At 40.4% G+C, this 930153-nt stretch overlaps 56 protein-coding genes, 2 long non-coding RNA genes and 1 other non-coding gene across 139 annotated transcripts in view; 29 read left to right on the top strand and 30 right to left on the bottom strand.

The window, feature by feature from the left end:
- Positions 1-6838, bottom strand: part of LOC101482586 (proteasomal ubiquitin receptor ADRM1) — a 13315-nt gene extending 6477 nt beyond the window's left edge. The window contains exons 1-8 of one of the 2 annotated variants that reach the window (XM_076878050.1): positions 6650-6838; positions 5213-6065; positions 3694-3951; positions 3496-3612; positions 2430-2553; positions 2242-2328; positions 2042-2144; positions 281-522 (exon numbers count right to left, since the gene is read on the bottom strand). In XM_076878050.1, the coding sequence (XP_076734165.1) occupies positions 281-522; positions 2042-2144; positions 2242-2328; positions 2430-2553; positions 3496-3612; positions 3694-3951; positions 5213-5416 (1135 nt within the window). In that variant the 5' untranslated portion in view covers positions 5417-6065; positions 6650-6838. Of the gene's footprint in view, positions 1-280; positions 523-2041; positions 2145-2241; positions 2329-2429; positions 2554-3495; positions 3613-3693; positions 3952-5212; positions 6066-6649 lie in introns of those variants that run through there. The other variant, XM_004546416.5, reaches the window with a different exon arrangement.
- A 543-nt stretch (positions 6839-7381) lies between these two features.
- LOC101481998 (oxysterol-binding protein-related protein 2) lies at positions 7382-26362 on the bottom strand. Its single transcript, XM_004546414.3, has 14 exons — positions 26259-26362; positions 25847-25992; positions 25668-25740; positions 20569-20644; positions 19195-19329; positions 18820-18917; positions 18551-18733; positions 16928-17035; positions 16768-16857; positions 16560-16686; positions 16007-16126; positions 14338-14461; positions 12909-12999; positions 7382-11782 (listed from the first exon to the last, which is right to left on the bottom strand). Exons 2-14 carry the CDS (start codon positions 25881-25883, stop codon positions 11680-11682), a joined length of 1365 nt encoding a protein of 454 aa, XP_004546471.1. The 5' UTR covers positions 25884-25992; positions 26259-26362; the 3' UTR covers positions 7382-11679.
- Positions 26363-29331: 2969 nt separating this feature from the next.
- On the top strand, positions 29332-43201 carry si:ch211-197l9.2 (uncharacterized). The gene is made up of 9 exons (XM_004546415.3): positions 29332-30061; positions 32209-32433; positions 33097-33255; positions 38287-38358; positions 38448-39557; positions 39666-39785; positions 41260-41309; positions 41422-42586; positions 42784-43201. The coding sequence occupies exons 1-9, from the start codon at positions 29450-29452 to the stop codon at positions 42937-42939; spliced, it is 3669 nt and encodes a 1222-aa protein (XP_004546472.3). The 5' UTR covers positions 29332-29449; the 3' UTR covers positions 42940-43201.
- A 1281-nt stretch (positions 43202-44482) lies between these two features.
- Positions 44483-46823, top strand: LOC105940823 (uncharacterized). Its single transcript, XM_014412793.4, has 2 exons — positions 44483-44693; positions 46079-46823. The coding sequence occupies exons 1-2, from the start codon at positions 44566-44568 to the stop codon at positions 46386-46388; spliced, it is 438 nt and encodes a 145-aa protein (XP_014268279.3). The 5' UTR covers positions 44483-44565; the 3' UTR covers positions 46389-46823.
- A 683-nt stretch (positions 46824-47506) lies between these two features.
- On the bottom strand, positions 47507-75527 carry dnmt3ba (DNA (cytosine-5-)-methyltransferase 3 beta, duplicate a). Of its 3 annotated transcripts, none has more exons than XM_004546412.3 (26): positions 74124-75527; positions 69807-69932; positions 68996-69141; positions 68336-68501; positions 66511-68216; positions 64764-64884; positions 64134-64190; positions 63951-64006; positions 63469-63618; positions 61248-61313; positions 60955-61104; positions 60745-60852; positions 58855-58984; positions 58595-58711; positions 58431-58475; positions 58245-58324; positions 58020-58132; positions 54932-55115; positions 53852-53936; positions 53441-53586; positions 53226-53316; positions 52981-53129; positions 52797-52882; positions 52500-52569; positions 52216-52334; positions 47507-51055 (listed from the first exon to the last, which is right to left on the bottom strand). In XM_004546412.3, the coding sequence occupies exons 2-26, from the start codon at positions 69919-69921 to the stop codon at positions 50914-50916; spliced, it is 4398 nt and encodes a 1465-aa protein (XP_004546469.3). In that variant the 5' UTR covers positions 69922-69932; positions 74124-75527; the 3' UTR covers positions 47507-50913. The 3 variants fall into 3 exon arrangements, with proteins under 3 accessions (XP_004546469.3, XP_076734162.1, XP_076734163.1); XM_076878047.1 differs by lacking the exon at positions 74124-75527 and adding an exon at positions 71125-71325; XM_076878048.1 differs by lacking the exons at positions 63469-63618; positions 74124-75527 and adding an exon at positions 71125-71325.
- A 23380-nt stretch (positions 75528-98907) lies between these two features.
- nol4la (nucleolar protein 4-like a) lies at positions 98908-132801 on the top strand. Of its 2 annotated transcripts, none has more exons than XM_004546411.5 (11): positions 98908-99634; positions 112082-112237; positions 115298-115409; positions 117690-117799; positions 120782-120923; positions 121609-121901; positions 122000-122185; positions 124115-124303; positions 124393-124512; positions 124657-124846; positions 127195-132801. In XM_004546411.5, the coding sequence occupies exons 1-11, from the start codon at positions 99293-99295 to the stop codon at positions 127410-127412; spliced, it is 2058 nt and encodes a 685-aa protein (XP_004546468.1). In that variant the 5' UTR covers positions 98908-99292; the 3' UTR covers positions 127413-132801. The 2 variants fall into 2 exon arrangements, with proteins under 2 accessions (XP_004546468.1, XP_076734774.1); XM_076878659.1 differs by lacking the exon at positions 98908-99634 and adding an exon at positions 107624-107729.
- A 7480-nt stretch (positions 132802-140281) lies between these two features.
- On the bottom strand, positions 140282-142692 carry ppdpfa (pancreatic progenitor cell differentiation and proliferation factor a). Its single transcript, XM_004546410.4, has 5 exons — positions 142530-142692; positions 141163-141265; positions 140973-141050; positions 140785-140878; positions 140282-140690 (listed from the first exon to the last, which is right to left on the bottom strand). The coding sequence occupies exons 2-5, from the start codon at positions 141215-141217 to the stop codon at positions 140534-140536; spliced, it is 384 nt and encodes a 127-aa protein (XP_004546467.1). The 5' UTR covers positions 141218-141265; positions 142530-142692; the 3' UTR covers positions 140282-140533.
- Positions 142693-143250: 558 nt separating this feature from the next.
- On the top strand, positions 143251-143322 carry trnae-cuc (transfer RNA glutamic acid (anticodon CUC)). Its single transcript has one exon. It is a non-coding gene; the product is annotated as a tRNA-Glu (tRNA).
- Positions 143323-145501: 2179 nt separating this feature from the next.
- LOC101480270 (tumor protein D54) lies at positions 145502-152540 on the bottom strand. Of its 4 annotated transcripts, none has more exons than XM_076878657.1 (9): positions 152385-152540; positions 151344-151453; positions 151092-151262; positions 150813-150860; positions 150278-150379; positions 147697-147723; positions 146112-146147; positions 145962-146010; positions 145502-145888 (listed from the first exon to the last, which is right to left on the bottom strand). In XM_076878657.1, the coding sequence occupies exons 2-9, from the start codon at positions 151367-151369 to the stop codon at positions 145811-145813; spliced, it is 537 nt and encodes a 178-aa protein (XP_076734772.1). In that variant the 5' UTR covers positions 151370-151453; positions 152385-152540; the 3' UTR covers positions 145502-145810. The 4 variants fall into 4 exon arrangements, with proteins under 4 accessions (XP_076734772.1, XP_004546465.2, XP_076734773.1 ...); XM_004546408.4 differs by having other exon boundaries at positions 151092-151240; positions 152385-152539; XM_076878658.1 differs by lacking the exon at positions 152385-152540 and adding an exon at positions 152255-152293.
- A 2208-nt stretch (positions 152541-154748) lies between these two features.
- Positions 154749-160457, bottom strand: dnajc5aa (DnaJ (Hsp40) homolog, subfamily C, member 5aa). The gene is made up of 5 exons (XM_004546406.4): positions 160285-160457; positions 159328-159456; positions 159033-159246; positions 158774-158945; positions 154749-157872 (listed from the first exon to the last, which is right to left on the bottom strand). Exons 2-5 carry the CDS (start codon positions 159435-159437, stop codon positions 157769-157771), a joined length of 600 nt encoding a protein of 199 aa, XP_004546463.1. The 5' UTR covers positions 159438-159456; positions 160285-160457; the 3' UTR covers positions 154749-157768.
- Positions 160458-164007: 3550 nt separating this feature from the next.
- LOC101479688 (tripartite motif-containing protein 16-like) lies at positions 164008-166707 on the bottom strand. Its single transcript, XM_004546405.3, has one exon. The coding sequence runs from the start codon at positions 166669-166671 to the stop codon at positions 164980-164982; it is 1692 nt and encodes a 563-aa protein (XP_004546462.3). The 5' UTR covers positions 166672-166707; the 3' UTR covers positions 164008-164979.
- A 2165-nt stretch (positions 166708-168872) lies between these two features.
- Positions 168873-173954, top strand: LOC101478563 (glucose-induced degradation protein 8-B homolog). Its single transcript, XM_004546400.4, has 5 exons — positions 168873-169085; positions 169440-169566; positions 169660-169856; positions 170101-170298; positions 173564-173954. Exons 2-5 carry the CDS (start codon positions 169446-169448, stop codon positions 173735-173737), a joined length of 690 nt encoding a protein of 229 aa, XP_004546457.1. The 5' UTR covers positions 168873-169085; positions 169440-169445; the 3' UTR covers positions 173738-173954.
- Positions 173955-175109: 1155 nt separating this feature from the next.
- Positions 175110-185556, top strand: LOC101479030 (voltage-gated purine nucleotide uniporter SLC17A9). 2 transcript variants are annotated; one of them, XM_076878244.1, is made up of 13 exons: positions 175110-175521; positions 176430-176627; positions 176756-176895; positions 179710-179809; positions 179898-180022; positions 181439-181535; positions 181659-181755; positions 181849-181936; positions 182038-182072; positions 182502-182617; positions 183935-183990; positions 184077-184106; positions 184201-185556. In XM_076878244.1, exons 1-13 carry the CDS (start codon positions 175397-175399, stop codon positions 184368-184370), a joined length of 1377 nt encoding a protein of 458 aa, XP_076734359.1. In that variant the 5' UTR covers positions 175110-175396; the 3' UTR covers positions 184371-185556. The 2 variants fall into 2 exon arrangements, with proteins under 2 accessions (XP_076734359.1, XP_004546461.1); XM_004546404.3 differs by lacking the exon at positions 182038-182072 and having other exon boundaries at positions 184201-184371.
- Positions 185557-189818: 4262 nt separating this feature from the next.
- ythdf1 (YTH N6-methyladenosine RNA binding protein F1) lies at positions 189819-199272 on the bottom strand. 3 transcript variants are annotated; one of them, XM_004546398.3, is made up of 6 exons: positions 198771-199272; positions 198373-198400; positions 197777-197871; positions 194893-196506; positions 191480-191524; positions 189819-191358 (listed from the first exon to the last, which is right to left on the bottom strand). In XM_004546398.3, exons 1-6 carry the CDS (start codon positions 198798-198800, stop codon positions 191344-191346), a joined length of 1827 nt encoding a protein of 608 aa, XP_004546455.1. In that variant the 5' UTR covers positions 198801-199272; the 3' UTR covers positions 189819-191343. The 3 variants fall into 3 exon arrangements, with proteins under 3 accessions (XP_004546455.1, XP_076734705.1, XP_076734706.1); XM_076878590.1 differs by lacking the exon at positions 198771-199272 and adding an exon at positions 198600-198758; XM_076878591.1 differs by lacking the exons at positions 197777-197871; positions 198373-198400; positions 198771-199272 and adding an exon at positions 196635-197370.
- A 448-nt stretch (positions 199273-199720) lies between these two features.
- Positions 199721-208198, bottom strand: nkain5 (sodium/potassium transporting ATPase interacting 5). The gene is made up of 7 exons (XM_004546397.5): positions 208071-208198; positions 206978-207115; positions 204873-204953; positions 203102-203299; positions 200893-200953; positions 200687-200757; positions 199721-200595 (listed from the first exon to the last, which is right to left on the bottom strand). Exons 1-6 carry the CDS (start codon positions 208122-208124, stop codon positions 200702-200704), a joined length of 588 nt encoding a protein of 195 aa, XP_004546454.1. The 5' UTR covers positions 208125-208198; the 3' UTR covers positions 199721-200595; positions 200687-200701.
- Positions 208199-210916: 2718 nt separating this feature from the next.
- Positions 210917-233178, top strand: si:dkey-70p6.1 (uncharacterized). The gene is made up of 7 exons (XM_004546396.6): positions 210917-211299; positions 219910-220136; positions 221077-221134; positions 221304-221382; positions 223069-223532; positions 228621-228758; positions 230772-233178. Exons 2-7 carry the CDS (start codon positions 220003-220005, stop codon positions 231309-231311), a joined length of 1413 nt encoding a protein of 470 aa, XP_004546453.1. The 5' UTR covers positions 210917-211299; positions 219910-220002; the 3' UTR covers positions 231312-233178.
- Positions 233179-236760: 3582 nt separating this feature from the next.
- Positions 236761-253941, bottom strand: uckl1a (uridine-cytidine kinase 1-like 1a). 3 transcript variants are annotated; one of them, XM_004546394.3, is made up of 15 exons: positions 253793-253941; positions 249266-249453; positions 248954-249060; positions 244848-245018; positions 244539-244610; positions 244212-244401; positions 244049-244110; positions 242950-242966; positions 242645-242743; positions 242471-242564; positions 240276-240338; positions 240053-240175; positions 239720-239827; positions 239313-239469; positions 236761-237057 (listed from the first exon to the last, which is right to left on the bottom strand). In XM_004546394.3, exons 1-15 carry the CDS (start codon positions 253810-253812, stop codon positions 236975-236977), a joined length of 1554 nt encoding a protein of 517 aa, XP_004546451.3. In that variant the 5' UTR covers positions 253813-253941; the 3' UTR covers positions 236761-236974. The 3 variants fall into 3 exon arrangements, with proteins under 3 accessions (XP_004546451.3, XP_004546449.3, XP_076734703.1); XM_004546392.3 differs by lacking the exon at positions 253793-253941 and adding an exon at positions 252316-252692; XM_076878588.1 differs by lacking the exons at positions 248954-249060; positions 249266-249453; positions 253793-253941 and adding an exon at positions 248621-248739.
- Positions 253942-254001: 60 nt separating this feature from the next.
- samd10a (sterile alpha motif domain containing 10a) lies at positions 254002-268654 on the bottom strand. 2 transcript variants are annotated; one of them, XM_004546391.4, is made up of 6 exons: positions 268212-268616; positions 266458-266639; positions 257858-258026; positions 257630-257770; positions 254791-254913; positions 254002-254376 (listed from the first exon to the last, which is right to left on the bottom strand). In XM_004546391.4, exons 1-5 carry the CDS (start codon positions 268222-268224, stop codon positions 254816-254818), a joined length of 603 nt encoding a protein of 200 aa, XP_004546448.1. In that variant the 5' UTR covers positions 268225-268616; the 3' UTR covers positions 254002-254376; positions 254791-254815. The 2 variants fall into 2 exon arrangements, with proteins under 2 accessions (XP_004546448.1, XP_076734704.1); XM_076878589.1 differs by lacking the exons at positions 254002-254376; positions 254791-254913 and adding an exon at positions 256596-257466 and having other exon boundaries at positions 268212-268654.
- Positions 268655-281379: 12725 nt separating this feature from the next.
- emilin3a (elastin microfibril interfacer 3a) lies at positions 281380-285218 on the top strand. Its single transcript, XM_076878353.1, has 4 exons — positions 281380-281744; positions 281876-281995; positions 282096-282613; positions 282831-285218. The coding sequence occupies exons 1-4, from the start codon at positions 281584-281586 to the stop codon at positions 284789-284791; spliced, it is 2760 nt and encodes a 919-aa protein (XP_076734468.1). The 5' UTR covers positions 281380-281583; the 3' UTR covers positions 284792-285218.
- Positions 285219-295423: 10205 nt separating this feature from the next.
- On the top strand, positions 295424-312698 carry opn7d (opsin 7, group member d). Of its 3 annotated transcripts, XR_013094709.1 has the most exons (7): positions 295424-295786; positions 303126-303216; positions 303288-303450; positions 305612-305739; positions 305860-306194; positions 306511-307404; positions 310282-312698. XR_013094709.1 is itself a non-coding variant. In XM_076878062.1 (6 exons), exons 2-6 carry the CDS (start codon positions 303126-303128, stop codon positions 306988-306990), a joined length of 1179 nt encoding a protein of 392 aa, XP_076734177.1. In that variant the 5' UTR covers positions 295424-295786; the 3' UTR covers positions 306991-311548. The 3 variants fall into 3 exon arrangements, 2 of the variants coding, with proteins under 2 accessions (XP_076734177.1, XP_004546447.1); XM_076878062.1 differs by having other exon boundaries at positions 303306-303450; positions 306511-311548; XM_004546390.3 differs by having other exon boundaries at positions 306511-311548.
- LOC143414201 (uncharacterized) lies at positions 311659-315271 on the bottom strand. Of its 3 annotated transcripts, XM_076878063.1 has the most exons (5): positions 314580-315271; positions 314249-314400; positions 313857-313909; positions 312976-313010; positions 312698-312885 (listed from the first exon to the last, which is right to left on the bottom strand). In XM_076878063.1, exons 1-5 carry the CDS (start codon positions 314701-314703, stop codon positions 312809-312811), a joined length of 441 nt encoding a protein of 146 aa, XP_076734178.1. In that variant the 5' UTR covers positions 314704-315271; the 3' UTR covers positions 312698-312808. The 3 variants fall into 3 exon arrangements, 1 of the variants encoding a protein (XP_076734178.1); XR_013094710.1 differs by lacking the exons at positions 312698-312885; positions 313857-313909 and adding exons at positions 311659-311790; positions 312409-312462 and having other exon boundaries at positions 312948-313010; positions 314249-315271; XR_013094711.1 differs by lacking the exon at positions 313857-313909 and having other exon boundaries at positions 314249-315271.
- A 2735-nt stretch (positions 315272-318006) lies between these two features.
- On the top strand, positions 318007-324734 carry LOC143414202 (uncharacterized). The gene is made up of 2 exons (XR_013094712.1): positions 318007-318909; positions 322119-324734. It is a non-coding gene; the product is annotated as an uncharacterized LOC143414202 (long non-coding RNA).
- A 1613-nt stretch (positions 324735-326347) lies between these two features.
- Positions 326348-335344, top strand: rad21l1 (RAD21 cohesin complex component like 1). Of its 3 annotated transcripts, XM_076878677.1 has the most exons (14): positions 326348-326470; positions 326772-326938; positions 327623-327752; positions 328750-328849; positions 329125-329228; positions 329350-329457; positions 330744-330845; positions 331003-331125; positions 331229-331458; positions 332281-332362; positions 332728-332870; positions 332980-333090; positions 333344-333418; positions 334574-335344. In XM_076878677.1, exons 2-14 carry the CDS (start codon positions 326792-326794, stop codon positions 334760-334762), a joined length of 1644 nt encoding a protein of 547 aa, XP_076734792.1. In that variant the 5' UTR covers positions 326348-326470; positions 326772-326791; the 3' UTR covers positions 334763-335344. The 3 variants fall into 3 exon arrangements, with proteins under 3 accessions (XP_076734792.1, XP_076734793.1, XP_012773238.2); XM_076878678.1 differs by lacking the exon at positions 333344-333418; XM_012917784.3 differs by lacking the exon at positions 326348-326470 and having other exon boundaries at positions 326488-326938.
- A 169-nt stretch (positions 335345-335513) lies between these two features.
- snpha (syntaphilin a) lies at positions 335514-343007 on the top strand. 6 transcript variants are annotated; one of them, XM_004546386.5, is made up of 5 exons: positions 335516-335736; positions 338583-338699; positions 339139-339270; positions 339751-339900; positions 340068-343007. In XM_004546386.5, the coding sequence occupies exons 2-5, from the start codon at positions 338656-338658 to the stop codon at positions 341335-341337; spliced, it is 1596 nt and encodes a 531-aa protein (XP_004546443.1). In that variant the 5' UTR covers positions 335516-335736; positions 338583-338655; the 3' UTR covers positions 341338-343007. The 6 variants fall into 6 exon arrangements, with proteins under 6 accessions (XP_076734573.1, XP_004546442.1, XP_004546443.1 ...); XM_012917748.5 differs by having other exon boundaries at positions 335516-335754; XM_004546387.5 differs by having other exon boundaries at positions 335516-336266.
- Positions 343008-344535: 1528 nt separating this feature from the next.
- On the bottom strand, positions 344536-359372 carry fkbp1aa (FKBP prolyl isomerase 1Aa). The gene is made up of 5 exons (XM_004546384.3): positions 359222-359372; positions 359073-359120; positions 358456-358568; positions 345222-345393; positions 344536-344981 (listed from the first exon to the last, which is right to left on the bottom strand). The coding sequence occupies exons 1-4, from the start codon at positions 359256-359258 to the stop codon at positions 345262-345264; spliced, it is 330 nt and encodes a 109-aa protein (XP_004546441.1). The 5' UTR covers positions 359259-359372; the 3' UTR covers positions 344536-344981; positions 345222-345261.
- LOC143414268 (paraneoplastic antigen Ma1 homolog) lies at positions 350396-352014 on the top strand. Its single transcript, XM_076878364.1, has one exon. The coding sequence runs from the start codon at positions 350396-350398 to the stop codon at positions 351410-351412; it is 1017 nt and encodes a 338-aa protein (XP_076734479.1). The 3' UTR covers positions 351413-352014.
- Positions 359373-360552: 1180 nt separating the features above from the next.
- On the bottom strand, positions 360553-373042 carry mfsd2al2 (major facilitator superfamily domain containing 2a-like 2). The gene is made up of 14 exons (XM_076878423.1): positions 372941-373042; positions 372193-372312; positions 371996-372120; positions 371778-371904; positions 371004-371082; positions 370762-370913; positions 368576-368666; positions 368013-368134; positions 367810-367893; positions 367604-367687; positions 367421-367533; positions 367039-367182; positions 366780-366947; positions 360553-363451 (listed from the first exon to the last, which is right to left on the bottom strand). Exons 1-14 carry the CDS (start codon positions 373040-373042, stop codon positions 363079-363081), a joined length of 1884 nt encoding a protein of 627 aa, XP_076734538.1. The 3' UTR covers positions 360553-363078.
- A 536-nt stretch (positions 373043-373578) lies between these two features.
- Positions 373579-377803, bottom strand: fam110a (family with sequence similarity 110 member A). Its single transcript, XM_004546380.4, has 2 exons — positions 377415-377803; positions 373579-376362 (listed from the first exon to the last, which is right to left on the bottom strand). Exon 2 carries the CDS (start codon positions 376174-376176, stop codon positions 374896-374898), a length of 1281 nt encoding a protein of 426 aa, XP_004546437.2. The 5' UTR covers positions 376177-376362; positions 377415-377803; the 3' UTR covers positions 373579-374895.
- Positions 377804-377883: 80 nt separating this feature from the next.
- On the bottom strand, positions 377884-401254 carry prickle3 (prickle homolog 3). 4 transcript variants are annotated; one of them, XM_076877990.1, is made up of 12 exons: positions 401031-401048; positions 392852-392934; positions 388967-389071; positions 385582-385765; positions 385292-385405; positions 384591-384728; positions 384130-384333; positions 381948-382134; positions 380863-381204; positions 380466-380771; positions 379971-380363; positions 377884-379879 (listed from the first exon to the last, which is right to left on the bottom strand). In XM_076877990.1, exons 4-12 carry the CDS (start codon positions 385690-385692, stop codon positions 379419-379421), a joined length of 2256 nt encoding a protein of 751 aa, XP_076734105.1. In that variant the 5' UTR covers positions 385693-385765; positions 388967-389071; positions 392852-392934; positions 401031-401048; the 3' UTR covers positions 377884-379418. The 4 variants fall into 4 exon arrangements, with proteins under 4 accessions (XP_076734105.1, XP_004546438.2, XP_004546439.2 ...); XM_004546381.5 differs by lacking the exon at positions 388967-389071 and having other exon boundaries at positions 401031-401254; XM_004546382.5 differs by lacking the exon at positions 388967-389071 and having other exon boundaries at positions 392852-392931; positions 401031-401254.
- A 2352-nt stretch (positions 401255-403606) lies between these two features.
- plp2b (proteolipid protein 2b) lies at positions 403607-410822 on the bottom strand. The gene is made up of 5 exons (XM_024806516.2): positions 410459-410822; positions 406270-406425; positions 406080-406178; positions 405046-405142; positions 403607-404944 (listed from the first exon to the last, which is right to left on the bottom strand). Exons 1-5 carry the CDS (start codon positions 410552-410554, stop codon positions 404931-404933), a joined length of 462 nt encoding a protein of 153 aa, XP_024662284.1. The 5' UTR covers positions 410555-410822; the 3' UTR covers positions 403607-404930.
- Positions 410823-413067: 2245 nt separating this feature from the next.
- LOC101473390 (proteolipid protein 2) lies at positions 413068-433239 on the bottom strand. Of its 2 annotated transcripts, none has more exons than XM_024806515.2 (5): positions 432727-433231; positions 416103-416258; positions 415911-416009; positions 414839-414935; positions 413068-414150 (listed from the first exon to the last, which is right to left on the bottom strand). In XM_024806515.2, exons 1-5 carry the CDS (start codon positions 432820-432822, stop codon positions 414137-414139), a joined length of 462 nt encoding a protein of 153 aa, XP_024662283.2. In that variant the 5' UTR covers positions 432823-433231; the 3' UTR covers positions 413068-414136. The 2 variants fall into 2 exon arrangements, with proteins under 2 accessions (XP_024662283.2, XP_024662282.2); XM_024806514.2 differs by lacking the exon at positions 413068-414150 and adding an exon at positions 414179-414763 and having other exon boundaries at positions 432727-433239.
- A 4562-nt stretch (positions 433240-437801) lies between these two features.
- Positions 437802-454624, bottom strand: sypb (synaptophysin b). The gene is made up of 7 exons (XM_004546378.3): positions 454516-454624; positions 453153-453218; positions 445617-445741; positions 444891-445089; positions 444593-444784; positions 444186-444498; positions 437802-439923 (listed from the first exon to the last, which is right to left on the bottom strand). The coding sequence occupies exons 1-6, from the start codon at positions 454531-454533 to the stop codon at positions 444217-444219; spliced, it is 882 nt and encodes a 293-aa protein (XP_004546435.2). The 5' UTR covers positions 454534-454624; the 3' UTR covers positions 437802-439923; positions 444186-444216.
- Positions 454625-460049: 5425 nt separating this feature from the next.
- Positions 460050-486574, bottom strand: cacna1fa (calcium channel, voltage-dependent, L type, alpha 1F subunit a). Of its 3 annotated transcripts, XM_076878189.1 has the most exons (47): positions 486140-486572; positions 485154-485341; positions 484871-484978; positions 481536-481675; positions 481293-481438; positions 480827-480979; positions 480547-480743; positions 480334-480437; positions 480042-480184; positions 479886-479954; positions 479735-479801; positions 479607-479633; positions 478733-478893; positions 478393-478618; positions 478087-478294; positions 477835-477955; positions 477647-477719; positions 475137-475200; positions 474994-475051; positions 474815-474911; positions 474587-474716; positions 474419-474478; positions 474187-474293; positions 473939-474026; positions 472551-472658; positions 472387-472439; positions 472151-472297; positions 470656-470857; positions 470409-470567; positions 470208-470318; positions 470023-470106; positions 469162-469182; positions 468324-468458; positions 468159-468224; positions 467885-467976; positions 466875-467034; positions 464705-464832; positions 464500-464596; positions 464309-464411; positions 464087-464188; positions 463779-463903; positions 462949-463280; positions 462704-462844; positions 462094-462485; positions 461674-461786; positions 461197-461529; positions 460050-460785 (listed from the first exon to the last, which is right to left on the bottom strand). In XM_076878189.1, the coding sequence occupies exons 1-47, from the start codon at positions 486156-486158 to the stop codon at positions 460579-460581; spliced, it is 6165 nt and encodes a 2054-aa protein (XP_076734304.1). In that variant the 5' UTR covers positions 486159-486572; the 3' UTR covers positions 460050-460578. The 3 variants fall into 3 exon arrangements, with proteins under 3 accessions (XP_076734304.1, XP_076734302.1, XP_076734303.1); XM_076878187.1 differs by having other exon boundaries at positions 484871-485341; positions 486140-486574; XM_076878188.1 differs by having other exon boundaries at positions 479735-479798; positions 484871-485341; positions 486140-486574.
- Positions 486575-486837: 263 nt separating this feature from the next.
- timm17b (translocase of inner mitochondrial membrane 17 homolog B (yeast)) lies at positions 486838-491223 on the bottom strand. Its single transcript, XM_004546375.4, has 6 exons — positions 491141-491223; positions 489794-489893; positions 489646-489709; positions 489386-489514; positions 489095-489205; positions 486838-487787 (listed from the first exon to the last, which is right to left on the bottom strand). Exons 1-6 carry the CDS (start codon positions 491164-491166, stop codon positions 487702-487704), a joined length of 516 nt encoding a protein of 171 aa, XP_004546432.1. The 5' UTR covers positions 491167-491223; the 3' UTR covers positions 486838-487701.
- pqbp1 (polyglutamine binding protein 1) lies at positions 491161-494951 on the top strand. Of its 2 annotated transcripts, none has more exons than XM_004546376.6 (7): positions 491161-491295; positions 492425-492492; positions 492605-492716; positions 492973-493073; positions 493257-493454; positions 493540-493597; positions 494518-494951. In XM_004546376.6, exons 2-7 carry the CDS (start codon positions 492426-492428, stop codon positions 494666-494668), a joined length of 687 nt encoding a protein of 228 aa, XP_004546433.2. In that variant the 5' UTR covers positions 491161-491295; position 492425; the 3' UTR covers positions 494669-494951. The 2 variants fall into 2 exon arrangements, with proteins under 2 accessions (XP_004546433.2, XP_004546434.2); XM_004546377.5 differs by having other exon boundaries at positions 493254-493454.
- A 50-nt stretch (positions 494952-495001) lies between these two features.
- Positions 495002-507668, bottom strand: gpkow (G patch domain and KOW motifs). Its single transcript, XM_004546374.5, has 11 exons — positions 507435-507668; positions 507062-507231; positions 506839-506981; positions 503178-503284; positions 502662-502866; positions 501371-501503; positions 500782-500971; positions 500529-500649; positions 498202-498271; positions 495375-495460; positions 495002-495278 (listed from the first exon to the last, which is right to left on the bottom strand). The coding sequence occupies exons 1-11, from the start codon at positions 507632-507634 to the stop codon at positions 495147-495149; spliced, it is 1557 nt and encodes a 518-aa protein (XP_004546431.3). The 5' UTR covers positions 507635-507668; the 3' UTR covers positions 495002-495146.
- Positions 507669-508423: 755 nt separating this feature from the next.
- On the top strand, positions 508424-558608 carry magixb (MAGI family member, X-linked b). 6 transcript variants are annotated; one of them, XM_076878645.1, is made up of 18 exons: positions 509066-509350; positions 521856-522145; positions 523931-524047; positions 529824-529943; positions 534568-534732; positions 536887-537085; positions 538597-538667; positions 539687-539848; positions 541384-541897; positions 542932-543478; positions 543682-543745; positions 544805-545191; positions 550643-550843; positions 550940-551016; positions 551138-551284; positions 553896-554034; positions 554399-554502; positions 554946-555150. In XM_076878645.1, exons 1-18 carry the CDS (start codon positions 509268-509270, stop codon positions 555012-555014), a joined length of 3456 nt encoding a protein of 1151 aa, XP_076734760.1. In that variant the 5' UTR covers positions 509066-509267; the 3' UTR covers positions 555015-555150. The 6 variants fall into 6 exon arrangements, with proteins under 6 accessions (XP_004546429.3, XP_076734761.1, XP_076734760.1 ...); XM_004546373.2 differs by having other exon boundaries at positions 554399-554486; positions 554946-555082; XM_004546372.3 differs by lacking the exons at positions 509066-509350; positions 554399-554502 and adding an exon at positions 508424-508800 and having other exon boundaries at positions 554946-558608.
- Positions 558609-560913: 2305 nt separating this feature from the next.
- On the top strand, positions 560914-592706 carry iqsec2b (IQ motif and Sec7 domain ArfGEF 2b). Its single transcript, XM_004546367.3, has 14 exons — positions 560914-562709; positions 584265-584559; positions 584710-585027; positions 585289-586343; positions 586455-586616; positions 586894-587016; positions 587127-587293; positions 587430-587569; positions 587660-587785; positions 587894-587993; positions 588093-588254; positions 588414-588608; positions 588828-588877; positions 589175-592706. Exons 1-14 carry the CDS (start codon positions 562249-562251, stop codon positions 590348-590350), a joined length of 4530 nt encoding a protein of 1509 aa, XP_004546424.1. The 5' UTR covers positions 560914-562248; the 3' UTR covers positions 590351-592706.
- Positions 592707-595380: 2674 nt separating this feature from the next.
- Positions 595381-619405, top strand: kdm5c (lysine demethylase 5C). 3 transcript variants are annotated; one of them, XM_012917817.4, is made up of 29 exons: positions 595381-595911; positions 597565-597712; positions 598340-598417; positions 598529-598651; positions 598799-598969; positions 599100-599234; positions 601758-601814; positions 605186-605309; positions 605570-605844; positions 606089-606247; positions 606360-606479; positions 606582-606740; positions 607486-607667; positions 607801-607963; positions 609571-609690; positions 609780-609974; positions 610101-610282; positions 610435-610559; positions 610658-610805; positions 610880-610970; positions 611595-611977; positions 612093-612231; positions 612338-612517; positions 612760-612888; positions 613040-613789; positions 613892-613934; positions 614014-614213; positions 618031-618207; positions 618294-619405. In XM_012917817.4, exons 2-29 carry the CDS (start codon positions 597569-597571, stop codon positions 618300-618302), a joined length of 4761 nt encoding a protein of 1586 aa, XP_012773271.2. In that variant the 5' UTR covers positions 595381-595911; positions 597565-597568; the 3' UTR covers positions 618303-619405. The 3 variants fall into 3 exon arrangements, with proteins under 3 accessions (XP_012773271.2, XP_012773272.2, XP_012773273.2); XM_012917818.4 differs by having other exon boundaries at positions 595381-596343; XM_012917819.4 differs by lacking the exon at positions 601758-601814.
- A 2043-nt stretch (positions 619406-621448) lies between these two features.
- Positions 621449-650255, bottom strand: LOC101469448 (PDZ domain-containing protein 4). Of its 2 annotated transcripts, XM_004546364.4 has the most exons (8): positions 647375-650255; positions 629111-629164; positions 628313-628623; positions 628073-628160; positions 627881-627979; positions 627728-627790; positions 627315-627416; positions 621449-624772 (listed from the first exon to the last, which is right to left on the bottom strand). In XM_004546364.4, the coding sequence occupies exons 1-8, from the start codon at positions 647432-647434 to the stop codon at positions 622742-622744; spliced, it is 2808 nt and encodes a 935-aa protein (XP_004546421.1). In that variant the 5' UTR covers positions 647435-650255; the 3' UTR covers positions 621449-622741. The 2 variants fall into 2 exon arrangements, with proteins under 2 accessions (XP_004546421.1, XP_004546422.1); XM_004546365.4 differs by lacking the exon at positions 629111-629164.
- Positions 650256-661578: 11323 nt separating this feature from the next.
- On the top strand, positions 661579-667587 carry LOC101469161 (uncharacterized). Its single transcript, XM_004546363.3, has 4 exons — positions 661579-662044; positions 662174-662267; positions 664083-664254; positions 664458-667587. Exons 1-4 carry the CDS (start codon positions 661861-661863, stop codon positions 665514-665516), a joined length of 1509 nt encoding a protein of 502 aa, XP_004546420.1. The 5' UTR covers positions 661579-661860; the 3' UTR covers positions 665517-667587.
- Positions 667588-669436: 1849 nt separating this feature from the next.
- On the top strand, positions 669437-679556 carry LOC101468644 (porcupine O-acyltransferase). 3 transcript variants are annotated; one of them, XM_012917747.3, is made up of 15 exons: positions 669437-669597; positions 670235-670372; positions 670471-670663; positions 671509-671552; positions 671672-671853; positions 671943-672073; positions 672186-672206; positions 672488-672502; positions 672610-672735; positions 672829-672929; positions 673053-673129; positions 673229-673292; positions 673500-673585; positions 676258-676368; positions 676943-679556. In XM_012917747.3, the coding sequence occupies exons 2-15, from the start codon at positions 670237-670239 to the stop codon at positions 677042-677044; spliced, it is 1389 nt and encodes a 462-aa protein (XP_012773201.1). In that variant the 5' UTR covers positions 669437-669597; positions 670235-670236; the 3' UTR covers positions 677045-679556. The 3 variants fall into 3 exon arrangements, with proteins under 3 accessions (XP_012773201.1, XP_012773200.1, XP_076734158.1); XM_012917746.3 differs by having other exon boundaries at positions 670230-670372; XM_076878043.1 differs by lacking the exons at positions 676258-676368; positions 676943-679556 and adding an exon at positions 674484-674583 and having other exon boundaries at positions 670230-670372.
- An 88-nt stretch (positions 679557-679644) lies between these two features.
- On the bottom strand, positions 679645-681956 carry LOC101468941 (uncharacterized). The gene is made up of 5 exons (XR_191063.4): positions 681942-681956; positions 680666-680944; positions 680474-680505; positions 680319-680388; positions 679645-680127 (listed from the first exon to the last, which is right to left on the bottom strand). It is a non-coding gene; the product is annotated as an uncharacterized LOC101468941 (long non-coding RNA).
- wdr13 (WD repeat domain 13) lies at positions 681436-689399 on the top strand. Its single transcript, XM_004546361.2, has 10 exons — positions 681436-681586; positions 682102-682189; positions 682317-682548; positions 682958-683067; positions 683323-683453; positions 683547-683854; positions 686091-686271; positions 686420-686561; positions 686714-686832; positions 688490-689399. Exons 2-10 carry the CDS (start codon positions 682149-682151, stop codon positions 688672-688674), a joined length of 1449 nt encoding a protein of 482 aa, XP_004546418.1. The 5' UTR covers positions 681436-681586; positions 682102-682148; the 3' UTR covers positions 688675-689399.
- Positions 689400-695532: 6133 nt separating this feature from the next.
- LOC101466594 (putative G-protein coupled receptor 173) lies at positions 695533-700859 on the bottom strand. Of its 2 annotated transcripts, none has more exons than XM_004546353.3 (2): positions 699860-700859; positions 695533-698736 (listed from the first exon to the last, which is right to left on the bottom strand). In XM_004546353.3, exon 2 carries the CDS (start codon positions 698567-698569, stop codon positions 697370-697372), a length of 1200 nt encoding a protein of 399 aa, XP_004546410.1. In that variant the 5' UTR covers positions 698570-698736; positions 699860-700859; the 3' UTR covers positions 695533-697369. The 2 variants fall into 2 exon arrangements, with proteins under 2 accessions (XP_004546410.1, XP_076734281.1); XM_076878166.1 differs by lacking the exon at positions 699860-700859 and adding an exon at positions 698839-699380.
- A 3963-nt stretch (positions 700860-704822) lies between these two features.
- On the bottom strand, positions 704823-715729 carry ppp1r3f (protein phosphatase 1, regulatory subunit 3F). 6 transcript variants are annotated; one of them, XM_004546357.4, is made up of 5 exons: positions 714606-715728; positions 712530-712570; positions 711489-711577; positions 711131-711157; positions 706453-706581 (listed from the first exon to the last, which is right to left on the bottom strand). In XM_004546357.4, the coding sequence occupies exons 1-4, from the start codon at positions 715469-715471 to the stop codon at positions 711131-711133; spliced, it is 1023 nt and encodes a 340-aa protein (XP_004546414.2). In that variant the 5' UTR covers positions 715472-715728; the 3' UTR covers positions 706453-706581. The 6 variants fall into 6 exon arrangements, with proteins under 6 accessions (XP_004546412.3, XP_004546411.3, XP_004546414.2 ...); XM_004546356.4 differs by having other exon boundaries at positions 706456-706578; positions 714606-715727; XM_076878164.1 differs by having other exon boundaries at positions 706459-706578; positions 711108-711157; positions 714606-715729.
- Positions 715730-717163: 1434 nt separating this feature from the next.
- tspy (testis specific protein Y-linked) lies at positions 717164-727852 on the top strand. 2 transcript variants are annotated; one of them, XM_004546351.6, is made up of 8 exons: positions 717164-718579; positions 718685-718762; positions 718845-718956; positions 721515-721669; positions 724335-724411; positions 724574-724752; positions 724949-724996; positions 726276-727852. In XM_004546351.6, exons 1-8 carry the CDS (start codon positions 717611-717613, stop codon positions 726320-726322), a joined length of 1665 nt encoding a protein of 554 aa, XP_004546408.1. In that variant the 5' UTR covers positions 717164-717610; the 3' UTR covers positions 726323-727852. The 2 variants fall into 2 exon arrangements, with proteins under 2 accessions (XP_004546408.1, XP_004546409.1); XM_004546352.5 differs by lacking the exon at positions 724949-724996.
- Positions 727853-735338: 7486 nt separating this feature from the next.
- Positions 735339-745786, top strand: LOC101465831 (semaphorin-3F). 3 transcript variants are annotated; one of them, XM_012917823.5, is made up of 19 exons: positions 735339-735821; positions 737406-737499; positions 737607-737743; positions 740623-740783; positions 740906-740968; positions 741070-741189; positions 741372-741465; positions 741573-741692; positions 741811-741956; positions 742048-742162; positions 742255-742324; positions 742490-742634; positions 742761-742983; positions 743088-743176; positions 743277-743318; positions 743429-743586; positions 743681-743748; positions 743841-743968; positions 744364-745786. In XM_012917823.5, the coding sequence occupies exons 3-19, from the start codon at positions 737644-737646 to the stop codon at positions 744739-744741; spliced, it is 2220 nt and encodes a 739-aa protein (XP_012773277.1). In that variant the 5' UTR covers positions 735339-735821; positions 737406-737499; positions 737607-737643; the 3' UTR covers positions 744742-745786. The 3 variants fall into 3 exon arrangements, with proteins under 3 accessions (XP_012773277.1, XP_004546407.1, XP_076734044.1); XM_004546350.6 differs by having other exon boundaries at positions 737401-737499; XM_076877929.1 differs by having other exon boundaries at positions 737383-737499.
- LOC101473005 (WASP actin nucleation promoting factor) lies at positions 745787-750545 on the bottom strand. 2 transcript variants are annotated; one of them, XM_076877930.1, is made up of 11 exons: positions 750270-750545; positions 749388-749528; positions 749210-749296; positions 748976-749072; positions 748590-748619; positions 748465-748500; positions 748158-748356; positions 747863-748041; positions 747139-747737; positions 746891-747002; positions 745787-746076 (listed from the first exon to the last, which is right to left on the bottom strand). In XM_076877930.1, exons 1-11 carry the CDS (start codon positions 750369-750371, stop codon positions 746018-746020), a joined length of 1641 nt encoding a protein of 546 aa, XP_076734045.1. In that variant the 5' UTR covers positions 750372-750545; the 3' UTR covers positions 745787-746017. The 2 variants fall into 2 exon arrangements, with proteins under 2 accessions (XP_076734045.1, XP_024662252.2); XM_024806484.2 differs by having other exon boundaries at positions 750277-750365.
- A 143-nt stretch (positions 750546-750688) lies between these two features.
- Positions 750689-768216, bottom strand: LOC101465340 (sodium-coupled neutral amino acid transporter 3). Of its 3 annotated transcripts, none has more exons than XM_076877931.1 (16): positions 768189-768216; positions 759653-759719; positions 759408-759492; positions 759193-759308; positions 758084-758157; positions 757903-757995; positions 757712-757793; positions 757520-757602; positions 757240-757298; positions 757018-757152; positions 756732-756811; positions 756541-756641; positions 756267-756391; positions 753927-754071; positions 752505-752608; positions 750689-752387 (listed from the first exon to the last, which is right to left on the bottom strand). In XM_076877931.1, exons 2-16 carry the CDS (start codon positions 759691-759693, stop codon positions 752283-752285), a joined length of 1428 nt encoding a protein of 475 aa, XP_076734046.1. In that variant the 5' UTR covers positions 759694-759719; positions 768189-768216; the 3' UTR covers positions 750689-752282. The 3 variants fall into 3 exon arrangements, with proteins under 3 accessions (XP_076734046.1, XP_012773278.2, XP_004546405.2); XM_012917824.5 differs by lacking the exon at positions 768189-768216 and adding an exon at positions 764110-764388; XM_004546348.6 differs by lacking the exon at positions 768189-768216 and adding an exon at positions 762049-762261.
- Positions 765489-769941, bottom strand: apex2 (APEX nuclease (apurinic/apyrimidinic endonuclease) 2). The gene is made up of 6 exons (XM_004546347.4): positions 769666-769941; positions 769465-769548; positions 769072-769252; positions 768727-768870; positions 768189-768258; positions 765489-766705 (listed from the first exon to the last, which is right to left on the bottom strand). Exons 1-6 carry the CDS (start codon positions 769778-769780, stop codon positions 765614-765616), a joined length of 1686 nt encoding a protein of 561 aa, XP_004546404.3. The 5' UTR covers positions 769781-769941; the 3' UTR covers positions 765489-765613.
- A 180-nt stretch (positions 769942-770121) lies between these two features.
- zgc:162200 (protein bicaudal D homolog 2) lies at positions 770122-791863 on the top strand. Of its 2 annotated transcripts, none has more exons than XM_004546346.5 (10): positions 770122-770295; positions 772212-772547; positions 774834-775046; positions 775224-775376; positions 778031-778543; positions 779481-780347; positions 780943-781122; positions 784658-784809; positions 787078-787417; positions 789352-791863. In XM_004546346.5, the coding sequence occupies exons 2-10, from the start codon at positions 772296-772298 to the stop codon at positions 789355-789357; spliced, it is 2676 nt and encodes an 891-aa protein (XP_004546403.1). In that variant the 5' UTR covers positions 770122-770295; positions 772212-772295; the 3' UTR covers positions 789358-791863. The 2 variants fall into 2 exon arrangements, with proteins under 2 accessions (XP_004546403.1, XP_004546402.2); XM_004546345.5 differs by lacking the exon at positions 770122-770295 and adding an exon at positions 770403-770841.
- A 4027-nt stretch (positions 791864-795890) lies between these two features.
- nt5dc2 (5'-nucleotidase domain containing 2) lies at positions 795891-805399 on the top strand. Its single transcript, XM_004546343.4, has 14 exons — positions 795891-796357; positions 798271-798455; positions 798549-798623; positions 798727-798782; positions 798866-798959; positions 801484-801612; positions 802033-802093; positions 802187-802289; positions 802401-802502; positions 802623-802704; positions 802852-802938; positions 803862-804002; positions 804381-804445; positions 804795-805399. The coding sequence occupies exons 1-14, from the start codon at positions 795982-795984 to the stop codon at positions 805054-805056; spliced, it is 1818 nt and encodes a 605-aa protein (XP_004546400.1). The 5' UTR covers positions 795891-795981; the 3' UTR covers positions 805057-805399.
- A 1955-nt stretch (positions 805400-807354) lies between these two features.
- Positions 807355-860272, top strand: LOC101487050 (rap1 GTPase-activating protein 1). Of its 17 annotated transcripts, none has more exons than XM_076878013.1 (26): positions 807355-807397; positions 828112-828147; positions 840844-840937; positions 845396-845431; positions 846468-846515; positions 846962-847000; positions 847318-847509; positions 848318-848421; positions 848888-848966; positions 849064-849117; positions 849496-849579; positions 850525-850625; positions 850789-850918; positions 851819-851974; positions 852051-852122; positions 852206-852292; positions 852473-852613; positions 853850-853981; positions 855612-855689; positions 856651-856760; positions 856868-856990; positions 857167-857302; positions 857437-857548; positions 857995-858062; positions 858285-858332; positions 858638-860272. In XM_076878013.1, the coding sequence occupies exons 4-25, from the start codon at positions 845414-845416 to the stop codon at positions 858291-858293; spliced, it is 2073 nt and encodes a 690-aa protein (XP_076734128.1). In that variant the 5' UTR covers positions 807355-807397; positions 828112-828147; positions 840844-840937; positions 845396-845413; the 3' UTR covers positions 858294-858332; positions 858638-860272. The 17 variants fall into 17 exon arrangements, with proteins under 17 accessions (XP_076734128.1, XP_076734129.1, XP_012773299.2 ...); XM_012917845.4 differs by lacking the exon at positions 807355-807397 and adding an exon at positions 818536-818663; XM_076878003.1 differs by lacking the exon at positions 807355-807397 and adding an exon at positions 818537-818663 and having other exon boundaries at positions 856874-856990.
- A 3055-nt stretch (positions 860273-863327) lies between these two features.
- On the top strand, positions 863328-866544 carry aurkaip1 (aurora kinase A interacting protein 1). The gene is made up of 4 exons (XM_004546334.3): positions 863328-863439; positions 865390-865495; positions 865596-866059; positions 866252-866544. The coding sequence occupies exons 2-4, from the start codon at positions 865444-865446 to the stop codon at positions 866366-866368; spliced, it is 633 nt and encodes a 210-aa protein (XP_004546391.2). The 5' UTR covers positions 863328-863439; positions 865390-865443; the 3' UTR covers positions 866369-866544.
- Positions 866545-867073: 529 nt separating this feature from the next.
- Positions 867074-878812, top strand: LOC101485880 (matrix remodeling-associated protein 8). Its single transcript, XM_004546332.4, has 10 exons — positions 867074-867223; positions 870314-870340; positions 870447-870755; positions 873851-873952; positions 874078-874539; positions 876902-877057; positions 877204-877234; positions 877308-877387; positions 877477-877530; positions 877630-878812. The coding sequence occupies exons 1-10, from the start codon at positions 867208-867210 to the stop codon at positions 877653-877655; spliced, it is 1263 nt and encodes a 420-aa protein (XP_004546389.1). The 5' UTR covers positions 867074-867207; the 3' UTR covers positions 877656-878812.
- A 789-nt stretch (positions 878813-879601) lies between these two features.
- dvl1a (dishevelled segment polarity protein 1a) lies at positions 879602-902237 on the top strand. Of its 6 annotated transcripts, XR_001167464.3 has the most exons (17): positions 879602-880044; positions 884759-884828; positions 888452-888573; positions 891117-891235; positions 894637-894775; positions 895144-895237; positions 895385-895454; positions 895571-895710; positions 896161-896237; positions 896673-896740; positions 896865-896942; positions 897052-897186; positions 897738-897905; positions 898030-898245; positions 898479-898528; positions 899159-899197; positions 900223-900329. XR_001167464.3 is itself a non-coding variant. In XM_012917789.3 (16 exons), exons 1-16 carry the CDS (start codon positions 879875-879877, stop codon positions 900831-900833), a joined length of 2169 nt encoding a protein of 722 aa, XP_012773243.3. In that variant the 5' UTR covers positions 879602-879874; the 3' UTR covers positions 900834-902237. The 6 variants fall into 6 exon arrangements, 5 of the variants coding, with proteins under 5 accessions (XP_012773243.3, XP_012773245.2, XP_076734362.1 ...); XM_012917789.3 differs by lacking the exons at positions 898479-898528; positions 899159-899197 and adding an exon at positions 900826-902237 and having other exon boundaries at positions 900223-900717; XM_012917791.3 differs by lacking the exon at positions 898479-898528.
- A 254-nt stretch (positions 902238-902491) lies between these two features.
- Positions 902492-908766, top strand: tnfrsf9a (tumor necrosis factor receptor superfamily, member 9a). The gene is made up of 7 exons (XM_012917792.4): positions 902492-905083; positions 905670-905789; positions 905913-906050; positions 906146-906218; positions 906326-906438; positions 906521-906679; positions 906778-908766. The coding sequence occupies exons 1-7, from the start codon at positions 904957-904959 to the stop codon at positions 906897-906899; spliced, it is 852 nt and encodes a 283-aa protein (XP_012773246.3). The 5' UTR covers positions 902492-904956; the 3' UTR covers positions 906900-908766.
- On the bottom strand, positions 908725-928278 carry ccdc187 (coiled-coil domain containing 187). Of its 6 annotated transcripts, none has more exons than XM_076878245.1 (14): positions 928161-928278; positions 927301-927396; positions 921381-921443; positions 920489-920627; positions 920213-920303; positions 919647-919679; positions 914353-914431; positions 912526-913845; positions 911906-912027; positions 911728-911799; positions 911510-911644; positions 911271-911365; positions 911092-911186; positions 908725-911011 (listed from the first exon to the last, which is right to left on the bottom strand). In XM_076878245.1, exons 2-14 carry the CDS (start codon positions 927347-927349, stop codon positions 910863-910865), a joined length of 2442 nt encoding a protein of 813 aa, XP_076734360.1. In that variant the 5' UTR covers positions 927350-927396; positions 928161-928278; the 3' UTR covers positions 908725-910862. The 6 variants fall into 6 exon arrangements, with proteins under 6 accessions (XP_076734360.1, XP_004546381.3, XP_023010693.3 ...); XM_004546324.5 differs by lacking the exon at positions 928161-928278 and adding an exon at positions 927693-928035; XM_023154925.3 differs by lacking the exons at positions 927301-927396; positions 928161-928278 and adding exons at positions 923521-923585; positions 924117-924333.
- Between the last annotated feature and the right edge of the window lie 1875 nt (positions 928279-930153).

Below are 930153 nucleotides of genomic sequence, written 5' to 3'. Positions count from 1 at the left end.
CAGCACAATGAAATTTAATCAAAACAGCGACAGCCTGCAGAATTTTCAGGGGATTCGTGCTCCTGCAGCAAACTGAATTATAATGCAAAAATTACGCAGAATTAGCGACACTGTTGTGATCACAGTCTTAATTATTTGGCGCTTAATTAGTGAAGATTTCACTAATTAGGTCTAATTATTCATTTACTTTCAGATTTAAAACCAAAAAAAACCCAAAAACAAATCTCAGTTTTTAGGAGAACAAAGTTCAATTTTCCTGAAGCTTCCATCAAATCCTCACCTCCCTGGCTGCTGGCAGGTACGTTCATGGTGGCCAGGATGCTCTGCAGGTCTCTCAGCTGGATGGGCTGCGTGGGGTTGGCTGCTGCTGCCGCCACGGAGGACACAGCAGGGGTGGAGGGGGTGGTGGCTGTTGGGGAGGCCGCTGAGGTGGCAGAGGGAGTGATGGGAGTGGTGGGAACCTGGGAGGAGCCGAGCCGACTAGCAGCGGAGGTAGAGGTTGGGGTGACGGCTGTGGACGGACTGTGGATGGAAATGTTTAGCAAAACATTATGTAAAATCACAACCCCTAACCCTTCACCAGAGGTTGTTTGGTTTCCCTGATTTATAAATCATGGCAATCCTCCTGGCCCTTAACAGCGTACACTACATTACTCTGTTTGTGTCGGGGGACCCGATCTTTGGGGTGGACCAATTTTTGGCGCAGCGTGTTTTGGGGTTTGAAAGCCACAGAGATGCTATGTTTAGAGAAAATGTGTCTCAAATGTTCCGATACTCCTGACACATAAGAGATCACTAAGGGTTTTCGCTTCGGTAGCAGTCCTTATTTCCTGGATCGGCTGGAGCTTTCTTTATGCGCCTTCTCAGCTTTGACAAACGTCCAGCTGGGATAACCACATGTACTCAGGGCCTTCTTGATGTGACGTTCTTCTGCTTCCCTGGCCGCTCTGTCTGCGGGGATGGTGTTCGCTCTATGTTGAAGCATCCTGATGACACCCAGTTTGTGCTCCAGTGGCTGATGAGAGTCAAACCTTAAATACTGATCCATCTGTGTTGGTTTACGGTACACATCAACTTTTAAATGTCCCCGATTACTGATGGAAATCTCAGTATAAGAAGGCTAACCTGCCATTTTTTATATCCTCCCTGGTGAACTTGATGTGTTGGTCCACTGAGCTAATGTGATCCGTGAATTGTGGTACGTCCTTGGATTTGATTTTGATCAATGGTCTTTTATTGTAAAGCACTTTGTGATTTTTATTTTTGAAAAGTGCTATATAAATACATTTTACTTACTTATTTTCTTACTTATCAGTGGTTGTTGATCAATGGTCATGACAATTTGCATATTAATGATCAAGGAACTGACCTCACAGCCTGTTGTTCGCCAGTGGTGCTAGTTTCAGTCATTATGCAAAGGTACTGTTTTATAAGGCTGGGAAAACCTGCAGTCAGCAGAGACTGAAGAAGTCAACTGGATGAGTGATGAAACATTTCTCCCATTGAAAAAGCTACATCCAGATGAACAGAATCAACTTTTTGGGATTTTGGAAATAATCATATCAGTTGGAGCTCAGAGCTTCTCTGGAAGAAAACTCATGACTCATTACAAACTGAACTCAAAGAAGGATTTAGCTTTCAGGTTGCAAAGCAAAAGTAAACATGCATTCTTTTTCATGACCAGCAGGTGGCGACTTAGCGTTGAAGTATATAAAAAAAAAGACTCCTCACTTTACCTCTGACCTTAGTGATTTTAATCTCAGTGTCAGAAAAGTCAAAATTGCTCATCTTAAGGATTCAAAAGGGGAACTTGCTAATCATTGGGTGACAGCTCCATATCTATGTCCATCTTTTATATACAGTTCATGGCTAAACTGTTATTTTTAAGGTTATAGTTAACATTTGAGCTCTGCTGTACTGATGCTAAAACCTTCTCTTTCATAGCTTCCCTTTTATTGGAACTTCTCATTTTATCTTGTTTTCCACCTCAAAAATATTCTGGAATCCTTCAATATATTTAACAGAAATGTAAATAAGACACCTTGTGGAGGAGTTGCTGGCTGCAGGAACGCTGCTGCTGCTGCTGCTGCTGCTACTTCCAAGAAGGTTGGCCAAGCCTGGACCAGCCAGTGTCCCGAGACCACCTGTCAATCACACAAACAGAGCTCAACATCTCACCGATATTGTTAATGAGATGTTTTCACGCTGTTAGCTTGTGGACTCAGTCATGAAGGTACTCACCAATCCCTCCCAGTCCAGTTGGTCCAATAAGCTGCATCAGCTGGTTGTGGCTCATGTTACCCAGAAGGCTCTGCAGGCCACCCTCACCTTTACATGCAAGCAGAGAAGACAGGTGACACCCATGAAGGTGAGACAGTTCAGCTTCTTACCCACGACAGGTTTAAACTACGACACAGCGTGTTTGTTACCTCCGAGCGCAGACAGATCGTGTCCTCCGCTGCCGCCGCTGCCGAGAGCACCGGGCATGGGTGGGTTGTTAAGATACTCGTTCACTTTGCGGCAGTACTCGTCATCCTTGTCAGTCTTTGGCTCCTGAGATCAGAAAAACAAAATGCCAGGGTTACTGAACATTAACATTTTGAGGTGTAAAGCAGAACAAGCCTTATTATTGCAATACACAAAAACAAAAGATCATGAATGTTGTTTTTTTGCTTCGTTTTTATCCTTTGTATCCTCTCATTTCCTCTAAACGTCTGCCAAAGGCATCCGGGTCTGTTTAAGCAGTCAACAGAAAGCTACCTGTCCTATGACTTCAGCTTGAATGGGAATATTGCTCACGCTGGAAACTGAAAATCCCTTCCAAGGGAAACTTGGCCTACTACCAAAGAGTGCTGGATCTGAACCAGAAGCAGGAAGATTTGTTATCGGCTTACGTGAAAGGAAGGTGACAGAAACGAGGTGGATTCTTATGTGTAAAAATCAGTCAAATCTGATTTTCAAATCTTTCTTTTTCACTCACTGTGTGTTTTACACCTCTCTGCATTTAATCGTTAGTTATCATTAATCTCTGCCTCTCTTCCACAGCCTGTCTTTGTCCTGCCTTCCTCCCCTCACCCTCAAACGCTCATGGCAGAAGGCTGATTGTTGGGGTTTTCTCTGTATTATTGTAGGATCCAGACAATATAAAGGGTGTTGAGGCAACTGTTGCTGATTGTTGGTTGTTGTTGTGATTTGGCCCTAAATAAATAAAACAGAATTTTAAAAATTGACAATTGAACTGATTTTCCATGTAATGACCCAGGGGCCAGTTATATGGACAGCACAACAGATGAACCAGTTTTTGTCTGCTTGGTTTGAAGTGAACTGGGATGTCATGAGATGATTCTCCTGAATCTTCTTCAATTTAGTGAAAGATTCAGGAGAAAAGTCAGTAACCTTTCGGTAAGAAATAATTATATTTAGCTTGAATAAAAAGAGAAAACATGCTGGGAAACAAAGGATTAGTAAACAGACGAGTCTGGAGCAGCTGCATACCTGCATCCAGAAGAAGAGTCTTTTGGAGCCAGCTTTGAATTTCAGCACATAGACTCGTCCGGTAGTGCACTGATTCACCCGTTTGAACTCGCAGTCATCAGGAAAGATGATCAGGTCCTAAATTGGCAAATGGAAATGACTGCTGTGATATTAAGAAATTCAAACACCAGTTAACCTCATCTGGATGGCGTTACCTACATCGTCCACGTTCCCGGTGGTCCGATCCTTCCAGCAGAAATGGATGAGGGAGTCGTCCGTCTGTTGGATGTAGACCTGACCTTTACGCTTGTCAGGCGTCACCGTGCTGCCCTTCATGGTCATCTTACCGGCACGAAACTCCACCAGGTACTTACTGGAGGAGCCGCGGGACCCAGACACCATGCTGGGGAACAACGCTCCAGAGGCCATGATGATGACGGTGATAAGCACTGACTGGTTTACAGCTGCTTTAGTGACCTAAATATTAGAATAAAATAACATGTAATTATGTTATGGTCCACAATCTTATTCTCTGTGCTTATAATGAGTCAAATAATAATCTTCTCAGATTTTATGACTCTATGATCCTTTCTTTGTAACATCTGTTTGTCTGCAGCAGATAAGATGATCACAGCAGTACAGATTACATAATATATTTGTTTTTTCTCATTTGGTTTTTTTATATTTCATCCTTTTGATTAGCTATTTTGTGACTTTGCATTCAAACTAAACTCAACCTTCTCTGTTTATCATGAACATTGAGGCGATGCATCACGTTGCACAGCACACCCAGCCTCTCTGTATCGACGAGGTCTGGTCACCGACCATCTAACTCCATCTTCTTACCCACGCTACAACAAGAAGTCTCTATAAACTTTGTTTGTACTTTAAGTGAAGCTTCACATTCAAGCACAGCAGAAGGGAAAGCAGCTTCAATCTCTGTTTTCTAGCATCGCACTAAAAATATTAGTTCTGATCTGTCCATCATAAAATGAAAATGACACCAAACTTCACACTCGTTCCTTTTATGAGAGGCTTTTATATGCACGGAGCAGCTCTATTTACTTTGAACCCTCTAAGCACTCTTCTCCCTGTTCACAAATGACAGCACCTCAGAAGGGCTGTCTGCAGATTGTGATGTTTGCATGTTATCAGCATAAATTCTCACATTTTAGAGCAGGTAAATGTTTGATAGTTCTGACTGAGACAATACCTGAAAGCTAAATCCATTTGTGGGATTTGTTCTGAAGTATAATCATTGCAGCTTTATAACACACACCCTGCTCATGCATTGGATGAAACGCTGTGTAACCACGATGAAGACTAGTATTACCCAGCATTTACAATCATCGCAGACCTTCATTCTGGTCTGCATTTGGATTTTTGAAGCCTAACAGCCAATTTAATGTAAACGTGTCATTGTGTTAGAAGCATTAAGGATTAACACAGCTCTGCTACATCATCGTGATCACAGTAAATCTAACTAAGACTGTGGTTTAGATGCATATTTGATAATGTAGCTGGAGTTAAACCACTGCTTCCATAATAACAACAGGGACAGGAGCAGCCTCCAGCCCCTCACAGATGACTCTGCATCCCACAGCCCGTCCTAAGCTACGTGAGGTCGAGCCCGGGCTGTGGCTCTAAATTCACACACAGTGAAAATAAACCTGTTCCCGTAGTCCACGTTACCAAATTCAAACATTTACATGTAAAGAAATAAGATGTTTTTACTCACGCTTCTCTCTGAAATATCGTTCGGCCGCAGAAAGGTCGGGCTCGGCGTCGGCAACTTTGATTGGCTGAGCGGTGCCGGTGCTTCGCTGTGATTGGTGGAATCATGTGTCAATAAGGTGGACTTTAAATCCGCTGCACATGTTTGGTAGAGATAACACGAGCCACTCGTTTTACGTATCAAACCTGCAGGTTTGGAGATTTTCATACGTTTACTGAGCTCAGCAAAACATTTTCCAGTTACAGTCTGATGAATCGACAAAGATCTTGTGGAATAAAGTCACTCTGAAAGCAGGAAAAATGTATTAAAGGAAAATATGTCTGTGAAGGTTCTCAGTCATCCAGGCCATCGTAGTGGGACACTCCCACTAGGTTTATATCTGGGACTCTCCACCATTTGACCTTAGAACTGAAGAAGCTTCTCGGATGAGAGGTGAAACGTCTTCAAGTAACTTAAAGAAGTCCAGACGCTTTTCTTTGCAAGCTCCTTTGACTATTAAAGGAAAGTATTTTGAGTGATTAGGGCTCCATGCCATAACTTCCACTTCTGCCTATAGTGAACCCAAGGTGCGCAGATCCCATTAAACTAGAGCTGGGAGGTCAGAAACTCTGATATATCCAGCTTTAAAATAAAATGCAGGCTTCAGGTTTGGCATTTAGCAAGTGGATGACAATAATATTATTGGATGCAACTTTGCCAACTGCCTCTGAGTAAATCTTGAGAGGATGAAAGGAAGCTGAAGGCTGTAATTATGGTCTTACGTGATAGTCTTCTTGCACATCTGTAATTATGGTTAATATGAAGGCAACAAGTTCAGCTGCAGCTCGGTTTTGACACACACCATCTTTGCCTTTGCCTGAAATAGAAAAATAAATAGCTTTCTATTCATTTTAGGCATAGGATTAAGAAGCAAGTGAACTCACACTTTACTTGAACCTTCGCCCACTTTCTTCACATTAATGGGCTAAAAGCAAGAAGCCAGAAAAGTAAATATGGGCCAGGATAAAACGGAAATTAGCTGCAAAGTTTTGAACCACTTAAGAATAATCACCTTTGCATTTCATTGCTTTAATATTACACGCAGCACATAGGAGCCTGTATCACTGGGCTCCTATGTGCCCAGCGATACAGGTGAGCAGCCCCACCGTGTGCGTTATTGTTTAATAAAGCTGGTGTGCTACACATTTTAGTTTTCATGATGCAATAAATGTGTAAAACTGTTTTGTTTTGTCTCTACATACTTAAAGATTCACATTTTTGGGCGCTGCACAGCACTACAATAAATGGTGGGTTTAACAAATGTATTGACTCATCTGTCTAGGAATTTGAAATTTTTAAACACAGCCCAGAGGTCTCAGAGGCTCGGAATTAAATGTTTTCTTCTTCTTTCAGCTGCTCCCTTTACGGGTTGCCAGAGCGGATCATCTGCCTCCATCTCACCTTATTTGTAGCGTCCTCCCATGTTGCATCAACCCTCTGAAATCCTCCTTCACTACATCCATTAATCTTCTCTGAGGTCTTCCTGTCTACCAGCTCCATATTCAGCATTCTTTCTTTAGTATACCCACCATCCCTCCTCTGCACATGTCCAAACCATCTCTAACTTTGTCTCCAAACTGCTCGACCTGAACTGTCTCTCTGATGTTCTCATTTCTAATCCTGTCCACTCTCTCAGTGCAAATCCTAATCTCTTCAGGTCTGCCTCCTGTCTTTCATCACTACCATCTTGTAAACCTTCCCTTTCACGCTATCCTTCTGTCACAAACCATGTGCTCCACCCTCCCTGCACTAATTTCTTCACCGTTCATGTACTGTGTTACTTTGGATGGTTAAGCTAGGCACTTAAACTCATCTACCTTCCCAGCCTCTGCTCCTTGCATTATTCCGTTTTGCCTCTGCTGATATTTATTCCTTTTCTCTATAAAGCATCCATAGCTCTCCAGGGTCTCTCCCACCTGCTTGCTACTCTTACTACAGATCACAGCATCATCTACAAACATCAATACCAAAATCAATACCAGTACACTTCTTTTCCACTATTATATAAAACTAAAAATGGCCTTGAATCTTTTTAAAATTGTTAATTAAAAGACAAAAATGAGAAGTAGTGTCGTGTGGTGGTTATGAGAGAAAAACATCTGGAGAGAATAACCAGATTTTCCAACACAAGGATTTTGTAGTGCATAATTTATTTCTTAAATATGCTTTGTATGCATACGGCTGTGTGGATACCAGTATGAAGAGGAAAGGAAACAACAGATCGACAAACATACAATGTAAACATTTTCAAAAAGAGGCTCGACAAAGAGACAGCGGGGATAAAACAAGATCGGATCAGATTGATCCTGCAGCTCTGAGCGGCTGCAGGAGTCACAAAGTGCTTTGAATTCAGAGTAAAGACACAAACAGCAGCAGAGGGGAAGACATGATGTGGGATATTTCACCGTACATATGTACACAGGACAGTGAGCATTTGAAATGTGCAGTTTAATGCAACACTAGTGCTTAGAAACAAAAAGAAACTACTGTGAGCATTTTACTACCAGCACACAATATTCATTACCTGCTGCCTCTGTAGTGTCTCCAGCACACAGGCTGCTAGCTAAAGAGTGTTTTATTTCACATTTCAGGAGGGTAGACTGGAAGGATCAGTTTGCATAGGTTCATGATGCCTACAGCATCCCGTCTTATTTGCTTTTAACTGTGTCTGAAAGCACGGCTCCGATTGGTGGAAAAAAAATAAAAAATTGCTTTCAAAGTGTTACTCATCCACGTGTGAAAAAGGCGCCAAAATGATGCAGCTTTGTCATTAAGGGGACAGATTATGCTCATTCCCAGCTTCATGTTTTCTTTTTTGGACTGTACTGGATTAGCTCTGCATAACTCACAGTTCAAAATAACCCCATCTTACACATGGCTCATTCAGTTCACTCTGTGTCTAAATCACAAAAAACATAAAAGACATACACAGCAACAGGGACGTCACCCAGTGTTGAATGAAGTCCTGCTATGAAGCCTCGAGTTGAACATTTTAATTACTTTGGTGTTTTGAAATCAGGTGTGAGGAGCGAGACGCAGCTCTGACTCACTATCAATCACATGACCACAAGTTACCAAAGTGCTCTATTGAACATGATCTGAATCTAGTACATGACTCTATAAACACACCAGCAAACTGTTTACTGAGTAAGCAAGGATTCAGGTCGCCCTCTGGTGGCCATTAAAAAGACTACAGGGTTAAAATACAAAGCTACAGCTATCTTTTATACTTTCTACCTCTGAACAAAGTGTTTATCTCAGAACTACTGTTCTTCTGATTGGCTGCTCCTTGCAGGTGGGTGGGGTCTTAGTGCCTAAGGCCATAGCTGTTGACCAAATTAGGGATATCCACTCTCACTACCATCACATGGAGTGAAGAGTAGGAAAAAAAAAAGTCTGAAAATGAGTGTTTATAGCAGTCTGAACTTTTGGCTCACAGGGATCATTGTACAAACAAACGGCACAACACAGTCACTTTGAAGCCGAGGTGTTCAAACTATGGAGTGCACCTTCAATGGAGGAGCAGTGAGACAGATGCCTCTACTCTTTCTCAGGCCAATGTGAACAGATGTCTGTAATCTTTTTACATTTTTAGTGTTAGTTTAACTTATATTTCCAGAGGATATCATTATGTAAATATCCAACAATCCACTCAGAACAAAGGATGCCCTCTATCACTGCAGAACTTGCCTGAGAATTTTTACATTATCTACAGTATTAAAGTATCCCTGTCGCAGTGGCCTGTACGTCCACGGGTACAACCCTCCAAAAAACCTCAGAATAACTAATTTGGCGTAGTTTTTAATGGCAGGCATTTGCTAAAAATGTAAACAAATTAAAAAAAGAAAAAAAGAAAAGAAAACGGGACTCAAGCTGTAGTTGAAAGCTTATTAACCATTTTCATGGAAACATTATCATACGTGTTTACGATCCTATAAGCTCCAAAGTGAAGTTAGAGCAGAAAATCAGTGTGTTCATTATTATAAGTATTACCTATGATGTTTAATATTGTTTGGCAGCACCGAAGCTCAGAGCATTATTAAAAATATGTATTTAATGCAGTGTTTACACTTGGTTTTAAAAAACCACTCTGGAAATTGGATCACAAGTGAACAGTCAAGACTCATCACAGTGTTGCCTCCAAGGATCGGACCACATGTGCTCAGACTTCCTTACAATCTGTGTGTCAAAGTGCCCCAAGTATTCACCTGTCTGTCATCAGTCAAGAGTCTGGAGAGTCCAGATGTAGAGACTGGCAGGCAAAGTTTTAAAAACGGTGCACAAAATAGCAAAAAGAAAAACCACCACGTCCTGGCTTGATGGTTTGTAAGAGATAAAGTAGCCTCTCTGACATCATGCAGCTGTTATAGAAACCTCAACATCAGCGTTTTAGCCACCACGATATCTGGATGAGAGGGTGGAGCAATGAGTGATCAGTTAAGGCTAGCAAGCTTTGTCAGAAAGTTGCATACATTAAGTGCAAGAGACATATCTGCAAACTAGAGCTGAATGACACACAAATAAAAATAAAGAAAATAAGGAACACAGACTGCATAATTTGTCAGATAGTCTACTAAAAATGCTCCAACAGCACAAACAGAGTGGATAAGTCCAGTTCAGGGCTTTGCAGCTGCCTGTAGTGACACAGCATTGATAGGGTTGAGTTTAAAAGTTAAAAATAAAATATGAGGGAATCAAAGGAAGAAGGAGCTGTAAACACGCTTATTAATGATGTAAAGTTGGGCATTTTATCATGGGAGCCTGTGGGAACTGAGTTGTTTTTGGAGCCAGTCTCAAGTTGTTATTAGAGGGGCTGCAGTTTTTGGCACTTTGCGCTCTGGGACTGAAAATGAGGCCAACGCAGAGATGCCAAAAAAACCTCTTAATTCCTCAAGTAGAACTAAAGCTTCAGATATGGAGACAACTTGTTTACAGCTCGTTATAGAAAAAGTGCTGTCAGTACATGTGGACAGTTTGTGCTTCATAACAACAACTGGATGCAGGTGAGACTAAAGGCTGGGGAGTGACAGGTGTGTAGACATAGGCAGCAGCAGCCTCACCTCACCCAAGTCACTGAGCTGGACCTTATCACTGTGTTTCTGCTATTTTGGAACATTTTGATAGAATTATCAGACAAAAGTAGGGTAGCAGCAAAGGCAGAGAAAACCCTCATTAACTTCTAATGCACATCCAGAAGTTAGTGAGATATACAGGCCTGAAATATGACAGAACCACTTCGATCACAGAAGAGTGACAAGGGTTATTCCTAGGAGGGTTTCAAGGGATAAAGAGTCATAACGACCAGCAGAGCAACACGCTAATGTTGAGGCTTTAATGTGCACCCAGAAAAAGTCCAGAAACCAGTGGGTGGTGTCACAGTAGCTAGCTCCAACTCTATTGTTCACAGTGCCTACCAGACCACACAGAGATGGGCCATAAGCCATATCACTGGCTTGTATACTCGTATTTAATGCGGTGTATTTGGACCTGACACATTTTAAAACCAAGTGTAAACGGCGTCTGACACTCTGTCCGTTCACCCACAGATATTTACTGTGCATTGTGAACATTTTCACAGTGTGTGAGCGGTGAAGGAGCCAGGGAGGCGGCCAGTGTCAGACTTTTTAAAAACGTCTCGTTTCTGCATCCCTTTGCCTTAAAGGTTTATATGGAGGCTTTTATTCTCAGTGCAGAAAAAGTTTTTTGTATGGCTTTAACTTGTGGAAATTATGATGTTGGTGAGCATGCATGGTTATTATACACATTACCTATGTTACAGCAAAGAACAATATAATGTACCAACATATCTGTTTACTGAGGCAGTAAACGTGGTTATAAGCAGCTTTCATTTCTACTGTAAGTCTCTATTCACAGAAACACTTTGTGACATTTTCTTTGATGTTAAGTGCTAACTAAAACAGACATCTAATTTCCAAATAGGTTATATAAAAGTAGCAGATGCGATTAAATATCCCCTGATATTTGAATGCAGCTTGACAGAAGAGCGTGGAACATCTACAGGTGAGATTATGGTACCTGAGTACCCGAACTAAAACTGAAAATATTTCCTTTGCATCCTCCACCAGGTAGCTCACCACGCCACAGATCACATTGGTGGCTGCTTTTAAACCCTTGGATGAGTGAATGGTGAGTAACATACATGTTTAGGGCATATAAAGAAGATGTTTGATGCTTACAGTAAGTAAACTCTACAGTTCTCTTTAGTGTTACACATCTCCTGCAGACAAATGTCACAGTCAGCTGGAGATGATCTGATAACCTGTTTGAAATCAACTTTCATCGATCCTAACAAAGACACAGTACCAGCGAGCGTCTGGCTGTCACGACTCACAGAGAAACAAAATGAAACCTAGCAAAGAGAAGATTTTTTTTTGTTTGTTTTTTGTTTTAAACACCAAACACCTCCTGTGTCAATAAATGTTGGGACAGTCAGTGAAGTTCCTGTCAAAGTATCCACCTGTGTACAGCCAGTCCTCGGCTCCTGTGTGAGGGTTTGTTCCCATCTGGAACCACCTGAGGAGGCAGTCAACAAGCCATATCTGTTTTTAATAACATGGTTATGAAAAATGCTGCACAGCATGAGCAATTAGTGTGTTGGGGACACATTAAAGGAAGTTTCCACACATTACAAATTAGATTTTGAATGCAATTTTTTGTCAATCTTCATTTGCTTATTATTGTTTTATTTTTCTTCAGTCTTTATTTAACCAGTAAATGTCAACAAAGCAGATCATTGCAGGTCTAAAACTAATTATAGCATAAACAGACTTTGGTGTTTACAACACCAAATGTGAATCTGAAATAAATGTTAAGACACGAAGAAAAACAAGCTGCGGAGCAAACAATACGAACACAATCAACTGCTAAAATATGGAGAGATAATACTTCAATCACCATGATGTTGGCTAAATTCACTCTTGAGCATTTTGGGCAAATATTTCAAACTTAAGTAAAGAGAAGGGAGGCGCATTTCTGGAGTGATTGACTGTTTGGCCAGGACAGTCATTCACTGAGTCATCTGCACACTGTTAGCTTATTTTAATTAGATTTGTCAATCTATCTGTCAGACTGACAGAATTTTTCAGTATTTAAAAGTTTATTTTGTAGTGATTTATAATTTTATTGAACTTTATATGCAATCCCAGCATTAACTGGAACAATAAACTGAAGATACTGCAAATGTTAGCTATGTGCTTCAGTCTGGTAAATGGATGTCACCCATTTTATTAATTCCTGCATTATAAAGTCCTGACTCCAATAAATAAAAGCTCTATGGTTCAAATGGGTTCCAATTCAAACTAACGTCTATTTTAAAACATCTAGCTAGTTATTTCCATCTGTAAAATGCATCACTCAAGCATTGCTTGTAGAAAATGAAATTTTGGGAGGTAGACGAATTTACACATTCTGAGTTTGGACATTATAAAATAACAGAGTGATTATACAAGCGGCCTCTCTCTTCATGTTGAACCTCTGCTCACTGTGTTTCATGCTAGAGGTAAAGTAAATCTGATTTGGTCTGATAATACTGACATATTGAGTACAAACATGAGATTGTCATGCTACAAGTGTATGAAATCATAAAATCGGTCTATAAAAAAACCTCCCCAAATCTCTTTAAATCCTCAGAACCTCTCACCTGGTTGACCACTCCTCCTCGTCCTTGGATCGTTCCCTGCGTGCAGCTCTCTGTTTCTCCTCTAAACGCTCTTTCTCAGAACTCGCCAAATCTATAAACACACAAATACAAAAGAAACTTTTAGAGAAGGTCAGACCGAAACGATAACTCGACTTCACCTTTGGCCACTGTGTTTGTATAAACTAGGAGGCTGATAATTTTGTAATCTTTCCCTACATGGTCTTTTTAACCTATTAGGCCTGGGTGGTATGACCAAAGATTCTAGCGGTTTTATAGTATACCATCATATTATTATTAGTTTACTTTTGTGTAAATGGGCCTTTATATTGACTCATTCTTTTGTCAGGCATCTTTAGGATAAAACATATTTTTGAAGTCACCATAAAGAAGAAATAAACCCTAAATAAAAAAAAGCTCTTTTAGAGAACAAATACAGTAACTACTTGGAGAAAGAAGTCAGTCCTTAACAGGTTGCTTCTTCTGCTTTTTGGTTAGATGTCATGCCACTTATTTGTTTAAAAATAAGCTCTACTGTTTTCACAGAGGAGCTGTGAACCTGAAACAAACTCCATTCTGTTTCAGAGTCTCATGGCAGAGCTGATCATGAAAGCAAAGCTGTAAAATTTTCTAGTTGATCCATGTTCATTTATTGCCATGAAGTGACCAAAATAATGAGATGGTGGATAAAAGCACTAGAAAAGAGCTTCCTCTGTAGAATGTCTGGGCTCTCCCTTAGAAATTGGGCCAAGAGCTCAGAGTCAAGCTGCTCCACATCTAAAGGAGTCAGTTGATGTGGTTTGGCCATCTGATTAGGATGCCTCCTTGTTAAGGTGTTTAAGGCATGTCCAACTGAGAGGAGGTCCTGCAGCAGACCCAGGACATGATGGAGAGTTCTGCTCTCTCTGTTGGGTTGGGGATGCTTCAGTGTCCCTCCTTCAAAAGGCTGGATGAGGTGGCTGACACATCACGAAAAGTTTACTGCTCAACACTATTTTTTAATAGAAATACCTGTATAAATACACCTGTAGTGTTGATGGAGGTTACCAGACTTATCCATTACGCTCATCTCAGAGAATTTTACTCAGATCACAAAACATATGTTTAGGACCAACAAATTTTAAGGTATGTTATGGCTAAGGGGTAACCAGGATAAAGTCACACAGGACATGGCAGTCATAACAAACACTGGGTGAGGGTGACTTGGGTGAAGTGAATCTGATTCTCAGAATTTGCTAACTCATTCCTGCTTGTCATTTTATCACCTGTTAAGCTCAATGTAGACCAAAATGACCCTCAGGGCACCAGGAATTATCCCAGTGCTCCTGACGGGACCCTGTTCCACAGTTTTAGAGGCTCATAGTGTCCTGGTCACCAAAAAGTACACATGTACAGTTTCAGCTGTTCTCTTTTCAGGTGAGGTTGACGTTACCTATGTCTCCATTCTCCATCGCTCTGATGTCAGGCCTCAGCCGGCAGTCTGTTGGCAACAGTAGTCTCTCCATGCCGGGCTCCAGCTCGTTTAGTGTTATGGCAAAGCTGGTGAAGTTATACATCTATAAAAAGGGAGAAAGGGCTTTGTTCAAACAGTGCTGCATGGTGCATTGTTATGTGGTCCTATTGCCACAATGTGTATCAAAAGTTATACAAAAATGGAAACTAAAATGTGAAATAACATTTGGTGTAAACTCCATGAGGTAAAGCTAGCATGTCACACGTCTTCCACAGTTATACATATGTGAGAGCAGATTGTGTGGTCATTCCATAGGAAAGATGTCACCAATGTCTCCCACCTGACACCCAAGACCCTCAGAATGAGCTGTGCATCTGTACAACACCTTCAGCATAACTTCGATGTTACAGGTACATCGTAACGGCAAACTCTTATGAAACCAAACATTGTAACTTGCACAGTAACCTGACATGTGCTTCCCTACAGGTCACCAGTGTAGGAGGTAGAGTGGTGGATCGATCCCAGACACCTCTCACATGCTGAAGTGTCCTTGGGCTAGGTGTGTGAATTTTAAAAAGCAATTACGCTTAGATAAAAGGGTAGAATCAATTTAAGTGGGTGAATGAGACCTGTAGAAACCACTTTGAGTGCTCAACTGAGTAGAAAGGCTGTTTATCTGAACCAGTCCATTTACTGTGACAGGCTGCCTGTTTCCTCGCACCCATTTACATCTACTACCACTTACAACCACCTCGACCATTTTCTCTCTAGACCAGTGGTTCTTAACCTTGTTGGAGATACCGAACCCCACCAGTTTCATATGCGCATTCACTGAACCCCTCTTTAGTGAAAAATAAAATGTGATTTTTTTTCAAATTCAAGACATAGATATGTTTTTTACTGGTGCACAAAATGAGCCATGCATGTCACGGTGGAGGCTCTGCTGAACTCCTAAAATCCGACTCACCGAACCCCTAGGGTTCGATCGAACCCAGGTTAAGAACCACTGCTCTAGACCAAAAATGGTTGAGGAATCATGGTAATGTGAAGCGCACATCGTAGGGCACATATAAGCAGAACTGATTTTTCTGTCTGTTCAGACAGCAGTACTTTTCCTGAATGCTTTTTGCTACTGTGATACACCAAATACCCCCATAAAGCTCGTCTTCTCTTCTTTTCAAAACCATTTGAATTTTTGTCTCTAGCACAAACAGTAAGGGAGTTATCGCCATTCAAAGAGCGCTTGTAAAATGAGCCCTCCGGTCAGTTCGATGGTGAAAAAGACTCAAGTCATCTAATTTTTTCCAGGATTTGTAAACCATTAAAAGAGGCATGAAATCTTCAGGACTGAAAAGCAGATTTAAGCTCTGTTGCAAATGATCATGAGATCAATTAAGTGCTTCCCTTTAAAGCTTAGTAAAGTTAAACTTTAGGCACTCTTTGTGCAAAAAGATGAGCAGCAAATTTCAAAGAAAGCACCATGTGATCGTATAATTTTGCATGGCCTCATTAAATATACTAAAGCAAGCTCATTATGAGGGTGTGAAGCCAGGATTTTTATTATATTTGGCTGATTTTATACAGTCAAATACTTTCCAGTGATAACTGAACAATATTTCTGCAGGAAATGCCAAACCTCATCACCGACCTGTGCTGAGTGAGCGGGCCGAGATGTTATCCTCCACAGTAAGGCACTTCCTGGTATCACAGTCACAGTCTCTTGAACTTCTGGCATCTCATCTGCCTCCTCTGCTTCACAGCTACGCTCCTACACACACAGAAACAGACACACAGCTAGTTAAACAACTCCGTCTAACGAGTTTGGGTTTACATTACAAACAGTTCATGTGCAAACGGGTGATTAACAGAACTACGGTCGCCACAAATTCAACACGTCTCTCAAGCAACGATGCATGTCATTGCAAGACATCATGGATTAGTGCTGGCAATGATCTACTCAACACTACACTCTCAACATAACTAGACAACAGCAGCAGCACACTACAGATATCAATACACTTTCACCTTACCTTCTACTAAAGCCACTGCATGTTATTGTGAAAGGAAAAGATGCAGTTTAAGAGAAGAATTTCAGAGTTGTGAGAAAAAAAATCACACATCAAACATGTTAAAGAGAAACGTGAGAGCAAACTCAGAGGGATTTCATCTCAGCTTTCAGTAAAAGCAGAAACGATCTTCACCTGTCTCAGCTTCTTTGACTCGCCCCCGCTCTTCTTCTCAGACTTCTTGTACGCGTCGTAAACCTTGGGGTCCACGCTGTACATGCACTCTGTCCATTTCCCATACATAACTCGCCGCTTCTTCTTACTGTTTCAACAACAAACTCCATTTAGAGAAAACTAACACAACTAAAATTCACAGACAGTGATGACGTGCTTAGGTTCTTACCTTTTATCTTGGATATGACCTTCTACTTTGTGCAGTTCCTTTCCAAACATCCCACAGGGTTTGAAGTTTAGGACACACTTATCACCCGTCCTGACGAATTAAAGGCAAAATTATTGTTTAATAAATATCAGTGATTCAAAAAGCTGTAAGTTTTCATTACCTGTGGTTGACTATCTCTACAGTTCCATACTGTTCAATCCAGAGTTTTCCCAGGATGATGTTATGCACACAGCACATTGGATTCGTCCACGTGTAAGCTTCTTTATGTCTGTCACAAAATCACAACATCTTAAAGGACCAGTTCGACATTTTCTAAATAATAATAAAAACTTCAGCACTCACAATTACATATATAATGTATTTAATAAGATGTAAATCAGCCCGAGGCTTTCCCCTGCTGTGCTATATTAAATACATGAAATACAAAATACAAGTTCGAGAGTTAAGCATGCTGTGGGTTTTTTTCTAAAATGATATATACAACTGAGAAGATTTTCACACAATTTGTGAAGTTAGCGTTTTACTCAACAACCCAAAAGAAGTGGAAAATAACCAATAACGCTTATTTTTCAGCAGGGAATATATTAATAAAGCCCTCATTTTATCTGTCAAACACTCAACTTATTACATTTCATTGAGCTAATAACTCTGCTGAATACATGCTTAAGGAAGACAGATTTTTATATCAATGGTTCATCATTTCACATCTAAATATAATTTAAAAGTCTCAAAATACAACTGTACGTAATTAAATACACTTACTGCTCATCCATAACAATAACTCTGAAGATTTTGTTAACCCATTAGATGCCAAATGAATCTTAATCAACTGAAACCTCAGTTTCATACGATCGCCACCTTTGTAAATCCCCTTTTCGTCAGTGTACAAAAGTTCAACTACATATTTTATCCCTGAGATAAGTCAACATAAAAAAAGAAACGCAAGTTTAACAATATGTCTCAGTTTCTGTACATGAAAAAAGAAATCCCGATGCAATAAATTAAAGAAAAATTACATGAAAAGTTCTGGCCTGCCATTACCCAGACTGTCCTGCAATTCTAGTTTTTATTAATTCCCTGTGGACCCACTCTAAAAAAAGTGGGAAATTTCTATATTAGTTCATTTTAAGGACAGGAACTTTTCTGTTATTTAATGGTTTATCTATTACTTAATTATGCTGTTGTAGTACAAATAACCACAAGGAAGGTCCTTGTCAGTAGGAAAAGGTGTAAAACGCAAAATATAAAGAAACTATGATCTGAAAACCTCACAGAGAAAGCATCTTCAACATCACAAACATCCAATAATTAACTGGATGCTTTTATTTTTTATTGGACTGAAGTTAGGGGAAAATTGCTCAGTGTGTCAAACGTCAACAGAGTCAGTTTACAGCACTCATGTTCAATGTGATAATACTGTGTGTAGATAAATTCCATGTATCAGCACATCTAAAACGCTCTAGTTAACATAATTTCTTGCTTGTTCAGTCCATAAGTGAAATCCGGATCATTTGAGGTTTTATTTATAGTTTTAAAGAATTAATTAGGACCAAGTCATGAGGAATTTTGAGAGCTTTGAGCAGACCCAGATTAGTCGTTTAACCCTTTCCCATGACTACGCTAATCTAACCAGCTGCTGCTTGCGGCTTCTTCAACATGAATGAACATGAGGTCATCCAAAGTTCAACATGTTATGAAAGTTTAATAATGCAGCTAAAAGCCTAGCACCAGCAGAAAAGTGGGTGTGCAGAACACTAGATCAATAACTGCAGGGAAATCTCACTTTAGTAACTCCAGCGTCATGGTGCCTTTAGGTTCAGCTTCCACACTTTTGCCCCAGAACTTGAGCTTTGGGTAGATAGAGCCATGAAACTCAAATTCTTTCTTCAGCGACTCGGCGTGGAAGGCACTGATGGGAGGGTGGTGGCTCACCTGCTCTGAGATCAATCTGTAGCCTTCGTCCTCCCTTAAAAAAGATGATTTGAAATAACTGGATGACCTGAAGTATCATCATAAAGGCATAATGAAGCTTCAACCCATCCTCTCCAATACCTTGTGAGTTCATAGGTCTCCCCCAGCAAAGGATTGAAAGGCTTTCCAGTCCTCTCCCATTGAGATGCTACAGCCGAAACAGCAAATGCAGCAACAACCTGTCACAGAGATGTAACGTGAATCAGAGCCGGGCTGCAGCCACTGACAGCAAGTGAAAAGTCATTTTTAGAAAACAATCCCTCATTCCTGCTTTTCTAGTGTTTATTTTGGGTTTATTTTTGGTTCATACACTTAAAAAAAAGAAAGAAAAAGAGCTTTAAACAGTTCATTATTTTCCTTAGCAATGTTCAGAGGAAATGTATTTCTGGGAGAAATTTAAATGCACTGACAGTATTTTTAAAACATCACAACATCACGTGTGTGTGCTGCCTGTACCTGCATGCGGTCTATGGAGTCTGATAAACTGCAGGCTTTGTGGATGAGGTGAGTGTGCTCCATGTACTCTGAGATTCTCTGGAGAAAGCTGAGCGGCTCGTTAAACACGACCGGCATTGCTATTTTGGACAGCTCCTGTGGCAGCACAACAAAAACAATCAATCACTCTCATTCAGAAAAATAACTCAAAGGCTGACAGAAATTACCTCACTTCAAACAACTTATGCAACACATTACTTAACTTACAACAAACATTCACCGGTTTTAAAAAGCAGGAGTAACAATAGCACAACATTCACATTTACAGTTCAGATGTTCATTTAATTATTTTGGTTATTTTGAAATGACTTCCAGAAGCAAATGTAAAGACGAGTTCAGTCAAGACTGATTTTGTAACAGAGAGATTAAGTAAGCAAAAGCACTCAGTTATTCAAAGTTGACCTGTTATGCTTTCACCTTGCTGTCAGCAAATATGGAAATTTCCCTAATATGGTCATCGCAGCTCGAGTGTGACCACAGAAGCTCTGCCCACATGGTTACAAGGAGCAGCCAATCAGAAGACAGTTGGATTAGAGGGCTGGGATAAGACAAATATGGATTATTTCTAACCTAACTGTGCAAAGCAGCTCTACTAGACTGCAAGAATAAAAATGTGAAAGTGGAAATAAGCAGAACAGGAAAATATAATCACTCCAATCTTAAATCTGATCAACCCTATCTCTAATAATCAGCTATGTACCGCAGGCCCTCAAGCTGGCAGAGGTTAAACCTTTACTTAAAAAGCCATCTCTAGACCCAGCTCCCTTAGCTAATAATAGGCCAATTTCTAACCTTCCTTTCATATCAAAAATTCTTGAAAGGGTAGTTGTCAAACAGCTAACAGATTATTTGCAGAGGACTGGCTATGTACAATTTTTAGACTGTAGCTTTCTTTTCTCACAGTTTCATTTGGAGATTGTGAAAACCAGAGATGACATAATAGGGACACAGCTAGAAACTAGTAGAAACCTATAGGCTAAATCAGATATCTCACCCCTGCCCCTAATGACAGCTGAACCAGGATTTATATGAGCACATTGTGTTGCTGCACCGATGCATGCACACAGCTTAAGTTCACAATAGTGATGGGACATATTTCCACTTGATAGTGCAGTAAAGCCGTTGGTCGAGTACTTTTTCTTTTCTTTCTGTAGTCATTAGTAATTATAACTACAGGTACTGACACTCTGGACAGACCATTAATGAAGCTATAATATGACGCAACTTTGTGTATAAGTATTTCATGTCACAGTGACCACAGAAATGAAAATCATAGATTCAAAATCAGCACCCAGCAATATTACTGGAGACAGACATGAGTTTGGTAGGACTCACCATACCGATGCATTTCTTCAGAATATTCCAAACACTGAAGTTATTTCTGGAGATCATTTCAGCTGGCAGCTTTTTCCTGGATCGAATAAGAAAAACGATATTAAGCAACAAAAACTGTTTTAATAGATATCAAGGCCATTATCAATTCTGCTTAGAGCTCATATTTCTCATTAGCTCTCTTTTGCTTAGATCTTTGATAAAAAGTTGTGCTAGCATGCTGACATTACCTCTTATTCCAAAATATATGCAGGGTGGACAGCTCAGTTCAATTTTATTTATATAGCGCCAAATCACAACAACAGTCGCCTCAAGGCGCTTTACTTAACTTTGGCTCTTGGCGAAGGCGGTCGCACTTTTCTCCTCTCCCTTCCCTTATCTTCCCTGCTTAGCGTCTTGTGTCCTTGGCTAGTCTCATCTATTTTCTTACTCTTTCCCTGGAACACTTTCTCACAGTCTGTTCTCTAAAACCTAAAAGAGGAATTATGGATTTGATCAACTGGTCCCTGAACACAACTGACATCCTCTTCTCAACGAGAAGCCTGGGCTCGGCTGAGCCTGAGTGTCCTGGAGTGTCCCTGCCGGATACACGATGGACGGGTGGCATAAGTGGAGGATGGCAAGACTGTCGATCGAAGACATCGAAGACATCTACCTGTTCGGAACTATGATAACAGGGTTCTTGCTGATTGCTGATCGGAGCTGGCTTGGCCCTAGCTTATCGAAGATTAAAGAAAGCGGAATTGGCTGTTCAAAACCCCACAAGGCTGCCCGCTGTGTTGAAACGATTGGACGAGTCGTGAGTTCTCAAAATGGGCTCATTGAACGCAGCACGGATAAGATCTTGGAGAAGTTTGAGGCTGCCGTGAACACTCAGAATAAGACCGCTGAGCGAAAATTGGATAACATATTGGAGAAGGTCATGGCAGTCTTGAGTTCTCAGAATCTGCTCTTTGAGCGCAAGACTGATAACATCATGGAGCGCAAGATGGATAACATTGTAGAGAAGCTCACGGCTCTACAACGGGAGATTGAGAGACCAGTGTTGGACTGCTAGAACAGCTTTGAAATTCACATGAGTTGTTCGCACTAAAGTAAAAACCACCATCATTTCATGCAGCTACCACTTCGGCGCCAGCTGTGGTCTCAAGGCTGGAGCTGAACAAAAACACCCAGATAGTTGACTGTGCATAGATTGTTTCTTCCTATCCTACATAAGGCCACCTGGGTTGGCTGGAAGACTTTACTTAGCCTGGCAGGGCGAAGGACAGTGTCTCAGCTGAAGTCTGGACACACACACACACACACACACACACACACACACACACACACACACACACACACACACACACACACACACACACACACACACACACACACACACACACACACACTTTGAATGAAACGGATGAACCAGAATTGGTTTGTAAAAATGCTGCAACTTCAGTGATGTGGCACTGGTTTAGCTTTCGTCCGTCAGATACACAACAAAGCACTATTTTTGGTAGCGCATGCTAGCGGGCCGTCGTTATTACCGTGTTCTTTGGAAAATACGGCACACATAAAATCAATCCTTTGATTTTTCTGAAAATCAACAGTGCCCCTTATAATCCCGTGTGCCTTATGTATGAATTCTGGTTGTGTTTACTGACCTCGAAACGATTTTATGTGGTACACGGTGCTGGAAAATGTTTTAGTACGACTTTGCCAAGCTACGAACCCGCACAGCTTGATGGGCATTACGGCTATCGTAGGGAGGAGCCTCGTGGAGTGATACGCACTGTGCTTCAACATAATATTACCGTATTGTGTGTGTGTATAACCTCTTTCTAAATTTCGTGGATATTATACATGGTTACGCTGAGGATATGTCGGCCAATTTCCACTGGAAATGCCTTTTGGTTAAACTGTCAGCAAGGAATTTGCATTTGCACTGTAAAATTTTTATATAACTTTAATGCAAAAAACAGCTGCTTGTTTAAGTGAAAATACGTTGATTTTTTTTTGGCACTAATAAAGTTGTGGAGTTGTAAAGTATTTTGTCTAGTGTCAATTATATCGTCAGTTATATTGTTATCGCAAATTTTCAAATGTATATCGTGATAAATATTTTTGGTCATATCGCCCTGCTCTACATGCAGGTATACACTCATCCCCCCCCCCCCTTCCAAACGCCTTCAATGCTTATTCCCTCCCGATGCAGACGGTGGATCAAAGGGGACCAGTGCATATGCTGCAGGCCCAGATGCGCTGTCTACACGGGCTGTCTCTCACCTTTTACCCATCCCTGTTGCTTGTCATATGTTTCTATGGTGTATTGACAGTCATGTGCTTTTTGTGCCGGGGTGTTTTTTTTCTGCTCTCAAACTGTTCTCCCATTAGGAGCTCAGTCGGAGTTTTTTTCTCCTCCTCTCACCTCGTGTTATGTATTTTCGTTGTTTTTTCCTATCAGCCTACCTCTCTGACATGTCTCCCAATGTGATGTCTGTGTAAAGATTAGTCAGAGGGTTCCTTTGTAAGTGCGCATGCACCATTAGCCTGCTGTAACCTATAATTTCCTTCGGGATTAATTCTATTCTGATTCTGATTTATATTGTACATTATATCCTATAATAATAGATACAGAGAAAAACCCAACAATCATATGACCCCCTATGAGCAAGCACTTTGGCGACAGTGGGAAGGAAAAACTCCCTTTTAACAGGAAGAAAGCTCCAGCAGAACCAGGCTCAGGGAGGGGCGGGGCCATCTGCTGCGACCGGTTGGGGTGAGAGAAGGAAGACAGGATAAAGACATGTGGAAGAGAGATTGTCAGAAAGACAATCATACCAACAGATAATTTCTAATCACTAATTACCAAAACCTAACATTCATGTCTTTGGGAGGAAGCTTTAATATAAGATGGGAGCATGCTAACTCCACATGACCATCCACCTCTGGAACATCTACTGCAAAGGTGTCCAGAGACCTTCTGGCAGAGGACAGTGATGGCAGAGTTGGTAGAGCAGACAAAACCAATTGCAGCCACTGGGGTTGATGTGATCTTCTCTAAACTATTTTAATCTAATCTGTCAGACTCAAATAAAGCACCTCTGGCAACATTATTCACACTCGGTCAGCTGATACAGAGGATGCCCAATCTTCTGCATGATGCAAAATGCCACAAATTTCAGTTAATTTAAAATATGCTTAATTTTTTGAAGAATGTAATTCACAGTTTTAAATTACTCTTAAATACAGACATAATTTCTTTTATCGTCTGAGGTTATAACTGTCCTCCAAATTCTTTTCTCCAGTTTGAATATCTATTAGTAAAATTAGTTGTCAGTACAATGCTTTTTATGTTAATATAACATTAGTGGACATTGGTACTGACATGCATTACATGGAATATGTAATACACAACTGGCAGGTCATATATGAGTATTGGTTTAATTTAGAGATGCAACACTATTCTTTCAAATAATATCCCCTCGTTTTCTGATTTAATGAGTGTTTTAATACAAAGTAGCTCCCAAATCGTGCACCCAAACATTAATATTGTAAATACACAAAAAAAATAGTGAATGACATTTAAATTTACTATATTAGTACATATCAACAGCCCTAACTAATAGTGAGGGGAAGAGAATTTCGGAAGAAGTGAAACTGATCACTTTTACCACCTAAAGAAAAAGAAAACAGGCAAATTAAACCACCGATGTCGTGGCTTCAGCTGGACTCAGGATGTCAACAGCCTTCAGCTCGAGTGTGTCATTAATAGAGAACAACTAATGCTAACATGGTGGCAAGCAATTTAAAGAGGCAAGAGGAAACCAAGCATCCATTCAGCGAGAGACTTTGCCTACTGTGAAAGAGCACAGTATCTGAACAGGCAGCAATAACATTTATTTGACTGTGTAAAAAGTGTCTGATAAGGAGATGGATGCACGTTATAGTTCACCTTGTTATAGTCTGTGAATACACGCAAACCTTGGAATCTTGGTTTTCTCTTTTTTCCTTTTGAAAATTACTAAATGTGTATATATATTCAAGGATTCCAAGGTGTTCAATGTCATTCTAACACATGTATTCACATGAGGTGAAACAAAATTGTGCACCTAGGTTCCGTGTAAAAGCCAAGAGAACACAAAAGAGCAATACAGGAAAAAGGGAAAAGAAAAAGTATATACAGTGTCAGTACAAATAAGACCATTTTCTAAAAATAATCAAATTGTGTGCAGTGGAAAGACAAGTGGCTTCACATGTCTGTTTCCTCTGGCTGGGAGCAGCAGAGACTACAGAGCACCACCAGAGTTCAACCGTCTTGCAGCCTGAAGAAGAAGCTGTTCCTCAGTCTGGTGGTTCTGCAATTGATGCTCCGCAACATCCAGCCTGAGGGGAGAGGGGAGTGGGACAAACAGTCTGTTTCCTGGGTAAGTAGGGTCTTTCAAGACAGAGAGGCCCTTTTGCTGCTAGTGTAGATGTTTGTGGTGACGGTGGTCTGGGGGATGCTGCCAACAATGCTCTGTGGAGCTTTCACCACCCTCTGCAGAGCCTTCCTCTCTACCACAAAGCATGACATCCCACAGTGATGCAGGAGCACAGGACACTCTTCACCACACATCTCTAAGTTCAGAACTCATGATAGATCATCTGTCTCCATCTTACTCTATCTCTAGCACCCTCCTCTCACACACCAACCCTTTCACTCTTGCTGCTATCCTTCTGTCATAAATCACCCCAACACTTGTCTCCTCTCCTAACTACCTACAAACTCCTTTTCACCTCTCTTATGCACTGCCCATTGCTTTAAATGGTTGACCCCAGGTACTTGTGCACCTTCACTCTGTTTGCTCCTTGCAGCCTCACTAAATTTCACTACTCTTTTCTCTAAAGCATACCTCCACCTCTCCAGGTTCTTTTCCACCTGCTTCCACCCTCACTACAGATCACAATATCATCTGCAAACATCATAGCATCAGGGAGACTCCTTTATCAATCTCTCCATCACTCCTGCTTTAACCTTTCAGAGGATCGAGGTGATCACTCAGAACAGCTCTGCGTCAATGAAGTGATTATGTTTTTCCGTAATTATTCCCCGCGTGTGCACGGCCCCTCACCTGCGCTCCCACACTCCATTCTCCTGTGTGGCATCTTTAAAGCTGACCTCGCAGGAATCATCTGACTCCAACCCTGGGGATGATGAGCAAGAGCGGGAGTAGGAGGAGGAAACAAAATAAGTATACAGGAAATAACTATATATAATTAACTAATTTGGGCCTTCGTCGACATGTCTCACCTGTCTCAGCGTCGAAAAACTCCTCCTCGCTGTTCATACTGAGCAGACAAAGTAGCTGCAGGTTACTCAGAAGTCATGTTTCCACCGTTGGCCTGTCCCTGGAGTCCAGCCTCCCTCCGAGCATCACAGACAGCAGCACCCACCACCTACAACGACACCGGCAGCGTCAACACCAAGCGCATGAGTAATGTAATCAAAACAAAAACAGCTTCCTCTCTGGCTGTCAGTCGCCGTGCTCCTCTAAAAAAGCCATTAGTTAGCTTTAAGACTAGCTAACGAGCCCTTAGCATCGCTGCTGCAGATGGTGTAAATGTCCGCTGGGCAAAAAACGATGTAACAACATCAACACAGTCAACAACAAACCACAGCCGACACTGGCACGGACATTTAAACACAGCTCAGTCACATATACCTGTGAGTTCAGGTAAAATTAATGCTCCGGTAAAATAAACAACCGAGCACTGTGGTGCCTCTGGAAGTAGGCGGAAGTGGGCAGCAAGGACACCACGATTGGCAGGTTCGTCAGCCAATCAGAGCGCAGGATGCAGAGGTCCAGAAAATAAAGGGCAAAGAGCAAACGTGGGGTCCAAAGGCTATTTTTGCACATAACCAATAATGTGACATTAAAAAAGGCAACACTGGGCTCAGGCTGGATGGACCAGACTCTTTAAATATTAATATTAATATGTGTTAAGTGATTATTATAAGTTTATTATTTTATTTTATTTATACCAGTAACACAGGCGCACATAGAAGCTAAAGGGTTTGTAATCGCGAGTTTAAAATGACCAAGACTTACTAAATATTTAAATAAATCTGCAGTTGTTTATATGCATGCAAATTATTAGGCTGCATTATTAAACTGTACCTTAATTTGTACATTTTGTACGATCTTTAGCTTTTAATACAGGTGCAAATTCACCCCTGACATGGAGATAAATAATGGATTGATGAGTTTGTGGTAACATCCTGAGGCAATCTTAGTTCATGTACATTTTGTGTGGTTGGAATGATGGATGGGTGGTTTATTATAGTGTAACATTGAAGAGCAGGTTAAAAAAATATATCGAAAGATGAAATATCAACGGGTTGTTTAAAAATTCTAGAGGTTTCTTTTGTTTTTATTTGTTTTTAACATTGTGGAATTTTCTTTTAGGTTTTCTTTTAATTTTCTTTTAAGCTTCCTTGCCTGAATTTTTTTAGCAGGAAAAAGGAAAATCAGTGTTATTTTGTGCTACAAACTAAGTGCTAGTTTTCATTTTTCAATTGCTGAAATATTACATTTTATCCAATAATTAGACTATAAATCTATATGATTTGGTTGAATTAATATATTAATTCAACCAAATTCAACCAAATCATTAAGGAATATGGTTTAATTGTGTCAGCCCTGTGATATAAAGCCTACATTTCCACATGCCATTGAATTTCTTATAAAGCACCCACTAAGATATTTAATTGATTCATGTTGAGATGATAAAATGCAGTGAGGCAGTACAGAAGCCCATCAATAAATGGCAAAGAGTTCATTCTCTTTAATAAGCCTTTAAGTGCACATAAATGTTAAGTCATTATTACAATAAATTGTTGTAAATGCATTGTGGTGCAGATGCACTGTAGCGTTTGTGCAGAAGGTAAGATCAGTTTGTCTGTGTAGCTTCTCAGCCATCCAGTTCATTGTAGTCTAAGGAGCTTGGACTGAATTCTTGAGGAAATTTCACCTCTCATCCAAGAGGGTTCTCCATGTTAAGTCATTATTATAAAAATTGTTGTAAATGGATTGCAGTGCACCAAGAAGCCTCTTGAATGCTTGGATAAGAAGTGAAACATCTAAAAGTAATTTAAAGAAGTCCAGTTGCTTTCTTCACAAGCTCCTTAGAAGATCAGCTCTTTCTCAACACTGAAGATTAAAAAAGAAAAATGTTATTTTTCACAACCTGACAACCCAGATGTTCTTATAATGGTTCATAAAGCACTAGTAAATGATTCATAACCCATTAACGCTATCACTGAAAAATGTGGCAGAAAAAGAGCCGCTTATGTAGTCAGCTGAAAAGCAGGTGGTTTTGACACTTGACTCAATGGAAGCATTATCAACATTATCTTAAGAGCCATTTCTTTTTTGTGCCTGTTCCGTGACGGGTGTCTTCATGGACATCACCCTGTGCATCTCCACTCATCCACTCCTGTATCCAGAGAGCAAAGGTGTGACTGAGGTGTGGAAGGACGATGGGGGAGGAACCCGACTGTTTGGTTATTATAACAGCTGTTTAATAGCATAATAGCTGCCCGATGAAGATTTAGGTTGTTGTTAGCTGGAAGAGGAAACATCTCATGTCCGTTACAAACCACAAAGACCTGCCTGTGGTCCTTTCAAACACAGCTCCATTATCCACAAGGTGGCAGCTTTACACAAACATCCCTCTTGCTTTATTCATTCTGCTAATTTTTTATTTTATTTTTGCAGACACTGGTCAATATTTCAAAAATAAATTTCAGTTTAAAACTAAATACGTATTAAATTAGAGCAACACTACACAGAGGGGAATTGTGCAAACACCCTTTTAAAGGGGAGGCCTGTAATGTTTGAACTTATTTTCTGTAATATATACAATGGAAGATGAAATGCTAAGCAAGGTTTAAAATAATGAGGTACAAGCAATCCTTGTGAGCCACAAAACTCAGGCTTCATCTGAGCTAAATGCTCTATTTCAGGCATTTTTTTCTACTCCTTGCTCTGTTTTCTTTTTCTTTTCTTTTTTTTTTTATTACAGCAGCACCACCTACTGTTCTAACCCTGTGTATGGCATGCAAGGTGCAGCCAATCAGAAGAAAGCTGGCTGAAAAGCAAATGAGCTGAACTGAATTGATGCGAATAGAGCATCAGTGAGGAGCTGCAAAAAGATCTGGTATATATAAAAAGATTATTATGAGCTAAAACATGCAAATGTAGTTTGTTAGAGGCGGATAAAAAATGTAACTGGGAATTAAGATAATTTATTCATAGTAGTAGTCGGTTAGTTGGGTTAATTGCTTGTCAGATTTCCAGAAGGAGAAAGTGGAAAAAACTGCTTAAGAATCAAAGAGAGACCGGAAAACCGTCAAAATAAAAGCCTCCAAACTGCCTCTCTACATCAGGCGTATGGGATGATAACAGTATGATAGCAATATGAAAACACGAGGTAACAAACACTTAAAATTGTATCTTTTGTATGGAAATTTACAAAATAAACTTAATCATTTATAATCCTAGGCCTACACAACATTTTTAATATCGGATTTGTTTTCAAATTCATGCTGGTTTGTAGCCACAGTTGAATGTTCTGGGAGAGTGTGTGTAGAATAAACATAATATGTACTCTGACCAAGATAAATGGAGAAAAAAAGAAAAAGCAGAGAAAACGACCGGAAGTCCGTTCTAAGCTGCGGTAACGTGACACTGTGACTTCTTCTGTGAGTGCGCTTTGGCAAAGTTTCAGTGCTGAGGATGCAGAGCAGCTAGTCGGGTGTTCAGAGTCTGTGAGCTGTGAATTTTGATATTTTAACACTAGTTTAAAACTGTAATGATCATCTTAGATTTTCTGTTTAAAAGCTAAAGAGAAAATGACGAACAAAGACGGCGATAAGAGCCTGAAGACTGCACTCCGCAGCCAGAAACAAGCCAGGGCGCACCAAGAGAAGAAGGATCCATCCTCCAATGATGGCTCCTATTCAAAGGAGGCACAATTCACGGGTCAGTGCGACCCTGTGAAGGAGGTAAAAACTGCGGGACCGCAGGAAAAGAGAGCAGGGAAAGTGTCATCAGGTGTCAGCTCCGAGTGCCAGAGGAGCCCCGGCGCACAGAGGAAACTCTCCGACGCCAGCAACGCTTCGGAGGATTTGAGCAAAGACTCCGGCTGCCTGTCGGGGAAACTGTCCTCCTCGGACAGCAGCTCGGAAATCTCTGACTGCCCGTCGGACGGTAACAAGCACGACTCTGACTTAAGCTGGATAGACGGCAAAGCTTACGTGACCCCGGATAGCGAGGGCGCAGGCGACGGCAAACCGTGCGCAAAAGCGGCGAGAGATATCTGCGTTCTCCAGGCGGAGGCTGCCGCAGGGGGCTTTAGTTTGTTCAACTCCTCGGGGGCGTTTATGAATCTTATGATGGGGGAAACAACCGAAGACCTCGTCAGGGAATTGGAAGATCTGAGATCAGAGAACGAGTATTTGAAAGTAAGTTTGATCTAATTTGATTAATTAAATTAGCTTAATGCAATTAGCGAATTCAATTTGGTTTTCACGAAATGCAGCATCTACCTTTCTGTATAAACTCCGTGCATGTAGGTTTTGCTTGTTTATGAGAGCCTGTGAGTTTCTGTGGGAGGACCCTCAGCTCAACACCAGAGCCGATTTTCTGCAAATGTTTAGATCAGGCCAGTCTTCTTTAGTGAGCGCAGAGCAAGTGGCTCTAATACAAGAGTCAAAAGTCACTACTGACCTAAATAAATTATGGAACAAACCCACACTTACTCAGATTTTTACAGTAGCTGAGTAACTGCTGACTGAGCTGGTGATTAGATGAGTAACTCCTGACTGCAAGGGCATTTTATTGGTCCAACTGAGGAAATTACTCTGTAACTTGATGCAGCAGATCACCAGTTTGCAGGAATATATCTGGAAACTGGGGTTTGATTATAAATTGGTGGTTGCAGAGTTTTGTTAGTGGAGTACTGCTGAGCAAGTCCATCTACAAGCCCAATGGCAATGTCCGTTTTCCACTTTCACCTTTAAAGGGATGATCCACTTATTCAGAGCTGTACCTTGATAAAAAAAAAAAAAAAAAAGGTCATAATCGAAGCTGCTGATGTCCAGATATTCAGACTTTCTGAGTGTGAGTCAAGCTTTCTGAGAAAACGTTTCATGACTTAGAATATGCTGGAAACAACATGTACAAAAAATAGCCCCAAATCCCTCTTTCTGCCCTAGATGCTCACTTCTGTGACATAACTTCACCTTGTAAGTGCAGATTCAAACTGTGGTCATTAAAGTGATCAGACACTTTGAAGGGTACGTACAAAGCACAAAATGGCCATTTAGGCATCAAACTGGAAAATATAACAATTAGAGCTTAAGTCATAAATCAGTTAGTTAGGCTAATATTAGCCAATATGTTTTTTAATGAATATGTGTACAAAAATATTTTTTAAGTAATTTATACATGGCATTAACCCGTAGTTTGTCCAGTAGATAGGATCTTATTGTTTATAACACTCGAAGCATTGCTTGCAGCACATGTAGCAGAGTAGCATCCCAGCTGAGTAAAGAGTGAATCCATGTTTCACTTAGTTGTTTTCAGTCTCTAATGCCACCATAACACCTGGATTTAAGTTAACGGGGAAAATGGGAAAATATAACTTTCTGATATTCACAGTGTTGTGCAAAAGTCTGGAGCCTCATTTATTTATATTTTGCCTCTAAGTAGCCAGACATTCATGTAACGTTTTTCTTTGGACATTGGCTGCTTTTCTCTCTCAATTGTAGTCCAGTTCTTGTACCTGAGCATTTTCAGAGGATTTTTTTTAATTAATTAATTAATTTTTGTATGTTAACCCACAGAACACAAACCTATGAATCGATCTAGCAAGAAAAACATGCCTAACTCAAGAGATGAAACAGTATTGTGTCTACAGACCACATAGCAAAGAACCTGTTTTAAACTGTATATTTAGGCACTTTGTTACTAGCACCCTGTCACTCAAGCACATCATTTGTTCCGCATAATTTAGCTGATTCTATGAAAAATCTGTGCTAAAGATGAAACAGTTTGGCAGACATAAAATAGTATTTTTCCACTAACGAGGTGATTTCCAAACAACTAAAACTTGGCTTATCTCAGCATGGTGTACTGTAGGAGGGATGGGATGAGGGAAGGGTTAAGGAAGGAAGGAATACTCAAGGGAGAAAGATGAAGCAAGAGAAGAGGGAGGAAGGAAAAAGTAAGAAAGGAAGGAAGAAAAGAGTGGAAAGGAGGGAAGGAAGGAACAAGTGATGGAAGAGGGAAGGATGGAATAGATAAGAAAGGAAAAATCAACAAAGGAAGAAAGGAGGGAAGGAATGATAGAAGGAAGAAGGACAGGAAGGAAAAAAAAAAAAAGGGCACCACAAACAGGACAAGGAAAGAAAAAAGGGTAAGGAAAGAAAGCAGAATCAAAAGACAAGGAACAAAGGGAGTTAGGAAGGATGGAGGGAAGAGAAGAATTTGGAGGAAGGGGCCAAGGAAGAAGGAAAGGACTGGATGAAATAAGAAGGGAAAAGGGGAAGAAAGAAAGGAGAAAATGCCTTGACTCATGGTTTAATTATTTCTGTGTCGTCTGTCCCAGGACGAGGTGGAGGAGCTGCGCTGTGAGATGCTGGAAATGCGCGACATGTTCCAGGAGGAGGAGATTTACCAGCTGCAGGAGCTGCGGCTGCAGCTGGAGCAGGCCAACAAGACGTGTCGCATCCTGCAGTACCGCCTCCGCAAGGCCGAGCGCCGCAGCATCCGAGTGGCTCAGACCGGACAGGTGGACGGGGAGCTGGTCCGGAGCCTGGAGCACGACATCAAGGTCAGAAAGTCGGGTGGTCTTTTTGCACAAACTCTCACTACCAACAGACTGTAATTAAGCTCCTTCTCTGAAAACTGACTCACCTAAAACATCAAAGTGAACTTTTACTGCAGAACCACAAACCTACTTTCATCACGGCGCGCTAAACGCTGATCGTGTTGTTCATACAGGCTTTAACCCTGAGTCATGGCTGTAAAGTACTCCCTGCTGTTCATCTGCACCACAAGAATGTCATTAGACTGAAAAGTTTTCATCATGCATCCTGTTTATATTTCTGTAGCATAATTACTGCGTGTGGTCGGCTGTTCTGCGTGAGGACTGAACGATAAAAGCAGAGTGATCGTAAGCAGAATCACCGTCGTTGAACTGAGGCAACCAGATTCTGTTTCTGTCAACCAGGCCAATGTGTGTGTGTGCGCACTATTGGATTCCTTACAGCCTCACCCTCCTTCGCCCCCTCCATCGACTCATGGCTCAGTTCCCGTCACAAGAATTTTCTTGTAAAAGTTTCTCGGCTTTAACCAAATCAACTGCTCTAAAGACTCACTCACTCAGAAAATAACACTCACGAGAAAACAAATAAACAGACAATCAAAAAAAAAAAAAAAAAACTTCATTCGCAGCACTTTTACTGTCTTAACCTACTTTGTGCTTCACCTGCAGGTTGCAAAGAGCGTGTCACTCCGCCTGTACAACGAGCTAGAGGCGGTGCAGAAGAAGAACTCCCACTTGGAGTGGGAAAACAAGGTGCTGCGTGAAAAGACTCAGGAACTGGAAGTGGCCAAGCAGGTCTTACAGACTGAGCTGGATAAAACCAGAGAGGTGAGCATTTTACATCAAAGACCCTTTGGTAAAAAAAATATTAAATTTAATAAAGAATGTTTGAAGGAGACCTCAAAAGACAAAGGTCCTGCAGTTTTTTTAGAGACTGTCACCTTGGAAAAGTCCTGACCTGGACAATGTCTGTGTAAGTGTTCGAAACAGCTAGCACCACTTTTTACTCACCCTTTGAGATCTTCTTTTAACAGTCATATGATGCCAAATATTTGGAAAGCATTCATAAGTGTTCCTGGTCCCCTAAACCTTCAGGCCACAGAGGTTTTAGACCAGTCACTCTTACATGGTCATGAAATGACATCTGGTGAAGAGCCATGTAGCATTACAGCGTCTTACAGACCCCCCTGCACTTTGTCTACCAACTCTCTAGGGGGTTAGAAGACATACTTATTACATACTCTTCTAGGAAAACCAAAGACTGAAGCAGAATTTTTATTTATTTATTGACTTTTCGTCTGTGTTTGACAGCAGAAAAACTGCTGGAAGCAGAATTTTCCCTTCTGTCTTGTTTGGGTTTTTTGGATTGTTGATTTTCTTGGCAGCAGAACACTGCAGGTCAGAGTAGGAACTTTACTTTCAGAGAAAATGAGCAGACCACGAGCTTCCCTCAGGGTTGGGGGGGGGGGAGAGACTCCTTTACACAATTTGTTGGTTTAAAAATATTTCCAAGAGACAAAAGCTCTGGTAGAAAGGCTGTAACAACAACCAATAAACTGCTGGGAACTGAAATGCTGAGTCTGCCTTATTGTACATGACGAGAGCCTTCCACTTACCTCCTCTTTTAAACTATTGATATCTGCAGGGTGATATTGCCCTCCTCTGTTCACAGGAAATAGCTCTAAAGGGTTTTATTCCTGAATGCATTACATTTCTAAATATTGGCAACACATTGGATGCCCTTTTTGACTGACAAAAACATCCTAAGGTGCAGTGAAAGTGTCTGTGTGCATGAAAATGTCACGTGATTTCCGCTACAATCCAGTTTCCCTACGTGGACAAATAAATATATCAATCTAGAGGGAGGAGCTTAGCCATTCAGGCCTCAGAGTAGATCTGCACCAAAAGGAGCCAGCTGAGGTGGTTTGGACCTCCAACCAGGGCTCACTGGTGAGGTGGTACTGAAAGAAGGCCTCAGGGTAGACGAAGGATCAGGCTGCAGACATTACATCTCTCGGCTGGGTTGGGAACACCTTGGTGTCCCCCAGGAAGCCGTAGAGGAGGTGGATGGGAGAAGGAGATCATCTTAGACTGCTGCAACTGCAACCGGATGTTTGAGGTTCACGGTGCAGAATTTGATGATAGAAGGCACGCTGATTAAGTTTAACATGATGATTATCTTATTCTGGGCCTCTCAGTTCTTACTCTGTCTCTATCTGCTCCTCCCCTTATAAAACAACTTTCTTCTGATTGGCTAACCTTCTGTTTTTGAGGGGCAGCCAATCAGAAGAAAGTTGTTTTGTGGGGCTGGGACCATATTAAGGATATCCATTCTGAGTGACATCATACAGAGCTAAAAATAAAAAGAGACCTCTTGAAACCAAATGCTTGGTTTCATACTGTTACACTGTAACAGCATGTATGACAGAAAAAAGAAAGGAAAACTAGATCCTCTTTAAAAGCTTTGAATTTTCACACTAGATCCTTAATTCATGGATGGTGTGGAGGGAATTTTAAGCCTTAGGTGGCGTACATAGTAACAAACAGCTCTTGTTTATGGTCTCATTACTGACCTTGGGACAGACTTGACTGTTAACTAAATTATTATGACCTGGAGCTGAAAATGAGATTGAAACGAGTGCACAGATCTGTCAATCAGACATGACAAATCTAATCGAATTGATTAAATTAAAAAAGAAACTTCTTTAAAATCTCTCAAGAGCTGCTGATAATTGCAAAAGGGGGTTCTTCATACACCTCAATGCGTGTCTTTAAGGGATGTGTGTATTTAGGTCAACCTTGAGAGAAACATAAACTTTCATCGCTCGGGTCAGGCATCCTCCTTTCCATTACCCTGCACAGCTGCACCCATCCAGACAGCTGTCCCCCTCATCCCTCTGTCACCCTGATGTCAGGTGACACACGATCCCAGTGCAGATCACTTATATGAGCGGAGGGCTCGGCCGGCAGCTGCCTGGTGCCGGGGATGGGCGAAGCAGCCTGGTATGCTGAACTCCAGGCACAGCTGACATCGTCGGCTGACAGGGCAGAAAAAAAAGTAGAGAGATTACAAAAATAGACTCACTTTCTTTTTCTTACTGCTCTTATTAAGCTTGGATAAATCTGGATGAGTGTGTATTAGGGCATCAAGAAAGGAGGGTGTTGGTTGGTGCACAGACATACTGACCTACAGCCATCACTCAGCACGCTTTGATCAAACTTCAGCCTCCACACCCCATCCACCTTTTCTTCTGCCTCCTTTGAGCACCAGTGTGCACTCCAGTGACACGTGTGCGGTTTAATCCAGGATTCGGTGCTTTGGCACGAGCTCAGTCTGCTCCACTCATCTGAGACAGCTGCTAGTCCCTTTGATCCCAACAGGGAAATCCACTTAGATTACCTAATCTAACCAGCAAAAAAACACAGCATGGATATATTGTGAAGGAGGGTGAGTATGCCAGAAATTCACTCTGCTGCCCGATGTTTTTGAGGCTGTTTGAGTTAAACGTAAATGTGTAGCTGCACAAGCTGAGCATAGACTTGTAGTAAGAGGACAAAAGCTGAAACAAAGACAATAATTTTACAGTTAAAGAAATATTACCATTTAATTCCATCTTTACTTATTAGGAACGACAAATTTCCGGTCACAGTAACCCAAATCTATTGAGCCTCCATGCCCACCGGCCTTGAATTCAAAAAGTGTAACTCCCTCTCTGTGTTTGCTCCTTCTAGCCTGACTATTATTAACACAGTGAAATCCTGTCGAGTGTTTAAGAGGAAGACAATGCTGCCTGACAGAAGTTTACATTCCTGACATACTCAGACCTACAAACTGACTCAAGTAGAGACGGGAAGAACTCGGAGGAGAGAAAATGTCACATTTAGCGCCTTTTAGGCATCTCTGAGAAGTAGTGCAAGAGCATGATGAATACTTACTTAAAGGATTAGCTAAACATTTTGGGAAATATGCTTATTTGCTTTCTTGCCGAGAAGATTAGCACGACTTTCATGCCTGCAGAGGTTTGTAAATCCTTCTACAAGCATTTTTAAAGCTTATTAATTAGCATTTTATAACTAATTTGTTTAATTTACACAGAAAATAACAGAAGAATGAACTTGTTGTGGTTAGCAAGTCTCCAGGAAGTCGTGGTGTCCAGCTCATAAACTGATGTTACACAAACATCATGTAAATTTAGAATCTATAAACATGCTATACCCTCTCACTGAACAAATTTTAGTGTGTTATTAATTTTCTTATGTAATCATCAGAAACAAATGTTGAACTATTCCTTTACCTGCCTTTATATTTTTAAATTAAACTTCAGATTTGTCTTTTCCTTGTTTTCAGTGATGTAAAGAGCAAGAAACTAAGTACAGCCTTACTGGTTCTATAGGAATTAAGAGGGACAGTAGGAGCCAGGTGCTATTAATCAAATGTAAGTGATTGATTGATGATCAGCACGCTATAAAAGCAGAGGTTTTGATAGTTTGCTGTTCTGGACCTTACAGGTATGTTAACAAAATGCCAAAGTATTGTAGGCAAATTTCTGCCAATTTGCCGTGCAGTTGGAGGGAATTTGTTGGGACAACCAAGGTCAGACTGAGCAACGCTCATGAAACTACAAAAAACCTAGAAGCTACAGACTCTACGGGCCTCAGTTGGTATGTCAAGTTCAAGTTTGTAACAGTAAAATCAGAAAAAGGCTGAACAAGTACCGAGAGTTGCTGGGAAAAATCACCTTCTTTGTAAAAATGACACAGCAGCATGGCTTAAACTTCTGGAACAATGTGCTTTGGACAAATGAGACCAGTTTGGAGATGTTTGGTCATAATTCACAGCCAAACACAGCAGATCAGCACAAACACCTCATACCAGCTGTCAGCACAGTGGTGAGGAGCGATGACGTGAACTTGTTCTGCAGTCACTAGATCTGTGCACCGTCGACCACGAACTCCTCAAACATGAGGCCACCTGTCCGACAGCTAAAACACAGAAGCACATCTACAACACACTGACTGAAGAAAAGAATCAAGGTTACGATGGCCGAGTCAGAGTCCAGACCTCAACATGACTGAAATGCTGTTGAATGTTAACGGAGCAAAAGTGAATCCCCGCAAACCTCAAAGAACTGAAGCGACTTTGTAAAGAAGAGGGGGCCAAAAATCATGTGAGAGACATGTGAAACACCGTTACACTGTTACTTCAAGTTACTGAATGAAGTTATTGCAACCCCCACTGACCTGCTGTTCAAATCAGTCAATGAGAGGAAAGTTGGCCTGCGTTCTTTCTCATGTCCAGCAGGAGGTGACTCCCCTGGTTTTAATAAAAATAATAATAATTTTGTGTAGAAATATCTAAAAAAAATTAAAAAAGATTCTTTGGATAACTTTCTTGATGAGTTTATGGTTTTAGTCTGTAGTTCTGTAGCCAAGTTCTTATTTAATACAGTTAGATGAATTATAAATCAGGCAAAGCTACTGTTGGAGTCAAAGGACAAAAATATGGAGCTGGAAATGTTCATCATCAATGTAATGTAGAAAAAGTTTTTTTCTTTAATATGTTTATTAAATTTCACACAGTTGTGGTTAAAACCAAAAACCAAAAGAAAGAAAGAAACATAAACACAAAGACGTCTCGATGCATTCTTAATCATCAAGGTAAGGACATTTAGTTTTGCAGACTGAAGAAGTCACTTGGATGAAGGACGAAACATTTCTCCCACTAAACAGCTACGTCCAGATGAACAGAATCGACTTTTTGGGATAAATACAAAGAAGTTCGCTCCAGAAAATCTTAACCTAGTAAACTATCACTGTTTGTCTTGTGTGTGTGATCAAACTCTTATTTTTATTTCTTAGAGCTCTTTGAAGAAGAAAAGCATCAGATCGACGGCCAGCAGGGCAGAGAAGAGGCTCTCTCAGCAGATTGAGGTTTGTATATTTGTTTCTAAACATGGCTGCATCCGTGAGTTATTTCATGTCATCATGACTGTCGTCACTGCTGTTTGATTTGCCAAAAGGATGACAGCGCCGATCTCAAGTGCCAACTCCACTTTGCCAAAGAGGAATTAGCTCTCATGTGCAAGAAGCTCACCAAATTGGTATCAGAGAGTGAGGTGATGCGCGAGGAGCTGGCCAAATACCGCTCAGCCTACGGTGACGTGGACGCCGCCCAATCACCTGAAGGCAAGCAAAGCTACGCCCACGCCAGGGAGGCGGAGGTCAAAGTTCATCTTAAACTGGTGGAAGAGGAGGCCACACTTCTGAGCCGGCGCATCGTTGAATTGGAGGTGGAGAACCGTGGTCTGCGAGCAGAAATGAGCGACCTCAGGGAGAAAATTGGAGGTGGAGGAGGAGGAGGAGGAGGGGAAGAGCCAGATGAAGAGAATCGGGATGTTTCGGAGGGAAATATGACAGCGAGTGTTGCGATGAAGGACACAGATGGAAAGGAGAAAAGCATAAAAATGGGACCCGTGATGTACGAGCTGGGTCAGGATGAAGGGTCAGAGAAAAGAAAAGGCGATGAGGAGACTGAAAGGATGATCACTCGAGAGGGTCCTGTGGGAGGCGAGTGGGATCCCTCAGACAGTCAAGAGAGTGATGACAACAAAAAACTCCAAGAGATGACTTTGAAGGACTACGAAGCTCTGCTTGCTCTCAGAGACCATGCCTGCATTTTGAGTTCAGCCATACAGCTCCTGATTACATCACCCAAAAATGGCCACAGCTCGTCTCCCTCGCGCACGTTCGCCTCGCCAATAGACTGTAACGGAAAGGCACAGAAGATTTCTCTGAATGAGGCTTTGGAACTTTTAGAGGCGATGCTGTTGGCTTTCATCGGGCGGGTGGAGATGCTTCTAACAGCCAAAGATACACAGTTAAACTCAGTTAAGAAGGTCTGGGACTCCTACAGTTTCCCTTTCCTCTGTGGAAATCCTGACGTGGAGTCAGAGAGTAAGCAGGAGTGTGGAGAGCCGAAGAAGACAGAAAAACAAACGAGGAAAGCACCTTCTGTTCAATGGGGCCTCGGTGAGAAGTGCAGGGATCCAAGAACGCAGCTTTCATTGCAGATTCTTTGGATCCTCCATCAGTGGTGTCAAGTCAAAGGACCTGACATAGAAGGAAAACAGGTACAGTGAAAGATGGCATAAATAAACTCTGCTCATGCTCATTATGACACTTAAAAAAAACACGCAAAGCTGTCGAATATTCAAATATATTTGGGCTTTTTTATTCAGGATAGAGAGAAAGCAATGTCAGTGCTGAAAGGATTGTTGCAAGACCTCGCTGCAGAGCTTCAGGATGAGCGGATTGAATGTGACAGTAAGGCCAAGGCCACGCCGGGCAAGCCAGCTGAGGTAAGGATGGTGTTTACGCCTCAGGCATGTGTGCCCCGCTGTGTGTGAGGCTGTGTGTGAGGTTGCGTGATACAGCGGGAAGTCCTGCCGATGATCTGTCTCCCTGGCCTTGTGTCCGCCTGACAGTCGGTTCAGCGGGCATCATGAAAACACTCATGCCAGAGTATTTAGGCTAATCTTTTGAAGGGGGCTGCAGCCAAACAGGACAGGCATTTTCAAACATGCAGCATGAAAACGCTCAAACGATTCTCTGCAGTCCTTCAAGTTCTCCTGAATGATCATTTCCATCTCCTTTGTTATTCAATAAAGAAAAGCAGTTTCGATGCACAGCATGATTTAGGATCAGATTTATTATTTCAACAGTTTTTTTCCTTCTTAACCCACTGACTGGACTGTAATCCCTATTTTACTCTTAACTCTTTTACTTAACATTTAGTTTGAAGTGATGAAAAAAATAAAGACTCTACAGGCTCTCCAGCAGCTTTATTAGGCTTTATTGAAGACTTATTGGAGCCTATATGTCTCTGGGGTTATCTCTGTTATGAGTTTACAATGCTTTGTCCAGATAACGAACAGCAAATTCAAATGTTTCTGAAGGTTTGGTTAGTTAATAACACAGACGTGCCAAAATACCAAACAACTATAGATGCGTGATATTAATTATTAAACCCTAACGTAATTGTTAGTGTTAAATTATCAAGAGCAAATAAGGGGAAGCGACGGAAACATTATTGATTTTGCAGACAACGGGCTTTAAAACGACAGTTCACCCAAAAGAGACAGCTTAGATTTTTTTGTGTCAGCTGCCCAGTTTTGGAGCACTGACGCTCACATCGCGGCAAAACAAAGCATCAACACTTCTTTGCAGAAATCATGGCCTGGTTTCTCATAAATATCCAGGACCCTTGTGAGCAGTGGTTTTTAGATGTTATATAATTTTATATTATTTCCCCCTAAAATAAGGTTTAAAAAGCTTTTTTTTTCTTGCAAGTTTCACTCTTACACCACATTCAATTAGATGACAATATAGCTTTAATAATGAGAGTGGCCACATGATCAACACCAACCACAAAAGTAAAGTTAAGTTCACCTTACATCCGGTTAGCCATGCAAGCATCAATAGAACAGTAGAATCTGACTGACAGCACAAGGTTAAAACTGTGTAAACCTCAACTGTGCAAGCATCTGTGAAACAACATGATTGGTTCTTTTGTCTCCCAGTGGTGATTGGCTATTTTGTAGAAGGATCAGGACCACTGCAACTTTCACCATTTCACATTTCTGTCTCTTTTAATCATCGTGTCAGATGCTCTGTTTGTTCTGTACAGTGACGCAGTGGCGGATGAACACACTAAAGAGAAATAGTCCCTACATAAAATTGCTTACAACAAGTTTGTGCATTTTTTTCTTGGGTTTTAGTTTCTGAAGTATCTGACGTAATGTTTGGTGACATTTTCTTTCTCTCTTGGCTCAGCGTCGTGTTGGGGGTGTTTTTCAATGTGGTCGACACCGTGAAGCTGACAGGTCTGTGTTGTTCCACAAACTGTCATATGTTTTTCATAAGTTCACTGAAGTTGTAACTCATACATCACCTGGTGTCTTTGTGGTTTTTTTACAAAAAAATCTGAACCTGCAGCTCGACAGGAAAAAGACTCAGACGGCAGTTTCCTCCGTGCAGCTCTCAGAGGAAGAACTGGTGCTATCTGAGCCAAGAGGCTGCCCAGCTTGACCGAGAGGACCCAGTTAAGACGTGGGACCATCTAATCATGCCGCTTAGCTTCCCTGATCTTGACTTTGAGCAGATGTCCTTGGACAGAAGCCATACTGCTCCAGAGAAGTCTACCGTCCGCATCTACTACAGCCCCCCGTCAGCCCGCAGAGTCCAGCTGGCTCAGCTGAAGCAAAGCCCAGACAGAGGATCCGTGGACACGCCCTCTCCCTGGTGCACGCCGCCAACCTCCTTCTCACAGCTCTGTCTGGGCTCATCTGCCAATCTGAGCGATGACATGAAGGAAATGACAGCCGGCTGGAGGCAGAAGCGTCAAGACAGCTCACAGGAAAAGAGAGAAAGATTAGCAGGCCGGGGATGGGTGGATGTGTCCTGCTCCGGTACTCAGACCCATATGAAACCACAGATGGTGAGTGTTGGTCAGCAGACAGATGCGACTCAAGGGTTGAGCACCACGAGAAGCAGTCCTTCTCGGGCCCTGAACTCCCCTCTGGTCTCTGCCCGCTCTCACCACATCTCTGCCTCACTGGAGGGCATAACAGGCCGAGGGGAGAGGTCCAGACACTCCACCTCCTCACCTAAACTGTACCGAAGACAGTCTCTCCCCTCTCCCTCCAATCTGAGCTCCCCCTCCTCTGCATCTACCTCTAGAGATGGATCTCTGTGGAACCTGGCACATCAAAATCAGTCCGGCCTCGCGTGGACTCGACAAACCAGCTCCCGAGCAGGTGCTGGGCAGAGCCACGGCTCCCTGAGCAACGCCAAGCTGCCCGCCAAGTCCACCGGAGCCAACCGGTACGGCTTGGTGACAGAGTTCCTGCGTAGGGTGAGCGGGCGGGCAGACAAACCAGTGCCGGGGTCAGGGCAGAAAGCTAAAAGTAGCACGAGGAACCTGGAACGCGTTCCAACGAGGCCTCCCGCCGCCCCGCTCAACAGGAACGACAGCGTGACCAGGATCGTTAACCAGAGGTTCATGAAGCAGAGAGAGGAGGCCACCAAAGTCCAGAAGGAGGAGAAGGGAAGCAGCCTGAACCAGGGTGTCAAAAATGGCCTGAGCACCGTCACAGCAGAGGTGAGTGGAAATTATACAAATTATATTATATAAATACAGACAGGGCTCCCACCAGTTCCTCATACATTCATCTCATTATACAAAACACAGACCATGCTTGATATTAGCATCCTCTGCCCCATCATAACAACATATTAATGACAGAATATAAGACCAGCAGGTCCAAGTCAATACGTTTCTTCTCTCCGTTTGACCAGGAGAGGAGCTACGAGTGTAGCTCCAGCAGCACGCTCACCTTCTGCTTCGCCCGTCCGTCTCGCTCCACGCAGAAACAAACATCAAACCCGACCAAACTCCAAAGGCACAGGTACTCGCCTCCGGTCAGAGCAGCTGCAGACTCCACCTGCAGCTGAACATGATGGGAAACGGCAGCTTTCACACTGACACCACAGACAAATTTAGTTTGTAGGCTCGAAAATGTAAATTCAGCTTTTCGTGGGATGTTTAGGAGAGCTTTGAGAAAACTCATAGAGCTTTTGGTGCAATTAAAGTCACTCATCTTCTTTCACAGATGGGCTTAACCCTTAATTCACTTGCTTATAATTAATTTTGTAATATCTTTACTGTATTTTGTAGATAATAACTTTATGTTATATTCAATAAATAACAAGTTGATTGTGATCTTGTGCATGTGTTGATTTCACCCTGGTTTCATTTGAGCTTCAGAAACTGGTTGCCTCTGCAGTAACTGGCTCCTTCAGGGCAGGGCTGCTGGTTGTTACGTCACATGCTCAAAAAAGAAAACCGCTAAGATGATAATAAGATTTCCTCGCTTGTCGGGACCATGACCCAACCTCGGTTCCTCTCTCTTTAATTGACACATTAAAAAAAACTGAACTGAGCTCATCAAAGATAACTTAAAAATAAAAATGTGTGTTAGCGGCAGCAGGTCTGGCTTTCCTGGAGCAGATCAGCTGCAACACTTCCTCCTTCAGCTGGCAGCCGGCCAATGATGGTGGTGGTCAAGGACAGGGCAGAGGAGGAGGTGCGCAATCACACGGGGGTCACATTTCTGCTAACAACATGTGTTCATCCTCTGTTACCCACAGTACATACACAGCAGTGTCGGCTACGTCCCAAAAGAGTTCAGACGTAATCCACCAGACACAAAATACTCAAAAACACACATGAAAGATTTAAAAAATGCAAAAAACAAAATGGTAGAATAACTGCATTTGAGTTTTTAAATGCATTTCTTGCTGTGCAAAAAACAACCCTGCTAAACTCCAATCGATTTGTCTAAGAAATTCTTCATATCCTGTCAATTTGTTTTACCTAATTTGATTACTTGCCTATTTCCTCTGGGAATTCACATTGCTTCACTACACATTATGTTCCTGCAGCAGTTTTTAGTGCTTTCTAGCTAACATTCTGGCTCCAGTGAATGCATCTGGAGCAATTTGAGGGTAAGTGTATTGCCCAAGGTTACTTTGGCATGCAGAGTAAGTAGTAGATGACTTGCTTTACCTTTGAGCCACAGCCAGCCCAACATCCAATCTCATTTACATTTTACATACACTTTACATTTTTATCATAGTCTACATATATTATACTACAGATTATTCTTAGTTACCTAGATTAAATGTGAAAGATATGTATTAAGGTTTTTTTTCTTCCTATTTGGTTCACATATTCCTAATTTAACAACCTAACAGCAAATAAAGTGGTAAAAATTTGCATGTTGAGTTAAAATGCTTTAATCTCACAGCACTTCTGTATGTGCACTGTGTAACTGCTACCATTTGTACCTGAATAAATGATGGGAACGCCTCTTCCAGCTTTCCTTCGCCCTCATTTTGACTTTGTGGTGCAGTACTGAGACTCACCTGCAGGGGCGCTGCAGCTCATAGCCCTGTTGTTTTGGCCGGGATGTGTTCCCTCTTTGCTGACGCTTGTTGTTACCGGAGGCGGACAGGTCTGCAGCTGCAGGTGTTACTTTAGATCAGCTGAGGATGAAGAGTCGGTTATGCTGAGTGAATATGGAGCTTGTTTTTACACGGTTTGACTCGTTTGACTTTGAGGCGGATCAGCGGTTTGTGGACGGTCTGAAGTCCGTAAACAGAACCGAAACCGACCTGCTGGACCTGAAACTGTTCTTCTACAACAGGTAGGAAACACCTGGATCACCCGGTTAATCATTTATGTGTTTATCTACACCCCAGTGTGCACTGATTAGATTGATTAAAAACGAGAAAGTAAAAGCGTTTGAGATTCACGTTAAAAATGTTGTTTTCTGGTTTACTACATTACAGAATGAAAAGTGTTTTGCGCTCCATCCCAGTTTCATGGTTACTGTTAGGATTTTACATCAATGGCAGAATAAACCAGCTGCGCACATACAGCACTTTACCTTTATCTCTGTACGCCTCACATTGGATTACAAGTCAGTCAAGATGTGACTCAACTGCAGACTTTCAGCTTTAATTCAAAGTTTGTTTTTTGTAGTTTTAGCTGTTATTGAATTATGCAAAGTCCCCATTTTCCAAGGCTCAATTTGTAATTGGGCAACTGACTAAGAAGCAGTCTGTCGCCCTGATGAGGCCTGTTGTCTTATTTCATGACAAATGAAGCGAACAAAATAAATGATATTGATTCAACGTGTTTAATTAGTATTTTTATAGCTGCATTTTTAAATAAGAGTCCCAAAGAGATGTCAGTTTCCAAGTGAGAGACTCCATCATTAGGCTGGAAGACGAGATAAACCTATCAGAGAGAGCTAAAACTGTAGAAGTGGTCAAACCGAATAATCTGGGCCATTCTTTAAAAAGGAATGAAGGAATGCGTTGTCCAGCTCGGCATCACCAGAATTATTTCCATGGTTAAGATAAATAATAATATTCAAAGCAGTTCTGATGTCAGGATTATTAGAAATTAAAGAAAAGCAGGACATCCTCGCACTGGAGAAGCTGGAACTGAGAAGAGTTTGCATCTGTGCTTGAGAAACTGCAGACTAATTAATTTGGTGTTACCCAGCATGTTTAGTTTTGTTAATGCAACTCTCCAATGATTTAGTGGAGAAGTGTCTTTGAGGACCTCATGTTTCTACTTGACCCTCTAAAGCCAGAGTCATGAAACATTTGCTAGAATTTTAACCTGAGTGTTTATTGAACCCTTTGATGGATTTAGAAGAAATTTAAAAAAAAAAAAATCTATTTGCACAAATGAGTTTGTATTTTTTTACTACAATTTTCCAAAGCACTTTTTTTTTAAAAATACAAAGAGATTAGTGTGATTTTTTTGTAACCCTAATGACGTAGGTCTCAAAAACTTATATCAGATACGATACACTTCCAAGGTTAAAGATGGTAATCGAGTGAATACAAGGCTCTGCTTTTCCATTGTACCTTGTTAAGATCAATAATCAGCAGTGAATGCGTTAAAGCATTTTGTGATATTTACCTTAATGCCCAAACTTTTTTTTTTTTTTAATGCCACCCTTCCAAAGAAACAAAATATCAAACACAAACCTCTATTCCCGTTGTCCCCTCACAGGTTTGTCGAGCCCATCGACCGAGCCGGCTACAAACAGTGGAGCTCTTCTTCCGGTATGAGAGACTGCCCTGTTGAGAAGCTGGACCAGACGGCGTCGTCACATTCAGACTCTGAACTCACAGCAGAAACTTCTGAACCCACAGAGACAAAGCAGCTCTCCTTTGCAGAGGTGATGCAACTGGTTCAGGAGGGAAAGGAGGTTCCCGGAGTGACAAAAGTGGACATAGAGCCGAGCAACCAGAATCCCACTCCCTCTACAATGGAGCGGATGTTAAAACCCTGGGAAACCGCATCATCATCCCCGGAGTGACCTCTGACTCTTTACAGCACTGTGTAGATAAAACTCATAATAAAAAGTATGAAAGGTTGCATTGCAAACAGCCTGCTGTTGTTACAACTGCAGAGCAACAGTCATGTCCCCACAGCAGTCCAACATAAACATACGTACAGCTTGTCATACAAAACAGATCTACATGTCCTACACCGTCACCACTAGAACAGATGGAGTAAATGACATCTGTGTCTGTTGGTGTTTTCTTTGGAGAAGCTAAACTTTCATTTAATGGAAGTAACTAGAAATCTGTGGTCTGAGGTGTCAGAATGATGGTCTGTGGCTCTGAGAGGAGCCAAATTTCATATACAGTTGTTGTTAAAAGTTTCATTTGGAGCTTTTAATGATTTATTCGAACTGTCCTTTTTCCAGAGTTGAATGATTTTACAGCAAACATCTTTAATTACTTCAAAACAAGATTGGGCGCACGCGTAACTGCAGCAGCTGTGGGTAAAATACTCTTACAGCACAACTTGACAATTTTCTAGTTTGCTCCTATTTTTAAAAACACAAAAATAATAAAAGTGGATTGGTTGGGTGGTTTTGGGTTTGAATGAACCAGCTGATCTGCCTGTGCAGGTTCTCACTCATAGTCCAAGAACCTGCTTATTGGGTTAACTGGTGACTCTAATGTGACCATGACTGGTTGTCTCTGTGATGGATTGGTGACCTTTCTAGTGTGTACCCCACCTCTCGTCTCATGACCTGTTCAGCAGTGCTTAATTGGATAAGTGGAGAAGATGGATTTAAAGATTGCTGCAATTCAGTTTGCATTAGTTGGTGTACTGCAAGCATTTCAGATTATCATGGATTTGACTATTTGAGAAAAAATATGAATGGAATAATTCATCTTTTGGTATTAAAGTTATATTTTAATTGGGTGGTGTTATTGTTTAATTGGGCATGAAACAACACAAAAATGTGTGAGGCAAAGTTTTCAAGACGTGGCTTTGGAAGTCCATCTTGAGGACATAATGGTTTCAGACCCACATTGACAGCATCTGTTATTATTAAAGAGCCCATTGTAAATGTTATGAATTCTCTTTTGCAGCTTTCCTTTACTTCACTGTGTGAAGAAAAAAGACTGGAGCAGGATATCCTGGTTTTGTTGGTCTTTATTTTGTTATCAGTAATACAGATTTTGGCTCAAGGAAAGGCATTTTTGGCTAAATTAGTTCAGACAAATGAAAATAAAAGAAACTTTTTCCTTTAACAGCACCTTTTTTTTGTAATGCCTGAGTAAAATCCCATGAACACTTTTTCATTATGCCCCAACGTTTTTTCCCCCTTCACAAAGATGATTAACTATCATGCTAATATTTTTCTACATCTGTTTCTCATTTGATTAAAACAAAGACACTTGAACATCCGAGCACACTGCAAAACAAAAACCTACACAGTTCACGTTCAACTAATGTCAGCATAAGATGAGGAAAAAAAAAAAAAAGTGTAACAAACATGCAAAGTTAGCACCGTTGCAGTAGCACCATTAGAAATCCCAAAAGAAATGAGGTAAAAATCAACATCTGTTGTGTGAATACGTTGACAGTACGAAATAATTATGTGATCAAACAGTGACTCAGAATGAAGGGTGCCACCATTATCGAAATCTTCAGTAAAACTAACATAACATTACAAACTTAAACCTGACACCTGAACAGTATTTCAAAAACAGCACCAAATGTTCAGGTCTGCATCAGTGGTTTGTGTGAAGCATCAGCACTGATGTTACCTGATGTCGCTTTGAAACAGTGCATTTCTATTATTAGTCTCTCCATCATTTACCTGATTAATCAACAAGCAGTTTGGAGAACTGAAAAACGTGATTACAGTACGATTTTCTGCAGCACGACATGACGAGTGTGTTGTCCCCTCCTCGTCCTCAGTCAGCAACATCATCATAATCCCAAAAAAATTAGTGCTGGAAGTAACAATTAATCATTCTACTGATTACACTTTCAAAACAATGAACTGTAGCTTTTGAATTACAGAAAAATGTTACAGAGCATGAATACCACAGACCAGTAATTTTCCCACAAAAGCTATTCAGTTTATATTTGGTTAAAAAAGGGGAGAAAAGAGCAATTTTAGGACCTTGAAACTGAGAACGCGCTTAAAAAAAAAAAACATAACTAAAATAAAATAAAAATAATTCTAAACTGTCATTATTTGATTGTTAATTATTATGAATTTATTGTCACCTCAGGGATAGAAAAGCACATTTGAGAAACTGAAACAATCACTGATGATTTCTTTTTTTTTTTTTTTTTGCTTGACACATAACCTGAACAATAGAATTAAAAAAGATTATCATGTAATTTTTCTAGCAAATGGCTGCAGCTGTTAGGCCATGTAATTAGATCAGCAGATTAGCAGACGTTTCAGGTCCTTGTTTGAGGCTGCAGTTTTGATTAAACTTGTAAAACTTATGTCCTGGTGCAGTTTCATGTTTACTGCTTGATAAAAATCAGAAAATATGGATGCTGGACTACAAAATACATACATAAACACTATGAAATTTAAAAAATTGCCACATAATATTGAATCTAACTATGAAACAGTTAAAAGTTACATGAAAAGTTGCACTACTGTACCCCATTTTTTTCTACAATGACAGTCTTATTTTACAGTCTTACACATGAACGCGGCAGATGAATTAACAGTTTATTTTATTTTTCAAATTAAAAATTAATAATTATGCAATTTGTTAACAATGTTTGGCAGCCAGATGCCTCAAAGTACTTTTAGAACTTCCCCTCTGTGAATTTAAACTTTCACCATGAGGGGGCAGCATTTATCAGTGGGTGTGTTGAAATGTTTCTGGATGTGTACTTTGTACACACCCAGAAACATTACCAGGCCAGGACTGTAAATATTAGCAAACTTTGAATGGCCTACGTTGTTAAATAAGGGTTACACTGACCCAGTTTACCATGCTGTGGTACAATGTGGTATTACATTAAAGTCCAGTCCAGCCCCACTTCAACTCCAGTGGATATCCCTTTAACAAAATACAGATTTTGAACATAAAGTCAAAGGTTGTTCCTTCAAATGATGTTAAGGGCTTTAGTTGGTTTCAGAACCTATTAAACTATTCTTTAAAACACAGGAAATTAACTTTTTTTACTGGCCAGAAAAGAAACCACTGGAAATAAAAAGCCGTATTTCCAACTTTAGTAGACACTGCATGTTCTGACAAAGTCTGACTCGTGTGGCTTATTAAAATACTCAACTTGTCGTCAGTAAGTAGATTCAAAATATTTTTGATCTTGTGTAAGTAAAACTCCTTAAAAAAGACAGAATTGTAGCACAAATGCCCACCTGTGGGGTAAAAATCACCACTATTAGAAGCACCATGGTGGGATTCTTCAGACTGAGTTAAAAAAGTGTTTAAAGATTAAAAAATGTAAGTAAAACACAATAAAATTCATCACAGTAAGAATTAGGTCAGACTTAAAATCCCTGCCTGGAGGATTAAACAATAAAAACATGATAAAATACGGATCACGTAGAAACAAAGCAATAATGGTTTGTGTTCACCTGTAGCTGCAGATTTGAAACCATTGCTGAGGTAGTGAGGAGGCCTGCACCATGAAGGGAGTTCAGCGGCTCTCTGGGACCTTGGACCGGGCTGAGGGTCTACATATTTGTGTCTCATTTTTAAGCAAAACAGGCGAAAGAACAAATTAATCCTATAGTGACTGATTTTAGGCCAGGTAAGGCCAGAGTCAGAAAAGCTGAAGCAAAAGATGTCTTTGAAGTCTCAAAAACATGATTCAGCACTTACATAGCACCATTAGTGTTAATGAAGAGTTTATTCTATAATATAGAAAACTATAGAATGATATTGTGCAGGATTTAGTGTGTTTTGGCTCTGCTGTGGGTCCAGAGGGAAATATAATTGGCTCTTGTATACTTCACTGTAGACATGAAGTTACCACTAACCGTGCATGTTATCAGTTTGAAATCGCTGACACTGAACCATAACAGGAACACTTCCCATGCATCTTTTCACATCATACAGAGTAAAAAAACCCAAAAACCCTGACTGTAGCCTGTCAGACAAAAACATTGCAGTCATATTTAATTAAAAACCTAATTAAAATCAATATGTGGATTTGATAAGCGGCTATGATCTTTCCATTCATGATTAAGGTAAGCAAGGAGACTCCACTGATCCATAAAAGCCCAAAGATGGCTCGCAAACCACTTCAGCTCACTTCATGATGCAGGCCTGTGTTCTGAGCAACATAATTGTTTGATTACAGCAACCTTAAAAAAAACCCAAAAAGTGTCTGTGCCTGCTGGTGGTGGAGGATCACTGATGACTGACAGGATAAAACAAAAAAGAAATGAATTCATGAACAAACTATTTCTAAAAGTCAAAGCTACATTCGGTCCTCTAAAGAGAGACCAGAGAGTTTAAACTAACTAGCAAGGCGGGGCAGGATAAGGCATCAGGTTTACCGCTCCAGCTCTGATGCGAGGATTTGCTTCACAGTTGCTATTCACATTCAAAATAATCCTTCAGGGGGGCAAACAGGTGACGAATCACAGGCACACTCCAGGAGCGACCCAGGACTTTCTGCCTTTGCATCCGGCCCATGTTGTTCACGTCAGTGTAGTGTTTGGGGAAACCAAAAATCCTAAAAAAGGGAAACCACATGGATAGGCCTGTATTTTCTTAAATGTCATAACGCTGTTAATGAAAAGCCTTAATGTTAAAAATCCTCAGATTGGTGCAAATTTTTTCTGATTTGGTTTTTATCACACTGCTGTTAGAGACTGTAAAAGCAAATACAGACTAACAGAGAAGAAAACACTCCCTGCGCATTCTGCACAATAACAAGATACCCTAGTTTGATTCTCGTCATATGCAAACAACTGCACACACGATGACAGGTTGGCCTATGCAAACACAGCTGAATCCATTTCCAGTTAATGTGGGCCGACCTGTGCACACTTCCTGTTAACAGTAAAAAGGTGCAGAGTGAAACAGGGCTGTAATTTCCAGGTTTCTCTCATCCAATCAAATTCTCCCTGGTCTTACAATCGCTGATGTCACATCAACAAACTCCCAGAATTAATTTATCTTTGAACGGACTAAAGAAACACGGACTTTAAAAAAAGCATAATTTGACAACTTTGCAGCTCAGGGTCAGAATCAAAGATGCTGCCTTCTTTGAAGTTTACATCATTGCTCACCTGTCTTGTCTCAGGACCAACTACTAAGCCCAAGTTTCATGTTTAATGCTTTAGGATTTTAATATGAGTATATTAGAATTGGCATATCATATCTGGTCTAAAGTTAGGTACAAACTAGAAGTGATTTACAGTGATGTGGTGACCTGACCATAGAAAGTATCAGCAAAAAAAAACAAAACTTCATTACAAAAAAACCCAAAACCCCAAACCCTGAAAACTTAGTCGGTGCTCATTTCACTTCCCGTTGGTTATTTCGCAACTACAGTCGTCTGCAAGTGACCAGCTGTCAGCTGTAAAGCGATGTGTACATGCAACTCAACTGCAGTGCATGTAGCTTAATAAACATTATATGTAACTAGCGTGTACTAGTAGCAGCAGCTACACCCATGTGACGCTGAATGGGAAGAGCTGTGTAAACTAGTGCAGCACATCAACGCTTTGTGGTGGTTTATATTGTTTTGCTTTTAGAAACCATTCAGGCATGTACTCAGTCAGATACTATCAGATGACACACATTAAACACACAAGAATGAAGTCATTATACACTGACATCGATAATGTCCCACTGGGAACAAATCGGTAAATAATTTATTATGCTTACTGTTCCATTTCAGTGCACCACAGGTAGTCTTCCTTGCCATTCATGTCGACGGGCAGCGGTCCCATCTTCCCCTGCCTTATTGAGTTAGACTTTGTTGTGATAGTACGGACTTTGTCAAACTGCAGGGAGAAATGTCAAATTAACAGTGTTGAACACAAAATAATAGTCTCACGATTACACAAAAACTAATATTTTAAATTGTTGCCACACTATTAACCTAAAACTAAATCCAAACTAAACATGACCAATAAAAATAAATAAATAAATAAATAAATGATGTTGACCTTTGCCTGGCGTCCGGATTCCAAACAATCCTGCAGAGTCACCTTGTCGTCTAGAGATGTAGCGAGAGGTCTATAAGAAATCCGAGACAAGAGTGTAAACTTGAGGCCAGTTAGCTTCAGGACTTTTTAGTACCACTCAAAACCAAACAATCAAAACCGAAGAAAAATAAATAAATTAAAAAGACATACAAATTATTTGATTATTGTGGGTCTGTTGAGGTTCTAGTTGCACATTAAAATCCTTGCTATGATCTGCAGTGAGTCAACACAAATATTTTAGCCTGTATTGGTACATACCTGTTCATGCCAGGCAGGTTTCCCCAAAAGTAGCGTGCTCTGTGCGCAGGACTGACTTTTATTGCATCGATAAGAATTGGATTACACTGCAATAGAAGGCAGAAAGCATACATTAGGCATTAAAACTTAATGCAGTCTGACCCTCCACCAGGCTGGTAGCTACCTTTACTTAAAGAAACATTACCTCCAGAAATCTGCAGATATCCGATTTGTCATTGGCACTCATGAAAACCACGTTTTCAAACAACCAGAAAAACGGACGGTTGTCGTCCTCTTTCGGCCTCAACAAGGTCAGTATGCGGTAGAACTCGAAAAAGAGTCTTCCAGTACCCTCTGCAGGATCAACAGGGAAACAATTTTATTTAAAAAGATGACAAATAAACCTTTACTGAGTCTTTATTTATTTATAGAAGTTTAGAAGTTGCATACCAAATAATCCTTTTCGAAGAGGGTTCACCATGGACAGGTCGTTACATGGACTGCCTCCAATCAGAAGATCGAAAGGACCCCATTCGGCCAGCTTTAACACACACAAAGAGACAAACTCACTGAGATAAATTAAGCCATCATATACACAGAACTTAAAAAACAGGAAGGAGTTAAAATACATTTTGAGCATTCACATGTGTCTTGCTTGTACTCACATGTTTCCTTGTAATGGTGCGAACGTCATTGACGTATTCAATCTTTCCCTCGTGCTTGACCATCCCTACAGCAATTGAATCGTCACAAATCTCTGAGGCAATGTAGCGCTCGATCTTAAGGCCCAGGTCTTTGAGCACCAGATATCCTGAAATGATGTTAAAGTAAATGAAATCAAGGGAACAATTAGAAATGCACACATTTTGCCAGTTCAACACTTTTCTAGCTCATTCAGGTCAAACCACTGACCTGATTGGTGGACAACCTACTATATTTTTAATTCATGTTAAATAAACCATCTCCTATTACATTAATACAGATGCCAACTGAACCTTCCAAGGCTCTTCATTAGTATGCACAGACAGAGTGTAATGGGTATTGGCTGAGTTTTCCACACAATGTCATAAACTCACCTGTTGCAATGCCATCAAAAAGCGAGAGCACCTTCATTGGCCTGCGCTGATCAGCAGAAATTGAAGGGTAAACTCTGTGAGGCTCCTGTGGTTAAAAAAATGAATTCGAGTAGCATTTAGAAAAAACGAAATGGCATAAACACACAGATTTAACTTAAATCTTCTTTGATTGGCAGAGCTTAAGAAAAACTAATTTCTCACCCTCAGAGAAAAACAAAATCTGAATATTATCTGACACTGAGGATCTGGAGCTGATCATTAAAAACCCTCAAAGAACAGACTGCTCATTCCAGTAATTAAAGGTGAAAGCAGGTCCATTATTAATAAAACTAAGATGCTTTTAATAAATAATTTCATTAAATATTTGATAAACTATGCTTACACACAGCCAAAGGCAACTGTCTAACATCAAATAATTGCCCCTCTTCCAGCCCCACTTCATGCATACAGTAATGTCCAAATACTCAGAAGTAAGAAACTCCCCAGGTGAAGATGATTAGGACTTCTGGGTCATGTGTAACATTAATTTTAACCTTCAGCAAAATCCTCAAAGGTGTCGACACATCTGACCTTTAACTACCATCTTAAAAAAAACAAACCTGCAGTCACTCAGCCTGCAATGCCTGGTTCATAATCAGTCACATAAACCAGGATTAAAAGGTTTTAACCTGAGTTTAACCAAAATACACTTTAACAATTTGCATTTCGTTGAATGCGACGGGATGTTAAAATTAAAAATAATAATAATAATAATAAAAAAAAACAACCCCCACTCCCCCCAAATATCATCATATCGTGAAGGCACACACACACCACGAGGTCATTTTCATTCAAATGAGTCATCCTCTAATCTAGAACAAAATCTCAGTGCTGTTAAATTAACTGTAATTATAGCACATGTTACCATGCTATAATTACAGTTAATATAAAAATATATATTTAAAAACGCTACATTGACTAATTTAACATCACCTGACTCTCAAATGAAGAAAAAGATCTCTGTATGTTGGGATAAGATCAGACCGTTTGCTTATGAAAACAAAAACTGCATTTCTAATTAAAGATAAGAGCAGCACGTACAAACTCCATTGCGCTGTTGTTGACAAAGAAGTCTTGGACCTTCACACTCCAGTCTGCCCTGAGTTTGAGGTTTCCTTCACACTGTGATGGCTTGCATATGTAGCAGCTCCACGGATCGACATCTTTCAGCTTATCAAAGGTTTCTGGGCCCACCAGGATGTTCAGACAGTCCTTACAGTAACATCTGGGAGACAAAAATAAGAACATCAATCTCAGAAAGTTGATTCTAGTTATTTGGATTTAACGTTTTCAGTGTGAGAAACTTTTTGCCACTCATCCAAGTGATGAAGACAGAAGAGAGACTGAAGACTTTTTTAGAGGCTGACGAATCATAAAATGAAACTCAGGGGTTTGTAAACTGATACAAAGACCTTAAGAGAGGTGAGGGGGTAGGACATGAGATAAAGGGAGAGGTTAGTGAATGACACTTTGACGTACATCTTCTCTCATTTGGTGGACTCACAGGTTTTACTCAATAGTATATACATCCACCATATTAAAAGGCAGTGGACACAACAGACCAGCTGTTGTAAGTTGTTTTTAAAGGCCCCTGTTTTTATTTAAAGTCAGCATAGGCATATTCAGCAGACAAGAGTAGAGGAAGAACATTATATAAAATATATATATAGTATATACACTGGGTGAATGTGCAGTAGTAGCAGCAAGCAGGTGAATTCTGTACATTAATATGAATAGTCTGACTATTTTACAGGATAGACAATATAAACATATTTAAAATTAAAGGAATTGAAATGTACATTGTGCCTTGGTTTAGAGTGTCTGGAAGAGTCCTGTCTCAGTCAATTATAGATGATGTGAGAGGGCGGGTGTGTGTGTTTAGGGCCCGGATGGCTTGGGGATAGAAGCTCCACCAAAGACATGTCCAATATCCTCAGTTTCCATGAAAACTAGTTTGTCATACAAAAACATTACTTTTGTAATCCATCCTGATGTCATTGTGCATCACAAAAGAAAAATAAAACAACCTGACATGATGATACTCCTGGATATAGTGACTTGGCATAAAATGAATGACATCAAACTTCTTATGACCACAGAAGTTAAACTTTAAAATTGATACTTTTATTTCTTTCCCACTATTAAATAATCTAGTGATATCTGTCTCTCATAAATGGATATAATAAACAGAAACTGAAAGCAGGACCTAAAGTGAACTATTCATGATGGCGTTTTAGCTGAATAACTGGGTAAAGTATCATGTGGTCAATTAAAATATAAATGACTGAAATAAGCAGTCAACACCGTAGTTGATCACTTCAGCCCTGGAAGTATAGTGCACCAATGACAGACTCAAAAATCTGGATTCGCCCAGTTTCAAGTGTAAATAACCTGAAGAAGCAACCACATCAACTTAGGTGTGGATAACAGAGCCATCATTCAGGAGAAATAAAAGTGTTTATAACAATATCCATCCATCAAGCCTCCAATGAAGCTAGACTGAAGTAGCAGCAGACTAAGCAGGATATGCTATATGTCCTTCAGTCCAGCAACACTCCTAGGAGATCCTGGAGGATTCTCAGGCCAAATGTCCAATTATGGAGATACATTACCTCTCCAGTAGGGGTGGGCGGTATAAACGGTATACGGTAGAAACGATATGGATTTGGCCAATGGTAGAGATTTTGACTATACCATCTTACTGCGATAGCGCGTGTTGATGATGTCATCAAGCTGCGCCTATTTTGGTCGAAAGCATGGCAGCGGCTGCAAGCATGGAGCTTACAGGTCTGTCGACGTCGGTCATAAGCAGCCGGATGTTGAGCAGAAAAATATCATCTGCAAATTATGCCGTGTGACAGTAATAGCAAAGAGAGGATATACAAGTAATTTGTTTTATCACCTTAAAACGAAGCACGCTTTGGAATATGAGGAAAGCCAAAAACTGTGCCTTCCACAAACGCCCAGTCAGTCAAGTGGAAAGAAAAAAAGTGGCCCTACACCTAGACCTACACACCAGCAGACATTGATATTTTCCAAGCCTTTACCAAATGCACTCCATATGAGAAAACAAATCAGTGGTGGATATCACACATGCCATTACCGTGTACTTGTGGTGCCTTTTCTTACAGTGGAGAAAAGCGGCTTTATGATTAAGACACTTGATCCATGTTATGAGGTACCTGGTAAAAAACATTTATATATATATATCTATATCTATATACCCACCCAGTCTAACCAGATGCCCAAATCACCTCAGCTGGATCCATTTGACCAGCAAGAGGAGCAGTTCTGCTCCAAGCTCCCATCAAATAGCTGAGCTGCTCACCCTGATGCTGACCATTGCCACCATATACTCTTTCAGTCATTTGGATCTTGTGACCATAGATGAAGGTTTTAATAGACATGGATTCACATCAAAAGCTTTGCCTTTTGGCTCAGCTCTCTTTTTACGATGACAGCACAATACAATGTGTGCAATGTTTGTAGTAGGTAAACAGATGTACACTGAGTGGACCACAGGAAACATTAGTGAAGCCAATGTTACAGGTGAGGTGAACTTAGTGACTTTACTGCAAATATTATAAAAGCTTCCCAATGTCTAAATACCTCTCTTCTGATTATAGTTTTCTGATTCAGAAGAAGCAACAAGGGTTTATCCAGTGTGCTTCGGCCTCTGTGAAATTCTTTTTCATCTCCCCTGCCCTGCAGGAACAATGCCTTTTGTGTATTCTGAGACCACAAAACACATCGGCAGTGTCTCTGTAGCAGGATCAAACAACAAGAACAACATAATTTTGATGAGCAAATGTGAAGTTTTAGTGGTTTAATGATGCCAGGAGGAAGACTTTAAACTACTTGCATGTTTCAAAAGATTATGGAAACTTTAGCCTGATCCAGTCATCTCAAAGTTGTCTCATGGAACAGGCCAATAAAAGTCAGTTTGTCATGAGCAAGTTCATGAATCCATCATCAAGAGGTTCTCTCAGATATTTCTGTAACAGTCTGATATTAACAGCTGAACTTTGTTTTGCTTATTGAAATGTTTTTACCTAAGCGAAAGTCACATCGAGAAACCATAAATATCAATATGTTTGCATGTGAAAAAGAAAACCTGTGGAATTTTTACCTGCAGCAGCTGGGATTGCCACACAGAATGACCTCTAAGCCTGCACAGCACACAGTGCAGTACGACTGGTAGCCGTCGTCATCGTAGCGATACAACGTTTCTGTGAAGTTTGCCTGTAAAAATAAGGTTGTTTTCAGATTTTAATAGAGGACATCCTTCAGATAATGGCTAAATTTAGACACAGCAGGCTGTGGGAGAAACAGAATCTTTGTGTTATTACATTACCTTGCATCTTAGACAAAGACCACCTTTAAATAATGGGTGCTGGACGTCAATATCAGTTGATCCACAAGACAAACAAAAATCTAAAAAAAATAAAAAATAAAAATAAAAAAAAAAGAGAGAGAAGAAAGTTATGTTTATATCAGTGGTTTGAAATCAAGTGTCTTCCATATTAGCTAAAGAACTTACCTTCAATTGTTTTTCCCTTTTCTTTGACGCCTTCTATTATTGATTCTGTAATGAAATATTCACATGAAATAAAAATAATGATGGCAACAAAATCAGTTGCTTCATTTAGTAGTTTCCTTACAAATATCTCTTTACAAGTACAAAATAAAAAAAATAACATTCACCTTTGTTATAGATGATGGCGGGGACATTTCCCTTATTTTTTAAAACATATTTTCTTTTCGCCGGAGGCGGGACGTCAGACAGAGTCGAGTCAGAGGATTGACCGTGTGGAGAAGAGTCTTTAAGAGGCAGAAAACAAAGAACATTAAATAACTTGGATGTTTTTAAGAAACATATTTGGCACCAAGAAGAGGGAAGAAGGAAAATAAAATATGGTGCTTTATAAAGAAAGTAAGAAAGAATTAAAAATAAACAGACACACCAACAGGTATAAATCCATCAGGTCCTGTTGGCAGAAATCCTTCAAAAGCCCAGTCCAACATCAGTTTCAGCTCTTTTTCTTCATTGCCTTGAGCCTCAGGAAAAGACTTTCCACACCTCTCACCTGCCAACTGCAGATTATACATGTCATCAAAATCTGGAGTATGGTACAAGTACATTAAACAAGGTTCAGCAGCTTGATGCTACGATACATGAAACGGTCACTCTGTTATTTAATTTCCATTGTAATATGCCCTCCTGCTTTTAACCTCATAACATTCACTGACCTGAACATACAGTAAGTAGAGTGAAAACAGACATCATCTGAAAGTGCATCATCGAATGATTCAAACACTTAACATGAGCTCACAGCAGCGATAATTCCCCACTTTGTACCAAGATTGATTACACAGCACAACTGTTTTTAGCGACATCTACAAGGACACATATCTGAGTCCAACAAACACAAGCCTTTAGTGTTTTTGTAATAAAAGGTTGCTCAGTCAGTTTGTTCCTTTTAGCAAATGTTTTGAAATCAAGCCACGGTTTTAACAGACCTACTGAACGAGTAACTTCAATAGATAACCATTTATACCTATACTTGACTTGATGTAGTCTTTTCCTAAGAGTCCAGTCACACCAGTTTGGCGACCCAGTGGTCACTTCGTAAAAATCTGCACTCCATGAGCTGTTGGCAAGCGGCTTCAAAGGGGTGCATGCTGTTGTCAGTACAAAGTGCTGCACCAAACACCAACTTTGATTGGTTTGGTCATTAGCAGGTTGATGCAGTGATTCATAATTATGTGTGGAAGATTTCGACTTGTCTGCAAACACACTCTAACTACTCCCTAAGTGGAAGCAGAACTGTGACGAGTACAAGACAAGCCACAAATAGTGACATTTCGCTTTCAAAGTAAAAGCTGCGTCTTTTGAAACGTGTTGGTTTCAGGAGGCACAACTTTCACCTTTCCAAGCTTAGTGGTTAATTAACGAGTGCTTAAAGAGAAGTTGGCGTCTTCCATGCAACTACAGGTGACTGGTGACTATGGCCATCTTCTAGTGACCAAAGCAAACACAGTTGTTTTTGGTGTAGCACCCTCTTCCACTTTCAAAAGGTGACAACTGGCAATCACTCACCAAATGGTTAGGGAATAAATAATGTTGAACCCATGGCAACAGGAGGTTGCCAGGTTGCTCTTTCATGGAGCTCATGAGCATCTGATGAACTAAACCTGAAATGTTATATCAGCCTGAGATGGATAATGAAATTAAGATTTGTGATTTCTTGAGGTTTTAAACTTTTTACCATAAGTTATTCCCCATTAGAACCACATTAGTTTGGTTTAGCAACACAAACTAATATGTCTGAAGGTTCTCAGTCATCCGGGTCATCGTAGTCTAAGGAGCTTGGAAAGAAAAGGGTCTTTGAACAGAGGCGTTGGCTTGTGACACCAAGTCTCTGCCATCTATAATCCAGTTTTGAGATCCCTTCCTAGACGCCTTAATGCCCACCCACATCCTGGGCCAGTTGACCTCAGGAAATCACATCATAGGGTGGGGCAAAGTTTCACAATGAGCTCACCCGATAGCGACCTACACCCGTCTTCACACCTTGGCTCGTGTGATAAGGTAGAGGATCATTAGGGGGTCCATTGTCCCTCTTGGGTGGACACTCCCACAGGGTGTAAATCTGGGACTCTCCACCATTTGACCCTAGAACTGAAGAAGCTTCTCGGATGAGAGGTGAAACGTCTTCAAGCAACTTAAAGAAGTAGTTCAGATGCTTTTCTTTCCAAGCTCCTTAGACAAACTAATATGAATATAATATGAAGATAAATGGAAAATGAAAGACAACACAAAACATAAAGTAGTATAAAACATTTAAGACTACCTCAAGGATTTGGTAGATTGCTTTCTTGTATATGGGCAAGCTGGCAAAGGAGTTTTTGCAGAAGCACCTAGTGAAGGCAGCAAATGGCGTAAGACCCTCAGTGTATACCTGCAACAGAAAGAAAAAATCAGATGTAAACAAAATCTGAGAATTGTTTCTGCATCATGAGCAAATAATGCTCAGCTTACAGTTGTGCATTGTAATTCTAACCTCTGAGAACATCCCATCTCCAAACCACTCCACCCTCCGCATACCCACAGGAGCACACTTGGTTTTCCATGGCACCACCATCCCAGGCCACCAGTTAAACCCCTTAACCTTACCCCACACCAGCACTCCTGTAAGAAACCCTTTACCATCCTGCAGCAAAAATACAAAAACAAAAGCAGATTCACATTTTCTTATAAACAGACACTTTATATGATTCAACTGTCAATGCCTCTGTATGCATCTGTTGTTGGGGTTTTGTGTGTTTCTTTGAAATAAAGCAGCAGTAACATTACCTGGTAGGCCGGTTTACGTCGTGCTCTGGTTGGTGTGTGTTTATTGGGCGTTGAAGAATCTTCCGACTGGAAATCAACCACATTTAGGTAAAAAAAGAAGTCAAAGAAGTAAAAGGTAATGTATATTTTTAGAGGATGAACAGCGTCTTTCTTTAAAAGAAAAACAAAGGTTGTGACTGTAATCATACTAGAATTGCATTTGTGGTACAATGTGTTAAAATGAAGGTACGGAGCAAGTGTTAAGATTCATTCATTCGTTTTGTTTCATGCATCATAATATACTCTGATATGATTACGGTAATTAAATTGTGATTGAGAGTCTTTTACTGTAATTTGAATTTCAATATTATGGAAGGTTTAATAACTGGACAACCTCATTCCCCCTTTAACCTTTTCTCTAATCTGACCTCAGGTGAACAAAGCGAATGATGAAACTGAATGAAATGAAGTTAGATGTGGGACTAGATTCTAATCAGTTTTTCCTCTCAACAATTTCTCTCCCTCAACTTTGTTAGTGCTGTGTTTTTGTTTTTAGTACTCCAAATCACAGATTTGTTTTCCTTTTTCAAATTAAGAGTCCTCTCCAAAATTAGCTGCTACTGACTGACTGACATCTAGTTTCACTGTCAGGTATCAGGAACTGCTGGTGTTCCTTTGTGCTGAAGTTAGTCATAATTGACTTCTGTGCTTTAAAACGTTTCTTTGTCTTCCTCTTCTGCTCTGACGCTGCTAAATATCTCAGTCTATGTGAACTTTACTTTACCAAAGTAAAAGTAAGACTTTTAAAAACCTTTGTAATTTAGGATTTCAAAGAATTTCATCAAATGTATGAGATATGAGTGACAAAATCAAACTTATCAAAAATGTTATAAAATGATACAGTTTTACATTTAACTGAAAATATGCAACTGTTGGGCAAAGAAAAAGAAGCAGAAGAGGCTAAAAGCATGTTTAGTGGAGAGATCATGTTAGTGAGGGCAGCTGAAATGGTTTGGACACATGCAGAGGAGGGATAGTGGATATGCTGGACAAAGGATGTTGAAGCTGGAGCTGCCAGGCAGGAGGAAAAGAGCAAGATGACAGACGAAGCTAGGGATAAAGTGAGATGGAAGCAGATGATCTGTGGTGACTCCTAAAAGGAGCAGCTGAAAAAAGAAGAAAATTATATCTTCATGCTGAACGTGGGAAATGAATTTCCAAGTGCCCCACCGTAATCTCACAATCAGCCGTGTCCGCACAGAAGTAATAAAAGCTGCATTTACACAGCTCTACTTCTGCCCCCACTATGCACCAGAACAGTTTAAGCAGCCAGGCCTAACAACTTTTCTGGCCAAAATCCCCTAACAATAACATGCATACTGAATTCCTATCTATGTCTTTGAATTAAGCAATTTGAACAAAGTCAGGAACATGAGACCAATCATGGGCGTGTATCAGTATAAGCAAGGTAAGGAGGTCCATAACAAGACATCTAGTTAGCTGGCACTAATAAGAAAAGGGATCCATTTTCTAGAATATCGGGAGTGGTTTTCCCATAAAGGATCTCATACTCTCTGTTTACATTCATCCTGTAATTTATTGCCATCTTTTGGCTATTGTCTCTGGATGGAAACTACCATGAATTTGTTGTTCCTGTAATTTTCGTGGTCATGTCCCGTTTCCTGTTGTCAAAGGCCCATTCTCAGAAAGCTGAAAGTGGAAAGGAGCATTTTTTGCAAGTTCTGACATGCAGAGCGTAGGTAAACTTTTACGGCGGACCAATGGGAGACAAATGTGCTAGTCATACTGCCACCGGCTTAGCTTCCCTGCTCTGTCAATAGTAACACCGCATGTATCTAACGCACAGATCTCTGAGGTAATTAAGCATCTACAAGACACCAGCAGAAATCGAACAAGCAAAATTAACTTAAGGATGCAGTTTGAAGCAGATTTGTATCATTCCTTCAGCACATTAAAAAGGAAGACGCTCACATTTCAGATTAGAAGACGATCAACTCCTTGTTCAAGCGGGAACATTTTTTATTCAATATTCTCAATATTCAGATAATTTCGCTCTTACTCAAGTAGATATTTTTGTCAACTAATGTCTGATGTTTTATTACTTTTGAAATTTTAAAATCAGGAAGCTCAAAGTTTGTTTGTTTTTGTTTTTTTGTTCACTTTTAAATTCTAGCATTTTATGGCCCAGTGGTATTTTGGTAGTATACTCGAGTACACCTACCACATCATCTTGGGACCCCAGTTCATTTTTGCTGTCCTTATCAAGACCTACGGGTTTGGACCAGGTGTTATCACCAGCCTGAAACACTGTACGGGTCTTTGGCTTCTGGCGCAAGCTGCTCTCCCAGCCAAAATTCCCCCTAATGGTCCCCTGAGAGACAGCATACTCATTACACACAAAAAACATGCACATGCAAATGTTAACCAAAACACACGCACATACACGCCCTCATATAGGCAAACTCCACTTCATCTTCCTCATTTTGGAAACTATGAAGGGCAACAGGGTGTTAGTACATGACAGGGACTTAAGAGAGAAATGCAAAAATAAAACGTTCAGCTATTATGTCACATTTTAAACTTCACATAATTTACCATTCAAAGGCTGAATAGCCACATCATCTGCCCATAAGTCTAAAATGTTTTAGAGCAGTAGATCAGAAAGCAGAGGATTAACAGAGAGAAAAAAAAAAAATCTTTTACCTCTTTCCATAAGGCACCATTCACTCCAAGTTTATTTTCATATCCATCACCTGGCTCTTTGGAAACAGTATTATATTATTGATTTTTTTTAGTGCACTGCTTTCAATCTACAAAATAAACAACATGATATTTTAAAATGTTGTACATCAGGCAGCTAGAACTGTAAAGTTTTTTTCCCTTTACCTATTTTTGTAAGGCGGACTTCACATGGTTTCACTTTCAAAGGAAGGCCATTCTGACCTAGAACATGAATGCGCAGAGTTAAATATGCAATCACTCCCACTCAACTTCTTTTACATTTAAATCAGATCATCTCAAAGCTGCAGTTGGAAAAGAATTACATCAAAACTTTAGTGTTGTTGATGTTGTTTGATTGTTTCAACTATTAGTGAGGCACCGTGTCTGGACACCAGCTGTATTTGTAAATGCTAGAAAGGTCCAGTCTGCTTTGATACCAGATCAGAAGAGTTCAAAATAAGGGGGAATGCTCATTTGTTTTTTCCTTGTTTTTTCCTTTCCTTTACATCTCCACCCAGCTCCCTGGAGACCATATCAGAAATATGTTGTAAAACCGGTTTGTGGGTTACTCTTGTTTGTTCTTTGTATGTCCACCAGTCTACCAGAGAGAACAGGGAAGTTAAACATACGAAGAACTGAAGTGAAACCAAGTGTGGGGGAAAAGTATCCACTGCAGGCACTCTCCATACTTTCCACACTGTATGTTTTGATGTATTTTAAGACCTCTTTCATTCCTGCTAAACTCCACAAATTAAGCAAATGATTATGATCATCTCGTGCATTTAACACTCTTACCTCGTGTGCGAACTTGATAGTTCTTGCTGCTGTCAGAGAAAGTGTCAGACGTAACATCCAACTCACTTTCTGTTAAGGCTTCACTGTCAGAGACTCCACAAACATGATCATTCTCCAAGGCCTTAAAAACAACATAAAGACAGCACCAAGTGGAAAAAATTAAAAGGAAACGAGTAAATTTTGCACCTTTATTATTCCAGTATGACATTGTTATGCTGGCATAATAAAGGTTTTGTTTATAGGCCCTTTTAACCCAGATATTTCCCTCCTAATTCTTAACTTTTATTTATTTTAATGCTGTCAGCGTTAATCTAGTTAAAATAATGTTATCAGCTGTCAATGCATCGTACTAACACGTTGATGCCGCCCAGCCCCACCCACGAGGCGATCCGCAGCAACTCGTTAACAGAGATTTGCTGTGTTATTGCAGTTATGGCGTTAATGTCATTTTAACAAGATTAACGCTTACAGCACTAATTTATTTCTCTTCAATTTATCAATTTATCTTTTCCACCGCTATGTTTTTCAGTTCCTTCTGGGCTATCCAGAAGCATTCCTGAGCCACACAAGCTATAATCTCTCCTCAGAATTCTGGCTCTACCCTGGGATCTCCTCCCAGTTTGTCTGGAAACCTCCAAATGGAGGCTTCCTCCTGATCAGATGCATGGCTGAGTCCTTTTGTTTCAAAGGAGCAGTGATTCTACTCCTCTGAATCAAACCTTAGTTTGATTTGATACCGTTTTAATTCTTGGGGATTTTACCATTTCAACAGTTTTTTTTTTGTCAAAGGCCCCACTCGTGAATGGGGCCACACATTGGACTGATGTTTTATCGTTTCATTTGCATCTCTGTGATATTCAAATTTGTGCTCTAAACTCTTCTCACCATATGCCTTTCAAAATTGAAACTTCTGCACCCAGAGAACCTGTCAAACCTCTTTGCCTGCATGTAGATCCCGCATGATTATTTCTGCTACGGCTGGACATTTTTATTGCGTATCAGAACACTAATCTTGCCCTGTCTTTGGACAGGTATCTCCCTCAGTTGCCTTCTGTTCATCTGTTTACTTTCCTACTCTACTTGAGTAAATATCCTGTCACTCAGGCTACTGGAAGGATTTGTAGCAGAGCTGATAGGAAATTAAGATTTCCTTTGATATGTTAAAGGAAGCTCTAACAAAAAGATCAAACTTGATTAAATATCATCTCTAACAACTGCCATACACCCCATGTTTGATTTAACACCAGTAATACCATTATCAATCCCACACCAACTAATTCCAGAGAGTCCAGCTATATGTGATATTTTTACTCTGATCTCTGGTCAGTGTTTGCTGTTTTTAAATATACCTATAAATAGTTTGAGGTGAAACTCATTTCAGCCATTTCTATTTGCTACTTTATTCTGTCACAACCCAGAGCTTATAATCACAGGCCAGCTCTACCTTCACCACAACAACAGGTACAACACCCGCATTACTGCAGTGGTGCACAGGTAAAGTGGGTGCAGCACCAGTGTGCCATTCAGTTGCTTTCACATCACTGTAAACAGGACCTTGAGATATTCAAAATCATCCCTTGAGACACCAACTCTTACCCTAAACCCACAGGAAGCAATCCACCATTTTTTCTTAATCACATATACTTTTTCAACTGATTCATGTTTACTTGTTGTGCAGAACTTCGTTAACATTTGTTGTGTGTAAATGTCTATATGAACAAACTTAACTGACTAAACATTCACATACCTGAGTAAAAACCTGCTGCGCATCCAGCGGAGGACATGGGAAAGACAAAAGGATCAAAAGAAGCTTCCTGAAGATTGAGGCTGGCTTGGTGTCATTCAGTATGTTTTCCAGTGAAACCACAGCTGCGCTGCCCTTCCCTCCATCCTCGGCCTCTCCCTCCTGAGCCTTCTGATACTCAAGGAATTCATTCGTGAGCTGTTTGACTTCCTCAGGGAAGTTGCAGATTCCCAGCTTGGTGCCCAGCTCCCCGACTGTTTCCTCTGTCACTTTCAGCCTGCTCTGTGAGTTCAGCAGCTGAGCGATGTCCTTCAGCACTGAGTCATTTAAAGGCAGCTCCTCTGCGATACAACCAGTGAGTGCAATATAAAATGATAATACATCCTCCTGTAATAGTGGCAGTGCCTCAGCAGCTTCAGATGTTTTCAGAAAGTCTTCCACAGTTTTTTTACCCAGACAGAGTTCAGAGCTTGGCAGGTGGAAATTCTTGTTCTTAAGAATTTGGACATCACGTTCAATGAGGAAACGATCAGCAGCCTGTGGACTGAGGAAGTAGGAGGTGTAAATGGAAATCAGACTATTGGCTTCTTCTAGAATAAGCTCAATATTAGTACCAAAAGCTTCCTGTGTTTTCCTCTGAAAACTGTGCAGAGGCTCTAAGGCCTGCTGCAGGAACATAAACATTGCCTTAACTTTGGGATCATTAAGCTGAGAACAGATGGACTTAGTCTTCTCATCTTCATTGCAAGAACTAAAGTACAGTGTGAGATCGGTCCACATTTCCAATATTTTTGTGACCAACAGACAAACTCTAAAGCAGCTGGTGTTGGTGTGAAGCGATGCGCTGTCATTGCTGACATCTGAGTCAAAAAGATCTTTGAGGTTTTCATTCTTTGTAGAGCAGGCAGAGTAGTGTTCATGGAGGTCTACCATCAGTTCTTGAACCTGATTGGAGAGCTCCTTGATGGCAGCACGACAAGCAGCATCAGCGATGGTGTACAGGCCTCCTAAGGTTACGATGTTTGCGTTGAGTTCCCTGAGTTTAGAACAGATTTCCTCTGTGGCTGAACCATTGCCAGTTAGATAAACAGCAGCGAGATTATCAGTGGATAGCCCAAATTTCTTCAAGCTATCCACAACTGCTGCTGCAGACTGATCTCCTGCACCGTCCCCTGCCTGAAGAGCATCCAGAAATCTGATGCAGCGACTAGAGGCTTCAACATCAAAAAACCCAACAAGCAACACAGAGACTGCTTCATCTTTTCCTACAGGTACCCCTCCATAAATGTATAAACAGTAAGGAGTGTTTTCGCAGGCAGATATGATATCTTTGGGGTACTGTGATCCCAGCTTACAACGCGCAAAATGTCTATATCCCTGCTGACCTTTAGCAGATCCAGTGTAACAGTGATTGTAAATAAACTGGACAGCTTCATCACTGCAAGGCAGCGACTCAGTGACCTGTGTTCTTGCACCACATCTTTTCTTCGCAGCCCTTTTCCTGTGTTTGGTTGTTTCCACATGGCGCTTAAGTTCAAAAAAGCCTTTGTTAATAGTGCTAAGGTCAGTACCACAGGAGGAACAGTAGGTATAGTTGTCTCCGCGAGAACTGCGCTCAGCCCAAGCAAAAACATCATTCCACTTCTCGCTGTAAGGAAACCTTTTAGTCGTTTTGCTGTTTTCCTCCGTGTCAGACTCTTTAGATCTCTCTGGTAAAACAGAGAAAACAAAAACATCACAGCAGATGTCCTATAACTGTGGTCCTCAAAACACATTACAGAGACTTATTCCTTTACCAAAGTGAAAGAAAATCTTGCATGACAATTACCTGACTTAGGAGACACCAAAATAGGGCTGATATCACAGCTGTCACGAGCTTTCACAGCGTCATAATCATTACTTTTCACATTTTCTGCGTAGAAGCCCTTGAACCACTTGAGGAACTTAATGTTGCTGTTAAAATCCCCTTTTATGAGCTTCTCAACTGGAATTTTCTGTATCAGGACAAAGAAGACAAAATAACATTTATAAACACTATATTGTAAAACTCATTACTGAATAAAGTTTTCTTCAAAAGACATATATCCACTGTTATACTTACAAGGAATTGCACATTTCTTTCATAGCTAGTAATTATTATTATTATTATTAAAACTATTGATGTTTGTGGCACAAGCATGAATAAATTAACAGTTTTAAAAAATATTTTATGTTACAGATATAATATGCTAAGAATTTAGTAAATGTGTATCTTGACATTTTTGGAAAGCTAGACCTTCAATATTTCTGCATATATAAATTTTAAATTTGTAAGCAGAGTGCAAAGAAATTTAGGTAAGAAAGTAGTGATGACTTGCTGATTTGTAGACACAGTGTAAAGACATTAATAGGTAATGACAATGAGAAATTAATAACAAAATGTATTAAAACAAATGCATGAGCTAAGACACTTTAATGCTATTCTAGTAGAGAACTAATGCATACCTACCTTTGTGATACCATTTGTGCTGAAGGCCTCATGGAGTAGTCTGAAATTGTGCTTACAGTCGTCCTCACTTTGTGCATCAAACTTCACCTTGCTCATGTCAATAGATCCAGGAAAAACACAGTCCATCATCTGACAGTGGCACGCACCTATCAGATCACACACATAGACAAGTTATGTTAACAGAGGGAGAATCGTTGTTTGTTTTTTTTAAAAACTACATGGTCCACAGCAGTTATTCTAGCAGAAACAGGCTATTTTTATTTAATGAACAACACTTTATCATCAGCATCTCAGTAACCAATACATGTACACTGTGTTCTCTGGAGTTGCTTCAAAATATGACATAAGCAGTTTAACTTAAGGCCAGTAAAAGCTTGGCGGGGTTACAGAGCTGTTCAGTCTCTCATTTGCACTTAGACTTAATCTAAAGTCTAAGATTAATGTTGCAACCCAGTACCGCGGCAAAATGTGTAAAAGTCACGCCAGTCCATTATTAACACACTTACACATAAATACATATAAGCTGCAGAGCTTATTTGTTTCCAGTAATTGGAATGTACTTAACACATTTTTTGTTCATTACCGACTTCGAGGCTTTTCTCTCCACCTACTGGTAACGCAATTTCTGCATGCAGTAATGGAACTTCTGCATGCATGTCTATTTCACGTTTTTTGGAAAGGCAAAGTGTGGAATGGACACGGTGAAACGGCACATCTATTACATTTTGCTGTGATATCGTGTTGAAGGTTATTAAAGTGGGCTAAGCCAGATGCATAGAAATATATTGGACTATTCATACTGATGAATCACCTGAACCCATCTCCTCCACATTTTTGAAGTTTGTCTTCAGGAGACTGTTGATCCATTTCAAATAAAAATATTTATCAGTTGAGGAGTCTGAGGTCCTGACCACTGTGCTCTCCATCTTGCAGCTCTCTAGAAAAACAAAACAAAAAACACAAAATACATTTGGATAAAGCCAGAGAGAATATTAACACACAAAGTTTAGCGCGCCAAAACTAAAACTGTTATAGTATTTCATGGCTATAATCCTTATATTCTTTCTATATACACATTTACCATATACCATAAGTAAAACCAGAGACGTAATAAGACAGAGACATGGAACTCAAAGAATCACGAGCTTAAAGCTACAGGAGAGTTTAGCAGAAGTATTCCTTCCAGAGAATAAGATTTCTTAAAAACAACAACAACAAAAACATATTAATAGGCACAATGTGATACATATGTGTCCTTTTAATCTTCTGACTTTACTGTTGATTCTAAAAGTACAATATTTATTTTAAATTTCCATTGTTTTATGAGATATTTTGCTTCATTATATCATAACTATATTACTTTATAATTATTTAAATATATTCTTTCACTTCGTGTTTACTTTAACTTCAATTTTTAAAATACATGTGTTGTCAGACTGCACTTTATCCTACTTAAGCTATTTTGTTAGAGGCTGTTTGCCTCAATTCCGGGGAGCTGTAACAGGATCTTTTGGATTACAATACATTTTAAAAAGATGATCATGTGACTGCAGAAAACTTTCTACAGTTGTTTCTTCTCTGCTCAGATACTTGTTGCCATTTTTGTTTGTTTACTTGATCTTTGGTTGTTTCAAGCAGTTTTATTACCTCTATAGACCAGTCGTTAAAAAAAAGTAGAAGTTACTTTTTCCTACACCTCTTTAGGGCTACCGGATAACTTAGCCGCTAGCTAAATTAGCAAGTTAGCCGTTAGTGGGGGTAGCCGCAGCGACAGAAGGCGCACAAATGTTTCGTGAATGCTTTGCTTCTCGCCATGTTTTTGTCGGTAGGACGTCTCGATTGTAGAGACGTGTCTGTTGGAGCACACTGTTAAGTCAATTTTAAGCCTATCCGAAGATGCAGTCATTTCATTTAATCTGACTGCAGCTGAACATGTCGGCTTCGTGTTTGAATGAGCTCACTTTCCCCTCAAAGTCCGACCCTCCACTTTCAACAAGGCGAAAGTCTGAATGACCCGGTCATAACAAGAGACACGGCGCACAATATTTAATATTCATGTAAAACAGACTTTGCTTTGACAGCAGTAGGTATGCACAGTAACATTTTATACAACTGACTCGTTTTCTTACCTACAATACAATCAACACACAACACGGGGCCAGCGTGCAACAACGTCATCTACACACAAGGGTGAGAGGGTGACCGTGCCACGTGGCTTTCAATCATTGCTAAAAAGTGATAACCTACTCCCACTGTGACGGACCGCTGACGCTAATGAGCTTAAGACTTTTGGGAAAAACAAAAACTAGGGCCACTTAACACATCATGAGAACAGACGTGTTATGAACGAAACCTAACCTCAACTAAAATTAACGAACAACGCATATGTATTGAGCCCAAGATAGTGGTTTTACAACTTGAGCACACAGGACGATGATCTTGTGATTATCCTTCAATCTACTACTGGAAATCGGAAATCGCAATGCATTCTGGGATGTCGCCCGCCGCCATGTTGTTCACGCAAAACCAAAACAAAGGTAGATGCTAACAGATTATGAAGACTTTGGTTTTTCAGTTATGTAAATCAGTTTAAATTTTTATTTCATAATTTCATAACATAACACTGCATACACATCTATAAAGCGTAAAGTTGTACACAGTACTTAATATTTACTTAATATACGTGCATGCTCTACCAGGTAGTTCTACTTAATTACACAGTGAATCTTAAAAAATAAAAGCGATTCAGACATTAAGTAGTTTTAATGCCATATTGTTTTACTATGACACTTCATTGTCTGGTGCATAAGTAGTTTCTTTGTTGAATAATGGACTGCATTGGTGACATCATGAGCCCAAGATCATGCTAGGTTCTAGTTAAATTGGAAGCCCGATGTCGGAACACTGGAGCGGAAGCACTCTGCTAGATGTCAATAGATTGCAAAATGCAGTCAACATTTCTCTTTTCTTACCCTTCCAAATTAAAGTGCATAATCCTAGCTACAGTGGCTGTTGTAGAACAAGAGATTTTTTAAAAAATGATTTTAGACTGTATCTATGCCCATCTTGTTTCTACTAAAGTATGGAAAATGTTGGGTGAAAGGTCTCCACTCTTATTTACTCAATAGGAGGCTATAAAACTTGGTGAAAGGAATCTGACACAGGTCAGTGAGTCAGAAGCTCACTAGTGACCAATGACAGTGATACTGACATGAGATGTTGAAGATTTGCTGAAATGATGGTAAACGCTGCTTTTTTGCTGTCATTAGCTGCTGTTAGTCAGTGTTAGTTAAACTATTTTTGAAGTGGATCTAACATTACGGGACTCTAACACTAATTAAAAAATAAACTTCATGCGATATGAGCATGTAATGAAACATTAACTACCATAATGTTAGCTTATAACCATCTGTTTGTTTTTTTTAGCAGGATTTGTCAGCTATCCAAAGACGGTACGGACACATTCTGATTACCTGCTAAAAAGTAGTTGTGACAATATCGATAATAAATGAGCATGTTTTTGTGTTGAGCAGTGACTTCAGTTAAGAAGGTGAGGTTTAAGGTGAGGAGGAAGACAATGAGACTTTCTAAGGATATCCCATCTCCAATGAAAAACATAGGTATGATCTTTCCATTACCTTGAGTCTGATGGTGCAACAAAAATGTTAATAACCCTCCATGACATAGGAACAGCTACGACTTCCCTTTGCCTTTGATATACTAAATATGTGGCCAGTCTCTAGCCACATATGTAAAACACCATGCCTTTTTAACAGATTAATTAAGTTTTGACTGCATGTTGGAAGATATATTTACACACTATGTATATTTATAAGTACAGAATCCCTTTTTCAAATTAATAACCGTGAGAAATTACTGCTTGCCCCTTTAAATCCATCGCTGATGTTAACTCACAAGCTGCAGCTTAGTTTTACCTGAAACTATCTTACCATAATAAAAATTCCTGGAAAGTTATACACACCCCTTGTTTAATATCTAAACAGGTGCAGAACCTAGTAAGATCTTTGTTGTTTTAATTCACTGCTTTTTAATGCATTTATAAAAAATGCAACAAAGCACTACAGAGAGAACAACAGCCTATTTTCTTTATCATTGATTCTTTGTAGTATATACTTTGTAATATATTATTTGTAACACTGTTTTTGTTTGTATTTGTACATCATGTATCATTTCAGCTAAATTATTTATATACTACTAACATATGGTCTGTGCGGTGATCTCAGGTTTGTTCTTCTTAAAAAAGAAAACTTTCATCATGTCATGTTAGTGCCATAGCTGGTGTTTAACCCTTGATGACAGACAGGGAAGGAGGGGGCAGTGAGTGAGACCAAGCTACTTGATTAGCTGCCTAATCTTCCTATTGTCTGTCTGTGGAAGATAGAATCTGAGGCTTTCCTCACGTTTACATTTAATTGTTTTCATCTTGTCGTGTGTACATTCAAACGGTAAACGATGTACAAGCTGAGTGCTGCTGGACATTTGAGCCATGTTGCTGCTGATGCTCCCCCCACCCCTCCTTTTCTTCAATGTATAGAAGTCTCGCGTTGTTGTCCATTTTTTTTCCCCGCGAACGACCCAATGCAGAAAACTTTCAGTCTGAGAAACTTGAGCTTTAACGTGCAATCCTCTTACTTTCGCTTTATGCACTCGGAAAGCAAATATAGTCGTGTTGTGACTAACAGGCTGACCGGCTTTCGGTTCAGTAGTCTGGATTTGTTTTCTAACATTTTGACTAAGCATGCATCGTACTGCACCAAAGGCTGGCTCATTGTTTTGTTTTATTGTAGCAAATGGTTAGGAAATAAGTTACAATCACACACAGGTGTAAGGAAAATGCAATTACAACCGAGTGTGACTACATTAACCGGAATTAAGAAAATCTAATCGGAGGAAATTTGAGCTCTGATAGGAAGTCAAAAATCTCCAAGCTGGTGTTTCCTTGGGATGGTTCAAGCCGGTCTTTGTGTTATGAGGAGCCAGAGTGCTGGATTTCCAAAAACCGAGACAATAAAGACACTAAGAGCCCTAACGTCTTTGTTCGGTAAGGTCCGAAAAGAACGGAAACGGCGTGTTTTTGTATAAATAAAACAAATTACGGGTAACTTACCTCCACCGTTCCCAGTAAGCACAGACTCACAGCGCTTTCTTCAGCATATTCTTCACATGTAGACCTGCCCTGTTGGTCGTCCATTGGCCAGCCACGGGGAGGCAGTCCCGGCTAGACCCTATCAACGGGTCTGGATAGTCTTTTCCGACTTTAACGTCAACACTAGCGCCTAGCACAGGCCGAGCAAAGCGCGGAGGATTATAATTGTTCGGACGCCATAGCAGTACCTAGCGAACACCGCCCTGTGCGCTAAAATAACTATCCCCACCTAAAGTTAAACTTAAATAAAAATTAAACTTAGACCTAGCCTTCCCCACAGGAAAATAAAGTACGATTAAAAAAAACAAACAAGAATGCTGGTCTCGGCTCTTCGATCTCCTTTGTTGCTTCGTCAAATTAAGGCTCGCTAGCTATACCCGATGGCCAGTGTAACCAAACAATTCAGGCCAACATCACTGAACCCTACCTACTTAAAAGTAGCACAATTTTCCTACAACTCTAGGTCAATTTAGGAATAACCGTCCTCAAGGTCAAAATCCAACGAGCTGTCCGAAAAAACCGATGTGACCGACAAAATGAGTATGCTAGCAAACATCAACGATTAGGTTTTCATTATGTTTATTTATAACTGCAGTGACAGTGGAAATGTTGTGAACTGTTACACATACCTATTTGACGTGTTCTCTTTAAAAATAAATAACTAACAACTGTAACAGAGGTTTAAAAAAAATATCTGAAACATAACACTAAATTTGGGATAAAGGTGCTTTCTTCTACATGGCCGGTAGAGCTAGCTCGACAGCGAGTTGGTTCAATCTAATATGACTTAAACATAAAGCAATGGCGGATGTTTAATCGCGGTTTCCCTATCCTGTCTCTTTTCACTGTGTTGAATGACGGCGTAATGGCGGCCCAGCAGGTGGAAGAGCATAAGCGCTGCGACATGTGGTTAAGCCATTTTTTTAAATCAAGTACCAAATATATATTTTTAACCTGAACAACCCGGGGGGAGCCGAAGGCGCATTTTAACCGCCCGACATACTAATAAACCCACCATAATGGCACAGGCGCTTCATTTCTGCACTCACAAAGGAAGGAACATTAAATATGGCTCTGCTTGGCTCACCTCACCTCCACAGCGAGAATGTGACAATCAGCCATAAGACACGCTGTACGTGAGTTCTGCAAGTATCTACCTGTACAAAGCAGTCTAACATCACCAGGCGTATCTGTGTTTGACAGCTATAGAAGACTTAAAATGCCTTCCACTAACAACATGTGTGGCCATTTTGTTTCTTCCCGGTGGCAGATGTGAAGTCATTACACCATCTCTGCTAGTCCTAATTACCAGTTTGATGGCATATACGCCAAAAACAAAAATGGTAGTGGCCGTTTTGTTTCATCCTCATCAAGTCATATTTGCGTTAATGGGACAGAGCTAAAAAACATCATTAATGAAAAATAAATATACTTATTTACACAGTATGACTATTGTGCATGCTCTCTACATCAGTGGATCCCAAACCCTTCATGTGGGTTTCAAACACCACACAAAAAAGTTTAGGGAATAGCTCAGTTTAGTTTTTGATCTTTCTAACACTCTTTAAATCCATATGTCCATAGTATCCAGAGATTGGGCCATTTTCTACATGGTTGTAGCTGAACTAGTGATGTAGTCCCTATTCTGGGTCTGACATGGCAGCCCAAACAAAGACTGCAAACTCTGGTCTTAGCCAGTGAGGCTGGAAGTCAAGACAGACAGTACTGTGCAGAAGTTTTGAGCCACCATCGATAAATGTCAAATGTTATGAAATTCCAGGCAAAAGGGACCCAAATGCATGCAAGACAACAAAATTAACAAACCTTTATTCAGGCTGATTAGACAGTCCAGAAATTAAAAATGCAACTAACTACAACATATCATAAACAATCAGGGAACAACAGCACGTAAAACTGCTTATAATTCAAACACATTGAGGTCTAATGAGAGGAGTGGAAACACCTGGGTAACAAGACACAGGTGGAAACCGTCGAGACAATCAGGACTATCAAAGTAAAACAAGAAATGAACACAACAGAAACACCTAACACAGAGATCACCACTGGACAATGTGAAAAAAAATACAAGGGGACACTAGGAAGATAGGAGTCAACTGAAACAGAGAGAATAGAATATAAATTACAAGAAGCACTCAGAGAGGGCAGTCTTCTGCTAAAGGAGCCCACTCTAGGCAATATTTACTTGAATGTGCATGACCATACAACTAGACAACTAATTTTCACTATAGACGGTACCAGAGTTCACTTAATCTGATTGTTTTACATTTTAATTGATATCCAATGCCGCTAAATTGTTGTGTCCTAAATCCTATGCAGCCAACCGCCACCAGATCGACCATCTATCTTGAGAAACACCATAAATCTGTTAATCTATATATAATGTTAACACTATTATAATTAGTTCTTTTAAAGATCGTGGATACAAGTGGCAAAAATTAACTTTCTCTGAGGGGTGGATGGGCTTTCCCATTGGGTGAAAAGTTGAGTCATTTGAAAGGGGAGGAGTAGGAAGAGTTGAGCCGCTGCTCTTCCACATCGAAAGGAGCCAGCTGATGTGGCTGGGGATGGTGTTCCGGCCGGGCACATCCTACTGGGAGGAGGACCCAGGATAGACCAAGACAAGATGGAAAGATGCTATCTCTCAACTGACCTGGGTACACCTTGATGTATCCCAGGATATGCTGGAAGGAATGTGCTGAGAGGGAAGTCTGGGCTGTTGCCCCTGTGACCCAACGTCAGATAAACAGAAGAAAAGGCTAGATGATGCGTAATTTTTTAACTGAACTTTTATTGAAGTGGTTCGAACAGTGTGCAGCATTCATAATGCATGGCACAATGTGCCACTCGTCAGTTGTAGTTTTAGTTTAGTTTTTCTAATTTGTCATATTTAATAATATGTGAACATCTTTTCTAGTAGCATATTTTCATATCATATATAACTTTGGTTTATTTTAATTGTTTTCCTTCTTTATTGTCTGTTTGGATTATAACATGCAACATTAACAATGCATGGTGCGAGGTATTATAGGCAACATGATCAGTTTTTGACATCAATATGGTTCTTAAGTAAAACTTGATATCTGAGTGTTTCATAGTTTTAGACTAGTCGGTAAGTCTAATTTTTTTTTCCTCGTTTAGTCGACTAAGAAATTACTGGCCTGGAACATCTCTACCTACTATTAATGGAAGTGTTTATTACAGTGTTTTCTTTTTAAATGTATATTAAAACGTTTATAGTGCAGTAAAAGCTTTGGTTCTTTGCTCTGTTGAAACCCATTTTATTATACTTGACATAATTTTAAGTACAACTATTTTCCATTATTTTTTTTAAATGTGGATATAGTCCATGTGTAGCATTCATTCCATTATTTAGTAAAATGTGCTTAAATGTTTACTGGAAAATATTAATTAGAAAAAGTTGTTGATCCTAAATTTAAAAAAAAAATATTCCATTCAATTCAATTTTATTTATATAGCACCAAATTACAACAACAGTTGCCTCAAGGCGCTTTATATTGTAAGGTATACCCTACAATAATACATACAGAGAAAAACCCAACAATCATATGACCCCCTTTGAGCAGGCACTTTGGCAACAGTGGGAAGGAAAAACTCCCTTTTAACAGGAAGAAAGCTCCGGAACCAGGCTCAGGGTGGGGTGGCCATGTGCCGCGACCGGTTGGGGTGAGAGAAAGAAGACAGAATAAAAGACATGCTGTGGAAGAGAGACAGAGATTAATAACAAATGTGATTCAATGCAGAGGTCTGTTAACACATAATGAGTGAGAAACGTGACTGAAAAGGAAATACTCAACTCATAATGGGAATCAAGCAGCCTACGTCTATTGCAGCATAACTAAGGGAGGATTCAGGGTCACCTGGTCCAGCCCTAACTATATGCTTTAGAAAAAAGGAAAGTTTTAAGCCTAATCTTAAAAGTAGAGATAGTGTCTGTCTCCCGAATCCAAACTGGAAGCTGGTTCCACAGAAGAGGGACCTGAAAACTGAAGGCTCTCCCTCCCATTCTACTTTTAAATACTCTAGGAACAACAAGTAAGCCTGCAGTGCGAGAGCAAATTGCTCTAATGGGGTGATATGGTACTACTATTAAGATAAGATGGGGCCTGATTAAATAAGACCTTGTATGTGAGGAGCAGGATTTTGAATTCAATTCTGGATTTAACAGGAAGCCAATGAAGAGAAGCCAATATAGGAGAAATATGCTCTCTGTTTCTAGTCCCTGTCAGTACTCTTGCTGCAGCATTTTGAATTAACTGAAGGCTTTTCAGGGAGTTTTTAGGACATCCTAATAATAATGAATTACACTAGTCCAGCCTAGAAGTAATAAATGCATTAACTAGTTTTTCAGCATCACTGTGAGACAGGATATTTCTAATTAATATAGTTTTTAATTGGCCTTTATAGCATTATTGCCACTTTAGCCTTCAGATGAATCTATTGACCTTGAAGGAGAGGTCAGAGGTCAAGTATAAAAACTGTAGTTTAAATATTTTTTGGTACCTACTATTTGTTGACAATGCACACCACACTTGTAATAATCATAGTTTCTAAGGAATAAGGCTTTTTTCAACTTTCAACCAGTTGACCATGAAGACACTGGTGGACGTTTTGATGGATTGCTAACATGACCCCACTCTACAGTTTGTTCAAAATTCACTAGAATTCTTTTAAAACTATCCTGTCTACAGTCAGAATGACAAGCACACATGCAAATTCTACCAAAGGCAATGATGCTACACAGAAATTAGGATTCCAAAATATCAAGAACTAACTCTAGCTGCAATAAAAAAAAGAAAAAATCTCAAATATGAAAAAATGAGGACTAAAAACAACAACATTCACAGACCATGACATCACACAAGTTGCAGTTTGATTGATAAATAAAATTAATTAATTAAATCTGCATGTCTCAATAATTTGTGACTATAAACTAGACCAGCAAGTTTCATAGCTGATTAAAGGATGTCTGTCTTTTATTCCTTTAAAAAATAAAGTGTTTCACATGAATCAGATTCAGTGTGTCATTTCATGATTTCCCTGGTAAAAAAATAAATAAATAATGTGGCTGAACTGTTTCACACATCTTATAAACCTTCTGTAGAGCAGAGGCATATAGTCCTAACAGCACCATCTGACTGCCCAGCTTTCAGTGAGTAACCCTCTGATAGTACTAGCTGACCAGTCAACAGTAACAGCTGACTCCAACTGGCTGGCTAACAGGCACAGGCTGAGCGGCTAGCAAGGGTGACTGCAGCTCCTAGGATCTGAGAAAGGGGAAGACTGTGGGATTACAATTAAAAGCCTTTGTGCTATTTTTTTTTTTTGTATAAAGAAAAAAGCCTTTGTGCCTGAAGGTGGTCCTAAAGCCTGCCTGTAATTTTGTCCAACTTCGAATAAAATAATACTAGTTAACATATTTGGGAATTAATTGTGTCAGAAGCTAACATTAGCGCGCCAGATAATTGTTAATCCAAGTTTATTCCCATCATAGCTGCAAATGCTAAACTCTAAAGCTAAGCATGCCAAATGCAAAATAAATTCAAATATAGCCAGCTAAAGCTACAGATGGCAGTATTAAATGATACATATTGATATTTAGTCATATTTTGTTCAGTCAAACATAACGGTTGATACTAACAAGAATCTCTCCTGTGTCCTTACTGGCAAAAGTGGCAAAAGCATCAAAAAGTAAAAAATAATTAATTAATTAAAAACAAAAGCAATGCTTGATGTACATGTTGAGAAGTAAAAAAAATTAAAATGATACAAAAGCAGTGTCTGTCATTTGTCATCTGTGACCTCAGATAAGAAAATGAAACACTGACCTCTGCTGCATTAAGATCACATTTGGGCTTTTGTTCTGTTCCACATTAGTTTCTCTCCCTCTTTTTTTATTTGTTTTTTAAATCAAGTTGCACAGTTCTTTACTTCTCACAGCCCAAATGTCCTGGTACTTGTAATTTTTGTGTAATACCACAGTGTAGTCTGCCACAACTAGACTAAAAGCTAACAGACTTTCCAAAATAACAATATGTGTTTTGCTGTATTTATAGACAGGTGAGCAAAAGGACCCATCATGAGTAGAGCAAAGAAATATAGACTGCTCAGGGTGATCCTTGTCATTTTAAAATGACTATAAGAGACTTTAGAGAGCCTGGTTGGAGCTTTTCTGTTTTTATCCCATGTCCCACCACTGGGGCACACAAACCATGGAAACATATAGATTCAACATAACTATGTTAAGATGAAATGTAATTGACATTTAAAACACAGCATGAAGAAAATATGTCCACCTAACAAAGCAAGGGTTCTAAATCCAGGATAAACACATGCAACCACTGTATTCTGCTGTTATCACCAGGATAGTTTGCATATTGGTGAAGCAGAAAATGTTAATACACTTTACTCCCAGCAATTAGCAAAAAAGGACATGAGTACAATCAAACTAGTTGATGTAACAACCCTGTTTCCCTGCTTTGTAACAGAGCTTAAATGAAAAACTTAAGATTAAAATAGAGTTTTTCCTCTGTTATAACTGATGCACTGTTATTGAATATTGTACTATAAAAGGCATTAATATGACACAATAATGAGTGAAAGAGTTCTTTTATTCTTACATTATTCTTATATTCACAGTTTAAAACTTTAAATATTACAAATGCACTTTGTAAAATTGAAATGAAAGTCCCAATTTTAATAGACTCACACTATTATGCACTGTTTGGATACAATATTGTGGTGATTAATGAGTGTTTTCATATTTTATAGATTTCAAACAATTTTAAAACAATGCTCAGGAGGAAATATCTCAGAGTTACCCCAGTGCGTGTGCTTCATGTGGTCCATGGTGAGTTAAACAGGAATTATTGGCGCCACCGGAGAAATCGGTTGGCCTCACTTCCTCTTTTGCTGCTGTGTCACATGACCTCTTAGTTTCTTGTTCCTTCATGTTGTTTCCTTGCACCATTAGTTTTATTTTGGTTTTGGTTTTGGTCATGTATTTACAACAATGTGAACTAGAAAGCACACTCTCCGGACACAATAAAATATTATCTGGAACTCAGCAGGTTCTAAAATTAGGTAAATAAAACCTCAGACAAAGGTTTTATGACACATGACATATTACAAGGTGGCATTATTCATTTAACAAAAACATGTAGGCAAAGTTCAAAAGGAGTGTGAAAAACTAAGTACATCCGTACTTATACCAAATGACGGTAAGCATCAGCCAGACAATGTTGCACTTGATAAACTGATCAACAGGAGGAAGACGTTTTGTCAGTTTGCTGGTCTGAAGCAGTCAGGTGAGTCTTAACACCTTGACAAGGATGAAAGACAAGAAAATGTTGCTGCTCATGAATCTGAGAAGGTATAAGTAATTTCCAAACAACTGCAAGTCCACAGTTTCCAGTCTTCCCAGGAGTGGATGACCCAACAACTCCACCCCAAGGTTAGACCGCAATGCTCAGAGAAACTGAGGCAGATGAGTAAATCTACAACAGAATGGCTGAAAAACAAAAGAACCAAAGTGTTGCAATGCCCCGGTCAAAGTCCATAAATGCTATGGTGGGACCTCAAGAGAGCAGTGCATAAACGAACGTCAGCAAACCTCAATAAACTGAAGCAATGCTGCCAGGCTTCCTCCACAACAATGTGAGAGACCAATCATTTTAGAACTTGCTAAGGACCAGCTGATTTTTTTTTTTTACCTTATCCTGATAAAACAGGGGGGAAAAACCCTTAAAACCCTTTTTCTTTTTCACATAACTGTAAGTTGCTTTTGCTTTTGTATTAACTGATTATTGATAAAATACAGGAAAAACAATTTGTCTTGCCCTTTTGTTATAGCCTTATGAGCCACAGTGTGACAGAAGGTAATAAACAAAATAGGGATTAGGATTAAAAACTGCATTTAATGAGAATTTTTACTGCTTAAAGACTGAAAAAAGGCTGTCAGTAAAATAGTCAGGTGACACCACTTGGTGTCTGGTAGAGTAGGACGTTCACATCATTACCATGATGCATTGTTTTTCCAAAATGTCCATTATAGCTCAGTCAATGAAAAGTTGATCTGGTGCTACCATGATCATAGTTTATTCGGTATTGCCTTTTTAGACTTTTAGACTGTAACTGATTGAGTTTTTGGAGGTTGTTTAAGGTGGAAGTTTTGTCCAGAGGTTAATTTCTGTGTCTGATTTTTTGTTGCAATAAATATAAATCAAGTAAAAGGCATAAAGCTAAGGCAGTGTGCCCATGCCGTGTTTTCCGTGGAGCAACAAAATGCTCCTAGTAGCATGTCTTGCCACTTGAGAGGCAACTTAATACTTACTTGTGTTGTTATTTTGAGACTTTTTTCTATATTAATTTTTATTTCATTGGTCACAGGGACATAAAAAGTCCATGTCTAGGATCACCTGTCAAATTTGATTTAAAGAAGGCATAAAAAGGTCTGCTAAAAAGCACATTTTTTCCACCTTAAAATACTCCCAGCACCACCTTTGCAGTTACATATTTCTCCCACAGATTTAAATTCATGATTCTTTGTGTGCCATACTATAAAATCTATGTAAAACGCTCTTAAAATGCGAAATATTGTTTTAGTAAGTGAAAACAAGAAATTACCCCTGAAGGGCTTTTTATGAAGGTCTTTGTTGCACCATCTGTGGTGAGCTGTATCCCACAGTGGGGTCACGGGGTCAGGGTAGGCTTTGTTTGTCTTACAACCTCACGGCTAGCCCATCCTCCCAAAGTCGGGGGTTATCGCAGTGGAGAGAAGGAAATCACGGCATTTTCACTTTTCTTTATGTGGTTAATGTCTTAGCAATGTGTTAAATGAGAAGAATGATAAAATGTGAGTTAAAGATGAGCTCATTTGGAGATTTCTTTGTGTATTCACTGTTTGCTGGGTCAAAACAAAGGAAGAGTGTTGATTATAACCGTTCCCACAAAAGGAGCAAAAAGTACCACAAACCCAACAAAAACTACTCAAATTTCATGGGATGCATGATCAGAGGCGATAGATTTGCTAATCTGATCTAAGAGAAGCATGCTAACAGCAGCTCTTACCTAAATAACATTCCAGCATTTCTGTTTCTTCACACTGTTCCAGCTAATTTATTTTGGCCCTCAAAAGGAAAAAATGTCCCTGCTGCAACTGTTTCGTGACAAGAGTAATTGTAAAAAAGCAAAACAGCACATGTGGAAAAAAGAAGTGGTGTAGGAACAGAAGAAGAGAGGGATTGGTTATCGCTTTCAGCATAGGTTTTAATTTTTGAAAAGTATCTTTTACCCCATGAAAGCGCTCAGAGGTCAGAGACATGTTCCCTGACTTATTCTATTTTTTGTCCGAATAAAAAAAGGAAACTTCAGAATCCTGATTTGTTCGCTTTTCTACATTGCAGCCATCACATACTCCCTTAAAGGCTTATAGACACAACCTCACTCATTCATGTGTACACTTACACATGCAGACACACACACATGCACAAAAACATGAACACACACCAAATGTACCGCCTTCGATTAGATTGCATATACATCTTATTTTAATTTACACTGAACTTTGACTGTACTTGAGATTGTTCATATATTTTTGCATTTAAGAAAATGTTTTCTTTAAAAAATAACATTTTAATATGACATGTAAATGCAATCACAAAGTTTAGTTGTTTTTTATTTTAGTGTTGCTGTATGAAGAAAAACTTTAAAACACTTCGATTTCTAACATTTCTAAAATTCACATTTAATTTTCACTGGAAAACACAGCCAATGTTTATCTTCAGTCTATACATTGTAACCATATTCACACATATACGGAACATCATATCATATTAATGTCATTAATCATGTATATAGATTATTTTAGGGTGTTAAATAATTATCTTATATTTATTTTATTGCTTTAAAACACCTTTTACATTTACAAACATCATTATGTCCATAATCCTGTCATAGTAATGTTCAAATCTGTGACAAACTAGTTAAACTGCTGGACTGAATGATTTGAAGCCTTTGAACCCTGAAAAAAAAAAATCTAAATTCAGTCAGTAATAGCTGTGGGTCAAAGTGAATTTATCTCTTGGTTTATCCTACAGTAAAACATTTCTGCCCAATCAGTGCCAACGATTACTGGAGCTGTTATGGCATATGGCAGCCCAGCACCTTACTAAAGCTTATTCACTGTAGCTATGAGTTTCAGACATTACCATTGCATTAAAGGGTCTTTAACCTGACTAATACAAAATCTGTAATGTAAGATTTGTCCCATGTGAGAAGAGTGCAGGTCATTTTAACCCAGGCTGTACCCTAGCAGACTATTTAATGTAGTGAAAAAACATCTGAAGTAGATTATGTGTTGCTGCATGCTACATGTGAGGAAGGGCAGGACCTACTTGGAGTTAATGCCAAAACGAGCTAAGATTAAAATCAATAAGAATAACTTTAATCATCCCAGAAGGAAATTCATAAAGTTTTAGCTCCTCCCTTAAGCCAGCATTGCTCTGACTGTCTGGGATGAGCATATTAGGGATCTCGCTGACATCATGCAAAGTTAGAAGTAAAAAAAAAAAAACTTTTTTAGAGGAGTCTGAAGTGTGAGCTTTTGGCTCATACCGATTATTTATATTCATAAGAGAAAAAATTATCACTTGTTAAATGATCCGGTTTTACAAAACAAAACAAAAAGAAAAAAAAGTGGAAATTGGACCGTTAATATACAGCACCATATTTGGTAAAACAACACAAAGCAACAACAAATAAAACACGGAGCAAATCATATGAGTACAAACACCTCGCACAAACTGTGAAGCACAGTGATTTGGGCTTGTTTTGGGCACCTTGCAGCCACTGAGTTGCCCGTGAACACCTCTGTGGACCGAAGTATTGTGGAATCAGATATAAGGTTGTCTGCCTGACACCTGAAGCTTGGCTCAAACTGGGCTCGGGGGTAAATCTGTAACACAATGGCTGAAAAGGAAAATAGTCAAGGTGTCAAAGTCCAAACCCTAACCCGACTGAAATGCAGTGGTGGGACCTTAAGATCAATACCTGCAAACCTCAGTGAACTGAAACAGCTGTAACAAAGTGGGAGACTGATAAAGTCATACAGAAAACAATTAGCTCAAGCATTTTTTTTTTTTTGCCTTAGTTATTGTTAGAAAAATAACGGCATGGTGTAATGTATCTTATGTAGGTTAAACAATTTGAAGACTTCCAGATGACCAGATATTTTTTTAAATTTTGTCCTGATATGAAGAAACCCAGAATTAAAAAACGGTACACTTTCTTTTTCACATGACTCTACTATGCCACCTACATGATTTCAGATTTTGTCCATGAGCAGCCACCATCATAATCATATGCAGAAAAAAACAAGCAAGCTTATTGGTTGACTTTAAGCTAATTTATATTGGTTTTTTTTAACTGCAGTTTGTTAGCATCTGTAGTTAAATAGTTGAATTTCAATGTGAAAAACACAGTAGGTGAAGGAACTTCAGACACCATATTGTGATGATTTGCTCCGCAGAAATGGACTCCTGCTGTTTCGTGAATAAAATAGCAATACCGACAGAGCGCATGAACTATTACATGCAATCAACAGTCATTACAATAATAATCACTTAATATCAACATGTTTCAGGGGGGATGCTCAAAAGATCTCTCAGAAGAATGTGGGCAGAGAAGAGGGAGTAACAAGTGGTCTGAGAACGAGGAGGAAAAATCTGAAAAGGGGAAGAAAACAGAGACAAAGGTCAGCGGGAGCATTTAGGGGATAAGGCTTAAAAGGACAGAGCCTGACAGGTGCAATCAGATGTGCCACACAGCCGTTGTAAAGTGGATGTCAGTGGAGCTACAGGGGGCCGCCGTAAGCATGTCACAGCCAATCAAGAGGGCTGAATAAGAGCTGTGGAGTGTCTGGGCAACAGGGAGTGTTTGTGCCTCTCCACACTGAGCCTATTACAGCTGAGAAGTATCAGCGTGATCAAGGAACCAAATCCAGGTGGTGCTGATGGATCCCACACATGTTAGAGGGCAGTGGTTGAGTGCCTCGGCCACATGAAAATCGAGGTTTTTGACTGTTCAGATCACGCTTCGGGGGCTTTGCTGTGATGACTGTTGGCTTTTTGACACCCTGTGCTTGTTTATGGCTCGACTTGCAGACTTTGAAGCCACTTTGTTCGTGCCTGTCAATTTAGTAAGCAGATGTTGTGTCACAGATAAAGCTTTAGTTTATGAGCAGTGGTTAGGTCATGCACACAATGTGGCTTTGTGAGGTGATAACAGGCTTCCTCTGGGGCCCCTCGCAGCAGACAGGGAAGTCGCCTGAAAGGGAGGGACAGCGGGTACATAGCTTAAAGACTGTTGTGTAAAAGGGAGCAAGTCATAAATACACAGTTAACTTTTACTTCCTATTAACTGCCACATTTAAACCTGCAGTGAGAAGTTTTTGGGTGGGGCCACTTGGGGGCAGCAGAAACAAGAAAAGATTAATAACTCCAGAACAAACTCTTCTTTTAATCTGTTTTTGGTCTCAACCACCCCTTGATGAAATATCTGGCTCTTTAGCTGCTATGGGTGGTAGCATGTTGTAATGTGGTGGCCTGTGTGTAAAAATGGATGTTCTTCCTAAACATTATTTATGCAGTGGCTTTGTTTACCCTCATTTAATGCTAACAGCCTGCATTCAGTCCCATCCTGACTGATCTACTGACAAAATTACAAAGAAACATTAAAAGCCCACTGTAATTGTCCAAAAACGTATGGGTCTATCTGGAAAAGACAATAAGTTTTGGTGCAGAACAAGAGTTTTCAATTCTCTGTTAGCCTGTTATTGATTATAGCTGTTTAAACACGAACACACACACACACACACACACACACACACACACACACACACACACACACACACACACACAGAGAGAGAGAGAGAGAAAAGGAAGTTTAATGGCTGCTACTCGCCTCATTTCTCCTCTCCTCGTGCAGTGTGCTCATCCACACCCCCTCATGGATTTGAACAGAAAATGACAGTGAGGAAAGTGTGGACACCCCCCACCCCGCTCCCCTCCAGCTCTCTAATTCCGTGTCAACCCGGCGCACGTGGGGAGGGAGCGAGCTCGCACTTCAGAGCAGAGAGGTCTGCAGAGAGCCAGGGCCCGTCATTGTCCCTCCCTCCTCCCCTCATGATTAGCCACAATCATCCACCCTGCATGGCCCATCGTTTCCTGTTACTTAGTTACCAGTTGCCATGATTTGCCGGGGCCGCTTGTGTTTCCATGGTGCCCGTTCTGCCGTCTCCTGGCTACCTCGCGGCTGCGCTGTCCCGATGGCCTGCCGCCACCCCGGACCCCGGACCCACTGCTCCCTGCCTCACCGCCTCATGGTCCCATAAGGACTGTCAGTGTGACCGTCACCACGCCAGGCTGGTAATGCAACTTCTGGCTTCTGTTCCATGTGGCGGCACACTGAGCAGACAAAGAGGGAATTGATATAATAGAGAGTACATGCAGACAGCCGGCTCCCTCTCTCCTTTACACAGCTTAATCTCATCCCATCTCAGCAGCGTATGAGAAGAATTAGAGACAAAACACTCAAAAAGTATAATGACTGAAGGAATAAATAAATCTTAGTCTTATCCGCTTTCAATAAAATCCCTTTTGAGATCCCTAATTTTTTGGTTTGAATAATACTTTTTATAGTAGCACTACTTGTCCCAGGAATCCATCTCAATGTAAAATATTGTGAGAAATTTGGATTAGGCTTTTTTGTTTGGTTATGTGATTTTTGTCATGCAGGTGTGTTTCCTGGATTCCCCCATCCCTCAAATAAATACACCCAAATAAATATTTTCTGGGTGTATTTATTTTTGATCATTCTTTTAGTCTAGGCTTTTTTTTCTCTTTTCTTTTCTTTTTTTGAAAAACGCAACCAATAGAAAGCATCAGAAATATCCAATCAGCTAATCACATGGAAGCAGCTCAGTCTATTTATGCCTGTCAAGATAACATTCTGATATTCAAACCGAGCATCAGGATGGGAAAGAAAGGTAATTTATGTGACTTTAAACATGAGATGGTTGTTAGTGATGCACAGGCTGGTCTGAGTATTTCAGTAAATACTGCCACTCACTGGAAAAAGCCCATGAGCATGTCTGAAAAAGCCAGAGGAGAATTGCCAGACTGCTTCAGGCTCATACTAAGGCAACAGTAACTCAAATAACCATTCATTAGACACAAGGTATGCATAAGAGCATCTCTGCACAACACTGAAAAAGATGCGGTACATCAGCAGAAGACCACACCAGGTACACGCCAAAATCACCAGTCTTGCCCAGGACATCTTTCTAGCACAGGGATTTTTTAATATTACCCTTTTACCTCAGTTGTGGTGAGAAGAATAAAAATGACAGTAGAGTTTCAACCCTACTTTTTACTTTTAAATCTACTCCATAAACAGTTTGCACCACAGGTTTATGATGCTAACACTGCAGGGGGGTAGAGCGCTGATGGCTGTGACATTTCAAACAATTACATTCAGCATGCAACACACAATGAGACTGAAGTTAAAATAGGTAAAGTAAAAAACTTTCTGTTTATTTAGGAAGCGACTGGTACGATCTGTGTATGTGGTGTCATGATCGGCTTATTTTGAGTTTTCCTTTATTCATTATTCTCTATGGTTTTGTACTGCCTGGTGTTTATTTGAGTTTCACCCTCCCATGTCAAGTCGTTAGATGTTTCCCTGTTTAGTTACTTTGTGTTTTATTTTATTATATTTTATCATTTGCTTCTTGAATCTTGTGTTTAGTTTAACTTCGTTTTGTCATTGCATTGATTAATTTCAGCTGCATCTCGTTTCCCTGGTGTTTCCCTGATTGCCTCTTACGTGCATTTATAGCCTTACTTTCCCTTCAGTCTTTGTCAGAGTGTCTGTTATCCCTCCTTGTGTGTGTTACCAGCCAGTTTCTGGATTCTGTTTGTCTGCCCTTGTGTTTCCCAGTTTATGTCTTCGATTCAGTGGACTGTAGTTGCTTTCTTTGTGGATTTTTTTCCTCATCTTACAGATTTTGGTTTCCAGTTTAAATTAAAGATCAGTTATATGTTTACCTGTTCTGCCTGATAATCCTGCATCTGTGTCCTGTTTCTCACTGAACCATGACATGTAGAGAGGATATTACGTGGCTGTGTGGTCACAAGCATTGCGTAATCAAATAAGGTGTCAATTAAATGCATTAAAAATATGTGAGCAATTCACTTCTTGATTGTGATAATATTTCTTACTTTGTAAAGAGGGCCTGACCTGATCTCCGTGGTATGTGGAAAAAATGATGAACTGTGAAACAACATTGATGATTTAACCATGTTAACTAACATTAAAATTATTTTACAGTAAAAGTACACATATTGAGTATCATATTGAGTCGTCTTAAGAGAAAGTCCACCATTTTCCATTTCTAAGGTTTTACATTTAAGGGTATAATAAATTATATCATTAGTTATTTAACAAAAATTATAACTCAGAAGCAGTGTGTGAAAATCTTCATACACTTTTACTGCTACCATAGGAATTAAGCAGGTATATAGCAGCAAAGCGCTGCTAATAATTGATTAACTAATCATCAGCCAGCATGAGCACCTCTATAAAAGTAAAGTCTGGTAGTCGGGTCTGGAGCATTCAGGTGTGTGTTAACACAGCGCTGTGGAGTAAAGACATCAACAGCATCTTAAAGCAGCTGCTGCTGTCCATCAGTCTGGGAAGGGTTATAAGGTCACTTCCAAACAATTTGAAGTTCATCTTTCTAAAGGGAGAAATTATTCACAAGTGGAAAACACTCAAGACAGTTGCCAATCTTCCCAGAAGTGGACGTCCCAGCAAATTCACTCCAAGGTCAGACTGTGCAGTGGTCAGTGAAACTGCAAAAACCCCAGAGAGCAGCTGTTTATTTTAATGCAGATCAAAGTTATTGATTCATTAATGCATTGCTTTAATGTTGCTTTTGGAGATTATTTTGATTCTTTTATCGATTTATTTATAATAATAAAGTGTGCATAATAGTTAAAAAGATTTATATTTTAATAACGATGAAATTATAAGTAAGGATTCCCCTACGGTGTTTAATGCAGAAGTATAAATCCCCAAGTACATCATGTAAGTGGGCCTACTTACTTTAGAAGAAGTGTACAGACCACGATCCAAAAGCTTATGGAACCATTTTCAGCAGTAATAAATCTGAAGTCATTGTTTTCTGTATGATTTTTATCGCTCTCTCACATAATTTTGGCAGAGTTTTGGCCCACTCTTCTTTACAATGTTGCTTCAGTTCATTGGGGTTTGTAGGCGTTTGTTTATGTACAGCTCTCTTCAGGTCCCACCACAGCAATAACAGTCAGGTTGAGGTCTAGACTTTGACTTGATCACTGCGAGACTTAATTATTTTCTTTATGAGACATTCTGCTGTAGATGTGCTGCCGTGCTTAGGATCGTTGTCCTGTTTTACAAGCTCAGTTTATGCCAGGCTTTAGCTGGATTATCAGAAATCAATCTTTTGTTAGAGTAAAGGAAACTTTAATTAAGAAAGACAGTGATTTTCTTTTGGCTCAGGCTAAAAAAATCTTTGGTGGAGCTTTAAAAATATATCCATGCATGATATTCATAATACATTTAACAGAAAATATTTTTTTCAATAACATACAATTACAAAACGATTATAGTGCAAATGTTTAAATCCAGAGGAATAAATGATCCAAACATTTGATTATCACATTTGTGCAGTTAGAGTCTTATAATTGTAAAGTTCATGGTATATGTTGTATTGTGGATCTCAAACAATTTAGGAAATATTCAATTTGATTTGATCATTCACACAATAATTTGGGACATTCTCACTTGCTGCTAATGTAAAAAGTGCAGTTTAATTGTTCCACCTCATTACAATAGACATGAGTTTTATCCTATTTTATTAGTTTTATTATTAAAGCTTCATCGTTGTGATTCCTCGTGTGCGTTTATCTCACTGTTCTTCTCATGCTGGCTTAATCTTAGTTTTTAATGCACTTTGAATCAGAGTTATTTTCTATTTTTCATCAAATTTCTTTCTATTTTGTTTTACAGTTAAGTTTCCTTTCTGGTTTAGTTTCTTTTTTTTTTCTAGGGTGGGGTTTGTAATCACTTTAGCTCCAAACCAATCACCAATCTTGCTTTATATTACACTAACCTGTCTGCAAGGTGTGGTTAAAAACTCATTACAACCAGATGAGTTTCTGTGAGTGTGCAAACAGCCTACAGCAGCAGAAGACCGCACCGAGTGCCATCAGCTGAAAACAGGAAAGTGAGGCTACAATTCACAGGAGCTCATCAAAACTGGACAACAGAAGACTGAAAAAACTGATGACTTTGCGACATTCAGATGAATAACACCATATCACAAAGCTCAGTTAATCTCAAACTGGTATCCCGGACATGAAAATGAGTCCACTGGACTCAAATGGCCTTCACGGTCATCGGATCTGAGTCCAACAGAGCACCTTTGGGATATGGTGGAGCGGGAGATTCACATCATGGATGTGCAGCTGACAAATCTCCAGCAACTGTGTGAAGCAATCATGTCAATATGATCAAAATCTTAGAAGAATGTTGAATCTGCGCCATGAAAACTAAAGCGAGCTCTGAAGGATCAAGGGGTCCAACCCAGTACTAGCAAGGTTTGCCTAATAAGTAGGTGGTATAAACTAGTCCTGGTAAAACTGACTAAGCTATTTTCAGTACTTAAACCACCGAAAATAACGAAAACGAAATAACATTAATTATTTCCTTCAGTTTATTGTGCATGAGTGGAAACGCTAACCATTTATTCTGAAAGGGAACATAAAACATAAGAGTGATTCAATACAAAACAAAAACAATATATGATGATCAAGACACACAAATGAAGCAGTTGATCATTTGCGTGCATTTTTTTCTTTAACGTTTACATCTTAAGTAGGACAGGTCCGCTTCAGAATGGGCGACACAAAGAAGGTGCAGTTTTCAGCTCCTCCATCAGGAGGCACTAGCCATCAAATTGTCACTCAGACTTAATCACGCACGCAGATCAACACCGGCGGAGCAGGGTAAACTTGTCATCCTAACTGAGGCTGATTCACCATCACTCCCCCTCAGTGCGCCTGCCTCTCATCCTCTTATTCAGTCTCACACTCTCAGCTCTGTGCCGCTGTCTGTCTCCCCGTCTCTGTTTACTGTGAGGCCGCCCCCTGTATGTCCTCCCTTAAGCTCTGCTCAGGTTCATCCAAGACAGATTTTGTTTGTTTACGCTACAACTACACAAGAAATCTTGTTAGCAGTGCAAATACCCCCGAGGAGAAAACCTTGAATGTAGCATTCAGAGATACCATCAGTGCTTGCGATACCTCTGCTTACATGTTGTAGTGAATTAGAGTTTCCGTGTTCTCAACTTGAATATTTATATGAGTGGTGTAGCGTGAAAATCCGGGCTCCCTGAGTGGGCTCCCTTCTTTTTTAAGTACATCTAGTGGCACATATGAAGAAGCTGTAACACCTCAACAGTCACATACCCCGTTTTTACTCAAGAAAAACCCAGATGAAGCATTTTGTTTTATGAAAACAACAGAAAAGATAAGAAATCCCTGGATACAGTAAACACACTTTTATTAAAAATAAGGATCTGTTTGTTGAAAGTCTAAAAGTGCTTACACCTGAAGCATGTCTGCTCTTTGAAAATCAATGGTCTCCTTTAAGACTGACATACCAGAAATAGCTTAACTAAGACTTTTTTTTTTAACCTTTTTATTTAAAATCTTCTTCTGCACAGACAAATTAAGGGAACACTCAATCCTCACAGTATAACACAAAGTCAGTAAAACTTTAGGTTTTATCTATCTGAGGAAGCAGAATTAGCTTCACGTGTTTTAGTGCAAATGAAAGTGACACCAGGTGCACTGGAGAGGCAACAAGGTGGTGGCTAAGGACAACTGCTCTCTCCTTATCCCGCTTGAGCAATTTGCCTTTAGTTTTACTTTTTGCTAGTGTACTTATCTCAGGTAGCCCAGCTCCTCCATGATGGCACATCCACATGTGTCTTGCTGTGTCTTCCAGCACAGTCTCGAGAGTATGGAGGAGATATCACGAGAGAGGCCATTACACGAGGAGAGCTGGAAAGGTCATGAACCCAGCAGCAGGACCGGGATCTGCTCCTTTGTGTGAGAAGGAAGAGGAGGAGCATACTAAATGACCTCCAGCAGGCTATTCGTGCATGTTTCTAGTCAAACTGTCAGGAACAGACTCCATGAGGGTGGAATAAGGGCCTGACGTACTTTAGTGGGACCTGTGCTCACAGACCAGTGCCATGCAGCTCTGTTTATGACATGATAAGATTACAATATAGACTGGATCTGTAGTGTTATGTTTTCTTATGAAAAACAAATGACTAGAACAATGACCCTCCAATAAATTCTGACAATCGTCTTCTAGGATGAGTTCTTACCACTTACAGCCATCTTGGTCACACAGCTGGATACATAAAAGCTGGATTTACGGAATCACCAGTCACATCAGATAAAAACTGCTTTAAATAGTTTGCTGACCTTGCTCCAGAATAAGGTTTTAAAAAGCTTTTCCCCTTGAAAATTAGAGGACCCCATCAAAAAAAGGTGTGTAAAAAACATGGATGCAATGGATTTCAAATGTCATAAACCTATATTTTATTCACAACAGAGGATAAAAGACATGCCAAATGTTTAAATCAAGACATTTTACTATTTAATGAAAAATGTTAGCTCATTATGAATTTCATGCCAGCAAAATCTTTTAAGAAAGTTAAGATAGGAGGCAAGAAAAGGCTGGAAAAGTAAGTGGTACTAAAGAGAAACCGCGGGAGAAGTTGGTAATATTGCTGGGTATAAAAACAGAATCTTAGAGAAGCACACTTTCTCAGAAGTAAAGTTGGGCAGAGGTTCACCAATCTGGAACAAAATGCACCTGCAAAGTGTGGAACAATTTTGGAATGCAAAGACTGAATATTTCATCACCTACAGTTCATGATATGATCAAAAGATTCAGACAATCTGGAGAAATCTCTGTGTGTGAGGGACAAGTGTGAAATTTAATACTGGATGCCTGTGATCTTCGGGCCCTAAGGTGGTCCTGCATGATAAACCATAATTTAATCACTGCATGGGCTCAGGAACACGTCCAGAAAGTGTCTGTGAACATGATTCATCCACAAATACAGATTAAAGCTCTGTGATGCAAAGAAAAATCAATATGTGAATATGATCCAGGCCAAAGCAAAGTGGAAAACTGTTCTGAGGTTCGATGACTCAAAATCGGACATTCTTTTGGAAAACATGGATGCTGCATCCAAATAAAGAGGACAGCAACCATTCAGATTGTTATCAGCGCTCAGTTCAAAAGCCTGCATCTTTGATGCTATGGAGGTGCATTAGTGCCCAAAAAAATCTTTAGCTTGCACATCTGGACTTGCACCAGAAAAGCAAGGTGCCAAAACGTATAAACAGGTTTCAGAGCGACATATGCTCCCATCCAGACAATGTCTTTTTCAGGGAAGGTGTCCCATGTTTGAGCAGAACAACGCTAAACTACATACTGCTGCTGTTACTACAGCATGGCTTCATATTAGAAGACTGCTGCTGAACTGGCCTGCCTGCAGTTAGTCCTTTTACCAACATTTGGAAACCAAAAACAGGACAAAGAAGACCCAGGACTGTTGAGAGGCTGGAAGTATCTATCAGACAATAATGGGACTACATTCCTCTCCCAAATGTCCAGCAGCTGGTCTCCTCAGTTCCCAGATGTCTGTGGACTGTTGTTAAAAGAAGAGGGAATTTTACTTGGTGTTGCTGCCACCAAATGTTTGGACTTGAATTCCACCACCGCCTTAGCAGTTACATACCTCTCACATAGATTTCAATTCATGGTCCTTTGAGTACCATTTCTTTCTATTATAATGTCTCTGATTGTGAATCCTGCCTCCACCAGCGGATAGCACGCTGACAACATCGCGAGGGGCATTAGCAGGAAAGACTAATTTAATAGAGACAGCGCTGCGTGTGGACAGTGAGGTCGATAAAAGAGTCGAGTTGAAGCAGCAGTTATTGAGGTTCAAGCAAGGGTGTGAAAATGCTGTCATCCTGCCTGTGTGTCGAAAACTTGGGTTTTATTTTTGAACGTGAGGTATCTCAGCGCGAGACAGCCCTTGCTGTGGCCCCCCAGGACAGCAGCAGTCCACCTCATGGTGAACAGAAAGCGCTCAGTGGGAGATTGTGAGCATAATTACAGCAGTTTTGCCTCATTAGGAGTGAGGAGGCGTGACCCTGCCCAGAGGTCCAACAGCTGACGCGCACGGATGGTGGCGCTGAGAGATGTTCTTGGCTCACAGGAAGCTACGAGGGCAATCTGAGTCCTGAATCCTTTAATATGTGCGAATTCTGCAGTCCTTTTTGTCACGCTGTAAAATTACAAGCTGTGCATTCATTATGTTACATATGAGTACAGATCTACCAACAGTTTTACCAAAAGAGCTCGAAATATAAACAGCAAGTACTCATTTGGACTTCCTGTGAGATAAAGCTACGTGTTTACCACTGTTTGCTCTTTCACCCTTTCAGTTTCCAAGAATCTTTAAAGTATGTTACATACTAGATGATTTCAGCTCTCCAGGGCTCAAAACATCCTTCAGATAAGAAAAATCCAATATGGTAAAATCACAGGGTAATAACATGCCCTGTGTGGCTTAGCACAACACCGATGTGATTTATGGGTTAACAACCGGTCAGCTGTTTCTACAATAGAAGCTCGAGTTTAACCTCAAAACAATAAAAATGATGGTAAAGTTCTGCAAATATGTGCAGATGTGGAACTAAAACCTGTGAATGACACATAAGACAACATTCAGAGATAAAGCAGAGAATAACACACAGGCAAAGCAACCACATGTCCCTGTTTTTTATCCACAGGTGAACCAGCCTTGTTGCCTGAGCCCCTTTCGACCCAGGTTAATCTAATGCATGATAATATGAAAGGTTGGAACCAGTTATATTACTGGGATCAAGATGACCCAGATTCTTACTAATGTATGTACTAATGTACTAAAGCATCACATTTGATAGCATAAACAGAGACAAACACATGGCCTGCAGGGACAAATTGTGCCTCTGATGGTTTTGTAAAGTGTGATGAAAGGAAAGTGGGGAGAATTTTTTGTCTTTCGCTCTATTTTGCAGTTAAGGACGGTTTGTCTTCCAGTTTGTTCTTTTCATAAAAGCCAGAGATCTGAATTATTGTCAGTTTTACAGACATTACCTAAAGCCAGACATGTGAGACAGAAATAAAAGTTTTCTTTGTGATGACAGCACAGTGTGAGAATTTGTCTTTGCTTGTTGACATTAAATGAAGGGAAACATTTTGAAAGTGTTTTATCTCAACACCTCAGGTGAAATATAAAACATTACCATATTCAAAGTGGTGCAAAAAACATTAAGTTTAAATGAATCAAAAGAAAATAAATGCAGATATTTTGATAACTCAGTAATTGTTTTAGTAATTTTTAAGCAGATAAATAAAAAAATACCTGTGCTCATTTGTCTCACATGATAGGAAAAAATATTTCCTTTGTGACCTCTGATTCACCAGAATAAATATATTTGAAGATGTTCACCTAAACGGTGAAAATCTAGAAGTCTCACTGTTCTATAAAATATTTCTATTATTTTATTCTATAAAAAACTATTTTATAGACAGAATGATTAATTTAAAAAGAAAATCAGATTGTGGTAGATTAAAGTGACTGTTGCAGTCTCATGAAACAGCATAAAAATGGGGTGTAAGATAGTTTTCCACATTAAACTCACCTGTACAATACCAGCTGTTCATTGGTAACTGAAAAAAGCATACCTCTGCTATGCTTCTTTTCTTTTGTGTCTGTTTCGAGCGGGTTTAATAACATCACAGCCTGCTGATAAGATCATTTATAAAGATTTTACTCTCTCAGTTCTGATTAGGATGAAGTAAAAATTACACTTTTTGCTGGAGTTTCTCAAAACGCACTCCTTGTGATGGGGACAGAGTGGCTTCACTCCTTTGTCCACTCTCACAACACCCTTTAATGTTGATGGATCTTTCCTTTGCAACATAAAGCACAATCAAGCCACTGTTGCTATGAATCTGTGCTATATATATACATATATATAAAAAACTGTGCTGAAGAAGTGCTGCAGAATTTCTCAGAAAGTTGCACATAAGAACCTCCACTCCCGGAGAACACCAATTTACTCCCTGAGTGCAAGTTTTAAGTAATAACAAACTGAATGTTTCTGTCCTAAACTCGGCATTTCAAAATAAAAGCCTGTGTTGAGACGTGGCGTCTCCCCTGAGGGATGGATGGGCAGCTCCCAGAGCGTATCCTGCATGCAGGCCAGTCCTGATAGAAGACACAGCACGAGACCACATGATGAAACGAAATGAAAGCTGGCGAAAGCCTCGGTCACTCAACACGCATGCATTCACTCACACACACACACACACACACACACACACACACACACACACACACACACACACACACACACACACACACACACACACACACACACACACACACAACATGTGAGTGAGCTCGTTTTTCTTTCTTTCCCTGTATCTGACAATCTGAGCTTCTCGTCATTCAGTCGTGGTGTGGCTTCTCGGCCCATGCAGCACACCGTTGTCTGAGTCAGGATGGAAAGATGAGGACGGGGCATCCCACTCACCCTCCGCACGGCCGGAGACACTGCTGCGCTGCTGTCATGGCAACAGCAGCAGTCACCACCGCCAGCATGGGCCTGTAATGCACAGGCCAGGAGGAGTCACACACAAGCGCGCGCGCGCGCGCGCACACACACACACACACACACACACACACACACAAAGAGAGCACGACACACGGTAGAAAACTGCACCGAGGAGGAAACCACTGATCCTAAATGAACCTGTTTTTCCTCTAACATCTGTAGACACGCGCAAGCTGGGTTGTTCAAACACTGTCACTAAACATAAAAGTCACAAATAATCTCATTATTCTTTGTTCGGAACACATTTTTCTTTCTTTTTATTGTTTTTGAAGATTTCATCGTGAATATAAATAATGTTCTTAAGCTGACTTCCAAAACATACATTGATATTTTATTCAGATTTAACGCCCATTTAAAAAAAAAAAAGAACAAAAAAAAGCACTTTATACATTATTGGAATCTCACTCTGCGTAAAGTATTTCCTATTTAAAATCCTTCATCGGTGTTTTTTTAAAGAATGATTTCTGCCTCCACCCTCTTCCATCCTCCGTGTCTCCAAATCGGACATTTTCTCTGCGGCTGGGCAACATAAAGCTACTTGTAAACCGCAGGCTTTGCAGCAAATTACCAGTGTAATGCAGATTTGAGTGTGTGTTGTTTTTTCCCCCTTTACGTGGTAGAAAAAGCCCACAATGCAAAAGCTAATCCCATTCAAACAGGTGTTAGGAGCAGAAACAGTCCCAGGTGGCGCATGTTGATCGGATGCATGGCCATACAGGGGTACACTCTGAGCATCTTTGCGCTTTTTTCGAGGGGTTGAGCAACCCGCATCCGAAAATAGTGTTGTCTGTTAGAAAGTAGGTCGATAGGAACTGAGAGAGACGTTTGTTTCCACGCTTTTGTCTGTGTTCTTTGTTGTTTAGCGAGGACTGTGGGCTTTTTTTTTCATAGCCTACCCTTGTGTGGAGCGTTTTACGCACAGGTGGGAGATACCCGCTCAGCATAGGACAGCCCCCCTTTCTGCTCCTCAGCGGATGATGTGAGGAAGTGACATTTTTCACCGCTGCGGTTCGGGACAGCACTGCTCCTCTGCAAACAGGTGTGCTGCTGTCCGGGTCAGTTTGACTGAGAAGCCACAGAGAGGTAGCGTCCCCAAACCTGAACCGAGCCTCCTGGACGCGGGACAGCGGGGACCAGAGGAGAAAGACATCCACCCGTTCAAGTCTGTTCTTTATTAGCCTGGGCTGTTTGAACGGTTTCAGACAGAGAGAGAGAGGGAGAGGGGGAGCAATGGCAACGAAAAAGGCGTGCGTGGAGGCACCCAAAAGGAGCCGGAGTCCGGTCGTTTTAGAGGCGGAGATGTTCAGTGAATTTCAGGACTGGTGTCTCCGGACTTATGGAGACTCCGGTAAAACAAAGACCGTCACCCGGCGAAAATACAACAAAATCATGCAGACACTGTTGCAGAACGACGAGTCGGATGGCGTTTATGTCGACAACAGCCACATCAACGCCAAATTCAAATTCTGGGTGAAGTCTAAAGGATTTCAGGTCGGGACCAACGTTTTGGGAGAGCACAACAAGAAAGGAGCTCCAGGGAAGCCCGTTTTATACGTCCCGGTCAAGTCAACGGTAAAGTGTGTGTGTGTGTGTGTGTGTGTGTGTGTGTGTGTGTGTGTGTGCGTGCGTGTGCATGCTTGTGCATATGTGTGTGTGGCACAGAGAGGGAACGTGCGTGTACATGAGCATGAGGTGTCCCGTCGCCGCCTATAAGTTATCATTATATCAGGGTGCACACATGCACCTGTCACACGGATAAAACGCCAACTTGAAATGTTTTGTCGTCCCGTCTCGCCCTCATCCCTGCCGATGAAGCTTCACTTTGTCCACATCCCAACCAGAACAGCCCTACTGTCATCCCTTGCTGCCATAGCAACGCCGGTGCCTCCTGGCAATCGCATTTGAAAAAAAAAAAACAAAAAAAAAAAAACAGGGAGTCGAGGCTATCAAGCAAAAGCATCTCACCAGCGAGGTTTAAGTCCTGTCAGCGCTGCCGGGTGCAAAGCACGAGATAATTTACTTACTGACAGCATTTTGCGTGAACCTTGCAGTTCGGGTCTCGTGTAGCCCGGTATGGTGATGCTGTGCGCGCGCACGTGGATGCAGCGGCATGTTGGTGGGTCTGTGTCAGGTTGCTCTGGTGTTACCAGCTGAGAAGCTGCAGAAGCTTCTTCTTCTTTCTTTTTTTTAAATCCAAACTTAAGATGATCACGTTCAGCGTTTTTCATGCCGAGAAGCTCAGCAGGTTTCATTGTCAGCTATTCATCAAAGGACACACGCACTCACTGTCCCATCTAAACCAAGAAGCACGCGCTGTGTCCGTGCGTCGACCTGGCTGATTTTTCTTTCTTCGGGAGGGCAAAGATAGGCTTCTAAAGTACTGAAAGAGGGGGCATTGTAACGAAATGGCACGGCGTGGCAAACAGCCCGAGTGTTTAGTCCCCACTTTTCATTGTCCTGGGCAGGATGCGGATCGGCTAACAGGCATTCGTTGCTCTGGCAACACCTGTGCAGCCCAGGACAGCCCGCCTCTGCCGCATTTTATTCTGTAGTCTACGATCTGACGTTAAGCTCTGTAAGCTCGTCTAAGATTATCTTCAAGAGAAACTCACTGCAGGTAATTTCCACATTTTAGCGGAGAGTATAAGCGGTGCGTAATTGGTGACCACGTGAGGGGCTGTGGCGGAAACAAAAGCGTCTGCTCTGGGCTGATAGCGACATACGCCCACAGTTAGTACTCAGACTTCACTTCTCCGTTCTCCTGGATGATGTGTGGCGATGTTTCGCTTGTAAAATGGAAGTCAGGTCAGTGAAGCTGCAGGTGCTTCAAGGGTTAAGTTTTATTAGGCCTATTTGTCGGACTGGCCAGATAAACATGTGCATGATGAACTGTCAGCCAGTGCCCCAGCAGCTTTTCCTGCACGCGGAAAACAAACACGCTGGCTGTGCTCACGCGCGCGCGCCCATGTCTATGTATGGTGTTTGGGCCTGCTGTGCCAGCACGGAGACAACCACCATTTTAAATAAGCGCCTTCAGGAATAATCTCCCCCACCCGGCCTGCTGGGACAGAGTCTCTCCGGACCTCAAAGAGCAGAAACACATTTCCTGCGAACAAACCGGAGAAGATTCTGGCTCCAGTCAGAGACAGAGTCCTTTGACTTTTAGCTGAATAGCACTGATCCCTCTACAGGTGTTTTACCTGTGTGAATGGACGATTTAGACTACAAAACTCCCCTAATCTCGGCTCAATATTGTGTTTCCCCCCTGAGCAGGAGGGCAGGTGTGATCTGACTCCGCAGGTGCAGATGGTGCCTGAAATGTGATGTTGATGAGCTTTTGTCTGTTTTTTTTTTTGGCCATTTCTAGTTGATACCAGTTTAATATATTGATCAATATAACCTGATCAGCTTTAAAAAAAAAATCCATGTGAAAAGCAGATGAGCTGAAATAAAATCTGAACAAGGCCTTAAAAGTGTGGTTCTTTTTAAAAACAGGGTACCTTAATGTTTACTGGAGAGGAGTGTGCACACTTTTGTAGCTAATATCAGAAGGCAGGGGGAAACCTCCCCCTGACTCAGCTGCACTTGGGAAATTTAAACAACAAACAAAACATCAGCCAACAAAAGCTGCTTCTGATGATGAGTCAGAAGCCACAAATCAACCAATTCATGTGCATGTGACTGCTATAGAAAGCCCGATTTTTGATTCAGTTGGTCTTCGTGGGCTTTATAAATAGGCTGTCCGGTGCCACTGGAAAAGGAACACGCATACACATGTACAAACACGCACACACAATGGTCAGTGCCTGCTCGCAGGGCTGCAGGGCCGGGGACGTATCTCTGGAGCGCGAGCACTGGAAGCCCCTCTGCAGCTGCTCCCAGGGTGTGCCAAGTTTCTGTGTGGGAGCAGGCATGGGGCTAAATGACGGGAGGCTGGGTGGGGGTAGGGATGGTTGGTGGCTGATGTGCAGACAGAGAAGGTCTCTTCTGTGTGTCAGCAAAGCATACAAGGCGGCTTCAGTGTGTGGCAGGACAGAAAGACAGGGCACAGTAGCACAGACTCAGCGCTGATGCCTCTTTTCAAGCCGGGACACAGAATTATTTTCTGTCCTCCTGCTCCTGTTGTCTCGCCCTCTTTCTGCACATCTCAGAGCCCTGCAACTGCTCGGAGAATCCAGCAGCCCTCAGTGTGGAGATGCAACCTCGTTTAGCTCTCATTATGTCCTGATTAGAGGACGCTACAGAGGAGGAGGGGGATAGGACCAGAAACAGACACAGAGATGCACCACAGAATTTTACACAAAATGAGCACAAGCCTCTTCCTGAGTGAAGAAACGGGGCTTAATCGCCCTGTGCATTTCCTTTCAGCTGACATGAGCATTGTACTGAAGAAAATTTTTGAAAAACTGCGAGCTGTTGCTTTTTGTTGCCATGCCTACTGAAAGCTGTAAATATCTCTGTTCATGTCTCGCGGCTTTGGTGGACATGCTCTCACACAGAGACACACAGAAGTACTTCACATGAAAGGGGCTCGAACTGTGCGCACAGGACATGCTGGCACAGACTGTGAACCAGACAAAATAAGTGTTCATTTAAGCCCATTTAACCGTTTAATAGACAAAAGAGAAACAAACGATGTAAAAACTAAGAGCCTATCAGCAGAAATCAGCATCTAAACAAGCAGAAAACAGTGAAACGTCATCATAGTCAGGATTGTTCTTTCTTTCTTTTTTTTTGTCCAAAGCAGTTGACTTCTGATCAATAAAGCTACAGATTATTGTCTGTCAATCAGCCTTTTCACCTTTTCTTTTAAAGAATTGAATACTTGTCTTTGTCTTTCTGCTTTGGGCTTCTTAAATGTGAGAATTTCCTGCTTTTGTTCTTATTCCACTCATGTCGAGCTTTGCGCTGATAAAAGAAAGAATTTAAAAGGACACAACCTCGAGCCCCTTTCAAGATCTTCTGACATTTTATTGACAAAATCCCACATCAATCAATAGCTGACAATGACAATAAACATTAGTTACAGCCACAAAGTGACAGCACATGATCAAAGGAAGACATGATTACCACAGAAAGAGGTTTTCAGACTGAAGAACTGAATGAAGCTTTATTTCCTAAAATAAGGGTTTGTCTCGGGACGTCCCCACATTGTTAGTCCTTATCCATGTCTCGGAAAATGGGCACTAAATGTTTGCTCCTCGCCCACGTCAGATGGGATGAGGAACATCATCATTATTATCTGATTAATTAGTCCGCGTTTCCCCTGAGAGCCCGTCTTTTGTGGATGGGCCACAGAGTCAAAAGAATACTGGCCCTATTATTCAGCAGCATTTGCATTAATGCTATTTTTTGCATAGAGAGTCTCCAGCGCTTTTGTCCAGCCTTTTTTGTTTCATCCTTCTCTGGCAGCGCCTATTAGGAGCAACACATGGGCTCACGCTCGTGGGTTCAAATGGCAAAAGGCTCAGCAGCCCAAACAAGAATCAACGCAGTTGTTCACATCTCGTTCTTCATCAGAGCTGCAGAGAAATTACCCGAGCACCTCTAATAGTGATTTCCCTGTTCCTTTTATTTATTTATTTGTTTTAAAGGTTTTAAAGTGGCTGTTTACCCCCAAATCAAATATCATTATTTGTCCTCTGGCCTGTTTTGTTATTTATCCATCTAGAATGTTTTAGAGTCATCTACCCAGTATTGGAGATATCGAACAGTATAGATGTCTGCCTTGTCTTGAATATAATGAAAGGAAATGGCTCTGTGGTGTTCAAACAGTTTGAATATATATATATAAAACCAACAGCAATGTCTCTTTTCAGAAATCACAACCTGGTGACTAAGAAAAATCAAAAAAAACAATAAAAAAAAATCAACAAACCTTTGTGAGGTGGGCAGTTTCACTTTGGGACTACTTTCTTTGTACTAAACTATCCCCACCAATCGTATCACTGCGCACTGATAACAGGCTCCTGCTTGTGACAGGAAGTGCAACATGTTCTTATCCCTGGGTGTAATATAATGCATTTTTGTCACATGTCACCCTGGGTCTTATTATTAAAAACAAGGTGTCCACGGAAATATTGGCAGAAGAGACACACAAAGTCTGCAATAGGAGGGTGGGAGCAGTCTCATAAGTTATTAGGAGACTGGGCTTCTTGTCTTATCGGGTCCTTTCTGTTTTGCACTTCTTCCTTTTTTTACTTGGTGATTGTTGTTCTGTTTTTCACAGCCTTTAACTTTCACTTTGACTCACAGGTTATGTTTAGAGACTGGAAACTACTTGGTTACATTGAGTAAAAGATCCAAGTTTGGGTTAAATGCATCTCTGCATGTTGAAAAATGACTAAATCGGAACACAAACGTCCAAGGACACCCTGTGTATTGAATGCCCATTAGCTGGCTGCAAACATCCTATTGTTTGTGGGTGCAGTTCGAAAGAAAATAGTTCCTATATGAAACTGTTGGCTCAAACTAAGAGACAGGGAAGAAGTCCGAACAGGAGATTTTTGTAAATAAAAAATGATTTATTGCGAATAAACTAACAAAACACAAAGACCAAAGATGGTTGGTAGAAGGTGGAAGCAGGAGAGAGATCCTGGGACAGATTTTATCACTCCAGGAAGGCCTAGGCATTAACTGCAATAGCTGACGACCCTCCGAGCATTTCATGTCACTGTTCTTTCCTGTTGGAGCGCCAAACGAGACGTCACAACTGCTGGCATGGTGCACTTTAGTGACATTTTGATTGTTGTGCACCAGGCTGGAGGCATTTCTATGATATATCAATCAGATGACGGAGAGGGAAATTGCTTGAACGTTTAGAAAAGATAACAAGGAAAAAAAGGAAGATTATAGTTATGGTGTCATAATGTGAACCAGAAATGACGAATGCATCAGCTGTAAACCCGCTTAAGTCAACTGTTGTACAAGATAGTCAAAGGGCTTTCACACTGGGTCATAATTTCTGGGAAGAGACGTTGCTGCTGAGTGTTTCGATTCCCATTTAGTACCGTTATAGCCAAGGAAACGCAGATCGTCTGCATGTATAAAATAACACAACAGGAGCTGAGGTGATTCTTCTTTTAGCAGCTGAGCATTTGAACTTCCGAGCCCATGCTTTGCTCCTAAGAGGGGCTGAACAAAAAAAACTGCCCTCAAAGCTGGAGATGTGTCTCATTGGGGTCTTCTTTGTTAAACAGGAGTCAATTAAAGATCCATAAAGAGTATATTTATGGCAGCATTTGTTCATGTGGTTATCTCAGACTTTGCTGCGTTACTGTGACTTACTGTAAACGGGTGACAAAATCCATACTGTGCGCGAGCGTGTGTGCTCGTACAAAGAGGGGGTCGCTGATCGCATGCTCTGTGTTTCCTCCCTTCAGCACCCTCTCTGTTGCCATGGAGAGACCGTTCTTTGCTTTCCCATAGGAGGAGAAATTAACACCATTTTTAACTGGCCCAGGGGCCTCCCCCCTGTGTGGGAGATAGTCTGAGTTGTGCTCCGCGCACACACACAGCCTTAAAGACGGCAATAATCTCCCTACCACACCGTTGCTGTCATTTTTAATACCTTTGCAAGGCCAACGTTTAACGAACTGGGACAGCATGATAATAGCCTGAAAACGGTTAAATGGACTCTGGGATGTGATGATGTATGTGCGAGTCATTTACATACCATTTTAAGTCAGTGACTGAAACGTCAACAGTGCCAGTCTGCTGGGGGCCAGAGGGACCGTCTGTGTCTCCGGCTCGGTGGGATATTGGGGATGTCACACACTCTATCAAATAATGTTCATCATGGGAGCAGCCGAGAGGGACGAGCACACACCGAGACACACACACACCCACACACACGGAGACGTCGGACAGAGGGGTTGAGCTCGGTGGACCTAATGTGGATTTAATGACGGGCCTTTATGAAATGAAGCAGACAGGAGAGAGAGGATGATAGTGAAAAGAAAAGAAATAGAAGGGGAGGGGGGCGTTTTATATTATAAAAATGGGGACAGTGTTGAGGTAAGAGTTTCTTTTATCCCAGTTTTTTTCCATGACAAACCTTTGTCTTGCGGTGTTGTCCCCATGACACACATACAGGCGCAGGAGGAACAAGGATTGGCCCATTTATGTACCCATTAGCCAGCTGATAGATTTACAGAGGGGAGAAGGGACTTTAAAAGATGACCTGTTGTCACATCTGCCTTGAGATCATCTGAGTCATGAGTACTGTTGACACAGCCATCTCCCTGTGTTCTGGGTACACACACATGTAAACAGACACACACATAAAAGCACCTGAGCACATATCCCTGCACCATCAATTTACGCTACTAATTGTGCAACAATCCTGCAAAATAGAAGTTGCATTTCACTTTAAATGGGACCTATTATGCAGTTCCCTTTTTTGCCTGTCGCTAAAGTGGATTTCTTTTTTAAATAATGAGTTTTAAATAAGGAGGTCAGTGTATGTGCAACCATCCCGTGAGCCTAAAAGCTTATAACACTCGGGTTTAACACACCTGCTGTTTACACTGTAATATTCTGCTTGAGAGGGGCAGCCAATTAGAAGAAAGATGACTTAAAAGGAGTGGAGAGGCAAAAGCTGCAATTCTTCTGGTGGCCACTTGAGGCTTAATTCCAACAGTGAGTCAATATGCATAGACTTCAATGTTAAAACCATGTTTACAGCCTGGTGAAAAATATTTTGGACTTTGTGGATAGTTATCCCTATTTTTAAGAAAAGAGTCAGGCAGCTGGAGAGTCGTAAGCCTTAAAAATAGGGGCTGTTTGGCTGTTTTAACAGGTTTTAGCTAAGTTTACTCTCCAAATAGGACCTCTGAACCTCTTTTTTGTGCCTTTGGCGCCTTTTGAAGCATTTTAATCAAATTATAAATCAAATAGTATGACTTAGTGTGCAGTGTATACAATCCTCAAAGTCTCTTTTTGTATTTTATTAGTCTGTTGAATTAGCACCCCACCATTTTATCCAAGCAAGGTCACTTTTCGCTCAGAAAAACAACATGGTGGTTGCCAAAGTGATAACATGAGAGAAGAGAAAACAGTGGAGATCATCACAGCAGCTACATCTGTCTTTTATCTACAGTCTATTGTCTCAGGCAGTGGTTAAACCCAGCGACACCAGGACCTGGACTGAGAATAAGGCTTATTTTAAACTGTGAATCATGCAAAGCTGCACAGAGCTGGAAACCTGCAGGTTCACTTTAATTAGATTTCTGATTTTCAGATTTCGGCCTGTCCCACTCGTGTTTATCTGGTCGGCCATGGAGCTAATTTCTTGTGTGATACATCTCTTCTATCTTTGGCGGCCTGTCTTTGTGACCCAGCTGCTTCCCCTGAACCTCCCCCCACCTCCTCCTCTCTTCCTCCTCCTCCTGACCTGCCTGTGTGCAGGACTGCTCCTCTCTCCCCTCGGCGACTCTCGGCTACAGTTGGTGTGTGCGTGTGTGTGTGCGCGTGTGTATGTGTGCGCGCGACTGCCAGCGGGGGTGGGGGCAGTCGACTCAACCCCTCCAGTCTCCTAGCAACAGAGCGGTTTGGTGCGGGACAGGGGGAGGCGCAGGGGATGGGGGCTGGTTGTACAGTGACTGGGGAGAGCAAAGTCCTATGGGATTACAAAGATGGAGGGAAGGAGGAAAGGCGAAGAAGGAGGGTGAGAGTTTTGCTGTGTTGTTGCCGATTAGGGATGCTGACATGTCTCCTTTGCGCTTTAGAGCGGCATGTTGCTGAAGAGACCAAATATCTACAGCTCTGCTCAACAGCTGTTCTCCTCAGAGATGCTTCAGCTCTGCCCGGTAGACATATATACTGCGCTTAAACACACACTGAGAGCAGGCTGTGGTTAGAGGTGAATGTTTAACTCTCTGTTGACTAAGAAAAACCCAACTCATTGACGCAGGGAAGCCCCGAGAAGGGGCCTTCATGAAGCAGGAAATGCACTTTTAGCTCAGTGCTCTCACCAAAAACTGTATATAAAAGAGAGCTACAGCCACTGTGGGATCCTTTGGTTTCTGAAGCCCAGCTTTGAAGCCTCAGTTTTAGTACTTCGGCCAACGTTATGTTGTTTTTTTAAAACTCGAATGAGACACATTTGGGGAAGAAGGTGGAGTGCGCCGTTATCAGCTTGGTTAGTAATTAAACAGCTATAAACTGTAGGGATGCAAAACAGAGACGCAGATGCCTGCTAATAAACACTAAACAGTATAAAAAAAGAAAAAAAAATCCAGCTTAACTCACCAAACTGGAGCACAGACTTCTTGGAATGGCTTTGGGGAAAATAAATCATAGAGGAGGCCAGATTATTTGACATATAAAGGCATCAACACCACAAAGATGGTAAACAAGTCCAGTTCAGGGATTTAGGTTAGTAGAAGTGACGCTGAGCAGGCTAATAAAACTGTCCGCAGCACTCACTAAGCAAACTTTACGTTTAAGGCAAGTCAAATGCAGGAGATATAAAAACAGTTACCTTACTTTATTTGTTATAAACTCAGTAATAGAACTGTGTAGACGCTTTGATACCAGGCTGTAAACTGGTTTATTTCGTTTTACCATGGGTCTGTTTGAAGGTTGAAACCAGCCTCAAGTGGCCACTACAGGAACTGCAGTTTTTTATGTTGATTTCATTTATTCATTAATCTATTTTTTTACCTTTTAACATTTAGTAGTTAAAGTTACTTTCAGCAGCTCTATTATTCGCAACAGCTCATCAAAGTGGATATCCCTGCAGGTCTCAGCCAGCAGATTTTTTTTTTTTATCAAGTAATCTCTTTTTCCTCCTTCTGCCTAAATTTTGGCGTTTTGGCTGTCACCGTTTTGGTTCTTTGAAATCAGAGGTGATGACGAGGGCTGACGTAGTCCTGCCATCTAGCACAGCCGCTTTATTTCCCATTTGGACTCTAATGGACACCACTTTTTACAAGATGAACATTCACAGAACCTTAAACACGGGAAAGAATTAATAAACTCAAACTAAGCAACAGCCGAGATCATAGATCAAGTGAGGAGTCATTTATTTATTTTTTAATACATGAGTCGCCCCCTGGTGGCCATTAGAAAGAATGTGTTTCACTTTGCAGACGATGTATTTTTGACATACAGTCGCCTAGTTTTTCATGATGAGGCTGACAGCACAGGCCCCCAGGTACAGTTTCTTACTTATCTATTTTTATATATAGACAGATAGACTTAATGTATGGGAATATTAAGTAAATTGCGACATTACAGCCGCTTTAAAATAGACACACTTTCAATAACAACAACAAAAGCTTGGAAAGTAAAAAGTAGAATATTTCAATAAAAGTGAAGAAACAAATAAAACTAGCCCAACATATAAACAAACAAATGTTGGTTATGGTTCAGGCTCATGCAGCAGGTCTGACTGTGATGATCTGCAATATTTTCTGCGTGTGATTCTTTCAGGTCAGAGAAAACGCTCCCAGCAGAATATCCGGTGAGTGCTGTGGATATTTTGCAGTAGCAGAATTCAGTGCAGGATGCAGCAGTGGTGTGGGTGCACTGCACACCCCACAGTTGTGTGAGATTATCCAAATCCAGCGTGAATGGGCCGACACCATTGTCCCAAACAGCAGCAGCAGCAGCAGCAGCTTCAGTGGTGGCGGTGGCGGTGGTGGTGGTGATGTCACCAGGGGAAAGATGATGATACCTCCAAGTGCGATAGATTACAGCTGTGATGATGAGGCGGAGGATCGCTATTATTTCATTTATTATCATTACATTTAGCCCATGCTGACAGGGGAGAGTGGAGGGAGAGAGAAACAGAGGGAGAGGAGGGCCGGATTAAAACAAACCCGCTCTGTGAGCTGGTTTTAGTTGCCATGGCAACGATCATTACCTCGCACTTGGGAGAGCAGGAGCAAGGAGAGAGAGGATGAGGAGGAGGGGAGACGGGACGGAGGTATGGGATGAAGAGATGCAAGCAGGAGAGAGGACGCAGTTGGGGGAAAACAAAAAAAAAAGAAGAAAAAAAAGGAAATGTCAGATCCCAGGAAGTGTGCAAAAATGTCACAGGAGAGAGAGAGGAGGAGGAGGAGGTGGGGTGTGCGGGGGAGTGTGATTCCTCGATGCCAGGGGGAAAACTTTTTGAACTCGGGACCCTCCTCTCACTCAAACACGAAAAGATCACTCCCCAGCTAGAACCCAATCTCCAGGAAATGTCAGAGAGCCCGTCTCGTATTTGCCTGGAAGAGGTGGAGAAAAAAAAAAAAACTAATTAAACGTCCAGATCCATTTGTTCCATTTTACGCTCGCTGGAGGACTTTGCGTTCAAAAATATCAGCAGGTGCTCGGCTGTAACGACAAAATCTGGTGAAAATGCAAAGTGTTGAGTGTTCTGTATGAAGGTGTTGTTTAGAGGGGAAGATAAGGAGGAAGGGGTGGGGGTGTAGGTGGGGGGTGGGGGGGGGGAAGGAGAGGAAAGCCCCATGTGGTGCTGCGGATGGAGGCCGTTGTCCTGGCGATCCTACTTCTATGGTGTGTCACATGACCCTTTGCCCAGCACACCTGCCCGAGAGAAATCAGTGGCAGTTTCTATGGCGACAGGGTCAGCAGTACGGGAGGCAGGATGGCTGCCAGAGGTGGTGGTAGGAGGGACTGTTGGTCTTGTACAGTGTTATTTTTAAACATAGCAGAGATGAGGTGATGGTTGCAGACCCAGCCGGGGCCCAAACTTCTCCACCTAACGGAGACATTTAAAGACTGCAGGAGGTGAGCTGGACAGGGTTTTTTTTTTTTTAAATTTTAAACTGGGGACAGAAAGCAAGTCAGAGTGGGCCCATCAGAAATCTGAAATAAATAGCAAACCAACGTGCTTTACAAAATGGAATATTTGTAGGTTTGAATGATTTTTTCTTTACTTACAGTTATGTGGGAAAATAAGTAAAATCTGAAATGAAAATCCGTTAAGTGCTATTGCACATATTTCATAAGCCCATCTTTTTACAAACAGCCTATGTATCGCATTAAAACATAAAAACCCATGTATGCACACAATTTTATAGCCAACTTACCTAATTTATTATTTATTCAAACTATGACAAGAAGGAAAAATCCTTTTAATCCCAGTTTTCACCTTTGCTCAAAGCTTCCCACCCATGCTCATTAAATTAAATTCCTATGAATATTCTTTTCCAAAGCCCGACGACACTTCAAAAACATTTTAATTGTTCTGATGGTTTTAATTGTGGGCAGACCTCCTGCCTCCATAACCGTTTATTAGGAGACGTGGCTGCCTCGTTAACGATATCTTGGCTAAATTAAAGCACAGGATTTAACCCCGTAGCGATGGAGATGGCAGTGACTTAAAATCAGTGTCTCACACCTCCTTTGTTCTAAGTTCAGCTTTGCGAGGACTTAGAAAGTAGAGAATGTACTGAACTTTAAACTTTATGGATCTACTGTATTGGCGTCAGACCCGCCTTTTCTCCAACAATATCCATAATTGGTTGCTTTCATGCAAGAACACAAATTTATGGTGGGCCCTAGGTCGGCCTATCAAATTTCAGGCGGTGTAGAGCCAACCAAGTATCCCTGTTCATAGCCACACCTCTGCACACTTCCAGCTTTGTAGAAGACTCTCCAGAAGGAATGGGGCTGTATGGTGCTGCAGTTCATAAATGTAAATTTCTTGGGGTAAACATGGTTTGGCCAGCAATTCTCATCATGTGCTGTGTTTTCAACAGTGTGGATGGTTCATCTGAGGATGTAGATGGGCCATACTCACAGACTTTCAGCATCCTTCCTAAATCCACGAGGGCTTAGGCATGTCCTGCTATTAAACTGTCAAGTGGATTTTGAAGACTTGAAACACCTTTTTCTGTGACGTTAAACACAAGGGTGCAGTGCAGCTCTAGTTGTCCCTTGGACGATGCTCAAATCATTCTGTCGTTCATTTAAGTTCCTTGTGTGCCGTGAAGACAGTAAAATGTAAAATAAGAAGTCCTGAAGCTTGACTACATAATAAACTCCTGTCTCTCTGTGTTTTAGTGTTCTGATGGAAATTCAACCCAGGAGAACTCCTCCCTGAAGCGCGTAGCCGTGGTTGAAGACTTCTTTGACATAATCTACGCCATGCATGTGGAGATGGGCGCCGATCCCGGCAGAGCACCCAAACATGCAGGCCAAAAGAAGACCTACAAAGCGGTGAGTAAACACAACCAGGTGCCTGCAAGGTGCAAGTAATCATGCTGCTCCTTGCTGATAGTGTGTGGGCTGACAGTAACAGCAGCCAAATATTATATGAAGTCAATATAAACTCGGCAGTATTAACATCATATTTTATTTCCTCTTGTCTCCTCCGTTTCCTTACGACGAGCAGTAGTGCTGCTGCCTGTGGTGGGAAACAGGAGAGTGAGCATATTCAGCTCAGAAAAATGAGAGGTTGTTCACATGTTGAAGTTTGCAAGCTCCCAAAATTTTAATTAACAGAAATATGTTTATCAGACTCATTGTGCTTATCTTTAGAAGTATTTTAAAAGCTATAAAGACAAAGTGCAGCTGAGACCAATTTAAGTGTGTTTAGTTTTTATTTTAAATATTTGGTCAGTGAGTTTTGGATTATTCAAATTTTGACCACCAACATCAACAAAATTCATCCTCTGGGGAAAAATTATGCTGAGACATGCAACATTCCTTTCACTAGCTGTAACAGGAGTAATAGATTACATCTTCCAACATGTCCTGGAGCTGAAAGATCCCACGTCAACGAGCCTTACACCAAATACACAAACAGCAGAGTCTCATTGCAGCTGGTTCTTGTGCAAATTCATGAAGTGAGGAATTTGCCAGTTTTCAGAGCCAAAAAATCCCATTTTTAATGCTGAGGCTGGTGGAGGTGCATTCATTTAGACACTTTAACATGTAACTGATACACTGCTTCGTCTCTAATATACTTCAGTTTTTATTTATTGTTCGATCAGGATTAGGGTTTAAAAGGAATCTGTTCACTTAAAAAAAGAGTTCTTCTGCAGAATTAAACACACATTGAACAGCTCAATTTTCTGAGGGTTTCGACCCATCGCGAGATGACGACACTGCACATTTTACATGAATTTATTCACAACGCTGTCAGAGATAATTACCTTAACAAATTGTCTGTGTTTCCGTGGGTGGACATGTTAAAACGACCCTTTCATGTTGTTGTTTATGAACATATAAAACATAAAGAAGCTTATATGATATATACCTGAACATCTTCCCATCCAACGTCACTTTAATTCATGAAATTTTGTACAAGCATTTGTAGTTTCAGATACTCCTGTTTCTGCATCATTGTGCAGCACACTTGTTTGATGATTGACACATTCACTGGGACTGATGTACTACTTTGCCTTTTACATTCAAGATGAGTTATTTAACAGTAAAAAGATACTAAAAAAAACCCCCAAATGTAGCATCAGTGCCTTCTAAAAACCTGCAGCTAGCAGGCATTGGCATAGCGATTGATATACTCTCTAAACTGTAGCCGAGTAGGCGTCCGTAAAGCGTTACAAACGTGTTTTTTCTCTTATAGCATCGACGTACTCGTAATCCACTACACAGCCATGATTTCTGAATGGAAACGCACAAATTTTCACTCAAGCCTACCTGCATTTAGTTTGCAATATCTGACTGTGATTGGTGTGCTTTTTAACATTTGAAACTCGTTGTGATTCTGAGAAAACAATACAAATAAAGATCTAAAATCTAGATATAATCTCCCTCCACTGGTGAAAAACTGTGAGGCCTGCAAGTGTAACTTTTCCACCACTGTGATTAAACTACTTGGGAAGATGTAGAGCACTTCATGTAGCTGTACTGGGTAATGTGAACTCATTTGTGCGTGAAAAGTATGAAAATGCACAATTCATAATAAAGTTTCTTCAAAGGAAAAAATAAATCCGTGCCTAATGCAGAAGTATTGTGCATTAGGCTAGCTCTAGCAGCTGTAATTTTTATCCAAAGTTAATAATCATCTGTCTGTTTCTCACCTGAATATTTGCCTGTGGAAGCTCTTGGAAATATTGCGTAACTAAAAACAGATTTTTTTGGGAGACTATAAAAAGCGTGTTGACAACCTCTCTTTTCCTTTGTGTGAAATGTGGCCCACAGTTGCAGAGAGCTTAAAATAATCCCAATGTGATTAGTGGATTTGAAAAGAAGAGGCAACAAGTGAGGTCTTTGTAGGGGGTCCCAGACTCTGATCATCCACATGGCTAAAACCAGGAGAATCAAAGAAGGCCAAATTTTGTGAGTCTGGGAATCATAATATATATATATATATATATTTTTTAGCTTTAAGTAAACAAAGTCGATGCGGGGATCAAACCACAAATGTTTTTTTCTGCCACATTATTCATCCTTTTAGAACAAAGAGCTTCTGTTAGTTTCTGCTGCAGACTGAGGTGTGGTCTCGGGCCGTGTAAGCTGTCCTGACAAAATGAGGGGCTTTGTCTGCAGCCATAGAGGTGCAGCGGCAGCATTTATGGCTGGGTGGGTGGATGGGGGGGTTAGCAGGACACTGGTACCCCTCCTCTTCTGCCATCCCCCCCAGGAATAAAAAAAAAGTCATAAAGCCAGTTCCTCTTGCCCCGTAGAGAGGTCCTGTCATGTCTCATAGAGTGTACCCTTTTGAGCAGGCAGCATCACTGGGGCCGGGCATAATATGGAACTGTCACTGTGGCCTTCTGGGACGTGCGCGCTCCTCTGGGTGGCCTTTCCCTCTCAGCTGCCTCTAGGGGCCGTGAGGGGTGGTGGGCAACCCCACTGCCTCTCCATGGTCACGTGAAGGTCGCATTTTACAGGGAAACGCCAGAGGGGGTGAGGAGGGGAGGGTGGCATGGCAGTGGGGACAAACAGGGAAGGAAGGCTGAACATGAGAGGAGAGGTGTAGATATGAGTTAGCTGCTCCCCAGAGAACAGGAAGAGAAAGGGAATCGGAAAAGATGAGCACCACTTGTGTTTTACGGTATCAAAGCAGGAGTACGGAGGGGGGCTGCAGCTGGAATTAGGCCATCCAAAAGCACCAGCGATCGCCTAGAGGGAGGATTCCTCCTCATGCCATGTCGAGATAACACATAATCACTGACCCCATGCTTTCACACATGCATAGAGGAATTTAAAAAACAAACCAAAAAAAAAAAACACCTGCACACAGTTTGAGTTCAGCCACAGCCTGAGCCAAATCTGCTAACCCAGTGTCCTCCGCTTGCTACCCCGGCACAGATTGCAGAGACCTACGCCTTCCTGCCCAGAGAGGCGGTGACTCGGTTCCTAATGAGCTGTGGAGAGTGTCAGAAGAGGATGCACATTAACCCCAGCACTGCTGAGTTCAAAGGTAAAGGCACACACTAACCCAGAGACATCATTAACTGATGCACTATTTTTGAGATCAACCTTTAAGAGTTGTTAATGCTGAGATGCTTTGACACACTGACATGGAAAAGAGCTAATTACTATCACGTGATCATGATATTCTTAGATATACTGTGTTTTATCACATAGGACAGAGATAAGATAGAGGGGGTTGGCATCTGGATGACAGAAATTATGCTACATTGTCCTGTCAGACACTAAATATGAGCTGATATGATCTGAGGGATTTGTACTTTGAAGAGTTTTGAATCAAACCCTCATTAATAAAACATATGTGTGTATCCATCACTGACATGATGTAACAAAGACTCAAGAGGGCCGGCTCTCTGGGACCGTACACAGCCTCTAAAATGATCACAGAGTTCCTCTAGTGGTCGGTGTGGAGACTGCAGGCACCTTGCCAGACACGTTTGGTTTCTGGTGTTAACTACAGCAGAGACTTGGATTTCTTTTGCAGGGTATTGAAGCAACTCTGCTGTACACAAAGCATTTGTCTGCACGATTAACTGAGAGCTTTTAGAACTTCTCCACAGAGGGATTCAGCAAAGGGAGAAAAGCCAGTCCAGTCTTTGTGCTAGTTCTTCAAAACTATAAGAAAAAGAGATGATAGACAGATAAAAGAGGGGGGTTCACTGTATTAGACAATGTATAAAATGAAAAGACATTAAGAAGGGGTCAGAGTAAAAGGTGACAAATTATATTAAAAGAAACTGAACAAGACCCGAGGCTGTTTCTAGCCAGAATAGCATAACTGTAATGAAAATGGATGTTAATAAACACCAATAAACTTTATTTTTTAAGTCCCAGAAAGCTGTCACTCACTAAGTATGACAAATGATGTTAAAACTAACTCGTGTACAGAAAGATAGTAGTTTTTCTGTTTTAAAATATTCCAAATTCCAGCAGGTGAGTTGTATTTTCGGAAACCGTGCACTTTTGTTGTGTTTTATTTTTCTTTCTCAAGTTTTATAGTTGTTTAGCTAAATAAATACTCTTTCAAGAGACAGACACTAATTGCTAGTACTGCAAACTGCAGTTGTTTATGTGCTGATCTCATTTCTGTTGTAGTTTTTGAGAATGTGGTAGTGTTACAGCTGACTGCATTACATCGTGAGGTTTTTCTGCTTTGACGTCCACGCTAGAGCATCACAGACAGAGATATAAAATCACAGAATCTGAGCTGACCCAGTGTAAATACAAGGATCTATCGCGCTTTTCTCTGATACAGTTAGAATGGTAGATGTTCATATTAAATATGGCCGAATTTTTAAATCTTAAGTATGCTGTATGCACAAGTAATCTCTGTGAGCCAGAAGCTAACGTTCTAGACTCCTCTAAACACTCTGTTACTCACAGTTTTTTCTACTCTTGGCTCTCTATGATGTAATTGAGAGGGAAGATCCCTAATATGGTCATCTCAGCGACACTTTCCAGTTGTAGCTTTGAACTGAAACACCCCTTAAGTCAGTCTTCCAATTCAGAAAGTCAGAGCAGTCCCACCAACCCGAACTTAAAAATGTAAGATGGCAGCAATTCACATAAACGGCGGTAAAACTCTAAAAGAAGTCATCTGTACAGCCACTGATGTGTGTTTGTGACTCGCTAAATAAGCCATACACAGAGCACTGATAAGGCTCTATCCATGAACGTACTTTATCTGTGTTTTTAAGCACAAAAAACCCCCAAAACAACAGTGATGCTAGTGATGAATGAATGGCTGTACCTTGCTAAGCAGCATTTGCTTTTTCAAATTTGCTACTGGAACGCTCTCAACTAGAAGTAACGTCATTTCCAGCTCTGAAATTAAACCTCTGAGTGAAATGAAACACAACAACAAGTCTGCCCGTGAATGCAGAAGCTCCACCCACCCAGTGTTCAAACAAACTGCTGCGAGGGGCAACCAATCAGAAGAAAGCTAGTTAAAGGAGTGGAGAACTAAAATAGCAAAGTCAATATACTTCAAGTACCCCAAGAGTGATGTATTAACATGGGCTCAGTAGTAACTCATTAATGAATATTTTATAATGTGATCACATATTTTATATTTCAAAGTAGCAAGTAAGTAAATGTAGTGGAATAACTAATAATTAGTGTATAAATATTAAATAGTATAAATATTAAAGCACCTCAATATTATAATTACAGCAGCAACACAATTATAATAATGACTAGGTTACCTTAATTCATGCTTGTACTGTAATTACACAATAAACTGTATGTTTGTTATGCTTTCCTTCACCAGAGAACGACAGACCGACCTCGCTGGTCCCGGACCTCATCGATTACAACATGCCTCTAACTGCCACCTACCTGAAACAAATGAAACTGCAGTGCATGACTGCCACTGAAAGGGTAAGTGCCTCTCTCTCTAAGTGGATCTTTGTGAGGTGTGGGCAGAGATAAAAGCTTTTCCACCCCAGGTATAATTGCACCGACTGCACGAGTCACCTCGTTATTTTCTTTAGAGGCAGCAGGGAGACATGCTCTGTACGGGGAAAATAGGACGTAATACGAAACAATCAGAGGGGGGAGCAGCCCAGTGTGAAATGAGGATTAGTAAATCTGTGGTGACGTCATGTGAGAGACCACTCCCATGTGTAGCTGTGACAGAAACACTCGGGAACTGCTGCCACTAAAGTGCAGGGAGCGGCACTTGATGCTGATAATGTAGACCTCACTCACGCATAATTAGGATTATCCGGAACAATGACCCAGACTGTGATTCGCAGGTGAGTACAAATTAACAAACGCTCAGACTGTTGGTCGCATCTGTGCGCAGACAAGAGTGTGAGCAGGCCAATAATTTAATTATTAACCATCACAGAGGTTTATTTCAGCGTTGTAGTAATTTGTTCCATATCTGTGCAGCACTGGTTTTGGAGCTCAGAGCAGCAGCTGTTTCATAATGCAGCAGATCACAAGTAAATTCACGACTGTGTGTTTAGTCTGTTGGAGCTTCACTTCTCAGCTGCCTGCATGTTGTTTTGCAGAACTTTGTTGGCTGCTAACATTCATCTCTCACTTTCTGTCTGGTAAAGAAACAAACGGCAGATGTAATGAGTGAAAGAACATGCGGCAAAACCAAGTCTTTGATTTGTTTTCCACCCTTTTCATCTCACTGTTGTGCTCTTAAAGAGGCCATTTTGGTTTGTCACAGGCCTTCAAATATAAACAGAAAGTCAATGGTCTGCCATTAAATAGTATTCTAGGTGTGTTTCTTAATTGTTAAGTTGGTAAAATAGAAGATATTTTGGGTTGAGGTTGAGATATTTGCTCCAAAGACAAATAGATTTTTTTTTGCAGATCTCTGCAGATTTCTGTCCATCTTAAGACAAACATCTGCAAGCTTTCAACTGCACTGTAAGCTTTACTATCTTCAAAGAGTGATGCATCTAACCTACAATGCATGAAGTGAGCCTGTTTTAAAAGTTAACCTTGCCTCTCTTTAAATTATGTATCTATTTCTAAGCACAGACATTAATGATGCTACACATTCAGCTACTTAGAAACATGTAATTAGGAACCCTCCCCTCTCTCTCTTTGATGCTCCACGGCTCACTTGGTGCCTAATAGAGCTGTCACTGAGCATTTTGGTCCTCCACGAACCCCCTAACAGAGGGAAGGCTGCGTATTCCCAGGAGTTTAGGCCTATTTGTGTACTCGTGTGGGGGGGAATGAGATGACGAGATGCATTTCTGCTCCATTCACGACACACATTGGTAGTTGTGCTCCCTCTGAGTGAGACACATGACAGCGTGCATGCAGGTCATTTATGCGAACATGAATTAAATCGGCCTGGGTTGCACTTTGAAGCTCAGCTTTGGTATGAAATGTAAATAGGATTCATGCATTTAGTTTGGAGCCAACTCAGGACAGTCTGTGAATAGTTTGAGAGATTATTTAGCGCTCCTTCGCTTAATCCTCACCCTCGTGGCTTACTCACGTTTGTCTTACGCTAGAACAAGCTTCTTCAGGATTTCTGCATAACACAGTTAAAAATAGCAGTGCTCCAAGAAAAATATTAGTTAAAAGAGAGAGTCTCCTGCTTTATTCTGCTCTTTGATGTCATCACTTTTTAGCCAAAAAATATCCACCAAAAACATATGAACTGGAAGTTGGTGGCTGTGATGTTTCCTCTGAACATTCTGGGCTCAGTGAGACCTCGCTGGAAGAATTTAACCTTCAAGCCAGCAAATTTATGTATTTATATGTGCAATTCTGGTATTTTTAATCATAAAAATGCTTCCTACAGGAATGTTTACAGGAATTGGTGCAGCAGGTAATAATAAAAGGTTGTGTGGGGTCATTTATACATGTTGTACATATGTTTTATTTTAACATTATAGACTAATGTTATTGGAATTGGTAAAATGTTTGGTAATTATTTGATAATAAGACTTCCTAAGCAGTGTTGATATATTTCTGCAAAAAAATATTTGAAATTTTTCTGCAAAAAATATTTTGAATATAATAAGATGTTTGTTTAGATTTAGTTTGGAACAGAAACACGGAAGTAACAAATGACAAAAACAGTATGATGTAACATAATAACACCCATTTATCCCGTTAAATTGTACTGTGATAGACTCACACTATAAGCATCTTTTTTTCAGAGGATAGCTACTTTTAGCTGTTAGATTTCACAAAAAAAAAAATTCCTAACGCCACCCTAATGGGAATTTTTTTCCTCCAGCTGGAAATGAACCCGAGACTTTTTTATTCCCAACTGAATGTGTTAACCTCTGCACTATGGAGACACTATAAGTACAGCTTTTATAATATTAAATAAAAAAACATTTGTTTTGTAAGCTCTTAGCATAATTTGCTTGTATAATTTTCCGCATTCAGTTCCCTTTTGCACAAGCATGTTTACAAACTATGACTAATGACGTTGGAATATTTTTGAATCTCTGTACTGGATAAAGGAAATGTTATAGGTATGATAAACACAAATAAAGCCATTAAAAGGTATTCCTGTATAAAATATAATGGGGTCATAAATTACTCCACTCAGTCATTTTCAGCGCTTGAAGCTTGAAGCAATTTAAATGGCCATCATTTTGCAAAAACAAGGATATTATCTGTGAAAAAAAATCCCCACCATCAATATAAAGCCTCACATTAGCTTCTTATAGAAACTGAAGGAAGGACTAACACAGGGCGAAGCACATATCGGTTTGTGATAAACTCGGTCGGTATCAACCTGTCCCTTAGCAGCAAAAACTGTAATCAAAGTTGTCAGAACTGTGAGGGACCACTCCACGCCCTCTTCCCTCCTGTTCACTTCTCTTTTCCACTCTCTCGCTGTCTTTCTTTCACGCCGCCTCCCTTCAGGATGACAGTTCGGTGAGCAGCGAGGACATGAACAACGCTGAGCCCACATGGGTCGCAGCTGAGCAGCCCCCAGTGCCTGAGTCGAGCCCACCGAATGGAGAGAGGGTCAGCAACCCGGCAGCCACCATTAAAGAAGAAGATGGTAAGTGGCTGCAAACCGCCGCAGCACAGTCCTCTCTTATCTCAGCATCATACTCCGCCCTGTGATTTTTTTTTCCCTTTTATCTTTATTTACATCTGGAAGGCTACAGATTGGTGTTATGCAGGAAACAGCTTGCCTTGTTCTTAGTGGACTAATCCACATAAATCCAGTCTTACAGAGGGTGGGACACCACCACAGCCCCAATCCACTCGTCACCCCGCTTAGAGAAGTAGGACAAAGGCCGATGTTAACCTTCACAGATTAGGAGAGAGAAAAAATTGGGGCAAGTCACTGAAAGGGATTGATTCTGTGTTTCGCCAAACCTAGGTGTGACACGTGCAGAGATCTTAGCAGTAACTGGCTTTAAAAGCTGCACACAGCAGGAAAAGAAGGCTCGCCCTCTCCCCATTAGTCCCTCCTCATCTCTTTCTGTTTTTTCCCCTGCAAAACTCTTAAGATTCCCTATTTTTACTCTAACTTTCATTTGTGGTGACAGTTGACCTCATTGCACACTTCCTTCACAATTTCATTATGCAGAGCACGAGGCAGGAAGTCCCCTCTCCTACTCCAACTCCCACTCTAAAATCTATTCCAGTAAACAGCCCCACATTAATGCTAAATTATGAAAACATCTGCACAGCTCATCTTCGTATCTACGTCTGTCTCTTTCCCTCCCCTCTGCCAGATGACGACTCCTCAGAGAGTGGCAGCGCCAACGGGCTGCCGGCTCTGACCTCCCCGGAGGTGCTAGCCGTGGGTGGGAACGTCCCAGATGGTGGGGCATCGTACGGGGAGGTAGCAGAGAACGGGGTGAGCGCTCCCCTGGACTTCAGCACCACTTCATCTTCATCCTCCTCGGAGGATCAGCAGCCGGTGAATCTGAGCGACAGACTGCTGCCAGCGGGGAGCTCGCCACCAAACTCCTACCCTGCAGACCCCAACAGGAAGTACCCCATAAAAACCGAGTACACCAACAAGGTAACAGCAGAAACATGATGTGCACTGATCACGATAAACTCCCGTGTGTCTGTGTAATCCACAACAATGGATTTTTTTGTGTGTTTCTCTGTGTTTAGTCCCCTCCGTACAGCTCAGGAAGCTATGACTCTGTGAAAACTGAGCTGAGCATGAGCGCAGAGGACCTGACCTCTGCTCGAGCACAGATAATTGACGACGATGACGACGATCATGATGACCATGATGACAGCGACAAGATTAATGACGCTGAGGGGCTGGACCCTGAGAGACTTAAAGCCTTCAATGTAAGTAATATTTGCAGCAGACCTAAATTAATGTGGATGGAAAATACAGCGCAGAGCTGTTCATCAGCCTGTCAGCACAGATGTTAAATCATATGTATTATTACTCCGCGCACATGCTATTCTTTATTGCTTTGCTACATATTGAATCAGTCTCACAAGATGACAGCCTATGGTTTAATGATGTGTTTCCAGCACAACGGGGTCTAGTTTTTGTATTTTTTCAGTAGGTTTTATTTTTATTCAGTTTAATATTTTTTGCTTTCAGCTTAGTGTAGTTTGAAGTGAGGTAAATAATGTTTAGTTTTAATCATTTTCTTAATTTTTGTTTTTGCGATATGGGCGGTATTTGTCAGACAGAGATTTAAGAACATCACAAGAATAATTTTTTAATTTTATTTTCCACATTCAGGTTCGGTACCTTCTCTTCAATTTAAATTACAAGAATTTTAGTAATTAAATGAATTTTTCAGATATGGAACTTAAGTCACTTCACTGGTTAGTAGCAAATTTGTCTTTTGCAACAAAAATTCATTATGTCCATGCGCACTTTTTAAACCTCAAAGTCCGCCTCTTTGGACAAGACAGAGGACAAAACTCAGTAAAGATGCACTTGGAACAAACTGACCAGCAGTAAAACAGAACACCTTATTGCTTGACAATAACAGGAGACCTTACACAATAACTACACCATAAACTGTTCTCAGAATAAATAAAGATAAATATGAAATGATGTATTTAAAAAAATAGAAATGAAATAAATAATTTGACTGTACTCGTCATATCAGGTATGTACAAACAACATAATGATAATTTGACCTGTTTAAATGTCACGTGATCTGATGTGTGTTTTCTGATTGGTGGTGTTATGGACACAGTGGCTTTCGCTTTTAGGGGTTTTTGGCAGCAAATCAAGTTTTGGGAAAGGCTCTGTGCGGGACTTGGGGGGGGGGGGGGGTGTAGATTATCTTCTACTACACGCTGAAAGCTTTCGCTTGAGATTGTTATCTCATTTGTGACAGAGGTGGAGTTTAGAGGATTTAGTTACCAATAATAACCTTGTTTTCAGCAATATACATTTATTTATAATATATCTTCTGCATTTGCTCTTTTTATTGTGAAAACAAACAAATAACAAAGGATGAATCATGGCAATCATGACCCAAAACATTTGTATTAGTACTCTTATTAAGTGGCTTCGTGGTGTAGTAGTTTTTCACATTCTCTTAACAAGCAAAAGACCCCTGGTTTGATCTTGGGAGGAGACAAAAATCCCTAAAAACTCAAATATGTGGAGCTACCTGCTGTGGTAATGCCTCGTGAATAAGGGAGCAGCTAAAAGTAGCTTGTTAAGTAAATAATAATGTGGTGGTAGTAAGAAGGGTTGATAAAGGTATCAAAGAAGAAACAGACTGACAATTGATATTTTGAAATGTAGTTTTATGTGACACAGAGGGGTCTCTGCAGGGTTTGGCGCTCATTACACCACAGTTTCTACTGGTGCGGTGGAGGTGGGTGTGGGGCATGATATTTACAAGTTTTCTAGATGGGAAGAATTTGCATATACAAGCTTGTTCCAAACTATCCTATTTACTCTGTGAAATCCATTTTCTGTGCATTTCTGGTTTGAAAAGAAACCAGTAGAATAGCAAAAGTAGACTTCCAAATATGCCAACACAACCAGAAATATTGCCCTGGATTTGCGCAGTGACTCAATTTCCATCCCTCCTGTTGTCATCACCTCCCCCTCCCTCTTTATCCTCTCTTCTTCCACTCTACCTCTACTTCCCCCCCCAACCTCCTCCCCTGCCTTTCCTTCCCTCTTTTGTTTGACTCTCACACCCCTCTCTCTCTACCCTGCACCCCCACGATTTTTTCTGCTCTACATCCCTTCTCTCCCCTCCCCCTTCTCTCTCTCTCTCTCTCTGTCAGATGTTTGTGCGTCTGTTCGTGGATGAGAATCTGGACCGCATGGTGCCCATCTCCAAACAGCCCAAGGAGAAGATCCAGGCCATTATTGAGTCCTGTAGCCGCCAGTTCCCAGAATTCCAGGAGCGCTCCCGCAAGCGCATCCGCACCTACCTCAAATCCTGTCGCCGCATGAAAAAAGGCGGTTTTGAGGTACAAAGTGCCCCCAGATTAAGTGTTTTCTGCTCAGCTCATAACTATTCACATTCATAATGAAAACCTCTCACTCGCCCCACTGCCAGATACGACCAACACCTCCCCACCTCACCTCTGCCATGGCCGAGAACATCCTCGCTGCCGCCTGCGAGAGCGAAACCCGAAATGCTGCCAAGAGGATGCGGCTCGATGTCTACCAAGCGACGGTAAATATCTTGGCAGTTGGTGTTTGTGAATCTGCCCAGCAGGGATTTGGGAATGTGCTCGGCTGGCCATGCGTCATTAACAGCAGACTGCACAACACAAAATCCAATGTTCTGCCTAAACTGAAAATATTTAATTTCTTGTAGGATGAGCCAGCCTCTATTGACAAACCCATCTTGAGGGACCCAGCCCCCGTGGCTCCTTCGGGATTTTCCATTTCCAGTGCAGCTTTTGCCCAAGACCAGCTCTACACCAACGGAGGCCTCAACTATAATCTGCGGGGATATGGGACGGTCGGCAGCACCCAGCAAAACTCTGATGTTGCGCAAACCAACGGTGAGTCGCTTTCATTGGATTGTATCATCTGCCTTCATAACTTGTAAAAGAAAGGGTCAAAAGGAAACCCACAGTATTTAAGAGACTGTATTTAATGAACTAGATATAAAAGCTAGTGTAAAAATACATGTATTCTTTTTTATGGCCAGCAGGGGGCATCACCTCTGGTTAGGAAACGGAAGCCACATTTTAAAGAGGCCTTTGGGGAAAAATGACCCTACTTCTCACTTTATTTATGACCCCTTGATCTGAAACTTGATCTTCATTTTGTAAACTGGGGTTTACTTTATAGTAAAATAGACAATAGATGTGTTTTGGGTGTGGCCTTCTTACAATCAAATGTTGCCATATAAGAGTTCATCGACTTTGGTTTCTCTCACCAAGTTACAAACAAACAAACAAACAAACAAACATAGGTAGAGCCAAAAACAAATAAAAAAACCTTTTATATATGCTCCATGGCTGGTCCATTCACACTGAAAACACATATTCCACATTTTGTAGACTTTGCGCATGGTAATGAGGATGAATTTTTGTATGGCTATCTGTCATTAATGGAATCAGTGGTAATCAATGGCAAAAGGACTTCTACACATTTGCTAAGATTTACCAAAACTACCTAACATTTGTACATCTGTACCTTTGTGAAATAAGCTGCAGCTCAGAAGCCTGCTTTGTGACTTCTTTTAATGGTCACCACCCTGCCTGAAATAAACCAGTGTGACTTGGTAAGATTAGCATATAGATAATCTGAGACCTGGTGAGTTATTCTGGTGATGATGCCTTTCACCAGGAGCTTCCAGTTAGCCTGAGGATATACATATGAAGACTTCCTCTTCCAGTCACTGGTTAACGTTCATGGATTCAGATACATTTAAAAAAGCTAATAATAATAATAATCTGTGCATTGATGTGCATTGATACATAACATACTCCCACAATTTTCTCTTTAATTTCTCTGTTAAATACAATGAAGTGATTCCACCCTGATACTCTAAAGGTCACTTCTTCCTCCCTTAGACCAACAATGTTAAACTAATTTTACATTGTGGGCCACATATAACCCACTTCAACCTTAAGTGGGCCGGCCCATTGAAGCTCCTGTTTTTGTCGCTATAAAGAACTTTAATCCCTCAGTTATCGACAAATAAGAAAAAAGTACTTCAACAGCATGTCTGAGTTTTTCTACATGATAGAGAAATACTTTTATAGTAAATATGAAATCTAGCAGCCTGACTTTTGGGACTAAATTGTAAGTAATAACTGCCCGATCGGATCTGTTAATGAAACAAAGTTTTTTCTTGTTTTTTTACCCTCTGTTTTTTCTTTTTCTTATTAAATTGTGTGGAGCCACAAAATAGCAATTTCTATTGTAGATAGTGAAAAATATGAAACTTCTCGGTCATTTAAATGTTCATGTATTACTTCATTACTTTGATGTAGTATAAATGACGCTGGAGGTTTTCATCAGTAGGAAAAGCTGTAAAATTTATGAAAATACATGTAAAAGTCCAAAACCCATACCCTTCTTCACATTTCCAAAGTCATCCTGTTGGCCGTATTGGAGACTTTGGCTGTTCGATTCTGGCCCCTGAGCCTTATCTTTGACGCCCCTGCCTTAGATCTACAGGTATATATTGGGGCATAATGTGTCAGCATACACACAAAACTTACATTTACACCAAATGACGCAGGCTGTAATCTGCAGTATTTCCCTTTTGAGGACTCACTGTCAGCAGTTCTCAGGCCACACCTTCATCATTTCACTCATCCATTTCTTCTTATCTCCTTAATTGAGATTTCTTCTTCTTGCTTACATGTGACGTTCAACCAGCCCTGTGATAAAACAATTATATCTGGGGGAGGACGGCTACTTTACGTGTCCAAATCATCACAGGCTTCTTGACGCCCCCATCTCTCACTGTCCTTTACTTCGACGTCTTTACACTTTAACTGCCACTTCACCAGTTTCCATGGTTAGCCCATTTAAAGCATCATTTTTGCTTATATAATAGAATAGACTGATTTTTTTCAGTGATTTATATTAAGGTAAAGACCCCGCAGTAATACAGAGAAAACCCCACAGTCAGACGACAACCCTCCCACTGGTGACAGTGGGAAGGAAGAACTTTCTTTTAGCAAGAGGAAACCTCCAGCAGGCTCAGGGAGGGGCAGCTGTCTGTCATGAACAGTTGAGGGATTACAGATTTCTTTGGACTGTGAACCATCCAAAGCCACTTTAGTACGATCTAAAAATACAAAGATGAGGCTAGAAATGAACATAGAGCCACTTAAATGTATTTCCTGTATCGTCTGACTTCCCTAAAATATTCTGTTTGCCTCCGCAGGTCCCACAGATCTGAGTATGAAATCTGTCGGCCCAAACTCCTCCTCCTCCAGCTCCAACAGTCACGGTCAGGGAGGTGGCGGAGGCGGCGCTTCCGCTCAGCTCAGCCCTCCAGAGGTGACAGCGGTGAGGCAGCTCATCGCGGGGTACCGGGAGTCCGCGGCCTTCCTGCTCCGCTCAGCAGATGAGCTGGAAAACCTGATCCTGCAGCAGAACTGAGTCCGAGCCACACCGTGCCAGCTCCCTGCCCCCTCCTCGGCCTGTCCGTCTCGGGGCAGACTCTCACATACAAAGACACAGTTGTACACGAGTGATACTGCAGCGCACAGTGGGCCCTGTAGGTATGATACTTATCCCCACATGTTTGTCTTTGGGCGGGCCAGAACATATCACAGGCTGAAAGATGTTTATTTATGCATTTGGTTCACTTTGACCTTATAGTGCCCTGTTATCTGTAGCCATTCATCCCATTCAATTCATCTTAGCACCTCAACCTCCATTTGTCTCAGGAAGCGATGATCTATGTGAAAAAAAAAATAGGAAAAATAGGAAAAATTGGTGCACAGACTGAGGTGTTGAATCAGCTTAACCACCGTAATGCCAAGTCAGCTCATTTGTGCAGACGTTTGGACAAATGAATAGTTTCCTAGCAGTGAATTAGCATCATTATTTCTTTCTATTTGTGTGTAAAATATGCTGTACAGTGGCGTGATTTGATTGGGTCATGTGAATCGAGTCGTTTCTAAATGATAACCGGATAACTGAAAGTCCACAGATGAATTGCTGCTAAAAGATGTGGCGATCTGCCACTTGACCTGTTAACCTCAACAGCTACTGTCGGATATGCTGACTTTCATATATATATAAATATATATATATATATATACTCCAAAAAAATAATAAGATTAAAAAATGTTACAAAGTAGAGCACGAAAATATCAGCAGTGACAGTGTTTGACAGTTTTCACCTGTAAAGTTTGACCAAAACAAGCAGATCCATCAACGCGTGGTCAATATTATACCTCTGCTCTGCTCGGTTGGAGTGATTTCCAGACTACGAGACAAAGAGTCATTACCCAGCGCACCTTTTCGTTTTCACTTATCCTACTATGAATATTTCTATCACGGGCAGTTTCTCATTACTCAAAGGGAAGGAGGCTTTTTCGGAGGCCTGGGTATGCAAATTGAGGTCACAGACTCCTGTCAGGGAGAGAAAGGAGATGAATTTATTGTTTAGACTCTTGGTTTTATAACCAGAAAAGTGGAAAAAGGTGCAATATTGAAGATAATCGGTAATGGTTGCTGAAATGACTTGATGAGGCATTTTAAGAGGGTTAACTACCCTCCCCTCTTGCTGTTACTGTCAAGTTGTAAAAAGTAATGATATCCCATGCAGCATTGTAGCCAATTTCAATGTTGTTGTTTGTTGTGATTACTGATCTTTATCGCTAACCTCATAACTGAGGCACTTTCGTGTACTTGGATCAGTCAGTGACAAAAAAGGAAAAAAGGGACCTGGCAGAAAAAAACGGGACTTTATGTTGCACGTCTTTTTCAGGGGAGGGCGGGTTGTTTCGTGGAGGAAGTGTTTAGTGACTATTCTTACGTTTAGAAAAGGTACATAGAGCTCACATGCATCCATTAGAGACTGCGGCGGAGGCCGTGTGAGCGCGCGAGCGGGCGGGATGTTCAGACAAAAAGAAACTCCTTCGTCTGGGCGCGCGTCCGTCTGAATCGTCCCCTCTGACCCTGCATCACAGTCTCATTAAAAACACGTCTGAAAACACACAGTTTGAAAAGAAGCAAGAGACAATCTTTGAAAAAGATGTAATCACATCACAGTTTACTCTCCCAGCTCTCTGCTATGGTGTGTGTGTGTTTATGTTTGTGCATGTGTGTGGACTGAGGACACAAACGAGTACTCAAAGCCGATCAAGAGCACAGCCTCACAACTTTTAATGGTGAGTCACTCAGCACAAAGACAGTTCTGTATGTGTGTGTGTTTATGTGTGTTCTTTTAATCCTTTCTGTCGATGTTGACAGTGTGTTGATTTCCTGTTTGTGTATAAGTGGAGTGACGCAGTTTGTAAACAGCATCAATCTGTGACGATTTAATTCAGTAGGCTGAAACATTCCAGACAAAGACTCTTCGAGCAGCCGAAAGCGGCTCGCACCTTACTGATTTGTCAAAGTTTAGAGAGCTATATTTCTGTATGTATCACAAATCCTATCACATGTATCATTAATCAGTCTCTTCAGGGTCATTCACCTCTTTCTCACCACCTGCAGGCCTGGCTAGTGAGTCGGGACCTGTGTTTTATTACCATGTCATGATTGGGCTGCATTCACATTTACATTCACATTTAAATTCTATTATCTATTGCAAGTTTGGAAGCACTTTATAGCTCAGGATGAAGGTAACACAATGATTTGAGTGTGTTTTTACCTCATTTGAATAATTAGCTTCAGTTCTGACAAATGATTATAACAAAGGATAATCTGACATAAGTCACAATCAGAGGTAGTTTTCATCAAGAAACAAAAAAACAAAAAACAAAACATCAGACAGCTCCTTTATCGGAGTTTAAACTCATCAGTGTGTTCGGTCCATCTGAGCGGTGTTTCATAATAGAGGACAGAAGCAATGCTTGTTATGAAAGGCCTGAATAAGCCTTGTTGGAGACCATCCTTAAAGCTGATAATGACCAATCAGATTTCTTTCACTTATTCAGTTAAGGTCCCCAAGGGGCTGGAGCCTGTTTGAAGTGTCATACAGTGCTAACCACTGTGCCGCACCTAGTAATCTTAGCTTTGGTAAAGTCCGACTTCAAACTTTAGTTTGATTAGTTCATAGATAAGAAAACAGAAAAGTAGCTGTAACGTTCGTGGCTGAATAACCGTGAAAGATATATTAAAGAGATTTAAAAGAAAAATTTCAGCAAAGTTTAAAAAAAAGGTTAGCAGTGGCCTCTGGGGCTGAACAATGAAGTCGCAGTTCAAGAGCTGTTCTGTCTTATGGCCTAGGTATAGTAAACACTTTAAAAAATGACTGAAAAAACATCAAAGCTAATCGCACTCAGCGGCCTGAAATTAGCAGAGAAATGTAAGAGTTAGTCTGAAATCTTTTCAGCTTTTATATACTTTAGTTATGATTTCCTTGACATGTAACCAAGGAGCCAAATTGCTTTCAGACTTAATTAGTTAGAGCTGGCCATAGCAATGAAATTTGTTATACAGCACTGAAACTGGGCTACAGCTTACAGGTGTGCCAGTCATCCTAATAAACCCGCTTTTTACGGAGTAGATGGTCATGATTGGCTAGAATGGGCAGAACTGGAAACATTTTAACCAAGTGCCAAAAACTGCAGTTCCTCTAGTGACCACTTGAGGCTGTAAAGCTCAAGGTTAGGGGATGTAATCAGAGTCTGCTAGGCCTCACCCTGGCTAATTTGTGTTATCGCCATGTTTTTGCTGTTCGTGCCTTTTGTAGAATTTTTTATGGGAAAATCTGAGACATTTTATTTTTTGCTGCGCAGTGCAAATATCCAGAAAGTTTGTGATTGGCACGTTAAAGTCTAGTGTTTTATTAACTAGATGAAAAGTGTCTATGCTTGGACTTATTTGGATGCAGTTTTTGTCCCAGGCTTTCTGATATCTCAGCAATCTGCCTTCTTATCCACATACGATCACTTCTGGCTCCAAAAATCCCAACATGTCTCAGTCAAAATGCTTAAACTGAGGCTTCACAAACCAATTAATCATATGAGAGCCATCTTTTATATGGAATTTATGGTTTAAGCCTCCTAAAGGTGAGTGAATTTGTGATGTTGCTGAAACAGCCTTGGTTTAACTGGTCATCTTACTTTATGAAACACCCCTCTGGCCTCACACAGACATAATCATAGATGTACACGGGACGTGAGTCCTCACACACGTCTTCCTCGTCTCCTCCAACCTGCTTGTTTGTTACTGTAGCCATAGCAGATCCTCCACATGTGACACCTTGTTGAACCTCGTCCCATCTTCACAACCAAACATTTGCTTGCAGATCGATATTTTGTCTCAAGTCTACGCTGAGCAACATTTTAGCTGTGCTAGAGTTACTGTGATCAACGACAACCATTAGTTGTCATGTTGTTGTTTTTGTTTTGTTCCGTTTTGGTTTCTTTTGATAATGCCCAATGGATTTTCTCTTTGTATTGACTGGATAATGTAATCTATTGGTGTTGATTAAAATGCCCTGGTAGCTTGTGGATTGCTAAAGTGGTCTGATAAATGTACTGTATAGCTGTACAAAGAGTGATAAAAGATGTTTTAAACCTTTTCTTTTTTCTGTGGGTACAGCGCTGTTTAAAAAAAAATCAAAGTGGTTTAGCCCTTGCCTGTTTTAACTTATCATTTGGTGGTGGTCTGTATTACTTCTATTGTTATTTATATTATTTCAATTGTTGCCTCTTCTGCACGGATAAGTGACTGTAGCTCTGTGCAGGAGGTTGTACTGTAAACCTGTGTGAAGCTTTGTATTTTTCCCCTCTGGTTTTGGACTCAGTGAAAGTGTGATGTTTACATGTACAGTTTTTCAGAATATTTTGCTTTTGTTTGTTTTTCGCGTTTTATTCCGACATATTTTTTGCCTCTCACACTTATTCCTCTCCTTCTAATCTGTGTACATTTGCCCAGGTATTTTCTTTTTGTTGTTTCATTGCATCAAGTGCAGACGTGACCTCTTTGACTACCTGGTCACATGGTCAGAGTGTGCCGTGACAACTGGCTGCTGTCGGCTCGGCGTTGTGGTGGCTTCCAGCATTTTAAAAGTTAATATTAAGTAAAACGGGAGCTTCGCAACTTCTCAAAGTGGACCAGCAAAGATTAATTAAGGATTTTGATTACTTTAATCAGCTGTTTTAAACGACTATTGTGGCCTAAACGGAGAACGATGGAGTGTAGGTACATTTATTTTCTACATGAAGTGCTCATAATCTTTTAATATCCCGGCCGCGTTGTCAGGGAAAACTCCTTGTCCTTAACCCGACAGGTGTCCTGAAAGGTACACTTTGACCTGTTGTAATATCTCCTCGGTAACATAAAAGCCATTCCCCTCTCCTGGCCTTTTAAGGGGAACCCATAAACCTCAGGTAATACTGAATCTCCAAGTTTAGTTTTTATCCGCTGATTTCCTCTGAAATGAGATTTAAATCTCTTAACGAAAACCATTAACATTTATATGAGATGTCTATTGTTTTGTACATTTATCATTGTGATTTAAAAGTGGAGCTTTTTCCAGTACCTGTGACTTAATTTTTTGGAGTGTTTATAGGTATGGATATTTATTATTATATGTGAAACTACAAAAAGACAAAAGAAAAAGGTTGAACCTGTTTCATTTGTATGTTTCATGCAAAACTGTCCAGGTGAGATTCTCTCTGCCTCTTACATATCACTAATGAGGGACCTGTGTTTGTTTGGAAATAGCGCTTTTTCAGTGTTGCATCAACGCTATGAAAAAAAAAAAACACCAGTGGTTTACCAACAGCAGAGTTGCAAGGCTCTCCTCTTCTCCTGAGATGTCAGTAATTGAATAAAACAGTGCGATGAGCTATCAAACTGAGACCTCGGCTCGTGGTGTTTTACTTTTTTTCTTTAATTTCTGCAAAAATAAAGAGTCTCAGTTCAGTTCATTTATATAGCACCAAATCACAAGACCAGTTGCCTCAAGGGACTTTATATTGTAAATGTATTGTATTATATTTATATTGTGAGATTGTTGTAATCCTAACAATCAAAACACCTCCTATGAGCAAGCACCAGACAAGAGTGGCTCCCCTTTAACAGGAAGGAACCTCCAGCGGAACCAGGGTCAGGGAGGAGGGCCATGCTATGGAAGAGAGCCAGAGATTATTAATAAGTAATTATTAAATGCGAAGTTGTGAATAAACACATAGCAAGCAAAAACAAAACAGTGCATCATGGGAAGCACCCAGCAGTCTGCACCTATTACAGCGTAACTAAGGGTGGATTCATGCTGAACTGATCCAATCCTGAATATATGCTTTATCAAAAAGGAAAATTTGAAGCTATATCTTAAAAGCAGAGATGGTGTCTGTCTCTTGAGCTGGTTCCACAGACAAGGGACCTGAAAGCTGAGGGCTCTGCCTCCCATTCATCTTTTAATTACTCTAGGAACCACAAGCAAATGAGCAGTCTGACAGTGAAGTGCTCTATTGAGGTGATATAGTACTATGAGGTCATTAAGATAAGGCGAGGCCTGATTATTTAAGACCTTGTGGGTAAGGAGAAGAATTTTAAATTCTGAGTCAATGAAGAGAAGCCAGTATGGGAGAAATATGGTCTCTCTTTCTACTCCCTGGCAGTACTCTTGCTGCAGCATTTTGAATCAACTGAAGGCTCAAATAAAAAAAAAAAAATTAAACACAGAGCTGCTTCAACACTTACTCATTTTATTCCGTATTAAGTATATTGTGCACAAGAGGGCAGCAGAGCCACAGAAAGCAGATGGAAAAGTAATGATTAATGTTTGCAAGGGAACCAAATAAATGCTGCATGTAGCACAGCCTTACAGACAGTAGTTCAATGTGTAAATGTTCATTTAAAGTTTCTTTATCACAAAAGTTTAAATACAATCTATAGGAAAATAGAATTAAAGCAAAACAGTTCAATAAAATGCACTACGACAAAACAAAATTATAAGTACTTAAAGTTTATTTAAGGTGCTTTTCATAGGTAAACAAATACAAATCTGCCCATGCCAAAGGCAAAGTGGACGGACAGAAGCCAAACATAAACATAGTAGTACAAAATTACAAACACTTAAATGCCTGTTTGAACAGATGAGTTTTGAGCTGCTTTTTAAACGATTCCAAGAGTCAAGTGAGCAAATACAGAGTGGTAAGCTAATCCATTGTTTTGGAGCTAATACTTAGAAGGCAGAATCCCTTTTTTAATTTTCTGATCATGAGAAGGCCTCTATCTGAGGACCTGAGAACCCCAGATTGAAGAAGAGGGGTGGAGCAGTTCCATGACACAGGTGGGGGCCTCAGTTTCTAAGGTTGTAAAAGTGACAAACCAGGACTTTTGAGATTTCTTTGAAATTGCAAACACTTTAATATTGGTTTATATGTGAGGACTGACGAGAATGATGAACAAACAAAAACCACAGAAGCAGGTGGATCAAGAGTCAAGCAGAAACAAGAGAAGGAAAGGACTTTAGATACTCAGAAGCTCATATTCTCCAGTCTAGTTGAGGACAACAAGACATGGTGGGAGGAAGGAAAACCAAAAAGTACACAAACAAAATTCTTTATCAAAATAAAAATGATCAGTCATCCTACACTGAAGCACAAAACCCCCCCAAATACTAAACTTGAGATAGGCCAGAGATAGGAGCAGATAAGCAGAAAAAGACTGCAAATCAGAAAACAGTGAAAGTACATTAACGAGAACATGGAGAAATAATCAGTGCTGTGACATCAGGATATCGTGAGTGTCAGAGACGTAGGGTGCTCACTGCTGGAAACAGTGTGCAGCAAGTGCTGCACAGGTAAAGCGTGAATGTTCCAATAATCAGCAATCACATGACAGACTATTGACACATGTTCTCTGTTATTGACTTTGTACTAGTGAGTACACTGACTCAGAACAAGTAAATATTCCCACAAAACAAAATAGAAGTCTGTTTACATCATTATACATGTCAGCTTATTCAACGGTTATTAGTATTTAAAGGCTTTACCTGGCTTAAAATGTTATTAGGAATTAAAAATAATCATTTGACAATCGAAAGCCAGTATTATGATGTAAATGTCTTCTATCACATGACAAACGCGCTCTATTGGATTGAGATCTGAAGACTGTGGAGTGAAGTGAACTCACCGTCATGTTGAAGACACCAGTTTAAGATGATTTTGTGACATAATAATAATAATAATGGATTTATATAGCGCTTTTCAAGGCACCCAAAGCGCTTTACAATGCCACTATTCATTCACTCTCACATTCACACACTGGTGGAGGCAGCTACAGTTGTAGCCACAGCTGCCCTGGGGCAGACTGACAGAAGCGAGGCTGCCATATCGCCAACAGCAGTAGGCGGTAGGGTAAAGTGTCTTGCCCAAGGACACGACGACCAGGACAGAGAGCCCGGGGATCGAAAACACTATGTGTTATCCAGCAGGATAACACATAGTGTTTTATCCTGCTGGAAGCAGTCATCAGAAGCTGGGTACACTGTGGTTATAAAGGGACGGGCATGGTCAGGCAGCAATACTCAGGTAGGCTGCAGGCTGCTGCAGTTGGGACCCAAAGTGTGCCAAGAAAATATCCCCCACACAATTAACCCACACACAGCAGCTTGATATAGGATGGATTGATGCATTCATTTTGTTTTATACTAATTGCTGACCCTTCCTACAGAACTCACAAGACCAGGAAACATTTTTCCAGTATCTGGCTTCCAATCAGCTTGAAGCAGTCGGATCATTTTTCTTTGACCTCTGACATCAACAAGAAATTTTCACCCAGACAACTGCTGCACACTTTTCTCTTTTTCAGACCATCCTCTGAAAATCCTACAGATGGTTGTTTTGGGGAAAATCCCAGTAAATCAGCAGTTTCTGAACTACTCAGATCAGCCTGTCCAACCAATAACTATGCCACATTTAAACTCACTTAAATCGTCTTTCCTCTGTGAGTTTCTGCTAGTAGCAGCTGAACTGGCGTATCTAAGTGCGTGAATGTTTTTTTGTTTGTTTTAATATTGAAAGTAACATGGTGGTCGTTGAGTCTATAACAATCAAACTGATCATTTGAACTATTTCAAATCATCGCCAGTAAAACAGTTAATGAGGCATTTAAATCTTCTAGTAAAGTCAAACATACATAATAGTATAGCCTCAAAGAGGCCATATGAAGTTCAAGTTACAATTTGACATGAGTGTTTTCGACCCAAGGTCTATTTTACCACCATTTTTTTTATGTTAATTTTATTTCCAAACACTTTATTGTTTTTTTTTTTTTGTTACATAGAGTTAAGAATAAATTTCACTCAGACATTGTTGGATAAAAGACGCTACTGCAAAGCCTTTGAAATCATAGTGTTTCGAAATGCATTTTTCGGAGTGTCGCTTCAAATCAAAACAGATTTTTTTCAGTTTGCTAAACTTGATCCTGTGAAGAAATACTAACAAAAACACAGACAAACATCTGTGGCCTGTGGAGAAAATCAATCAGGATTGGATTTCAACATGAAATGTCCCTCAGTGACAGATGAACCCACGTTCTTAGGCCATGCTGCCAGTCAAACATAGACATAAAAAAGGATGCGAGCAGTGCCCCTGCAAACAGTATAAACCCTTTTACTTGAGAAGTCAAACAAAGCTGATTCCTGTTATTCCTGTTATCTTATCAAAGCAGTTTAAAGTTGTACATTTGTTGGGAGTCAGAGGCTGGACTTTGGGGAGGCATCGATTCATGAACCAGATACCTTTGCCCCACATTCCCCATTTATCTTTAGAGTGTCTGGTCTGGATGGGAGCTCTGCGGCCATGCCAGGCTCTTTCACTGCACAGAGTCAGCATTCAGAAAAGATATGATTTCCTAAACTATTTCACTGACATGCATCATATAGAGAAAAACATTCAGTCTGTCTAATAACAACATACCCTAAAGAATAACACAAACCTGAAGTAGTGTACTTCTGTAATAAATCCTTAGATGGAGGGACATCTTTAGGATTATATAAATGGGAAACCAAAAACCAGTTAGGCCTCTTAGGCCTTAGGCCATCTTTATAAATAGACATAATGATATAGTTTGATATTAAAAAGTGCAACTAAAAAGTCATATAATCAGAGATATTATAAGTGTTTTAAATCCATTTTTAAAAAAAGACAGCATATTTTATATTGTAAATTAGCCTGCTGTAGGATTTCTGCATGAAAAGAAGAGCTAGCATGATGATTTTGACCCATTTCAACAGACAGTTCTCACTCATCCTTCAAAGTTCACCTTTGCAAATTAAAGAAGTGAGAGAATGGTAGGCAGGGAACCAAACCACCACCACGAGGCATTTTCAAAACTTAAAGTAATTATTTTGCATCTATTTGCACAAAAGCTTTGGGTTTATGCTTTTATTGGTTAGTGGAGAAATGACCCAAGTTCAGTAAGCTCACGCTGGCAATGTTATCAACAATAAAACCAGCCTTTTTCAGCTGATCTAGAACTAAAGATGTGTAAAGTTCAATAGGCATAAACCAAACAGGGAATCCAGATAAGGGAAAATTGAGGTGAGGAAAACAATCACAAAGGAGGGAACTCAAGGCACAGCAGACATGGAGGGAAGTGTATTAACCAAAATAAAAAAGACAGTGGACATAAGGAGTACAAAGACACTAAAATAAAGACAAGACAGACAGAGGCAAAGTCTGAGAAACACTGGAGACAAATAGGAAAACAAAAACACCGAAAGAAGATTAATAAAGTGAATAAGCAACCAAAACTCATTAAATACTACAGAAGAACATGGCGCTATGACAATAAAAGAGGATCTGGACACCCTGGTGTTTCTTGTATTTGCTGCTCCTGGATGCCCTCACGGGCTGTGTTGTTTTTGTTTAACCTCTTTAACCTGTATTTGTCCTTCACTCTGGTCTGTAAACTCAAGATACCATGTGGAGTCACTAAAAAGACCAACACGAGGGGAAAGTCCCACGGTAGTGCATTGCCACAGGTTTGCTTGTGCTCAGCTGGGATCATGAGACATTTTTAGCCCTCCCTGACACACCGCCAGGAATAGGTCAGCTCTGGAGGGCATTGAGAACAGGTTGTACCATTTTTAAATCAGTTGTATAACTTAAAGTTCTGACTGCATGAATCATGTTTGACACGGCTGTAAATGATCAGCATAGAGTACTGGAACTGTTTGCATTTCTGGTTTGTCCAGATAGATTATCTTGTGAACAGGACAGTACTGCACGTAGACTTTGCTCAGTTTATTCTTAGTTGTCAGTCTATAGTTTACAAAAGCTTCTCTGACTTGTAGTTCAAGGAAACACCTATTGATCCTCCTGTTATCATTAATCTGTTACATAGTTATTTTATGACGATAGTCTTAATAAGAGAGCTACACAAGACTGGTTTTAAAGGAAATGTGCTATGGTGATAGTTCACAGTTCAATTAAAGTATGGTTGGATGTTGGCAACTGTTCTTCTCACTGTGTACCTGAATCCTTGTAAACAAGAGGAAAACAGGATGTATGATCGGTAAAGGCCTTATCAATCTTCCATGACTTGGTTGACTTAGTTCTGCATCTTTATGTTGCCAATTTGCAGCAGTAGCTCAGGTTGCATGAGCTGACCCCGATACTTAAATTGGCTCACGACAACCAATGAGGATCAGATTCAAAATTTTCCCCTCATTCTGTTTCAGAGAGCAGTTGCTAAATGCGGTGACTATGAAAGATACTCTACCAGGAATGATTTCTGTGATGATGATAATGCTGTGTAGCACTGCATGCATCAGCACAAGATGTCAAAGTAGCTCTTTTTAAAGCGTACAGTCCAGCACATTTATGGTTGAGCTGTGGAACAACATGTCATTGGGTAGATGATGAAAGCATTAAGGATTTTGTTTGTGACCAATAATGTTCGTCTCGTGATGCACAGAAAAATGTTGTGTATAAATTTAAGACCAAATTCATTAATTTCTGTAATATTCGCTTTCACTGAACACTCTAATGATTGTGGAAAAGCTGGAATAGACAACAGTCAATAAAATGCAGTAGTGACATATGAACCTGAAAGGAAAAGAAAAGAAATAAAAGGGAAGAGGAGAGTGGAGAATAAATATTGTGTGCATCACTGGATTTCTCCCAGCTGACTACATTTCTAAAGGATAGTTCAGAGTCACCCAGTCCAGCCCAAACTGTATGTTTTGTCAAAAAGGAAAGTTTAATCTTAACATCTTAAGAGGAGAGCAGGTCTGTCTCCATTCTAAGAACCACAAATAAGCCTGGACTCAGCATGAGTTCTCTGGTGGGAGGATGTGGTACAAAGAGGCCTGTCAATCCACTTTATGTGAGAAGCAGAATTTTAACCCAATTCTGGATTCAACAAGAACCAAAAACGAAAAGCTAGAACGCAGCTCATTACACCCTTTGACATGTGTTGCACTAAACTTCAAAACATTATTTTCTTAAATCCTTGCCGGCATATCAGGATCTAATCACCATCTTGAACTTCTTCTCTTACTAATCACATACTAATCCTACAATCACATTTCTAATAAAATGTGATTGTTAATTTAATTTGATTATAAGCACATCTCTTTGTCTTTTAATGTGGTATTTAGGTGCTTTCAAATATAAACGAAATCAACATTTATTCACAAACTGAGAACACATGTAGAATTTTAAGTCTTAAAGGATCACAGGGGAGCTTTAAAATCTCTCCGGTTGCAGCATTTAGAGAATGAACAGCTTGAATATTTTACAATAATGTGCCCGTCTCTGAAAACAATGGCAGCATGAGCTTTAATAGGAGTGCTTTACATTCATGCTGAGTGGGTTTTATGGTGGCAAACAGCAGCGGGTGCATGGCTGCTGTAGTAGGTGTCTAAATAGTGATTTGTTTTCAGTGAATTTATGCATCTACAGAACAAAACATGAATAAACCCGCTGCATTTTTATTTAACTGTTAATCATGCCCGACTGTCCTAACTTTTACTCTCTGCAGCAGTGTGTCTTCCAGGAGCTTGGTGACCCACATTCAAGCTAAGGTGAAGTGTTATATAAACTGGGATCAATAAAGTATCCATTATTATTATTATTATTATTATTACTATTATTATTAAACTGTAATACCCCTTGTAATAATCATTTATAATCATAACGAAGTTAAAGAGATTAAGGTTGCTTGGTAAGCAGCGCGCCTCTCTCTCCCCCTACAGAAAAACATCCCATGAACCGCTGCAAATCTGAGGATTTGTCATAATGTTTCCTAAATAAAAGCTCAGTTTCTTTTGACAACCAGTCTGTAAATGTCAATAACAGAAAGAAAATGCGACACACAAGTGCTCACTGTAAGCATTTTATTAGTAGTACTGGTAATAGTATTAATGATAACACTGTCAAGTCATAAGAAGAACTATATGAAAAAACATTGTTTGTTTGTTTGTTTTTTTTACTTTTGGTCATAACAAAAATGTAATAATTTATACAGGCAAACAGGAAAAGCAAACTCTACCGACTAAAAGTTAGAAAAAACACCCTCGTTGCCATCACCATCGTCATCTCCATCTCCATTGCTTGGACTATGGGGATGGACGGTCAAGCTGAGGGTGAGTAAGGTGCGAATGGGGTAACTGGAGGAGGGCTCATTGGTTCAGACTTCCCGTTTTCACTGCTCTCGCTGACCTGTCTGTTCAGCACCATTTGCCTGGCGATGCAGGTCACCTGGCCATTGGCCACTGTGTAGGTACTGTTCCTGCAACACAGAAAAAGCCACAGTTTAAAAACCAACAACTACAAGGAAAAAAAAATCAAAGGTAACTGCCTTCCACAAATATTACAATGCTCACTTTTGATTTTCAGAGCTGTTCTGCATGCCGGGCTGGTTCTGTTTAGCAAAGAAAAACGAAGTCCACCAGTGGTCAGAGTCTTGCCGTGGAAGTGCTGCAAGGAGCAAAACTGAACGTTATCTGATGCGGAGAGAGGAAGATTTTCCTTTTTAAAAATTTTGCATATAAAATCAGGTCATGCTGAATACCTGGATGGTGTGGAATGGCCTCTCCTGTGTACTCAGCACTGCTGCAAGAGCTGTTACTCGATGTGGACCCAATGCGCCCTGGAGAAAACACAGTTTGGCTTTTTATTCAAGTCTTATTCTAGAAGAAAAAATTAATAGAAAAAATAAACTTACACAAAAATGAAATGTACATAAACCACATGGGACTCACTTCTGTAATAATCATGGGTGGCGATAAGGGAGCCACTTGATGGAATTGCTGCCATTGTTGCCGACCTTAGGTGGAAAACCGCTCAAAGATGGAAAATGGTAACCTAAAGGCAAACACAGAAAAAAAAAAAGTTTATTTATAATTTTATTCCCTTCATGTTGTACCACAGAGATACTGCACATCTGTGCTGCACGTTTCCCTCTGTGCTTAGTTTAAGGGCCTCGAGTGCAGAGTGCTAAAACAGAAACAGCTGCTTCAGGGAGTATGGTTTCCCATGACTCAAATAACCAAAACATGTGTGAGGACATGTCAGCATGAGCTGGCTGCGTGACCACTGACACAGAAAAATCAGGTTGTTCTGTTAGGTCACAACAGAGGCCTGCATCCAGACTTATTATAGCTTCCTATATTAATTTTATATATATTTATTTAACTTTTATTTTTAGATGCCAGGTCAGCATACTGTTACTGGTTTCAGTTCATTTTTAGTGCTTTAAAAGGTTTAACTTTGTAAAAGTACTATTATATTATGACAAATGCAACACTTTCCCATTGATTGAGGCAGCTCAGTCACAATAAGCATCTGCAGGCTAACTAATGATATTTCTTCGCAATTAAGTTTATTTTGTAAGTGCATTTTTGTTTCTGTTTGTTTTATTCCACCAAATGAACTTACTATTAGTGGTAGTTAATTACTAAATATAGTATAGTAATAATATTTGTAGTTTTACATTTATTTATTTAAAATGACTCCTTTTGAAAAACACGTATTAACAGCTCAGAGAACCAGCTGAAGGCTGTAGAGCTTAATACCAGGTGAGCAGCAGATGGCTGTAGGGATTTCATGAAGCAGGTACAGGTCTGCACCTGATAACCCAGATTAACATCTGAGCTGACGCACAGATACACCAGCAGTCCAGTCCAGTCCAGTTTTGTAGACAAAAATGCACGAGATACAGATTTACATTAAAAAAATACCACAAAAGTGTTTGTGTAACTGTGACCTTCACAGCCTTCTGCGGTAAGCGGGTATACCTTTAACAATAGTTTAGTTTGTTTTTCCTTTTCACTTTGGTGCATTAATGGCCATTATATTTGTGTTGCTTTTTACACAGAGAAAGCCAGAGTGTGCTCTCGGGTAATTAGAATAAAAATGTGCCTGTCCAGTGATGTGAGATGGTTTGTAGGCAACTTGAAAAGACTTGGAGAACACCACCTTTAACTTACAAATAATGAACTAATATTCTATATTTTTCAATTAACATTTTTTGTTTTCACTAAGTTTACATATCAAGGTTACAATTAAACATACAAATAATTAGCTGCTGATATTTTAACGCTTTTCTAGTGATATTATTTGGACTCACCTGCAAGAGTGGGGTGGTGTCGTTGTCACCAGGTGCGGTTGTAAGGTGCGGATGGCTGGAACTAGAAAAGGTACTAGTTGTTTCTATGGCCCATTTGTAAAGGAACTATCGGTGATGACCTCGTCGGTCACTACTGCTGCGCTTCTGGTTCACGCAGAGTCACCGAGGGCCATTTTATACAAGCTGGGTTTGGCACGTGCCACTGTGGAACCACGGGGTGTGGCCTGTGGTAGCTCGAGGCCACTGAACGTGCGGAACCTTGTAATCGGTGACACCAGACTGAGGAGAAGGAGAAGCAGGCTTGGAGCGGCTTATGTTAACCCGCTGCTGGCACAGACTCGTGGGATAATCCACATTAGCCAGCCAGTTTAGAGGTGAAATGGGAACAGGCAGACAGTGCCAAGCCGTTTTCAATAACAGGTGAAATTTGAGTTAGTAACAAGGTAGCGGACGAGTGGTTTTTAAAGGGTTTTTCGGCCTTACGTTGAGCTGAAAGGCATTGTAAAAGCAGTTCGTTTGTAAAGACTCATTCATAAATTTCTTAACTCAGAGCATGTATCTAAGTAGAGATGGTAACCGAAATTATTACCCTTCCCGTACTGGAAACCACATGAGACAACAATGCAGCATTATTCTGTCTCAGTTAAAAACAGCATTTCTTTGAGTTCGTAAAGCTGAAGGTCTCTTTTAAAGGGTCAGGATTCGCAAAAATGACTATCGCTCCCTGGTGGTCTAGTGGTTAGGATTCGGCGCTCTCACCGCCGCGGCCCGGGTTCGATTCCCGGTCAGGGAACAAGACATTTTGAGCTTTTAGTTAATCACAGCGAACATTTCTGGCACAACTTCACATGTTTACAAGGTGCGTGGGGAGGATGAAAAAATTCACAATGCAGGGACTCCAGCAACACTTCAAGGGAAGAGAAACAACTTTATTGACTGACTAACGCGTTTCGGCTTGTGTCCTTCAACAGGGTCACAGTAACACATAGTAGAAGTGTGCTTAAATAAAAGGCAGGAAACAGAAAAAAATTAAAATTAACCAATCATGTCTTCATAGATAAACCAGCTGACTTAAAACAGGTTAGTATTGGTTAATTGGTTAAGCATCCCTGTAAGCCAACTGATTAGACTCAAACATATCTGTGAATTCCGGATGAATATAATAAGAGCAAAGAAAAGATGTTGAACAAATTTAAAGAAAGATAGTAGCCTACAAAGAGGACAGGTTAAGATCTGCAGAAGAGTAGGTGAATTCAATAAGCAGGGATTTCTATTTAGCAAGTAAGAAATCTCCAAAACTTAAACCTAAACTTGTCTTTTGTACAACCTTTGCACCAAAAACCAGGAACATTAAAGAAATGATTTTAAAACACTGGCATATCCTTTAAAATGACCCAAACCTATTAGGTACCTTTAGAGAACCACCAATGATAACCTATAGAAGAGGAAGAAATATTAAAAATAGGCTTGTTAGAGCTTCCCAGGACCCTATACTCCAGATAAAACCCTGATAAGCCATAACCTACAAGGTAATTTCATATGTGGGTAATGCATAAATTTTCAATATATCAAAAATGTTAAATAATTTAAAGATCCCATAAGTGACAAAACCACTGCCATTAAGTGCTTTATCACATGCAGAACTAAAAATGTAATTTACATGATACAGTGCCCATGCAATAAAATATATAGGAGAAACATCCCGCCCTCTGAAAGATCAAATTAATGAAGACAGAAGTTCAATCAAGAGGAATGATCTAACCAGCCCTGTTGCAAGACACTTCAATGATAAACATCCAAATTCACCTTTATTCTTTCTAGGCATTGAAGCCATTAAATTAAACCAAAGAGGTGGTAACATTAATTTTATCAGGAAAAAAGACAAGCATTTTGGATAGAGTCTGCACCCTAGAGGTATGAATGAGGATTTTTCTATCAATGAGATTTTGTGAACTGTACCCTTTTTACTGTTTTTATTCTTTTTTACCAGTTACTTTGTTTTGTCAATTATTCTCGCATGGGTAATGTTTATTTATTCATCAACAAAAGAAAGAGTAGCTTAGACATCTCGTTTTAAGTCTACATTTTAAGTTTATATTTTAGAGATTTTACATGGACCTTACCACAAATGTGGTTCCATGTTATGATGTACTCTTGTTTTTTAATCTAACTGCTGCACTGACTCCTTTTTTCATGAAATACTTTCCTTTGTAATCATTTTATAGTTTTTTTGTATATTTGTAATATTTTTCTTATGTATTTCATACATGTATTATTTTAAGATGGTTTTTCTATGAAGACGTGATTGGTTAATTTGATTTTTTTCTGTTTCCTGCCTTTTATTTAAGCAAACTTCTATTATGTGTTACTGTGGCCCTGATGAAGGCCACAAGCCGAAAATGCATTGGTCAGTCAATAAAGCTTTTGGTTAATGTCATTAAGGCTTGCTAACATTCGTGGTTGTCACTTTTATGGCTTTTTATTTTCAACACGTTAATAAATGTTCCGTTATGATAAGCCAGGTATACATATTTATAATAACCTTTTGATCTATAAATGATAAATGATCTATAAATATTGGGTCCTTCTCTGTAGGATTTCATTTTTGGGATTGCAGCTTTTAGCTAAAGGCTGATTAAGTAAAGTAGAATGGACACAAAGTAGGTAGGCAGCATAGGTGTATCAATAAATTTGCTAAGTGTGAAAATTGCAGATAATAAATATAATTTAACTTTTTTTTATGTTATTAGAAATATAAGATTAAAGTTTTAATAGTTTCTAAAACAAAGTCTGTCCCACTTGATTTCCATCTATGAGGATGTATGAGACCCTAGAATTAAAATGGCCTTGACACCCCTTGTGTATCTCTTGCACCACCTAGAGGTTCATACCTATGAAGTGAAATCGTTTTATATTGTCCGTGATCAAACAATATGGACAATGTATTTTAACATCCATTTCAAAAGACTGCACACCATTCTATTAACTTTAATTGAAAAATGTTCAATTACAAAAATACTTATAATTTAAATTACAGCTGATTTCTGCATGAGTCTCTGCACACACATGTCAAAATAAATTACATCCATGAAACTGAGTATTGAATATTAAAAATGTTTTATGTCAAAATGAGCTTAAGTTAAAAATTTAACATATTCTATCAGACAATCGGTTTTAGATTACAGTCAAAAAACAAATTCATACAGACAGGGAGCAAAATTATTTTCTTTTATAGCTTTAGAAGTCATGAAAATAATTATTGACATTAGACTGGTTTTTCCTCATTGACTGTGGCGATGGGATCTTCTTTCAAACCCGGACGTGTTTCCATTAGTTGACGTGCTGCCAGTCACCTTATCCTATGAAACAAGTGACAGTATTCAAAACAAGAAGCACAGAGCTAACTGTTTTATCCACCTTCCTGCTGTTTACCTTCATATTGCCAACCATTTCCTCAAAAGATCTGAATGTAGAGGAATGCCTGAGGAAAGACAAAGGACATATTAAAAGATGAGCAAAGTTAATGTCTAAGCCATGCATATATGAAAAGATCTAAAGAGACAAAGAGACATGGTGTTTTACCTCATACTCGGCACACTTATGGTGTGGCTCAGTGTGCTGGGAAACAGAAAGCAGGACATTTAAGCATTAAAAAAGACAAATAAGCCTTAAAATTACAAAAAATAAATAAATACATTTTATTTTGCTGCAGATTTTGTAGATTTGTACAATAAGGGTTAAAACGTTTATAATAACAGTTTCAGATTAGTTCAGAAAGGAAGATCTATCTGTGATAATATATGTAATAATATAATCATGAATAATTCAACTCTTGTGGGATTAATTAGATGTTAGCGTCATGAAATTAAAATCAGATTATGTTTTCATAAAGTTTTGCAGGCTCATAGATGCCAGTGGGAAATTTTAGCCTGTTTGTAGGCGGTTGCTGGCCAATATGATGATGTCATATCTTATATAGATAAAAAGCACTTTTATTGCTCGGCTCTTGATTGTGTGGAAAGGGTTTTACACAAATCTTAATCTGTGTAACACAACTAAAAAAATATCTGAAGGGAGAAATGCATGTTTAGGCCATCATTGTGATGGCTACAGCACTATGGAGTCCACTTTGATAATAGAAAGTTTAACATATAGCAGATTAATAGCTTTCAAAAACTTTAAAAATAAAAAAGAAGACCAGTTTTAGTTTAATTTGAAAGCCCAGCTGTAGATGAAGTATAATGGTAAAACATCAGCGTGGGCAGTGAAAGCAAACAAATCTGTCCACGACACATTTTTGGAGTCAGTAGCTCAGTGGCTCCATGGTGTAGAGGATTGACCTTATATTAAAGATCTCTGGCTTAAGACTAGTAGAGGATCCAAACCCAGCCTCTGGGGCATCACAAGCATGCTGATTCTTCTCCTGTGGTGACTCGTTAGGAAATGGGAAGGAAGCTGGAGCACATTTTGAAAATGATGAGGTGTTTATGTGTCTGCATTCATGGAAACCACTGCTACTGATGTTCAGCAAAATTAACCAGATACGGCACCAGTTGATATCTAGATGTAGGCACATATTACACATTTTTATAACAGTATATTAATTATTTTATACTATTTATTTTTCTGTCAAAATCACAGGGAGTTGCTAAAGCTGGGCAACAGATCCACAGGCTCCAGACCTCTGGCCTAGACACTGGGTGGTGAAGTTACGGTCTCCTTTATCTGGGAATCTGCTCCATGATTTTGCCTCTTATCATAGAATAACTGCTAGAAATGCTTACATTTTACATGCAACAAATTTGATCTTTTCTTTCAAACAATTTCTCCTTATTGAACTATAAATTAATTTAAGTCTTGTTCTCAAAATTCTTGAATTAGTCAAAAAATTGAGAGAAAAAAGGTGGAAAATAAGTTTTTGTTTAAAAAACACTTGACATGTCAAACATCTGGATCTAAAAAGATAGAAATGAAGAAAACCCCAAAACAATTTAACATCTTCTTTAAATCACGCTGATTATTTCAGTTCCATTTCAGTGACTGCATGATGTGAAATGTGTGATGTTCTAACACTCTAAATCACCACTTTCCACTTTTCTTTCTTTATTCTTTTTAGGTCACACCCTCTCATGCAGCTCACTTCAGTCTTACCGCTCACAGATCTTACCGTGGTGGGCTTGGAAGAGGCAGAGCTCTGTTGAGTTTGCAGCATGAAGATAAACAGACAGACACAGATAACATCACATCAGCTTCTGTTTCCACAAGGATTACAACAACAGCTACTGCTGCTGATGGCCAGGTGCTCCACGGTGATTGGATTACAGCTGTTTAGTGGTTGAACATAAACACAAGAGGCACTTCAACCAAAATTTCGAGCCTGTCAGGAAGTTCTAAATCTACTTATTTGACATCTTTTAATAGTTTTCTTCAGGAACTGGCCCAGTGCTGTGGTATGGGGTCATAATATATAATTATTATATGTATTTTTTTTTAACATTACAGGCTTTGAATGTATTGTAACTATTTTGCATTGAGCCACGGTTACCAGACCTTGAATTTTAAGATCTACTGCTGGAGAAGCTTTGGTTTGGAATTTTTCTGCATAAATCTTTCAAAAACAAGATGTTTGTAGAAATTCTGTTAGAAAAATAAGTTTGGAAGTAGCAAAGGATGAAAAAGCCCCACCCTGACTAGAATCCCTCAAGCAATCTCTTGTTCATCTAATCTGGGTTTTAAACCAATACCAGCACACTGTAAAGACATACCTCACTCAAACATACCATCACTTTAAAAGTTTTAATCTTCTTCTAGCATTGATAAAACAAGGAAAATTGATCTGGTAAGAAATAAAAATGCAAATGTAATTTTGTTTATATAATTTGTATTTTTGACTATTTTTTGCATTAAAATGATAATTAATACAATTATAAGATTTTTGAATATCTGCCACTGATGAAGGAAAATAAATAAGAAACACATATAGAGCCATTAAAAGGTATTTGGATATAAAATACAATTTACTCATAAATGAAACCACCATGAAACCATGACATACTCCCTACTGCACCCAGAGACTTGTAAGATAACTGATGAAAGACTCCCGGATTAGTGAAGGTCTAACTGACATTAACCTGTTAACAATCAGCTATTTTTATTGAATTTCTAAAAATCTGACAGACTCAAATGGAAATGTTAGTATCAGAAGAAATCCTTGTCATTTTTGAAAGGATGGTTATGAAAGCAAATTCTAGGGGTTACGACAGTGAAGGATTTTGTTAGTATTGATGTTTTTTTCCTGTGGAGTTTAGAGTAGCTATAATTGTGACTAATGCAGGATTACACGTTAGCAGCATGTATAAGGATTGCTTCCGTCTGAGTCTGTTCAGTCAGTACTCGGTACCATAATTTGAAACTTTACACGTGCGCTTAACATTATCAGTACCGATGTCGGATGTGAAATTATACAAGCTGTTTCAGTTGTGCAACATTAAACTCTAAACTAAGACAGAAAAGTGAATCCTAATGCGAGAGTTAGGATGTAAATACAGAAATAAAACTAACATAATCACAAATTAAGGAGCCCTTAACCTATCTTTGGGCTCATAGTTTCAGTTTGTATTAGTGTTTATTTTATTCCCTGTATCTTTCCTCTCCCATTCTCTTGTGTGAACTCCTGTATATCATGTTTCCGAAACAGGTCTCACTTACTTTTTTAATTTTGTAGAATTACTTTTCTCAAGTGTCTTTGATTATCTTCACCTTCATCTCGTTACCCCATTGTGTCCTATTTCCTTGTGTATTTCGGGTTGTGTATGCCCGCGGCACGATTTTGCCACTTTAACAATCAATTTTGTTTTGGACTTTTGGCATATTGGTGTGACTGAGTGGGTTGCCTTTGGTTCACTCATTCTATCTCCTGTTGATCTACATTAGGGGCCTAATTCCATGTTTCATGTTAGTGTTGATCTTTTTTTATGCCTTTTAATATCAGTTATATTTTATTTTCCAGTCCTACTTTTATTTATTGCTTTGATTGTTTTTAGCTGTGTTTTATTTGTTTCACATGTCCATCATTTCCCACTTATTTTTCATTCTCCTGTTTGCTCTCCTGTGTTTCCTCTCGAGTTTTACCCTGTGTTTTGAAAAGTGCTATACAAATAAAGTTATTATTATTACTATGATTTTGTGTTTCTGCACAATCAGAGTAAGACTTGTTTTTCTGTTCACTATGTCTGCCTCAGTGTCCTGCATTTGCCTCCTCTCAACACCTAATTGCAATGCTTGTAACTTGCAGTCTTTGATAGTGTTTTCTAACATGTAAATCTGCCAAATCAAATATGCAGAGCCACCCGCTGTGGTGACATCTCGTGAATAAGGGAGCAGCTGAAAGAAAAAGCCACAGTTTACACTTCAAATCACCCTTTCGACATGCTGTCCACTTGTCATGCCTCTCTGTTGGCCTCCTATCCATCCATCTGTCCAGCTGAACTAGCCAAAGACAGCTTTTCCAACACCCCTATGATAGCCTTTGCACTGTGAACTCTTAGTCCTCTTTCATTATGTGCAAGAAAAGCCTGGCATTTGATTTTTAAGCTAAAGGGAACTTAAAGGAAGTACAATCTTAACGACATTTATCCTATTACTTTTTACTCACTACCGAGTCATTTTTGAACAAAGCTAATTTAAAAAGTTAAAAAAAAAAGCCTTTTATTATGAAGATTGAGTGGAGGAACTGACTATGGGTGTACCTCATCTGTGCCAGTCTCCTGGTGATGACCACGCCCACACTAGACATTGCAGCAGATGTCACCTGGCCTGCATGAGAGAGACTGTCCCGTGTCCTCACATATCTACAAGGAGAAATTAGCAGTAGAAGTCAGGATCTGAATTAAGAAAAGTCTCTCGCTATTGTAATATATTACATAACAGGCAGGTGCATACAGGGAGCACAAAGGTATTAACTCAGACGTCGTTAACAATAAGCTCATAGACGTCACTGGCGACAGTCCATCTGGCTGAAGCAGATCTCTCACTCTGTCTCTAATGAACGCTTCAGGCTGGTCCTCCTGTTTCCCGTTAATACTGCTGCTCCTTGTGCTAAGTCAGGCTGTGAGGCTATTAACGGGGCACCAATCCTATTTGACAAGGAAAATCCCATCCCTTGTTTCTTTGAAGAGATCCCTCTTTAGCATGTGAGTGCAGGACAAAACTTTGGAAAATCCCTGCGTCATAAAACATAGTAAGAACGTTTATTATTTTGTGCATATAATGAGGAACACTCACACACTGGAGTGGCTGATGTCATCCAGAGTTGCAGAGGCTGTGAGATATCTGAATGGACAGAACATGCACAGGTTGACAGATTATTGCGCTGACACAATAGAGAGCCTACGACAGTCATTAGAGTACTTTCCATGGTTACGTAACAAAAGTGCACTAAGATATGTGTGGTAAGCGATCTATCACGACAGTGGTTTAGGTGTTTTCAACCAGTTAAACTATCAATAGTTTTCAAACAATTAGCAAACATTATTATGTTTATGGGGACCAAAGTGCACATACGGGGCTGAGGTCTGGACCTCTTGCCATCCTTTGGATATGCTCTGTTTGATGTTACCGAGCGGACTCATTCCTAGTTGCCTTCTGATGTCTGCTGCATATTGTTCTTTGGCCAAAAGCACCTGCCTCAAGGCCTGAATTTCATCCTCTGTCTGCGAGAAAGAAAAAAAAAAGCTGATGTTACACATAGCAATTTTTCTTTAGAGCAGGGTTTCTATCCCACATTGTCCCAAATACCCCCATGAATAACTTTACTTTTGTAAGTTCAAAACGTAGAGCATCTAAGTCCTCCTCTGTAAGATCTGTGGGTGAAGATCCATTTCCCAGTATGCTCGGAGAGAAGTGAACAGAAGCTCCACCAAAACCTTAGAAACAGCAAAGAGGAAAAGACCAGATAAATTAAAAAAATCATATAGATACTTTCCTGTTACCTTTGACTATTTTATTAACAAAATATTGGCTATTGTGGTGTAACTGAAGCCCAGGTTAACTTAGCTGGCTCTTATATATATAATGTATTTGTATCTGATTTAATATATGTTTTAATAGAAAAGGTATGCTGCATTAACCAAATCTACAAACCATAGTATTTAGTGCTTTGATTGTGAAGTAGACAGGCCTTTGAAAAACATGCAAATTAACAACAAAATGCGCACTGGATGAAGAGTTCACATTTAATTAAAAACACCTAAGAGAACATATTCAGTGAGAATAAAAAAACCCATCACGAACAATGAGGGCAATGAACTATAAGATAAAGCCATGTAAAATGGAAACACCTATTACATAACTGTTTAGTTCCTGTTTATTTGTACAGATAAATACATAGCACTCACCAGACATAAATATCATTAGCCTTCAGAACCTCATCTAACTTAGAAATGCCTTTAAAATGCATAAAACAACAACAAAATACACCAAATGTAGGTATAGATACACAGTATAGCATATACACAGCTAACGATATAGCTAATATAGATGTTATGTACAAAAAGGCACAGAAAAGCCTTTTATAGATACATATGAAACTTCTGCATACTTTTAACACTTTTTGTAGACATATATAAACAGACACTGGAGCTGTCCTCAGTGCTGAACTCTCCTCCCCCTCTTCCTGTACAAAAAACTAGCTAATAAGTAGCTGCTCTGCTAACAGCTAACCTCACCTGTTGCACATTTGTTGCTGTTAGCTGATAACATTAACCGCACAATTTCAACGAATAAACCTTTAAAGTAAATCCATGTCGGTGCTAATTTCACACATGGTCCCATACAGACATGGCGAGACGGTCTTACCTTGTCTGCTCATTGCTGCCAGTTTCACCTCGCAAGTGTTTGACTGGCTAGCTGCTGCCAACTGTCCCCACTGAGCTCAGCAGGAGGCAGGCAGCCAGGATCACCGAGGCTGTTAATGGGCTTACACCCACACACATACACACCACAGGAACAATGATGACCACGAGCAGGATTTTTTTTTAAAGAAACCTATAGCACAATTAAACCTTCCTTAAAACTCACGCAAAGGAAAAAGAAGTGTCCTATCTAATACGACTTTATTACATAAAGTAGCATTGAACGTTGTCTTGCAAATTGGTGACAAAAGTATTTAGAGTTTTTTAACTGAAGTCAAAGGTTTAACCATCAAAACATACTTAAAACAACAAAAGAGAAAGATAATTATTAGTACTTATGTTGTACAATAATATACATCCCCAATTCTAAAATAACTTGTGTCATTGTGTAAATGTCATAAACCCATATGTTATCAACAGATCATAGAAAGCATATCCTCCTGAGAGCCAGCCTATTCATTGTAGTGGACAACAGCTAAACTGAAATATATATTTTTTTCCCTTGGTTCTCAGGACGATATAAAATATTTAAACTGAGACAATGCTTCATTTTAAGAAAAGTAGTAGCTCATATTTAACTCATTTCATCAGTCAGATGATCTCAAAAAGATCATCAGTCTGCAAAAGCTGCATCTGCAAATTGTGGAACAATTTTGATAATATTCCTCAACATAAAATTGTGAAGACTTTAAATATATTTCCATTTACCCTTCATGATATCATCAAAAGATTCAGAGATCTTCAGGCCCACAGGTGGAACTGCATTAAAACAGGTATGATTCTATTAAGGAAATCATTGTCTGTGAACATGGTTGACCAGGCCACACACACATGCAGATTAAAACCCATGCAAAGAAGAGGAGCAAGATGTTCACATATGCCTACTTTGTCCTTTAAATTAGTTTAACTAAAAACATGCTGCATCTAGCCTTATCCCCTGCACAGTATAGCTTCAAAAAACAAGGGTAAAATCACAAATAAAATCTATACTCATGTACATGAAATCAAAGTTTCAAATCAAATCAAATTGCTAGTTTGAACAGTTGAGAGATGTTTTAGTACAAGGATCCTGAGGTAAGTTGGAAGAATGACTTGTCTCCATCTGCTGGCTAAACAATCCACCACACTATGAAGGTAAGGGATGATTTATTTGGAAGTCAGATTACTTTGTTTTTTTTAGTTAATATCCTTTTGCTTAAAAAAAATTGATTTTTAATTACAGTTAGATACATTTGTTTATCTAACAAATACCTTCACATGTGAGCAAAAATGTAATAACTGACAGCTGTTATGTTAGCATTTAGCATTAGCATTTCATTGTCAAAATTAATTATTAAATTTTTTTATTATTCTTTTTATATATGTGCAGTATATTTTAAATTAAAAGTAATAATATAATAATAATTTTAAAGACAAATTGGTGTAAAGGATTTCAACAGTGTTCATGCTTATTTTTTAATATTTAATATGACATTTATTTAGTTATTGTCATTTAGATCCTTACTTTTCTGCATGGTGATTGAAAATTTGACAGTACTTTCATATGTTACAGCAACTGTGAAAAACCAACAAGACACCGCCAGCTGAAATGCAGCTCCAAACTGATCGTGCAGAGTTTACAGTTGGCTGTAGACACTCACAGCTGTACCTCTTTCCTGACCGCCTTCATAAAGAAATGACAATGAACTGGGCCAAAGATTTTTTGATTTCATTGCTCCATAAGACCTGCTGCTGCTGATTTTCACTCCAGTTTGGCATACTTGAGCTTTTTCTTCTTGTTTTCCTTCCACTGACACTATTTCTGATGAGGCTAGATGGGCCAGTGGCCAAGTAGATGCATCTCTCATGTCCTGTATCAGGTTTAAAAAAACAAAAATCCTCTGAAAATGGTCATATATACGGAGCCCCGCAGGGGACATGGGAGAAAAAAAAATTAAGACGGACTTTTGCGAGATCTCACAAAACGAACTCGGGATCTCGCAAAGTCAGTCTTCATTTTTTTTCCTCCCATGTCCCCTGCGGGGCTCCGTACATATACACCGACTGGACGGAAAAATTGGTGAAAAAGCAGCCATACCTTCAAAAGTCCAGACAACTATCACTCAAGACCTCTTAAAAAATTACAAATCTGGCTCCCTGGAAACAAAATATAAAGAAATGAAGGTTGGTTCAAGACTTGACATTAACTTGTTGGTTATTCGGCTTAAAACATTACCTGAGTAATATCATTACTACTACTGTAAATATCTGAAATCCGTGTCAAAACAAAAAACCTGTATGTAACTTAATTTGATAAAAACCCGAGTCAAAATGTTGAGGAACATTTATTCACCAAGAGCAAATGAGATCAATGATCCACTTGTTTTCTTCCAGACACACAGTTACCATGCTACAACATAAATGTTAAGGTTTATACTTTATATGGGCCAAGTGTATGTACAAGCGACCTTAACCATTAAACCATTCCTTGCAAAATTTAATGGCTACATTACAACACCATACCAGTTAAAATCATAATCGATCATCATCTGAAACATGACCAAGTATGAAATAAATAAAATTCCAAAAATGCATCATATAACCATTTCACTATAGTTACACTATATACTATATTGTCTTTTTATGGAGTCATTTCCTGATCATTGATCCATTACAATTTTTTTTTTAAACACACAGTGCATTCAACTTAGAACATTTACAGTAGCATTTTTCAGTATCTCAATGAAAAAGCCATGACAGGAACATCTACGTTTCATCAAGGGTTACAGGAAACATGATACAAGGGCCACAGAGGTCAACATCCATACCGTTAATAGCAGAGGGTGGGCAACGGGAGCTCACCAATTGTAAACCATTAAAAACACATCATTAGCAGTCATGAAACTGACAAAGTGGTGAAGATGTTCATGGCGATTTATGGCAAAAATGTGTGGCAATATATGCAAATTCAGCAGTATGTAAAAATCTTTTACTCTGAGCTGCCTGTAGCACTGGCTCACAGATGATATGCCTGATGAGCATGGATTCAGAAAAGTCGACAATGAGGAATGATCACACAGCATCAGACAAAATATCAAAGTCATCGGACAGTTCAAAACACAGGAATGAGTTGAAAATAGAAATCCTCCATGCTAATTATTTTTTTTATAATAATAACTCAAAAGAGTGTAACATGTTTTTTTCCCCCTAAACCTTATCTAGAGTTAAAAACATGTCACCCTCCTAACCAGCACTGCTGCTGATAAATATCTGTTATTTCTACCTTTTAGCAGTTCTCATCAGAGCCAGCTGGATTACCTGGAGCTCCTTGGCTTCACGTAGCAGAAAAATAAAACTAACATAAAATAAAGGTCTCTCAGTCTTAGTGAGCTGCAGTAGCTCTAAAAAATAGTTTTACTATTAGTACAAATCTTAGGTAAGGACAGGAAAACAGAAGAGAAGAAGAGACTGGATGTGTCACCATAAAATAAATACAATCTATTGAAATGTTATTGTTTCATCTGCCCATTCTCATTAGTCGGGTGTCAGATAACGCTGTTTTGTCAAAGCCGAGGCTCATTTATGCACAAGGTGTCCTTTGGTGGCAGCTCACGATGCACCGGGTTATGGCACTGGTGACACAGAACTGTCACTTCCAACATCATCAAGCAAGGCTGCTATTTTAAAGGGAGGCCAACCAAGTAGTTTTAGGGCTTAAACCTAACTGAGTGAAAGCAAAAATTAAAAGAGGAAAAACACAAAGTGCCATGGCCTCTCTCAGTCCCTGGTAGGATTCCGTGCACGAGCAAGCTAGAGGTGTGTCTTCTCCCCTGTTTGCTGAGCGGCAGGTTGGTGTACCTGTTTCCCATCAACTCATTACCTCCTGCACATAAAAGAGCCCATTTACTCATTGCCAAAGTGCTCTCTCCAGTCTGTGAACTCATCTCTACGAGATAAGCAGATGACTCCCTGTGCTCTAATCGCTGCTCTCTGTTGGACTGCTTACATTTATGTTAAAATTAAAGCTCTCTGAATCTGCTTTTTGGTTTTCAACTTGGTAAACCATGATGCATAAGTTCAAACAAGAACCAAACCAGGGTCTCCTCCATGACAAAACTACAACTTATGCACCTCCACCCCTTCAGCCTCCTAACAGAGACTTCATAGGTGTCTAAAACCAGACTATTAACTTTCACGGACTAACTATGGCCATTGCATTAAGGCACTGTCACCAAAGGACATTTTATCTTTAACCTGGAAACATTTATGGCATCTGACAAAACAACATTATATCACTCCTTGAGATAAGAACATGTTGGTTATGTATGATTTTTTTTTTTTTTTTTACTTTATGTATCCAGTGTCATCGTCAATTTGTAGCTGGTGATATGATGAAACAACAGTGAACTGTACCATGGGGTTGAAATGTGCCATATTTGATTTAAAATACATTAAAAGACAATATGCATTAATGTAAAGTAACAATTATAACAACCTGCTCAGTGCTGCAGGAAAAACAGGGGGAAGTAGTCTGTCCTGCGATGAGGGGCTTTCAGAAGGAAGGAAAATGCCAAAGCGAATTACTAACTAAAGCAGAAACTCTAACGTCAGCAGAAATCTATAGCAAACTGTCTGCAAATAAAGCTCTGTGCCTTAATAACCTCATGATTGACATTAAAAACACTCTGGTGGGGCGCACACTGCAGGTCTGACAACATCAGGTGGCATTTTCAACTGAAAGAATATCGATTGCGAATCACACGAGAAAAGTGTAAATATGTATGACAACTTAGTTCTTGGAGGTTTGATGATGGTACCGACCACCTAAGCCAGCAAGCACTTCTCCAACCAGCACCTCCCTGAGCCATGGCTCTCTGTTCCTTTAGCATAAAACATCTGGTAAACTTTATCCCCTCCTCATGTACTGTACTCATTTGAAAAAACTGCACCTGCATGATGGGCTTTGCAAAGTAAAAATGTTGCAAAGGATTAAAGAAAACGTGGAGACCTTTTTTTCCAAACAGTGCATGCTACACCATAATGCAAACTATGGGAAAGGTAAGGTAGGGCAGGCGACCTGTGTGAGTAAAGGCTGAGAGATACAAAAGAAGAAATAAAAGGGATTTCTTCTCGTACTGGCGGGGAAATACGTAGCGGACCGATCAGGGAGGGAGGTGTAAGGGATGCGAATTCATTAGTTCCTTTCATGGGCCATGCTTACTAGTCCCCTTCACCTCCGCATGGCTCTCTTTCTGAAGTGGAAAGATGTTTTGCCCCTTTCGTTCATCTCACTGAGGTGGAGCAGGGAAGCAGGCAGGACCGCAGGCCAGGATCGATGGGAACGGAGGGTTAGTTGAAGCCGGGGTCGGTGCGGTAGGAGTGGTGCCCATCTGATGTTAACTGGGTTGTCTCTGTCGCTGACGGCTGCAGCACTATAGGTTCACCACCAGCCTCTGTACGACAAACACAAGGACAAACACTACAATTCACACAAACTCACCAAGCTTGGACAATAGAAGACTGAAAAACATTGTCTGGTCCGATGAGTCTTAATTTCTGCTGCAGTTGGATGCTAGGGTCAGTATTTGGCATAAACAATGTAAAAGTGTAGCTCCATCCTGCCTTGTAGTTCAGCCTACCTGAGTGCTGCTGACTCTATGACCACAGTGAACTTGTCTTCAACTCGCTTAGTCCACCAGGAATCACAAAACCCAAATCATCTCAAAATATATGGTTTCTTGAATATAATAGTGTGTTTAGTGTACCCAGTGTGCAGCCAGCAAATCTCCAGCAACTATGTGATGCTATCATGTCAATATGGCCAAAAATCTCTAAGGAATGCTTCCGGCACCTTGTGGAATCTATACCAAAGAGAAATGAGGCAGTTCTGAAGGCAAAAGGGGTCCAATCAAACACTAGCAAGGTGTAAAATGTACAATGCTATTAATTAAAATACTTAAATAAAAATGATTCAATAGCCAGCAGCAAGACTTCTTACAGGAAAAGCAAACATAATACACCAGCCTGAACGCCTTTGCACTGGCTTCCTCTTTGTTTTAGAAGAGATTTTAAGATTTTTCTTATTACATTTAAAGCTCTTTGCAGCCTGTATCCAGAAAACATATTGGAGCTGCTGTACCCATAACACCCCAAGTGTAGTCTGAGATCCTCAGGCAGGAGCCTGCAGACTGTTCCCACCCGTTTCCAGCAAGAGTTAGATTTTTTGGATTTTGAGTGTGTGTGATTTATGTGTTTTTGTGACACTCTTTGTAGCACTGTTATTTTTATAAGTGCTATACAAAAAAACGTACTTGTGAGAAGAAAAAAAACAAACAAAACGGTGCTCGTTCTCACCTCTCTCATCAGATTGCAGCTGAGCCTCCAGGTCCTCAGGGGACACATAAAAGTCCTGCTCCTGGCCCTCTCGAGGCCGTGGTTTACATCTTCCACAGCAGCAGTTACAGCAGCAACACAGGCAGCAACAGAAGTAACAGCCAGTGGCCAGGCCACACAATACAAACAGAGCCTGTAGGAAACAGATTCATGAAATAAAGGTTAAGACAACAGGTGTAAAAGGTTGTACAAGAGCAAACAGTAAACGATCCTGTCTTACCTTTGCCCACCAGCTAGAAAGGACAAAGTAAGTGTTAACATTCTCCTCTCCAAACTGCTCTGCCACATATAGGCCTAGAGAGCCATATTTATCGTAAATGTTACGCTTCGTGGGGTCATTCAGGATGGCGTGGGCGTTGTTTATCTCCTTGAACTTATCTGCGGCCTCTGGATTGTCGGGATTCTTGTCAGGGTGGAACTTTAACGCCAGTTTCCTGCAGAATGCATCACAGTCAGCTTTACAGGTTATCAGACCTTTCTGTGAGCTAAGCCAGGTGACCAGAGTAAAGCCTCACCTGTAAGATCTCTTTATATCGTCCGTCGTGGCCATCTTCTCAACTCCCAACACATGGTAGAGAGACTCACCCGCGGTGGACAGAGAGCGCTGCCTCTGCTGCTCACTCATGATGCCTCACGTCCACAGGCTGCACACAGAAATGCACAAAATTAAGAGGCACTGCTTGGACTGTTTTACCAGGATGTACATTCATTCAACTAAAGTGAGGCCCTTGTGATTCCATGCTCTCTGCTGCAGGCAGGCAACAGCTGGTCCTGTGCTGTCTGGATGAAATACAGATGTCCAGTACTTACTAGAAACACCCAGCTGTGTGGGAAATATATGGAAAAAAAAGTCCTGGAAAGGGGGAAAAAATAGTGAATTTTTCTCCTTTTTTTATTTTAATGATATAAATTTTAGATTTTCAGCAGGAGATAAATTCTCCTTATTGATTTTTGAAGGTGTGACATCTTGGCAGGACCCCTGATGCATATGCTGCTTTAAGTAAATCAGCAGCTGACACCCATAGAGACAATGCACTGCAACAGCACAGGCTTCATCAGGTGAAGACCAGAAAACACACTCTTTAAAGAAGACAGAAGCCTCCAAATGGGTGTCATCTCGACACAAATCAACATCTACTACGCTGTTTGAAGCCCTATAATGCCTAATTTCTTAAATTTTCATCAAAAACTACATGTTCAGTCAAACGGCTGTCAAATTTCCACTCGTCACGAATCGCATCCCGCTCCAAAAGATGTCTATAGGAAGGATTAGACTCTGGGTACGATGCTGAGAGCATAATCTCCGTGCAAGCATCAGCAGCACTGCTATAGCGCACAGCATCCATGTTGGTTCGCTTCCCCGGCCTGCTCTTGATGCAAGACAGGAATGGATCGTCAGCAGTTATTTTCAAGGACAAGGACCAGAGTGTCGAGGAAGAAAGGAAATAATGGAAATGCAGGAGGAGGCTCACCTTTCAGTAGGCTCTAATGCGCTGCGAAGCTAACGATCCCAGCAGGTTATGATTTTAGACAGTGCAGCGTGACTATGGCCGCATCTCCTCGCACGTACCCGGACCTTCTCTGGCTCCCACTACACAACCATGGACAGTGCAGCAGTCCGCTGGCTCCGCCCCCCCACCACCCTACAACGACCCGACGTGCGCGTGCACGACGGGGAGGATGCTAGAGGAAAGATGTGCAGCTCCGCATTTGTCGTGAAAGCTAAAAAGGGAGTTCCTTTAAAAAATATTACATTTAATTTACCCACTGGAAGTTGTATAAGAAAGATTTAAAATGGATACTGAGTTCTATGGAGGGCCAGGAGTGACTAAATGGATTAATTAAATACACCATCAAATAATTAGTTAAATGTGTAATTAAATTAAATTGGAATTAATTAATTAAATAAATATTTAATTTATTAATTATTGACACATTTAATTAATTATTTACCGATGTATTTAATTAATTCATTTTCGCAGTCCTGACCCCTGGCTGTTCATGAATTAGTTTTATCTTTCAGGGTGGCCCTCTGTATTTATATATATGTGTGTGTGTGTATATATATATAATATTCTGTAACTCTGTAACTTCTGTCGGTGCTGTGCTTTTTTGGAAATCGAATTTCCCAGAGGAACCCACCCGAGGGATTAATAAAGTTCTATCTTATCTTATCTTATCTTATCTTAAACTCAGGGGGCGGGGTTATCGCTGATCGAGTCAAAACTTTGGCCTGGTGGCCCCGTTTCTGCACACCAGCAACCCTGGCATGTAGAAACTAACTGAACTGTACTGAAAAAAACTGTTTGTGTGTCAGCAAACACGCTTTTAATATTTTTTTTTTAGCCGAGAATGTAGTGGTTTATTTTTTCAGATATCTGGTCGGATTGTCAAGATACAGCCTCTTTGCAAAATTGCTTTGATGATTTCGGATTGGGTGAATGAATGAATGAATGAATGAATGTGATTGGTTGAACAGGTGTTCGTCATCTGTGTTCTGTGTTATCTGCATTTCCATCAGAGTAGGAGACTCAGCAGCAGATTAGAATCAAGTATAATAAAATTTTTACATTTAAGAAATCACCAAATTAATCATTTGGTGATTTTGTGAATAATCAATAACCAAATTGACAATGCAACACACTGTTTGTGCAGAGATTTACAGCACAATGCTCACTTACAACACATTCCTCCATCATTCCCCCTTTTAAACACTTAAAACATGCAGCAAATAAAAGACTGAGTGAAAATGTGGCACTTCCTGCTGATTTTAAAAATCAAACCAGTTTAAGTTTGTATTCTCTCAGCTGCAGACTAGCTGCTGTTTAAATGTTTGAGAGTTAAGATTGGATATAAAACAAACGTCAAACATAAACTCAGTCTACATACACACTTGATATGAGGTCAGCAATTACAGTGTCTGTGTCCTGTTTTAAGATCATATATGTAAAATTGTTGTTTAAATTATAGTTTCGGAGTATCATACATAATGCCCACGTGAGGTGTGTGACTGTACACCACTATACAGAAATAAATCAGCTATTACTGAAATACACCTGCTATATAATAAACTATGATAAACATGTGAAGGTGTGATTAACATGTTTAGTTATAAAGGACAGCTTCCTGCCTTTAGTCTCATTCATGAGCAGTATTAGTTCTCTTCTAACATCCAGAAGTCTGCACAATGTATTTCATAGTTTCTAACAAGCCTTTGAGAGTTAAAGGTAACATGACCGAAACACCAACATCAAAAAACAAAACAAAACACCTCACAAATCATATATTAACCTCATTTATTTTTATTTTACAGTTGAATAACTATTAACAAACAGATAATGTAATATTTCTGGACAGACAGGAGTCTTTCAGTATCCGAGGAGGAACCTTCTCGTTCCTCCTTGCATAAATTTTTTTTTTTAAATTCAAAAGTCACGGTTAAAAAAATCCAACACATATGAGCACCAGATGGTTCAGTCTAACATGTGCTCCAGTAAGACATTAAACTTCAGTAAAATTATGCAGTTATGAAACTTAACTGTAATCTGAGCCAAACTGATTTTCTCAGTTGTAAATAAAACAGTGAAGTAAATGTGACCCAACAGACAGAACCTGAGTGAATTATGTCCAGTGTTTAAACTCTACTGAGAGCTAAAACTCAGCAGAGGTTTTAAAGCTGTGTGCCGGTGATTGGATATCAGCTGCTCATAAAGTAGGTTCGCCTCTAAAGTGCTGTGCAGTTTTCTAAGTGTCCATCGCTCTCCGTTTAAATCCTGTTTGCCATCTTTAACCCAGGTCAGTCACTCTGAGGGAAACACAAGCTGCAGCAGCCCTGCGCTCAGGAAACAAACTACATTTTCTTAAATGGCTTAGAGAGCCATTTGAGCCTTAAATTAGAGTACTTTTAAATACAGGAACATGTTTAAAAGACAAAAATGAACATCCAACTTTGACTGTAGATATCTTTGACAGGATATCACTATTGGACTGTCTAACATGCCAACTTCCAGAAGGACTGAGACAAGTGACAAAAGAACAGAGCAGCATTCAGTGACCACCACACATGAGCATGTTCCTGCAACATTCAGCATCTGATTCTTGTTCATCTGTGTGCTTCTGCTTTTGGTAAGTATACTTACCTAACTACAGTAACTATAAAGCAGTCACTCTAAACACATGCTGCCATCCAGTTCTAACTACCTGGTTACTTGGTATCAGTTATTTGGTTTGTTTGTTACTCACAAATATCACCAAACTCAGACATTTTGCATTCTGTATGTCTTTTCATCTTTACCAGCCACACTCTAACTGTAATTAAGAGTTTATTAAATATTAAAGGGGTGCAGATAGAGCCAGCTTTTGAATTTCTATGAATTACTATGAACACTTACCATATTCTACCTGCACAATAGCGAGCAGAACTAACACTGGAAAAATACACCATCACATAGTTCATCAAACTCACATAGATAAACCTTATTTATGATATAACAAGGTAACAAGGTGAACAATGAAACAGTAACAGTCTAAAAAAGTGGATTCTAAACTCCAATTCAGTCAATTCTATAATTCAGTAGAACTGCAGACCCCCAAGTCTTCATCATTAAACCTCTAGTTGCTTCATTTTTCTGTTTTATATCAGATACTTTAAAGGTTTTAGTAAAGCTGCATTACCATGGTGAAGCAAAGTGCTTTTGTGTGTGTGTTGTGAATGGCTATGAAAGGCCTTTTCTTAAAGACCAAAGTTGGGTTTGAATTCGAGTTACAGCAGACAGTCGCCACTTTGAAATGGAACGCAGCCCTCCAAAAGCAGACGGCTAACATGAGGAATTGAACGCGCCGTCCACCCTAGCCCACAGCAACCACCATAGCAACCGCCTAGTGTATGACCTTAAAAAACATGTCCTTTCTTCATAACTGTCAAAAATATGAAATAATTTACAAAGAGTGAAAGTGTTACAGCTGCAGAGGGCTTTGGCGGTATCTTTGGAATCTGTTTAATAATATACAATATAATGTAACCATGGAGACAGAGTCAGTCATGTGAACTAGCGTGCATGTTTACTGCAGTGAATGAGGCGATTGTGTGCACAGCGTCCACACACTGCACAGGGTCAAGACATGACTTCAATATTGTTTTATACAAAATAAAGTTGTTTACAAAACATTCTGTGTCTCCCAAATAAGCACAGCTGTTCACGTTTGTCATTACATGTTTATTTGTAAGAAAAATGATGAACTTCACATTGTGCACCTAATCGAAGCACATTTGATAAGTCTGTTTCATTCCTTTGCATCATGAGAGCTGGAGTAAACATATATCCTGACAATTAAAGTTGAGCAAACTTCAGTGAAATCATAAAACAGTAGACACAGGTAGAAATGGGATCAGATTCATCTCTGCATAGTCAAAAGCAGATACCTCCTGTGTTCAGTCCATCATATGAAAAAGGAAACTGTAGCACGGTCCATGTGCTTTTGCATCCATGGCTAAAATGTTCTCAAGCAGCTCAGTCTCAGAAATGTCTCTAAAGTAGACATGTACAGTGTAGTGTAAGCACTGAAAGATCATAGAGGAAACTCTACCATTAATGTCAAACTAATGTTGGAGAAACAAAACACAAAGGCTATGTTTGGTTTTAAGTGAACTGTACATTAAGAGGGCGACAAAGACAACATTTATACAGGAGTGAAAAAAAATTAAGAAATGCAACATATGTGGAGACAAATTCAAAAATGAAAAATGCAACAAACATCTCAGTTACAGTTTGGATTTTGTGTTTCACTTAACATTTGTGTTTATACTCTTGTAAATGTGTTGCTCTCATATAACACTGTGCTTTTTATTTTCAAGGCAAAAGTGAAAGAATTTTTTGGCAAATATGTAAAGCAGTTTACAATGTCATGTGCAGAAATAGTTTTGTAAATAAAAATAATCATGCAGAGCAGCAGCCTATGGGAGGTTGTTTCTGCCACTGAGGAAGTATACATAACCCAAGGTTTTATTTTATGGATGTTGTTTTTCAGTGGCAGAAACAACCTTCCATATAGCATAATAGCTAATTGCATACAAGAGCTTGTATGTTTGATTGAAAGCTGATCTTTATGAAGTGTGAAAGTAATGGTAAAATACAACTTTAAAGCCACTACAAATGAAAGATTCCTCTCTACTTGAGTTTGCAGAATTTAGTGGTTTTCACACCTGAGAAAAGCCAAAATCCAGCATAGAGCGGCTGACTGAACGTAGTGTGGACTCTGTGGAGAAGGGTCATAGTTTCAGATACACTGTAGAAGGACAGGATGCCTGCACTGTGATCCAGGTACACTCCTATTTTGGAGAAGTGAGGACCTGAGGTGGAAGTGTGGCTGTTGTTGTGCCAAAATTCATATGCTTTTTTGTGACAACTCAAAGCCCAACTTTTCTCATTGCGTCCAAATTTACATTCATCCCCCCACCCTGCTCTGCCAATATTTTTGTAGGCGACTGCAATGTGAGATCCTATCCCTATCCACTCCACCTCCCAGTAACACCGTCCAGTCAGACTCTCTCTGCTCAGAACCTGAGACCATGCAGTGAATCGATGTGGATGATTAGAATAAGACTGCTGTTGGTTCATTAATGTTGCCTTTCTGTTCCCCTCTGATAAGAGCAGCCATTTGTTTGCTGTGTTTGGATCCAAGGTGACTGCACGTGAATAGTTTAAGAATCCAGCTCTGGTCGTTGGCTCTGGTTTTGGAACTGACAGTAAAACATCCACTTGAGTGACTATGAGTGAGAAGTTTGACCATGTCTCACTCAGGATATCCTGTAGCTTCTCTCTGGTTTCTGACACAGCTGCTTTCACATCCTCAAAGTACCTCAGAGGACGGATATTGATGCTGGATGAGTCTGTAGGCTGTCTGAGTGGTGACAGTAAAGGATGGTTGTGCAGAAACAGATTGTGATCCTCTGTGTCTATGAGCTGCTTCAGCTCAGCATCTTTCTTCTTCAACTCAGCGATCTCCTGCTCCAGCTTCTCCTGAAGCTCTTTGACTCGACTCACTTCAGTTTCTTGCTGGGATCTGATCTGCCGCTTTACATCAGAGCTTCTTTTCTGGATGAGACGAATCAGCTCAGTGAACATCTTCTCACTGTCCTCTACCGCTTTATCGGCGGAGAAACTCATTGCCCTGACCTCCAGCTCAAGCACATTCACTTCTTTCTCTCGGTGCTGGATTCTTTGCTGGATTTGCAGTCGACTCACCTCGAGCGCTCTTTGCCTCTCAGACCTTTCTGCTACAGCTGAAACCGTTTCATGGCCTTTATGTTCATCTAAAGAGCAGACATAACAGATACTCTGCTGATCAGTACGGCAGAAAATTTTCATCACCTCACTGTGAAGAGAGCAGATGTTCTCCTGGAGCCTCTTGAAGGGGTCTGCCAGTTTGTGTTTCTTTAAAAGAGCCACATCATAATGAGGCTGAAGGTGCTGCTCACAGTAAGAGACCAGGCACACCAAACAGGACTTCACAGCTTTTAGTTTTCTTCCTGTGCAGAGATCGCATGCTACGTCTTCAGGACCAGCACAGCCCTGATAAACAGAAGCAGCTTGGAGTGCGGTCTTCTTCAGCTCCTCCACTAACTCTGCTAACATTGTGCTTTTCACCAGGAGAGGTCTCGGTGTGAAGGCCTGCCTACACTGAGGGCAGCTGCAGATTCTCTTCTTCTCTTCATCCCAGTGGGTTTTAATGCAGTCCATGCAGTAGCTGTGTCCACAGGGAATTGTGACCGGATCCTTTAGTATATCCAAACAGATTGAACAAGAGAAGCTTTCTGGGTGCAGCTGAACTCCTTTCTGTGCCATTTTACCTCTCAGCATCTGTGCCTGTGTGAGTTTCGTTTCCTGAGAACTTAAACTGCTCTGACCACTGAATGTAAGAATCGTGTTTGCGCAATACACGTCACCACATTTTGGTTACGCCCATCTCTAAAGTGCAGGTCCAAAGGGGAGGGAACACACAAATGTTTAGACAGAGAGGAGCTCCGGTATTTAAAGAAGAAGTGTTAGAAGCTGTTTTTCATTCCAAGAAGAGGAACAGTACTCTGTGTTTAGGCTGTACTCAGTTAAATGTCATATATAGTCAAGTAAAGACAGCTATAACATTTAAAACAACAGCAATTGACCCAAAGTCAGATACAGACACATGAAATAAACTGCATTTCCCATACCAGTCACACAGAACGGGACACACAGAACACATATTCTTTTTTAAATTTTTGTTCCTATAGTTTCTTGTCATAACAGAATTTTATTATATTAGTACATATTAGTATTTTAATAAATATTAATAAAGTCCACAATTTACTAGCAGTTTACTATTGCTAAATTCTCAGTTGATTAAAAATGAGGGGCTTGATTTCACAAGTTAATATTTTTATATTATGACATGTATCTGTCCATCTTTTCTTTATTTTTGCCTGTATTGTTCCTCTAAATGTTTGTATAATTTCAAACTGAACCTATGGGCGCATTAAATAAGAAAATGCTGTCCGACTTTTAATTTAATCAGTAGTTCCGGTTGGTTCTTCCACTAGTAATGTGTCGGTCGCGAACGAAATGGCTCTTAGAGCCGACTCTTTGAAGTGAACGATGCGATCCAACTCCTTATTGGGAGCTGTGTTTTTTCTTTCTTTCTCTCACCCTCTCTCTCTCGCACTTTTTTTCCGCTTCGCTCCTCGCGAGCGCTGAGCAGAGGGGGGAGGGGCGGTAGTTATACTTGCAGTAGCACAGGAACAGTGTGGAGGGAAAGAGAGAGAAAGAGAGCCAAGGACAACAACATCATATTAGAAAGGTAGAGTAATCATCCACAACAATTTTTAGTTCAGGAAGTTTATTCATGCAGGCCTATATGACAGATCTTTCTTTTTGCATCTTCTTTTTGTTTTGTATATTTTAATTTATATTTAATTATGTTGTGGTTTTCAGTGTTTTGTGTTGTTTCACTTTAAATTTGTTTAAAAGGATAAGCTGAAAATTTTAATAGTTAAATTTAATTTAACAGTTAAAAGTTGAAATATAAATAGTTGTATGTAAATTGTTGTTTTTTGCATTATATGATTTATTTACTACATTTTATGTGGAGTGAATAAATACAAGTATATTTACGGTGGCCCATAGAGACAAAGCATGTACAAACTCCAAAACACATACAAACTCCAAAGCATGTACAAACTGCAAAACACGTACAAACTCAGAAGCACGTACAAACTCAGAAGCACGTACAAACTCTGAAGAATGTTGTTTTTTGCATTATATGATTTGTTTATTACATTTTATGTGGAGTGAATAAATAAAAGTATATTTATGGTGGCCCCTAGAGACAAAGCACGTACAAACTCCAAAACACATACAAACTCCGAAGCATCTACAAACTGCAATCGGATATTTACATGTAAACATATATAAATAACCACGTTTTTTTTTTTTGTTTTTTTTTACATTAGTACAGTGAAACCCCGACTTACAAAATTAATTTGTTCCAGAGGGTCTTTCGTAAGTCAAAATTTTCGTAAGTCGAAGCACCTTTTTCCATCACCTTTTGAGTGAGGCGATGCTGGCTGAAGACGAAGTTCTTGGTGGAGGAGGAGGTGGCGGAGGTTGAAGAAAGCATGCGTATAAATGCATACATACGTATGTGCACATGTACATAACATTATGGAATTTAATTTATTTTTTAAAAATTTTTGCATTTTATCTACTTCGTTACGCAGGCATTTTGCCGTACCACGGGCAGAAATATTGCTGTTAAGTGCCTTCGTAACTTGAATTTTTCGTTAAATGGGGTCTTCATAAGTTGGGGTTCCACTGTAATTCCTTTTGTGCATAACTTTATATTGTTCTTGATAATAAATTAAAGCAACAAAACAACCTGAAGAGTCGGTTGGGAGTCGAAAGACTCGACTCTTTTTAGTGAGACGAGCCGAAAGAGTCAGTTCTCTAAAAAGAGTCGGAATTCCCATCACTATCTCCCACTGCACTCACCGTTACTGTTCCTCGGCAACCGTGACGTCACACCTAGCGCCAATCGAAGAGCTCGCAAGACCGACGCATCTATCGCGAGGTTATCACATTAGCTTGGTTAGTTAGCTAGCTGCGGAAACCCTGAACGTGTGTCCGTTGTTTATGATTTTATTTTATTCTTCTAAAGCGCTGAGAGGGCTGAGCAGTGCTTATTGATTATTGATTCCTAACGCGTGCAGGAAAGCATAATCGCCGGACCTTGTGTTTGCACGGTAAGCCATGAAAACGCTCGCTGTCTGCTAACTGGTCAGGGCTGTTGCTCAGGAGGAAATGGGTTTGTTTTGAAAGCCTCGGAGAATTTTCCCGTTATGTTTTAGCAAGATTTTCAATCGTGTAAAACCAATTTAGGCATCAGAAATGTTGTGTTATTAATTTTACTTTTTAACCCGTTGCGTGTTTGATTTCTGTGCGTGTTCATTTTGTAATATTGGTCTTATTTGCACGGTTGTCCCGTCGATCTTCGTGTAGGTACAAACTGTGACCAAGCTGTGTCAGTCTTGCTCACGTTTACAGTATTTGTTTGTTTGTTTGTGTTTTTTTTTTTTTTTTTTTTTAATACTTTTCAGGATCCAATGATGAGTTATGCCGAAAAGCCAGAGGACATCACAAAAGAAGAGTGGATGGACAAATTAAACAACGTTCACATACAGAGGGCGGATATGAATCGGCTCATTATGAATTACCTGGTGACAGGTGAGGCATAGATTGAAGATACAACCTGTAAGTTGAATTTACAAATTGTAAAGTCTTGTTTATCTCTTTGTGTCTGTCTGTGTTTGATTTAAGAGGGCTTCAAAGAGGCAGCAGAGAAGTTCCGGATGGAGTCTGGTATCGAGCCGAGTGTGGACCTGGATTCTTTGGATGAAAGGATAAAGATTAGAGAGATGATCCTGAAGGGCCAGATTCAGGAAGCTATTGCACTCATTAACAGCTTACACCCGGAGCTGCTCGACACCAATCGATACCTGTATTTTCATCTGCAGGTGCGTTTCCGAAAAGCTGTGCAGGGCTCTAATTTTAACGTTGGAAATAACAGTAAGACATCTGATGTAGGTCTGCTCTGCTTTGCAGTGCATTTTCTCTAATAACCTATCCTGCCATTGCCTGTGATGAGATTATGTTCTTTTTCTCCTCCCACAGGAAAAGGAAGTTATTGTGATATTAGATAAAGTTTGACAAGACAAAGCCTGAACGTCAACACTCACTGCTTCGTTTCCCCTCTTGCAGCAGCAACATTTGATTGAGTTAATCAGGCTAAGAGAAACTGAGTCAGCGCTGGAGTTTGCTCAGACACAGCTGGCAGAGCAGGGGGAGGAGAGCCGAGAGTGTCTGACAGAGATGGAGCGAACGCTAGCCCTTTTGGCATTTGACAACCCAGAAGAGTCACCCTTTGGAGATCTGCTCAACATGATGCAGCGGCAAAAGGTGGGCAGGCTTTAGTCTGACTGTAAAGCTGGCCATCTATTTGACATTTATGTTGCATGCATCCAGTATTGTAGACTCTTGTGGATCTGAAATTGGAATAAGAGATCCAGCAGCCAGATGGTGATCATTTTATTTATATAGCACATTTCATCACTTGAAACTCATTGGGCTTAACACATAAATTAAAGAAATTTAATAACTGTAGGTTTACAATCCCTTAAGGCAATGAAACCAGCAAAACAGAACAAAACCATATGAAAGAAAAGAAAAATGCATATAAACTGTTAGCCTGTGTGAATAGAAAGGTTTTGAATCTATTTCTAGATGTACACACAGATATAATTGATCTCAAGTCAGCAGGCAGCTTTTATTAAAAAAACAGGACTGCAGTAACTGAATGCACACTCAGTAGACTGAGATCTGATTCTGGGACCAGTTAAAAGATCTGAAGCTGATGACCCGAGAGGTCTGACTGGGTTGGAGACACTGTCAGAGATGTACTGGGGGCCAAACCATTGAGAGCTTTGTGAACTAATAGAAGAATTTCAAAGGTGATTCTGTATTGTACTGGAAGCCAATGGAGGGTTTGTCCTGTCAGGATTCTGGCTGCTGCATTTTGGATAAGCTTAAGATGTCCTAGTGGTGATTTAGACAGGCCTGCAAATAGTGTTGCAATAATCTCACCTAGATGAATGCACGGTACATTTTCTCAGTGTTGGTTTGAGATGTGAAAATTCTAACCTTAGATGTATTTTTAAAGTGACAGAAGGCAATTCTGGTAACCTTAATGTTGTGGTTATCAAAACTGAGATCACTGTCCAAAATTATGCCACGGTTCCTGACTTGCTCACTGCGTTTCAGAGAAATGGATGAAAATATGAACAGTATTTTTTGGTCTCTGACTTTTTGGAACAACAAGCTTCCTGGCTTATTTCTTTTAAGTTCTAAAACGTTTTGAGACATCCAACAGTTAATACCATCACATTATTATTTTGTGAACAGAGGTTAGATAATCACAGCTGTGTTTCATCTGCATAAGAATGACAGGTTATATTATTATTCTTTATGACAGTACCAAGTGGGAGGTGGTAATAAACAAAAGATTGACTCTTGAGCAACTCCTCAAATACTTTGCTGAGAAATGAAACATAGAAATAGGTTATTATAATTATTAATTACCAGTGGATAGAAGTCATTTCTATGGTCATGGTGGGATTACAGTACATTTAAGCAATTAATAATATTTCCTAAATTATTTCTAAATGGTGAGACACAGATTTGAATAGTTTGATGGGGATGGGGTCAAGTAAAGAGGTGCAAGGCTTTAACTCTTAAATAACTTCTTCCAGATCTTTAGAATTTACAGGTGACAAAGTGGACATTGATCTTGTGGCAGCAATTTGATCAGAAAGTGAGTCCATCCTAGAGCAGGGCGATATGACCAAAAATATTTATCACGATATACATTTGAAAATTTGCGATAACGATATAACTGACTTTATAATTAACACTAGACAAAATACTTTACAACTCCACAACTTTATTAGTGCAAAAAAAACCCCAACCCATCAATGTATTTTCACTTAAACAAGCAGCTGTTTTTATGTGCATTAAAGTTATATAAAAATTTAACAGTGCAAATGCAAATTCCTTGCTGACAGTTTAACCAAAAGGCATTTCCAGTGGAAATTGGCCGACATATCCTCAGCATAACCATGTAGAATATCCACAAAACTTAAAAAGAGGTTATACACACACAATACAGTAATATTATGTTGAAGCACAGTACGTATCACTCCGCGAGGCTCCAGCCTACAGTAGCCGTAATGCTCCGACAATCCGTCAAGCGGTGCAGGTTCATAGCTTAGCAAAGTCGTACTGAAACATTTGACAGATTTTCGAGCGCCGTGTACCACATAAAATCATTTCAAGGTCAGTAAACACAACCAGAATTCATACACAAGGCATACGGGATTATAAGGAGCACTGTCCATTTTCAGAAAACAAAGGATTGATTTTAAGTGTGCCGTATTTTCCAAAAAAACACGGTAATAACACGGTAATAACATTTTTGCTAGCATGCTTTAGCAAAAATAGTGCTTTGTTGTGTATCTGATGGACGAAAGCTAAGCCAGTTCCACACCACTGAAGTTGCAGCATTTTTACAAACCAATTCTGGTTCATCCGTTTCATTCAACGATCCGCTTTCGCTCTTCTCATTCTCTGTCACCGCCATGCTTTTTCCGCCATGTGCGTATAAAAACAAAGGCACTGCGCATGCGCGTTTTACCCATATTCTATTGCGATATTTCATTTTCTTATTGTTGCCCAACATTATACCGGTATTACCGTGAACGGTATGATATGGCCCAGCCCTAGTCCATCCTAGATAAATTACTTTGAAAGGCTGAGATGTTACCTTTTCTTGTAGAAAGATGCAAATTCATCACATTTATTTGTTGAAACAAATTCAGTTGGTATGGTTTTGGGGATTAAATAGATTATCAATGCATTAAAATGAAAAAGCAGAATTAGACTGGCTATTGTTGATCAGTTGGGATGTGAAGGGTTGTCTGGCTGATTTGGTTTCATTGGTGTAGCAGTAAAGGGCATTTTTATAGATTACAAAATTAATTTGTAATTTTATTTTGTCTGTATTTTCTCTCAGATCTCCTGGAGATTCTTTTTGCCATCTTTACCTTTTAGCTGTTTCTCCAGGGTGCTTTTGACAGGATCAAGGCAGTCAATAATTTAAGAAACTGTATTTTAGAAGTTGTCCATTTCATCACATGATGACATTTTTGGTAATGCACACTTTAAGAAAGTCACTAATAAATGTGTCAGTCATCCTGGCAATGACATGATGCTTATTAATAAATCAGCTTGTATTTGTTTTGACAGATAAACAAACTTCTGAAAATAAGCTGTAATGATCATAAACAGCAACATCCAGGACATTTGTGATAAATGTTGTTTATAGTTTTACTCCTTTTTTCTTTGTCTTAAATTGTTTTCCCACGTCTTGGCATACAGGGAACAAAAAAAAATTCTAAATGGCAGATATAAAAAAAATTATTAACTTAAAAAATAGTCCTGACTTTCTTCAAAATATGGTTAGGGTTGCCAGGTATGCTGTCTCAGAGTGTTTTAATTCCTGTTTTGTGGAGTCATGTGAAGCTGAATATAAACATTAAGAGCGCAGTGAATGCCAGCAATAAAAATTTGTTTATTTCAATTTGACTATCGCACACATCTCGGTGCACAGGTGTGGAGTGAGGTGAACCAGGCTGTGCTGGACTATGAAAACAGGGAGTCGACACCCAAACTGGCCAAACTGCTGAAGTTGCTGCTGTGGGCTCAAAATGAGCTGGACCAGAAGAAGGTGAAATACCCCAAAATGACTGACCTTAGCACAGGCACCATCGAGGACCCCAAGTGAACACAACAGACAAGAACCACCACTTTCCACTTCCCCTTAATTTATGATCAGTCAGTGACTGTGTGACAACCAGGTAACATATATGTAAAAACAAATGCTACAGTGTTTCTTTTTTTTCATGTTTCATTCATGAGAGGTAAGACTTAACTCATTGTGCAAACTGTAAATTGCTGTATTTGCAAAGTGGCAGAAATTATTTAGTTTCAGTACAGAACCTGGATTTTTAGGTAGCTCTCAGAGACAACAAAATTTAAATTGCTGTTTTATATTTTGTCTTTTTAAGCTACGATGGTAGTATTATTTATCGTGAACATTTTCCCCACCAGACTTTACTTTGCCAGGAAAAGTTGATGGTGTGAATGAGCACTGTTGGTACTGTGCATAGAACGGGGAGGGAGGGGGGGATTGAGACTCTTGAGACTGGTGAAATGAGAAAAAGTGACTATTTTTCAAATAAATGGAAATCTACACTTTATCTAATTTTAACAATGTAATATTTATGATTTTATTTACTCTCATTTTCGTTTGCCTCTTTTTTTTGTCAGCTTTAAAATCAGCCACATGCTTTTTACGCCGTGAAGTTTGATTGTACCTTGTGTCTATGGGATGCCTTGTAAATTCATTATTTAAGTGTTTGAGAAGGTGAAGGGAGTCCAAATGGAGTTGGTTTCTTACTGAGTTGAGGCCTTTTCTGATATCTACAGTGTGCACTGCCTCCAACATGCTCCAAATGGTTTTTCCTGCTGCACAGGTTTAACGTTCTGGTTAAGTTCAGCCAATCCTGCATGATGATCATGCAGGATTGAGAGAAAGGGCTCCTGTATCTGGATGATGGAGCTGTCAGTTATGGCTACTGTCTAGTTCAACCCCCTCGCGTATGAAATTAATTCAGACGGGAGCAGTTTCCTTTAGTCAGTGGCTTTGTTTTAGTAACTTAAAATGACCCAAAGCTGATACTTTTGGTCCCTAAACAGGTATTTTGAAGAGTGCTATCATTTTTCCACTTTTCAAAGCCATTGGTACTTTCACTTTACCTGCATGTAAGTGTCCCTTTTTTTTTTTTTTTTTCCCAAATGGGGGGGAAAGTACTTGTGCGTGTTTATTTTTGTTTGGTTTGTTTATTTTTATAAAAAGAAACAAACTTGCTGCTAGTTGTCCATCCTTAATTTCTTTTAAGGTTGTGTTGTCTTTATAGAAACTGGCTTTGACCCAGAAAGCTCACATCCCTTTTATTATTCCACATTTCTAAGCTCAGATTTGCAATTATTAAAATAAACTTTTGTGAACCATAAACTGGTTGTTTTGGCATTTTCTGAGTTTAGAGTGTACATGTATGTAAATTATAAAAAGATGCAATAATTAAAGTTAATTTAATCAGATAAAAGTTCGTTGAAGATTTTAAATTACCTGGATTTTGATTTAAAATTCATATCGAAATTCATCTGCCCTTTATAGGGGAAACATGCAAATGTTGTATCCACTAAAACCACCAGAGACCTCTGCTGTCTGCACTGCAAATCACAACCAGGTGCATTTGAGTTTTCTTCAAACAAGTTTGACCTGTTAGGCTCATCTGCCTGAGGCTATGAGGTTCAGCTAAATGACGCTTCTTTATTGCGGAAAGGCTGCAGAGATAACAGATACGGCAGCGTTCTCTGAATGGCTGACAAACACACATCAGGAGCCGACAAGAAGGACTCTAATGGTTCTTTATTGGATCCTAAGATTTGTGAGCCTGATGAATGTAAAGAAGAGGAGTCGGGAGACCGAAACCTATGGCCAAGGTGAGACGGCAAAAGATTTGACTAAGAAAACAGCTAATGACTAGATTGTAGTCTGTCAGGGTATTACTGAGAGCTCACTTGAAACATGTACTCATTTGATACACTAAATGGCTGTCTTAACTCACAATGCCTTTTTTTGTTTGTTTTTTATAAGAACAATGGCAACTGGATACTAAGTGACAAAAGAAATTACATGTGTACTGTAACTATTCACTAGAAATGTAAAGACCGATATGATACACAGTAGTAGTGAAAACAAAGGTACTGGTAGTTCTTTATCTTTTTTAGGTATGTTATTTAGTTTGGTGTGTTTTTACATGTTCATCTGGCTTTGTCCAGGCTCAAATGTCTCAGCAACTCCCAGATGAACTGAGATTACATTTTGCTAAAGACATCAGCTTAATTTTATCACCGACAAGTGAAATTTTTCACTTAGAAGTGGAGTTTCTCAGCATCTACCAACTAGATGTAGCACCAACAAATTGACATCAGTGTTTTTAAATATATTATTTAAACTTCTTGATTATTGCACAGACTGCTGTGAAGCCCTGTATAAAGAATTATGCTGCACCTGAGATGTAATGACTTTTGTCTTTGCTTTACTTGCAAAAATATTGAGATGTCCATGAGCCTCTGGAGTGTTTTGTGTTTAGTACTAATTAACAAATATTAGCACGTTAAAGCACTAAACCAACATTATCACACCAGCACGTCAAACACCATCTCTGTGAGGATATTTACTTGCCAGTATGAGCATTTGCATTTGTCCAAGTGCAGGTGCACACAGTGGCTATAGACTCTTTGTTTAGTGCTGCTGACATCACTAGACTGGTTTTCGCTCACCCAGTTCGCTGGAAGCAGTTTACTGCAAAATCTGACTATATAAGCAAGAGCTGTTTGCCTTACAGATCCCTGGCTCGAAAATGGATCGTGATGCTGTTTATGGGCACCTGCTTCCTCTATTGTGCGCGGATGGCCATGCCTGTCTGCGCCGTCTCAATGGCTGCTACGTTTCATTGGAGTAAAATTGATTCCGGGGTGGTTTTGGGTGGATTCTTCTGGGGTTACTGTCTCACACAGATCCTGGGAGGACACGCGAGTGACAGGTAAGGATGTGATGCGTTAAAGCACACATGACTTCGCTTAATGAGCAAATAACCTTCCAGGTCTGTTTACTGTGAAGTTAGATTTTGAGTTTCAGGATGTTGCTCTGTGAATGATTGTTGTTTATTAGAGTGGGAGGAGAGCGTGTCCTGTTCTTCTCTGCATCATCATGGGCTCTGATCACAGCTGGCACTCCTCTGCTGGCCCATCTTGGCTCTCACACCCTGGCTCTCATGACTGTGGCCAGGTTTCTCATGGGAATATCACAAGGTTAGTATTCTACCAGTGATTATGTTCTAGTAAGAATGTACAATTCATTTATACAGATCAAAATCCCAAAGCACTTTACATTAAAACACAAAAAATATACATAACAGTGCAAAGCAATACAATATAAAACAACACATTTATTAAAAACTTGTCTGTGCAAAAATGTCAATTCCAAAAACTGGCAGGTAATAAACCCGTGACGGGGGCCAAAGTGTGAAAAACGGTGTGGATCATTACTGTCACCGGATGAAACCTCGGTGAGACATTGTCCCACCCCACCATCCTGTGAGCTGTTGGGGTCACCAAGGTGCGAGTGGAAGAAACAATCTCAAGCATGGATTGTGGGTAGCCAAAACATAGTTGCCCCTGGTGATGATAATGACCCATGCCTTTTTTTCACGCACTGGCTCGTGTAAATCACATGATCAATAGTGGGTTAATGACCCAACCCTCAGGACCACCTCCAAAGGGGTCGGCCCCTACCAGGGATTTATTAAAGAAGCCTCTTTGGTGACAGAAGAAGTCCAGTTTGTCTTTTTCACACAGGCAACTGAATTAAACTAAACTAAAAAAGTGTAAATTTGCATGTGTACAGAGAAAAAATCGAGCCAGGGTTAAGAGTTTTACGCTGCTTTGCAGATAGTTAGGCTGAAAAGTCAGTGTCTTGATCTGTCTCCCCTTCTGTGGTGCACTGAAGAGTTGGACAGCCCAGCAGACAAAAGACTTCCTCGATCTCAAAGTAGTACAAGACAGCCACAGGAGTCTCTTACTGAGCAAGCTCATGACAGACAGCTGTCTATTTAGTTCTTTTTTTCAACCACTGATGCAAGGGCTTAAGCTGCATGCCATAACTGCAGAGCCCATTGTCCTAACCAGTCTTTCCTAGTCCCTCTTAATGCTTTCCAGCAAATCACTGCATTGAAGAGAATACTCACTGGAGATTACTGCAGTCCAAGCTTGTTGCCCATCTTCAGTCTCATGCTGAACATTGAATAAGACAAAAACACTCTGATGCCTGTTCAGTAAATACAAAGTAGTGAGAGAGACTGGAAACAGTCAGTTGGTGGACGGTGGATCTGATAACCCATAGCTGGTGATGTTATCATAACTTTGTAATCAATGGTAGTCCTGGGCCATCATGGGAAATGACCAATCATGTTACTGTGATGTCAAAAGTTTCCAACAAAAAAGAAGAAAAGCTTTCAGAAATGGGCACACTGCTACAGGTCACCTGGTTGAGCAGGCTACCTATGAGTCAAAAGTTAGTCATGCATCGTCGAGCTGAGTGTTTTTACCATCTTGGTGTTATGAACCCAAACTTGGTGAGCGAGCTGTGGCTCTAACAATAAAAGAGAAGACGTCGCATGTTAGAGTTCAGTGAGCATGCTCTGCAGAATCTTTTTTGACCATAATTAGCAAAACAGACCCAATCTTTTATCCTGTTTTGCCTAAATCCAGTGATCAAACCCATTAAGCAATCAAGAAAGTGTTTACCGAGGTCACAGCTTAATTCCACATTTATACTTCTGGTTTCCTCTGACACACAGAACTCAGTCCCATGGGTTAAAGCTCTTTGTGGTGGACAAAAGGATAAAACAATCGTATCTTTAAATATTATATTATAAAATGAGCCACACTTTAGTCTTGTTTTTCCAAGCTGCAACTATGAAATCACAACTCTGTGACTGGTCTGTTGAGATGAGCAGCATAAATAGTGTGATGAAAACAACTCCAAGTAGCGAAAAGCTGCAGCAATTAAGTTGTTTTATCCAGTTTGTTAGCTGCTCAAAACCAAAGTATAAAAATGGGAATTTGTGGTTTGTTTGTTCTCTTGACTGAGAGCAGTTGCTAGGCAACAAGCATAAATGTTAGGAAGTGAGTGTTCCCAGTCAGAAGTGCGAGCAGGCAGATTTTCAAACAGAATTTTTGACTTGTTGCTGGTTTCACTTTCAAAAAGTACAAAACATATCCAGCTGAGTGTTGTGCCATTTTAATGCCATTAACCTTCAAGTGTAGCCATGCCAACATACTGGTTTTGTCAGGCAGAGTAAAATCACACAAGTTCAACATGGTGTTTTTTCTTTTGCTTGCTTTGTTTTGTTTTTAGTAATTGCGTGGCTATGACCCGTTACAATGACAGATGCATGTTGAGCTTGCTCTAGTTTAAGGAAGCTGGTTCCTGGTACAGATTTCATGCTACCACTCGGGGAATGTGATTCATAATGTTTAGCATAAGTTTTCCTAAAGTAAGCGCAGCCATATCTGACCACAAGCTGAACTAGTCCTTCAAATAAAACCTTCAGTTCTCCAGGTTTATTAAACATATTGTAGATGGGGTAGCTCAGGCTCACAAGTTCCTCCCCCGAGTTCTGCAGGGTTCTGCAGGTGTTTTTTTTTGGCTAGCATACATGTATAATAGATCTGAAACGACAGCAGTCCTTTTTCTGACTGTAAATGTAGTGAACTTTTGTGTGCACAACTGTGGGTGCAACTTCACCAGCTTCCAGTCCAAGAGGAAGAGGACAAAGTCTGGAGAGGTTAATACTCCCACACTTACACTACTTTATTGTTTGACTGACATGTTTTGGCTTGTGGCCCTCACCACTATAACACCAGAGTTTTTCTTCATTTCCTGTATGTTGATATGTGCCGCATGCTATCAACACTAATCCTGGATATAAAGGATCCTGACCACCCTATGCCAAACACCAGAATTCACCTCAGAGGGGAAACGCCCAGTGGTCATGTGCTTTTAATGTTGTAGCTGATTGGTGAATACTCTGTGAATTTAAAGTGTCTTGTAATTTCTCACAGGTGTTTTTTTCCCATCTTTGGCCAGCCTGTGCTCACAGCGTGTTGTGGAAGGGGAGAGAGGGTTTTTAATGAGCACATTGCAAAGCGGTACACATCTTGGGTATGTTTTACACACATAACAGCTGACATATGAATATACATTTATCTCTGATGGCATGCTTTTGTCTTGATCTCTGTTTCTCTTTCAGAACATTGTTAGCTGGTGGGTTGGGGACCCTGATGCTCGACCGCTATGGCTGGGAAAGCATGTTCTACAGTATCGGTTTCCTGTCCGGACTCTGGGCTCTCATTGTTTGGCAGTGTTTACTAAAAGGTACAGCAGTGAATCATGTATTCTTAAATAACAAAGAGGCTTAATATACTGTTTTTCTTTGACAGATAGTTCAAATTTTTTCATTTATTTATTTATAATTTTCAATCACTTTTTAAAGAAAACAAAAGCAGTTTTGGTGTCACAGTTCCATCCCAGATTTTATGTTGTACCTGGCTGGTTGAATGTATTCCCTGAAACGGCACTTGCCTCTGAAAGCTGCCCATCATCCACACAGAGTGGTTTGCTCCGGTTTCTTGGATGTACTTCAGGAAGTGTCTGAATCTCACCCTAGGTCTGTTAGCAAGTCTGTTCACTGAAAAACATTCCAATGAGTGATTACAAGTGGAAAATTAGAAAATAAAATCAAAGCTCATATTAAAAACAGAAGATTAGGAGTAGATTCAAAAACATCATGATAGGAATCAGTTGCCCAAATGCTAAAGTGGTGCATGGAGAAGCTGTTTGTGGCAGCTGCTCATTTCCTGAGTTCACTGGCATAAAAGTTTATGTATAAATTCATGTCTAATGACTTTAAGTGTAATGACTTTGGGACTTTTAATCTGGCGTCTCTATGATAGGGATCCTTTTTTTGGATTGACATATATTTGTCTCCTGGTGATCCCTAGGAGATTTTTTTTAATCTAGAAGTTCCACAAACTGTCTGATTTGATATGTTTGATTTGATGGGCCTTTATGTTTATATGCACTTATGCAGATAAATGATACATCCCTGCAAGTTCCTTTATAAATGTAACCTTGTTTTTAAAGAGCTCGAGCTACTTTTCTTCAGTTCTTGTGTTTAAAAATACTTTAAAATCTTCCAAAATTACTGAAAGCTACAAACAGAATTTGAAGAAACGCCTGCTATGTCTTTGTCCCAAACATTTAAATATTGTGTTGAAGAGAGATATTAGGTGCAGTTGCACGTGAGGCCCCTCTGTGTCGGGTTTGCATGGACTCGCTGTGCCTGTGCTTCCTCTAACAGTCGACATTAATGTTAGGTTAACAGCTGAATCTAATTTGGCTGTAGCTGTGAAAGAAACCATGAATAGTTTTACGCCCCTCTGTGACAGTCCTGTAATAGACACACTACACTGCATTCATTCTTCTATTTATTATGGTGCGGAAGGTGATTGGCTGTAAGATTCCAGCCATTTCCTTAATAACACTGCTTCTTTTTGTCATAAAAATTTGCCTGATGAAGGTCTAGTAGTGAAACACTGAAAATAAATATTTCTGCAAGTTAGCCAGTTTATGGAAATCAGTCTTCAGCACTTGTTATGAAACACAGGTGCTGAAGACCGATGTGTTTTAAAGCGTTTTTGCTAGTTTTATTTACTGATATATTTATATCTCTATCAATCTCAAATGTAATGGAAGATGGTAGTTTAAGCTCATGCTCAGTGTATGTTTTAGGTGAACTTACCCCAAAGGTGATGGAAACAAAGAAGAACTCAGAGTGGAGTCTGTCAAGAATACCCTGGCTGAGCCTTTTTAAGAAGCCGCCTGTCTGGTACAGCTTATAAAGTCTTTTATTTTTTCATAATTACCACCTCATATTTGTGCGAGTCTCCCAGCCTCACCGCATCTCTCTCCTCTGCTCTCTCTCTGGTCGCTATCTTCTTCTCTCTCTAAGGGCCATGGTGTTTGCTCACATGTGTATGTGCAGCACATCCTACACACTGTTATCATGGCTGCCAACATACTTCAAAGAATCATTTCCTCATGCCACGGTATTTCCACCATTACTGCTACTTAGCTAATAAGCATGGTGCACTGTTTCCTGGACCTACATGACAACCCTCTGAAGCTGTCTGTTCCTGCAGGGATGGGTCTATAATGTTGTTCCATGGCTAACTGCAATCCCATCAGCACTCGTTGGAGGATACGTTTCAGATTTCCTCATTAACCGAGGTATCAAAAAAAGGTCGCTCTTCTACTGTGATGTTTGTTATGTTGCAGTTAGAATATGTTTTATTAAAGATGTATGAAATGTTCTGGTTTGGTATCTGTAGGATATGGTGTAGCATCTGTGAGAAAGATAATGCAGGTAAGTGTGAGAGCGTAGCTGTTGTTTGAACTGATAAAAGCGTGTGTGCGGTGAGAGATTTGTCCTGACTAGTTACTGAAGTGTTCTTTGGGAATTTATGCAGTCTGTTTTAAACATGTATTTACAAGCCTGGCAGCTTTCATAGAACTGTTTATATGCCAGTGCTCTAGATTACTGCTGCATTATCTGCTCTGTAAGTGTAAACTTGTGTAAAAACTACAAAAAAAAATTCAAACGCTTGTTCTTTATGTGCACAGTTTTATTATTCTGACCATCTTGAAGTACAGCTATGAACATGTGCATTGCATTAAGTATTGACATAATCAAACCATTAGAAATTTGCTCACCCGGCTGTCACTTTTGTTCATCTTTAGCCTGTGGACTGTGCCTTTAAATACTCACCTGTATGTCTCTCTGTCTGATCCTCAGTTTTTTGCCATGGGAGTATCAAGTATGTTTATTTTACCTCTCTCTGGAGTTGTCACATTTCCTGCAGCTGTGATTTACATTTGTGCTGCTGTGGGTCTCACCACCTTCACCAGCGGGTAAAAATGTCCGATTTATACTAAATACTCAGACCAGCTACTAATAGGTTTCTCAGGCACTTTTTACATTTGATGACCTCATTCTCACATCAGATCCTGGCTTTCTCACCATCCTCATTCTCCTTGACCTCAGTGCTGCTTTTGACGCTAGATGAGAATAGGTTATAATATGGTCAGTAGACTCGGTGTGGAAAATGACTCCTGTTAATCCAAACCATCAACCAGGACTTATGTGCTGTGTTGAGAAAGAAAGGGGTGTGTTCTAGAAAGATTAGATAGTGGTCTCTTGGTTCATGCCCTGGTCACCTCATGCTTGGATTATTGTAACTTCTTATATGAATCTACGAGAGTATCAGAAGTAAACAAGTCACCATTACTGCAGTGGCTTCTTGCCAAAGAGTGGAGAGACATTTGTTAGAAAGAGTAAAAAATATTCAGAGAAAGTCATTTATTTTCAGTGCTAAAATTGGTTAAAAGATGAGTCATGACAACACTTTCTTCACACTCAACAGTTAACACAGCATATTTAATTGCCCTCAGTAGAAACACCTTTTAATACACAGCCCAAAGCCCATTACCAGCTTTAGACACTGAATCTTATGTGGGCCATGCTGTATATGCAGAGTGTCAGTAAAGAAAGAAAAAAAATAGATTTGTGGCTCTGTGAGTCAGCTGGGTTGTAGGTCTTCGGCAAATGGTCCTGAAAATTCAAAATGTATTTCTGTTTTCAGTAGCAAGGCACATTTGGTGCAACAGCATGACAGTGACTCAAAATAAACTACAGTGCCCACATTTATTACCATGTGACTCAGAACAACACTGCATCTCGCTGGTGTCTTATTTAAAAATATTGGTGCTTGACAGCAAAGCTTTGTGACACACAAAAACCAGATAATGTACCAGGTTGTATTTGTTAGTTTTTTTTGTTTAGTTTCATGTTGGGTTTTAGTGCTTAGAATGAATTTGTAAAAGTTATGTCAAGAGAAGTCAATGAAAAGCCATAGTTAACCTATCAAAACACAGTATTTCATTGAAATAACACAAAAGACTCAAGTAAACCCCCCACAAATCTAATTTGTTCAGTAAGTTCAACTATAGATGATTGCTTAAAAACAATACTTGTGAGATTAGTTTTTATTTTTTAACATTAGTTCCCTCTAAGCAACAGATGTGGTAAATCCTATCATACTGGATAAGAAGCAAAAACCAAAAAATCACAATAGTTTGTTTTTAAACAGTAGCTGATGTGTTTGCTCCTGCTGTAAATCTTTGTTAAAATTCCTTCAAATTCGTCTGCTTCTTATTTTTCTGTTTTAGTGGTGTTTCTGTGAATGTACAGGATCTGACACCATCGTGTGCAGGCGCCCTGTTTGGTGAGTTTCTGTGGTTTTTAGGTTCTTCAAGCTGGCCCAGTGTCTGGCTTTTTCAATGTCTAATAAAATTTTCTTTCCTGCTTCAGGTTTTATGAATATGATGGGCTCTTTTGTGGGTATGTAGCCAAAGTCTGACCTTTACTGTAGAAGTGTACATTGCTGAGCACAGGGGGTGATATCTGATGGCTGATGTCTTTCTGTTTTGCACAGGGGTGGTGCTGGTGTCTTTATCAGGATACCTGATTGAAGTCACACAGTCATGGTCCGTGGTCTTTGCCCTCATCACTTTAGTAAATGCCACGGGTCTCGGTGTCTTCCTCATCTTTGGAGGTGCTCGCCGTGTGGACCTAGTGGAGTATTCCAGGATTATTGAGATATGACCCAGAGTAATTTATGATAATTACGTTTTTCAGAACATGTTAGTCTTTATTTATTTATTTATTTATTTATTTATTTATTTATTGATGAATCAGGTAATACACAATACATCGCACAAAAATGTTTATCTGTATGTATGTTTGGCCATGTTTAAAGTTCTACTTTTGGATAGTTGCAGTGCAGCCTTTGAATGGTGAGCACATGTCCTTAGTTATCGTGCAGTTTCCCCCCCCCCCCCCCAATTTTGTGTGCATATGAGTCGAAAACTTTGTCTATTTGACAAAATAATTTTAGCCACTCTTACCAAATAATATATTATATTATATTATTAAGCAGCAGATTTAGTGTATTAGAAAGTAGAGCATCAAGAGGGTATAGAGGTCATAATTTGTCACAATAACCTGTCAGGTTATTTAAACTTTTCTGAGAGGCAGCTGGACTCCTGGGCTGCTTTCAGGGTTTAATAGAAAATGTAATATGTGATGGGAGACTTCGGCCAATCACAGATCTTTTCAGAACAGGTAACAAAAAAGTGTATATAAAAACAGGTAGAGTATGCATCAGGTGAAGGACTTTTACCTGGAAGATCAGGGTTCAGGATCAGGGTCTTGTCTAGTGGGAGGAGCTTATAGGAGGAGTTTCAGGTTATCTGTAATTCCTTTGTTTTGTTTTGTTTAAATGTTGCATACTTTAGTTTTAACCAGCACTGAAGACCTAATGTTAAACTTTAGCAGGATTAATAAAACAACTCTTTTATATGTATTTATAATGACATTATAAACATCTTTATTCAGGTGTTTTCAATGGTGCTGTAAAGTTTGGGTCGTAAAAGTGTTTTAAATGTTTATACTTGATCTGTGCAGTTGTTGATATTTAACATCTACAAAAAGGTGTTTTGTTTTGTGGGTGTTTTTCCTTTAGTTTCTATTTAAATTTGGTTTTATTTAAAACATAATAGTGGCTTTTTACTTTCACCATTGGTTTACAATATTAGGAATGTGTATTCAGCTGATTTTAATAATGTGTCATTTGGTTTGTAAAAATGTTGCAGTACTTTTTTGAAAGCATAGGCTTGTATATGGCTTGTATAGGAACTTTTAGTCTTGTAAAAAAAGTAACATAAAAACTACTTTTTTAATGTGTCAGGCTTAAATTGGGAAAAGTGCACTACAAAAGTCCACTTCTATCGTGAAGAAAAAAAATTATTTTTTTTGTTCCATAAATAAAAATATAAATTTAATAAATAAAGGGGCATACATGTCTTTTTATTTTATTCTTCCTGTTTAAAGGGAGTCTTTCCTTCTCACTGTTCCCAAGTGCTCATAGGGCGTCCTCTGATTGATGGTGCCTCTCTCAAATATCGTAAGGGCCACAACACATTAAGGCAGCAGTTGTATTGGTCCTCCCGCTTTAAAGTCAGCTCTCTTCTGATTGGCTGTCCCACACAAACATGAGTTCAAAACAGCAGGTGTGTGGAACATGTTTTCACATCTTGTGTCTGAGATAATTGCTCTCTGTGACATCATAGAGAGCCAGTAGAACAAAACCTGTCAGAAAGTTACCTTAACATTCAATAGCAAAGTAAATTTACCTTTTTATGCTTAAATTTGAGCGGGCACTCTGGACTTCTGGAGGTCAGGAATTAATAAAGCATAACATTCAAGAACTAAAGTTATTTTTAATTGTTCATGAATGCATGTAAATAACTGTAATTTGGCAGCTTGATCATAACAGCTATGCACTTTATCATTTTCAGCTATAAATCAGCACTGTAAATCTGAAAATCCACGGATAACCACAATAAATATAACAATATAATATCATATAACTATTGTTTTTGTACCGACCATTGCAAAAATATAAAAATGATTTTGTTAATTACCAATACTGTTAATTTAAGGCAGCTGTGGCATAAACCTTACACTGGGTGGTGATCTAATACAGTTAAGTACTGTATGTCAATAAAGAAGAAAGAAAATAAGGCAAAAGATCGTTGGTGACGCAAATATGAAAATCAATAATTCTTGTTGCTGATGAATGAGCTGCACATTATTCTGTTTCTTGTTTAGTGACGTATCTGTGAATGGATCTCACCCGGCGTGTTCAGGCGCCCTCTGCGGTGAGTTTATATATTTCAGCTTCATCGGAACTGGACCATTGTTGCGCTTTTTAATTTCTCTTCCATTTCAGGTTTCATAGATATGATGGACAGTTCTATCTGTCGGTCTGTATCCTGAAAGGGAATCAGACCCTTAAAAATGCACATTGTTGAGTCACTGATAGCCGTTGTTCCTCATGTGTTGCACAAATGCTGCGAAACGGCATATTTTATGTTTTCATTTTTGTAATTTATGCATTTTCGTTATTTATCACAGTCGTGACATTTTCCATTATTTGCATAATTAGAAAAGTTGCATTTGTCTATAGGATGTGTGAATGGTTGTCCTCAAGGAGCAGCTTCTTCTGTGATTTTAATGCGGTTACAGCGAAGAAAATACAACTTTATAAACTATTAGATTGAATATATTTAGGGGATGAAGCTGTATAGAGGCTCCTGTGCGGTTAACTGACTCCCAGCGGGTCCGCTTTCAGCACCCTGGTCAGCGCATGCGGATCTTTTCCTGCCCACAGAAATGAAAACATTGCAGTACCGCTCGGCATCGGGTCCATATATTTTATTAACACGCTCTGTAGACGCTTTAATGGGGTCAAACACTTTGCGTCTCATAGCGGATCCACGTCATGACGTTACTGCTTCAGCTGTGAACACCGGGATATGAAAGACGCACGCAAATCAGGACGGGGGCGGTTTTTGCTGTAGAGAAATGTGAAATATCCAGAAAACCGAAAATATCTGTCAGATACTTAAACCTCGGAGTCCGGGGGGCTGACGCAGGTTTTTATTTCCTCTGACTCAAAGCCTGGCTGAGCATCACCAGTGGGCTTGCCCGCCCGCCTCGGACTGTGGACGGCATTGTCTGGCCTGCTTCACCTCCACACATCCATCACTGAGAATAAAACAGGACAGGTGCTGTGTCACGGAATGAAGACGCGCCGGGGACGATGGACTGATAATTCACGGTCGCGCAGGAGGGAAAGAAGACGAAGGCGCGCATTGTGTGATGTGTTTTAATTTATGTTGATGGTTGGTGTGAAATTCAGGTCATATTTTCAAGACATGTAAACGGCGATGCAGAGTGATGGCGCTCAGGCCTGTCGGGTTATTTGTGTGTTTTTTCTGTCTGTGACGGTCAGAAGCTCCAACTTTCCTCGATAAGGGAGCCAGGGTTGCCGCTCCTCGTGTTCACGGCGGACCTTGATTTATTAGCCATACAATTAAGGCACGCGGTGAATGCCAAGAGAGGAATCAAACTCTGCACCATCCCCGCATCATTCACGGAGACGGAGGGCTGCTGAGACAGGAGGGAGCGCATCTGCTGCTTCTCATCCCATCGCTTTTGATCAAAAATTAACCACGAGTAATAGAAAATCATTTAATCTCATTTTCTATCGGTTTAGAAGTATTTTTTTAAGAACCCGTAACCACAAAATACTCATATTCAGCCTGTCGCTGCTTTCCTATCAGTGAGGATGAATCAGTTCATTACTTTATGTCAATAAAGTCCTCATATGTGTGTTTAACTGTGTTCAGGAGGAAAATAAACACAAACAGCATGACGCAAACTGGTATGAGCTTTGTATTTATTATGTTAAAGAGTACAACAGCTTTATCACTTGATACCTTAACTGAAAACTAATTTTTTAAAAACAACCAAGCAGATAATGAAATAAATTTGAATCACATTGTCCACATTAAGAAAAGATTTTAATGTAATTATACTTCCAGTATTACTATTTACGGGTACTTTCCTTTTCTGAACTACAGCTTAAATAAAAACACAGATTTTTGTATTTCAGACCATTCATTTTAGAGCTTTTATCACATTATTTCTTTTATTACTTAACGAAATAAAACTCTACTAAGATGTTAGGCTGTAATACTATAGATGACGTTACCTATAGAATGTAAGTATTATGAGTATGAGTATTATGCAAAGATTATAATCCAGTAATCACACATATGATACAGTGATTTAGATTTTTGTATTCTACTCATATAGGATTTACAAGAGTGGTAATAGTTGCCTCAGTAGACCCTGAAATTTGTGACTATTTCCTGCATCTGTATTTTCATCTGATTAAATATTGATTTCTTCATGTTGTTGTTTTTGGGTCCTCTCGTTAAAAAAAATCCTGGAAACACCTCTGCATTCCAGTGATCTTCATGGAGACATCAGATAACAAGCAGCTGATATACTGTAAATAATGTATTTGCTGATTCAAACATGAACTTGTAAAGATCGGAGGTGTGTCTGAAGGAGAAGCTGGGAGTCTTTAGCCAATAAAGCACACCCCATGCAGTCATCCTTTCTGGCTGTAATAATAACCAGACAAAATCACCTTTATGTTGTGTTAAGTAAAACTGGTGCCGGAGGCCATAAACTCGTTAGGAAAGTGTTTACTGAGGTCACAAGTTAAATTTATAATTTTGCTAGACTTTTATGTAACCGGACCTTTTCAAACTACAGATGCTGCCCCCTGCTGTTCATTAGAAAGATGGAAGGTTGAAAGTATTTCTGCTGTGGCTTCAGTTTTGTGACCTGAAAGCTACGCTCATCTTTTACATACAGTCTATGGTCCTAATGGTTATTGAACCATGCTTTTCTGATTTCCCACAGCACCACCTATGGTTCCTCTGTGCCTCTGTTCTGGTCAGTAAAGCCACTAAGCTCTTTTCCTCGCTACCTGAAATCATGGGCTGAGTTAAAAGCAGGGAGCTAAAACACCTTGTTTCAGAGGGTGAACTGAAGAGCTAATGCTCAATATAAGATAAGGACTATTTAAAACTGAATGATGCAAAGCTAGCATCGAATAAATAAATATTTGCAATTAATTATTTTAATCAACATTTTATAAAATGGAATTCCTCCAGAAAACAATCAATGCAACAAGCAAGTCTCTACACTTGGAAGCTTCTTCTTAACACTTTTTTTGTTTTTGCTATTCCTAAGTCAAAACTTCGAGTTAGTAAAAATATCAGAGAAAGTTGAGATGTCAAAAATATAGTCAAAAATTTTAAATAATATAAGAAGTTTTCACTTAACTGTGCCAGGAGAAAAAGTTTTTGTTTTGGTGGAAACAAGCATCCATACTATACTTTCTGTTCTCAAACTTGTCACATGTGCCTGTTTCAGCTGGAGGTCACTTCCTGTTAAAGAAGAGTTCTTTCTTCCTACCGTCACCATGATCAGTGACTGAGAACCTCAACTGGAGACGTGCCGTATCGATCTCTGAGACGTTCTAATTTTGTCCGCGAAGCTTTTGTGGCAACTTTTTTTATTTTTCAGAAACAAACTTCCTTGAATGGTCATAAAAACAGAAACACAAACAACAGATAAGTATGTCTTTAATAATGAATATGATCAAATCTAAGAATGTGATAGTGACCTCTGATACAATAGATATTTAATTCAAGGGTGACTTAAAACTTTTTTTTGCATAAATTTTCTATATTCCAATACCATTATATAATTCTGATTGCTCCACAGTCCCTCTCTTTTTCTTCCACTCGCACACACACACACCCACGCACACACCCACATCCACACACAATACAGCAAGCAATTAAAAAAAGAAAATAACAAAAAAAAAGTCACAAACATATACCATATAGGCTAGTCTCTGCGTTTTCATACACTTGACAATAAATCAGTTAAGTATAATGCTACAGTTAAACATTTTGAGGCGATCTCAGTTAGAAATGCCAGTACATTAAAGCTTACATTTTCCGAGGATGAAGGTTATAGTGATGGAAATGATGAAAAGATTATTATAATGTTAAGAAAGAACAAATAAAACTAAACGACGGGCCTGGCTTGAGTTCTAAAAGCAGTGCATGCTACATTGCCCAGAATTTCATAAACAGAGAAAGGGGAAAGAAAGCAGATCCTGTGTTGATTTAAAAAAAAAAAAAAAAAAAAAAAAAAAAAAATCAACTTAAACAGTATTATTTGAATTTCCATCGTTAAAGTGAGAGCAGGACCACCTTTACGAGCGTTTGATCTTCAGACTTATTTTCCCTGAATCTCTAGCTTGAAAAAATAAATAAATAAATTGAGGTACAGTACTGGAAATAAAAAATATTCCACACTACCGCTGCAAAGAAACGTTACGGCTCCACCCTGTAATGACAAAATCGCACATTTTCTCAACATTACGTTAAACCTGGTGATACATCCTTCAATATATTCTTATAATATTAATGCCTTCTAATGCCACCACCTTTGCACAATTATGTCTATGCATATAGAAACCTTCAGAGACCCCTCACATGAGGGGAAAAAAAAAAAAAAAAAACAGAAGGAGGAGGAGGAGGGGGCATGATAGAAGTCATTATTTTGTCTTATGATAATACAAAATACAACTGGCCACATACAGATAGCAGACATTTGTCAATAAAGTTGTTGTTCACTCATTAAGATAAAGCAATACAAGCACTTAACATTTCTCCAACACACAAACCACAAAGTGAACAGTCACTGAATATCAGCAGCATGTTGTCGAGAGATTTTTCCAAACAGACGTGCAGATATTTAGAATTAGTTACCAATTTCAGATGTTCGAGGGTAGCGATAGAGATTTATAAGGCTAAAAAATACAGAAAAAACAAGAAAATAGATATTATTGAAGTGATTCATCTGGTGGAACGAGCTTCATCCCTGCACGCATATTGAAGACTGGAACCGGTGGCTCAAATAGTTTGGTCGCAAAAATTAAATAGAAAAAAAAATATTCGTTTTCAGATATTTTTTTTTGTGTTTGTTGGTGTCCTTGTGTTTTCTTTTTAAACCTAGATTTCAGCATGTCCATTCAAACACAACCGTCGGCTGAGCTTTCAGAAGAGATTTCTATAGCTTACTTCTGACGGTCCTGAAAGAGAGAATAAAAAAAAACAAAAAACAAACGAATCGTTATCCATGTTTCTACAGAATTCATATTCTCATTCCAACTTTACACCACCTGAGAGAGAAAGAAGTAAGATAAGCTTTACCTGATCGATTCGGGATCGACTCTGTATTGAGGCAGGCTCGTAGCTCTGTTAGAAAAAAACACATGAAGACTTAATGAAGTTCTCAGCAGAGAATTATGCTAGGAAGCATCTCCTCAGTCACACTGGAGTAGAAATCTCCTCACGACTAGAAAAATTCAGTAGTTGCTTGGTGATTTACGGTCAGCAACCAGTTGCAAGTAGTCTGGATGCCCAGAGGTTCAGGATGATGAACCGCTGGGCAACCAATTTCAATCACAAGAAGTTCCCTTTACTTCATTAGAAGTGCTCATCTGGTGGCAGGCAGCCTGTCTCCAAACAATTGCAACCACTCAGAGGGATTGTTGAATGTTTGCAAACAATTGCTGTCTGTTTATAGACGCACACAGGTTGCCTACATGTTACAATCAATCTGAGTCTTGACTGCAACGTAGTTGTTTGCAGTAGAAGACTTTGAATCAGCTGGTTTAGCTCTGGTTGTATTCCTATAAAAATGCAAAGTCACCAAACACCTGTGTCATTATGCAGTTAAATCGCTGTGCTTGACCTCACCCAACTGAGACCAGCACACCGACTCTCTCATTGATTTTTAAATCACCATCTCGAGGCACCAAAGTTGCTTTGAAGACAGCAGTTACTGTAAGTGCTGCAGACTTAGTGCGAGTCTTCAGAGTACGCTTATCGCAATGGGTGGCAATAATTTTGGTAGTGTTGGGATCTCCAACCACTGTTTTCACTAGTGGGACTGTAGCATAAATGCTATAAATTTTGCAACAAAACTTTTATTTAAAATATAATTACCACGCAATAGGTATTATGATCCACAATAAAAACCAGGAAAAACCATGAATCTTTACAGCATAATTTACGCAATACATAATAATAGGCTTGTGCGCGACTAGTTTATCAGTGGGCTGATAAACTAGCCCACTGATAAACTAGTGGGCTGATAAACTAGTGACAAACTAACTGTGGACACAGGTGGAAGCCTCATGGCTGAGTAGTCGTTCCAGTTATACTTTTTTGAAGTACACCGCCTGAGGTGCATGCAAATCCCCATGGTCACACACAAAAAAAACAAAACAAAAAAAAAACATGGATATCCACATGAAATCTTGCGCTCACCATCTGATGATGAAATTTATATAAACTGGGACTCGGGTGAACAGGGAAGTATAAATGAGGTTTAACCAAGAGCAACAGGTCTCCATTCACACCCACAACCATTTCAGAATCACCACTTAACCTACTATACATGTCTACTTGTATTTTTCTCATCTATGACACAACTCATGATGAGCTGCATCTGTAGCCACCAAAAGACAACATCAATCAGTATAGATAAATGCACCTGTGCTTCAAACCTTAATAGTTTATCAACCAACTCACAAATCAAGCTTGATTAGTGTTAGCTGATAACTCAGCATGCAACTTTCTAAATATGGTCACTTCTGACTTGTTCCTGATGACTTAATGGGCTCAGTTACTAGTTTCAGGTAATATTATGTGGCTATGTCCATCTTTATATAAAGTCTATGGTTAGTTAACATAAATAACTCCATATAAGGCAACATCATAAATCAGGTCAAGTACACGTTTTGTGCACCTTGTTGTAAGACATTAAGAGTCGGTTTCGCAGTCGGTGATTGAACGCAGTCCTAATCTAAAAAGAAAATTCAATGTCGACTACAATAGGAAGTTGTATTTAGTCTAGGATTAGGCATAATCCATGTGTAAGAAAGTAAGTCTACAATAGGATTATGGTAGGGGTGTTGTAGTTTTTATCTGAAGCAGTTTTTACACCTGAACCTCAGACACCGTCACCAGAATCAGGTCTGAGCGTTGTGCAGAGCTGTCCTTTCTCACAAGCAGCACACAGCAGGAAATAACCTGCGTCAGATGGGTTCTCACTGCTGGAAATACTATTTTTGGTTTAGGCAAGAGAGCTGACTGAACAGAGCGTGCAGGAGGCAGAACACATGACGCCCACTCGCTTGTTGTGAATTCACAGGACAGTTACCTGCATTGTTCTCAAACAGGCACTATCAGACATCACGCAGACCTGGAACTATGAAGCTGGCAGGTTTAAAACCGTTTGATGCCTGATCTGACTGCAGTTGCACAGGTTCTACTGCTGCTCGATTATGGAAAAAAATCCCAAATTTTCTAGTCAATTTTTACACCCGTGAGGAACACCTGTCAAGAAAACTAAAGACAAAAACTGTATTTTTATAAAGAAAGAAATCCTGTTTCTCACTCACTGCATGTACCCACAGGCTCGAGTATGGTGATACTGTTTATGTGCGCGCTTCTTTGGCCACTTTGAGCCTTCTCACTCTGCACTGCATCACTGGGAGACAAAAGTGAGATGGTCTTCTTTAAATAGCAGATGACAGCAACAATGTCTGATGTTTCCATGCAAGGTTGTGCTGCAAAGATTACCTGGTCGCATGTGCTCTTTGTTTAAAACACAGCACTTGCAGTGCCCAGAGGGCAGTTAAATATTACCTGTACCCTTATTTTCACACAGATTATTTATATGCATCTGTCACAGCTATTGTAGGTGCTGTTCTTAATTTGCACATTAACGAATAATGTGTTGCTGTATCTGTCTGTCTTAAACTGTCTTGAACTAAATAATGTAACTCTTTTGTGCACCTCAATGAGAGAAGGTCTTTAAATAAAGGATTTATTAATGGGCACGGTGGCACGGTGGTTAGCACTGTTGCCGCACAGCAAGAAGGTCCTGAGTTCAATTCCACCATCAGGCCGGGGTCTTTCTGTGTGGAGTTTGCATGTTCTCCCCGTGTTTGCGTGGGTTCTCTCCGGGTACTCCGGCTTCCTCCCACCGTCCAAAGACATGCAACTTGTGGGGATAGGTTAATTGGATAATCCAAATTGCCACTAGGTGTGAATGTGCGAGTGAATGTGAGTGCGAATGGTTGTCTGTCCCTATGTGTTGGCCCTGCGACAGACTGGCGACCTGTCCAGGGTGTACCCCGCCTCTCGCCCTATGACAGCTGGGATAGGCTCCAGCGCCCCCCGCGACCCTGAAAAGGATAAGCGGAAGCGAATGGATGGATGGATTTATTAATGATAGTACTGAGATCGTGATTAGTCATTATGATTTCCCACTTTGAAAACATGGATTTAAATAGCGGCTTTATTACCTTCTTGATTATCTTGATTTGCTAATTACAAGAAATTAAAATCGGATCAATTGCGAAGCTCTAGTAACACACAGGACATGCTGTAGAGCATGTGTGCAAACAAAAGTGAAAAGCAAGGGTCCAAAGAAGATATTTTAGTAGAAATGTGAACAAAACATTCTTCCCCCACATTAACTTTTTTCATACAGCAGCAGCAAAACCTTAACAGATTCATTCATTTGTATTTAATATCAAAGACATGTCTACCTTTTTCACCACCTCCTCTTCCTCTTGCTTCTTCTCGTAGTGGGAAAAGTCATCGAAGATGGAGGTGGTGTGTTTGTACTGGGCAATAATCTTGAGCACCTGCTTTGCTTTTTCCAGAGGAACCTCTTGAGTGTCACGTGAGTTGGTGACCGGCTTGTTGTCGTTGTTTTCCAGGCGGATGTGGCGCAGCTGGCTATTAGGCACGTCCTTAACAAACAACCAGTTCACATCAAACTTGCCCTTCCACTTGTCCTGCGCCCACACACCTGCGCTGGTGCCGTAGTCCACCGGCGAGCGCATCTCCGCCACGCCGCAGAAATGCCCGCTGCCATTGACGCTGAACAGCAAGTAGACGGGCCCTTTAGAGTTCATGGCTCTGTAGGCTGAGTCTAGGCGCTTGTTGCCGTGCTCTGTGCTGCACCAGATGGAGTACTTGATGGAGCGGTGGATGTCGTCCTCGGAGTAGCTTTTAATGATAAACACGCGGCCGTTTTTCAGGTTCCAGTCAAACTCCTTGGGGTTGTAGCTATGGGCCGCTCTCAGTTTCTCCAGCACAGGGTGGGACTCTGATCCCAGGTCTGGAGGCCCCACCCCACCCCCTCCATTACCAACACCACCGCCGTTGGAGGAGCCGCTGCTGTCCAAGCTTCCTCCACCGTAGCACAAGTTGCGGTTGCGTGGGGCTACCCAGCGGGTCTGAGGTGTGGGAGCAGAGTTGTGGTTCTGGTAAGAATGAGGCGGAGGCGGACCCTGCAGGGTCATCTGCTGCACCAGGGACTGGGCAGAATGCAGGGATTGCTGAAGGGGAGGCAAGAGACTGGGAGCATGGGAGTGAAGCTGGGGCTGGTGCTGTTGGTGGTGGTGGGGTAAAGGAGGGGCCATCTTGGTCACAGTCCCTTTATTGTCCCACGTATCAATGTCCATGCTGTGTTTGATGGGAGGTGGAGGCAGAGGTCCTCCGACTATAGGAGGCTTGTTCTTGGTCTTTTGTTGCTGCAGCTTGGCAGGTTTACTAGCGATTGCAGCCCACGATGTCGGCTTCGGAGGGGGCATTCCCATTGGTGTGCCACCGTTGCCTGTGGCAACAGCAGCCGCTACACTGCCGCTGCCACCGATCACGGAGCCTGCACTCTTCACACCTGAGCCACTTCCAGTCACGTCCCCGCCTATTTTGAGGCCCAACATGCCCTGCTCTATGCTGTTCATACCTGGGGCCTTGCTTAGGGTGTCACTATGGAAACCTGTCTGGCCATCAGGGACTAAGGTGCCTCCAAGTGAGCTTGGTGGGTAGCTGTAGCTCCCCCCGTAGGCTGAGCTCTGAGTCTGCTGTCCCTGAGAACCACTGGTGCCCCAGGCAGAGAACGCTGGATTCTCTGGGAAGAAGTTAAACCTGTGAGGGTAGATGCTGCTGCTGAGCCCGCCCGGCTGCCCAAACACCGTGTCGTGCATGAAGTGGTGGTCTCCATTGCTGAGCGGGGCATAGGGTGTCAAGTAGGGAATCGGTGGATCACCTCCTGTAGACCAAGGAGCCTCACTGAGAGGATAAGGAAATCCAATAGAGGGGGCATAGTAGCTGGACAGGTAAGGGTCTGTCATGGACTGATAACTGTTATTCTGCAAAAAGAAACAGAAAAAGATCCTTTTAACAAAATCAAAGTAAATGTTTTGCTCTTTCACCCTTTTCTCCACACTCCACTGTCCCCTACACCTTACACTCTGTTATACTGAACCGCTTTAATCACCTGATAATTGTCGTGCTGATTCCACTCCATTTAGTACGCCTTTTAGTAAGGTACTTTATTTTGCTTTGTTGAATTTGAGATATTTTACTTTCCTCTTCTCAACTTGACTCACGGATGCAATCATGACTCATACGTGATAATAGGAAACACCACTTATAAACCCACAGGTCACGCTGTTGAACAAAGCAAACATTATGTCACAAAACAAACCAGCATCCTCCTCTGTCACGCCAACTTTCTGCATGTCCTCCGTCACTACATTCTCTTTCTTTTACTGTCTTCTTCGTCTTTTCCTCCTGCTCCATATTCAGAACCCATCTATCCAGTCTAGCCACAATCCCTCTACTGCACATGTCCAAAAACCATCTCAACTTTGCCTCTATAACTTTGTCTCTGAACCAATCAACCAGAGGTGTCCCTCTATTCAATTCCAATGAAAACCTTACTTAATGACACCACTGAACAGCATGATGGGAAGAAAATATGCTAATCAAGGCTAACTGGCGATTTTACCCAGAGACAGAACAATTTATGCCACAAAGTTGGGAAGAATAATTTCAAATGGTTTTTATTTGAAAGCTGCATTTAAACATTAATGCTAATGAGCTAAACAATCATTGTTTAAAGACAGCAGCCCAAAAAAATTATATTAGTTTTGACTGTATAGTCCAAATACTATTTTTAGGTATGAGAGTCTAAGATCAGACTTTTTGTTCCTTTGGTCGTGCTGTTTCATTTTATTTTATTTCTTTTTTAATGATGACATTAAAGAGTTTTATATTTTTTTATAATGTTAACAAAATTCACCAGATTTTTTGGTCATACTGCCCAGCGCTACACTGATTCAAAGTTATAAGAGGATAAACCTTAAAATCCTAAAATCATTTTATTTATAAGGTCTCCAAAAAGTTAAAAGAAACAGTGACCCCACTGTTTTCCCTTTCAACAGATCGAACATGCATATGTGCGCACATGTATATTTAACCAATGTGATCATATGTTAATTCTTTTACTTCCTAAAACTCAAAGACTAGTTTGGTTATATTACATTGTTATTATTCAGTGCTTTCCATCTCATCACTACTTTTGAGCTGCTGTAACAGGTGAATTCCCCCCTGTGGGATTCAATAAAGTTTTCCTACCTGACTGGACTGGCCGGTAAGATAGGGCTCAAAGTCATTATCATGGACAGCATCCTTCTGATGGAGGGAGCCATTCTGCACCGAAACTGAAAAGGCTGCAATAAATAGAATCAAAGCTGCACACGGGAACTTATACACACACTTTGAAAGAAAAAAAAAAAAAAGCTAAAAAAAAAGAAAAATACCCGTTTTTAATATTATGACACCTCATGATATATTCACATTGCAGTTAATAATGATACAAACTAAACACCAGCATGTATTCACTCTAAATGTACAAATAGGTTTCCAAAAGATGTGCACTTTGTGCTACACAGCTGTAGACAAATGAGAGGAGGTCAACGTGAATGATGAGTACCGAGAATTAAAATTGATTTTTCTGTCTTCCTGATTGATAAATATAGCATTTAGGAGCTGACCTTTTGAAATATGTGAGGTACCTTAATTTTAAAAGATTTTTGCAGTGGTTATCACTATTACAAACCGCTACAGAAACATGTTCCATATTAGGTGGTGATGCACTCAGTAATAAGCCTGCCAGGCCAGTTTGTCCCCCTCTAGATACAGAAAACATCTAGAGATCCATCATCTCTTACCTTTGCTTGCATCTTGTCCTTTCGATGTCTTATCAGTCGTTTTGGGAGGATGAAAAAAAAGAGAGAGAGAGCTTGTGTGGGTCACGACTGGAAAATTCAGAGCATTAAGACATCACCCTAGCCTCACACTGAGATGTATTCAGACATTTCCTCCGAAAAACCTCACTGACACATAAAAAGCATCAGCGCTCGGCGATGTGGTATGTTAGGGCCACTCTGATACCCACTGGGAGCTGTGGTCCAGGCCTTGGTTTGTTACCAGCAGTGAGTAGTTTTCCAGCTATCCTTAGCTTGCAGCGGGGGCATCGTCTCCAGAGAGGGGTGCACACCATGCTCATCTCTCCTTCCTGCAGAAATATAAACCCGAAGCTGAAGGTATCCCCCTGTTTGCTGCTTACCTGAGGGTCAATGCTAGCGGCAGACATCATTCATTCACCAGGTGCTGTGTTAGACTGGAGCCCCGATGAGACGTGCCGTGTGTAAGCTGCACACTCCGCGGTGTGGAGAGGCTATTAGCCGGAGAAGCTGGCTGCTTGCTCTGCGTTACTTTGCTGCTAACAGTTAAACAGAGTTAGCAGCAGCTTTTAGCCGGTGTCTCTACTCGACCCGGACTGTTTGCTCCTCGTAGCCCTGCTGGCACTCCGCGCTGCCCTGTCCACATTAATCCAGCGGGGCTGCGATCCGCTCCGACCCCCCTCTCTGCTAAATTAAAACCCAACCAGCCTCGGTGGCCCTGCTTCACTTGCCCCAAACGGCAGCTTCATCCGGGGTCTGCGGGGCGGAAATGACGCCGCTAATGTGAAAAACGCGTCCAAGGCTACCTAGCAGCAGAAGTAGCAGAGCGAGCTCATGTCATTAATTTCATTTTTTTAATTAAAAATAAATTAATTGATTAAATCATTTCTTAAAGGTATGGAATCTAATTCTAATTACGGCTTTTTAAGAAAACATTTTTTCTAGGAATGGAAGTTTTTTTTCTGCCACCGATTTTTTTTTAAACTTACTAATCATAGGTCAAAAATTAAGTTAATTTAAATAAAAAAATTTCTCAGAAGTTATTTGGATTTTTCTCGGACGTTTTTAGTTAAGTCGAACCATTTGAGATAATGCTACGGAATCCTGAAATATGCATGACAAAAATGTTTCTGTAGGTCCAAATTTTGGGGATAAATAAATCAGTATATCTTATCTTTAAACACAAAATATATCAAAATAACCTAAATAAGTGGAACAGTATAAACTGTAGCTCAATAAAATACAATCCAGTATGACAAAAGAAATCTCTTAAGGGGAAAAAATATTTGAAAGCAAACAACAAATAAATAAATAAAAAATCAACTGAAAATGGTCCAAGAACACTATACTATAACACTATGTTTAATAATAATAATTTCCAAAATATGGGACGACTAATCAAATTACAGTCACTTACATTCATAATGCTTTTTTGTGCAGTAGTGGTACAAAATCATCTAAAGTAAATGACAACATTGCTATATTACTTTATTTTTTACTCTTTCTTTTATTACTGTTTGGTAGTTTGGTGATAAATGAAACATATTTTATAAGTTCACATAATTAATTTTAAATGTAGCTAGCATTTAAAGCTGTCAGTGTAACAAGTGCAACATTTTTTTTTAATCTAAACTGTACACGAGACAAAATTGCACACAAAGAAATGTAATCTTAAGTAATGTACAGTACTTGAGTAAATGTACTTACATTTCACTAATGGAGGTAAAACTGTATATGAATGAATAAACATTAGATGAACATTAGCAGTAATCCACTATAAGGCAAATTGTGGACACAGTTTATTCCACTGACTGATGACACACATTATACACGTTGGGGTCCTCCCTTCTTCTAATTGAAATTACACATAATAATAATTTGTACATTTTATGAAACATCAGAAAGAACACCAGCTGCATATGTACAAATTTAGAACCACAGTATTCTGTCAGACAGCCGAACCTACAAACAGTCTTTCACATACATGCTGAGAGGTAGCGTTACTACTGGATAAAACTAGAAAATATCAACATGCAATAGACTCCTCTTTTGAATCAGGCCACAGTGTGAGAAATGTACACAGTGAGATTCGGCATCTCTGTGTGAGTGTTATTGACCATGTCAGAGATGACGCACTATCAGACTCTGCAGAGTTGTTTGATCTTCTTCTTAGTTCCTTCTCAGCTTTTCACTTTTTTTATTTATAATCTAAAAAACAAAAAACATAGGAAATACATTGTGCAGCAGAGGATGGGCCTAGCTTAGCTTACATGAGTGCAAACAAATGTGGGCTACTTACCAATGGATTGTAACACTAGAAAAGCAACTTAGAGGGTTTGGATGGATGGTGAAACTCACCAATGAAGTTAACTAAAATAAACATAAAACAAAATGAATGAAAGGCGTGCATAAACATGCCGTTTCTTTGTAATGGATTGTTATCCAATAAATTAGATAATGTAAGAAAATGAGATTGTATTTGACACTGATCAGGAGGACACTTACAGCTGTCATCCTCTTCTGAAAATGTGCTGGCCACATAGCAGGCGTAAACAAATCCCGGGAGCTGTAGGATTATCACAAAAGCATAAGAAAAAAACAGCATATTTTAAAATCTTCTGTCTTTTAATATTAACGCAAAACACAAAGCAGACAGTAGACTTTGCTGACAGCGAAAGATTTTATGAGTTAGTGGGAAAAAAACATGTAAATAATAACTTACCTCTTAATTCCAGTTAGCTATCTTATTTGCATTCCTACTCAGAGAAACTATCTGTCTGTAGATGTACTCTTAAAATATTACACAAGAAATTGTTTTAGATATTAATGGTTTAAAATCTCTGCACACCTGAATGAACAACAGGTGCGTAGGAAGAAAGAATTAGTATTGAAAAGATTCATTGTAACCTCTGCACTACGTCTTGCTTGCCATGACTTTATTAAATCAAAACCTTTTTCTCCAACTGACGTTCATCAGCTAGAAGAAATTTTCACATAAGGACTCAAACACAGTTTAATATACATGTTCACCAGCATACACCTTAAGGCGATTTATACTGTACGGTAAGGACCCCACAATAATACAGAGAAAATATCAACCAATCACATGACATCATGTGACCAAGTCTTCAGTTTAATAGTGATTGGGTCTTCAATATATGGAGTACAATCAAAAAGTTGCCATTGAGCTGCCAGAAATTTGGCTATTCTTAACTTTCTACCTTTATGTTCTATTAGGACCACTTGCTCGTGCATTTTAATGATTTTTAGCATGCACCTCAAAATAGCATCCACTTTTTGCATCAACTTTTATGTTTATCACTGCTAATACTCCTGATACTCAGAGAGGAAAGAGCAGCATTCAGTGGAACAGTTATGTTTCAAAGTGTGAAGGAAGCACAGACATGAGTATACTGGTCATTTTCATGATATTCATAAAGGTTTTGACCCATGAATGCACCCTGCAGTTTCAGACTGTTGTGTAGATTTATGCTTTAGTCCCCTGAGGTGTTTGAGGCTTTCATGCCTGCTCACAGGACACTGAAGACTTAATCTTTGTCCACCTGCTCTACTTGCAAGTACAGCTTCTTGCAATTCTACAGTGTCTCCTTCATCAACATGAAATTTAAGTTGAGCACAGAAGGAGATCACAAATGCACAAGTGCAAGTGGTCAAAATAGGAATGTGTGAGGACATTACTAGAAGTGAAGATCTACCAAAATCAAATCAGAACTATATTTTTCTTTTTATCAATGAAATTAAGGCACTTGTAATAGAGTCCAGAACACCACAACCAACTACTGGTATTTCAAAAACACAACCTTTCCTAATCATAAGCAAACCTGAAAAACACGCTTTATAAAAGCAGAATTTATGGCAGAGCTGCTGTGTTGAGTGTATTTAGCATATGCAATACTTTGTGTAAGGAAGTAGGCCTTCATCAGGGTCCCCTAATGAAGGCCACAAGCCAAACCATGTTGGTCACTTAATAAAGATTTCTATTACTTTAAGTGTCGCTGGAGTCTCCACGACATCTGATATCAAACAGACTCAACCGTCAATTTTTTTATATTCTGTTTGAAGTGAATAATTAAAACTACTTTTAGTCACGTAAATTAACCCAGTGTTGACCAGAGAAATGAAGTGCTGTATAAAAAAGACATAAATATAGATTCATTAATTGAACAAAATTGAAATAAATCACACCCAGCAGATTGAACTGGCTTCAAAATGTTTTCAAAAACAGGACCTAATATCGCAGTAATTCACTTTTGTAGATAATACACAAACTGAAAGTGTGTACCAGCTCTCTCTAGTGTGATAATATGATGTTATTCTTAAATATCGGCTCTGTTACTAATCTACAGATTCTGTTGCTAAGCAACAGTTAGTTCCCAGGTGTACTGATGCATGCTTATTACAATTAAAATGACATTAAATAATATATAAATACAGTTATGTCCATATGTTTTGGGGTAATGACACATGTTTTTTTATTTTTGCCATACTATTTTATTATTTGGTTTTGTTGTCATGGGGTGACATATGCTGATCTTATTTTTATGGATTTCTGGACCAGTGTAGCTCTAATGACATGAAAAGACAGCTTTTCCACTTCACTTTTTAACCAGCCCTTGCTGTGAAGGCGACATCTGGCAATGGTGCCATTTTAAAGTCTTGTTAAATGAAGTGTTGAACAAAACTAAAGACTCACTGATACGAGGAGCTGGATGATGCAGTGCAGGATTTCTATGTACTGGTATTCCAGCCAGCAGCTCAGCACTGTGGTAAGCTCTGGATTTTGCTGGTTCTTCCATCCAGCAGAGGGAAGTCTCTCGCTTTCACATCCCGGCCCATTCTCCTTCCACCAGGAATGATGTGAGGATACACCGAAGGACAGAATATCACCATCCTTAAGGGAGCAAACAGACAGGTGGTAGTTCATTTTGTTAATATTATTAAGCCTGAAAAGCAGCACGATATCCATAAAATTCAGAAAACATAAAAAACTCAATGCAGTACAAATTTTATTCTGACTTTAGTGAAAATGCACTAAGAACCAAGTCTTATTTCACCTAATTTTACTTTTTGTCCTTTTTCTTTATGCACCAGTCACGTAAGAGTGTTGCTACAAGCATATACTTACCAGAAATGTTATTAGGTACACCTTGCCAGTGCTAGGTTGACCTTTGCCTTCAGCCCAGCTTTAATTCTTCATGGCATAGCTTTAACAAGTTACTGGAAACATTCCTCAGAGATTTTAGCCCATTTTAACATGATAGCATCACACAGTTGCTGCTTTCATTCTACCACATCCCAAAGGTGCTCTTTTTGTGATCTGTTCACTGTTTAAGTACAGCAAAATGAATTTGAGTTTTGTAATATGGTGCGTTATCCTGCTGGAGGCAGCCATCAGAAGATGTTTACACTGTGGTCATAAAGGGATGGACATGGTCAACACTAATACAGAACCGGTAGGCTGTTATTTATTTATTTAATCAATGGTAAATTGGCAATAAGGGGTCAACGTGTGCCAAAACAAATATCACCCATAACACTACACCATCAGCAACCTGAACCGCTAATACAAGGCAGGATGGATTTATGCCTTCATATTGTTTAACCTAAATTCTGACCCTATTCTGAATGTTTTGGCACAAATAGAGATGGGCAACATTCTTTTAATCTTCTGTTGTCTGGTTTTGGTAAGCCTGTGTGAATTTTACCCACATTTTCTAGTTCTTAGCTGACAAGAAAGACACCTGGTGTGGTCTTCTGCTTCAAGGTTCCACATGCTGTTCATTCAGAGATGCTCTTCTGCATATGTTGGTTGTAACAAGTGGTTATTTAAGTATCTGTTGCCCTTGTACCAGCTCAAAGCAGTCTGCTTATTCTCCTCTGACCATATTGTCTTGACCATGTCTACATGTGTACATACATTGAGTTGCTGTGATGTAACTAGCTGATGAGACTTGCATTGCTACATCTTCAAATTGATATAACAGAGTAACACTAATAAATATTGCATAACTGTAGTGATCCAGTTATGAAAACACTACACAGGGATGATTTGCAGGAGAAATGCCTAAGAAATGTTTTACTCGACCAAATGTTACATTTTAAATCAGTGAACAGAATCCAACCATCATTAAAATTAAAATACAGCATTGTTTGTATTCGGGGAGCTAAGACAAGATTGAATGACTGACTTGAAAATTATTCTGAACAGTTTTATTTTTAACATTTGTCGTCATTTCCCTAAATTATAATTAGGGTTTGGTCTTCCCGAGTGCAGACAGTGTACATAAACAACTTAACGAGACTTGTTTGCGGCTGAGGATAGGCACATTGCTGTAAGGTGTCTGTCACTCTGAGTCTGTAATTGGAGGCAGATCTTGAAAAGAGTGACATGGACAGAGCTGAACATTGTATTTAGGAGCTCTTGGTCCCTAATTACCTGACACGTACGTGACCATTAAAGTTACCTTTGAAAGCCCTCCCAAATCCAGGTAGAGACAGCTCACAAAGACATTCCAGCCAACCCACAACAACGTCCACAGCAGGTACTGAGAAAACAGAAGCACAGAATTACACTGGGAATGACAGCATGGACTGAGGTTGAGGTTGGCTGGGCTGAGATGTAGTGAAATATATATAATATATATATATATCACTATATAATAAAATGTATATTTTTTTCCTGTTAAATACAGTAAAGTTATACTACCATGACATATTCAGCATAATCCAGATCAACCCAGCTCACTGCTGCTTGGTGTTATTATACTACTCAGCTTTCTTACAAACTTAACATGAGATGGTTTTGGTCACAAACACCATACCATACACTACCAGCACAGTTAATGCTGCATAGCACAGGGAGCTGCTTTTTTCCACTGACTACCTGATATTTTGTGGGGCTTTTTTTTTAATGCGTTTCATTATGTTTTTTTAATGTCTTACCCTTTTTTGTCATACATTAGATGGAAAACAAAGGCTGAAAACCTCTGTCTGTGCAGAAAATACTGATCATTTTAGTGCTTAGCTTGGTACAATGACATGAAAATGGGAGAAAATAGCCTAGATGGCACTTCAATCTGCACTAAACAAACTGCATCTTGTTTTTGTAATTCTCGCAAAAAGGAAGTGTAAAAGCCATTTTTAGTGGTTTTTTTCTAGTATGTTGTTTTCTAGTAGGACTCGTTTTGGTTATTGGCTGTGACTGTGTATAAAAGATGAGTATAGCTACAGTTGCATTACCCATTTGTTTCTGGACTGCATCTTGAAGCATCTGGCTGCTGTTATATTGTTTTTTAGAGCTAGAATTAAAACATATTTTAATGAGAAGAGCAAAGTCATCAGCAAGATAACCATTAAATATCACTGTTTATCATACATATATATATGTATATGTATGTATGTATGTATGTATGTATGTATGTATGTATGTATACATATATAAGATAATATTGTGAATAACTGTGCAATTGTTCTTTTTGCAAAGCTTTTCTCAGTTCTGGCTGGTGGATTATCTCTTTGTGTTCGTACACTTATGCTTGAGTGCAATTTATTACTGAACTAAAGCATAAACTAAAATCAAAATAGATGAGTTATAAATAACTGATACACACTGCAGTTGTTATGAAAAGGAGAAAATACCTATAGGGACATTTTTTAACTTTTAGGCTTTAAATACATCAATAAAAACATTTTAATATGGAAGTCAAAGGGGATTGATATGCTTTTGGAGTCAGCGTCTAGTGGTCATTGGAGGAACTTCAGCCTTTGCACAACTGAATTTTTCAGCCCTGGAAGTGGCCACTCATATATATCTCACATATAACCAGCACTGGCATAATAGAGAGGCCTCAGCAGTTCAGACGAGACCAATAATGTCACTGTGCCCACTCAGCTGATCTCTCCTGATATACTTCAGCTGTAAGTTACACTGATTCATAACAGTTTGGTAATGAAAAACTTAAACACCCATAACACAGATATGTTTCTGCAGTGCTAGCACAATTTAATTATTTGGTTCAGAGTATCTTACTGTTTCTGCAGCAATTGTGGCAACCAGTATGACAAAGGAGCACACTGAGCGGACAGGGCATGTGCAGGTCAGATTTTGGAAAGTAGCCCTGATGTCTCTTAAACTAAAAAGAGGTCAGCTTGAGCTGCTTGTTTTAAAGCGCGACCTTTGTGCTGAAGATATTGTGTGCTCACAGTCAGCTGCCCCAGTGTGTGGGGAGTTCATTGACCTGTTTCTGCACCTTGAGAATTTGTCCCTCCTCTTTTCCCTCCTGCATTGCCCCTGAAATATAAGACAGATAATTTTGCACTCTTCTGACTCCTCTGTCAAAGTTGGTTGCCTTCTAGTTCACATGGTCTGCTGCCAACTCCGGATATAACATATGATTTAAGTAGCTGTGGAGATGCTGGTAAGTCTAAATAAAGTTAGCAGTCATTATATTGAGCCTGACTACTGTGTATTCACAGTACTGATCTTCTTGATGGGAAGCTTGAATGAACTTTTTTATGACAAACCAAAAACAGCTGTTTCTTATGAGACAACACTCAGTATTAGACTTACCATTATAACGTAGCGTGATCTGTACTGGACTGCACCAAACAGGCCGAGGATGACCATGATGATGTGAAAAAAGTTGATCATGATGGGAGCCCACTGGTAGCCCAGAAAGTCAAACACCTGCCTCTCCAGCACTGTAATCTGCAGGGCAGAGTTTTAAATGAATTTTAAAACAGCAGTGAGTGTCAGTTGAGCCTATGCTGCCATGGCTTGTTAGACCATGATCTTTGACCTTGTTTTCTTTTTATAAGTTTCCAAGGCAACTGAGCCATGGGAGACAAAGCATTCTCAGGGAAATACAGCTGGTTTATAGTGTCATGTCCTCTGGGGTCACAGTCCCAGTGAGCCATACAGGGGGCAGGGTGGGAAACACAGAGGAGGAGGGCAAAGTGGGAGCAGCCCTTTATTGTGGTGGTGGGCGGTCACTGCTATTCTCCACCTTCAACTAAAATTGCCCGCTACAGAAAATAAATGATTTGCTGCAGTCAACAAGTAGTAGCCTACTATTTTCATTACAGCCTATTCTGCTAATTGTTTGATCTATAAAATGCCATAATGCAGTCATTTTCAACTGGCCGAACCAAAAGTCCCAAATAAATTGACTTTACTGTAACAGAAGCGCTAACAGAAAAAACAAAAAAAAAAACGGCAAATAATAAAAGAGCAGTTCGTTTAGGCGTTTCTGCTTTTTAGATTTTACTAGCAAATTTTACTATAATTTAATTTATTACCAACTGTTGCGGTATAATTGAATGACAAACCTGAGTTAATGTGAATGAAAGAACATGCGTAAAACCGTTTAACCTGCTTTTGGTCGCAGTTTGCCTTAAATGGTCTTAAATTTAATATAGTCTTAAAAAACTGAAGCCTTAAAGCTTAATGCTGCGGAACTTCTTTCACTATAAACAACAAAGAAGTGATTCAAGCATAGCAGTCATTAACATGCAGTTTTAAATAGCATTTTTACTGTTGTTGTTGTTGTTGTTGTTTTTTTTCTTTTAGGTTGCTTTGAGTTATTAAAGGGGATAGACAGCAGCTGGCCTGATGCCTAAACAGATGTGTTTATGTCGAAGCATCATGTGCGAAAAGCTCTTACCAGCTGCAAACAGCACAGGAGGATCAACATGCATCGCGCCGAGCAGCACCCCATCTTCTTCTTCTGCTCCCTGCCTCCGCTGGTTTGATGATGGTGGTTGTGGGGATGCGGATGTGGATAATAAGGATTTTTTTTAATCCGCTCAAACACAACAACCAGACCTGTGAACCCAGTGGCAGACTCTGTGAGGATAGGTACCTTTACTCCACGAGTATAACACGGAGGCTGCTGCGCGAAAACTACGGAGAAGGGGGAGGGCAGGCTGATGTATAAAGGGTGAATAGTGCCACACCAAACTTTTATTTATGTTTTTTTGGCAGAAAGTGTCTGTGATGCTCAGTGAAACTAAAGACTGTGTTTTCATCTTTTACTGCTGAATTTATTTCATGTTGCTGTTGGTTTTCAATTCGGTTCAACCTCAACCTTGTAAACTGCACAATATGCCATATGTAGATTATGTGATACAATTGCACATTTATTTGCGTACCTGTGGTATGTTTAGGTAAAATAAAAGTACTACAGATGCTTAGTAAGTATCTTATATTGTGACAATGATTTAAAAAAAACAACAACAAAGAAAAATGGAAAAAAATGAAAATGAGGTTACATTAAAGAAAAGTTAAAAACAAAGTAAGGATGATATTGTGCAGAAGGGTAGTAAAAAATGCATGAATAAATAATATGCACACTATAAATCTGAGAAACAGCTTCTAAAAGTGTAGGAATCTTATGCCTGACGGTTTTGAAAAGAAGGTGGGAACGTTTTCCTGAAACGGGGTTGAATAAGTCTGAGGGAGACGGCGCTCTGCTGCCTCTGTTGTGGGGCATGGAGTGGGTATGATGGAGAGCAGTTTGTTCAGTGACTTCCCGTCCCCCACTGACTCAAATGCCTCCAGATTCTGGCCAATGATGGTTCCAGACTTTTGAATTAGTTTACTGATCCTGTTGGCATCTCTGGCACTGATCCTGCAACCCCAGCAGACAACAGCAAAGTAAATGGTACTTTCTACCACAGACAAACAAACAAAAAGCAATGCAATACGCACTGCAATATGTTCAAATACAGGGTATTAAAGCTGACTGTAGCTTCTCTCTTATTAGCAAGGGCCCCAACTGTTCCCTCTAAGCTGAGCGCGTGAGCAATCGTGCACTGCTGACACAGTCTCCGCGCACAGAAAATCAGCGAAATAAAATAAATACATGTATTTACTTTAATTCCAATTCAGACTGGATTTTTTTGTGTGTGCAGCGCAGATTTTCTGTGTGGGGAGACCATGTGAGCGGTGCGCGATTGCTCACTCGCTCAGCTTAGAGGGAACCACAGCGGGTAGATCTGCATATTTGATTTGGCAGACATTTTTCTTTGTTTTTAAGCGAATATCGTTCCTGAGACAACTCCAAAGGGATTTACATTGCCTCCCAGGACTGAACGACTTCACATTGTAGCCTAAAATATACTGTAAAGCAAGCAAAATCATTTTTGTAGAGGCCAAGAATAAAAAACAAAAAAATTGACATAACAAGCCCACATAAAATATGATATGTATGATTCAAAGTTCAAAATAATCCATATTTATCTTCTACTGTACCCTGGTACTGCCCCTGGGTTCATCCAGGAAGCAATTTTCATTCCTTTCCTTATAAATCAATGTTCTTCTGCCAGAACCGAAGCACAGCAGATGCTGTAATAATTCAGTTTGTATAACTAAAATAGTAAAATAATATTAACACCGCTTAAAGTAAAATAGAACTTAGACTAACCTTGATACATCTTAGTTTTAGATAAAAACTGGCACATTTTAAAAGTGTAAAATAAACTCTGATGCGTTATTTCTCATTCCCCCCACTCACTCATGTTTTTTTCTAATCAAAAGCAGGATGTCAGTCAGATTTCTAAAAATCTCTGCTTAAAGAAGCTGCAAAAACAAATTGGTCAGGGTTTGAGGAAGATGAGTACTTAGAATATATGCTTAGTGCCAGTATGAAACACAAACAACAATTAGACATATGAACTATTTCAGGACATTTACTGAACTTCCAGTGTTAAAGTACCTGTCCTCTACGATCCTCTGTGGCACGGATCGACCCTCATACAGCAACACCGTCTACTGCGCCCTGATTGGCGGTTGCGCTTCCACAATGCTCTGAAAACACCAGCAGGTGGTGGTAGTGGTAGAGGTAAAGGCTTCAAAGGTCTGCGTATGGCAAGGTTACGCCAAACTACACCAGTGAAAAATCATCACTGGCCTACTTTTATATCCCTTTATTACATCACATTGGACATAAAATAACTTTAGGGAAATGTGATATATCTCATCTCATCTGCCCTGACTCCAGCTTTCACCTAAGTGGATAGGGTAAATGTATCTCACACTAGAGGCTCTTATAGGGGTCATGATCGTGCTGTGAAGCTTATGTGTGATCTCACGTCCAGGTTCAATTTTTTTTTAAATTGGTCGTGGCAGTTTTTCTGACACTAAAGGTTTTACTGTAGGCTGCCATAAACCTTGCCTCACACATCAGCCATTTAAACAACCCCAGAAAAGTTATTTCTAGGACAAAAATACTACTCCTTAAACTATTTTTGTTCATTTTCAGCAGTACACTGCCTATAATTCTGACTGAATTTTCCAAATTTTTTGATACAGATCAAATTGTATTTTTTCTGCATCAGAATTAACAGAACCGTTGATTTGATTTTACAGCGGGGACTGAGAAACCCTCCTAAACTCTCCTAAACCAGGGTCACTCCATATATTAGACCTCCACCTGCACTTCCAAGTCCTGCCGAGGGATGACGCTAGAATCAAAAAGACAAAAATCATAATTGGGGGGTCTCCAGCTCTGCCTGTGTCACATGGAAGCACAGTAGCTGAGTCGAGGGGATGCGAGCAGAGATGGAGGGGGCTTGAGGAACTGTGGAGGAAAAACCTGGCCCTTGGAGATAATAGTGGAGATACAGCCGCGGCAGCAGAAAGGCAGGTTAACACTTCCCAGCCTCCCTTCTGGCTGGGGAGCAGAGGAGCACGGACAGGGCGCACGAGGGGGTCAGCGGGCGCTCGAAGGATGCCACATGCAATATGGTGCATTCCTGTTTTGTGAAGCCCAGGAAAGCCAAGTTATCGCCTTTGATTGATTATGCTCGCGGGGAGCGGCCGGTCCGAGGGGAAGCAGACACTGAAGGAAGCGACCGGGGTTGACGCTGCGCCTCCCAAAATCTCTGAGCTGAGTGAGTACAGGGATGCTATAGCGCAATGCTCTGTGCCCGTGGCTGTGTGACAGGCTGGAGGGAGGAGGGAGAGAGTGAACGGAGGGGGTCATTGATATGTGACTATACATTCAGCTCGATAAGCTGCACACGTACTCAACATCCTTAATTCATCCAGGGTCTGTAGCCTGTGCAGCTTTTCTTGTTTTTCTTTGTGCCCGACCTGCCGTTTCTTCATTTCCCCTGGTCATACATTTAACACAGAGACACGTGTGCACCCACCTCAGCGTTACTGCGCTGTCTTGCGTGATTTAAACCCCGAAATTAAGGGATTCATCAGAGAACTTAGTAGTGATTTGACGAGAGAGGGGCACAGGAAACCTCCGATCACGCGTTTTTCTCTGACTGTAAAGCGTAAAAGATCATTAACGTTAGACCTGCCCTTAACATTTGCAGCCCCCCCCCCCCCGTCTCCCTCCCTTCTAGCACTCATAAATTGGGGAGCAGGGGGTTGGGGTGGTTGTGGTGGTGGGGACAGGCTTTGTCGTGTAAGTTACCACCTGACCTCAGGGACACAACATCCTTTACCATCCTCACTTTGATCTGGAATTAATCGGAAACGCTTTGATGATTAGAGGAGAAGAAAGGGGAGGGAAAAATGAGCTACAGGCTTAATGAAACCACGATAAAAGCACACTGCATCAGCCTGACATTTTTCATTTTCTATAACCGCCTATAGCATCTACCTGCACGGGCATCTTTTCCTTTCTTTTTTTTTTTTTTAACCCCCTCCTCCACCTCTCCTCCCACCCTAAATAATCCCCGTTCACACCCTGCATGGTTTTCGGTCTCAGGCGGCTTCATTTGAGTCGTGGTCTGTAACCTGTTGTCACCAGCATCACTGCAGTTTGCCAGAGCCGGAGGCGCGGCGAGCCGGGCAGCCAGCAGCCGAACCGTCACCCAGTGTGTGATTGATGCCTGCTGAGTGGGTGCCATCATGAGCCACATACATACAACCTCCCCTGAGACACGCACGCACGCAAGCCCTTCGTGGAGGGCTATCATTGAGTGTGAACACACCATTTCTCCAGCATCTCACTTCGGATAGGATGGCAATCATATGATCTCAAGAAATTATATTTATTCTGATTTGATTTAGATAGGAAAGTGTCACATGGTGTCAGAGGCAGGGGTAGCCACGGATAAAGACGGAGCCTCTTCCACACGGGCTTCAGCGTTCTTCCTCACAGGGGCATGGTTAGTCGTTGTTGCAAGCAAACATTTGACCTAATTCACATTCTCACACAATAGCAGACTCCTCTCCCTCCCTCCCTCTCTCTCTCTCTCTCTCTCTCTCTCTCTCTCTCTCACACACACACACACACACACACACACACTGCTGTTATTTGTGTCACACAGAGGGTGAGGTTTTTTTTTTTTTTGCTCCACATGAACTCCCAGGTGGTTTATCAAAACCTGAGCAGATTGGTGGAGAGGCCACTGTTGGCTGGCTGGGCTTGTTTGAAAGGAGCTCCAGGATTATTAATAATGAACAAACATGTGAATGCAGTGCATGTGCATGTTCCTAGAAAATTAAAGGCCTACTAGTATGACTTGCTTCTAGCGTTAAATGTATTCCTGAAGATGCATTTCTGTGGGTTTTACACCATAATTCTGTATTTTATCCCCATGGGCTTGTTTTATGCCACACATAGAGAAAATGAGCATGTTATTTTTTGAAATCATGTACATGTTAAAAAAAAGGGTGAAATTTTATGGTTACAGAGTATGAGTCCACATCAGTCCTGTAAACCATCCCTCTTCTTCTGCAGCCATTCCAATCAGGTCCAAGTCAACAGGTGACCTGCAGCTATCGACCGCTTTTCTGATTCACGCTGTGGTCCGTAAAACATCGGAGATCAGTGCAAAATCTCCTGTTTTCTCAAATATTTTTGCGTCATCTGGTAAACACTCTAAATTTTTGCCAACCAGTTTATCATAAGGTGGAAATTACAGGAATGCAATAAAAACACAGCAAAATATTTCACTATTTTTATTAAAACATGCCATCAGTTTGACTCACCAGAGTCACCGCTTCATGACTCCTCATAGTGGTGCTTATCAAATGAATGAAGGTGAAGCTGAAGTCAGCTTGTGGTGAAAAGAAGAAACTGTTTTAGATATACTGTTACATAATGAGGTCAGTGCATTTCTAATCCCTGTGAGATGAAAGTTCAAACGGTTCTACACACTGTTTCAAACAGTTTTTTTCTACTCTTGACTCTGGATGATGTCACTGAGAGCAGATATTCCTGATAGGGTAATCACAGGCACAGATCTGGCTGTGAGAACAGAAGCTCCATCCACATGCTGTTTAAACTTTCTGCATATGAGGGGCAGCCAATCAGAAGACAGTTACCTGAAAGAGGGAGCTAAAACAGCTTGTTTCAGATACATGATGAGTTGAGCCCCAGAGGAAGAGAAACAGGGTTTGTTTTGAAAGGGGAACCATGCAAAGTTTGCCAATTAGACTCCAAGAATAAAAATATGGAAATGAAAATGAGCATAATGAGTCAGCTTTAAGTAATATGTGGAGTTTAGCTTTTTTTTAAGCAAAAAATACAATATTTTCTTCTTTATTTACACAGTAATTGTAATGCATCACAGATGAATAGCTTGCATGTGTTGTAGAATTGCTGTATTGTGATGCCATCATTATTGTGGTGAATGTATGATATTGCATTGTAGTAATATCGCACTGTCACTTTTACTCTTTCCTTAGACCAAACATAACAAATCCTCTCTGTGAAAATTCAACTCTTAGTCAGTCATCAAATCAGTTTTCTGTGAGTCAGTTAACTGAATAATCGCTGCATTCCCACAGTCAATGCGTTATGACCATGTGATCAATTCATGTTTTAAAAATATTTTGAACAAAACAGGTTATTTATTGACATCAATGAAACGGTGTCAGATATTTTTAACTGTTTTTTGTCTTTATCGACTGACTGCTGCGGCGCTTGCAGCCTTTTCTCCCCTGATGCGTGCAGAGATGAAGATATACAAAATATGAAGACAAAACTGGATCCAAAACCTTACGCTCTAGCCTTGGGAGCTTTTAACCACATCAATAGCGTTTTGTTACTCCCAAAAGTCAAAATCGCGCTCCCATGTGATATTTTGAATCATCAAAGAACCACATTTGTCAAAACCAATACTGATCAATGATGTTCCAGTTTCCTGGTCACATACGGTCTCATCTCATTTGTGATAAACAGTCAGGGCAACACCTGGCAAATCCACACCTGCAGGTATTGAAGGATAGAGCCCGTGGTTTGTAATGAGCACACTAAGCATCACAGACAGGAGGGAGGGTGGGCTTTGTGTAGCATAAAGGCAGCCAGTGGATGGCCATTTCTTGCTCTGAGCACTACGTTCAATTGGTTGGCTCATACGAAGCAGCTCTAGGGCCAGAGATTACACTGCAGTGCTGAGGCGTCACTCTGGCTCAACACCGCAGGCGAAGGCAAGGGGATAGAGAGAAAGAAGAATGGCCAGAGAGGTGTGGACACACTCACTGACACAGAGGAGCAAGAGGGAAGGAAGGAAGGCTGGGAAACCTTGTTAGGAAATGTGACAGCCTCTTTTCATCATCTGCTTTCAGTGTTTTCAAAAACACCTGCCACAAGACTCCCACACATGTCTTCCTCCCTCCTCTCTCTCCTTTCTATTCCTCCACACCTACATCTTTTCCCTTTCTTTTCTCTAATTATCTTCTCCCGCTCCATATCCACTCCTCTGCTCTGTTGTCAAATCTGCACACATATAATTACTCTATGAATTAACTGGTCATTGCCTCCTAGGTGACTATGGTTTTTTAAATCCAACATGATGTTTCAGACTACTTGCTCTGGAAGTTGTTCAGCTAAGGCGTAGCACCGGTAGATGATTAAGAGGCATTAAAAGCAGGTCACAGCCAGAATAGTTTTGTCAGATGTGCTTTGAAACCAGATTCCTGAGACACACTCAGAGAATTTAAAAATTGCATTTTACCCACTGTGGGAAAATGTGACATGGATCTTACTAATAACAATCACTGAAGAAAACAAAGCTCGTTAGTGTAGCGCTCTGGTTAGATCACACTGAACTTGCAATAGAAAAATTAACCAGAGCGCATAAAAACCGATCAACACGACCGTGTAGGAAGTTTTGTGCAAATTAGATTTGATGGTGGGAACAGTTGAGTTCATCTCTGGATTTCTACTGGAACAAATGCAAACTAGCAAAAGTCTGCAAAACTCCTACAATACCATAGAGACATTCAAAAATGCCATATGTTTGTACTTTATGTGATTAACTGAGTTAAACAATATGTTCTGAGCAACCGATTGGAGGAAAGACTAAGAAAGCAGGAACTAAAATAAATGTTAAAAGCCCCTTTCTGACATTATGTCTGCCTTTAAAACTTGGGTCACTTTTATTTAAATGTTCTTCATAGCTTCAAATGTACATTCCCCCAACATGGAGACACATGCTCATGCTTTGTTAAGGGCTGTGGGAGAGATGAAGGTACATCAGATAACATGAAATGTGAGAGATTAGACTTGTTTTCTTGTTAACTTGGGATAAATGTTAGCATGAGCCACGGGAATCAATAATAGTCATTGTAATCAAATATTGTGGGTTTACTGCAGCGACCATTGATATAAAAGCGAGAAGAATCCCACCATTCTCTGAGTTGTGCAAAGTTTCTCAGGCAACTTTAGAAACATTTGACTGTTTTTTGTTTTAAACTCAACACTTCACGCAGCTTTTTTTCATGTGGCTAATACTCAGTCAACATTTCCTTCACAGTACAACTCCACTGGAGAACAACAAAGACTTTTATTGTGAAGAGGCCACAGCAGAGTTTTTTTTAATTGAAAATAAATATCTGATAGAGACAGCCATCAAATTTGGTAAGATTTTCATAATATTCCCAAAGTATACATTTTACTGGTGATTCCCTCAATTTTTTATTCATTATTGAGTAAAACAGATCAATATTGGCTGAAACCTGGTTTATGTTTAAAGTTTTTAGTTTCCACTTATTACAGTATATAGCCGCACTCAATGGATGTATTGCCATAAAATTTGGTAGTGGTAATTATAATTCCCGTAAGGCAAATTTTGTCTGGTGATTCTCCTGTAGGGCCATCAGAAGGTCAAAGTTTTCATTATCAAGTGAAATCTACCAACATTTAACAAAAGATTTGACAAACCATTTCAGGTTCTCATTTAGGGTTTTAAACAAAATCTTCATCCCCAGTCAGAATGAATTGGAATAACTGTTTGTTTATAGGGATCTATCCATCCGTGTTCTTTCATTTATCCAATTCAGGATCACAGGGAGCTGGAGCCTAGCCCAGGTGCCATGAGGCAAGAGGCACACCGTGGACAGGTTGCCAGTCAGAGAGACATGCAACCATTCACACTCACATTCACACCTTTGGGCAATTTAGTCTCACCAATTAACCTAGCCCCACTAGATGCAAATCTTTTGGCTGTGGGAGTAATCTGGAGTACCCAAGAAGACACAGGGAGAACATACAAACTCCGCACAGAAAGGCCTTAGCCAGATGGTGAATTCAAACACAGCACTTTCTTGCTGGGAGGCAAGAGCAACCTTCCCACAGGGAGACACAGGAGACCAAAATTCAGAACTTTTAACTGGTTATATACAGGTGTTTAGTTAGAGAGCGGAAACAAATCTATCAAGATAGGCAAATGCTCAAAAAAAGCATAAATTACAAATAAAACAAACAAAAACATTCATAAGTCGCCAAAACAGGGGACAGTAAGAAATGGCATGAAATCCTGAATGGTGATAACAAATCGGGCAATCAGTCAACTTGGAGGAGTTATGTAGGAGTTGTGGCATGAAAAGGCGGGTAAAGAAAGGAGTAACTGATGTTCATAACAAACATAGATTTCAAAACAAAACAGGAAGTGACTAAACAGTAACTCGACGTCATGAGAACTGTTATTATTAATTAGCTGCCTGCCTCCACTATCCTGGACTGAAGATGATGATGGTAGTCCTCCTTCTGTTCTGAGATCTGTCGTAAGCTGGACTGGCCTCTAAAAGCTGAACCTGTGGCAGGTGGATAACTGGTTCTGGTTCATGCACAGTGATCCTAACAAGGAACAAGGACTGTAGTCTAAGACTTGATGAGCTGGATGAGAGACTAATTAGTAATTTATTTGTTACCAGGTACTTGGTACATAAAATATTTGTGGACAGAATCACCAGAAATACAGTTCAAATCTATGACTGTCCCAAAGAAAAATGAACCCCAAACTGTATTCAACCAAATCACAAGGTGACAGTGAATGTGCACAGGTACAAGGAAGAATGAAGAAGAGTATAACAGCAATTCACACTTGATCTGAATCCTTATTTGGCCTCACACTCAGAATGCAGTGCGAGGGCTGAATTACCGGAGCCGCTTCAGGCTGATGTGTTTGTTTCTGAAAAGCCCAGTGGTAATGTGGTAGTTCCTCCTAAAAACAGCCCGAAGGTGTTCAAGGCTTTAGTTAACCTTCAGAGAGGATACATGTTGCTCACAAGACTCCAGACAAATTGGTAAAGTAATTCAGTCTGTGGTGATTAAATCTTGAATAGAAGGAAATTGTCTGCGTGGAATCCAAAACTAAATTACGTTGTTTAAAGAGGATGCCCATACGCAAACCTTACAAAGAGTCTGTCTAAAAGGACACAGTCCAATAGATTGTGTTGCTTGAAAAGAAATCCGTAGCTTTAAACTGAATAAACAGATAAGAATCAGATACATGCAACTTCAGTATGTTTCCTGCAGTCTGCAGCGTTTTTGCTGATAGACAAGTGACAAACACGCATTAACACACATGAAAAGATGTTGTCATAGTAGACAGATGGCATAATTTGACAGAGATTAGGCTTGTTTGTTTGGTCTTTTTGTTATAGCTCCGTGTTTTTTATTGTTTACTTGAAACATATTATGCTGCCAAATGTGAAAATTGTCTGCCAAGCACCAAGCAGCAGAGAGGAAGAGGGAGAGATGTGTGTGTCTGCTCGCTCCGCTTTCACACTTGTCTCCTTCGGTGTTTCAGGTCACTCTGCATGCTGGCATGTTCGGCTTTACTGTGACTCATTGTACCTCCTCAATATGGAAGTTTGTTCATGGCAGAACAAGCAAAACAGGGAAATTTACATTAACCATTTAAAACAACCTGAAAAATAGCACGGTGTCTCACAAAACTGCTCAGATTTTTTTTTTTTAGTTAGAACAGTGTATTCAGTGACAGGGGGGCCTATTATGTTTGTTTCAAACTTTATGTTTGCATTCTTGGACTTTTCTAGAGTAGTTTTGTATAATTCATGGTTCTAAAGAGTTTATCTTATTCTGGGTCTTCTTGCAGTCTGTCAGTTCATAGACTTTCTTAAAAAAAGGCTTCCTTCTCCTTCCTTTTATAACATCCTTCTAATTGGCTGGCCCTCACAATTTAAAGATTAAAACAGCAAGTGTGTGCACATTTAGTGCTAACAGCCATAAGTGTTTGGGCTGAGATGGCCATGTTAAGGATATCTGCTCTGTTTTTTTTCCATCATGCAGAGTCAAGAGCAGAAAACAAGTGTTTGAAATTGAGTGTTCAGAGAAGTGTGTAGCCTGAGATTTGCCGACTCAAGTACTGCAATCTTTTTGAAAATCTGGCTATACATCCTTTTTCTGCTGTGTATCCAAGTCTGGGTGACCAGAGCAGCAGTCTAAAGCTGAGATACCCAGACCTCCCTCTCCCCAGCTACCTGCTCCAGCTCTTCAAGAAGAGAACACTTATTCATTCCCAAGCCAGCCAAGACACATAATCTCTCCAACGTGACCTGGGTCTTCCCCGGGGTTTCCTCCCAGTTGGACAGTGGAGGCACCCAGTAGGCATCCCAATCAGATGATCGAACTACCTCAACTTTCTCCTTTGGTGCAGTAAAGGAGAGACTCTCTCTGCCAGAAGTCCTCCCACATTGCCAAATACTCTTCATCTTACCCTTTTGGCTGAGCCCCGATACCCTTTGATGGAAGCTCACTTTTGCCGCTCATATCCACCATCTTGTTCTTACAATCACTACTCACAGATCTTGGGCAATGACTGAAAGGTAGCAGCTGAAGGCAGGAGCTTGTTGTTCTGTTCCTTGGCTGCTCAAATTGGTTTAGGGACAACTTTGGTTGAGTTTTACATGTACTCACTGCTGAAAAGGGAAAAAAAACGTAAAAAAAATTGTAGGTCCCGTTTAAATGTATTGTTGGATCGATGCGGTAATGTTTAGACATAGATGCTATGCTGCCGAGCAGGTATGCTGTTGATGTCTATGTAGGTGTGACACAAAGCTCGGTAATCCCTCAAACAAGGTAAAGCAGCAGCACATGCCTGAGGCGTAATGTCTGTTCACTTCAGTGCTTCATCCTGGATGGGAATTCACTCTCTCTTCAAACTGCTGCTCTCCTTCTGCACCGTGAATATAATATTTTGGCTCCGCTGCTTTGTTAACGTACTTAATGTTTCGTAAAGGTTAGATCACTTTGTAATTAAGCACCGCTCTGTGCCTTCTCCCTGCAGATCCCAGTGAGACCGTGGCACTTCCCGGCGTGCATGAGTGTAAGGGTGTGAGTGTGAGTGTGTGTGAGAGCAAGTGAGCGCCAGCGCTCCCACATGGCCTCCATGCAGGACGGGCTGAACTTCACGGCTCCTCCCTACGGCAAGGTCCTGCTGCTGGGTGCTATCGCTGCTGCCTCAGCCTTTGTAGTTACGATCCTTATTGTGGTGCTCTGCGTGGGCTGCCAGAGGTGAGCGCTATGCACGCATGAATGACCGTACACACATGTTCAGAATCAGGATGTTCATTTTTAAGATCTGTATATTGGTTGCTCTTGGCCTTTTTGAATGATATTGGTATATTGGTGGATGAGTTTAGATTTATGGATGCCAGTTACTCATATTTGTCAGTTATCGCAGCTAAAGATTGTGTGATACGAGCAGAAGGACTTTAAAACAAGTCAGATATTGCTTTAGAAAGATTACTTTATTTTGCTAGAATCAAAGAAGAATTAAACAACAAAAACAAAATATAAAGACTAAAAACAAATTGGTATTGGCAGCATCTTTAGACCAAATTATGATTCCCTGCGAGTCACAATCAATGAATCCCTATTTCAAACCTTTTAAATAAGCTTCAGCAGAAGTGCCAGTAAAATAAAGTAGAAGCTCTATTCCACTGGCAAAATCCAAGCTGGAACTACTTTTACATACTTGAGTGGTTTAATCCTGTGGTTTCAAGCATAAGTATTAGGCCCCCTGCAAAGGGTCAAAAGGCAGAAGTGAGGGTTCATAACACGATTAATAACAAAAAAAAAAGGTTTTAAACTTTGAATTTCTTCTAATCTTTATTTTTGATGCAAAACTGATTTGAAGAGGAAAAAAGCAAAAAGGTTGACATGCCCGATTTAAAGTTTAACAACTTGCTGTTTAAATAAATGCATATTAATCTGAAATCTGGTTAAATGTGGTCGAAGGGCTCTTGTAATCTAGTAGAGAACATCAAACCTGCACTACAGTGCTCGAGTGCTCAGTAATCCTCCACCACTGGTATGCACATGTGCAAATGTACTTTGAATGTCTCTCTCACATATGCACAGTCATAGGATGACTCAGCCGCACACAAACAAGGCTCACACACACACACACAGTGTTGAATCGTGTATGACAGAGTGGTTGTGTTTGTCACAGGAAGGGGAAGACACACAATGTCCCCGGCGAGGGTGGAAAACACCGCCTCATGGACATGGTAGGTATCAGACAACATGCTCCTCAGTGTTTTGTTTGTATTGCAGCAGAGGTAGCTGAATAAACTCAATCCAGCAGGGCGCACTATCATTCAGAGGGCACCTCTTCAGTCTTAATTAGTGTTTAACTGGCCCCTGTGTTTGTCTGTTTGTGTGCGTTTGTGTTGTCAGGGTATACTCAGGCAGTCGAAGCTGCGGTCCATCAGTAAATCAGACACTGAGATGAACAAGATGAACTGCAATGGCAAAAGTGAGTGCATCTTTTACGTACTAATCCTGACCTGGGCTTTTTATATGGTACGCCGCTGGTGTCAGACGAAAACCTTGCATCGCCATGATATCAGCTCTTTAGGAGCCGACCAGCTGCATGACAAAGCACTTTTGATATTATGCAGGGGGGTTTGGAGGGAATTTTCAGAGGGATGGGGTATTTCATTTTTTCCTTAGACACATTAGAAGCTTGTAATTGTTTTGTTAATTTAAATCCATGTCAGTCACCAAAGCTGGAGATACACTAGAGCGAGAACAAATTTGTGCATGAAATGGTAAAACAGAAAATAATTTGAAAAATGTAACAGCCAATTAACAGCATAACAAGTAGAAGTACTATAAATAAAATGTAACCACTATCTGTTCTGTTTTGGCTTGTTTAACTTTATAGTTATTATTTATACATTTATACAAATATCCAGTTTTGTAATCATGTATTGGTAAAGAAGACCTTGGAAAACTGCTGGACACAAGTCTGGGTCAACTCCAAAAGTCAGTCAGATTTTAAGAAATCTTCAAAAGCGAAACTCTTGAAAGGACTTTAATGGATTTTTTTTATACATATATTTATCTGTTTACTCATTTTGTCCTCATTTTCAGCCTCCAGGTCACAGTCTGACTCAAACAGTCATCTGAGACTGAAAATTCCCTCCCTCCTGAGACTTGTTTGTGATATTGTTTTGAGGTCATCACGATGACATCTCCAGATTTTTTCTTATTTCAATCTGAAATGTATTTGTGAAGCTATGATGTGAAAATGTCCAATTTTGCCCTATCTGGTAAAGAATCCTCCCAAACTTCCTGGATGAAGAGCTGGATCTGGATTGACTTCAAAAGTTAATCATCTCTGGTAAAATTTCATGCACATCCATCCGTAACCTTTAGAGTAATCCTGCTAACGAACCAACAAAGTAAAAATTAAAAGAAAAGAAAGAAAGGAAAAAAAAGAATTAAACCAATCACATAACTTCCTTGGCGGTGATAAAAAAATTAATGTAAATATTGCAAATAAGTGCAACATTTTTTCTCCACATCCGTACTATCCGATCTGGCCCTAAATCCACAAATCTTCTTTTCTGAAAAGATTTGAGGACATATTTGCGGAGAAATTTACCCTGAAACAGAATTCACATTACATTTACAACTCAGCCTTATTCCACTAGACGGTTCAGTCTTGATTTATGAACGTGCATCTCTCTCTCGCTCTCAAAGACACAAATCACAGTGCCAAGATAAATCCTGGAGCTACATCGCTGACAGTCAACAGGGGAACTGTGTTTGTGGGCACTGTGACAGTAGCCTCAGAGAGTTTGAAGAAATATAAGCATATGTCCTGCTTCATACTTGTCCTGCTTCCACTGCAGTGGAATGAAGCCCATTTGGATGCATATTCTCAAACATCTATGTCAGTTCCTAGTTTACTGTCAGCTTCAGATTTTCTCTTACCAGTGAGAGATTTATTCATGTTCACAAATGTTTGCTGAACCTTCCGGTAAAAGAGGAGCATAGTTTGTGAGTTCTGCTCCCTAGGGGGGTATCGGCTGCACGGACGGTAGAACAGCAGGCTGTATGTGCCTTGCAGAGGCATCTAAAAAGAAAAGGCTAGCCAGCACGGACCTTCTGCTGCTGCCCAGCCGCCGGTCTAACTCTGACCTTCGTTCTCAAGGCAGGCAGCTTCCCCAGATCCCCTCTGGGACTGGAGAGGACGGCGAGCACACTTACTCTGAAGTGGGCCGGCGCTCCTCCACTTCACGTACTGATGATGCCCTCTACGCCATGGTAGGCAGGGCCGGGCAGACAGACACTCCGGCCCCTCCGGCCGTCCCTGCCAACACCCCGGCGCCCCCAGACCCAGACGGCGATGTGGAAGGAGGGCTCCCCGAACCTGAGGCCCAGGTCATGACACCCCCTCACCCTCCGGAGACGGCCGAGTACGCCTGCGTCAGGAAGCTGAGGAAAGCAGATAAGGCGCCTCAAAAGAGGGACAGCGGGACGGATATGGGAGAACCACCGGCACCGCCTCCAAGACATGCCCCGCCTTCACATCCAGCTCCTCCTCCACCACACCCTCACAGCACCAAGTTGCCCCGTAGAAACGTCGAGGCCTTCAATGTCCCGTCCTTCCCAAAGGTTGGTAGGGTTAAATGTTTTGCATGCTGAAAACCTAATCTTTATGATCTGATAGGAAGAGTTTGACATTTTAGATTTGAAGTTACCGTGTTTGGATCAGAAGTTGGAGTAATCAGTTGGTTAGTAAGATGCATTTGTAGACTGTATGAAGCCAATTTGCAACAAACCTCAAAAAAAGATTGATGCAGCAGAAATGGGTAGCTATAACAAATAAGTCACAGAGAATAATTACAAGTATACTTTCCATGAAGGAGGAAATTTGCTAGATTGACCTAACCCATATTTTTTTGTAACTATGCTGTGTAAAAATGGGCATTTTAACATTAAACTCTAAGCTTATTGACTTACTTTTGAATTCGGCTTTAAATGACCAAAAGAGGAACTGCAGTTTTTTGGCATTTCTACGCTGAGATTGCCTTTATTTAGACTTTAGACTTTATTTCATTCCCATTAAACTTCCTCCAGAGGTAAAAGAGAAAATATACAACAAACAAAACATAGGGTTATATAATACATATCATCAATAATCATCGTTAACAAAAAAGAAAAAAGAAAACTGTCAACAAATCACCCACATCCAAATACAGATACAATTTCTTTACTAATTTTTGCAAGTTTAGGCAGTAAACTATCCTAAGTATTAAACAACTATTCCAAACCTTTGGTCTCAACCTAAAATACACAGGCAGATATTTTTGACTGCATTCAAATAATGACACTCATCTCCAAGTTTTTCCAAGCTACAAAGGTCACATAAATGTTTAATATGTTCAACTCCGTAAAATCTGCCCATATCTACTGGGAAACCACTAACATGCTAAATAACACCGACTAGAATGATCTAAACTACACAAATAACTTTCCAGTTGGAGCTCTCGCTTAAATATTCTCTAATTTCTACAAAGACTATTATTAAACATTTCAGAATTGTTTGTCTCACAATATCAGATATCCTCATCTCAATTACTGCTTTTATATACCTGTCGTTCACCACTCAGGTATGTTCCCATATATAAGAAAGGCTTGCTTTAACGCCAATCTTCACCACAACTTAAAAACACCTTTATTATATTGATTTTTCAAAAAACTAAACATGAGAAATGATCATAAATAATGATTAATAATAATTTGCTTTAATAAACCTTCAGTTGTTTTTAAAGTCAAACCGAACTCCACTTATGAGAAAATAAATCAGCTGAACAGTTTCAAAAAGCACATTGCTTCTTCCTGCAGGTCAGGATAAAAACCAAGCCATAAAGTTTAAGTAACTTTGTAGACTTCCATGATAAAAATGTGGTGAAGTATAGATCAACACCATTTCTAAAGCTTCGAGTGCCCCCAGGAGTACAGTGGATTCAATAATTTTGAGAAGGAGGAAGTTTTTGCCACTAAAATCAGCCAGAACGAATGGGATCAGCTGTCCAAATCCAGGTGTACAAAGCCTTCAGAGACTAACCTAAGACGATTCAATGCTCTAAAGGATGCCAGAGGGGCTTTAAAAAGCATTGAACTGAGGGTCAGAACACTTTTATAAATAAGCTTTCAATTTTTGATCTCAATAAGTTTGCAACAAAAATCCAAAGATCTATTTTCACTTTATAATTTTTCCCTTTCAAATGGAATCTACAACACAATAATAATGGATTGCATTTATACAGCGCTTTTCGAGACCCTCAAAGCGCTCTACAATTCCACTATTCATTCACTCTCACATTCACACACTGGTGGAGGCGAGCTACAGTTGTAGCCTCAGCTGCCCTGGGGCAGACTGACAGAAGCGAGGCTGCCATATCGCGCCATCGGCCCCTCTGGCCAACACCAGTTGGGTGGTAGGTGAAGTGTCTTGCCCAAGGACACAACGACCAAGACAGACAGAGCTGGGGATTGAACCGGCAACCTTCCGGTTACAAGATGAGCTTCCCAACCCCTAATAAGATGCGCAAACAGCTTTTGAGTACTTTCTGAGGTTATTACACATTCAAGTTTAGAAAAATAAAACTTTCTCAGGCACATTATAAAAATACTAACACCTGAACAGCTGGTGTTTGCACCTGGAACTAGAGAACTGATTTGAAAAAGAGCAATTTACAACAGAAGGAAAGAAATAGAAATAAAACCATTCTTTTTCTCCTGCTGTTCAGTTTTATCAGTTTTAAGTGGGAATTTATCAAATTAGATCAAACAAATTAATTAGTGAGCCCTGATAATAGGATATTGTTACTTGTGGACAGAGCTAAGCTTCAGATTTCCGTTAGAGACATGAAAGCAGCAGAAATCTTATCATCTAACTCTTAGCATGAAAATAAGCACGGGTTGTTTCCCCAGATGTTAAACTATTCTTTTAAAACTTGTCACAGGTGTGATTTATACTTGATGCTGACTCCACATGACTTTTAGACGTGGTTTTTATACAACACTCAAGTGATCATTTTAATGAAAAGAGGGAGAGATACTTTAAAAATTCAATTTAATCAAGATAATTCTTAAAAATAACTTCTCAGGTACAGTGTAGTAAAATTTGCGCCCTTCTGATTTCTTATTTTTTCATGTTTTATATTATATAAATATATATTAGACAAATTCTAATATTAGTCAAAGATAATCCAAGTAAATAAAAGAAGCAGTTTTTAAACGATGATTTCATTCTTTAAGGGAATAAAGTCATCCAAACCTATCTGACCCTGTGTGAAAAAGTAATTGCCTCCTAAACCAAATAGCTTGTGCCACACGGCAACGAGAACTGCAAGTTTTTTTTAGGGGCATTCAGAGGTGGACTCAATGATGTGGTTTGGGTCATTATCCTGCTGCATAGCCCAAGTGTGCTTGAACTTCTGGGCATGAACTGATAACCAGTGGTAATACACGAGCGGTAAAGGAACACAGACTTTCCAAAAAGTTCAGCTTTTGTCTCATCAATCCACAGAATATGTCCCCAATAGTCTTGTGGGTCATCAAGGTGTTTTTGGCAAATGTGGGACGAGCATTTGTGTTCTTTTCACTCATCTGTGTTTATTTTTCTCCTTCGAACTCGCTCATGATGCCATTTTAGCCCAGTCTCTTTCTAATTGTTGAAACATGAACCCTGACCTTAACTGAAGCAAGCGGGGCCTGCCGCTCTTTAGATGTTGTTCTGGGTTCTTTTCCGACCTGGATGAATCATTGATGCGCTCTTGGTGTAATTTTGGTAGTCCAGCCACTTCTGGGAAGGTTTCATCACTGTTCCAAGTTTTCTCCATTTGTAGATAATGGCTCTCACTGTGGTTCACTGCGGTCTCAAAGCCTTAGAAATGGCTTTATAATGCTCTCCAGACTGATGGATGTCCATGACTTTGTGTCTCAGTAGTTCTTGATTTTCTTTAGACTGTGGCACGGTGTTGTTTTTCTAAATATTTTAAATCATTTTATCCAAAAGGATCTGTTTGAGTAATTTCTCGATTCAACAGGTCTGGCAATAATCAGGCCTTAGCGTGGCTAGTGAAATTATACTTAGCTTGCCAAAACATGCAGTTAATTACCTTTTCTCATATGATAGCATTGTCACATTTTGCAGCTGGGTGGCAAAACTTAGCAGCACTTTGCTGAGATGCACACAAGAAATGAGAGGACAAAGACTGACGGATATGCCTCTCTACAAATCATCACGATACTTAGGAAAACATGTAATATTTATCATTTAAGCAATAAATGCAAAGTGATTCCTAAATAAATAAAACCCAAAGTAATGTTGATGCCTGACAGCTACATATTTCTGTGCAATAAGCCACAGAAACACAGCATCACCTTAAGTGGTCGGTTTTATGAACTGAAGGAAGTTAAGGAGGATGTCTAGAGGGAGAGAAAAAATTATCTGCTGAGTTTTTAGTGTCTTGTGCAGATCAGCCTTGGATTTTTTTCCACTCCTTACACTGGAGCTTGGTGCAGTATCTCAGGTCATCCACTTTCTAAAACAAGCAGTTTTAGTCCCTCCTCCTTTAACCCCCTTTCTTCTGATTGGCTATTGCTCTAAACCAGAAGGTTAGGCCAAGATGTGGGTGGGGTTTCTGTGCTCACAGCCAAAGCTGTGTGCCTGAGATGTCCACATTAGTGATATCTAATCTCTGACACTGAACAGAGCCATGAGAAAAAAAATCAACTGTCTGAAACTGATCGCTTAGAGCAGTGTGAAGCCATGTATGAGCAACCGCTATTGTACATATAGACATGACAGAAGCCAAGTAAACGGATAACAAGTTTCCATAGAACATGGGGCCATCAGTTTCTGTTTGGACAGAAATGTCAGAAATGTCACTGTGATCATTATTTCATTCTGTTATTCTCTGTCAGCAGCAGTACGACGCATTAATATGCAGTTTGTGGTGCTGTGATCAGGATCTGCAGAATATTTCTTTCACAGTTCCTGTTGATACTGCAGAGGATCTGCTCAGTTGTAATTGTGCCAGTGTTGCAGTTTCCAGAGCACTTGGCTACATCATGCATGGTGCTGTGATATGTTAGAATTTCTTTGAAGTCTAGGCGCTGAGCGGTGTTTATTTGTCGAAGAGTTTTTGGTGATAGTGGGGTATTTCTGCTCTCAGCAGTGTCACCTCCTCCATATGTTCGCAGCAGCAGGAGTGTAGGCAGACTGTCTGCTATTACTGTGGCTGTAAGGCTTTGTGCACCCCTCCAGGTAACAGTGGGAAACCATTTGCTGCCCCGCGTGAGGTCAGGGGGGTCGCTCTATCTGCTGTGACCTGAGTTCAACAGCACGCACAGTTCACAGGCTTACATGTGTAAGCAGTTTGCTCACAGGCCTGTTCACTGCTGATTTTCCCGTGGATGACGCAAGGTGTTGAAATTGAGTCATCCAGAATACAAGCAGGCTCCACCTTCCAGGGAAAATCTATTCACCCCTGTATGAAATCCATCCAGTATGTTTTTATGTGCCGCAGGATTCTTAAGAGGGGTTAATTTGCCATGCATCCGCCCTGTTGCGTCTGTTTAGTAAAATCCGCTTTTTAAATTCATGAATGCTCATTTCTTTCAGTGCAGATTCACGCATGACCATGTGACCAGCTCTGCCCCAAATGTGATTTATTGTTCTGTTGACAGGAAGTGATGTTTATGGGCAATGGAGAGCAGTACATCTGGAAGCCTCCAGAGGATGATGACATGCTCATGCTCCAAAATAAAGCCCTGGGCCCGCTGAGTGCTCACACAGTGGAGAATATACAGCCGTCTGCTGCTGCGGTAAGCTGGGGGTTTCTATTTTTTCCGTCTATGGATCATCCCATTTAGAGCTCCCCATTCCCTCTTAAATGAATGCTTAACAAGATGTTTCACGCATATTATTTAATTGATTTAATCATTTAAAAACTGGGTTTTCCTTAGAAGTTAGGGAGGATGATCTCCTCCTATATGGGTTACTAGGTCTGGCCTTGGAAAAAAAGAGTTGTCAAACCTCGCATTTAATGACCTATACTGAGGTTTCAAAACTCATCATTAAGGGTATAGGGGAGGTTGTCTTTATGGGGTAAAGAGGTAAAGGAGCCATGGCTTTCTTACCAAGGGTTACGAGAGACTACCTCATATCTGCAGGACCCAGGAGACACATAACTGAGCATAAATGACAGGAAGCAGCTTGCCTGGATCTGTGTGCATCCTGACTCCCCCAGTGTACAGATAAGAAACTTAATTGATTAGTCTGTTGGAAAATAAAACTGTGTATGCTGCTGTATGACCAGGACTACTTCTTGTCTGGGAGCAGTGATTTTTTAAAACCCAAAACTCTTACTTTTTTCTTTGGGTTTCTGTAAGGTTTAATAAATGATGTAAAAGAAAATTGGTGAGCTTTAGACGTACTAATTCCCTACCTGTAGTGGCTCTAGCATATGGGCTGTTTTTCCTTTATCCATTACTAAACATTGTCCTGTTGAAACACCCAATTCTGTCCAAGTTTCCACCATGTAGCTGTTAATTTGAGGTGATACTGGACCGGCAGTAAAATAACCCAAGAGCATGATGCTATCACCACCATGCTTGACAGCTGGTACAGTGTTCTTAGGTTTGAAAGCCTCACCTGAACTGCTCCAAACATACATCTTGTCACTGTGGCCAAACAGCTCCATCTTTGTCTGACTGTAAAATATTTCTCCAGAAGGCATTTGGTTTGGCCATGAGGGCAACTTCAAATTTCAGTGGAGCCTTAAGGTGTCAGATTTGTTGCAGTGGCTTTTTACTTGGTCAGCACCCTCTTAGTCCATGATGATGTAAAACTCATTTCACTGTGGACAGTGATGCTGGTGTTCCAGAAATTTCCACTTCATGGCAGGCTTGAGCCTTGATGGTTCCTGAATATCCTTACCAACTTCCTCTCATCTGAGAGTGACAGCTTGGCTCTTGAAGGTCTTGAAAAAGTGGTTACACATCTTAATAATGTGTATTTATCACAATATTTTGAAATGATGATGTTGGATTTCGCAGTTTTTTATAAGTGGCTCCATAAGACCTTCTCAAGTTGTGAAAATCTACAGTTCTCCTTCTTGGAGCTTCACTGAATTCCTTGGACTTCCTCACTGTTCCAAATATTAATCCAACAAGTGCTCTCAAACAAATCCTGCTGGCAAAGAGTGCTGTAGTCACTCGTGATCACTAATGACAAGTTATTAGGCCTTGGCCCTATCAAGACAATGTAGAAGTGCTAACAAAGAATTTCAGTTATCAAAACTAAAAAACTAATGTGTTTGACAGGCTCTACCACTCAGAAAAGCACATTACTTATTGTGGGGCGATCATGGCTCAAGAGTTGGGAGTTCGCCTTGTAATCGGAAGGTTGCTGGTTCGAGCCCTGGCTTGGACAGTCTCGGTCGTTGTGTCCTTGGGCAAGACACTTCACCTGTTGCCTACTGGTGGTGTGTGCGTGAATGGGTGGATGACTGGTTGTAAAACGCTTTGGGGTCCTTAGGGACTAGTAAAGCGCTATACAAATACAGACCATTTATCAGATGACTGCAGATTAAAAGCTTCCAAAGGTCAACAATATGTGTGAGAAGTACAAATGCAGGGACTCAAATTGGTAAAGGTGAAGTCTTGCAGAGATTATAAGGTTTTGGGTGCTTCTTGCTGGCTTTATTCTTCAGCTCTGGAGGTTTACGCAGCTTGCCTAACACAACTTTTAGCTATAGTGTGAATAAAATGGCAGGTTGAGTGGGTTATTTAAAGTCCTTTTTACAGAAGATAATCTCTGAACTTGTTTGATTGCAGGTGGCCGAGATGTACTCTAAGGTGTGTAAACCAGGAAAGAAGAAGAGAGCTGTGCCGGGGTCTCCCCCAGCCAACCCTGGCTTCCGGACCTTGGGTCGAGGTGACCGGGACCGAGACCGGGATGGGGGGTTTAGTGTAGTGGTCAAACCCCAGACGTGGGCACCTCAAGAGGGCAAAGCAGTTGGCGGGCCCCTTGACGACCACTGCTACGAGTCCATTGGGACAGAGGAGTGTGATCTGGCCTATGAGAACATGGAAGGCGGAGGCGCCTGGAAGCGAGAGAGACCCCCTAACATGTGTGCCACCCTGCGGCCAAGGAGGAAGAAAGCCCAGCAGCCCTTGCAGCAGCAGCAGCCCCCTCCACCGCCACCAACGCAGCAGACACCCAAGTTACAGCACCTGCCTGCCAAAGCCCTTCTGCTGCCGGGGGAGAACCTGTACGAGAGCATCGGCGACCTGAAGCAGGGCTCTGCCACCTCCAGCACCACCACCATCTTCACCTTCAACGATGGCATGGAGATGTACGTAACAGGGCTCTGAGGCAGCGGCTGCACTGTGACCCCCTATCCTTCCAACACAAGGAGCTGAGCTAATGCCACAAGGAGTGACGGCTGAGCCCCTGTCATGCTCACCCACACATACTGTTTACATTCAAGTCATAACGTCAAGCCTTTCACGGGCTCCAGAGGCCTTGAGGTAGTAAAGTTGCTCTGTTATGACCTGGGCTGAATAAAAAGTCCAATTTATTATCCTTATAAGGAATCCAAAGGTAGTGAAAAATAAATGAGCACAAAACCATTGCAGAGCAATCTGTAGGTAACAGTAGCACTTCTATTTTGCTGATACATATGTGCAAAGCACAATAAAGTAAAAAGCCTAAATTCTTCCTCAATTCTAACGGGTAAAAAAAGTCGCATATAGTAGGACTCCTATTTGGGGGAAAAAGGCAAAGCATTGTGTGAAATATTTTGGTAGCACTCAGTCTGTTGTGAACAGACCTTCCCTGTAGTTGGTCAAGACGTGATTCAGGACGGAATTTAAAGGATACAAATGAACGAATTACTAATCAAAATACTTGAAAGCTCAGGGACCAAGAGAAACAATTATGAGAGTATTATAAATTAAATAAAAAATTTGCACATATTTTGCATTCCTCCTAAAAGCTTTGACTAATTTCGACCGTTTTCACATTTTAAAAAGCCGACCAGATTCTTCCCCTCCGTCATGTTGTTTCATTATACATGGACTGAACACTGTCTCCACTGCCGTCTGTAAATGAAGTGTTTTACTTTGTTGATCCTGTTTCTGCACTTTGCCTGCTACAAGTTGCATGCTAAAAAAAAAAAAACCATGAAAAAAAATTAAGCACTGTCATGTGGTACCTCTATATGAATGTTTTTTTTTTCTATTGTCGTTGGTTGTTTATTTTTTGTTAGTGTGTTGCTTTATTTCTCTGTAGAGCTCAAAGCCAGATAGATTAAGGATGTCTTTGGCTCAGTGGGACTCTGTGCAGCAGAGGGGAGGATTATTTTTCTCTCCTGTACCTGAAAGAGACACAGTACAGATGTAACAAGACTGAGGAGAACTGCTCGAGTCCTAAAGGTGGAGACAGTCCACTCAACCCCACCCCACACATACGCACACAGAAACACATACACACAATCCTCCCGTCTGTTCAGTCCTCACTCATATCTGTGGACTGTTCATCTACATAGTACCCTCCTCGTGGTCATACGAGTCTGCTTTGGTTTCATCATAGTGCAGTATGGAAAGCTCCACTAGAACTGATGTGTATTAGCAAAACGTCATGTCTCATCATCACCCCATCGACGAACTCTCTCTCTCTCTCTCTCTCTCCGTTATCAGTGTTAAAAATATTGCAGAAATGTGAAGCAAATGGTTGGCTAAGCAGCATCACCCCGAGGACACCGCACAGAAATTGCATACAAAGCCTGGACAGTAATGACAAATTCATTTGACCAAATATCCCCAGCAAACAATGTGATTATACTGTATGTTGATGCAATGTGTATGTACATGACAAAAGAGAAAGAATAATAAATATATCATCAGTGTCAAGAAATCTATCTTTTTCTATTATGTTCAGTTGTGTTTTTGGAATGACTTTATCTTGTGACACAAACTGCAAAAACAGCTGCAATGTAAATTTCAGTGTATTCTGTTTGTTGTTTTTTCGAAGCCGTGGAGCTACGGTGTGTTCTTGGAAAGCCCTGCTAAGTTAAATGTGGCAGCTAATGTTGTGTGTTTGCTATTCAGACTACAGGGTCTTGTACTCAAAAGCGTGTAATTAAGTGCTAAGTGCAAAAGATTGTAATGTTTTATATCAAGATTACTATTCATGAAATGTCAGTCAAGTTTATACTTTTGTAATAAAGTGGCACTTTAAAAAAAATATGCTTTATCTCATAGTCTCGGTTATTAAAACGGACAGAAAGCAGAATTTGCCAAGCACTGCTGATGATGATGGATTTCTCTAACAGTTGCCATCTTGTGATCTTAAAAGCTGCCTGTAGATTCAAGTATTTAGGCCTAGGAAGGAAAGAAGAAATATCTCTAGAAATGCATCCCAATAATTGTAATGGCCCTTTAGGGAAATGATTTATAAACACATAATGTTTTCCCACTGATTTAAATCTAAAGCTGTGCATTTTGTCCTTTGCTTCTTCTGTGCACAACCTTGCAGACCTCATTGAGGAGCATGTATGTGCATGTGTGTGAGTAGCATTCCCATCAGTGTGCATGTCTGTGCGCACGTGCACATGTGCCAGAGTAGCGGGGTCTGCGTCTGAGTGGCTGTGAAGTGTTGGGGAGGGAGGGGGAGGGAAAAAAAAAATAGGTCACCCCTTAAAACAAAAAGCTTGCAGTCAACAGCGCAACCGTCTGCTGAATTTTCATTGGTGGGCTTGTCTCCATGGTAACAGGTTAACCTTGAGGCAGTAGTCACATGGCTGAGCGAGTCTTCTGCTGTCTTGGAGAATACAGCGTGCGTCGTATGACATCCGTGATCACAGTGTCACCCACTCGGCGAAGAGCTATCACAGGAAGGAAAAAAGGAAAACAGCCCAAAACAAACGAGTAGGAGATTCTGTAGGTGTGAAGATGATACCACGTTCACAGCTTATGTGATGTGATAATCTCGCTGTGAGGAGCATGAATGACTGAATAAACATGAATGAATGAGGCCGTCAGACGCAGTCAAAGTGCATGATGGTGGAAAAACAGAGGATCAGAGAGAGACAGAGGAGAGATAACACTCAGCCTAAGGTCACAAAGTGGCTGGGGAGTCCGTTTTTTCTCCAGAAGGATCAAGAGACGCGAACACGACAGGAAGGTGATCTTTTACTGCTCATTTTTAGCCCTGAAACATTATTATTTACATGTTCACAAGTGAGCATTAACACACCGCACCCAGCAACAGATCAGTCAGTTAAACTGAGAAGCACAAGGATGTTTCCAGCTGCTCACCTCAAACCTCTAAATTGTGATTCAGGTGAGTCCGTGTGCATTTCCTGTGCTGTAAAATAACACATTTCTCAAAGGTAATAAACACACTATAAATCATACTGGAAGAAGCTTAATGTGAGCTATACTGACCCCTTCAGGCCTTAAAGTGCATTGCAGAGAGGAGCAAGGCGGCCTGTGCGTGAACCCTGAGAGGAGCTTTTAAAGTATTCAAGCATGAGCATGTGACCGTCCGTGACCCAGCACCTTAGAGACACACAATGTCAAACTCCAGCAGTAACTTGGAGTGGTGGATGTGAGGGATGAAAACTGAATCTGTATCAAAATCTCATGTTTTTCATACCCTGAATCCAAGATTTATATGTTTTACATTTAAATCCTTATCTAATCCCTCCTCTTATGTGACTTTACTATAAATTAAAACAACAGCTCTGCTTCAGACATAAGTTTATCCCATTTCATACAGAAAAATCCTTCTAGAGCAGTGTGAAAGTGTGAAAGTTCACTGAACACTTTCTTGTTGCACCAGCTATTCATAAACTCAGACTTGTTTCCTTTGTAACTATGTATTTACAGTAAATTTTAATGCTTTAATTTGATTTATAAGACACAATAAACCCTACTGGATAAAAAGTGCTCACCTTTTTTACTTTTTGCTCTTTTTTATGTCGAGGACAAAAGAGAACTCTTTTCAGTTGAAAAACAGTAGTGATCTACAACAATGTTATTTCCAATATTTAATTGGTTTAATTGGCATTGGTTCAAATTCACTGCCCGACTGGAACCCTTCCTCTGCCTGCGTGGGGTCCCTCCAGCACCCACGGCTTCCTCTCACAATCCAAAGACTTGCATGTTAGGTTCTGCATTGGCTGTAGATGGTTGTCTGTGTCTCTTAGCCTGTGAAAGACTGGTGACTTGCCAGGGTGTATCCCACCTCTCACTCCATGACAACTGAAATAGGCCGCAGCCCCTCTATGATCCTATGAATTGGATATGTGGAAGAAAGGGGATCAAATGCTGTGTAAGTGTAATTACACTGTGTTTATGCCATTACTTTTATATGTTCCCATATCCATATCCATATTTCTCTCTTAATGCTGTTTTTACCTTCCATGTTTTACCTCTGTTTTGTTAATCCACCTGCCTGAACTGGAAAGCACTTTGGGTCCAAGCCAGTTGTTTTTAAATGTGCTATAAAAATACAAGTGACTCAACAACTACGTGCAAATGAACATATCCCCAATTTATAACAGGCTTCACCACACTAACTTTTATAGCCTGTAAATCCTATACATCACTGCTGCGTTCTATGTGAACCAAATACCCAGAATATAATATTAGCTTGAGCCGCTCAGATGAGTGCAAAAGAGTTAATTGGTTTTAGTTTGCTGCTATGAAGATATGGTTGAATTACATTATAACAGTAAAGGTCTAAAATTATGCTCACAAAATGGTCAAACTAATGACCAAACACGTGACCTATAATGGTGGTAGGGTTCATGCAATCAGACGTTTCACACTCAATCTAAATTGTGTGAAATGTCTTTCTTCTTAAAAACACACATTTCTCCAATGGAGCATAGTCAGAGCTACGTTTAGACACAACTGGTTTTATCGATAGAGATCAGTTCATCTGCGACTTCAAGAATCACACAAATACCTTCATAATTGTCTGTTGTGCTGTTCACCCCCAAAAAGAAGCACCTCTAACTTTTCATCTAGCACCACCATGAGGATGAAATTTATGGGGTTTTTTTTAAATGTGAAACTTCCAAACAATTATAAGATGAATTACATGTATTCATTAATGTCCATTAATGAAGAAAAATTAAATTATTTAACCACTTCTACAGCCACAGACAAGTTCACCAATCACCAGTTAACCTGACAAACATGTCTTAGAACTGCGAAAGGAAACTGGAGGAAAGCCCACATGTCTGCAGGCTCTCAGTCATCCAGGTCATGGTAGTCTTAAGAGCTTCAAAAGAAGGCGACTGGACTTCAAGCTCGTAAGAGGAAAGCCCACACACGCACAGGGAGACAGCCTAGCAATCAGCAGAAATCGAGCCTAGAAACTTCTTACTGTTGGTGATCTCCTAATTTTTATTCAAATAATATCATATGTGAGCTTTTCTTTGGTCCAATCTGCTGTACTTTGGCTTGGTAATATGTAAAACTGAGACTGTGAACAAGGCAAAAATTACCTGCTACTGTGGGCATGTTTCCATACTGATGCTGCCTCACGGTGCTGCTGTATTGAACTGGAACTCCCTATATGCATGACAGATTTACACATTACTACAGTCAAAACTACTGAAGACATTCACTATATTTTAATTGCCCAACTAAATTTAGTACATTACTCTTTGAACTTACTCCTTTACTCTTTGGCTCTTACTAAGTTCTGGATTTAATAACAGCTGGTGCAACCTGGACCCATTTAATAACGTTATTGGATTATTGTTTTACTGCACCTCAAAGGCAATGACACTGCTTTACTGTTCAGTATTAAAATATTTAAGATGAGCAGAACAAAATATCCCTCATGCACAAACCTGGACTCAGACATCATCTTCAGAGGAGTAAAAAAAATAAAATTTTACAGTACACAAAAGTAAATATAACAATTTTTTTTTGCTAGTCTACACCTGAAGAGGAGGATGCACAACAGTTTTCAAGTAGTTTGTGTTTTCTTTCACAGAGTCTCACAAATGTTTGAGTCAGTGTGGCAGCTGCTCCTGGTCCTCTTCATCACTCCAGCTGTCGAAGCCATCAGTCCCAAAGTAACGGTCCCCAAAGTCCCCTAAAAAAACACACACAGCAGTGCACTCAGAGCGGAGCAGACATCGCCCCCGAAGCCAGGCAAGAGAAATATGTAACGATAAGACACACTGAAAAACACAGTGTGAAGAGATAGTAAAGCTAAATAGCAGCAAAGGTTGAATGAAAGTTTAAACTGAATTTCTGCTTTTCATATAGATCTCTCTCTTTTTTCTTTTTTTTTTTTACAAGCAATGGCTCAATAAGAGAAAGCTATTTTTCCACTGGTATTTTTCAAGGACGTTAAATTGATTTTATGTTCACTTTTCACTTTCTAATTAAACTCGACTCGCTTCCTACCTGCTTGAATCTAAACAACAACTGCTTGGACGGACATCAGTTTACACACACAACACTCAAACATTCAGGAGACTCTCGACTTCCACATATGTGCTCAGTTACAGTGATCAAATGAAGAATTTCTGGTAAAAAATCTGTGCTTCTACAGATATTCTGTTATCAGTTAGATGAATAATAAATCTTCCAACAATACACAAATGCTACAGAATAGCACCTCATTAAAGCATCTTGTTGTTTTAATTTTATGACCTTAACATCTAATTTATATCCACAAATGTTGAATTACACGTGATATATTATGACACCATCATGCTGCCTAGTAACCGCCTACCCACGGGCTTTAATGACCCATTTTGAGCATATAAAAACATCAACTACCCCTATTTTTTGTCTCAGTGTGATTAAAAATATCAGTTTGCATAAACACACAGACACAATACTCTATGTATATAAATACATATGAAGTTGCACTATTTGATTGAACCTTATTATGCAGCCCCAAGACTTGCTTCTTTCAAACTATACACATTTGACCCATAGTTCATAACGAGTCTAAATTGATAGGTAGAGATTTATGTTACATCTGCAGATTTGACTGAATGTTCACAACTACTAGCCTGCACAAGACTATCTGTTTTTTCCCCGGTAACTATAACATTTATAAACTTGTGCATTTCCCTGTTTGCATTTTCTTGCATGTGCTTTGACCTTAGAGGCCGCCATATGTTTTAATTCTTGTTCTTTCTCATTGAAAGAAAAAGTGCAGACCAAATTGTTCTTTAACTTCCCTTTTTTATTTAACAGCTAAACAATATCACCTCTGCAACTCTTTTGGACTCACTGCAGTCCTCGGCAAAGCTGAACCGAGACACTCCTGATTTTGGCTAAGCTGAATGGTGGGATCTCCAATATGTCCACATTCGGCACTGCTGTCCCTAACTGCATTTTCATGTAAATAATGAACTTCAAATAGCATTGCTACGATCAGGCTGTGATCAGGTTTCCACAGCTATCTTTTCTGATGTGCATGCTTCAGGAAATAGTCAGCTTCAAACACACTGTCACTACTAGAAATACTCTGTGTGGATTAGGTGGGGTGCTGCCAGGATGGCGCAACTGGAGGCAGGACAAAGGATGACCACTCATTAGCAGCAAATGTACTAGACGATTAGCTACACCATTCACACATTGGTGCAATCTGATACCAAATGGATCCTGTACTAGGGAGCAGGCAGATTAAAGACCGGCTAAAATGCAATGTGAGTGCATCGGACATTTGTGTTAACACTTGTCCCTTTATCAGGTAAGTGTGAGAAAAGTTCAGGACTGCAATGCCTTTAAGCAAATGAGTTTTATGAGATTTCAGGTGTAATCTTATACTTCCTATACCTGCAAAAAATTTTGTGCCATCACGTCTAGTACACCTCAAAAAACAGCTGCAGTATTTTCACTTGTATTCTCTGTAGGACAAGTTACATAATCACATGTAAGTATTTCTGTTTGTAAAGCTACGAGTGGGCCATCTGATGTTCACGTTGCTCACTCACTCAGTAGTGACAGAAAGAGAGGTTTGCTTCAAATCTAACATGACACAATCATAATATTACAAACTGCTGGTACAAGAAATTAAATTTGTCAACTAGAGAAACAGATGCTTATTATCTTTTTGTCTGCTGCTTTTTATTTCCTGCACAAAGCTAAAATCATGAACCCAACACCTGCACGCTGAAGGCGGTGTGGTAAGCTAATGAAGATTTATGAACTTGCATTAAATTTTTATTTTTATACGTCAGCTATAATTCAAAAGTTTTCTCCTGCTGACTCCAAACTGTAAAAAAAAAATACTTCAGGTAAAATGTGTGCACAGGTAGGAACACAGGCCATCTGAATTTACAAGACAGTACGTGAAAGAATGAAAAGATGCATGGAAGTGCTTACCGATGCCAGGAATTACATGTAAAAAATCATCCAGGCCCTTGTCCACAGCAGTGGTGATGATTTTGACCTTTGGGAAGGCATAGGCCACAGAGTGCACCCCGAGCTCTGCCATCAGCAGCGACACCAACATGATCTTATTCTCCTGCACCTCATGATCCTGCTCAGTCACACACATCACAGCAACAACAGTTAGTGGCTTCTTGATCACTTTAAGAAGCTCAGTAAGTGGAAAGGATACATTTTAGGTTTTCCTTGCAGGAATAATACAACTCAAACTGCACCAGAGAAAAAGAATAACATCTACTCAATGCCCACACAGATGGGTAATAAAACACATGTGACTGCCCAAGAGGAGAGGGTCCCTACTGCTGCCTTATTGCAGGGTAATGATGCTAATTTCCACCCACCAATAGGACTCGAACTGCCATCATGGCAGCAGCGCCGGTGGAGACTGTGCTGTCCATTAGGATGACATGATCTTCACTGATGTCTTTGGGCAGACGCAGGTAATGCAGCTGGTGAGGCCAGAGAGGAGGAGACCAGTTACCATGGTTACAAAAGCAGGAAGGGTAGTTACCACGGAGACACACATCATGTGGAAGGGAAAAAAAATTAAAAAACAATCAAAACATTTTCATCTTTTGTTTGATGTGATTTTTGAGACACACCCAGGAGCGCGTGAAGTCTGGAAAGCAAAGCACGCACATGGATTTGATGGTAAATGACTCATATTTTTCTACCTCTGGCTCGCCTGAGTCGAGGTTGGTCTGGATGAGGATCTTGCCGATGCGGACGTCCTTGCACACGGCCCTCAGGGCGGGCTCCATGGTCTCTCCTGCACGCAGGATCGACACACCGGTGATCTGAGGAGACGAGGCAGCAGAGCGAGCATGATGACAGAAACCCTGAGGTCATATTCGACTGGAAGCTAGCAAGACCTTGTAAAACAAGAACATCACTTACCCCTTTACCGTTGTAACTGCAGCCCTCGTAATCATGGCCCTGTGGGGTCTGAACTGAACACGGCTGCAAAGGCAGAAGAAGAAATGATGTTTTATTACACACCAAACACCCCACAAACAAACACACCGACATAAAAAAGTGGCACTAAAGAAAAAATACACAAATATAAACCTGATCTTTAACACAAACACTACATTTGCACAAGAGTTCTCAGATTTATTTATTTATTTATTTTTTGCTGTAATGAGTATCATAGTGACGTATTTAGTTTCTTTTTCAGTAGGTAATCCCTATGAATCAAAATCTCAAGCTTCACACACTCAGTGTAAGGCAGTTTTCTTTTTTTTTCGTCACTCTGTGTGATGGCAGTGAAAACAGAAATCCCTGACATGGTCATCTCATGCACACAGCTCTAACTAGCAAGAAGCTTTGGTCCGCCCAGAAGCCACGCCCACCTGATATAAAAGATTTTGTTCACAAGGGGCAGCCAAGAGAGAGTAGCTTTGAAGATTTGAGCTGCACCTAGGCTCTTCAATCCCCTAAAAAAAGTTTATTTTTAAAATGTGAATTATGCAAAGCTACTCCTCAGAAATCCAAATATAAAAACCTGGAGGTGCAAATGGGCATAATGGGGCCACTTCAAGTTCTATCATATTTCTGTGTTGCTTTCCTTGCCAAAAAAAAGAAAAAAGGAAAAAAAAAAGAAAATCCCCAGTGAAATTAATTGTTACTGTTTTATGTGACTGAGGAGAAGCTAATAATATCAGCTCATTATGCAGAAAGGTAAAGTCAGCAGATTTAGAATGTGAAGTATGAAACATGCCCTCTGGATAATATGACTAACATGCATGAGCTAACTGTGAAGGGGGCTCTAATGAGGTGCTTTACTCAGTAAGCCTAACAAGTTTTATTACAAGAGTTCGCATCAAAAAGGGCAGCTTTTCATTCCTCAATTCAACATTAATAGTGTTCACTTAGCTTTAACACAAGTACATTTTCAGAGAAATACAGAGAAATAATTATATGTTCTGTTAAGTGGTTTTGGTTGTTAACCGCTAGGCAAACAGTAGAAGGTATGAGGATGAAAAAAGTGAAAACAGGGTTGTCTGCAGTTCAGTGAATCAAAGATGTAATAAAAAAAAATCTTAAGAAAGAAAAATAATCGCAAAAAGCTTTACAGCTGTTTTGTCATGATAGAATATGAAGATGAAGTGGTTTTCATACACAGTATGTGGAACATAACGCTATAGTTACAGACAAAACTTCTTATTTGCATGACAGTGACAGGCATCACTGAAATTTGGGAGCCGACAGGGTTCACCATGGCTTACTTTACTTTTTTAATTGATACAGCCGACTTACGAAACATGAAATGTAAAATTCAGATTATGTTTTAATAACATACTTAGTTTGACTATTTAAAGGAACACATGTATTGCCCTTTCATACATCCAGCAGGCACATTGCAACTTTGTTGTTGTTGCTGTGTTTGTGTCCATTGAGGGGTGCAAAAAACTGCAGTTCCTTTAGTGACCACTTGAGGCTGGGTGCAAAACGAGTAAATCCCCATACACTCCCATTTTAAAATGTCCAACTTTACAGCTTTAAAAAAAGCTTTTTGGGCTCTACGGATAGTTTTGACTCTTCCAAAAACTCTGAGACAGGTGAGTTTTTTATAAGTCACCCACCAGGATGATTGAGTTAAAGATGTGGCTGCGCTGATTTACAGGCAGCCAAACGGTACCTGTCAGACTCATCACAACACTTCGCTTCACTGTGTGTGCCGTTGGTGACTTTTGGAGCATTTTGATTGATAACCTGACTAATGTTATGGCTTGCTGTGTAGTCAAGAACATCCCAGTAGTTTGTTATTCAGGTTTGGTGAGTGTATTTAGGATTAATTATCTGGTATGTTGTTTCTCAAGCCCTTTTATCCATGCAAGGTAACTTGTGGCTCTAAAAAAAACCCAACACGGTGGGGGCCAAAACGCTAATGTTAAAGCTTCAAAATGCAGTCAGCTTGAAACCAAAACTATGAATTAAAATATGAGAAACTCAAGAGATTTGGAGGGAATTAATTACTGTTTTTTTGTTTGTTTTGTTTGTTTTAATCACTATGAGCAACTCTTTTCATGCAAGGGTAATCATATTAATAAAAAGTAATGATTCTAGATATTCAAACCAAGATTACTCACCTGAGATGGTAGAAATGTTAGAGCATGCTCTATGAGAAGCCGCATTAACCTCTTTGAGTAGAAGATAAACTCGTCTCGGCTGGTTTCTTTGTTCCTGCGGCGGAGGGAATCAAAACGTTTTTAAATTTCAAATTATAGGACTGCAGGAAGGACATCATGATCACATGTCACTACCTGATGATGGTGTGCAGGCCCCTGACCTGCGGCGTACTCTCGAGGACACTGAGCGTCTGGGGCAACGGCTGCGTCTGCTGGGCAGAGGCCAGGAGTGCCCTGAGACAAAGCAGATCAGATCAAAAGGTTTAACTTTGTTAGTCCGACACACTATCAGAGAAAAGAGATTCTGAGGCGGCAGGGAGTTTTCAGAGAGGGCAGATGGGGCACAGTGTGGAAGCCATAGAGGACACAGTTTGAATATAAAATTTCCAATTACAATAAGCCGGCCAAAGTCACAGAAGTGAAAATATGTATCAGCATACCTGACACTGAGTTCACGCTGCATAAAGGGAGGACAGAGAGAGACGATAAATGAAAATAATAGTAGAGGAAAAAATAATGTTTCAGAAGATAAGGATGGTGATGCTGTTTTTCCTATTTAAAAAAAAAAACCTTTTAATATCCTGCCCTGACACTACTAATGCAGCAAAAGCACACTTGGATAGAAAAACCAAAATGAAACACTTTCAGTCCTGGATCGGCCTCCCCACAGCCGGGACCTCAACACTACCGAAGCAGTGTGGAATCATCTTGACACAGAACAAAACAAAAGGCTGCCAAAATCCAATGAAGAGTTTTGAACGTCCCTCAAGAAGCTTGGAAACCTATTCCTAAAGAAAAAGCTTCAAGAGTTCAGGCTGTGCTCAAGAATAAAGGTGGTCACACCAAATATTTTGCACGTGCATGCATTAGAACTGTACAAACTCTATTTCTGCCTTATATACTGTATGTTTGCATGTTTCAATAAATCACTGCAGCTCTTTCGCATTTAAACACAAAAAAGATGAGGGACGGCTCAAGACTTTGGCAGAGTCCTGTATGATTTTAGTTGGTTTCCTTCTGTCTTTGCATTTTGATAACTAAAATCGACATTCACATCTAGTCTTTGTTTTTCGTTTTAGTTACTGAGTACATTTCTTCCTAATTATTTTTTTAATTGAATAGATAATTTATTAAAACAGCAGGGCACTGAGGATTTTATCATATGTGACTCAAACACATATACTGCTTTTACTGGTTTCAGAATGAGCCACATTCGACTGATTCAGCATGTTCATCACAATAAAGGAACATGTCATCCACTACAACTGCAGGACTTTTCACTGGCTTTTGAACAACAGTAGAGGTCACATGGCTACACACATAACACTTGTAAAATCAACAAATCTCAGGTTTTGTGTTTTTAATTCAGTTTGCTGGCAATATTTTTCAAAGTTAAAGGGTTAAAAATGTGAAAGCTTGCTCGATGTATTTTCTTCTGATGCCACTTATCCCACAAAGAATTGGAAGTCTGCATGTTTCAGCCTTCAGACACATGGTGGCACCATGCTCTCAAGTATACGGAGCGATTTGGTGACTCACCTCCTCCAGCTGGCTGTGAACATGCTGGACAATCAGATCAATGGCCACCATATTCCCACCACCTTGGAGGGAACAAAAAGCCGAGAACAGCCAGTGTTAACAAATATGTCCAAACATTTTAGTTTAGGTGGTCTTTAGGAAAGACGAGGTCTGTCTGACTCACCTCTTGGTACAACAATATCTGCCAGCCTCATGGTTGGTTCGATGTACTGCTCAAAGGCTGGTTTCACAAACTTGTTGTATTGCTTGATTACGCCTTCAATGTCCCGTCCACGCACTGTGATGTCTCTGCGGAGCCGGCGGACGAGCCGAATGTCTGAGTCTGCGTCCACAAAGATTTTCATATCCAGGAGCTGCAGGTGCGAAGAGCCAACAGTTCAATAATGTTCATTTCAGCCAAGCAGCTGCACAAACAATTCCTGGTGATGATTAGTCTGCTTCACTCAAGAATTCTTCAAAAGAAAGGAAATAAAAGAATGCACTGTCTTACCTGAAGAAGCTCTTTGTCTGCAAAGGACATAATTCCTTCAAAAATGATCACACTGGCACCGTACACATTTTTCTGCAAGAAGAGGAGGGAAAGTCGAGTCTTTAAAGAAGAAAGCAGTCGTTTGAGCTTTTATAAGATTAAAGGTGCAGTGTGTCACTTTGACACAGTTTTTAAAAATTTAAATTTCATTTAAGTTTAATACATTTTCAGCTTTGAATGCTGCCTCAACACTGGGGTTCTTTCTGGTCCATCTCATCTTTGGCATAATCAACACTGAGGTTCCTTTAAAGCAATAAAAACCAAACTCACCCAGTCTTTATGTCTCATGTGTGTGGTGAAATCATACACCGGGATCTTCACACTCTTGCCCTGCTTCAGTTTTCTCAGGGTGGAAACCAGCAGCTCAAAGTCAAATGCTCCCGGGTGGTCAAAGTTGTAGTCGTTCTTTGCGGCCAGAGCCTGCTCCTCGGGGGATAAAACCTGAAAGACACAAAATAAAGATGAATTTCAGAGGATCTTCCTCATTAACTTGATTAACTATTTAAAGATTTTAAATGAGGGTTTATTTTATCATTTAGATCAGCTTATTACCACAAATATGAACCATTAAACTCCTGGGCTGAAAATGCAGTTTTATTATAATGCTAACAACTGCACTTCTTCTAATGGCCAATGACTTCTTTAGGCTCTGCAAACAAGTCAGTCCTCATAGACTCCAAAGTTAAAATACGGAACTTGACAGAATTCAAATAATGTTTTAACTCTGGCACAAAACACAGCTTTGATGTTTTAAGTTAATGTACCCATTTGTGACAAGTGTAGTGAGGGTGAATTTTTCAAAAACTGACCCGTTTATCCTTTGCTAACGCCTAAAGTTAGGAACGTGGACCATCTGACTGAGACTTCATTTCAGCTCAGCCAGTCACTGAGATGGACGTCTCAATTGCATTGGTGCCTTCTTATTAATGCAATTATCTGACAAAAACTACAGATTGCTGTGTTGTTAATTGTAACAGCAGATTTTCTTCTGTGAAGTTGTGTTATTACTTTTAGATTATATTATTAATTAGCTGATACCTTTGTCTGTGAATGCAGAAGAGAGAAGTAAGACTTCAGCATACCTGATTTTGTCTTAATTTACTGATCCCACTAAACATTGGACGTCGGATAGACGTTCAGATCTATATTGGGTCCGTTGGTCAACAACTAGTTCTGGACAATTACACACAACCAAACTAGGTCTACAATTTGGACGTCCAACCATGACCCAGCTTGGACGTCAACATTTGAACTTTGGACTTCATCTGGACGTCTATGATAGGTGCAGGAAATTTATATGATTAATAAATGTAAAGGTAATAATAAAGGTGTAAACAAAAATCAACTGGTAGCCTATCCTCCTGACTACCAGCAATGCAAATTTGTCCTCTGTAGAGCACCTTTCTAAACCTGAATATCTCCCATGCACTGCATACTACAGAATTGCCTCCTTTTGGTATCTACAGAGGACATTTAGGGCTTTCCAATGATACCAAATGTGAAGGGGTGGAGCTTTGGGAACTTTAGTTTTTTCATTAAGGAACATGGCGGCCATCGCTGCAAGCACATTTTATGGGAAGAAGAAAAGTAAGTGCATAAAACTTCTTATTGAGCAATTTTTAGCTATAAATGTTGTTAACATATTTTAAATAAGTCTCTTAATAACACGTTAAAACATAGTATGCTTAATTCTAACTTCATTTTAGTATAGTATTGAAGTGTTTAAAAAATGTCCACAAGATGGTCTAAGAAAAACAAAAGGTTTGTCCATGTGCCAAGTCCACTGGCAATTGCTGAGTACACTACCAACATAGGTGACGTGGACCTTGTTGCCGAATGTTGAGTTTCTACAGGATGGTCTCTCGCACTCAGAAATTGACAGTATGTGCAGTTCTCTACTTTTTGATCTGGCAATCACCAACTCATGGCTTCAGTATAGCAATAACTTGCAGTTTTGGGGGAAGAAACCACTACAGTTCCTTGAGTTCAAACTTCTCCTTGGTGAAGAGTTGAAGCAAATATTTGTCATCAAAGTTCATTTTTACATGTTTTGCCTTCCAATGTCCTCTGCAGTGGACATGTGATATCTAAAAAATGTAAACTTTTTTTTTCCCAAAAAATTATTTCAGTCTTCTAATTACCTTACAAACATTGGGGGATTTAAAAAATTTTTTGATTGGACAACATTTTTTTTCCTGGTAGTCAGGAGGCTATAGAAAACATGTCCTCCACCCTCTGGACACACGGGACTAAAAAGCCTTAAGATGCAACGAAAAAAAATGGCGTGTAAAATGTGTCTAAGTTTGACGTTGAAAAGTGGTCCACAATGACCACATCGGGACTACAAATAGACTGTACACGAAGGTCCTATGGACATCAACACTACATGTTCAGTAGATGTAGAAAAAAAAGACGTTGCCTGTCATTACAAAACAACTCCTTCAGTGGCCCAAAATTTGACATCCAAAATTGACACATAAAAGACGTCACTCTGATGTCACTTTGTATAGTGGGAAGATTTGATGATGTTGATGAGATGAGATAGCCTTTATTTGCCCACAACTGAGATGACAGACCTTGCCGACCGTGGCATAAAGACGGGAATATTATTTACTGGGCTCAAAAATCCAAATTTAATAATCAATGGCACTGATTTAATGCTGGATGGCAGGGGGGGTGGATTAGCTCAATTACCATTTGGAAAGTTAGTGGTAATTAACATTTTCTATGTATTTTATTTACGAAATAAACTAACTAACTACAATTTTTCTTTTACTGATCTTTTAAACTCTACAAGACAACAAACATTTGCAGTTTCTAAAATGTTGGACTCTATCAACAAAAGATGAAATTATACTTTTGATACATCTTCTTGGCTAAACCACATTTTAAGATGTTAAACCTGATAACAGTTTATGTGATTTATTCAAAATGATTGGTTCGTGTCTCTGTGATGGTGATGAATATTTTTTTTATTATGTGGTTCTGAACACTGGGACAGAAAACATAAATATTAACATTTCTCTTTGTAATTTACTAACTTAAGATTTATTTATGTGACAAATTTAATTGAGATCAAGAGTTCCTTTGCAGCAGAGCAAATAGTTACACTCTTTCACTAAAAAAACACCCACAATGCACAAAAATAATTGGAAACATGAGCAAGATTTAAAGTCTTATAGAGGACTGAACATCTCTGCTTATGAGTGTGCGGCTTACAAGAAAAAAGTTGGTCTGAGGAACTTGTTATGACTCTATCTGTAATGATTATGTTTTCCCAACTGATCTCAACTAAAGAAGTTGAGTCTATGAAAACAAACACAGATCACAGATCAGTGGGTGCTTTCTGGACTGTTGACTGTGTAACTCACAGCTGGTGAGAGCCGTAGCTGTCTGCAGTAATGAATAGCACGTGACGCTGTGGTAGCGCGCATCCAGTGGTTTATAGCATTAGCGACAGCATGAACCTACAGGATAGGTCCATAATCCTGTGTAGACAGTATGGTGGATCGTATAATGACTTGTTTTGGCTTGAGCATCAAATGGGAACTTTCTGTGTTTGAACAAGATGGAGGACAATCTACTGTCTAAACAAAATATGCAATGTTTCTGCACTGTATCAGTTACATGCCAGTTTAAAGCATGGATGGAAATTTTCAATTAATCTGACATCTTTTCTGAAGATTTAACAAACAGCCTAATATGTTGGTTTCCTGCTGGGACTCAAATTGATTACCTCTACCAAGAAAGTTATGCGATTGGCTCTGTTTGTTGTCAGGATTACACAAAAAGTTCTAAAACAAATTTACATGAAAATTTTATTAGTGGTGTAGCTTAGTTTCACCTAGAAATATGGATTCAGGGTTTTGTTAATGAGACTTCTTTACACATATTAAAATAAAAAGTGAGAGATATACTTTTGGATCCAGAAACTCAATTCACAAAGGCTGTGGAGGGAATCTTTAGTCTTGGTGGAAACCTCAAACTCTTTCTTGTTTAGTATACACTGGGTGATTTAAATGAAGTTTAATTGATGTTCTTACAGTGCATTTTGTTCCAGGTTCCGCCTAAACAGAAATATGTTACTCCATTGTTCTCTGTTCCTTTTCCCCTGCAGGTCTCTGTAGGTTCATTTTCACTGCTGCGGCACATGAATAGTCTGTCATTCGAAGGCTGTAATTTTAAGGCAAAACCACAACCTCTTATTAAATCAAGTGACAGCAGTACAGTGATTACTTCGAGTCTGTGATGGAAAAGCTCCTAAGATTACCGAAAGATTTTCTCTGCACATAGATCATTTCTTCCTTTAACAAGCCAACAGATAATCTGTAATAATTACCAAATCGATAAAGACAAAAAACACAAACAGGCATCACCTTGTAGAAAGAATCCATCGACAGTAGCACAACCCACGGCACATCCAGGGCCTCAATGATCTTATTGGCTACGGTGGTCTTCCCTGAGGCACTGCCCCCACACAGCCCTGCAGATCCACACAGCATTTCAAAGGCCCATTATTTGTGTTTTTCAGAGTGTGTCTAATGCTGTCTGCTGGTATGCATGTGTGATAGCACTAAAATGTTTATGGGTATAATATGAGAGAATAGGACATTAAGGACAGCTTCTGCAGCTCAAAGCCACGACTTGGCAGTCTGGAGGACCAACAACATCATCAGTGAGTGTCGTACCAATGACAAAGGCCTCTTTTGACTGAGCGCCGTGCTCGTCATACCAGGGCGGGCGGCCAGCGGTGTAGATGGTGCGTGTGCCTGTGCGGAGCAGAGGAGGCTCTGTTTTACTCAGCGAGGTAGCGCTCTTCCTGCGAGGGGCCCCAGCCGCGGGCAGGAGGCGGTCCAACGAGTCCTCCCCGCTCCCACTGCAAAAACAGCAAACAGCAGGGCAGGTCACAGCCTGAACAAACGATCCATGGAAGGAACAGGAAGGAAACTGTCACAGCTAGGCCTATGGAGTTATTATAGCAAATGATGTCGTCTGCATTCTCTGATTTCTAATGCAAATGTATATTTATTTTGAAAATACTTACTGGGCTTTTCTGCATGATGCAGCTAATTTACAGTCACACACAGTGCTAACACTAACATCACTAACACGTATTTTTTTGTGCTTATGGTCTTAAGAGTTAAAGGTTAGCTAAAACTTATGGCGTCTTCAATAGAGATAGATGGATTGAATTGATTTGGTCTGTATCTTTTGACTTATTTAAGCTAGCTTACTAAGTCTTAATGTAGTAAATAGAGGACATCTTGGGCTTTCCATGATATCTCATGTTTTTGGGTGGCCTCTCTTAGCTCCAAAGAGGAAGGAAATCACAAAAAAAGTTAAAGTTCCTCAGTTCTCAGGAGGATATTTTAACTAATTGTACAGAAGCAACTCAAATTTATGCTTGAATAGAAATGCAACTGGCCCATATACACATACATGTACATTCATACCTACGCATTCATAGGAATACAAACAAACACAAATTAAATTATACATTTATACATATTAAAGTTAATTAGTTCTTTTCTTCCAATAATTCTGAATTTAGAAAGCATTAAATCTGTACCATAGCCAACCATCCTTAAACATCCTGTTTAAATATTTTACTAAAAATGTGGAGCTCATGGTCAAAAACAACAACAGCAAGACACAATTTCTAGAATGCCAACACCTGCTGTGCAAGCAGAAAAGAGTTTTGTCCCTTTACGCAAACACATTACTGTTTATGAGCTCTGCTGTTGATCACAGAGGATGTAAAATCTCATATCCACATCCAGTTTTTCTGTAATAGCAGTTTAAGGACATCTGCTGCACTTTTGACTGCATGACATTTTGGCACAACTTTAAAAAAAATACAACTTTCATTACAATACAAATCAAGAACATTTAAAAATGTAACCCAGAACTTTTCTGTCTATCTGAGCACTCTAAGCACTTCATACAACATGCCTCATTCACCCGTTCTTTTGTATGTAAGTGCTTTCTATCTAACGTTCTCACACATTCATACTCAGGCTGATCAGAGAGGAACTTGGGGTTAGTATCTTGCCCAAGGACTGGAGGAGAGTGGATTCTCACATTGCAAGAAATCACAGCTTTTCTTTGTATACGGTTACAGTAAATGTGAAGTTTAGACTATTCCTCATATATAACAAGACATATTAAAGTGAGAGGGTCTTGTGGCTCTGGGGTGTTTTGCTGGTAGGTTTTTTAGGTTTGCTTTGACTAAAATTTCACTGTTGTGACTGCTCACCTTTATTCTTTGAGGAAAATCTCTATCCTGATGAGAAGGAGCTCTTTCAGTACTAAGATGATATAAATCATATGCTCTGAGATTTACAGGAACCACATTTAAACATAAGTGAGCGTTTCTGGGAGACTTTACACTGACAGTTTGTGCCACCATAATTAAGAAGAATGGCGTTTCATCCCTCCAGTGAAGTTCTGAGTCTTCAGGAATTACACATATGAATTACTGGAGCTTTTCTAGCATGGTGGTATGAGAACACTTTATTAACATAAAGAGATAGTGGTTTATAGTAATGTATACTTTATTGATCCCCGTGGGGAAATTCTTCTCTGCATCTAACCCATTCTCTCAGTGAAGCAGTGGGCAGCCATTGGGCACCCGGTGAGTAGTGTGTAGGGACGGTACCTTGCTCAGGGGTACCTCAGGGTAGCCAGATTCGAACCCCAACCTTCCAATAATGGGGCCAACACTCTACCTACTGAGCTATCCCTGTCCCTACATAGGATGGAAATTTGCTACTACTGTTGTGCATTTTACAAATACAGAAATAAACATGCTTCAAGAAAGTATACAGCCGATTAATCCACAGTGAATACTGTTCCGGCTCCACCTCAGCAAGCTGAGAGTTTGAAAAGCTAACGTCACTGTACGCTCAAGATAGTGAATGCCAAGTTGATCCATAGGCATTTGTGCACATAGATAAAAAGTGTGCGTGAGGGTGACTGCAGCTTGTAGTATAAAGGCATTGTGAGAGCTCAGTAGGAGTGGAGCTGTACTATTGTTATCGTAACAATGCTATAAACACATGCTGTGATTCTTTCTCTTCACTATTTTAAGTTCTGATACTGTAGCCACAAAACAAAAGCTTTAAGTTACATTGTCATTTCTTTTACGGTTATGGTGCAGTACTGGCATAAAGAATATGAATACTGCTTTACCTATAGTGTAGTAGTAAGACTGTAAGGTAATTTATTAGGTACACGGCAGCTTAGATTACAGTGATTTAGATTAGGCTCACATCACCGTTAACTATGGAACATGGAAAAGTCAGCTTAGCTTTTGCGTCATGCTCTCTGGGGACTCTTTGTGGACTTATACACTCCCACAGGCAATAATTAGAAACTAAATCGGTACCCTGCTTGTTTTGGATGTGATGCACTACTACAGCGCATGCATACTAAATGGGACAAATCTTGAATGGAAGTGAAGACTAATGAGTGTTTTGCATATTCGAGGTCATTATAAATGTGCAGTAATGACACATTTCAAGCAACCCAAATAAACCCAGCTCTCACACCAAATCACTGCAAACTAATCCGGATACGGCACTCCCTCTGACCTGTCAACAACCCCTGGTTGCAGACTATTTATAGCACTCACACATGTATCCACAGTGTGTATGTGAGCTTTGTTGGGGGAAAACCAGCAGGGTGTCTGTGTTGAGAGAAAACAACAGCAGCAACACTGCAGTCAGCCACATCTTACCTGCGGTCAGACCTCAACGACCAGCAGCCGGAGATTCTGGCTCCTGTGCAGTCCAGCAGAGTCATATCTGCTTCGGACGACAACCTGTTACCCTCCAGCTCACCCGTCACTGTGGCAACCTCCCCAAAAACAACAGCAAGCGGCCCTCAGCACTGACCGAGGCCGTGAACGTGTTAAATACAGGTCTATTTCTAGTCTGTTTTCACTTTGTGCATTCACACGTCTGTGAAGCCTTAATCATCTGAAAAATCTGCTCTTCTCTCCGTGTCCTGCTTTCTCTCTCTCTGCGAGAGAGTGAGTGACAGCGTCTAAGAGGATCACTGTAACACTGACAGCAAAGAGCTGCTTGGCTGGTATTAATAGAGCCACCTCTAAATAAAAAGAAGCCATGATGGATGTCTTCTGTTGATCCTTCCTTTCAGTTCACCGACCTGATCAACAGAAACACTAGAAAACCAAATGGGGCAAAATGATTTCTTATGATACACGTCATGTGAGAAAACAGCGAAAACTGTCAGTCTCAGCCCTTACAGAGGGAGTTCGGCTGACCAACAACCCAAAGGACAAAGACAGAAGACAGACAGAAAACTGAAAACTGTAAAAATCATTCGTTATCATTCGTTATCTTCAATATCGCTTCACCATTCTAATGCTTATGGTGTCTGACCACTGGGTTGAGTTTTGAGTTCTTTAATATTCGTCTTTACGATGAATCTTGTGACACTGAGTCTTTGTTGGCTGTTGTTATTTGATCGTTATTCTTGTTTTTTTTTTGCGTTTTAATTTTTATTCTGTCCATTATCATGTCACGTGTCCCGTCACAAAGCTCAAATCACCTCAAACTTGTTTCATGAACATGACCATGAGTTCACTGTACTCACAGTCACCAGATCTCAATCTAATAGGGCACCTCTGAGATGTGCTGGGACAGGAGATTTGCATCATGGATGTGCAGCTGACAAATCTGCAACAACTGTCTGGCGTGTAGTACTCTGATTACATTCATAACAGGCTAAAATAAGTTTAACGAGCGCCACCTCAAACTTCTCCAACAGAAAAAATGATTAAGGTATTACTTCCTTGCTAATGTTTGTAATAAAGCTTGAAATGCAGAGGTTTATTTATGATCACAGATTGAACTCGTGACTTCAGAGACTGTGACGCACGACTGTGTCAGCATGCAGCTCACCTATTTCTGAAGCGCATTTGATGCACCTTCATCCCCCATCGTGATGATACTGATCAGTTAATAACTAACAGAGACAGGGTTTAACGGAATGGTGTGTAAACATCTGTTTATAGGGGGTGAAGGAAGGAGGAGGAGAGGAGAAGGGGCGTCAGTGTGGTTAGCGTTATACAGGACGAAGCTGCTGCGGACTATAAAAATGTGAATAAAATAAAATAAAAAAACTGCATTAATTATTTCAGGATTCAAAAAAATTCAAACACAGGTAAAAATACTGATAGCATCGTGTACCTGTCCGAGCGGGACGTCATTATTTTTACCGCACTTCGCCTCCGCTGGGATCCTGAGACCTCGGAGCCGGTAGCGGCTGGTTAGAGCCATGGATAGTTTCTTCGTAGCTGTGCGGAGGGATTGTGGGTAATGTAGTATCTTACCCAGGCAAAGGAACTACACACCACTCAGCTCAACAGAGCCTAACGACTCACTTGCAAAAAAACGACTAAATTTTAATATTTGTATTTATTAATTTGTTTTTCTGACATTAAAAAACGTTTCAAAGAGAAGAATGAGAGGAAGAGACGGTAAGAGAGGAACAGTAAATTAATAATTAATCACAGGCGGCAATAAATTGATAAATGGATTGTCATGATGCTTTTTCATCACAGTTCATTGTCAGTCTGTAAAGATGATATCAGTTTATCGTGCAGACAGGGAATGAAAAGCTGCCAACTTCCAGTTAACAGCTTTATTCTGGAGACCACAGCTCGCTGGATGCACATATCCTACAGATCTGATTCACATTTCATGTTACGTGATTATATGTTCTCTGACTCCGGTGTTTCCATCATCCAGCTAGGATATCCTTCCAAAGGACCCTGCAAAACACAGAACGATGAACACTTTTCAGATATTTTTTTTACTTTTAATAGCAAGTTTTTTAAACTTTTTTTTTTTTACAGGTGCAATAATAAGCTTTCACCGCTCGATCTCACAGATAAGTATAGACAAAGATTTTGTGTTGGTCCCTGCTGGTTATTGGAACAATACATCACTGCTGCCACCATATTGTTCAGTGGGAGCTGGACCATGTAATCCGTACATATCCCAAACCCTCTGAATTTACAAGTGATTAAACTGTTCTGGTTAGCTATAAATGTCAGAACTGTACAAAAGGCTTATATTCTGTTGATAACTGTAATATTTCCACAACATAATTATAAAACACAATAATAACTCAATATTACAGCTCTCTGCAGATGCTTTTTCGACCAACAGGAATACTCCCATACTTGTCATGTCTTGAGTCTGTTATCTTCAGTGCTGTGGTTCATGAATGGCTTTTAACTTTATCTTTTGGGAATCTGCAGACAAAACAAGTCCATCTGAGCAACACTGTGGAGGTCTGACGGTTTCTGTAGATACAAATCAGGAATATATGTCAGTTAGCTGTTACTGAGCTGTTAGTACCATGAAAAAGACTTAACAGTCAGATAATTTAGGACAACTTAACACAGTAACACAAACTGTGACAAATACCATTTTGTGTCAGGATAGTCCATGCAAATTAAGTCAGTTTTAAAAATAGACTGCTTATTATGACTATTGCTTTTCTTTCACTAGAGCATAAAAGATCAGCACAAACATTTATGTTCAGTCTAAAGAGACACATGTCACAAGGCCTGATATAGCATGTGTCTAAGGGATATCATCAGAAGATACCAATTCATATCAAAATTCTCAAAATATGACAATAATTGTTTAATGTTTGTTTTTAAACCTTTCTTTTCTACAAGCTTCAGCAAGCAGAATCATGGTCTGAATGCACTGATGTGCCAAACATATTTGATTTGCCAAGAGGATCTATAAACTATCAACTCTGTATAGGCTCCTTTTGCTAGCCAATTTCTTTTTATTTAATTATTTTTATACATGTATGGTGTAATAATGCCTGAGCCGACAGCTGGAAGTAAAGAGAATACAAAAGAAAATAGAAAAGGGGACAAACAGGAGAAAAGATAAGATCACAGGTCAAAGCACAAAGAAAGCAAAAGGACACACTGTCGCTGAAAGAGAAGAAAAACAAAAAAACAGATACACAAACAAACACACACCCATCCACGTCAAGTTTGTTTTGTCCTTTTATTACATCTACCATAGACAGTATTTGTACCGAGGCTGCAGGTCTGGAAGTGACAGAGGCACCATGCGCCTATCCTACATGCGACTAGTGCAGCTGCCATGACGGCTCTGCCCAGACTTGTTTATTAGAAGTAAAAGTCAACATGGAACTACTTTGCATTATTATTATCATCATTGTGACATCAGCTCTGTTCCATAGCCTAAATGGGAACCATCCTAACAATTCAGCCTGTATCCTGTCAATAACTGTAATATTAACATTTTAAATAAATGGTCTGCCACCAGCATGTCAGTGATATAAAAAAAAATTTTTTATAAAGGGGGCTAATTTTAAATACAAGGAACATTCAGTATTCTTGTTTGCTCGCATTTTTGTAACTATGTTATTTAATTGGGTATCAACAATCATATAACTAACACTGATATTAGTACTGACTACTACATTTCTAGTATCATAACATCCCTAACGCTAGACGACAACCAGCCGTTGGCATGAAGTAGCTTAGCATAAAGACAGGAATCACCTGAAAGCAGCTAGCAAAAAAAGCACCTACCAGCACTTCTAACACATAACACTGTTTAAATGTAACACCAACAATCTGCTGTTAATTAAAAGGGTGCTGTGAGTCAAACTCTTTCTTCAGGCATCCATCCATTCCACCTAAACCCCCACAAAAACAAATAACTGGGACTTTCTATACTTTAGCTTTTACTTCCTTTTTTTAAAAGGCCAAAGACTGAAAAGGCACAGCCAGCCAAGAGTTTCTGATAAGTTGTTTAACTGATTGATTTTCATTTGTTCTGCCAATCATGTACAGCTAAGATGCAACCACTTCTACTGGGCTCTCATGTTTCTAATTAGGAGAGTTTTATGAGCTGTAAGCAGCGACTTTGTGCAGGCAGAGGAAACTAATGTCTGTTGTGTAGCTTTGGGACTTCAGCCTTACTGTCTTACTTTGCTGCCTAATACAAGCATGGTAGAAAATCCTCTCTGCTATCTCTCTTAGCTCTAGTTTGAACAGAATTTTGACTAAAAATGTCACTGCATGATTTAAAGACATCGAATCTTTTCCATTAATCTTAAAGCCAAGTTACGTCAAACTCCACTGTTGGCTTATAACAACTGCTAGCATTCAATTATTTTCAATGAGAAGTCGCAGTGCTTTTAGTGTAGTTCACAGACATGTGAACAAAAAATTGGTTTAAGAAACAAAGAAAACCACATCTTTTACTGAACCCGTGTGAAGGGCTGACCCATGCACTGCTTGCAGGCTCCATCTGGCCAGTCACCATGGGCCACCAGGTGCTCTACCCCGAGTACCCCACAGGGTGGGGCCCCCGTCACAGTGTTGCTTTGTATATTAAAACCACAGTAGTCTCATCTGAATAAAGTGAATGGGAATACATAGAAAACAGACCCGCTTATTGTGTAAGTGTTGTTTGTTTACATTGCTGTTCTCATATTTACATCACAGAGAGCCATAACACTTCCCTGACCCCAGACAGATGCAGGGCTGGTGGCGGTGGACACACAGCAGAATGCCTCCCATGTGAAAAGCCCCTTTGTTTTGGAACTACACCCACCAACATTTTTCCAACGTTATTCAACCAAGAAGTGAAATGTATCCTTGGCACAGATACGCATAATTACAGCAGCAGGTTTTACAAGGACAGGAGAAAACAGAGTGGAGAAATCTCGCACAAGCATAGAGAGCATGCAAGTTTTAACTTGCCTGCCTGCCTGCCTGGGTTTGAACCTGGACCCTCCTGCTGTGGGACGGCAGCACAAACTATGGAGCCATCGTCAATATTTTTTTTCCAGCTATCTTCATCATAAAACATGTAATTTTAGTGCTAAGCTAAACCACTGCTAGCTAAAGATTAATTTTTAATTGACAGGAATAGGAGTCAGAAATTTTAATGTGAAAAATGTCAAACTGTGTCTTCAAAGTCAAGGACTGGGAAGACTGAAAACACACACACTCTCACCTCTGCTGAGCAGCTGCAGGTTGCGTCCCTCCTCCTGCACCTGGAGCTGCAGCACTTGTTGCAGCAGCTCCTGTCGAAGTGTCTCCTGCACTAAACCCATGCGCTCCAGCTTCTCCCCATTCAGGCGCAGTAACGCTCGGCCTTTAAGGTGATGACAAAGTAATTTTTTTACAATTAAACTGTAATTCATGAATTCACTAGTGGAACTGTTTTTCTACTATCTCAGACCTGTGATGGCGTGGTGGGAGAACGCTTCCACATAGGTCAGGTAGTTGTGTGGACAGTGTTTCTTCAGCCACTTGCACACATCTTGTTGAGACCAAAGAACAACAGGACGGATCAGGCTGGGCTGTGTTGGGCTTGTGTGATATATCCCATAATTGTCACTGGAGCGGTACTGTAGATAAGAAGGCAGACAGGAAAACATACAGATAAATGGAGAGGGTTAGTGATATAAGGGGACATTTAATGCTTTTTTTCCCCTTATGTCTGTCATATGTGTACCATTGGAGTAGAGGACATTCACATCAAACTTGGGTAAAGCTGCACATATTGAGGTCAGAGTATGTGCAAATTAATAATAATAATAATAATGGATTGCATTTATATAGCGCTTTTCAAGGAACCTAAAGCGCTCTACAATTCCACTATTCATTCACTCTCACATTCACACACTGGTGGAGGCAGCTACAGTTGTAGCCTCAGCTGCCCTGGGGCAGACTGACAGAAGCGAGGGTGCCATATCGCGCCATCGGCCCCTCTGGCCAACACCAGTAGGTGGCAGGTGAAGTGTCTTGCCCAAAGACACAACAACCAAGACAGACAGAGCTGGGGATCGAACCGGCAACCTTCCGGTTCACAACCCCCTGAGCCATGGTGAGTGAAACCAAAATCTCAGGTTTAAAACGGCACTAAATACACAACTTCAGCATATACCTAATATTGTTATCACCAGGACACACACTGGCTTTGAGCACAGAAAACCATCCACCACCTTTTAAAATCATGTGTTTCTGAGGGGCAGCCAATCAGAACAGGGGCAGGTAGCTGAAGTAGCTTAACAGAAGAAGAACACAGAGGCTACAGCAATGCTCAGTCTTAGATAAAAAAGGATTATTTTGAACTTTAAATCTTGAAATCTACAGGCACCAACCACAGAAGACGTAGCTGTAGCTCAGGCGGTAGAGCAGGTCATAGGTTAATTGGCAGGATGGTGGTTTGATCCCTGGCTGCTCCACTCTGCATGCCAAATATCCCTAGGAAAGATACTAACCCCAAGTTTTTCTCTGATGAATGTGTGTGATTGATAGACAGAAAGCACTCAAGCAAAGTGTTTGCGTGGGTGAATCAGGCTCCTTGGTTTGCAGCCATCTCCCTTGTTGCTGTGTTTAAAAATGCCAGGTTGATTCTTGTGAAGGAGTTTAACCTGGTACGAGGTACTGCCACCAAATGCAAAACCCCCAAAATGGACTTGAATCAAGCTGAGCATGTGCTAGTGAAAAAGAGGCTTAAGGAGATTTTTCAAATAGAGAGATACTAAGATAAGTAAACAGACAGCATTTTTCAGAGGTGAGATCTGTTCAATGACTCAAAGTCCTTTGCACTATTACTACACCAATGTAAAGAGCTTGGAAATATAAGCAACTGAACTTCTTCAAGTCTCTTGAAGACATTTCCCCTCTTATCCGAGAAGCTTCCTCAGTTCAACTGAAAAGGTAAAATGTCTTCAAGAAACATAACAAAGTGCAGTTGCTTTTCTTTCCACGCTCCATAGTTGACAATGACCTGGATGCCTGAGAACCTACACAGGTATACTACTACACTACTTCCACTTCTTTGGGTTCAGTATTTAGGTCTAAGACATGCCAACAGGAGGAGCCAGGGATTGAGTTAGTGAATCATCCTTCAATTAGCTGAAGGCCAGTTCTACCTCCCTTGTGCACACTAGAGACTTGTATCCCTTAATTTATCTTTTAAAAAAGAAAGTCTTAAACTTCACACTAACATGTTCACACAGGGGACATACTGTACTGATGTGCTTTGTGCTGAGATAGATAACCTACCACAGGCATATCTCTCATTAACTGCCAAAGATATTCAGTTATCGGTGGCATTTGACTGCTAGGAGATGTCTCCCATGAAAATATATCCAGAGGAACGGCACAAAATTCAGACTCCATTTAAAACCTGAATGAACCTTAAAGCTCTTTTAATCTTTTCGCCTGCTGTTGCCGCTGTGCATCCATACAACCCACATCTATCATGCGCTGTGTACAAATCTGCACACTGTCTTTTATTCGCTGTACATAACATGTGCACACAGCCAATTAAGTGAGCATCTGCTGGGAGGATTATAAGATGAATATTGAGTATCACATTTCATTTCACATGCCTTATATACATCAAAAGATGACAAGTTTGGGCCTCTACAGGGCTAGAACATGTTTCAGCCTCATTAAAGAACACAGGGGCGATCGTTGCCATATGTATAGGCAGTGTAGGCACATCTGTGTAGCTGTGAAGTTCCCTAGAAGAGTGGCGAACAAGCAGCAACAACAGCAGCAGAAAAAGCACACAAAGACATGCATGTAGGCCAGTGTCATGTTGAGATTCAGCTCTTTTATCTTATAGATGTACAGGATGCAAAACTGGAGTTGTAATCAAGCTGCGCCTTTGATCAGCCAATCACTTTTTAAAAATGTAGCAAGTTCAGCAGTTCATTTGCAAGATAAAAAATATCACATCTGGCTGATGTGCAAGAGTCAGTGGAGCAAATGTTTTGCAGGAGGGTCTGCCTGATATGTCAGGATGCAGTGGTGTTAAAAACATTCTTATTCTCAAAATAGAACCAAAAATGGTGAGTTTGATATATTTTTTGAAGCATGTTCATCACTTCACCAACAATTTTTTGATCCATAGGATGTCAGTAATGATTCATTTCATTAAAATATAATATTAGTAATAATATGAATAATAGCAAGAAGAATGAAAGTATTCAACTCCTTTTTTTTCTTTTTAGCCATCAGAATTACTGTCTGAAGGCCAAGAAAGATGCCCAACGGATTTACTTTACCAAGTGGATCATCACGGCCTTGCCGTAGTGGTCCATTTGATTGACCTTTATTATTATTTATTTATTTATTTATGTATTTTTATTTTCAGTTGTTACAGACGGGACAGTATTCCACTCCTGCATGAATCACAGACTCTGGAGATTTTCCATAACACAATGGTGATCTGCACTAAAAATCGAAGTAACTAAAAAAGAAGTAGTTTGCTTGCTTTTGGTTTTAACACCGGAGTGTAGTGCAATCATACAGATACTGAAAGTATATCAACAATATCCATCCATTCTCCTCCTTATCAGGAAGCCGGAGTACACATGCAAACACAGAGAAAACATGCAAACTACACTCGGCCAGATGGAGGATTTGAACTCAGGACCTTCAGTAGTGCTAACCACCACACCACCATGCCACCCTGCTTATTTTTAAGTCTCCTTTATTGTGATCAGCAATTAATTTGTGATGAAATATACAAATGCCTTTGACCTGTTCACAAAACTGCTACATAATGTGAGTATTCTTCTATTTATTTTTGAGGAGAATGAATGACATTGGGCTTCGAGCTGTGAGCTGAAACAAACAAAACATTAATGTTTTGCGAGACGTTTTTAATCAATAATCACTTTTGGGTTGTTTAATGTAATCTAATATATAATGTTACACAATTTTTAAAGACATAGAGGAGTTTTAACTGTGCACGATGTCCTGTGTGGTTTACTCGCACACAGGGCGACATTTACAGTCTTTCTGTCACGACATTGTAGTCCTCAGTGTGAGCCTCACCTGGTGAGAGTTTTCAGATTATGGTAATTATGGTTTTTAGCTGGAATATGCTCTTCACCAACAATAAATAAGAAGCCAGTTATTCTGTTTGTTTTTGTATTTGGCATAGCTGAACACTCAATAGAGGATTTGGGGTTTGGAGCCGAGTGCACTCAGTTTGTTTTCCCCCCCTGTGTAAATTTTGTTTAACACAAAGAACAATAATTTGTCTTGAAGTTTTCACACAATAAATCAAGCAGCTAATGATATTAAACTTTTATTTCTCCAAAAACATGCCATGCTGATCAAGAAAGTGACCTATTCTGCTTCACTTCAGAGTGTTTACTGCTTTCTGATTACAGTTTTATCTCACTGGGAGGTTTACTGCCGAGTCTTTTTGTGAACGGGCATGTCGGACGTGATGTGCATCATTTTCACTGACATGCTGCAGATACTGTTGCTGTGGCAATGCAGTTAATGGGGATCTAAATAATAAAGAAAGACACATTCAGAGTTTGAATCAAGTATTTTTCTGGCTCTGACTGACTTCTAATGCACCATGAATACTTTTATGGTGAGCTTTTATCTTTAGACTTCCTTCTCACCCTCTGGATTTCCTTTCATCACTTCCATTTATGCAGCAAACAGTTTTTCCTCACTTCACACCCTACCTTTGTAAAAACCTGAGCCCTCATGTTTGGCTTGTATATGAATAAATGTGGTTGGAGTGATTGCACAAAGGATTTCTACTTATTGGTATTTTTTTTAAACATTGTTTGATTAGGAGTGAACATTTCCCTTAATTCATTAAAAATAAAATGAGTCAGACGTCCTTCAATATGCAAAACAATCCCCCCAAATCCCAAAAAGCTCCATTTCTAATTTGGCTGCAGGTTATGATTTTTCATTATTAATTGTTTTGTGAATAAAACGACTGTTTGCCCAGTAAAATGTCAGAATATGTGAAAATTGACCACAGTCATGTAAAGTAGGAGTTGTAAAACTTTTTGAGGCCAGAGATCCCTTAGAGGCAGAACAAGAACCATCGCAAAATCCTAGCAATGATTTAGTTGGATAAGGGTCACTTGAGGACTAATTTAAATACACTCACTGACCACTCTGTTAGGTATGCATCTTCAACTGCTCGTTAATGCAGATATCTAATCAGCCAATCACATGGCAGCAACTTGACCTCAACAACCTGCTGAAATTCAAACTTAAAGCATGACGTGGCTGTTGGTGCCAGACAGGCTGGTCTGAATATTTCAGGTCAGAGGAGAATGCCCAAACTGCTTCAGAGAACCAGTCGTTAAAACCAAGGTTTGCAGATGAGCATCTCTGAATGCACAACATCTTGAAAGCACATATGCTACAGCAGCAGAAGACCACACCAGGTACCACTCCTGTCAGCTAAGAACTGCAGCTGACAGGTTTAAATAGGTGAGTTTTGATACCTACGTATTGTTACTGACCATCCCCATCCCTTTACAATATACCCATCTTCCGATGGGTATAACGCACCATGTCACAAAGCTCAAATAATCTCAAATGCTTTCATGAGCATGAGTTCATTCTACTCAGATGACCTCCGCAGTCACCAGATCTCAATCCAATAGAGCACTTTTGGGATGTGGTGCAGCAGCAGATTCACATCATTGATGTACAGCTGACATATCTGCAGCAGCTGTGTGATGCTATCACGTCAATATGGACCAAAAGTTATGTATTTATATGTATAGCTATGTATATTTTCATATTATTTATATTCTAAATTGTGTTTTAAGCTCTGGTTTCTTATTGTTTAATTTTTAGTGTAGTGAAGCCTTTATTGCAGTAGTAGTTTAATATTTTAAAACCTCAAATATGGGCCTATTTCTCATGGGCAAAACTTAAGAAGTATATCTCAGTAACCACATGCACCAAAGCCTCTTCTCGCTGGTTCTATTAATAAATCTAAACAGGTTGAGGAATACTAACTCTAAAGACCTTTTATTAAGGCATATTAAGCGCACGCATTGAGCGTTTAGAATCAGAAGTTAATATATAGTTTATATTCTCACTAAAAATTCTCACTAACCCACACACATAAATTATGAAGTCATTACCAAAAACATTCCAAATAATTTTCCTTTCAGCGGTTACTATATGTACTTTGCTGCTCTGAGTCCACAGCTGTGAAGTATAAAAACACTATAGAGACCATAATGAGTGTTTGGATGCCTGTGAGAGGTGGCAGAGATGCATACTGACAGAGTGAATACGAGAACAGCATGCCAAAAAAAAAGTACGTGGAAAAACTTAACAATGGAGGAAGTGAAAATACTGTAAACACATTACAATGCAGCACAGACACACAACACCGATTAAGTTCATGTGCGTCGAGACAAAAATAAACAGACCACTACTTTATGTGCATCCAAGAGGATTGAAGCAAAGACATAATGCATTGCATACAACTATGTTATCAGCCCAGCCCAGTTCTATGTTTGCAGCTTTAGCTTCAGCTTGTAACAGCCTTTTAAAGAGCCTTTCATGGGGTGAAGACAAAGGCATGGGCTCTCTGACTTGTAACCAAGAGCTTTAAATGAGGCCAGCTTACAGTATAAATGGATTGTCTCTGCTGCCCAAACTGGCTGTGTGAAGAGACAATGCTGTATCAGATAACAAAAAACTATTAATTTATACCGGAACAGAATGACTAGTGGAAGTAGATATGAGGACGTTTTCACGCGAGAAGATCTATAGAAATGGCTAACTGTTTATTATCCTGAAACAACAGGCACAGGCTGGATACTATCAGGCAGTTAGGATCAAAATAAATTCAACTTTTCTCTGCTCTCAGTCAACAAGCACAGTGGTGGTGCAGCATAGTGTGAGCATAGGAAGACCTGTGCTATTTAAAGCTAAAAGGCTGTTAGAGCTCACCAACCCGCTGGGGAGAGGGCAACTTTCATTCTCTACTAACAAAGTGTCCATTTACAACAATAGATGATGACCGGCTGCATTTGTCAGACTATGAGGTTTTTTTTATATTTCAGACTTTTCCGTGGAGAAATCTGAGAGGAGAGCTGCCAAACGGCAGCAGGGGTTTTTGCATGTGCTCATATATTGCTAATGCAACAAACACAGCAGTTTCTTGTATGAGCAGTGCAACTTTTTCATATCTGCATGCAAGAAGTCAGTGGAATGGAAAATAAAAAATAAAACCAGAAACACATAACACCACTAATTTCTTGATATCGCCATTGGTGCAGTTTACATACATCACAGTAGTTATTTTTAGTGAAATACAACAGTGCTTAATAGCCATGGAAACTGAATGGCTATAAATGGTTATTATACTGACAAGTTATGTAGATGTGGATTACCCTCAATTTATTAAACATATTGATGCATTAGTAATTTGAAAAATCTCCCAGGCACAGGCACTGGCTCAGGTCCAGGAATTATGTCTTTTAGTAAATATCAAACAGTGTGTATGATGTGCAGAAAACAACCAGCAGAGAGTACACACTCCAGCGTGTTCACTGCAAGGCGAGGACATGACGTTGTAAACAAGTTTAAGTATCTTGGACTCAAAATGAACTCTATTTAACCTTTAAAAGTCCTTCTACTAAGTTATCTAACATCATAAAATGCAACGTTAAAAGATTTTGCTACCTGGCCACTAACAGGTGGAACAACACTTTATTCAGTGCAAACATATTTCAAAAAAGCCACTAAAAGCTTTGATTTTCAAAAAAGTAATTTTCATTTCATCCTGGTAGCATCAAATAACAACAACAATACTTTGATCTTAGTGGATTTTTAAAAATGTATATGCTTAAAAACATAGGTGACTGTGAAGTAGCTCATGTCAGTAAAAATAACTAAATATTTCCATTGCTTATTAATTGTAATAAAGCAGAATTCCTACTTTTAAGCCACATTTCAAACAGCACATTGTGGCAAACCAGTTCTATAGTCGTTTTTAACTTTGGATGATGCAGGACTTGGATTATTCTTTTGACTTTGTGTGTCTTTGTGTGCTTTTGAATGCAAGCTACCCAGGGGATGCGGATCTAAATTAATCCAGCATAATTACTTAAATAAACGATCTTATATTTTCCTGCTAATGTTCATTAACATGCACTGTCTCTGTTACATAAACATATAAAGTAAGGCTTTCATATTGGTCTTCTCTGAGTCCTTGTGGATGTTACATGTTATTACAACACCTGTAAGTCATCCACGGTGCGTTGAGGTGGTTATCTCCATGTAGTGAACTGTGTTACAAAAATCAATGCATTTGGAATGAGATACAGAGAGAAGTGTATATATCCACACACATTTATTTTGATGCCTTCAACACAGATCAGCAAAGCCACTGGGACAAATAGGATTGTAACATCATAGACATAGTGTATGGCCTACAAGAAGCTCTACATCTATGTCCAGATAGAGTCTGTTTATTTGGCTAAAGGTGCTTAAATGCTTGATTTTCTGACTGGCCCTCTTGTTTACATTTCACCACAGTCACATCTGTGACCATTAGTTTAAGCAGTCATGCCTGCAACCAGCTAATCATGCCCAGATAGGTGGCCGTGTTTTCAGATAGGCATATACAGTAGTTCACGTGAAAAACTTTAGTCGGAAACTTGTCATTATTTTTCTCTGCAGTATCAGAAAAACCTCTAAAATGAGTGAAAGAGTAAAGGTTTCAATGTCTGACCTGAGAAACTATCGGCACAGGACCTTTCTCCTTTTCTTTGATTAGGTTTGCATTCTTACATTTCTTGTTAATTTTTTTAGCAATTAAATTAATCTTTAACATATTAGAATTCCAAAGTAAATATATATGGTTTTCCTAACTCTGGATTTGTGGCAAACATCATCAAGCTTAATTAGGCAGAAAGAAACATATCACCCTGAGCTGCAAGAATAAAGAAAACCTAAGGGGATTATGACAACATGCACCAGGTGCGCTTTTCGACATGCTGAAGTCATGTAGGTGCTCAGTACCTGCAGGGCCTCGGTCCCCGGCTGCTGTAGCAGCTTCACTGTTCTGCCTCCCGCTGTTTTCTGTCCACGGCCGTCATGCCAGGTCAGGTTCCCACCTGTCCGTCGACTCAGCTGGTGCTTAAAGTCCTCAGGCAGAGCCCTGTACTCCACAGCTGGCCTGCAGAAACTGAAACTGGATGCAGCTGGAGAGATAAAGGGAGGGGGTATAATGATTAGACAGGCAGACCTGCTGACAGTGTAAAAACAGCATGGGACTACTTCCCTACTCCCTTGCTCTGCATGACTTGGAAACAAAAGGCAGGATTGAAACCATATGGATAACCTGCCATTCAGGAATGGTCTCCTTAGCAAATTTCTGCAAATCTGCTCTATTGACACAAACCAGGCTTGAGTTAGTTATCTGAGCCTTGATAAAATCGTAGATGAATCCTGGAAGTCAGCGTTCAGGTACCACAATTACTTTGTGAAAAGCTTGTAGAGTTGTGAGACATGCCACTTTCTCATCATTAGGATGAGGCCTGCAGGCAGATATCCAAACTGACTCAACAGCAGGTGGCTTCCCAACATCCAGTAATTAAAGAGTGTGCAACTACAGTAAACACGCTGTTACTGGCACAGATTCTGGCAGAAAGCCACGGGTCATTACACATTCATGTGCCAGATTGGAAGGATTTTCTTACCACGTTTGAAGCTCCGTGTGCAGCTTGTGTTTGCGTGTGCGCTAATGTGCATTTTCAATATCTTAAGTTGACTAAGAGAATTTGAAAAGAGGACAGAACGAGAGAGGCTGTCAGGGGGAAACGAGGTTTTGAGGAGATGAAAGAGTGCCTTCGTTTCTCCTGCTTTGTGCTTCTCTTTTCTGTCATTCACCATCTCCCACCGAGAGCGGAGCCATTCTGCGTCCTGCAATCATCAAGGCAAACCAGCACTATCAGGTTATTACGAATAAAACTTGGTGTGCGATTTTTGGTTTCTTTGAGGTTTTACTCGAGGCATGTACGAACCCTCCTTCAGAGTGTTACTCACCCAGGCTGCCGCTGTAAACACAAATGTGCCCCTTTCATGGATGTAGTATGCATAATTAAGACTATTTGTCAGAGCCTTTTCCCTTCAAATGGAGAAAAAAAACCCTTCTCTTTAAAAAGTGCCAGTACTGGAAAGGAAACACTTTCATGATCAAAATCCTTACTAAACAAATTATGAAGTATCTGGCCTGCCTGCAATATCTTTAATCCTGTATTTTGGATGAATATAGTTAAATTAAAGCTCTTATTTGGGGTATTTAAAATTTTGACTTGGCACACATCTTTACCTATCAGAAATATGCACACCAGGACTTCAGAAGCTGGGAGTAAATTCAATTAAGAGCAAGCCAAGGCAGAAAAGTGACCACAGCAACAGTCACACTGATGGTGGCGATGCTGGATGCGCTGTCCATTTCAGCACCGTGTCACTGACCATCAGCGACCCCCTTCTGTTCCTTTCTTATGCATAATATTCTTATAATGTCTGAATGCATGTATATGACAGAGTCTGTTTTTAATAGATTTAATGTGGCAGCGTTTAGCTGCACTTTATTTCAGAGAGCTCTTTCCAGCTGAGGCCACTTACGTAACAGATAAACTGGTTTAGCAAGTAATGAGTTAAAGTAATGGAATCAGCGTGCTTTAGATTTCGGCGGAATGCGAGTCGGACTATTTAGAAAAGAGTTACTGATTATTATTATTAATAATATTGAAGTGTAACCTTCCTACCGTCTACAGCCATGATGTTTTCTCGGAGACAGCCTAGTGGAAGTCTCCCATCTTCTCCGGTGACCGACACACGGGCTGCGGGTCCAGCTCTTCCCCTCTGTGTGCGCTCCGCTCACCGACAAAAGTTTCACTGAGGTGTGGCAGGAGCAGCGACGCTCCACATCCTCTGACCTGAGCTGCTGGGCTAAGTGGGGATTTAAAAAATAAACAAACAACCACGTCTTAAAACCAGCTCACGTCGTCCTCAGTGTCACTGGCTGCTGCTGTCTGTGAAGCCGAAGTTGCAGAAGACTGGACAAGAATGTCCCCGAGCAGCTGGCTGACTGGTTCCGCGGGATCAGGCGGGCGCGAGCATGTGCGCGCGCGTGCGTATTTGTGTGTGGTTTTCGTCCGTGTCGTGAGAATCAGATGCGCGGCTTTTTCTCAAGAGCATGCATGAGCACAGCGAGCTCAAAGTGCAGCCCCGGGCCCTGTAATTAACGCAGCCAGTGGAGACTCTGAAAAACAGCCGGATGAAAAGGCTTCTCATAGCTGCAGCATCCACCATAAGGAATTCCCCTTTGCCTTTTCTTAAAGAAAGGGAGCTCTGTGCGCGCCCGTGGGCACTGCGCCCTCCCTGTGATGGACCCTCTATGTCGGGTCTGTGCAGAAGAGCTGCAGGACGGTGACTGTTCCTGCTCACACCTGCCCTTGCACTCACTTTATTGGCCACATTTGGCCGCAGAGTAAAAGAGAGACCTCCGTAGGAGCAAAAGAGCACAAAACTTTAAGCATCCAACATAACTCAAAATACAATCAAAGCCATGGAAAAGACTATCTGTCTTGCTTTCTTATTTCTCTCACTCAAAACAAAAGGAATACGAACAAGATTCAACAGTGTGGTCTGTACAGACATGACAGCATCACTCTTGTTACACCATCACCAGCCTGAAGACTGACAGAAGGCAGAGTTGCTCCTTGCGTTCATGCTGTTTACACCAGCCATTTGAATATCGAACAACAGAAAAAATACACCATAGAAAAAAACCCAGATTACTGCTGCTCACTGGATATTTTTCTCTTTTTTAGATTAGTACCTGAGTGGGATGCTTGTGTTTGAAAATCTCAATACATCCTAATTTCTGAAATATTCAGACCAACCTGTTCGTCAGTAACAACATGCTTCATTCAAAATCACTTAAATGACCTTTCGTTTTCATTCTGATGCTCAGTATGAACTTCAGCAGGTCATATTGGCCTGAACACATTGAGTTACTGCCATGTGATTAGTTCATGATCATTCAGTCACAAAAAAGAGAGAGAGAAAAAAAAGAAAGTTCAGGTGAGAGAGCCCACAGAAGAGGCGTCATTAACCACAATCAGAAACAGCAGGGTGGAGGTGGGTTGCAAAGTAGCAACCATAGGCCGTCTAAAGCACCTTAACCAGTGCATGCTGTGTGAGATTTGCAGATAGGATGTGTAGAAGTGTTCCAGCTTAGCCATCATCTCATATAGGCTGGCACTGAGATCAACCTATCAGCCAAAATTGCAGATGAACCTGCCTCTGTGACCTGCCCAAGAGAAAACAAAAAGCCGTACCAAAAGCACCTTTAAACATATTCGTGACCCTCCTGAATCCCTTCACAAAATGAATGCACACATGTTGATTTCTCTTTAATGTATGCACATGCTGAGGATAGATGATACAACAGCACAAAGGTTCACTTACTCTAAATTTAAGTGCACGAAAAATCTTTTATTTTGTATTTTTAACTCATCCCTCTTAATGTTAAAGACTGTAAACTATCACATTCTCATCAGGGTTTGGTTAATAATTGTGTTTAGCCTCCCTGTTGTTTGAGGATATGATGTTTGGGTTAGTTGTCAGAGTTTTAGTTTTCATCTTATCTTTTGTTTTAGTTTGTGTCTTTTATCAATGTTAATGGTATTAGTGTTTCCCTAAAGTGTCATGTCTGTGTTAATCTCTTTAGTTCTTCTTCCCAGTTTTACTTTGAAGGTTTGTTTTCTTTTATGTCCTGTGTCAGTTTTGTTTTTTTCCAGTTCTAATTGTTTTCACCTCCTTCACTTCTCTCCTGCTTCATTCAAGTATTTATAGTCCTTTGTCCTTTTATAGGTGTTGTGTTGTTTGTGTTGCCTTGCTGCCTTCCAGGTGAAATTCCCTGGTGTTTTTGGTCCCCATTGTTCTTTTTGCGTCTAGCTGTTTTGGATTTATGTTTTGGACTTTGACGTGCCCTTCAGTATTAAAAACTTGTTTTTTGTATAAACTCTGCCTTTTGCATCCTACACTTTGGGTCTTCTTCACCTCCACAATCACCACAGAGCCACCAAGCTGTGACACAATCAGTCCATCAATCAATCAATCAATCAATCAATCAATCAATCAATCAATCAATCAATCAATCAATCAATCAATCAACCAATCAATCAATCAATCATCCATCCATCCATCCATCCATCCATCCATCCATCCATCCATCCACCAATGCATCCATTTTATTTCATATTCTAACCTCAACTCAATGTATTGCAGTTCCAGACTGTGGTGTTTTCTCATAAAATATTTACATAACCCCCCAAAAGGAACTAAAAACATGAGGATAAAGTGAATCTTCTTATGCTCTGCCTTACTAGAGCTTCAGGAGATAGCTGAGGGATTGCCCCCGAAGGTCTCGACTAGAATTTCTTTTGGTTCTCATTTGTATATTTATAAATATTTCATGCTTTTATATCAGGCTGCTCTGGTTTTATAACGGTTTGGCTGAACTCTACAGAACATCAGGAAACAACCCACTCAAATCATGACACTGTACTCATTTGACAGCACAAACAAATACAAATGAGTGCTATCAACTTACAAAAGCACAGATTAAACTGAGTTTTTTTTTTTAAATCCTCTATCATAAAACATGATTGTCCTGCTGTTTCAGTGCTGTAGGTGTGTTAATGAAAGCAGATTAGAGAGATCAAGGTAGCACAGGGGTGTCCATGGTGCTTGATCAGTGAAATATATACCAGGTATTTATCACTGGATAATCTGCATAATTAATTAACTTTAAAAAGATCAGATAATATGGCATTTTTAACCTCAAAATGTTTCAAAAAGGAGAAAAAATGGGAAAATGTGACAGAAATAATAAAGAAAATCTAATCCTAGAATCTGCACACATAAAAACAAATCATTTGAGTAAGTAAAAAACTAAATAATGAAAGAAATATTGATTCCACAACAAAAAATGTGTCCTCATTAAAAAATCGAGAACAGAGACATATTTTTAGTCTGGTTTAAAAGGAGAATGTTGAGCAGATGTAAGTTTGTGGAGAATTCAGACAATCAAGGAGTGCTCCATGAGCTGGTTTTGAATTCTACAGCAAGCAGACAATTAAATGATGACCCAACTGATCTCTAGACTTATATTTTTAAAGTAAAAGATGCTGTAACACAGTCATTTCCTAACTTTGGGGATAAATAAAGTGCTTTGTCTTATTGTTGTTCTAAAGATTTGGATTCTGTACTTTTACTCCATGTGTCTTACACATTATCAAACACCATTTCAATTCAATTTTACTTATATTGCACCAAAATTTGAAAGCAGAGATCTCAAGTAATATTAATATATATATAATGACAAAAGTTGGATGGACACATAAAATATGCTACAATTCTTTCTACCTGAGATTAAATTCAAAGAATGTCTTTAAAATAAAAATAAAGTTTGACATTTTGGATTTTGAGAACAAAGTTTACTCTCTTTATAGAGAGAGTGATTTCACTGCCTCCATCTCACTCTATCACAATCCCTTACCATATCCTCTTTCATTACATCCATGAATCTTTTCTGTTCTTCTTCGTTGCCTCCTGCCTGACAGCTCCATATTCAGCATTCTTTGTCCAGTATATCCTCTATCCCTCCTCTGTGACTGTGTCTCCAAAATGCTAAATCTGAGCTGTCTGATGTACTCATCCTGGTCACTCCAAGTTGAAACCATAACATCTTAAACTGTGCCTCCTCCAGCTCTGCCTCCATCAACACCTCAAAGTGTCAAAATATTGTAGTGATGTTAATGAGTTAAGTCCTGCATGGACAAAAACAAATTCTCAGTTAATGCTGTCAGTTTTTATAAGGTCATGTGATATTAATTAGGACTATTATCAGGAGACTTCTTATTCATGTTTGGTAGTTTAATCAGTATGTCTTTTTTTAATCCGTGGTTTTTATTTGACAGAGATTCTTAAAGAGCTCAAAGGTCTAATCCATTGAATGCATGTGTTGGTGCAGAGAGCTTTCATTTCCCAATTATAGCTTCCAAAAAACGGTAGCCGTGTAGAAGGCTTTCTTCTCTGATATGTAGTGAAGTAGGGGTATTAGACTGTAAAATCTGATAAGCTGGCTTTGCTTAAAACATTATGCAAACTCGTTGCCTGAGAAAATAAGTAACATCAGCTTAAAAGGGGTGATTTATAATAATGTGTTTACTTTGAGCATGCAGTATTGGAGAAGGATAAGTCATATAAAGTTTTTATGGTACAACAAAGCAATGAATCTCTTTAATATTATGTTAAATGCATTCTATACAACCTCAGTTTAGCATTTTTTTTATTAGACAGGAAAAAAGAAAGCTGGTCTTCTTCACATTTAAACACAAACCCTGAACATGAACATTGACTGCGAGTCACCGGTTGCTACTAATATAAAATGTTGTTGCACAAGAATTAAGGACTAAACAATGCATGACTGAAATAATGATCAACTCTATTAAAGATTTAAAGTCAAACATTAACAGCTGCATGTGCAGAAGTGTTCTAGACTGAGAAAATGCGCTTTAAACATGTATATTATGGCATTATTGTGACATCGTAGAGCGTCATATTAAAAAAATTAAAGTATGTTGTACAGCTCTCTACATTCTCTTTCAGATGCTTTATTACTCCATATGTTTCTTTTTTCAAGTTCAACTGTGACCTTGGGTGCTAACAATAAAGGTCTAGGTCAAATGTTTAACCAGCATAGGTATTTATGCCTTTATGCCGAAGGTCTCTTTCTGTTAAATGGAAACTTTTTTCCTTCGCCCTTCATTGGGGTTCTGTCTATACTATTCCAGGGTCTTTCTATTATATTATAAAGCACCATAAAGTGCTTTGAAAAGCTGCACTGTAAAAGTAATTAAAGGGCACCAAGCAACCCAGCTAAAATGAATTTAACATTTTGAAACTCCCTTGCTTATTCAGTCAGTCAGTAAGTCTGACAGAGACACGTTGTGCTTTACTTGGTGAGTTTAACAGGTGCAGCCAGCACCCGTCACGTAGTTTCCACAGTTTCTGGTCTTTAAGCTAAGTTGCAATTTTTAATCATTGCCAAAATAAAATTTTAACAGTGTTTCTTTAAAGGCAGGTGTGTCAAACACAAGGCCCGGCTCCAGAATCGACTGATCAAGGTCTCTACACTGGGAATAAAATTTTTGTTTGGCAGCTTTTCCTATTGATGAAGAGCTCTCCCAATGCTAGTAATACTAGCAAAGTACTTAAGTGATAAATAAACAATTATATGACACAACATTTCCCATTTTTTCACCACCTACAATAAAAATGTCTATTTTCTTTTACAATGCGTAGTTCATATGTAGTTAAACTTTCTTAGAATGATGGATTGGAGAGCTTCTTTGGTATGGCACACTTAAGATCAAAGTGAGGTGTGTACTGTGCATGTGGCCCACAATGTAAAATGAGTTTAACATCTATTCTTTAAGGCATGGCAAAAGACATACAAGCATTTCACGTTGCATATCAAAACTGAGGATGGTTGCTTAAGGACCCAGAGGTCCCTTCAGTATATAGGGCCCTTTATTCCTAGCTACACAGTTGTTCACAGTGACAGCTGCTCACAGTGATGAATAGTGTGACACTCTTGTGTTTTGATTTAACACGCTCTCTCTGGGTTTATTAGAATCAAAAGATGCCAAGGATGTATGTAAGGAGGAGCCCCCTGCTGTTTTGTTTGCTGTTGCATCATGTGGTTGATGTTTATTTGAAATGATTGCACGCTAGATGACAACATCTGCCAGACATCCTCCCACTATCAACACAGTGTTCTTCAAATTCACTGCTGATGATCGCTGCCTGGCCTGATTTTTCAAAACCCCGGTCCAAAGGAATGGCATTGTAATTTATCTAGACTATAAAACCCAGCTAACTGGTTTGAGTTTAATTGGCAGGGTGTGGACATGAGTCGTTTCTGCAAAATCTTCTGAGGAAACAGACTGCAGCATCAGTGCTCCTTTTAAACTTTAAGCATTGGCACATTTGGCCTGGTTAGAGCTCTAAAAGATGAAAGGAACTGTTTGAATTAATAGTTTCCACAGGAGAGAACATCAAAGAGCCTCAAATATTAATAATAGACATTTGAGGCTTACACTCAGCAGCCCGGCTTTGTTTTAATGTTTGACTGAGGAATTAGATTTTTTGGTCAGTCCAAAAAAAAAAAAACCACCCAAAAAACCCCACTGGGCTCAGTTTGTTTAAATAAATATCAGACTGTAACAGTAAGAGATGCAGCCAGAGCCAAAGTTTCTTGTATTGTGATCATATTCCAAATTTTTTTTATCAGTTGATTGCAAAAACAGAAAATTAGAAGAAAAAGGGAGACACTGGAGTGAGGTGTAGTTAACACAAGGGGGCAGTCTTAGTTTGATAACAGTGAGACATTGTGCGTAGGTTGATTTTGTGAAACATGGGACAGGATTATATGAAATGTGCAATGTGAACAACACAACACACAGCAGAAATCCAACTGAGGCCACAAAATACTTAATTACCATCATTATTATTAAATTATTCACATTGTTTAGTCTACATCAAAATGGACTGATTCTACTGACTTTAGCTCCATGTTTTTATTCATGGACTCTACTAAAGCTACTCTGCGTGATCCACATTTAAAAATAGTTGGAAAATGAACCCTTTTTATCCCACTCATCTCTGGAACTGCTTCTCATTAAAACCTGTTTTCTTCTGATTGGCTGTCCTTCACAAACACAAGGTCTGGACTTCTGGTAGGTGGGACTTCTGTGCTCACAGTCAGACCTGTATGTCTGAGATGATCATACTGTGGATATTCACACTCTTTGAGATTCAAAAGTAGACAAAAACGGTCTGAAATTGAGCATTTAGAGCAGTTTGATGGACTCACAGGGATCACTCACACATACACTGACCTCTTTAGTCAGTTTGCATGTTTTCCTCGTGTTTGCATGGGTTCTCCCCAGGCACTCAGGCTTCCTTCGACAGTTCAAAGACAGTTAGTTGGAAACAATAAATTGCCCATAGGTGTGGATGTCCGAGTGAATGTGAGCGTGAATGGTTGTCTCTGTCTCTGTGTTAGCCCTGCGACAGACTGGCGACCTGTCCAGGGTTGCCCTAAGACAGCTGGGATAGGCTCCAGCGCCCCCCACGACCCTGAAAAGGATAAGCAGAACCGAATGGTTGGATGGATGGATGTGTCACAGTATATAGAATGAAAAAAATCATAATGGCTCCCGTTTAAAACTATCTAAAGCATTCAAATAAATTAAAAATAGCTGAAAATTGACTTATCAGCTGTTTGTCTTTGAAATATCATTAATCTGTAAAATCCAGCATGTTAATACAAAATAAATGACACTTTTTGCCCATCTTTCTTCTGCGTGTTGCTTTTCTAATCTGTTGAGAAGGATTGCAAAATAATACGGTTTTTTTTCAGTCAATCTGTTGAATAAATTTTCGATCAACAATCCAAATACATTCTTAACCTTAGCGAGACTGAAATCATCAGAAATTTGCTGATCAGTGGGTTAAATTTCTGTCAACAAGCTAACATCAGTTAACCCACTAATGCCTTTAGCTCTAGGGCTAAGAGACAATAATGGAAGAGATGGCATCTCTTCTGTTTGAATCAAATCAACGAGGAAATCTGCAGAGTGCTAAAGGATCCCCAAAGGCCGTCCAAACAGGCATTTAATTATCCAGCTGTCTATATGTGAGTCTGTAAATATAATGAAAATATACACCGTGGAAAGAATCCAGGAAATCTCAGGATTTTCTCTGTTGTTCAGATAGTGAAATGCTGAGTCAGGACTCCAGCTGAAACCTGTCTGTTTCTTTTTGCTGCATTAAAGTCTTATATAATTAACTAAAAGTTAACTTAAGAGTTTTGGACAATTCAGCACCTATTGCATGTTTCATGAGATTTTTAAGTTGAACTGTTGAGCTGTTTTGTAAAAATGGCTTTGGTGCAACCATTTAACCAGAGTGCTGCCAGTGCCTGAATGATTTGCCCCAACAACTATACTCTTTTTTTGATACATACATAAACACAGGTTAATAATCACTCTCTGTGGTTTGTTATTAGTATGCAGGCTGCTGAAATGTCATCTTACGGTTTTTGATTGAGCGACAAAATACTTATGAATACAAACTCATGAATTAAACAAAGGAAAAGGGTACAGAATGCAATGTATTTAAAAAAAAAACAGTCAGTATTGTAGAATGTTTTTCAGCAATGGTAAAAAAAACAAAACAAAACTGTTCCACACACAAACAGAAAACGTAAGACTTTTTATCAGCAAGACAACAGAAAGCAGGAAGGATCACAGCGGAAAAAAAACGAGAGCTTTCTAAGCCAATTTGTGGCAAAACAGTTTTTGCATCCGTATGGAAATGTGTGTGTGTGTGTGTAGGTGTGTGTGTGTGTGTGTCTCCAGATGTGTACACAATGCTATGAGTCTGGCACCGACAAACACACTAAACCTCTTAACAAACCTGTGAAGTGCGCCGTGACCCCTGGCTCCACATGTGGCCACTAAATTAGGTTTGCTCAGGCCAACATTTGTCTTATTTATTGACTAAATCTTTTGAGAAGGTGAGAAGAAGGGCTCACAATCAATTCAGCATCCCAATTAAACAACTAAAACACTGACTTAAAAATATGCCAACATGGATTCACCAAAAGCCGACGGATTTGACATGAAGAGATTTAAGAAAGCACATAAAAGTGGACACACAAGCGCAGGAAACAAGCTCCAAGTTTGCAAGGCGCTGTTTGTTCTTTCACACAGCTGTGAATAAACAATAGTGGATTAAGACCACTCTAAGAAACAAAAAAAGGGCCACAAATAAAGAGGAAGCTGTAACATTTGCTACAGTTATCATGATGAATAAGTGCTGCACTGACTTTGTAGCTGTTGCTATATCATCATATAGCAGAAAGAAACAAACAGGCTGCTGAGGATTTGAAGCCAGACTCGACTCACAACACTAAGTTTACTTCACTGCAAAAAGAAACTATAAATAATATATAGATCTTTTATACACTTTGGATTGTGCTTCAACTCAATAGTGATTTAATTTGCAAATATTATATGAGTCAGCACTGTTGGGAAAGTGCTGCAAAAGCCCCACAGTCCTGCAACACAGACTTAGCTGAAAACTTAAGGCACACACAAAGAGATTTACAGGCCAGTTCAGAATTTGGACGGTTGGTGTTAAAATTAAATAAGCACAAAAAAACAAAGAAAGGAGAAACAACAATGCAGCTCCCCATATGCTGCAAAGTTATATGGTGCTCAGTTATTCACAGGCATGCAGGACTAACCCTGCGTCCACCAACAGCTCAAGTCTGACATAAGCATTATGACGGGCAGGTGAGTGGAGGCTAAAACACTTGTAACTGTGTGATGCCATTCAGGGAAACTTCAGGGTGGAGCTGAATAGAGAAGAAAGCTGCACTTGTTTTACAGGAGCAGAGCTCTGCAACATGTTTCACGTGATACAATGAGAGCTTGTTTACAAATCAAGAGGGTTAAAGTGCTGATGGATAATATTAAAGAACACACATGCTGCTGTGTATCTGTGCTGATCCGGTGTTTCCAGGTAAAAGAGGTGGGACCTGGTATAAACAGGAAACAGGAAATGGGTCTGCTTCTAAAACAAGTCAATCAAAAGATCTCGGCAAAGTAATGGATATAATGTGAGTTTTGTTCAAAATTAGGTCGAATGTCACATTTTTCAGAGCCTACGGTGCAATGGTAGCATGTACATATAGACATCAGCAGGAGGAAAATAAGAAACTCCAGATCAAATAAGTCTGTCAGTATACGCCAGGTGATCATTGTAAAATATTAAAATTAAAAATCATATTCTGCACTCATGTGCAACACATAGGACACGATGAGGTTATTAAGGAAGCAGGATTTTACTTTTGTACAACATATGGCCCCTGAGGGGCTAAAACATGAAGTGCCAAAAACCAAAGTTCCTCTAATGGGAGCTTGCGTCTGGCTCCAAAAGCGAGTCTGTCCCCATAGACACCCATGTTAAAATGCTCAGCTTTACAGCAGAAATAAACATGTTTACATCCTGGGAAAAAAAAACTTTGATTCTATAATTTCCCAAAACTGTGACAACTGGGAAAAAAAGATTTATTCACTATTATATTGCAATATTTTGTGTAGTGATACTGTATCGATACAGGGACAGGGATTTTATTAAATAAATTAAAATACTCATGATGGGAGATAACCACTCTGCAATCATCCGCAGTCTGACTTGGACTGACTGCAATCACTCAGAGAGCGTGCTATCTAATTTATAAATGCAGACATGTTGCCATCAGTCTGAATGAGTCTTCTTCCATGCATGCAGGTCATGGGAACTCAACTCAGCTGGCCGCCAGCTGATTTAATTCTGGTTAGGCTTCTAAGTGCAAATGTAACAGTTAACTGTGGACTTCCATTAAATGTGAATTCCTGTTTATGTAAACAGCAACATGTGAGTTTTACTGATTTATCAAATTTAATTAGTGTATTATCCGAAATAGATTGCATGTAATTGCCAACCTGACCCCATATGATCACAGACTGACTCTGTTTTATTAAAACATCTATGTTAGGGACGGTGTCAGCCTCCTCAACAATCTCATTTTGCAGCAAAAATCAAAAATAAAAGCTGGGTCTGAGCCAGGAAACCAACCAATTTAAATGAATTCTAAAATTTTCTGCCCAGAACAGTGGTCAAATATTCAGCCAGAATTATGCCAGAAGCTTGTCAATGGCCTCCAAAAGTGTCTGGTTGAGATGCAACTTGCTAAGCAACATTTAACCAAATATAGAGCCTGTATGTACACTTTTAACTCCATGTGCATTATAAAAATATAAAATAAAATCAAACTTGGGAACCCAATTCTTGCTTTTTAAGTCATTAAAGATGTGTGCTGCACAGTTAATTCACTCTGAAAAACAAAATTCCCAGATCAAATAAATCATTAAAAGATTCATGCCCATGAAGAGTGTATGTATACTTTTGACCACAACTGTAACAAAAGTAGCACTCAAAGACGCATCATCTGCCAACAACACCACGGTTTTAAAAATAGATGAATCCTGAATCACGACCAGAACTTAATGAGGTCATGTTTTGCCCATGACTCATCTTTTCATTCATGTTATGAAAGTCATCCTGGTAGTTCTTGTATAATTTTGCCAACAAACAGCAGTAAAAACATAAGAAAAAGTTAAATTTTTTTCTTTGTAAATGAATGAGGTATGAAGCTAATACTGCAAAGTGGCAGAACTGAAATATGAGCCTAAAAAAATACTTAGTTTACCTCCAATGTTTGTACAATACTTTCCATGTTATATGGCTTTATGCAACTAAAATGTTGCTTCATATAACCAGAAAGTGGAAAGTGTCCTAGCTGTGGTGCAATGGAGCTCCCGGGCGTGTTTCTGTACCCAGGGCGGTGAACTTAAACTGGACAAGAGCCGTGTTGTGCATGAATGTGTGGAATTGTGGGGCTCAGCACTCAGTCATGGGTGTGTACTGTCAAAGCCTTTAACACAGGGCATTTGTTTCTGTTTGTTCCCCTTTCTGGAGGTTTGCTGTTAAATGAAGGCTCAGACCGTGTCAACGTGTATGTGTGAAGTCAGGGAGGCCAAGATGTGTCACCTCATATACTGTCAGGTCGTCACATAACCTCAACACTATCATCACAGCTCGGCTGTTCTAGTGAGAAAATGTGTGTGCCATCCCATTTGGGGCTCATAAAATATTGATAGCACATATTTAAGATTAATTTTTTATGTTAGCATCAAGCTAAAAGGTCAAACATTTCCTGGTTTCAGCCTCTGAATGTGAGAATTTTCTACTTCATTACTTCTACTTCATGTTACACTGTGTTATATATTATGACAAATTACTAGCTAACTGGATTTACTTGAATGTTTTCATATTATCTAACATTGCTGTATGCTGGATGCAAAGACTATATCTGATATATTCTTCACATAGCATTCACTGGTGTTGTCAGCTCATATCAGGCTATTGGCAAATAGGATGACATTTACTGATATCAGAAGCTGATTTTTTTATTTTTGTGTCACATCAATTTTACACTGGCTAAAAGAGCAAAGAAAATGAAAGAAAGGGCTATCTCTCTGGGGTGATGTAAACAAATAACTGGAAAAAAAATTGGATAAAAAATGGCAGCTATGAACACATGATATACAATCAAATTTTACATTTATTAAAAATCTATAAATCAAATCTATAGCAATAGTTACACATCAAATCAAATCCATTTGAAGACCTTCTAAACATTAATATTAGAATAAGCAGTAAGTCTGTCTCTTGACTGCTTCTTACTTACAGCAGTGAAGGCATGTTTTCTTATTTAGTTTTTATATTAAAACAAGGCTTTTACCCTGAACATGATGTTCTTGTTTTGTTTTTTCTATATATAATGTTTATGCATGTCTTTCTTACTTTATATTCTAAAGGGTGAATAAATAACCTTCCCATTTTGGGACAAAGCTGGGTACTATACTCGTTGGAGGTGATGCAGCGTTTCCTCTCTGGTTTGCCGTGATGTCACTAAAGGAAAAAAGCTACTGAGAGCTCAGCTGCTGTTCTGGTTGGTGAAAGCAGCTTCCAGAATTCTCATATATTAAAATTATATAGATGACAACCACAAAAGAGTCACAGGTGGGACATTAACCGGGGAGATGATGGGTTTTTCCCTCCTGTGTTGTCAATAGGGTGTTACTTTGAGGAGGCTGAGTGGGAGGAGATATGCAGATGGAGCCGGTGGAGCCTTTTTAGTGGCGTCTGTAGTCCCCCCCCCCAAACTCACAGTGGACTTTTGTCACGGGAGTCCACTACAACCACAGCCAGCATCAGCACTCACAGGGTGGCATTTTGCTGTATAACCTAGAAATTCAAGTCTTTTTACAAGCAAGTGGAGAATATTTGAATATTTGTGGCCTCTGCTGTCCCTTGATAAAGGAATACTTTTTTCTGTTTTCAGTTTGAAGAGTTTTTTCACTCAACTTTTCACTGGACACGTGAATGCTCAGGATGCTTTTCTCAGGCGTTTTGAGCCTTTTTGTCTTCATGGCCCTATTTTCATCACTTGTTGAAACCAAGATCTACAGACCATTTGAATTTCACCAGTATAAACCTGGGCTTGGTCAACACTACAGCCAAGGAAAACCCACCAGCAGGCACAAGTAAGTGCTGTTTCTCTCCATCTCTGTCATACACATCACCACGTCAGATAATTCAGTGACAAATCTTGTAATTTTTTAAAAATTGTATCTAAGCAAGTTTTTTTCTTTCCTCTTTGATTCCACTCTGAAAGGAACCACTGTGCCTACGTCACTGAAAAGACAGTGCCCTTCACCATACAGGATGGAGCAGCACCGTATGTAAAAGCCGAGTACAACAAGTGTTCACTGGGCCGCAAATGCCCAGCTCTTTTGTGAGTAAACGCTACTCGTGTGATAGATTTTAATTCAGGTTGCTTCACAGTACAAAACACTGAATTTATGTTTTTAACCCATTACTGCTGCTCCCTGCAGGTATCGCCTGATGTACAAGCCACTTTACAAGGTGGCACATAAAACCGTCACAGAGCTGGAGTGGCGTTGTTGCCCTGGGTACTCTGGTTATGGATGTATGGAGGGACATCCAGTTTATCAACACCCTATGAAAATGATGCCACCATTCAAGGGCCCACCAATGAGAGAGTCCCAGTTTAAGGGCCCCCCTAGCAAAGTCCCGATGTTCAAGGGCCCACATGTTAACACTGCTGTGAAAGCCAGCCCATGGAGTCATCCCAAAGGCCCTCCTACTGGCAGTTTTAACCCCTTCCCAATGCATCCCTTTGGGCCTTCAAGGGCCTCCTCCTACCCAGACATCCCCTTCCAGCCTTATCCATCAGAATCAGAGCCAGCTCCAGAGCATGAAGAGCCACATTACACAGAGACCAACCATGAACATGAACATGAGAATAGCCAAGCACCTGAGGAATTTATACCTGAAGAAATCCCCTCTCCTCCCCCCTCTGGTGGTGAACAGCCTGTGGGAGAGACCACAGGTATGTCCCCATTTTTGAACTGTCCAATAAAGCTAACTGGGTTTTAAAAGTGATGTACCTGAATTTACTTTCTTTTTTTTTTAAGTAAAAGAACAACAAATTCTTAACAAGTTCTTAAAATGAACTAGATTCAAAATGCAGTCACATCAAAGCATAGTGTTTGGGATTTCTTTACTGTGTTTGTCCCCCTTTTAATAGCATCTCTTTATCTCTTCAGGCCATGCTCTTGACAGCGAGACGGAGGAGCGAATATATCATATGGAAGAGGATGTGCGGCGTCTAAATCAGGGTCTGGAGACTTTGAGGGTAACTGTGAATGGGCTAGAGGAAAGCCTGCGAACCTCACTCAGAGAGGATGCTAACAGGATGCTGTCAGCTCTGCTCTCTGCTCCCCCTGGTACTGGTCCTGGTCCTGTTCCTGTTCCCCCTCCAGATGTAGCCTCTCATCCATCCACCTTTGGGTTTGTAGAAATTCCTGGGGGAGACCTTGACACAGGAGATCTAGATGGTAGACATGTTGTTCCAGACCTCGCAGAACTGAATGAAAGGGTTGAAGAGCTTAGAAATGAGGTGCAAGCCAAGACAGCTGAGATTCAGGAAGTCAAAGTGACAGTGATGAGGCATGATGAAGCACTGAAGAAGATTTCTAATAGAACAGGTATTAGAAATCTTTTGGTATCAAACTCCAATGGCAAGCTTGGAAGAGCTATGGAGAAACTGATGGATGCTAAATTAAGCACAGCCAGAACAGAAATTCTTGGCAGATTTGAGAAGCGTGTGGAGAGCGCAGAGGACCGATGCAAGGAGAAAGCTGGGGATGTGCACCGTCAGTGCCAGAAGCAGCAAAGTGAGCGGCAGGAGCAGATGGAGGATGCTCTACAGGAAAGCACCATCAACCTAAGAACAGAGCTGAGAAAGCTCCAAGCACAGATCAATGGTTGTAATGGTACTGAGAGCTGCTGTGGTAGGATGAGTGGACTTACAGAAAGGGTGCAGCTGCTGGAAAGGTCAATGGCAAGCCTCAACCAGTCCCAGGAGCATCTGAGAGTGGAGCTGGGTGGACACAAAGACCACATAGAAGGAATGCTGGAGGGGCGTCTGGCATATGTAGAGGCCAAGCTCAACCTGACTGGGGAGATCAAAAGTGAAGAATCTGGAAGGACAAGTGGTGTCCCAGACAGAGATGCGACTGGACATGCTTTGGAGGCCAAAATGGAGGTTAAGTTGAAGAATCTGGAGTGTCGTTTACTAACAGCTTTGGAGGAGCTGGGTAATGCAACTGCTCTGGAGGATCACATTGTTCCCACTCTGGAGACAGAGCTGGAGTCACTCCGAGGCAGACTGGAGGTGGATGTGGACAGAATGCAAAAGCACCTCAACAATTTGGAAATGCTCTGCACCACTTCATGTCCCTCACCTCAAACAGTTACCATCCAAGGAGACTCTGCTGTGCCAAGTGAAAACCTGGCTTTGGAGCAGAATGTGAAGGAGGTACTGGATATGCAAGGCGACCAGTTGAACACACTCAATGTTACACTGCAGAACATGCTAAAGCGTCTGACCCTCAGGGAGCAGCAGGAACAAGCAGAGCAAGATTCTTCCATCCAGGGTGAGCTAACAATCCTCAAATTCAATGTGCGCTCAGTTAACCACACCCTGAGAGGACTCCAGGATTCCCTGGGGACAGTGGTCCACCAGGTTGGTGAAGCCAACAGTTCTTGGCATCAAAGAGAGACTCGTCTGGCCCAGCAGATAAAGGGCGTGGTGCAGCTGGTTGGACATCAGGCTTCCATGCTTGGGGCAGGTGAGCGCAGACTGACCCGGCTTAAAGGTGAGCTGCAGGAGATGAAGAGACGGCTAGCTGAAGAGGTACGGGGGTGCCGAAGATCAGCTATGGTGGTCCAGAAGGAGGTAACTGAGGTTGGTGGGCGGGTTGCCAGCGTAGAGGACCAGTGTAAGGGCTTAAACTACTTGGCAGACGACCTGGAGAGAATCAGGGAGGAGCTGGAGAGACAGTCAAATGGTCTCCTACTGCAAGTCAGTGGGACTCTCTCTAGCCATGCACAGCAGCTGTCTGAGCTGAAAGGTGAACTGAAAAACTGCACCTCCAAGGCAGAGCCAACAGAGCAGAGTTTAGAGGCTGCAGAGACACGAGGGGATACCTTCGCTCTGAATTAGTTTACTTCATATGGACAATGAATTATAAAACGGCGAAGAGTAAATATTTTGCAGGCGTAAAGGGGTTCCACTAAGCCCATTATTATACAGTTTTTACAATGCAAAGGTTTCGAATGTGCACTGAAATAATGATGTTTTGTCAGCTTACAAAAGGAGAAAACCAAAAGGCAGCTAACTTCAACCGCACTCACAACTGAATCTTGAAATCTAATCATGGTGGTGCTAAGAATAATCAGAGCCTGAGTGATTGAGTGAGAGATAAACAACTGCACCTGTGTTACTCTAAAGCTTTTAAGAAATCATAAATGAACAGTCATTTAATAATGTTTACATGATGAAGTTTTTGTATTGTTTTTTCTTATATTTAGTGTAGATGTAATGTTTTTATATGGCTCTGGCTTTTGAGCATTAGTCTATATTCTTACTGCAGTCCTGCATGAAATGTTTAAAGTATGTAAAGTTTAATTTTTAAGTTTTTCAATACAGACAATTCAATAAAAAATTATTTGATCTTCATGTTCTCTTTTCTATGTTAACTTAGCAGTCAAAGGACTTTTTACTACAAGTCAAATTCACTCATTCCTGCACACAATATAAACGTATATAGCACTTAAATATATATGCTTTTAAGCATTTTCTAACTATCACACCCACACACACACGCAGATTCACTCAGGGGCAATGTTGTGTTTGGTATTTTACCCAGGGACACTTCAGCATAGAAACAAGAGGAACACTGGAGAAACCAAAAGTAAGCGTGAAAAACAAACAAATAGTTAATTAACTAAAATTAGAGCTAATTAGAACTTGATCAGTTTCAACAAACATGCACCAAGTACTTTTGTATTGTACTACTGTACAAATATAATCTATCCATCCATCAAAATACTTTATTTCATATCTAAGTCTAGCCCCATATAATGCAAATGTAACACTGTGGTGTGTGCTCCAAAATATTTACACAACTCCCTAAAAGGAACTAAAAATTAGGATGAATTGAATCTTATTATGATTTCCCTTGCTAGTGTTCCATCCATCCATCCTTCCATTCATTCTTTTCCAATTATACACTTCATAAGCATGTTTGGACTGTGGGAGAAAGCCTGATTACCCTGAGGAAAAGGGTGAACCCGCACAGTCCACACAGAAAGGTCCCAGTCTTCAAACTCGAAACCCTCCCTCCTGCTGCCACCGAAGGCAAGCTGTAACTCTGCTATAGTTCTGTAGTCATGTTTCACTCTGGAAGTGAAAAGTGTTGGTGCAGAGGAGTGAGGACACCACAAGAGGGCAATAGAGAAGCATTAATAGACTCAACTGAAAAGTGCAGGGAGCATTGAAGTATGAGTGTAAATGATGTCTCCCTTCCAAAAAATTAAGTTCGCAGGGACAGGCCGTGCTTGCCAGAGGAAAATTACAAATTTGCATTATAGCCAAGGTGATGGAGAAAGACAGCCAAAGAGCCCTTCAGTGCAGCAGAAGCAGCCTACATCTCATTCTCTCTCTAGGCTACAAATTTACCAGCCCAGTTTTCTGAGCGCAGTCCTCATTGGGCAGTTACAATGGGGCGAAAGGTGACCTTGCTAATAACCTTCCCCTGTTAGTTCCTGTTTCCCCATCGAACAAACAACCATTAAAATGACAGCTACGTGGGAGATGAGCCCACTGCTGTGAGAAAACTTTTTAGCCCGAGACACGTGGTGAATAATAATGATGGAAAATGCCACGGAGGGAAGGAGGGCAGACGGAAGAGATAGACACCAAATTTATGTCTGCTGAGAAGATGAGCGATGGAGCAATCTCAAGACCAATATACACCTCGATAATAATGATGCAGGTCTGCACATGCATATTGGGGAAGTGAGGGGGAGAGATGTCCACGGCTTACAGAAGCAACTGCTGCATATAACTGCCCAAAAACCATAAAAAAAGTATTAAACTATTCTGTCTCTGCTAGACTACAAATCCCACATTATCTTTTCTTAGTTTGAGTGTACGTATTTTTATTATTCTTGCAGTGCCTCCACGTTCATACAAACCCAGACAACAACACATTAATCATGTTTGTTTCCAACTAGACACTTGGACAGAAAGGGCAGCCAGGACTCTGGCGAATTTGTCCCCTCTGACTCTCTTCACTGCTCACTCATGGATCCGATTCAGAGTTACATTTCCTGCACAACTCACAAACAGCGCCTGGCCAAAGGAAGCTCCAAAATCACAAAAGGCAAAGCTTTGGCACAGACACAGAGGACAAAGGATACAGAGTAAAAAGGGGGGCACACTGGAGGAAAATGTGAATCATCTGATAAAATGTCCTCTGTAGAAGTTTAAGGTGAGAGGAGAGATTTTGTCCCCATTATAGTGATGGCCAGAGAACAGACAGGGTTGATTACAGCTGGCTCAGAAGCAAGGAAGCCCAGGAGAGGCTTACCTTAAATCAAGGTCTCAGGGCTACTTAGTAATAAGCTTCAGGATTTGGCATTCTCCAGGAAGCACTACTGGGTGTTTTGGGGTGTATAGCTGAAAAGTTATTGGTGAAAAGTTTTACTATCATAAAAATCAGGTTAAACAACAATAGATCCAAGTTGTTTGTACTTGGTTTGTGACCAGTTGCATACAATTAAAATAAAATTAACCATCATTAGTTTTGAAAATGCAAAATGAGGTCAAACTTTCTACCAGGAGGAATAACATATATATTGAGAGACAAACTTTAAATTACAAGAGTGGCAATGTGAAACGTTTGCAATGACACTAGAGAAACCTGCTCTCCCTAAGGAGTCCCACCTGACGCCAGTGACTCCCATTACAAATACCCTGCGTGATTCCAATTAAATAAATTGAATGACAACAGTAAAAGCCACTCAAGGAAAGTGAAGAAGGTTTATCATTCTGGAAAAAGAAAAAGAGGAAGTGAGGGGAAAAAAGCAGGACAGGGGTGAGCAGATAATAACATTTAAATCTAAATCTAATTAAATATAAATAAAAAATAATCTATTAGTCTAGGCTTAACTATGGGGGAGAAATTGCATAACGTTATATCTTTTCCTTACTTGACATTTAACATTAATGAACTGGTAAAGCACCCTGGTGTGTCCAGCTCGATGTGATCGAGTCAAGTGCGACTCCAGGGGTCTACAGCAGTCAAGTTACTGAGTAACAATCAGACTGAAGAAATGTGGAAGCCCACCAGGATCAGTGAGTCGTTACATTAATAACACATCGTAAACAGTCATCTCTGTCTTGGGCATCGTTACCAAAATAAAAATGGTTTTTGGAATGGAATTTTTGCTTAGGCCCTCAACTGACTCACCAGTATCTCCATTGGGGACGACAACAAATTTTGAAATCAAAATGTGGGGACAATGTTTAAACTTTAAATTCTGGCTATAAAAAGTCAGTCAGAATAACTGTTTGATGTACTTTTTGAATTGACACATGGATTAAAATTGACACAGGAAAAGGATAGCAGAAGGTAAATGAATTCGTACCTGTGGAGTGCAGATCGTTCCATAAACATGAAGATTTAATGAGGAAGAAGTGCATAAAGGTCTTCCACATATGAACTATAGATCGTGAGATTTAATAATTTATGGAATGTGCACCGGAGGTCAGGAGCATCAAGGTCGCACAAAACTAAACTCTATACATTTAAAGACCTCTTTTATTCAACACATGGTATTTTATGGTTCCCTGACATATATCCTTCAGTCCTGGATTTAATTTGGATATTATTTTTGTTCATGAAGTACTAAAATTGGTTTTAGCTTCATTACACCAATGTCACGTAAAATCAGTATTCAGTTTAATAATTACATTAATAAAAAAAATAGGGGGCAGAAATGTTCTTCAAAAAGTTACTTTTACTTTCTTACTTTGAGTACATTTCTGAGGTTGTACTTTTTCACTTTCACTTGAGTAAAAAAGTTGTTTCAGTACTTCAACTTATAAAGGAGTATTTTTAACACTAGTATCTGTACTTCTACCTAAGTACAGCCCTGATCATACATTAGAACTGTGATGCTCATATTAAACATTACCAAAGTTTCAACAAAAGTAAGTCAAAACTGCTCTAAATGCTCTACAAATCTGAAGAAAGTTGGCTTAAAGGTTGAGGAACTCAATGCATGAGCTGAAGGGTTGCAGCAAGGTTACAATATCTTAGAGTGGCATGAACTATGTCAGGATGTGATCTGTGGCTTAATCAAAGCTACAATACTTTAGTCCAAGATAAATATATAAAGCTGGAATTGAGGACAAGAGGTTCCTACCATCCTGCAGTGCAGTTGTTAGCACTGTTGGCTCATAGCAAGAAGGTCTTCAAATCTATTCCAATCCACTGGCCAGCTGGGGCTTTTCTGTGTGGAGTGCATGGTCTTCCTGTGTCTGCATGTTTTTTCTCTGAGTACTCCGGCTTCCTCCCACAGTCCAGAAATGCATGTTAGATTAATTGACATTTCTAAATTATCTGTAGGTGTGAATGTGAATGGTTGTCTGCTTCTGTGTTAGCAACAGATTGGTCATCTGCCCTTGGTGTACCCCACCTCTTGCCCTGTGATAGCTGAGATAAGCTCCAGCCCATCTGTGACCCTGAATTAAATGAGTGAAAGAAGATGGATGGATTTTATAAGTAGCAATTATATTTTTTTAATGATAAGAATCGGGCCTATCTATAACCATAATGGACCGAAAGGCATTTCACATTTTTTCAACAACATTTACCTTCCCGGTCAGTCATGTACAGTTTAATCTTCCTTGAGATCACAATGAACAGAACCATTTAAACAGGGATTTCCAATTTAAATGAGAATGTTGGTACTAAGATGATGTGTTTACTTCAGTCAGTATAGTATAGGCTCCTTAAGTGAGTGGAAAAACTGAATGAGAAGACCTTTGTATGTGCAACCCATCAATTTTCACATTTTTATTATATCAGATTTAGCTGATGTTTTTTCCTTCTGTAAAACACATTAAAATCAATCAGTCTCTTACAAATGGGGGCGGGGCTTGTATTTAGAGCTGCTGGACAATTAGGATTCACTATGTAGACACATTATGTGCCATTAGGCAAGCAACGATAACAGCTATCAAACATCAACGTTATTTTTGCGTTGCTTGTTATGCTCAGTTTGCACTTAGCGTTCATCTCCTGCATATTTATTGAGATCAATATGTTTCCTCTTCTTAAGAACCTCCATTACCATCAAAACAAAATTTTTTGCAAGGGTCATGATAAAAATCTAGAATCACTGATGTTTCTCTCACATCTATTATTGTATTTAATAATAGACTTATTTAACAGAAACTTAATGTCAAGTGAAATGTTTATTTTTAACAAACATGTAAAAACATAATGAAACAAAACTGATGAAAGTTTGTATTAGTTAAATGAATTGTGTCATTCATGCACCCACCTAAAGACTGAAGCATTTGTACCAACGGTAGCCCACCTATTCTGGTGAATGCTGTGCCTGCACACCCGTGATCTGTCTTTTATGCACAGTACCTCATTCCTAACTAAATGCTGTTTCCTCTCTTGAGATGCTCTGCCAAGACTTTGCAGTTACACTCATTTGTTTGTGGGTATTTCTGCATTTAGTTTTTATTTAATACTTGAAAACTCACTAACTTGGTCACTTATTACCATTTGATCTCTTTGCATTAAGAAACTCGAGTTTCTGTTGCAGTATACTTTGGGTCTTAATCCATTTGCACTGTGAAGCAGTGTCCACTCAGTTTTGCAGCATTTGGCTGAATCTGAGCAGAGACTACAGCTCTGTGCACTTCAGAGTCCTTCCTGCTATTTCTAGCAGAAGTCACATCATCAATAAACACCAGTGACCCGGTTCCACTGGCAGCCATACATGCCCATGCCATAACATTGCCTCCAGCGTGTTTGACAGATAATGTGACAGATAGCATGGTATGCTTCAGAACATGAGCTGTTTCTCTTCTTCTTCATACTTTTCTCTTTCCAGCTGATACAAGAACATCTTGAATTAATTGGTCAGAAGATTTTTTTAGAACCTTCTTGTTCTTAAGTGTAACCAGTGGTTTGTAGTTTGTTGTAAATTCACTTGATTGCAGACCTTAATAATGATACTCCTACCTTAACAAGACTATTCTTGACTTAGATGTTACAAAGGTTTTTTTTTCTTAACAATAGAAACAATTCTGCAATCATTCCCTTTGTCATATGTGGTCTTTTTAGAGCTTTTAGTGTTGCTGAGCTGAGCAGAGCTGAGCAGTGCTTCTTCATCAACAGTATACCACATTGTTGATTCGGCCACTACTGGTTTTATCGTCTATCTGATAGTTTTGTTTTGTTTCTTCAGCCTAGTCATGGCCTCCACCACTTGCATCAACATCTCTTCACAGTAAATCATCATCATCATGCTGCAGTCTCAAAGTGACGCCTGAAAAGTGATAAACAAATAAACATTGCATGTTTACTTGTATTCTGGTATCGATTACAGACCGTTTCATCTTATCCTTTACTTCTTCCTGTCAGGTTGAAGTTATTTAACATGTCAGTGCTGTTTTGCAGCTCAAAATAAATGCCTCAGAGTGCATCAAATGTTCTCTTCTGACTCAGGCTGCTGTGACCAGGACAATGTGGTCTCAGCATTCTCTGTCTCGCTGTCCCTCAGGCAGGTAGAAATGACCCTAAAGCTGCAATTTAATCCTCAACACGAAAACAGACACATGATTGAAAATCAACTAAAGCACCAGCTTATGCTTATGGCATTGTTAGTAATAGAGTAGGATCCAACATGGCTATGAATGGGTATTAAACATACTTATTTGCTTTTTTGTTTTTATCTCTTTCCAAGGTCGTTGCTTTGGAACGAAAAGCAGTCCTCTAGTAGATATTGGGGGAATCATCTGTTATGTAATTTATTCTTTCATTTCTTTTTTTCTGGCAATAAAATTAAATCATTTGATACTCTTATTATTTTCTCTTTTTCGAGAACATCTCAGTCTAGAATGAAGCATCCAATAATCAGACTGACAGCTATGTGAAAAGGAAGAAAAAGGGACTTTTTTTTATATGTAAAAGCTGTTTGCTTCCCTTCGTTCAAATTATTTATTGGTAAAAAGCAGACCAATTTCCTGCAGCACCAATTAATCACATTGTAGGGCCTTATCAGATAATTTTGTACCCTGAAGCTTTCTAATCCATGCTCTTAAAAGGGCTGCGGGTTGGCCTCTGCTCTCAGTCAACTGCCACTGCTAACAAGAGGTGGAAGATTTAAGCATCTTCCAGGAAGAGAAACGTATGAAAAACAAATGATTTGTAGCCACTTTTAAGCAATATTGTCAGAGTAGTAAATTGATATTTATTTCATGTGTCAGATTTACCGGTAATGTTGGTTACGTCTTTTCTGACTTTGGTGGGTAACTTTTACTTTTAAAAAACAAATGGAAATAAGAATTCCTTTGTTGATCGCTGTAGGAAAACTCATTCCCTGCATTAACCGATGCTAGACATTAGAAGGAGTAGGGCCTGGGGAGCAACTCCAGCTGTAAGGCAGTGCCTTATTCAAGGGAACAGTGATGTGAGTATTTACTCAGCATGCTTTGATGCTGGAAGGAAACACAAGCACAAACATATCATGAAAATGCCACACATAACCACTGAGCCACCACACTGCTAAATATGTGATAAAATACAGTTGGAACTTGAGCCGTTCACCAAAGACAAAGTTCAATTTAACAGCTATCTTCTTATGTAATAAACAACAACCTTCCAAAAAAACGTTTCATTAAAAAAGTTTTTTTTAAGTGAGTTAAGATGTCATATAAAAGGATATTTCTCTGACCTACATGGAAATAAATGGTGAAGTATCACTTTCCCACATCACAGCAATACATTTCATTTCAGCGGTCAAGGTCATTTTAATAGGCTTAATGTTGACTTTCCTGAAGCAATACCGATGTGTCTCCTTGGAGGATAAGTCAGAGTCAATCTAGGAACCCATCGGCTATCGTTTGCAGACTCAGCCTCAGGGAACAATCACCGATTTCTTTTTTTTTTTTTAGCTGTCAGTGTAGGAAGTGGATGTCCCGGCCAAAACTTTCTGTTTTGGCTAAATCAAATAAAAAGCAAACTCATCATCAGAGAATATTGCATGTTTTGGAGACTGCAGTTTGACAAACAAAGTTCCTCATTTTCTCTTGATGTAAACTGTTTACTAGGAGTAAACAAAGTCGTCTCAAACATCACAGGTTAAAAGAACACGGAGTACAAACTGAGACCACGTAGGCTTTCCAGTACCAAAACATTTGTTTCTTATCTATATTCCTAATCATACACAGAAATTTAGTCATTGAGATTAACTCTGTCCAAGAAAAGTCTGTCAATTTCAGTTATGGTCTGCTATGTGCGTCCAACCAACTATTTTCTTCCTATTATCCAAAGTCTGGTAATGCTGGCAGCAGTCGGGGAAGGATATTCCAGAACTCCTTTCCTCCAGCTTTTCCAGTTTTTCTTGAGGGATTCTGAGGGATTCCCAGACCTGATGCTTCCAACACCTTCTCAGCCTAGCCTGGAGTCTCCTCCCAACTGATAGTGTCCAATTAAACCTCCAAGGGGAGCTGCTCAGGACAAATCCTGATGAGACACCAAAACTACCTCCTTTTGATGCAAAGGAGCAGAAGTTCTACTTCTTGATGTCAGTGCTCCTCAATCTATCTCTAAAGGAGAGGCCAGCCACCTTACATTGGAAACTAATTTTAACTATTTGTAAAACAACCTCATTTTTTTGGCTCACTTTCTAGCTCAGATATATTTTTACATTCTGGTACAACACCTTACAGGCTGCAATGCAGGGTGGAGTAATCCACCATTTTTCAGCAGAGGACCATTGACTCAGACTCTCATTCCACACATTCGCCTGAGAACCCACTCAGAGCGTGCTGAAAGTCATGTTTTGATGGACCCAAACAAACCTCATCATCTGCAAAAAGCACAGATGTAATTCTGAGATTCCAAAAAAAACCAGTACCCATTTTGCTTTCCCAGTAGTACTATTCAGGAGGATTTAATGAGAATTTAATAGAATAAATTCTCAGTGTTCATGTTGTTCAGAAGAACAATTTCAGAATATATGTGAGAGACTCCAAAACTCTGTTAACAGTCCTGTGGAGCCTTTCAGTGGTTGAAGTATAATTCATTAAATTAAAGTGCTATTGCTACGTCCCTTATTGTTGACTGTTTTTTTTACCACTTTGGAACAGTAAAGAAATAAGTTGTGAACACAGTTCTGGCACATTACAGTAAACATGTTGGTGAATATTTTTTGTGCATGTTGTGCTCTTTCCAGGCTAATATTAGTATCATTAATACAATGAAATAATTATAGTCAAGGTGTTTTTTCTCTCCATATTTTGTTAAATTAAATAAATTAAATTAAATTAAAAAATTGTATAAGGCAAAGTGTCTGTTGACTGCATATATAGGTTTGGGGTTTTATCTTTTTATTTGAGTATTATATTATTTTATCATGCTGATATTTCTCTTCTGATCTCAGCTTTGGACCACCTAACACATGAAAACATGATCTAGCATTGTTTAAAACTAAGTGACTTGACATTCGCGCTGTCTTCAGGTCCAGAAGGAAAGTGACTGTGCTCACTTTCAACATGATCTCTAATAATTTCCACTTGCTCTGATCACTTCCTGCCATGTCCAATATTACACTAAAGGGACATCATACTACTGCAGCCACTGGCTGTGACACTAAGTTCATCTAAACGTGTCTGAGCGAGCAGCCTGAGAAGGACCAGAACCCTGTGCTGAGGTATTAATATGACAGCCCAGCTCTTTACAGCTTTGACAGCCCTGCAGCCTCGGCACAGCTCAGCGAGTGAGCCCACGCTCCCTTAAGCAGCTTTCCATGACTGTCAGTCTGGGAGTGGTGCTGCTACAAGCAAACTGCATTGGTGGGTATGATAAAGTGGGATGACACAGCGCTTCAGGTGGAGTTCAGCTGCTCCCTACCAGGACTGGATTTACTGTGTGACCGAGGATGACACTTTATTTTCTAAAGTGGCTGTCACATTCATTTTAGACTTAAATTACAGAGAGCCACCTACAAAATTCATTTTTAGTCACAAATTACACATCAAATTCCAGATGCCAGTAGCACAGCAGCAGACATACATTGATCAGCACCATAAGCCATTGTTGCTACTTCCATTCTTTGCTTTGAACTGGGACCATGACATGAGACCATTATAAGCCAAAATGATGAAACCGTGATTGAATTCAAAATCGAATGAAAATACATCAAAACACCATTGCCTTCATTCCTATAAATTTATAATCAATTGCTGCTTTTCTCTCCTGCTGGCTACCAACCTCAAGATTCATTAATTAAGCGATTTGATACCAGCAGCTCACAGCAGCATGTGAGTCAGCTGTGGAGACTGATTTGGGAAAACCCACCTTACACACTTGAATCGCATGCACGATTCATTCATGCAAAGTGAGAGAATAATCCAAAGTGTAGGGTATGTGGGGAAAAAGTAGTGGTAGTAAGAGTGGACAGAGGAAATGGGGAGGGGAGCGGTACTTTGAGTCATCAGTGACACTCGGATCTTACCAGTATTATGCTGATCCGTCTCTCTCTCTCTCTCCCGTTATTCTCTCTCTGGCCTGCCGTCACTGTGGGCTTTTCGTTCTCCATCAGTTGAATGCCAACAATAATGATCAGCGCACATGCTGTAAGATGCAGCGAGCATGTGTCCACCTGGCCAGCTGCATGCAAGTGTATGTCACTGAAGGGGAGGAGGATACCTTAACCGGACTCTTCAGTGTGAGGCTGAAATAGAACCAGTGCTCCCCTCTCTCTATCCTTCCCCCCCACCTCTCTCTTTTTCCTCCACTCTCTGTCTCCTTCTCGGTGGCTGGCCAAGCTCCTCTCCTCTGTGTCCTGCTCTCCACCTGGCCTCCATGAGTTTAATTGAGGACAAGCCATTCGTCCCTGGAAGGTAAGCAGCATAGCCGCGGGGTGTCAATTTTCAGAGCAATACAAAGAGATTAGACAATAACAGAAAAAAAGAGGGGGGGATCAACAATGATGTCGCATTTATGTGACTCCCGAAATTTTGCTTGTTTTTTTTTTTAGTGTTTACTACCAGTGAACAGCGAGATAGGCGCTGACATATATATATATATATATATATATATATATATATATATATATATATATATACATATATACATATATACATATATACATATATATTTATGTTTTGTTTTATTCTTTTAGATCCGCTTTTTTTTCCTGTGAAAATGTCTGGTAGTTTTTCCTGACTTGCAATTCTTCCTCTAACATGACAACATCTGGATATGTTAAAAGGTTATTTAGTGAAGGGCATTCATTTAAGGTTCAGATACTAAATCAAGGGAGCGAAAATGAATTGTGCAAGCTGTAATAATGATGAAGATGAAGGCTCAGACCTCACAGCGGACTCGTGGGACCTCCGGCAGGATTAGTGACGAGATCCTGATTATCCCACTCTGTAACAAACGAGTGCTTTTCTTTATCTGGTGGTCCAAGTTGAAGCCGTCACAACACTGACCATTTGCAAGACAGCCTGCCTTGATCCTGAGCCGCTTGCTGCACGTTGTTTATCTGGATGGGTTTGCCTGCATGCATGAACTGTTTCCTGTTGTTTTCGTTGTTGCTTGTGCAGACATATGTGATTGTGGTTCACTCAAAGCTCTCTTCGCAGAAAATCAATAAGTGTGGACAAAGACGGATTTTGTTGTGAAGTCCTTCTGTTGGATACAACATAATTTAACAAAGTGACTGAGCTCCAACTGCAGATGAGAATCAAAGGCAAATAGGAAATGAAAACAGCTGTTTGAGGGCATGACACTGACCTAATCAAAAGTTTCTTTTTCTATACTAATCAGAGATTAATCACACAATAGTTTGTGTGATATAGACTGATGAAGATGGTGATGTGCACATAGCCACAGAGGTCCATCTGAATATTATAAAACAACTTAAAATTATAAAGCTATTTTATAGCATTGTATATTAAAAAATATTTATGCCAAGTTAATCCAATTAGGATGAGCGACACGTCACATGACCAAAAGTTTGTAATTGCCTGCTTGCATCAGACCATTTATGATTAATTGCCTCAGTTGCAATCAGCTAAATGGCAATCTGTCCTCTATGTTACCACAACTGCAGAAGGTCTATGCTACAATCAAATCATGCGCCATCTCCCTTTGCTTAATTTATTTACCCGTATAATTCTGCTGACAACTGATTCACAGTTACATTAATATGATGCAGTGCTTGACTTCTTAAACACATCATGTGAACGCAGATTGCATCATATGTTAATTCTCCAGGTTACATAAGATATGTCGTATGCCCAGCAATGTTTGAAGGAGTTGCCTCCAACCATGCTGTCATGCCGCTAAAACTTGCTGTAAATATTGTACTGTGATGGCACTCGCTTGTCACTGTCAGTCACTCTCAGATGAGGTGGCAGTTCCACACAGCGACGGTGACAGTTGACTTTAATCTCACAAAGGTCTCACTAGGTTGTCGTGGCACGTACCACACAACACACTGGACATCATATTTGCTGCTTTGATTTTAAATACTGCTCAACTCAAAGGGCTTTACCACCGATTTCCAGCATCTAGTGTGGTAGAGTGCTGCTGGGTGAGGCTGTCGGTGGTATAATTATGTTGCCCTGAACTAGAACACAAGAGTTTGAGTTGTATGCACCATATCTTGCTTTCTTTTTTTTTTCCTTTTTTCTTTTTTTTGTTGACTGGTTAGGCACCAGTCAAACAGGCCTAAAGACTGGTCAGCGGTCCTTGACAACCACCAGTTGCTAGGGAAAAAATGTGTATTCGTCAACCAATTGGCAAGTGGTTGCTGGAGGCTATGGGCCATCTGTGAAACTAGCTGCTAGAGCCACCGTCACAGAGGCCTAGACACCAGTAGGAGGCGCCCGGGCACCCACCAGTCAACAGGGAAAATATATCAATTCCTCGTCTGGTTGGTAAATGGTTGCTGGAGGCTGAAAGTGGTCACAAACAGACATTTGGTGCTGCACAAAAAAAAACCTCCTTGCAATTGCTTTGGTCACTAGTCAGTTGGTACAGTTGCCATAGTTTATATGGAAGATGCTGACTTGCCTGTAAACACTCGCCTAATGGTAGTGAAACTGTCTAGTGCTATGCTGTCTATTTGACTTCAGTGAAAATAAGCTGTGGATCACACATTTGTGATAAGTGTTTCACATCGCTGGGGAGGAATGTTGGCCCACTCTTCTTTCCAGAATTGTTTTAGTAATTCAGTCAAATTGAAGGCATGAAAAGAATTTCAATATGATTTAAGTTTTTTGGTTGAATTGTTGTTGTGTTTCAGATCATTGTCCATAACCCAAGTCCTCTTTAGCTTTATGGTACAAACTGATAGCTGGATATTATCCTTCAGGATTTTCTGGTGGAGAGTAGAATTCATGGTTTTAGTGTATTAGTTTTACACCAGCTATCTGAAAATGTAACTTTTGTTTGTTCAGCCAACAGAATATTTGCCCAAAGTCTTGGGTAGACGAGCCTTTGGGTTCTTTTTGGTCAGCATTGTTTTTTCCCCCATGCCATTTTTGCCCAGTTTGTTTAGTACTGTTGTATCATGAACACTCCCCATAAAAGGAGACAAGGGAGGCCTGAAGTTCTTTAGATGTTTTTCGGGGTTCTTTTGTGACCTCCTGGATGAGTTGATGACGTGTGTTTGGAGTGATTTTGGTAGAACATCCACTCCTGGAAGGTTCACTAGTGTTCAACTTATCTCCATTTGTGGATAATGGTTCTCATCATAGTTCACTGGAGTCCAAAGGAATTAAAAGGATCTTTCACTGTAGACCGTGGTATGATGGGTTGCTTTTAGAGATCTTTTAATTCTATTCAATTCAATTCAAATTTAGCTATACAGTGCCAAACAGTTGCCTCAAGGCCCTTTTAGCCTACTTCACTTTGTCAGGCAGGTCCTATTTACATGAAGTATTGATTCAGCAGCTCTGCCAGGTAAAAAAAAAAAAAAAAAGCTACATTTTTTATTTACTCTGGTTACATTTGTCTAGTGTTAAAATTAGTTTGATGTTCTGAAGCATCCTACTTTTAGAAATACTAAAAAAACAGAAAGGAAAAGGAAAGGGTCAAATACTTTTTTATGGCACTGTACACTTCTGTTTCACTCTAATAAGGATGATAATTTATAAACTAAACATAATGTTAAACCTGAAATTAGTGAGTGACACTATAAACCCCCCAGGAATTCATTTACAGAGGTCATTTCCCCATAGACGTCTATACAACCAGATATTTTTTCCCAATCAGAGGAGACGTGCCTGCTGGCTATTAGAGGGAATACAGGCTTAAGGCACTTCCACACTGGTTTCACTTTTCAGGTTATTTTTTTCAAGCATATTTGTAACACAAAAAGGCATAAATAAGTAAAAACTGTTCAATACTGCTTTGAAATGTACATATATAAACAGTGTAAATGCTCAAGGGACAGGGCTGGTAAATCAAGCCAAGCATGCAAAATTAAATGTGACACTTTGCATTCAGTTCACATTCGATCACAAACATTTTCTGATTCATAATGTCAATGCACATACACTGAGAGCCATTATAATGGAAAAGAGGGTAATTTACTTTAGATAAAAATACGAATCCTGTTGGTAACATTTTCTGAAGGAAAGAAAATGCTGGGTAACAGATTAACATTTAAACACAAATCAAAAATTGAGACTGGCTGGAAACCATGCAGATACACAACCATTGCCCTTGAGCATGTGGTCTCTTTGCTCTTTCACTCGCTGACATGCCTGTCAGCCTTTAAATGGCTGCTCATCTCCGCTGACTACAGACATTTAATGGTTATGAGTGACAGTTCTACTTTCAGTGGCACCGCAAATCTCACAGTTTGATAGCTTGCCTCAGGCAAACTTGTTGCAAACTTAATAGATAACTTGTCATGCTGACAACAGCAGTAAAACTGCAGAAAGATTATTTTAAATATCCTCTGCAAACCACATGATTCTACAGGGTCAGAGAAGGAAAGGATAGAGTGCACATGTGCTTGAAAAATGAAATAATAAGTCAGGTAAGCAGGTGATATAAGGTACATTTCTCACGTCATCATCTGGAGGTCAAAGTCCTCGTGTCCCTGTATCAAAGGTGTCCAATTATTAGTTATTCAGGCAAGCTCAGAGACATGACAGTTGTGTCATAGCCCACTCAGCTTCAAAATACTCAATCTATCACAGCAGACCAATGACAGAGTTTATCTTTCCATAACAGCTCCCTTTTCATTTCCACACTCGCTATGCTGATCCGAGTATTTCATAAACTGCTGATCTGCTGGGATTTTTCCCACACAGCCATGTCTAGTGTTTACAGAGAAAACCTCCAGTACATGGCAGCCCTCTGGGTGAAAGCACCTCGTTGATGCTAGATGTCAGTGGATAATAACCAGACTGCCTTGAGCTGATACGAAGGCACCTCTGAATGCAAAACCTGTTAAACCTTGAAGCAGCAGAAAACTCGTCAGCAAATCTGCAACAACTATGTGACGCTATGATGTCAAAATGGGCCAAATGGGCCATGTCCACACTAATACATTTTCATTTGAAATTGCATCCTTTTCTCTCCATTTTTGTCACGGTCTGGAGGGCAGACCGTGGGGGATGTAGGAGAAAGGACCCAAAACGCAGACTTAATGGAATGAACAGTGGGTTTATTTACAGTGAGGTAATTGTACACCACACATTAAATCTCCAAAAGTGCTCCCTCGACTCCCGTGACGTGTCTTCTCCCAAGTGCTGGTATCCCGTGCTCTCTGCCCCTGTGCCTTCACACACCCCGTGTGTCTTGCAGTCCTGTGTTCCGCTGTCCTCCTGGGGAAAAACACAGACACAGCCATTATGGCACCAACTCCGGCAGGCATACACTTTAACAACACTAGAAACACTGACATGGAGTCTAACTCAACGATCCTGCGCCGGAGGAAGCTCCATCGCTCTGTTAAGTAGCTCCCCCGACGATCCTGATCAGAAGCAGGTGTGTGGTAAGCTAGGCGTGACCAGCAGCTGGCAGGGCCACACCCATCAGGCCTGCAGCTGGCTGTCCTTCATCCTCCAGCCTCACACACACACACCAGCATGGAACACAAGAGCACAGTGCAGCAAACATACATCCAATACACTAATAACAATAAAGGTCCACACTGTTCACGAACCCCGAGTCCCCGGAACCGGGTCCGTGACAATTTTGGCCTTCCGTCCACACTGAGACGGCGTTTTCAGTCAAGGAAAACGCAGTGTTTTGAAAACGCTTTCTAAAGCGGATACATTTGAAAACGCCGTTTGGACAGCGAACCCGGAGCCTTTTCGAAAACGATGACACATTTTTTCTATGCTCCGCTGCTTTTATATATAATTAAGAATGGATGTCTCTAATATATCTCAGACACAGTTTAAAGAAGTTGTACCCACCTGAAAATGTATTTATGAAGGGCAACCCATCAGACAAAAGTTGGCATAAAGGGACAGGAGCTTAAATGTCTTTTAGCGTCAAACAGAGGAGCTACACATAAACCCAATATAACATAAATAAGGATCATATTTTGAAATTTGAACTGTGCAAAGCTGCTTTTGTTTTATTATGGAGCTAATACAAAAATAAGCATATTATGATCCAATTAAAAGGAAGATGCACGCTTTCTCAGTTACAGAGCCAATTTTTAAAAAAAAGAAAAAGCTCAGTCAGTGCTTGGTGAGAGTGCTTGAGCTTAAAAACCAGCACACTTGAGAGAGAAGCATGTGCACATTCAGATCTGTGCAAAGGATGTTTATGATTAATATCAGCTTTAAATCTTCCAAAACCTGACAGTTTCCCCTCCCAAGAGATCTCATGAGATGAAAACATGTTTTGCACAGATCTGAGTGAACACACATTTTATCAGAACACATGCTCTCACAAACTGTATCTATCCCAGCAATAACAGGGCTGATCATTAATGTGGTAACAGTGTTGCTTTTAATCAATGCTGGAGATTAGATGCGGAAAGAAATACAAAGAATTGTTTCTTCAAGGTAATTAATTTGGGGAAGAAAAGGCTTTGGAATGATAGTAAACGTGTGCTACGCCAGTTCCATCACTGATTCCTAAAACACCTGAAGGGAAATTTACTTGATTGAGAATCCATTATTGTGCTGACACAAGAATGAAGTTCATGGAGTTGAGTGGTACTAAAATGGGTCACAGCTTTGTACTCCGCTGAGTCTCCTCCACTCAGACTGACTGGACATTTCGTCATTGACTGGCGTGCTGACTTGCATAGTAATGAAGCTTCATCCCTGTGATTGCCTAAGTCCTTGAACATCAATATTGCCTCTACATCATCTCTGGTAGCTATCCAACTCTTGCTCCGCATTTCGTCCCTGCACCATCCTTTCCTTCCCAATTTCCATTGTATTTTTCATTTTCTATCAAGCAAAGTGATGCACTGAATAGCAATCATTATCTTGGTTGCAAATAGCTGGGTAAGAAGAAGCCGACTGGCTAAAGAATATGAGAAGCATGAATGCCTCTGACAGTTTTCAAGTGATGGCGAGAAGACTCCATTAAGAATCTTCCAACAATGTGTTAGAAATCCTGGAGAGCCTGTCAACTCTGTTTCATGGCAGGGAAAAAAAGAATCACACTCTCACCTCGGCCCATTATGTATCTCTTCGATCACTTCGGTGTCTGGATTGCAATTGCATGTGTGCTTGGTGAATCATGCTTAGACTGCAATTTCACAAGCTTTTTATTCCCAGAAAATCTGAGCACATTTGGTCTTAATCATAACTGTTTTGTTCCCTCAACCGCTTGTACCCCTGTTGTAAATCCTAAAAATGGCACCGTGCTTTAATTTTTTCCATCTGTCAATGCTTTTTAGATATTTGTATTTAATATGAACAGTCCTCAGCTTTTGCAGAGGATTATTTTTCTTCAAAACAGCTTTTTTAATTTATTTCTACATCTGATCCTGTAGGCTGCAGATATTTCTTGCAATAACAGCAGTAGGACAGCTTGTAGTGCACTACAGACAGTGTGCAGTGTTTGAAATGCTTCAGAAACAAAACAGTTTGCATTGATTTGATTTTACATAGTGACTACATATACTTCCTTTTTGCATGTTTTCATTTTTTTAGGATCCTAAGTTGAGTATTGACTTTTGTAAATTCCTGGATTATTTTCAGCTTTATTGACCATGAATTAATTCGAGTGGTGACATTTCAGATGGGAAATGCTTCAGACACGTCTGCTGTGTTTACCTCCACCATCTCCAAGGAGCATGACATCTTCATGGGTTCAGTCTACAGCTTATTCTGTGAGTCCACACAACATTTTTTTTATGCTTTATCCATCTTTAGCACAACTCAATCTCCTTTTCTTTCACAGGTGTACTGTCCATCATAGGCAACTCCACACTGCTACTTGTTGCTTATCACAAGCGGTCAACCTTGAAACCAGCAGAGTTCTTCATCATCAATCTCTCCATCAGTGACCTTGGGATGACACTCACTTTACTTCCACTGGCCATACCATCGGCGTTTTCACACAGGTATCGTAAAAGCTCCTTCTATATTTTTATTTCATTTCAACTTCAAATTCATTTATCAGTAATCATTAAATTTTTTTCTCTATTCACTATAAATAGCTACATGTTATAGCAAAAAAATGGAGATTGATAAACATTTTGTGTAGTTGTGGGCCTTAACTATATTTTCAATCTAGCCCCATGTGGAAGGGCCTCCACATTTAGTGCCATTCCTAACAAACTGATGTGAATTCACCAATTTCCTTCTGCATCAGGACCAGACTGTGGAGGCCTTTTACAGTGAACTCGTTGTCACGTTCAAGAAATCAGTTTGATTCGTTTTGTGACATGAAATAGAACCAAGATGGATCCATGCTTTCATATGTCACAGCAGAAACTGAGACTCATTAACATTTTTCCGATTTTCCTATTATCTAAATTTGGTAAACCAGTGTGAACTGCAGCCTCAGTTTCCTGTTGTCAGCAGACAGAATTGTCACCTCTTCTGCTGCTTTAGCCCTTCTACTTGAAGGTTCAATGTGCTGTGTTTTTAGAGATGCTCTTACCTTGGTTGTAACAAGTGGTTATTTGACATCATCATTCTCCTCAGACATCTGGCTTCACTCAAAGAACTGCTGCTCGCTGGATATTTTCTTTTCAGCTCGCGCTTGGTAAACCCTAGAGATGGTTGTGTGGGAAAATCCCAGTAGATCAGCAATTTATGAAATACTCAGACAAGTCTATTCAGCAATCCAGCAAAAGTAAATCCGCATTCTTCGGCATTTTGATGCTTACTTTAAATTTCAGCAGGGTGTCTTCATCGTGCCTACATGCCTAAATGTATCAACATATTGCCACGTATTTGGCTAATTAGATATTTGCTTTAATGAGCAGTTTAAACAGTTATACCAAATGAAATGCCCAGTGAGTATATGTTACAACATGTCTAACCTAAAAATCTATAAAAAAAAATGACTTTTAACAGATTTCCTGTTAAAGTTTGTGCAGTTCCTTTTTTTCTGTCACTCTGTCTAAATACCTACTTACATTTTCATCATTGACCTCAAACTCCAACTCTTGCTGGGAAAATCAACAGTGCAAAACTCTGAATGAAAACATCTTCAGTGGAGGACACTGCAGTTTCCAAGCCTGACGAAGACGTGTTACGTCACGAGCATTACCAGGTGTTTGCTTTCGGCTTTGTTTTTTGTTTTTGTCTTCACACTCACAGAGTTTTGCACTGTCAGTTTGCCCTGAGTTCAACAGCTACATCCCAAGAGAGGGCATCTGGCAAAACTGCGGTACATGTCATGAAAATGTCACCATTTCGGTAAACAAAAATAAATCTGTGGTCTCTGTCACTCACCACCATTCTTAGTTGCCAGATTTAGCTGCCTGTGAGTTGCTCTTCCCAGAAACTCATATTCAAATCAAGGGTCTCTGCTGTTACAAGGTGGAGGAGATCTAGTATGCATTTCATACGTGAAAAAGTGATCATAATCTGACTTGCAAAGAGCAATTCCAGCACTGCAGGAGAGCTTCAGTGCTCACAAAGAAACATTAAGGTGGAGCACATTTACGTGAGGTCTCTTGTCCTTGTTTTTTATTGACACAATATCCAGAGGTCCTTTGGTGCAATTAGCTTAGCAAACAGTCAGAAAATAGTCATCTATCAACCAAAAATATACTTTTTAAAAACAAAATAATGCGAACACTTTTGCAGACACAAGATACATGACGGCCTCCAGTAATAATAATGTACCTGATTTAAAATGTATTGTTCTAAATTAGCTTAACTGAACCTCTGGTTTTGAACAGGGGCTTATTGTTGTTAGAAGAGATTAATAATAACCAAGAAAGAATGAGAATGAGGAAAAGTGAGAACATTTTGGAAAGTGGTTTATTTCATCCTAAATGCCTGAATGCAACTGAAATGGATCATGTTCCAGCAGGTACTCTTAATACTGTATCAGATTGCAGAATAAATATAAACAAATTATATTGGAAATCTATGTTCGGGATGGAGAGGGCTTCCCAAAGCTTGTTATTATACTTCTATCCTCACACTCAATAAAAAGACCCTCCAAAGCTGTGACTGAAACTCTACAGTTACACTCAAACAGGGAGCAGTTTTCTGGGCCCTAGCCTCTATTACATTTTTTTTACTCATTGTCTGTGTGTACAGGTGGCTGTTTGGAGAAATCATCTGCCAGGTGTATGCTATGTGTGGAGTGCTGTTTGGTCTCTGCAGCTTGACAAACCTCACAGTGCTTTCCTTAGTGTGCTGCCTTAAAGTCTGTGTCCCCAACCACGGTGAGGGTGGAATAAATTGATAAGCATGATGTTGTCAAAGCTACAGAAAGTTTACCAGCAGCAGGAGTAAAACGAGCATAATAACTTCAAGGCACCTTTTTCTATTTCCTGTCTTATCAGGTAACAACTTCTCCTCGTCACATGCCCACCTCCTGGTGGCTGGAGTTTGGTGTTACGCGTCTGTGTTTGCTCTGGGGCCACTGGCACACTGGGGACATTACAGTCTTGAGCCTTATGGGACAGCGTGCTGCATTGACTGGCATGCACCCAACTATGAGCTTTCAGCTTTGTCTTATATTATCTGCCTTTTCTTCTTTTGCTATGTAGTCCCCTGCACTATTATCTTCCTCTCCTACACTTTCATTCTGCTGACCGTGCGGGGCTCACGTCAGGCCGTCCAGCAGCATGTGTCACCACAGGCCAAGAGCACCAATGCACACGCTCTCATTGTCAAGGTCAGAGGTTATGGCTGTGTCGCTTCAGCACCACTGACTATAGCTTTTATAGCTAACAGGATCTGAGTAGGATATGAAAACATAAATAATTAGAAGGTTATAAATTAAATTGATTACTTTCTTTATCTCTGTACAGTCTTCTGATGCATATGTAGACTTCTGAGTGGATAGATTCAAAACTAAAGTTATAATACTTAAGATATATGTTTTCATACAAATTTGCCACTAACATGAAACTAAATTCTGCATGTCATGTTTTTTGTTCAATGTTGTTTGAATATCTGCATGCATATGTGTGAATGCTCCTTCTCTACAGCTGTCTGTAGCAGTGTGCATAGGCTTCCTGGCTGCTTGGTCTCCATATGCTGTCGTGGCCATGTGGGCTGCTTTTGGGGATGCCACGCAAGTTCCTCCTGCTGCTTTTGCCCTTGCTGCAGTGTTTGCCAAGTCTTCTACCATCTACAACCCTATGGTCTACCTCCTGTGTAAGCCCAACTTTCGCGAGTGTTTATACAGAGACACTTCGATGTTACGACAGATGATCTACAGGGGCAGTCCGCAGTCCGAGCCGAAAGAACGATTCGGATCCACATCACAGCGCAACAAGGACATGAGCGTCTCCACGCGCTTTTCAAATGGACAGCAGGAGAGCTACGGGGCGTGTCTGCACTGCACTGACAATGCAGCTCTGTGTCATGTGACACCCCAAAGGACTGCCTGCATCCTGACTGGATCCACCTACACAGAGGTGACAGTCGGCCAACTCTCAGCCAAACCACAGGCCGAGTTCCTCTAGTGGAACAGCCTGATTCTTTCATAAAGCAAACAAAGGACGACACGTGATCAAAAAGACAAAGAGGTTACTGAACAATAAAGTCTCAATGAGACTTCACCACCTTTGCAAGGACCTTTCATGTCATCCTTTCTGAGTGACTCTTTCATTGTGAAATGAAAACATGATACAAAAACTTCTCGGAAGATTTGCCACAAAAAAGTATACTTGCAATGTCTTGACGTCTACTTCTGTGTCAGCTTGTTTCCTGTTTCATTTAAATGTGCAGTAATTTAACAGGATTCCAAGAGAGCAGAAAATGAGACAGCAGAACCCCCTCCAGCTTAAAGGTTAATTAGGAAAATGTGTACCTCAGTGTGCATCATGAGGATAAACTATGTTTAATATTCCACCAGCGCCAACTGAGTATATTATAAGGCAAGGCAAGGCAAGGCAAGGCAAGTTTATTTGTATAGCACAATTCAACAACAAGGTGATTCAAAGTGCTTTACAGAGACATTAGAAACAAGAACAAATAAAAAGCATGATTTAAAATTGATTAAAACAAGCAAATAAACTAACTAACTAATTAACAAACAAACAAACAAACAAACAAACAAACAAAACAGTATATAAAATCAAAACAGATAAAATCAGAACAGTAGATAAAATCAGTAGTTAAATGTAAGTTTTGAAATTTAAGCTTAAAGTGTGGATTTGGTGCTTTATTCAAATGCAGCTGAGAATAGGTGAGTCTTCAACCTGGATTTAAATAAACTGAGTGTTTCAGCTGATCTGAGGCTTTCTGGGAGTTTGTTCCAGATATATGGAGCATAAAAGCTGAATGCAGCTTCTCCGTGTCTGGTTCTGACTCTGGGAACTGATAAAAGACCGGATCCAGATGACCTGAGGGATCTGGAAGGTTCATACTGGGTCAGGAGGTCATTGATGTATTTTGGTCCTAAACCATTCAGAGCTTTATAGGCCAGCATCAGAACTTTAAAGTCTATCCTCTGACGGACAGGCAGCCAGTGTAAGGACCTCAGAGCTGGACTGATGTGGTCCACTTTTTTGGTCTTAGTGAGGACTCGAGCAGCAGAGTTCTGAATGAGCTGTAGTTGTCTGACTGATTTTTTAGGTAGACCTGTAAAGATGCTGTTACAGTAATCAAGCCTACTAAAGATGAATGCATGGACTAGTTTTTCCAGGTCCTGTTGAGACATCAGATCTTTTATCCTTGATATATTCTTGAGGTGATAGTAAGCTGATTTTGTTACTGTCTTAATGTGTTTTTCTAAGTTTAGGTCTGCATCCATCACTACACCCAAATTTCTCGCCTGGTTTGTGGTTTTTAGATGTATAGATTGAAGTTATCTGGTGACCTGTAATCGTTTTTCTTTGGCGCCAAAGACTATTACCTCAGTTTTGTTTTTGTTTAGCTGGAGAAAATTGTGGCACAACCAGTCATTGATTTCCTCAATGCATTTACCAAGAGCCTGTACAGGGCCTCGGTCTCCTGGTGACATTGTGATATATATTTGTGTGTCATCTGCATAGCTGTGATAGTTTATTTTGTTGTTGTTTATAATCTGTGCCAGTGGGAGCATGTAGATGTTAAACAGAAGGGGTCCCAAGATGGAACCTTGGGGAACTCCACATGTGATACTTGTCTGCTCAGATGTGAAGTTACCTATTGATACAAAGTATTTCCTGTTTTCTAAGTATGTTTTGAACCAGTTTAGTACAGTTTCTGAAAGACCTGTCCAGTTCTCCAGTCGTTTGAGTAATATGTTGTGGTCAACTGTATCAAATGCTGCACTGAGATCCAGTAAAACTAGGACTGACATTTTTCCACTGTCTGTATTCAGACATATGTCATTAAACACTTTGGTCAGAGCAGTTTCAGTGCTGTGGTTCTGTCTAAAACCTGACTGGAAGGCATCATAGCAATTATTCTGTTTTAAGAAGTAACTGAGCTGTTGAGAAACTGCTTTTTCAATGATCTTACTTAAAAACGGGAGATTTGAGATCGGCCTGTAGTTGTTCATTTGTGTCTTGTCAAGATTGTCCTTTTTCAGTATAGGTTTGATTACAGCAGTTTTTAGTGATTCTGGAAACACACCTGATAATAAAGAAAAGTTGACGATCTGTAACAGGTCTGACTCTAAAGTCTTTGAGACCTTTTTGAAAAAACTTGTTGGCAGGACATCTAAACAGCAGGAGGAGGAGTTCAGTTGACCTAAGATGTCCTCCAGGTCTTTGCTGTTAATAGGTTGAAACTGTTTCATGGTGTTTAAACAGTTTTTTGGTGGACACAGTACATATCCTGGATCTGCTGTTGATGTACCAATTGCTTGTCTAATTTTTTGGATTTTTTCAGTGAAGAATTTGGCAAAGTCATTGCAGGCCATGGTCGAATGAAGTTCAGCTGCCACTGACACAGGAGGGTTTGTTAGCCTGTCAACTGTAGAAAATAAGACCCGAGCATTATGGCTGTTTTTAGTGATGATGTCAGAGAAGTAGGACCTCCTTGCATTCCTCAGTTGTAAATTATAATTGTGAAGTTTCTCTTTATAAATGTCATAATGAACCTGGAGGTTTGTTTTTCTCCATCTGCGCTCAGCTTTCCTACACTCTCTTTTTTCTTTTTTCACCAGTGTGGAGTTTCTCCATGGAGACTTTTTCCTTCCAGAGATAACCTTCACCTTAATGGGAGCAATAGTGTCCATTACATTTAACATGTTAGCATTGAAGCTATTGACGAGCTCATTGACTGACCCTCTGGGCAGGTCAGGTGTTAATGGGAAGACCTGGTTAAAAATTGCACTACTGTGTTCAGTTATACACCGTTTTGTGATCACTGTTGTTGATATATTTGTGTGGGCTGAGATTTTACTTTCAAAGAAAACACAGTAATGATCAGACAGGCCCACATCAGACACAGTAACCTTTGAAATGCTCAGGCCTTTGGAGATCAGTAGGTCAAGAGTGTGTCCTCTATTATGTGTGGCCTCTGTTACATGCTGAGTCAGCCCAAATTTGCCCAGAGTGTTACTCAGGTCTTTAGTCCCTTTGTCCTGAGGGTTGTCCACATGAATGTTAAAATCCCCAACAATAATTACACAGTCAAAATCAACACAGATCACAGACAGCAGTTCACTGAGGTCATTAAAAAAGTCTGTGCAGTATTTGGGAGGCCTGTAAACATTAAGAAACACAACTTTGGATGGGGCCTTCAGCTGTAAAGCCACATATTCAAAAGACTGAAAACTTCCAGGAGATAGCTGCTTACATTGAAATGATTCATTAAATAAGAACGTATTGCAGTCAAGGACTGTGAAAAAGATTGTTTAGGTTTCTTTACATTGAGGACCGTGATACTGTACGTAAAGGGGTATTCAACCTAAAATGATCAAGTATTCACCGCCTGTAGGAGTGAATGTCTGATCTAATGTTTTGTCCTTGTCAATAGTGGGATGTACTGTAACTGAGACATAAAATCAAACTGGCAGCTGCAGTTTTCTGAGATGAACAACACAACCAAATTTCCCCACTTCGTCCAGCCTGCAGGGTCTTTGAGAGGTTTAATGTTAGAGAGAGTGCTGTAAGCAGAAGATCACTTCAGTCAAGAGGCCTGTACTTGCAGGGCTCCAGTGCAGCATGTAACCTGCAGTCATTTTCTAAACAGAGACTGTAGAACAAAATAGTTCCACATTAATTTGTACATAAGTTTAGATTTTTATTTCATAAAAAGCACTGCATGTGACTCCCTTTGGTTTACAGAAACTCCCATTTCAGTTGTGGGGCCTCGCTTCTCTTCTTATTTGGATCTTAGCAAACCAATATTAAAGGGAACCCACGCTATTAAGAAAACTTAATAACCTGTCATTTCAAATCATTCTATTTAAACAATCGACTGATTAGGAATCAAGGAAAATCAGTTTCAGCAATATTTTACATCAGTACAAAGAGAAAGATTTCCAAAGTAGGCCATGGTTAAGACTGAAGGTCCTTGAGAATTATTTTGCTTTACAGAGATCTTGTCTTGCAGTTTATTTTCTGCTAAAAATATGCATTTACATCCATTAGTTAAAAAAGCGATTCCTTTACAGCAACGATGATGTCTTTTCATCCATGTCAATGCAAAAATACAAAGAACTATGTTAGATTTAATTTTAGTTTCTTTTATAATGTGGTCCTGTGCTGTGTGACATCATGTGTATGTATATATGTTTAAAAAGTAACATGTATGTATTTATTTCATTATAAAAAAGTTCTTGTTTAGTATTATTTACTAAAAACACAAAAACAAACGGATCATTGCATTGTTTTGGGGGCACAGAAAGTTGCATCATCTGACAGAAAGTGAGATTTCAGAAAGATTGAAATAATTTCAAATTATTCATAAAAACACTTTAAAACATGAGGGGAAATTGTAAACACAAATTTTACTGAAAACGATCGTAGAACAGAGATTATAATGGAATGTTTAAAATCAGCTCTTATTTTCTGTGAATGAGGCAATCTTAAATTTTTTTTTTCCGAGCACTTTAATTATCTGTGAGGAAGCTGCTTTGCTGGGTGTTCATTAACTTGGGAGCACAGCAGGTTCAAATTTACTGCCAATGCAATTTTCCATAAAGCAGTTTATTGACATTATAGGAGACACCTCTGTTTAAAATTCCACGGATGGTGTGCGTTGAGCATGAAATTTGCTCTCAGTTTTTAGAGAACTGCATTAGCGTTTTTGTGAAGAAGCTGGATTTGAAAAATGAAGCCAAATCATCCAAATGTCCTGCTTGTCCTGCAGTGGATATGGCATTTCTGGAAGGGAAAAAGGCATAAATAAATGAATAAATATTGGTCTGAATGAGGATAACCTTGGACAGCTTTGGTTTTAGGACTTGAGAAACAACCATCTTTGTGTGCCACACACAACATTTCAGGAGAAATCTTTCTGAGAAGGCTAATCAAAAATCAAAATTCACATTGATAGCAAAGCTGCAACTGTGAGGTTGCCTTTCCTATGACGATTACATGCATGTGCGTTTTAAAACATATAGGAAGCCCCATCTCTGTAATGAAAAGTAAAATCTATAGGGCATATGACCTAAAGTGATGTACTTGTATTTTTGCTAAACTGAGCTGAAATGAAAATCTTAACCGCAATCCCAACAGGGAGCACAAGAAAATATGCATGAAGGATCAACTTAGATGCAAAGTAATTTATTTTCCCCCAGTTTGAAAAAAAAAAGTGCCTGTAGGATAAGCTTTCACTGGCAACCAATATAGGGAAGCAATGAGATACAGCCAGAGGAGGAATTAAAAGAAAAATAACTGATATGGCACATCGCATTAAGAGAAACTGGCAGTATAGTCCTACTTGGGTGCATACTGTAGCTGGGTGCATTTTTGAAACTGTGTATAAAAACAATTATTTACCTTTTTGATTACTGAGACTAATCATGTGAGATTCTTCATTCTGGTCCGTGCAGTCTGTTTGTAGAGCCAGATGGAAATTGATCGGTAAACATGATTGAGATTATTACTGAGTACACAGTTTTACCATTAAAGACTAAGTTTACCCAGCACAGCACTCAATTATGAAATAAAGCTTCAATTCAACAGCCACTTCAGAAATAATCGCTGCTTCTCTTATCTTCATGTGAATTTCCTCTTTTCAGTCCCAATCTCCATCACCAACTCTCTTATCCTCAGTTTGTCTGTTCCTCTTAAAAGCCCAGACTATGACTTCCCATACCAACTGTTCTTGTGCACTCAGACAACTCAAGACATCATTTTAGTGCAAAACCCAATTTATTTTGGCGGGTTTAATTCTCTGCTAGTCGTCACTGCCTTGAAGGTCACTAGAAGAAGGATTTTTGCTCTTAAACATGGATATGTGAGAGAAAGGCAGGTCTATGAGAGACAAAGGAGAGAGATTAAAAACTCCTCTATGAGTTTAGGCTCTTTCATCTTACCTCTGGTCGAGGAAAACCACAGTCATACCTGGCAGAATCACCCTGATGTCAGGCTGTGACCTCCTGTGTAAATTAAAATGTATCTGGTTATCATAGTGCACTGAATCACATATTTTACTAACACTGAACTAATTTTTCAGTCAATTAGTTGATTAATCAGTCTATCAGCTAAGATTTCTGTTGGATCAATGAATTGCTTAATATGGAGCCTATTTTCTTTCTTGGCTCTATATGATGTTAGGGAGAGCAAATATCCATAACACGGTCATCCAGGAGAATATCTCTGACTATGACTGCAGCGGCTGTTATTCACACTTCCTCTTTATGAGCAGCATCCAATCAGATAATAATTTAATTTGGAGGAGCTAAAATTGCTTCATGCAAAACAAGGATGAACTTTATAAGATAAATACTCATTATTTTGAACCGTAACACATGCACAGTGACTAAAGATTTGGTGCTGGAAATGAGCAGAAAAGGTCCATTTTATTTAATTAATTTATTTTTAAAAATTTTAAGTAGAATTTTAAATCAGTTAAAATCTTGGAAAATGAGGTCAAAATTTAGCACTCTATGATACACATACAAAGTATTTACGGTAACTCTCTAAGTAAATTAGTGTTTAAGATCCAGGACGTGATGTTAAAAAGCTGACATAAAATACGTTTATTAAACACAGTATGTTTTTATTAGAATAATGAAAAGAAATATAAAGAAAACAAATGACCTGAAAATGATTATTCAGCAGAAAAACCAGACATGAAAGTTAGTGTTAGGTGCAACACTACATCTCAGCAAGATTTAACATTACAACTAAGGTCTGCAATAGACTGTGAGTAATTACTGTGCACTTCTTGTAAGGTTTCACTATATTTCATCTTCAACAGAGGGTGAAAGTTACATTCTAACCCAAACTTTGACACCGTGGCTCTGCTTGGTTTTTCCCAGCATGCTGGTGCCCTCTAGTGCATACAAACAGAAAGACAGTGGAAAGACAATAAGCCTTCATTTAGTTATATGTAAACAGATATTGTAGAAAGGTGTATGATTATTATTATAAATTTTGGGGGGAAATAATACATTTTCACATATCAAAGGGGGGAAAAAACAAGGAAGAAAATAAAAAACTGAACCACAAAGAGCAGAGGAACAAATGTGCTGTCTATTGATTAATGGAATATACACACTTTCTGGCCACTTCATTAGATGCACATTGATAGTACCTGGTTGGACCTTATTTTGCCTTATTTCAAAACTGCCCTAATTCTTCATGGTATAGAAATGCTGGGAAGATTCCTCACCGATTTTGGTCCATATTGAGATGATAGCATCAGTTGCTGCAGGTTTGTCAGCTGCACATCCATGATGCTAATCTCCCCTTCCACCACATCCCAAAAGTGGATTGAAACTGGCATGTTATCCTGCTGGAAGCAGCCATCAGATGATCTGTACACTGTTCATAAAGTGATGGATATGGTCAGCAACAACACTCAGGAAGGCTGTGACATTTAAATGATGCTCAGCTGGTACACCATTAAACCACCACCACCAGTTTGAATCAAGTCTTTCAAGCTTTCATGTTGTTTACATCAAATTCTGCCCATTTTGTAGTGAAACTGATACTCATCATACATGGCAACACTTTTCCAGTCTTCTGTTGTCCAAATTTGGTCAACTTTTGCGAAGTGTAGTCTTCGTTTCCTGTTTTTAGTTGACAGGAGGGGCACCCAGTGTGGTCTTCTGCAGCCAATCCCATCTGTTTCAAAGTTTGACATGCTGTGGGTTCAGAGAAGCTCCCCGGTATACATTGGCTGTAATGAGCAGTTGTTTGACTTCAAAGTGGTTGTGCGGAACATGCCAATAGATCAGCAATTTTTAAAATGCTCAGCCCCCCATCTGGCTCCAACAGTCTAGTATCTTTCGTCCTCATTCTGATGCTCACTCTGAACTTTAGCAGGTTGTCTTCACTATGCTTACATGCCTAAATGCAGTGATTTACTGCCATGTGATTGGCTGACTAGATATTTGTGTTATCTGTGTTATATCTTTATCTCTGACCAACGCCCGGTCGAAGATAAACATATCAGGTCAATGCTGATGCTGATGGACATCTGAAACAGGCAGTTCATGCTTGAATTTGTTGAACAGAACAAGGGAACAGAAAACCTTAAGGACAAAGTGGCAAATAAAGACTAACACCTCCTTCAACCTCCTATATATTGGAATAACATTAAGCTGCATAATCTTTATTTTTCCAATACCCATAATTCCATAAAATTCATCTTTATGTATCCTGTAGCTGTAAATAAGTGGTGGATAAAATTACTTTTAAACTTATTACTGCATTAACACATCCCAAGCAGATACTGGATGTCTGCAGACACTGTCCATTGCCTGGGGATGAGCTCCAACTGAAACAGGTGATCAAACCTTCATCCCGCATGTGTTTGAAGGAGAAACTGGGGAAAACATACACGATAACAGGTAGCACATGCAAACTCCACAGATAAGACCGCTGCCTGAGCATGAACTCTGCTGTGAGCACTAAAAACTGAGCCACAATGTTACTGTGGCAAAAGAGTCAGTACGTCAGTACGTTCCAAAACTGGTATTTAGGTTTACATTTTAAGATGTGCTTCTGCATACTGGCGCTTTTTGCAGAATGCAAGCCAGCATGTTTTTGAGGGTTTTTTTGTCTGTGTCAGCTACACATAATGCATGACTGTCAAAGTACAAAGTGCTGTTATGATGGAGTATATCCCAGTTGTACGCATTCTGCATGCAGCAATACATATTTTGTAAGAGCAGCTGTGGTATGCATTAAAGGGAAAAAATATTCAGTTTGGGATGCAGCCCAGAAAATTAAAAACACCTGTGTGTGTCTGTGCACTCCTAAATAAGATACAGTATGACAATCTCGTGCTGCACCCTCGTGCTTTTCCTTCACATGTCCACTGGTCATTAGGACCAAAAATATATTAAATCATTTTGAGGATTTAAACACAAGTAGAAGAAGTAGAAACACCAAACATCAGATTACCACATGAGAAGCATTTATGATGGACTGCTTTAAGAATCCACACCTGATCATGTGTGAAATGAAACTTGTCAGACTTTACAGCAGTAATCGCAGTAATTTGTTACTTTTTCTTTCAATACAACATCTGTCAGTGAGAGAAATTATATAATCACATAGGTTTTTAAATGACTTTCCTTTTTTTACATGAATAAGTTAAGAGTCTGAGGACACACCAGTTTGACTCACTGAATTTAAGCCCACTGGGGCATGAAGCCTCTGAAAAGCATTGCTTGTGAGCTGTTTTCTTTAAGACATAAAACATTAGCTAATGTGTAAAAAAAAAAAAAAAAAAAAATTGAATTGTTACATGATTCTGAGTGTGCTTTAGTTTTAAGAAACATCAGTTTAACAGAAACATAAAACAGTTATTTAGTGCTTTTCTTGCACAAATGGACAACCTAAAACTAAAAAGGAGTCATGCTGTCAAATGTGACAAACAGTAGGCCAATTATATCTTTTTTTATATCAATACAATTGCATTTTTTTACTTTGTGATTTTCTCCCATTAATATCTCTTTCTTCAGATCTAAATGTATAAGGTCTTCATCTTAAGCAGATGTCACTCAGATATGCACAAAATATGAAGTAGCTTATCTTAACTGCATCCATAAACTGTGCCCCCTCAATCATTAGCAAATAAATTAAGCATAGAATAGAATAGTTTAGATTTTAGTGTAGAAGTTGGAAGCAGTATAACATAGCATTACCTAAAGTCTAAGTAAAACCAGGGCCATCACTGCCTTCTGGTTGGCGCCTCAGGTCAATCTGGTCCCACACCTCCAGACTCACAAACAGCTTCTTCCCCTGGGCCATTCGGACTGTCAATAAACACTATCCCCCCACGCCCCACGCACACGCACCTCACCAATCTGAGCCAATGTTTGAGTAACCTTATCACTCAGGCCACTCACACACGGACTCTATTCAGACCAAGTCTTTTCTTTGCACTACCTCCAAGCACTCTGTGACTATTTTGTTCTCCAGTGTGTGACTTTCTATTATTTATATATATTCCCTTGTTTTGTATATATATCCCTCTTGATTGATTCCTGTTTGCTATTTATCCCTGCTGTCTACTATTTATATTTTATTCTGGCACAGTTGGTGTGCAGTACCCACAATTTTGTTGTACATGTACAGTGACAATAAAGGACTATTCTATTCTATTCTATGTAGATTAAAGCTCTCCTTGAGGAAAGTACTTACATATAACAAATTAAGAGTTGTTTCCATGCTGTTATCATACATTATCAAACATTATATTGTATATTAAATAGTACTTGTTAGATATTTTGATACCACGGTAAGCATTTACAGGATATTGTTTTATACAGGAAAACTGTTACTCAATAAGGCCGATCTACTAGTTGTTTTTCTCTTTCTCTGTGACCCAAGAATTAATGTGAGACTCACAAGCTGGTACCTCAAGGTCGAAAACACCACAGAGATGAGACCACTTCTTTGCTCCCATCCTCCCTTTTTCTTTATCTCCTGGAAAAGGCTCGTTAAAGGCTAGGTGGTTTGTTTCAGAATTCACTGATGAAAGAACTCTGTATTCTATGTCTAGGAGTGTATTTTGCTGGGATGATCATAAATTGTAGCTGAACTGATAAACTACACAAGGGATACTTTGCTCAGAAGGCAGGAAGACGTTTCCTTATTTGGTCTGTACCGGTTTGAACTGGGAAAGCTGACACACGAACCTTTTTTCATCTATATAAACTGCTGTGTATCAAATAAACCTTTGAGTTGATTTGGGAAGGCAACCTGAAGCAGTCTGTGTTTCCTTGTTCTCCCAAGCTGCTCCCGACGTCGTAACTAACCCAGCTGAATGGCATACCTGAGTGTTACTTTAAATAATTAGGAATCTTATAAGGAAAGGACAGAACTCTGCTTATCGCTCACGCCACGGAGGAAACCCGGGAAGGCAATTTCCTTCAATTTTGGTGTCAGAAGTGGGATTACTGACAGAAGGTAAATATGCGTCTTTCATATTTATATAAAGACCTATTATACCTCTCTCAGTGATCGATCCATAAAAAAACGGGATATGCTGACGAAGTTTCACTTAGTGATCCAGAGAGATACACTGACTGACTTCCTCAGTCCCCGAATAAAGTAAATTAACCCTTGTGTGGTGTTGGTGGACCCGCTAGAGTTGTGGCTTTCCAAATTAACACTATCAAACAATTTTATGTTAAATTACTATGAATTAATGTGCTTCTCGTTTTTCTTTTATATAAAATGTTATAAATAAATCAGTTATAATCAAGTGGAAAGACAACACATTTATACGTAAAAAATAATAATAATAATAATAATTAATTGTTTAATTTTTCTTTAAAAAAACAAAAAAAACAAAACACGGGTCTCAAGGGTTAAAAGCAGTAAATTAAAAGCAGAAAGACACAGGAAGTTGCCTGTTGTTTTACGAGAAGTTGCTCGTTAAGCGAGAAGTTGCTCGCTAAGTGAGAGTTGCTCACACAAACAAAAAATTGCTAGCAATAAATTTAAAGTGACCTCAGCTGTGCCGCAGCGAAAATACTAACCTAAATCCTCCTAGCGTGTAAACCCCTCTGGAAATCACTGAACATGAGTCAGAATTATTCAAAGACCACAGACAGGTCCGATAAAAAAATCTAAAGTACCTGTAAAACCAAAAATTAATAAAATACAAAATAAAGTCTCAAATAACGGCTCAGTATAACTCCCATTTCCGGTTACGTGTAACCTACGTCCACGAATCGGTGAAGACGTCCATGATCACGTATCCAGAACATGCGGGAGTGCTTATGTGACTGACTTTGTTTACAACTTAAGAAGTTCAATGCATTCTAATTTCTTTTCGGAGCCTTATCCCGAACGATTATCGCCAGAAAACAGGTCAGTAGAAATGTTGAATATCATTTGTGATAAGAAAAGTAGTCTGCTTAAAAAGTCCTGTAGAAAATATGATAGAATGCCGCGACGTGATGCATCAAATGTTACCGCTATGGACAAAAGGAGGGTAAATAATGACAAAGTCGCCGATTTCTTTAAGAATCTAAAGAAATTCCTGCTAACAATGTCCAGAGACAAAATTGACTTAAATGCAGTAACTATGTGTAAACAGAAGCCTGATGAATCTATCCTAGTATTCATAAAACGCTTTATGCACTGTTGGACAAGCTAGAGGTGCAAATTTAGCTCAGTTTTCCAGCAGCCGCAGACACCCAAGGCAAAAATGAATTTGTGTATTTCATTTAACATAAAGGGTGAAATGTTTGCTGACACTGATAACAGCTTATGTTTTCTCTGCCCTATGTACCGACATGATGGAGAAGGAACATCCTCTGTGTCAGCTGGACCCTCAGCAGAGAATGAACTCAACATCCTTTTTGTCCGGTACTCTATGTCACACACTGTGCCAAAAAAACGTGTACAGACGCCACTAACAGGTAATCCCATGACTGGGAGCCACACTTTTGTTTCTCTCACACTGTTCAACAACATGATAACTGCTCACACAAGTGAAGGTCAAACAGTGATTTTGTCACATAACTCAGACATAGTTTATGACATAACTACACCATGTCGTCACATAGATCTAACCTACCCTATCCACTGTACTATTTCTGCAGTTACATTGCCAGCTGAATACCAGAATATGACATTGTGGTCAAAAAGTGAGAATGATATAGGATTTATTGACTGTACACTTTATCACGTACACCTATTAAAACACAACAAGCTAGTATATGTCAAGCAACATCCCCTCTCCACGGAAAAAGCCGCAGCTCTAGATGTCATCATAGGAGATTTATTGACTACAGGAGTAATAAAGCCCACACTCCTGTCAATCCTGTGCCAAAGCCTAACAAACCTGGCGTATGGCGTTTCATACAAGACTTGAGGCAAATTAATGCAGTCAACATTCCTCTGCCACCTCTCGTTTCAGATGTTCACAGCATATTGACATGCATTGCATACACATTTTACCGTGGTGGATTTATGCTCCGCTCCTTTTTCTCATGAAGACACACAGCCGTTATTTGCATTCACACATAGAAATAAGCAGTACACTTGGACTCGTTTGCCCCAAGGCATGATAGACAGCTCTGCTGCTTTCTCAATGGTGCTTCACTCCTCCAGGGCTGCACCCTGATCCACATGTGGATGACCTCCTCCTCTGTGCTGAAAGTGAAAAACTATGTCAAACTGCTACACACATGCTTCTCCAGCACCTCCAAAAGACTGGCCACAAAGCATCAGCAAAGAAAATGCAGTACTGTCAGACTTGTGTTCAATATTTGGGATTCACACTGTCTCACGGAAAACGTTCCATGACTGCAGACAGGGTCAAAGCTGTGACCTCTGTCCCTCGGCCCACTACACAGAAGGAAATGTTGTCCTTCCTGAGCATGGTGAACTATTGCAGACAGTGGATACCAGACTGTTCTTTTCATGACCACATTCTGCGTGACTGTTGTAAAAAAAGACAAGCCTCCTCGAATACTGTGGTCCACAGAAATGACTGCCTCTTTCAATGCATTACAGGGAGTGCTGACCTCCGCCACTCAAAGGTGCTGCCTGAATTGTTCAGGAATGCCGGCCTGCCTGAGGGCAGTAGCAGCTTGCTCTATCATGATAAGGGACTGCGAGAAGCTTACACTCTCACATGACACTATTCTACACACCAATCACCAGGTCACGACCATTCTAGCAAACATAACTAAACAACATATGCAAATCTCACTATAAAAGCGAGCAGCACACCTGATTCGCCATGACATTTATTGATACTATTCTGTGTTCTTTGACCGACAGGATGGCTCAGACAGGCTTGATGATCATGACTGCATGACACGTATACAGGAATCCACGGCACCACGTCCAGATTTAGAGCAAACACCTATCTCAGACTCAGCCACGGTTTATGTGGACGGGTCCTGTTCAAGGCCGAGTGACAACTCATTTCTTTGTGGCTATTCAGTGGTAACAGTGCCTGACATCATACTAGAGGCTCACTCATTACCATTTCACTCAGCACAAAAAGCAGAGCTCATGGCTTTAATACGCGCCTGTGAGCTACATTTGGATAAGCATGTGACGATTTACACAGACAGCCGCTATGCATTTGGCGTTGTGCATGACTTTGGCACATTGTGGAGACAGAGAGGATTTAGATCTGCTGATGGAAAATAAATTGCTAAATTCTGATTTTGTTCAAAGACTTTTTCAGGCTATACAGCTGCCATCGGCCATTGCAGTTGTAAAAACGAAAGGACACAGTACAGCTGACACAGACGAAGCAACAGGTAATGCCTTAGCAGACGTGACAGCCAAGGCTGCAGCTGCATCGCAGCTCCCACCTCCGCAGGAAGTATTGTCTGTGCCCCTACAGCTGCCACTTGTTACACTCCCAGACTATTTAGACACAAATGTTGATTTAAAATTCATACAAGAGCAAGCCTCTGCATGTGATTACACCTATTGGGAGAATAATGACTGTACCTTAGATGACAGAGATGGCTTATACAAAATCTTAAGGGTTTGATTGCCCTCCCATATTCCCTGATGCCAGTCCTTGTCCGACATTTTCACTGTGTGAGTCATGTCGGACAAAGAGGGGTAATAGGGGCAATAAAATCAAGATTTGTAATTGAGAAAACATCACATGCAGTAAAAAGCATATTAGCAACCTGCCTAACATGTGCACGAACTAATGTAGGAAAATCAAAAGCAAAACATCAGCATTTACCACAACCAGATTTTCCATTTCATACATTACAAATTGATTTTATACATATGCCAGCGCAAGGAAGTATCAAGTACTTACTGGTAATAGTGGATCAATTTAGTAAATGAGTAGAAGCTTATCCAACCTCAAAAGAAACTGCAGAAGTAGTCTGTCAAAAGTTGAGCAATGAAATAATACCCAGATTCGGAATACCTCACCAGATTAACAGTGATAGAGGATCTTCATTCACATTAGAAGTAATTCAAAAGTGTGCTAAAACTTTAATGACCTGGGTCAAATTACTTACTCAAGTCCTGTGTGAGATTAGAATGACTCAATCTGAAGTAACCAAATTATTTCCATTTGAAATAAGACTATTTCCAAGACCATGGTCAGCTTCCAGAGGGGCACCGCTAGTAGAAGGTGATGTATATTGCATTGTCCACTGATGTTCACAACCTGGTAGAAAAACTGAATAATAACTATCAGAAAGTTTGTCTCTCTCAGCTTTTCCCCTCCACAGTTCCACCAGTGGAGACAAGGAGACGCATGTTGGAGAAGCCACTAAAACCAAGGACACTCTGGGAGGCCGCGTTTTCCAGCCCCCAGGCTTTACTGGCAGTGACGAAGAACCAGCATCCTCACAGACGGACAACCTCAGTGGATTCATGCCAGCAGGGTTAAGACCAGCCCAATCGGACCATCTCAGGCGTCGGATCAAGCAGACGACATCTCCGGCGAGCCAGCGCCCGGATCCAGAGCAAATAAACACACGGGTAGATGACATCTCAGGCGAGCCAGCGCCCGGATCCAACATACACACACACAATCACTGATTAACACACAACGTCTGAAAGAACAACAACAAGGTACTCAAACATCCAGCAGGAACAGACAGCCAAAAGTACCACATGATGTCTAACCTGATAAAGCCAGACTCATTTCATCCTGATAATGGAGAAAATGAAATGCCCATTGTCATCATACGACGCTTATTCAATGTCTCTCGAACCTGGGACCAGGCCAGGAGACAACTGAAGAACTGTTTTTCTTATATACTTTCTCATATATTTAGGTTATTTATTATATCTATCGCATTAACCTTAGGATTTCTCTTTGCTATTTTGTATTGTAAACTGCAACCATGTTCACATTTCTGCAGGTCATATTTTGCTGACTATACCTCATGCTCCATTTTGCAAGACACCTACTTAATGCACTCCTCACGCTCCCTAAAATCAGTAAATAGCAACATAGACGCCACTAATAAACCATTTTATGCACCCTCTAGAACAGGAGCTAACGCCTGGTATGAAAATGCCAGAACAGCCGCTCGTGATTTAGGAAACAGTAACTGTTATGTCTGTTCAAAGGCTGATCCAGAACAGGTAATAGTAGGATACCCCATATCCGGTTTCCCCCTCACTGAGGGACTAGAGAAAATCGGTGGAGATAATGCTCTCCTTAAAGACGCTTTACAGTTGACTCTGAGCCCTCTCGACTGCTTACTTAGACACACACACACACACCAACTAACCCTGAGACTCCATTAGGCGAATTATTGAAGTTATCTGATGACACCGCAGGGACCTGCGCCCCAATGAAACGCCCTAAGAATAGGTTGAAGCCCTCACTGCCCTTAGGACAGATCCCTCTCCATTTTAATACTAGTATGATATGTCTGCGCAGACTAAAGTTAACTGGCCCAGACACACACATAGATTATACAAAGGATAACTATACATTCTTCTCTGACTCCCCAGGTGCACGCTGTAATGAGACATGGCTAGCTGTCTCTGTGGCTGAAGTTGTATCATATCTGGAGGAACACACACACAGTTCAAGTTCGAGCAGAGAATCGATCATTGTTCCCCCAGAGGGTGTATTAAATGATACTGACTGGGGGGAGTTAGTTAAATCACACATGGTCACGCGCCTAACTAGACCAATCCCACGTGCTTATTGGTTGTGCAATAATACCCTTAGATTAGCTTTACCTGTTAATTGGACCGGTACCTGTGGTCTAGTAACCGTTGATGTATGCTGTACTTTCATTCCCAATAATACCGCCCCTAACGGTTCATTCACACAAGCTATGAATAATCTTGAAGCATTGCAGATAGAACTAATTGCCAATGCAGGTCACGGTCAGTGGCTACATAAGTGGCTACAGGACACGTTTGGAAGATGGAAGGAACTAATTGTAGCCTTTGTAACCGTTGCAGCATGTTTTTGATGATTATTGTCTGTTGTGTGGTACCCTGTGTACGTTCAATGATAACCCGTATAGCCACTAGTACAGCCACTTCAATGTATTTGCAATTGGCACAAATTGACCCAGATTATGTGTCAGATGTCATCAATGATGTTCCTGATGTGTATATTGAACATTAGGTTGTGAACTATTACATTTTATGATTTGCTTTTTATATTATGTTATTACATTTGTGATTTTTCCTTTCTATTTGAGTTATTATTTTTAAAAAATAATAAAAGAGGGGAACTGTTAGATATTTTGATACCACGGTAAGCATTTACAGGATATTGTTTTATACAGGAAAACTGTTACTCAATAAGGCCGATCTACTAGTTGTTTTTCTCTTTCTCTGTGACCCAAGAATTAATGTGAGACTCACAAGCTGGTACCTCAAGGTCGAAAACACCACAGAGATGAGACCACTTCTTTGCTCCCATCCTCCCTTTTTCTTTATCTCCTGGAAAAGGCTCGTTAAAGGCTAGGTGGTTTGTTTCAGAATTCACTGATGAAAGAACTCTGTATTCTATGTCTAGGAGTGTATTTTGCTGGGATGATCATAAATTGTAGCTGAACTGATAAACTACACAAGGGATACTTTGCTCAGAAGGCAGGAAGACGTTTCCTTATTTGGTCTGTACCGGTTTGAACTGGGAAAGCTGACACACGAACCTTTTTTCATCTATATAAACTGCTGTGTATCAAATAAACCTTTGAGTTGATTTGGGAAGGCAACCTGAAGCAGTCTGTGTTTCCTTGTTCTCCCAAGCTGCTCCCGACGTCGTAACTAACCCAGCTGAATGGCATACCTGAGTGTTACTTTAAATAATTAGGAATCTTATAAGGAAAGGACAGAACTCTGCTTATCGCTCACGCCACGGAGGAAACCCGGGAAGGCAATTTCCTTCAGTACTCTCAACTGGGACTGGTGGAAAAGTTGAGAATTGGGAGTGGGCAGTTTTATGGAGTACTTGCATATATGTATGTCTTGGTAACTTTATTGTAGTGGTGATTGGGGCATAAGAGTACTTTAGGTACTTAACATATGGGATCTCCATGGAGTATGACGTTTGCAGATGACAATGTGAACTATGGTGAGAGTAGGGAGCAACTGGCAAACAGCCTGGAGGGAAGAAGAATAAATGTCAGTAGACATAAGACAAAATACATGTGTGCAAATGACAGGGAGAGATGTGTCAGAGTGAAGCTGCAAGGAGTAGAGGTAGTTAAGGTAGATTAGTTTACCTGGGAGAGAAGGATGTTAGGTTAGGGTGAGATGGATTCAGATGATCTGTGGCGACTATTAAAGGGAGCAGCGAAAAAGGAAAAAGAAAATAGGCCATATTTTCTGGATAGATGGATGGAATTCAAAATCCTGCTCCTCACATACAAGGTCTTAAATAATCAGGCCCCATCTTATCTTAATGACCTTGTAGTACCATATCACCCTATTAGAGCACTTCGCTCTCGCTCTGCAGGCCTACTTGTTGTTCCTAGAGTATTTAAAAGTAGAATGGGAGGCAGAGCCTTCAGATTTCAGGCCCCTCTTCTGTGGAACCAGCTTCCAGTTTGGATTCGGGAGACAGACACTATCTCTACTTTCAAGATTAGGCTTAAAACTTTCCTTTTTGCTAAAGCATATAGTTAGGGCTGGACCAGGTGACCCTGAATCCTCCCTTAGTTATGCTGCAATAGACGTAGGCTGCCGGGGGATTCCCATGATGCATTGAGTTTTTCCTTTCCAGTCACCTTTCTCACTCACTATGTATTAACAGACCTCTCTGCATTGAATCATATCTGTTATTAACCTCTGTCTCTCTTCCACAGCATGCCTTTTATCCTGTCTTCCTTCTCTCACCCCAACCGGTCGCAGCAGATGGCCGCCCCTCCCTGAGCCTGGTTCTGCCGGAGGTTTCTTCCTGTTAAAAGGGAGTTTTTCCTTCCCACTGTCGCCAAAGTGCTTGCTCATAGGGGGTCATATGATTGTTGGGTTTTTCTCTGTATCTATGAAGCGCCTTGAGGCGACTTTTGTTGTGATTTGACGCTATATAAATAAAATTGAAATTGAAATTGTGTTGCACTTTGCAAAAGTCCTTGAGCACTACTTAGACAGCTAGAGACCAGTATTGTTAGAGGAAGACTAACTTTAATGACAATGAACATAACTAATGGAAAGCACTCTTTTGCTGTTCTAATAAGTATTCTTATGAATAATTGATTAAAAATTATTTAAATATCTGAATTTCTTTTCAACTTAAGCTTGAATAGTGAAATGTGTGATTTCTTGTTTTTTTTAATACCACAGGTACTTTTATAATGTTAGTAGTTTTTAAAAAAAAAAAAAAATATTTGTGGCCATTTATATCAACTGGCTGTTGTTGTTTGTTTTTTAATTGACGTAAATGGCGCCAGAATAACCCCTGGCGGTGTTATGCTGTTCAATGTCAAAAGGCGGCACTTTCAAAGTTAAGGTAGGCGGCTGTGTTTGTATCGGGCCTTTACTGCGCTTGTGTAAAATTAATTATTATAACCCCTTTATGCTTTTAGCGTCACTGATAACAGTAGAAGTTAAACTCACTTGAAAAAATTCTGATAGGCTTACAGCTTCGTAGCTAACTCTTAGCTAACTTCGTTAGAGGACATTGACAGTAGAAGTCAGGCTTAGTTAGCGGTCAAGGAAACACCTATTTTCTAAACTTAGCTAAATCAGCATGAGAAAATTCAGCCGAGACGTGAAACATAATTAAACAAACATTGATATTTCCCTCACAGGTGACAGCTAACTTACCAACATGATGTTCTACACACAACTCTTCACTTCTAAGCGCGGATCACTAGCCAAAATCTGGCTAGCAGCCCACTGGGAAAAGAAGCTAACAAAGGCCCATGTTTTTGAATGCAACCTGGAAACAACTATCAGAGAAATAATTTCACCAAAGGTAAACGTTTTCAAAGCGCATATCCATAACCACATATTATGGGATAACTTAAGCCAGTTATTATAGTTTTATGTTGACATTAGCTTTATGATTTTTCGTTGTGCTTGAGCAATGACAATAAAGGACCATTCTATTCTATTTGAACTGTTTTCATTTCCGTTTAGTTTCAGTCAGTTCCTAAAGTGGATTTGCTTGGTTCATTTCGGTTTTTATGTTATTTTTAGTTTGGGGTTTGTTTGTTTTTTTTTTTTTGTTTTGTTTTTTTTGTTTTGTTTTGTTTTTTGTCTTTTTAATTATTAGAGTATAGGAGGTATTTTCCCATGGGCAAGTAGATAGCACAATATGAACGTGAAACTTTACAGTGAAGGCAGCTGACACACAACACAATCAGACATCCCAGTCTTATTAAACAAATAGTTTTCTTAACAAATTTAACCACAGTGATAAAGACTATTGCTTTCCCTTTTCTGGGTTTATACAGAGCACAGGCAGGGTGGAGATGAGTGTCAGGTGTCTACTTTTTTAAGTTTAAATAAACACACTTTTTTTTAGTCTTTGAGTTAAATAATCATGATTTCATCCCTGAAATAACTAAAACGCTTTTTAATGGCTAGTTTTAGTTAATCTTTTATATTAACTATATAAAGAGTGAGTCTGAGACGTCAGTTTGTGTGTTCTTTGTAGGTGAGAATTGGTTTGCGGACATCTGGTCATCTGCTCCTTGGTGTGGTTCGAATCTACTCCAGAAAAGCAAAGTATCTCCTTGCAGACTGCAGCGATGCCCTGATTAAGATTAAAACAGCTTTTAGGCCAGGTAACCCCGCCTTGTTGAAGTTTGTGTGTGTGCGCGCATGTGTGTCTGTGTGTGCGTTAAATAATTTAAATTCTTTCAGAATAACATTGTAAAATATTTTTAATCGGAGCAGCTATTGTTGTACAGTTTATGTGACAGTTCCTCGTAAATAAATAAAGCTAAAACCTGAATTTTAGCAGAACCAAAACTTATTTCACAATCTGATCAGAATCAGAAAGACTTTATTTATCCCCAAGGGGCAATTAAGATACAACAGAGCAGCGTGATGTTGAAGATGAGGACAGGGCATAAACAGGCAATAGGAGTGAGATAATAAATACACAGAATATACAGTATATACACAGTTTTAAAATTAAAGTGACTAAAAGGTAAATAAATAACTGTAAGTGACTAAAAGTGAGTAAAGTGTTGGCAATATAAAAAGAGTGTAGAGTAGTTTATGTTTATGGGTGTGGGAAATGGTCTTACCGGCTGATAATAAGGAAAGGATGGTTTTCAGAAATTGATTAACTGCCATGTAAAAAAAATTTCATTCAGATTTTAATACGATTAATCCAGTCTAACAATCCTACAATTAATCCTGGGTTTATTAAAGTTACAGTGTATGGTACATAAGACTGTGTGTGTTTGTTTTGTTTGTTTTTGAACCAACCATGTAATCATTTATTTTATATTAGCCATTTATTTGTAATGCAGCAAAAAGCTTCAACAAAAATGGCACATTGCAATATTCATGAAAGGAGTATTTATGAAAACATGCTCTATGTGTTAGAATGCATTAGTTTCACTTATATGTATCTAAAGTGGTAACAGACCGTATCCCATTTATGACATAAGTGCTTAACCAACATATTTTAAGAAGGAACGTTTTCAACCCCAAGAACTTGACCTGATTTGTGGTTTTCTCATGTACACGATCACAGCAAACAGTCTTTCATCAAACCTATGGTGTGAAAACTTAATTTACCTGCATGCTCTTTCTCTCATAATACACCAGGTCAGACAGATCTGCCGGTGGAGGGGCTTGAGGCCACAATAAAAGCGATTACCTTGGTCGAAGATTTCACTACCTTTGATCCCCAGCTTCCAGACCCCAGGCACTGTTTTCCTCACTTCTCCAACACGTCTAACCTGTCATTTATAGAATTGATTTTTATGACATGCTTGTCAATATAAAAGGATATGAATAAAAGGATTGCTCATATAAAAAATATAAAAAAATATAAGGCTGATTGTGGACTTACCTATTTTCTAAGTTATAATTCTGTGTTGACTTCCTAAAGTAAGGCTGCCCTGCAATCATACATAATTTAATTACTTGTTATTTATTTAAACCTGATGAATAAGTATTCTGTTTGTGTCCACACACCAGTGACATAGATGTTGTGGACCACTTTTCACTGAACCAGTGTCGATTGGAGGAAATCACTCTGAAAGAGGATTTTGGAAATAACTTTCTAAACTTTGCAGACATTGGTAAGAGCTGAGTTGTTTTCTTGCTTAAGTTGAGTTGTCATTGTTTTTGTTTCTGTTGAGCCTGATTTCATTCTGTCATAGAATATTATTAATTTCTTCCCTTACTTGTCGTTGATTGTAGGAGATGAGCGCCAAAGTTATCATAATGTATTGATGGATGTGAGCCTCCAGAGCTTGGCTCAACATGGAGATGCATTCGGGGATGAGGACCGAGGATTTGACTTACTCGGTATTCCATCCATCCATTTTCTTCCACTTATCCGGGGCCGGGTCGCGGGGGCAGCAGCCCAAGCAGAGAAGCCCAGACCTCCCTCTCCCCAGCCACCTCCTCCAGCTTATCCGGGGGAACACCAAAGCGTTCCCAGGCCAGCCGAGAGATATAATTTCTCCAGGGTGTCCTGGATCTCCCCCGGGGCCTCCTCCCGGTGGGACATGCCCGGAAAACCTCGCCCAGGGGGCATCCTTGTCAGATGCCTGAACCACCTCAGCTGGCTCCTTTCGATGTGGAGCAGCAGCTGCTGTACTCTGAGCCCCTCCCGGATGGCTGAACTTCTCACCCTATCTCTAAGGGAGAGGCCAGCCACCCTTCGGAGAAAGCCCATTTCCGCCGCTTGTATTCGCAATCTTGTTCTTTCGGTCACTACCACTCGTGACCATAGGTGAGGTTAGGGACGTAGACCGACCGGTAAATTGAGAGCTTCACTTTTACACTCAGCTCTCTCTTCACCACAACAGACCGGTACAGCGTCCGCATCACTGCAGCCGCTGCACCAATCCGTCTGTCGATCTCCCGCTCCCTTCTCCCATCACTCGTGAACAAGACCCCGAGATACTTAAACTCCTCAGATTTGGAGGTGCTGATTACTCGGTAGTCTTACGTGAATTGATGAGGATCAGTTTACAGTCAGTTTTTAGCCAGAAGAACATTTAAAAACAGATCCCTCTCTGGGATACTGACTGACTCTAGTGTTACCTTTACTGTAAAGTTGTGATGCCAGAAAATATTCTTTCAAATATATCAGTATTCAGCAGGCCATTAAAAATTGGTGTTTTGTCACCAAATGCATACAGATCAAAAAAGGAGTATAAACCATTCTTGCAGTAGGTGATTGAGTAAAATGTCACAGGATATGCTATAAACTCAATCAAAGCTCTCCTTTTTCCAGTGGTGTTTGCAATCCTTGTCCTGGTTATAAACGGAAATGTTTGACCTGGATTGCTCACATCTGCTATTAGCTTTGGTGTTTGTGAGAGGAGACGGTCTGTCTGGGCCTTCAGGTCCTTGACAGGACTCATGTTCCTGTATTCTCTCAGGGATCCAACATCTGAACTGTAACACAAAGAATAAATAGCCTTTGAGACACGGCATGGCTCCTATCTGCTTTTTAGTTTTTAATAATGAATGGTTGTATGGTTGCAGATGGTCTCTTTTTTTGCTTTTTCACATATCAGAATTAAAATGGAATTAAAACATATTAACTATATGTTTTATTTTTTCCTCCACTGACTTTGTAGATTTTCTGGCGCAGTCCAGTGATAATGCTGAGGCCACAGAATTCATCCAGGAGAATCCACAAAATGAAAACCTGCCGAGCTCGCCTTTATATGATCAGCAAGGTGATATTTCATTGTGACTGTATTTTACATTAGCTATTTAAATCACATTTTCAATTTAATTTAAACAGCTGCAAGTGATATGCGCTTGATTGTACAGCAGCGCAAGGGAATTGTGTTGTTCATTAAGAGAGTAAAGAGCTGTGTTTGCTCTGAACAGAGCCCATATGTTTGGCAGATGCTAACAGAACGGATTCCATGGAAGTAGAGACCCCGATGGCGAATCAGACCACCCTGCTCGCTAATGAGGAGGCCTTTGCTCTCGAACCTGTGCCCATCACTCGTAAGCACCAAGCATGCCAATCAAAAGCCACTCACATCAGAACAGCTGAGATGCCACTCTTTTTCTCACATAAACTCTTGTATGGTTAACTGTTTTTCTTCAGCAAACTCTGAGAGGAAGAAGGGGAAGAGGAAACGCAAGTTGGTGGTGGATCAGACTAAAGAGCTGAGCAACGAATGCATCAGAAAGCAGCTTTCTGACTTTTCAGATCTGGTCACTCCTTTGGACATGGCCCCGCCCACTGTGCAGCTAATGCAGTGGAAAGAGAGCGGAGGTGCAGATAAACTCTTTGCACAGCCGTGTTCCACTGTTTTATCGCTCCAGATAAAGGAGGTGAAACCCTGCTACATTCTCAACAATATTAATCCCACAATAATATCACCACTATTGTCTGTTTTTTCTGGGAGTCACATAAATGATTTTCGCCTTCAAAAACCTTTTCTGGTCCACTTCCAGACAGCTTCCAGCGCTGCTATTTAAGCTGAGCACTCTGCAATTTCACGACAAGCTTTAAACGTATTTACAGAGGAATCATTCATTTGTCTTTTAAACTAATGTAACTTTTGGTAATGATAGTGAATTCGATCGCTAAAACTAGTTTTCAGGTAAAGCCCGAAAGACCAAAAGCATCACGAGTGGGACCGGCAACATGCTTGTTGCTTTAGCTTGTGTTGGGTTTTCTGGTGATTGTCTTCATCTGAAAATCGCTGAGTTATCTGAGGGAGGGCATACGGTGGAAACGCTGTAATGATTACTGCAAATACACGGTTTGATCCAAACGCAAGAGACTTTTGGCTACACTGAAGCAATCATAACTTGTCACTTGCCAAATTTGCTTCCCTGTGAGTTGCTTCACTTGCACAAAATGTAGAATCAGTTAAAGGATTCTCATTTTGACACGCTGCAGGAGATCCAGCATTCATTGCTGATGTATATAGTGCGAGAGGACACAATGAGACTTCCACCAAGTGGTCTCAAAATAGCAGCCGTGCTCGAGGCGTTCTGGAGGTGCATGGGAAGATAATAGATAAGCCAGTTTAAATCAAGTAAAGGCTTTTTGATTTTATGAGGTGATTTTGATTAAACTTTGCATTTTGGCGCATAGACAAAGGTGAATCCCTGCTATTAATGTTATGTCACATTTTACATTTCCAGCTTTTTGCTAGGAGTTTTTTCCAAGTGAAGCGCCGTGGTGTACGTGAGGATGTTGAGGAGATGCGCCACGAAGAGCATAAAGGTATTTTATGTTTGTTTATTCATTTCTATGGTGTTGTTTCTGTTATTACAGTACATGTGTAATATAACAAAGTTAAAGCTGAGAGGCAGAAGGGTAAAAAGACAAAAGAATGGTGGAGAAAGTAGGAAAGATTATAATAAAATGATCTTTCCTCTGAGCTTGTTTCTGCCAGAGGCTTCTTCTTGTTGAAATTGAGTTTTTCCTTCCCACTGCTTTCAAGTGCTTGCTCATAGATTTCTTTTGTTGTTGTTGTTTCTGTATTATTGTAGGGTCTTTACCTTACAGTATAAAGCGCCTTGAGGTGACAGTTGTTGTGATTTGGTGCTATATTGTTTTTAATGTATGTGCTTTGTCCTGCTCCTTAGCTCAGAGGGAACGAAGTGCCCTCACTACAGAAGTCAGTGTCATGGATTTATCAGCTGATCCTGAAAAAACACACAACACTGAGCTGACTGAACACGATCACGTCAACGACAGCCAGCGTGAGAGCTACTCACAGCTCACACAAGTAAGTATTAACATGTTATGTAAAAAAAAAATATATATATTTATTATAGTTCCCCTGCTTTCACTGTTTTTCATTGTCCATAGCTCATAATCTGTGCTCTTTCTACCAGGATGAAAACAGGTCAGAGCTTACTCATCCATCACTTCCATCTGAAGACTCCATATTTGTCCACCCGCCTTACTTGGAGCACAGCACGCAGTCAACTTCCCTCCACACTCAGGTGCTTGCAGACACAAACAGTTACAAATAGAAGCAGGGCAGGAAACTGTCCTCTGCCAACCTCTGCTTCTCACCGACCTTAACTGTGGAATGAAAGTGAACTAATAATGGATGATTGTGTGTGAAAATAGCTAATACAGTAGATGAGCTCCAATCTATTAGCACTTGACAGATGGCGGGTGTTCATTTCCCACCCTGCCTTGGCGATGTGCCCAGCATCACTGACTGAAATATGGTGCCTTTCTTACCTCCAGTCTATGCTGAATAGCCAGGACTTTGAGGAGAGGAGGATAACCAGGCGAGCACAGAAGCTTCTGAACGCTCTAAAAGTAAGACTCTAAAAATAAATGGTTGGACATTAGAATTAAAGTCGCACCAGCTACTCGATCTTGGATGTAACTGGAATTAAAATAGATGGGAAGAATGCATGTTCAGGACACAGGAGTGTTGTTTGTCCCATGGGGTCTACTTAATTTCAGTTTGGATGTTACATAAGCTGACTTAACATTAGTACTTGGTTCCTGAAAAACGCATGATCGAGACAAAATTCAGACCTGACTGTTATGGTATAGATATGATAACAACATCCTGATTACTCTGCAAACATTTCAGTGTTGAGTAAATGACAGCTAACAGTCTTGGCTTGACATCTGCGATCCTGCTACTGAGGGTCTAAATAGGGCACATCTGATTGTTCAAAATCAGTCACGTGGAGGTTTTGAGTGTGGCGTCCTCTTTGCGACCAATTTTATCTAGCGAGTGTGAGCAGCCTCCCACAACCACTCGAAACTATGTGAAGAAAACACATTTTTCCCTAGCAACCTTTGGTTGCCAGGAAATCACTAACCAGTTTCCAGGTTTAGGAAAGGGTTTGGGGTTTTTTTGAATACTGGTTCCAAGATGAAAGTTGTCCCAATGTCAATGACATAACCTCACCATCTTCTGGATATCATTGTTGGCCTTAGGGAGATGTTGTATTCAAGAATTGTTTAACGGTATCCTTTTACTAATTAGAATAAAACTGAACAAATCTTCTTGACCTAAAGGAGAGTAGCAAAGTCCAGAAAAAGCTTAGCATACCGGGGTCGTCTCTGTTTCTCTTTCTGAAACTTATTTGAGTTGTTACTATCCAGAAATGTAACTTCACCATGCATTAAAAAGAGAAAATTAACATATACATAAATGTAAAGGGATTAAGTTTTGTTTATACTTACCAAAAAGAAAGGACCTGCTGGTCTGTTGGTTAGCACATCTGATCGCAGCCATTTAGTAACAAAATTAGTTGACAATCAAATTTTACTTAATAAGTTTATTTTAAATGTGGACACCCTGTACTGTGTTTTTCTGCACCATGCCCTACTTAACCCTGAATATCAGAAACTGTAGTCAGCGTGGACAGGAATTTAACAATGAGAGGGATGGGAGAGGATTAGGGGTGATGTACAGGAAATTAAACTCTTGTCTGTGTGTGTTTGTGTTTGCAGCAGAGCCAGTATGACAGCAAAGACCCCACGTTCAGCCTGCAGGGAATTTGTGAAGGAAGCAGTCGCTGGCAAGCTGCAACCACCTTCTTCTGTTTCCTCGTCCTGAAAAAACAAGAAGTCCTCCGCCTGTGTCAGACCGCTCCCTATGAGGACATCTCTGCCACACCTGGACCCAAATTCTACAATTAGTAAAAAGCAGAAGTCAGTCTTCTAACATGCCAGCTTGGGTTTGTAAATGACGCAGAATCACTGTGTCTGTTTAACTCTGATAAGATTATATTAAAGTTACTGAAATAAGCTTCTGGAATAAATAGTATAAACTGCATTAAATGAACACATATTACTCTGTTTATATGTTTGCTTGTTCTGGGTTTCAGTGAAGGAACACGTTTCCTAAAATGCTTGGCCAGACTGTTTTATCAGGTCTCTGATTTTACATATTCAATTCTCTATATGTTTTAGTCTGCTTTCTGCTTTTTCTGTCGTGTATATTTATTCCAGACACAAGATCTCAGAAGTTATTTCTGTGACCAGTTACACAAAAAAAATGTCACATAGCTCTTAGTTGTTTTATCTGAAATGTTGCTGTTCTTCATTCTTCAAAACTTTCTTTAACAAAGTATTTAACGTGACTCTTTAGCAGGTAGAAATATGTTGCTAAAGTTAATTATTTAAGTAGTGAAAATTTAGAAGTTTCTCTATTCGTGCTGTGTCTTGTATTGGCTGAAGCATTGTGGATTGCATTAAAGTAAATGCATATATCAAAGCACAGACTTGTATTTATTTCTGTTCTATGCAAACAAACTTTGCTTTATCTGTGAATTGGAGCATGATTTTCTTTCTGCAAGTCCGTCCATCAGCTGGGTTGTTGAACAGGGAGCTCAGCAGCCTGCTTGTCTTTATTAGAATAAAGGATTCACCTGTCAGAAAACGGAGACATGCGGGTACATCCTGCCGGATGAGGCTTTATGATTCCCTGCTGTCACTTTAAGAAGCAGCGATGCAGCAGACGCAGTCGCCTCATTAATCTGCGGGCTTCATGGCTGCAGGATGGACCCTCATCAGCACCACCAGCATCTTTTCTTCTTGCTGCCACCGGGGACCGTTAAGTCAGGCAGAAACCGAGGCTTTTCCGCGATGCACAGCTGCCACCTGCCCAAATGGTACCGCTTCACATGCAGGTTGTTGTCGGTCTTTTGTGTCTGCAGGGAACGTTTGTTTTGAGCTTCAGAGACATGGTGATATACCCTTGTTTAGTAACCGTATCATACGGTTACTCAACATGATCGTATGTAGGACACAGCTGGGGCGAAATGTGCTTGTCAGCGGTTTCGATTAGAAGCGTTGTCTTCGGTAGAAAGTACCTGCTGGGGTGTTGGGTGTCCTATTTAGGGACTCGCTTGCAGTCAGTTGGCCATGCGAAAGTGATGAGACTTCTTTAACTGCTTATCTAACAGCGTCTTATTTTAGGCGACAGATGTTGAAAATCATGTGATTCAATACCGTAATGATGACTCAAGGACAAAGCGCACCGTCCCCATCTCTCCTTGTGATATTTATCCGGAAACATTCCCGGCATCCCCCACCTCCTGGATCCTCTGCAGAGTGCCTAAATGCTGCTTTGAGTACAGTTTTATGCACCGGCTGTTTGATGCTGCTCGCCTACACAGTGAACACCGAAACTCACACTTACGTAAGATGATTGCGTATTTCTCGCCAGCTCTTAGCACTTGTTGCGCAGACGTAGGAGAGGGAGGTGAGATTTCCCGCCTCGTCGTCCTAGAAATTAAATATAGGGCACAATGAGACTCTTCCGGCTCGCTGGGTGCGCTTTTCATTAGCGGCAGTGTTACAGGTCTGTTGTGTCTGCAGCTGCCTGAATTGCTGGTACATTTTGAGCGTGGATCAGCAGGTTTCCTTAAGCTTTACGCAGAGCTGTGAGACTTCTGAAAACAGATGAGAACATTTTGTCCTCATCTTGGATTTTTTTTTGCTGGTTGGGCTGAACAGAAATGGGCTGTAGCTACCATTAGATCACCTTGATTATACAAGTGATTTATCTGCGAAAAAACAATATTTTTACCTATGGGATAATTAAATTCAGGGAATGTATATGTATTTAGATTCTTTTTCATTATCAACATGTATCAAACTGCTTAAATTAGTAAATACTTAGCCTGATTTACAATCACAGTTAGGGAAGATGCAGTTATGAAATATCTGATAATAATAAACCGAACAAGTCTAAATTCTGAAAAAGTCAATACGCAATATTTGCTTTCAATCCAATATACACTCACCGGCTACTTTGTTAGGTAACCTGTTCATCTACTCTTGAACTCAGATATCTCATCACCAAACCACAAGCCAGGATCTCGGTGCATTTAGGAATGTAGACATGGCCAAAACAACTTACTGAAGTTTAAACTGAGCATTAGAATGAGGAGGGAAGGCAGATTTAAGTGATTTTAAACTCAAGCTGTTGGTTTCTAAAACTGAGGATCTACTGGGATTTTCCCACATGATCATCTCTATGGTTTACAGAGAATTAATGAAAAAAGAGAAAATATCCAGTGAGCAGGAGATATCTGGGTGGATATTTCTTGTTGATCAGAGGAGAATCAGATCGGAGAAGAATGGCCAGACTGCTTCAAGCTGAGAGGAAGGCAACTGTAACTCAAATAACCACTCATTATATTATAATATATACAGAAGAGCAGCTCTGAAAACACAAAATGTTGAACCTTGAAGCAGACAGGTTAGGGCAGCGGAAGACCACAGCAAGTGCCACTCCTGTCAGCCTTTTTGCTTTCTACTCTTTTGTAAAGTGTCCTTGGGTATCTTGAAAATGCTATACACATCAAAGTTCTTCTTCTTATTATTATTATTATTAGCCAAGGAGAGGTAACTGAGGCTAGTATTCACACAAACTCACTAAAATCGGATATTAGCAGATTGAAATAATTCTGTCTCGTATTAATGGTTCATGCCGGTGTATGTGCAATGATGTGGGTGATATTTTCTTGGAACACTTACTGTTGCTAACTACATCCATCCCTTTATGACCACAGTGTATTGAGTTTCTGATGGCTACTTGCTGCAGGATAGCACGCCATGTGAAATAATCTCAAACTGGTTTCTTGAACATGGCAGTGAGTTCACTGTACTCAAGTGCCCTGCACATTCATCAGATCTCAGTCCAATAGAACGCCTTTTGGATGTTAGGGTGGAACAGTAGATTCTCATCAGGAATGTCCTGCTAACAAATCTGCAGCAGCTGCATCTTCGAGAAGTGTTTCCAGCACCTTACTGAAAGATGGAAGGAAAGCAAGGAATAAGTCAGTTCTGAGGGCAAAAGGTGGGCCAGCCCAGTATTTCAGTCAGTAGTCAGGTTGTTTTGAGTTTTAATACCACGGCTGACATTAACATTTTAAACCTGCTGTTGTGAAGAAGGGATTCAAACTGATTCAAACCTTCATGTTGGAGAAGACAGGAATGAAATATATTAAATTAAATATAGAGATTAACACAGTTGAAATTACAATAGTACAAACACATGCAGGAACCATCTCTGTTCCACTATTTAAGTATTTGTGAACAGTTGATAACCTCAGTGACTGTTGACTCTGCCAGCCACCAAAAGTGAGGCTTTGTCTCTGTTTTATAGCTTTTTATAGCAGTTAATGTGAAGTTTCATCATGTTTGCCTGCAGCTCTGCAGACAGGGAGGACACAACGTAGAGAGAGGCAGCTGCGCTGATTGTAGACTTACTGTGTCGCCTTTGTGTCAGCAGAGAAAGGAGGCTTTATCTGCTGCTGCCTAGACTATTTATTTTACAAGTGTTAGCGTTAGACTTTTGTCACTGCCTTCCAGCCTAGAGCCACATAATGGCCGCACACAAGACACAGTGTTTTAGAAGCAAAACACGCTCCTTGTCAGGTTTTGGGATTCAGTTTTCTTCATGCTGGTTTTACCTGTGATATGTTTGTGTCTGTAACGGTGATTACAGCGCAGCTCTGAGGGCTCCTAGTGTCCCTCTCTAGAGAGAGCCGTGGAGACGTTGGACATTCCTTTGCACATCGATGTCTCTAACTCCGAGTCGAAAGCCCTCCTCAGGTCAGCGCAGGTACTGTTTCTTCTCATTTTTCTCTCTTTTTTTTTTTCAGCCAAATGGCAAAAAATATTACGTATTGAGTGTAGCATTAGTTCAAGCTCAGCTGTCACCCCAGCAAATCAGCACCTACCAGCTCAGCAGCTATCTTTCTACACATCAAATTGGCTCATATAGGGCATGCTATTTAAGCTGCTTCAGCCTGCTTACAGTTGCTGCATATCTGCAAGCTGCTTTGCGACCCACTTCCACCCCAGCTCTTTCTTGAATGTGCGTCTCGACTCTGTCTTGTATCTGTTGCCATTGATGTTTGCTTTTTTAAATTTTCTCCAGTTATAAATTTTTGCACATCGAAATAAAAATCCTCTTACGATTATAGTTGTGCTGATTGAAATCTGATTTTTGTCATTATTAATAATAATATTATTAAGTAATAATTTGATCTCCCAACAAGGCGCTCGGTGGGAACTAGTGGCGGCAGCGGGCGATATTCCCACAGCGACACATCAAGTACTCACACCTACCCTGGTCGAGTTAGGCCACCAGAGGGCAGTCCTACAGCCCGGACTTATCCCAGTACCCCCAGGTAACATGCAACTTACACTCCTGTAGTCTAACAGTCGGAAAATAAGACACCAAAATGTTACTAAAATTACCCCAGATCTTTTTATACTCAGTCATCTTCTCATAAAACATTCAAGTTCAATGGACTGCACACGGAATTGCCCAAAGCCATGGATGTAACTGACTGTCTGAATGTGTTAGTCTTGTGTCGGACTGGCACGCTCTTACAGGGGATTTGCCAGCTGAGACTTCAGGACCCCTCGGCTTCTGCAATAACTGTTGAACTGAATTACCAGTGCTGACACAATGTCAGCAAAAACTGGCTGATATTAATCTAGAGTAAGGGTTTATTGGAAGGTTGTTGGATTGGTTTGTGTTTTATTTTATATCACCAGATTTCTGTTTAATGCTACTATACTTTACTACTCACTGTCAGTCAGCTATCAATTTATACTCATCATATGTGATTAAATCCAACCTTTTTCATTCACGTGTGATTCAGACGTCAGGTGAAGCACACAGCTTGCAGCGACAACCATGGGATCAGGCCCCCGACCCCAGAGCAGTACCTTACACCCCTTCAACAGAAGGAGGTGTGTATACGACACCTGCGAGCCAGACTGAGGGAAAATGTGGAAAGGCTACAGCACAGGTTAGTCTTTTTCTCTATACGCCTACTTTCCTTGTTGTGGTTGCAGTTGTTGTTGTATGAATGCTATTTCATTTTCTGCACTTCCCTAGTGCTTCCCTACACTGTGTCTGTGTATGAGTGACTCTGCAAAAATAACTGCTATTCAAAAATCTTTACTTCCTCATCAGGGACTGTGAAATAGATGAGTTAAGGGCACAGCTGTACAGGATGCAGGAAGACTGGATAGAAGAGGAATGCCACCGTGTCGAGGCCCAGTTAGCCCTAAAAGAGGCCCGCAAGGAGATCCAGCATCTCCAGGAGGTGGTTGAGTCGGTAAGGTCCAACCTGGGTGTACGGCAACAAGACTCCCATGACCACAAGCCATTCTCAGGGTTGCAGGGAGGTCGGCCAGGTGGGAAGTCTCGCTCCTGTGGATGTTCCCCAGCCAGCACTTTAACCCGCAGCGCCGCCCACTCCAGACTGAGCAGCGAGGCTCTGCAGCTGGAGCGCGGCTCAAGTGCTCCCGAGCCAAGCGGAGCATCGCAAACAGCAGGACAAACTCACCTGCTCCTGGAGGCGGCCCTGCTGTCAGAGCAGCTGCCGGCACAGAGCCACATCCGAGGCCCCCCAGCTGTGCCACGCTCTTCCACCTATGAAAGGTTGTGCAGCGGTGGGGCTGTGTTGCCAATCTCACACTCCTGCCACACTCTCAGTAGCAGCTGCAGGTGCAGTGGACACACCTACCTCCCCCACCATCACTTGTTTCTGCACTTACCTCAGGAGGAGGCCCCAGTTACAGCTGCTGCAGTCCCAGTTACGGCTGCTGCAGTCCCGGTTACGGCTGCTGCAGTCTCTGCTACTGAGTCTAACCCCATTCCTGTTCCTGCAGCAGAGAAGAAACCAGAGGTCCGCTCCCAGGCCTGCAGCCCCACCATGACCTGGCTTTGTGAAGAAAGCAGTGCAGAAGGCCCAAGTGTAATTTCTTTAGTCTCAGCAGACATAACCCCATCAGAACAACAACGATTTCCATCATCTTTACCTCCTCTATCCCTTCCTCAGTATATTTACAATGCAGAGCCATCAGAACCGGACAAACCAGCGGGACCTCAGACCTGCCAGCCCCACCCTATAGCTCCACTACCAGTTAAGCAGGAAGCTACAGTAGTGGAGATAGAAGAAGACAATAAGGATGAAAATGGAGGAGCTGGTGAAGAAGGTCATTCCGCTCAGCGGTGCCACTGGAGCCGGTACTTCCTAGTAGATCTCTTGGCTTTGGCAGTGCCGGTGGTTCCAACCATGGCATGGCTATGCCGAGGAGCACCACAGGAGGTCATGCCGGTGTACCACATCGGGTCCTTGCTGAGAGGTTGCTGTGCTGTGGCTCTCCATTCACTTCGACGTCAGGGTGCAGGCAGGGGCCGCAGACCCGCCAGCATGAACGGAACAACATCAATCTGAAACTTTCAGCCACGTTTGGCATTAAGAAAAGACTCCAAACCTCTCCAGGCACAACACTGACTTTACTTTATAACATTTCAGTCTCAACCTCGCATTGGATATCAAAACTTATAAGATTTTTAGAGTCTGTGATCATGCTTTGCCTTAGAGAACAAAAGATTAGTTGTACATCAAATACTTTCCTTACTGATATAGTCTGTATTTACTGCTACTGCCTGCACTTTAAGTGGTTTTCTCTTTATTGCGGTTTGCATGTAACCCACAGTTTGTTTGGACTCTTGCTTGCATTAAAAAGCCCCTTCAGTATGAGATGCCTTCAGAGCAACAATGTACACATTATGAAAATAAGAGAAATAGTGTGTGACTGAATGCTTCTCTAATTTCTTCATCACATTTTCTAAATTGTTCACAGAGAATGTGAGAGTCACAGTCATGAAATTCCTTTGGCATCACTGATGCCTCACCAAAGCAGAAAAGTACGTTAGAGTCAGCTCTTTTGTGACGTGTTCAGAAGCAGTTAATAAACAGAGCACACAGGGTGTGGGTGCAAAAGAGAGGAAAAGCATTCGTTTTTGTATCACAAACAAGGAAAAAAGGTTTTGGACTTTCTGAGAAGCAAAGATGTGAACTGACTCTAGTGAGAGTGAAACAGACAGATGGATGATTTTTTTAAATTCCTACAACATAAGGAAAACTGTATAGACTCCATTTCAATCCTGCTGGGACACATGAATAAGGAAGAGCATCTGTGACCAAGGATAGAGAAGCAGAAATCTGCAGCTTAATACAAGGTTATTTTACATAATGGAAATAATGTAAAGGTCTAAATTGTGAAAAATACTTTTATAAGGACAACATTTATTACATTTTGGATCTTAAAGATAACTAGCGTAGTGTGTGTGCGCGTGTGTGTGTGTGTGAAAGAGAGAGAGTCTGATTTGCTTCATCCTTTAACGCACACTCAGATCATTTATCTACATTGTATCTTAAGGAGATAAAGAGGGAAAGTTGGAGATTTAGTCACCGGTGATCCACACAGATGAATGGCGTGAGTCGCGAGAGCACTTTAGTGAATTTGTAAAGAGATAACAGTTTGATACAGGTATATATTTTCTGATTTTACATGAAGAAAAAAAAAAAGAAAAGATGTCTGCACAGCTGCTAGAAAGAATTAACATAATTATTTTTGGCATCAACTGTGGCTTCTTTCACTGTACTGCAGTCAAGCCTAACGCAGTGTATCAGTGTTTGAGCATTAATATTATAATGTATCTATTTCAAGTGGCCCTTTGATGTGACTCAATTGTAATCACAAACTATGACGTGCTGTAAATGTAGTTACCGATTTCAGCCTTATTATGCAAAAAGAACAAAGGTTTGGCTTTCAGGGATCCTTCCAGTGAGGTTTTTGAGAAGTTTAATCAGAGGTTCAGCGTGAGGAAGAAGCAGACGATTTTACTGTATAATAAAGTCTGTTGGAGCAGCGCACAATGTTGTCTTCAAATTTCACGCTATTCGTTTTTGTTTGACTTTTGTTCCGAAGCAACAGTATTTCCTTTATGTATTTGTATTTGCTCAGTGTCACTTCAGTCATTAGAAACAGCCAAATATTGCAAAAAATACTGTTTCCTTTGTTCTTGGAAATAAAACATGCTTCTGTTTTCTATTTTCTTTTGTTAGTGAGACATAATAATATGAATTATTAAGGCGAGACATTACAGGCAGAAACACTTTTTGCTCCATTGCATTATCTATGCAAATGAATGCATATTAGATAATACATCAGCTCATCTGCATATTTAAATATAAAATTTCGGGAAATGTGCAATGCCAAACCTTTTTTATGTCAATAATTATTAGGGGAACTTTCATAGTAACTTACCTCTTAAGGTTTTACAAGAACATTTTTACAATGTATATCTTTAAAGGTTGCTTTGATTTTTTTTCTCACATATTCTGAGCCTGATGCATTCACCTAACAGGTGAAAAAATCCCCAATCAGTCCTGGGAGGACACAGAAATCCCTTTGTAGTTGCAGCATTAAAGGGAACCCGGCATAAAAACTGCCAAACCAAACGTGGAGCTACCTGCTGTGGCGACCCCTTGTGAATAAGGGAACAGCCCAAAGTAGCTTCTGTATTCTGAGCCTAGAAATCTCCATTTAAGTAGCACTTACATTCTTTAAAATCCCCAGCTCGATTCTGTGTTATATTATTGAAGTTTCTAAAGATTTATAAATATATCAATCTGATTCCTGAAAACATGGTGAAAAGGTCATTTTTTTCTGTCTGGAGAAACAAGAAAATATATCAAAAATATGCTGTGTAAAGAATCTTTTGATTAATTTGTCAATAAAATGAAACAAGAATATTCCAACAACCACAAAAACAATGGAAACAAAAAAAATTGATGCCACATTAGAAAGAGAATGAAACTAACTCAAAGTTTGGAATACAGAAAAAACAATAATTTTATTTTTTTAAGACCATTACAAAAACCAACAAACACAAATATAGCTCTGTAAAAAGCAGCCATCAAAAACTGAGCTTTGTCCAATTTTTGCTCAAAAAAAAAAAAAAAAAAAAAAAAAAAAAGTGAATATTTTAATAAAACTAAGACTTAGAAAGTATTACACTCAATATTCCTTACTTAAGATTAATTGGGGGAAATAACACGGTGGTATTTTATACCCTGTTCACCTGTAGAGTCTCACCTTATTCATGCATCAGTGCAAAGCCCCAGTAACAGGCCTAGAAGCCAGTTGACAAATTAAAGAATCCTGCAGCATCCATTGAAAAGCTGAATTTAACATTTTTATACCCTACGTGGTTGCATCAGAGAATGCACATTTTCCCTAACAACTGCTGGTTGCCAGGGTCACTGGGCCTGTTTGACTGTGGCTTAAAATGACAAAAAAAAGGGCTATGAAGTGACACAGAATAACTCTGAGGAGAAATAAACATCATTTTACTTAAAAATCACTCTTTAATGTATTCGAATAAGCCATTCCTAGAGGAAAATTTTTCCCCTTTAGCTGCGGATATTAAAGCAAGCAGGTATATTTGGCTCATAAATTAAGACCATCTTCCAGGTCCTCTAACGCTCTTCAGGAAAACGTTTGATTTTTGATCCCCTGATTATGACATGCTCTGGGCATTTTTGTATTTTAGAGTACATAACAAAAGTAATTCATAAAAATATTGTGTCAAACAATTTATTCTTATTTTGAATCAAGACAATTCATTACCCGCAATCAATACGATTTTATTGTAAAGGCCACAAAGCCACAGGAATGAGACTCATTCAGTATTTATGACACTTAAAACATGGTCCTGGTGGCAGACGCATTTAGTCAGTCAAACAGCGGCAATAAAGTCAATTTGAAGTCAAAAAAAATAATATGACCATAAAAATACAAAGCAGTATATGACAAAATACATGTGATAAGATGGCCTATGACTTATTACTGTCTGGAATCTAAAGTATAAGGGATAACATTTTAAAGCAAGTGACAAAACAGAACTTGTATATAAATGTAAAGGAGAGTGAAATAGTGTAACAACAGACATAGGTCCTATGCAGGAATCAAGAGCAGGAATCATCTGTTAACCTTTTTCCTCCATGTTCCCGAGATAGGAGTCAACCTGCAGTGAGGGGGAAGAGGAAAAAAAAAAGCTCAGAGCTGTGATTAAGGAGAGGAAGAGTGGATTACTGACACTAAAGCTTGTTATATCCATACTATTTAATCTCTGGACATAAGCAATAAAAGATAACTGTATAGTCACTGTAAGCATGTGGGGAGCGATAGTAATGTGTTTCCCTAATTGCGCCGGGTGTTACAAATCTAATCATGTTGAATATTCACATTATTAAACACGTCTCACCCTGAAAATCTGAGTGGAATTAAAGTTGAGTGCACAAGTTTCAGGCCTCCAGACCAATCAGCTCCACATCAAAGGTGAGAGTGGCATTTGGTGGGATGATCCCTGGGTGACCTTTGCTGCCGTAGGCGTAGTCTGGTGAGCAAATAAGCTTTGCCCGCTGACCCACACTCATCTGTGGAGAAGATGGAAATCAAACACTACTGCTGCAATCGAACTAAGTAATAGATTTATTTAAAGGCCTCTTAATAGTACAGGCTCTGTTTATCTTAAACTAATGCAGTTAAATGCAACGGCAATCCAATAAACTCGTCTTCATAATGTTAGTCTGTGGTGATGCTGAACTGCGTTTTTCAAAGGCATTATTAGTAAGGATGGGCAAGCGCGCGGGAAGAAACAAAACTGAATTATGTAACCATGTGTGCCTGGAGTTAATTCTTTCAGATTTAACAGCAGCTGGGAGGATGTTGTGCTTTACTACTGCCAGAAGGTGGCAGTAACGAGCCGTTTTCCAACCACCATTGAAAAACAAAATTAGACAAAGAACACTTATGGGAGCGACATTTAAGACGCTGAGAGTAGATGGCGCACAAACAGGAGTAACCTGCAAATCCACAGATTAGCAAAGCTTTAAATAAGCCATGTTTAGCCCTTCTTTGAGTAAGGAAATGAAAACAAGGCTCAGCGTTAGCTTGGCCAGGGAAAGCTAGCATGTCACAATCATAAGAGAGCAGTTTAATGGTAGTGTGCAGTGATCATGTTTCCTCTTATTTTCTGTCAGATATGTACAGTTACAGCGGTGGATAATGTTTATTATGAGGTCAGCGCACAAACAAACAATGTGAGGCAAAAGCTCCGGCACAGTATAATCACAGTAGCATGTTTAAATAAATAAATAAATAATTTAATTAATTAAATTACAAAGATCTATTTCACTTCATGTTTCTGAGATGATTGCACCTCACATTATGAAAATCACTGCTTTAAAGTGAGAGGACATAAAACAGCTTGTTTCAGATGGAGGATGAAATGAGTGGCTGCACCAAGGGTCAGTATATGATAAACAAGGGTTATCTTGAATGGAGAATCTGCAGTAACAGAGTTAACAGAGATAATTTTTATATGATATAAAATTTGTCATATACCTATATCATTGCTATAGTAACACCATGCGTTTATGGGCATGTCTGGGAGTAGGGATGGGTACCGGTATCCGGTGCCATGATGGCACTGGTTGTGACATAAACGGTAGTAACCAGACCGAAAAGCAGTGCACATTTCGGTGCTTTATTTCGGTGCTTTTTTTCCTGAGATGTCATACACTTTGAATTCTAGCCAATCATTTTACGTTTCCGAGGATAGTAGGCGGGTCCAGGTACATCCGTTCTTTTAGAGCAGAGCTACAGATTAAAAATGCCCAAGGCGAAGCGGTCAAAAGTCTGGCTGTACTTCACAGCAAACTATGCAAACTCAGCAGCCTGCAGCAAGTGCTTTAAGCTGATACTGTGATACTGTGAAAGGAGGTAACACCTCAAACCCGATGAAACACCTGGCGACGCATAGCGTTGTTTTTTTTAAAGCCGAAAAATGCGCCGTATTTGATAGCTTGCTGCGAGACCTCACACCGAGCACATCTACTGCGGGTGGGTTGCCTGTTATCGGACCCGGAGTTAGCAACATCCCCCAAAAACCCGAAGAGTAGAGTCCTGGCCCCTAGCCCTGTCAGTGTAGCAGAAATGATGACGGATGATGATGGCAGCAGCAGCCGTTCTTCTCTGCGTCAGTAGCTTAATGTTGTTCGTGTGTAATTTACGTTGAGTAGGCTAACCACGTTATTACATTAATGCATGTAAGGTGAACTAGCAAACACCGTTGTAGTTACATGCAGCTGTCTTCTTGTTTGATGGCAGATACTCCCTTCACCCTGGCCAAAAAGGCTAAAATGACCAAAGAAAAAGTGGAAAACAGTTAAACATGAGAGGTTTTTGGACAAAGTTTGTGTTTTTTCCATTGTTTAAGCACTGCTTCCAGCCAAGAGTGATACCATATATGCCCCATAGCTGCAGAAAAGGCTAACATTGTTATATTTTTACAAAAAACAGCTGAACATGAGAGGTTTTTGGACCAATTTTGTGTTCTCCATTCTTTAAGCACCGGTTTGAGCACCGTTTAAGCACCGGCACCGTTTCAAAAGTATCGGTTTGGCACCGGTATCGGATAAAACCTAAACGATAAGCATCCCTATCTGGGAGCGACAGCCATGGGTCATCCTCCAATAACGATTTAGCACCTAAAAACTTTAATAACCTCCAACAGAACACAGTGTTTTACAAAATATGCAAGAAAACTATTCATGCTGCGGGTGAAAACAACAAACTTGTTTCACCACTTGTGGCAAAAACAGACAACCAAGTGCAACCAGGCTACAAAGAAGCAGATACTAACATCTCATGATGTGCAACTGTAACCCACATAAAAATAAAAAGAACTGCGTCTATAACTAAATTGGAATCTTAAATTCCAACCGGAGCGTGTCCGTGAAGGCATCGTGCGTCATGACGCACGCCACGCCACGAGGCTGCACATGCCTGTTGTGACCAATCACATTCGCGAGGCACCGATATATGCCTTCCGGGTTGTCGCCTCGGAACGACGCGGGGGAGAGGCGTTAGCGGATGGAAGCAACAGGTACGTGGGGCGAGCGCTTTTCGCTGTTTACTATCTTGACTCTGGTTGAGGATGAGGACACAGGAAGCTTGGTTTCATTGTATGTTAATCCTCCAACGTTGCACTTCACTGTGGAAAAACAGAATCAATTTCCAGATTCATCTGACAGTGGGAGCCTAGGACCACTGATTTTGGATCCTTCAGTTGAAGTGGAAGTGCAAGGAGAACCAGCCTCTGTGTCCAGTGTTCTTCCTCCAGCAGTGGAGTCTGGTGGTGGGCAATCTGACTCTGATGTGGAAGACATTTTGCTTGAACTTATTGAAAGTCACCCTGAAGATAGAAATAGCTTACCTGAAAACTTACCTGGAAGTGGAGACATACTTGTCAACATTCCTGTCGTTGCTGTTGAAGATTCTCCTGAAGAGTCTAGTGTTATTGAACAGGACACCGACATAGGTGACGGGCTAAGACGTTCACAACGACAAAGAGCACCACCTGATCGACTTCACTATTTCACTCGTGGTAATCCTCTGGTTTCCGTTGTCCAAACGATGTTGCATAGTCTTTCCGATGCATTGGGCCATAATGCTAGCCGTCCTTCGTCTGTTCACGTTGTCTAGCGTTTAACATGCGACGGGACGTGCATGGTTAAGGCGGGGAGGATGTAACCCACATAAAAATAAAAAGAACTGCGTCTATAACTAAATTGGAATCTTAAATTCCAACCGGAGCGTGTCCGTGAAGGCATCGTGCGTCATGACGCACGCCACGCCGCGAGGCTGCACATGCCTGTTGTGACCAATCACATTCGCGAGGCACCGATATATGCCTTCCGGGTTGTCGCCTCGGAACGACGCGGGGGAGAGGCGTTAGCGGATGGAAGCAACAGGTACGTGGGGCGAGCGCTTTTCGCTGTTTACTATCTTGACTTGTTTTGAATTAATTGTGGATTGCGTTCAACAGTATTTTGATACCGCCGTGGGTAGATGCGTGGGGCTCGTATGTGACATCGCACGTAGTGAATGGTGAGTGAGTCTGAATGTTTGTTTGTATTTGTAACCTGTAACAGTATGCCAGTGCTATTAGCTGATGGGATGGCTGAGGCTTACTGTATTACTACTGCTCTCACTTTATGTGGCTGTAGTTTTGTTATTTGAGATTGTCATTTGTTTTAATTCATTACAATGGTTGGATATGTATTTGTTGTATTTTCTCATGGATTTTATGTGTACACTGGAACTAAAGCTAGCTTGGGAAGTTTAGATGAATTTTGCTAATAGTGGTTTTGTGATTATAGTGCAGGCTAGTGGTGCCCTGGAGAGACCACAGCGACACCACTACTTTGGATGGCGAGCTAGGCCCAACGAGCCAGAACCCCAGCTACAACTTCCTGCGGTCTGGTAGGAGGCTGCTGCGGCCTACACTCTCCCCTCTTGGTTTAGTCCCCTAAATCTCACTTCTGAGATTTCAGTTTTGGAATCTTAGTGCTGATCATCCTACTTCAAATTTCAACCTGTCTAGACTGTCATACGCGTTGGACTTATATCACTCATGAAATAAACTTTATGGACATTGTTGCCAGAGGTTGGACGAGGTTCCTGCACTGCCGTGCAGCGGATATTTTACAAGCTTGAATTGTTTTATTTTCTCCTTGTCTGCAGATTTTGTAAATATTGGTGTTTGGTAATTGCACTTTATTTTCACTATAAATAACAATTGTAATCACAATATCTGTGGTTGTACGGTTATTGTACTTCACTCACCTCCTAGAGCCGAATCTGATATCTTCTGAATTAGCCCAACTATTCATAACCAACTTAAATTATTTTAGCTTATGTACTTGCTACATAAGACAAATTAGTGGCGAACCAGCCAGGAGGTTGTGTCAAGTATAATATTGTTGTGTACATTCAGTCTCACTATCTCACCATATTACTATGAACATGGACTTGTTGGAGTCATTAGGTGTTAAAATACCAAACGCGGTGTTGGTCAGTGGCGTCCCCGCATATGTGGTTGAGGAGGTTGAAGATTTTCTTCTCCAGTATGGTGCTATTGAACGCTCTGTGCCAATAAACTCACCCGGCTCTGAGTTTAATAATATGCTCGTTGTTGAGTTTAAAACGGGGTCTGCTTTTGATTTATTGGGTCCGATTCTGCCGTATACATTTAAGCCCTTAAATAATGAATATCATATAAAAAGCTTGTCTAAAATCTATGCGGCTACTGTCGGGTGCACAAAGACTAAGACTTATTTAGCTGACTTAAAACAAGTAGCAAAACTGTCTGGTCAGGATTTTGCTGAAGTTCTCCAAGAACTAATGACCCAAATAAATGGAGCTGTTTCAGAACTGCGCCCAGGAAAACCAGAAGGGCTCAAGCAGGAATGCACTGCCGCATCTGAACACAAAATGGCTGCCACTCCGGATCGACAAACCCACAACATGGCTAGCCCTGTCACTTCTTCAGCTACCCTACATCCTACAACAACAGAAGGACATTCTATCAGTATGTCTGCAGCTGAGTTGAATCCACCTGAAGTACAGAGGTATGTTGTGGAGCATATAGTAAAGAGCGAAGATGTAAACATACGCTCATCCCATAAGCTGCGCATGTTTTCTGGGAGACTACCACACCCACAGCATGAGGTGGACTATGATACATGGCGCTCTGGAGTGGATCTCATCTTAAAGGATCCAGCCATTTCAGAACTGCGAAGATCCAGACACATCCTTGATAGTCTTTTACCACCTGCAGCGGACATAATCAAGCACCTTAACCCCGACCTACCAGCAGAGACTTATATTCAACATCTTGATTCTGCTTATGGAATTGTACAGGACGGGGAAGAACTTTATGCGAAGTTCATGGACACGCTGCAGAACTCGGGTGAGAAACCATCCGGCTACTTACAGCGACTTCAGGTGGCCCTGAGTTTAGCTGTCAAGCGGGGAGGAGTCAAGCAGAGTGAAGTGAACAGGCACCTGCTCAGCCAATTCTGTAGGGGATGTTGGGATAGCAATCTTATCTCTGAGCTTCAGCTGAAGCAGAGAAAATCCAACCCACCTTCTTTTGCAGAACTGTTACTCCTATTAAGGACTGAAGAAGACAGAGAAGCTAGCAAAACTCTGAGGATGAAGCAACATTTGGGAACACCAAGACACAGAGTTGCAGCTCAAGCTCAGTTCGCAGTAGAAGAAGAAAAGGGGGTCTGTGCTGCGTTGTCCACTCTCACCCAGCAGATGGCGGAGATACAAAAGCAACTTGCCGCCTTAACTGCCTCCCAGTCTCACCAGTCCTGTACTCCTGTTCCAAAGCAGCACCCGAAGCAAAGGACGGATACACAGGGGAATATATCACCTAACCCCAAGCCTGGTTTCTGTTTCAGGTGTGGGGAAGATGGACACATTAGACCACAGTGTGAGAACAGACCCAATCCTGCATTGGTCAATACAAAACGCAAACAGTTCAGTGAAAGGAAACCAAAATGGCAGAAGCGGAATTCATCAACTGGACATTTAAACTAGATACAGTTCCTGTAATGGGACGTACAGGAACTGTGCAGGACCCACATTGTCCCGCAAAGGAGGAAAGGAACAAGGAGGAAATTGTTCACTGTGTAGACCTACACACTTGTCCGAAGGCAACTACAATGTTACCTCATGGGTTAGTTGGGTCAAGATGCACAACAGAGGTGACCCTAGCAGGCCATCCACAGAAATGCCTGCTTGATACAGGATCACGGGTTACTACAATACCTGTATCCTTTTACAACAATCATCTTCATGACCAACAAATTCAACCACTCCATGATCTTCTCCAGGTGGAAGGTGCTGCGGGTCAAACCATTCCATATCTTGGATACATTGAGGTTTCCGTCAAGTTCCCCAGAGATTTTGTTGGTGAAGAATATGAAGTAACAACATTGGCTCTAGTTGTTCCGGACGTACACCCTGACGTCCCCGCTACTGTGCTAATTGGGATGAACACCCTGGAACCCCTGTATGAACAGCATCTTAACCAGCATCCGAGCTATCAGCCTAGCACTCATGGGTACAGAGCGGTGTTGAAAACACTACAGCTGTCACACAAGCAGAAGGAGAATGGCAGCATTGGGAATGTGAGGCTACTAAGCAAAGCTCCAGTGTGTGTTCCGGCCGGCCGCACTATTGTTATCCAGGGCTCTGCCAAAGTTTCCACCCCGTTGTTTAGCCAGAGTGTTCTCCTACAGCATCCTGCTTCCACCTTACCTGGGGGGTTGTGTGTCAGCAGTTGTCTCATCAACTTCCCAGCTCTTTCTCCATACAAGGTTCCTGTGGTTATTACAAATGAGTCGGAGCAAGATACCTTCATTCCACCTCACAGTGTCATTGCGGATTTGGAAACCTACCACTGCATCTTGTCTGAACATCGCGTGACCCATCTTCCAGTCAGGAACACTACCACCAGCCTGAACTTTGATTTTGGTGATTCTCCACTGTCACCTGAATGGAGGACGCGAGTCATAGGCAAGCTGAATGACATCTCGGAGGTCTTTTCGCATCATGACTTGGATTTTGGATGTACATCAGCTGTCAAACATCATATTCCACTCCATGACAATACACCATTCAAGCAACGTGCCCGGCCAATCCATCCACAAGATTTCGAAGCTGTCCGCCGTCACCTGCGTGAGCTCCTGGAAGCCGGCATTATAAGGGAATCATCGTCTCCTTTTGCTTCGCCTATCGTGGTGGTCAGGAAGAAGAACGGTGAGGTCCGGCTGTGCATAGACTACCGGAAACTAAACCTTCAAACCATCAAGGATGCATACCCCTTACCTAATTTGGAGGAATCCTTTTCAGCACTCACTGGTTCTAAGTGGTTTTCAGTGCTCGACCTGAAGTCCGGTTACTACCAGATCCAGATGGAGGAGGAAGACAAGGCAAAGACTGCTTTTGTGACTCCTCTTGGGTTCTGGGAGTTTAACCAAATGCCTCAAGGTGTTACCAACGCCCCAAGCACCTTTCAGCGCTTGATGGAGCGATGCATGGGGGACCTTCACCTAAAGGAAGTGCTCGTTTTCCTGGATGACTTAATCATCTATTCGGACACTCTTGAGGAACACGAACGAAGGCTGCTGAGAGTCCTGAACCGGTTGAAGGAATATGGGCTGAAACTGGCACCGGAGAAATGTCGATTCTTCCAAAAGTCTGTAAAGTACTTGGGTCATATTGTCTCTGAGGAAGGAGTTCAAACAGATCCTGAGAAGATAGAGACCATCAAGACATGGCCGGTTCCCCAGACTCTGAAACAATTAAGATCTTTTCTGGGTTTCGCTGGTTATTACCGCCGGTTTATAAAAGACTATTCTGTCATTGCCAAACCTCTCAATGACCTGACTCGTGGATATTCTCCAGTTCAAAGATCAAAGACCCTGAAAGCTCACAAGATACCCACCTACAGGCCAAACCAACCCTTCGGGGAGAGGTGGGATACCAAATGTCAAGTTGCATTTGAAACCTTGATTGAGAAGCTTACAACTGCTCCGGTTCTTGGGTTTGCAGACCCGTCTCGTTCATACATTCTGCACACCGATGCGAGTGTGACCGGACTTGGAGCAGTGTTGTATCAAGAGCAAGAGGAGAAACTCCGGGTCATAGCTTATGCTAGCCGCGGATTGTCGCAGAGTGAGAGCCGTTATGCAGCCCACAAGCTGGAATTCCTCGCCCTTAAGTGGAGTGTGACCGAGAAATTCCAAGATTACCTGTACGGGGCAGATTTTACAGTGGTGACGGACAGTAATCCACTGACCTACGTTTTGACAACAGCTAAACTGGACGCTACTGGACACCGTTGGTTGGCTGCATTGTCAACGTACTCCTTTAAACTTCTGTACAGAGCTGGCAAACAGAATTGTGACGCTGATGCGCTTTCGCGGCGACCTTACTCCTGCTCCAATGATGAAGTTTCTAATGACCATGAACTCATTCGTCAGTTCATTTCTCAACACACAGCTGATTCTGATGCCCTCCCGGAAGAGACTGTGAGAGCAATCTGCCAAAGTCATTTGGTCAGAGCCACACGGCCGGGTGACTGCGGTGAGGTTGGCTTCACACTTGTCGAGTCTTTGTCAGTTCAAATGGATACCATCCCTGACAGTTACTGTTCCGAGGACTGTCATCGGCTGCCTGTCGTTCCTACTCTTAACATCAAAGAGAAACAACACTCAGATCCCTGCATTCGAGAGCTTATTCACCAGCTTGAGACGGGGGAGAGGGTTCCACCAACAGCTAGAGCTGAGCTCCCTGAACTTCCGTTCCTGCTCAGAGAATGGTCCAGGTTGGAGCTGGTGGATGGAGTCCTGTACAGGAGGAGACGGGACAATGGAGACCTTTCATACCAGCTTGTCCTTCCAGAGGAGTTGCGACCATCAGTCCTGAAAAGCCTCCATGAGGATATGGGCCATATGGGGATTGAACGTACACTTGACCTTGTCCGTACGAGATTCTACTGGCCTAAAATGGCAAAGGATGTTGAGCAGAAGATTAAGACTTGTGGCCGCTGTGTGCGCCGAAAAGCCCTGCCGGAAAAAGCTGCTCCACTTGTCAGCATAAAAACATCTCGACCCCTTGAGCTTTTGTGTATGGATTTTCTTGCTCTTGAGCCTGACACTAGTGGCACTCGTGATATCTTAGTCCTGACTGACCATTTCACTAAATTCGCTGTTGCCATTCCAACACCCAATCAAAAGGCAAGAACTGTGGCGAAGTGTTTATGGGAGAATTATATCATTTATTATGGCATTCCTGAGCGAATTCATACCGACCAAGGGCAAGATTTTGAGTCAAGACTAGTAAAAGAATTGTGTGAGTTTGCAGGCATTCAGAAGAGCCGTACAACCCCTTACCATCCGAGGGGAAATCCAGTGGAGCGATTTAACAGGACGTTGCTGGCAATGTTGGGGACCTTGGAGACAAAACAAAAAACAAGGTGGAAAGAGCATGTGAAACCGCTGGTTCACGCCTATAATTGTACCAGGAACGAGGTTACAGGGTTTACTCCTTACGAACTCATGTTCGGTAGAACACCTCGTCTACCTGTGGACCTGGCGTTCAATTTGCCACTGCGGGAATCCCAGCAAAAGAGTCACTCACAGTACATTAAGTCACTCAAATCGAGATTGGAGGAAAGTTTCAGTATTGCCTCCAGTAACGCTACAAAGGCTGCCGACCGAAATAAGAAACGCTTTGACAATCGTGTGATACCATCAGCATTGGAACCAGGTGATCGTGTGCTTGTGAGGAATGTCCGCCTTCGAGGGAAGCATAAACTTTCAGATAAATGGGAGGAAGAAGTTTATGTGGTTGTCCATCGGGCTGGGGACCTCCCGGTCTACAAGGTAAAACCTGAGAACAGCGATGGACCTATGCGGACCCTTCACCGCGACCTCCTCCTTCCATGCGGCCTCCTCACGGGCAGTGAGGTTAACTTGGAATCACCAGAGCAATCGCTTCCGCACAGACCAAGAACTCGGCAGCAGAACCCGGATTTAAATTCCCTCACAGAACCTCTGGTTGAGGATGAGGACATAGGAAGCTTGGTTTCATTGTATGTTAATCCTCCAACGTTGCACTTCACTGTGGAAAAACAGAATCAATTTCCAGATTCATCTGACAGTGGGAGCCTAGGACCACTGATTTTGGATCCTTCAGTTGAAGTGGAAGTGCAAGGAGAACCAGCCTCTGTGTCCAGTGTTCTTCCTCCAGCAGTGGAGTCTGGTGGTGGGCAATCTGACTCTGATGTGGAAGACATTTTGCTTGAACTTATTGAAAGTCACCCTGAAGATAGAAATAGCTTACCTGAAAACTTACCTGGAAGTGGAGACATACTTGTCAACATTCCTGTCGTTGCTGTTGAAGATTCTCCTGAAGAGTCTAGTGTTATTGAACAGGACACCGACATAGGTGACGGGCTAAGACGTTCACAACGACAAAGAGCACCACCTGATCGACTTCACTATTTCACTCGTGGTAATCCTCTGGTTTCCGTTGTCCAAACGATGTTGCATAGTCTTTCCGATGCATTGGGCCATAATGCTAGCCGTCCTTCGTCTGTTCACGTTGTCTAGCGTTTAACATGCGACGGGACGTGCATGGTTAAGGCGGGGAGGATGTAACCCACATAAAAATAAAAAGAACTGCGTCTATAACTAAATTGGAATCTTAAATTCCAACCGGAGCGTGTCCGTGAAGGCATCGTGCGTCATGACGCACGCCACGCCGCGAGGCTGCACATGCCTGTTGTGACCAATCACATTCGCGAGGCACCGATATATGCCTTCCGGGTTGTCGCCTCGGAACGACGCGGGGGAGAGGCGTTAGCGGATGGAAGCAACAGGTACGTGGGGCGAGCGCTTTTCGCTGTTTACTATCTTGACTTGTTTTGAATTAATTGTGGATTGCGTTCAACAGTATTTTGATACCGCCGTGGGTAGATGCGTGGGGCTCGTATGTGACATCGCACGTAGTGAATGGTGAGTGAGTCTGAATGTTTGTTTGTATTTGTAACCTGTAACAGTATGCCAGTGCTATTAGCTGATGGGATGGCTGAGGCTTACTGTATTACTACTGCTCTCACTTTATGTGGCTGTAGTTTTGTTATTTGAGATTGTCATTTGTTTTAATTCATTACAATGGTTGGATATGTATTTGTTGTATTTTCTCATGGATTTTATGTGTACACTGGAACTAAAGCTAGCTTGGGAAGTTTAGATGAATTTTGCTAATAGTGGTTTTGTGATTATAGTGCAGGCTAGTGGTGCCCTGGAGAGACCACAGCGACACCACTACTTTGGATGGCGAGCTAGGCCCAACGAGCCAGAACCCCAGCTACAACTTCCTGCGGTCTGGTAGGAGGCTGCTGCGGCCTACACTCTCCCCTCTTGGTTTAGTCCCCTAAATCTCACTTCTGAGATTTCAGTTTTGGAATCTTAGTGCTGATCATCCTACTTCAAATTTCAACCTGTCTAGACTGTCATACGCGTTGGACTTATATCACTCATGAAATAAACTTTATGGACATTGTTGCCAGAGGTTGGACGAGGTTCCTGCACTGCCGTGCAGCGGATATTTTACAAGCTTGAATTGTTTTATTTTCTCCTTGTCTGCAGATTTTGTAAATATTGGTGTTTGGTAATTGCACTTTATTTTCACTATAAATAACAATTGTAATCACAATATCTGTGGTTGTACGGTTATTGTACTTCACTCACCTCCTAGAGCCGAATCTGATATCTTCTGAATTAGCCCAACTATTCATAACCAACTTAAATTATTTTAGCTTATGTACTTGCTACACAACCCAAATGTCCACAGATCACTTCAACAAGCATCGCTGGCTAGCCTCACACCACATGACTGGAAGCACAAGCAGTGGATAGAAATTACTGACATGGTTACGTGGTGGAAAACCAGGACTTTAAGCAGAAGGATAAAAAGCTTGACCAAAGACACAACATCCTGTGCAGCTTCAGAGCAGTTATGAGACTGAGTTAATTCAGTTATTGTTAAACTAAAATACTGAGCAGTTCTTTTATACTTTTACTTAAATTTTCTAGGGAAGAACAAGTGCCTAGGCTACTTTTGTGCTTGCATTTGATTTATGCTGTGTCACTGGACATAATGCTGCTGCTGCTGGCAACTTGTTTCAGTACATTCACACTTGAAATTAGGAAGTGTGCCATCAACGACAGTAACTTACTAGAGAAGAAACATAGAAAATTCACTTCATTTACTTTCACTTATAAAAACTGCTGCCTGCAAGCATCACTGAAACATTTTTCCAGCATCGCAGTTCTTGTTATTGCAATTTTTTGTGAAAAACTGTAATATAATTTTAAGGCTATATCACCCACCCCTTGTAATCCTATAATAGCTACTTTAGTAGAACCCATGAATAAAAATATAGAGACTAAATTGGGCATAATAGGTCTTTTGTTCACCCATCTGATCGTGCAAAATCCCCAAAAATCTTACATGGTTCAATAAAACACAAGCGGGAAACAACAGAACAAACATCACAGCATTATATCATTAAATATAAATCATTTCTAACAGTAATAATTGCAAAATTACACTGGGTTAATGGTGGCAAAGTATCATAACAGCGTGTTAACAGCTGGAACAGGCTCTGTGCCACTTAAAGCAACAGGAAAGGCAGATAGAGGATGAAGAAAAGAGAGCAGAGATGCTCCAGCATCACTTGAAACCACTAAAAGAGCTGTGAGTGCTATTTGGATGCATTTAGTTCTAATAAAAGAGGCTAAAAAAGGCCCACTTATGCAAAAATAATACCATCAATCTGGAGTAACACAAATTTATTTCCATACTCGTCACTACTGACAGATGTTACAGCTGAGATTGGGCTAAATACCTCCCAATATAAGCAACGCAGTTAAACGTAACTATAAAAGCATTTCATGCCCCCCAAGAGAGAAAGATCACAATCGTTACTTTTAGCCGTTGTAAGGAAAACATAGCTAGTTAAGTAATACCTGCATAAAGGTATTCATTGCGAAAATCTTGCTCACCTGGGCTACTCCTTCTTCCCATCCCCGAATCACCTCCTGGTGTCCGATCTTAAATTTGAACGGCTTGCCCCGGGACCTCGAAGAGTCAAACACTTTACCGTCTGCCAGTGTGCCTGGAGATGAAATAAGAGTCCGAAGGCTGGTTAGACATGTCTGAATATCTAACTCGACACAGAGCTCGGCTTGTTGATAACTAATCCCACTTTTCTGCACCCTTCTCCAACATGAGCTAACTGTTTAGCCGTGATGCTAGCGTTAGCATAACGGGTTCCCGGATAGTTTACGTTAGGAGGCTTCAGCTCAACGAACTTAACTACTCTTCGTTCCCTCAATTAAAGACAATTCTGGCCGGTTTAAAAGACCGGGGGTATAATAAAAGTATGCGAGCATCAGAATAGCTGATGATAGCCCAACAGTCAAAATAGTCAGTCTGTTAACAGAAGCTAGCTACAATGCTAACCAGCAGAAGAAGCAATGGACACTCGGGTACTGTTAGATGAAACTAACTTGGCTCACAATTCACCCAATCAGACACCTTTCACCCAGGTAGGGGCTAGAGGAAACATTCAAAACGTTAAAGAGCATCCAAATCTCGGAGCTCCAGCCTCCGCACTCACCAACATAGTGCACCACGACGCGCTGCCCCTTCTTCGGAAAAGTCCGCCCTGGAAACAGGAAAACAGAGAGAAAAGTGGCAGAATAATGAAGCGAACACTCTCGGGATAAAAACAATATTAGGCTGTTTAACAAGTCACATAATTCTCACCGTCACCCGGAGTTATAGTCTGAATTTCTACTCCCATTTTCGCTCCGCTGTATCCTTCTTCTGGACCACCCTACAATGCGAGCGGAAGCTGGAGACATGGGCGGCCTCCTGACGAGCGAGTGGGCACGGATGGAGGAAAAATCCACCAATGAAGCAATATTATAACAATTTTATAAGAATATCCTACTTGGAAACAAGGCCCAAGTAAGCGTTTTACGTTTTACGATTGCGTGTGTACTAAGACGAGCATTTAAGTCAGATGATTGGTCATCATCCATATATATATATATATATATATATATATATATATATATATGTATGTTGGGGGTTTTTTTTTTTGGGGGGGGGGGGGGGGGGGGGGGGCTCTGCATGATTTAAGTTTTAAGGTCTTACCCCCGGGAGATATCCCAATTAGGAAAGGTCTCATTTGAGATGACCATGCGGGATTTGGATTATTAAAAAATCAATCTAAAGTAGTATTAGGTTATCTTGGAGGGGTCATGTTACTTGAACACTTTTCAGTATAAATGTATAGGCTCGTGCAGAGATCAGATCTTGGAGGAAATGCGTTGCAAGAACTGACACAGTGAAAAATCAAATCACTTTTAAGAGTGGATTTTTTGCATTTCAGGCCCCTTCGTGCATTGTATTTTATAACAGCTAATCAAAACTCAGATGAAATTAATCAGACATATTGCAGTTGAAACTTGCATACCTCTACATTTTCTACAATAAGGGAACTGATACTGGCACTGGTATCAAAAACTCTTGTTAATATCCACCCATCTAAGTAACTGCTGTCACTTATTGCAACTCTGAACCTTTTTTTTCAGCTTTTACATCTATTTCACATCTATTTTATATCTATTGTGTTCCTACAAATTTGGAAACGATTATCATACACAGAGCAGCAAAGTCAAAAACAACTAGGTTCAGTATTGAAACTGTAAATCTGTGGTTGGGATAGGTGTTTACAGCCTGCATGACACTGTTTGTAATCTGGAACATTGTTAAAAACTTGAATGACTGTTTCATTTCCCATGTTCCGCACCCCACCTGACTTCTTTGTTGTTTCTTTATCGTGATGGGATGAGCTACAGAATGCCTGCACATATGCACCATGTTTCGCAACAAAGTGAACGCAACACTGTTACATGTTCAACACATGAACCTACTGACATTAGCACCGTAACATCCTGTTATTTCAGTTGAGGATGGAAAATGAATTGATGTGACTTTTATTTGTGATGGCTGAGGATTTGCAGTATTGTTTTGTTTTTGTTTTTTACTATATGGAAGCAAAAGAACTGGTTCTCCAGGCTCTCCAGGCTCTCCAGGCTGCCATGTCACTCATTTTCAATCCAGTCCTGAGCATTTTTTGTTTGTTTTGTTTTGTTTTGTTTTGTTAAGCCTATTAACACTGACCTATGAATCATATAAGCATAAAAATACACCTAAGTCAAGGGATGAAACAGTCTTTTGTCTACACATAACAGGCAACATTAAATTGTATATTTAGGGACTTTGTTACTAGCAATCTGTTGCAAAAACACATAATTACTAGTTATTTCCTCAGTTAAATGTATGAAAAATGCCAACGATAACAGTTTGACAGGTATAAAATAATTTTTTTGCACCACTAAAGTGATTCCCAAAGCGTTATTAGCCAAAATCTTGGCATATCTGGACAACATGTACAGTGTCCTCAAAGTGGAGGATAAATAAAGAAGTGTCAGGTCTAAGAAACTATCCACAACAGATGAACAGTATCTGAAAGTCATGTTTCTAGAGAAAAACCTCCTCGCAACTGCTTTGATCACTAGCAGATTGCTGTGGTCAGCCACAGTTTGCATAGAACACTCTGGCTTGACTGCAAACACTCGTCAAATTTAATAAATGATGGCACAAATAAGTGATTATGGACATAATGTATTTATATGAAATTCAGGAACAGGAAATCTGCTGACCTTGGTCCAACTTAAAGAACAGACACTGACAACATGAGTATACTATCACAACTTTACAGATTTATATTATGACCTGTAGAAATTTTTTTATTTAGTTTTAAATTGTGAACTGTTGTCTATTACTGCACTGTTTTTTTTATTGCGCTTCATAAAGTGTTGAAAACTGTGTATAAGACATAAAAAAGCTCTAACTCTCACCTTCTCTCTGCTCATCACAGCAGTGTCCTGCAGGATATTTCACATACATTACAGCTTAACACTATATATACTTTGAATTCAATTAACCAAGTGTCATGCTTCTTATATACATCACATCACAGTTGCTGAAAGAACTTCCTCTAAGGTTATACCTGTGCATCCTTGCACGTCCGCTGACCCTTTTCTATTCTCGTACTCTCTACTGAATATTTATTTTTGGAGATGAGAAATCTTTCACGATGCTTCACTGAGAATGACTTTTAGGTCACAGGCAGGAGGACAGAGGGGAGATGAAATGAGGTGGCACAAAGTAGAAAATTAAAGAAACCTATATATGACCTTTGCCTGTACTTTTCCTTTACGTAAGTTATGTGTAATCATTTTTAGCTCTATATAATATTTTAATATTTTTTGTGTTTACACTCACTCTTTCAAATAGATGCAAGTAAAACACAGCAGAAAATAAATAAAATCAAAGACTAGCGGTCCTTTTGCTCTATTTTCACCTATAAAGCAGGAGTAGGGCAGGCGGAGGTTTACCCTGGTGCAGGTGTGCCGCGGCGGTCAGTGGAAGAATCCGCGAGTTTCTCTGTGAATTTCCCATTACGTCTTTGCGCACTCGGTGCTTGCTTGGAAGTTTAGGGGTTTTTTTTCGCTGTAAAAAGAAGTTTTCTTCCCACGCACACCAGACGCTAATGTTTTTGACACTTTTTATGGAATCAAACTTAAAGTAAGGTCAGTACTTCCATGCTTTAAACGCTGCACGCTCATACTCTCTCCCGCACTCGATATAATATCCACTGTTGATCTGCAGACAGCTGTTGTCACAAACGTAGCACTTGCTTATGTCACTGTCATGAGACATTCTCGCAAAAAAAAATCACGGTTTTAGTAACGCAGTAACGCAGCGTTCCTACAGGAAAGTAACGGTAATCTAATTACCGTTTTTGCAATAGTAATCCCTTACTTTACTCGTTACTTGAAAAAAGTAATCGGATTACAATAACGTGTTACTGCCCATCTCTGGTTAGGAGTGATGGCACCATAACACTAATGCCATAACCTGATTTGTGTGACACATTTCTGCTAAAGAACATCTGCTGCCTAACTGAGACTAACTATTGTCTCACAATAGTTGAAATGTGCAATTCCCTGGTATTCCTATTCCTATTTATCGCTATTATATACTCTGTGTTTATATGTGTCTCTGTATTTATATATGTGTATATGTGTATATATGGTATATTTCTATTTCTGCTTACATTCTTTTGCAGCTTCTGTTGGTGCTGTGCTACTGGAAACAGAATTTCCAGGAGGAACCGAACCGAGGGATTAATAAAGCTTTATCTAATCTAATCTAACCTAATGCTATTTGTCTATGCTAAATATAATGCTAAAACAGGTCAGATTGATACCCTAACATAAAGACATGACCTGTTAAAACAATTTTTCCACTCAGTGTGTGCAAAGAGTTTGCAGGGACTAAGCTTGTGTTCTGCAAAGATTTCTTGGCTGGGTCTTCTGTAACTCTCTATTAGTTTCTTAGCTATGCATTTTCTAGATTATGCCGATCCAATGATATGCTAAGATAAGTGAACCAACTCCCTGCTGAAGCATCAAATTACAAAGTACAGACATGAAGGCTGTATCATGTTTAAAACAGGCTAAAACAGTTGCTGTGGGATGTACTCCTCAAACCCATGACACCTTGGCTCTCACATGCGACCTGTTAGAGGCAGACTCGCAATGATTCTCAGGAACATTTATGCCCAGTTTGGCCCATCCTGAGCACTGGTGAGGGCTTTGTTCATGACATCGAGGACTTACAATTAACCGATCTGCTTTATGCCTGCTGCCATTTCCAAAAGATCTGTTGGAAACATTTGAACAAACAGACTTGACTGAATTTTTTTTCTCCTGACTGTAACAGTGTGGTAAGTTCTCAAATTTTAATGTGTTTGAGTCATAATGTGATGTTGATGTGACTCCAGCGTGGGCCTGCTGCAGGATTGTTGGCAGCTCTGTGTTTTCTCTTCGCTCTGAAGATGATGATGTAACTTCTGAGCTGGATAAAGAATAAAAAATACAAAATAAATAATAAATGTATTATCATTAATATCCATCTTTCATTTTAAAAGTGGTATGTTTAAGTCCTGCAAGGACTATTGTAAGGCTATCTGTTAAAGCATGTAGCAAATGATTCTATTCTGCTGCAGAGAATGATCTCCTTTGATTTACTTTTGCTCACTATGTTGAAGGTTTATGGACAACTTTTTTGGAACAATGACATCTGGGCATACTCATGGAAAAAGAGCTGGAAGTAAATATGGAATAATGACTCCAGCAAGATGCCCATACACTTTAGAGGTGCTGTTGGGCACGCTTGGGTCAGATTACTTTGTGTTCCGTGGCTACTTTGTAACCAGTTAATGAACACAAGTTGCCTGACATTTTAATGAGCGATGTAATCCCTGGCGTTACAAAAACCATTTAAACAAATCTGATAAATAAAGATAATAATACCACACCTTATACTGCAGATGGGTGAACAAAATGTGTTCTTACAATGTAATCACATAATCTCCAACAATTTAACTAAAATCTCATTTCACATCTTTCTAAATGTAATCCCGTTCAACTGTTTGTTAACACAACTCAACTCACATGGCAGATTTCTGTTGTTATTCATTCTAGTATGTTGTTGGCCACCTTTTTTCACTATTTTGTAGTTCAAGTTTTAAGCTTTAATCCACAAACAAAACCAGACCTTCACTCTTATTCTTTTATGTTCAAAATCCATATTGATCCAAGTCTGTGTGACAATGCTATTTACATTCAAAGAGTTTATAAATTTGCTTACACATTCTTTGATATTGTAGATGCTGACATATTGAGCAGCTGAAGTGAATAACTGAGAATTTACAATCTGTCTTGATAGTTTACTGAACTCTTCATCCATATAATAATAGCAAGCATGATGACGCTGTTAAAAAGATCATTTGGGGGTCAGTTGTATGTTTATAAATTTTACATTTATTGTGCAAAGATCTTTAGCTTTACTATTACTAAAGACTACTTAAAGAAATAATGAGAAAAGGTTCAGGCCATCTTGACAAAGGTGGTCATACCAAGCATAGTCTTTTGAGCTTGTTAGAGTTGTACAAATACCATATTGTACTTGCACACATTTCAATAATTCACTCTAGCTATTTCCAGTTCTCTAAGCAACATATAGAGAGTTCAACAATCCCTTGAATTAAATATTGAATTTGCCTGTCCTTCTGGCCAATCCATATGGGCAGAGTCTCAATGCTTTATATTAAAATGAACTCTCTTTAGTGATTTCACTCAACAAAGTCAGTTTATTGCGTTATACTTTTTAAAATTACAATTATCCTTTGAGATTTTATCTTTTTGTGTTTTTCATAAATCCCAAACTTTTTGTTTGTTTGAAGCTTAGCATATCAGTTTCCCTGTTTCTGGTCTTTGTGCTATTCTGAGCACAGCGACTCCCTCTGTACCATCTCGTGCTCAGAGAGTAACCTGTTAAAAATCTTCTCAAGAAACTCTTTGGAAAATAACTTAACTTATGACTTATTAACACCAAGACTTGACTTGATCTTAAATCTGTGAGTGTGAACTTGCTGTGAACATGCTATAACAGACAACTATGAACTCAGTATTTAAGGTTTTACCTCAACCTTAATGGCTAAAAGTCTATTTTTCTCTCTTTTCTTTTTGATATCTCTTTTGCAGCTAAATTATTTCACGTTTCTAACTTTTTGCTGGGATTTCATGTTTTACTTTTAATTTTTTTTAATGTATTTGTTCATTATATTGTACATGAAGTGGCTGAAAATTATTTACATCTAAATATGTATATATGTAATGAGGTTGATCATGTGTCTGGCTAAACATTTATGATTTTATCAGCTATGTTGGGTATCTAAGTTGATTGTTCTATTTGTCAAATATACGTCAGAAATAATATTGCCTGATGAAGAAAAAAGGGATCTTTCCAAGTTAAACTGTGTGGGAGTCTGTTTGCAATGCTGGATCTGTTTGTCCTTCTCCTACGCATCTGTCTTACAAAATAGATGTGCGAAGAGTCTTTTTTTCCTGAGATTTCTGCCATGAAATCAGTTAAGATGTTGTGATACAATGAGCTGAAACTAAAGCTTCAAAGGTTCATCAAAATGAGCAACTGTGAACTGTATATAAAAGCCAATGAAGAAGTGCCTTAAGCATATGCAGTTGTATGGTGTGGTGTTGCTTGTTTCTTAAACAGTCACTCTTCACATCTGGTTTAAAAAACACCAAAAAAAACCCCACAAAACTAAACAGTGGTGGACTTCACAAACCAGCAGTTGATATCTCAGTGGTTTGGTCCATCTTGTATAACAAATTCCAGTATTGCAAACAACTTGAAACATCTCCAGTCATTTACTTGGGATGTTATTTAGAAGCATTAAAATTAATTTAATTAAATAATCTTTAATTTTAATGGTCATCACAACATAAACAATGTCATGGTCTTGGGTTTTGAACCCAGAGGTTTCAGTTTGTGAACTTTGAATGTTTGCATATTATTTTAATGTTCTATTTGGTTCTTAGTTTGTTCTTGTCCAAATTCTTGAGCCTTAGTTCCTTGTTTCAGCCGAGTTTTGCTATCAATATCCCTTTTAGGGTTTATTCTGTTTAGTCTTTGGTTATTTGTGTAGTTGCCCATTTGTGTCTCATTGTGTCAAGTTTGTCTCTGTTTAGTTACTTTGTGCTATGATTTCATAGTCATTTGACTTCGGTGTCGTGTTTTAGTTTAATTCTCTCATGTCTTGTTATTTTGATTTAGTTCAGCTGTGTCTTCCAGCTGTTTCCTCTCCTCCTCACCCCCTGTCTGTCTTCTTTGTCCCTTGTTACATTGACCTTCAGTGCTGTGTGTTATCCTGCTCTGTGTTCCTCGTGGTTTCTGTATATCTTGATCGTATTCCCTGGTTGGTGCTTTGTTATTTAGAATAGCCGACATTAAAGGCTCACTTTAGGATTGACCCCTGTGTACCCCGTGCATCTGGGTCTGCAATCTGCCTCCTACACAGCTAATCCTGACAAATGTCAAATCACTAGTCAAACGTGATTTTGCCCAACAATTACATTTTAGAAAGATTTTTGTCCTCTGAAAGTTATATTTCTACCGCCATCTTTGCTGTTGTAGGGTTCTCCCATGATTTCAGTTTTACTCCTCTCTGTGTGTCTTGTGCATAGTGCTTCTGTTTATAGGCAATCTATGTGAGCAACTCTTTTAATGCTGTTGTTTTCACTTCTTAATTTGATGCTTTTTCTAATGATATAAATCTCCATTGTAGCTGTTTCAAAGATGACATGTCTGAGCCTCTTACTGGATTTGTTCCCGGAGCTGCAAGCTTTGCCTCTCGTTAATTGGGTAGAAGTGAAAAAACACCATCCCTATCAGCAAAAGTGTGATGGGAACTGGCGAGAACAGTACGATCAGAGCAGTCGCCACTCTGTCACCATGGTTACAAGCACCTGCTTCATAGCCCACAAACCTGCAGACGAGGAGAGCACATAATGTGACAGACCAAGTGATGTACCCACGTAACAAAACACAAGAAGTGAGTGGACTGGAGTCTGACTCACTGTAATGTCATGGTTGAGAGTCCAGCAGACAGCCCTCCTGTCAGTTTACTGCAGAAGGCATAGCAGGAAAAAAACAGAGGCTCTAGGTCCTTACAGGACGGGTGTCTCACAGCAAAGTCATCCACCACGTCTGGGAGCATTGACCTGCAGCACACACACAACAAGTTGACATATCACATGTCAAAACCACATGTCAGTTTTAATGGAGAGTTCTGGCTGGTCAGCAAAGCACATCGTTTCTGGAATAGTCATCACTGGCCAGGGTTGAGTACAGACTATGAATGATTCATGTGCACCGCATTCATCTCTGACACTGATTAGATCTGACAGGGGGCCTTGGAAAGGACCTCAAACTTTGTGTTCAGGCTGGGAGCTGACTCACCAGGGTAGCAGGAATATGGTTGCCACACTGAATCCCATCAGAACGCACATACTCATGAAGACCAGCAGGTTACTGGGAACACAGGCAACTATAATCACTGCTGGGATGAAGAGCTGGGAGAGACAAAAACGAGGATTCAAGGTGTGGAACATTTCTCTTATCATCAAGTTTCAGAGGTCTTACCGACAATCCGATGAAAACGGTGGACTTTTTCCCAATTCTCAGAAGAATTATTTGCCACACAGGAACTGCTACAGAGGCAGAAACCTGTGGAAATGTTGACTGAATTTCTATTTTGAACTCAAATCATATCTAAACTGGCCAGAAAGCTACTGAACCATGCAGCAGAGCAGGGTGTGAAAGAGTCTGTTAAGTTAGCTGCACCTTACCAGTAAAACCAGCAGGAGGTGCTGGAACTGGGCTCCCAGCCCAGCAGCATGACTGCAAAACAGCGCAAAGTTACCCAAGGACATCTGAGATCAAAACAGATGGTAAGAAAAAAAAGGACAAATTGTTTCACATGTGACTTTGAAGTGAATAAAAACAGAATTAAGAAGGAGAAACCATATGCAGAAATGATTACAAGTTGAACCTGAAAGGCAAATGTACTAAACACAAAGCCCAGCACCAGCCTTTGGTAAGGAACGTGGCACGTGAGCATCTTCAGCGAGCTCAAATAGGAAGGTCGTACTTTATCTTCAGAGCAGCGAGAGGCTGGGAATATAACATATGAGAGAAAAGAGTGAAATATCAGACTCGTGATTTTACTCTGTTTGTGGAGTAAAATCTTTGGCTAATTTTACATTTTGATTAAGTCCTCAGCTACACCTGTCCATGCCATGCATATATCAAACTAAATCACTTTGACTCAGCATAATTATGTTTTCATTTAACAAAAAAATGTTCACTTCAGAGGTTCAAAGGTTTGTCTATACGTATAGTTTAAGCTTTGACAAGTTTATTATTCTGTTCACAAACGGTGCCGAAGCAAAAGAAAAAGAAAACATTTTTTTTATCCTACTCGACAAATAAAGGTTTGAAATATTTGTTACCAGATCCTCATGATAACATGATCGCCTCTGCAAAGCTGTTCAACAAGAACAAAAAAACTTTTATTTATTGTGTTTGAACGCTGACTGTCTCTGAATGACTCACCCTGCTTCTCCTTCACCCCGAGGAACAAAATCAGGCTGCAGAGGAAAAACAAGGCACCCATGATCATAGCTGAGGTCAGGAAAGCCTTTTGCTGGGGGGCAAAATGCACACATGAAATCATAACTTTTAAACAAAGCATGTTATTCTGTCTACAAAGTCTAGAGGCTTAAAAACAGAAGTTTTTCCACTGTAAATAATTGTTTTATAGCATTATAAATAAACACAAAAAGCGCAATGGTGTTTCTACAGGGAGCACGTGAAATACACAAATCAGCTTGCGGCTGTAGATGTCGATCTCATTCACATAAAATCCAAAAAAAAAAAAAGCAAACTACGTAAAGATATAGACTCACTGGCTTTTGTTAGGGACACCTGCTCAACGTCTTATTAATGCAAATAATCAGCTGGCATTTACATGGCAGAAGCTCAGTATATTAAGGAATGTAGACACGATCAAGACGCCCTGCTGAAGTTAAAACTGAGCATCAGAATTGAGAAGAACAATGAATTTAAGTGACTCAAATATGTTATGGTTATTAGTGCCAGACAGGCTTGTCTGAGTATTTCAGAAACTGATTTGGATTTTTCCACACAATCATCTATAGGTTTTTCTGAAGAATTATCCAAAAAGAGAAAATATTCACTTAGCAGCAGTTCTCCAGGTGAAATGACCTTGTTGATGTCAGAGGACAGGGAAAATGGCCAGACTGTTTTCACCTAACAGGAAGGCAACGGTAATTTAAGAAACCACTTGTTTCAACCAATGCGTAATAGCATCTCTGAACACACAGCATGTCGAATCATGAAACAGAAGACTTACATTTAAATTTAATTTAATCAATTTTCCAAAAACTTACTCTAACCATTAATCAAGATGTCACTCTACATGTAATGGATTCAGTTATGAGGATTTGCAATGAAAGTGAGCACCCACAATGTGCCCATATATCTCCATAATATGAGTAATGTGAGTTCACCTCAGACACACAGAAACCCCACAACAATGGTGTATACATCAAGCAAAGAGCAGTAAATTACAGGGTAACAAGATATCCCTGAAACTATGTGAGCACAAAAAGAAAAAAAGCTTCTGCTCTACTAATGAAATGTGAGTCCTATGAAAGGGTGAACAATTTTTATTTTACATTAAAGGGGACCTAATATGCTCATTTACAGCTATATATTTTATTCTATATATTTTATTTTATTCTTACTGAGCTAGACTGTATATACTGGATGGGTGTGGCCACCATGACACCATCAGCTGTTTTGCTAAGTCTCATTTTTGAAACCTCAAGCTGGGAGTTTCTTCTGTTGCTGATGCACATCTAACTGACACTGCGGGGTTTTTAGGTTAACGACTTATCAATGAAAAGTTCTGACATCCACACTGCTTCATGACTCTTTGGGACACTACCAAAAGCAATCATTTACAAAATTAGCATCACATTGTATTCGCTAAGCCTTAAAACCAGCAACTGAGATAGCTTTAAGGCTTTCCTAAGTAAATTCACCAGGAAAGAGTTTACTGATGTCACAGTTAAAGAATCCTTTGCCTTTTTTTTTTTTTTTTTTTTTTACAGTTTTATAAAATCAAACTTTTTATATCTGGCAAGCGGCACCTTATGACAGACTTGACATCAAATGGACAACTGTCAGCTTGCTGTCACAAGCTGACAGTTGTCCACCTTTTTTTGTAACCTGGTACGTTGTGCTGCTGCTGGATTGGAGACACGAGTGTACGATTATTTCAGTGTTTACTGGTATTTCAGTGATAATCAGTACAGAAGCTCAGAGAGTTGCAGGTAATAAAGAGGATGACGCAACAGTTTGAAAAGATGAGACATTGTGGAAAAAACTTTGCTTCCAGGTTAGCTTCTTCTCCTCCTATACCAACACCTATTGTTCAGGAATACCGTAGCACCGAGAATGCTGCGCCATAACGGCAATCGTGAGAGGAGGTGTGATGATGACATAATCAGATTGGCTAGTTTGTAAAGATCGGTCAGCAAATGGGAGGGGCTTCCTCAGTGACATCACACAGAGCTAAAAGTAGAAAAAACTGGTGTAGATAAAACAGTTGGTGTCTAGATCAATCTGAAGCCTGAACATGCTTTTATATATGCTTGGCCATGTTTAATATGAAAATCCAAATATAACAGGAAATAAAGAAGAGAGTAGCATACTGTCTGTTGAAAGGAAGCAGTCTGTGGTGAAGACGTGCTTTGAGGTGTTTCATGGTCCTGGCAGGCCTCCTGCTTCTCTGTATTGTACACAGCCACAACTTGTCCCTGAATTACTGATGCCAGCAGCATTGCCACCATCTCCACACTCATTCCTGGCCAAATAAGTAAAGAAACTCAAAACACTTTGCATTTAGTTTGGGGTCTGATGAGGTTTCTGAATGTAAATGAGTCAATATTCTTACTGTAGGCTGTGGCAGAGTCCCTGTCTCTCTGATCTCCTCCCAGAAACATATTCAGTGATAGGTAGGGGACGTTGTAGCACTGTTGACAGGAAGAAAAATGTGATGCCAAATGACACTTCACCATTGGTGTGAAACTCAGTAGCCATGGTGACATTGCTTGGAGCAAAAATAACAGTAGGATCAGAGTACTATGAATTTCAGTCACCAGAAAGATGACCAAAGAGCTAACAAGCGTTCTGAGCTAAAATTCAGAATTCTCTTTTATTTTTTTGCCTGCGTGTTATCCCACCTAATGTTTATCTTGCTTGAGCTGCTAAGCGCTAACAAGAGGACTCTAATTAGCTAGTCCAAATGTCTTTTCAAACTTTATGCCGTCCAACGTATCTGTGTGCGATTTAAAAAAGGGTATTGTATCTTGTCAGACTGTGCCATGTTGTCTGAGTCGGCCCAAATAAAAACAACAAAAAAAACAAAAAAATTATGTCTCATTTGACTAAATTCCTGTTACCCCGACACCTTCCTCCTCCTCTTTCTTGCCTCTTTTGCCTGCATATCTGGTGGGAGGGACTAAGATGTGAGAAGAGGAATCCAGGATGTGCAATATCAAAAATGAGAAGGGGGAAAGGCGTGGTATCATGACCTCACTAATCATACAGTCTATGCTATAGGTGTTCTTTTTATGTAGGATCTTGATTTTCAAACAACAAGCTGAACTTTTACCTATGAAATGTGACAAATGAAAGTGATTGTGCCTGCGAACATCCAACAACTTACAGTCATGAGGGACTCGAATAGGCAAGCCGCTGTGAGGAACCACAACACGCTGACAGACATCGAGCCTCGTGGCACAAACCACAGAAGCAGATAGGACAAGATGCCAAATGGAGTGGAAATAACCATCCTGTGAGATAAAGATTGATGGCTAAGCACAGTGCTGCACCAGGAATCTAAATTCAAAGTGAAATGCGTGTTAAATGTGTGGCTCAACCAACCATGGAGTGAGTTTGCCAATGGGCGTCCAGTTACTGCGGCTCACAAGATATCCAACCAGAGGGTCAGTCACAGCATCCCAGGCCCGACTCACAAATAAAATCATGGAAACATAGAAGGCCTCCATCTGTGATATTTTACCCACTTAAAATTAGAAGCAGTATAGAACATTATATTGTGGAAAGTACTGAACTTTTACCTTTACAACATCCAGAAGGAAAATTTGCAAGGAAATACCAATAGCTACTGAAGTAATCAGATGTGGGACCCCACCCACAGCATAACACAGCTTGCAGGCCAGAGGAATACCACCTGAGTCCTGTGAAAACCAGAGAGAGGATGGAGGAAAATCCTGAATGTGGTTAGTTCAAATAGTTCATTTGGCTCATGTACAGTCTCTCCTCCACGGAGGGAGTGTCAAACAAAACTAAAATAAATTCAGAAATATCAGTTGTCTTATTTTCAGTTATTAATTAGATTATAATCCATGTAACGTAACAAAAGCACTATTTAACAAGGGTGCTAGTTTGTTACATTTTTGACTCATGCAAGGGTTCATTTTTTTTATGAAAACAAGAATATTTTGAAGCACCTTGTGTAATTTTTTTGTGTTTTCTTGTATCCGTGTTTGTTTTATTTTTCTTCAATTTCTTAAAAATGTTGTTGAAAAAAATAAAAATAGAGTAGGAAACACAAAGTTTACTTTGACACCGGTGTTGAAAGTAATACAGTAGCTAGCTGCCACTGATTTCAAGTGAAAGCTTGTTTGAGAGGACAAAACTAACATATTTAATTGAGAACAAGCTTCTGCAGCAAACATTAAATCATAATATTCAAGGGAAAATTGTAATGCTATCACTATTACAGATAATTTTTAAAAAAAAAGAAAGAAATGAAGGGTTTGAATGTGAATGTAAACTCTACGAATAAAGAGAAATGGTCCTTACCCCCTGCTGATCTTTCCTGCACGAGTTCCTGCTTGTGTTTTGCTTGAATAAAATCCTTTTAAATGTCTGGAAGTGCTCTGAAAAACTTTTAAGGCAATTCATTGTTAACACTTGAGTATCACTGGACATGTAATGCTTTCCCTGCACACACAGGTGAATGCCACCCGTTTGAAACCAGATTCTGGTTCAACAACTCTTTTGTGTTTTGAAGAGGGGTATTCTTATTCAGTACAGCTGCTCAGACTTAACAATAAATGAGGTGGCTCAACAGTAAAGCATAAGAACTACCAGTGCTGCAGATCTGTTTGAAACAGCAAACTTGTGGAACACGTTTTAAAAATATTAAAATTGAAATGACAGAACTGTATTTCCACAGCTGCAGTGAGAGTTTCTCTGACTCTGGAAAAAGGCCACCGCTTTCACCACATTGTCAGTAACTGCAGTATACTTCTGTACTGATGTGCTGTATTGGAGTGAGGTAGTGTGGGTGGCTGTGACCTCTTGTGGAGCTTCAGTGAAATGCAGGTAAGATTGTAAATATGGGTATCAACGTAAAACCCATATTTACAATCTTAGTCAGGTCAGGTGGTTTATATCACTGGAAAAGAAACTTACCACAATAAGGCAAAATTTCAAACTAATTCTCATCATTTTTTATTTATTTTTTCATTAGTTTGAGTTAGTAAGCCAACATTTTGAGATAATAATAAGAAATTTTGAGATTACAACCCCCAAATTTGACTTGTCAAAATCTGTTTTACAATAGTGGAAACAAATGTCTATATTGGTCTGCACCAAATGTGGTTATTGTTATTGATTCCTCCACAGAGATGAGTCCTAACATTTGTCTCGGTTCAGTGGAAAATCAGCAAATATAATTTTTTCTTCTTCCAGTACTAGTCAGAGTTCTTCAGATCTTTCTTGTGAAAATTTGTTTTGGCAACTGAAAGAAACATTTTTTTTTACCATCCATAAGTCAAAGTTTGGGGTTTTGATGTCACAATTTTGATTCACTAAACTTGGGAGAAAATAAGTAGAAATTGAGAAAACACCCTTAAATTATGAATGATGTCAAAATTTTAAATAACCTGAATTTTTTTTTGATTTATTCATGGCAGAAAAAAAGAGGTTTCAGTGGTGGAAACAAGCTTCAAGCCAAAACTTGCCGCAGAACAGACACAAATGTGAAATAATCTCAGGACAGAAATCAATACCACTCATGTATTGGTGCAGAGTAATGACATTTTTGTAGAAGATAGTTTTTAATGCCTTTTGTTTATTCACACAACTGCGAATTCTACATATCAAAATACCTTTGGGTAGGAATTGCTTTGAAATCAGAGATGGAAGATTCAAACCTTTTAAACTGAAGGGCTTTTGCATCAGAGGAGTTTTCAGAGGTGGTGGACAACCATGCCAAAGGTCTGCTAAATGGTTGTCTGCCAAGGGAGGGCAATACTAGTGTTAGAAGCCAACTGTGCACCAATTGTTTGAAATCTCACTTTTTTCCATTAAATTATTGTTCATACATCACCTGCAGATGTGTATCTGCATTGCATTCTCTACATAACAGGGAGAACTAAACAACTTTCATGCAGCATTTTCTCTTTAATGGCAGCCATTTACAGCACAAAGTGATTTTTTTTAAATGAAAATGTCACATCTTTGCCAGACAGCCTGGCTGTGACACACAAAAGTAATACAGCATTGAAAAGTCAAAATAGCACAAGAAAAACCTTCAGAACAAAGATTGTGGCTCACATTTTCTAAGTATGGTGAAAAAGAAGAGATATAACAAACTCACTATACTTTCCCATTAATAAACACTCTTCAGTGTAATAACAGGTTAGTAATGGAGCTCCATCAGTCAATGTCTTATCCAAGTTAGTTCTTAAAAAATATTAAAGTTGGCATTTTTATTTTTAATACAAAGCTTATAAATGACTTGAACCAGCCTATAAATTGGTGCTCTTTGTCGAGTTGTCCTTTGCCTGCTTGATTCCATAGAGCCACTTGATCACTCGTGCATTTCTCTCAATGACAGAAACACCGTAGGGAACACGATTTGCAGCTTTGCCAGCCTCCTCCTCATCCTCCTCATCCTCGTCTTCTCTGCCAGAGGCCGCGCACTCGGACCCTGGAGCGCTCGCGCTGCGAAAACGAGCCATGGAAACAATGTCAGAGCTAGAACCAGTCAGCTCCTGCACATCTGCGGGGTCCAAGCCGCACAGGTTGAAGAAGCGCTCCAGCTCTGTCCCAGCTCGGGAGTACCTGTCGCTCATGTCCGACTTAGACCGGGTTAGAGAAGGGCGTTTCCTGGAGCTGGTGGAAGACAAACGGGTAATTGCTGGGGAAGGAGGAGGTATAACAGGGTAGCTTGGTGTAGGTGTGGCAGGAACTGGGGTCTCGGCTGGAGAAGTAGAAGAGGTATCAGGTTTTGACTGAGCAATAACAGGTTTCAGAGGAGAATGACCTGGTGTTGTTCTAGGGAGAAAGAGATGCAGGTTTGAAGCAGTTGGGCCGGGTCGAAACTGAGACTGTAGAGATATTGGCTGAAGGGGCTGTCGAATTAACTGAGGTCGTCTGCCTGCTGTCCTCACAGGGCTGGCCTGAGGCATGACATCCACTCTCCGTACCGTCGCTGCAGCTGGAGGCCCAGGAGAGCTCGTGCTCTCTACGTTGGCAGGGTCAGATGCTTTTAATCTTACTTTAGCTGCAACTAACCTATCAGGACGTGGAGGCGGACACGGCTTCTCCTTTTTCTGCTGTGCCCCTGCAGGAGTAGGACGGGGAAAATTGTGTACAGCTGCAGCACAGTAAGGAGGTTTACTGTCGTTTGGCTTTGCAGTTGCACCGGACCGTGGCGCTTCATTCACTCCACTGATGAGGTTACTCAGGTGCTCCATGTCCAGCTGTAATCCTTCCTGCTTTGTCTTTGCTGGGTCTGCGGTCTTTCTGGTGGGCCACAGGGCAGAGCTGGGGCTGAGTAGAGGCTTACGCACTTCAGGAGGCCTGACTGGCTGCTGCTTGGTAAGAGCTACCTGACTCTTGACATATTTAGCCTTGTCTGCCTCCAGCCTTTCCACAGCACTCTGCTTTGGTCTGCTCGCAGCTTTTTGGTACTTCTGGTAGAAATCTAGCCCCACTGGCCCCTTGGGTCGCAACCGTGGGGGTGTAGGAGCAACAGCAGTCTTTGTTGGTTGCCTCACGGAGTGTTGAAGCGTTTCCACAGGCATTTTGTGGCCAGGCAGTCGTACCTTGTCCACTTCCCGAGCCACCTTGGAATTCAATCTGTTTAGTCCTCACTGTTATCCTCTGTTTATGTGGCCGTATGGTTCTCTCATGATCACCTTAATGGCATATTTGAAGTGACTCAACCTCGGTAAGTCAGCTGATCTCTAGCTCCTTGACATTTGGACTTCCTGCGAAAAAACAGTGTCAGTCAAATTAGAAGAAAAGCAGCTTAACAAAATAAAAGACCAGTGAATAGAAAACATTTACCTTCAAACACAAGCAGAAACTTGTGTGGAGCTACAAAACTTCACAAAGACTCTACAACCACAAACCCTCCCACTTATTTCAAACTGCAGCCAATCGCTCTCCTGAAGCCCCATGCTTCTAACAAGTTCATTGGCTGCCATCTCAGAGAGATCCGAACAATTACTCGCAGTCATCCATCTCTCCGCAGACAAACACACAATAAAACCTCATTTTCAGTCAGTAGAAAGGCTGTGAAAAGAGTGATACAAGTGTGTGTGTGTGAGGGGTGATGGGGAGGTGGATCAGGACAGCTGTCAACAAGCTATTGTCTGAAGGGAATACAGAGCAGATCACACACACCAACAGCTGCTAGGGGAACAATGACTCTTCATCTTTAAATATAGCAGCCTGTTGCCAACTACAAGCTTCTGTGGAGTAATTAATGTTGGGGAAAAAAAGGAGCCTACTATTTTAAGTCCATAAATAGTGAAGGTCAGACTTCTTCTGTGCATACTTAAGATCCTGTAGGTGCATATGGACTATGCTGCTTGAACAGTCTGCATCCAACAGTCAAATTCTCTACATATTTGCCATTCCAGCCTAAGCCGGGCTAAACTCCTGCTGACATAGTTATGAAAGTTTTAGTAGAGCTCCAGGCTTAACTGTTTTTACGTCTCCAGTTCCCCCCAAAATGATCCTCAAATTATCTACAGTATCTCATTAAAACAACCGGCCGGCTTACAAACACAATGGGAATTGCAGGAGTTTAGTCAGACAAGCAGAATTAGATCCTCTAATTTGATGTTTCCGAGTCAAGTGCTGGCACGTTCGTCTGACAAAGGGAGTGAAGCAGGAAGCCAAGCACAGACACCCGGGAAGGGCAGGTAAACAAAATGGCTTACACACTAGTCTTGCCCTGCCAAACTCACACCCAGCCTTTCTGAAGGTACAAGTTAGTAAAGAAAGCTTTTCTTTCTATCAAGAGGAAACTCACCTTCACAGGTTGCCTTGAGTTCCTCAGTCTCACCTGGGTTTCTCCTTCGTGTGTTCGTGTATTTCAAATCACACAGGACAAACCTGTTTGACAACTCATGTGTGCTGCTCCTGAGCCCACCCCCTTCTTTTGATTTGTCCAATCAGTCTCTTACAAGGAAAAACACAGGCTTGCTTTTTTTGGTCATGTGACCCTATCATTGTCATCTGCTCTCAACAAAGTGATAAGCACCGTTTCCCAGAATCCAAGAGTGGAGCAAGGAAACTGCAAGCAAAGCACCAATACGTACTGAAACTGTTACAAAGGTTAAGTCGAAAGTTGCTTAAAAAAATAAATAAAAAAAGTAAGTATTTCTCACTAGTAGTTGAAAAACACAAAACATGTACTTTTCCAATCCCTCCATGATTCCTCTACATTATATCCAGACAGTTCCTGCTGTTCAAAGGTCGGTGCTGAGACTGTACACACATTTAGGCAAGCAAGTTAAACAAATTTACTCATATATGCAGCATACAGTCAGAGAAACACAAGGGTGTTACAGACTCTTGCTTTTGCCCCAAATAAAACCAGCAACAACAGTGACCTACACCAAGCATAGAAAAATAAATGACACTCCAATGACGAGTGAGTACAGACTTTAAGAACGTTTACAGATTTTGCAGCGTTTCATTTGAACTATACAAAAAAAAAAAGATAAGCGACCTCCAAAAACTCACACAAATTACACTTTTGATTTTCAAAGTCTGAAACAACCACAGTTTGCTGAAGTCATTAAACGTCACCTCCAAACTACTGGGCTATTCAGTGTAAGTATAACTGTAGTATTTTACAGCCACATACAGATTGCACATAAGAGCACAGGAAAGTGGTTACAGTAAGTCAGACATAAAAATATATTCTTTTTACAAAATGTGCTGGAGCCAGTTTAACAGATATTTTTGCCTGGTCTGCAGTCTTTGTCCCATCTTAACTTTGCTCTTAAGTCAGTTGGATATAACTTAGATGCAGCCTCCAGGAGTGAGAGGGCTCAGGAGACAGACACCCTCTCTACATTTGTAATTAAGGCTGAACTGGTTAATCCAGAACCATACATCAGGACTTCCCTCAGGGACTTTACATGAGCATTACCATTTCTTCTCCACTCCCCTCATGTTTATAAGCCATTGTCGCATGTCATTAACTTTTAACCGCGCTCTGTTTGTGTTTTCTATTGTTTTTTTGGTCTTCACCTCTCTACAACCCTCTTTTTCCTCTTCTCTTTCATCTCACACCTCAAACTGGTTGCACCACACAACTGCTCCACCCTGATCCTGGTTATGATTTCTTCCTCCTCGCTGTTGTCAAGTGCCTGCTCATATGGGAACCTTACTCTAATATTGTGGGTTCTTCAAAACAGAAAACACAGCGAGTTGATGGTTGCATCCTGAGCTTGACTTGTGTGTTGTATTTAAAGTAATCATCCTTTGTATCTTCCATTTTTTCCGGAAGAGAAAACGCTTTCTGCAGTTAGCTGTGCAGTTTGAGATGGCCCCTCAGCTTTATACATCAGCCCGACTTTAATTTACACTGTACCATTTAGGCACATTTAAACAACAGTGAGAGCTTGTCTGTAAAACTGGCCCCAGGTTACATGTGTTACTGTGTGTTATGGTAGTGTTTAAAAGTTCAGTTCAAACAAGTATGAGCAAACTTACAAAGGTGTGTAACAAATAATGACTCCACATTGCTCCATTCATCACTGCCTGCATGACTCATTCACCTCAAAATGAGGCGTCAACGGGAGGCAGTGACTTCTCTCAGGTTTATTTTGCTTCCCTTTGCTAAGTCAGGAACTTTGGCTGTGGTTCACCCTTGGATAAGTCTAAACATGTCATCTCGATCTGACATTACATCGCTGTCACAAAGCCGATAAACATCAGAATGATGATGGTCATTCGTTTTTCCTTTGCACCATAATCTAAAAAAATAACATGCTGTGTTTTTAACGTGGTTAGCTGTTTGTGGTTAGGAAATAGCACAGTTTTTATCTTTGTCCTTTGCACCCAGGCTGTGAGCTCTTCTCCGCCTTATGCTGCCCCTCAGGCCAAAGTCCCTCTGCCCCTCCTTCCCCTCCTCTCCGCCTACGTCTTTGCCCTCCTCGGGCGGCTGCTTTCGAAGTTGCGGGGGTAGAGGAATGGGCTGTCCCAGGAAGTAGCCCTCTTCCTCTGAGTCTGAGGATGAAGAGCAGGTAGAACAGCAGTCTTCGTGTTTGTATTGTCCCGGATGGAGAGTCAGAGAAAAGCCATCGGAGCCGCCTCGGCTGTCTCTGTCTTTCTCGCCTCTCCAGTCTAGGGAGTCCAACCTGGGCCTGTCGGATTGCGAGCGTCGAGATCGCCTCTCTGACCCCTGGTGTAGAGCAGGGTCTGAAGGGATGCGGGAACGACCCCAACCTCGCCTTAAATGGCGTTGCTGGTACGAGGATCCATCTGGAATAAAAAGAATGAGTAACTATGAGAAACACACACAAAAGAAAACTTCATTTGAATGAGTTAATATTCAAAGTGCCTGAAGACATACCCAGCAGATCCATGTGTGGGGGGACGCCTTTCTTCAGATGTAACCTGCTTCCGAAACCTCCCTCCCCCTCATCTTCATCCTCCTGGTTTTCCTCACCCTCTTGCAGCCCCTCCTTATTCTCATCTTCATCCTCATCCTCGTCCATAGAGTAGCTGCTGCTGATTGGCTCTCTGAAGCTGACTCTGGCTGTGTTGCTGCGAGTCAGCGGGGGTGGAGAGTCACAGGGTCTGTCCTCTGGTTGCTGGAGTTTTGGTGAAGGTGAATCCCGGGGCAACAAGTCACGAGACTTCACGGGCAGGGGAGGTGGGAGGACCGAGGGGTTGTCCAGAGGAAGAGGAGGCGAGTCAGGTGAAATGAGTTTGTTCACATGAGAGTTCTTTTGAGGAGGATTTGCTGAAGAGAGAAAAATAGAAGACATATTGTAGTTAAGAGACAATGAAAAAAGGGTTATAAGAAGCATATAATAGTCATGCCAGTATCAGTGGTTTCTGATACCTTGCATAACTTTATTTGTCTTTTCCACCCAAGTTCTACAGTCAATTTCAGTAGAGGTTCCTCTTGAATTAAGACCACTTAGTCCAGTACTTCCATTTAGCTCTCCTTCGGGCTGGGGACTACTGCCTGGAAGTTTGATAGCACAGTTCCCTGGAAGTAAACTGTAATGTGGAATGTCACTGGGCCAAGAAGGACCTAAGCCATTCCCTAAATGAATGTGTGGAAGAGGTGAGTACGAGCCTCTTTGACGAAGATGATGACTGGGTGAAGGAACTCCATTCTGAACTGGAGCCGTGCAGTGGACACCTGAGAGAAGCAGAGAAAATAAATGTGTTACAATAAGCACAAAAACATAATCCATGTGAACTCACTGCACAACAGCTCCACCGTTATTCACCTCTGGTTTCCACTGCAGTATGAATGCAGTCTTTTGCAGGAGCTATAATGGGGTTGATGCCCTCTAGTGGCTGCAGTGGAGAACCACACTGTAGCTTGTGGTGTTTCTCTGCTGTCCCATACTGTCTGTTATGGTGAGGCGATCTAGTCTGCAGAGCAGAGTCGCAGGAATCCGAGTTATTGGGGTCTTCTCCCAGAGAGCAGGACCTGGAACAGAAAATAAGGCCCCTGCGAGGGAGGAAGGGACGCCCCAGGAGAGGTAGCTGACAGCGGGCGCAGCAGAAACACGAGTCCACAGCGTGCCAGTGCTGACCGTCGTATGTCATTTGACCCTGGTCGATACCTGAGGAAATATTTGTGTGTCAGCTGTGGAATTTTAAAATCAATCTTTATTACCTCAGAACACATTTAAAAGCAATGCATAACACTTTATACTATTGGTCAGTAGTTACTTGTTAGAACTCTGACATTAGTGATGCGAGTGATGTGCCCTTAGAGAACAAATATGGTGTATTACAGGCTTCTTTGTAAGAATATACCATCATCAGAATATCTGCTTACGGGATACATGTAAAAGTTTGCTTAAAGTATCACGACGTGTCTTTGCTTCATCACAGCTAACACCTTTCTCACTCAGCACTACATCCTACATGAAAAAGACAAAGGGTCTCTTTAGCATACAGGAGATCACATTACAATGATGCAGAGCTGTTATTAAAATGATTCACAATTTAAAAAAGGCAGACATCATCTTCATGCTCTCAGGCAAGTATTGCAAACGAATCCAGATCCAGATTTTTTAAATTAATTCATGCATGCTGATTTTTTAATTTTCAGGCATGGTGGAGGTGTGCAGTCTCTAGCTGCTCTTCTTGATATATTAGTAAATTATTATAAGTCCTTTTGTAGGCTCTGATGATGAATAACAACATGCTAAAACTATGCAATATTATAAAAAAGTGACGTCAAAAAGATGGAATGATTAAAGACAAATAAACACTTACATTGCTGGTATATACAAATTAGGCTGGTAATGTGAAAACATGGCTTCACTATAAACTTAATTCATTAAACTTAGTTCAGTACCTATGTGTTCTCCACAGGTATCACAGTACTCTGCGTACAGCGACTCGTAGCAGGAGCAGCAGTACGGTCGACTCTCTCTCATGATGTAACGCTGGCCGCCCAGAGCAGCCTCACATTCAAAACAGCAGAAGTGCTTCATGTGCCAATATCTTCCTTCAGCCTCCGTACACTCATCTGCTAGAATAATCTAGGTTTAAAAGAAAGTGAGAGACAGAGAGGTAATTTCACAGGTACAGAAGTAAGTAAACTTTAGAAGACTGAAGAACTAGGTTAACAAAACAGAGTACAAAATATCCAATCAGTGCTGTTCTGTTTGTAGGCTTAGCCACTCCCTGGGTCTAACTGCCAGTTGTAGGTCAGTTGCGGTAGATCCATTTGTCAACTATCTCAACTAATCCCTTAAGTCACAGCGATGAGCTATTCAAAACCAGAAGACACCAACAGAAAATTCTACAAATAGCATGCACTGGTTCTGGGAAACGCTAAAATACAACAATAGCCAATCTGGGAATGGCTACATGAGAAAGGAAAGATATTTGAACTGGATATTCTGAAGTCATGCACACTTATGTCCCTTATTATTTAATGACAAATGAAGCAGACATAATATCTGAAGCTGATTCAAAGTCTTGAATTTGTACTTTAGCTTTTCACTATAAATTTACTTATGAGGCCCAAAGAGATGTCAATGCAAGTGAGGAAGGCCATCATAACGAGTGGCCAAATCAACAACCTGCTCCACCACAGAAGACAACTAAACTGCATAATGACTTATGAGAATTATTTCCATGGTTAAGAAAAACACCTGCATAACATCCAGCCAAGCAAATCAAGGACACGGGTACATCAAAGTCTACAATTAAGAGAAACCTTTATGAATGGAAATACAGAGTTTCCAAAACAATGGTAACCATCAAGAACAAGAAGGCCAGATTAGATGTTGCAAGAAAGCATTAAAAAAAAAAAGATTCTGGGGAAAAAAAAAATGGACACATGAAATCAAGTCACCTGATGCCAGCCCAACAGACCATGATTTTCAGTTATTAAATACAAAACTAAATTCAGAGACCCACAAATAAGCAGCAACTGAAGGCAGCAGCAGTAAAGGCCTGCCAGTGAATCTAAAAGCAGGAAACAGAATTTGGTATGTCCATTGATTCCCCTAAGGCAGTCATTTTTTACACTTTATCCAAGTATAGAAACAAATATTCATATTTAAAATTAAAATTAATGTTGAGCCTCTGAAAGTGGGGAGTATGTAAAAAATGTGTGTGATTCCAAAAAAAGTTAACATAAATTTCTTTGTTAAACCCCTTTAATTAAAGCTGAACGTCTGCACTTAAATCACATACTAACTGTTTTATTTACAATCCACTGTGGTGGTGTACAGATGAGAAAAAATACAAAAATTGTGTTCTGTCCAAAAAAATTAAGAACATAACTATATGTTTTTCTCTCCTACTGTAGTTTACTTCCACAAACCTGCAAAAAAACATCAACAAACTATTTTGTGTAACTTCCCAGTTGTACTAATAGCCTCCCAAGTGCATTTAGCAACTTGGCATTTATTATTTGTGTTAGAGAACAATGCCACCTGTGACTAATTGACTAATGCCCTCACTATGAAAATTCAGTCACTGCTAACTCTAACTAACTCACTAATGTTTCACCCATTCACGTCATGTTTTATGACATTATGCTGACTTGCTGGCTCATTCTCATTCAGCTGCCTGGGGATGGACTCAAACTCCACCATCTTGGGCTGCAGCTGTTACTGTAGCTCTTGTTCTCCTCTATAGATTCGCTGCTAGCTAGCAGGCCACTCTAACCAGAAGTAGCAGCAGGTGGTGCACCGACACTCGTGTCCAAAGCCTGCGTGAGCAGGCTTTGGACACGAACAAAGACTATCATCACCAACTTCTCTCCAGGATGATAGAGCTGGCGTGTGGCCGTGGAGAGGCAGTTATTGTTTGTTAAAGTAAGTCTACTCTTCCTTGTACACCTCATATATATAATTCTTTAATAACACAAGTGTGCACACTCCCCCTTTTGCATGCACTCATGTATACAAATAAAATACATTACTGTGGGAAACATTTAAAAACATTTAATACTGTTGTTGCTGAGATTTTATATTAAAACAAAAAAAAAAAAAGCAAGAGGATTTTGGGGAGACAATCACCTCATCGCAGGCCTGGCAGCGGGGCTTAAGCCTTTCAGCGTGGTGCCGACCGCAGTATATCTGTCCATCCTGGTAGAAGTAGATCAGATCGACCAGCAGTTCGCTGCAGGAGGCACACTGGAAACACTGAGGATGCCAACAGCTGCCGTGTCCTGCCCGACTCGCAAACACGGCTATATCACCCCCGCAGATCTGTCTGCCACACTGGAAAAATAGATGGGTGTGGGGTGGTGCAGAGGGAAGCAAGTTAGGTGGTATATCCTTTGACAAAATGGTAAATGCTCCAGGTTGCACAGCAATTTACTTCCACAGCCCTGTAATCATGTGGCCCCTGAGCTGTGCCTGTATCTACTTGCACCTACACTGACTTCATTCTTCATGACTTGGACGTGCTCTTTTTATGCTTTCATATGTGAGGTTTATAACTTTATGTCGGCCTCAACAGGAAAAAAAATCTCTACCTGCTGGCAGATTGCTCCAGTCATAGTTACTGGGAAAAGTCTTACAACACCCCGGCCCAGGTTTTCTCTTTTTCTCTGCTGACTGAACAGACACAGCTCCTTTTTCTCCTCCTCGTCCAGAGAATTACAGTACTGGGGCTGAAAAAGACACAGAAACTCACATCAGCATTCAAACAACTAGACCTAAAGTATGTATGTATGAAGACTGTCATTAACAATTTATCTGTCAATTATTTTAATGACAGTAAAGTGTAAAACTCTCATCCCAAACCAAAAGATAGCAAGTAAGAGTCTGCGTTATCCATGTCCCCTGTATTTATTTTCAAGAAATATCTTTCTCTGTTAAAGCTGACATTCATGTGTTGCAGCTGTGAAACCTTTTCATTCTTTTCTTTAATATATTTGTTGTATAATTGAAGCAGAAAGGACCATTATTAAGGATTAACAGACTATTTTATTGTAAAACTGGCTTTAAAAATGACTATAGGAAGAGATTAAAATATAATTTATTTTTTCCAAAAGTTGTGAATTTCCTCTTTACCTACCAATCACCCAAAAAAGAAAAATTAAAAGAAAGAAGCTTAATAAAAAGAAATAAGGCTGGTTGTTGATTTTCTTTGTTGCTTTTTTAAACTAAAAAAGGCACATCACCCCTATATTCAAGTCTAAAGCATCCAAAGTCAGAGTCGCAGAGATGTTACCTCACTGTCGTGGGCTGGAAGCTGGTGCAGCAGCTGTTTGATTCGGTATCTCTCTCCTGGACTGTTCACATAAGGCACCCTGTCCTCTGGTAAGCAGCTAAAATATTGGTAAACCTGAATGACAAGACAATTATGCTCATATAGAGAATATAAACACCCACTTATCCAAATATAGAGCAATTTAATTTACAACCAGTCTATGCACGAACATGTCCAAGTAAATGAGCATCACGTAGGCCTGCACAGCATTAATTTATGTCTCGACTTCTCTTGTGCACCCTGATTGTTACCTGTTCAGGCTTGAGCCCAGGTGGAACCCATGCATACTCCTCGGAGGCGCAGCCTGAGTCGTCATCAGAGATGGAGTGTCTCTGGAAGTCAGATACTAGCTTTGTCATCATCTTTTCCAGCTGCCCTGGCACCGGGCGCACAGCATGCTCTTCTCGTACACACTTGCAGTGCACACAAATCTTCCTGTGGAGACAGAGGAGTTCCCGAGGCAAAACTGAACTAATGTCAAAAATCTTGGTAAACACAACTCCAAGTGTTCTCCTCGATCTTCGAGTGGCCAGGTGTAAAATACAAAGTTTTTAACCTGATTTCAGATGTATCCGTAAGATTTTTTTCACTGTGACCATTAAAACATATTAAACATTTATTTAAGCCAGACTTTTATTAGGATTAGGCCACATTAATGCAGACACTTCCACTGTGCATAACCATATTATTTATGAACACACGCTGCGTTGGAAACATTACGTCACAAACCGGCCCACACACTCTGCGAGACTCCCTGCCGTCACAAATTACTAATACAGCAGTTGTCACAATCTGATTAGGGGCTACGCAATCTACAGATCACTATCTCAGACCAGTTCATGCCCTCATTACACCAAGATCTTACAGGATCTGCATCAGCGCCAGCACATCCAGAGTATTTTTCTACCAAACAAGCAGGAAATCAGGTCATTGGCATAAGCTTAGCTGTCAATCCGGCGCAGTTAGGACTGGGAGGTGAAGACGGGAGCAATAATCTCCCTCAGCCTCGTATTACAACCTATCTTGTCCTCAGACTGTTACAATCAATCTGGTGGTGGGTGTGCCTGTGTGTGGGACCAGTAGAGTCAGAATAAAGTGCCCTGGGCTAACAGTGAGGCGTGGGTGTCACGTTTTTTGTTGTTGTTTTCTGGAGATTGAACAATATGTCCATAAGCAGCATGTATTGCATGTGTACATCTCTGTTGCGATTGCATAACAGTCTGCCAGCTGGCACTTGTGGCTCAAGTTCACAAGGCACAAAGCTGCTTTATATCAGCGCCCAAACCCCACACGACCAAAAAGCCCGCACACACCATCACACAACTGCTTGTAAAATGCATGAGCACTCCACCTCTAATCAATTGCCTCATAAAAATCATCCAGGTGACAGCCAGTAATCACTGCATGTCTTTACCCAACACAAGGTAATTCTTGAATAGTTGACAAAACAGAGATGAGAAGTACTTCTATGGGATTCCAGTTCCTTTTCTCAGGCCCAGAACTGCACATTCAGTATATGCAGCCGTCTTGCATTGGCATGTTCTATGCACATGGCTGCCAAGCAGTTAGCACCAATATAAATAATTATAAACACAGCAAGAGAGCTTAAGCTAAGCTACAGTGGCACAAATCTGTTTCCCAGCTGTATTTATGTGGATTCCTATGCAAATAAAAGGTTAGGGGAATGAAGATGCTCAGCAGGTGACCTGGCACTATGGGACACAGATGGTAGATTCTCCACCCTCTCACCCCACCAGTACCACCAGCAGTCTGCGCACCACGAAAGCATTAGCAAGTGCTTTAATTACAAGCAGGTGCCAACTCTCACATGCAACCTACAGTTACCGAGACAAGAGCCAATTTGGAAGTATGTGGGGTATAAAGGTATTACAGGAAAATCTCAAATTATGCCTCTCTGTGCAAATGCCTCTGCAGGTATTTTACCAAATTAGGGTCCCTGTTTGAACAGATGCACATGCCAAATTATTGACATATGCTACACTTTGATAAAACACGTTCCGTCTGATATTAGCCCTGTTTTGTCTTTTATTTACACACATTGTCACAGATCATTGAAATATCGATTTTTGTTTACATTTATAAACTAATTTAAAGGGTGATTTTTTTTTTAGCAAGATTTCTGTTCTGGTGGATGAAACTGTATGACTGAAATCAAGAACAGGCTACAGAAATGTGATAGTAGTGTCTAGTAGTGCCTTTCTTCTTTTATACAAAGATGGGGTACACGCACATGTTCCAAATGCCCTGTAAATATACAACCATAAATCTAAAGGCAGTAACCCCAGTATATGGTTATCTGCAGTTATCGTACAGAAACTCAGGAAGCTTTTCTAAAACATTCCCATTTTATGGCTCTTTTGCAAGTAGCTGTTTGATCATGACTTTAGAAACACACAAACAGAGGGCTATTTCAGCAGTGCCATTTACCAAGCTGTGCGGTGCTGAGCCTAGTCCTGTTCTATTACTTCATTCACAAGCCTCTGATGTAACACATCTGCGCTCTGTCCCCTCTGGATATGTGCAGCGCCACGTTGAGCACTGATGAGTCAAAAACTCTACCAAGAACGACCAAAAGAGACAACATCCAGTCAAAAAATACTTGCATGACATTTTTAGAGCAGGTTCTGCTGAGAGTTGCAATGGTCCCTGTCGGCTGCTATTTTGCAAATGGCAAAAAGCACTGAGGGTTTTTGATTGGGTTACATATCGTGAGTGGTGCCTTACTTAACAGAAGTCTGCCGCTTAAATAAATTTTAAGATTGATTCAATGATACCACTTAAACTGGTTAAAAATCCTGGTGATAAAAAAAAAAAAAAAAAAATGTAGTGCTGTGCCCAAACTTTTTAAATGCAAGAAAAATGCAGCATTAATCCAAGTGCAACTACTGCATGCAAACAAGAAACACACCACTCAACAGTTTGTAACAAAAGAAGCCAATGTGCAGTTTTTTAGTGGGTTTTTCTTACATGTGTAAGAAAAAGTTAGTTTGTTTTTATTAAGACATGGCAGATGACGCTTTCACACTCTGCCTCTAAGCTTGCTTTAGCCAACCAAATCACAATCACCGATACGTCCGGTAAAACTGATTCTGTTATTGTTAATGGTGTATCTTTTGTTTGTATTACTGGCTATAGCAACTGAATAATACTAAATGAACTTAATAGTCTGACTGAAAACATACAGATAAGAAGTGTGTGTTTTTCCACCGACAGAATGATTAAATGGAAAGATAAAAAAAACGAAACTAATGATTTACAATTTCTTCCCTTTGGTTACTGGGCTAGCCAGTAAAACTTTACCCTGCACTATCACTGATTTCTAAGTCTTTAAATAAAGCCGCCCTTCTATTATGTTACCATGTCCTCAAAAGGTAATGCGCGATATATAATAAGCCAGTTGTGTACAAGGAGGGATTGAGTAACAGCAGTATCAGTACATCAGTACCTCATATTGCACACTATACAGATAATTTTACAAAGTGTACAAAACAACATAAAGTCAGACTAAGGAACAATAATCATCTAAAAGCATTTTCCTTCACATCTCCCAACTTAATTATTATTTGAGTTTCTTTTCTGTCTAATCCTAACAGTAAAATCTGGTTTCTCCATTACCTGTTGTAACCATGACAAATTAGTCCGGCTTGGCCTGTTGATGGAGTCCCATGCAGACTTGTTCTGTTCTTGCATCCAGTAGGTTCCTACTGCCTTGCCGTCTGTCTGTCAGTGAGAGCAGGATATTCTTTGGCAGGTCCTTTCCATCTGATAATTTCTCTGTCTGAGCAGCTCTTTTCAATGTCCCCCTATAGCCCCCACTCCCACGCTCCTCCGCCCCGATAGTAGGTGCAAACAAAAGGCTCTGAACGGAACCATACACTACACAAAATGCAAACACAGATCTCAAAGTACACACAAGCCCTGTGACTTTTAAATCTGCCCACAAAGATAAGCTAAAGTGTACATGCCATGAACGTTTCAATTAAGCCTCTCAATTTACTCACGCTGCCTTTGAAGATATGAAACATCAAGTGACAATCACGATGCATAAAGTCACTGCGTCTTTCCTCCCCTGACCAGACTGCTGTAGCTGATTCATAACAGATGGACTATCTGTAGCTTGTATGCAGTTATTAATCATAAGCGGAGCAGATTTTGATCCTGTGAGCAATGCTGTGCTGTAGAGTGGAGTATTTATAATGTTATGTGATCAAGATGGCCATGCATGAGTACAAAGTGTCTCTAGTGATATATCAAACCGACAGCATGGCTCATGGTCTCTGTGAAGTCACGACACATCTCCGAAGTCATAGCGGCTCATCCGACTTTGGTGAAGATGAATGATGAATGAATACCAGGAAAAACATGATTGCTCAAAAAGACGCAGCGTGATTACAATCTTTTAATAGAATGACCTGTTTTCTCTTTTTTTTCCAGGATCAGCATCCGAGTCATCAGAGGTGCTTCAACAAACAGTAGATTATCCCTTTAGTCTACTGACAACAAATCAATCTGCAGCTATTTTTGACCTCACTGTTGCTTCTTAAATCTAAACACTTGGTGCTCATAATATAGTCCAGAGATTATGTTTTCATTTTGATGGTTACACAGACAAAGAAATGAAAACAAAAATTTACTTTACTATTGCTTTACCTGTTTCTTTTGCACTTTAATGGCAATATAATTGATCAGGAAGATAATCAGAAGACTAATCAATACTGACAAATTTGCCCCACTACAACTAACTTCAAGCAGCCTATCTAGGAAATTATAGTTAACTAAAATAAATAGAAAAAAAACATGTGTGGAAAAACACATTTTATTAAACTGGAAAAAAAATACCCCATCAGCCTTTTACGGCTGAGAGGTACGATTTGTCAACGTGTTTGTATTTTTGTATTATATTATTTTTTAGTAGTTAACAACAATCCAAAAAGTAACAACCATATCATAATAACAAACGGAAAGTAAAACTGAACATTTTTGAAGATAAAAACAATGAAATGAAATGAGGAAACCTACTGGAAACTAACTTAAAACAGTTGTAAACAAAAAGATAAAAACTGGTGAAAAAATAAATAATTCTAATCCAGACTGTGAGTGAACCTATAAATCAGCATATATTATTAAAACTGGTGAGGGGTCTAGTATAGCAGCCATATGATAACTCTTTAAAATGCTGCTGCTGGTGTGATAATCTATACCTGCAGCAGGGAACTGTGAACTCTCCACAGATCTGGTTTTAAGAAGCAGATGGGCCTCCTCCCATAACTCCCTGCCACTAATTAGTGACAGAGTAATTGCCGCATGGCCACCCAGACTAATAGCAATGGCGACTTTGAACACTTCTGAAGTGTGTTGGGGACCTGTGGGTCAAAAGTAACTCAATTCACTTGCTGCTGGGCAGCGGAAGCACCATCTGCCCCCACCTCAGTTTAAGCTGTGCCTGATAAAGCTCAGGATGAAGATGGATCACTTCCCTCTCACCGAGCATCAGCAGCTGAGCCTGTGGTCACTTGGAAGATCTTCTCCATCAGCAAAGGTGTGAGTTTAAATTGGTTATTTAGACAGATGCAATTAGTGCCAGACTCCGAGGTCTTAAAGTCTGACCCCTATAAATCTCAATCATTTAATCACTTTCATGTTTTCAGTCTTCTGGATCGCCTAAGAGACTTACAACGTCTAAACAAGACATTTATCCTTGTCAGCTCACCCAATGTCATTTCGGATCTGCCCATCAGCCAAACGAGTAATGAAAAAACGTAAACAATGAACTACAGCATTTTGTTAATGCTACACAGATTAAATGCACTGTAAACAGATCAACGTGCATGGTAGAGTGCGGCACACGTGTTTCAGATTCCGTGCTAACTTCTAAGCTTTTATCTTGACCCGAATAGAGAGAAAACTGAAAAAGGAAAAAGATAAAATTACAGGCTTTTGGCTTTATGAAGTACACATTCCTGCCTTTTGTTTTATTCTCTCATCACGAGGCCAGTTTGTCTCAACCATGTAGTACACATTAGGGGTTATAAATGCAGCCTTCATTATCAGGAATAAATCTTGTGTGTCAGTGTCAAACCCTGTGATCATCCTCAAGAGTTTCTGGGTCTGTAAGCACCAAACACAGCACAATGTAGTTGAATCACCTAGTTTCCTTCTAAGTGACTCATTCTTTAATCTTTAACCTCTGAAATAATGTGAACAACAAGCAGTAACCCTTAGCTTTGTAGTATTTGTCGAGCTGGAGCAGCCTCTGTTTTTATTCCATACATTAAAGCGTAATGAAACACAGAAGTCCCATCTGAAAAAGGAAAAGTGCACTGAAAAGCAGAAACTGGAGAGACAGAGGGGGGTTTGAAGTGGTTGAGAGGGTTGCTATCACAGCAGTAAGGCCTAATCTTATTAGCAAGATTGACAGGATTAGACTAACCAGAGACCCCACCAGCTGGATATACACTAAAGGACTAAAAGAGAGAGGACAAGGAAAGACGGGCTCAAAAGAAAGCACACAAAAACAGACCTGACAGAGGAGGTTGAATTGTTCATCAGGAGGGACTTTGGTAGTGTTTAACAACTCTGAACAAATAAGTAAAAGAGGTATACAGCAGTTTAAAAAGTACGAATAAGACAAATTAAACCCTCTGAACACAATGTGGACATGGTATGAAAACATTTATCCCCAATTTTTGGGTCAGCAAAAAAAGAAAAAAGATAAGAAAAATTTAACTCGCCATTTATCAATTTAAGTATTTTTTGCCCATTAAAAAACATTCAACTTAAGACTCATTCCACGCAATTATATAAAAAACTAATTAAGGTGCAATATAGGGCAGTGCAGGGCTTTGTATCTACCACTGCTGTGATATAATGAGCAGTCATGGTCATGTAGCTTTCCATTGCCCTTGAGGTCCACCCATCTGCAGTTCAGCCATAACGTTACACTTTTTCTGCTCATACATGCTTGGAACGATCTTGTCACTGAAGTGGATGTAATAGCAACGGGATATAATAGCGTGGCTCAAGCACGTTCATCATATGTTTAAGCCGCTTGTTTTGCACAAAGGAATACGGCCTCATGCCAGCAGCTATAAAAACCCCAATAGCTTTTGTAATAGCTTTAGCCCGGTGGGATCGGGCAGCAAAGGGCTGCTAAAATGCCGCAAACTCCTCTGCTCCTCCACTTGGACCACTAGCGCTGACCATGACTATCACTTGACAAACTGACCGCGCACACCACACACATACTTTTTTTCCTTTTTAATGCATACATGTTTTTTGTTTGCAAAACAATTAAATAGCTAAGGGGTCGTGTTTCTATAAATCACGTTTCCAGCTAAAGTGGCATAAAAAAAAAAAAAAACAGCCATAAAATCATTGCTTTTATACTTTGTTTTGCTTCTGAAGTCCAGCAGGGCAAAATGACTCTACGGTATGAAACAAACATTTCCTGCAAAGCTCACAGGCACCGCTGTCAGTGTTTAAGAGTCCTACAGTTCATACCTCCAGCCATGGACACGGAAGCCGGGGCACTGGTCTCCGCAGCGCATACAGGGTTGGCCTCTGTCTGGATCCTCTTCCTCCTGCTGAATAAAAACACAAATCACTTTAGCTCACGTAATTTCTGACTGGAACATGATTCAATTGTGCCTTTTGGCAAAAGACACAAAAGAATAAGGATATAGAGTGTTTGCTAGACATGAAGGAAAAGCATCAACGCCGGAGTGAGCTAACGAGTCCACCTAAGCCTCAAGCAGAATGTGCTTAAATTCAATCACTTCAGTCTTTAGTTTAGCATGTTTGTGGGGGGAGCGTGGGCTGTCATTACTCGTCTTAACCAGTTTATTAATACCCCCCATCCTATTATACCAAAACCTTACCGAATACTGCAAGCTTGGAGTGGCAGAGATAGACATAATATCCATGTGTTATGTCAGTGCAGATAAAGCAGCAAACAAAACGGCCAGGTATAAAAATGGTTTGGGCACTATGAATTAGGGGTGAGTTTCAAGACTGCTTTCTATATTAACGAGAAATCCCTAATATGGACAGTTTTGATTTTCAAAGTTTAGGTGAAAATGTTGATTTTGCTATGGCTGTGGCTGTCTATGTATCATGTCAGGTAAATGAGCCATAAACCAGACCTTTCAACCATGTTTGTAGAAGTTATTTCAGACTAATTAGCAGATACTGATGTCTGTGTTGCCCTTGAATAGCCTATGTTCTATTCTAGTTAACATTAGTTGATAGCTTAGCACGCCACCCTTTCACCAAAATATAGTCATTTCTGACTCAAAGAAACCAACATGGCAGCAGCCAAAGTGTTAATACTGAGGTTTTGAAATGTTTGGTCAAAAAAATCACTGGGCCACATCCTACTGGCTACATTTATACCATCTATGACTTACATGTTAATACTTCCAACTTAAAAGCAATAAAAAGCAGGTTTAGAGCCTGGTTAAAGAACTGTCTTGGGCTCTGTGGATTCAGCTTGCTAAATGAGCTTGCTTCCTTTACCCAACAACTGCATTCTACCCACTCGCCTAAATATGGTCACTATTCTCCAGCCCATCTATCTTTTATATACAGTCAGTGATGTGTACTTAACACTGTATTTGTACTAACACTGTACTTAAGGCACATAAACCTAACATCACTGATAGTTTGAGTAGATACTGTGTGCTCCGGTACGCCATGCCTGTACATAATAAAGTATTCTTATAGCTGTTTGTGTTTTTAATCAATGCAGCAGTGGGTGTTTAATTTTCTAGGTTACAAAATACACACACACACAATGGTAAGTGATACCCATAATTTGGCATAACGATCCTCTTACAAAACCTGTTTACTTGAGCTCAGCTCAGCCACACAGTTACATATTAAACTCAACAGTGAGTTCAAGCAAAGCTCTTTGTTTTGCAGAAATATATGGAGGAATACATGACAGGTAGTTAAATCCCAAATATTCCTCCTGCCAAATATGCTGACTGAGCATTGCTGAAGGCAACTCCGCAGCTTAGCACTAAATCAGCCGCTTCATATCTCAGTTCTATTGCTGCAGCTTTACTGCATACACAAAGCTCTTTTTAGAGATGGGAGGAAGGAAGCAGACACAGGATGAGAGCTGCACCCTTTCCCTCTCAGTATAGTTACTCTGTCTCTACCTTTTTTTCTCTAGTCCTTTAATATACACAACCTCTATCTTATTTGAGAAGAACTTACTGTTGACAGAGGGGAAAGCTTACAGTTCTTCCCAGGTTGGTAAACAAAAAGGAAGCTACTTAAGTGTTTTTCCCTCTGCTGAGATTCTTACTTTTTTTGGCCACAACTGGTTTGAAATTCTACATTAAAAAACAACAACAACAACACTGAGTTTAACAAGCGAAGTAATAAAATGCAGATATGTGATACAACACGGTACCTGTGCGTGCCTGTTCACCTGTCTTTATTTTTCAGGCCACACTAACCACATAATCATTGTTATTCACGTTAAGCCTGTTTTCCCAAGCTGAGATATTTATGAGCCATCTCAGAAACTGCAGCACATTACTTTGACTAGTAATCAGGATACTTCGCTTATCTAACAGACATCTGAGGGCTGAAAGTATATTATTAGTGGAGTAAGAAACCACAGAGGCTTAAACTAAAAAAAAAGTTGCTTCAATTTTAAAAAATTTGATGGTTTGAGGAGTTATGTAGCTGTTTTTAGGGTTGATATATTGAGGTATTTTCACTAATGACAGCACAGAGCTTCGTGGGAACTAGTTAATCCAGAACTACTGTATGAGTTATAATTTGCATGCCTTTTTTAAAGCTTTGCCATTTAAAAAGAACACGATGACACACACTGGGATCAGTTTTACTCCACGCTGCCTTGCTAATTTGGCTTGGACTGCTGTTAGCAAAGCCAGGTATGAAAAGTGACAAGACGGGTTAAATGAAGCGTTCAGATGATTTCTGGGTGACTGAACCTTTCAGTTGTTATTTCCTTTGGAAGGAACGGCTGAGATGTCGCACTGACAAAGTGACAGACCGAGCCCTGGAGGCACACACTAAAAAAAAAGGTCTGTACATCTAACACAGCCCTACATATTGCATTTATTAAGGTTTCAGCGAATGAAAGTGAATAGCTGCAGGATAAAAATGCTTTTGGAAATTGTAGCTGACCTGATATGATTACACTTCAGGATACTACAGGGTGTTACTACTTTTCAATTCAAAGAGTTAAGAAATTAAATGACACTTTATATGTTTATGCTTTCGCTGTAATTTCTCTCCATTCAGACACCCTTTTGATAGTTTAAGCAAAGCAGAAATTGATTAACAAAGTTTCTTGTGCCGGTGCACAAAAAAAAACTGCTTAGCTGGCCAATTTTAAGAAGTGACATCAACATCACAGAGGAATAGAAAACAGATTTAAAAATGTTTTCTTGCTCCTTACTGGATTTCACTTTTCGTAAGAGAAACCAGTGAAACCGATGCTTGACGTTTGTTGCACTTGTCTGAAGGTGTAACACAAGTAATTTGACAAACATTATAGTCTCTCAGCCCCAATAACAACAGACATGGAGAGCCAACACTACAAAATTGGACAGAGATTTTGTACTCTAAGTCTACGTAACTTTCAAGAACAATGCAGATGTGAATGAAACCCATAGTCTGTTTACTGGGCAGCACTGGGTGACTGGTTGCAAAAACATGTGCAGTTGCATGAATGTGTATATAAAAGCGTGCCTCTCCAACTTTGATCTGTGACCTCAGTAAACACTTTTCCGATGACCTTATGTCTTAAATATTCAGTTTTAAGTCTTACTGAGAAATTGTGAAAAAAAAAAACAACGACAACAAAACGATTAACCAGAATATGCTTTAGGAAGGGTCTGACTTATGATTGAAGAGTTGCTATCCTATATTGTCGTGCCCAGTTTAATAACACTAAAAAAAATGGTTAAGTCGCTCAGCTCCATAACCTGCTAATGGATGATACCAAGGTGATTACATCCTCCAATCAGTTTATGGATTGTTTATATAAAGCCACAGAGTGTGAACATGTGTCTCTTTTTGTTTATAAACAAAATATTTGGGGGTTTTATTTTATCAAAAGTTTTGATAACCCGCCCCATCTCTTAGTTATGCTGCTATAGGTTGCTGGGAGACGTTCCATGAACCAATGAACATTTCTTCTTCTCTCTCTCAACTTTTCAAATTTTCATGTCATGAACGTTTGTCTTCTTTCTCCTATAGTTTATTTTTTGTCCTTGTCTCTCTACACACTCTTTCCTTTCTTCTATTTCAACTTACTCCCCAATCAGTTGTGGCAGAACGAGTCTCCAGGAGGGCACAGCAATCTGCCACAACTAATTGCAGATTGCTTGATTCAAACACTCACATGCTTTGTGAGTGTTTGACTCAAGACCCATTACACATGATTTAAACTTTATTGAGACTTGAGATGTTGACACGACTGTTTGTGAACTGCCTTCACAAAGTTCTGTAATACACACATTATACCATTTGGAACTTTCTTTTTTCATTCAAACAAATAAAAACAAAAACTTACGATTTTAACTAATACAAATTAGGTGATCATATCCACTCTGGAAACTAACTGAAACATATCAAAGTGGCCACCCTAGGCAGTGAAATTTATCAACTGATTTACTGGAACTATACAAAACAGATTAGAGGGTCAACATTAAAGCATAACTATTCACTCACTTAAGTGCAGACAGTAATGAAGAGCTAAGCATTGCCTCAATGGTGACGTAATAAAGAAAGAAGGATTAGGAATCCTGAGAAAAGCTTAAAATTACCTAAAAATGAGCCAAAAGAAGAACATGGAATCATATCTGTCAGTTCTATATTGTCTTATCAAGGCTACACAGACCTGAAGGTTTTGTGTGTGTTTTCTTTCAGGCTTCCACCACAGATAAAGTGTCAAGTTTGCATCCTGACAAAGAGGTTTTCCTTTTGTGTTGTGAGTGAAGGATGTGATGGGAGTGGTGATAGGAAGTTTCTTCTAAACCGAGTGTGGGTAAAGTAAATAATACATTCACAAGTCCGGGGGGGTGCGGATCATGTGTTCACACTTTGAGCGGCGTCAAGACTTTTCATATCAGGTCCTTTGTTTTCACTAAGTAGGTATAAAATTTAATCACGTGGCATGTAACCAGGTAATGGACAAACTGAAAGACTGCCAGCTTTGTTATCTGGCATCAGCATGCAACAGCACTGGCTAACCAGGGGTTACATGCAATAATTTAAAGGAAAGGATAAATAATACATCTGAATGATATCATGTGGCCCATACTGAGGCTGAGTGAGGTAGTGGAAAAAAAAATGGCTCCCCACATAAGAGAGAATGACTAAGTGTTGGTTTTGGACCTCAACGCTGAGGTGTTGGATGGATTAAGCATTAACAGGAAAGGTCACAGGTTGGGGGCCTTTGTGGTCTTAGCACGCTAAGTGGACGCTCCTCTCTTCAAACATTCTACATTTTCAGTGTCCAACATAACACCTTCCCACATTGGTCCCCTGGGACCTGCGGATCTGAGTTTTAATTGCATGAATATACTTATAGTTGTAAATGTGAGTGAGTGTGTAAGTCCTGCAGCACCATTGTCACTTTTCTGCTACGTTTACCGTATTTTCCGCACTATAAGGCACACTTAAAATCCTTTAATATTCTTTAAAAAAAATCGACAATGCGCCTTATAATCCGGTGTGCCTTATATATGAATTCTGGTTGTGCTTGCCGACCTCGAACTGATTTTATGTGGTACACGGGGCTCAAAATTCTGTCAAAAAATGTTCTAGTATGACTTTGGTAAGCTACGAAGCCACACCGCTTGATGGATTGTCTGAGCATTACGGCTACCGTAGTCAGGAGCCTCGTGGAGTAATCTGGGTCCAAAACTCCGTCCCCTTCAGGTCCCAAAGTCAAACGAACACCACAGCATCACTGAGAGGTAAAAACTGACTAAATTATTTCATCTTCAATAAAATGATCAGTGTTGCTGCTTTACCAGGTGTAACAATTAAGTTTAACATCCAGGCATCCATGAAAACAGAATTTCTTTAATTTAACGGAGTTAGAAGTTAGCAGGAAGTTAGCTCGCTAGTTTCCACCTAGCGAGCTAACCACCTGGCTACCTGTGACAGTAACAAACCCCGCTTTCCTTTCCTCTTACATTTACTTTAATTATAAACTTTTAGCAAATCAAGGCATTGCTTCACAGGTACAACTATAATTGGTGAAAACACAGTCACTGGCCAGAACAGGCCACTGAAATTGCCCGACATACTATTTTACTTGGCCCAAGCTGGGTTATGTTGAACCCTGATTTTGCAGTCACAGTAGAAAAAGCACATGTGTTACTAATACCATGAATTAAATGACTGCACCAAGACTCAAACCAAGGCAGCTAAAGGGATTTCTAGTTGTGACACTTCCCCTTTTCCCTCTGTTATGTTTCAATATTTTTTAGTAAAATGAAATTCAGCTATAGCCACATCTACATCTTTATTGCTAGAAAAAGTAGGCAAGTTCAGTACACATTATCTTATGACAGCAGCTTCTCAGATCCCAAATAATTGTAGCATAAGAAAGCATACAGTCAAATTTGTCAAGCTGTCATTTGGGAAGGAGTTGAGAGCACAATTAAATTGGTTATATCTTAGCAGATAAAATTGCAGATTCATTATATCAATAATAGGGAAAGTAAGAGATCGCCATCTTGAACGACAGAGTAGGGTTTTTTTCCTTTACATATTACATCTACTTGAGAGCCATATGGGAAATATTTGAATCTAATGAGGCTAATCTATCACTTCAGCACTTGAGTGCTTCAGTAAATATATTATTTGAGACACTGTGGCAAGGAAATCATGAGTTTCAAATCGCTGCTGAGGGCCTTGTTTACTTACTGTGTACACAGTCTCTATTCTCAAATCATGTACACTAATTAAATTTGTAATCCAGCCTAAATCAAAAGGCTTTTGTTCAAATATGTGTTCAAAGCTGCACTGTGGGAGAGCAAAGTCTACAGTCTATGACTTATTTATCACATTTCAATGTCGATCACACCACATTTACGCAGAAGATTTCTTGAAGAATATTTACAAGAAAAACAACAGAACATAAATTAAGATGTCTGTGTAGTGCTGTTAAATTACATGACAATTTATGACTAAAATGTATTTCAATTGCCAAGAAAAGGAAGACGTTTAATTTTCCATCAATTTTCTTAACCGCTTAACCAGCTCAATGTCGTAAAGGCTGCTAACCCAGCTGAAACAGGTTGGGAATGGGGTATGCCTCGATCCATCAGAGGGTTAAATCAACCAATTTAGAATTACCAGTTAACCCAGAGGAAACCCATGCCACTAAAGGGGGAATATGAATAACCATTTAACCACATTTAATTAAACTGCAGATCATTTCTAATCTCACATCCTGGCATGAATTACAAAGCCAGTTCATCCCTACTGAGCCTCACATAGGTCTAAAAATTGTTTAAGTTAGACGACAAGGATTTTTCATGGCTTAACAGGTCTTTGGGCCAGTGACTAACTGCATAACCATGACTGGTCTGCGTGTAGTTAAGAAAAGTCTTTGATACCTTATTTAACAGAAGTATGTCTTCTTCTGTTATTTGCAGTAATTTTGCAAACAAACTGTACTTTAGTAAGAGTAAACTGAACTCCTTTTTGAAAAATGGTTAAAAATAATTATATTGGGCTGGCTGGTTGTCCTTTAGTGGAAGACCAAAATCTCTTTGGTCACCAACACTGTTTCCTGTAGATGCAGGAAAAACCCCAAAGATATATACATAGGTGTTTAACACTGGTGCTGTAAGATGAGTTAAACCTCACTTTTCTAATGCTGGTGTAATGAGAGTGTTGCATTAAATATTCATGATATTCATTAATTCTTAAGGACTGTTATTACATGCACAGGTAGGAACAGGTGTGTGCTTTGTGTTACGATGGAGTATTTATACAAATTAACATGAAATACTATACTTTTTTTATGTTAATTTCAATGTATAGGTTAGTTATAATAGTAGCTGGATCTACAGTCACTGAACTCACCTGGACGTTGATGTAGTCCAGGTGAGATGCGGAGCCAGATGTTCCGTGTCAAAACAGACGTAGGTGTTCTCTCGTCACTAAACTCCTGACTATTTAGGCTGCTTTATAAAGCAGCATTCCAACCACAACATAATTGAATACACAGCATGAAAGCTTGACAAAGGTAATAAACACGTCCAGGTAACAGCTACCCCATCCTAACCTGCACAGGTACAAAGATGACGCACAGTCACCCTTCTGACTACACCTGAGGCACTCGACATGATCCAAGAAACAAAGAATGTGGGACTCTGTGGCAGATAGATGATTCTATTTTTTGTTGTCCTATTTCGAGCGTAGGAAAAAAAATGTTGGAGGGAAACAAAAGCCAGGTGAAGGTGGGACGAAGTTCCGCTTGGGCTGCTTTCTGCGTTGGATTTCAATGTACTAAAAGTTCATTTCACGCCTGCTTTTACAATGAAAATGCTTCGGAAGCTTTAAATCACTCCAAACGCTACCTTGTGCTGAAAGATGATGATATTCAAAATGACCTTGAAAGTTATTAAGGTATAAATGTACGGGAAAAACAAAAAATAAAATAGGCACCTACCGAGCGGTTGGACCGTCGCTTTTTAGATCCGCGCAGGAACATGATGTTGGCTGGACGTTAAAAGCAGTTTTCCGGTGAAGAAGCAGAGCAAAGCAACGGCGAGCGACAAAAACTGTAAGTAACACGCTTGGTGTAAACTACATGCCGTTTCTTGCAGACTACCCCCGGATTCTTCTTTCCGTCTTTGCTAACTAACTAAGGAAGGAGTTTTGGCATTCGAACTGATAAACTAGCTTAAGTGTAAAATACAACCTCCGGCGGAGACTTCAAAATAAAAGAGGTACTGAAGTATATTCTTCTCGATTCTTGAGCAGAGTCAAAATTTAAGCAACGTTAACAAATAAACTTTAACTAAATATTCATTAACATTTTTACTTATTCAATTTATCACTTTGAAACCCATTGTTCAATCAAATTGATGCCGTGCCTTTTTTTATTTTGACTGTGTGGACACGGATCTGCCGCAACCTGTAACCTTGGTGAACCTCCAACTTTACCTGTCCTGCTCAACAGAGACTAGCCGACTGTCCCAAAGTTTTGGCCCGTACTTCACCTTGGCTACAAGGAAGTTGACATGGATATATGCAAAGTTTTGTAAAGTCTACCAAGACATTTTGTTTTATAAAATACGCACATTCAGAGCACAAGAGAAGTCAGCCACGTTGGCTTTAGCTTCAAATTAAATATTCCTAATGGGGCGACAAAATATGCACACAGATGGGGTTAGGGTGGGGGGTTAATATTACTCTCGAGTTCCAGTGGGAAATAGTTTGATAACATCCATCATGACCCCAAACAACGGATTATCATTGCACTGCAGGTCTTTAAAATAACACGGGTCATAAATGGTTATTGCAATTCGAAGGCAGCAGCATCAAAGCTTAAAACAAAGTAGGAAAGGATTTACATAAACACACTGTAATCTCAGAACGAAGAGTAGGGGCAGCATGTACAAACTGCAAAAATAATAATATTTAGGGGAGAGAGAAAAAAAACTCAGACGAGATTACAGATCACAGATGTTTGCTGTACAAGGTCATTCAGATCCGGGCAGGAATTGTGTCAAATCATAGTAATTTCCGATCGTATCTGAATATTGCCCTGCTGATAAGGGGCACCAGCATAACTTTGTTGATATTAGATGGTTTTACACTTTCGTAGTGGCTTATAAGGAAAAACAGTTCACAATAGAAGAGTTGCAGACTGCTTCCATCTAGTGGCAGTGAAATATAAAACAGTTTAGAGTACAAATACACAGTATCTAAAATGTAGTTATGGTAAAAAGAAAGTGCATCCTCCTCCTCGTTCAAGATTTTACATTTCATGTCCTAATGAAAAGAATCTGGTCCTTTGTAGGTCTTAAAATTAAATGAATACAAGACAAGCAGCCCATCAATTTTGATGGGTTGATCTCTGATGACCTTTCCTTGATTGCCAACAGTTTGAAAAGAGTTATAAGACCATTTCAAAACAATTTGAAATATATCATTCCGAAGTGAAAACTATTATTTACAAGTGGAAAATATTCAAGACAATTGCCAATCTTTCCAGGAGTGGATGCCCAACTAATACATCTCAGACTCAGTTAGTCTCAGTTAAATGTTGAAGTTCATGACAGTGCAATTAGGAAAAAGATTTATAAATGTTGCTTGTTTGGAAGGGTTGCAGGGAGAAAGCCTCTTCTGTCAAAAAAAAAAAAAAAGAACATGACAGGATGACTTAGATTTGCAAAGTTGCAGCTGAACAAACCACATGACCTCTGGAAGTCCTTTCAACAGATGTGTCCAGAGTGGAGATGTTTGGCCATAACATACAGTGCCACAATATGCAAAAAGTAAGCACGGCACAAAATCATTTGGACACAAACACCTCATACCAATTGCGCTGTAGAAGTGTTGATTTGAGCTGGTCTAGATCAGCTTGTTGGCTACAAAACCTGGATACATTAGAGTCAATGACTTGACTATGAACTCTGCTGTATAAGTAATATCTAGAGTTAAATTTTAGGCCATCTGTCCAGCTAAGGCTTTGCTCAAATTAGGTCATGCTACAGAAAAATAGCTTGAAGTACACCAGCAAATCTACAAGAGAATAGAAAAGAATGAAGGTGTCGCAATGGCCCAGTAAAAGTCCTGACGTCAACCTGACTGAAATGCTGTGGTGGGACCTTAAGAGAGCCGCTCATCAACGAATACCTGCAAACCTCGATGAACTGAAGCAATAGTGTAAAGAAGGGCGGGACAGAATTCCTCCACAGCAACGAGGGAAACTCATAAAGTCATGCGGAAAATGATTACGTCAAGTTATTGCTAGTAAAGGTCATTCCATGACTGAATCATGGGAGCGTATTTAGTTTTTCTCAGGATTGCTTCTGTATATATCACGTCATCTTTTTGCTTATCTCGTGCTGTATTTACCCAATTTTTATAGACCTGACAAGGACCAGGTGTCCTGATATGCAATACCTTTGAACAGATAGTGTACTTTTTACCATGACTGTATACACTTGTAAATGAAGCACTTTAAGATAATTTAGCAGGACACATGAGTGTACAGAGCAAGCCAGAAAACTGATCTTCTTTGTGGTAAAATGGCTTTTATTTCCCTTTGAACTTTTAAATTACAGACTCTTGTAAAGCATATTAAGATGGAAAAAAAAAAAAAAAAAAAAAAAAAAAAACACCAAAGGGGTTGAGGAACATAACATATCCTAATGTTAACATAGCATGTTCAAAAAATGGACTGTGCTACTGAGCAGTATACAGTCTACAGAAAAATATTGTAGCACCTTAAAACAATGTGTTACAAATGTAAGAAAAATGCATAACCTGAGCAAGAATCCAAGAGCTGTAGGCAAAACTTGAAGATGATGATCTAATTTTAAATAATAAAAGTGAGGTTGTTTAGTTAATGGGCTATCTATGGGTCCTAAATTCCAAAATTCTAGAAGAAAAACGACCAAAGACTGCTGATTAATAAAAATGAAATCAAATGTTTTAGTACTTAGAAACAAAAGATGAAACGGAAGAAGGTGAGGGAACTGGTTACTCTGAATGAGACTTTTAAGGCACTGTAAAACACACAGAACACTATTAAATAACAGAAAAGCAAAGGTGTAACCAGCTGAGAAAGTACAAAAAAAAGTCCCCCAAGAAGACATTTATAATATTAAACGATTCAAAAAGCACCACCTCTGTGTCAGTTGCTTCTGAAGCCCAAATAACACAGTTACTATTTACTACAGCAGTCCAACAGTGAACAGTAGACAAGTGTATTAGACAAGTTGCATGATGACGTCATCCAAAGTCCTCCTAGAAGCAAGTCTGGCCATTTGGCATCTTGATAAGACCATTGGGCACTTATATGGGGAGATATTTTAAAGGATTATGAAAATGAACTCTTATTTCAGTGATTAAGGGGACACCTGGAAAAAAAGAGTGCTTTATGAGTTTGCTGCCCCCAAAATAATATTTTAAAAAGCTTTTTATCACCCAGGAGGTTATACTTCACCAGCGTCTTTGCTGTTATGGAATTATCTCAGAAGCATCGGTTGAGGATTCTGTGAGTGCTAGGTCGCTCTTTCATAATCTCTCTGCATTAATCAAAGTGTTCCCTATTATTGGCAGCTTTCCCCTTTTAGTCTGGTTGGAATAAAAGTTTGAGAGGGGAATCCCTCATGGAGTAGACATACAGACAGATGCCAGCACCCCTTATTAAGGCTATGTCATCTTCTTTTCTGTTTCTTATCTGTTCAGGCCCTGCAGCAGCATTTATTAAACTGTGACTTGCTCATTTTACTGTCCATCCTCCTCTCTGACCCGCTCCTCTGTTAACCTTTGCCCAAATGACTGCTTTTGGTTCTTCTGTGTTCTTGACAGAAGTATTTCTGTGTGAGAACATTTAAACTCTGTCATCTGTTAAAAACAAAAACAGTCAAGACATTAGAGAAAATTGCACATATCAAATAAAGCCAAGAATGCGTTTTGAATGCATTAATAAAAACTGTTTTTCTCACCAGTTGGAGCTGCTGAGTGCTGTCTGTTACTTTTGACTTGGAGGAAGATTGTGTAGGTGTCGTATGCAAATATCAGCCCAGCGATCAAGCCAAACACCTAAGAAGCAAGAACTGACAATCAGAATCACAACTAACACAAATACAATCTAAATAAATTATCAGTATTTTGTTAAAGTTAAGTGCCAGAAGACTTTGTGCTCTTCACACTATTGGACACTTTGGTTCATGAAGAAGCCAATGTGGGGACAGGCCTGTGCCTGATATACAGCTGCAAAGCACATGTTTGGAGCTATACACGTGATTAATACAAAAGACTATGTATAGACATAGCATACCACGAGGATGGTTGTGGTGGGGAAATGAGATGTGAAATTTATCTTTAACATACAGAAAATCTACTGTCATTAGGAGCATAACAAGCCCACTTAGTTCATTTTTTAAAAAGTAAACTGATAAATAGTAAACAAAATCTTTCAAAAACCGACAAAATAATATTTAATGTCCTCTGATTCAGTGTAAAAGGAAACAGAGATTGTGATGCAGTTACAGGCTCAGTCTTACCATTTTGTTCATGCATTATTTTTAGTTTTCCAGTAAGAAATTAACTGTATTAACACTTCCACATACTATAAGCTGCACTGCCCTTTCCATCTCATCAAAGTGTTTTCTGAGATCATCCATATAGCCTGATATCTCTGTAACCAAAAAGAATTGCCACCTGCTGGTCATTACAAAGAATGCAGGTTTGAGACACTTCTGCTTTGGCTTGCAAAGTTTTTAAAGGTTACAGGTGTATCCTGCTCAAAGGCAAAAACTAATGATAAAGCAACTTTAAAATGGGGTTGTTGGTTTTTTCTGCTTAAAAAAAAAAACAACCTTTGTTACACCAGGCATTCAGTTTTCACATGTATAACTGGCAGCACCGAAATTAGTCAGTGGTAACAGCCATCAGTTGTCAAAATAAACAGAAATAAATATGAGCGGATTCAGTATGCAGCTAAGAACTCAGGCTGAGTCATTCTGGCTTAACGAACCGCGCCTGCGATACGAGCTCCATCCCCAGATCCTCCAATGAAATTGACCAGAGAGGTGATGATGTAGAGGACGGCACCAATCCCAGCACGGAACAGATCCTGCACAAAAGAGGGACGCAAAAGATGAAGTATTATGCAATTTAGCACAGAAATGTGTCATGTGCATGCAGTTATGTGTGTGCGGACTCACAGTCCAGACCCAGTTGATCACTAGGATCTGCTTGTCCAGGTCCATCATGAAGATGCCGAAGAAGATCATGGAGAAGATCATCTCACATATGGCCAACGCAGAGTAGCCTCCATACACGGAAGAAGCATAGCAGATGATGACGATAAAACTGACAAGCTAAGATAGAGATGAGAGAAATTAGAAGATAAGACTTGATATGAGTGTAAATTTCACAGGAAACTAACACCCACACTGCGTAAATTCCTCTACCCTGTTAGAATTTCCAGGTATAAAAAAATCAGCTGCAATTTCTCTGAGATGCTGCACATTTTTGTAGCGTCACACAGCAACAGAAAATAATCTGTCTATAGAGCTGTCACGTCCAGCTGGACAGTAAATGACTCCAACAAAGCCATCATTATTCTGCTTACAGCAGCCACTTGACTACTTCCAAGTCAACATTCACATGACAACAGCTATTCATGCTAACAAATTATTTTCTAGACAAAATACTATTAGAGTGAGACAACTGAACCGAGCATAATGCACAGTGTCTGCCTATCAGAAGCTGCTTTCATCTTAGATTTACAGCCAGTGATTGTTTCATCATATTTTTCCATATAAGGGGGGAAAAAAAAGTCAGCGTGCATTCTTCTCGCTCCAATGAAACGCGGCCAGTGTGGAGAAACCATAAACTCAGGCAGCCTACAGCTCACTATCAGTCTGTTTTTCAATATCGCTATTGTTGCCGCTGTCAAACTGTGTGGGCAGATGCTTTCACACAAAGTTATATAACAGCCGTAAAGGAGAGCAAACTTCAAAGGTTCAAAAGTATAACAACTATATTTGCTAAAACACACTAACTGGCATTCATTTTATTTGATTTGTGACAACATTCAGGGAATCCTTTTCCTGCACAGTTGTCTTTAAACCTCACAGCAGGGTTTGTGCCACTTACACACGTGCCAAAAAACAAGACTGCATATATAGGAAAAGGGGAAATTACATTAAAACCCACTGAAAACATTAGATTTATGGTGCATAGGAATGAAAAATGATATTCCTTCTTTTAACTAATGAATTTACTAATTAATCACTACAGGTCTTAAACACGTAAGCATCCTAACACTAGAAAAAAAATATATATACTTACTTTTTTACCCTAAATCTTATATTAGGTATGATTCTTTTTTGACCCAGAGCCTTTTAAAGAAAGCACATCACATCATAATCTATGGTTACATTCATCATAGTCGTGTAATACTTACTAAATAAAATCACACTCTTAACTCTGACATGCATCTAAAAAAGGCAGTTGCACTCAATGCAATGTTTTATTCTCAGACACAGACGACTCAGGAGACAGTGTCAAATCACAGCAGTCTATATGATACACGCATGATTTAACTGACTTGACACCAGCCCCTACATCTGTCACTACAGCCTCCCCTCCCCACACACGAACAGCCAGCCAGCAACTCTGATGCATCAGTAGTTCGTGTGTTCCTGAGACTGGCACAGGCTGCCTCTGTAGTGCAGTCAGGAGGCTGAGGCCAAGGCCCTACACAAAAGAAGCTCTATTCGGGCTCGAGGCGGCTGCTCTGAGAGCAGTGGCTACTGAGGAGGCCGTCGCACAGAGAAACACCCACTACACAAGAGTCCCTCTGAACAAGAAAGTCTCTGAGTTGTTGACACCTTTATGTTTTGCACACAGCAGTAGATCTGTTTGCACCAGGCAGCTTTAAAAGATCCCAGGCAGGATCTTTTCAAATCAGAAAAATAAGCTGCTCTCGTTGAATTGACTGGGAGGGAAACTGTTGTGAACGGCTGGCTATTTATAGTCAGCAGCAACATGAGGGCAAAGACGTAGTACACAGTGCAGAGCCATTCCAAATAGCAACAGTTGCTAGGGAAGTCAATGAATGTGTGCAAGAGCAAGAAGGGAAAGTCCTATTTCATCTCTCTTCTTACTTAAAATTACTCATTTGTACCCATTATACACGTTGCATTCCCCACCCACCCCCAAAAAACCTGAATCACTAAAAACGGATTTCCACTCTTCAATCACTGAACTAGTTCACATTCTTAATATTATAAACAAGGTCATTAATTAGCTCATCACAACTCATTGCCAAAGACTTAACTGTGCCATGTGAAACATGCGCTACATGGGTGTGACTGCGACCTGCTCTGCAAATACAAACATGTTCATGCATGGTCATGCATTAGGTCTAAACCTAATTTGGTGATGCACTGAAACCTTGAGGCTAAAATACTGTGCGTGAAGTCAGGAAGTTTATTCCTTCACATTTTTGGTTTAACAACTGGCATGCTTCTGCATCCCTGCCTGCTGGGATGAGATACCCCCTTTTCCTATTAAAATGGAAACACCCATAATAAGCACTAATCACATTTCCCTTCCTGTTTGCTCCCACGGTCCTTCTCCCTACACTCCAAAGCATTTCAGATATCCACCATCAGATGACTTCCATCTGAGTTTATCAGTCTCCAGTAAAGTAATGAGTAGGAGAGGAAACAAACTATGAAGGGTGTTCAGTGAAGCATAAAGCAAACCTATCCTTGAATGGCAGACCAGAGATGTGTGCGCTAAACATTTCATGCATTCTTTGTTCCCAGGGTAAAACTTCACACCAACTTGGAATTTCCATTATCTGGCAAAGCGGATTTTTTTTTTTTTTTTTTGGGGGGGGGGGTTTACAGTGGGCAGACTACTGACCACCAACATCTGAGGGGCTGCTTTATAATGAGCTTGTCGAGCTATGAGAGCAAGAAGTTTGATCGGCGGAAAAAAAGCGCATTCTCCGTTTTACTCAGTGGAACGCATTAATTCATTTTGTTTTGGATATTAATGCTGACCCGTTTTATTTGTTTTTCCTTTTGTCTTTGCAATTTACTATGTTCAGTTTATCCTTTATCGGGTGGATGAATGCTATTAAATATTTGGGATCTATGTTAACAGTGAACCTATTAGAGCAGAAACATACAGGAAATATCTGGCAATTTGTACAGTTTAATGTTTGGTTGTGTTAACACAAGTCATTTCCCTCGACTCATGTAGGGTGATCTGATAAAACTTCGACTCAAGAGCTTAATGTGAAGCTGACAAACACTTTAAAAGGTATTCATTCTCTGCCTGAAGGAAACATAAATCAACTACAAGTAAAAGTCCTATATTCCAAAGCTTCTGTAATCATATTACTCAATCCATACTGTTGTCCTTTTACTATGCATATGGAATTTATTATGAGTCTCCAAGTGGTGCTGATTGTTTTGCATTCTCATACATTGCGTTATATTTCACCAGCTGACTGGAATCTATAACAAAAATCTTAGTTTGTAAATTGCAACACAGAAAAAAAAAGCAGTGGAAGTGCAATGACATCAAGTACAGTACTTAAGTAAATTTACTTAGATACTGATCCACTGACAATACGGAACTTATGCAAAGTATTTAAACTTAAAGTGACTCATGTGTTAAGAGATCACACCGCTGTGAAATGCAAACAAAGGCGTTCATGTGAAAATAGTGGTCAAGGGCAGTAAAGTACAACAGTATTCCCAGACAGGAAGTCATTTTAATTTGCCACTAAGACAGTTTATTATTAGGAGCTGGTGGTTGTTTGCATTTATACTTCTATTCCTGCCTTTGCGGGGTGCATGCAGTCCTGTTAACCAGAGCCAGATGTGCAAACCTATAATGTGGGATGGAAAATCCTTTTATGAGCCTTTATACTACCAATAATGTGATATACGTTGCATTTTGCTACTCTGGCTACAGACAATATCCAGCCTGTAAGCGAGCACGTGAGACGGTGGGCTGAGTTAACCTATGTGACCTTTAATGATCAGCATTTCAGCTCCTTGGTGCAAAAAGCAAAAACAGTGGAGCAGCAGTGACAGGTGGAATTCCTTCAACTCTGAGAAAGCACATACTTTTCATTCCTTATACAGACTAGAGTGAGAAATGTGAATAAGGAAATAGAAGAAAACAGAGCAAAGGGGAAATGACACATTAGTGATTAAAAAAAATCAATAGATACAGAACACAAATCCACTTAGCCATCTATAAATTATTGATTAGTTACAAGTGAGCTTTACACGCAGCATATTAAAGCCATATCTGTGAGTCGTTAAACGTGGATCATCACAGCAGAGCGGCACACAAATATCACAGTGAGAACAAACTTACTATTTCTGCTGCCAGGATGAACCCTTTCTGGGTCTTCACGTAGCTTTTCAGCCTCTCCACGCAGCTGGGAGAGCCGGACGCACTTGTATCAGCCATTCTGTACTTTATCAAAGTTCACTAAACAGACAGTGTGTATTCGACCCCTAACTACGAGCAGATTAAACAAATGTTCTTCTTTCTTTCTTTAGTGGAGGAAAGTTTAGAGAGTGCTGCCCTGGTGCGGTTTATCGTTGCTCTTGCTTAAATTGGCGAGTCGTTATTTTCCCCTCAGGCGGATGAATCAACTTCTCCGAGCAGAGGTCTTGATGAAATGCGGTTATTGGACTCCAGCACGACCACAGAAGCTCTGCGGAAACTCTACAAGAGGGAGGGACTAGGAACCAGCGTAGGAGTTCACTGCCGGGCGTTGGCTCGCTACCGCTTTCCTCAAGGGGAGCTGTTTCTCTGCAATTACCCGAAGTTATTTTAATGTTTTGTTATGTCATTTTAGGTTGTTTACATTTGCTTTATACCGTGGCGCTGCCGGGGATTATTTAACTGCAAATAATTGTTATGATTGTTATGCTGGTGCTTGTGCTTTATTATTTGCACAGAGCGCTAAAATCCCTAAAAACTATATGTAGGACGAAGAGAATGGGTTACTAGAGAGCAAAGAAACCATGCAAGTTACAAGTTTACTTACAAATATGTTGCTTTATTACATACTTTCCCCGTCTCCCTTAATAAGTGAAAACAAGAAGGCTGACAGGAAGCTAAACAAAAGACTAGAGCTTCAGTCCAACTTTGTTCTTTTCATTGTTTTCCTTGCATCATATTCGCTGACATATGCATAATTTGTGACTTTGAGCACACGCAGAGCAAAAAAAGAAAAAAAAAGTGCGACATGCCAGCTTGCACGTGAACAGGGGCGTTTCCAGGTTTTTTTCTATTGGGGTGGCAAATGGCATGGAGCGACGACGAGCACGAGGCGTGAGGAGTGCAGGGTATTTGATCAGAAATAAACCCAATGTAGAAAACGGGTGTGCAAAACATTTTCAGCCTTGTGTGGAGTCTTGATGCAGATGGTATTATGAGAAATGGGAAAACTTGTTTTGTGGTTAGTAGTAGGGGCGTGTTTTGGTTATTGATTTAAATCGATTCTAGCTTGGATAACGTGATATCAATTAAAATCCTGAATCGATTTTTTTTTATATAAATTAATTTTGCCGGAAATGCCAGAATCTCAGGTTAAACCGCACACAATTTCAACAACCACCAAACAGCTAAAACAGTAAATGAGAGCAGGAACACGGATTCTGCACAAAGTGGCCTTTCTCACCTGACGGGGCTCAAAGCCGACAGCTCGCTGATTCTGATGTTTCGGCGGGTCCCTGCTTTGTGTTTACGTCTTTTTTGCGCTAGACAAACAATATGACTGAACCAGCAGCAAAAGAAGATCCAAACTACGCTTCACATAAACATCGTCAAATTCAAATTTTATTTGTCAAATTTGAATTTGACATCGTCATGAAATACCTCTGACTTTTGCTGTTTTGCCTCCACCACGATAAAATCACACTTCATGGACATCTCTCTCTCTCTCTCTCAGTATACTTCAAGAAAAGTTCCCCGTCTAAAAATCTGTTCTCTTCATTATTCGCTTGCTTGTTGCGCACAAGTCTACGGTTTTTTTTACAGCGCTGTCGGCCGCTGTCTTTTCCTTTTACCTATACTTCCGAAAATAAAACCTAATTTCTGCTGAATTCTGAATTGTAACTTGAATAAATGCTTTTAAAAACTGAATTTGAATTAGTCTAATTTGAAATTCAATTTATTGGTTTGAAAATGATCATCACTAAATTGAATTTTATATTTTGACATTGAATTCCTTTGCTTTGAAACTGTATTTTATCCTTTAAAAATTTAGCTCTCGAATAATTTCAGGTTGTCTTTTTGTTTATCTCGTGAAAATGATTACGTCAAGTTATTGCTAGTAAAGGTCATTCCATGACTGAATCATGGGAGCGTATTTAGTTTTTCTCAGGATTGCTTCTGTATATATCACGTCATCTTTTTGTTTATCTCGTGCTGTATTTACCCAATTTTTATAGACCTGACAAGGACCAGGTGTCCTGATATGCAATACCTTTGAACAGATAGTGTACTTTTTACCATGACTGTATACACTTGTAAATGAAGCACTTTAAGATAATTTAGCAGGACACATGAGTGTACAGAGCAAGCCAGAAAACTGATCTTCTTTGTGGTAAAATGGCTTTTGTTTCCCTTTGAACTTTTAAATTACAGACTTTTGTAAAGCATATTAAAATGAAATTTAAAAAAAAGCAAAAACACCAAAGGGGTTGAGGAAACACTCGCAGTACATATCCTAATGTTAACATAGCATGTTCAAAAAATGGACTGTGCTACTGAGCAGTATAAAATGTCTACAGAAAAATATTGTACCACCTTAAAAATGTGTTATAAATGTAAGAAAAATGCATAACCGGAGCAAGAATCCAAGAGCTGTAGGCATGATGTAATTTTAAATAATAAAAGTGTGGTTGTTTAGTTAATGGGCTGTCTATGGGTCCTAAATTCCAAAACTCTCGAAGGAAAACGGCCAAAGATTGATTTCATTTTTATTAATCAGCAAATGTTTTAGTACTTAGAAACAAAAGATGAAACGGAAGAAGGTGAGGGAACTGGTTACTCTGAATGAGACTTTTAAGGCACTGTAAAACACACAGAACACTATTAACCCTCTCAGGCTCAAATTAAGTTTTTGTTGCTAATGCACAAAAGAATACCTGCAGTGGTACTTCTCAGTAAAAAATCCTCATAAAATATGTATGTGGGTTAATCAGGTTGTTAGCTTTTACTTGTTGCAAATCTGCAACGCCTGCTTTCAGAGGGTTAAATAACAGAAAAGCAAAGGTGTAACCAGCTGAGAAAGTACAAAAAAAGTCCCCCAAGAAGACATTTATAATATTAAACGATTCAAAAAGCACCACCTCTGTGTCAGTTGCTTCTGAAGCCCAAATAACACAGTTACTATTTACTACAGCAGTCCATTAACAGTAGACAGGTGTATTAGACAAGTTGCATGATGACGTCATCCAAAGTCCTCCTAGAAGGAAGTCTGGCCATTTGGCATCTTGATAAGACCATTGGGCACTTATATGGGGAGATATTTTAAAGGATTATGAAAATGAACTCTTATTTCAGTGATTAAGGGGACACCTGGAAAAAAAGAGTGCTTTATGAGTTTGCTGCCCCCAAAATAATGCTTTAAAAAGCTTTTTATCCCCCGGGAGGTTACACTTTACCAGCGTCTTTGCTGTTATGGAATTATCTCAGAAGCATCGGTTGAGGATTCTGTGAGTGCTAGGTCGCTCTTTCATAATCTTTCCCGTTTTACTCTGGTTGGAATAAAAGTTTGAGAGGGGAATCCCTCATGGAGTAGACATACAGACAGATGCCAGCACCCCTTATTAAGGCTATGTCATCTTCTTTTCTGGCTTCATTCTTTAAGATACATTTCATCTGTTCAGGCCATGCAGCAGCATTTATTAAACTGTGACTTGCTCATTTTACTGTCCATCCTCCTCTCTGACCCGCTCCTCTGTTAACCTTTGCCCAAATGACTGCTTTTGGTTCTTCTGTGTTCTTGACAGAAGTATTTCTGTGTGAGAACATTTAAACTCTGCCATCTGTTAAAAACAAAAACAGTCAAGATATTAGAGAAAATTGCACATATCAAATAAAACCAAGAACGCGTTGTTACGACCCGTCTAGGGCCAGGCCATAACATGAGCGAGGCACTCGCTTCCCTCCCCAAGACCCAAGCAGTCACACGCAACAAATCCGTTAGATGTGAAGTGATTTATTTACAAGGTGAATAAAGAGAACCAAAACGGGAGTGTCAACACTTCAGGGTGAGCCAAGGCCAAAACAATAAACAAAACAAACCTACACAAATCCCGCACCCCTGACCTCACCAAAATAAAGTCAAAATAAAGACAGAGTCTGACCTCCTTAACCAACTCAAAAACAGGAGAAAACGGGTGATCAAAATAAACGGCAGCTCACCCCTACCCACTCCACTTCCACAATTTTCGCACGTATACTGCAGCCAGCGGCTACCACAGGACTACTGCTGGGTGATGAGGAGAAATGCGAGGACCTCTCCCGCTGTAGCACTCCAGCCTCCTTTTATTGGGCGGGTCCTCCAGCTGGATCCAATCACGCCGGGGCAGTAAGTCCACGCACCAATCGGAACAGGGACCTGGCACAGCTAAATTAACATAGACAAAAACACAGCACCTGCACAAACAAACACACGGACATACAAGTTCGTAACAGCGTTTTGAATGCATTAACAAAAACTGTTTTTCTCACCAGTTGGAGCTGCTGAGTGCTGTCTGTTACTTTGGATTTGGAGGAAGATTGTGTAGGTGTCGTATGCAAATATCAGCCCAGCGAACAACCCTAACACCTAAGAAGCAAGAACTGACAATCAGAATCACAACTAACACAAATACAATCTAAATAAATGATCAGTATTTTGTTAAAGTTAAGTGCCAGAAGACTTTGTGCTCTTCACACTATTAGACACTTTGGTTCATGAAGAAGCCAATGTGGGGACAGACTTGTGCCTGATATACAGCTGCAAAGCACATGTTTGGGACTAAACACGTGATTAATACAAAAGACTACGTGTAGACATAGCATACCACGAGGATGGTTGTGGTGGGGAAATGAGATGTGAAATTTATCTTTAACATACAGAAAATCTGTCATTAGGAGCATGATCAACTTCTCTCACTCAAAGGGACTTGTCAAAATTGCTCATTGTTCATCTGAGGATTTGTGAATCTGCACTGAGTGTTTTCAGTGAGAGCAGCCGTATGTTCAGTCAGACCTCATGACCAAAGTAATACAGTGACAGTTGTCAGTACATCCAGTAGTATATGTCAAAAAACTACATTAACTCCCATCTTTTTAAAGGTTTATCAAATTCAGGGTCCCTGGTCCCGGCTGGGAAATCAGTCTGAAACTGATTTCCGGTCATCACCGTGTCCTGTTTTTGGCAACAATAAACTAACATTCAAACTAAATGACACATGGATTCAGTGTTATATCTGGATTTTTTTTGTCTTAGAAATTTTTGAATGAGCTAAAGTAAGGTGATAAGTCACAGTCTACAGTTGTAGTCAAAAAGGAAGGAAGTATTGCAGTATGAACATTACTCAATGTTGAGTGCCTGCTTTTTCAGAAAGTCTGAGTGTTTCATATTGAACACAAAAAAGTGACAAAAACACCAGGCATTCAGTTTTCACATGTATAACTGGCAGCACCGAAATTAGTCAGTGGTAACAGCCATCAGTTGTCAAGATAAACAGAGAAATAAATATGAGCGGATTCAGTATGCAGCTAAGAACTCAGGCTGAGTCATTCTGGCTTAACTAACCGCGCCTGCCATACAAGCTCCATCCCTAGATCCTCCAATGAGATTGACCAGAGAGGTGATGATGTAGAGGACGGCACCAACTGCAGCACGGAACAGATCCTGCACAAAGGGAAGCAAAAGATGAAGCATTATGCAATTTAGCACAGAAATGTGTCAGAGTGTGTGCATGTAGTTATGTGTGTGCGGACTCACACTCCAGACCCAGTTGATCCCTAAGAACTGCTTGTCCAGGTCCATCATGAAGATGCCGAAGAAGATCATGGAGAAGGTCATCTCACATATGGGCACCGTAGTGTAGCCTCCACACCAGGAAGAAGCATAGCAGATGATGACGATAAAACTGACAAGCTAAGATAGAGATGAGAGAAAAGAGGAGATAAGACTTGATATCAGTGTAAATTTCACAGGAAACTAACACCCACACTGCGTAAATTCCTCTACCCTGTTAGAATTTCCAGGTATAAAAATCAGCTGCAATTTCTCTGAGATAGGACTGCACATTTTTGTAGCGTCACACAGCAACAGAAAATAATCTGTCTATAGAGCTGTCACGTCCAGCTGGACAGTAAATGAATAAAATCATCCATCCATCCATCCATCCATCCATCCATCGTCATCCGCTTTGTCCGGGGTCGGGTCGCGGGGGCAGCAACCTAAGCAAAGAGGCCCAGACCTCCCTCTCCCCAGCCACCTCCTCCAGCTTGTCCGGGGGAATACCAAGGCGTTCCCAGGCCAGCCGAGAGATATAATCTCTCCAGCGTGTCCTGGGTCTGCCCCGGGGCCTCCTCCCGGTGGGACATGCCTGGAACACCTCACCCAGGAGGCGCCCAGGGGGCATCCTTGTCAGATGCCCGAACCACCTCAGCTGGCTCCTTTCGATGTGGAGCAGCAGCTGCTCTACTCTGAGCCCCTCCCGGATGGCCAAACTTCTCACCCTATCTCTAAGGGAGAGGCCAGCCACCCTTCGGAGGAAGCTCATTTCTGCCGCTTGTATCCGCGATCTCGTTCTTTCGGTCACTACCCACAGCTCGTGGCCATAGGTGAGGGTAGGGACGTAGATCGACCGGTAAATTGAGAGCTTCGCTTTTACACTCAGCTCCCTCTTCACCACGACGGACCGGTGCAACGTCCGCATTACTGCAGCTGCAGCCCCAATCCGTCTGTCGATCTCCGGCTCCCTTCTCCCATCACTCGCGAACAAGACCCCGAGATACTTGAACTCCTCCACTTGGGGCAGGAACTCATCCCCGACCCGGAGTGGGCACTCCACCCTTTTCCGGCTGAGAACCATGGCCTCAGATTTGGAGGTGCTGATCCTCATTCCCGCTGCTTCACACTTGGCTGCGAACCGTTCCAGTGCGAGCTGGAGGCCTTCACCCGATGAAGCCAACAGAACCACATCATCTGCAAAAATCAGAGATGAGATTCTGAGGCCACCAAAGCGAAAGCCCTCCGCCACTTGGCTGCGCCTAGAAATCCTGTCCATAAAAATTATGAACAGAACCGGAGACAAAGGGCAGCCCTGGCGAAGCCCATCACCCACCGGGAACGAGTCCGACTTATTGCCGGCAATGCGAACCAAGCTCTTGCAACGGTTGTATAGGGATCGAATGGCCCGTAGCAATGGGCCAGACACCCCATATTCCCGCAACACCTCCCACAGGACACCCCGAGGGACACGGTCGAATGCCTTCTCCAAGTCCACAAAACACATGTAGACTGGTTGGGCAAACTCCCATGCCCCCTCAAGTATCCTGGAGAGGATAAAGAGCTGGTCCAGTGTTCCGCGACCAGGACGAAAACCGCATTGTTCCTCCTGTATCCGAGGTTCGACTAACGGACGAACTCTCCTTTCCAGCACCCTGGCATAGACTTTCCCAGGGAGGCTGAGGAGTGTGATCCCCCTGTAATTGGAACACACCCTCCGGTCCCCTTTCTTAAAGATGGGGACCACCACCCCGGTCTGCCAGTCCACAGGTACTGCCCCTGATCTCCACGCAACATTGCAGAGGCGTGTCAACCAGGACAGCCCTACAACGTCCAGAGCCTTCAGGAACTCGGGGCGGACCTCATCAACACCAGGGGCTCTGCCACCAAGGAGTTGTTTAACTGCCTCAGTGACCTCGCCCCCGGAAATTGGCGGGTCATTCCCCTCATCCCCAAACTCTGCTTCCTCCTCGGAAGACGTGTCAGTGGGATTAAGGAGGTCCTTGAAGTATTCCTTCCACCGCCTGACAATTTTCTCAGTCGACGTCAGCAGCGCTCCGCCAGCACTATACACAGTGCAGGTAGAGCACCGCTTTCCCCTCCTGAGACGTCTGACGGTTTGCCAGAATCTCTTCGAGGCAGTCCGAAAGTCTTTTTCCATGGCCTCTCCGAACTCCTCCCACACCCGAGTTTTTGCTTCAGCCACTGCCTGAGCCGCATTCCGCTTGGCCTGTCGATACCTGTCGGCTGCCTCCGGAGTCCCACAGGCTAACCAAGCCCGATAGGACTCCTTCTTCAGCCTGGTGGCTCCCTTCACCTCTGGTGTCCACCATTTGGTTCGGGGATTACCACCACGGCAGGCACCCACCACCTTGCGGCCGCAGCTCAATGCAGCAGCTTCGGCAATGGAGACGCTGAACATGGTCCATTCGGACTCAATGTCCCCGGTCTCCCTCGGAATCCTGTTGAAGCTCTGCCGGAGGTGTGCGTTGAAGATCTCGCGGACTGGGGCCTCTGCTAGACGTTCCCAGCACACCCTCACTACGCGTTTAGGTGCACCAGGTCTGTCCAGCGTCCTCCCCCGCCACCTGATCCAACTCACCACCAGGTGGTGATCAGTTGACAGCTCAGCCCCTCTCTTTACCCGAGTGTCCAGAACATATGGTCGCAGGTCTGCTGATACGATTACAAAATCGATCATCGACCTACGGCCTAGAGCGTCCTGGTGCCACGTGCACTTATGGACACTCTTATGTTCGAACAGGGTATTCGTTATGGCCAAGCTGTGGTTAGCACAGAAGTCCAATAACAGAGCACCGCTCGGGTTCAGATCAGGGAGGCCGTTCCTCCCAATCACGCCCCTCCAGGTCTCGCTGTCGTTACCCACGTGAGCATTGAAGTCTCCCAGCAGGACAACAGAGTCTCCAGGTGGAGCACCCTCCAGCACCCCCCCCCCCCCCCCCAGGGACTCTAAGAAGGCTGGGTACTCTGAACTGCCACTCGGCGCATAAGCGCAGATGACAGTCAGGACCCGTTCCCCGACCCTAAGGCGCAGGGAACAAACCCTCTCGTCCACCGGGAAAAACCCCAACGTACCGGCAGCAAGCCGAGGGGATATTAGGATACCCACCCCAGCCCGCCGCCTCTCACCAGGGGCAACTCCAGACTGAGACAGAGTCCAGCCCCTCTCCAGGAGACTGGTTCCAGAGCCCAAGCCATGTGTAGAGGTGAGCCCGACTATATCTAGCCGGTACCTCTCAACATCACGCACTAACTCAGGCTCCTTCCCCACCAGAGAGGTGACATTCCATGTCCCTATTGCCAGTCTTGGCAGCCGGGGGTCAGTCCGCCAGGGCCTCCGCTCCTGGCCGCCACCCGACACACAATGCACCCGACCCCTATGGCGCCTCCTGCGGGTGGTGGGCCTGCGGGAGGATGGGCCCATGTCTCCTCTTCGGGCTGTGCCCGGCCGGGCCCCATGGACTAAGGCCCGGCCACCAGACGCTCGCCCTCGGGCACCCTCCCCGGGCCTGGCTCCAGGGCGGGGCCCCGGTGACCCTATCCCGGGCAGGGTAAACTGTTCCCTCGGTGTCCTTTTCATAAGGGTCTTATGAATCAATTTATTTATATAGCACTTTTCACAGGATAAAAACCACAAAGTGCTTCATAGTAATATAAAAGAAATACATAAAATACATTATTAATAGGGCTGTTCGACATAACGATATATATCGGATGATGATATAAAAACGTCTATCGTTTCATTTTACGCTATCGTTTGTTTCGTGGTGTCGCAAAATAAACTGTTTACGACAATATTTTTTCATCGTTTTGATGGTCACTGTAGTGGCTATATTGATTTATTAAAGTTCTCTCTTTCTCATATTTAATATAACCACTACGGACGGACAGGCGCCTGTTTTTATGTGTTGTGGTTAGCAACAACGACGATAACAGCATTGCGTGTCCGCTTGTTTATGTTCCACATAAACCTTTCACAATAAAGCTCAAGATCCTGTTGAGACTTTTCAAAATAAACAATCACGTGAAAGAGCAGATTATTTACGGATGAGAATTAAAAAAGAGCCGACAGGTGCTAAAAAAATAAACCTTAGACTCAAACGTTAGAACAGGCTTTTCCCCGCAGCACGCTGTGTAATAAATACTCAAAGAAAACGGCAGCCTTTACAACTTATGTCTAAAAATGTATAGTTTCATGCATCGGTTAAAACACTCGACTCCAGCAACATGACGCGCAGCTGGAAACACTTCCCGCAAGACGAGCTGCCCGAGATTCACAGAATTTGCAGAAAATGTTACATTTTTGTGATTTATATAGTTATCGGACGATAGAATTCTTATATTGGGATATGAGATTTTGGTCATATCGCACAGCCCTAAATAATAATCAAACATACAGCAGAAATCTAAAAGCCAATCTAAATTGCCAATCCAGTTGGCACCTTTATTTTTCTGAGTGTATGCCATCATTATTCTGTTTACAGTAAATACTAAATACTGAATATTATTGTGCAGCACGTAAGATCGACAGCGCACAGTGTGCTTTGAGGTAGGAGCCAAAAAGGGTGTAGTTTGTGTGTGTGAGCACCCGTGTGTACACCTGTGAGCATGAGCGCGCTTGTATTTAAACAGGTTTCTCAAGTAATGATCTGCTAGAGGGCACACACAGATACTCCTCCCAGTCCCCCCACCCCAACAGGCAACAGAGAACGGGGGTGTGTGAAGACTCCAAACCTCCCTCCGCCCGCTCATATGTAGTGTTGATGCATGTGTGCACTAAGGTGCATTTAAAACTCAGGAGGGCATGGAGCTACCTGTCAGAGAGCAGCAGGTAAGCACATAGCCCCTCCTGATAGCCCTCAATGTCTAGGCCCATCCGGACCGGGGCCCAGTTCAGCAGCGCCACCCGGCCCCACAGAGCCCGGGACAGCCCACCCAACCCCACCACAGAGAAAACTGCACCCACCCTGTCATCCAATTAAATTCAATTTTATTTATATAGCGCCAAATCACAACAAAAGTCGCCTCAAGTAGATCCACTTATCTTCCAGACTACACAAGACAATAGACAAATATCTGGCAATTTGTACATGTTTGGTTGTTTTAACACAAGTCATTTCCCTCGAGTCATGTAGGGTGATGTGGTAAAACTTCGACTCAAGAGCTTAATGTGAAGCTGACAAACATTTTAAAAAGGTATTCATTCTCTGCCTGAAGGAAACATAAATCAACTACAAGTAAAAGTCCTATATTCCAAAGCTTCTGTAATCATATTACTCAATCCGTACTGTAGGGCTGCCACGATTTGTCGACTAGTCACGATTACGTCGACTATCAAAATCGTCGACGACTGATTTACCGTATTTCCCGGACTACAAAGCGCACCTAAATATTAGCCGCACAAGCTAAAATCAGGGGAAAATCCTGTTTTGTACATACATTAGCCGCACCTGACCAAAAGCCGCAGGTGTTTCAATGTTGACTTATCATATGTAAGAGAATATGCACAAAGGGAATTGTCAGGAAAGAGATGGCTGTTTGGAGACATCACTTTTATTAATATTTTGAAAAACAAGTTATGGGTACATATTTGCACATGTAGTACATAACAATAACCTACAGCACACCAGAACAATAGATTCGGCCTACCTTTTAGGCTCAGGTGCAGTGACACAGCTTTAACAAGAAGAAAAGTCAGTCATTCACCACCATCTTTCTCTTCTTCCTACGCACTAAAACCACCAAAGTCCTCTTCTCCAGTGTCGGATACAAACAGGCTCATGATGGCTTCGTCATCCACTCTTCTTCTCTCCTTCGTTGTCACTTTCAAAACCAAAGAAATCCTCATTGTCAGTGTCAGAGTCGAACACCCTCAGAAGGGCCGTGGCGGTGTCCTCCTCTCCATCATGCAGCAGTCCAGCCCTTCAAAATCCGTTGGTGATCGTGGATGTTTTCACACTTTTCCACGCTGTCAGAATCCACCGGTGGAGTTGGGCATAACTTGCTTTTTGGGCATAACTTGCAAGTTTATCGCCGCTCATCATCCACGACACCCGCTGAACGCGTAGCGCTACTTTGAAGTTTGTTTTTCGCGCTACTTCGTACGGCACTACGTTGCCTGGCGGACGGACATGTGACTAACATACCACTCTTGAACCCCGATCCTTCCGCCAGGCAACGTAGTGCCGTACAACAGCGGAACACACAAAACAAATCGTCTTACGATATGACAAAAATCACGGACAATCCATAGAAAAGCCGCACCTGACTAAAAGCCGCAGGGTTCAAAGCTTGTGCAAAAAGTAGCGGCTTATAGCCCGACATTTACGGTAATAGTCGACGCGTCGTTTGAAGCTTTGTAAGATCACAAAAGACGCAGGAATAAGTGGCAGGATTTAAGAGTGTAATAACGGACTGAAACAGAAGATGGCAGCATTGCATGTACAAGGATGTCAGCTACCGCTAAACCCCGAAGAAGAAGAAGAAGAAGAAGAAGGAGCAGCTGTGTCCCAGAATTCATAGCGCGGCCCAGCTCAGTTTCCAACAATGGCGGCAGCTAGTTAGTTTTAATGTTACTCTTATTATTCTTTCTGGGTCACAAAATAAACGTTTAACATATTTTCAGGCGAGAATGTAGCTGTGTAAACCTCAAATATCTGCTCAGTTTATCAGGACACCACATATTTTCAAAAGCGCTCCGACGTTTTCGGAGACATCTGTTACCCACTAGCTCGTTAGCGAGCCGGGGGCTAGGCTCACTAGCGCCGTGAGAACACCGGACTCCCCGCAAATCGTTTTCAAACCCACCGCCGTCTTTCGCTACTCAGGTTAAATATATATGAGTCACTTAGATAACTTAAAATGTTATTGTTTGGCTTTTTTTTTTTTGTATTTTATTTGTTCCTGAGTAAATCAGTTTGTCTGAGATTAAAGTTATAGTTTTTACACAGCTGAATAAACGTCAAGCAGACAACTGATTATCAGAAGTGTGAGATGCTCCAGAATATACTCTGGTGTCCTGTTATATTTTAGATAGCAAGGAGTTTATTAAACTTCACCGAAACAATCTGCAAATTTCATTAAAATTTAATAAACTATCATCTTGTCTTTATTTTTAGTTAGCACAGACCTTAAACACTTAAAGCTGTAAGCTAATGATAGTTATGTAAGAGCAGATGCTGCTGGTGCAATAAGCTGTAGTTTTACGTCCAATGGATGATGATCTGATTAGTCGACTAATCGCAAAAATAATCGGTGACTAGTCGACTATCAAAATAATCGTTTGTGGCAGCCCTACCGTACTGTTGTCTTATTACTATGCATTAGGGCTGCCACGATTAGTCGAATAGTCACGATTACGTCGACTATCAAAATCGTCGACGACTGATTTAATAGTCGACGCGTCATTTGAAGCTTTGTAAGATCACAAAAGACGCAGGAATAAGTAGTAATATTTAAGAGTGTAAAATGGTAAATGGCCTGCATTTGTATAGTCCATAGGACCCCAAAGCGCTTTACACTACATTCAGTCATTCACCCATTCACACACACATTCACACACTGGCGATAGCAAGCTACATTGTAGCCACAGCTGCCCTGGGGCGCACTGACAGAGGCGAGGCTGCCGGACCGGGCCCTCTGACCACCACCAGTAGGCAAACATGGGGTTAGTATCTTGCCCAAGGATATTTGGCATGCAGCCAGGATGCAGCCTGGGATCGAACCACCAACCTTCTGATTAGTGGCTGACCTGCTCTGCCACTTGAGCTACAGCCACCCCCTGTAATAACAGACTGAAACAGAAGATGGCCGCACTCCATGTACAAGGATGCCAGCTGCCGTTAAACCCCGAAGAAGAGGTAGCTCTGTCCCAGAATTCATAGCGCAGCCCAGCTCAGTTTCCAATAATGGCGGCAGCTAGTTAGTTTTAATATTACTCTTATTACTCTTTCTGGGTCACAAAATAAACATTTAACATATTTTCAGGCGAGAATGTAGCTGTGTAAACCTCAAATATCTGCTCAGTTTATCAAGACACCACATATTTTCAAAAGTGCTCCGACGTTTTCGGAGACGTCTGTTACCCACTAGCTCGATAGCTAGCCGGGAGCAAGGCTCACTAGAGCCCGTGAGAACACCGGACTCCCGGCAAATCGTTTTCAAACCCACCGCTGTCTTTTGCTACTCAGGTTAAACATGATATAGGAGTCACTTAGATAACTTAAAAATGTTATTGTTTGGATTTTTTTAGTATTTTATTTGTTCCTGAGTAAATCGGTTTGGCTGAGATTAAAGTTATAGTTTTTACACCGCTGAATAAACGTCAAGCAGACAACTGATTATCAGAAGTGTGAGATGCTTGAGAATATACTCCAGTGTCCTGTTATATTTTAGATAGCAATGAGTTTATTAAACTTCACCGAAACAATCTGCAAATTCCATTAAAATTTAATAAACTATCATCTTGTCTTTATTTTTAGTTAGCACAGACCTTAAACACTTAAAGCTGTGATAGTTATATAAGAGCAGACGCATGCTAGTGCAATAAGCTGTACGTTTTACGTCCAATGGATGCATGATCTGATTAGTCGACTAATCGCAAAAATAATCGGTGACTAGTCGACTATCAAAATAATCGTTTGTGGCTACTATGCATATGGAATTTATTATGAGTCTCCAAGTGGTGCTGATTGTTTTGCATTCTCATACATTGCGTTATATTTCACCAGCTGACTAGATCTATAACAAAAATCTTAGTTTGTAAATTGCAACATATAGAAGAAAAGCAGTGGAGGTGCAATGACATCAAGTACAGTACTTAAGTAAATGTACTTAGATACTGATCCACTGACAATACAGAACTTATGCAAAGTATTTAAACTTAAAGTGACTCATGTGTTAAGAGATCACACCGCTGTGAAATGCAAACAAAGGCGTTCATGTGAAAATAGAGATTGAAGATGTGACGTCATTTCCGGGGTAAAACCAGTCGAATGACAGCCACGGGAAGGCGACGGGTAAAGAGATCGTTTTTTTATCGGATTACGTCGTGGAAGAGAAATTGTTCAAGCCATGTTTCTGAAGTAACAAAGAGCCGACGAATGGCCTGGATTGCAGCCATTCGAAGACCAAATATAACTTTCCAGAACACTCCAGTTCACAAGTTAGTCTGCTCCAAGCATTTCCACCCAGTCTTCTGTTGTAGTTATTACGTTTATCATAACATAATTGTTGATGTAGGTTACAAATAAGTCTTATATTGATTTGAATTGAATTCGATGCGCTTTGCTGCTTTGTTCACTGTGGCTTTGTGGGCTAATGTTCGTTGTGTTTTGTAGGAAAACCAGCCTACAAAATGCAGGAATACGATCCAGACTGGGCACCCTCTATCAACCTGGGTCATACCGAGTTTAAAGCTGCTACCACAGTGCGATTTTATTGGTTAAGAGAGAAAGCGATATGGCATTGCATTGATAAAACAGCCACGAAAAGTCACGCATATATGTGCCCAAATGGTGAATAACTGTTTTCCAGTATGTTGTTTTGTAGTGCGTGGTTTTTTTTTTGTTTGTTTTTTTGCATTGTTGAAGCAGCTAATAAAGCATGATGGAATACAATTTTGCTTCTTTCTTGTAAGATTCTATAATAGAATGAAACAATAATGCCAGTTATAAATAAAAACAAATTGAATGGATTACAAAACACTTATTTTATTTCTATTAGATGTAAAAATGTTGTGTAATACTACAACCTGAAATGACAAATAGATTATTTCCTGTACAGGCCAACGCAAAGGGAAAAAAATGTAACAACAGCTGTCAAATGGAATAGTCCAAATCACCAAAGTAAACTGGACCTGGGCTTGTTGCAGGGATCTGAAGTTACTAAACATTTTGTGAGTGTATGCACTCACACTTAGGACCATATAATAATAAATATGTGCGTGATGAAAGCTGGGCAGCACGCTAACGTCCTTACTCCACTCTGTATGCTCGTATGGGTCTAACCCTTTCACTCCTTTGATTTTTTCCTTGTACTTTTTTTACTTTTTGCCTTTTCGTTAAGTCTGTCTTCGTACAGACCTGCCGTGTTCTGCTGTTTTTGGGGCAAATAAAATTCAAGTAGGGATTAAAACCGCAGAATTAATGATTACCGGTGCTGGAAATGCTAGCGCTTGATGCAGTGTTTTGAATTTGTTGCCACTTGTACCCACAATGCAATGCCCGAAAGTCACGTGTTCTGTCAATCTCTATAGTGGTCAAGGACAGTAAAGTACAACAGTATTCCCAGACAGGAAGTCATTTTAATTTGCCACTACGACAGTTTATGTTTAGGAGCTGTAGGTTGTTTGCATTTATACTTCTATTCCTGCCTTTGCAGGGTGCATGCAGTCCTGTTAACCAGAGCCAGATGTGCAAACCTATAATGTGGGATGGAAAATCCTTTTATGAGCCTTTATACTACCAATAATGTGATATACGTTGCATTTTGCTACTCTGGCTACAGACAATATCCAGCCTATAAGTGAGCACATGAGAGAGTGGGCTGAGTTAACCTATGTGACCTTTAATAATCAGCATCTTAGCTCCTTGATGCCAAAAGCAAGAACAGTGGAGCAGCAGTGACAGGTGGAATCCCTTAACCTCTGATAAAGCACATACAGTGGAACCCCGACTTACGAATATCCCATTTAACGAAAAATTTAAGTTACGAAGGCGCTGAACAGCAATATTTCTGCCCGTGTTACAGCAAAATGCCTGTGTAACGAAATCCGCTGGCTCTGATTGGCTGAGCCTACAATGCCCACAATGCCTTACGAATCATGTGACAACCCCTTGACTTTCGTAATGGACTCTGTCACTACCCAATCCGTACCGGAAACCTGATCGGTACCCCGCATGCGCGAAGGTGTCTACTTCCGGTCGAAGTGTTTTACGATAGTTACAGGTCAGAGTATCTGTTAAGATGTTAAGAATAATAAGAATCTCTTAAAATGTTTCCAATAATGAAATCTTTCAATATAATATAGACAAAAACAAAAAATAAAAAGATAGTTACGGATTAGAACTCCCCGATCCTTACTGCGCATATGCAAAGTTGGACCGTACAAATGGGGTCTGCCCGATCCGTACCGCGCATGTGCAGATGTTTTCTTCTTCTTCTGTTCGTTTAATGGCAGTTTATTCCTCAGTGTACGAGGATACTGCCACCTGCTGACCGAGCGAATGAAGCCTATTGCAAACTGAATTAGCATCATTACAAAACGTGTTAAATTTGATTTAGTGATAGTCGAGTGTGTTTATGCTTGTCTGTGTGGAGAGGATTGATTGGAATAGTGATGATGATGTCCGCTATCACTGTCAATTGTCAGTAAACACTTCATCTGGCTGATGAATCTTCACATGACATATTACAAAGTCTGTATTATTAACTCTGTAATTAGGCACCATTGTTCTTATTTTACGGCGCTGTTGTTCAATCAGGGAACGCTCTCTGTTGAGGAGAAAAACATTTGTATACGGATTATCCATAGTTTAAATGTCCCGGTAGTCGAAAAGGAGGCAGAGCTGTTGAGAAATGCTAGGAGCTAATTGGGCGCTAACCGTATCATTCAAATATATTGAATGTCGCAATGTTGGCAAAGAGAGGAAGTGACATAAGATTTGCGCATGCGGGGTACCGATCGGGTTTCCGGTACGGATCGGGTAGTGACAGACTCTGTGCACGAGAAAATGCTAACTTCCTGGTTTGAGACTGGATGTATGGTTGTACATTTCCGGTGGCTTTACTTTGCGGTGAATCGCTAATGTGAAGATATACTCCAAAATCATGTCCAAAACACGGAAAGATCGCGTTAAGTTACAAAGAGCAGAAGGTGGGAAAACTCACCACTGTTGTGTCATAAAAAAAAAAAATCTAATGATCAATTTTGACGTTTAAAGCATTTAGATCGATCAGTTGTTTACTATGGAACGCCAGGACTGCCATAATGAATTAATTAAATACACCATTAAATAATTAATTAAATGTGACAATAATTAATTAAAATTGGAATTAATTAATTAAATAAATAGTTATGACACATTTAATTAATTAATTATTGACACATTTAATTAATTATTTATGTATTTCACATTTTAATTAATTATTGACACATTTAATTAATTATTGACACATTTAATTAATTATTGACACATTTAATTAATTATTTGATGATATATTTATTTATTTCATTTTGGCAGTCCTGGCGCCTGGCTCTCATCATGAAATAATTTTATCTGTCAGCCTCACCCATCAAACTCAGGGGGCGGGGCTAACGCTGATCAAGTCAAAACCATTGCTTTGGCCTGGTGGCCATTGTTTCTAGCACACAACAACCGGCATGTGGAAGCTAACAGAACTGAGCTTTGAAAAACCCTGTTTGTGTGTCACCAAATACCGTTTTAATATTTTTTTAGCCGAGAATGTAGTGGTTTAATCTTCATGTGTCTGGTCGGTTTGTCAAGATACAGCCTCTTTGCAAAAGTGCTTCGATGATTTCGGAGATGTCTGCCCAGTCTCACGGCAAAGCGTGGGATAGACCCGCTCGCTTCGCAAGCAATCCCACCGACAAAGCGCAGGCCCCGGTACACAGCTGTAGTAACCCCCGCTGACTTCTTTTACTGAGGTTATATTTATCGGTGTTTTATTTCCTGATGTTCTTATGTGTCCTACGTGTTTCAGTCGCCAATTCTGAATTATAACTAACATTAAAAACATGTTTAAGGAGGCGAGAGAGCAAATAAATCTGTTTAACATCTGATCTTTGGGTTTTTGTTCAGTAATCAGCGTGACCTGTGTATAAACACATAAAAGAGATAACGTTGGTGTTTCCGTCATGTAGTAACTGCTGGCTTTAACTGTACAAAGGTTGTTCGACACTATAAAACACATACAGACTTCATGATGTTCGGCTAATATTTTTATTGTGAATAATCATGCTGACCTCACTCTGTACACCACGCAGCGAGGTCAGCATATCCACGATATCCACGATATCCTCAGCTCCATGAGTTAACACAAAGTTTCCCAGCTGACTATCTAACTTCCAACTATTCCAGTGACGTGAAAATATACAGCATAAAGAAAAGTGTAAGAGACTCGGCAGCAGATTAGAATAACAGTTATACATTTAATAAATCACCAAATGAATCCAAGAAACGAGCAAACCTGTTCCGACAATTTGAGTTTGTATTCCCTCAGCTGCAGACTCGCTGCTGTTTAAATGTTTGAAAAGGAAGATTAGATATAAACAAACGTCAAACATAGACTCAGTCTGCCTTCACATTTGATATGAGGCCAGCACGTATAGTGGCTGTGTCCTGTTTTAAGATCATACATGTAAAATTGTTGTCTGACCTCCGTCGATCCAGCCGCTCAGAGTCCGTGGTTACCATGGTTACTGCATAAGCAGCTATAATGTTAACAGCTGGCACTGAGGAAACCTACCGGCAGCATGGGTGTTTATGTTTGTCATTGCAAAAGAACTGTCTGAATGGTTAACTGAAGTTAACTTGGATAAATTATAGTTAAGGAGTATCACAGATAACGCCTACGTGAGCTGTGCGACTGTTCACCACTACACTGAAATCAGCAGGCTATTACTGAAATACACGTGCTATATCATAAACTATGATATAAATAGGGAGGTCCTATTAACATGTTTAGTTTTAAAGGACACCTTCCTGCCTTTAGTCTCCTTCATGAGCAGTATTAGTTTTCTTCTAACATCCAGAAGTCTGCACGATGTGTTTCATAGTTTGTAACAAGCCTTTGACAGGTAAACATAACATGACCGAAAAAGCAAAAAAAAAAAAAATGAGAGAGAGAGTGTTGACATAAGAAGAGAAAATGCTCTCAATTATGGAGACAGGCAAATGGTTCATTTATGTTTGATGTGTGTTTATTCCTCCCTAAATATCGTCGGTAAAAATGCGCAGGAAAATCTGACGTGCATGGCAAACCATGCACGTCAGATTTTCCTGCGCATTTTTATACCTCTGCCAACAGAGAGAGAAAAAAAAAAATCACATTCTAACAGACAGCTGGTGCTTAGAATACAGTTGAATAACTATTAAAAAACAGATGATATTTAGATGATAGTTCAGTCTAACACATGTGCCAGTGAACCATTAAACGTCTGTGAAACTATGCAGTTATGAAACGTAACTTTAACTTCAGCCAAACCGATTTGCTCAGTTGTAAATAAAACAGCGAAGTAAACGTGACCTGACAGACAGAACCTGAGTGAATGAAGTCCAGCGTTTAACCACTGAGAGCTAAAACTCTGCTAAGCTGTGTGCCGGTGATTGGACATCAGCCGCTGATGAAGCTGGTTCGCCTATAATGTGCTCTGTAAGGAAACAAGCTTCAGCAGCTCTGCGCTCGGGGAAAACACTATATTTACTTATCTTGTGCATAAAAATGCGCTGACATTGCTTTATATCGAGCACCGGCTGCCCAGTTAAACTGTGACTATCACCAGGTAACGTAGGCGTGTTTCTTGAATTAGCAGCAGGTGTTAAACAGCTGACAGATGAGGAGGAGGATGCATGCAGGTAAACTGAGGGTCTGTTGAGCTGATCGCTGGTTTCGTGAGAAAAATGTCAGCTCGTTCTTTATGTTACAGAAGCACAGAGACACAAGACCAGGCGGAAAGAGACGATCGTTCGGTGAAAATGAGAATCTGCGAATGCAACATGTGGAACACGGAGAGTGGAATATGTAAACAAACCGGTTAACGTAACCCCCTCGGTGCACTCTGCATGCTAATTGTTAGCAGAGGTAGTGAAATCTCTAAAAACATCTGAGCACTTTTGCAAACATGTTCTATGTTGACAACCTGACCAGACATACGGCGCGACATTCGCCGCTAAAACACTGTTAAAAGTGTAGCTGGTGACAGAAAAACGGGGTATTTTAAAACTACACCACCACCATTGCTGCCTGTGATTTGATCTGCATTCTGGGATACCTGGCTGCCCCAAGTCTACACAAGCAATCGATTATCTAGGATCGGCCTGTTTTGACTTACTTTGCACGGCAACCAATCAAATGTTAGAGAAGCTGCATGGGCAGCGTTAACCCCGCCCCCTGAGTTTGATGGGTGAGGCTGAAATTATTTCATGATGAGAGCCAGGCGCCAGGACTGCCAAAATGAAATAAATAAATATATCATTAAATAATTAATTAAATGTGTCAATAATTAATTAAATGTGTCAATAATTAATTAAAATGTGAAATACATAAATAATTAATTAAATGTGTCAATAATTAATTAATTAAATGTGTCAATAATTAATTAAAATGTGAAATACATAAATAATTAATTAAATGTGTCAATAATTAATTAATTACATGTGTCAATAATTAATTAATTACATGTGTCATAACTATTTTTTTAATTAATTAATTCCAATTTTAATTAATTATTGCCACATTTAATTAATTATTTAATGGTGTATTTAATTAATTCATTATGGCAGTCCTGGCGTTCCATATTTTACATCACTCAACACAAGCAGAACTGCATTACAAAATCAGAAGACACATCGTCCACATTCAGAAGCACATCTCTGTATAGTAACAGTTCTTATGGTTTAAACAGGCAAATGTTCAGCATTCAAACTACAGGTATATAATAGTCAAAGCCAGATGTTTCCCGTTATGTTGATATCAGCTAGTCAAGTACACACCTACACAGCATGTCAACAAACCGTGGGAAAAAGCCACACAAAAAAAATGAATGATTGCTAGTAAGGGTTTCTATACATTAGTACTTACAAAAAGTATGTTGTGACTTACTTTCAAAATTACAGTGGTCCCTCGCTATAACGCGGTTCACCTTTCACCTTGCTGTTTCGCAAATTTTTTAGTGCAAGTTTGCATTTTTTTTTTTTTACATCACATTGTCCTGATCGGCTGCCGACGATGCCAGTACAGTACTGAATCGCTGCATCGATCGCTAGCAGTGTGACTCTAAAGTGCAGTAGGGGGGGCCGCTGTTTGCAAATACTGAGAAACATAGAATTTGAATCCTTTCTCTGTTTTGCTCTGAGGCGCAGGGAAAAATATCGACAGGTCAATGAACAGCATCTACATATATATTCCGTAAATGCCCAAGACAAATCGAGAAATCTAAATCGCCCCTTGATTCATCCAATTGGTCGACTTGTTTTGGAAAAGCCTCAGCAAGGAACGAATATCACACCGGAAACGAAGCGCCCTACAGGAGTTTCGCACCGGAAGTAGCATATGCTAAGTCGCACATGTCCTGTAGGGCGCTTCGTTTCCGCTCTGATATATATGGACAGACTAGAGTGAGAAATGTGAATAACAAAACAGAAGAAAACCGAGCAAAGGGAAAATGACACATTAGTGATTAAAAAATCAATAGATACAGAACATAAATCCACGTAATCATCTATAAATTATTGATTAGTTACAAGTGAGCTTTACACGCAGCATATTAAAGCCATATCTGTGAGTCGTTAAACGTGGATCATCACAGCAGAGCGGCACACAAATATCACAGTGAAAACAAACTTACTATTTCTGCTGCCAGGATGAACCCTTTCTGGGTATTCACGTAGCTTTTCAGCCTCTCCGCGCAGCTGGGAGAGCCGTGCGCACTTGTATCAGCCATTCTGTACTTTATCAAAGTTCACTAAACAGACAGTGTGCTGCGTGTGTTCGACCCCTAACTACGAGCAGATTAAACAAATATTCTTCTTTCTTTCTTTAGTGGAGGAAAGTTTAGAGAGGGCTGTCCTGGTGCGGTTTACCGTTACTCTTGCTTAAACTGGCAAGTCGCTATTTCCCCTCAGGCGGATGAATCACCTTGATGAAATGCGCTGATTGGCTTCCAGCCAGCACGACCACAGAAGCTCTGCGGAAACATGAGGGAGGAACAAGGAACCGGCGTAGGAGTTCACTGCCGGGCTTTGGCTCGCTACTGCTTTCCTTAAGGGGAGCTGTTTCTCTGTAATTACCTGAAGTTATTTTAATGTTTTGTTATGTCATTTTAGGTTGTTTACATTTGCTTTATACCGTGGCGCTGCCGGGGATTATTTAACTGCAAATAAACAACTGGATTGTTGTGCTGGTGCTTGTGCTTTATTAATATTTGCACAGATCCCTAAAATCCCTAAAAACTATATGTAGGACGAAGAGAATGGGTTACTAGAGAGCAAAGAAACCATGCAAGTTACAAGTTTACTTATTTTGCTTTATTACATACTTTCCCCGTCTCCCTTAATAAGTGAAAACAAGAAGGCTGACAGGAAGCTAAACAAAAGACTAGAGCTTCAGTCCAACTTTGTTCTTTTCATTGTTTTCCTTGCATCATATTCGCTGACATATGCATAATTTGTGACTTTGAGCACACGCAGAGCAAAAAAAGAAAAAAAAAGTGCGACATGCCAGCTTGCACGTGAACAGGGGCAAGCTGTTTCTAATAATAATTTCTATTTATTAACTCAAAATTTTGAGAAAAGTAACTCGAAATTTCGAGTTAGCGCTGCCAATCAGTAATCTACGTGAATGACGTCATTTCCTCGTTACCCGGAAGCTGAAGCCCTCAGCTACAAATGCTACAGCTAAGCAACCGGTATTACATCCAGTCGTGGATGCACACATTGCTGAGTGTTTTCAGCCTTGCTTCACAAATGATGAAATCCCTGTGTTATTAGCTGAATCACATGGTGTTACTATCAGCAAGCGCCAATTTGTTTGTTTGTTTTTTGGGTTTGCAGCCTTTTTTTTTTCTTTTTTTTTTAAACTTTATCACATTTTAGACATATAGTCAAGTAAAACAGGGATCACATAAAAGATGACATTGTGGTAGTACAATGAAGAACAGAAAGAGTGACAAGGACAGTGAGACAAAAGTGAGTACAAAAAATAAAATAAATTAAGGGGAACATAAATAAACAAAAGTTTGCAAGAGCCAAAATCAAGTTAGCAGTTTCAATCGGTTATAGATGTTAACAGTCTTGAGAGCCTTAGTGATTTTTGATGAGGAGATTGTCCTTATATATTGTGCAAGTTCCATTTTTAATACAAGAAGTTCAGGCTTTCTGCCGAGGACTTTGCTTTTGTGTATATGAAATTTTGCCAAAAATAAAACCAAATTTATAAAGAAGAAAGCATCATTGTCCTTGTCTTTAAAATTATAATAGCCAAAGATAACATCCTTATAGTATAGTCGAAGATTAGGGAGAACAAAGTCAGCAATAAACTTGTGGAAATCCTTCCAGAATTTACACGTAAATTTACATGACCAAAACAGATGAGAAACTGTTTCAGGTTGCTCTTGACAGAAAGTACAATTTACATTTATTTCAGCCATAAATTTGGACAAATATTGTTTGGTAGGGTAAAACCTATGAATCAACTTAAAGGAAATCTCTTTAATTTTGTTTGTCAAGAAAAACCTTGGTAAAGTCCAAACTTTTTTCCATTCAATATCTGTTACAAAATTGGCCCAATAAAATATGGCTGATGGAACACAGACCATTGCATCCTGAAAGAGAGATCTTATTTTGGTATTTATAGACTTATGAGAGGAAAAGCAAACATTGCCAAGAGAAGAATGTAACACATCCGGGGGAGTGACCTGTAGTGGAGCACTGTGGGAGCATCTGTGTAACATGGACAGACCAGATGGGATGGCATCGAACACTATTGAGAATTCTTTAGGCGTTATCGGTACATTGTATCTCCTGGGGAACTCAGAGTAATTATAAAAGAGTCCATCTTCTCTATATAACTGACTAACCAAGATTATTCCATTATTAAACCAGTTATTTTAAAAAAGAGTTTTATTTTTATAAATAATATTGCAGTTATTCCAAATAAAACAGTTTTGTGGAGAGAAATTGTGTTTGTAAATCAGGGCCCATGCCAAAAGAATTTGTTGATGAAAGTGAGAAAGTTTCAGTGGTATTTTTGGAATACTGTAATTGCAGAGCAGTAGGAAGTTAAGGCCGCCTAAATTAGAGAACACATGATGTGAGATAAAGTTCCAGATAGAAGTGGGATTCTTTAAATACTTTTTAATCCAGTTTATTTTAAAGGTGTTGTTAAGAGCACCGAAATCAATAAAATTTTTACCTCCTTTATCATATGAATTTAAAGCTACTGATTTACGCAAGTAGTGAGTTTTATTTTTCCATAAAAAATTATATAATAATTTGTTAATTGACTTACAGGTTGTATTATCAACATGTAGTGACTGGGCAGCATACCTTCAGCTTTCGATAGCAGAACTCTACCCTTCAATGACAGGTCTCGCTGTAGCCAATGATTAAAGATTTTTTGGGATTTATCTATAATAGGAATGAAGTTTGTGGAGCATCTGGATTGCTCATTTTTTATTATTTGAATTCCAAGGTATTTTACAGAGCTTCTTACAGGTATTCCATGAATTGAAGTTGCTAAACAACTTTTAACTGGTAAAAGTTCACATTTATGCAGGTTGAGTGAAAGTCCGGAGGCTTTAGAGAATGGCTGTATATTGTTAATGGCCACTGAAACTTGCGAGGCGTCTCTGAGGAAGAGAGCTGTATCGTCTGGCAGCTGACTTATGAGTATTTCTCTGTTAGCAATGACCAGGCCTTTTAAAGAACTGAGTTCAATGTGCGAATTAAGGAGTTGCACAGAAAGAAGGAATAAATATACGGATAGGGGGCAACCCTGCCTCACTCCACGCTTTAGAGAGAATCTTGGGGAAGTACCAGTGGCAAGCTTTATGGAGCTGTTACTATTGGAATACAGTGTCCGAACGGCATTACAGAAGGACTGACCAAACCCAAATTTATTTAAAGCAGTAAAAATAAACTCATGCTCTAAGGAGTTGAACGCCTTGTAGAAATCTAGCAAGCGCCAATTTGTTGGGATCCGTTTTTGAATGCGCGTTCCTCTGCGCCATATGCTTCCGGGTAACAAGAAAGCGACCTCATTCACGTATATTTTTGATTGGCAGAGCTAACTCGAAATTTTGAGAAAAGTAACTCGAAATTTTGAGTTATATTTCTCGAAATTTCGAGTTATGGATACTAGCTGTTTTGTTTTTATTTAGTGGCGGAAACGGGCTTCCATATGATGCAGATGGTATTATGAGAAATGGGAAAACTTGTTTTGTGGTTAGTGGAAAGTGGAAAGTAGTGATCCATTAGGAAATAAAGGAGCAACAAAAAGGAAGTATTTAAGTTGCACCTGGAGATGATTTTTATTACTGTGCAACATTATCAAAATATATAGTGTGTGGCATAAAGTACAATATTTGCATTCAGAGTATGTTGCACTATTAAAAAGCAACAAAATAGAGTAAAATTAAACACTTCAGTAAAACACTCCACTCCAAGTTACTTCCACCACTACAATGTCCATGTTCTTATCCAGTGGGCAGTGGGAATTTAAGTCATTTGTTGAGGGGTGTCACTGTGGGTCGATCATACTCCCACCCCAAATCGAACTCTTTGGACATTACCTAGATGATTATACGTCCCCTTCTTTCTTTATGAATACACCAGATAAAGAAAAGAAGTGTCGAACTGTTTACTTTCAGTATTAATGTAGGATGTTGTCTCAAATTATGATATGGGGGCAAAAGGGATGAAAATGCTATTTTGGGCATTTCTTTTACTTATCTGAAAAGTTGCAAACAACGTTAGCTCTTAAAGGTAAAGAAAAGTTTTTGTCTGTTGAATTCCAGCACTGCTCACTTTTTCTGTCATCCTGAATATTTTGAAAAGTATACCTAAATTAGCTTTAATTTTCAAAGGTAACCATGACATAAAAAGCCCTCAAATGCTTAAAATGCTTGCTGGCTTTCTCACAGAAAGTTTATCTTCTGTACATTTCAGCTGGAATATAAAAATATGCTTTCCAGCACTCACAAACACTGTATAGCCTCTATACTTTCAACACCCTAAAATATTTCACAAGCTAATGATATCTTTGAAGACTGCATAAGGCATGAGTCATTTTAAACGGAAAGGAAGAAGTTTAACATTTTTTTTTGTTATGACCACAGGCAAGCTGATAAGATCTGTGCGCCAATCCAAGATGCTTTTATCTCTGTGTGTGCAGAGGTTACCGTAAACAAGGGGAGTGTTACTTTGAGTTTTAACGTGTAATTGTATTCCTTTATGCTTTTATCATGTAGTTAAAAAAATGCTGTGTTTTGTGCAAAATTCAAAAGATTACCTGTAGTTTACACTTACATCATCGCCAAACAATAAAAGGAAATAAAAAAAAATGAACTTAAAGATCAGTTTTCACTTCTGTCATTTGTACACTGCATTTTGTATTATACTCCTGGTATTCAGACTTCAGCCTTTCTAATTTGTGCAAGTTTCCAGGTTAGTATGACTGTGCTTAATGTAGGCCTATTTCAAGAAACATATGCCATCTATAGAGCCATCTACCTGAGCATGATTAGCATTTTAGAAGCCATATGAAACTGTACAGGCGTTAAAATAGATCAAGCTTTCTCTGTTTGTCCATCTTGAAACTTCAGAACATTTTCAGTGGCATGTCACTTTTTATGTTCTCATGTAAATTATATTAACAATTTGAAAGCACACAAACCACATATGAACAGAAAAACACCTTTTAACCTTCAACAGAATAATTTCAATTTTATTTCATTTCGTTTCACATGGATCCCATATAATAAGAATACAGCAGAATTCTGGAGCGTCTCGGTTATTTTGTTTTTTCTCTGACTTATCATTATCATAAATACTAATAGGAATACATCATACACAATAAACACAGCACTATCCAAAGGCTTAGAGAGTATCACAAGACATCATTCACCACTAACAACAGAGTATATTTCATTTCAGCATATTTATAAGAGCTACAGTGAAAGAGAAAGAAAGAGAGAAACAACCGAGGTGGGAGACTAGAGGAGGAGATAAAGCAAGGTGCTTCTACACTGCCTGAATCAAAGAACCCTGAATTTATATATTTATCTATGTATTTGTGTTCACTTTTTTTCAAAAAACAAAACAAAAAAACATCTGGATGAATACGAGGCTGTACAATGGACCAGTATACTGAAGATGAACAATTTATTGTGACGAAGCTGGTGGAAGCAAAACTACCAATCGAGACGCATCTCCTACCATTCGGCAAAGACGATCTAGAATGTCCAGTCGGAGGACTGGCAATCAAAAAGTGTGTTGATATCTGGAAATAAATAATTATTGCAACACTTACTTTGTGCTTTGAGTAGAATATAGCAGAGCTGCTGTTCAGTTTGTGTCGTGTGCAGTAACCTCTACGATGGATTGAACGTACCACGACATTTACTGTGTAGCCTAATGCTTTCCTGCAGCCGTGAGCCTCAGCCTCTGGAATATGTTTAAGGATGCTTTGAGATATAGGAAGTAGGATGCATGCAGTAAACTGGTTCGCCACCAGAAAGAGAAGAGCTTAAGAACGACTGAAGATGCAGACGGATTATATATGAAGACATATTGTTTAAAATGCTTCATAATATTACGTGGTTATTCCATGGCATGAGCGAGGTCTTTAAAATTTTATACACTTTATTCTCATTTCTCTACAGTTAATGTTAATGTATGTATGCCACTGATTACAGTGTGATAGAAACACCATTTAAAAAACTATATAACTCTGTCTTACAACTTTCAGGACCACATAAAAGGCGACTGAAAACAGGATGTGGTTCATTGACAAAATGAGTTTGATGCCCTTACATAAAACCAACGAATAAACACACACACGTTGCTAAGGCAGCTGCTCACTGCCACAATTGCCATTTTCTTCTCCCTATGCACTTTTTATTTTAGATGTCAGGATTTAAAATATTCAGAGCGTCACAAGAATTCATCCTCTCTTGACGGTGAAATTTGATGGGAAAAATATATTTTAATGGACATAAAGTTGAAGCAACTCACTGTTACCACTGCTGTTCACATCTCACTACGTCTCACTTTCTTAGCTCATTTCATATATATGTGTGTATTTGCTTTCAATATTTACCATCACATCAACCCTAATTCTTAAATCTTGCCTATAATGCTGATCAAATACATTAGAAAAAAAGTCATAATGCGAACATAAAAAAATGCCCAGATTCTGAGATGAGAAAATAAGAAGATGATGTTGGTATTAATAGTTCATGGAAACTTAAGGGCAAAGGCTAAACTATGTGAGCTCCTAAACAGAACCAAAGTAAATGCAATTGAATAACTCTGTGCTCAACATTTGTTGTATAACAACTAATATGGAGTGCACAATTATTCAACTGTGTACATATAATCATATATATCAGTATGTTGATATTTACACAGCACAGACAAATACATTCTCCCAAGTTAAATGTTACTACAATGTGTTTTTTTTTTTCTTTTTCCGTAAATGTCTTTTCCATTACAAGATTTCTCATAAATGTTCATCAACGAATGTTTTGGTATTTGTATTCAAGTTTTTCTCGTATAACCAAACAGACAATCCTCTGTTGTCTTCTACAGTAAATACAACACGAGAATAAACATCATGTTACAGCAAAGATCCATTTTCCCTCTTTTTTTTCCTTCCCACCCCGACCCACAGTGATGATCTCCTCCCCCAGCCCCACTGGTGTCTCCCCTCCAGGCCTCCCTCCCTCCGCCTGTCAACTCACAGATACACAAACAGACAAACAGAGGAGTGTGGAAATGAAAGTGGTGGTCGGTGGAGAGCCACACTCCAAAATCACAAGGTCAACCTGGGCAAAGGAGACAAGCAAAGACGAGAGGGAAAGAAAATGTTAAATAAACAGCAAACACATCATTGGATAAATTACACATACATACAACTAACTCAACAAATCATGGCTTTTTAAACGCTTACAATGATACTATTTATTCACAGTAACACCAAGAAATGACAGTATGATGTGATGTATATTTCACTATAGGATAAGGAGCTGGGCAATTACTCAAATTGAAATCATGTTTTTTTGCTTCTATGAATAAATAAACCAAGATCGTCTTTATGAACTCACTGTGCATCTTTCTATTTTGTAGTGATGCTGTGTGGCAGCCTTCCAGTTCAATTCCAGGAGGAGACACAAATCCCTTTGGGGTTGTGTCAAGAAGAGCATCTGGTATATATTGTTAGTGGGATTATAACAAAAAAAACCAATTTGGAACAACAGTAACAGTAACTCAGGCACAAAGTGGTAGGCCACGTAAAATCACAAAGTGGGCTCAATGGCTGCTGAGGCGCATATTGTGAAGAGGTCGCTAACTTTCTGCAGAGCTACAGACCTCCAAACTTCATGTAACCATCAGAACAGTGTATAGAGAGCTTCATGGAATCAGTTTCCCTGGCTGAGCAGCTGCATCCAAGCCTTACATCACCGAGTGCAATGCAAAACATCGGATGTAGCCATGTAAAAAATGCTGCCACTAGACTCTAGAGCAGTGGAGACGTGTTGTCTGCGGTGACTTCTCACGCTTCTCTGTGGGGTAATCAAATGGACGCGTCTGGGTTTGGTGGTTGCCAGGAGAATGCTACTTGTCTGACTGCACAAGTGCACAAAGCAAGGTCCATAAAGACATGGATGATCGGGTTTGGTGTGAAAGAACTTGACTGGCCTGCACAGAGTCCTAATCTCGGCCTCATAAAACACCTTTGGGATGAATTAGAGCAGAGAATGCGAGCCAGGCCTTCTCATTCGACGTAGTGTCTGACATCACAAATGTATTTCTAGAAAAATGATCAAAACTTCCCATAAACACACTCCTAAACCTCGTGGAAAGCTTTCCCAGAAGAATTGAAGCTGTTATAGCTACACAGCGTGGGCCACCATCATAGTAAACCATATGGATTAAGAGTGGGAAGCCACTCAAGTTCATATGTGTGTGAATGCAGTAGCTGTTGTTTTTACGCCTCCACTTTCCTTTACCTTTGCCTCTCTGTAAAAGTCTAAATCCATCCTCTGCAAGGTTGTGGCACTTTTTTCTTTTTACTTCACATGTATCTGTTATTTAATTAATTTTTTTCAGCTGAATTATAATTAATTCAAATAAATTAGGGCAGAACGGTGGCACGGTGGTTAGCACTGTTGCCGCACAGCAAGAAGGTCCTGAGTTCAATTCCATCATTTCTGTGTGGAGGTTGCATGTATTCCCCCATGTTTAATCAATTAACCTATCCCCCACTAACAGTCCAAAGACATGCAGTTAGTGGGGATAGGTTAATTGATTAATCTAAATTGCCTATGGGAATGAATACATGTATGTGAGAGTGAATGTTCGTCTGTGTCTCTATGTGTTAGCCTGGCGACCTGTCCAGGGTGTACCCCGCCTCTCGCCATATGACAGCTGGGATAGGCTCCAGCACCCCCCGTGGCCCTGAAAAGGATAAGTGGATGCGAATGGATGGATAAAAGAAATCAGCTGGCAGAGTAGTGTCCTGTGTTCTTCCTGTGCTTTTGTGGGTTCCCTCTGGGTACTCTGGCATCTTAACATACACGAGGAATGCATAGATAGGTGAAAGGTAGTTAAGAAAATGAATGTGTGGTTAAAGGAAATTCACTTTCTGTGCTAAACTGGTGACATGTCCTGTGGACTCTACCTCTAATGTTATGAAGTAGTTAAGAAAATGAATGGATGGATATTGACTTAATGAAAAATATAGTATGATTGATATGAAACAATACTTTGCTCTTTTGATCTAAGTATAGCATTCGGTTTGCAAATCAAAGCGCCAGAAAATCTGTCTAAAATATATTGAGGTTACATCCTTTTTAACTGTGGAGTAACTTTCTCTATTTGCTGAAATTTGATTGGTCAATAGCAAAAGTGACATTCTTGTTTACCTGCTGAACTTGCTGCTCAAATTTAAGCAAATTATTTTGCGATTGTTTGAGTACATTGATGAGTATATTTTTGGGACTTTAAAACATTTTTGACCAAACAGGGAAAACAAATCATTGAAGAAGATGAGCCAAAGTGCAGGTTTTAAATCCAAGAATACAAGGCAATGGCTTCTGAGTACTCTAAACCACGTTTCTAAGTGCTCTGTGTGGCAGACATTTCACATCTTTTAATACTAAGTGCAGTTTTAGCTGTCAGTGTAGTCTACAGCCTTGGAGCAAAAAGCTCTCTCACCATAGTTATAAGACCTCTGGAGGGTAGTGGAACTCAAAGGCCAAAGAGAGCTGGTAAATGTATGTACTGTAGCTGGCTCAAAAGCTCCTTTGCAAGTCAGATGTTTGTACACAATTGGTCCTTATCGAATGACTAGATCTTTCTCCTGCAACCTTCACTACTGAACATTAACAATAATGCTGTTTCAGTAAATGTCGAAAGATACCGACTGAATCTGGCATACTCTTAATTATAAAGCCTTGACCTTCATCCTCCAGATTTTACCTTGGAGTCACAATAGGCCTGATCTCTTTGAAGCCTGTGAGAACATTAGTTGTGGATGTTTTTGTTTTCTCCTTTCAAAATGGAGTTGAGAGGGTAAGAATACTTCTGTTTGTGCTGTAGCTAACTAACTATTTAATTAACAATGAAAGTTCAAACTTTTCTTTTTATCACCTGCTGCATAAGATATCGAGCAGATGACGAAAATACAAAAAAGAGGACATCTTCAAACTTCACCTTTCTCAGGTTATTAGGCTATTACAAGTGGATACATTGTAAACAGATACATATAAACTGACTATAGACTTACTTGTTGTTTCTAGAGTATTTAAAAGTAAAATGGGAGACAGAGCCTTCAACTTTCAGGCCCCTCCTCTGTGGAACCAGCTTTCAGTTTGGATTCGGGAGATGGACACTGTCTCTACTTTTAAGATTAGGCTTAAAACTTTCCTTTGAGCTAAAGCATATAGTTAGGGCTGGATCAGGTGATCCTGAATCCTCCCTTAGTTATGCTGCAATAGGTGTAGCCTGCTGGGGGACTCCCATGATGCATGGAGTATTTCTTCCTTAGTCATTTTTCTCACTCTCTACATGTTTATACACCTTTCTGCATTGAATCATATGTGTTATTAATCTCTGTCTCTCCTCCACAGCATGTCTTTTGTCCTGTCTTACTTCTCTTGGCCCACCCGGTAGTGGCAGATGGCCGCCCCTCCCTGAGCCTGGTTCTGCCGGAGGTTTCTTCCTGTTAAAAGGGAGTTTTTTCTTCCAACTGTCGCCCATGAATTTGCTCATTATTGTAGGGTCTGTTGTTGTGATTTGGTGCTGCGTAAATAAAACTGAATTTAATTAAATTGTTTTATTTTACTTTAGTTATTAATAAGCCAGCATAACTTTTTATTTTAAGCACTTTTATGTTTTCCAAAAAATAAGTGTGATCTATAAAAGATGGATTTATGGATTTATTCACTGTGATGCCACCCATAGATTTGTAGATTCTTGTTTTGAAATCTTGCCTCAAGCAGTTTGACTGCCACCATCTTGCACCCCCCCCCCCCCCCCCTCCCAGAGAGACTGAGTACATTGGGCACTCACAGTAAGCCCACACCCTAAAGCACACCCTGATTTACTTTCTGTTTTACTCAAACTATGACAGTCATTTACAAAATAAACATTGTGTTGTAAGACTTGAAAACCATAAATATACCAGGATGTGTGTTTTTCTGAGGTCATAGATGAAGGAAGTGTTGGATCATTCTCTCATAACGTTTGTTTTGTAACCATTAGAGAAAATACAAGTTTAAGGTCGCTCTCTGAAGCAGTTGCATGCTGGATTTCAGAAAATCTTAACATTACTGATGAAATCTAATGCGCTCCAGGAAACTTCTCCATGTCATTTTCATAGTACTTGTCATTTTAGCCAAGAGGCAATGTGAAAAAAGACTCAAAAAGTGGACCATAGAAAGCATTTGTGCATTCAACCCTTTATTTGTGCTTAAAATATAATATCACATTGAATAATGGATATCTATGTCATTCTAACAACACGAGTAGAAAAAAAATGTGAGTAGAAAAACTGGACAGATTTTCTACTCATATTTGCACTCACCATTCTGCAGCTGTAGTGTTTCAGGACAGGCTCACATCTGATTAGAGTAAGAGGTAGGCTGCTGGTCATAGCCCTGGTTATAACCTCCATCCTCATTGTAGCCTCCCTGCTGGCCGTAATCGGGCTGGTAACCTCCCTGGGAGCCGGCATAGGGGTCCTGCTGTCCGTAGCCTTCCTGGGCATAGGAATCTGGGGCGGGCTGCTTCTCCTGTGATGGGACATACGTTCCAGCAAAAGCGGCCTTCCAACCGGTCTCTTTGAAGACAAACCAGAGGTTTCCAATCCACAGGATAAGGTTGATGAAACCAAAAGCCTGTGGAGGAAAAAAGAGACAAACGTTTGTTCTTATCGTTATTCTAGTATCATCTCTTTACATTGTGTCGCTAACAGAAGCATTTTAAGCCTACCACAGAGGTGTTGAGGCCGGAGACCTTGGGGTCATGGATCTCACGGCACTTATTTTCTCGTTCTTCACAGGCTTGGATGAGAGTGATGACCCGCTCTGGATCAGTGGCTGTTTTCACATCTGAGAGGCCTTTAGCCCAAGCACAAGAAGATACCAGCCACATGAAGGCAAATACCGCCGTCACAACAAAATCCTGGAAATCAGCAACACAAGGTTATTGTTTTTTCCTATCATTAATTGAGAAGTATTACATTTAAGACAAGATGTACTTTTTATGTGCTTCAAGGTAACAAACTCACAATCTGGGCCCCTTTATTGTTTTCACGGTACTTCTCTAAGATGAAACAGTATACAGCGAGCGCTGCCATAGAGTAGAGGAAGGAAAAGACACCAATGGTGACGAAGAACTCGGCTGAAGAGGAGTAGTCCCCGACCAGGAACAGACGCTCCTTGTCTCCTCCCTTACAAGTGGGTGCATCAAAGTAAACCTGATGGAGCCTGGGGGCAGGAACACAAAAAAAGGGATAGACACAGATGAGAAGGTGTAAGAGCTGCAAAAATACAGCAGATGATTCTAAAGTTGTAAATCTGAAACATGCTGTAGCTGAATTTTAATTTATTCAAAACTGGGTGAATTGAATTCTCAGAGACTTTTATGCAACCAGAGGAGTCTTCTCCTGCTGGCCATTACACAGAAGGCAGATTTAAGGGACTTCCACATTAGGTTTATTTTTCAAAAGCAGAAACTGCATACTTTTCTTTATGTACAGTTTATTACTGCAACAAGCAGAATTTGTTCAGTTAGCTAGAGCTTCTAAAATAGTAAACTTCTCTGAGCTTCTTTGCTACAGAACAACAAGCATATCTAAAATAAAAATAAGTCTTTCGTGACAAAAATTGCCCCCCCAAAAGGACATATTTATTTATTTATGAATGCTGTTAAACTTAATCTAATGTAGAAGGCTGTCAAACTGTAAGTTCAATTAAATGTTAAAAGTTCAGTTATGTGATGATATAATCCATACCTGAATGGATATTCAAACTCTACTTCTATGCCTAGATCACTTTCCGAGCGGTTGCTGCACTCCACACTCATCTTGAACATGCCAGAGTAACTTCCACATGTCGAGAAAGCGAAGATTGCAAAGATCTGTGGGAGAAGGAGCAGGAATACGCCAAATTACTTGATTTGTATCCAGAAGGTAAGAGTTACACTAAAAAGGAACAAACATTGTTTGAATTCTGGCTTCCCCACAAAGTATAAAATACATATTAGAGGATAAAGTTGGACAACCATGTTTGTTTCTTTGAGAATGTGGACTTCTTTATGTTACATATGAGGAGCAGAATTTTTTGTGTTAGGAGTTTTCTTGTTGTTTATTTGTTTACTTGTTTGCATGATTACAATGAATGAATAAAAATAAATACATGCATGCCTTAATAAAATATGTACTGAATTTAAAACCCCATCCATGTGATCATTGACACATTCTAGACAACCATGACTATGCTTCCCAACCTTTGCAGTTTCAAGCAGACTTATCAAGATCAACCAATCAGAGCGAGGTGCTAATAAATTCCCACAGAGTGCAAATAAATACAGCATTATCAGCAGGTTACAGAGCACTGACTGCACCTGTTGCCCACGGTACATTTAAATTGGTTTTGTACTGTTGTTTATGTGTGTGCATGTGTGATTGTGCATTCGTTTACAGGGTGCCTCATTATTACTGTAGGTGCACTTAGCTCAGTCTTATTTTTCACCTCTTACCTGCAGTCACATAAACAGCACAGACAAATATGAGTGGAGATAAACTTGCAGCCTCTCGCTCTTCACACACACACAAACAGCAGATTAGACAAGTCGGACTATTTTTACCACACCCTCCCTACTCTGCAGACCAGATCCGATTGGATAGAATATCCAGCTATTAATCTGACGGAGGTGCTCCACCATCTGTTACCAAATACTCAGCTTCCAGCTACTGTACAGTCAGTCACAACACATGCATACATACACACACTGGCACACCCCCACACGTGAGTGCATATGCACACACACCAGCTCACGTCACTTCCTCTAGCCTCATAGTATGACCTACGTGCAGAAGGCATAAACACACTAAACTAATTACAGTAATCTTTCAGCTAATGTGAGTACGGAGGCTTGTTTGTTGGATTTGCACAGAGTGAGTGACTAAATTGAGCCCTATTGTTTTAATTTTGTTCTTCCCTGTTCCTTTAGGGCTGTGTTTAAGTTTAAGTGTCCTCTGCCAAAGCCCAAAGGCTTATTAACAGGTTTTAATAATCGATGCAAATGACTGTAGATGTGAAAGAGGCGGCATTATGTGTGAAAGGAGAGACAAGAGCACTCGTAAGCAACACAGTCATCTCTCTTTCTCTCTCTCTATTAAATTTAAAGCAAAGAAAAAAAAAACCATTTGCCATCTGCAGTGTAGCTCTGGTGCAAAAATCCAGTTGGAGCTTTGGAAATTGACCAGATCTAACCCAGAATGTTTGAGAGATCTAAATGCACCCTAAAAGTGAGAAAATCTGTCCATCCGTGTTATGTTCTTCATGGGCAAGCAATTAATCCTTAACACTGAGCAAATCACCATTTATATCAATAATAAATAGGGGTGTTATATTTGTTTAAACTCCAAACCAACAGCATAACAGAATCAAATGCTGAAGTAACTGTGCAATTAATCAATATCTACAACCTGGGCAGTAACTGCAGTGTAAGCACAATCCTTAACACAGCCTGCAGTGTTATGCTATAAATGTGTACCACCCATGCTGTTACTATTAACTGTTCATTATTTTCAAAACAATTAGAGGTTAAAATTTCTTGAGTGAGCTCAGTATGGAGACTATTTGGTGCCTCAGCTGTGTGTTGTTCTTACAGATCAAATGAAAACACACCTTTAAACATAAAATATGTAACGAGCCCGATTTTGATGTGGTGCAACATGATGATGTAGCTAAATATTAATACAGTATATTAACATATGCAAGAATTCATAGTTTGTTTGTTTTTTACAGAGTCCTTAAAAACAACAAAGCATAGCAGATTATTAAAGTCAGGAAGGTGCTCATACAGTACTCATGATAAGAGTCTTAGGTGCTTTTTATTTCTTTCTTGGCAACAGAGCAGAGACTAATATTTATTTAGGTAACAGCTTGATATTGATAGCACAATGAGATGTTTCCAGGTGGATCCTGAAAAATACTTTTTGAAGTATCAGCAATGGGTAATACCACTTTTTAAATGCTCTGCTTCCATACAGTCAGCATAAAATGTTATGTGTTAGTTGATGCCTTAAATTCGCCTGTTGCTAATGTTGCTTTGATCACCAAGATCTTTCAAAACAGCCAGTGCAGACGTGCTGTCGGACAGTTTTTATGTAAATTTTGGCATGCCTGTTATCAGATCATCACTGGTTTTGCACGGACTGGATTTGAGAGTACGCTGATCAAAAGTGAATTGCTGGGTTATGGGCCTAATGTTTGAAACCCCTGTTGTAGTGCTATATGCTATATGTTTCTCACATGATGGCGAACAACTTATGAATTTTGATCTGATAACAGATCTTGATGATCAAAGCATCGTTACACACACAGGTGAAGGTAAGGCCAGAAAATCGCCTATGAGACAGCTAACAGTTGGGAGTGAAAAATACATATTCTCCAACTGGTTGGCGAGTGGTTCCCACAAATTGCTAGCAGTTGCTAGCTGAAATAAGTTATAAAGAGGTTTAATGGTGCTCCACCAGTTACTTGATCCTTAGCAGATTGCCACTGTTGCGTGTAGTGTGCAAAGGTTGTGCCTCATTACCGCAGCCAGCCTGCTGACCCTTCAAAAAGTCTACCTTAGTTTGAAGCCAAATGTTATCCATTTCTGGTTTATGTTGCCCTTCTAACAGTTTCACTACTGCTTGAAGAGTAGCTGGTGAGTGTTTGCAGACAAGTTGGTTAACTCCATGCAAACCCAGGCGACCACTGTAATCTGCAAGCAACCAAAGGAACTGCATAAATTACCATCAACCTCTTATTAAGTGTTAGTTGATGCCTTACGTTCTCCTGTGTATGTAGTGATGCTTACATAGATATACATACACAGGTGGAGGAATACACATTTTTAACAGGGGTGTCACTGACTGGTCTATAGGCCTGTGTGGCTGGGCTTTAGTAATCGATTTCACAGACATTGATGTTAACCAAACCACTCAGCAACTGGTTGGGGATTACACATTATTCTCTTACATTCTGTGGTTGCCAGATCATCACTGTCTCTAGGCCTATGACTATGGCCTTTTTCATGTGATCCTTCACTGTCCAGCCTATGTCACATGGTTAGTCTATTACGATTTTATTAAAGTTTAAAGTTAGGGATGTGGCTGCTTTGAGATACCTGGGCCTGTACTTGTCTGCCTCAGCTCGGTTAATTCCAGTTATTGAACTGGAGCTGCTGTTTATGCCTTATGGACACACATTAAACACTTCCATATAACTGGTCTTCTTTCCACAATGACAGGAGTCGTCCCCTGCTGGCCATTAGAAATAATGCAGATTGCATTCCCATCAATATATATAAAGCAAAGTACCAGCACTGAAGGAAAAGTCAGGGGATAGTCAGTTTCTTGTCTCCCAGGACTGTAAACTTTTTGTGGAAACATTCCTGTGATCATTTTAGAGCTTGGATAAAAATCTGTGGTCAGCAAATAGAATCTAAATGGAAGGCGCCTTTGGACAATTAAGCACTGCACTTTTATGGTGATAAATGAGTAGAGGGAGGCGTTGTGGAGAGGAAGGAGCGGGACAGCCAGACTGAGTAAAGAGATGGTGGCACACTGAGTGCTAGGTGCCATGGTAACACTGCTGGCAGCATCACACAGCGAGGAGGCAGAGGCTGGTTTCTACCCCTCCTGGTATGCTGAATGGTTGTCAGCAGAAGATATACAATTCTTCACACTCAGACACAAATGATCTGCTGTTCTCACACTCCCTGTCTGACTTAGGTTTGCCTCCATCTCCGAAATTATTGATCCAGACATGGATAGAAGTAGCAATTGTAAATAACAGAGCATGTAGATGTTGTAGTTTTGGGACTATCCTAGTTCTAACGAAAGCAAAGGCATCTTTAACGTGTCAAAACTTGTCATTTAGTATGCAATCTATAAACTGACCCATATATGTGTAGAAAAAATACACACCAAAAGCAAAATAAACACAAGCTGTCTAAGCCTCCACCAGAGGCCCTGGAGTAATAACCACCAAGAGTGTCTGCACAGCAACCCCCCCCCCCCCCCCCCCCGCCCCGAGCTACAACAAAATCAACAGCCTTTATTACACATTAGAGACCATGCCAAAGTGAAAAAGGCTGTTACTTCATGTTCCCACAGCCTTTATAAGCCTGCTGAGAATGAGTCAGAGCAGAAATCTGAATACAGATTAAATTCAACATCGCAGTGGCTTCATGTAGCAGCTGAGAACAGTTCCTGGGGTTCAGCTCTACATCAGCTGTATTCTGGAACTCAATGTCTTCTAACATCCATCAAATCTAGGCTGTGTCAGCACTATTCCCCAGAGACAGGGAGAGAGAGAGGATGGGGTGAGGTGGGCAAATCCACATTAGTCACACATACAGTATGCTGTTTTAATGTCACTCATGCAACAAGAATAGTGCTCACTTGCTTCTGCATGACCACAAATCCTCAACCCATATACAGGACTGTCCATTTCTAACTACTCTCATCTCTCCAGTTCAAAAATGGGAATACTGATATGTACACAGCTGGTAAACTGCTGCTATTTCATTGATGCATGAACTGTGCTCTATAAAAGCACAAAAAAATGTTTCGTTCGGCTATACAAATATACATCTTCCTGATTTCTGTTTCCAGCAAAACCTCCACTAGAATCTGGAAAAATACTTCTCATGGGTGGATCCTCTATCCCCTCTCCTAAAAAACACGGTGTTACTGGTTAGGCATGCCCATATTAATCCACAAAGAGGAGTAGATCCAGGAGCTCCTCCTCTAGCCCTGACGCTGAGGCACGCAGGCCCACTGACAGATTATTCATGGGCCTTGGCCTCCTGAGCGGGCTACTGATTGGTGGTTGGCTCGCACTGACCCAGGGAGGCAGTGATGAGGTGCTGGCACACTCACACAGCTCCAGGGAAGGACTTCAGAGTCATGCAGCACACTCACGGCTCTGACTATTCTCTAGCATATCTGCAGAGCCCATTACAATGTGGAACTCTTTCAGCACTGCTCTGGCACACGCGTTCTCATCTGGGTTGTTTTAGCTGTGCTCTCAGGCTGAGGAGCAGAGGACAGGCCAGGGATTACTGCACCCATCCAAGGAGGGGCACGCCCTGCACCCTCCCAAAAATGCATTCTGACATTTCATTATGTAGGAGGAATTGAAACATTAGAGCTACATAACCTTTGGGTCATTTGTGAGCTAAGTCCTATTTTTAGATGTGCTGTTGTGATATTTTTAATCATTAAATGTTCCCTAACATTAATTTATTGATTTTCTTCCTTTGCATTTTTTGTTGTTGTTGCAGGAATTGGTGTGGTAAGGATAATGGAAAGTGGTGTGTGTGTGTGTGTGTGTGTGTGTGTGTGTGTGTGTGTGTGAGAGAGAGAGAGAGAGAGAGAGAGAGAGAGAGAGAGAGTGTGTGCAATGCAATCTTCCACTTCTAATCAGTATATTGCAACATAATTCAGTGAATTGTGGCTAACAGTAGCAAGATTTACTCCTTAAGGCAGGTAGTTACTGCCCTAAGTGATGATGAAAACAGCTCGACCTACAGAGATACATCAACTTAATAAAAATAATTAAAAACCATCAGTTACTACATTATAACTGTGGCAATAAATAATATTACTTGGTCATTTCAGCTGTAAAAGTGGCATCTGCAATCACTGCTAACTGATTGGTCAAGTTATTGACCAAAACAAAACAAACCCTAAATGAAACAAATATACAAGTGAAGTAAGTTTTCAGTTCAGGATATTCATAAATGCAATGATGAATAGGTGCTATGACTATCAGCAACCCAAGGTTTAATTATTGCTTCTAGATACCTTAATATATGTCAAAAGGAAAAGCATGCTTTTTTAAATGACTATAGTAATTATTGTATTATTATTATATTACAAACATGTCAATCTGATTATTATTGCAGAGAATATTTTAGTCACTTTCGAGATCGCAGTCTGCTACAATTATGACAGCAAACCAGATGCGGCCACGGTCAGTTAGTAGCATAACCATAAGTAGTGCCTCTGTTTCCGTCACTGAAATGCCCCCCAGCTGTGGACACAAAGGAAAACAGAAAGAAAGCGAAAAATGCAATGTAGCTGCACCACTCTCCACCCTGCAGCCTCTTCACTATGCTGCTGATGATGATGGAGGACAAACACTGTGAAAAACAACACATAACGAGAGAATGTCTGTGACTGTGTGAGCTAAAAACATTTCCAGTTAAGAGGGAAACTGTTGCCATGATGCAACATTTTCTGCCTAAAAGCTGACTTGAAGGGTTGAGCACCTGATGGAACTACAAAGAAAATCTAAAAAGATGTCTGGCTATTTGTGAGTACAACACAGCGTGTGAGGTGTCCCATATTCCACCAGCATAAACAAATAAAGGCAAATCCTTGCAATCCTCGGGTTTTCTCCCTGCATCGATGAATTAATGAATGAGTAGCTTGGTTGGAACAGGCTGCACATAAAAAATGGGTACTAAATTGCACTAGCATGAGGGCACATCCTCTGAGATGGATTTAACAAATTGTCATTATATTCCTCAGTGAATTGACACAGTGTTACTACAGAGTGATGTAATACAGCCTGCTGGTATCTCCCACTCAGGGCTGCTGGGGCAAGTATTACCATAACCATAAAGAAACATGAGACTCCACAGTTTCAATTTGGAGTCTCAATGCATTACTTAATCATGTGCAATTCAGTAACTAAGAGGCCTTAGGATAAGTTTTAGGAGAAATCATTTAAAAAAAAAGTCAGACCTCCATGTAGGCCTTGGTTTTGTTGCAGTCTTCCACTCCTAATCAGTATATTGCCAAACAATTCACTGAATTATGGCTAACAGTAGCAAGAGGTACTCAGTAATGCAGATAGTTAATGCCTAAATGACCATGAAAACAGTTCAACTTACAGAGATGTATCAATTGAACTCCTTTTGGTGATTTCAGTCATTAAAGTGGCTTGGTTCATGTTTCAGGAACAATAATAAAAGAAAATACAATTAAAAAACGTCTGACCTCTGAGTCTTTTCCCCAAGACTCGACATGCATAGCCATCATAATGTACCATGCAGCTTTATGGCCTCTGTGTGACAGAAGGTCACAAATATGGCATCAAGGGACATGCAGGCATTATGTATCACACAAAACCATAGAAAAGCTTCAGGATTTCTTCTTTTGTAATATGATTTTATTACAATTTGTATTAAAATATTCCCTCGTTGGTGCTGTATATCATGATCACTGCCACCAATAAATGTGTAACAACAGAAAACTTACCCATTGTAGAGCTTTTATAAATCCCAGAGGTTGTTTGATTATCGTGAACTGCCCTTGGGCCACCAGCTGTCAAGACAAAAACAGCAGAAAGAAGCACTTAATTTTAAAAACATCACGTTTTGGACTTTACTCTAGTTTTATGAACTCTGTGCCTCTCAGTCGAGCAGGCACGATGAGGCTGATTAAAAACACAAACCTCATTACTTCAGTCTCATTGCCCACAAGCCTGGCCTGCTCCTGGCACCTGCAGGTGTTTGTTATACTACGGCAACAATCTGGCAGTGAATACAGTGAGTCACCTGCCAGAGCTCACATCTTTGTGGACTTATGAGGTGATGTAGTGTAGTAATTTGTAGTATAGACTTCAAAGGCTGTGGTGTATCTGTATGTGTAAGAATGAGGCACAGAGCTGCTCCTGCAGCTTTACAATTACACAAAGCTGATTAGCGGTCTGCCGCTCGGCTCCCGTGCTGCACACTCCTCAGCAATTCTTTGACTTATTTATGAGGAAATCCCGTTTTTTAATTGACGATCGAGGCAAAAGAGGGGCTGGCGTGCAGGTGAATGCGACAAAGCAAAGAAGGCGGTGTGTCCCCGTGTGCATCAATAAATGGCCGCACCGGAATAAGCAGCAGTGATGATTTTCTCACAGGCTGCGGGGCCACTTTTATCCTCATTGTTTCTGCACAAAGCCAAACATCCATATTAAGCAGATGACGCAGGTACTGACAAAATTCCTGCTCAGAGGAGCCTGACAGCCTGATATCCGCTCGTCTCCCCGGGAAGACTTGATGGCTTTGACACAAACCATTCAGCAGTCTGAGAGATGAGCTGTTCGGGACCAGCGAAAGAGAGATGCAGGAGCCTGTGCTCCTCTTTGGCCTACTGCGGTTATACGAATACAGCGAGGGCCTTGGAAATTAATCAGGTTGTCGTTTGTTATCGTGGCAACAGCGGGCTAATTGAGACGTGGGCAAACTAAATCAATTAGGTGAATCCCCTGAGATAATAGGTATCATCGTCTCCTTCCGTAGCTAAATGTCATTGCTGCAGAAATCTCTGGACATCCTACTCATTTTTGGAAACTCAGCGGGCCACTTTAAAACACACACTGCAGCATCAGCTGTGGAGAAATCTCTCATTGGATTGGACCCTTTCGTGTCCCTATAAAACTGCATTTTAAAGATTAATTCCCAAATTCACATTTCGAGTCCAAGGACTCCAAAACGCATTCGATGTCTACATTTAGAATAAAATATCGCCATTAAAACGGGCGACAAAATGAAACGAGTATTAATAAATGAAACAATCGTTACCACACGAAACAATAATGAAATAGATGATTTCCCCATCAAAGCCTTACCTGGTTTACAACATCCATCTTGGCCGCTTACTCGCTGATAAGAGGATCAGAGGGGCGGGGGGAGGGAGGCGTCTCATCCGGAACAGCCCAGGGGAGGAAGACGCCCAGAAGGAAGAGCTGGAATGCGTCACGAGCTGGACGAGCGTCGTGACGTCAAAATAATTACGAGGATGTGGAGTAGCGACGAGCCGGGCACTCTATCCAATCGCGTCGTTGCTTTTATTCCGAGGGAGCAGAAACTACCCCGGGGGTGATGATGGAGAGAGGAGCGCATGGAGACTGTTCACGCTTTAGTGGAAGGAGTGGTTTAGAGGAGAACATCAAAAGGTCAATGAAGGTTTGTGAACAGATGCTAGTCATTAACAGTCAGCACGATCACCTGACATTATCAAAACAGCTGTTTGCTTGTTTTTTTAATGTATATTTTCCCTTTAGAAGTCCCCGTAGCCAAAACCTGCGAGGGAAGTTAGGGAAAGTTCACCGAGAGTTCTGGAAGATGAGGATGGAATCATAAATAGAGTGCTAGTGAGGCCAGGTGGGTTTGGCTCCTTGTTTTCACCAGAAATGTCTCTGAGCATTTTATTGCCAAACATCGGGAGCTGCAACTGTAGTTGCTGCTCCTGTATAATGATAATGACCTATCGTCGTTATGCAAAGTAACTGTGAAATAACCGAAATGAGATGCAAAATATTAAGATCAATATGACATCCAAAAAAGCCTTTAATCACAAAAGCAGACAAACAGTGCCTTCACAAAGTCACTGCAATTTTTGTGAAAAAAAGCAAACGTTTCCCTGTTGTCTAAAACTATGCATTAAAATGCACACTGAAAAAGTAAACGTTAGGACATGTAGAGGGTTGGCGTGACAGAAGAAGAGGCTCGAGACAGGATGAGATGGAGATGAATGATCCGATTTGCGACCCCTAAAGGGAACAGATAGAGAAAGAGAAAGCTCAAAAGCAAAAGTCTGTAGGTGCTTATAATTCACACTTGTTTAAAAATATTTTTGGTCACATTCACATCAAACGGTGAAGTAAACAGCACACGGAAAATCCATTTTCACATCTTTATGTTTGAATGACTAGATGGGAAGAGGAAGTGTATGAAAGTGCTGCAAATGCAAATTCAAACCCCTTCTTTTTATTAAAAAAATGTGATGTACTGCTGGCATGTCCAAGTTGTACTTACTTCCCACCATGTGACACCTGGGGTAGATTAAAGAGGGCCTTATTCTCTGACATATATAGTATAATACTATAACTGTGGATGCTATAACTGTGGATGCTCATATTAAAAATGTTAAGCATAGAAACGAGTAATCCCTGCTACATATCCTCCTTAGACAGCTTTCTTCTTTGTATGGTGTTAATGAGAGGAGATGTCATTAATCCAGTCATCTGGCCACCTGCTATTAAAATCTAGTAATAGGGAGGGGCGTCCAATCAGAAGAAATGTTTCAAGGGAGGAGGAGTGGAGCTAAATTCCTTGTTTTAGTCAGTAAATTAACTGAAGGGGATGCATGAAGTATAAGATATATGTAGAAGAGTTTGAACGACGAGTTATGCAAAGCTACTTCGGTACAGTCCAGAAATAAAAACTGAAATTTGGAAATGCAGAAGGTAGCTTTCCTTAAAGGGTACATCATACAGGGTTTTAATGTTGCTGTGCAGAGATAATCCAACCTCTTTGTCTTGAAAGTCTTTAAGAAAGCTGTTATGTGACAAGAAACCACTTCTCCAATTGTTTGCATCAGAATGGCATGTTTAAAGATTTTAAGCCAGCCCTAAAGCTCTGGTCAGACAACCTTCTCATAGTGTTAGATGATCGACTTGTCCTCTTTTTGCTCGTATTGTTAGATCTTAGAGGTGGGTTTGACACGACTGATTGCAAAAGCTGGAGCATATTATTTGGATTAAAGGCACCACACTCTTGTTTATATCAGTAATACACACGATCATCACCTTCTCAGTGCTGTAGAGATAAAACTTGGCTTATGTTAGTACCATTTTAAAAGGCCACCAAAATAACATGGCCCGTTGTACCAGGCGTTCTTTGTAATTCTGGTCAGTGAATTTTTGTATTTTATTCTCCTCTTAATTTGCACTGACTTGCAGATATCTGTGTCTGTGCTTTGCACTTATATAATTTATGGATGCAGCTTTCTAATGAAGCTTGCATAACTCTCATCCGAATATGGTCACTGCTTACTCCAAAAACAGAACATAGCATTTACCAAAAGGCTAACATTCAGACTGCCAAAACCAGGGGTGAATATGATGGTGGCTGCATCCATCTTTAATGTACAATACAATCTATTGGATGACACTGACAACAGTTAAGGCATGTCTTGAAACACATTCTGAGCATATTTTTTCAATTCAAAGACAGCTTAAGTTTTTGTATGTGGGCCAGTACTACTGTATGTCATGGTCCTGGGTACTTTGACCCAGTGTTTTGAGTTTTCCTGTGTTTTTTTGCCATTTTTGTTTAAGCTCACTTCTTGTTTTAAAGGTTAATTCTATGTTGCATAGGGTGTTCTGTTAAGTTTTGTTTATTAGATCCCCCCGTTGTTTCTTTTCCCTCTGTCTCCCTCAGTGTATCTGTTTATTTAATTGTGAGTTCTTGTGTCCCCGTGTGTTCCCACATCCCTTATCTTTCTGTGTATTTATGCATCTCCCTCAGTTCCATGGCTGTGTTCCTCTCCCTGTGTTTCATGTTATCATTAGTATTTTCCCAGTATAGTTTTGTCTTGTTTACACTTTAAAGTTCTGATGCTGGTCTATAAAGCTCTGAATGGTTTAGGACCAAAATACATCAGTGACCTCCTGACCCAGTATGAACCTTCCAGATCCCTCAGGTCATCTGGATCCGTTTTTATTATCAGTTCCCAGAGTCAGAACCAGACACGGAGAAGCTGCATTCAGCTTTTATGCTCCTTATATCTGGAACAAACTCCCAGAAAGCCTCAGATCAGCTGAAACACTCAGTTTATTTAAATCCAGGTTGAAGACTCACCTATTCTCAGCTGTATTTGAATAAAGCACCAAATCCGCACTGTTTTACTTTTAAGCTTACATTTCAAAACTTAAAATTTTAACTACTGATTTTATCTATTGTTCCCTTTTTTTCTTTTTCTTTTTAAATCATGCTTTTTAATTGTTTCTGTTTTTTAATGTCTCTGTAAAGCACTTTGAATCACCTTGCTGTTGAATTGTGTTATATAAATAAACTTGCCTTGTTTTTGCATTCAGCAAATAAAGCTGGTTTTTGAGTCCTGTTTCCGAGATTTTGCGTTTGGGTCCTTCTCCTGCCTGCACACAGCCGTTTCATGACACATGTAGTCTGAGATCAAAGAGCTCTATTGAGATAATACGAGGTCTTCAAGATGTGATGGATCCTGATGATTCAAGATCTTATGTAGGAAGAGAAAATTTTTAAATTCAATTCTGGATTTAACAGAGCCAGTGAAAAGAATGTCATATGGGAGAATTATGATCAGTGTTAGTGCTGTTTAACAACTCTTCTGGAAATTTTGGAAATAAAAGCAAGGTTGGAAAGGGTGCTGGATCAAGTAAAACCTTTTAAAGTATTGTCCTATTGCAGAAACCTTAAAACTGAAACAGAAAATTTACCGTGAGAATTCGTCACGATGAAGGTATCATTCCCGCTGTGATTCAAAGCCTTTAATAAGGAATACTTAACCATCGTTACATGGAGAAACCTTTGGAATACAAGCGCGCTGATCCACACAGGTATGCACACGGGTGTTCACTGCTCGTAGACCCAAATTACACCTTTCTTGGCTGCTACTTCGAAGCACATCTGTCCTGCGTGCTGCACAACAACATTGAATATTTAGTATTTACTGCTGTTTACACTTAGCTAGATTAATGCGATGGTGTTGTGTTTAGTATGTTGCTTTGTTTGGCTGTGGCCCCCCCACACCCTCTAGCAGATTATTACATGAAGGAACCTTTTAAAAAAACAAAAAACAAGCGCGTCCATGCTCACAGGTGTACACACGGGTGATCACACCCACAAACTACACCCTTTTTGGCTCCTACCTCAAAGCACACTGTGTTCTGTTGATCTTATGTGCTGCACAATAATGTTTAACATTTAGTATTTACTGTCATATTCCCATATATCATTGTGATGTTGTTTATTCTATTACTCTTGTTCTCTTCTGCTTGCTTTCTTTTTTCTTTCTCAGCAGGTGATCCAGGTGATCGATATATGCATTTTTTTTTCTCTGCCCGTTCTGTTGGTTTTTGTCTTTTGCCCTTCTCCCCCGTCCCTCTTCTCAGCTGTTTCTCTTTCCCTCTTTCTTTCTCCCCTTCTTTCCCCCAGTCAAGTCTGTCCCGTATTCATTAAGTGAAAATAAAATAAACAATAAAAGGTGAATCAAATGGACCATTACGGCAAGGCTGGGATGGTCAGTTTGGTAAAGTAAATCCGTTGGGCATCTTTCTTTGCCTTTAGACAACAATTCTGATGGCAAAAGAGCCAAACGGGACAGGCCAAAAAAAAAAAAAAAAAAAAAAGTATGTTGCTTTGTTTTTTGTTTTTTTTGTCTTTTTTTGCTTGTTTTCTATTCTTCTCTCAACAGGTGATCCAGGAGATTTTTATTTTTTTTCTCCCCCCCTTTCTCACTGTCCCTCTCCCCTTCTGTTTTTCCTTTCCTTCCTCCCTTTCCTATCTCTCACTCATGTCTGTCCCGTCTGTAACATCTGAAAATAAAATATAATAAATAATAAAAACAAAGATCGACCAAATGGACCAATACGGCAATGCCACGATGATCCATTTGGCAAAGTAAATCCATTGGGTATCCTTGTTGGTCTTCAGACAACAATTCTGATGGCTAAAGAACCAAATGGGACAGGCGGAAAAAAAAAAGAAAAAAAAAAAAGGAATACTTAACCAACCTTAACGCATCCTGTAGTTACATTGCTATAAGCCTTGGATACAAAAAAAACCCTCCCATGACATGCCAAGCTCCTGTCTTCTCCTTGCTTTCACTCTCTGTGTATTTCATAGACACTGTGACTCTCTGTGACATAGACTCTCTCAGGGTTTTGCTTTTTTCGTAATCCAATCTATATATTTTTATTTCCCGTCCCTTTCCAAATACTAGCAGCTAACCTGAATAAAACAGTAGCGCAGGCTCTGATCAAGAGCACAGACAGAAAAAGGAAATGTAAAACGGTAAAGCTGTACCTAAACAAACCAAAGTAAAAGCTTTCTACTTAACACAAAATGGATTTTACACAGATACTTGATGTGCTACTACAATAGCACCGAATAACAAGCATCCATGGCTCATAGCTTTGCATGTTTCTTTTCTTTAAAAGGGGAAGTGAAACCCAGATGTTACCCATCTGCCGGTCCATTAATGTCTGATTATATAATTCGCTGCTTTAATTTTGTTGTGGGTTTTCAGTATGTGCTTTTAAACAAATACAAAGAGCCTTTGAGACCGTGTGCAACGTTTGGAACGATATCCCATCTGCAAAACAAAAATTAACGAATGTTTGAGAAAACATTTTATTTTATTTGTGCACAGTGGATAGCCACGCAACCGTTCAGTCACAATGAATCCAAAACATAATTTGGACATTTCCGCCACAAGTTTGCATTGTGCATCTTAGAGGATATTCATTATATTTAAATATTTCTCTAAAGAAGCTAATGCTGTTGGAAACTCACAGTCTTACTCAGTTGTATCAAGAGTAAAGAAAAGTATTTGATCTACATGTGTAGATTTAAAACATTCTTATTTCAGAGTCTAGTTTCCCTGATTGTAGCTGAACACACGTGTATAAGGTGACCACAGTTCAAGTAGGGTACAAAACGAGAGCACAATGCAGAAAATGAACTTGCGTCCTGCTGACTCTTCTGCTGCAATCAAACATGATAGAAATCTCATATGTGGGATGTTTCTTTTTGTTTTCAAAAGAGATTCAAACACACAAGATTTTCTTCTCCCTTTTTTTTTTTTTAAGAAAAAACAAACTTCACATCTCAGTTTCTCACACATTTCTCTTACAGTTCAGCTGATCTCAGTAAGAAATCACACAGTTCATTTCATCAGCCAGCTCTTCCTCAAATCGAGAAATCGACTGAGTGGCTCCACGCACTATCAAGTCAGCAGCTGCGCTCTCCATTTCATCCAGGCTCATGCGGCAAGCTTCAGCAATCTCCCGCTTAGCAAAGTTCACAAACTTCGGGTCCCTTGCATAGACACCGAGACCCTCAGAGATCAAGATCTGTGGTTGGTGACAGAAAGAGTATAGAAGCAATCATTTAAGACAGGTTCGTGCTGTCAGCTGCTCACGTCCAATCTAAAGTTGAGCAAATATTCAAATAAATGAGCAGGATTACATTTCAGGGAGGCGATAGTGCAAAGAGTTGCTTTAGTCATTCATCCTGTTCATGGTTAGATCTGTTCCTAAAAGGATTTTTAATATGATGGATAACAGTTTTGCCATCCTTTTTACTGGGCAAGAATATCCCCATGAGGTTTCAAAAGTTCCAATCAGTCAAAACAGGTGAATATCAGCCTTAAAGTCTCACTAAATCAAGTTCCAAAGGGTCACGGGAATTTAAAATACACCAAGTTCTACATAATAGTGGGTGTAGGAGGTTTCACCTTTACGAAAATCTCAAAAACTACTTACCGACTCCACCAGACTGTCCGCGCTGCCTTTGCTTATGAAGCCCTGGTTCACAGGGGGTGGCATTCTTACACTGGTGAACGTCCTGGTTTGACCGGGGTTCCAGCCGGGGCGCCTTCCTGCAGGAAGGCTGGCAGAACCGTCATTCCACAGCGGTTGACTGCTACCTGTGGCTTCATCCATCAAGATCATAGGAGTGTAGATGAGCTTGCCCTTGCGTACCGATGGGGCAATTATTCCTGGAACAGGAGTGGCACCAGCTGCTGCCGTGTTCGCCCAGGAGGTGGACAACATGGAGGACACACTGCTGGGCCGGGACTCCAGGCTGTGCTGGTTCTGACAGAGGAGAGCAAAAGTAGAGCCAGTAAATCCAGATCAGAGAGGCTGCTCTCTTGTCATTTATTCATATCATTATGAGTTTAAGCTAGAAATGAGTAGGAAAACTAGCAGGCTGAGTGTGTATGCGTGTCACTGTTTTACCTGCAAACGTGATCTAGTTGGAGATGTGTGGCCTTGATAGATTTCTGGGATGGGGAGGTTATCTACGCTGCTCTGTGGTCTCAGACACTGGAAATTAAAGGCGGGTTTATGACCTGAAACAGAAAGCAGGAAGATATTAGAAAAATGACCTGAGTGCAAGACTAGCACCGTGTGTGGAGAGAGTTTGTATTAGCAGGCATCAGTTATAGTTCACATGCCCAATAAAACCCCTCAGAAAAGTTCAGTGTATAAAGTAAAATAAGAGTAATATTTGATAAATTCACTTGACAGATTATTTAAACACCAAAAACATTATCATTATATTTGAATTTTAAATTTCTTCTGATTGGCAATGTCCAAAAATATACAACCACCTCTGTCTATCAGTACTCTTGAAGAATGGAAGAGAAGGAGGAAAACCTTTTGGAATAGCAGGAAGTAACCTTCTCCTAACAAACTGGGCACCGCTGTTCTCATTGGTAGTGTAGCCGTTTCCAGTGTAATCGATGCTGCTGCCGTTTTCATGGCTGCTGCTCATTGTGCTTCCGTTCCCGTTGGCGGTCATGATGCCGTTTCCATTCTCACTGTATCTTGGATATCCATTCTCATTATATTCATTTGTGGTGTAGGGAGTGGGACTCGTGGCAGCACTCCCTCCATTCATGTTGATGTCAGTGTAATCATTGCTGACGAAGCCACTGGTACCATTAGAGTCATACGGTATTTCGCCAAGGCTGCTGCCTCTTTCCAGACTCTGGCCATTGTAGCCTGCATCAGTTGGTACTGGGGAAACAGCCTCTGGATACATATACCTGCACGACCAAAGAGTAAAAGTGCTAATTAGTGAGCTCTAGAGGTGCTGGTGGGTTGAATCCTCTACCCCAGTCTTGTTTCCAGTCTTAATGCTAGGCTGTTCAATCTTGTCTTCAGTTGTTTGGTTTTTTTAATCCATCTATTTCCCAAATTTTTTTTTTAATGAATAACCTAATAAACCTACATCTATCGCTTGACCTTCTTGATTATTCCTTACCGGTCTACTGATGCCAGACTTGCAGCATCTCCTTCACTCAAGTACACCTGCTCGGATACTTCCTCTGTAGCTTTGACTTCTTCAACTAAAATCTCAGGTGGAGGTGGAGGAGGAAGAGGCGATTCACTGATGGAGTCCGCCCTGTTTGTTAAGAGTACAAGTAAGTTAGAAAACTCCTTGGTATAAAATAGAAGGAATACGTGTGAGTACCAATGTGAGAATTCACGTATGACGCAGTAACGTACCTCACTGGGAGGTGTTCTGACCTCACAGGCTGCTCTGTTACCACGCTGACACCTGCCAGCTCTGATCCCGGCCTCTGGTGTTCCTTCAAGCCCGTCACCTGCTCCGTGATCACACCTCCGTTGGAGATCTTGGGCTCTGGTTCCATGATCAAAGTCGTCTGCTCTACCAGCGTGTCCAGAGGCGGCATCGGTGTGCTGGAGGGAGTGGGGGTTGCTGACGTTTCAGGCCCACTCTCGAATATGTCATCGCCTCCACCTTCCTCGTCCTCCAGATCAGAAGCCATTGCCAGACGCATCTCTGGAGCCAGATCCTGCAGTGTCCACAGCCCTTGCTAGAAACATATCCATAAACTGAAGTCAGCCTACATTCAAAAATGAGTTTAATGCAAAGTTAAGCACCTGAAGATGGATGAAAAGATTTTTTATTTTTATAATTATTAATTTTTTATTATAAAAAAGTATATTTGATCGTAAGTTGAACTTAACCTTTCAAATCTCAGTTTAAGACTCGCATGAAAAAGATGATTTTAACTCGGAAAGCAAACATGGTTCAAGATGCAATTAAAATGTATGTGCATGAGTTTTTGTATTTTACATTTTTTCATTCTTTTACTTTGAGCATTTAGGTTATTTCCTTTTATTTTCTGTCAGTTGCCTGTTGGACTTCTGCCTCACTGAAATAAAGATTTGTTTTGTTTATTACTCCTCTTTTAGGTCAGCATTTGGGTCCACATTCACACACAGACATGACCGTATGATTTTATTTTGCATCGAGTCAATGACAAAGTTGTGTCAAACATGGGATCTTTGAGTTGGATAGTTTATGTTACCTGTAGAGAAGCTGCTTTGTCCTTCCTTTTGGATTTCCTCTCCCTTTCTTTTCTTTTCCGGAATTTTTTAAAGTAGTCTTGAATCAAGAAGCTGGCATAAACCTTTCCACAAGTCACCTCATCTCCTGAAAGAAGGTAATGTTACACAAACATTACTTTGGATTATAAGACTTATATGAATAAATGTACATATTTGGCATCATCAGGTACACAATATGAAAGAAAAGAGGCTTGATTTAATATTCAGTGTGTTTTAGGTTTTCTTTACTTTTCATTATGTTGGAAAGCAGTGCAATTTTGTGGTATACCTCTAGGGGGAGGAATGACTTCATCAATGAGTTTGGGTTTAGTGCGCTTCCAGAGCTTCTTGATAATCACCTTCAGCTCTTCATTCTGCTGGTCGATGGGACCTGAGTGGGACACAAACAACAGATCCTTTAATATAAACAGCACTATCATTAAAAGAGTGAGGTAATCTCATACGCAAATAATGAGCTTCTGTGTTTTTGTTTATATGCAGCAGGTCAAACCTTCAGTCTTGATCTTCAGTGAGGTTCGCACGAGAGCAAACAGAGTAGCGTTGAAGGTGACTGTGCCATCAGGATGCAGGGGAACATTCATGGCAACCAGTCTCTGCAAAGACAAGTTGAGGCAGAAGGAGTCAGATGCGTGTCTTTAGTTTGTTCATGAAATCCGCAGGAGCAAATGTGTTTTTGCTCACTTTGCAAGCAACACGATGAGGACATAATTTTCCGAAACCAAGAGGCGGCTGAATCCTGCGCAGCATAGTGACGACATCGATGTGTTTTATACGACCGCTGTAGGAGAGAGATGGACGCAGAGCTGGTGAGACAGATGTAAGACAAAGTATGCAAGGACAGAAAAAATGCACAAGTTGTGGAGAATGATACTAAAAAGATTCTCACGTGGCCTCTGGATCATAGTCAGACCAAACTCTCTTAAACTCGTCCAGTTGGTGAGTGCCGAGTACAGTCCAGTCTCTTGTCAGATATTCAAAGTTGTCCATGATGACAGCAATGAACAAGTTGATAATCTGAGAGAGAAAGATATGACTATAACAGCATGTGTTTTACATAAATAAATCTATTATTGAAAAAAGTTAGAATAGGGATCCAGAAAGTCCAGTATAATATAATCCGGTAGTATAGTGTAAAAATGATAAAAGAAAATTTAGGAAACATTTTAAGTAAATTTAGCAAATAAAAGTAGTGAGATTACATTTTGAATTATTGTTGCTTCTAAATTTTGTATAAAGTCACAACAGGCAAGTCAGGCCACTACAGTTCTGTGAACATATTAAAAAACCCAACAGCACACAGAGGTCCTGGGCCCGTATCCCTAAAGATTCTGAGAATCCTCTCAGAGAGCTCCTAACTTAACCTAAAAATTCCTTGCCAGGAGTTTTAGCTTAGAAGTGATTCCAGAACATTTTCAGTGAACTCTGAGCAAGGAATGGATGGAAAATCCTATCTTAGTGAGGAGGTGTGGTTGACCCCGTTGCTAGGTATGAGTCATCATTTCAAAAGCCGTGATTGGTTGATCCTACAAGTTTGATGGAAATGAGCTTTTGGTGATAATGAGCAAAGGATGTACCCTCAAATCAATAAACATATTATATACTCTAATCTTATGCTGACTGTAATTGTAAATAATATTTCACATTCAAGAAAATATCTGGAAAATGAATAGTAAGCTGTAGGGGTTATAGCCTAACATTAGAATCTAAAATATGTGAAAACTTAAACTCATTACACCCTGTTCAAATAATGATTTGTGTCTTATTTGCTCATATTAATATCCTAGCTGGCATATTTTGTACTTTCACTCCCATATGGACCCTGTTGAAAACAAGATGGCCTATCTCAAGGGGCTGTCCTTAATGAAGTAGAAATCACAACGTTACAAGTCCAGTGTGGTCTTAACGAGGGTAACACGGCTCAGCTTTTAGCAATGTCTGTGATTGCAGACCCAAGTCATCACTGCTGCATTGTTGCATTTTCCCGGTTGCCAAATACCTCAGGGTTGTGATTACTTTCGTCTCTGGTGTAATAGTGTTGTGGCGTCGAGTTGGTGAAGTAATTGCATCTCTAAGGAACAGTGGAAGAGATTAAAGGCCAACGTCTGTCATAGGTAAATATTATAAATCGCATGGATTACATTGGGTTCCATAGCAAGATTGAAATTGTCTATGTATTGGATGATTACTTTTGATATTGTAACATTTCAGTGAAAGTTCCTGGTGGACTAGGGTTATATTTTAGGTCAGGGGTAGGAAACTCTAGGCCTCAAGAGTCGGTGTCCTGCAGGTTTTAGATATCATCCTGGGTCAACACACCTGAATCAAATGATTAGTTCATTACCAGACCTCTGGAAAATGTCAAGGCATGTGGAGGAGGTAATTTAGCCATTTTAAATCAACTGTGTTGGATCAAGGACACATCTAAAACCTGCAGGACACTGGCTCTCGAGGCCTGGAGTTCCCTGCCCCTGTCTGAATCATATATGATACTGCTGATAATTCTAAGCAGGTAATCTGGAACAGATTATACTCTGCTGTATTTTCTGCGGTTTTTACCATTTCCACTGCAGGAACGCAGCAACTTGATAGAGTATGAGATCCTACGTGGACCCTCCTCTGCCTGCTCTCTAGGGCAAACGCCACCTTCTTTCGACACATTTAATGTTTTAAAATAGCACTATGGTCAAAGTACTGTTACCAAAATATTTGTGCCCTTTTAAATCGGGATTTTGTGGTTTGAGTGTGCTGCCTGGATTAATAAAATCCGTGGATGCGAGTTGTCTGATGAGCTGGGAATTGGAGAAGACAGGGTAAGCTTTTAAACCTGCTAGTATGCTGCAGCTGTAATACTATGCTGTCTGCTTTCATCTAACTTTGATTCCTCCTGACCTGATATTCTATAAAACACGAGTTAGAATTAATTATACCTACATTTCTTTTAGAGACAAGAGGTAGAGTGTTTAGTTATATCAAAAGAAAGGACATGTTTTACCACAAACAAGATGAACGAAGGGATTTTTAAAAAATGATCCCTAATTTTCGGTGGCTTTGCTTACCAGGTAAGCACATAGCATGAAGAAGCTGATGAAGTAAATGTAGGCCAAGTTGCTACCGCAGGTGAACTCTTCACCAGGTTCAACGTCAGCTTCTGGGTCACAGCGTCTGCCAGGCAAAGCTGCCAACATGATCTCTTGCCACTGCTCTCCAGTGGCACACCTACAAGGAAAAACAGCAGCATTATCACTGTTCCTTTACACTGTTTTAGACCTTCTAGATGTTAGAAAAGATGCATGAAAGTTTCACACTAGAAGTACTTTTTGTTTGAGGAAAAAGTCATGTTAATGCAGCACAGTAACTTCTGATTCTAAGTAAGACTATAATAAAGAAATGTATTATCAGAAGAGAGAAGAAAGCCATGGACTGTAGATAAACGATGGACATAGCTTACATGCCATCACCAGTTGTTTCTTAGACTGTGCATTTTGAAGCTTCGGCATTTATGTTTTGTCTGCAAAAACAAAGATATAAAATACGGATGACTCAGCTTTCAGGTCTGAAAAGTAAAGTTGTCTTTGAAGTGCGTTAAATGTGCATTCTTGCTAATGAGCAGCAGGGAGCGATACCTCTGGTTGCACAAAGAAACTGCCCCGTATTAGTTAGAAAACAGGATGTTCATCATGTAAATTATGATCCTCATTAAAGTCAAAAAGAAAGATAAAGTAAGACACATTGTGTCACATTTTTATTTTTTATTTAAAGTGCTCCAGAAGGCACCTATACAACAAGCAGTGCTGAGAGGTTCAGTCCACCGATCCAGTGGTTACTGAAGGTGGTAAGCCTTAACACAAAACACTTTTTAAGAGGCCCCCTTAAGAGTCTTTATGAAGGAGGACATTAGTTTCATTGCCAAAAACAGTTTTCATTACAAGGCTGTAACTATTAACATTAATTTAATATCTCTGGTAGCCGGCCTCCAGTGGCCATTGGATGAAGTAAAGCTTCATTTTTCAACAATTCAGCTTTGTCCCTTTAATTTTGCCCCTTCCTGGGGGCTAAAAAGACTCACCTAAAAAGTACCAGAACAGCCATAAAGAAAGTCTGGAAGTTGCAGTTTCTGTTGATGTGTGTGTCCTCATCAACAGCCACCTTCCCAAACATCTACAAGAGAAAAAAAAAACAGTCATTAAAACCAGAGACTTTTTATTATTATAGACTTATAAACTGGGATGCAGCCCGTATGATGTAATGGTAATGTTTTGTTTATCATCGGATACCTGTTTGATTAATTGCAATGAGTGGAACAGCCAAAATTTAAACCTACGTTCATAACAAAGACTCACCTGCATGCCGATCACAGCATAGATAAAGAAGATCATGGCAATGAGGAGGCCAACGTAAGGTAAAGCCTGAGCAGATAAAAGTCGAGAGCAAAGTTACATAAAAGTTGTCTACAGGTGTCACAAGAAATTGTTTAATCCTTTTGTTATTTCTGTGCTGCTACTGACCTGGAGGGACTTGACAAAAGTCCAGAGAAGAGTCCGAATGCCTTCTCCTTTACTGAGGAGTTTGACCAACCTCAAGACTCGGAAAAGACGGAAAAATGTGATGGACACTTTTCCACTTTCACCTTTCCCGGGACCCTAGAAAGAATAACGGCAGACAGAAATAGTTAAATATCTGAGACTGAAAAAGCAAATATGTCATCAGGAGTGTGAAACGTGGTTTAAATCAAAATTTTGCATTGTGGATCTGATTGAAAAGAATTTATTTTGCATTGTCACACAATGAAATATGAACCTTAGATGTCTAATATTTCTTAGTCTTGTTTTTTTTTAATTTTTTTATTGTTGTTATCGTTAACTCTTTCCCTGGGTCTTTTCCCGTGTGTTATGAATAAATCTTCTTTTTTTGGTAAAAAAAATAAAATAAAATAAAAAAAAGGAGTGTGAAACGTGTCCTGAAGGCCAGGACGGTTTATGTAAACGGTTAATTCTGGCCTGCTTGAAGCGCTTGTCAAGTGTAAAGACTGAAGATAAGAGCACCGTTTTTGGACTTTTCACAAGCCATTTGGATTGGAAATCCTTAAGGTGAATGTTCAAACTATTGATTTCCTCCAATCCAGAAGAGTTTCAAGGCTTTCTTCCTGACAAAGGCGTTACCCAAACCCTGAGATATCACAGAGAAATGCGGCCAAGGAGCAGCACAGAAGTGTTTAAGTTATGAGTAGAAAAGCTGAGACATGTTGTTCAAGTTGCACTTATTTTTCTCAAGGTTATTAGCTTTTGTCCACCCAAAGTGTATTGCAGAAGAATTAAAGGGAGTACTTCAGAATTCAGCTCTTACCTCACCATGACCGCCTCCGCCCTGCATCGTTTTGCATGTGGTGAACAACAGGCAGGCGATACCATGCAGGAGAAAAGAAATTAAAGCACAAATGATTTCATTTTCAGAGTGATACATATTTCAAGCCATGTAGAATTTCTTCCTCAAAAAATTGTAGAAAGGTTTATTTTATTATTTTTCATCGTGTAGTTCTTAATCATTTGTTTAGTTTATTGTTCACAAAAGTGCAGCTGACAATCCTGATGGCAGTAGTATTTATTTTTATTTAACCTTTCACTGCAGCTTCAGACGCACTTGGGGGAAATATCACTCGACGAGGAAAAACTTGATACTCTTGAGTAGTTTTCCTTCTCGCATCTGAATTATCTTCTGATTGTATTCCTACATAATAGCACCATAATAACCGACACCAAGCTGCTGAGATCCCTTTTAGCTCCTGCAGATAAATACCAGCAAATCTTCAGGATATTAAAAGGAAAGTTTCATCAAAATTGCACAGAAAATACTGGGACTGGCGTCACCCAGTGTGTTAACTGCTCACCTCGCCCGAATTGAGGTGAGCGATTGCTCACTGGATATTTTTTCTGTTTTAGATCATTCTCTGTAAACCTAGAGATGTTTGTGTGGGGAAATCCCAGTTCTCCACCAACAACCATGCCTTGTTCAAAGTCATTTAAATCACCTTTCTTCCCCAATCTGATGCTCTTTCTGAATTTCAACAGGTTATCTTGACTATCTCGAAATGCCTAATTTGACTCACTTATTGCATGACTAATTGTTGGCGTGTGATTGGCTGATTAGATATTTGGGTAGATAAGGAAGGTAGCTGGTGATATTTTGTTGCTGTGTGAACAAACTTACGCTGAATTCAGAGACTGCAATGTCCAACACACTTCCCACGACGATAAGTGCATCAAATGAATTCCAAGGATCGATGAAATAGTGCTGCAGAGATTAAACAAGCAAAGTGAGAGTCATCGAGACAGCAGACAGTGAGTGGAGTTGTGCCAAATATCATTTTCTGATGAAAAAGAGTGAAACCTTACATGTGCCCGCAGAGCCATTAGCTTGATAATCATCTCTATAGTGAAAACCACAGTGAAGATCATGTTGAGGATGTCCATAATGGAGGTGAATAGTTTTGACTGCTCATAATGCTGAGAGGAAAAACAACACAAAAATTCACATCACAGCCCTGAATCAATATTTTAGTATTTTATCTGAGTGAAAACTGACTGACATTGTACCTGAACAGCCAGAGTAAGGGTGTTTCCCAGAATCAGTACAAACATGACGTACTCAAACTGGCTGGAGTTGATGATTTTCCAGAATTTGAGCTGGGATGGGTTTTTGGGAATGTAAATCTTAATTGGTTGAGCTTTCAATGCATAATACACGCACTGACGCTGTGAGGAGGGAGAGGATAGAAATGATTGCGTCTGAAAGAATGCTATTACACTGAAGTCAAAACTACAGTTTTTAATGATAACTAACCTGATTTTTATTGAGTTCGCAGTTTTTGAACTCAGCCTCTCCTTGCTCTCGAAATGTAATGATGACAAAACCCACAAATATGTTCATCATGAAGAAGGCGATGATGATGATGTAGATGATGAAAAAGATGGAGATTTCTACTCTGTAGTTGTAAATGGGGCCTCGATTTATGGCGTTGGCATCGACGGCCCGGTACAGAAGCCTTTAGGCAAAAATAAAATAAAAGAGACAAAGCAAGTGACACACAGGATTCCTGATACATTGAGTCATTTAATCATTGATATAAGATTCCTAAACTTATGTTATTATTTGGAAATTCCATTAAAAAAGCCATGAAAAGGTGATATAGTTTCATGTATGTATTTCCTCTCTGTGCCGTCACAAAAGAGCATGTCATTTCAGTAGCAATATCTTTACATAAGTAATAAAGAATAATCTCATAAGGCAGGCTGTAAAACAACGGTCCCAGTGATGTTGTAGCGTAGCCCTCAGACACACAAGAAACACAGTATTTCTGTTGTCTGCTTAAAATGGGGCAGTTCAAGCTTTGGCATAGCCACGCAATCATAAAATGTCAATTCAAATTCTATATTCATCATTATTTGTGTGATGTGTAAACAATTTATGAAACAAATAATTGCTTGGTGAATATTTAGATGGATATATTTAGAGAACAATGAAATCAGGTCTACAGTCACAATGACAAGTTTTTGGCAGCGACACATTTTGTGTTTCATATACTTTCCTATTTTAACTTTGATTATTTTTTATTGTTGAGCACAGATGTTTGATGTGATTAAGATATGGACATTTTAATTTAATGATCTTTGAGCCTCTTACGTCTCATTTTTGCCTTGTGAAAAGTGCTATATCATGCTGGAAATTTAACAGATTGTCACCAAACTGCTTCTGGATCATTAAAAGCTGGTCTTTGAGTACATGTTAAGTATGGGCAGTGCTTAAAAAGCAGAGAGACAAACAGAACCCCAAAAACTATGATCAATTTTGAGCACTTTTAAGGCAGGACTGGATTTTGATTAGTCTAAATATTGAGTCTTTGCATGGCTTTAATTTATTGACCAATAAAAGTCTTGATGTCATGATGGTTCTTCACTGTTTCATGGAAACATGTCTTGGAGCAGCTGTGACCATATAATTCTCTCTGGGGTTAATAAAATATTCTTATTCCGATTCTAAAAATAATCTAAACAAAAAGTGAAGCAGCAAAGTGTATGAAACATAAACATTTGTGCCACTGATAAAACTTTAAGCCACGACTGTAGTGCTCTGAAGGCCGTTTTCACTTAATCTTCAGCTAAAAATAGTCCATACAACTGCTCTGTTACTTCCTGTTTTAGCAATATTTTCCAAAATAAAGAAAATAACAAAATGGTAAGTTGTTCAATAAGCTTCTAAGAAATAAACTGAAGCTCCCAAGGAATGACACAGATAGTTTAGAGAGGTAATGGACTTAAAATGTAGAATTAATACTCACTGCGGCCAACCTTCAAATGTTGACACAGTGAATAAAGCCAACATTCCCATTAGCACATTATCAAAGTTGAAATCGCTGTTCTCCCAGATGCGTTCCCTGACCATGGGGTGATTCATATCTCCATCCTTATACACCACAAATGTGCCTCTAAAATTAGATGCATGCAAATCTTTTAATAAACAGCGTGATAAGAAATTGTCAAGAGCTTTATGTCGTGTGAAAAAAACCCCACTGACTTGCACTCATCTGGAGTGTGTCTGGCTTCGTCAGTGCAGCTGTAGAATCTGCCCTATAACAGCAAACACAGAGAAGTTACACTGTTACAAACACTCACTCGACACACTCTATATATCTGCTGAGGGTGTTAAAATCTTATCATGCTGAAAGTGTGAACATGAACCTTGAAAAGCTGCACTCCAATACACGCAAACATGAACTGGAGGAGGGTTGTGACAATTAAGATGTTACCGATGGTGCGGATCGCCACAAACACGCACTGCACCACATTCTGTGAACATATAAACAGCAAAAACGATGTGACTAAAAGGCACCATGTTACACTTTTGTATGTACACTGAATAAATTGTACAGTACAAACAACAATATTGTCACAGTTGCTGCAGATTTGTCAGCTGCACATCCAAAGGTGCTCTGTTAGACTGAGAGCTGTTGACTGTGGAGGCCATTTGAGTTCAGTGAACTCATTGGCACGCTCAAGAAACCAGCTTGGCAATTCGAGCTTTGTGACATGGTGTGTTATCCTGCTCGAATTAGCCACTAGAAGACAGAAGACCACACTGTGGTCATAAAGGGATGGACATGATCAGAAACAAAATGCTGGTAGGCTGTGGCGTTTAAAGGATCCTCAGTTGCTACAAAGGGACCAAAAAGAAGATCCCCCACACCTATACATCACCACCAGCAGCCTGAACCGTTGACACAAGAGACAATGGATCTATGCTTTCATGTTGTTTACACCTAATTCTGACCCCACCACTCAAAAGTCACAATCTTACAATCTTCTGTTATCCATTTTCGATGAGTTTGTGTGAACTATAATCTCAGTTTCCTGTTCTTAGCTGGCAGGAGTGGTAACTCTGCTGCTGTAGCCCATCTGCTTCAAGGCTTGATGTGCTGACATGATCTTCTGCATACCTTGTTTGTAACAAGTGGCTATTTGAATTTCCTGTTGTCTTCCTATTAGCTGGAAGCTGTCTGGCCATTCTCCTCTGACCTCTGACATCAACAAGACATTTTCAGCCAAAGAACTGCTACTCACTGGCCCCGTATTTTGGACCATCCTCACTGAACCCCAGAGATGAATCCCAGTCTATGAGCACCTTCTGAAATACTCAGACCAGCCTGTCTAACACCAACAATCATGTCATGTTCAAAGTAAATTCAATTTCCTTTCTTCTTCTGATGCTTAGTTGGAACTTTGGCAGTTTCTCTTCACCATGTCTACACTCCTAAATTAGTGTTTGCCATGTGAATGGCTGATTAGATATTTGTGTTAAGTGATCAGCGAGTTTACATGACACTGATTAAGTGTGACATGACATGAAAAGGAGGAGCTGAGGTGCAAGCGGCTTGCAGATGCAGCAGGCTGAACGGTGCACCCTTTATGAGATTTGCTAATTGGATACATAGAAGGGTATCAGCTGAGCCATCAGCCAATGTAGGTAGGCAGCTGTTATCAGCTTGGAGACCAAGCTTTACTTGGTGCGCTGTCTGAAATAATGCTTAAATGAATATAGGAATAAAACTAGATAGAATATAGCTGTTTACCTTTAATCCCTTGGCTCTGTTAATGGCTCGAAGAGGCCTGAGCACTCGAAGCACTCGGAGAATCTTCACCACAGAGATGGCACTTGAGCTGGAAGAAACAAGGAAAAGAGATTAGAAAAGAAAAGTTTGAGCTCATAAATTAAAAAAAGTTATCCTCAAATCTCTTCTCTTTGCTACAACTGCTCCTGATCTTTCTGCCAGAACCCAACAGAAGAACCACAGCTTGCGTTTCACGTGCATCTACTCACTGCAGAAAGAAGGACGTGAGTGACACACTGACAACCAGCAGGTCAAGAAGGTTGAAGGCATTTCTACAGAAGGAGCCAGTGTGCAGAAAAGCTCCATAAACAGTCATCTAAACATGAGTGAGAGGGTGAAGAAACAAAGTCAGAAACTCATTGCACTGCCATGTACTTCTGAGGTTTACTAGTGCATAATTTTCTATTAGATTTGGTTCTTTACAGCCACTGCAGCTGTTACCTTAAGTACGATCTCCACAGTGAAAACTGAAGTGAATACATAATCAGCATATCCCAGCACCTGAGGAAGACAGAAGCTAAATCAGTTCTCAGTCTAATGAAGATAATATTATGAGTCAGTAAACATGTAGGGAATATGACAGGAAAAGCGAGTGAAGCTTGGCCTTACAGTGTTCCTGAATGAGTGGGATTTAATGGGATCCTCAGCAGCCAGTGAAATACTACTGAGGATGATGAAGATGAGGATGAAGTTGGTGAAGTAGGGGTGATGGATGAGGTTGTGGCAGGCGACTCGTAAACTGAAGAATGGAAAATGGGAAGGAAATCACGTGCACTGCACTGGTATTAGATTGTATCCCTTCAATCATTTCTCGGGTTCATGATTATTTAAAATTACCAGTTTTTCTTTCCGAGAATGAAGAAGGAGCTTCCATCGGGTATTGGTACAATCTTTTCTTTGGGTCCGGAGAAATCGGGCTTCAGAGGAGCCACTCCTACAATAAAGACACACTTATAATCACTGTTGGTCAAGATAGTTAATATCTCTCTGTTGGGTGTAATGTCGATCAAACTCACCCTCCAGGCCTTCGATGACTCTCAGCTCCTCATTTTCCTGCCAGTCGTCATCTTCGTTCTGCTCCCGAGACAAAATATCAGCGGTTACTTCGCTTTCTATAAACATTCAATATAATATATAAAAAGATTTCAAAGTTCCTTGCCCCTGCATCTTCATCCTCTTTCTCTTCATCTTCATCCCACTCTTCTTCATCTTCCTTTTTCTCTCTGAATAAATAAATGTTCATACACTACTGTTATGCTTCAAATAACATTTTATATTGAATACACTGACGCGTAAATGCAGCAGAAATTAAAAGAACGTGTCGCCGTTTCCTTAAGCATATCGAACCAAGCTGCAACCTACACAGCTGACCTAAACTCGGTGTGGGAGGGACAAAAACTGGGATGGGGGATGGTATGTGATAATGATACAAAAATGCATTATGACCAAACATCTACACTTTGGTCATGTCTGTTTAAAGGGTATTGTTCCCAAAGTCATGGGATTTGCTCAGATGCAAATCTAAGCCATGCTGCCATGTTGTTTTTAGAGAGAAGAAGCTTTCTCACAGCTTTCTGTATGTATTAACGCAGATCTGAACGCTCCAGACCAGGGGTAGGGAGCTTTAGTCCTCGAGAGCCGGTGTCCTGCAGGTTTCAGATCTCACCCTGGGTCACCACACCTGACTCAAATGATTAGTTCATTACCAGGCCTCTGGAGAACTCCAAAAAATGTTGAGGAGGTAATTTAGCCATTTAAATCAGCTGTGTTGGATCAAGGACACATCTAAACCCTGCAGGACACCGGCTCTTGAGGCCTGGAGTTCCCTGCCCCTGCTCCAGACCAAACTACTAAGCTTTTTTAAAGAGGTGATGAGATTCGCTGATGCTGAGTTTCTTGAATCAGTTCCATCTGATTAACTTGTTGCTCTTAATTGCTATGGAAGGAGTAGGGAAGAGCTGTGAAATATTTGTGTATATAGTCCCAGAGAGGGACATAATGCTGAGTTCACAAATTTGGGTGACTGTAGCTACAGTGGGGCAAAAAAGTATTTAGTCAGCCACCGATTGTGCAAGTTCCCCCACTTAAAATGATGACAGAGGTCAGTAATTTGCACCAGAGGTACACTTCAACTGTGAGAGACGGAATGTGAAAAAAAAATCCATGAATCCACATGGTAGGATTTGTAAAGAATTTATTCGTAAATTAGGGTGGAAAATAAGTATTTGGTCACCTCAAACAAGGAAAATCTCTGGCTTTCACAGACCTGTAACGTCTTCTGTAAGAAGCTTTTCTGTCCCCCACTCGTTACCTGTATGAATGGCACCTGTTTGAACTCATCATCTGTATAAAAGACACCTGTCCACAGCCTCAAACAGTCAGACTCCAAACTCCGCCATGGCCAAGACCAAAGAGCTTTCGAAGGACACCAGGAAAAGTATTGTAGACCTGCACCAGACTGGGAAGAGTGAATCTACAATAGGCAAGCAGCTTGGTGTGAAAAACCAACTGTGGGAGCAATCATCAGAAAATGGAAGACATACAAGACCACTGATAATCTCCCTCGATCTGGGGCTCCACGCAAGATCTCATCCCGTGGGGTCAAAATGATCATGAGAACGGTGAGCAAAGATCCCAGAACCACACGGGGGGACCTGGTGAATGACCTGCAGAGAGCTGGGACCAAAGTAACAAAGGTCACCATCAGTAACACACTACAACGGCAGGGAATCAAATCCCGCAGTGCCAGACGTGTTCCGCTGCTGAAGCCAGTGCATGTCCAGGCCCGTCTGAAGTTTGCCAGAGAGCACATGGATGATACAGCAGAGGATTGGGAGAATGTCATGTGGTCAGATGAAACCAAAGTAGAACTTTTTGGTATAAACTCAACTCGTCGTGTTTGGAGGAAGAAGAATACTGAGTTGCATCCCAAGAACACCATACCTACTGTGAAGCATGGGGGTGGAAACATCATGCTATGGGGCTGTTTTTCTGCCAAGGGGACAGGACGACTGATCCGTGTTAAGGACAGAATGAATGGGGCCATGTATCGTGAGATTTTGAGCCAAAACCTCCTTCCATCAGTGAGAACTTTGAAGATGAAACGAGGCTGGGTCTTCCAACATGACAATGATCCAAAACACACCGCCCGGGCAACAAAGGAGTGGCTCCGTAAGAAGCATTTGAAAGTCCTGGAGTGGCCTAGCCAGTCTCCAGACCTCAACCCCATAGAAAATCTGTGGCGGGAGTTGAAAGTCCGTGTTGCTCGGCGACAGCCCCAAAACATCACTGCTCTCGAGAAGATCTGCATGGAGGAATGGGCCAAAATACCAGCTACTGTGTGTGCAAACCTGGTAAAGACCTATAGTAAACGTTTGACCTCTGTTATTGCCAACAAAGCTTATGTTACAAAGTATTGAGTTGTATTTTTGTTATTGACCAAATACTTATTTTCCACCCTGATTTACAAATAAATTCTTTACAAATCCTACCATGTGGATTCATGGATTTTTTTTTTCACATACTGTCTCTCACAGTTGAAGTGTACCTCTGGTGCAAATTACTGACCTCTGTCATCATTTTAAGTGGGGGAACTTGCACAATCGGTGGCTGACTAAATACTTTTTTGCCCCACTGTACATCCATCTGCAGTCTATATATCAAACTTACTCGACATTTTTCTTCCCACCACCTCCTGCCAAGTTGTCCACAGCGATAGCCAAGAAGACATTAAGCAGGATGTCTGATCACAAAATTAAGGAATTGCTGTTTATTCCTTTTGAAATGAAAGACCAAATTTAATATTTAGACTGTTCTAGCTGATATCATTGCTGATAATCATTTGTTGAAAAGGATACAGTTACCACAGACAAAGAGGATGACAAAGTAAATGCACACCACCATGTTAGGGAATATTGGCCCTCCGTATGCCATAATGCCATCGTACATCACAGCGTTCCAGTCCTCTCCAGTGAGGATCTATAACAAAAGTCCATCCGAGATGAACAAGAAGGAATTCAACAGACAGAGGGAAGGAGATCTAATCAATACCATAAACAGAAATGCTAAGCAGTGAGCATAAGAGAGAGATGTTTGGAGATGTAAATCACCTGGAAACATGTGAGCAGCGCCTGAGGGAATGAGTCAAAGGTGCTTCTTTTCATCTGAGTCTCATCAAAGTTGAATTTGCCTCCAAACAACTGCATACCCAGCAGGGCGAAGATGATGAGGAAGAGGAAGAGCAGAAGCAGAAGGGAGCAGATAGCTTTCATAGAGTTGAGCAGTGAAGTGACCAGATCAGACAAGGCAGCCCAGTGCCTAAAAATGACAGGACATCATGACCACACATCAGGATGGGCAGATAGGGCATGGAAATTTGTAGTTCCCTTCTCACGTAAGGTTTAATCACTAATTACCGAGTCATCTTAAATATCCGGAGCAGTCGGATGCAGCGTAGCACCGATATGCCAATGGGCGGGATGACTTCGAATTCTACGAGGAGTGTCTCGAGAATACCGCCACACACAACAAAGCAATCAAAGCGATTGAACAGCGCCATAAAGTAGATCTGCAGACCAAAGGCGTACATCTTCATCAACATCTCCAGAGTGAAGAGCAGCAGCAGGATCTTATTGGCTCGCTCTGAGGGACAAAAAAAGTAACATTTGTTCTTATATCACTGACTCATTCAGAATCAAAGCATAGAGATGGTTGGGATCACAGGTTAGAATAAAAATGGGCGGGGCTATTTATTACCTTGCATTTCTGTGAGCCATTTCGGCTGCCCGTAATGCTCTGAAGCGCTGGCCACAGTGTTGAGAAACACCAACAGAAGCACCAACCAGTAGAAGTTAGTGGTCTTTACTGCAACGCGGCAGTTCTTCCTGAGAGTGTGATTCAGCTGGCACAGCTGGTCACTAAAGAAAGTGTAGAATGAACATCTTTACTGCACGCATACTAGACATGTACAGTCAAAAAATATTAATATGACATAGCACAATCCCACCACTGGCCTCAGTACTGAGTGATCCCACTCTGGTCTACAAGTTCTAACCACTTACAGAATATTTAGGAGGGAAGAAATTTCGCAAGCTGATTTGTTTCATTGGTGTCATCCTTCTATAGTTTGAGCGTGGGCTCAAATTCAGTGAGCTCTTTAAAATGATCAATTTTTCAGTAAGTTTGTAAAGGCACACTGCATCATTAGTTGATTGATTTTATACACCTGTCATAATGGGACTGAAAACGCCTTAATTCAAAGATTTATAGTTTTTGTAGACTGCACCCATAAATTAATTTATCTGGTTTGAGTTTTCTTTATTTCCAATTTGTGTTATTTTCACATCCTGTGTATAGTACTTTATGTTACCAGCTCTCATTTAGCCAAAATTTGTGTTTAGCATTTAGCGTGCAAGCAGGAAAACCGCTTGTGCCTGCCTGAGCTGTGATAAAATCATGATATCATATTTATTTTTCATAATTATTTTACCATTAACTTGAAAAGAAAGTCCTCTTTGTTTCAGGTGTGAAAAAATGCATCATTTATTTAAACCCACTGAGCCTAAAGTTATGGATAATTCAGTGAGAAATATATCTTCTTGTAGCGTAGTACGTCTTCTCTTATTCTTACCAGAAACTATTGGCCATCATCTTTGCCCTGTGAAAGAAATCAAACAAGAGAGGAACATTAATAAAATGACACCATCTCCTCCACAGAAAAAATGATTTAAAACAATGTTGACCTTTTTGTTTCCTTACATGAGAGACGCACAGAAGCCACTATCATCATCCAGGTATGCTATATCATCATCAGAGTCTGACTCTGCTGAATGCACACACACATACTGGCTGTTAGAGATTATCACGTAAAATGAAAAATAATAACAGCAACAAGCAGCAGCTATCATACCTCCTCCATCCTCACTGTGCTTATACCAGCCAAACTTCTTCATCATCTTTTTCTTTGCAATTGCAGCACCTTCAAAGACACATAGAGGCAGATTAGTATGTACAAATGTAAGGATTTGAGAGTTTATATTTGAATGTAAATGTTCTCCTAACTAACGTTTGTTTCCTTCTTCGTCCACATCCTCGGCCTCTATGAGCCAATCCATGTATCCTATCATGTCCTCCTCCATCTGCTTGCTCTCCTGCGCCTTCTGCAGCTCACCACGAGCGACGGCCTTCTCTCTTTCTTTAGAGAACTCTCTGTGCTCATAAATACAAGTACAAGCTTAATAACAACAGGAAAACCATTAGGGACATATGCGGTAGATTCGTTTTAAAGTATCGCCTTTGTTTCTCATTGCACAATTCACGCAAAGGAAGTTGAAACCTGCAGTGCAGGGACTACCCACCCGCTCAACACACCCAATACAAGGTTGATAATGAAAAATGATCCAAAGATGACCAGAGAAACAAAGTAAATCCATGGGATCTCATAGCCAATAGCATCATTCATCTGCACAGAGACAAAGGCATAAAGAATTGATAAGTATTGTCAATCAACAAAAGAAAACAAAAGAAAAAATGGAGCTTGAAAACTGTGATCTAGCAATATGTATGTGTACCCAGTAGAGTACATCTGTCCAACCCTCCATAGTGATGCACTGGAAAACTGTCAGCATGGCAAAGAAGATATTGTCAAAGTTTGTGATCCCTCCGTTGGGGCCCTCCCACTTGCCCCTGCACTCAGTCCCATTAGTGACACAGAAGCGGCCGTTCCCAGCAAACGCACAAGGTGTTGGATCATCCTCCACCATCAGACCTGGAACAGGAAACAGCAAGAGACCAAAAGGCTTTGAGTCTAGAAATAAATGACATATGGAAAATCCACAGAATGACACAGACCTGTGCTCATGAGGTAGCACGTCTTGTGCATCCTCCCAATGAAAAGCTCTAAGCCGATGATGGCGTAGATTATGATGACAAACATGACCAGCATACCAATGTGGAGCAGGGGCACCATGGCTTTCATGATGGAGTTCAACACAATTTGTAAACCTGACAAGACAAACACCAACGTTAACCACAAAAAGGCAGAAAAAGAGGAGGAAGTTTAAATAACAAAATTAAATTTGACCTTTTAAGATTAAAATGAATTTTTGCTTTGATGAAGAATTTGTATAGATGTGAACAATAAAACAAAAAAAGTTAAGAATACAATTAAAATATATCTAAAAAGAACAAAATGTTGAAAATAATAAATAATAATAATAATACTAAAAATAAATAATCTGCTTTGTCTTTTCCCCCCCTCAGTGCAAACCTTCACTTCATACTAATATCCCAACAAAACTAATTGTAGTTGACGCACTTGGCACTCCAGACACAAGTCGAAGTGGTCGTAACACTCTGAACGCTCGGAGAGCTTTGACATCCAGGCCTCCAGGTTTTCCTGCAGCATGATGGCCCTCACCGGGCTTGTGATCTGTCATTGCTTCTGCCATCACACTGAACAACCTGCAGAGTCAGAAAATAGCCGCTGCATTTGACTTTTCGTACTAACAATACAACATTCGTGGATGCAAAATGTGACTTTATAAAGTACACAAAATACCCAACAATGACGATAATGAAATCAAGAAAGTTCCATCCGCTGCGTATGTAGGCGCTCGGGTGCATGACTAAGCCGTAGGCAAGAATTTTAGTGAAGGTCTCAATGGTGAAGATGACGAGAAAGACGTACTCAACTTGTTCCTGAGAACAAAAGAAAAGGTAACACGGGGATGGTTAAGTAAAATTGGAAAGACCGTTTACAGACGGAATGTGAAAAAAATGGACGAAAACTAAAGAAAATGTCAAGTTATTGTTAGGGCTGACATTTAGAGGCTGTTATTTCTTTTTATCACACATTGCAACTGGTTTTTACTCCTGCCTAATGCAAAAAACAACCTGTGCAGTCATTAAGAGCTGATACTGTTGGCTTTCTAACCTCTTAACCCACTGTCTAACACACGCATAAGTCTGCCAACAGATCCCTTTTCTGTAACCTTCAGCTTAAAGCTTCTAATCAGTGTCACTGTCACTGGGACTTTACCTCATGCTGACACTATAATCCAGGAACGAAGTGCTTTAATCTAAGAAGATGGAGCTTGGAAAATCTGTAACCTCCCCCAAAATCTGATCCAAAAGTTATGATGATAACGGATATAGTTAAGTCTCCAATGAAGAATATCTTCAACTGTCCGCTCTGTGAAATCTAACAAAGAGATCTACTATCGTCTATCCTGCTGCGACTGTGTGTCCACTACACATTTGACTAAACGGGTCTGAGCTCAAACTCAAATACCGAATCAGCTGTTATCTCTCTGCAAACAATGTCAGGATTAGGTCAAACAAAGCAAAATTATTGCATGACTTATTTTATAAATGTATTAAGTTATTATTTAGTCATAGGAATCTTTCATGATTAATAGAACTTGCTTACAATGTGACAACAATATGACATTTTATTCACTGGAAAAAGAGATCAGAAAAAAAAAACAGAGTGCTGGAAGGAAAGAAGAGGCAGATGGTTGGTGTTTAGGTAAGTCATGATCCCAGATAGATGTCACGCCAATGAGGTTGTGGCACAACTTTTTCCACGCTAACGCATCACCATCCACCAGAACACCAGACATACTGACTGAACTAATAAAATGATGACTGATAATACATATCAGGCATGTGTGTCTCAGATAGATAATGGTCACGCTCACTGCACTACCACCAATATGGATGAATGAATGGAATCAGTCACTTATATTCGATCCAACAATGAAAATGATTCCAGGAAGGCAAAGGGAAATCTTCTTACTGAGAGTAAAGCTGTAGAAACCAGGAACAGAAAAGCATAAAAATTGTAAAAGAAGATCAGAAATGTCATCACATGACAATACAAAGTGTTAACCTTGTTATATTTCCAAGGCTCAAGCCTCCTTTCTGAAGTCTGATGAAGGCAGCTCTATATGATCAAAGCACCAGCGTCTCTTTGACGTTTATAGATAACAAGACTTCCTCCATGTAAGATCTTTCATCAAACATTTTTTCCTCTTCACACGTCCTCCAACGATATGATCTCTTCGTCTATTTGACTTTCTGACACCACTGCCAAGTATCCACAGATGTGTCTCAAAAATGAATAAATCTGTCATGTATCCTGCAAATTAAGAAGTAAAGGTGAGGCACTGTTAAAGACGTAAATTCACTTTCCTTCCTTCCCTTCTGTGTAGTGTTACAGACCTTCTCCTTTCTACACTAAGTTGGGTTTCCCTTTGCAGGAGTCAGGATGCCTGAAGTATAGTCCTCCACACAGAGGTTAAATAACGAGCTATGCATTGTCTACCATTCCTCTTGCATGCCTTGCCCCTGCTTAAATGTCTAAATAAATACTTTCTCTGCAGACTAAGTCTAAATTGTGCACTTGTTGGAGTCTTCATTTAATAGTAAGGTTTTAGACTTCTGCATGGCTACATCTCTTTAAAGGCTCTCACCAGTTGCCCACAAAACTAATATGTCCTCGGGGACCTGTTTTCCTGGCCACTAAAGTAAAAACCTAGCAACTCAACAAGTGTCAGCGTGTGGGAAATGCTGTGAACCAGAGTGGCTGGTGTCTGTGTTTGACGAGCAGGATTATTTGGTTAGGTAACAGGGTAGGCATTTGGACAAAAGCAGTTAGAGCTGGGCATACCGGCCCAATGTGGGTTTAAACAAGTTTCTAGCAATTCCTACTGGGATAATAATGACCTTCAGGAGTAGAGACTTGGACCCTTTAGACAGCGAGCTGGTCCAGCCTCTTCATCACTGGCTTTTACCTTAATGTTTCTAGATTAGAGATGCCATCAAAACAACTAAATAAAAAAGTGTGCCAGTTTGTATCACATACAGAAGGTGTTCAGTAAGTTATTCACTATCAAGCTGTTTTATTCATATCCATCCATCCATCCATCCATCCATCCATCCATCTTCATCCGCTTTATCCGAGGCCGGGTCACGGGGGCAGCAGCCTAAGCAAAGAGGCCCAGACCTCCCTCTCCCCAGCCACCTCCTCCAGCTTATCCAAGGCGTTCCCAGGCCAGCCGAGAGATATAATCTCTCCAGCGTGTCCTGGGTCTGCCCCGGGGCCTCCTCCCGGTGGGACATGCCTGGAACACCTCACCCAGGAGGCGCCCAGGGGGCATCCTTTTCAGATGCCCGAACCACCTCAACTGGCTCCTTTCGATGTGGAGCAGCAGCGGCTCTACTCTGAGCCCCTCCCGGATGGCCGAACTTCTCACCCTATCTCTAAGGGAGAGGCCAGCCACCCTTCGGAGGAAGCTCATTTCTGCCACTTGTATCCGCGATCATATCCATGTGTCCAAAAACATATCTTTGACCCACACTATCATCTGTGATCTGGCATATAATGTACAGGGTGGGCCATTTATATGGATACACCGTAATAACATGGGAATGGTTGGTGATATTAAAGTCCTGTTTGTGGCACATTAGTATATGTGAGGGGGCAAACTCCTCAAGATGGGTGGTGACCATGGTGGCCATTTAGAAGTCGGCCATCTTGGATACAACTTTTGTTTTTTCAATAGGAAGAGGGCCATGTGACACATCAAACTTATTGGTAATGTCACAAGAAAACCAATGGTGTGCTTGGTTTCAATGTAACTTTATTCTTTCATGAGTTATTTACAAGTTTCTGACCACTCATAAAATGTGTTCCATTGTGTTGGATTGTCAATGGAACCCTCTTCTCCTGCTCTTCACACACTGATAGCAACACCGCAGGAGAAATGCCAACACAGGCATCCAGTATCCAACCATTCCCATTTTATTACAGTGTATCCATATAAATGGCCCAACCTGTATATTTTTGGTGGCTTTGTTAAATTATTTTATATTTGTTCACTGAACACTTACTAGTTTGTGGTTGGTAGGGTTGGAATCATCATCTGGAAACGGCTTGGTGACACCCATGGCCACACAGTTGGCAAAAATGGCAAGAAGAATGAAAATGTCAAAGGGCTTGCAGACTCTAGTTAAGGCAAGAGCGGGCCTTGTGAATGTATCTCTCCAGGAAAAATAGATGAAACAAATGATTATTAATGAATGTGCATCATATGCAGGATTAAACATACACAAACCAAAACACAGTACATGTGCAGAGACAAACACAGCAACTCTCTCAGAGAAAAGGATATTTCCACTCCACCAGGGCCAGTGCAGCCATCCGGATGGGGTTGCTAAGGGTGAGGCAGCAAAGAGCTCGGGGGGCCCTGAGGGCAGACTTGTTTGCCTGCATCGCCTTCTTGGCGCCCCCTCCTCTTTTCCTGACCGAGCCAGTTGACCCGAGGGTGTCTGATTTGCCTGCATCGCCCCCAGGGAGGGCATCTGAAAATAAATAAGTCAATATATACATAAAGATTAAAAAGGCAGGGTGAAAATGCGCATTTTCACACACAGTGAATGTTAGCTCTGTTGGGCATGGGTTGAGTTGTTTTATTGTAAGTAAGGATATATACATGCAAGGTAATTGTTTCTTTTATTTTGGGGAATAGATTCAGTGTAAAAAAAAAAAAAAAAAAAAAAAAAAAGCAAGTTAAACAATGTTTTGTCCAGTTCCAGTGTGCATTTGCACACAGTTTCAAGTCATGTTACTCTAGCATTGCTTATGTGAGCTCAGATTTTATTATCTAACACAATTAGGAAAGGATTTGACATGTGGCTGTGGCAACAGGGAGGTATTCTGTCCCGGAGGCCTCATATTATAAGACCAGATGTGACCTACTTCTTTAGTGGGAGCAGCGTGGCACTTAGCCCGGCCCTATCCCCAAGTAGACCCACGAACACCTGTTGACAAGGCACTGCACAGAGAATAAGCCTGAGGGTACTTTTATCATCCCATCCGTGAACAAACTAAACGAGCAGCCAAGACATAAACTATCTGCCCTAGTAAGAAAACGTGAAAATATGAGACCAGCTGTGCATTTTCTGGTTATTATAAAAGCCCTTTTTTATTTTACTAGTTAGGTTTTGTTACTTTTCAGAAAAGCGTCATGACAAAAATGTTTATGCTCATCTTACGTTTGTCTGTTCCCACTCAGAATAGCTTTACAGTGCAATAAAACATAGCAAATGTTACGCGTGGAGGTATACTATACACATTCCTGAAAGGCTGACAGACCATACCTTTCTTTGCCGGGTCCATTTTCACAGGTTAACGCCACGAAATCACTGAAGAAAACGCACCATCAACTCCTCACAAAATCTGTGATGCGTAATGGATCACAGATTTGAATTTGGCCCCCAAAGAGAGAAGGGAAAAAATAAGGACCATCTGTAGCCTGTCATTTCATATCCACATGCAGAAAGCCGGTGCAGCTCAGAGGCTGCGGGCCATTCTGCTCACCGCCAGTTTGTAGCCCATAAATCCAATTAAAGCCGCTTTCTGGTCATTTCTTGCGGTGTGTAAATGAAGACTGCAATTAAGTTTATCTATGCGGGCACACAACGGTGAGGAGTATTAAAACAAACGCGTGCATATATTCGCGGCGGCCAGCCGTCAGGATTAAAGTAGCTGAGCCGTTTAAAAGGATGACAAGGGAAATCTTTCAAGGGGAAGGTGGAGGTGGAGAAACTCTCCGGCTCTGTGGGAGTTTGCTGCGATGTTTTAGTTTTGAGAGAGAATAATATTAAGAAAATAGTCCATCAAGATGAAGAAAGCATTTGCAAGTTGGGACCCCAATATTTCAGGACCTTGGAGAGAAACAGCCACTGTATGCAGTACCGAAAGGCCGGCGACGGGGGGCGCCAGTCAGCAGTAAATAACAAGACTGCAAAAATATTCATCACATTACCTGAAAAAGAAGTCACAAACAAACAATCGATCACATTTTTAAAGATCATCTGAAGCTTTATTATTTTTAGGAACATTGTTCACAGTACGTTTACTACAATAGATATTTGCTGACAGTTTGTAACCAGATCGATTTGATAGAATTTTTTGTGGATGGTGCTAATTTCAGGAAATGAGAGACTTTCAGGTTTTTAAAAAGTGCTTTGTTGCTTTATGCGGCAATTAAAGTGACAAATGGTGCACAGATAACAGACTAGACAAACACTTATAATCAACAAAAACTATTTTTAAAAAAAGGGTTTGCTGAGTTTCAACAAAAAAAACCCCTCAAATGTCCTTTGAACTGACTTTAACACCTCACAGGTAAATAAATATTAACGTTAATATTCGAATAAATATCTTTCTAATGCAAAACTTTAAAGATGTGCAGTTTTCTTACTTTAACTTTCTGCCTTTCAGTCATTAAAATACATAATCGGCCCAAGTATAAAATCTTTGGAAGCATAAAGCAGTTTTTGGATAAAACTTATTTGGTTCCTTGAGCATTGTCCCCAACTCTCAGCAAGAATATAAATGAGCTGAAAATTATTTATTTTAATAGATACGTGTTGCTATAATAACTAATTTAATTTACTATGTGGTTTTGAGAACTACACATTGAACAAAATAACCATAAATATTGAAAACGTTGATTTTTCAGGTGGTGCAAACATGAGGAAATTATTATCATTTACTCATAAATAACTGAAACAGTAATTTGTCCCTGAGGTATCTATTAGCATCCAGTAGGGACCAGTATCTCCACCTCTTGGTCATCCTGGTAGATGCTGTTCATGTGCTGGCATTCCTGTTATGCTTTTGGTTGTCCACAGCTGGCTTCAGTCCTGAACCTTCTCTACTGAAACTGCCCCCTTTGCCCCTGATGTTGATGATCTCCATCCTTTGGTGGTAACTGACTAGGGTCGTCTGCAAAGGGAATTGCTGGAGAAATCAAGGAAGAAGACACAACAAAGTCAGTTTTTCATGCTTCACTGGCATGTAATCAATATATAACCCATGTTCCCCTCAGAAATATTTATATGAATATTACTACTGTCTAGGTCTGCTGTGCTTTCAGGCTTTTTGGTTTCGTAGCCTTTCCTCAGCTCATCACTGTCAAGGACCTGGATCTGAGCTACCTAGGGTCCCTGAGCAGTTATGGACTTGTTTTATATTATATGTGTTTTTGGTGTTGCTGTCCCTCGTTCTCCCTGCTTGCAGGTATACGTGTGTGTGTGTGGATGCATGTGTATCTGGGAGCACCTGTTTACAGGCACCTTCAGGCCTAATGGGTGTGCCAGGTGGTTGGCCCCACCTGAAGACCTTCACACACCTGCAGCTGATCAAGCCTCATCAGAGGAGCTGCTTAAGAGTGTGATGGAGCTCTATCCGACGCTGGATCATTGCGTGACTTCACATTAGTCTCTCGGCCAGTTAGTATGGTTAGTCCGCATTGTGTGTGTCTTACGGCTGCCTCTTTGCTATTTCCGTAGGAGAAGCGTGGAGACGAGAGGGAAGCGAGCACGGGGTTCTCAGACACTGAGGAGCGGAGACAAGGAACACTAGCACTGGGAAGAGGACATGTCACGGGAGTCAGGAACGCACTGAGGATTTATTGTTATTGTCCATTCACTGTAAATAAACGCACTGCTTGCATTCAGAGCTCCGCGCCTAGGTCCTCCTTTTCCTCACATCCCCACGGTTGGCCAGCATCAACCGTGACAATCTCATCCAAAATAAGACATGTCTCAGCAGGAAATCTAACTTGAGCTGTGCTGGAGGCAACCTGATGTTCATACATTTGTCTGGTTATTCATAGCAACACTAAGAAAAAAACCCAAACAATTTTAATAGTCTCACATCCTTCAAAATGTTTTATAAGTTGTTATATCATTAACATTGTGAGAAATTGTGTTGTTGGGAAAAACGAATCAAACAGGAAACACAAATTAAACTGCACAAGAACTTTGAGAGAGTGGACGATTTTCCTCAGGTTCTTTAAAACATTTTGATAGAAACAAAAAAAATGCTACGAGTGTGATGAGGGTGAGTAAAAATGGGACCAGTGAGATGAAAAATGTTGCTCTATGCCGAAGTCCATAATTCTGTCAAACTGAGGAGTGGACACCAGTACAGGGGTATAAAACCACTCACACATTTAATCATGTGACATTTTGCTAAACTACTGATAAATCATTGGTTCTGCCCAGTTTAAATATCATTTCTGAAACATAATTATCTTCACTCACGGTTCTGAAACTGCTGCGCTGTGTATCTGGTTAGGAGAATCCCAAAACCCTCAATGAGAGCGAGCAAAATTCCCCCCATCATTGCAGAGCCCATCATTGTTAGAGGTCCACCTGGAGAAAAATGCAATATTCAGCGAGTCACGCTAATTATCCCAATGTAGAAACCCAATTCCAAAAAATTTTTGTTTACATTTTACACAGCATGCCAACTTTTTCAGAATTGGGGCTGTATTTACTGACACAGAGAGACACAGTGGTGTATTGTTTCTTTTGAGCTAATGAGCTCCTTACTGCGTGCTGCTAGGATGGCTCCAGTCAGCGCACCACTGGTTATAGAGTTCCAAGGATCCTCTTTCCCTCTCAGACGAACCAAACCACAGTCAATTGTGGAAAAGAGCCCTCCCCAAACAGCAAAGCTACCTGCAACATAAGAAGTAACCAGACTTCAGCTACTTTTATGAAGCTAACTGTACCTAAACAATTTAATCTACACAAAAAATGATATATTACTAACTAACTGCCATGTGTAACAAAAAACAGGAACTGCTCACCTCCAATCTGTGGAGCTCTAACTCTCACTGCTTTTGCACTCCCTTTCAGCCTGTGTCCAACACCCTGAAATATTAGAGCTCAGTTGAATTCTGCCTTTAACAACCTGACGAGCCAAAGAACAAACAAAAACCTGTGTTTTGAACTCACAGCAGGGGCATTTCGAAAGCCCTTGACCGCCTGGAACACCCCTCCTCCAATTGCACCCATTGTGAAAGCACCTCCACAGTCATCCACTATCCTCCAGGGGCTGCGTTAAGAGAGAAATGGATTTCTATGTGATAGGAAAACTGACAATGGAGATATATCTGACAACTAACATCCAGTTCATATACAAAATGCAGAAGTTATCAATCGCGGTCTGGATGAAGCCGAAGACAATATGGGCACAGTTCTGGCTGAGAAATGTATATTACCCTTGGATGAAGAACTAGTTCCTTAAAGCCACACAAATAACTAAATGCTCACCTCTGAGTTATGTTTGTGTTATAAAACATATCAAACATCATAAATGAATATGTCAAACAGTAGTGAAAGAACTAATGAGGTGTGGAGAAGGGAAGTGACAATTTAGTATTCTCCTGCCATAGCCCAGCTGCTTTGAGGGTTGATATGTTGTCCATTCAGAGATGCTATACTGCACACTTCAGTTGTAAGGAGTGGTTATTTGAGTTACTGCTGCCTTCAGTTCAAAGCAGTCTGCCACTCTCATCTGATCTCTGACATCAACAAGGCTTTTTCAACCATATGACTGTTGCTCACTGGATATTTTCTCTTTTTCACGCTGTTCTCTGTAAAACCCTAGAAATTATTTTGTGGGGAAAAGGCTGTAGTTAAACAGTTTCGGAAATATTGAAAAGATCGGCCATTCTGCCAAAAGCAATCATGTGATGTTCAAAATCAATAAAAATAAGCTGTTTGAACTTCTCCAGCCTGAACTTCAGCAATGCGTCATGACCATGTCCAGATGCCTAAATGCACTATGTTGTTGCCAAGTGACAGAATGTAGGTTTACATTAATCAGTAGGTGGACAGGTATGCCTAATGAAGTGGCTGATATCTGGATTCTTTATCCCGTTCCTTTGAACTATCATTAAAGTTTGACTTGTAGGGGATCAACCTTGGCTCGAGGTGTGTCTTAACTTGATAAATAAATAAATAAATAAATGAAGCTTCGTGTACTGCCTGTTTGGAACCATATTTTGAGATTAATCCACCCTGAACTATTTTTAATTTCTATCCTAACTCCAGTTGTCACTTAAAAACAGCGACATTTTCAGATAAAGGTGACTCTACCAGCTTATTGTGTGTGCAGAGGGCGCCTCCATATAACATCTTTATGTTTTTTATATGCCTTTAATAAGCAGGCCGCAACAACCGCAGAGCCTTTCTGCTCACTCTCACGTCAAAGCTGAGTATGAAATTTAAGAAAGTCAACACTTGACTCCAACTTAATTAGTTCTAAAATACAAACAAACGCTTAAAATCTAATCTTACCAGGGCTCTCGGGCATACTCCTCCATGTCTGTTTACGTCGTCTTCGTCGAGAAGACGTGATTACGTCATCATTAAGCGCGCCGTGTATGCTGTTTTGGAAAGAGGTATCGTTAGCTTGACGATAAAAAAGGGCCACCTTTTTTTTTAAAGAAAAGGTAAGAATTTAACTATTTCTTGTTGTTCAGTCTTTTGAAGTAAAGGGTAACGTTTGTGTTTGTGTGGTGTGGATGCTTTTTGGAGACGCATAGTTTTGTTTATTGCGTTAATCTTACATCTGCAGCCGCGGATGCACTGCAAGCGTGTTAGTTTCTTGTTAAAGGAAACAGTTCGTATTGTACATGGTACAAATAATCACAAAGAAAAAATATATAGGTATGTGTATATATGTAAATACATATATGCACATGCACATAAAATAAGGAGCTAGTAAAGTTTTACCTGGGATTCGCGTACGATGGCCATATAACCTAGGAAACTGATTTCTTTATTAGGATTATGGAGTTACTTTAATTTTTATGAGCAGATTACTTTAAATGATGACAGGACACATAACAGTTCAGGAGTTCAGTCATTCTCAGACCTGCCAGGATACATGCTTTAAACTACAATTCAGGAATATCATTGTGATATCGACATCAAAACAGCCAGCAGTAATTTATTGCAGGAAATACTTGTCTACAGATGTGACAAGTCTGCTGCAAAAATGTGGTTCTGGGCAGTGTTAAAGCTGCTTTTGATAGAATTATTACAGTAAAGGCTTAATCTCCGCTTATCAGAAAACAAGAAATGTCCCAGAAAAAAATGGACAAAACAAAATAATGATAATAATAAGAAGAAGATGAAGAATAAAAAACAGGTAAATATGGGAACTGTTTCAAAACCAAGTGCTCAGTAAAGTGTGAAATGAATGGTGGACCAAAAATATTAAACATAATGATGATAAAAATATATAAAATAGCCCATGAAAGTAATGAAACTGTTACAAAATGTGCTTATATTAAAGATCACTAAACTATATAATGGTGGTAATCATGTGCATTTTACTTTATGGCCACATGTGACTTAGTGGTTTGTGTGTAAATGATGAGTTTCTATATGTCCTAATTAATCAAAGGGTACATATTATTGAAAGTAAATGATATGTATTATATTATCTGATATAAGACTATTTTAATACTGTGTAATAATGTGTTATGAGCATTTGTTCTGCAACTGTTATTTTGGTACCCCAAGTGAATTTCAGCCATAATATGAACAGAGTTTCACATGGACTCCGTCTTTCAGGATGCCTTTACCTCCAGCACTGCTGGCCCGATTGGCCAAGAGAGGGATTGTTAAACCAACAGAGCAAGGTAGTGGAACAGATTTCATATTCGGGTCTCTACCCTTTGTGAATTTCTCCTTATGTTTTGTGCTTTTTTTTCCATGCCTTTTTAAAAACCTTTTCCCCTTCAATTAATCCAGGGGCAGATGAGGAGATTATTGCTGAAGATTATGATGACAACAATGTAGATTATGAAGCCACCAGAGTGGAGAATCTACCACCAAACTGGTACAAAGTGTTTGACTCTGCTTGGTATGTACACTTGATATACTATAATTTAATATAATAAGAATTTTATACTTTTAATTCAAAATGATTGTTATAAACTTCACAATCAGAATGCGCTTTTTACTTTTTCTTTCTTGTTTCTCATTTTATTCTTGAGAAGTCCTTGAACATTATAACTACTGTCATGGAGAGCTAAAGTGTATTTTTAAACTGTTAAGTAAGTTTTATTTAATTTTGTGGTTGCAATATTAATCGCTAATGTTTTCTATTCCTTAAACAGTGGTCTTCCTTATTACTGGAATGTCGAGACAGATATGGTTGCCTGGTTATCCCCAAATGACCCATCTGCAGTAATAACAAAACCTGCCAAGAAAATAAGAGGTATGCTTTTATTCAGCCTCTATAATGTAATGTTTTCAAGAAGCACTAGTGATCACAAATTTCAGTTCTGTTACAGTTGACGTGTGCTACTTTGAATGTACAACCTCAGAATACAGTTTGCTTTTGACAGATTTCAGCCATGGCTAATCTTGTGATCCTTGCCTTAACTTGTGTTTTTAGTAGAAGGAGGAGATGAAAAAGGCGAGAAGCAAGTTGAGAAACCAGACAGGGACAGAGAACGACACAGAGACCGGGATCGGGAAAGGGATCGAGATCGGGAAAGGGACAGGGACCGGGACAGAGAACGTGATGATGGGAGGGACAGAGACAGAAGAAAGCAGAGAAGAGATGAGGCAGCACCATACAGTCGAAGCAAAAAAGGTAATGTTTACATCTGATTCATTACATGTTTACACATCAGCAACTTTCACATGATTGAATATTGAACACTTAATATTTTTTACAGGTAGAAAAGATGATGAGATGGACCCCATGGATCCAAGTGCTTACTCTGATGCTCCAAGGTACAGTACAGATGGTCACCTCGATATAAGCTATATACAGGTCGTTCTCTGGTATTCTGATTTTGCCAGAATCATTGTGTTGCACTTGTTGAAAAATAGTTATGAGAGACAGACCAAATCAATTCCCATCATGCATTTTTATCTTAGACGTAAGAACTAAACCCTCACACAGCACAGGTACAATTTTTGAGTGTGTCCTCTCAAAATTCAAAATGGTAATCAGCATAGCTGATATCCCTGGTTTAGGGAGCTCACATAAATCTACATTTCATGCAAGGCACCACACCTCAACAAGAGGCAGATTTTATTCCAGTAGCATAATGTTCATAGTGAACTGGATTAGTTTTCCTCCCATTTTCAAAAAAGTTACTCTTAATATTTGACCAAATTTGACCAGCTTTTATCACAACTCACTTATTCCCTTGAGCATAAAATAAAGACTTGCAGAAAGGCCTCGTATCCTTATGAGCTCTGAGCCCTCAGAGCAGGAACGTGTGAACGCTGGGAAGGGGCCATACACTTTTTTTTTAAACAGCATTTTGACTTGGCATGTCAGAGAAAGCACAGGTATAAAAACAACTTAAATGGCTCCATACTACTTCAGCACGCTAGTTTCATTATCCTTGTATGTGCAGTCAGTCTTATTGTAGCTGTAAATGCAACATACTGTAGTCGTCATTAACCAAATTTACCTCATTGCAGTTTTCCTGCCACCATGAGCCAAATTGTCTGCTGTGGAAATGTCTAAGATCTAAACCTGCAGGGTTTCTGTTTAAAATATTCCTAAGACCAAACTGAGATTGTCATTGCAATTTGATCAAGGTCGTTTTCTCAGGCTTGACAAAACCCCTTTTCAGACACAGAAGACATTGTAGTGCTGATTACAAATGCAGTGAACACAAACGTATTCATTTTTGCAGGGGGTCGTGGTCAAGTGGGCTGCCCAAACGTAATGAAGCAAAAACGGGTGCAGACACCACAGCAGCGGGACCTCTCTTCCAGCAGCGTCCGTACCCGAGTCCAGGAGCTGTTCTTCGGGCTAACGCAGCAAACCAACTACCCAAGGAGTAAAAGCAGATACTACGAAGACAGCAACTTAAAACCCACAACTCTACAGTTGGTCTTCATTATGCTCACATGCTAAACATCATAGTTTGACAGGCTTTTCTTTTCATTGTGAAATGTGTACATGTCAGAAATGAAGGGCTGAACTTTTTGGACAGCTTCTCTATTCATACTCCTGCCGTGTAGAGCATTTGTAAATATGTTTTTATATGACCCAAAGGTTCACTTCTCGTTGTCACTAGACCCATCAGTGAACCTGATAATAAACTTAAGACTACTGTGAAAATTATCTGTTGCAGCTTTTTCTCAATTGTTGCATTGCCATATGTACAAGGGGAAAAAAATCGACAAGTTTTTATTACAAAGTTGCAATCTTTTAAAATCCATAATACTTGAATAATAACTAAACAAAACAAAACAAAAAAAACAGCTGGGAAGAAGTCGATGGAAAAAGGACAGTGAATATTACAGTAAACATCAGAAATCAGTGGTCTGCTGCTGCCCCAACATAGTGACAAATGGTGTCATAGTCCAATGTGAACACTTTATCCTCGTATCTGTCGAGCTGGACCATCGCTCTGCACTTGTTCTTGTCCCGCTGAAGAATACGGCCAACCTGAATCAGGTGGGAATATAGTGATCAGTATTAGCTAATCAGATTTAAACAAATTATCTATCTATAAATAAAAAGCAGAGAGGTTACTTTGCTCACCTTTCCCTTGTGCTCACCCAGTACCACCATTACAGAATCATATTCACTTTTTGGGACAATAGTTTCCAGCATGTCCTGCTTCACATCTGCCACAGGAAAAGAAAAAAAGAAACGCTACGTCATTCATTGAAGAATTTCTGCAGTAATACCAACTAGGCAGCACTCAGAGCCAGCAGATTCTGACATTTACAGTGGCTTGCAAAAGTATTCGGCCCCCTTGAACTTTTCCACATTTTGTCACATTACAGCCACAAACATGAATCAATTTTATTGGAATTCCACGTGAAAGACCAACACAAAGTGGTGTACACGTGAGAAGTGGAACGGAAATCATACATGATTCCAAACATTTTTTTACAAATAAATAACTGCAAAGTGGGGTGTGCGTAATTATTCAGCCCCCTGAGTCAATACTTTGTGGAACCACCTTTTGCTGCAATTACAGCTGCCAGTCTTTTAGGTTATGTCTCTACCAGCTTTGCACATCTACAGACTGAAATCCTTGCCCATTCTTCTTTGCAAAACAGCTCCAGCTCAGTCAGATTAGATGGACAGCGTTTGTGAACAGCAGTTTTCAGATCTTGCCACAGATTCTCGATTGGATTTAGATCTGGACTTTGACTGGGCCATTCTAACACATGGATACGTTTTGTTTTAAACCATTCCATTGTTGCCCTGGCTTTATGTTTAGGGTCGTTGTCCTGCTGGAAGGTGAACCTCCGCCCTAGTCTCAAGTATTTTGCAGACTCCAAGAGGTTTTCTTCCAAGATTGCCCTGTATTTGGCTCCATCCATCCTCCCATCAACTCTGACCAGCTTCCCTGTCCCTGCTGAAGAGAAGCACCCCCAGAGCATGATGCTGCCACCACCATATTTGACAGTGGTGATGGTGTGTTCAGAGTGATGTGCAGTGTTAGTTTTCCGCCACACATAGCGTTTTGCATTTTGGCCAAAAAGTTCCATTTTGGTCTCATCTGACCAGAGCACCTTCTTCCACATGTTTGCCGTGTCCCCCACATGGCTTGGTGCAAACTGCAAACAGGACTTCTTATGGTTTTCTGTTAACAATGGCTTTCTTCTTGCCACTCTTCCATAAAGGCCAATTTTGTGCAGTGCACGACTAATAGTTGTCCTATGGACAGATTCCCCCACCTGAGCTGTAGATCTCTGCAGCTCGTCCAGAGTCACCATGGGCCTCTCGGCTGCATTTCTGATCAGTGCACTCCTTGTTCGGCCTGTGAGTTTAGGTGGACGGCCTTGTCTTGGTAGGTTTACAGTTGTGCCATACTCCTTCCATTTCTGAATGATCGCTTGAACAGTGCTCCGTGGGATGCTGACCTGTCTGGTGTGTTCTTTGGACTTCATGGTGTTGTTGCTCCCAATATTCTCTTAGACAACCTCTGAGGCCGTCACAGAGCAGCTGTATTTGTACTGACATTAGATTACACACAGGTGCATTCTATTTAGTCATTAGCACTCATCAGGCAATGTCTATGGGCAACTGACTGCACTCAGACCAAAGGGGTTGAATAATTACGCACACCCCACTTTGCAGTTATTTATTTGTAACAAATGTTTGGGATCATGTATGATTTCGGTTCCACTTCTCACGTGTACACCACTTTGTATTGGTCTTTCACGTGGAATTCCAATGAAGTTGGTTCATGTTTGTGGCTGTAATGTGACAAAATGTGGGAAATTTCAAGGGGGCCAAATACTTTTGCAAGCCACTGTATGTTTGCTAATAACCAATAAGGAAAAAGAATCAAATTAATCCCCAATCTGGGAAGTCTGGTTGCCAGATTTAAATCAGCAGACCGACCTCTCAGAACAATAACCAATGCTTCCACCATAGCCAGCAGATATCCGTGGTAAGAAGTCATGTTATTATTTTTGCAACAAATACATTTTAAAGAACAAATAAAATGTAAAAATATTATTCTAACTCAAGGTTATATTTTGGCAATAACAATAATCAGTAATCCCTCCCCTTGCTCTTCAACAGGACCATTTACCTGTAAGTAATCTGCAAACAGATTCTTGTCCTGCGCCTAAAGATTCTGAACACTTTTATGCTGACATGATTTTAAAGTGACTGATTTGACATGATAGCATTGTGTAAAGTTAGCTGTTAAAAAGCACAACTGCAGCCAGGACAATATGAAGTTCATTTTAAACAAAACACAGAAACAAAACTTATCATGACAGAAGAGATCTGAGTATAACCCTAACAGATTAAAACTGTACATATCTCTCAAATTAACTAACTGTAAACAGTATAGAAGACTGGTTATTCTGGAGATTCAGTCGTGCCAAAAGGGATAGTTCAACCATTTTTTAAAAATCCATATTTGCTTTGCATTGTTGAAAGTTAGCTGCGAGGACCTATACACCTTTATATTTAAATATGCAAAGGTGCAGACCTGGGAAACTTAACCTGAGGGAAAAGAAAATGAGCATTACAAGTTAATCTACTGGTCAACAATTATAACTTATTCATCATTATGTGCAAAGAAATGGAAAAAAAGAGATTTAACAAACCTTCAAAAACAAATAAAGCCATACATTTCCTTCAAATTCTAACAAAAAAAGTCACATCTGTCTATTCCTTAAACACCTCACAATAACAGTGATTAATTTTTTTCATGCAACTTATGAGCAGCTAAAAACACCTTAACTTGTTAGATGAATAAGGAATTCAACAGAGACAGTGACAGCACACATTTTACACATTTCCTGACAAGCTCCAATTAGGCAACAGAAAACACGAACGCCACAGACTGAGAAAAATAACACCGAGCAAGCCCGAGATCACACTAATAACTCACCGTCTAACAGTCTTCCCTCTTCAGTTCGGCACACACAGGTAGACGGCGTCAGGACATCCTCCACTTGCATCTGCACAAAAACGAGACTTATTTTAAGAGCTCTGACGGAAACTGAAGTTTGAAATTATCACAGCAACATTCTGTGGCTTTTCTGTGAATGCCGATACTTTGGTTTAAAACTAACTACAACTAATGTCTGACTCTCAAAAAAGTGAACACACTTGAAAGATAAAGTAGTTTCTGACATGCTACATGATGATAACAAAGCAGTGATTCGTCTATTTCAGCTGCTTAGGATTAAAAGTTTTCTATATAGAGTGTGAAACTAAAAAAGGCAATTAAAAAGGGCTTTCTAGTCCTTTATTTTCACATCTAATAAAGCCATCTCTAATGCAAACTGGCACACCGCTAACAAGTTAAAGGAAAATCCTGAGTCCCTAACCTAACAATGAGGGTATATCCAGCTTGTTTATGCTGTGAGGGCTATTTTTCTGTTCCTGTTGGGGTTACTGCACTTAATGCAAAGTTGTTCTGGGGGATTAACATTTCTATCGCAGTGGGAGTGGGCTCGTCCTGGATGATAATGGCCCCATCACTGGTAAACAAGTAGCCACACTTCGATGTGTCACCAAATCTTAAACCAACTACTCATGTCATATTAGTACTCTCTAAAACCATCATCAAAGCATCAAATGGGAGAATTTCTTTTCACAAGAATGATTTATGGCCTCGGTAGAATTTCAAAGACTTAGAGAGTCAGTGCAAAGTAGGCTTGAGCTGAACTGTAGGGTATTTAGAAATCCTGACAGCAGGATTTTCAATACTGTCCATCCATCCATCCTCATCCGCTTTGTCCGGGGCCGGGTCGCGGGGGCAGCAGCCTAAGCAAAGAGGCCCAGACCTCCCTCTCCCCAGCCACCTCCTCCAGCTTATCCGGGGGAATACCAAGGCGTTCCCAGGCCAGCCGAGAGATATAATCTCTCCAGCGTGTCCTGGGTCTGCCCCGGGGCCTCCTCCCGGTGGGACATGCCTGGAACACCTCACCCAGGAGGCGCCCAGGGGGGCATCCTTGTCAGATGCCCGAACCACCTCAGCTGGCTCCTTTCGATGTGGAGCAGCAGCTGCTCTACTCTGAGCCCCTCCCGGATGGCCGAACTTCTCACCCTATCTCTAAGGGAGAGGCCAGCCACCCTTCGGAGGAAGCTCATTTCTGCCGCTTGTATCCGCGATCTCGTTCTTTCGGTCACTACCCACAGCTCGTGGCCATAGGTGAGGGTAGGGACGTAGATCGACCGGTAAATTGAGAGCTTCGCTTTTACACTCAGCTCCCTCTTCACCACGACGGACCGGTGCAACGTCCGCATTACTGCAGCTGCAGCCCCAATCCGTCTGTCGATCTCCGGCTCCCTTCTCCCATCACTCGCGAACAAGACCCCGAGATACTTGAACTCCTCCACTTGGGGCAGGAACTCATCCATTCAATACTGTCACAGAAAAAAAACCCCCAAAACTAGACCATCTATTTCTACAAAGCTATCTATCATGGCATGCTGCCCAGAAACCAGAAACACCACCAGAGGGCAGTCTCTACCAGCAGTGGCAACTGAGCTCAGTGAGCTGTGAACAATGACAACTTCAAGTAGTAAATGGAGCAAGTCCTGAAACTCCACCTTATTGATGCAGGTGAGCAACCTAACAAAACAGAGACCACTTAGTTCGACAAAGTGTGTCGTATTGTCCCCAGCCCAGTTTTCTAGATTAAATTACTTCCCAACTAAGTTCACGTCACAAGATGGTGTTTGTTTTATTTTCCATCCATCCATTCTGTGCCGTTTATCCTTTTCAGGGTCGCGGGGGGGCTGGAGCCTATCCCAGCTGTCTTACGGCGAGAGGCAGGGTGCTGCCTGGACAGGTCGCCAGTCTGTCGCAAGGCTAACACAATGTTTTATTTTCCTCCTTTCTTATTTGTGAATTCCAATAACAGGGAGAATGGAGAAATCAGGAATGCAGTGCCACATAGACTGCAACAGTGAGACGTGCGGGCTATAGTACATTCATGAAATGAATAATTATTTCAATAAATTTGTATTTCTGATGTTATTTAGGAATTTAGTTCGTTATACCGTATAAGCCTGCTATTGTCAGAAAAGTTAAAAACCCCATCAAAATCTAATGAAGGCACAATAAAGCTGTGGTGGTATGTAATTCCCTATCAGCTTGCCCTTTCCTTTAATTTTTTTTATCTGCCTGTAGCTTCAACACATTAAAATCTGTTAATTCAAAGCTGTTAATAACTGACATAGAAAGGTGTAATAAAGCTGGAGTACCTTTGAATTGTAGTACCTGCCCCCTTTGAACGCTTTGTCTATAAAGCGAACTTTCAGGTCTCTCTGGAGCCAGGACGGGGGAGCTGGTGGTCGCCTTGCTTCTTTCACTGGAGGCTTATCTCTACGAAACAAACAGAAGATGAACACATGTAAGCAGAGAACATGCTGTTAAAATGATAAAGTAAAAAACCATCAGATAATTCACTTTAAAATGCTCATTATTGAAATATTACATCTCTTAGTGAAAATGTACCTGTCTTGACTTGATTCTCTGTGTTTCCTCTTCTTCTCGTCTTTTTCTCGATCTCTTTCTGAGGACTTGTGTTTTACTTTGTCGCCGTTACTACTCCTCTCGTTCTCCTCCCGCCTCTGACGCTCTCTCTCTTGATCCTTTCCCTTCTCTTTCTCCCTTTCCTTGTCTTTGTGGGCTTTACTGAGGCGACCTAATTGTTGGGGGAAAAGCAGTATTAGATGGCATTAAAAAAATGTTTTTTGCAAACACAGACAACAGTACTGAAAGAGTTATTCTTCATGGCCTTTTCATTCTAGGAAAAACACTGCTGGCTAACGTAAATACAGGCTGTGGCTAAATCTCTGTTCAGTGAAATGTCACTGAAAAGGATAAGTCTGATTCCCAGAACACTGCATAACAGCAGGATCCCTTAGATATTTAATTAAAAAATAAATCTGTATTATATGTACCTACAATAGCAATACAAGTCTTTTACAAAACAGAATTTTGGTATTTAATGAAATGTCACCATATTTTAAGTGAGATTTCTTCTAATTCGTTATGCAGGAAAAAAATAAAGGTCACTTTTTTAAAAGTCAGAGTTACTCACTGAGATCTTTGCTGTATTTCTCATATTCCTTGCGCTCCACCAGTTTAATGGCGTATTGGCTAATCGTCACAACCTTGCTGCCAATAGCCAACTTCACCATGACTCGAGCATTGTCTGGATCAACACCTTCTATCTACCTCAGGCAAAGAAAAACACAGTCAGAAGTGGGTAGTACAAAACAAATGGCTAACTTCAGTTACATTTCTTTAACATTAGAACCTGGTGTATGTCTAAGTGTCTGCACGCCTGTACATGTATGCACCTGTGTGTGATAGCCAAGAACTTTATAACAAATAACTGAACAATATAAACAGCTGCCTCCCACAGTGAGTGGCCACTGGACAGACTCCAGCTCCACGCCTTGACTGCAGATGGGAACGATAGTCCTTGTTCTGCTCTGTGTACCAAAGCATGAACCAGTTCTCCATCTGCTGCTGGTTCTGGTTTGGTGGGGGCTTCTGCTCCAGCTTGCAGCAGATCGACAGAGCTGAACAAGGACTATATCACTACTCTAGTCCAAGATGGTGAAACTAGAGTCCTTTCAACCACGGCACACATGACTAACAAGTGAACCAGTTTTCAAACATCAAGCGCTCAACTCCACTCCAGCCCCTACACGCTGACACTGTCTGTGCATCTGTATTAGGGTGCACACTACATGACAAGCAGTTCCAAACTGACTAGCCTTTAATCGAAATGTGTTGCGCAGCCCTCCTCAGTGAGTCTGCAGAAATACCATCTTACTATAACCGCACAAAAATGAGTTACATGAGATCATTTCATAAATACAACCCATGATTTATACATGGTTTTGTGAAATGTCTCATAATTATTTATTTATTTTTCTTCATATGATAAAATACAAATATGGCGGTAATGAAAAAGAAGACAGAGTGTGGGATTTCAGAAAATGAAATAAAATAGGTACCTGTTATAACAGGTGAAGAAGATCTCAATAATCTGACAGCAGAATAAATTGCCAAAGATATTCGTTACAAGTCCCTGTCTCCGGTGCAGGAAGGTGAGGAAGACTCAAAGGTTGCTGTTGTATTTCTACTCTACCCCTAATTAGAATCTCTTACATTTGCTATGGAGTGAAAGGGTGTAGGGGGCGGACTTGTTAGCAGACTGAACTTGCAAAATAATTGTGAGAATCATACACTTGTATAGTTAAAATAAATAAATAAAAATACCCAAATGAGTCACTGAATATACTTGGCTAGCATGTCTAATACAGTCCTTGTGTGGGAAATGCTGACTTTGTTCCACACAGATTCTAGATCAACTCTACCTTGCCATAGAGATCTTTATGTGGCCCCGACTGTACCAGCACACAACCCCCGGGACCCATCACTAGCTCCTCCTCCTTTCCCCGCTCCTCGCCTGGCTTTGGGGGACGCTGATGTTTGCTGGGCTCCAGGTCCTTTACTGCCGAACGATCTGCTCCAAGACCCAATCCTTTCGGACGCAGCTGGTGCTCAATTGGCTTCACATCTCTATAGCAGTTAGGCAGGCACAGGAATAAATCAATAGACATGAATAGACATGTTCAGGTTGTAAAACAGGCTAAAGATTTAAATGCTTTACTTTTATGTAGGTGAAGAATAATGCACAGTTACTAGTTATTTTTAGTTTTATAGTCTGTGCCACTGTTGTAGGTTAATAAGAAAATCCACAGGAATTAATCAGTTATACAGCAATTATAACAGCTGCCAATTGTTTGCCAGTTGACTTGCTGTTTCAGTATACATTTGAACACCACTGTGTTAAAACGTCAGTGTAGCAGAACTATCAATTTGTTACTTACTGTTTAAAGGTACGTCCAATGCCTTCCTCCTTCTTCCAACCCATCCCTTTAAGCATTGCAAGTCCATAAGCCTCAACAGGAACACGCTCATAATCTGCCTCTGTTGACTGACAAATAAATACTGCAAAATTATTTTGGAAATTAAAGCATATTACATTCAAAAATTCAGACATCACAGTCTGCATTAAAAATTCCCAACAGGCTAAACAAGGTGGTTATGTAATCTTTGACATATAAAGCACAAAAAAAAAAAAAGTTTGTTGCAGCTGACAGAGAGAAACAGCTTGTCATGCCGGTCTTACTCAGCCTTTTGGCCACAGGCTGTCAGACTCGGTCCCGGCTGACTCAGAGTCAACAGGCCGCAGCTACAGCAGCAGTAGCCCTGCTCATCTCTCTCCACTGAAGGTCTTCCTCTAAAGGGGGCTGGGAGCCCTCGCAGAGGATGCTGCATGAAAATGAGCTCAGGGGCACCGTGAGCAAATTTTCCCTGACTCTCGTGTTTTGCTAGTCACATCCACAGTGACAGAGCAGATATGGGATGACAGTGAGAAGACATGTGAGGCCTTTACATGAAAAGAAACAGAGAGAGACCCAATTGGTTGCCTTTATGTCTCTGGGAGACTGATGCTCGCCTGCTATCAAAGTCTTACTGTAATGACAAAGTGTGTGTCGCTGTGTATGTATGCAGGGGTGTCTCCCAGTCCAGAGTCAGCACTTTCCCACACTCAAATTTCAGTCTGAGTCAAAGCAGCCAGTCTACCAGACAGTTTGCACTGTCGGGCTTTTTTTATTTGCTCACTGCTTTCTAATAGATTCTATTGTAGATTATACACATTTGATACAGTCATAATAGTTTCCCTTTTTTTTTAGCATTTCATTCAACATTTTTTTGTTTTAAATTCAGTTTATTTTAAAAATGTTTAAAAATCTTTATGTTTTTATTGGTTTCAGTGTTAGTTTTGCTTTACTTTTTTTTGTTTTTGTTGTTTTAAAACAATGCAGGGTTAACTGTAAGGGCAATATAATAGGTATTTGAATATGCCTATTATATCTCAATGTGGATATAATAGGATATGGACTCATGTCCATACAGAAATCTAAGTGGGGACCAAAATTTCCACAGGTATGTTATCAGGACCAATTTGACTAATTTAAGACAATTTATGTATATAATTTTCAACATGCATGGGCTATATCCCAAAACAAACAACAGAATTCATTTTGTAAGTGCAATATTGTTTTTTATAATTTTTAACTTTTGAGACAACTAAAGTTGTTTGTTTTTGTTTTGTTTTTTACACCTACTTTAAATTTAATACAAGAGTTATGTATCAGTTCCTTAAATTGTCATTTCTATGGTATCCTTTCATTTCAGACTTTTCCCTGAGCAAAGACAAATTCAACATCTAATAAGAAGCTGTCTTTTAGGATATATCATCAGGTTTTTCATGTTCAACCCCTTTAATGCTGTCACAATCAGGTATTAGTTCTTTGTAGTTCCAAATATACTGTGTGGCTACAGAACTGAATGTTCATTTTGATGGTTTTTTTTTTTTAAATTCCATACTGCATGTTATTTATTTATGTATTTTTTTTATTTATTTGCATTAATTCCATTTTCACCATTTTTTCTAAATATAAAAATTTGTTTAAATATATTGCAAAAAAAGTGATTTCTAGAAAATTATCATCAAAACAAATAATTCTATTCCATATTTCTACACATTTACTTATTTCATCATTTATTTTCTTAACTGTCATAGGCTGAGAGGTGGGAAACATCCTGAACATAACCTCAACTAAGCTTACACACATCTTTGAAAAGTAGCTAAAATAACCAAGAACACAGAGAACATGCAAAGTCCATACAATCCCAGTTAATTGTCAGGTTCAGACCCAGGACCCCTTGGTGTGAGGAAACCATTGTGCTGCCCAAATCACTCTGGAATTTTCACGTTTCTTAGTCAGTACAGTTCAGCTGTAGTAGAAACAGCTGGATATGAATAAAAACAGGCATGTCTAAAAAAGTAGTTCATTGGACTTCATTCACCCTTTTCTCTGGCATCCTCTTCCGTCACACAAACCCTTATTCTTGTTCTCTAGTGTGTGCCTTTCTATTGTTTTTGTATATATTCCTCTTGATTGTATACATTTCTCTTGTTTGCCATTATTCCTGCTGTCTTGTATTTACATTTTATTCCAGCAGTTGGAGTGGCGCGCCCACAATTTCTTTGTACATATACAATGACAATAAAGGGCTATTCTATTCTATTCTTTACATCTCCTCCTTCAGTACATCCATGAACGTGGTCTTCCTCTTCACCTCCTGTATGGCAGCTCCTTAATTAAAATTCAGCCATCCCAACCTATTTTTAACTTTGTCTCCAAAGCGGTCAACCTGAGCTCTCCCTCTGATATACTAATTTCTAATCTTCTTCATTCTGGCCCCTTACAATGAAACGCTTAACATCTCCAGCTCTGCTTCCTGTCTTTTTGTCAGTACTAACATCTCCAAACCATACCTGATAGCAGGTCGCACTACCATCTTGTAAACTTCTACTCTTGCTGCTATGCTTCTGTCAGAAATGACCCCTGACACCCATCTCCACCATGTCTATACTTTCTCCCTCACCTCTCTTGTGCACTGTCCCTTGCTTTAGATGGTGACCCCAGGTAGTTAACTCCTTTACCTTTACTACCTCTACTTCTTACAGCATCACTGTTACACTTGTCCCCTCTCATTGACACACTTGTATTCGGTCTTGTTCACGCCTTTGTGACCTCTAGGCTGGATTACTGCAACTCCCTTTATTTCAGTCTTCATTCTGACCTTCTTCGTTGACTGCAAACTGTCCAAAATGCGGCGGCACGCCTTCTGACCGGAACTGGGAGGTTTGCCTCTGTTACCTCTGTTGTAGTTGACCTGCACTGGCTACCCATTAAATACCACATCCAATTTGAAATACTGCTGCTTACCTTTAAAATTATCAACAGCACAGCCCCGAGCTACCTTATTGAACTCCTTAGATCGTAAATTCCCGCTCGAGCACTAAGATCATCTACTCAGTTACTCCTTGTGCAGCCAAGATCTCGTCGAACCTTGCCTTTCCTGCTCGTTAATGCCTGTATCTGATCCCTAGGCTTACTCTATTTTACCTTTTATACGTGTGCTTTTAACATGTTTTACTTGATATACATTTTATGCTATTCCTGTGTATTAGTGACACTGACCTATTAGAGTACTTGGAACTTTGTTAAGGTCCTATAATATTTACTAATATTTAATATTTATAATATTTATGTCTTATTTTCTGTCTTTTATGTGAAGCACTTTGGTATACCGTTGGGTTTTAAATGTGCTCTATAAATAAAGTTGTATTGTATTGTATGTTGTACTGACTTTCATTCCTGCCTGACGTTACCCGTCATCCTGCCCATCACCATCACAAGCACACCTCACCACTATCTCACGGTTCTCATCCATGTCCTGCACCACCCTCACATAGACAAGACATAGTGCAGCTTCTTGACTACACTTCTAAACTTTGTATAAAAATAAAATTAATATTATACCCTTCAGCAGTGTATATGGACAAGATAAGACTGAACTGCACAGCAAATAGAATAGAATTTATGTCCTTATGTTGCTCTCCATACTTACAGATTCAGGCCTCAGGTCCACCTTTACTTGGTCTCCATCCTCAAAGCCTTCTGGCACTTTGTTTTGCATTAACAGGGGGATGGAGAGGTTTATGTTTTCTGACTTAGGGCCATTTTGCCACAGATCAAGCTGCCTCCGCGAATCTATGAACGTAAAGAGAAGTTTTAGGCGATTTGTGTTATCTAATGGTACTCGCAGCCCTGCTTCCTACACATACACAAACCTTCAATGAGCTCCTTAACAGCTTGAGACTCCACAGAGTCATTGTCTTGGGCTGTGTTTTCTATTTTGCCTCCATTTTCTGAGTTCTGGCCCACTTGGTCCGGCTTGTGCCAGCGGTTCTTCTGGATCAGAGGGATGATGAGCTCCTTGGGTTTCTCACTTGGCTTTGAACTGCACCAAAATACAAAATTAGAGCGCTGTCAGGCGGGGCCGTTTCAAAATAACACTTTGCGTTGCTAACTGTGTCCATATAACAATTATACATAGTTATTCATTGTCAAAAAGCACAGTAATTACAATGACTAGCTAAGATGAGAAACGTAACCGGTAAATGACACCGAAACGTTATGTTAGCATTAGCAGAAAAAGCCGACCTTTGCAGCTCATTTCCATGAATTCCTGTCAGGTAATCTCTGTCATCTTTCTTGGCCTGAGCGTCGCTCGTCAACGGTTTAAATTTACTGGCTGTTTTGGTGAAACCAAACGACACGGCCGCTGGTTTTCTCTCTCCCTGCTGCTCCTCCGCAGACGCTATGGGCTTGGAGGAACCCGCATCTGCTCCGTGCGACGCCATTGTTGTTTGTGAAAAAGAAAAAAATGACGTACGCGGAAAGACTTGTGGTAGTTGTAGTTCATTTCCGGCACAAGAACGTTTTCTAGCCAGTTGAAGATTACTACATCTTCCGTCATGCGACATAATTAAAGGTACAGAGTAGTTTTGACGGCGATGCTGTCCCTGTTTTGTGATTTTCAAAATCCACAGGGAAGAGGGAACAAATTAGACAGGAAGCAAATGTTCACAGTTCACGAATATAGTTCTCATATTTACAGATGAAAAATATATTATAATAACACGTGTCCCTGATAATGCTCAGTGCCGTGAAATTGTTTGAGTTTAATTAAAAAACAATAAGGACCGAGTAGTCATTTTAATTTGAAATATTGGGGGAATATTTAGGTAAATTTTAAGAACATATAATATTTCCAGTCGGTATTCTTGAAACTGTAAAGTTTATAAGACTATTTCTGCATTATTTTCATAATTTTACAAGCATTTGAAATCAGTTTTCATTCGTGTTTCGAAAAGCAGTAGCCAGCGGTGTATCCGGGCTCCCATACGTCCCAAAACATACTTGCAACATCCCTGAAGGACAACCTAGATTCTCACCTTCACTAACCTCACATTTATGGTTTTATTACGAAACCACGCTTTCCAGCGCTGGATTAAATAACCTGCAGCGCAATTGTGGCTTAGAAAGTCTCCTGTTTAAATCTTGCTTTCACGCCTTTAACTCGTAAGCGAAAAGTGATGCTGCTACTGCTGCTGCTGCTGCTGCAGGTACAAAGAGACCTAACAGGGGCGGTACTTTTAACTCTTTTATTCCCTCCCCTCCGTGCTCCTTAACTTCTCAAGATAACCTTCTCACTTGCCATTTATGCTTTCACTGTTTCTATCGCTGCAAAAGTCCATTTTAGTTGCACCAGCTGCAGCCTATACCCGCACTTTCAACCGGACAGTAAAGCCTAATCTAATTTTGTCTTTCTCACTTACGCCCCGGGAGCACCGCGCCTGCAGTTCAATGACACCTCTACCCGGTCAAATCGATAGTACCGATGTTGGTCTTTTTGTTAGCTGCTGCAGTTGCATCGATCAAATAACTATGCATCCGTAAACAATTAACCTGGACCATCTCGCAAACAAGGAAGGGAGGATTTGAAGCGAGTAAGGCGGACATGGAGGTAAGTCTAGCCATTATTATTGACACTTATTGCACAAGTTAAACATTTGTAACCACGTCTTTCATCCATCCTCCACGCTGGTTTGCCCACAGCAGTGCAGCAGCTGTTACAAATTATGAGCGGCCGCTGTCACATTTGGCCGACAGTGTGTGTGTGTGTGTGTGTGTGTGTGTGTGTTATTTTCCCTCTCTCTCCTCTCCCCTCTCTCCCTCTCTCTCTCTCTCTAAGATCAGCACAGCTCTCAGAGCATCACTAGTGTCCAAATATATCCCGTCAGCCGCGCACATCGTATCTGACTTTGTCTGGGATACAGTGGCAGCATCTACACATCACTGCATTCCCACACCTTTTTTAAAAAATATATTATACACCGGACTGCTGCTGCTACTGTTACTGCCGTTGCTTTTTAACAAAGCAACTCATTTTAATTAAGTATACTGGCTTGTCATTTAACCTCAGTCGGGTCAATGTATATAGACGCGTTCAAACGGATCCTCTTTGAAAGGCTGAACTGCTTGAAGAGGATGTGTGTGTGTCAGCGGCAAGGCAGGTTAGTATTTCCCTAAATATGGGAAATCTGAGAATTTGTTGTGTGTAAGCCAAGTGTGTGTGAGGTGAGATGAGGGGGGAGGTAGAGGGTGGACTGAGAGGAGAGAGAGAGAGAGTGTGTGTATGCATGTAAACTAGTCAGCCTGCGTGTGTGTGAGAGAGAGAGTGTGAAGAATGTGGGTTTGTGATTAGGGTGGCAGATCTTTTGGATAACAATGTCAGTTTTAACAGATGTAGCAGCTGTTAATCACGTGCGCATGCTTGGTTGTGTGTGTATCTGTGTGTATATGTGTGCACATGAACCCTTGAATGGCTTTCGAAAGTTTGTTGAGCCCCGTTTCATAAATCCATTCGCCCGTGTGTGTTTTTTCTCTCCACTTTTCAATCCCCTGCTCCAGAAATGGTCTTAATGAAATGCTCGATGCACCTGCACCCATTTTGCCCTCAGAAATAGACTGACTTGCAAAATGCACTCTATAGTTCACAGCCAGGTGTGTGCATGCATGTGAACAAGTGCCTGGCAGCTCTCTGTACATGCTTGCGTGTGTGAGTGTCTTTGTTGCAGTTCGTTTAGGGTGTGTCCTGGTTCGATAAAGGCATCTTGTATTAAATTGATGGATGTGTAACCCTGAGTTAATAGCGTGCATTGCCCTGGGTTTAGAAAGCAGTCAAGATTATGCTGTTAATATAAATCTTTAATTTGTTAGTAGAGCAACATACATGGTGTGTTAGGTAGTCCACACACTGAGAGCTCCTTCTGCTCTGGTACTCACACTGTTTGTTTTGCCTTAGCTTCACCTATGCATCCAGCACCTGTTTTGCACATAAATAAGGAGAGCCTTTTATTCTGCATTTGTCCCCCTTTTGTTTCCAGTTATCCAGCTCAAGTTTTAACCACCAGTAAGTGGAAATGCATGTCAACTCCCCTTTCACCGCTAACAAGAGGGGAGGATGAAGTGAGGTGCATTTCTCCTCTGTCGTAGTAATGCATGTCATCTGGGAGTTGGTGATTGTCTAATTATGTACCTCCTGTGTCCTTCGGCATCATGAATATTCATGCATCTGTTTTAAGGTGTGGTGAAAACAAAGTATGTGTGTGTGTGTTTCAAGGCAGTTTACCCTTGACAGGGCAGGGCTACGCAGGCACATTCTCCCATCTGTGGTCCAAACCTTTGCTCCCAGCCACTGCTTTTAAATTCTACAGTTGTAGCTTGCTCTATTCTTAGTTCTCGGCAGTTTGTGTGCAGTCTGATATGAAATTTCAACAACAACAAAAGCATGCCCATGCTGGAACTACCTCTCGTGGCCATACCTGCACACACACTGAAATTCAGTTTGGATCGGCGAATCTGCCTTTAAGTGGTTTACTCTGACTTAGGTAGAAAATCAATAACTAATCAATGCTAGTGTGTGGAGTTACAATTTACACAGTTCCATATTTGAAATGTCAAGAAGGCAATGAATCCTTGTATCCTTGAGTCAGATCTGAGTTGGACAACTGGGATCAATATCAGGTGGTGAGACTGGCAGCAGGAGCAAGCGCGAGGGTCACCTTCACCCATCCCTACTGAATCAGCAGTATCTCTCTTCCACACACACAACTGAAGGCACACACAGACACATATACTTGAGGGCCTGCTTAGGTTACCAAACTGCGACCTCACAAAAATGCTCATTATAGTGAACTGAACCTTCCCTCCCATTTCCTTTTGAATTATTCATTTTGTTATTATGATTTCAGCCATTCTTTCATAAGGTTACCGCACCCTTCTCTGTTTGGATTCTGTTTCCTTCCAGGCTTCCACTGATTCCCCCTTTTTTATTTTTTCCATCCGCTTTGAATTTTCCTAATTTCTTTCTGCTTTTCCCTTTTGGTCTCTCTTATCCATCATCACTGTTGAGGAGCTGATCTGCTGTGTTTAATTAAACTGCTCCGTCTTCCTGATGAGAGCTAATCTGGGATCGCAGCGAGGGGTGCACCACTTTTGCGTAAAAGGGGACCTGTTGTCACAGAGCTGGTCCTCAGAGGAGCCGAGAGTCTGCACAACATAAAGTGACCCACTAACGTGCCTCCTGCCTTGACCTTGATCCCGTGACTCTAAATATACAGTTTGCCCAAGGCGAGCATCACTGAGCTGGTGTTATCCTTTCAGGTGTGTGTGTTTGTGTTTGTGTGTTTATCTGGGTGTTGCTCCAAAGCTCAACAATTTTTGGATCTCGCACTAAATCCCCTTTTGTCGTCAACACCCAAGCAGCTTAGTAATAGTTCAATAAAAACATGAACTCATTTTTGGATTTGTTGATGCCGTGCAGAGAAAAATTTTTTTTCATTCCTTCTATTCTTATCAGCTCTTCATTGTGTTAAGTTTATATTGATTGTGTAAGAGTGGAAAATGCTTTAGTGCATGTGTATGCCACTGTGCATGGCATTTTGAACCCACAAGCATTTAATCTTATATTTATAAATCTGCCACTGCTGTTTGTTTTATGTTGAGCACTCCCATGCCCTAGATTTGAGAGAGAGTGAGCATCAGGGAGGTTTAGTACACCCGGTGTTGCTTGTGCAGTTTGGTGTAAATGTTCGGAGCGAGAGGTCAGGGCATGGGTAAGCGATAAGGCGACAAAGTCGGAGCTGGGAGAATTTTCCTGTGCATTTTCCATCTGTCTGCCACTCCACCAGTCTCATGAATTTAAAGTCACTGGTTATTTAAGATGCTTTACTTGGCTGACCTCCAACACCTCCTGGGAGGATGCTGCAAGATTAAGAGCAGTGTGCCTCACCACAGGTTAGAGGGAACAGATGAGCTTATAGTGCTCAGTGTGTGGGATGGGTTCAGCTGAAGGTTTTCTTTTCTTCACTGGTACCTAATTTTTCACTAAATACCCTTTTTTCTCTGAACTTCCTAGATAAATGTTTCAAGATGCATTCTGGGCTCTTTTCAGAATTAATGTCAGAAATGTTAGAAATAAATGGATTTAATTTATCAGCAGTTATTTTAAAGACTAAAATATTCTCTGGTTTTGTTCAATTTCTTTACCTTGTGTGATTTAGGAAGTCATTATGGACTTTGTCACAATGAGGCTAGTTTAGGACAAAAATACTTATTGATAAGTCCAAACAAACCAATCATTAATAGTTAGGTGTAACCCTGGAATGATGCTTTAAACAATGTGAGTTAGTTCATAAAGACTGAGCTAAAAAATTAATAATGATAATCAATTTATTGATTATGAGCTGCACTTCTACCACATCAAAAGGAGCTAGTTGAGGTGGTCCAGCCATCTGGCTAAGATGCCTCCTTGACTTCCCTAGGTAAGGCATTAAAGGAACAAGGTGACAGGGCAGATTCAGGACGTGCTGGACAGATTACACCTCCTGGTTAATTTGGGAATGCCTTGCGTCCCCCTACAAGAGCTAAAGGAGATGGCCAGGGAGAGGGAGATCTAGGGATCTCTGCTAAAACTGCTGCCCCTATGGATGGAATGAATGAATTATTTTACAACAAAAATTAAACTCCAATCAAAATGTCAATTAAACAACAAATAGCTTTTTTGGTGGGCTCAACAGACCAAACTCTTTTCATTTAGAACATAAATGATTAGGTGAGTAATCAATAAGTCAATCAGGAGAAAGGTAATCAGAAACTATGCAGAGTAGGGTCACTCGGTCAAGGAAAACCTTGAACTCCTGACCCACAGTGAGAGGATCTGGCTCTGTTATGCAATGGGATGTATAATAATACTTGGATGGTTTGGGTTCACATGTACGTCTAGTGGAAGGGCCAGTACAAATCAATATATATCCGTAAAAAGGCACAAGGGGTCACTGAGGGACTTAATGATTATGAAAATGATGTGGATCAATCAATGCTATGGCCTTCGCTGTCACCAGATCTTAACCCGAGTGAACACCTGTGGAAAAATTTGAACTGATGTGTCCCTCCGTCACCACCATCAAAACACCAATGAGGAAATATTTTTTGGAAGAATGATTCACAAATACTTTCATTTACATCTCCTGAAGAATCAGTCGAGGGAGTTCTGAAGCTGTTCTGGTGCTGCTTGAAGGCCAAATACCTCATACCTCACACATTATATTGGGTTTTATTTGTCACCCTTTTGTATAGAGTAGTGATGCATAGCTACAAATGTTACACGTCTTCCTTTAACATGTCAGTGCTACTGTTTTGACTCCAGAATCCACCTGTAGCAAAGAGTCTTACTTCATTTGTTCTTTTCCTCACTCATCCACTCCTCACCTCCCTTACCTCACTTCGTGTCCTGGTTTCCTCACTACTGATTGGCTCCCGTGTTCCTTTGTTGCTCAACTGAATTCACCTGCTCACATTATATAAGGTCTGCACTCACTCTTTTCACTCCCATATGTGACGGCAGCTTAGGTGAGTTAATTTTGTTCTTCTTCTGAGTAGAATGTGTATATTTTTAAGTCTGTCATTTAGTGTAACCTTATTTTATCTCGTCAGAACGAATCAGTCAATGTGTCTCAATCACTCGTTTAGTCAAAATACTTTAGATATAAAGAAAAATAAATCTAAAACACATGGACAATCATGGCTGTGTTCTTTGCATTCTGATAACCGTTTCCTTTTAACCTGCTAATTAACTCTCTAACGTGTAGTCTCCAGGATGAGGAATGCTGGCAACGTTCCTCAGAGATTTTGGCTCTTATTGACATGATAGCATCACACAGTTGCCAGCTGCACATCCATGATTATACTGTAATCTCCCGTTTCACCACATCCCAAAGGTGGTCTATTGGACTGAGATCTGGTGACTGTGGACGCCATTTGAGTAAAGGGGACTCATTGTCATGTTCAAGAAATAAGTTATAGATCATCTGAGATTTGTGACACGTGACTTGTTATCCTACTGGACACAGCTGTCAGAAGGCACTTTCTCCATAAGGGATGAACATGTCCAGTATTAGTACTCAGGTGGGCTGTGGCATTTAAATGTTGCTCAACTGGTTCTAAGGGCCCAGAGTGTGCCAAAAAATAATCTCCTACAATATTCTACAACCAAAATCCTGAAAAACTGATAGAAATCAGGATGCTTTTATGCTATTTATAACAAATCTTTACCCCATCATCTGAATGTCACACCATAAAGTGAGGCTGATCAGATCTGGCAACATTTGCCCAATCTTTTTTTGTACAATTTTCTGTGAGCCCATATGAACTGTAGTCTTAGTTTCCACCTCGTAGCTCGCAGGAGTTGCACCTGATGTGGTCTAATGCCCCTTTAGCCCATCTGCTTCACAGTTTGACGTGTGTTCAGCGATGTCTTCTGCATACCTTGGTTTTACTGAGTGGTTACTGTTGCCTATCAGCTTGAGGCAGTCTGGCCATTGTCCTCTAACCTCTGACATAAACAAGGCATTTTCACCCACAGAACTGCTGCTTACTGGATATTTCCTCTTTTTTAAAAATCCCAGAAATTGATGTGTGGAAAAAATCCCAGTAGAGCCGCAATTGCTGAAATACCTAGAACAGCCCCTCTGGCAACGACCACACCACTTTTAAGTCCTTTAAATCTTCCTCACTCTGATGCTCAGTTTGAACTTCATAACATTATTAGGTCTGCCTAAGTGCACTCAGTTGATGCCTTGTTATTAGCTAATTCATTCATTTGATACTACAAGTATACCTAATAAAGTGGCAGTGAGTGTATTATGAAGTGCTGAGCTTGGAGCTTTGATGTTGAACACTAACTAGAGCTGCCATCTGACTGAAATGTCTTTTGGTTTAGGCCTTTTAAAGACATCATGCTGGGCCTTTGTTGTTGTTTTTACATTTTACAGATTTAGAAGTTGATGCAATATTTGGAAAAATAAGCAGGAGATTAAATGATTATGAAAATAATTAATGTAACACTTCATGCAATTTAAAGTCATGAGAAATAAATTAGCAGGAAATCCTAACACTTATGAAACAAGGATCAAAAATTATTTGACTTTGTTCCTTTTTCATCTGTTTACCGTACCTTCTCTGGATGATCTAATCAGCAATAGTAAAAACACTGTTTCTGCTTCAGTGTCACGCAGTGTCATGAATGTCAGTGGACATTTATTATAGCCGTTTCAAAGGTTTGATGTGGAGCAATAGTGTTGTTGGTCAGTAATTATTTTGTAATGCACAGTCATGCTGACTGGCTTATGCAGCGTTGTATAAAAACAAACAAACCCTCTCTTATTGTTTTGTTGTTTTGTTCTGTTTATTCATTGCCAGCATTTGCAGAGAGACCAACAAATGGAGCGCTTAGGCATGCTGGTCACATTCTAGCTGACAAAACACAAAGTCAGTTCATCAATATCCACCAGAATTTACATTTAGGAAAGACAACTGTTCGTCGCCTTGCATTTCAGCGAGCATGCATGAAATACAAAATAAGCTTACATAAATTCAAAGAGCATCGTAGCTGAGCTAATTGCCCAGGCTAATTTCATTACCGGAGGCTCCATTTAGAGCTGCAACAAAATGTGGACAGCAGAGCAAGCGTGACTCCACCAAGTCAAAGCAACCAAGAAGCTTTTATGAGCACATACTAGTTCTGCTGCTTCGTGAAGCAGCAGGACAACAATTAATGACGTGAAGATTTAAAATGAGATGATTAAACTGGGGAGAGCGGCGTTTGATTAGAGCAACAACTCAGAGGCAAAACGCTGATTGCGTTAAAAGTTTCTCATCTTTGGAAGAAGTTGAACAAACTCTGCTTTTGTCAAAGCTGATTATGTCAGAGAGTGATCTACAAGCTGAGAGACGGCTTTGATGGGGATGAGGGCCGGCATCTAGATAGACATCAGGAACATGTGGAGAATCACGAGAGCTGACAGTCGCTGCTTTCCCCATAAAGCTGGACCTCTATTATCGATACAGGCAGACTTTGAGAATAGGTGTTAAGGTGCCAAAACGAAGGTTAAATTCATTGCTAACAGCTGTATGGTCAATAAAACAGTTTTAAGTGCTGCTTTGAATGGAAGTCTGTGCACCTTGGCTTCGCCCTGCTGGATAAATCTGTCACGACAAGATGTTCTTGTTTTGATGGCCTCACCAGAGACACTTTTTACCGAGCAATTCAATTATTCACCCGTCTTAACTGATGCGTTTTGCTTACACCTGGGGGGGGGGGTTCTTCTCGAAGGTCTTTCAAGACATCGTCCGGTCCAATGTCAAGTGCTATTCCCTCTTGTCCTTGCTTCGTTGCTTCAAGTTGACTTTGAATTATTGAGCTCCGTGGCAAAACTCATCTCTGTAACTTTAATAAATTAACACCCTCGAGATCCAACCTGAAATAACCGCTAAGTTAATTTGTCGTGTAATAAAAATATTCTGATCATGACTATGAACTGCCAGGGGTAAAATGGCCTTTTAGACTAATCACTGTAAAGGATTTTGTTACCTATAAATGCAGCTTTTTGCACTGCTGTTTCAGAAGGTGTTATTATATTGTGTTGAGGCTTAAAGTGCACTTTCACTTTCTTTTATTGGAAAAATAACTATTGTGGTTAATTAGCTAAGAACGACAAATGTTCTGTGGATAATGAGTGCTCATGTAGTTCAGGGCAAAAAGACATTTTCATACAGAAATCTGTGAGGCACAGCTGTTTGTGTTATACACTGACTCGTAGCCTGTAGCACATGCACTGTAGTTTCTGAATAAACAGATATGATGAGGAACAAAATGGGCACTAAGAATAGACTAAATCAAGGAGTTGTGTGTTTTGCCCCTGACAGATCACTGTGGGGGTTGAAATTACACTGAAAGGCAGAGGTTGCAAACTGTAGAGATCCTCACTGGTGCAGAGGAAGTCAGTGAAACAGGATATGTATTGGTCAGCTCTTTTCTGACCTAAAGGTCAGGAATCTCTATAGAGCATTCTTTTTATAGGCTTAGATATCTGTGACCCTGCATATTGTTCAGTCTATGTAATTCATGCTCTCAGAATGGCTTTACTTATAGCAGTGCTAGTGGGGCAATTACTTTGGTCCATATTAAGCTCATAACTGTGTAATGAATTGCTATTAAATTATGTACAGGCAATTACAGCCCCCAGTGGATGAATCCTACTGTCTTCCATGTCACTATTTAATGTGTTTCATAGTGGAAAGATACTATATTGACAAAAGCTTTGGACCACACCTCTTTATCTTTTAATTCAGGTGTTTTTAGTTCCATTGTATAAAAATAAAATGTATAAAATCAAGTATAAATCAAAATCAAACACCTAGCCATACAGTCTGCCTTCACAAAAATTTGTCACTGATTATTTTAAAGAATGTCGCCGCTGCAACCAATTTGTGAAATTTCTTCCCTCATAGATAGTCAATGAGTTACTAAGTGGTGTTATTGCAAAGTCGAAGCGTGAGTCTTGAAGTTGCAGAGCTTTGACGTCATAGAATTCCAAACTTCTTCTGACATTAACATCAGCACAAAAACTGCGCACTGGGTGCTTCATAACATAGGTTTCTATGTTCAAGCAGCTCCAGTAGGTGTAACGTGAAGGTAACTTGGTTCATGTTTCCTTATAGTGTACCTCTTGATTGATTTGGCATTAAGTACACAGATTTATGTTTCCACAGGATCAGCTTCATTAGTCTTACAACTTTAGTGATACATGTCTGACATGCCTGTGCAGGTTCTCAGTCATCCAGCTCATGGTAGTCTAAGGAGCTTGGAAAGAAAACGGCTGGACTTCTTTAAGTTTCGTTCAAGCAACTTAATGAAGTCCAGTCACTCTCTTTCCAAGCTCCTTAGACTTTAGTGATTCACTTTTTTATTTGTCGACATCTTAAAACTAATATTTAATAATTTAATATTTCAATTAGTCCTGTGTTTATGGTTTGGGCCCAAATCCTTGCAAAACTGCTGGGATCCCTTTTACTGCTCTTTATTTGATAAGATGGTTGATAAGATCAAGAACAAGGTAGAAACTACAGCTGTTATCTCTCAGCATGTTGCCATGCTTATTGGGAACATGTGGCTGACTTTAGCTTAAAAGACAGTCACATTGCTTCTAGCATAGCTGCATATTTTTAGGTTTGCTTTGAATCAGCATGAGAGGATGATTAAGAGCTCATCATTTTCATCTCATAATCAGTTCAAGCAGTCACGTTTTGCGATTTTGATCAAAGGAAATTTCATATGACACAAAATCTAATTAGTAGTTCAGAAAATTCATTCATGTTTTCATGCAATAGGCTAAAGGCAATATCACCTTTTGGGTTATGTTCTCCTTTTGAAGCCTATTTTGTAGCATTATGGCCATTGCCATCTTGGATTTTTGGAACCAAAAATAAATATATGTGAATCAGAAAGTGGAATACTAAGTTACTGGTTAATGCTTGGCAACTGCTATCTGTTAATTAATGCTAAACAGCATACATGTAAACTGCTAGAATTTAACACACTAAAACTGAAGAAACAGCTTCCTGGATGTTGCTGAGGTGGCACTGCAGACTATTTAAAACATGGACAAAGTTGCATTGATAACATCTATTGGTTTGTAAAGTCCTATTTTGCCAGCGCATGCTCATATAGTAGTCACTTGCCAATCAAATCCATCAAAATGAGCATCATAGCGTACTATGCCAAACTCATTAGGAAAGTGATTACTGGGCTGAGGGCAATTTTCCATAGGAGTCTATGCATGCAGACTTCTTTGTGCAACTAGTGGTCATCAGAGATAATCCAGGTTTAAAAGACTTCCACACTGATTTCACACAAGAAATCAGTCATTACAGTTGACATAAAGGTGGAAAATTAGCTATGGAGACTAAATGAAATTTCTGCTGTGTAGTTTGTTTTAACATGGAAGTCCATGTAGATTGGTTCTTTCTTCCTCTTTCAGTTTTTAAAAACTTGCCATTCAAGGAATTGCAATTCATGCCACTCCTGTATTTGCTTAATTTTCAGCTATGTGGAGTAACTGATTTATACAGATATGGTCCGATACAGGTAAGATCATCATATTCAAAATTATATTAAATGCAAACAAATGATTTCTTAGTAATCTATTAAATCTAACATGATAAGATCACTGCGTAGAGTCAGTAGCCCTTGCTCCTCCCCAGCCTTGATGACAATGTGTTTTTAATGAACATGGTAAGATGAGCGTGCAGGGCCAGTTTGTAGTGTCAACACCAACAGCAGGGAGAGAGAGAGAGTGTCAGAGTGTGTGTCTGCAGCAGGACGAGTCAGGCTTCAACAACCTGACAGGCTGTGGCTCATTAAACCCCCATCAGACGCAGGAGGTCAAGACAACAACTACATCTCAGGCAACACACGTTAAGCAGAAACACAATGCGACTGTGTAGTTCCAACAGAATACTGCTTTATACCTATGAGTGGTTTTATTTTAATCTTTTTAATCTTTACTGTTGAGACGTTCCCAGAAATCTTTAGATAAATCATGAAAAGACCAACGGCTTATAGACTTATTATTCAGGGACGATGCAGATGTTGTGTACAATATGATTAAATGGAAAAAGTTGCTTTTGTTTGTATTCTGGCCTCACGCCACCCTTAATGCACGCTGTATTGCTGTGTTTTCTGTGTGGGCGGATGGCTGGCTGACTTCGGAGAAGCAGGTCGACAGTGTAGCTGCAGAAGGTTTCACAGTGGGGTAGAGAGAGGGACTGGGGGCACTGTTTGGCAAGACTGAAGCGATAAGCATAATTTCAGGCTGAAATATGCCGGCGTAAACAACGCTACTTGTTTGATTGTGTTTAATTCAAGTGTGCTTGAACAACAGTGACAGGCTGTTGTTCTAGAAAGAAATGTGTGTTTTGGGGTTCAACTATTTCTCTAGTTTTGACTCATGTCGCCTGAGCTGAAGTCCTGCAAGGTCAAATAAGTGAGTCCTACGCCAACCCTCAGGCAGGGTGGCGCCTCTCGATCTCCATCTGACCTCTGCTTTTCCCTTTTTCTCTCCTCTCCTGTTACTCACTGAGTGCACTGCAAAAACACAAACAACCCATCTGTATTTCTGGGTTTCATGGTTCTGTTTTTTATAATTCAATCTTATAAAAACACACACACACACCAGGGACCTCCCTTCTTTAACTGAGCAGCAGCAGAGGATGGAAGAGGATCTCTGTCAGATCTGCAAGTCGATTTGCCAGTCAGCTGGAAAGGATTAGAAATATCCTGTCCTTCTCTCACTCTTTGAAGCAGACTTATTAGGTCTGTTGGGTCAGAGGACCCTAGGGCCTCCCTACTAGCTCCGGGTCTGGTGCTGTGCATGTTAACCCTGCCTAGCCAGGGGTCACCACAGCCTTTTAAGAGGATTGCATCTTGGTGAAGTGAAGTGTAATGGCTTATTTCCTGGCCACACTGGAAGGGGAAATCAGTAGTATCCATTTGGGATATTGTATTTAAGCAAAATTGACTTAGTGGAGGTGTTCCAAAGTAAGTAAGAAATATGCTTAATTGTGTTTGATGAGAAGATTGATATCACCATCATGTTGCTATGGTAATTATGAAGCCTGAGCCGGGGGGTAGGTAGCTTAACTTAGCATAAAGACTGGAAACTGAGGGCAAAAGCCCGCCAAACGCTGCCCAAAGGAAATTAAATCTGCCTGCCTGACTTCTAAAGCTTTTAGTCCACACATTGTGTTTGTCTTTTTGATTGTGATATAGTGCCTTGTGTGGCTCCGTCTTACCGTGTGTTAAGGTGACAATGCTGCTCTGATAATGTCAGAGGAACATTGTCTGTTCTCTGGCAGTGCAGCTGTCACATCAGGGACGACTCAAACAAATCTTCACCGTGCCAGCTACATCCTCCTGCACCCTCCCACCCCACCCCAACACACAGCTGCTCTCCAGGAAATGTGTTTTAACAAAAAAGCAACAACCCAAAACTGTATTTCAGTACAGCTTTGGGTTGTTGTTTCTCTTCTTTACCGTAAGCAGCTGCCATTAGTGGACAAAACATCACCCTAGCAGAGCGTAGGAGAATCTATCCATGGGAAAATAAATGGCGTGGTTATTGATGATCTAGAAAACGTATGGATAAAGACAAGTATGTGAAAATGGATTCTCATACCTCCATCAAACTCACACTCGATTTTCCCATGTGACTGTGGCTGTGCACTCATGGCCGTGCTGCTTGTTTACACATAAATAAAACGTCAGCCAAGAGAACAGTGAGCATGAGGGAAAGTTTCTCTCAGTCTTTTGGCTGGACAGTCATTTGGCTGTTGTGTTGTTGTATGTTTGCATAAAACAGACACATTTTCCATGTTGTCTTGTTCTTGACTTTTAAGCTGCCATCCTAACCTGTGACGCTAGAATTATTCATGACTCTCTGATGTGAAACGCAGCAACTCCACAGGCAGTGGGCATCTGCAAACTGACAAAGGTTAAATAACATGAAGTCACAGGTTCTTTCTCTTCCTTGTTATGTAACCGACACTTTTTCCCCTCCTTTTTTTATTGCCTGACGCCTTCTGCTCGCTCTCTAAACACCCGTTTCCTTTTCTCAACAGTTCATTTGCCATGTCTAAGTCGGCGGTGAAGAAGCTGCACTGGCGTTCAAAGGTGCTAGACAGCTTTGTACCTCTGCAAGGTTCGTCGGGAGAGCTGGGGATCGCCATCGGTGGAGGAGCAGATTATGGAGAGTTTCCCTTTGTCACGTCAGCCCCGGGTGGTGGCCTCACTGTGGGTGACATCATCCTAGAGATTGGGGGAACACCAGTTTTAGGGATGACATTAGGAGATGTCCGTGGTATCCTCAACTCTTGCCCCCATCCTATCCGCATCAAAACTGTGTCACCAGGTATGACTCAGCACCCAAAACAGCCAACACATTAGTCTGCAACTCATTTAAATAGATGAGCAAATTATGGGCACAAAGGCGATGAAATGTGTGAACACAGGTCTGCTTTGTTTCAGGTAAGGCCCTTCACATATCTTAATTCTTAATCTGAAATTCCCACACTCTTACTGTAGACAGTTTACAGTGACTTATCACTGTTTATCTTGCACGCCATTGCACTTGTTTCATCTGTCTACACCCAAACAATCTGCTACACTTGCTTCCAAGCTGTCATCCATGATATTCCTGCACAATAACAGCCTCCCTCCCCCGAGCTCTCACACTCCAAATCGTCGGTCTGTAGTGTTCTGCTCTGCTGATTTGTGCTTGTCAATTATGTCGGGAGGACTGGTTAACATGTGGGTAGGAGTTCAAAATGTTTGATGACGCATGACAAGAGTGTGGCAATCGAGTTGCCTGTCACTCGTAGTGGGGCCTTGATGTTTAGAACAGGGGGCTGGGGGAACGGGTGTCTTTGTCGGCTGCGGACAGAACGATATGTCACCAAAGTGTCACCTGACTGCACCTCCCGATGGCCTTGCTCGCTAGATTGATGGCCAATTTGGCCACAGGGGCGTAAATGGGGACCTTTGCTCCTGGTCGTACTGCTACCGGTAGATCCATTATCATTTCTGAAGTCTGCCTGGTCCTCTCTGTGCAGCTTGACTGCATGTGGTGTGGACATTGATAGATGATCTGATGCTTTGGGTTTCTGTACCACACCTCCTCTGCTACTCCTACTACTACAACTCCCTCTGCTCCTGCTTCGGAATACTGACATCAGGCTACAGTCCCGAGAGGAAGCAAGCATTAATGCTGCAGAGAGGAAAAAAAGAGCAGTGATGCCACACAAATCAAAAATACCCAACTTTAAAATTTCATTCTCTGGTTTTGATGACAGCAAAGCTCCAGAAAATCTTCTTTGCATTGCTGTTATTCCTGGCTTCAGACATATGCTTAAACATTGTCAGTTCATTCAGTTCAGATTTGAATTTTGCTCTTCAGCAGACTAGAAAATAGCAGCTGTTTCGTAACATCACGAACAAAGCCGCCATTTCTCCCAAAGGGCGGCAGGCTAGATTCATTTCCCTTTACAGGCAGCAGCCATATGTGACCAGTCATATGTACATGCTGCCTCCACTAATAAAGTTATATCACTGATCCTTTTTTTTTAAATAGCCCTTTGTAAATTCTGCCTGCTCCTGGGCAGAACCACTGTAACAGCCAGCATGGATAGGGGGTGACAGGAGTGTGGATGGCTCGGCGACAGCCTTCAGGGGAGGCACTGACAGAATGGTCGTCTGTCAGAGTGACAAACAGGAGACACGCTCAGTCCATCCATAACAGCACGCGGCCTGCCATCAAAGGCCGTAAAGCACGCGAGACGATATTAAGAGATCAGAGAGGAAACAAAGCCCCGCTGTGTTGAGCGGCTCTGCCTCCTCTGGTGACAGCCTCTACCGTTGTGTCTGGAACAATTAACCTCAGTAGGCTGTTGTAGGTATATGCACGAGGAACTTGGACAGGCACGTTTAATTCTCAGGAGCTACTATGAAGTGATATAGAGACATCAGCAGGCTGTAAAGTACTGGTGTTAAATCCAGCTTGTCAGGAGTAAAAGTTAGCGCTTTAGATAAATTTAAGCATGCATCATCCGACTGTTTATGCTTACTGAGCTGATTTATTTCCTTATCTCTCTCCTTCCTCATCTCTATGCCAAACTTGTTTTATGTGCCCTTCTCTCAGGCCCCACATTGTGTAAGGACCTCAGGTTGTATCTGAGTAAGTGCTTCACACCCGGATCAGTGGACAGCCAACTTCAGCAGGTCATCAGAGAGAACCTCTACCTCCGTGCTGTACCTTGTAAGTCCTCTCCTGGGTTTCACTTCTTATCTTTATATCCAGTATTCCTGTATTTATCTTGCCTTTGTATATCTTATCTTGTCTACTGCAGTTTCATCCTGATGCTACCATGTGGCATGCCCTAATAGCAAATGTATTGTCTCCAGGTGTAATTCAGTTCATTTCAATGAAATTGTACTGAATTGAATGAAAATACTGATTTATAAGGGCATGTCTCTTTTATTAGTTGGTAATATTTTGTTTTTACACCAGTCTCATTGCTCCTGCCATGTAAACACGATGGTGTTAATTAGCATTTGAGCCGGCAGAATTGTTTTGATCACTTTCTTGTGTCAGTGTATATTTGTATGGAGTTATTTTTTTATGAAATATTAAATGTTGGCATATGAGAAATACGTATATTTTAAATCAGCTTTTGGTAAAGCTGACTGAACTGTAACAGCCACCATTTGTATTGTCACAACACTGAGCCTTTTCCTAAGTGGTAGTCTCATATTTACAATCCACATCCATAAGCTGTTTGACCGTTTGTTTGGTGGGATATCTAATTCTATTCATGCTTAACAAGTTTTTTCTTTTGTCCTGGTGTTTGCATCATGTCCTGAAAATCAAGCCTGTGGTCTGCAAACGCCGTTTCATTTTGATGCCTATGACTAAAATCAAGCACAATGGCAGCCAAAGGCAGCTAGTTGTAGTGCATCTGTTGCTATCTTAATCCTCTGTAATATGACGTCACTGGAAACAGCCAGAGGATATAACAGCTGAGTAGAGTTTTATCAGAGAAGCTTTGTGTTTTGTTGTATTTTCCTGGCTTTCTTTAATAATATCTTTTGTTGTTGTTGTTGTTGTTGTTGCTGGGGGGCTTTTTTTCCCTTATTTTCTTCAGGTGGTAGTGTTAAATATACAACCCACCTCGTGTGTCAGTATTGTTAACCTTGTCGTGGCAGTGTGGAGTTTTGTTGCTAATCTCTCCTTTAGTCCATGAAGTAGGTCATGTGGGACAATCTGCCCCCGCACCACATGACGCACTCGCTGACAGAACAAGGAGCGGTTGAGAAGTGTGTAAAAGAGTTTAAACTGCATCTCTCAGTATACCGCATGCATATTGTCATTACAGTGTAATTGCAATTTTAGCCACACTCCCTCATTACGTAGCCATGCATCTACACAAGCAACTGCTCAGGGACTGAATCGACCAAATTAACATTAAGTCTTTCAGTTGTTTTGTAATGAGAATGGTATCAATAAGGGGGGGATCTTTATATACACAATAAATGGTTGTTAAATGATTTCACACGTTAGTTTGAGAAAACAGAGGATTCATATATGTATACCTATACATCCATATTGATTAGATATTGATTTATCACTTGAAACAGTGCAGAGGATCCAAACTTGGCAAACTACCTCCCATCCCTAGGTGCTTTATTTTAGTAAGAGTGACAATAAAGCAGACTCAGCCCCTGCAAGTGCAATCCCCTGACCTGCTGAAGATGACACCACAAAGATGCTGTTCATCTCATGCTTATAGCAGCACAAGCATCTCCGAACCGATCACATTTCAAATTTGATCACTTGTAGATACGTAGAAGCTGAATTTTCTTCCTTTTTGTTGTTTTTGTACAAGTAGGCAGCTGTGTTTAACAGGAACTTAAAGCTGAAGAGTTTTCATCAGTGGCTCATTGTGGCCCCCTTCAGGATCATGTGCGTGCTCCTACTGCTCCCTCCAACACCTCGTTGAATTCTCTAATACAACGAGTAATTAGCCTCAGTTCAGGTTTTAAAAACGTGTTTGCCATAGGGAAGCAAAGATGGTACGAGAAGACCTCAGTTTTGATTCGCTTTTTTATGTGTAGATAGTTCTTCCCTGGAAACTGTGCTCAGTACCAATGAGCTATTTCAGTCCTTAAACCCTTTTGATGAGACAATGTTCTCTGATATTCAAGCTGGCACTGATGTAAGAAATAACATTACAAAGGCTCAGTCAAGAGGACAGTGCATAAAAATGGAAATGAATTGCAGAACTAAGTAAATGCAGGCTACTGTATCAATAATTCTGAGGTGGAATTAAATTAAAAGCAAATGTCTATCAGTGCCAAAGTGGAGGAGGGGACGGCTGCGGTCTAATAGCCCTGTGTGTGCAGAGAGGATGATCGCTGTGTAGCTTTGGAGAACAGGTACATGCTCAATAAACAATCCTGCACCCTGTGTTCTGTTCTTTTATACAGATTGTTCTTTTTTGTCTTTTCATTCCCGTTATTTTGTTCTGTATTCAAGCTTTGCAGAATTTACATGACCCTCTTCAACTTTCCCATCCATAGTTCTATAATCGCATTTGCACATGTGCCCTTGGATGATTCAGAACCAATGTCACGGTATCAAGGCTGGCTGTTTCTCTTTCTCCTCCATAAAAGACTTTTATAATTGTCTTCTGAGTGAGTCGGAGATAAGAAACATCATCATTTAGTTATTCTAATATGCTTGCTCCAGCATGTCACCCAGACTCTCTGTGCCCTTTTCAACTGCAGGATTTATTGTTGGCTATTTGTGTGCAGTGATCTTGACAGACAGCTCTCTCTGGGTGTTGATACAGAGTTCTGTGTAATTACCTCTTCAATCCCTCCCTCGCCCCGTCCCCCGAGGATCAGAGCGCCGCTTATACGGGGACAGGCGGGAAAGAAGATGTCAATAATCCATCCTGTCTCCCCGCTGACATGTCATATATGTCTCCGAGGAGGGTGCATAGATAATGAATCTGTGACTCTCACCATATCAGCTGGAGTGATGCTGTGTGTCCTGAGGGGAGGAGAAGAATCATAGACATGTCAGATGCCATCATGAGATTTGCAATCAAATCTTTAATTAGTAAAAGAAACTGCTATTTTTTTTTTTTTTTTTAAAGAAAAGCATCTAAGAATAGGGTTTTTGTTTTTTTTTTCTGTTGCCATTTTTGGAAACCGGAGGTGCAAGACCCACCCTGATCTGATACAGATAATGCATCACATCAGCCCTTCTCATCTACTTTAAACGTGGTCAACAGTTTCCTAATAAGCTGGGACTGGAGCGTCAGACATCACTGGAGAAAATGTCCATCTCAAGCCATCCTAGACAGTAAGCCACATACTGGAAAACTCAACATGTGGAAGTATAACACAAAAAAAGAGGTTAGCCCAACAGGCATGAAACCAAACCGATATAGAAATGCATAAGTGATTTGAGCATATACTGTTCATTAAAGGGGACCTATTGTGCCAATTTCCAACTCCATCTTGTAATTTTTGCACTACATGACAGTAGCTTTGCATGGCTCACAGTTAGAAATAATCCTCATATTTATCTTATACTTGCCTTTGCTCATCCTCAGTTAGAAACAAGCTGTTCTAGCTAGTCTGCTTGTAAACCAGCTTCTAGGAAAGATGGAAAAAGAAAAGATGTAGGGAATGTAAAAAAAAAAAAAAAAAAAAATCCAAATCACAGTGATGCTGATTCACACTGGACTAATATTATCTTGGAACCTCAGTGGCTGACAAAGTATAGTAGGTAATTTGTGGCTGAAATTTGACTTTTGACTCTGGGTAATTCTGGTCCTTTGTGATTGTGGCTTCAGAAGAGAAGATCAGTAACACAGATTTATCACGTCTGTGGGGCAGTTTAAAAATAAATCCTGTTTAAAAGTTGTTTTTGTTTTTTTTGTGGGCAAACCTCCTGATTTGTTTTTGTCTCTCTCCGGCTTAACCTGAGCTCACATCCTACCAAGCTAACTCTTAAGTTGACTTATGACTTATGCTGAGTTTAATAATAACTATAGCAGTGAGGTAGGTGATGTTTTCAGTACGAGCTACAATGACTGTCTGACTGTTGACTGTTTGCCAGTAGCCTTTATGCTACAGTTGACCTGTTCTGCATATTATTGTTTTTGTACTATATTACAGCAGCTTTGCATGCACAGTTAAAAAAAAAAATCAGTTTTCATGTGATACTGTGCTTTGGTTCAGCCTCTCATTTCATCCCTTGTCTTGATTAGCTCCCCTGCCTTTAAGCCCCCCTCCCTTTAAGGCAGGCTTTCTTCTGATTGGTTGCCCCTGGAAACAGAAGATGGATGGGTGGGGCTGATGTTTTAATGTCTGATGATCAAATTAAAATTATTAACCTTGAATATGTCTAAAGCCAAGTGCTTAGAGCGGTCTGAAACCCAGGATTTCTTATACATACTTGGAACTCATAATTTTTTAACATTTTCCATGTTTGGTATGAGAGCCTGCCAGTATAACAGTAGTTATGTGACAGTAAATGATGAGGAGCATCATAGGTTACTTTTAGATACATTTTATGCTTCAGAAAGAGCAGGTCAGGCTGATGGAGATTCCTCATGCTCTCTAATGTGTGGTGCCTCTGTGACTACATGGGTGAATTGGCTGCAGAGTGTGTGAGGGCTCATTGTGGGGCTTTGTGTGCACTTGTGTGCATAAAGTCCTGTATGTGTCATTGTGGCTGCGAGAGCTGCTCCCAGGACAGCAGTGCATTAATCATGGGTTTTATAGGGTAGCTGGGTATGACTCCCTCCTGCTGGATCCACAGACATCATATATGGTCCTCTAGGAGAAGGACAGAGATTTGTCCTTAGTTTGGCTTTGGGGGATTTTTTTGTTTGGGTTTTTCTTTTTTCTTTTTTGTCTTGGGAAATGAATTAATTGTTTCAAGGTCAGTATGGGTGCCACAGTGTTCAATTTGCAAATTAAAATTACACCACTGGATTTGCGAAAGATAATTTTGTGGTGTGTGGTGTGATATTTTTCACACCACATGTCTGTACTTGTGTTTAATTGGTTGGAGATTTGGCATTGGGGTTAAAATACAGCACGCACAGAGCGTTACCTGAGTGATCCCACAACGACACAGGATGCTTTTACTGCCATGGCTTGGACTCACCGTTCTCTTCCAGGCCAAGGTCAATGTGAATCAATTATGATGACAGACCATTGATCATCTGAGTGCTCCATCTTCACAATGGTGATAGAGCGGCTTTAAGACTTTCTCAGTGCCTCATTAATGTTTAATTCGGTTCTTATTGATCTGTTTATAATAAAGAGGCCTTGGTAAATGCCTTTTGTCATCATTGTGCTTTTCATGCCGAAGGGTAAATTTTGGTTTGTGGAGGCTTCACCTTGGGCTGCTTTTACAACAACATGGAAATCCTTTTATTAAAGAAAAAAACAAAACAAAAGAATAGCCGACTTGGTTATTTCTCTGCCAAGGAGAGAGCCAGCGTACAGGTTGGGGCTTAGAGTTGTTTGTGTATTTGTTTCCTAACAAGAGAAATCCACCCTGCCAAATTTCACGAAACTTAGTGGTGAATTAGAAGCGGTGTTACATTTTGCTGCAGAGCTGCATCAGTGCAAATTTGCATTGATTTGCAATCAGCAAACGTCCGTCTGGTTGTAATTATCAATGCATGTTGTAGTTTCTCTCCATTTCTACTTTTTAGACAATTTTTGACACTGCTCTGAATTAACCAGTAAAATTAATCTTGTATAGAGCGATAGGGTTGTTTCATATTTCATCTATTTTGTCAAACTTATGTACTTATGTAATCCTAAGCTATTTATAACCTGCTGATTTGCAACTTTTTTTCAACACTGAACTCAGATTGATGACCCCTGACGAGAGGAAAGGGTCTTGATTAACTGATACATCATCCATGTCAGAACTGATGGTGTATTGAGCCCTGTGATGCTGATGTATGACATAATAATTTGGGTTTTTTCTTCTCTCCTAGGTACAACCAGACAGCCCAGAGAGGGGGAAATCTCAGGGGTAGACTACAACTTTGTCTCTATTGAGGAGTTTTTCTCTTTGGACGAATCAGGAGCGCTGCTCGAGAGTGGAAAGTTCAAAGGTAAACACTTCAGCTAACTGCCTGTGCATTCACAGACTGCAAGATGGTGTTTCATTATGCAGGGTACATTACATTCTGGTTAAAAAGTGAGAGATGAAAAGCTTTCTTTACAGCATCTCTGGATTCTGATCGGACAACCCAACATACATCAGACAATGAGAAATAACCCCTTGATGAACACAATTTACATATAGATATCGATATACATATATAAATAGCATAAATTGGTGTTTATATGTCAGAGGATTGCTGGTTAGATTATTATTCCTGAAAAGATAAAATTTCTACTTTTCACTTTTGAATGAACTTAAAAATTTAAAGCAAAGTCCAACCAGATTCAGCTCAGAAAGCAGCGGTGTGTTGTTATTGTTACCCTAGAGGTTTTGTCCTTTTTTTAGCCTTTTAAGGTTAGCCTTCTTAGACTGAGATTTCTATCAGCAATGGGGGACATTTAAAAGTTGATGTGTACAGTAAACCAACGCACATGGATCAGTATTTAACGTTTGACCGTCATTATCCACTGGAGCAAAAACTAGGTGTGATTAGGACACTTCAACACACAGCGAACACCATCCCCACAGAAAAAATGGCCAGAGAAGCAGAAGAACATCATATCAAGAAGGCCCTCTGTAAGTGTGGTTATCCCAGGTGGACTTTTGTCAAAGCCCCAGGTGATCTAAGAGAGAAGATCAACTGCTGCCTAAGCGAAAACCCTTAGTGATGCTTTATGTGTCAGGAGCATCGGGACATGCTCTCTAAACACTGCATCTCTGTGGCTTTCAGACCCCAAAAAACACTGGGCCAAAAATTGGTCCACTCCAAGAGCCCGGTCCCCCAGCACAAAGAGAGTAATATAGTGTGTATGCTTGTTCCCTCCTGGAGAACACGGCGGGTCTGGGCCCAGCGCTGGAAAAATAGCTGCAGGGCAGGATGGCTGCTGTGTTTGCTTGGGATTACTCCTCACCCCCTACCCACCCCAGTTGCTTGTCACGTGCTTCATAATATTGTGCTGTGGACATTTATGTGCTTCTGTGCAGAGGAGTTTTTCTGTATTATCCTTTTGTGTTACACATTTCGATGGTTTTTTCCCCCTTGCTACCTAGCCTGACCTGTAGGTACACTGAGGGCGATCATGGCTCAAGAGTTGGCAGTTCGTCTTGCAATCGGAAGGTTGCCGGTTCGAGCCCCGGCTCGGACAGTCTCGGTCGTTGTGTCCTTGGGCAAGATATTTCATCTACCGCCTACTGGTGTTGGCCAGAGGGGCCGATGGCGCAATATGGCAGCCTTGCTTCTGTCAGTCTGCCCCAGGGCAGCTGTGGCTACAACTGTAGCTTGCCTCCACCAGTGTGTGAATGTGAGAGTGAATGAATAGTGGAATTGTAAAGCGCTTTGAGGGTCTCGAAAAGCGCTATATAAATGCAATCTGTTATTATTATTATTATTACCTATCTTCTGATCATTGGTCAATGGTCATGACAATCTCCATATAAATGATCCAGAAACTGACCTCACAGCCCATTGTTTGCCAGTGATGCTAGTTTTAGTCATTGTGCAAATGTACTGTTTATAAGGTTGCTAAGACTGAAGAAGTCAACTGGATGAATGACGAAATGTTTCACCCACTGAAAACTTTACGTCCAGATTAACAGAATCAACTTTTTGGGACATGGTATACATTCACTGGCTGCTTTCTTGTATACACCTGTTCAACTGCTCATTGATGCAAATGTCTAATCAGCCAATTAGACTGCAGCAACACTTCCAGTGCATTTAGTCATGTAGACATAATCAAGATGACCTGCTGAATTTCAAACTGAGCATCAGAATGGGGGAGAAAGGGGATTTTTGTGACTTTGAACGTGGCATGGTTGTTGATGGCAGACACACCAGTCTGCTCAAAAGCTGCTGATCAGCTGGGATTTTCCCATATGTCCTTCTCTAGGGTTTACAGAGAGTGGTCTGAAAAACAGAAAATATCCAGTGAATGGCAGTTCTCTGGGGCAAAATGCCTCGATGAGGAGAAACGGTTTCAGCTGACTGCTGACTATTTCCATCCCTTTACAACTACAGTGTACTCATCTTCTGATGGCTACTTCCAGCTTGATAACACCATGTTACAAAGCTCCCATCATCTCAAACTGGTTTTTGGCCTCAACAGTCACCAGATCTCAGTCCAGTAGAGCAACTGTGGGATGTGGTGGAGTGGGATATCGTGGATGTGCAGCCAGTAAATCTGCAGGAACTGTGGGATACTATAATGCCAATATGGACCTAAATTGCTCCTTGAATCTATGATATGAAGAATTAAAGTGATTCCTGTACAGGGGTCTTTGCTCAGTCTTTTTGTAAGGGTGAATGACGAATACATGTACAGATTCACGCATGTTTCATCTGAGCCTTCGTCTGGAAAAGGTCCCTCTCCTTTGGAAGACTTTCTGGTGTGGGTCCAGTGCCAAAAACCGTGCACCCCAGGAAGCCTAATCATTTTCAGACCTGTGTTGTTAACTTCCTGCCTGATGTAGACCCTGGAAAAGATCTTCCTCACCCACCTGGTGAGCACAATACTTGACCCTCTACAGTTTGCCTACTGTCCTGGGTGGTGAAGGTCATCACTGACTTTGTCATCTGGTGTGAATTCAACCACCTGCATATCAACACCAGTAAGATGGAGGAGATGGTAGTTGTGTTCCAGAGAAAACCAACTCCTGGGTGTTCACCTTAACAGTAAACTGGACTGGTCAGAAAACACTCATGCTCTACACAAGAAGGACCAAAGTCGGCTCCATCTGCCCGGCAGGCTGAGTACTTTGGGGTGTGCAGGTCTTTACTGAGGACCTTTTATGACACAGTGATGGTCTCTGCAATCTTTTATGCAGTAGTCTGCCGGGGAGATGGCAGCATGGAAAGGGGCCGGAGCCAACTAAATAGACAGGTGAAGAGGGCCAGCTCTGTCCTGGCCAGTCCACTCGACTTTATAGAGGAGGTGGGTGAGTGGAGGATGCTATCCAAGCTAACGTCCATTATGGACAATACCTCATATCCCCTGAGCAGCTTGTTTAGCTGTTCCAGCCATGTTGTAGGACGGAGCACTCATCCCAACAGTAGTCAGGCTGGGCAAAACACACATACAATAGATACCTGCTAAAATATATGTGTAGGTATAATCACTCCCACTGCTCTTTGTGTGCAAATGAAAAAATCTCAAAGTGTATTTTACTGTATTTACCAACCACTTATAAATAGTACAAATTACTCTTGTATATATTTTTTACTTTTTTATTTTGTACAATATTTTTTCTTATTTATTTATTATTTATTTTTCTAAAATATCTCTAATTCACATTTTCATGTAACATGTGAATTTCCCCAGTGTGGGGTTAATCAAGTCTATGTCTATGTCTAAAACCACAATTTTGTACCAGTGCAGGAGTCAAAGAAGGCAGACAGGCAGGTAGTGAAACAAAGGTAACTTTAATCAGACTAAAAGAAGAAGCATCAAAAGGTGCCGCACAAGTGAAAGCTGCATGAATCCAAAAAAGGAAACGACGTGACCAGAGATCAAGTAAAAGAGCCAAAAGTTAAACAGTTAACAGAAAAAAACACCATGAGACAACTTGTCATCTTTACATTTTACCTTCTGTCCATGTTGCACAACTGAGATTTATCTTGTAAATTTATAGGTGCTCTGATTTGTTGCTTAAGTTCTGTTTTTTTGACATGAGCCTATTTCCATTCTTTATGCTTAGCTCAGCTAAATGTCTCCTGGCTCACATTAAGTGTGCATTTATCAAACCCATGTCATATCGGTCTTCACATTTACTTCTCAGCAAGAAAACACTGGAAGACTTTTGTCACCCTCTTCCCTTATTGTGCCTCTAACAGTGGCGATGTGTAAGGTAAATACAAGGAGGCTTCAAAGGCTAATTCTTGGTGCTTATTCATGAAAGCTGGTGATACTCAGCTTGTATCTTCCCCACAGACTCCTCCTTTTGTAAGGGTCAGAGTGCTGCCTCTGATTAAAAAGCCTCCATACATTAACATCCATAATTTATAAGAGTTTAATGGGAGCAATAAATGCCATCCTCACCTGCCTTGCATGTGACATTGACGGACATATTGCTACAGCAAAGCAGTCTGGAGTGTCGGCAGCGTTGTTCGTCCAATCGCCTGCAGAAAGCGCAGTAAACGGTGACGGCTGGTGACCTTGCTGCTGAGTTCACTAATCTAATGTTTCCCTCAGCCCATTTGGATCTCCACGAGCCGAATGGAGGGGTGGAGGTAATTTCATTTCTGCTTTAGGAGTTGGAGCAGATGGCTCATTCTAAGAATGTAGTTTATGATCTCAGGGGATACATAACAAAGGTGTGTACATGCATATGTCATATGAGGTATATATGTGCATAATCGTGCAATTTATTTATCTCATGAATTCATATCATGTTTGAACTGTTCATATAGGCTTTGTGAAATTAATGATCTTCAAATTAATGCCAGTGGATTTGAATGGCCCCATAATGTACATTAATCCCAATATCTCAGTTTATTTCATTATAACATTTAACTTTTTCATTGCATCTCAATTGATTAAGAAAGGGTGTCTCTCTTCTGCTTTTCTCCGTCGCAGGGAATTACTACGGCACACCTCGGCCCGTTCACGTTAGTGCAGAGAGCCCCCCCATCACCTACCAGGAACACCGCAACCTGCTCAGAAACTTCCGCACACGCAGCAAATCGCTCAGCAACTTGGAAAAGGCTGCACCAGAAGGCATACACAACGAGGGAGACTCGGGCAAGTGTCGCTGAGCTAAACTATGGCCGGTGCTGGCAGAGCAATAAATGTTCGTCTGCATCTAAGTAATCATAAATGAAGCATTGAAGTTATCAGTTATATTGAGTTATTTATATAGCATATCAGCAGTGGGAAAATGTATCTTCTCAGAACTGCAAAGTATTCAGCAGCTTAATACTGCGTCGTCTCTCTATCAATAGCTCCAGTCTCCAATGCCCAAATTAATCAATCATTAGCATGATTAGTATGCTCTAAAATCTCAGTTGGGCTGTGGCCTCATCGATTGCTGGATCACCTCCAAGGGAAGGTCAAGCTGCCTTGGGTCAAGCAGGCAAAGAGGGAAGCAGACAAGTGTGCACACACAGAGGTGAGGGACGAAAACTAGCAAATCATGCGACAAGAAAGCAGCATTGTTCGACTCGAGTCATTGGGCTCCCCAAACATACGGTCATTGTAGGTTTTTGTGGCAGTTGTGACCAAAATACTATCTCGTTTAAAGAGAAGGCTTAAAAGGCTCATTAATCACCAGTGAGAGAAAAGACTAATGCAAAGAGCTTACTTTCAAAAACATATTTAAATAAAAGCATCATCAGCGAAATGCACTTAAAGTAGAAGCAGCTTGTTACTAATAATGCTTCGACTTGTGAGGTACTCCTTTTTTTTTTTTGAGTCCTAGTGCAGATATCCTTTACCTGGGACTCAGTGTGGGTATTAGATCATAAAAATACAAGAATATTTATTCAGTTGTTATGAAGATGCCTCCAAATTTGTAGTGGTTAACACATTCGCTTGGAAAATAAAAGGGCACTGGTTCGAGTCCAGATGGGGACGCAAATTCTCTTTGGTTTTCTGCCAAATCAAAAACATCTGGAGCTACCTGCTGTGGCGACCCCTTGTGGCGAGAGAACATTTGGAAGTAGTTCTCATTCAGACCATGGGTGATTTTTCATATGGACCTACATTTACTGAGCCAACCTGGGAGGCACGAAGAGCCCGAACACTCAGAGGTTTCTGTGCTCTATTATATATTCCAGAGAGACTAGAATAGCTTCCAAAAAAGTCTAGGAATAATGAGAAATAAATGTAAATGACCATAAAGACACACAGTGACCATAAGAGATGCAAAATAACCACAAGTTGAAGCAAAAATGTGCAAAAGCTTTGCAAGATACAGCGATCAAGACAGGAAATGATCACATATACAGATATTTTTGTGCTTTCATGATTAAAAGGAAATGACAAGGGCCTCCAGCCATACACCTTCAAATGATAACAAGCTACAAAGAGTAAAAAATATAAATTATAAACAATATTACCCTTTGAATTGTGGTGAATAAGCGTGAGTGAAATACAAATACTGCAAAATTATATACTTGAATAGACTGCAGGCACAAAGAAGTGAAGGCAACATGAAACTAGTACACAGGAGCTGAACAGAAGGTGAGTGTAAGATTAAATATTAGAGAAAGGGAGCACGGCAGCAGCGTAGGGGGTGGAGGTGGCAGGTAGGGTGGCTGAGTGTTAAGAAGGGTGAAGGCAGGGAGCCAGAATGGGACAGAAGATAAGAGAGAGGCAGGCAGTGTGGGAGGTGAGAAAATCAGGCAGACAGCTATCCAGAAACGTGCTCCAAGCAGTCAGGTATTGCAGCAGGCAGTCCGGACCGGTGCAGGATGCAGGCAGGTTGGAGTTTGAGAGAGCCGTCCAACACCCTGACCTCTGCTGAGTCATCTTTTGAAGTGACGATGCGTGGGTGGATGGGTCCAGCATCACTTGTCGCGTGCAGCAGGACTCCCAGTGTTAGGGCTGACGTCTCTTAAATCCATGCTGGAGCTCAGAACTGAAGGACAGCTACAAGGACAGCTAGGAAAGAAAATATGCTTATTTTTCATCTACTGCTAGTGTGGCATGCATAGTCACATATTCTTCCTCCTTAGAGAAAGGACAAAGACAGCTGAGATGCTGACCTCAGGTCTTTTTGCCTGACAGCCCCCAGTGGAAATGCCAGAATAAGGTCATTACAGCTTGCAGGAGAAACTTTTTACCTGCCACATCCGTTCAATAATATATCAGTGTTAAGTATTTCTTCTCTGTCATAAAAAAAAAAAATCCTGCATGTGCACGTGACAATAAAAGTGATTCTGACTGTAATTACAGGAGGCTCTGCGGGTGTTAGCAGCAGCATCCCTCTTGGTCACCGGTCTCCCGGTCGCACACGAGCATCCAGTAGCGGAGGCGATGGTCACGTCATAGAAAACGGCATCATCAGCAGCAGGAGTGGTGCCAGAGTGAGAGGCGTGATGCCCGATCACTGGGAGCAGGCCTTCAGTGACCCAGGAGAGTCAGTTTACATAGAGTAAGTGTTGCCATAAATCTATTAAATGAATAGTCCAACATTTCAGGGAACAGGCTTATTCACGTTTTGAGATTTAACTTCTATTCACATGGGATTATTATTCAAAGGGGATCTTGTGATTTAGAAATTACCCGCCCCCCACGTCTGTATTTTGTGCAGCACGTTCGCACAGGATCAGTGAAGTCTGTGTTTTACTTGAATTTACTGACATCTGTGGTCAGCAGCTACAGGACTAAGATTAATAATAATAGGCTGCCACATAATAACAGCCAAGTCTGTTGAAAGACAGCAAAATGTTCATTACCGATTCCTGTCATTGCGGTTATCCATCTCCTCATCATCCTTGTTCTTCTGCAAGAGGATATAAAATTTCTATCGGTCTTTATGCTGTATAGTGACACTAACCCTCCTTAATTTGTAACAGTCACAACTCTGACAGCAGAGATGCACAAGCAAGGTGTGGAGAACAGAAAAGTCTTTCCAAATAGGCAGAAGTTAAAGATAATTTCATACAAATAAAATATAAATAACACCACAGCACCTCTGGGATTCACCATAAAAAGGTTATCTGTGGTACAAATATTAACTTTTCAAATTATGGATCCTGTAGATTTGTATGAGATTTTGATCTCAGACTTCTTGAGCAATTATTACAAATGACTAGAGGTCTTCAGATAATAAGTCCTGTGTGAATAAGGCTTTAGACAAGAAGATCAATAACACCATTCTATCTGCCAGCTTATTATGAAGCTAAAGCCAGGAAATACAGAACAACAGCAAGGCTGGCTTCTTTTTTTAAACCCCAGCAATAGCTGGGTTGCATGCACTTACCAGCTTAACATGGCCGAACCCCACCCATCTACTCCTAATCCGAACCTAATCACTGACGTAGAAATATTTAATTAATTCAACATGTACGTTATTTTTATTAATGAGATTTACTGTCTGGCTGTATTTCCTTGCTGGTCTTCTCTATGATAATTCTTTTGATTCTTGGACTCTGTTACAGTGGCTTTTGCACAATTCCTAATTCAGATCAATCAAGTCATTCTCTATTCGATTATTGATTGGCTGCCCCTCGTAAAAAGATCTGAACAATAGGAGGTCAAGGCTTCCATATTCACAGCAAAAATGCTGCACCTGAGATAACAATAGAAGAGATATCTACTCTTATAAATAGACTAAAGTTTTTTAAAATAAATATATTATGCATATTTTTAATATATGCATATTAAAAATATGCATTTAAAAAAGTCAGAAACCTGAGTCTGTCTGTCTATCATTTTCATTTCATTCTAAAAAGTGAATATGTGATTTTTCTCAATTTGCTCAATGCCTCCTTTTAGCACGCTGGAAAAAGATGGCAGAGAAAGTTGCATTGTTTGCAGAGGCAGGCGTTTCTATTGTTCAACAAAAGTCTAATAAATTCCAGCACTGTCATATTGTATCCAATGCTGTTATGTTTCTAAAGAGGGTGGCTTTCATTTCTTTTCCAACTTTGTCTCTCCAAGACGCAACCCAAAGAGGACCAGCTGGCAGAGTCATCGAGCCTCAAGCAGGGAAAACCTCTACAAAAACGACTGTGAGCATCTTTCGTTTGCATTCGTCTCTTTCTCTCTACGTTTCACTCGAATTCCGTGTAATTATTAAAACACTGGCAAGCGATTTAACTGTTGAACAGTCTAAATGAAGCTATATATTTGTCAAAAAGGGAAGAAACAGACACAGCCAGCTTGTTAGAGCCAAATGAGATGGAATGAGCTTTTAGCTGAACTGAGACGTGTAAGTGATTAAGGCCTAAAGCTCAGAGCTGCTGGCGAAGAGCCAGACTCGCTGCTGGGACTGGCAGGGTTGACACGTGTATGACATGTGACTGGCAACTTGATTTCATGATTTGGCCACATCATTTGTTGTTTAGAGGCGTAATCTAGTTGCAGATGGCTGTTTGTCATGATTGGAAACGCTCTGTTGCCACACTGTGACTCGACAAAGTGCAGTACACTTTTCTCACCAGCAGAAGGTGATATAACATTCATTATGATCAGATGTACCTGATAGGATTTCTGCACAATCTGGTACAAACATTTACATGTTTACAGCTGGAAATGATTGCTGCTTCTGTCCCCACAATTAGGGCAGGATTGAATTAAGAACAAACATGAAAGGAAAGGCGCAGTCTGTAATAGCACAGATTTCTTGATGCAACAGTAAATAGTAAATAAAGACCTGGATTACTGTAGAGAGCTGGGTCGACCTAATGGATTATGTTTCCATTTTAAGGTGGTCGTCTGTAATGGATTCTGCTTTTAATGCAATCGTCCAACCATATGCTTTGGTTTGTGTAGCATTTTGTTAAAAGCCCATCTGCTGATTGGTTTGCAGTGTTACAGCTCTCTCTCTTTTGCCTTATTCGTAAGACCTGTCAGTTCTAAGCACTGAATTGTATGTAAACATGCAGGACGGTGTTCAGTCTCTTCTATGATTCCACCCTGTTGGCATATTTTTTAATTTCTTTCCTTAAGGACTATTATGACTTTTTCTTGGAGGTAAGCATCGTTATTAACCCATCCTCTCTTTTCCGCCTTTATCGCTAACTCGCAGGGTTCACGGACGAGCCTGGGGACCTCAGGGGTTTCCCTGTGCACACACACTTGATCAAAGGCCCCAGAGGGTTTGGTTTCAATATTGTGGGGGGAAGCAGGCCGAGAGAGTTTCTGCAGGTGTACAGTGTGACAGAAAGTGGACCCTCCACTCTTAAGACAGGTAAAAGATTATATGTATCATGGTCATGACTGCTACAGTTTTGCAGTTGGTAGTGTGTAAGTGTCTTTTTCTTATTTTTGTTCTTTCTGTCAGAATTTCTGTGGGTTTCACTATAAAATATTCCACAGAAAGTGAGTGATCAGTTCTTAATCTTCAGGGCTAGCACACTCTAATCTGGCCGTCATGCATAAACACCACTGCACATGCTGGTTGCAGACACACTCATGCAAATGCACTAGGCATGGTATTTGCACTCTAGAAAGCCGGGGCACAGGCTGTCTCTGCAGGGACTGATCTAGTTCATATCTGTTAATAGGCTGGTTTAGGAGGATTATGTGGTCGGATTAGTCTACACACATACAAAATACACAGTGTGTATTCCATTTACAAACGCTCCACACTTAAGCATATGAAACTAGTAAGAAGGGTTAACCCTTACATACTGCTCGGGTCAAATTTGACCCATTCTGACATTTTTCAGCTGCAAAAATAACCTAAATTTTGCTTAGTTAGACTGCAATATGAATATTTTTATACTGTTGTACGGGTGATAAAAATTTTTGTACACTGCGGTTGTTTGGTGTCACATTTAACCCATAACTACTGATAAAGATTTTTAGATTTAAAGATTTTTAGGTCCAGCAGTGTCGGTCAAATCAAGTAAAATGGTGGTTTGAGGGAATCGTGACAGACATGTCATGTCTGCGTGTATTTTTCACGGGACAGTGGTGACAGAGTTCATCAGCACACTGTCATGAGAACTGCCTGTGTTCACATGCATTCACCCAGCGTCCCGCAGGGACACAAAACCGCTGGTCCTTGCAGGGTCACGGGAGAATCTCAAAAGAGCGTAATAGTAAAACAGTGTAGATATGATCATATATGGTCCGCATAAGGAACAGAGGTCATACAGAGGTCAGAAGGTGCCTTGAGAGATGGTGCCTTGACACAGACACGGGATGTGAAACAGTGTGGTTGTAGTGGGATGAACCGCACTGTTGCCTCACATCAAGATGGTTCATGGTTTAATTCTGTGCAGAGTTTGCATGTTTAATCCACTCCAGAGTACTTGCAGTGGGTTTTCTCCACACATTTTGAGTTAACTGGTGATTGAAGTGCATAGAAAACAGTTATTGTGTGACTTGTAGTTCAAAGGGCTTTGAGGAGTCAGTAAAACTAGAAAAGTGCCAAATAAATATGAGTACATTAGCTATGTGTGTTTGTGCTTTGCATCTGCAAGCACAAACACACACAATTTCAGAAAACAATGCAACAATCAACAAATTATAATCTGTTAGTTTTGAATTATTTGAGATTAAAACAGATCAAAAGAGTGCTTTGAATGCACAGACTAGTTGATAATAAGCAATTTTCTAATTAATATTGAATTAACATTTGGATGGTAGTTTGGTAGATGGATTTTTCAAAAAATATAACAGAAGTGAGAACAGTTTAACAGAAAGAATCTGTTGTTAAGTTAAGAAATTTGTGATAATTATTTTTGTATCCCTGTCCTTTTGTTTGTGGTTTATTAGCGGACATCCTGGTGTACATCAATGACGTCTGTGTGTTGGGAATGTCTCACAAAGAGGTTGTAGAGATGCTCAAGGTGGTGTCTGTAGGCCACAGCGTGGATGTAGAAGTTAGAAGAGGGTATCCAATGCTCTACAACCCGGATGGTTATCCAAAGCACTCGAGGTTACTGGACAGTGTGGACCCCATCCTACCACCCACCACCACCCAACCTCAATCTCTTCACCAACTACCTCGCCTACCAGCACCCTCACCCCACACGCAGCACTTTAATGGGGTTCACGGTGATGGGAGGTACATGGAGCCTGGCGTGACTCTGGACACAAATGGAAATGCCATGTCTGTCACCTCCAGACACCTGCCCCCTTACAGACGCTCCAGTGTGAGCAATGCCGTCTCTTCGTCCCCTGTTCGCCCACCTCGCTCCCACAGAAGTTTAGCCAGGCTGCAGTCACTCGACCCAACAATGGCAAGCCAAAGTGACAGTGAAGTTGTTTCTGCGATTGGTTCACACAGGTAATAACTTAAATGCAAAAATAAATGCATACCTAGAGATATTAAATGATTAATTCTCTTTTAATTTGTGTAATTTGAGTATAATTTGATCTATCTATGAGCTCATTGGGGAAGTCCTTCCAGTTTTTCTTGTAGCCCCTTGGGAAATTTAACTGTCCACCGCTGTGTGGGCGTAGCTAGCTCAGCAAGTTCACCATCAGTCTGGAGTCAAGGTGCCAACCATAAATCAAATTTTCCCCTTTATGATTCATGGAGTACAGTTTTATGGGTTATCTTGACATATACACCTACAGGCCACTTTATTAGATACACATGTTCAACTGGCCATTATCTGATCAGCAAATAAGCGCATTTAGGCATATAGACATGGCCAAGAATACCTGTTTAAACTGACACCGTGATTCAGAATGGAAAGGTGATTTAAGTGACTTTGAACATGGCATGGCTATTTATGCCAGACGGGCTTGTCTGAGTATTTCAGAAACTGCTAATCTACACACAACCATCGGTTGGGGTTACAGAGAATACTCTGAGAAAAAAAAAGAAAGGAAAATATCCGTTGTCCCAGTAGTTCTCTGGGAGAAAATGCCTTGTTGACTTGAGAGGAGAATGGCCACACTGCAACAGTAACTCAAATAACCAATTATTACAATCAAAGTATGCAGAAGAGCATCTCTGAACCCACAGTATGTCAAACCTTGAAATAGATGACAACCACATGGGGTTCCTACCAGCTAAAAACAGGATACTGAGGCTATAATTAGCCTCAGTGCAACAAAATTTTCAGTGATCAGTCAGGTAATCATCTTGCCAGTCGAAAAAAGGAAGCATTTTAGATCAAGCTTCACTACGGTTTGCGGAGTTGTTAATCTATCTGCCATGTTGTGATGAGCGAAAATTGGATTTCAGAGATGGACATTATTTCTAAAAACTAAATGGCAGATACTGCATCCCTACATGTTTTAGTATGATACTGTCTCTGAACACAGAGGCATTTAGTATTGATTTTAACTCTCCTTTCTCTTCTTCATCAGGGCATCAATGATCCGTAATCACAACAATAACTCACTCGCGACACCTCGTCATCCTTTACTTTATGGAACATCCAAGTCGTCTGAGAGTGACCTGTCCACCCTGTCGGGGTCCCGGCTACCCCTGCCTCAGTCCCCAGGAAGGCCCTCCTCTTCCCCCGGTGGTCCCCGCAGCACTCATCCCCACCTATTCAGACCACAGACCTCCCATCTCAGACCTCCAACCCCAGACAGCCCGCAACACCGTGGCTTTAATGGTTTCCAGGGCAACACCAGCCCCACTGCAAGTCCCAGCAGCATGTCCTCACCTGGGGCAATGAGTGTAGGCAGTGGACTTGGAGCTTTCAGTGGAGGGGAGCTGGTGCCAGTGGCCTTGGGCCAGACTGAAGGAGACAGAGGCCTGGGCTTCAGCATGACGGCTGGCGGTCCAGGAGGCACTATTGCTTTAGTAAATCGAGTTTGGGACAGGAAGCAGTGCAACTCCCTGCAGCCAGGGGACGCTGTTGTCAAAATCAACGGAGCTGACGTCCAGAGCCTTAGCTTTACACAGGTAAAGGAGAAAAAGTGGAAAGAAAACCAGGGAGATGAAACATAAACCGATGAAGATAATACAGTGCGTAAAAAGAGTGGTTTCCAACATTTTAGCTTATTTTTTCCTCACACCCCTTAAGTTTGAATAATCAGAAATGACTTTGCATGATTAAAAATTTTGAAACAATTTCAGAACTTAATACTTTTAATGTTTGTTCTCAGGTACAAACAATTATCCAGGAGCACGCCAAACGGGGAGAAGTCATCTTACTGGTTTACAGAGGAGGTAAATAATTCACAATCATTTGATATTCGGTGATTTTTTTTTTAATAAGGTTGAGCTCTCCTGCAACCCTGACTTGCATAAGAACTAGAACCAAAAAACTGCTTTGCCAGCTTAGTAATGTGCGCACATAATGTGCATGTTCGTTGCAGTAGAATAAAAGATGGGAACTTTTTAAAGTTCCACCTTTGCATCTGACCAACCAATTAAAATGTTTGTTGGTTTTGTGGAATTCAGATTGAGCAGCTGTTGTTCTGATGTTTACTTTGCAATCTGCTCCATCAGCGGTTCTCAGCCTCTCCCTCCTGACATTCCTCTGTAGCTCTGTCAGGTCTCAAGAACGTTCATTTTTACCACCTGGCATGTTCAAAAGTTTTACTTTAACTCACCATTTATGATTTATAGTTATAAGACAGTTGTCTTATTACTATAAATTCCACTTGTCCTGTTAATATCTGCTTTAACCATTTATGCATTCACTTTTTCCGTCCATTTTTACTGCTTACCCAAATTTTCTGTTCAGACCTGCAGGTAGACTCGGTTCTTTAGATTAGATAATTTCCCCACATTAGTTGTTTCATTCTTTTTTAATACCCCTGCATACTGTTGAAATGAAATAACTCAACTGTACCAGTGGAATAGTTGGGAATAATTGCCTCTCTACTGGCAAATTAGCTGCCTATTTGCTAACAGACATGATGAACATGAATGACACGATCATTTGTCAGGAACAAGCTTATTTTGAAGTCATACTGACGAGGAAATTATTTGGTGATTAATGTGTAGATTTTCCTTTATTCCTTAAAATGCCTACTCAGCAGCGATGCTACTCTGTAACATTTGCTGCATCACATTGAGCATAACGGTGGTGTTTCAGTGCACTTTGCTGGACAAACTATCCTCTAGGGCTATTTAAATTTTTTAAAAAGCCCCTTTTTTGTTATATGTGGTGTCTCCAGTAATTAATAAAATAAGAAGCTCTACTTTTTAGTGAGTCGTTAACAAAATGTATTCTCTTTGTTTTTATTTGTTTCGGTTTTATTCTCTCACTCTCCTTATCAGGAGTCTATCATTCAGCTGTCTCCCCTGGAACTATCCGGAGACTCCCTCCACCTCTGCTCCGTCCCCCTCCTCCACCTGACAATTCCTCTGTGCTCCCAGAAGCACTGCAAGTGCCCCGGACCTCTGTCGGCACACCTCCCTCTCCAGCACGTTCCTCGCTAATCCAGAGCACGAGTTTCTTGGAGTCCATTCCAGTAACCCTCACTATGGAGCCCAAAGACTGGATTAACACGGGCCTGGAGGATGAAGCTGCCGGCGTTCCAGTGCTGGAGAAGCAGAGCGGTGAACGAACTCGGCGGCATCGAGGAATTGAAGTGGAGCTGAGGAGAAAGCCAGGAGAAGGCTTTGGCTTTGTGATTGCCTCACAGGACGTGGAGAATGGGAAAGGTAAGATTCAACTTGTGACTTATCATGACACTTTCATCAGGTTAAATCTTTTAGAGATAGTAAAGCTTTTAACTTGTTTTGATGAGCGACACAGTATTTTTTTTAAATCCAAAGAAACAGAATTGGATGGACATTATGCAACATTAGTTGAACTTTTCTGGCTGGGTAAAGCGATTTGGTGAGATGCCCACTAAAACGGGTCTCATTTGGACGCCCTTGTGGACAGGAAGACCATTAGGTAATTACAGATTAAAAAGTGGTCACCGTGGCCACATGCCACTGGATGAGTCATGATGCACAATGAACCTTTCTCTTTTAAAGGCTTCCAGGTTGGTTTTATTTGGGTTGTAAAGAAAACTGGTTTTGACCTCCTCTATTTTCAAGTGACTGCTTCATCATGAAGTGCACTTTTGGCTTGGAAGCAGGAAGTTGCTTACCATTTGTCAGGTGCACAGCTGTGCTTTAGATTCATTCACTCATTTGGGTTTTTTATTTTAAATGTTTAAATGTTTATCTAGGGTTCTGGGCTAGCAACTCATTATTCCCGTTGCAGGACCACCCTAAGGCATAGCCTAATTTATCCTTTCTTTCATACTATTTGACAAAATGAACTCAATATTTTTATTTTTTTATTTTGTGAGAGTTGAAACAAGTAATTGTATATAATCTTAAATGTTTCAATCTACTATCCCATCTCACACTGGACTCCTTGGACAGGTTGTTTCTTGCACTTTCTTGGACTGTGGGATGAATTTACCAGAGAAGGAATCACATTCCTTTTATTTATTGGAAAGTGCATGTCCTGTTTATTTATTTATTTTAATTGGAAACTATCTTGTATAGATTTGTAGGCATAAACCCCCTCAGCCAGTCAACAAAAATTTAAAAAATATAGACAACCATACAGCTAACTCACAAAAGCCTGTTGTACAGGCCTGAACATAACCACTGTGTGGTAACAAACAGCAAGGAAGGTGAGAAGTGGACAGCATCAGCATACTAGTCAAGTTTCTTTTAAGTGTACTTTATTTCTGGCATCTCCATTCTACCATAAAACAACCATCCTGGTAGGCAAAAATCCCATTTGCTGTATATAGGACTTTACACACACCTGAACCTCATTAGTCTCTACCATTGAGAAAAAAATAGGTCAGACCGAACAATACGAGTCTAAACAAAGAACAGGAATAAGATTACGCATGAAACTGACAAACTCATTTACTCTGCTAAATGGTTTGAAAAGTAAAACACTGCATACAGTACAACTCAAAAGGCTACTTTAAAGAAAATAAACAATGCTATACAAATTAAAAAACCTTCACTTGGTTACACCCAGTGATCCAATCAATGACCTCGTGACCCTATATAAACAGGAAGTACTGGGGCGGCCCTTCCCACACACCTGGTTTAAATATAGGACCTGAATAAATGGACAAACATGGTAAGTATAACCAAAGCAACATAAAAAAACATCATTTACCAGACATTTGCCTGTGAACAGGAGAAAATTCAAATGACCTGATGGTTAATAGTATTTGCTTTAAAAAACATGGATGCATGCATGGATGTGATGGATGTAACTACTGCTACCACAAACAAACCCGGGATAGTATGTTAAGCAAAGTTACACTAGCAATGTCTAAATTAAAGCATTATGGTTGACTGTAAAATAACAAGGAATAAATTATCAATGTGGTTAAGGGACAAGTGGTAAATGAGTTCATGCCTGACCACTTTGTCACAGGGAAATGTAATTTTAGAAAAGAAATGGTCGTGTAGTTTACATAATGTCATACAGCAAAGCAAGCGAGTGAAACAGGTTGCACAGAAAAATGTAATAATTTCATGTCCATTTTGAGGACAAACTATACTTTTACAAAACAGAGATTGCATTCTTGCAGATGAAATTGTTTAAGTTGTTAAGCTGGCATATCACAGCTAGAGCTGCATGGGCCAAAATTAATTGAGTCTAACCTGGTTTGCCAGCCACAGATTTTTTTCTACAGGCCTCGAGTTTGACACATGTGCTGTTAGCTGACCGTGCAAACCACCAGCATACAGTGCATTTTATATTGTTAATGGATCGTATCCTTTTATCCTCTAAAAAATACTGTAAGTTCAAACTGCTTGAACTGCTTTGCTAAAAGATCACAAAGTTTATGTGGCAGCCCCATCTTTCATTCATTTCCAAAAATGATTTAAGAATAGATTTTTTTTTTTTTTTTAATTTTTACGTCTGCAATCTTTTGAATTGAATATTCAAGCTTGAATTAAGAAAAGTAGTCTCGTATCTTTGATCTTACGGGACAATGCTGCATCGTTTCAGTTCTGTCTGGGAAGTGAACACATCCTGCCCCTTATTAGCTTTTAGTGTATTGCTTATGAATAGCAGGTTAGCCGCAGCATCCCAGTGATGTATTACCCTCTCACCTTTACATGTCTTGCATTAGCTGCTCTGTTCCACTTTGATGCAGTTCAATTTGCTTTATGGCCCAAGCGAGCACACATTTGTGTTTTCATGGTGAGATTAAGGTTGTAGGTGCACCTGTCCCTGCAGTACAAAGTCTGTCCACTCTTGTAAGCCTCCATCTCCATCATGTCCTCATTCTCCCCTTCATTTCACCCTTGTCATGCCACTCCTGTCTCTCTTTTCCTCTTTTTTTTTTTTTTTCTTAATAATTTTCTATTCCCATCTCTGGCTTTCTCTTCCTCTCTCACTCTCACTCATAAGCTCCTGCCCACTCTCCCTCTCTCTCTCACACCCCTTTTGCTCTGCAGTAAAAGCGTCCAGTCGGGTTTTTCAAAAGATTAAAACTCTCTCTCCGTCTCTCTGTATCTATCGCTCCGTACCTCCCGCTCTCTCCATCACTCTACAAATGCTACACTGAATGTTTCCCTCGCCGAGGAGCAACAGAAGCGACAGCAAACCTGTGTTTTCGCTCCTGTCGACCGCTGCATGTGAATCTGCTTGACACAGATTTTTTTTTGATTTTTTTTTTTATCCTTTTGTTTGTTTTCCTGTGCATGCGAATCAGAGAGCCATGCTGGAGAGACTACAGTCTGCTTTGAGAACTGTGAAGGAGTCCAAACGTAATTATTTGCTCCACTTCTTCTTGTGTGTTTGGCAGAAATGAGGTTGGTCTTGGTTTGGTGCAGTGTTTCACATTCAGCTTTGTAGGTGAGGTAGTAGTGTTAAATACTGCGTTCTGTTCTCTAAAGTTTGCTCAGCCAGATGTGTTGACGGTGTGAAAGTTCGAACCACATGCTCACACGTTCGAGGTGTCAGATGCTTGATCAAAAGGATGCTGCAAGAGATGCGTTGTATGGTTGATTTTGCAGTTATGATGATGCAGCCTTTGTGATTGAAGCAACAGCTGATGAAAGGAAATCTTGTTGTTATTTTAAGCCCAGTCAGGTGTAAAACGGCACAAGACATAATGAGCATTTGTGGGAAAAGGCGATTAGTCCCAGCTCTAATGGTAGTTCGATTGTAGCGGTGATGTTCAGCATTAACTAACTGGCAGAGACACTACCATGTGAGTGATCCTGCTGAAAGCCAGCACTCCTCTCTCCCCCCGGTGTACAACATGTAGTATACATCCGCAGGCTGCTGTAGCGATGTCCACGCTCGCCGCCTCATCTGGGGTCCAGAGAGGGTTTTTTACGGAAGAGGGGAGGGGAGCTGCTCGACTCCTGAGCGGTAATCAGTGCAGCACGTCAGAGGTTGGCTGGCTGCTGGGCATACCGCAGTGGAATTACTGTGGACAGGAGAACATGGAGAGCCAGAGGAAAAGACACTACGATATAATGCAGTCCATTCAGATGCATGTGTGTGTAGCTTGTGTGTCTGTTTGTGCATTTGTGGCTGAGTGCATCTGTCCTCATCTTTTTGCATGTGAGTCACTGTGTGTCTGTGTGTGTGTGTGAGATTCTTAACATGTGTCTGTGCATTTCTACAATGCTGCCGTGTGCGTGTGAGCATCGCTGTTGCATGTGTATTCATGTGTTTAGCCACTGTTGATGTATTATGCATGATAAGAAGACTATTTGCAAAGCTGCCTTGGCTTTGATTTGACCTGATTGCTGTTTCCGCCTGGGTCACCCAGATTAGGCCCAGATTGGACTCGTGTCTCTGGGCTCTGATTTATAGGCTGAACCTTGTAACTGAATCATGATTCCAATGTGACATGCTCCTCATCTCATACGACATACTCCTACCCCCAAGAATACAATTTTAATCTGTTAACGAAGCATTTCATTTTGCTCTTTAAATCACTCTAAACATGCTATTTCGGTACCAGAGGGACATGGGCAGAATTGAGCGTCATGTACCTCAGCTGAATAACAGTTTCAAAATGTTTATGCTGCCTGATGGGTTACATAAGGCCACTGGCAAGACTCTAGAAGGGCCAGCTGCCACTAAAGCTCCGCATTCCCTCAAAGTGGGGTCAGGGAAAGCCTAATAGGGAGTTTATTAAAACACAAAAAGAGAAATAAGAGATACAGCAGACAGAAACAGCTGTCCAGCTAAAAATATTTAAGCTTTTTAGTTGGTGCAGAAGATTAAAGGAAGCAAATTTATTGTTAGGCTGCTGAATATTTTTCTCATCAGCCTCAGATTCTGACCATTTTAGCTTAATTGCACGTGATCTCTTCATACAGACAATAAGACAAATGGAGTTCATTATACATGAAGCTAACGGTCCGGTCCTCGCCTTCCACAACACACTTGTGTATTATCTGTAACCTCAGTTTCACACTGTGTCTTATAGCTGATGAGGGTGAGAAGAGTCGTTTTCCCACATCGAGGAGAAAAATATTCGATGGTGCTTGCACGAAAAATAAAAGTACTGCTGTGTGTGTTATCTAAGCCGGTGGCATACTAATGCACACAAGCTACAGTTTGAGGGGGATCTTAGATGTGCTGAGCATAAGAATCACTGGTGCTGGGTAAACAGATATCTAAAGATCTAAAGTTTGTTGTTATGTGCGGTTTGACAGATTAGGGTTGGAAAAAAGTATTGCCGGAAAGATTGCGTTCCATGACAGTTTATTCTTGAGGGGGAAGATGCATTGTTGGACAGCTGAAAAACTGTTTGCGGCGTGTCAGTGGTTAGAGAGGTAGGTTGATAGATGGGAATATGAGGGAGAAGAGGAGAGTGTTTCAAGGAGATAGTGGGGAAAGGAGCGACTAGGTAGGCTCCTTTGAGGAAGTAATTCATAAAATAGCCTGTCAAGAATGATCCAAAGCTAAATTATAGCTTGTTTTAGGATTTCTGGCACATGCGCTGATGAGCTAAAGCTTCCTGTTTTTATAATTATCTACTTATGACTCCACTTATTACTCTCAGCCTTCAGTTAAGAGGAAACTTTTTAGGCCTGATGGAATCTCGTGTTCCAGCCTCATCTACTTTAATGCGCTAATAACTGTTTTATTCTGTCCTATTTCAGCTGCTTCTCTTCTGCCCCACCGGTTTGTGACGGTCCGTCGTGGCAGTCCTGCGGCAAAGAGCGGTCAGATCCGGCCCGGGGATCGTTTAGAGGCTGTAGAGGGACGCTCGGTGGTGACTCTGCCTCATCGGGAGCTCGCTCAGATACTTCGCCGGGCAGGAAATACTCTACGTCTTACCATTGTCCCGCGTTCCAGCACCTGTAGGCATTCACATAAGCATCCAAACATACACATATGCCACAGTGCAAAGCTTGGCTTTTATTTCACAATCAGACCTTAATCACTATCATTTGCAGACTCTGCAAACCTTCCAGAAACTGCTGACTATGACTCTGGTCACAGAAACCGAAAGGGACAGAGGTCACGTCCAAAGGTGAGGGAAGCACATTCAATCACGTGTACCTAACAGGCACTGAAATTCCTACATCGATTGTGGCTGTTATTAACTGCCAGTGTATAATATTAACCTAAACTTCTTTATCTGTGTGTCCCAGCGGGACTCCAGGTATTACAGTGTGGATCTGGATCGCGGCCCCTCAGGATTCGGCTTCAGCCTCCGAGGAGGAAGTGAGTACAACATGGGCCTCTACGTTCTGGGACTGATGGAGGGAGGGCCTGCATCACGGAGCCAAAAAATGCAGGTGAGTCTGTTTCCTATGTGCATTTCAGCTTGTTTACACAATATATAATGAATGCATTGAAGTTCTTTGAGTTTTGCTTTTATTTTTTTCAGCAAAATCTACAGAGTTGTGTAGTCGGGGTTGTGGTTTAATAATCCACGTCGAAACACTCTTCCCTGACCTCAAGGTCAAGGAAAAATGTGAAGGGGAATTCACATTTTTCATATTTTTCCTAAGTGAGAAATTAGTAAAAGACAACCATAGTGCTTAAAGAATCAGTTTTTACTTATAAAAGGCTGCTAAATTAGCCCAAACTGAACATTGTTGATTTGAGTCTCCTATGTTGAAAAAGAGCCACGTTTTTCCTCACCCTTCTCTGTGTCATGTCTGACGCACTACATGGCAAAAGCAGTGTAAACATGTGTATTTTTCTTCCTCTACTCCCCCACAGTTTTGTTGGAGTCTCTGTCCTCATACCGCACATAACGAAAATGGTCTCTGTGGTCTTCTCTGGCTACTAAACAATAAAACACCTTCTTGCATATTTCCATTGATGGCTATGGTATCTTTTTGAAACCTCTGAAAAACATCCAACAAAATGTTCAAATCTAGTCCCTTCCCTTCCTCCAAGGGTGGTGCCAGTTCAACTTTGCCATTCTCTCAAACACTGAGCAACAACAGGTATCTGTGCTCACAGTCATTTCTCTTTTCTTCACTGTCAAAAGCAATATGCTTCCTGAAAAGAATTACACAGATGTTTGCTAAATCCAATTTGGGGCTACACTGGGTGGCATCAAATACTGAAGAGCTAATAGAAGCCTTTCAGATGCTAAAATCCAACTTGAACTCCCAGCCCTGGGTCCAGAACCACAGAGGCTCAATTAGGCTCTGCTTTGAGCTATTCTCAAACTAGAGGAAGCTCTGCAATGCTTCAGCCAGGCTGATTCATGTCAGCATCATTAAGGAAAATTCTCACAGTGCAAAATGCAGAGGCTGGAAATGTTTCAAACAGATGTCAACCACAACTGAGCTCTCGCAAGAAAGTTGTGATTATTCCATCTGTGTAACATGTCTTTAAAGAGTTCAGACATCTCGAGGAGGGAAAGATGTTTAACAAGCAAAGCCTGTTCAAGAAGCAAAATCCTTCGCATTTCGTGTATCGTTTGCAGACCTCTCAAGTGAACATACTCTGATCGTCCCACACATCACAATGCCACACTGCTTGTGAGATTCTATTATGACAAAGTATCTCAGTAAGGAGGCAGCAGTCCAAGCAGCTGGATGCTGGGTTTTTGGCAGAAATGTCCTCTGTTATTCGCAAGTCTGTTATTTGTCGCAAGTTACGTGGGAGAAGACTAGAGGATGGCATCAATGTGTTTAAATCCTGGACAATTATTAATGTACATGTTCTCCGAGAGGTGGGAGTGCTGACAGCAAGCATTGGACAGTACTCGTTACCTGGATGTCAACCAGAGCTGTGCACATCGAGCTGATTGAATTAATCAGCTCAGCGGTCATCAAAACGCTGTCACGCAACGACCAACATTTTTGCAAAGTGAAGGTGAAGATTATAAAGAAAAGAACTTTCAGGTTATTTTTTTTTATTTAATTGTAGGACAGAATTATCTGTTTTTCTTTCAGAAAGGATGATCCAGTGTATCCTGTGCTAGAAGATGAAATAAATTAAGCAACTTTGCTTTGCTAGTACAGCAGCCATTCCCAAGTAAACATTGCAAAGACTGTGGCCAATTTCCAGATCTGCAAACCTGTAATCAAACCTGTAATAACACAAGCCTGCGATGAAAGATTTTCTCACTCAGTCTTGTTGAGATTTATTCTCCATTGACAGTCAATTTTGTAAACTGTAATTCTGTACATTCGAAAATTGAAAAATGAAGGTTCTTTGTTTGTTTTTAAAATTTTGAGCTACTTATTGTGTTTCCATAGTGTAGTAACTCTCAGATTCGCCTAAAAATGTGAAAAGCTCTCCTGGTTCAAAAGCTCAGGGAGGCTTGTGGTGTAAAATCTGTAAAAGGTAAATATGTGGCAAAACTAAAGAGAGAAGAGAAGCAGCCAAAAGTACCTGCCTGCCTGCCACTCCTATTCATAACAGCCTCACAGATACTTCCAGCCCATATCACTCAGAACCAGTTAAACTATTATTCCTACTACATACTTCTAAATAGAAACCATATAAAACATGTGCGTGTAATCTTTTCTGTTAGCTAAAATGTGTTTGGATGATATTTCCTGAGAAGTCTGAAGGGGAAGCCTTGACATTAAAGTCTATATGACTAAAAGAGTTTGCATGTTCTCCCCATGTCTGGGTGGGTTCTCTCTGGATACTCTGGCTTCTTCCCGCAGTCCAAAGACATGCAGTGTGTACCCCACCTCTCATCCTATGGTAGGTGGGTTAGGCTCCATCCCCCCGGCGACTGTAATGAGGATAAGTGGAAAAGACTGGATGGATGACTTTTAAGTATTTATCAATGGAATTACGAAATTATTATATGAGAAACATTTAACATTAACATTTAATAGTTGCAAATAAAGGCTAAAAATTTCAGACTCTGGTGATTAAAATGATTGCGCTCCAGTTTGTAAAGCGGTGAAATGATGTGTGTGGCTACAGGTGAGCGATCAGCTTGTGGAGATAAACGGGAACAGTACAGCCGGGATGACCCACAGCCAGGCTGTCGAGCAGATCCGCAGAGGAGGCCACCGCATCCACCTGGTCCTCAAGAGAGGAAATGGCTATGTGCCTGATTATGGTAAGGCAGCTGGGAACATTTTAATTTTAAGAGTGGCAATACATGATAGCAAAAGAGAAATTTGAGAGTGAAACATGGGCAACCTCATAGCTTTTGCATGTTATATGTCTGCTATGGGTGTGTTTCCTGTTTTTCTATGGGACTGATTCTAACTAAAATGCTCTCTACTTTTTTAACATTTTCTCTTCTGGTGTTTCCCACCTTTTAACCCATCACATCTGTGTTTCATTTGACCTTGTTTGCTTTTAACACTCCCACACCACATTTCTCATTTGTCTGTGTTGGTTTTTCTTCCAAACACTGCTCTTCTTTCTGCTCCACTCCTTTGTTTCCTTTCCATGCCCTTTCTCTCTCTTTCTCTCAGTGGAGCTCTCCAGCTTGTCTCTATGCATGACCAACTCCAAGCTAGGCGAGCCTTGCTTCTATGTCATTGGACGGACAGAGAATACGCGGTTGGTAATGGTTCCTGTTAGTTCTCCCATTTTCTGTCTCTCTACATCTCTCTACCAAACCAGCATCGCTGTCTTCATTAAGTAAACGACAGTACTTGGACTTGATTAGCAATTAACATTGTAGCAGAGTACAACATTATGCTTTATGTCTCTCAAACCTATGCTGAAGCAGTAATTGGACAGCTTGTAATCTGTCCATACACTGAACAGTTAAACAAAGAAAATGACCTGATTGCATAACCATAGTGTGTTGTATTGCTAATGAAAGTTTCACTAAAATAGAAAAGCAGCTGTTATTACACAAGCTGACCTAAGGTACCTTTCTGGATTTCAGAAGTCTTTAATAACAGATTACATAATTCTCTTTACCATAGATGCTGTCATTCCTCTTTAACTGCCTGCTCAGTCTATATCTTTTGTCTCTGCCCACCACCCTAACCCTACACAATGTCTGTCCAGGCCATGAGCACCAAATCACCTCCTCCCCCCTCCTGCATCACCCCAAGAAGCAGGGTTTGGCTGCAGTAAACTCCACCGGACGGAGGGGGCGCAGTTCACAAGAGAAGAGGAGAAGCAGGTCAAGGGGAGGCGAGAGGGATAAAGGGACGGGAAGGAGAAGTAGAAGGAGAAGAAGACATGTCTCAGGTGAAGGACAACGCTTGTGTTTACAAAGCCCCATGTCTGATCAGACAGAGAGGTTGAGGAGAGCCAGGGACAGGAGGAGGAGAGAAAAAGCTTCTCAGAGTTTACCTAGAGATGCCCTAAGGAACTATGATGATAGTGACACGGAAACGAGGGCAGAGAGGGGAAGGAAAAGAGGAAAAGGCAGGAGCAGAGAGAGGAAAAGCAGGAGCGAAGAGAGGGAGAGGATGTTAGAGAGAGAAGAGTTTATGAATCGGGACAAGCTGATGAGGGTGGGAGAAAGGAGGAAGGAGGTGGTGGAAACGTTTGAAAGTGAGAGCGAAGACGGTGACAGGGAAGTCATTTTACCAATTCCAAGTCTTACCCAAAGGCTTCCCAGGCCCAAAGAAATCTGGGAGGAGGAGAGCGATGACGACTGGGGTATGGCAGCAGAGTACAGAGAACTGAGGAAAGAAGAGAAGCCAGAGACTGAGTGGGAGAGGTCCTGGGGTGATGACAGCAGAAAAAGTAAAGACACGGGGCTGAATCGGTGTGAAAAAGAGGACAATGATGAACAGAGCAGCAGCGTCAAGCGGCCTTTACGAAGCGTGGGTGTGATTGATCCGGAGTCACAGAGAAAGCCCTTCTCCTTCCTCGCTTCCACACTGTCCATAGATCAGTTGGGGGATGATGAGTCAGACTCTGAAGGCAGCCACTCTGACGGAAGTGTGTCCGCTGCCAGTATCTCAACTCTTTCTTTGGTCACAACACAGCCAGGTCCTTGGTTCATGCCCAGCCAGCAGAGACTGACTCAGGTCATGAAGGAGAACAGGCAGGCGGACAGGGTGTGGGGGAAGAAGAAATGATTTCTCTTGACTTTTAACAGGAAACTGAGCAACCATTGTAACAGATTCTGTCAGATTCACACTGTTAGACCTCTACTTGTTTTCTGCAGCTACCCCCACTACCAACTTTTTTTCCTCTGAGTCACTTTGATATTTAAAGTAGTATGAAGTCATATTCTTTGTGCCTTTTTACAGCTGGTCTCTGGCTGTTAATATTTTAACTTGTAAATGACACCAACAAAACAAGATTATCCCTCTCCCAACAGTGTCATTGTCTTTTTTTTTCCCTCCCCTTCGGCACTGTTGCCCTACTTAAGTTGCACTTTCGTCTTTTCTCACCTACCAGTGATTCGCACTACATTAGCAGTGTCCTCTCTCAAAGGGACAGTTCACCCTAAAATCAATTTTGGTATTTATTTCCTCCGGTTTGTAGTGCTTTTTGTCCATCTAGATTATTTTAGTGATATCTATTTCTGGTTGGTCTTCTTTCAAATGTATATATAGAACTAAATGGCACTCGTGTTTTTGAAAAACTCAGCAGCAGGGTCTCTTTTGAGAAATCGATACCCAGCTACTAAGAAAGAAAATGTTGGTGTAAGCAGTTTTCATGTAGGAAATGTTTTCTTTCTACAGTGCTGCACTAACCAACCATATCACTGTGTAGAAGGAGCGAGCATCTACCTGTAACAAGAAGCTTGTCCATGTGACAGAGTGCAAATGTTAAATTGTATCCCCCTTCACTTGAGTTTTAGTGTTAGGTAGCTACATTTTTCTTTTGCATGGTAGATGTAGTTCAGTAGAAGAAAAGTAGTTTCAAATTCTTGAATAATCAGGCTTAAAAACCTCTTAGTATCATTTTATTCCAACAAAGCACTACGCTGTTAGATTGCAGGATTACTTGTGGTTCTTCTAAAAGTAGAATGGGAGGCACTTTTTCACTTCTTTCCACCATCACCAGCTGCTTGCTCATAGAGGATCACCAGATTTCTTTCTTAGTACTGTGAGCATCTCAGCTTACAGCGCCTTGAGGCATTTGTTGTTATGGATTCTGGAAACAGACACTGCTGCTGATTTATCAGCATAAATAGCACTGCAGGCCAGAGGAAAAACAATACATTTGATATTCAGTCAAGCTGTCCCTTTAAGTATCCCCTACTGTTTAAACACAACATAGAAATTCACTTATACCTCATGAAGATATTGAGCAATAATAATGCAATCAGTAATCCATATCCACTGCGCCGCATCTATCTGGCCTGAGAGGAGTCAGTGTTTGTACAGCATCCTCTTTGTGTTGCCTCAACTTGTAATCTTGTTCTATATTTGATTGTGATAATGCAAATCCCTTTTAAAAGCCAACGGTATATTCTGTAAATATCTGTAGACAACAGAAAGCACTGTAAATACTATACTAAATGGAACTGGATTTATATTGAAATATATATATATATATATTATAATATGTCTAAACATTTGAATATATGCAGTATATATCTAGATATTACAAACAACAGCTAACTATTCATATTATTTATTATTGTGTGATGACAAATAATGTGAGAACTAGCTTTTGTGAAGGCTAAAAATGTAAACAGACTAAGAACTATATTGTAGCCGTCCTATTTATACATGAATGTTTTGTATTATGCTGCTTGGGTGTGGATTAGAATGCTCTGTGTCGTACCCTACTTCAGAAGTCAGCAAAAGATGCCAAAATATGCATCAGGTGCATATTTCAAGTACTGTTAAATATTGTGTATGTGGGGTCAGTACAAAACCACTATCTAGATTCTAAAGAGTGCTGTGCCCATCGTGCCACGTACAGTTGCCTTGGTAACATAAACCACTTTATCCTAACCACTGATTTTTCTTACTGTGAAAACCTTTGCTCTGAGGTCTCTCATACTAGAAGTGTGTGGGCTGTTTAGTAATTTAAGTCATGCCAAAAAAAGGCCCCACAAAAATATATTTAAAAAAAAAAAAAAATCTGCAGAATCTGAGCTCGGTGTTGCATCTGAGGTGACAAATTAGCACATCGTTTTCTTTTGCTCTCTTTCTTTTTTTTAAAATATTCTGTTGAAGGGGAAAAAACAGAAGCCAAGTTGAATGGATACTGTGAGATGTTATTTTTCTATGAAATTATCTTTTTTGATATACTCAGGTTTTCTTGATAAGCCATTAGGAGGAAAAGCTACAGTCACTTCACGCCATTTTCGTAAACACACACAATGGATTAATGTTATTTAAATGTTAAAGCAATATTACGTTGGTTCTCTACGGTGGCATTTGGAGACACAGACTGTTACAGCTGTTATTTGTTAGCACTCCATAATCATTTAAAGGTTGATGCCATAAGTGACGTCATTCCTCCATTTGTACCCAGAGGAACAAAGCAGAGAAATAAAAAGCGTGGTGTTCCCTGTCTGTTGCAGAAAGACATTACAGCAGCCAAACGGACATACTGTATTCTCCATCCAACGGCCATACAGTGTTGCTAGGTAGCCTATATATAAGACCTTTTTATATTTATTTATATATATATATATATATAAATAAATGTTTGCCAATATTCTTTTTTTTTTTTTCTTCATTTCCTAAGTATGGCTGAACTGTAAACACACTAATAAAAGTGCAAATAAACTGCTGAACCAATTTCCTCTGTGGTCATGATGGTGTTCCTTTCCTCGGTCCACATAATGGACAGCAGATGGCAGCAAAAACATAGACAGCAGTATATTTATGTGAAGTGGGATTTCACAAGATGAAGGTGTGTGTGTGAATGAGAGAAGGGGAAATGCAGCCTGATACTCAGATGCAATATGTGGGTGAGATGTCTGTTAATAAATCAGATGTAAGCTCTTTAACTAGTGGTGAATGAGAGCCACGAAGAGGCTGAAATCTCAGCATTTCCAGATCAATCATTCATCTAGCCTTGCTAGAGCATGCATTTTGCATACAGCCTCACTCCTCGGTGGAGTATTAACTGTACAGTGAGGCAACCTCACCTGTCCAAGCTGCTGTGCAGGGAGAGAAGCGGGTGAATTTACAGAGTCTTAGCGTAGATATGAGCACTTAAGCACTGACACTAAAAATAACAGCGCTCTGAGGCCTGTCTTTCTCTCGTGTTGTCCTAAGCCGCATCCTTCTGTTCAAATCAGCTCAGATGCAAAATGGAAAAAAGAAAAGAAAAAACGACAGTAATAACAGCGCTGCTTTCACTTCAGCTGCAGGAGATTGTCTTATAGAAGTGGATTAAATCACGACTTCAAATATAGCAATTTCAATGTTATAACAGGGAGTTATTTGACACGACAGGGGCAATGTTTCACCTGCAATGTGTTGCAGTGCACTGTATTGTTTTCGTACCTGAACACCACGGATTCAGGCGCTCATCAGGGTTCCTGGAATGCGTAAAGCTACAAAGACAGAAAATGAGATTCTCGCAGTATTTTCAATATAAAATGTCTTCTTTGCGCTCCTTTGTTGAAAGCTGCATTCCTAAATTCACTATCTGACAAATGTAATAGGACCTGTGAGATCTGAGGAAAAAATTGAATGCCGTTTTCTTTGTGCTGCACAGTGTGGAGGTATGAATAAAGGTGTCACTTTTGGATGAAATGGGTCGTTAATATGCTGAAATATCCTGGTTTAGAGGTAATTAATTAGCTCTTAAGTTGCGCGCGTTTGTCTCAGAAGACTGTGAAATAATGACCAAGAATGACAGACGTATTATTTACCAGCTAGGCTAGTCATTCAGATTCCTGCAGAAAACTATTAACCGACCCAAAGAAAATGTCTTTCTCTGTCAACTGCAAAGAAAGAAAACCTTTTTGAAGGCATGTGCATAATAGAAATTTGAAAGCAGCGCTCAATCATTACAGTATAACATGGTGCTGGTCTGTGTGAAGGATGTCAGATTCTCATGTCACCCTCGTAAAATTGCTTTTTACAGTTTGATCGGAAACAAACACGGATGTCATTTTATAGGCCACCGGCAGTGCTCCTCCTCATTTTCCTCAACCAAAGGAGCAGATACTGGTCCTTCTGCTGCGTTGAAGTCCTTCTACGTCCAGCTCTCCTTATAGAATCAGAGAATTCCTGATTATCTCTTCCACAGTCTTGAGACTTAACTTAAGCTCTCCTAAGAGTGATAGCTGAAATCAGTCTTGTCCAGTAATTTAAAGTATTTTTTTGTATTTTTTTTCTGTATTTATTTATTTCTATATTTATTTTGTATGTATTTTGTGCAACTTTATTTTGTCTCATTTATACCTAAAATATTGTCTTTGTTTTCTTAGAAGACACAATAAACAGTTTTAATGTGTTTTTGTGGATATTTTGTTGACTCCATTTACATATAGGAGATTTTCACATTCACAGTCAAATCCGTCAGGAGGGACGAAGAGAGAGGAATGTGCTGTGACCACCGCAAAATCTTTTCGTTTTTTGGGGGTTTGGCCTCAGCAGTGCACCTCTGGCACTTTCATTTCCATTACGGCAGGTGAAATGGACCCATAATATACTTCATAAGTGGACAGTTTGAAATCCATCAAGTTTAACTGACTGTGTGATGCGTTAATTTTTCTTTTATATTTTTTAAGCAAAAGATAAACTTTCAGTTTACACTGTTTGGTAGCTTAACCTTTAATATATTTATAATCAGTGCTCATTAGTTGTGGAAGTTGTGGAAATATTTAGCCATTGCACCGACTGTGGCATTTGTTTGTAGTGATCTTGTATGAAAATCATCGCTCTGTAGCTTATACACTCAGGACACCTTAATTTATTAATTTGCGCCTTTTTTTAATAATTCGTGTTTGTTTTTGCCCACAAATCAACTGACTTTCACCCCAAGTCAGTACTTTATTCTCGACAGTTCGTCCTTTATTTTGAAAACTTTGCCCGGAAGTTACTTCCTTATTTTTGCCTGCTTGTCTGTGATGCGCTCCAGAGGAAAAGGCGCACGCAACGCTGCGGTTCAGACGCTCAAGGAGCGAAATCCTCTCCGTTTCTGCGCCACCTCACAGGAGACTCAGCGCTACTCTCCTGCATGGATTACCGACCTGCTGCCACTGAGAGTCAGATAAGTAGGAAAGGACGCTCCCTGTTCTTTTCGACCAATTTCAGATTTTTTTTTACGCCAGCGGCAAAAACAAAAGTACAGTTTTAAGATTAGAAACAGTCATTAAGACTTTAGGACCTCAGAATCTTGCGGTTAGGTTTTAGCCTTTAAGAGGTGACAAGTTTTATCTTGAAGATCAGTATTTATGAGTGCATGACGAGGAGGTAAAGTGCATTTTTCTTGGATGAAAAGGCGAGACAGATACTGGGATCTAGTTTGATTTTTTGTTTTGTTTTGTTGTGTTTTTTGTTGTGTTTCGTTTTTTAATAACGGGATGTAGTTTTGGCGAACCAAAGAGGAGGATTCGGACTTCAAGAATGAACTTCATAAACCACCTCTACTCACTCTCTGTGCTTTAAAGACACATCAAATCATGGGTTGAAAGCGACGATGACAGACTGCGGGGATATTCAACGTGGGAAGGAGCAGATTTTTCTGTGTTATATAATGATTGACAGCGCCTGATAATTAGTGGTAGATCAAAACTAGCGTATCCCCCCTCTCCCCCACCCCCTTTCCCCCTGTATATCGATGAAAACATAAAGTGGTTTTTTTTTTTTAATTAACCAAAAGCTGGTGCCAGAGCTTTTAAAGTTAACGAGCAGTGTATGTCACAGGTCAGTGGATAAATTCATATTCTACTTATTCTTTTTCTCTATCAATCATCGAAGCAAGTTCATTATCCAACTCTGAAAAGCTTAAATTACACCAGACTTATGTGTGTCACTCTCTCCGCCTGGAAGTCTGTTTTTAAACATTTTATTTAGTAAATTAACATTAATCATGACACCCCAAACTCGTTACCTGCTACGTGTCGATTTCAAAATGCCTGGGACTTCACGAACTCAGACACTCAACAGTGCCATGAACTTCTTTTTTAGCTTTAAATTCTCTTCTTGGCTTTGTGACGTTTTCAATGGCTACTAAGATGTTATAATGGTAAATTTTGCCCTCATGTTTGGGGATATGTAGTCGCGATGACATTCTCAATATCTTAATATCTGTGAGTTCCTGTTTCTGAACATCTGAAGCCTATAGTTAATCTTCACCACAGCCTTTCTTGGTCCCTCCCTCCCCCCAACTCATCAGGGCTGGTGGGGAGGGTGGATCTCAGCCCCACGGGGTAGAACCTGTGGCTGGTGGTGGTCGTACCCTGAGAGGAAGGGCTCCCACCATGGATACCAGCCCAGAGAGCCCAAACCGGGCAGTGGAGTACCTCCTGGAGCTCAACAACATCATTGAGAGCCAGGCCAAGCTCCTGGAGACGCAGCGCAGGCGCATCGAGGAACTGGAGGGCCAGCTAGACCGGGTCAGCCAAGAGAACCAGGACCTGAGGCAGGAACGCAGCCCGCGTACCCCTGGAACGGACACCCCCGAGCAAAACTACAACCACAACCAGCCCCTGTCCCTGCCCATCCATCATGGCAGCGGTGCTGGTGGCAGCGGTGGCAGTGGGAATGGTAGCACCTCAACAACTCAGGTGATATCCGGATCAGCTACAACTCCAGCGCCCGGCAGGGAGAGGAGGACCCACACCAGGCTGACGCGAGGTCTCTCCTGCGGCTCCTCCACCACAGACCGGCTTGAACGCACTGACAGCACAGACACCAACACCAGTTCCACCTTGCGCCGAAAGTAAGTTCACCTCGAATACACGGGCCTCTTCTGCTGGCTTTATCTTCCGTCTGTAATGAATGTCAATAATCTTGTCCAAGTGGCTCTAAATTATAGTAATGACCACAGTCTGCATGATAGCTACGTGTGGCAGAACATTCATAGGCCAACATGATGACAGGCTGTACGAAGCATCAGATAATCCTCGCAGTAATGGGACTGAACCTAAGATGAAATGTGTTAATACACCACCATGAGGAAATATGCTAAGTGCTGGAGGATTATGAGTGGAGTGATAAGTGGTCAAGGTGTGTATTTCATCATGCTGTGTATGATTCTGCCTGCAGAGAGGATGATTTGTGCACTGATCTCCGTCTTAAATGTGAATCCTGTAGGAGTTGCATAGTAGTATGCTGAGGAAAACATGGGCCCAGACAGGAGAGTCTTATTTTTTCATAAAGATCTGAACTTTCTAGGCAAGAGAAGCATTTCTGGATGAAAATCTACCCACTGTTTGCTCAAAGTGTGTTTTTCTTTTCTTCCTCGCTCTGAACTGTCGGCTGCTTGGTCTCGAAGAGAGTTTTCCCCCCCCCCCCCAAACTCAAGGCTGACCTGAAGTTAGAGTGCTCCAAAACACAGCTTTGGCAAACAGCAAGTGCATCTGTCCTTGCTTTTACTTAACCACGCACACACCCGCACGCACACACATGCAGATAGAGTCAGCTTTTGTTCTGGAAGCATTAAGCTTTGTGAGTAGGCAGCAATTCATGTGAAAAAGCTCACTGTGAAATAAATTGTTGCAGTCTTGGTAACAGAAGCCGTTTGTTCTTGTGCATATGTATTTCTCAACACGCAATCATCTTAGCAGTTATTACTGGATTTCGCTCACTGTCTGAGTTGTTATGGTCCCAATCCTCTTATCAATGACTGACTCAGATTTGACTAAATCCCTTATCGATTAGAGTTGTCTCTGGTCCCTTCTCCTCATCCCTAGGGGCGACTTAGTCATTAGACAGAAGCACATATTAGTTATTTATGTGGGTGTTAAATGCAGTGATGAATTGCAAATGTAGATCTTGCTGATTCTCCCTTGTTAATTGCCTGTAGCCATTGTAGCTGACTTTGGATCCAGGATCAGACAAGCGTATCATATGAAGTGCCACATTTAATAAATAGTCACCCGCACAGCAGAGCCATATTGTGCTTGTCTGGCTGTGACTAAGTCTAGCCCAAAACTGGCCTATTAGCTTAGGTCAGCGACAATACGCTCTGCTCTGATAGTGGATCAGATACAAACATGAATTTCTCTATCGTCAGTGCTTGTGACACGCTAAATATGGCTCGGATCAGAGGGAGAGACAGAAGGAAGATGTGGGAGAGGAAGGGGGAGAGGAAAAGGGATGACAAGGGGGAGGAAAGTGACTGAGCGACCTTACTCAGCATGCCTCAGTCTAAAAGAGAAAAAGGTGGAACACACACACTGATTTGCCATCTGTCAACGGGAGTGTGTATAAGAGGGAGGGAGAGATGAAAAGGGGAGTCTGGGCAAGGGAAGGCAAGGCTCTGAGAGCTGCCTTTGTTTATGTCCAATTAGTTTTTGGTCCTCCAGCAGGAGCCCTCCTCTCTTCCCTGTGTCTCTGTGTGGGTCACATAACCCACAATTTTGATCTCAGACAAAGAAACTGAATAAACTAATCCCCCACCCGCCTCCACTTCTATTAGCCATGCGTGCAAGAATTGCATCAAAACAAAGTCCTCTCCTCTTCTTCCTCCTAGCGGCACATCATAAACAGCTGTCCCAAATGCAACCCTGTTTCATCCTTTTCCTGCTGTTAATGGCAGTGTGAACAATGTGAGTCTGAGGCCTTGGGGTGAAATGATGTTTGACGTGAAGTCCCTTCTCCAAGAAGGGTTGAGGGCACTGCCACAGCTCGCTGTGCGGCGGTTATTTTGGGAGACTTCTGCAAATGTATTTCGTATTACCCTCCGCATGTATGTGTATGCGAACAAGTGCATGTTTATACAGTACACGTGCTAGTGTAAGTGCACAAAAATGTGTGAAAGAGGGAGGAAGACAGACAATTAGTGTGACTGGAGTATAATTACCACTGGCCCAGAGGTGACAACTGCTGCTGTGCATGTGTGTGTCTCCTCGGTGTGTCTTTCCTGCGAGTGTGTATGCCCGCTTTGCAGGACATCACCTGGGATGTCCTTTATTATAAAGCTGATGCGACCCTGGTGCTGACAATAGAGCCTGTCATGTCGTGAAGATGTGGCAGTTCATTGTGTGGGTGAGAGATTGTGTCCTTGTTTATGTGCTACATGGATGTAAGTTTGCTCAAACAGCTCATAGGATGACAGGCAGGAGGTTTTGGTGACAACCCCAGTAGTGCTCATACTCAGAGCAGTTTTATTATGTAATGGCAAAAAAAAAAAGAAAAGATCTGCGCTATCTTTCTTCTCTTCACTCCACTTTGACTGTCACACTGGGAGAATTCAGAAGCTCCAAAGAGCCCCGTGAAGGTACTCGAGTCTCCGTTCGTCTCTTTATTCCATCATCCCTCCATCTATCTCCCCTCTCCACACATGCCATCGACGGCATGTTCACTACTCCCTCGGAAATTGACATTAATTCCTCTGAGAGAATATGGAGAACGATAATGGCCTTTCATTTCAGAAGGAGCTCAATTTTGCTAATTTTACGTAGCTCTACTACACATAAGCCATCCCCTTTTCACAACCCCCACTCCACCCCTTCTCTCACTCTTCGTTTCTAACTCTCTCTCTCTCACATACCCACGTACATACACTCACTCTCTCCCCCTCGCTGTTTCTGTTTCCCACTGCTGCAGATATGACTCAGAGAAGCAGCAGAAATTACTTTTGTGCTGTTCTCCTTCTCTTCCCCTCTGTGCTCATCTGCCTTTTTTCCCTTGCCTTTAACTGAAGCACGGTTATTGTTCCTGATTGAATTTTCATTCTTGAGGCTAAAATCAAGCTCATAATGTGTATTCATTTTAGCCTTTTGGCTTAAATTTTACATCCTATGATAACAAAGATAGCACAGATACAACTGGCCCCGGGCAAATGTGTGGGTAAGCTCGGCTGAGCCTGTACTGACCTTCTCGAAACATGCTGTGTGAAGTGATGGGAGGTAATCTATTCTCTCTGGATCTGGCATGACTTTCTAGAAAAATAATACAGTGAAGCTGCAGCTGTTTATGCTGTTTATCTCACAAGAACCCAATCGTAGACCTGTTAATATTTTTGGTTTCGGGACTGAATAATGTTGCCGGGAATTAAAATATCGTAATGGTGCTAATGATTACAGTGATGGAGTTTAGCTTGATGTAAATTTAAATGATGGATGTGTGTGTGCGTGTGTATGTGGGAGGCAACTGTATGTGGGTGGTGTTTGTTGCCTTCTACTTGCCATTTCTGAGTGCAGTGAGTGTTCATGGCTGCATACATGCACGCGAAGAAAAAGTCATAGTTTTGTTCATTTATATTTAGCTATGCATGAGTCTGGATTCATGAAAATGCATGTTTTGTTTTAAATATCACCAGACCAATTAGAAACACGCACCTGTGCTTCATCTCTGGTGTAGACTGACCGCTGAACCTGCCTCTTTCTGCATATATTCTATATAATTAAGATGAAACACACAGATTTAGCTTCTGTTTTTGTTATCGGGGTAGAGATTATATGGAAACGCTGATGGATTCACAGGTTTGATGAGGCAGTTATCTTCACATGTTATAGATAGGCAAAATGAAAATGATAAAATTATAGCTGTAATATGTTAAAGTTAATTGTCTCAAGTAGTATGTTGTTGTGCTTCTAGGCACAAACCCATGCCGCTTTCATTCAAACAACATCCCTTCCCAGTTTCATTCCTCTTATAGCTGCATGTATCATCAGACCCGACTTTCTTGAAATGGCGAGGAGACAAATAAGCAGCTGTGATATAAAGATTTCCACAGGAAGTGAAATGTGCATGCGAGTTGCTGTGGAAACTGTAAAGCTGTCCTCAAGACAGTTGCGATATTGCATTCCTGTCCCTCCCTCCTTCCTGCTCCCCTCACCTGTATCTTGATCCTGACATACCCTCCTCCCTTTTCCGTCCTCGTGTGTTTGGAGCAGCCACCATTGCTTTGTTTACTGAGGGCAGCTGTGTGCAGATTGCATCTTAACAGCATCAAGTGTACTGTAAATTAGCGCAGAGATTATGGGTCTTGCTTGGTCATTAGTGAGGAGGACAGAGTGCTAAGCTGCTGTCCAGTCATCACTGGGGATCTAATTATGAACCCCTCGCTATAGTATCAAGAGTTTTGCTCATCATCACTCTTTCTATCATTTAAACTGGAGCTTGTTTCGCTAAGATTAATTAGACTGGAAGTTAGAAAGTTAGAAAGTTTTACAAAAATGAAGACTTAACTCATTTTAAGACAAAAAACAATTTGATCCTTACCTCCCATTTTTGCCATTGTAACAATAAGCAATGCCTCCATTTAACAGTAGCATTTAAAATAATAAAGGAGAGAAAAGAACGTGGCTCATAGTTTGCTAAGAATAAGAATAATAAACATTGAAAGCACTAGTTTATTATGAAGCCAGTGTCATACAGAGATTAGTCAACTTTGATTGGATTGATTGATTTTGATTTAGGACTTCAGCTGAATCCACTGGGAAAGAGATTGAATTATAAGGTCTTCCCATGTTTCTCCCAGGGTCACTCAGTTGGACATTTTATTTATTTATTTATTTATTTATTTAACTTTATTTACTCATAATTCCCTGTGCCATGCTGCTACTTGAGGTAGTCAAGGTCTGAAGTGCTTTGTGCAGTGGAGGAATTCAGACATTTATCCTAAGTTGACCTATTTGATCTAATCTGTAGTCAAAATCGCCTCCAATCTGCGCGTACTGCACGCATCTGACCAACAGAGGCGTGATTCCCAAGTCTTTTCTCGGGCCACGACTTTAAGCATTGTCTTCCCCCTCGTTCAGATGCAGATAAGTGGCACTTTTGAGGCGGGATGTTTGTCAAACACTCATGCACACGTTCTGCGGAGCCGAATAAGGGAGACTGGTTACCGTGGGAACGCTGTGAGCTCTTCTGTGAAGAACTCTGTGGGCGAGAGACACAGAATAGAGAGAGATACAGAGAAGTGAAGAGAGGGTAGGAGTGGGAGCAGGAGCAGGGCGAAAGACAGAAGCGGGATTGAATGACGACTTGATGGAGATGCGGGAGACATATTGAAGACAGATGAGTGCCGCCACACGTTTTCATCGCGCGGTGCATGTTGTTTCACTGGAAAGTTGGGATGCGGTTTCTTTGGATACTCTGGATAATAAGAATATCCCTTTCGGTGATCTGCTGTGATATCAGTTTCTTGAATTACTCCTTCTCCGTCTCCCACATCACATTCAAATTAAGCCTAATTTTTCTTCATTTGGATGAATCATATCCAGTTATAATCAAGAGCGTGCGCGCACACACACACAGACACAGACACCTGTGCACAAGTGCTCACACGTGCACTCAGACTCACAGGGTACAGCAGGTGCCTGGTATGTGTATTTGAATCATAACTGTAACTATGCCCCTCCTTGTCAGTGCTTTTGCCTGGCACTTAACGCCAGACGCCCACACAGGCAGTCCGCCCTGTTGCCAAGCAGCAGGAGACTCAAGCTCGCGGTGGAAAACCGGGGGGGGGGGGGGTTGGTTGTGGAAGAACTGGTGGAAGATGGTGGTGGGGATAAAAACACACTCTACTTGAAGCTACATCAAAAATCTCTGTTTGTCAGCAGGAGTGAGCCAGGTCAGGCTGGAGGTGGGATGACGCAGTACGCTCCCACACGCTTATTTCATAGACAATGGTGAAGAAAAAGAAGGAAAAAAAAAAGGTGAAAGCACAGTTTGAAGTGGCTCGCACCATTAAATCAGGCGAATGGATTTTCACATTAAAACTCTGGAAAGCCACACAGATGTAAATGGTAGTGCTCTCTGACCTGTGGGCTGCTTTGTAAGATGTGCGCTGTGGTATGTAAACCTGCCACAAAGATGAAGCTGAATGTCTTCCTGTGACTGCCGCATGTGAGCCTCGCTCCCACTCTGCTCACTCGTCTATACATAGACACTCACCTACACGCTGACACCCCCAAGCCCAGCACAGGTTTGAGGAAACACTGAATCCAGCACTATCACTCCACATCATGTCCCCCCCCCCCATCTCCATCCTTTTTACCTTCATTCTTTCTCTCTTGATTATTTTCACCCTTGCCCTCCTCTGTATTCAACCTCTCCCACTCTCGCGTAGCTCTTTCTTCTCCCACTCTTCTTCCTACCTCGAGCCTCTGTCAACTCACAGCTTTAAATACACGCCACCTCATCCGTTCTCCCAACGTACCACTTTTTCTTCTAGCCTGTACTTCCTGTTCCTCTCTGTTTTTACTAATATCTTTTGACTTGTGTTGATTCATATCTTATTCTCCTCTCCCTATTGTCTTGCTATTGTGTGTGGGTCTGCTAATAATAGAACAAGAGATGTACATACTATGTGTGGGTAGTATGTGTGTTTTGTGTTTCTATGGAAGAAGGAGGAGGATGATTGTGTGTGTGTCTGTTTTTATGGCGCTCAGGGATTCAGGCGTAACTGCTCATGAAGCAGAAATCAGATTCTAGATTAGCCTGTCAACACTTGCCTCACTGGGGGGATACTCTTAACAGGAGGCATTAGTTACCGCTGGTAAAATACAAATCTTGGCAGTGTAAAACCACACAGTGTGTACAAGCATGGCTCAGACTTACGTAACAGCACCTCTGCTTCTCTCAACATCTCCATCTGAAGATGAACAGGTCAACGGGTTTATTTTTTCCGAATGTTTAATTTCTTTCAGACGTAACATCTTGTCAGAATGTTCAACAATAGAACATCTGTGCTTGTAAGTTACGCCTAAACTTTTCATTTTAATGCGCTGAAGTATAAGTTATAAAGACAGGAATGAAAAAGGTGGTCTTCTTTGATAATATGGTGCTAAAATAGCCACTGACAGTTTTTTGCTACCCTAATTGGAACTTTTTATTCATCTGCACTAAGCAAACGAGCGCTCCACCTACGTGATTGTATCTTTAAACGCTCTAATTTCGACCACTCTCGTAGTTCTTAAAGTGCTCTTAAAATTAAAGCAATGGGATGTGAATCGCTGCTTAGTGTGGTAGATCTGTGTCTTCTTTGACTGAGCCAGTATTAAAAAGGGCAGAGTCAGAGTGAAATCCTGTCAAACATCTATTAGGTTATATGTAAACGTTATGTCATCAGGAGGATTAAGGGATAAAACTGAGTATGCCTTTTGTCATTGTCAACTAAGCCCATGAAGTATTTGCAGAACCACAACCATGACTTCACCCCAAGTAGTTTCATTTTAAAGCTTTAGTTCCTTCACGTTTTGCACATAAATTGCATCACTTTGGATCAAGCTACCCAACAATAAGATCAGTCAATGGCTGCAACAGTGATATACAGTACTATGCAAAAGTTGTGAGCCGTTTTTGCACCAGCAAGATGATTTTCAAAGAAAAAAAATACAGTGAAGACTTGAAGGATCCATCTGGTCCTTCAGCTGATTCGTCTGCTATTTGCCAAAGCCTCATAAGAAATGCTGTCAGTGGAACCTGGCTGTCAGGAAGCCATTCTTAAAGAAGGAAAACGGGGAGAAAAGATTGAGGTATGTCAAAACACAAGGACTGGATTGAAAATTAGTGGCAACAGATCTTATGGAGTGACTAACCAAATTTGACCATTTTGATTAGAGTCATCAGTAAGTGTGTAAAACACATGAAGGCTCTGACATGATTTGCCAATGCATTTCAGGCAACAGTGATGGGTATGTTGTCAAAATTCATGGAATTATTGCAGAAAAGTATCATAAATGTGTTAGTACTGTTTACGCTCTGTTTCTGCTTTATATACTATATATGAGATTTAGATACATTTTCTGAGGGTGGCATGGAAATCAGATGGGGTGGGAAAATCATATCCATTTCTTTACACATATGCAGGTGTTACATTCTGTAATATGTACTGTATATGGTAAAACACATCAAATGCTACAAGTATATACACAAATAATTAAACATTTGAGTTACATTTGATGTTATGTACTGTATAGCCTGTATAATAAATAATCATGCCGCCTAATAAGTATAAAATCCAGAATGCTACACAACATGAGGTGGATCAGTTAGAAAGTCTCAAGTTTCACACGCTCTCAATTATAGATCTGAGTTGCTACTGAAAATAAGAAATAAAGCGTTTCAACACTGTGGGCTGAACCATTTTTTAATGGTCAAACGCAGTATGTTCAGTTTTATAATTCATATTCAATGCTAATTGTAGCTATTGTCATATGCAAAATGGAAAGAGATTATTTTAGGGTAGCACAACCCATCCTGTTCCACATCAGTAGATCTGCCTCTTGCACATTTCACTAAATCACTGCACCTATTTCCCATTTTCCTAATGAAATATAAAGAATTGGGGGTAACTCAAAGTGTTTGCCCAGTACTTTACGCATCAATGAATTAGATATTATAATTCAATATGTATAGGAAAATTGGTCATTTTAGCCTGTTGCTAAGCAACGTGATGGTGTCATAATATATCATGCATAATTCAAGTTTTGTGGGTACAAATGAGATCTTATTGTTACGACATTAAAATGATAGGATGCTTTTATAAGGAGTTATAGGTACATACATTTTAAAAACGGGTCATTTTACCCATGGCTAAATGGTTGCTAGGCAACATGATGATGCCTTATTATCATGTACTGCTAAGAACCTTCAGGGGCCTGAGATGTACCTACGTGCCAAGTTCGGTTGCTCAAGTCCTGATGGTGTGGGCGGAGTTTGTGGACAAAGAAACAAACAGACAGACTGAGATTTTGTGTATTATAGTAAGATATGAAACATTTGCAATTATTTGCTAACGTGAGCTAAAAAGAATAGACAAAAATGAAATTGTTAAAAGTGGTTAGTAGTTGAAATGGTAATAAATTGCTGTAAATAGAGATAAAAAATGGAAAAATGAGAAGAAAGACATAAAGGAATGCTCGAGTCTGAGTCTGGCTTGCTAGCAGATACAGGGGAGGATCGTCATTTAATCTATTATACAATATTCACTCTTTTTTTAGTTCTGTTGTTTGTCTCTGTTAATTCCTGAGGAAAATATCTGGCTCATTAGCTGCTAAATATTCCACTGTTCCCCAAAAACCTAAAGCTCTATTAAGCTAAGGGGAGCTGCAGATTTGGGTTTATTACTGTTTTCATAGAAAGTCACAATAATGTATATTCAGTAAAAGATGCTTGGTAATTGTAACAGTGTAGTGGCATTTACTGCTACTCAAACAGCAGTAAATACCATATTTGCCGGGGACTATTTTCAGCCGTGGATTTGGTGTTCTAGTGAGTATTTACGGAAGCTGGAGGGTGTATGTGGGCTTGACTGAGAATAAACTACAGTGCCCATGTTCGTAGTAGTGACGGAGCATGTCACTCAGTGCAAGAGTGTGCCTCACTGTTATGTCTTCTAGTCCTTGTGTTCTCTGGCACAAAACATAAACCATGTCAGGCTTTGGCTGCACATGCTGTACTTAAAATGAAAAAGGGAGAAACCTTCAAGAATAGATGCTATGAAAAAGATTAAAATATGTCAATGATGTATGTATTAAAACTTCAAAAAGGGCAATATAAGATCACTCTTGGGTGCAGTGTAATTTTCTGTAACAGTGTAGTGAAAAGCTACACTGTACAGTATAAATAAACAGCTGAGACCAAAACAAAACCCATCCATCCATCCATCTTCATCCGCTTTGTCCGAGGCCGGGTCGCGGGGGCAGCAGCCTAAGCAAAGAGGCCCAGACCTCCCTCTCCCCAGCCACCTCCTCCAGCTTATCCGGGGGAACACCAAGGCGTTCCCAGGCCAGCCGAGAGATATAATCTCTCCAGCGTGTCCTGGGTCTGCCCCAGGGCCTCCTCCCGGTGGGACATGCCTGGAACACCTCACCCAGGAGGCGCCCAGGGGGCATCCTTGTCAGATGCCCGAACCAACTCAGCTGGCTCCTTTCGATGTGGAGCAGCAGCTGCTCTACTCTGAGCCCCTCCCGGATGGCCGAACTTCTCACCCTATCTCTAAGGGAGAGGCCAGCCACCCTTCGGAGGAAGCTCATTTCCGCCGCTTGTATCCGCGATCTCGTTCTTTCGGTCACTACCCACAGCTCGTGGCCATAGGTGAGGGTAGGGACGGACAAAACAAAACCCTGAAAATTTAAAAGTATAATTTAAAAAAGGGATTTGAAAGACACTGTAGTTCACAAGGCAGGTATTTCCATAACCCTTGTGGTGAACAGTCAAGTGGAAACAGTCAGCAGGTTCCTATCTGAAAATCTCAGGGTGTAAATGGGTTAGTAGGGGGACAGCAATTAAATGGGTAGCCAGTGTTGGATAATTAAAAGTGGAGTATTGTGTTCTCTTGTGTTTTGTGGTAAGCCTTACAGCTCTGTGTTTCGCAGCTTATTAATCGATTTCTCTTTTTTTGACAGCAACATTACAATACTCCTGCTGTTTGACAATAGTCCAGCCTGTAAATAGAATGAAGTCTTTGTTGGTTTAGTCTTTTCATTGGATTTGTTGATAGTGGAAAAAATATTAAATACAGTCTATCTTTAACAAGAGATTGCTTCTCATTGTTTTTCCCTAAAATTCGGTTTGGCTGCCTCGTCCTTGCACCGCTCTCCATAAAACAAGCTGGGAAACTACAATGAATTGCAAAAGTATTGCATTATCTTATTTCCTCTTACTCTCTTTGCTGCATTCGTGCCTCCCTCTCTCTGTGCTTTTTCCCCCCCCAGTGTTTCCATGCTAAAATGACAGGGACTGCATGTCCTTGACAGCAGCTGGCCCCAGCGAGAAACCAGCCATTTACATGCTAATCTCAACCACTGCTCCCTCTTCCACCGTTCACTCGCAATCTGCAGATGGAACATCTCTGATTTCTGCCAGCGTAGAGAGGCTTTTGTGTTATATGTGCACTTTTGCATGCATTATAGAAAGTGGTTTCCCATTTTCATACAGGATGACCCACTGAAGAACTCGTATCGAGCTTTATATAATCCATTAGAGTGGTTGGAGTTTCACTAATAAAACATATTTAACAACTTTAGCGAAGGGACATTTTTCCCCATTTTACTTGTTTTTCTTAAATTGCTTTTGTTGCTCTTTAATACACTTGTAACTTATCTGTCAGAACTCAAAACTTGTGTAGTTGGTGGGGGCGTATGCCTTGATGATGTCAGTCATCTTACTGTTATTACACTTTGTTAGCTGTCGCACATCTGCATTACATTCCTCCTCTTAAATGTCCCATTCTTTGTACTACCATTGCTATGATTTGTCACTATCAATGTGCAGCTTCAATTGCTTCCTTTGCCTGTCGCTTTTTCTGCTTTGGTGCTGACTGTATGTGTCTGTCTTTCTCTGGTTTCTCCATCTCTGTATGTGTGTGTGTGTGTGTGTTTGTGCGTGCGTGTGTGTGTGTTGTCCATCTCTGGTCCTTCCTGTCAGTGTCCGGCCGCCATCTATCTCAGGGCAGCCCACCTCGGCTCCCTCCACTCCTACGGCAGTGAGCAGTGCTGCCACTCTGTTTCCCACCAGTCTGACTGTTCACAGCTTCGTCAGTCTTCATCAGTACTGCTGCCCTTCTACTGACCAAAGCTTACAGCAGGAGGACAGGTAAGGGCTGCCTTCATGGGGCCTAATTACAGTGAGTACAAGATAAATAAATAAAACCCCTTAAACCCCATTAGAAACATTGCGATGCCAAAACCTGGCAACCACCTGAAGATCTCTCCCTCACGCTGTGGCCAGTCCATTTGTCACCATCATTGTCTGCCAGTTACCTGCTTCTCTCAAGAGCCTGTGTTTCAGTCTCCTACCACTCCCAGGTGTGACTAATAGCTAGGCAATTCTACCAGCCTGAAAAACACACAGCTTCTTTTAAAGAGTGAGAGGAAGCACTCGTCCTCAGAAAGCTTTGGGACTGAGATGAACTGAATCACAAGTGAACCTGGTGAATTCTCCCCCTCTGTCCTCTCCTTATTTCATTTATCCTTTAACTGAGTCACAGACACATGTGCGCATGATGGTCCAACACTGCCATCTAGTGGTATTAGAAGGCCGTGGCTGCTTAAACTGTGTATAGAAAGCATATTTTTTAATAAAGATCCCTTCATGTCCCAGATTTAACTTAAAATTGCCACCCAGTCTCCGTCTGTTTGCTTTCTGCTTTTTCTGCTTTTGTGTCTCATACTGTTGTGTTTTTTTCACTCTCCGTCCTCCTCTTTCTCTTTCTCCCTGTCTGCTCTGTCTGCCTCCTGTCCTGTGTTTCTTCACGTGCTTTGGCTTGTCCCATGTTGCTTTCCAAGAGAGGAGGGTGAGGATGAGCATGCCCATCAGTTCTGTTGTTCTGCCTCGGGCTGCAGTAGCCCCTCCTCTCGCTGAGCTGAGGTGTGACTGACCGCACGACGACTCGCTCGCACATTTACCTGTGAAAAGGATATCGCAGCTTATGCTGCCAGAAAACCGAGACCTCGCTGTGTACCAAAAATACTGAGTCTTGCTGCATCGGAGCAAGAAAAATAGAAATGCATGCCGTATTTGTTTTTATGTATGCTGTCACTGATTTAGCCAGGTATCATTTTTGTGTGCTAATTTAGACTTTATGGAATCTCGATGTTGTGTTCTCTCTGTATACTTTGCTGTTTTTTTTTTTCTTTACTTGCAGCCATATCAGGCTGTCAGATCACATCACTAGCTCCTGCTCATTACTGTCACACTCATGTTTATCTTAGATCCACTAGCTGAGTCATGTCATTTTGGATGTGCACAGTAGTCACTATTTGTTATCTGTGCAAAGCGCTCTACACCTCTGTCTCCAGCGATTATGTATTGTCAGAGAAACTAGCATATGATGATATAAAAACATTGTTGTTTAGCCTGTTAATTTATTTGTTCCATCTGATAAATATCCGCCTGTTTATTATCATTTTTATTCATGACTTCAAAGTCAAGTCTTGTTGATTTCATCTTCATCTTCAATAAAAGACTCCAAGCTCCCGAAGACAAGGATTTCTCTCCTGTATAAATGTCTGAAGATGACGCTTGTGCTTCTTTAATTGCTAATTGTGTTTGAGTCATGCACCAATGTTGCTCATACATATCTGCCACCTCATGTATCTACACCTTAAGCCCATTGTATTCGCAGGAAGTCATACTAGTAATTCTAGTTAAGCGTTATATTGACTCTGTGCTCTGCATTGGCCTTCCATGGTAACCTTTCACTGCAGAACACACAGGAAATGCATAGTTATCTATGACATGTTGTTATAGTTTGGTTAAAGTGTTATTTCCAACCAACTGGCTTTCTTGACTCAAATTGTATTTAATTTATTTTTAGCACATGTAGCTGTTTTTACAATCTCTATAAAAGTGTTGGGACAGTGTTTAAAATGTAAACAACAGCTATGCAATTTATACTTTGTAAATAGGTTAAAAAAATTATATTAAATGTTGAAACAGGTCTTTCTTTTGTTTTCTAAAAACCCAAGCCCATTTTGAATTTTATTCCAGCAGCACATTTCAAAAAATGCAGGACAGGATAAACAGGTTTTGAAGATGCTGACATCTTCATGACGTCTATACAGGAAAGGCTTTGCCTAACACATTTTGCATGTATATTAATAGCATCACAGTGAAAGATGAGTTCTAAAATGGGCTTGTTGCAGTTTAGACCTGTTGAAAACATTTAGAGCATTCAGAAATGTAAAAACACGACAGAGGAAGAGTTGAACCACGGAGTGGCTGAAATGAAGAAAGAATGGGGACCCGTGTTGCTTTATTAAAAGAAATGGTGATGCATCACAGTGTGAAACATGCTGCTGCTCTTTCTGTCGTTGGCCTCAAATTCAAAAGCATGGATTTTTCAAAAAGCAATAAACATTTTTAGCAGTCTATTTGTTTACTGTGTACAATTTTCGTGATTTACAAGTCCTTGTATTCCATCACTATTTACTTTTATCCAGCGTCCCAACTTTTTCGGAAAAGGGTTCTTTTATAAAAGTATATTAAGGAGAATTATTATTTTGTAGTATCGTGCTATAGAAGATTACATTTTAAAATGTGTCATTGTTTGCCTCCCGCTCTATTTTTTACTAATATTGTGGCATATAACTCTCCATCCATCCATTTTCTTAACCACTTATCCAATTCGGGGTCACGACGTGGCTGGAGCCGGAGTTGGCTCCAGCTGGATTACACTGCGGACAGATAGACAGTTTTATCACTGGGCTAACACAAAGAGACAGGCATTCACATTCACACCCAATGCCAGTTTAATCAGTGATTAAACTAACATGCATGTCTTTTGTTATGTTGCCCATATTCATTTCAACACACAGCCCATGTGTCTTTCATTTTCACTTGCTTCTCATAGACTTGTAAAAACCTATAAAAATACAAAAGCACAAGATGAAACAGCACTCATTATGTTTTTTTTTTTTAATTTATCCTCTTGTTCTTCAATAAATGAATGCACTTCTCTGTGTCTCTATTTCCTGTGTTTTGATGTGTTTTATTTGCTTGGTTTGCTCGTGTGGAGTACAAGTGACTGTGAGCGTGTGAGTGATCTGGCAGAGGAGGGTGGAGATGAAAAAGCTGGGCAGGGAGAGGGAAGTTCATAGCTGTCGAAGGATCGTCAAGAATGTAGCCTGTACTGCTCTGCGGGGTGAGCAGGAGCCATGTGTGTATGCAGAGAGAGAGCGAGAGAGGGTGTGTTTATTATTACGGTGTTCCGGTTAGTGTGGGACTTTCTCTGACAGTAGCAGCATGGTAAGAACTCAGCTTTTTCACTTTTCTTTTACGTGTAAAACTACCCCAAAAAGACTTTATTTTGGCATCTGTATGAGACAACTTGTAACACCGGTGTGTGCTTTTGGCGGCCTACAATGCAGTGGTGCAAATTCATGACACGGCTTGTACAGTGGATTAACTGCTGTGTGTACAGACGGTGATATTTAACCATCACAGACAGACGGCAGCGGGAACTGATAATAAATGGGGGTCTGTTTTCAGTAGATGCAATTTTATTGAAGGAAACTCAATTTGATAAACTGAAAAATGGAAAGGAAAGGATATAAATGGGCTCTGACGGGTAATTGTGTGACAGAGTGTAAATGCCAGTCAGCTGACAGATCACATACTTTTAGAAGTCTTGGTAATCTGCCACTGTTATGAGTGCTGCTCTTGAGGAACTGCAAAGAAAGCATATAACCATGTGCCAGATGGGGTCTGTTTGAAATAAATGACTTTAAGTAAATTAGTTAAAACACCCTTGCAAATGTTTGGCATGTTAGTTTGAATGCCTGGTAGAAGGAGTTGTCAGCACTTTGCGGCACTTTGAAGTGTGTTCACAAGATGCTAAATGCCAAATCAGCTGTACCCAACCTGAAAGTGAATCAGTAGAGCTTGACAGTAAAAGGAAGTTTCAAAAACAGATGTCAAGCTCAGAAAAACTGCAAGTGTAATAAGAGACGAGAAAACGAAGTCAGTTTCCAATAAAAGTTTACACTATCTTGTCACCCTGTCTCTTTATACAACACTTATCTCTTCATTCTTTTTTGCTTTAGTGCCAGAGATTATCTGATGAGTTAAGGTTTAAGAAATGCTGCCAATTCTGAGCCTTCCAAACAAGTTGTACAACATTTTCATCCAGTACCTCTTTATTGGGCTTTGAACTGGAGGCTTCAGGTAGTAGGAAGAAAGTGTAAAGTGTTCATGTGTGCGATGGGAAGCTCATGGGTTGAGATGGTGAAATGGCTGGAGAGTGTTGGCGGTGCAGGAATGCTCCGATTTGACCCATGAATGATTTTATTGTTTCCTTTCGGTTTGGCCATGAAAGAGAATACTGACTGCTCCGGCTGAGGATTCATTTCTGTGGTTTCTGATCTCTTTAAGTCCTGAAATTAATGGCAAATATTATCACATCACATCTCCAAAGTAATTAGCTTGGATCTTGTTGAAGGTCTGCGCTGCACTTTTTATCCTTCATTGTCCACGTTCAGCTTGGCAGGGTTATACTGGGTAATAAGCTCGGAGACAAATGGAAAAATTAACACAAAAACTCAGAGATGAAGAGATTAGAAAGGATATGAGATAACTGCGCTGAGTTTATGCTCAGGTGGAAATGAGTCAACGTTCAGATCGATGCAATTATTGGCATCTCATTGCAGACAGCGGAGAGGCTAATCCCTCAGCCTCCATGTCCCGCTGGGGGTTCGATAACACAGTCGGACCTACTGCTGTTCTCTCATAAGCGCATAGGCAAACACACATACACACACCGTCAGCACATCAATATTATATGATGAAGGGAAAAAAGGCAGGGGATTGCATGAAGTTGGCATTGTCCTTTACAGCGCATGCTCCCATACACTTTCTCTCATCTGCCCTGTTATCAATTTCACTTCTATAACCCACTTCTGTAATTTTTTTAAACACCATCAGCAATCTCTTTCCTGTTTATGACATTCCAGCCATCTGTCCCATCTCCAATTAAATGATAGGAGGTAGTAAAACCCTGGGCTGGTCTTTATGCGGAAGCCTCTAGAGAGAGCCTCTCTGTGTAACAGGAATACAGTGCTTCTTACATAAATAATGAGATTCAGATGCCAGCTGCGATATGGCCACACTCATGTTTTATACAACAAACTTTTTACTCAGATATCATGGTCTAGTCTCTTACCGCATATTACTGGCTGGCTCCTACTGCAGGGAACTCTAAATTAAACGCTTTCCCCCTGGGGAGGTCCCTGCACCAGCAGGCAGTAACTGTAAAACATAACCAGCTGTCATTTTTTTGTTTTTTGAAAGTTGCACATTCAGTAAAGAGGCTGCCTAAGTGTAGCATTTCTATAGGGCCTGCTGTGCTTCATTTCTGTTGCATAAACTTTGTTGAGGTTGCATTTCAGTTCAGTTTGAGAACAGGTTTGATAGCATCAGTGTCTGCTTTAGTGACATATCAGAATCAGAATCAGAATCGTGTTTATTGGCCAAGTATATGTGCAGACACATACAGGGAATTTGGTTCCGGTAGATGGTGGCTCTCAAGCACAGCAATGTAAATCTCACACACACAAGTGTCTATATATATACATTACACATACATACACAAGCTGTGTAAACCAACTATAAATAACGAATCTAAACTTATATACATAAAATACAGAAATGAATGAGGTGGAATGAATACTACAAAATGTACATAAGGTGCAGCTGCAGTCTGGCAGTGGGAGCAGTGTGACAGGTCAACTGTTAAGAAGGGAGATGGCGAGGGGAAAGAAACTGTTCCTGTGTCGGGTGGTCCTGGTCTGCAGGCTTCTGTACCGTCTGCCAGAGGGCAACAGATCAAAAAGTCTGTGTGCAGGGTGTGAGGGGTCTGCGATGATTTTCCCTGCCCGTTTCCTGGTTCTTGAGAGGTACAGATCCTGGATGGAGGGCAGGGGGGCGCTAATGATCCTTTCTGCTGCCCGTACAGTCCGCTGCAGTCTGCTCCTGTCCTGTTTAGTGGCTGCTCCATACCAGACTGTGATGGAGGAGCACAGGACAGACTCAATGACTGCAGTGTAGAACTGGATCAGCAGCTCCTGTGGAAGACTGTACTTCCCCAGTTGTCTCAGGAAGTACATCCTCTGCTGGGTCTTTTTGAGGATGGAGTTGATGTTGGTCTCCCACTTCAGGTCCTGGGAGATGGTTGTACCCAGGAACTTGAAGGTCTTCACAGTTGACACAGGGCTGTCTGATATGGTGAGGGGGAGCAGAGTTGAGGGATGTCTCCTGAAGTCCACTGTCATCTCTACAGTCTTAAGAGTGTTCAGCTCCAGATTGTGCTGTCTGCACCAGAGTGCCAGCCGCTCAACTTCCTGCCGGTATGCAGACTCATCACCATCTTGAATGAGGCCAATGACAGTGGTGTCATCTGCAAACTTTAGGAGTTTGACAGCCGAGTTCTTGGAGGTGCAGTCGTTAGTGTAGAGGGAGAACAGTAGTGGTGAGAGGACACATCCTTGAGGGGCACCAATACTGAGGGACCGGGTTTCAGAGGTGATCTCCCCCAGCCTCACTTGTTGCTTTCTGTCTGTCAGGAAGCTGGTGATCCACTGACAGGTAGCTGGTGACACGCTGAGCTGGGAGAGTTTGGAGGAAAGAAGTTCAGGCACAATGGTGTTAAAAGCTGAACTAAAGTCCACAAACAGGACCCTGGCATAAGTTCCCGGGCGGTCAAGGTGTTGCAGGATGTAATGCAGCCCCATGTTCACTGCATCATCCACCGACCTGTTTGCCCGGTAGGCAAACTGCAGAGGATCCAGCTGGTGGCCTGTAATGTCTTTCAGATGGGCTAACACCAGTCGTTCGAAGGATTTCATGACCACAGACGTCAAGGCGACAGGTCTGTAGTCATTCAGTCCTGTGATGGTGGGTTTCTTGGGAACAGGGATGATGGTGGAGCGTTTGAAGCAGGAGGGAACTTCACACAGCTCCAGGGATCTGTTGAAGATGCGAGTAAAGATGGGAGCCAGCTGTTCAGCACAGGTTTTGAGGCAGGAGGGTGAGACGCCGTCTGGTCCGGGGGTTCTGACCAGACGGCGTCTGAGGATTTTATTTAGGCTATTTGTGAAGTAAGAAAAAACCAATTACTGAAGGGTTTAAAACATTATTGTGATCTGATGAGGGCAAAAAGAAATTGCATTATGTATTTCAAAAGTCTCCCAAATATCGCTCGCATATTTGAGCCGAAGCTTGTGCAGTTTGGCTTTATCGTTTTGTAGCTGTTATTGACTGAATCTGAGAGAAAATCTTTTTTTTTTCAGGTGAAAATAAAAATAGCCAGAGTTTTAAGGGAGCATTGCATGCACAGTTGGACGTGGGTTGCACTGCACCTAGATAGGAGAATTTTTTAAAAATGTTTTCTTTAATATTTCACCAACCTGGATATTTTACAGTGTGACAAATGTTCTCCCCACGCTCAAAGAAAGAAACATAAATCTGTGATATTTGCACCCGTCTTATAGCATACAGTCTGTGCAAATGAATAACACAGTTATATGGTCACATAATCCATATAGTTGATCTCTTATTTGGTGGCAGTGGAGAAATTGTTACCTTTACATTTGGTTTGCATTTTTAGATTTTCCTTTTTAATGAGTTTAAAAGAGCTTAAAAGCTCAAATCTGGGGATCAGCTATGCCTTTTCAGAGACAGGTATATGGAACTGGACTTGTAGCTCTCTAATATTCCTTTTCAGTTCATATTTTAGGTACGCTGTTGAATGAAAGTAGCATTTGTTCCAAGTGACGTGCACGGCTGGAAATCATACAGTAGTCTACCTGTTGATGCTATGCAGAGGCACTTGTGTGCCCAGTTTCCTTAAAAGAAGCCAACTGAAGCCGCTTTGAATTAGACAGAATTTCATATTCCTACAGGTTATGCAAGACAATGTGTAAATAGCCAACATAAATATAGTAACGATTCATCCAAAGATTGATCTATCGAAAATAGCTAGTTTAGACCATACAGTAATTTCATGATTCACTCTTTACAAATATCTTACTTTTAGTGTTTTCGTAAAAAGGCAAGTATTACGTAGACCGTCATTCACAACCTGTGGAGCATCTTCAACACCCACCGAAATGGTGATAACAGTCAATACATTGTCATGGCAACCACGCTTCTCTTCCTAACAACCGCCTCACCGCCCACAAAGGTCCCACAGCAACCGTCACCAAGCAACCCCCTCCCGCTTCTCAGTTTCTCTATTTAAGGAGCAGAGGAGGAGGAATGATAAATGATTTTGCACAGAGAAAGAGGAGATATACGCAAAAACTTGTTGAAAATGAAAGCAAAGCATAGCTTGGTATTGTGATGAATTTCATGAGCACGGTGTAATTATAATATATTATTACACATTCACAATATAATATATGTGGATCCTGTCTTAACTGTGGTAATATGGGCTATCCTGTAGATGTCAGAATTGCTTCTTTAAAACTGTGTTTCAACATGACTCTTGTGTTATGCAACATATTAAAGCTTTTCTTAGAGTTGTTGTTAGACTCAACAATAAATTAGCTTGGTCATGTTTTGCTTGAAGGCACTGGATGTCCTTCTTAAAAACCCTGCCCTGTATTTTCCCCTTCTGGCGACAGCAACGACTCTAAGTCTGTCGAACTGCGGGGCTTGAATTTCAACAATATCGCTTACAACATCAAAACCAAAACAAATTAAAATAGTTTCCTTGTTGCCCGTGAAGACTTTTCCTTGTCTTGTTTTTACCAACTAAACTCTAACAACAGGAAGTCTCTTTGATCCAATGGAACAGCTACAGCTCAGGGAGGGAGGGAGGAGGACACTGAATGACCCACTCAAACCTAAAATGGTCAAAAGAGTCATTTTTCAGTCATGTTTCTGTCATGTGAATTACTGTGTGATGCAGAGCTTAAACAATACTGAAGGTTAACACTATACAACCAGTCTTTTACTGCCAAAATCTGTTTCACTTGCTGACTCTAATGCTCCCACACATCCTTGACCCTTACTGCACACTCTGTGCCTTGTTGCGGGACAGGACACAACTTTCTGGAGGGGGTGCGGCTAACACAAGAAGGAAATGTAGGCAGGGACATGTGACAGCAGTTGTTCTCCCAAACACACACTGAGTGATTGACTCGGGTGGATTTTGTCTCATCAAATCTGGATAACAGGACACTGAAGGACTTCTGGGACTAACTGATATCTGAGAGGTTTTGTTGTTATTGCTATCCTGACTGGAAATAGGATTCAGTTGGATTACGATGGTACTCTTAACTGCTTGCATTTACAGCCGCATAATGGACTGAGTGAGTGAGTTTGGAAGGAATTGCGTGCGTTTAATTCCAGTATTTAAGCTGATGGTGCCTGTCGTACAGCTAGCGCTAACCTGGTTTTTCCTGTCAGTATGGTGCTGCTGGTATTTGGCACTTATTTGGTTACTGTTATGTTTGTCAAACAAGGAGAGTGCAAAAGTGCATACTAACCTTGGAAACGCTTGGTAGTACATTAACTACTCCTCTGGACTCTTAAGAAAGACGATACATGACAGAGACCTTTTATATCTGTTGGATTACCTATTTATTCTCCAGGCAAGCAATACTGTCAGGTCTCGGGACTGGCACTGCTTGAAAGTAACCAGAATATTGCTTTTCTATAAGTTCATCATGAGCTCCACTAAGAGATGGTTAGTTCTGCACCGCTCAAAAGTTTACACGTAAGTCCTTGTTAGTATGTTTTTAAGTCTATCCTACAGAATTTTTCATTCAGTCTCCATTTAAGACTTAACACACTTCAAAGTCTTTTTTTTTTGGAATATTTAGTGAAGCTGCTTGTGAGTCATTCTTATAGCTTCTACTCCTTTTTTCTTCTGCAGTGTGGAAGGGGAATCCCAGTGTCCAGAAACGGGCACCCACAAAGACACCTCGTTCAGCCAGGCGCCTTACCTTCGAGGCTCAGAGCGCTACAGTGACAGCAGCAGCAACGCGCCCTCCGGTTCCAGGGGCCCTTCATGCGTTACAGCTTCCAGCTCAGCCAGCTTGGCCTGGGCGTTGCGAACACGCCACCAACCTGCAAGTTTGGCTCTTCGCAAGCAAGAAGAAGAGGAGAACAAGAGATGCAAGGCTCTTTCGGACAGCTATGAACTATCAACAGATCTGCAGGATAAGAAGGTATCAGTCGCAAGAATATATTTGTAAATGTGTTCTTTGAAAGCAGTAAGCCGTAGGAAACATATTTTCACTGGAGCAGTATGGGTGCAAAGCATTCAGACTGTGATTTCGTCCTTTACCTTGTGTTTTTTTAACCTTCCCCTATTTCAGGTGGAGATGTTGGAGAGAAAATATGGTGGCTCCTTTGTAAGTCGCAGAGCAGCAAAGACCATTCAGACAGCCTTCAGACAGTATCGCATGAACAAAAATTTTGAGCGCCTCAGAAGCTCAGCTTCAGAGAGCCGCATGACGCGCCGCATCATCCTGTCCAACATGAGACTGCAGTATTCGTTTGATGAGCGACAGCCTCAGCAGCAGGCCCAGACACAAACGAACTTCACCCACAGTGTGGCCGTGGGGCCTCCTCACTCTCCTGATCCAGGCCGCACAGGAGACTACACCCACTTAGAGGACTCCTTCTCCAAGCAGGTAAGAGTGTTGTTTCTTTCAGTAGTCATCGTCAAGTTCATTTAATGCTAAGTTTTATATAATATGAAGGTAGTCACAGAGACAGAAAGTAACAAAGAAACATTATAATGAACCAAACTTGACCAGCGTCCCCTGTATTGTCAAACTTAGACCTTACAAGCAAACTACTGATAAATCATTTCATGTTTAGACAATTTCCTCTTTTCTTTTAGATGTGTGAAAACTGTGCGATCATAACAGCTCACCCTCTGTTCCCTCTAGGTTAAATCCTTAGCTGACTCCATAGATGATGCCCTTACCTGCCGTGCAGGTCGCGATGACTCCCAGGAGGGCAGCAAGGAGGGTGGAGGGATTAGTGAAGACTTTGGGGAGTGTGTGTGGAGCAGCAGCAGCAACCCATCTTCCCAAAGAGGTTTGGGAGAAAGAGGCAGGGGTGCTGGAGGAGGACTCAGTATGCATGGTGACAGTACAGCTACTTCGTACAGTGATGTCACCCTTTATATGGATGATGGTATGCCATCCTCCCCTCTGTCCCTTGACCGGGCACCTAGCAGCACAGATACAGAGTACTGGGGTCCTGGTGGCGGTGTGGGAGGGCGAGAGGACAGTAGGGACACTGAGGGAGGCGGCAGCAGTAACAGTCGGCGAAGCACCCCGTGTACAGAGTGTAGAGACTATCGTCTCAGAGGTGCACACCTGCCTCTCCTCACTATTGAGCCGCCCAGCGACAGCTCAGTGGACATGAGTGATCGTTCAGACCGAGGCTCTCTGAGCAGAACGCTGGTCTTTGAGCAGGAGCCAGGTGTGGGTGCAGGTTCCCCTCAGGGAACCCTCAAACACTCCCCCAACACAGGTACTCGAACCACCTCCACAGCAGCTGCGCAGGGCCAGACTCGAGCTCCTGGCAGACCCATACCCACACATATCCCGCACCAGGTGGCAGCCCACCACCACCATCACCACCACCCTATACACCACCATCAGTACCCTGACACACCTTCATCATCCTCGTCCCCACAGCAGCCTCCTACCACCCCTCTGTCGTCGTCCTCCTCTACAGCTCTGCCCCCTGGGGGCCTGGAGCAGCCGTGCTGCTCCGATGGAGACAATGATTCACTCAACTCCACGACCAACTCTAATGAGACAGTCAACTGCAGCTCAGGCTCCTCATCTCAGGACAGCCTGCGGGAGCCTCTGCCTCCTCTGGGCAAGCAGACATACCAGAGGGAGAGCCGCCATAGCTGGGACTCGCCCCCCTTCAACAGTGACGTGGTGCAGAGACGCCAGTACCGTATTGGTCTTAATCTGTTTAACAAGTAAGATGTACTAAGAAACACAACACAAGTAGCTGTTTTACTGAGAAAAATATATCGAATGTCGTAATACTGGAGCAAAAAGAAAAGTCCTTGGTGGGTTTTCTTCAACAGGAAACCAGAGAAGGGGATCCAGTACCTGATAGAAAGAGGTTTTGTGTCTGACACTCCTGTTGGCATTGCTCGCTTCATTCTGGAGAGAAAGGGTCTCAGCAGGCAGATGATTGGAGAATTTCTGGGAAACCGACAGAAACAATTCAACAAAGATGTTTTAGAGTGAGTATTTGAGACAGACGGCTGTAATATATTAAAACATGTCAGACACAGATGTCTGAATGATCCAAATCCATCTACATTTGTAACTTCAGAAAGTTTGCCCAAAAATATGTCAGTGTATACGCACACTCCATCTCACATATTTCATGCCAAGTCTAAATTGATGCAATCTTGAAGCAGCTTTAATCTCCTGCCCATATATAGGATTAATTTTTCTTAATATCCAAGTTGGAGGGTAGAGACGTGTCATCTGTAACTTCTGACGTGTGTGTTTCAGCTGTGTGGTGGATGAGATGGACTTCTCAGGCATGGACATCGATGATGCTCTGAGGAAGTTCCAGGCACAGATTAAAGTTCAAGGAGAAGCCCAAAAAGTAGAGCGGCTTATAGAGGCATTCAGGTTTGTTATAGATCACTAAAGGAATTCATTTCAGTCGCTTGGATGCTGCATCAAAATGAAAATAATCTTTTTGTTTTATTTTTTCACACAAAATTTGTTTCTGTCTTCAGTCAGAGATACTGTGTGTGTAATCCGACCCTGGTTCGACAGTTCCAGAATCCCGACACCATCTTCATCTTGGCCTTCGCCATAATCCTCCTCAACACAGATATGTACAGTCCCAATGTCAAACCTGAGAGGAAAATGAAACTAGAGGATTTCATCAAGAATTTGAGAGGTGCTGCTGGACAGAAAAGATCAAATTACCCTCTACATGAGCTCATCAAACACATATTGCAACTTTTAAAATATGGCTAAAGTTATACGTTTTCTGTGTGACAACTCTAAAATAGCTTTCTTTGGTTCCACTCAAGGTGTAGACAATGGCCAGGACATACCTAGAGACCTGCTGGTTGGGATCTACCAGAGAATACAGAAATGGGAGCTAAGGACCAATGATGACCACGTGTCCCAAGTGCAGGCAGTGGAAAGAGTCATTGTGGGCAAGAAGCCTGTGAGTTTATCCTGTAATACAAAGCTCTTTAATATATTGTTCTATTTAGCTAAAAGTTGTCATTTATTTGTGCTGTGTTTGTCTATGTAGGTGCTGTCCCTTCCCCATCGTAGACTGGTGTGTTGCTGCCAGCTCTATGAGGTGCCTGACCCTAACAGACCTCAGAGGACAGGAGTGCACCAGCGGGAGGTCTTTCTCTTTAATGACCTGCTCGTGGTAAGATTTACATTATCATTTTTTTTTATCATGTGGCAGATAAGAGGTCAGTTTTTCCTAAAGTACCTGTTAAAAAAAAATCATTATACTATTTCTGTTGTGTACTAGGTGACAAAAATCTTCCAGAAGAAGAAAACCTCAGTGACTTATAGTTTCAGACAATCTTTCCCTTTGGTTGAAATGCAAGTGCACATGTTCCAGAACTCATGTAAGAAGCAATCTCTGTTTTGCACCTTCTAACTGTTCTTAAGTGCATTTTGTGATGACAAGAGTATTTATTTCTGCCCCCCCCCCCCCCCCCATCTAGACTACCCTCATGGCATCCGTCTGACCTCAGCAGTCCTGGGTGGAGAGAGGAAGGTTCTTATTGTGTTTATGGCACCCAGTCAGCAAGACCGCACCCGCTTTGTTAGCGACCTCAGGGAGAGTATTGCTGAAGTGCAAGAAATGGAGAAATACAGAGTTGAATGTAAGTAGCCCCATCTGCTGGCCTTTCCTGTAAACCATAATGTTACTTTTTGGTCAGTCAAAATGTTTCGTTTTCTTCACATCCTTTCTGGTCATTCTTCTCTGTGCTAAACCTCAATTTTATTTCAAATCCCCCTGTGCCCTGTGTGTAAATGTGCAGCGGAACTGGAGAAACAGAAAGGTGTGATGCGGCCCAGCTTGCTAACTGGAGGTGTGGTTGGAGGAGGCGTAGGTGTGAAGAGCGATGTTGTGAATGGCACCTTGGGAAGAACAAGTTTTGATGACAATTGCTCAGTTGGTGAGGGTCTCAAACGCACAGCGCTCAGCTCTTCTCTCAGGGACCTATCGGATACAGGTGAGACATTGCCTTATCGGAGACAGGTTCAGCTTGATTACATTACTACCAGCTGGGATGAATTGGGTTGCATGATTTTGGTCTCTGTTTCTATTGCTACCGCCTGTTTCTCTTTCTTGCTGACAGTCAGACACAGCTTATGCAACTCTTGCCTTTTTTTGCAAAAAATATTCCAATCTTTCATGCTTTGCTAACCTGGTTCTTCCTGGTGGGGTACAGGGAAACGTGGTCGCAGGAACAGTGTTGGTTCTCTGGACAGTACAATGGAAGTAAGTCTTTATGTAAGACTAGAATTAGACCTATAACCTTCACTAGATTTGCATTTTCCCCCATTGGTTCTTTATCCTCCCGAGCAAGTACTGTATGTACATGGTGTGTGCGTGTACATGCATGTGTGTGTGTCCTGGACTGACACCTGTTGCATGACTATGTGCGTATATACTTACCCTAGCATGTTTTCCACCTCCAGATACAGTTATTTCCTGTGTGTGATAATAAGCGGGAACCGGGATGTATTGCAAGACTCTAGTGTTTATTCTAAAACTCGATGATACTTTATCTTCTAGGGCTCCATCATTAGCAGCCCACAGCCTCACCAGCGCTATCCACTGCCAGGTGTGCTTCCTGGTTGCTATGGAACAGAAGACTTCCGGCCTCATCGCCCCATCCTGAGCCCCGGGACGGGGGTGGGGGGTGGGCCGGGGCAGCAACATACCACTGCTGGGACAGGAGCTGGGGGAGTCTCCAGCAGTGCAGAGAGAGCAGGAGCGGGGAGCGGCCCTGGGGGGAGCAGCAACAACAACAGCGGTTCCTTCCTGGGTTCCCTATTCGGCAGCAAACGCGCCAAACCACCAGGGCCCCTTATTCCACCGGGGCCACCCTACCCCGCACCTGTCCCCCCACCGACTACGGGAGGGCCCCCTCCTCACTCCCCTTCATCTCTATGCCAATTGGAAGGGGGGGCTTCCAAGCTCCAGGCACTTCACGCACAGTACTGTCACGCGGGCACCGTGCAGCCGCCACCACCTTACTACCATCACCATCGCTACCATGTCCAAACTGTCCCTCCTCCTTTGCCAGGAGTGCCCCCTCATACTATACAGAGAGGCCCTCTACCCTGTCGTCCACCGCTTGGCCCACCGCACGCCCAGCACCCGCAGCTGGCCCATCTCTCCCAGCTCTCCCAGCATGGGCTTCCGGGTCGTTACGCCAACATGGTGGTGGGATGTCCCCCCCCCCTTTCTCCTCTCTCCCAACATTCCCAGAACCAACAGTTCGCCCTCTACCACGTGCAGCCCACACACTCTGTCAGAGGGGCCGGCGGCCCTGGTACCAAACCTCCACTAACCTTGTCATTCTCCCACCCCCACGCACACTCCCAAACCCACCCAGGACACGCGCACACACCACACCCAGTCAGCCACAGCACCCACCAAACACACTTCATATTCGGCACTCTGCCCCACAATCTACCATCCGCTACCGTCAATGCGCATCACGCAGCCTCCGCCGGCCCGTATCTGCCCCAGTACCCTCCTCTTTCTTCTATCCCCCCTCCCCCACCACACTCCCCTTTACCCCCCCCTTCGTCCCCCCTTACCCCTCTTACACCTCTCTCCCCTCACCCCCCCCAGCACCCCGGGCAGCCTCAGCAGGGGCCGCAGGTGACAGGGGCTGGAGCGACCGGTACAGGGGGCAGCTCCAAATCCAAGCCTATCAACCGGATAAGTACCGTAGTGTGAGCAGGATGTGGGGCTCCAGAGTTCAAAGGTCAGATGATAGATTGGAGGAGATGGGCAGAGCTAGGCCTAGAACCAAATCTGCCAGGACAGAAAGTAACAGCAGCAGCGCTACTGAGAAGAGGAAACGAAGTTTGCTCCGTCTCTGTTACTTTCACCTCCGTTTTCCACATATGTAGACGGAGACAGAAAGCACCATTAGAGTTAAACGGCACGGCCTGTGGACGCATCCTTGATCCTGAACCGGCACCACAGAAACACACACACGTGCAACATTACACAAAAACACACTCCACACATTTCCCACACACAATCAGAGAAGTCTATAGCCATATATTTAAGATGAAACTAAATCTATATCTAGCTATATTGCCTCAGTTTTAATTGTTTGGAGTCTAGTTGAGTCTGTATGAGACTATTTACATGTACAGTACAAAGATGTGATAATGCGGCACTGGGAAACTGGAGACCATAGGTATCCACCTGCTTACGTGGGCATGTAAATAAGGACTGAACCACCAAATGTATTCCAGCGGAGTTTGGCATTAAAAACTGCCCCTTGACTTTGCAATAATTTACTTGGCTTCATGATGTCTCTGTTCATTTTTGCAGGTTACGCTTTGCTGACAGGCATCTTTTTTTTTCTAAAAGAAGACCTCAGATATGTTGCTTTGTCTAAAACTTCTAAAACCAGTGCACAGTTTTCTGACAGTCTTTTGCTTATTGGTCTTTCACATGTCAACAGATGTCACCGGGCTTTCTAATGCAACGTGGGGTATGGGAATCAATGAGACAAATAATAATATATTTTGAATGTTTATGAAGCTTCTTGCTGTTTTATAGATATTATAATATACCTGCCATGAGTATGATGAATATTGTCCAATAATTGTTTTGATCAGTGAGTAATTATATCAGCAGATGTTTGTACATGGTTTTAGAGAGTATATTCACATACAGATTCCCTCACTTTGCCATATCCAGTTGAGGGTATTCAGTTATGTGAAGTGTGAGTTCTTTTCATAGTACCATGGTTTTATTCAGTTCATCTTTTAACGATTAGTATTATTGACTGTTCAGGATAAAGAAGGAGGTTTAGTTTTTGTTCAAATCGATTTGAACATTTACAACATTCCTCTTTTTTTTCTGTTCTGTTTGCAAACAGGGGCACAACCTCTTGAATGGTGTGACTTGACAAAAACTTGAATCTACAGAATGAATCTCAGTTAGCGTTTCCTTTTTTTTTCTTTTCTTATGACTCTCCCAGTATTTTAAAAGGCTTAATTATGATCGTAAAAATTGGTGAATTTTTCATACAGGGTGCATATGCAGTGCCCCATATCACGGTCATCAAATTTATTCATTGTGTGTTTTTTTGTTTTGAAACAAGCACGCTTTTACATGAAGTTTTGTGGTTTTTGCACACGTGATGTCTTAAGTCAGAAATGGCCTTCTTCTAATCCTCCCTCTCCTGCTACTTTCAGAAATCTCTGCTACCGTTTTCTGATGCCTTGGCATCTTGCTGAGGGCTTCTTGTTAGAAACCATAACAAGAGTCAAGAATGTAAAATAGCCTACAGGTGCATACTGTATTTCCTGTTCTTTTTTTTTCTTCTCTGTGGGCCTCGTGTTAGTGTCATTCCTTTTGCTACTGCAGATTTTGAAGTAAAAATTGAGCACTGATGTAGATTACCTTCAGTGCCACTGATTACAAAGGAAAAACTGCGCGTATAATCGGATTCAGACGTGAATATTTGAGCAAGGGAAGTATAAAAATGCAGGTGATGTAAGCTACAGGAAGAATATGCCAAATTTCTGGATGATCTGAATCATCAAAAGTAGGTTTTAAGAAGTTTTGGAGAGAGTCAGGAGTATTAAATGAAGAATTTTATAAGTATGTGTTGGCTACTTTTTTCTTTATGGTGTCCTTTTTGACTCTATTTGCATGAATATATCTGCACTTATTGAATAGATTGTACTGTATAAACCTGAATGTACATATTATAATATACATAGGCTTCTTATCTTAACTATGGGATGAACTGCTCCCATTCTGTATTCAGGTGCGTGCATGTGAGTGCCACTAAGTATGTACATAAAAAACAGGGATATGAGATGTTGGCCAAAGGGAACATCAACTTCTTTTTCTTTTCTTATCATTTCAGACTAAGGGTGAGAGAATGAGTTAACATGACTTAAATTAAAGCCTAAAAAAAGTTTATATGTCAGTACACTTATGGATATTATTTTAAGCAAACAATTTTGTTTTTTTCTGTGTATGTACTATGTGTACTGAAAGAATAGAGAATTGAGATGTGAATATTTATTGCTTCTGATACATTAAAGTGTCCTTGCAGTGATGTGATGTGTGTTTGTGTGTATTTTGTACGTGCATTAAAACAGACCTCGCCTCTAAATATTCAACATAAGCAGCATTGTTGTTCCTAGATAAAGAGGAATATACGTAATAATGAAAGTCAAAGGGGAAAAGTTTACGTTCCACGTTTCAGTTCTCAAGTCAACCCAAATGCAGCTACAAAAACATGATGTAAAACAAGAAGTGAGTGCTATCACAAATCTGATAATAAAAGTCCATAATGCAACAAAATGTGAGGGGAGAAAAAACTCCACAGAAACAAAAACTAACAAAGAACATGGGAAACTCATGACAAACAACAGATGATCTGACAAAACAGAGCAAGGCAGAACTACCTGCACACAGGGGCCTGATTGGGGAAGTGGAAACAGCAGAAACAAAACATGACAGCCTCTCAGCATAAAATAGGAATTATGAAAATCAGACTAAATGCAAAGACAAGAAAGCTCACACAAACGAGATTCAAGGGGGAATTAAAGAGGTTAGAAACCAGAAAAGCTCCAAATCTGCAGTCACTGTGGGACGCTATCATCGTCTTTAATCTATGTGAGAAAAGAATTAAGGCAGTTCTTAAGACAAATTGTACTTAATAAACTGACCAATGAGGGTAAGTGCAATAACAGAGAATATCAATTAGAAATCAAAAATCATACCTAGGAGTAATACATTAAAAAAAAAGAAAGACTTAAGAGAATAAGAAGAACAGTGAAACTGGCAAGACCAAAACTCTAAAGCAACACAAACACCCTGAGACCAAACCAGACCAAATGACAATAAGTGATTTTTACAGGTATATTAACAATGAATGATGTTACAGTCAGTTCAGATAGTTTTAATATATAAAAGTTTTGATGGCCATTTACTAAAACCATATAGAGCCTTCAAAAGAAAGTTTTCACGTGATTCATTCCATATAAATTAGGAGGGCATGTAGCATCCAGGTGGGTGGCACGGTGGTTAGCACTGTTGCTGCACAGTAAGAAGGTTCTGAGTTTAATTCCACCGTCAGGCTGGGGTCTTTCTGTGTGGAGTTTGCATGTTCTCCCCGTGTTTGTGTGGGTTCTCCCTGGGTACTCGGCTTCCTCCCACAGTCCAAAAACATGCAGTAGTGGGGATAGGTTAATTGATCAATCTAAATTGCCCATAGGTGTGAATCTGTGAGTGAATGTGAGTGTGAATGGTTGTCTTCTGTCTCTGTGTGTTAGCCCTGCGACAGACTGGTGACCTGTCCAGGGTGTACCCCGTCTCTCGTTATGACAGCTGGGATAGCGATAGTGACCCTGGAAAGAATAAGCGGAAGCGAATGGATGAATGTAGCATCCAGGTGCTGCTAATCAAAAGCACTTAATCAACTGATGATCAGAAAGTGTTGGCAATTTGTCGATCTGGGACATTCAGATGTATCTTAACACAATGCCAAGAAGGAAAAGCATCAGTAATGACCTTAGAGAAGCAATTGTTGCTACACATCAGTCTGGAAAAGGTTATAAGGTCATTCCATAATTCTTCAGTGAGAAAGATTATTCACAAGTGGAAAACATTCAAGACATTCTTCCCAGAAGTGGACATCCCAGCAAATTCCCTCCAAGGTCAGAAAATGGTCAGAGAATTTGGAAAAGAAACAAAGAAACAGGCCACAGTTAGCACATTACATGTTAATATTCATGACAGTACAACTACAAGAAAAAATAAAAGACTGGCTTGTTTAGAAAGGCTGACAGAAGAAAGCCTATTCTCTCTAAAATGAAGATTTACATTAAAGGTGCATTAAAACAAAATTTCTCTGAGTCACCATCTGAATGCCAAAGTATTTTAGACTCAAATGTGAGACCATCTGTCTGAAATCTGATTGTGAAAGAGGACAATCCCAAGCACACCAACAAATCTACAACAGAATCCCCGAGAAAGAAAAGAAACAAAAAGTTGCAATCAGTCCGGTCTAGACCTCAACCCAACCTAAAAATGGTGCAGCAGGACCTTAAGAGAGCTGTTTGTTTTCTGAGTCTTACAGAAAACAATTACTTGCAGATCTTCCCCATCCCTGATTTACAGGTACAGATAGATCTCCAGATCTACCTGTACCTGTAAATCTACCTGCTAAAGGTAGGCCTACAAGCTACTCAATCATAGGGTGTACTTTGTTTTTCATAGGACTACATAGAGCCTTATCTCACATGGCTGTGGCTCAGTAGGTAGCCTGAGTTGTCTACCACTCAGGTCGATGATTCAGTTGTTGAGTCCTGCCTAAATTCATCCTACAGAGTGTCTGTGTGTGTATATAAATGTAGTAAGTGTGTAAATGAAGGGATGTACGAGGCTTGTAGTATGAAAGCACTTGAGAGCTTAAAGTGCCAGGAAAGTGCTTTATAAGTACAGCCTATTTACCATAACTTTCTTTTTCACAACAAAAGGGTGTTGCCTGATGATAAACTTTCAGGAAGATCTGCACGGCAATAAATAACCAGGAACCAACCTGGTGAAAGTCTGATACTGTTATTGATTTGTTTGTTTATTTTTTTCATTATCAAGCTTGTCATTTTTCTGCTAACATTTAATGTTTCGTATTCCTTCCGAAATTCTGGAAGAGAACGGAAGAGCACTATCGTGCTGATCATTATCAGTGACTTGTTAATGTGCTGCGGAAGCGCAGGCGTCACAGATGTGAACTTTTTTTTCTTTTTTCCTCCCTTAAATACACAGTGGAACCTCCCTTCTTCTGACCTACTTCTTCCCCAACTGGTCGCGCAGCAATTACATGCTTTGTGTTTTGCCTACGTGGGTACTACTTTCAGGGAGTAAACGTGAGAGACGTGAGAGATTTGAGGTTGTACTTCGGTCGTGAGAAAAAAGCTAAGATGGCGTCTCGTCAAGAAAGATAGGATGGCCTGAGGAGAGTAATGATGTTGATCGGAAAATGACTGATAACGACATAATTGACAAAGTTTGAGAACCTCGTTTAGTATTAAACGAACATCAGCAATCCATGTTTTGAGCCCGTATGCTTGACAGACCGGAGTATATGGAGAGCTGAAGCTAAAAAAAACGGTCAACTTTGCTAGCAGCGGTAGCTAGCCAACTGGACCGAGCACAGCTGGCCATCGTTAGCTAAGCCACCAGTCATCACAACAACAGAGGAAGGAGAGCGGCCACAATCCCTATCATACCCCGGGACATCGAGGTGTCTTCGGGTCAGTCACGGGAATGCAGCGAGATGTTGTAGTGTAATCAGATCAACAGATAACTGCATATCAACTTGCATATATACGATTAATGTTCACTAGCTGCGTGTTGGCGTCGACTTCAGCGACATTATGTAGGTTAGCTGGTCTGCGGCTGTAGTATTGACTTAGTTTTTTCAGCCGCCCAGTTAGCTAACTAAGGCTAGTTACCTACCACTGTGGGTGGCGATGGGACGGAGCTGAGAAAAAAAGTGCAGGCCTCGGTGCTAGCGTTTAGCCACAAGCTGCGTTATCGCCTCTGATAGCCGGACAATAGACACAAATAGAGTTCCTAGGTGACAGAAGACGAGAAATGAATGACACATAGCTAACCCACTATAAATAACGGAACTGGAGGCATTTTCTGATCATTTATTTCTGTCGTTACGCTTCTGGTTGAAGGTAAGGTTCGTTTAAACGGCAGTTATGTTAAGTTTAGTTGGTAGAAGCTAACAGTTGTAACCTAATAGTTACATGTGTTATTTAATAGTGGTGTTTAGATGTTACTCTTTGGCTTCTGTAAAGAGGTTATTGTATTTGTCATATTTAGTAATCTAATCCAGCCCACTCATGAGTGGTGATAGCTGCAAGGCCTTCTGTATCTGAGGGTTCATGGCCTCCACGCCATTGTTTGGGATTAGATGGATGTGAAATATGTTACTGAAGTCCCAGCTTCAAGTTCCTTTTCTATTTTTATTTTAATAAAATAATTTTTATTTTATTTTAATAAAATAAAAATAGAAACGTTGAAAAGCTAAGGCACTAGATTGACACTTTTTGCAGGCTGGTACAGATATTTAATGTACACATTGACAACAGTGCTTCTTGATCATTTTCATATAGAAATTACTCGTGTGTTTTATCAAATTTAATTATTCTTGTGTAGCCCAAATGATAAAGAAGAACTTAAAACCTTAGCCCCTTCCAACACTGGGCCTTTAGACCTACCAGACCATGGCATTTGTTTTGTTGTCTGATGATGGGGGAGGGGTTTTTAACAAGGACCACTTCAAGGGTAAAAAACAAATCATAGTCCTGGGATTTCCCAGCATGATATATGTTATTATTAAGAAATGTGTAAACTGTTGTGAATACTAGAAACAGTGTTTTCAACATGATCATCACACATCTGTATATATGTAAACCTGAGAGCAGAATAAGGAAGTGATGATTTGGCAAGACTAAGCAAATAGGCTATTTGTGCACGTATGGGTCTTTTTTTTCTGATGTGCAAGTACAATTTACATATCAAAGATTTAACCTGAAAGGGGGGAAGTTGACATTCCTGAATACCTTTGCAAAAATTGACGTCACCAGCCCGCCCACTTGTTCTTATTTTCTGTCAGTGAGAACATTTAATGAAGTATTCAACATGTATGTAAATATGATGATGACACTGAGTTATAGTTTTGTGAGTATTCTTGACTCTGGAGTGTCCTGTAGTATCTATAAAAGGTCATTAGGTCATGAATTGGGTCCGGGGGTATTCAAATTGCTGTGTGTACACTAACAGACTCATGTACATAAAATATTTTTCACATTCCGTATTATTGCTGCCATGCACATTACTAAGTGGGCTAGAGTTTATAAACTTGTATGAATTGACAATTTCCCTATTGTCAGGGCGATGGAAGGGGAAGAATTTGTGCCTCCTCCGGAGTGTCCAGTATTTGAGCCGTCATGGGAGGAGTTTCAGGATCCCCTAGGCTACATCGCCAAGATACGTCCGATTGCAGAGAAATCTGGGATCTGTAAAATTCGTCCTCCACCAGTAAATACTTGCTTATACTTGGTTTATGTTGTATTTATGTATTTAATTATTTTTCTTCAATTTTATTGTCGTTTTTAAATTCCATGACTCTGGAATTTAAAAACGACAATGTACAGTATTAATTAAAATGTCTATGTATGTTGGTCCTGAAGGAGGATTACACTTGCGTTTAGTTGTGTATATGTCCACTAAATCTAATTAGCTTTTTTCATTCATATTTAGGGCTTGGTCAAAAGTTATGCAAATAGGAGCTATTATAAGTGCTAGTCAAATTACCTGCAGTGGTGTTTTTTTTGTTTGTTTGTTTGTTTGTTTGTTTTTTAATCTGTATTATAATTTCTTCAGAATTGATAAGAGCAGATAGGCCTATTATTGTGGACAGCTTGAGCTTCACTTACTCTTAAGTGAAAGACCTTAACCATCCTTTCTGGTTAAAGCTGTGCCAAGTTCTTGAGCCCAAAAGCCATTAAACCCAAATAAGTCCAAAATAGGCTCAGTGTTCCCTTTCTCCCATGCTCTTTTATTCTTTTTCTTACCTCTCTGAATAGTCTGTTGCAAGATATAGCACAAGTTTGATTTAGCACATAGGCACATATGTTCTAATTGAATGTCTTTCCTACTAAATAGGACTGGCAGCCTCCATTTTCAGTGGAGCTGGATAGTTTTCACTTCACACCTCGTATTCAGAGGCTTAATGAATTAGAGGTGAGTCCCCCCCCTCCCCCCCCTTTTTTAAATTTCTTTATTTGTCAGTAATTTATTTGGGTGGAAAAGGCTATAGTAATTGTGGTGTTTTCCCCATACATCGGTTTTTAGGCGGAGACAAGAGTGAAGCTTAATTATTTGGACCGCATCGCCAGATTTTGGGAGATCCAGGGATCTTCTTTGAAAATTCCACATATTGAAAGGCGCATTCTTGATCTTTTCAGCCTGTCAAAGGTGAGTATAAATAAAAAATTTTTTTAACTCAAAATATATACTTCATATATATATATATATATATATATATATATATATATTTTTTTTTTTTTTTTTTAAATTGTTCAGTTTGTAAAAAGTATGGGTAAAAATATATTTCTGCCAAAGATTGTGACGGATGAAGGAGGTTTTGAGATGGTCTGTAAGGAGCGGCGCTGGGCTCGCATTGCGCAGAGGCTTGGCTACCCTCCGGGCAAGAACATCGGTTCTCTGCTGCGCTCACACTATGAGAGGATTGTCTACCCCTATGAAATGTTCCAATCTGGTACCAGCTTGCAGGTAATGCTCTACATTCTGGTCTCTTGGTACATGGGGTGATCAGTTAATAGACAGCCTTCAAATTGAGTTTATCTGTGAATATTATTAATAATTTTTTTTTCTTTCCTTAAAAAAACCAAACACTTACCAGCACTGTAAGCCGAAGCACTATGATGGGGAAGATGTGGACAAAGAGTACAAGCCTCACTCCATTCCCCTACGACAGTCAGTGCAGCCACCCAAAATCAGCAGTTACGGACGCAGAGCAAACCGCTGCCAGCCTGATGTGAGTGAGACTATCAGTCCTTAATGCTCTTTGAGTATATTTGCATACCTCTGTGACCAATGACTCTGTTGATGTGTATTTTGGTTACATAAATGGCATTTGTTGAATCACATTTCCAAATAGGCTTGCTGCCTCAAAAAGAAACTGTCCACCACAGAAAAAGTTGTTTGTAAAGCAATGCAAAACTCGTGTTGGTTTGGTTAATCTAGTCTGTTTCAGCAGCAGTGTGGTTTTAATGTAGTCCAATTTAACCTGTGTGTGTGTGTGACCACCTGGTATTCATGTAGTTTTCAGGCAGCCTAATTGGGCTTATTTATAATTATAGAAGGGAAGAAAATGTGACTGTTGTGACTTAAAAAACTTCTTATGTAGGAAGTGTTGTGGTCAAAATAAACAGCAGTACAATCAGCACTGGTTACATTTACTGGAAAGATGCATAAAATTAGCAAGTGCAAACCTAAGAAACTTTTCTAGGAGGACTTAAATTATGCAACTAAATTAGATGTTTACTTTGATTTTTCTATCTTGCATTACAACATTTTAAATCTAAGTGTAACATAGTTATCTGCACATTTTTATTGTTCAATCTAGAAGTAACAGTGAATTCAGAAGCCTGTTCCGTCATGCTTAAATTTTAGTGTCATTTAACAGTTCACTTTCTACTTCTGTGATAATTTTGCATAGAAATAACAGTGCTTCCATCACTGCAGGCACACCATTTACACTGCAAGTGTTTGAAAATCTTATTGAGTGGACCATGCCGTCATGCTACTGTTTCCAAGTCCTTTATGTACCCATGTGAATCAGTTGTATCTGGAAAATGAGAGTGCACCCAGAGCGCATCATAGTTTGCTTATTCTCCATCCTGTCGCGCTGCTTTGCTTTCCTCTGCTGTCGCTCCTCTTTGCACTATTATGTTGTTCTCTGATCTGTTTCTTGCACTTTCTCCAGTCACTCAAGTAAATGCACAGTATATTTTTATTTATTTATCTTTAATAATTTTTACTAATCTACAACCCAACTTTTGGACAAACCTACATTCACATCTGCTTCTACTTAGATGCAGCATGGCTGCCTGTAGATTTTAATTTTCTTTATTTTTTTATGTGCATTTTTATTTTGCACATTTAAGTTTGAGAACAAACAATTTCGAAAATTAATGTGTGCAGTTGTGACGAGTTAACTGACGGTGATTACTGCCTAAGAATGTCCTTTATATCCTATTCAATGCATGGTTTTCTTTCAGCTTTTATACAGCACTATACTGGGATTTGAACACGTCCAGTTTTGAGCACATGTTCAGACTTGGGCTGGGTAATTTGTCCCCAAAAATCATATATTAAATATTTATACTAAAAGTGATATATGCCTCACAATATTCTTCAGAAGCAACAGGGGGGATGTCAAAAGCATTTTTATCACCAGGTTGCTCAACAAAAAATGTAATAATATTAATTTCATGGGTCCTATTTAAAAGCAGTTTGTTTCTCTGCCACAGTTTACTACAATTTCCAGGAAACTCTGCACTTATTTTAGAGACCCAAAACAGTTTTCACTTAGAGTTCTGTGTGTGTGTGTGTGTGTGTGTGTCAGAGCTATAATTGATATTACCTTCAGTCGATATACAAAAGCAGGCAAGAACACCCAACTGAAGTCATTTGTGGCTATGGACGAGGTTGATGGCATCATGAATTTTAGCCATCTATAAGAAATCGATATCAGTGTAAGTGTCTTCACCACTTTACCTGCTGTCAGACAAATCTTTCTGACAAGAAAGGGAAGCTGTGACTCCACCAGACTTCACTGACAACAGCAATTTCAAAAAGGTCACACAGAGTAACCTGCTACTCTTTGTTTTATACTTTAAAAAAATCACTGCCTACCAGTCTGCACTGTATACTAAATGCAGACTGATAGTTTTGAAGTTGGTGACTGACTCTTAACATTGCTTATACAAGTCATCATACTTGGTTGACTTTTGCGACATGGACCTTAAGTCCAGGCGCTTCCTTCCAAGCCCCTTAGACTATGCTGAACTTGATGACTACAAACTGCATAGATATAAACCTTCAAATTTTCCCTCCATGTGGTAGGTGAACTTTGAGAATGAGCATGAGTTGGAGGGTTCACAAGCACAGCTTTATTTAAAAAAAAAAAGTCTCTGTGTAAAATAATTGATATCGCGCTATGTCAATATAAACAATATTGTTTAATTCTGTATTTACAAATATCTCTATCTCTCTAGAAAAGCTAATCTAGAAAAACTTCATTTTTCTAGACTGCATTCCAAGTGTCGTGCAATAAAACAAACCTCAGCTAAAATGGCAATCCTCAGCAGCTCCTATTAGATCTAAAATTTTACATCCTACATAAGATGTGATCCTGGACTCATAATGTCCCACTGGGTTTTTTTTTTTCCTCTAAAACTACTGGCTGTTCTCTCCAGGCTCTCTCCCTTCCTCTTTCATCTCCTGTTTTCCTCTTGTCTTAGTTTATTGTTGCTGTTATTGTCTCCCTTTGCAGGGTCCAGAGGATCTGGCCCCCCATCCTCTCACCACTGGCTCTCAACTCATCTCTGCGGTACTGCCTCTTGAGCATATGAGCTCCCTTTACGTCCCCACTCTTTTCCTAGACCACCATACCCCCTTTGAAGTTGTCTAAATGTTTGATTTTTTTTTTTTTTTTTTGTTTGTTTTGTTTTGTTTTTATAATTAACCACTAAAACATTTTCATTAACATGCAATCATCCCTTCTCAGTGTGGGGGTGCCAGCCCATAATATGGTCACAGAACTGTTGCCATAAAAAACCTTCTCTTGTTAAATCTCCATATTGATTTACACTGAATGCAGAGAAACTTCCCTGACTTCTTTTCTTCTTATTTAAGCCCTTTGGTCTTTTTCTTAAAATTGCTCTAGGACTATGAGACCGTGTAGTCTCATCTTGGACGGAAGTGTTTTATAATGCTATCGATGTGTTTCTAGACATTATCTTATTTTAAAAATTCAAGGGGATTGGACTTTGAATACAAGAATGACACTGCTGTTGAGAACCATTCTTCCAAGGCCCTAACCAAATAGGTTCATTATAGACAATATTGACAAACAAATTTTTCTAGTCTCGTTTTTGGGCTGTTGTGCTCTCTAGTCTTCTCTATTTCACTCATGCTATTTCTGTGTGGTAGTAATTGGCTTGTGATGCTTTGTTGCTGGGATGTCTGTGTGCCTTTTCACTTGCGCTGTGTTGGCTTGCTCCCTCATTACAGCAGTTAACAGTGTGACTGCATGTGTTCTTTTTTTGAGTGCACTCACACTGAAGAACCAGCTAGGTTTAATTTAATAGGGTTTTACTTACCAAGCACTATATTTTGACAGCAGACAGTGAAATATTGGATTCTTAATGCACTCAAGCACTAAAATAAATAAGCGCCATTCTGAACATATTGTTGTCGTCTAGGTGGTTTTACCCATTTGAGATCAGGGGGCCTGTACTATGAAGCAAGTGAGGCATATCCAGTATGTCTGTTCTTTATTTGGCTTCACTTGCCCTATCTGCAGTCGCACTAAATCACACGAAGGTGTCTGTCAACTCAATAAGGCAACCCGGTGTTTTTCTGTCTAGTGTTTACAGCATATGTGATTACAAAGATTAACAGGTGCAGTGTTTAAAAAAAACAAACAAAACAAAACTAAAAAACAAACAAAAAACAACAACAAAAAAACCAAAACAAAACAAAAAATCTAGAAATATATTTGCTCTAAAGGCTATTTCTTAATGCTCCTCATGAAGGAAAGACTTTAGATAATTCTTTAAATTATAGATGCTTTCACAACATGCACTATATTTGACAGAATTGATTAGTCACTAGCTGGTGGTGTTTGTTGATGTTCAACTCTTATTCCCAAACATGACCTGCTCTGTTAGAGGTAGCTTACCATGGCATTAGAAACACACTATTGGGGAAATTATGTTTCAGCAGTGGTAGCGTGTGGGAAGTCCATTGGCAGCTTTGGACTGCTTGTCTACCTGCAGAGAGCATCTGTTGTTAGATGGGGCAGTAACAAAAATATGCGGTGCAACCGGTCCGAGGGCTACTCTTGCTTGTGTTCTGTTGTTGGTCTATGAGCCAGCCGTGGAGATGAGTAAAAGTTGTAACATACAAAGAGCTGAAGTGAAAAAGTATTAAAAAACAATGAAGTGCTCACTGTAGCCACTGTCTGTATTTTATTACTTGTGATTACTTTCTGATCTTATTCTTTTTGTCGCACTCCTCTCATTCCTGATGAGCCCTCAGTGTCACTCACTTCTCTGGCCCACTTCTCAATCTCAATCAGATTTCGACCAATACGCAAAGTTATCCACATTGAGCAGCATGTAGTTGGGATTTTGAAGGACTGCATGGGAGTACTTTTGTGCTGGTTGAAAATCCTTCTCTATAGTCAAATACTTCTGCAAACAGACACAACCGTGGTAGCGTAAATTAAGCATAAGCGGTGAATAAGCTCAAAGACTTTAGCTCCATAGTTGAACCTGAAGCCCAAACTTTGCTTTGTAGTACAGGCCTCAGATCAAAGAGTGATAGCTCCACAACCTCAAGCCCTTTTCATCTGCTTTGATATCTATTGCGTTCAGTCCACAGGGTTTGGCTGACTGAAAAAGGTGCTTGCATTGTGCACAAGGACAATATAGGTAATGTTTTAGGTGGCCAAAGCTACATTTGTCAGTTAAAGGGAGTACAACTGCACACAGGTGGCAAATATTTTGAATCCTTTTTGATTAAATTTCTAACTTTTTTTCCTTGTAATGTCTTGACCTCTTATCTAAAGAAATTTTGAGTCTTTGGTATTGTTTATTTACAGTTTTTGTGCTGTGATTGGCAATAGTATTGGTATGATATGCAAACATGAACTGTCTTGTTGGAAGACAGGTTGTGGTTTGAATGTGGTTTGCTGGATTCTTAGTGCACACCTGTGTGCAAAAAGTGGGGGTTGAGCAAGTTTTCACCAAATCCTTTCATGATTGGGACTGACTGAGGAAACCTCTTAAATGGATGTTATGCGAAGACGTTATGTTTGTTTGGAATGGCTGTTCTAAACAAGAAATGCTTTTGTGTCTTTCCTTTTAAAAACAATAATTCTATTTAATTGTGACATTACGGCCTGTTATGGTTTTGTCAGCGTTGCTGATCATGCATGTGTTTTGTGCAGACTGAAAATCTGATCACTGTCCTAAAATATTCACCCCCCCATTAATATTATGTGCAGGTAGTATTTTGATTAAATTGGATTTCTCCATGTTCTAAACCTCCCAGATGCAATATAGTCCAGAATGTGGCTACACTAATTTGTAGTTTTCATGTTTTGCTGTAATGTGATGTCATTTTTCTGCAGTTTTTCTGAAGTTTAAATCATCCAATAGGAATGGAAAACTAAATAATATCTGTTTTTGGGATGTTTTAGTACAGCTTTAGATGCTAAAATGGCTTATCTTTGTTATATGAGCATGAAACTTTGTGTCTGAGATGCATTCCTGCCTTTGACATTGCTTTTCAAAATCCATTTACCCTTTTAAAAAATAATTGTGAATGGCAGCCCTAATCTACTCTGTATGTCTGCTATTGATTTATTTTTGTGTTCTCACCCGACTCGTAAAACCAATAATCAACCTGAGTTGACTAAATAGATGACATAACTTAAAATCCTTACCAGTGCCCTCCACTTAAATGAATGGTTGCATCTGCTGTTGTGTGTGATGGTGATGGGTCTTAACCTTTAAGCTTCACTGTGATGTAGGTTAACTTTTCCTTACTTTCTAACCTAGAATAATCCCTTCTTGTGATGCATTGCTACGCTCTCATGTTTTTAACTGTGTTCTGCTTGCTCTTTGTGCTTTGAGGAGTAGCTGCTGTCTGTTTCTTGCTTTCTGATTTGTAAAAGACTTCTTCTTTCCACAGCCTGAACCAACAGAGGAAGACATAGAGAAGAACCCAGAATTGAAGAAGTTACAGATTTATGGTGCAGGACCTAAGATGATGGGACTTGGACTGGTGGCAAGGGACAAGGGCATCAGAAAGAAAGGTATCATTACTATAACTTTATTAAACAGCTTTTTTAAAATTTTGTATTGAATTTTGGCTTTTATATCTTGGCACTAGTAATTCGAGGGGGGGGAATGGCGTGGCACCAGTCAATAATTGGACAGTTGAATAAATGGACATATTGTGAAGCTTGTTTTTTGTGTGCTATAATCATCCAGTCATCTCACACAATATAAATTTTACTTGTCTTGTGATAAATGACCACATCTGACTCTGAGCGATTCTTCCTCCTGTTTTTAGATGAGTTGCCTCAAACTGTTACTGTCAAGGACAACATACCACCTCCTTTGAGTGACACCTCAATCAAATCAGAGCCCCTGGACCCTCAAGAGAGACAGAGTGATGGGAGCTCATCAGGCCCACAGCTTCCTCCTCCTAGTGTTACAGTAAAGATGGCAGTGAAGAAAGAAGAACCAGCGGAAGAGAATGGGAAAGGACATAAAGAGGAGGAAGATGATACACCTTGCACCAAAATGACAATGCGCCTTAGACGCAATCTCAACAATCCTCAGTGTGTAAGTAGAGTTAGTGATTACTCCATTGTGGCAGTTAAAATTGTGATAAATGTGATATCTAATTACATTATAGCATAAATGATTATTCAGCCCTGTAAACAAGGTAGATGGTATTCTTTAGAACTTTTGCGAGAATCACTGCTTTGGTTCCCAGGAACCTGTTTTGCAGATGTTCGGTTCAAAGTTGGCATCATTTGGCTCCAAGCCTTGTGATTAATGTTATTTTAATCACCGACTTTCAAAGGTGGATTCTTTTGTGTGTCGGATGTGTGGTCGGGGAGACGATGACGAGAAACTAATGCTATGTGACGGCTGTGATGACAACTACCACACTTACTGTCTACTACCCCCACTTGCCGATCCTCCCAAGGGCAACTGGCGATGCCCTAAGTGTGTGGCAGAAGTACGTAAGAATGTTTAAAAGCATGTGTTTGCCTTTTAATCTGCAAGACTCTTAGATGTTTTGATTTTCTTTATGTGTCATCTTGTTTTGTTTTTTGAATTAATGTTTTTAGGAGTGTAAAAAACCCACAGAAGCCTTTGGCTTTGAACAAGCGACACGGGAGTACACACTGCAGAGTTTTGGGGAAATGGCAGATACTTTCAAAGCAGATTACTTCAACATGCCTGTCCATGTGAGTGTATCATTTGCTTTTCATTATGAATCATGATTCCCCCTTCAGCGATTAAAATGGAGAGAGGCTAATCTCTAGCGTTTATATTTTTTGCCTGTATAGATGGTCCCCACTGAGCTCGTAGAGAGAGAATTCTGGCGATTAGTAAGTAGTATTGAGGAAGACGTGACTGTTGAATACGGAGCAGACATACACTCCAAAGAGTTTGGTAGTGGCTTCCCAATGAACAATGGCAAGAGGAAGCTCACAAAGGAAGAGGAGGTACGTGCATTGTTTTTCTTATTTTCTAAGCTCAGTTTTTCATTGGCAGTCTTTGTTTGAGTGATGATTGCAGTATCCGGCTTTAGATTAACTGTTGAAAATCTTGTCAACTGAAAAAGCCGGAAAGTAGTTAGTGTATCCACAAAACACCACTGTAGAATGGATTTTGGGTGAAACTAATCCCCACCTAATTCAGAGTTAAGATGATAAAGGTGGAAAAAAAAAATCACAAACATCCTTTAAAATGTTTCAAAAGTAAAACTGCAGCTACATCATAAAACGTTTTTGTGCTAAATGTACTACAACAGACGCTTAAATGAAAATTGCTGGTAACCTACAGTGAAGACACATCAAAGCTGCTGCTGCACATGCTGTGCGTTCCATGTAATTCTACAGTGTGACGTTTATTTACATTTTTGACTGATTTACTTTCTTTATAATAATTTTTGTCAAAGAAGTCAATTATAATTTGTCGCAGTTCAAGATTATTTAAGTAAATTACTTCTTTTGATTTTACCTTTGGTCCAAAGTACAACAAATGTTTTTAAATATAAATATTTATCAGTATTTAATTGACCAAATGTTTTAATTGAGAAGGAAATGCTGCAGTTTATTCCATTTGGAGAGACAGACACCAGTGTATCTTTGCCATTTTTGCTTTAAAATACTAAATGTTGCCAATCTCTAATCATTAAAGTTGTTCATAACCATGTTTTTTGTTTGTTTTTGCTTTCTTTTTGGTCAGGAATATGCCCGCTGTGGGTGGAACTTGAATGTGATGCCTGTGCTAGAGCAGTCACTCCTGTGCCATATTAATGGAGACATCTCTGGGATGAAGGTGCCATGGCTCTACGTGGGCATGGTGTTCTCAGCTTTCTGCTGGCACATTGAGGATCACTGGAGCTACTCCATCAACTACCTGCACTGGTACAGCATGCTCAATGCATTTGTTCAGGAAGCTTTTAAGTGCAGAGACAGTATGTCATTTGTACGTGTACTTTAGAGAAAGACTAACTTTGCACTCTCTCCCCTTCACTCCCCATGTATCTTCCATCTCTAGGGGTGAACCCAAGACTTGGTATGGGGTTCCCTCTATGGCAGCTGAGCGACTTGAGGAGGTTATGAAGAAGCTAACACCAGAGCTGTTTGAGTTCCAGCCTGACCTCCTGCATCAGCTGGTCACCATCATGAACCCAAATATTCTCATGGCTCATGGTGTCCCGGTCAGTGTCACATCAAATCACATACACCAGTGTTTCCTACACATGGAGTTTACTTTAGTAGGCCTCAGAGGCATTTAAATGCCCCCCACCCTGTCTGAAAAAAACATCACCATCCACGATTAGACAATCAGTTTTTTTTTTTTATTTTGAAAGTTCAGTCACTGCTAGACATCTCACACAGGCTGACTCAGACATGATCACAAATATTGAATGTGTATTTAAAAGACATTTTAAACTGAATTCAATGTTAAATGAGGCTAAAACAAGTGGTGGTTTGCATCATACAAAACATTGCGCACACCCAATGTCATATTATCAGTTTGCCAAGTGCCAGAAGCGGATTAACGTCCTCACACCCATGCAAAATGTGGTTATGTATTGCTCTGGTTGAATGGTTACAGCGGGCATACAGCTGCACATTTTCTACTTCAAAGTACAGACAAGCAGCAGTAGTTAGTGCAGCTGTTTTCCACCTTGCCTGTTTACAGCTTCCTGTCACACAGCAAAGATTCCCCTGACAATCTCTGTATGGGGGTGCTGTGGTGGGTGGCATCCTCACATCTCAGAATCAGCAGTACAAATGTTGTTGTGCATTAGTAACATATCAGTTGTTTAACATACTATTGTCATACCGTAGTCATTGATAATCTTCTGCTCTGTTAATTGGCTGGGCACTCTAACCACACTTTGTAGCTTGTTTATGTGCCACTGATCTCACACTGGCTACACTGGAGAAGCACTGATTGTACTGTCCAAGTATTTGTCAGCAACTTGCAGAGTAGGGCTGTTTGATATAACGATATATATCTGATGACGATATGAAAACGTCTATCGTTTCATATTACGCTATCGTTTGTTTCGGGGTGACGCAAAATAAACTGTTTACGGCAACAGACGCACAAGTGACTGTTTTTATGCGTTGTCGTTAGCAACAACAATGGTAAAACCATCGCGTGGCTCCGCCCTCCATCCATCCATCCATCCATCCATTCGCTTCCGCTTATCCTTTTCAGGGTCGCGGGGGGCGCTGGAGCCTATCCGCTTGTTTATTTTTCACATGAACCTTTCAAAATAAATCTGAAGATCCTGTTGAGATTTTTCAAAATAAGCTGAATCACATAAAATAGTATGCAGGGTGTTTACGGATGATAAGCTAAAAAGAGTCGTCAGGTGCTAAAAAATAAACTTAAGAACAGGCTTTTCCTCGCAGCACGCCATGTAATAAATACTCATAAAGGAAAATTGCGGCCATTTGAACTTGCATAACACTCGACTCCAGGTACATGACGCCCAGCTGAAAGCACTTCACACAAGTTGAGTTGACTGAGATTCACAGAATTTACTGAAAATGTAATTTTTGTGTAATATATATCGTTGTCGGATGATAAATGTCTTCTATTGGGATATCAGATTTTGGTCATATCGCACAGCCCTATTGCAGAGTAAAAACATGTAATTTTTGATTGTTAAATGTCTTTGTGGTGCACAAATAAACAATTGCTCATATATGCATATTATATACTGCCCAAGCATCCATCTGGGAAACAATGTACACACGTTAGAAAGATTTATGTTTTTAAATTGATTGCTGTTCTTCTGATTGGCAGGTTGTCCGTACCAATCAGTGTGCTGGGGAGTTTGTCATTACCTTCCCCAGAGCCTACCATAGTGGCTTCAATCAGGGATATAACTTTGCAGAAGCTGTCAATTTCTGCACTGCAGATTGGGTATGTGTGTTTACGCTGTCCCAACTTATCATTTCACATTGCTCCTTCAATATTGCACGATCAGTATCACTTTTCTCTGTCTCTTTCAGCTGCCTGCTGGTCGTTCCTGTATTGAGCACTACAGACGTCTTAGGAGATATTGTGTATTCTCCCATGAGGAGCTCACCTGTAAAATGGCTGCTAGCCCAGAGAAGCTAGACCTTAATCTGGCTGCAGCTACACATCGGGAAATGTTTATCATTGTTCAGGAGGAGCGGAAGCTCCGAAAGAGTCTGATGGAAAGGGTGAGACACAGAAGCAAACTTTATTTTACTCACATATAAGTAAATAATGCCTCAGTTGAATAATATTTATGTATTGATGATTATTTATTGTTCATTTAAGAATATGGGAAACTTCGTTTCTTGCAGGGCATTACCGAAGCAGAGCGTGAGGCTTTTGAGCTGCTGCCTGATGATGAGAGACAGTGTGATAAATGTAAGACCACATGCTTCCTTTCTGCCCTGGCCTGCTCAAACTGTCCCGAGCGCCTGGTCTGTCTCTATCACACTCAGGATCTGTGCAACTGCCCCACTGAAAAACTCTACCTCAGGTATTTGTCAGTTGTTGTTGTTGTTGTTGTTGTTGTTGTTGTTTTTTGCTTGCACGTGTAAATACAATTGCCATAAAATAAATACAGTGGTATTTTTCTTTTCTAATACATCTACCATCTGTGTTATTTTCTGTTATCTCTTCACTCTGCAGGTACAGGTACACCCTGGATGAGTTATTAGCCATGTTACATCGATTAAAAGTTCGGTCGGAGTCCTTTGATTCTTGGGCCAACAGAGTAAAAGAGGCACTTGAACAGGAAGAAGGAAACAAAATAGGTGAGGAATCAGCATTAATTACATAAAGCCTTGAAATTTCAGTAAAACATAATCATTTCAAAAGACGATACTAACACCAAAGGCCTGTTGAACTGCAGAAATTGACTACTTGGAGATGCTGAAGATGGAAGCAGCAGAGAAAAAGTTTCCTGACAATGAGCTCCTCAGAAAACTCAACACTGTTCTTAAAGATATAGCACACTGCCAAGAGAAAAGTACAGAGCTCCTTAGCAATTCAACAACTAGGTAAGATAGAATCCAAGCTTAAGTTTTGCACAAAGCGTTAGGTTGTATGCACTGACATAGTTCTGTTTTTTTAGTGAAAACAGGATGACTCTGGACGAGCTGAAGTCCTTGGTTGAGACGATACAAAACCTGCCCTGTGTAATAAACCAGTTGGAGGGGGTCACGGTGAGAATTCAGAATTATTAAGAAGTTAACGTAACATTTCACACAAAACAAATAATCTTCTGGGGGTTTTTTTCTTTTTCATATTTATGTAATTTACAATTAAAACCTCATTCACAAAGGCTTCAGCCCTTGTGATTGTGAATAACTATCTGACAACCGCCATTCATAAGGGAAAAACCTGTATTCCCGGAACAGTTGCAAGTGGTTGCTAGCTAGCTGTCACTATGTGAAAGTGGTATACTACTCCCCAAGCAGTATTGAAACTTAAAGTGTGAGTCAAACTAGAAATTGATAATGATCGCTGTTAAAATAAAAGTTGCAAATTACTACTTGGAAAGTAAATGCCTAGTGTCTTCATGCAAACTACAGGCGACCTCTATTGACTAAAGCAGTTAGCAGTAACGACGTTTGGGCAGCACCCTCTTTGTGACCAGTTTGATCCAGCAACTTGCCAGTCTGGTGGGGAATACACATTTTTTTCTAGTTATCTGTGCTTTTTCAGGGGCTCACAGACTGGTTTTTGTAGCTGTGTGACTGAGATCTAAAGAAAAAAATCTTGTGATGAGTCTCTGTTTAAAAGTGTGAGTGATGTTAGCCTGACCTCGGTACTCTCTCATTCTTCAGACGGTTCTACAGGCAATGGAGGATTTCCAAAGCCGAGCTCAAGTATTGATCAATGACAAAGATTGGAGGAAGGACTCGCCACCCCCTGAGCAGTTGCAAACCTTGTTGGAGGAAGGGGCCAAGCTGCCTGTTTTGGTTCCAGAGTGTAATTTACTCCAGGGGCTAAAGGAACAGGGCCATTGGTTGGCCAAGGTGAGGTGCACCCTTGGGACAGAAGAAGGTGAGAGGCAGGAAGTGACGCTGGATGTGTTGAGGACCCTGATGGAAGCAGGCTGCAATGTGCCCCAAAGTGTGTCTGTGGAGACCGCCATGGCAGAGCTTCAGGAGCTACTCACGATTGCAGAACGTTGGGAAGAGAAGGCACAGATCTGCCTCGAACAAAGGTGAGACGGGCGAATCAGGCCAGAGAATTTACATTCCCTGCCATAGTGAGTGTTATTGTTTTACAAGTGTTTCTGTCTATTCTATCAATGAATTTTTTGGGTTCTGATCTTCCAGGCAAAAGCACCCTCTCTCCACCCTGGAGGCAATAGTAAATGAGGCCCAACTTATCCCAGTCACGTTGCCCAACATTTTGGCTCTACAGGGGTGCCTTACTCGAGCTCGGGCATGGGTAACAGATTTGGAGGAAATTCAGGTGAGGAAAAAAAATATCTATGTTCTTTTAGCTTACCTCCCACTTTAATGGTTTGACTTATACTTGAAATACCTGCAATTATTAAATAATGTTTGTGTTGTTGTAGAATGGGGAGCATTACCCATGTATGGATGATTTGGAGGGCCTGGTAGCTATTGGCAGAGACCTACCAGTCTTCATGGAAGAGCTGAGGCAGCTGGAACTCCAGGTGACCAGCGCACACTCGTGGAGGGACAAGGCCAGCAAGACTTTCCTGAAGAAGAGCAGTCAGCACAGTCTACTAGAGGTCATTTAGAGCTGTCCTATACTGTTTTTTTTTTTGTTTTTTTTTGTTTTTTTGGCATTTATTGTTGAATCGATAAAATAGATGTCTGAATCCCAAAATTGAAAGCAGAATACTTACTAAACAAATAATTATCTGAATAAATTCTTGTGTGTTGAGGTTGTACTAGTTAATTTAATTTTGGTTTGTACAGCGCTGTGACCTCCATGAAATCATTAATTAAACTTGGCGTTCGCCCCCTGCAGGTATTATGTCCATGTGCAAAAAGGAGAGAGAGGCGGGATCAGGCAGGGCCGCCGGATGATCCTTTGGATGACTCTGATACCAACACTCTGGGACTCTCTGCTCAGGACTTGAGGGACCCTGCAGCTATTGTGAGTATTCAGAATATGATTTTGTTTTAGTTTTTTGTTTTTTTTGGGGGGGGGGGGGGTGTTTTTTTTTTTTTTTCAGTGTTTAAGTTCCATCATTATTAATGCTTTTTTATGCTAAACTGGTAAATCTATTTCCATGCCCTGTTTGTAGGTGATGGCTTTCAAAGAAGGGGAACACCAGGAAAAGGATGCGCTATTAAGGTTACAGAAGGTGAACATGCGTAAATCTGGACTTAGCATTGCAGGTTGTAAGGAGGACAAGGAGAATGGGAGCTGGGATGATCCCATGGAGACGGACACATGCGGTCTCTCCAAGAACTCTGTAAAAGAGAATGGTAACAGAAACCACACCCCTTCCCAGTCAGTCTGCGTGTGCTCTGGGCAGCCTCGTGCGCCTCAGTTACGCTGCCATCTCTGTAAGGACTGGTTTCATGGTGGCTGTGTTCCTTTCCCCTCCCTACTACCCTCTTCTGGACCACCAATAAACCCCCTTTGCTGGTGGGACTGGGACTCGCGCTTCTTGTGTCCTCGGTGCCAACGGTCACGGCGCCCGCGCCTAGAAACTATCCTGGCATTACTTGTAGCCCTGCAGAGGCTGCCCGTGCGTCTGCCTGAAGGTGAAGCACTGCAGTGTCTCACGGAGAGGGCCATCACTTGGCAGGGCCGAGCTAAGGAAGCACTGGAGACACCTGAGGTGCAGCAGGTACTTCACAGGCTGCAAGAACTCAAAGAAACTCTTCATCGTGAACCAGAAAAGGAGAAGAGCGTGGAGAAGGAGACAGAAGGGAGTTCGGTTATTGTTTTATCCGACTCGGAGGGAGGTGAAGGAGACGACGGTGTCATTGATTTAACCGAGGAGAATTCACCTAAAAAGAACACAAAGGAAAGCAATGGCACACAGGTAAATTCCTCATATCAACTTCTTGTGTATTTTTATATTAAACCAAATCTGAGCTGTCCAGTAGGGCAAAATCTTTAATATGTTTATGTGCCCGTTTGACAGGGTGGATGTGAAAATGGTATCAAAAAGAAGTCAAATGTTACAGGTGAGGTGGCATGTTAATTTTAATTTAACCAAAAGTCAAGTTGTACACTGTACTGACTGTGTATCTGCCTTCCTTTCAGGTGTAGGGTCTCTGCTGGCCCTGCTGCCCTTGCTAAAAGGTCAGGTAGTGGAACTTTCCCCTGACACCAGGGTCCGGCTGGAGGAGCTGCAGCTAGAAGGAGATCTGCTGGAGGTTTCCCTAGATCAGATGCATACCATCCACAGAGTCCTGCTAGCTGCCTCTGATCCACCCAGAGAAACACTACACACACTCATACAGGTACTGGAAAATAAAGTGACTGTATAGTTCAATTTTAATCTTCCAAAACTCATTTGGTTTCGATGTGCAACTAGAACCAGGACCAAAGCACAAAAAGACTAACATCATGTATCTCTGGCCCCAAAGAATGTGTGGTGTTGGTCTTCTTTGTGCAATTCCTTATTTGAAATGCATTAAGAAAAGAGTCAAATCTTAGAGTTTGAAACCCTGTAAATTGTCAGGTGTTAAAGTTAATACAGTTTTACAGGCAAAGGTTCAGTTCTGGCTAATCCAAAATATTACATCACTGTATTTACTTGAACTTGTGCTTCCATGTACTTCAAGGGCTTTTGGGATAGACGGGAAAGGCAGGAACATTCAGTCCAGGGGCCCGTTCTTCGTACCTCGCTAAGTAGGTTAGCCGGATTAGATTGTTGACGATTTCGCGTGATCCTGGATCAGTCGGTTCCCCGAAGCTCATCCGGGACTTGCTGTCATAGCAACAGAGCCGTAAGCGTAAACCTGCTCGGGAGCAGGTTTACTTTATGTAAACAGGATCAGATCGCGGCCACGCAGGTATGTCCGCTTCATTTATACGAAAGCAACAGCGATATTTTTCCACTGTTTCACCATAAATAAATATTATCAATGTAACTAAAGATAATGCAGCACTTGATCCTTTTATTGATGTCACACAGATACATACAGGTCATTTCCTAAAAAAGGGAAATGAACTATTAACATTCTATTACATGTATGTGATTATTACAGATGTAATTCATATTTCAGAGTAGTAATTGTAAATTACTTCGTGTAATCAAGATGAGAGACCACGGCTATAAAAGCGAAGGTGGATTTGGGAAGCCTGTCGCAGCCATGTCCTGTCCGTATACGCGACCAACCCATTGCGGAAGGTGCAAGATTGATAAGGAGAGTCCTCAGAATTCAGCGTATATTGCGGGATAGACAGGATCCTTTAGCTCAGCGCGACAGTGTGCTCATAGAGAGATATCGATATTCCCGTGAGGGTATTATTTACTTAACCAACTTGTTGACGAGGGGGTGCAGGACCACCACCTGTCTTTTTTTCCTCTGCCCTTTTCTTGGTTGCTGTTATGAACAAACTAACAGAGTATTACAGGCCAGTATTACCTTGCCAAGAGACGCAAAGCAATCTAAGAGATAAATATTACCATTCTGTAGAATACTCCTGTATTCCACTTTTACTTGTTCCCATGTTCTTGTGGGTCCTGTTGTGGCTCTAATGTGAAAGGGGATATAATATAACATATTATAATATAATATAATGCCATATGATATTGGACAATATAGTGTCATATGATAGATCTACCCTACCGCCTACTGGTGTTGGCCAGAGGGGCCGATGGCGCGATATGGCAGCCTGGCTACAACCGTAGCTGCCTCCACCAGTGTGTGAATGTGGGAGTGAATGAATAGTGGTATCGTAAAGCGCTTTGGGTGCCTTGGAAAGCGCTATATAAATCCAATCCATTATTATTATTATTATTATTAAATTACCTACGAGTTTGATTTGTCAGCAACTTTCTGCCAGCCCTCTCTCCTTGCTTTTGCAGCCTTTGCAGTGTTCTCTTGCGTTTTAATTAAACTCTGAAACTCCTGAAATCCCTCACTCATGAGTTCTTGCTCTGCTGCCGGAAAATACCGAGCACGCCCCTTCGACATTTTCGCCGACCAATCAGCGGGTTGCCGATCAATGTTTCTACTATCGATGCGTAGCCCCTTTTACGACACCCAGTGATGTCACATTCCTGCGTCCAGCTGTAGTAATCGTCAACAGCAGGTGTGTTCGGGGAACCGGATTAGCGAGCTCACGGTTAGCGCGATGATTTGATCTTGGATGTGTCATTTGATCTTGGATGTAGTAAGCGACGTACGAAGAACGGGCCCCAGGTCTCTGCATTAGCCTTAGTACATCTAGGTCAAATGCTTAACCCGTCATCAATATTTTTATATTTTACTAAAACGCTTACTTTAATTTTACTACAAAATGTTGCAGTTGAAGCCTCTGTTATCGTCTCTGTTCAGTGACACAATGTTGTGTGTCTGGCATCTACTTACCTGTAGATATGTGGAATAGCGGAAATCTACGCATCTAGAGTGCGACCAAATTGGTCGCACTCTAGATGCGACCACATTTTTCAGTGGTGCGACTATTAAAAAATAAATAAATAAAAAAATAAATAAAAAAATTGGTCGTGTGTGACCAACTGTTCGGGTAACAAAAAAAATAAATAAATCTCTGCAACTCTCCGTGTGGTCAACAACAGACACACATTATGCCCCTATTGTGGACTAAACCAATCAGAGATAGTCAGGGGCGGGACCTCTCTGATTGGCCGTGGTCCAGTTGAAAGTGCAGGTGGAAGAGAGAGGTGAGTAGCTTGAATAAAGCGATATCAATTCATTAACGGATTCCACTCAAAGACGTAAACACAGAGCAGACCCGACACATCAGAATCAGCTTTGTCTTTCTCGGCTTTCTCACCCGACGGCCCGTAGACGGATACGCTGTCGGAGCTTAGCGATTCTGATGCGTCAGGTCCACTCTGTGTTTACGTCTTTTTTGCACTGATTTTGAGCTGCAGGTTTTGTCTCTCTCCAACCAAAATTCGCAGAGCCAGCAGCAAAAGAAGCAGCAAACTGCGCTTCACATTTGATCAATGTCGTCATAAATTCCCTCTGACTTTTGTGGTTTTGCTTCCACCACGATAAAAATTACACTTCATACACAGCTCTCTGTGTACTTCAGGAACAGTTTCCCGTCTCAAATCTGTTTTCTGCATTATTCATTCGCTTATTACCCACCAGTCTAACGTTGTTGTCTTTTTCTTTTTTCACTTAAATGACCTTGGACAAGAAAGCCTAATTTTTGCTGTTCAATACTGAAGAAATGTAAACTTCTTAAAATTATGCAAAATTGCAGAATATTGTAGAATATTTTTAAGGTTATCTGCTATAAAAAGCCAGACCAGGAAAATCTCCTTCATGTTTTTCTGTGTTTTATTCTCAGTTACTTTCACACAAAGGCATGTGCTGTGATGTTCACAATTCTGATGAAGTCTCACATGTATCAGTACTGATAAATGATCAGAATTATATTTCTGACTGTCTGAGGCTAAATTGAATTGAATCAGGACTTTGAGAACCGGAATCGAATGGATTATAGAAATCAGTGATGATACCCAGCCCTAGTGAGCAGCCTACGCCCGACAGAAGTGGATGTAGCTGTGGGTAATGAGAAAAGATGAAAAGAACGATTGATAACTTTTTTGTTAAGTTAAGGCCTGATCCATCTGAAATTCATAGCCAGTGCTCTGACACAGTGCCATCAATCTTTGAACGCTGAAAAAGCACAGTGTATCCAGAAAACGCATTATATGCTGCAATAAATGCAGTGCCCAAGTGTCCCCTCTCCCCAGTGCCTTTCAGCAACAGACAGCAGCAAACAGATTGTCAGAGGAGGCCAAGATGATGATTAAGCTTAAAATTTTCTACAATATTGACAAAGCACGTTAAGCACAAGTTTGTTAGTTAATCATTTAGAAATGAATATTATCTGTATGGACTCCCCCCCCCCCCCCCCCCCCCCCAAAAGAAAGTGCACATGTAAAACTGCAGTGATAAGCGATGCGGTTGAAAAATTTGAGTGCGCCTAACTTTTGTGCCGGTACGCCTACATTTTTAAAGTTAGGCGTACCGGTGCACCCGTGTCAAAAAGTTAGTCTAGAGCCCTGATGATTATTATTATTATTATTATTATTTTTTTTTTTTTTACATTTCTTTCATCATCTCTCAGATTGAGCTTGAAGAGCAGAGACGAGCAGGCCGTGGGCGAACCAAGGACTCCAAAAGGAAGAGGAAGAGCCACAGAGGGGGCAGTGGGGACGGAGGACAAAGGTCACTGGATGCCTCGGAGACAAAGAAAACCTGCCCCTTCAGACACACCCCCTCCCCTGTCCAGACCCATCCTGAGGTATCATATCCCCTTTCTAGATTTTTCTTTTTACCTTGAAATGCATAAAGTATCTTAGTGTTAACCTTTATTTATTTTTTTGATAGATTTTGTGATGCAGTCATCGTTGGAGCTTCGTTACAGTCAGTTAGCCTGAAAAACTGAAGGGACAGGGGCTTTCTGTGCCAGAAGACTGTATCAAGTTACAGAGAGATACAGGACCTCCCCTGTGCTCTGCTTTCCTTCTCACCCCTCATTTATGCATTCAGACACTAAGAGTGGTGACTCTTCTACACTCCAGTATCATCCATAACACCGCAGTATCTCATTTGTCCGGATTTTTTATTATTATTATTTTTTTCTTTTTTGTTGTTGTTGTTGTTCAGACTCTCAGTCTTACCCAAACTTTATTCTCCACCTTCCCTGGACGAATTCTTCCTGTGAACATAATAAGACTGTGCTTGACAGATGTGAGACTTGCCGTAATAGGAGTGTCTTTGGTCTAGAGTTGTCTCTGAGGTCTTTCAGTATGCTATGTTATCCCAACTGTGTTAAAAGCTAGTTTAAGCGAAGCCTGTCACGAGGACCGGCATTTGCAGTTTCTCTTCACTTGAGTCACTTGTTGAAGTTGGATAAGCTATGGGTTTATTTTAGACTGTTGTTTGGGCATGACTCCTGAAGCTGTGCTGCAGTAGAGGATTTTGACTACTGATCTGAGACAACGGCGCCATGGATACACTTTTTTTTTTTTCTTTTTTTTTTTTTTGTAGTTGTTTCAAATCTCGTGTTTGATGCTGTTTTGAGGGGACATGCATTCTAAATAAGTAAATTTTGGGAAGTGTTAAAAACAGGCATTAATGTTTTTGGTGCTACTTTCCCAAAATGTACCTCCACACCTCCTGGCTTCCTCCCTCTCTTCTTCCCTTCTATGCTCTATGCTTTTTTTTTTTTTCCTCCCATCCTTTTGACTCCCGGTTTTATTCCTCCCTCTGTCATTCTCTCCCTCTTTGCAAGTTAAGGTTAACTTCACTGTAACTCACTTTATCCCAATATATTTTGTTTCCTTTTGTTCAGATGATTATTATTATATTATTATTATTATTGATATTGCAGACACACAGATGTCGTGAGTTTGTGTATAAACTTTTCATTTTACTGTTGCCTTTTGTTTCTTTTCACTCTTGTTAGAAAAATAAAAGGTTTAGAATTGTTTAGGAAACATGGACTGATTTTTCACCTTGTCCTTCTATAGTCATAAAAGCGCTATATATAGAGATGGTATTTTGTTTTTGGGAAAAGATTTACACATAAGTGCCGACCAACAACATTTTCAGTTCTATCTGGAGAGAATTAAGCCTGTTTATTATTATTATTATTATTATTATTATTATTTTGTAGCTGTAACATATAGATTTCCTATAAATGTAGTTAAACACACTGATTAAGTTATTATTATGGAAGAACTGCTGTAAGGATTCACATTCACTACATGTGTTTTTGTGCTGGTTCAGAAATGTCTGCGAATGAACAAATTATTAGGAGATTGAACCCAGCAGTCATGGGAAGAGAGGCAGGTAACAGAGGAGAAAGACAGATGCTCACATGCACATCTATTGCTAATTAACCATTAACACTAACTGGAGTATCTGGAGAGAGCCTGTGCAGATCTGGGTAGACCATGCAAGTGCCCCGTTTTCAGAAAGGACCCAGGTGGCTGGATTTGAACCTAGAATCTTCTTGCTGTGTGGCAGAGCTGACTACTGCACCACAGTCAGTATATAACACTGACTATTTCTAACTTTCCTTTTGTGAAAACCAATTTGAGTCGAAGACCTTCAGAATGAGCGATGGCTCTGATGGTTTTTCCACTCATACTGTGTTACAGCAGCAGGATAAAGAATAAAAATAGTACATATGCAGTACTGCCACCACTGCATAGTGAGTGCATTATAGTATGAGAAATTTAATATTCAAATTGAAACTTTTCTTTGAAGTGGATCTTCATTGTTATTGCCATTACTAATTGGATCTCTCACCCTCAACCAATTGCAGCAGATGGCAGCCCGTCCCCTCCCCTGGTCCTGTCTGATGTTTCTTACTCTTCAAAGTGAGTTTATTCATCCCACTATCACCAGGTGCTTGCTCATGGGAGGTTATGTGACGGGGTTTTTCTAATTCAGCAACAACAGTTTCCTCAAGCCACTTTATGTAAATGCCATAGAATCATCATGTAATATCATTAACCAAAGCACAAACTTGTTTGGTTGAACTGAATGTTATTGAATGTCTTCATATCATATTTGCTCCATATAAGTCTTGTTTCTTCCATAAGAAACAAAGCAAAAATCAAACCTTTAATGGCACCAAATAATTTTGAAATCTCACTCCTCTTCGTGCGTCCCTTTATTGGCTTCCAGTGAAATTTTGAATGCATTTTCAAATGTTATAAATTAACCTCCTAGGACCTGGCATCCACATATGTGGACATCACATTTTGCATTAATAAGACCAAAATACTCAATTTTGCTCTACAAGGGCCTGATATCCACTTACGAGGACATTATACTGTTACTGTTCTATCGAAATTTTAAACAAATATCCTCATATGTGGCTGAGTTTTCTTACAAACAAAAATTGTGTAGAAAACAAAAAAATCTATCGATCATCCGAATCAGCCCAAATATCAAAGGGAAATTAAAAATGCATGCCGTGGAAGACTTCGGGTCTTAGGAGGCTAAATATAAAACTCTACTTGGCCACACTCCTGTGTGTAGCAGAGCAACTGAGACCTTATTATAGCTTATTCCTTCTCTCCGATCATCTGGTCCGGGTCTATTAACCATGCTTTTCAGGCTTTGTCACCTGAACTTTGGAGCAGGCTTCCTCACTTCATCATTAGTTCATTTAAACAACTGCTAAATACAAATTTTTATAGGTTAGCATGTCATTATTCATTTACCCTTTATTTTTGCCTATAGTTCAAACATGTGAACTACATACTGCCATATATGTGTGGAAGGGTCCATACTTGAGATGAGTAATATAAGAAAAGGGTCCAGTTTTGAACTACTGAATTAAAACATGAACAGTATGCTGACTATGCTAAAACACATGAGAAAGTTTCGCCTTAATGCTCTAGTTCCATTAACACAATGCTTTGTATTATTATTATTATTATCATTATATTCATTTTAATTTATTTATTGGATGAAAGGTTGTTTAGATGAGGATAAGGATGGACAGACTTCTCAAATGATTAGTAAGATGATCACAGCATTTATTTAGAAAAGCTTTCACTGTAAAATGACAGACACTGGATTTCACAATATTGAACAGACGAGTACACCATGTTTTCTTTTTTCTATGCTAGGATTTTGAGCAAAGTCATAGAAAGACACATCCACAATTACATTATGTTAAAGGCCTTCAATTTTAAAGAACATGAAAAAAAGAACATTTCTGTCTTAATATCAAACATGCATATAAGCCAGATGAAAAATTAGCTTTAGTTTACATAAGTTAGGAAATTAGTCGTCCCATCCTTGGCTATGATTGCAATTCAAGTAGACCAAATTAACAGGAATTTTTTTCAACTTTATTTTGCATTGCAATAGCCTTGATCACAGTCAGCATTAAGATAAACTATACTGCATACTAACCAAAATGTATTGGTCTAGTTTTGCATGAAACGCTATCAAATGATTAATGTGCTTGTATGATACAGTGTTTCTTTTTGGAAAAACGGTAATTAGGCTGCTTTGTGCATCACCGTTTATTTTTTTCCTCTAGATTTTTTTTTTTTTTTTTTGTATCATTGAAAAATGTGCTATATACAGTCAAGTCTGCCCGAAAGGAAGGCACCGCTCAGCTCCTCATGACCAAGAAGCATCTGTGATCAGCTGAAGATGTTGGCTTTCTTATGACAAAAACAAAGAGGCATTTGTACATGAACACTTCAAGAATGTAGGAAATTGTAACGACATAAACTGGCACAAAATGTTCTTTTGAAGGTGTGCTTAATGAGAAGTCCTCTGTGGACACTAAATGTTCAGTTTTATGGCACAGAAGTGACTTTAACTCATCTTATTTCACAGCTGCATGGCTCTTGGCTTCACTTTTGATTTTTCTGCATTCTTTCGATCATAAAATAGTTTCTAGTTGTTAAACAGCAGGTGGTTCAATCCCTGACAGCAGACATCGTTTTGTTTACTTAATTCTGTGTCTTTTAGGTCTATAGGTCTGCTACAGTGTATTTAAAATGCATTGCATTTGTGGTCTTCGAGTTCATTTCTTCAATGAATGATCATTTCGACAACATTTTTACTGCGTGTTTTTCTAGACACAGAACGTGACAGTTTTCCTTTTGGATTTTGAACTCAGGTGTAAGGTTTTGTAATCATTACAGTCATTTACCATCATGAATTTGTGTTGCTGCATCTCTGCAGATTAACATTTGTGCCATGGTTTACTGAAGCTGCTCATCCTGAAAGTAAAACACTTTGGCACTTTCTTATATTCCTAACTCTCTGCCCTCACTCTCTGATCATTTCTTTCCTCAGACTGTGGTGACAGACAGCAGGGGGTTATAGACTTTCTTCCCATCCGCAGACCTGGTTCCATGAGCCAGTAGCTCCTGTATAGTGATCCAATTGTCCAGGATTTTGCGACTCCGCTTCTTCATGCTCCTGCGGTGACACAACTCCAGGATTGAAGTTGGTTCTTGCTGTTGTTCGGTTCCCTGCTGTCCTCCTCCGCTGCTTCCCTGCTCCCTCTCACGCTCTCTCAGACAGTCGAGGCGGCTCTGCATCATGAACTCTCTGCGCCGCCGCTGCTCTCGGGCCTTCAGCAGCTGCTGCTTGCGTTCCTCTTTGCTCCAATAACGTCCCATTTTCATTTCGCTTACAGCGTCGTCGTCTGTTGTCATGCCGCTGCGCTCTTCTCTGATCTTCATGGCGCGTGCCTTCAGGAGGCGATCCCTCACAGGCCGCTTGGCCACGTAGCGCGTGCCATCGCTGCGAATCTTCACCTTCCACTCCATTCGAGGGGAGGCAGGCAGCAGTGGAGGAGACAGGGGTAAGGATGCAGCACCTGGGGCCTGGGTAACATCTTTGCATGTGCTACCCAGGCTCATTGGGCTTGCATCACCTCCATTATCTATGATGCCCTCTTTGGGACCATTTCTTAGTCCACCCAGCTGCTCAGAGGTGGAGGGGGACCTCAGCTGCATGCAGCTCAGGTAGCGTTGAGGCGGCTGTGTTTCAGTCTGACGGCGAGACAAATAAGGGCTGTTTTCTGCACTGCGTCCACCACCCCTGTCAGCCATTCCGTTAGCTTTGGGATTACGTCTCACTCCTCCATCTGAGCCCCTCCTGGTTCCCCCATCTCTGGACAGGGACCTAACCTTTGCACCAGGGCTGGAAGTCTTTGCTTCAGCCCCTCGCCTGTGAGCGTGGGGAGAATAGGGTTGGTTTAAGTTTTCTTGTATTCCGTCCCCTCTGGTTCCTCTCTCTCTCTGCCGAGTGGACGCTGGAGTCTGCATACCTGCTGAGTGAAGACACTCTCCTCCCTCCAGACTCTGTGTGGAATGTGAAGGGTACTGTTCATTGGCAAGAGGGGTACTCCTGCAACTTTCCCCTCCAGTGTTGTAGGCACTCGTGCTATCTTTGTCTGAGCGCTCCCTCTCGGGAAGCTCGTTGATATCTGAAAGAGCATGGTGACAGGATTCCTCGCTGACCAAAGTACCATTAATGTCCAAGCGTCCAGCTCCTGCTCCAGCCCCTACACTTGCCCCATTCTTTTCCTCTAGAGGCCAAGCCTTCAGGCATCGCTCCCTCAGCTGCTGCATTTTCTGTGCCCTCAGGATGTTGCGACACTTGAATTCCAAGTGGCGCAGTTCCTCTTCTAGGAGAGCCATCTCATGCTGTGTCAGACTTTCATTCCTGTTCACATCCAGTGAGACACCCCCTTCCTCTTGTGCTGGCCCCTGACCTCCCAGTAACGTTAGAGCATTACTGTTCTTTTCATAGTAACACTTGATTTCCAGCAGCTCTTTGTACCTCTCACACTCCTCCTCAGTCAGCCCAGGCATCATCATCCTCACAGGATCTGCCTTGTAGGGCCTTTCCAAACGTTCCCCCTGTTCCAAGCCGCCTCCATTAACAGATTCCAGACCTAAAAGGGAGTCCGTGCTAAACTGGAGGTCCTGGGAATGCAGCAAGGGTGGAGTTTCCCCTCGGCTGGAGAAAAATTTGCGCATGCTGCCTGGTGTGTTGGTTGCATTCGTATTGGAGGCACTAGTGTGGTCGTCTCCCAGAAGGTCATGCTCTGAAGACTCCTCATAGCGTGTGCTTTCATCTGTACGACCCACCCCACTGTCTAGCTCCTGGCTATTGCTCAGCACTGTCTGAAGCAAACTGGGGGAATCCCTGTTCAGTGAATGACTGTGGCTGGGTAGAACACCTGCAAAACCTCCAGGTCCTGCACCCAGAACAGAAGGGCTGTTCTTCACACTATGACAGCTGGCCAGGTGGACAGCATTGTCTAATGGCTCCAGCTCCAGCTCATCTGGATCCAGCTGGTTGTCATTCTAACAGGTAAAAGGTGTATCCAGCACCAGTTGATGATGGCAGTTGTTCGTTGTTGAAGAGACAAAAAACACAGGAAAATTATTCATTTGGAAGTTGGTCAAATCAAAGAATGGGTATCGTAAAAGTCAATGGTAAGTTTTTACATACAATATGAAATTCAGCAGGTATACGGTCATAATATGTTCATATTTCTTGATGGCAGTTAAAATCTGGGCAATGCCGTTCTGAATCACCTGGTGACTCGGTGACATGAGATCTGACTAAAGAGTATTCCACTAATCAAGTCAGGAAAAAAATGCAGCCTTGTGGAAATCATTAATGGACAAAAATGATATAATGACTGTATAATGGTTTTTACTTGAGCATCAACACAGACCTGTCAAAAATCCCTCCCAGGTTACAAGTAGACAGCTTTACATTTTTGAGACAGAACTGTGGAAATGTTTAGATCAATCACTAATAAATCAAATGTATCATTATTTAACTTCAGAGGGTTTTGAGACAAGCCAGCATTTAACGTTTAATATTAACTATGTCAACTGTATAGTTGAGGTGGGTGATGGTATGGTTATGAACGATCTGACTAAGACAAAGCATGTGTAAAGGAAAGGAATGTCACAATTAAAATGGCATCGATGTAATACAGTAAAAAACAAAGAAAGAAACCCGACTCATGTCTACAAAAGAAAAATAATTTCCGTTTCGGCTGAGACATGTTTTCAGTATTTAAATAACCCAAAAGTCTGATAATAACAGTCTGATCAATGATTTAAGTTTAAATACTGGCCTAAATAAAGCTTACATAACGTCCTGACCAGTTTAGTTTCAGTCCCTTGATCTTAGAAAGAATAACCTTTTGAGAATAGCAAGGGTGTCGATTTGTGTGTATTTTACACAGACAGTGTAAGGTGAGTTTAAAGCAGCTTAACAACATCAAAGGTAGTAGACTGTGAAGGAGGCAGTTGCTTATTTATACGGGTAACAGACACAGGAAAACAAGATCCGTGACTCCAGTTCAGACTTACTCTCCTTTTAATCTGGCCTCCAACCAAAGGTGTACTTCAGCGGCTAAACTTTACTGCCTTTATGAACTTGCTGTTGAATTATTAGCCTTAAAATAGTGTTTTAGAGTTGAAAATACATGAAAAAAAAAAAGAACCTTGAAAATTTGTGGAATTTTTGTGGAAATTTGGACCAATTTTTATCTTAGCAGTACTGATAAAAGCAGCTTTAATTTCGACTACAGTGGATGTCTGAACTGAGTCCTTTTGTGTCACTAGATGGAGCCAGTGGTCTGTAAGATTTTTACACTCAAAAATACATTTGATTTCCATTTACCAATATGTCTCTACAGAAAACAACAAACAAAAAATCTGAGAGGACTAGGTGCCAAAAAGAAAATAAAAGTGATTTGATGATATGTAAGTATCAGCATTAGTGGATGAGAGTGATCCAGTCTTTAGAAATTAATGAGAATTTAAATTCATAAAGAGGTGTTGTCTTTTCTAATCTGTTTAATTTGCAGACTTGATTGGCACCCCCTCAAAAGCTAATTAGTTATATTTCAAATACTTGGTCTCAAATTAGTAAACAATTCACTCCTCCTCCTCTTTGCCTAATTGGTTTGATTTGAATGTGAACTGCATGCAGACCGTGAGGCGAGCTATTGATTAGGTTCGTCTTCATTCTCATTCTTTGGCAAACCCCTTCAGTTCTCCTTCTTTCTCCCACAGGGCAACAGATCTCTTTAATCTCTGCTTGTGCATTTCCCTCTGATGATTCTCCCTCTCTCACTTGAATCCTAATGTGGGACAATGCCTTAGCAATATAAATCTTGTCAGCCTTTCACAGCCAGTGCTTGTGCTCTAAGACAAGGACGCATTTAAACAGAGGACAGGCTGTTTGTGTGTGTGTTTGGCTTAAACCATTTTAATGAGTGCCTTTTAAATCTGCACTAAAACTCAGACCGCATACAAATTTTTTGCTTTCTCACATATTTTGCCTGCCTCCATATGAAGCGCGTTCTTGTGAAGCTTTGCAATGAAAAATCCATTTGAGCGGGTCGACACGTGTTGTGGTTTTACAAGTAATTTGGCAGAGGTATGTTATTCAGGGCCGTCTGATGTGTGTTACAGTGCCCCCATATCTGCTGGAAGAGTGACCTTGAGTGAAACAAAGTGGTGCCACATTAGCACTGCGAGTACAAGCACTATTTGTCTTTGTCTCTCCCTTCATGTTATCTGTGTTCTCATCGTGTTTTTGCACCCCTTTGCTTTTCTGCCTCCTGAAACACTAAAGCACAACGCCAAGTTATTCCTTTTGTTTTCTATCTCTTCTTTTATTTGTTCTTGTGTCTAAATTACCTTTCATTTTTGTAACTAAATGTTAATGTAATGTCTGTAGTATCACCTATATCCAAGCAAACAAATTTGCTGCTGCTCAAAAAGGGAGATAAAGGGAGAACAGTGCATTTTTCCGCTGGGTATTTTGACTGAATTTTGTAGCATTTTCCCCTAAAAACTGCATCTCCAATTTCCTCACCTCTATCTCGGGTCGTGCGAGAAGCAGGGATACATTAGTGCTGTCCTCTCTGGTGAGAATAGCTACCGCCTCCTCTCTGTTCTGGATGTCCACTCCATTTATCTGACAGTGAAAGGAGAGAATAATGTCAGATAATGTAAGAGCCTTAATACCAATGTTAGATTGAATTAAAGTGCACAGTTCAGGAAAATGGGTTTCTTTATTAAGCTACTGAAAAAACCTCTCTGTAGATTAATAGCATAGGAAATAATATTCAAGAAGAATTCATCTTAAATGTGGCGCTATTAGCAAATTCTTTTGAAATGAGGCACACAGGATGTGGTCCAGGGGGTTATCTAAGACTTCAGATTTAGGCATTAATATTACATAAAGTAATGGCATAGAAAAGGAACCTTAGCTTAGAAAACCTCTACCTGTAGTATTCGATCCCCTTTGCGGATACGACCATCCATTGCAGCTATACTGTTGGGGTTCACCTAAAACGATAACGGCTGGAATTATGAACAAATGGGAACTACTTTTTTGAACTACTGATAAAGTTTTAACATTCATGATACTGTCTTCACCTCGCCTACATAGATCCCAAGGTCCTCCTCCTCATCAGTTCTGTAACACACTGTCAGACCCAGTTTATCCTGCTGTCGAGACTTGTACAACTCCACCTCCTGATGTAGTTAGAAGAAAGTTAACGAATGTCAGACAGGAAGTGGGGATCAGCTTTCTGTACTAGAGTTTTGAGGTAGCTAATAGGCTCTCACCTCATATTCCAGCTCATCCTGCCTGTCCACTTCATGCTGGTTGATGTCGAAGTAGTCTGTGGGGTCATAGTATACAGGCTCTATAAAGCTGAGGATGAGAAAATTCATGAAATATTTGAGTAATTGGGGCAGCTACCGACTTCAAATGTGTGAACAGAATGGCATGGGATAGCACAGCAGGTGAGTTCTGGTCTGATGGTTGGACATGCTGCAGAATCCAATTAAACTGCTCCCACTCACAGTTCATTGAGTAGATATGGTTCCAGGAGTGGAGGCAGAGGAGGGGATGGTGGCGGGTCGGGTGGGGGTGGAGCTCCACAGGGATGCTGGCTGCTCTTGCCCAGAGTCAACATATGCTGGAAGCTGATGTCTGTTTGGGTGCAGCTGTCCACACAGTCGGCCATGCCCATGGTCACTGGCACTTGGCCTCCAGGAGCTCCTGCTAAGCCCGCCCGTCTGCGGGCCCCCCTCCTCAGTATGCTGGATAGCACAGGGTCCCGTATGTCCAGGGTGGGATCCCCCGACAGACGTGTCAACTCCTTCCCATTCACCTGAAAAAAAAAAAACAACAACAAACATCACAATTCAATAGTGGAAGAGCAAAATGAGAGGAGGAAGAGGAATAAAATAAAAATAATTCCAGGAAGAAGAAATAAGCTGTAGATTTTCCACAGCTGCAAAAAATAAACAGCAAGCAGAAATGACCAGAGACGGAATTTTAGTAAAAACCAAACCATAAAGATGCTGATATGAATGACAAGAAGTGGAGGAGAGGAAGATAGCAACTCATATCAGCAGTTAGATTAAATGGGCAAGGTTAGTTCACAGACGGAAATGAAGGAGGGGAAACTACAGCTACAGATACCTAAAATAAAGCAAAACTGACACTAAGTTAGTGAACAGAAAACTCAAAACATACACTTGAGTGTCACAAAGCTAGTAGACTTCATACAGGGACATAGAAGCGTAAAAACAAGTTATATAAAAGGCTTCGACACATCACACCAAGCAACAGAGCAAAAAGCCGAATACTGAGACCTTCAATCGACCATCAGCGTCAAAAGAGCACAGCATGTTGCTTATGTGACCCTTCTGTGGAGAGAAAGAAAGCCATCAGGAAAATGGTGAAGTTAGAAAGTAATTACAACTGTGAATAGATGGAAAATGGAAAGGGGTCACTGAGAACTTTTTTTTTCTTATAATGGAGCGGACCAAAGGTAATGGCAGAGAAAAATCGCATATTAAGCTTCAACATTGACAAATATCAAATGGAGTTTCCTCAGTACGTTAGTCATTCTGGTCTGCAAAACACTTTTATCTTTCGCCTGTGCAAAATAAAGGTGATTCCTCTCTGCATAAATCTTTCAATCTGGAAAACATAGTTTCATTTTCCTTCTTTTTACAGAAGAGTGGGAAATGAAACTGAAAACCTTCGTAACATAATTTTTTGCCAGCAAATTACACTTTCAGAATTTTGATCGGGAAAACATTTATATCTATGTTTCATAGGTATTTCAGATATTTTATTAAGCATACTTTTATGTTCTTAAACAGACCCAAATATACGCCACAGTATACTGCTCCTGCTTGTGTATGTTTTGATTCACTTGTGCTGTTTTAATATCCTTTGGCTTTTGAAACTTCTCCTTTCTGTCCATGTACTGTTCGAACAGCAAAGCGGAGAGAGGGCATTAAAAATGTAAGATTATTGAAAATACAACTGGAGAAAAAATGAAACAGTACAAGGATTTTGCCTTCAAGGTGACTTAAAGCAAAACAATCCTTATCATACTGTAACCCCTATAGACATGGTTACTAGTATTTTCTTGTTTTTACCTGGTAATATTATTTCCGACACCCCTTGAACACACTTTGATTTTCTGTAGTTCAGTGAATGCAACAAAAGCACGTTGCTGCATTAAGCTAGGCAAAACGGAGCAAGACACCGAGAGCAAATAACAAGCTACACAGTGAGTCTTTTGGTATAAAATAAGTGTTATAAAGTATTTTCAACAGTCTCTAACTTAAAGTTATGTACTTTTCAGAGGCCTTTATGTGTTTTACTCTCGACCAAAACCAGGCAGAGCGTGTATTTGTTTCTTGGGAATTCCGGTGAGTTACTAGAGATGATAAGTTAGCAGGAAAACTTATGCTAATTTTACATGTGGTAAACACTGCAACAGTGCGAATTCCGTATTGTCTAAAAAAAAAGCTAAAACCAGTCGGAGTACTTGAATCGTGTGTGAAATGGAATGTCGTATTTTATTTTATTGTCTATTTGATTGGGCATCTTCACAAATGTGCAAAACTAATGCAGGATGCACTTCTCTTTTAGCCATAAATGTTGTCCAGTGCCTTTTCTGCACTTTGTCATTTCAGTTATAGGTTAATACATGTAAATAAGTTATTTAAAACTAGTTACGTTACAAACATTTCATGATGTGATTACATATGCCTTAAAAAGGGGTATATAAATACAATTGATTGTAATGCTGTAAAGCAATACAAATGGAATTCATAGAGACAGAACAATGTTAAAACGACAGTGTACTTGATTTTGAAAACTTTATGAGATCTCATTTTATTTAGAAAAACTGTTAAGAACTATTCTGTTTATTGCTCTGTACTGTATGTGCAGACTGGTTTTTTGTGATCCTGGATCTGAAGTGGTTCTGGATATGGATGGCGAGCCAGACCCTGTGAAAACTCTTGGCGAATCCAAAAGCAGTGTGGCCAGCTGTTCTGGATGCAGGAGTAGAGCTACAGTCTGAATTACTTCGAATCGCAGGATTTCAGATAAGCAAGAACAAAAACTGCTTACTTGATACGGATTGTTTCTCTGGGAAACTATTGAACTCCCAATATCCTGCTCATCAGGAGTCAGGTCTAAAGAGACTACTTATTTTATTTTATTTTGTTGTTATTTTCAAAAGAGCGCTCTTCTCTGTTGATCTTCTGTTAATTTTCTATGCTGTTTACATTGGATTATTGCACCACTGTAACATTGTAATAAATCTGCCGGCTGTTCAACACTCAATTCTCTCAAATTTATTTTACTCCTCTCGAATCTAGTCTATAAGTTTAATCCTACTATACTAAGCAGGTGTTACATAAAAGTGGCGAGCCAGCCAGGAGGAGTTTGGCTATTTAATGCCTTTAATCCAATCATTGGCACACAGTTGGCAGTTTTATGACAATTTTTGCACATTTTTCCACTGAAGTAACATGGATGTCATTGAACGTGAACGTATCAAGGTACCAAATGCTGTACTAATCAGTGGGTTTTCTGGTACAGAGACTGATGAAGAAGTTGTTAAGTTTTTGCAACACTATGGTTCTATTGCACGAACAGTGAAAATTGCTAGTTCTGACCCTGACTTTAAAGATACAGTTATAGTTGAGTTTGAGTATGGCACAGCCATTGAGTCGATTCAGGGTGAACTACCCTGTCACAGAACAACATCTGACCCAAATGTAGTTCACAGCATCCAACTCTTATCCCCAATTTACAGTGCTAAGCTAACGGCTAGTACTACAGAGTCTTACCTTTCTAATTTAAAGGGTATTGCTAAGGTGAGTGGGGTAGATTATGAGAAAATGCTACTTAGTGAACTTAACAAACTTCAGGCCTCTGCTGGGGAAAGGGAGGGTACAGCCCCCTCTAAGGTCATTTCAGTAGATGACCCAGTCCCTTTAATACCTGGTTCTGTTTTGAGACGACCAAGCAGTGAAACTATCCCACCCACTCTGACCACTGACACCATCAATCCTTCCCTTACTGACAGACCAGCTCCTATTTTGAACCCTGAACACTTGACCACACCTGAAGTCCAGAGGGTCATTGTGGAGCACATTGTCAAAAGTACTGACATGTCCCAATCCTATCCAAGCTCTGCGAAATTCAGGTCCTTTTCTGGAAAAACTCCATGCCCTAATACGGAGGTTGACTATGACACTTGGCGAAGTCATGTTGAGTTTTATCTTGCAGATTCTTCTGTTCCTGAAAGACAAGTAGTACGGAAGATCATTGACAGCCTCTTACCGCCAGCTGCAAACATTGTTAAACAATTGGGTCCCTTGTCCAGCCTCAAAGACTTTTTGAGCTTGCTTGATTCTGCATATGGAACTGTAGATGACGTTGATGAGCTGTTCGCAAAATTCTTGAGTACAAACCAAAATGCTGGCGAAAAACCTTCAGCCTATGTGCACAGGCTGCAGACTACCCTTGACAAAGTTGTAAAAGGGGGAGGAGTCCCAGTTAGTGATTTTGATCAGCAGCTTTTGAAGCAGTTCTGTAGGGGATGCTGGGATGATAACCTAATCGCTAGCCTCCATCTAGAGCAAAAGAAATCCAGTCCACCCTCCTTTTCTGAGCTGCTTTTACTCTTGCGAACAGAGGAAGATAAGCAGGCAGCCAAGTCAACTCGCATGAAGCAGCACTTGGGAATTTCAAAAGTAAAGGTGCAGTCCAATCCTTTAAATGTTTACCCAACCACTGAGTTTCAAGCTGCTGCTGCTACTGGCAGCTCCGCTCAAGCATCTGCCAAGAAACTGCAAAAACAAATTGCTCAACTGCAAGAACAGTTAAGTTCCTTAAAAGCTTCAATGGAAACCATGGTTGCAAAGAAACCTCAGGCAAAGTTCCCAAAAGCTGTAAAGAAACAGCAGCTAAAGGAGGCACAAACACAGAACTCTCCGTTGAAAAATGAAGGCTTTGGCAAAAACAAAAAGCCTCGCCCATGGTTCTGCTTTAACTGTGGCGAGGATGGCCATATAGCTCCCTCTTGTGACAATGAGCCGAATCCCAGTACTGTTGAAGCCAAGCGGAAAGAGCTAAGGGTAAAACAAAAAGCTTGGGAAGACCAATGTGACTCTGATTTAAACTAGTTCCTGTTTCAGTTGAGGGACAAACTGGAACTAGAAGCGACAAAAGTCCCACTCAAAACCGCCCAACAAAAAAGTGTTGTGTACGAACAAGTATGCGTCATTCCAGCTTTCCAAAGGGCTTAATTGGCAAGAAGTGCACAGCTAATGTCAACATAGCTGGAGTGAGTTGCAATTCTTTGTTAGACTCTGGGTCGCAAGTAACGACTATTTCACACTCATTTTACCAGAGACATTTGTCTGATCTTCCCATCCAGCCAATCAGTGACTTAGATGTTGAGGGTGCAAATGGACAAGTTGTACCTTATCTAGGGTATGTAGAAGTTCCAATTGGCTTTCCAAAGGAGTTTGTTGAGTCTGAGCCCCAAATTTCTACATTAGCTCTCATTGTCCCTGATTTACGTTCCAGCACAGACTTACCAGTTTTAATTGGTACAAATGCCCTTGATGTTTTATATGAGGAACACTGTAGGGATACTCCTATTTCATCAGCTGTCTATGGCTATAGTCAGATTTTAAAAATCCTTGAACATAGACATGAAACAAAAAGCACAGGAAAGCTTGGACTAATGACACTGAAGGGCAACACACCTTACGTAATACCAGCTCATGAAAGGGTTTGCCTAGAGAGTTACGCCCACCTAAATTCACCAACCACTGACAGATGGGCAGTTGTAGAGCAGCCAACTTCCTCAGCCCTTCCGGGAGGAATCTTTGTCGATTGCTGCCTTATCACAGTGCCACGTCAAAGTCCTTACAAGCATCCTATTTGGATCAGAAACGAAACCGATCATGACATCATCCTTCCTGGCAACTGCGTTCTTGCTGAACTACACATTGCAGACCAAGTCCTTGAAACTCAAACCACGTCGAGTGCAAACTCTGCAGGCTGTTGCAGCCTGTCTGCAGACTCATGTTCATTACCCAGTGACCAGTTGACCTTTGATTTTGGCGATTCACCTCTGCCCAAGGAATGGGAAAGTCGGGTCACGCAGAGTCTTAGTGCCTACCGTGACGTTTTTGCATGCCACGATCTCGACTTTGGCCATGCCACTAAAGTTAAGCATAAGATCAAGCTTAAAGACGAAACGCCTATAAAACAGAGATCGCGGCCCATTCATCCAAATGACTACGAAGCAGTCAGGAAACACCTTAAAATGCTTCTCGATGCTGGGGTAATAAGACAGTCAGAATCTCCCTTCTCATTCCCCATCGTTGTAGTCAAGAAAAAGAATGGTGAGGTACGCCTCTGTGTGGATTACCGCAAGCTTAATGTGCAAACGGTAAAAGATGCTTACGCGTTGCCAAACCTCGAAGAGACCTTCTCCGCCCTATCTGGTTCAAACTGGTTTTCTGTCATGGACTTGAAGTCAGGCTATTACCAGATAGAGATGGAGGAGGAGGATAAAGCCAAAACAGCCTTCGTATGCCCACTGGGGTTTTATGAGTTCAATCGAATGCCCCAAGGCATCACAAATGCTCCCAGCACCTTTCAGAGGTTAATGGAGAGGTGTATGGGAGACATTAATCTCAAGGAGGTACTCGTCTTCCTAGACGATTTGATTGTTTTCTCAGACTCCCTCGAGCAACATGAACAGAGGCTAAAGCATGTTTTAGACCGTCTTCGTGAATATGGCTTAAAGTTGTCCCCGAAAAAATGTCGCTTTTTCCAGACATCAGTTAAATATTTGGGCCATATTGTCTCCAAAAATGGTGTGCAGACTGATCCTGAAAAGGTTGCTGCTATCAAGACCTGGCCAGTGCCACAAAACTTGAAACAGCTGAAGTCATTTTTAGGGTTCACAGGCTATTATCGTCGATTTGTTAAGGACTATTCAAAGATAGTCCGGCCCTTAAACGACCTCACATGTGGCTATCCACCTCTCAGAAAAGGCCAGAAACAAACAGGCACTTCTAAATATCTCAATCCTCGAGAACCCTTTGCAGACAGATGGACACCTGTTTGTCAGTCAGCCTTTGAATGCATTAAGGAGAAGTTAACATCATCCCCTGTATTGGGGTTTGCAGATCCAAAGCTCCAATATGCTCTGCACACTGACGCTAGTACCACGGGCCTGGGTGCCGCTCTTTATCAGGAGCAGGATGGTAAAATGCGCGTCATTGCCTATGCTAGTAGGGGATTGACACCAAGCGAGACCAGATATCCAGCTCATAAGCTAGAATTTCTAGCTCTGAAATGGTCCATTGTCGAAAAATTCCATGATTACCTTTACGGTAACGAGTTCATCGTTGTAACGGATAACAACCCGCTTACATATATTCTGACCACGGCAAAACTTGACGCAGCGAGTTATCGCTGGTTAGCAGCGTTGTCTACCTTCAACTTCCAAATCAAATACAGAGCTGGGAAGGCTAACCAGGATGCCGACGGCCTATCACGGAGGCCTCATCAAACTCTGGCTGCAGATAGTGTGACATTGGAAGAGGAAAACAGGATTCAACAACTCACCTCACGCCTTCTCGGATCCCTTCCAAGCTCTAACAGTGTATGCCCTGACACTGTAGCAGCTATATGTAATAAGCATCTTCTCAATGAGAACAGTGAGAACTCACCTTGTGTCATTCTGGTTGAGTCCTTGGCTATGAGTGCTGATGCCATTCCTGATGCATACAGTGATGCTGAAACATCTGGTCAAGTAGCTGCTCCCTTGTTTTCTGAGCATGAGCTTAAAGAACACCAAAGATCTGACCCAAGCATAAACCACGTCATTCAGTTACTAGAATCTGGTGCTGATGTTCCATGCGAAAACAGGTCTGAAACATTTGACATAAAACTGATGCTCAGAGAATGGAAACGTTTTGAAATGAGAAATGGCCTTCTGTATAGGAAACGACAGTGTGACTCAGTTACAACTTACCAGCTTGTACTCCCTGTCTCTCTTAGGTCTACTGTTCTCAAGCTGCTCCATGATGATATGGGTCATATGGGGTGGGAGAGGACTCATGATCTAGTGAGGGCAAGATTTTATTGGCCTAAGATGGGTGCTGATATTGAGACTAAAATAAAGAACTGTGGTCGTTGTGTTAGAAGGAAGTCCTTGCCTGAAAAAGCAGCACCACTGGTTAACATCAAAACCACACGCCCAATGGAATTGGTGTGTATGGACTTTCTTTCTATTGAACCCGACAGTAAGAGTACCAAAGACGTGTTGGTCATCACAGATCATTTCACGAAATATGCAGTGGCCTTGCCCACCCGAGACCAAAAGGCAACCACTGTGGCCAAAAACCTTTGGGAAAACTTTTTAGTTCACTATGGGTTCCCCGAACGCCTCCATAGTGACCAGGGGAGGGATTTTGAGTCACATGTGATTAGGGAATTGTGCTCAACCACAGGCATTAAAAAAGTAAGGACCAGTCCTTATCACCCGAGAGGTAACCCCGTTGAGCGATTCAATCGCACCCTGCTTGGTATGCTGGGCACTCTGAAGGATGAGCAAAAGATTCATTGGCGTGATTTTGTCAAGCCTCTTACCCACGCCTACAACTGTTCAAAGAGTGAGGTTACCGGGTTTAGCCCTTACGAGCTAATGTTTGGTCGAAAACCCAAGCTACCAGTCGACCTTGCCTTTGGGTTGCCAGTTACAGGGGACTCACCAACATCCCATTCCCAGTATGTGCGCAATCTGAAAGCTAGGCTTGAGGAAAGTTACCAGATTGCACTCGAAAACTCCAAGAGAGTTGCTGAGCGAAACAAGAACAGGTTTGATAAAAAAGTCAGAGAGTCCACACTTCAAGCTGGGGACAGAGTCTTAGTCAAGAACGTTCGTTTGCGCAGTAAACACAAACTTGGCAATAAATGGGAACACATGGTGTACCGTGTTGTTAAGAAACTGGAAAATGTTCCTGTGTATGTGGTCCAACCGGAGAAGGGTGGTGGTCCGAGCAGGACTCTTCATCGAGACCTTTTACTTGCATGTGGTGATCTCTCAGACATTGAGGATGAGGTTGAGACAAAGCCCAAACCTCCACGTCGACCTAAGACTCGGCAGAGCCCTTCTGAACCTAAAGATACAGAAATGTCAGAGTCTGAGGAGGAGTATGAATGCATTTCAGGTCATCCCTCAATCCAAACCGAGACGTTTATCAGGATTTGTGACCAAACTCAAAACCATTCCAATGTGCAAAATGAGACAACAAGCTCCGAAATTCAAAATGATCCATGTACGCTCGAAAGTGACAACTCTTTGCTTCAACCAATAGAGACAATCTCGGACAAGAATGACCATGGACAGGGAAATCAAACTGAACCTGAACTGCTGAATGAGGAATCTCACTCTAACATCATGGGAGAGAATCATAATGTCCAAGTTCCAGGAGAACCAGATGTTGAGATAGAAAACACAGAGCATAGTGAAAATATCACCGACCAACATGCTGAACAAACACCTGAAATAACTCCTGAAACACCTCAAGTGAGAAAATCTGAGAGATTAAAGCGACCCCCAGGACGGTTTCATTACCCCCAGTTGGGTCAACCCCTTATATCCTTTGCACAACGATTTCTGGATAACTTTAACCAAGCTCTTGAGTCGTTTAGTAGCTATGAAAACACTCAAATCTATGATGTTTAGATACATTTTAAGTACATGAAGGGACTCATGTTTATTCAAAGGGGGAGGGTGTAACCCCTATAGACATGGTTACTAGTATTTTCTTGTTTTTACCTGGTAATATTATTTCCGACACCCCTTGAACACACTTTGATTTTCTGTAGTTCAGTGAATGCAACAAAAGCACGTTGCTGCATTAAGCTAGGCAAAACGGAGCAAGACACCGAGAGCAAATAACAAGCTACACAGTGAGTCTTTTGGTATAAAATAAGTGTTATAAAGTATTTTCAACAGTCTCTAACTTAAAGTTATGTACTTTTCAGAGGCCTTTATGTGTTTTACTCTCGACCAAAACCAGGCAGAGCGTGTATTTGTTTCTTGGGAATTCCGGTGAGTTACTAGAGATGATAAGTTAGCAGGAAAACTTATGCTAATTTTACATGTGGTAAACACTGCAACAGTGCGAATTCCGTATTGTCTAAAAAAAAAGCTAAAACCAGTCGGAGTACTTGAATCGTGTGTGAAATGGAATGTCGTATTTTATTTTATTGTCTATTTGATTGGGCATCTTCACAAATGTGCAAAACTAATGCAGGATGCACTTCTCTTTTAGCCATAAATGTTGTCCAGTGCCTTTTCTGCACTTTGTCATTTCAGTTATAGGTTAATACATGTAAATAAGTTATTTAAAACTAGTTACGTTACAAACATTTCATGATGTGATTACATATGCCTTAAAAAGGGGTATATAAATACAATTGATTGTAATGCTGTAAAGCAATACAAATGGAATTCATAGAGACAGAACAATGTTAAAACGACAGTGTACTTGATTTTGAAAACTTTATGAGATCTCATTTTATTTAGAAAAACTGTTAAGAACTATTCTGTTTATTGCTCTGTACTGTATGTGCAGACTGGTTTTTTGTGATCCTGGATCTGAAGTGGTTCTGGATATGGATGGCGAGCCAGACCCTGTGAAAACTCTTGGCGAATCCAAAAGCAGTGTGGCCAGCTGTTCTGGATGCAGGAGTAGAGCTACAGTCTGAATTACTTCGAATCGCAGGATTTCAGATAAGCAAGAACAAAAACTGCTTACTTGATACGGATTGTTTCTCTGGGAAACTATTGAACTCCCAATATCCTGCTCATCAGGAGTCAGGTCTAAAGAGACTACTTATTTTATTTTATTTTGTTGTTATTTTCAAAAGAGCGCTCTTCTCTGTTGATCTTCTGTTAATTTTCTATGCTGTTTACATTGGATTATTGCACCACTGTAACATTGTAATAAATCTGCCGGCTGTTCAACACTCAATTCTCTCAAATTTATTTTACTCCTCTCGAATCTAGTCTATAAGTTTAATCCTACTATACTAAGCAGGTGTTACAATACCAAGCAGTGCTTTGCACAAACCTAAGGGAGAAAGATTCATTCAGTATTCAGGCTAAACTGGCTTGACTACCACCACAGAATGAAATGTTATGTATTTTATACATTCAGCTTTCCCACAACATGTGATTTCAGTACTCTTTTATTATAACAATAGCCCTAATTTCTTCAATATTTTAGTTGACGAACAACTAATTATAGGTAACATTATACTCAGTGGTTTATTTCTAATTTGCAATTATAGTACTGTGCAAAATTCTTGAGTCACTCCTCATTTCTTTGTTTGGTAGGAAAATTGAAATAGCTGCAGGATTTATTGGAAGATGCTTGTATTAAAATACAGTATATGAGGAAAAACATAATTTGCACAATTCTAATGAGACTGAAAGCCACCATTTAGTCTGACCACTTTTATTCTTCAACACAGACTTAACTCTCTTAAGCAATATTTCATGTATATCTGAGTAAATGTAAGTAGTCTTCAGCAATAGTTCTCCATGCTTCTTCAAAGAGATTCGTTGGATGGAATGCCGTAGTCGTACTCCTTCAGTAATTTTGAGATCCAAGGATAGTGTCCCATTGTGTTTTTCTATCTAAGTGTGCTTTTATTGGTTGGCATTGTGTTTGGGATCATTATCATGATGAAATGATCAATTTAACAAAAATAAACTACAAGAAACTCTGGATCTTTACAAGATAAATATAAATAAAGGTGGCATGGCTCTAGACGTTTGCATGGTATTGCATGCTAGCATGGAAGCTAACAATAGCTTTAAGCTAACTAGCTATTGAAAATTATGTATAAAATATATATTGTATATAAAAGATGGATATAGCTTCAGACTATACTACCGTGAAGTGCATTTCTGCAAGTACTTTAGCTTTACTGTATACTTCTAATATCTAGTAATCTTTTGAAAATGATTAAAAAAACAACAAGGGAGTGTGTCATGTTACCAATTAGCAGAATGCTAGCAATTTATAATGAAAAACCATTTTCCCTGTGAGAAAAACTAAAAGACATAAGTGTATTTCAGTTCTGGCATATTATTACTAGTGCATTTGTGAAAACTAAAAACTACAGGCCCTTTGGTCCAGAAGCAGGACTGAATAATTGTTTTAGGTGTTTAGCTTCATTTTCAGTTTGTGGTCATGATTGCTATTTTTAAGTCTGAATACAGTGATTTTGGTTTTATATATTATGGCCTCAATTAGAGTCAAATGGGAGACTAAACCTGGGTTTCTGATGAACCTATACTAATTAAGCTAAACAGCAAGCCTCCGCTGGCACTAATAGATTGCTGGTTTATCAGTCAGATCACCCCCTTGCTCATTATGTCGCATTTCAAGACACTCCAAGATGACAAACACAGGATGCTGTAACAGTGGATTTGTTCATCTTTTTTATGCAGTCCGTTAAGGATAAGGATCAAAATATTATCATTGCTTCAACAACTGGGGCCTCATAGAGCCAATGCGTCACACGTTTGTAAATTTCAATCTAAAATACCATTAATTTAAAGACATTTACATCACATGTAGATGAATTTAATTTTCTTGGTGTCATTCCGTATGAGAGACAGCAAAATGAAGATGTGTGCATACCAATGTTACTGAGCCAGACAGCCTTGGTATAATTTCATTCTTGTTGTACACAGTCACTGACCTTGGCTGTCTGCGACTCGCCACATCTTTACCACTCTGCTTCATGTGCCCACTCCCTCTTTCAAATCTTGTCCCCTTCCAGTAATTGCATGTCAAATCAATGTTCCCCTGTGCAGCCAAGCACAAAAACTTTCTTGCCGCACTGGGCTCCTGTTCCCCACACTTTTTTTCTTCCCCACATTGGTTCTCCCACATACTCCTACAGCAACTGCATCTCCATCCCTTGGGGTCTACCTTTCGTGTTTTTCCATAGCATCAAATTCCTTTCTGTTCTCTGCATCTAAAGCCATGTCCTCTCCTGCTTCTTCTCTCTCCAGTTTTCTCCAGGCTCTGCATTTATTTTGCCATGCTGCCTCAGCAGTTCTGTCTGCTCTGTCCCTTCCCTCGAGATAGCAATTCGCACTCCTCTATTTCCATCTATTTCTGCTGGTACACCTTCCTCTCACTAATGTTCCTCCATAAATCTTGCTGCCTTTCTTAATGAGGCTCTTCACTACAAATAAGACACTTCCTCCCTGCATGACCGACTAGTGATGAAGGAATTAACAATCTACAATTTGTGTGTTTTGTATTATGTTTGTTGCAACACTCAACTCATTATCTATTTTTCACTGTAGGACATTTCTATTGTTCCTGTGCTGTATGCCCTTCACGATCAGAGAGAGGCTATTAGAAGTCAGCTCCATGGTCATGAGTGACAGGTATGAATACTGATAGAAGGGGTAAAAGGGGGCTTTCTCATTTATTATCAATGAGAGGTGCTGAGATTGCTTTTAAGATGACTTCATGCGGGGTAAACGTTGTTGTGTGTTAGGCAGCTTTTCAGATCCGACTTGATGGACAATCCATTACACTCTTTCCAAATGCTGTACTCTATTTTCTCTGGGTTACTGGGTCATTATGTACATTTGCGGTTTAGAAGCTAAACTATGCATTCACAAAAAAATAAAATGTAAAAAACAAAAGCTGCTGTTGCTCACCCATCCCCAGGCTCCTTGTGTAGTTTATTTACATTTAAAATTATATTAAAATTCAGAAAAAACAGTCTCCGAGATTCACAGCAGGGGGCTGGCGGTGGTGGTATCTACGGTGGCTGTGAAGTGGAGGGTGGGGGTGTTGTGGATAGAGATGAAAGAGAGGCTGAGTTCAAAGTGTAGACGGAGAAAGCAAAGCATACGAGACATAAGGAGCGGAAAGGAGGTGAAGAGAGGTGTAATGATGATGGAGAGATGTAGAAAACAAGCTTTCAAGAATTGGCCGGGTAAATGTAAACAGAGAGAGAGCCTGACACTGCGATCGAGACTTGCATGTAAACACACACACACAATGGAGCTTACGGGGAATTACTAAGTGGTTGATGCATAATTAGTTTTTATCCGAGAGCCCTTTAAAGAGCAAATTAATCCCATGTGCGGTACAACAGGCTGAGATGAAAAAGAAGGGGGAAGGCAATGACTCACTACACAATAATGCACATTATCTCACACATAGTCTTCATTGTAGGTTAAAAAACCCCTACACAAATAAGATCAATCTTAATCTAAAGTGCAGCCTTTAAGCTTTTCTTCTCAGCATCAACAAATGTTTTTCCAAGCTTGTGTTCATTTGCATTTCCATAGTGTTTATGCAGGAGCATGCATGAACGATACCTGCACCAACCACCCCCGACTTATTGAATTCTGACTTGTTTGGTAATTGATTTTTCTCATCCTCCCATGCTTTGAAAGCTGCACCAGTCACCTCAGAAAATCAATTAATCTGGAGACAGAGCTGACCTACTCCAGATATAACCCCGATTGTTTGATATCACCGAGCTAATTTAAGTAGACAAGCCTGGAGTGGTGGTCTTATTATAAAGTGATAACACTGAGAAGATATCGATTTGACAAAGTATTCACACATTGATCATCGCAAGGATAAGCAGAAGAGAATGGATGGATTCACAAATTGCTTTAAATGCTTAGGTAGATACATAGATTGGGCATAGACAAACACACCTTTGGCATTACAGACAGCTGACACTTGAGAAGGTAACAAACAGTCTGTCAGGCAGTCTATTTAACTCCTTTAAATTACCTGTTTGTCTTTTCCTTTTTGCTCCAGTTGATGCTTCAATTATTTCTAACACACTGTTAGGGTTACATAGAAACACAGTCATACTGATGCCAAGAAGGTTATGTGATCGTTCGGTTTATCTGTTAGTTTGCACAATTACTCATGAAAATCTTATCACAGCTGGGACCCAACTTAGAAGTGATTAACTTTTGGAAATGATCCATATCCGAATCTGGATCTGGATTGCCACTGTGAGATAGGCCAAATTGGACATTTTCCACACACCAGTTTCATGATTACTAATACAGAAAATGTGTAACTGTGATATTTAAAAGCTGAAATGCCATCTAATAAATAAATAACATGGAAATGATTCCAGTCATTCATCTATTATTCTGATATTATTCTAAATAACTGAGTGACTGTATGGGTATTGTTAAAGACTGTCTCCTGCAATTGTATTTTGTGTTTAATTGACCAGAAAACACCAGAATTTGACTGATATCATTATTTTCTTTTCTTTCGACATTGCAGTAACATCATTATCACGGTCACTGAACTGATACTGATATTGTCAATCATCGCAGTCCTCATTTCTTGTCATTTTTTCACAAATACATATCAAATTAAAATAAGAAAAATCGAGACACATCATTTTGATTATCTTAAGAAAAAATGACAGGCTTAGAGGGATCCAGTTATTCTTGTTGATCCAGGGACTAAACCCATTCGTGGGAAGGAGGGAACTGACAGTCTTGGCAGAAAAATGCACTCTCCATCTGCTCATTTTGATGTATTTGTCAATATCTTTAGCTCCTCCTGTGAACAGGATGTTGGTGTATAAACATATAACGAATGGCTATATGAGATAACTGAGTTTAAATTGTTTAGGTAGGATTTATAGAAGCAGCACTTCACCTTATATTTGACTACTTTATAATGTGCTGTAAACAATTTCTCGCCAGTTTTAAGATGTTAGATAGAATAAAATAGTATTTTAACCAATTCAATTAAAGTATTTATAGGAAAAGGTGTAAATAAAGAAAAATTATATAATCGGTGAATGATATCATAACTCCAATATGATAGCACTGCAGTACAGCATGCTGTTGAAATACTTCTGTAGTAAATCATGTTACAGTATACTGTCAGATGTGTCTTTATTCTGTCCACATGTGCCAGCATGCGGCTGCCTTTGTCATTCACACACACCGGGGTGCACCGGCTGGGTGTGATTGCCTCTGTGCACTTATCCAGCTTTATCAGCTGGTCATTGGTATGTATCGATTCTGATGTGTTTGCTTCTTGCCAGTGTCAGCATGTTTCTTCTTGTCACCGTGAATGAAAGCACATCAGGTCCGTTTAATGACGCGGGTTGCCATGGAAACAGCCTCCTGCTTTACAGTGACGGGAGAGGAAAAGAAGGGAGCGGCTGAAGGGCTCAGAGGGGAGGAATAGGTTTGCTGAGTGTGTGGATCAGGTACTCTGTAAAATGTATGTAAAATAAAATGCTGCTTAAAAAATGGTTGGTAATATTCATATCTGCCTGCAGCTCTGCGATTCATCAAGTGAACCGAAATATTTCTTCTTACTTGTGGCTGTAGGACGCAGTATTGATTAGAAACATGCCAATGGGTGTGTACCAACCACCAGTATGCAGCGTATGTGTAGCAGAGGCCCAATGTATAATGCATGAGTTTTATTCCTTTGGCAAGAGAAGCAAGTGTTTTGATATAGTCAGATTTAACAGGCTGGTTTTAGAGCGCGATGTAGCTGTAAGCTGTTTAACGCTGTATTTATTGTCTAAAGACAGACTCAGTTACTCAGTAGACTGCATCTAATTTGAAGATATAATTATACATGTTAGTTAAGGAAAACAGCTCAAAGCCGCTTCCCTCTAAAGGGAAAATGAATAGCGTGGAAAGCCAGGAAATGTGGGGTGCAAGTGTAATTATGTTTCTCTTTTATGATGTTTTTTTTAATGATTAAGTGCCGTGTACCTCAATTTTTTGCTTGGCGTGATCTTTGGATTATTCAGCCATCTGCACAGCAAGATTTGCTTTTTCAGTTATCGTTACCGTAAAATAACCTTGATTGAATTTTGTGTAGAGAAGCAGGTTTCTGATCACCTTCCTGTTGCTTTTTTTTGCTTCTTAAGTGTTTTACTTTTTTTTTTTTTTTTTTAGCAGTTTAGCACAAACCAGCTCGTGCTTCTTTTATGAGACTTCTAGTGTTCATAATATTCTGATTGCACTTGTAGCGATCAGCCTCTCTAAGCCAAGGGCTTTGGCTCCGCTTTGATACCCCATCTGCGTTCGCTCTCTTGTCTCATACTTGTTTTTCATGTTTAATAGACCACACTGTATGTAGTCTTGCTGTCTCACCACCTCAATACTTTTGGGTGCAGAGAAAGCATCTTTCTCTGCAACATGACAAGTCTTCTGCCTGCTCCAAATCATACACCCTATTTTCACGGCTGTCACTCTTCACTCCACTCCTCACCACACCCGTCTGGAAGGCACGTGCAGGTGTCTGATCAAGCTGAATGGACTCTGGGATGACAAACCTTGACAGATGCCTATGTCTGACACAACCCTCGAGTACAGTTGACTTCACAATCACCCGATTAATGAAATTATGTGTTTTCTACTTGCCACAATGCTGACCTGCATGCAGTCAGTGTCGTTATTGCTGACTCTTGTTAGGTAAGGTCACTGATTGTGGAATGATCCACCCATGCTCTGAATTTATGATCACATACCAAACTGTGCACGCTACCTCATCACCCCTCACCCTCCACCCTGGGGATTTGTGAAGTCACTCAAACCTCTATATTCGCCCCTGCTCCCTGAAGTGTTCAAATCAATTACTTTTGACATCTAAGGACAAGCAGCGGGGAGAAAAGACAGTCAGGCTTTCCCAGACGCTTTCATTCACATGCTTGGACTCCCTCTTTGACACATAACTGTGCTTCTGTTTGGGCTCTCTTCCTGTTTTCCTCTCTCTTGGCATTGGCACCAGATGCAACTCAGTTAACTGGCTTACACCCCGACTTCAGCAGGCAATAGAGTTTCAGCTGAGGCTTCTGGTGCCACAGATACTACAAGTGTTGCACTCCATAGCTATGTGTGCCGAGCATTTTTCATGCTTTGTAAGCATGGGACCTCTTTTCGGTCACCGCATGCATCACGGCGTTGCGGAGCAGCAGCTTCCTTTAGGCACTGCACAGCCAGATGAGCTTACTCACATTCAGTCTGTGGTCCCAGTTGGCAGGTGGTGCTGAAGCTGTAACCGTGGCAACCCCTCTCTCTCACAACACTTTAGCCCAGTTTAACAACCCATCCATCCTCATGCCTCTGTGGCTCTGCACCACAAGGCTACTTTGTCTGTGCCAGCCTATCTCTCCATCTCATGCAGTGGTACCCTGTTCTCTCAGATCATATCATCGTAATCACTGTGAAGTACCATTATCATAATTATCAGTATTATTGTCACTAGATGACTATTCCAATACATCAATTAGCAGGCTTGTTCAAGAGGTACTAGGCTAATTTATACATGTATAAAAATCCATAAAACGGAGGAGAGAAGAAAAAGCAGGTTATGACTTTGAGTTTGCATCAGTCGGGCTGATTCACGTAATTAACTTTATTTATTGATGTTTATTTGCAACTAGTTTTATTCATTTCTTTATTTGTCAAGGACAAATAGCCTTTTATAGCACATACCATGACTTACAGTGTAACTTCACAACTGTTATCTTGTAATTTTCCTGCATTCAGCTTATCATTTCCAGCACCGAAAAAACTTACAAGTAGGTAAATGAGAAAAGGAGGGTAACAGTTGAAGGTTTTAAACAAATTCTATTTAGAAGTAATGAGTATAATCAGACAATTTTTAAAGAACGTGGGAAAACATATGAGGAAGATACAAATTATACTGCAGGAGGAAAAAAAACCTATTTATTAAATACGAGCTGATTTTCATCTGCAGTACCTGGACAGGTAAACACACTTTTTTGGAAAGTTATTAAATAAAAATGCATAGATACAAATCTGTGTAGCTGTATTTTATAACAATTAATTTGAATATACTTACATAGCCTAAAAAGCCCGAATAGGCTCCTGATCTTTCCCCACTCAGAAACACAGAGACATTGTAAGATCTTAATATATTAGGTACACACACACCCTATATTCATTAATCACATTATGACCCGATCAATATAACCAATATAAATCAGGTTGGTGAAGGAAGAAATGGTGATGTGGTGCTAACGTTGTGTTTTGATTTACTAATTAGAGATATTTATTATCCTTTACATTTGCTTCAGTTTAAATAACTGTGGCCAACATGTCATTAACATCTTTCTATGCACATAATTTAGAGCTAATGTCATGAGCTGACTCTATGGATTTTATTTTTGTTGTTTTAATCAGCGTGGCTCATTTATGCAAAATTTATTTGGGATTCAAAACAGTTTTTTGTGTTGTTTTTTTGGGTGTGTAAATGGTTTAGTTAAATTGTTGGCAAGAAATGTTGAGTGTCTGCTGATTTCTGAGAAAGGTGGTTGTGACCTGTGCAGCAGCTTCACTGTAAGGAAAATAACAAGTTGGGAGAGAATAACAAAGAATACTTTGGGGACACACGCAAACACTTCCGCTTGAAGACTCACGAAGAAAGAAATTCAAGAAAGTCAAAGGACAAAGAGAGGAGAGGAGACAGACAGCTCACCTGGAACATGACCCTGTATTGTTCCTCAGGTTTTTGGACCACACACATGTTGCACCCCATCGTGGCTGTGCGGGTCCCACAACTGCCCCAGATGACCAACGCTCACACCAGGATTCTTTGTGCGGTCTTTGTCTATGGCAGTGGGAGAGCCCCACCCTCATTCGCAGGGTTGTCCTCAGAGTAACACACAACACATCCCTGGCTGGGAAGAACACAGTTTAATTGGCTGTGTCACTGTTCGCTTCTCTTCCGTGCTGTTTGCAGCTCAAGTGTTGTAATCCAGAGTAAATTTAAACGTGGAGATAGTTTCAGAGCAGCGAGCCCACGTGTTAGTTTCTGTTTCCATGGCAAGCAGAAATGTGTCTTGTTTAAGTTTGTGTGCTTGTTGTAGATCAGGAAGGATTTTTGGCTGGATCTGTGGAAAAGATGTGCTTCAAGAGTCCTGCTGGTTTGTGTGTCATTCAGTAGATCAGGCATAAAATGTTGTGCTTATCCAGTAACTTTTCAAAAACGATCACACGGAAAGCTTGCTGTAAATTGCTACAGTGGCTTTTTAGTTTGAAAAACTGCACTAAAAGATAAAGTTTTCCCAGAAGAACTCTCGCTGAACTCTCCCACGCTGTTCCTGAGTCTTTTTCACTCAAAGAACTAAACTTCCAAGAAGCACATTTTCAAAAATGCTCTTTGAGCCCGTTAGATGCAAACAATGCAGCTATCAAAGAATTTGCCTCAGTTTTGTTTTTTTCCTTCTGCTATCATCGCTGCCACTTGGAGCTTCCCATCTACTACACTCTTTCTCTCTTTCCAGGACTGCTGAGTGTGGCTGCTGAGATAATTTAGCCTCCTCAGTGTCTTTTTAGAACCCTCTTTACCTATTCTGATCCTCCACTTAACGATCAATGCGTGTTTAAAGTAATTTCATAATTTAAATCTATTGAAATGCACAGAGTAGGGAGGTGGGGCAGGTTGGGTGGTGCCCGTTATGCCAGTAGCCTGGATCTCTAAGCCCTTGCTGTGCAGCTAAGATAAGCTGCATGCCACAGACAACAACCTAAAGACAAGCACACCTACAGACACATCAAGACAGGAAACAAGACACGATTCTTTCAACTACAAGCTTTACTGCACGGAGGGAGTGCCAATTTTCCTGTAACTATCAGCAAAACTGTCATTTTTCAGAAAGCTTCTCCAAACAATACAAACAAATAAAACATACAGAAACTGTAAAGTTTGCAGATTGTTACAGCAAATTGCAGCATTTATCTGATCTGTTGTCAGAAGTCATGACCAGTTATTAACCAGTCATATTCAGCTAAACCATACTCAGGACTATACCTAACTGCTCATGGGTTGGACCCACTGATTGATTATAATTACTGACACCTCCTATCCAGTCTGTGTTGGGAAATCAATACAAAACTGATTCATTGATCAGCTGGATTTTGTGCTGGGTGGGTTGTTGTTGAGCTCAAGGTTCTTTATGACAAGTACCACCAATGTTCATCCTACATATCCAATTAATTCATTTAGAAAGGCACCTTATTTCTTAGGAATTTGCAGACATGCTCTGCACTGTTACTAATTCTGATGCTTTACTTTTAACTCTTCAAATAAAGCTGTTGTAAACTGTCTCACTGAATTTAAATATGAATTGAAATTCCCGTTTGCTTTAGGATTAGCCTCAGTCTGCCTCCTTCAAAGAAAACTAGAATTAGAATATGCCATATTCCTGTCTCCTCCTTTGCCCTTTAAGTGTCATCATATTACTCAGAGCATTATCATTAATCCTCCAGCAAGAGGTCATAGTTTGAAAGTCTTGTCTCAAAGTACCATCGCGCTGTCTGCTGCCAGTGACAAGGTGTTACAGCTGCTAATCTTTATTCAAGGTCTGCTACACCTGTATTCTTTCCAGAGGCTGTGTAATCCCAAACTCCACACACACACACACCAAGTGGCATCCTCACTCACACAAGCACAGAGGAAAGCTAAATACACTCAATGAACCGCATGATAACTTGGGAGAAACAACCTGATAGTCGAACTCTCGAGATCAGACGGCCAATCAACCTATAGTGAAGTGCTAGACAGGCTCAGCAGGCAAGCCAGTTCCAACTGTCACCCAGTCTTTCCACCTCCTGCTCAGCATCATCATCTACCTCTACCTGAGTGTCAGTCCTACATGATTGTTGCAGTTGAGTGTTTAGGATGTTTCCCAGCCTGCCATGCTTTCAGAATAAAATATGGCATGGCACGCTGTGACAAACGCAGCCTTTCTGTTAGAGTGGTGGGTGTAAAAATATATGTCCTGTGCTTGTGTCAAAGTTAGTCCATCTTCAGTGTGCTGCAGGAAATTCAAGAACATCAGTCAGTAAGTCCATTTTAATCCTTCTTTTGTCCACTGGTCTTTCCCTTTGAAACATCCACTGGAGGATATTTATTTGTAAGAAAAGAAATAAAAACCATGGCGAGTATTCCGGGTGGTTAGAGTGTTGTGCAGAGTGCAGCGCTAGTCTCAGGTCAGTGATACATCACCGTCAGCAGCCTCACAAGATGAGAGAAATCATTAAAGGCTGATTGGAGGATACTTCTTGGCGTCTCCCCCTGGGCAAGACGATAAATGCACCCCCCCACTGCAGTGGAGGGGGAGAAACAAAAGGCGGTTGTTCCCCAGCGGTGAAGGAGCTTACTGATCTGCACGTCGCACTACTACTAAAACTGCATCTTCTGGTTTTACACTGTATAATCTCTTTCTTCCTCTGTCTCTCCCCCACCCTCTTTCTCTCCATATCCAGGGCTGGGCCACTGCTCTCTTTTCCAGTCCCCCATAATTTTTACCCACACCTCATTTGCTACCCTCTCCCTCCTCCTTACACTCTCCTCTCCCCTGCCTCTCTTGGTCTGCTTGTCTGCAGGCAAGAGAGCAAGCACTAGAAAGTCTATGCGCTCTGTTTCGGCAGGACAGGACAAGATAACGAGCAACGCCACATAAAAGTGAATGAAATATCAAGATTTTCATGCACTGTACTACCAAGATGTGCAAGAAAAGTGTGGAATCGGTTCATTTAAGCAATTCAGTGTCAACCCTTGTTGAGATGTATCAGAAAGAAAAAGGATGATTGCACTTTTTCATTCCAATAAAAATGCCCAGAGCAGGTAGAGAGCTGATGACTGGCTGTGCATTTAGATGAGGTTCTGTGCTGCCACAAAGAAGGAGGGAAGCGAAACAGGGGGGTGGAAAAGAAGAAAAACAAGTGAATAACAGGTGTGACAGGATAAATCGAAAGATATGGAAGAAAGCCAAGATAGAAAATGCAAATGACTGTGTGGGAGATCACTGGTGAAGTGGAGAAGGGGTGGAAACAAGGGGTTTCTGCAGTAATCAAAATGACCTGCTGAGGGGAGGGTGAGGCGGAGGCATATGGAGATGTTTCATTTTAACTATCTGCACAGCCTGGGAGATATTTGTGGGTACAATTCCTTCTCCCTAGTTTTCCCTGTGGAGTTCTGTGCTCACACTCAGAACACCACTTATTTTCTATTTAGAAAGGCTTTAGTGGCACCTTTGCTGCAGCGCCAATGCCAAGTACCACAAGGCTGGAAAAGTGAGACGCTCCATGGGACAAGAATGACATGCTGCCATACTCAGATTAGCCTTTTAATTTTCTGCCTGCCACTTTTCTGTTTTTCCATCTTTATATGTGTGAATCCTCTCTAATACATCACACATAGACCCTTATTAACTGCCATTTAATTAAGACCACCCTTTTGTCAACATCTAGTCCTGTGCCACTTAGTTTGTTTTTATCTGCTGCTCTCTCTCTCCCTCTTTGTGTCTCTCTCACACACATTCAGCCTCCCCTTTGTGTGTGTTATTCGCTGTAAACCAGTCTGAAACAGGATTTCATGGTGGCTGTGTCTGGTTCAACAGGCTTACATGTATTTTGCTGCATAGCCAGTAATACCGAATGCACCCCACACACTTAGCAGTACTCACAGGAAACACACACACACGCCGATCTCGTCGTCTTGTTATCTGTTGCGCTCATGTGCATCATTCAGCCCCAATCTGTCCGCTTTAGATCTTCATCTCAATACAAAATGTCAGAGTGTTATCTTATTATCCTCTGAAATATCAACTGTCCGTTCCACAAGGAAGAGAAAAGTAGAGAGCATCGCATTTAAACGGACAGATCTGGCTCGCATTATGATCTGTCTCCAGCTTAAATACCAGTGGTTGTCATTTCACATTACCCACCACTGCTTCTTTCATTCCCACCTGAACAAAGGGGACGTAGCCTGCAGGTCGCCGCCCTTCTCTATCTCCACTCAACTTCACCTTTGTCCTGACATTTTTTTAAAAAGGGCATTTTTAAATGGAAAAGCTTAAAAGCATTTAAATCCTTTTTGGTAGTCCTCTATGGGAGCTGCGTTGGCGTAATTTATCAGCATTTAGCATGTAATTCTTTTCCTTTTAAGTTGTCATTTCAATACATAAAAAACTTGGTGGTTCTTAAAGGTGCGGTGAGACAAGATAATGACAATTACTGGTTTAAAAGAAAGGAAAAAAATATACTGCTAAAAGTATTTTTAAATAATGAGTACCTTTGGAGAAATTTAAAAGAAAGGAGATGCAAATTATTTTCTAATGTGAAGTGCTTCACTTTTTTTCTTTTTTGTGTGTTTCTGGCACATTCCGCATTGCTAAAATGAACAAGAGAGATGAATTGGGAGCTTTTGTTTTGCAAAAATGTTAATGGCAAACACTCAGGAATAGCAAGGTAACAACAGCAGTGAATTTCAGACGCAGCAAAGAAGTTTTTTTAAGGGAGAACGAGACATAAAAGAGTAGAGAAAAGGGAATAATCGCAGGGAGATAAAAGAAGAGGGGAACAGAAATATGTAAAAATGAAAGAAAAAAGAGAAATTGCATTCCCACTGAGGCCTTCCTTTTCTTTATCGTGAGGCAAAAGGCAGCAGATCAATGGAATACTGGCAGAATTTTAACCGTGTTCTCATTATTTATTTACTGCTCTGAGGAGCACAGCACCAGTACACAAGCTGCAAAAGAACCACAGTTTAAGGGTCTTTTGTTTGGGTTTTTGCACATATATATTATATACATATATATATATGTATACGTGTATGTGTGTGTGTGTGTGTGTGCACATGCATATGTGTTTATGACTCCGCTGTCACATCATAGGACTGTGATTGGTAGGTAGTAAAAAATGACCCTTGCAGCAGCTTCATTCACATTCCACAGAGGTTACTGAGTGTGAAAGCTATTTCACAGAGGAAGCAGTGAGGGCCAGGTGCCACAAAGAAGCATTGCGATGGCATGAGATGGGGGCTTAGATAGACTGTGAGGAGACAGAGAAATGAAAGAATGATGGAAAGGGAAAATGAAAGAAGAGGCTCTGTGTCTAATCTTATTTGAGTGAACGAAACTTTGGCCTTCAGAAACACAGAGAAAGCCATATATACCAGAAACTTTCAGCTCTGCATGTTGTGATTTGAGTTTTACGCTGGATGCCCTTCCTGATATGCAATCCTAAAGGGGATTTGTGTTTATGGCTGGAATCAAACCGGCCACTTTTCAATTGCCAAACAAATATGTTAGGACTGGAGGTGCACTGAGAAAACTATATTGAAAAGCAAAAGAAAACAACCCGCGCCGCCCCTCAAATTCAGGTACGTCAAGAAAATAAATATTATTCATCATATGCGTTTGCTTTTGTTTTTAGTTGTTGTGAATGATATTCTCAATCACAGACTGCATATTTTTTTAAATACTGGCAGCTGCCAATGCTACCCCTCAGACTCCCAGTAGATGGTATGAATTTAAAAATCCTAGGTGATTTTCAGAAAATTTGACCTCTGACCTTGAGGTCAAGGTCACTGATATTCAAACTTGAGCGAGATTTTTTGTTGCTGCACCTGTGGTATGAATTTGAAAATCCTAGGTGACTTCCTTCTTATATTAGTTATCCTATTCACAAGATTTTCAGAAGACTTGACCTCTGACCTTGACTCTGAGGTTGAGGTCACTGGGATTTGAACTCATCCAAGATTTTAACGAGCTACACCTAGGATACCACCTTTCTATGTTCATGTTTATGTCGATATCGGCTACACCTCAAGGCAGGGTTTCTCTCTAATGATGATCTCTGTTCGACCTTTAGACCTTGTTTACAATTTCATTTCTCCAAAGAGAGAAAGCTTTGATGTTTCTATGCAATTCATCATCTTCAGTGAAACTCTAGTGGATAATATAGTATTTGCGAATTTGGCTAGTGTTAAATTTGAAACTTCAAACTGACTAGAGATTTTCTGAATCCTTGTGCTGTCCTTGTGCTATTATTGACTCACTGGTCACCATTTTTCACAGTACCTTTTTAATTCAGTTCAATTTGCCCCAAGTTGCCCCAAGGCACTTTATATTGTAAAGTAAAGACCCTACAATAAAAGAGAGAAAACCCCAACAATCAAACAACTCCTTTTGAGCAAACATTTGATGACAGTGGGAAGGAAAAACTCCCTTTTAACAGGAAGAAACCTCCGGGAGAACCAGGCACAAAGAGGGGTGGCAATCTGCCGCAACCAGTTAAGGGTGAGAGAAGGAAGACGGGACAAAAAGGGATGTGTACCTTTCAGATTGTTACTCAAGAATTTGTTGCTGACATTCAGAAAGTCTCAGTATTCCAGTTTTCATAGTTATCAAGCATCAGAGTTGATGAGATATTTAACAGAGAGTGTCGCTTGAATTAAACAGTTATGATACTGCTGTTTAAGTTAGCCGTAAAAGCTGAGGAACACAGATTTAGAGCATGCCAATACTGGAATAAACTGCAAAACCGTGGTGCAGATGTACGCTATGGGGATTCTAATTCCAACAAAATATTTTTTCATGTCATCTTCAACTGATGAAATAAAAAGGTTGATCAAGTATTTTGTAATTGTTAATTAAAATCATAAGATATGAATGTGTGGCTTCACTGTTTAAATGTGACTGTTTAGAGGCAACAGCCACAGAGAAAATGTTAAACAAATAATATGAGTTTGTAAAATTAGTAAGTAATACCAGTTCTGAAAGCATGTGTATAGTCAACTCTCAGGTTTCACCATTGGTCGTGTGTGTGTAGTGCCAGCACCAACAAGCCTGGGTACGCCTCACGTCATCCCCTGGTATCTGTTTTTGTTGGCAGACTGGATGGACACTACCACCACTGACATCACCTATTAGGTTGTGAAGTCCAGTGTGAAACCTTGTGAAACCTTGTCTCTTTCGCTTTCTTGGTGTTTTGAAACATTTTGTTGTATTCAGAAAGATATGAAACTGCAACTAAAGAAGTTGATCTTTGCCAGCCTTTGGAAAGGAAGCAGGTTTAGAGCATGCTAGCTTTGCAAATATGATCTCAATTTAAATGAAACTTCTTGACAAAAATCAAGGTTAACAAATAATAAATGCAAAAAACTGGAAGTCTTTCAGTGAGGACTTAGCCTTAAGGCTAAAACATTTAAAACTGAGATTCAGCTAAAAAGAGAGATGTAGTAAAACCTAATAAAAATGATGTTTTTTTATGAAAGAGCAGAGGGGCGAGACGGAGACAAGCAGACACACTTGAGGCTTGTTCAGCTTTATAAGGAATTAAATTATCTGCCTATCACAAGGGGCTGGCAATCATGTGGGGCATGTAAGTCCTCTTACACAAATGAATGGCTTTTTGTGGTAGTCAGGGTAACAGGGGCTTATTCCCTAATGTCAACCTTTTCTCAAATCCTCACTCATCGCTACTCCATACCCTCTATTCCCAATTCTCACAGGCTTTGCTATCATGTCACAACAGACTGATTAGGGATGGAGGAGAGGGCAGTAAAGTGGAAGGTAAGGCTGAAGGAAAGAGGAAAGGACTGCAACACTTTAATGTAAAGCTGAGAATACAGTGTATATAATCTGCTTCTGGATCACGTTCCTAAGGTGCAAAGTGCTGCTTGTTGCATGCAGTAACAGAGAGATGAAAGAAAGGAGAAACTGTGAGGGGGTTTGGAGCTGGAGGGAGTGGAGTGAGGGTGTAGGGAGCTTGAGAGTTAGTTTTGTAGAAGTGGAGAAAATAGCCACTAAAGTAGTAGGTGAAGAAACGAGTATTTGAGAGATTTAAGCGAGGAAAAGACAAGAAGAAGTGCAGTAGACATCGACTTGAATTTTCCAAAGAAAAAAGTGATTATCGCGGTCCAAAGGGAGGAAGGAAGGCTTACTCAGAATGGTCTAATTAATTTGAGCGCTAATACAAAGAACACAATATGAAGTCTCCAACTCTTCTCTCCGGATGACTGCTCATGCCAACCACTGTCTCAGCCAGTATTGCAGATAATTTCACATGCAACAGCAGGAGCAGGAATCTGGTATAACATAAGAACAACAGGGAGGAACTGTCGCAGCAGCCAGGTAAGAAATCAAATTAACAAACTGCCAGTGTGGCAATGAATTTCCTAAATTAATGTATTATCTCTTAAATTTTACACCCACTGCCGTCTGTGTGGCCGTTCCAACAGTGAGACTCTTCCCAGAGCATGTTTCTTATTATCATAATCTCTCAATTGACTCTTAGAATCAATAAAGAGCGAGCCATCCATCTAGAAGAGATGTATTTATATTTAATAATCAATATCAGCATCTGTCTTCTGCTTTGGCCAAAGGGGCATGAGTGCATGGGCACATGAACACCAAATTGATGAGAGGAAGATGTAGAAAAAGCCATTAATTTCACCTTCATCCCTCCACTTAGTCCCCCCACTCTTGGGGATCTCACCTAATACGATCCCCAGTGACAGCCCACCATCTAAGTGCTTGCCTTCATAGCCAGAAGATACCATTCTGTTCCAGCTCAGCGATCTTGCTGACATCTATGCTTCCGTTATTCCTGAGTTATTACCCATTTAAACTGTACTTAAAATTTCTCGTTAGGTGCAAGCGCTATATGTATAAACTGTGTTTTATGCCTAAAGATGTTTACAAACTGTGCTTCTGTTCCCCCCAGTATAAGCATGCAATAAACAAAGCGTATCCCACTCAGGTGTTTTAAGACATCTGCAAGCTGTGACTCTTCTCCTCCTCCCACATACTCCTACATATTTGCCCCGGGCCCAGCCAAATCAATATATCATTAGCCAGTCTCTCCACTCACCCCCTGTTTTCCCTCCAGAAAACCTTACCTTCCTCCCACTCCACTCTTACTCTGTCCTCCCCTCACATTTCACACTATTTCATGCTGTTTTTCTCCAAGTGCCTCGCCTTTCATTTTTATTCTTTTGGCCTCCAAACCCCACAATCTCTCTGCAGTTCTGCTTGAGTCCTATGTGTATTTCTCTGCTGATGTGAAGCAAACCGTGAAAGAGGGGTAAAAATGAGAGGGGTGGGGGGTTAAAGGTGCAATGGGTGGAAATTTTGAGCCACATCATGTAGCGATGGAGACGGTGGGCGTCGGCAGAGAGAAAGAGCAAAGCAGGGAAGAAATGGGGAGCACGAGGGGGAGGGGAGCTTGGCTGCTTGACTGTGCGGGTGAAATGAATGTGTAATTGAGTTGTTGTGGCTCAACCCTTGAACAACTGAGTGATGGAGGGAGCGGCAGCCACAAGATCCCCCGGAGAAGGTGGCTGAGCCCGTAGCTGCTGCATTGTCGGCTAAACACAGGGAGTCGTCAGTAGCAGTGTAAAGGTGCCAACAGCACCAGGTAGCAACATGTCCATCGCTCACTGCAAAGTGTCAAAAGCATGGCGTGTGGAATTTATGAGCGTGATTAAGTCAGGAAAGCATGAAGAAAGCATGAAAACTGGTCACTGGATTGATGCAAGGAACCACAAATTCAGCTTCCTCCTCTCTATTTGATGCCCTCTCCTCCATCTTTCCCCATGACAGACCACCCATTCCTATTTACATTTTTAAACATTCGCATCAATCTCCTCTTTATTTTGCCTTCCCCTTCCTCCTTCCAATCACTTAGAGCAAACCGAGCAGGGGTGAAGTAGAGGGTAATTAAAATGGGAGTGCTGTGCGTTGAAATGAAGCCAGTACAAAGACACACCTCAACCCTAAAACAGCAAGCCGTGGAGATGAAGACATGAATGGAATAGGAAGGACTGTGTGTGTCATCAGGAACTATGTTAACAATATATATATTCAGATGTTGTTTTAATCAAACATTTCTTTCATAGAGACTAGACTAGCCTTCTTTGATGACCCACGTACACACCTCTCCCTCGCACACACACACACAGACACACACGCACACAGAGATCAGGAGCAACGCTGCAGAGCTTTGATTGATGTGCTTAGTTCATTGAAACAGGTGAGATGGTGACAGCTCAGAAAAACAAGAGGGGAATCAGATCCTGGTTACTATACCACAGTTACTGCAGAGAGAGGTATTGGCAAGACCAGGGAGGGTGCAGATGGAGGAGTCACCTTGAGGGAAAGGCGGAGGGAAGTGACACAGTGGGAATGCCAATTTATTTATTTTCAGGTCACAAGCTTGTAGATATTGAAGAACACACCTGAGAAGCAATGGATTTGTATGCTCGGCCTGAATAATACAAAAAGGTTATAATATATGGCAACAACATGAGCAAATCCTGAAATCTCTCCAAGTGTTAGCTGTTGGTTCTTGTCTGTTTGTGGTACAAGCAGGTTCAGCAGTGACTAAACGCTGGCTTCAGTGGAACTCTGCTCCCCCCTCTCTCAGTGGAAGTTTGAGTGGAAGTGAAATAATATTGATTTAACTCTCAGGCGCAGCTTTATAGATTGATTGTCATACCAAGCAGCCTTTATCCACAATAGTACTGCCCTCAGGCAGCCTAGATTTTCCGTTTATCACAGCAACAGATTCAGGTTTGAAATCCACAGTGAAATGTTTTAGAATGACTCAGCCAGGACATTGGGGAGGATTGATTATAATGTTAGTTACACATCACTGAGTACGAAGTGAAATGGCGGAATATATTCAAATTATATTTAATAAATATATCGGGCATGGCTGCTGTTTTGGTGCTATTTTAAAATCTCCCCAAAACTGGGCAGGACACAAGTGTGCCACATTACACCACAGTGACATCTATTGGTGAAATGCTGATATTCACCCAGAGAGTGAGACGGGTGGCAGGAGCAAATCCTTTTATTCCAAAGTGCCATGGAGGTTCACTGATATCAGAAGACAATTTATTATCTGTAGCCCTGCCCTATTCCATAAACACACTTGTAAATCCACCAGTGAAAACAGTGCGACAGTTTTTCTTAGGTGAACTTCTTTTAGAGCATTACTGGCTTTTCAATACTGAGAGAAGCATAATCTTTTATCACAAAGCAAAGCAAAGAAACTAGCACGTTTACCACTTCATTTTTCTCCACTCACCACAGGACTGTTTCACAGATGACATTTAGGCGTTTCTTAGTAGAACAGGTGTTACCAATAGTAACATGGCACCATTCTATGTCCCAACAAGCATCATTAATTTAATTAGCACTCATTTAATTATGCTTTTCCTAATTTGTCATTTGATTTCATCATTTCATCTTCATATTCACATAAAGTATATGTATCTAAAAAGCAAATACACCTTATTGGTCACACTTTGCTAATACCAGGTTTGACCCATTTTACCTTTAAAACTACTTTAGTTATTCATAGTGCCACACATTCAATAAGATGCTGGAAACATTCTTCATAGATGGGTTTGTTGGGTGCACATCTGTGATGTGAATCTCCATTCTGTCACGTCCCCAAGGTGCTCTACTGGAATGAGCGCTTGTGACGGTGGAGGCCATTTGAGTACAGTGAAGTCACTGCCATGTTCAAGAAACCAGGTTGAGATTATTTGAGTTTTGTGATAATGGTGCTTTGTTCTGCTAAAAGCAGTCATCAGAAGATGGATACACTATGGTTATTGATTTGTAATTTCTTCATAATGTCTCCTGTAATTTCTTCTTTTAAAATCCGTTTCTGGGAAGCACTTTGTAACACTGGTTTTAAGTAGTGCCATACAAATAAACATTATTATTATTATTATTATTATTATTTATAACAGGATGGACATGGCCAGTAATGACGCTTCGGTAGGCTGTGGCATTTAAATGATGCTCAGTTAATACTAAATAGCTCAAAGTGTCAGAATTACAACACCCCCACCAGCCTGGACTGTTGATACAAGGCAGGATAGAGCCATGCTTTAATGTTTTTTATGATATATTTTGACGCCAAAATCAGAATTTTGCAGCAGACGTTGAGACTCATCAGCGCAGGCGACATTTTTCCAATGTTCTACTGTCCAGTTTTGATGACCTGGTACAAAATTATAGCCTCAGTTTCCTATTCTTGGCTGACAGGTGGCCAACTGCTGCTGTAGCCCATCTATTTTAAGGTTTAATGTGTTGTACGTTCAGAAATGCTCTTCTGCATATCTTGGATTTAACCAGTGGTTATCTGAGTTACTGTTGTCTTCCTATCAGCTTGAAATAGTCTGGCGCTTCTCCTCTGACCTCTGACAGTTACTCAGAGCGACTCATTTCACACCAATAATCATGCCACATTCAAATCACCTGTCTTCTTCTCTCTGATGCTCAGTTTGAACTTCAGCAGGGCGTCTTGACCATATCTACACGACTAAATGCACTGAGCTGCTACCATGTGATTAGATGATTAGATATTTCAATTAACAAGCAGTTGACCAGATGTACCTTATAAATAGTTCACCAATTAATTCCTTGTTTACGCTATTTTAGCAGATGAATACTCCGGAATATGTATACATTGGTGTTACCATTAGAAGAGAAAATACAAAGCCGGCTACCTTAAAATCTGCAGATGAAAATAGTGCCAGACGGCACTCTGTTCTGAGTAACAGTCAGGAAAACACTTGAGCCTACTTGTGTTTTCAGTAAGTGGCAACAATAAGGGGAAGTTGAAAAAAAAGAGACACATTTTTTTAAAACAAAACCAAGGACAAGTCAAATGAGTTTTAGGGGAGATTAATTTTGTTCTTCTGACTGATAATGGGAACGAAATAGCTGAATACAAATGTGTCCTTTGTTCATAGTTACGGGAGCGGAAAGTGGTCGGGAAAGTGCATTAGGCGTGGCACTGTCGGGGAAACGCTAGCCCTTAATTAAATAAATATGTTTTGAAGTGTCCTTGATTGTACGTTAGCGAAACCTTTGTTTAAAGGATCAAGGACCCTCTGCCTCTTCAGTGGTGAAAATTATGCATGTTTTGGGATGTGTATTCTAATGCAGATAACAATTTCAGGTTAAAACCTGTTAGACTGTTTGTCTCATGCCTCCTTTATACCTTCTAATACTACTGAGCACAAAGGATTATGTTTTGAAAAACTGGACAAAGCAGTGGTGTTCTTCTTACAGCTCAGCTGAATCTAAAATAACACTTAACCATTGAAATAGCAAAATGTATCGATTTTTTTAGTGTGAATTTTTTTGTTATTTAATAGAAATCATTGGTAGTTACCAATATTTTTTTCAGTGTAGATGTGGCCAGGTTAAAAAAAACAAACAAAGAAACCTTCTTTTGGTTTCTTCCTTTAGAGGTCACCAAAGGGAACCCTCTGCTTCCATCTCACCTTATCCCTAACATCCTCTGCATGGCCTCCTTCACTACATCCATGAATCTTTTCTGTGGTCTTACTCTTTTCTGTCCAATATATACACTGACGCTCCTCTCCACATGCCCAAGCCATCTCAGCCTCGCCTCTCTAACTTTGTCTCCAAACCTCTCAACCTGAGCTGTCCCTCTGATGTACTCATCTCCACACCTGTCCATTCTGGTCACTCCCAGTGAAAATCATAATGTTTTCCTCCTCCTAACCTTGTATTTTTATTAGAGTCCCAGTCTCCAAACCACACATTATAACAGGTCTCACTGCCATCTTCAATTTCACTCAAGATTAAAATAATAATATCAATAAAATAATAATATACCAATTTATTTATCCTACATTAGTAGAACATAATAAATAAGACTTAGTCACATATATACAAAATTATAGACGAATTGTTTTTATAGAAATTTTCTAGCAACCGAGTAAAGTCGCTTTTTTTCCAATTAAATTTCCGATTAAATTTATTTAATTTCGAGGAACCATTTCAGCTGACAGGCTAATCAGGCTCACAGATATGAGTGCGGACAGCAGGGGTCCCCAGTTCACTGCTTGCTCGCGGTGTACTCCCTGCCTCGGTAAAACTCTCCTTTTAGTCAGCAGTCTGGCAAAATCGATGCTGGATCAAAACATTAACATAAAACAGAAAAATGTAGGGATTGTTATTTGATGTTTACCTAACATTAACGTAAAACGAGCTGCCCGGCCACCGTAACATCCTCAACAGGGTTGCGCGCGCCTCTTTGCAGCGGAAGTTGACTTTAGTTGTTTCTGATAACTTCCGTAACCCGTGCTAACCACAAAACTCAAACAGTTTTAAAGCAAAAATGATAGTTTGCTGCGTGTCTGGTTGTGAAAAGCGGTATATCCGCAGCAAAAAATTGAAATTTTACAAAATACCGTCTCGGGGCCACCGGAGGCGTTTGTGGCTGCGAGCAATACAAGAAGCGAACGGCAGCACTGCGAGACTCACGGAAGATGATCGCGTTTGTGGCGCTCATTTCATATCAGGTAAGCTAAGATTGGAGCTATGCTAGCACTGTAGACATACTGTAAGAGAAACAAGCGGTTTGTTGATTAAAATTGTCGGATTTAGCACAAAGCTCCCTACATATTTTTATTTTTGTTTTTGTTTTATAGGAGAAGCATCTATGGAGCGTGATAAGCCGGACTTTGTGCCTTCTGTTTTTACCTGCACCAAAAAAAATCAAAGCCCCAAGAAAAAAGTGAGATGGTAAGACATGTAAAGTAGTGTTGGGTCAGGATAAAATCTGTGAGGATCAAAGTTGTTGGATAGCTTTGTGTTTCTCTAATAATATTTTTTTTCAATTTTTAAAATTAACTTATTATGTTTTAAATTTAATTGTAATATACTTTTTTGTTACTTATTCTGGTCTGTATTGTCATTAGTTTAAAAAAACGCTTAAAAATTAATTAAGGTAAGGGTGTTTTCTGATAGTTTTGCAGCTTCATTGTTTTAAGTGTCCTCTTTAAAATTATATAAAATTAATTTAACTAGGTCCTTACATTTTGATGCTAAACATCTGATAACATGGCTTAATGAATATGGACTGGAGTGTAGCTAAGCTAAGGTCATATAACATGATGGATGCTTGAAGGTTCCAACAGCAGAGTTCACAAATCGCAAGTCGTGCAGGTAAAGGATTGATCTTATTTATAGCACCTCATCTATAGGACACATACTGCCCTTTAAAGCAGTCAAAATTATTCAAATATTTTTACAGATTTTAAAGCTTGAAATTAAAGTTAAGTGCAATATTCCCCAGGTATTACACCATGTACCAAATCCAAATAATTCATATCCAAAATTTGTGATGGTATTCTGTCCCGTTTTTGGTTTCTCAAAGGTTACTTATTTATTTTCAAAGTTTTAAGTAGGGATTTAAAGTTTGCACAATTTTTCTGAAGAACGGTATTTTTCCCAGCAAAATCTGTGGTGGTCATTTGAGAAGTCTTCATGTGATGAGTTTAGATGGACAGAACCTTTAGTGAATTATGTTAATCATGGTGAGGACATACTTTTAATTGTCATCATCAGTTTCAAGTGAATGCATACAATGTGATGTTCATTTTATAAATTATGGTCCTCAGATTGAGGCTTCCCAACAGGAGCACAATAACCTATGGGTGATGTCCCAATGGGCATGTCTATGTAGGCTGCATGCAACAAGGCCTAAATAAAGACTGTTTTGAACTCTAAATCATGCAAATCAGCTCTAGTCCAAGATTAAATGCACGGACTTGGAAATGACAATAGGTTCCTTTTAACCAGTGGAGCGACATTATAAAAGTAAAAGCTACTATAACAGATAAAACCCTACGAGAACCTGTTCATTCAATTAATAGAAGCTTGCAGATGTACATAAATGAAGCCTTTATGGCTCAATGTTACAGGTTTTTATAATGCCCATCACTATAAACATAACATTAACAACATATTGACCCGGTGTGTGATATTTAATGTGTGTGCTGTAGTCAGTGCTCTGCGCTGGGTTCATAGTTGTCACGTCTCTTTGTTTCTGAGCTCTGTGTGTTTGAACAGTGCGAGGACAGAGGGTTGTCTCAAAGCTTGTGGTACTTTAAACAGTACTGGTGTTTTCCGTTCCATTTTTCTTCTCTGACTGATCAAAAGCATTAAAAAACCCATATCATTTTCACTGAGTGGGCGAGAAGCACATTCAGGTCTACTCTGGCCTATAGCTATAGCCAGCCCAGGTCAGGGTTACAAAGGTCATCCCTTGGTATCAGTTTCCATAATAGAACAGGCACAGTAACTGGTAATGAATTAGAAAGGGTGATAAATATTCAGTAAATAAGCTGCATAGTTATCTCCCATCGTATGTGTTCTGTGTACATATTGGGTCACAGACTCTGAACTGTTGAAAATTTGTGCAGCTTTACAGTGTATGACAAAAACAAGGTGTTAATACTAACATTTTCTTTTACACTTTTACTGTAGATATGAGACCCACTTTTATAGATCACTTCATATGTTTGTTTGTGGGTTTTTTTGTGTTTTTTTTTAAAGGATTTATGGTCGTAGAAAAAGGCATCGCCGGAAGGCAAGAGGCAGAAGAGAGGAAAATGCAGCTCCACTTCAAGCTGATTCTTCTGTGAATCCCGAGCCGTCTGTTTTGATGCGAACTGAAAGTGAACTTTCAGAAGAAATGCAGACGCCAGCAACCCCCTCAGTGCCAAAGGTAGCAGCCACAACTTGCTCTTTCTGTATATCTTTTCTACTTGGACATTATGCAAAATAGCTATGTTTTTGTTTGTTGTAAAGTAGTTGTTTTGTAAGACACGAGTTGCAAGATTGTCATAAGTATTTTTATTTTCTTCTAATGATAAATTCTTTACAATTCTTTAAATTGTTTTCCTCTGTTTGTGTATTTATGTTTTTCAGGAAGGAGAAACGGTGGCAAAAGTGTCTGAGACTGAAGCAGAAACCCAAATTATCCAGTCTCAAACAATGCTCGACTTAAATAAGACATCACCACCCTTCAAAGGACTACCAGACACCCTAAAACTAGATAAGAGAAGGCCAGTTGTGCTCCTGAAACCTTTAGTTGCATCAGAAGGTGGTTATCGGTGTGAACTGTGCAGTCAGACCTTCACTGATATACCACAGCTGGTAAAACACAAACGGCTGCACGAAGAACAAAGGTCCTTTGTCTGTGAAAATTGTGGAAAAAGCTTCATAACTCAGGCAGATTTCAGTGAGCACCATGCTGTGCACAGGGATGAGCCCCTCTTTCCGTGCAACATGTGTGATCGATCTTTCACCACGATTCACCAACTGAAGCGTCATAAACTGCTCCATGTTAAAGATGGCAGGAAGTGCCTCAGGTGTGGCACGCTGTTCTGTCAGCGTCACAACCACATTTTATTCCTTCCGCAGACAGAGTTTAAAACAGAGTCTGAGCCTGAGGACAGTTCCTCCAGGAGTGAGACAGAAAATGAACTGGAACCAAGCCAGATGACTGAAATACCTGGCAACACTCAGAGCTCAAGGACCGTTACACCTCCACTGTCTACTTCTGCTCCAACTGCTGCTCCTACACCCCCAAATCCTGGATTTCTATCCAAGCCCCCACCTTTGGCTTCATTCAATATATTACCAGAAATCCCCCCACCGGTGTTGCTGAGACCGTGTCCTGTGCCTCGTCGACTCTATCCAGAAGCGAGACACTCAGAAAACCCGGGTTCCTCATTTCACCATGACTTGTTCACCCGAAATACAGAACTTCCATCTTCACTGAAGATCTTTTCACCTCAGTACCTCACCTCAGCCTTCCTAGAGGTTAAAAGAAATTATGAATATATTTTAAGCAAGCCGAAAAAGTGTAGGGTTAAGAATCTGGTGAAGAAGGAACAAAGTGAGGCACCAATAATTTCACCAGAAGAACACACTAAGCCAGAAAAAAAGGAGAGAATAGCTTATGACCTGGAGATTATGCTCTGATCTGAATAATGGATTAGAATGACCTGTTTACTTACCTGACCTTTTTGCCTTACTTAAGATGTTCAACATTAGTGCTCCTATCCTATTAGTGTTTCTGTTCTTTGAGTTAAAAGGCATTTTAACAAAAGCAAGGCTGTGTTCAGTATTAAACCCGTAGTGTTTGGCTTATACTTGCACCACTTTTGCCTCTCTTAGCACACTGATATATTTGTAAGTACTGTGATGCTGTTATAATTTTTTTTTAGTTCTGTAGTTAAAATCTTTCACTTCTTAATCAGTGATGAGGTGCAATTGTTTTTTTTCGACTGCTGTTTGAACTGACCTGTGTTGTAAAACTGCACCAGGTGGGATTTGGGCTTCAGGCTATATTCTGTACTTGGCAATTTGTGCCGTAATAATCACTTTAGTCTGTGGAAAAATGCACCGTGTGCTACAAACGGCATCAATAATATGATCAATCATCTCTAATAACAATTGCCACACAATTTAGTTTTCACATCTGCCTCAGCTAACTGGAAACAGATAGTGGTTGCAGCTTTATATTACACACATAAACCAATCAGCCGTAACCTTGAAACCGTGAATAACCTTGATTGCACTATTACAATGGTTGGTTCTGCTGGCAAACCTTGAGCTCCCAGGAATTCGTGTGGGTGTTACTTTTACGTGCAGCACACGCCTACAAACGGAAAGGCTCGAGGAGCACGACAAAGAGTCCAAGGTGTTGACAGGGCCTCTAAACTCTCAGATCTCAATCCAGAAAAACGGCTGATCCACAGAGGCGGCTACAGCAGAAGACAGCGGTTGCTCCTGGCCACATGCCGAAGAGGACAAATCCAGAGGGTCCAGTATGCGTGCCCTGAGGGATTACAGTTATTTTGTCAGATATCAGGTGCTTTTTATGTTGCTGATCATATGCAGTGTATATGATCAACAACATATGTATGTATGATGTAGCTACAGTTACGTCAACCATTTGTTACATTTTGTGCATTTTTTTTTTTTTAGTTGTCCTCTTTGTTTTGTTTGTTTTTTAATCTGTATATGAGAAGTGGATCTGACTGTGAAACCAATGCTGTTTGTTTTCTAAAATAAATTATGTTTATGGTTAGAGTAAACAACTGCCAGCTTAAAAATGCCTCCATCAAGTGTTTGTCGAATTTTTAAAGTGAACGGTAAAATTCTTTGAGAGCAGAATTAACTACCAACACTCCTTCATTAACTACAATCAATTAAGTTTAGTTTAGAGACTGTTCATAAAAGATGTACATTGGTCACAGGGATGTCATCCATTGATTGCTAATCTCCTTTTTTTTTTTAACTCATAAAGGCTCATTTTTCCTCACGATCATATTGGTTACATAAAACCCAATGTGGTCATCCCACATCACTTCTTAGCTGGCTTTTAGTCACTAGTGGATCTTCCACACTGCCGTTGTGTAGCAGAGCCGTTTAATGTATTCATGAACATCTCATATCAATTAACAGTATGTTTTGATCCCATGCTTGACTCCAAAAGTGCCCACGTTCCATCGCTCAGGGTTATGTCACCTGCTGTTTCTACAAGTTGCTGAATTTAATTAACGTTTTGTGGTCTCTTATATGGATTAAGGCACCTTCGGCTTCGCTTTTCTGACTTGTAAGCTATGATATTTGCACTGTTTGCACACAATATGGAGTTTTAATTTCCCATTTGTAAAAAACAACTTTGGACTGATTACGTTTTATTTTTGCTTGTTTGTTTTGTTCTCCTTCAGCTGACCTGTATGTATATGTACTCAAATGTAGAAATGGCAGAAAACATGGACAAATGGAAAGATTGAACTACCATGTACCCATTTCCCCCACACCAAGAAGCACCTAACCAGCTATATGTCCAAATGACACATTCTTGGAATAGCATTATCTGTTAAAATAGCTAAAGCTATTTCTCAGCTGGTGATTTGCAGCTGTCTACTGTGTGCCCATTAGATTTGCTCTCACGTGGACACAGGAACAAGAGAAAAAAAATAAGCTGTATGAAGTGAAATATGCTCTTTACATAATGTAATAAAATTAAATTGCTGTATTATATTTTTTTGACTTTTGTTCGTGCGTAGATTTCACAGAGTTGTAGCAGTTTTGAAGGAAAGTTCAAGGTTGTCAGACCAAGTAGTCTCTGTCCTGATGGTGGCTCTAGAGGGATTGTTAAAATGACCCAAAAATGTCTGTCTAACTTTCTTGGACAGTCTTCCTGTCAGTGTGTCACACTGCATTAAAACCACCTGCTTGTTCTGTGAGCTGACTGCACAGAAAAACCCCCGCAGTACAGCAACAATAAGGTGTGTACTAGCTTTCATTGCTTGGAACTTTTCTTGCTATGCAGCTGAATTTTCCAAGGAGGATTTTTACTTTAACTGCTGCATGGATGTGAAGTAAAAAAAAAAAAAAAAAGGACCCCATTGCTCTATAATCCAACCTGCCAACCACAGTAAAAGTCCTATTTGGCCATACAGATGTTTTCAGTTAACATTGCGGTTATAAAGCCTTTATGTTATCAACTTCTGGGTCATTAGGTTCAGCTGTATCGATCTGGTGAATGTTTTCGCACTGTCTGCAATTGAGCCGTGACAAATATTTTAATAATTAATCATAATGTGAAAATGCAGACTTGACTCGACTGTTCCGGAGAAAGCTGGCTCCAATGTATAGTGCCCTTGAGCATGAGACTGACAAAGTGTTACATTTTTTAAGATGAAAAACTACTACTTTATATTAAAAAAAAATGTTTATACATTGACAAGTAAACCAGTGAAAAAACAAGTAAAAATTATCTCTAGTAGTGCCTATTAGTATGTTATCTAATTTTCTATTTAATTGACTTCTTTTGTGTGTTTGTCCCCCCCTGTTTAGCTATTTTGTTTTTCATACCTTAATTTATAAGTTTTGTTTTATGTTTTTGCTGCTGGAGGAATTTATTATGTGCTCACTAACACTTATAACTACAAAGCAGCTTGCATTATTAGGAAGCAGAAAACCTATCAATCTTAATAAAAGTAAACAACAACAAAACATTTGATTGATTTATCATCTTTTGAAAGCACAATTTTCAAATTGCTTTGACAGGTAAAAGTAGAATACTTTAAATAAATTGCCAGGCGTTATGGCCACAAATCAAAGAGAATAAAATTAAAAGGAAGTTAAGGCCCAGGAAAATATCGCATAAAAGTGGATGCAGGGGACTTTTTAAATTATTATTTAAAAGCAAAATCCATTAATCCCCATTACATGAGGAAATACAACAGTCAAATGGCCTTTTTGTTGATCGTGTTCTTCTTTTAAACCCAGTATTATGGGTGACTAAATAGAAAGTGAAACAAATATTAAGCATAAACCTACGTTGAAATTATGGAAAAGGACACAGCATATGCGTAAATACGCATGAACACTGTTTGTTTTTAGCCTTTAAATCATCATCAGCTTTATATTTTAGGGTTGCACATCGGTGAGGGATCACTCAAACTAACCACTGTCTTTAAGTTTGCATTTATGAATTACTTTAGACGAAGAAAATGTAGGTTATGTTTAAAATATTTATTTCATGCACAATGGTAACATTGAATTAAAACTGACTTTCTGATTGAATTTGCATATTATCGATGAACTAAATGAATAAAAGATCACGTAGATTAAGGGTACATTGGATTTTTTTGCATACGTTCAGACAGGGCATTCCTCCGCATCCACAACAGTCCCGTCTTCAGTCCATTTGTACGCTGTCCACGTCTCATTGGTTCGGATGCGCGGGGTTATGCAGGGCGACGATTCTGTTTGGACCTTCCTGCTGTCACATTAGGGTGACGAAAGCGAGGATTGGCTGAGATCCGTTCAGCAGCGGTTTAGATTGGCCGATGTGTCGTCGCGTGGCTTCATAGATGGCAGGTTAGTGGTGCTGATGCTGTGACAATGGGAGTCATCCAGATATGCATCATCTGGCCCGAGTGTGCCTGAAAGACAGCAGCAGGACCCAGGCTTGTTGTTATTTTAAAGGGACGGAAAAGTAGCAGCAGAGACACGAGGATCATCCTGCTGCTCTGAGAGGGTGAGTTTTACGCACGGAAAACAAACTGGCATGCTGGGGGCGGGGGGCCTCATAGCTGTTTTTGGTGTGAAGTGGGGGGGGGGGGTAGCTCTGAAGTAGGTTGTTAGCAGGACCGCTCACTGCAAGGATCAGTAGCTCCTGCCGGATTTCTCGCATCCATTTACGATGCGTTTGCCTCTCCCTGGACGCACAGCGCTGAGCACGCTGAGGCACTGTTAATGCAGCGGCTGAAGGAAGGCAGCTGTGAGTCAACTCATCCCCTTGGCCGACTGCATTGCGGAGAGAGCATGTCTTGCAGAATAGCATATGTCAAATATTCTCCACATGCCCGAGACCCAGGTCATGGTGTTATTGTGATGAAGTCTTCATATTGTTTTACATCCTGGGATGTATTTCATTGTATCCAGTCTGATGCAACTAAAAATATGTTAAATTACAAGAAGAGCTCTCATCATCTTTAGTGAAACTCTGAACAGCAGCTGTGCTGCATGTGCACTGATCTGTAGTGAATTGCGTTGCATGCTGGGATTTGAAGTTTAATGAAGAGTATTTAGCTATAAGTCACCACTGTTAACACAAATGTTATTTTTGTTGCTGTAAAAATGCATTTTGGCTTCTCTTTGTTTTCTAAGTCTAGTGATGGGAGTGTTCAGCCGACAGAAGTTTTTCCAAGAGCTCGCTCATGGCTGCCTTCTGCCCACAGCTCAGCAGGGCCTGGAGCAGGTATGGCAGCTGCTGGTTATCTGCCTGCTATGTCGACTTATCTGGATGTTCGGTGAGTACAGAGCATTTGCACCCCAGCCAGTGTTATCAGACCTTCACTTTAATCTCTAATCACATACATTATTCTTTATTTTTATCTGGCTATGTCAGGTCTTCCTTCTTTTGTGAAACACCTGGTCACAGTGGCAGGAGGTTTCTACACGCTCTACCTGTTCTTTGAGCTGCACATGATCTGGGTGGTCCTTCTCAGCCTTCTCTGCTACCTCTTCCTCTTCCTGTGTCGCCATTCTACCATCCGAGGCACCTTTCTCTCCATCACTGTGCTCATTTACCTGCTCCTGGGGTAAGAGAGTCCTCTTGTGTTACTTGACAGTTCAGTATTACACATTAGGTGTAATACTGAACCAAAGAGCTTCTTTAATAATTCATTTTCCCAATGGGGCCACATGAGAAGCTGGAAGTGTTGTGGGGGTTACATAAATAAGCTGAACTCAATCTAAACTGCTATAAGCAATGAAAATGTGAAACAGGCAAAGTGAAAAAAGCCCAAATTTTGTCAAATCACAAAGCTGGTCTTGACAGCTCCATCTCTGGATGTGTAAAGCTTGGTAAGGAAAAAAGTCCTTGTTGCTTTTGCAGCTTCGCTAGCAAAGCTTTAGATGTCCATTTTCAGTCTGCATCAGTCAACTTCTTGTATTTCTCTGTGTGTTTAGTCTCGTAATGATGATTCAAACTGTAATCCTCAAACACAACAATCTGCTCTCTGTAAACTAAGCACAGTTCTATAGATGACTCCAGTAAATAAAAGCTCAGAAGTCAATGTCTTCTTAAAAACTCTGCATTCTACATCAAGATTTCTTTTTTAACGTGAGCTGACATCTGTCAGGGCTAGCAAACACATCTGTCATAAACACTGGTTCCAACACGTTACAACGTGCTTTCACACTGGTTCACATGTACGCATGTAAAACATTTTTAAAAAGCACCTGAATTCAAAATAAAAGCAACAAAGTTTATTGTGATTTCCCCCAATATTTCTTTAAATGTATGATGTATACTTATTCACGCCTAAATCCTAATTTCCAATTGACTTTAAGCTTGTGAATTCGGGAATTTGGCCGATTTGGGAAAACTCAAGGAATGGTCTTTTCTTTTCATTACGACTACCTTTCCTTTTCATTTCATCAGGGAGCTACATATGATGGATACCACTAACTGGCACAAGATGAGAGGTAAGACAGCCATCATTTGTCTCTTAAATGTGATTGCTGTCTGTATACTTTAATATTCCCATTAGTAATGTCTAATTTTGGAATACAACAATCATTTAAATGCTGCTGCTGTCATCCAGGTTCTCAGATGGTGGTTGCAATGAAAGCCATTTCTTTGGCCTTTGATTTGGATAGAGGTGTTGTGACCAGTGTGCCCTCACCCATTGAGTTCATGGGTTATATCTACTTTGTGGGCACAGTCATCTTTGGTCCCTGGATCAGCTTCAACAGCTACAAAGAAGCTTTAGAAGGCCGTAAGCTGGTAGGTGCGATACTATATCTTTTAGATCTGAGTGAGGATTAATTAAAAAAAAAGTGAAAGAACAGCTGATGTTTCCTTCTTCTCCTTAGAGCCTTTCGTGGCTTTTAAAAGTGTCTGTTAGCTGGGTGAAGAGCCAGGTCTGCCTTGTTATTTCCAACTGTGTGGCACCCTACCTCTTCCCTTATTTCATACCTGTTTATGGAGACAAGCTGCTACGAAGGTGAGGAGAACACACACATTCATACTGTAAACAAATGCCTGTGTATTCTTGACTTGGTTTGTGGCTTGCTGTTCTGTTAAGATAATGTGTCTGTCACCTGCTTTGTTTACAGCAAAAAGAGGAGGAAGATCAGGTAATTAATTGCCCACCTCAGTGACTCTGAATAAACCAAACACTGTAGGCATGCATTCCTCATAATCACCATTTGTCCAAAACCTTTGCTTGCATGTATCTACCCACTTCATCCTCCTCCTCCTCCTCTCTGTGCAGTTATATATGTACCAGGAGACCCCTCTCACCCTCTCATTTACCACAACACTTTCACCAGCTTGATGAAGCATAAATCATCACAAGGCAAGTCAATAAACCTTTTTTTGTCACTAACATTGCTCTCTTTATCCTAATGCTACTCAGGGCTACACCAGCTAAGTATGTTTTTTACTCATCTGTAGTAGCCACTCAGTAAAGTCGGACGTTATTTGAAGCTGGATTGTGATATTCATCTATTTCTTCCCATTTTGGTGTCCCTGCATTAGGTGGCTACTGGCGTATGAGAACACACTGTCTTTCCACTTTAGCAATTATTTTGTTGGCTATTTGAGTGAAACTACCACTACTCTGGCTGGGGCAGGCTTCACCGAGGAGAAAGACAACCTCAAATGGTTAGAACTGCAAGCGCACCTGCTAACCTTGAGTGTGTTTCTCTTTATTCACATTTATAACAGGCCACCGCCCATTTACCTTTTACTTTGCAGGGATATGACCGTATCCAAGCCGCTTAATATAGAGTTTCCTCGGTCAATGGTGGAGGTGGTAACATCGTGGAATCTGCCCATGTCTCGCTTTCTGCACACCTGTGAGTTCAAGACAGGCGGCAGCTGTTTTTGCTTTAGTTTGCCATTGTGAGTGTAATGATTATGGCTCATTTAAATAGAAATTCTTATACCAGCTCACAGATGTTTTTGCTCTAATTTCACAGATGTTTTTAAGAGTGTACTGAAATTTGGGACATTCTCTGCTATAATGGTGACATATACAGCCAGTGCCCTTTTGCATGTGAGTCCTATGCAGACTTTTCCTACAATTACTTTTTTAAATGCATTTTTTTTGTATCAGTAACTGGATTATTTTGACTGAAGCTCTTTTACCTCACAGGGTTTGAGTTTTCATCTAGGTGCAGTCCTAATATCTTTGGGATTCATCACTTATGTTGAGCATGGTAAGCAGAGTTTTGTGGGGGGTTTTCTCTTTTCCACATTAGAACCTTTCCATTTGGAGAAGGTGCTTAGGTTTGCACTAATGGCTAATTGCACTCACTGTGAAACACTGTTTCTGTTTACTGCAGTGCTTGTAATTTTCCTCTTATGCTGGAAAAAACTCATCTATTTGTTTTGTTTTAATGCACTGGTCTTGTTTCGTGTTTTAGTGTTGCGGAAGAGGCTTGCAGCTATTTTTAATGCCTGTATACTGTCAAAGAAATGCCTGCCAAACTGCACTCACCAGAACAAAAAGGTAAAATGCAGCTCCCTCGTATATTTGTTCTTCTTCTTCAAACAAAAAACCTTTCAATTATCAACCGTTCAATTATTATTATTTTTATTAAAAAGAATTGAGTAAGTTGAGTAAATATGATCATTTCATATTTGAAACAGGGACAAGATTGATAGCCTTCATATAGATGCTCATTTTAAGGAAGGAGATTTTTTTACAGTGGGACTGAGCAAAAGTTCTCCAGGCTTTCTGAAGGTCATTTTCTATTTTTCACTTATTTTCAGAACAGTTCACATTCCTGTGAAAATGCTTAATACTGACCTGTGAGTCATTCAAGGGTAAAAAAAAAAGACAGATTTTTAAGCATGACAGTGTTGCCACACACACTTCCAATGTAGTAAAAACAGAGAAGAGCTTTATAGAGTGGAACACTATCAGTCATGGATTGACCTTCCCAGAACCCTGGACCTCAACATTAATGAAGCTGTCTGGGGTCATTTAGACAGAAAACTGAACAAAAGGCAGCCATCCAGCCTGGAGTACACTTCCTGAAAACTGCAACAAAGCTTGCATAAGACTCTTTAGCTGTTTGAAGATTAAAGGTGGTCATACTAAATATTGACTTTCAATCTTAGCATGTTTCAATAAATCACCTTTTTGTTTCTAGCAAATTATGAAGAAATGAAGGGTGGCTTAAGACTTTTACTTAGCACCATATATATATATATATATATATATATATATATATATATATATATATATATATATATATATATATATATATATATATATATATATATATATATATATATATATATATATATATATATATATATATATATATATACACATATATTTGTGTGTGTGTGTAGGCAGACCTACATATAAAACGCTCATGTAGACTTTTCTTTGTGTACAGGCTGACCTGTGCTCCAGCTGAGATGCATTGCTCTGTGTGGATTTAACAAGATTTATCATGTAGCAATAAAATGTTATATGATGCATCATGGTGGATTTCCAAACGCTACACAGTATGAAGTTAGTATAAAAAGTAGAATTCATTGAGTGAATATAATCAGTATAACCATCATAAATTAAAATTAATGTCAGCTGCTCTGGATTTAACCTGATTTTGACCAGAAAACCACAGCACACTCTGTACCAGTCCATGACAGTTCATTACAGTAATCTTCACCATAATACTACAAAATAATCACTTTATCCTGCTGTAAACCGCCTGGTATTTTTATGCAACCTTTGAATTATATACAGGAGTTATACTTCAAATTATTCAGTAAGAAATTTCTCATTTTGTGGGGGAAATAGCTTCCTTTCATGAAAAAGGAACACTTCATGTATAGATCCAGTATCTGATTAAAGACTAAAAATGAATTACAACATCACAGGTTAGCTCTAAATTTCCAGTTAATCAAATTTCTCTCGCTGAGCAATCCTCACATATCTCCTGTTTTTATTTCCGTCTTTCACCATCTCTATGAGTGTTACACTTAAATATTCCCACTTGTGTTTGGGGATATTTGCTAACCTGTTTGGAAAGCTGCATTTGAATTTACCTCCCACTTACAAACATTCCCCCTTATTTATGTTCACCCCACTTCAGCAGGACAAGTTAGATGCTAAGATAGTGTGACCACAACTTTATTAACTTCTGCACAATTAACAGCTTACACGGCTAATAAGGGGGGGAAAGGGATGTGTTGAGGATGTCATTCATTTTCCTGCTGCTTAATAAATATCTCCATGCCATCAACTGGAAACAAAAACTCAAATGCATCACCTCAATGAAATTTTGCAAAACAAAAAAAAAAAGCATACAATGAGAATGAAGTGATGACATTTTTGATATTGAAAAGGACAAATGTCTGAGCAGACTTGCAACTAGATTTGTTGGCATTAGAGTTGCAAACAGCTGCAAAGACTGCTTTTCTTCCAGCTGTTTTATTTGTGAAAATTCTCATTGCACAGACATATATGTGACACTTGAGCAGGAGATGCTCTAAATGGACCTACTTTAGCTCCATACAGCACCAGCTATTTTTCCCTGTTTGTTTTCCCCTCAGAGGAATAAAATTATAACAATTTTATTCCTCATCATCTTACATTTTGATTTACTGTAGCCTTCTTTCATTTCTAACAGGATAACAGGATAAGTCATTATGGTGGAAGACACAAGATTATTTACTTAATGTATTACTAAAGAAGTGTGGACATCAGGTTTTATTGCCATCGCATCTGCTGCGGTTATATTAAAGCAGTCCCGAGGGACTGTCTTGTGCCTTAATTTGACACAATTTGAGAGTTTGCTGACAGAATGCCCAGCAAAAATCCCTTTTTAACACACAGCAGAGCACCGGGAAGGGGAACGTAATCATTTATGCCAAGGAAAAACAGCTTGCATAAACCATAGTACATAATTGGGACATTATTACATTGAAGCTCTGAAATCGTGCTTTTAAATCTTAAGTATTTTGCCATGTTATTAAGTGAAATTGGCTAAAAGAAGGCATTAGTTTTTAAGAGTGTAATAAACATTCTTTGATAATCTTCTTCAACAAATCTGTGTAAGGTTCTCAGGACCCTAATATGAAAATCTTGCAGAGGTTACAGATTTGGGGTAGTAATATTGAGTAAGGAACTTGTTTATTCTTACATTATACCTTCTTCCTCCACAGGGGTTATGGGTGTATATGATAAACATAGCATTCAGTGCTTTGGCAATACTGCACTTGACATACCTCGGCTCAGTGTTCAACTCCAGTGTGGACTTTATGGAGGAGGATGAGGTAAGACATGATAAGAGTATGCTAAGCCCCAGAGGAAAGCACACATTTTGCAGGATAGAACCAGAGAAGAGATTGGAAAAAGAACATTTTAAAATACAGTAAAATGTGAAATCAAGTTAATGGTATTCAAAAGCTTTAGATATTATCGTTGTGTATATGACTAGTTAGGCCAAATGCACGAGTTGTTTTTGAGGAACCTTTACAAATTCAGGATATGTATAGAAGGCTAGCAGTGTGCTATTGACGTAGCATTGTGACATACTGAAGTCCCAGCATGTTTAGAAGATTAAAGGTGTCTATATTTATATGCCCTGCTATAAAAATGTGGAGCTCACTGTGACATATGAACGTGTGAATTGCTGCATAGGAATGTAACCTTAGTTGTGATATTTATTATCAACAGTTAAAGTAATTTATGGTTTTGCTGGATGAAAGGCCTTAGATGAAATTATTTTCAGTCAGTAATGACAAAAAAAAATCACATTTTGTAAAGATCTTTCAGGAAAAGGTTTAAATGATACTATACACTATACTACTACACATTACTGGACTCACTATGTACATCCCCTTACAGGATAATATCACCCATCATACCATTCAGAAGTGGTCAGAGCTGAGCTGGAACAGCCACTGGGTCACATTTGGATGCTGGATATTATACCGCCTTATTCTCTAATAATAAGAAATGAAGAAAGAGTGAAGGAAGTAATAATGAGAGATGGAAAACTGGTTCTGCACTTCTGCACTGTGACTTTATCCTGCATCAGACCGAAGAGAACAGAATCATCCTGTATACAACAACGAACCAACATTCAGTGTTCAGGTTGCACCACAAGTTGGCTGGGTAATCTATTATTCTAACCTGCTGGGGACTAGTTTTGATATCCATGAAATGATAGCTCGCTCCTCATTTCTTTTCTCTGCGTCGCTCCCTTTTTATCTGAGCCGCAGTTATCGAGCCCTCATGTTGTGACAGCGGTTACCGATGTCTCACTGTGAGTCACAATCAATACCTATCAGCATGGTGGATATTGGCCACTTGTTTCTGTGGACACACGATAAAGCCCATTATCTAGGTTTCAGCGTCGACTGCGGCAGATGGCCTCAGTCGACGTTTCTCTTCCCTTTTTATGTTATAAAATCGTTTCAGTTTAAAGGGTAGGGGTGGCAGTCATCAATGTCTTCTTATAGTGAATAATTTCTATGAAATGACCTAAATCAATAGTGCAATTGTAGATCTCTCAGTATTTTACAGCTTCCTCCAACTGTCTGTCCGTAGTACTCAGCCCTTTCTAAAAAAAATAAAATAAAAAATCCTCAAAAGAATATGAAACAGCTGAGACTGTAATTTTCAGTGAATGTCACTCAAAAAGAAACGACGAGTACATTTGTGAAAATGTATCTCTGCAGTCCACACAGTCGGCATTCCTCTGTCAAAGCTGGTGTTCATCAACCATCATTAACATCGAAGGCTCCACTCTGCACTGGTGCTATGCAGAGCTTTGCAGGTGCACGCCTACTTGATATAGCTATCTCCTGCCACTTGGGGGTAGTATCAAGAACAACTGGAAATGTGGGTTACTTTTTGTGTTTGCTTTGCTGTTGGTCCTTTGCCTTTATCCACAGAGACTGTATATGAAAGACGGCCACCTCAGCCTCCTCTATTGATTTGTGAAGTCCCATTTTAAGCCTCTACTTTAGCTTAATGGCTGAAACCATCTTTTTGTTACTTTGTTTTTTACTCAGAGGGCACCGTATTTTCCTGAGGAGGTGTATTGCTACATTGTGAGCTAGTGCTAGCTTGGTTAGCAGTCTGCATTCATCAAATGCATTCAACAAAAATGCTATAAAATACAACCAATACTTTAGTAATTAGTGCTAAGTGCTTTTAAAATAAACGAATACAGTTTCACTCACTCACACCGCAAATCTTAATTTAGACAAGCTAACTTAGACAGCTAGCATCCTAATCAACACCCACCAGCGATAGAGGCCACAGCTGCTTATTTGTTGGACATTTTAATATTAAGCCAGTGGGGATTGTTTCATCATGGCCATTTGAAGTATCTGGCACCTTTTCCTCTTTATGTGAACGCTGCTGTGGTTGTTCACTTTTTGGTTCAACCAATCAGCATTCAGACTATTCACCGGTATAGGAGCAATGCACCTCTGACCTGTTGGAGGAGAGCATGCAAACATGTCTCCTTAGCACCTTCTTTTGGTTGTGTTTTCCTCATTCTGTCCTCTGGGTAAACACATAGAGCTACACCAGCAGCGGACAATAAATCAGCTTTGACCCAACCACATCAGACATTTTTTAATTGCCTCCTTTGATTGAGGAATTGCCGTTGGTCTTACGCAGAGACCTACTCTTGCCTATTTTCAGTTTATTGTAGTTAACAGCAGAGACAAAACTTTCCTATAGTTTAGTTAGGGTGTTAGCTTTGGTCTTTTCATGGAATTACTATAAGAAAAAAACTGAAAATGACGAGTCTCGTTCTTTAATAGAGCTTGTCTCTTGAGCATGTGTAAGACAATGAGGAATTAATTTTGAATGAAAAGAGCACAGATTATGGTTACAAGGCAGCAATTTTATTGTCAACAGTAATGATTTCCCTTTTAGTGAATTTTAGATAAAGACAAATATTCAGTAAGTCCATGAATTAAAGTTTGTGGTGGAGTTTCCTGGTGTTTGTATTTAGCTTTGTGTTAATTTGTTAATTTCATTTGAACTGAATTATTTCCTCTTGCTTAGAATAGGTTGTATTAGTATTTTTAAAACTCTGTTATTCCTCAGTGCAGAAAAAAAAAAGGTTTAGAATCAGGGTAATTTAAAATGTGATTACACGATATTAAATATTCAATCTTAACTACAGATTTTTAATACACGGCTGCTTTTAATGACACATTTATGTAATTAATGATGATCTGATAAAATAATACAAGTGTCCAGTCTGTCTTTCCTTAATCTAAACTGTCAAAGGAATTGCTTCTTGCCTAGCATGTCGTGTTAGATTAGAGCCTGAATGTTCGTCTCTGCCCAAGAACAAGTGCTCAGTCTTTGCAGACCTAACATCACTCAGTATTTTAAAACCTGTTCTGATATTTACTTTAGGTCAATGTTTTTTCCCTGTAAATGTGAAGGCACTGGTACACCTGTGATATTTTTATAAAATTTGTAATGAAACCTGGAATGTTGTCTTTGTTTGATTCAGTGTCGACATTTCAGAGATTTTGTTTTCTTTTTAAAAAAACAAATGCCATAAAAACATGGACTGCTGTAATAAATAACTGTTTATTTTAGTGATTTACAAAAATAATGTATCAACTGTTACAAAGTCAATCATGGCATTAGGGTGAGTTGAGAAGGACTGCATGATTTTTTTGATTTTATTTTTTGATCTTTAAGCAAAGATCTGGTCAAACCTGGAGTCTATTTCTGAGCATCCAATAAGCTAAAGAGGACAATGTCAGGAAGGTGACAGAAAAAGGTTGAACGACAGATGGTGATGGATGGAGATCAGGTTAATTTTTTTTTTTTTTGCCACTGCCAGGGGTGAGCATATGCTGTATTGCCAGGCCACACAACAGCACAGTCTGCAGGCTCTGGGGAAAAGAGCAAAATGGAGGGAAGGGGAGGTGCGCTCAGCCCTGTCTGCCCCGAGGACCCCCATGTTTACGATGGCAAGACCCAAGCAGTGTCTCCAAAGCCATCTTCACAAATGCCTGGAAGTTATTGCTTCTCTCCCTTCGGCTGTCCTGCGAGGGGATAAAACACAGACAGATACCTTCACTGGGGACACAGCACTTCATTTCACCCCTATGTGCCACATGTAGGGGATTTCATATGCTGCTCCAATCTGTCAAAATCAAGTCTGCACAAAATAAATGTCTTTTCTAATTATTATTAATATTTTTCTTTAAATAATATAGTTAATATAAATGCTTACCTCCTTGCTTCTTGTTATCATCTCCTTTCTGATCACCTTTCTTCGGCTGCTCTTTAGGACTCTGAGGTTGCTGTGAAATTAAAGTAAAACGAATAAACTCAAGCAGCACAAAATGCAGATTGAGACAAGAGTTAGAATAATAATGACATTCCTACCTTGGTAGTTGACTTCTTGTCCGACTTATTACCTGAAAATGGCACAAATATTCAGATTAGTTTTAAACATTTGGCAGCAAGGCCAACTTTTCTGTAGCTTTTGCTGATTTTATTGGACATGGAGCTCTGGTATGCAAATAAATTAAAATATATTTTTGTATTATTAGGGTTTTTTTGTTGCATGCTACTAACCTTTTGTTCCTGGCATTTTGGCTATCCTCCAGAGTCAATGGTGGGTTTTTTTGAGAATGCAGTGCTTAATGTGCTGTTCAGCTCGGTCATTTATGGCCCGTGCTTGTGAATGGCTCTGTCACTGGGGCCCCTTCGAGAAAGAGCACCATGAACAAGCAAAGAGCCCCGTCAGCTTAGCAGCACGCCCTACAGCTCTGCAGGTCTTTGCTGAGCCAGGCGAAACCTCGGAGCTGACCTTGTAATACTGCCATTGTGAACCCACTGGAACCATGTGTTCACCTATTGTGCATGGCAAGAAAGTATTTTCATCATATTACAGGCAAAGTGATCATGTTTTTTTTTTTATTATTGTTGTTATTTTTCGGCTAAGTCATGGATCACACTTCCTCCCACATTGATAGAAGGTAACACTTTGTCCTTAGAAATTTAAATGTTTCTGCTACATATTGTTACACTGAATTGGCCTCCAGCCTTGTCAGCACTTTAGGAGTGGATGGTTTTGGCAGGGATCATTAAGTTATACTCAGATTTGCAATGCTTTGCATTTTCTGTGTGGACTAGTAAAATATTGCTGATATTAATCAATTGATTATTTTGCTTCTCAGCGGGTCAAAGTGATCACCATAATGCAACCAAACCATGCATAGTTTTTTCCTATAAGTAAACAAATATAAAGCCCTAATATTTTATTGATTTCTGAATAAAAAAAAACCTATAGCCGTGTACTTAATGAGTTAATGGACTGTTAGATCTTTTGCACCTCAGTCGATCCATGGTCGGTTAATTATTTTGAATGTAACGTTAAATGTAAACGCTGTGAATCATCATCCGGATTCAGCAGCTCCACATCAGTGACTGGGCTGGTTACAGTGTGTCACGTGATTTGACAGAAAAAGCAGCGATGGAGAAAAGCTAAGGAAGGTGAGCGATTTCTAGCCGTATTTTACTGAGTTTCTTTGCTCTGTGATCACCAGTCATGTCTTATACGCTGTATTAAATTGTTAGCTCCTAGACTGTGTGTCTAAGCTGAAAATTGAACGGGAAAGTGTTTTTTATGAGCAGTAGTCGCATATGATGTTGTGGCTAACTTGCTAAATGACAGGCTAGCGCTAGTTTAGCTCGTCTGCTTACATTGTTTCGAGAAAATAAAAGCGGAAACCGTTCAGCAGATTATGTCGGTTCTCCTTACGGATTGTTTTCTAGTGTCAAACTCGCATTGCATAACATTTCAGTAACACAACCATTCATTTGCCATTAGAATTTGAATCATTGCTACCTTTGACGCTGAGGATGTGATGGTGGGGGTAATATTTCAGTTTTATCAGCGCATCATTAATACTAGCTTGTCTTTTTTCGACCTCATACAGTTGGTACATGCTATTTTTTTTCCGTTAAAGTTGCTAATAATGTGAATTTTGTGTTGTGTCTTGTGACAGGTATCTGCCCTGGTAGTGGCTTCCTTTTTACCCAGAGTGCTTGTGGAATGGCAGCAGTTTGGCAGCAGGTGTTGGCAGTGGACGCAAGGTGAGACTCAGTCAGGCAGCTGGCTTTAATAGTCCAAACTGATGACGAAGCCATTCAGACGTGTAATTGTATATGGATCATTTGTGAGTTATTGCCTGTGCTGTGTCATTTCTTTCCCCTTTTCCAGGTACAATGCTTACCGCACGCCTACCTTCCCACAGTTCCGAACTCAGTACATCCGCCGACGCAGCCAGCTGCTCAGAGAGAACGCCAAGTGTGGCTTTGAGCCAGGGCTGCGCAGGCAGTACCTGAAGCTGCGCAGTCAGCTGCTGGCCCTGCGCTACGGGCCCCTGTCTGAGCAGAGCAGCTTCAGGGCCAGCAGTGTGCGCAGCTCCCGCACCACACTGGACCGAATGGAGGTCAGACCCAAAGAAATAGAAAGGGCAGGAAAAGTAGAACAGGCGAGAGAGTAGGCGGGTGTGGTTGCACTAATTTGGGGGGAAAAGATTTTAAAATAACTTAAAGCTGGAAAGGAAGTTTAGGATATAAGAGCCATCTGGAAGGCTTAATGTGAGTTTTGATCAGTGAGCAACATAGCCAAGCAACACTTTGGTTGCCCGTTCATATTAAACTGAGCAGCTTGGTTGAAATTGCTGGCATTGCCCATGTAAGTGGGCAGTATCAGTAACTTGAAAATGCATGGTAATTTCAACAAGTTTTCAACATTTCGTGGTTGTTTTTGTTTCATGATTGTTTGAGGTCTTGAGTTCTTGCACTCACTCCTTTGAGGTTCTTTCTCTCTCTGCGGCCCCTTCTGCTCTCTGTCAGGACTTTGAGGAGGACCCCCGTGCCCAAGGGGCTCGTGGTCATCGCCGGTCTGTCAGTAGAGGCTCGTACCAGCTACAGGCCCAGATGAACAGAGCCGTCTACGATGAGAGGTACCCAGAAGAGTGCACTCAGAGACCAGCTCACATCCAGCATTTTGTCTCATTGCTTTAAGCAATTAAATTCATTTTTGATTTACTTCTGCTATGAGTAGATGCGTTAGTTTAGATTTACTGGCCGTAATTCTAGTTATGTGGCACTGAGTAATGACTGGATCTCTTATATTGAGTGGTCAGCTGTAGGCAAGGGTTGTGAGGTGTGTTTTATTGATTATGTGCTTACGTGACAGTTTTTATTTGTGACCTCAGGCCTCCGGGCAGTTTGGTGCCCACCTCAGTGGCAGAGGCCAGTCGTGCCATGGCAGGAGACACAACATTGAGTGAAAATTATGCTTTTGCTGGCATGCACCACATATTTGATCAACATGTCGACTCTGCTGGTAGGTAAATGGTTTTGAATTCATTATAATCAATGTGTATACACTGAAAATCTCCATGTATTCCACGCTTCTGTCCTCTTTTTGTTCTTTAAGTTCCACGTTTGCAGTTTGCCAATGATGACAAGCACCTCCTTGCTTGCTGCTCACTGGATGGCACTCTGTCCATTATGACACTCTCACCACCTCCTCCCAGTGTGAAGGTGACCCTAAAAGGTCATGGAGGTCCAGTTACAGACTTTGCCTGGTCTCTGAGCAATGACATCATTGTGTCGACATCGCTGGACGGGACACTCCGTATTTGGAATACAGAGGATGGCCGGTGCATCCGAGAGGTCAGAGACCCAGAATCCAGCGAGTTGCTCTGCTGCACCTTCCAACCCATGAATAATAACCTTACTGTGGTGAGTCCCATATTACATGTGATATAAAAAGATAATACCACAAAACAAAGAAAGTTGAACTGAAATAAAAGTTACTTTTGAAAATCACCTTGAATGAAAGACTAAAATGTGAAAGATGACTAAATAACCGAGGCTAATTGAGTACAGTGAACTCATTATCGTGTTCAAGAAGCCAGTTTGAGAGGATTTGAGTTTTTTAACATGGCGTGTTATCATCAGCTATCAGAAGACGGGTACACTGTTCATAAATGGATGGACATGGTCATCTACAATACTCAGGCTGTGGTGTTTAAACGAAGCTTAACCCTTTAGAACCTACCATAGAACCAAGTCCGCCAGAGCTTATTTTTATATTTTTACATGCTGTAGGGAGCAGTTCAAGTTGCTATACATCAATACAACCATTATAGCCCAAATTTTAATAATATCTATGCATTAAGTCCATAGTAACTACATAAATTGCAAATAAGTGCAATAAACTACAAAAAAAATTGAAAATCATTTTTTTACACATATTTCTAGTTAGAGAAATTTCTAGTTATATACTGCAGGGAAAACGAAAAAATAAATATTATCATGCAAATTTGCAAAAAAAACAGCATGTGCATTATTATAAACTATTTCCAGCAGTACAATTTGAGTTTTAAGCATCCCAGAAACGATACAGAAAAGCATGAAGTCAAACATAAAAAACACCAGTGTAGGCTTATAAGGCCCTGAAGGTAAAAAACTAAATTTTCACAAAATTGATGCCACTTCCGGTTTCGGGCAGGTATTGGCGGATGTGTGATAGTTCGCGCTGACGTCTATTCCCACGTAGGAAGTGTTATGAACAGCTGATTGGATCAGCAAAGCCTGTTTCTGGAATATTATATTGTTGTTGCTGCAAGTGCTTTTTATGCAATCTTTGCAAAGCTATATGTGGAAGGAAACCTAGGACAAACTGATGGCATAAGTTGTAAGTACAACTCCTCCGGTTTCAAATGCAAAAAAAATTATTGCGCTAGCTTACGTGGTTCCAGTTCATTTAAAAATAGTTACGCAAAATGGAGCATGCCTGCTCCGATTGGTTTTAAAGGGTTAATTGGTGCTAAGTGGATCCAGTGTGGTGCTTCCATAGTTTAGCCTTTCTGATGCTTGGTTTGAACTTTAGCAGGTTGTCTTGACCAAGTCTGTATGCCTAAATACATTGAACTGATGCCATGTGATTTGTCTTAGCAAACAGTTGAAAAAGTGTGCCTAATAAAGTGGTTGCTGAGCATATATCCTTGGTTGCAGAGGATATAATTGATGTATTTTATTTTGCATTATTTTGCTTTAATGTGTATTGTTTGAAAGGATTAAAGGGATTAGTTGCTGAAAATATTACAATAAATGATGGCTTTCTTTGAAATTCCTAAAGGATCTTAAAGCAAGGTGGATGAATGACAGTCAATAATGTGTGAGTGTGTAGACTGGATGCATGTTCTCTTATTGGGTGATAAATATAACATTTAAAATTGAAATTCAAAATTTCAGGGGCTCGGACTTTAGTTGCAGGCTTCACATTGAATGTGCGTGCTAGTTTTTAGTTGTTGTTAAGATATGTTAAGACGAGACACTAGTTAAACCTGAACAATAACTGTGTAGTCCGTCACCAGATGTCTGCTTACACCTTTACTGTTTTCCGCATGCTTAAAGTCACACTTCAGTTATCCGACACTTTTGGTAAAGGCTGAAAGAAATTACCTTTCTGAGTAACCTCAAGGGACATTTACAGCTTTTATTTCCTTCAAACTTCATAGCGCGCTCTGAAATTAATTCATTGTCACATTTATTCCAGATGTTTCCCCTTTTGTGAGTAAAGTCTAAATTAAGCCTTTCATGCTGAGGCAATAACCTCCAAAGAGAACCCTTTTATCCCAGTCTCAATAACTAAATGAATACTTCCACTGTGCAGACATTGATTAAAATTTTAGAATGAAATGTCAGCCTTTGTGAAGTGGTAAATGTGACGGATAATTTGGATTTCAGTTAGCTGTTTGATGACAAATACTTTAACGGATGTACAGAATGTAAGCTGAAAGACGTGTTGTCACAGCAGTGTCCATTTATGCCTCATTAAATATAACATGAGAAAGATAAATTTGGGTTTCGCAGGTTAAATTACAACAGAAAGAAATGGTGCACACTGTCAGTTTCTCCGTGTAGCGCTGTGGAATTATTAAAGGTCTTCATTCCCGGATCTGTGTTCCAGGTGGGAAACAGCAAGCACCACCTGCAGGTGGTGAACATCTCCACTGGGAAGAAGGTGAAGGGGGGCTCCAGTAAGCTGACAGGCCGCGTGCTGTCTCTCTCCTTTGATGCTCCAGGGAAGATCCTTTGGGCCGGTGATGACAGGGGGAGCATCTTCTCTTTCCTCTTTGACATGGCCACAGGTACACCTACCACATTTACATTTGGAAAAGGGCCACATTAGAAATTATAATGAGTTTTTCTCTGAAGAGTATGTCTGCTCTGGAGGGTCAGCAGCTGATCTGTTTCTGTCGGTCTTTGCTGGTTTTGTTCCTCCCGACCCAACCACAGGGAAGCTTACTAAAGCCAAGCGTCTGGTGGTGAGTGAAGGCAGCTCTATCTGCAGCATATCCGCTCGTTCCTGGATTAGCCGAGAGGCCAGAGACCCCTCGCTGCTGGTTAACGCCTGTGTCAATAAGCTTCTGCTGTACAGGTCAGTCTGCAAGATCAAGTCACTGTTAATTAATAAGCAGCTTTGTTTCCACTGTGCAGATTTTAAAGCTGTAACATGTTTACTTGTAATATCTGTTTGTGATTATGCTGTTACGCTGAATTTGACCAGTTATGACACCTTCACATTGGCAGGGTGGTAGACAACGAGGGAACACTACAGCTGAAGAGAAGCTTCCCCATCCAGCATGGATCCCAGCTCGTTCATAGCATCTTCTGCCCCCTCATGTCTTTCAGACAGGGGGCCTGTGTGGGTAAGAAGTCTCCCAGTGTTCCTGCTGTAATATTTGAATACAAAATTAGACCATAGTTTATATCCTGCTGCAGGCAATTCAGTGTAAAACACTGACCAAAATAGCATACCACTGCCTCTGGAATAAAACAACAAAAAAAAAAAGACAATTTTTGAGAGAGAGAGTACTTTTCCTATGAAGTAAATTGCTAACATGAGACCAGCACGGTTGCAGTGAACCTGTTATGCTTTTATTTATTTTCTTAATTTTCCTTAATTTTAGATTTATGGAAGTTTATAGCAAAAATGAGCCGAGTTTAAAATATGCATGTCCAACCTCTGAAAGCCAGAAGCTCAGGCTATTTCATGTCTTAAAATAGATACTTTCACACATTTATTTAGAAGGTGCTTGCCAGCATTTAAGAGTTCAGTAGAATTTACCCATAAAATATGTGACAACATGAAAGAACTATCTGTGTTTTTGCTGTTTTTCCTGTTTTCAAGAAAAGCATGCAAAACACAGATAGTTCTGTAAATAAATGAAAATGAGTTCTAGTGCTAATCCTCCAGGGAAGTTGGTTTGTCAAGTCATTTGAGATTAGAATCAAAGGTATAATCAGTATTCAAGGAATATTCCAATATTTCCCTTGTGATGATCAACTAATATTTCTGCTCATCCTCACTCAGGCTTCATACTGCTCTAAATGCTTGGTTTAGTCAGGAGAAGAGCTCAAATGGCCTCAGAAAGTGGATGAACTGAGATTATTTTAAACTGTGACTCATCTAAAGCTACTCTGGTCATGTAAAGTCCAAGGACAGAAATATGGAGCCTGTGTGTGGATCCCCTTTTATAAACTATAATGCTGCTCAACCTCAAAGTCTGTCCTTGCTAGATTTAATGGTTTATTTTCTATCTATCAATCATTTTTAAGACTTGTTTTTATTATTAGGTTTGTGTCTCCAGGCAAACTACTGTTAGTTAACCTAATGATTCTTATTGGCCTGTTATTCTTATTATTTGTTGTTGTATATAGAAAAAGAAGATGGAAAGTATAAAGAGACTCTTAAAGATATAAAAGAAATGTTTGAATAAGTTCAGTTAAAATCAGTTGTGTTTATATAGCACCAAATGAGAGAACAGAGAAAACATCAACCATCAGACAATTCCCTTTGAGCAAGCACTTGGTGACAGTGGGAAGGAAAAACTCCCTTTTAACAGGAAGGAACCTCCAGCAGAACAAGGCTCAGGGAGTATAATTTTATTTTCAGGTGGTCATGCAACATCTGTCTGTTTAAATCTGTCAGCAAGCTAAGTCATCAACATTTATGAATAAGCTCAACCTTCATTAAGCGCTCTCCTTCGTGTATAGCCTGTGTTACTTTCTCTTCATGCTGGAAGTGGAAAATAAACAAGCTGTGTGTCTCCGTCCTCTTGTCAGGCGCAGTGTGTGACCACCTGTGCATTTCTGATTTCGCCCAGTATGCATTAGAGTGTGCAGATAATTCTGTGTTGATTCTACTTTCTGCTGGAAAGAGAAAAAAATATATAATATACATCCTGTTGTTGTCACAGTAATTAGTGTGCACCTTGCCTAGAGACAATCCCAAATTAAATCTTCTCAAGCTGTCCTTGTAATGTCTCCACGCCATTTCTTTTTGTGTTTCTCCCTCTGCTGCAGTGACTGGCAGCGAGGATGGCTGCGTCTACTTCTTCGATGTCGAGCGCAACACCAAGGCGATAGTAAACAAGCTGCAGGGTCATGGGGGTCCAGTGTTGGATGTCAGCTTCAACTGCGACGAGAGTTTACTTGCATCTGCTGATTCCACCGGCATGGTCATCATCTGGAGGCGTGAGCAAAAGTGACTGATCCACTAATGAAAAAAACAATGTTAAAAATTAAAAAAAATCTTCCATCCACTGCATATAAAAAGCCTGCTGCTCCTTAACCGTCCAATAACAAGTCTTTAGATTTTCACTGGAATGTAACAGGCTGCGTCAAATGTTTAATGTAATGATACTCAAGTGCAATCAGAACGCCATGCTGTGTAGGTAGGGATGTCTTAGAAATTCATGGTGTGGGAGGTGGGCTGTGTGTGTCAGTGCTCCTACAGCTGCAGCTGAGAAATGGCTTTTTCTTTTTTTTTTCTTTGGTTTGTAAAGAATGAACGAGCACTAATACCATGCATGTGTCATGGCTGACCTCAAGTTGGGTGGATACGACCTACTTCATGTGAAGAGAACACATAATTTTCCAAAAAAAACAAAACAAAAAACACTTTATATCACACTGACAGTCCCTCTGGCATAGATCTAGTTCACTATTTATGTAACTGTTATTCAATCAGTGTAATCAAGTGTAGTAAAATGGCCTTATTTGCTTTCAGTTGCTGTTTTGCATTTGAGACCATGTGCATGAAACTGAAATCCGGATCAGGCATATCAAATCATGACAAAAAAGATTAAAGGGTGTTTTTAAGTATGTGTTTGTACTTAACCTGTATGTGTGTGTGCGTGTATACTCGGGTCAAGCTGGTTGCTGATTCATTTAATTTATTTCACAAATCCACAATAAACTATTGTAAATGTCAGTTGCCTTTGCTGCCTTTTTCATGGCATACATGGATCTCGGTATAATTGGAAACGGAAATGTGCATACCAGAGGTGCTCAGAGTAGTAAAGTGGTCAAACCTACAGTGTAGGAGAATATTAGTCATAGTGTGGGTCTTCAAGATCTACACTGGAACAGTCATTTCTGGTGTTCAGAGATGGTTTATTGTATATGGAGAGTAGGGCTGCCACGATTAGTCGACTAGTCACGATTACGTCGACTATCAAAATCGTCGAGGACTGATTTAATAGTCGACGCGTCGTTTGAAGCTTTGTAAGATCCTGAAAAACGCAGGAATAAGTAGCAGGATTTAAGAGTGTAATAACGGACTGAAACAGAAGATGGCAGCACTGCATGTACAAGGATACCAGCTGCCGTTAAACCCCGAAGAAGAAGAAGCAGCGTCCCAGAATTCATAGCGCAGCTTCCAACAATGGTGGCAGCTAGTTAGTTTTAATATTGCTCTTATTATTCTTTCTGGGTCACAAAATAAACATTTAACATATTTTCAGGCGAGAATGTAGCTGTGTAAACCTCAAATATCTGCTCAGTTTATCAAGACACCGCATATTTTCAAAAGCGCTCCGACGTTTTCGGAGACGTCTGTTACCCACTAGCTCGATAGCTAGCCGGGGGATAGGCTAACTAGAGCCGTGAGAACACCGGACTCCCGGCAAATCTTTTTCAAACCCACCGCCGTCTTTCGCTACTCAGGTTAAACATGATATATGAGTCACTTAGATAACTTAAAAATGTAATTGTTTGGCTTTTTTTAGTATTTCATTTGTTCCTGAGTAAATCGGTTTGGCTGAGATTAAAGTTATAGTTTTTACACAGCTGAATAAACGTCAAGCAGACAGCTGATCATCAGAAGTGTGAGATGCTCGAGAATTTACTCCGGTGTCCTGTTATATTTTAGATAGCAAGGAGTTTATTAAACTTCACCGAAACAATCTGCAAATTTCATTAAAATTTAATAAACTATCATCTTGTCTTTATTTTTAGTTAGCACATACCTTAAACAGTTAAAGCTGTAAGCTAATGATAGTTATATAAGAGCAGATGCTGCTGGTGCAATAAGCTGTACGTTTTACCTCCAATGGATGATGATCTGATTAGTCGACTAATCGCAAAAATAATCAGTGACTAGTTGACTATCAAAATAACCGTTTGTGGCAGCCCTAATGGAGAGCGGTAAATTCTTCTCTGGGTATAAAGGTCATCCTACCAACATGGTCTTAAAGACTAAAATATAACATAGTTCATCAATCTGGTGGCAAAATGCACTGGATAGATTGCTATTCAGTAAAAAGGACTAGATGTTACAGTCCCTGATAATGCATGGGGACTGTAACATCTAGTCCTTTTTACTGAATAGCAATCTATCCAGTGATCTTGACTTTTCTGATCTTGGTTGATTTTGCATTCTGCCTTAATGCTGAGTGAAATCGATCCCAGCAGGTGGCTGTCCCTCCCTGAGGGACGGCTGGTTCTGCCAGAGGTTTCTTCCTGTTAAAAGGGATTTTTTTCCCTTCTCACTGTCGCCAAGTGCTTGCTCCAACGGTGTTCTTTTCATTGTTGGGGTTTTCTGTTTTCTTTGTATTATTGTGGGGACTGTACTTTACAATATGAAGTGCCTTGAGGCGACTGGTGTTGTGATTTGACACAAATAAAACTGGATATTGAATTGAAATATCTCAAAAATCTCTATACCTTAAATATTTTGTATCACTTGTGGATGACTTTCACTTTGGTGATTGCCCTCTTTCTTTTGCTAATCTAATAAGAAATGTAATCAGATTCTTGATAACCATGGTTCCATATTTATAAGCCAATCCATTACATACACCTGGGCAACTAATTGTTAATGCAAATCTCTAACCAGCCAATCACAGGGCAGTAACACTTAGACACAGTCAAGCTGACATGCTGAAGTTCAAAACGTGTAACAAAATGGGGAAGAAAGATGATTCAAGCGACTTTGGACGTAATGTGGTTTTTTGTCCCAGATGGGTTGGTCTGGGTATTTCAGAAACTGCTGATCTGCTGGGTTTTTCCCACACAGCCATCTTTTATAGACAATCATGTGAGAAAGAGAAAATATCCAGTGAATGGCAGTTCTCTGGGTGAAAAAACCTGCTTTGAGTTGATAAAGGCAACAGTAACTCAAATAACAACACGTTACAACTGAGGTATGTAGAAGAGCACTGCTGAACACACACTACTTCTAACCTTGAAGTAGATGGCCTAGATAGCAGAAGACCACACTGGGTGGCACTCCTGTCAGCTCAGAATGGGAAACTGAGGCTACAATTTGCATAGCATTAACAAAATTGAGTAACAGAAGATTGCTAAAACATTGCCTGGTCTGATGAATCTCAATTGCTGTTGCAACTGGGGTCAGAACTGGGTGTAAACGGCATGAAAACATGGATCCACCCTGCCTTGTGTCAGTGGTTCAGGCTGCTGCAGGTGGTGGTCTGGTGTGGGGAATATTTTCTTGGCACACTTTGGGCCTCTTAGCAACAACTGAGCATTGTTTAAACAACACAGCGTGACAACACCGAGTTTTGCTGCTGTACTCATCTTCTGACGACTGCTTCCAGCAGCATAAAGCGCCATGTCACGAAGCTCAAACTGTCATAAACTGGTTTCACAGTCACCAGATCTCAATCCAATAGAGGACATCTGCCATGTAGTGGAACAGGAGATTCACACCATGGATGCACAGCTGACAAATCTACACTGTGATGCTATCATGTCAACGTGGACCAAAGTCTCTGAGGAAAGCTTCCAGCATCTCGTTGAATCTGTGCTACAAAGAATTAAGGCAGTTCTATAAGCAAACAAGTGGCCAGTGAGTGTATCTTGTTCCAGTTTGGCATCAAATTAAACACTAGAACTGCTGTCACTTTTTAATCTGATCACCATGTTAGCATGTTGATATTAGCAGTGAATTTGAAGCACTGCTGAGTACTGTTATTAGGGAAGTTCCTTTATGTAAGTTGTCACAAATTGCTCACATTATCAATATAGTGCTTTTGTCAATACTTCCTCTTTCTTTCTGATCCTTTAACTGATGTTATTCTTCTGAGCATCCTGTGAAACATTTATCACACTGATCTGTATCCCAAATACTTTTTTTTAGTCACTCACTCACGACGGCTATATTTGGTGTGGGACATAATTATTTGATCCCCTGATGAATTTGTAAATTTGCTCACTTACAAAGAAATGAACTCCAGTTTTCATGGTAGCTTGATTTTGATTTTGATTTTTGGGGGGAGTCACAAGAAATCAACCAAAAATCCTCATTACGGAAAAATTTATAAACTGAATTTTTGGTTGATGTTCTGTTTCACTCCATTAAAATGAAACAACCATATAATTAGAGTCTGTTCATTTCTTTGTAAGTGAGCAAACTTACAAATTCAACACGAGATTAAATAATAATTTCCCCCTCTTTAGATGTACAACTTGAAGACTCATAATATTTAAGCTCCACTGAAAACAGTGTTTAGTGGAGTTAACTCGTCTTTTCTGAGGAAGTGTAGCAACACTTACAGGCCTTTGTTGGTTGTGTGAGGTCAGAGGACTGGTTAGAATGGCCTCACTGGCCATGGTGGTGTCACGCTTGTTGATTATTTTTGTGTGGCTAGTTTAACTAAACATTAGTTACTTTTATTTTAATTTAGATAATGTTTCTAAAATTTAAATGGGTGAAAATATTATAGAATTTGCAGTAAAAAGAACTATTAGAAAAAATAATATTAAAATGACTGCACACCCCTGCATTGGAAATCACTGCGCTCACAAATTGTGACTGCAGTTTGCATTGCAGTCTCTACACAGTGCAGAGAAAAGAAAGAAATTACCAAGTGAAAAAGAGATTGAATTAAAGTAATTGAAAAGCACAGCATTCAAAGGAACCTGTAGTTTCAAAATTTCCAGCACAGCACTTTCACACGATTACATTCTTCTCAAGGTTGGTAAGGAGTTTGCGACATGCAAGTTTGGATACACTGCAAGGAAGGAACGCCGGCTTTGTTTGAAGCAGCCATGATAGGTGCTGATCAAAAACAAACAAACAAAAAAAAGAGAATTGTCTATGAGGTCAACACAAAACTTCACCCGCGTGACCACATGTTTTCTGATAGGACAGTGCAACAAGGCCTATGCAGCACTCTGCATCCTCAGAACGTACAGCGGGCGGGGGTGAGCTTTCACAAATGAGTAATACCGCCTATGTTGTTGTGAATCTTGGAGAGAAGTGGGAAGAAAACTAAAAATAAGCGCTTAGATGAATCTTCAGCATCAGTTCTGGGGAGACAGAGAGGCACAGTTGGATGCAACCTGTTAAACCTGGACTATTTAGAGGGCGTTCACACAATTGATGCTGCTCACTATAGAACCATCCTTTTCATCAGCTTGAGCACAGCAATTAAGACAAAGGAAATTATCTCTCATTCAAATTTAAAATATAGGCTAATTGTTTATCAAGACATTACATAACCACACAGTGACTGGATTTCAATCATGTCCTAATTACAACAATGAAGTATTTTTCTTCCAAGCCATCCATTTTCTTTTAACGTGTCAGAAGCACTTCTGTTGCATAAGGCTTGCTGTACATGTGGAATCTGTATGAGCTGGGGGTTTTTTTTACACTACATTGATGTTTCTTATCCTGCAGAGGAGTTAACCATAAAGTATATCCAAAATTATTTTCTATGATCGTATGTCTACTATTCGTTTAGGATCCTGATACTTGTAGAGATATTGATCCAAATATCTTAACATGAGCACTAATTCTGCCTATTTTAAAATATAAAATCTTTTGAGGGATTAGATACCCCTTAAAACCCTTTCTGCAGTTTGCACAAAAGATTCAACAGCTGCCACTTGAAAACGGTAGGTGAAAGAAAAAGCTACTTTTAATTTACATAATTTATACAGCGGCCGTTTTTTCAGTTTTCTGCTGTATTAATTGTTATCTCTTAGAATACACCATACAATCTAACCAATACAGAAATACTAATGATTATGAAATTACTGCAACCCATCATATCCAGAGGTTACTCCTGTGCATGACCATTAGTATAAAAGAAAATAACACAGTATTCCACTTTCAAATGGATCCATTTCATTCATTCAGTTGAGTACACTTTGAACCTTAAAGATTAGCTTCGTCTGGTATAAACAATAGTTTATTGTGACCTTATGAACATCCTAGAGTTGCATAACGTGACCTTTGGTTTTATTGCAGGAATGTTTCATTATATTCAAAAAGGCCAGTTAGGTTTTTCCTTATTTTCTGCATTTATGCACTGTTACAATAGAAGACGCTCATATTAGCGTCAAGGATAGGGGTAGCATATTTGCAAGTAATGTCTGTGATCCAAAAGCTCAGGCTTCAACTGATCTAAATGCTCTCTTTCTTACATTTCTGCTACCTTTGGCTCTCTGTGATGTCACCAAGATGATGAACCAAGTATAAGATAAATAGGGATTATTTCTAACACTAAATCATTCAAAGCTTCTCCAGAAGCGGCTTTGAATAAACATATGGAGGTGGAAATGAGCATTTAAGCTGCCTTTTTATGAAGCATCATCCACATCATCATTCACTGATGCACTTTATGGGCCTATCAGGTGTTTTCAGTCCCATTTTGAGTTACAAACCCTCTCTGGCATTAAAACTGTGCACCAGGAGCTTCATGGTTTTTGGTTTTCGTGGCTGAGAAGCTCCTGCAGGTGTGACGTGTAGGTGGGCTGGTACTTTTGTCCATATATTTTATGTTTTCAGTTCTTTTTTTTGTGTGACACCTGTCTCCACAGGTCTGAAATGCTACTGGAGAAGAAAATCACAAAATTTTTTGACTGTATAGTGATTGTTGATCAGTGCTCAGTGGAGGGGATGACTTTTTCATTTCATCCAGTGAAGTGTACAATGATAGACCGATGTGTCATAAATTCAGCTTTTTTGTATGTGTTCGAGAACAACAATGGACACAGGGTGCAATTTGTGCTGCACAAACTGTTAAGTGGCCTATTTTGTGTAAAGTGCTGTCCACTGGGCCCGTGTCGCAATCGAGACAGGTCATAAATCAGAATGCATCAAAAGTAGAGTCTTTATTGATGAGTGGGCAAAAGAACCAACTCAGTTAAACTGTACAGTTACAGAATATCATCTCGCGAGGGAATGCCAGACGTAAAAATTATGGACCTCTGTTCACTTTTCACTTTTTCTTTCCATAACAACATCTGTACAAGTTGTAATCCCCAGTTTTGAATCTATGAAATGCAGTGGAATGCATGCTTAGTACAGTATGCTGTGCAAGTGTCCACATTTAAAAAAAATTGACTGCACGTGTATATCTATGCCTAACATATCGTAGGTCAGACATTTGTGTCACATGAATTGTAATTTGGAGAGACAATTCATTGTATTCATTGCCAGTTTTCATACACCACACAGATTGGGGGTCGTATACAAACTGAAGATGTTTGGATTTTGAACATACTGTGATCCAGACACTCAAGTGCTGGCTTTAATGTTCGGGGGTGGGGGGGGATATAAGATGGCACGGTAACATTCAAGTTTCATTCAAATTAAGTGCCACTTCATTTTCTCTTTTTTTTTGTATTCTGGTGAGAGCAAAACAGCACTTTAAAACATTCCCAAGATCGTCATTTGCAAATAAATGTACACTTCCTAATGGTTTTTTTTTTTTTTTCCAAATAACGTAATATACATCATCATTCAAGTCATTAAATCCTATGGCCTGTTTTCAATGTACAACTGTTGTTTTCTAATTATTCTGTCTCCCTTTTTTTCATTATCCATCTGTATTTCACAATTGCTTGCACATTAGCATTAAAAATCCAGCTTAAAAATCCATTTGAAGGATAAATTTCCATATGATGAGATTGCTCAATTTTCCATGATTTTGAGACCACAAGATGAGGCTGCTTTCATATTGACTCAGTGTTACTGGAACCTTTTCTATCATCATTATTTCTTTCTGTCTCCTTCCACTTCCCTCTGCATTTTTTTTTCTTTCTGCCTTTTTTTTTTTTCTTTTTCACACACATACACACAAATGCTCTATAAAAACACACAAACAGGAATATAGATTCCTGTACGGTCTATACAATATGAAATCAAGTCATATTTCAAAATAGTGTCATCTGCTTAACATGTATTGTTTACAAATAAAGGAAAACAGGCAATTTTTTTTTTATGATACAAAGAAACCTGACACGCCCTAAATCAAGTCCAAAAAAATCAAGCATGTTAGGGGCTTCTGGGATCACAACAGCTATTTAAATGTATCCAAGGTTATTGAGTCCACTTGATATTCTGCAGTCTCTTTTTGAAATACATGAAAAGGCGTCCAGGGTGGTCTATCAATCCATTTAGACCCTTTGAGTTCCTTGATGTGTTTCAGAGTTAGTAACGCTCTGATCAACACTTTCTATTCACAGTCCACGGCACATTTCTTCAAGGATTTCAAGCCTCTCTGTGTCTGTTTTGTGCCTTATGTGACACAGAAACGCATTCTCAGCTGAAAGCTCTGGGGCGTGTCCCTCTGAAATAAGGCAACGTTATTTTAAAATGGCATCTGACACACTTAGCTGGAGCGGTGATTGTTGTGATCTTTCCAATTTATTAATTATATAGTCCGTCATCAGCGGTGCACACCCTTAAAGTGTTACCAGGGCGTTTCTACTGCCCTATCCAAACCTTTGCAACTCACACATTTTTTCACATATAAACATTCTTCAGATATCGGCACTGTGCCTGCATTTGTTAGCAAAATTTGGATTTTGTTGTGCAAAACAACAAAACAGACACTGACACTTAAGCAAGGTGCATTGCAACCCTTCTGCTCTCAAAATTCCCCCTTAAAACGTGAAACATCCCCCTCTTTAGGCTCATTTTTAATCTCACATGATGCAGTAGGCCTCATCCTGGGGCAGGTGTTGTTTAGTCCTCCAGTAAGTAGGCAGATGAGCTCTCAGCACTTTCCTCAGGTCCTCGTTCAGCAGGAGGCAGAAGATGGGGTTCACTCCGGCCTGGGCGAAGCTCATCCACACTGTGATGGAAAGGTACCTATGAGGGATGGTGCAGGACTTTACGAACACCCTCCAGAAGCACGCCACGATGTACGGTGCCCAGAGGACCAGAAAGAGCAGGGTGATGGTGTAGAACATCCTGCCCAGCCTCCTCTCTGATCGCACCTCCTCCATCCCGAGCAGCCGCCGGTGCTGATTGTGTAAATTTTGCCTGATGCCCAACAGAGTAGGTGGCATGGGACCACGACCGAACCCTGCGATCCAGTTAGCTGCAGCTTGACCTGTGGCCCCGGGACCGTGGAAGGTCCAGTTCTGGCTGATAGCGGGCACCAGCTGGACAGGTTTCATCTTGCGGTGCCTGTATTCAAACAGCAGCAGCTTGGCGTAGAAGCCATGAGTAGCCAGGACCACCACAGCCAGCATGAGCATGAAACCCAGGGTGTCGTTGGTCTTCAGGTAGCGGTGTTCAAAAATGCACTGATCCTCATCACGAATGAACTTATAAGTCCCCACGTCAAAGACGGGTGGGAACGCCATGGCGACTGCCAGAGTCCACACCATGCATATGATGGCGGCACAGGTCCAGATGGTCATGCGTTTGGCGTAAAATCGGTGGTGGGCAATGGCAAGGTAGCGAGTGACAGCCACACAAAACAGCATGAAGGCAGCGTGAAAGCAAAACAGCACAGCCATAAAAGCCACAACTTTACAACTCAAGGCACTGTAAGTCCAGGCCGAGCTGTTGTGGACGGAAACCAGCACAAAGGGGAAGCAGGCAGCAGAGCGAACTGCATCGGCCAGGCACAGGTCCAGAAGAAAGAAATAGGGAGCCTTGTGAAGCGTCCTGTCTCGCAGGACCAGCAGGGAGACCAAGAGGTTGCCTACAAGACTGACACAGATGATCAACCCCAAGAAGACCAGCTTAAAGTAGGCAGACACATCTGTGGCAGAGATTCCTCCATTGTTGTTGCTGCTGTCACTGCTGCTGCCGCCCCTTGCTAGTCCACTCTGAGAGGCCAGCACAGCCAGCAAACTGCCAGGGCCGTCGATGGCAAAGCTCTGGTTAGCCATTCTTTCCCCTTCCACAAGAGCCTGCCTGGTTTGGGCCCCTTTAAAAACAGTACAGATCCTCCTACAGCCGTCGTCTCCCACGGCTCTCTCGTCTTTACAAGGAGAGGCCGAAAGGATCTTTTCTACAAGACAGAATCATCTTTCCTCTTTGTCCACAACCTCGCCACCTGCGAACAGAGACACACACACATTTTGAGGAACGAAAAACAGCACGTCTGACCTGCTCGTTAGGTCGAACACGCTCGCCACTAAATTGAAGCAAAGCTTACATTTAAACACAGTGAATATAGAAGTGCTGTGTTGGGCAACACAGTGGAAATATCTGCCTTCCTGTTTCTCTAAGGCTGGGATCAGATCAGCAGCTCTACAGCATGCCAGCTCCTTGGCTCTCTCAGTAATTACCTTGCTCGTTGCTAAGATACAACAGCTCACATACTTTGTGCAAGTGTGGGTGTTTGAGTGAATGCATGGGGGTGTACGGTGGGGGGTGGGCTGGAGCAGACACAGTACAACCGACACTGGGCATGTCCAACAAACAGGGATGTTGTAAATGAGCAAAGAACATTTTCTGCTTTCTCTCTGCATGCGTGTATGCGTGACAGTCGGTTAAAGAGCAGAGGGTGTAATCAGTATCATTCAAAGCACATAACAAATATAATGGCAGAGCACGGAGCCATTTGGGTTTTTACCGAAGGCCTGTGTGTGTGTGTGTGTGTGTGTGTGTGTGTGTGTGTGTGTGTGTGTGTGTGTGTGTGTGTGTGTGTGTGTGTGTGTGTGTGTGTGTGTGAAATGTGTTATGTTACTCAACAGGGTGATAAAACCACTGTTGCCATCACCACGGGCAGACATCAGTGTTGAAGCAAGGAAACGTAAACCTTATTCTGGGAATGAAAAATCAAATATAAACCAAATCTGAGACCTGCAAACTCATTTGTGGGTAGAGGATGATAACAATACTCAGTCGTATTGCTTGTATGGGTGGGCCTTGTCTATGTAGGCCATGACACCCAATACGATTTGCCATAACTGTAAGCTTGTTTTCTTTTCTTTATTCTTTTTTCAATCATAGCAGCTCTCTGCCACCTTGACAAATATCATTTCACCTGATTAAATGGCTGCCATGGCAGCTAGGCCTGAAACACAGGGTGGAGTGAAAAACACATGAACAGGTGTCAAAATCACCATCATTTTTTTTTTTATTGTGTGTGTGTGGGTGTATGTGTGTGTGTGACTGAGAGAGAGAGAGCGATAAAGAGATGGAAAGAGAGGGGGAGAGAGATAATAACCTACCTTTCATCCCTTCATTTTTGCATCCTTTCTTTCCTCACGGTAAAAAAAAAAAAAACAACAAAAAAGGGATCCCAGTCGCTTTGCTTCAGTGTTCGTTAAATGGAGAGAAAAGCACATAATAAAGCTGCATGGTCTTGCTGTGTGATCTCAGGCTCAAACAACACCTGTTATGCATAAATCCATCGCGAGGAAAGCGAACTGAGCAACATTTAATAAACATAAGACGGGCAGAGGCTACCTAATAATCAACAGCTGATCAAAAAAAAAAAAAAATCCAGGATGAGGACTGATGTAAAGCCACATTTAAAAGATATGCATACAAAAAACACTCTCTCACACACACACAAAAAAAATCCACCGCCACCCTTTTACATTTTCATGGAGAAGAAGGTGCTCATTTGGTGTCTGAATATCATCCGAGAAAACAGATTTTATGTTGCATCACGTCGAGGATGGGTTTCCAGAAGCCTAGAAACACACGCGGTGGAAAAATAACATATCTTGCTCTGTTCATATATCCAAATGATGTCAGATTTTCAATGCTTATAATAACCCACCCACAAACGTTAGAGAGGAAAAAAGATCGCGCATCCCCTAAATGAATCGTCTTGGCGTTTATATTGACTAGTGGCACCAGGACAATTAGTCCACACAGACAACAGCCGCGATACGTCTCTTTTCCCCATCTTTCGGCGTAAAAGGCGATGTATTTACCCTGAACTGTTATTATGCAGTCTTTGTTTTGCTGTCCAGCGAAGGTGGACTACATCTTAATGGTCCAAAATAAAAGCCTCCGTGGCAGAACAAATACATGATTTTTGGACAAATCCAGCGACGGCACAGAGGGCTTCACATCGCAGACGCTGCCGAAATCAAATGAAAAAAAAATAGGAAAAACAAAAACAAAAACAGCACGGCTGGATTAGGCGAATTATTCCTGAATAATCCCAATTATGGCTGCTTGCAAGGAGGCAGCTCGCACATTCGCGGAAACCGTCGGTTTTATTCGGAGAGAGAGAGAGCGGGAGGGAGAGAGAGAGGGGGAGGGAGGCAGGGAGGGAAGGAGGGAGGGAGACAGAGGCGGACCTGTGCAGTACTGTGGGCCCAATAACTTGAAAGTGATGTTCTCTGAATGACGTGCCAGTTTTGTCCAGTATGGGTGCACTGAGGAGCTCCACCTGTCAACTAGCTACGTCTTACACTGGTGCTCCTGTCCTCGGTGACAAACTGGGTTGACTGGAACACATGGGCCTGACGGGGTCCAAGGAATTCTGGGGGCTCTGGAAGAATATTGGGCCTCCTTTTTGAAAGTGGAAAAACATCTCATTTAAAGTTCTGCAAGAACCTAAAAACATCACCAGAACGAGCACACACAATTGATTCGAGGTGCCTTATATTTTAAGGCAAAAATCCTACAATAATACAAAATAAACAGATGAAACTCCAGCAATCATATGACCCCAAGCAAGCACTTTGGCGACAGTGGGAAGGAAAAACTCCCTTTTAATAAGAAGAAACCTCCAGCAGAACGAGACTCAGGGAGGGACAGCTGATGCTGGTAGGTGTACAATATGTGAATGAACAAGACTGTGTTATGTGACCCATGATGCTGCACAAGACTGTAAATATAATTTTGTGTTTGATAATTTCTTTTATCAAAGTGGGGGGAAAAGACTTTAGACTTTTTATTAAATAAATGCTGCAATCCTACTTAAGTAGGTTATAGCGCTCATCCAGTGGTGATGTAAGATTAGCAGTAACTAGTACTATGTTTCAAGGCAAATTATATTTCAGCTCATCCACCCCATGCTCCCGCCCCTCACATATCTGTTAACTAATAATAATAATAGATTGGATTTATATAGCGCTTTTCAAGGCACCCAAAGCGCTTTACAATGCCACTATTCATTCACACACTGGTGGAGGCAAGCTACGGTTGTAGCCACAGCTGCCCTGGGGCAGACTGACAGAAACGAGGCTGCCATATCGCGCCATCGGCCCCTCTGGCCAACACCAGTAGGCAGCAGGGTAAAGTGTCTTGCCCAAGAACACAACGACCAGGGCAGAGAGCCTGGGATCGAACCAGCGACCTTCCGGTTACAGATACGCTTCCCAAACCCCTGAGCCACAGTCGCCCCTGTTTAGTAATTAAAGCCATTTTAATGCATTTTCCTCCATTTACAATGGACCAAAAGTAATTAGACAAATTATCATAATTTTAAATACAAGGACTGTTTTAATAATTGATGGAAAATAATTTCCAGTCAAGAACTGTCTGAAGTACAGAATCCATGAATATCACCTAATGCATCATATCCTCCTGGATCTGCCAGGCTTTTACTGCGGTTTCTGGTTGTTTGCGCTCCTAGTTTTATTTTTAGGAGCTGAAAATCATGCTCTATTGTATGGAAGCTTGAAATTGCCACTCATGAGTTAAAATTTTGGCTGTTATGTCAAAATTTTGAGTCAGGTATTGCAAAAGTTCAACTTACTAACTCAAATGTCTGAGAAAGGTTTTAAACTGAAGTTTCAGTCATAGCTGGTGCCACCCCATACCCCCTTCTGGATACACCTCTGTTTACGAAATATCTGCAGTTAAAAATATATGCTCGACTACGGCTGGGAAAAAACACGTTTCACCATTATTTATTTATTTTTTATTATTAACAAGAGTTCTCACTCTAGGATGCACAGTTTAACATGTTAGTTAGTTTTACTAATGTATATTCTGCTTTTTTGTTTCTACATCATTCATGGTAATGATGAGCTACTTAGGTTTAAGTTTTAAAAAAAGAGTTTTACATGTTACTGCATGAAATCTAATTATCTGTCTTTAGGACCTTGTTAGCATTACTGTTTGAATATAAATATACAAATAAATAATTTGATTATCATTAATACAACAATTTGAGTTTTTAGCCTCACAATGAGTGTCCCAGATTTTATTGTGAAATCAACTGCCCTTTGAAAATGGTAACACGCTAACCAGCCAAACTATGTAAGCTGATTATACTAAATGTGAAATACATGTCAAATATTTTTGACATAAAACCTTTAATTTATATTACTTTATTTAGTTGTATTACAAAACAAACAAAATCAACAGGTTAAAACCATGTGAAATACCCCAGTGTTTAAAGAAAAGTGCATCAGCTAAAACAAAATAGGAATTAAATTATGAAGGCAAAGCTAGCTAATATTATAATGAGCTTTAATCTAACGCAGCATGTAGATGAATGTAATCAGAAGCTTCAGTTTGTCATTTCAAACATATAAACAGAACTAAATGTTCACCAGGCACAAACAGTGCTTAGTTGAACATTGACAGCAGCGCAATGCTGAGGTTAGATTTTTAACTGATAGTTTGTGTTTCCAAACGTAAAACATTAAGGCCACCTGAAGGTCACAAAAGGCCTTCTGTTTCTTTCTGGCAATGGCAGATGCCATAAGATGCCATCATCTGTTACAGAATAAAGTTCTGGGTCTTTGAACACCAGTGTACAAGTAAACCAAAGCCGAATGAAAATGATAAATTAGAATTTTTGTATCCATTTAATGAGGCTTATTAACTTTCTTTGATATTAAACAGAGGTGACATGAAATACAGTTATTATAAGTGTTAGGATCATGGATCCTTTGGTTGAAAAGAAGCTCAAATGTTTTCACAACACTGATGCATGATATTAAAAAGCCTTCTGAAGGACAACAGTCAATAATAATGACAACTATATATTAGAGGCTCACAGCTTTAGGCGTACAGCCTAAAAATAAGTGCACAATACTGAACATCAAAGCATTTCTTTTCATTTGTTTTTATCCTCCATTTAATAAATGTTTTGAGGGGGTTTAACGAAATCTGTGGATCTGGGAAATGGAAACGTCTGAACAAAAAAAATTAAAAAAGGACTAAACGGGCAAATATGTGTGAAATGATAACTGTGATGGACCTGATAAAACCAATAAACATTCACAGGCCACGCTTGGAGGAGTACAATGACAAGTTAAAGGAGGGGTATTATGGAAAATCCGATTTGTCTTGTCTTGGAGGATTTCACTGTCACAGACAATATTTAAATAAAAGCTGGTACTCCTGCTGTTGCAATTGCTTCTCGTGATGAAATACCTCTGTTCAAACAAGCTGAGGGTGACGCCACACCCTGGGTGGAAAACGATGCCCTTCTATCTGCTGTTTCTTAATATTGCCACAGCGCTCGCAGATCTCCTTTTGAAATCACTGCTTAACATGGACTACCTGAAAAAAACAGTAATTATTCCAAAGGGTGGGTCTTATAAAATTCACACCAGTTATCCTGCTTGGGACAGCTTTCAGATTGCCTAAATTTTTAATGTTTTCCACCCTGCATGTGTGTGACCACCACACAAATTAGTCACTCCTGCTATTTTCCCTGCAAAAGTCTGCAAAATACAAATGTGCTTGGATGAATACGTCTGTTTTAAGGCTAATGCGTAATCTGCATATAATCCACAGAGTGCCTAACATCCAAGGATCAAAAGTTTAAAGTTATTAAAGCTTTATTTGGCCAAAAATGAAGATAAAATATTAAGACTAAGTCCTAAATATAAGAAGAGGTAGACCTGACGAGAGGTGCCATCTTATCGTATAACATCCGAGGAGATTTCCAGAGAATTTTCAGCCTTCAAACACTGAGCTCATCTTACAGTGGCCAGTGTATACTATAAGCTGCCATGACTTCAGTGCAATGCCTGACCTTCTATCCGCAGCTCATGTTGCTGTCTGTGTATTTCCACTTCAAGCAAAGCTGAACACGCTCGAGTTGTGGAGGCGCTGAAGGCTCTGATGTTATTTTAAAGGTGTGTCAGTGCCTTCAATGCGATCTGTTCTGCACCGCAGTGTCATTACTGTGCATAAAGCTGTCGTGTTGTTCGTGTTTGTTCTGCAGACTGCATGAAAAGAAAAACACAGATAAGCAAAGACACAAAGTGGTACAGGATATGAGACCATGTTTAATGGCAATACACTGCAAAAACTTTCACCACTCCAAACGTATCAATCAGTGCCTCCGTCTGTCTGTGAGATTGTCTATTATGTTACGAGCTGAGTGCTGCGCTACAACAAGAATAATATGCATTTACGAGCAAGAAGGAAGACCTGTGAAATGAAAAGTGCCACGGTGAGGTGAACAGTTTTCCACTTGTTTTGCTGTCGCTCAAGCGGCTACCATTTCCGTCTTGTTTTCACTAAGTATTAAGGCAAAAACACACACACATGACCATGTTTTTCTTTTGCATTTTGTAAACAAAATCCCATTTTTATAGTAAGTCTCTTATATTTACCACTAGGGTAATCTTTCTGTTGTTCTTTTGTTTCGTTTTTGAAGCGATAACGACTTGAAATTCACAAAAGTCAAAGTCCTTAAACAACAGGCTTTGCTACATTGACAACAGTGAAAGTGCATTGTGATAGTGACTAAATAAACTAGAACATAACACCACAGAGACTCTCCACATGACAAGAAAAGGTTAGTGATTAGTGATCACTTACAAAACAGCTCTAATACTACACTGTGCTTTAATACTAGGTTCACAATGTTGTACAAATGGGGTGATTATTATTATATCTATAGAAAACACAATGTGTACGAAAATATCGCCATAATTACTTTCTCCTTCTATTTGACTTTGCATAAAATAAGCATAACTTCAAGAGGACTTTGTGTGCATGTTGCTTAGCTTGATGGCTTATTTTAAAACCATGAAAAGGCACTTAGCTTGACAGAAGATTTGGGGCAAAATCACAAACGGCACAAAACGAAAATTAGTCCAATTAGGAAGAGGGCAGTGGGTTCCTGCAACACTATCGAGAGGGAGACAACTCCACTCAGAAATATGACAGATGGCAGAAGATTCCTGTTTCTGTTATGCTCAGACTGGGGCTCGGAAAACTCTGACGCTGTGCTTGGTTCATTCTCTAATGACGTATCGGGGGAAATATGTGCAGCTTCTTCCTTCTCTTCCAAGGCTGAGACAGACTGAGTTACGTTTTCACTCACCTCAGTGACACCTGTACTCACTGAGGTGTTCTCTGGAAGCTCGGGTGATGGTAGAGCTTCACCTTCTGCTTTCAGAGATGTCTGAGTCTCAGCCACGGGAGACAAAAGTGCAAGCGTACTGGCTTCATGATTTGCTGCAGACCTGCTGGAACTTTCTGATAATCCTTCAACAGGTTCGCTCATTCCCACAGCAACGTCTCGCTCAAAGCCCTGTGTCACACTGGGAGTACAGGCACGCTCAGCAGGCAGTTCAAGGCAAGGATGACTGGCTGGTTTTTCTCCAGCTCCATCCTCTCCTGTTGTTGTCTCTGTGGCAGGAAGACACATGCAAGATGCTTCTAAAGGGATTTCCTCTCTGCCAGTCTGGGAGATGTCTGATCTGGGTTTGGAGTCTCGTTGCAGAAAAGGATGTGAGGCAGGCGGCGGCGTAGAGGGACTACTGTCTACGTGCTCCTCAGACGTCTGGTTGCCTAATTCACAGTGGAGTCTGGGTAAAGGCTGTGACTTATTTGGCTGGACTGATTCGCTGGCACAGAGTACAAAGGATGAATTAGTTTGATGTGTGGTTTGGGAAGACATAGAAGGAAACTGTTCACCTGGGAATACAGTGTGAGCGGACAGCGTGCCATCGTCAGATGGAAGCTCTTGGTTGGGTGGGACAAAGGGACCAGACGGGTGAGCTGCGATCTGCTGAAGTAAAACAGCAAGACAACAGTGATAGCTAGGAGACAAAGGAGGAACATTTGTATTCCACATTAACATTGCACGCTGAGGGAAGAAAAGCATTATACTGAATACTAATGCTTTTCTGTGAAAAGGAACTCATGCTGAAGTTTTAGCTGTGAGGAAATGCAAACAATTCATGAGCAGTATGAAGAGGTGGACAGGAATCTTTTTTTAAAATTATGGGGGAAAAAATCTCCTTCCCTCGAATTTCCCTCCCAGGAGGGCAAAACAACGAATGTAGTTTAAATATTCCTTCCTTTAAGTGAACTCCACACGGCACAAGTGAATCCAAAGGAGAAGAAAATTGGATCGGTGCAATTTTCTTAATTATTTTCTCCTCAAGTTTTCCCACGTTTACACATACTGAAGTGAGGGTGGCTGTTTGAACAGCAGGGACTGGACCAAATGTAATGCCTAAAAATACTTATTTACATTTTAACAGGATTTTATTCAAAAAAGGAAAATAGCCATTAGCAAATAATGGAAAAGGAGTTTTCCCTGCTATGAGGCTGCCCTGACAAACATTCAAGGTCATATTGAGATGAAATCATTGCAATATAAAACCAAAAGACAGACAAGAAAAACAGCACCAAGAAGAACATATGCAAAAGCTGGACACATAAAATATGAAAACGGTAACAGCTGAGATAGGGCAGGTGGGTTTTAGTCAGCAGAAAGTAGCTAGATTCTTCTATTTCACAAAAATCATATAATTGTGTATAATGCAATATTTGTTCAGTTAATCCAAAAAATGGATTCTACTTTCCAAGAAGGTTTTTAATTTGACTTAAAAGAATTTTATTGTTGATTTTTTGTAAAATGTGCAGCTGAATCATTTAAGATCACTTTGTAGACCAACAATCTATGACTAAAAAGCTTCAGGGAAACCATCAATTCAAATAAAGGAGTGCTAATGAGATCAGTGTTTTAATGCCTTTGTGTAACTTTAATGTATTATACAAAAGTTGGGGTATGAGTTTGTTGGGAATTATAAAGCCCAGATTCTCAAAACCTACGGAATGATACAAGGAATGATGGGAAATGATGTTCACCTTTATTTATTTGTGGGGGTTTTTTAATGTTCTGCTAAAAGGAAAAAGCATGCATGTGATCACTGAGGTGAAACGTGAGAATGAGCCAGGACAGCGTAACAGACACTTTTGTAGTATTGTGAGATATTAATATCAGATCACACGTTATCATGTTATTCTGTTAGGAGGTGGAGTGTGAGAATTTTTTTATGTTATGCAGAACTAATTAAACTTTCCCTTCTAAAATACACAGTTATTATGGAAGCTGGTATATCGATTTCCACAGAAGCATTTTTGCTCCATTGCCATGTTTTCAGTCTTCATGCTAATTGTGCAGCAAGTCAGATGAATATATACCCACTGACCACTTTATTAGGTATACCTCCTTTTGCCTTTAGAACTACCCTAATTCTTCATGCCATATATTCAAAAAGGTGCTGGAAACATTCCTCGGAAATTTTCATCCATATTGACACGATAGCATCACAGATCCATTACATGAATCTTGCTGTTCCACCACATCCCAAAGGTGCTCTGCTGGACTGTTGACTATTACAGTACAGTGAACTCGTTGTTGTGTTCAAGAAACCAGTTGTGGCTGTGGTGTAGAAAAGATGCATAATTGGTGTCAAAGGACCCAAGACAATGTTCCCCACAACACTGCAGGACCATCACCACCAGCTGAGCTGATGATACAGGGCAGGATGCTTTCATGTTGTTTATGGCACATTTTGGCATAAACAACAACAGTAGACCTGACAACATTTGTCCAGGTTTCCCTCAGTTTCCTGTTTCTGTCATTGTTAGCTGACATATGTGGCACCTAGTGCGGTCTTCTGCTGCTGTAGACCATCTGCTTCAAGATTCAATGCACTGTCCATTCAGGTGTTTTGTGCATGCCTTGGTTGTAAAGAGTGGTTATTTGCATTATCACTGGATAGTTTCTCTTTTTCTGATCAATCTCTAAAATCCCTAGAAATGGTTATGTTGGAAAATCCATGAAAATCAGCAGTTCTCTGCAGAGGTGTGGACTCGAGTCACATGACTTGGACTCGAGTCAGACTCGAGTCATTAATTTTATGACTTTAGACTTGACTTGAAAAAATGTTCTAAGACTTGTGACTTGACTTGGACTTTTACACCAATGACTTGGGACTTGAATTGGACTTGAACCGGTTTACTTGAAAAGACTTGATATTTTACCCCAAATATAAAATTTAACATGCATATTATATAGAGATTGAAAATGTGACGTCATTCACGGGTAGAACCGCAAAGGATTCTGGGAACTCGTGGCAAGCGGTACTAGCGCACGCAGGCTTTCAATTGAAATCAGTCACGCAGCGATAAAAAGAAACACAAAAATGTCAAGAAGCTGTTGTATTATTAACTGCAATAGCCGGTCGCATGACAGCCACGGGAAGCCGACGGGTAAAGAGATCGGTTGTTATCGGATTACGTCGTTGAAGAGAAATTGTTCGAGCCATGTTTCCGAAGTAACAAAGACAAGACGGATGGCCTGGATCGCAGCCATTCAAAGATCAAATATAACGTCCCAGAACACTCCAGCTCACAGGTTAGTCTGCTCCAAGCATTTACACGAAGGTCAGTATTTTTTAATAGTTAATACGTCATTTTCATAACATAATTAGTGATATAGGTTACAAGCAAGTCTGGCGCTGAACAGAAATTGTCGCGCTATGCTCCTTTATTTATTGTGCATAAATAGTAAATTGTCCTGACACAATATTGCGTTTCGCTTCTGTTATTATGGTACATTGACAAAAACATATACTTTTATTCACAGGATAAAACAGGTTTTTTGTATCACTAATTGCCCAGTACGATTACAGCATACAATATTGTTGTCACTGCTACATTTCTGTGATGGGTACCAGAAATTATTTCCACTACTAATTAATTACCGTTGAGCTCAAAGGTCCTATTAATAAACGGTTAAGGAATGTGTATTTATGACGACGATTTGTGAGACTGGTAAACTTATGATACGTACGATGGTCTTTCGTTCTACACGGTGCATTTCAAGGTCCTGCACCCATCCGTCGGTAAACTGTACCTGGGCTTGTTGCAGTGACCGGAAGTTACTAAACTTCATGAGTGTGTGCACTCACTCCAAGAACCGTATGATTATAAATATGCATATAAATATGCTAAGATGAGATAGCTGACTTCATCTAACTAGCAAATGTTGTCCAGGCTACGTTGGTGATGCAGTTTTTTTTAATGTGTATGATATTTTTGTCATGCGATTTTAAAGCCGGTCCTACAACCGCATCCAAGAATAACATGCAGCTTATCTCAGAACTGTCGGTGAAAATTATTCTTGGAGCTAGGTTTAATTGAGCTGCATTTTAAAGAGGTGCAATTTCACAATTTGTGTATATTTTCTAAGTTCACTATTTTGTCATGTGTTGAGAAAAACACAGATTAAAAAATTACATGGTCTAATATTTACATTTAGCATAACTGCAACATTATTTTTTCGTTTTTTTTTTTAAAGACTCGAAAGGACTTGAAATTCAAAGTTTCAGACTTGTGACTTGACTCGGACTTTTACACCAGTGACTTGAGACTCGACTCTGACTTGCCTGACATTACTTGAGACTTGACTTGAGACTTGAGGATAAAGACTTGAGACTTACTTGAGACTTGCAAAACAATGACTTGGTCCCACCTCTGGTTCTCTGAAATACCATCAACAACCATGCTACATTCAGAGTGGCTCCCCCCTCCCCATTCTGATGCTTAAGCAGAACATCTTGACCATCTTGTGTACATGCCTAAGTTGTGTTGCTGCTATGTGATTAACTGATTAGATATTTGCAGAAAGTATACCTCATAAAGCGGGTTTTAATGATAAGATACTTGAAGATTTCATGAACATGTTTAAAAACTCCAAGCAATGAAATAAAACACATTTTTGTATCATCCATATTGGTTCCGTATTCAGACTTAAAGGCACAGGAGCACTACAATCTCAGAAGAATGACTTCCCACTGGGGGAAATCTTTTTTATTATTATTATCCCACATGAATGCGCAATATACACAATATGCTTTTCTTTATATTCCTGAATTTTCTTTATTTTATTTTATTTTTTAATCGCTTCCTTTGAAGATGTCAGCATGGTTACAGTGGTTCAGTTTTCAGTGGTTCAGTTTTCCTTTTTTGTGCACCACTGTTTGCAATCTAGCACAAATATTAGCACCATTTCCACATAAAGAAAGCTAACAATACATCGCAGCACAACAGTGGACATCAGTACTGTTTCAAACAATGGAAGCATAGAAGATATTAGATGTGATCACATGTGGGTAAAAAAAATATTAGTGTCCTGAGTTACGTAAAAGTACAAGAGATGTGAATTCAAATTAAAGTGTGCACAAACTTGAACAGCATGCGTCATGAATGTGATGAGAAACTGAAAAAGAGACATACAGCAGTAAGAAGCGAGACGTTACCTAAGTTGTTGCTGAAGCTTCAATGAGCTGTGAACAACACAAATAACCAAGCCAATGGTGATAAGGTTCAAAAGTTGATCAAACATGTTTGTTATGTTTTATTAGATACATGGCTTGTCTAGAGGGATAAAGCACTTAGCCTGGTAACCTGTTAAATGTGAATTTGTCAAAAATTGCATGCAGATAAAGATCATTTTAACCAGTCCAACAAGTAATTTACTGAATGTGTGTCCTCTCTTGGCAGGTGAGCCAACATAGGAGCAAGTTCCAATCAAAACGGATTGTTTTAAACTTTTGAAGGATGAATCAGTACTCCTCCTGGTGGCTTACAATCCCCATTCTTTTACTTTACTCTTACCTCTACATCAATCTCCGGCTTTACAATGATGGGACACACAGGCGTAGGCCGCAGAAGTCCCGGACGAGCCTCAGAGGTCCCTGCTTCTTCTGTAATTGTAAACCAGATGAAGAAGTTATGAGAATGTGTTTAGTAAGTTATGTTAATCAAAAAATAAAATATGTATTTTTTTAGCCTGGGTAAATACCTCTGTGACTCTTGGGTAAGTCTACCTGGCGGTAGGAATATTTACCTAATAATGATATATGTTGCCACTGAGCTGGATTGTGGCAAATGTGACTTTTTCCTCTGCTCTCTAGTGCAATTTATATTATAGTGTGCCCACTTATATAATCAATAATCTAAGGGAATTAAATGAAACTCATCTTCAGAACGTTATGTGTGAAAATCACAATAGAAGGGTCTGTTTCTGAATCTTCCTCCCCTCACACCCAACCAGTCATAGCAGATGGCTGCCCCTCACCGAGCCTGGTTCATTCAGTTTCGTTCTGTTTAAAGGGGAGGTTTTCCTTCCCACTGCCGCCAAATATTTGCACATAGGGAGTCATCTGATTGTTGGTGCTTTCTCTGTATTATTGCGGGGCTTTAACCTTACAATAATAAGTGCCGTGAGGCAACTGTTGTTGGGATTTGGCACAATAAAAATAATAACTGAACTGAACTGAACAGTCTCATGCTTGTGACAGCATGGAAACATTGATGGTGTCCCAAGTGTTAACTAGCTGCACACTTCTATTGATTGGTGGATTTAGACTGTTGAAAGAAAATATTTCTGGCATGAAACTGCTCACAAAAGGTTTGTGGATTCAATTTCATTTTTTTGTAGCAGAAAGCATTTTCCCTTTAGTCCTATTTTATCTAAGAGAAGGTAAACATTTTATCAACCCATATCTCCAAATGTGGGCAATAACTGCCAAAGCAATCTATATAAATAAACAGTTCAAATCTGAGCTGGAGTGAACTTGTGATATCCCCACTATGAAACAGGATAGTCTTATATCCATTTTAACCCATTTTAATAGTCCTTGCGCCCTTCTGTACCTTCTTCCTTTTCCAGTTCATCCTCTGAATCATTGTTCATACTGAAAGAGATGAGAGAAATTTGGGTTATAAGAAATACATGAAGATGTGACAAAACCATTGAGTAGTGCACACTTTAGATGCAAATGTAAATGTGTTTATTATTGTATACACGCACAAAGCGACACTGCACAGAGGCTTTGTCTGCCAAGACACAAACAACGTAATTGTACATAGTAAAAATATGTAGTGTAAGAAGGAGTATGCAGTCATTTTTATTCTGACTGAAGCCTGAGTAGATTCCATATGGTGGGTCAGGACTTACTATTTTTGTGTTATTAATATTTAAAGATCATTTTGAAAAAAAAAAACAAAAAAAAAAACAGTGTTATGAGCAAAAATAAGGAAAATATTTCCCTTTAATCTTTCCATTATCCCTTTTCAAGATTTGAGAAGTAACTCTGAGAGATTCATCTGGCCCAAGAAGACACCTCAGTCACGTGTCTAGTCCAAACCCCGATCTTAACCTAACAGAATAAATAGTGCTTGATCTTTTTGTGTGGGTAGGTGTTGTACATTAAAGACTTATGTAGATAAAGTAATAGAGCTGATTCTGTTAGCACTACTTAAGGGCCGATCTTCAGATATGACATTTTTTGACTCGGGTCAAGACGAAAGCTCGACTAATTCAGCCCCAAAACTCAAGTAAAACTCAAGCAAAACTCAGCAACTCGTAGTGCTCAAGGCAGATGACACTGAATCAAAAGGACATCACTACTCCACACAGGTGTTTAATATTTGATATCTGTTACTTCAAGTGGAAATGTTTTGGCTAAATGTAGCTAATTTCAATAGTATGTAATAAATTTGCATGTCTAGACTTGTTTTATCCCATAATAACCTTTCATCTTACTGGCTGCCTTGTTAATATGTTAAAAATCCAATTATCAGCTGACTTCAAAGCACTTAATCAACCTGTAGTGGCTGTTATGGTGGGAGATTGATACAGATTCTGCTCCCAAACCAACTTCTTTTCAATCAGTGACTCATCCATCCCTAACAACCCATCTGGTGCCTTCCTTCCTCCCTCCAAACAGCTGCAGTGGATACCTACATGACAACTACATCACTTTATATTCAGCTTACTGCTTTTACACGTCCTCACAAGCTTGGGCAACACAAGCAACTATTGCTTGTGCTGCCCAAGCTTGAACATTGTGAGATTTATCACAAACTTTCATGTTGATATTACAGTAAATCAGGGGATTAGCTGAGTTTAATGGAGTAGCGAATGAAGCAAAAAGGGTCTGTGTGCCAGCCTTTAATTACAAAAAGGAGAGGAGCCAATCCGTTCCTTTGAAATGGTTTTGCTCCCCTGATGACTCCAATAGAAAAGGTCAGAGGTAAATTTTAGTGCAGGGAAACGCCACGGCTGAAAACGACACCTGCCCTTTTCCTATTCTGAATGCCTCAGACACCGCTGGGTGATTGATACACTGAGCAGGGAGTGTTCTTCCAAAAATCTCTTCCTGTACCTTGCTACAGGCTGTGATTGTAAAAGGTAAAACTAGTAATGGGAAAACTTTGTGAACTCATCTAGGTAGCTTTCCTGTTGTCCTTGTACTTTGATTATGCAACAGACCGAACCACTTTTCTTATGAACAGCCTGCTCTGTTTGAGTTCTTTCTGGGCTAGATGCACTCTCTGGGCAGAACCACTACATTGAGCTGAATACTCATTCCAGGCATAAACCTCTCAGTGAATTAGTAAGCAGGTATAGTTTTGTAGCTGTTGCACAGCCCCTACCTTTGTGGCATCCGTATCTCTTTTTATAATTACTTAACTAATATAGAAATTATCCCTTTTTTTCAGTAAAACCTTTTTGGTCTATGAGCCTCCGCATTTCTCTTCTGATTAATAGGATGGACAGCTTTTGAGGACCTTAAACTGACTGAGGCTTGATGGTGACCTTATAATTCTGTGGATGTTTCGGATAAAAGGCATGGGAGGCAGAGACTGGGCAAAATATTACACAAATACCCTTCTAAGTCTTTGTCCTCTGGGGTGTCTAACTGACAAGTGTGACAGGAAATGTACCTGTAAGCTTTTGGAGGTTTCAGGATACTTTTCATTTCCTGTGTGTTGATGTTTGTATGAGCTGAATCATCTTCATAGGTCAGGAGCAGAGTCACCACATAGTTCATAGAGGAGTTATTAGCCCAGTAATCACCATCAGAGGTTTCATAGCGTACAACGAACTCAATGCGAGAGCCATGTGTGGTATAAGGTGGCGCAAAAGACAGCTTGAAGGAGAACTTGTCAGTTTCTCCATCGTGAGATCCCGGGACATACTCTGCTGGGTGATCAAAGTAAGTGGCCCAATTGTCCATTGTCGATCTGACATAAACTGCTTTGTGGAAGGAAATGTTCAGCACTCGTATTACCCCTGTGAAGGCGAGAGGATCGTTCTCAGCTGGAGACATCTGCTCAACCTCCACTTTATTGGTGCGCACAGCCTGCAGCAGAGCATTACCGGTGGGTGCATGAAACTCTGGGAGCACATGATAGATCGGCTCTAGCTCAGGCTTCCGATACTTTGCCTCCTCTTCGTCCCACTTTGCAATAGAGTCTTCATCGTCCGAATCAAAGGCAACAAATTCCTTCACATCCACCAAATCCCCACCTGTTGTGTCGGCAAATGACACTCTCTTCCCGGCGGACAGCGCCAAGTGGATCCGCATATACTCAGCGGTCTCATCGAAAATTGACGCACCTCGCTTTCTGGGCACCGGGGAGCATCTTGGGATGAAGCGGACGTCCTCGGTGTCATCATCATCATCGTCGTCATCATTCTGGTTATCTTCGGCGTCCATTGGTGACCTACTATCTGCGTCCTCGCCTGATTTGCCTGTTTTTATCGTTTTAAAAAGACCCTCTTGGCTTGGTATAGTCAAAAAAGACATTTTTTTTAATTAGTTTTACAGACGTAAAAACTCAAAGGAGCCGAAGACTACATATGGCGTCTCTAAAGAGCTACCAAACACTCATGATTTGCGCAGCTGTGGTCAGTGATGATCCAGCGCTGTCGCTGCGTAACGCACAGTGCCTCTTCAGTCAACGTGTGGCGTTAAATGTCACCCATGGAAACCTTGTCTTTACTGCCAGCCCTTGTGATAGTGTATCCCCTGGTTTTACATGACTTTATGCACGGCAGTTTGACTGCTGTCGTTGAAGCACCAGCCCCTAATTTTAGCACTGACCTACCGGGTTTCCATGCCCTAAATTTGTTGATAAGTTGGTATAATCCTGCGGCTCCCCCTTGTTCTATTTGGTTCGGCCTGGCTCTGCGCCTGCTGCTGGAAATAGCATATTAATGTCATAAATGCCAGCGTTGGAAAGACAGGCTGCATGCGTATTTATTGAAACATCTTTAGAGACAATCAGGTGGGAATTATTATTTCAAGATGGCGTCTCCAAATTCCCTCTCTCCAAGCCTGAATTCATCGAAGACTCAGTCTGTGATACATTATGTTCGTTAGAGTTTAGGCCATTTTAATTCCACCACACTGGGGAAAGTTTTGCCATTCAGTATGAACAGCTGTCAGTGTAATTTAATACCAGTCCAGTTGTAGCAGTGGTTGAGATGGTAAGAAAATCTAAAGTATAACCCATTGTGATAAAAATATGAAATTATGCAAAGATTATTGATTGGACTTCATAATACCGCCCGTATTTTATTGTACAGGCCGTGAAATACGGAGCCTAAGTAAGTAAGATTTGAGAGCTTGCCAAGAACAAAATTCTCAAAGTGCAAGGGTATCTAGGGGGGTGATATATTTACCTAGGAACACTTTGTAGTTGATACAATTCAGGTTTTCACAGGAAAAAAATTACACTGCCAATAATTTTAAGAAATGTATTATTTCCAGGTATTTTAGCAGAAAAACACTAATTTTCCAGCTTACACTCTAAAATCACTGCACTTTTTGTGGCTTAACTTGGTAATGCAAGGTATAAATTTCAATTATACCTCAATCTTTCAATCTCATTTAATTCTAGTGTAATCACACCGTTAGTTGTGGGCTGCATTGTGAAATGCTACAAGATAATCTTATAATTCCGAATCTTTTTTTGCCCTGGCTGTAGATGACTCTTGCTTGGATTTGATTATCTTGGATCAGATGACCTCTGGTTTGTGATTCTTCTGTATAACCTTCAGCAACTTGACGAGGGGGAGAAGCTACGCAACCTATATACAGAATAGGCTATGATGCATGGCTATATGTGTGAAATCGTCTCTTGGAATAGGCCCAAGCTGCATCCGTTCTGCAATACTCAGTTAACCACCACACAAGCCACTGTGGGCACCGCAGATGATTTCATATGCAAACAAAGCCAAGTCCTTGCTTACATCTGGCGTGTTTTTTGTGGGCTAATATGCATATTTTTATTTTAACATAATTTGTTCAGCGTGGTGTAAAGTGTCTCTTTTTACTGCTGTCGTGTAAACACTTAAATATGTTTCCCAGTATTGTCGCAATGATTTTCGAGACCCTGCGCTTGCTGCGCAGTAAACCCGCGGCGGCTCCGCTACAGATTACCGTGTAAACACACCCTTGTATGTGATTGGTCGAGACATTTTAGCGCGACGTACCACAGCCAATCACAGGATTGTTTTTCTATCACGTCGGTGCACGGATAGTAAGCTAACGGATAATGCAAAAACAAACTATTATAAAGAAGGCGGATTGCGGCTTAACGGCGATATAGCGTGGCAGGGCTTGATTATCTGGAACGAGTGTTTCTTGTTAGGATTTTATTTGTGAGCATGTGGTACGGCCGTGACTGCGAGGACGCAAGAATTGGGTAAGCCGAGCTAACCAGCTTTAGCAGCAGCGTGCTAATTTTCAGCGTTCCGCAAGGCCGCAGAGAAATACGAGCACTGCTTCCTGTTGTTGCTTTATTGAGAATGTAGGCTGAGCTACGATCACAACGTCAACCCCAAAAGTGTTATCTCGGAAACGAGCGCAGTCGTGCAGTTATTTGCACTTCAGTTTATTTTATACGAGCTTGCGAGCTACCTAGCTTGTTAGCTAGCTAGCATGAGTGAAGTGATGGACTGCAAACAGTCCGCTGACTCTGCATCGAGGAAACGGTGTCCATCACCCGATAAGGATGAAGGCAGCCTGATTCCCAGCAAGTCCGCAAAACTTAGTGACCAGCCAGATGAAACGAGGGTTAGTTCTGAAAGTTGCAAAGACAGTGAAGCCGAGAGTAAAGAAGCAGCCGGGAGCGAGGGCCAGTCGAAAGATGGCAAAGAGGAACAAGCCGCTGTGAAAGCAGATCAGGGTTCAGAGGGCGCTGGTGGCACCAGTTCACAGCCTGTCAACAGCTCCAGCGCTGACAGCCACCACACCAGCAGTAGCACCGACAAGCCGCAGTCCTCGGATCAGCAGGAGTCGGCTCATGCAAAAGACAAAGCAGAGAAAACAGTAGAAACAGAGCGGCGTCCCACAGCTCCTCTGGACAAATCCGACTCAGCTGCCATAGCAGCTGCTGAAGCGCTGGCCAGTCTCACAGGGGGGGACGGAGAAGACAGCCAAGAGACTCCTTGTTCATCTGAAAAGGCCAAGCAGGTGAAACAAGGGAGTAAATTTAAACAGCGCGGGGGACACCAGTCCTCAAAAGTTGGCTCCAAAACACAAGCAGCGGCAGCAGATAGCTCCACATCTGTGCATAGCACTGACAGAGAGGATACAGATGATGTGCCTGAAGCAGATGAGGGCGATGAATCGGTATCTGGCTCTTCCTCCACACCGAGCTCCTCTTTCCCATCAGAGAATGAGGAAAACGATGATGGCGAATGTGCCATTGTGTCTGTAAAGATGGCTCCAGAGTTGAGGCAGTCGGTGGCTCTCCTGGCACAAGTACAGATGAGGCTGGAAGCCCTTGAGAAGAAAAGTGCCCGGCTTCACCAGAGGCTGGAGTTGAAGATTAGTCGTCAGCGGCGCCCGCATCTGGATCAGAGAAGTTCTATCACGAAAACGATCCCTGGGTTTTGGGTGACAGCTGTATCCTTAAAATATGAAAGTGTAACGCTCGACCGATTGCCATGCTGTGTTTGAGTATTTAAAGTGAATTTGTCATGTTGTTTTTTCGTAACTTCGATGTGCCAGCTGTTGAACCATCCTCATCTCTCAGCTCACATTGATGAGACCGATGAAGACGCTCTTAGTTACATGACTGATCTTGAGGTAGGACATTTTATTCTCACAATCTCAGCTGATGCATATTTGTAGAATGGAAGAAAACACGTTTTCCTACCTTTTTCCTCAGATTGAGTCTTTCAAGAATAACAAATTGGGCTACAGAATTCGCTTCCACTTCAGACGAAACCCTTACTTTCAGAACAACATCATCATGAAAGAGCTGCACCTCGGAATGGGAGGTAAAAAATAAACATGTGATTATAAAATCAAGTGATATTAGGTAAAGCATAGTGTAGCCTCAAAATTATATCAGTCTTTTGGAGAATACAGTAATACGATTTTTGACAGTGCACAAAAAAACACAAAACATTTTTTTAGTGGTTGCTGCTTGCAGGCTGCAGCATTTATTAGTGTGATCAAAATGAAGGGCATTTTTCATCCCACATAAGTCAAATGTTTTCTCCAAAAAAGCATAAAATAACTGCCACACTTTAGTTGGACAGCTACTACTTAACCATATGCACAGTATTGTCACATAATAAAATATAATTAAAACACATTTTCAACCTGGGATGTTGTATATTGGGTCGACCTTTTTAACCGACTGCTTAAAGCCCTCTTTTTACCACCGTGCAACTACATGAGTAATTTTGCATCCACCATTTGATTTTCCTATCACATAGGAACTTATGATAGGAAAGGGTTACTCCCTAGTTGCATTATGTGCAGCTAGGAAGTGCTCCTGCAGTGCTTACGTGAGGCATTTGTTTACTTTAGGTCACACATCACCAGCTCCTAGTATCTCCTCCTCATGTGCCTTAATAGCCTGTTTGTGTAGAACGGTGTGTTTTTGCGTCAACTGGTGGAACAAGTTTGTCGTTTCCACCTTTACTGGGATCAATTTTCTTGCATGTTTTGGAAAGCACTGTGCTTTGTCGGAGCTTGATATGGTAGCTCCCTTATTAGGTACAAAGTGGTTAATGGAGGCTAACATGCAGTTCTTGCTCTCAGATGTGTCTGGGCTTGAGTCATTGTAGTGTGTGCTAAGGAAAGTAAATGCATGCCATTGGTGTGTCAATAATATATTGATATGACATTTTAATATCATTTAAAAATTTACACTGGTATTGTGAAAAATGAGGTTCAGTACAGCCCTAGCATATAAGGATAATCTTAAAAAGTAGAGTTATCAATTTTGCTTTTTTCCCCCCCAATTCGGTCATATTTTGGAAGGGAAAATGACAACTAAATGGGAAATTTTCATTAACAGCTGCCTAGGGCTGTTCGATATAACGATATATATCGGATGATGATATAAAAACATCTATCGTTTCATTTTACGCTATCGTTTGTTTCGTGGTGTCGCAAAATAAACTGTTTACGGCAATATTTTTTTGATCGTTTTGATGGTCCCTGTAGTGGCTATATTAATTTCTTAAAGTTCTCTCTTTCTCTTATATTTAATATAACCACACTATGGACAGACAAGCGACTGTTTTTATGCATTGTCGTTAGCAACAACGACGGTAAAATCATCGCGTGTCTGCTTGTTTATTTTCCACATAAACCTTTCACGATAAAGCTCAAGATCCTGTTGAAACTTTTCAAAATAAACTGAATCGCATGAAAGAGTGTGCAGTATTTACGGATGAGAAGCAAAAAAGAGCCGCCAGGTGCTAAAAAAAAATAAACCTTAGACTCAAACATTAGAACAGGCTTTTCCCCGCAGCACGCCGTGTAATAAATACTCACAAAGAAAACGGCGGCCGTGACAACTTATGTCTAAAAATGTATCGTTTCATGCATCTGTTAAAACACTCGACTCCAGGTACACGACGCCCAGCTGGAAACGCTTCCCGCAATTCGAGCTGCCCGAGATTCACAGAATTTACAGAAAATGTTACATTTTTGTGATTTATATCGTTATTGGGATGATAGAATTCTTATATCGGGATATGAGGTTTTGGTCATATCGCACAGCCCTACAGCTGCCTATAAAATATATGGGAATGAGAAGTTGCAAGTAAACCAAACAACTTGACAAATTTGTCAGTGTCACATTGTGAAGCATTATTATTATATTATTGTTTATTTATCCAGGTGAAAGTCTCATTGAGATTTAAATCTCATTTCCAGGAGCGACCTGGCCAAAAGGGCAGCAGAAGTTACAACAAATGTGTTTTTTGTTGTTTGTTTTACCACAATCTTACCAGTGATTCTGTACATTCAGGTTTTATGTTTTTAAATTGAAAGTTAATTTAAATCAGTGGTTTTCAAACTATAGGATACAGGTTCACTGCAGGTGAGCCAGGTGGAATAAACTAAATGAAACTAAGGTCAATGTTTGTTAATGTTTTTCTTCCTAACTTTGGGATAAGTAAAGTATTGTGTTTCTTATCTTTATGGTTTGCTGATGTTATTGCACCTTTAAGTAATACATTTCAGTTTGGGTTCCTTTTTACTGTTTGATTTAAAAAAAAAAAAAAAAAAGGAATGCGAGAGTGAACTTCAGCTTCTGGGGCACTCAAGATAAAGTGAGGACCACTGATTTAGGGGACTCATGTAAATAAAAGCCCAGTTACAATACGGCTGGTGAGTGGCGAAACTTGCTTTTAGAAGGGCACACACCGTATTCAGACAGCACAGTTGCATTATGAAATGGAGGATTGGCTGAGATTACTTTAACTGTTTTACTCTTTGTCGTCATGCACATGAATAGAAAGAATCATTTGTGATGTCAAGCAGGAAGCTTATATCCTCAGTATCATGTTCTAATCCTGGCTGCTCATGTTTTCAGGATCTCCCATGTCGTTCTCCAACCCCATTCTATGGCATCGTGGACACAACCTGACAGCCCACAGTGAACCCAGGAAGTCTTCACGTGGTGTTTATGAGACGTTTTTCAGTTGGTTCAGTGACCACAGCAGCCCAGGACAAGATGATGTAGCACAGGTACAAAAGAGTACACCCACATATTGGATTGTAGCGAAAATAAATCGATAAGTATAATTTTATTTATTTGTTTATAAGGACAACACATTGATCAACATTTGTGTGAGTATGGCAGCGTTAGTCAGCTGGCTAATTTTCAAGTGCAGTTCTTTGGCAAGATGTTTTTAAAAATGATTCAAATAATAGAATAAACACAATAATTGGACAGACAATTACACTCACTATTCAAGACAAGAGGAAAGAGCAAAAAATGTACTCCTAATATAATATAAAGACAAGCGGCAGCCACCACAAACATTTAATACAATAATACAACAGAAACAGTAAGCAGCAACAAATAATAGAAACAGTAACCTTGCCTGGTAAAGAATTTCAGGCAGGTTAGATCGAAACAGAAAAATAAAAACAGATTTACTAGAATTTACTGTGCAGATTTTAACATGTTTGTGTCTGATCAACCTGGATCAAGACCTGGAGACTTAGTAACGGTGTTGTAGGAGCTCCAGTTTCTGTTTTCACTTGGTAAAACATTTTCTATTTGAAGCTTTGATTAACAGGATCTCCTGGTTTTAAATGTGTGTTGCTGTATTCGAAAGCTTTCAGACCCACTAGGCTGCAACAGTTTCAGAGGTATTTTGTTAACCTATTATTAGATTTTGCTAGACAATCATTATTTGCAAGCATGGTGTGCCAGCTGTGTGCTGAAAGGGTCAGAGTTCAAATGCTTGAAGCAATTATGTCACATTTAGTTAACATGATTACAGTCAGACTTTGGAAAAATGGCGACTTTATTACCCTTTAAAAATAGAAGAAATTCCTCTTTCAGTTACCGTAATTGCATTTTTGAACTAGATAAATGTGAAGTGAACTGAAGCTTCCACAGTCTGGTTGAGAGTAAAGTTGGACTTTAAGGATGGAGCACAAGTAAAGAAAAGAGAGGGGTAAAATGAGAATGTGACACAGTTTAATCTTGATTTCCAAAATTGAGGTTGAAAATAAATGTTAAATAATTGCGCAGCCCCAATAAGGACACTTCCTTTTTTGTTTTGGTTTGTTTTTAACAGATATAAAAATCAGGGTGTCTATCAAGTGGACCACCACTGGGCAAATGTGTGCGTTCATTTATTTATTTATTTTTATACAAAAGCTTCAATGGTAAATTAACAGTTTAAAAAGACTATAAAGACATTTTAAAAATAAATAAAGAGCCAACCCATACGTTATAGCTAAATACTCTTTTACCTGTTTAGTTGATGAGGTCACTAAAGCCCCTTTTCCATTAATACCTACTCTGGTCGGCTTGCCACGGTTTTCAGGGTTTTCCATCAAGGGGTTCCAAGCAACCCAAGGTAATTTCAACAGACTGCATGCCACCGATTGGCTGGTAAGTGGCATCAATCAATGAGCTATGAGAGGGTCTCGTTCGCAAAAATCAAACCAACATTTTTAAAACCCCGAAAACAAGGAAATGGCTACAAAAACAACACGGTGGTCTCAGAGTCTGATGAAAAGCCTCAGACCGCTCGACGTCCACCTTGATTGTAGCGTTCATGTCGCATACTAATTACATCGCTGGAAGTTCAGCCACGTTGCTATGACAACGATCTCGCACATTGGGTGGTACTCAATTGTAACAGAAAACCCGTCGATCCAAGTAGGTACTAATGGAAAGGGGCCTTATGGGCACAGTGGGCCATCTACAAATCTGAAGCTCTGTGGTTTGATTCCCACCATGTCAAAGTGTCCTTGAGCAACCCCAAATTTAATCTGAAGCATCAATCAGCTTGTGAGTGTGACAGATTAAGCTTCTTTTGGCTGCTCCGTTATTCACATGGGGTCGCCACAGCGGATGGCGCCAGGATATTTGCCAGATTTTGAAGCCGGATGCCTTGTATCTCCTCTCGGTCTTAAACACCGGCTTTTTCACATGTTCTACAAATGTATAAGCCACTGTAAGTATGGAGCAGAAGCGGATCAATATATTGATCTGCCATTACTGGCGATTTGAGGGTTTTTAACTATTGAGAGATGAACGATTATTAATAAATGTTTTGCATGCCAAGCACAACTGGCAGCTGATCCGATCCAAGTGACGTGTTGTGAAAAAGTGCTTTCAGATCTCAGTAAGAGTAGAAATCACTGTAAAAATACCAGTCGATTTACCATTTCTAAGTCCATATTTGTTCACTTATGGCTGGCTCAGGCTTTGCCCTTTGTTAGTGATGTGCTTCAGTGGGCTTTCGCTGGTATAAGCTGTAAATTGGGAAATGAATGCCCTGTTGTTTTTCTCTCTCTCTCATCACCCGCTGTGTGTGCAAGGACGCATTGAGGCCCAAATGCTGCTCCCTCTTCAGTTAATAGTTAATGCGTTTTTTTTCTCTGCCTCAAAAGATTGAATTAATAGTTCCATATTAATTGAGCGCGACATTAAATTGCCCACCTGACCAAAGCCGCCAGGGTTACATTTTCTGATGGAAGCCCTATAATAGGAAAATTCTTAAACAATGCCATCAGGAAAACGTGTTTGTGTGTGTCTGTGGGGGTGCATTGTGTGTTTTCTATTCAAACATTTGCCTCTGGCAGGAATGCACATGGTGTGTGAAACTGAACATGTGCATCTCAACATATTGAAATGTACTGAAATGAAATTTGTGCTGTTCTTCAGATTCTTAAGGACGACCTGTACCGAGACCCTCTGAGATACTACCTCACTCCTCTCTGGGAACCGAGGGAGAACGGCAGGTAAAATAAACTTACAGATCCTACCAACTAACAGTCAGTGGGAGAAACACACATCGTAAGCCGTAAAATACAGAAGTATTCTCAGTAGCTGAGTGGGCTGCACATCAAAACAAAGAGCGTGTTTACTGTTAATGTGAAGGTTTATTTTTTTTAATTTTGCAGTAGTGGCACGGGGGCTAGAACGGCTGACAACGGCAACGGAGACGACTGTGTTGTGATCTCTGACTCGGATGATGAACCCGGTGAGGAGGCTGGTGAAGCTGAACAAGGCAACAGTAGGGATGAGGAAGAGGAGGAGGAGGAGGAAGGCGAAGAAGAGGAGGAAAGAGGGCAAAGTGCAGGTCAGTGCCAAGACGGGATGGATAAAACGGTTCAAATCCCGCATTATACAGAAACTCATTCTCACTTCTAGCTTATTTTGAAAATGGATGTCTGCGTCCATTTAGTGTTGAGCTCGCTGGGCTGTGTTGTAGCTGAAATTTAAATGTATGAGTAATGCGGGTTAAACTGAATAGACAAGAAATATCTCCTCCTCAGATGAGAGCCCAGGGGAGGAGGAGGATGGTGGAGAGATTGTGATCGACGGTAAGACATCACTCTTAACAGCAGCGCTACAAATTCACCATTGTCACAAATAATCAGTGGGAGGCTGTTGAATCTGCGGGTGGCATTTCAGTCTGCGTATCCTTCATTCTTTGATTTATTTAAGCTGAATCAGAAAAGCAACGAAAACATCTTGTTTTATTTGAGTTTTTAAACCATGACTGAAAAAATATTTGTATTTACTTTGTTATAGTGTTATAATGAAAATAAGAGCGCAATTTCAACACAATTCAGTTTTTCTCAGTTTTTTTCCACTGTAACTTTCATCTCAAGGCACTTTATATTGTGATGTCAAGACTCTACAGTAATATGATGTGAGCAAGGACGGTGACAGTGGGGAGGATGAACTCCCTTTTAGTCTCCAGCAAAACCAGGCTCAGGAAGAGTGCAGGCATCCACAGATGGAGAAGATAGAAAAGAGGAGCATAGGGATATGATGAACAGCAGGTGGTACAAGAAACTACAGGACACATTATTGACTTGAGTAGTGGGTTATAAACACATGGGGAGTGGAGAATTTGGGAAGTCCCCCAACAGCCTGAGCCTATAGGAGAATAACTAAGGGAAAATTCAGGGTCCTCTGATCCAGCCGTAACTGTAAGTTTTATCAAACCGCAACAGTTTAAGCCTTATCTAGAAAGCAGGAAGGGTGTCTGTCTCCTAAACCCAAACTGGGAGCTGGATCCACAGGAAAGGGGCCTGAGAGCTGAAGGCTCTGTCTCCCATCCTACTTTTGGAAACCACAAGCGATGGGATAATAAGGCAATATAAGGTCTATTTCAGTGTTATAAAACATTCTTGAGCCATACCAGCTGTGATTTTCTTAAGTGCTTTCCCAATTTTAAAAGGCTCATTAATACATTTCTCATAGGATTTAATTAGAGCCATAATTACTACAGCAAAACTAAATCTTTTTCACTGCATGCTTACCTGCGGTTTTTTTTTTTTTTTTTTTTTTTTTTTTTTTTTTAAGTAAAAATAAAAAAAATCACTATTTCTTTCCTTTCAATTTAGGTTTCAAAACAGAAAAGAAACAAAATAAGAAAATTCATTTTCCCCAAATCTATATTTAAAACCAAACACAAATAAATCAAAGAATGAACAATACATGGATTCAATTCATAATCTTTTTCCTCTTTCCTACTCTTTTAAATTATGGTATTTTTTTTATTTTTATTCACCTTTTTTATTTTAAAGTTTGCTTTGTGGGATAATTAAAGTGACCCATTGAAACGATAGACGTCTGATTTTTGTCCTGTAGGCTCCGATGACAGCGATCAGGAGGAAGAAGAGGAAGAGGGAGCATAAGAAGAAGAAGACGTGAGCTTGAAGGAGTCACCGCAGGGACCAGAGACCGAGAGGATGAAGAGAATGCTTGGTTTGTGAAGACTAACAGCAAACATTAAACCCTTCTTCCTGATGTTAGTCATTTTTATGCACAGAATATCCAGTTTTGTTTTGTTTTTTATAACAAATAAACACACAGAAGCATTTTAAATCAGGTTTAACTGTAACAACAAAGCCAAGGCAGCGCGTTTCCCCTCTGTTTTATACAGTTGGTACTGTGTCTTCTGATGTACTCTGATACACTTTTTGCAGTTGTTTTTTTTTTTTTTTTTCTAAGCAGATTCTTGGGCATATTATGCCTCCTGGTTCTTCTACTGTTTTTCGATTTAAAGAGCATTGTACTACAACCTGTACGCGTGTAGGTGAGTTTTCTGATTGCCCCTATTTGGTGGCATAAAACTTTGCATTGCATATTCTTCAAATAACAGTGAAGCCTTCAGAGGCTTTATTAGCAATCTTGTCACATTTGGGCTTTTCTTTTGTTTGTTTGTTTTCTGGGCTTTTTAGGAATCGACATGTGACAAAGCAAATATGTCACAGTTTAAATTTGATATAGTTACAGTACATTTTAGATGCACTGAGTACTGAACCAAAATTTGTTCTCAGGGATGATCATGGCGGTAGTCGCGTTGAAAGAACCGTGCTGACTTTTCAGACATTTACACACTCTGGTTATTGTCGGTTGTGTATAAAGAAACGTGTACTCTACTGTAGTAAGTAGGAACAATTATTGTTTTAATAGACTACCTGTGTTTTGTTTCGGGTTTTTCTTTCTCCCCTACTCTACGTGTCCTGTCTTGCTACACACCAGCCTCCATCAGCAGTCTGTAAACCATCTCTGGTGTTTAAAATCATTGCGTAGTTTGACGTTTTTGTGGATTTTTGTAAAGCACTCCTTGAGTAAGAAGAGTTTTGATATTTGATTTTCTTTTAGATTTTAACTTAATTTGAAATTTACTTTCTAAATCATTGAAGGTTTAATCTAATGTAACGTGTTTAAGGTTTGTGTTATCTGCTTAAAATGATGGTATTTATTACTTTGTTTTTCTACAAATCCAAATTATGGCATGCCTGTGAGCACGAAATATAAGATGAAGTGATTATATTCCTTACAAGGCCGTGTGGGGGGGGAGTAATTTTCTGCGCACAGTGTTAGTAAATGTTAAATTCACAGCAACAGATGGGGTGCACTGTAACAAAGCTAGTATTTGTATTGCTTACTTTTCTTAGCAAGGAACCTGTAAATAATACTTCTGCGTTGTCTTTTGGATAAGGCAAAACATGTTTAATCCATGGATAAATTTATCAAATAATCTGGAGGGTTTTTCATAAACATGATCAGAAGGTTATATTTTGTGTGCTGTGTTTTATAGAACACTGTAGTTACAGATACCTACTTGTTTGTTGTTTTGGGTAATTTTTTTTCTTTTTTTGTTTTAAAGATAAATGTCAAGTTTTTGCTCAGACCTAATAAAATAGACAGTTGTTTCACTTTGTCTGTGTGGTTGACATATGCTAGATCCCCAGTCCCCAACACCCGGGCCACGGACCAGTACCGATGTGTGAGTCGTTTGGTACCGGGCCGCGAGAGTTGAGGCTCGGGTGTGACATGGATGGTTTTCAGGGGTTTTATTGGTTTTTATCGTTATTTTTCATTGTTTTTATCATTAACTCTGTTTCCCTGGGTCTTTTTCCGTGTGTTATGAATAAATCATCTTTTTTTTGGTACCGGTACCGGTTTTATTTTGTTGTATTTTCCTGCAACACCTTAAAGCAGGTGTCTCCAACTCCAGGCCTCGAGGGCCGATGTCCTGCAGGTTTTAGATTTGTCCTTGATCCAACACAGCTGATTCAAATGGCTAAATTACCTCCTCAATATGTCTTGTAGTTCTCCAGAGGCCTGGTAATGAACTAATCATTTGATTCAGGTGTGTTGACCCAGGGTGATATCGAAAATCTTCAGGACACCGGCCCTCGAGGCCTGGAGTTGGAGATCCCTGCCTTAAAGGAAAGTCTGTGAAAATATTGTCGGACATAAACCGGTCCGTGGCGCAAAAACGGTTGGGGACCGCTGTGCTAGAGAAAATTTTTGTTATCTATTGTGGAGTTTATGCCCAAATATACACTCACTGGCCACTTCTTTAGGTATACCTGGTTAGTACCCGGTTTTACCCCTGTTTGCATTAAAAGCTGGCTTAATTCTTCATACACAGATTCAATAAGGTGCAGGAAAGATTTCCCAGAGGTTTTGATTTGTATCGACACGATAGCATCACACGGTTGCTGTGGATTTATCGGCTGCACATCGTGATCTGAATCTGCCGTTCCACCACATTCCATAGGTGCTCTTTATGGCTTCAGATCTGTCGACTCTGGAGGACGTTTGAGTACAATGAGCTCTTTATCGTGTTCAAGATCCCAGTTTGAGATCTTTTTACTTGGTGCGACTCATCAGAAGATGGGTACACTTTGGTCAAAATGGGATGGACTTTTTCAGCAAAAATATCCTGGTATGCTGTGGTGTTTACACAGTATTCGGTTGTTACTAAGGGGCTCAAAGTCTGGCAAGAAAACACCCCTCACATCATGACACTACCACCACTAGCCTGAGCCTCTGATATAAGGCGGGGTGAATGTTGTTTACTCCAAATTTTGACCCCACCGTCCAAATGTTGCAGCAGAAATTGAGGCTCATGAGACCAGGCAACATTTTCTAGTCTTCTATTCAGCAATTTATGGTGAACCTCTGTGTGAATTGTAGCACTTGTAGCACCCACTTCTCTGTTTCTGCTGACAGGAGTTGCACTTATCTCAAATTAGTTTAGCCATTCTTGTCTGACCAGTTTTTCACCAGTGGAAGATGCCACTCACTGGATCGTTTCTCTTTTTCAGACCATTCTTTGTAAACCCTAGAGATGGTTGTGTGGGAAACTCCCAGTTGATGTGCAATTTCAGATATCAGACCAGCCCGTCTGCCACTAACAACTCACTTGAATCACTTAACCCTTGTGTGGTGTTCGTATTTTTGTTACTCAGCCAGTGTTCATGGGTCTGGTGGACCCGCTAGAGTTTTGGCTTTCCAAATTAACACTATCAAACAATTTTATGTTAAATTACTCAACAGATGTTTACTTCATCCCAATTACAAGACATATGAACAGCAAACATGGTTAATTTTTTCCCTTTACCTTTGTTAGATCACATTTATGAATTAATGTGCTTCTCGTTTTTCTTTTATATAAAATGTTATAAATAAATCAGTTATAATCAAGTGGAGTGAGTGGAAAGACACAACACATTTACACGTGAAAAAATAATTAATTGTTTGATTTTTCTTTTGAAGAAAAATGAACACGGGTCTCACAGACCCGAACACCATACAAGGGTTAAATCACCATTCTGATCCTCGTCTTGATCATATCTATATACCTAAATGTATTTAATTGCTGCTATGTGTTTGGCTTCTTAAATATTTTCTTACCCCTCACTTACCTGTTCCTCTTCACTGCCCCACTACGCAATAAAAAAAAATCTTAAAAACATAAATATGTAATATTTACAACATCTAGTCACTGGATATCTCTCTTCCTCTTATTCACATCGAGCCTGGAACATCTGGGTTCAGATCCTCTGATGCATACAAATGCACTCGGTGACACACTTGCACCTGCTTTTAATTCTGACCATGTATAATGTGTTTCTTTGTGTTTGTGTGCCTGTATTGTTGTGCAAGTACACTTCTGAGAAAAAGATTTAAATTGCCCTCTTTGCATTTTGCCAAGAAAATGTGCAAATGTACATGCAAATACAGTACAAAAAGGAAAATTCTCCCAAAGCTCTTCCTTGGATGTTAGCTGGCTTGTCTTTTGTTTTCAGTCTGATTCCACACTATTTCGATACTGGCTCTAGGGAGGCCAATCCACGACTGAAGCCACTGACACTTTCCCAATAAGTACTTTTCTGTATTTATAATTCCATCAAGTTTGAAGAGATCCTCAACACTACTGGCTGAAATGCAGCCCCAAACCATGACGGAGCCTCCACCATGTTTACAGATTGATGGAGACATTCACTGTTGTTTCTCCCTCTTGATCTCTTCTGTACATAGTGAACCAAAAATATCTCATTTGGATTCATCATTGATTTGATCGCTTGTCCAGTTTCCTCAAGTGTTCAGCTAACAGCTCTTTGAGAAACACCTTGGTGGTGCAAAATACTATTAAAGAAAAACTGTGAGAGACCTTCAGAAATTGTGGTGTTATTGCTCAAGGCCAACTTAGAAATGACAAGCACGCCTGGCTGCTTAGAAACAAAGTGTAAAGAAATGATGAGTGGTCCAAAACTTTTGCACATTACTGAGGTTATTGTATATCAGTCTGCCTTTAAAAAAAGGTTCCAGATCTCAATAAGACTGTTTAGCTCTTCTTTCCATAAAGACAACATTTGATCACCTCTCCTGTACCTTTAAAGATGAGCTTTTACAACTCAGTATTCATTAATAAAAAAGTGGTTTTATAACCATTAGAATAGGTTCTGGGTTTTTCCAAGAGTAGTCCCAATAAACTGCATAGACAGGGATCACCCTCACTACCTTCTGATGCACACTCAGCCTCTTTGTTCTTTAAGTAGCATTAAAACAAGACAGAAATCACTCAGTTCATAGAAACAAGGCTTGCCCTCTAGTAAGTTTCCAAGGTGGAAAGAGTTAAACAAAGGATTTCATAATGATAATAAAATAGCCACAAGATGGCAGTGTGGTTAAGCCAATCTATTGTTAGAATATCTGTCAATTTTTTTGTTTTTAATGAGTGAATCTAATATCTCATAAACAGCCAAATTTGACAGCAGCATTTAGGCTATTAGGTGTGTAGAAATGAGAAATGATTAAGTCTTCCCTCAGCTGTCTCACACGAACCGCTTCTAATAAGTTATAGATGTGTGACTTATTAAAGTGATCTCAGATATGTTTGGCTGCAGCACTTGCATCTTGACGGGAAGAATCAAAGAAGACCCGCTGAGATACAGCTGTTCTTTATTGTATTCCAACTTTGATTTGACGGCAGTGTTTGTTATCACTGACATTTCAAATGTAGCACTGCAAATAGCCACGGGCAAGACATTTTTGGACAGGCCCAGACAAAGGACCAGCAGTGCTGTTGCAATGGTACACTTAAACCCCTGATTCCACTTTTAATGCACAGCTATAAATATTCCACTAGCGAAAACCTGTCCTGTTGTAGCAGCACCCGGGGTATGCGGTCTAGGATGGGCCTATACTATTAATACTGATGATGAAACACATTATGGCCACATGAAGTGATCCCATGTGAAACTGTTTGTCTCATCTTTGAAGTAGTTTTTTTGGCCTATCTCAGAGCACCACATGTTTTCATGACTATGAATTAATAATGAGGTTGGTTCCTACAATATTGATTGTGACAAACTAAGTACAGATTGCTGGGAGGGTAAAACCATCCTCAGGCTGCTTTGTGGTCTGAGGGTAGTCTGTGAAGCCTTTGTTATGTGTGGGGTGGCAAAATCCTAAATGGATTCTCCGGCGTAAACTACACTACCCTGGGTTGAGCTCTTGTTGATACTGTACACAAATCATCTTGTCATGCTGCTTCATGTTCTTCGCTTTTTTTTTCAGTGCATCTTAAGAATCTCAGGCCGATTAACGGTGACAAAAAAAATGAAAGAACAACACACGGGAGCTAATTCCTCATCTGTGATTAAAGTGGGGGAGGTTATTTTTTCTCCTGCAATGTGTACAAAAAAGGGGCATGAGCTGCTCTCTGAGGCTCATCAATAGTGGATAATCTGACGGTGTGAGATAGGCCTCCTTGAATAACAACTACCTGTGTGTGAGTGTGTGTCTGCAAATGTAGGTCTTGTAGTGCTGTTTGCGAAGCTTGCGTTCGATGTGCACGCTTCGGGGTGCACGCACGCTTGCAGGAGCCGCGCGTCACATAAACACGCCTTCGGGTTTTTAACGCGAGCGGGATCCACTGCTCGTCAGATAATCAAGATGAAGCACAGCATTTCAGTAGTGCAGCAGAGAGAACAGCTAAAATGAGAAGAGAATGGAGTGAGTATGACTGAGGGAAATGGATGAGTGCAGTGATAAGCAGGGCTGCCCGGGCCCTGACAGATACACACAGCAGATGGATGACTCTTATCTGGGAGATCACAGAGTGCATACTCACGCCTAGGCCCAGTTACAGAGCCACGATCACACCAGACAGATGAATAGGCCTATCCCCAACCAATCACACTGCACGTACTGTAGACGCACACACACAAGTGCACGCGCACACCTACACACACACAACTTCTTGACAGAATGAACAGATTGCAGCTTCTGCGTTACCTTTTGTGTCTTTGACATTGAAATTCACCTGGAGTCTGGTGTCTCAAGGATATGTGCGAAGAGAGCAGGGAGCAAGGGTGTGGACGGAGATAAGAGAAATCAATTTAATTTCAATTCGAGCAGCAGACGCGAACGCGCGCGAGTTTGTGTCTCCGTGCCGACATGCACACACTGTATGCATGTGCGCCGGCATACAAATTTATCTGTCAAAGAAAGACCCGCATGCACTGTATTCTCACTTTGTTCAGCTTGCCACATTTTTCACTAATTCTCTTAGCGCAAACAATGTCTGTGGCACAGGTTAAGATAGAGCTCGAGTCATAAATACTCAAAACAAATAACATTTCGAACTGTTTTTCTCCCACTGGGACACTTAACCATTAACCAGCTATTACCAAAGACTTTTCAAAGAGTGCTGACAGGTCTACCTTTTAAGACACGGGGACTGTGCTTGCACTCATCTGCTTACATCCTCACTATCCTCTTTTGAAATACAGCTACCCTCCCTGCCAACCACACACGCACGCACATACCCCTTGTTATTTGGAAAGAGCTCTTCTTCAGCAGCTGTTGAATCTCCCAGCTGCGTTTTATTACAAGGGAAAGTGCCAGTCTTGTCTTCAAGGCAGATGGCGGGCTGGCTGGCCCTGTAGACACGTGGCATGTTGGACGACTGCAGACGGTGCTCCATCTCAAAGAAGCCGAAGCTACATTATGTTTGTAGAGTGTTTGCACTAAAAGTCTGCACTCACCTCATTCCCAATCCGCTGTGTGGTGAGCAGGCTGTGTCTGGAATGTGCGCCACGTATGCACCCTTCATGTCAAAGATGTTTTCCAAAGTTGTTCTCCTTTGATAATCACTGGTGTGTGAAGTTCGTGAGTGTCGCACAGCACCTGCTCTCTTTTCATCCATTGTGATGTTTACATTTTTTCGGACCTGTAAGATAATAATTGCAAGGCTTGTTAATCTGCGTGGAAAGCTTTGTCACTGAACACAGGGCAAACAATTCTTGTGAATGTCTTATAGTCTTATTTTCTCTACCCTATAATTTCTTCTTAAGGTGATTTCATGTAATGGTGATGCCCTGGACATGCCCCAGAGCCGCTGGCATGTTCAGACACTCTTCAGTTCATCAATACACTGAATGAAAACACATCAGGGGGTTAAAATAATAGGTTGTCTTTCCTTGCGGGGACAATACCCTGGCTCTGGAAATGATTGATGGGTCTGAGGTCCCAGGATTCACCAGGAGTTTTTGGTTGGCCTACAGGGATCAATGTCTACCTCACATTTCACATTACCTATCCATTAGGGAAGAAGAGCCACTTGAGGGGGGGCTTTTTGTGGACCAGAAAACCAGCCAATGTTGTTTCCTAATCCTACAGTCTGTCTCCAACAAAATCATCCATCATGCTGGAGTTAACAGGGATAGACTCACGTACACAGAGCAAAAATACCAACCGCAACACTCAGTGAGGGGCTGTTGCTATGACTTTAGCAAGTTGAGGCAGCAGTGTATGAATGCTGGGGAGATAAGAACACAGGATGATGCAGTGAAAGATACTGTACAAATGACGTTAATGAGTGCTTGTGAAGGGTGGAGCTGGTCAGTTTATTGGTGTCCATGGCCAAAGTTGAGAGCACATGGAAACTTGAACCCGGCACACAGTCATGAGTCATTTCCGCAACTGGAAACAGAAGGATGCCTCCAGTGGGGCAGGAAACAAAGGCGCTCTCCTGGATACATTTTGACACACTTTGCCGCCTGTAGATCACATGTGGCTGATACCCAGCTTCTGATAAGGTCAGTGATTTCACATACTCTGCTGGTGTGATGAGGAATCAAACCAGAAAACGTGCATTAAAGATAGATTTAAGCGTTGAAGATTAGAGTGTTCTGAGGCTTTGCCAAGAACTGCCCCCACCATGTGACCTTTTACACACTGGCACACCACATCACCTCATGGGTTTATTTTATTTTACTGTCTTACAGGGCTGTTGCTCAGAATACACTCACTGTCTGCTTTTGTGTCTTTAGTGCGCCACACTGCGTCAGGGCTCTCCATAAAGCCGGCAATGATGAGAGGCGCCCTAAAAGCTGTTTTAATTTCAAGCTCAAGGCTCCGTTAAAAGGATGGATGTCCTTTACATTCAGTCCTCCCCCCCTTTCTGGTTGCTTTGTCACTGTTGTCATGAGCGCTGGAGCCAGCCAGAGAGGAATCCCTGGAATCTTTTTTGGCTGACCTGGCTCTGAAAAGTAATGGTGACATTGTCCTAGTAGCAGACCCGACTCCTAGATGCTTAATAGTAAATTTCAGTCCCTGCATCATGTGTAAGAATAGTCTGTGGCCCTTCTGGTGCCTCAAAGAAACTAAAAATGAAAAAGAAAAAAACCTTCAACAGTGACTGTATGCCCTTCACAGTTTCCATAAAATACGCAATAATTTAAGCATTCTAAAATAATTAGACTGATATAGATTAGTTGCAGTTTACAGCAGAGTGGAGCAGTGAGTTTAACTCAGCAGCAGTGATAGGGTTAACATACCCATATGGTGTACCAAGAGGTTTGGTCCAATGCTGCTGTGGGCCAACAGGAGAGCGAAGGCTGGGTGGGGAAAGAACAGAAGGGAGAGGACAGCGGGGCATACACTCTCCCAACACCTGCACCTGGTCACTTGAATCTCACTCAGTCACCTCCAAACTCACTTTTACGGATCAGCGGACCAACATCTCGATCACATCACGGTGATGGTTGTTGCCATCCAGGTTTAAACTTTTTTCTCTCTCTCTTTTTTTTATTTTTTTATTTTTTGGAAAGAGTGGAAAAGGCGTTAAAGGATTAGTTGTTTCCCCCTCCTCCTTCTCCTCCTCCTTTTTTAAAAAAATATGTTGAGTGAATGCCTTTGGTCAATGGCGACCGATTAGCCTTCGGTTTTTCCTCAGAAGAGGAATTAGCAAACCTATCGGATTGTTTTATGCCTGCGCAGAGCTGCTGACAGAGATTTTCCAGCTCAGCTCCGAGGCGCAAAACGCGAGGAGTGCAGCGGTAACATCCCGCAAGTTTGGGATCTGAAAGCCCGGTATCAAAGGTAGGACATTTAACTTCTCTCTGGTTTAACTTTTAACTCAGGTTTGGTTACTCTGTAGCGTGGTCTGGATGGCAGATGACTGGAGTGCACGCATTTGTAGCCCACGGCTCCTATTTCTGGATGTTGAGTTCACAGGTAAGCGCGCACTCCTCCCGAAAAAAGAACAAGGTTATAGAAATCCTGTAATTATTATTATTTTTCTTTAAATGGAAACCATATAATAACACAGCAGAACTTTAATCTCTACTGCTGATTCCACCCAAGCACAGAAAACCAGCAGGAGTGCCGCCACTTGTACAAATACCACGAAAATCAGGCCATCTCGAACATGTAGTCCCTCGGGCTCAATATAATGGTTTAGTAACACCCACTAATTGCATTTGTAACGACATTTTTAAGGCATTTCAAGTAGACTCACCCTTTAATTATTTTTTCCATCTTCATCTAAATATTGGTAGGTTAAATGTAGCCTTCAGAGTCAGCAGGTCATAGCCATTATGTATTCAAATTAGGGTCAAATATGTTTTCTAATTATTTGTCAGTATCAGTTTATTATTAATATTTTGTATATCATGTTTTTATTTATAAAGTCATAATGTTAATGTTACATGGGCTGACTACAAAAAAAAATCTCACACCATTGTATTTTCATTGGTCTCTACCTCATTTCAAATATCTCACGGTGCATGACGGGTTATTAGCAAGTAATATACGAGGTTTGATAAAAGCGAATAGGAATCAAGCTCCCATGGTGCGTAAATATAGCAATTGTGTGAATATGCCAAGAAGACTGTGAGGTATTCCCAGCAGCTTCTGTTTTAAATTTCTAAATTCTTACCATGTCAGTCATTTCAGTTTCATCAGCTTTTTTATGGCTGCATATTTTTTTGTATTATGTGTGTCAGATAAATGAGTGGCTGATTGTGAAAAAAAAACAACAAAACCTTTTGTGAAATCCCACCCCATTTTTGACCATGAATAACTCATTTCCAGGCTTGTACCATGTGCACTGGAGGCCTCGGCTACACGGATGTCATAAGGAGGGGGTGAAAAAGCCCGAGGGATAGCTTATAGCCCGAGCAAGGCACACCTTCAGGGAGACAATTTAATGGATGTTATGGACTCAGCTTTTAGTATTCATAATTTATATGGGATCCTCTCAAAGCAAAGTGCAGATGCATAATAAATGTCTGAGTTAAGGTCTAACAGTTAGGCTACGTTTCAACACCCCTAAACTGTCAGAAATTGTTTTGGCCAGGACTACCTGTGTCTTTGAACTGTCATATATTTCACTTCTCAGCTCCTGAAAGTACACTGACATGCTTTGTTGAAAAGACTGAGGGAAAACCAGAGGGACTCATTGATGGGCATCTTCATCATCTTTTTGATACAGTTTTCTAAAAGAAACATGGGCAAAATTTATGCAAAACAAACTGTAATGTGTACAAGATGAAGACCACAAGGCATTAGTCTTCTTTTTCCAACTGACTGTATACTTACAAATATTATTATACAGTCTTGACACATAACTCACTACGCTTACACTTTAAATAAATAATAGGCCTGTCATATTTTCCAGCGCAGGTGCGAAGATTTGGACGTTGTTCTCTCCTGCCAAACGAGACGTCTTGCCTTGGAAGGCTGCAGGCCAAACTTCTGATCAGAGAGATCAGAGAAAGTGAGAGAGACTAGCTTGCCTGTCCTCCCTTCTTTCTTTTTATGTCTCCTATTTCTCATGGGGCACTCTATAATAATAGTTCATTCGTCTTTCTTCTTTTCGTCCAGATTTAGATCTCTGTGGGCTACCTGCGTGACTGTTACCATGACAGCATCTGGAGCCCAGCTCCTCCTTTTGGCCCTCTGTGTTTGCAGAAGCTTGGGCGTGCAGCAGTCTGCTCCTCGGGTTCGCCTCTCCTTTAAAGGTGAGTTCGTTCAGATTAACTAGAACTCTTCTGTCAGCGGGGATTATCGTAATAGTTTATTGTACTTTTTTGGTTTCTCCCGCAAAGCCACTCGCTTGTGCAAAAACTCACCCATACACCCACGCGCGCATCCGAACTAGCGGTTCTATTTCCTTTTCATGCATATGCAAAGAACGTATTTCCTGCCACACGTCAAACTGTGCAACGCTGAAAACAAAAGGTGGATATTACGTGTGGATACTGGTAGTGCCCTTCAACAATTTGTCCCCACACCCTGAAATCCACACGCACTACAGTGTGGCCTGTCAGTTCTTTGTTTTTTGACGTCTGACGGTCTGACACAAGAAGGAAACAGCTGAAATTTGATCATGACCTTTTTGAAAGCCAGAGTAGATTTGAGATGGGGCAGATAGTGTTTTCTTTGAAGCTTTTTTTCGCAGGTGTTTGGGATTTTCCCGTGTTGTCTGTTCCCTGTCGTCATTAACTATAATAGCAGAGATTCGTGTTACAAATATGTGGAAGACACCTTTGATCCAAACAATGTCGGATGATTACAGGTATTTTCTGCATCCCTATCATGTTGTCACTTAAACTCGCAGAAAGACACACAAACACACACATGCGGGCATCACACCTGAACTTCGTGTAAGTGAGAATTAGAGGTGTGAGTGAGATTTATAACGTTCCCGAGCGCTTTCATGTGGAGTTGAGTCAGAACCTTCTGTTTGCAGGTCAGGTCTAGGCAGTGCTGACATGCTTGCTTCATTACGTTCTTCTAGTGCAGCGATTTAATTGGAAACATTTATGATTTGGTACAATTTCAAGAAAAGCCACCTGAGGCAGATTCGAGGTGAACTAATCACGGGATCTGTGCTTTATAGCCAGTGCTGTTTTGAATTCAGCTGATTTTGTAACACCAAAGACACGCTGTTGACAGCTCTTGCATACGGAGACACTTTCCATTTGGGGCTCGAGAAAGTAATTGCTGTGCATTTTTGCGTGACTTTTAACGCTAATCCCCTTTTGGTAAACAGCTTATACATACCAGTGAGTTTTTGCAGCAGTTTGAACAAAGTAGAAGTCTGACCAGTTGCGCAAGCTCGGTCTTGAACTTGATCGTGTTCCTCTCAGAAAAAGGAATTCACATCTGTCAGGAGCTGTCCTTGACAATTTCACTTTCAGGAGGATGTTTGTAGGAGCTGAAAGGTGAACGCTAGATTGTTCGTAAGAGTACGTTCGCAGACTTAAGTCACCCTTCCCCCTAATACCAAACAAAAAAAGGAAAAGAAAAAAGTTGGATTTACTCTGCAATTCTTTTCTGCGACTCCAAGGATTTATTGTTCATTGTTTGTGACAGCGAGTCTCTTTGTTCCCTTGAGGCGCCTGTGGAGGAGGTTTTTGAGGAGGCTGGAGGACATGTGACTCTTCTGAACGAATGAGCCGGGCTGAGTGACACTCTGGGGGTACAGGAGGCCTGGAGAGGAAAGGAACACTACACTGACTTCCCTGCTGCTGGGAAGTTGTATCAGTCATAAGCGCCGAAATGGGAATAACTGTAAATCGGTTGAATTAGTGTTGCTAGAGAGCAGAATCGGCAGTGTAACTGAAGCCATGTTTTAGAATCTTATGCCCTCGCAGTGCTGTCAGCAGTTAGCTCATACTCGAGAGACGTCTGGGACTACAGTAAATGGCAGCAGTCATTAGTGCCTTAGTGACAATATGTTGTCAAGCTGTAACACGAGAGCTCATAGTGGCCCAGCTGTGGCTTCATACTTGAATTGTGTGTCCTTCCCAGTGTTTCCCTGTCAGTGTCAGAATGTTGTCAGGGGGTAAGTGTTTGCTGAATGTTTACCAGATGATGGCAGTACATTGTTTGCTATTTTTGGAGAATGGAGACATGTATAGGGGTGTGGTGTTTCTACATTTAGCCTGTTCAGTGAATCCACTATGACCCAGTGATGTGGCGCTTGTCCAGAAGCTTGTTATCCTGTGTTTACCTCTTGGGAACAGAACCAGACCTCATCCCACCTCTGAGACTCCATCCCATGTTGCCCGGAGATCCAATTGCATAGCTTATTTTTGTTGCACCTTGACTGCATCCTGTTAACACGGGCCTCAAAAGGAAAATGGAAGGTGCTTTGATGTAAATAGAGATTGTGCTTCCTCTTGATTCCCTGTAAGCCCACTTCTAAGGGTCTCTGTGAACATTTGTCAATATATAATCCTGCTGTCTTTACCATGAGTGTGCCATGTCACAGTGTGCACATATGGTGGTCAGAATTTTGCACATGCCACAGATGTATGAGCGAGTCTTACTTTGTATGTGTTTAAACTAGTTGTTAGATGAAAGAATGGAAACTTTCAGAAGTAAAGTCCTCCACAGTAGAGTCCATTTGTCTTGCAGCAGATGAAAATAGCCTAATCGGGGTTTTCAGGAGAACAAAAAAGGGGGAAACATTTTTCACTGCATGTCTTAACAGGTTACGCTCTGCTGAACACAAATCTGATCTTAAGAATTAGCCGTGAGTTCCACTGACCGTGTTTCCTAAGGGACTTGCTTTTTCGTCTAACTCCACAGGGCACGCGGTGCCTTAAACTCAATCAGACAGCCAGGACGCATAAAATATTAAGATCTTAAAAGCGAAAATGTTTCCTAAAATGCTCTAAGTTGAGTTATATTTAATCTGTGACACACATTTTCCTGCACACAAGTGAGAAGTATGCTGTTTAAGGGACCATAAGTTCATCCAAGTCTGTAATGAAACATGGTAAAAGCATAAAAGGAATAATATGACTGGATTTTCTCCACGTGACGCTGGTTTTTCCGAGTGGCGAAGTTGTAATTATTTTTTAACAAACTGGCAACACTTTCCAAACAGAACTGATGGACACAAGAGCGGCACGACCCTTCAGCTTCACCTTCAATACCAGCGATTACCGTGTACTTCTGATGGATCAGGACCAGGGACGTCTGTACTTGGGCAGCCGGGAGTACCTGGTGGCTCTGGACATGCACAATGTTAACAAGGAGCCACTCATAGTGTGTATAAATTCCTTTCTTCCTAAATCCGCTCTGCCATTTGGTATGTGGTATTTAGTCTCAGAGTGCATTGATCCTTAATAATTCACTGTTTGGGGCTATTTGTGCTTTTGGAACAACAGATCCACTGGCCAGCATCTGCTAAGAGAAAGGGAGAATGTCAGATGACAGGAAAGGGAAAACAGGTAGCGTCAAGTATTTACATCCTGTTCTTTCAAAAAAGTTGGAGGCTCCTGCTTTCAAGATACAGTGTTTGGATTCCATTTGTCTTACTCTCCTTTGTCAGGGTGAATGTGCCAACTTTGTGCGGTTGATAGAGCCGTGGAACCGCACCCACCTCTACACTTGTGGAACAGGAGCGTACCAACCCATCTGCACATTCATCAACAGAGGCTGGAGGGCAGAGGTGAACAAGACGATTACCGTTCCCTTAGAGGCATTTACAGCAAAACCCCTCCAGCTTTGTCCTCGCTAAATATTTCACAGCTACCACCCGGGGCGCTGATTTGTTTATGATTTCCCATGCTCCCTTGTGATGTCTTAGCGGTCTATTTTCATGCATACTGACTATCTAATCTGCCTCTGCAGGACTACCTGTTTAGGCTGGTCCCTGGGTATGTGGATTCGGGGAAGGGAAAATGTTCCTATGATCCCAAACAGGAGAATGTTGCAGTTTTGATCAGTAAGACATGACTGATTTATAGCCAGAAAAAAACCCACTAAATTCCTTCTCAAACTCCTTAAGCTACTGTTTTACCACCCTGTTTTTTTACTGTCCCACCTGTGCAGATGGTAATCTATATGCAGGGGTACATATCGACTTCATGAGTACAGATGCTGCTGTGTTTAGGACCATGGGAGGAAGAACGGCAATCAGGACAGAGCAGTATGACTCCAGATGGCTCAACGGTGAGTAAGTGTGGGTCTGAGTAGGTAAATATTACTGATTACAGGTTATTGCTCCGTTCATTTTTTTGACAACCACTTGCCTCAATCCTCTCTCTGCTTATCTGTTTTTATCCTCCAGAGCCTGTGTTTATTCGAATCCAGCAGATCCCTGACAGTGCAGAAAAGAATGACGACAAACTGTACTTCTTTTTCCGAGAGAAGAGTCTAGACTCCAGCGGCGGGGCGAGTCCCACTGTTTTAGCCAGGGTGGGAAGAGTGTGTCTGGTGAGCCAAAGCACACTGCGCAAGTTGTGAAACTATAAGCAGCTCACCTTTTTAATATAAAATGCATTGACCTAATTTCTTTCCTGTCTAGAATGACGAAGGAGGACAGAAGTCCCTGGTGAACCGCTGGACGACGTTCCTGAAGGCTCGTCTTATCTGTTCGGTGATAGGAGAAGACGGAGTGGAGACACGATTTGACGAACTACGTAAAGTCATAATAAAATAAGCACTGTGTTTAAACTGGTTGCATTATAACTTGCCTATAGCGTTATTGATTTGCATGTCATTCTTTTAATAGGGGATGTGTTTATACAGCCAACGCAGGATGAACGAAACCCTATGGTGTACGCTCTCTTCACTACAGCAGGGTGAGACATATTTGGAGACTCGCCCAATGAATTCACTTCTCATTCAATCTCATTAACTCAGTTTTTATTTTCACACATTTTTGTGGACATAACTTAATTTCATGGGTAGGGTGCAAGCTGTCTCCTACCTCTACTTATTACCTTAATTGTCTGTTTGTGCTCAAGCTCTGTGTTCAAGGGATCAGCAGTCTGTGTTTACTCGATGGCTGATATCCGCAACGTATTCAACGGACCGTTTGCCCACAAACATGGCCATAATTATCAATGGACAGAGTACACTGGCAAGATTCCCTACCCAAGGCCTGGAACGGTAGGTTTCTGTCACGTAATGTCCAAAATGACACAATGGAATAAAACCCAGATGCTGAAATTTAAATCAAAAGGAAGTCACCAGATGATGCACACGAAATCTCCCCTCCTTTTTTTTTCCACCCAGTGTCCGGGAGGAACCTTCACTCCTGGTATCCGATCCTCAAAGAACTTTTCAGATGAGGCTGTGAATTTCATCAGAGCCCATCCCCTCATGTTTCATTCAGTTTACCCTATCCATCGCCGCCCCCTGGTGGTGAGAACTGGTGTGGACTATAGGTACACTGCCCTGGTGGTGGATCAGGTGGATGCTGTTGATGGGCGCTATGAAGTGCTCTTCCTGGGGACAGGTGAGACAACTTCAGGGATGATTGCACATGCTCGGTTGAAGTTGATTTCTTTCTTTTTTTTCATGCAAATGTTGTTTTTGATCATAATTCATTCATACTTCTAGATCGAGGCACTGTGCAAAAGGTAATAGTTTTGCCTAAGGACCCAACAAGCATGGAGGAGTTGACACTAGAGGAAGTGGAGGTTTTTCGGGTATGTCTAAATGTGTGGTCCTAAAAAGTACACAGTGCAGTGTGTTCTAAGAAAAGGGGTCATTTATTTTTACATTTTTCTTTTTTTAATACGTTTTTAGACCAGAGCACCAGTCAAGACTATGAAAATATCATCTAAAAGAGTAAGACAAATCTAACCTGGTCATATACATTTCTTTGCATGTATTAAAACAAATGCCCCACAGACACTTGCTGAGTTTTTTGTTTGTTTTTTTTGCTTGTGTTGCCACAGCAACAGCTGTACGTGTCATCAGACGCAGGGCTGACCCAAGTGTCGCTTCACCGCTGCGGGGTGTACGGCAGGGCCTGCTCTGACTGCTGTCTGGCTCGGGACCCCTACTGTGCCTGGGATGGAGAGAGTTGCTCTGCTTTCACGCCATCAACCAAAAGGTTAGGGACGTCTCACAAACCTCTATACTATAAAGTAAGGATGTGACAATATAACGTCAAATTTCAATGAATTTGAATTTGAATTCTGTCTCAGGAGAAGCAGAAGACAGGACGTTAAACACGGCGACCCGCTGAGGCAGTGCAGAGGCTTTAACGCCAAAGGTGTGGCAATTTTATGTGTTTTTAAAATGATGTAAACTTCAAAATTTAGCATTTTTTTTAACTTTATTTTTTTTTACCATTTAAATGTCCAGTTGAGAAACGTCTGAGAGAGACAGTGCAGTTTGGAGTAGAGGGCAGCAGCACCTTCTTGGAGTGTCAGCCTCGTTCTCCCCAGGCCACAGTAAAGTGGCTCTTCCAGAGAGAAGGAAAGAGGAAAGTGGTGAGGAAGAGCAATCTTTTTTCTTTTTCCTTTTTTTTTAAAGATGCAAAAGGAATCACTTCACTTTTTGGTAACTATCTTTATTGCTTTTATTGCTGAGAGTTTATTTTTTTCCAGTAAGTATCGAGGTTTGTGATCACTGGCAACAAAGAAAAAAAGTCCCTTCTTCCAGCTTAGAAATAGCCACACAATGCTGTAAGCAACAGCAGACCCTGTGTATATAAAGCAAAATAATTTTACATATTAAAATAAGAACACGTGCATTTTGCTACCTTTTATATAAGAGGCTGTTTCTGTGTTTCCACAGGACAATTATTTGCCCTATTATTTAAAATTATTATTTAAACTTGTTCCCTTTCTTTGACTTATCTGCTGTTTCACCCTTTTTCCTTCAGCTCAACCGTGCCGGAGGGGTTGTTAAGACCAACCATGGCATCCTTCTGAAGTCTCTCAACCAAACAGACGCTGGGCTCTACCACTGCCTCGCCACTGAAAACAACTTTAAACACACGGTGACCCGCATTGCGCTGCGCATCCTTGACCGAGACATCGTTTTAGCTCTCACCGCTCAAGACGAGGACGAAGAGCCAAAAACCCATCAGACACGGCCATACTCGCAGTCCTCCCTCGCCTCTACACCATTCCCGCCTGAGATTAGACTGATCAACCAGTACTGTCAGTCCTACTGGGAACAAATCAGTCCCAAACAGCAGCAGCAGCGTAAGCGCACCAGCCGCAGGCACACAGAAAGCCAGGACCAAGGGCTCGGCTAGGAGACGGGACCAACACTGTCCGGCACTGGCCTGTATAGACTTTATGGTGGACTTTCATTTGACACATCTTTGGGTGTCACTTCTATTCATTAGGCAGGCGATGCTGTCTTTCTGTCCTTAACGTGTATTGGTGGTTTTGCAAACGCCAGCCCAGTAAATACATATGAAATATATTTTACACTACTGATGACCACATTCTAAGTTGTAGCATACATTTCTATTCTCCAAAACACAGCTGTATTACCAATGTGGTTAAAAAAAATGAATGAATAACAGACTGCACATTGGGGTTGATCACATATTTCACACACACTTTGGTGTTGATTTGGACAAAGAATGACTGTGATGTAAAGTATATGTAAGATATAGCTAACGGGCTCCAACACGCAAAAACACAAGTATGTTCTCTTTTAAGTATCTTGAAACAGAAATGTAATATATTGATTGTGAATATAATATATAAGGTCGTGATGCAGTCATTGGATTGCTCTTGCATAACGATGACAAGAATGCATATTTTGCATGCGTACTGTTGTTGTTTGTTGCAAGTTGTACATTTAACTGTTCTGTTTTCTGGTGTGTTACGATGTTTGTAAGGTGTATTGTTTTATGTTAAGCTAATTCCATTGGATTTTGTCATACAATGACTCCCTTACTGTCCTGTGCATTAGTGACCTACAGTATGTGAGTATTGAGGCTATGTATAGCGTACAGTGTTCTTCCAGTCATGCACTTTGTAGGTGGTGGTATTTGAGGGAACTGGGGATTTTTGCACAGATGTTTGAGAATATGATACAGGAACCTACTTTTTTTTTATGTATAGTATGTTATAAAAATGGGAACGAAACTGGCTCAGATTTAGTATTGTTGGTGTTCTGTCATAAGCTGTAGTCACAGGTTGGTTTTTGGGTTTGTGTCTTTTTTAAATGGCTCTTTAAGCATATTTTCCACTCGGAGCCGCTTTTCACCTCTGCTATGTGTTGTGATGCTGATGAATCCTACACTGGAAGTGTTAGAAAAAAATATAAGCATTTCAGAATTCTCATCAATTTGTTCCTTTCGATCTTTCATATTGAAATATTTCTTTCATTTTATTTCATTTTTTTTACGAATCCCCTACAAACAGTACTTTATCACATATCCAAGCTATACTCCAGTTTGCAGTTAACAAATCTGTAACAGATCATCGCATGTAACAGTGTAACAGTTCATGGGGTTAAAACAAACATCAGAACTCAAGCAAGTGGAAAATTCACAAAAAACAAGAACAGCTAGATCAGTCATCCCATTCATCGTCATCATCATCGTCATCCCCACCGTCATCTTCACTTTCATCTGAAAGACAGAACAAATATAAAGTGTTTGTAGCTCTGATGGTTTAACTCATGCATGCATACACTCACGCACCACTTTATTAGGTACACCTAGCTCGCACTGGTTTGGACCCCCTTTTTCCTTCAGAACTGCTTTAGTTTTTCAGCAAGTTACTGGAAAGATTTCACAGAGATTTTGATCCATATTTGCATGATAGCATCATACAGTTCCTGCAGATTTGTCAGCTTCACATCCATGACGCAAATCTCCTGTTCCACCACATTACAAAGGTGAGCTATTGGAATGAGATCAGAGCTTGGGAAGTGACGCCTAGTGTGGTCTTCTGCTGCTGCAGCTCATCTTCTTCAAGATTGGAGTTTGGATGTGTTCAGAGATGCTCCTACCTTGATTGCAGCTAGTGAGTATTTCTGTTACTGCTGCCTTCCTAACAGCTCAAAGCAGTCTGGCCATTCTCCTCTAACTTTAACGAGACATGTTTGCCCCAGAGGTTTGCTCCTGCTACCCAGCAGTTCATCCAAATAACTTCCTGATATTTTCTTTCTCAGACGATTGTACGTGAACCAGAGATGATTGTGCAGGAAAACATCAGTATATCAGCGGTTTATGCAACACTCTGACCAGCCCATTCGGCACCAACACCAAAACATGTCATATCCGCTTCAGTAGGTGGTCTTGCCTACATGCCTAAATGTACTGATTTAGTGCTATGAGATTGGATGATTAGATATTTGCATTAATAAGCAGCTGAACAGGTGTACCTAATAAAGAGACCAGAGTGTACATAAAAAGATGTTACTGGTAGTGTAATATTTACCAGAGGAATGGATGACTTTGCTTCTCTTCTGCATGACCATCATGAGAGCACCGACAATGCCTTCACCTGACTCTGCTGATGCAGGTGGAGCTGGATTAGGGTCGTCTGTTACCTGTAATACACAACACCACAGGAGGACAAAATGTAAACGTCAGTACGCTCTACAAATATCTCGGCATGTTGCAGCATGAAAATCAAGACGTTTGACTTATGTAACAGATGTTCTTGAGAAAGCCGAGTTTCTTTACATTTCTCAGTTTTTTCCCGAGTCGGATCTGATCCAGCAAAGCTCCTCTGCTGTCTCCTCCACCAACGGAAGCGGAAGTAGGTCGTGGTGCACCGCCAGATATGGGAGGAGGAGGAGGGAAATCTGAAGAAACTGAAGTTTGGGGAGGTGGCGGTGGTGGTGGTGGAGGAGGAGGAGGTGGGCCCCCTCCCCCTCCTCCTCCTCCTCCTCCTCCTCCACCACCAACCCCTCTGCTGGGTGTAGACGGGACAGGAGGAGGTGGAAAACCTGCGGAGCGCTGGCTTGGTGGTGGAGGAGGAGGAGCGCCGTGGGAAGACATGGGAGGTGGGGCATGAGGAGACCTTGAAGATGGAGGAGGTGGAGCATGTGATGGCGGGGGTGGCGGAGGGCCGCTTCGGCTTGATGGAGGAGGGGGTGGTAAAGATCCACGAGAAGGAGGTGGCTGGGGAGGCGGGCCTGCTCGCTGTGAATGACCTGGAATGGGAGGCAGGGGGCCAGAACGGCCTCGCTGGGGTGGAGGGGTTGGAGCAGAGGGGCTAGAGCCTGGTAGCGGAGGGAGGGGCCCCTGTCTGCCAGGTGGAGGAGGTGGAGGTCCTGTAGCTACAATTGAGTGGAAGAAGGTATAAACATATATTACAACTCATCCACGGTTTAACAACGAGATCAGCCTGTTTGGAACAGTGAGATAGTTAACTGAGTCAAAAACGAGGCAGTGAGAGTCTAACCTGATCTGTTCACCTCCCTTTTGACTGCCTCCATCCCTCCTGACTGTTCAATTACATTATAGATGAGCTGAGAGGTTCTTTCATCCCTCATTTCAGCTTCACTAATGCCAGCTTGAGACAGCAGCCGCATCAGGTCAGGGTCCAGGTTGTTAGGGTCCCACCCCACATGACTTACATGCCTGACGGAAGGAAAGAAGAAGGAAACAGTTTATTGAAGTTAAATTTAAACAACAAAATATGAACATTGCTCTAAAACCTCTGATAAAACTTCATTTTCAGCGAGTCATACACTTACTTAAATCCACTAGGTGCTCCTATGTCTGCTTTGGAGAGCTTGGGGCCTTTTTTCTGCTTCTTCTTCTTGTCCTTCTTTCCTTTGCCTGTCGCAGCAGAGGCAGCAGCAGGTGTAGGCACCGAGCGATAGCGTGAAGACTGGATATCTGGGTTTTGAATGTCCACTGTGGCCATGTGAAAAGAAGGAGGGCCACTAGGTCCTGTTTTTGGAAGACGTCCAGATTAGCACACTGGTTAATATGTTCCTAGTATGTTTCATTTTATGTATCAATAGTAAAAGGTACACAGCAAAGACAGCAGTTGCACACCTTTTTCAGGTGGGAGTGGAGGCAGGGAACTTCTGTCTGCAGTGAAAGAAAACAGAAAATTATATGTAGCACTACAGTTTGCCACGTTTACACAGCATACTGTTTTGAAGTTTTTGCCATCTTACCACTAGTGTGCGGGGGGCGCTGTTTCTTATCTGTGAGAGAGGTGAGAGAAACCATTTTGCATAAACCCCACACACAGCCGTTGAAACAAATGAACGACTTGTTGTTTCATATATAACCACGTATCAGCCTGGAAGCGATTTTTTTCTAAGAGTACTAGAATAGGGTACTTGATAAAAAAAAAAAAAAAAACTTCCTCATTTAGTGTGATTTTAATGTTTGTTTGTTTTTCCCCCACAGTGCTTTCTCAAACATATATATTAATCTCAAACCATCTATACACAAATAAATTGTGAGTAAGTGGTAACCATAATATTTCAAATGTATTCTTTGCTTTCCCATTCTAAAATGAGACATCAAAGCAGTGAAAGGCTGTGGCCTCACTGACCTTGACGGGTGTTTCTTTGGTTGATTTTTTCCTGAACAGCAGTTTGGAATATGTCTGCTTCCTGCAGATCACAGAAGTTCAGTCCGACCTGGCAGTCCTACAGTGTATAACAAACGCACACAGAATCAAGATTGATGATTTTTGACCCATAGTGATGATTACACCAGAAGTAATTGCACCACATCACATCATAATTACAGCTTTAAGATGAGCTAAAACAAGGGGTGTGCTTACATCAGCAGGAAAGGTATGAAAGAATGGCTTTGGGGCTGAGTACACAATTTGGTTGTAGAGCTCCTGCTCCCAAACCACACTCCCGACCTGTAAAAAGAGTGAATTAATATGTCGGTCTTGTGAGATTAGAAACTTAATCTAAGCTATCTAATACGGGACCCATTATGTAGGGGGTTACCTTTAAATCAAACATCCGTATGAAATAGGAGCGCTGAGGGTTGTCTTTGACGAAACAGGCCACCCCAGTGTGCTGCAAGCTCCACATGGATGAACTGTTAGGTAGAGCCATGAACAGCTGTGCGACTGCGGTGGCCATGGACTGAACACATAGACAAGACAGACAATGAAAAGAGCTCAGAGCTGATAGGAAACTTGAGAGCTCTTTATTACAGTTCATATGTAAATTTGCAGCTTTCCAGTGAGAATAAACTTCCTCATCTGCTTTCATTTGTTCAGATAAGGCTTAAAGTTTGTGATGCTCCTAGTTTTTCAATGCAGCCTTCTATGTAATTAAAATGTGTAGCTTGTGCACATCTAGTGTTTTGTTATTATGGCGGGGTCACAACTGTAAACGCTATTGTTTACCTCAGAGGCCAAAAGCAAGAACTGAACAAGGCCAAAGCTGAGCATAGTGACTAATTCTGACAGCAGAGGAAGAATTGGTTCAGCCACCATTTCCTGTTACAGCTACCTACTTTTTGATGACCTAATGTCAGCAAATAATGCTTGAATTCACAAAAACTATCAATAGATTTCAAAAATATAGAGTAAAATAAGACAGGCCTTCAAATGGACCAAAAATAAAGCGACTAAAAGCATTAAGAAAATAATCTGCCAAAAGAGAGTTGAGAAAATGATGGTACAACAATGCTGTGTTAAAAGTATAACAGTCCCCAACCCATTGTTAAACTGTGCATCAATTAGAATGATGTGTACTCCAGTGTACGCCGCCTTCTTTTAAGGTAAACGCTTTTAACGAAAAGGATACAAGTCAAGACAGATAAAGCAGAGCGACATTCTTTCAGTTGGTAATCCCCTCCCGGGTCAGCTAAGAACTTACAGCACACCTTCTGCCCAGCAGCTCCTCCAGCTTGTCATTCTCCTGTGGGCTCAGCAGAAAGCTTTGAGTGCTCTCTGTTTTAGTTTTAGATCCACGACTCATAGTCCTGTGATAAAACCGGTTATCCTAAACTACTGTATGCACGGCATTTGAACAAGCGCCCTTGCAACAGAATACTCTCTATAGTTAGCTCTACAGTCAAGGAAGTTTCTCTTCTCCCTTCTTTGCACACATCAACTCAAAGCCGGAAATGAACGACCACATTTTTTCTTCTCTCGCTCAGACCCAGAGCACAAACGTGTTACTTCCATTTTCAGAAGGAGGAAGTGCAATGTTATATCTCTCCTCCTCAAGTAACGTTCTTTTAGATACGCTGAGTTTATGCGACCTCTTATACACATTTTTAAAAAAAGAGACGATTATGTACAAATAAAACACATTTTATTGACAGTTAACAACATTCAAATTAATTTAAAAATGTACAGGATGAATTACAATGTTAACAGGTCTCTTAGTCACATTTTAAAAACAAAAAAAGGACTTCACTAATTCTTGCTTAAAGAGGACCCACTGTGCTTCGTATTTTGAGTATTTCAGTCTATTAGAACAGCTTTGCATGCTTCATTTGAAATAATGCTTAGTGGACTTTACTGCAAGCCCTCAGATGGTCCAGAGCACCCAAAGTCCTTTCAACAGACTTCTTTCTGACCAACTGTCCTTTGCAAACAGAGGTTTTGAACAGCAGATGGTTCAAACAGCAAATAAAGATCTTATGCAGCAGCAGCTAAAAACTGTCACAAATAAGGAAATGAGCATTTAGAGCAGTCTGAAGTCTGAGCTTTCTGCTCTCAGGATTACTTGGACTTGCTAACCTCAGTACTTCAAACTTGTTTAAGATGAGCACACCCCTTGTAAGAGTTATGTATATGACTGAGATAAAAACAGTGAAAGCATAACAGGTCCACTTTGAAGCCATTATTGAACACAATGAAAAGTTTCTGGTACTGATTAAACATACGCAGCATTTATAACACTGGATGAATTCATGTACAACTTTAACTGGTCTTTGCCAAGCATGTTAAAAAAAAGAAAGAAAAAGAAACACTTTCACAATGTGACATAATAAATAGATTCTTTGGTTTTCAATTATGGATGTTCAGGCTCACATAAAAACTTTGTTTCGGTTTTCACAAACCTCTCACACATGACTGTCTGTTTGACCTTCATGAACAGCAGCAAAAAACAAAAAAAGAAATCCCATAAATTGCACCGTATTTTGCCAGGTCACTGGGAAACTTCACGATGACCATAATTGTGACAGTAATTTTTTTTTAAATGGATGAAATATCACATTAAACGCATTGATTAGAATCCATGTTAAATTCACTGAAAACATTTTTGATCATAAGCAGTTGTTTGTGTGGAACTGCAGACTAACCCTCGAAGGCCATAATTAGCTGAAACGGTAAAGTTTGGGGAAATGGCAGATTTGTCAGTCATAAAAGTAAAAGTAAACCATAGCTGACAAATGTCTCAGGCAAAGAAAATATTGCCTTACAAAACTAATACATGTAAGTTCTGTAAAATCTGACATGGTAGGGAAGTAGATTTGTGAAATGTAGACATTGACTGAGCAATTCCAAGGAACTGTCCACATCCAAAAACGGAATTTCCACTTTTTTCTCATTCAAAGCATTTGCTGCAAATCTATATATGACCCCAAACAAAATCCTTAGTTTGAGCTGTGACAGGACTGATCGAGGCAGAACACTTTGCTTTGTATTTTCATACATTTGTGTTCTCTCCTCCGGTACAGGACATATCGCCTGCTCCATCACATGTAAAAACACTTTCCTGTTTTTTTTGATGTAGGCGAAGGCTCTTCACGTTATCCTTCATCTTGTGTAGTCAAACTTTCTAGTTTGGCTTTGGATGAGAAGATGGGGCTAATTTAATGAAAAAGAGGGCTTTGGTTGACGTTCTGTGTGCAGTACCTCTGTTCAGTTATAGCAGCTAGTGCCCACCTACACTTTGACTCTCTCCAGTCACCCAGTCAATGATAATAAATGACAAACTCATGACCATGAAGACAAATCCCAATGCAGCGAAGCATATGGCCTGCAGTAATAAAGGATAAGAAAACAACATGTGTATTAAGAACAGATAAAAGCTAATATATGGAGATTAACATGACCAAGAACAGTTAATACCATCTTTGATAGAGGAAGGATATACCTGAATCTTAGATCTTGACCGCAGGGGTTCCTGGTCTTCAGGAACAATTCGGATATAGAAAATTGCGGGTAGGATGAAAATGAGGCTGGGGGCAGATGTGGCTCCTGTAGATGATAGCACAGAATAAATAAGTGAGTTTATTTATTACACAGCAAAATCTCCAGTGTTAAATTAACACTAGAGAGTGTCTATATGGGTCCACACCTCTGAGTGTTAAATACAACACTGTTATAAATTAACACTTTTGACAGTGTTATATGTTTAAAAGTAACCTAGTCAGTTTTGAAGATTAACAAAGACTAACACTGAGCAGTGCTGATTTTCTAACACTGGAATATTTCTAACATTTTGAGTTATTTTCCAGTGTTAGAAAATCAGCACTGCTCAGTGTTAGTCTTTGTTAATCTTCAAAACTGACTAGGTTACTTTTAAACATATAACACTGTCAAAAGTGTTAATTTAACACTCAACAGTGTTGTATTTAACACTCAGAGGTGTGGACCCATATAGACACTCTCCAGTGTTAATTTAACACTGGAGATTTTGCTGTGTAGAAATAATTCATAGCATGATTTACAGATGATCTAGTCAGTATAATAAAAATATTTTACTAAACCTTTTTATACTCAACCATAAAACACATTTTTGTTCATAAAACAGCCAAGAATAAAAGGAAAATGACATCTGTTACAGTTATATGAAAAAGTCAGTTTGAATGTAGACTATGAAGTCCTGTAAAAAAAAAAATTATACTCTATGTACACTATGTTGTTTAATTTCACTGAGGTTAGTTGGCATTTATTTATGCATCCATATTTTAGATGGGTTGAGGTCTGCATTTTGACTGGGCCATTTTAGTTATTTCGGCTGTAGATTTCCTGGTGTGTTTGGAATCACTGTCGTGTTGCATGAGCCAATTTTGGCCAAGCCTTATTTGTCAGACAGATGGCCTCATATTTGATTCCAGAATTCTCTGGCATACAGAGAAGTTCATGGTTGGCTCAGTGACTGGAAGGTGCACAGGTCCTATGGCTGCAAGCCCAAATCATCACCCCTCCACCACCATGCTTGATAGTTGGTATGAGGTATTTGTGCTAATATGCTGTGTTTTTTTTTGTTTTTCAAATACGGCACTGTGCATTATGGCCAGATAGCTCCATTTTAATCTCATCCATCCAAAGGACATTGTTCCAGGAGTCATTTGTTCCGACGCATGTCATGTTGTTATGTTCTTTAGAAAGAAGAAGCTTTCTTCTCGCAATTCTTCCAAATGATCCATATATACATATTTTTTCTATTTGTACTATCATGAACTTAGAGATTTATGATTTTAACCGAAGCTTGTAAAAAAAATCCCATATAGAGTCAAGAATAGCCCCAATTTCGGAACTGAGCAGCTGCATTTTTGCTGTGTAAACATACCAATAATGCCAAAGATGTCACGGATGGAGGGCACCAGGATAACAAGAAGATTGACCACGACCAGGAGACAAAAGGCAATGCCAATGTGTCTAACCCAGCGGAAAGGCTTGTCAGCGAAGAAGATCTGAAGCACGGCCTTGCGGATCTGCAGACAGTAAGAAAATGAAGAATAAGATCAGATGACAAATATTAAGACTGATAATCTTTTAAACCTGATTTAGGTTCATTGCTTTAAGTAGTATTAAATGAACAGCTATTAAGAAGCTGTTGGGTAAAGTCAACTTTATCCAAATCTTTTAATGGGTGTTTTCTCACATTTGCTAAAAAAAATAGTTTATTATGTTGAAAATCGAGACCTTAACATAGTTTAAAGTTTCAGGTTAAAGAGGGACATTCAGAAGCATTTTTCTACCTCTTTAACAAATAGTTAAAGGGTGGGTGAAATATGCTCAGCTGGATACTACTTTCATATTTGTATATTTAGTATTAAGCTAGCTTAACCTTTAAACTAGAACCAGCTAGCATGTTTTTGTGAAAAAACTTGGCATTACCTTTAGAGCTCACAACAAAAGCAGGCTCGTTGGTCACAGTAGTTCCCTGTTTAAACCACAACTTATCATTTTTGCAGTATGGTTTTTACGTAGTTAAGAAATAATAATACAACGTGTTAACTAGCAAGCTGTAGCTGTACAGTAGCTGATCCTGGTCACAATCCTTAAGCAAAGGCTTCAAAGATGTCACCCTCCCTTCATTTAGCTCGCTACTATGTCAGTCTCTATAATTTAACTCTAAAGGGCTTAGACTGCGCATTCTTAAAATTCCTACTAAAATGTTTTATTCCATTAAAAAATTGTCTGTCAAACAGTCAACTATTAATACTTCTTAAATTAGTTAAAGAAGGTTAAGTTAAAAAAAAGTCCTTATAGTCAATACACTCCTGAAAGTGAAAGAGTTGTTTTGGGTTTCATCGTTCTACTGTGGCACAGCACTGAAAGAGTCAAACTTTTTCAGTACATTAATTATTTTCATTTGGCAGAGCCAGTTATGTGATGCAGAGTCCACATTAGCAGTTATTGATTTGTGATGTTAGGATTTTATGGCTGAGATAGGAACACTGTTAGGAAGCATTACAGAAGTTGGGACTATAGACTGCTTAATGCTATGTGTCCTTGTGTTTACTATGAACTTGCAGCATAATTCTAACCTGTGTGAACCTGGGTAAAAATTGTCCAAAAATATTAAAGTTTTCTCAGGCCTATCTAACAGATAAGTTTAAAAATGAAATTCTTCAAAATAACTGTTGCCTTGGAGTGCCACTGGGCTCAATACTGGGCCCAGTATATTTAGGTCAGTATAATTTACTCACACAAGGAATCATGAATCACTTCTGCCTCACTCACATGATGCCAGTTATAACTGTTACATAGACAACAGACTTGAAAACCGATTTAATAAATAGCTACAGTATCTTTAGGTTCGTTCAGATGTCAAGGGTGATTATGTTTGTTGTTTGTTTTTACTTAGCCAATGGTCTGTATATTTCTTTAACAATTAACTAATGTAGAAAATAGTCAATTACCAGACTAATTGCTACCCTTCTGTTAGTTTTATTCAATTTTTTAAAATCTATATTACTGCATTTTTCTTTGTATAATACACAAAAACTCAAAAACTATCTCTCTGTGTGTGCATGTGCATATGTCTGTGTTTTTTTGGTCACCACCTAATCTGACACGATCAAGAGCTGAACAGCCAAACCTGACTTACAGGTAAAACTTATCATGTTACCTAGCAACTACCTAGCCACATATATAGATAGTATAAAATACGGATGTAGCTTCTAGGATAAAAAAAAGAAGCATATTTTGCAGAAGTGCTTTAAGCCAATTTCTGATCTGAATGCCACCAGATGGCGATATATGTGGCTGCAAAAGACTTAGTCCTATAGTAGTCTATGGGAAAACTTCTATCTTGACCTGTGTAAAAACTTCCTGGTTCACTTTTTGGGCTCAGTCACTCATTATGGTCATATTGAATTTAAAAAAAAGTAAATCTTATTCAGACAGGGTTTCAAAATGGAGGATTATCTATTTATCTGTGAAGTTGTACAATCATTGGCTAAAAATTTGTCAATCATGCCATTACACATTTTTATATGTGGACCCACAGTCACACCCACTTTAATGTCCCTATAGCATCATATGAAAGCATATGGAAAGAATATGGAAAGTTAAGCCTTTTGCTCTCATAGTACATGTGCCCTTAAACAACATCTTGTATAAACATTCTTCTTCTCTTTTATGCAATTATTATCTTAAACTAATATCACTGATGTCTTACCGGGAAGAGAACCACAGGAACAGTCAGAGTTACAGCTACAAGCACAGCCAGGCGTACACAGAGGATCAAGACATCCAGTGGGTCCACGCGAATATAGGTGTGTAACAGCTCTGACTCCACAGCGCCTAGACACAGAGAAGCAGACAGCCTTTTATATACAGTATCTTGCGTGGTTTCCTTCTTTCACAATACTGTAAGTTAAATCTCACAACACTTCAAAGCAGAATAACAAAGTGACCATTCACTTGTATAGCCATGAAAGGTCACATCTTACCATAAAAAGTGAGGTAACCAAAAAGAGCTGTCAGCAGATACATGACAAACATGGCCAGGATGGAGATGTTAGCAACATTCTGCATGCGTTTCTTGGTGGCACTAGAGTAAAGCAAAACCGATAAATTACAATAATTTGTCTTGAAAACTTACAGTGTGAAGCAGTAAAAAAAATAAAAAATCAAAACTTACTTTCGGAGCTCAGTGTAGATTGGTAGCACTTCTGGGTGGCAGACAAAGGCAAAAGCCAAAATTGGGATGGTGTATGCCGTCTACAGCCAAAACACAGCAAAGGTCAGTAACACAGTTATGGTTGCTATATTCTTAACGCTGCTGTTGACATAACACACCTTAGTTTCGTTGACTTAATACACTCCGGTGCAAAAAATATAACGTGCTGTGCAAATCATTAAATAAAAATACACATGACACAGCAGGAAACTAGGCACAGGCACCGTGAAAATGTTTGTTCACTAACCTGTGGGTTCATGGTAAATAGCTTGGAATCACAGAAGCCATCTGCTGTAGAATCAACACTGTAATGCTCAGCAGCAGTTTTGTTATGATGATCATCTGCCAGTGGACATGGGATGTTGAATTTCTTGTATATCACCTGGGGAGACATGCTCATAGCTTAATCAAAGATAAATATTTAACAGAAGCGCGGTGGGTTATATTGTATGTATCTTTAATGTCTCACCGAAATGAGAAAAAACACCATACAGGAGAGCGAGAAACCGCTGGTATAGCCAAGGTAACCTGGATCGCAATAACAGCACAATGTTAACGTTATTCATGGTCTTAGACAGTAGAGAGAGAAAAGGAGGCAATAATGTCACTTTAATTTAATAAATGCAGGATATGAAAACAAGGCAGAACAAAGGATAGTGTAAACATGATGCAAGTAGGGGAAGATGAGTAGTAATACTAATAATTGCAAAAAAAGAAAAAGAAAATGTGCAACAGAATGAAAAACATACCAAGGTGTTTCATGAGTGCTAGAGGAAAGATGATGAGAACACTAACTATGATGATCAAGTAGTTTCCATTCAAGAACCACTCTCTAAGAGACAGCCAAAAGAACAGATGTCAAAAAAAAAATTAGTGTGTTCCTAAACAAAAATGAAACTGATTTATGTGACTCTAAGTTAGAAAATTGCTTTCACACTCACCCCGTGTTCTCCTGTTTACCGAAGAAAGCTTGAATAACCAGTGGGAGCTCAGACTTTACGATGAAGAGATAGCTTGACATAGCTGAAAAGAAACCAAAACAAACGTATTTTGCGTTCATATTTATATTTATATATAGTTTTATGACCGGCGTCAGAGGTAAAGGAAATGGAAGGAAAATTTACGACATTACCTCCAATGTTATGTACTGTTATGATGACAGCAGCCAGCATTTTCCCTGGGTGGCCAAAAGCCCGATTTCCAAGCTGCTCATAAGCCCGGATGCCTGAAAACACATAAACTCTGTGTATGCGTTCAAGCTATCAACATACAAATTGCTCTGTGGCTACATGCTTGGTAATTCTCTGCCTTACCCACAACTCCAGCACTTTTTAGCAGAAGATGAATTGAATATGCGGACAGAAGAGCAATGCAGACCAACAGGATTCTGAAACACATAAGACATTTACATTCTTTTAAAAAAAACATATTCACAAAACTATTCTGTTACTCTGAAGTTCTTGTGATTGTTGTCATTTTGTTTTTTAGTTGTTGTTTTTTCCCACTCACACAAGAGAGTTTGGCTTTGAGAGACTGACTCTCCAGTCAGCCGTTACCTCCCTTCCCCCTGCCACATAGCACAGGTCTGATCCAACCAGGCGTGTCTTGGATCTGATCAGTGGGGTCTATATTTAACCACTCAAGTCTGATTTAGAGAAGCCGCATGTGCATGAGCTCTAATGTACAATCTGACAGATCACAGTTTGCACATTAGAAGTTGTATGTAGCTGTTGATGTACACGGATAGGTCACGGACAGAAACATCAGTTATCCCCTTGCCATCACACAAACCTGCCCAAACACAAATAAACACAAAGAACAAGATGATACACACTGGTGAGGCTCTACTTCTGGCCTTATAAGGACCCTCTATTAAATATATCCCATCTGTATCTACTATTGCAAACTGTGACCTTACAGTGAAAGATAAACACAGTTTAAATAGAAAACAAAGAAACCATTCTCTAGAGAAAAGGAACAAAAATGATCTTTAAAATAAGAGAAAAGCAAAGACCGTTAGCTTCTAAGAAAAACTATTAACTCTCAGTCCTAAACAAAACGACTTCAGTTTGCAGAAACCTTAGCTATGTCAGTCTATAGTTTATATGCCCAAATGCTCACATGATAAACAGCCCTGCTGTAGCCTCTAGGAGAGCACACATTCTACTTTACCCAGTTACTAAATATAAATCACAAGAAGCTGAAATCAATCTTCTGTAATTCAGTTTGCAAAAAAAAAAAAAAAAAAAGACACAATTTCAGCACATCAGTGTGAGCAAATACATTCTCCTATATGAGTGGAAACATATACACACACACACACACACACACACACACACACACACACACGCAGGCATGCATAGTGACAAAGGGTACAAAGTTCAGCGAAAACTGGGGTTTTCTGTTTGGCTTGGAGACTCACATAAAAAGCAAGATCCCTGTGTTGGACATTGCATAAGCCAGTCCCAGGATCCCACTGCCCATTATGGCATTACTGAGGTTAAAGATGGACATGCCAAATGAAGTCTTTCCCTCGAACTGCAGCAAGAGGACAACAGAGGATGCCATTTGAGTTCACAGATAGAAATTACATAGTATTTACTGTATTTTAGTTTACTAAAACAAAGAAGCACTCACATCTGTAAAGTGGGTTTCTTTCTTTGCACCAGGTTTATGTGGGAGAAACTCCTCCTGCTCGGCCAAGGCATCGATTGGATCAAACCTGCAACCAAAGATTAAAAGTGAGCTAAAACTAGGAAGTAGAATGAGCTTAAAAAGCTGTAAAACACTCACATTTGGTAGACGAAATTTAGAACGTCCCTGAGTTTAATTTTGACCCGATTGGTGTGATAAGATACACCCAATCAGTCCCTAAGTCTTACCCATCGTCTTTGCTGTGTCCGTTCATCTTCTGAAGCTCCATTTTGGTTGGGTTGGTTGATGTAATTGCTGAAATAAAAAAAGAGCAGTTTTCAGACTTTTAAATAGACATATTCACATAAAAAGTATTTGCCTAAATTTGGAAATATTCATGCTAGCAGAGGGTATGATGACAACTCTAGTTGTTTTTACTCTGCATACATAACATTCCAACATGGTCCATGCACCAGGCTTCTCAACTTTCCATTATTTATGAAAAAACAAAAATGTGCAGGTTGACCTCGTCGTGTGCTTTTGTACATTGCGTCTTATACATTTTCTATGATATATGTTGAAGTTGTTAGATTTAATTCTGGCTTCCTAAAGCAGACTTTGTTGGTGTTGTTTAATTGTATGGTCGTTTTCTGGAGGGAAGATATGGTTCCCTCCAGAAGATGCCAGAGATCAGTAATATCTTCCCCACTCGCTGTCTGAGGAGGGTGCACAGTATCCTGCGGGACCAACATCACCCTGCGCGCCACCTTTTCCATCTGCTGCCCTCAGGGAGAAGGTACAGGTCTATACAGGCCAGAACATCCAGACTGGCCAACAGCCTGTATCCACAGGCTGTGAGGCTCCTGAACTCTCTGCCCCCCTCTCACGGACAATAACCATATCCAACTTCTTAATAGCAATGAACTGGTCTGCATTGGTGCATCATATCTTTATTCTCTTCCCCCTCCTGCCCCCCCCCTCTTTCTTAAATAGATAACTATCATATCTGATATCATATCTCACAGTACAATAATATTGAATGGGTTGCATTGTTGTATTTTGTCATGTTTCTCAGGTCTTTGTCTGAATTTCTACGAACATTATTGCTAAGGATTGTCTTATTGCATTGGAGTCACACTGGGTTAAATATGTACACTTGGGTTTTAAGGGGTATTTATTATTTTCTTCTTTTTTTTGGGTTGTATGGAAGCCCCAAACGCAATTTCATTGTTCTTGACAATGACAATAAATAAATAAATACTAAATACTAAATACTTCCTTAAAAAAACCCAAAAAACCCCCAAAAAAAACTGAGAATGAAGGAGTTGCTTGGGAATGTACTTTTAAAGAGAAACGACTAGATTGTTGTTCTTGCAAAGGACAAGAAAAACTTAACAAAAATCCTTGTAAACTCTTAATTTGAAGTTCTCCTTCCTACATAATATATATAGATAAAGTATAAATGACAGCTAAGTTGATTCACAAAATAAAATTCCCGGGAAACTGGCGGTTTCACGTAGGGCGCCATTCAATTTTATCCTTGTGTGTAATTAAAGGCTTTAAATAACAAATGTTGTTGTAGGACTTATGTTGCTCTAATCTGCCATGAGCCACACAAAGCTGGCATGGAGACACTGCACTGGAAATTAGCGTAGGTCTGTGCTCCTGCCACAGGGTCATGAGATACTTCTCTCTTTCAGCCAAACTTCCCTCAGGGTTTTCACATCTGACCCCTAAGGTCAGTCTTGCGCTACATTTTGCCATTCCTTAAGAGTTTCACACAAAACTGGAATTTCACATGTCCTACGCTCTGCACTGAAAAGGCCTGTAAACGTGTAATAAACCATACACCTCTGAGCTTGATAGCAGTGGGCAACTGAGATAAACAAAGGACTGCTGTGTAAATGGCGCTTTTTAGTCTAAATACAGAGTAGCTCTTTCCCTGCTCATTGGCCTCAAGTCAGCTTTGGTTTGAGCAACTTTCTTTAGCCACATACCCACTAACTTTCCCATGGCCCATAGCCAACACACACAACCAACAAACCAACGACTAAATGTCAGGGACAGGCTTTCAAATGGTGGGGGAAACCAGCTGTTCAATTTCTGGTATCTTCCCTTAACAAAAATTTGTCTAAATTAGTTCATGACTTACCACAAAAATACAACATTTTTAACTCAAAATTTAAAGACTTTTTTTTTAAGTTGCAACAAGCCTTGTTGCAAAAGAGTGTGTGAAACCCAGCGCACCAGCTGCTTGTTCAACATTTTAGTTTTCACTGGCCCTCAGAGCAGCTTTTCCACAGAGTGGGGAAAAAGCTTATAACAAGAAAAAAATACTTCTGAGTTTTTTGTCCTAATTTTTATTTTACACCCAAGCTTCTCCTCTGCAGGGAGTTCATCTTTTAGTAATTACTAAATATGTTTAACTGATACATGAACCCATCTATGGACAACCTTTATGATGAGAAAAATCAAAACATATCAGGTTAAACATGATCATACATATATATTACTGTATCTTAGTATCCAGCAGTGCTACCACATGGCTTTTGTCTGATGCAAGACCAGCTCACTATTGACAGTTAGCCCTTCCCTTCTGTACAAGGAACTCACTTAAAGGACACGCATTTGTGCTCCAACTCACCCTTGCGATTCCCACAGAAAGCTAGGTTTCTTTTCTGAATATTAACAGAATAAATCCTTGTGTAGATTCATTCAATTTTCAGACTTCTAGTGGTTCTATGTAGCTTTGTTCTTAGGAGTCTCACCAAATCTTCTTGATAGTAAGGAGAGGAGAGAGTGAGAGAGATTAGTCAGGCTGGGAGGGAGAGCTGCAGGAAATGGGAACACCCATACTTAACCCTTTGTTAAACCAGCAACACAGGTACTGCTGACGTTGGAGAGGCTTTGTAGGGATCCTCTCACCAGGTGGTTGCAGTGGAAAGGTGTGAACAATAGTGGGTATAGCAAGGCAATAAATCACATGTGAATTTCACAGAAAGTCAGTACTTCAAACCTTCCACTAATCCCACATACTCATTATTCAGAAGGGCTTCTGGTCTTTAAACAAAAGCTCAGCCGTGTTATTGCAGAGTATGCAAGCAGAAAGGTGGGTGTCATCTCTGATGGGTTTTATTATAGCTTTAATAGATATTCACTAACAGTTTTCCTCCCCTCTGGAAGTCATGCAGATTGTAATTAGCTTAGGAGATAAGTGCTTATTTAAGACTGATCACATGTGGCGGTGCTTAAGAGTGGATTTGTTGTGTGTGCGCTTGATTGAAAACAAACCCTGAGACCTGAATTCAAGCGTTACCGGAAAAGAGCACGTCATTAAAACATGACACATTTACAGATGTTTCAAAGGTTCTCACACACTTCAAACACCTCAGAAAGGCGAATATTTTCATTTTGATCAATAACAGAAGACATCCCTGTCATTTATACATGTATGCAGTGATCAGCAAATTTACTGGATCACCACCAAATGGAAGGTTCATAAGAAAGCTAACCTAAACTAAAACGTAAAGACAAATGTGTTTCTGTAATGTGTTAATCCACCTGTATGCACAAGCTCTAAGATCTAAATCATATATTTAATGCTAAAATTCCATTATTGCTGTTATTAGTGAATTTTCAAGCTGAAAAGTAGTATGCTTTTTTTTGTTGATTTTTATTTTTTATTTTAGTAAAAATGCCAAACTGCAGTTATTTATTCACATTCCCGAAGAGATAAAATTATGTGGTTTAATATTGCTTGCTTGGTTGATTAATTTCAGACTTTTCAGAGAAGTCCAATGTGCCGGCTCAAATTTGGGTATAAAAATGTGAATTCAGTTTGTTATATTCTTGATAAATAGCACTATAACTTCTTAGTTTTAAGGAGATTTTTGAGAGATTTCTAAAAAATGTTTTTATGACAGGGTCTAATACATTTGTTAAGCACTCTATGTCACCTAAATGAAGTAATGTAAACATATTTTGAATGTGGTCTAGGTGTTAGAAATGTCATCTCCTAAGAACTGTTTCAGTTGGTTGATAAGATTCAATGTAACTGGCAGCTTTACACGAAGAAACACCCACATTTCTTTATCTCACCATGACACACACACATGTTGGAACATATCTGTTATATAAGTTCATATCTTCTGATGATGCACACTGCTTTGTTTTAACATCTCTGAATGACTTGTTTTTTGCATATTAAGAAAGCTGGATAAAACAGACAAGGTCACTACTTTTTAGAGTAAAGAGCGGGTTAGAAGATCAGAACAGTAAACGAAAGCAATGAATTTGCGTACAAATACAGTGAGTGTTATCTTTGTAGTGAACAGAGCAACTACTATATTTGATGTAGAAAATGCTCCGTGAGGTGACATTCTGTGCTGGTAAAATCATGCCCTGACCATTTAACTTTGTTTCTTGGGACAAAAAGTCAAGCAAGCATCTGCAGCCGAGATGATCTCTCATTTCATCTAGTCATTTAAATTTCCTCTGTGCTGTGACAACGACCAACATGTGCGCAGATGGCAATAGAGATACAACCTATAAGGGTTAAAGCAGAAATGTGCAAATGTTATTTGTTTTCTTGTTTCTGTAATGAATACTAATAGTCACCAGTAGCTATAACAGCAATTTGCTAGACATCTTTTGCCGTCTTGGAATGGGAAGTCGTGCAGCTCACGTCTCCAGTCTTTGTACTCACCTAATTACAGTTAGAAGGAAGATGAATGTATTCTGTCCAGAAAAAAGTAACAGGATAAAAGTTCAAACTTCCTTGGTTCAAGTCCAAAAGCAGCTTTTCACAAGGTCATGAGCTCCTCTTTGGCTCTAAGAGCAGAGGGGGGAAAAAAATGGGGGAAGGAGCAACATTGCAAATGCGCGCGTAAAGAAATTTCCTCTTCTCAGGAGCCAAGGCACTCCCACACTGATCAGGGTATGTGCTGTTACTTTATGGAGCATTTGGACATTGATACTTTCTGTTCTACTTCTTTTTTGAAGTAATATTTCTACTGTGAACCCTAAAACTGATTGGTAAAAATACATCTGATACCAATTGAAATAGTCCACTTCCTGGCCTGCATAACAGTTGTTGTAATACGGTCATGCAGCTGGTAGTGTGAATAACACGTGCTTCTGTGGAAAGTTACATTTCATTTCAGCAATGCATCTACTCACTACTGTTGCCATCTAGTGGGTAAAAACATATTTTTTAATGTTAGGAGAGTCAAGAGTCAGGGCAGTAAAGAGATCTGGAGAACATGCAAACTTCACACAGAAGAAATTTGAATCCAGGACCTTCTTGCTGTGAGGTAACAGTGCTAACCACCAACCTAAGTGCACAAAAAAATTATAACTAACATCTTAAAAACGCATACATATTATGTGACACAGAAACTAAAATGGTGTTTATACACAGGCCTGTCGGACTACGACTTTCATCTTTCATTAATTAATACAAAAAGGTAAAAGGTCCTTTAGCCCAAAGGTAATGTGCTCTAATAGTTTGTTTGGTGCAACAAACTGTAAAAAACAAAAAAACAAAACAAAAAGCAGTAGCAGAACTATTTTTGTAATAATATATAAAGAAGGAAAGTTAATAATCCTGAAATTGTTGAAGCTGAAGCTTAAAAAAAAGCAACAAACCCAGCCATGAGAAGCCATAAGCCAGAGTCAGCACACCCATCGTGCCAGTCCCAAGCCTGGATAAGTGGGAAGGGCTGCGTCAGGAAGGGCATCCAGCGTAAGAGTTTTGCCATACCCAAGATGTGGATCATCAATAAGACTTCCACAACATTACCATAACAGTGCTGTTGACCAGCGGGTGCCAATGGCCAAAGATAGAAGAGTGTGGGGGAAGGAGTGTTCAGAGATAGCAAGAGAGACATAGGACTGTGGTGTTAGAAGAGCTTGTTAGGAATAGGGTGAGATGGAGGCAAAAGACCCAGCCTAAAAGGAAGAAAACATCTAATTACCCCAAATGTTTCACTAACCAAGTGAATGTGAATAAGCAGAACCTTTAATCAACAAATCTAATCTGCTCACTTATTTCAGCGTTTAGAACAAATGGAACCAAATTCAAAGTAATATAAAACTACTGTGTTTTATTATTTTGATATGAAAAAGAAAAATACAACAACTACAACATACAACTATGACAAATGTTAAAACAATTGTTGCTGAAACTGATGGACCTTAATGTAAACATGTCACTTTGCTTTGTCAACCCATGCAAAGAAATTGCATCGAGCCTCAGGGTTGGACGCATGTCCCTGAGGACGTGCACACACAAAAAACTGTTTGCCCATGTTTGGCCCCTCCTTTTTTACAGTACGAAGAACACATGGTTCTTCGTGGACCTTACAGCACGGTGGGGCAGGTGGTCCACGAAGCACCGACTTCCAAAACACTGACGATGTCCCTTTCTTTGCATCTGACTGCGTCACAGTGGGCTGAGGGATTGAATGTTCTGTGTTCATATGTTGGTCAGTATCAGCTGTGGAGCACTGCTGTGATGAACCGTCAGAGATAAGCTCAGGACCTTCAGATTTGGTGTCTGCGACAGAGAACACTTCTTCAGTTATGGGTGGTTTGGCAGCTTCATCCAGATTTAGTGGTTTTTCACACTGGTTAACGTTTTTGGTTTTAAAAAAGGCAAGGAGGTTGCCCTTAGGCTTTGAAGAAGCATTTACCGTCTTAGTCTTTTTTCCCTTTGGGGCAACCAAGTCAGATGTCAATGAACGTTTTTTAACAGAGATGTTTGCAGCTCCAGAAGGATTTAAATTTTCTCTCCTTTCCTCCTCTTCTTGAGAACCAGGCAAAGTATTTTTCTGCTCAGATTGGGCTGATTTTTGGTCCACCTTAACGAGGAAGCGTGAGAGTTTCTGCTGTTTACCTGCAAACTCTGGCAGGTAGCGAGTACAGAAGGGGGGAGGCTTTGGGCTAGAAATGAGTGAACAGCTCAGCTGCCCCCAGACAGGGCAGTGGTCTGAACCCTCCACCTCTGGCATGATGTCGGCTCCCACGAACTGCTCCTTGGCAAGCTGGCAGTCAGCAAATATGTAGTCAATGCGTGTTCCATAGTTGGTCTGCCGAGCTCCAGTGAGAGTAGACCAGCATGTAAAGGCGTTGATGCGAGTTGGGTGGAAAAAGCGAAAGGTATCCACAAATTTCCCACCGTGGAGTGGATCTGTTTCTTCGCATTCTTTGTCATGTTCCTCCTCATCGCTCCCTTCTTCCTGTTTGTCACTGTACAAAAAGCCATTCAGCCATTTCCTCCCAGGGTTTTCGCCAAAATCATCCTAAATAATGAAAGTTTCATTATTATGGATAATAATGTAGGAACATCTGTCATTTTATGTAATATTATTTCAATCCTCTACATTAAGGTCACTTGTTGATCATTGCTTTCTTGCTGAGACAGATTCCACTCCTGTGTCTGTTCATTAAATAGGAAGCTGTAGGTAGAAGTCATTTTTCATGTAGCATATAAGGTTTGGGGGAGGGGTTTCCCCACTTCCTGTTTTTGTGTAATTTAATACAGTAATGAAAATGTAAACCCCATGAAATAATAGCAACAGAACCACCTTTGGCAGCAGTAACTTGAAATAATCCTTTCATGTATGGCTTTATTAGTCTCTCACATTGCTGTAGAGGAATTTTGGCCCACTCATATTTACAGTATTGCTTTAATTCATTGAGGTTTGTGAGGATTCATTCATGCAGAGCTGTGTTAAAAATCACACCACAGCAATTAAATTAGGTTGAGATCTGGACTTTGGGCCACTGAAATGGCTCAATTTTCTTTCTTTTTCAGCCATTATGTTGTAAATTTGTTGCTATGCTTGGGATCACAGCCCTGTTACATGCCCCAATTTCTGCCAAGCTTTCGCTGTCAGATGTGTGGCCTTGCATTTGACTCTGGCATACACTGGTATAGAGGGGAGTTCATGGCAACTCAATGACAGGTGCACAGATTCTATGGCTGCTAAAAAGCCCAAATCATCACCCCTCCACCACCACACTGATGACAGCTGGCGTGAGGTGTTTTTGCTGATATGCTGTATTTGGTTTTCTCCACATATGGTGCTGAAGGACACGTTTCAGAAGCCTTATACTTTGTTCAGAACTATTACATAAACCCATGTTATGCTGTTAAGTTGGTTTTTTTTAGAGAGAGAATAGGATTTCTCTTGTAAACTCTTCCAAAAAAGACACACTTGTTCAGTCTTCTTCTAATTCTATTGTCAAGAATTTTAACAACCCAACTAAAGCCTGTAGAGTGTCGCTCATGGGTTTTTACAAATTCTTTGAGCTTTACAAGCGATTGAATTTACTGGAATGGCCATTCCTGGGAAACCTGAGCCATTGTGTAAACACCTGAAGGCCCCAGACGAAACAATTTTCCACAATATGTGCTTTGATAGAGCAGGACGAACCTTCTGATTAATCATTGTTCAAGAAGCTGGCTGCTATTCCCCCTCTTAAATCCTATGGAAGCAGTAAGGCTGTTCTTAGTTTTTCACAGGATTCTAGATATTTAAAAAGTCTATATACTACTATATACATGCATGTAGAGTGTGCGGTGTCGCTCATATATACATATACACATATTATATGTGTGTGTGTGTATGTATATATATATATATATATATATATATATATATACACACACACATATCTATACACACACACACACACACACACACATATATATATATATACATATACACACGCACATATATATACACATACACATATATGTTATATTGGTATTTTACTTACAATTTCACTAGGGTCACAGTGATCTATTGGTCTATGAGATGTATTTATGTCTCCTAAAACAATCACATGGCTGGAAAACAGAACATAAAAAAGCTTAACTCATTATCTATATACATTTGTAGAATTTAAAGAACAATTTTAAATAATTTCTCAAATGTGTGATAAATAAAATATTTCTCATCATCATCATTGCTGTCCAAGAATTGAGATTTTATCAGAATATATATAAATGTTATTAAATTAAAGCTATGTAACCATGAACACAGAAGCAGCTATTTTCTAATATACTGTTTTATTTGTACTAACTTACAATTCAATAAAATTGTAAACACCAGATAGTGTTTAGCCTCATTTTACATACAGCAAAACATGTGGCCCACTGCCAAAACTCAAAGACGTAATGATTTACTGGAAGAGCTGCGTTGTTCAAAATTAGCACAGTGCCTTAGAAAAACATCTGTGGCGAAACCAGGATACACCTGCATCTCTTGTAACGACAATGTTTTGCTCAGCCAGTGAAACATTATGAATTTCTCACCTTCCATCTTTCAGCACAGCTTCAGCTCGACTCTGAAGTAAGTTGTAGAACTGTAGTTTGAACCGCTTTCGCTCTGGCTTTTCTGGGTCAGCCCTCGGACAGTATACGTTAATAACAGTAAGGGTTTTCTCTTTATCCTGACATCTGTTGGGATAAAATAAAACTCAGTCAATAAAAGGCAAGCACAAAGTGGGATTCCCCCACTAACTGAGAAGAATTGAGAATTTTGAGGAGAGAAACATAAAAATTGCTGATTATTTGTTTTCAAGTGCCACATGTAAACAGATAAATATGCCATGCAGCACACTTAAAACAGGAGCCTTAACATATGATATTTCCTCTCACTTTATTTTGTGTTGTGTGATTACAGCACGGCCTTCATTGTCCAACAGCTGCAACTCCTCACTTGAAAACTCAGTATGGTCACCATAGCATCCAACAGCATCTTTGTGGTTGACCAGCAGACCTGTGAGGCCCTCCTCAGCAGCAAATGGAGTGGCCCTGTCCTTACAGTAGGTGGCAACACCTGTGCACAGCGGCAATGTGAGGTGAATTGGGTGTAATGCAGTTTTACGAGGAAATTTTTCAGTAAAGTATAAATGTGGCATTATATTTTAGAAGACTGCACTTTCTTAAATGTTGGCACTTAATATAACTGGATGATAATACACGAAAAAAAACAAACACTTTCAAGGCTCACAGACGCAAAATGAACTGTTATATAACTTTGTATTGAACCTGAGTAGCCACTGCGCCCTCGGCTGTAGCTGAAATAGGAGTTGTATCCGTCAACAATAGCAATCCTTTCATCTAGCAAGTCTCCTGTGGAGGAGAAAGTAGGGGTTAACGTTTTTATTTTCATACAGTTTCATTCTAACTGTGGCGCCTTGCACGATGACAGCTCCCGCGTTTTCAAACCAGCTATTGCTAATCACTTACGCGTCACTTTTGTCTCCTGAATACAAATAACATCTGCGTCCAGGGAATCAAGAGCCTTTTTTATGCCGCCTCTGAAGGCCCTAATGCCGTTTATGTTCCAAGTAACGACCTTCATTTTTGTAGCACTGCAACTGGCTGGAGCGGACACACCACTCCAAACAGCCACAATAATGTGCACATCCGGAAGAAAAGCGGAAGGCAAGAACGGTACGACCGGAAGTGTTTTCACTCACTGATTTTTCTTTTTTTAATTAATTAATTAATTTACATTTTTTTAATTTCAGGGTTTAATGTTTAACTCACACGCCCTGTTAGAAACAACTGGCCCAAACTAGCCAAATAATAAAAAATAAGGTTCTTAGTGAGGTTGTATTGCCTCGTTGCTAAGCTAGAGGGGGTCCTCGTGCCTTGGCGGTTTCGGCGCGCGTTTGACACCCGACCTCGGGAGGAGAAACGGGTGGAGGAACTGGTGGGAGGAAGGGAAACTGCTGCTGCCGCCGCTGTTGGTATCCTTGGCTGTTGTTTCGTAATTAGCAACTGTTGCTTTTAAGAGAGACAGCTCCATTTGGACGTGCAAGGCTAACGTTTGCGAGCAGCCACCGAGTGCCATCTTTGGGATAAAGCCATAGGGTGAGTATGTAGGTAGGCTAATGATGGCTGTCCGGCTAATTAGCTTGCCTGATAGGATCCGGCTCTTGTTACAACAGTGTTCAAGCCCCGTTAGTTAGTTAGTTAGTTAATCGGTTAGACTGTTGGCGTCCGTTCGGTTAAGGCTATGTAGGAAGGTGAAATTGCAAAGCTAAGAAGCTATCTAGCTAGCGAAAGTCCGTTTCGCTATCTGCATCAGCGTTAGATTAAACCTGGTGCTGCTAGCTGTCTCTAGTTGTGTCATATTTCCACGTTACTCCACTGTGGTCTTTGACTACTGTCAATATGTGTTTTATCTGATTAATAGCCTCTTGCTTTTAAACATAGCGAATATTCTCAATTGCAAGCTCTTAGTGCATGTTCACGGAGAACCGGTTTCTTGGCGTAGAGGAAGCAGATGCTTGTTTCATGACTAACTCGCAGCTACATCCTTTGGCACGGGACGACCAGCGGCTGGTGTTTCCATCTTCGGTCAGACAAGAGGACACGAGGAAATCGTGGGAATCTGCCCCACCCAGGCCGGTCGAAGTAAACATATGTTGTTTCCGCGCCTTGGTCGTGTAGCAGCTGTTTCAAGTGTTTAGCAGTAATTTGCGTAGTGTGAAAGATGAAGACTGGTCGATGCTACTCTTATAGCATCAGCATCCTCTTGCATTTAAGTTTAAGCCTGTTTTTGTTAATTATGGGGATGTGAGGAAACCTCAGTAATCAATTTGTTTGTTTTAGGTCTAAATCATTTCTTAGACGGTGAAAAACGGTTTCTTGATTTATGTTTTTGCATATTTGTCAGACTTATATGTTTCAGATCAAACACATTTTAGTATTAGACCCCCCCCCCCCCCCCAAAAAAAAAAAAAATCTGAGCAAATGTAAAGTGGAGTTCTTAAATGATGATTTAGCTTATTAAGGACCAGTAGCTATGAAAAGCTATCCAAACCTATCTGTCCCTGTGTGAAAAAATAATTGCCCCCTAAACCTAATAACTGGTTGTGCCACACTTTGCAGTAACTGGCAATGAGTCTTTCACATCATTGTGGAGGGATTTTGGGTCATTCTTCTTTGCAGAAATCGTTTAATTCAGCTACAATGAGTAATTTTCAAGCATGAGTGGCCTGTTTAAAGTTATGCCAAAACATCTTAATCAGATTTAAGACTGGACTTTGGCCACTCAAAAACCTTCCCATACTTAAGTGGACTATTATGAACTAATGGTCAGATATTGTCCTTCAGAATTTTGTGGTAGTAAGCAGAATTCATGGTTCGATCAAATTGAAAATGAACCATTGTGTTCTTTTTAGTCAGTGATGGGGTTTTTTTTTTATCCTGGAACCCTCCTGTGGATGCCAGTTTTGCCCAGCCTCTTTCTTATTGTTGAAAACTGCCCCCCCCCCTCCAGACCTGCTGTTCTTCAGATGTTGTTCTTGATGCACTCTTGGAGTAATTTTGGTAGGATGACCACTCCTGGGGGAAGGTTCACCAGATCTCTTTTCCTAATTCACTTTGTCAGACATGTTCTGTTCAAGTGATTATTTTATGTATTATTATTTTAATAATAATACATATGATTTACCAAAAGGGGCATTTTATTTTTATTGTGTTATCTTTCTTAGTATTAGAAACTGATGATCTGAAACATCACGTGTGACAATCATGCAAAAAAATAAAATAAAAATCAGAAAGCACTCTAGCTGATAATGCAGCCCTTTCAGCACTAGATCTTAATTTAATCTCTTAGATTTTTCTCCTGGTCTTTAAAGCTTTAGTAAAACTTTTATCCCATTAAACTAATCCCAAAGTTAAACCTTACAGTTTACTCCATTAGTGTCACACTACAATTTATGCAAAAACCTCTATCTCCAAGTATTTTATGTAACCATGTTCTTTGTCTTTTGCCGTAGTGGTGTGGCGTAATGAAAGCAGAGGAGTGAAGGAGGCAATTGTCTCAGTAAAACATTTGCAGACAAGCAGGAGACTAAGTAAGGATGCTGGAGGCGGGTGCAGACCCAGCAGGTGCAATGGCCGAGGGAGAAGAGGAAGCGGAGATGGGGAGCAGGGATTTGAAGGCTGAAGTGATGCGGCTGACTCTCGAGCTTCAAGAGGCCACAGAGGAAAAGCTACAGGCAGCCCGCTACGGTCTGGTGGTGCTGGAGGAAAGTGCTGCCCTCAAGATGAAACACACACAGCTGGAAGAAGAGCATGAATCTCTCAAACTGGAGCTACAACAGCTCAAAGAGGTAGGAGCACCTAAGGCATATGTTATTTTTTTAGATTGTTTATTTATATATTTGGGGTGGCTGTAGGTCAGGATGTAGAGCAGGTCACGTACTAATTGGAAGGTTGGTGGTTCGATCCTCATCTTCTCTAGTCTGCATGCCAAATATCCTTGGGCAAGATACTAACTCCAACTCGCTCTCTGATGCATTCATCAGAGTATGAATCTGTGTGAACGTTAGATAGAAAGCACTTACATAGGGAAAGCATAGAAAAAAGTGCTTGTGTGATTGGGAAAAGCACTAAAAAAACACCAGTCCATTTACCATATTTACCTTGTAAGCTTGTGAGGTCATCATTCCACTGGTTTCCAGGTAGTTTTCCTATATCACATACTTGCTGTGTGATCTTTTGTTTATATAATAAAATGTGCGCAATGAAATGCATTTCCCGTTGTAAGCTTTCACAGTAATGGTCTAATAAACAGAACTCTTGTATTTTGCAGGGTATTAAAATCATGAAACAATGGACACCATACAAAAATTGTATTTTATAATTATCAGGTTTAACGGGTTTACATTATTATAGGCATAATTTAAATGCCATCAACACCATAATTGCTGCTATTATATATAAGCACAATCTCTCTAAGTTTATTCATTTTATAGTTCATAGTTGAGGAGCTGCCTTGCGGTCTTGCAGTCCTATAAAGATACCATGGTTGAGGGTTTTTTTTGTTTTGTTTTTTTTACACGTGCCAGTGGACTATGTCATGAATTTGCCTGTTCATTCCGTCATTGTCTTTTTGTAGCTCTCACTTTCTGATAAAACAATAACAGCTCTGTTACAGTTGTGACCTAATATTATACTTTGAATGTCTTGTCTTGTGATCATGTTGAGTCAGGTTTGCCTCACATGTCATTTGATGTTGGCAGGAGAAGAGTGTTAACTGATTATGACGTTTTTGCATCCAGTTAGTCAGCATGTTGCTATTAACATATGTTAATTTGGATGTCTAAATTTAGCTGATTTTGATTCGTTATGTTAAAGCATTAAGGATTTAATATGGTCAGAGCAGGATATTCAAGATAAAAGATCAGGCCAATACAGCAAAGCTCTGATTATGTTTAAACCATGCCTTTCATAGATACATTGAAATAATGCATAGGCTTTTCATATTATAAACAATGCACTTTCCACCATTGTGGGGGGGGGGTTAAGTAAATAACCATTGTATAGTAACACTGACTTGACCATATTTACTAGATCGTTTGAATCTCAATTTTAAAGGTACAAAAACTGTATTAGACTCCGTTTTCATATTGCCACTGAATTTCTGCTAAAATAACTGATTAATGCAGTGTTGTTTCCATACAGAAAACTGAAGAATAATTAGCACATTAAGAATGTTTTAACAAGTGTTTCCTAATGTAAATTTTGTCACAAATACTTATAGACCCACAAAGGTATTTGGTATTACTGGAACAGGTTTTTAAATACTGATTTATGTAAGAAATTAATCCTATAAAACTAAGTCCGGTCATGTGGGCAGATTTCTGATTTTGCAGTTATTCCATCTGCCTGTTCAAATTAAAAGGGGAGAAATTAAAAAAAAAAAAAATCCTTCTTATGGGTAGTTACTGATATTAATCAATTTATCTGTAAGAATAACAGTAAAAGTGGTCAGCTGGGATGCTTTATAATGCCATATAAATTTAAGTGCTGTACTGTTTCTGATTTCAGCTATTTTTAAAATCAGTGTAAACCTCCTTTTTTATTTTTGGCTATTTACCCATTTAGGTTTTGGCAGGGTTGAGCTCCTGTGCTGGTCATTATGTAACCATATTATTAGTGATCATTTAGGCATGTTTAGTAGCTTGTTTGTTTCATTAAAACCCTTATGTGATCTTTCTTTCATTAGCACTTATTGGTGCATAGTGTGTGTCAAGGTCTGTGGTTGTGGCACGCTGTGAAAAAATGCATGTTATTGCTAGATAACTGTAATCTATTAGGGTCATAGTATAAGGCAAGACAAACAGAACTGCAAAAATGATGTGGAAATTGCTGTTAAGGTCCAAGGTTACAGAACCATATCAGCTATTTCCTCATTGCAGTCAGGTCTCAGGTGATTAATGTCCACTGAAAACTGACAGAGAAGTGCAATTTCCTCTCCTTTGTTTACATTGTTTACATTTCTTATCTTTATAATGATATGGGTCAAATGTTATTGTTTCCCCCCTTATGTGTAACACAATAGTGTGTCAAATAGTGTTTTAGAGCTGTCCTTATCAGTTTTTGTTTGTGTTAAGGCATTTGCAGATTCTGTGAGCAGCCAGAAACGTGCAGCTGCTGATGGAGAGTGCCGGGAGGAGAGCCTGCTACAGGAGACTGCCAGTAAAGAGGCTGCCATGGCAACGCGCATAGAGGAAGTTCAGACAGAGCTGAAGCAAGCACGCCTTGCTCTGGGCAATGCCCACGCAGAGATTGATAGACTTGGGGGGCTCTCCACCCAGCTGAAGAAGGTATGGTGTACTCATTCAGTACTCCCTCTTCTCGTGATAAATGCAAATAAAAATTAAATCCCTTTGGAGAAAATATTAGTTCTCTAGCCTAGAATTAACAGTATATGATATGTAATTGACAGTTAAGCATGTTAAGCTGTGCTTTGTACTGATTTTACTGTGGATTTTCTTCCACAGGAGTGTGAGTGTCTTGAGGCAGAGAAAGGCCACCTGAGGGATGAAATAAAGGAATATAAAGTGCGTGAGCTGCGCCAGTTGCAAGACAATGGGGAGCTAGAGGAAGAGAACATATCTCTGCAAAAGCAGGTGTCTGTGCTCAAGGAAAACCAGGTCAGTTGTCACCTTCCTTCACACAATCATTTTTGTATAACATTATATTTATTGATTTTATTATTGAAAGAATATGAAATAAATCGATAAACAACCCCCATCTCCACTCTATATGTCCTGAGTCCCATCTGCTGCATAAATTTGAAACATTTTTTTAAAAAATTGGCAAGGGGCAGGAAGGGGCTGACGAGGAGACATGGATGTGTGAAACAGTAGTGTTCAGAATTTCTAGGGCCAGAGAGCATGGTGACACAGAAAAGCAGGTTACCTTTGTTACAGAGTTTCTGAATTACCTGAAGTAGACTAGTGTGGTGGGGTAACTGCGAGGGTTTTAGCTAAACCTGATAATGCCCAAAGCCAGAGCTCGCTTGCTCTGCCCATCTCTCTCCTCTATCAATAACCCTAATCTCCAACCGTATGGAGAAATGAAGAGAAATAATTCAGTAAGGTTTTGTTCCTCCACCTTCACACATGAGGAGGAAGGTAAACAAATACACTATACCACACAACATGTTTGTTGTCAAAACTTCAAAGGACGGTAACAAAAAAGCTGCTGGTGAACAGACTGGACAGTCTAGTTGCCGGGTGAATAGTGTTGTTCTTTTCACCAAATGAAGCAGCTCCCACAGCAGAGGACATGCTATTCATCTCATAACTACCTGTGTTTTTCATTAGACAGTATATTCCCATAAAACCTGCTTCCACTGAAAGCCGAATACCAAAGCCAGTTTAACATTTGTAATGCAGTGTGATTGAAAGTGTGTAATTATAGCTGTGTGTTGCACCATGGCAACCATGTTTCAGTGTAACTATTTCATGTTTCTCAAGATATTTCGGGATGTTGTGTTTTTTATTTATTTTTTCACATTCTAGAGGACATTATGTGCCCTGAGAATTTAGATATTTTTGTTTTAATAATTTTATGTGAGAATATTTTGTAAATATAAGCACAGCTTTGGAAAATGCTCCATAGACACTGTACTTATATGTAAATTTTTCATGTTGGTTGTTGTATTAAGCAGTTATTCCAAGTCTGCTTGATGTGCATACACATCTCTGTCAGTACTAGATTTGGGAAAAATGTATGTGACCTGTGAGTTGACTTTGAAAGAAAATATTTTGTCATCTGTATCTCTCTGTCTGGAATATAATTTTTAAATGAAACCACATTCATTTTCATTTGAGGGACACACTGGAAAATGAGAATCGCATGAAGGGACAGATGGACATGCTTTGAGTCCAAAATGTATGTCTCATTTGGCCTTTTCACACATAATGTGGTCCACATAAAAGCTAGCCAATTATTAGTCTTACTATTGTAGTAAGCTACCATATAGCCAAATAAGTACCTTTTTTAACAGCCTGAACTTGAGAACTAGTGTTAGCTTGGCTTTTAATAATTCATTTTAATTCAAACATTAGTGCAATGCTGCAAATTGTGTTTTTTCTCAAGAGACATTTTATGTCTCTTGAGAAAGATACACTGGCCTTTCTTTACACTTGGTAAAAGCATAAGCTGTCCAGTTTCTTGCTTTGGTTGAAATTGTCTGCCCTCAGTATAAACTTTTCTTCTTTTTTTTTTCTTTCATTTTGTTGCATTCTGTGTTAGCAAGCTTTTAACCTGCAGAGACCACAGCTACAGCCTGGCAGACCAGAATTTCTCAATAACCTAAAATGATATCCATGCCAGACTAAAAATTGTCCATGACTGTACAGATTTGGCCCTTTGATGTTAACACATGTACCCTAACTGATCTTTAGCCTGTCAATCATAGAAGGACAATTTCAATGTTATATTATAGCTATTTATAAGAAACATGCATTATTTTATGTGTACTTTATGTCAGAATCAGAAAGAATCAGAATCAGAAAGGGTTTTATTGCCAAATGTTGAGCGGGTTTACAACATTAGGAAATTGCTGTGGTGCTTCAGTGCAAACATACTGTTATAAATTAAGCTTAAGTTAAGCTTCTAAAAGCTACTGTGTTTCTAGCAAGAGCCCAGCAAACATTGTTATTAGAATTCCTAAATGGATACATTTTTATCCACTTTATTTTGACTGTTCATTTATGAATCAGAATCAGAAAGGGGTTTATTGCCAAATGTTGAGCAGGTTTACAACATTAGGAAATTGCTGCGGTGCTTCAATGCAAACATAGTGTCATAAATAGCACTTAAATAGACATGAAAAAAAATAAAAGTAGGGATAAGAATTAAAAGTGCTACATAGAAAGATATGTGCATGAGCTATACATGAGATATATACATGAGAATAAGAATTAAGAGTGCTACGTTGAAAGATATATACATGAGTGCAGGTGGTGATCAGTGCCAAACATGGAATGATGCAGTGAACACAGCGTAGGGTCATGTGTTAGTAGCGGGAACAGTCATATGGTTATTGTTCATGTGTCCAACAGCAGAGGGGAAGAAACTATGCTATAGCAATAATAAAATTATTGGTTTGGGTGACTATGAAGTCAGACAGTGTAGTTTTCATTTGCCTACTGAAGCTGTCTGGTTGTGAGTGTAACTTTGCTAAATGCAGTGATAAGTGTATTTGCATGTTAGGGATACAATTTCCATTCATACTAAATGAGCTGAATAAAGTAACAAAGAAAGTCTTCTTGTCCTGCTTCTAATCTTATTTCAGGTTGAGTTTGAATCAATTAAGCTGGAGCTGACCCAGAAGAACGAGGAGCAGGAGGAGCTGCGAGGACAGCTGGAGGAAGCTGGAAGACTGAGGGAGATTGCAGAGAGGCAGCTGGATGAGGCCCTTGAAGCACTGAAGGAGGAAAGGGAGCAGAAAAACAGTCTGCGGCGGGAGCTCTCTGCCTTGACCCTTAACCCCTTTGATTCTGTGGGGAACCTGGAGCTCCACTTGGAGCAGCTGGATGACAGCCAGGAAGAGGGCCAGGGTGGAGAGGGTGAAGGGGAGGATGGGGATGAGAATCAGGACAGCGGTTTTAATAACGGTCCTGGATCTTCTTCCAGTTCTGCTAACCCTCCTCACTTGGGTGGCTCCAAAAGTAACGGCCTCATCCATCGCTACTCCACCCCACGCCACAGTGATGTACTTCGTGCTCCTGCTTCTGGACTGGTCGCAGACCTGCTGAGTGAGCTACACTTTTCAGACAGTCAGAAACTAAAGCAGCAGCTCCTACAGGTGAGCAACAGAAAAACACTTACCTTTTTTTCAAATGCTTCTTTGTGGTATCCCACTGAGGACAAATGATTAAAAGGAACTAAAAAAAAGTAACTTCAATCCTACATGTTATTAAGAGAATGAAGTCATTTTATGGATTGTGTACAGAGGTAACGAGAATTTGCAAACGTTTGGGTATGGAAGTATCATTAGTTTAGTGTGGTAATTCTATAGCCATCACAGTCAGTTTCAAGTATCACTAAAAGTAGAATTAGGGTTTAGGGTATCATTGTTTCTCAGATGCTTGGGTGCCCATTAATAGTCTTAACAGAGTTAAGAAAAATAACACACAATAATTTGATAATTACTTAAGCATTTACCCTATGTTGCTTTCTTATGACCTTTTATATATGAATTTAAAAGCCTTTAAAAGGTTTAGACAGTTTATTTACTGTAGATATGTAAAATAGAAAGCTGTTATCTGGCTTGGCTAAGTAAGGAGGATATACAATTTAGTCTGTGCGCTAAGCTGTTAGCAGGGCTCTCTGCCACTTCCTGCTCTAGACCACATCCGTTTTGTGATGGAGGAGGAGCATTAATATATATTGTGTATTCCATCAAGCACTTTCTCCAGCTCCCACCTGATAAAGCTTCATAAACCAAAGGGTACTTCAGGAAATGAAGAATGTCTTGAGCTGTCATTGCTCTCTATGTAAATATATTATTCATGGTGCACTTAAATCAAGAGGCTGGGTTTGAAAGTTCCTACTGAACAGATGTCGCTATTTGACATTAAAAATTTATAATGAGTAAAGGTGGTGGGGGAGAAATGTGTGTCACAGACATTTATAACCTCCCTTTTTGTTTTGAAATTAATCAACATTCAGTATTGTTCTTGTTCTGTGAACTGATGTTAATAATTACAGACTTCTCATGTTATGTTTGTGTGTACATCCAGGCAGAGCGAGAGAAGTCCAGCTTGACTAGCAAGGTGGAGGAACTGCAGATGCAGCTGGTAATGTCCAGACAGGCACTCAGTCAGCAAGAAGACAAGGTTGGCTCTCTCACCCAGCAGCTGGAAGCTGTGCAGAGTAGTCGACAACAAAGCCAAGAGGTGGATGACAAAGGAGATAATGAGACAGAAAAAGATGGTGGCAATGCTGTATTTGACTATGAGGTAGACACCAAGAGCAAGGAGGTGCTGGAAGCGCGTATGCGCGCGGCTAGCGAAGAGCTTCTAAAGCTGCGAGATGAACTGTCTCAGGCAGGAACACGTTATAACACCCTGGAGCAGAGATACAAGCAAGAGAAGGAGCGTTGGAGGGCTGAGGCCCAGGAGCTGGCTGACAAAATCCGTCAGTGTATCAAGTCCAGCAAGCAAGATCAAGAGCGCATCAGTGAGCTGGAGAAGGAGATTGGAGCAACACGGAAAGTGGCAAGTGATTCTGAAGGGCACTTAAGTGTTGCTCAGGAAGAGCTGCTGGCCTTCTCTGAGGAGCTGTCCAACCTGTATCACCACATCTGTGTATGCAACAACCTTACTCCCAAACGGGTCACCCTGGACTATTATCGTGATGGTGCCAGGTCAGGAGGCAGCGCCAGAAGATCACACCTCTATTCCCAGCACAGCGTCCAAAAGAAGACTCGAGCCAATGACATGTTCATTTCGAAAGCTGCAGCGTTGCAGTTTATGGGAGAAGTTGACAGTGCTGTAACCAGTGGAGACTCTCCTACCTGCCCTGGATCCCCCACCCTAGATTTCAGGGACCCTTCCAATGTTCGCAACTTAGTAGCAGTCATCCGTTGCCAGATAAAACATCTTCGGGTAAGACAAAAAGTGTAGTTCTTGTGACATTTATTAATGTAGTACTCCAACACTACTTAGTTCTTTGTGAACTAAAACTTGTAACCAGTGCAAATTCTCAAACTTTTTTGCTGTAACCCTAATGCTGAAAAACAAACTTTTATTCTGGGTAAAATCCTTAACTCCTTTACAAATGTTTCACTGAACCTAATAATCTGCTCAGCCTGTTAACAGAGTTCAGCTGGTCCCATGTCTGCACAAATCCAGTGCCTGGCATGGGCTACAGTGACACGTGTGGGCGTGAATGTAGCGGCTTATCAGGGGTCAGAGTAGAACTGTAACCTCCATTACACCGAAAGAAAAGACAGGGTGGTAACAAGTTCATTAACTAGAGAAGTGCATATTCTCAAACAAAAAATAAATCCTCTTTTACATGTTTGAAGATTTATTCCTGCCACTTCAGTGTTATTGTTAAGAAATGTGATCATTTCGTGATAAAGATTTTGATTTTTTTTTTTTTTTTTTTAAATCAAAATGTTGTTCCCGTTATATAAGAAATGTTATTTGCCAGACTAACTGTGCTAACCCTTATAAATATCTGTCTCTGTTCTCTCAGGTGGCAGTGGACCTTTGTCGTCAGAGGGGTGCAGTGCCCTACTCAGGGCTAAGCAGCAGTGGAGAGGCAGAGCGGGACAATGAAAACCTCTTGGAGGAAGTGTTAAAACTCAAGTCTCTTCTGAGTACCAAGAGAGAACAGATTGCTACCCTCAGGACTGTTCTCAAGGCTAACAAACAGGTAGGTCACAGTAAGCAAGTATCTGTGTTGTAATGTTTGTCTTTATCTTCAGTGAAGGGAAGTATAGTGTTACTTCAGAAGGAGCTGAAGTTGTGAGTGTATCGGCTGTTTGGCACCAGCCCTTTGCTACAGTCTTTACAATTACTGCCCCATTCATATATATGTAGATGGTGTTATGTCACCAGTCATGTTTATTCTCATGTACAGCATTGACATAACTTCCACACTTACCACTGTTACTCTGACAAACCTGTTTTTACAAACACCATGCCAAATATTGAAAAACTATTTGTCTTTAAATCTACACAAATGCCATTTGTATAAGCATTTTCTTTCTGTTTTTTCGCCTTCATCTCATCCTCCCTGTGTATGTCAGGTTGTTGATACATGTTAAAAGAAATAATTTAAATAATTTATTTGTTTAACAGAAGAAAAACTCATTTAGCAGGATTGTCACCACTGACAGTTATACTAACCTCACCTGTAAAGCACCTTGATATACACCGTAGCTCATTCACTGTCCGAAACAAGTCGTATGTCCCATTTATGAATAAGTAATGGCCCCTATCAGTTAGTACCTATTCGGGTTGATTGTCACGGCTTGATGCAGTTTTTAGGGTTTTCCATTAGGTCATAGTAAGTGTTTCCAGGGACTTTTTTTTACTATCTACTTGGCTGGGGTTCCAAGCGATCCGAGTCATTTCTAAAATGTGACGTCAACAGACTGCATGCCACCAATTTGTTAGTCAGTGGCATCACAGGACATTGGCTATGTTGGTATAATGACCCCACACATATTAGGTGGTACTCGATTGTAATGAAAACAAATCAAGCCAAGTTGAGCCGATCCAAGTAAGTACTAAAGGAAAAAGGGCTTAAAGGTCTCTTGGAATGTGCCTTGTTTAGAATTGAGGCCAACTAATGTCATTTGATCTTTAATTCTTTTGTGTCTAAGGTCAGTGTTTGTAGTTTTGCTGCTTGATATTAAAATCAAGCTTTCCTATACTTTCCCACTTTCACTCATAGAAGGCAGGCTTCATTGTTTTTGTTTTGTTATATGAACATAATTTTGAGAATAGCTACCTTGGTTTACACAGATTGTCTGAAAATTAACCTTGCTAATATTTAACCATTAGTCTGTGTTAGATATAAGTTATAAGATAAAAGAGTTGTCATCTCTTGTTAGGGGTAATTTATGGTACAACTAGTTATGTGTCTGAGAGTTGCTTTCGCCACAAGCAAGAGAAGTGTGAGAGGACAAAAAATTTGTGATCAACAAATTCAGCTCAAGAATCAGAGACAGTGACTGCAGTGGACACATTTTTTTGTTTTTGTTTGTTTTTTTAACACTTTGTTTTGCTTCAACTCTTTATATTTTATAAATTCACTTAGTTGTTTCTGACACTGCCCCCTGGTGACAGTAAAGAGTTACGACATGTAGGGCTTGGTCTGCACAGCTGTCCTAATGCTGTGTTCTGTTTATCTCAGAAGTCAGACGTCAAAGCTGGGGATGACGTAACTCCTTAGTCAAGTGTGTTCCAGTAATACTCGGTGTTTCTCATTGCTTTGCTGAATTTGTTTTGCTTCTTAGCAAGATCGAGTCATTCATGCATCACTAACTTTTTTTTTTCTTTGCGCTGTGCTGTGTCAGAGCTATGCATATGGCTTCATTAGCAAGTCATGAATACACAGCAGTGACAGAACAAATTGCAAGTTATACAATTTTACCTTTTAACTTTACATTTATTGCTGTCATCTTGAATTGTTCAGTCAAGCTTGGTGGGGATGCTCAGACTTTGAAAAATTGTGACTGGGAACTCAGGAATTCAGATTTCTGACTTCAACTGGAAATTCTGGAATGCAATTATACGTTATGTGTAGGATCACCATAGAAGTATGTTGGAGCCCTTAATAGGCCTCTAGTCAACCAATGAAAATCTTGAGTGAAATTTTATCTGCTTTTCAACAAATCCTTAGATTAACTAAAACTGGCCACAGTCCACTGAGTGCATTCTGCTTAGCCTTATTATAATAAGCAGGGATTGGTACCGGAGACTGGCAGTAAATCCCAATAACCGTACCAGACACACCATCACTTAAGTATCAGTAAGCAGCCAGACAAGCATTGCTGCTATCATTGATTATGCAAAATAAATTCATTCTAACACACCATTTTCTTATTATGACAAAGCTGCTGGTTTTGTGTTTACTGTCACCAGCAACTTCAAAGTTGCTGGTGACAGTAAACATGACAGTAAACATGACACTTAAAGTAAAAGTTTGCTGTGAAAAGATTTCAGTGTTGAGTTGATTGCTGAGCTTTGATGTGCAAGCTGCTTTTTGCAAAGTTCATGCGCACTATTTTTATCCTCGTTTATAATAACACACAGCCGCAGTAACTATTGCTTTTACTTTTGTCTGTTACTTTGGTGCCAACTCCAAGTAAATTTAAAGCAAACATAACATTAAAAAATGTTTGACATAGCACTTCCCGTTAGGTTGAGTAAGTAAAAAAGTTGGGAAAACAATTGCTATTCACAGATACAGCCAACAATAATAAAATAATCCTGTAACTATATTGATGTTGTGCATTTCCCCATATAAAAGTACTTCAGGAAATTGTCTGCTCACTGAGAATTAGGTCAAGTGAGAGAGCATGTTGCTGAAAGCACTGACCAGTCCAACTGGAGACGCCAAACGTGCTTGTTATATAACTCACTTTGCAGGAGTATTATCCATCCATAATCTCACATAAGCAGTATGGGTGACCTGTCTCATCAATGTCTTGTCTAGACAGTCCCCTGGACCCACATGATTGTGCACCTTGAGTACATCAGCCTCTCCTCTGATGTGACATAGCACAAAGGGAAGAGGGAAAGAGAGTTCAACCTCTCCTCTGATGTGCTATGTTCAGCATTGCATGACCTGTTTCTGTCATTACCTGAACAGTCAGTCCTGTATACACACACGCACACTTAAGGTAATCTGTTTGATGGGCCAGTGGTCACTGACAATAGTTTTCCTTCTCAAGTCTGTTGACGTTAGCTGTCCACTGGTGCCTCTGATGTAATCAAACCATTTACACATGAGATTGTTACACTGATATTTGTATTTGGAGAACAGATAAGTAAAAAGCAATCCCATTAGTGGGGCAAACGTGATTTAGAACAAACTATTTGCTTAAGATACAGCGTGTTTAAACTATAGAGTCATATTGTTGATTTTGTGCCTTCTTCATAATAGTGATTTTTCTTTTCATTGATCTTTAAAACTCTGACCGAGATTGCTGTTTAACAGGAAATTTTGTAGTCACATAGGACAGGAACAGTTGAGCTGTCACTGAAGCTACTCAAATCTAAGGAATTTGACCCTAAATTCTTGGCCGGCATTTATTATCGCATGCAAGTGTCTCCAGAGTATTCCTAGTTTTGAAAGAAGTGCATAATTTTAAATAATGTGTTTTCATACCAGCAACAGATCATAATGTGTTTTTAAAACCCCATTTTGATACTAAATAATATTTTTGTTATTGCAGACTGCAGAGTTGGCCTTATCCAATTTGAAAACAAAGTATGAGACGGAGAAGAGTATGGTGTCAGAGACCATGATGAAGCTCCGAAATGAGCTCAAAGCCCTGAAGGAGGACGCTGCCACCTTCTCTTCTCTTCGAGTCATGTTCGCCAGCCGGTAAGCTTTCATTTCATGTGATTTGAAGCAAAACATATTACTGACTCAGGGAGGACAAATATAACACAATCATATATTTAATAAAGTTAGAAGAAACAAACATTTAAAAAACTGCTTTAAAATGTCTTAAAACTGGATTGTATTTGGCTCTGTACTAGTAGTTTTAAGGCTTATTAGTTGTGCTCTTGCTAAGGTACAGCTTTTGCTTTCACTCGTGTAATGAGCTTACCATGCTTATTACACCTATGGGCAATCCACTAGTTCACGTGAAGATTACAAACCACATGCTTCGCCCTGTGCTGATGGGTGATCAAGCAAGGTCACCTTTAAGAAAGACTTTTAACGTTTGTAGGACATGGGTTTGACTATAAACACCACCATGCTATCAAGGGGAAGATGTTAAGAGTTAAACATACAGATCATAACACTTGACTCACTAACCTCTTCTTTGCGGTGTTTTTATTTGGGATTTGTATGAGTGCACTAATGATTATTTTTCTGTTTTTGGTGATTGTGTTATGTGTTGCCAAAGTGCCCTGAGAAGGTTCTTGGCCATGTATTAGACCGTCTAGGCCCTTTCCAGACAGTTGTTATCCCTAAGAAGGATTGAAGAAGAGCCAGTAATGAAGGGCTGCTACTGTCTGTTCCAATAGGATAGAGATTACAGCTTTATAAAAAGATATTTGCTTAGAATCAGGTTCAGTGGAGCCATCATGTGGATAGCTAGTATGAGTGCATCTCTACAATATATGAAAATAAGGGTGTATTACCGTACTCATTTTAAACATATTTTTACTTACATTTTCCAGTTAGCATCGTTCCCGGTTGCCAGTGAATGAATGAATTGAAGCTTTTCCAACATTATTTATCTCAGTTTGATATCAATGTTAATTTATTTATTTTAACTACAAAAAATAATCCGTGGGAAAAAAGTTTTGCTTTTGTAACTTGTGATAGCTTGTGATATTTTTAATGATTTGTTAGCTTGTAAAATTAACCAATAATAACAATAATCTTCAGTTGCAATCCCTGCTGGTGTTTGATGTTTGCATTTAACACACTATAAGTCGTGTGAAGTAGGGCTGCTCAATTAATCGAATTTTAATCACGATTACGATCTGGGCTTTCAACGATCATTAAAAATGACTGAGCCGATTATTAGCCCCTCCCTCATTTATCCGCGACACCTTAAAGGCCGGTCCGTGAAAATATTGTCGGGCATAAACCGTCCGTGGCGCAAAAAAGGTTGGAGACCACTGATTAAGAGGACCCGAGGGAAGCTCGGAAAGCTAAGCAGAAGTTATTTGGAGAGTGACTGTCGTTGGTTGAAAAGAGAGTTTAAAAAAAAAAAAACTTCAGTGGTGTTGCACACTATTTTATATTATTTTTTAAAAGTCATTGTTAACCCTTTAAAGCCGGTCAGAGCAGCACGCTCCGTTTTGCGTAACTATTTTTAAATCCCTGTAGAACCTGAACCATGTAAGCTAGCGCAATAATTTGTTTTGCATATGAAACCGGAGGAGTTGTACTTACATCTGATGCCATCAGCTTGTCCTCGGTCACGGTTTCGTTCCACATATAGCTTTGCAAAAATTGCATAAAAAGCGCTTGCAGGAACAAAAACATAATATTCCAGAAACACACTTCGCCGTTCCTATCAGCTGTTCGTAACACTTCCCACAGTGAAATGATGCACCTGCTGTTTTCTTTGCAAATTTGCATCATAGGATTGTTTTTTGTTTTTCCTGCAGTATATAAAAATTGCTGTATCTCCAAAATAAAACTATGAAGACACTCAAAATAAATTTCCTGTGGTGGGAAACTATTTTTTGCAACTTTATTGTATTTAAAGTTTTGAGGGATAAACCTCTTAAATTTCTCCAAGTAGAAATATATGTAAACAAAACAAAAGCAATTTTCAATTTTTTTTTGTAGTTTATTGCACTTTTTTGCAATTTATGTAATTACTATGGACTTAATGCATACATATTATTAAAATATGGGCTATAACAGTTGTATTGATATATAGCAACTTGAAGTGCTCCCACAAATGGCACTACAGCATGTAAAAAAAATAATATAAGCTCTGGTGGACTTGGTTCTATAGTAGGTCTTAAAGGGTTAAATAAATATCGTCAAATAATCGTGATCTCAATTTCAGTGAAAATAATCGTGATTATCATTTTTGCCATAATCGAGCAGCCCTAGTGTGAAGCATGTATTTCTATGCCTCTGTCTTTATTTCTTGCTGCATGTTGCATCTCTCAGGTGTGATCAGTATGTGACCCAGCTGGATGAGATGCAGAGGCAGCTAGCTGCTGCTGAGGATGAGAAGAAGACACTGAATTCTCTTCTGCGTATGGCCATCCAGCAGAAGCTGGCTCTTACTCAACGTTTGGAGGACCTGGAGGCCCCTATGTCTCCACACAGCTTAAACAGCAGCCCCCGTCGCTCTCGGGCCAAAGAGCTTGCTACCAAGTCAGGCCGTGCCCCTCGGAGCCCCAGAAGCAGTCCCGCCCGGCCTCCATTGAGGAGCAGTCCACGGTCTAGCCCCGTTCCTGCTACTCACCACCTGCGATCTCTAACTAGAAGCCTCCACACAAGCCCTGTAAGAACCCCTCTTTCTCTTTATCCTGACAACTCCAGCCAAACCAGCAGCCGCTCACGCGGAAGCAAGGGTCTCCAAAGAGATGCCACTTTTATTAGAAGTCATAGTGTCAGTGATGTTTGTAACACAGAGTTGAATCGTGGTTTTTCCCTGACCTATAAAGGCTCCACCAGTTCTGTGAACAGTGATTTAAGCTCTAAAATGTATCCTGTAAGTGAATCAAAAAAGGGAGCATCAGTCCGGAGAGCTTCTGTCCCTTTACGTCAGGACACTTTCATCACAACTCGCGTTGTACCTGCCTCTTCTGCCAGACTGAAGTCTTCTTTGTTTTCTTCTTCTATAGATAAACTAACCTCTTCTAAAACGGTGTGTGTGTATGCTAACACCAGTGAAGCATGGGGTGAAAGCCAACAAAATCATGCTCTAAACCCTAAATCAGATGTTTCTGTGAGGAGAAAGCAGTCAGGTCGCAGGTCTAATTCTGTACAAGCAGCAGCAGCATGCCATAACACGTATCTGTCAGACTCTGCACAGTTCAATTCAAGTCCGTCAAGGGCCCAGGCAGTCACATCACACTCTGTTAACAATTCAGCAAGTAGAACCAGGATGACCGGAATCTGTAGAGAGTCTAGACAAAGATCATTTACATCTACAAGTAGAAACACAGAGGAGTTGTACACTAATGCCAGTAAGAGCTCTGGTAATAAAGCTACATCTTCTAGGGCTCGGAGCTCACACTCTAAATCATCAAGGAGACAATAAAAAAATAAACGTAAATTAGCCAGCAGATCTAAGCTATCGAACTGGTTTACACACTATATTGACAAAAGTATTGGACCCACACTGAATTCAGGTGTTTTCAGTCCCATTGCCACAGGAGTGTAAATTCCAGCCCAACCATGCAGTCTGCCTTTTCAAACATTTGAGAAACTGTGATGAGTTGCTACTGTTGGAACAAGTGAGTTCATGGAATTTCCTTTCTCCTAAATATTCCACAATTAGCTGTAAGTGGTATTTTTGCAAAGTGGAAGTTTTTAGGAACCAAAGCAACTCAGTCACAAAGTGGTTGACCACGTAAATGTGGTGTCACTGAGTGCTGAGCAACACAGCATACAAAAGTCACCAATGCTCTGTTGACTCAGTAACTGACGAGCTCCAAACCTCTTCTGGCATTAACCTCAGCAAAATAACTGTGTACTGGGATCATCATGCCAATGGTTTCCATTACTGAGCAGCTCCTGTAAGTCCAGTGTGTGCAGAGCCCAGTTCTTTTGTCCATATAGTGTTTCTCTATAACAAGTTTTAAATAAGAGACTAATAAACTATCATTGATATCAATGAAATGGTAAATGGCCTGTATTTATATAGCGCTTTACTAGTCCCTAAGGACCCCAAAGCGCTTTACATATCCAGTCATCCACCCATTCACACACACATTCACACACTGGTGATGGCAAGCTACATTGTAGCCACAGCCACCCTGGGGCGCACTGACAGTGCTAGTAATGAACTAGAGGGCACTGAAAGAACACATGCTTCAATGTTAGCAGTTTTTAAAAAGGCTTTTCCAAAATTGAAAGCGTACTTACAGTGCCAAGACTTCATCTTCATATTTCCTAACATGTGAATTGTTATGCTGTTTGCATAACAGACCAAACAAACAACTTTGATCAAATACCTTCTCAGTGCTTGCTTTTATCTTGAACAATCTTGTTTTTGCACAGCTTTAGTTTAGGGTTAGTGTTTAGTTTGGTTAAGATTTTTGCTTATTTTAACTGATCACCCCTAAATTGCTAACCTTTTGTGCTCTATGTTGTATTGATCTGTTTATCCTTATAATTTACCCTTACCATTTTCCACTAAACTTTTTAAAGTTCTTAAGTCAGACTAAATATTTTTTTCCTTTTTGTCTCTGTCTCACCTTGTCTTTGTAGCGCTGAAACACTCCTCCCATTACTCCAAAACCCTTCTTCTCCATAAGGACCTGTCTTCATGTTGACTCCTTGGCTCCCTCCTCCTTCCCTGACCTGAGACATCCTGTCCATCCCAGATATGATGCTACATTCCCCACTCTACCTAACAGAACCATGGACAGGAAAAAAAAGTATTTAAAAACAAAAAACAAAAAAAAAAAACTCTCATCCCACCCTTTTGGTCTTCTCTGCTTGGAGTGGAGAAGCCTGCATGCAGCCCGAAGAAGGATGAAGAGACAAATGTGCTGCTCATTTCTTTGTGAAGTCATTACCTGTGTTGTCCAAAGTGGTTCCAACTTCCATCTGGTCCTGTTCAAGGCTTTGTGTTGTACTGAACCATTGGCAGTATTTATTTCAGAGACTCTCCTTGTACAATATTTACTGTCCTCAGACTTTGATTCAAGGCTATGATCTGTTCTCTGAAGGCTCTATGTCTTACATTCTTGCCTTTAGTCTGGCTTGATGTATCAGGCCCATCTGGCGTCTTTAGTGTTGGTAAACCATTAGATGATCTGTGGTAGCTCTCCCAGGTAGTTTTTTATAGAACACTGCAGCCTTACCAATAGTCTTACCTTAAAAGTAGAGCTTATTGTTGTCTTGAGATTCTTCCTTTTACTGGTGGTGCAGTTACATGCTCTTTCTATTACGCCATTTCTGGTTCTTAGATTTCAGGCACACCCTTTAAAGAGAGGTCAGTAAACATGACATTTCATATGGAAAATATCAGCCATACATTCATCACCTCAGTTCAGACACTGAGTGGTGAGATGCATGATTTGGGAAATCTGTAATGTGCATCTTCGCAAACTATGCAGACCAAGTCAGGACAGTGCCTGTATACAATCTACTGTTTAAGGCTTTGGGCTTTGAAACCTAGCCTCATTTTCCGTTACCAATGGCTGGCTGCAGCTATTTTACAACAGATATTTGCATCTCTTAATATAAGAAGATTTTGGAAGTCACTGTCTTACATCATTAGAACAAAGTGGCCTGGTTTCCCCTAAACCTTTTAGTAAAATCCTCCATTGTCATTTCTCTTCATTACTGTGACAACATTTTCCATTCGATATCTGCTTTCTCTTTGTTCCTTTGAACAGCTAATCAACAATATTCGTGTTTTGTATTTCATAGCATAATGTCATCATGCTTTTTGTGCCACCAAAATAAATGAATAGTAATAACCTAGTATCATCCACAGCAAGCAGGCTGCTTCTCTACAGCATGTGTTGTTTTCAGTTTGAAATGCTAATACCAGGTATTGCTGGGGTTGCTGCTTATAGAAAGTAGAAATAAATACTGATACCCGATCATTTAAAAAGCATTACATTGAAGTTTGCATCTATTTGCACATTATGGCTTAGAATCAAGAATAAATAAATCTGAAAAAGCTGCTTCATTTAAAGTGTGTGGGAACTCAGACATGACACTGCTTTGCTAAAGGTTTGCAATGAAGAATAGCATGTAAATGTACATGTGTCACTTGATACCTCTAAAGGGACTGCTTAAAGAGCAGTATGATATATGGACTTTGACTTGAAGACAGCATTGCACAGGTTGACATTGGCACTGTAACCTCACCTTTTTTTCACTGAAGGCAACTTACAATGTATTAAACTGACTTAACACGACCAATCGTGGTCCTTTCAATTGCATTTGGGAAAAGCTGTTTGAAAACGGAGAAATTAATACTAGAAAATGTTGACACTTACTAAAACTCAACTTTCCTCTTTACTAGAAGAAGCCGCATCCTGCTGATGAGGTTTTATTTTTGGTTAGCTGGTGTTTTGTTTTGGTTTTTTGTGCCTTGATTTTGGTCTTGTCTGCTGTTTCAGAAAGTCACATTTTCTAAATAGAGGCTAAAGTTCAACACTGTAGTTGTATTTTTTTTTTATGTTTTAATTATTTTAAATAAACTCACTGAGCAGTGTTAGTACTGAAAAAAGTGATATCTCATTTTGGTAAAATATTTTCACTTTTTAGCTGGCATGCCTTGTATTTATTAATCATGTTACCTCATTAAGGATTAAGTAATAACTTAAATGAATCAAAATTAGCTGATTGATATTTTAGACAACTGTTACAACTACTGAACTTTCTTTTAATATTCTGAATACATTTGGACCTAATGTATCAAAGATTGTAGACTGCCGGGTTAGCTCCTCCATTTATTTATTGAAGTTATGTCCACACACTCTGGCTAAAAAGTGAAAATACTTTAACATAATGTCATTTTCACACTGAAGGTTGTACATTGATTTAAGTCACTCTGTGCAGATGTGTGTATAATTTAATTGCCACTCTTGTATAATATTTTAACTGTATTTATGTGGTCTGCATTCTGTGTAAATTGTTGACAAGCACACACTCCACATAACACATTTGAGGTCCTCAACTTTTTGTGTATGCAAAGTTGACCTTTCATTGACCTTCTATCCACTTTTGTCATGAAGAATAAAAACAAGCCAACACCGTATAGTGCTCGTGGTTTTGAGTGAGTGACTTTGGTATTTTTCTTATACTGCACTTATGGGGAAAAGGAGTCTGTGCAGTCCTGTGAAAAACGAAGTACACCCCACAATTCAGTAGTTTGTAGTTGAATTGTGAATTGACACTACCATGTCATGGTATGAGATGTTTGTGCTGATATGTGATGCTGGGCATTGTGGCCAGATGTCTCCATTTTGGTGTCCATCTACAGTAGATTGCTCCAAAAGTCTTGTTTTTTTCAGATGTAACTTTACAAACCTAACCCATACTGCTTTGTTCTAATTAGAGAGAAGATGCATTCTTTTGGCAGTCCTTCCAAACAAGTCATACCTGTTCAGTCTTTCCCTAATTAAGCTGTCATGCAGTAAGTCATTGCTAACACTCTGTAGGGTCAAAGCTGTCGCTCTTGGGGGTTTTTTGCAGTTTCTCTGAGAAGTGCACAGTCTGATCTGTGTAATGCTCAGTCCTGCAAACTGCCATAACTTCTGCTTTTATAGAGATGGTCACACTTGTTGGTGATTAATTGTGTGTATCTCATTAACAGTGCCTTGCAGCTGTTTTCAATTCTTTCTTTTAATTCAAGTCTTTCAATTCCTATGGAAACAGGAGCATGCCCCACATAGCTTTTCACAGGACTTTCCATAGTCTTGTAAAAGTGTTCTTTTTCACATGCCTGCATGCACGTATATCCTGTCAGTTTATTACATTGTAAATACAGCAGGATACTGGTTTGTGGTTAATTTTTGTGGTTTTGTAGGTGGTATTCCCAGTAAGTTCTCATTTGAAAATCTAAGCCTAGACAGCTGAATAATGCAGCATGCTGCGCAATAAAGTTTGGTCATAGAGTCACAAAGCTCTTCTGGCTAGTTTGACTAGAAAGGAGGGGGTGGTGGGATTGGTCTGGACATGATTCTTTTGTGCAGATTTTTTCTGCAGCTTGTTCAGAAACTCCACAGTACAAACACACCAACTTCATGAAAACACAAACTAATAAAAATAGCAAGATATTAGAGTGAAAGCCATCTTCAAGAAAAGAGCAATTAAAAAACACAATAGTACATAAATTATATTAAAACTAAAGCAAAGAATTAAAATGTACACATTTAACTTAATATATCTCACCCACAGCTATTGTAGCTATTTTTCTATAGGTTTGATTATCTAGTGGTTTGCACGGTTTCCTCACAGAGAGAAAGCCGTGAGTTTCAATCCATCGGCAAGCTTTGCATATATGAGGTACCTTCATGTGTGGAGTTTGCGTGTTCTCCGTGTACCTGCACCTGGAGAGAGCCCATCCCTTCAGGTACTCAGGATTTCTCCACAGACATGAGGACATGCATGTTAGATTAATTGGTGATTCTTCAGTAGGTGTAAATGATTGCCTTTCTGTGTTAGCCCTGCGACAGACTGGTGATTTGTTCACTCTGTGCCTACCCTTCCTCTCACCCTGTGAGATCTACGATAGGCTCCAGCGCCCCTTAGACTGTAAAGTAGATAAGTAAGTGTGGGGGGGGGATCATAATATATAGGGTAAGATTTAAGAGGTTCTGAAGAGAAATTACAGCACAAATATATTTGTCATATTGACAAATTTGACCAAACTGAAAAAGACAAAACCTAAACACATTTTCCATTTATGCTTCCATTATATTTTGATTAGTTTTGTAAGTATACAATGTTGTTTCTTCTCCTCAAGTTAGTTTTAGTTAACTATATGTATCTTGGACTCGAATAACCTGTAGTCCTGTAGTTACGTAAGTCAGATTTAAATCTAGAACTCATCAGAACTAATTAGAAACAACAGACAATTAAGTTTCCTAATCTCTTACAGATGATTTCCTCAAGGATGGAGATGCATATTTGGCAGCAGACTTTCCAGTATTTTCAGCTGGAGTGTGTATTCAAGGCCCACCCACAGAACAAGTTTCCAGAACTCTGTGTGAGAAGTTAGGACAAATAAAGAGGCTGTTTATATAGAAAATCTATACAGGAAAGCAGGCAGCGCATGTGTTCTGAGAGAGAAATAAGACAAATAAATATAGAGATTAAATGATAAACAGGGTCCAGGATGTCAGTACTTAAGCTCACACACAGAGGTTATGTAATAGAGGAATGAGAGAACGCAAATTTAATCCTGTCACTTTCTGCACTTGCTTAATCCAAGTGCTTCCCAAGATTTCTCTTGTTGTCAAAATGGCTTTTGCTTCTCTTCATTTTTGTGGCCCTTTTTTGAAATTCCTCTGGTTTTGGAACAACAGTGTCTTTAAACTACACATGAACTGTTTTTTGGGTTGCGTTCTGGTTTTTGTGGTGTTCAGTTACCATTTTGCATTAAAGTAAAAAGTAATGAGCACAGTAAATCAGCTTATGTGTGAACAGTGTGCCGTTTTTATCTGGATGGAATGCAGAAGTCTTTAGAAAGTGTATGTTAAGGTGGGAGTGGAAAACAGCAATCCTTCCTGTTTGCCTCGGGGTCCTGGGCGCTCACAGGTCAAGCAGCGGTGGCAGATTGCAGCCTATCACCTTCTCAACACAGCCAAGGATATGCAGGTCTCCAGTTACACCCTGATCCAGATGTCAGGGTGTAGTCTTGTGATCTTTGTTTTTTGGGGATTGGGGTTGATAGTAGAGGCCTTGCGCTGGTGAGGTATTGCACATGACTCTACACCGTAGTGTTCAGGTCAACATAAGCTGGAGGCAGAGACTGCTTGTCTCTTTATGGTATTTACAGGGGTTCTAACCTTTTGAACTGGCTCTTGTCACTCATAAGAATGAAGAAAGTCTTTATTGTGATAGGGGAGGAAGGGCCTCTGAGTTGCGCAGATTAACGGCAGCCGAGCTTGAGAGAATGGTGGGTGTCACAGAGGGTGGTGCCAAGACTGCCTTTTTGGTTTTTCAAACTAATAACAGAACACATTAAGGTCATTTGGCAAGTTGTCAGTGTACTTGAGGTCTTTATGTTTGAAGTTGATGACAGAAGCTGTCATCTACATTCACTAAACCTCTCTCGCTATCTCGCTAAACCTGTAATTTTCCTTAAGGCTCCTCACCAACCTTTTTTCTTTTTTCTTTTCCGGCTTAGCTCTGAACCATCTGCATCAGCTCTGCATCACTGTTTAACTCACGTTTGTGCCTTTTGGTCTACAGCACTCTTTACAGAAGCTACAGCAGGCCTCTGTATACTTGTCCAAGAGTGACTCATCATAGTCCAAGCACAAGAGGGGCCTCCCCCTCTTTTTTTTCTTCCTTTTTTGTGCTCCACTAAAAGTCTCTGTGAACTCTAGAACAGAACAGAAGGAAATATTCACACGTATCCATGTTTATCCTATTGCTTCAGTTGCAAGTTTCTTTAAAATGTAAGACTTTGGAAAAAATTAGTTATAATGCTCTGGTTTTGAAGAGAAAGTTTGCATTTTAAAAATCAAATATGCATTTTGTTTTTGCAGTTGACTGTCCGGGGGAAACTTCAAGAAAACATATAAATGCCGCATTTATCCAATACTATGTATTGCAATTTTTTTGTGTTTGTTTTACTAAAGTTTTTCACATTTTCTTCCCTCGAAGAGCATAAATGAGGCATTTGCACATGCAATTGACGCATATCCCCGCACACCACGAAACTAAAATACACCAAATACTCATAGAGCTGCACGCTTGTGCGGAAAAACGTTGTCCTGCAGGGTTTTTACTTAGTTGTTTTTTTGTAAAAATTTCCGCCAAGACAACAAAACCTCGTTTAGTTTAAAATGCACACTGTCCAAAAACAATACCTAGCTCTCAGGGCGGATGTGGCAGAACACCCATTTACCTCATATATGCAAAGCACAAACGAAAGAACAAGATGTGACTGCAACTTAAAGAAAACACACATAAGTCACGCTGACGACATGTTTTCTCATGTGAATTTGATCACAGATACAGAGAGTTCCGCGCTTCTGATTGGCTGCAGGAATCGGAGTACCTCCCCTTTAAATGGAGGGCCTCTCGCCCCGGGGCGTGGCCACAGTGAAAACGAGGGTATATGTTTATCTGTTTGCTAGCTTCAGCTTCCAGTGGCAAGCTGGCAGAGGTTTTTAGGAATGGTAATTATAACGCGTCGTAAAAATGTCTTTTAAAACAGTGGGCACATTAACACGTACATTATGGGCAAGAGCAAACAAGACCCCTCCTCTGGCCAGATCCCCCAGAGTGAACAGACTTTGTACCACATGCAGGATCTCTGGAGGAAAAAAGCAGGGCCGCGACGGGACAAAAGAGGAAAGTTGCGGCTCAGATTCGGACAGACCAACTGGCAACGCTCCGTCACCCAGCGATCCACTTCACAGATGCACGGCTGGGGACAAGAAGCGAGCCAAGGAGCCGCTGGGTGCTCCTGGTGTCTGTGGTGTGAGGAGACGCTCTTTCACGTCCACCGCAGCTCCAATGGATCAGATCTCGTACCTGTGGACTCGCTACAATGACATGAAACGGCTGGTTCACGGTAAGCAGAGGGCCCCCCCAGCCCACCACCCCTCCTTTTATTTGTCCTAACTTGGGCCCCCCATATCGCGGTTATCCCGCACGTCACCGTGGCAGCCGCTATGGTTCTCTGTTGACGCCGAAGACATTTTGTTCTTTTAGGGATTTCGTTCATCCTCTTTCCAATTTAGCCACAGATGGCACATTAATGCCATGTGTAACACGCATGCAGGAGAAAGTTTTGCACAGCAACCTGTTTAAGATGCATTTGTGCTCACGCGTCAGTTCCTCTGTTTGGCAAGATTTGTTCTTGAAAACAACTCAAGCGGCTGTTGGTGAACGCTGCACGTACACTGTGCGTTTGTGTGTCCTTCTGAAACATGTGTTTGCGCTAAGCATCCCGCTATCCAGCCAAATGTGCACTCACCATTATTTAGGGTTAGGGCCGGTTAACCACAATTCTTAGCTTGATTGTATGTCATCGGATGCATTCTGTAAATGATCTATGTCCTATTTATATTAGCGGTTTTGGCATGCAGGAGGCACAAGTGGGCGTTTAAACAGGTCCCTGCAAATGAGGCATGGAAAAATACTTTATGGAAAAAAAAGAAAGAAACAGAGAAAACGAACTTGGGGATTTAGGGTCGGTACAAGTTGTTGTGATGTTATCAAATGCACTGACATGCACGTTAGCTCCATATTATTGCTTTTTGGTTTTTGTTTATTTAGTTCACGTGGGCCAGCCCTGCTTTGCATGTGCAGAACATAATAATAATAATCAGAATAACTGTCAGTCTGCAGCAAACCTGGAAGCTGTGCATTTGAAGGGAGAGTACATGAGCAAAATAAAGTATTAAAAGTAAAGGAACTCTTATGCAGCCTTGTTATAGCGATGTAAACAGCAATGTAATGCTGCGTGTGGGCACAGTTTGGTTTATTTAAAGTACTTTTCTATATTTCTCGAGTGTTTATTCTATAAATATGCGTCACGATTTAACTGCAAATGTTATCTTGATTTACAAAGTAAGTATAGCTGCCAAATAATTGTAGTGTAATAACAAAACACAGCATCTCCCTCTGAAGTGTTCTGGAGTAGAAACATGAAGTAGTGTAAAATGAAAACACTCAAAAGTGTTTAAGACCAGGAGCCTTTTTATATACATGTGTGTGTATATATAAGTTTTTTCTAACATACTCTGTTTAAACCACATTTTTTGTTCTCCACATGGTGGGTTTTAATTAAAGCTGGTCACGCATTCTCAATTGGAAATGCAATTTGTCAGATGCAGTCTTTTGAAATGTGACTCGGCATAGAAAGAAAGGTATTTTGTCTGCTCCCAGCAGCAGCCCTCATTGAACTCTGTCACTACAGAGGGGCCATGCCCCACTTTTAGGTCATGTGTGACTCAGTCCTGTGCTCCTGCTGCAGCCAGCGCTGGAGTCCGTCTCTGCAACAAAATGTAAACTGTGTGTTTAATCTGTGCGCATGTGTTAGCTGTGTGACCGTACTCGAGATAGTGTGCAGATAATATGGGAATATTTTCAAAGGCGCAGTGAATGCTGTGCTGCCCGTTATGTTTTCCAGGTTAAGTTGGCAGAAGGTATAATTGTACAAAATGTGCTTTTGGGACGGCCTGAGCTCAGTCAAGTAAAGGGCTAGTCTTAGAAATGCACGTTGCACAACCTCGTGAGCTTGCCAGCTAAACTGGACCGAAAACAGCAGTTACTTCTTTCTCCTCTGCAGAAGCGCACAATCATCAAGTTTCATTACAGAAAGGGTCGTTTACACATTCCCTTTAAATTAAAACATGAGTCAGCTGTAATGAGCCGTCATATCGCGCTCTTAAATCTTGCTTATTCATTGTTGTTTGGTTAATTTGATCTGTGATTCTCAAATTTAAATGAGTCTTTCCCCGTTTGTCTTTCCTGCACCAGACCTGATCCCGCCGGGTGCGTGCAACCTCCTCAACTCCTCCACCATTTACGCGAACAACGAGGTCGACTTGGCTGAAGTGGACATCTATGGCTTCGATTATGACTACACTCTGGCGCAGTATTCCAATGCGCTCAACGCAATGATCTACAACAAAGCCAGAGAATTCCTAATTGAACACTTCAAGGTGTGCTTTGCATCAGTTGTGTCAAACGTGTTTGCTTTGAAACTGATTTTTAAACACAGGCTTATTTAACCTGCTGGTTGTCCTGTTTGACAGTACCCCGAGGGCATTCGCAAGTACGACTACCTTTCTAACTTTGCTGTTCGGGGCCTTCACTATGACATCCAGAAGGTAAAATCTTTTAAACTACACTTTAACCATTGCAGGAGCACAAATGTGCATTTTCTCTGTGCAGCTCATGAAGTAAAACTCAGTTATTTTTGCTCCTCTGTAGGGTCTTTTAATGAAGATAGACGCCTTCCATTACATTGAGCCGGGGACAGTGTACCGGTAAGAAATGAAAGATGGTTTAAGTGAATTGCGGGATAGTGTTATTAGACCCCAGTACATTCATTTGTGTTTGATGTTCCCAGGGGTCTGAGCCCAGTGCCAGATGAGGAGGTCCTTCAGCTCTTTGGTGGGACCTATCATGTCCCCCTGCAGCAGGACAGTGGCTTCTATGGAAAGGTAAAAATTTCTTCTTCTTCTTTTTTTTTTTTTTTAATTTTAATTTGCAGAAGAAACCTAAAAAAATGTAAAATGAAGCCAAATCAGGACATGTTTGGTTTTTTTTTTTTTTTTTGGTGACTTTCTGTTCAAAGTTGATGCTTATTTTTGATCCTTATCATGTCAAACTAATCCGAAATAGCTAGGAGAATTTAAAAAGCACTCAAAACAACAGCTTGGGTTTCAGGAGATTAAGGAAGATATATTGATTTTAAAGTTAAAACACTCCAACTAGACACTCCCTATTAATCACATTAGTTCAGTAGTCCAATAACTTTAAATCAGAGTTTAGTGGAGAACTGTTTTACATTTACCACAGTTCTTGCACTTTGCCTCCAGATTTGTTTTTGTACATTTACTCTCTGTGGAACATGGGTTTGTTTTGGCACAGACGTGAAAGCCTAAGTACTGCCGGATCAGCAAAATATTACAGTTTTATTTGGACCTCCTCAAACAAGGAATTTGGGATTTAATCTGTTGCTGTACACAGATTTACCAAATGTTGGGGTTTTGTACGGCTTTAGCATTACATAAGAACCAAATGGTGAATTTTGTAATCTCATTTCTTCCTTTGTTGTCATGAATCGGTTGGAAGGCAATGTTCCAGTCCCAAAAGAGCTGATTATGAGAACTCTGTGTCTGCACTTTGTTTTTGTTTTTTAGTTCTGTACTCGTTAAGGCAGGGAAATTAGAAAGCTCTGCTGGGTCTGGGAGTCACCAAGCTTTAAACTGACATGTTTGCCCATTAGGAGCAATTTGGGCTCTGAATGTTTTGAATCAGACTCGAATCATTTTCGCCCGATTGAACCTTTTAAGTGGTCTCCTGCAGCAGGAACGGTGCCTCTTTCCATCTGTAACAATCCTGTCCAAAGTAGGTCTCTAATCTCATTTGGTGCAGCTGGACTCTCTTAAGGTACCAGCTTGTTACTAAGTTAGTTGGTCCTACACAGGACTTTTAAACCCATATTTGTTTCAATATAGAATGATATCCAGTGTTTAAACTGATAAAATGTACCATTTTAAGAAATAAAAATTGTCTCCTTTTGAATTTAATAGCAGCACCACATCTCAAAAAGCTGAAAAACTAGAGGAGGAACAGCTAGAGGAGTGTTTTGCAGTTAATTAGGTTAACTTTCAACAGGTCGGTAACAATTTCATCTACAGTGCATGACAACCAAAGATTCAAAGAATATGGATACGTCTTTGTGCATGAGGGACGAGGCTAAAAATCAATATTGGATGCCCATGATGTTCAGCCTCAGGCGGCACTGCATTAAAAACAGGCATGATTCTATAATTGGAAATCAGTGCATGGACTCGTGAACACTTCCAGAAATCATTGTCGGTTAACAAAGTTCACTGTACCATCCACAAATGCAGGTTAAAGCTTTGTCATGCAAAGAAAATAAGCCATATGTGAACATGATCCAGAATCATTGCTGTCCTTTCCGGGCCAAACTGTTCTGGGGTCAGATGAATCAAAATTTTGAATTCTTGCATTATTCAGCAAGATGTATACTGCATCAATTTACCAGCATGGCTTTGTAGTAGAAGACTCTGGGAGCTGAACTGGCCTACCTGCAGTCCAGACTTTTTACCATCTGAAAACATTTGACTTACCATCATAAGAAAAATAAAACACCACAGACCCAGGACTTTATATCAGATATTTATATTTATATCTATATCAGACAAGAATGAAACAGCAAAAATCCAGCAACTGGTCTTGTCAGTTCCCAGATGTTACGCAGAAGTAAACACAGCCCTCTCTTGACATTTTTGAGACGTTTGGTGTCATCAAATTCAAAATGAACTAAATCTTTTGCTTTCTTTTAATGGCAATTTTTGGCTATGTTTTCTGCGTTCTCCTGTGAATGAAATGTGCGTTTATGAGATTTATAGATTGACTGAAATGAGTAGATGTTTGTCGCTTAGGGACAGTGTCAAAAATGTGGGACAACCAGTAACATGGGCTGTACTCATTTGTTATGTTAATCGTACAATAGCTTAGGACAGATGTCATAATGAGGAAGAACTCTGCAATGAAGTGAAACAGAGCATTAAACAGTGCAAATTGTCCTGTACAGACATTGTGTTCTTCTTATGCATACTTTTTTTTTGTGTGTGTGTCTTCCTCTTTTTGAGAGACTCTGCTGTTCTTCCCTTTCCTGTGTAAGCCAGCCTCTCAACAATCAGTATTCTCTCTGCATTGTCATTGCTGGTGGGCTTCTTGCTGCTGGCTGTGTGACTCTGTTGCATTGCCAAACTCTTGCGCAAATGGACACAAACACAGGACGATAAATTTAGCATCATTGGGTAGTGCTCGTATTGAAAACTGCTCTTGATTTAGTTTTTAAGTTGTTCAAAACACAGTAAAAGGCACATGAAATGTTTGTTAGCTTTGTTTTAAACAAAATAAAGTTAAAATGTCATCTTGTGAGAATCAAACATTAACTTGCATTTTTTTTTTTTTTCCCCCCCACAGGGACCAAAGGTGAAGCAGTTCATGGATATCTTCTCCATTCCTGAGATGACTCTCTTGGCTGTAGCAAATGACTTCTTCATCACAAACGACATCGAGTATGATCCCGTTCACCTCTTCAAAGACGTCTCTGTGAGTTATGATATGTTTTAATGTCCGTTTCAAAGTCTGGCCTCACTCTGTAGCTCATACCAAGGGAGCATAGGGAGATTGGATTTTTGACTATATCTGTGTTGCGTGCTTCATCGGCTGCACGCTCAGGAATTTGCTGAGCTCCGGAAACGTTTGCAATGGACTCTCTCTGGTAGAGCGAAGAACAATAACAGCTTTTCCTCTTGGTTCTGGGGTGGAAGGTTTTCAATTATACAGCACGCCCACTACTTCATCATAATTTCTCCTCTGAAAATAAGCAAACTGACAAGTCATTAATCATTTCCAAATAATTGGGGTCTTTCTTCCCAAGTGACTGTAATTCAAACTTATCTCATAGTAGGGATCAAAGAAATGTTCTGAACATATTGTGAAAAACATTCATTGGCGTTTAATCCACAGGAAGCAGTCGGCATGGTTCACCTCAAAGGATACATGTACAAATGGATTATGGAAGATCTCGGTAAGACTTCCTTTCACGTCTTTCGGTTTTGTCTGCGCCCTGCTACAAAAACACCAGCAGTTCAATTAATTTTTGTTTTTCTTCGCTTTACAGATAAATTCATTCTCAGAGGGGACGAGACGGATGCTGTTTTGCATCGATTGGCCAGCAACGGAAAGAAACTTTTCCTCATAACCAACAGTCCCTTCAGCTTTGTGTAAGTGTGAGCGACTTGATGGAGTCCACGTCTGCAGTAGTGCACTCTGTCCTAATGCAAAGATAAACACCTCGGAGCTCTGTTACATTTATGCTTCTTGTCTGTGTGCAGCGATAGAGGAATGACGCACATGGTGGGGAAAAACTGGAGAGACTTTTTTGATGTGGTCATCGTGCAGGCAGACAAACCTCACTTCTTCACCGACTGTATCAAGTGAGTAACTCCTTGTAGTCTTTCAGTGTGGCGAATGTGCGCCGGCATCCTTCTCATGAGATGAGGCGCAGTCATTTCAGTGCTCCTGTTTAACAATCTCCAAAACTGTTGCTCTTACAGACCTTTCAGGCGCTTGGATGGTAACGGTGACCTTCGGTGGGAAAAAATCAAGAGTTTGGACAAAGGACAGATTTACAAACAGGTCTGTAATGAAAAAAATGTTCATTGGCCTTTGTGGCATTTGATTTATTTAACTGCTGTGGTTTTTACACATTGAAAAGTCTGCATGTTTTTACTTGTTGTGTTCTGAGTGTCTAATGAGTGTATGTGGTTGATTTTATTGTTTCAGGGAAACCTATTTGACTTCCTCAGACTGACAGGGTGGCGAGGATCAAAAGTTCTGTACTTTGGAGATCATCTTTATAGCGACTTGGCTGTGAGTATCCGAGCACGGTGATCTCATCATGATGAATTGCCGAGTCAGTGTTCTGCATGGTGACTAACCTTTTGTGGTATAGGGATCAGCAGGAATTTTCCTGTGTGGCTTCATTTGACGTCCTTGGTGTGCGATTTAGCAAAGTGAGATTTTTTTTTTTTTTTTTTTTTTTAGCTTTGATGGTTCACATCATTTGAAAGATACACAAGTACAGAGTATGTGCAGAGATGCGCACGGTGCCAGATGCCATCTGTCTCCACGTATTGCACGACTCTGAAAGTCCTGAGAGCATTTGGGTGGGGTCAGAGCAGACTGTGCAGTGAAAATCTGAAACACTAGATGGCAGTATGAGCGCCACAATTTTTCGTCAGAAATTGAGGACTGTTTTGTGTTACTGTGCAAAGTAAAGGCACACTGTATAAACATATTAACAGCGAATATGTCTGTAATCATGTATCTAATAAATAAGAGAGTAAAACATGGCAACATTTGTTGGATCTTCCAAACAGAAGACAGTCAAAGTGATTAAAAGAGAGTTATTGTGCTCATTTCCAGCTCCACACATTTATTCTGCCTGTTCATAGTTTACAACAATGCTTATTTATAATATTTATAATATCTGGGGCTCTTGTTCCCTTTTCCATTTAAAATGAGCAATTTTAGCTTCTTTCTTTTGGCCAGTTGTCTTTTTGATAGGCAGCCTCTCACAAACAGCAGGTTTTACCAGTGGGTGGGTGGCGCTGCCATGCTCAGGGCACTTTAAAACGCTGTTGTTGTTTCAGTTATAAAGTCCTTTAATTATGTTGGTGTTGGCTCACAGTTGTTGAGCATCCCGCTAAATATCAAATGTTTTTCTAAGGGGAAGAAAAAAAAAGAATAAATTGCTGCATATTTTCTCAATACGCTTTTGTCTTTTGTTGCAGGACCTCATGTTGAGACATGGCTGGCGCACAGCAGCCATCGTACCTGAACTGGAGCAGGAAACCAAAGTGGTGAGCACAGACCGGTATGGAATGAACCTCACCTGGATGCAGGCTTTAACTGGCTTGATGGAGCGCCTGCAGGTGAGAGTTAATCCTTGAGCTGTTGGGACATTATATTCTGCTTGCACTCACGCATGGCAAACACTCACATACCTGAAATGATAACACATGATAACATGTTGACAGAACACAATGTTAAAAGAAAAAAACCCAAACTGTTCAGATTCCAGCGTGAGAGTCCACGTGCTTACAATCCTGTTAACGTGTTATTGGATTCTTTGTATGAGCTTAAACGAGACAAAAAAACTGCAGTTAAGACAACTTTTGAACTTTAGTTGTTGTTTGTCCCTACTGTTGAACTCAGACTCAACTTATCTAGGGGACAAAATTTATTGTTTCTTCTCCATATTTATGTTTTTGAAGAGCTAAATTTATTCATATTGTTCTTTAATGTCCTAGACACACAGAGATCCCGTGTCTAAACAAGTTTTTCTGGAATGGCAGAAGGAAAGAGAGGAACTCAGGTGAGTCTTATCATCTTAATCACGGTCTTAATCTTTAAAAGCACCTCCCAGTGTTCCCAGTGATGTTGTTTAACAAGTCTGCACAGTACAAACACTGGCTCAAATGGAAAATTTCAGTTTTTGCTGTACTATATATCTCAGTTAAAGCATCCAAGTATATTAGTTCTACCTACCTTAAATGTGAACAGATATGATAATAACATTTGATATGACAGCGCTTGAGCTAGAGTTACTTTTTTGAGGAGTTTTCACTTCTCCTTGCTTCTACCACTTCTTGTTATTTCACAACTTTGACATATTCATACATGTACAATGTCATAACTTTTATCACACTTTTTTTACATGCTAGGGTGATGACGAAGAACCTGTTCAACCCTCAGTTTGGCAGCATCTTCAGAACGTGTCACAACCCCACCTACTTCTCCAGACGCCTGTGTCGCTTCTCAGACCTCTACATGACGTCACTGAGCTGTCTTTTGAATTATGACCTCTCGTACACTTTCTACCCCCGCCGCACCCCTCTGCAGCATGAAGCTCCTCTGTGGATGGACCAGCTGTGCACAGGCTGCATGAAAACCCCTTTCCTAGAGGAGATGTCTCACATCCGATGAGAGCCAGAATCTCATAAGTGACTGATAAGATTTTATGTTTTTTAAAGCCTGGCAAACACTTGATAGCCTGAGGATGTCTTACCTAGCAGGGTTTCCTTTTAATCTAAGGAGAGGCTGCACAGCTCACTCCGAAGGGCACAGTTCTTTTGTTCAAAATAGTGAGCACTTTCCCCGTAAATCCCCTGGAGGGTGCCGTGTATGTAGCTCATGTCCAGAGAGCATTTAAATACCTTGCGTTAAAAGATCAACAGACACTGTGGTTTCTTCCTGTAGCTAACTGTGGAAGTCTTTCAATACAATGCTACGCCGCACAATTTAAACAAATAAAGAACTACAAGTTTTATTGATGGTGTTATTTTATTAAGCTCTTTGTATTCTCTACCAGTGGGTTTCGAGCTTTGTTTCGGACACAAAGGGGCAAATCAGAAGTTCAAAGCACTCCTGTATTTATCTCTACACAAAGCACTCTGTCATGTGACTTGTTCTTCACTCTTTTGTCATACAAAACACTTTTGACAGCACATTTACCATGTGTGGACTTAAAAGCTCCTTGTTGCATTCACTTTGTCAGATACTTTCCTATAATCCAACAAATGCTCCTGCTGTGTCCGATGCAGGTTCAGCACTCTTTACTGTTTTATTAAGGTTGGGTTGCCCGGTGGTGGTTGGCTCTATATGAAAGTAACAGTTCTTTCTCTATTAAGCTCATCATTGCGCCTTTGATGTATCATGCTCGCATAAATTCCACTCTATTGCAACTGCATGAATTTACTTTTTTTAATAGGTAGACATGGAAAATGAACTACTGATTTTGAACTTTTTGTGCAATTTGTATATTGTAATAATAATGCATAGCTATTAAAAAGAGATGACTCGCTGAAGTTCAAACCAAGCATCAGAAGAAGGAAGAAAAACGATTTAAGTGACTGTTGGTGCCAGAAAAGAAAAGTTTGATTATTTTAGAAACTGTTACTAGGAATTTCCCACACAACCATGTCCAGGGTTTGCAGAGAACGATAGAGGAAAATATCCAGTGAGCGGCAGGTCTCTGACAGAGGAAGGCTTTTTGATGTCAGACGTCAGAGAAGAAATCCTAAACTGCGTCGAACGAAAGGTAACAGTAACTCAGATAACAACTTACTCCACTCAAAGTATGCAGAGAAGCATTTCTGAACACTTAAAGTATCCAGCCTTGAAGAAAATAGGCTATAGCTGCTCACCAAAATTGGACAATAGAAGAAATAGAATATTTAGATGCTAGGATCAGAATTTGGTATAAAAAAAAACACAAACATGAAACTTGGCTCAATCCTCCCTTGTAAAAGTTCAAGCTGGTGCTAGTGGTGTGGGGGATTATTATTTTTATTTTTTTGCACATTTTTTGGGCCCTGAGTGTCATTTGAATTACACAGCCTACCTGAGTGCAGCTGCTGAGCATGTCCACCCCTTTATGAATGAAAAAACATTGAAGTTGGTTGTGCTGGCACGGAAAACATTCAATGTAGTGTGCCCATTTAAACACAGAAGGCAGTTCCAAAGATTATAATTTGGTAGATTTAACAAATAGATGGATTCTTTCTATTGATTCAAACAAGAATGAAACAGAAAATGACAACTAAGAAGTGCTATCACTGCTACTGAAGTGATTCAGTAAATGAGGAACATTTATGCCACAAATGCATTCAGTTTTTTTTAATTAACAGTACGGTGATCCAGTGTAACACAACCATGCATTCAAGTGAGAAACTATCTCTTTACATTGCACAGTAATCACTTAAAAGGTTCAGCAGTCTCCTTAACTTACAGGCTCTTTCTTCTCAGCCTTGTGGTAACGAGGTAAGAGGTCTACCAGGCGAAAGAGGTGGAGTTATATAGACTTCGGGGAGCAGGAGCAGGATACATGCTGTATGCTGGTGTCATGAAGGTGGAAAGGGTTTAGATGTGATTTTAACGATGACAAAGTGTGCCCATTCTTTGATGGCTGTTTCCAGCAGGACAAACACACTATGCCACAAAACTCAATCAACTAAAATCGGGTTAAGTTGTTCGATGTGCTCAAATGACCGGATCTCAATCCAACAAAGGACACTTGGCATGTGGTGAAACTCTGGAAGAGATTCAGTGTGCACCAAAATCTCTGAGGAGTGAATTAAGGCAGTACCTACAAGGTGTACTTGTAGGTAAAGTGTGCCGTGAGTGTATTTTCTCCTACAAATTTTCTTGCACCAAATAGCCCATTGGTCGTTTGGTTGCTAGGCAGCGCACCATCCATTCATCTTCAGTGTAGTCCGCATCACACATTCATTCACTTCCAGCCGTCTGCCAGAAGACAACAGCAAAGGTACTGTGCTCTGATATGCTACTCCCCACGTTTCTGTCGTTAGCGTGTGGCCGAGGTGCAGGACACTTATAGCCGATATCAAACAGCCGGGCTAGTATAGCATATAGTCAGGGCTAGTATAGCGGTCCTTGTTCAAGTTTTGTCACGCTGTCCCGTCCTGGAATCAGCTGTGTAACTGCCGACACTTAGCGTGGATCTGCATTGTACGTTTGTGTGAGTAATACATGTTCTGTATTTACAGCATAAAACTAATTTTAAGAGACTCAAAACACTGTGTGCAACACGAATAAGTAAAATGTAAAATTGTAATAACAAAATGTGGAATACACAAGCAAGGGTTCAGCGTTTATGTGATCATCCGTCCTAGCAGGAGTCAGGCTTTGATTTTGTTAGTATGAGAGAATTTTATGTGTTATTATCACTTTCTTCTGGGTTGTTGCTGCTGTATCTTCAGTTACGATGCATTTTTAAGCACCTTTTCTGTTCTTTTCTGTTTATAGATCTTTGAGGCATTTGATGGAAAATGACATTTTCTCTTGATCCATTTAACTTCTTTTTTCCTGTCGGAGAAGTCCTGAGTGTGTGTTGTCTGACCCTCCAGCATGAGTAATGGACTACATCTTCTTGCACATCACCACCTCATTTGGCTGACTGCTTGTTGGAGGCTGCATATTAAATTCAGTGTTCAGTCTCTTTGGGTGTTTTGTGTGTGTGGATTGAACACACTTTTTGCTGTGTGTGTTGGCGCTTGGCATATTTGTGAATCGTGAGTGCTAGACTACAAGGCATGATGGTTTACTCCTTTGTGTACCCTTTTTGGAAGACTGCAATAGTGTCACTTTCGCTTCACGAAGCACCGCATGTGACCTACTTTAGAGTGTGTAAAATTAAACTAAGAATAAGTGACAATTCATAGTTTTAAGGGATGGATTGATAATGGCTTTGATCTCTAAACTTTGTGGACTGCATGGAAGACCAGTAAAGACTGGAACCACCTGGTTTACTGACAGAAACACATAAATACATCATAAAGACAAGTGACATGCTGCAGCTATAAATGCTGCATTGCACTGAATACCTCATGTGATCTGTGTTTCTGCGGGGCTGACTGGTGTTTTAGTCTATTTCATGGCTCTGTGCCTTCAGTGAATAATTCTGCATCTGAGCAGAGGAATTTTCTCTGTATTTTTGTTGGCGCTCACCTCTTCTACTTGGGATGTGTTTGGAGTGATGCAATATAGTTTCAATGGGAGTAATCCATTTTGGAGAATTATCGCATGCTAATAAATAGATGTGGTTTAACAGGTAGAAAAGCCTCTGTATAACAATATTTAAAATTAAATGGGTGCACAGATTTCAGATCAGATCAGCTTCACCTGCTCTGTCCTTGCATCCCTTCATCCTTCAGTGCCTCCATCACGCATTTTTCTAGCTACACCAGTCATTCCATTTGCAGCACCATCTTTTCATCCTTTTTTCTTTTATCTTTCTATGCAACATCTTCTCACCTGCAACTCTTTCCATTCACTTCCATGTTCACACCTACCTTGCATTGAATCTTTTTCTTTGCTCTCAGCTGAGTGCCTCTCTGTCTGTCACTACAGTGGCCATGGGAAGCTGTGCACTCAAGTAGTGTGCTCTGGCAGCCAGTCCCACCGTGCAGCAGCCTTTTCTATTATTAAATGTAACAGGACCTTTACTTTCACAGCTTAAGATCTCACTGTAGAAAGATTTCCCAGCACAGATGATGTTCCAGCAAGTAAATCAACAGAAAAAGAAACCCTGAAGCCCCACAGAGAAAACAGACTTACTTGCTTTCCTGTATTTTCATTCTCATTCAGCACATGCATAATAAAACCGCAATATATTTGTTAATTCACGAGGTCTGCACGATATAAAAGAATGGAACTACATTTAGATTTACTGGTTTCTCTTTCAAAAGAAAAAGAAAAAAAAGAAAATGGGATGATGAGCAAAGGGAGGAGACCTCAAGGTAACAACCTAATTGGGCCTGGCAGCGTCCCGGGGTGGGGAAGTTTGAAATCACTGTTGTGTAATCTTTAATCAAATCTTGCATTGCAAGCAGAGAGTCTGTGAGGTTAAATCACAGTTGGAACAAATTGTTTTGTAGCTATTTTGTCTTAAGTGGAACATTTAATTAATATCTTTTCCCCCCCATTTTCTTATCACTGATAATGCATTTTTTAATAACTGCATGTACCACTGTGACATCTTTAGTTATAATCAAAGAAATTGGGGGGACACAAGTCATTCTGGGTCTCTTCTTGTGTCACTATTGCAAAAAATGTTTTTGACAAAGTGTACATTTTATTTCATTTTAGTGAAAATGAAGGGACATCACTTACGCTTTCTCCATCTATGGAACATTGCCAAAAATAAAAACAACTTCCATTTCAGTGACATAAAACAGATTATATTCATGCTTATCTATTCTCACCTTGACTGCTGTGTTTTGTAAAGCGTTATCTCAGCTTTACTGATCATAAAAGGCTACAGCGAGGCTGTAAAGCATGAGAACGTGTCTCTTTTTATGCCTCTTTATTACGTATCTGTTTTGTAAGTGACTGTTTTGAAAGTTTAATTGAAACTGTACTTGTCGGTCTATAATTATCTGTCTGATCCATTACTGTGTCAACAGAGCTCTTTTTATCTGTCCCTATATTCAGACTTGCTAAATGTCTGACTCATAGTAACCTTATAAACTTAAAGTCATTGGCTTTTTTCTTCTTTATTGTTCCTTCAGTCAGTTTCCACACAGGTTTTGCTAGATTATATGTGTATTATTTATATGCTGGTTCATGTGAGGCCACTGGCTGCTCCTGAGACATTCTTTCATCATACATGTAAGAAGCCCCGTTGGCACCGTGTCAGACATATACACATGCAGCTCTGTGAAGTTGCTCTCTGTGACAGCACATTTTTTCTCTCTCCTGTGCTCTTGCCCTTTTAATGTTTGATGTCCAGTATATTATCGAACCCTTTTGTAAATCACAGCCCCGCCCGTGATGTATGAAATACAAGCCTTTTGTCGTTAACATTTCTGAGGGGATGAGAAGATGCATTAGAGGGCGTGCTGTTTCATTCTGAGAACATGGGGGAGGGATAGTTAATGTGATGAAAAAGCAGAAAAGGCATTCTGAATGTTTGGGGGTTTTTTTTTCATAAATTTTCCACCTTTCTTCATTAAAAGTCACTGTGTTGTGCTTTGAAATCAGATATCCTAATTATAAACCTGTCCTAGTGCTGTTGCAACCACAACCAAAGAATATTTAAATCTTCATGCTGATGCATAAAAGCCTTTCTTTTTTTTTTAAAGAGACTGGATGGATAATTTCCCTGCCTTCTGAATTATTCATCTGCAGACTGTATTTATGTGCATTCTCCACTCAGAGGAAGATGTCAGTTGGACCAGTGCAAACAGCTTATTAGACTGAAAGTATAGTCTCTCTTTGAAGGGATTTAAATGAGTCACTGTTGCCCTGCATCTATATTTATTCTTGATTTTCATCACAAGTTGCCTTTGCACTGTTTCTAATTCAGCAGTTTCATTACCTGCCAAAGTGCATGGCCATAATCACTGAGTTTTACTTGAATTAGTTTACTCTGTGCTGTTCTGAACAGTCACACTCTTTGAAGTCAGCCTCATTAACATTCAGAGGAGCGTCCGTCATCACTTTGAGTCTGTGGCTCAGTGGCTTAGGCCTTCTTTTCTTTTTAAAGTCTTTTGGGAAAATCCTTATTGTCCTTCCCCTGCGTGATGGAGGTGACTAGAGAAATAGTAATCTTGTAAAGAACGAGTTCTGACAGGTTATTTTCAAAGTGCCTAACCTCGCTACTGCACAGATCCAGTCCAACAACAAGAAGCTAAACCTTTAAATAAAGGTCTTTAATCATGTGCCATATGTCATCTGTAAAGTCATTGAGATAAAATGAATTACTGCAGAATTTTATAGAATTGATGCATTTTAAATGGTGCAGAATGCAGTAAAAAGCAGGCACACTGTATTCCAGTATTGCTGCAGTGCAGGGTACATATGATATCTATTGATTCATCCTGCTAGCTCTGATTAGCTTCAGTAAATAATGTAACTGCATTTACTGTGGATGATGAAACCGTGTAACCCGATTATCTTTGTGCTGGAATTTAACATGTGCGACTAACAGTAAGTCTTTTATCGGGTACAAAACAGTTAAATGCTAACAACTCTACCATCACAAGGGCTTCGATATTATAAGTTAAGGCATTCAATTCTATAATTTATTCTGTATCTCACTCATTATCTGTAACAAACTGGTATCCTTCTTTAGAAATTATAAATGTTGATATGTCTGCATGAAACGGTAATTCTCACTGAAGCATGAAGCCAGCATAAATAATGAATAGTATGTACTGTTCCTCGCTTTGATCGTGTAATATTGTTTCTGCACCAGCGAGCTGCTATGAAGACTCCACACACCAGATTGTATTTGGGGAGCACATTTCCTGACTCATCAACACATCTGCCCTCTGTGACACCACAGTGTAAGGTTTTCTAGGTGACACATGCAGAAGTTCACCTCTATTTTTGGAGACACCTGCTGTTTCACTGCAGAAGCTCTGACCCTCCACCCAGTTCCTTTAGGCTTTTATTGAGCTCTTAACAAAAATAGACGCTAAACCCGAGGATCTGATTTGGTTTGATTTTGACTATCTGGTGTATTAGAGAACAGATGAAAATTTTCAAGTGGGTCAACTACCTAGATTCAAATTATTTGAAGTATTCTTTGGAAGGGCCTTAAATAGACTTAAAAATAATTATTATTTTAAAAAAATCTCCAAGGCAATCTCTTTTTAAATAACAATTAAGATGTCTTTATTCACATTTAACCCAAAAAACTCTGATGGATCTTTGTATGCAAGTCCTTAATCAGGGAAATTTCTCTCAAGACCCATTAGTGCAGTTACTTGAAGTGTCTTTTTTACAGATTGCACACGATTTTGCAGTCTTCCCCTTATCGCTAAGAATGCCTCAAATTTGTTTGACCTAAAAATTGCAACAAAATCATGCAGAGAAGGAGAAAGGTTCAATGATTAAAATAGGTAGGTTTGATGACATTAATGCACGCTACGTGCCAGCTATCACAACAGCTTAAAGTCTGTGACAGAATTTTAACCCATGCAGACCAAAGGAGAACATGCATCCTCCACACAGAAAGGCTGCAGCCAAATGGTGGCATCAAACCCTTTATTTTGCTTTTTTTCATAGAAAAGTTTATGAATAAAACTTCCATTTATCAAAAATGTTTTATGAGAAAATTACTTAGTAATAACTGATTAAAATCAGACATTTTCTGTTAAAATAAATTCAAATTTGTCTTTTTGGATGAAAAATTTTGATTTGAATATGTATTCCAATAAATACTTGATTTATTGTGCGGCATATCTCATATTAATGTGAACCTTTCCGGTTTCCAGCAGAGGGCACTGTGACTTTGCTTTCTCTTAAGCACCACTTAGAAATGAATATATGCTCATGTAGACACTTGAAGTCACCCCAGTGTAGAGGTACTCTGTGTCTTATCCAACTTTTTTATTGAGCCTTTCATTGCCACCTTATCTGAATACAAACAGCTAATATTACACTGGTCAATTTCGCAATAGTTTCCGGTGGAAATGTGAGGCATCAAATTTACTCCCAGCGTGAGAGAAACAGGATTAAAAATTACCCTTTAGCTTTTTGACATTTATCTACCGACTGTGGGATTTAAAGCCGACTGGAGCTGGGCCGAGTCTATCTCTGCTGTGGCGAGTCATGTATTGATCACCTGGCATGAAGGCAAAGTCCTTCTCAGTCGCAAGGAACCATCCATCACAGAGCTGCCCCAGACACAGTGGAGAGATAGCACGGCCCTGAATATGTACCAATTTAAGTGAAATAAATCTTTCTCGGCAAAAATAATAATAAAAAAAAAGATCAATGAGCAACATGTCCCTGGGGCTGTTGTGCTCTTCCTCTATAAGATTATAATTGTCTAAAGAAGACACATTGCCATGATTTATTGATCTCATGATATTAGCTATTGGTAATCCCTTTTAAAATTTGAGATAATACCATTTCGTGGGATAAAGTCGCATAATGACTCCTGTTACCAAAGATAATGGTCAGTCTCCTGCTAATGAAATTAATAGAAGTGGAACCAGACCAAAGAGCTGCACATAAAGGGTGGAACATATGGGGCCCATTCACTTTAAGCACACTACAACAGCACCTCTTTTCTTTAGCCCCTTCCACCATAATATCCTGGCCCCCAAACAGCAAGGCTATGAAAGGCCACAGTGTGCGCGTGAGGCTGTTTGCAGCCGCTCCCAGAGGCCCGAGGGGCACGTGACCTCAGTGGGAGGAGGATGGGTCAGTGGGCTCGCTCTATTCCTTCCAGTCAGACGGTCTGCAATCATTACTGTAACTTCTTGTTATTTTTGAATGCGTGCTAGAGGAGGCCAAGTATGTCCAGATATTGAACACAGGATGTGAAACTGATCTTTAGAAAGTGAAGAAGAAGTGAGATGGAGAGCTGAATTAAAAGTGAAACATAATATTAAATACTACTTAAAGTTTCTTGAAATTATGACAAAGTGAATTGCAGTCATAAACCTTCTTCTGTCTTCTGGCCAGTGCGACTTGAGAGCCGTGCACTCTTAGACTCATTAAGTGAAGCAAATAAACTGTAGTAAAAATGAAACACTCAGATATAAAGCACCTCTTATTCTTCAAAGAAATTTCAATTCAATTCAATTTTATTTATATAGCGCCAAATCACAACAAAAGTCGCCTCAAGGCGCAAAAGCTGCCCTTTAAATATTCACTTCCTTCAAATATTTGTATGGTACCCCATTTCCTCCTCAAACTCACCCTCTCCAGAGATCCACATATATGTGTGCTCTTTGTAAAGCCAAGTAACGGAAAAATATTTACAATGTATACAGCCGCCATAGGCAGTTTGTTCATCCCAGTGAAGTATAAATATTGTGGAATGATTAACCTCGTTCTTTCAGGGGCTGTTTGCTCTTTAGCATCTACTGGTTAGTCCTTCTCACCCAAAACATTAATAATTTTATCAACCTTGAATCAATTAAAAAAAAGATAATTTAAAAGTAAGTATGCCTTGTAGATTGTGAGACATTTCAATTCCATAAAAGGTCATTCGAATAAACAGTTTGCTTTCTTGTTTTTTATTTGAACAAAATTTTTGTTGAGCCAGCAGTGATATGCTTCGCCTTAAACCACATGCTAGTATGTAATAGATTAGATTAGTAATGTTTATTCGGCTTTAAACAAACCCATACATTAAAGGAAATCAAATAAAAAATGATGACCCACTGAACAAAAGCCTTTGCATGTGTTGCTTGTTTAATCAGCATCTGCTTCTCTTCAGACGGGCTCAGCATTTATTCGGGAGCAAATTTCCTGACACATAAAACACATAAAAATGAATGAGCGATCTTTACCTCTGTTCTGTCCACTCCTCACCCCCTCTTATACCACACACCAACTTGACATCAACATCTGCCCTACTGCTGCAACCCTTTCAACCGCCCAGACTGAAAATAAATTATTGAGATTATGGGGCTGAATGACTGCAAGAGGGAGCATGCAACCTACATTTTCACCTGCAGTACTAGTAACATTCATCATTGTCATTTATTAAAATAACAAGGACTCTGATTTGAACAAGGTAATAATGGATATTTAGATTTTTCAGCCCTAAATGAGAAAATCTACATCTTTGGGACACCAAGGGTCCTTTGCAAGCTGTTTTTGCTGACGGTGCTGTGTCTGTAGTTTCTCTAAGTGCGACGACAAAGCTATCGGGAAAGGATCTCCTTGTTTTTTTTCTGTTCTCCCAAGAGTTTTCCTGCCTGTCTTCCTGCCCCTCCACTTCCTTTAAGACAAAAGAGGAGCCAGTGCTTCTCAGAGCTCTGGGCCTTGTTCCTGAGGTGATGTGATTAAAGGCTTCTGTCTGGGCTGCATTCATTCAAATGCATCACACACAGCTGCTGTACTTAATTGAATTGTCAGGGCAGGAGACTGAAGGTAGCAACAAGACTGACAGGCTAAATCAATAGAGTGGTACTTAAATAGACTTGGGCTGTGGCGGTACTATTATAAAGATGTTTGTTTGTAATTGAACTAATGATTTGATTGTAGATGTTTATGTTTCACGTGATATAAAGATTTTCAGGATGTAAAACACATTCATCAGTCCTTTAGCTCACTACTCATTGATGCAATATTGTGCTGCTCTCATGTTCTGTATTTGCAGATTTTTACTGTATTTTTCTTATTTTTGTTTGGGTTTGTTTTACTTTATTACATTTTAAAATGGGCTTTATTGTTTTATCAGCTACTGTAACAGATTTGCCTTTTTAACATCTGTCCATGATCTGTTAATTGATCACAGAGCAGTTTCCTTGTTCTGTGATCAATGATGTTCCAAGACTTTGCTGTTTGGCAGGTAATGTCATATTATCCTTTGGGTGAGCATTACACAAAACACAAGTTTTAACCTGACAAAAGCTGAGGTGGGTGTGTATGTGTGAGTGTGTGTCACTGGGCTGGTTAAAGGCAGCAGTGTTTCTGTTGTTGGCCTAATGTTGCCATGAAACAAAATAATATATAAAAACATATAAAGAAGCATAAGTTAAGCTTAAATTTTTTTTTTACCTGCTTATCTGATAGCCATGCACTTATTTCAGCCACGTTAAATAAGATTCCAACACATTAGGAGCAAAAACGCTCCCTTCTGTAGGTAACAGCTGAAGAATGGCCACACAGTGTCTTGGTGGTTAACACTGTGGGCTCACTCAGAGGACCTTACTGTGGAACTTTTTCCAAACCACTTCTTACGGGTGGAGTTCGCATCTTCGCCCGGTGTCTGCGAGGGTTCTCTATGGTTTCCCTCTCTTCCCCCTGTGGTCCAAAGAGATGCAGTTAGTGGGATTAGGTTAACTGGTGATTCTAAATAGCCCATAGGTGTGAATGTCAGTGCGGAAGGTTGTCTATCGCTCTGTGTTATCCCATGTCTTTGAAAAACATATTATTCAATTCAATTCAGTTTTACTTACACAGAATCAAATCATAACAACAGTTGCCTGTAAGGTAAACACTCTACAATAATATGAGGTTAACAAGGTTAATCGTGCCTTATTTTGAGCCAAGAGCCACAAAAAACGATATCATTCATTTCCAGAGTTTCATTTCCTGATAAATACAGTTAAAAAAAGAGAGAGAAAAGAAATGCATATCACTTCACTTTAAGATAAGCAAGATTACGTATCAGTCATAGTGCCACTCTGAAGCTGAATACCTTGTTGTGTGGGGCTATTGGAAAGCACTCAAAATGTGTTAATAAGCAGCTTTTTGCTCTCTGGTCACCCACTCAGTGTCCAGAGATGCACTTACACCAACAGAGCTTTGATGTTTTGTCTGCACTTCACAGTTAGCTATAGTTGATATCACTAGAGCAAATCAGCGCAACGATAAATTGTTGGTGTTATGGTTTTCTGGTTTTCTGGAGGAAACCCTGGCATGATTGTAGCCACACAAAACAATTAATATCAGCCTCAAGGTGGCACTAGAGATGAAGTGTCGGGATCAACCAGGTTTAAGTAGCCTTAATTGTGCAAACTGCCGTCCAGCTGTTTTGGAGATTTTTCAGAGACCAACCACCTTAGAGACCCAGAGGGTTTACCGTGAGTGAGACTCTGTGTCTGACTGTCAAAAAAATCAATTACAGCAACAATCAATATTATTCAATCAAGTCTTTATCAGCCAAAGATCTATTCAGTAAGATAAAGTTAGATTGTCTCGCACATGGCCAAGAGACAAGGTGAAGCCTACTACCAACAAAGTCAGCCAAGGACTGCGGTACATTGTTTTTTAGGTGATTGCTGTTGCAGAGGAAAGTGGTGATGTAATTTTGGAGAGATGATGCAATTGTCTAACAGCTTCATTGCGCTTGTTTAGTGCACCCGTTGATTCATTACGTGCTTCTCTGGTCAGTTACTGGGAGTGCATTGCAGTTAATGTAATGAAGACATCATTGGTCCTTTGGGAGATTAAAGTCTGGTTTGGTAGATTTGACTTAGTTTCCATTTTACACCGTTTCATTTCAAATCAGCTGTTGCCAGCTAAAAACACTGCTTTTCCCATAAACACAGCTACATATGTCCCGCCTAACAGAAATCATGAAAACATCTGTTGTGCTCATCAGGCATAATACAAATGCTTTGGAAGTGAATCTATGTCAGATAGCTGGGTGACTCTTGTGACTGCAATCCTTCTTTATTCAGTAATCCATGACAGCATTGTTGTCACTCCTGCCAGTTTATCAGATGCAGCAGCCTGCCAAAGGAGAGTCTACAGACAGTCTCCTTTTGTGTCCAGCCTTTCACGTCATTTGATTGACTCACTTAATAGTAAAGCAGGAGAACTGTGTGTTTCATTAACCCTCATTTTGCGTGCATACCGCAGGTGATGGGTGTGCAAGAGATGAGATGAAGTAACAGATAAGAAACCTGTTTAGAGTTTTCACGCAGGTGTGACAAGACTCTTAGAATAGGACATCTGTGAAAAATGATGAATTATCTTTCGATGTACTTGCTTGACCAGCTCTTTTTCCAGTGACATAAGAGGTGGGAGAACAACTGTTGCTTGACTTGTTTCACAATGCCAAGAGCACCTCTGCCTTGCTGACATCATATACAGTATTATTCCCAGGTTTACGTGTGGACTCACTGCTGTCAGAGCTGTGTGCTTATAACTACACAAAATTTAATTAAAAATAGACATGAAGTGTCTTGTCTATGTTCTTGATGCTAAAGAGAAGGAATACAGATACAGACAGTAAGTCAGCAAAACTGCGTCTCTTCCCCTGGTTCCCAGAGGTGACTGGCATGGTCAGCAGCCCTCCCTCTAGCCCCCTCCCACTCGTCCTCCCGCATCCTCTTGCCGTTTCTACCCTGCTTGCGAAGGAGGAGTGCGAGTGAGCAAGGAAGAGGCAGGGCACATCAGCTGTGGGAGTGGAACTCAGACGGCAGGCAAAGAATACAAACACACACATTGACATGCACACGCACACATATGCTCAGTCAGCGTAAGTGACACAAGTGCTGGCTCCATTCAGCACTGAGTAGACTGACTCACAGCTATCCATTAGCCAGCATGCCGCATAGAAAGAGGAGTTTCACTTTTGGAGCCTATGGGGGGTAAGAATGAAAATCCTATTGATTCCTAGATCACTCATTCATCTTCACAGAGATGGATATCAAGTGTGAATGTATGTGTGCTTGTGTGTCTGTTTCTAGCACCTGCTTTGATGACTCTGCACATTCTGTGTCTGTATTGGTGCTTGCACGTCTGTGCTGCTGGTGCTCTGGAATCCTGTCATTTAAAAAAAGCAAACAAAAAACAGCTTTTGTCATAAATGTCCTGCTTATTAGTTTGATATCTTTCTATTCCATCCGATACTAATGCTGTTGTTGTTTCGTGGTCATTTGTTAAGGTATTAGGGTAACTGTTCACAGTAATGGCGAGGTAAAATCAGGTGACAAAAGCTATAAGGTGACAAAATCAATATGTTAAGATTCAAGTTACTAATTCTATCTATTCCTGTGAATCCATGCTGTTGTAATTGTGCACTATGTTTTTTTCTGTATGAGACTGATTTATTGTCATGTTCGCCTTTGATGTGATATTTTATTGTTTGTCTATGAGGAAAGAAATATGTGCAGTACACTTGAGTGTTTGTCACTGGGCACTTATGTCCGCAGTGTATTTATTTGGCCCACTTGAGCTTTTACAGGACACTGGGCATTAGAGTCAGCCAAGAATGTTTTTAATGGTCAAAGAGCAGGTGCCCCAGTGCAACTGGATGCCTGACAGTGAAAGCGTTGTGTGTGTGTGCATGTGTGTTTTTTGTGTGTGTTTTGAGTATCCTCAAGAAAGTAGAAAACTAGCTGGGACAGTTGCTGCTAGGCTGAGCAATGTATCAATTTTAGCGAGTGGCTGCAATGACAACATCAGCATGTTTGGCTGTTGGCCATTCAGAGGAGGTATGTTTTCAGGGCCTTATCTCGGCCTCCAGGAGCCCCAAGGACTGCAGTCTCCAGGTGTCCTATACTTTGTAGCTTAGCACTGCTTTTTGCTGAATTTGAATGTTCAGTGAGTTGCAAGCTGTGATTTTCCTCTAAGTGAGCTGTTACTAGTGGAAGGGTCAAACGTGTTGATCCACACACCCATATCATATTACCAGTTGTAAATATTTAAACTAGCTGTAGTTTTGTTTTTTTTCTTCAATTTCAGCTACATGATATGATGTGGGGAGGTTAGCCCGATTTGCAGTGTATTTGTCAAACCAACAAGTTAGTTTCGTTTAAATTTTCACACAAATTTTAATTTTAATGTTAGAAAACACTCCTCATAAAACAGAAATCTCATGTTTTTTGTTTTTTTAGGTCTGTTTTTGCGTTTATGCATCACGGTCTGCTACTGCTGCTGTTTAGAGCTGTTCTTACCAACTGTCAAGTATCACTAGTGTGTTCAGTAATGAGCACATTAAGATTTGACACATCCCAGTGAGAAGGTAATGGGGTAGAAAAGCAGCACAGAAGTGAAGATTATGCCTTATTCTAAGTCTTTTCACTCTCTGTTTTTCATTTTCAAAAGAGAGACCTAATGTAATATAACAAAACCTCATATAGGAGTAAATTCGCAAATTCTAGTCTATATATTTCATTAAGTGTTAAAGCATAATTGTAGCCCTGCCCACTCCATTAGAGGACATCTAACTGTTCCCTAATTGGTGCATCTCTTGCTATTTTCAGTTAATAGCTAGTGTAGTTAGTTTTTGAGGGAGCGCACAGCTGGTCAGATAAACCTATAAAGATGTGAAATGTGTCTATATATCATTCTACATGTGTACAAAATAAAACATTACAAAGTCAAACCGTTTACACTAACCTTTTGCTGTAAGGAGTTCTGATTCTTAACAAGTAGGCTGATATGTTTGCACTCGTTTTCCCCAGTTTGTCACACTCATAGAGTGGAGCATGGATTGAAGGCAGTGAGAAATGTAGACCTGCTCTTGGTATAAAGCGAAGCGTGTGCTTTTTCTGGTTAGCGTTGTCTTTGAATGCACTGGCATTTCAATAGGTCAGGGTGATTGCTAACATTAGGGAGTAATATGTAAGACACTCTCATCCCTGCATCCCGTCGACATTCACTTAGGTGAACATGATCCCTCAGTTTTCAGCAGATTATTCTTTCTTTGACACAGCATGCTCATAATTTTAGAAAGAAAATGGCGGGGCCACTTAATTTAGGTGTGATTATTTACCTTCGGTAGGTTATGGAACCCACTTTCTTTCTCTAAATTTCTTTTACTGAATACAGAAATTACCAGACTTTCATATGCTTTAATGTGACCTTTAATGTGAGTTTTTGGAAGTATTCCTTAGTACTGTTACACACAGGACATATGTTATATGTTACATATACATATGTTTCTGTGTGTATCTCACAGAGATAAACACAGAGCCGTGACTTGTTAAATGAACTGAATGCTCTCCCAATAAACCCATTGACAGCTTTAGGCAGCCTAAACAATGATGCTGTATGTGGAAGTGTCCCATTGAAAGACTGGAAGAATACTTCTCAATCCTGTTCAAAAACAGCTGAATGGAAAGACAGGCACTGTTTTGTAATCTGAGCAGGCCTCAGTTGCAGTACATATTCTCTGGTCAGCTGATTTGAAACTGCCATTTCTTCAATTAAACAAGCCCACATACCCTTTGGAAAAAATGTTGTTTCACAGTGTGAGATAAAATACTTCACAATAACAGCATGATTAGCAATCAGTTCTGGTTCAGCAGATGAAGCTAGAGCTGGCATCATCAAAGAATCTACCATAACCTTCAAGCATATTGTTATTGAAGTGGTCTGAGAGGGAAGTAGACAGCTGCACCTCATCTGGGGTCAGTTTTTAGTTCTTAGAAGATCTAGTCTGTGAGTGAAAACGTTGAGCAGTCATGTCTTTTCTAAAAACAACAGGTAAACAGTGTAAAGTATAATAATGCAGATGTGTCGGCTGATCATGTGCTGATCTCCCCGCTCATCTTGTTTTCTCTTCCTGTTTCAGCTTTAACATAAAAAGGGTTTATTTTAATGAAAGTAGCTGTTTTTCATACTTTGTGCTTCTTAAAAGAAAGAAACAGCGGCTTTTATCTCTGATTTTTGATGATCAATTGTCTAAAGCATGTTATTTCAATTTTAAACGTGGACAATGAGAAGACAGTGTAGAGGAGCTGATTTTGTTTGATGAAAAAAGATGATTACACTGCAAGATAGAGATACTTGAGAGCAGGAGGCCATTCAAGTACCGAAAGGGCAGTGGCAAAACAAATAGGAGCTGCAAGGCAACCAGAGGGCTCTTCAGTGCCTGTGTTCTCATATCACCTTGCATATTTACTCTGACATTCTCATTCACATCCACAATGACGAGCCATCTGCGGAGAACAAGTGGGAGGGAAGAGACTGACAGAAGCAGTGTTAATTAACTAATGTTCACAACGTTACCATCAAACTTCAACTTATTAAAAGACCAAGTTCAAACAGGTATGCTGCTGCATCTTAGCCCACTGAAGGTTCTTATCTATATCAGATATTATGACATCCTTATGTTGCCTAACAACCAGCTGCAAATGGGCTAAAATGACCCATGTGTACCGTTGATGCACCATTTTCATTTCATGAAAATGACATCTGATTCATATCCTTAAAACTTGGATTATATGTCATATATTATGACACCATTATGTTGCCTGACAACCACCTCGGAACATAATTAATTTTTATAAGCTTAAAAAAAGAACCTGTACCATCAGGCATGTACTGGTCGATTAAAGAAACAGCTGGAAAGGATCTAATTTTTCTGTTAATCGTGTTAAATCTGAACCTAAAGGTTATCTGAAGTACATGCAGGGCTACAAGAGTTGACCAAATCTGATTGTTGTGATTTTTGGCATAGATAATTATGCGCTCTTTATGTAATCAGTACAGCTACTCCAACATGATGTAACTAAAATATAACTGAGAGAAACACAGAACACCACACTACAACTATGTGAAATTAAAGATAACTGAACAAGTCTGCTATACTTGACTGGTAAATAAAAGGCTTGTCATGTGTTTTGTTTGTGTGGTAGATGTGCTAAATATTTCGCTACCAATGTGTCTGTTTTCACATACACTGTATCTAACTGTACTGTAGCTAAATGGGGACATTCAGCCACTTTGTGCTGATTAACGTGGGCTGAATGAGCCCATTGACATGAGCTCATTCATCCCACGCGGGGCTGAGATACAGTACAGTGTCTAGATCTGGTCACGTTCATCATTGTTTGACAGTGTTTCCCATCACTACCCTAGCTGTTATTTCTGCTTAAGGCCTTGTGCATCTCACTGAGTATATTTTTGAGTCCACTTCATACTTCCACTTCAGTTGGATATAAGAATACTGTATGTCCTTGTGTAGGTTTTAAGGGCAGAAAGACCTTATTCAGAATAAAGTGAATCGGCTCACATTCTGCATTCATCCAGTCATCCACGTTTCTTTAGTTTTGGTGGATAAATAGGGGCATTTTGCTTAAGTGGAACACACTTTGCTACAGACTGAAATCTCTCCAAAACTTTTTGATGGATTTTCCCAAAGTTTTGAAAAGACATTCATGTTATTTATGAAGCCTTTGGTAAGCCCCCAGCTTTTTATTTTTTATCTTGGCAACAAAGGAATGAAATGAAATTTGCTACACCTTCAGGATGAATAGTATTTATGTTAACATCAGCTGATGGCAGTTAACCTCAATACCAGCCCTAATCAGCCAATTGCTCAGCTGACACCCTTCCAACTGGTAAATCTCATATAGAGTGCGCTATTTAAGTTGCTTTAGAGTTCTTCCAGTCGCTGCACTTTAATAGTAACTCTCCAGCTGCTCTCCCTGCTTCAGGCCCCTCATGTCTGCAGATGGCTGTGTAGCCAGGTGTAATCTCCTCTCTGAAATAATGTTAATCGAATATAGCCTTAGTTATATTCGCTGACTTTATCTAAAAGGGCATTTGAAAAGTGAAGCTAGTGCAGAAGTGCTGTAAACATGTATTCTTCCCAGTGGCCTGAAGAGGCTGATTTTTCTAGATACAAATGAAATCTGCTTATGTAAAAGTCTATGTGATAATAAAACCTTGCTAAGCTCTGTCCTCATGAGTTTCAATTGCAAGATTCATTTAATACAGCTACATCACTATGGTCCCTGTCAGAATCACAATGAACCAAATAGCAAGACTTTCTTTTAAAAAGCAAGTTTTGGGTTGTTTTTTTTGCTACCACATGAGCAAACAGTAGTCCTGGGTTACTTAGTCACACCCACACCTGACTAATCACTTTGGGTTTCAAAGTATCAAGAGTGCACCTGTCAAACAGCAGCACATTAATCACAGTGGATATCAACTATTTAGTACAGTCTGTGGTTATGCTCAGTATTTACTGCAACTAATCAAATGTTACCCTGCAATCACGTTAGCAAGGTGTCGTCTTTATTCAACAGATAATAGGTTAAGATGGTTAAGATTTGTGACCTTTTCACTTCTGTTTTAATTGGAGAATATTAAGCGAATACTGTCAAGGACTTCAGTTATTCCCAACTCCTGCAGGGTGAACTGGGCGTAACACTGCCCATGACTCCATTAGAATTTACTGCAGCCATAGGGAATTAGAATAATTTCTGTGTAAGCTGGAATCACTGGGATCATGTTTTTTAGCATTAGTTGAAACAACATCTGTTCCTACAAATGACTCTTGTTTAAAATGTGCGTTTGAAGGTACTGACTAACAGCACTGGCCTTATTCTTTATCATTATGCGTTCATTCCCTTAGAACATTAATCCCAGGGCTATTTTCCAGTTTCTTTTCTATCAGTATGTTGTTGTTGTTGTTTTTCTGCTGGTGACAACTACTGTTAGGATGTTTGTGCTTGACCCCTATCTTGATTATGTTAAATTTACAGTGCATCTCATATTTAAGATACAGAATTAAAATGGGAAGAACATGCTAATGCAGCAGATTTGTAGCTGAACAACAAACTTCTTTGCTTTAAGCTGGATTTCCTCCAGTCTAACTCCTGAGCCTTGTCTGCTGACCTACTTGCCACCAGCAGTGTTGCTGACTTTTCTATACATACATACACCACTGGCTTAAGTTAATTCTTTGTAAAGAAGTGAAGGAAATGTTTAAAAGTTTAGCCAGAGATGAGAAGAAATTGCAAGCTGTAGTTAAACTCAGATTAAGTTGAATTAACCAATTGTTGAGTGTGACAGCCGCTGACACAGTGATGACCTCGGGTTTCTGAGACCCGCCTTGAGACTCCTTCATCCCTCCTTGATGTTTGTTTCCATGGTAACCCATTTGTGTGTATGATACCTAGCTGAAAGCATACAGGAAACATTAAAAATATATATTTGCTTGTATCTGGCTCTGACCTGAGCTTTAATTCCTGTCTGTGCTGTGATGGGCTGTGAAATTCACTAGTTAATCTCTCTCTTTTTTTTTTTTTTAGAAAATCAAATCAAAACAAGGCTATCCACAGTCTTTTCACAGTGAGATTTGAATGTGCAAAATATGACTCATGATACAAAAATGCATTAGCGCAGCCATATTTATTATAGTCCACTTTTGTCCTCTCTAACGGTGACAGAATATTTTTTGTTTTGCTGTTACGGCTGGGATTTTTTTCACCACTGACTGTTGTCTTGCCCGGTACATCTTTACTTTATTTTATTTACACACAGTCTTGTACAGTTAATAGAAATGTGATTTTCAATAGTGTTATACCTTATGCATAACAAATAATAGCATTTCGAATTGCTATGAGTGTAATAATGTTAGTATGTTCAGTCAGTTGGAGACTTATGAAGATCAGATTCAGTTTTCCTTGTTTCCTGTCTAAACCCTAACAGCTCAGAGTCTTTGGTGTAAAGCAAAATCCCTACAGAATCTATCCCATCATATTCTTTCCAGCACAGTACAGCAAAAACATGTTAATTTCATAATCAGTTGGTTTGACGTGTCTGTCATTCCTCTGTCCCGGTTCGTCTGTAGGAGGTCTAAGCTGCTGGGTGCCATGTTTTGTGGTCGAGCTAAGGTGAAGTTTGATTTTCAAATGTTCTGTATTTGTTTTGGACTCTCTGGTTCGGAACCTTTTTCCAATAATCTCGACACACCCTGGTTGATTTCATTTTATGGAAATTCCATGAAACCTGAGAACCTGGGTGAGCAACACAGGATGAGGTTGAGGAAAATGTTATTCTTAGTGATGCAGCACATACGAAAACAACTTTAGCCGCTTCACAAGAGCACAGCCGATGGCTCATGAGCCCTATTCTTCTCTCCTAAGAACCAGTATGAATTCCATTTAAGATGGAGCGCTGATTTATCTACAGACACGTGTCTGTTAGGCTCGGTGAAATCAACACTGGTGGTAGATTTGAGATAAAACGGCACCACAAATTCCATCTGGGTGCCATTATCCGTCACTTGAAGGCCTGGGGCTGAAAATGATGAGTGATCTTCTGCACTGAGGGGAATCAGGCGAGAACCTACTGTAACAACACAAGTCTGTTGATTCGTGACTCCACAGTGCAATGAACAAACAAACCCCCCCAGGGCTTGTTTCCTCTCAGTAAGGCAGTTTTCTAAGAAGGAGGAAGCTTTAGGCTTTCATTTAGTTTTTGAGAACTTCTCATAAACAAAAGAAGAAGTAAGATTTTGCTTTTTAAACCCTTGGTCCTTAAGTTACCTCATTGGGGATTTTTTGGTAATCAATGAAATGAAGAGATCTTTTTATATGAATGGAAACTGGACTTCCTTCCCCAGAATGATTTCTGAGCTCTATGCTTGTGATTTTTGGCCTATGACTCTTAGTATGACATGTTTAATCAGTCTTTTCCCTTTTTACAAGACTTAAATATCTCAAACTGATGGATTGTCATAAATTTACTGTTAGTGCAACATGTCTATATGCTGCTGAATGGTTATGATACTGTACTGAGCCATTCATTTTTTCCTAAATATGAAGAATAAAACTAGTAATATGTATGCACTTATCTAGTAATATAACAGTTTAACTAATATAGCGCATGTAATGAGTTTGACTTTACAGTGCCACCATCTGGTCAAAATGTGTATATTTCTAATGCTATTCAACAATATCTGCTACAGCTCTAATATTCTCCTCACCTTCAGCTGAAGTTTGTAGTTAGTGTTAAATGCTAAGTGGCAACCTGAAGCATTACACATTATCAGAGCGAACATGGTCAAAATGCTAAAAATGCCCATCTACAGCTTCACAAGGGTACCTACTGTGGCATGGTCGTTTTCTGTGTGCTTTTCTGTTTTTCAGAGAGCAAGAGTCACTTTCCAGAAATGCTCGCTCCTCCGGGTGTTGCTGTGCCATGCACACTAATCATCTCCACGGAAGGATGAGTAAGAGTTCTAAACCATGGTGGCCTTATTGGCAGATACAGAGTGAGAGCAGGCAGAGACCCAGCTTGGGGTTTCGGGATGTCTCCTTTCTATGTCATGAGAGACACAGTCAGAAAGGAGGGGGAAATCAATCGCATTATTGGCTCATTTGTATTTAATTTACACCGTCAGGTGGTGTATCATCTTTAGCACTGCTCAGGAAAGCATGTAAGATAACATATTATGTAAAAAAGGTATTCTTTCTTACTCTTTTCTAACCACACAAGAGGAATATCTGCAGCTTACTCACCAGAACCAAATATTCACCTTTTAGACACTTAAACGCTGCAGCCCGAGAAAAGCTGTAGTTTTTTGTTTGTGATGTTTTCAGAGTAGAAGTAATTGGTCTTTTTTGTGTGTGTCTTGTGATTTAAATCTTGCCACATGGCCTTGATTATCATGATGAATATCTTTCTGTCTGATGAGCAGAGCAAGCCCAGTTTGTTATTAATTGCACGTTAGGATTAACCTTCTGCTGCACGCACAGTGCCATCTTTTGGCAAAAACGGGTTTCTACATTCTCATCCCCGGAGTTCCCAACCCTGCGTCATCTGGTTATTGTTTCCAGTGATTACTCCTGCTTAAATCTGTTTATCCAGAGTATGTAAGGACAGATGATAGTTTATTTTGGAGTGACAATGTGCACTGAGCCTGAAAGTGTCGACTTAAACTGAAACATGATTCACTTTGTCTCAGAAAACACCAGACTAATAATCATTCCTTCATTCTGGGAAATGATGCTTTAACAGATGGCAGGAGTTATTTCAGGGTAACCCAGCTTGATGCATAATCAACCTCTTTCACTTCATTGAACTTTTTTTTTAAGTGCACTTTAAATTAATCTGAGTAAACTTGCAGGAAGGCAAATGAATGGAAACTACATGTACCTGTTACTAGGTGTTATATTCCTCTTTGTTTTTAGACTTAATTATTAAGTCTAAAAACATTTATAATTTATAATTATTTGATATAAAGTTAAAAAATATATCAAATGTACTTGTTTTTAGGAAATGCCGACATAAGCACATTAAATTAAACATATTTATTTGGGACTGTAACAGCTGCTGTTTGTTTTTGTTTTTCAGAGTGGACAAGACATTCTCCAAGGCCAGAAGCTTATGGTACGTGTTCCTTCTGTAATAAATGACATTCCTTTTGTTTCAATAAGCAAACACAGCCAATTAAAGTTAGAAATCTTAAAGCTTTCTTCTGTTGATGATCAATGTCATTGACTCACACCAGCTTTGTAATTTTTAAATGTGCGAATCAATGCAGTGAGTAGAGTTAAGTAAGATGAATGAGCCTGTAAAAGTTAGAGCAGATGGGCAGCAGCGGGGAAACAGATACCCAGTCCGCCCTGCCATCTCTGCAGTGCTGGCAAGGTTGGAGTGCTGCTGCGAGTGGCACATGGAGAGAGGCAGGGATCTGAGCATGCACACCTCCTGCCACTGCAGATACACGACACCATTTCTGAAAGCTTTTAGGTGTGGTGGCATGAGTGTCTGGCCCTCGTCCCCCTCTGTCTGAATGCAGCACATTAAACAGTGCTCCACCATAGTATCATCCTGCCTTCCCTCTGGAATACAAATGCAGGAGGATATCTTTTACCAGCCAGGCCTGCATTACTCAGCAGTGGCTGAGCTTGTTTGCACAGGCTGTCGTCCGGCCATCAGCTGCTGCTGCCTGAGACAGAATGATTGCACCTCTTTGTAAAGAAGAAGAGTAAACTCCGGACCAAAATAAAGATGAAGAGGAGGATCTAAAACAGGACACAAAAGCAGCACTGGAGATAAAAGACTTCTGGGCGTGAAGAGGAGGGAAGGAGGGGGAAGCAACTGACTGGATGAGGTGACGCTGCAAATAGAAAATGTGGGGCCTGCATTAGAAAGCCAAGATACGATAATACAAGTTCATCAGTCATACTCGTTTTTTGGCAATCTTCTTCAAATCAGGGAATAATTCAGCACTGCTTGAAAAATTTGGTGCAGTGTTTAAAGCTACTTTACATTAAGATCGCTGGTTATACCCAGCGGGGCAGATCATCTTTTATCAGCAACATTGGCGTTGCCTGGATAAAGCAACTGTGAAAGTGCCATCTGACAATCTTTTTTTTGAAATCAACAAGCACTGACAGTTCATGCATCCAACTGTATGTTGGACATGGCTGGAAATCTGAACTGTAAACTGTAAAAAAAAAACTGGCAGCAAAACTTTAACAGAACTCAGCAAAATGCCGTGCTCACCTTTCCGAATCGGAAGGCCAAGAAAACTCTGGTGAGTTTCTGATTGACTTGACTTTAGATAATGCTGATAAGAACTGCATGATTCCCCAGCCGATTGGGGAAACAGATTTTAATATACATACACAGGATTATCTTTATTATCCTTCTGTTGTATTCATACTGTTTACAATATAGATCCAATGATTAGGTAGAATATTCTGTAATTCATGACAGGAGAGCTGACCTGATGCATTTAATATCACTAAGTCTTAAGATGAAGTCTTTCCACACTTGCTGCTGATTAAATCTTAAATGATCATCTTTCATCTGGTCATTGTGGGTCATACACAATAAGCTCATGATCCTCAAACCCAGTTTCCACACTCTGCGGGGGAGGCTTGTAATTGGTGATAATCCTGCCTTGCTAAGCTCCCTCGATGGGACGCAATGGGAGAGAAGGGTTAGTGTGGATAATGGCTATACTGAGATGTTGTATAAGAGTATCTCTCCTCTCTCGACTGAGCACATGTGAACATACATCCAAGTAAAAAGTGCACTCTGCTCTCCTATCCCTGGAGCAGCATGGATTATTGTAGCAGGCTGTGGGTTGTATAACTCGCTGCCCATTCTTTAAAACAAACCACAGATCCCACTCTCTCATCCATGCTTCAGCTCACCTGACCTTCATGCTGGACAGGTCTGCACTTTTGAACCACCCTTAGGTGCCACTTTTACTAGCAAGAAAAAAAAAATCAAGCTAGAGAGCACTGGTCTTTGCTTGAAACGTGGAAAGAAACAAAATGAGTCTATAATTCTTGCCCATTAAACAAGCTTTGTTTCTAGTTAATATTTCTTTTATGATTTTATATCATGCACTTCTATGCTCATTTAAATTCTTGTTTGCTCTGTACCTGTTGCTTTCCTATGTATTAGTGACAGTTATCTGTTTGCATATTTAGTACTTGCTTTGGTCCTATTTCTATTATCCTCCTCCTATACTCTATTTTACTTGTTAAGCACCTTGGCATACCCTTGGTTTTTAAGTGTGCTTTATAAATAAAGTTTATTATTATATTATTATCTTGCAAAAACAGTCTTTAAATGCATCTCTTAGATTGATAAGCTTTTCACACTCATCAGCTATAGGGCAAAGCTTTATCTGCATTCTCTATAAATCTGAATTTAACATGAACATGAAAGGGATAAAATTACATTTACATATTTTTGCTCCGGCTTGCAGTGCCGTTTATTCATATAGATTGTTTCAGTGTGAGAGCTATTAGCCATAAAGATGTCTGTCTTCTCTGAATATAGTAAAACTAAATGGCATTTTCCATCCCTCCCTTATATTGCACCAAGAGAACAAAATACAGAATAAAAAAACAACAACAATAACAACTCAGCAGCCATGTCTTATGACCTAGTTCCTAAAAAAAAAAATCTATAAACCTTGTTGTAAGCAGTTCCATGTAGGAACTACTATTTTCTCTATCCTGTACTACAATTGCGAGCTGTATCAGTGTGCAAATGTACATGTGATGGGAGGCTCATGGTAGTCATTGGGTGAGGGGATGTAAACAGTCTCCGATAAATTATAATGTAGTTCAGGAGACATAAAGTAGTGCCTACATGAGACTACTTGCAACAAGGTTTCAAGATGATTTTGAGTTTTTTATAAAATAAAACATTTTATAAAAAGGGGCAACTTAATCTAAAACAGTCTAGATCAATAAATAGCATGAATTAAAGATAGGAAAAATGTATATATTTGATTTCAAGCTGCCCTCTTGAAATGTAGAAGATGATTTTTTTCAGTATGTGAAACATGATATGCAACTTGCAGAAGTATGATTCTCGAGCTTGAGGATTTTTATATAATAATTTAATGCTCTGTATTTTTTGACCTGTTTGTTGAAGTTACTTTGTAAGCAAACTATATTAGACTTAAATTATCATTTCAATATGAGTATTTCATATGCATATTTAACAAAACGATGGAGCCTTGTTGTGTGTTTGTTGTCTTTTGGTTCCCTTATTGTTAGCCCTCTGGTGGCCAAAGTTAGTAGTGCATAGTTTTGGCACTTAATGAGCCCGTAAGTCAGGTAAACAAGTGTACTTGATGGGCATCTGTGGATGTTTTCCGCCACGGTGATCAAATCTGCTTTTTACTGTTTTATTCATTTCTTCCTTTCTGCTGAATAACCGTGCTATATATTTCCAATTGTTTGATGTGAGTTCCTATTCTATTTTTATGATGCTTTCTAAATCCTAGGCCTATTTCATCCCTGCTGTCTTTTTGGGGGAGGTTAGCTTGTAAACAGTTAAGAGGTGTCATTGTAAACACTCCTCTGTTTGTGTACACTGATTTCCCAAGAGATGTCGCTCCTCATCATCGTCTGACTGTCTCCTTTGCACATGCGCTCACCGCTGCATTGTGAAAACGGTCTCGGTGTCAGCTTGCTTGTGCACGCTCATCCATGTATGTCAAGCCGAGTCGTCTGGAAAAGCAGACATACTGGGAGAGCAAACTGTCAAGGCCGATCAGACCTGACTGTTTCTCTGTGTGTCTCCTTCTGTCTGACCTAATATAGCACCAAAGTGACAACCTCACCCCTGTTTCGAACCACCTCAATCCAATCCAATTCCTAAAATGTCATCCACCATCCAGGCCCAGCAGAAGATGTCTTATAAAAACATAAAGCTCAGAACGCAGCCGGCTGCTGAAGGTTGAGACGAGTCCCAGGCAACTTTGACTTGACATTTCCCATTTTGCTTTATCTGATTCGTTGAGATTTTCAGTACTTAGTTATTCCTCCAGCGATTTTAAAGTTCACTTATTTGCTTGCAAGTTGCTTTGCTGCAGTCACACTGCATAAGACAGGAGTTTAGGTATGAAAATGGCAGGAAAGGTTTTAAAGATGTGGGGCCTGTTTATTGACAGATGTCATGCAGAAATGATGAGCTAAGCCAGTGGGAGGAGGAGGCTGACTCAAGGCTTTTCTATTCTCTTCCTTCCTTCTTTCTTTTCTTTCCCAGGCCTAACAACTCTTGCGTGATCGGAAGTTTTGCGAACAAATTCCTGATTGATAGGATATTTGTACACAGATAAAACCGTATGAAGTTAGGTGTCATGGACTACACTAGTAAGTCCAATATGTCAAGCACAAAAGAGCATAAAAGGACACTAGAGTGACCTTCTGTTGTAGAAAAGGCACATCTGCCTGATTGTGATTTCCCAGAGGGCTTGTTTCTAAGGAAATCTGCACAGTGACATTGTTAGAGATAAGGAAGCTGAAAATCAGGACTCATTGGTAGAGAGAACATCCTTTATTCAATACCAACTGCTATACCTGGCCTTTTATTGCCAACTGAATAGGGCTAGCTATGAGGGAAAGTGTAGACTCAAGAGAAAGAGCCTCCTCGTGCATCAGATTCCACAGACATCTTAACAGATTTATTTCGTCTGTAGCTTTTGATTTAACAAAGGATTTGAACCTTTTGAAGTTTTCAGCATATATATATATATATATATATATATATATATATATATATATATATATATATATATATATATATATATATATATATATATATATATATATATATATATTTTTATTTTTTTTTTACCACCATTTGTGTTCTAGTTTCTTATTAGGAACTGCTGATTAGGATTTCCTTATCTGCCTTTCTGTATAAAAGGTCTTTTGGAGGAACAGTTCCCTGGGGAATGGAAAGCTTCTCAGACTTATCTGCTTTTTAAATTTTGCCCAGTATTTGCTTGGCACCAGAAACCGGTTCGCAAAACAGATTAGGGAAATTCATATGTTTATTTTTGTTACTTCCTTCTGGCACACAGATTAAGACACAAAGCTGACTCATAAGATCGTTTGAATTATGTTACATATTTTTTTAACATAACCTCCAGCAAAATAACATATTTTTTTCCAAGCAAGTCAGAAAGTCAGATCTTTTCATCTGGAAAAATTGCCTCTGAGTGAGAAATGACTTTACACCAGAGATAATCATCCTGCCATTTGTTTGAGTAGTTCAAATCAGTTTAAGGGGGTAGGGGAGGGTGTCCTTGGGAACACAGCCATTTCCAAGGACTGTTTGTGTTGTAATTCCTTGTGTCTCTGGCTGTTGGAGGACTTGTGTGTGCATTTGAGCAGGTCAAGTTACTTCTGTGCTGTACTACTCTTCTTTATCATCAGTGTTATATTGATATATGAGAAACAATATATCACGGCAGAATGTGGTTGTTGGGTCTGTGTCATACATTTATATGGATATAAATTTACAAAGACGTATGGTGCAGTTGATAAATGACTTGTGCTGTGAGATTGTAAACTGTGTGCACAAATTAAATGAGATCAAACCTCTGGCTTTAACTATTGTCATCACAAAAAGACACGTTGTATATTATCTGCTGTGTACCAAGCAGCAGTTCAGCAAACTTGTGAAGATACAGGAATATATAATCAAAATGAACTGAGCTTATGTTTCCCTCAAGCTTTTTGCAAATACCAAAAATATAGTCCTTTAACAAGACAACTTATAATTGCATAAGGATAAAATTGCAGAGCTGCGTAAGGACTTAAGGACCACGTACAGGATTATGCCTCAGGAACAGAGTGTAACTCCTGTGTTTTCTCTTCGCTTATTTTTGTGTTCATTTGTGACCTTTAACTTTTAGGTTTTGACTTTTATATCTTTAGTTTTATTTCAGTCTGAGTACCCCCAAACTACTTCGTTATATCCCAGAAACAGTTGTGGTTTGGGTTACAGTAGAGCTTTTTACAACATTAACCACATTAGAAGATTCTCCTTCATTTTCTGGGTTAACAGGATGACTCGTCCACACAGTTAATGACACATGAGACAATTTGACTAGAAATGTTTTTGTCAACCATCACAAACAAATGTAATTCATGAGAAAATCTGTTTGTCTTGAAATACATTTAGAATAGGACGTTTGTTTTTTTTACATACTCAGTATTTTTTATAACACAGTATGCTCTGTGTTGGTTCAAAGATACTATAATATCTGAATCCAACATTAATATAGCAGCAAGCAGCTATTTGCTCATTAGATACTTAATGGAGCATCTTTCACAGAAAATGATGTCACACTGTTCTGGTTTTTTTGCTGTTTTACGTTTTTATGGCCGACTCATCCATATGTGCATGTTAGTGGATCTGAGTTAATGTGAGTACCTGGAAATGTGTTGGCATTCATCAAATTTATAAAGATACTAAGGTTGACCTCTTACAGCACATTTGGAAAGTAAAACAGCAAAGCTTAGTGTGAGAGTTTCTGCTGTTGTTTTGTTATTCTCTGCTCTCTGTTCCATCCTAGGGATGTATTATGAAACCAGATTATTGGCTTAGAGGGCTATGTTGAGCTTAAAGTCAGAGTTTCCTGTGTCACGAAAGTAGCTTTCCTTTTATCTGACTATATCGCTGCGGTAACTTATGCTGAACATGTGTTTAAATCTAAAAACAGCTGGAAAACCTTTTAGCAGATTCTTTCATTTACAGCATGTTTTAATTGCAACATATATTATCTCCTGGGGCAATATATTTTATATAAACATCATCATAGGAGTTTGCATGTATTAATTTAATGAAGCAGAAAATGGATAGCTATCATTATTCCTAATTCTAATCTGCTGCTAATTCTCTTTTACACTGCTAGAGTTGCAGAACACAACACACCAAAATCACCTGTTCAAGCAACAAAATGCCCAAAACTTCACTTTGACAACAAACTAAAGCAATTTCTACGTGTCCTTAGGCTCAAACATTAGGCTATGGTACAGTAACATGTAATGTTTCAGAGCTCTAATGTGCATCTAGACCTTAGAAATAAACAGCAGCACAGAGAGCCAAACTTGGCAATAAAGCTGTTAACTTGAATTAGAATGTTTATTTTACCACTCTGTGCAATAAGGTGCAAGATTAACAATTTTCTGCAGCATTAATCTTATCATCATCATCTGATAATGTCTGATTGGAGCAGGCTGCGCTCACGGGGATCGTTTCATGTGGAAGAGTCACACGACCTTGCAAAGGGCCCGTGGTTTTTGTGAGCCTGAAGCAGAAAGCCCGGCTTAACAGACAAAGTCGTTAGCTACCGTTCTGCTAACCACGTTCTCCAACTGTTGTTATAAGTTTTGTTGAGCAAGCTAACACAGAGAAAGCCTGGCTGAGCTGAACTTTGTTTGTAGTATACCCCTCTAGTGTGGAAGTTAAGGCAAGGTTGAAGTTAAGAAGTGCAGTGAAAATACTTCTCAACAAGCATGATTTATGATGTCAATAATAATAATCTAAAAGGAAACAACCTAATACTTGACAAAAAAACAAACAAAAAAACACCTCCCTACTTCATTTGTCACTCAAAAAACAAAAAAAGAAAAACAGCTATTAGCCCTTGCCCTTTTTTGTGAGTTGCAAATGAAGTAAGGAGGTGTGGCTCACGCTGGCCGAAGACGGGAGTGCTCTAATGAAACATCCAGCTCTGAATGTTGTATACGTACATCACCTTTAAGAAAGACTATGTTATTATTATAATTAGGTCATATTTACTGTTTACTCTGCATCTAACTGGGACACTTAAGCACAAAGAGTTTCATGTCAGGGGAGAATAACAACTTGAATAAGCTTACATCTCATAGCAGCTTTATTCCCCCACCCTCTAATATAACCTCATTACCCACTTAAAATGCTGTATAATTATTGAACCACATCACAATCATAGTCACAGTAGGGTTCTGTAGAGGTATACTGCAGAGATATCATTATAGCGATGGAAAGTTTCCTCAAAGTTGAGTTGCACTTGGCACTCCTACTTTGCCTTGCAAACAAATTATGTGCTTGATTAAACAGCCAATTTGTTTAAGAGTGATGGGAGGCAGGGTTTAACATATCCAAAAACAGCACGAGAACACATCCGACATTGTGCCGCAGGAACTCTGATGAAGGATTTCTGATAGACTTTGATTCTCAGCTTTTGGATTTAATATTATATCACAACAACTGATTCTTACAAGACGCCACATGGGAGACTAGGACTATTGTGGAGGTGCGCACCATTATAATATATTTCTTTGCAGCCCTCCATAACAGTCCCAGTTTCTCATGTGGCCACTTGGGAAAATTCATTGCCCGCTTCTGTTTTACCAGTTAACACAGCTGATGGAGTAAAACATTTGACATAATTCACCACTGAACACACTGAACTGTATTATATATTTAATATTAATATCTATGTAGACAGTCTGTTGGAGATATGCCTTCAGTTATTCGTTCAGTGCTGTACTTCTTACAGCTCAGTGCTGTTTACAGTCCCTGCCCGCCCTCCTGTTCTACCCCCCTGAGGTCGACCACCACTAATTAAATCGCAACCTGTGGGAGACATACTTGTTATGCATAAATAACAATTAATTCAAATTTCCGAAGAGCAGCCATCTTGCCTGCTGGAGACCTCAGACGTGTAACTGATGTGAAATGCTTCTGTGATTAAACCTTTAGCTAGCCTTTTAGGTCACTAGCAGGTCACACGTTGCCTCCCACACACGTCATACAGATTACATTCTTAGCTGCTTGCAGGGCATACTTTGCTAAGCATGGTGATGCACATTTAAATTATAAGAAGTTTAATATTTTGTTGTATAAATAGAAATATTAATAGAATAATGAAACCTGCATCAGGAATAATGAACATCCTGTGGGATTTACAGGATTCACTTAGCTCTGGGATTATTTGATTTTATGTCTCAAAGGATTTTGGATTATTATCAAACTCTTCTTGGTTGACAAATAGCTCAAAGTGAGATTGGAAGACAGAGGGCGTGGAAGATGAGGACATTTTTTAGCGCAGCAGCAATTCTCAGAGGATATGATATGGGGGTAGGAGAGCAGTGACCACAGGCCATTTCAGCGGCTAATGGGATGGGAATCTATTGCAGTTTGGGTCACTTACAGGGTATTTACTGATTCTGCTGAGGATGCTGAAGCAGAAAAGATGCAGTCAATTTAAAAACAACTATCACTGTCCACAGCAGATTTTTTTTTTTTTTTTTTTTTAAAAAGCTCTTTGTGGCTATAAATTTTTTCCAGTTCTACTATTTTCTTTGTCAGTATTTGGTGTTCAATTATGTCTCAAGCTGTCATTGTAAATGCATATGCCCTTCATCTGATTGAAATCTGATCGAATAATCTGTGTTAACTTCATGGTAATCAGATTTTAAGCGGGGCATTTAAGCAGTATCTGCTCTTATCGGATAATTCGCAACAAAGCTGTCACATTCCACATTTTCATTTTTTTTTTACCTACACCCCAGGTCACTGGGACCTTTAAAAAAAAAGAACCAGATTTTCTTCACTTAAGCGTTAAGAAGAGAAAGAGATATTAGTGTCACAGTTCGAAAGAGCATCTCAGCAGATTATTGGTAATCTGGACATTTTTCAAAGTTTGTATTAATGATATAATAGACTTCGCTCTTTTCTCTTTTTTTAACCCAAGAAGCTTTTCGAGTTGAGAGGATTATTTGTTTTTATCACAATACACAGCTCTTAATGGTTCACAGTATGATGAATGTGCTGTAATCCTTTATTATCTCTTCATGTCTGACACACACACGCACACATCGTTTGGTAGTTCAGGTTTACACTTTGAAAAGCTAAATAATGGAACAATAGATTGACACTCCTCTGCATTAAAGTATTATTTAGCAGGGATTTATCTGTCTATTGGTGACATTAGTCGGAGGTCTGCTGGGAACTGTGGATGTCAGCTAAGTGATGGAAACGCACATGTATCTGGGGATTAAATGAGACTCATTACAGTAATTAAAAACCTTTCCACACATGTTTTCTCATCCTGCACAATGAGTGTTGGGGGAGGCTACGATGTCTGCTCATCTCTGGGTGCTTAATGTTGAACATAATCACCTTGTTCAAGTCCTATGATAATGAACATGAATGTGCATGTGGGTGGGTTTTTTTTTTCATGTGTAGCTTACGTTGGTTGCCACAGCAACAGCCCGAGCAGGCTTGTGAGGCAGTGTGGGGATAGAAGACAACCCCCTTTACCCTAACAATCTATGCTTTCTCTTTTTGACTGCAGACTTCAGTAGTTCTCAGTTGAATGGGAGGGGGGGGTCTCCTTCTTTGGAAGGGGGATAAGGGAGATTGTAAGTGGTATTGGTTGGGGGGTTGGTGGGTGTTAGTGTCGAGTGTAGGTTTTGGAGTATCGGGTTGTGTGTGAGAGCTGCAGAGCGGACAAAGAGGGTGGAGATGGAGGAAGTGGCAACTAAAGCGTGCACGTGTGTGTGTGACTGGGTGGGAGGAGGGAGAGTGAGGGAGGAGAATCGGAGAGGATGCTCACTGGGAGTGTGCGATAGTCTAAAGAGCTGAGCGTGAGGCCAGCAGGTGAACGACTGATGAGAATCAGCGAGTGATCGGGCTGGAGCTGGAGAATTAAGAATAATAAGAGCGAGAGAGCGAGAGAGTGAGAAAAGTACGAGGGAGAGAGAAGCTTAACTCTGGAAGGAGCGTGGACGGTGAGTTATCCGTCCGAGTGCCGGTCACTGGCTTGACTTCCCGGGGAGCGCCAAGTGTACAGCTGCCACACCACTGTGTGAGTAAGTTTCCTGCTCTGCTCCATGCAGGACATCAGTTTGCTCAGATGACACACAGGGACTTCTTCACACGGCTGATTTTTGTGCTGCATTGCCAACCAGCTGGGGTGTGTTATGTAATTTGTTGTGGTGTTGGGATAAGGCTGTGGCTTTATGCTGCAAACTGATCCGCAGGACGGCTTACATGGTAGTCCTACATAGAACCGAGCAGGTGTCCGCGAGCAGCAGCATGTTATTTGTGCTGCCCCACATGCTTATGATGAAGGACAAGTTCGTGCTGGACATTTGTTGGACTTTACCCTCATGCATGTTATTGTGATACTTTTCTGGAGTGGTGTATGCATATTATAAATTCCCAGTACACTGTCTTTTGTAGAATAATAAGGTGTGCACAATATGACTCCTATAGGGAGACATATGCTTCTAGTATTACCTAGATTTTTTTTGGGACTATACATTTTGCTTAAACCATTCATTCATTTTGTATAATTAAATATGTGTGTGTGTGTGTGTGTGTGTGTGTGTGTGTGTGTGTGTGTGTGTGTGTCCTGACGATCTATTGAGCATTAGTTCTAATTAAGAGTTCAGGACAGCTGATGCCTTTTCCTATATTGTTCTCCCTCGGGAGAGCTCTTCGTGTGAGCCTGTTGAGAAAGAGCTTAGAAATATTCCAGTTTCATTTGCTGCAGGACTTTTCTTGATTGAAGACTCACTTGTTGTGTAATAGCAGGGCGGCAGCAGGGTGTACTAATGATTCATGCTCTGTTTTCTTCACCTAAATTTGAATGTGAGTGCTCTCAGGGCATGTGAAACCCGATTTCCATCTCAGCCAGTGTCCCTCTTGAGCAGCTCCGACCTCAGCATCCGACCATCCACTGCAGCTCCATACATTCACTCAGATAACTGAGTACTTTGTCAGCACAGTCAGCCACATTATCTCTTTGAGAAATGACAATTTTTTTTAAAGAGTGTTCCATTTTGTCCCCTGGAGTTGTTGAGGGCGTAGAGTAATACTTCTCTGCTTGCGGAGTGTCGTGCCTTTCGGCTGCTGGGGTACGCCGCACCCTGAACATATTTCATCGTAGCTGCCGTATCCTACTTTAATAATCGCCGGCAGACATACACATAATTCATGATATTATCGCTGATTCGTGATCAGTTCAGATTTTCTTCTGTGATGATTAATCGCTGTACGCATATGAAAGAGACTGAAATAAATTGCAGAAATTAAAAGGCTGCTGTGGAAACTGACCAGTTGTCGGTGTCAATACAGCACCATATTCATCAGAGGTATTGATCAGTCATCATGCTGAGAGAAAGCTGTTCTGGTAGAGATATTGAGTTTAGAACAAAAGATGTGTCACATTAGTATTGTTCAGTGTGTCGTTCTTCTGGATTAGAGATGCTTTTGTTTTGATAAATGTGAAAGTATTGGTCTTGTTCCCTGAGACCCCTGAGGTGTCTGTGAGGTAGATTGTGTGATAAAAGAAAAGGTGAAATCTTTTGGAAGTTATTGTTTCTTATACCATAAACAGCAAAGAAATCATGGGGTTTGTGTCAGATGTAACTTAGCTATAAAATTTGATGCTGTTCAACAGATTTCAACCGCGATGACTATGACGCTGCAGATCAAACAAACCAGTTGGAAAACAGGATTTTGAAATTTAATATCAATTAAAAACTGATGTATTATTACTTTCTGATGTAAATTAGACCTTATTTTGTTGTCAGGTTGGAATGTGCTTCACTTAAAGAGCGATGTAACAGTAACCTAATTTCAAAAAGGTGACTTTACACCACTACAAGTATCTCGTACACTCCATACGACTTTTTTTTCTTGCCTAAAGAGATCAACAACATTTCCTGAGGCATTACCTTTTGTTGTCCTCTTGCTTGATCTCAAACTGGGTGACCTTTTCTGACCGAATGTTCTCTTCCATCTGTCTGATTTTAGGAAACAAGATGGGAGTGACCCCCGAATTTCTGCAACTCTAGAGCCCCAGCTGCTCCAGCCTAAGCTCCCATTCACCACCTCACCATTTCAAAAGGTAGGACTGGGGAAATTGAGTTTGCACTTTGACCGCTGACCTATATTAAAGACCTCTGTGTGACCCCCTCATTCTTTGATCTTTTTAACGTGTCTCAGCTGATCTTGTCTCCACACTTGCTTTTGTCTGGATGCACTTGCTCAGTGTTCTTGTGATGTGTTAGACCCAGTTTCATGGCGTGTTACTTTGATTTCTATCCTTGCTTTCTTTTGTGTAACTTGTGGTATTAAAGCACACAGAGCTCTGTGTCTGGATGATTATGTTTGACTGATTCAATTAATAGAAATCTATTTTTAGAAGGAAATTGTCAGCCGGATGCTGACCATTTTTAAATTGAAGCCTAACAAGCCTGATTCCATCAGAGCAAACAAATCAAAGCCTGAATGAGTCATTTTTAAATCAAAACACTAGCTTCTTCATGCCCATCATCATCCATGAGGTGTAACCTAATTGGAATGTCAATTATGCATGATAACACTGAGTGGGGCTCAATTATTACACAGTTGTTTTATGCTTTCCTGAGCCTTGCTTATTTTCCTCTGGGTTTTCATAAGGCTAAGCTTCAGTGTGAAGATTTGTGCTCTTCCATTTCTTTAATGCCTGCGGTTTATTAGCTGTCATGTCATTTTCAGATTCATCACATTCAGCTTGCCTCCTGTTCACTAAAGCATTTTTTTGCCTTTATGAATCAGCTATACTAGAACTGATATTCTTTCTTTCAGCAAAAATGGTTTGAGGAAATACTAAATTGCTGTTATTGAAGGTGTAGGAAAAAGGGCCAAAAGTGAAAATGAAATAGGAGGAAATAATTTCAATAAATCTGTTTAGACTGTCACGTCCGTAGCAAATCTATTTTGCTGTCAGAATCTTTATGCTTACCTTTAGCACTTCTGTGATTGATGTGAAAACCTGGCAGAGATATTTTGGGATCTTAGAAACTGAATAGCTCCTAGCTCCTCGGTGATTAAACGACAGGAACAGTGTCACTCGTGTCGGATTGCTTTCAAAAGATCCCTCGCACTTTGGAACGGGCTTACAGTTTTCACAATCTGCCTTCATCTGGGGAAAGCAGGGAGAGTAGGAAGAGAAAGGGATTAAGAATTCAGGAATTCAGAGATTGGATTGCTGAAACCATCATTCCTGATCCTTGCAGCATGCACCATCTGTAGGTAAAACAGACTTACCAGTTAGTCGAACATTTTGTTTGACACTTACACATTTAAGGATAGCAACTCCCTTTTTGCACATTTTAATTGAGGAGAAAGTAGAAAAAGGGAAAGCATGGAAAGAGTTTTAGGGACAGCGTGGTAATGTGGTGTGCTGTAGTACAACAAGGGCTCAGTGGAGCAAGACTCCGAGGAGTGTATCACTTTAATTAGAGCCCTGCGAAAAGCAGGTCAATCTGCAATTAACCCCATCAGCTCTTATGGCCATTGCCTGATTCAAACTGAACTGTCCTATTAATAATCTTGCAGATTTCTTAGAGATGTAATGCAAAACTCTAAAAGTGATAGTTTTCAAATTTTGGTGGCAGAAACGGCCGAGATAAAAAAAAAACTAAAAAAAACAACTAACTGAAACATCCTACTCACCAGAACCGTAGTGCTTAAAGAAATAAGTGTATTAGTATACCAAAACCAAGAGTTGAAATAATCATGAACTGTTGTCCACTGCTCTTGGAAAGGGTTGCATGAGTAATTATGGGTGAGCTTTCTAATGAAAACATGTTTATGTCATTTACAACCTTTTTTTACTGATTTGTTACACCAGTCAGGGTGACTTTTTACAGAGCTCTGTAAATTTGAGATGTCAGGAATGGCCCTGGAATGAAAATGCAGAACAAAGAACCAGACTTCATGTGAATTTCACATTCACGTGTATCCATCTGATCCACTTCATGGAGCTGGTTGAAGTTTTAATGAGCTCTGCGAGGATGTATGGCGTTGCAGCTGATAAGTCAAGAGGAGCAAGAGGAAGCCTCTTTAATTTGTCTCTTGTCATAATGGCGATCCTATTAGCTCTCATAATGAAAGGTCTGAGCTCTACACCTGCACTGTGTGTGCTAGCTTGGCTCCCTGGGGATCCCCTCATCGCCTTCTCTTTGTCAATTTCTGCAAAAATGAGATGTCTTGTTTTTCATCAAAAGATTGTTCCTTTTTATTACTTTCATTCTACCATTGGTTTGCATAGTTTTCTAACATCTACTTTATGCTATATCCTGATTCTAGTGTAATAGGTGATCTGTAAACAGGACATAGTTGCAGCTGTTGTCTGTGACCGTAGAACGGTTGGACTCCACCTCTTGCCACCTGTCAGCCTAAGCCAGGATACAGATAGTAGTAAAGACAGAGGTGGCTGGTATAAAATTTGGAGTTCTTCCTGCAATGCTTTTGAGAGATAGAGAGCGACAAAGAGGGATCAGCAGAAGGCTAGACACCTCCAGCTTCAGTCAGAGGATTACTTCTCAGCTTTAAGCAATAGCAGGTTTGCCTGCAACCTGAGACATAAACTTGCAGATAATCTTGTATGCTCAGAGCACACACTGGGAGAGTCTGTGGATCTTGTCACCAACTTTGTCTGATCCAACACTTTGTCAGTGATGCTTGCAAACAGCGGCGATGCAGCTAGGATTTTGCCATTTCAGAAAGGCACAGCAGTCATGGAGCGTTTAATCCAAATCTGCTGAAGTCAGTGACACTGGGACATCTTTGAAGCTGCAGGACTTTTTGTCAAGGAGAATTAAAAATGGCTAAAAATATTGACAAACACAACTATGCTCCAATGGTGACAAAGACACACTGGAAGAAACCCAGCAATGTAAGTAGCTTTATTTTAGGAACATGCTGCATACAAAACATCAACAAATGACAGACAAAGTGGAGAGGACGCCTTTAAGTTAAGGCACAGACAGTCACTCCAAACTAATGACATATCTATCTATATATCTATATATATCTATATATATATATATATATATATATATATATATATATATATATATAAATAGATAGATAGATATATGAGAGAGAGAGACATTTATAGCACACTTGTTTTTGTTCAAGCCCAAAGATAATATCTAGCAAAGCAGTTCTCATACTCATAATCCATCTTATGTGTATAGATTTATGAGTCTTATAACACTTACTTCTCATACTATTTATTGAAAGTAACACAATTCATATTCAAGTTATACTTATTGTTATGTTCCGTGAGTATAATGCGAAAGCTCCCACTTTTATGAATAAATCATAGTAAATTTATAAGTCTTATTAGACATAATATTTGCATTTGTTTTCCATATGGGAATCTCTGGCTAAACCCAGAGCTATTTACTTTCAGGGTTTGTGGCGGACTATTGTTTGCACATGGTGGAGGACTTTACTCACAGTCACACTGAAAGCCAAGACACGATTGCTCTGTACACAAAGTGTTTGACTTTGTCAGGCTTTACTGGCTGAACTTTTCAGCCTTTTACTTAATTACCGAAAACCAATATGTCCACGGACAATTGTTTTTCATCATTTTTTGCAATATTTATTGTCATTATGCTCACATGACATATGCGATTTGGAATGTGATGTCCAGACAAACTGTGGTTCGTTCTAAAGAAAGGGGTCGATTTTTCATTTTCCTGTCGGTCACACGTGACGGTGAGATGTGACAAGATCATGTTCTGCAATAAGGTAACATGTTTATTAAAATAAATATGAGCTTAGACGTTGGCTGTTTTAAAAGTGGTGGGAACATCTGGCTAAGAATGTGTAATTTACCAGCTTTACGACATCTGCTCTACTGTAGGCTTTCCTAAATGTAAACTTTACCGCTTCTTTTAAGGTCAGTTTGTCCTCATGCTTTTAACAGCTCAAACACATTCCTAACCATGTCAGGTTTGTATCAAATAACACCTAATTAGTTAATTTTAAGGCATTTCTGGCATCTTTCAGAAGACTTCTACAGAAAATGTTGCATTATTATACTTTTTGAGGGGTTTTCAGAGACCTTAACTGTAGACGTAAAATGTTGACTATATAGACCTCTTGCCCTCTAAAAGTTTTAAAAAGTCTATTTGGAATTTTGTTTTGCAAGATGTTGGGTTATTAACAGTTGTAAAGAGTGAATAGAGCTCTCTGAAACATAAAGAGCATCACTGACACAAATGCACATACCGGGATTTTTTTCATGTCTAATAAGCAGTGCATAGAATGTTGCACACACATTATCTTGAATTAATGTAATCCCATCATGCAGTATTGCAAATATAGCAGTGAGATCTGACACCCTAACAATAACCATGTAAAGGCGGTGTTCCAGAGATGTTTTTTTCTGTCACTGGATGGAGTGTGATGATTTTAAAGTGTTGAACTCAGCGAACCTTCACTAACGCCTGTCAAAGGCAAACTAACCTCTGCACTCAAGACAAAGAAGCCTAAACATTGAATCTTATTCTCCTCTCTCCAGACCCCAGATTTATTTGAAATGATTGAAAAGATGCAGGTAAGATGATAAAAGATCGCATCTCTGTATTTTGTCTTGGCTCTCTAAGCTGTGCTCAATAAGCAACTAACCAGCCAGTGTCTCTTCCTAATTCTGCAACACTTTGGCTCTCCTTTGCTGCAGTACTCATAATCTCTCTGAACATGAGAGGGATTTTGAGTATTTTCAGAGGAGTGTTGTCAATGTGTTTGTCTCGGTGTCTTTGTTAACGTTCTGGTTGAAACTTTAGCTTGCCGAACTGTAAGCTCATTATCTCACCTCAGAATCTATTTCCTGGTTTCTGACGACTCTGGAAGGATGTTTTCTGTATTCATGCTTTCCCAATGACAAGACATGTGTTTTATAATAGAACATCTGTGCATTATTTTTTTAAATGCACATTTATCTTCTTTTTAAAAAATATGAATTGCAGTCACAATGGTGCTTCACTATTCACTACACTATTCTTTCATGTTTGGCAGTAATTCTTCTTTTGCATGGGACGTGACGCAGGATTGTCTATTTCCACTGGCAATGTATTGATGGACAGTGTATTGATGACTGCATCGTCTTCCATGATGGTCGGCGCCATCATCTAGCCTTGATTTAGTAACGCTGCATCTCTTTTTCTGCATCGATCCTCCTCACTCTCTTTTCACGTAGACACACCCCATGTGCAGTTGTACGACTGTCACTTATAAATCTTTTTAACCCCAAGACTCTTATTCACACTTTTCTGCAGTGTGTTTAATAAAGTTCTCTGTCACTTCCAGACTCACGTCTGTAACGTCTTTCACTCTCCTCACTCTGAGGACCATAATGGATCTCTTTCTGTATTTTTCCATCTGTCCCTTTTTTGACTTTGCTTTGTTGCCTGCTGCACATCTCTGGGGAAAACTGAGCTGTTACATAATGAGTTTGATCTTTTTTTTTTGCCTTTTGTTTATGTCACAGTTTGTGTTCATAGATTGGTTTTGTGCTTGACTTTAGGTATTTGTGGACTTCCATGCCACTTTGTGTGACCCTCCTGTCCTTTTGTAACCTGCTTCTCTTACAGGGGAACAGGATGGATGAGCAGAGGTGCACCTTTCCTCCGCCTCTTAAGGTATAACTCTTCATGTAGCAACACAAATTATTCATTCTCACTGTCCACGGCTGCTCCACCTTATCTTACTCTGACAGACATGGCAATTATTTCAGCATTCAGTATTACAACGTGTTCTTCATAATGCACTGAAACGCCCATGTTCCATACAGGAACAAGCAAGTGGGATGCTAAACTCTGTAGACTAAAGTTCTGAAAGGGGCTTTTGAACACATAATTATAAAGTGATGAAGCATTTTATATCACCAGTGTGCCAAATAGTCTTACTTTCATTAAGGTGTGCATTGCTGGCTGATTTCTGTGTCATTGCTAAACAGATTTTCATTGCATAACTGTTATGCAATTACTCTGAAACAGTGTCCTTTGGGAATGTAAAGTCGTTATTATTTTGTTGTTATTGTCCTTCTTCGATGAGGAAACAAAGCATTTTTCTTTTTTTTTTCCAGACTGAGGAGGATTACATACCGTACCCAAGTGTCCATGAGGTACGAAGCTGTGTTGCAGTATTATTGTTACTATTATTATTTTATTCCAATAAAAGCATAGAAATATTGAAAGCAGTTGACTCAGTGTTGTAGACATCCAAAGTCTCAATAAAATGTTCATTTAAGCCTCAAAAGACTAGCTGTGATCAGAAATTTTACGAGCATTCTTATTAAACTAGTAAATACTCAGGCTAATCGAATCTCATTTTAATTTAATTTTTTAAAATTTTTTAATTTTTTCTCAAGTCAAATTTTTAGTTCATTGTCTATCTCTGAGAAGTAACCTTGTGTTTCATTGCTATTTTTTATTGAAACAGGTGCTGGGGAGAAAGAGCCCCTTTCCTCTTATCCTCCTGCCACAGTTTGGGGGCTACTGGATTGAAGGGACCAACCATGAGCTGAGCCAGGCTGGAGACACGGAGCCTCTACAGCCTCTGTCCCCGAACACTCGGACCAAGCTGGAATGTAACACCCTGGCTACGCTCTTCAGGAAACATTTCCTGGGCAAGGTTCGCTACTCTGCACATGACAGAAACACATGGAGCTGCTGACAAGTAAACTGTAGTTTGCATATTAAGTTAAATCAGCTTTGCATTTGCTGATTTGCAGTCCTGGCTAAGGGCTCCCCTTGTATTGCCTCTTCTGCAGCTCTATTTTAAACCTACTTAACTGAGTAAGTTACCATATTTAGCATAGTTTTTAACCATATCATCTGTGACATTTCGATGTCCCTGATAGATTATATTTAGCTGGATGCATTTTAAATATCTCCCCCATTGCTCCCCCATTATATTTGTCAAATTCTCTTCTATTTCATGGTTAAAATTACAGTTAATGAGAATATTAATAACTGTACTAAGTTAGTTAAATTACTACAATTTTTTCAGAGATTTGTTTTCTTCCACAGTGATATTGCCAAAGTCATATTCACGTCATGTTCTCATTATAACAGCTTCCTTCCTCTTCAAATGAGTCTCATTGCTGTCATGAAATATTTTGCATTACTTCTTCTTCATTACAGTAATGGGACAAATAGGAAATAAGCAAATCTCTGCATAATAAAGTACAAACAGTAAGCCTGCCTCACAATTAGGCACCTCACACACTGTGGCTAATGAAGATGCATTACACTTTGCAAGTGTTCTTGCAAACACATAATACCAGTAAACAAAATTGGTTGCATGTAGCAGAGGACGAGTAAACAAAGGAACTCAGACAGGAAATGAATGAACTGGAGCACATTTACCCGTGTTGTGCACATGTGTGCCTCTTTATGACAGATACTAATGGTGGTACTAATGTATGCTGTGCCCTTAGGAACACTTTAATTACTATTCAGTGGACAGTGTCCTTGGACATCTGGTGTTCTCCCTAAAATACGAGGTGATCGGTGACCAGGAACATCTGCGTCTAATGCTCAGGTAACACTTAATTTTCATGCAGGGTTCAGTACAATGTTGCCCAATTGTCTGAGAAAATCAACAATTTAAGTCTGCCTGGTTACTTCATAATCTGAAGTAATTAATGTGTAAGATTTTGCCTCTTTTGTGAACAACAAGCTCTAGCTACAGAGTAATTTTTTACCCCCTAAATTGCCCAGCATTGACCGGACACACACATCCGCCTGGGGTGTTATCATAAGAGTCGTAAAGCCAGCAAGAGTGTCAACAGCTCTGTCATTTCCACAGAAGAGTAACAGATGGACTATTTTGGCCAGTTAGTGGGTGGGGATGGTGAAAGGGAGAGAAGGCAAAGAGAGGCAAGGGCGGGGAGCTTTGACCATGGTCCATACCGGATCATCTCTGCACCAACTGATAGATTCTGAGAAACGCTGCTTCGTGTTATATGGCTATAAAACCCACACTAATTACTTTATGGCTTCATCAGGACCAAGCTGAAAACCTACCACGATGTGATCCCCATTTCCTGTCTGACAGAGTTTCCAAATGTGGTCCAAATGGCCAAGGTAAGAAGCCATTTTTATATTTTTTGTCTAAAGATAAGCTGCTGTGACACTTCCAGCACATTCTGACATTATTTCCCACGGCTTTTTTAAATTCAAGCTTGTCTGCGAAGAGGTCAACGTGGACCGCTTTTATCCTGTCCTTTATCCCAAAGTAAGTTCTGGATCACAGATTTTCAGGGTTTTCTTTCTAGGCCCAGAAGTATGAGCTTTCAGCATCTGGTTAGATTTTTTCACAGCTGCTTTAAGCAATATCCTACAGTTGAAGGGGAAATGATGGAATTTCATATTTAATAATATACTGCAAGCCTCATATTACCTTCAGTCAAACTTTTCAGTACATCTTTGAATGGGATTGAGGTTTTTATCAACCTTTGCACTGAAGCATGTTAGCAAAAGAAAAATGAGAGAGAGAAAAGAAAAGGAAAAAAACATCTTGTATACACAGGAGAAATAAATCATATATGCAGATAAATATAATTAGATATAGCCATATACATCTTCTTTAACGTTATATCTGTGATTTTTGCAGGCTTCAAGACTTATTGTTACTTTCGATGAACATGTGATAAGCAACAATTTTAAGTTTGGAGTCATCTATCAAAAGTTTGGACAGGTAAGCAATAAAGCCTGGATGTGATCAGGTGCAAAAGCAGTGTTGTAGAAGTACTTGCATCCATTTTTAAGGAAGCTTATTATACTTGGGCCTCTGTGGTCTTAATTATGGCTTTCACTTAAGCCCAGTCATTGTGGCTGCCTTCAGCACACCCTCTCATTTTCTGAGGCAATCACAGCCCTCTTGTTTACTATGTGGGGTGGCAAAAGAGGTGTTGAGTGCTTTTCTACCTTTAAATCGAGACATCACTGTGTAGAAATCTTTTCTTTTGATTTTGCAAATACTACAGAAATTGAAATGTATTGTTAAACATGTTAAATGATCTAATTGGCCTTCTCACAAAGATAGAAAAGACCCTCTTACATTCAGGAGGGATGTTCAGGCATGATCAAATAGGCTCACTGCACAGAGAAAGCAAATCATAAATAGTGAAATGAGCCGTGGGACCTTGTCCCAGGTATTGTTAGCATCCCTTTGTTTTAAAGGAGGCATTTTTATTCAGATCATAGCTCTAGTTACTGACAATTGATAATCAGCAGTCCATCACAATCATAATGTTTCCTAAAGCCTTATTTCAAATGTTCTACCTACTTTTGTAATTAATTGGAACAACCTCTGCTATCTCAAATGCAAATGCACCGTGTCTGAACAAAAGTGCAAAACACACACTGGATACACGTTGTCTCGCTTCTAGTTACTGACCCCAGTGATCTGTTCCAGAAAAAAATAACACTTGCAACATACAGCTCTCACTGTGCCACTGCTGACTATTTAGCAAAAACAATTTTACCTTACCATAATTAGTTTTCCCTTTTCTTCTCAGATATCGTCACTGTCATTAGGAACCTATCTGCAAACTATGCAGTACTCATACAAACTGTTCTCATCGTTCTGCAAAAAGCTCGCTCGCTTATTTATTTTTAAAATTAATTTTATTTGTTACAGACTTCAGAGGAAGAGCTGTTTGGCAACAACGAAGAGAGCTGTGCCTTTGTAGAATTCCTGGAGTTTCTCGGAGAGAAAATTGAGCTGCATAACTTTAAAGGGTAAAGTCCTCACAGTGGTTTGAATGCATTCGATATCCCCCATCTAATATTTCATAACATAATGCCACTACAATTTACATCAGACTAGCTTCATGAAAGGTGGTGACGCTGCTGCAGTGATGGTGGAGAATATCCTCCTAGACATGGTTCTGTGTGCTTGCAGTTTCCGCGGAGGGTTAGATGTGACTCACGGGCAGACTGGCACAGAATCTGTCTACTGCAACTACCGCAACAAAGAGGTCATGTTTCATGTGTCCACAAAGCTGCCTTACACAGAGGGGGACACCCAGCAGGTACTGTAATGCAATACCAGACTAACACACCTTTTATGATTCAAAGGATGGTTAGGCAGGTTCCCTCTGGGCATCACAGAACCATATTTTGCATATGTGCATCCCTGTTGTGCAAAAAGCCTGCAGTATAAAATTACAAAAAAACAAAACAAAACAACACAACTCCCTGGTATTTGAGATATATTACTTCAGCGAATGCTTTGGTGTCTGCGTCTGTGAGCAGCACTCATTCCTCAAGATGATTTAAAGCTGAGATGTAGCACTGCATTGCTCACGCAGCAACTTTTTTTTCTCTTTTATCTCACACATTCACACAAAAACTGAGGATTGCAAGATGAAAAATGCTATCATTCACTATCAAGCCATCCACAAACAGAGATAAGACCAATGCCTGTATGTTCAGCCTCTCCTGCAGCAGTGAGTGCTACATATGGGCTACTTTGAGCAAACTGTTTCTGTGGAGGTTGTCATCGAGGAAACAGCACCCCCTGGTGGTGTTTCATAGACTTAGTAGTGTAAAGATTCAGACTTTGCCTTTATTTGGTGCTAGAAATTAAAGACATTTGTGTAGTCTTTTCTTTTTTAACGCAAATGCTGTGTAATTGTCATCCCACTTAATCCTTTTAGATGTTTTCAGTTGGAAATATTCCTGGTTAGCTAGCTTTGTGTTATCAGTAATATGATACTAACAGTAATCAGTAGAAAAACCAGTTGTTTTTCCAGGGAGGGAGTTCCAGGGAGCATTAACTTTGTTCATACATTTCATCTAATGCTTGGCATTTGTCTCCTTTCATTATGTCAATTGTTACATGAGAAAATAATCATTTACACCCTTTTATATAAAATATGTATATATATTTATGTATAAAACTAAGTTGCTGTTGGGCTGTTATGTTGCAGTTGCAGAGAAAAAGGCACATAGGAAATGACATTGTCGCCATCGTTTTCCAAGAAGAAAATACTCCCTTTGTACCAGACATGATCGCCTCCAACTTTCTCCACGCTTACATTGTAGTCCAAGTGGTCAACCCCTGCTCCGACAATGTTCTCTACAAGGTAACCCGCTTCCTCTCATTTATGACGTTTTCTCCTGAAAGCATTTATTGCACTTCATCTTTATCTTCCTTTCTAGGTGTCAGTTACAGCACGGGATGATGTACCTTTCTTTGGCCCCGCCCTCCCAAACCCTGCCATCTTTAAAAAAGTAAGAAGATGAAGATCTTTGACCTCACTGATCATCTTTTAGTTTCCGAGAAGATGCCTTACCTCACTAATCCTTTTTTGCAGGGCCCCGAATTCCATGAATTCCTTTTTACTAAGCTAATCAATGCAGAATATGCCTGCTACAAAGCTGAGAAATTTGCCAAATTGGAGGTAAGTTTCTAAGAAAGACTTAAAACATTTTACGTCTTTTGACAGCCTTAAAAATTTTATTTACTTCCCTCTGCCTCATTTCTGTGTGTGTGTGTGTGTGTGTGTGTGTGTGTGTGTGTGTGTGTGTGTGTGTGTGTGTGTGTGTGTGTGTGTGTGTGTGTGTGTGTGTGTGTGCGACAGGAGAGAACACGATCGGCCTTGTTGGAGACTCTTTATGAGGAGCTCCACTTAAACAGCCAGGCCATAATGGGTGTTGGAGGAGAGGACGATAAGCTGGAAAATGGGAATGCTGGAGGAGGAGGCTTCTTTGAGTCTTTTAAGGTAACTGGAAAAGCAGAGGCTGGAGCTTCAGGTCGACAGCTTCACTGGAACTCTCAGAAAGAAAAAGTTGAAGCTAGTTTGCATATTCAAAGTCTTGTTTTAGAAACTAGGGTTTTATGTTTTACTTGCACAAGCAAAACAAAAGGAGCTTTCTTATTTACATCATTTAAATTCAAGCTCAGCAGCTTAGCTTAGCAAAAACACTGATAAAAGAGAGAAGCTCCACCTGCCTCAGAGGCAAACAGTGTTCTCAGACAACTCAGTCGTTTTATTCCATACAAAACCAGCGATTTCTGCCCTTGGATAATGTATTAATTAGTACGTTTTAGAGGTGCCAGTATGCTCTTTGTTTCTAGCCTTTATGCTGATCTGAGATAACCCACTGCTAGCTGTGACTTTATACTGCAGACAGATTTGAGACTGATTTTCTGATCTAACTCCCAACAGGAATCAGTATATTTCTCAAAAATGTCAAACTTTTAGTATTAAATTACATTTTAATATTAGCCTGTAAAGTGGCATCTCTAATTAGTATTCATTGTTACCTGTTGAGAGATGTTTTTTTTATGTGAACATGAGCGCGACTTCTCTCTGGCAGTATTTCTCTTCTGTTCTTGTCTATATGCAGACTGAGCTGTAGAAGCTTTTTCTTAATCTGTATCTGAATGAAGAGAAGCTCTGCTGCTCTGTCCTCCTGGAACATACCGCTCTCTGCTTCCCAGCTTTTCTTCTTCATGCTTTATAGTTGTTTTGTGATTCGCCACGTTTCAGTGCCACCGCTCACGTATCTATATGGTCCTATCATCTTCATGTGTCATAATTTGGGGAATGTGGATGGAACGGATAATTTCCTTTCATCATCAGACGCCTCTGCCTCTCCACATTATTTCATGCTCGTAAAAAGGTGCACTGGGCTTTAAACTTCTTCTGGCTCTGATTAGACTCAGTGTGGTCAGACATCTTTGAGCCACTTGGCCCTTCTACTTCCCACTCTCTTCTCTTATCACCTACCTAAATAAAAATGACTCATCTGAACCTCCTTCAGGCACTAAAGCATACTAGTGTTCTCTGTCGCTTTCTTGTCTGTTAGAATTAGAATCTGGCCAGTGCTCTCTGCCTGTAGTGGTCAGTGTTCAGGGACAGCCCCCAGGCTCCTCTTGGCCTGTTCAGTGATACCGAGGGGTCAGAGAGGTCAGCACCATCTGAATGTATCTCCTCCTCCTCGTCTCTCTGTAGAGGGTGATGCGCAGCAGAAGCCAGTCTATGGATGCCATGGGTCTTACTTTCAAGAAGCCGCACACAGTCTCCACTAGCCTGAGCGGCAACTTTAACCACAACCCCGCAGAGAGCCCTAAATTCCCAGGGATAGTAAGTACAGTCCCACTCCTCCAGTACCTACGGCGAGGTGAGCCTCGCTGCTTCTGCCTCCCCCTCTGCAGATCTAACAGAGTTCATACCCCCTTCTCTTTCACTTGCCTGCAGCACTAACTTCTCACAGCGAGAGAGCGACTGCACACTTGGACACGGGAAGCAATTATGCCTGAGTCTTAAACTTGACTGTCACTTTGCAAAGGTTGCACATTGTCTACCACTACCAAAACGGATTGACTTAACAGTCATGAAAGTGGATATGTTTAGGACACAAGCTGAATGGGTTAAAGCATTTTTTTCTAATTGTGTTCACGTGATTTAAATGCCCATGCATCTGCATTGTTAATGAGCGATCACTTCATTTCTAACATGGGTTGGAGTTGTCTTTGTGTGATAGTGTGTATAATGTGTGGGTATGCTTACATTTTTTCTTTTAATAATCACGCAATGATTTTAAATTCATTTTTTGGGGAAATTGATATTTATGTCATCAAGAGGAAAAGTTGTAAATCTTTTCAGGTGTTTTTCAGTTTAAATAATTTATTCAGAAATACTGCTGTAACTAAACTTGTGCACATATATGCTGCATATATAAGACAGACACAGCCACCATGAGGTTGGTGCCCCTTTTTCTTAAAGCCTTGAGTTGTTTTTTTTTTAAAAACTGGATTTCATGAGCATGGACTAACTCCCATTATGAAACTGGGGGGCACTCAGTAGCTTGGCAATTATAAGATAAGCCCAATCTGAAAGGCCCACCCTGCTCTATATTTTTCCCAGAGAACCATGGGAGCTATAATTTGCAAAATAAACATAAATTTGTATTCAATAACACCTGAAAGCGATGATTAAAAACCTAACACACAGATCAAAAACTAACTCAGAACATGCTTAGTGGGTACATGGAGGGAGTCGAGGATTGTTTTCTTGTACACTTTGATGAAAGTGAACTTCTTTTTGTAATCAAAAAGCCTTGAAAACTAGGTTTAGCTTTTGTATACAGTCTGTGTTTGGACACTTATTTTTCTTTTTTTTTCACAGTTGAAAGTAAAATATGACTGTTACCTTAGTTACAGTTACAAGTTTTCCATCAGTAGTGACTACATATGGTGGCCTGTCTGTTATATGTAGGGTATATGTTGAGAGATACTGTGTATCTTATATAAACTGATTAAGTTAATTCTCTCTGTGTTAGACATATTAGACTTTTATATAATATCTTTCATCAGTGAGTATGACTGATGAGCTTACTGTTTGTTCATAAGCCAGTCTTGATTTGATTCCTAATGTATAACATGCTGTGTGCCCTCCTCCGCTGAATTTACCTTCCTTTTCCTTTTTCAGACATACAGCTCACATAACTCTCTCCCATTCAGCTGCCTGTGTCGCACCCATGGAACCAAAATATCTCCCCCTGTATTCTCCAGCTAACACGCCTTTCGTAGTTTGTTTGGACAACATGACTTACTGCATGATATCTCATATGTATTTGTATATATCTCATGTTTTCTCTCCCCTCCTCCCCCTTTTTCCCACCTCTCCTTGTTTTTTCATATGTCATCACCACTCTCTCTTCTGTCTCTTCTCTCTTTTTCTGTGTCTCTTTCTTTCTCACTGTTTTTATCAGTCATTGCTTGTCCCAGGCAAAAGTCCGAGTAAATATGGACGCCGAGGCAGTGCCATAGGGATAGGAACAGTAGAAGAGGTTCATGTCTAATTCTAACTACTCTCCAACTACTTGCTTTCCGTCTTTGTTTCCTTTTCTTGTTTGCATGGCTCCTTTGCATCATAGCCAAACATGTTTCTCTGCACATTTCAGCTCCCTAATGTGTATATCAGAAACTGTGTGCTACAGACAGGATATATTATTTAAAAGGCATCATCATTTTAGTCTGTGAACATAGTCCTGCCCATTTTCCAGTGAATTAGTTGCTTTAGCAAGTCCAATCTTTTATATTTTCTAGACTAATATATGTGTGAACTGTTAAGAGTATTTGCTTCTACTCTTATTCTCTTCTCTGCTTTACTGCAGTATGTGCACACCTGCTACAGTTTTACTCTATAGTTTCATTCCAGTGTGCTTAATTCTGTATTTGTTAAAAAATAATGAATATTTATAATTTAATAAGCCCCTTACAGAGAAATTGTGAAAAACGCCCCCTGCACCCCCACTGCTCTTTGAAGCCACATTAAATAAAAGCCTCTTTTTTTTAAAGTTCTCATTTCGAGAGCATTAAAAGGGAGATTGAACGAACAAAGCAGATGCTGAGAAAGCATATTTAGTGTTAGGCTCTGGAGCTTTTAAACCCATCTTTCATCTCCCGCCTTAGTGTGCTCTGTTCTGGCTGAAAGACTGCCACCAGGGCTTGTCATTAAGCTGCTAAAAGCATATTTTAACATTTTTTTCATCATACTGACAGCTCGGAGGGAGCAGTGTTACTCTTCAGCCTGGTAATTCAGGATGATATGTTTTTGAAATTTTGCCAAACTGTTCTCTATGATACAGTACACGACAAATGAATGGTTCAGTGGTCAAAGTAACCATTAGCTCTCCTCAGTCATAAATACCTAAAGTGATAAGCTCTTGAAACGAACCTAGTTTATTATACAAGGTATTGGAAATATTTTGGCATTGTCCCTGAATGGTTTTCCTCTTTCCCTGTCAGTCTCTGATAATCCCAGGGAAAAGCCCAACCAGGAAAAAGTCTGGCCCTTTCAGCTCCCGGCGAAGCAGTGCCATCGGCATTGAAAACATTCAAGAAGTCCAGGAGAAGAGGTGGGAGAAGATTCCTGTGATCATTTACATAGCATATACCTGTAGACCATCGTCTACATAAAATAACTTTTTTTTCCTATTTTTCACACTATTTTTTTAACTTGTAACAGTAGAGATAACTCCCCAAACACTCAGAAGACACCTGACAGTGGCCACGCCTCTCAAGATCCCAAATCTGACAATTCATCCAATCAGAGCTCTCCTGAGGTGCTCACAACTACCAAGAACAGGTATATATAATAAACAGGCTCCTACCATATCCCCTGGACACTCACTGAAAAATTTAAATAGCATGTTTTGCCATTCCTGTATTTGTGTAACTGCTGGGTAATCCTCCCTTAGGTTAACATGTAGTATCACTATACATAAGATAAAATCAGGTTGGAGTTGTTAACCCAGGGTGTAGTTCTTATCTTGTTGGCAGGGCCGCATCCATCCCTGAGGCCCACGACCTTTCCCGCTCGTCCTCCAATGCCAGCAGCTTTGCTAGTGTGGTGGAGGAGAATGAGACAGAGGCAACAGAGGAATACGACACAGGCATGGTAAGCAGTGTATCCTGTATATGTACTACATGTAGAAACACAAATTATAAATTGTATTTAAGCTATCACATTTTTGTTTTTTCACTATAATCTACATAATCTGGTTTTCTTGGTCACCTTGCCATATTCTCCAGGAGAGTCTGTCATCTGCTGGAACACCACATAAGCGAGACTCCTTCCCCTACAACACTTGGCTGGAGGACAACAACAGTAACACTACTACCACCAGTCGTGGGAGCTCCCCAGGTGAGAGAGACAGCTTTGTGAACAAGGTCCAGCGTATTAAAAGTTTAAAGGGAAGGGTTAAAGTGAAGAAAGCCCATGGTTAAGCAATGCATAATTAATGCATTCAATTCATGACTTATTGTAATAAGAAGCTAATAAATAATCATGTAGCTTTGTGATTGTAATGAGGATGTTAACATATAATAAAAAATAATATTTTTTACAAGTAGAATATATAATGAGAAATTGATATGCAACTATCTTTTCAGAATATTAATTAGCAAGTATAGTCTTTTATCTAACCTCTTTAACGTGTAATAAAGTTGACTTTCTATTTCTTCTGCAAAACAAGTAAAAGCTTTCTTTTTTTTCCAAAACATAAATGATTCATATTGTATCATTTAATATTTATATAACTGTCTATATCAGGTATGAGTCTTTTCACACATTGCTAACCTATCCTTCAGGGCCTGGTAAACCTGATCGAGCAAAGGGGATGAAACTGGAACGATCACACAATCAGCAGTCCTCATCAGTGAGTAATCAGCCAGCTCTATACTAAGATCTTGTGCTTTCATTTGTGTTCATTGCACTTTTTTCTTTTAATTTGCAGTCACAACAAATGTATGCTCTTCTGTAAGACTGACCAGTTCCTATAGACCAATACAGTCTCTGCTTTACTGTTCTGCAGTGCTGCACTAATTTCTGTGACTTGTTACTGATACCGTTCTTTTTATTTTCACTGCTCCGTGTGCAGAACTGTTAGCTCAACTCACCTGGTAGTGTCCTGGATCTCCATCTTCAGGTTGGAATTCCTCTCTGCACACTTATGGCTTTAATCCACAGGTTTACTATTTACAGATGGTTCCGAAACACAGTATCCACATGCACTAAACCAAAATGCTGCTTGTGAGCATTTGTTATACAACAGTCTTCTGTCTTAGTTTTATACATAATCCTCGTCAACAGTACTGAGGAATAAACAAAAAGAAAGCAAATCTGTGTTTTGGCAAAACTGGATTTATTTTTAAATATCACTAATTATATGAATACTATACATTCTTACACTTGTATTAAAGTTTTGACCAGAATTTTCTTCTCTTCCAAAAGCATTCCCATAAGTCACAATCCTTCTGGGAGATGAGACAAGTGCAGGCATTCGCCATGACCAGTGATGAGAAGGAAAATGAGAAAGAAGATGAAAAAAAGAGAAAAAGCCTGGCCAGTCCGCTGCTCGGTGAGGCCAGAGTTCAGCATATCTAGAGAAACCTGGAGGACACTGGAGTGGATGATGCACAGAGGGGCTCAGCTTTTGCACAGTGTTCTTTCCTTCCACTCTGTTCTTTGCCTCTTTTTTTATAACCTGACCTTTGTTCCAAAATGCACAAATATAATTGTTTTATTTGTATGAGATATTACCTTGTCTGAGTTGTCTCGTTAAAGCCGAGGTGTGCTGGTTATACACGGTAAAGACAGTGCCATTGTGCTCTCTGTTGAGACTGAGTGAAGGACTGTTGATGCAACAAGTGAACTGCCTGGATGGTTTTACCAAATCACCCACGATATTGGCTTAATGAAGATTTCCAGTGTACGTGTTATACAAAATATTTGGCATCAGATTTGAGTATTTTGTCACAAAATATCCAATGTGATAAAAAGTTCTAACATTGCTGTTAATGTGATTATTTTCTGGGTAAAATACAAGTGTAACTGCAGCAAATAACTGTGTTCTTTGCTCCAGGGCCCACTCTTACCTACCAAACTTAACATCATAGTTTGTGGTAAAGATAGCATTGTATTGTAAATACCTTGAAATGGCCTTATAATTTAAACAATTTCCCTGGCCTTCAGTTTTTTTTACCTAACTTTTTTTCACTCACGTGTTCTGCAGCCAATAACGGGAAAGCAGTATTAGATTAAATGTGAAACTAATACATTTAGAATAATTTTAAGCACACTAGTTTAAAAATTTGTGGCATAAATCTTTAAAATCTGCTAATGTATAAACATACTGTACCAATCAATGAGTGATTTAACTGATTTGTCCGTCTTAAATGTTGATATGGAGATAGCTCTCAACATTATGCTGTTTTTTTTTCTCTCTCTAATGTACTTTTTTATTTATTGATTTGGTTCCTTTTAAAGTAGTATTTATGCTGTACCTCTATGGTGACTACAAAGACTACAAACAGCCAGTCATATGCTTGTACTGTCTGTGTTGTTTTGGTGTGAACTATATTGTTGTCATCTGTAAAGCTCTGTCTATTTCAGGGGTTGGGATTTCATTGAGTGCAGTAAATTTGCAATGCAGATATATAATGAAACAGTGAACCTTTATTTGCTTTTAAAGCAAGACAAAAACGCTAAATACCACTACTGATTTTGTAAATAGATGTTAAGTTTGAGGACTGTATGTGTAATGTATAGGCAGATAATTCAAAATAGGATTGACCAATTACTGCCAAGTTAATTTTTTTGCATTTTTTATTTTGTTTTTCCATAACCTCAAATTTGAAATATTTTGAGAGGATTTTATAAATTAAGATAATTTCAGAGACTGTTCTGTTAAAGGGAAATCTCACAGTACATCCAGCTGATCATTTCAGTTGCCTTATGTTGCACACTGATGGTGTAAGCATAGCTAGTGAAGCAAACAAGTTATGGGCAGCAGGATTTACAGTGAAATGAATGTTTTGTCTTTGATGTTATTTTTGGTTTTTGTAAATAAATACCCTGAGAACTTTACCATCTATTGCATATTTCTTTCCTTGTGTTGCATTACAACATTTAGTGAAAGCTACTTAGCTGTAGCATCTTTCCATCCTTTTCTTCTCACACAAATACTATTTGTCTCAATGCCTGATAGTAGAAATCATATGGAGAAATGCCTTCATACTGTAGGTGTTCCATTTCCCACAAACTTAATGAAAGCTGAGCGAGAAACCCCCATGAATAAATGATTCGATGTGGCTGCCCACAAGCTTTCAAAACTAGAGCGATCTAAAAGTGGAGAATTCCCTGGTTATGCAACTGTGCCACATGGAGGAAAGACACATATTCAGATTTAATGAGTTAAAGGGAAATAAAACTGAGCCATAACCGAAACTAGTTTTCGAATTTTTCCCAACAATTGCAAGCCACATAAGTGCCGGCCACAGGCGTTTTAGAAATGTACAGACTTGCAAGAGAAATAGGAAAATCCAAGTTTTGAACATGCTCAATGTTTCAGTTTTATATACTGATAATTGCCTGAAGATTCATCACATTAGTAGTAGCATAAAATACTAATTAGTTAATTTAAAAAACAACAACAACACGCTAATAAGTAAGTGTAGCACCCTCTAGGATTGAAGTACGCACGATGTATTTTTAAGTTTGTATTTTTATTTTTTATTTTTTATTCCTATTTATTCTATTTATCCCCTTTGTATATTTTATTTATATTTGTCTCTGTATTTATATATGTGTGTGTGTGTGTGTGTGTGTGTATATATATATATATATATATAACAGTTCTGTAACTGTAACTTCGGTCGTTGCTGTGCTTTTTTTGGAAGTCGAATTTCCCAGAGGAACCCACCCGAGGGATTAATAAAGTTCTATCTTATCTTATCTTATCTTATCTTATGTAGTATAGAACAGGGTTTTTTCTGGTCTTGGCAACCCGTGAGAACTGCTCACGGATAAAACAATAAAACAAAACATCACATCAAAATGCGCTCTTGTACGTAGTGTCAATTTTTGATTGATTGAATCTTTATTTTGAACATGTTGAAAAAGTACAACAAAATAGAATTAAAAGAGACAAATGAACAAAGCAAAACAAAAGGAAAACGAGCAACCACAACTCCAAATAACGTTCTTGTTCAAAAAGGAGCAGAAAGAAGTATAAGCTTATTTAATCCCACCCCTTTTCCACTATCTAGTATCAATAGACTACAGAAATACCTCCTTGCAATTACATTATATGTCATGTGTATTTTTTTTTTATATTTTTTTTAATATTAAAGTTATTTATTGCTTTATATATAATTTGTGCTGTGAGAAAATGAACCAGATCTGTGAATTTTAGAATTTTTGATTTTAAGAATAGTGGATTTGTATGATCTCTGTAACCAGTTTTATGGATTATCCTTATGGCCCTTTTTTGTAATATAAAGATTGATGATAGCGAACATCTGTAAGTATTGCCCCAAACCTCTGCACAGTAATTCAAATACGGTGCAATCAGGGAACAATAGAGAATGTGGAGTGATTTGTGGTCCAGAATGTGTTTTACTTTACTCAAGATTGAGACACTTCTTGAAATTTTGTTATTTTTATAAGATTTATATGAGACTTCCAGTTTAATTTATCATCTATAATCACACCAAGAAACTTATGTTCAAGTACTCTTTCAATTTCCACACCATCTAAATGAATCTGCACTTGTGCATTTCTAAGGGAATTCCCAAATAAGATAATTTTAGTTTTACTTAGATTTAGCAATAGTTTGTTCCTGTTAAACCATTTTTTAATTTTGCACATTTCTGAAGTAATTGTATCCAGCAGCTCCTTTAGATTCCCCCCAGAACAAAAAATATTTGTGTCATCTGCAAATAATACTAATTTTAATATATCAGATGCCTTACAAATATCATTTATATAGATAATAAATAATTTTGGACCCAGTACAGAGCCTTGTGGAACACCACAAGCAATGTCCAAGCATGATGAGGAATGGACACCCAGCTTCACAAATTGTTTCCTGTCACTTAAATAATTTTTCACCCATTGCAGTACAACCCCCCTGATCCCATACCGTTCCAGTTTATTAATTAATATGTCATGATTGATTGTGTCGAATGCTTTCTTGAGATCCAGAAATACTCCAGCTGCATACTGTTTCAATCAATCAAAAATCCTTAATTACAGAAAATAAAACATTTAAAATACACAAACCTCGTGAGCTGACATCCAGGAGGTGCTAAATAGTCCTTTATGGCCTTATTGCCTTATCTTCCACCTTCTTTGTCAATTATTTCCACTCTTTAAACTATATTTTCTCCATGTGTGGAGCTAACTGTGAGCTGCAGCATGCAGACACCATGTGCGCTAGCAAAAGAAAAGTGGCTGGGTGGAGACCTGAGCGATGCACTGGATTTGTCAGCCTACCACACCATATGTATAAGAATTTGAGCCCTTCTTGAACTAATCTTAAAAATAAATAAATACATATTAATATTAATACTACTCGTACCACTAATACTACTAATAAAATTATAAAAGCGATGAAACACTGTGGAGCATGACAATGCAAAGTGATAAAGAAATCCAGACCAACAGACATTTCTATCCCTACTGAAAGAAACATTCACTCTGAATGTTAGAGAAAAACTCTTCAAATATAAAGACCTTGAAATAGAAATTAAGAAAATGCCCGACAAGAAAATTACAAAAGTACCAGTGATGTTAAATTCTCTTTGTTTGGTCAGGGATGGTATGAAAAAATTACACCAACAAAATCCCTGGTAATATCAGGATAAAAGACCTCCAGCTCCTCCTCTACTTTATCCATCGAGTGAACTATTGTGCTCTCATGGTCCTGGCTTTTAAGGGATAGATTTGTAATACTACTGCTACTACTACCACTACTACTACTGATAATAATAATAATAATAATAATAATAATAATAATAATAATAATAATAATAATAATAAGAAGAAGAAGAAGAAGAAGAAGAAGAAGAAGAAGAAGAAGAAGAAGAATGGGCATTTTGTTTCAAAACAAAGCCTTAAGGAATAAAAATCTACTCGGCGGAACCTTTCTCAGCTCGGAGAAAGCGGAAGCGACTTAAATGTGTGTCGCACGGAGCGGAAGTAGTTAGTTGAAGTCACATTGAAGACGGAACCTCGGGTCATAGTAATACTAGGTAACCCAACTCTTTCTTTAATTAAACGAAGTTGTTATAAACATGCCACCAAGTAGTTAAAGGCAGAAAAATTCTATCCTTAGCTTTTAATATTTGAGCGTTTTGGCGGCTCTCTCGTCCAAAGTGGAGCTGCTGGTTAACGCGCCTGTTTAGCCATGATGAGCCAGTTGGCAATTACATAATTCTTTAATTTCCTTCGGTCTCTGTTATTTCATTTATTTATTTATTTACTTACTTACTATCTTACCGTTTGGACTTTTTATTTTCATTTTTAAATCACCCGCTGTTGGGCGCCTGATTATCCGCTGATTTAAACCTGGAGGGAGGTTAGCATCCACTATTTCTGGGTTTTGATAACAGTCATTATATAAGCCTTTCACAGTGTCCCAGCACTTAGGGTAACTCTTAAAGTAGAGATGGCTAAAGGCAGTTTTCACGCAGCTTTACTAGCCAAAACATTAATTACTGGAAACATAATTTGCTACAGTGGAAACCAGTGAGACCTACAGGTTAAGAACCTGAGAACAGCCAGTTCCCAGCTCAAGGGTCAAAATGTTTCACATTTTTGCAGTGAAATCCAATTCAAATTTTAACATCCGGTAACATATATTAAAAAGGTATTATTAATCTTTTTTTTTTCTGCATTATTTTATGCATGTGACGGCAAATAGTTATTTTACTGTATTTATGTGTGAGTGTAATGCCAGAGGAAAAGTAAATTTGTTTTGTTAGTTCCATGTATGAACTTAATAGATAAAGTGATTCTGAAGTGCTTTTACCTAATATTTCTATGGTTGGAGAACTAAAACAAATGTTTGTTGTTGTTGTTTTTATCTCTTGAACAAGTCACAAAATTAGTAAACAAGAAAAGGGCCAGAAAATAGTTGGCATTACTCTCAGCATTCTTTCATAAACATGTCTTAAATTAGCATAAATCAGCTACTCTGCATCTAGAATAACATAATATTCATCTGCAGCAATTTGAACAATATTTTCTATGAAATGTGATATATTAGACAGCTTGGTTGGACAAGACAGTTTACATAAAGTTAAATGTTGGGGTTTTTTTGTGGGGCTCTCAGGTGCCTCTATCAGTCTTCATCAGCAGCGGGTTTTGCTGAAAACTCTGGAACCTAAAATCTCGGTCAGATGAACGTAGACTTCATTCAGCAACCTGCAATCTTTGCAGATGGCAAGAAACCGCCAAAAGGCTGAAATTACAAATTTTCACTAGGTGGCTGGCACATGGATAAGTGACCAGTAGTTGCACTGTTACCAGGGGGTCACAGTCTAGTCTCTAGGCATGTGTGACTGGTGCTTTAGTGAACCCTGTTTTATAGACTAAATAGTAGGGCAGGGCGATATGGTCAAAAATATATATCACGATATATATTTGAAAATTTGCGATAACAATATAACTGACGATATAATTTCTGCAAGACAAAATACAACTCCACAACTTTACTAGTTTTTAACTCTCAGTGATGCCGCAGTGTTCGTTTGACTTTGGGACCTGAAAGGTGTCGGAGTTTTGGACCCAGTTTTGGATCACTCCGCAAGGCTCCTGACTACGGCAGCCGTAATGCTCCGGCAATCCATCAAGCGGTGGGCTTACCAAAGCCACACTAAAACATTTTTTGATAGATTTCTGTGCACCACATAAAATCGGTTCGAGGTCAGTAAGCACAACCAGAATTCATACATAAGGCACACTGTTGATTTTTGATAAAATTAAAGGATTTTAAGTGCGCCTTATAGTGTGTAAAATACGTCATACAGAAGAAAAGAATATATCGCGATATATATCGTTACCCCGCATGCTTCATATACCGTGATATGGATTTTAGGCCATATCGTCCAGCCCTAGTCTGAAGTTACTGTTACATTACTAGTTTGATTGCTGTGACAGAGCAGAGTAAGACCATACTTTGTCTTTTTTTATTGCCACAGGACCAGGGACCAGTGAGCTCATTCCTGATGACCTTGTTTGGATAACCACTGACAATGTTTGCCTCAAAGATCATCCCTCGTCTCAGCCTATTACACAAAGCAACTTGTGAGTAAGAACAAATAGCCAAATATCTGTCTGCCTACATTCAATACTATGTTTTCTATTTCATTAAAATCTGACTTTTTTTCTTCCCCTTAATGACAAGGTGCACTTCAAGCTCATGGAGAAACTTTGAATGGATGTCTACAACCAGCTGCTTCTGCTTACTGCTCTTCACGTCATCAAAAACTGAGAAACTACTCAACAGCGGCAGACAACAGGTCCCCTCCGCGATGGGTCCAGCTTGAGCCGGAGCTGGACGAGGCTCTCATACCACGTAAACTGTCAGTAAGTCCCCTGGAGAGCTGGCTCTCACTACGCTACTCCCTCCCTCCGCTGCTGGAGTCCACTCAGCCACAGGAGGATGTAGAGCTGCTGGAGGAGAAGGCGCTGCCGCCTATCTCCGTCCCCGTTTTGGAAGACGGGGAGGGTACAGTAACACCACTCAGATGTAAGAATGTTCTAGAGATACGGCGGCGGAAGATGAACCGGCATAAATACAAGAAGCTGCAAAAACGGACTAAGTTCTTGAGAAAGAGGGTGCTGGAGGGCCGAGGAAAGAAGAAGCAGGTGGGACTTTTCTTTCACATCTATCAGACCATTTCTTTTTTTTCCCACTATGATGTCTTGAGGTTTGATAAAAAATGCAATCATTGTTTTATTCCTTCCAATTCATCATTGTGTGTCTGATTTGCACTAGTTACAGTTTTCCAAAGCTAGATGAATATAAAACAGCCAGCTTTGTGTCTTTATTATATACAGAAACGCTTTGAGGAGGATCTGAAGAAGATTTGGATGCGAGCGGGACTGAAGAAGGCTCCAGAGGGATGGAGCACACCTAAGATCTTCATTAAACAGCATGGAAACAGAAGGAACTGAAAAATTCTGATTAAAGTCTGCGTCCCAATGTTTACCCTGGATGACTCTCCACACATCACACTGTTCTAACAATCAACCTGCCGTGTGTGCTTTTCACTTTAATTAAAGCATATTTGAGTGATGAGCTAAATAATGGTGTAGATAGTCTAATAAAGAACTCCCTCTGTGAAGCTCAAGGTGTGATGTGTCTGAATTTCTATTTTTGTTTTTTTCACCTCCAGGCTGACTTTCAGTGTCAGCTACTTCAGCAATTGTTTTTTTTCTTGTTGTACTGTAGATGGCAGTATTGTGCAAATAATGCTAACTGAAGTTTATGCTGCAAATAACTCACAAAGGAAGAAAGTGGTGTGGAAGTTTCCAACATGAAAAAACTCTTCATGTGGGACACGTAGAACAAAATAAAATGCCAACGTAACCACATACATTGCAGCTATCACTTAATATTTAATTTAAAAGCTGCAAATCATCTGTTTCATTATAAGATGATTTTCTAGCAGCTGTCAGTCGCATTAAAATTTTAGGATTATTGTAAAGTGTTTGGTTTAACGGAGATTTGTGTTTTTGGGTGCAGTTATCCGAAATGCAGTTAAGATACCAGTGTTCTATAACAAAATGCAATTGTGCAATTTAGTGCGGATATCTGTGAAGTGTTTAGCACTATTGCAGTGTTGGATTTCATTGGCTAGCGGAGGGTGGGACTTGTGTAGACTCAGTCTGCATGAACACAAAGTCCTGCTGCTGCTGGGTGAACTTCAGGCGCTCCTTTATCAGTTCTTGCACTCACCTCCTCTGACGGGCTTTTAACATCTGACAATTTTGATAAATAGTTCCTCCTCGACATGGCTCTCCTTCAGAGTAAGTGAAGTCCTCTTAAGTCGTCTCACTTTTAAAAGAAAAAAAAAAAGACGCTTGCTAAATTTTTCTTTGTGCCATAATTGCATCCAGGTCAGTCGGTAACAAAAGCAGACTCCTTTGCCAGGTTTGCTTTGCCTCAGCTAAATACTTTTCTGATCCTTTTCATTATTCTTCGCTCACAGAGTCTCTGTAAGCTATTATATGTAACTGTAAATATCTTGAATCTGTATTTTTCACTGCTTTTTGGGTTTTGTTTTTGCTGTACACGCATTTTTCCAAACTCAGTTAACCGATGCAAGATTAATGTAATGTGTTTTCATGCTTTGTATTGATAACCAATGATCTTCATCATTTTAACCTTTTTTATGTTATTTTTACATTTAAAGCCCCTTGTAGGTATGAACATCTAATCTCAAACTACGGCCCTGTACACTTTCTAACTTTTTTTGTTCAAAGTGATCTATTCAATAAAATAGATCAAATGCAATCAGATTGGGCCCGGCATGTTGATACAGTAGACAGGCCATAGTTTGTGACTCTGGGATTTTTTATGGCTTCAACCCAATGTGTTTCCAGTTAACTGCGGTCTGAGTGGAGGAGTCAGCACAATCCAGCAGCCAGTCATTATATGTGTCAGTAATGAGTGTTTCACCACGAGTGGGTCTTTTGGAGTCCAGACGGCGTGGAGGAGAGGGAGCAGGAGGGGGATCCAACCATCATAAACACAGTTTATGATGGTTGGATTCAACTTAATGAACGGCCACAAAGCAACAGGGCATGGAAAAGATTCGAAGTGCTGTTTTGACTCAAACAAGTTTGTAAACATGTAGCTACTCAGAAAATGACAAGGTCACGATAAGGTAGCATATTTATGCTCTGGAAAATCCTCACAGGCAATCCCCTGAAATTTTGAGCTCAATTTGTCCTCCATAAGGTTAGAGAAGATGCCCACACACTGAGATGTTGCTGATGTTGCTTTGGCAGCTATGACATTTGGGCGCCATCAGATCATCTGAACATGATAAATGACCTCAAAATTACAGACGTCACCTAATTATTCCACGTGAAGATGAAACTCATGTAAATCTGCAGAAAGCAATCCATACACAAATAATCCAGCATGTTTGCAGTGGTTTAGAATGTAATTAGTGAACGTAATCAGTGCTAACACGCTGTTTCCACAGGACGGTCAATAAGCCCTCCAGGCCTCTGAATGTATCTTTGTATGTTTAGCTGAGTCTGCAGCTGCACAGATTTGTCTGATTTATTTTCAACCTGTGACGGGGCTGTGAGCAAACTTCACACTTGAACAACATCGGTGAATCACAGACTTTATGCTGAGTAAACTCATTCTTTATGTTTAAATCATACTTAAAACGTTTTGCTATTTTACCTTCAGGTTGAGATTTTAATGAGCGATTCAACGTGTGTGAGTTTGGGGAGTAAAATGACAGCAGTGATTTTGCACTCTATTTGGCAAATGTCTGTTATTATCACTAGTAATTCAATAGCCCCTTGTTAAGTCTTACTGTTAAAACAGCCTCATGAGTCAACAGCCTGTGTGTGTCTGATGACAGACAATTAAAGGGGCTGAGACGCTTTGTTTTTACCATCTGCAGGAAAGTTTTTGCCCTACTGTAAAAAAGCCAGGAAAGTTTTCCAGGATGAGGTCTCCTCTCTGATGCCAGTGTGTGTGCTGAAGTCATTTTGTCCAGCTTGAAGTGTTATTTAGTTTACTGCATCGAAGAACAGTAGCAGAGGTATTCTCATAGTCTAATGGTGAAGATAGCCAACATAGCTAAAACTGCTAAACCAGTTACTGACTTGTGTTGTATGTCAAACCCTGCATTTAACCATGCATACAAAAAAACAATACAATGCAATAATTGTTGCAAGTTTCCACTCATTATTTGCTCCTCTGGATAACATTCAGTAAATCTAAATACTTTACACAGTTTAAAAATGACCAGAGCCAGTTCATACCAGTGTTATCTCACTAACACTGGCTCCCAGTATATTTAAAGTGTTATTCGTCACATTTTGAAAGTGCTTCGTGGTGTAATTTCTTGAGATATTTCTGACCTCTTAGTATAAGCATACCTTAAAATCCCCAGGCTGAGGTCTTGTAACTCTTCCAGAGGCCCAGTTTAAGACAAGAGGGGGCAGAGCTTCTACAGTTAGTGCCTCCGGCCTCTGAAATGACCTGCACAGAGGAAGTCAGTCATCTCATCTTAAAATGGAACCTAATGTTCTCTTACTTTTATCTTTTTTATCACTGTGATTTTAAAAGCTGACGAGCTCGTGACGATTTATTGATTTGCCACCGTACTTGCATGAAACATTTCAAAGCTTGAAAGAAGATTCACTGCATTACTGAAATAAATCTTGTCTCTATAGTTTATAATAACAAGTACCGGTATGGTGAAAACAAACAGGTGTTTGGTCTGGTTCCGAGACTTTTGACACTTGGGAGTTTGACTGGAGTGCGCCGAATAACAGCCTGGTGCTTCATCCCCTCAGGATCACGGCCTTGCGACAAGCCAGCAGCAGCCGAGATGAATGGGGGCTCTGTATGCTTTGGCTGCATACATCTCTGCCCGCCTTTCAGTAAACAGACGGGAAATAGCACTGTGGGAAAAATGCATTAGAAATAGCAAATGTGCTGTCGGAAAATCCCTAGAGTGAGCAAACACAAACAGCGAAATGTATTTCCAGAGTGTGTTGTTGACATCTGGTGTGTTTGTCTACTTTTGTCTTCCTTTGCTGAACTTCTGTTTTAAAGCGTTACCTTTTCACCGCGTGCTTGTTTCTTCAGCTTCACTCTATCTCTTTTAAATTGTCCTCTCACTGAACCCACATCTGCTCAGACTCTGAAAGTTTTCAGTGTTGGGTCAGTACGAGATCAAAGCTAAACTCTCCAGGCACTTCAACCAATTTGTGGGTGGAAGCGCTTGAAGTGTTTCTCAAGAATTAATCAGTGGAAATATGTGGAGACAAATCTACGGTATATAACACAGCATCAGCAGGCTGTGTGAATTAAAATCATCAGTAGGATAAAACTCTAATCATCCTGGATTTTGTTTTTTTCAGTTCTTGCTGTGCTCTTCCTGCCGGGAGGTAAGAGACTTTTTTTTTTTAGGCACAGCATATTATTTTGGATTATTTATATTTACATCTTTGCTGCACTGAATTTGTGACTACATGTGTTTATATTCTGTGTCAGCTTGGGGACAGAGCAGCAGCAGCAGGCTTGGTGTAGTGGTGGAGGCGAAGAACATCACTCTTCCCGCGGGATCTAAGGCCATCCTGCCCTGTCACAGCCCCCGCATGGTGTGGATCCGGGACAGACTGAAGGACCGTCAGAGGGTAGTGCACTGGGACTTGGTCCGCAGCAGCCCGGAAAATTCTGTGGAACGAGTCTTGGACATGTCACCTGGGGCCAACCAGAGGGTCTACAACGCCTTCAACAAGGGCCGCGTTTTCATCTCAGACTCTGCATTCAGTGATGGCAACTTCTCCCTTACTATCAACAGTGAGACTTTTCATTCTTTTTTGCAGTAGCACTATGAACGTTGTTCCATCCATCCATCCATCCATCTTCATCCGCTTTATCCGGGGCCGGGTCGCGGGGGCAGCAGCCTAAGCAAAGAGGCCCAGACCTCCCTCTCCCCAGCCACGTCCTCCAGCTTATCCAGGGGAATACCAAGGCATTCTCAGGCCAGCCGAGAGATATAATCTCTCCAGCGTGTCCTGGGTCTGCCCCGGGGCCTCCTCCCGTTGGGACATGCCTGGAACACCTCACCCAGGAGGCGCCCAGGGGGCATCCTTGTCAGATGCCCGAACCACCTCAGCTGGCTCCTTTCGATGTGGAGCAGCAGCTGCTCTACTCTGAGCCCCTCCCGGATGGCCGAACTTCTCACCCTATCTCTAAGGGAGAGGCCAGCCACCCTTCGGAGGAAGCTCATTTCTGCCGCTTGTATCCGCAATCTCGTTCTTTCGGTCACTACCCACAGCTCGTGGCCATAGGTGAGGGTAGGGACGTAGATCGACCGGTAAATTGAGAGCTTCACTTTTACACTCAGCTCCCTCTTCACCACGACGGACCGGTGCAGCGTCTGCATTACTGCAGCCGCAGCCCCAATCCGTCTGTCGATCTCCGGCTCCCTTCTCCCATCACTCGCGAACAAGACCCCGAGATACTTGAACTCCTCCACTTGGGGCAGGAACTCATCCCCGACCCGGAGTGGGCACTCCACCCTTTTCCGGCTGAGAACCATGGCCTCAGATTTGGAGGTGCTGATCCTCATTCCCGCTGCTTCACACTCGGCTGCGAACCGTTCCAGTGCAAGCTGGAGGCCCTCACCCGATGAAGCCAACAGAACCACATCATCTGCAAAAATCAGAGATGAGATTCTGAGGCCACCAAAGCGAAAGCCTCCGCCACTTGGCTGCGCCTAGAAATCCTGTCCATAAAAATTATGAACAGAACCGGAGACAAAGGGCAGCCTGGCGGAGCCCATCACCCACCGGGAACGAGTCCGACTTATTGCCGGCAATGCGAACCAAGCTCTTGCAACGGTTGTATAGGGATCGAATGGCCCGTAGCAATGGGCCAGACACCCCATACTCCCGCAACACCTCCCACAGGACACCCCGAGGGACACGGTCGAATGCCTTCTCCAAGTCCACAAAACACATCTAGACTGGTTGGGCAAACTCCCATGCACCCTCAAGTATCCTGGAGAGGATAAAGAGCTGGTCCAGTGTTCCGCGAGCAGGACGAAAACCGCATTGTTCCTCCTGTATCCGAGGTTCGACTAGCGGACGAACTCTCCTTTCCAGCACCCTGGCATAGACTTTCCCAGGGAGGCTGAGGAGTGTGATCCCCCTGTAGTTGGAACACACCCTCCGGTCCCCTTTCTTAAAGATGGGGACCACCACCCCGGTCTGCCAGTCCACAGGTACTGCCCCTGATCTCCACGCAACATTGCAGAGGCGTGTCAACCAGGACAGCCCTACAACGTCCAGAGCCTTCAGGAACTCGGGGCGGACCTCATCAACACCAGGGGCTCTGCCACCAAGGAGTTGTTTAACTGCCTCAGTGACCTCGCCCCCGGAAATTGGCGGGTCGTTCCCCTCATCCCCAGACTCTGCTTCCTCCTCGGAAGACGTGTCAGTGGGATTAAGGAGGTCCTCGAAGTATTCCTTCCACCGCCTGACAATTTTCTCAGTCGACGTCAGCAGCGCTCCGCCAGCACTATACACAGTGCAGGTAGAGCACCGCTTTCCCCTCCTGAGACGCCTGACGGTTTGCTAGAATCTCTTCGAGGCAGTCCGAAAGTCTTTTTCCATGGCCTCTCCGAACTCCTCCCACACCCGAGTTTTTGCTTCAGCCACTGCCCGAGCCGCATTCCGCTTGGCCTGTCGATACCTGTTGGCTGCCTCCGGAGTCCCACAGGCTAACCAAGCCCGATAGGACTCCTTCTTCAGCCTGGTGGCTCCCTTCACCCCTGGTGTCCACCATTTGGTTCGGGGATTACCACCACGGCAGGCACCAACCACCTTGCGGCCGCAGCTCAATGCAGCAGCTTCGGCAATGGAGACGCTGAACATGGTCCATTCGGACTCAATGTCCCCAGTCTCCCTCGGAATGCTGTTGAAGCTCTGCCGGAGGTGTGCGTTGAAGATCTCGCGGACTGGGGCCTCTGCTAGACGTTCCCAGCACACCCTCACTACGCGTTTAGGTGCACCAGGTCTGTCCAGCGTCCTCCCCCGCCACCTGATCCAACTCACCACCAGGTGGTGATCAGTTGACAGCTCAGCCCCTCTCTTTACCCGAGTGTCCAGAACATATGGTCGCAGGTCTGCTGATACGATTACAAAATCGATCATCGACCTACGGCCTAGAGCGTCCTGGTGCACGTGGCACCAGGACGCTGTTCGAACAGGGTGTTCGTTATGGCCAAACTGTGATTAGCACAGAAGTCCAATAACAGAGCACCGCTCGGGTTCAGATCAGGGAGGCCGTTCCTCCCAATCACGCCCCTCCAGGTCTCGCTGTTGTTATTACCCACGTGAGCATTGAAGTCTCCCAGCAGGACAACAGAGTCTCCAGGTGGAGCACCCTCCAGCACCCCCCCCCCAGGGACTCTAAGAAGGCTGGGTACTCTGAACTGCCACTCGGCGCATAAGCGCAGATGACAGTCAGGACCCGTTCCCCGACCCTAAGGCGCAGGGAACAAACCCTCTCGTCCACCGGGAAAAACCCCAACGTACCGGCAGGGGGTCAGTCCGCCAGGGCCTCCGCTCCTGGCCGCCACCCAGCACACAATGCACCCGACCCCTATGGCGCCTCCTGCGGGTGGTGGGCCTGCGGGAGGATGGGCCCATGTCTCCTCTTCGGGCTGTGCCCGGCCAGGCCCCATGAACTAAGGCCCGGCCACCAGACGCTCACCCTCGGGCACCCTCCCCGGGCCTGGCTCCAGGGCGGGGCCCCGGTAACCCTATCCCGGGCAGGGTAAACTGTTCCCTCGGTGTCCTTTTCATAAGGGTCTTGTTGTTCGTGCTGAGTTATAATTTTAATATAATTAAGTTAATTTTATTTTAATAATATTTATTTATTTTCAGATGTGGCAGCAACCGACAAAGGAGTTTATACTTGTAATTTACACCATCACTACTGTCAGATTCACCAGTCTATGCAAATCCATGTTGATGTCACTAAGTCAGGTGAGGCTATCTGATCTAAAATACTATATTTGTTTCTTGAATTGTGATGTATAATTACATTTAATTACATTTAATTGTGTATTTAATTACACCTAAAAATGTATTACACCTGAATGTGTTTCCAGCTCGTAAAGAGAAGCGGTACTTGGATGGAGAGAAGACTGTGTTTGTGGTCCTGTTGGGCAGCTCAGTGGTATTGCCTTGTGTGAACCGGCGCCCCCTGTGGCGAGAGGGTCTTCAGGAGGACCAGCAGCAGGTGGCCCACTGGGACTTCCAGCCTCCTGGAGTGCGTCCTGATAAGGCCGACCGACTGGTGGACCTGTACGCCTCCGGAGAGCGTAGGGATTACGGACCTCTCTTTGCCCAGAGCAAGATGAGTGTGGCAGAGGATGCTTTTACACTAGGAGACTTCTCACTGTTCATCTCCGACCTGAGGCCCGCTGATAAAGGCCTTTACTCCTGCCACCTGCACCATCACTACTGTGGTCTCCATGAGAGGCGCATCTTCAGACTAACTGTGGGACCTCCACTCATGCCTGATTCCACTCCAGCACCCAGAATTTTCCAGAATGATAAACCAGATCCAAGTAAGTAACAAAAATCCTTAGAAATTTGTTTTCCCACAACATAGTCATGGTAAATGGTTTTTCCTCTATGTTTTTTTTGGCTGAACTGTGCACAGAGAAATAAGACCGCTCCTGGGTTTTTTTTGTTATATTTATAGGCATAGTTGGTCAGTTAAATCAGTTCTTCCTCCTGCCAACTTTCTCCTCAGTCCTCCCTGTTTTTGTGTTTGAGCTGAAGAGGGAGGAGCCAAGGAATGCAGGAGCTAGTTGAGAAAGAAAGAAAGAAAGAAAGAAAGAACGAAAGAACGAAAGAAAGAAATTCTTTCATATACTTGTTTATTTGGTTTTGCAGATTGGATAGAATAGAGATATCTATTTGCATCTTTTGCTTAAAAAGCTGTCTACAGTTTTTAATCGACTGTAATGGAAGTGCTCTCATTTTCCTCACAAACTGCTTCATTTAGAGCTTTTTTTTATTTGTTTATCTAGACATATTTTAGCTAGACTGAGCAGAGGAATGGGTTTCAGCATCCAGTACTTTTTGGAGTGGATGGTCACATCCTGTGTTTTTGGTTTTTTGTTCCTCATTTTTCCAGAAGTCTAAACCAGGCATCTAGACCTGTTATACTGCTTCTCCACTTTTGTTTTGTTTTTTTTCCAGTCTCTCCTTCGTTTCTCTGGTAGAGGCATATTTATCAGCAGTTACAGGAAGTCTGGCCCATCTGTTCAACATCTGGGCCAGCTGCGACATGAAAGGGGAGGGTATGAAAGTACGTGTTAGACTATAGATTCTCCTCCCCTTTAAAGAAATGACAGCCAATTTAAAATTTATGCTAGAAAGAAATGCATGTGTGATGCATTTTTTCCTGCCCACTTAGCTCTTATCTGCACCTCGCTGAGCTTGTTAGACAAAAAAAACAACTATTTCTATTCACCCACATTACATTACAAGCATCATGGGAACTTTTCACAGCTTTTCACTTTGTTGTCGTAGTTATTGATGACATGAAACAAAAATAAAAAGAAGTTATTCCTTGTAATCATGAGGGAAGCATTTTGTGAGCTGTCACCAGTTCAAGAGAGATATCAGCCTCTGAAAAGAAGATGATTCCTTTTATTTCATTGACTTGCAAATGATGTGTATCCCACCATTTGAAAAAAAAAAAAGCCATTAAAGCATACACACTTGATCTGTTAAGAAAATGGTAATAGACCACTGCTACAGCATGGCTGGAGATCTCCTCTCAGCAGTTGTGCTGTAGAGACAATGACCTTGGGTATGTCTTTGCATTTTCATGCATATTAGGCACATTATGCAATGACAGCTTTATTTGCCATCAGTGTATACATAGACCCCCTTAGAGGATGTTGGTAATTAAGTTAGAATAAATATTTTTTCTGTTGACTGGCTGGTTTTTAATGCATAACAACAGATACACCATTGCATGTTTTCCTCATTAGTTCTTTGTTAGTTTAGACTGTTCTTTTGAGCTGCTAATGAAAGACTAGAGATTAAACAATTTTAGTATTTTCTGTGATTAAACTGCTTTTTAATTTATGACCAATTACTGGTGTATATTAGCAACACATCTATAAGCGTACTTTTTGCAGAAGTAGTCGTGATATAACACATTATGGTTTGAAATAATGATTAAAGAAAATATAAACAGTTCTCTATTTGTTATGTTTTTGAAATTATGTGTAACTATGTAGATGTATAAATGTGGTGCATTGGGACAGTTCAGGTCACTGTGAAACCCTTTGCTGCCTGCCATGTTTAGAGCGGCCTGCCAGATGGTAGACTTCACTGCTAAACTCTGCTGAAGGTGTCACAGATTTATTTTCCATACATGCTCAAACCAGGCTTCTGTGTTTGTTAGAAGAGCACTTTTAAAATGAAAAAGTAATTCAGACATGCAGACAGACCACATTACAGACTTTGTCTCCCTTCCCTCACACTTCTCCACTTTACTGGTCAGCCTGTGTTTTTCTGGGGAGAAAAAAATAACAGCTGCATGACATCAGGTCTGGAAGTCATTACTGCCAAACAGCATCTTGACATTTAACTCTCTGCTCTCCCTGCTCCAGTGTTTTGCTTTTGGGAACAAATGAAAAAGAGCCTCTGGAGGAATGAAAACCTCTACTTGTGTGGAACTACATTTCATTTTGATCCTTGTTTATTGCCATTAGTTTAATCCAGTGCAGCAATACAATAAATCTCATTTAAAATATGAGCATGAAATCCCCAGGATACATTGCATTGTTTGGTTTTAGGGTTTATTGAGTTCACTCAATATTTAGCATGTGTAATATTCAGTAATTCTTGGAGAGTTAATTAGGTTATTGAAGAAGGAATTTTATTTTATTCCTGTTCTTTTCTCAGGCGAAGGGGTCGAGCCTCCACGTGTGGTTAATGTCTTTATCCCCGAGCATCGAAGTTATTTCATGCAACATTTGGGCTACTTCCTGGCAACATTCTTACTGCTGGGGTTTATCGTCATTGCTCTTATTATGCTGACTCGACGGCGCAAAAAGAGAGGTATTTTTTATTACAACATTCCTGCTTGGTTGTTACTTGTATATTGCAACCTGATTGTGTTTCTTAGCATCATAAAAAGCATATTTATCAGAGTTACATTTTGTTATTATTGTGTGCGCTTGAGTTTTTTTTTCTGTTTTTTACAGGGCTGGAGTATGAGCTGGGTCGATCCCAACGGTAATGCATTATCATGTGGTTAATGTTATGCTGCTTTAACTTTACATTAAATCTAACATTAACTTCTTCACAGGGGAACCGCAATCGCTGGAGGTGAAGTAGCTTTAGACTGCACAGAGCTGAATTGCTGTAACCAAGAGCCTTTGAATTCAGGTGCAGTAAACTTCACCCAAACGCATTAAATACGCACACTTCGCTTTCCATCCACAGCTCATTTTCTGTGTGTCTACTTTAATCGACAGAGTACAAAAACAACATAATGAAAGAGCGCGATATGGCTAAAGACTGCAATAAGGGTGAGCAGAAACTGTGTATTTCAGTGAGTAAACACAACAATTAGCATCTTTTCAGCAGATTTTGGTGTTACGATTTCCCTTTCTCACCTCCTCATGCAGAATTTGATGGGAAGATGTGGAAGTGAATGTGATATTTCTGAGACGCCGCTGGCAGGTCCAGGGCAAACAGGGGAAGAAATACAGGACCATGGAGAAAAAGGAGAAAATCAGGAAACCCAGGAGAGGACAGGAGGAATGCTCCCTCTGCTGTAACCCTAGCACACAAAGCTTTTTCAGTAAAGGATATCATCTTTCTTTTTTTTTCTTTTTTCTTTTTTTTACCCGATTTCAAAAATAATACACACACACACACACAAACACACACACACACACACATATATATATGTGTGTATATGTATAGATATTTTTTTCCTTCTCACCAGCTGTTATAACCATATGGTTAAACTTATATTTGATCCTTCCTCTTTGCATTCAGTGTTTTGTTTATATTAAATACAAAGCATTTTCTTATATAATGTTTTTAAAATATGTTTTTTAACTAAATGCATGCTCTTTATTGAGGTACCGGTATGTTTTATTATGTACTGCACATGCTTATGGAGCTACAAGCTTACGGCTCTTTTTAATTGTTGAAATCTGGATATTTCCTTTTCTTTTTTTGCATAAATTCTACTGTAGTGTAAAGCACATAAATCATAATGTTTCATAATTCAATTTACTGTATGTTGTAGACATTTTCAAATGTTGTTTGGAAACGAGTATGACTTTATTCTAGCTACACAAAAACAGATCTCAACAGTGGTGACAAAGGGACTACCCTGTTTTGTGGATTTTTCTTACAGAAAGGCAGATTAAAATTCTCCTCCCCATAAGTTACCCAAACTGACATTGTGTACAGTTACCTGGTTCACTGAAAATTTATCAGGTGAAAAGTAATGTTGTTACTTTTATGACAATGGACTATAGGCTCAGTCTGTGCAAACTCAGGAAAATTCCCGAACCATTCTTGTTTGCATCAAACAACAATAATGTACCCTGGTTTGTAAAACACTGAATTTTCGTGAATGAATCTTCTGGTTAGTGATACTGGAATCTGTTATCAACTGTGTAGCTGTACTTCTGTGAGGAAAAAGAGTGTCTACTATATCAGTAATGCTAAATTGTAAAATGTAGATTAGCCTTTTTTTTTAACTATTTCTTGCATTTCTCTCTGGCTCACCTGCACACTTTAATGTTCCTCTCCTCTAATAAAGATTTCTTCTGCTCACAACAGCAAACACTACATTTGCTTCAAGTGGCTTCCTTAGTTTCCCAAGAAACCACACGTGAGCCAATTAGTCAATTTATCTTAGACCTTAAATTTTGACATGTCTAACCTAGAAATGTATGCACCCAAACTATGCACGTTACAAGTTCTGCTAACTTGAAAGACTCCTGTACTCTCCTTTTCTCTCACAATTGTTAGTTTTTCAGTAGGTGTGCATCCACCCCTTATCATTCCACATCTGTTCTTGTGAAATCAAAGTTAACAAGAGCTAATCAAAATATTGGGTATTTGTCTTGGTATATGAGATGGAGACCACAAGTGGGACACCTGGTCATTCTAGAGTCCAAAGACATTAGCCCACTTAATCTGGTGAACGGATGACCAAGAAACTTGTGATGAATAAGTAAAAGAAAAATCTGCATGAGTATGTTATTTCTACAATATACTAATAAGACAATTTTGGCCTCATATATTTTGGGCTTCCCTTTATTTTCATAAGAATAAAAATAACTGATGAATAAATATCGGATGAAAGCTTGAATTTAAGTGACGCTGCTTTACGCAATAAGAACTGCAGTATAAAGTCAATTATAATAACAGGAAAGCAGTATCCATGCTTCATTGGGCCGCTGCACATCCTCCTTTGTTCTATGTCATGACTGTAGGCTACTGTGGAGGAAGCTGTGTGAGTGTGTTGTATAAGGTGGCCCGCGCACACCCCAGATACACCGCTAGATGACAGCACTGTCTAACCAATTAGCTTGTGAAAAATAGCAATATTCCCAACTCCATATCGCAAGGATGTGGACTGTCCCTTCCTGTTTTAGTGCCGAGAGAGCCACCGTACCGACTCACACTGGAGCAGGAATACAGGCACTCATAACGCGATTATGCCTGGATTTTCGCTGTGTTTGTCAAAGGCACGGAGTTGTATTTTCCGTCGCGGGCTATACAGGGTTATATATTAGGGAACGCTGCTATGTTATTCTCCGGGTAGCTGGTAACATAGCAGGCCTGTTTATTGCGCTGCCAACCCTTTTTGCTTTCCCATGATTGTCCTCCCCTTTTCACACTCTCATGGCGGAGACTAAAATAATTTATCACATTGACGAGGAGGAGACTCCTTATCTGGTCAAACTGTCTGTTCCTCCGGAGAAAGTCACATTAGCGGATTTTAAAAATGTCCTCAACAATCGGCCGGTCAACAGCTACAAATTCTTCTTCAAATCCATGGACCAGGATTTTGGGTAAGTGGCTACTGTCGGCGATCATTATTATTATTAGCCTGTTCGTGTGGCTCATTTGCTATTTGCTGCGGTGTGTATTTACACCTTTTATTACAGCTATCATTATAGGCAACATCAAACGATCCCGACTGCCAGATTGCTACATGTGCGCAAAACTATATAGAACCGTGTCTGTTTCCATGTCTGCTCTTGGCACCTGCTCATTATTACAGGCTACCCTGTGCTCAGCGGAGGAGACACTTGAGGGTTTGAAGTTGTACCAGATCTGTCCAGAGCCCTAATGACGCAGACCTGCGTGCATTACACAGAGCCAGACCCCTGCTTCTCATATTAACCTCAATATATTAACCATGTGGAATATGACTGTCAGAGCAATGCTGGCGAGGTCTCAATATTCAACTTCTCAGATTTCGTAATGGTCTATTTCCCAGTACCTGGTTATAATTTTAGCAGGGTTCGAAATAACCATTAAAAATATTTATTTATTAATGAATTATATGGTTGTATTTGTTTACTAACACATATTGTGCACTGCAGGTGGATCCCAAGGCAATTTGGCAGTGATGGTGACTGTGCATCATCTTATCACCTTTCTGAATAATTCTTCTAACAGCATTCAGTCCTTAAAGTAGTTGTCTCGCTAAATTTTCTGATCAGCATTGTAATATATTGTGTTATTACAGAGCTCCTAAGGAAAACATCAAAGTTAAATAATGCGTGCTGGTGGTGCAGTTGTCTGCCATCTAGTTATATCCTACAATTCACTGGCTTTTATCATTTAATGTTATTATGAGAGAGACATGGGTAATTTAATTTACTAATGGTAATTATGATGTAGATTGTCTGTAGAAGCAAAATAGGGGGTGTTGATGGGGACAGCATGCTGGGTAAAATAACGGTGTACGCAAAAGATTTAAATGTGAATATTTTGTTATTTATCCTACCCTAAAAATGTAGTTACCTTCACTTCCTTCACTGAATGTCAGAACAGAAATATTTCCTCCATGTTTTAGTCTTGTCTTTCTTTTTTTTTTCTGCCCCTCTTTTTGTCAACCCATCCTGGTTTTCAGGCGTTACACGAGGTCTACAAAGCTCTCCAGTTCTCTCGGTCAGCAAGATCAACTTGTGTCAGGCCTCTGCTGAGGATGACATATTTGTGTCAGTGACTGTTCTCATTCCAATCTGAGGAGTCATACACGGGCCTACGTACATTTGTATCTAGCAGCGTAATCGCAAAAATGATTTGAGGAAATGCAGAGGCAGGCAGTGTCTACAGAGCCGAACGTCATGCATTTCCACTGCAGCCTGACCTTGTGAGGGAAACTGGCTCTTCCTGGTTGCAGGCTAGTCTTGGTGCGCCGCTTTGTCCCCAGGCCTGGCTTCCTGCCTGTCTTGCGCTGCAGGCCGGGCTGCTCACTGGGCCTCAGGTGATCGACAAGCAGATTATGGAAACAAACAAAGCGTGTTTGCTCTCTCCACATAGAGACATGACTCCAAGTTGCTAAACTCACAGCCTCGTAGATTCTTTTCCTGCATATGCATTACAAAGCATAAAGCACACAGTCATATTACACTGTGAACTGGACAGGGTCGAGTTCCATGTAGATATTACAAAGGCATTTCTACAAGCATTCCTGCCTTTGAGTTACGCTTGGATATTCAGGCTCTGTGAGTCCAGTGCCGTATGGTACTGGCACAGTATGGAAGCAAACTCAGTCAAAGGCACAGAGGAAAGCAGCGCTTTGTGGTAGCCGTGCTGGCTGCACTGCATACACACAGACAGTATGGCTGCTGGAGAATTAGCAAGGGAGGAATAAGACTGCTGAGCAGAGAGGGAAAACATCAAATCCCTTGCAGTTATAGACAGTGTTTGAAATGTAAATGAGCAGTCAGTGCAAGGTTCTCTGTAGTAGACCCCCTGGTGCGCAGGGGAGAAAACTGCCATTTTCTTATGGGATTGCTGAACTACATTTGTGTTGGCCATATCAGCTCTTTAAGGAATGGCCACACAAATTTGATAAACGGTTTGCGCCCCGGCCGCTTCGGCTTACCGCGGTGAACGTGCCGTTTCAGGTCCCTTTGGAATTGCATGGAAAACGTGTAACTAGGGGATGTGGCATTTCCATCCACAGAACAGAGCACAGCAAATTAAGCGATGAACATTTCGTGTACACATTTCATACTTCAGTTGTTTTGTTTGTTTTTTTTGTCAGTAATATTCATTCGCTCATCCATATTCATAAGACAGGAAGCTAATTGGCTGGGTTGTTTTGAAGCAACCCACTTGGTTTTTTTGGAGACTTCAAGGTGATGATATGGCGTTTTGTCATTGCCACTGGTGGTGAGTGGGTTTGAAACCTCACTATAATGCAAGTCACAGAGGCGCTCTGGAGCTGAGGAAGCAGCCAAGCTGAAGGTCTGAAAGAAACAGTCTTGTTTGTGCCTCAGAAAATAGGGGGCTGGTAAGGGGATCTTTCTCCTGCTGTAGTTAGAGGACAAAAATCTGCAGCTTTTTGCACAAACGCACTCCCGTCACTCCTTGCTTGCTTTTATCATTTACAGATTGTGACAGATTTGAAGGTGATACCAGAATCTGATGTCATAGCATCAACTGCAATGATAACAATCACATACTGAACTGAAACTTATGAACTTTGTGATTTTAAGCGTCACGCGCCATTGACAGTACACTTGCTATTATTACCAGCTTTACACATGGTTAAACTTGAATTGAGGTGTTTACTGAGTGAGACCCGGAGGCATATTGAAGTCAGTCTGTTCACAAACTTGTTTGACTACAAATATTTTGCTTCCCTGTTTAAAGTGTCATTAGCATGAGCCCACCAAAGTCATTGGATGGCTGGTCTGAGGTGGCTGGATTCTCCCACCTCTGGTTTCTGTTCTAGGCTGCAAGTTAACCTAGCCCTCCTCTGTCTTTCAAAGCATAAACAAACACATCTAATCTTTCCCAGCTACACAAATATCACCAGCGGCGGAATATTCCACGATCACCGGGGTAAATCTAGTCATTATCCTGTGAAATCTGTTAAGACCTATTTAAGCTGTCAGCCCTAAGAAGTCAGATCTTTGACAGCAGCCCACACCAGACACATTGCTTTCTAAACAGGGTTTACGGTGTGTGTGTGTTTGTGCGTACATTTGTGCGTCTGTGCTTAGGGTTCAGAAGTGAAACTAAAGCAGGTCCTGATATCAGATGGAAGATGTTAAAGTCATCAGCTGTTATCATTGGAATTGCGTCTCAGCTCATATCTTACAACACAAAGCGAAAGTATTTTGCACGCCAAAAAGCATAAACTACACTTGCACAGGTCAAATGTGTGAATGGAAATCCTTATTTTTGTCAAACTTTAGGAAGAAGCAATCATTCCTATTTTATTTATACAGGCCACTCCCACATCCTCACAAGTCACTGTACAGCTGGTCATGCAGCTTGAGAGAGAGGATGCAAACACTTCCTACCTAACGAGTGGCCGGCAGACTCGGCCCTCACCTCCCTCCCTTTTCCTCCCTGAGGTGGAACATGCCACAGCAGCAGACTCTGTGGTCGTCAGTTCCAGCCACAAGGCTACGTTATCTCTGTCCACCACTCCCAGCAATGCAGCTCCCACAGCGGCAGTGCACACAAAAACACAACTAGCTTGGCTAATCATTTCAGTTGCAGGGACGTTCTGGCAAAACAGGACGAGAAAAAAAAGCTGTAAAGTCGCTGTCAGAGACACCGCTGCATAAAATCGTCTTTGGATTTCCTGCTGCTCTCAAGTCATGCCTCTCCCTTTTTCATGTTCAAAGCCAAGAAGCTTACGTGAGATCTCCACAGACTCAGAAATGCTTAGTTGCTGCCTTTCCAGGAAAATCCTTCTCAAAAAACAATCAACATACAACACATAAAGTCATCCAGGGAGTTACAGTGGAATCTGGTAAATATATTAGGATGTTAGAGCCCCGTGACTTGTGTCAGAGTGTGTTTTGCCAGATCGTCTCCTGCCCCTCAGCAAGCTCCAGGCCTGATCTGTGTGACACAAGCTGAGCAGGTGTGGTGACGGCTTGCTGCTGAACTGTTTCCCAGAGGGTCAAAGGGTAACTGGGAGGTATTTTTGTTGGGAATTTACAGCCAAACTGAAGGAGGCGCTCGCACAGGATCACCCTATTAATACACGCTTGACGCCTCGTTGTCGCAGTTATGAGGCATTTCCTACTCTATCTATCTATCTATCTATCTATCTATCTATCTATCTATCTATCTATCTATCTATCTATCTATCTATCTATCTATCTATCTATCTATCTATCTATCTATCTATCTATCTATCTATCTATCTATCTATCTATCTATCTATCTATCTATCTATCTATCTATCTATCTATCTATCTATCTATCTGATTTATAGTTCTCTCCCTTGTAGGCAGAGCTGTTGTTACATTGTTGTGCTCAGGGTAAGTGGTCTGATAGCCATGATATTTATAAATCAAGGATAGAAACTGAATGCAGCACCACCGCTACTCTATGAGCTTGCTTCATGCTACAAAGGGTGCAAAGCTGATCGAAAACAATGTTGAAAACGTGGCTTTCAGTGCGTGAATGTCACTCAGCGTGGGGCAACATTGCAGGTCGACCCATGCTGTGTTGTTGAGCCAACTCTGTGTCCGACCACTGGTTAGTGAGCCTGACTGTATCTGTCTGCCTGCTCCCTAGGGTCGTCAAAGAAGAAATCTCTGATGACAACGCCAAGCTGCCATGCTTCAACGGGAGAGTAGTGTCCTGGGTAAGTGAGATGGATGGCTCATCCGTGTTGCCCCTGTTCACCTGGCTGTGTAGTCTCAGCTCTATGCAAAGATATGTGGAGCACCCATAGATCATGTACATATTAAAATGCAACGCCTCCACATAAGTTATCAAACACTCTTCACCTTAAGCTATTGTTCATCTGTGCTATAAAGGTGTGAGTGAATCCATTAGATATTAAACCAGGCCCTGGTAACAAAAGAGCTGGTTTAGGTTGACCATTAAAATGACCATTTACTTCAGGGGGGGTCAAACATACACCCATGAAATCCATTCAGTGGTGCAGTCAAGCTGGGTGTCTTTGCGAAGTGTAAAAATTGCATAGAAGTTATTAATAATTATAGTTTTACAATGAAATCTCAGCATTGTGAATAGAGCTGATGATGCTACTGGAGTGGAAATTTGTTATTATTTTAGCTCATTTGTAGATCACAAGCTGTTTGAATGATAAAAGCGTTGTTTAGTTTAGCTTTGGTGCCTTTGTAGATGCATGGCGATCAATATGTTGTCATTCACATGTAATGATAGTAACAGTAACTAAATGTGAAAGAATATGAGACATATTGTTGGAATTGCTTTGGTTTTTCTGAAGTTATTCATCTCTTTTGTACATGGATGGTAATTTACAGTTACTTGTACTTCTTTATGAACTATATGAGTTTGATAGCCCTAATCTGCTGCAATCCTTTGGCCACATACACTGTGTATTTCTAGTGTTTTTAATTACTGAAGACAAACAGCACCGTGAACCCATGTCTACAGAGACAATAGGCTATGCCAAATTAAATCAGTCTATCTTTATTAGAGAAGGATTTACACCTTAATCAGTCATATATATATATATAGGACAAAGAACGTCTGTCTCTAAATATTGATCCAAAAGTAGCAGCAAAGATTTCTAAATTAGTTTGAAGGTCTGTAATTTAATTTGCTCAGTGTCTTTTTGTTTTTTTTAACAATGTCTTGTATAGATCGTACTTTATTGATCCCTATGGGGAAACTCATTATTTTTCTTTCCGCTTGGGGAGGTCAGAGGTCAGAGAGAGCCACATGGTGGTGTTTGTGTACTTGTTAGCGACTGTCTTGCTCAATAACACTTAATTGTTGTCGATACTCTCTCACAATAGCCTCCACTTGTGACTAAGTGTGGTCACAGTTAGTCAACTGTTATATAACAGTTAGTCCTAATATGTACATGTTTCCTCATGATTGCGCCACATTTTATTTAAGTCCAGCTCCCGTTTTCACAAATATGTGTTGCTATTCAAAGAGCTCTCAGCAGACTGATTTGATGATTTTACACTTTATTATGTTTTCTTTCTTTCTCGTTTATCATTTTAATGTTAAACTTTGCAGGTGAAGTGACTGATGTATTCGTTTTAGAAAGAAAATCACAATTTGTGGTGTCGCTGCACAGCATTTCCTCTGCAGTCATTATTTCTTCCTTGTTAAAAAATTCTTGTGATTAAAACACCTGCACACCGTATGTTAGCCACACATGCTAACTGGACTTATTATTCTAATAGTTATTCAGACAATAAATCAATTAAAAATATATTAGATTCCACTAACTAGACTACATATACGGTGAGGTTGATGTAGACTTATTTTTCTTGCATGTTTAAACATTTCAAAAGGAAGGAAAATTTCTGTGCTATTAAACTTAGTATAAAATGAAAAGATAAACATTTGCTCGTGGGGCAATGTCAGATCAATCGTAATGCATTAATAATTAAGAATACTGCCTATGATGCTGGGGGAGCTGCAGAACCTAAGATGGAACATGGCTGAAATCATTTTACACTCATATTCGAACAATTTTTAAAGCTACAGTTTTGGGACGTTATTATGTAAATTGCCGAAGAAGTTTGTGCTTTTGATTATTTTATTGGTGATTTTAATGGAATTTAAAGACATACCCAGGGAGGGTCCTTGCAAACCAGATTGGGCTAGATTGAAATACTCTGTAATTTATCTGATGTGCTTTTTGGAATATGTGCCGTATTTGGGCCGTCAGAGATTCTGGCTGTAATATGAAGATTAACCTGGTCCACATATTTATGTCAGTGTGATTAGCAAGTCCAGTGTTTCCAAAATTAGTTACGTTCATTAAGTTAATTTCAATCATATATATTTAATCTCTGTAATATTCTGGATATTTATAATTGAGCTGTTTGTATATTAGAGTTTTTTCTTATATTTTGTGACTTTGTAATATATTGTATTATTTAATTTAGTTAAATCTGTTACTGTTGTTCTTAAAGCAACTGTAACCACATCATTTCCTTTGGAATTATTCTGATTCTGATTCTGATTAAGGCCTTAGATAAAATAATCCAGTGTGTACATTTTAAAGTATTTGGGAAAAAATATATCAGGAATTCTCTTCAAGGTCTACCATAAAAAACTCTCAAAGCCAGAAGGAAAATAATGTAATAAATGCATCCACCATATATGTCCTATACTAGCATCTTTACACTGGCTGCCAGTCGGTTTTTAAATTGATTTTAAGATTTTATTATTTATTTTTAAGGCACTGCATGGGTTAGCGCCTTCGTACCTTTCTGATCTTTTAAAGTTATACACTCCTTCAAGCTCACTGAGGTCTGCGGACCAGAAGCTCCTAGCTGTCCTGAGGTCCAGATTAAAGCATAGCGGAGATCAGGCGTCTCCTGTGGCTGCTCCTAAACTCTGGAACAAACTGCCCAGTCACAGCAGGACCCCCCCCCCCCCCCCCCCAACATTAGACATTTAAAAACCTGTTTGAAAACCTGAATGAAGTTTAAAACATTTTATTCTCTGGCTTCTCTTTCTTCTCATTTTATTTTTCCTTTGTTCAATTCTGTCAGCTTGTCCTATGTTTTTATGTCATTGATTTTTCTTTAGAATTACAGCATTTTGGTCACCAGCCGCTGTTTTAAATAGAAACAAATTTCTATAAAACTGGAGATCCAAGGACCAGAGAGAAATCTGCTCCTTCTTAGGATGTTTCGAGAAGAAAGCCAGCAAGTCAGTACACGGCAGGCACAGAAGGTGATGGAAATTGCAGTAACACTTATATCCGTTGTAATGGAGAAAAGAAAAGTATCCCACTCTTTATTTGAGAATCGAGTGGCACCATAGCGATGCCTGTGAACCCCCAGGCTTGCATTAGAATAATCACAGCCCACAGAGTTGTTGGGCTTTCCTCGCCTGTCTGCTTTAACTTTCATTATTCTGGCTCAGATGAAAGGATGGGTCATTGTACATCATCCTTTGTACCGACACTCAGCTGAGTAAAAGAACAGAAGTCTTTTAAGTTTCTAAGTAGCTTGCAGTGTTTCTCAAGTTGTATAAGCATAGCCAGAAGTCATCGGTAGGCCTTTTTGCCACATCTCAATTTCACAGCCTCCCCTGAGTGGACTCGCGCTTAAGAGACGTCTGTCTCTGAGTTTATCTTTGAGTTTGCGTGGTTACAGAGTTTCTTTCTTCTAGTTCTGTGTCCACACTATGCAGCCTATAGAATACAATAAAATATGCACGGTATAACGTGTGCTTGTCTTTGACCTGAATATGTCTAATCTGTAATGAATAATTTTGTTTCCTCCAACCTGTCTTTTTCAGTTGGTCCTGGCAGAGAGTGCACACTCTGATGGAGGATCTCAATGCACGGAGAGCCATCCAGAACTTCCCCCACCCCTCGAGAGAACAGGGGGCATCGGGGACTCACGGCCCCCGTCCTTCCAGTGAGTAGGATGATTGCCGCTCGTCATGTATGCACAATTACACACACTCGTGTAGGCAGATGTATTCAAGCACGCAGCCCTGCGTACCGGTTGACCTTTTCATTTCACAGCACGCTATATGTGCTAATCAGAACGTGGAACGTGCCACAGAGAGATTTATCGTCACAGGCTCACATGGGGAGTGTAGACGGTCGCTCCGCCGCTGTGTGAATATAGCATGAAGTATGTGCTAACACTACAGTGTGGGAATATGCATAGGCGTGAGTATTTTTCCCACTTGGGTATATATTCCCGCCCACACAGCCATGGAGTAAGGCGTTACTCCGCTTGTCTATGTAAACACGATGCGCATGCTGCTTGGGCGGCTGATTCTTGAAATAGCCTTGACAGCATAAACCTCTTCAGGCAAATACTGGCACTCAAGTGAGGCTCATTGTATTCAGTCACTAAGAGCATTCATCCATACTCTTAAAAAAAAAAGCACATGTGGCCTGAATCATATTATTGCTTAAGCACTCAAAAATTGAGATTTTCTCAACGTTATGGCTACCTGAGTCCAGACTTTGCCTTAAAACCAGCAGATTTAAAAAATATAACTGTAATCACTAAGGAGAAGTCCCTTCCTAAATATAGCCAAAAGGGCTGGGGGCAGTGGAGGCCAAGAGTCATTGCCATTACAGCACTAGAGCAATATAGCTGAGGCTCTATATTGAGAACATGCAATCTGTCATGTCTCAGTGTATCTCTTTATCTACTGTTTGACATCTCAGCTCTCTTTTGCCCTCTATGGGCTGCTCACTCCTGTTTGGCTGTCATCTGGCCTGATGATGTTATTGTTCCCAGCCAGCTTTGACTACCGCCACCTTGTGGAAAAAACAGCAAACTGTCTGCCGGCCCCTTTACCCGCCCCCTCCGTGCCTCGCTCTCTCTTTCTCTTTCGCTCTTTGAGTCAGACAGCCAGGCCTTTTTACAGCATGGTGAATTCCCTATCGCGAACCTCCCCTCTTTCTGAAATGAATCCAGCCTTCCCCCCTGTACCGCTGTCTGCAAATAGCTAGAATATTATTACCACATCATTTTCTCTTTGTGCTTTATTCATGCATCTCGTGTTTGTCGGCGTGAATGGCTCTATTTGATGAGCACACACAGAATAGGTGTTTTGGTCTGAGAATGGACACACTGATGTGCTTCTGCTCGGTAATCCGGATTAGCAGACATTAAAAGCACCCATCTCCATTTCCCAATGGGAGGGGGGGGGGGCTATTGGCAACAGGGAGAGGGGGTGGTAGGTGTGGGGATTGAAAGGGGGTGGCATTTGTTCACAGCTGGAGCCTAGCGCCTCGGATAATCTCCCACCAGAATAGCAGATCCGTCGGCTGGCTGGTGAGCGCCCTTTGACAGGTTTTGACAGGGCTAACAGCGAGGCAGTGGCCACCGCATCGATCATCACATAGCTTTCTAATCAGTTCCACTAGAAATGCACCTGAAGTGTGCATCTTCACTGATTTTTGCATACATGCACTGACCCGTGCTGGTGAAGCCGGGCCCAGGTGCACCCATTAGTACTCTGTAGCACGCGCATGTAAGCATGCTCAATTGAGCGCTTCATCCCGCTGAGTGAACACGGCAGACACGGCATCCTGTCTGCTCCTGAGATTTTCATTTGCATTGGTCAGCCACACGTAGGCACTGAGGTGTGCGAGAACATTGTTTTCAAACGAGGAATGATGTTTGCTCACAGGTTTGGTTTTTTATGCCTCTTTTTTCTGTTTATACACTTTGATTTTGACTGTTTGTGCGCGTGCACTGACATTTACGCAGGTGTGATTATTTAGGTATTCAGGTGTCAGATACATGTTGCATACGTGCCTAAGTGCGTGTGACTGACTGACAGGGTTGAGTAGAGTTCTCATCGGGTTCAGGTTTCCTAGGAGCCCGGTGGCAGTGTGAGTCCCTTAACCCTCGTGCCTGAGGCCACGGCGTCTCCAGCCCTCTGACAGAATAACAATCTGCCCGCCAGCTCTTCCAGAGCCCCCAGACTCCTTCCAGACCTCAAGTACACACAGGCCGGCTTATTGCTCAGCCCACACCTGATCTACCACTTCTCACTTTTTATGCGATCTGTCATTCTCTTCTCTGTCTCTCTCCCAATCATGCTCCAGGCACCATCTGGGCTTTCAATAGGTCTCATTAATGCCAGTATTGTCCAGAATGGCTCCCTCTCAGGGTATCTGGTCATTAATGACACTTAGTGAAAAACACATCACATACCACCGAACAATGAAATTGCTATTTTGGCCAGAGGGACTGAATTTGAAACAGAGTCATGATATGAGTTGCATATTCCCCTAAGGTTGGATGGCAGGCATACAGATACTATAACAGACAGAAGTATACTGTAGCTAGGGATTATGTTCGGGAGTGTTGGTCTCAGGCTGGCTAGAGAATTCATTTGAAACACTTTCTGCGAGGCAGACTGAGATACTCTGTGTTTTGTACATCATTATGAAGCTGACTGAAGTTTTCCGATGCGTGTATTGCAGTGCCAATGCAGTGAGCAGTCGTGACGGCCTGGACACAGAGACTGGTACAGAGTCTCTCCTAAGCCACCGCAGAGAGCGAGAGAGAGAGCGCGCACGGAGGAGAGCTCGAGAAACTGAGCGTGAGTATTATCAGCCAGGAACAGATGGATCCCAAAAACGCAATTATCTTGTCATTTCCAACTTATTACTTTTCAGTACCTCTTCATTTAACTCTCATACTCCGCACAAGTCAATCACCAAAAAATGTGGACGGGAAGTAGACATGTATGAAAAAAGGTCCCTGGGGCTCAAGTGGTACATGTTCAACTGCAGCTATGTTAAAGCAAAAAGTTCACTGTATGTCAGCGTTTTTGGAATAGTTGGCCAGTAGTTGTCTTTCTTTTCTGTTTCTTCTGTGGCTCTCAGGTCTGAATTATAACAGGAGTCTGTTGCAGTCACTGTTGAAATAAAAAATGCCTCCATTCCATCTGGAAAAGAAATTGATTGGATCTTGACTTTAAAAGCTCCTGAGAACTGTTATCAAGTGCAAATGCATTTGCTTTATTGTGCTGACATTTGACTACAGCAATTTCTATTACAAGCTCTTCGGTAGGAGAGGCGCAGCACTTTCCTGCTCCTTCGCAAGAACTCCTATTTGCAGGCTCAGTGTTTTCAGTAAGGGAGGCTGTCTGTGCTATCCACAACAGAGAACAGGAAGGTTTTGCAGTGGTTACCCACATAAGCACATTGGCGATCAGTAGAGGTACCCGCTTTCATCCGGTTTCTGTCCCACACAGGTATTTTTGACAAAATTAGTTGGTTTTTTGGCACCAAGTAATAAACAATCGCAGTCTGCCATTGTTTTCACTGACAGCAAAAATCACTGTGCTCTTCTCTCTCGCTTTCTTTCTCTCGCTCCCCCCTTCCCCTTTGTCCTCTCTTCACAGCAAGCCTGGCTCTTTGCATCCTGCGCTCCAGGCTCATTAACTAAATACTCATTAATTTATGTGGTGCAATTAGCATCACTGATTACAGCATCAGGTTGGGGTTGTATGGAGGGCTGTAGATGGGGAACAGATTTATCTTAGCAGACTATCTGCACATGAGCATAGCCAGTGATTTCATCGTGATCACGCTGGTGCACTCCATGATGATGCTTTTGACTTGGCACAGACATATTGCTGCTGCCGCTGCTGCTAACAGCCAACTGAACATCTGTTGTTTTTTGCATGTGAGAAGGATCACAAACTCAATGAAATATACATTGTTATCCACCCCGTTGTCTGTGTTTACTGACTTCAATCCAATCTAGAAGCACATATACTTTCCCGGAGAAACTCCAAGAGGAACTGGTTCATAAATTTGTGTAACAAAGTCCAATTAAGTGTAATTCAGCTTTAATTTCACCGAGTGACACAGCGAGGTGTAAAGACAGATACCTCCTCCCACCTCTGTGCCTCATTGCCTGCAGCATCATCAGCAGCAGCAGCAGGAATTCCCCTGTCACCTTATACACATGCGAGCGTTCCTCGCTGTTTTACAAAGATCGGTTAAAATGTTCAGACTTGTCAAACTATTCTCTCTCTCTCGTCTTTCTCAGTTTTCTTTCCTGCGCTGTAGCATTCAAGGATGAATAATGGAGCAGTTAAAAAATTTAAGAGGGAGAACAGGTGCAAGACTACCTCATGGAGTTATGGGATATGATCTGTTTTAAGGCTGCCAGGTGTTCTGTATCTTAACCAGTTGTATTAGAGGACGACTGTGGCCAACAAAGGGGGGGGGGAGCGTTCCCGTGGCATTAAATGTTATGCTGTACAGAGCCGTCAGGATTTCAAGGCTGAGGTCAGAGAAGACACAGTTAAGCCTGAGCACTTATGTTTGTATTAAAGTATTACACAAAGCCTGCAAAACAGCTGGTGAACATAAACTACTCTCTGTTATGAAAAAGTGTCTTCAGCTCATTTTCCTGTTCTTGTTGTATTAGGGCTGCAAAGCTTTTGTGATTTCAATCACTCGACAGTGCTTTCACCTGAGGAAGGGAGGGGAGAAGACAGCTTATCGTATAAAATCACATATTATTTTCTCTCTGCTTTGGAGGATACCATCGTCTGATTGGTCAGAGGCAGATTAACAGTCATTCAACAGTTGCGTGCATGAGAGTCAGGGAGGAGGTAATACTTTCTCCTCACTCTCAGCTCACTTTCTCTGTTCATTGGAAGAAGGCGTGCTGTCAGCTGCGGTGAGAGGGATTCGCTGTGTTATTTCCCGGGATGGTGTTGGGCTTTGGAATATTTTCTATTGTTTTTTGTGGTTAATTTAACGCTGGTGTTATTTTTCTGTTTTTCCAGAGTTATGGATAGTTGGTTAAAATAGGGAGGCTCTTGTTTTTTGAAGCAAGGTGACATTTTTATTTAATAGGTGTAAGCTTTTATAGGCTGGTTCTGTTTATGAGCGATTCTCATCAAAAGGCAGCTCGATTGATTATAGAATTATTTAGACTGCATGTTTCTCTCTTTAAAGATCAGAGTTCACACAAAACAGTCAATTGCTGGAAGTGTCACAGCTTTCGGAAAGGTCACGATAATGCCGTGTTCAAAGTTTCGCATATTCATTCAAAACGTGACTTTGCTGTTGAGTCATAGCACTCGCTTCTTGTTTTACTACACGTCACTCTTGATAGTTTGTCGTTTTGTGTATTCCCTATTTCTGGCACTTCCTCTATTGTAGATAAGCTGTGAAGTGTGTCAACAGCCAGCTGGTGGGCATAGACTGACTGGGGCTCGGGCTTTTTAGAGAGCAGCTAGCACAGACGGAGCAGAGCACAAAGACGCAGATTTTTCAGGCTGGCTTGGTGAACCTGCACACTTGCTTTTTGTTTGTTTGTTTTTTTGTTTTCTCTGGCGCCAGTCAGCAGAGTGCGAGAGGAAATATGTTTGAGTGAGTCTTAACACTGGATGTCAGGTCCCTCTGCTGATTGAGTGTTTATGTGCAGTAGCTCGTCTTTCAAATGAGCACCCTGTGGGCGGAGCTAGCGATGGGAACTACTACATTGCTGGAATGTTTTGCTTGCTCTCGGCGAGTACGTTGGCTACCACGCCCTCTTCGCCTTGTGAGACCTTTTCAGCCAATCCGCTGTTACCCTGAGACTGCGCCACCTCACTGCCAATGTACGTATGGAGACAGACCTGGTAGTTTTCCTCTGATGGGAGGGCACTACTTTTTCTTGGTTTTCTGCAAAGTCTACAAATCCGTGTACTGTATTAAAAAAATGCGTTTATTTTTCATTTTTATTGCTACATTTTTTTTTAATTCATGTTATTCCACCTGCAGGAGGGTCTAATTGAAGATATATTTCAGTTCAATGTCCACATCTTCCTGAGATCACAGTTTAATGCTTGTTGCAGATGATTTTTGTTTTGTATTCCAGCCACTCTCATTAACTCCTTCCTTCCTCGCCTTCTGGTTGCTCTCTTATTCTCACTTCACCCTGCAATGATGACCCCCCCCCCTCTTACTGCTGCTGTGCACTTTTTCTCTACAGTCCCTCGCATCAATGGTCACTCCAAATCAGAGCGCACTGCAAGGGACTCGGCCATGGGTTACGACAGTGCCTCAGTAATGAGCAGTGAGCTGGAGTCCAGCTCATTTGTCGACAGTGAAGAAGATGAGGATGCTAGCAGGTAAGTTCTTCTCCAGTTTTGCCATTGAAACACTTAACTTGGTCGCTTTGTCTTCTTTCTGATGTGATTTGTTGTTTTTCTTTTCATAAAAGCTGCAAAAACAGTGAAGAATTTGCAACAATAAATCAGACTTAACCACTTAAACTACAATCAGATATAGTGCGTGTGTTAGAAATTCATTTAAATAGGAATAGCAAGGCTAACAATTTATTATTTTGTTGAAACTGTATGTGTGTACATAGACCTTCACAGAGTTTTAAGGAAAATTCCCAATGAATATACTAAATAGCTTAAATTGCTCACTCTGGCCTTATTCATATACCCTATTTAATATTCCATCTTTTCCTTGATTTCACTTTCTTCTTCAGGCTCAGTAGTTCCACAGAACAGAGTTCGTCTTCACAGCTGATGCGCAGACACAAACGGCGCAGACGGAGGCACAAAGTGGCAAAGATCGACCGGGTATGCACCTCTTAAAACACATCAGTGCCCCTGCTGAAAGTGACATTGACACTGAGTGCTTGAAACACATGAATAAATTGTTTGAAATGGGCTTTTTGCCACTTTTATTCACAATATGCTCACTGTAACCTCTTCTTCCTTTACCAGTCATCGTCTTTCAGCAGTATCACAGACTCCACGATGAGCCTAAACATTATCACCGTCACACTAAACATGGGTAAACCTGTTGCATCCATGCCTATTTTTTAACGTCATAGAATTTAATGTAGAATTCATATCAATACCAAAGCGAGTCTTTGTAAATGTATTCATCCCCTGCTTTAATCTCAACAGAAAAATACAACTTCCTTGGTATCAGTATTGTCGGTCAGAGTAATGACCGGGGGGACGGCGGTATTTACATCGGCTCTATCATGAAGGGAGGAGCTGTAGCTGCTGATGGCAGAATAGAACCTGGAGACATGCTACTACAGGTACGCTTCCATAACGAGATATTTGAACTGGTAATAATTGTGCCTCGAATTTGCTGTTGCAGTGACAACATCTCTCTGAGGTTTTGCTGCATGTTAATAATGACGGTTGTATTTAGTTCCCTTGTTAAACTCTTATGTAAAACTTGGAATCCTGCCTCTCTTTTCCTTCCCCATCCTTTGTTCTGTTTGCGATGGACGCTTCCAATTTGTTGTGGCCCCGATACAAACAGTATAGGTTGTTTTATGATTGTGGGGGTTTATTCCATCAAAAGGACCTTAGGATTTGCAGCCATGTGAACCCCTAAAAGAACAGCAGAGATTAATACGTGCACAGTATAAATGCATAAACGCATCGAAGTTCTCTTCAGAACTTCAAAATAATATTTTAGTTAGTAAAACATGGTCGAGAAATGTAAAGAAATTACATTGTTGGTTTTGTCTGTCAATCAGGTGAATGACGTCAACTTTGAGAACATGAGCAATGATGACGCTGTGAGGATCCTGAGAGAGATTGTTTCCAAAACTGGGTAAGGACTCTTTCTTGGAAGATTATTGAAATCAGATGAAATTTAATTAATATCAGAACCAATGTGCTGGTGAGTCATGGGGCTGTATAGAAAATCAAAGGATCTAAATAAATAGGAAAAGCTAGTTGATAATGCTGCTTGACCGTTGGACACTGTTGCAACTTTTCCTGGAAGTTGACCTTTCGTCTTTCTTAGTCAGTGTCGACTGCTCATCAGTAGAATGAGTAGCTGACATTAAAGGATTTATAGGAAATGAAAGCCATCGACAGCTTTCACATTTGACAAGTTTGATTATGTTACGTAAAGTTATTCGCAGTAGAATGACAATGCGCAGTAGATTATTCAGCTTTGGTGTTTTTAAAAAAGGGAACAAGTACAGCATATTTCTGTGTATGATTTTTCTAAGAGTAACATTTATTTTCTATGTATATCCAGTCCCATTAGTCTTACTGTTGCCAAATGTTGGGACCCATCTCCCCGAAGCTACTTCACCATTCCTCGTGGTAAGACAGACAGTGTGGTGTAATATTTGGAGCAACGCAAATGATGACCTGATAATGTTTAAACCATACCGTGTTCACTTTGTCCTATTTATAAAAAGTTTCTCGTTTTGTTTTATTTTCTCAGCTGAGCCAGTGAGGCCCATTGATCCTGCAGCCTGGATTTCACACACCACAGCCCTAACTGCACCTTACCCTCACTATGGTAAAGGTTACCTGCTGCTTTGTTCCAGTATAAAAGGTCACTTCTCAGTAACTGAACTATAAATAATGAGGTCACAATGATCAAAATTGTTTCTCTTTTTCCGTCTCAGAGTTTGATGACTTGCCTCTGTCTGTAAGTAAAACAGATATGGCAACTATTGTCAAAGTGATGCAGTTGCCTGATTCTGGCCTAGAGATTCGAGACAGGATGTGGTTGAAGATCACCATTGCAAATGCTGTTATAGGTGAGAAAATCTACCCAATGCAGAAATTTATATAGAAACAGTGGCTGTATTACTGTAAACAATGCTGGTTACTTGGAAATGTGCAGACATGCATTGCATGCATAGTGATCGAAACCTCTGTGCTGAGTGTGGGCAATAAAAATAACTCAGTAAGGCTTTTTTTTTCTTTAAAAAAGGGAAATAAAGAAATCAGTAGGTTTCCTAGAGAGCACAATATTAAATTACAAGACTGAAATCAATTCAAATGCATGGTATCTAAAAATATAATTTTTTAGGTAGTTTACTCTTTCTAAACACAACAAACAACATCATATAAGTATTTTTTTTCAAGTCATGTAGACTCTTGTTTTTTCTGAAAAGCATTAGCATCGTAGTTCTAGCATTAGCTCCACTAACTTCATTCAAAGGTTTTGCAGCATTGTGCTGCTTGCCCTAACTATTGCAGTTGTGGTTGATGTGTGGTTGCTGCATATAAGTGGTATTTTTAGCATCTGTTCCACGCATCAGGGAACTGAACTTCATGTCCACGTGTGCATTCTTTGCCATGCTAGGTGCTGATGTAGTGGACTGGCTGTACTCCAGAGTGGAAGGATTCAAGGATAGGCGCGATGCGAGGAAGTACGCGAGCAGTCTGTTGAAGCACGGTTACTTGAGACACACTGTCAATAAGATCACCTTCTCTGAACAGTGCTACTATACCTTTGGGGACCTCTGCCAAAGTACATCCACTTTTCACACCTACATTAATTAAGCAGCTCACACATTTATGGCATTTTCTTTTTAAATAGAAGGATTATACTAACTCTGTCCCTCTCTGCTGCTTTTTTTCCCTCTCTCCTCAAGACATGGCCTCACTCAATTTGAATGAAGGATCCAGTGGTGGAGGTTCTGAGCAGGATACTTTGGCACCACTACCTCCCACTAGCAACCCCTGGCCTCTGGGCGGGCAGCCATTCCCCTACCCTCCTTTCCCCACTGCACCCCCGAGCTTTCCGCCAGGATACTCAGACCCATGCCACAGTTTCCACAGTGGGAGCGCAGGCAGCCAACACAGTGAGGGTAAGCAATAAGGAGGGGCAAGACGAGTTTTCCATCAGCCTATCGTTGATTAATATAATATATTCGCTCAACATGCAACACGACATTAATGAAGTCTTTCTGGCATATTAACGAATGTCTGGCTCATGCTAATGTTAGCTTTACTGGCTCTCTGGGCAGGAAGTGGACATTGGATTGCATTATTCAATACAATATAAATATCTGTGTTCTAAAATGCGTCCTGTATTGTCAAGGTCAATCATGAGCATCTTGAGTCATGCAGCGGACAGCTCTGCAGTACTGGGTGTGTACACAAAACAGATCTGATCAACCATGTGATTATCAATCACCAGCTTGAAATGATCAACACTAAGTCCATGTGTCTCCATTAGTTCTTGAATGATCTTTTGTTTTGATTTTTGAATCAAAATGTGATGGTGCTGCATGGTTTTTGTTGTCTGCGCTGGGGCGGTACGTATAAGTAGCTGGCAGGGGTAATGTTGCTGTATATTTTTTACTACGTAGCCCAGACAAAAGATGTGAAACTATATATTACCATCTCTCTGTCTTATTTTCATTGTTTTGAGTGGCTCATCCATATTTTAATTTCGCCCAGTTGCCATTCTTTCGGTTAGTTTTGGTTTCGTTTATCAGCAAATTTTGGGAAGACAAGTGACAAATAAATGTCATGGTTTTCTTTCTTTGGGAGCGTTCAGAAAAGAGCAAGCATTCATGGTAATGAGTGCATGTGTGAAATCTTGGGGACAGTTTCTGCATATTTGCATATAAAGGATCAGTAACAGCCACCGGCGTTACGTTGGTTTGGAGCTAACGGGGGAAAGTGCACTAGGACACGACAGGTAGTAGAGGAACGACTGGGCTGGGAGGTGTGTGTAATTCTGTTGTTCCCTCTGTTTCTGCTGGGCAACGGTAGACTGAAGGAGGAGGTAGTCCCCGGACACTGGGGGAACCGGTAAGCCTGCTAACCCCCTCTCCTCCTCTGCTGCTCTCTCTATTTTACCATTCAATCTTATTCTGCCACTCCTCTCTTTCTCTTGTGCTCAACGTTCTCCACGTCTCATACTGTAGCTTTAAGGTTTTTGTTGGGTTTTTTGTTTTTTCTCTCTCTGCCCGTCCCATAATTTTTCTTTGGTCCATGTGTATCCTGTCTGTGACTCTCCTGACGTCCGATTCTCCCTCTCTGTGCCTCTAGGCATGCATTCGTACTGTGCTGGGAGGTGCATGATGCAGGATGAGCACTCTGAGGCTTGTGCTATCATTCTTGCTGATAGGGGGCAATCATGCACCACTTTACCCAGTGCTGTTGGGCTCACTGTGGAAGGGGAGGCGTGGAATGTTTGATTTTGCAACAGTGTGATACACCTCCATTAGTCTGATGCCAGCAGTGTTTATTAACAGCATTGAGAGTTGTGACACGTATTATTACTGAGAAATTGACAACACGACAAATACGTCATTCTGCGTTGTTCATCAAGTGCTTTGTGGTAATCTTTCTGATGCAGGTGTGTCATCTTTGTATTTATGATCTTTGACTGTTTCAGTGTTTGTATGAATATAAGAAAAAGCCTTAATATCAGTTGCTGCATCAGAATTTGGGGCAGAAATCACTGAGATAATCATGTTTGCCCTTGACTGACTTTTGCTAGACTGCATAACAAAAAATGTGGTCACACCTTAAACAAAGTGCAGTAATGTATTTATTAACATTGACACATTTTACTGTGTTTCAAACACGAGCACCTTTTCATGTTATGCTTAATTCTGGTGGAGTTCAAGAAGTCTTTATTAAGCTGATGTTTAATGTGTGACCTTTTTGTCTTTGTTTATCGGTAGCCGGTCGTGAATCATCAGTAGCTGATGACTTGCAGCTGCTCACTGTGTATTTGTGGGTGTTTATATTCTATTGAAGTCTTAACCTGTTAATCTCTGTTTCCCTTTTTTTTTTTTTTTTTTTTTTTTCCCCCCCCCAATCAACAGGAAGCCGAAGCAGTGGATCCAACCCCAGCGCAGGCAAAGGTAGACGTTCATCCCCACAGGAAAAGGGTCAAAAGTCAACATGCAGTGAATCAGAGCCAGGAATCCGCGGAGGGCGGCGTGGTGACAGATCTGCCAGTCAAATGAGCCATCACAGCCACGCCATCTCTAGCCAAAGTCACGCAAGGTCAAGTCTCAGCCACAGTCATTCACACAGGAGCCACCCTGTCACACAGAACAACCACCCCCCGTTCACCTACAGCCACGCCGCCTTTACTCAGCCAGCTCCAGGCTCCTGTGCCCAGAGCGAGCGAAGCCATGCCTCCTCCTACGGCCCCCCAGGCTTGCCTCCCCCTTATTGTCTGGCCCGTCTGGCCCCCAAGACCTCATTCAACAGTAGCACGCCTCCTGGAGCCCCACCTGGGAGAGACTTAGCAGCCGTTCCTCCTGAGCTCACCGCCAGTCGCCAGTCCTTCCAGCATGCTATGGGCAATCCCTGTGAGTTCTTTGTTGACATCATGTGACAGAACAGTGCCTTTTTAACTCAGTGAGCACAAAACAGCTCTCCCTGATCCCTTTCAACCCTGTTCTCCTTTTTCCTCTCAGTCTTTTGACCATCTCTAAACTTCAGAATGTAGACACTGACTGGCCCTCTCCACAGCCCCCTGCTGTCTGTCCCTCTGATGTCCAAGCAAAGGAATACAGGCAGCAAGAGCACAACAGGAGTAGTCCTCTCGCACACAAGCAGGGGTCCTCTGGCTGAAAACCCTCTTTTGTATTGACGTGACGTGTACAGTTTGTGAAACGTGAGTGGTATTCAGTGTACTGATTTCTGTAAAGATGCCATGCAGACATTTTTGGGAGTGTGTACTCTACCTAGGATATTTTCTGTTCTGCGCCTTTAAGCTGGCTGGGCCTGGATCTCAATCCCCCAGACCCAGGCCAATAACTATGGCCTACGAATCTTTTTCTGGACATAAAACTCGGACTGGAACACCTAACTCATATTTGTGTATAATGCTACAGTTTAGCACATTACTCTGGCCCCACTCCCCTTATGTCAAGGCGCTGCCACTGGCGTATTTAAGCTCTTACCTGCCAACTACTAATAACGCTAACCTTGATCAGTTCACAATCTGAGGATTTCCATAAGGGAGACCCTGTAGCCAGCCTTTAGTTCGACTAGGCTGCATATTGCATGACTGTCTCACCTGCTTTAAAGAAAACGTATTCATTCATTTTGTTTAAAGTATTACCGTTATTGGGGGAGGAGGTTACCTCTTTCCTATGTTCTAAAGGAAGAATCCATACACTGGAACATTTTCGTGATGTTATTTATGTGATCCTTTTGCATTGATGGTGTCATACTTTGTCTACTACGAATGACTGACCGACAATCAGGCATCACTCTTTATGAAACGGTGGCCATTTCTCAATGTCCTAGGTGTGCTTTGTCGAATGTATCATTATTTCTGTCAGTGATTAAACCCTGACACCCATAACACTTAGTTTAAACATGTTTAAAGATCAGCAGGATTGCAAACTTTGGACACTCACAACAGCAAACTGTGAAAGCAAACTCAAAGGTTGATTAGATAAAGTAGTTTGACAAAAGCATCAGGTTTGTCTCCTTCAGTTGTGGACTTTGTTGAAAAGTCAGTGTGATAAAAGCCAAAGCCTCACATTGTTTGGTGGACATGGCTCTTCATACTGTTGAAGCTGTCACTTCTAGTTGTTGTGTTCAGAGTGACTTCAAGGGGAATCCTGGCTTTCAGATGGTGATCTCCTTGCAAAACAATGGCAAATCCCTGTTGTATCTACCTAAAATATAGTTACAAGAGGGAAATAACACACACACTAGTTTTATGAGCACTTTCCCATTTTGTCCTTCCCTCCCTTTAGTATGAAGCACTGTTTGCAATCAAAGCTTTCTCTTTAATTTTCTCTAAAAAAGAAGAATAAATTGTAAATAGAAATTTATTATATATATATATGAATAAAAATATATATGTTCAAAACACTGTCTTCATTTTTCACCTCACCTGGAGACTGAGTGAAATGCCACTAGGTGGAGACATTGTTTTGTGTATATTATTGTACAAACTATACATTTGACTGATAAAATGATAAAAATGCGATTTGAAAATGTGCTTAAGGTGCCGTTGCCTGTTTTAATTCGAAAGCAGTATCATGCATTTCAAATGTATGACACAATCTCGTGGGTGGTTGGTGTTCATGACCGGCCTGTGGTCAACAAAACAGTCGCCTGAAGAATAGACAACCATTTACAATTATAGCCGAGATGGGTTAATATGTTGCAACAAAGTTTTAATGTTGGTTTTGACACTTGACAGTTAACACCCCTGAGTGGAGTTTCCAGTACACCAATTACGTGTACTTTCCCAGTGGGCTGGTGTTACTTGTAAAACGGCTATACAACAACAAGCCGACTGTATAGTACAGACCCCCATCTACTTGACCCACAACCACAGCCGCGGTTGCTGAGTGACGTCACACACCTACATCTATGGTGGGTGTGTAATAAAAATGCTCGTCAGGAAGGAAGTGCTGTGTAGGCAGAATAAGTTACTCTACTAGAACAGCAGCCCCCAGAAGAGCGCAATGACCTGTAATCGCCTTCGTGCTGTTTGAAATACAGGCCAACGGGTAAAGTGAAAACGTGTAGTCCCACATTAACAAAGCCTTCTGCCATGACAGTTCCAGGTTGACTGACTCTGAAGCTTATGTCAGCCTACATGCAAATATGAGCGCACACTCATTTACCAGCAGATTGTGTTGCTAAACTCCTTACCGAACAGCCCTGAAGTATTTCCCGAGCCGCTATGTAAATTTGGGACGGGGTTTTACTGTGCTTCATTGCTGAATTTTTTTAAAGAGGAGGTTGAGGAGTAAATGTGGGAAGGGTTTCTTAGGGTGCGTTGGCAGATGAGGTACATACGCAGTCTCACACCACGCGCGCACTTTGACGTGACGACGCTATCGGTCGAGTGTGATGCATTAGAAAGTCAAAGGCCTCGTCTGCGAATGTCACGAAGTATCATATGATAGTGAGATGTTACAATCATGACTCAGCAGACAAACGTTATGTGCGTGTATTTATTTGGTTCGTTTTTCCCCCTTCGCACTTAAATTGTTAGTTTGAATTTAAGCATGAAGATGAGCTAGAAGATCCCCAGATATGTAATCACCTGACACCTCATCATTTGTCAGCAAATTCCCAGTGTTTTCCCAAACTCACACCACTTACTGTAAGGAAACGGTTCCTTTTTCAAAGGAAGTAAGTCCTACTGAGTTTGGGAATCGCTATACACAATTGAACAAAGGCACCTGAAAACAAAGGTCACTTTTAAAAGCACCACTTTCATTTTAGAAGAAATATTCTTACAACACTTTTAATTTCATTTTCTACCTGAATATTTGCCACGTGTGTTGTCTAATACAAGTGTTAGCCACCAGACACATAATGATCTTCTGAAGAGTCCGTGAGGGGGGGAATTTCGAGACATTTTCAATGCCCTTTAAATAAACTTGTGATTCTGGGCATGATGTCTTGTCCTATGACTCATCTGTTAAATAACAATGACGCGTTCTCTGTTGTGAATAAAATCGTATTTTAACAATTGTTTACTTAAATTAAAAAAAAGTTTTATGCTGTACATTTTCTTTAATTTCACCTCAATTTTGCATTTCTTCAGTGTATATTGTATGTATACTATGATGCCATGACTCCCACGAGGAAGACAATGGTATTGGCATCCTTAAGCTTTGTTTATAAAACCGTATAGACAAAATAAAGTCCAGGAGATTAAGTAAAAATAAAAAAAAATAAAAAAAAATCCCCCTTTATGACTGTTTCCCCGTTAGAGACAAAACAGAAAAGTTACGATGAAGATAAAATCCCTTTTATTTCTATTGTAGCGTGATAACAAAGCCTTTCCACGACAGGTAGTTAAGTCTAATGCTTTATTGGGAGACAATATACTGCGTAAATGCACTCAAATAGAAGCAAAAGCTTCTAGAAAGTAAAGCTGCTATTTGAATTAACTTCACATTTGCAGGTGGAGAACTTGACTGTGCTGTTGTAAACACATTGCGGCGATTGCATCTAAGTTCCAGGAAATCTAGTTTAGCCCTAGTTCAGACAGTTCTATGAAGAACAGAACAGATTTGAACGGTCGTTCAAGTTTGAAGGCATGCATAACACGACATTATCACGGCTGTATTTGGTTACTGGTAGAGGAAAAGAAACGAATATTGTAATCTGACTGAGCAAAGTTTCGCTTTTCTTTTTCCTACAGCCAGCGACAACTTTATATCTTGGTATCTCTTTGTGTATTTTGAATGAATTCATTTATTTTTAATAAATACATTGTAGTTGTATAAAAATGACTAAGACAAAAAACTGTCTATGCATGTAGATGAATTGTACCATGCTGAGTCACACCGTTGTGACACGCCCCCCGTCCCCCGCGACAACACTTTTTATAAGCGCTCAGCTGGCAAGAGGGTTAAAAACCTTTCTGACTGCTGAAGTCGCAACTATACAGTCTGCTTAATATGAGTGCAGAGCGCAGAACGATGCTCACACAGATTTAGGTAAAGAGAAAAGCCGAATTAGTGCCGCGTGGAAGAGATACCTGGAATAATTCTTCGATTGGATTAAATCAACTCTCTCCTGGAGTGGCTGTATCATCTTCAAGGCTGGGAAGCTGAAGTATGGCTGCAATCGCCTGGCTGATCGTTCTCTTTTTGGGCATCCGCATCCAGTGCAGTGTTGTGGAGATGGGCTGCAAGGAATGGGCGCTAGAGGGGAACGATGTTTGCTGTAACAGCTGTCACCCAGGTAATAAAGAAAAAAAAAGATCCAGAATCTCATAAAAGTTTGCAGATAGACTCTACATTTATTGGTTTTTTTTTACAGATGTGCAGCTTTTTTGTTTGTTTGTTTTTAACGGCGCTCTTTTGAATTAAACTACATTTACAGTTTAGCCTACTGTATATTCACGAGTGAGATAAAAGAAGTCTTTTCTTCCACATTATTAAACCCAGCTATTATCTTTGGATGTTGAAAAAAAAAGTTGAGATTGTTTTCCAACCTTTGAGGAGTTCCTCTGCGGTGGCCACATGCAACCAAAGATAGTTTCAGTGGTTTTTCACCCAATCCACAACAAAGGCAAGGATGATGCAGCTGATATATCCAATCATTGGGAAATGTCACTGACAGAATTTGTCAGTTTCATTCCTGTACATCCAGTGTAAGAGCAGTAAATATAGTTATTAGAGTTCAAAGTTTTCTAGAAACCCCAATCTTATAACTTATGAACCTTAAAAAGGAAATCTTTTGTCATTTATTAAGATGCATTATAGCTTTGATGGAGCCAGTGTCACTGAAATTTATGTGTATTTTACTCCCTTGCTTATTTTTGCAGGAAATCACCTAGTCGAGGAGTGTGGTCAAACCCCAAAAGAACTTTGTAAACCCTGTGAGCCCGGGACCTATACAGTGCACCCTAAAGAATACAGCTGTTACCCTTGTACACAGTGTGTAGGTATGTTGGTGCATTAATTAAGTCACAACCATATAAGAGCATTTCATCAGCAGTGTATTAAATTCTGGGCTAATATAGATTTCTGTAGTACTACAAGAGCTTTTAATCTTTTTGTATGTTTAGGTGCTCAGGTCCTTCTACAAGCCTGCACTGCCACAACTGATACCAAGTGTGGCTGTAGAGAAGGACTTACTTGTGGTGATGAACGTTGTTCCTTCTGTGTGAAGACGTGTGAAAAAGGCTTCGAACCTACAGTTAATCGTAAGTAAAAGTACAAATAATAAGCTTTTAACTTTAGCCCAGACACTACACATGTTGGCTTAAATGGCAAATCAACACACTGACTGTCTCCACAGGTGACTGCAGAAAATGTCCAAATGGAACATATAACGACAAAGTTCACCAGAAGTGCAAACCCTGGAGTACCAAGTAAGATAATACCCTTTACTAAACACCACCATGTTTTACAGTAATAAAACACTTGATAAATCCCAGAAAAGTCACAGGGAATCTTTTGTCACGCTTGTTTCTCCCAGGTGCTCCAATCCAAATGAGCAGATTGTGGTCAAAGGAGATGCATTAAATGACATTAAGTGTGTTCCAGTTATACCTAAGGCAACACGTGGCCAAGAAGTTAAACCTGACTCTGGTAAGTCATGATTTTTTTTCCTCTTATCATACTGCTTCAGTTCTGATCTAAAGTTGACTATAACAGTGCTGTTTTGAAACAGATGCTCAAGACCCGATATGGCCACTGTTTGTTATCATTGGCATACTTGTCTTGTTCCCCGTCACCATCATCATTATCATGATCGTAGCTGTGAAAAACCTCCAGAAAAGAAAGAAGACAAAAAAGAGAATTCATGAAAAAATCATTGTAAATCCTACAGGTAATTTCTCTTGCATTTCATGATTAGGTAATATATCACCTGAATCATAGTGATTAACTATTTTAATTGCTTACTTTTTCCCTCTTTTTCTCCTTCAGATGATCCCAGGACATTAATTGCAATAGAGTGCAGTTTCCATGAGGCTCAGCAGGAACAGGGCAGCACTTGCAGCTCAGAGTCACTGGACTCTAAGGACTCTTCAGAGCAGCTGATTGCATGAATGGAATGCCCTGGGCTAGAAAGCCGCATGGAAGTAGCTTTTTCCTTTAAGGAAACAGGATTTTACAGCTAAAATGGGATTCTTCTTTCTTCATACTGAGCCACTTTTTGTTTTTTTAAATGTCTTTGTTATACCAAGTTGCTTAGGCCAGCTGTCTTTATTTTAGAACAGCATAAGCTACTGTGTAAAAAGGCCTAAGAGGACAAAACAAACTGCAACATCATGCTCAGTTTTAACAACTGGATACAGTTTCAGTGATCCTTCAATAACACAGTCTGTTGAAACAAGAGGAAGGGGAATTCTGAGAGGGGAAAGAAGAAAGTGGACTTAACAATAGGTTATTCACCATGTAAATTCTAACAGCAGGCTGGTTTTTTGCCATCTTGAAATGTGAACACAGTCATGAAATAACAATCAACAAAAGCTAGCCTTTTTGCCATTACGTTTTTAAACTGCATTCAAAGTTCAGTCTACTTGCCCCAGTACACTGTAAAACAGCTGTAGTCAGTAAGAGTATGATAGACAGTCATTAATCTGTTATTTGCACGCCTGAGTGGTAAAACTGCCAAGTATTGCTCAGTTTGAAAATACGACGTGGGTGAGTGTGCAAGTGGGTGTAACAGACTGATTTTAGTCATATTACTTTCTGAGCCTTTATATTACCTCCCAGTAGTATGGTTTTACATATGCTCAAAGCCTCAACATAACATAGCAACCTACCTGCTGTTTATGGCAGTTTTGTTGTTTTAATTGTTTTATCTGTTGGTCATTTACAGTTTGTCTTTTTTTTATTTTATAATTATTATTTGTTAAATTGTGAAAATAGGTAGCTAGACTCATTATTGCATGTAGCCTCTTCCACTCCACTGAACTTTACCAGGAACTATATGGACTTTCCAACTGTTGCTTAACTGGTCAAAAAAAGCCCAGTGAAGGGACTTCCCTATTTTAAGTAGATAAAGCTACGATTCAAGATGAAGCACTAGGGAGACCTATTAGTGAAATACTGAGTGTACAGAATGGTTCACAAATGAAAGGTAAAAATCGTTCAGCTGTGACAATCACTGAGCATGTTAAGGCACGCTGTATGACTAAGTGTTTATCAGATCAAGTATGCGTTCAACAGGTCAGAATAAAAACAAAAATGAAATGCTCTAAAGCTTAGTAACACAATTGCGAAAATCTTTCAGTATTCCTCACGAGTGCCACATGGGAAATCCACCAATTATCGCTGTAACTCTTGAATGTCTTGGGAAATCCTGTGAACAAATATGCTTGACTAATGTAAATGACATGCAAGCTAAACCCAGGGGCCAAGCGGAAACCCCCCAGAGAGAGTAGAGTAGAGTGCGTTACTTTTAGTTTCTTCTAGAACAGCAGAGTGGGCAGCAAGATTAGACCAAACGTTTTTTTGTGTTTTTTTTTTAAATTCTATTGCTCCCCTGGTCTGTAAAAGGCAAGTGTTTCTTCATGGAACATTTGAGAAATATACTGTGTGGGCTTTGCCTGAAAACGTTTACCCACGCCTATAGTAATAGAGCAGCGTATGAGTCACCTCTCCAGCAAAGCAAAATCAGTTAAAGACTTCAAAGTTCACAGGTGGTGCAGTGAAAAAGTGTTAACATTACAGTACAGTCATACAGTGACATTTTAATACGACTGCAGCACTTTATTATACCTGCTGAATATTACCTGATGAATGTCATGTACTTTTGGTTTGAATGTATAATTTTGTCTCACGGTGGTTTCCTATAAAATGTCTTCAGCTGTCTAAAGTACTGTATAAAACTGATTATATGTATTTTTACACTGTACTTACATCTCATTTTTGAACAAGCAATAAAGATTGTATTTATTATGTACAGAATAGTTGCAGTCATGGTGTCGTATTTCAGTTGTGTAAAGAAAAGAGTTTAAATGTGGCAGCAAGAACAACATACACAAAACAAAAAGAGAGACCAATAAATAGTAATACATGCATCAAAATTATTTCCAGTCACTTCTGTTAGATTCCTGTTTGGCATTAGGAATAGTGTTAAAGTGACCTGGTAAAACATGCAAGTGTTTTAGTTCAAAGTCTGTCTTTGGTGTTGGATTTCAGAGATTGCGAAATGTAGTTGTAAGCTCCAAAAGGTAATAGTAGCAGCTAAGCTTCATGTAGCTATAGCATAGAGCTATAGTTTTATTTATTCCATGAGCTGTCAGCAAGAGTATAATGAACTTCCTCGTTCGAGTGGGAAATAATTACATTTAATTTTGACTTCTTTCACTACCACTATGTTAATGTGATCCAGTTTTACAACTTCTGGGATTTCCATCTATAAAAAGTAAACAAAGTTAGTTTGATTGTCGTTGGATAACAGCAAACATGACAAGAACTGCTTTGAAACAAGATTACTTTGTCACTATTTCTTTGTAAAGATTAACGTTCACATGCTTCTGGAGATTCCCCCAAGAAATAGAGTGGAGGAAATAATTATTTGCTCCCCTGCTGAATTTGTACATTTACTCACTTAAGAGGAAATTAACAGTCTCTAATTTTTATGGTAGCTTCATTTTAATGGAGAGCAACAGAATCTCAACCAAAAATACAGAGGATCGGTTGATCCTCTACAACCAATCCAGAATTCTGGCTCCCACAGATTGCCTATATCCCCGCACATACAGGCAATTACAATCCGTCAATCAATTACAGACACTGGCAATCTGATGTGTATAAAACGAACCTGTCCACAGAATCAATTTCAAAGTTTTCACCACCATGGACAAGACCAAAGAGCTGTCAGAGGAAGTTACTGACCAGACTGTAGACCTAACACAAGGCTGGAATGGACTACAAGACTATCAGCAAGAAGCTTAGTGAGAAGGTAAAAACAGTTGTGCGACTATTCAGAAGTGGAATAAAATGACATGGGAGAAAGCGCTACGGTCAGATGAAGCCAAAATCAAATTCTTTGGCATCAACTTGACCTACTGTGTTTGGAGGTAAAGAAACTGAGTGTGATCCAAAGAACACCATACTTACAACAAGTATGGAGGTGTAAATATTATGCTTTGGGGCTGTTTTCCTGCTAAAAGTACAGACAACTTGACTGCAATAACAGGGAAATGGACAGGGCCAAGTACTGTGAAGGTTTTGGATGAGAACCTCTTTCCCTCAGCTAGAACACTGAAGAGGGGTTGTGAATGGATCTACCAATTTGACAAGCACTCAAAACATATCGCCAAGGCAACAAAGGGGTGGTTAAAGAAGAAGCATATTAAGGTCATGGAGTGGCCTAACAAGTCTCCAGACCTCAATCCAATCTGTGGAGGGAACTGAAGCTTCAAGTTGCAAAGCATTTTATAACTTTTATATAATGTGTTTTTTCTGGATTTTTGTTAATGTTTTGTTTCACTCCATTAAAATAAAATTACCATAAAATAAAAACTGTTCATATCTTCATAAGTGAGCAAACTTACAAATTCACCATGGGTTCAAATAATTATTTTTCCCACATTATACCTAGTTTAGACATAATTTCTTTAGGGATTATTAAAGTATTCTGATTTAGACAATGGGATGAAGTTATATACTAGGTGGCAGAACATAGAAGTCTACTTGGATGGTTTAGTGTATTTGTAATGTAAATAAAGTGTAGGCACAACTTGGGGAGGACTGAGAGATCCAGCTGACAGTATACTGGTTAACTACATATAAAATACAATACAATAACAAACCCAACATTTCCCTTTAGCATTTATAAAAGCCATGATTTTAAAATGTTGTCTTTACTCAATCGAGAATCTAAAAAGTCTCCTTATTCCACTGCTCTAAAAAAAAGTGCTAGTAGGGGCAGCTGAGTGAATGCTATTCGTGTCAGTTTTAACCCTAAAATAATAAGCAATGAGAACTCTAGCTGAACTGATTAAGTGTTTTAAAAGAAACGGTGTATGGCCTACAGCAGAACACAGTGTTGGAGATCACTGTTGCTTGCAGTTCTCCTTCTTCTCTTTGGATTTACTTCGTCCTGATTTGTCTGTTTGACGCTTTGTTGGCGGAATAAATGTAGGCTCCTCAAGCATTTCATTTAGACCTGACTGTGGCACAGGAAGGGGCTGAGTAGCTGGACCTACAATGGAGGAAAAGGAACTGTCAAGTTATTGTTTCAACAGTTTCAACAGTGGTTTTATTTCAGTTCAGTTCAAATACCCATTTGTCCCATTTGGAGGCTCATTGTGCCTTGCCTCCTCGCCTGGAAGGTTGGATCCAATTCCTCTGCAATGTTTCTAATCTGCTGGGCTGATCTATAAATGTAGCAGCTATAAGTCACCATATTTTTGAAATATCAGACATACAGCATTAATTAAGAGATTTAACTTGTTAATTACGGTGTAGTGGTGGTGGGACTTGGCGGAAGGTTCTCTGGAGAGCAGTCCTCAGTCGGGGAAGGAAGGCCCTCTGAGTCAAGTCTCTCTCGTTGGACCTGAAATGAACAAAGAGGTTTCTCAGCTTGTTTAAAACCTCTTCTGGCAGAAACACCCAATAAAGACCTTTCACACATATGCATAACAGGTCTGTGTATATGTTTGTCTTTGTCTTGAATTCCTAACCACATGTTCAAACAAACCTGTCTCTCTCTTGCAGCTCGTCTGTCATGATGATTTATCATCGCCCTATGCTCACGCCAAGACTCAGGTCCTTCCAGCTCACGAGATCTACGCTTTGATTTAATTTCTTGTTTCTGCATGAATCGTGCAATTTCCTACACAAAAAAAGGCATGATCTTACTAATCAGTTGGATGTTAAATAAACGGATACTGATGACATGTCAGTTTATCATTCCACCTCATCCTGTGCCACTTGTGCTACTCTGAAGTCCCCGTCTGGATAAGGACAACGTTGAGATGGCTGAGAGTTCTGTGAGGAAACAGAAAGTAAATGTTCAGATCAACAAACCAAACTTCTGTTTTTCTGCTAACCTTCTAAACTACAGTGTTTCATGTTAAATTCTTGGATCAGTTACCCTCCCAAACAGCTTTTCCTCTTCCTCCTGTAGCTTGAGGGCCAGTTCTTCATCTTCTAAAACCTGCTGCAGCTCCCCCAGGCTCAGATTAGTTTCACTCAGCTCTGGTTGAAGTGGTGCTCCTAAAGATGAAGTTTGACAGTGTCAAATTCACAGAAAATTGAGCAACTGTGATGATGATGAGCACATGATTTGTTAAAAAAAAACAAAAAAACCCCATCACCCATTAATCATTCAAGTTTACCGAAAGAGTCGGGGAAAGGTTATTTACAATGACATTTGAAATGACAGCACAAGGTGAAAAGATGCAAAATGAAAGCAACTCCCTGGACTTAATTATCTTACAACCCTCAAGATGAAAAGAAAAAAAAAAGAATTAGAAGAAGGAAAAGTAGAGAATTAAAGTACAAAGCAAAGACTATTTTAGACCACTGATTTTGTAGATATGAAACAGGGAAACGTCCCACTTCAGTAAGGAATCAAGACACCACTAAAGCCCAAGTCCAGATAAGGGGATGATTAAGGGAAGATGAGAGGAGCAGATGTACACAGAGAGGGACAGCACCATGCTGGAAGCTTTCCCTCTGCAGATTAGAGTTGGCTGCAGGTCTAAGTGTTACCTGCTGCTGTGCGCCTTGACCTATCCCTGGTTGAAGCCCTGCTGGTGGTGCTGAGACTTTGGCTACGTCCTGGGGCTCTTCGGCGGGGTACATTTATTCTCCTCTCCACGTCTTGCTCCTCCTCTGAGCTTAAGCTTTCTTCTGCGGTCCTGTGTAAATGCCTCCGCTCGCTTGCTGCCCTCCTGACTCTATAATTATTTACATTCCTCTCTCCCCTCTCATCATTGTTACTCCACCTTCTACTGCCTTGTCTTTCTCTTTTAGAAAGGTCTGAGTCCCTTCTCCTAATCTCATAAATCTCTCCATTATCATGATGCCTGTCTCGGTCTTCTCTGTGATCTCTCCCACTGTTCTCTCGGTATGACAATCTCTTTCTCTCCCTAATATCTCCATGGAAACTGTGCCTCGTGGAAGCAGCTCTGTGGAAGGCTCTCTGATGTGGTTGGGAGTCGCTGCAGGAGACCTCACTCCCATGAAACACCTGGCTGTCTCTGCTTTGAGGCCTTATTTGCAGTGGCGCCCCATTGCCACCAAGCTTCACAGGCACACCCCTCTCTTTGAGGACACGGGCCAGCATCTTCCACACTTGGCTGCTTTCACTCTGCTCCCTGCGAGAGCTCCTCTTATCATCTCGAAAACGGACGTGTTTGTCAGGGCTGTCCTTGTAGCTCCAGGTCTTTGCAAAGTCTCTGTTGCTGTGTGTATCCCTGTCATGCAGCCGAACAGATTCACTCTGACTGCGTCGCTTTTCTCTAAACTCGACTAACTGAGAGCCTGGATCCTGACCTCTGATATCATACTCATCTCTGTACTTCCTCTCTTTATCCTGATTCCTAGGCCTCCCTTCATTCAGATCACCATTTTCATAAAAGTCCTCGTCCCACTCTTCTCTCTCCTCCCTGAACTCGTCTGAGAATGTTCTACGAGAGTAAACTCTTCTGCAATTTCTCTCTTGTGGCTGATGTAAAGATGCCCGCTGTCGAGCAGGTGCAGTGTTGAATCTTTCATTCAGCCTCTGGGACCAAACAGAGAGCTGTTCAGAGAAAACTGTGTCCGAGTCATCTGAATTTTCACACAAAGGCTCTCTCAATTCACTCCTAATTTGCCTAATGGAATTGGGGTGTCCTTGATTTGACCATGAAGTTGTATTTTTCTGAGCTGCTAACCCCCTTGGGGAGTTAGTCTGAGGCCCAGTTATGTCTGAGTGAGAAGTAGATGATCGCCACCTGGTGGTGGTGCTAGGGTACTGCTCTTCCCCCTGGCAAACGCTGTTGTGTGTGTGCTGTTGTAGGGATAGCAGTGCAGGGTCACTCGTGCTGCCTTTGGCAATGCCAAACATGCAAACAAAAAAGGGTGGGTGGGTGAGTCTGTTAGTGATTATTATTAATGATGAGGTAACACAGCAATACAATCTACAATTAGTATAAATGGATGAAATATAACTGACATATTTCCATGCATTTACATACAAGAATGAGCCCTGCAAATGCTGTAAATGTAATTCCATGCGTTAAAGACAATATCAAAACAAACATGAGAGCAAGTAAGAAAAAAAAAAAACCATGAAGATATTCATGAACAAATGAGCAACTTTTTTGTTCATGGCCTTGTAGTATCTGTGGTGAGTGATTTAAATACAGCTGCAGTAATGATCACAAGCAGAGCCAAGAATGTTTAGTAAGAAGCTAAATAATGCCAGGTTGTGTCCTATAGTATAACAAAGCCTTCTGCAAACCACTAAAAATATCCAAAAACCCCAAAACATTTTATTTAAACAATGTGAAAATTTCTAAACAACCTTCATAACTATATACAATAAAGCTTTACCTTCACTATGGCTCCCTGACCCTCTACTTCGTCTCCTGATACTCTCCTCTTCCTCTTCTTGCAACCGTTTGGCAATTTCCTGTGGAAACAAGGCCAGTGTGTACACAAATATGACTTTCAGCAGATAAAATGATCTCTTCCATCAAATAAGCACTTAATCAAATATATTTTTCTATTTTCCAGTTTAGTTTTCAACAAGATTCACCAACAACATGTAAGGCATTTCTATAAAATAATGTGAAGAATGACAGAATCTTTTAGTGTATGACATAGTAAAAAAAACAAACAAAAAAAACCAAGAGCAAATAAAAGACTAAATTATAAAACAAAAAACTGAGCTTCCCCGATTAAAAGAATGACACAATAAATGGTCGGGTTACACTGATGTGGAACTATGAGTCGACATAACTGCAAGAATGAGGCTCCACATACATTGTACCCTTTTCCACCAACAGAGGGCAATATAACATAGATAAAATCAACAGCTGCAATTTGACAATGAAGGAAAATCTTATCCATGAATTAATATATCCCATATGGATGATTTTGCTTTTGTTCATAATGTAGCAGAGAGCTGTCTTGGGCTCCAGATATTCCTTCGTCGGTTTAAACCTCACACCACTCTTTAAACTCGCGTAGCTCCTTTAGATTTGCTCTCATTGGTGAGGTAACAACCAAAATGGACCAAAACCTTAGACCACATTTTTACATGAAGACAGGAATCTTACTACATTGGACATGCAGAGTTATGTTGGGGGATCTGATACTGCTGTGAGGTGATGTGACATCTTAATAGCGGTCATTTAACTAATTCTGTTCTGGGTGGCCAGAGACACCACAGGATTTAGAACTCTGACTGAATAGAACCTGTAAGAAAAAATTAAGAAAAAGTAAACTTTTACAGCAGAAGCAGATCAATGCCACTGCTCCACTTGAAGTAACACTGTCACAGGGGATTGTCTGGTCTTACCAGAGCAGCTGTGTGTCTCTACGGTCCAGCTTCAATGTATCTGAGTGCTACTTTTTTGTGCTACCAATAAATCATCAAAATTCAACCAGTGAATTCTATGAGATTTCCCTCTGTGGGCAGCATTTACAACATAAATCATAAGCAAAAGCAAGCACAGCTGCTTTTGCCTTGCAATCAGGACATTTGTGTGAGCCACTTTGCCAGCATCAGCAGACAATCAGCAGCTTGCCATGGCAGGTTAGGCGTGCAGTGCCACAGGGATCTGGCATTTAAAAGTGCACAGCCTGATGCCTTCTGTTCCTTAATTAAAGACACGATCTACAGGGAGGCAAATATTTAATCAACACCTCTGATCTCCCTGTCATTATGGAAAGCAAGCTAACGTGTGCGCTAATAGTCCATCATTTGATCCCCACGTCAACACTCATAAAAAGAAAATACTGCAGAGCCAAAAAAGTAAACTAGGGTTTACATTTAATGTAAAGTGTAAACCACAGAGTTCAAACCCAACCCCTTTACTAATGATCAAGGAATTTTATAGCCCTCTATGACCTCACACCCTCCAAACAAGGAGCTTTTGTACACAGCCTTCTCCAAAAAGGAAACTGCCATGTAGAGAAAATATTTTGCTGTAGTAGCCATGTGAAACAGACAACCAGGCCAGCTGGAGAGTTTTCATGGCTGAGTCGATGACTTTTTCCAGCACAATAGACTTCTCGTTTCTCAGTGACACCATTCATGTTATTCAAAGAATCAGATGAATTTCTTTTTGGTAAAGCAAGTTATACAAAATGCATCAAGACAGCATCATTGAGGAGGGCAGGATTTGCCTTGTGTGTGAACATTCAAACACCGTGGGAGTGGTGATTGATGAGAACCATCTGGTTGGACAACCATGTTTTGGCTGCAAGATGAATTGTTTTTGTATTTACAGCTCTGTAGAGGTTCACTTCCATACCATAAACAGGAGATAGATACATGTAAAAACAGCTATCCAAGCATTATATTTATATTGCAAACTTGGATTTGTAACCAGATGGTCATGCTCATGTTTGTTTATATTAAAACTAGATGTACAGCACTGTGTAAGCATCTTGAGCCACGGCTGATTTCTTTTATAGCTTGTGTCTAAGGAGACAAACTTCACACGAGCAATTTCAGAGGAATGTTTTTTGTTTGTTAAGCCATTTAACATTTACTTGTAAATCACTGAAGCATAAAAAAGAGACCAAAGTGAAGGGAGGAATAAAGAGCTTATTTTAATTTGAATCTTTAGGCACTTTGTTACTAGCAGCCTGTCACAAAAGCACATCAACTGTTGCCATTTTGTTAGCATGATAAAAAAATGTCAAAGATAACAAAGTTTGACAGCATAAAATAATATTTTTGTACTGATTACCAAGGGCACGGAGTATCTTGGGATGGTGTGCAAAGTGTCCTTAAAAAAACACACTGAGAAAACTAAAGTGGAGACAAGAGAAGTTACACATCTGCTACTTTGATCTGAAAAGCTGAAAGACATGTCTTCAAGAAATAGGGGAAAAAAAATCCAGCAAAAACCTGACACATGACTTTGATGCACGGCCCTTCAGTTGATCCGTGTAGTGTTCACTGAGGCCACCTAGAAATGGTCTCAGTGGAAGCGTGGCTGTCAAAAAGCCATTCATAAAGAAAGGGAAAAGGCTTAAGAATGCCAAATTACACAAGAACTAGACTAAAATAAAATGAGTGGCAGGAAGTCCTATGGAGAGATAAACCAAATCTTAATATTTTGGTTCTACAGGAGATCAGGACAGAAGGATAACAGTGAGTGTCTACAGTGTCTAAAACACAGTGGATGCGCTGTCATGGTTAGAGTTTTGATGTAATTATGAATGCAGAAAATTACTGTTCGTTTTTGATCCAGCATGCAACACCATCTGGAAAGCATCTGAATGGGAATAGCTTTATTTATTTTTTTAAATCATGACACTGATGCCAATCACAGTGCATAAAAGCATAGCTAGATTGAAAAACAGACAATAGCGTCTCAGAACCCAGATCTCAACATTATTAAAACATTGTGGCAGAAAACGGAACAAGAGGAAGCCAACATCCAAAGAAGGGCTTTAAATGTCCTTCAATGGAGAACTATTCCTGAAGACTACTTACAGAAATTACAAGAAAGCTCGCCTAAGAGAGTTAAGGATGTGTTGAAGAAAAGGTGGTCATACCAAAAACTGACTTTTAAGCTTCTTAAAACTGCACAAAATCTGTTTTTGCCTTATACACTGCATTTCAAAAATATGCTTAAATTGCAGCATCTATTTCCCAGGAAAATGTAAAGAAATGAGGGTCGAGCCTTTTGCATAATACCGTATTTTATGAACAGATACACCTTGTATATCTTTGAGGCTATACTCAGGTCAAATAGTGATTCATCTAAATGATAATGTCATCATGCTATCGAGTTCACATCGACACGTCATAAAATGCATAATTTGTTAAACCAATAAGCACTAAAAGCAAAGTGCAGCTATGGATAATAGACATGGCACTAATTTTGCAAATATCAGTTGATAAACTAAGGAACTGAACTTGATCATAGTATTAGTTAGTTGTTAATTTCATGGCAACGCTAACGAAATGATCAGGAGATCGCTGATGTCATAGGTTTCTTTTTCCCAAGATCATAAATGTAAGTACAAAGTTTCATAGCAATACATTTCTGTTGAAATATTTTCAGTCAGAAGTAATATTCCTATACATAGAGCTAATGGGGCTAAAACATTCAAGCCATCATTCTGTAATAGAGTTTATTAGAATCTAAATGATTTATTTAGAGATTAAAATATTAAACAACAAAATTGAGAATACGACAGTGTGCAAGTTTTGCATGACTAAATGCGCACATATGAATAAATTCTGGATAAAGCGCTTGCTGGTCCATGTCTGGAGCTAAGCACCGGTGAAACTGCTTGAGCCATCATCGCTTGAACGACTGTGCTAAACAGCTGACCGTGCTTTTAAAGCCCTCTTTTGGAGCGATGGATACACCCGAGGCCCAGAGCAGCACTTTGCTGCCAGTGGGATTCATTATTTACTCAGTTAGTCCTAAGTGTGAGCAGAATGAGCCATATGATACTCCCTGTAACAGGCGCATAATTAAATGATATATAAATACATCCTAAGTGCCATAAATGCCTATGAGTCCCTGTGCTGTGTGTGAATTCACTGACTTTAAAAGGGGAATGCCAGTGGTATTAATTTACCTTTTACCATCACTAAATCCTATAAAAAATGATTTTTCCTTACTTTTCACCTGATTTTTTTTCACATTGTTTTGTAAGTTTGTATGCATATCATACAAAAAAAGTTAAAAAAATATATATTTGTGCTATCCCTTTTAACAAAAGAAAGAAATGCTCATACTTCCAAGGACAGACGGGAAACGAGTATCTCTCCAAGTATTAGTTTGTGCTGAAGGTAAACTTGTTCATACAGTATCCTGTTCTGCTCTGGTTACTGCCAGCAACTTGATGCCCATGGGAAAGGATTTGTTCCTCTTTCAGGAACAAATCCCTCACAATATTTTACTTTGCAAAGTTTGCTGTCAAGGTTTTTTATCTTATTATCAGGGGAACCGTTCAGTTCGGAGTTAATACCATGGAGCTTTTAAATTAAAAATGACAAAAATGAGTGGCTGGTAGAGGAAAACTAATTTTCTACTTTGCACATCTTTCATTCAAGGATCACGTCTATATCTTCTAGAATAGTCTATAGTGGTTTGAACTTGACTTGACTTTAAAACTATAGATTTGCACAAGAAAGAGATACACATTAAGAAATACATTTAAAATACAAATGCATGCTCATGCTACTGTATTGTTTGACCTGTGTGCGCTGTGACATTAAAATGATGATATTATAAGGCGTTGAAGGTGCATAAATGCAAAAAAGGGTAATTTTAGCCTACTGCTGATTGATTACTAGGCAACATGAAGACACGATAGATCATGTATAATTCAGCTTTTATGTATATGAATGAGATATAATTATTTTGAAACTGAAATAACAGAAAACAGGTAAAAAAAACAGGTTCTTTTAGAACATTAGCAGGTCGCTGCCAGGTAATATATTATGATGACATCAGGATAAATATAACTGAAAATTTGTGGATATAAATCAGATACTACTGTCATGAAAACTATCATAAAAATGATAAAATACTTTCATAAAGTGTTATAGGGACAGTAATACTGAAAACAGATTATTTTATCCCGTTGCTAGTTACAACATCACAATATCTGATATACATAAGAACCTTCATGGGCCTAAGATGTACCTGTGTGCCAAGTTTGGATGCTCTCCTGATCATCTAGGGAGGTGTTGGCGGTCACACACACATAAAAAATGAACATGCAGAGAGACAGAGAGAGATTTTGTATATTATAGTAAGATGAGCTTACCAGCCATGTAGTATTATAACACTAGTACACTTTCCATCAAAGTCAACTGAGCTAAAGATAAGATTTTTTTTTTTAAATCAAATATGTTCAAAGTTACCAAACCTAACAGGTTTCTCCCTATTTGGTTAAATGCATGACAGCTCATGGTTAAGCTCCCCAGTTAACCTAGGCTATAGCGAGCATGGGTGCTAAGGTAAATAACCCATTTAAGGTTATGATAAAGTTCCAATATTTGGGTAAACCCTTTGAGATGTATGCATCATCTCATTTCAAAGGGGTCCAACCAGACTCTTCGTATCTCCATAAAGGTAGATTTATTTTTTTGAATGTTGGGTACTGTAAAAGAAGATTAAATACACATTGCTTTTTAAAAAAAAATATTTATGCACAGGTTGGTAATAAAATATGCTATGTAAGCAAAGAGATGTGAGTAAAAGCTCACCTCATCATCCAGCTCCCTCCTCTGAGCCTCCTCAGCACATCTCTGGAGTTCTTCCTGAATCACACGGGCGTACTCAAAGTCCTGCTCCTCTCTACAAAGCAGTCGCAGAAGAAAATTACTTCTCATATTTGTGATTTATGGATACAATAATCAACATAACATGCAGCAAAGTAAAAGAAGACATAAATTTGTGCAATAAATTTCCATGCAGTCGCGTAAGGGTTGCATGTAGCACAGTGTGGTTATTGCAGGAGTGTGCTTTGAGGAGTCACCTACAGTTGTCTGGAGGCCTGTCTCTGAAGGGCACTCTGCTGGGCCTGCTGCTCCTCCTCTTCATCCTGCAGCTTCTTGGCTACACGGATGTCATTCTGCACAAGCTGGTTCTTCTGAATGTTGGTGGTATAGTATTGCTCGACTGTAAGTGCAAGGCAGAGAAAAGGGGAGATAGTAAGGCAACGTGCAATGCAAGTATCAAAAGGGACCGTATTTGATCTATTACATATGAATTAATATTTACTATATTGCATTGGAACTTTAAATCTGTTTTCATTTTAAATCATTATGAATGTTTTGATTATCTGAAACATGGTTTGCTGCATGCCAGCTCTTCAGTGATGACACTTTTGAGGAATCTTAAAAATACATACCAAATTGTATGGCTTTTTTTTTTTTTTACAAAGATGTACAGAGACACCACAGCAGCAACCAAAAAGGCTTTCATGGAAATACATATGTTATGTAGTACATATACATCTGGTTGTTATATAATCTTTTCTCTCTTTGTGTCAATTTAATATAAGTTTTTGCAATAAAATCCAATCTAACGCAAACAATCCAACAGCAATGCCATACGTTTTTACCTTTATAAAGATGGTTTTAGTGCGAGAGTTGACACTTATTGAAAAGTGTTCTTAAAACTTTGGTTGCGTAATTAAAATACTCGAGGGAGCTGTTGTTTTGGATTGCATTATTTGGCACACCAGTGCAATTCTAAAGTCCTTGGCAAGTCTGCAGCATAACACTGCGGTTGTGAATACTTCAGGAAAAGATGAACCCAACATACAGTGGTGGTTCACTGAGACAGAATGGAGTGCAGCTCACATAATAGAAGTTAGTAGACGCTTGCACAGTATGCAGCTGTCAAATAGCTGCTTAACTTTGTACTTACTCTCCTGCTCTTGCAGGTTGTGTGCCAGCGCTCCATCCTCCAGCACAGCAAAACACTGGCACACTGAAACAATAGACAACAGCAACATTTACAAACAGTTACAAAGTGCTCACAAATGAATGAAGGGGTGGGATACAAGTGTTTAATAAAGTGAGGAGTTCTCAGAAGCTGACGATTACTAAAACAACAGAAAACCGACAGCAGTCAGGAATGGATGTCAATGGCTCCATCGAAAAACAAAAGCTAAGCCTTTGGATGAACTGTGCTGCTTTTGGTCCAACAGTCTGTCCAAAGGGAAACAATAGGATACAAGTGCTGTGTGTTATGATGGATGTTTACACGACACAGACAAAAGCAGAGGAGTGTCCCTTTAAAATGAAAAAAGCAACCGTCCACCACTCTGGCATCACTGTTAAATACATGAAAGGATCTTATAAAATGTTTATAGCAGGGTAGCTGCATTTCAGAAAAAGATTCAAGTGCCCAAAATTAGCAGTCACAGACTTTTAGAGCAAAATAGCAGCTCCACCGTCCTGAGCGATGCTCATGTGCTACACATGTGTGTGAGCAGCTTTTAACAGTAACAGCAGTACAACACACAAAGTCATTCGCTCATTGTTAAAAGGATGCTAAGAGATGCCGAGATGCATGCTTTTCTTTCACTTATGTGCTCACTATGCCTACCAAATGAATATGCAAAGTTTAAGAGCAGCTGACTGCAAACCTTTAAGTTATTGCAGATGGTACAAATGTACAGTGTGTCGAATGAAAGCTGTAAGGCTGACATAAATCCAAAGGCTTTAACTACAAGCTTGCTGTATTCCAACTCTGTCTGGTACTCCATATCAAGCCACAAGTCTTTCATATCCTGTGATCCAATAGTCTGGCCACCTGCTGCTAGATATGGCAATAAAACATATCAGTTTCATGTCATTAGTGAACTCTCACCAGAGAATGCTGCAAAGACTAGCACTTTAACATAGACTTAAGAACATAAGAATTATACAATTGTTATTCTAATCTAAACTATAAACATATTAAGTGCTTACAGTAGTCCTTAATGAGGCACAGTAGCTTCTTATCGGTGTTTAAAGATCTCGCAAACAAACTCAAACGTTACTCAGGAGAAAATGAACACAGACCGCAGCATTGTGGCTTAGATGTTTCTCCAACTCTTCCATTTCTCCACTCACACAGCTTACAGTGACCCCGCCAAAACCGCTTAGCTACCTAATAGATTTTCATCAGGGAACCCAGAGAGTTGCTTTTTCGTACAATGGAGGCTTCTTAATAGCAAAAGAACGACAGAGGACAGTGTCTAAGAGGAGATTTAGCTCACTGCTGAAAACCTTTCATGCTGAGCCAGAGACTGGGCCAATTAAAAACACCTGTCCTTCTGCTAATCCATCCACTGAGCCCAACACAGCGGGCTGTGTAACGGTTGTGGAGACAATGGCTCCACAAATGTTGCACACATGCTTTCAGTTGTTTAAGATAACCTGATTAGCTTGTGAAAGCTTAAAATTTATATGCAGGCTATAACACATTTTACATTGCTATTGTTGGGTTTTTTTTTTTTTTTATTCTTTTAGCCTTTTTTAGGATATATAGACAGATAATATTTCTAAACTTTCAGGAAAACCTAGTAGTGATATATACTGCTTGGACAATTGGGTTCACCAGCATGAGCTTACATACTATCAAAGCTACTCAATTTCTGATGCTTGTAAGTTTTTAGACTGAGAGACACTTCTAATGCTCTTCCTTCTAGCCCTGTGACAGATTGGTAAAGTCTGTACCCAGGCAGCTGTGACCATAAGTTGAATAAGTGGATGGACAGATGTCCAGGAAAATGTTACCTTTAACCACAGCCTCAAAATAAACACATAACTGTCAACAAAAAATTATTAATATGAGCGGGTATAAAAAAAAAAAAAAAAGAATTTGTGCCAGGGCTATTGTGTTAAATTGCACTGGATTGTTCAGGGGTCAGGTTGCCACTTGCTTGAGGATGCTTAATGGAGAGCAGCGTGTTATTATTAAAGGTGTATAGACAAATGAAGTACACATTTACCCCAAAAAAAAAAAAAAAAAAAGGTTTTAAATAAAAGGCAGACAAAGATCTCTGAAATGTACTTACTATCTGGAGATGTATTAGATGGTAATACTGATGACGACAACAAGTTGGTGGAGTCGACATTCATTCTAATAGGGATATATTAGGATTACAGGACAGCAGGTGAATACAAATATAACATCAGGTGTTTGATCCATTCCAAGCTTGAAGAATGTTTCAAGACATTCATTCATATCTAACTCATACCTATCTAAATATGCATTCCTCTCGCATTTTGTTGAACTTTATCTTGACCACTAACGCCTAATCCTATAATGCTTATAACAATTTTCTTCATTTATACAAAACACAATTGTATCCAACGTTTTATAGACAATCAAAGGCTCTTCCTTGTTTGAAAATAGGACAGTAAAAAAAACAACAAAAAAAAAAAAACAACCTGCTAAGAAGAAGTCTCTGAGGAGTAGGTTTCAATCTAGAGAGGCTCAACTGTCACAGGCCATGAAAATCACCCAGACAGCACAAAGCCCCAAAGGAAGCCTCTTTACAACACGAACGACCCTACAAGCCTACACTGAGAATTTTACCAAAACAGACATGCATTACCACTTACACCTGTCGCTGAGCTTAAGAGACTATCCGCTAAATGGATCTCTAACCTGCCCTTATGGGTCCAGTCTGCCGGTGAGGAGGGTTTAAGTCGAAGGATTGATTTTATCCGACGGTACAAAATGACAAGTCCAAACAATTTACTCTTCGAATCCAACGAAGAAAGAAGAGCAAAGCGGAAAATGAGGGGAAAATGAAAGAAATGACAGTCTTCTCTGGCATGAGCATGGATGTGCATGTGGGTGTGTCTGCATTGTGGGCGAACTTGTTTTTCCACAGCACTGCTATAGGGGTTGGAAACAGAGACTTCACAATTGTTACTTCTAAACAGGTTTTGTGAAACAAGGTGTGAGACACTCAGAGCCACCAATCCCCCCCAAAAAACATATGCTCAGTGTGACTGCAGGCAATCCAACTGTAAGCTTCTTAATGAAGGTCCTTAATAGGGTTGTGTCTGTTTTCTAAGAGGATAGTGAATCAAAGATCCAGCAGGGAAAAAAAATTAATGCTACATTTGGAAAAAACAAGGATAAGATCCACTGAGAGTGAGAAAGAGTACAAAGCAAAAACATAATGTAAAAAAAGCAAAAAAATAAACAAAAAAAAGCCTGAGTCAGCATCACTGTATAGCACAGAGCTCCCCACTAGTTTGACTTTTGTAATATCCAATTTTTAAGCAAGAACCTACCACGGCTATGACCTTAAAGCCTAGACAGTCGTATGGAAAAGTCTGTTTTCCATACATTTAAATGCATTTTTTTCAACTGCAACCTTCACTCATAATACAGAAACACATAGGTGAATGTATTTTTATTAGCGCACTAACAGCCGATCTTCCAAAACAAAATTATGCAGATCATGTCTATGATCCAGCGCGCAGGAACAGCCGCTCAAACACTGACAGAGATATTTCACTTTCATCTTCACAGCTACTTGGATAGCAGCAGTTGCAAATGCCTGCCAAACAAAGAAACCGGCTAAAGGAGAAATGACAAGGGTTCTATTTTCAGCCAAAATCCCCCACTGACCGCCCACATGCTCTCTCCTCTCGCTCCCTTCCTCTCTGGACTGTTCTGCTCTCCTCCTCACTGCTTTTTCTGCACAAGATTCCACCACGAAGTGCCTGGCCATCCCACAGATCTTTGTGTTGTGCTATAAACGCAGCATACTCGGCCAAATAACTCCTGAACTAGACCAGTTTGTCAGGGAGAACAAAGAGAGGTGAGGGGTATTGGGACTCTGGGTCAGTTGGTGAGAGTGAAATTAGGAATGAGGGGGAGGTGGGGGGGGAATTCCTCTGGGAGCTGCATTCCCTCAGCACATCAGGCTATATCAGGAGCAGGAGAGGAGGGGAAAAACAGGAACTGATAAGGGGTGCAGTGGAAACAAAGAAAGCTGACTTTGCCGGGGCTCTTAAATGGTGAGGAAAGTGAAGGTGGAAAGGGACAAGGGAAACTTTGGCTCTTAGGAAAAAGGAAGCATATGCATGCACAAAAGAACACAAAGTAAACCATCGCAGAACTAAAAAGAGAAAATGTCTCTCTGGTAAAAAAGATAATGGATAAAGAAAAAAAAAATCAGTGACCAGACAGATGATTTACATACTGCAATTGCCTCATTGACAAGTTTATAGGTGCTATTACTGGCTTTGTTTGTGCACTGGCCCCTGCTCAATAAAGCATAAAAATGCTAAGCTGCACAGTGTGCCCTTTGTGTGTGGAAACAAGAGTGGAGTGCTGAATTATCTCCCTTGATAAAAAGACTCGCAGACCTACTTCTATCCCATTCATTAGCTTGGACATGCCAAAGAATGAGTCTTCACTGAGGCGACAGCTTACAAGTTCCTAACCTGTGAATGTTTCCACACTTACATGCAAGCAGATAAAAATCAATTTAGCGTCATTTTCTTCAGAGTCATTTTAAGCTATAGATTGAAAATTATTCAGCACAATACATTTAAAATGTTTTAAACAAATATGAATTTATTGTCTAGCATATTCAGTATAGTTAGAGAAGCTAAAAAAAACAAGCACATAATTGTGAGTATTTTGCAGAGCACCTTCATCTGAGCTGAATTCCCATTTCTTTCCCATGGATTCACATATCCCGGCTATCTCATTCTTTGCTCTTATCTGCATCCAGCATGCCAGTTCTGTCACTCATGAGATCAATCTCTGTAAAGTAATGCAACATGACCCTTTGTACACAACAACTTTGTACTCCAGCCTTATTTTACCTGGCTTTAGTCTTTCCTGTGTGGTTGCTCTCCCAAACTCTATACGGGAAACCAGCTTAATAAACCTAAAGCTGGCTGAACATGTGCATGGACCCTCATCAAGTTTTTTCCAGGCTCAGCCTTTTGACTGCGCACATAAAAATGACTGGTTCAAATAAAGCTTGGACAAAGAGGTTTTGTTACCTTTTATAATGCTTGCATTTGCTTGTTATTTCTGGCCGTGCAATAATTAAAAATGGTTTTGTTTTTAAGATTGGGCAAACTAACCCCTACTTAGAAAATGCTGGTTAAAAATATTTTTGTCCTGGTGATTTTCCTTTGGTGAAAGGCCAGACCAACCTGTTGCAGGGAAAAACCCTGCTCATACTTCAGTTGTTTGAACAGCGTTAATGATGCGCACGTTTCCTTTGTTAGATAGTGATTCATAAAAGACGATCAGTTCTTTTTAGATGCTTAGTACATTTGAACAATTATTAAACTTGATTGAAATATCATCAGATCACTGTGTGTTTATTTTTTTCTCGTGACTTCATACAAAGCAATTCAATTTGACTGCAATAAATAGACTAGAGTTTTTTAGATTTCCTAACAGACAATTCGGTACCAGCTTTATTCCTGTTACCATGCAGCACAGCACTTAAATCTGCACTGTCTGCTGCATCAGCCACAACACACAACAAGACACTTCTTATCCGATGTAGATACAGAGCACTGATTTAAGTTAGTCATAACACAAAAATGAGAGGATACAAAGTGGTCGCTCTCATTCTCTCTCAAACAGAAGGGTAGACAAGTCTGCTCTTAGCTAGAGTGTCAATAAAAACTCTTACGGGCTCCATGTCTGTAGCTCAGTAAGTGCCCATGATCTCTAACCTGCATGTATAGAGGCTAAACACGCACACACACAAAGCTTTTCTCCAGACATACAAAGAACCACTTTTCTCTTGAACTTTCTATAGCTGCTAAAGTTGGGTCTGTGTGGGAGTGTATAAGCCTACCTTCTTGGACACGTGGAAGGTTGGATTGGTCAATCTCCAGCTCTGCCATCACTGTCCTCCCTGTGCCCTTAAAGCCTCATGATGATACAGAAGACTCTGGCAACAGAAAGAAATTGGTTCTTAATTAACATACAGCAAAATTAAGAAGCAATGAGTTTCCACGCCAGACAACCATAGTGAACTCGAACCTCAAATAAAACATTTGGTAATAAACATACTGAACAGATATTAACCCACTAATATTCGCCCACAGAGCTGATTACTCACTAACTAGCTGAGATCAATGGCTACCAGGAGCAACGCTACTGTTGCCATTAACTAAAGGTTAGAATGTAATGTAAACATAATTTGAAGGCCACTTGCAGAACAAAGTAAAATAACAGCAGCCCTACCTGTTCCCAGCACGCAGCCGCCCACGCACACACTGCAGTGTTGTGTTTGTACACAGCCTATTCAACAAGTACCAAACATGACAGCGAAGTGTCAACTTTGGAGTCGCTCGCACTTCTCCCTCCCTCTCTCCTTTCCTGTTTCTCTGTCTGTGCTACAAACTATGCAAAATGTCACGAGCACACTTGACCGTTTCTAACGCCTCTACTTTGGGTGTGAATTTTAAGCGAAAGCGGAGGTACTTGTTCATCACAGAAACAAAGACCCGTAGACTCGTGATGGTAAGCCAGGGCGGACAAACTTAACCCACAGTCTGTCGCTCCGGCTGCTGCTTCTTCGCAGCTCCTGTTCGGCAACAGTGTGGGCGGTTAAAAGATGCTGCCTTTACGTGCAAACCGAAACTCGGGCTCTCGTCTATCACGAGCCACGGTATCTTAATAAAAATTCAAATGTATTGCCAAATGTTTTACCAGCTCTTTCATTCCAGGAAAAGCCCGTTTTCTTCGGTGGCAGAGGCAGAGGCAGGATAAAAGGTCGGTATAGAAAATAATAATAATAATAATACTGTAAGGAAAGAAGAGCTCAATTCAGGCCAAAGGTGATTATGAATTCAGATGGGACACGTGGTAGCAGGACACTGAAGTTGGTGACACCCATCTTGTATACTATTAAAGCTCCAGTAATGCTGTCCAGGCCTAAGCATACATAGTTGTTCAGCGAGTGAATTTGTATTTTTCAACAGTCCTTGAAGGCATCTCAAATGTTCCAATTGCTCACATTTTCCAGAGCGGCATAGGCTATACTTTACTATGTATTCTTTTTATTGCTGTAGTTTGAATATAGTAGGCTGTGTTTATTGGTTTCATTGCAAAGCATGGAGATGGGAAAGAACGGAAAGACATTTGAGAGAGGGAGCTGAGGAAGGAATCTATCTGTCGAATTCAAAGCTGATAATTAATTTCACTCAACATCTGCTTCAAGAAAAAAAAAACTAGATTTGTGCAGAAATAATAGGCAGAACTAACATTTCCTGCAGTGTACAGATAATAAGCCAGACTGACAGTTTTAAGACTGATAATATTGGAGAGAGACAGCTCTGACTAAGAATACGATTCCCCCCTTAGAAATACATTTAAACCCAATTTACTGGTAATGTGTAAAATGACAACTATTAAACGTAACGTTTCTAAACGTAACGATGCCCTCTGCTGGCTGCGTTTGTGCCGCTGAAATATTGGCAAGTTAGAAAGAAATCTCTGGTCTCGTAGTTGAAAAGGATGGCAATGTTTGGATTGTTATAACTTGTTGATGTGAGGCGTAGTTTTAAGATGCATGATTTTCAGGAGGTTTAGACAGTCCGATGTTTTCAGGGATAAAGGTTGGTAAATAAGGGCATATTAACCAAAAAACAAACAAGCATGGGAATCAGATCAAGAAGAAGAAGAATTCAACTTGAGAGTATCAAAGAAATAAACAGATGGAGAGAAAGAGATTGGGCTGGAGGGGGTCTCATTCAATTCAACTAGCACATGGCGTTTCCACCTGGTGGTGACCACATTTTTAGCAGGTGTTAAGCCAGCGAAAAGCATCTTTCTAGACTTTGTGTGGTGCATGAAAAGTAGTCACCCGAGGCTATTCCCATACCATGAAATAAAAGGCGTCACTTGTGTCTACGAGCCTCTTTCTCTGTATGCATCGCCAAGACTATGAATGGCCTTGTTATACCACACCTAACAATGTCCAAATATGAAATTCCTTCTTTGTGTTTTCCTGCTCAGTATTTTATTATGGAGCTGAGATGGAGAGATGGAACTTTCAGTTGTGTCTGTCAGGCTGAAGGACATCACGTCTGACACTGTGGTCAGCAGCACAGGAGCACCACAGGGAACTGTGCTGTCCCCTCTTCTCTTCACCCTGTACACCTCTGACTTCTGCTACAACTCTGAATTATGCCACATTCAGAAGTTTGCAGATGACACAGCCATCATGGGGTGTATCTGGGATGATCAGGAAGAGGAGTACAGAAGTCTGGTGAGGAACTTTGTCGCATGGAGTCACACAAACCACCTGCAACTCAACACCTCAAAGACTAAGGAACTGATTGTGGACTTCGGGAGGTCCAGAGAAGGTCCACTGCCGGTTCAGACAGAGGGGGAGGAGGTGGAGGTGGTCAACAAGTACAAGTACCTCGGGCTGTGGGTGGACAATAAACTGGACTGGTCATGCAACACAGAGCACCTGTATAAAAAAGCCCAAAGCCGACTGTACTTCCTCAGGAGGCTGAGGTCTTTTAACATCTGCAGGAAGCTCCTGAGGATGTTTTACCAGTCAGTGGTTGCTGGAGTACTTTTCTAAGCTGTGGTGTGCTGGGGGAGCAGCACAGCAAAGAAGGACTCATGCAGGCTGGAGAAACTGATCAGGAAGGCTGGCTCTGTGGTCGGCATGAAGCTGGACACTCTGGTG

Source organism: Maylandia zebra, linkage group LG20 (genome assembly GCF_041146795.1).
Source record: "Maylandia zebra isolate NMK-2024a linkage group LG20, Mzebra_GT3a, whole genome shotgun sequence".
Classification (NCBI taxonomy): Eukaryota; Metazoa; Chordata; class Actinopteri; order Cichliformes; family Cichlidae; genus Maylandia; species Maylandia zebra.
Note: the sequence above shows the minus strand (reverse complement) of the source record. Positions and strands in the feature narration are given on the sequence as shown.

Coding starts and splice junctions, on each gene's coding strand:
- LOC101481998 (XM_004546414.3), bottom strand. CDS start 25,883: ATGAACAGCGAGGAGGAGTTTTTCGACGCTGAGACAG. Junction 19,330..20,568: donor TGAAGAAATGCATCGGTATG/GTGAGTCCTACC, acceptor GTGCTGCCACAG/GAGCTGTCCAAAATAGCAAT. Junction 14,462..16,006: donor GGCCCGCTCACTCAGCACAG/GTCGGTGATGAG, acceptor CCCTTTTTATAG/ATGTATAACTTCACCAGCTT.
- si:ch211-197l9.2 (XM_004546415.3), top strand. CDS start 29,450: ATGACGAACAAAGACGGCGATAAGAGCCTGAAGACTGCACTCCGCAGC. Junction 30,062..32,208: donor CAGAGAACGAGTATTTGAAA/GTAAGTTTGATC, acceptor CGTCTGTCCCAG/GACGAGGTGGAGGAGCTGCG. Junction 32,434..33,096: donor GCCTGGAGCACGACATCAAG/GTCAGAAAGTCG, acceptor CTTCACCTGCAG/GTTGCAAAGAGCGTGTCACT.
- LOC105940823 (XM_014412793.4), top strand. CDS start 44,566: ATGGAGCTTGTTTTTACACGGTTTGACTCGTTTGACTTTGAGGCGGAT. Junction 44,694..46,078: donor AAACTGTTCTTCTACAACAG/GTAGGAAACACC, acceptor GTCCCCTCACAG/GTTTGTCGAGCCCATCGACC.
- dnmt3ba (XM_076878047.1), bottom strand. CDS start 71,173: ATGACGTTGTTGCACGCTGGCCCCGTGTTGTGTGTTGATTGTATTGTA. Junction 64,007..64,133: donor AGTCCGCCTTACAAAAATAG/GTAAAGGGAAAA, acceptor CTGTTTCCAAAG/AGCCAGGTGATGGATATGAA. Junction 52,570..52,796: donor AACCTGCCTGGCATGAACAG/GTATGTACCAAT, acceptor GATTTCTTATAG/ACCTCTCGCTACATCTCTAG.
- nol4la (XM_004546411.5), top strand. CDS start 99,293: ATGGCAACGAAAAAGGCGTGCGTGGAGGCACCCAAAAGGAGCCGGAGT. Junction 115,410..117,689: donor CAGCACTGCTGAGTTCAAAG/GTAAAGGCACAC, acceptor TTCCTTCACCAG/AGAACGACAGACCGACCTCG. Junction 117,800..120,781: donor GCATGACTGCCACTGAAAGG/GTAAGTGCCTCT, acceptor GCCTCCCTTCAG/GATGACAGTTCGGTGAGCAG.
- ppdpfa (XM_004546410.4), bottom strand. CDS start 141,217: ATGGCAGCAATTCCATCAAGTGGCTCCCTTATCGCCACCCATGATTAT. Junction 141,051..141,162: donor CACCCATGATTATTACAGAA/GTGAGTCCCATG, acceptor TGTTTTCTCCAG/GGCGCATTGGGTCCACATCG. Junction 140,879..140,972: donor GGCCATTCCACACCATCCAG/GTATTCAGCATG, acceptor TGCTCCTTGCAG/CACTTCCACGGCAAGACTCT.
- LOC101480270 (XM_004546408.4), bottom strand. Junction 147,724..150,277: donor AGGAGACTGGCACAGATGAG/GTACACCCATAG, acceptor CAAACTCAACAG/AGCTCTGCCTCTTCCAAGCC. Junction 146,148..147,696: donor CCTCTTCCAAGCCCACCACG/GTAAGATCTGTG, acceptor TCTGTTTCCCAG/CACACTGAGCCACACCATAA.
- dnajc5aa (XM_004546406.4), bottom strand. CDS start 159,437: ATGAGTGAGCAGCAGAGGCAGCGCTCTCTGTCCACCGCGGGTGAGTCT. Junction 159,247..159,327: donor GATATAAAGAGATCTTACAG/GTGAGGCTTTAC, acceptor TGCATTCTGCAG/GAAACTGGCGTTAAAGTTCC. Junction 157,873..158,773: donor GCTGCAATCTGATGAGAGAG/GTGAGAACGAGC, acceptor TTTGTCGTACAG/AGGCTGGTGGTGAACCTATA.
- LOC101479688 (XM_004546405.3), bottom strand. CDS start 166,671: ATGCTGAGAGGTAAAATGGCACAGAAAGGAGTTCAGCTGCACCCAGAA.
- LOC101478563 (XM_004546400.4), top strand. CDS start 169,446: ATGATGAGTTATGCCGAAAAGCCAGAGGACATCACAAAAGAAGAGTGG. Junction 169,567..169,659: donor TATGAATTACCTGGTGACAG/GTGAGGCATAGA, acceptor GTTTGATTTAAG/AGGGCTTCAAAGAGGCAGCA. Junction 170,299..173,563: donor ACATGATGCAGCGGCAAAAG/GTGGGCAGGCTT, acceptor CTCGGTGCACAG/GTGTGGAGTGAGGTGAACCA.
- LOC101479030 (XM_076878244.1), top strand. CDS start 175,397: ATGGCTGACAAACACACATCAGGAGCCGACAAGAAGGACTCTAATGGT. Junction 179,810..179,897: donor CAAAGCGGTACACATCTTGG/GTATGTTTTACA, acceptor TTTCTCTTTCAG/AACATTGTTAGCTGGTGGGT. Junction 184,107..184,200: donor TATGATGGGCTCTTTTGTGG/GTATGTAGCCAA, acceptor TGTTTTGCACAG/GGGTGGTGCTGGTGTCTTTA.
- ythdf1 (XM_076878590.1), bottom strand. CDS start 198,710: ATGAGCATGGTGTGCACCCCTCTCTGGAGACGATGCCCCCGCTGCAAG. Junction 197,872..198,372: donor AGGACAAGATGCAAGCAAAG/GTAAGAGATGAT, acceptor TATTTATTGCAG/CCTTTTCAGTTTCGGTGCAG. Junction 191,525..194,892: donor AAGAGGAGGTGGTGAAAAAG/GTAGACATGTCT, acceptor TTTTTCTAACAG/AGCTACGAGCCTGCCTCAAT.
- nkain5 (XM_004546397.5), bottom strand. CDS start 208,124: ATGGGGTGCTGCTCGGCGCGATGCATGTTGATCCTCCTGTGCTGTTTG. Junction 207,116..208,070: donor TCCTGTGCTGTTTGCAGCTG/GTAAGAGCTTTT, acceptor TCTGCCCTGCAG/ATTACAGTGCTGGAGAGGCA. Junction 203,300..204,872: donor ATTTGGGAGGGCTTTCAAAG/GTAACTTTAATG, acceptor TGCTCCCTTAAG/GATGGTGATATTCTGTCCTT.
- si:dkey-70p6.1 (XM_004546396.6), top strand. CDS start 220,003: ATGGCCTCCATGCAGGACGGGCTGAACTTCACGGCTCCTCCCTACGGC. Junction 220,137..221,076: donor CTCTGCGTGGGCTGCCAGAG/GTGAGCGCTATG, acceptor TGTTTGTCACAG/GAAGGGGAAGACACACAATG. Junction 228,759..230,771: donor TACAGCCGTCTGCTGCTGCG/GTAAGCTGGGGG, acceptor GTTTGATTGCAG/GTGGCCGAGATGTACTCTAA.
- uckl1a (XM_004546392.3), bottom strand. CDS start 252,380: ATGACTCTGCTGGACTGCACAGGAGCCAGAATCTCCGGCTGCTGGTCG. Junction 249,454..252,315: donor TCGTTGAGGTCTGACCGCAG/GTAAGATGTGGC, acceptor CTGTTTTTGCAG/TGGGAGCGGGGAGGACTCGT. Junction 239,828..240,052: donor TCGACTCAGGCGAGCCAGAG/GTAGAAAAATAT, acceptor TGGCCTCACCAG/CTGCATTACCTGCGTCTGCC.
- samd10a (XM_076878589.1), bottom strand. Junction 257,771..257,857: donor CTCCCACCACGCCATCACAG/GTCTGAGATAGT, acceptor ATCACCTTAAAG/GCCGAGCGTTACTGCGCCTG. Junction 257,467..257,629: donor CCTGCAGCTGCTCAGCAGAG/GTGAGAGTGTGT, acceptor TTTATGATGAAG/ATAGCTGGAAAAAAAATATT.
- emilin3a (XM_076878353.1), top strand. CDS start 281,584: ATGCTCAGGATGCTTTTCTCAGGCGTTTTGAGCCTTTTTGTCTTCATG. Junction 281,996..282,095: donor CGCAAATGCCCAGCTCTTTT/GTGAGTAAACGC, acceptor TGCTCCCTGCAG/GTATCGCCTGATGTACAAGC. Junction 282,614..282,830: donor GCCTGTGGGAGAGACCACAG/GTATGTCCCCAT, acceptor TTATCTCTTCAG/GCCATGCTCTTGACAGCGAG.
- opn7d (XM_004546390.3), top strand. CDS start 303,126: ATGGGAAATGCTTCAGACACGTCTGCTGTGTTTACCTCCACCATCTCC. Junction 303,451..305,611: donor CCATCGGCGTTTTCACACAG/GTATCGTAAAAG, acceptor CTGTGTGTACAG/GTGGCTGTTTGGAGAAATCA. Junction 305,740..305,859: donor AGTCTGTGTCCCCAACCACG/GTGAGGGTGGAA, acceptor CTGTCTTATCAG/GTAACAACTTCTCCTCGTCA.
- LOC143414201 (XM_076878063.1), bottom strand. CDS start 314,703: ATGGGATTGGCTGCAGAAGACCACACTGGGTGCCCCTCCTGTCAACTA. Junction 314,401..314,579: donor GACTGGAAAAGTGTTGCCAT/GTATGATGAGTA, acceptor CTTTATGAACAG/TGTACAGATCATCTGATGGC. Junction 313,910..314,248: donor CTCAATATGGACCAAAATCG/GTGAGGAATCTT, acceptor TGTATGCACTAG/AGGGCACCAGCATGCTGGGA.
- rad21l1 (XM_076878677.1), top strand. CDS start 326,792: ATGATGTTCTACACACAACTCTTCACTTCTAAGCGCGGATCACTAGCC. Junction 327,753..328,749: donor TAAAACAGCTTTTAGGCCAG/GTAACCCCGCCT, acceptor ATAATACACCAG/GTCAGACAGATCTGCCGGTG. Junction 332,871..332,979: donor GCTACTCACAGCTCACACAA/GTAAGTATTAAC, acceptor TCTTTCTACCAG/GATGAAAACAGGTCAGAGCT.
- snpha (XM_076878458.1), top strand. CDS start 335,624: ATGGACCCTCATCAGCACCACCAGCATCTTTTCTTCTTGCTGCCACCG. Junction 335,755..339,138: donor TGGTACCGCTTCACATGCAG/GTTGTTGTCGGT, acceptor TCTCCCAACAAG/GCGCTCGGTGGGAACTAGTG. Junction 339,901..340,067: donor GTGGAAAGGCTACAGCACAG/GTTAGTCTTTTT, acceptor CTTCCTCATCAG/GGACTGTGAAATAGATGAGT.
- LOC143414268 (XM_076878364.1), top strand. CDS start 350,396: ATGTCTGCAGCTGAGTTGAATCCACCTGAAGTACAGAGGTATGTTGTG.
- fkbp1aa (XM_004546384.3), bottom strand. CDS start 359,258: ATGGGAGTAGAAATTCAGACTATAACTCCGGGTGACG. Junction 359,121..359,221: donor GACTATAACTCCGGGTGACG/GTGAGAATTATG, acceptor TCCTGTTTCCAG/GGCGGACTTTTCCGAAGAAG. Junction 358,569..359,072: donor CGTCGTGGTGCACTATGTTG/GTGAGTGCGGAG, acceptor TTTCATCTCCAG/GCACACTGGCAGACGGTAAA.
- mfsd2al2 (XM_076878423.1), bottom strand. CDS start 373,042: ATGAATTGCCTTAAAAGTTTTTCAGAGCACTTCCAGACATTTAAAAGG. Junction 372,121..372,192: donor TCCTTCTGGATGTTGTAAAG/GTAAAAGTTCAG, acceptor AAAATATCACAG/ATGGAGGCCTTCTATGTTTC. Junction 363,452..366,779: donor CAGCTCCGGGAACAAATCCA/GTAAGAGGCTCA, acceptor TTCTTTATCCAG/CTCAGAAGTTACATCATCAT.
- fam110a (XM_004546380.4), bottom strand. CDS start 376,176: ATGCCTGTGGAAACGCTTCAACACTCCGTGAGGCAACCAACAAAGACT.
- prickle3 (XM_004546381.5), bottom strand. CDS start 401,072: ATGTTCCTGCGCGGATCTAAAAAGCGACGGTCCAACCGCTCG. Junction 392,935..401,030: donor AGCGACGGTCCAACCGCTCG/GTAGGTGCCTAT, acceptor GTTTTTATTCAG/CAGGAGGAAGAGGATCCAGA. Junction 382,135..384,129: donor GCTGCCAGGCCTGCGATGAG/GTGATTGTCTCC, acceptor TTTTAAACCTAG/ATTATTCTAGCAGATGAGTG.
- plp2b (XM_024806516.2), bottom strand. CDS start 410,554: ATGGCTGATACAAGTGCGTCCGGCTCTCCCAGCTGCGTGGAGAGGCTG. Junction 406,426..410,458: donor TCATCCTGGCAGCAGAAATA/GTAAGTTTGTTC, acceptor TCTCTATCTTAG/CTTGTCAGTTTTATCGTCAT. Junction 406,179..406,269: donor TGATCAACTGGGTCTGGACT/GTGAGTCCGCAC, acceptor TCTTTTGTGCAG/GATCTGTTCCGTGCTGGGAT.
- LOC101473390 (XM_024806514.2), bottom strand. CDS start 432,822: ATGGCTGATACAAGTGCGCACGGCTCTCCCAGCTGCGCGGAGAGGCTG. Junction 416,259..432,726: donor TCATCCTGGCAGCAGAAATA/GTAAGTTTGTTT, acceptor TCTCTATCTTAG/CTTGTCAGTTTTATCGTCAT. Junction 414,764..414,838: donor GCACTCAGCAGCTCCAACTG/GTGAGAAAAACA, acceptor TTGTTTGTGCAG/GTGCTGTGTTTTTGTCTATG.
- sypb (XM_004546378.3), bottom strand. Junction 445,742..453,152: donor TTATAAAAGCTCTACAATGG/GTAAGTTTTCTG, acceptor CTTCTCCCACAG/ATCTTTGCAATCTTCGCTTT. Junction 445,090..445,616: donor GAGTTTGAATATCCATTCAG/GTATGGATTATA, acceptor TCCTGCCCCCAG/GCTCCATCAGGTTTACTTTG.
- cacna1fa (XM_076878187.1), bottom strand. CDS start 485,341: ATGCCCTCCCTGGGGGCGATGCAGGCAAATCAGACACCCTCGGGTCAA. Junction 463,904..464,086: donor AGTCATTCCTCCCCCTAGAG/GTATACCACAAA, acceptor ACCTTCTTTCAG/GAGATGAGGTGACTTGTGGA. Junction 462,486..462,703: donor AGTCTGGCATCAGTAGACCG/GTAAGGAATAAT, acceptor TTGGTCGTGCAG/GTATATGTATCCAGAGGCTG.
- timm17b (XM_004546375.4), bottom strand. CDS start 491,166: ATGGAGGAGTATGCCCGAGAGCCCTG. Junction 489,710..489,793: donor GCTTTCGAAATGCCCCTGCT/GTGAGTTCAAAA, acceptor CTAATATTTCAG/GGTGTTGGACACAGGCTGAA. Junction 489,515..489,645: donor TAGAGCTCCACAGATTGGAG/GTGAGCAGTTCC, acceptor CTTATGTTGCAG/GTAGCTTTGCTGTTTGGGGA.
- pqbp1 (XM_004546377.5), top strand. CDS start 492,426: ATGCCTTTACCTCCAGCACTGCTGGCCCGATTGGCCAAGAGAGGGATT. Junction 492,493..492,604: donor TGTTAAACCAACAGAGCAAG/GTAGTGGAACAG, acceptor CAATTAATCCAG/GGGCAGATGAGGAGATTATT. Junction 492,717..492,972: donor AAAGTGTTTGACTCTGCTTG/GTATGTACACTT, acceptor TTCCTTAAACAG/TGGTCTTCCTTATTACTGGA.
- gpkow (XM_004546374.5), bottom strand. CDS start 507,634: ATGGCGTCGCACGGAGCAGATGCGGGTTCCTCCAAGCCCATAGCGTCT. Junction 507,232..507,434: donor CATGGAAATGAGCTGCAAAG/GTCGGCTTTTTC, acceptor ATTTTGGTGCAG/TTCAAAGCCAAGTGAGAAAC. Junction 501,504..502,661: donor ATAAAGATCTCTATGGCAAG/GTAGAGTTGATC, acceptor TGCCTGAGGTAG/ATAGAAGGTGTTGATCCAGA.
- magixb (XM_004546370.3), top strand. CDS start 509,268: ATGTATATAGACGCGTTCAAACGGATCCTCTTTGAAAGGCTGAACTGC. Junction 522,146..523,930: donor CATCAAAACTGTGTCACCAG/GTATGACTCAGC, acceptor CCCTTCTCTCAG/GCCCCACATTGTGTAAGGAC. Junction 524,048..529,823: donor CTACCTCCGTGCTGTACCTT/GTAAGTCCTCTC, acceptor CTTCTCTCCTAG/GTACAACCAGACAGCCCAGA.
- iqsec2b (XM_004546367.3), top strand. CDS start 562,249: ATGGATACCAGCCCAGAGAGCCCAAACCGGGCAGTGGAGTACCTCCTG. Junction 587,994..588,092: donor GCACATGTTCCAGAACTCAT/GTAAGAAGCAAT, acceptor CCCCCCATCTAG/ACTACCCTCATGGCATCCGT. Junction 588,878..589,174: donor CTCTGGACAGTACAATGGAA/GTAAGTCTTTAT, acceptor TTTATCTTCTAG/GGCTCCATCATTAGCAGCCC.
- kdm5c (XM_012917817.4), top strand. CDS start 597,569: ATGGAAGGGGAAGAATTTGTGCCTCCTCCGGAGTGTCCAGTATTTGAG. Junction 609,975..610,100: donor GAAAGAGTCTGATGGAAAGG/GTGAGACACAGA, acceptor CGTTTCTTGCAG/GGCATTACCGAAGCAGAGCG. Junction 610,560..610,657: donor GGAAGAAGGAAACAAAATAG/GTGAGGAATCAG, acceptor GTTGAACTGCAG/AAATTGACTACTTGGAGATG.
- LOC101469448 (XM_004546364.4), bottom strand. CDS start 647,434: ATGGGGTGCAACATGTGTGTGGTCCAAAAACCTGAGGAACAATACAGG. Junction 627,791..627,880: donor TTGGGATCTATGTAGGCGAG/GTGAAGACAGTA, acceptor TTATCGTTTTAG/GTGAACCCCAACAGTATAGC. Junction 624,773..627,314: donor TCGCACGACCCGAGATAGAG/GTGAGGAAATTG, acceptor TTTACCTGTTAG/AATGACAACCAGCTGGATCC.
- LOC101469161 (XM_004546363.3), top strand. CDS start 661,861: ATGATAGTTTGCTGCGTGTCTGGTTGTGAAAAGCGGTATATCCGCAGC. Junction 662,045..662,173: donor TGGCGCTCATTTCATATCAG/GTAAGCTAAGAT, acceptor TTTGTTTTATAG/GAGAAGCATCTATGGAGCGT. Junction 664,255..664,457: donor CAACCCCCTCAGTGCCAAAG/GTAGCAGCCACA, acceptor TATGTTTTTCAG/GAAGGAGAAACGGTGGCAAA.
- LOC101468644 (XM_012917747.3), top strand. CDS start 670,237: ATGGGAGTGTTCAGCCGACAGAAGTTTTTCCAAGAGCTCGCTCATGGC. Junction 672,074..672,185: donor GGAGACAAGCTGCTACGAAG/GTGAGGAGAACA, acceptor CTTTGTTTACAG/CAAAAAGAGGAGGAAGATCA. Junction 676,369..676,942: donor ACTTTATGGAGGAGGATGAG/GTAAGACATGAT, acceptor ATCCCCTTACAG/GATAATATCACCCATCATAC.
- wdr13 (XM_004546361.2), top strand. CDS start 682,149: ATGGCAGCAGTTTGGCAGCAGGTGTTGGCAGTGGACGCAAG. Junction 686,272..686,419: donor CCTCTTTGACATGGCCACAG/GTACACCTACCA, acceptor ACCCAACCACAG/GGAAGCTTACTAAAGCCAAG. Junction 686,833..688,489: donor CAGACAGGGGGCCTGTGTGG/GTAAGAAGTCTC, acceptor CCTCTGCTGCAG/TGACTGGCAGCGAGGATGGC.
- LOC101466594 (XM_004546353.3), bottom strand. CDS start 698,569: ATGGCTAACCAGAGCTTTGCCATCGACGGCCCTGGCAGTTTGCTGGCT.
- ppp1r3f (XM_004546354.6), bottom strand. CDS start 715,471: ATGTCTTTTTTGACTATACCAAGCCAAGAGGGTCTTTTTAAAACGATA. Junction 712,571..714,605: donor AAACCTCCAAAAGCTTACAG/GTACATTTCCTG, acceptor CATCTCTTTCAG/TATGAACAATGATTCAGAGG. Junction 706,582..711,488: donor AGCCGGAGATTGATGTAGAG/GTAAGAGTAAAG, acceptor GTTTTACTTCAG/CAGATCGCAGCTCACCCGTC.
- tspy (XM_004546351.6), top strand. CDS start 717,611: ATGAGTGAAGTGATGGACTGCAAACAGTCCGCTGACTCTGCATCGAGG. Junction 721,670..724,334: donor GACAAGATGATGTAGCACAG/GTACAAAAGAGT, acceptor GCTGTTCTTCAG/ATTCTTAAGGACGACCTGTA. Junction 724,412..724,573: donor GAACCGAGGGAGAACGGCAG/GTAAAATAAACT, acceptor TTAATTTTGCAG/TAGTGGCACGGGGGCTAGAA.
- LOC101465831 (XM_012917823.5), top strand. CDS start 737,644: ATGACAGCATCTGGAGCCCAGCTCCTCCTTTTGGCCCTCTGTGTTTGC. Junction 742,325..742,489: donor GCTCTCTTCACTACAGCAGG/GTGAGACATATT, acceptor TTTGTGCTCAAG/CTCTGTGTTCAAGGGATCAG. Junction 743,969..744,363: donor GAGAAGGAAAGAGGAAAGTG/GTGAGGAAGAGC, acceptor TTTTTCCTTCAG/CTCAACCGTGCCGGAGGGGT.
- LOC101473005 (XM_076877930.1), bottom strand. CDS start 750,371: ATGAGTCGTGGATCTAAAACTAAAACAGAGAGCACTCAAAGCTTTCTG. Junction 748,501..748,589: donor GCGCCCCCCGCACACTAGTG/GTAAGATGGCAA, acceptor CTTTCACTGCAG/ACAGAAGTTCCCTGCCTCCA. Junction 747,738..747,862: donor AAGGGAGGTGAACAGATCAG/GTTAGACTCTCA, acceptor ACTCAATTGTAG/CTACAGGACCTCCACCTCCT.
- LOC101465340 (XM_076877931.1), bottom strand. CDS start 759,693: ATGGAGCTTCAGAAGATGAACGGACACAGCAAAGACGATGG. Junction 757,996..758,083: donor AAAAAGTGCTGGAGTTGTGG/GTAAGGCAGAGA, acceptor ATGTGTTTTCAG/GCATCCGGGCTTATGAGCAG. Junction 757,603..757,711: donor GGTAAACAGGAGAACACGGG/GTGAGTGTGAAA, acceptor GCTGTCTCTTAG/AGAGTGGTTCTTGAATGGAA.
- apex2 (XM_004546347.4), bottom strand. CDS start 769,780: ATGAAGGTCGTTACTTGGAACATAAACGGCATTAGGGCCTTCAGAGGC. Junction 768,871..769,071: donor ATCACACAACACAAAATAAA/GTGAGAGGAAAT, acceptor TTATCCCAACAG/ATGTCAGGATAAAGAGAAAA. Junction 768,259..768,726: donor GCTGTGCTGAAAGATGGAAG/GTGAGAAATTCA, acceptor TCTGTTTTCCAG/CCATGTGATTGTTTTAGGAG.
- zgc:162200 (XM_004546346.5), top strand. CDS start 772,296: ATGCTGGAGGCGGGTGCAGACCCAGCAGGTGCAATGGCCGAGGGAGAA. Junction 775,047..775,223: donor TCTCCACCCAGCTGAAGAAG/GTATGGTGTACT, acceptor TTTCTTCCACAG/GAGTGTGAGTGTCTTGAGGC. Junction 781,123..784,657: donor TTCTCAAGGCTAACAAACAG/GTAGGTCACAGT, acceptor TTGTTATTGCAG/ACTGCAGAGTTGGCCTTATC.
- nt5dc2 (XM_004546343.4), top strand. CDS start 795,982: ATGTCTTTTAAAACAGTGGGCACATTAACACGTACATTATGGGCAAGA. Junction 801,613..802,032: donor ACCTCTTCAAAGACGTCTCT/GTGAGTTATGAT, acceptor TTTAATCCACAG/GAAGCAGTCGGCATGGTTCA. Junction 802,290..802,400: donor AACAGTCCCTTCAGCTTTGT/GTAAGTGTGAGC, acceptor GTCTGTGTGCAG/CGATAGAGGAATGACGCACA.
- LOC101487050 (XM_012917845.4), top strand. CDS start 818,620: ATGCCGCATAGAAAGAGGAGTTTCACTTTTGGAGCCTATGGGGG. Junction 852,123..852,205: donor ACCCTGCCATCTTTAAAAAA/GTAAGAAGATGA, acceptor CCTTTTTTGCAG/GGCCCCGAATTCCATGAATT. Junction 855,690..856,650: donor GGATAGGAACAGTAGAAGAG/GTTCATGTCTAA, acceptor TTTCCCTGTCAG/TCTCTGATAATCCCAGGGAA.
- aurkaip1 (XM_004546334.3), top strand. CDS start 865,444: ATGTTTGCCTCAAAGATCATCCCTCGTCTCAGCCTATTACACAAAGCA. Junction 865,496..865,595: donor CCTATTACACAAAGCAACTT/GTGAGTAAGAAC, acceptor CTTAATGACAAG/GTGCACTTCAAGCTCATGGA. Junction 866,060..866,251: donor GCCGAGGAAAGAAGAAGCAG/GTGGGACTTTTC, acceptor TATTATATACAG/AAACGCTTTGAGGAGGATCT.
- LOC101485880 (XM_004546332.4), top strand. Junction 870,341..870,446: donor TGTGCTCTTCCTGCCGGGAG/GTAAGAGACTTT, acceptor ATTCTGTGTCAG/CTTGGGGACAGAGCAGCAGC. Junction 877,531..877,629: donor GGCTAAAGACTGCAATAAGG/GTGAGCAGAAAC, acceptor CTCCTCATGCAG/AATTTGATGGGAAGATGTGG.
- dvl1a (XM_004546327.4), top strand. CDS start 879,875: ATGGCGGAGACTAAAATAATTTATCACATTGACGAGGAGGAGACTCCT. Junction 896,238..896,672: donor GAGATTGTTTCCAAAACTGG/GTAAGGACTCTT, acceptor ATGTATATCCAG/TCCCATTAGTCTTACTGTTG. Junction 896,741..896,864: donor CTACTTCACCATTCCTCGTG/GTAAGACAGACA, acceptor TTATTTTCTCAG/CTGAGCCAGTGAGGCCCATT.
- tnfrsf9a (XM_012917792.4), top strand. CDS start 904,957: ATGGCTGCAATCGCCTGGCTGATCGTTCTCTTTTTGGGCATCCGCATC. Junction 905,084..905,669: donor CTGTAACAGCTGTCACCCAG/GTAATAAAGAAA, acceptor TTATTTTTGCAG/GAAATCACCTAGTCGAGGAG. Junction 905,790..905,912: donor CCCTTGTACACAGTGTGTAG/GTATGTTGGTGC, acceptor TTGTATGTTTAG/GTGCTCAGGTCCTTCTACAA.
- ccdc187 (XM_023154925.3), bottom strand. CDS start 924,304: ATGCACATCCATGCTCATGCCAGAGAAGACTGTCATTTCTTTCATTTT. Junction 920,628..921,380: donor CAACCTGCAAGAGCAGGAGA/GTAAGTACAAAG, acceptor TTGCACTTACAG/TCGAGCAATACTATACCACC. Junction 911,012..911,091: donor CCTCCAAATGGGACAAATGG/GTATTTGAACTG, acceptor CCTCCATTGTAG/GTCCAGCTACTCAGCCCCTT.